The sequence below is a fragment of the Astyanax mexicanus genome, chromosome 14, assembly GCF_023375975.1.
Source record: "Astyanax mexicanus isolate ESR-SI-001 chromosome 14, AstMex3_surface, whole genome shotgun sequence".
NCBI classification, from domain to species: domain Eukaryota; kingdom Metazoa; phylum Chordata; class Actinopteri; order Characiformes; family Acestrorhamphidae; genus Astyanax; species Astyanax mexicanus.
This window is the reverse complement of record NC_064421.1, coordinates 31,556,882-32,695,996: the sequence shown is the minus strand read 5'-3', so window position 1 is coordinate 32,695,996 and position 1,139,115 is coordinate 31,556,882. Positions and strand designations below refer to the sequence as shown.

General features: G+C 38.7%; 27 protein-coding genes, 2 long non-coding RNA genes, 4 other non-coding genes and 1 pseudogene across 54 annotated transcripts; 21 read left to right on the top strand and 13 right to left on the bottom strand.

Annotated features, from left to right (window-relative positions):
* Positions 1–4,474: 4,474 nt before the first annotated feature.
* LOC103025372 (multiple inositol polyphosphate phosphatase 1-like) lies at positions 4,475–13,610 on the bottom strand. Its single transcript, XM_007244690.4, has 5 exons — positions 12,950–13,610; positions 12,066–12,263; positions 9,531–9,628; positions 8,667–8,797; positions 4,475–5,015 (listed from the first exon to the last, which is right to left on the bottom strand). Exons 1-5 carry the CDS (start codon positions 13,527–13,529, stop codon positions 4,661–4,663), a joined length of 1,362 nt encoding a protein of 453 aa, XP_007244752.2. The 5' UTR covers positions 13,530–13,610; the 3' UTR covers positions 4,475–4,660.
* A 5,664-nt stretch (positions 13,611–19,274) lies between these two features.
* On the top strand, positions 19,275–27,529 carry LOC103047786 (multiple inositol polyphosphate phosphatase 1). Its single transcript, XM_007244586.4, has 5 exons — positions 19,275–19,930; positions 20,821–21,021; positions 22,274–22,371; positions 24,129–24,259; positions 26,890–27,529. Exons 1-5 carry the CDS (start codon positions 19,348–19,350, stop codon positions 27,245–27,247), a joined length of 1,371 nt encoding a protein of 456 aa, XP_007244648.3. The 5' UTR covers positions 19,275–19,347; the 3' UTR covers positions 27,248–27,529.
* Positions 27,530–30,648: 3,119 nt separating this feature from the next.
* si:ch211-15d5.11 (oxidation resistance protein 1) lies at positions 30,649–61,316 on the top strand. 3 transcript variants are annotated; one of them, XM_007244588.4, is made up of 16 exons: positions 30,649–30,774; positions 33,326–33,532; positions 37,083–37,252; positions 39,014–39,087; positions 42,971–43,075; positions 45,059–45,223; positions 47,111–47,242; positions 47,674–47,858; positions 49,069–49,427; positions 50,209–50,353; positions 51,232–51,424; positions 54,077–54,196; positions 55,575–55,727; positions 57,186–57,281; positions 58,136–58,209; positions 59,513–61,316. In XM_007244588.4, the coding sequence occupies exons 2-16, from the start codon at positions 33,471–33,473 to the stop codon at positions 59,646–59,648; spliced, it is 2,169 nt and encodes a 722-aa protein (XP_007244650.3). In that variant the 5' UTR covers positions 30,649–30,774; positions 33,326–33,470; the 3' UTR covers positions 59,649–61,316. The 3 variants fall into 3 exon arrangements, with proteins under 3 accessions (XP_007244650.3, XP_007244649.3, XP_022528456.2); XM_007244587.4 differs by having other exon boundaries at positions 45,056–45,223; XM_022672735.2 differs by lacking the exons at positions 30,649–30,774; positions 33,326–33,532; positions 37,083–37,252; positions 39,014–39,087 and adding an exon at positions 40,059–40,155 and having other exon boundaries at positions 45,056–45,223.
* A 610-nt stretch (positions 61,317–61,926) lies between these two features.
* selenon (selenoprotein N) lies at positions 61,927–77,662 on the bottom strand. Of its 2 annotated transcripts, XM_007244589.4 has the most exons (12): positions 77,217–77,661; positions 75,904–76,021; positions 75,025–75,155; positions 74,428–74,640; positions 70,654–70,778; positions 69,308–69,445; positions 68,419–68,500; positions 68,144–68,332; positions 66,818–66,923; positions 66,368–66,480; positions 66,136–66,237; positions 61,927–65,155 (listed from the first exon to the last, which is right to left on the bottom strand). In XM_007244589.4, exons 1-12 carry the CDS (start codon positions 77,433–77,435, stop codon positions 64,991–64,993), a joined length of 1,701 nt encoding a protein of 566 aa, XP_007244651.3. In that variant the 5' UTR covers positions 77,436–77,661; the 3' UTR covers positions 61,927–64,990. The 2 variants fall into 2 exon arrangements, with proteins under 2 accessions (XP_007244651.3, XP_049319627.1); XM_049463670.1 differs by lacking the exon at positions 61,927–65,155 and having other exon boundaries at positions 66,148–66,237; positions 66,818–66,901; positions 77,217–77,662.
* A 1,775-nt stretch (positions 77,663–79,437) lies between these two features.
* znf593 (zinc finger protein 593) lies at positions 79,438–86,459 on the bottom strand. Its single transcript, XM_007244590.4, has 4 exons — positions 86,357–86,459; positions 83,668–83,870; positions 82,163–82,225; positions 79,438–80,329 (listed from the first exon to the last, which is right to left on the bottom strand). The coding sequence occupies exons 2-4, from the start codon at positions 83,865–83,867 to the stop codon at positions 80,203–80,205; spliced, it is 390 nt and encodes a 129-aa protein (XP_007244652.1). The 5' UTR covers positions 83,868–83,870; positions 86,357–86,459; the 3' UTR covers positions 79,438–80,202.
* A 6,415-nt stretch (positions 86,460–92,874) lies between these two features.
* Positions 92,875–98,833, top strand: morn2 (MORN repeat containing 2). The gene is made up of 5 exons (XM_022672738.2): positions 92,875–93,049; positions 93,981–94,031; positions 94,926–95,032; positions 96,425–96,561; positions 97,799–98,833. Exons 1-5 carry the CDS (start codon positions 93,031–93,033, stop codon positions 97,899–97,901), a joined length of 417 nt encoding a protein of 138 aa, XP_022528459.2. The 5' UTR covers positions 92,875–93,030; the 3' UTR covers positions 97,902–98,833.
* Positions 98,834–101,855: 3,022 nt separating this feature from the next.
* On the top strand, positions 101,856–121,120 carry arhgef33 (Rho guanine nucleotide exchange factor (GEF) 33). 2 transcript variants are annotated; one of them, XM_022672739.2, is made up of 15 exons: positions 101,856–102,155; positions 104,737–104,780; positions 105,487–105,651; positions 107,502–107,599; positions 107,693–107,802; positions 108,013–108,123; positions 109,284–109,410; positions 109,504–109,636; positions 110,071–110,178; positions 111,797–111,889; positions 114,127–114,344; positions 115,041–115,112; positions 116,770–117,409; positions 118,250–118,386; positions 119,848–121,120. In XM_022672739.2, exons 1-15 carry the CDS (start codon positions 102,134–102,136, stop codon positions 119,975–119,977), a joined length of 2,208 nt encoding a protein of 735 aa, XP_022528460.2. In that variant the 5' UTR covers positions 101,856–102,133; the 3' UTR covers positions 119,978–121,120. The 2 variants fall into 2 exon arrangements, with proteins under 2 accessions (XP_022528460.2, XP_022528461.2); XM_022672740.2 differs by having other exon boundaries at positions 101,857–102,155; positions 107,696–107,802.
* A 101-nt stretch (positions 121,121–121,221) lies between these two features.
* map4k3b (mitogen-activated protein kinase kinase kinase kinase 3b) lies at positions 121,222–171,762 on the bottom strand. 3 transcript variants are annotated; one of them, XM_022672741.2, is made up of 33 exons: positions 171,574–171,762; positions 161,330–161,387; positions 160,234–160,324; positions 158,992–159,056; positions 158,383–158,438; positions 158,245–158,292; positions 158,063–158,105; positions 157,890–157,962; positions 156,220–156,351; positions 155,951–156,013; positions 155,690–155,771; positions 155,459–155,581; positions 150,429–150,507; positions 150,186–150,244; positions 147,808–147,848; positions 147,392–147,430; positions 147,048–147,116; positions 142,138–142,192; positions 140,522–140,699; positions 139,700–139,791; positions 139,568–139,609; positions 138,802–138,886; positions 138,436–138,515; positions 137,103–137,163; positions 135,788–135,905; positions 135,556–135,614; positions 135,276–135,379; positions 134,089–134,260; positions 133,890–133,958; positions 132,914–133,006; positions 132,728–132,798; positions 132,041–132,096; positions 121,222–129,996 (listed from the first exon to the last, which is right to left on the bottom strand). In XM_022672741.2, the coding sequence occupies exons 1-33, from the start codon at positions 171,667–171,669 to the stop codon at positions 129,909–129,911; spliced, it is 2,640 nt and encodes an 879-aa protein (XP_022528462.2). In that variant the 5' UTR covers positions 171,670–171,762; the 3' UTR covers positions 121,222–129,908. The 3 variants fall into 3 exon arrangements, with proteins under 3 accessions (XP_022528462.2, XP_022528463.2, XP_049319446.1); XM_022672742.2 differs by lacking the exon at positions 147,048–147,116; XM_049463489.1 differs by lacking the exons at positions 147,048–147,116; positions 147,392–147,430.
* A 3,496-nt stretch (positions 171,763–175,258) lies between these two features.
* Positions 175,259–185,763, bottom strand: thumpd2 (THUMP domain containing 2). The gene is made up of 10 exons (XM_007244595.4): positions 185,539–185,763; positions 183,680–183,812; positions 182,318–182,556; positions 181,947–182,024; positions 180,706–180,758; positions 180,523–180,610; positions 178,248–178,319; positions 178,018–178,132; positions 176,460–176,580; positions 175,259–175,624 (listed from the first exon to the last, which is right to left on the bottom strand). Exons 1-10 carry the CDS (start codon positions 185,641–185,643, stop codon positions 175,333–175,335), a joined length of 1,296 nt encoding a protein of 431 aa, XP_007244657.3. The 5' UTR covers positions 185,644–185,763; the 3' UTR covers positions 175,259–175,332.
* LOC125781102 (uncharacterized) lies at positions 181,026–181,890 on the top strand. 4 transcript variants are annotated; one of them, XR_007424248.1, is made up of 6 exons: positions 181,026–181,103; positions 181,170–181,268; positions 181,302–181,400; positions 181,500–181,598; positions 181,665–181,763; positions 181,830–181,890. It is a non-coding gene; the product is annotated as an uncharacterized LOC125781102 (long non-coding RNA). The 4 variants fall into 4 exon arrangements; XR_007424250.1 differs by having other exon boundaries at positions 181,059–181,136; positions 181,203–181,268; XR_007424249.1 differs by lacking the exon at positions 181,170–181,268.
* Positions 185,764–186,334: 571 nt separating the features above from the next.
* ecd (ecdysoneless homolog (Drosophila)) lies at positions 186,335–198,377 on the top strand. 2 transcript variants are annotated; one of them, XM_007244594.3, is made up of 13 exons: positions 186,335–186,440; positions 187,568–187,789; positions 188,140–188,345; positions 189,452–189,630; positions 190,747–190,939; positions 191,764–191,892; positions 193,631–193,756; positions 193,859–193,944; positions 195,789–195,895; positions 196,280–196,493; positions 197,269–197,336; positions 197,625–197,848; positions 198,018–198,377. In XM_007244594.3, the coding sequence occupies exons 2-13, from the start codon at positions 187,594–187,596 to the stop codon at positions 198,207–198,209; spliced, it is 1,920 nt and encodes a 639-aa protein (XP_007244656.3). In that variant the 5' UTR covers positions 186,335–186,440; positions 187,568–187,593; the 3' UTR covers positions 198,210–198,377. The 2 variants fall into 2 exon arrangements, with proteins under 2 accessions (XP_007244656.3, XP_007244655.3); XM_007244593.3 differs by having other exon boundaries at positions 198,015–198,377.
* A 1,987-nt stretch (positions 198,378–200,364) lies between these two features.
* On the bottom strand, positions 200,365–209,530 carry si:ch211-248a14.8 (solute carrier family 35 member D3). Its single transcript, XM_007244592.4, has 5 exons — positions 209,270–209,530; positions 207,830–207,934; positions 206,345–206,552; positions 205,001–205,298; positions 200,365–203,403 (listed from the first exon to the last, which is right to left on the bottom strand). The coding sequence occupies exons 2-5, from the start codon at positions 207,844–207,846 to the stop codon at positions 203,015–203,017; spliced, it is 912 nt and encodes a 303-aa protein (XP_007244654.3). The 5' UTR covers positions 207,847–207,934; positions 209,270–209,530; the 3' UTR covers positions 200,365–203,014.
* Positions 209,531–212,984: 3,454 nt separating this feature from the next.
* LOC125780959 (probable rhodanese domain-containing dual specificity protein phosphatase) lies at positions 212,985–221,046 on the top strand. The gene is made up of 5 exons (XM_049463319.1): positions 212,985–213,305; positions 215,466–215,599; positions 216,132–216,288; positions 216,782–216,918; positions 220,385–221,046. The coding sequence occupies exons 1-5, from the start codon at positions 213,286–213,288 to the stop codon at positions 221,044–221,046; spliced, it is 1,110 nt and encodes a 369-aa protein (XP_049319276.1). The 5' UTR covers positions 212,985–213,285.
* Positions 221,047–230,666: 9,620 nt separating this feature from the next.
* p4ha1b (prolyl 4-hydroxylase, alpha polypeptide I b) lies at positions 230,667–253,186 on the top strand. Of its 3 annotated transcripts, XM_049464219.1 has the most exons (16): positions 230,667–230,845; positions 234,768–234,844; positions 236,773–236,869; positions 237,094–237,245; positions 238,490–238,627; positions 238,887–239,126; positions 240,105–240,319; positions 241,504–241,680; positions 242,860–242,930; positions 243,919–243,984; positions 247,282–247,381; positions 248,434–248,487; positions 248,918–248,983; positions 249,372–249,440; positions 250,776–250,872; positions 251,165–253,186. In XM_049464219.1, the coding sequence occupies exons 2-16, from the start codon at positions 234,769–234,771 to the stop codon at positions 251,233–251,235; spliced, it is 1,689 nt and encodes a 562-aa protein (XP_049320176.1). In that variant the 5' UTR covers positions 230,667–230,845; position 234,768; the 3' UTR covers positions 251,236–253,186. The 3 variants fall into 3 exon arrangements, with proteins under 3 accessions (XP_049320176.1, XP_022528466.1, XP_022528465.1); XM_022672745.2 differs by lacking the exon at positions 242,860–242,930 and having other exon boundaries at positions 230,668–230,845; positions 243,914–243,984; XM_022672744.2 differs by lacking the exon at positions 243,919–243,984 and having other exon boundaries at positions 230,669–230,845.
* A 3,495-nt stretch (positions 253,187–256,681) lies between these two features.
* Positions 256,682–289,486, top strand: actn2b (actinin, alpha 2b). The gene is made up of 21 exons (XM_007244596.4): positions 256,682–257,014; positions 265,303–265,417; positions 266,637–266,756; positions 266,870–266,956; positions 268,066–268,153; positions 268,562–268,640; positions 272,384–272,465; positions 273,110–273,195; positions 273,295–273,387; positions 274,479–274,709; positions 275,485–275,632; positions 277,159–277,309; positions 281,811–281,919; positions 282,022–282,162; positions 283,671–283,853; positions 283,942–284,076; positions 285,089–285,268; positions 285,942–286,088; positions 286,464–286,529; positions 287,133–287,291; positions 288,573–289,486. The coding sequence occupies exons 1-21, from the start codon at positions 256,883–256,885 to the stop codon at positions 288,729–288,731; spliced, it is 2,691 nt and encodes an 896-aa protein (XP_007244658.2). The 5' UTR covers positions 256,682–256,882; the 3' UTR covers positions 288,732–289,486.
* Positions 289,487–296,068: 6,582 nt separating this feature from the next.
* ryr2b (ryanodine receptor 2b (cardiac)) lies at positions 296,069–410,740 on the top strand. 2 transcript variants are annotated; one of them, XM_049464218.1, is made up of 103 exons: positions 296,069–296,168; positions 300,274–300,390; positions 300,487–300,591; positions 301,984–302,058; positions 302,156–302,234; positions 303,404–303,516; positions 303,627–303,744; positions 304,354–304,450; positions 305,448–305,522; positions 305,682–305,838; positions 306,985–307,158; positions 307,697–307,818; positions 309,263–309,437; positions 309,530–309,665; positions 309,920–310,015; positions 311,656–311,774; positions 311,858–311,991; positions 313,495–313,736; positions 314,545–314,737; positions 315,099–315,318; positions 317,889–317,993; positions 318,808–318,911; positions 319,019–319,102; positions 319,274–319,433; positions 319,800–319,947; positions 321,761–321,972; positions 322,066–322,240; positions 323,420–323,628; positions 324,950–325,272; positions 326,177–326,291; positions 326,414–326,574; positions 327,456–327,618; positions 328,655–328,741; positions 328,838–329,064; positions 330,361–331,150; positions 331,270–331,470; positions 333,363–333,468; positions 333,725–333,868; positions 333,975–334,251; positions 334,447–334,561; positions 335,466–335,598; positions 335,701–335,804; positions 336,653–336,788; positions 336,884–337,070; positions 337,171–337,279; positions 338,049–338,169; positions 338,717–338,886; positions 339,015–339,238; positions 341,266–341,356; positions 341,453–341,593; positions 342,449–342,612; positions 342,709–342,787; positions 343,712–343,801; positions 343,955–344,092; positions 344,930–345,007; positions 345,102–345,177; positions 346,566–346,689; positions 348,023–348,138; positions 348,570–348,646; positions 349,522–349,643; positions 349,731–349,780; positions 349,987–350,047; positions 353,310–353,548; positions 357,046–357,127; positions 357,364–357,467; positions 358,866–359,171; positions 360,677–360,917; positions 361,668–361,755; positions 362,231–362,317; positions 363,871–364,044; positions 364,185–364,235; positions 364,821–364,901; positions 365,969–366,081; positions 366,171–366,267; positions 366,934–367,055; positions 368,584–368,635; positions 368,794–368,847; positions 370,274–370,373; positions 373,274–373,353; positions 375,171–375,247; positions 376,789–376,862; positions 377,006–377,086; positions 377,807–377,895; positions 378,542–378,670; positions 378,767–378,871; positions 379,522–379,603; positions 380,667–381,196; positions 382,611–383,402; positions 384,471–384,532; positions 384,729–384,876; positions 385,329–385,415; positions 386,244–386,426; positions 388,013–388,143; positions 388,238–388,280; positions 389,637–389,773; positions 391,292–391,352; positions 391,504–391,650; positions 396,702–396,836; positions 401,063–401,219; positions 402,353–402,417; positions 404,662–404,762; positions 407,499–407,550; positions 410,366–410,740. In XM_049464218.1, exons 1-103 carry the CDS (start codon positions 296,124–296,126, stop codon positions 410,471–410,473), a joined length of 14,736 nt encoding a protein of 4,911 aa, XP_049320175.1. In that variant the 5' UTR covers positions 296,069–296,123; the 3' UTR covers positions 410,474–410,740. The 2 variants fall into 2 exon arrangements, with proteins under 2 accessions (XP_049320175.1, XP_049320174.1); XM_049464217.1 differs by having other exon boundaries at positions 333,722–333,868.
* Positions 410,741–487,315: 76,575 nt separating this feature from the next.
* Positions 487,316–713,791, top strand: chrm3a (cholinergic receptor, muscarinic 3a). Of its 2 annotated transcripts, XR_007424073.1 has the most exons (5): positions 487,316–487,657; positions 540,429–540,478; positions 542,699–542,856; positions 544,191–544,304; positions 545,788–546,200. XR_007424073.1 is itself a non-coding variant. In XM_022672746.2 (3 exons), the coding sequence occupies exon 3, from the start codon at positions 709,952–709,954 to the stop codon at positions 711,770–711,772; it is 1,821 nt and encodes a 606-aa protein (XP_022528467.2). In that variant the 5' UTR covers positions 487,316–487,657; positions 560,748–560,866; positions 709,936–709,951; the 3' UTR covers positions 711,773–713,791. The 2 variants fall into 2 exon arrangements, 1 of the variants encoding a protein (XP_022528467.2); XM_022672746.2 differs by lacking the exons at positions 540,429–540,478; positions 542,699–542,856; positions 544,191–544,304; positions 545,788–546,200 and adding exons at positions 560,748–560,866; positions 709,936–713,791.
* On the bottom strand, positions 503,092–505,645 carry LOC111190600 (zinc finger BED domain-containing protein 4-like). Its single transcript, XM_022664306.2, has 2 exons — positions 503,854–505,645; positions 503,092–503,705 (listed from the first exon to the last, which is right to left on the bottom strand). The coding sequence occupies exons 1-2, from the start codon at positions 505,081–505,083 to the stop codon at positions 503,268–503,270; spliced, it is 1,668 nt and encodes a 555-aa protein (XP_022520027.2). The 5' UTR covers positions 505,084–505,645; the 3' UTR covers positions 503,092–503,267.
* Positions 713,792–717,092: 3,301 nt separating the features above from the next.
* fmn2a (formin 2a) lies at positions 717,093–803,777 on the top strand. The gene is made up of 18 exons (XM_049463870.1): positions 717,093–717,430; positions 719,614–721,726; positions 728,471–728,649; positions 738,516–738,614; positions 744,420–745,324; positions 746,684–746,828; positions 753,495–753,582; positions 775,147–775,208; positions 778,639–778,730; positions 780,301–780,430; positions 780,842–780,988; positions 782,583–782,642; positions 783,820–783,940; positions 790,831–790,923; positions 795,828–795,879; positions 798,581–798,730; positions 800,456–800,537; positions 802,487–803,777. The coding sequence occupies exons 2-18, from the start codon at positions 719,653–719,655 to the stop codon at positions 802,511–802,513; spliced, it is 4,506 nt and encodes a 1,501-aa protein (XP_049319827.1). The 5' UTR covers positions 717,093–717,430; positions 719,614–719,652; the 3' UTR covers positions 802,514–803,777.
* On the bottom strand, positions 717,848–719,632 carry LOC125781031 (uncharacterized). The gene is made up of 2 exons (XR_007424075.1): positions 718,672–719,632; positions 717,848–718,147 (listed from the first exon to the last, which is right to left on the bottom strand). It is a non-coding gene; the product is annotated as an uncharacterized LOC125781031 (long non-coding RNA).
* Positions 803,778–804,320: 543 nt separating the features above from the next.
* slc22a15 (solute carrier family 22 member 15) lies at positions 804,321–1,043,441 on the bottom strand. Of its 3 annotated transcripts, XR_007424074.1 has the most exons (13): positions 1,043,251–1,043,441; positions 1,040,183–1,040,326; positions 1,038,817–1,038,949; positions 1,037,813–1,037,977; positions 1,036,877–1,037,006; positions 1,035,897–1,036,118; positions 1,034,953–1,035,093; positions 1,033,769–1,033,854; positions 1,032,873–1,032,981; positions 1,031,731–1,031,803; positions 1,031,469–1,031,627; positions 1,029,956–1,030,157; positions 804,321–804,331 (listed from the first exon to the last, which is right to left on the bottom strand). XR_007424074.1 is itself a non-coding variant. In XM_022672752.2 (12 exons), exons 1-12 carry the CDS (start codon positions 1,043,332–1,043,334, stop codon positions 1,030,101–1,030,103), a joined length of 1,503 nt encoding a protein of 500 aa, XP_022528473.1. In that variant the 5' UTR covers positions 1,043,335–1,043,441; the 3' UTR covers positions 1,028,552–1,030,100. The 3 variants fall into 3 exon arrangements, 2 of the variants coding, with proteins under 2 accessions (XP_022528473.1, XP_022528475.1); XM_022672752.2 differs by lacking the exon at positions 804,321–804,331 and having other exon boundaries at positions 1,028,552–1,030,157; XM_022672754.2 differs by lacking the exons at positions 804,321–804,331; positions 1,043,251–1,043,441 and adding an exon at positions 1,043,083–1,043,221 and having other exon boundaries at positions 1,028,552–1,030,157.
* Positions 804,854–818,540, bottom strand: grem2a (gremlin 2, DAN family BMP antagonist a). The gene is made up of 2 exons (XM_022672749.2): positions 814,120–818,540; positions 804,854–805,916 (listed from the first exon to the last, which is right to left on the bottom strand). Exon 2 carries the CDS (start codon positions 805,913–805,915, stop codon positions 805,328–805,330), a length of 588 nt encoding a protein of 195 aa, XP_022528470.2. The 5' UTR covers position 805,916; positions 814,120–818,540; the 3' UTR covers positions 804,854–805,327.
* rgs7a (regulator of G protein signaling 7a) lies at positions 822,511–920,316 on the bottom strand. 4 transcript variants are annotated; one of them, XM_049463873.1, is made up of 19 exons: positions 920,154–920,314; positions 915,957–916,082; positions 858,865–858,961; positions 851,564–851,614; positions 849,322–849,428; positions 846,622–846,673; positions 844,056–844,120; positions 839,417–839,493; positions 838,075–838,156; positions 834,480–834,554; positions 834,077–834,175; positions 830,973–831,034; positions 828,331–828,441; positions 827,022–827,147; positions 825,627–825,813; positions 825,348–825,437; positions 825,059–825,112; positions 823,686–823,726; positions 822,511–823,363 (listed from the first exon to the last, which is right to left on the bottom strand). In XM_049463873.1, the coding sequence occupies exons 2-18, from the start codon at positions 916,032–916,034 to the stop codon at positions 823,706–823,708; spliced, it is 1,434 nt and encodes a 477-aa protein (XP_049319830.1). In that variant the 5' UTR covers positions 916,035–916,082; positions 920,154–920,314; the 3' UTR covers positions 822,511–823,363; positions 823,686–823,705. The 4 variants fall into 4 exon arrangements, with proteins under 4 accessions (XP_049319830.1, XP_049319831.1, XP_049319829.1 ...); XM_049463874.1 differs by lacking the exon at positions 825,059–825,112 and having other exon boundaries at positions 920,154–920,313; XM_049463872.1 differs by lacking the exons at positions 822,511–823,363; positions 823,686–823,726; positions 825,059–825,112 and adding exons at positions 824,462–824,797; positions 919,366–919,467 and having other exon boundaries at positions 920,154–920,316.
* On the top strand, positions 926,364–948,743 carry reep3a (receptor accessory protein 3a). Of its 2 annotated transcripts, XM_007244602.4 has the most exons (8): positions 926,364–926,646; positions 936,488–936,560; positions 937,535–937,611; positions 939,312–939,432; positions 941,166–941,279; positions 943,660–943,795; positions 945,096–945,235; positions 946,164–948,743. In XM_007244602.4, exons 1-8 carry the CDS (start codon positions 926,615–926,617, stop codon positions 946,236–946,238), a joined length of 768 nt encoding a protein of 255 aa, XP_007244664.2. In that variant the 5' UTR covers positions 926,364–926,614; the 3' UTR covers positions 946,239–948,743. The 2 variants fall into 2 exon arrangements, with proteins under 2 accessions (XP_007244664.2, XP_049319833.1); XM_049463876.1 differs by lacking the exons at positions 945,096–945,235; positions 946,164–948,743 and adding an exon at positions 941,701–941,755 and having other exon boundaries at positions 943,660–943,791.
* LOC103028126 (cytochrome P450 26B1) lies at positions 967,039–978,198 on the bottom strand. The gene is made up of 7 exons (XM_022672751.2): positions 978,063–978,198; positions 977,020–977,829; positions 975,496–975,720; positions 973,408–973,683; positions 971,915–972,073; positions 970,608–971,036; positions 967,039–969,154 (listed from the first exon to the last, which is right to left on the bottom strand). The coding sequence occupies exons 2-7, from the start codon at positions 977,194–977,196 to the stop codon at positions 968,777–968,779; spliced, it is 1,644 nt and encodes a 547-aa protein (XP_022528472.2). The 5' UTR covers positions 977,197–977,829; positions 978,063–978,198; the 3' UTR covers positions 967,039–968,776.
* A 1,393-nt stretch (positions 1,043,442–1,044,834) lies between the features above and the next one.
* kif11 (kinesin family member 11) lies at positions 1,044,835–1,061,864 on the bottom strand. Of its 2 annotated transcripts, none has more exons than XM_022672756.2 (23): positions 1,061,846–1,061,864; positions 1,058,946–1,059,081; positions 1,058,721–1,058,853; positions 1,058,274–1,058,371; positions 1,058,092–1,058,170; positions 1,055,770–1,055,955; positions 1,055,047–1,055,171; positions 1,054,797–1,054,887; positions 1,053,491–1,053,733; positions 1,052,753–1,052,848; positions 1,052,513–1,052,601; positions 1,052,333–1,052,420; positions 1,052,061–1,052,249; positions 1,050,782–1,050,989; positions 1,050,384–1,050,556; positions 1,049,640–1,049,765; positions 1,048,713–1,048,871; positions 1,048,278–1,048,417; positions 1,047,869–1,048,148; positions 1,047,450–1,047,672; positions 1,045,919–1,046,088; positions 1,045,705–1,045,821; positions 1,044,835–1,045,290 (listed from the first exon to the last, which is right to left on the bottom strand). In XM_022672756.2, the coding sequence occupies exons 2-23, from the start codon at positions 1,059,020–1,059,022 to the stop codon at positions 1,045,168–1,045,170; spliced, it is 3,213 nt and encodes a 1,070-aa protein (XP_022528477.2). In that variant the 5' UTR covers positions 1,059,023–1,059,081; positions 1,061,846–1,061,864; the 3' UTR covers positions 1,044,835–1,045,167. The 2 variants fall into 2 exon arrangements, with proteins under 2 accessions (XP_022528477.2, XP_022528476.2); XM_022672755.2 differs by lacking the exon at positions 1,061,846–1,061,864 and adding an exon at positions 1,061,697–1,061,839.
* A 4,771-nt stretch (positions 1,061,865–1,066,635) lies between these two features.
* Positions 1,066,636–1,070,517, top strand: LOC125780958 (uncharacterized protein K02A2.6-like; annotated as a pseudogene).
* Positions 1,070,518–1,082,218: 11,701 nt separating this feature from the next.
* Positions 1,082,219–1,092,841, top strand: zmpste24 (zinc metallopeptidase, STE24 homolog). Its single transcript, XM_007244601.4, has 10 exons — positions 1,082,219–1,082,644; positions 1,084,619–1,084,765; positions 1,085,366–1,085,452; positions 1,085,565–1,085,681; positions 1,086,179–1,086,331; positions 1,086,431–1,086,572; positions 1,086,756–1,086,940; positions 1,088,785–1,088,889; positions 1,089,030–1,089,173; positions 1,090,431–1,092,841. The coding sequence occupies exons 1-10, from the start codon at positions 1,082,537–1,082,539 to the stop codon at positions 1,090,653–1,090,655; spliced, it is 1,413 nt and encodes a 470-aa protein (XP_007244663.1). The 5' UTR covers positions 1,082,219–1,082,536; the 3' UTR covers positions 1,090,656–1,092,841.
* A 3,930-nt stretch (positions 1,092,842–1,096,771) lies between these two features.
* atp5if1b (ATP synthase inhibitory factor subunit 1b) lies at positions 1,096,772–1,100,164 on the top strand. Its single transcript, XM_007244600.4, has 3 exons — positions 1,096,772–1,096,951; positions 1,098,933–1,099,045; positions 1,099,891–1,100,164. The coding sequence occupies exons 1-3, from the start codon at positions 1,096,883–1,096,885 to the stop codon at positions 1,100,030–1,100,032; spliced, it is 324 nt and encodes a 107-aa protein (XP_007244662.2). The 5' UTR covers positions 1,096,772–1,096,882; the 3' UTR covers positions 1,100,033–1,100,164.
* A 3,275-nt stretch (positions 1,100,165–1,103,439) lies between these two features.
* On the top strand, positions 1,103,440–1,107,192 carry rpl13a (ribosomal protein L13a). The gene is made up of 7 exons (XM_007244599.4): positions 1,103,440–1,103,537; positions 1,105,145–1,105,217; positions 1,105,445–1,105,510; positions 1,105,602–1,105,703; positions 1,105,893–1,105,978; positions 1,106,329–1,106,388; positions 1,106,941–1,107,192. The coding sequence occupies exons 1-7, from the start codon at positions 1,103,517–1,103,519 to the stop codon at positions 1,107,148–1,107,150; spliced, it is 618 nt and encodes a 205-aa protein (XP_007244661.1). The 5' UTR covers positions 1,103,440–1,103,516; the 3' UTR covers positions 1,107,151–1,107,192.
* Positions 1,105,291–1,105,373, top strand: LOC125781145 (small nucleolar RNA Z195/SNORD33/SNORD32 family). The gene has a single exon (XR_007424275.1). It is a non-coding gene; the product is annotated as a small nucleolar RNA Z195/SNORD33/SNORD32 family (small nucleolar RNA).
* LOC125781152 (small nucleolar RNA SNORD50) lies at positions 1,105,742–1,105,820 on the top strand. The gene has a single exon (XR_007424282.1). It is a non-coding gene; the product is annotated as a small nucleolar RNA SNORD50 (small nucleolar RNA).
* Positions 1,106,181–1,106,258, top strand: LOC125781151 (small nucleolar RNA SNORD34). Its single transcript, XR_007424281.1, has one exon. It is a non-coding gene; the product is annotated as a small nucleolar RNA SNORD34 (small nucleolar RNA).
* On the top strand, positions 1,106,763–1,106,846 carry LOC125781150 (small nucleolar RNA Z195/SNORD33/SNORD32 family). Its single transcript, XR_007424280.1, has one exon. It is a non-coding gene; the product is annotated as a small nucleolar RNA Z195/SNORD33/SNORD32 family (small nucleolar RNA).
* Positions 1,107,193–1,139,115: the final 31,923 nt, after the last annotated feature.

Sequence of the window (1,139,115 nt, the reverse complement as noted above, 5' to 3'; positions counted from 1 at the left end):
GTGGGCACATATACATTCATACACTGTAAACCCATAAGTTGTTTGAACTCAAATAAATTAAGTCTGTTTTACATAAAATTGGAGATTTCTAAACATTACTCAACTATTTTGAGTTAGTTATACGTGGGCACATATACACTTCAACTGAGAAATTTGAGTTGAATCAACTTATAATAACTGAGTTTAGTCTGTTGCCATTGGCAGCCTCTTTTCTATTGGCTTCTTTCACAATCTATTTGTATACTGATTGTGTCCAACAGTTTTTGACACTTACCATCAGTTTGTAGTGATCCCCCTGGGTTACGTTGGAAATAAATCAAGTTCCTCTTTAGTTGTAATAATGTGATGGTTTAATTCATGCTAACTTAAGGACTACCTAACTAAGGAAACCGGTTTCCTCCATATTTTTATGTAAATTCAACTTATCTAGGCTTACAGTGTATGTAAAAAATGATTTGCCCCTAAACCTAATAACTTGGTTGCGTGACCCTTTTGGTGGCAACAACTGCAATCAAGTGTCTACAATAAGTGACAATGAGTCTTTCACATCTCTGTGAAGGAAATTTTACCTACTCTTCTTTATAGAATTGTTATAATTCAGCCACATTGGAGTGTTTTCCAGCATAAACGTCCTGTTTAAGATCATGCCACAGCATCTCAATCAGACTACCTAGGCCACTCCAAAACCTTTATTTAGTTTTTTTTTGTAAATTATTCCAATGTGGACTTGCTGGTGTGCTTTAGGTCATTGTCCTGCTGCAGAACCCAGGTATGCCTGAGCTCACAAACTGATGGCCAGACATTTTCCTTCAGGTTTTTTAGAATTCATGGTTCCATCAATTACAGCAAGTTATCCAGGTCCTAAAGCAGCAAAGCAGCCCTAAAACATCACACTGCCACCACTAAGTTTGAGTTTCAGTAGGATTTTTTTTTTCTGAAATGATGTGTTAGTTTTACATCAGATGTAACAGGACACACTTTTGTCTCGTTACTTTTGTCTCATTAAATATTTTTTTCCCAAAGTCCTGGGGTTCATCAAGATGTTTTATTGGCAGTGGTTTTTGCCTTGGAACTCTCCATTGGATACCATTTTCACAAAGTGTCTTTCATATTATTGTGGCTACATTTTTATAGGGGGTGTTGTAAAGAACATTTTGGTGGCTATCGTCCTGTTCTACGTCTTTTCTGATCAGTCTCTGTGCTTTTCCTATATCTGCTTGTTTTCCTCACTATGTGCTCTGCAGCACATGGCTCTGTTTTGTTGCTGTCTTGTCTCCGCCCCAGCCCTGCCCATATCAGTGTTCTAAAGAATTTGGAAAATGTGCATGTCTGTAGTAAAGCGATGCTGGAACAGAAGGTGTTACTGCTCTCTCTACTGCAGTATTTACATACTTACACACAGCACATTCACACTTTCATCATAATCACTAGAAAAAGACACAGAGACACAGAAAACTCTGTAAAAGTTTATCAAAGGTTATTAAAAGTATCAGTCTTTTCTTTAGATAAATTACAGATGAAGTCAGAGAGCGGTGAGTACAGTTTTCCACACCTTTCAAAGACTCTTGGAAACTGGAGAAAACTGGTACAGGAAGAGTCACGTCTGGCTGACCCACATGGCAACACCAGCTTTAACTTAGCTTAAAATGATTGGACTAAGTCTCAGTTTCAGACGAATTAGAGGTCTGACAGGTGAAGAAGTGTGGTAATAAAGTCATTGATAAGATGAGAAAATAAAAAAATCAGCTTTTTTGCATTGCCACTAATGAAAAATATAAGAAAGTTTTTTTTCAAATTAGGACATTCAAGAACTGTTCAATAATATCTGTTCAAAAAATGTGTGTCATATATTCTATTTTATATCTATTGTTTTGTATTATGTTTTATTATTATACCTTCTACACTTTAATGGTCATAGATTGCTATTAGTGCTCTTTGTACAGACAGAGCACAGAACACATTTTCATATACCTGTGGTTTGAGAGCCAAACCTGGTTCGGAGTAGGGAAGCTAATAGCTGAGATCTTAGTGGTCAGCATTGTTGTTTATAGACTGATGACATATTGTACAAACAGGTAACAATAAGTACCATTGCTGCCTGCAACATGTCAATAAGCTCAATAAAAAACTGACCTGCCACTGGCAGGAAATCCTGGCTTTAAAAACGAATAGATGGCAATTTAAGTGGCTGTCGTTATCTGGCTGGAAAAGCAATATCGGCCTCACCGAGTGAATGACTAGTGAATGATTGCATAACCAAATGTATAACTATGTATGTGCCTGAAAGCAAATTATTATTATAACTGTAATCATTGATCAAATCACTTCTTGATCCAAATAATCTGTATGAGTGCATAACTTAAACTGCTGGTTTAGTGTAGTGGATGTAACACAGTGGTTTTGAAGTGATTTAGTGATTTTACACAATACTAAACATCCTAAAGAAGGGCGTTATCTTTGTAATCTAATCTTCTCATGTAATTGAAGTAATTCAGGTCATATCGTGTTTTGTTTTGTAAGGCACGGAGTGTACTGACACATTTGCTAATGGAAGACTAAGACTGACCAAAGTTCTAGGACTAGATATTTGAACTATTTCTGATCCGTTTGATCTGCCAACCGCAATAATAATTGCCTCAGAATTTTACCACTGGAAAAGTTGCACTGGACTTGCTGACACTGTTATACGTAGGCAAGATTGGTTTGTTTCCCAGCTCAGGAGTGGTGATGTGGTAGAGTATTACTCTAAAGAGAAGAACACTAGACCTTAGATACAACTGCCGTATATAGAAATTTAATGTTGTGAAAATATCAATACAACTTGCTTTTAAATTAAATGTTAATTTTGATAAGTATATCAGAAATCCACTATCTTAAACTATTACAATATTTCATTAAATCAAACAGATGAGATCCATGTATGGTGCCTTGTATGGGGCTCGTTTTCCATAAATTACTGCATCAATGCACCTTGGGATGGAGGCAATCAGATTGTGGCCCAGCCTGTGTTTACTGTGGCCTTCAGCTTGACGGTATTACCATATGTTTTGCACTATAAGGCGCACTTAAAATCCTTTAATGTTCCTAATAATCGTTACATGTGATGGGTTACATGTGCCATGGCCATAAAGAATGATTTTGATCTTAATTCTGTGACGTATCACCAGTCTGTATGTTGTAAACCCAACTGGTACTGGTTCCTCCCAGCCAATGTATATATATATACACTGTACATTTACCTGAAACCATTTACCATTTAGGCAGTGTTCTTCTATAACCCACTAAAGCTGATCCCCTGAAAAAAGTAAAGCAGTGAATTTCCTTGATTTATGTATCGACAACATAATTTCCATGGAAACAAATCAAACACTAAATCAACTCAATTATAGCCTACAGTTAACAGTAAGCTGAAAGACACAATTGGGTTTATATAATTCTGTAATTGATTTGTCTGAATCTATGGAAGCCCATTTCCACCACTTAATCTCATAATAATGAGATACTCAGTAATAATTATGAGATAGTTAGTCATAATTCTGAAATACAAAGTCATTATTATGCAATGTTAAGTCATTATAATGATAGACCAAGTCATTACTATGAGATAGTAAGTCATAAATATGAGGTAATCATTACTATGAGATAGTAAGTAATAATTATGAGATAGTAAGTCATTATTGAGATACTAAGTCACAATTGTGAGACACTATTTCACTATTACCAGATACTTTATCATAATTATGAGATTCTAAGTCGTATTTAACATGTACTAAGTGATAATTACGAGATACTAAGTCGTATTTATCAGGTACTTTTTTTGAAGTAGTAAGTTAATTATGAGATGGTGAGTCACATTTATCAGAAAGTAAGTCATTATTGAGATACTAAGTAATAATTATGAGATAATAAGTCATAATTATGAAATACAAAGTAATTATTATGAAATGTTAAGGCATATACTAATTCATTACTATGAGATAGTAAGTTAATATTGAAATACTAAATCACAATTATGAGACACTAATTCATTATGAAGAGGAACTACGTCATAATTACGAGATACTAAGTCGTATTTAACAGGTACTGAGTGACAATTATGAGAAACTAAGTTGTATTTATCAGGTACTAAATGACAATTATGTGATACTAAGTCGTATTTATCAGGTACTTAGTGACAATTATGACATACTACATCATTATTATGAAGTAGTAAAGTTAATTATGATATGGTGAGTCATATTTGTCAAAAAGTACATTATTATTGAGATACTAAGTCATAATTATGACTTAGTATAATTATGCAAAGCCATTATTATGATATAGTAAGTGATAATTATGAGATAGTAAGTCATTATTGAGATACTAAGTCGTATTTAACAGGTACTAAGTGACAATTATGAGATACTAAGCTATATTAATCGGGTACTTAGTGACAATTATGAGATTCATTGTCATTATTATGAGGCAGTGAGTTAATTAAGAGATGGTGAGTCATATTAATCAGAAAGTCATTAATGAGTGAATGATACTAAGTCATAATTATGAGATAGTAAGTATTATTATTATTATTAATTACTAGAAAACCCTTGTTTTTTTGAAGTGATGGAAATGGCCCTACATATAAATTTACTAAAATCAGTGTGTTCCCTGTTGATTTTTTTTAGTTGCTCATTCGACAGACTTCTTCTTCATTACATCCCTGCAGAAGGTCAGCATATAGTTTCTTGACCTCCTCATACAGAGGTGAATAGCTGAGGCCTGGCAGAGCCACTGGATTCTCATTCACCCGGAACTGCAGCCTAAAGCCATCGGGGCAGCTCCACAGCGCCGCCATCAGGTTAGCAGCGAAGGGCACATTCTTGCTGCAGTTAAAAGGGCGGTGAAGGTTTTCGGCGAAGTTGTTGGCATCAAGACTGATTTTGCCCTTGAAGAGGCCCAGGAGGGTCATTAAAGGTATCAGCGTCTCAGCGTGGCCAACCTGCACATTAACCACCTCCGACACGGGCTGACCAGACCTGAGAGAGATAGAGAGAGAGAGATAGAGAGAAAGAGAGATGGAGAATAATGGTTATAAGTTTCAACTTACAGCAGTGATTAAATGTTAGTAAACCCCTTAGAATTTTCTTTATTTCTGCTCAAATATAAACTAAAACATCATCAGATTTTCACACATCATCAAATTTAGATAGAGTAGATAAAGAGAACCTAGTTAAACAAATGAGACAAAAATATTCTACTGGAAATATTCAATTTATTAATTGAGAAAAATTACTCAACATTACATATTTGTGAGAGGCAAAATGTATGTGAACCTTTGCTTTTAGCATCTTTTGTGATTTCCCCTCATTACAGTAATAACTGAACTGGCATGTGGACATTTTTTTATAAAAATTATGAGAAAGACCACATACTGTTGCACACCTCAAGACATGTTTGCATACAAAACCATGCCAAATGGTATCCTTGTTGCCAAAATGTCTTTAGGACCTGGACAACTTGCTGAAACTGATGTAAACATAAATTCTGCTCTCTACCAGAAAATCCGGCCCATTTGTTTGTGATCTCACGCTCAGGTGTACTTGGGATCTGTAGCAGGACAAGACCCAGAGCACACCAGCAAGTCCACCTCTGAATAGCTTAAAAACACTAAATCAGGGGTCGGCAATAGCCCAGATGTGGCCCGCCAGCATGAAACATCTGGCCCTTGAAGTTGTTTGAACTATAATCAATGATAATGAACTCTCTGTCATGACTCTATGGCTCTCTAATTTTTTCACCCGTTCTTGGGCTTCCTATCTCCTTATATGGGTGTTTTTCTCAGCTGTGTCACAATTCACTAGCCAGGGCAGCAGTATTGTATTGGACGGGACCCTGACGACACAGGTTTGATCTCGTGTGAGGAGCGGTGTGTTTATTTTATTTTTTTTTCTTTCTTCTTGAGTTTACCTACTTTAAGATCAACTGTTCTGCAATTGGGTTCAACAACCCTCTGAGCTGGAGAGCTACTAGTCTGTAGCACTCCACCCCATTACACTTTTCTGTTTTTTACAAAACAACCATGGTTTATTATTAGGTTTAGGGGTGAATACATTTTCACATAGAACCAGGTTGGTTTGGATAATTTCTTTCCCTTTATGAATGAAATTAGCATTTAAAAAATATTTTTAATATTCACTCAGGTACTCAAAATGTAAGCATTGATTCCCCCAAATTCTGCACTTTTTCACAGCACTGTACACAAGTTAATTTTGTTTCGTGACAGCTGATATGATACAGATATGATACAGTTGCGGCAGACAGAGATATGGTTGAACAGTAAAAGCTCACAGAATGCTGACTTGCACTTTAACACCTTACCCATCATGCATTGCCCATTTACTACAGAATGACAGGTGGATAGGCTGGGCGTATTTGGCTCAGGACTAATGTTAAAATAATGAGCGGTGTGTGTTTTTCAGTGTGTGTACGTGTGTATAATCAATGAGTGGGCGGTGCCGGACGAAGCACTTTCACCCAAATACACACAGACCAAGCCTCGTTTAACGCAGAGCAAATATCCCATCATTGTCAGTTTTGGTGTGATGGTTCTTGAGTGTGTGCTGAACACACACCTCCACCTACCCATGTTTGAAGAAGACAATGAATCTTATAGCTTGGTATGGCTCATCAATTTGCTCATCAGTGTCGAAACAATACAAACGAAACCCTACCCCTGTCTTCTTGCGTAATCTTACACGCGTATGACGTGCAAAAACGCCTAAAGCCGGGATTTAGCCAAGAAACAAAAAAAAAAAAGTTTGAGGGCTATTGTGTTTGTTCAGCTTTCCCTGAAATAGTTCAGCATGAACTCTGTGTTTTGGGAGTCAGTGGCCTTAACCGAGCACATATTTGCAGATGCAGCCGATACACTAAACATATGAACACACACACACACATAGTAAAGAACAGAAGGCCCTCTGCAAGACTCCTACTATCAGGAGATTCCAGCAGAGCAGTTCCTGTTTAGACAGCGTGTCCCCTGTGGTAGGCCGGTAGTAGGGGGTGTAGGGTGGGTGTGGTCATTTTACAGTAAAGCTGATTACACTCTACATTACACTCTACAAGCAAACACTCCCACATCTCCCGTGAATCTTTAGCTGGATGAGTATGTGGATCTTCTCGTTCTATCTCTTTTTCTCTCATTTTAGCCTTAAACTAACGTTGGACTGGCGTACAACAAGCGACTTACAAATAATGATGTATATGTTCAAGGTAAAAACTTTTTTTTTGACAGGGCCTAAAGGAGGTGGAGAAAAAGAGGGGGAGCAGGAAATGAGGTTAAAAGTAGCTAGATTGTTAGGGGTGTTAGAAGAGTAGGTGCTCTCTGTCTTCAGGAGTTTATTAAAGATAGCGAGGGACGCTCCTGATCTGGTAGTGGAAGGTAGTTTGTTCCACCATTGGTAGGAACTAGGTATGAGAACAGTCTGGATTGCTGGATTGCCAGGAGGTAACATAGACCTTTAGGTAGGAGGGAGCATATTTTTGTCATCACCTTGTAGGCCATCGTAAGGACTTTGAAGTTAATATGAGCAACAACCGGTAGCCAGTGGAGCTCAACGAGTAGTGGGGTGACATGTGCCCATTGGTTTTGACTGGTGGAAGAAATGGCGTTACTACACAGGCCGGGAGTCATGTTAGCATTGCACTGCACTAGTGAAGGCGTGAAATGACCACAGCTTGTACCAGGAGTTGGGTGACCTGTTGTGTTAGAAACGGTCAAATATTTCTAATGCAAAGCAGCAGGACTGATCAACTGAGGCAACATGGTGTGTACTACACATGGTTATGTGTAGAATATATCTACAATACAAATGCATTTATATAATATGGGCTTATACACTCTCTCTCTTTGTTGGGGTTTATTTTAGTGTTTCCCCCTCTGTATTTCTGCAACCCTTATTCATTTTACAGCAATTCCTTTTCTCCGCCTCAGTCATACATCACCTAGCAACGCTGGGCTTCTTCATTGGTCGAGAGAATTGTTTCATGACTAATTAGAAGTGCTGCTTTCCGAATTGAGGGGTCAATAGGCTACTGCAGGTGGAGTCTTCATATAGGACAGTCCTAACGAGGACCCGTCCAGCCCAGTCCTGCAACAGAGTGCTTGCTAAAATCTCCAGATAAATCTTCTCTAAAAAGAGACCCCACCACAATGCATGTTTCAAAAATACTCTTCCACTGTCCTTTTAATTAGATTTTGAAATGTAGACTAATGTAATTAATGTTGCTAAATGTAGATTAAATAACAGTAACAGTCTGTAAGTTTTGGGGACCTCTTTGTTGAAAGGTCCCAAAGAACATGGTTTCCCCCTGGATAGATACCATTTTCACCCAGTCTCTATGTTATATTACATCATTAACACTGACTTAACTGAGGCAAGTAGGGCAGTTTTTAAGATGTTGTTCTTGGTTGTTTTTTGACCTTCTGGATGTGTGTCCTTTTGGAGTAACCTTTTGGTATGACTTTGTTTTCTCTTCCGTTCTTAAGTATCTTCAGATCAGGGCATAATGTGTTGCTTTTTGAGATTTTTTTTCTGCTTTTTAAGTGATTTAAGTGATTTCTTTTAAGATATTTAAATGATTTCTTGATTCTATAGGTCTAGCAGTAATCTGGCAGTAGCTCTTACTTGAATTGGTTGATTGAAGTCTCAAGGCGGTTGAACAGGTTGTGGAATAGGACGCAGCTGGACATGTAGTTGACTTCGTGGCCGTAACCCCTCTTCCAGTACAGACCCAGGTCACCAGCGTAGTCCATCACCTGATACACACAGTAGAATACCTTAAAACCTGAAAATAGCTTGCAAACATTCTCTATTTTTTTGCCATGCAAATAGCCCTGTCAGAGTGTCAGAGTTGAGGAATAAATTTACACTGATGGGCGTGGTGGTCTGAAAGTGAGGTGTGTTCAGGTGAATTTCTGGAGTGTTTTTATCTTGGCAGGGGGAAACACAGGTGCACCACTGACTGATAAAAACCCTGACAACAGTCAACAGTCAGTCGCCAAATTATATTTTAGCCATGCCAAATCCAGCTTTTACCTCAACAATAAACAGAATAAGGAATAAAATAACATTGCTGTTCCCTTAAATGATCTGCTGGTGTATCTTCGCAGTGTAAACGCGCAGGTCAGTATCCTCTGCTGAGACGCGCAAAAGAGCTGCTCTGTTTTGATACAAATTTGCAAAAGACAGAGCGCCCTGGCTTTTGAGGGAATGACAACTGACCACTATGATGCTGTCTAACCAGTTGGTAGTTTGGGGTGCAGGGGGGGTTGGTGGGCGGGGGGTGGTTAGTGCATGAGGTGTCAGTCTAAGACTGGTTAATATTCTTAGACAGTGGTGGAAAAAAAAAAAAACATAGACATAAAATAATATCTGACGTTTGTTTTTTACGAGTCCAGATTTCTTTAAGAATGCATGCCTCAGCTCTTTCCATTGAAATGAATAGAATGAGTTAAGGCAAAATGTGAAACGCAGTACTAATCATTATACCTGTGCTTCTGCTCGATCAAATAGCTTGCACCAGGGAGTGACCAGTCCAAGGATGGAGAATTCATATGCACACAGGTAGTACGCTGCCTCCACTGAGCCTGTATATAGAGGAAACAATAATATCGTTTTTAAAAAACTTTTTTACTTAGGTTATCTTTGTCTGATATTAAAGTTTTGTTTGGTAATCTGAAAAATGTAAGTATGACAAAAAAAGCAAAACATATATAAATCTGTAAGGCGCAAATACTTTTTCATGGTACTGTATTTGGCTTTGTATGGATGATTAAAGAAGCACATTGATGTCATTTATTGTAATATTTTGTCCCCTTCTGTCTCAGGAATACCCTTGTTTTATTTTAAAATTACAATAAATCTTAAGAACTGAAGCTTTGAGTGATTCCTCATTTCAGGAGGATTTTTTGAGACATAACTTAATCCAGTCAATCCAGTCAAGAGTGGAACCTAAGATCAAGCAAATGCTTCCATCTAGTGTCCCCCTAGCACAATGACATGATACTCCAATAATGGGTTTTCTATTTAGCAGACCCCCATCAACTCAGGAAGAGCTAATTAGCTGGATCAGGTGTTTGGATCAAGGTAAAATAGACGAAGCATTGACTCCTCCTCCAGGATCAGGGGCTACACAGCATTTTTTAAATTGAAGGTGTCCGAGTTTGTGTGCGTTACATTTAATATCTGACATTTAAAATCTCAATAACATGCCCATGTGGGGCCTGTTTGGTAGCTCAATTGGGAATGTTGGCCATATATACTAGTACATTTAAAAAAAAATACAATATCATAAAAATGTTCTTTATTTCAGTAATTTAGTTTAAAATGTGAAATTGTTAATGATTATGTCTTACAGCCAATAAAAACCCCAAAATCAGTGTCTCAGAAAATTTGAATATTATATAAGACCAATTGGTTCTTTTGGCAGTGTGGGCAGTGTGCCAAGTCCTGCTGGAAAACGAAATCCAAATGGCTCTCCAAACCATCACTGATCATTAGTAAATTTTGCATTTCATTTGGAAATTAAGGGAGCAGAGTCTGGAGGAAGAGTGGAGAGAAACCCAGTTCAAGCTGCTTGAGATCTAGTGTAAAGTTTCCACAATGGTTTGGAGAACCATGTCAACTGCTGGTGTTGCTCCACTGTCTTTTATCATGTCTAAAGTCAGTGCAGTGTTTTCCCAGAAGATCTTACAGCACTTCATGCTTCCCTCTGCTGACAACTTTTATGGAAATGAGGATTTTATTTTCTAGCAGGACTTGGCACACTGCCCACACTGCCAAAAGTACCAATTGATCGTATATAATATTCAAATTTTCTAAGACACTGATTTTTGGGTTTTCACTGGCTGTAAGACATAATCATCAACAAAAAAATAAATAACCACTAACATCTGTTTGTAATACATCTATATAATGCATTAGTATGGACGCATTGGGCATCAGGGTCAGTGATTTGTCCAGGAGGGGGATAAACATGGGCCCTATCTGGGTTATAACTGGCACCCATCTGAGATTTAGGTGAACTTGAATGATGGGGACCATTTACAAAGCCCAACTGGGTCCCAGTAATAACAGATGTATAAACCCTAATTACTGAGAACAACCTAGCCCTACCAATGTTTTTGCACCTCTTGCTAAAAAGTATGTTTCAATGCACATAAACAAACTCGACTTGTCTAGTCCTGTAGTGTTGAGAAATATTGCCAATAGAATAGGACCCTCTGGAGAAGATAAACATAAATTTATTGGCATCATGACTAATTCTCGATGTGGGCTAGATAAAGGGTTAATAAGCCACCAAAAAGATGCTGTAAAATCTGTCAGAAAGCCTTCCCACAAAAGTAGAAACAGTTACTAAAACAAAAGCAGAATAAACTTATAATGTGATTGATAGTACAGTGTTTTAACCATTGTACAGTAATGTTTGCTAATCTGTGGACCTGTACTGTTTTTCCCCCATTTTCATCTCAATTTATCTGGCCAATTGTCCCACCCATTCAGCTGCTAGTCAGCTGTATATCCTCATCACTAGTGATGCCACACCAGGAGGGTGAAGACTAGAACATGCCTCCTCCAACATATATATGCAGTTAGACTCCGCCTCTTTTCCAACTGCTGCTGATGTAGCATTGCCAAATAACATCCCGGCGCACTCAGAAGACTCGCGACTCGGTTCCGATACATCAGCTCACAGACACCTTGTGCTGATCCACATCACCTTAGGAGTGATGAGGGAAAAAAGCACCATCTACCCACTCAGAGAGAGAGCAAGGCCAATTGTGCTCACTCAGGGCTCCGGCAGCTGATGGCAAGCTGCATGACCGGGATTCAAACCAGCGATCTCCTGATCATAGTGGAATTGCTTTAGACTGCTGGACCACTTTGCGCTCTAGCTTCTTTATTTTTGTATTATATTTTCATTATTTCGGAACTGTGCTCTTGGCAAAATGATACATTAGTCACATTAGTCAAGCTCTCAACCACAAACCTCTATTAAGTAAAAATGACAGTGATCACACTGACCCAGAGTAATGTTGGCGTAGGGGATCTGCAGTTGGTCGGACAGCCTCTGATGAACCTTGCTCATCTCTGGGCCTTCTTCAAAGAGGGTGACCTGCACCACGGCCTCTTTGTTGTTAAGCACTGTCACCAGCAGGCGTTCACATGACGCAAAGAAGCGCATCAGCGTGTCGTTCACTGTGTATTTGAATTCTTCATTATCTGTTTGAGAACACAGAACAAACATCTTAAGAAAACACAGCAAAGATATATCTTTTTGAAGAGACATAAAACAACATTTTTTTAAATACAGTATTTATCATATTTATAAGACCTAGTACTACCAGACATAACATTTTCCCACATGAATTACTGCATCAGTTCTACAGGGAGGACAATTTGTGCAGCAATTTATTCCCGATATAAACATGGTTGACCTACAGTTACCTACATTGTTGACCTGGTTGACCTACAGATATTTTGCCACAACATGATGGACAGTCTAAATATCACCTTTCCCTTATCACCTTAGGCACAATTATTCCTCTCCCTTATCCTAAACAAACTATTCCTCCTCCGCTTGTACATGCTTAATGTGTAGAATATTAGTCCCCCAGTGCCACCACATGGAAGGAAAGTACATTTCACTGTTCCACACTGACCCAACTATTCCTTTCCCTTATCCTGGATTAACTATTCTTCTTCCCTCATAAAGACATATATATTTTTTCTCTATCTTTGCTCCTATAGCTGATCTGGCCACACTCAGACCAAACAATCCTTCTTTTTTACGTGTCCATATTACAGACAGTACCCGGCTTTAGCTCATGCTAAGACCTGATCCAAAATTATAGTCAGAAGAAGATGGTACCCAAAGACTACTCTACAACTAAACCTGAATAAGTTACCTGGAATACTGAGGGATTCTTTCAGGCCTTGTTGGAAAGCGAGGGTGCTGTTTATACATCTGGATACGGAGCTTGTGATGAACTTGACCCGTTTGTTCAGAAGGTTGCTCTTGGTCAGGAGGGTGGGGAATGTCTTGACCAGTCTTTTGGCCAGATGAATTTGGTCGCCTCTTCCCGCGGCCGTAAGGTGCCCGGCCGTCTCCTGCGTGTACCAGTTCTTCCAGGCTTTGAGCTCTGGCAGGTAACTCAGGTCGCCTTTGGCCTCAGACTTGACGAGTTTGTCCAAGATGGCGATCTTTTCGACGTTTCCAGCAGTGGGGAATCTGGTGCCGTGCCTGATGATGGCCGTGAGATGGATGGGGATGCAGGCTGGAGCAGGAGGCTTCACCGCAGACACGTTTATGGCGAGGATGTTCTCCCGCAAAAACGGGTCGGCATCTTGGTAGCGGGTTTTGGTGTTGAAAAATTCTGCGTTGGCTGGGATTTCTTGCTTAATGGCAGCAGCATTAACGTGGCTTGAGGAGAAAAAGCCTAGAAAAACTAGAAAAATTAAACATGTTGGAAGGTGTTTCTTGGCCATTTTGCCCGCTTCCAAGATGGTACCAAAGATCTGTGATCTGCGGTCTTCTGTCCAAGAGTTGATTGAGAGTTGATTCTTCGATCTGCTACTTCAGTCGTATGTTGTTGGCCAAATGAACCCTCCTTATTAATACTGTTAAAATGCCCTCAATGACCTCGCCTCCCCACTGGACTTTAATCTTATTGTTTTCTTTATTAGGGTGGAACAAAAATCAGGTGATTATAAGTGGTTTGGGTGTGCCATAATGATGCAGAAATGTACAGTTATATAACATCAGCAAGACAACATTATTCTCTGCTTGCTTAACCAGGTCTTTGAGGTTCTCCGACAAAATTTAGCTAGTATTATGGTGTTTTTACACTTGAAGTTGTATCAGTTTTTTTTACCTGAATCAGTGTTTACCTTGGTTTGCTTTGACTCTGCAACTGCAACAAAATGCACAAAAAATATATATACTTTGGACTAACCCAAGTATCAAAAAGTTATTTAAAACAAAGACAAAAGATGATTTACAATACATATTTTCTATAACAGCCATGTATAGTTTTAGCTTTGAATAAACTAATTAAATAATTTTAATTCTATTTAAGTTAACTTTATAAATTATGTTAGAATAACTCAAAATTACTTAATATTCTAATATTAAATAATTTAAGCTGGACAAACTTTTATTGTTTCTAATTAGGCTTTAATTCCTTAATCGATCACACAAAGACATTATAACTGTGTGTTAACACAACTGTGAACCCTGCAACACACAACAGCAAGCAAAAAACAGCAATTTGCTCAGTGTACAACACTGCATACAAGCATTTAGCCATTATATAAAAAAACTTCCCTCAGTAGCTAAGAGAAGATACCCTGAGGGGCACAACTGGGGTAAAATGGTGAGGAAGGTCACGCCCTTTACATGTAATAGTGGTGATGGGAGCCAATGGGAAAAGTCTGAGACTGATTGACAGAAAAACTCCAGGAGGAGAGATCTGATGTGATGTCATAACCTCTGAAAGGAAGTAAAAATATATCATTTGAGTTAAATTATTTATTTAAAGTTATTTTACTAGGGAATGGATTTGCTTACAGGCAAACTGAGAAAAACAGGTTTGAACCAGAAATCATAATTTTTCATTAGACCAACACTTTAATGCACTTTAAATCAATGGCATTGTTGTTACACTTTTTTCAGTGTGTGTCACAATAAACCACGTGAGCATGTTCTCTTTGTTTATTGATCTGATCTGTATGGTGCAGATCTTTTTGTAAGGTCAAACGGTGAATCCACAACAAGATAATCCTCCATAACCAAAGCTCAGCTGTAAAACAAGGCAATTCTAAAAATTTTTTTTTTTTACTTATTTAATTTAATATGTACTTCCAGCCCCAAGCAAAAGCCTTTTAATAACTAAAACTGGGAAACTGGGACTCAACAAAACCTTAAAACAGTAAGGGAACCATTTTAATTTACACGGGTTTCTTAACTTCTAATTTAATTGTTGTCTGGTCACAATTATAGGTAAACTAACATCACACAGTGATAAAGTTGATGCCTTTTTACAGTGCAGACTCGTAATTAAATGAAATAACCTGTTGATTCTCCTCAGTTAAAGCAAATGAGATTAACGATGATTCTTTCAGCTTATTTGTCTTGTCTACTTTTTCTAGTCGTCTGCGCTCCTCAGGTCATGCCACAGCATCACAAAAAGTACATTCAGTTTATTCAGCATGGACTAATGACTTATCCTTCTGTAAAATATTGTATGCAGCTCCAGGTGATTCAGCGGACTAAAGCACTTCTATTATGAGCTGAGCATCACTGGTTCAAATCCTGGATTATGGTGAGAGAATAAATGGTCTTACTCTATCAGCTCTCTCACTGCATCACTCCCAGGGAGGCTGTTTTTCGTTAATCACTGACCAAAACATCTGCTTAGAGGCAAATCACCGATTACTCTGTTCTTGCTCTGGCAAGTAGTGTGAATTGCTAAAAGATGCTTGCCAAGTGGTCGCTAAGTGATCGCAGACAAGATGCAAATATTTTGCATGTTTAATATCTGACCCAGCTATCAATTAGGTGTCAAGAGCAGAGCGGTTACCTACAGCCAATAGGATTGTGTAGAAAGAAAGAACCATGGGTCCAAAATGCATCTTCTGCATGGCCACTGAACATTTTTGCAAAAAAGTTCTACTTTCGTCTCAGCTGTGGAGCTGATGCCCCCTTCACCATGCTTTACAGTTCTATGATTTTTATTTGCCTTTAAACACAGTTTTTTGTAGTACTATGGGGCCAAAAGATTCACTTTTTTTTCTCATCTGTCCAGTTTGTCTAGCCAAATTATTCTATATGCAGGTATTTAGCAATATTCTTGCAACTCTATAACCTGTGTCACATGTGTGTGTGTGTGTGTGTGAGAAACAGAGAGATGGGTGTCCAATCTTATCTACAAATAACTGGTGTGCCTCCAGGTTTTTGTTCCAGTATAAAAGAAGCACGTCATTAGCTGTTTGAAAACTGACCAATTGATTAGTCAAGTGGAATCAGGTGTGGTGAGGGTTTTTTATTCCAGTGTTTTTTTTAACTTAATAAAGATAACACTTTGGCTTTAAAAAGAAAAACGATTTCATTAAAACAAAGTATTAGTTTTAGGATTTTACATTGGACAATGGATTCACTTTCTGTATGAATGAATTAAAATATTTAATGTTAACTGTGGCGTGTAAGCACTATCAACCTAATGAATCAATAACAAAATGAACTGCCAACTCCTGTTTATTATCAACATTATCAATATAATATGTTTGTTTCTTATCTTGCCAGATAATTAACATTAATAATCGCCTATTATTTTTCCCAACCCACTAAAGAAGCTGTTGATATGAAAGTTCAGGGTTTCCCGAAAGCTTCGGTACTCGGCAGTAAATGTGCACGTAATATTTAATAATCAGAGGCTTCCAACTAACATTGTAGCCATTTATCTGGGCAAGCTCTGGGGTGTGTCAGCTTGTAAGTACAAGTCGAGTACGAGTCAAAATTTTGGACACATCTTATTCAATGTTTTTATTTATTTTATTTATTTTTTTTACATTTTTTTACATAGATTCACATTAAAGACATGAAAACATGTAAGTGACACATATGGAATTATCTAGTAAACAAAGAAGGGCATGGCCTCCACAATCTCCTGATCTAAACTTGATCAACTGAGATGGTGATTTGGGATGAGCTGGATATGAGCTGTATATATACAGCTATTTAAATGTAAAATAGATTGTGGCATTTAAAAAGTATTTGTTTTTTATTTAGTCATTTGTGTCTTTAGAGCTTTTAAATTTTTACATTTTAGAATATGCAGAACAGTGAGAATATGCAGTAGAATATTCAGGAACAGGGTTGAGGAATGCTGCTCTAATGAGACTTCTGTTCATTTGTAGAGTAGTAAGATCACTCCAAGACCACATGTCCTGAGTAAATAGAGGGATATCAGGCAAATCCAAATGTTTTTTGAGCAACTATACAGCAACTTAGTGTGACAATGTTTAAGTAAGTTTGTGAAAAGTATAAAAAAAATAGTAAAAGCAAAAGTAGTACATTTTAATAGTTGAGTTGTAAATATTCTTAATATAACTTATTTTAATAGTTCAGGGTTAGAGTTAGGGTCTGATAGAGTTTGTTCAAATCTCAAGTTTTGTGGTGTAATTTATTATTTAGAAGGGTTAGAAAAGATGTTTGAGCTGGAGAGAGGAAATGTGGAGAAGACTGAAATGAACTGAACTGATAAAGACTGAACTGATCAAAAGAAAAGGAGTATGGGAAGTAAATCCTGCCAAAAATAAAACTGAAATGAAAACACTAAAATTAAAAAATGCAAATACTGTTTTGCACTTTATTTTTCCAAACATGTGTGAAAATATTATGACAAAATAAATAACTTACTTTGCAATTTAATTTTTCACTAAAGCACGGGTCATATGTGACACAAATAAAAGTTTAATTAAAAAGGCTTTTTACCACTTCATTTTTGTTACCATACAGGTATTTTACAGTCAAATCTAAAATGAAAAAGCTAATTGTGAAAAAAAAAGAAACTTTGGTCTTGCATTTTCTTGATGAACTGCACAATAAATGTCAAAAATAAAATCAAAAAGAAATGATAACGTTTTTGTTTATTAGTCCTTGTAATGGGCTGCATATCTGAAAAAAATAATTTAAAAAATCAATAGCAAAGTGACAGTTTGTGATTTATTGTTTGGAGTGGACAGCGCTTTAAGTGCCTAAATTAAAACGTTAACGCAAAGAAAGATCAGTGCTCTTTACTGGTGATTAATTTTCTTTTTTCCACTTTTAACCTCACCGGCATGCAAATACATGCAAATTATCAGTTGCTCAGGCTTCAACTACTAACCATACACAAGCATGGCTTTGAGTTAATAAACTACAATAAGCAGCACCACAGAAAAAAGTCCGGTTTCTTTACTCACAGTGTAAAACCCAGCTGTGTGGATAAAACTGCTATGAAACTACATCATGGTGAGCGCTCTTAACTGAACATCTAATTAACATAGCCACGCCCCACACGGCTTGCGATTCAGACCTGCCGCATGCCGTGGTGCATGCTGGGTTACGTTGAACGCGAAAAAGCAGCGGAGCTCAACTTTATTCAAATAAATCCGGCGGCAGCGCTGCGTCCAGCCAATCAGGAGACAGCAAGCTGCAACGCCACACACATAGGAGCCTCACACACATAGAGCAGCCCCCTTTTAACCACAAAAGAGAAGCTGAAAATGTCGGAATATGAATTTACAGAACTACAGATTCCAGTGATGTTGATTAAAAATTAAAATATTAAACTTATAATTGACTACTTCTGTTGGATCCGGACACGCCCATACGACCATACGGACAGCCCAGAGATCCTGCACAGCTGCATGCTTTGAAGAAACACACCTTTATAAAAGAGGCCACAACACTCATAAACACACACAGATACACACCCACTCCATCAGCCCTGAAACTTTATTAAACAGTAAAACTGAAGATTATATCTGTGTTCCATTTCGTTTTGTAATGTGTGTTACTTCTTATTTACAGCAAATTATAAAACTACTTTACTGCTCTGTATTTTTACAGGAAACACGTCATTGAGTGTTTTTTTACATTTTGAGACCCCATACATTTACATTGAAACTCCTTAAAAATTGTACGGTTAAGTTAAAAAACAGAAGATTTTTGTCATTTAAATTTACTGTACTTTTAAAGAAGATTTAATGAAACATGTTTTTACTGGGATTTTCAGGTATATTCTTTTTTTACATAAAAAAACTGAAAAAAAACCTTTTTTTTTCTACGGTTATTTTCTGTAAAAAAAAAATTGTTTACAGTGTGGGATAAATTATATTCAAGTCTTCCTAAATAAAAGATATGAATATGTTTTATTTAAAATATACAGAATAATAAAAATATATTTATTTATTAAATAAGTTATATTCTGGTCTACCTAAATGGAATAATATTTATTTAATATTTATTTATTTATTTATTTATTTTAATATATATTTTAACGTACTTATATTCATGTATGAAACCGGAGAAACTTTTGGAACCGACTCCTCTTGGAACAGACTCCTTTTAGAATCGACTCCCAGCTCTACAACTTTGGCAGCTTGCGTTCCGAAGCATCTGACTCGAGTTCATACAAAGAATCGACACATTCGAGTCTCTGTCTGGTTTGTAGAGTGAAGTGCGCAGAGCCTGAGCTCGCAGTTCCAGGCAGGCAGGACCGCCGGAGTTTACTGACCCCTGAGGTGTTTATCAGACGGCGACATGGTGGAGAAGTTGCCCTTGGCGGTGAGTTTTACCGCAGTAATTCACGCTGTTCTGCTGTGTGCCGGTTTCGGTAGCGCTGATTTCGGAGAGCGGGGCATCCCTGCCATCGCGCACCACTTCAACACCAAGAGCCGCTACGAAGAGGCCCACCCGCTGCTGCTGCGTGACCCCCTGGCCCTGGACGCGGACGCGGTGAAGCCCCCAGCTTCACAGTGCTCTGCCCTCCACCTCACAGCCATCATCAGGCACGGCACCAGGTTCCCCACCGCCGGGAACATCAGGAAGATTAACGAGCTGCAGAAGTTCGTAAAGTCCCAGGCCAGGGGCGAGCTGAACATCCTTCCTGCGCTCAGAGCCTGGAAGATGTGGTACAGGGAGGACATGGACGGTCGCCTCGTGGATAAAGGTAGAGAAGACCACCGGAATCTGGCCCAAAGACTGGCCAAGACATTTCCCACCCTCCTGACCAAGAACAACCTTCTAGAAAAGAAGGTCAGCTTCAGCACCAGCTCCAAACACAGGTGTGTGAACAGCACCCTGGCTTTCCAGCAAGGCCTGAAGAAGCATTTTAGTATCGAAGGTAAAGTATGTGCTAAATATAGTCTACAATAATAGTACAAAATTTTGCCCCCTTACAGATTTATTTTGTTTTTGCTTTTTTTGTCATACTCACAATTTTTAGATAATCAAACAAAGCTTAAGAATTACACATTATACCCTGATCTTAAGAAATTTAAGAACAGATGAAAAAACAAAGTTATTGACATCTATAGGTTACAAAGTTATTTCTAAAGTTTTGGAACTCCAGCAGACTACAGTAATTTCTATTATTCACAAATGGAGAAAACATGGAACCCTGGTGAACCGGAATTGCTACAAAAGGGCATGGACAACTCATCCAAAAGATCACAAAGAACACAGAACAACTGTCAGTCAACGGTCAGTGTTAGTGATTCAATAATAAGAAAGAGACTGGGTGAAAAAAAATCCAACAAACATCTGGATGAGCCCCATGACTTTAGGAAAATATTCTGTGGACTGACAAGAACAAAAATGGAACTTTTTGGCTGGTGTGTGTCTGTTTACTTCAGGCGTTAAACTAGCACAGAATTTTAGTTAAAAAACATTATAGAGAAACTCAAACATGGTGGTGGTGAGATGGTCTGGGCCTGCTTTGCTACTTCAGACCTGGACAACTTGCTGTAATTGATGGAATCATGAATACTGCTCTCTCTATGTACAGACAGGTTTTGCTGCTTTTGTATCACAGTAATTAGCTACCCTAAATATTTTTAGTGTCATATATAAAGCACTCTGAAAGGGAACACTGGCGTTAGCAGATGATAACAGAATCTGTCTTATGAAAGAGTGTTTACATATGTGAGTGTGTGTGTCCGTTATCTCTGTGTACTTTGTCCCAGTTTCTGTTTGTGTACACTACACTAAACTATTTTTTTTTACTCTTCCAAGAGGATGACTTACAGGATAATTACACAGTAAAAGATGAGCTGATGCGCTTTTTTGACACATGCCGTCGCCTGTTGGAGACGGTGGAGAAGAATAAGAAGGCAGTGGAAGAGGTCACCAACTTTAACGAGGGTCCAGAGATGAAGAGAGTTCAGGAGAAACTGGCTGACCGGCTTCAAGTCCCATACGCCAATATTACAGCGGGTCAGTATTACTGTTTTTATGTTCCCTTTATGTAGATTTTTTGCTTAAATGTGTGGCAGATGCCACTGAGTAGTCCAGCGGTCTAAACCGCTGCCACTATAATCAGTAGAATGCCGGAGCCCAAAGCAAGCACAATTTGCCTAGTTCTCTCTGGGTGAGTAGATGGTGCTCTTTCCCATCATCACTCGTAGGGTGATGTCAATCAGCAAAAGGCGTCTGTGAGCTGATGTATTGGAACCAAGCCACTGTGCTGTCCTCCGAGTGCGCTGTGATGCTACTCGGGATTGCTACATCAGCAGCAGTTGGAAAAAAGGCTGTGACATATGACTTCATATGTGTTGGAGGAGGCATGTGCTGGTCTTCACCCGCCTTGTGTTGTGGCATCACCAGTCATGGGTTATATGATGACAGCTGACTATCAGTTCAAAAGATTAGGCAACAATTGGTCTACCTAAATTGGGGAAAAAGTAGAAAGAGGAAATAAGAAATAAAAAATACAAATATGAGAAAAAGAATAAACTATACCACCAGGCTACTTTTTTACACATGGATTAAACTTAAAAATGCTTGTTGAGGCAACTTTTAGGTTACCACACATGCTCTTTCTAAAGTGCTGTTTATACAGCTTTCCCATAAGGCTCCTGGCACCTGTATATTTGCATATTGGGTGTGGCCTCCCCCTAATTTACCATCTTTGTGTTGTCTGTTGCCCAAAGCTACCTTATCCTAGGCATGTGTGTTGGAATCAAATCTAAATGGAAAGTTAAGTTGAGCCAATTAATATTTATGTTTTTGTGTGTGGTAAAAGCACACTGTTGTATCTTCCCCATGTAAATCTAATTCTTTAGTTTAATGGAGATTCCTATGCATTCAAGAGCATGACTTGGTGATCCTATTAAGCTATAGTATGTGTTATAGTATGTGCAGTCCCTCAGGAGAATGCGTGCTCTCGCTCTCTCTCTCTCTCTCTCTCTCTCTCTCTCTCTCTCTTTCTCTTTTTCTTTCTTTCTCTCTATGTAAGAATAATTACCTTGTTTTGTATTGAGAAATTATTTAGAAAAAAGTATCATGTGGGTATCGGTATTGTTATCGAAAACTTTAAAACCATACTCAGCCCAACTCTTATAAGAATGACTTTATTTATTTGTATTTCCACACCAGACAGGGATGTTCCAAGACCGGGACTGAACATGAACGCTTTGGCGAGCTACAACAGAAATGCTGTATTGATATTGATTTTTTTTTCTTACAGACTCCGTGGAGGCAGCATTCTACCTGTGTTCATATGAGTTTACAATCCTTGGACTGAACTCCCCCTGGTGCAGACTGTTTGATGAAAAGGATGCTGAGGTATGGATACCCCCTTATCATGATAAGTACACTCTAAAAAGTAATTGTGTTTAAGTCAGGAGAAATAATATTATGACGTTGAGTGAACTTACCGTTCACATAAAAAAAGGTCAGAGAACTTCAACCTGAACTTTTAGTAACTACATATGCCAATGCTCTTTCTACAGTGTTGGTTCATACAGCTTTCCCATAATGCTCCTGGCACCATATATTTGCATATTGGGTGTGGCCTATCCCTTACTTACCATCTTTGTGTTGTCTGTTGCCCAAAGCAACCATATCCTAGTCATGGATTAGTGGAATATGTGTGTTGTCTGCCAGGCCTCAGTGTTATTGGCTGTAAGAGCAGCTTGCTTTTTTTCTATGTTCCTAGAGTTCACAGTTGGCTTGGAGTCACAGAGTTTTATTTACTATACTGCCCCAGTATTATACTGTCAGAGAGAGAATACTTACATATATTATCAAAGCAAAAACGTTTAGGCCCACGGTACTTCACAAAAATATTAAGCCTAATAAGCTACTGTTGGGTGAATAAAACCCAGTTAAGTGGAATAAACTTGAAATGTTATATATTCAAAGCAAATTGATGAAGTGACTAATTTAATTTGAGCCAATGAGTATTTTTTTTCTATATTTTTATAAACATTGTTCGGTTTAGTTTTTTTGTTGACGTGCAACAAACACTTCTGTGTTTTTTTAATCTAACAAAACATTTTAGCAACTAATTTCAACACATTTTTTAGTTGTCTATCATACATTGTTCAATTACATCAACTAAATATATTAACTTCAGCCAATTTAAAATATTAGATAAGGATTAAAAAACTATGATAAATTCTATGTTGAAGTGATTCAATAGTTTAGCTAAGTTTAGCTAACATTTAAGACTTGATAGGTCAACGTAACTTAACTTAACTGTAAGTGCAGAGAACAAATGAGCCATAATGTTGTACTTAAAAAAGGCCAGGAAATTAGTTGCTTAATGATTTTAAGTTGAAGTGACCTAAAAATGTTTACAGTATAGTGTAGACTGAGCTTTTTCTGACCATTTTTTGCCATTAACTAAGCAGAAATTGCTTAGAAAGTTTAAAACGCATATGCTTCAGTAAAAATGTCCACATTTAATGCCACATATTGATAGATAGATAGATAGATATATACAAAAAATACAAATACAATAAAATATATAAAGTATAAAAGTACAAAAGTGCAGTCAGTAGTGTGTAATGTTGAACACAGTAGACAATGAACATCAGTTGATGTGCATTTAATGAGGGTATATGGTGCCAGACATACAAAAAGTGCTACTAGTGCAAAATAATGTAATGTGAAAGGGCATCTCTGAAAGTGTGTCTGCTGAGATAAGGGGTGTGTCCATGTATTGACCAGGGTGGCCAGAGTGACAAAGTATCACAGAGTCTTCAGTTTGCTGTGCTGAGAGGAGTTGAACAGTCTTATGGCCTGAGGGACAAAATACTTTCTGAGTCTGTCTGTGGAGCAGGACTGGGACAGTAGTCTGCCGCTGAATGAGCTCCTCTGCCTGGTGATGGTTCTGTGCAGAGGATGGTGAACATTGTCCATGATGTTCAGCAGCTTGCAGTGGTGTTAAGGACTCCAGCTTTTCCTCACCAACCTGTCCAGTCGTCCAGCATCCCTCTTGCTAATGCTGCCTCCCCAACATACTACAGCGTAATGTGTTGTATGTTGGATGTGTTGTATGTGTTGTAATGTGTTTATATTTATATTGTGTGTATCAGGTGGTAGAGTACTCTGGTGACCTGAAGCAGTACTGGAAGAAAGGATTTGGCCACGACATCAACAGCAAATCCAGCTGCATTCTCTTCCATGACCTGTTCAACCGCTTAGAGACGGCAGCCAATAAACACAAGTAAGAGATGGAGGACAATTCATTCTTCTGTTTGTACCACCATTATTTGTGTATTTTTTGACATATTTTTGCTGTCCTGCAGTATTGGAAGCAAGTATCATATTCAGTCTGATGTCTAATGTTGTTCATTTATCCACCTTATTCTGACATGCCCACTTTTAAGAGATTGTTTCTTTCTTATTTATGTTAGAATATTCAGTCAGTTCATATTAAATGGTTTATGGTCATGTTACATATGGTCATGTTACATATGGAGTATGTCTGATCATAAAGTAGCTAGCTATGCTAATCCAACATTTCAGCAGGCTGTTTAACTTTATTTAGAGCCATTTATAGTTCAGTTAACTAGCTTTTCTACACAACACATAAAAATTGGAGTGCTCTAGCGGCACATAGCTAGCTAACATATATCCTCTGACTTCCAAAGAAGAGGAGCTGCAGCTGTGGTTGAAGAAGCTCAATTTAAAAACATCCACATAAAACACCCGTATGTTTGCTTGGTTATATGCCCAAGGGCGTAGGAGCGGGTTTGATATTGGGGGGACACATCTGCTTTTATGAATCAAAGCCCACCTTATAGTCTCTTAGAACAACATTTGTGGAATTACCTTTAATCACAAATAAACCATTATTTTCTGTACATCTGTTTATTATAAGTTACATCCAAGTAAAGGTCACTTTACAACCTAAACATGTTACTGCACTTTACATTTACTGTTTAATTCAGACATTGCACATATGCGTGCAATAAATGTAAATGTAAATACACTCAATAAAGTGTTTATTAGCTGATGAGCTGGATCCGGTGAAAACACACAATTTTAGTGCAGTGATCAGGGATAAGAAACTGCTTTAAACTACCAACATAAAGTATTGTTCTGACATCTGGCTATCCACTACATCCAGCTTCTATCTAACTAGTTAAGCTAGCTAAAATAATTTCCTTCATTATAATTTACAGTAATCCTAGTCTAGAAGTAACCATGACTATCACAAGCTCACAGGGGGTATAATCTGTGGATTTTGATTCGTTTATTTTGAACCAGCTATCAGAAATAATATCATAACAGTTTACATGGTAGCCCCGTTACCTTTCTTTTAGAAAAAACAGTATATCCAGATCTGTTTTAATGTCAGCTCGCTGCACCCCGCTGCTGAATCTAAAAAAGAAAACTTTACAATTCCTCCACAGCTAGGGGGTACTTCCCCACTCTTCTCCGCGCTCCGCAAAACCGAGCTGATTGGCTGTTTCTATTACAAGGCGGGACTTTCTTCCTGAACCGGCTCTGTGATTGGCGCTAAGAGATTTCCCATTTACACAGCATTCTGTCTACTCATTAAAAACACAACTGAGCTGAGAGAAACGATTCGCTCCTGGCGACGCCCCTGTTCTGCGGTATCATTTTTGGGGGGGACAAATCCACCTGTTTCTGATATTGGGTACATGACCCACCCATCCCCCCCTGGTTCCTATGCCAATGTATATGCCTCTGATAAAACAGATGCATCGGGTGCTGTGAGCCTGACAAGTACTTTCAACATGTCTCCTTCACTGTAGCCTTTTTTCTGGGTTTGGATGTATTTCTATTCATTTCTCCTCTAAGCCCAATCCCATTTCAAGCCTTGGTTTTACCAATTAGCCCCACCTATTTGTTTTATTAGGCTGGAGGTGTATGGGGGAAGAGTGTTCCTCTAAAAAAATCTTACTTTGAAGGATCATGTAGCCTTAACACACTGAAAAAAGATACTTTGGACCAACCTAAAAAATACTCTAATTTGTTACCCCTAAATATATATATATTTTTTCCAACTTTTATTTATGATTTAGTTAGAATGTAACATTTTAATTTAAAATCCGTCAATATATTATTTAACCCAAGTACCGAAAAGGTCTTTAAAACAAAGAAAAAAGATGATTTATAATAAATACGCCTTTGCACACTTTTTTACACTTCTTTTCTGTTACAGCAACGTATAGTTTTACCTTGGAATAAACTAATTAAATAATTTTAATTCTGTTATTTCCTTTTCAGACTGTGTCAGAATATCTTAAAGTGTCTTATTATTCTAATATTAAGTAACAGTGGAAGCTGGGCAAACCTTCAAAGTCTCTAATCATGTTTTTATTTCTTAAGTAAAAGCAGTATAGCTGTACAGTTAAACAATTATGCTTTTACAACAATGCATACAAGCATTTAACCATTATATAAAACTTTCCTCAGTAGCTAAGAGAAGGTACCCTAAGGGGAACAACTTCACAATGATGGTGAGGGAGGTCACGCCCTTTTTGTGTAATAGCGGTGACGGGAATCAATGAAAAGAGTGTAAGACTAACCTAAAGGAAAACTCCAATAGGAGTGATCTCCTGATCATAGTGGCAGTGCTTAGCCCGCTGGACCACTCAGAGCCCATATCTGAATATTCTTAATAATTAAAATATAATTTTATGCTATTAAATTGTCTGTATATCAGTGTCCTAAAATAGTATTAAAATGACAGTAATATTGTATATTGTAATTATTTCTGGCACAATATATCATCCGAACTAAAGCGGTTATCGTGACAGGCCTATGTGTTCCTTTTTTTTTTTTTTTTTGACTTAATTAAATCCTTCTCTCTCTCTCTCTCAGGTCTGGTGTGTCCGTGTCTGAGGTGGTCGCCGTGCAGGTCGGCCACGCTGAGACGCTGCTGCCCCTCCTGACCCTCCTGGGCCTTTTTAAAGATAATGCCAGCCTGACCTCCACCAACTTCGACGAACACCTGAACCGCGCTTTCCGCTGCAGCAGGAACATGCCCTACGCTGCCAACCTGCTGGTGGCGCTGTGGGACTGTTCCGATGGCCTTAGGCTGCAGTTCCGTGTGAATGAGAAACCAGTGACCCTGCCGGGCCTCGATAACTCCTCTCCTCTGTATCAGGAGGTCAGAGAACAGTACAAGCAGCTGCTGCAGGGCTGCAACCAAGAAACCGTCTGCCAGATGAACTCCTGAACTGAGATAAACACGGACTACACTGAAAAAAATGTGGTGCAGTGAATTTACCTGATTTGGGTTTGTTCATTATGTGCACATGAACACATGCACAAACATGATCAGATAATTTATTAAATGTTTTAATACAATGTGAATTTGACACCTCTGCACATTCTAAAGTATAATAATTGTTTTAAAATAATTTAACTAAACTGGTGTGTGCAAAAGTAATGCCACCTCTATATATATTTCTACTTCTAAATTCAGAAATTAAAGAAATAAAGTGTATGAATATACAAATGCTACAGTGATTTATTTTTACACAGTCTTTTATTCATTTTTTTTTTATACACCTCATTTTTTTTCTTTCTCTGGTTCCGCTTTTCTTGATTAATTGATTTATTTTGTAAGCTTGGTCCTCAGTATGATATAATTTCACAGCTGACATATGGAACTTTTTGGCATAAATTTCAAGCGCTCTGTCTGGAGAAAAATAACACTGCTCATCACCCACTGTGAAACATGGTGGTGGCAGCATCATGCTGTGGGGATGCTTTTCGTCAGCATGGACAGAGCTGTGAAGCTAGTCACAGCTGATAGGAAGATGAATGGAGCTAAAAACACTGTAATCCTGGAAGAAAACCTGGTGCAGGCTGCAAAAGACTTGAGGTTTGGAAGGAGATTGACCTTCCAGCAAGACAATGACCCTAAATATACAGCCAGAGCAGCAGTGGTTTGGCTTATATCAAAGAATATTTATGTTAGAATGGCCCAGTTGGAGTCTCAAAAAGACTGTGACTGTCTGTGTTAAGACATAAACATTGATGACGAATGGGGCAAAAATCTCTAGATCTCTAGATGCGCAAAGCTACAGAGACAAACGCCAAAAGACTTGCAGCTGTAATTGCACACAGCAAATTCTTGTTTTTGGAATAAACTCCCTAAAGGATTAATATCAACTCATTTCAAGTGTATATACGTGACCATCGAATACACTCTATGACAGAGTTAAAGTAACTCTTTTCTGGGAGTTGGCCTTTTAACTCTGTTCAGGAGTTAAATCTGAACTGTTGTGGGAGTTAAACTTTTTATCCCATCTAGAGTAAAATACAGCTCTCAGCTGGAGGTCATTTAACCATAAACTCCTTCGCAGTGTTTGCAATTAATGCAAAAAAAATAAACAAATATTATTAAAAAGATTGAAACATTTTAAAACCCTGGAACATTTAGGAGTAAAAATAACAATGAAGTAACGAAGCAGAGACTGTAAAAAAAGATGGACGCTGTGTCGCCGTTCCCATTCATTTAATGAAAATGAAGCCAAAATCTTCCACCATGTTGGCGATCCTGATACCCGAGTCTGCGCAGTAGAGACCAGAGGATCGAGGGAGAAAGACTGTGGAGAGACAGCTTACTCATTTAAATAACTCCGCCCCTGAGGGCTGCCTCAAGGTCACAGACTTTTATTTATGATTTAGTTAGAATGTAACATTTTAATTTAAAATCTGTCAATATATTATTTAACCCAAGTACCGAAAAGGTCTTTAAAACTAAGAAAAAAGATTAATTATAATAAATACGCCTTTGCACACTTTTTTTACACTTCTTTTCTGTTACAGCAACATATAGTTTTACCTTGGAATAAACTAATTAAATAACTTTAGTTCTGTTATTTCCTTTTCAGACTGTGTCAGAATATCTTAAAGTGTCTTATTATTCTAATATTAAGTAACAGTGGAAGCTGGGCAAACCTTCAAAGTCTCTAATCATGTTTTTATTTCTTAAGTAAAAGCAGTATAGCTGTACAGTTAAACAATTATGCTTTTACAACAATGCATACAAGCATTTAACCATTATATAGAACTTTCCTCAGTAGCTAAGAGAAGGTACCCTAAGGGGAACAACTTCACAATGATGATGAGGGCTGCCTCAAGGTCACAGACTTGAGGCGGAGCGGAGCTGACGGTCTGTTATTGGCCCCGCCCATAACCAGCCCTTTTACAATAACCACACCTTTTTGAATAGAGCTGAATAACGTTTTTAAAAAAAATAATTCTGTGAGAATATTAAAATTTAACAATATAAGCAGAGGTTACACTAGCTGCTGCATTTAAATAAAGGAGGTAGAATTACAGTATATTAGAAAAAAACGTGATTGAAAGTTGTTTGTTTTGCCATTGAAACCTATAGGGATGGGTGGGGTTACACAGCTTTCTGAAACCGAACAGCTACAACTATGTAACAAAGAATAACAATTTCATACTCAAAAAACATATGCCAGTATATATATGTTTCATTGCATTGCAGTTCTTGTGCTCACTGTCAACAATCTATTACACTTCGCAGCGTAGAAGATGGTAATTTGCTCTTATAACCAACAACTCTCTGGCTAACCAAACAACCATTTCACAAAACATGACAAAATATCCCATGGAAGGAGCCCTGGTGGGCAAGACTTCACACTGATGGTAAGCTAGGATTGGGGGACACGCCCATTAGAGAGTTCAGTTACGCTCCTCAACACCTTGGAATAAACTCTGAAATATTACACCGCCAAAGAGGTTCCCTCAACTCAACTTGTAGCTTAAGTTGGAAAATAAACTCACACAATTTAACACTTTCACACATTTTTGTTTAATTTTTGAACTCTGTGCAGGAATAGGTTGCTCAACTCTATTAAAACCTCCTGAGGTTTTTCTGTAATCAATATCACACCCTTCCCATCGGTTCCCATCACCACTATTAGACGTAAAGGATATGACCTCCCTCACCATCATTGTGAAGTTGTTCCTTTTAGGGTACCTTCTCTTAGCTACAGAAAAAAAGCTTTGTTTAATGCCTAAATGCTTATATGTAGTGTTTAAGCTGTTAGAGCAAGTTGCTGTCTTCTTCTTTGTTATTAAGTTTTACAATGTTTTCAGTTGCGTTGTTGCATAGTTGTGCAGCTTTCGTGTGATTAGTTAAGGAATGAAAACACTCTTAGAGGCTTTGAATGTTTCTTCAGCTTCAATTGTTATTTAATATTAGAATATTAGGTCTTTTTGAGTTATTCTAATGTAATTTATTAGCTTTTATTCTTGTGAATACAGAAGATATATTAATAAGTTGTGCGTTTTGGCTGAAATGGAAATTATTGAAAGTTTATAAAATTAACTAATAGGATCAAAATCGTTTAATTAGTTTATTCAAAGGTAAAACTATGCATGGCTGTCCAGAAAAAAAAAAGATTTTAAAGATTGAAAAAAGCTAATATATTTAGGTGTAACAAATTTGAGTATTTTTTTAGGTTTTAGGTCCAAATTATCTTTTTTATAGTGCGGTGTTTATAGACTGTAGCTGTATGTTATGTTTGGTGTGGTCCAGCAGGGGGCGACCTGATCTCGCAGTTTGCTCTGCTCTCCATAGAAGAAGCAGGAGCGCGCGTGTGCGCGTGCGTTCATCCAATCCAAACAAACACTCCTATACATATACACACACTTATACACACTCGTACACACACGCAGTCTGCAGCATCTAGGCGGGCAGTGGGCTGCAGTAATGGGAAGGTTAGTGTTCTGTATGTGTGTTTGTGAGTGATGTGTTATATAACAGCTGCAGGCTGAGCTCCTCTTATTTTATTTATTATATATAATAATATTACATTAATATAGCGGGTTGTCGTGCTGTGGTAGCGCTGCTTTATGCTGTCAGTTCGCTGTTTCTCTGATTCTGTGTGTTAATAGAGCAGTAAGGCGGTGTTTCTCTGCTGTGTGTTTGGTGGTTCTGGTTCTGGTGTTCAGCAGTAGAAAGATGATGATGGTGGTGTTTGGGGCTGAGGGGGCGGTGGAGGTATTGGGCTAGTCCGCGGGTCGAGTCTGGCCCAGCGGATTTAGAGGCGCTGTTGGGGAACCAATCACTCTAAACCCCCCTGTTTCTCTGAACTCATTCATGAATTAAGTCTGTTTTACCTAAAACAGCATATTTCCAAACGTTTCTGGCATATTTTGAGTTAGCTGAGCATTTGTGGGCACATAAACATCTAAACAGAGATATTTAAGTTGAATCAGCTTAGTTTGACGTTGCCATTGGCATCTTCTTTTCCATTGGCTTCTGGCACAATCTATTTGCATACTGGGTGTGTCCCCAATTTTTGATACTCACCATCAGTGTGCGGTCACTCCCCCTGGGCTACCTCAGGTAAACTTGTAGCTCATATGCACTGTCTGGTCAGAAAAAAAAAAACCACACACACACACACACCCACACCCACACCCACACCCACACCCACACCAACACGTAATTCACCAATATTCTGGGTTTGCTGCAGTTGGTCAGGTCTAGGTTCAGCAACAGTATGTGCTCAAAGAATGAGGTCTGCTGACTACCTGAATATACTGAATATAGACCAGCAGGGTTGCCAGGTCTAACAAAAATACCCAACCCCATGTCAGTCTAGTACCTGTTCTGCAGAAGCATAATCTAGCCCAAAATATATGTCTGTCACACGTTTGAAGCAAATGCCATAACAACTGAGTGTACGACCTAGTATTTTCTTTATAGTTTATATGGCTATATATGTTACTATTAAATGTTCTTGATATATATACAGCTCTGGAAACAAATAAGAGTTTATTTCAGTTTATGAATCAGTACCTCTGATTTTGCTATATGTTTGAATAAAATTAACATTATTTTTTAATCTATAAAAAAACAAAAGAGGTTTTCAATTTGGTAAAATCAAAGAAACTCATCGTTTTTAAGCGGTCTCTTATTTTTTCACAGAGCTATATACATTGCTATTTAAGTAGCCCAAAACAAACACACCAATTTGGTGAGAAAAACGCAAACCTGGCAACTCCGATGACCAATTTATTCCGTTAATGGATTTTTTTCTTCCCTGATGGCACTGGAATATTCCAAGATAACAATGTCAGGATTCATGGGGCTGGAATTGTGAAAGAGTGATTCAGGGAGCATGAGATCATCATTTTCACACATGGATTGTTCACCACAAGACCTTAACCTCATTAAGTCCAGACCTTAACCTTACTGAGAATCTTTGGGATGTGCTGGAGAAGGCTGTGCACAGCGGTCAGACTCCACCATCATCAATGCTGCAAGATCTTGGTGAAAAATTTGTGCAACACTGCATTGAAATAAAGTGGATTAGTAAAGTGGGTTAGAAACAAGACACAAGGTGACAACATTAATGGTTAGGGCAGGGATAGGGCGGAGACAGGGACCAAAACACAACAGTAGCACATGGCTGGGAAAAATTATATTACATGAACTTTACTCAGTGGATGTCCCCTATGAATTATTCTGTATCCAGTCTGTATGAGCATAGTACCTCATTTATTACTCTGTCCATTATAAATCATTCATTATCCTGTTTGTATTAATAAGTAACTGCTGTATTAGCTATACATTACTCAGCTGCAGACTATGAATTAGTCAGTATCCAGTATGTATACTGTAATACATTACTCAGTTGTCCCCCCATGAATTATTCAGTGTCCTGTTTGTATTAGTTAGTAACTGCTGTATTGTCTATCACTTATTTGTCCACTATGAATTATTCAGTATCCTGTGTGTATTAGCTGTTAAACGCTATGCACTACTCAGCTGTCAATTATAAATTATTCAGTATCCTGTATGTGTTTGTTGGTAAATGCTATTCATAACTCAGTTGTTATTCACTATGAACTATTCAACTGCCAGTATGTTTTATCTAGTCACAACTCTTCATTACTCAGTTATCCACTATGAATTACTTTGTTTATAGTATGTGTTGGTTTGTAACTGCTGTTTTTTACTTTTACAGTTGTTATCCACTATGGATTATTCAGCGTCCAGACTGTATTAGCTAGTAAGCGCTATTCATTGCTGAATTGTCCACTATTTAGTTACCTGTAGGTGTTAGCTAGTAACTGTTTTGCATTACTCAGTTGTCCATTATGAATTATTCAGTATTCAGTCTGTATTAGATAGCAACAGCAGTTCATTTCTCAGCTGTTCACTATAAATTGTTGAGTATACTGTTTGTATTAGTTTATTAGGATTGTGTTTGTGTGTGTGAAATTGATATGCTCAAACCTCTGCTCCATTCCTCTGCAGGTGTCTCTGTAGAATGAAGATGACACAGGAGAAGCCGAGGAAGATGCGTTCGGCTCGGCGAGCGGGAGGGCAAGGCTACGTCATTCGTTTGGTCCATTAAAGCCCTCCAGGGACTGGCCTGCTTCTAGACCCGGAACCAAGAGCAATGGACTGCAGACGGCAGAGGGACAAGACCAGAGCCGGCTACTTCGGCAGTGTGAAGAACAGGCCAGTCCTTTATCTCCTCAATACATGCTGGTTCATGTTACACACACTAACCCATCAGTTCAGCTGCTGATCGCCTGATAAAGATGTTGCATTGTGGGTGGGCAGATGGCGACTACACTGTAAAAATAAAAAAAGTTAAGAAAACTTGAAATATTAAGGCAACTGCACTACATTTTTGAGTTTTGAGACCAACTCAGTCTTTTAAGTTTTGAAAAAAAAAAAGAAAAACATGCAGTTGTGCCAACCAGAAATCTTTAGCCCAGATCATATGTATTAACACTTTAAATATTACATCTCACCAACTTAAAAATGTAATTTTTTTAAAGTCTTTTGTTGGACTGATTTAAATTCTACAAAATGTGTATTGCAAGTTTTGCTGACCATCCTTTAGGACCAACTATATAAACAAGTTGCACCAATAAAATGTTTTACATGAATCAAAATAATTTAGTAGGTGCAATGCTATAGATTTTGTTAATTTAACATAGCAACTGGGTAATTGGAATCACATATACACCTTATTGTCAGTTATGTAAAAATATTGAAATTAATGCAAATGTAACCAAACTGACTTGGCAACACAGAATATAGTAACCTGCTCTTACAGCTTCAACACTGAGGCCAGGCAGTTAACAAATATGCAAATTCCAAGAGAAGGCAGCTTGTGGAGAATGCTTACACATTGATGGTGAGTGAGAGGTGGAAGGACACGCCCAATATGTGCATGGCCTTGACTAGGTTTAACTACAATAAGTAGATAGATAGACAGACAGACAGACAGACAGACAGACAGACAGACAGATACTTTATTGATCCCCGAGGGGAAATTCTAGACATCCAGCAGCAGGTATAATACACAAAGTTACAAATTGAATACACAAAGTTACAAAATAAAATATATAAAATATAAAGATAAAGATACATATAAATACAATCAAATAAAAAATAATTTGATTATCACCCCAACTTACTTAATAAAGTAAGTTGGGATGATTAGTTTGCTATATTTTAGGGTGCAATTCAATATTTCTCATTTAGCTTACTTACAAATCATAAAGCAGAACAATTTAAAGTTTAGTTTTTTACAGTGTACTTTGTCTATTGCATGCTTTGTGTTTGTGCATGGCAGGTTGCTTAAGACACGGTGAGGACAGGTAGGCTAACAGGTGTTCTTAGGGTGTTTGAGGAAAATATTGATATGGTTTGCAATACTGTATCAATTCTCAAAAAAACACTATTCCTATATATTAATAATTTACATGTAAATATTGGTGTCAGACTGTCGTTAATTTTGTGTTGTGTTTAAACCCTGACCACTAGATATCAGTTTTGTACTTTTTCTTTAGATCCCACTTTTAAGATAAAAAAAAGGTAAAATGTTTTACTCAGATTTTATCCATTTGTTCGTGTGTTCGTCTATGGTGCAGGGTACACAGCTACGGTGAAAGGTATGCGGCTACGGTGTAGTGTTTTTTTGCCTATTCTCTGCTACTGTGTAGGATACGCGTCTGCAACGTACGGTACTTGTCTTTGGTGTAGGGTATGCATGTACAGAGGAGGGTGACCTCCTATGGTTTGCTTTGACTCAGTTAAATTGTAAATATATAAAAGTGTAAGTTCATTCAACTTGACTCAGTCAAGTTATCATTTTGCTTTGACTCAGTTAAATTGTAAGTATAAACAATTTTAAGTTTATTCAACTTAACTCAGTCAAAGCCAGATGATAACTGGAAATTTGTTCACACAATAGTTTCATTAACTCAACAGTTTATTTCAAGTACTGTTGGCTTAAGAAGTTAAGTTTAGTTAAATGTAATTTATATATATTCTCAAGATAGTTAGCATATTTTTTTAAGAACTGTAAATACTGACAGCATAACTCTGTAGCTCTAAGCCAACACGGTGACAACCAAGAACACAGGATTAAGGTGACTTGCTCTTACAGCCTACAACACTGGGACCTGGCAGTCAACACATTTATTACACGTACGTCTAGGATAAAATAGCTTTGGGCAACAGAAAACACAAATATGCTAAGTAAGGGAGAGGGCACACCCAATATGCAAATATCTGGAACCAGGAGCCTGTGGGAAATTAACCAACACTGTAGAAAGAGCATTGACGTGTAGTATACTAAAAGTTGGTTGAAATCACGTTTTTTTTTTTTTTGGCTTAATAAGTATTTTTAACTTGAAAATATTAGTTCTCTTGACTGGAATACAAAATCATTTAAGTGATTGAAGGGTATGCATCTGCAAGAAAGGGTACTTAATTATGGTGTAGGATATGTACTATACAGGGTAGAGTACACGTCTTTGGTGTAGGGAATGCGTTTACGCTGTAGGGAACACTACGGTTTAGGGTACGCTTCAGTGCCTTAAATTCAGGAATCCCCCAGCAGCTTAGAGAGCAACAAAGATGGCATAATTTAACAGCACTGACTAAACTAATCTGGGCTAAACTTCGTAAAAGCCTCTTAGCACAGTTAAGGCGACCTTAAAGGACCCGTATCCTACAGTTTTCTAGGACTTTGTTTTCATGCCTTTACAACATTTATGGGGTGTTATGTTCTAAAAATGGTCATAATTAATTTTTAACGAGACCATTTTTTCTTTTTTCTTTTTTTACAAAATAAAACAGGATGTTTTGGTCACTGCACATGTAATCCTTAGAGCTGAAACTCTACTGAGAACTGCAGCATGCAGGACAGGGCTAAAATGCAGTAGGCTGAATAGGCAGAGATATTTAAATGAGTCGCCATCCTGAGTTGATAGTTTAATATTCATACTCTAAAGTTTCAGTATACTATAATTATACACAGTATAATTATCAATCCAAATTTTTGTTGTTTCACAAAAACCCCAACACATTTGCATACAGTACCAGTCAAAAGTTTTGACGCACCTTAAATGCAGTGGTTTCAGATTATTTAAATTAATATAAAAATCATCCAATCTGTGAAGAAAAACATAGAATTATTTAGTAAACAAAAAAGTGCTAAACAAACCAGAATATGTTTTAGATTATTAGATATATTTAAGATTCTTCAAAGTAACACCTCTTTAATGCTTACTTAGATGACAGCTTTGCACATCTTTTTCTCTGTCAGCTTTATGAGGTAGAATAACCTGGCTTTCTGGTAACAGCTGTGCCTTGTCCAGAGTTATCTAAATGCTAAATGCACCCAAATGAGTATTTTGTTTTTCTTTTATATATTTAAGTTACTACCAGATTCCTTATGTGTTCCTTCGTAGTCTGTAGGACTTAATAAATTAACAATGTTGGTAAAAACAATAATTTTCCAAACCTTTCGTACCTGTTGAGCCTAAAATCAGCTTATCCCCGCTGGCAGTCAATCAGAAGATTTCTTATTTATTTAAAAACACACTTCACACATAATATTAGTTTATGTTACAGTGAGATTGTAGTACTTAATTGATGTGTTCATTTAGCCTAACAGACCCGTCAATAATGGTGAACAGTACCTGATAAAGCATTTGTTAGACTCTTTTGTCTTATACTCTGACCACTCTCCTGTACTGACCCACAGACTGGGCACTAAGCTGCCACCAGGAGTCACCCAGCCTCCGGGTTTCGTCACAGGGCCATGGGAACCCACCTCCCACCCAAACGGAGCTCGGAGCGTTCTGACCACTGCAGAGGGCAGCGCTGGGCGGCATCACATCCGCAACCCCAAACTGAGGCAGTACTACCTTAAAGGTGAGAGATTTCAGAGATTCGTGCAGAGATTTAACCCAATGATACCATGTAGTAAACATTTATAAGAGACAGATCTGACTAGGTCTGGGTAGGACTTTGAATCGAATACCGATACCCAAACAATACTTTTTTCGATCCCTCTTTTTAAATTGTAAACAAAAAATACAAACTTTGATAATTATTCTCACAAAAGTATTTATTCAACTGCTGACTTGTAAAGGTAGGACTGGAAATTACTGAACATAGACCATATGAGAGAGAGGTTAGAAAATGGTAAAAATGAAAGATAAATGTTTGCAATGTTCCCTTTGCAATGCAGTGGAATGGTAAAAGTAATGGTTAAAGGAAATGAAGCTCTGCAGAATGTAAATGCTGATTTCAGTAAGAGGTCAGTCTCATGACTTTGTGGTGAAAATGCAGTGTGTAATCATTTATGAGAAGCCACTGGCTCTGCATAGGTAATGCTGTTAAAGTGAATGAGCGTGTGTGTGTGAGATAGAAAGAGAGAAAGAGAGGGCCTGTGTGTAATCAACTCACTGTATGCTGCAAGTAAATCAATAAAAATGGCTTTAATGGAATTCAGTGTAAAAAGAAAGCATAGTCAACTTATGTTTCCATTTTATTAGTCTATTCTGATACAGGAGAGGGAGGTGGTGGATCCAAGTGCAGAGCAAAATGAAAGGTTTTATTTTACTTATATATGTTTACTCAGGTATATTTATAATTATTTGATTATATATATATATATATGTATATATATATATATATATATATATATATATATATATATATATATATATATGCCTCAATATTACTTATATTGTTATTTATTTTAATAGTTACTAAGAACAAAATACAAGTTGTGCTTGTTGAATTTTGTGGTACTGATTCTCCACAGAGGAGACTAGAAATCAGTGTCACGTCCTTGCCCTGTTTCCTGTCTGTTGTCATTTTTCTGTGTTTATTTACCTTTTCTGTGCCTGTCGTCTGCTTGTGCCTGTGAGTGTCTCCCACGTGACCCTGGTTCCTTAGTGTTTCTTTGCCCTCACCTGTGTTCAGTTTGTAACTCCGCCCCTTAGTTCCAGGTGTTTCCTGTTTCCCGTGTGTATGCTCCTCTATTTATAGTCCGTGTTCCCTTTCTCCCGTGTCAATCCTTGTACGTTTTTTTACGTCTGTTAGTGGTCCTCGAGTTTCCTGTTTATGCCCAGTTCTGTTTTCTTGTTTAAGTTTTGTTTATTTTGTGTTTATTTATGTTATTAAATTTATTATTGTTTGCATTTGCGTCCACCTCCGCGTCCTCCCTGCACCCTCACCTGACACAGAGACAAACAAAACACAAGTCAAATCAGACTGAGCACATCTCAGTTCTCTCTCCCTCTCTCTTTCTTCATTTAGTTTTATCTCAAATAAATTAAATTACACATTTTTATTAACTCTTTAATTAACTTATTAACTTTCTCTCTTTTTTTGCTGTTTTGGCTTTTCTTTTCTTTTTGTATTTTCTTTTCCCATACCCTCTGTAATGAGTCACCTCTCTACAAAGGTGTGATAGAGAAGTGTGGTTTGACTGGGGTTATATAGAGTGCTGCACAGGTGTGGCTGGTTGCCACTGATTAATGCATTGTATTTAACTCTATCTGATATTGATTAATATGAGACTGATATGAAACAAACAGCAGATCTAGAGAAACCCATTCAGTGACAGCTAAAGAGCTGGAGGTATTTCTGACTCAAGGTTTTTTTTTGGGTCTGTTTTCACAGAGGCTGCTTTCCCATCTGAAACAACAAAGACTCTGGAGTCACCGAGTGAATCAAACAGCAGAAATGAACAGGGGGTGAGTAGAAGACTTTCTCATACACAGAAGTGTCAATTAACAAAGTCATTGATTAAGTTATGATTGTTAAAAAAAAAGATTCAGTGCTTTATAAATTACTCAAATTTGAACTAAGCCTTATATGTGATTTGGTTAAAAATGTATTGGTTAAATCAGGGGTGGGCAGGGGCACCAAGAGGTCCAGCAGTCTAAAGTGCTGCCACTACGATCGGGAGCTTGCTGATTCGAATCCTGGTCATTCAACTTGCCATTGGCTGCCGGTGCCCCGAGAGAGCACAATTGGCCTTGCTCTCTCTGGGTGGGTACATAAAGCTCTTTCCCCTCATCTCTCTTAGGGTGATGTCGCTCTTTAATGCTACATCAGTAGAAGCTCGAAAAGAGGTGGTGGCTTCACATGTATTGGAGGAGGCATGTGGTAGTCTTCACCCTCCTTGTGTTGTGGCATCACCAGTGATTGGGGGGGGACATACAGCTGACTAGCAGCTAAATGGGTGGGACAATCAGCCTAGATAAATTCAGGGGTGGGCAGTTCCGAGACTGGAAGATTTCAGTGCATTTTTTCTGCTTTTTGCACTGAAACTAATCTGATTTGTTAGAGCCGAAAAATCCGACCCCTGCTCTGACATGTGCTGCCCACCTCTTCAAAATGACCTGAAATAAACTCTTTTTACATTGACTTCCATTGAAAGTTTACAAGGTTTTTTCTCTTTCCTGTAAAGTTGCTGTTTTGGAGATAAGTGTTTTTTATTGGACAGCGACGGTATACACATACATACACTACTGTAATTTACAGTGTCTTTTACACACTGACTTACTGTCAGTTACACCCTGCTACTTAACAGATAAAAACCAGCAACCTCTACAGATATTATGACTATTATATTACATCATATTGAAACCCATAGGAGGTTATTGAGCAAAGGTCGCTGAAACGCCGTGAGCTGTCAGTGTAGCACTTCTAAAGCCGACTATTCATTACTGCTCATTAGTCTGGAGTTTGGATTTATGGAGATTCAGAAATTCCTGCTGAAGCTTTATAATGGAGCAGAGTGGTTCAAAAGAACTCTGGTAATTACCAAATTCCACATTCATGATGAGAATAGATCTGTAAGTGGTGTTTTCTGTGGTACAGTTACTGAAGGGTGTCATATTAAAGGAGCGTAGGCTAAAAACTGGATTGATTCTTTATGTTGTAGCTTCTTTCTGCTTTTCAGGGTTTAGAGCATTGCTAGACATTGCTAGATGCTAACCTAGAAGTCCCTGAAGATGCCAAAGAATGCATTTATTAAGTATTAAAGTGGTTGTTTAATGTATAAATAGTATGTGACTTTGGTTGGGGTAAACTTGCATAATTCATCTCTATATTATCGTTTCAACCACTTTGAAAAGATGTTTTTTCACCTTTCACTTTCAAGCAAAATTAGACGTTGGAAATACGTCTAATTAACCACTAGAAAATCAACAAACGGCGTGGACATTTTTCAACATCGTTGGGGGTTAGCTTTAAATCTCGAATAAAAAAAAAAAGTAATATCATTAAAAAGTAACTTTTTTTTCAGTAATTCAGTTCAAAATGTGAAATTCATATATTATATAGATGTATTAAACACAGAGTGATCTATTTTCAGTGTTTATTTCTTTTATTGTTGATGATTATGGCTTACAGCCAATGAAAACCCAAAAGTATCTCAGTTTTTTTAAAATATATAAGACCAGTTGGTACTTTTGGCTGTGTGGCAGTGTGTCAAGTCATGCTGGAAAATGAAATCCGCATCTCCATAAAAGTTGTCAGCAGAGTGAAGCATACATTTTTTTTTTGACGTGATATAACACAGTGGATCAACACCAGCAGATGACATGGCTCTCCAAACCATTACTGACTGTAGAACCTCTATATTATGGTCTAGACGGTTAGCTAGCACCTAGCTGTGGTCTAGCATAACCCAGCAAAGATTTTAGCACTGTAATAAGAACGTTTTGTTATGTCTTTAAAATATTGTTTTCTTCAGCCTCATTTCTCATTTCTGCAATTTGTCAGCTGAAGTGATTGTAGGTTTGTAGGGTCTGGTAGGTTTTCGCTTTTCGCCTGTTACCTGGATTTTGTATAGCTTTGCAAATTGCTAACCTAACTCTTCTAACGCTTCTACCAGTGTTATAAAAAAACATTTTTTTACAATATTTATTTTTCTTTCCAGAAATTGTTGCTGGCCTCTTAGTGTCCAGTGGGGTAGTGTGGTGTGTGTGGTTCGGAGTAGCAAATTTTAAATGGAACGCTCTTTCCTACTCAAAAAAGTTGGGAAAACCCTTGGAGAGTAGAAGTAGTAAAAGCAGTAATATTCTATAGTTTATTATCACTTCTGTCTGTTAATGTCTCATCAAATCAGTCCTATAGACAAAGTACTGTACATCCTCTATCTGTGGACATGGTTCTATGATGTTTAGATGCACAAAATACTGCTTAATGTATTATCAACTGATATTTCTAGCTAGCAATGCTAATAACGATAGCTTATATATAATTGTTTAACTGGAACGCAGTAAATTTGGGTGTGACGTTATTTTTTGGATATCCCAGGAATTATTGCAATAAATGACCATTAAAAAACAGCAAATACCACTGATATAATTATAATAGGTAACAAAGCAATTATACCATTTTAAAGGCAACATTTTAATTTATCATAGTTTGGGAAATATATACATTTTTCTTTACCTACTGCAGTCTATCCACACTGTGTATTGGGTTACAGTTATTAAAGCATTGGCCATTGCATGACTGGCTAAATACTGTTCACTGATACATATGTGAACAAACACACCATTTATAGTATGATAAGTCCACAATGTTATTATTGTGACAGGCCTAACTGTGACAAGACAGTTTTGCGGTTTTGTAATTGGTCAATGTTCTTTTGTAGGGGGAAAAGTGTTTCAGGTTTTAAGGTTTTATTACTGAACTATACCAAGATAAACACAGTTCAGCACAGTTTTGTGGAGCATCCTTAAAATGTTGGTACCAGACAGTTTATAAAATAATGTTTGTTTTTTTTGTGCAGTTTTCCATTAAACATGATTTCTGTCTGACTTATCTGTGTTTGGAAAATGTGCTAAAGTCATGAACTGAGGTTAACCAGTTACATCCTGGTTAACTGGGTTACTGGTTGTTTTATGGCTAAAAAATAGGGCTTCATAGTGTGAATACTGCCTGTGTGTTTGCTGATTAACGGTAGACATTCATCTTAACCAGGGAATTTTAGTTGACAAACTTAAAAATGCATGTTCATGGATAGATGTATAGACACTATAGATATAGATATTTAAAGTTTGAGGCCTTTTTTCCCTTTTGGGGGAAATAATTTATTTTCTTTACAGTTTTTAATTTTATTTTAAGTGTCTTCACAAGTGAAGACATGTCTAAATAAGGCACATTTTAGTTTTTTTATGGTATATATTCTTTATAAATAAAGAAAAAATGTATTTCTCCCAAAAAGAAGAAGTGGTCATTAGATGTATTATTGTTGGAAGGTCTCCTCTAAGTAAAAAACTGGCTGTGTATTTGGTGTTACAAAAAAAGGATATATTTTAAGATTATACCTTATGGTGCCATTTTTCTTAAGCATACACCCACCCACCCACACACAAACAGGCAGGCAGTTATCAGTCTGTGACCCACTTCAGGATTCTAATGTAGGCTATCTCGCTCTGCTGGATACAGACTCAACTCAGATGGTCAGCAGCAGGTCTGAGGCTGTATATAATAGAAGACAGTAGACTCTGTGTGATTGAACAGACCTTTATTTACATTTCTGACCTGGTTCTGGTGAATTCCGTCAGTATACTGTTTCCTCATGTGTGCGCGTGTGTGTGTGTGTGTGTGTTACAGGTTCATCAGGAAGACACAGTGTTCAGTGTTGCCTCTCAGTTCAGTGGCAGATCAGCTGTTGTTTCTGTCCCCACAATCCCCAGCTCTGCTGTCTCAGCCACACAGGTACATACACCGACCAGCCATAACATTAAGACCTAATATATGCTGAATATTATTGTATTGTAAATTTGTGTAAAAGATAAACCTAAACTTTTTAAAGTTATGTAATGTTGTATTGTGCAGTACAATGATACAGTCATATGAAAAAGTTTAGGCACCCCTATTAATCTTAATCATTTTTAGTTCTAAATATTTGTGTTTGCAACAGCCATTTCAGTTTGATATATCTAATAACTGATGGACACAGTAATATTTCAGGATTGAAATGAGGTTTATTGTACTAATAGAAAATGTGCAATATGCATTAAACCAAAATTTGACCGGTGCAAAAGTATGAGCACCCTTATCATTTTATTGATGCTTTTGCATAACTTCAGGCGACTCTGTTTGTGGCGTGTTTGCAGAAATGGCTTCTTTCGCATCACTCTCCCATACAGCTTCTCCTTGTGCAAAGTGCGCTGTATTGTTGACTGATGCACAGTGACACCATCTGCAGCAAGATGATGCTGCAGCTCTTTGGAGGTGGTCTGTGGATTGTCCTTGACTGTTCTCACCATTCTTCTTCTCTGCCTTTCTGATATTTTTCTTGGCCTGCCACTTCTGGGCTTAACAAGAACTGTCCCTGTGGTCTTCCATTTCCTTACTATGTTCCTCACAGTGGAAACTGACAGGTTAAATCTCTGAGACAACTTTTTGTATCCTTCCCCTGAACAACTATGTTGAACAATCTTTGTTTTTTTGATCATTTGAGAGTTGTTTTGATGAGCCCATGATGCCACTCTTCAGAGGAGATTCAAATAGGAGAACAACTTGCAATTGGCAACTTAAATACCTTTTCTCATGATTGGATACACCTGGCTATGAAGTTCAAAGCTCAATGAGGTTACCAAACCAATTTTGTGCTTCAGTAAGTCAGTAAAAAGTAGTTAGGAGTATTAAAATCAATAAAATGATAAGGGTGCCCATACTTTTGCACCGGTCAAATTTTGGTTTAATGCATATTGCACATTTTCTGTTAGTACAATAAACCTCATTTCAATCCTGAAATATTAATGTGTCCATCAGTTATTAGATATATCAAACTGAAATGGCTGTTCCAAACACCCAAATATTTAGAACTGAAAATGATTAAGATTAATAGCGGTGCCCAAACTTTTTCATATGAGAACATGAAATATCCAAAGTGACAGTGCACAAAATGCAGTAAAATAAAAGTAAGAATTCTATAAATACTAGTGGTGTCAATCGATTAAAAGAGATATTATAATACTGTAAATCTACCCTGAGATATTATAATACAGTAAATCTACCCATATATATATATTATAATACATTAAATCTACCCAAGATATTATAATACAGTAAATCTACCCTAAAATATTATAATACAGTAAAACTATCCTAAAATATTATAATACAGTAAAACTATCCTGAGATATTATAATACAGTAAAACTACCCTGAGATATTATAATACAGTAAAACTATCCTGAGATATTATAATACAGTAAAACTATCCTGAGATATTATAATACAGTAAATCTATCCTGAGATATTATAATACAGTAAATCTACCCTGAGTTGTTTTTATACAGTAAATATGCTATAATTAATAAAATACATTTTTAAGCCACTGACTCCACTAATATAAATATAATAAGCGTCCTCCATACCCTTCCACTGTGAACAGTAATATTGTAATACTTTTTATACTATACTTCTCATACTATTACTTACTTCTCCCATTCAGTTTCCTGGAGTCAAATTTACACCATGTCTAAACTCCTCCCCCTCCACCATGTCCCTCATCAGCTGTGTGGTGATGTTATGCTGTGGGCGGGGGATACGGGGGTGGGTGTGTCCTCCTGTGATGAAACTGGAACCTGTGAAACGGGGAAGTGAGAGAGTTATTAATGGCATGATGCAGCAGCGTGTGACTCCTGCGATTTCCTTTAACACAGTGTCTCTCTTTCTGCCTCTCCAGCAGCTCCTCCTGCCTCAAAACAAGGCCTCCTCCACCCGCAGACCTTCTCCTGCAGCGCCAACAATGACCACGCCTGACCTCTGTCCAGGTTCAGAGCCCAGGCTGAATGCTGTGACCCCTCCGACCCCTGTGTCGCCTTCAACAGATGCAGAATACGACAAGCTGCTGGTGAGTGAGTCTCGCTGTGTTTACAGCAGAACACAGGGGTGAACTGGACTTTGACTTTTTGAATTTTGACGTGACGGCAATAAATCAGAGGAATAGGATTGACTTGTGTTCGGAAACAGAGTAATAAATGTAGTGAACTGACTAAAGCTTAGATATCTTATTTACCTTTGTTTGTTTGAAGCTTCATTGTCTTCTGTTGCACAGTAATATAGCATTGCTCTTCTTGCTTCTTCTGGCTGACATGCAAACTGGTTTAGGTCAAAACACACCTGAATAACATTGTGTAGATCTTCCTCAGAACTAAGATAAACAAAAATAACTCTGAAGCAGATCCTGAAGATCCTAAAAACAGCTGTGAGGTGATCACGGGTCATCAGGTTCACTAGATATCCTTTCTTGGAGCACCTTTGGCATACAGGGAACACCATTCAAGTTCTGCCTGATGTTTTGGAGAGGCTCTTTATATGTCTATCCATCACAGTTGCATTCCTATCAAACCGACTCAAACCGATTTATACACTTCAAAAATCTTGTAAGGTGATTAATGAATAATATTGTAGATTACATTGTAGCTGCTACTTATTCAGTATCTGAGAAACCACACTGATATACTTCCTGATAGTGGGCTTTTCGCCATGGTGTTATACTGTGTATAAATATGCATGTGTGTGTGGTACATGTATACCTGTGAAATGGCTTATAGTTGACACTTGGCAATTTTAGTTTGGTCATTAGTGAAATGTTGTCTAAAGAGTTTGGGAATCACTGGTTTATGCTGATTTGTTGAGCCATTTTTGAGTTATTAAGCTATGAATATGACAAGGTGCTATTTTTAGGTCATACTTTGCTTTGAGCTTTAAAATTAAATAAATGATCTCTCGAGGCAGAGAAAAATGCTCTTTTGTTATACTTTTTAGTAATCGAGCTACTCGAATTGACCACACTGATGCTACAGGTGGTAAAAGTACAATACATCAGGCTCTGTACAGTAAAAAAAAACAGGAAAATTGCAATTTCCAGGCCTGCGTAAGTTTTGGAAAAGTCATGGAAATTTGCTATCCATTTCCCATTTATCGACTCCATTTTCCATTTTTCGTTTATCTTTGCTATTTGGGCTAGTTGGCACCTGATTAGAGTAAAAGCAAATAATTATTTAGCATGATGTAGTTTCTGAGACTTTAGTTTTATATTTCGATAGAACACAATGAAGTTGCAATTAGTAATAATGTGTAAAACATGTATTATGTGCCTGAACACAACAGCATTTTTGCCTGAATGCAAAACAAAAGTAGAAAAAAAAATCATGCCCCTTTGAGCAATATAACGTGTCTGTAACGTGTTAATCTCTTCTGCCACCACTAGGTGGCAGTACAATGACCTCAAAAGAGGACGCCAGGGCCATGTAGAGTAAAATTTAGTGTTGTGGTGTAGACAACCCAAAATGTGTGCATGGCGGCAGGTCCTAGGAGGTTAATGTTTCAGTAAACTGATTACATCACTTCACATTATCTAGGCTGTGTGTGACAGTAAATTCACACAGTGAGAGAAAAAAGCTGATTTAATGCTTTCTGGCTCCATTCAGAAAAATATAAGGCATAGACACAAAGGCCTGAACTGCAAAATGTCTCTACTGTTGTTTTTAAGATTGTATGGTAATGGAAATGAATTGGTTAAAAAGTGTGTGAACTTAATGAAGCTTTTGGATTATTTGTATCTGCAGCTTAATTTTGCCTTGAAATGGATTTGTTATGTACTGTATGTGCTATCTGATTATGCACTTTTATTTAAGAACCCAGTTTGATTTGTGAGCCACAATAAACATAAATATCAGTATTACATTTATTTACTATATGTAATTTATAACAAATTTTCATTGTTTCCATTTAGGACGTGGAAGCCGTGCCAATGCCTGATGGAAAGCTCTGCCTATTGGCTCTCCCACCTGAATGCACGCAGGGGGAGGGGCCAGCTGACATGCCTTACCTCAAGTTATTCTGTCGTTTTATCACAGATCGGAAAGTGAGTTCAGAGTACACGCAGGTCACAGTACAGAAGGACACACACTTTAGTATACAGTGAGAGCAAAGACCCAGACTCAAGGCAGGCTTAAAAGTGCATCCACACCAAGGTTATGATAGTCTTTATGTATTTTGTTTAAACTTTTTCCTCTTAAATTCAGTTAGTTTGAATTAGTTTTTAGAGCAGTTTTTTTTGTGATGCTTGGTTTCAGTTTAGTTTTAATTAGTTCTAGTAGTAGTTTAATTTTTCTTTTACAAAATGGTAGTAATGACATACAAAAAAAACAGTAATTGTATACAGAGGGGTTCATTAGCACAATTGTCTGTTTTCATTTTTTAAGATACTTGTTAGGATCCCTGTATTAGTATATTAGTAATGTTGGAAACTGGAATCATAATGATCTTATTTTTTTATTTTCTTCTTCTCTGTAGGGCGTGGTCTCTGGGATACTGCTGGTGACCCCCAATAAGATCTTCTTTGACCCTCATAAGTCCCTCCCGCTGGTGCAGGAGAACGGCTGTGAGGAGTATTTGTTTTCTTGCTCTGTGGACGACCTGGTGTCGGTCAGCATCATCTCTGACATCTCCCATGTCCACTTCAACAAATCCACACAAAGGTCTGTACTGTGCTCAGCAAAGGGCAACCTGTCGAGCTTACAGGTCTCATTTTGTTCCAAAAAAAACCTGCAGCTCTTTTTAATAATAGGAAATAAACTTTTTAGATAAAAAGCTCTCATTTTGTTTCACCCCTCTGTAGTCTACCATGATGTTCACATACCTGTCAAGTTTTAGATTTAAAAATAAGGGATATTTTCCTCTGTACGCTTAAAGCCGTCCCACCAGCCCAACGAAGGTTCAGTATCCCTTACATTTTAAGACAGGTTTACAAAAAATCTAAAATAACCACATGTGAACCACTTACACACTACAATTAGATTATCAGAATCTGAAATGTTGTGGACATTCCTACATATGTCATTCTTTTAATACAGCCAAATTAAAAACCCTTTTCTATATATTTTTTAAAAAATTAAGATTTCTTGTCTTTTTTGTAATAAATGCACTCTTTTATATGATATATTTTTTATTTATTTAATGGATTTAAAATTGAACAAAGGGCGCACAAATTCTGCAAAATGACTGTTGGTGACCTAAAAATAGTATCATGAGCTTTTACTAAAAGGACATGGACCAGATATATTCCATCAGTAAAAAATATTCCTAAGGGGCCTGCACAGTAAATTTTAATTAATACTTCTTCCTTTTGATCACTCCTTCTCCTTCACTCCTTTCTGCTTAAACTGAGTCACAAGCTGTATTTTTTTATTTTAAAAGGTTTAATCTGTGTGTTTTATTTTGGAGACGAGTATTTTTAAGCAGCTATCAGAAAAATATCATCACAGTTTACATGATTAGCCTACCGTTACCTTTCTTTTAGAAAAATCGCTGAAAATCCAGATATGTTTTAACATCAGCTGCTCCGACTAGCTGCCTGAACTCACAGCGACGGGGGGCTTCCCCACACTGACCCTCCTTTGCAAGCTGATTGGCTGTTTCTCCTGAAAGGCGGGACTTTCTCCTTGAATCGGCTCCACGATTGGTTAAGAGACACAGAGCGGTCAGTGCCCTGTCTCCTCAATAATATATATTTTTTTATTTTAATAGAATACGGGAAATTTACGGGAAAATACTAATACGGGACGACGGCGGGAAAGAGGAGTAAAATAGGGTAGTTTCCCGGCCAAAACGGGAGACTTGACAGGTATGTGTTCATTTGATTATATTATACACTCAGCAGTGACTGCTCTGTTCTTTCTGTCGATGTAGATGGAAAGATCGCAAGAAAGCTTCAAAGGGCAGAACCTCAAAAAATTCAGCCGTCGACTCTCAGAGTGATGCTCACAGTGTCACTCTTCAGTCCAAAATGGAAGCCGCTCCCACGATGAGGAGGTCCATGACGTGGGACATGCAGACAGCCCTTGGGACAGGCCCGGAGGCGAGCCATGGCGAGGATGAGGGTGGAGAGAGCCAAGACATGGCTGAGGTGGAGCAGCAGCTGGGGCAGTTCAGTCTGGAGTCCACCGTGCTGAGCAGCGCCGCCACCTTCTGCTGTGGAGCAACCAATGCAGAGCTGGAACAGGATGCTAAAACAGAGCAGCAGCCGTGTTTGAAGAAGCAGATTTCAGGTAAATATGAATTAAATACGTTGTGGAGAAACATCACATATCTGTTTAGGTGATGGGTAGAGATAATATATACCTAATATTTGGCAAAAGAATAAAAAAAAATTGATACCAAACAATGGAATATGTATTTGAAATCCTATTGCTGAGTTTCCTACTACTACTGATAAAAGCAAATGCATGTTTTAGTGTTTCATATTAGTAGTAATTGTGTTTCAAAAATGTTTATTATGAAACATAACATTCAACATGTCACTTTTTGTCTGGCATTTTAATGTAAGTTTCTTTAAGAAGAATGTCACAGACAAATAAAAACACCCACAAAAAAAAACAGCCTCCCCTTAACCCCCTGTGCCCCAGACCCAATGCCCATATTTACCCCTCGTTCTCTGGAGTTAATTGCTACATGGCTGCTTAATTGGTGTCCCTATCAAGATAAGAGATCAAAGGTTGCCAGATCTTTTAAAAGCTCAGCTTGTCTTTTCAATTCACTCAACCAGTGTTTAAAAGAGGGGGCCTCTTTCTTTTTCTAGGAAAGCAAAATATTTTTTTGCAATATTAATAGTTTTTTTTTTTATTGTAGTTGTTCAATTGCTTTCTCTTTGAAAAACAAGAAGAAATAAAAACACTTGAGCTATATAATTTATTCAGTGATTTATCTACAGTGGCAAATTAAATCTTTAAAAAAATACTTAGTTTTTAGTATCAGACAAAATGTTTTGTTGATTTTAGTGCATCTCTAACAAAAGGTTTTACATCTATAGATGCTTTTTGTGCTCTCCAGGCCGGGGTGCTGCCAGCTCCCTGATGTTTGTGAGGATGCGTCAGAAGCAGCAGGCTGTGAAAAAGAAAGGATTTGCAGCGATAGACCTAGGCAAAACAAGAGCTGTGGCTTCCAGAGACGCCTGGTTTACCCTGCAGCAGGAGAGGTAAGAGCAGCAGTGATATAGACTTGGGATTACATACCCATAATGTACAATATCTGATCCAATCATCTTCGTCTCACCACTATCAGAGGCGCACTGCTCAGCCCAATCAGTTCTACTTTCTGTTCAGCTTCTAAACCCATACATCACAAAGTGCCCCTCCCACACTACCCCTTCAATTTTTTATTTTTTTTTGCATTTTTCAAATTCGAGCTGAGGATGGAGTCAGCTACCCTGTGGTTGCTTGTTACCCCACCCCCTCGTTATCTCTTCCAGGTGTTCCTTGTCTGTGTATATATAAATATATCTGATGTTTGTCTTTTTTGGCCTCTTTCTTTTGTTAGACCCACAGTTGTGCCTTGTTTGTTCCTGCAAATTTTCTGGTTTGTTTGTTTTGTTTGTATGTTTCTTTCTTTGCCTTTTTATTTGTGAGTCCTTGCTACTCATTTGTTGTTGTTTGCTTTATAGTTGTGGTGTTTTTTGTTTCTTTGTTTTATTTCATTATGAATATTAATAAAACTCACTTGCACTTGCATTCTATCGCCAACTCGATACACCTAGACACTCCAGTGTAACTTTAGAAACATTTTTCATAAATAACTGTATTAAAAATATAAAATTAAAGGTTTCTCTTGAGAAATTTGGTTTCACATTTTTTCCACATTACTTTAAATAACTGGTCATTACATAGACTAGTCACACCTTTAAACACTTTTTTTTAATTAAATAACTGATTCAATAAAACAATAGATCTATTACAACTAATAAACAGTACCACACAAAAGTGAGCACACTTTCACATTTTTGTAAATATTTTATAATATCTTTTCATCTTCTCTTTCATGCTGCATGAATGTAATACGCTTTGCTGACTCCTGCAGTTCAGATGAGCTGTATGCCTACCTAAGTCAGCACAGGCCGGACCTGTGCATCCTGGAGGGAGGTGAAGAGGAGCAGGCGGAGAGAGACGAAGACGACTTTGTGCTTCTGGATGATGGAGAGGGAGGTGGGGGAGAAGAAGGAGAAGAGGAGGAGGAGTCTCCTAAGCACGGGCGCAACGGTGATGAGTGGGAGGTATGTGTGGAGTTTTGTTTTTCATGGTTTTTCATGGTTTTTCATGAGTTCCCAGTTTTTTCACCCCATACCAAGCTAGCATGCTCATACAAGCGTTGTGTGCAAATGGACTTATTTTCAAAAATGGGGGGCAGGGCTCTAAAGTGCATCCTAATTTTTCTGTGGTGCAACTCAGGTCGCACCAGTTCAGCCAACCTTTCAAAGGGGAAAAAAGTCTCTGCAACTCTGAAGGTCTTTTTGTGTTTTTTTTATATCAGACACACATTAGACCCGTATCATGGTCTGAACCAATCCCCCAGCAATAGGTGAGACCCCACAGCAATATGATTTTATTTCAATATAACTTAGAACCTGCCTAAGGCGTGTTACCAATAGAATAATTAATTCAGCTTGGAAAACAGTTAGCATTTTTTTTGTCTTGACAATTTTGCTCAGCCAATTACCCAACCCACTCATTAGGACTCCTCCTATCACATGTAATGCCCCAACACACCAGGAGGGTGAAGACTAACACATGCTTCCTCCGATACATGTGAAGTCAGCCACCGCTTCTTTTCGAGCTGCTGCTGATGCAGCATTGCCGAGCAGCATCACAGCGCACTCGAAGGAAAGCGCAGCGACTTGGTTCTGATACATCAGCTCACAGACGCCCTGTGCTGCAGACATCACCCTTTAGTGATGTGGGGAGAGAGAGCCATCTACCCACCCGGAGGGAGCGAAGCCAATTTTGCTCCCTCTGAGCGCCGGCAGCTGATGACAAAGCTGCATGAGCGGATGTTCGAACCTGCGACCTCCCGCTCATAGTGGCAGCGCTTTAGACCACTGGACCACTCAGCGTCTCTTAGTTAGCCATTTTGTTAGTGCTCACATAATAAGGAAGCTTGGTATCCAAAAAAAGGTCTGAAAAAGGTCCTCAAGAAAAAAATCCCAAATAGTGGTGTGGGTTTTTTTTTCCCAAAAAATATTTAATACATGCCATAGAAGTTTAAAGGAGAACTCCGGTGTAAAATGGACTTTGGGTGTAGTAAAACATGATAAAAAGTACTTACCTTTGATGATTAGCACACCTCTGTTCTCCCGCAGTATTCCAAGATCTAGGAATTTTTTTACAAACACCCTTCAGACTGGGTGACACGGGGCATAATTTGCCCCGATAAATCACTTTTCCCACTGTTATCCAGGCTCAAAGAAGCTCCACACTTCATTGTTAGAATCCGGAGAGCCCGGACATTTAAAACAAGGCCTTAATAACTTTAAAAGTGCACTAGAAGCTTATTAAAAAACACTGTTTACATCCCAGTGTTCGCGAATCGCCGGACGCCTCCATCTTAAGGTAAGTACTTTTTAGCATGTTTTACTACACCAAAAGTCCAAATTTTCTTTTTAATTTATCCTGACACTTTCAGCATCAACACTTTTTTAGTAAGTTTGCATTCTTGTAGAATTGTGCTTCAAATAAAGAACTTTATGTTGAGCAGATTTTTCAGAATCATTTACAAGTCAGTATTGCCTATATGGATAGAATTAAAATAAATAGCTTGTTAAACTGGAGTGTTAAACTTGACCCTGCAGCTATGTAACAGTATTAGACGTTATCCTGACGAAATCTTTTTTCTTTATCTGACATCATGACCACAATTTAAGCTGAAATTAACATCTCATTTAACATTGGTGGCCAGCCGGGATGCAGTCAAAAATTTAGGTGCACCTATCTTTCGCCCTGGTGCACCTAAAAAAAGAAAAAAGTTATTGTAGAGCCCTGGGGGGATTTATGAATCAAGGTTTGTGTGGACATATCCAAAGTTTAAAGTCTTTGGCTGTCCAGTAGAAGTGACTGGCCTCTGCTGAACAGCCATCACAGCACATGTTTTTGGCTACAACTGGGGGTGAACTAAATGTAACAATGTTTGTATGGTGTTATGAAAATACACACATATGTTTTGGATTGGTGTGTATGTGGGAGGTGTGTACTTTTAAATAGGAAACACGAGACGTCCTGGTCAGTAGAAGGGCTTGTGTGTAGACAGTACCAGTCAAAAGTTTGGACACATTATGTGTTTTCTTCATTTCTTTATATAATTGATTTTCCACATTGTAGATTAATTTTAAAGACATAAAAACAGACACAAACAGAATTATGTAGTAAACAGCAAAAAAAAAAAGTGATTGACAGGGATGGTGATTTGAGGTGATTTAATTGGGATGAGCTGAAGCTTCACAGCGTGAAGGAAAAGCAGCAACTATTGTTCAGCACCTCCAGGAACTCCTTCAAGATGCTGAGAAAACTCAAATTCCAGTTGACTCTCCCTCATGAAGACACTGAGATTAAAATACCAAGAGTATGCAGATCTGTCCTCAAAGCTAAATGTGCTACTTAGAATACCATATTCTGCTTTATTTTTCATTTTTCACTAAATAATTCTGCATGTGTTCCAGTTTAGCTTCAATATCTTATGAGAAGTTTTTTGACTGGTACTGTATGAGTGATGATCTGTGACCATTGGAAGGATTGTGGTTAGTGCACACTCTCTAGGCACAGTTTAAGACTGTGATTATATGTGTATATATTGACCAAAATATTTATACCTTTAGGGTTTTTTTTGTCAGTTTCCTTTTGGACTGAAATACTCTTCTTCTGCTCTCCATGTGTAGATGGTGAGTGTGGAGGACAGCAGGGGGAGGGTCTCCTCACTCTCTGCAGATAAAGAGCCGGACGGAATGAGTGACATTCTGAGGCAGAGCCTTATACTGGATGCACAGCAAGTCAGAGAGGTTAGAACACACATAAACTCACAAACACAAACGTTTCTTATTAGGGCTGGATATTGAAATTTGATACCTAAAAAGTATGGCGTCACATCAATGTCAAAAGTCGAGGGCGCAAAAATACCAGGTGAAAAAAAATAACCAGCATGTTTTTAACATTTTGCATGTGTTAATGAACTTCTCGTGAGCACAAATGTGAAACTAGCAAGCAAAAAAAAGGGAATGGTGTGCACGCTGAAGAAAATGTTGCTCTCGAGCTTCATTTTTCTCCTCTCAGGTGCTTTTTTCCCTCGTGCGCTGTGTGAATTACCTGCTGCAGCAGTTTGTGCTCGACTGAGTGTTTTGCGCTCGAGTTTTGAAAGGGGTGGTTTTGACAGTTTGGGGGCGGGGCCGGGGTCACCTCCCTTGGCGAACGCTATTGGCTGATACCTCCAGGGTTTGTGACGTACCGGGGGAAAGAAGGAGGTAGGTGGTCCGTCAAGAACCCTGGAGATATCAGCCAATAGCGTTCGCTGAGGGAGGCGACCCTGACCCGAGAGGAGAAAAATGAAGCTTGAGAGCAACATTTTCTTCAGCGCGCACACGATTCCCTTTTTTTGTTCGCTAGTTTCACATTTGTACTCATGAGAAGTTCATTTACACACTCAAAATGTTAAAACACGCTGGTTATTTTTTTTCACCTGGTATTTTTGCGCCCTCGACTTTTGATGTTGATGTGACGCCAAAAAAGGATCTAAAAAAACGCGGCACTTTTTTTTTTTTTCTATACTTTGCATAAAACACAGAAACACACACACACTGAGGTAAACATGTCGAAGTGCTCTAAATTCTGGATCTGCTTCAAGATTAATCCACATTTTCCTTCAAAGTCACAAGAGCTCACTCTGTCTCTCAGACCTAAACCACACTACATATCAGCATTTAAAAAAAAATATTATGGTTCAAATTATTTTTTAAGTGTTTTAAACAACACCAATAATTTTTTGTTTTTACATTTTTGAATAATGCAAAATAAATTTTTTTATCGTTATTGTCAAGATTATAGAAATTGTTGTGAAATGATTTCCTTGGGCGGGGTTGTACATTCTGGAGCAGATTTTTTTCACAGCATGTGATAAACAGCATGTGTCAGTCAGGAAAGAGCGAGCATTTTATGTTAATATTAATATTTCTTCAAAAGAACTCTTAAATACTTAAGTGCATCCAGCAGTATGCATAAGGAAATATATTATTATAGTTAAAGAACAACAGAATTACAGTAATTCTGTTGTTTTTGTTCTTAATAAAGTGCCACAAACAAAATGCTCACTGTTTTCGTTTCATGTATAGCTGCTGTTTTTGATTTTCTTGTTAATTAATCAGTTCTGTTTTATTTTTTCTCCAGCTCTCCAGTGAGTTGCCACCACGAACGGTGGGTCACTCGTGGAAGTTGGCTTACAGCACGAGTAAACACGGTGCCAGCCTCAAAACCCTGTACAGAAAACTGAGTGTATCAGACTCTCCTGTTCTTCTGATCATCAGAGACGACAACCAGCAGGTCAGACACTTTCTCCATCTCACTCCATCTGCAACAAAGTTTATGTTCAGCGTCTGTTGTTACTAACCTGAATACAACATCCACATTAATACAGTGAAGCTATTAAAACTTTAAATCCTAACATTTTCATTATCGTGTAGATACAAATATTTTATCTTTATTTATTTATTTTTTTAATCCATATACATTTGGCCATATTTGACTGTGGATTTCCTGTAGAAGTGTCTCATGATGGCCGTCTGCTGAATAGTCATTACAGCGCATGTTATATAGCAGCACCAGTCTGTTAAAATTTTCAATAAAGTAGTCTAAAACGCGAAAAAAATTAAAGGGAACTGAATGTAACAGTTGAGCTGAAAATGGTGAAGAGGTCACACACAGAGTGTGTTTCGATCGGTGTGTATGTGGGAAGTGTGTACTTTCTAAAGGAAACATGAGAAACTCTTGGTAGCAATGAGTCTCGCAGGTTTTAGACTGTAATTGTAATTAAAAGCATAGACTGATTGTGGAGTTTTGGGCTCGTAGGGTAATTATCAGTGGGTTCTTAAAGTTGATTTTTTCAAGTAGAAAAAATAGGCTCTGAGAATCTTATATATTTTATTTATTTATTTTTTTACAAATTTCTTGATTTTTCAGTTCAGTAATTCAGTTCAAAATGTGAAACATATATATTATATAGATGTATTACATACAGAGTGATCTATTTTGTACGTGTATTTATTTTATTGTTAATGATTATGTCTTACAGCCAATTAAAACCCAAAAGCAAATTAGAATATGTATATAAGACCAATTGGTACCTTTGGCAGTGTGGGCAGTGTGCCAAGTCCTGCTGGAAAATGAAGTCCACATCTCCATAAAAGTTGTCAGCAGAGGGAAGCCTGAAGTGCTGTAAGATTTTTTTGGGAAAACACTGCACTGACTTTAAACTTGAACCATCACTGATCATAGAAACTTTACACTAGACCTCCAGCAGCTTGAACTGTGTGTCTCTCCACTCTTCCTCCAGACTCTGCTCCCTTAATTTCCAAATAAAAAAAAATTACTGTGATGGTTTAGAGAGTCATGTCATCTGCTGGTGTTGATCCACTGTGTTTTATCAAGTACAAAGTCAGTGCAGTGTTTTCCCACAAAATCTTACAGCACTTCATGCTTCCCTCTGCTGACAACTTTTATTTTAATTTACCAGCAGGATTCAGTCCACACTGCCAAAAGTACCAATTAGTCTTATATAATATTCTATTTTTCTGAGACTTTTGGGTTTTTATTGTCTGTAAGCCATAAAAAAAATAAACTTAATATACTTAAAATAGATCACTTATGTGTGATACATCTATATAATATATATATATAGAAGTTTCACATTTTGAAATGAATTTCTAAAATAAAGTAACTTTTCAGTAATATTCTAATTCTTTGTATAATAAATATCCTCTCTTGTGTTTCTCATGTATGCAGGTGTTTGGGGGTTTCCTCTCTCATCCGCTGCGGCCAAGCGACACCTTTTACGGTACAGGAGAGACATTCCTCTTCCTTCTGCGTCCTCGCTTTAAGGTAAAGTCAGATGGACACATCCATACACACACTTCTTACATCATTAGAAACACCCATTGCTTCTTGTTTGACTTGATATCCTGACCTCCCTTACATTTCTTTTTGCTAAATGCAATCAAATCCTCCAAGCAATGCTCCAACATCTATTAGATAATCTGGACAGTAGAGGCAGTTACTTCAACAAAAGCAGGATAAACTCTTTTAATACCATTGATTCCAGGAAAACAATAAATGAGCAGATCTGGCTAAGAATACCCAAGATATGAGCATCTCATGGAGTACAGTTTTTTCTTCTATAAACTGAATATTTATGTTCGTAAATTAAATATTTAACCTACCAAGAGATGGCTGACCACCCAAACTGACAGCCCAGGCAGGATGAGCACTAATTAGAGAAGCAGCTTATTAGAGGTCACTCTGGAGAAGCTGCAGAAACTCACAGCATAGGTGGAAAAATCTGTCCATATAACATTTTTTTACAATATGTAAAAAAATAAACTTTATTAATTTTGGTCAATCACATAACATTCTAATAAGTTTTTGGTTGTAATTCAGGTTTTGGATGTAATTCAGGTTCAAGGGTATGAACTTTGCCTAATGTTGATTTTGTTTATTGACATTTTATCCAGGATTTTGGGCCTCTCAGCCAATCACATTCTTTAATATCACAGCAAACTAGATTTTGATTAAAGTACAAGACTGATTAAAGGATAAATGCAGATTGGTCTAATAGTTTATTATACGATTAAAAAATTCTTACTATTACTTACGTTTTTTCATCACGTTTACTTAAAGTAGTGTCTGGATTGTTTCTCCTGATCTCCTGATCTTTTGGGGTTTTGTGTTTCTCTCAGTGTTTCCACTGGACTGGAGAAAATTCCTTCTTCATCAAAGGAGACCTTGACTCTTTTGCCATCGGTGGTGGAAGGTATGAACAGCATTCTAGCATTTTTTGTGTAATTACATTCATACTGGTGTGATTTGGTTAATTTTAGTAAGAGACACTTCCACCTATCACATCACTTCTCTTTTCGTCAGTTAATAATATTTAATACCTAATAAGTCCTTTAAATACTTAAATACTTTACTTTGCATTTATATCTGTTTAATCTTCTCATATGCTGGTTTTGAGGAGCTTCTGCATCATCAAACGTCATGCACACGTTCCTGTAGTATTTTCATAAAAAAAAAAAAAATACAAAGCAGACACCAGCTGAAGTGTTTATGAAACTATGCACAGAAAAGTGAGGTTTAGTGTTGCCAAGTCGATCCACAGTTTGGAAAAAGTTCTTGTGTGTGGAAACAAACCAGCAATAATGAGATCCTCCCAAAAACAAGCCCATAATCAATCCTGTGTTTTCACTCATTTTTAATGACACTCATTTTGATGACATAACTATATTTTTTTGGAATATAAGGCGCACTTAAAATCCTTTAATTGTCCCAAAAATCACCAGTGCACCTTATAGTTTGGTGCACCTTATATATGAATTCTACCAGTCCGGTATTAATGAGCAGTAAAGAAAATCCACTGAAGTTATAAGGGTGAGTTTTCAGTGAGGTTTCTCCAGCACCAAGGCTGGGTGCAGCAGCATTAGCATTAGCTGCTAACTGCAACACTATCTTTCACTGTTCAGAGGTGAGTATATCTGACTGTATTCTGCGTGTTTACCGCGTTAAAACAAGCTACGTTCCCTAGTCTAGGGCTATTGGGTGACATTTTTGTTCCGCTAGCACTGCGGTTAGTGACTAATGCTAATGGTGCCGTACCCAGCCTTAGTGCTGGAGAAACTTCTCTGAAAACTCACCCTTAGACAAAATATTTGAAATCTAAGCTTGCTGTAAATAAACGTACGTGCTTCACTTAGCCAAAGAAATCTGTGTAGATTAACATCCAGTGCTGGTTTGGCTTTGATTTTTTTTTTTTTATGAATTAGTTTTATTTACATAGGTGCTTCCCTCAGTTTTCACATTAGAAGGGAAACATGGCGCCACCCTTGCTCACTTTAATGTTGGCAACCTTACTAGTGATGCTTAATATGCCTTATAATCCAGTGTGTCTTATGTATTATGAAAAAAGACCAGAAATTAAGATGTTCATTGATATTGCGCCTTATAATACGGTCTGAAAAATGCGCTAAGTGAACTTATGAAGGTCAGTCTTAGAGTACCTTGGTGTTGAACCCACAACCCTTTGTCCAATAACCCTGTAATCATGTCTGTCTCCACAGTGGTCACTTTGGCTTGTGGCTGGACGAGACACTGTACCTGGGCAGAAGCAGCCCGTGCTACACATTCAACAACTGCAGCTTGTCTGAGACCAGCGACTTCAGGGTGTTGGAACTGGAGGCCTGGACCTTCTGGTGATCCGGTGGAGCACACAGCAGCCCAATTCTCAAAGTCTCAAAACACTAAGGGCTTCGTTTGATGAATATTGTGGACTTTGGACATTGTTGAACATCTCTGAGAGGTTCTTTAAACAGAGGTTGCAAAAAAAGGCATGCAATACTGGAAACTACCTAAAAAGTGAAGACTCTTCATATTGAGGATGTGATCTTCATAGGTCAACACCAGGCCAAGATGCTATCACCACAAGTAGAATGATGAGTCTTGGACTTGGGGCTAAAATGGAGAACTTGGCTCTTGTGCATAAAGAGACAACTTAACTGGCTATAGATAGTTGATGGCACCGGAATGAAGGATCAAAGTGGTTTTGTACTGTGATGGTAAGAAGCTCATCAATCTGGAATCTTCAGTTGTGATGATCTGACTGTGTCTCTGGAGTAAAGTGCTTCATGATAGTCAACTTCTCATTGCTTTTGGAAGCAGACGTTCATTCAACTAATTTCCATCTTTACAACCAGTGTTTTACTGTCTGAATGGCTCCAAATGACCTGCACATCAATCAGCTGCCTCAGCTCTACCATAAATGCTGCTTTAGTGTTTTGTTACAGCTGCCTATGTTTAGAATAGGATGTTCTTCAGCTCCCAAAATGTCCTGAGGCCAATTCAGAATCTTCTCTGTTTTATATATGAAACCTGGGAGGTTCTTTAGCTCCTGAAATGTCCTGAGGACAATATATACTACTGAACCTATAATGCTCTGAGGCAAATTTAGAAACTTCACTATTTTGTCTGAAACCCTGGGACATTTTTTAGCTTATAAAATGTCCTGAGGCCAGTTCAAAAACTTGTCAATATCACATCTGAAACCTGGGAGAGTCTTCAGCACGTTAAATGTCCTGAGGCTAGTTCAAAAAAGTCAAAAGTCTGAAACCTGGGACGTGCTTCAGGACCTAAATGTCCTGAGAATCCATTAAATATTACATCTGAAACCTGGGATCTTCTTCAGCTTCTAAAATGTCCTTAGGCTAATTTGGAATCTTCTCCATATTACATCTGAAACCTGGGATGTTCTTCAGCACCTGAAATGTCCTAAGAACAACATATAAAGATCATTATCATGTCTGAAACCTGGGACATTCTTCTGCATTCTTCAATATCACATCTGAAACTTGAGATGTTCCTCAGGTTCCAACATTTCCTGAGGCAACATCAGAAACTTCACTAACTTGCCTAAAACCTTGGGATAATCTTCAGGTCCTAAAATGTCCTGAGGCTAATTCAGAAACTTGATATGTCAATATGTCTGAAACCTGAAAGACCGATAATGTGAATGGCTTTTTGCCTTTATTGCACTTAGTGGATCCCTCAGCTTCAACTAGCACTAAATCTGTGTAGATCGTGCACACTGGCTTACTAACAAACTTCCTGTCACTGTAAAACTATTGGTCCACTGTAGACGACCACATATAAAAACATCTTACCACTTACTACAGATGAAGGATTTAACTTTTTGGCCCAGGATTGTCAAACATACAGAAGCTAGAAAATAATGTGTCTAATGTTTAGTACCTCTGTTGGTGGTGGTGGTCAGTGAGTTATCCATGCACAAACTCATCTGTTTATGCACCATCCATACATGCACATCACAAAATCAATATTATAATGTATAATAAAATTAATGTGAAGTTCTTTTGTTTACTTTTATTTTATTAAAAAGAAAGGCCTTTTTATTTTATGGCACAAGTATGAACAGCACATACACTCACACAGGAACTCAAATATGAACAGATCATTTTAGAGCTTTTGAACTGGATTCATTCTGGATCATGGTGCATATTTCCCACTGCGGGGAGTAATTCCTTTGGTTTTCTTTGGGGCCATGATTTGTAGACTAATGGACAACAAAAAACAAAAAATACAAAAATCAGCCATAACATTGAAACCACAAGACTAATATTGTGTGGATGCCTTTTGTGGTATCTGGCACCAAAACGTTAGCAGCAGATCCTTTCAAGAAAGTCCTGTAGGTTTTAAGGTGGAACCTCCATGCACATCAATGAACGCAAGACCTCCATATTGTTTTGTAGATGTTCTGACCTGGTCGTCTAGCCATTAAAAGCAATTTAGTGTCTCAGGTTCTTCAACACATGACTGGCTGTCTGGCTTATACTATATAATCTCTACTTGACCAGTGCTATTAGAACAACATAATCAATATTATACATTTCTGCTGGCATTGATTTTAATGTTATGGCTAACTGTAGGGAGTTTTTTTCTCTTTGTCCTTGTACGCCTGATCCAATTCATGCCAATAGCTGAAATCTATAGCAGCACTAGCCCCTGCTGACAACCCCCAACCCTGGAAAATTTAACTCTGGAGCTCAACAAATCAAGAACATACATTTAACTGTGGTATACAATAATCCCTCACATTCCAGATGAGATATCTATGATCACAGTGCAGCCAATACAGTGGATTTCCATCAATCTGACAGAACTCTGTGGCTCTGCATGTAGTGATTGGATGGTTACTGATTTAAAAGTGAAACTGGGCTGTGAACAGGAACTATTTTGCTTTGAAAAACCATGCATGTACCTCTCTACTTTTTAAAGTTATTTTACACATATCACAAATGTTAGAGCTCTCAGAATTCTACCAATGAAATGTGGAGCTATTTTGAGCTTGTTAATGGTGTAAGAATAGCCATTTTTTGCAGGGGCAACTTTATTCCCCTATCACTAGTATTGGAAACCTGTTGGGAGCATCTCTGCATTTCTAAATGATAGGGGTAAATGAAGGTAGGCTATTCGACAAATGTTTGTACTTATTATCATGTTGTTTTACTACTTAGAACTTTCTTAGGATCCAGTAGTGCAAAATGCAAATTCTAGCAATTTTTTTTAACTGGAGCATATGCAACACGGCATCTCCTTTTTGTTGTATTTATAACAAATTGTGTCGTAGATTAGGACATTCTAGGGGTGGTTTCCTGGACAATGATTAAGCTGAATCTTGGACTACACAGCATTTTATATAGAGATTATTTTCATTGAAGGGAAAACATAGTCTACAACAAGGCTTAATCCACGACTGGAAAACTGACCTGTTAAATACTTTATGGATACATTAGGTTCCATTTACCACTATTCTGGAAGAATCTGACAATTCTGAGAATGCAAAACTCTGAGAGGACTCCGTTTTAGGCCTAATCCTATTTCATATCCCCATCACTTAGTCCTACATCTTTGTTTTCCGCATTCACGCTTGCCTAGAGATTCTTGTAATGCAGGAGGGGTAGATTAGGTAAACTGTTAGGGCTATATGATCCTTCCAACTGAGTTTTTTTTTAGAGGCACACTCGAAACAGATGGCACTGGCACAAACAACCATAAATTGTATTATTTTCCTTGTTAAAAATTACAATAACCACTTTATTACTCAAGTTTAATGTATAGTTTCACTGTTTTATGGCCATTTTCCTTATAACAAGCATAAGCAGCTTCAGTAGCTATCTAACTAGCTAATAGGGCTGCACGATGTATCGTTTATGCATCTTCATCGTGATGTTAGCATGCGCAACAGTCACATTGCAGGACGTGCAATGTCACTCAAGGCAATAAATCAAACACGTCATGTTACAATGTTTTGATTCTTGACACAAGAAGTAGATACACAGCGTTGTCTCTGTGTCTGTGTGAGTGACAGGCTGCTGCTGCCTGAGAATCGTGAGGGGGGAGCGCAAAGGGGGGGATTCAGTTACAACTGAATTCACGCTTTCAAAACGCTCTTATTTACCTTTAAAAAGCCATTTAAAAGCCTGATTAAAAGGGCCGATTACTGTTGTTTTGCTGTTTTTCTCGGGTTTTGAATGCTCGGCCTTGACTCAGCTCTTGATCAGTCCAGATATGAGACAGCGCACTGGTGGGGGCAGGGCTGGTGACATCATGGCCCTGAATTGTTTAATATTGCGATATATATCGTCAAAAAAAAAAAAAAAAAAAAAAAACATTTGCAATGTAATTTTTTTCCAATATCGTGCTGCCCTACTAGCTAACTTTCCCCTGTTCCACCTTAAATGCTGCAGCCTCTGCTGTATGTTGCACCACTTAAGGTGGAACAGGAAAATAAAAGCTAATAAAAGCCAAAAAAAAAAAAAAATTTCAGCTCCCCGTCACAGATGAATTAAGGAATGGACAATAATAGTTCATGGTTGCACCCTTTTTCAAGACATACGATAAGTTTACTAGTTAACTAGCAGCAGCAGTTAGGTTGCTGAACTTTAGCACTCCACTTGCTATAGCTATATCTGTATCAGGAGATTTAAGGTTGTCCTAATTCTTAGAGGGTGGATTTCACCCTTAAAAACAAGGGGTAGGCATACAAAAGAGAATTGGGATTGGGCCTAAATCTTCATTTAGTTGTGGGAAAATTCCCATTTAAATGTAGACCACAGCTTAAAGCCCATTAATAATCATAGTGGTTGCATTTTAATAATTTCAACAATTATGCTTTCTGAAATGCTCAGAACTCTTTAAGCCATCCCATATGTGTGTGTGTGTGTTGTCTACCAGTGTGAGAGAGATAATAGGCTGTGCTTCCCTGGACTGAAGCAACGACATCAGGCCCGGTCCCGCCACAGTGAGCTTTCAGACCGGGCCATCACAAATTGCTTTATTCAGGAAACCACAGGCCCTGTGGCTCTCCTGCACTGAGAGAAACACACACACAAACACACACATTGAAACCACTACCCACAGCCAACCTGGGCAACACACACATCCTTCTTAACAAACCGCAGACACACACTACAATAACAGCATCCACAGAAGCCAAGTACCAAAAAACCAAACACAACCGCAGGAATGAAATGCCTTCTGGTGAAAAAATCTGAACAGAAGTAGAAAAATGTCCTCCAGCATGACAAAAGCTGGAGGGTTTAAAAGATTTCTCTACAAAAAGCACTACATTAATAAGGTTCTTTAGCTCTGTAGAGCCTTCATACCCCATCAGAACAGGGCACTAAGCCTAAGCTCGTGTTTAAGTGGGTCTTTTTTGTTCGTGTGTCTTGCTAGAAATGTGGATTGTAGGCAGCAGATAGAGAAAAGGGTCAGCAGCTGCTTGTTATGCCAAGAATCTTCCAGATGTCAGTCCAGCGCAGTATTATCTCATTATCTCCACTTAAACCCCCTCAGATTGACCTCATCCTGTTCATTCCAAGACATGGAGGAGCCTAGCTCACTTCCCGTAACGGTCTCTCTCTCTCTCTCACACACACACACACATACACATACTTTCTCACACACTCAGTCTCACTCATTCACTCCCTTACACACACAGTGGAAAGGTCCTGTGTCCTGTGTTTCTACGACTCCAGGTAAGGCTTGGCCTTTTCCAGTCCCTCCTGGAGGAAGCGGACGTATGTAGAGGTGGAGGGGTCCTCAAACCCACCCGAGATACTAAAGGCCGGCCCCTCGTCCGGCTTCATGGACGTCTGGTCGAGGAAGTTGTTGGCGTTGATGTGGTGCACCTGAGACAATAGAAGAATGTTCTGTACTGTTGCAGATTGAATTGCCTTGCATTATAGTTTGTATTTCACCACCTACATTTAATTTAGCAAAACAATATATTTCTGATATTAGCCTTATTTAAACTACAGCCTTAGTCAAGCTTAACTTGGACCAGGCCAGACAAATACCAGTCCTTATTATTTATGTCAGTTTTTCATTTTAGGGATTTTTTAAAGCGAAAATATTATTTTTATTGTTTGTCCTACATTGTAAATGAGTACTGGTGTGATCCAGACTATGAAGGAACACATACAGAACCATGTAGTAACTCTGATTAACTAATTCTGTGCAACAGAGGAAACTCTTGCTCTTCCTTTCCTGAGGCAGTACTGATGAGAGCCAGTTTCATCAGAACATTTTTGATGGTCTGTTTGGTGACTGCACTTGATACTTTCAAAGTTCTTGAATTATTTCGGATTGACTGACATTATTTTCTTCAAATATTTTTTCTTTACTTAGTTGAGTAGTTCTTGCCATAATATGGATTAGAACATAACGCAAATAGGAGTATTAACTGTGTTCAACAACTCTACTTCTTCACAACTTTACAACTGATGCTCTCGAACACAATAAGAGACAAGAAATTCAATAAAGTAACTCTTGACAATTTCAGCAACTCTGTTAACTCTAAAAGCCATTACAGGTCACTCTACCTCATAAAGCTGATTGAGAAAATCCAGCCAAGATGTCCCTAAAAGGTGCTACTTTGTAGAATTTAAAATATAAAATTAATATTTATTAAAAATAAATATTAAGGTGTGTTCAGACATTAACTGTGTATATATAAAAAACATCCTAGAATGGCTCCTTTAAATTATATGGTCAAACATGCCTTTAATTAAACTATGCACTGCAGTGAGCTTCCTGCACCATGTTTAACAATTCATGCTCTGTAAAACCATCGAAACATTAGTGAGGAGGAGTGTTAAAGTTGACCCACCACTGTTCCATTAGGTAACGCCAAAATCATTTCCACTGGGAAGTTGTAGCTCTCCAGGTGTAAATGTGCCTTCTGACTCAGTGCCAGATTCTGCTCATCGGCCTACACAGAAAACAGACATGGTTAGTTTTATTACTTTAATGCAACTGTTAAAATAGCATTTTATAACATTACTCATGTAAGAACATTTGCTTTTATGAGAACACAGAACAACAATGTGAGGTCTTCCCACCTGCAGGTCCTCCAGTTCTTTGACTAGAGACCAGCTGCTGATGAAGCTCTGGTTGAGCAAGGCCAGAACGGGCGAACTTTCCAGGACTGTCTCCCGGAGAGTCCGCCCCGAACCTGTGAACAGAAGAAGTTTGAGCATTTAATTTTAATTTATGGAATAAAAATGATTCCAGAACAAGTAATAAGAGAATAAACAAGGTCAGCCTGGAACTACATACTTAAGGTAATCTTAAGCGTAATTAATTAGTTAGTAAAAACAATTAATTAGTTACTTTGTTATTAATCAAAATCTAATTAGTAAAAGAGCAGAATCAGGTCACTTTTACTTTCAAAGTCCCCTATAAGGTCATTAATCTCATACATAATCATTGGAAGCATTTTCATCATGCAAAACACTGGCACTTGCTGAGCTGTCATATTTTGTGCGGAGCTGAGATGCTCTGTTTCTGACCTCAGCAGGACTGGTCGTCCAGAGCACCCCAGAGGAGGATGGAGTGAACCAGCTTCCTCTCTGCTTCTGCTCTGCTGAAGGCCTCTGTGAAAGGCAGATAAGGAACCTAATAAAAAAAATACATTTTTAAAGATCAGTGTTTATGAATATGAAACAGATTGTTGCTGTTATACAAAAACCTCATGTCTCTAAAACAAACAGAAGGCAAATAGCTTTTTAAGATTTAACGAGTGTCAATGCAATGTAAAAATATTTTATGCCATGTCTCTTGTCACAATGTAAAAAAACAACTGATACATTTATTTATTTAAAAAAAGTGCAAGGAAATGGCCTGCTCAGAATGGCCAGCATTTACATAATGTTTATATTTACATAATGTTTTTTTTGTGGTAATTTTCACCTCTGTAGCACCCTCTCAGATTCAACTGTGCTATAGATGAGGATGATGTGTCTGTGTACTTTGGTACGCGGACTCTCACAATATGCTAACCAATCAATCGAAAATACCACCCCAGGAAGTGTCAAACTATCTGAGTCTCACTGTTGTCAAGGGCACACTGATCAGCTCAATCAGTTCAACTGTTATCCTGTCCTATCCCCTAAACCCATACATCACCCAGTGCCTCTCCCAAACGATTCCTCATGTTTTGTTTTTTTTTAGCATTTTTAAAATTTGAGCTGAGGTTAAAGTCAGCTAAAAGCAGGGGGTTTAGGTACCCTTTAAAACCCACCTCAGCCTACACTCAAAGGAGGATGCTGACAGATGTGGGAGGCCTGAGGTGACCAGGACTGTCTCACATACTAGTCAGAAATATGCTAAAAACGCTACAATTTGTGGTTAAGTTTGTTTTGGGTGTAGATGGAGTAGCAAGTTTTATCAATAAAGGTACATTTTGAGTTCACTTGATTCCTGTGTTTGTCTTTCTCTGCCACCAATTCTGGACTACAGGGCCTCCATGACCTTCTGCTGCTCCTCCTCTCCTCCTCCTCCTTTCCTACTGCTCCTCTCCTACCCCGAAAGAAGGTGGAGCAATTGAGGGGAGGAGAGGAGGAGCAGTAGTAAATGGGTAGTGTAGTAAAATTGTGGGTGTAGCTGCAGTCTAAAAGACTTAATGGGTTTGGATACTTTGGTATATCCTCCGTTGGAAGCCTTTTGAAGAAGCTTTTAAGCAGCTTCTTTCATCTCCTCTGGTATTCAACCACAAAATCAGTTTCCAGGTCACGGAGGAGAGCAGGAAGATTAGTAGGAAAAAGGAGAACTTTGGGGGTTTCTAGACACAGCCTATTCATTATGTGTAATGAGCAAATATGTATAGGAAAGCTCACCTTTTTAAAGGGATAGAAGGTGACCTCCAGTCGGTTGGCCGCCTCCTCTCGGCTGATCTCAGAGCTCCAGTGGATCTCCTCGAACACAAACTGAATGGGCTCTCCTCCCTCCACCGAGCTGTCAATCACATTCCCCTGCTCGTCATAAATCACAGAGGGTGTGGACGGACCAGCCGCTCGCAACTCCATCTGAGAATTAATATCAATAAGTGTAAAACTACTGCCTAGCCCATTACATGTAGCTGTATTATCATTAACCATGACTGGAACCGAACCTGTGGAAGGTAGCCAATGTCCACTTCCATGCTGCTGCTCTCACTGGAACCATACAGCCACTCCATGTCCACATTCAGAGATCTACACACAAAACACAATGATCAGACTGGAGGATTCGAGAAATCAGCAGCCTCTGCTCACTGACAAGGGGCTCATACCCTAGACTTTATTGTATTTGATCCCCCCAAAAAGGTCCAATAACTACATATGTACAATTTGCACAATATTATTTTCCAAGCTGTTTTATACCTTAGCCAGGGGTTTCCAACCTTCCAACTGATCAAGAGAGAGTAAGTGAGTGAGTGAAAGAAAGACCAAGCGAATAAGTAAGAGCACAAACACCTGAGAGACTTCAGTACAGTGACTGTTTGAAGGAAAATAAAGTGTGGATAAATCTTTTAAAGTAGAGCCAGACTTTAGATCACTTTTTGGATCTTTGGGTACTTGGTAGTACCAACACATTTTGATACCCAGCCCTCAACATGTCACTTACTGTGAAAAAGCCTTTTTTAATGATTTATTCATTACAGGTAGAGCATAATGCAGACTCACAGACTCTCACAGAATTTAAAATGTACTTTTACATCCACTAAAATTTTTAAAAAAGACTTTGTCCAGTAAAGTTGTCATTTCAGAGACAAGAGGCTTGTGCACGACAGCATCGCAAAAAAAATAAAATAAAAGCCTGTTTTTTGCCGTGTAGTCTTTAAATACAGATTAACAGTACAGTACATTGTAATTACACTTAGATTAAACTCAACATCTTCCAGGATATGAGCCCTTTAAGAAGACTGAGGAACACTGAAGATTTTGCCCGAGGGATTGTCAGTCAGGCTCTAACAGTGGAAGCTGTATAATTAAGTGAACCAGGTGCTGCTGGGTACTAACTTGTCATTAGGAACATAAAGGTGGAAATCCCGGACATGAGAGGCGTCTCTGGAGAGTATGATGTGACCAGCGAACTGTCCAGGAGTGAACCAGAACGGGAAATTCGGGACTTCGTTCAGCTGGAACTCGGCGTGTATCCTGTGGGTATAAACACCAAGTTGGCAAAATGACAAAATGAGTTTATCATAATTGCACACCAGTTTTATTAGATCACATGAAGCTAGAGGTAATGGAGCTTCTGGTTAAGTTAATATCAAACTATAGTAGGGGTCCTCCTTAAAATATTAATGAACTAAGAGAAAAAGCGTGACGAAGGAGTAGAGTTTTTATTGTCCAATGCCCGATGCCCAACCTGAACTCGAAGACTTCTAATAGGCTACATACTAGGGATGTCTCTGATCTAATCATGTTATTTTCAAAGAATCAGATTTGGGTGGAAAATATCTGATCACTAATTTATCAAAAATGTAACGTTACGTAACTCTGCTGCACATGGGGAAATTGCTCTGGCTGTTGTGTTGATGAAGACTGAACCCTCATTCTGAACAGAGTTCACTCATTCAGACAGCTCGAAATTGTAGGTAAAAGGGGGGGGGGGCACATTTGTTCTTCAAATGTTGTGATAAAAAGAGCAACCAAAATGCTTCAAAATTATCTGGAATTAAACCTTATTAGCATTTATACTATTTTCTCACTCCTACACAGACACACTCTAGATATCTGCACATCTATATAGCATTGTATATTTATATATCCAATCTTATTTAACGTATTTCCACGCGAGTGTGTTATTGTGTGTATTGTGTATATTGTAAAGTTATCTGTATATTCTATTTTATTTCACTATTCCATGTATTGTAAATACTGTTCTCTGGACAATTGTGGGAACCTGCACCCAAGTTTTCACTCACATGTACACCTGTACTCTGTGACGTGCCAATAAAAATGTATTGAATCTTGGTTTTAACTCATGTCAGTGTAATACGTTTTTTCGTAGTCCTGTGACGTTGATGTTTTTAAAGAATATAAAGAGGTTGTTTTAGAGGTTATAAAGAGGGATTCAGCCAAGATTTTACAACTATAGAACTACAGAACACATTTACACATTTTTCATTCCAAGAAGAAGAATTAGTCAATCAATAGTAATGTAGAAATGAGCATCTGTTTTAAGTGCACAGACACATACTAATGTTATTTAATGTAGATCCCTGATGATAAGGTTATAATATAGGCATTTTAATAATTACTTAATAATTACATTCTACTCATAAAACTGTACTGGGCATGACCAAGTCACTGGCTCTCATCAGCAGATAGAACTAAGCAGATTAATTTAAGCACAATACCTGAAGACGATATCGTAGTAGAAATCATTGAGAGCTCGTACACAGGCCACGACTCCCTGTGGAGCAAAGCGGGATTTGATAAACGGCCGCGGGTGAAACATACTCAGCAGGTTGTGAATCAGAACCTGGACGGGGAAACAGAAAAGAAAAACATGCAGAGATTATCTAGAGTACAGACAGGGATCAATAATCCCAGACTCCTAAACACTCTCAACACTGCTGGAACAAAGAAATTGGGTCAATATGGCAAGAATGAGGAGCTTAAAAGTGCAATCACGCACTACGTTATAACATTATAGTTGGTTTTCCTTAATATTAATTACAAAATTCCCAACAAAAGCTGTCAAATGGCATGTTTTATGTTACAAACAGGGCTGGGCACTGACAAATTCCTCCAATAATCTTCTCTCAATATGTGTTAGAGAATTAGAGCTATACTAGCGCATCTTTAAAAATTTGAATATCATTGAAAAGTTACTTTATTTCAGTAACTCAGTTCAAAATGTGAAACTTGTTATATAGATGTATTACACGCAGAATTATCTATTTTAATTGTGTATTTCTTTTATCGCTGATTATTATGGCTTACAGCCAATGAAAACCCCAAAATCAGTGTCTCAGAAAGTAAAAATATATTATATAACACTAATTGGTACTTTTGGCATTGTGGGCAGTGCGCCAAGTCCTGCTGGAAAATGAAATCCGCATCTCCTTAAAAGCTGTCAGCAGAGGGAGGCATGAAGTGCTGTAAGATTTTTCGGGAAAACAATGCACTGACTTTGGACTTGATAAAACACAGTGGATCAACACCAGCAGATGACATGTCTCTCCAAACCATCACTGATTGTAAAAACTTCACACTAGACCTCAAGCAGTTTGGACTGTGTGTCTCTCCACTCTTCCTGCAGACTCTGGTCTCTTGATTTCTAAATGAAATGCTAAATTTACTGATGATAAATGATGAAGTGGCTGAGGTTGTCTGGGGAGGGACTGATTTGAAAGCCACTTATCAGACACATTATAACAACAAATCAACAACTCAGAATACAATATACAAACACCCTGATTTCCCAACTCAGCAGTCCAACACACACACTCCCCACAACTAATTACACTAATGGCTGCTTGTATAAGGCACTGTTTATGCCTGCCAGCTGTAAACCTGCTACTTAAAATGTCACGCATAAGAATGGAGTATACTGGCCATAACTTCATATCAGAAACTTCTCCAAAACTCACCAATAAACTCAAACTGCCCATACAAAAAAAATCTCTCCATCTTCTTCCTTACTGGCCTCCTCCATGTTTCCCTCAGACCACTACTGTAACAAATAAAGAGCTTGAAATCTCAGCAACCACAGTGTGGTCAAACAAGCAGAGCATGCGGGAAAAACAAATCCCTAAAGAATTTTGGCTTCTTCCAGGAAAACAATCTTGAGAGTAGCTCCTTATGAAACCAAGAACTCTGTAAACCCAGACTAAATATTTACACTGACCTAGAACTGCAATGATAATTATGTTAATAACTTATCATACAATACAATGTACAGGACCTTAAAACATTTTTGCTGACCTAGATATCTCCTAGATCAGTGGTTCCCAACCTATGGGTCGCGACCCAACCTATGGGTCGCCAAAGATCCACGATGGGTCGCGAAGCCCTCTTGATTTTAAGGGGTTTAATTTTAATACTATATATAGTCTAGGGTAAGCAAAATTCGCTGCGCTGCGCTGCGCTCTCTCTCTCTGTCTCTCTCTCTCTGGCGCGCGCGCGGGCGCTCTCCCCGGCAGCGCGGAGCTGAATTCAGCGCGAGGCTGAATATAATAATATAATAATATAAGAATATAAAACTCAGTTTAGTTAAATAAATGAAAATGAGTGAGGGCCTGTAAAGTTAATCAATTATTGTCCAATATTTGGACAGGTTGAGGTTTTGGTGAGCTGTTTTACTGATTTGAAACTGAAACTGAAACTGATATTATTCTTTTTTTTTTTTATATAAATTATTTTTTATTCATTTTAAATAGTTGTATTATTTTATTGATCTAATTATTTATTTCTTCATAAGATAAAAATTCCTTATGTTTTATGTATCAATTTTTCCTTTTTTACGTGTTTATTTTATTCATCTATATGTTGGGTCACCAAAGCTTACAATGGTAAAAATATGGGTCCCTGAAGAAAAAGGTTGGGAACCACTGTCCTAGATAACTTATGTCATGTCCCTAGATAACTTATATCTCACCAATATTGTAGCCTGTCATGCAATCATCAATACATTAATAGCAGTATCTTCATGTCATAAAGCAGACTGCGACAGGTGAAAATGTTTTATTTAGGGATAATAAAGTGTTTTTTTAATATGTATGAAAAATATGTATAAGCAAAAAACAAAAAAAAAAAACGCAGACCATCTCCCAAACTTTTAATAAATAAAATTTATTTGCACATTAAATTCTTAGTTTGATATCATAGTGATATAATTTGTATGGTTAGTAATTCATTTGATATCATACTGATATTATGTTCATTTAAAGCTTTTATCTGCAGAAAAAGAGAATTTGTAAAAATAGCGAAAAATATACAGTGCTTTCAGATCTCAAATAATGCAAAGAAAACCAGTCAGTTTATTTAGAACCAAAAATACTCAGAAATGTTCAGAAGTTCAGAAATCCATATTTGGTGGAAAACCGCTGATTTTTAATCACAGCTTCCATGTGTCTTGGCATGGACCCAAACTGATAAACTACATAGAAGGATTTAATTCTGACAGTGTTTATTTAAAGCGGCGGAACGTTTCTTGCCTTTATGGTATAGATGCTGCAAGATCACCCAACGCTCTCCTCTGCCAATCAGATCTGTGGTAGGGTTAATAGGTGAATACATGGATCGCATTGGATGAACCCTGATTATTCTTCCTTAGAGCAGTTTTGGTAGGCACTGACCAGTGCACACCCCACAATATCTGCCTGCTGTTTGAGACATTTTAACCCAGTCATTTAGCCATTACAGGTTTTTTCCTTCAGAGTGTCTCAGATTCTTATGCTTGCTTATTTTTCCTGCTTCAGCCCATTAAATTCAAGAACAGACAATTAACATGCTGCCTAATAGAATCTTTCCCAGAAATAGGACACCAACACTCTCTCTTTTACTGCAAAATAATGAGCTTCTTTTTTTTTTCCTACAGCATTTTATCCATGAAAATGTCACTCGCACAATAAAACTTCTGTCCTATTTCTTGGAACTGTGTTGGGTAAACAGACACTTCACTGGTTCACAATAGTCTGAAATTATTGTAGAACCTACTGAGATGAACAGGGTTACTCTGCCCGTTATCCTCAATCATCATTATTATTCATTTCATTTAGGCGACCCTCATGAAACCCTATAATATTGGTATTTTCATAGTATCTCTTATAGATGACATTAAACATCTTTTCCCTGAAGTACACTAAATCATTGCTATGATATTTATTTAAACGCATTCAATAAGGTCAGGTACTGAGGGTGGATAATTAGTTCTGTCACTCTAACACAGCACATAGGTATTGAATAGAGCTCAATCACTCAGTTCTAGAGCAGTTCTCCTATTCCACAGCTCAATGTTGGTGGGCTTTATATCCCTCTGGGAAACATGCCTTTGGGCTCATGTGTCAATATTTTATCAATACGGCCTGAACAATATTGGAAAAACCTTCCTATTGTGATGTATTGTTGTTCTGTAATATTGCAAACTATGAAAAAATACTATGTTATGTGGTTTGGGGCTGTACCTCTTTGCCGCGTGGTGTTGGCGGGTGGTAGCGATTGTTGGGCAGGTAGCCGGTGAAGATGTTGAGTTCGCTGGGTATGATCCACCAAGTGTCCCCAACCTTCCCTTTTTCCTTTGGAGGCAGAAACACTCGGAACTGAGCCGCAGATAAAGTGGAGGATGGAACAACAGGGCTCTTCCATGAACGGAGCCCACTTAAGGAACTATGGGACACCTAGAAAGACAAAGGTTTTAGTACCATTAGTCCCAATTTGCACACAATGTACTGTGGTTTTATTGCCTGGTTGAACTACGTCCAATTAGACTCTAAAGTTTACATTTTACCTCCTGTGTACTCTGGATAAAAAAAGTGTCAACCAAATATCTTAATACCATTTTAATCACCAAACTCTCAACTCCAACTTTAAAAATGACACGTCTCAGTAACAACATAAGCAAATCCATCCTGATCAAAGCAGTTGTGCTCAACGTATGATCTTTGGTGGAAAACAAGCTAGATATCTACATTATTCAAAATAAGGCCTTATGTGGGTTATGAGTTTGGAAATTGAATGAGTTTGAATCCTATTTCTTTAACACACCAAGAAAAGCACATTACCCCCAGGAAACCATCCTTGCTTTTGGTCATGGTCTCCAGCAGGAGAGGCTCCATTTTAGCATGAAGAGTGAGTGTCTCTCCATTGGGATCATGGAGAAATTCATCCTCAAACTCTGCAGGAGGGGCGATACCTTCAGGCAAAAGAGGTAAAGGGGAGATTTTTAGTGAGCTGACAAATATACTGTATTTTAGGTACTGACCATCAAGGCTCTAACAAGAATAGAGATGCCGACTAAACATTGTCTCAGGCAGATTTCAGTATTTCTACTGATAATCTAGGAAGGATTTAAACAGAAGAAAAAAACAAGAGACCCAAGCAGTGAACTACAGTGTTTACTACCTTCTTTATCTATTAACTGTAGTGCAGAAACTGTAGTAAACTATTGGTGACTGTTGGTTGATAGAGAAGATCTTGTGGTGTTCCACAGTGTTTTATTGTAGGACCAATGTCAATAACTATAAAACTGTAGTCCTGACAGTAAAGTACTAAGGTGTGGCTTATATACAGGTTCTAATGTAATGTTAGGAAAAAAATACAGGTAAAAACTTTAGAGATTTCTGTCCTTGATATTTTAATGCAAGCAGATTTTTTTCTGAGGTCATCTAGTGTACACCCTGGGATGCTTGGGGTACCACAGCCATCCATCGAGGCCATGCATCAGCAAGCTACTTTCGCCTTTATTAGCAGTGGTATCCTAAACGAGAAACCCAGATGGCTCCAGACAGAAACTGTATCATCTTTAGCAACAAACCCAGGTTTTGTTTGGGATTTGCGACAGTCAGGTTTGAGAATACAAGCATTGAATTTTCACATTCTATCCTGCCTTTGCTGCCAGACACAGCTGCGGCATCTGCCAACCGTATGTGTATGTGTTGTACCTGTGAGTTTTTCAGCAATAGGTTTGAACTCCTCTGGGCTGAGGTATAAGTCATGGTCCACGTCTAGAGACGAGAACAAAAAGAGCCCCTCCGGTCCCAGTGTCTTCAATCCGGCTTCCTGTAAGAGACGACAGAGGATGGTTGGGTTTTTGATATCTGTGCTGCATTTCTCTTGGTCTAGTGGATGGCAAAGGCACAAACAAAGGCAGATCGTGCGTCAAGGTCGCAGCACTGGACAGAAAGCCTGAGGCAGTGAGATAAATTTCAAGCTGATTATAACACAGCCACATGGCTACACTAAACCAGTGGTTCTCCATCCCAGTCTTGTGATTTATCTATATATCTATCTATCTATTTTCTATTTTGTATTCATCTGACTTTGAGCCATGAATTATGAATATCAGAGAATCCTAGAAGGAAAATGTCAGGTCTAGACATTGGTCTATAGAGAAGGTAGGTCATGCAGCAAGGCAATGACCCTTAGCACACAAGTCATTCTTCTACCAAAGATTGGTTCAAGAAGAATTTAAAAAATGTTAATATTTTTGGAATAGGGCCAAGTCAAAGTCTTGACCTTAATTCAATGGAAATGTTGTAAAAGGACCTGAAGTATAAGCTGTTCTGTATGGAGGAATGGGTAAAATTCTATTTATTGGCTTTTGTATTGATCGGACTCCTCTAACTCTTCACCAGATCTAATTAACGAGGCTTTTGGTTTGGCTATTGGATTAATGATGTGTATCAGAGCCAGGCAAACTCAGAAAAGCCCAGAAAAGTCATTTGTATCTCCACATCTTTGGCCAGTTCTCCAGACTGGGAGGGAGTTGAGCTTGTGACTATGTGCACAGAAACCACTGTCTAATGGAGGGGGAAGCTGTCTAGCACGTTGTGTGGGGGTTGCACACCAATAACTTACCAGCTGGGGCAAACATGTGTTACCACCCCCCACCACCCCAACTACCCTAAAACAGCTGGGGGCAGTTAGTTAGGGTACTAGCTAATAGGGGTCCCAAATAACAATACGTGGCACAATTAGACTGTGCATTAACTTTAAATTTAACATTAAAGAAACAGGGCTCTCTCAATGTGTCTCCATGAGTTGGAAATGAAGGATTGGTTAGTTTAAAAAAGGAAATAAACAGCCAGATAAACAATGAATGAAAGTTAACCAATCATTTTCTCTGTTTTGTATCTTCTAATTGGTCAGTTCCAACCAGTCGATTAAAAAAGAAAGTAAAGTCCCCTTATTAAAATTTTAAAACCCACCTAATACAGTGAAATAACTACAGAAAATCCACAAACTTGTTCCTTACATGTCTCATCCACACCAAAGTGTCTTGGCAGTATTTCACGCCCACTCCAATAACAGGAACAGCAACCATGAGCAGCAGCGTGGAGAGCGCCCACCTCCTACGTGAGTAACCGGCTCCTCCGCTCACCGCAGCCCGAGCTTCGCGCTCCTTCCCCGGGCACGAGGGCGCCTCCGTCCGCGGTGCTGCCGCTGCTTCCCCAGCAGCCTCCTCCGCCGTCATGTCCAGGCAGAGCTAAACCGCGCCAGTTACTCGCATAACGCCGACTTATCTCCGAGCTTTCCGGCCAAAAACGGTCCCTGAAGAACGTTTATTAGACGGTGGAAATCATATGAGAAGCAGTTTTCCTTCCAGCCTCCAATTTCTCACATTTTCCTCACGGGTTACAGCTGGAATCTGGAGGAGAGCAGGAGAGCCACTGTAGCATTGTATTTGCCTTTCTTTTTTCGGCACCCGTTTTGCAGAAAGCCCCGCCCCCTCTCCGCACTACGATTGGCTGGCAACGCGCCTTCTAGAATAACGGATTGATGCGAATTTAACTAATAGCCAATCATCAGCTACAAGCGCTGCAGGAGGCGGGACTTCTCGGAATAGAGGTGGGATATAAAAACTATAGAAACCTGTGCTGAAGCTGCTGGCTCTGGCTGGCTGGAAAAGGGATGCATTCTTAAAGGGACAGTTACCTTCATTTTTTCTCCTTGTTTGTTTTCCTAACGAATACAGGCACCATGGGATTAGAGAGGTATTAATATTTGAGTCAAAGAGAAAGCCTGGCATCAAAATCAAAAGGCTCAAAGCAAATCCTATGATTTATTTATAAAAGCAGTCAATTTCAACCCTGGGGAACCCACACTATGCATATTTTTTCAGCTCATTAATTAATTAACCCATAAGAGCCCAGACCCATTTCTCAATGTTAATAACACATTTAAAATTGAATCAGATAAATGCAATTATGTTTTTTTTCATACTGTGGGCAGATTTAATTTATTTAATTTTTATGTCAACCACCGGATGTAATGTAAATGACAACAATTTTATAACAATTTGCAAAATGCTTAATGTGGCTCAGATCTGTTTTTTTCATGGCTGTGTAAATGTGACAAATCCGACTTTTTCAAATCAGATTTGAGTTACTTTCATATGTGGTCCTAAATTGGGTACGTATCAGATCCATGGACGTGAGATAAATGCGAACGGTCAAATCAGAATTCATGTGTCTTTTTGCTTTTATGCATGCGCTATGTGCTTCTCTCTTGTATGCACACATCTCTATCTTTTGCTGCAGCTGTGCAGCAATAGCTGCAAAAACACCTGGCCTTTGTGTCACCTCCTCGACCTGAGCATGTACTTCAGACCAGCTGTTTGCTCTCCAGTCCAGCAAAAGATGCTCCACATGAGATGCTAACACATCCATTTCCCTTTATGAAGGGAGTCGTCTTTCAAATATGAATTTTTTTTTTGTTGTTGGTAAAGAAGGAGACGTTCTTACATGCATCATTGTGTGCATGTGAGGCGTTTCAGGGACAGATTTGGTCACATTACACAAAGAGACAGCTCACTTACATTTGTGAGTGTGAACGGTCAAGATAGCCAAATCTGATCTGAGCAATAAATCGGATTTGAGCAATGTGGCTCGTAATATAAACGTAGCCTTAGGGGTTTTAAGGGACTTTACACAGATTTTAAAGAGTCTGAAACATATATGTCACCATTAGCTCTTTTGGGATAAAGCAACGCTTTGGCAAAAGATCAAATGTATACAATTTCCTTATTACAGCAGATATACAGTATCTCACAAATGTGAGTGCACCCCTCATATTTTTGTAAATGCTTTATTATACCTTTTCATGGGACAATACTGAAGATGTATGTGTACAACTTGTACAGCACTCATAGTAGCACATTTCAGAAGCTAACCATTGGATATTATGCTGAACACATGCACTCCACTTCTTTGGTCAACCATGGGTAGGCCTGTTCTGAGTGCAACCTGTCCTTTTAAACCTGAGTATTGTCCTGGACACCTTACTGTAGCTCAGTTTCAGGGTGTCGGCAATCTTCTTTTAGCCTAGGTTATCTTTAGGTAGAGCAACAATTATTTTTTTTTCTATTTCAGATCCCCAGAGAGTTCTTTGCCATGAGCTGCCATGTTGAATATCCAGTGATCAGTGTGAGACAGTATGGGAGTGATAACACCAAATTTAACACGCCTGCTCCTAACTCCTGTACTCATTACTCTTTATTTTTATTTACACATGACATTACATATGTAATTACATAGTTTCATCTGTGAACAAATCCTGAAAAACTGAGTAAACAAACAATGATATCGGTTCATGGCTGTGGGATTCAATTGAACACGAGGCTGATTGAATATCAACCAGCTCTTTCAGGATCTAAGTGTTTATTTTATGTAATCATGAATCAACAAAATTATTATCAATTAAGTCTTGACAAATATCAGATTCTGCAAAATAAAAAGAATATTAAACAGAAAATTGTTCCAGAATCTTAAAAATAAAGGTCCTACAATGAGTTATTTCAGTGATGCCATAAAACGACCATTGGTGGTTACATAATGAACTGCTTTTAACAGGTTTTTAAAGCTGAAATGTTTTTTTTTAAATCAATATATAGACTCTTTACCAATTAAAGGTTCTACATCCTCACATTTCTTTAAGCAATAATTTAAAATCAGTTCTTATATGGCATTAACTGTTGAATTAACTGTAAAAGTACCTTTATGTTTAAGAAGTTTATGGTAAAGTTTTGCACCAACATTTTTAAGGCTTACATTTGCTTTAACTGTGAATACAGAACAACCATAAGCACACGTCCTGATCCACTGTGCTAAAACACAGCAGCCTTAGTCTTAAACAAGACCAAAGAACAGATTCTTGTTCTCCAAAGTGTTACCAGATTAAGATCACTTTATCACTGTATCACAGTGATCTAGAAGAGTCCTCCAGTCAGAAGATCAGGCTGGTCAGTCCATGTCCTCCTCCACTTGCTGTGTTTGAACGTCTACAGTTTTTGGTGGGATATAGGAGCCCATTCCTGCTGCTCTCTCAGCCTCAGCCTGGGTGTACGGCTCTTCTTTCAGCTGCTTCAAACTGAAGGAAGAGGAAATGGTAAGTGTACAACAGAGTAGTGCTGATGATTAAACACCTTAACTTTAATTAAAAAATAAAAAATAAAAAGCAGGTGTTTTGTAAGTAGTTATGTTACGATTCCAAAACAAAATTTTTACATTTAAATTACATTTATTAATATGTTTGTTGACGTAGATATGAAAGTGTAAATTATCTCTAAAATGTATTTAAATGTAACCAAACATATTTTATTCCACTCAAATCGTCCCCCTAAGAATTGGGACAATCCTTCAAGCACCCGATACAGATTGTACAGTGGTATGAAATAGTGATGGAATTACGGCTCTTTCTAGGGAGACAGTTCTTCTGGCTCAGCTCACTAAAAAGAGCCAGCTCTTTCGGCTCCCAAGTGGCTCCTTAGATGTTTTTGGTTGCTTAAATCAATTGATTACCAAATTATGTGTAAAATGAATTACTAGTGCAAAAACATACATTATATAAAATATGTACATAAAAATAAATACATTAAGAAATACAAAAACAAAGGCCCATCTCAAGTAAACAAACAGGTCCAACCTCTAAATGTGTATATTATTTGTAAATTTGCCACTATATACAGTGAAAAGAACAGCACCAAAGAAACATCAACAAAGTGTCACTTAACAAAATAAAAAATAATTGTGCAAATAAAAATAAAAAAAACATGCATCCAGGTAATCTTTTTTGCAAATGTTAGCAAAGATTGGCAAAAAAATGGAGCTCATCTTTTAGGCGTTGATTCTGTTTCTGTTATGATCTGCACTGTTTGCAGATGTTGTATGTTGGTGCAATACATACTGTTTTTTTTCCCACACACACTGACATATGGATTAAATATATTTTTTCATATTAATATTTTATTGAGTAAATACTATATTCACCATTAGATATCTTCTTACTGAACGTTTTTTCACTTTGAAATCCTTCATAATTGCTAGGAATAAGAAATGTAAGAATTTATAAAAACTGTAAGAATTTATGATGAGCTTCCACTGGCCTCTTATTAATATTTCTCTGTTTTTATATATATTTTTATTCCTTAATGTAGATTTTCATGCTGTCTTCTATTGTGTTTTATATGTCTCATCTTGAAACATTAAATAAAAGTTTAAATATATATATATATATTTAAAGGTTTGGCAGATTTGATAACCAATAATTACACTTTGTATATAATTACACTTTATAACTAAACGAGATTCACACTGTATAATAGTAACTAATAAACCACGTCTAAAGAAAGAAAAATAGAGCATTCCCCATCCCATTCTGCTCTTGCCCAGTGTAGACACACCAATCATGCGCGGCAAAAAAAAAAAAAAATAATAATAAATAAATAAAAAAGCAAGGCTCCCGTCGTTCATTTCAAAGAGACGGCTCTTAGAGCCGGATCTTTTGCGATCAACCCATCACTAGTATTAAAAAAAGTTAGCAAGGCTTTCAGATGAACTACTAGCGATTTTTTTCATGCTTGTTGTGAATAAAATGGCCATAAAACATTGAAACTACACATTAAATTATGTAATATATTAAGAATTTTTCGAGAAAAAAAATACAAATGGGTGGTCGTTGATTCTCTGCCCTTTGTTTTGAGTGTGCCTTTAAACATTCTCCATTTGAAGTGTCATGTAGCCCTAATACTTCCCCTAACCTACCCCTCCAGCCTAGCAAGAATCAGGACCCGACCCATAAACGTGCACATGGAAAACAGAGGGGTGTGGCTTAGTGGTGAAATGGGATTGGGATGTAGTCTAACCCACACCCCTTATCACACACAGGACCACACAGTGAGAAGAAGTGTTTAAAATGACTCACCGTCTTTTATGGACCTTGGTCTTGAAATGTTCCTTCAGGGCTTTCAGGTCAACAAAGTATCTCCTGTAATCAACAGTTATCTCAGTTAATCAGACAGTACAGGTCAGCAATGCTGACCCTCAACCATTTTTGAACCATACAACAAACAACACAGTAGTGTTATCTGATATAACCTCATATCAGTATCACAATTAATACAACATATTCATGATTACTTTTATAAACAACAAATACAAATGCATGAATTGATTAGTTGGCTCAAGTTCTTCTTCACGTTCTTCCCCGTCACAGACTGAACATGACTACACATGCAGTACAATGTTCATGAACACACAGTGGGGAACGTATTACTACAATAAAAAATAATATAGGCAAGATTATACCAGATTATGGTTCTGATTCTGATTTCACTACCATATTTTTTTTGCAATATAAGGCACAACGGATTATAAGGCACACTATCAATGAAAGTCTATTTTCTGGTATATTTTCATCCACAAGGTGCACTAGATTATAAGGCATATTATGCGACGCTACTAAGGAACAGGGGTGTACTTAACTAAGATGAATAAATCTAAGCTAAGTCAAACGAGGGCCGGATGTTAATCTACACAGATTTCTCTCATTTGTTTAGGTGAGTAAAGCGCTTCTGTTTATTCATAGTAAGCTTAGATTGCTCACATTCATCCTACGTAGCTTGTTTTAACTTGGTAAACGCACAGACTACAGGCCGATAATACTTATCTCTGAAGAGCAAGCGCTTAGCAAGGTCAGCAGCTAATGCTAATGCTGCTCCAGCAGTGCTAGCTGGGATTAGCGGCAGGCTACAGGCCCATAATACTTACCTCTGAACGGCGAAAGAGTTTAACACGGTTAGCGGCTAATGCTAATATTGTTCTAGGCTCAGAACCAAACTAAAACTCCTGTATAATGCTGTACTTCAGCGGAGTGGCTTTACTGCTCCTTACAACCTGACTGGTAGAATTCATACATAAGGTGTACTGGATTAAGGTGTACATAAGGTGTACTTGACATAAGTTGCACTGTTGATTTTTGGGAAAATTGAAGGATTTTAAGTGCATCTTATAGTACAAAAAATTCAGTAATCCTTCACTCTTACTACACATGACTGGTTACAAGGTTCTTTGCCTGGCTGAATGGTTCTTACATATAATGAAGAATGTCATGTATCTATAAATATCTATACAGTATCAAACATGTTTCATCTGTTGTTTGGACTACTAGTATGTTGACTCATTCAGCTGTAAATTCAAATGTTGAACAGTTTTGATCAGGGATTATTTTTTAATTACACAATCCCAGGTGTATCAGTTTTGAATTCCTATTGGGTGTATTTTTAAATCACAGCCTTTTCATGATTCTCAATTTATCAATTTCAGTATATACCATAAAATATTGTGATATTATTTTAGGGCCATATCGCCTACCCCTAGTGTACAGTGTTTTGAGATATTGAAAAAACAAAGAACGAAATAAAAACTCACGCGCAGTGCAGGCAGTAGTGCTGAGCGCAGCCCGTGACGTCATAATCCACATCCTGTTTCAGCAGCTTGACTGCGTTAGCAGGGATCATGTCTGCATGGATCTGATCCAGGTCTTTTGTCCGTCGTTTCGTCTTCCATGTTTTTGCTATGTTCTTCTTTTTGTCACTTTTGTGGTTTCCCACCTGCTTGGACTTCCCCATGATCTAACGACACAGAGACAGCAGAGAGATCCCTAAATTAGGATTAAATTCACATACTAATAAGCAGAATTCCTCAAAAATCCAAACCTTTAAGCAGCACTGATAGTGTTAGAATGGTTTGTGAAAGATTTCTAAATATCAGTGTTCATACAGACAAAGAAAGCCTATTCATAAATAATAATCTGTGCCATTTTTACAACAGTTTTACACTATGGGGCAGTTTCCTTGCACAGGGAGTAAGCCTAGATGTAGACTATATTTCCTTAAATTGTAACTAAAAATGCTGTGTAGTCCAAGATTGGCTTAATCCCTGTCAGAAATGTCCAAGTGTTTGAGGACACCCCCTTTTTCCAAATTAATCTGCTTTCCATTTAAAGGAAGAACCTAGCAACAGCAGTCTTATGCAGGGTTTTTTCTCAGCTGTTGAACCTTGCTGCTGTAACAACCTCAGAGTTGATGGCCTTCTTCATGAATCCCCTTTTAGTATAGTCACTCTGTTCAGGAGTACGGCCAGCACTAGGCAGATTTATACATGTGCCATATTCCTTACATTTCTGAATGATGGATTTAACTGAACTCCAAGAGATGTTTAGTGAATAACCTGGAGCAATGGTGGCTCAGTGGTTAAAGCCATCGACGACAAGGTTGTGGATCTGGCAGGGCTGCCACTGTTGGTCCCTTGAGGCCCTTAACGCTCACTGCTCCCAGACCAATGCCAATGCCAATGCCCACCGCTTCGGGGATGTGTTCTCACCAAATCAATGTGTGTGCCCTCTGAATGTACTCACTAGTATAGCTCTCCATTATCCATCATGTGCCAATCATCTCCTCACACTCATACATCAGAACCTGTTTCTACATTAGCTATAGCTCTTCATTATCTCTGTCTGTTCTGCTGTTTTTATTCTGTTATTTGTTTGTACTGTCTAGGTCGACCCAAGGGGGTTGGGTTGCTCTGACTGAGTCTTGGTTCCTCCTATGGTTTCTTCCTCGTAATGTAATGGCAACTTTAAACCTAACAATTTTCAAGCGATTTCACTGTCACAGACAAATTTCCAGAGTCAGAATAAAATCACGGGAGTCGAGTTACAGTCGAGTCGTGGTCGCAACATATGGATTGTTCAGTGTAAGGTGGTTAGGATTAAAACTATTGGTCAGTCTTTTCTCGTTCTTGTGTTCTGATAAATTTAACAGTGTTTAATATTATCGTATGTCTTAAGACTCAGCTCACGCAAATATTGACATGAACAATGTCAACAACCAATAGGAGAGCTACGGGAAACAGCAAGGCAAGAATATTTTACGTGACCTGTTTACAAACGATTTGGAAAAATAACACATTTTGCAATTAATATGGTTCTTACTTTAATACATATAGTACTTTAAGGAAAGGTAGCACAGGAAAAGTACTTAAAGTTGTTTCATTTTGCACTACTTTGTCTTATTGTGCAGTGTTATTTTTTATACAAACAAGTTTAATAAATACACATCTTGCAAGAATGATGTTATTTATTGCATTAATGCTATTTAAAACTAAGCCAAATGTATAGCAGTGACAATATGAATCTTTGCTATACAAGGTTGTAGCAAAAAAAAATGGAAGAAGAAGTTTATAGGCAGAGTAGAACACAAAATGTACTCTATTAAAAATATATATATCAAGAACTAACAGTGTGGCAGAAAAATAAACTGATGATAGGAACAAAAGTTGCCTCTGATAAATCACAGTATTGATATACGGTACACATTATTTGTAATATGTATTGAATGTAAACTCCACCAGAAGGATGAGGGAAATCTCAGAAACAATCTAGTTGTTGTCTTGCAAATAGTGACCCCCAGTTATTGCAAAATCTTAGTCCGTGACTAAAAACCCTGTGAGTCTGTGAGTTAAATATCTGAGTAAAAAAGTCTGTGAGTGAAAAGCCTCTGATTTGTCTTTAGATAAGAGGGGGTGTCATTATTTTGGAAAACTGTCTAATACAATTTAACCAAGATGCAATGTTATCTAATGATGAGCTCGAGACAGCGCTGTAGATAAAACACAAGCTATGCAATATTTGGAAAACGTTGTAGCAACGTTTCAAGAAAATAAACAACGTTGTGACAACTTTGTCTCTTCTGGGTTTCTCCTCTCAGTTTACTAACCACAACAAAAAGACACATCTTTTTTAACTGCAGGCAATCCGATTTAATTTAATTCAGTTCACATTTAAAACATATTTACCAGTATTTCTCACTCTGTGGAGACCCTAACGTTGGGGAGATAGAGGAGGGCATGGACTTTAAATCCACATACTCCCATACTCAGTAGTTTACAGCTGCTAGGCTAACAGGTTAGATAGCTAGCTTTGCTAACAGACTGAGAGCTCACATTTCTCACAGTGTTTATCTGATGTTCAAAGATGTTTAGAATAAATGAAGATCCTACATTAATACCCAATAACTCCGCTAAATAGAGGATTGTTAATATAAGAGCATTTACTCACTGATAAAGCTGGTAGATAATCAGTCAGGCTCAGGCTCAGTCCTCCAGCACACACGTGTTTACTCCTGCAGTGAGTGAGGCTCTGCTTCCGGGTGGAAGGCGCTGCTGCAGTGTTGCGGTTCAGCCACCAGATGGCGGTAAAATCAACTCGCGTTTATTTATAAAGCATGCACTCCAAAGGGCACTCCAGCCAAAGTGTGACTAAATCTAACTAACTAAATACTTATTTTATTATTAAACTCTAATCTTACTTAAGAATATACTCAACTTAATTTACACCCTTAATTTAAACTCTATTATTCACATTCTAGTATTCAAGTACTCTAGTTATTACTCTATATGTAGAAGTATAGATATTACCGTTTAAAATACTTCTGTAGAAGTTAAAGTATCTACTGAAGATTTGTTTTATTTAAGTAAAAGTGTAAAAATACTGATTTTAAACTACTTTAAGTATAAAAGTAAAAGTAATGTAAGGGAAAGAAATGCCAGTACCCCCTTGTACAAATATCTAGACTACCCCCCTTCATCAAAACACATTTTTCTAAAAGCCATGATGACTATAATGTTATATTAAAATGTTAATGTTTGATACTGAACAATTGTTGCTGCTTTTCCTTCACGCTGTGAAGCTCCTGCTTATCCTAAATCACCTTCTCAGTTAATCAGGTTTAGAAATACCTAAAATAAACTCTTTTTACATTGACTTTCACCAAAAGTTAAGAAGATTTTATCTTTCTCATGTAAAGTTGCTGTTTTGAAGATACATTTTTTTATTGGACAGCGACAATATCCTGTTTCATAATCTTTTTCAAAGGAATTACATTAGTTGTTACATTAATATTATTAATTGCTGACCATGCAGTGTAAAGTGTCTTCAGTCCATTAAAAATAGAACAGTAGGAAGCAAACATTGAAGCTCACTACATGAGCTGAACACGAACCAGAATGCATCACGTTATTTTATTAAACTACAGTTAGTGGAACAAACTGAAGCTGACAGTGTTTATAGTTATGAGCAATTTCCATTATTTATGTTTATAAATAACAGTAAGGCAGGTCTAACCATATTTAAATTCTGATTTGTGTGTGTGTGTGTACAGAGCTTTTAACTTGAATAATCCAGTCCAGTGTATTTATCTATGTGTGAAGTTTATTAAAGCTAATCCATATATCCATTCTTCAAGATGCATAAAACAAGAACACAAAAAAGAAGCAAACCACAAAATAAGAGGAAAATATATAAAGTTTATTATAGCTTTTAAATATAAGACAAAAACAATTATGCCTAGAGAAATCTGAAAACATGTACATTAAAACTGAATTGTTCTATCTTTTTTATTTTTAGGTGTCTTCTTTTGATCATTATCTATCTATATTATATCAACTTATTTCATATTTTATGAAATATTGTCTTATTTTACTCACTATCTATCTATCTATCTATCTATCTATCTATCTATCTATCTATCTATCTATCTATCTATCTATCTATATATTTTTTTATGTATCTACTTATGTATCTATTTACTTTTTCATGTTTAAGTGTTTATTTGATCATTATCTATCTATCTATCTATCTATTTACTTTCTTTTTCATTTTTAGGTGTCTTCTTTTGATCGTTATCTATCTATCTCAACATTTTTGTAAATTTAGGGGTCTCACTTTTACTCGTTATCTATCTATCTATCTATCTATCTATCTATCTATCTATCTATCTATCTATCTATCTATCTATCTTTTTTATTTTTAGGTGTCTTCTTTTGATCATTATCTATCTATATTATATCAACTTATTTCATATTTAAGTCTTATTTTATAATCTATCTATTTTTTCATGTTTACATGTTGATCTGATCATTATCTATCTATTTATGTATCTGTCATGTATTCATGTTTAAATGTCTTTGAGAATTATCTATCTATCTATCTATCTATCTATCTATCTATCTATCTATCTATCAACTTTTTTGTATTTAGTGTTTTCTATCTGACTTAAATTTTTTTATTTTTTTAATAAGGGTCTGTTTAAGGGATCTCTCTCTCTCTATCGATTTTTATGTATCTATTTACTTTTTCATGTTTAAGTTCTTATTTGATCATTACCTATCTATGTCAACTTTTTTATATTTAGGAGTCTCACTTTTACTCGTTATCTATCTATCTATCTATCTATCTATCTATCTATCTTTTCATGTTTAAGTGTTTATTTCTTTGTTTATCTATTTATGTATCTGTCAACTTTTTTGTATTTAGTTTATTCTTTTGCTCATATGTATCATCTCTTTTTCATTTTTAGGTGTCTTCTTTGGATCGTTATCTATCTATTTCAACATTTTTTATATTTAGGGGTCTTACTTTTACTCGTTATCTATCTATCTATGTATCTATGTATCTATGTATCTCTCTTTTACTGTTTAAGTGTTTATTTGTTCATTATCTATCTGTCTATTTATGTATCTGTCAATGTTTTTTTTTTGTATTTAGTGTTTTCTTTTTGCTCATATGTATCAATCTATCTATTTATTTCATGTTTAAGTGCCTTCTTTTGATAATGATCTTTCTACTTTCTCTTATTTCATTTTTTTATCTGATTATTATCTATTTATCTATCCTCCCTGGTTTATCTTTAAATGTCTATCTATATCAACTTTTTTATCTACTGTTTCGTGTTTAAGTGCCTTCTTTTGATTATTATATATCTACTCTTTCTTTTTTCCTATTTCTCTTTATCTGATCATTATCTATTTATTTATCATTTTTTTCCTATTTATGTGTCTAACTATCTATCTATAATAAAAAGCTCTGCTTCCAGGCCGCCTCATCACGTCTTCCACACCATCCTCCTGAAGAAAGCCAGGCGCTGTAGCCGTCCTCTCTGCATGGAAAACAGAATGAAACAAGACATGTTGTAAAAGCATTGGCATATACATTCCATGCACATGAATGAACAATAGAACAAAACTGCATATTTGCTATAATCTGATAACACTATCCATCATTTAAAGACACACTATTCCAATACATAATATTACCTGTGCAGCAGGCACTGGCTCAGATTCCGGCTGGACTCGGCGGCGCCATCTGAGAGGAAAGATGGTGTTAATGGCAGTGGTGAGGCGTTTAACCACCAGTGCCAGACCTGACCACCACCCTCTTCCCAGAGCCACCCCATCAGGAAGACACTGGACTGCACCCACCATCCACCAACACCCAGGGCAGTCCAGTGTCTTCCTGATGGGGTGGCTCTGGGAAGAGGGTGGTGGTCAGGTCTGGCACTGGTGGTTCCTGAGACTGTCCAAGAAAAAGATAAAACAACAGGAGATAAGATTAAACAAACCTTTAAAAACATTTTAAAAATATAGCAAGACACACAGAGGGAACAAATGACATAAACATTAATAAATAATACCAATATCAAAAATATTTGAACAATATTTGCTCTGATTCAAATTTTAGGCCTGATCTCCTGATCAAAATCCACCTGCAATTAAAAAACCCAGTCTGACACAAGTAATATAAAAATATAGAAATGACTAAAAACAGTGGCAAAAAAGACTAATGTGAATAATAAAAAATAACAGTTTTATAAAAAAAAAAATAACTTTTTGTTGGTTATTTGTATTTCACCCAATAATTAATAAAACTCAATTAAAGCATCCAAATAGGTTTTTAGGTGTTGGTTCTATACAGAAAAATCTGTGTGCATTACTGTAAATAACATTGAACTCTGACCTGCATGCTGGAAGCAGGCTCCAACACCTCCTCGCCGCCTCAGTCCTGCCTACGACCATCATCCTCCACATCCAGGCCCAAGTCAGCCACACGCTAGAATGAACAGAGGTAAAGAAATAAATAGGGTTTTAAAGAGGTGTAAGTCTTCAATTTGAATGAATTTGATGGTGAGGTAGAGGTAGAGGCAGAGATGAAATGAGACTAAGTACAATCTTTTACCTGTGCAGCTGACTCAGGCTGACTCTCAGGCTCTGGTCCAGTAGAGTCCAGCCGGTGAGAGGGCACTGCCTCTGCAACCTCTGTAACTCTATGACCTGGCCCGGGACGTGGAGGACTGGGAGGCATCACGGTGGGGTGAAGAACAAGGGGGTTGACATGCCGTCCAGATGTTGGGGAAGAAGACTCTGGAGACCCTTCTGTGCACTGTTGAAGAAAAAAGTCCATGTTATTTCAGGTTTATAGGCAGTCATTTCTACAGACACACTGTAACCAAAGCAGCCAAACCTAGTTAGAAGCAAACATTATCACTAATAAAGCAACATCAACATCCTTTTCTCATACACCTGACCCTGCCTCTGATAAATGTACTACCCACGGTGCTGTACTGTTTTAGATTATAGGAGATATGTGGTTTTGGAAGCAGATGTATGATGCAATGCTCTTCTGCATTTTTACTGTTCTACTGCTGTAATGTGGACAAATCATCTATTCATATTTATGCTGATCAAAAATGAAAGTCTGATAGAGACTCACAGGAAAGAACTGGAGAATGAAGGAGTCCTCCGAACTGGTGTCCAGATCAGAATCCACCTGCAATTTAAACAAATAGTTTGCATATACCAACCATTTTCAAAAACATATACCAACATATATAAGCATTTACAGTGTGTGTATCATATACATTTAACAATATATGACATAAAAAAGTCATTTTGAAGAATTTTTATTGGTCTCTTTATCATCAAATAAAGACAGATATGGTATCTAGCCTGCTTAAAGAACAATGAAAGATATAACTACATTAGTGATCATGAATTTGGTGTAAAATGTGAGACCAAATTCTACCAACCTCGAGTGGAAGGACTCCAAAAATCTTCTTCCGGCAGTCGAAATCCGAACGTGGGGGGTCGCTCTCCACAACGGGGCCGGAAACCTGCAAAAAGAGATTAATAACAGCACAATACAGATAAATACAACAATTACACGATAATTAAAAGACAATACAGATAATAAATCGATCAATATCAAGCAATAAGAAGCTCAGTTGTCGAATAACAACAAATACGTCCTGTAATTAATGCAGATCCAGCTCTAGTGTACATAATTTTAGGTACTATTAATCATGAATTTGGTGTAAAATGTGAGACCAAATTCTACCAACCTCGAGTGGATGGACTATGCGAGGTAATGCAAAAATGCATTAGTAACAGAACAATACAGATAAATACAACAATTACACAATAATTAACAGACAATACATAAAATAAATCGATCAATATGAAGCAATAAGCTGCTTGTGGTAAAATAACAACACTTATGTCATGTAATTAATGAAGATGCAGCTCTAGTTTAATTATTCTAAGTATTCTTATCGTGAATTTGGTGTAAAATGCGAGACGAAAATGACTAACCTCGAGTGGATGGACCCCACAGATCTTCTTCCGCCAGTCCATGTCCGACCGCAGGGCGTCGCTCTCCACAACGGGTGCAGTAACGGTCCGGGTAACCTGCAAAAAGGAATTCAAAACAGAACATAATACAGTAATACAGATAATACAGATAATACAGTAATATAATACAGTAATTAAAATACAATACAGGTAATAAAACAGTGAGTATAAAGTGATAATCTGTTCAGTCGTAGAGAAGTTTTCCGCTCAGGAAACGAAGCTGCTGCTCCTGCTCTGAAGATCAGAAACAGTTCGAATAAAAACAGCTGAAAACATTCGAAACGCTCGTGAGCCCGCGCGCAGCCGCACTTCCTGCCGGCGGAAAAAAATAAACAAATAAAATAATATTATAATAATATTAATATATAATATTCACATAACAAATATTCTTTATAGCTTACTTTATCGCAATAGTTATTGCTATTTTTGTTACATTACGTTAGAGTGATTTACTGAGTCCCCAACGAAGTATTTTAATTAATGTCAACAAAATATTATAATTTATTATATATTTTTAAAGACATTATTTATTAATATATTTACATGTCCTCAAACGCCATCATTAATTTTCTATGAACATCTGACTAATAAAAACGGCAATTAATGAAATTGCTGCTATTTTAATCATTTGTTGTTGTTGTTAATTTTATATGAAATTACAATTTCAACACATCCTTCAGTTAAAAAAACTGTCACACCATTCAGTTTATCTCCTATAAAACTAATAATCAGAGATAATATTGTGCTTCCAAATTACACATCTTAAAATAAAACAATGCATAAAATATATCATACATCAAGTTTCTTATACAAGTGTTTCTGATATAAGAGGAAATGAATATTCACAAAGTAAAATAAAAAAAAATATTTGATTACTTTTAGTATATTATATTTATATTATAGAATACTCAAGTAATAAGCATGCATTAAAAATATTACGCTATAATTTATATATAACGTAACCTTATATATATGTACTTTTTTATTATTGTTTTTTTTCTCTGACATGTACCCTTGGTATTAGTATGCACTTTTGGTTGATAGGTTTTTTTTACATTTAAAAAAGCAGAAACCTGGATGCCTTACTGAGCCAGCAGGGGGCAGAAGAGCTGCGCGGACATTGTTGTTTACGGGTTGCCGGGGTGAAGCAGCTTTTTCACTGCAGGGTTTATGGTTTCTGTTTTACTGAAATAGTCCTTTAATTTTAGATAAACAGACTGAATTAAGTCTACTGCTCTTTTATTAGAGGACTGTATTTTGTTTATCATCATGTCTGATGAGTGTGAACGTAAGTATCCCATCCTGCACTTTTATCTAAACAGTTTTAATATTTAGCTCTATATCATTCAATGTGTTTTCTTTCTCTTCAACATTTTATTTAATGTAAATTTAATATTAAAGCACATTTAGCTTTGAGGACAGATCTGCACACTCTTGGTTTTTTAATCTCAGTGTCTTCATGAGGGAGAGTCACCTGGAATAGTTTTCTCTGCATCTTGAGTTCCTGGAGGTGCTGAACAATAGTTCCTGCTTTTCCTTAAAGCTGTGAAGCTTCCGCTCATCCCAAATCACCATCTCAGTTAATCAGGTTTAGATCAGGGGATTATGGAGGACAACTTTTTTTTTTACTGTTTACTATGTCGTTCCATATGTGTTCCTTAATGGCTTTCATGTCTTTAATATTAATTTATACAATGTAGGAAATAAATAGTAAAAAAATGAAATGTTGAAGGTGAAACTTTTCACTTTTTGGTACTGTAAAAAAGTAATGTGCCACATTGTTGTTAATATTTTGAATATCATTACTGCGAAAATACCCTGAAATTTCACACTTTTCTAATTTTCTCATTAAATAACATCTTCTAGCGACACATCATTTATTTAACTTCAGTCCAGGATATATGAAGTGCATTATTAGTATCATCACATGTTGGATCATGGATTCTGTTACAATCTGGTGAAAATCTCAAATCTCAGAGGTGTAATGTCATATTTTTATGCAATACTTTTATCAAATGAAGGAATATTCAAAAATATTCAAGTTATCACCCACCCCTGCTGTAAAGGAAAGTGTTTCTTATTAGACTTAAATTAGTGAAATACAGTCACTAATAGATGAACAAAAGACTGGTTACAAACGTCTTCACGGGAGAACTCTCCTCAGTGTTGTGTAGCTTTATTGTTAATGTTTTGTTTACAGCTGGATTTGTGTGTTTCAGAGTCTGAGCTTCTAAAAATCTCCTACATTTTTCCAAATGGAGACACGTATGGTGAGTGTCTAACCACATGTACAGAACACGTGTAGAAAATGTGTGGAAATTATTATTATTGTTATTTTTTAGCATTCTAAGGTGCACTTTAAATGTCTAAAATGTTAAAAAAATGTTCCCAAAATTTGTCAGTGCACTTCGGGTGCCCTTTATGTATGAATGGAGTTTCATGGTGCACACATGACAAATGTGCACATGACTAAACTTTTCTGGCTAATATATCTAGAATGGAGCTTTTATTGAAATGAATGAATAAATGAAATTCAACTTATATAGCGCCTTTCTAGAAACCCAAGGACGCTTTACAATTTACACATTTTACACACAAGCACATTACACATCAACACTCATCCACACACCGGTGAAAAGCGGCAGCCAATAGCGCACAGCGTACTCTCAACCGGAAACGACCGTCCACCTGGAGGAATGCATCGGGCGCTACAGCATTTACCCAGGAAAGAGTGCCAATCCGACTGGGCACAGTCGTATACACATTTTACACACAGACACAAGGGAAAAACATACCACACACTTTTACACATACACACCAGATTAATTTTAGAGTATTCAATTTGCCAGATCAATTTAGAGTATTACATTTTTCTGGGTAATTTAGAGTATCCAATTTACCTGATCTCCATGTTTCTGGACTGTGGGAGGAAACCAGAGTCCCCAGAGGAAACCCACACAGACACATGAAGAACATGGAAACTCCACCCAGATAGGGACTTAAACCCAGAACCCAGAACCACAGTGCTGGGAGGAGAACATGCTAACCACTAAGCCACTGTGCCACCCAACAAAATCAGTATTCAGGATTCAGGAATGTTCATCTACGACTCTCTCAATTTGCATGTTTGTGTTGTGTTGTGTGTGTGTGTGTGTGTTTGGTAGAGGGGGAGTGCTGTCATACCCCTGAAGGAGTGATGATGAGACAAGGTACTGGCACACAGATCTCATCTTCTGGGACAACATATTCCGGAGAGTGGAGCAATGATAAGGTATGTATATGTGTGTGTGTGTGTGTGTGTGTGTGTGTGTGTGTGTGTGTGTGTGTGTGTGTGTGTGTGTGTGTGTGCACAGATTCAGTTATTTGCAATGCTAACAATCTAACTTACATTAAACACATTAAATTTAGTCAAATATTTTTTACATTATTTTAAAATTGCCTACATTGTAGATTAATACTAGTTTCATCTAAATTATAAAGAAAAACATAAACTGTGGTTCCAAATCGTTATGCAAATTATGCAAAAAAGTGTCATAAAGATAATTTTTTTGTTTCTCAATTAAACTCATGGGTGGTATTGTGTCTCAGGGATCTTTGAATCACTGAAATCAATCATACCTGTGATAATTAGTTTGCCAGGTGAGCTCAATTAAAGGAAAACTACTTAAGAAGGATGTTCCATATTATTAAGCAGGCCAATGTAGTGCAATGCCTTGGACAAGGTATGAAAACATTAGATATTTCACGAAAACAGAAGCGTGATCATCATCGTACTGTAAAGAGACGTGTGACTGTTTCAGAGCGCAGACAGGTTCTCTGTTAATCAGATTAGGAGAGCAAGGAGGTGGCGAAGTCATGTTTTGAGCCGGAATCATAGGGAAAGAGCTGATAGCCCCTTTAGGGTCCCTGAAGGTGTAAAAATGACCTCAACAAAGTATATAGACTTTCTGATTGACCACTTTCTTCCATTGTACAAAAAGAATGTTTGCGTAAAATTAATATTGTTGTTTTATTCTATAAACTACGGACAACATTTCTCCCAAATTCCAAATAAATATATTGTCATTTAGAGCATTTATTTGCAGAAAATGAGAAATTACTGAAATAACAAAAAAGATGCAGAGCTTTCAGATCTTAAATAATGCAAAAAAAAAACAAGTTTATATTCATAAAGTTATAAAAAAATTGAGTTAAAAAAATCTGGTAAATAATTTGGTAGAATAACCCTGGTTTTTAATGTTTTTTATGCTTCTTGGCATGTTCTCCTCCACTCTTACACACTGCTTTTGGATAGCTTTATGCCACTCCTGGTGCAAAAATTCAAGCAGTTCAGCCTGACTTGATGGCTTGTGATCATCCATCTTCCTCTTGATTATATTCCAGAGGTTTTTAATTTGATAAAATCAAAGAAACTCATCATTTTTTATTCCAGAGGTGTATATGAATTATACTAGTTTAAAAATTATATTGTTGTTAGCAATTTAAGTGTTCTGTTGGACAATATCGCATACAAGCCTGAAAGCATGCTTAGGGGTTACCAATCATCTTAGCTTTAAAGCTGAACAAAGAGACTTTTGTAGCATAGTGATATTAAAGCCTGTGTTAACACAGAAAACAGAAGTGCCTTATGGGTAATGTAGTGTCCTGTGTTTATGTGTTGCAGATGAATGGCAGGGGGACTCTTTCTCATCCTTCTGGGGCTGTGTATGAAGGCCAGTTCAGGGAGAACATGTACCACGGCAGGGGAACGTACTCCTTCCCTGATGGAACCACATACTCTGGAAACTTCAATAACAACAGGTTACACGCTTTTAAAATGCTAGATAGTTAGATTCCAACTAACCAGAAAATAATTTTACTGTACTTAAATATCAGTCGAAACCATTAGAGAGGACAGCATTGTTTAATTGAGCATTGGGTATTTTAAAGGTAACTCACCTTTAAAAAATTACTTATTATCTGCCCCTGTGATATTTATTTTCTATATTGAGTATTTATTATCTATTATATACTAGTTGTTTTATTCTATAAACTACGGACAACATTTCTCCCAAATTCCAAATAAAAATATTGTCATTTAGAGCCATTTAGAAATGGCTAAAATAATTTTTAAAAAGATGCAGAGCTTTCAGACCTCAAATAATGCAAAGAAAAGTTTGGAAATTAGTATTTGGTGGAATAATTCTGGTTTTTAATCACAGTTTTCATGCATCTTGGCATGTTCTCCTCCACCAGTCTTACATACTGCTCTTGGATAACTTTATGCCACTCCTGGTGCAAAAATTCAAGCATTTCAGCTTGGTTTAATGGTATGTGATCATTCTTTTTCATCTTGATTATACTCCAGAGAATTGTAATGTGGTAAAATCAGAGAAACTCGTCATTTTAAGTGGTCTCTTATTTTTTTCCAGACCTGTATATATTTCACACCCACATTGTTTGGTCTGGACTTTCTGACTTTTCAGTTTGGGTCTGAACCAAAGTAGCACCAGAGTTCTATCCAAAAGAGGTTTTCTCGGTCGGGATCTACTGAACCATGGTCTGATTCATCTACAGTGTTTTACAATTTTGTAGATAGTTCTAGATGGACTTTCAGAACAATTCAGAAAAAAAACTATGAGCATAAAAAATAAGGGCAAATCTGACACACATTGCTTGACCACAGAGGGCTAGTACATAAAATGCAATATGTAAAACAACACGATTGATAATGCATCTTGAATCTAATGTTTATCAAAATTTATTTTGCTGTCATGATTTGATAATACTGTTTCCCATGTGTTGTTTAATATCTCCTGCAATATAGTACTTATAGATTTCATGCTGTGAAGTATAATTTCTCTAGGGAAAAAATCCATTTATAGGTCCAAAGGCTTTGAGATAGAATTGTGTTACTGAGTTAAATACTAAACTAATATATTTTATTAGGAAAAACACGCAGGGTGGATTCCTGCGTGTTGATTGTTTTAGAGGTTTAAGCTTCAGTAACTGATGATTTGAGATGTTCCCAAATTCAATTTCTGTTCTTTCTCTTCAGATTTGAGGGTGAGGGAGAGTTCACAGATGCAGAAGGACACGTGTGGGCAGGAAGCTTCCACAGAAAAGCAGCGCCGGGACTCAAACTCAAACTCAATATGTAACACACAGATACTGAATGTGCCTGTTGAACACAGGGCCTTAACGCAGCGAGTTGATTTTGTTTTCCAGTGGCTGAGCGTTCTCTGATTAACAAGTAAGTGTGTGTTCTTCTCATAACAGAACGCTCATTGTCTATCCTGAAAAAAAGGGTATTTTTTAATCTTTTTATTTTTTTATCAATAAGTGGGCATGTCTGAATCTGAAGGAGATTTTTGAAAAACCTTACAGGGCTGTTCTTACCCTGAGACTAGAACCGAACATGAGCGAAGAATAATTTAAAAAAAAGTTTTTGTGAAGAGTTACAACAAACTGATAGTATTAACATTAAAACCTTACTGGTAGACAAATTCTGTCCAATTATATTACATATAAAGTATTTACTTACTTTAAGAGGATTAGCCTTAACCTAATTATCCTAGTTAAAGGGCACATATAGAGGAAAAAGAAACGTGAGAAAAGCTGAGCCGAGATCTTAGATGCTCAGAATTCTTACATTGCAATGATTAGCTAATTATTTCACACTATTTGTGTACAGCTCAATGTCATTATTCTGGGATATTCTACAAATATCTGTGCTTAGCGGCAAGCACACCTGTTTGTAATCTAGTCTGTTAATATGTGTTCGTATATGCTTTTATGCTATATATATTTTTTTAACATTGCACTTGGCAACGTATTGCCAAGTTATCCGCTACATACTGAATGCTTTATCTCTGGTGTTTTTTCTGCTTGTTACCAATCTCTGTCTGTTCACTGTTTCTATTTGTTAGCTTTGCTCCATATTGGATTTGTTGTTTGGTATGACTACTTTTCTGATTTTGTATCCCAGCTTGTCTGTTTTAGTTGCCTTAGCTCTGTTATTTAGTGTAACGTCTGGTTATCTTTGCACCCCTGCATTTATTAAAGTATTTATTAAACTGATTTATCCCTTTTATATTTGTGTCTGATTAGTGTTTCATGTTCGATATATGGGCCATTCCACCGAATGGGTGCCATTTGCCTGTTGTAACTCTTTGAAAAATGTTTTAACCCTGAATCTAATACAATATTTTACTTTAGTATTTAACTATTCAAAACATAGTCAACTGGTCAAACTCAAAGAGGTTTTATTTAATTAATTAAGTTTCTAAGCTGAAGATGGCTACAAAACTCATGCGACATTTTAAAAGCATGTTTAAAAGCAAGATTTTCTCAAGAAAGTCTTTATTTTAAAGAAATGGTTGACTGCATGATCAAATAATCAAAATGTAAGACAAAAAATCACTTCTATTACTGGCACTCATTCCTGTTACTTTTTATGTTTTGAGTAACAGGAATTAAAGTGACAGGAATGAGTTTTTAGCATAGAATTAGCAAAAAAAAAATCAAAAATAGCTAAATGGTGGCTATGCTAATAGCATGAGGACACTGAGCACATTCTAGTGATTTTCCCAAAAGTTGTATTTTAAAAATAATCAAATAAGATTGTCATAATTACAATAAGATCAAATATACAGAAAAACTAATGAGGGAACTTAATTTTGGTCTTCCCATGATCTTCAGAAGAACCAGTTGATGTCACTTCCTGTTGTAGATGTGACTTCAGATGGGGTAATGTTTTACAGTAACAGGAATGAGTGAAACCCAGGGACACAACTAAAAATGTGTATTTTAACATAAATATTATGGATTTATTATGAACAAATATTTTTAAGGCATAGGTGGGTTTTGGAGTCACACAACAATGCAAAAAAAAAAACATTTTTGAAGGATTTTAATAATTATATTTCATGGTAAAGTTTATAGTTAGAGAGTGGGGACAGGGAACTAATGCAATTTTTTCAGTGTTCTAAGTAGTTTTTATTAATGATTTTTAATTACTTATCTTACTTTTGAAATTAGATGAATGTACAAGACAATTTGCTTAACAGCAAAATGTATTTTAAGGTTATTTTGCGTGCACATTTATACATATAATTACCATCCTTGATCTCTCTCCCCCATCACTCAGTGTAAAGCTTGCCAGTATAACATTGCCTGTTTACTGATGGAACAGAACTGGTAGTTAGTGTTCTCCTCCAAGCGTGTTTAACTCCAATGACCATGGATCAGCTTTATGACAGTCAGCTACATCTCTGCTACACTGTAGCTCACACACACTAACACACTCCCAGTCATCTGCCCTGTCACACCCCAGCCTGCGGAACACTCTCTCTGATAGCGTCAAAACGATTACAGAGCTTGCATCACGATTTTAGAAAGAGCCTCAGTACACACGTACACGCACACGTGCATGCACACACACACACAAAAACACACACACACGTGTGCTCCAGAGGAAGAATCAGAACTTTGTTTAGTGGAGAAGCTGATTTGTGAGAAGACAGTGACCTTCTGAAAAATACTCCTTCTGTTCAGCATCTGAGCAACCTTACACACACACACACACACTCTCACACACACACACACACACACACACACACACACACACACACACACACAGACTGCTCATGAGCTCATGACTGCGGTAAAGCATCAGGAGATGTGTAAGACCTGAGAACAATTTCCTGCTCGTGGTGAAACAGAGTCCAAGGGAAACTTAATACATTCTATTAATTGCCGTTTTATTACCAAATTTCTATCTGTATACTGTTCAAAAGTTTGGAATCAGTATGATTCAGTATCTCCAGTATGAGTATCCAGCATGTATCCCATAAGAATGATATACATTCCTGTCTAATAACGGTCTATTATTCAGTAAGATGGTTTAATAAGAAAACACCCAGAATAAGGTCCTAATAAATTAATATATAGAATTAAGTTTAAATAAAACACGTTTCCTGAATTAATTGTAATGAAATGAACATCCAGTATGAACTTTCAAAAAATGTAGACAGAAGTTCTAATAAAATAAATTTCAGGTGTAAAGTTCTAATAAAATTAGTATTCACCGTGCATTTATAATAAAATAAAATTAATATCCAAAATAGATTTGTTTTAAAATGAATATCCAGAATAAAAATATAATAAAATTTAAATTGAGTAGAAATATCTAAATAAATTAATTTCCTTTATGAATTTCTTCACTTCTGAAGTTCTGAAAAAGTAATAATAATTTTAATATCCAGAATGAAGTTCTAATAGCTCAACAAATTTCCATTTTTTTTTATCCAGATGTGAATCTCTATGCTTTATGCTTTAATAACTGAATATCTACAATAGGTTTTGTAATAAATTAAAAATCAGAATGGAGATCTAATAATTTTAATCATAACCATCATCAAGAACAAACTAATATTCAGAATGACATTTTAGAATAAAATAAATATTTATATACAAAAATATATATTTATATACAAAAAAAACTAGATTTCCCATAATTCCCCACACACCCTGTTGACATTTCTGCTCCTCAAACCTTTAAATGTTGCATGAGGAATTTAACAGTATCTATTAAATCTGTGTATGAATGAGGTTTCTGATAAAATAGCCAGTCAGTGTAAATGTCATGTACTGCACTATGCTGTTCTGAAATGTCTTTGTCCTGTACTATCTGCTGAGGGCTGTTGGTGTGTGTGTGTGTGTGTGTGTGATGATAATCTGTAAAGGGTGTGTGTGTGTTTGGTGTGTTACTGCTGGGTGTTTAGGCTCTGCTGCTTTATTTAGACGTGTTGAGCAGTTTTAAGACTGTCCTGCCATGAGTCACTTCATTAAAACTGTATATGACAATATAAGACATCTGCGTTGAGTGTGTGTGTGTGTGTGTGTGTGCGTGTGTGTATTTCCTAATCCCTTGTTTTTATGTGTGAGTTCTGCCTGTCTGCAGTTCATGGTAAATTTGTCTTAAAGGTTGAAGAGGAAATTGAATCGTCTGTTTTTATGAAGGAGGAGTGCATCTCTTCCCCTCTCTCCCTCTTTCTCTCTCTCTCTCTCTCACCCCCTCCCTCATCCCTTCATTTCTCCACTTACTGTAAAACAAGGCCTCTTTTTGTCCAGAGCCTCATCAGACTCACATGTTTCAGAAGAGAGGGAACGGATAGGTGGAACAGAGGAAGAAAAGGAGTGAAGGAGAAGAAAGTGATCTAAGAAAGCTCAGACTCTTGTGGACACTGAAGGCCAGGCTTTTGAGATCTGAAGTCTAAAGAAAGCTGAGAGGATTTTAGATGCAAATAATAATAATAAGAAGAAGGACGAGATTCCAGAAGTGGACTTAGAGCTGGAGTTATAGCTCTTGGATTTAGAACATCAGTGGACCATGGAGAACGGCAAAGTGGAAGGTGAAGTCAATGAGCCAAAGCCATTTATCCATAAATCCTATCTTTTGTACAATTTATTTGGATTCAGATGTTTAAAAATGTGTCTTTTGTGGTATTTGTGGTATAATTACAACTAAAAATGTCCACTTTAGGACCATATTTAGTTGATAACTGGTTTTATAGTTGGTATAACCTGATCTTTGATGGTCAGTGTGGTTGAAAAGCTGTTTTGTTTAGTTTCAGACTAAACTGGTAAGCAATATGGCATAGCTGTTTGATTAGTTTGGTAAATCTGGGTTTATTATAGTGGTAGACTAGTAGGACAATGATGGTCAGGTTGGTCATGCTGGTCAACCAGCCTGTGCATGTTGGTTGACCCACTAAACTATCAACTCCAAAAAAAAAACAGGCATTTTTATTATAAAACCAACAAAAAACAAGCATCTCCGTTTTTGTTTACTACATAATTTGAAGACACAAACTGTCCCCTACACTGTTTCAAAATTTCTTAATGAATAGACCAATAGAAATTCTCCAAAATTACCTGAAATAAACTTTTTACATTGATGTCCACTGAAAATTTTGAAGGTTTATGTTAAGGTTTTTAATTGGACAGCGACAATGTGTTGAGTTATCATAATTTGCATGTGTGTTTTTAGCCATCTAAGAGGGTTTCTGCTGTTCCTAATCCCTCATGCAGTTGCTTGCTTATCATTTCAGAACACCATTCCGGTAACTGCCACACTTCCCCTGAGCTTTAATTTCTTAATGCTAATTCAGACAGTGGAAATTGTGAGCTGGAATTTCTTTGATATTTTTTATAGAATCTCCTTGACTTGAAGGCATCAGTTAGCATCATCAAATCTTCAGTCAGCTGCTTAGGGCCTGTTGTTAATGAGTGTAACCCTTTCATACACTGTGTTCATTACAATTGACGTCATGTATTTTTTTTTATTTTTATATTTTTTATTTTTAGAATGTTTTGTGGCACATAACACTAATTAAGACCCATTGTTTTTCAGAGTAGACCATGAACAAGGCAATTAAAAGGTTTACAAGCCAATGAAACAGTAGCTTAGCCCCGCCCATTGCAGTGGAAAAAAGACAGCAACCTAGACATTAGGGCATGGCAGCACTAGAGCAAGCAAGGCAAAGTAAGAGATTTTTTTTTTTTTAATATTTGTGAGAAGTGTTTAGAACACTTTTTAATCATGCTTTGGGATGTGTTTAACAAAAAGCCTGTGTTTAACAAAAAGTTAAACACAGGCTACCAATGCAATGATATTAAAAAAAGCTATAAAATATTTGAATTATTTGGATTTATTTGTGTTATATGGATTTTAAATTCGAATAGTAAACTCTTCTTTTATGTGCATTTCAGACACGTCTCTTTTTCCATCACTTGAAGATAATTCAGGTCTGAAAGCGTTAAGAAGTGCAAGTGCAAATGCTGAGGACCTTGATTACTTGATTATCTCAGGCCTAAAGTATGTTACCAGCTTTAATAAAGAACTAATCAAGTAAGCTGAATCCAAATATCAATGTTGGACTCATTCAAGCAACTGTCCAAAATATCTGAGAATTAAGGTAGTAAATTCCAATAAGACATGATATAAAAATATAGCAAAGAATTTTCAGCTGTAGTGTCTAAAATCTGGAATGTTATCTGGAAATGGCAGTTCCGGGGAACTGTGTGGCTACAGTATGTTAAGACTGCCTGAAAAATTAGATTTCTTTCTTAAATCAGATCTGGTGAGATGGCTTTCTGCACTGTTATTTGCAAATGTGATCAGATCAGATTTGAGTTTCTGGTTATCACAAACCTATCCATGTGGGTTGGTGTGGCGACAACATAGACATTAGTAACTCTGTAGCCATACTGTTGGATTAGATAGATGCATGGATGGATGGATGGATGGATAGATAGATAGATTCTATCTAGATTCCATTCCTTGTTCTTTTGACTACCAAAATTCTATCTGGATCCACCAGTCTAGATATCTTAAAGAGTCAGATGAGGACAACCTTACCTGAGACCTTGTCACAGACCTCAAAATATAAAGTAAAATAAAATACTACAGAACTCAAACAGAGGAGCCAGACTAGTTTAAAAAAACTAGTACTGTGGACTGATCAAGTTGGCGAATAACTTTTTAGCCACAATCAACAAAGGTATGTTTGGAGAAAAATAGTAACAGTGCATTTCATAAAGAAAGAACACCTTGCCAACTGTGAAACATGGGGGTGGATGTATCATGTGTTGGAGTTGTGTTGCTGCCAGTGGCTCTTATAAAACTGCATGGGTGGAGAGAAAATAATGGAGAAAAATCTAAATATACCTCAATCTCACAATGGACTACCAGAAGAGTTGGCAACTGAAACTTTTGGAATGTTTTGACAACTCCTGACCTACATATTAGAATATATGTGGATATACCCTAAACAAGGTATGCAGTGAAAGTAACCAGGGGCTGAGAAAAAAGTAATATAGTGCATTTCATTAAAAGAACACCTTGCCAACTGTGAAACATTTGATTGTGATTAAAAGTGTGATTTTCTGTGTATGTGTGTGTGTGTAAAACATTTCTGTTTGATCTCTCAGATGCAGACGGACACATGGATGATACAGACTTGCACATGATTCAGGTAGAGAAATCTGTAGCTTCCTTTAGTGCCTCTTTTACTGCTCTCTCTCTCTCTCTCTATCTCTAATGGCTTTCACATGATCACATCCTTGATTTGTTAGTGTGTGTGTGTGTGTGTGTGTAGTGGGGACGGTCATGTAGGCCACCATTCAAGTAAATTGATTCACTTACCTCCTCATTTCTGAGGTCACTGAGGACACACACACACACACACATATAAACACACACATAAACACACTTAAATCATTGCTGTTCAAATCGCAGACAATGAGTCTTAATGGCGAGAGTGTGACTGAATTGTAGCCACATTTAGCTTGACCCTCTGCTACTATAATCACATTAAAGTACACGTCCTGCACACACACACACACACACACAGCCTGAACATCTGTGCACACTCTGATGTGAACTCTTCAGTCTTCATATAAAGAATTCCTCTCATTCACTCCTTCAATCACTCTTCAGTTCTTCTTCACTCCATCCTCTTCTGTGTCCTCACATCACTCCTTCTTTGCAGTTTTCCACAGTAGATACCTCTGGTCTACACATGCCTTTCCGCCTCCGTCCTAATTTAATGCTCATTTTCTAACCTAGCTAGTGCACTAAGTAGGGAGCAAAGATCCACTTGAGCTCTCAAATACGTTGCATTCTAATCTGCATCATTTAAAGCAATGAACTTTATGCATGTTGACTCAATTCTTTTGCAGTTGCAGGCCTTGTGGGCGGAGCTAAAATCCAGTCTAGGAAGCGTGGTCCAGGAAGTCTCAGCTTTGCAGCAGAGCAACATTCGACTGGAGGAGAAGGTCTCCGCCTACCAGAGAGACACTGGCGAGAAGATACTGTCTCTGAGAAACACTTTGAACACACTTCAGGTACACACACTCACACATACACTTACCAGGCTTGGTAAGTAATGCGTTATGTAACAGCGATATACAGCTCTGGGAAAAAAAATAAGAGATCACTTAAAAACAATGAGTTTCTTAGATTTTACTACATTAAAAACCTCTGGAATATAACCAAGAGAAAGATGGAGGATCACAAGCCATCAAACCAAAATGAACTGCTTGAATTTTTGCATCAGGAGTGGCATAAAGTTATCCAAAAGCAGTGTGTAAGACTGGTGGAGGAGAACATGCCAAGATGCATAAAAACTGTGATTAAAAAACAGGGTTATTCCACCAAATATTGATTTCTGAACTCTTAAAATTTGAGTTTCCCAATTTCTGCAAATAAATGCTCTAAATGACAATATTTTTATTTGGGATTTGGGAGAAATTTTGTCTGTAATTTATAAAATAAAACAACAATGTTTACTCAAACATAAACATATAAATAGCAAAATCAGAGAAACTGATTCAGAAACTGAAGTGTTTTTTTTCAGAGCTGTATATTATAAGAGTACAAATACAAATACAAAAAAACAAATAACTCTAATTTATTACATTAACAGTAAAATTATGAGAAATAACATAGAGAGAATACATTACACCTTAAATAGAATATATAGCAGATACTTCCTTGTTTGTTTCTAATTATATAAGTAAACACCTGATTGTAATACTTTGTTGTAATTGTTTACCGTGGCTTCTGTCTTCTTTATGATTCAGATGGAGCTTTAGTGACTTGATGACTTTTTATGGCATAAAACCCATATGGGATGACCCTCCATTGTGATGTCATTAAGCCCGTTGTCATAATGCCATTGTGACAGCACACCATTGGAATGACACTCCATTGTGATGTCATAAAGGCATTTGTGATGTCATAATGACCATTGTGATGGCAGTCCATTGTGATGGCACCCCATTTTGAAGGCCTCCATTATGTCATATTGCCCATTGTGATATCATAATGTCCATAATGATGACACTCTTTCGTGACTGCACCCTAATGTGATGTCATAAAGGTCATTGCCAGAATTCCTAGAAAGTATCAGAATTGAAAACATATCAGAATTCCTAGAAAGAATTAGAATTAGAAACATATCATAGTATTTTCCACAGATACAGGGTCATGTGTTTATGTGTAAATAATTACAGAATATTCTAAACTATGTTTAATCACTCGAAACTCAAAACGTCTACTGCAGGCCAGTTAATTCGATTTTTTTAGATGACGATGCTGTTTATGCAGTTCTAAGCTGTTTCAGCCACATGTCATAATTGTTTTATGATAAATTTAAAATGAACAGTATAACCCCTACAAATCATTTTTACAATCTTTTTACATTAACTTTAAAAATGTAAGATTATCCATTTTGCTGCAAAGTTCCCATTTTGGAGATCATTTGAAGTTTTTCAGCATAACATTGTAGAAAGAGAATTACTTTCATTAAGATATAAGACTGACCACACTAGTGACCAGCAGTGACTAGTGTGACCATGTTGGTCAACTGTGCCACCATGCATGCCATAAAAGAATTGTCAGGACCCAGCATGCCAGCCAGATCCCACTGGCCCAGTCAAATGACCAGGTCAAGATGCTTGTACTAATTGTCCAGATTGACCTACCCAGACTTGACTGAAAACATATTCTATAAAGACCAAGAGCTAAGCTGGTCAAACATCTTAACCAAATCCTGCTTGCCAGTACTGGGTATAGTTCTGGTTTTAAAAGATTATTGTCTTTTGCCAACTATTAACAAGCTTAGCCTATTAGCTTGTAGCTTGAGGAACAAACATGGGGTCAAGAGGATCATGCACATGTAATTTGCCTGCAGGAGGACATGAGCAGCGCTCTGACTCAGATCACAGAGCTCAGCTGTTCACAGAAAGGTTTACAGAGAGACATGGAGCTCCTGCAGAACACGCAACACAGGTAACACACTAGTATGTATACACATACATGTAAACACACATATTATACACACTCTTCCTCTGCTCTGGCTAAACCTCTTACCTGTGTGATCAGCAGAAAGTTCTCCAGAGGGGAGGAGCTAATTGATGGCCACACCCAACTCTGCAGTCAAACAGAACTGAGCCTCATTCAGCATTTCATCAGCAGCCTTCCAGGCAACCAGAGTGAGTATTAGTACTGTATATCTGAAACTAGAACAGAAGATGAGAAGAGTATGGGTACCACATATTCTGTTAAACATGGTGGAGGGTGGGATTCCTGCACAGTTTTGTCCTTCTCAGGCCCTCCAGATTTAAGATGTTAACTATCAGATTGGACACATCATATCAGTTACAGTTGGTTACTGTGTGTGTGTGTGTGTGTGTGTGTTTTAGACTCTAATTCTGAGCAGGACAGCAGTGCTTTGAGAAATCGTTCCAGATCTCCAGTGTGGAGAGAGAGGAAAGACAGTCGAGATCTTACAGAACTGAACAACCAGGAGCTGAGTGAGTCTCTAAGTTGATGTAAAAAAGTATATTTAATAGTAATAGTTATCTATTTATCTAGTTATCTATTAACTGTGAATTGATTATGAAGTGTTACCTCATGATATGACTTGAGGGTGCTCATACCTGTATAAGTTGTAAGGTGTTATCTTGTGAGTCCTGATATTGGGTTGCAGATGTATGGGACATTCCATTTTCAATATTTGTTGACACAGAATTACATTGCTGACACGTCAATGGGCTCACACACTTAGCTCGCTCACCATGTCTCCAAACACGTAAACACACAAGATAAGGGACAAGACAACACCCATGCTCACTGTACATCAGCTCATTATACATTTACACATTTCTCAGCATTTAAATCACACATTTATTGCTTACCTTGTCTTTGGAGAGAGAAAGCAGATAGCGAGTTACCACGAGCTAAAGCCAGGGTTGCCAGGTCCGGCAAAAAACGACCAAAGTCCGTCTAAAACCCACCTGTCAGAAGTTTACACTAGCTCAATATATAATGTTGCCACAGACATTCACAACACAATACATGTTCTTTTTGAACTGTCTGCAATAAAGGCTGTTTGGTGGCTGTGATAAATATAAAAGTAGCCTAAAATATTCATCTGAGCCCAGTTTGGTGGGAAAACTGCAAACCTGGCAACTCATGAGTGCAATACAAAGGGAAATCTTAATACTAAAAGACATAAATATTAATAAATAAATGAATAATATAGAAATAATTAACAGACTAAATAGCAGTTGACATACATAAAAAAACATTAGTTGCAAACATAAGTTCTTATACATTTTCCTCTCAATAAAATCATTACAAATAACTTTTTTACAATGGAAGAGATTGATAACATTGTTGATTAAACCATTGTAAAATTTAAAGTAATATTGTCTGTTAAAATTTAAATTTCAATTGAAATTATTATTCGATTAATCAAAAAAATAATCGCCAGATTAATTAAATTTAAGACTACTAAAATCGTCTTTAATTGCACCTACTCAACAATCATATCCTGCAGTGCAGTCAGTGCCGTGTCTTTTAACTATTATTGGACATGCCAAAAGTCATGAGATAAAATATTAGTTCCTGTTCCATAATTTTTGGCATGTCTACAGGTCAGTATATGTGTGTGTGTGTTGGGCTCGTGCAGGTCGAAGGCAGATGGCTGCTTTGGAGCTGCTGGAGTCTGAGAGAGTGTACGTATCGTATCTGTCTCTGCTGCTGAAAGCCAACATCAACTTTAATGGCTGTGAGACCAACAACCTTAAAGACAAACGGTAAATAATTTAAATTATATTAAATTTTTGGTATGCTATTTGGTAAGCTGTGTTAATATAATAAACATCTTATTCTATCTATTTTTCTCTCAGGCTATTTCCTTCCTGCTTGCGCTTTCTGATCCAGCAACATCTGGAGCTTCTGCACCTCCTGCAGGAGCGTGTGCTGAAGAGCCACTGGCAGGGCATCATGGGAGATGTATTTCTGAGGCTCACCAGTAAAGAGGTGCTGTAGAGCTTTTGTTAACCTGAAACTGACCAAAAATATCAGCTCCTGAAATACTGAAAAGAGAGTCTCACAAAAAGCTATATGTTAAAATGTTTGTGAACAAGCCTTCTAATGAATGCATTTAGTTACTTTAGGTTGTACCCATTGCTGACACAGATGTGCAAATGCACACATACAGCTTGTCCAGTTTCTGTAGAGAAATACTTACCATAACGTAGAACTCTCTAGAGCAGAAAAACATGAACTTGGACAGTAGAGACAGTTACTCCAACAAAAGCAAGATCAACAGTTTATAATACCATCAGTTTAAGAGGAAACCGTAAATAAGCCAATACATATGTCCCAATACTTTTGTCCATGGAGTGTGTAATTTATTTTGTCGACTAATGGCTTCCAGAGCTTTATGAGCTGAACATTTGTGTGTTTTACAGAGTGATTTTCTGGACCACTACATCTCTTATTTGAAAGAGCTGCCAGAGTGTCTCTCAGTCGTCAGCTTGTTTTCTTCAAACTCCTCAAAGCCAGGAGGCCTACTAGAGGTATACACTAACACAACACCCACCAACATAGACACTCATAAACCGACAGAACAATACAGGCCCACTATAAAGGCTACTCAGGCCTTTGCAGCCACTATCTTCAGACCAAATTAACACCTACAGTAGATTAACTGCCCCCAGATCAGGACCCAAGACAATTTTCTCTCTACTTTATGTCCTGAGCTGCCCCCTGCTGTCTTCTCGATGCTGGTGCAAGTCCATTTATGGCTGGGTGCTGATGCATGTCTACCTCTGGATCAGGCTCTTCCCACTGTGTAAACTCACCAGTGTTTGCCACAATCCTCCTAACTCTTTTGTTTTTTCATTTTTCTTTCATTACCTTTCTTTCCATTTGTCTATCCCAGGATTTCTTTGTGTTTACTATGGAACCATTTTTTAGGGTTAAAAATATTAACCCGCATCCCCTATGTTACAGTTGGGGTAGGTGTGGGATCCAAGTGCAGAGCAGATAGGGAGATTTAAATAATGAATATATAATGAATATATTTATATATATATATATATATTTATATACGTATATGGATATAGTTCTATTATTTATTATTCAGTTCTAGTAATGGTTTTGAAATAATAATGTTATAGGTGTTGTGTTTCTCCAAAGAGATTTGAGAATGGGTGAGAAAAAGATGTGTGAGAAAAAAGGCGGGAAACAGAACAAAGGAAATGTCATAAAATGGCATGTACCAAAAAAAGACAGCTTTCAACTTCAAATAAACCAAATTAAAACACAACCAAACTCAAAACTGGCTGAGCACCACTCACTCCTCTCTTTATGCTCTCTTTTCTTTTATTTTGTTATACCCTCTACTACCGGTCACCCCTCTGTAAAGGTGCAACAGTGGGATCTGGATGACTGAGGTTTATTTAGGGTAGTGCACAGGTGCAGCTGGTTGATGCTGATCACCGCTGGGGATTCTGGGAGTTAGTTCTACCATTTCCTCCCCTATGTCTACCAGTCCCCCTGCTGGCAGTCTGCGGTGCAGCACTGCCCATCACACCCTACCCCTCTCAAAAAAAAAAGATAGTAAAAAGATATTGTAGCGTCCGGCTGGACACACTAAAAGGATGGACAAGAAAGACGTTAACAGTCCTCACTTTATTCCTGGAACTGTTGGCTGCAACCATGCCAAAATAACAGCAGGCTAGCAAGCTAACAAGCTAAAACTAGAACTCGGGCTGAACACACACACTCACACACCCACATACACACTCTTGCTGTGAAAGTAACTGATAAAGTAATGTCAAAATAACTTAGTTACTTTTAAAATCAAATAATCCATAAAGACACTAAGTTACTTTTTAAAGGAGTAATCAGAAATCAGATCACTTTTTTTAAAGTAACTATGCCATCACTGATCAGGAACCACAGGATAAGAACCCCTGTTTTGTTGCTTTCCGCAGTATTAAGAAACCCTTTTCCCACTGTTCTGTACTGATGCTCCGGATCTAATCAGAGACTAGACTAACCCATGTCAAAAATGTGAACAAATATTTTTTTTTTCTAACAGAGTATGTTACAGTATAATACAGTATTAATAGTTAGGTTTATGAAAGCATTAGGTTCTAATTGGCTGTGCTTAATTTTTATTCAATATAGGGTGACATCACTGGTGACGATACACGCCCATCCCTGCACACTCTTCTTCTCCAGCCCGTCCAGCGTGTCCCAGAATACCTTGGGCTCCTGCAGGTCAGTGCAGTATTGATGGTTTATTGTGACGAGGGGGTTCTACAGATGTTGATCGGCTACTATTAGATTTACTGAACACTTCTGCTCAGTGTAAAGATTTACAGATTTAGGTCTGGAGTTCGCACCATGACATGCTGACTGTCCGGGGATATCAGTATATATACTTGATATATATAAGTGTTACTCCAAGGGGCAGCTTGGGATCGTTTACACCTGTTTAAGTTACAAGTGAAGAGCTACAAGTAAAGATGATACAAAACCCTTTTTCTATGCAGTAAAATCAGTTTAACGTTATTTACATTCTGAAAACCTTGAGGGCTGTGGAGATTTTTACAGGACACTTGGAGAATCTGCCTGTCCAATCTCTACTCCACTTCATAAATTCAGATCAATAAGAGGAACCAACTTGAAATTTGCATGTTTGAAAATAAACATAAAAACTCAACAACTGTAATAAAAAACAAAAGGGTTGGAAGATGAGAACTGTCTGATTTTTATTCAGAAAAAAAAATATATATATATAAGAAAGCGCCAACTTTTTGATTTTATAAATTATATTTCGACAGATTTGGCAGATTTACTTTTATATTTTTCTATATTTTTATTTTAAATACAATTAAGATTAGATTTTTTCAGTAAAATTTCTTTTTAAAACAGGACTTTTTATGTAATGCTTGAATAGAAATTGTCAGGGCCAGACAAGGATGAGACTTGTGCGGATACAAATAAATAGCTTTATTAAAAGAGCAAGATCTTACAAGAATAGTCAAGACAAACAGGTTCAGTACCAGTGAGACGTAGCAGAGAGAAACCATACCATAAACTAGTGATGGGTTCGGCAACACTGATGCGTCGGCACATGCGCCGAGCTCCTAGAGCAAACTCTGCGTCGGTGCGCGTATCGGTCTCAGCAAGTCACATGACCGATACAGGAACTGTTTCGAAAGGACACTAACGTGACAAACTGTGTTTATAAGGAAGCGCATCTGTCTGGATGCATCTGCCAAAAAAATCACTGCGGTACATCGACTGATGTGTGGGATCATTTTGATCTTACATCGAAAACTAAGGTATTTGTTTTAATTGCGTTGTTGTTTAATCTGGTTTCTTTCAGAGCTTCAACTTGATCTATCTGATTCCAAATTCATCTTAAATTGACTAGCTTACTATTAATATTATTATTACTATTATTTTTACTATTAAAAACCGTCATATTTAAACAAATCCACCTCCTCAATGCTGGGGCATTATAGGGCCAAACATGAGAATGAAGTCCCAGATAGACCTAGGATGAACTCAGGTATACAACCATAAAAAAAAAAAATTGTGAAGAAAAAAAAAAACAGTCAACAAGCATCCTCATTCCAAATGTTACATGTTCACATTATTTCACATTAGTTCACATTATAAGAATATCAACGATATTTTAAATGTAACTGCATATATGAAATAATATAATATACAATGCAATATTTTGTACAATAGTCCGTCAACTAGGTTGCCTGTAGGGATTTGTAAGGTCCAGTAGGTGTCAGTATTCAGTGACACAGTATCGACACAGTATCAATACAGTTTCCAAACGGGTCGAAGCGCTTCATGACGCCTCATCTACCCATCACTACCATAAACGGGTAACAGTCCAGAGTTCATACACGGGTAGGCAGTATCACAGAGAAGGCAGTAATTCAAAAATGAATAAACAGTCCAGGTCATACACAGTAATCCAATAGGAGGGCGCAGGCAAAAATCAATGTCGGAAAAACACAAAAACAGGATCATACACGGGATATCAAACAAGGGCAATAGAAACGCTTTGTAATGCAGGATAACCAAACAGATACTCGGCAAGGGGTGAACGTGAGCATGGTCCTTAAATACTTACGGTAATCAGTACTTGGGACTTCCTGGAGGTGTCATGCGGTGTGTCATGTGATCGGGAGTGACCGTGATGTCATGGTGTGGTGCGTTCTGGGTATTGTATTTGGAAGCTTGGAAATCGCAGGTAGAGCGATTGGGGGACACAGGTGTGCTTTCAGCACCAGACATGACAGAAATCCTCAAGGAGAAGATTTCTCAAGGTGTGTAATATCAGGCAGAAACAAAAAAAAAAAACAACCTACAACTAGCCGAATAACTCCATTGCAAAACTAAAGAACCAAAAATACCCAATAAATATGACTAGTGGATTTGATAACAAATATGTTTAGCACTTAAAATTTTGTGTGTGTGTGTTCCAGAGCCTGTTGCGGCAGACGGAATCAGATCACCCCGACTATTACCTGCTCCTGGTGTGTGTGCAGCACTTGCGCTCCTTCACCACCCAGTACAACCCCCTCCTTCAGCACAACCAAGAGCTCCTCACACACTCACACACACACGCTGCACGAGAGCGCACACACAACCTGTGCACACATCAGCAGGAGCGGGCCACTCACACTCGCAAAGAACTCAGCAGGTACGGCAATGATAACTTATACAGCAACTTTTTGTTTTTGAAACATTTGTTATATTAAATGGATTTCCAAAATGTGTGAATCCTTACACGTCTAGATTGTTCTGTACACTATACAGTACCAGTACTGGGGGTGAACGAAGGTGGGCTTTTCCATAAATGTCTGTAATCGTTATGTTTCACTACAACCCAAGTCCAGTTTACACCAGTTTTCTCATTTAAGGTGGAGCTGAACTTTGTAGAACTAAACTTGGAGCACTTTACTTTTTAAGGTAGAATGGAATAGTAATGCACTCTGTATTGTGTATTAGTGTATTTGGGGAAGTTTAAATGAGTAATCATTATGTGTTCACCATGCACTGTTCTGCTTCAAGGTTTGGTTGATGTATGTTAACTGTGGTGCTGTGAAGCTTTTAAGGTTGTAGAGAGCCTGTTTGCACTTCTAAATATCTTCCGGTAGATGTGGTTCCTATCATTTATTAACAATCTAACCTTTAGCATGTCCGGAAGGATAGTTTCGCTTTATCTTCTGATTGATATGGGGCACTAACACTCCCTATCATGATGTAAGAGGGATACGGGGCCTTAATTAATGTGTGGGGCTCTATGCTGGTTGCAACCCACTATCAATATCACCCATTATAACACCCAGCCCTGGTTGTGTGTGTTCTGAAACTAGCCTGCTATGCTCTGTTTTAGATCATCAGTAAAGCAGCTGTATAAAGTGGATTATGAGAGTTCTTCAAACTACAGCACCGCCAGCGCACTAATGTGAGTAATCACCAACAAAAACACCACTACTTTCATAACATCACCCCTCAACTACCCGAAGCTAACCCTATTCCCAGAAACCCAGATCAATTTATTTTTAAGATTTATTTTTCATTTTCAGCCATCTTTTCTTCCCACTTTTTAGCTAGGCCACCCATTCAGCTGCTAGTCAGCTGTATATACCACACAAGGAGGGCGAAGACTAGCACATGCCTCCTCCAATACATGTGAAGTCAGCCACCGCCTCTTTTCGAACTGCTGCTGATGCAGCATTGCTGAGTAGCACCACAGCGCGCTCGGAGGAAAGCGCAGCGTCTCGGTTCCGATACATCAGCTCACAGACGCCTTGTGCTGATCGGCATCACCCTTAACACCCTCTACCCACCCAGAGAGAGTCCAATTGTCCAACTGTGCTTTCTCAGGGCTCCGGCAGCTGATGGCAAGCTGCATGACCGGGATTCAAACCAGGGATATCCCAATCATAGTGGCTGTGTTTAGCACCCCTTAAATGTAACTTAATTAACTTAAATAATGACTAGAATCATCTGTGTGGCAAGATTCACACATTTTTTGCCCATCACAGATACAGTGGGAAAAATACAAATTTGACACACTTCATTTTTCAAGTTTTCAAGAATGGAGAGGTCTATAATATTCATCGTAGATAAACTTAAACTCATAATGAATCTAAAAATAATTACCTACCAACCAGCAACAGTTCTGGCTCTTACAAACCTGTTAAGGATGATTCTGAGAAAGGTCAGGAATCAGTCCAGAACTACACTCGATGACCTGATCAATGACCTGATGACCTCATGGCAGCACATGCCCAGAGGAGGCATGAGAGAAGGTCATGTGGTCAATTGAGACCATATTAGAGCTTTTTGGTATCAACTACACTCATCGTGTTTAGAGGAAGAAGCAATACAAGTACAACACCAAGAACACTGTCCCAACTATGAAGCATGGGGGTGGAAACATCATACTCTGGGGGTGCTTTTCTACAAAGGGGACAGAATGACTGCACTGTACCAAAGGGAGGATGAATGGGGTCATGTATTTTAAGATTTTGGACAACAACCTGCTTGCGTTAATAAGAGCATTGAAGATTGGTCATGGCTGGGTCTTCCAGCATGACAATGACCTAAAACACACAGCCAGGGGAACTAAGGAGTGTAATTACAACCAAAGGTTTCTGTATCAAATCTTTACTTTACTATTTTTCTATTGTTTTAAATAATTTTTCAATGCTATAAAATGGGAATTAATTATTTTAAAATCATACAATCACACTTAATTTTCTTTTAATTTTTTTTAGATTATCTCACAGTTGAAGTGTACTTATGATAAAATAAGAGACCTCTCTATTCTTTAAAAAACTTTAAAAAATCTAGAAACATTCTGCAAAATTGGCAGTTAATCAAATACTTATTTTCCCCACTTTATGTAACATTGGGTTTTTTCCTTTATTTTTATAGATTTTGCTCTCCTTATCTACTTTTATGACTTGTGAATATCTGATGAAGTCTTATGTAAAATTTATAAAGAAATCTAAAAAATTCCAAAAGTTTCACCACTATATACTGTATATTATGTATTTATAAAAAAAGAAATATCTATATTTCTAAATATCTTTATATTCCTGTCTCTCTGTCAGTGATCCAGTTCACGGCCTCAGACGCGCTAAGCATGCATCAGTCCGCCGCTACCAAGAGTGGGAAGCTGAGCCTCAACGTTATCATAGCGACGTCCCGTCTCCAATTTCCTTTGCGTCCGACTCGGAGTCCCACCTCAAATCTCCGCCTCCTCCTCTCCACAGCATCCCAGAGACAGAGGGCACAGGGTCATCTGCCCTGGCCGATGCCATGGGGGCGTTTCTTCCTTATGGGGGTGGAGACTCACGTTGCTCAAGCCCCTCCCACTCCTCCGACTCCAGCATTGATATCGCTTTTGTGCGCTGCAGTCCCTCCCCTGGCGCAGGACACCAGTCACACGGTGGTGGGCGGAGCTCTGGGGGCGGAGTTTACAGGTCCAACCGGGGTTGCGTGTCGCCTGACTCGGTTGGCATGATGAGACCACGCCCCCTGCAGGCTGTGCAGAGAAAGAGCAAATCACTGAATGGCCTGCAGATGGACAGCATTGACAGCCACACCCACCAGGTGAGGACCCCCGTCCACCCGAAGCTGGAGCGGCAATCCAGCGGAAAATCGAGGCTGAGGCACAGCAGCCCACAGCGCCGGCACGAAACTCACGCCCACACTGATGCTGAGGAGCTGGCGATACAGATACACAGCAAGGTATGAGGTACAAGGTAGACTTACATATTAACTAACAAACACTCATCATATGCATGAATGTCATTCCAAAATTGGGCTTTCAATTTCTTTTAATTACTTATTTAAACAATGAACATATTGTTTAAATATGCAGAAGTAAGGATGAGGAACAGCGTACAAACTCAAACTGTTAAGCATGGTGGTGGGAGCACTCTAAGGTTGTTTTGCTTCCAGAGGAACTGGTATGGATGCATCTCAAAAACTAAGAATATTATAAAAGGTTACTTTATCACAGTAATTAAGCTTAAAATGTGAAACTCATATTATATAGATGTATTACACACAGAGTGATCTATTTTAAGTATTTATTTCCTTTATTGTTGATGCTTATGGCTTACAGCCAACGAAAACCCAAAAATAAGTGTCTCAGTGCAGTGTTTTCCTGGAAAATCTTACAGCACTTCATGCTTCCCTCTGCTGACAACTTTTACAGAGATGCAAATTTCATTTTTCCAGCAGGACTTGGCACACTGCCAAAAGTACCAGTCGGTCTTATGTAATATTCTAATTTTCTGAGACACTGATTGTTGGGTTTTCATTGGCTGTAAGCCATAATCATCAGCAATAAAATAAATAAATGCTCAAAATAGATCACTTTGTGTGTAATACATCTATATAATATCTGAATTTCACATTTTGAATATTAGCTTCTTGGTCATGGACTTCAAATGCATGGTCCATGCATTAAAAAAAAAGACAATGCAAATCCACATACTGCACACATTACAAAGGCATTGCCCTGGTTGGTGTTGAATCAATAATGACTAAAATTACTTACGTGTGTTGTTTCTCCTGACTCAGGATACTGGGACCCCGATATGGGAGGATTTGAAGTGGAGGGGAACGTCTGAGGACGGAGAACACACCCCTCTGAGTGAGCGCAGCAGGAAGGAGGGCAAAGGCTTTCGCAGCTCCTTCAAAAAGCTCTTCAAGAAGAAGTGAGAGGAACTCTTATCCTGTGCTTATGGGGTCTTGGAAATTGTAAGATCTTAGATGAATGGGCAAGCAGATGACATCTTATCACAATACATTTTTGCAGGTGTCATTACTGACAAATTATTGGACTTACTTACTTTTATTGATTGTTACATTTTTACCAACTGTCTATTTTTATGTACAAACACTTTTGCAACCAGGAGTGTAAATAAACAGCAAACAACAGTAAAACACAGTGTGTATTGTTACAGTGTGTATTGTGTAAATCCTTAGTAAAAAGAAAGGTGAATTGTGGAGACAAAAATGAATAAAAGTATAGGGACCCAACTATATGTACTAATCAGTCATAACATTAACTGTAATATTAACTCAATAAATATTTATATATGTGTGTGTGTGTAGTTAGACAGATATCTATTTTAACAAATGTTACTTAGGTTTTGACAGATATTATTTGAACTATTTTTGCAAATTCACAGTATAAATTATTTTTTAATAGATTCTAGGACTTTTAAGTGCAAAATAATCAAAATTATTTTTAAAGATGTTATGATATACAGCTCTGGAAAAAATAAGAGACCACTTAACAATGATGAGTTTCTTTGATTTTACCAAATTAAAAACCTCTGGAATATAATCAAGAGGAAGACGGATGATCACAAGCCATCAAACCAAACTGAACTGCTTGAATTTGTGCAGCAGAAGTGGCATACAGTTATCCAAAAGCAGTGACTAAGACTGGTGGAGGAGAACATACCAAGATGCATGAAAACTGTGATTAAAAACCAGGATTATTCCACCAAATATTGATTTCTGAACTCCTAAACTTTATGAATATGAACTTGTTTTCTTTGCATTATTTGAGGTCTGAAAACTCTGCTATTTCTCATTTTCTGCAAATAAATGCTCTAAATGACTTTTTATTTAGAATTTGGGAGAAATGTTGTTCGTAGTTTATAGAATAAAACAACAATGTTCATTTTATTCAAACATGTGCCTATAAATAGCAAAATCAGAGAAACTAATTCAAAAACTAAAGTGGACTCTTAAATTTTCCAGAGCTGTAAATACAAATCAGCCATAACAATAATTTTCTGTGTAAATTATAGTTTTTTTTTTATTTTTTAGGGCTTTTATTTGCAAAACAAAACAAAAATATTTGTAAAATATAATTTTATAAAGATGTCATGATATAAATGTTTATTTGGCTGGCAGGTTTTAAACCCAGTATTCAATGCCATCACTCATGAACCCGTTTCTAGCACCTTCATGTTTACGAGATCTTTTTTTTTTTAATGGTGTATTTATTTGTTTATAAGCATATTCTTTATATCGTCGACCCCTAACCTGACCTGACCCAAGCCTAACACACATACACCTTAATAGAGCTAACATACTACCAATACTTCCACCACTAACATGTTTGCTGTGTGTGTGTGTGTGTGTGTGTGTGTGTGTGTCAGGTCCACTGGGGACAGTAAAGAAAAGGCTGGGGAGAAGGCTGAAGGTCAGAGCAGCAGTGAACTGGAGTCGTCCAGCAGGTCAAACAGAGTAGCCCACCCTGGAGACATTGACAGAGGAACTGCTGTCTGAACACACACACACACACATCTAAAAAGTGACTCTTGCACTAATGCCATCTACTGGATGATTAGGTTTACTACAGTTACTGAGGTGAAGGAATCACATACTATTGGGGTTATTAAAGAAACAAATATGTGTACATACTAGTACATCCCAAAATATTGGAACATCATTAAAAAAAAAAATTTATTTCAGTGATTCACTTTAAAATGTGAAACTCATACATTATATAGATGTATTACACACAGAGTGATCTTTTTTAAGCATTTATTTCTTTTATTGCAAATGATTGACTTACAGCCAATGAAAACCCCAAAATCAGTATCTCAGAAAATTAGAATATTATTTAGGACCAACTGGTACTATTGGCAGTGTGGGCAGTGTGCCAAGTCCTGCTGGAAAATGAAATCTGCATTTCCATAAAAGTTGTCAGCAGAGAGAAGCATGAAGTGCTGTAAGAGTTTTTGGGAAAACACTGCACTGACTTTAGATTTGATAATAAAACACAGTGGATCAACACCAGCAGATGACATGTCTCTCCAAACCATCACAGATTGGTGGAAACTTCACACTAGACCTCAAGCAGTTAGGACTGTGTCTCTCCACTCTTCCTCCAGACACTGATCCCTTGATTTCCAAATGAAATGCAAAATGTACTGATGATCAGTGATGGTTTGGAGAGACATGTCATCTGCTGGTGTTGGTCCACTTTGTTTTATATTAAGTCCAAAGTCAGTGCAGTTTTGTTTTACCCGATAATCTTACTTAAATTACTGTTGCTTACTTTAAATGTGACATGTGCAGGATTAATGGCACACTACATCTCTTAAAGGGTCTAAAATGTGCAGAATTTGTGTATTTGAGTTTGATATATGTAGAGGATTTGTTTATTTATTTTCACTTGCAAAATCGTCAGCTCATGCTCTACTCCTCACTGTTATACTGTTATACTCACTATCATAGCACTCTCAGTTATGACTGTAAATACACAACAATTATATATAGATCTACAATATGAATATTCTGAAGGCACACTATAGTACATAATAATGTTTATCATGCTTGGGTTGGGTTTCATGAAAATATACAGTATTAAAAAAATGACTTCACGTAATTAGTGTTACAGTACATGAACAATTAATACATGTAAAACTACCTTTAATACTAAGACAATAAAAAAGTCCTATATAAAAGGCTAAATGTGAGATTTTCTGCATGCTTATAAGGTAAAAAAGACAAGGACACTCACATGATTATTGTTCTTTTCTCCTTTTAATGTGTTACCTCAGTCTCATAGATCAGTTTCACATTTGAAACAAAATATAGACGATTGTACAGTCTGTAAAACCAAATATTATTTTACACTATTTACAGGTCATGTGCATCGCAGTGTGAATCGAATATGTTAATGCAGCCGACAAAACGTTTAGTTACCACGTGCTACAAACGACTTCGTCAGATAAACCTACGCCACGTCGCTTTGAGACGAAAGCTGCATTCTGAAGGGTGGAAACACGTTAATTCTTTACGCAGCTTGAAGATTCTCAAGGGGGCGCAATTAGTCCTCGAACATTCTCAAGGGGGCGCTATTAGTACTCAAACAACTTTTGGTGCTACGCATTATTGACACTGTGTGAACACTGCTAAATAACACTGATGTCTTTATATGGCCATGTGTATTTTCTTTATCATGAGAAAAGCACCAAACAGCCATAACATTAAAACCAGTGACACCTAAAGTGAACAACACTGATGATCTGGTTACATTAGGACACATTAGGCAGTACGTGAACAGTCAGTTCTGAAAGCTGATGTGTTAGAAGCAAAAAGAACAAGAAAAAAAACAGGCTAGCATAAGAATTTGAGACATTTTAACATGAACCAAACTGTGAACTGTCCAAAACAGTTGTTCAGGATGTTCAGTACCTATTAAAAAGTGCTCCAACCTGCGTCATGGATGCCCCATAATAATTAATACTCATATGGAGGCTCCACATCTCAACTTGCAGAACTTCAAGGACCTGTTTCTGTAACAGGACGCTTTCAGAGATCTTGTGGAGTCCATGCATCGACAGGTAGATGGTTTTAATGTTTCGGCTGATGGGTGTACTATAATACAGTGAGGAAAATTAGTATTTTAGGAAATTTAGAACTTTTTGGTCCTAATTCCACTCGCCGTGTTCGGAGGACGAATAATAATGAGTACCATCCCAAAAACACCATCAATACTGTGAAGCATGGGGGTGGAAGCATCATCAACTGCACTGTATTAAGGAGAGGATGACCAGGGCCATGTTATCAAAGATTTTGGGGAACAACCTCTGTTTCCCTCAGTTAAAGCATTGAAGATAAGTTGTGGCTGGGTCTTCCAATATGACAATGACCCAAAGCACGCAGCCAGGATAAGCAAGGAGTGACTCTGTAAAAAGCATATCAAGGTTTTGGAGTGGCCAAGCCAGTCTCCGGTCCTAAACCAATCTATAGAAAATCTTTGGTGGGAGCTCAAACTCCGTGTTTCTCAGTGACAGACCAGAAACCTGGCTGATCTGGAGAAGATCTGTGTGTGTGGAAGAATGGGCCAAAACCCTGCTGCAGTGTTTGGTGCAAACCTGGTGAAAAAAGTACAGGAAATGTTTGACCTCTGTAATTGCAAATAAAGGCTACTGTACCAAATATTAACATTGATTTTCACAGGTGTTCAAATACTTATTTGCAGCAGTAACACACAAACAAATTATTTACAAAAATCATACATTGTGACGTCTCTCACAGTGGACACGCACCTAAGATAAAAATTTCAGACCCCTCCATGATTTGTAAGTGGGAGAACTTGCAAAGTACCAGGGTTTTCAAATACTTATTTTCCTCACTGTATATGTGGAGTCTTGAAGTGCCTGTTGAAGTACATAACTTGGACGAAATCTAAATTATATAAATTATAATGCTATAAAAGCTAATAACAGTATATAACTTATCATTTATCAGCTTCTTATGGTATGGTGTGGGAAAAACTTTAATATAAAAAAAATACTAAAACATATTTAAAGACAGTACCAGTCAAAAGTGTAGAGTCTCCTGCTCCATTATTATTAATATTTTCTACATTGTAAATTAAATCGTAATTGTACATGACATGAAGACATCAAAACTATGAGGGGGAACACATAAATGTATTATGTATTACCAGTTAATAAATTAGTGTTTGGCTTTCACAATCACCAGATGTAAAACTCAGCTGCTGAGATGATTGGGGAGGGGTTGAGCTCCGCCACAGACAAGTAAACTAGCAACGATGCAGCGCTTACAAGCCAAACAGTGCAGCTACAAACAGAGCAGCAATGGAACTATTAAAAAAAAAATGCTCACCCTTTTTAACTCAAATCCTTTAATAAACAGCGATAATGGAACTGTCGTATAATCGCAATAATACACTCGAGGTTCATGCTATAACGTGTAAATATTGGCACTGCTGTGCTGTGGCCGTAGGCATGAGGCTGCAGCACAGCAGTGCCAATATTACATGTTATATCATGAACCTCGAGCGTAAAACTGCGATTATATAAAACATTCTGGTTTGTTTAATGTCTTCAAAACTAATTTATGTACAATGTAGAGAACAAAGACATAAAATTAAAACTAAATGAGAAGGTTTCCAAACTTTTGACTGGTACTGTACCTCTGGTGCCTAGCTTACAGTACTTTAATCTATACTTAAGAGCTAATTGATATGGAAAAAATACATTTATCTTGATGAATGTGATTGCATTCAAAATGCATCAGTAGCGACAGATCCATAAAGAAACATTGTTCATATACTTTTCCATATTGAGTACAGTGAATTTCATTTAAAATATACTGCAATTCAACAAGTACATTTTTACAACTATTTTCGTAAATAAATGTAGTTATGCTTAAAAAATAATAGTATAGGAAAATGTATCACCATATGATAAAGTATCACCATATAGCCTAACTCCAGTATAAAGATCTGTAAACTCTTGTATAAATAAAGGTGCTATAAATGGTTTGTTGAGCTAGGCCACAAAACAATCGTTTTCATGTATTGAAAGAAGCATGTGTGGAACAACATTTTAAAAGCTTAAGTGGCCAGGGTCCCTAAGCACTCCGGTCTAAAGCACTCCCACTATGATTGAGAGATTGCTGGTTCAAATCCCAGTCATGCAGCTTGCCATCAGCTGCCAAAACCCTGAGAAAGCACAATTGGCCTTGCTCTCTCTGGGTGGGTAGAGGGCGCTCTTTTCCATAATCACTCCTAGGGTAATGTCAATCAGCACAAGGCGTCTGTGAGCTGATGTATCGAAACCCAGACGCTGCACTTTACTCTGAGTGCGCTGTGATGCTACTCAGTTGTTGTATCAATAGCAGCTCGAAAAGAGGTGTAGGCTCGAAAAGAGTAGCAGCTGGTAAAAAATGTGAAATAAATGTATATATACATACACAGAAAAAACACTTAAGGGACCTTTTTTCCTCACTGTTAAGGTTTTTCAGACTTAACTGTTCTTTATAGAAACAAAAATAAACAAAAATGTTTTTTTTTATTTATTTTGTGACCTAGCTCAAGAAGACATCCTCATAGCACATTTATTATTATTTATTGAATTCACAGTTGGTAATATAGTATTAAATGCTTCCAAACTACTTCAAACAGTACGACTGATTACATAATCATGTCTTTAACTACTTTAAATACCTCAGTATGAAATCCCCCTGCATGTTTTGACTGGTACACAGTGTGGCTTGAGTGAAAACACAGAGCAAGCCCCAATCTGTCACACAAGCAGCCTGTCTGGAAATCTTTCCAAAAAATAAACTGTTAAGAAAAAAAGAGAACGAAGCCTCACAGAATGCAGCTTTACATCATCATCATTATTATTATCATCTTCTAGACGACACAGTCGGAAATGAACGTTAACTGCATTAAAATATTTTAGCCCTGGGTTAATCAACGAACCTGACGAATTTGATTCTTTAGGAAGCGTCTTCAGAGAGACCGTCGCAAAATCTGGCCCTTTCTACAAGACACACATAACTCAAGTCATTCCTGAAGAAGTGAACATTCAGTAATCACGACAATAAACACTCTGAGTGTAAGGGGAACGCGTTTAAAACATCTTCGTAAAGTGAAAACACGCTGAAACGAGTTCTCTGGGTTCTCTCGTATTTACACGTACTGCATCAGCAAGACATTGCATTGTATCTTGTTACTTCAGAGATCAGCGGCAGAGAACAGCAAAAATACAGTATAAGTCAAAAGCTTGGACACACCAGCCGGAAGGCATATTAAAACTGATTTTATTTTGTTTTAAAAGCAAAAATTAAAAAAAGAAGAGCTAAATCTAGAGCTAAAAACAGCTTAATTAATAATAATAAAGAAAGAATCTGAATAGTTTATTAGAAAAGTTAATTAGATTTTATGTCAAACTACTTATTTTATTAGTGTTCTCCTCCAAGCGTGTTGAACTGTTGTAATGCTAGCTTGCATTAGCAGTTAGCTGGATCCATGCAGGTAAACATGCCAGTCCTTAGCCTCCCAGCTACTGGGTAGGAAAGGGATAAGACTAAAAAAACAGACTTCAAATTCATGGTAGATGGTCTAAAATGCTTCCATTTTGGACAAAACAGATTAAAAATCTGACAAAATATTGTCGGAATATATATTTTCTGGTGGACTGCAGAATGCAGAAATCTCACAGTTCCTAAATATGAGTATGTGTAACATTTTGCATATCAAAACGTCAAATATATATGTTTTTATGTTTAACTTCTTATTTATTGGCATATGTAATAATGTGGATTATTAGCTCTGTTTAAGAACTTTTCTATTAAGATGTAAAAACAGAAACATTGCGCAAAACCAAGCAGGTGTGTCCAAACCATTTGACCGCTGCTGCATGTCCTCACCATGTTCTTCAGATCTACGATTTCTCAGTAACCTCTATTAGTCTATTCTACCTCCTAACGACGTCACAGCTTGAGAGTGCGAATGCACATGTCCGTAGTGTAAAGCGATGCATGTGTGGGTGGTGTTACTGCATTTACTTATTTTATGCACATCTCAAAACACATATGCACTTGCCAACAGTGACATGTCACATTATATTCCGTATAAAACTGTGCAAATTTCTCAAATACAGTGATTAGTAATGTTACGTAATTGAGAAAACAAAAACAAACAAACAAACAAGAACGTGAGGCATGGCTTTCAGTTAAAAGCAATAAAATACAAAACAAACCATCATGAACTGAAATCCATCTTCCCATAAATAAAACTAGTCTTCTTATGCTGAAATGGAATCAAGTCTCATTTGAGTTCTGGTGTTTCATTTAAAAGGCAAATATATGATTTAAACAGCAGTGTGAAGTCTTAACCTAAACAGACTGGGTTTGAGTTTAGCCTCCACATACAAAACAGTAAATCTCCCTTTTTTAGTTTAGAATAAAGCTTGCTTAATCTACAGAACTGGCCCAGGACTAGTAATGACTTGGCTGAAGCTGAAGCCTGGGTCAAAACCAGACATGAAAAGAGAGTATTTTAGCATTTGAAGCATCACAGGGTACATGGCTGCTATCTTTGTATTTGGACTAAATTCTCAATGATAAGACTAAAGTTAAATAACACAACCTGCTTACAATCAGTATGGTTAAGGAATTGACTAGGGTTGGTCAGTTGGTTTCACAAAGTGGAATGGATGAATATATTAAATAGTGTATCAAATAAATCATTTCGGGCCAAAGAAAACTTATAAAGTCAATACAACCGACTGTAATTAATGGACTTCAACGGACAATACAGAATTTTTTGGAAGTGTTTTGATAGTTGTGGACCGAACATGAGTATCATCATCTCATGATTTTCATTTGGCAACTGTTTATATAGATATTAGATAGATATGTCTATATATACTCTGTAACACTGGCTGAGAAACATCTCACTGAAATCAAAAATACTTTTTTAGTTTACAGTCTTAAAGGAATAATTCACCTGAAATGTTAACACAGCTAACGAACAGCAAAACAGCAAGGATACACAAAGTGGATTTGGTGTGGAACTGGAGAATTGTACTAAGTCAAACTTGTTCACAGTGTCTCACAGGTGCACAGAAACACTGCACTGATATGTGGGATGTGAGTGTGTGGGGTCTCCCGCTCTGAATGTGAGCATTCAATAGGCCTGTCACAATAACAATTTTAGTGGACGATATATCGTTTGAGAAATTATTGAGATAAACGATATTATCCTCACTTTAAGGCCATTAAATGCCACTGACATACTGCTAATATAATAGCATAATAAAGCAATTATACACTTTTTACAAACCAAAAAATATATTAATCATAGTTTGGGAAATATTAACTTTTATCTTTACCTACTGCTGCTACTACTGTATGATAAATTAATAAGGTAATTTTCGTGACAGGCCTACGTTCAATGTCTGTTATTTTTCTTGTCTGTTGCATGGAAAATGTTAGCCAGACGCTGCCGGTCTCTATTACCACCATCCACTGAGCTGTCCACTGTGGGTAGTAATGACGGTAAGATGTATTCTGTGACACACTTGACCCTGTGAATCAAGGAATGTTAAATGCACACACGACCATTATCAGGCCTCGCCTAAACTTCCATAATTCAAGCTGCCTTGCCATGAGCACACTGACCAGTGTTAAACCTCACAACAAACCATATTTTTAGCACTATAAGACACAATTAAAACCTTTAATTTTCCCAAAAACTGTCAGTGCATCTTACGTATGTATTTTACCAGTCAGGTTCTAAGGAGCAGTAAAGCCACTCAGGCTGAAGTACAGCGTTATACAGGAGTTTTAGTTTAGTTCTCCAGCAGTATCAGCATTACTGGCTAACCGCACTGAGCACTAGCTCCTTAGCCGTTCAGAGGCGAGTATTGTCAGCCTGTAGCCTGCTGCTAACCCTGGCTAGCACTCCTGGAGCAGCATTAGCATTAGCTGCAAACCGCATTGAGCACTAGCTCCTTAGCCGTTCAGAGGCGAGTATACTAAACTGTAGTCTGCGTGTTTACCGTGGTAAAACAAGCTACGTGGGACAAACCGCTAGATAATATCACCATGGCTTACCAGAACACTCAAGGTTTCTCAGTGTAGCTCTGTAGGCTCCGTTAGCGGTTAGCTGCAAATGCTAATGCTCCTGCTTTAGTGGAAATCTGTAAATCTAAGCTTGCTGTAAATAAACAGAAGTGCTTTACTCACCCAAATAAACAGTTTTCAAGGGAGAAAACATGGTGACACCCCTATTTCTACTAGTAGTTACCAGTTACTAGTGTCGCATAAAATGCACCTTATATTCTGCTGTGCCTTATGTATTAAAATAGACCAGAAAATAGATGTTTATTGACAGTGTGCCTTATAATGCTAAAAATACAGTAATATATTATACAGGTGTGGCTGTTTCCCAGCTGTCCCCTGACATAAAACTTTACAATCATTTTCTATACTGCTATCCCATGACTTTTGGCATGTCAGTACGGTGCCCAAAGGAAAGCAAATTGGTTAATTTTTTGTGTTACCATCATCAACATACAATATAAAGCTCTATTTTTTTCTAGTATTTAACAATAGAGTAGTAGTGTGGTGTTTGTAGTAGTGTAGGTTAGTTATCAGGTGCATTGGGATAATAAATAAACCGGCACTGTAAACAAATTTGAGTTAGTACATTCTTTAAAAACTGAACCATTTCACACCAGACCCTGCGCTAAATGATTTTGTTTACACATAAATAGTACTATATTGTTATAGTACATACTTTTATGCTTGTTAAATAAATCTGACGCCTCTAAAAAAAAAAAAAGACTTGGCATGGGTCAGTTCATAGTTATAGTCATCAGGTAAGTCTTTAAATGAAAATACAACAGGGAAAATTAAATTAAATACAAATAAATATATAATTAAAACAATACAACTCTACTCATCTACTGCTTTGACTGGTTATTAGCAATGTTAACACATGAAGAACAGTTGAAATATTGCTTTAGGGCTTGAAGGGAAGTATAGTACAGTATAATGATCTGTAGGCTCTGTAGGGGGGAAACTTGGACTTTATCGTGTGGTCCTGCTTCTTATCAGGTGTCCGAATAACCAAAGTATGTACATAAGTATGCTAGCATACTGTAACTTCTATGCAAGTACATGTTCTTATATTGTAAATGCAGATGAAAATCCAGGAATATATTATTTATATATATTTTTCGTTACAATGCAATAACACATACCTACACAGAAGTTACAACACTCTGTCGGAACAGCGAATGCAGAGTCGTTTATGGACCCCTGACGTAAAGGCCGGACCACCGGCTCCTCTGGCTCTAAGAAAGGACGAGGAAAGGCTGCAAGCAGGAACGGTGACACGTTTAAAAACCCTACAAACTAAAAGAGGATGCCGTCTGTGGATCTTCCCGTAGCATGCCACAATAAATAAATTAAATCATTAATTTAGTTCCTTTGTTTGTCACAACTTCGTTTGGCCACTGTTGCCAGTTGTTGTGTTGTTGCTGTAGTCGTTGTTACTGTGTTGTGTACAGTACGTCGTGTAGTGTTTGTTTGTAGTGTTTGTTGAGAGGAGCAGCGCACGGTTGTGTTGTTGTCTTGTCTCCCGGTGCTGATCGTGTGGTAGTAGACAGTGTGGTAAGTGTGCGGTTTAGTCTGTGGCTGAGCTGTAGTGTACAGTAGTTTAGCAGAATGGTTGGCTGCACATGAAGGGACATGTGGTCTTATAGGAATGTCTACGTGCACACACATAGCTTATACACATGGCTGGAGGGGGGGGGATGGATGTAGTGTGTTATATGTTGTTTGGCTGTGGAAAGTCGTTTAGTGTATATATGTTTGTGTGTGAGTGTGTCAGAGAGAGAGAAAAAGAGAGAGAGAGAGAGAGAGAGAGAGAGAGAGATCAGTAGCTGTTCTCGTGGCCTGCAAGTATGTACAGATTACTCTGGGCTGTGGGGTTGTCTGTCGGTCGACTTTCCAACACCACCGTTCTGTAAAGGAAAAAATAAATAAATAAATAAATAAATAAATCACACAAATAAGGTTCAATACTTCAAGCAAATACTATACTCACAATAATATAGTATTGTGAAACCAAAGTGTAAAGTGTGTGGAATAAGCAGGGCACAACAGAAAATGGAGCATAAGTAAAGCTAGGGGCGATATAATAAAAAACAAAATCTCAATATTTTGTGATCAAATATTATTATTTTTTTTTAATATAATTTTATTTCAGATTTTTCCATATTTTCTCCCAATTTGGTCATCCAACTGTCCCACCCCTTTGTGCGTACCCATCACTGGTGGCACCTGCGACTCTTGGAGGATGCGGACGAGCACACGCCTCCTCCGACACGTGTGAAGTCAATCACCCCATTTTTCGAGCTGCTACTGATGAATCATTGCCTAAGCAGCTAGCGTGCTCGGAGGAAAGCACAGCGTCTAGGTTCCGATTCATCCGCTCACAGACGCCTCATGCTGCCCAGCGCCACCTTTAAGCGTGATGGGGAGAGAGCGCCATCTACCCACCCGGAGGGAGCAGGGCCAATTTTGCTCCCTCTGAGCGCCGGCAGCTTGATGGCAAAGCTGCATGAGCAGGGGTTCGAACCTGCGACCTCCCGCTCATAGTGGCAGTGCATTAGACCGCTGGACCACTCGGCGTCCCTTGTGATCAAATATTTGAGTGATTCTTGATTACAATTTTAATTTTTGTAGTTCTGACTAAACAACTGAAACAAGCTTTACGGTTATGTTTTAATTGCAGATGGAGCAAACACCATTTAGATCCATCAAATGGACTTAATTTTAAAGGGAGAAAAACTTGCATGAAATCTAGTTTTCATGAAATCTTTATTAAAAAATAATTCAGCTACTTTTTAAAGAATAGCAAGTAGCTCCCTTTAACTTTACTCACAGCTTTTATTTCATACAAAGTGCAAAAATATCCTCCTTATATCAGTTAAAACATGTAAGTCACTGTTATATAAAAATAGTTCTTTACAGGATTCTACTATCCTAGGATTATACTATTCTACTTCTTCTAAGATAATTCTGGCAGGTATATATGTCAAGATATACAATATGAATTATGCTATTTTGAAATGTACAATAAAACAGTCATTTAATTAATCAAATTAATTTGATTAGCCTCCCAGCACTAAGTACATTTGTATGTAGTCATGTGTAATTTTAGTTGGTTCATGTAAAACATGCTTTTGGTCAATGGTAAATAAGCAGGTATTTTTCCAGATTATATTGAGTGTAGCTTCAAAAACAACAGGTCTGTCAAAAGGCTGAAACTGAAAAAAAAATGATTCTCAGCAAAATAATGACGCAAGATATATATTTTTTAAATGATTATGGACTACATAAAAAGACACATAGAAACTTAAAGTCCCCTGATCTTAAACATTTTATATGATACAATCATTAAAATACTTTTTATTCCTAAAAATCTTTCACAAGCTTCACAGATTGTATTAGCTATATTTGCATTGTACTAAAATGCATTCATTTACAATGAGCATATATGCGTCTGAAACAGGGAGCCTAGTGCATCCCAAGTTGATCAACATTAACATTGTAATAGAACATTATAGTCATTATGACTTTTAGAAAAATGTGTTTTGGGGAGGAAGGGTAGTGCACTATAGGCTCCTGTGGCACATCAACCTAAGCTTTTGTCAATAGTGGCATTTTACTTATATTTTATTTATATTACTTTTACTTTTATACTTTAAATAGTTTTAAAACCAGTACTTTTACACTTTTATACCCAAGCATCTATACATACCCAAGAAATGAATGGAAATACTTTTAACACTTTTGGCTACACGTAGGATACATGTAGGCTATGATGTAAGTTCCACACAGATCCATAAATTGGCCTTTATACTTAAAACAGTGGCATTTTTTTGTTCATAAACTATGAGTACTGAACACTATTTAAAAAAAAATAATGTGTCAGGTTGTGCCCCATTTTCTGCAGCTCTGAGTGTTTGCACTTGTATTTTCTGATGTGAGATGTTTTCTTACCTGTCGGCCCCCAGCAGTCTGAACATGCGCGTGCTGTCCGAGATCTCTTGTGTGATCTGGTGCAGTAAAGAAAAAGTGTGTTTTAAGGGATTTGAAGAGACACAATGTATGTACATTAACACATAATTTAATAATCAATGTACAATAAGCACTGTAAGGCCTACACAACTACAATCACATACAGTATTATAAGTGTATTGATCAGCAATGTGAAGAGCAGCATGGACGCCTTTAGCTCTCTTAAAGGAGAACAATCATGATGAGTACAAACTTCTGTCGAATAGCTCACCTGAATTCTCTCCCAGCATTCCTAAATACAGCACTTTTAGCTTCCAACAGACTTACAATGATACTGATAGGGGCATAGCATTTCCCATGCAAAGAAATCTCTATTTTCACACCATTAACAAGCTCAAAGTAGTTCCACACTTGACATTTAAACAAGGCACTAAGACGTGTTTAAGTTTTTAAACAGTTAATAATTATGGTGCTTCTTACTGTAAAAAACAATAAGCAAAAAAAAAAGAATAAAAAAATATATAGTTAAGCATAATCATATCACTAAGTCCTATGCCAGTGAAGGTATTGGAAGGTTGTAAAAATGAAATAAAATGAAATAAAACAAAATAAAACGAAAGACCAAAATTATGGTTACACTGTCCTAATCACATCCTAATAAAGACCCACCTCGTTGGTTTTAAAGCTGCGTCCTTGCATCCCATGCCTCCAGAATGCTAGCACACTGTCCTGCAAACAAACTAAACATACACAAAAAGCTCTAATTAACATCAGATTAATGGGTCACACAACAATTTACAATGAGGTTTGGTTGCTGGTGCATTTGTATACAAACCCACACAAAGTTTAACTCACCTATTGCTTCAATCTGGAAGTTGAAGGTGAGTTCAGCAGATAGTTTCTTGTTGGATTTTAACCTGCCTTGTAAATTCACCATCTTTATACAACCTGCAAATACACACACACAAAAACACACACAGAAATATATATATATTTATATTAGGGCTGTCAGCGATAAAGCATTAATGCAATGTTTATTTAGGATTCATTAGCACATTATTATTTTTTTTACGCAATTAATTACACCACCAAGTTTGAATCCAACTTTTGCTGTAATCACTTTTTTTTTTCTTGACAACGTGATATGGTCTCGATCCGTCCCAGCTAAACTGATAAGGCGCAGTTTAGTCTGATAAATCATGCAGACAATATACTGCTGTGAATAAACACTGTCTCTGATGCTCCATGCTGTTTACACACTAAGAGCGCAGTATGTGCAGCGTTCACTGCTCATAGCCACGACACTCGTTTAATACATCTGTGCTTAACGTTCCATTGAGAACATTTTTAAGCATTCAAAAAAAAATGTAAGCATTCTATGTTAAAGCATTTTCTTACTGCACAGATACATGCTGGAACACAGAATCTTCTCACTATATTTACCATTTATATATTATATTCCCGCGCCAGACAACTCTGACCAATTTGAGGAGACAATGTGCTGGCGTGGTTTATTGGTGCGCATTTTGGTGCGTTTAGGTTTATGCCTGTGTGAACCCAAACCAAACAGAGGGAGAAAAAGCTCCAAGTAAATTAATTCATTAATTAATCAACTGATCTGGACCATAGAAACCAACTACAGGTGTGAAAATTTCATTTTATACAAAAAAAAAAATCACAGAAAATTGTTGTAACAAATTGGAGAACATTTTTTTTCATCAATTAAGACCACTAATTTATACACACACAACTTAAGTTTCTGCTTATTTCATGTTCCGCAAATTAGGAAGCTCAGGAGTTACATTGAGACCACAATCAAAACAATACTCACGATCCAAGCAGACCAGTATGGTGTCTCTCTCCAGTTGCGTAACGTGGATGACACACGTCTGGGGCGTGTCTGAAACACAAATAACATCACATATGAGTTCCATCACAGTCTCAGGACTTCATAGCTCTTTACCTAGAAAAGCTTTACTACATAAAACTGAGTATTAAATACCCCCCACAGCAGGTCATACAGTTCATACCGGGCTCGGTGAAGATGGGTGCTGGGGTGTTCGGGTCAACCGTGCCAAACGTCACCACCTGGTCAGGCTGGCTGCCCTTACTGACGGCCACGCAGATCAGCGGGTACTGATGCTCTGGGACCACCAGCATCTCAAACACTTCCAGTGGACAAGGCAGCGTGAAGTCTATACTCTACACACAAACACAAATACACACAGGTTAGGTACAGAATACACCACAAATACACCACATTAATTATGTGAAATGTAAAATAAATGTAAGTTTTAATGCTTTGATAGCAACAATACACACAAGCTGCATTCCTTATGCGCACACACACATACAGCGGCTTGCAAAAGTATTCATACCCCTTAACTTGCAGAGATTTTGTGGTTTTAAGTGATAGACCAACACAAAGTAGCACACAATTGTAAAGTAGAACAAAAATATAAATCTAATTTAATATAAATCTGAAAAGACAGCTGCAAGTATTTTTGTTTTTTTTTCTCAACCAGGTTTGCGCATCTAGAGACTGTCCCCCATTTTTCTTTGAGAAACAGCTCAAGCTCAGCCAGGTTGGATGAAGAGCGTCTGTGAACAGCAGTTTTCATGTCTTGCCACAGAAGCTCAATGAGATTCTTTGATCATTCTAAACCTTTCCACTGTAGCTCTGGCTGTATGTTTAGGGTCATTGTCTTGCTGGAAGGTGAATCTCCTTCCCAGTCTCAGGTCTCAAGTCTGGACGCAAAGCCGCTAAGTACACCCATCAATCTCTTAACGCACAAAAGGCATGTACTAATTTTCTTAATTTATGTGTGTGTGTGTGTTTTGGGTGTAACCTAAAATTAACCAATCAGGTTGTCATTTGCCCTTCCCTTTAAAAGCTCAACGCTTTTGTGTGTCTTAGAAGAGGATGCTGACCTTCGTGTTTATGCAGTAAAGGTACGCCAGCAGCTCAATTAGGGAATAACAATGTTATTTATTCTTTATTCTGTTTATTGTTAATGTAAAAGCTGGATTTGCACTGCAGCGCGTTTATTTGTGTGTAACTAGCGGGGGTGTACACGTTCAACATGCACGGCGCTTCAGCATGGCTAAGATGGGGTGGCTGACTGTGGACTGTTGTCAGGGTTTTAATCAGTCATTTGCGCACCTGTATTTCCCTCACCTCACTTCACACACACACACACACCCCCATGGTCCTCACCTTGATGAGCATGAATCGCTGCATGGCCTCAACCCACTCGAAGAGAACTACGCTGGACTGGAACGCACCACACAGGTACTTATGCCCTGTGTATGGGTTGCGAACTACACACACACACACACACACACACACATACACATGCGATCACACAAACATGCACACACATGGCAAACAACACAGCTCAGGTTAGGTTATCTTTTTATACAGAAAGTATCAAGCAGCAATTCTCAGAGCTTCCGTATTAATCAAACACCCAATGAAGTTTCTTTGTGTCCCTCACCTACACAACACTTCTGGCACCCCTTTGTGTCTGGAATCTTGTTGGACACTGTGAACTTCCTACAGGACAACACAAGAAAATATCTGCTCAAACAGAGGCTGAGATGAATTTAGGCTTTATTATGATGATAATAATGATTAATTAGGCTAATAATAAAAAAACAACATAATAAACAAGAATATACTAGGACTAGTCAGTGCCATTCAGGCAATATTTCTGACCCACAACATACCGAGGGACGATTTTATCAGGCAGCTTGTGTGTCGGTATGGCGACCGGTAACTTCTGCATCTGCCGGGCATGCTCAAAAAGGCCTGCCAGATTATGGCAGTAGAGCTGGGATGCTTTACCTGCAAAATCCACAAACACACAAAGATTAGGGCTGCATGATATTGAAAAAGTTAGACAATACATATAAGGTGTTGTGCCACATTTTGCCTCCTTGACAGATATCGACTTGACTTGACTGTGAATCATGCAGCAGAATTATTTTAACAGATTAATTAAATTCCCCTTACATTCATGGGTTGGGGGGGGGGGGGGGGGGGGTGTTATTTCTGTTTAGAATCAAGGATTAATCTACAGTTACAGTAGATATAGAAATCTCCAGCACAAGCTTTTGTGGCAATACTGCTGCATGAGATGCACATGTACTGAAAAGGGAGTTCAATTTTAGCACAACACCCGTTTTGTTTCTTTTCTTTTCTTTTTTTGATGATTTTCCAGTACCAAATTTTTTTGGAGACAAAGATTTTTCGGTTATGAAAATTTTCCAGAGACAAAGTTTTTTCAGTTTCCAAAATTGTTTGGTGATGAAGTTTTTTCGGTCCCGAAATTTTTTCAGAGACAGTTTTTTATGTTCCCAAAATGTTTCGGAGACATAGTTTTTTCAGTTATGAAATTTTTTTGGTGTCAAATTTTTTTTGGGGTCCCAAAAATTTTTGGGGACAAAGTTTTTTCAGGTGCCAAAATTTATCGAAGACGAAGTTTTTTAGAGTCCCAATTTTTTGGAGACAAAGTTTTTTTGGGTCTAGAATTTTTTTTTAGACAAACTTTTTTCAGTTCCCAAAATTTTTTGAGACAAAGTTTTTTTGTGTCCCAAATTTTTTTAAGACAAAGGTTTTTCAGTTTTCAAATATTTTTGGTGACAAAGTTTTTCGGTTCTGAAAAATTTTTGGTGACGAAATTTTTTTGGTTACCAACATTTTTTGGAGACAAAGTTTTTTCGAGTCCCAAATTTTTTTTGGTGATGAGTTTTTTTGGGTACCAAGATTTTTTGGAGGCGAAGTTTTTTCGGTTCCGAAAATTTGTCGGAGACAAATTTTTTTCGGGTTCACAAATTTTTTGAGACAAAGTTTTTAGTTTTCAATTTTTTTTGAGATCAAATTTTGGTCCACTGGTCCAAACTGTAGTTTGCAGCATCTTTCACATCTGCTCATTTTTTTTAAACCAAGCTAAACAAGGTAGGTGTGAAGGCTCCCTCAGTCTTGCTTCTACTGTTGTTGGGCCATATTTTTCTAATGGTCTTACTGGTGAAAAAATCTTACCAGATATGGAGATAAGCCAGTTGTTCATCACATACAGCCATGTGCACCTCCTGGGAAATATCTAAGAGACAAAGAAAAGCACAAACTGAGCTGGGAGTATCACGCAGATTCTAAGAAACAGCAATAAGCAACCAATGTTTTCACACCAGCACTATTTACTCGGGTTAAAACGGTCTCTGGTTCGTTTGCATCCTAAGCGAGGTTCATTTCGGCAGATATCACAGTGAGGTACGGACCAAACACCATACCGAATCCCGCAAGAAGGTTTTGGATTGGTTCCAAATAAACTCCAGAGTGGTTTGTTTTTGGTTGAGATATCGATCCGACTCAACTAGTAAAAACACTCCTCATATCTGAGCTAAACTGTTGTTCAGGTGCAGTTTAATTTGATTTATTACCCAGATAATTACTACAGCTATTAACTAATTGTTTTCATACTGAACTCCAAATGCGCAGAGCTCACCGCTCATGCCAGCACAAATCCATAAATCTGCTTACATCCCATTAAAAACAGTGTGTTTAAAATTTGCACAAATATACTGTATCAATCAGAGGAGACAACATGCTGGGTGCGGTTTGTTGGGGCACATTTTAGTGTGTTTATGTTTTTACCTGTGTGAAAACAAACCAAGCCGAGAGGGAAATGGTCCAAGTTAAAAAACTCATCAACTGATCAGAACCAGCAAAACAGGTAAACTACAGGTGTGAAAATGCATATGGAATGTAACTTATACACAATTTATGATATTGTGATATGTGTAGTATAACAAATAGCGTACTAAATATTCTGATAGGAAAGTTTTGAAACAGAAGTATATGACCACACAGGCCATATATCTCATATTAATATGTGCACTGCTCCCTCCGGGTGGGTAGATGGCGCTCTCTCCCCACATCACTCCCAGGATGATGTTCACAGCACAGGGCGTCTGTCTTTCCTCCAAGCGCGCTGGCTGCTCAGCAATGCTGCATCAGCAGCAGCTCGAAAAGAAGCGGTGGCTGACTTCACATGTATCAGAGGAAGCATGTGTTAAGTCTTCACCTTCCTGGTGTGTTGGGGCATTACTAGTGATAGGGGGAGTCCTAATTAGTGGGTTTGGTAATTGGCCGTGTAAATTGGGGAGAACATGGGAAAAATTAGAAATAAAAAAATTATATATGTGCACCCTGGCAGCGTTTACAGAGATGTACCATGGTTTTACCAGAACAGGCTCTTTGTTTCTCCTTGATACTCTAAATCACCCACCTGGGTATAATAATACTCAGCAGCATCAATTAAAATGTTTTACCATCTGTGAAAGTTTGATCAGAGTGGGTATTTTTGTGTTCTCACCTGTTCCATGGTGGTCTCATGAAGCTCGTTCAGATTAAGAGTGTAGATGCCTTCCTCAGCTCCGAAAAGCAAATACTGATCTGCAATACAATCACAAGATCAATATACAACACTCAGAAACTTAGATATGCATATTTAATTAACTTCCCCTCAAATACCGCAGGACAGCTCAAACTGAATATGGTCATTCCCTGCTTTCTGAGTTAATTCAAAAGAGATTTCTAAACTGCCAGGCAATCCTCAGTTATGGGAACAATAGGTGAACAACTAGGTGAAATAGCTGCCACAGTTTGTGCCAAACAATAGAAATTAAACAAAATGTTGAAATTATTTTAAAGATATTATTTAGAATTTCTCATTTCCTACCTCTGGTATCTGGGTTGACCCAGGACGATGCACAGTGGACCTTCAGCGGGCAGCCGTTGAACACTTTAGAGAAACATGCTCCCATCTGCAGAGGACCAAGCAAAAAACATTGAATTACCACCCTGAGTTTAAGAAGCTGTCCTTTTGTTTTATATAATTAAAATGGACTTAAATAACAACGTAATTACATTCATTCTTTTAAGCCCAAAAAAAAAAGACTTCTGAAAAAAGATATATAAATAGATTAAATTAATAATTACTGTAACAACTGATAAAAGGTGTACCACAGGCAAAATAATATACATTTAATAATATATACAATTTAAATATTCAAGGTTTTTCCCTTTAGCTTTTATTATTTGTAATAATAGGTACATATTTCTTTTTTTTTATTCATTGTGATTTAAAACCCTGGTTCTTAACCACAGTTAACCACCATTCCAGTCTTACGCACTGCTTTGGGATAACTTTATGCCACTCCTAGTGTGAAAATTCAAGCAGTTCAGCTTGGTTCGATGACTTGTGATCATCCATCTTCCTCTTGATTACATTCCAGAGGTTTTCAATTTGGTAAAATCAAAGAAATTCATAATTTATATCTATTTATCTATCTACCCGTTTGGGTTAACTAGATGACAAAGAAACACTTTGTGTTGGTTGTGTTTTGTTACAACATTTACTTAACTGGTAACTCTTTAACAAAAATCACTGTGGCTTGTGTGTGTGTGTCACATTCCAAAGGATGAGAAAGGGTTGGTTTACTCACATGCACTTTGGGAGTTGGAGGCAGGCCGTTACTGATGGGTTTCTGCAACAGCAAAGGGAGACGGCATTAAAATAAACAAAAGAAAACAAACCGCGATGAAGCGGCTGCTGTAAAGCGAGCAGTCAGACTCACTGGAATGTCCTTGCTCCTGCGGCTGGGGATTGTGGGAAGGGTCGACTGTCTTTCTCTCTCTCCATTCTGCTGAGCTGCAGTAACTCTGTTACCTGACCACACACAAACACACACACACCAATGTCATTCTCTTTTATTTTTGTTACTCTCTGTATCAAATCCATTCACACACATTAGCAGAGAGTGGCTACTTTTACCATGAGGTCTTCCTAAGTTTAATGCAATAGCTTGGTGAAAAAATCTAATTCACACAATTTTCCCCTTAATGAATACAATAATTTAAGGTTATTCTAAATATCTCTGAAGTAGAACTCTTTCTTCCATTCTTTTTGTGTGATGTACTAGCGGCAAAACAAGCCTACAGCATGATACTACCACCACCAAGCTTAAAAGCTGCTACAGTGTTCATTGTGCTGAGTGCCTTATTTTTACTACTCTAAACAAACCTTATTCGTGTCCGTGTCAGTGTACTGATTCTGAATGAAACTGAATTATCCTTGAAACTGGTAAGAACGTCACGGATAATCGACTACATTTCAGAAATAGGGGGAAAACAATGCAAATTCACTTTCATTCTCTACTATTCCATCAATATAAGCATAAGCCTAACCCTAGCCACATAAAGAAGACTGCAGATCTACAGGTAAGGAGGACTGGCAGGGCCATCTACCAATCACAGAGCAGCATCTGGCTACTGGGTGGAGCCAGGCTTACTGTCATCCTCCTGCTCTTCCCGCTCTTCAGCATGAAGCCACTCCCAGAACCTAAAACTCCCATCATCCCCTCCTGGCTCTGCCTGCGCCTGCTCGGCGGGCTCTTTACCTAAGCTTCTGCGTCTGTGGGGGGGCAGGAATGGGGGCGGTGGCCTGGGGGGCACACAGGCGGCGGGGCGAGGAGGAGTAGGGGTGGGGTTTGGAGAAGTTGGACAGCGCTTGATCGTCCCCTGTCCACCGCTGTCGTCTCCAGAAGGACCGTTCTGAGCTGGACTCAAAGCCTTGGGCTAAAAAGGGCGAGAAAAAGAGACACTAAAGATCAGGATTTCTCCAACTGCATAACTGAAGATGAGGCTAAAGATGTTCTTTAGTTCTTTTCCTATGGAACAAGCTTCAGTTACCTGGCTAAACTGATCGGTCCTGCTTTTAAAAATAAAAATAGTAAGACCCTTTTACACTTTTTATATGATTTTCCTTGGTGTAAGAATTAGTGAGGAATCAAAACAATTTTATTTTTGTCTGAAGCCGAAATCAAACAAAACGACACAATTAGAAAACTTCATTTTAAAAGTATTTATTGAACACTTAACATTTTTTATATCTCAGCAGTGATAGTCTAGTCACACATTTACCATAATATAATAAAATACTGTAGCCATTAGTTTGTCTCAGTATAGCTATTCTACTGCTTAATGTACCTCAGTACTGCTGTCCAACTGCTGAAAAAATTGCTGAAAAAATTGTTATAGGAACCAATTAGTAAATGAGACATTATTGTGTCCAAATGAATTTTTCTTTTCAATAGACCACTGCAGTCATGCGTCATTCTGTAGTCCTCCTATGCACATTTGAGGTTCTAAGTCGAAGTTCTCAATAGGCAGAATAAATGGGCTTCTCAAAAAATCGACTCCATCACATTCTGTGGTAAGTAAAGATATTCATAACACTGCATGCTTTATTCTGTGTACATTTTCCTCTCGAAAATCACTGGATCTTATGAATTACAAAATCGTTTAAGTCATAATGAGAATAAGGCAACAATAAAGCTAATGCTACAACACACTGAACTGACGTCACAGCACAGCGCCAGAGAACGCAAGCAGGCTCAATGTAGTGTAACACCTGCAAACTCTGGTCGCATTTACACCACATTACAGCCCAGCTGATCCAACTAATGAACTAACTTAACTGTGATATACTGGTAAACCACCCTGGTCATACTAACAGACCAGCTAGACCATCAAACTCAAATAAAATGATATCATATTCTGTGCTGGTCAAGAGCTACTCAACCAGCCTGTTTACTTCCCATCCACTATGAATTGTGATATGACCAGAGTTTGTTGGTGTAGCACTACAGCATGTCTGCTCATGTTTTGTGCTGCTATCCTGCAATGTCAGTTCAGTGCACAGTAGCCTTAGCTTAATTGTAACATTACTCTCATCACGACTCTTAATCTTGTACTTCATATGATTCAGTGTTGTTCAGAAGGAAAATGTACACAGAATAAAAACTTATAGAATTCTGAACACATTTATTTACCACAGAATTTGACAGAGACAAGTTTTTGAAAAGACTTTTCATTCTGCCCTGTAAGAAATTCAGCTTAGACACAGAACTCTAAATATGGGCATATACAACATGGTGGTTGCTTTTTAAGCCATTTTCGGCCAAATATTATTTATTAAAAACACATAACTCTAAAACATATACGTTTGTCTTACCTTAGGGGGCAATGGGGGTGGTACCTTGGGCCTCATTGTGGAACTGGAATTTGAACTGGAAATGAAGTGAGCCGTTTAGATCGTTATATATTTATACACATACAGAACAATTCAACACATTAAAATGTAATTAAATCTAATAAAAGTAAAGTGAAGTAACATGTGGCAGCACAGGGGATGACAGGATTCCAGGACCAATGGTATAGGGGCTTATAATGTTTGACACAAACTAAACAACAACAAAGGCCAATTTATGCTTCTCACATAAACAAGTATCAGCAAGTTTAAGCTGCTTGTCTCTAACTGCTTCACTAGAGTTCTCCTCATCCAAAGTAGAAATCACTTGGCAAGCTGTCAACCACACAGCGGTGTTGGGGTGATCCATGTGAAAACTGGTTATAGTAGGCCTATATCTCACCTAAAATTAATTGAATACTTTGAAATGTCACGTTTTACTAGCTTAATAACATTTCTGCATATTTTGCTATTTTGCACGCATCTGCCTTATTTGTGTTTGAATGAAGTCAGACAGCATTGAATCAGCATTTTCTCGCAATAAGTGAATTTACAGTTATAGTTGAAGTTGAAACTCCAGTATGAAAAGAACCCACATAAACAGCTAACTAATGCAAAAGAGATGAGACAGATTTACCCCAATTTTATATATATATATATATATATATATATATATATTTTTAACCAAAACAGTAAATAAACAGAATTTTATTTTTCAAATTTCCAGGACTTTTTCAAAAAAATTCTGGGTATTTTTCTTTTTTCAAAACATGTCCAGGCCTGGCCTACCTAACATTTACTAGAGTATTGCACACCTAGTTAACATCAACAGATCATTGTTCATGCACAAGGTCAAACAAAGCAAGCAGATCCCAGCATCACAAGTTTAGTGGATCTAGTGAAATTGTGAAAGTATAGGTTGGTGACCAAGACCCAGCATGAAAAAGACCAAGGCGACAGATCAGACAGAGCAAGAGCTTTGCAAAGCATCAGAGCCAGAAGCATAAAAAGCCCTTTTAATGAGGTGAAGTAGATTATTGGTAGAAAAGGCATGCTTGAACACAATCACACACACACACATACACATACACAATCATACACACAATCGTACACTCTTGGTTTCTCTCACTTATTTTAAAACTTTACAAAAACATGCTCACCAACATAAAGGCACCCATAAAGGCATATAAGTAAACAAGTAAACAACAAACAACAACAACAACAACGACGACAGGTCTTTGAGCAGGTATTACCAAACACCCAAAAGCTCAAAGCCCCCAATATGTATCCATATTACATACACATACACACAAACACCTGAACAAAAGAACCGCCCCCTGCACATTAGGGTCCAACTGATACGGAAGTCTGACCATCAACACCAAATTAAAATAGATAAGAAGATTTTTATACAGCCAACTGATCATACCGTCCCATATAACTTTGTTACAGTGGTAACAATACAACGTATTTTATTGAATAGAACAGGAAATCGTAATGTATTACTGTACGGTGTCTGGCATGCCTAGTATGTTACCATCAGACTAACGTATTAGCGCCGTGTCACTGTTCCCATTCATTCAATGAAAATGAAGCCAAAATCTTCCGCCATGTTGCCGATCCTGATACCCGAGTCTGCGCCGTAGAGACAAGAGGAGGGAGAAAGACTGTGGAGAGACAGCCTACTCATTTAAATAACCCCGCCCCTGAGGGCTGCCTCGCGGTCACAGGCTGTAGAGCCAAGCGGAGCGGAGCTGACGGTCTGTTATTGGTCCCGCCCATACCCAGCCCTTTTACAATAACCACACCTTTTTTGAATAGAGCTGAACAAAGTTTTAAAAAACGAATTCTGTGGGGATATAAAAAATGTGACAATATAAGCAGAGGTTACACTAACTGCTGCATTTAAATTAAGGAGGTAGACTTACAGTATATTAGAAAAAAAGTTGTTCTGTTTTGCCATTAAAACCTATGGGGATGGGTGTGCTTACACAGCTTTCTGAAACCGAACAGCAGGGGGCACCCGACCTGTGGTGGCTTCACTTTTGAGAGACGATGCTCTGTCCAGCTATATACAGTCTTTGGGGGCAACAAAGTGTTTAAAATTAGGATATAAATATTTAGTATGTACATTAAGACATTATAAAGTGTATACTATATAGTATACAGTAAGTGTATATATAGTATATAAACCAAGACATTATACATATATGGTTTGCTTTATATGTAGTTTCTAACCCTATACACCAGGGGTACTTAATTAGAATTCAGTACGGTCCAGTTAGAGAAAATTTCGCCAGGCCAAGGTCCGGACCGTCGCCATTTTTAACTTGCGTTATGATTCAGTATTATATACTGTATACTATAGAAAGACTATAGTTCTGTGAGTGTTTTATGTCATCAGCAACTGAAAGACAAAACAAATTACACATACTAGTATATTTCAACAATATTTTAAATAGACCTGTCACAATAATTACGTTATCAACCCATCATAAAATAAATGGAAACGACCCTGAAATTTTCATGTCTATTAACGTGAATCTATATGTTAACTTTGTTTCAAAATGCTATATTTATTCAATTTAATTTTATTTATATTAGATTTGCGCCTGCCTGTCATGATAATTACATGAATGATAAATCATACAATATATGGAGAAATGTTTGCTGAACTTGGCCAAAATATCACCTTTTTTTAAAAACAGCAGTTTTATTTTATTTTATATTATTACTGTATCAGACTTTAGTTGCCAATGCTTTTTGTCCCCTGGGGGTTGCCTTAGTTTTGAGGTAGGGTTGTTTTGGGAGCAGAGAGAGCGTGCCTGCTAGGGACCTTTTATTTTTTTTTCTTGTTGAGGAGTTCTGATCAGGTGGAGTAAAGTGGAATATTTTGCACTCTTGTCTCGGTTGTTTCTCTTTAATTCCTCTAAGTAACACCGCAAGGTTACATTACTGTTAATACGTTTAATAACTGTAGTATATTAATTTCTTTTTCTGGTGCGCACCATCTGTATTCTCATCTTTTCTTGCTTTATTCTCCGACTTCTCACCGCCTCCTTCGCCTGTGTGGCTCCGCGCTCTCATATCTGCACAGATCTGATTGGCAGAGGAGAGCGTTTGGTGATTTTACAATTGCGTGATTGGTCTGTAAGTTTACTGCGCTGTAAAGCATGTAAATTGTAAAGACAATAAACGTTCCGCCAATTTAAATGAACACGGTCAGAATTAAATCCTTCTCTGTAGTTTATCGGTTTGGGACCGGATTGGACAACGTCTGGGGCCGGACACGGACAGCGGTCCGCCTATTAGTGACCTCTGCTATACACTATAAAGGTTTAGATATTGTTAATAATTATATAGTACACAGGGTTTCCTGCAATGCTTTATAGGTAGGGTGTCCCCCATCTTTACATACCGCACTATACAGTGAAACTGGTTACCGTATTTTTCAGACTATAAAGCACATTTAAAAATCCTTAAATTTTCCCCAAAAAAATCGACAGTGCATCTTATAATTCGGTGTGCCTCATTTCGAATACTACCAGTCAGGTATTAAAGAGCAGTAAAGCTACTCCGCTGAAGTAAAGCGTTATAAGGGTGAAGTTTTGCTAACCGCAGCGCTAGCTCTTTCGCAGTTTAGAGGCGAGCATACTGGATTGTATTCTGCGTGTTTGTTGTGTTTCAACAAGCTACGTGGGATGAACCGGTAGCTGACAGTGCCCTGGCTTACCGGAACACTTAGGGTTCCTCAGGCCCCGTCTACACGAATCCAAATATTTTTAAAAACTGCGATTTCGGTCACTGAAACCAGAGCTTTTCGAAAAAGCCTTCTAAAAAAAAGCTGACGTTACACAGCAAGTCTGCGCATGTCTACTTATTGTTTACATCAGCTTAGCCTGTTCAGAATGAGCCTCAATCATACACTATGCCTGGATTGTTTCTGCTCTCTCTTCTCGATTTGCGGATTAAAAAACAGGTCTTATCCGGGCAGTGTTCTGTGTAGATGGGGATATTTTTAAAAACGCTGCTAGTGTGAACAAAAGATATTTTTTTTATATCGCCTCAGTCTAGCGTTATCAGGTGGGATTAACATCCTGCTAGTGCTGCGTTTAGCGGCTAATGCTAATGCTGCTGCACTCAACCTTAGTGTTGAAGAAACATTGCTCAAAACTCACCCTTTTCAAAATATTTGAAATCTAAGCTTACTGTAAATAAATGGAAGCTCATTACTCACTCAAATATTTTTTAGGAGAGAAATCTGTGCAGATTACCATCCAGCACTTGTTTGAAACTTTAAAAGAAAATATATTTTTTTTTTAAAGAATTACAGTTTTGTTTATTTAGGTGCTTCCCTCAAATTCCCTATTACAAGGGAAACATGGACACCCTTGCTCACTTTGATGTAGGCATCCTTACTAGTGTCGCTTAATGCGCCTTATAATCCAGTGCACCTTATATTTGAAAAATAGACCAGAAATTAGACGTTCATTGATGGTGCGCCTTATAGTCTGAAAAATACTATAATACTGCATCCCTACTTTATTTTATAATTAGTAAATTATAGTACATTAGTAAATTATAGTAGCTTACAGGAATGTTATTGATCAAGCGCTATTTTTTTTTTTTATCATTAATATGATCAGTTGGACCCCAATGCAGTCTGGACCTCAAGCTTAATCACCCACCCCGCGAACACTGAGACCCCGAACAGAACACAGATGCGCAGAAACCGTTGCGAGTTCATCAACATCAACAGACGCAGACAAAGCTTGTTCAGGTGGTGATGATGACCAACCAAACCATGCGACATGAGGGGCTGTGGTGGGCAATTTCTGCGTGATGGAGGGTGTTCACAAGTAAACACATCACTTCTCTTACTCTCAGACACTTACTGTACAGCTTCATCATCACCACCATCATCATCCTCCTCCTCACCATCCTCTAAATGTGTCACATGACCCCTGAGGGAAACGAAGAAAATGGGCGAAGACTAAGAGGATGTGGCACCCAGAGCCAGGGACAAGGAACAGGTGCACAGAGAGAATACTCTCACACACACGCACACGCACACACACACACGCCCACATGCGCACGCACACACGCACGCACCGCAGTGAGGGCAGCTAAGCGAAGCTGAGCAGAGAGGGGTTAGTCTGCATAGCTGCTTGGCTGGCAGGTGGGAGGGGTTAACTAAAGGTGACTTATCAATATAAAAAATGGGAGGGGCTTGACTTACCTCTGATTGAGCTCCTCTGCTACTGATTTTAATAGACTCCTACATTTTTAAGAAAAACAGAGGAAAAGAGAGAAAAAGAAAAAAGAAAGGGAAAGAAAAATGCAGAGAGAGAAAGAGAGACAGTAAAGAATGAGAGACAAAAGGGAAAAAAGCAAGAAAAAGCATGAAATAAAAAAGTGCAGTAGAAATAAAGAAATATCGAACGGAGAAAGAGAAAGGAGAAACAAAGAAAGAAAGAAAAACAGGCAAAGAGTGAAAAGAGAGAGAGAAAACAGAGAGAAAGAGGAAAAGAAGGAGCAAGAAAATGACAGTAAGAATGACAAAGGAGTTCTGTTACACAGATCACACAGATATATAAGTACATAAATATCACATAAATATAACACACACACACACACACACAAACACACACTTACTTATTGTCTCCTAGGATGCTCTGTGGCTCCAACTGGAGTTCCTACGAAAACACAAACAGGAGTGTTTCAGACACATGATCACATCACTGTCATCCCAAAATTTAGAAAGACTAAACACTTAAGAGCTCTGAAGATGGTTCATTCAGTCCAGCAGAGGTTGCCCTAATTAACACTGCCCAATTAACATCTTTAAAAAGTTGACTATAATCAAAAGTTTAGATACACTTTCTCAAAACCTTTATTACTTTTTAATTTTTTCTTACATTGGGCATACACAAAGGGCATAATTACCGCATTTTCCGCACTATAAGGAGCACTTAAAACCCTTTAATTTCCCCAAAAATCGACAGTGTGTCTTACAATCCGGTGCATTTAAATGTATGAATTTTACCAGTCAGGTTGTAAGGAGCAGCAAAGCCACTCAGCTTAAGTGCAGCGTTATACAGAAGTTTCAGTTTAGTTCTCAGCACCGAGACTGAAGCAGCATTAGCATTAGCCGCTAACCGCGCTAAGCACTAGATCTTTTACTGTTCAGTGGTGAGTATTATCGGCCTGTAGCCTGCTGCTAATCCCAGCTAGCACTGCTGGAGCAGCATTAGCATTAGCCGACAAACCGCGCAAACCGCGCTAAGCGTTTTTTAGTCGTTCAGAGGTGAATATTATCAGCATGTAGCCTGCTTAGTTAAATCCCCCCCACCACCACCACCACTACTACCACCTAGTGGGGAGACCTGCTTATTTAGGAGGAAAACATGGCGTCACCCCTGTTCCTTACAAGTGTCGTATAAAATGCGCCTTATAATCCAGTGCATCTTTATGTATGAAAATAGACCAGAAAATACACATTCTTTGATAGTGTACCCTATAATCCAGGGGTGTCAAACTCATTTTGGCCGAGGGCCACATTGGCATATTGGCTGTCCTCCGAGGGCCAGATGTAACTTATAAATATAAGAAAATGTAACCAAATGTAATATATGTAAATGAATGTAATTACTCCTTAATGTTAAATAACTCTCAATATATTATTTATTCAATCAAATATTACAGTTGCATGGAAAAAATGTTTGCTTGTTGCTCTATTAACATAAATCCTGTTATGAAATCCAAAAACTCCATCAATCAAGAACCAAACTATACAAGTGAATAGAAATGACATAAAATACAAGTTATATTAACTTTGATCAAAACGTTTGATACTGAAAAGAGGCTTAATTAATATAAAATCAAAAATTGTGAGCTGTGACAGATTTAGCATTTCCTCATCCAACCACTAGTGGGAGCTGCAGCAGCACAAGCCCACAGTCTTTACTGAGTCAGAGCTACAGCCCAGCCACGGGCTACAGGACTCAGCTGAGCCAGTCTGGAGCGTTTTTAAAATTTTAAGTTCTTCTGTGTATGAAATAAAATAACCCCACTAACCGGATAATACAGCTCTCTACAGTTCATATTTCAGCCCAAGCAGCTAACAGCAGCAGTTTAGAGCAGCCATCCCGGAGTCACTGCTCGGATTACATTATAAACAGGTCAGTTAGCGCGCTGCTAACCTCAGGATGTTTATAACTACGGAGTTTAGAACACACCACGGCTGCAAGGTTAGACTGTTGAAGGCTACTGGAGACTATTAAAGGCTATTGGAGGTTATTGAAAGGGTTATTGGGGGCAGAAATCAGTAAAGGCTGGTTAGATAAGTGATTCACCTCCTCGTCCTTTGCTGAGGTGAAACTGTGACTAGCGATGTCACAGTGATGTTTATTAACCTCATTAAAACAGATTTTATCAGCTATTGTCTTATAAATATTTACACATAATTTATATCTCTTCTAAAAAGCGTTTATTTTGGTCAGTAACACAAAATGCATACCGGTCTTTCGCCTTGAAGCACAGCCGTCCGTCTGCATCAACTTTTCTTTTTCTGGATATTATGGGATAAACATGTCTCAATTCCACCCGCGAAGTTACACCTTCCCTCCGGCAGGGTTTCCACATCAATGACTACACTGCCGTGTAGTGGCAGTAAGCCGTAACTTTGCGGGTAATACAATCGACAAGCATTGTGGGAAATTTATTTTTTGGTCAAAGAACGCTTCTGACCTATTTATTATAGACACTAAGATTTTACAAGCTCTCGCGGGCCACATAAAAAGACGTGGCGGGCCACATTTGGCCCGCGGGCCTTGTGTTTGACACATGTGCTATAATCTTATAATCGTGTGCCTTATAGTGCGAAAAATACGGTAATCTTAGAAATATTTTCTCAATATATTGTTATATGTATTGCAGAACAACAAAATATTGCAATGTCATTTTTTCACAATAGTGCGCAGCCTTAGTTTACAGCTAGCATTTCAAATGGTCAAAAAATGGGTGCTACTGACCGGTTCATGATGCAATTCCGTCTCCTTCCTCAGTGGAGGATCAAACTTCACCTGATCAACTGAGAAACAAAAATACACAAGTATTACACACACACACACAAATATTCTTTATTATGTGCAATCACCAAGGACACACACTCACACGCACATACTCAATCAACTACTGCAAACACTGAGACTGACACAAGAACACAAGCTGAAACTGACCAGACTGCATACACACACACACACATATTCACTCACAGTTAATCTCCGACAGAGTCTTTCCATCCCGGGAGCTTCTACTTGTGGAGCGAATCCGATGAGGCACAGTCACAGGAGACTGCAAACACACACACATCACACACAGGCAATATTATCAATATGTTATCAATATTATACAATCTCTCTGACCAATTCACTCCCAATCAACCATTAGGTTTCCATCACACTCCGTTCCACAGTAACACTGCAAGCCACTGCAGGCATGCAATAATGATGGTAAAGTTATTCTTGCAGTTATTTAAATCATCTCAAAGCCCCACCCGCAACCTAGGACTCTCCAAAACACCCAATGAAAGCTAGAATGTGCTTCTTTCTAAAGGTCCAACTCGTCTTTTCTAGGTGCTTGCAGAATTTGACCCATCCTCTGTAGAGAGACCAACCTGTCTTTAACCAATCAGTCTTTGGTCAACTCAAGACTTGTCTACTGCAGTGCCCTCTTAGCCCCTCTTCCTATGCATACCATAAGATCTTCTGACTGATCTAGAACACCAGCTTCTGATCCAGAAGACTCAGGAAGAGTCACGCAACCCTTTTGTGCAACGTATTCACTGGGTTACTGCAGCTTAACATTAGATTTAAACCCTGACTACAAAAACGGAATAGCCCTTTCACATTTGACTTAAATGGTCAAACCCCGATCCGCACTGGACTGTGAGGAATAAGATTATCTGGTCTGATGAGGCAAAGACTGAATTTTTTGGTGTTAATTCTAAGAGGTATATGTGGAGAAAACTGGGTACTGATCATCACCTGCTCATTACAATCCCAACAGTGAAACATGGTGGTGGCAGCTTCATGCTATGAGGGTTTTTTCCAGCTGCAGGGACAGGACGACTTGTTGCAATTGAAGGAAAGATGAATGCGGCCAAGTACAGAGATATCCTGGAAGTAAACCTCAGACTAGGCCAAAGGTACACCTTCCAACAACACAATAACCCTACGCACACAGCTAAAATAATAAAGAAGTGGCTTCGGAACAACTCTGTGAACATTCTTGTGAACAATGCCCAGCCAGAGCCCTGACCTAAACCTAATTGAGCATCTCTGGAGAGAGCTGAAAATGGCTGTCCACCAACGCTCACCATCCATCATGATGGAACTGAAAAGGATCTGCAAGGAAGAATGAGCAAAGGTCTGAATACTTATGACCATGTTATATTTTAGTTTTTCTTTTTTGATAAATTAGCAAAAAAAATCTACATTTCTGTTTTTTTTTCCTGTCAAGATGGGGTTCTGAGTGTACATTAATGAGAATTAAAATTAACTTTTTTATTTTAGCAAATTCCTGCAATGAAACAAAGTGTGAATAATTTAAAGGGGTCTCCATACCCACTGAATATGAAAGACTCCTAGGGTGTGGTTCATCGAATTTAAAGCCCTGACTCTGGCCTAATAAATAGAGGTGTGCCAAAAAATCGATTCACATAAGAATCTTGATTCTCATTTACTACGATTCAGAATCGATTTAAAATGTCCCAAAATCGATTCTGAGGGGCGGGTTTTAGACTGATTTTGGGCTGGGTATTTTTGTTGGACCTGGCAACCCTGGGGATAGGGCTTGTCCCTTCAAACGGAGATCTTCCAGACACACACAGAGCGTAGGTGTTTGAGAATCACCGGTAAGATGGCAGAACAAGCACTATATTACCTTAGATTAACGTGTAGTTTCAATGTTTTATGGCAGAATGCTTCATAACAAGCATAAAAAAGATCGCTAGTAGTTAGTTTCAGTAACTGTTAGCTAGCTAACTAGCTAACTTTCCAGTTCCACCTTAAATAACGCTACAGGTGGCAGCGGGCTGCAGCATTTAAGGCGGAACGGAAAAATAACAATAAGCTAATCAGAGCTAATTTCAGCTCCTCATCACAGAGGAATTAAGGAATGGACAATATGAATTAATTTCTCCACCTCCTGCCCCCTTTCTGAAGAAATACAACGACCTTAAAGTTAACTAGTTAATCAGCAGCTGCTCCTGAACTTTAGCGCTTCACTGCTATCATCACATCAGCCCAGCAGCGTCACCTACACACCACCGCTAGTAGCCTGGTAATAAAGCAGTGTTATTTATTATTTATTTATTGTTCATTAACGTCATTGTGATATCCCAGTGATTTCTCTGTCACTGAGGACCCACATTCCTGCACATTTTATTGTTTTTGTAACACATTACTTGCTCCAGGACCAGTGTATATTATGGAGGGTTTTTTTTCAATAAGATTCATAAGCCAGAAGCAGAAATTTTTATAATTCAAATCGTTTTGAATCAAAAATCGATTTTGAATCGAATCGTGGCCCCCAAAATCGGAATCGAATCGAATCGTGAGATAGTAAACGATTCCCACCCCTACTAATAAACCAAAAATGGTCTAGACCTTCTGTACCTTCTAGAGCCTTATTAGCTTTAAGTACAGCTTTTCTCTACAGGAGCTAACAAAGGCTCCTGTAAAACTCTTCAAGCATCATGTACAGCTCGGCTTGCCTCTGGTCTACGAAGCCATAAATGGACCCTCTGTCCTTTTCCTGAATGGTCAAAACTTGATCTTTATCAAGTAAAGTCCTTGAAACATCAAGCACAAGTCAGTGTGACCTTGCATCCCTCATAATGTATGAATGACTGCTTTGCTGCGTTCTCTATACTGGATTACTGTAGCTAAATATCAGTTATTCCGAATGTGCAGTACTAAGAGCCTTTCAAACTTCAAATATGGGTTAGCTTGACCTGCCAAACCGCAAGATGAAGGGAGGGATCCTCTGCTGCATTCTCTTCACTGGATTCCTGTAGCTGATTATATCAGATTTAAAACCTTGACACTGACCTACAAAGCCGACAACGGACCAGACATTCTGTAACTTGATTAAATGGTCCAAACTCTATCTGTATCAAGCTCTGGCTCAGCCTGACCTAGCATTCTTAATGATATATGGATAACTCATCTACTTAGTGTTGTCGACACTAAGGTACTGTTGCTTAACATCAGATTGAAAACACTGACACTGGTTTACAAAACCAAAAATTAACCAGCACATCATTTTCTGTTGGCAATGGTCAAAATCTGATCTGTAAAAAAACAGAGGCTTCTGAGCTTGAAGTATGGCTCAGCTTGACTTGACCACCATCCTTCAAGAGGTAAAGTGGCTTGAAAAAGTATTTATACCTCTTAAACTGCATCACATTTTTTTCACTTAAATGTATTTAGGTTGCAACAAATAGCACAAAAATTATGAAGTAGAACCAAAATAATACGTGGCTTTCAAAATTTTTCAACAGTATTTAGCTCCCCTACTTCAATACTGAGCCACCTTTTGCTGCAATTACAGCTGCAAGTCTTTCGGGGTTTGTCTCTACCAGCTTTGTGCATCTAGAGACTTGCCCCAGAGTTTTGCCCCATTCTTCTTTGCAAAACAGCTCAAGCTTGGCCAGGTGGGATGGAGAGCGTCTGTGAACAGCAATTTTCATGTCCTGCCACAGAAGCTCAATGGGTTTTAAGCCTTTTTTAGTACTTTGACTAAGTGATTCTAACACATGAATATTATTTGATCTAAATCATTTCACTGTAGCTCTGGCTGTATGTTAAGGGTCATTGTCTTGCTGGAAGGTAAATCTCCTTCTCAAGTCGTTTGTAGCCTAACAGGTTTTCTTTTCTTGCTCGATCTGAGAGTTTGGATGGATGGCCTTGCCTTGATAGGTTTAAATGTTTAGGCAGTTGTAGAATACTTTTTGGGTTATTTTTTGGATAATGGATTGAACAGTGTGCTACTTGTGATGCTCAAAGCTTGGGATATGTTTTATAACTTAACCCTGCTTTAAACTTCTCCACAACGTTTTCTTTGGCCTGTGTTCTCTAAAAAACCACTGAGGCCTTCATAGAACAGGTGTACTTATACTGAGACTAAATTACACACAGCTCTATGGACTTTATTAACTAATTACATCTAAATCTGTGGTGATTAGTTGAGTAAATGTGAAAAAGTTCAAAGGGATTTAATATTTTCAAGCCATCCTTTCAAGCACATTAAAAGGTACGTTCCAATTAGATAAAGAACACTAAAAGTGCATTTTCAATTTAACATACTGAATATAAAAAACACATTAAATATACTTTCTCTGCATTTCCATAAAATGTATTTTAAGCCATGCTTTAAAAATTATACATTGTGTTTATAGGAAATATATATTGGCAATAAACACTGCTTACTTTAGTGCAGTTTTTTTTCATGTAGCATTAAGGAGTACACAATATGTTCACCAATATGCAAAGTAGTACACTTACAATATAAATATAAAGTTGATTAAAAGCTATGTATAAAAAAGATATACTTAAATCTACTTAAGCTTGCAGAAAAAAAGCACAATTTAATGCTTTTATGTTGTGTTAAAATATAGCTTAATTACACCTGAAATATACTTAAGTTGCCATAAGTAGTTCCATAATAGTACATTTAGTATTTATTTAAGTACATATTTTAATTTGTACTTTACCATGTTAAGTATACTTTTAAAAAATATACTTAATACACTTTTCTTTTACAAGGGACTATATGAAAGACAAGTATGTAGATTTATTTCAATTCTGAAGCCAAGGTGGTGCAACAATCGTTCTCTTGGTTACTGTTATCAAAAGCTTTGCCATCTTCAAACACCGAATGAAGGATCAACTCTGAACTCAAGAAGAAGAGGAGCTTGATCTTTTTGACTTTTTTATCGGATGGGGCAATGGTGTAGGTGGTCTATCAGGTCTTGCATGGTTGTTAAATATCATTTTATGAACACTGAAAACCAGCCATCTTTTAACATGCACACACACATAATCACACATCCAGAGTAATGACTCTTTACATCACACTGGTTGGAGGAACCTCTAGCAGGATCAACAGTCTGAACCTTCACTGAAGCCACTGCTAAAGAAACAACCAATAAGACTTCAATATCATTCCATCCTGGAGGAGCCCCTCCCCCATGTTGTCTCATGACTCTTGATTCTGTAAGAGTAACAGGTTGTGAGCTTACCTCAGGGTCTGGGTCCTGGTCCTCATCATCAATGTCACTGTAGTGGGCGTGGTCAGGGTTGCTGGCCTTGTCTAGCAGCTCAATAGCGAGGGTCCGACTCAGGGGCTGGGACACAAACGGGTGCTGACAGAAACACAAAGAGGAATGAACTGAAATGAACTGATGCTCAACAGACACTACAGAGGACGAACAAGCCACAGGTGCTCAGTAAGAGTGTGAGACGGTTCTAACCTGCAGTAGTTTATCAGCAGTCGGCCTCTTCTTGGGGTTTTTGATCAGCGCCATTTTCACAAAGTGATGGAAGTTACTTGTCCTGGAGTAAAGAACAAGGATTGATAATGTTTTACATTTTTCCCATACCATTTAATATGTCAAAGGCTTCTAAAATTCTCATATATTTATAGTTTTCGGACTATAAGGCGCACTATCAATAAACGTCTATTTTTTTTTGGTCTATTTTTAAACACACTAAACAGGCAGGCATACACTTACCATTGCACTTTATCTTTCAGTTTAGGTGGTTGGAAATTGCTCTTAGTCATGAGAAACAACGCTCTGCAAGAAAGATACAATTGCCGAAGCAATGTATTAATAAACCAATCAATTAACCCATCATAAATAAATAGATACACAGATAAACAAGTAAACAAAGTCAACGGTGCCTAATATTTTTCACCCTCATTCTGAAGTCCCCCTGTGTGAAAGGCCAGAAAGGTAACTGAGAAATCAGTCAATAATCAGTGATCTTCATTAACACAAACCTCATTGGGTGCAGGTCAAACATGGGTGGCTGTAGCTCAGCCAGTTCTATAGCAGTGATGCCCACAGCCCAGATGTCACAGAGCTGGTTATAACCGCCCTTTCTCTCTACTGCTGCCACCTCCGGAGCCATCCTGCAGTGATAAAGAAAGAGAGAAAGAGAGAGAGGGAAGAAAAAATGTGCAAATTATTTACCACACTTTCTCCTTCTATTGTCACTTAACTGTATCCTAGAAATAACTACCAGATATATTAAAAAAAAAATCTAAATAACTTGTAGAAATACTAAAAGCCTTCTTCCTTTGCATTGTGGTTCAAAATGTGATTCTCAAAATGAAAAAGATGTCATGTACCCTGAAAGGCAACTCTTTTACACCAGGTGGAAATCTTTTCTTTCCTATTTTGATTTGCTTTCAACATCGGCAGCCAACTGAATTTGAACTTGGACAACTATAATAATTTGGATTCATACATAATTTGTTTTGTGTGTGTGTGTGTATTTTTTTTGTGCATTTTTGCCTTGCTTTTTCACAGACTTACCATATTTTTAACACTATAAGGCACACCTGATTATAGGGCGCACTATCAATAAACAACTATTTTCTGTTTTATTTTCATACATGAGGTGCACCGGATTATAAGGTGCATTTAAAGAGACACTCTAAGGAACTTCTAATTCAGCAGGTTTCGTCTCTAGGTGGTGGTGGGTGATAGCTAACTAAGTTAAGTAAAGCTAAGCTAAGTAAACAAAACTGTAATAAAAAGGGGGGAATTTCAAACGAGTCAAACGCGTGCTGGATGTGAATCTACACAGATTTCTTTTCTGAAAACTGTTTATTTGGGTGAGTAAAGCACTTCTGTTTATTTACAGTAAGCTTAGATTCCCAGATTGCTCCAGCACTAAGGCTGAAGCATTAGCATTAGCTGCTAACCACTAGCAGTCCGAAATACTCCACTCTAAACGGCAAAAGAGCTAGCGTGGTTAGTGGGTAATGCTAATGCTGCTCCAGCAGTGCTAGCCGGGGGTTAGAAGCAGGCTACAGGCCAATAATTCTCACCTCTGAACAGGGAAATAGCAGTTAGTGACAAATGCTAATGCTACTCCAGCCCTGGTGCTGGAGAACTAAGCTGAAACTCCTGAGTGGCTTTACTGCTCTTTACAACCTGAATAAAACGCACCGGAATAAAAGGCAATTTTTGGGAAAATTAAAGGATTTAAAGTGCGCCTTATAGTGCGAAAAACATGGTAATTGATTATGTCATTTAATTTGGCTTATTTGTGGGTTTGTATGATTGGGATGGACAAAAAATATTGGTGGGGGAAAATGGAGGGAAAAAAATTGAGCTAGAGAAAAAGTATTGTTCTCTACTTTCTTGTAATGCTGTGTTATGTTTGCTTATGTTCTTGCTCTAAAATATACAAAAAAGACAAAACTTTACAGATTTGTTGTTTCTGCTGAATGTTTGAAACTGTTATGCTTGCATGAAATAAAACTTTAACATTTTTTTTGTTGCAGTAGTATATTTTTGAAATTAATAAAATATTTTTCATTTGTCAAGATGCATTAGGTGTTGATTGGAATCACAGCTTTGTATAAAAAAATGTGGCAAATAGGACCAATCAAAGTCAGTATCATAGAGAAGTTCATGGAACACTGGGGTAAGACTTTACCAATATGGCGTTCCAATGAAAGACTTCCTCTTGGCCAGGGTAGCTGAGATCTGAGCAGAAACTCCAAAGTCCGCTACAGAAACAGATACAGAAATATAAGAAAAAATTCAGAGATTAAGTTATATAAGCATATAAATGCTGTAAAAGCTTTATTTTATCCAATGTGTCCTTACCCAGCTTCACATAGCCATTGTCTGTGAGTAGGATATTTGCTCCCTGCAAAAAAAACAATCACAACAGCAGAATCAGTAAAAACCTATTCAGGCCTATTCTGGCCTTTTCCAAGTCTAGAGCATGTTTAACAGCTTCTGAATTAAACACGGCTAAGAATGAGAAAGGCTATGCGGAGGCTTACCTTAATATCTCTGTGCATCTTGCCTTTATTATGGAGGTAGTACAAACCCTGAAACACAGGAACAGAAAGAAGATTGTTGAGCATTGTTGAGCAACTCCCACTCTGGTCAGAAGGGATTATGAGAGTCTGTGGGTTTACCTGCAGGGTCTCTCTTGATACATATGCAATCTGGGATTCCAACAGAGGCCCAGTCACTGTTGTTAAAAAAAAAAAAAAAGAAAAATGAGAATGATTGAATCAGGAAAATACAGCACCAGTTAAAAGTTTAGATACACCTTTTCTCATTTAATGTGTTTCCTTTATTTTTATTCTTTTTTACATTGTCCATTTAATATTTAAGACTATTTTAAAGCACATTTAGCTTGGAGGACAGGTCTGCACACTTTTTAATCTCAGTGTCTTTATGAGGGAGTCACCTGGAATAGTTTTCTTAGCATCTTAAAGGAGTTCCTGGAGGTGCTGAATAATAGCTCCTGCTCCTGCTCATCCCAAATTATTTCAAATCACCATCTCAGTTAATCAGGTTTAGATTAAGGGATTGTGGAGGACAAATACTTTCTTTTTTTTACTGTTTACTACATAATTCTATATGTGTCCCTTAATTGTTTTCATGTCTATAATATTAATCTATAATATAGTAAATAAATTCAAACAGGAAATAAAGAAAACACTGGATGAAAAGAGGTGTGTCCAAACTTTTGACAGATATTGTACACAGGATAAACAGGTTGCCAAAACAATTCTTACCATGATAAATATCTTGTAGCGAGCCTCCTCCACAGTATTCCATGCTGATCCATAACTTGTCCCTCCTGAAAAAACAAAGGGAAAGTAGCCAATCAGCACACAAGCTCAACCTAGGTTTACTTTAGAATTAATTTAATGCAAATACTGAAAATAACAAGGATGTTCATAAACCGTTTCTCAGACCTGAATAGCCACATTTTTAAGCAAATAGTATTCAAATATTCTGATAATAAAACACTACTGTTCAGGTAGTGTTTCTTTGCATAACAAGCAAGGAGAAACAGCTCACAGCTCCACAAACACATTTTAATAGAAACCCATTTCATAAAAATAGATGTAAAGTCTAAAAAAAACATTGCATTAAAAAATAACATTTAAATTAGTTAGAACCATTTCATTACATGAGGGCTATTTACTGCTTTAAATGGTTTTTCACATTTACAAGCCTTCAACATTGTTCTTCAATGCCAAAGAAACTATCGATTGTTCCGAGTTGTTGCCTTGGAGTTGCTAAGCAGTTCGGAAAGTATTCCAGGTTGTTCTGAGGCTACTAGGTGGTTGCTATGGTATCCAAGGTGGGTTGTGATGGATTGCTTTGGTGGTCCTGTTTTGTTTTGTTCTTTGTCACCAGAGGATCAGAGAAAAATGTTTGAGAACCCCTGCTTTAGGAGGTTACAGAAATAATGTTCTAGAACTGTTATGAAAATATGTGACATAATATTGGTGAGCACTACAATATTATTTGATTTTTCATAATATTTCTAACTAGGTTAACACTAACATTATGGAAACATTAAAAGTAGCATTCCCAAAACTAAAAATAAAACATCTGACACAGACGTGCCGATGCAGCGATGTTACCAGAATGTTTAAAGGCTTTAAATAAGGGGGTCTATGTGCAGCATTCTAAAGTGTAGCTACTATGATTGGGAGATTGCTGGTTCGAATCAGCTGCTGGAGCCCCGAAAGAGCACAATTGGACTTGTTCTCTCTGGGTGGGTAGATTTTCTGCAAAAAATTAACATTTTGTCCAGAGTTGTTTTGGTGAATGTTGATTACATGCGCGATATATAATGTTGATGTTCTTACTGTTACTATTATGATTCTTGATTTTTATAAAGAAATAAAAATAATATTGAGCCAAATTGAAATCAATCTGTTTGTCTGTTCCTCCACAACCGCCCCAGATTATCATGTTGTCCCTTAGGAAAATTATTTGCCCACTCATGGTCTAGGTCTTACCTGAGATAGCTGCCGAAGTAAGCAACAATGTTGGAGTGTTTACAGTCTTTCATCATAATAATCTCCTGCTGGACCACCACAAAGTCTTCCCCTGAAAATGAATTAATAATAACAAATACAAATAAAGAAATAGATAAATAAACCAATCAATCAATTCTATGTATATATTCTATGTATATATATATATATATATATATATATATATATATATATATATATATATATTCTGTATATTTTTAGTCACACAAAATAAATCCTAAATATTAACTTTTAGAGAGAATTAAAATCCTTCTGGTCTTTTAATGGATGGCGTTGTACCCTTTTATTATAAGTATTTCCTAAAAATTTTTGTTGGTCACACCATATGTATTGCCAACACTGAGAGTGACTGCCAGATTCACATTTTGTCCAAAAATATAAAACAGAGAACGGAGAAAAAAAAAAAAAGTTTTATTTATTTAATATTGTCCATATAATGCAGAACACACACCCCTATGGAAAGTGTGAGGAACCTACTGGAAAGAACATGGACGTAGAGATAGGGAGCGATAACAACTTTAGTCAGCTCTAGGTGACCAACAGCTCGTAAATCCACAAACAAAGCACACAAGCACACACAAGCACACACACACACAAGCACACACACACACACAAGCACACACACACACACAAGCACACACACACACACAAGCACACACACACACACAAGCACACACACACACACAAGCACACACACACACACACACACACAAGCACACACACACACACACCTATTTAACAATGTTTAACTGCCTGTGACCATTACACGCTTACTGATGCACAAATGCACTTTTGGTTAAATATTTTTTAAATCTGAGCCTCTGTGTGTGTGTGTGTGTGTGTGTGTGTGTGTGTGTGTGTGTGTGTGTGTGTGTGTGTGTGTGTGTGTGTGTGTGTGTGTTTGTGCCTGTGTGTGTGGCACATCTGTGCCAAAACACAGAGACTTTTGCAATCAAGAGTGACAAGCTGTGATGGATGAAGGGATAGTCAGCCGGACTGCTGAATGGATGAAAGGACAGATGGACGTGTGGGTGGACAGATAGATGAAGATGTTTACCTGGCTCCAGTTTAATGACTTTGATGGCTGCCAGCTCTCCTGTGTTGACATTGCGCGCCTGAGGAATACAGGAAGAGATAAAGAAAAACAATTATTGAAAAGATTTAAAGGAATCACTTTCATAAATAAGACATTTTTATAACCTACAGATATTAGTCTATTTAACCCATCAAATCTGTATTATCTATACGTTTGATAATTCCTTGTAATGTCACATAAGTTTGTTTAAACTATATTAGTTTTAAATATGAAAAATGTACAAAATTACTCAATATAGTAATAACTTAATATTATGTCTAAAAATTAACACTCAAAAATATGCATATCACATAGTTATCACCACTGGCTAATTACTCTTTAAGCTTCTTCATAGACACATTACACACAAGAAATCAAATCTACATGAAAAGATTACTTCTTTAGTTTAGCACTGGAAATACATTACAAAAAAATGTAAGATTCTTAAGAACATTTAAAAAAGTAGGATTTACCACCACTACTCGTTTTACAATTATTCATGACAAATCCACTTTTTATGTTCCATCACTGTTAGCATTGTCCCATGTTAGCATTACAATAAGTTGATAAAAAAAATGTAAGCAGTATTTTCCTCAATAAAACACCATGAAACCATGTCCACTGACATAAGTTACAAAGTACTGGGTCTATAGGACCGATTTAAGAAGACACAAATAGACATAAATTATAATAAACTGTAATATACAACTGCTTTTACTGTAGTTAATGAGCGAACCACCAACTTGGTTTCTGAACTAGGATTTGGTGAGGCTCTCCTGAATTTCCCTATACAAAAAACAGACTTCTAGGAGGGTTCCAGTTTAATTTTAAATTTTAGACTCTGAAAAAACGTCATCCAAGTTAAAATGGAAAGCAGCACTACATAGCTAACACATGAAAATCTCTTTAACAAAAACTATGACAAAAAATATTTAACAACCTAGTTTTCATGATGAAAACAAGACGAGAACTAAATACAAAATATATACAACAAAAAAAGATGTCTCATTCTTGGTAAATTTATATCTCACCAAAAATTGTCAAACAAGTTAGCATTAGCATTTTCCCTATCACCTTAAATTCCACCTTAAATATGGCAGCTCAGCCAGCAGTTAAAAAAAAAAGCCGTAATTTAAGTTAAACTAGCGTTAGCAACAAGTTCTGTTTTTTTCTCTTACTCAGTGTTACTAGAGGTGCTAGACTGTTTAAACATAATGTCTAATTTTCATGCTTAGCTAGTTTTTTTGTTCCACCTTAAATGCAGTGACAGTTATAAAAAGAGTAAAAGAAAATCAATACAAAGATTTTATTAACAAATTTAAAGCTTTTTTGAGGGGTCTTTTCTGACACTGAAGTTGTGTGGGAGTGTTTGATAATCACAGCCGAGTGTATATTTACATTACATACACTGTTATTGTGTTACCATATTTTTCACACAATAAGGCGCACTTAAAGGCCCCGTTTAAAAGCTCTGTAGCTTCCTAGTGTCCTAGCTTCCCAGATATGTAAATAAATGATGAAGAAAACTTACATTTTCTCAATAATCGTCAGTGTGCCTTAGAATCCGGTGTGCTTTATGTATGAATTTAACCAGACAGGTTGTAAGGAGCAGTAAAGCCACCCCACTGAAGTGCAGTATTAGCATTAGCGGCTAATAGGCCTGTAGCCTGCTGCTGTAGCCCGGCTAGCACTGCTAGAGCCTTATTAGCATTACCCGCTAACCGTGCTAAGCGCCAGCTCTTTCGCCGTTCAGAGCAGACTAAATAGGACAATCTACGAGTTTGCTGTGTTAAAACAAGCTTCGTGGGACGAATCACTAGCTAAAATCGGCCTGTATTACTGGAACACTCAGGGTTCCTCAGTATAGCGCTATTAGGCAGCATTAGCAAATCTGGAAATCTAAGCCTACTGTTTATAAACAGAAGCGCTTTACTTAGCCAAATAAACAGTTTTCAGGAAAGAAATCTGTGTAGATTAACATCCAGCACTGGATCATTATTATTATTATTTTTTAAGAATTACAGGTTTGTTTACTTAGCTTAGCTTTACAGGCTGAATTAGAAGGAAAACATGGCGACACCCCTTTTACTCACTAGTGTCCCATAATGCGTTTTATAATCCGGTGCACCCTATGTATTAAAATAGACCAGAAAATACTGGTTTATTGATAGTCCGTTTTATAATCCGGTGCGCCTTACAGTGCAAAAAATATTAAATAATGACAACAATAAAATTTTTTGTAACTGTCAGTTTAATTCTTCATTTAAACCATTATTTTCAATAATAGTCGTTTGTGTGTTCCTTATTCAATTACAACATTAATTCTTTAAATTAAATATTTCAAATATGTACAATATCTGGTAAAATAAATTAAATATATAAGAAATACATTTCCCATTTATTCTTAGTACATGGTTGCATCACCCAAATATGTATTTATTTAATTTTGCCTCGTTTGCATTTTAGAACAGTAGATTTTTTCCTTTTTATCTAATTAATAATCGAGTTGCTTAAATAGGCAATTGCAAGCAGTAGTTAACTATATGGTCCTGGCTTCTATTGTTATTTAGCAATATTCTATTGAAATATTGTACAGAACTATTTCATTAGATCCCTCTGACTGTCTCTATTTTCCTGTCTATTTTCATGGATGTACTTTATATGCCAGCCGATTCATATTTTGGGATATTTTGGAGATGTATACTGGGAGATGCTCTCTTTATGTCTCACACTCACACACATACACACACACACACACACACACATTTAAAACACACACACACACAGACACAAAGGCATCTTCTGTAAGGCCTCACTATGAGACATCTGTCTTAGAGAACAGCAGATCAGATGAAGTCATCACAAAAAAGAAGAGAACAAGTGATGGAAGAAAAGAGCAACAGACTTCAGCACGAGAGAGGGGAAAGAAATGTCCTGGCACCAGATATTCATATTAGAATGTGTAACAATAAAAAATAATAATAAATTAAAAATTAAACCATCTCTTCTGTCACAGCATTTCTGAGACAATTCTGGAAGTTTCCCCAAATTCATCAAACCCACCAAACAAAATTCTTGTGAATGCGGATACGATTTCTGCCAGAGATGTCTGTCTGTTTAAAATTACGCAAAAGAGAGGTGAGACAAATCATCAATATCTCAATATATTTTATAGTTTTCGTTTGCTATACATATTATATACTTGGTATCAAATATCAGTATTTTTATTAAAACGTAGACGTAGCCTGTCAAGATAATTACATTATTGTTTCTCATACAAGACCTCAACATGGACATGACCTCAATAATATTGGTAATCGTTATATTGTCTATTGTGTTTTTTTGTTCACATATATAACAGTGCGCAGTATTTAAGGCAGTTATGCAATGACCAATCAGTGCTTTAATAACTGCAACTCACCTACTGTAGTAGGTAAAGGAAAAGTATATATTTCCTAATTTACGATTAATTAAAAATATAGGTGTCTTTAAAAGCGTATAATTGCTATGTTATTCTATGTTATTATTGTCAGTGGCATTTAAATCATTGCGATATCATTTATCGCAATCATTTCTGGGCAATCTATCGTTCACAAAAAATTCTTATCGTTACAGGCTTACATGTGTATCTGGTTAAAGGCAGAATACTGAATGTGTTTATTTTGCAGGTTTTTGCAATGTTTTGCTCTTTAAAGAACAAAGCAGAATACATTTACCTCAGCAGTGCTATTCTAACCATGAATTTATTTAAACACTGCTATTCAAGTCACACATTCAGATAATTGTTTTTTTTTTATAATTTTACCTTAGTAGTGCTATTATAATCTTCCACTTACTTAAGTGCTATACTTTCTATTTATTTTTTTCGAGGTGCTCTAAATGTATTTGTTGTGTTGTTGATTTCCATTGGGGTAAATAACATCTATTTATCTGTTTATTAATCTGTCTATCTATTTTAGTCATACATTTACCTCAGCACTGCCAATCAAATACAAGTGGCTAAAATGTACACAAAGAAATGCAGTTTTTCTAAGGTAAAATAACGCAATATTTTTTTATAAGTGATAGAACTGTAACTGTTGTATTATAATATGTATTATATCAACTGGTTCTTGCCAATGCACAGCTTTAGCCACTGAATGGTCAGAAACAAGCTTGAGGCCGAGGTTCAGCATGACTGTCCAAATGTGGAGTTTACTAAGAGAGCAGAACCTCATGGCAACCACACACACACACACACACACACTAACCCTAACCACAAAACTTCAGGAAGAGGGAACAATCAGGAACAAACAGGATGGATAGGGCTCCAGCTTTGCGCGCACACACGTGTGTTCGGGCAAGCTCACACACACACGCCTGCATCCTCAAGTTCAGTCATTTCCTGTCTTTGCAGGAAGTCCGACACGCTCGCTCTTCCCAAAGAACCAAGAGAACGCTCACACATCCAATAACGATCCTGCAATGAGAAACTATCACGCCCCCCCCCCCCCCCCCGCCCCCACGGCTCTTGGTAGATACCATCTGCTACTACACACTCATTCAGAGGGCATTGTGTCTCCCACGGCCTCAGCCACCCCTCCACAGCCCCTAATTTCACCCCAACACATAAACAGACTGGTGAATGGGTGAATGGGACAGCCCGGCTTTGGCAAAACAGTTCAGCCAAAAGTCAAATCTACACACTTCACCTCTCGCGCCAAACATGGCTGACCAGCTGAGACATGTTCAGAGTCTGAGGTCTGCTTCTGTAGTTGCAAACTGGAACTGCAAAGCTTAAGTAACTTACACACCTCTAGAAGATTTAAACAGTTAAAGCAAGTGGTTCATGTACAACAGGGGTGCAGGGCTCCAGTCTCTTGGAGGGGGATTATGTATCTCCTTCAAAGTCTGGGAGTTTCCCTACTCAAACCCATCCTCCTGCCGTTGAATCAGGTGTGATTGAGTATGTTAGCTACTAAACTTTTCTAGAGACCATCAGAGATGTGCAACCCTGATCTATACCACAGTTGTTTGGTCCACATCTAAATAGGTTTGGACGACATGGCTAAAATTTCTAACATAATACGCAGCTCTGAAAAAAAAATTAAGAGGCTACTTAAAAATTATGAGTTTCTTTGATTTTACCAAATGTAAAACCTCTGTAATAGAGGAAGATGGATGATCACAACCCATCAAACCGAGCTGAACTGCTTTATGAAAAGTTTATGAATATGAACTTGTTTTCTTTGCATTATTTGAGGTCTAAAAGCTCTGCATCTTTTTTGTTATTTCAGCCATTTTTCACTTCCGTTTCTGAATTAATTTCTCAGATTTAGCTATTTATAGGTATATGTTTGAGTAAAATGAACATTGTTGTTTTATTCTATGAACTACAAACAACATTTCTCTCAAATCCCAAATAAAAATATTGAGAAACAGCTGAAATAACAAAGTAGAGCTTTCAGACCTCAAATAATGCAAAGAAAACAAGTTCATATTCATAAAGATTTAAGAGTTCAGAAATCAATATTTGGAAGAATAATACTGTTTTTTAATCACACTTTTCATGCATTTTGGCATGTTCTCCTCCACCAGTTTTACACACTGCTTTTGGATAACTTTATGCCACTCCTGGTGCAAACATTTAAGCAGTTCAGCTTGGTTTGATGGCTTTCTCTTGATTCAAGAGGATTATCATTTTTCTTATTGGTTATATTCCAGATGTTTTTAATTTGGCAAAAGCAAAGAAACTCATCATTTTTAAGTGGTCTCTTATTTTTTTTCCAGAGCTGTATTTTAGGACAACTGTCATAGTATTAAAAACACACAACGTCTGAAAGAAAACAGCCTAATGTGATTTACACACTACATCACTTGCAGAGTCATTGAATTGCGTACTTTTCACAATACGGGTTACAAATCACAAGATCTTTCACCAGAAGGAACTTGTGACTCTGATTACAGATGAATACTTAGCATCCTTAGTTCTGTACTTTCAGAACAGAAAATATTTGTTGATATACTGAAATATTTACCACAAACAAACAAACAAAAAAAGAATATGGATAGAAATAGATAAAGACACACAGGCTTGTTGATATTAGTCTTACACAACATTGCATTTCCGGCAATGTGACTATTGTGCATGCCTACATTGTGATGGCGATGATGAAACGATATATTGTGCCGGCCAAAATGAGTGGGTGGGTGGATGGATCAAAGGATAGACTGGTAAAATGCAAAAAGATACTGAAATGCAGCCTGAATCAATCTAAAGCTTGGGAGAAACTTCAGCTTTCTGCAGGTCAGTGATCCCAAGAACAAGGCCAAACATCACACACATAAATACAGTGTAAACACCACCCTGAAAGATATCCAGTCTGATAAAAAATGCTGACATACAAGTGAAACAAAAACTAAATCAAAATAGGAATAGTAAATAATGGACAGGTTTCTCCAGAAGAAGGAAATTACGCATGAGGTTGGCAATATTTAACTAAACAAACATGATGAATTATGATAGATGAACCACTGGATGATAACAGAGATTATTATCTTTGTAAGGAATATTGTTACCAAAGTAAATGACTCACTAATACTAGAAGGAGGCTCAGTTTAGAATTACAGAGTTGTTATCTAACATTCAGGGAAAAGGTGAGCAACAAAATAAAGCTCCATAATACGCACATGTCCTTTATATCGGAATTTTGATCAATAAATTATCACTAAATATAATAATTACCGTATTTTTCCCACGTTAAGGCGCACTTAAAATCCTTTCATTTTGCAAAAATCATCAATGCGCCTTATAATCTGGTTTGTCTTATGTATGAATTTTACTTGTCAGGTATTTAGTAGCAGTAAAGCCACTCAGCTGAAGTACTGCATTATACAGGAGTTTCAGTTTAGTTTTCCAGCACCAAGACTTGAGACTGGAGCAACATTAGCATTAGCCACCAATTGCACTAAGAGCTATTTCTTTTGCCATTCAGAATTCAGTATTATGGGCTTGTAGCCTGCTGCTAACTCCGGCTAGCACTGCTGGAGCAGCCTTAGCATTACCCACTAACTACAGTAGCTCTATTGCCATTCAGAGGTGAGTATATCGGACTGTAGTCTGTGTGTTTACCACGTTAAAATAAGTTACATGCGACAAACTGGTAGCTAATATCACCCTGGTTTACCGGAGCACTCAGGGTTCCTCAGTGTAGAGCTGTCGGGGGCATTAGCAGCTATCCGTGGCCAGCCTTAGTGGAAACCTGGAAGTCTAAGCTTCCTGTAAATAAATGGAAGCGTTTTACTTAGCCAAATAAATAGTTTTTAGGACAGAAATATTTGTAGATTAACATCCAGCACAATTTATTTTTATTTTTTTTTGTTGTTGTTTACTTAGCTTAGCTTTACAGGTATCACCACATGGCGGCGAGACCTGCTGAACTGGAAGGAAAACATGGCAACACCAATGTTCCTTACTAGTGTTCAATAATGCGCCCTATAATCTGGTGCGCCTTATAGTGCAAACAATACGGGTAGTCAGATAATAATCATCTGGCCAATTCGTATCATCCACACTCAAAAACAGTGAAATTGGCAATAGTATTACAGAGAAATATAATGCTTTAGAAATTTAAAGCAAGTAAAATGCACAAAATTCAGATACACTATTTGGACAAAAATATTGGGATACCTGATTATTTCTTGTTTCTTCTAAATCAGAGAAATAAAAAAAAAGTTGATATGCTTTTATTGCGATTTAACTGTCTCTCCTGTCTAGAGAAGGTTTAATACTAGATTATGGAGCATTGCTGTGGAGTTTTTATTGCTTTTAGTGACAAGAGCATTAGAGAAATCAGGATGTTGGATAATCACCCCCCCAAACTCAACCCTATGCCCCCAAACACCATCATTCCAGAGAACACAGTTCTTCCACTGCTCCACAGCTTAATGATGGGGCAGCTTTATACTCATCTAGCCCAGGCCTGGCATTATACAAGGTGCCAACAGGTTCATATTTCTTCTCTGGTTCAGAGAGTCATTTTCAATTGACAGTACTTCTCTACAGGGGACTAGACACGCTAGACATCTGTGTCAGCAGTGAAAGCTACTTAAAAGTTCAGGACATTCACTACATTCATAAGAAGGGATGATCACAAACATTTAGACATATAGTGTAAGCATCAATAACAAGACCATGTCGCCTTTCCAGAAGCAACTCACCACCTGCCTGATGTTTTGGAAATGACCCAGTCGTCTAGCCATGTCTCACATTCTCACACTTGTCCTTTTCCCCTGCTTTTAAACACATCAATTTAAATTAGCCTTGTAGCTACAAAGCTAAAGTCAGAAAGAAGCTAAAAAAGCAAACTTTTGAACAAACATGTCAAAACAGATCTGCTAGAGGATTAGCATTTAGTTATAGGGCTGCACGAAAACAATTACATTGGAATGTTTTTTTTAAACAATATATCACGATATTTAACAAAGCAGGACTCGTGACATCATCAGCCCCGCCCCCAAACACGGGCTGTCTCGCTTCAGAGATCCGGACCGACTGAGAGCTGAGTCAGCGCTTTAGAGTCAGCCAATCACTCAAACCCCCAAAAAAACAGCAAAACAACAATAATCAACCTTTTTTTATAAGGCTTTTATATTTCCTTTTAAAAGGTGAATAAGAGTGTTTTTCTGGAATTAAAAGCATGATTTCGGCTGTTACTGGAAATATGTTCGCAAACCCGTACCGGACTGAGGAGCACAGCTTTTGACAGGAGGTCAGCTGCTGTGTTTACAAGCATGCACCCAGCCATGTGGAGGCCATGCGGTTACCTCGTGTTTACTCCCGCTTCCCCTTCCACTTCTCAGGCAGCAGCAGCCTGTCACTCACACAGACACAGAGACAACACTGTGTATCTACTTCTTGTGTCTACTTTGATCTTGTTAACAGTGTAAAAATAGTGATGTCTATGCATGAGCCACTCTATGCCCCTATCGGTAGTATTGTAAGCCAGTTGGGAGCATCAGCTAACAGTGCTGAATGTGGGAATGCTAGAGGTGAATGGAGGTGGACTACTGGACACAAGTTTGTACTCGTTATCATGTTTCACTAAACCCAAGTCAATCTCAAACCGGAGTTCTCCTTTAAGCAAGCCTGTCAGAGAGTAGTGAACAAATCTGACACACAAATACAGCTCTGGAAAAAAATAAGAGACCACTTCAGTTTCAGAATCAGTTTATCTGATCTAACTATTTAAAGGTATACGTTTGAGTAAAATAAACATTGTTGTTTAATTCTATAAACTACAGACATTTCTCCCAAATATAAACATTGGAATTTAGAGCAATTATTTGCAAAAAATAAAAAATGGCTGAAATAACAAAAAAGATGCAGAGCTTTCAGACCTTATACAAAAAAAAAACATTCATATTCATAAAGTTTTAAGTTCAAAAATCAATATTTGGTGGAATAACCCTGGTTTTCAATCACAGTTTTCATGCATCTTGACATGTTCTCCTCCACAAGTCTTACACACTGCTTTGAATAACTTTATGCCACTCCTGGTGCAAAAATTCAAGCAGTTCAGCTTGGTTTGATGGCTTGTGATCATCCATCTTCCTCTTGATTATATTCCAGAGGTAAAACCAAAATAAACTCAGAATTTTTAGTGATCTCTTATTTTTTTCCAGAGCTGTAGTTTGTGTTTTAAAATTACAGGATCAAGGATGCTTCAGTAATTATCAACGTACGCACTCAAACACACACACACACACACACACACACACACACACACACACATTCATACACACATACACTGTCCTCCTAGCCATGTAGTGAGCAATACCCCTACATCATCAACATCATCACAACTATATACACACACTTAAACACTTACATACACACAATTACATATACACAACACACAGTTCAGTAAGTGCCAGTCAGGGCACTGTCTGTAATGAAAGCGCTAATGATGCCAGTCATAAAACAACACTGTCCCAATCCACACCATCTCTCCCTCACTCCCTCTTTCACTCCTTCTCTCACTCCCTTCAACGCAGCACCCAAAACACAACACAACACAACACCAGACCCCCTATATTTCTGACTCCCAGCAGCAGCAGCAGCGGCGGTCTGTCCCCGGTATCCCCCTCTCTATCCCCCGCGGTCTCACAGCGCAGAACCGGGCCGCTCCCGTCTGTTTTGATCTCAGAGCTAACGGCTAGGCTAAGCTAGGCTCCAGCTCCAGCACCTTGTACACATCCCCGTACGTCCCGCTGCCGATCCGCTGGATCAGCTCGAAGTCCTCCTGCGGGTTCCGCCGCGACAGGTCCAGGCTGGAGTTCATGGCGGGCCGAGGGCGCTTCTCCCCCGCGCCGTGTCGGAGAAACACCGAGCCGAGAGAGGAAACACTAAGCGCCGCTTACCGACTCACCGACCAACCGATCTCAGGAATCGGTACCGACCACTCGGTTCATTCTCTGAATCACCGACTCGATTCCGGACCGACTCTTTCAGCCACAACGAAACGAAAACGAAATTCGCTCTTATTCCAAACTCTTGTTTATTCAGACTTATATAATTAAATACACTTACTGACCATTTTTAACAAATTAAACATAAGAAATGGCATAAATCCATCGATATTTTAAAGCTTCTCAGTTTTATTTGGATCACACTTTTCTTTTTTCTGTCTTATTTTATGCTGTTGGATTGTATTGTATATAAAAGTAATAAAAAAAACCTCTTTCAGCCCTTGCAAAATACTGAGATTAAATGCTGTTCAAATCTGTATTTTGTAAATTAATGTGAATGTAATTGTTAAAAATTAAAAGATTAAATTAAAAATATGAATCTTAAGCCATATTAAATGCTATATATTATGTAAACTGATGGTTATTTTATCTCTAAATGTTATTTTTCAATAAATGCTAAGTTGCTAACAGCACAGCATTTCTTAAAATAGAACTGTTGTAAATAGGTATTTAAATAAGAATTGTTTTATAAAGTCACGTGTGTATATATAGAACAGCTCATCTTAGCAATGACTTTATTACTGCACTTTACCTGTCAGACCTCAAATTCTTCTCTTTAGTGCCTGAATGTGAATCCAATGTTAAGCTGAGCTAAAGAAGTTGCCAGTTTCCAAGAGTCATTTGAATGTGTAGGAAACATTACTCACCGCTAAAGAAAAGACTTATACTTTAAATAGTTACAGAATTCTCTGTGTTTTTCTAGTGACTATGAGTAAAGTGTAAATGTGCTGTGTGCAAGTGTGTAAATGCTGCAGTAGAGAGAGCAGTAACCCAATCTGTTTCAGCACTGCTTTACTACAGACACAGGATTTGTAAATTATCCAGATTTTTTATGATTTTACACTATATATATATTTTTAACAATGTTTAGTTTTTAGTTCATACTTTTTTGTGGCAAAATTTTGTACACTGGATTTGAAGAGATTAAATGGCAAAAATGTGTGTGTTCTAAAATGTTTGGCCTGTAGCGTGTGTGTGTGTGTGTATATATATAATAAATTAATATGTTATTAAATACATTAAAAGTATACAGCATGTCTTTAATCTATATAATTTAAGTAACTAACGTTTTTATTAAATTCATGATTGTAGCCAGTATCTCCTCTACCTAAGATAAAGATTAAAGATTATAGATAGTGTGAAGATTAAAGATAAAATCATGTGAATCTAGTTTTATCCTCTAACGCTTGGAACAAGAGGCGAATCAATGAATCGGAACGGTCGAGTCAATAAAATGAATGGTCTGAAGGAATCGGTTCCGTAAACTGACTCGCAAGCAACTGGACCGACGCAACATGGCCTCCGTCGCGCAGCGCGCATGCGCTCAGTGCATCCAGAGCTGGAGGCTGAAATGACAATAAAGCAGCAGTTAGCAGATTTAGCATCTGCACTTTGTGCATCTATAAAGAGCTAAACTGACTCAAACCTTAAATATGTAATAAAATTCTTGTTTTTTGGATATGTTACAGAAAATTTTCTGTATGTAATATAAAGTATTAAACCACAATATTAAAGATATGAACATTAAGTTAAACATCTACAAAAAGAAAACTGTGTAACTTTTTAAAACAGTATTTAGTATAAATAATTTTTTGTGAATATTGCATACGTTTGTTCTATATTTTATACATTCTCTACTTATTTATATATGTTGGATAAAATATGCTTGCCAAAAAAAATAAATAAAACGAAAAACTACACAATATTATTATAATAAAGTGTATCTAATTATGTGAAAATTGATTACATTTTAAATGAATTCAGTAAAAAAAAATGTACTGTTAATGTATATTTGCACACAAATTACTTACGATATAGATACTATACAGCTTCATCAAAAATAAAAGGCCACCCTCATTTGCCTTCAAATAGCAAAGTTTTAGGCAGATATGTAAATGATTACAGTTGTGGTCTGGTTAGACACTGGGTGTTTTCACAAGAGTGTGTAAAATCCCAGTAACATTCCTTACTAATTACTAACCTAACCTAATTAATTAATTAACATGCTAAAATAGCTTCCACGCAGAGTCGTGTTAAGGTCCACCCTTGATAACAGGATCACTCAATGAAATGTATAAATACAACTCTGGACCATAGAGACCATAGAGACCACTTCAGTTTCTGAATCAGTTTATCTGATTTTGCTATTTAGAGGTATACATTTGAGTAATATGAACATTGTTGTTTTATTCTATAAACTACGGCCATTTCTCCCAAATTCCAAATAAAAATATTGTCATTTAGAGCATTTATTTGCAGAAGATGAGAAATGGCTCAAATAACAAAAAAGATGCAGAGCTTTCAGACCTCACATAATGCAAAGAAGTTCCGAAATCAATATTTGGTGGAATAACCCTGGTTTTTATCACAGATTACATGCATATTGGCATGTTCTTCTCCACCAGTCTTACACACTGCTTTTGGATAACTTTATGCCTTTACTCCTGGTGCAAAAATTCAAGCAGATCAGTTTGGTTTGATGGCTTGTGATCATCCATCTTTCTCTTGATTATATTCGATTCAAAGAAACTCATAATTTTTGAGTAGTCTTAAGTTTAAGTGGTTTTAATTTTTTTGAGGAATGCTCAAAAACACCTGTTTGGAACATTCCACAGGTGAAAAGGTTAATTGGAAAAAGGTGAGTGTCATGATTAAGCTTAAAGGGAGCATCTCTGACAGGCTCAGTCGTTGACAAGGACGGGGCGAAGTTCACCACTTTGTGAAGACTTGTGTGAGCAAATAGTTCAACAGTTTAAGAACAATGTTTAAGAACAACATTTTTCAACGTGCAAACGCAAGGAATTAAGAGATTTCATCATCTACAGCCCATAATAACATCAAAAGATTTAGAGAATCTGGAGAAATCTCCGCAAGTAAGCAACAAAGCAGAAAAACGACTGATTGCCCACATCAAATTCAAAATGAGTGAATATTTGCAACAAAAAAAAATAAAGTTAAACCTTGTGAACATTAAATATCTTGTCTTTGTCGTGTATTCAGTTGAATATAGGTTGAAAAGGATTTGAAAAACAATTCGTATTCTGCTTTCATTTACTGTATGTTTTACACAACGTCACAACTTCATTAGAATTCAGGTTTAAATACTGAATCTAAGTCAGATGGTACCTCACAAAACATTACCAACCTTACAGGTTTCTGGTCAAACAAAAATGTTTCTAGACCCCACCCTACACATGCTTTCACACACACCGCTGGTACACCAGTCACCTGACTCTGATATATGGTTGAGTTTAGTGAGTAACGACAAGAGGAATGCTGTTAATGCAGTGTGCTATTTAATATACTGCACTGTAATCAGTCACTCTCTCACTCTCAGACACACATTTTTAAATTCCTGTCATTGTAGTGGTGATATACGTATAATAATGATCATAGTAGTCATTCTTTAAAGGAGCCTGTTTTATTATTTTTATTAGGTTTATGATCACAGTTCAAGTGTGTACCAAGGCCGTGTTTCAGTGTGTGTTGTGTATCTTTTTGTAAGTGTGTATGAGGGCGTCAGTGCTGCCGAGGCTAACTCTGTGTGTGCTCTGCAGAACCAGTGAACTAAGCTTCAGGGATTTTGTGTCGCTGCTCTTTTCATCTGAGGTGTGTGTGTTTGCGGTGTGTGTGCTGTCAGCTGACTCCTCGTCATGGTCGGCAGTGTGTGCCTGATGGCTGCTGGAGCTCGATTTGATTAGTTTCCTTATCCGAGCTGAAAGTTGCAGACTCAACAGCAGAACCAAATGTCCACCGTCCCGGAGAACCCTGTCAAACCAAACACATTCAAACACAACATTTAACATCGGTTTGTGATCATACACTATATGGGGAAAGTATTAAAGGTATTACAAGGAGTTTATTATGCTTTTTTGGTGTAACTGTCTCTTCTTTCCAGGAAAGGCTTTCTGCCTAAGCAATTGCAGTGCCAGTATTACACGTTGTAGCAAAAACTTCAACATTATTATTTAGATTAAACCACAGTTCCATTATTGCTGTTTATTAAAAGATTTTGAGTTAAAGTGGACAAGAAAATGTGATGTCCATTCAAAGGCTCATTGCTAAAAAAAACAACAACACTCTAACGAGGAGCATCATTACCCAATTTGTAACTTAATTTTTTTTTCCAAAAATTGTCAGTGTGCCTTATAATCCGGTGCTCCTTATGTATGAATTTTACCAGTCAGGTTGTAAAGATCAGTAAAGCCACTCCACTGAAGAACAGCTTTAACAAGAGCTTAGTACAGTTTAGTACTCCAGCACTATTAGTAGCCTGCTGCTTACCTCGGCTAGCACTGTTGGAGCAGCATTAGCATTTCCCGCTAAGTGCTAGTTCTTTCGCCGTTCAGAGGTGATTATTATCGGACTGTGGCCTGCGTGTTTACCGTGTAGAACAAACTATGTGGTAGGAACCGCTAGCTGATACCGCCCTGGCTTACCATAACACTCAGGGTTACTCAATGTAGCGCTGTCGGGTGCAAAGTAATGTAGCTGAATGCATTTTTCAGAAGAGATGTCCACAAACATTTGGACTATACTAGACTATCTAAATCCCTAGAGATTTAAATTTAGGTTAATTTGTTATGATTCATTTTCTTTATACCTTTCCATCTCTGCCAGTATGTGCGGCAGGGCAGTGGTCATGTCCGTGCTGCAGATGAACTTCCTGTCGAATGGAACGTCACACAGAACTGCATCCACAGAGCTTGCTGGCATTGGGATAGCTACAGCAAAGAGTGAAATATTTATATTTCTGTTGTGTTTTTAGAATTGTTTGATCATAAAAAATAAACATAATAATAAATATAAATATAAATAAAAAATAAATATAGAGTGGCCTTTAATATTTTATTAAGTGACACACAATGCGCATTGTGTTAAAAGTGTTTAGATTAAACTTATTCAGTAGTGTTATAATTGTCACATCATATAGTTTTATTTCCATTGTTTTTCACAATCTTAAATATGGTAGGTGCTCTTTTGATCAGAAAATTCATTATGAATGGACCAATTGAAATGCTTTTTACATCTGTTTACTTCTGTAAAGTTAACCTGTTGGAGATACAAGGTTTTTGTATGACAGAAACAATATGCTTAGTATAATCTTTAGTAACTATACTAACTCTCCTGTAGTGTTATGGACAAGTACTCTTTAACCAATAATGTATTCTTCACCCATCAGTGGATTTAATATTATAACTAATTGGTGTACTGCAATCACAATGCATATTTCAGTATATACTGTGATAATATAAAGATTAATCAATAATTGGATTAATAGTTGGTTTTTTTATACATATACAGTACTAGTTTCGACACAGTTTTTTTTTTCATTATTCTGAAATGCTCTGCATTGTAGATTGATGCTAAAGTTATCCAAACTGTAAATAAAAACACAGAAGTGTTAAACAAACTAGAATATGTTATTTATTTATTTTTTACCTTGCTTAAAAGACAGCTTTGAACATCTTGGCTGCATTTTCTCAGTGAGTTTCATAAGGTAGAGTCACCTGGAGTGGCTTTCAGTTAACAGCTGTGCTGAACCCGTCAAGAGTAAGTAACTTGAATTTTTTGCTTTTTAATGTGTTTGAGAGCATCATTTGTAAAGTTATGAAGAGGTAGAGTTGGTATACAGTGAATAGCCCTATTTGAGTAATGTTCTCATTCATATTATGCTAATTTTAAAAAATACTTTTAAAAAAATGGTCAGTCCAATCGAAAAATTTCAAGAACTTTGAAAGAATCCTCAAGTGCATTGACCGCAAAGACCATCAAAATCTTATGATGAAACTGGCCCTCATCAGGACCGCCCCAGGAAAGGAAGAGCAAGAGCTACCTCTGTTATACCGGATAAGTTCATCAGAGTTACCAGCCTCAGAAACTGCAAGTTAACAGGACCCCAGATAACAGTATTGTGGTTTGTTTAACACTTTTCAGATACTACATGGTTCTTTATGTGTTCCTTCATAGTCTGAATGATTCAATACTCATTTACAATGTATGAAAATAAAAACTAAAAAAATTGAAAGAAATTATGTTTCCTAACTTTGAACTGTAACTGTATATTATATTAGCAATCTCTGATTTATCAAAAGAATCATCTCCACTGGAAGAAAAAAAACAAAGAAAGAAAGAAAGAAAGAAAAAAAAAAGAGAAATACCCATGCAGGATGACTGGGCCAGCATTAATCTGTTGTCTTGGCCAGCAGCTTTAATGTTTTCTGCAGCTTTCTGCAACTGAGCCGTTTCAGTGTCCATTCCTATACACACAGCACTCTACACACACACACACACACACACACACACACACAGATAATATATACATGATGTCAGTGCACACAGCAGCAGTGTGTGTGTGTGTGTGTGTGTGTGTGTGTGTGTGTGTACAGACCGGACACTCTTGAGATGCTTCTAATAATATTGTGCCAACTCCACACATGGGATCTAAAATCACAGAGCCTTCCTGTAAGAAAGAGAAAAGAGAGAGAAGAGAGAGAGAGAGAGAGAGAGAGACAGTGAGAGAGAATTACCCAGGCTGTTTATGCTTCAAAGACTATCCTGATTGGCTTCCCATACGTCATTTAAATTTTCTGCCATTAGCAAAACATGAACCTCAGCCACTCCTTTTGGATATGTGGCAAGTGTGAAATGCTGCATTGATTAATCTGCTGCCCAGTAGCAGGAAACAGCAAACTGTTGTGATCACCAGCCCACATTCTCCACCACAGTAGCCCTTACCCTGACTGTCTGCAGGAACAGCACTCCATACCACTTCAACTGTCAGTTGGGGGTAGGGTTGCAATGGTAAGTGGTTTCATGGTATACCGTGGTATTAAAACGCATGGTTATCATGTCGTAGGAATTTGGTTATTACTGGAAAAAGGGAAGCCAGGTACAATCCAGCTCAATTACACAGAGGCTAAAATAATAACTTGAATACAACTTAAATATGGCTTGAATATTAAATATAGAAGTGATTGCTGCAATATAAATCTGATCTAAAGAAATATGTTCAGAATGCTCCTGTACATTTTCTCACCTTTTGTTTACAAAGACAAAGTATTATTTCTTTCTCAGGAGACATTCATTTTTATGTAAAATTTTAGGTTTTTCCTGCTTATAGTATTGCAGTTTTTATGTAAACAGGAATTGTACATTTTATTTATTTTTCATTTTGTGCATTACTGTCTTCAAAATGGTTCCAAGTTTCAACTAAAATAAATAATTCATCAAATAAAAAAAAAACATTTATTGTCATTTAATATTAAAATATGTGACAAACAGTAGTACCGTAAAAACCGTGATACTGTTGTATTTTCTGAAACCATTGTAACCATAGTTGGATTGAATCAATACAGTCATATGAAAAAGTTTGGGCACCCCTATTAATCTTAATCATTTTCAGTTCTAAATATTTGGGTGTTTGGAACAGCCATTTCAGTTTGATATATCTAATAACTGATGGACACAGTCATATTTCAGGATTGAAATGAGGTTTATTGTACTAACAGAAAATGTGCAATATGCATTAAACCAAAATGTGACCGGTGCAAAAGTATAGGCACCCTTATCATTTTATTGATTTGAATACTCATAACTACTTTTTACTGATTTACTGAACTTCATAGCCAGGTGTATCCAATCATGAGAAAAGGTATTTAAGTTGCCAATTGCAAGTTGTTCTCCTATTTGAATCTCCTCTGAAGAGTGGCATCATGGGCTCATCAAAACAACTCTCAAATGATCTAAAAACAAAGATTGTTCAACATAGTTGTTCAGGGGAAGGATACAAAAAGTTGTCTCAGAGATTTAACCTGTCAGTTTCCACTGTGCGGAACATAGTAAGGAAATGGAAGACCACAGGGACAGTTCTTGTTAAGCCCAGAAGTGGCAGGCCAAGAAAAATATCAGAAAGGCAGAGAAGAAGAATGCTGAGAACAGTCAAGGACAATCTACAGACCACCTCCAAAGAGCTGCAGCATCATCTTGCTGCAGATGGTGTCACTGTGCATCGGTCAACAATACATCGCACTTTGCACAAGGAGAAGCTGTATGGAGAAGCCATTTCTGCAAGCATGCCACAAACAGAGTAACCTGAGGTATGCAAATGCAAAAGCACACCTCAGGCGACTCTGTTTGTGGCGTGCTTGCAGAAATGGCTTCTTTCGCATCACTCTCCCAGGAGTATTCAAATCAATAAAATGATAAGGGTGCCCAAACTTTTGCATCAAATTTTGGTTTAATGCATATTGCACATTTTCTGTTAGTACAATAAACCTCATTTCAATCCTGAAATATGACTGTGTCCATCAGTTATTAGATATATCAAACTGAAATGACTGTTGCAAACACCCAAATATTTAGAACTGAAAATGATTAAGATTAATAGGGGTGCCCTAAATGTTTTATATGACTGTACATTTATGTTTATCTGTTCCAAATAGTCTTTACTATTCTATTTGCAGTACCTCTCTACAAGGACAAAAACAAGCTGTGTGTGTGTACACCTGTGTGTATATAAGTACGTGTCAGCCGTGGGCGCAACTTAAAGGTACTGAATGCATTCATTACTATGAGTGTCAACAAATATTTAGACAAACACTCTATGTACCACAGTTTTGATGATGTATCTTTCTAACAGTTAGAAACAGACTACAAAACCTTACCTGTACAGCGCAGAGGGACGCCATGGCCCAGGCAACAGTGGACCTTAGCCCAGTGTGCTTCATATAACTGCGACTGGCCAGTGGATGCCTAGAGGATTACATAGGACCAACATTGGCTCCACTATTGGTACAAGTCACAGAACTTACCCATGTTATGATACAGAGCTGCATTTAGAGACTTACTTTAAGAGAGGGATGCCAATCACACAGTGGTCATCATTTAAGTACACATTTACCTGTTTTTTCAAGAGAAGACAAAACACAAAGCTCATACACAGCACAGATAATGAGACACAAGTAAAACAAAATTGTAAATGTAAATAAAATATAAGAGGTTTATTTTGCAGATCCACATTAAAGTTGGGTTTAAGACAGTGGTTAGTAACATTGTGGTTGGTATTAAGATAAAAGATATTAATGTTAGGGTTAAGGTTAGAGTTAGTAATAAGGCTAGGGTTATTAATGTTATGGTTGGGGTTAAGGTTTGAGTTACTCATGTTATGGTTGGGGTTAAGGTTAGGATTAGTAATGTTATGGTTGGGGTTAAGGTTAGGATTAGTAATGTTATGGTTGGGGTTAAGGTTTGAGTTACTCATGTTATGGTTGGGGTTAAGGTTAGGATTTGTAATGTTATGGTTGGGGTTTAGGTTAGGATTAGTAATGTTATGGTTGGGGTTAAGGTTAGAGTTACTAATGTTATGGTTGGGGTTAAGGTTAGAGTTACTAATGTTATGGTTGGGGTTAAGGTTAGGATTTGTAATGTTATGGTTGGGGTTTAGGTTAGGATTAGTAATGTTATGGTTGGGGTTAAGGTTTGAGTTACTCATGTTATGGTTGGGGTTAAGGTTAGAGTTACTCATGTTATGGTTGGGGTTAAGGTTAGGATTTGTAATGTTATGGTTGGGGTTTAGGTTAGGATTAGTAATGTTATGGTTGGGGTTTAGGTTAGGATTAGTAATGTTATGGTTGGGGTTAAGGTTTGAGTTACTCATGTTATGGTTGGGGTTAAGGTTAGAGTTACTCATGTTATGGTTGGGGTTAAGGTTAGAGTTACTAATGTTATGGTTGGGGTTAAGGTTAGGATTAGTAATGTTATGGTTGGGGTTAAGGTTAGGATTAGTAATGTTATGGTTGTGATTAAGGTTAGAGTTACTAATGTTATGGTTGGGGTTAAGGTTAGGATTAGTAATGTTATGGTTGGGGTTAAGGTTAGGATTAGTAATGTTATGGTTGGGGTTAAGGTTAGGATTAGTAATGTTATGGTTGTGATTAAGGTTAGAGTTACTAATGTTATGGTTGGGGTTAAGGTTAGGATTAGTAATGTTATGGTTGGGGTTAAGGTTAGGATTAGTAATGTTATGGTTGGGGTTAAGGTTAGGATTAGTAATGTTATGGTTGTGATTAAGGTTAGGATTAGTGTTTACCTCAATGGATGGATCTCGAAGATCAGTTTTCCACCCAAGCTGTCGGCTGATGGCCACCCCAATGATACGACTCAAATTCTATAAGGGTAAAGGTAAGGTAAATGTCAAACCAACAGTAAAATATATGTGTAGATTTATTTGTATTGTACTGTTTATTTGTGATCACAAGCTCACATTTAGAACATGTTATTTATTAATCATTTTGTCAGTTATTTCTCTTATGGCCGCACAACATTGAAAAAGCAGGAATGCTTTTGTGTGTGTATTGGAGCATCTCAGAGTCCATCAAAATGCAAGCCATCATAATGTTTTGGCATGTTGGTGTATATCTTCTGTATATAAATTCTGTATGTCCTCCCCCACACACACACCTGGGAGTTGTAGCAGCGAGCGATGGCTCCACTGCAGCGGCAGCTGACTCTGAAGGTGGGGCGACTCTGACCACTCTCACTGCTGTTCTCCTCCTTCTCTCCTTCATCCCTCTTTCTTTTCTGACCCCGCCCCTGAGGGCCATTAAGCTCCGCCTGCAGGGAGGTCCAGGACTTGAGGGTGTGGCTCCAAACATCTCGATTTCCCACAATGCTCTGTTTTATTACGTCCGCTGCTTTCGCTGAAGAAAGAATTTTCAAGAGTAAGACATACTTGTGATTGACCTAATATAGGTGTGAGAATGTATCGATACAGCAATATATTGTATAGTTTTCATTATCAATATATGCCATTAAATACTGAATTAATGTATTTTGGTTTTAATTTTTTTCTCCTGTAAGCTTATGTTACACAGCTTACAGTTTACAGTAGTGTAGTTGTGTTTTAAATTTATTTATGGCAGTTTGTGGCTATTTTACAACACTGGAATAATATTAATGCAATAAACGGAAAAGTTGCAGTAAGCGTTTGTGTTGTGAATCTGACACCAATAAATCCATATTTTACCCTTTTCAGTAACACAGATGTTCTGTATTGTATTGGAAAGAATATTGTTGAAAAGTTACTTTATTTCATTAATTCAGTTATATATATATATATATATATATAGATGTATTACACACAGAGTGATCTATTTTAAGCGTTCATTTATTTTATTGTTGATGTCAGTCAGAGTCTCAGAAAATTAGAATATGTATATAAGACCAATTGGTACTTTTGGCAGTGTGGGAAGTGTGCCAAGTCCTGCTGGAAAATGAAATCTGCATCTCCATAAAAGTTATCAGCAGAGGGAAGCATGAAGTGCTGTAATATTTTTTAGGAAAACACTGCACTGACTTTAGACTTGATATAACAGAGAGTACCAAAACCAGAAGATGACATGACTCTTCAAACCATCACTGATTGTGGAAACTTCACACTAGACCTCGAGCAGTTTGGACTGTGTGTCTCTCCACTCTTCCTCCAGACTCTGGTTCCATGATTTCCAAATGAAATGTAAAATTAACTGATGATCAGTGATGGTTTAGAGAGTCATGTCATCTGCTGGTGTTGATCCACTGTGTTTTATCAAGTCTAAAGTCACTGCAGTGTTTTCCCCAAAAATCTTACAGCACTTCATGCTTCCCTCTGCTGACAACTTTTACAAATATGCAAATTTTATTTTCCAGCAGGAATTGCCACAAAGCCCACACTGCCAAAAGTAGTAATTAAGTCTTATATAATATTCTAATTTCTAATAAGAAGTAACTACAAATCTTGCGCATTTAAGTTTGTTGCACACCTGTATGATGCGAGCAGCACACCTGGATTTTTGGGCAGGGTAATGGGAGGAGCCTTGCGCAGCAGCAGGAAGAGCCTCTCTGCAGATTTTAATAACATCAATTGCTGTAGAGTTGAAGTGCAGCGGAAAAACACTCGGCCAGGGATATGCTCCACCTAACACACAGACACACAAGTAAAAGGTTCATTTATCAGAATAACGATGGTTTAAACAGTTTACTAAATATCATATTCTCTCTTATTCTGTCACACCACATGCCGTTTTAGTGATATATTTTAATAAATAAGTATTTTCTTATAATTACAAAACATTGTGTCATAATTACAAAAATGTATAATCATAATTGCAACAGCAGTATCATAATAACAAGCTGTAGTCTCATAACATTGTGGCCCAAACTCCCATAAAAAAAAGCCCTGAAATGTGTAAATTTAATTTCAACCAGAAATTTGTAACCTAACTACAGCCCACAATTTTTAAGCTACAAAAACACATTTCAGCAGAGTTGTAGAACCAAGCATATATGCTTATGATTTATAGTTTTATGATTTATATTCATAAAACTATCCAACAGTCTTTTGGGCAGAAGTTTAGCCACTCTTCATTTTAGCTAAAAGTTTGTGGACACTATTAGCTAAATGCATTTGCATTCCGCCATTCAGCCAAATGTTTTTGGACTCCAACACTTAGCCAAAAGCTTGTGGAACTGCAATCTAAGCAATAATATCACCAAATAAAAAAATATATTAATTTTGTTGCAGTAGTATGTTCTTGAAATAATATATATTTTGTAATAATAAATATTGACATTATTTTATAATCATATCACCCACCCCTAATTATTACATAACATCATGCTAATGTAATAACACAATGCTGATTACAGTTTTTTGCTTTCCAGTAATACACAGCTGTAAAAACTGTAGCTATGTGTTTATAATAAAGTGGACAGTGAGTAGTGTACGGTGGCAAGGACTTTAAAGGTTTGAACTGTGGTGAGCTTAATGCGGTTTAACTCGTTTTAACACCACTGTAAATCTGGAGTGTGGTGAGTTTAATTCAGTTTTAACACCACTTCCTATTTGAAATGTGCTGAGTTTAATTCAGCCTAACCTTACTTTATATCTGGAGTGTGGTGAGTGTAATTCAGTTTTAACTCCACTTTCTATCTGGAGAGTGGTGAGTTTAATTCAGTTTAACTCAATTATGACTCCACTTTCTATCTGGAGTGTGGTGGGTTTAATTCAGTTTAACTCAGTTTTAACTCCACTTTCTATATGAAGTGTGGTGAGTTTAATTCAGTTTAACTCAGTTTTAACTCCACTTTCTATCTGTATTGTGGTGAGTTTAATTTAGTTGAACTCAGATTTAACTCCACTTTCTATCTAGTGTGGTGAGTTTAACTCAGTTTTAACTCCACTTTCTATCTGGAGTATGGGGAGTTTAATTCAGTTTAACCTTGTTTTAACTCTATTTTCTATCTGGAGTGTGGAGAGTTTAATTCAGTTTAACTCAGTTTTAACTCCAATTTATATCTGGAGTTTGGAGCCTAATGCAGTTTAACTCCACTTTATATCTGGAGTTTGGAGCCTAATACAGTTTAACTCCACTTTATATCTGGAGTGTGGAGCCTAATTCAGTTTAACTCAGTTTTAACTTCACTTTGTATGTGGAGTGTGCAGAGTTTCATTCATTTTAACTCAATTTTAACTCCACTTTACATTAATTCGGGTTAAATCAGTTTTAACTCCACGTTATATCTGGAGTGTGGGGAGTTTAATTCAGTTTAACTCAGTTTTAACTCTACTTTACATTAATTCGATTTAAATCGGTTTTAACTTCACTTTATATCAGGACTGTGGGGAGAACTCTGTAAGTTACCTCAGTAGCTTTCAGTTTGTTTTTGACTTCATCCAGCAGGAAGGTCTCCATACCGCCGCCTGCAGTGCAGTAATACCCCGCCGAGACCCCCGCCCCTCTCATCATCAGCTCTACACAAATAAATATACTGAATTAATACAGATTAAATCAGTCTGAAGGATCTGTCTGATGTAAACAAGAACGCATGGGCTCTGCAGGACATACAGAACCATACAACATCCGGGTTAGACTAGGCGACCTGCCAAAATAAAAGCATTAGTTAGGAATACAGTACCAGTCAAACGTTTGGACACAACTTTTTATTTAATGTTTTTCTTTATTTTCTTTATTTTATATATTGAAGATTCAGACACAAACATAAATTCACACCTTAGATCAGAAGATGTTGATGTGCTGATGGTTCAGTGTGGATGCCATGTGAAATCTTAGAAATAAAAAAAAGTAATATAGAAAGAGAGTAATGGATATAAACTTTTTTTTTTCTTTGCATTATTTGAGGTCTGAAAGTTTTTTTTTTTTGTTGTTATTTCAGCCATTTTTCATTTTCTGAAAATAAATGACAATAAATATTTTTATTTGAAATTTGGGAGAACTGTCTGTAGTTTATGGAATAAAACAACAATGTTAATTTTACTCAAAAATAGACCTTAAATAGCTAAATCAGATAAACTGTTTCAGAAACTGAAATGGTCTCTTATTATTTAATTTTTCTTCCAGAGCTGTACATCTGAGCTGCATTTACAATTTTATCTTTGCGCTTGCAAGAACTTTTAATTTGACACCGGACTCTTTCTAAGCTGGTGAGTAGCTTTAGGTTGTGTGTTGTGCGCATGTGCAAAACATCAAGCCTGCGTTCTGGATGAGCTCTACATGTCTGATGGAGTGAAGTAATAAACAGTAGCGTAAGTGAAAGCTTCTTAAATCAGCCGGTTTTGAATCCTGCTCACTTTATAGACACGTCCGAACTTTTAAGACGCCTCTGTATCTTTTAGAACCGAGTTTATACTCAGGTTTTTCTTGTTGGAGTCATCAGTTATGATGTTAACTAATAACGTTACTGCATGACTAGCTAACTGCTAAAGGAACATGATCAGGTTTATTGATAAAGTTTATTCAGATTTTTCTCTTTAAAAAAAGCGATGCTGGAACAGATGCTGTTACTGCTCGATGTGCACAAAATAATACATTCTGACATTAGAGATCAATGTTGTTTCAGTGTATTAGCGATGGAAAAATTAACTTTGCTGTCTGGGTAATATATACATGTAACTTACATTACATTTATCTAGCAGTGTTATTGTACAATTCGTATAACTCCTAAATAAACTGTTCTATTTAAACAGATAGAATAGGGTAGAAAAGAGCAGCCATTTCTCCAGAGAATGTGGACATTCTCATCTCCTCAAAAAAAAATTGAAAATATAAAAATAACAGTTGTTTTGTCTAGCCTCAAATATGTTAATAGTTGTGGTACCTTAAGGAGCATCTTTCTCTTAGATAAAGTTAATAATATATCTTTTGTTAAAGAAAAATTGTCATTCTCAGGGACCGAAAAAGTCTTAAAGTCTTATTTTTCATGCTTAACTGTTATAGCAGGATAGAGTTCAGTTTGTTAAGGCTCTAATTGTTCTATTATTTTGTACATGACTGTTCCTTTTTTTATATATATTTTTTGTTGCATTATTATGTTGCATATTGCTGTTTTAATAGTGCACACTGCTGCTACCAAAAAAGCCACTAGATGGCATTACATATATATCTTAATTGAATTATTTAAATTTGACCATTAGTGCCTAATGTGGTGTATTACAGATCACTTGTATCAATTCGTATCACTTATATCGAGCCCACCTTTTGAAATAAGATATTGTAAAGTTGATGAATCAAACCAATGAATGACCATAGACTAATCTAAAACTGGCATAGGCATCTCTGCTGTTAAAAAAGAAAAAAGAAAATCGGAAATAAAATCGAATCGAGTATTTAGAGAATCGTGACACCCCTACTGATTACTGTCTTATTTTGATAGATTGCTCAGCACTACCAACCACTGTGATGGACCCTCTTAAGAAAGTGCCTGTGCCTGAGGATGTGGTTCACTATAGGCTCTTTCTAGTCCAGCCAGACTCTGCGGCCAGTGAACAGACCCTCCTAAAGCTTCAGGAGGACCTGCTGGCTGAAGTTGCTCCTCTGTTGGTGCAGTACATTTGGCAGCAGCAGCCGTTCAACCTCAGCTACCGTCCAGAGAAAGGTAGGAGCCTACAGCCTGAGTTTTAAATGCTTGTTGTTGTTGTTGTTGTTGTTGTTGTTGTTGTTGTTGTTGTTGTTGTTGTTGTTGTTGTTGTTGTTGTTGTTGTTGTTTTTTTTAACAAATTATCGGTTAGTCAACACTGACATTTGGAGTCAGCAAATTTAAAAAATCGACGATGTTGCAGCTCTACAGTAATACTACTGTGTATTCTTGAAGTGAACTTTGAGAGTAGTGTACACAAGGATGTACCCATTATGACTAAAGGAACTTCACAATCCACTAATTAATGTCATGTTTTATTAGAGTTGCCATGTGTCTGTTTATTAAACAGTGCTAAATCTGTTTTTTAGGGGGAGTCCCAGCACACTTGGGAGGCAGCACAGAGTTTGGTGATAACGTTGAGGACGAGTGGTTCATCGTTTACCTGCTCAAACATCTTACACGCACCTTCAGTCAACTAGCCGCCACTGTCCATGACAATGACGGCCAGTTCCTGCTGATTGAGGCGGCCGAACATCTGCCCAAATGGCTCGACCCCGACAGCAGTGAGAACAGGGTAAGCATAGAGGAGGTATTATGTTTACTGTGGTTTGCACAAGTATTCATACCCCTTGAACTCTTTCACATTTTGCTACCTTACAACCACACACTTAAATGTATTTTATTGAGATTTTAATTGATACACCAAAACAACGTAGCACATAATTGTTAAAGCAGAACACGAGATTCATACATGGTTTTCAAAATTCAAATAAAATCTTTGATGTGCAAAAGTACTGCTCTGAAACCCCCTAAATAAAAGTAACTTAATTTGTTAATTAAGTCCAGCTGTGTGTAATTTAGACTCAGTATAAAAAACACCTGTTCTTTAAAGGCCTCAGTGGTTTGTTAGAGAACACTAATGAACAAACAATATCATAAAGGGACTAACCAGACAGGTCAGAGGTAAACTTGGAGAGAAGTTTAAAATAAGAGTTAGGCTATAAAAACATATCCCAAGCTTTGAGCACCCAAGGAGCACTATTCAATCAATCATCCTAATATGGAAAAGGTATTCTACAAGGAAAGCAAAATCATTGTAGAAAGAAAGAGATAAGAATTGCTGTTTGCACTTTTCCACATGTCATGTAGCAACACATCAAACATGTGGAAAAAGGTACTGTGGTCAGAAAAGACCAAAGTTAAACTTCTTTGCCTACATGCAAAGCACTGTCGTTGTGGAAAAGTAACACTGCTCATCACCCTAAACAAACCATTCCCACTGTGAAACGTGGTGGTGTCAGCCTCATGCTGTGGGGTTGCTTTTCGTCAGCGCGGACAGGGAAGCTGATCAGTGTTGATAGCAGGATGGATGAAGCTAAACACCAGCAATCCTGGAAAAAACAACTGGAGGCACTTTTGCACATCACACAGATTTTTATTTGGAAAAAAAATTGAAAACCATGTATCATTGTCATTACACTTCATAATTATATGCTACTTTTTGTTTGTCCATCACTTGAAATCTCAATAAAATACATTTAAGTTTGTGGTTGTAAGATGACTGTGAGAAAGTTCAAGTGGTATGAATACTTTTGCAAGACACTGTATGTTTATTCCTGTGAATAAGTGAATGCCTGGCTGTCTGCTGATTGGTTGCTTTGTCTGTTCATCACTATACAGGTGTTCTTGTACCGGGGGGGGCTGTACATATTACCCAATCGTGGTCGTTCTGGAGAAGTTGGCTGGCCTCGGGATTCAGTGCCGTTGCTGAAGGATGCTCTGGATATGCTGCACAAACATGCTGACCGCTGTCTTGCAGAAAAACGGATCCGATCTGCAATTGACCACAGATTGGAGGGGTGAGAGACGAGGCTACTTGGCTTGATCTCTGAGAAAAAATATACATAGTCTGGCTAACCTCTTGTTACTGCAGTCATCTTATTAGCTTCACTGATCATATTTTGATCATATCACTTTGTAGTTATGTAATATATCTATAATTGTGGCCTAGAGGATGACCAACATCTGTGCAGTAACAAATGAACTTATATCTCTAGATGTCTCCAGCTTTACATCTACAAGGTGGAGCATCTCTAAGTAGGAGTGTGTAATAGAGTGGAAGACAGTGAGTGAACACAGTGTTTAAAAACTCCAGCAGCACTGCTGTATCTGGTGTCTAACCTTTACTTCAAGAGCAGAATCTGTTAAAAAATGTTAACTTTAAAACTCACACATAAAACTATTACAAACATACAGTGGTATGAAAAAGGGCACTTCTGATAATTCTCATGATTTATCTTTAGAAATCAGTGGTTGTTTGGATCAGCAATTTCAGTTAAATATATCATATAGAAGATGAACACTGATGTTTGAGAGAAAATCAAGTTTATAGGATTTGCAGAAAGTGTGCAATATTTTTTTTAAACAAAATTAGGCTGGTGCATAAATTTGTGCACTGCAAAACAAAAATGATATAATTTAGTAGATCCTCCTTTTGCAGAAATAACAGCCTCTAAAAACTTCCTATAACTTCCAATGAGAGTCTGGCTTCTGGTATTGAAGGTATTTTGGACCATTCTTCTTTACAAAACATCTCCAGTTCAGTCAGGATTGATGGTTTCTGAGCATGAACCGACCTGCTTTAAATCACACCACAGATTTTCAATAATATTCAGGTCTGACTCTGACATTGTGTGGAAGTGTTTAAGAATAACAGCAGAGTGTATGTTTACATTACGTGCACTGCTGTTGTGTTACTAAATGATGATGATAGTAAAATTACTTTAACTGTTGGGTTTATTCTTCATGTAAACACTAATATTTCTGTAAAGGTTCTTTAAAATGACAGCATTAGTACAAAGGCAGTTTGCTTTTTTTAAATAAAATTCTGCAAATCAAATGTAGCTTTTTTTGTCCCCCTTTTTTATCTGATTAATAATCGATGTGTGTGTGTGTGTGTGTCTCTGTCTGTACAGGTATCCAGATAAGATCCAGACTAGTCTCCATCACGCTCACTGTTACGTTCCTGCCGGTATAGCTGCGTTGTTGTCACGGCGACCGGACCTGATAGCCCCCGCTGTTTCTGCTTTTTATCTGCGTGACCCCATAGACCTGCAGGCCTGCAGAACGTTCCAGACCTTCCCCCCCGACACCAGGGTCCTCACATCAGTAAGTGTGCTTACATTCATTGAGAGTCCTGTGTTATAGCAGCTTAATGTAGTACAGGCGTGCTACACACTGATAAAGGAAGGTACAGAGGTTTTATTTAACTTGACAGTGCAGGTTTGGCAAGTTAGTCTACAAAATATTATATGTAAATAGCTGATGTATGCCATCATATGTCTCTGCACACGCTATTTGAGGTGCTGTTAACTTGTGGTTTCTAAGGCTGGTAACTCTGATGAACTTACCCTGTGCAACAGAGGGAACTCTTGCTCTTCCTTTCCTGGGGCGGTCCTGATGAGAGCCAGTTCCATCATAATATTTTTGATGGTCTTTGTGACTGCACTTTAGAATACTTTCAGAGTTCTTGACAAAGTTATTTTCGAATTGACTGACCTTCATTTCTGAAAGTATTTTTTTTTACTTTACAACTGATGCTTTCAAACACATTAAGAGACAAGAAATTCAAGTTATTAATTCTTGAATTGAGTTCAGCACAACTGAAAACCATTCCAGGTGACATTCCAGGCAAGAGTTGCTGCTTAAATGTAAAACATAAATATAAAACATATTCTGGTTTGTTTAACACATTTTTATTTAATAATTCCATATGATTTTCTTCATAGTTTGGATGACTTTTATATTAATCTACATGTTGTAAAATTGTGGTAAAAGTAATGAAAAAAAAAACTGAATTTAAGGTGTGTTCAACTTTTGAATAGTTCTCTATAACACATTCTTTACATTCTAATTTGTATTAGTAATTAGTATGCACACCATGTTAAATGCTAATGTTTTTTTTTTGTTTTTTTTGCTCATTTTCATTACAGGTAAAGTTCACTCGCTGTCTGTACGCTCAGCTGATGCAGCAGAGTTTTGTTCCGGACCGGAGGAGCGGATACACCCTGCCTCCTCGCTCAAACCCCAACTACAAATCTCACGAGCTCGGCATGAAACTGGTGAGTACACTGCGTCTTTCCTGCCCATCCTGACGCATTAGAATTCAGTAGCCCATAGAGAACAGTGGCCATTGCTTAGCAAAGTTAAGCTAACTCTTATAACTGTCTTTTTATACTGATTTTGCAACTAGATTAAGAAAAATATGATCATCTTTTTTATCACTACATGGAAAATATAGTTATTTACTATTGTTAAGGAATGCATACTAAATGATTAATGTAATTTAGGACTTTAGTGATTATTTTGATAATTGAATAATCTGTCTGTTATTCAATTATTAATAATCAGATAAAAAGGGGAAAAAAGCTAAATTTGTTTACCAGAGTTTTATGTAATAAACCAAAATGTCTTTGTCTTTGTTGTAATTGTATAAATAACACACAACCTACCATTATTAAAAATAATTGTGTATTTTTTTATTTAATACATTTTTATGATCATTATTTAATAGCACATTATTTAACAGCAGTGTATGTAATATAAATATCCACTCAGCTGTGATTCTTAAACATTCACACACATTCTTCAGAGTCAGAAATGTCCTTAAAAAAATTGCCTGTTTATTTTACATTTAACACTTTTTACATTCATACATTTAAGGTGAAATGGACATGAGTGAAATATAACTTTACTATAAATGAGACATCTTTTTTAGCTACTTTACCAGGCTCTAGTATCACTGTGTGAAAGAAAAAAAAGAACTTATTTATTAGGTTATGGTTACATTAGAACAGCTGGTTAAGATACCACATTTAAGGTGGAATTTGAGGTGGAAGGGTAAACTATAAATGAGCTATACATTTATTAAGAATGAGACACATCTTGTTTAAAGCTCCACTAGGTAGGATTAAGATTTTGTGCTCGTGGGCTCCCCCTACAGTTGTAGAGTGTATTAAATGTTTCAGGCGGAGTAGTTTCTCTTTCTCGTTTTCTAGCTCTCACATATTCGGTCTCTTTCCAGCTTCTGCCAGAGTGTCTGTATGTTAGTTTGTAAAGGATGAACCAGTAGTCCTTGTAGAACTTTTAGAACTAAAGGTCGGAAAGCAGGTCTCAGTTCTCGAGAGCGTTGGTCGCTGCCGCCTCGGAAAACTTACAGAGTCTAGTTTGCGCTCAGAAAAGCTCCGGCACAGACATGAGAGCACCGCTATTCCTTACACCTCAATGGAGCACTGCAGTGAGTTTCAAGCTGTAATTTTACTTACTTTAAAAATAAAAAAAAATAAGGAAATCCTACCTAGTGCTGCTTTAACTACTCTAGCAGGCTATAGGAACAATGTGTGAGAGAAAATTTTTATTAACTGTGAATTTAGTGTGAATCTCCTTTACCTGTGGCTAATACTTGCATCTAGCTTAATGGTTGGCTTACTGCCCCAAATTAGGGGGTAACAACTGTCGATTATTAACTGATCATTTATTATATTAGTTGCCAACTGTTTTAATAATCAATTTTAATCTATAAGTTAGATCTAGTTACGAGCGAATAGCTAGCTTTCTTCTGAGGCTTTTTCTGCAAACTGAAAAACACACTTTATACACTGTATATTGTTAATATTCATTGACCTCCTTAACAAATAGCAATGTACTTTCAATATATAATACATATTTCCATCAGCAGCAGCCCAGTAGATAAGGATTTTAATTTTAATTTTGGGAAAATGTGGCGCTGAAGTGTCTGTTTGATTTATGCTCATCCCCTGTATGCGTTTGATTTCTAATGTGTCTTGTTTTTCTCTTCAGGCTCATGGATTTGAGATCCTGTGCAGCAAGAGTGGGCGGGTTGGGGTGGGTGAGGAGACCCCGGTCAGTGCTGACCCTCGCTGGAGAGGCTTTCTGGGCAGCCTGCAGAAGAACGGCTACTTCAAGGTGGAGATAAAGGCTATTTTTAAAGCTTTATTACACAAATCATCATTTTCATCAGTTGAGTTATTCTGTGTTTTTGGGACGTGTGTGTGTGTTTTTTTTAAGGGGGAACTGGAGGGCTCCTTCCTCTACAAGAAGCTAATGACCTCAGCGGAGAACTTTTTCAAGCAGTCGGTTACAAGCACATGCAGGTACTATAATATGAATACATTGACATGCCACTTGTCATGTGACTGGAATTAGTATCGTGTCCCATGACTTTTGCCATGTACCATGGAAGCTGTGAAACATGGTGGTGGCAGCATCATGCTGTGGGGATGCTCTTCTACAGCAGGAATAGCGAAGCTGGTCAGAGTTGATGGGAAGATGGATGGAGATACAGGGTTTCCCCCAGGATTTCCTTGAAGGTGCGGTGGCAGGACCCCCCGGTTGGGAACCGATAATTTATATCACGTTAATGATATCACGATATAACACAATTACACATGTTTCCAGTTATTTTCTTTATTTCCAACTGTCACTGAAAAATGCCCACTTAAAACAAAAAGTTGCAAAAAGTAGGTTTCTTTAAAATAAATCCTTATAGTTCTTTTTTCAGATACGGTAAACGTAAAAGTGTGCAACACAAAATGTTAAATTATACATATCAATATCTTTAATCTTTAATTTAATTACAATAAAATGTTTACTGGACCGTGAAAACAAATGCATCACAGAGCTGTTCTAGGGTGCCTCTATTCTAGGGCCCTACATCCTTGCTTTATGACAGCTCCAGAAACAGAAACATAGCGTGATTTTCACTCCACCAGGTGAGTGAGCCTGAGTGGACACCTGCGTAAGTTGAAGCTGTTTAATCACTGTTTAATTAATCTCTCTCTCGCGCGCGCGCATTATGTTTCAGTCTCTCTCTCTCTCTCTCGCATTATGTTTCAGTCTCTCTCTCTCGCTATTTACAGGTGCGCTCTCGCTCTCTCTCTCTCTCTCTCGCGTTATGTTTCAGTCTCTCTCTCTCGCTGTGTCCTATACTCACACTCTCTCTCTCGCGCGCGCGTTATGTTGGCACTGCATGACTAACTACCGATTTCCACCCCCGAAGTTCAACACATGGCTGACGGAATTATTCCCCCCTAAATTTAGCTCCGGCAAATTTAAGACATTTTGGTTGAAATTTTAAGACAAAATAAGACTTTTCAAGGCCTTATTTGACAAAAATGAAATTTAATACCATTTAAGACTTTTTAAGGACCCGCGGCCACCCTGCTACATGTGCAGGACTGGAACACAGCTGTGCGTTTAGGAATTACGGCTAGAGAAGCCCTCACCTGTAGCCTCCCGAAATAGATGCAACATGCGAAACCAGCCGTGTTGTGTAGGCTACGTCTACAACATATTACCGATATAACCCTTGAACAATGTTCAACAACTTGTTCACAAATATAAAAAAACATCATTTCAGCGCCACATACCTCGGATTCAGTTGTCCAGTTTGACAGCCGGTGTCCTGTCGAGATGATCAAATTCCAGTGTCAGAAACGAGAGAGGGCGGGGCAACGCTGATCAAGCGCGGGAAAAACGCCGGGCTCCGAATTTTCACGAAGGGTGGCGGGGAAGAACGAAGGCGTGGCGGACCGCCGCACTGAAATGAACGTGGCGGAAACCCTGAGATATATACAGAGTAATCCTGTAAGAAAACCTGTTGGAAGCTGTGAAAGATTGAGGCTGGGAAAGAGATTGACCTTCCAACAAGACAATGACCCTAAACATACAGCCGTCCTAAAAGACCTAAATCCCATTCAGCTTTTGTAGCAAGATATGACAATTGCTGTTTACAGATGCTCTCCATTCAACCTGGCTGAGCTTGAACTATTTTGTTAGGAAGAATGGGGCTAAAAATCTCAGTCTCTAGATGCAAAAAGCTGGTAGATACGAACCCTAAAAGACTTGCAGCTGTTATAGCAGTGGTATGAATATATTTGCCATCCCTTGCAAGATGTTTAGTGCACCACATCTCCCTCTCTCTCCTCTTTCTCTCCAGTTCTAGCGCTCGCTGCCCAGGTGAAGAGGTGTTGCAGGTGTTGGAGAGCACCCCCTACAGTCTAGAGGAACTAAAGAAGCTGGAAGAGCATCTGCCAGCAGAGGACAGTATGTATTGAACAGAGATTCTGCATAGTTTGATCACAGAGATTTATATTTACCCCTAGTTTTACTGAATCTACACTACACGTCTATATGCCCAAATGAGTGCAAACAAACAAATTCACCACCACTGTGAACAATTCTGATTTACCAATTTTCTCAAGAATGATGCATTTCATACCAAACCATTCCTACAACTTTTGAACAAAGAGAAAAAATCTCATATGAATATTTTCAGCAGCTTAAAGCATTATTGGCTAATTTGTCTTTTTTGTATAATAATCACACAATGGTTATAATAAGTGACACAGCATTGCTTGCATCAGAATCAGTAAATGCTGAAGTGTTGGGAATGATGACGTTGAGATGTTTCTCTGCTGCCCTCTGCAGGTGATGACTGGCTAAACATCACTCCTCAAGAGCTGGAGAAGTTCCTGGAGGAACGGGGAAGTCTGGGTGGTCCACGAAGAAAGGGAACAGGAGTGAGAGAGGAGGAGGAGGAGGAAAAAGAAGAAGAGGCTGGATACAGTCTGGTGGCCGTAACTCAGGGGATGAAGAGCTTCATCAATGCCATGTCGTCACATGAAGGAGCTGAGTTTCCACAGTATGGCCATTATAAGCCCTTAGTACCCCTTTATTAGCCCTTTATTGCAGTGTCGTTAAGCAGTAAAAAGTGTCTACCACTAAAACTCTAAGCACATTTGGGGTGTTCTAAACCAGTGCTTTCCCAACCCTGGTCCTAAAGGACCCCCTCACCTGATTGCTTCTAACACCCCAGCTAATTAGTTAGGGTTTGACTGTAGTGTCATTTTCATAGGATCATATTTAAAGCATTTAAGATTCTGAATGTGAATGTCTTAAGAATTTTTATAGAAATACAGCTCTGGAAAACAATTTGACCACTTAAAAACGATGAGTTTCTTTGATTTTACCAAATTGAAAACCTCTGGAAAATAATCAAAAGGAAGATGGATAATCACAAGCAATAAAACCATTCTAAACTGCTTAAATTTTTGCACCAGGAGTGGCATAACGTTATCCAAAAGCAGTGTGTAAGACTGGTGGAGGAGAACATGACAAGATGCATTAAAACTGTGATTAAAACTAGGGTTATTCCACCAAATATTAATTTATGAACTCTTAAAACTTATATATGTATATGAACTTGTTTTCTTTGCATTATTTGAGGTCTGCCATTTTTTTTCATTTTCTTAAAAATTATGCTCTAAATGACATTCTTTTTTTTATTTGGGAGAAATGTTGTCCGTAGTTTATATATTAAAACAACAATGATCTTTACTCAAACATATACCTATAAAATCAGAGAAAGCTGTACATCCAGTCTGGTGTAATAGTAAATTGCAGATCTTTGTTTTTAGGTCTTGCTTGTCAGAGCCCTTCAGTTTTGACCCTGATGCAATGACCAGTGCTTTGGACAGATTGCTTGGTAAGTTCCTTGTTATGTCTCAGTTCCTGAGTCCAATGCACCATAGAACATGGATCGGATACAGCAGTGCTGCTGGAGTTTTTAAACGCCTCAGTATTAGTGCTGCACTGAGAATAGTCTACTAGCCAGAGAAACAAAAAATAAATAACAGGGTGGTTTTATTAAAATAGTTGATTGATTGTATATTTTATTTATTTAAGGTGTATATTGTAAATGTTTTATTGGTTTGGTTCTTATACACTAAAGTATTAATAATGACTCATAAAATAAGGTCACATTGTTTTATAGGCGGTAAACACGAGGAGCTGGATTCTGATGACTTTGAGGATGAGGATGAAGATGAAGATGAGGATGAAGATGAGGATGAAGATGAGGATGATGGTGAAGAAGATGTGGGATCCCAAAAACAGGAAGGAGCAGAGGCTTTGGGCAGTTTGAAGAGATACATGGATGAAATGGACCAGGAGCTTCAAACCACAAACGTCGGCAAGAGTTTTGCTCTGAATGGCAAAGTGAGTGTAATAATGCTTAAGACACATTATGCAACCCTTGGTTGGTTTTCTTACAGGGCTTCCCTACAGGCTGGGAGTAAATTTTTCACTGTTGTGGTGCTGTTCCACCAGTCTCTAACCATGTATGATTTTTTTTTTTTTTTTTTTTTTTGTCCAATATGTCCAGCAGGGTGATGACAAAACAGATGCATCCAAAAGCTCAGAGCCAGCGGAAGAAGAGCTGCAGCCTCTGGATGTAGACCTTAATCTGGTCACTAATCTCCTCGAGTCACTGGCATCGCAGGCCGGCCTCGCTGGACCCGCCTCCAACCTGCTGCAGAGCCTGGGCATCCACCTGCCCCCCAACGCTGACCAATCCTGAACCCAAAATGGTTTTTTTTCTCTCATAGTCTCTATTTTACCTGCTGTGTCTTTTCATATTACATATATTACATAATGTATTTTTGTACAGTATTTTGTAACGTGTTTATGCTCATGGGGTTACAATGAGGTTTGTCAAAAAACATCAAATAAATGTAATTAAAAACTATTATTATTGTTTCCGAAAATTATTTGAATCTGGACACAGAGGAGAAAGAAGATATCCAGTAGAGCCACAGTGTGCTTTACTGCCTTTTTTGCTGTTTGTTTGCTGATGAGCTGTATTTTTGTTAGTGTTCCATTAACCAGCCAACAGGGATTCCTCACACTTACACCTCACACTGTCAATCATTGGTGGTTTTATCTTGTCTGTTAATCAATGTCAAGGCCTCGAAAGATAATTTCCCTCAGCCTGCAGACATACCTGTCAAGTCTCCCGTTTTGGCCGGGAAACTACCGTATTTTACTCCTCTTTCCCGCCGTACGTATATTTCCCGTATTGTATTAAAATGTAAAAAACTTTATTAATGAGGCGACCGATCTGTCTCTTAACCAATCGTGGTGCCGGTTCAAGGATAAAGTCCTGCCTTTCAGGAGAAACGGCCAATCAGCTTGCTGGTTTTGCGGCGTGCAGAGGCGGATCAGTGTTGGGATAATCTAATTGCAGTTTGTAAGTGGTTCACAGGTGGTTATTTTAGATTTCTTATAAAACTGTCTCAAATGTGAGAGATACTGAACCTCGGTTGGCCTAGTGGGCTAAGTGGATGGCAGAAAATTTCCCTTATTTTTAAATCCAAAACTTTTTTCTGAAATCATAAGAATTAATAAGACTCCACTGTCCAGGAAGACATTATACTACATTTTTGAGCATTGCCATACAATTTGAGTACAATTTTACTGCTTACAGGCTAATACTTGGGAGCTTTTCACCCTGTTCTATACACCATTCTTCTAGTGGGTGTGTGTTCCCCCACAATGCTGTGTTCTGTAAAACAATGCGTTCCTATATACTAAAAATCTTGATTATAGAAGCTGTGTTTGTGCACAATTGATTAACATATTTTTTGCACTAATCACACACCGAATTATAGGGCACACTATCAATGAACATCTATTTTCTGGTCTATATTTATAGGTAAGGTGCACAGGATAACACTAGTAACAGGGGTGTCGCCATGTTTTCCTTTTAATTCAGCAGTAAAGCTAATTTAGCTGTAAAGCTAAGCTAAGTTAAGTAAACAAAACACTGGATTTATCTCCTGTAAACTGTTTATTTGGGTGAGTAAAGCACTTCTGTTCATTTACAGTAAGCTTAGATTTGCAGATTTTCACTAGCATTAGTGCTGCCTGACAGCGCTACACTGAGGAACCCTGAGTGTTTCGAAAAGCCAGGGTGATATTAGCTAGTGGTTTGTCCCATGTAGCTTGTTTTAACACTGTAAACGTGCAGACTACAGGCTGATAATACTTACCTCTGAACGGTGAAAGAGCTAGCGGTTAGCGGCTAATGCTAATTCTCCTGAAGAACTAAACTGAAACTCCTTTATAACACTACTTCAGCAGAGTAGCTTTAATGCTCCTTACAACCTGACTGGTAAAATTAATACATAAGGCACACTGTAATTTTTTGGGAAAATTAAAGAATTTTAACTAAGTGCACCTTATAGTGCGAAAAATACAGTACCTATTTGGCTAAATAATAATGTATTAAGAGTCTGAATACTTTTGCCCATGTTATACAAAATTGTGTGTATTTATTAACACACACAGTTTGATTGCACTGCTGTTCAGGAAAAGGACTAAATTTAATACAGTGTTGAATATGTGAGCGTAAAAAACACTGAGCATCTGAGGCAGTATTTACCTGTTAATGGATCTATTTTATGATACAGCTATAATTCCTTTTTTACAGCTGTCTGTATGGTAGACAAGAGATACAGTTTTAGTATTTACTTTTCATTTGCACACTGTGGACTGTTAAGTTCACACCACTGTAACTGTCAAACACACTTCTGCAGTTACAGACCATAAACCCGAATGTGGGTCTGCCTGTAGCCATAAAGAAGGCACAAATTAATTTATTAGAGTAGTTACATCCCTATTGCATACTAATTAATAATAGCAACTACAGTTCTCACAAAAAAGTATTGTAACAGTGAGGCCAATCCCTTTATTTCTCCTGCAGACTGACATTAAAACATAAGACAAACGATCAACATTTCAGCTTTTACTTTTAGGTATTTACATCTGATACAAAGTTCAGGATATAGAATTTGCTGTCTGAACTCACCCATTTATCTTGTGAGTAAAAGTATTGAAACATGTGACAGTAAGGAGTGTTTTGTCTAAATGCTCAGTTTCAGGTTTGGGTTTTATCATTTAAAGTTAGATTAAACAACATGAAAACCAAAGAGTCTATGGGTGAAAAACAAGCAGATGCGAAGTTAAAAGAAGATGGAAAATCAATTAGAGCCATATCCAGTACAGATGTTTAAAATGTCCTGAAGAAGAAAGTCGTCACGGGTGTATTAAGTAACAGATGTCGAACAGGTACACCAAGGAATACCACAGCAGTTGGTGACCGATACTTTGTGAGTGCTGTAAAGAAAAACCCTAAAACAACTGTTAGTGGCATTAGCAACAACCTCCAGAGGCCAGGAGTGAATGCATCACTAAATAGCAAGAAGAATAGAAAGGACAGCTTGAAATGTTCTAGGAAGTACAGAGACAAGACAATAGACTGAGTATGGACTCAATAGACAAAGATTAACCAATGCAATAAAAGGCTAAAGAGAAAGAAACTGCTAAAATCTGCTAAAAATCCTAAACATACCAGCTCTGTAAAACAGTGGAGGTAGTCTCATGGTTTGGGCTTGCATGGCTTCTTCTGGAACAGGCTCATTAATGTTGATGTACAAGTCTACAGAAACATGTCTGTGAGTTTAAAGAAAGATGCAACCAAACTGATACATTTAGGTAGGTAAGCTTGGTTTGATGGGTTGTGATCATCCATTTTCCTTCATTATATTCCATAGGTTTTTGATTTGGTAAAATAAAAAAAACTCATACGTTTTAAGTGAGCTCTTATTTTTTCCAGAGCTGTATATCCACAATACATACTCAGAACTGGTTGTTTTTAAGTGTGGTTACAACGAACACTGCTATCCCCCAATGCAATGTGAAATTGAGCAGGGGGGCTACTCATGTCTGGAAAACTGTAGCTGTGCATTAGGACCTAGAAGAGAATTTCTATCAATTGTTTCGTCTAAAGTGGACTCTATTGGACTTTTTAAGTAAGATTTTAAACAATGGGTAGAGGAAGTATTCACTTCAGTAAGAAGCTGAAACTACGCAGATAGTTGTGAATCTGGATTATCACTGCAGAGGAAGTTGACAGTAAATTACCCATCAGTAACTGTGTGTTATTGTCTGAACATTTGGCTTCTATCTTGAGTAACCCAATACAATGTAAATGTGACACAAACTTTGAATTTGTGCATTCAGTCACATGGAATGCACTATTACATATACAATATGACATATTCAGTAAGTAAAGGAGTGAAAATATGAATCACAAATTGCTGTCAATATGATGCACAATAATAGGAATTTAACCAGCTAAATCACCTTAGCTAGTATGACATGGCAACAATGGCGTATGTTGGCATAGCAAGGCTTCATCATTTGTATGTAACAGGTTAGTACATTTCCATGAAACAATTTAGTGGTTAGTAAAATGTTTTCTAAACAATAAAATTGACATTCTTAAAACGTTCTGTCAAGTTACCTGGATGATCATTTTTATTTGAAATGAAAAATGGAAGTTTGAACCAAACTTCCTGCTCTAATCGCAAATCTGGAGCGGTTCGCTTGTGGTGAGAACGTGATATGGTCTCTGTTGACCCAGCTATCAAATATACTTCTTTTTAACTGAGCTAAACTGCTAATAAGGTGCAGTTTAATCTGATATATTAGCCAGATACAATACTGCTATGAACAAACGCTGTCTCTGCTGCTCCCTGCTGTTTACACACACAGTAATGTGCTGCGTTCACTGCTCACATCTACGCTGCACATCCCATTGAAAAAAATGTGTTTGAAAGCAACTTTTCAGTGTTCTGTGTTAAAGCAGTTTCATACTGCACAGACATATGCACTGGAACACAGATTCTTCTCGCTATATTTACTTTCTAGCTTCCACGCCAGACAGCTCTGACCAATCAGAGGAGGCAATGTACTTGCGTGGTTTATTGGTGCACATTTTGGTGCGTTTAGATTTATGCCTGTGTGAAACCAAACCAAACAGAGGGAGAAAACGCTTTAAGTAAATTAAAGCTGAGATTTACGCTTTAAGTAAATTAAAGCTGAGATGTTTACAGTAAAGTAAAAAGAAATCCTCTATCCAATTTGTCATGGATAATTTATTCCAGCCACTCCTAATATAAATATTATTGGATTTTACATTTTTTACATTCATTTTTTTATTTACATTTAAATATCCGCTCTATAAACTTGCGTCTCAAGAAGAACAAGTGCGATTCATCGCAGTTAATCACAGAATATTGTTGTGATTAATCTAATTAAATTTTTTAATCGATTGACACCATATATGTAATATATACATATATATGGTTAATGATTTTGCTTACAATAGCTGTCATTACCTGCTAGCTACATTTGTCTTGTAGCTCCAGTTCAAAGCTAAAGAAGCTAATTTTGTTTTGTACACCGTGCAAATCTGATTACAGGCCAAACTGTCCGATTCGTGCTGGTCTGTGATCAGACCCACGTGGTGTCCAGCATCTGTTAGAACAGGTTGAAGAGTGGCAGGACGATTCCCCTTGCTGAGTGCAGCAGAGCCGCCGACAGAGCGGAGAGCCGCAGGGCCGTGAAGTCCACGAGGAGGACCTGAGCAGCACCCAGCAGCAGCATGCCCAGCATGTAGCCCAGGAAGAGCAGACTGTGCCAGCTTCCGTACGTGAAGGCCCGGGGACAGTCTGGGTGCAGCAGGCACAGGAGCCCCAGCAACACGCAGCGGGACACGGCCAGGGTGTAGTAAAGGTCGAAGATGGATGTGTGGGCTCGCTCTGCCTGAGCCACCTTGGCAAGCCAGGCGAGGGAGAGGCTGTGCAGGAGGAGGCTGAGAGGAGAATAGATATACTCCAGCGGTTCGATGGTGTACAGGCCTTCACACACTGAGAACACACACACATATTTACTTAATATTATGCTTAATTGTAGCAATATTGTTTACAATATCAATGTAAAATAGGCATACTGACATATTCATATTTAAGTTACGACAATTAAACCATTCTTAAGAAGTACATTCTCAGAATTTGCTAATATAAACCATAACTGAGCAGCTAGAGAGGCTTTTAGTGGCAGTGTGTCACAGTATGAATTGTACTGAATAATAATATTAATTTATTGTCAAAATAATGACCTAGAACCATGAAATTACCTTTTTTAAATGACCTTTTTTAAATTAGATTTGTTCAGTTGTAAGAAAGTAAATACAACTTTGGTTCATTATGTCAATATTCAGAGAAAAAAGTCTAGATACTTTTTTTTTCTGGTACTGAAAAATATTATTATTTCGAAAAAATTAAGATGTTACCTGAAGATTTTTAGAACCTACGTAGTAATCCTAAGATATAAATCAATGTTTTAAGGCAGTCAGATATTAATTAAATATCAAGTCATTATGTCAATAAGATATTATTAATCATTTCAAGTAATTAAGTAATGTATGTAGTTAATATTACATTAAAAAGTTTTATGATACTAGGTCAATATCTCAAGAATATCATTATTTAGGTATAAAGTCAAATATTAAAAGATATCTGATATTTTAATATATAGTAAGCATTTTAAGATCTTATATATGTAATATGTAATTATTTCAGGATACTTTGTCAAGACAATACATTTTATATCCTCATGTTTTGTTCAGTTGTAAGAAAATTAGTAAATAGTTCAGGAAAAGTCATACTTTAGAATATTAAGTCAGTATTTCAAGATATTATATCAGTATTCCAAGAAAATAAGTAATATTTTCAAGACACTTAGTTAATATTTAGTATTGTATGAGTTAGCATTTAAAAAGTAAATTTAAAGAGAATGTAAAAAAGTCTTTATTTAGACCATAAATATTCAATATTTTAAAAATGTCATTATTTCATGACAATTAGTCAATTGTATAAATGGTATATACTACTTTAAATAAAATACGTAATTATTTATATTTTTTGGAGAAAATAATTTATTATTAATATAGTAAATCACTATTTTGCAATAGTGCATCCAAAAACAAGCAAAATTAAACTCCTAGTCTCCAACCACCTTCAGACAACCTGCCACTGTTTTAGCTTTTTTATTTTTTTTTTAAAGATTTTTTGTTGTTGTTTTGTCTTATTTATTTTTTTGGTATGTTTTAGCTGTCTTTTTACATTTCTTTTAATTTTTTCTTTTTAGTTATTTTATTGTTTTATTTTTATTTTTCATTGTTTTTAGTTATTGTTTATTTATATTCTACTCTTTTACGTGTTTAGCTTTATTTATTCATCTGTAGTTAGCTTTTATTGCATCTTTTTACTACCTGATTTTAGGATTTCTACTCCTAAATTCTTATTTTTATCTCATTTGTTTTATATCGTTTTTATAATATCTTATATATCTTATTAAAATGGTGCTTCTTTTTATTTACTTATTTATCATTTTTATTTGACAATCCCTTCCTTCAATGAACTCTGAGTTTAAAGGCTGATTAATTTATTGAGGTTCTACTACCTGTGAGGCTGACTGAGATGAAAGTGACTCCCATTAGCAGGCAGGTGAAGTGGGCGTGGCTGGGCTTAGACAACGCCAACATGTGGCTCCAGGTGAGGCTGAGGAGGGGCAGGAAGCGGGCAGTGAGGGGGTACAGACCGGAGTGGGCGCTGGCCTCAGCCCATAAGGCCAGGACAGATTGGACACTGCCGCACACGGCTGGCACCATCAGGTGTTCGGCCAGCCTGAAGGAGAACGGCTTCAGCCTGACCAAGCCTGTGGCACTCAGGCCCTGCAGCGCCAGGAGATTCAGGAGGGTCTGAAAAAAATACTGAAGTGAATTCAAATAATTTCCAATATTTCCATGCTTTGCTTTGCAGGTACTGTATTTTTGGCATTATAGGGCGTACCAGATTACAAGGTGCATTTTAAGAGATACTATAAGGAACTTATAATTTAGTAGGTCTCGCCACTGGATATGTTAAGTAAAGCTAAGCTAAGTAAACAAAACTGTAATAAAAAAGTTTTTATTTTAACGTCAAACGAGCACTGGACGTTAATCTACACAAATTACTCTCTCCTAAAACACGTTTTGGTTGAGTATTTGGGTGAGTAAAGTGCTTCCGTTTATTTACAGTAGCTTAGATTCCTGAATTTGAATGAGGATTCTGAATGAGGCTGGAGCATTAGCATTATTGGCTAATCGCTGCCTGATAGAGCTACACCGAAAAACCCTGAGTGCTCTGCTAAGCCAGGGCGATATTAGTTAGTGTTTCGTCCCATGTAGATTGCTTTAACACGGTAAACATGCAGGCTACAGTCCGAATGAGGAAAGAGCAAGCGCAGTTAGCAGCTAATGCTAGGTTATCAGCAGGCTACAGGCTGATAATACTCACCTCTGAACGATGAAAGAGCTAGCACTTAGCACAGTTAGCGGGTAATGATAATGCTGCTCCAGTAGTGTTAGCCAGGGTTAGCAGCTGGCTAAAGGCTTATAATACTCACCTCTGAATGGGGAAATAGCGGTTAACGGCTAATGCTAATGCTACTTTAACCCCTGTGCTGTAAAACTAAACTGAATATCCGGTATAACTCTGCTTTTCAGTGGAGCGGCTTTTCTGCTCCTTTACTGCTCCATAACCTGACTGGTAAAATTCATACATTAAAAGATACACTGACAATTTTTTGGGAAAATTTAAGGATTTTAAGTACGTCTTATAGTGTGAAAAATACGGCATTTATTCCATCAACACTACTGTGCCAGTCTACCATCCAGCTAATACCTGGTCCAAAGTGGCTTTCTGGCCAGAAACTGACGAATGGTAAAAGAGGTAAAGGGGTGAGTAATGAGAGTAAGAAGAGTACCTGGATGAGGGCGAGAGGTACAGCAAATGGATAGTGGTACTGAGGCATGAAGATTCCACACACAAAGCTGTGCAGCTGATCTGCCAGTGAGTACACCACCACCACCACGAGGGCAGCGCCGCAGGACAGGAGCGGGATCAGGCCTTTCCATACCTTAAATACGTAAGCCCTCAGAGTGGGGGGTTCATGGAGCTTTAGCCACATAGCACTGAGAGACAAAAGAGAAGAGTGTAAAAAATGTGTTGAAAGTTACACCAAGCAAAACATTTTTTTCCCGCAGATTTTCAGTTATTCACCACTTCCCAACAGACATACCAACAAAGCACAGTACTCAATGTGCAGGGGTTGAACAATGAAACTGAAACACCTGGTTTTAGACCACAATCATTTATTGTCCCGACAGACAGTTCTGGTGGAAACAGGAGAGTTGAGGTGCAAATTGATTTCTACCGTGACTTGGGCAGAAGTGGTTTTATGTTTTTTGGATACAATCTGGGTTAGCACCCGAACATCCCTTTCAGACAGCTTCCTCTTGCATCCACAGTTAATCCTGTTGGATGTGGTTCGTCCTTCATGGTGGTATGCTGACATTCATACATTTACTTTAGCATACAAACAAATGCTAAATCTAAGTTAGCTCAGCTAACATTGCTATCCTAGCCCTTTTTTGTGAAAGTAATGGTAGTAAAGACATACTAAGCATACTAAGTGATGTGGAATGCTTTGTACAATTGTTTAAAAAATGTATTTGTGTAAAAATTAACTTTTTAAAAGCTCTCCCTGCTGGCTCTTACCCTCACCCCCTGCACTCAAAGCTACAAAGTTCAGCTAAAGAGTAACACTCTTTGTCGCTTGCCACTGTGTTTTAATCTGAAAACTCATGTGAGCTATGCGTCTGCTGCAGAAAACTCTATCCAGTTTTTTTTTTAATACCACTCCTGTAGCCAATTCACACACTCGCTCGCATTTATAACTAAGTGTTGATAAAAGTTAAAGCTGATGATTTTGGGCCCTCTCTGGTGAGAATGGGTAATTGCAGAAGAATCATTTTAAACTGGATGGGTGTGATGTGGTCTTCTTTCAGAGCGAATTAATCCAATTCCAGGTTATGTTTAGTCAAAGAGAGCGCGCTCAGTCAGAAACTTCACTTCAGCTATACACACTTTGTTTTTACTGAGTGAATGAGCTACTGAGGTCTAATTTTCCCCTTCTGAAGTCTCCATTGTTCCACCAGCTGCACCACTTAACTTAGTTAAGTAAAACTGTCACTTTAAAAAGTTTTTTTTTCCCTTCTGTAAAATTCCCATTTTTGAAATAAAATATTTTTGTGTTACAAGTATGATTTGTTGCTGTTTTTCTTTTCAATTTAGCTTGACCAGGCTCAGGCTTCAGCTGATTCAAACTCAAAATCCTTGCAACATAGTTAGAGCATCTCTGTCCACTGAGTCATTAATGTGATTGTCTAGTTCCCCTCTTACAACTTACCATCTGGAGATGAGCATCCTCCTGGTTTTGGATGAACTGTACAAGGGCTCCAGCAGAGTGTGGTCAATGTGGACCCCAGGCCACTAGACGCCTGTCACGAAGCTCCTACACACAAACGTGATCATACCAATAATAAATAATAATAATGGTCATATTATACACTGTATACAGCTTCTGAAATCAAGGGTATTACAAAAGAGTTTATCCTACTTTTGTAGGGGTAGCAGTCTCTACTGTCTAGAAAAGACTTTATTCTAGATATTGAAGCGTTGCTGTGATGATTTGATTGCACTCAACAACAAGAAGATTGGTGAGGTTAGGATGTTGGATAATCTGCGCCCCAACTCATCAATCACAGAAATACTAGATGAAGCATCATCATTCCAGAGAACACAGTTCCAATGCTGTACAGCTCAATGATGGGGGGCTTCATATATGTTTGGGCACATAGGTTTTGTATGGTAAACAGTTTATTCAAAGAACCATCCTTTTTCTTTAAGTCCTGTGATGTGCCCCCTCTCAAAGTCTGTCAACTCAGAAAGTCTTTTTTGAGTGTGTTGTAGCAGTGTCTAGCAGTCAATGATCTCTCACCAAGAGGTACACTACCCAAGAGTGGCCTCTGAGAGCCTTTGTTAGGGCAGCGGGGAAAACACTTCTATGCCAACTTGTAGTAAAACCCAGTCAGTGTATGTTTAATCTTTTATGTATCTTGCAGAAAAACAACTGCATGCTAAGTTGTGCAGCAAAATGGATGTTTTTTTTTGTTGTTTCTGTTGGTCTGTGCTACAGCATAGAAATAATACTACTGTACACCAGTAGCTCTGGAAACAATTAAGACTTCACTTCAGTTTCTAAATCAGTTTCTCCTATTTTGCTATTTATAGGTATATGTTTCAGTACAAATAACATTTTTGTTTTTATTTAAAAAAAGCTATAAACTATAAACATTTCTCCCAAACTCCAAAAAAATGTTTGACATATAGAGCATTTTTTGCAGAAAATTAGAAATGGCTGAAATAACAATAAAAGATTTCAAATAAATAACACAAAAGAACACAATTTTATATGCATAACGTTTCAAGAATTCAGAAATCAATATTTGGTGTAATATTCCTGTTTTCTAATCAGTTTTCATGCATCTTGGCATGTGCTCCTCCACCAATCTTACACACTGCTTTTGGATAACTTTATACCACTTCTGGTGCAAAAATTCAAGCAGTTCAGCTTGGTTTGAAGGTTTGTGATCATTCATCCTTCTCTTGATTTTATTCCAGAGCTTTTTAATTATGTAACATCGAAGAAACTCATAATTTTTAAGTGGTCTCTTATTTTTTCCAGAGCTGAGTGTGTAAAGGCCTCTTGTCAGTAAACTGCATAACAAGGTCAGGACCAAACACAGTTTTTAAGCACACTAAAGGACATGAACTTCACCATACTCACGTTGCCGGTGTTTCCTGTTGCCATGTTTACTGTCTTCTCGTCTTCCTAAGCCACCATGGTGATCACAGCTGGTTAGAACCCCACTATTACCCACGGGTCATTTCTCTCAGACCTTAAACCATACCAATGTTCTGTTCTGTATCACGAGGGGAAATTCTGCTTGTGCCTCTTGAGTTTGATAGTGTATACTCTGCTCTGAGGCACTGACCGCTCGGGATGGACTTTGAGCCTCTGTCACTAACTATAAACTAATTCATTTCATCGTCTCTGCCTCTCTCCCGCTGCCTCTCTCTCTCTCTATCTCTCTAAAACACACACACACACACATACACCAAACAGTTCACCACCAATCACATGTTAGAAATCAATAGGCATGGGGTTTAAACAGTTTACATGTCAGAGTACCAGTCCCTTGGTGGGCGTTTTAAAGATTATGAGCATTATTACGGGTCATAAAATATCAGCTGTGGACAAAGTACACAAACCAGGTATAGGATGAATATAGCTAAAGTGGGGCATTTTCAGAAACAGCACTTTCAGGCAGTGAGTGTTTTGATACATGTTTTTCACAAAAAATGAGCCAATGCCAATGAGTTTGAGTTAGAAAAAATATATTTTTAGTATCATTTGATGAAAAATGAAAACGGGTCCCACAGACCCGAACACCACACAAGGGTTAAGATGTGCAAAGCTGTTATCTAAGCAACAGTTTTGCTAAGCAACAGTTACTTTAAAGAATCTAAAATATAAAACATATTCTGTTTTGTTTAACACTTTTTGTTTGCCAAATAATTCCATATGCTTTACTTCCTATTTTGGATGTCTTTAATATTAATCTAGAATGAAAAAATCTCACTATTATTTTCACCTGTTTCTACTTCATCACCATAAATCCTGGTGAGCATTACTGTACTAACACACACACTGAACTATGAATGGCTGCAAGTACATTTTGGCTGGACTCCACCATCTGTAAATGACACTCCTCCATCCTCCCTCCTCACCCTTTATTCTCTCGCCCTGGAGTTTCTGTATTCCTCTAATTGATGCTCTTACAGTGTTCTACAATAAAAAAACAGAATTACAGAACAAATAAGCTCAGTTGTAAAAGATGGTTTAGCTAACCATGTGGTAAAATATTTTAAAGTAAGATAAAACATAGCAAAAAAAGAAGAAAGCCTTTCTAAAGGACTTTACATTAAAAAAAGTTTATTTAGGCAATTTGGGGAAATGGGTGTCTAGATTTTCAGTTTGGTGGTGGTATTGTTTTATCCTGTGTGTGTGTTTTTAATTTCTAATTTCAGGAGAACTTTTAAGAAGCTGTCTTATTCTCTTAGTCTCCTATTGACTGATTGTGTGACCTTCAGTACTTGGAAAGTTCTCATTGGTCTCAAGTATGTTTTTTTTAAACTGGGATGTTACTAACTCTTTTCTTTTAACCCTGGTTAAGGCCTGAGTGCCAAAACAGGTTGGTAATTTTTGTATTTTTAATAAATCAGAAATTCTTCAAGTGCTGATGTTTTTTTTTTCCTTAAATTTTTCTGTTTTATCACTTATTTTGTTGCGAGGCACCTTGTTGTGCAGTGAAGTTGCACCAGATCCATCCACTTTTACCACTTACAGTAATCTGCTTCATTAGAGATAATTTAGTGTTATGTGTAGAATGTTATACAGGACATGGATGATTTTTGTAAGAAAGGACTTAATTAGGGATTGCATCCTGTTTTTTCATATATCAGAGAAAATAAAAACAATAAGAATCAAATATGACTCTAAACTGAAATATCCCACAATCTTTGTGATGAAAGAAAACAACAAGTATAATACTTTTATTTTAAATGGACTAAATTTGATTGCATTAATGTTTAAGGTTTTAAACTGATGCTAATAAATAAAGTGGCCACTGCAAGACAGAGCAAACAGAAGCTTCCGGATCTCTTATCTGTCCTTTGCAAACTCCCGCCCAGAACGCTAATGATTATCCAATGACTAATGACCCTGGTGGCATCGTAAAGCGTAGCTATTTTTGTGTGTGTGTGCGTGTGTGTGTGTGTGTGTATGTGGTTTAATGCTGTGTTTGATTTACCTTGACAGTCAGATGTCACAGCTTGGAATGATGTCACACCCAAGTTGACAGCGTTCCAGCATTTAGTTTCATTCAGATAAGTTTACACAATTTCTGCACACTTACAAAAAATACAAAAAGCTAAAGGCTTTGTAACTGGTTTGTCAATCATTTACCAGTGTTTTTGGGATAATCTAGAATAATATGTCCCAGGTCATTAGTTAATTCTGACTCCGGTTAGCATATATAGCAATAATAGCTGATGATTTAACTCATCCGAACACAGCGGAAACACAATGTCCACAGAAAACAATTGGACAGTACTGCGTGTACAACTAGTTAAAAGCAAATAGTTAAAAGCAATAATAAACTGTATAAAACTGCTGCTTTTACATTACATTACATTATATTACATTTGGCAGACGCTTTTGTCCAATGCGACTTATAATAGTAATATTATTGATGCCCTATGCAGTAGTCTTGGATTCTAATCTCAGGGTTGGTGAAGCTCTCCTAAGTTTTTAAGTAGAAAAAAAGCTAGTGAGAATGTTCCAGCTGAAATGTAAAATTCCAACATTTGAGTTCAAATGGAATGCAGCATAAGTCCTGGCTGCTTCCCAGTAAAACATTTTCTAAATGTTACAGTTAACGTTCTTAAAAATTTCAATCTGTGTTATTATCTGTATTATTATTTCAATCTGTGCACTTTCTGTATGGCGGACATCAGTTATCCTTATCCTTACTTTATGCACATCAACTGGTGTTCGCTGTCTATTGTGTTCAACTGCACTACCTCCATTTTACATCACACACACACACTAAAGACTGTACTTTTATAATTTCATTTTATTTTTTATTTTGTTGTATTTATATGTATCATTTATATATATATTTTTTTTTATCTTTTTGTAACTTTGGATACTATACACACCTGCTGCTGGATGTCAAGAATTTCCCCTCGGGGATCAATAAAGTATCTATCTATCTATCTATCTATCTATCTATCTATCTATCTATCTATCTATTGTATATATATAAGTGTTCTGGTATAATGTCACTGCACCATTTTGTGTCCCAATGTATTTATTGTTTTGGGAATATTAGCTATGTTAGAATTCATCTAGCTGGAACCGACCGTTATGTGGGAAACAATCTAATGACTTTATGATACAAACTGTTATTATGTTACACGTTTTCAGAACATTATTTCTGTAACTTTAAAAGCCAACTTTCTTGGATCTTTTTCAAAACTTTGATAAAGATTCTGTCAGCTGGGCTGATGTAATACACAAGTAAATACAGAGTTTAACAGAGCAGGGTTTAAAAAAGGTTCCAGAATGATTAGTCCGTAATGTTCTGAGACATTCTGAAAATGTGTGACATAACAATGGTTTAAATGGTTTTGTTTAACACTTTCAAGTTACTACATGATTCCTTATGTGTTCCTCCACAGTCTGAATCACTTCATTATTCATTTATAATGTATGAAAAAATAAAAAATTGAATGAGAGGGTGTGTCCAAACTTCTGACTGACTGTACTATATAAATGTGTTTGTTTTGTCTTGTACATTTGTGTGTGTGTATGATCCTGTGACACACAGACCTGTCAGGTCCAGCTCTCCCTGGTCCTGTAGAGCACTTCACTCCACACCATTACCACAGCAACCCACTAAAATAAGCAGTCAATGAAGGGGAAGGGTCAAACGGGCAGAAAGAAAGAAAAAAAAAAAACCTGGAGAAAGAATGAACACCATGGCCAGACTTTAACTTCACCTAGTGGTTTCAGTTTTCTTTAAAAAAATCTTCTTAAGGATTATGTTTTAGGTGTTTTTGATTGTAAGGGGGTCTGGATAATGGTGTCAGCATGGTTGCCTTAGTTCTACTACCTTTCAGCCCGTAACAGTGAAGAAGGCACAAGCTACCTGTCCCGAATGCCTCCCACCCAAAACCATGGGCACTGTGCTGTCCAGGTAAGTAGCTACATATGTCTAAAATATATGTAGAATATGTAGTTAGCTAGCACTGCTAGAACATCCAGGTCAAGACCAGCTGGCCATGCAGAAAACACATACTCATACTCTATACTGGAAGGTTATCTCATTAACCAGCTCTCGATCAGCATAGGGTATTATGTGTTTTCTGGATGACCAGCTGGTCTTCACCTGGATTTTTTTTGCAGGGATAGGTGAGTGATGCTGTGCCTAGTTGTGTATTAAACAGTACTGCAATGCAGGATTTACTGTGTAGCATACACAATAGATATACAGTATGTTCATATTTAGTTACATCTTTAAAGATTATTACAACAAAACATTACAACTGATCAATTTTGCACTAATTGGAAGTGCTGCAGTGTTGTCAAGCAGATAAATTGTAGGCTGTGTAAATGCCGTGTAAAATAGTATTCCATGTTGTAAAGCATATTTTGTACATTTTTGATGAAATAATGTCACAGTGTATAGAGCAATTGCATCCAACAAACAGTTAGCTAGAGAACTAAATATGGATATGCAGTTTGTAGGCATTCTTTGAAGAGCAATTATGTGTGCAAAACAAACAGTTGCCTTCACTAAACAGCTGATATAAACACTAGCATTGTAAATAGACAGTCAGTTAGACTGTAGCTATTTATATTGTTTGCAATAATCATCTATCTAGCCTGCGGCTAAGCGTAGCCTCCCAGTTGTACAACAGTAAAAGTGGTTCTGCTAATATTCAACATGCAGTCTCCCCTGTTGTGTTATCATACTGGACTGGACTACATATAAGTTATAGTATCTAGCAAGCTAACTACAGCAGCTACACTATGTTACAGGCAATAAAATCCACAGCGTTTTAGAAGCTAATAGTAAAAGCCAAATAACTGAAATAGCGCTTGCCTTTTAAACCCTTTCAAGTCACGGAGCTCTCTATCTCTCCAACGTTTTAACACCAGTTCAATATTATTCCTGGTTTTAGCGTGGACTCTTCTTCGTTTCTACTATGAGTGAATGAGCTACTGAGGTCTGAGTTTCCCCTACTGAAATCTCAATTTCTCCACCAGCCGCTCACGTTCAGTAACGGTTGGTTCACACTGCAGCAACGCTACATCGCTGCCAATCGCTTTGTCCACTACTCAAGCAGGTTTATTAAAATCCATTCTTTTTTCCCCTGCTAAAATATCCAGCTCAGAACCGGGTCCTACGTCTCTGTAATCAAACAGAAAGGTAAAGTCTGAAAGTCTGTACTTAGCTTCTCCTTATTTTCTCATTCTGTAGTTCAGTCTGAGGTTTGTGTAGTTGATGTGGTTTGCGTGAGCCGGATCCTATTTCAGAGGCTGTACATGTGACTTAAGCGTAAAGGCGTGTATTTTATCCCTTTTCCAACTAGGAATGCCTGGTTGCAACAAAGTAAAACGGACTGCCTTAATGTATGGTAAAGTGTATATTTTGTGGCTAGCTAACTAGATAGCTATATAAATTGCTCACTGTAAAGTTTCGTTAGCTAGGTTAGCCCTTGAGTAAAGTGAGATGTTGCTTTTTTTTTTCCAGAGGTGAGAAGCGCCTCCTTTTCTTCTTTCACTTAGCTGCTTGGTACTGCCCACTAGTAAGCCTACTACCAAAAAATAACAAAATGTAAAAGCTTAATGTACAAATATGTACAAAATGAAAAATGTACTATGTTACATATTTTTTTATATTCACTTTTTCATGTTATTCAGGAAACAGAAAAACATATGGCAGTTGTTATTCATCTACATACAAATGTGGATGTATAATGACTTTTTACCATTAATTTATAAGTTGTCAAACCAGAGGAAGATGGGTCACCCTTACATATTAGTCTTGATAGTACATATGACAGTATATAATATAAGGTACATGTGAGTCTTGGTGCCTCCCAGTGTTTCTTCCTCCTCCAGCTCACTGCTGAGCAGCCATCAGTATCCTGAACATGGGTTGGTGAGGCTTGCACAGCTTTATAAAATCAGTCCCGCTTGGAAGCAGCGATTGGCACACAGCCTTAGTGTTCAGTGTACAATTAGAACATTAATTTTATGTTTGCATTATGTTTCCTAACGATAGACAAAACTGTGGACTATCTTTTCTATCTTCTGTCTTTACACTTCCTTCCACTCCAACACCATGAAGAGCTGATAAATGGCGATTAGTCTCCTTTACTGGGCTCCGCCGCTCCAGGCCTGGAGAACACAGCACCCCCTGCAGCGAGATGAACGGTATAGCCAAGCTGTCTCTTCACTCAGGACCGCAGACTAACACTGAAGGTTTGAACTGTAGCATTTGATGCTGTAATCAGTATTCGTCATATAATGTCTGTAACCTTATTATATGTAAATGAGTATACAGTTACATGCAAAAGTATTTTTACCCATGCACTTTTTCACATTTTGTCACTTTACAACCACAAATATAAATATATCTTATTGAGATTTTAAGTGACAGACCAACTTATTAGCACATCATTGTGAAGTGTTTTTCATAATCTAACCCTGCGTTAAACTTCTCCACAACTTCATCTCTGACCGGTCTGGTGAGTTTCTTGGTCTTCATGATGCTTTGATTACTGAATACTTTGGCCTGTCACACTTTTCAGATTTTTATTTGATTAAAATTTAGAAAATTGTGTATCATTTGCATTCCACTTCACAATTATGTGCTACTTTGTGTTGGTCTACCACCTAAAATCACAATAAAATACATTTCAATTCGTGGTTGTAAGGTTGTGAACAGTTCAAGGGGTATGAATACTTTTGCAAGCCACTGTATGTATATATGTGTGTGTGTGTGTGTTTTTAGAGGAGTTGTTAGTTCCGGCTCTTCCAGAGAAGACTGATATAGAGAGGGGTTATGTGACTCCTCAGCAAGTGTACAACCTGCTAAATGCTGAAGCTGGTGAGCCAGCACTTCACGACCCATACTATATCCTCATACTGGACTGCCGCCCTGCCGACAGGTAACTGACACATACACACACACACACACACACACACACACACACACAAATGTGCACATATAACAACTAAGATATGCATAAACCAAACATACCCAGTATTGTACTTGTAAGTACATAAACACCTGAGTGGTCCAGTGGGCTAAAGCACTGCCACTATGATCGGGGGATTGCTGGTTTGAATTCCGGTCATACAGCTCGCTGGAGATTAGCACAAGGCGATTGTGAGCTAATCTATTGGAGCCAAGTTGCTGCGCTTTTGCTCTGCAATGCTGCATCAGCAGCAGTTGGAAAAGAGGCGGAGTCTGACTTCACATGTATCGGAGGAGGCATGTGCTAGTATGCACCCTCCTTGTGTTGTGGCAGCACTAGTGATGAGAAATATACAGCTGACACCAGCTGAATGGGTGGGACAATCAGCCAAGCTATATTGGGGAGAAAAAAATGGGAGATAATTATAAATAAATAACATTTGTAAAATTGTTTTGTTATACAGGTATAAGCAAAGTCACCTGGTGACAGCACGAGCAAGTGTGACGGTAATTCACCCAGAACTAGGCTGTCTGATAAGCTGCGTCCAGCTACAGGAGTTCTCCATCATTTTGCTTTACGCAGAAGAAGGACACAGTCCAGGTACCAGTCTCCTCAAAAAACAGCACTAGTCTCAGAAGAGCTGTGTTTTTCAGTGTTAAAATGTACAGACTTCTCAGAAAAATATGCTGAATTGTTTTTTTCTTACACTTCAGACAGCACACATCAGAAAAAGGTAAATAAAAACCTGTTTTTACTTTCTATTGACTTAATCATATTTTAAAGACGGGATGAAAAACATCAAAACCGGGAATAAAGAACATGTGGCAAGCCTTCAACTGTTCAAGTGCATTAGTGACACTTAGCAGTAGCTTTAGGTTTGAGCTACAGCCCAATCAATCTAGAAACAAAACACTAACAACTAAAATTATCTAATGTAAAAAAAAAAAAACATAATGAACTACTAATTATACCGTCCTGTAATTAAACCAGGAGTAACCATTAGATACGAAAGATAAAGAACCCACCCAAGCTTGCATAGGTAGGCTGACAAACAACATAAAAACACAAAGTTCAGAGTTATTTTTGATATGGAGCTTAAACAAAAAGAGGAAACTGATCTTAACCCTCCTGTTGTGTTCATCTCCTGCCCCTTACTTTAGTGTTCCCGGTCCAATTTGACCGGTCAGTTTTAACGGCTCTTAAATTAGCACAGAAACCATTTTTTTCCACCAAATTTTTATACAACATTTTTTTAGCTGTGAACAATGTCTCAAAGCAGTGTTTCAGCTGAATTTATAGAATTATAAATAAGATAACTGCAGTGAAAGTACAAATAGGCACTGAAAATGTATTACAAAATGAATGTTATAAATAATAAATTGAAAACCAAAGACAAAACTCAAAATGAAGGTGTGTGTGTGTGTGTGTGTGTGTTTGTGTGTGTGTGTGTGTGTGTGTGTGCATGTGAATTCATGCACATGAGTGGCATGTGACACTCAGGTCGGAGTGGGCCTTGCAAACATAGGCATCAAATTTGCAGCACCTCAGGCTTGTTTTGTTGTCTCTAGGGGCACAGAGCTCACGTGGGTTTTCCCATGTATACCTGCATATCACAGGCATAGCTGGGCCTGGCATCATTTGGTGCCCAGATCTTTATTCCATATTTCCCTGTTTTTCCCTTTTTGTAGCCTCATTGTTTGAGAGATATACTCCTGCTAAAATCAGCAGACCTATGTAGGCTTGGAGGTCTACCATGTCGATTTCTCTCCAGGTGTCCCCAAACACACGCTTCCCCGTTTGTCATCTCCAGTATAATTCCCTCAATGAACTCTGGTGAAAAGAGTTGGAAGCTGAACTTGATGTCATCCACATGAGATGAGTGTGTGTGTGAGTATTTGAGTGTGTGAGTGAGTGTGTGTGTAAGTGTGTGAGTGAGTGAGTGTGTGTGAGTGTGTGAGTGTGTGTGTAAGTGTGTGAGTGAGTGAGTAAGAGAATGTGTGTGAGTGAGTGTGTGAGTGAGTGAGTGTGTGAGTGAGTGAGTGAGTGAGTGAGTGAGTAAGAAAGGGAGTGAGTGAGTGAGTGAGTGAGTAAGTGAGTGAGTGTGTGAGTGAGTAAGTGAGTGTGTGAGTGAGTGAGTGTGTGTGTAAGTGTGTGAGTGAGTGAGTAAGAGAATGTGTGTGTGAGTGTGTGAGTGAGTGAGTGTGTGAGTGAGTGAGTGTGTGTGTAAGTGTGTGAGTGAGTGTGTGTGTAAGTGTGTGAGTGAGTGAGTGTGAGTGAGTGTGTGAGTGAGTGAGTGAGTGTGTGAGTGAGTGTGTGAGTGAGTGAGTGAGTGAGTGAGTAAGAAAGGGAGTGAGTGAGTGAGTGAGTGAGTAAGTGAGTGAGTGTGAGTGAGTAAGTGAGTGTGTGAGTGAGTGAGTGAGTGAGTGAGTGTGTGTGTGAGTGTGTGAGTGAGTGAGTGAGTGAGTGAGTGAGTGAGTGAGTGTGTGAGTGAGTGTGTGAGTGTGTGAGTGAGTGAGTGAGTGAGTTGGGGTGGTGTGTATGGGGATATTTTCTGTCTGATGAAAGAATATATTCTGGTTACCCATTCATTTCCTATGGTGGTCACTTTTGACCGGGAACACCACAGGTGTAACAGGGTTGAATAAATCCCTCAAAATTCTATAAAAAAGGTGATCATCACTTTTATGTGTTCAAGTGTATGGTGTGGAGGATATCACAAGGCCTTGAGGCAATCAGATGTAAAACATAATATTTATGAGTGTTTTAAGTTGTAAATCGTTGTAAATCATTTGACCCAAACACGACAGGAGGGTTAAAATGTGTGAATTTGTCAAAAAAGTCAAATTTGGAAAATGTTAAAACTAACTATGTTATTAGCAGGCAATGCTAATCTACCAGCAGGGTTATTATGCAGATTTTATACACTGTAGGTTAATATTAAAGACTTGAAAACAATTGTAGGACACATATGGAACTACATAGTAAACAGTAAAAAAAAGTGAGATGATGATTTGGGATGAGCTGTAGCTTCACAGCATGAAGAAAAATCAGCAACTATTGTTCAGCACTTCCAGGAACTCCTTCAGGACGCGGAGAAAACTATTCCATGTGACTCTACCTCATGAAGACACTGAGATTAAAATACCAAGAGTGTGCAGATCTGTCCTCAAAGATAAATGTGTTATCTAAAATATAACACAAATTCTGGTTTGTTTAATACTCTTTTTTATTTACTAAATAATTCTGCATGTGTTCCTGTGTAGCTTATATAAAGTCTTCAATATTAGATTTTCAATGTAAAAAATCTTAAAAAGAAAGAAAACACGCTGAGAAGAGGTGTGTCCAAACCTTTGACTGGTACTGTATATCATGAATAAAAAACTGTATTCTAGTGCCATCTATTGGAGAAAGGTTTTCAGTACATTCAAAATCAATGTAAATTGGAAGTCACATTCAGTGATTTTCTTGTCCATAGATGGTTCACATTAGCTGAATCACATGGCCCAGCACAACTGTACCAGGTGTGTACTTCAGGACTGATACACGAAGGGTTCACAACAGTGGCCCTGGAGGCCTGCCGTCCATCACAGTTTAATTAAAAGGACTGATCTCTGAAAATGTAGGGCATTTTCACACCAGCACTATTTGGTCCGGTTAAAACGGACTCTGGTTTGTTGGTACCCTTAGTGTGGTTAGATTGGGCAGGTGTAAAAACAGTAATCGTACTAAGGGTGCGAATCAAAACAACTGAACCGAGGCCAGGTAGAGGAGTTGGTCTCAGACCGGTCCCAAACAAACTCTGGAGCGGTTTACTTGTGATGAGAATGTGATCCGGTCTCGATCCGACACACAGATAACGCTAATTACCACAGCTATGAACAAACACTGTCTCTTCTCCATGCTGTTTACATGTGCAGTATGTGCAGCGTTTACTGCTCACAGCCACAGGACGTGTCTGTCTGTGCTGCACATCCCATTGAAAACACGGTTTAAAAGCACAGCAGCTTGACACGCACTTACATGTGGTTTTCTTTTTCTCTTTATTTTCCTCTGTATGTATGTTTAGTGGGTAGTCAGGAAGCCCGTGCAGACAGCCCCACTCTACAGCACTGTTTCTTCCAGTTGAGTGCTCTTGGGATGGACCCTGTCATCTTACTTGGTGGATTTTCGGCCTTCCACTCCCTCTATCCCTTCCTGTGCACGCCACGCATGGTACTTCTGGAGTCTGAGCGCCGCCTGCTCACCATCTACCCCTCTGAGATCCTGGAGGGGGCGCTGTACCAGGGCTCGGCTTCCCAGGCTCATGATTACCGCATAATCAAAAACCTGCACATCACACATGTGGTCAACGCCACAGTCGAAATCACTGATGCCTTTCCAAACGTCCTGCGCTATTTGAGACTGCGGCTCAGTGACGATGCCCAGCAAGACCTTTGGCAGGCACTCCCAGAAGCCTCCCGGTTCATAGCAGCGGCCCTTAGGGGGTCTCCAGGATCACCCGGTGGCCACGTCCTAGTACACTGCAGCTTGGGCCGCAGCCGTAGCTCGGTGTTGACACTGGGTTTCTTAATGGAACACCGCCACTGGTCCCTGCTTCATGCCTTCCGCTGGCTCAAAGAGAGACGCACTTGCGCCGCACCCAATGTAGGGTTCCTCCGACAGCTCTTGGACTATGAGGAGCAGCTGTTTGGGCAGCGTCTCACCTCACTAGAAGATATCCGGCTCTGACAGAGTCAAGGGATCAGAAACAAAACAGAAAATATAACAGTTGGAATCACACACTTTGAAACTTTGAAGATTGTCTGGAAAGATTCCCCCCAAACGCATCACTCTGTTGTCAACTTTAGGGACATTAGGGGCTTTAGGGACCGTTGGATACCAGACAAAATCATTAATGAATAAATCATTAAACTTTCATTATTAAAGATATGTATGCATATCTTACAGTTGGTTGGACATCATAAGGTCATATTTTGAGAAAATTAAATAGATTTATTAATTACTTATTTACTATGGTAATTTTCACACGGTTCCTAATGTCCAGCTCAATGCTAGTGACAGACACTTGAGCATGGCAGTATTGTGCCTCAATCTTGGTTAAATATAATCATATAAGAGTTAACTTTAGGAAAATAAAACCTTAGTTGAGTAAAGGTGGTTTTAGTATTTTTTATAGTTGATTATCGTTTGTTTAAACAAAGGCAAGCTTTAAGTGTTCCAGACCCATGGTCCTAAGCAATAGTTCCCAACCCAGTCAACATATAAGGTGCATCCCGAATATCAGCACACCTCTACCAGGCAACAGGCTGGTTTTATGGCAGTGATCACCAAAGCTTTCCTTCTGAAGACCTACTGTCTAATGTCTTAATATTCAAAAAAACATAGCTTGCTGGCGTACATCAGTGATCACCAGGAGTGATAGATGTAATCTAGTTCCAACCATTTCATTATTATAATACAATTATTATTATTTTTTTATTAATAAAACTAGGAACCACTGGGATAACATAGGGTCTGCATCTTCAGTGTTGCAATTAAGCTACCAAGCTACGAAAATAAATAGACTTCCATTATATTTTAGCAACATTAGTATTTGATTTCTGCAAATCCGAAGAAGCAAAAGTACAAGAGCAAATATCTTAGCCATCATTTATGTGAAAGAAAGGGGGAAATTGTGTACAAGTGATGATTTGGAGACCCTGTAACTGTAGGAATTGAACCTCTTGAGACCTTGCGTCCTCATATGTGGACATTTCTGCTTCTTTGCACCATGATTCGTTTTTAAAACATTGACTCATTAGCCTATATTGAGACACTGGCCATACCATCTAGTGATCACATTACAACATAACACTTAATTGACTAAAAACAAGATGGTGAGAATCCCAGTTAAATTTCTACAGCCAGTCTGGACAGAAACATGGGCCAGGTAAAACTTCACTTCCATTTTTATGCTAGAATCTAGTTTATTTACTTACTGTAGAAAGCTGAAATTTTCTTTTTTGAAACCTTCTGGTCCCAAATAGCAAGAATACTTTTGAGTTGTAAAAATAAACTACTGTCCCCATATTAAAGACAATGTTTTTTGCAAAAACAACTTCCTGTACAAAGACAAAGTATAGGGTTTATACTTGTCAGGTCCTACTAGTCACAGATAGCCAGGGGAAAACAAAAATGAATAACAGGCAAAGGTCTTGGTCTTGGGAAGTTAAAAGATATTTTCTAAAGACGTAAACTGATTTTGGGATCTCATCACGATGTATGGAGGATGGACACTATAAAAGTTAATGGGTGTAAATTTAATGCTAGTATTCGTGTTGGATTTTAAAGTGCATGTGTAGATTACTGAAAAATAATATTTTCTCTTGTTTTTCTTGTGGAAGTGTGTCTGTGTTTTCTGAACTTCTAGGTGGCCTGATCTCTAGCCAAAAGAAACCAAAGAATAAAGCCTCTGCCAGAAACTCTGCAGCGAGCACGTCAGTACAGTTTTAGTTTAGTTGTTGGAAAATTCTGAGTAAACAAACAAAATAAAGAAATAGGTTGGTAATAGTGAGATCTTGCCTTGCTTTGAATACATGAATACCGTATTTTTCGGACTATAAGGCGCACTTAAAAACTTTTAATTTTCACAAAAATTGACAGTGCGTCTTATAATACGGTGCGCCTTTTGTATGGATTTTACTCGTCAGGTTGTAAGGAGCAGTAAACACACACTCCGTGCAGCGTTATAGAGAGTTTCAGTGCTATACAGAGTCCAGAGCCGTGCAGCTCCGAGGCTGAACAGCAATAGCATTAGCTAGATGCTAACCGCTAAGCTAGCTAGCTTATTCACTGAGATCAGTATTATCTAAATTTTACTCGTCAGGTTGTAAGGAGCAGTAAACACACACTCCGTGCAGCGTTATACAGAGTTTCAGTGCTATACAGAGTCCAGAGCCGTGCAGCTCCGAGGCTGGAGCAGCAAATAGCATTAGCTAGCTTATTCACTGTTCAGAGATCAGTATTATCTAAATTTTACCCGTCAGGTGTAAGGAGCAGTAAACACACACTCCGTGCAGAGCAGCAATAGCATTAGCTAGATGCTAACCGCTTAGCTAGCTAGCTTTTTCACTGTTCAGAGATCAGTATTTTCTAAATTTAGCACTTTTAATACTGCTGGAGCAGTATTATTAGAGTTAGATGCTAATCGCTAAGCGTTCACCGTTCAGAGGTGAGTTATCGGCCTGTAAGTCTGTGCTGCTTTGCCTGGCTAGCATTAGCTAGATGCTAAGCGCTAACTCTCTCAGAGGTGAGTTTTATCAGCCTGTAATCTGCTTGTTTACAGTGTTAAAACAAGCTACGGGGGACGAATCGCTAGCTAATATCTCACTGTCTTACCAGAACACGCAGGATTACTCAGTGTAACGCTGTCGTTTAAGTTTGGGTTAACTTTACTAGTTTAGGTGACTAGCTAGCGTGCTAGCGGATAGCTATGCTAACGCTGGTGCAGCAAGCCTTAGTGGACATCTGGAAATCTAAGCTTACTGTAAATAAACTGAAGCACGTTACTCACCCAAATAAACAGTTTTCAGGAGAGGAATCTGTGTAGATTAATATCCAGCACTCGTTTGACTTTGAAAGAGCTAGATTTATATATACTGAGACGCTCCACCGGCAAGCGACCACCCCGGTGGGGGAAGGGAAACATGGCGCCACCCCTGTTCACTTTGATATAGGCACCCTTTCTAGTGTCACTTAACGCGCCTTATAATGCGATGCGCCCTATGTATGGAAAAATAGCAGAAAATAGGCGTTCTTTGATAGTGCGTCTTATAATACGGTGCGCCTTATAGTCCGAAAAATACGGTATGTATTGTATTGCTGATGGACAAAACTTGTAATTTAGTTGTTTCTATTGGTTCATTCATCATGAAATATTGACACATTCTAGATTGTTCTTCCTGATATGCAGTGGTCAGTACCTACCAAAAGTGATTCAAGGAAGGATAACCAGTAAACCAGCCACAGGGTCAGGGGTGCCCCAAGGTGCCTCATGAAGGCCCCACCTTACAGCTTACAGGCCCCAAAGTTTCTGCTGCCAGGTACCACAGTACACCTGCAGTCTCCACCCAATCTCATTTCTCAGTGTCTCCTTTTCCACTGGAGTTACTAAGGGAAGTTGTTAAGATCCTCCACTTAAAAATGAGATAAGTCTTCAACATAAATAAATAAAAAGAAATCTGGTTCATTATCTGGCTAAGTGGTAAAGGTAAGGGAAAATATTTCACAAAAGTATATAGTCTATGGGTGAAATGGGATTGGGCCATATGTCTCAACAGGTCAGAACTGTTTTGATGGCATGAGAGAAACAACACAATATCAGAACATTTTATGTTTTAATGTTTTATTGTTATGGCTAATCATGTATGGATATATACTGTGCATTTTAGGTGGGTTTTTTATCATTAAAAAACAGCTGTAGGAAGCAGATTTAAAATGATTTTAAAGAGAGCTTATTCAATAATTGTATATGCTACAACTATTGAGCTAACACCATGTTTAACAACAACAATCGATTTTTGTATATAACCTCCTGGTTGGAATCTTGATTCACAAAAGTGTAATAAAGCGTATGAGAATTTTATCACTCCCGTTTTTTTGTGTGTGTGCACTTTCTGCTGCCTCATCTCTGTTATTTTAGGCCATTTTCAAACCTGAAAATCCGAACCATGGGTCATGTATTTGTTACATTGTGTTTATTTGGTCCAGTTAGTTCTGTTCTATACTACTTATTCTATGTAATGACAAGCATGGTGCCATGTTTGTTTACTTTGTGTTGGAATTTCCAGTGCGGCAATGAACCATTGATATATATTACACCCACAGAGATATTAAATGTAGAGAATGAGTATTATATTATAATAATATACTATATAATAGTATAATAGCTGTGGCGTGAGGAGGCGGGGTCTGTCCCAGCTGGTCTGCATCAGGACTGATTAAGCAGCCAGCTGGGACAGGTATATAGGCTGTGTCTCAATTCAGGGGCTGCATCCTTCGAATGACTCATTTGAAGGACGATTACGTCACCACGGTGCGACTAGGCTGTCCCATTTCGAAGACTCCTTCAAATGTGGCCGACAAATGCAGCCTACTTTTCCTCGGAAATGAAGGATGCACCGGGTGTATACTTCACAGCTTACAGTATCCCAAGATTCATTGCGTGCCGGCTTATTTCAGCACGAAAAGGGCAGAGTCAGCAGAGGAGCTGGCTGTATTATGTAATTTATGTAGTATTATGTAGTTTATATATATATATATAAATACTTATAGATATTATAAATATTATTTATATATTATATCATTTATATTATTTAGTTTATATATAAATATATAAGTATTATTCAGTTTAATTATTCAATTCTAATTTATTCTCTTTTTCCAACTTTATTTCAAACGCCCTTTTATTTGTTTTTGTTTTTGTTTTGTTTTTTTCCACCTTTATTTCACCAGGCTAGTCATTAAGAACAAGTTCTTGTTTACAATAACAATAATACAATAATAATACAATAAATTATGTTCAGTTCCACCCGTTCACACATAAAATATTTAAGTAACTGCACAGTTAATTAACCTGGACTTAATTAATTTGGTATTTTGTCCTTCGAAGGATGCAGCACCTGAATTGAGACACAGTTATAAACTCAGCCTCAGCCCTCACTCGAGAGAGACTTCGCTGGTGAGCTGAGGGCGCACGGACCTTAAAACCAAGGACTAACAGTTCTCTACAGACTCTAGAGCCCCATTGGGTCGAGTTATGTTTGTTTAAGTTCTTTTGGGTGTGGTGGAGGGTGTTCAAAGCCTAAATAAAAGGTACGTTTTCAGTTCCTTTACTCCCCGTGTCTGTGTATCTCTGTAAGCTTCCTGCTACCGGGTCACAGTGGACACGCCCCTAACCCCAGGGCCCAGTCACATATTATAATAATATACTTAGTTAGTTATAAGGTGATACAGTAACTGGAAGAAGTGTTAAATTTAGCTTCTTGCACCACAGACGCAGCTCCCCTTCTCTGGAAGGCAGTGGATATTAAGTAGCTAGATTGGCTAGCAAGCTAACTAAGCACAGCACTCCTGTCTTTTTGTGTGTGTTGTGTGTAAAAGCTGGTTAGCTATGCTGTAAATATCTGTAAATAAGGTTTAATTGGCTTTAGATTGGGTAAGCAAAGCTAGATACTTTATGATCAGCGTCTACAGCTGTAGCTACTTTTAGATTTCAACACAAATGCGGAAAAACAATTAAAAGTAGGACAATAAGGTGGATACTTGACACTAATTGGTTTGTTGAAGGGTGTACGTCAGACACCTGTGTGTTTAGTCATTTCCTTAACTTGCCTTTTCAGCTGTTGAGCCCAATTCTTCCTCCCTTCCAGAATCCTACTCCCTTCAAGTGCACAGTCAAAATACAAACAAAAAGATGAAGATCTGCTTGTGCTTTTTGGCTTTTTTTGCTAAAATGCCAAGCAACAACTCCACACCTCACCAGCTGAATGTCTGGTTGCTCAGACTCGAAGAGAGAGTGGTGGAGCTATGTTAGTCTTGTATTGGTCAGGGTTCTGCTAACGTCAGCCTGACTCACTTGTGCACCCAGAAGAGAGTGATAGTGGTGAAATAAAGTGGAAATTTATTAGACTTTGGTAAGATATAAAAAATATGGCATTAGCCTGGGCTGGTTGAGGAGGAAATATTTTCTTTACTACATTTACATGAGGGGACCAGAAGTGCAAAATTAACCTAATTAAAAATAATAATAATAAGATTTAGGTTGGAAGGCTCAGATTAATTTAATTTCTGTTTATAAATATGGTTTAATCTACAGTTACAGTGGATACTGGAATCACTGTTCAACTTCTGTTGTTTAATGGGTGAGATATGCTTCCAGTAATTGGTCTTGTAAAAAGTTTGACCAATGGAAATAACTGAGACCAATTATTTTGGCTGAACCACATTATAGTCTGGACTATGGTTTGCAGCACCTTTCACACCAAACAGAAAAGTCTAAAGATCCATATCAAACAATCAAGGTGTGAAAGCACTTCTAAAACAACTGTTTAAATGTGTTCAAATGATACAAGTGTGTGAAGAGGTGCTCACTGCAAAACACCACCAAACTGCAAAACACATTTTCTGTCATAAGGCCGGGATGATTTGCCTAGGCTGTTCTGGGATGAAAGTGAGCGTTTACTGCTAAGCTAGAGCCGAGATTTAGAGCCTAATTACAGATGTGCCGAAGAGAAAAGATGAGAAAGCATCACTTTGATTCAGCCAGCATTCTCTCAGAGAGAGGGCGTATAAAGTAAATGGGAGAGAGAGGGGGAGCGAAGTGGGGGAGGGACCTCAGGCCGAACTCACGTCCACAGTATGCTGGAAAATTCTCCAGTCTTCTGCAGTCCGGCACAGTGTTTTCAGTATTCCCTCAGGCTTAAAAGGGACCCCGCCCTGTTTGGGCTAACATCAGAAAAGGTTAAGATAAACGTATCTTGCTTGTGTGTTGTGATTATGAGGTGTGTCTGATTTGGATTATTAAATTGTAATTGATGTACAATTACAATTGATATAATTCAGAGTAGGGGTGGGAATCACAGGGCATCTCACCACAGTACAATATTATAACAATACATGGCCCATGATTAGGGCCGTGAGAAGCATTGTGAGACTAAACCCATACATCACCTAGTGCTCCTTCCAAACTACTAAAACCAGGAGGTTTAGTTACCATTTAAAAGCTTCACAGCACCACCGTAAACATACATCAACCACACCTTGATGCAGAAAGTGAATACATACTGATAATTTTATACTGTTTAGTACTTATTTAAATTCACCCAAATACACCAACACATTCTGAAAGTTCCTTACCATTTGATTCCACCTTAAAACCTGAAGTAGTTCCAAGTGCTTAGTTTAGTTCTGTAAAATTTAATTTCCACCTTTACGAGTTTGCTTGTTTGACATGTTCGTTACACCCTAAACAGTGAATCTTTAGAACAAAGAGTTTCACACCAAACCTAAGGAGTTGAGCTTTGTTTACATTTTAAATATTTAACTATGCAGACATTTTAAAATGTCAGAGGACTTCCCCTTTAAGGGTTTGCCAGAGTGTTGGTGTTATTAAACTACAGGGTTCAGTGCATTCAGGGTGCAGCTATACAGTTGCTACTTGCAATATGCACACTTAAGTACAGACTACACACAGATCACACACAGTTTATCCCAGTTAAGCCTGCCTGGGGACAAATCTGTTCAGATGCTTCTATGGATCCATGGTGGCAGGTTGCAGCACGCCCATGGCCTCTGATCCAGGCCGCTGTAGCTACTGAAGGAATCTGATGTCCAGTCAAGTTAGCTGATACAATATATAGATGCTGGGCTAATCAAACAGCACTGTAAAATCCTATGCAGAATCATACACTGATCGACCATAATATTAGAATCACCTATTTAATGTGGTATGTGTAGGCCCTGTCATGCAGCCTAAACATATCTGATGCACCAAGAGATGAACTTCACATGACCTGATCTGAAGGTGTTCTGTGGTATCAATATGGCACAATAACACTAGTTACAACAGTAGATCCTTTAAGTCCAGTAAGTTGTGAGGTGAGGCCTTATAAGCTCTGGATGTCTTTTATCTTTCCTGAAGAACTTTTGTACTATAGTACTGACCAGCACCACATACCAGCAGGAACATCCCACAAGACCTTCCTAATGTTTCGGAGATGTCCCTGACCCAGTCATCTATTAGTTACTGTTCACTTGCTGCCTAATATATTTAACCCTTGACAAGAACCATTTGAACTAATTAATAACATTTTTCACTACAGCTGGTTCTAATCTTATGGCTGATTGGTGTTTTTTGGCTGCAGATGTTTAGGCCTGTGGAACTGAAGGCAAAGTAAGTGGAAAATAAGTCAACAAAACAGTTAAAATACTATATAACTCATATACAGTGCAGTGAAATAAGCTAAATATGCACACAGGGAGAATGCAAGGCTATTTAATTAGTAATTAAAGAGTTTATTTGTGATTGTTTTACTACAAGCTCTAAATTTAGACTGCTACTGGCTGTTTGGGCTAAAACAGCGCATGCGCAGTCTGAGCTCGCTCGGTTCTGAATGGAGCGTGTGTGAGATTCTGCACGTACCACAGCCGGGTCTGGGTTGCCAGATTGCGTTTGAATGCCCCTTATTTAATACGGAAAAGTTATCAATTTAATTTTAAGGAATATTGTAATTGGAGTGTTTTTATTTTTTATTGCAGTATTATATACCCTGCAATTGCTTTTTCGCGTTACCTTTCTCATTTAAATTATTTAATTATTTTATATCAATAATAGTTAGTATTTGTTTAATAATAATACTAATAATCTTTTTATATCACTAACAATATATTTAGTTAGCAAAAATAATTATCTCTTGTATATTTTAGATATTATTATTATGTAAATCATGTATTATTAAGTAAATATTTACATAACATATATCAATTTACTGTAAAGAAAACATTGGCACAACCATGAGTAGACATGAAACAAAGTTTTTGTTGCTATATATTGTAGATTTTGATATTTTATTTAGTAGAACAAGTCAGTATTATTATTATTTAAACAATGTATATTACTATGCCAAGTGATTGCAAACTTTGAACAATATTTACAAGCAGGATGCCAATTATTAGCAGTAGCTATAATGTAAACAGTCTTTATTGTTATTTTGAATTACATTTTGAAGTTATTTTCTATTTTGTTTTAGGTATAAGAGGTAAGACAATTAACTGTTATTAAACGTGTATATATGATATGATGGTGTCCTATTAAGACACCATTTTTTATTCAGTTAAAATTTGCAAACATGACTCTACAAAGCTTTACAACACAATAACCAATTGAAAATATTTTAACGAATATTTCACAATTATAAGTCAGTTTTATTGCAATTCTTCTTCTTCTTCTTCTTCTTCTTCTTATTATTATTATTATTATTATTATTTATATTATTATTATTATTATTATTATTATTATATTATTATTTGCATTATTTTTTTTATAATTTATATTATTATGGCAAGTGATTGCAAACTTTGAACACTAATTATAAGCAGGTTGCCAATTATTAAAACAGTAATCCCTTTTATTGTAAATTTAATGTTACTCCTTTATCACTCCGAGCTTCATCAAGAGTAAGAGTTGCTCTTACTCTTCTATTTAAAGCTGGAACTCTTAGTGAATCGAATGAATCTACATTGGGAATGAATCAGTGAAGTGATTCGTTACGGCGCCAGTAAAGTTAGTGTTTGGCAGTGATTTAACGGAATTTAACGCCTCCAATCTGGCAACCCAGGACCGGGCTTGAGAGCGGAGGAGCGGAAGACGCTCCCGAGCAGATAAATGGTGGAAAGCCGCGCGAGAGAGACAGCAGACAGACAGTTCTGAGAAGAAGAAGCTCCGGATCTGGAAGAGGATTCTCAGGGGCAGTGACTGACAGCTGTGAAGGTGAGGAATCGTTTATTATTACAGATAAATAACTAACGGGGCTGCTGTTTGGGGGGCGCTGTTATCGTGTTATCATATTTTAACTGTATTTTAGACAGTAGATTTAGACGGGTTTATGGTGCTTGTTTTTAGGGTTTATTTGTTTTTCATTGTGCAGATTTATGTCGATTCTTAAATCTGTGTTTGATTTGTTTCTAAAATAAGCCTCTTATTTGCTGCCTCTGTTTAGAAACTTTCCGTTCCACCTTAAATAGTGCAAAAGTTGGATGCATTTAAGGTGGAATGAAAAGTTCCAACATGCAGCTAGAAAGCAAAGTTGGAAAATAGTTAAGAGTGTAAGCTATTAAAAATCTGTATAATATCTAATGTGAATTGTCTAATGTATTATCTGGTCATTGTTTGGTGTTTACTAATTAAATATTATTTTTAAAATAAAAAAATAGATATATGATTCCATATGCAATGATAGTTTCCAATTAAGACGCAATTTTATGCAGATAAAAAATATAAACATGACTCTAAACAGCATTAAAAAATGATGTAATTATTATAATGGATATATTTAAAGTCTAGTCCACCATTCAGCTAAAAACAAAGTTAGATAAATAAATAGTTTAAATAAATAGAGTGGGTCATTTTGTGTAGTGTGAATTGCCTGGGTAATATTTAATTACATTTAAAGCTATTTCAAATGTGTTTTATAATGTAAAAAGTAAGATAAAGTTACTATTGCTGAAGGCAGCAGAGTAGTGAGCATCTCTGCACTCATAGATCATAAAATATGACCTCTTGACCTGCTCACTGTGTGTTCGTTTGTTTATTTATACGGCTTATTTTAACTGAAAGCTCTACTAAATGTCTTAAAGTGTTTTTATTGTTATTGTTTATTGTTAAAAGCTTCTATATATGGTGGAATTTTAATGACGCCACTGTAACTGTAGTAAATAAAGCCCTCATTCAGTACTCTTCTGCATTCAGCAGAACTCAATTTTACTCAATTTTGTCAGGTCAGTTTGGTATAAAATCAAACAATAATGATCTAAATCAGTCTAAAGAAAATTAAAAGTAAAGAAGAACCAACATAAATAAACTCCAGAATAGGAACTAAGTGTGCAATGTAATTTAAGTTTAGTTTATACTGAAAAGCAGCTTAAAGTTTTACAAAACTAAACGGTACGTGCTACTATACTCATCCACACAGAATGCCTCTTTTAAATGCTTTTGCAGGTAAGGGAACTCCCCCAAGCCCGGTCTGTGTGTGTGTGTGTGTGTGTATAAGTAAGAAGGGGGAGGGAGGGCTCACACGTGGCAGTGGCGGGACATCTTCTGCCTCCATGCTGGAGCCTCACATCCTCACGAGCGCACAGCTGGACAGCTGCAGCCCCTCACGTCCACATGTAAAGTTTTAGGGTTTTCATGTGGAAACAGTACTGCAGTGAAAAAAAAAGATAATCAGTAATAATTAGTTATTACATTATAAAATATTATACACATATATGCAGCGAGGCATTTTATTTGTTAACCAAGAAGTAACAAACAATGCACTGTAACAGTAAGAGATGGAAAAAGCAACTTTATTGTCAAAAATGAACATAGGAAGGGTTAGTTATTTTAAGGCTTATTAAGAAACTACTATAAATTATTCATGAATAATTCAGAAAGTTCAATTAGTAGTTAAGTACTTGCTATAAAATTAATTAGTGTCTAACAATGATTCAATATTTAATTTTAAATTATTTAATAACATATTAATATTGTAATTATTTACAAACTACAATACCCATGAAAAATGTATGTGCATTATGAATTATTCAGTATCTTCTATGAATTATTCATATCTAGTGCTAAGATTTATTCAGTATCTTGTGTGAATTAATCAGGGAGGATTATTTCTACAAATAACTAATTTGTTGATTATTCAGTAGCTTCCGTAAAAATACTGTAATTATTAAGTGTCTACTAAGAATTATTAATCTTTTTATCTATCCATCCATTCAAATTCAAATAATGTTCAGATTCATAAAGTTATAAGAGTTCAGAAATCAATATTTGGTGGAATAACCCTGTTTGTAATCACAGTTTTCTTGCATCCTGGCATGATCTCCTCCACCAATCTTACACACTGCTTTTGCATTTTTTCATGTCACTCCTGGTGCAAAAATTCAAGCAGTTCAGCTTGGTTTTATGGCTTGTAATCATCCATCTTCCTCTTGATTATATTCCAGCTTTTTTTAATTTGGTGAAATCAAAGAAAATCATCACTTTTAAGTGATCTTTTATTTTTTCCAGAGCTGTATGTTTATACTTCTAATCCAACCACAATCAGATTCGCTCTATCTGGATGGGGAGATTTATCTAGATAGGGGTTTTATTAAATGATGAGAAGCCGGAATGAAAACAAGATGAAATGAAATAGGAATAATGAGTCTATTTTTTAAATGTAAGGAAGTAAAACATCTTCTGAAAAATAATAATTACTCCATTAAAGTAGAGATAACCTACATATCTACTTAGGTAAGGCAATGACGTATTTGTGCTTTGTTACTTGAAGCCTCTTTCACGGAAAAGCTAGCCTGCAGCTATATTTCATCAAGCACACAGTGTAAACCCCTCAACCCTGTAAGCTTGGCGGAGAGTGAGCCAGTGAAAACAGTGAAGTTTGGAGGAAGAAGCACATTCTTCTTTTATCTGTGTTAGAGATAGCACTTGGTTTGGTGTATGAGATTTATATTGATTTATTTATATTTATACTCTTGCACTCACTTTCTCTATTCTAATGTAATTGGAAGCTGTTTCAGAGCTTTTACTGTGATCAGACCTTTAATTTATACTGTATTAGAGCTTGACTGATAATATTGAGTGATATTAAATACAGCTGAATACATAAACAAGACCCTGTTTTCTCCACAATTTATAGTCACTTCCAGTTCCCACCCACAAGCTAGGCCTCTCCCAGCCACACAATGCTTCCAGTGCTGGGAGGGGGAGGTTAGCATTTTAGCATTAGCCAACAATGAAAACAAAGCTAGCTAACTACTTATTTTCAGTCTATAATGCAACACAATTGGGGCTCAATCTAATTCTCAATCTCATGAACTCAAATTTGTCATACACACATGTGAACTCTCTCTCTCTCTATATATATAAAGCTAGATAGGTAGCTAATGGTGCACCAAGAGGTCAATTGCATTCAGGCCTGTCTGATCTGTTGTTCCTGGGCTGACCTCACAGATGGACTGAGTTGTAAAAACAGTTGTAAAAGCAGCAAACTGCAAAAAAAAAAAACTAAAATTAGCTTGCCAGCAAACGCAGATGGTGAACAGATCCGGTGTGACCCCTCCAGCACACTGTGTGCACGCGCACACACACACACACACACACACACACACACACACAGTGTGTGCGAGTGTTATACTAGTGTTATTAGCACATTTACTAAAGCATTCCTTCTTTCCTCCCCCACTTTGCCTCTGGTTAAGAGAGGTGTCAGTGTGTTTATACAGCCTGGCATCAGGCCTCAACCCACACACTCACACACCCATCTGTGTTTGTTCAGCCACACACAAACACACACTTTGTAGTGTCCTGGCAAATTTACACACATATGCATTTTAGCAAACATACTCCCCAACCTCCCCCCACTCACACACATACAGAATAAAACATGAATTGGGCTGTAGCTTTGCTCTGCAGACGCATATTTGGATGACAGGCATGCAAGTAGTTTGTGTGTGTGTGTGTCTGTGTGTTTGTGTGAGTAAGTGTGTGTGAGTGACTAGACAGGATCTGTTTGTGTAATTTGGAGGACTTTATTAAAACATTGTATTGCAGTTCTGCTCTAATTGCAAACTGGTTTATATGTCTAACTGGAAATTTATAGACTGACAATATCTCTCTCTCTCTCTCTCTCTCTCTCTCTCAGAATGGCGCTGTGTTTGGTGGTATTGGGTTTGTTCCTCCAAACTCTCCACGCTCATGTTGACTTCTTTACCTCCATTGGTGAGTATATTTCTATGCACTCATACCACTTTTCTACTTTATTTCATTAATTCACTTCAAAATGTGAATCTGAAATATACCGTATTTTTCGGGCTATAAGGCGCACTTAAAATACTTATTTTTTCCCAAAAATCGTCATTGCGCCTTATAATGCAGTGCGCCTTGTGTATGGATTTTGCTTGTGTTTACTGACCTCGATTTTTATGTGGTACACGGCGCTCTGTTGTGCAGAATTCCTCACCCACGCCAGAAAAAGATCCCCCTCTTGGGCTAGCGCGCGGTTACCTTTGACTGCCATACTGCCTCTCGGCTGTGGCTCAGGGTAGCTAGTTTCCACTGTAGCTCCGTGGCCAGAACAAGGTGGCCAGAACAAAGTTAACCTCTTAACACGCGCTGGCCCACCGGCGGGCCAGAAATATTTAATATTTCATAACTGGCTGTGTTTCTGAATAGTTATGAACAGTTACAGGTTCAATATAGACATCCAATATACCATTTTAAAGCTTAGAATCTCTGCTTTTGAGCTATTTAGCCTATTTAGCGGAATATCCTTTCAGAAAATAAACATTTAGGGCGAAATATGCCTTGGTTATGATTTTAATAATTCATAACTCTCATATTTGCGTTTATCGTTCGTCCATATTTCATCGAATGCGGTCATGTCATACACCATTCGAACCGTCTGGCTCTCCGGATTCCAGAACTGTGCTTTTACTGTAGGATGTATGTTTCATGAATTAGAGCTGCGTCAGAGCGCATGTTTCCAATAATAAAAGGCTCTCCTTTTGTCCTGGGGTAACCTCCGGTCACTGCCGCCACCCCCCGAACACACACCCGCGCTCAGCCACAGGTCCTACCTTCAAAACGCGTCCAGACTAAAGAGAATCCATCAATCCAGTCTCCTGTAATCCACAGTTATATCCAAACAGCGCTGGAAATCACTTCATCCAGAAATGAAACTTATCCAATCTTTATCTCTGTTTTAAAACCGTTTTATTCACCGAATTCGGCACAACACGCTATTATAGTCAGAAGCCTCGCGGAGTAATGCGTACTTGCTGTGCTTCAACATAATATTATGGTCTGTCGGAGCGTTGCGGCTACCGTTGTCAGGAGCCTCGCGGAGTAATACGTACTTGCTGTGCTTCAACATAATATTATGGTCTGTCGGAGCGTTGCGGCTACCGTTGTCAGGAGCGTCGCGGAGTAATACGTACTTGCTGTGCTTGTTGATTTATTGCTCAGAGATGTTGTTATTTTTCACAGATATTGTGAAGGATTTATTGCTCAGAGTTATTGTTACTGATATAAATAAAGTTTCATTTAGTGCGCCTTATAATCCAGTGCGCCTTGTGTATGGACTAACACTAAAAATAGACCGTTCACTCATCGTGCGCCTTATAATATGGTGCGCCTTATAGTCCGAAAAATACGGTAGATGTATTACACACAGAGTGAATTAAGCATTTATTTCTTTAATTGTTGATGATTATGGCTTACAGCCACAAGAACCCAAAAATCAGTGTATCAGAAAATTTGAATATTATCTAAGACCAATGGGTACTTTTGGAAGTGTGGGCAGTGTGCCAAGTCCTGCTGGAAAACGAAATCTGTATCTCCATGAACGTTTTCAGTAGAGGGAGGCATTTCTGGGGAAAAAAAAACTGCACTGACTTTGACATAAAAATACACAGTGGATCAACAACAGCAGATGATGAGTCTGGAGGAAGAGTGGAGAGACACACAGTTCAAACTGCTTGAGGTCTAGTGTGAAATTCTACAATCGGTGATGGTTTGGAGAGACATGTCATCTGCTGGTGTTGATCCAGTATAGCTGTATACCCCTGAACATGTGATTAGTCAACGATGATTAGTTAATATGTAGTTTTTTTCCCTTTTTGAACATCTGACCTTCGTGTGACCCTCAGGCCAGATGACTGACCTGCTGTACACAGAGAAAGACCTGGTGACATCATTGAAAGATTACATCAGAGCAGAGGAGAGCAAACTGCAAGAGGTTAAACAGTACGTATATATACAAACACACACACACACACTCACACACGTCTCTCCTGTAGGTCAATAACAAAAAAACACTAAATTAGCCAAACCATCATATTGAAGGTTAAATATCAATTCCTTAACACATTATTAATCTAAAATACATTAGCTTGTAATAAGATATTACATTTCACTGGTTTAAATTGGATTAACGATGATATTTAAATATGTGTGTTTGTCTGATTTAGGTGGGCAGAGAAGTTGGATTCTCTGACCTCCACTGCAGTGCAGGATCCCGAGGGCTTCCTGGGGCACCCGGTCAATGCCTTCAAACTAATGAAGAGACTCAACTCTGAGTGGTCTGACCTGGAGAACTTGGTCCTTAAGGATACCACTGATGGTGAGTGGCTTTGATTGTGTGTGTTTTACAAATGTAACTTAACAGTTCTAATTTAACATCTTGAAGGAGTTCCTGGAGGTGCTGAACAATAGTTGATGCTTTTCCTTCACGATGAAGCTCCAGCTCATCCCAAATCACCTCAAATCACCATCTCAGTTAATCAGGTTTAGATCAGTGGATTGTGACGGACAAATGCTTTTTTTACTGTTTACTACGCAATTCCATATGTATCATTTAACTGTTTTCATGTCTTTATTATCAATGTATAATGTAAAAATTAAGTAGTTTAAAGTTTTATGCTAAAGTGCCAGTAACACATATGGCATGTTTAAAAAGTATGTAGCTAACTACTGTTTTTAGGTACTAAGTATTTTGTAGCTCAGTAAACTGCACTGGAGTAAGTTGTTTAAGAAAGTGAAAAGGTTGTCATGCTGCACCTTTAATTACGATGTTTCTACAACATAATTTACACTGAATATACAAGTCTCTATTGAGTGTCACCACTGTAGAATATGCGTGTATATATATATATATACACACAGCTCGGGAAAAAAAATAAGAGACTACCACTTAAAAATAATGAGTTTCTTTGATTTTACCAAATTGAAAACCTCTGGAATATAATCAAGAGGAAGATGGATGATCACAAGCCATCAAACCAAACTGAACTGCTTGATTTTTTTTTTGTTTTTTTGGCATGAAGTTATCCAAAAGCAGCATGTAAGCTCTGCATCTTTTTTTATTTCAGCTATTTCTCATTTTCTGCAAATAAGTGCTTTAAATAACAATATTAATATTTTGAATTTGGGAGAAATGTTTATAGTTTGTAGTTTATAGAATAAATCAACAATGTTAGCAAAATCAGAGAAACTTGTTCTCTTAATTTTTTCATGTAAGTGTATAGCTTGTATAGCTTGGTTGTGAATATATCAATATATTGATATTCTAGAAACATGCTGCAGTTATTTTACGTTTATGTACAACTTCCTTATGGCCAAATAATTAATGGAAAAAATTGAAAGCTCCACAGAATTGTCTAAATGAGCTTTACATTAATATAAACATTGATAACAATAATACATATTTATGATATAAATGTAAAATTTTTAGACATTATTTGTACTTCAGGGCCATCATATCCATGCTTTGAATAGCAGTTTCACATTACTTCACAATTCTTGACGCTCAAAAGTATTTGATAAAAAAAAAAAATCTATATTTAATTACGTACTGTCTCTTTGCAGGGTTCATCTCTAATCTGACGGTGCAGAGGCAGCACTTCCCCACGGATGAGGACCAAACCGGAGCAGCTAAAGCTTTGCTGAGACTGCAGGACACGTACCAGCTGTCCTCCAGGGCCATCTCTGCTGGAGACCTGCCTGGTGAGTGTGTGTTAGTAAGTGTAAGTGTGTGTAAGATTTAAGACACTGTGAATTGGGGATAGGCAGTATGGCAATGTTTTACTGTTTGCTTTATATATTACGTTATGTCACCGTGTATGAGTTAACAAAGAGTATAACTGGCCTATAATTCAAACTGAATAAATAATAGGTTAGCCGATTATTGAAGTAATTGTTAGTTTTTTTAGAACACTATAACCCGAGAGTGATATTTGCTGTTTTTGTTGTTATCCTTCCTCAGGTGTCATCCATAAAAGCCGCATGACGGTGGAGGACTGTTTCGAGCTGGGCAAGATCGCCTACTCTGATGTGGACTATTACCACACCGAGCTGTGGATGACTCAGGCTCTACATCAGCTGGACGAGGGCGAGGAGTCGCCCATAGACAAGGTGACCGTCATGGACTACCTTAGTTACGCAATCTACCAGCAGGGAGAGATCGACCGGGCGCTGGAGCTGACCAAGAGGATGCTCAAACTGGGTAAGACAGCAGCGAATGGTGAATCTGATGTGATCTGGCCCCTTTAGAAACCCCTACATTGTAGTGCATGTGGAGCTTATAAAGTGGTTAGTGAGTATATGTAAAGACTCTTAGGCTTAAACTTTACTTTATTGTTTCCCAGGGGAAATTCTTGTTTGACTACCTGAGACTGCATCCCGTTAACTAGTACAATCACAACTTGCCACAGATATAATACAATATAATACAATTCAATAAACATAATAAATAAATTATCTTTCACATCTGTCAGAACTGATAGAAGAAAAGTGATAGATGCATTTAAAAATGAATTACAAACTCCATGTTTGTAATAGTGATGTGACTGTGAAGTAGGGCTGGTATCTCAATATTTTTTTGCTGAATGGTGATATACTATCTATATATATATATATATATATATATATATATTTGTTTTTTTTGCTGAATGGCGATATACAATATATATCTCCATTTTTTGCTTAATAGTGATATATTATCACATTTTTTTTCATCCCATAAAGTATTAACAAAAAGACACTTTTGAGACAAATCTACATGTTCCAGATTTTATACAAGCACTTTTATCATTTAGTGCTTGTATATCCTGTATATTATAGTAGCTTAGTAGTTCTAGAGGCAGGGTGAGGTGAAGCTTTGCAGAGACTGGGATCAGAGAGGCAAACTGACAGAGAAAACTGTAGTATAGTCTATATTGATATAAACAATATTATCTCATCTTATATTTCGTAAGAAAATATATAGATATAAAAAAAATAATAATAAAATCTCAATATTTCGCCCAGCCCTATTGTAAAGTACATTTAAAAGGTATATGGAATGTAAAGATTCTACAAACCTGGTTCCAAATGTAGTTCCTCTAAGGCATTGCTCAAAGAATCAGTTGAAACAGCTTTATTTTTAAGAGTGTACTGCTGTGCACTTTGCTGAACTTGTCTGTGTGTTTTTGTCTGTGGTCAGATCCCACTCACCAGCGGGCCAACGGGAACCTGAAATATTTCGAGTTCCAGCTGGAGAAGCAGAGGAAAGCTGAGGAGGAAGCAGGAAAAGAGGCACAGAAAGAGGGAGAGAAGAAACATATGGATAAGCGTGACGTGCAGATGAAGCGCTCCAAAGACCCGCTGCCCGAGAGGAAGAAATACGAACAGCTCTGCAGAGGAGAAGGAATCAAAATGGTAAAAAATAATTTTGATTCTTCTCAGTTTTGGTTTTTGAGTATCTGCATTTCTAAATGAAATCATATTCTTGAGACTGTGGGTTTAATTTCTGTTTATACCCTTACTATAGGGTAGTCCTAGTTCTATGTTTTTATTATCATTATTATTATGTGGTAGTAAAGTGCTTAGTTCACTATATTACTGATCACAGGGTTGTGGGTTTAATACCCGAGTCTGCTAAGCTGATACGGCTTGGCTGTTGAACAAGGCTCTCAACTCTCTCCGTGTGTTGTCTGTAGTTCTACATTCCCTACCAATTCATAATGTGTATCGATTCTATTGTCTGGAGATGGGAATCACAGCGCATTCCACAAAACTATGTTATTACAATACAAAACTGTGATTCTGTGATACCCAATATATTACAATAAGACAATTGTCTATGATACTTCCATGTATCTGTGTTACTGAAGAGGATAAAATACTCCTAAATAAGCAAATAGCAGGAATTATGCATTTATTGGTTTCAGTTTGACCCTAATCATTTGATTATAGCGCCACCACGTGAAGTAATCAAGCAGTAACTTTAGTAAGTTAAATTATCTAGATGGGATTAGTTTCTTAGGGGGTCCTGGGGCAAATCCTCTGTGATTTTACTCCCGTCAAGAACGCCCACGTGCATGTTTTTCTCAGATGTCCTTTGAGAAAATTACAGGCTGAATTACCTACTGCTTCTTCGCTGAACTCCGTGGTCGTCCGGTAGTTTTAGTCCCGCCCAGGCACATCATCTCCTTGCATTTTATAAGACAGCTATTTGTCCACTGCCACGCACCGTAATTACACTTTGGTCAAGCATTTCCACAGAGGTCAACTTAAACACAACAGTAAGTGGAAATGGAGGAGCTACTGAACATGATACCATGTGACCTAGAAAGCCAAAAAGCTCACTGGTCCTCTTTTTCACAGACATCCCCCTGAGAAACTACTACCAGAAAAGGCTTTAGGGAGTACAGGCCGCCTATGTTTTAATAGAAATAATAAAAATAATTGATGCCACATATCAGTAAGGTGTTGCAAACTAAAACAATACAATATATTGAGATGTTGATATTTTGTTCCACCTCTTCTATTGTCTGTACTGTACACTTAAATAGCATGTTCATTCTCGCACCGAACCAATATTATCTGTTCTCGTCCTGCAGACCCCTCGCAGATGGAGCCGCCTGTTCTGCCGTTACCAGGACAACGGACGCACCCCTAGTTTGATACTGGCTCCTGTGAAGGAGGAAGACGAGTGGGACCGTCCCCACATTGTCCGCTTCCACGACATCATCTCCGACTATGAGATCAGCAAGGTTAAAGAGCTCGCCAAGCCACGGGTGAGTTACTGTGCTTGAAGTGTTGTTTGAGTTAACTCAACTTAGTTTAGTCAAAAGTTTTAATCTCAGTTTGATAAACAATTGATTTTGACTTCAAAACTGGCCTCAAAAATGTTAGTAAATGAGATGCAGCAGAAATTCAATAAATATAATTTAATGCTGGGTGAGATGTTTAGTCTGTGGCTCCTTCCACTCAGATTGTTTGCTGCACATTTCCATCTAGTGGAATGTACATGTACATTCTCTAAATCCTCGATTCGATTTTATTTCCGGTTTTAGGTTCACGATTCGATTTTCAATTTATTTATTTATTTTTTTACAGCAGAGAGGCCTATGCCAGTTTCAGATTAGTCTATGGTCAGTCATTGGTTTGATTCATCAACTTTACAATATCTTATTTCAAAAGGTGGGTTTGATATAAGTGATGCAAAGTGATACAAGTGATCTGTAATACACCACAGTAGGCACTTATGGTCAAATTTAAATAATTTAATTATATAAGATATATATGTAATGCCATCTAGTGGCTTTTTTTGGTAGCAGCAGTGTGCACTATTAAAACAGCAACATAAAATAAATAATAAAAAAATACAGGAACATTCATGTACGAAATAATAGAACAATTAGAGCCTTAACAAACTGAACTCTGTCCTACTATAACAGTTAACCATGAAAAATAAGACTTTAAGACTTTTTCGCTCCCTGAGAATGACAATTTTTTTTCTTTAACAAATAACAAAACAACTTTAAAAAAGTTATTTTTAGATTTTAAAGTTTTTCTTTAAGAAGATTAGAATGTCCACATTCTCTGGAGAAAGGGCTGCTCTTTGAGCAGTCACAATGTCCGTAGCGTCGGCTACAGTGTGCTGCGCCATTTGCGTAGCACACACGATTGCGTAGCTTAGAGGGAGGGATTGTCGATCCTATTTTTGACTTCAAGGCTCTAGACCATGACATAATTTCGATCGATTTCGATTAAATATCGGAATCGTGACACCCCTACTAGATATCAGTATCGCTAAAATGAAAAATCCCTATTATTGTGAGTTCATGTGTGATTAAAGATTATAATGTATTATGTTACCCAGCACTACTTTGTACTATAGACTTTGTACATTATTTAATGTAGCATGTAAGAGGCGTACAGTGCGGAGCGTTAACCCCTCTCTGGCTCCTTAGCTTCGGAGGGCCACCATATCTAACCCCATCACGGGTGTGCTCGAGACCGCCCCCTACAGGATCAGCAAGAGGTAAGTTCATAGAGCTGGACCTGGAGCCAGAACTGGTCCACCTGCAGGGGAATTATTCCCCGTCCCATCCTTCCTCGAATTCCCACAGGGCCCTCAAAACTCCTCAGCAGACAATTACAAAACCCACCTGTAGGGGGAGCACAGGGGAAATTTCAGTTCTTACACAAAGCTGCTTTAAACCCATTCCAGTACCAAGACAGAAGGTGGTCTTGCTGAGGAGTTAAGGGTCCTGACTGCTTGGCAGCGGTGGATTTTGAAGGAAGAAGCAAAGAATTCAAAGTACTTTGGTTTCTCCTTCAGCAGTTTTAACATGCTTTGACTGTGGTGAAACAGGGACGACTGAGGTAAAGCAGTTGAGTAAATGTTCTGATCTAGCTGAATGAAGTTACTGTAGAACTGATCTCAGACATTGCTGTTAGAGCCATAATAGTAATTATTAATATTAATTTGGAATCCGTAACGCTGATCGCTTGTGGTGAGAATGTGATCTGGTCTCGAATATCCTATTTTTTTATTGAGCTAAGCTGCTGATGATGTGCAGTTTAACATGATATACGATATATTAGTTAGATAATATACTGCTATAAACAAAAACAGTCCCTGCTGCTCCATGCTTTTTACACATGCAGTAAAGTCACCGCTTACATCTGCGCAGCACGTCCTTTAGAAAACACTGTGTTTAAAAGCACAGCGGAAGAAGTTTTAGCATTCTGTGTTAAAGCAGCTTCACACTGCACAGATATACGCGCGATATTTACTGTCTTGCTGAATTCTGGAGAAACTGCACCTACTATTGCTTTGTCCCTGTTCAGCCACTAGTCACCAGTTAGCATTATAACCCCTACTGACCTTCTCTTTCTCTGTCTGTTTCTTTCTCTTCCCTCTGTCTCTCTGTCTCTGTCTTTTTTTCTGTCCATTTCTGTCTCTCTCTGTCTCTCTGTCTCTCTCTATATCTGTCTTTGTCTGTCTTTCTCTGGGTATAGCTAAGACGCGCCACAGTTCATGACCCTATTACGGGAAAACTCACCACTGCTCAGTACAGAGTCTCCAAAAGGTAAGAGGGGTCAAACATGGCCAAGACTGTGAGGTTAGCTGCAGGTTAGGTTCCTGCAGTTTATAATCTACACAGTAGTCTTATCTTTTTATTTTATTTCTCCTAATATTTTAAATGTAAAGAATAACAAAATAAATGTGACTAAAAATCCAGAAAATGCCATATTTAAATTAATATGAATTTATTATATTACATGCAGCGGCCAAACCTTTGCATAAGGACTTCAATGTATTGTATACAATGTGCCTAAAATGCCATATAAAATTATATTGCATGCAAATAAATATAAATACAGCAAAAGTAAATAAAATGACTATTTTTATACTTTTATTATTTCAACTATTAGTACTATTGATATTATTTGTATATTTAAATGCTTTTGTTTTCACTTTTTAACACCTTAGTGTTTTAGCATTAAAATGTAATTAATTATTACACATTATAACGGATAATTTCAATAAAAAGTACATAACACAATAAAGTTTATATGGTTTATGATCCATGAACCAAACATCAATAAATATTTAACCTGGAGTCAACATATCATATCTGCACATAAACACAAAGTGTAATGTAATGTGTATGGGTAATACTCTGTGTTGGAGAGCTTATCCAGTTAATCAGAAGTAATTACATACTTTGTAATGAAATCTACAGATAAAATATTGTCATATTGCCCATTTATACATTTAACAACACCACATATGCGCCACGCGTACGCTACCACTTGTTGTACACATGGACAGTTAGCAGTGCACAAACCCAACTTTACATCAACAATAAACGAAATACAGTTAAATACTGTTGCTGTAAATGACCTGCTCACACAGCCTTCACAGCATGAATGAGCAGGTCAGTTTCCTCTGCTGAGAAGTGCAGAAGCGCTGCGCCATTAAAATACCAATCCACCAAAGTAGAAGCACACCAGGCTCTTGAAGGGAATGGCAAGTGACACGCTGATTGATTTATTTCATGTTAGGCCCAAAACACACCCAGGATTAATTAAGAGCATTATAATATGGCTTTTGTGCATTTCGAGCCACGTAAGGTGTACTTTTCCTGACGTTATGATAGCAAAGACACACTGACACGTCCTAAATCAAGCTGCACAGTGCGCGGTTAATGACTCACCTATATATCACTAAAATAGGGCCCCAGATGCTAAAGCTTAAAGACTAGTGGTGGTGATGTGGGGGTGTTGGTGATGCAGGGCTGGGGAGAGTAGATTCTTCAGGGCTACTCCTTTGCATGTCTGTTCTTCATCTCAGTTCTATTTACTTCTCTCTCTTTAACCCTCATGTGTCTTAGAGGCCTCCAGCAAAGGCCAAGAGACCATCAATTGTTGTTTCAAACTAACAGGCTTACACACACTTACACACACATACACACACAAACTCACTGAACTCAGTGTCTTTGTCCCTGCATAACCAGCCGTTTGAGTCTACGCACAAAAATAACCTTTAATAAAGATATACATAGAAGGGCCAGTCACTTGCCGCCCACACTAAAGTGGTTTAACTCTCCCTGCTAATTATGCTCTCGCTCTCGCTCCTGCGTGTGTGTGTGTGTGGAATGTTTGGATATGGGTGGCGAAACTTGGGTGTGGTTATGTTAACCATGTTTCCTCCAGCTTGGTTTCTTCTGTAGTGTTTCTGTGCAGGTTTAATCTGGGCCTATGTGAGCCAGAGCACGCTTTAAGAGCCCACGTATACTACTGAGACCTGAGAGAGAGAGAGAGAAAGAGAGATGCAGTGACCGAAATAGAGAGAGAGACAGACAGAGAGAAATATATGCAGTCAAATCAAGACTTGATCACTGTCTGTGATAGAGAGACAGAAAGATAGAGACAGAAAGAGACAAAGAGAGAGATATGCAGTGATAGAAAGAGAGGGAAAGACAGAAAGAAAGAAAGAAAGAGATATATGCATTGACAGAAAGAGATAGAGAGAGATGTAGTAAGAGAGAGAGAGAGAGATGTAGTGAGTGAGAGAGAGAGAGAGAGAGAGAGATGTAGTGAGAGAGAGAGAGAGAGAGAGAGAGAGAGAGATGTAGTGAGAGAGAGACAGATGCAGTAAGTAAATCAGACAAACAGTGGGTTAAAATCTCCAGCTTTTCTCCAATCACTTATCAGCTCACAAAGCCAGTAGCCGGATCTGATTGGTCAGCTGGAGATATAAAATTCAGGAACGTGTCCAATAAAAATGCAAAATCTTTCGTCAGGGCAGACTTGGCCTGTGGCCCTTAGCATAGCTGAAATTCCAGCACCACAAGCAGCCTCTATATAGCATGACCTGCAGGCTTTACTGCTGCCTTTAAATCGTATACACCAGAAACACACCCTGCTTGAATTTGTGACTTTTAATTAGAAGGGCTTTTATTTTGTAAATAAGAAAATGTTGATCTAGTTTAGCTAATTAATCCACCTTAGTTGTAAACCTGTCTGTTTTCTATTTGTGCAGTTATTCAGATTAGTTACAGCATACATCATTATAAGTAGTAATTTGTAGTAATTCAACAAATAAGTAGAAATTCTCTTTTAATAAATATAATATAATATTATTATAACATTGTCAAATATCATTTAAAGTAATTATTTTTCATTATTTGTTACAGTATAATAATCTATCAAACCTCTGCATATACATTATTTAAAATATTGTAATGTAATATAATATGATTACAAAATAATATATAATATAATTTCATATAACATATGTTACTAGAACAGGATTATCCAAACTTTCAAATATAAATTTGAATTGTATTAAGTAATGTATTTTAAAGTGAGAAGAAATAAATAATATAATATTTATAAATAATATTATATTTCTGTCTGGGACAAGGTCTTTGCTACATGTCTTATAGATGGCTACTACAGATGGATGGATGCTATAAAATATATACACAATAATAATATTACCATAATAATGATATAAAAGTATACCTGCTACTTATTCAAAATAAGTTGCTTAGCTCTAGATACTCCTATGTGTTTTATAAGTTTTATACGTTTAAGAGTCAAAATCTCTGCATTTGAAACGCAGCATTCTTTGGAGAGGCTTTTATCTCCCAGATGTTTCCATGATGTGGGTCAGAGAGAGAGAATTAAAGGGGAAGCCAGAGCTGCTTACTTCTATCTTCTATTTCTGTGTGTTTCTATTTCCTCCTTATTCCCTAATTTCTGACTTTGCTACTTCTCGTACAGTCTGGCTGAACTAAATTAATCTGCATGTGTATTGTGTAGATTAGTGTCTTATCACTGATGCAGTAATTTTTGCTTCGCCTTTTTTCTTCCAGTGCTTGGCTGACGGCGGATGAGCACCCTGTAATTGAACGGATAAACCAGCGCATTGAGGACCTCACAGGCCTGGAAATGGACACAGCAGAGGAGCTGCAGGTAAGGGACACTGCACTGACACTTAAAGTCAACAAGTTGGATGCTTTAACAACGAGATATTTGTATAACTCATGACTTTTTAATTAACATTTCAGTTTAATTCAATTGCTAAAACACAGTTTTGTAAACTAAGCTGGTTTTATCCAAATATTTACCACAATTCATTCATTCAAAACCACCCAAAACACCCAAACTACAGAATACCTCCAATATATCCTGCAAAATGAAGCACTGCAAACAAATCTACATATGCTATTGTCACAATCAAACTTTTACACCAAATACTATAATACACTTTATAGTATAATGAAAACAAGCTCTCTCACATTTAAACTTTACCATAATACTAAAATAGTTCAGATTGTAGAAAATTCTTCAAATTGTTTACATGTACAGAAATATTTGTAGATACACATGCTGCTGAATTTTTTATATTTTTCAGCAAAAAAAATCAGTGCAACATATTCACGACAGATATATTTACAATGGAGAGAACAAAAATCTGCTCACAAAAAAAACATTTTTTAGCAAACTGACAAGTAAAATTACAGAAGAACTGTGCAGAATAAAAAAATATAAAAGTGATAACTATTTGCCATTAAGGTGTTTGTGGCCAGACTGCACATATAGTGGCCAGTAATCTGATGTTGTGTCATTTTGAATGGCAGTATTTTGATTTGGAAACATGTGACTTTATACCAGATTTTGTATTTTATGTAGAGAACCGTGTTTAGTGTATTTAAAAGTGCAGTTTTGAACTGTAAATATCATGTGTGTGCCAGTTTAAATAAATGTGCCATGTCATTTGAATGTATTAGCAATATATATAAAATATATATTTTATATCATTATAATTTGTATAAAAAGAGCACTTTAAATACTTTGTAGATACTATAGATTACCTTGCATTCATGTTAAAAAAAAACAACAACTATTGCATATAGCTTAATTCAACCCCAAACCTAAACCCCATCCCCTTATCTACCTATCTAACTTTAACCATTGTTATTTAACCTGTGCTTAAATGTGCTAAAAATGTTTTTATTTTTTAGGTTGCAAACTATGGAGTTGGTGGACAGTATGAGCCTCATTTTGACTTTGGCAGGGTAAGTCCACATCTGCCCCCTTACATAAGTACAGAGAACTTATAATAACATTATGTGTTTATATTGAGTTTATGTTATATTGAAGCTTTATACAAGTGTGTTTAAATAAATTAACTGTATAGAGTAATGTAGTACAACATAAACAATGTAGTATAATATATTAATTAATAAGGAACAGATGTATACAGTACTGTGCAAAAGTTTAAATAATGTGTATATTTTGTATTATATTGTTTTAAATAATGCTTGTTAATACTGTATATTGAGAATTTTGTATATATATGTATAAACAAAAAAATGGAAATGCAAGTTTCATGACAGCCTTATATTTATATAATTAACTGTATAATGTTTGTTTTTAGTATTATTCTAACTGTATGAATGTTTGTTTGTCTGTATGTATGATGGATTGTTATGTGTGTGTGCACAGAAAGATGAGCCGGACGCATTTAAAGAGTTGGGCACGGGAAACAGAGTTGCCACCTGGCTCTTCTATGTGAGTAATTTCACACATCTGTTCCCCATCTGTCCATCTTCATTCTTTCATTCCTGTCTCATCTCCGCTGACGACTGTCATCATGTACTGCAGACAGCTTTAGTTTACACACCGAGACTTAATTTACGCATGGGAGTTTATTATTAGCTTCTCAGAATTTTTATATTACCATATACTGTACTGGGTTAGCCACTAAAACACATAACTCTATTAGCATGTATTAAAAAAAAAAATATATATATATATATATACACCACATGTCCAAACATTTGTGGACACCACTTCAAAGGAGTGCACTCAGCTACTTTAAGGTGTATGTATTATGAATTAAGTGATTGGAAGATTCAATAATGCTAATCCATGACATTTGTTCCTTTGCTCTCTGCAGATGAGCGACGTTTCAGCAGGTGGCGCCACAGTATTCACAGATGTTGGAGCTGCAGTGTGGCCCAAAAAGGTAGGACTTTTCTGCCTCATACCTGTCAAGTCTCCCGTTTTGGCCGGGAAACTACCGTATTTTACTCCTCTTTCCCGCCGTCCTCCCATATTAGGATTTTCCCGTAAATTTCCCGTATTATACTAAATAAAAAAAATTTAGACCACAGGCGACAGGGCACTGACCGCTATGTAACCAATCGCGGTGCCGGTTCAAGGAGAAAGTCCCGCCTTTCGGAAGAAACAGACAATCGGTTTTGCGGAGCGCAGTTTAGTGTGGGGAAGCCCCGCCCCCCTCCCTCCCTCGCTGTGAGTTCAGGCAGCTAGTCGGAGCAGCTGTCGTTAAAACTAATCTGGATATACGGAGATTTATCTAAAAGAAAGGTAAATAACCATGTAAACTGTGATGAGATTGTTTCTGATAGCTGTTTAAAAAGACTCTTCTCTGAATCAAAACATAAATTAAACCCACTGTGTGTTTAATAAAATACAGCTAGTGACTCAGTTAGCTTAACTTTAGAATGAGCTAGATAGATGGTCAGGGTTTGAGAAAAATCTACATATATATAATGCCCTGCCCTGATGTGCCTGATCAGCCAATAACTATTTCATTTCCAAACTCTATTTTATTAGTTCAGGGCTAGTTTTGGGGTTTGTTAGAATTTGTTTAAATCTCAAGTATTGTGGTGTAATTTATTTTTTAGAAGGGGTAGAAGAGATGGTTGAGCTGGAGAGAGAGAAAATGTGAAGAGGGCTGAATTTAACTGAACTGATTAGGACTGGACTGATCAATAGAAAGAAGTATTAATGAAAGATTATTAATTGTGTAGCCCCTTAGGACTATTATTTACTTATGGAATATATCCTTTTTGGTAATTTGTGCACCCTTCAATTTAACAACAATAATAAAATAAATAAATAAATTAAAAATTATATATATATATATATATATATATATATATATATATATATATATATATATATATATATATCATATAAGAGAGTGCATTCCTGCCAAAAAAGAGAAGATTTTATGTAAATATCTAGAAAAGTTTTCAATTCTGCTGTATAAAAAGAATTAGTTACATATGTAGGAAGTTCCACAGCATTTCAGTGTCAACAAAGGTAGACTATCAGATTTTGATAGTCTAACTGTAGTCTGTAAGCAGTTCACCTCGGTTGGGCTGTTGGGGCGGCGGAAAAATTCCCTTATTTTTAAGTCCAAAACTTGACAGGTATGTACTACCTAAAGAAGTCAAAGTATATGCTTAAGTAGTTTGCATTACTTATAACTGGTAAGCCGTATCGGTGTGTATATATACAGTATATATTCAGATGTGTGTGTGTTGTTTTGCAGGGCACAGCAGTATTCTGGTATAACTTGTTTGCCAGTGGGGAGGGTGACTACAGCACGAGACATGCGGCCTGTCCGGTACTTGTGGGCAACAAGTGGGGTAAGTGTGGTCTGTTGCCTCTGTACACTGTGTTCATAGCTGACAGTACTTCAAAAAGACATTCTGGACCTGCTTGATTTATTTTTGATAAAATGGACCATATAAACCAGTACCACATACACTTAATTAGACTAGGACTAGTATGTGCTTCCTCTGAGTAGCATAACGCCTCATTACTTCTCTTTAGACTGCTATTAATGCAACGTTACTGGACCTCAAAATCTTTGCAAAAATGCAGATTTTTAGTGTTTTCTGCATTTTGTTCATAATCTTGCTCTGCTTCTCTCTTTAGTATCAAACAAATGGATCCACGAGCGAGGTCAGGAGTTCCGGCGACCCTGCGGCCTCAGCGAGAATGAATGATGAACGGAAACTCTTTCCTCCTCATCCTCCATTCCTCCTCCCTCATCCCTTCATCCTTCGAAGCCCCGAGGTGCAGGTTAGCTCGGCATTTGTGGACACTGACAGTCTTCCCCCACTACCCACGGTGTGAGGTTTTTGCATAGACTATCTCTCTCTGGTCCCCTGACTGACCGTGAGGGCGTGGCAACCCAGTCGAACAACAGAAAAGTGATTCTTTGACAAAAAATCAAATGCGAAAGAGTAGATAACTAAAGTAGCTAAAACTAAGCTGAAATTTTATCATGTTACACAGGCTACATTCACAACAAGCCTCAGTCAATTCCAATTTTTTGCTCAAATCGGATTTGGCTATCTTGACGGTTCACAGTCGTAAATATAATTTATGACCTGTATCTGTCTGTAATTTGAACAAGTATGCCCAAGAAATGGCACACATGCTTACATTAATACATTAATGCAAGTGACCTCTTTTGTAGTTGTACACAAATCAGTATAAATCAGATCTGCATCTTGTCTTGGAATATAAGTGAAAGTGGCTCAAATCTGATTTAAACAGATCCGATTTGACACGTTCACACAGTCCTGAAAAAAACTGATCTGTGTCACACTAAGCCAAAAAGTCAGATTTGAGTCGCTTCACTCTGGTAATGTGACCGTAGCCATAAGTGGAATAAAGTGTCAAACATTATGTAACAGTGTCGTCAAAACAAAGCCTTGTATCTCAATTTTCACTGACACAAATGTACACACAAACTCAGGAATGTAGTGTGGACTAACTGTAAACTATAACGGTTACTGTTTACAGTGCACACAGTGAGCCTGAATAACTCTGGGTAATGATTTTAAATTTCTTTAGCATTTTATGCATTTCCAAGATTTCTCAAAAATCTCCAAATTCTCCAAAGGCATTTTTCTTTTTCCTGCTTTTTCAGCTTTAATTTTAAACTTTTCTATTAGTGCTTTTCCACCAAAAGAACTTTGATTGTTAAACCAGTTCTGTTTGCGCTTATAAGAACCATGGTGCTTTTCAGCAAAATAGCTTGCATTTCCAACAGTTTTAGTTTAAGCTGTGAAAGAACGTTCCTGGTTCTGGAACCTACTTTTGTTGGTGGAAATGCAGCAAACAGGTTAAAAATTAGGTTTGCGAACCAGAATGGTACCGCTTCCACTTTGGTGGAAAAGTGCTATGTGTGACTTTTTGGTTCTTCCTTAGCATTTGTATCATCTCCAGTGCCTCCTAACTACTCCAAACTTTAATAATACCTTATTAAGGTGCAAAATGGGTAAGGCCCACATAGTAGCTCCAGTAAGTGGTACTTGAATGTTTTGGTTTGATCATGGTACACTGCTCTAAAAGTTTGAAAACCATTGTTTTAGAGATATAAGGTTTTGTTTTGACTGAAATCAAGTCTGTTGAAAAGAAAACAGTGCTGTTAGCTGCCTTAGCCTCGAATCAAGAGCCCATACATGTCTTTGCTAATTGACTATGTTTAGGTTAAGGATGGAGGAATTGTGTACATTTGATTTTTTGCTGAATTGTTGCTTAATAGATTTTAAGTATTTGCACTTTGGTTTTAGAGCAGGGAAACGCCATCAGGCTACAAACATGAACCTTTTAGTTTGAATCTGATCAGGTCTATAACCACTGAAACATCTGAGCTCTCCAGACTACGCTCAAAACGGAGGAGGAAGAGCGACCCCGACTGCCTCAACATAAATAAGGGTTTTCACTTTTGACCAAACGCTGCATAAATCTTACTGAACTTTTCCAAACAAACACTCCTGACATGACCAAAGTAGAACGCCAAAGAGATTGTTGTTAAAACATTTCTGGGGCCAAATACATTTTTTTTATTTATCTTCACCTTTTTTGTGAGCTTTTGTGTGTATGGAAGTATGTTTTTGAACGTGCAATGTTTTCTACGGAAATAAAAAAAAATACTGTGCCAAACACTCTTGTCTTCTTATTCTTGGCTTGTTTTCTTACACCTCAGTGTAGAGGTATAATACATGCTACCTGTACCATACACTCTTACATAGACATAATAATAATATTTGTAATATTTATAATATATTTGGCAACATAAATGATTGGCCTAAACTGACAAAAAAACTTGTTTGTCCAAAATAAGTGAAAAGATTGAAAAAATTATGCTGAACAAAGTCTAATATTCTGATAAATTGTATGCAGTGTTTTTTTAAGAAGTGAGAGCAGGACCACACTCTAGCAGTAAGTCATAGCTGGCAGAGAGACAATAAACTGCAGGTTTAGGTACATTTTTTTTACAAAATATTTACTGTATTTTCCGCGCTATAAGGCGCACTGGATTATAAAGCGCGTTTTATTTGAACGACTATTTTCTAGTATATTTTCATACGCACCGGATTTTAAGGCGCGTTTTAAGGGACACTATAAGGAACTTCTAATTAAGCAGGTATCACGGCTGGGTGTTGGTGGGTAGATAAATAAGTTAAGTAAATCTTAGCTACGCAAACAAAACTGATTACAAAAGACTTTCTTTTAAGTCAAACAAGCGTTTATTTTGGTAAGTAAAGCACTAGCGTTTAGCAGTTAATGCTGCCCACTACACTGAGAAACCCTGAGTGCTTCGGCAAGCCAGAGCGATATTCGCTAGTGGTCCATCCCATCCCACAGCGCGGTTAGCGGCTAATGCTAATGCTGCTCCAGCAGTGCTAGCTAGGGTTAGCAGCACTAAATGAAAACTCCTGTATAATGCTGTGCTTCAGCAGAGTGGCTTTACAGCTCCTTACAACCTGGCTGGTAGAATTCATACATAAGGTGCACCAGATTATAAGGAAAATTAAGAGATTTTAAGTGAAAAAAATACAGTCCACTAATTAAACAGGATAAAGCATTCAGCATCAATTATCACTAATATTATTGGTGTTTAAAGTTAACTGGTGCTTTAAGGTTAATGGGTGCTTCCAGAACCTGAGTTGATGAACACTGCCCTAAAACAGGAGAGTCTAATCTCCACAAAAGGCTATTGTTTCAGGTTTTCATTCTTACAACCAGACACACTGGCCCAATGTGGATATGAGTCTACAAAAGTACCACGAGGGCTGAGCTTATGGTCTACTGAATAACAAGAGCGCCCTCTTCTGTACGCTTTCTGCAATGTTTTTTGATCATATTTAGATTTAGATAAAACTTCAGACTACACATAAACCATGTTTTCCCAGCTTAATCACTTTATATTTTCACTTTCATATCCTGATATAAAAACATCCACACTGTCATGGTATGTTGCATCAAAAGGGTGGACAATGAAAGGTGTCATCATGACAGACTACCATACTTTTGGATCTTGTTGTAACGAAAATAATGAGCATATTTGTTTGTGGCACTTTATTACAAAAATAACAGCATTACTTTAACTGCCTAAACTGCAAATATTTTCCCTTATTGCTGGATGTAGTTCACTGTTTTAGTGTTTTTTCTTTTTAAGGAATAACAGCAAAATAAAATCATATTTATATTAGTGGTGTCAATCACCTAAGAATTCTGTATTATTGTGAAGGGACAGTAATAATAGAGTAGTGTGGTTTAGGTCTGGCAGACTAGATACTTTTTACTGTATTAAAATATCTCAGAGCAGAGTGACAGAGAGCGCTAATGAGAGTGAGCGAGAGATACACAGCTCGAGCGAGGAGTCTCCGTTTCTGTGCGTCAGGGCGATGTTGCAGTTGTGTTTACTGGGCTGCGCGTGCTCTTCGTGTTTATACGCGTTTCATGCAAAATATCAAAAACAGGCACCGCAATTTTTTACTCAGTAGTACCGAGACATTTCTGTCGGTACCTTTTTGGTATCGAATTTCAATATCCAGCCCTGCCACTGGGTGGCCAGACCTATAAAGCGTACTTTCGGACTTTTCAATTTGGTCCGAACCAAAGTAGCAGGTGTGAAAGGGGCTGCGAACCACGGTCCGGACCAAAGGACCAGATTTTGGTCCGACCAAGAGAGGTGGTCTCGGTCCAGATCTCCTGAACCATGGTCCGGTTCGCCTGCAGTGTGAAAGCGCTTTTCTGGATGGTTCGAACTTTCGGATCAATTACAGGAAGCTGAGCGGGCGTTCCTCAACAACGGCAGCAGAAGAAGAAAAATAACCAACTACTGCTGACTGCAGCCTGCGGGAAGGCGGAGTTAGACATCTAGCGTCCAACATGATGCTAAAAAGTGGGCGGAACTGGACGACATGACGCTAACAAAGTGGGCGGAGCTGGAAGCACTGGACGTCCAACTCCACCTTCCTGCAGGCCTGCAGCCAGTACCCTCTCAAAATAACCGGAAAGTTTAGTGGACCAAATATATACAATGTAGCAAACACATGAACCTTGGGTTTTACACTTTCACGCTTTTACACTTTCAGGTGTAAAAGCACCCTTACATTTCTGTTTAAGTGGCTAATGCCGCCTGACAGAGCTACACAGGAACTTTTAACTTACTGTGTTACTGTAAGCCAGCGTGATATTAGCTATAGCTATAGCAGTTTGTCCCAGATGTCCCATGTTTTACCATGGCAATCATGCAGGGTACAGTCCAATATAACTGACCTCTGAACGGTGAAAGCTTAGCACTTAGCACGGTTAGCAGCAAATGCTAATACTGCTACAGCCTCGCCGGAGAACTAAACTGAAACTCATGTATAATGCTGTACTTTAACAGCTTTACTGCTACTTACAACCTGGCTGGTAAAATTCATACATAAGATGCAGACGTGTCTTAAAAAAACAGTGTGAAGTTGGAATGTTAAAAACAGCAGAGATGTAGTTATGATACAGGACCCTCTCACACATTACAAATACCTGCTTGACATCTGGTATGACATTAATAAGTGTTAAAATTATTATTATATATATAATGTATGTATGTGTGTGTGTGTGTGTGTGTGTGTGTGTGTGTGTGTGTGTGTGTGTGTGTGTGTGTGTGTGTGATAAAGATTACAAGTTAAGTGTGAACTCGAGGTGAATGTGGATGTGGTCTCGAAGCAAAAGGAGGAACTAAAGTTTATATAGCTGACTCAGGCATTCCTAAAACGTAAAAATCACATAGAAATGTTTTAAATGAGATCCACATACACCGAAAATGCTCATTTTATTATTGTATTATTAAGGCATCAGCTGCCTCCACAACACTAAAGCTTCTGTACATTAATTTGACTGTTCATTTCTTGTGCTAAATACATCTTAAATGGAGATTCATTCAGTACCACTGATGCTCTGTGGATGAATGCAATCAAATTGTCTTGTATCATAGCAGCAATGTTCCAACATGTAGTGCAAAGTCTAGACTTGTTGGGGTGCTGGTGATGGAGATGAGGAGCAGGAGAAGGAGGTAGGGAGGTTGGTGGGTGGATGTGAGGGAGGTTCGTGTTGGAGAGGGGTGGAGGGTCCGACTGGGTCACGTGACACACCGGTACAAATTGACGGCGCGCGGTTCTCGCGGTGCGGTTTCAGCAGCAGAGAGAGAGAGCGCGCGCACGAGAGAAATAGAAACAGAGAGATAGAGAGAGATAAAGAAGGGATTTATAGACTCAGTGAGATCAAGGGAGCTGAAGGTCTGGAAGCTCAGATTCCCTCAGAGCAGCTAAAGAACCTACAGATACAGAAGAAGAAGCTCCTGAGATGACTCAGATAGAGAACATGGTGCAGTATGATAACGGCTACACTGAGGAGGAGGAGGACTATATGATGCAGGAGGAAGAGTGGGACAGGGACCTGCTGCTGGATCCAGCCTGGGAGAAACAGCAGCGCAAGGTAAACCTCACCTCAACATTCTATATTACTTCACCTCACCTTCATATATTACCTCACCCTCATATATTACCGAACCTCACCCTCCTATATTACCACACCTCACTCTCATATATTACCTCACCCTCATATATTATCTCACCCTCATATATTATCTCACCCTCATATATTACCTCACCCTCATATATTATCTCACGCTCATATATTATCTCACCCTCATATATTACCTCACCCTCATATATTACCGAACCTCACCTTCCTATATTCCCACACCTCACTCTCATATATTATCTCACTCTCATATATTATCTCACCTTACCCTCATATATTACCTCACCTCACCTTCATATATTACCTCACCCCACCCTCATATATTACCTCACCCTCATATATTACCTCACCCTCATATATTATCTCACCCTCATATATTACCTCACCCTCATATATTACCGAACCTCACCCTCCTATATTACCACACCTCACTCTCATATATTACCTCACCCTCATATATTATCTCACCCTCATATATTACCGCACCTCACCTTCCTATATTCCCACACCTCACTCTCATATATTATCTCACTCTCATATATTATCTCACCTTACCCTCATATATTACCTCACCTCACCTTCATATATTACCTCACCCCACCCTCATATATTACCTCACCCTCATATATTACCTCACCCTCATATATTACCTCACCCTCATTACCTCACCTCACCTTCATTTATTACCTCACCTCACCCTCATATATTACCCCACCTTGCCCTCCTATATTACCACACCACACCCTCATATATTACCTCACCTTACCCTCATATATTACCTCACCCTCAAATATTACCTCACCTCACACTCATATATTACCTCACCCTCACTCTCATATATTATCTCACCTCATCTTCATATATTACCTCACCCTCATATATTACCTCAAATCACCCTCATATATTACCCAACCCTCATATATTACCCAACCCTCATATATTACCCTGCCTCTTCCTCATATCACCCCTAATATTACACCTCATTTCACTCCACCTAGGCCTGTCACGATAATTAAATTATTCACATATCATGCAATAAATGGACATGACCTCAATAATATTTGACCTCTCCAGCTTTTCAACATATTATCTAACATCTCTCTCAACTTCAGTAATGTCTCTGATTTCTAAAGCCTCTCCAAAATCCCACTAAAATATCTAACTTCTCTATCCTTTCCAAATGTTCTGTCTTTTTAGCTTCTCCAAGTTTCTAAACCATAACCAGCTCCCTAAACCTCTCTCTGTTCTGTAGCTTTTCAGACTTCTGTTGTGTTCTGTTGCTCATCGTAGTCCTGTTCTTAGAAAATCAAGGACATTAAAAAAAAAAAGCTTTTCATGGAGTAACTGTTTCATGGAGGAATGTTCAGGGAACTTTCTACTAAATTTTGCAGCATTGCTGTGAGGATTTGATGAATGATGAATTTGGCAACAAGAGCATAACTGAGGCCAGAATGTTGGGTAATCACCACCACACCTCATCATACCCCAAATTACCCATCCTAAAATTACTAAATGGAGCACCATCAATCCAGAGAACACAGTTCCACTTCTCCACAGCACAGGGCTCAGTGTTGGGGGGAATTTACAGCCCTGTAGCCCACACCTGGCCTTAGATTAAGCATGGTGCCAAAAGATTTCTATTCTATTCAATTCTATTCTATTGCCAACTATGTGTGCATTCACACATCTGTCAGCATTGGGTGCACATTAAAGTAGCTGAATGCTGTTATTCAGTTGAAGTATCAACAAATATACTACATATAGGTGGCTACATCACTTCCCCTTCTACACTGATAAAGTCACTAACTAAATCTGGCGAATCTGTCCTGGTATAAAAGTGCAGAAGGCTGCTGAAGTATTTTGTGAGCTTTAGTATAGCTTTAGTTGTTTTATTCTCGGTTAGTTAGCACTGTAGTGTCTGGTTTTGAGGCTAAAGACTAACAATAGCCCTGCAGCTCTCTAAGACTGATACGCCTGGAATGCAGGACTGTCAACAGATGCTGCTAACGCATGACGACGGTCCCTGGGATTAGAATGGATGCTGCAGCTAATTTTAACTCCGGGGACCAACAGGCATCATGGTGGGTTAATCCGATGTCCTTGGTGAGGAATTCTTTTGTTTGCTGAACAAAAAAAAAAAACAGAACGAACAGAAGAATTGCTGGGTTTAAATTGTCTTTCTTAGGTCTTCAGTAGCATTAGCTAGAGTTAAATCTATGGCGTTTTTAATCACACAGTGTATATTCAAGTGTCTGTGGACAACCAGTCTAATGAATTCTCATTCAGCTATATTAATCTGCAGCTGTTTCTGACAAAGATGTTCAAATGAATACACACCCAACACACCTTAGTCCCTTTACAGAGATTCTGCCAGTAGATTAGGACTCTCTGGAGAAAATAAACATGCTCAAAACCAATTTTTCAATTCCTAATTGGATCAGCATTGAGCTGTTGAGCAGTGGAAGAACTATGTTCCCTGAAATGATGGAGCTCCATTCAAAACTTCTGGATAGGATAAGTTAGGAATGTAATCATCCAACCTGTAGCTGAATGCAATTAAAATGATCATAGCAGTGCTCCAAAAATCTAGTAGAAATATTGAGGTCAGCAGAATATAGTGAAAGGCCTAACTCTAACAACTAACTCTAATTTTTTAAATAATCTTGATTATGTTGGAAATAATGAATGAGCAGGTCCCACCCCTAGTACATATAGTATCTGATCTGGGCTATCTGATCAATGGTCTGATCCAAAAATGCTTTTGATTCCAGCATCTCTTAGGATAACATGGATAACATCCTGTACCATCATTGCTATCACATGTTGGATCTCTTCTTTAAAAGCTCTGGATATCCCTAACCAATATGACCTCAAGGAATTAGCACTTCAGACCTGTTGAAAGGTGTCAGTGGGGAATGTGTGAACTCAATTAAGGGAGCATTGATATCTGACTCCTTACCCTTTACCCTCTAAGACCCTTTAAAGTACACTTTGTAAATGAAAAATCGGAACATCACCACCACAACGATTAAAATATTGCGTGTTTACCTCCTACTGTGGTGCTGCACTAGTCTCTAGTGAAGTTTTTTTTTTTTTGTCTAAAGTCAAGGGAAACCACATTTCAGTTTATGCATCTTGAAGGTGAATTGGTTGGATTAATGGCTAACGGCCACCCAGACAGCAGGCGACTCAGATCCGGATCCGTTTTTGCTATGGCTGATCCGCATAACAGTCAAGACCGTTTAGTGGATGTGGCCCGGCTACAGTCCAGGTCCGGTTTGTGATAAGATTCCAATAATTTATGTATTATAATTTATGTATAATATTAATAATTTTAGGAGATGCGGATCCAGGCCTATGGGCATATGGATGCAGGTCGGAGGAGATACATATCTTGGCCAGAGTTTTAGGCCTCCTGTCCGGAACTGATCCAGATGTGAAATGAGGCTCCGGATGTGGGCCAAATTACCTGCCTGTGTAACCTGATTCAGATTGTTAATGGTTATGGCTTACAGCCAATGAAAACCCAAAAATCTTTTTTGGCACTGTGGGCAATGTGCCAAGTTCTGCTGGAAAATGAAATTTGCATCTCCATAAAAGTTGTCAGCAGAGGGAAGTATGAAGTGCTGCAAGATTTTCTGGTAAAAGCTGCACTGACCTTGGACTTGATAGTGCACAGTGGACCAAAACCAGCAGATGACATGACTCTTCAAACCATCACAGATTGTGGAAACTTCACACTAGACCTCAAGCAGTTTGTACTGTGTGTCTCTCCACTCTTCCTCCAGACTCTGCTCCCTTGATTTCCAAATGAAATGCAAATTTTCTGATGGTCAATGAAGGTTTGGAGAGTCATGTCATCTGCTGGTGTTGTTCCACTGTGTTATATCACGTCCAAAGTCAGTGCATTGTTTTCCCAGAAAATCTCACAGCACTTCATGCTTCCCTCTTTTATGAAGATGCTGATTGTTGGGTTTTCATTGTCTGTAAACCATAATAATCAACAATAAAATAAATAAACTCCTAAAATAGATCACTGTGTATAATACATCTATATTATATACAGGTGCTGGTCAACGAATTAGAATAATTTGAAATAGTGCAATCATGAAATTCTTTGAATGCATTTTTTGTGCAAAAAGCAAATCAGGTGTTCACCGCACCTGTCCTACTCGTTAGACTAATCACAGAACTCGTTACCTGGAAACATTTTTTAACTGTGACACTGTTGTTTTATTGAATTAGAATAATATAGAAACCGTTTCATTGAATTAGAATAATTTTTATTATAATTACAATCATCACTTTCTCAGTATTTTGTGGCTGCCCCCTTGGCTTGTATGACTGCCTGAAGTCTCCGCGGCATCGATTTCAGCCGTTTCTCCATTTGTTTCTTGTTCAGCATCGGTTTTACTGCTGGAACGCGAGATTTGAAGCCGAGTTCGCGCAGACGACGGTAAGTGGTTGATCTGGAGACGTCAGTGCCGGTCTGCTTGTTCCACAAGTCGGTGAGCTCGGAAGTGGACTTGAACCGGTTGCTGACTGCGATCTTTCTCAGCTGCTTGTTGTCGCGAGCAGAAGTTTATCGGACGCCGGAACAGTTGGTGCGCTTGCTGCAGTTTTTCTTGCCGAGCTGCTCAGCAATTTTAGTTTGGGTCAAGCCTTGTTGGCGAAGGGCTTGAATTTGAGCCACTATTCCGGTTGAGAGGTCGCGCTGCTTACCCATGATTGATTTTACAAATTAGAAATTCTACTCAACCCTGACTTTATACTGCACAGTGAACACTCTTCACAGAAAACAAAAATTCGAGCATTTATTCTAATTCAATGAAACGGTTTCTCCATTATTCTAATTCAATAAAACAACAGTGTCACAGTTAAATGGCCTAAATGGGCCTTTTGGAAAGCTCAGCTGAGCAAATTTTTTTCCAGGTAACGAGTTCTGTGATTAGTCTAACGAGTAGGACAGGTGCGGTGAACACCTGATTTGCTTTCTGCACAGAAAATGCATTCAAAGAATTTCATGATTGCACTATTTCAAATTATTCTAATTCGTTGACCAGCACCTGTATGAGTTAAACATTTTGAACTGAATTACTAAAATAAAGTAATTTTTAAAATGAGATTCTATTTTTTTGGCGATGAACTAGTATAAATCCAGACATTTTAACATAAACATAGCAAAAAAATGGAGAATTATAATTTTTAATCATTAACGTCCGCTGCTTGTAAGATCTATTAGCAATCTAAAGAAGCAAACTTCATAGACCAAACACGCCTTGGGCGGTCTGCTACAAAGTTAGACAAGTTTGTGAGTGAAGCGTAGGCAAATAAAACATAAAAAAGTACATGGAAAGTCTGGAGGACTTTGTATCATCACTGGCCTACAGTTCTTTAGTTCCCCCTCACATCACACCACCCAGTCTGCCCCTACATCTCTGAACCAGCACACTCTCCATGAATGAATGAAATTCTTTCCCATCCGATCAGTAACATACTTTCACAAGCCCCCTTCCCCCACCAGCATCCCCACCCCCACCTGAGGCCTGGATCCCCAGGTTCTCTTATCAAAGCAGACCCAGCACAGTAGGCTAAATTTACCCCCTTACCTCGTAAGGAATGTGCTCTGGACTGAAATGGGGAGCTTTGATCTGCCCTGCGATGACTTCACCCGGTCCAGTATTGCTTCAGCGGCTTTAGAAACAAGCCCTGTTCTGTACATACGTCCCACAAACACACACACACACACATACACAGAATTGTCAAGTAATGAAGTACAAATACTTTATGTGGGTTATAAATACTTTATTTTATTTTTCTAAGTACTTTTTACTTCTACTCCTTACATTTTCACATAATTATCTGATCTTTTTACTTCTAACATTTTAAAAATAGCCTCCTTATAATAATAGCCACAATATTTCACAATATTTCAGACAATTAAAAAAAAAACGATATTCATGGCAATATGACAATTTTATTTTTACCCTGATGGCCCACATTTATTACTCTAAAATGTATTTTTCAAACTAGTAGGCGCACGGGATAATAAGGTGCACTATCATTAAATGTCTTTTTATGGTCTATTTACAAGCTAAGTTAAGTAAACAAAACTGTAATTCTTAAAAATAATTTTCTTTTAAAGTCAATTGAGTGCTGCTAATGTACATAGATTTCTCTCTCGAAAACTGTTTATTTGGGTGGGTAAAGCGCTTCTGTTTGTTTACAGTAAGCTTAGATTTTCAAATTTCTGGAGCATTAACAGTAGCCGCTAGTGCTAGCTGCCTGACTGCGCTACACTGAGGAACCCTGAGTGTTTTGGTGAGCTAGGGCACTGGCTAGCTTGTTTTAACACGGTAAACACGCAGACTACAGGCTTATAATACTCACATTGAAGGAGCTAGTGCTTAGTGCGGATAGCGGCTAATGCTAATACTGCTCTAGACTCGGTGCTGAAGAAAAACTACACTGAAACTCCTTTATAATGCTGTACTATAGCAGAGTGGCTTTACTTCTCCATAAATTATAGTTTGATATGAAATTAAAATTAGATTATTATATTAAAAATGTTGGCGATATTATTGCGTATGATACGATCTGCTACACCCCACCCCTAATATGTACAACTGTTACTGGTTATTGTGGTCCTAGATGTTGCCAAAGAAATCCTGAGGATCAGTCAGAGGAAAGCCTACTGAAGATTTACAACCAGTGCTTTCCCCTCCTGTCTTTATAATGTTATTAGTGTATGACTAGCATCTGCTTTAGAGAGGTGATGTCAGTGTCAGGATGGATAAATATTTTCCATACTCTCATGCTTCACAGTGCTTCAGTCAGCTAGCATTTTAGACAGCTAGGCTACAAGTGGGAAGTTCTGGACTACTAAATGATCATGCTACATTCATGTTACCCAAATTCTGTCAGTATTAGAAATGTATAGAAATAAGGGCTTTTTAATGGCTGTTAGAACATTACTTATAATTACGAGCCAAAACCAGTCAATAAAGCCAAATATCTTCAAAACTAGTCTTGTGTAATGAGGTACTACAGTTTGCTTATCTCTGTTATTTATAGTATGATTTTTTTAGCATGTGTTTGTGTAATATTGTTTATGTAAGACACTCAGGACCGATATTCTGAAACTGGCATATGTACAGTGCCATGTCTCCTGGATATTGAGGTTTTAACTAGAGACTTTGTAACATCTTAAACACTTCTCTTGGGGTTTAGGATGTCATGTCATATGCTGTGTGCTGGCGCACGCTGAACCAGAGGTATTTAGATATGTCTTTATTTATTCTTGTCTGTATGTGTTGTGGAGGCTTAAGAGTAAAACAGTTTCTTAATAGTTCCTCGATTTGTAAATATGATTAGTTCTTTGCATTGGTGTAGATAATGCTATGTGCAAGGCAAATCAGAAAAAAGTGACAGAACAGATAATGAAATATTCCTTTGACTTTTAGCTAATTCCAAACAATATGAATGCAAGATATTATTTTTTTTCTATTCAACTTTGAAAAAAGTTTTAAAAATTAGAATATCATTGAAAAGTTACTTTATTTCAGTAATTAAATTCAAATGTGAAACTCGTATATTATATAGATGTATTACACACAAAATGATCTAATGTAAGCGTTTATTTCTTTTATTGTTGAGGATTATGACTTGCAGCCAATGAAAACCCCCCCAAAAAAATGTATCTCAGAAAATTAGAATATTATATAATACCAATTGGTACTTTTGGCAGTGTGGGTAGTGTGCCAAGTCCTGCTGGAAAATGAAATCTAAATCTCCATTAAAGCTGTCAGAAGAGGGAATCATGAAGTGCTGGGAAAACACTGTTCTAACTTTAGACTTGATTTCACGGAGTGGATCAACACCAGCAGATGACATGGCTCTTCAAATTACAGTATTTTTTTAGAGAATTAGTTACATGCCTGTTTCTTGTTTCAAGTCGTGCAAGGAGTACTTTTCTAGTTATTACGATAAAAAAGACACACTGACACAAATCAAGCTGCATAGTGCACGGTTGATGGCTTGCCTACAGATCTGTAAAATAGAGCCCATTGTGAAGAAAACAGATCCTCCACCTGAAAAGGAATTCTGTCAGGGTGTCAACAGTAATTAGTAATATACTAAAACATCCCAAACTGATGGCCTAGCTCAAACAGCAGGGTGTAAAATGGTGGAGTTATGTATATACTTGTGTAGGTTTGACTTTTGTAATGTCTCTTTCCTAGACATTTACTGCGTGGTGCAACTCTCATCTCCGAAAGGCTGGCACTCAGATTGAGAACATCGAGGAGGACTTCAGAAATGGCCTCAAGCTCATGCTACTGCTTGAGGTCATCTCAGGTAAACCCACACCTATGCTTACACACAACCTGTACTGAATACTTTATGTCATTTAAAAAGATGTTAGATGTTGTGTGGCACTCTGTACATTTGTAAGCAGTCATATTGGAAGCTGTTAGTGTAGTAGATAGTAGATATGATGTAGTAGGTAGTAGATAAGATACAGTTTTCTCTGACCATTTACAGATAATCTTGAGAAACATGCACAGTGTGGAGGATGGTATTGGGTTTACACGGTTTTAATCATTGAATTCAGGTGTTTAGTACAGTCCCACTGTCACAGGTGTATACAGAGTGCAAACTCGACTTTTAACTCAACAATAAACAGAATAAAGAATAAAATAACATTGCTTTTCCCTTAAATGAGCTGCTGGTGTACCTTCACAGTGTGAGCACGCAGTGATGAACAAAGCACTGCACTGTTAAGATATGAATGCGCAAAAGTCAGAGCACACCTGACTCTTAAAGGCAATGACAACTGGCACACTCATTGTTTTATTTCATGTTACACCCAAAACACATTCATGATTAATTAAGAGAATTAGCACATGCCTTTTGCGCATCACGAGCTGTGCAAGGCATTTTTTTTGCTCCCTCACAATACTAAAAGCTCTATCTGGACAGGATTAGTTTGTCAGGGGAACGTTTATGAAAAATATTATACTTAGTGATAAACTCTTGAATCCGGTCTGCAATTGAAAAAACAGGAGGACCACTGAGTTTTCTGGCTTTCACGGTCACATGACATCGCATTCAGTAGCTCCTCCATTTCCATTCACTGTTGTGTTTACGTGGATCTCCGTGGAAACGCGCACCCAAAGTGTAATTACGGTGCTATAGAGGACAAATAGCTATTTGATTAAACGCAAGGTGACGCAAAAGTGATGTCTGGATGAGAGTAGATGAGAGAATTCAGCCTGTAATTTTCTCAGAGGACATTAGAGAAAAACACGTACATGGTAAAAGAGAAAATGACCACACGACCCCCTGAGCAACTAATCCCGTTTTGAGAAGCTATATAGATCTAACCACAGTGGTGGTTACAAGCAGGAAATTCTAGGAAAAAAGTTGGTCCTGAATCAAGAATAATTTATCATTTATTTTACGTTTATCATGGTTATCATTTCATATAATACATAGAAGACACCTGTACTTTTAATTGTGATTTTGGGTAGCAAATAAAACCTTCTTTTGTTTTTATCCCAAACACTTGTTGTAGGAGAGAGGTTACCCAAGCCTGACCGAGGCAAGATGCGATTTCACAAGATTGCCAACGTCAACAAAGCTCTCGAATTCATCACCAGCAAAGGAGTCAAGCTTGTTTCAATCGGAGCTGAAGGTATTCTTTCAGTCCACTATCTACTATCTTCTGGGAGTGGAATGGAGCCCTTCACGTGAACTGTTGGGTGTTTTTCTGGTCTGTGACTGTGTTTTTATGTCTGTAATCTGCAGAAATTGTGGATGGCAATGTTAAGATGACCCTCGGAATGATCTGGACCATCATTCTCCGATTTGCCATTCAGGACATCTCTGTGGAAGGTATCAAAATAGTGATGTGTAGGCTCATGATTATTGTTCTACCAGTTTAATGACTACCAGTGGAAGTGCAGAGCACATTGGCAACTTCAACACAGGTTACAGAGCTGAGAAACAAATGTTCTTAAATGTTGAGTATGTATTTTGGTCTGTAAGTTTAATTAATCAAACAAGGGTAAGACTTATATTTCATTTTCAGCTCTATTTCCCAGTAACTATGTATAGACTTGGTAAATGCCATTTGTGTAGCATACACAGATAAAAACACTGGGTAGATTAGTTAAAGGAGAAATCTAGTGTAAAATTGACTTGGGTTTACTGATGCATGGTCATAAGTAAAAACTGTGTAGGATAGTCCACCTCCATTCACCTCCAGCACTCTGATGTTTTTAAATAGCTTTTATAGCTGATTCTCCTACATTCTGCAGTTTGCTCTCTTAAGTTAGAAATCTGGTGTAAAATGGACTTGAGATGAAGTGAAATGGCTATTTTTACACCAATAACACTCTCAAAGTATCTCCGCATGTCATTGGTAGAATTCTGAGGGTTCTAACATTTAAAATGAGGCACTGATAACTTTAAAAGTACACAGATACAGTTTATTAAAAAAAGACTTAAGTTGACTGATGTCAACTGATGAGCATGAGCTAATTGATACGCTTGGGGAACAGACTGATTGGAAATTCTACCAATGAAGCCTAGAGCTACATTGAGCTTGTTAATGGTGTAAAATTAGTGATTCCTTTGCATGGGTAACACTATGCCCCTATTACTAGCATTGTAAGCCTGTTGGGAGCATCAGCTAAAAGCACTGTGTTTCTGAACGCTGGGAGAGAAAGAAGGTGAGATATTCAACAAAGGTTTCACTACAACTCAAGTCCATTTCACACCAGATGTCTCCTTTAAGAGAGCAAACCGCAGAATGTAGGTACTTTGATGACATGAAAGAGCTTAAGGTATCTGTGTGCTAATAGCATCCAGGTCTATGTGGTTCACTTCTTAAAACTTTGATCAGTTTTTTTAGGTTTTGGTCTGATTAAGTAAAAATCTTCAAAAAAGGGAATAATGAACAGCACCTAAACATAATCCTTTGTCGTGCTGTGTGATTCCAGAAACCTCGGCTAAAGAAGGTCTGCTGTTGTGGTGCCAGAGAAAGACCGCCCCCTACAGGAACGTCAATGTACAGAACTTCCATGTCAGGTGAGGAAAAGTTAGCAAAAATTCCAAACCAAGAACATTCTCCACTGTGCTGAAGTCTGGATTTGGATCTGTATCTGGATCATTTGGAAATATTGTGGATGTCTCTCACTAAAGCTACATTTCACATTTGGAATGTCTCTTTTTATGAGTTATTAATTGCAAGTTGAGAAAATGTATACTTGTATTATTTTTAAGGTTACAAAGGCTAAATGTAACTCAAGCTATTGTTTAAATTCTTTTTGTATGAAATACATTCCTGGATGGGTAATTTTGCTTCAGTAGATTTGACTACATTTTAATCAGATACACAGTGTACACAGTGCCCTTATTATTGTATTTAACAGAAATATAGGTGCTAATATGTTATGTTACCATTAATATGACTTGAATTTCCCCTGTATGTTAAAGCTGGAAGGATGGCCTAGCATTCTGCGCACTCATACACAGGCACAGGCCTGACCTCATCGACTACGCCAAGCTCAACAAGGTCTTGCGTGCGATCCCCAAATTATTAACATCACAATCTAAAAATTTGTAATAATCTCCTAAAATAACAACTGTAATTTGAAGTTAATGCTAACAGTTTGCTGTGCAATAACTTTCTGCTTGTTGTATTGTGACTTGCTGATCCACCCAACTCTTTTTAACAGTTCTTTGTTAAATACACAGCTCCGGAAAAAAAATAAGAACAAGAATAAGAGACTACTTTAAAATTATTAGTTTCTCTGGTAGTATTTGAGTAAAATGAACATAGATACCTTATGTCACTCCTGGTGCAAAAGTTCAAGCAGTTTTGCTTTGTTTCATGGCTTGTGATCATCCATTTTCCTCTTGAATACATTCAACAGGTTTCCAATGGGTTTCAGGTCTGTCAACTTATTTGAATGTCTGTCAGCAACTGCAGGTTGACGGTCAAGTGACCTACAAAAAGAATGACAAATAGCAGCTACTTGACCGAGTAAGCCAAAAAACATACTCGTCCTCCTGTTTTTTTTCAATTGCAGTCTGGAGGCAAGAGTTTTATCACTGAATAAAAGTGTAAAATATTTTTCACAGACGTCCCCCTGAGAAACTAATCCCATCCGGATAGGGATTTAAAGCCAGGCCTCAAGCTTGACTTTCTGCATCAAGAGTGGCATAAGGTAAACCCCAAACAGTGTGTAAAGATCATGCCAAGACACAATCAGGGCTATTCCACCATATATTCCTTTACTCTTCCTGAGCACTAACAGAGGGAATAACAGTACAATAGAACTTTTCCCTAAAGACAGTAGTGGAGACACTCTCAGTAATGTCAACCTAGAATAGCACACAGGAATGCAGTCCCAAGCACTCCAGTTGTGCCTTCTGATAAACCAGCAGAAGGAATGCTGCCCACCAGACCTGAACCACTCCAAAGTCCCCTAGTAGTTATCTAATGGCCACGGCACTCTAAATACATTGCCACAGTCATAACAAAACCATGTACGTGCATTCAGTTTTGTCCTGACTGACTTCGGGAAGGCTGCTGGATTTGCTGTAACGTGTGGAGGAAAAGAAACAGCCTATATTACTCATTTATCCTCTGCTAAGACGCACAAAGCGCCGCACTGTTAAGACACCATCACTCCCAAAGTCCTCTTAAAGACAATGGCAAGTGACACACTTGATTTATTTCACGTTACACCAAAAAAACACACCAATGATTACTTAAGAGAATTGGTACATGCTTTTTGCGCATTTTAAGCTCCACAAGGCATATTTTTGTGCCCTTACCATACCAAAGACAAAAAAAATGCAGTTTTTCAATGCAATTGACTGGTGTGCTAAATTGGCTGATCACTAAAATAGGGCCCAGTGTTTGGAAGCAACGCAGGTGGTCAAGTCGGCAGGTCTTGAGGAGTGTTCCTGGTATGCAGTGATTAAAACCTGTCAGTAGCCAACAAAAGTGCACCAAAGAAACACAACCAGCAGGAACCACTACAGGATTATACAGGTGGTTTTAATGTTATGGCTGATCGTTTATTGGGCGGGTGGAGCTGGACGTTTGTCAGGGATTCAATTAGACACTAAAGTTTAAGGATTTATTTAGAGCAGCCGGGTCAGCCGGTTTAGCCGAGTGAATGGAATGGCGTGCCACACACACACTCATATGCCCCTCATCCCTCTCAGCTGTTGCGGTTGGCTCCAGGTAAGCTCGTAAGGGGTAATCCTGAGGTTTTTAGCTCGGGCTCTGTGCTCTCGAGTTAGGCATGTGCCTACAAGAAGCCCCTGGTGTCCACTGGATCTCCTGCAGCTGACCGTTTCCCGCACTGCAGCTTTTTAATGTCATACTGAGAACAATGCGTGCTGACCTTAATGCCCTCCCACACACTCACGCTCACACATACACACACACACAAAAACGTGACCCATGGATGTACTTTATGTACTTTAGAACGTCTACAGCATACCCAAGTCTGAACATTTCTGAAAATGGTATAGCTTCATCTCTATTTTTTTCCCTTTTATAATAATTTCCAGATTTAAGCGCTGCCATCACAATTTGAGGATTTTTTCAAATTTCAGATTGTGTTGGTTCACCCTCAGCAGCCAGAGTCCGAGCAAACACAATTGTTCTTGCGCTGTTTTAGAGGTGGGGTGATAGCATTTCCTCCCCACATCACTCCTAAGGCCCTATCTTACACCCTGTGCAAGGTGTGTAGCAATGCTCATTGCTATCTTGTACCCCGTCAACAGTCTATTCTCATCTCTTGTGCCTATGCCTTTAAAATAACGTATTGAAATATATTTTATCACTGATGGGCATGGTTTTCTGAAAACAAGGGTGTTCAGGTACATTTCTGGTGCGCCACTGACCGATTTGAACCCTGACAACAGCCAAAATAATTTTAAAGGCTCTTAAAGAAAATGGTATGTTACACACTAATTGGTTTATTTTAGGTTACACCATAAACACACCCAGGATTAATTAAGAGAATTAGTGCATGCCCTCACGATAGCAAACACACACCGACACACTTTACATGAAGCTGCACAGTGCATGGTTAACTGCTAAAATAGGTAATAACTAGTATAATATTTGTCAGCACAGTAATCTTTTAGCTGATGTCTAGTGATGCAGAATCAGTAGCAGTTTGAAAAGAGTGGTCAATGGCTGATCTAAAATGTCAAAGTAGGCATGTGCTAGTCTTTAACCTTCTACCCTGTTAAAAGTATAAGCACTGTACTTTGAGTAACTTTAAAGGGTTCTTTAATTTGGAACTCTGGAGAAATCCTTCAAGGAAAGGTTATGAAAGAAAATTTGTTCCTTGAATCATCTTGAAGTTTTCTCAATAGTTCCTCAAAGCACATTAATGGGTTCCTCCCCAGTTTTAAATTAAAGAACCTGGAAATGTTCCTTAAGGAACTTCATATGACCTTCAAAATTATGTAGAAAATTGGGTAAAACACACTTGGAGGAGAACACTTATTTCCAGTTCTGTTAAATCAACTGACCTCATTGGTAACATCCTGCCTACTAATGGGTCGGGCAGACCGGTTGTGTTTTCCTGACCACAGAGTTGCAAGTTTTGGGCAAAAATTTACCAAAAACTGATGCATGTGGAACAGCTTGAGGGAGATGCTGCTTGTTTGAAATGTAAAGTTTGAAAACAGTAGATGTGATTGTATTAAAAGATGTATTAAAGCGCTAGGCAATTAGCGGATGCCTAAAAAACATAGTTTTTAGTTAGTGAGTAATTTGCATTCTTTGTTTGACAGTGAGTAAAAACTGGGAAGACATTATCATTCTTCTCATCCTCAAAAATAAAAAAATAATGATTAGGCCTCTGCATGCCACCACATTGGATTTGAAATGTAACAAATAATATGCAGTTTAAGTGCAGACTTTTAGGTTTGGGAAGAAGAAAGCATGAAGAAAGGCCATTGGAGAAAAATGGTTGCAATTTCTAAACATTTCATAGGATATTTTGTTAAACCTTTTTTCTAAATTAAACCTGAAAGTATTTTCAATTGCAGTCTGTTGCTATGCAGAGGCCATATTATGAAGATTGTGTCACTGTCCAAATGTTTATGGACCTAACTGTACAACAAATAACTAGTATTGTGTTGGAGCACAGATGCATGTATGTGAGTAGTTTATCCATTGTTTTAAACTAAAAATCTTTTGCATGGTTTAAAACTGTTTTCTTTTCAAATTGTTTAGGCATACTCCTCTATTAATAACTTGTCATATCATTGTCTCTGCAGGATGATGCTCTGGGTAATCTTAATCTGGCATTTGAAATTGCTGAGAAGCATCTTGACATCCCTAAAATGCTGGATGCTGAAGGTGAGCTATTAGTGTTTTATAATGAACTATAATACTTACTTATTACATACTTATGGCTTACAGTCAATGATAACTGAAAAATCAGTGTCTCAGGAAATTAGAATATTAAAACATTATAAAATATAAAATTTAAACAATAGACCTCAAGCAGCTTGAACTTGATTTACGAATGAAGTGCAAAATGTACTAATGATCATATCATAGCCATACTGGTGTTGGTCCACTGTGTTTTATCAAGTCTAAATCATTGCAGTGTTTTCCCAGAAAATCTTACGGCACTTCATGCTTCTCTCTGCTGACAACTTTTATGGAAATGCAGATTTCATTTTTCAGCAGGACACACTACCAAAAGTACCAAGCAGTCTTATATAATATTCTAATTTTCTTAGACACTGATTTTTGGGTTTTCACCCAAAGCCATAATCATCAACAAGTTTTTAACTGAATTACTGAAATAAAGTAACTTTTCAATGACATTCATTTTTTATATGCACTAGTATATGTTTAAAAAAATGTTTCACACAGTTACAAAGACAAATACAGGTGTTGTTATATGTGTATTCAGATATAGAATACTGTACTTATGTACAGTTCGACCCATTGCAGATCTATAATAAAGGTTTATGTTGTTCTCTCTATTTCAGACATTGTGAACACCCCCAAACCTGATGAAAGAGCCATCATGACCTATGTGTCCTGCTTTTATCATGCTTTTGCTGGAGCAGAGCAGGTAGTGTGTTTGTCTGTGTGTGTTTGTGTACAACTACTTCTTTTCTGTAACATATTTATTTTTCCAATTCCCATAAATCTTTTTGTCGTCTCTCTCCAGGCTGAAACAGCTGCTAATAGGATCTGTAAAGTGTTGGGGGTGAATCAGGAGAATGAGAAACTTATGGAAGAGTATGAGAGACTGGCCAGTGAGGTAAAGTGAGCCAGTGAGGTGATGTGGTCAAAAATCTCAGGAAAATATTTGGATAAAAACTGTTAATAATCAATACTAAATAATAACAGCTAAACAGATATTCTGTGGAAACACTTTGTAGTCTGACTTGATTTGACTTAATGGCACGTAGCGCTAAGTGTGTCAAGATGCTCATTGCGATGTTATACCCCACCAACAGTATATATTTACACATTCCACCAGAATTTAGGAATATATCTACACTGATAGCTGTGGTGGTCTGGAAGTGAGATGTGTTCGGGTACATTTCTAGTGTATTGCTATCTTGGCAATGGAAAACACAGGTGCACCACTGACTGATTTAAACCCTGACAACAGTCAAGACGTCCATATATCTATCTTAGCTATGCAGGTGCGCCCAGTGTGTGTACACCCCTGCTTGTTGCACACACATGGAGAAGCAGCAGTGCACAAATGCAACTTTTACATCAACCATTAACAGAACAAAATAAAATAACATTATTGTTCCTGTAAATGAGTTGCTCCCACATGTTCACAGCGTGAACATGCAGGTCAGTTTTTTCTGTTGAGAAGCACAGAAGCAATGCACCGTTAAAATAGTAATACTGTTAAAATAGTAAGTCAGAGTGCACCTGGCTCTTAAAGAGAATGGCAAGTGACACACTAATTGGTTTATTTCACGTTATGCTAGAAACACATCCATGATTTAATTAAGAGATTTAGTACATGCATTTTGCATGTTTTGAGCCACGTAAAGCCTATTTATTTGCATCTTTATGATGCAAAACACAAGACACATTGACGTGCCCTAAATCAAGCTTGCCTTGCAGAAATAGGACCCACAATGTTATAATAATAGTAATAATACAATAATCATTTAAATTTGTATACTGGTTCATACTTCTCTTACAGCATATACATTATATATTGATATAGTACATTCAGGAAAAGGGTACATAACATACTATAGCAACTGGTCAAATTTCAAGTCTTTCCTATTAATACCTAATTGAGGAACATAATGACATTATGTCTTATATTTTTTATTCAGGTTCAATGAAGGTTTCTCTTGTCTCTTTTCTTGTCTATAGCTGTTGGAGTGGATCAGACGCACCACGCCGTGGCTGGAGAACCGCATGTCGGAGAAGACCATGACGCAGATGCAGCAAAAGCTGGAGGACTTTCGTGATTACCGCCGCCTACACAAGCCTCCTAAAGTGCAGGAGAAGTGCCAGCTGGAGATCAACTTCAACACCCTGCAGACCAAACTGCGCATCAGCAACAGACCTGCGTTCATGCCCTCCGAGGGCAAGATGGTGTCGGTACGAGACACAGGCACAAGCACACATACAGACACGCACCTGCTGATACACACAGGACGTAGACCATATACCATAAGGTGCACTTAAAATCCTTTCATTTTCCCAAAAATCTTCGGTGTGCCTTTTAATCCATTGTACCTTATGTATAAATTTATGGAGCAGTATAAGGAGCAGTAAAGGCACTCCACTGAAGTGCAGCGATATACAGGAGTTTCAGTTTAGTTCTCCAGCACTAAGCTGCTAAGCACTAGCACTTTTGTCGATCAGAGACAAGTATATTGGACTCTGGCTAGCACTACTGTAGCAGCATTAATCTCTAAACACACTAAGCGCTAGCTCTTTCGCCATTCAGATGCGAGTATTATCAGCCTGTAGCCTGCATGTTTACCGTGTTAAAACAAGCTATGTGGGACGAAATGCTAGGTAATATCGAAATATCGAAATGCCTGGCTTACCAGAACACTCAGGGTTCTTCAGTCTAGCGCTGTATTTGATATCTGAAAATTTAAGCTTACTGTAGGTAAACAGAAGCACTTTACTCACCCAAATAAACAGTTTTTAGAAGAGAAATCTGTGTAAATTAACATCCAGCGCTCATTGGAAAACATGGCGACACCTCAATGCCGTACTAGTGTGTAGTATAATATAGTCCAGTGCGCCTTATGTATGAAAATATACCAGAAAATAGACATTAATTGGTAGTGCACCTTAAAATCTGGGGCACTTTATAGTGCGAAAAATCCATTATAAAATGTGTGTGTGTGTGTTTATGTAGGATATAGCGAGTGCATGGCAGGGTTTGGAGCAGGCAGAAAAGGGTTATGAGGAGTGGCTGCTCACTGAGATCCGAAGGCTTCAGAGACTCGACCACCTGGCTGAGAAGTTCCGCCAGAAAGCCACCAGCCATGAGACCTGGGCCACAGGTGAGTGCAGCTTTACTTACCTGTGCTTACTAATATGCCATTAATAATTATATTATTAGAATTTCTTGTTTTGTTTTTCGTTTTGTGTAGAAACGTTCCTTTGAGTTTCTGGCCATGGTGACATGGTGGCTTGTTTACGATGTGACATGGTGTTTACTTGTTTACTTATTTCAGGATCTGGTAATAAAATAAGATTAATTTCTTAATATATTGTATTAGAGCTGGACAATATATCAACATTTTATTGTATCATGATATGTTTTCTTATATATATAGTATAGACAATATGCTTACTGAGCATATCATCACTGCTTAAAGAGAAAACTGACCCAACTCTACATTTAATTACAGAGAGTGGTAAAAAAGAGTATTTGAATAGCATTTTTTAAGAAACTGCAACTGCTGGTGCATTTTGTCTACAAATCAAAACACAAAAAGTACTGTGTATCATATGCTTATCTTTAAATATTGGGAAATAATATTATATGAATATATAATGTTTTATATATTCATATCGAAATCATAATTTTATGGTATCGATCGAAATTAAGATATATATCGTCCAGCACTAACTGTATTGTATTATTATTTTTGTGTTGTAATACTGTACACATTTTCTAAATGTGTCGGACAGTAGTTGTTTTGTGTTTTGTTTAAACATCGACCACTAGATAGCAGTTTTGTACATAAAAAACTTTTTTTTTAATTCAGATTTAGTAAATATGATTAAACATTTTGATTTAAAATGTATAATATATTGCCTTGCTTGCAGTATCACTTTATATTGCAATATATTAAATTATAAGCTAGTGTTGTAGTCAAGGCCGCTAGAGCTGAGTCCCAGTCAAGACCAAGACCGGGACTTGTCAAGTCCGGGTCAAGACCAAGACTTTTAGTAGTCGAGTCCAAGACAAGATCAAGAACGGGCAAAAAACGAGACCAAGTCCAAGACCGAGACCAGATTTAAAAGTAAATCTGGTCTCGAATTAGAAATTTAAAAATAAAAATTCAAATTCCATTGTTTTTAATTAAACTCATCACTAAGGTTAGCTAGTTTGACACTAATGGTTGTTGTCTCCTCGGAAGCATTAATATTTTGGCTAGCTTGTCACTAAGGTTAGCTAGCTCATCACTAATGGTAGTTCTCTCCCTGATAGCATTAGTATTTTAGCTATAGCTCGTTGCTAAGGTTAGCTAGCTCATCACTAATGGTAGTTCTCTCCCTGATAGCATTAGTATTTTAGCTAGCTCGTCACTAAGGTTAGCTAGCTCATCACTTATGGTAGTTCTCTCCCTGGTAGCATTAGTATTTTAACTAGCTTGTTGCTAAGGTTAGCAAGCTTGTTGTTAGCCTTAGTTCTCTTCTCTATTGTAGGAATATTAATATTTAATATATTGCTAATATATTAAAACATCTTCTGGTTGTCTGGCTGTCTTGAGACTTTTGATGAATAGTGTACGTGAATAGTCCTGTGTTGCTCATGCTTTCCCGTGTGTGTGTGTGTGTGTGTATGTGTGTATGATAGGTAAAGAAGAGATTTTGACTCAGAAGGACTACGAGTCTGCATCACTTATGGAAGTTCGAGCAATGCTGCGGAAACACGAGGCGTTCGAGAGTGACCTGTCAGCTCATCAGGACAGAGTAGAGCAAATCGCTGCCATCGCACAGGAACTCAAGTATGACACATAGACCTCTCTACTGTACCTCACACAGCTGCAACACATAGCTACACTGCACAGCTACAACACACAGCTACAGTGCATAGCTACAACACACAGCTACTGACATGGGGTTACTCATGTGTTTAACACTAATAGAAAAGGCAGAGGCTGGTAGTGGTTTAGGCTGATTAGTCTTTTTGTATCTGCAGTGTAATTCTGATTGTGTCTCACTTGTTGCCCTTGTGCTTGACCTGTACCAGGTCACATCCTGTACAGATGAACTTTCTTTATATCAATTACACACACACACACACACACACACACACACACACACACACACACACACACACACACACACACTTAACAGTGTGTACTGACATTCTCAACGTGTCACTGGTTTTCTATTTTCTATCTCCCTGTAAGCCCACACAGGGTTTGGGAGTGGGGTATAAGTGAGTGAATATGTGTGTGTGTGTGTGTGTGTGTGTGCACATGTGAATGACGGAGACACATTGTGAGCCCTATCTCTGAGTCAGAGGCTTATCTCCCTGACTGCTGAAACTGTAATGTTGCAAGATCTCCAATACAGAAATACAATGACAAATAAATGAATGCATGCATTAATATAAATCAATATTGGCTTATAGGGAATATAGGGGATATATAGAAATGTCCTGTTCACAATTTTTAGCTCACAAGATACAATACTTTGGCAATGCAGTAAAAAAAATATATATTATTTTTTATTGATATCAAAACAGCCATTTTTATCACAAAATAAACAAATACTATATTGCCATATACATTTAAATATGCATTTTTTATTAAAATAAAATAAACAAAATAAAAACTGTCACACAACAACAATTCTGTGATCAGCTTTAATTAAAATCCCTTTTTCATAACTACATTGCTAGTATTTCCCTGTATTTTTGAGAGGGATACAGTAGTAATAGTATAGTGTGGTTTAGGCCTGCCAGACTAGATTTAGATTAGACTTTATTACAATATTATAATATCTTATAAAATTTATATATTTATATTATTGATAAGAAGTTACTGAGTTTAAATAAGAGCTTTAATGGAGGAAATAAACACTAGTGAATCTCCATAATGCAAATCTGACTCGGTTATGCAGATTTCTCCTGTACAACATCCGAAGAATTCGACCGTTTTTGTCTCAGGAAGCCACTCAGGTGCTTTTACAGTCTCTTGTCATCTCAAGACTTGACTACTGCAACTCTCTACTGGCTGGTCTTCCACTGCGAGCCATCAAACCACTACAATTAATTCAGAATGCGGCAGCACGACTCGTCTTCAATATTCCGAAGTTCAGTCACGTGACTCCTTTGCTGCGTTCCCTCCACTGGCTTCCTGTTGCCGCCCGCATCCGATTCAAAACCCTGACGCTGGCCTACAAGGCAAAAAACGGACCAGCTCCTTCATACTTGATGGCAATGGTCAAAGCCAGATCTGCACCAAGAGCTCTTACGGCTTCCAGTACGGCTCGGCTCGAACCTCCATCCCTCAAAAGCCACAGAAAACAGACATCCAGACTCTTCTCTGTGCTGCACCAAGGTGGTGGAATGAACTTCCACTGGTTGTCAGAACAGCAGAGTCACTCGCGGTCTTCAAACGTCGACTGAAGACACATCTTTTCAAAGAGTTTCTAAACTAAAAAAAAAAAAAAAAAAAAAAAAAAACAGGTTTCTAGGGTTCTAAACATGGTCAAGCTCTGCATTCAGCTTAGTTTTTTTGGGGGGAAAGAGGAAACGTTGTGTAAATTTCAAATTGATTCATAGTTAATAATACATATTGCTGTTCTTTTGAAATATGTTCTTATGATTTGTTTTTTAATTGGTGTATGCTGATGACTTGCTGTTTGGTATACAGATATTAAAGCTGTGTCCGGCGTGGTTCACTCATTAACTCACTCTACTGCTCCTCTGTCTAAATGTCAAAGCTAGCAAAGCACTGTGTTGGAGACGTGTACTGGTTAGAACAGGGGCTCGGGAACGTGACTTTATAAGGCTTCATTTATTATGAGGTCAGAAGGATAGAGAGTTTATCTCTGCACGTTCTCTGCCCTGCACTCATTTATCTTATCAGTGTCGTCCCAATTTAAGCGTCACTAAAGTGTTCAGGTGCTCGTGTCATGGAGTGAAGGGAACAGAAACACACTTAAATTTGGACAACTGAACGTCATTGAATTTTTGGTTATCTGTTTTAGATTAAATCCTACACCCTGCCCAGGGTGATGCTCATTGCTATCTTACACCAATGCCTTGCGCCTGCACTGTCAGTGTTTAGAAATATATCTATACTGATGGGTGTGGTGGTCTGGAAAGGAGGTGTGTACAGGTACATTTCTTGCATGTTTCTATCTTGGTGACAGAAAGCACAGGTGCTCCACTGACCGATTTAAACCCTGACAACAGTCAATAGTTACCTGTTCATACTTATCATGCGTGAGGTCAGTTTCCTCTGCTGTTTGCCAAAGTCAGAACACACCTGGCTCTTAAAGGGAATGACAAGTGACATACTGATTGGTTTATTTCCTGTTACTCTAACGGTTCTTTCAGTAAGTTGATAGGAATGGACATTGTACTGCTGGAAGAACAAAACCGAGATTTGTTTACAGTGGTGCTTGAAAGTTTGTGAAGCCTGTAGAATTTCCTATAATTCTGCATAAATTTGAAACATAATCAGATTTAAAAGTAGATAAAGAGAAATCAACAAATGAGACAAAAATATATATACGCTCCTGTGTTTATTGAGGAAAATGATCCAATATTTCATATTTCTGAGAGGCAAAAGTATATGAACCTGGTGTGATATCCCCCCTTTTAACAGTGAAAACTGCACCTAAACATTTCTGATAACTGTTGATCAGTGCTGCACACCGGCTTGCCCATTCCTCCATAGAACAGCTTCAACTCTGGGATGTTGGTGGGTTTCCTCACATTAACTGCTCACTTCAGGTCATATTTATGCAAAAATCTTGAACATTTTAAAGGATTCATAAACTTTGAAGCACAACTGTATATTGTACATCTTAAAGTTTTATTTGGATCCTTATTAGCTGCTAACACAATAGCAGGTATTCTTCCTGAGTCCAACAGTCATAGCATACCAAAATCACACATTAAAATAATAATAATAATAAAACAAAAATATATATAAATATATATATAAGTATACATTTGTATATATCTCATGTTTTTCAAACTTAAATCTCTATCCAGATTGAGTGATATGTATGTGTTGTTATTGAAATTAGTAGGTTTCACTTTCATACCTGTCAAGTCTCCCGTTTTGGCCGGGAAACTACCGTATTTTACTCCTCTTTCCCGCCGTCCTCCCGTATTAGGATTTTCCCGTAAATTTCCCGTATTATACTAAATAAAAAAAATGTAGACCACAGGCGACAGGGCACTGACCGCTATGTAACCAATCGCGATGCCGGTTCAAGGAGAAAGTCCCGCCTTTCGGAAGAAACGGACAATCGGTTTTGCGGAGCGCAGTTTAGTGTGGGGAAGCCCCGCCCCCCTCCCTCCCTCGCTGTGAGTTCAGGCAGCTAGTCGGAGCAGCTGACGTTTAAACTAATCTGGATATACAGAGATTTTTCTAAAAGAAAGGTAAATAACCATGTAAACTGTGATGAGATTGTTTCTGATAGCTGGTTAAAAAGACTCTTCTCTGAATCAAAACATAAATTAAACCCACTGTGTGTTTACTAAAATACAGCTAGTGACTCAGTTAGCTTAACTTTAGAATGAGCTAGATAGATGGTCAGGGTTTGAGAAAAATCTACATATATATATAATGCCCTGCCCTGATGTGCCTGATCAGCCAATAACTATTTCATTTCCAAACTCTATTTTATTAGTTCAGGGCTAGTTTTAGGGTTTGTTAGAATTTGTTTAAATCTCAAGTATTGTGGTGTAATTTATTTTTTAGAAGGGGTAGAAGAGATGGTTGAGCTGGAGAGAGAGAAAATGTGAAGAGGGCTGAATTTAACTGAACTGATTAGGACTGGACTGATCAATAGAAAGAAGTATTAATGAAAGATTATTAATTGTGTAGCCCCTTAGGACTATTATTTACTTATGGAATATATCCTTTTTGGTAATTTGTGCACCCTTCAATTTAACAACAATAATAAAATAAATAAATAAATAAAAAATTATATATATATATATATATATATATATATATATATATATATATATATATATATATATATATATATATCATATAAGAGAGTGCATTCCTGCCAAAAAAGAGAAGATTTTATGTAAATATCTAGAAAAGAGTTTTCAATTCGGCTGTATAAAAAGAATTAGTTACATATGTAGGAATTTCCACAGCATTTCAGTGTCAACAAAGGTAGACTATCAGATTTCGATAGTCTAACTGTAGTCTGTAAGCAGTTCACCTTGGTTGGGCTGTTGGGGCGGCGGAAATATTCAAGTCCAAAACTTGACAGGTATGCACTTTGTGTGTATTTCACCAGTGAGTTGGACTACCATGATGTGGCTTCAGTGAACCAGAGGTGCCAAAGTATCTGTGATGTGTGGGACCACCTAGGCACCCTGACCCAGAAACTCAGAGAGGCTCTGGAGGTACGCACTTTACCTTTTAAAAGATTGAAGTCAGATACACCAAACATGCCAAAATGCCTAAAGTGCATGTGTGTGTGTGTGTGTGTGTGTGTGTATTGTCAGAGAACAGAGAAGCTGCTGGAGACGGTGGAGCAGCTGTTCCTTGAGTACGCTAAAAGATCAGCTCCCTTTAACAGCTGGCTGGATGGAGCCATGGAGGATCTGCAGGACATGTTCATAGTACACACCATCGAGGAAGTCCAGGTACACACACTCACACACACACACAATACTGTTTAAAAGTAGTTTCTGAAAAAACAGAGTAACTTTAGTTTAGATTACTTTAGATTTCACTTTCATGTTACTGATTTCCACGCATAATCATCCATGCAAAATTGCCAATTGTACCACATGTGATGTAAAATGACATTAAAATCTCCTTGAATCCTTGAATTATGATTAGACTGACAAAAATATTTTATTATAAAGAAAAATAACATTTTAGTTTATTATATATATGGAACTGTATTGAATGGCGTGTCTAACGTGACAAGGCGAGAAAATTTAAAGGCCACAAATTAATTTAATGTGGCTACATATTAGAACAGGTAAATAAAAATGAATTAATATATTATGGCTACAAAAGAATATTCGAGACTACATGTAATATGGTTATAAATGCCACAATTCAATATGTTGAGTCCATTTATAAGTAGCTACAAAGGAGTTCATTAAAAAAAAATAATAATAACTTTAAACTACAACAAGTATACTGAGACTTGTTTAATCCTGGGCTACAAATATACTAAGCCTACAAATTATTAAATGTAGGTCACTAAGGTTTTAGTGTCTGTTATGATCACAGTTTGTTTTACAAAAGGTAAAACAGCTTCATTTATAAAAAAGCAATTAAAACAGGCACACATTCTAAAACTGATGTGTTATCAACGACTACTCTGGAAGAATGCAACTGGATAGCAACAAAGAAAGAAACAGAACAAAATAATCACACTTCCCCACGCTGAGTTATAAAAAGAGCTAGATACTACATAAACCAAACAAAATGCTAACTATTCTAAACTTACCTGTCTAGTAACTAAAATATATTGGGTGGTGTTGCTGCCATCCAGCCACCTTTTTTACCTGCCTAAAACTCTAGATGAAACAAACAAATCAAAAGAAAGAAAATACAAGTAAAATACATTAAAACCAAAACACATCAATTAAAAACACAGAGTAAAAATTAGTGATGATCTAATCAAAGAATCAACTGATTCTGAGAAAGATTCTTGAAAAGAGTCTTGTATGATGTTTAAATAATTACCCACCAGTGACCACCCAGTGACATCTAGTGGGCAATCAGGCACTTTTCCTGTTTGACTTCAAGTTCACAAATGCTAATAGTTAAATGATAAAGCAATGCAATGTATCTGATTTTTTTCTTTAAAAAAAACGATTTAAAATTTGGCAATGTTGTTATGTGTCTTATTCTGAGATCAGATTTAATAAAACATCCTGATCTCTGATAAGCTGCTTGCGTGTACCAAAACACAAAAAACATTACATATTTCGAAACTCTTTTTTACAGACTTTAAAGCAATGTTTCGAAACACTGTGATTCTAATGAATCGATTCAGCTCAAATCTGAGTTTTGAATCTGACATCACTAGTAAAAACTCAAGATAGCCAAATCTGATCTGAGCAAGATCAGAGTTGAGCAATGTGGCTTGTAATGTGAACATAACCTTATTCATTCCACTCTCTGTGAATAGAGTCTAATGGCAGCTCATGAGCAGTTTAAGGCCACTCTGCCGGAGGCGGATGCAGAGAGACAGGCCATACTTGGCATCCAGCAGGAGGTGCAGAAGATCTTCCACAGTTACGGGATCCGCGGCGACCTCACCAATCCATACAGCACCATCAGCCCTGAGACGATCCTCAGCAAGTGGGATAAGGTGGGGTTAATACACATTCCAGACACATGTGGACACTTCTCTGTTACCTTGTGTCACCTGGGTGACCTTACTTCATTTCTGTGTGTAGGTGAAGAAGCTGGTTCCTCAGAGAGACGGTGCTCTGCAGGAGGAGCTGGCGCAGCAGCATGGAAACGAGAGGCTCCGCCGGCAGTTCGCTGCTCAGGCCAACCTCATCGGACCCTGGATCCAGACCAGGATGGAGGTACAATACCAATCGAAAATCTGGAAACACCTTAGATTTAGTGTTTTTTCATTATTTTGTAGATTAATAATTAACTCTTCTCAACCAGAATTATATTTTAGTTTTATATTTTAAATTCTTTAAGTTGCACCTCTTGCTTAGGTAACAGCTTTATGCACACCTTGGCTGTATTTTCTCAGTCAGCTTTATGAGATAGAGTCACCTGGAATTGCTTTCAGTTAACAGCTGTGCTGTTAACTGAATACTTTGAGAAATGAAGTTCAGTCAATCCAAAATATTTAAAGAACTTTGAAAGTTGGAAATAGCAGAAATTACGTTCTCCTTCTGTCCCAGACTCTATATTATTGTCGGTCCTACAATCTTAACTCATTGTCATAAGCCTACAGCTGATTTGATACATACTAGTATTATGAAAGTCAGACAAATTGTGCTTAAGAGGATGGAAGTCATCATCAGGAGTGGCTTAGTGAACTGGCAAAAGTAGCAGCATATTAAAAGATTAGAATATGGGGAAAACTCAACAAATACTAAGAAATGGGGCTTGTACTTACAGTGGTATAGAGAGGATTGAAGTGAAGTGTTTATCACTGTTATAATTTGTATTATTTTATGTACTAGTGCATGTATGTTGGAGTACTTTTAAATGTGTATCAATAATATGAGAAATGTTTACATACTGATGTAGCCTGTATACAGAATTACACCCCCGTTGTGTTTCTGTTTGTTTTAGTGTGTTTAGATAAATGTAATATTGTTACAATCATAAATCATAAAAAAAAAAAAACTTTGAAAGTATCCTCAGTTGCAGTAGCAAAGACCACCAAAACGTTATGATAAAACTGTCTCTCATCAGTTTTCCTAGTTTCCTAAAGCTTTTTTGGTGACATAAGAGGGTGACATACTCAATATTAGGCTGGCGGTTCTAATGTTATAACTGCTCAATGTGGGAAACAAAACATTGTAAGTCAAACTGCTTTCTGCTCTAATGCATATTTCTGTTTGATAAATTCAGGAGATTGGTCGCTGCTCTCTGGAGATCGGCGGAACTCTGGAGGATCAGATGACTCAGCTGAAGCAGTACGAGCATGTGATCGTCAGCTACAAACCCAACATCGACAAACTAGAGGGAGACCACCAGCTGATCCAGGAGTCCCTTATATTCGACAACAAGCATACCAATTACACAATGGAGGTACACACTCAAAACACACAATAACATAATAGTGAAAGTCTTGAACAGGGGATGACTCAACATGTTATTTTGAATGTCCAAGATTTGGTGTATGTGGTGCCCTGAGGACAGCTCTAAATAGGGGGGTGACGAGATCTCAGGACACAAGATCTCACAAGAGTAAAACAATACAATATTTATTGTCAGGTGTTAAATGTTAAATGACACACACACCCCTTTCTGTATCTGACTTACATATATTCTGTGTTCCATTAATTGTGTGGTCCATCAAGCCTTGTGTTTCCACCCACATAACAGGCAACATGTTGAGATTTGGTCATAGGTTGCCAGGCCTGTTTAGAACCCTAAGGGGGGGGGGGTGGGGGGTGGGGGGGGGGGAAGAGTTCTAAGGTCTGAAGAGACTCATGTGTGACATACGTTGTTGGGTTTATGGTAAAACCAGCTGCAGTACAAAAATTGATTGACATCCATTACTCAGGGTTCCTCAGTGTAGTGCTGTTGGGTGACATTAGCCGCTAATCGCAACTAGCCTTAGTTGAAATCTGGAAATCTAAGCTTAGTGTAAATAAATGGAAGAGCTTTACTCACCCAAATAACACCATTATTACATACACTCATGCATTCATCTCTCCATCTTGCAACTTAAAATCTTCTGCTTTTTTTCTCTTACCAGCATATCCGTGTGGGTTGGGAGCTGCTCCTAACGACGATCGCTCGCACCATCAATGACATCGAGACTCAGATTCTGACCCGCGACGCTAAAGGCATCAGCCCTGAGCAGATGAAGGAGTTCCGCTCCTCGTTCAACCACTTCGACCGGGTACTTCTATTAGATCCTCCTTTAAATAAATCACACAGTGAACAATGCCCAAATAATTCAACAATTTTAGCAAATTATTATAATGTTGCTCTGTTCCTAAATCCGAAAAATAAAAGTATTATCAGAAAATAATTTTTATTGGATTATGAGCAGTTGGTACAGAAGTACAGGCTTTTACTCACTCAAAAAGCGATAGGAATAAGATGAGAGGTCCAGCCACTCACTCACTCACTCACAATATCACATCTACCACCAACCAGAAAGGAGATGAGTTAGATAGTGAGCTCTCTAAGTGTTGAGATTGCAAACGTATGCATACTTACTGTATAAATAATTAATCATTTTTATCCACTCATCCACTTCGGTTCTCTGCAGAAAAAGAACGGGGCAATGGAAACGGACGACTTCAGGGCCTGTCTGATTTCTATGGGCTACGACCTGGTAAGGGACCTTAATGAAATATTTTACTAGACTGATGAAATCTAGCCAGGAAATTGTTCTCCAGTTAATGTAATCTTCGAATGCTTTCATGCCTACTTTGACCTTTGCTTTAAACAATAAAAAATAAAAAGAATATAATAAAAAAAAGCAGTGAGGTGCTCATGGAGATTGATTATACCTACAACTACTATTAGCTGATTTAAAGGCAGTTGACATTATTTAAGGACACTGATTTGTCCAAAATTAACACGACCCTGAGGAAACAGATGCAAGCCTTTACTTTCCTAATATCACATGAAATGGAAGTCCTTGCTAATCAGATTAAAACAAAATGTTGGTGTTGTTCCATACAGAAAGCATCACATTTCTCAAGAACGTTCTTAAGTTCTTAAGAGTGTAATGGTGGATTCAAATAGAGTTAAGCTTCTCTATTTACAGTAGAGAAGTTACAGTAAATTACAGTAAAGATCATCTTTAAGATCAACTGCTGCTAAAGATTTAAAGTGTTTTAAAGTTGTAAGTTTAAATGCTTGCTTCACCATTAAATAATCATATTTACTCAGAAGCTTTCAGAAAAAAAACTGCTGTGTGTGTGTTTATAAGGGTGAAGTGGAGTTTGCTCGGATCATGATGCTAGTTGACCCGAATGCGTGCGGAGTGGTGACCTTCCAGTCGTTCATCGACTTCATGACCAGAGAGACGGCAGACACGGACACGGCCGAGCAGGTCGTTGCTTCCTTCAGGATCCTCGCTGCAGACAAGGTCAGTGTGTGATGTTCACGATCTGTTATACGTTTTATTTTCATTGCTAATGATCAAAAACCTTGTATTTTTAATTTAGATTTTTTTCACTTTTTGACACAATATGTATCTGGCAGTAGTTCATAATGAGTGAACCAATAGAAATGATCAAAAATCTGTTTACATTGACTTTACGCTGAAACTTAAGAGATTTAAGTCGTCTCCTGTAATGTTATAATTATGAGATTTAAAAGATTATGTTGTAAAAAAATTCATAATTTAATTGAAAATGAACTAAAATCTAATTAAATTTCTAAATTTGAATTGAGTTTGCAAAAAGGAAGTGGAATTGCATAGAATTCCATGAAATTCAAAGAAATACCTAAAGTGTATCGCACAATAAAGCTTTATATTAAATAACGTTTATATTACATATGATTACAACATTAATTTAATACAGATATTACTGTATGACCAAAGATTAACAATAACATCATACTGTATAAAGCAGATCATTTAAATTTTAATAATCTTCAAATTGTTGAAAACTATAGCACGGCACTTAATTTCCGAGACAAGCTCGCTTTATTCAGGTCTTCAAAATTAATATCAAACATTTAGACCATTAGAGAAACTGTTTACAATTAGATGAAACAGTGTTACCCTATAAAGTAATTTAATGAATAATAACTGCATTTAACAAAACATTGTTTCATTTGATCACCTTAAATTGAAGACATTGCTAATTTATGTTCATGCTTAATGTTTGTGTCTGTACTTCTCACTGATACAGATATAAGATAAGAATTCATTTTTCTTAATTGCAATAAATTCGAATCCACTTCCTATAATTCCAATTTAAATGCAATTCAACATTCTGTAGGTGGATTCATGAAATTAATTTATTTAATTGAAGTAAATTCTGGCAGCAATAGATAACAACATACCAGAGTGAGAGCATCATACATGGAATATCCAAACAAGTAAAAGAGAAGTCAAAAATACAAAAACGAGTTTGTAACAAAAGAGCAATAAACAAAAGAAATGCTTAGTAGAAGAGTTGAAACTAGATTCAATAACTGGCAAAAAAGCTACTGAAAACAATGGGGTATATATACTACTCACAGGACCAGGTGTAGGCAATCAGAAGCTTGGCGAGTTAGAACTCTGTAGCGTAACGTGATCAGCCGAGTCTGAAAAGTCCGGTGTTAGTTCATGCTGGAAGTTGAAGTCTGGAAAGACGCTTGTAATATTAGTAACTATAATTAATTGTAAGTAATTTTCCTGTGTTTTGTTCTCCAGCCGTACATCCTGATCGATGAGCTGAGGAGAGAGCTGCCCCGTGACCAGGCCGAGTACTGCATCTCCAGGATGCCACCTTATGCTGGCCCTGGGGCCATGCCCGGAGCCCTGGATTATACAGCCTTCTCCACAGCCCTGTATGGAGAGAGTGACCTTTAAACTGCACGCTGCCTGAGCTTCACCCATGACTTTTAAAATATGATCCAAAGTCCCTGTGAGAACGGTCCCACTTTCCAAAGAATTAAAACAATGAGAAACATTATAATGTGGAGCTGAACTGCAGAGTGTGACGTTTCTTTTTCAAGTGTTGCATAAAATTGGATAAAATGTTAATTTGGGGAATGTGTGCCTTTATAGAAACCAAATCTATTCATATTGAAAACATTCACTGTGCTTTCAATTAATACTTAGTTATCAATTAATTGTGTTCAGTTTATGTACTGTGTTGCTCCAATTCTACACTAATTGTATCACTTCAGTTCTGCAGCTTTGATTAGATTTAGATTAACTATGAAACCAGACTGTCACAGAGATTCCAGGGAAAGGGTGTGTTTGTGTGTAGATGTTTTTTTTATGCTTGGAAAACATTTTTCTCCCAACACAGATTCATTATTAATATTATCAGTCCAAAAACAAACTGATTATTATTTTTCTCCTGAAATGTAATAAAATTATGCAGTGTTATATAATATTGATATAATGCAATCACACACATTATTAATTATAGAATATAACAAACTATTATTAATGAACAGTCTGTTTGCTGTAAGAATTTAGTAAAAGGCTATTTACGCAGATATGCAGCTGTTAGCTTCACTGAGGTGCATTGTGGTGTAGATGGAGAGAGTTTACAGCTGGACACCATTTGTCAGTGTGAAATAAAATATTAAAGACTATAATCTGGTGGATTTTCATACAGATTTCAGTTTGTGTTTAACCTATATTTTTATTACACGAATAGGCCTACATAATGATTTTATTACGATTTAATTGCTCAATTCCAATGTCTGATTCCAGTGAAATTCCATTAAAAAGTGTCATTTCATTAAACTAGTGTGAAATTCTATTACAAAATCCAGTGTAATTTCATTGACATATCAGCAATTTGCCTCAAATTATGTATTCACAGATATTCCGGTGTCATTGTATTAACAACCCCTGAGAAATTCAATACAATTCAACTACAAATTCTAGAAAAAATCCATAACAATGTTAAGTTATAATTTCATTAATATTCCATTGAATTATCATAAAGAACCCAGTGTAATTACATCAAAATGCCAGTGTAATTGTATAAAATATTACATTTAAAAAAATCCATTGTCATTTATCATTCCAGTGCATACACATACATATCCAGTTGTAAATTAATTTGCTTAATATTACACTAAAATTCCCTACACATAGCTTTACCTTGTTATGAATTTTGTAGAAAATGGGATACACTGCTGGTTAGAGTTGCACGGTGTACCGAAGGTTCGATTCTTTTTCGATACTACGTCATCACAAACGATTCGGTTCTTTAGCGTTCGATGCTTTCGATACTGTATATAGCCCAGTCACTAGCTTCAAATGAGTCAAATTAGTAGGCGCGATTTGATTCAGTTCATAAGAAAACTGATTCACACCGCAGCAGTCGGTGTGGCAGGATTCAGATAAACTTAGTGTTCTGAACAAATGAATCGATTCACGCGCAAGCCAGCAGAGCAGCAGCGAGTGTAGAATGGCGACGGCTAAAATAACAGATGTCTCTCGTCCGCGACTTGTGGACAAAACGGGCGCGAGGAGTGAAGTGTGGGAAAATAGTCTGAGATGTAGGCATCTGTTTTTTATTTATATTTTTATTTTTAAATAAAATAACGAAAACTGAAAGTGAAACTAAACTACTTTATTTATTAGCGCTGTTTTCACTCCCGCAGTTGTACAGCGGGGGGTGTTGTGCCGATTCTGTCGGATTCAGTAGCGGATTCGGCACAAGCGCGGCGGCACCTCGCGCTCCGCGGTGTTAGTTGTAAGCGCTCCCGCTAGCCGCAAAATACGACAGAAAACACTGAGGGAGCTGCAGACTTATGTGTGGGACTAGAATATGAGCACGAGGAGATAAAAGAGAACCTTTACCTGTGAGTAGCTCACATCAGAACACGCAAATCTCTCTCTCTCTCACTCTCGCTCTGTCTCTTTCTCTGTCTCTCTCTCTCTCTCTCTCTCTCTCTCTGTGTCTCTCTCTCTCTCTCTCTGTGTCTCTCTCTGTCTCTCTCGCACGTGAACGCCTCCGCGTTTGACCTGCAGCACTGTGTTTAGCTGTTCTTAAAAATCATTTTAATTAAATAATAGTTCTATGCTTCTATGTTACAGTGTTATTTAACATAATTCTGATCATATTTCGCTCATTCATTTAGCAGACAAGCACCCTGATCTCTACAAAAAGCTGAGAAGTCGACAGGTTAGTGGAATTAGTCAAGATACACTCTGTAGCTTTACTAAGATTTACTAGCGACTGCTAGTAAATCACATTAACACGGAGAGGAGTATGCAGGAGTTTTGTTTTGGACCCGTGGTTTTCTCTATTTCTCCATTATCCCATTGGCTGTGAAACATGAACTCAAGATGTTCACGTTTTCGCGTTTCCATCGCAAATCTGTGGTCAGGCACGTAGCCTGCTTGATCGTTACTGAACATGGGCTTATTAAAAACGGTAAACGGTTGATTAATAAAACGGAGCAGTGAGTGTTAAAATGAACATAACATTGTAATGTTCTTCTGTCTCTTTATTTTCCTTATTCAGAACTTAACTTCTGCCCGCCCGTCAGGTTCACATAGTCAGGCTACCATTACCTCTGGTTTTAGTTTTAGTTTTTAGGAAGTGGAAGTAGATAATTATGTTATAGTTAAGGTTATAATAACGAAACTTGTTTTTTTGTTCAAATGTTTCATTTTAGTATAAAAACGTTTGCACCGATTGTTCAGTGTTCAATCCAGTTCAGTCAAAAATAAACATTTTATGTTCAGATATTTTTATTGTTTTTTTTTCTTCCAAGTATCGTTTTGGTATCGAGAATCGTGATACTACAGTTGGTATCGGTATCGAAGTCAAAATTTTGGTATCGTGACAACCCTACTGCTGGTAAAAGGTTTTAATACACCCCCCGTTTTTAAAACTTTTTTTTTTCATTTAATCTCTTCAGGTCAACAACAAAAAAGGTACAAAATCTTGCAGTAAACTGCCAGGGCCTTCAAGTGGAAAACAGAATATATTAGGAAAAATGAAAATCATATATTGTTTATTAAAAAAAGAGGGGGTGATTTTTAGCAAGCAACTCATTAGTTATCAGTTTACAGCTCATATGTTGCAATAGAAATAAACGGAGCTTTGGAAATGGATTTAAAAAATATTAATTTACAAATCCTGTGTCGGTAGTAAAGCAGTGCTGGAACAGATTGGGTTACTCCTCTCTCTACTGCAGCAATTTCACACTTACACACAGCACATTCACACTTTCATCATTCATAATAACTAGAAAAAGACACAGAGACACACAGAGAACTCTGTTACTATTAAAAGTATTAGTATTTTTTAGAGAAATTACAGATGAAGTCTGAGAGCAGTAAGTACTGTTTTCTACAACAACTGGAGAAAACTGGACCAAGTCTCAGTTTCAGCAGTGAAGAGAAGAATTACAGGTCTGACAGGTAAAGAAGTGCAGTAATAAAGTCATTGCTAAGATAAAGATGAAAATATATATATGTATATATATATATATATATATATATATATATATATATGTGTGTGTGTGTGTGTGTGTGTGTGTGTGTGTGTGTGTGTATATATATATATATATATATATATATATATATACTGTTCATTTCAATATTAAAATTGTATTGTATTGACTGAATTGAAGAAAAAAAATAATAGAATTTCTGACCATATCGTCCAGCCCTCCACTGTGTATACTGCTAAGCTGTCTTAAGACTGGAAAATAAACAGTGTGATTAAAGTACCTAAATGGGCACATTTTTTGTCCACGATCCCAAACTTCTGCTGTGTTGTGCTGTTTAAATATTATGTTGAGGATAATAATGTCAGTACAACTGGCTAGCACATAATTCGGCTAGCATGTTATTCTCATATACACTGCCTGACCAAAAAAAAAAAAAAGTCACACACTCTAATATTTCATTGGACTGTCTTTAGCTTTGATTGCAGCTCAAATTCTCTGTGGCATTGTTTCGATAAAATTTATTTAAATCCAGCTTAATCCTGTTGCATTAATTTTTCACTTTCATTAATAATGGTAGAGTCTGACCACTGCACAAAGTCTTCTCCAGCACATCCCAAATATTCTCAATGGGGTTAAGGTCTGGATTGTGGTGAACAATCCATGATGATCTCATGCTCCCTGAATCACTCTTTTACAATTCCAGCCCCATGAATTCTGGCATTATCATCTTGGAATATACCCATGTCATCAGGGAAGAAAAAATCCATTGATTAACCAATAACCTGGTCTATATTCAATATATTCAGGTAGTCAGCTGACCTCATTCTATAAGCTGAACCTAGACCTGACCAACTGCAGCATCAACCTCAGTTTATGGGTGAATGCTTGCAGCTCCCAAGGGCTCTGTGTCAGAGGGTTCCAGGTGGAAGGCCACACAGCAATCTAATACAACAGTTTTACACACAGTAAATACAGGCAAAATATTATACAATTATATCTAAATAGCAAGGAGGATAATTATATCACCACTACTTAGATCCCTGTTAACAAACACAACCTGGTCAGCTCAAGATGGTTAAGATATTCAATGTGGTCAACTAGCTTTGATTTTGACGAGCATAAAGTATGTTTTAATTTCAGTTTGATGGCTAAGCTGATCAACAAGTATTAACAACCATTATGACCAAGCTTAACCATGATGGTCAACTAGTATGACCAGCAAAAGCATACTGGCCAACCAACATGACCAAAAAGAACTAATTTCACACACACTAAGCTGGTAAAAACTTGGTTAACCTGCTGCAGGACAGTGTTGTTAAACCATAGAAAGAGTTAGTAAGGGTCTCGCACAAAAAGAGGAAAAAAGTGTTAATCACACTCACGAGGTTCACCGTCTGCGTGTTCATTGAGGTTGGTGGTTGTAACTTATGCCGTTTGGCTCACACGGACTAGCTTTCGTCTCTTCTTTTGGGGTGGTCTATTTAATCCAAATTCAGCTCCGGGTCAGGATGCAGCTCTCTAGGCTTCTTTTCAATAAAAAGAAACGAGCAAACATGTATCCTCTTTGGAGGATATTTTTATATTTAAAGCTGCAACCAAGCTAGGTTCCTTCCTTTCTCGTTTTGGTATAGAATGGAAAGCAAACGCCGCCGGACACGAACAGTGTTTACGAAGCTGCTGGTGTTCAATAACAAATTCAACTTTTTTGAGTTGTTGTGGCACCCGACAACGGCACACGCCGAGCCTGTGCTCATATTAGAAGCAAGTAAAATCCTGTCAAATGTATATTCAATTCAAATGTATTATTCCTCGTACTAGCAATGTTTTGGTTCGCAGCGCTGAAATGCTGCGCGAGCGGAACAAAGAAAAATCGGAAAACTCTGCCTCCCCCTGCTGGTCAAAACAATAAAAGCAATAAAACCAACCAGAAACAATGCAAATTTAAAATTTAGAAAATATTCTTTAAAAAGACAGGTAACATTTTTACAGTCACAATTTTAGTGTATTTCTACACTTGAGGTGCACCTCAGTAGTACAAAAAAGGTTGGTGAAATTTATGGCTAAATTTGCATACGTGATTTAAAAACAAATGCAAAAAAAATGTTTTTTTTTTTTTTTTTATCTTACCTTTAGTGTGCAGTGGTTAGAATTGAAATATTTTGTCAGTCTTTTTCTTGTTTTGGCGTTTAGATAAAATCAACCGTGTTTAATATTAAGTCTTAAGACTAGTGACTTGAACAATGTCAACAACCAATAGGAGAGCTACGGGAAGCCACAAGGCAAAGCGCGGAACGCTCACGAGACTCCGGCGATGGCTCGGAAACCACGGTTCTACTGGAGTTTACAAAGGGAGGAGAAACTGGTGGAGCTGTGCAGTGAGCAAGAGTAATAATATTATAAAATAATAATAAATAAAATAAATAATCTCAGAAAGATTTGCAGTTTTGCAAATAGTGAGCCTGCAAAATCTCTAGTCTTTGCAAAATCCTAGCCTGTGATTAGTCTGTGACAAAAACTTTGTGACTTGTCTTTAGATGTGAGAGGGTGTAATACTTTAGTCTATTAAAAGTCTTTTCTAAGTCATCTAGTGTATGATTAGCATTAACTAGGCAGCACTGTGCACATGGTGAAAACCTCTATATTTGTAATTATGTGTTTTTTTTTAAGTTTTATTTTATCACATATTACTTGTACACAGAGTAGAGGGGCACCTTATAACGTACGCATTAATATTGACAACATTTTTGAATATTGTGAACTATATTATACACTGAAATATCCTGCCATATCATACCCACCTTAATTATCACACTAGGGTAGGGGTGGGCAATATTATATCGTATACAATATATCGTGACACAGAAATATCATGATATTAAAAATCCATATCGTGATAATAGGGCTGTTCTGTCTTAAAAGAAGTCTATTATTTACTGTGAAGCTTTAAGTGTATTTATTGTATAAATGTTTTAGTTTGCAGTTTATATGCATGCACTAAATATTCTGCAATATTTTGTGCTGCATTATATTATTTTATACTACATATATTTTTTTGCCACATTATGATTATGCTGTTATACTATTATACCATATTCCTGAAATTAATTAATTATAGTTATAGTTTTCCTATATCGCCAAGTATATCGTTATCGCAAAAATACCCTGAAATATCGTGATATTATTTTAGAGCCATATCGCCCACCCCTACACTAGGGTACTACTTATCTACTGTTTTTAGCAAAAGAAAAAAATATATATCTACTAGAGACAGATTATATTTGTCCAGTATCCTTTATTTTACTTTAATCCTGAATATATGGAGATATATGGAGTGCATTATTAGTATCATGACATTCTGAATCATTGACTTCTGTTACAAATAAAATTCTTGTATTTTTTAGTATCTCATTTAGGGGTGTGCCATATCATACTGTATGCAATAATACAATTAAATGTTCATTTTGTTGCAGTAGTGTATTTTTAAAATATATATTTTTTAATTCAGTGTTCTGTCATATCGCCAAGAGTATTATTATCCCAAAATTGCCATGAAATATCATGATATTATTTTAGGGCAATATCACCCACCCCTAGTACGCAGTATTTGTATGAAACGTAAACCACACTTTTTATTTATACTGACCCTGTAGAAATCTACAGCAGAAGATAAGGAAAGAGTCAAGATAAAGTATCCTGTCCTGTAGTGGGTCTCTCCCCCTCTCTCCCTCTCTCTCTCTCTTTCTCTCTCTATCTCTCTTTGATGCTTCTTGAGTGAGTGCATGGTTCACTCTTACCTGACCTCACCACCCAGTAGTACTTATCAGAGATCATGGGAGCCACAGAGGGAGAAGAGGACTTCCAGTTTCTCCGGACGGTGAGTTCACAGACCAGGTTTATTCATATTAAAGTCCTGCTGGTGTTTTACAGAGATGGATGTTTCAATCCTGCACAGTAGTGCACAAGAGTAGTGTACTTGTATCTTCCTCAAGCAGGCAGCACTACTGTTTCTGAAAGGTACTTCATCTAAACACTGAATCAAGCTGAGGTAGAATAAAAGTAGCTTCTAAAAACAACTTGAGACAAAAAATATAACACAATTTAATGAGCTGCAAACCCTACTAAATACTGAGCTCAATTTACAGAAATAAAGTAGAGCCTCTTAGTATCCACCATCAATCAGCATAGGTACTGGAGACTGTCAAGATTTTTTCTTACCTTTTTATTTTGAAGTACATTAGAAGTAAAAGTCTGAAGTCCTGTGCAAGAGAAAGTAATTTAGCCAATTCTGATTCAAAAAGAAAAAAAAAACACCCAGACAGTTGCAACATATTTCTGGGGTGTGTTTAAAATTTTTTGTACCAATAGTTTAACATTTCTAACCAAAAGAAACCAAAATAAAAAAAAGGAATTACTAAGTTACTAAGGATAAACTAAGTAAAAAGTATTTCTCACAAATACCCTAAAGTAAAAGCAATGCTGTTAGTATCTAAAACTACTCAGATAGCTGGCTAAGTATAAACCCATCCAAAATTAATCTATGCATTTTTATCTTGCTTTTAAAAAATGTATACTTAATTATAAGAATATTAACAAATTATTTTTAATTCAAAAATTAAATTGTATCAGACATGTCAAATATAAGAAAAAAAGAAAAAAATGTGATTTGATCATGTCAGGAAAAATGTAATTCTGTATGTATTGTTTGGCCTTATGCTTATGGGTTTTTTTTATTGCCATTTTTGGTGAAAAGATTTTAGTTGCTAAATATTTGTGTCCCTTATTAGCTTTGCTAGCTTTTATAGAATGATGGAAGCTAGTTAGCGCAGTTTACTCACCTGGATATAGATCAAAATAAAGTTATTTATATATGATATTGTAATAAAATGTAATATTCCTGACAACATTGCTCTTTTAACTTTTGTCAGATGTGCGCTAAATAATTGTATGGTTTATTTTGTATGTGTAAAATAGTCCTGGTTCCCTCAAATAAATAATTTAGCCTTCTCATATTGCTCATATTTTGGCATATTTAGGCTAATTTGCTGCTCCATAGTGTGAAGTGTATGTTGTGAGGCTTTATTACTGACCCCTATACCAAATAACAGAGCAAAGTTGTGTTTGTGACATAAAAAATACGTAGTTATTAATTTAGTTCTGTTTTGTACTAATAGCATATCGTTTTTACAGTTGAGCTGTATTTAGTAATGAACTGTGTCTCCTAACGGCCTGATGGGCGTCTATTTTAATCTGCTTTATCTGAAGTGTGGGAACAGGGTCTGGGTGTGAGCTGTTCTCTCTCAATCTCACCACCCTCACACACACACACACACACACAAACATACACACACACTACTGGTAGATGGATTCAAATGGCCAAAGCTGGTCTTCCATTCAAACACATTCCCAGCTGGTAAACTAGCTGTTTAATCTGTTTGAAAAGCTCGATCTCGACCAATCAATCAATTATTTAATCAACCTTTATTTTTTACTCTGTAATACAATGCATTTATTACAGATAAGTTAAAAAAAGGAACTTCCTACAGAAAAAACAAAACAAAAAAATAATAGTAAAAGCATTAGAAAACCAAGCAAACCATTTGCGATTCAAATAAAGGAAAATAAAATAATTCAAAACATAAGGACAGGCTAAAATATAAAGCAATAAAATATAAACAAAGATTTAAATAGTTAGAATAATAAAATATAAACACAAATAAAGAAAGAGAGGGCTAAACATGATTATAAAAATATTTTATAAAAGATTATAAAAAAGGAAATGATGGAAATAAAAAAAAGTAAAACAGAAGATAGAATGAATAAAATGGCATATAAATAAAAAGGTAAAAGACCAAAAAGTAAAACAGGGAATAAAATAAATAAAAGTATGAAATGAATAAAATAATGACAAAAAATAAAAAAGAAAATTACCCCAGAACCAAACATGTTTCCATTTGGATTTGATTAATTGAATAGTGTAACCAAATAAATAATTTTGGTTGTTGAATATTCAATGCATATCTAAGTTAGCATTGCTAGCTTTCAGAGAATAATGGTAGCTAGCTAGCGCAGATTAACATTGTGTAAATATGGTATAGTAATAATTTATAGCTCTCCTGACAACATTGGTATTTGTTTATATTTGTCAGACGTTAATGCACTCTGACTGATTGTATGTTTTATTAAACGTAATTAATCTTGGTTATTTGAAAAAACATTGCTGGTAAACTGGCTACAACTATTTTTTATTTTTATTTTTAGCCCAGCTTTTGACCTGAACATGGCATATTGCTACCTGGATCTTGCTGGTCATGCACCATCTGTTTTTTCTAGTTAACAAGTTGGGTCATACTGGTCATGCCAGTCAAGTTGGCCATGCTCCTCATGCTGGTTGAATAGCTTACCCATGTTGGTCTACAAGCTTAGACTTGCTGTTTTTTTTTTTTTTTTTTTTTTTTATAATTTTATTTTTTTCTTTTTTCAATTTTCTCCCAAAGCCAATCTTGGTCCCAGAATTGAGGAGATAAGGAGGAGGAGAGCTGATAAAAAAAGGCAGGAATGCCCCTAATGTTGCTAGCATTTACAGTCAGGTGACTGTGTGTGTGTGTGTGTGTGTGTGTGTGTGTTTATCAGTGCGCCACTAATGGTCAGTGTATTGCATGTGATAGTACAGAGGTGTTGGAATTCTCCTTGTTTGACTGGCTAATAATATCCCTGCTCTTTGTCCATTTTTGGTCGTACACATACAATCAGTATACAGTACAGCAAATCCAGATTTAGACCGTTGTGTTGATATTTCTTACTGCCATCTGTTTATTCAACTGCCTCTATATCATTTTATGCAAATGGTTGAGAATACCCGACCAGACTTTATATTATTTAAGTTTTTCCAAGTTTTAATCTACTATATTTTTGCACTATAAGGCGCTTCGGATTATAAAACGCACTATCAATAAACATTTATTTTCTCATCTGTTTTCATGAATAAGGTGCACTGGACTATAAGGCACATTTTATGAGACAGTAGTAAGGAACAGGGATGTCGCCATGTTTTCCTTCTACTTCAGCAGGTTTTGCCACTGGGTGGTGAGACCTGTAAAGCTAAGCTAAGTAAACAAAACTGTGATTTTTAAATTATTTCTGAGTGATTGATGTTAATCTACACAGATGTTTCTCCTATTTACAGTAAGCCTAGAATTTGAGGTTTTAGGTTTCCACTAAGGCTGGAGCATTAGCATTAATTGCTAATGCGGTTAGCGGGTAATGCTAATGCTGATCCAGCAGTTCCAGCCGGGGATAGTAGCAGGCTACAGGCCGATAATGCTCACCTCTGGACGGTCAAAAAGTTAGCGCTTAGCGTGTTTAGCGGATAATGCTAATACTGCTCCAGTATTGTTCCCACCTGACCTTCTGTGTATATATACAACTGTGTTTGCTCTCCTGATTGCCGAGTATTGAATCTAGTTTACTAGCTCTTCTACAACATGTTTCATTTGTATTGCTGCCTTTTTGTTAGCGACCCTTTTCCGTTTTTTTTTCTCCTTCGAGTTTTTGGCTTGCTTCACTACTCTTCCTGGTATGTTGTTTATTCTCACTGCACTATTGACATTTACCATGACTGTTCCTCATAACTCTTGTAAGCTACAGCACTTGGTTAAAAAACGTTGTGTAAGGTATCTGCGTTTGTCTACCTTGCGTCTGGCTTTTGTGACAAATTAACTTTTATTAAGGATAATTAAGAATATACAGACTCTGGAACTGCAATCCAAAAAAACATAAACTATTCTAAATAAATAAAATAAAAACACTACATTTAAAGTTAACATATTTTTTTACGATAAGACAATTATTGTCAATAATTGTAACAGGTATAAACTGGACCTGATCACTAATTGCCAATTGTGCTGTTCCTATTAATGTGAGGATGTTAAATGAATAGAAAACGTACAAATTGTTGTGTGTATGTGTGTGTATTTGTACAGTCAGATGAGCTGGTGTTGCGATGCTGCTCATCTGTGCCGCTCCAGCAGAAGCTGTGTTTGGCAGTGGAGGGCTTCGGCTGCCGTCTCTGCTTCCTTGAGTCCACATCCAACTCGAAGGTAAGAGATTCTTCACATTTGAGGAAAGTTGTTAGAGATGCACCTTTCCATATGAAGTGTGTGCAATTACATATGTTTTAATGCATCTTTTCTCAGAATGTTCCGGCTGACCTGTCTCGCTGTGTGTTTGTGCTGGACCGGTGTGTGTCCGTCCGTGCACTGCAGCAAATGATTGCCAACCATGAGGACCTACAAATCAAGGTGCAGATTTTCTCTCTAACTTACAGCATTATATGTTATATATTTATTCACCTTGTACTCATTCGCGACTTGCTCACGACTTGCATCTGCATATGTATAGGTTTGTACAGTACAGTCAAACTCATCTCTTCACTTATTACATCAGGGGGCCGCAAAGTACCCTCTAGGGGTCCGCAGGCTCATCCTCAGAGGAAGACATTAGTCTGTAGTGAGCACTTTAAATCAGAAAGACGCATTCTCTCCCCGTCCACCAGCACAGCGCATCCTATTCATTTCAATAGAGAGAGCCACTGCATGAGCGAAGCCCCGCCCTCCGACAAAAAGTTCCGCTGTGTGTGGGAGAGGCACATATGAGCCTCACACACACACACATGAGCCTCTCACACGCAGAACAGCTGCTTTTCAACCACGGAGGAGAAGCTGAAAACAGATTTATGTAACTATTGATCACAGTGAGATAGAGTAAAAATGTTAAACTTATGATTGACTACACCTGTTGCTTGAAAATATATATATATATATATATTTTTTTTATTAGGGGGGCCTTGAGGCTTTCAAGTTGTAAACAGGTGGGCCGTAATGTAGAAAAGGTTGAGAACCCCTGGTTTAAGTGCTTTACTCAAGAGCCGAACAGTGGCAGTTTAGCATAGGTATTAAGCCCACAACCCTGTGATGAACTTGGGGTAGGGTTGCCCGTGCTACGGATCCCCTAAACAAATAGGATTAAATGCTTTAATTAATGGGTATTGAACCCACAACCTTGTGATCAATTCATGGTACAGAGAGCAAGGACAGCCATACTATGAAGCTCCTAGAACAGATATTATTAAATGCTTTCATTAATGAACCAACGGTGGCAACTTAGAGGTCATGGATATTAAACCCACAACCTTGTGAACAATTATGGTACAGAGAGCAAGGACAGCAGTACTATGAGCTCCTGGAGCTGATAGTTTTAAATGCTTTAATTAATGGACCAACAAATAAGTCATGGGTTTTAAACCCACAACCCTTTAACCAATTCATGATACAGAGAGCAAGGATAGTCATAGTATGGAGCTCCTAGAACAGATAGGATTAAGTGCTTTACTCCAGGGCCCAACAGTGGCAGAATAGCAGTTATGTATATCAAACCCACAAACCTGTGATCAATTCAGCTGACAGACTGTAAGCATAGCCAATCAGCGGCGCTCCTATAGCAGCTAAGTGCTTTATTCAAAGGTCAAAAACTGGCTGCTTGGTAGACCTGGATACTGAGTATCAAACCCAAAACATATTATATTACAATATAGAGCTTACATTATGATTAATAGCTTATAATATAATAGCCATCATTTGTTGTTACTACAATGTAAGGTTACAGTCTTCTCATGTAATGTGGTGTTGCCTCAGTCTTCAGAAGCTGCTGGTCGTCGCACTCTCCTTTATGGTCAGGCACTTCTACTAAGACACGCGCTCAGCGATATGGTAAGACCAATCAGGGCTTCAGAATGCTTCAATTTTACCTTAGTTTGACTCGCTATAGGACAGATTATCAGTTGACCTGTCCTTCCCTCTGTTCCAGTATCTGAGCTGTCTATCCTCCTCTGGACTCTCCGCTGATAAACTGGCATTTGACGTTGGACTTCAGGAAGATGTAGAAGGTGAGGCCCAAATGATTCACTGTCAAAGCCATCAGGCCCAAATGATTCACTGTCAAAGCCATCAGGCCCAAATGATTCACTGTCAAAGCCATCAGGCCCAAATGATTCACTGTCAAAGCCATCAGGCCCAAATGATTCACTGTCAAAGCCATCAGGCCCAAATGATTCACTGTCAAAGCCATCAGGCCCAAATGATTCACTGTCAAAGCCATCAGGCCCAAATGATTCACTGTCAAAGCCATCAAACCTACAAAGCGGTGGATTCTCTATTTCATTGTTGTGCATGTGCATATTGTTATCTGTTGGCTTCTCCTTCTTATTATGATTATTATGATTACTCTTACACAACTAATAACTCCAAAAATGCTTAATGTACCAACTTTGTTTGAACTTTGTTTCTTATAATGGATAATATAATTAACAAGCCTGAATTGGTTCTTCACTATCACTGTGCTAATGTTACGTCTCCCTTTCTTTCTGTCCCTCTCAATATAAAAGTATTACTCCACAACCTCTATACTACACAATATAAAAAAAATATTAAGATATTAAGAAGGTTAATTTAAACTTATTTTAAGAAACCTACATAATATGGATATATCGTATTTTTTGCACTATAAGGCGCACCAGATTATAAGGCGTGTCTTTTTTCTGGTCTATTTTCATACACAAGGCACAACAGATTATAAGATGCTTTATGCAACACTAGTAAATAACTGGGATGTCACCATGTTTCCCTTCTTATTCAGCAGGTCTGAAAAGCTAAGCTAAGTACCTTTAATTTAAAAAAATCTATATATTTTAAAGTCAAATGAGCGCTGGATCTTAATCTACACAGATTTTTCTCCTGAAAACCATTTATTTGGGTGAATAAAGCGCTTCTGTTTATTCACAGTAAGCTTAAATTTAAGTATGCCAGGGTGAAATTAGCTAGCGGTGTGTCCCAAATAGCTTCTGAAAGGCAAAAGAGCTAGCACTGTGTGCGGTTAGCAGCTATGCGGCTCTAGCAGTGCTAGACGGAGTTAGCAGCAGGCTGCTGTTTGTAAGTGCGCTGTTTGGCTTGTAAGCGCTGCTTTGTTGCTAGGTTACCTGTATGTGGCGGGGTAATGCATCACAGTGTCGTGATATGATTTGGGCAGTGTATCGTAATAATATCGTATCGTCCTCAGGTGAGGCCTGTTGGTGGACGGTCCACCCTGCTTCCAAGCAGAGGTCAGAAGGTGAGAAAGTACGGGTGGGTGATGACCTCATTTTGGTCAGCGTCTCTTCTGAAAGATACCTGGTGAGTTCTTCCTTTTGTCCTTCTGTCTCTTCAGGTTTTCCAGCGCTGCTTTATTTCTGTTACTTGATATGATGTTTTGGAGCATTCTTATCTCTGCCTCTCTTACTCAGCATGTCTCGTGGAGTGCGGGAGTGTGTGATGATGCTGGGGTCAGCAGTGTGGATGCAGCATTTCAGCAGACTCTGTGGAGTGTGGCTCCGGTCTCCTCCGGCACTGCTGAAGCTCAGGGTACTTCGGCTCCTCCTTACAGCAGAAAAGACACATAATGTTCCAACATTATCTTTCTACACAGTTTGTACACTGTTTTTGTCACACAAACAGTGTATTAACAGGTGAATTTAATCAAATGTGCTTAAGCAGCAAACAAAAAAATACAGTATACAGGAGCCGCTACATCCAAATTAGATACTTTGGGCCCTATTTTAGCGATTTATAGCGCACAGGTCAATTTCGCATTGTGCAGCGGAATTTAGGGTGTTGTGTGTTTGGTACCAAGTGGGCGCAAAAAAAAGTGAGGAACACCTGGGACCGGTAACAAGGGGGCGGGGTAACAGTACAATACAACAATAATACAGGGCCAAATGCAAGTGGAGCACATAGGGAGAAAAACAAATCAGGCAGAGAAAGCAGGACAAGCACAAGAAGGACTAAAAAAAGGAAAAACACAATACAGACACAGGCTAAGGTGTGACAAAAATACAATAAAAAACAACAATTGGTTACAATGTTGGTTGGTAGGTGAGTGTAATTCTACTGAGGAGAGAAAACACAAATTATGTGCAAATACACAAAATTAAAAGTTTTTTAAAAACATTTTAACTGTTTCTGAATTTACAGGCCACCTGAGAGGAGGGGACACCCTGCGACTGCTGCACGGCCACACAGATGAGTGTCTGACCATTCCACCTGCTGGACGTGGAGAGGAGCAGCGCAGGTCACTGGATAGATAAATAGATATAGAGAGTAAATGCTGACTGCTGGAAAAGATCAGCATTTGCTGGTCTATGCTGGTTACTGATGGTCAAAAACAGAGACTGTAAAAAAGATGGACGCTGTGTCGCAGTCCCCATTCATTCAATGAAAATGAAGCCAAAATCTTCCGCCATGTTGGCGATCCTGAAACCCGAGTCTGCGCAGTAAAGACCAGAGGAGGGAGCAAGACTGTGGAGAGACAGCCTACTCATTTAAATAACTCCCTGAGTGCTGCCTCCACAGAGCTCACACAGTCTATGGTCCCACCCATACAGTCATAAGTCCCACCCCGGCTAGGTGTAACCCAGCCCTTTTACAATAACCACACCTTTTTGAATAAAACAAATTCTGAGGGGATGTAAAAAATTTTACAATATAAGCAGAGGTTACTTTAGCTGTTGCATTTAAATAATGGAGGTAGAATTACAGTATATTGGAAAATATTTGAAATTGAAACCTATGGGGGTGGGTGGGGGTTACAGAGCTTTCTGCAACCGAACAGCAGGGGGCGCCCGACCTGTGGTGGCTTCACTTTTGAGAGACGATGCTCTGTCCAGCTATACACAGTCTATGGTCAAAACTGATGGTTGAAAAGCTCTTAACCATCATGGTGTATGTTTTATTTTCCTGCTGGAAAAAGAACCATAGGTTTACCAAACTGGTCAACCAGCTTTACCAAACTTGTTAATCTGTTTGGTTATGCTGATAATCCAGCTCTTTCACCAAAAATGGAACTGAAAGCATACCATATGTTGGTCAAGGGCTGCTTATCCAGAAAACCATTTGTTTTTGTCAGGATGACCAGATTTTTAACCACCATGACCTTCTGAAACCAACTACCAGCAAAAGCTGGTCTTAAACCTGATGTTTCAGAATGGTGAAGATGCTTCAGTTTGTTATCTGTGAACCTTGTGCTAATATTGAAAGTATCTGCACTGCTTTTCTCTCACTGCTCTCAGATCTGTTCATTTTGAAGGCGGCTCTGCATCATCACAAGCTCGTTCTCTCTGGAGGGTTGAGATGTTGTGCGTCTCGTAAGTACTGAGGTTTAGCATGGACACAATTGGTGTCATAAAAGATCTATAAGATATCTGTACAATGTCTACTTTTATTACCTTTGATATAACAAATCTCCAGGTAGTGATAAACTGAAACGTGTGTGTGTGTTTGTGTGTGTGTGTGTGCTCACATAGCTGGAGTGGAAGTCACACTCGTTGGGGGCAGTCGTTCCGTTTGCGTCACGTCACCACAGGGAGATATTTAGGTCTGTTAAGGGATGGAGGATTACAGCTAGTGGAGAGAGAGCAGGCAGACATCAAATCCACTGCTTTCTGTCTCCGTCCAGCTAAGGTACAGTATGGCAGCCTTCAGCTTGTGCACCGTAAGCTGTAAGTGTAGATCCTGCACACTTTGCCAAGTGTCCACGACCAGCCATAACATTAATACCATTTGCCCAATATTGTGTAGGACTCCACAAGACCACTTTCCTGTGGTGTTTAGTGCTGGGTGTTGAAATCTAATACCAAAAAGTCCCCAACCAAATTGTTTCGTCATTTCTGAGTACCGAAAGGTAAAAAAAAATGGTGCTAAGCCAAACACGGAAAGCTCACACCGCTTACACACTCACTCTCATTTGCTCTGTCTCTCTTTCTCTCTCTCTCTGTCTTTCGCTCTCACTCTTTTACTTACTCTGTCTCCCGCTTTCTTGCTCTCTCACTCACTCTGTCTCTCACTCACTCGCTCAATTTTGCTTTCTCTTTCACTCACTCGCTCTTTCTATCTCACTCGCTGTGTCTCTTTCTCTTTCGCTCTGTTTCTAGCTTACTTTGTCTCTCACCCGCTTGTCTCTCGCTTTGTCTGTCTCTCGCTCACTCACTCTGTCACTCGCTCTGTCTGTTTCTTGCTCTGTCTTTTGCTTACTCTGTCTCTCGCTCACTCACTCTTTCTCTCTCACTCGCTCTCTCGCTCACTCTGCCACTTGCACACTCTTTCTCTCACTCCTTTTCTCTACCCTTATTATACAGTAAAAAAATGCCTGAAGTAACCACACTACATAATTATTACTGCCTCTTCTCAATACCACGGGGAAATACCAACATTAAAACAAATGAATCATGGTGATTGACACCACTGATATACATAATTTCAATTTTGCCAATCTAATACTGATTTTTTTTGACAGTATGCTTAGAGAACAAAAAATGGTATAGTTTAAGATAGAGTAATACTGTTGTTTTTGTTCTTCATAAAGTTCCACAAACATGCTTATTGCTTGTTTACTCATGTCTGCTGTTAAATGAATAAATAATTCATGCTCTTTGTATTTTTTGGTTAAAAATTTGAAAAAAGTATCATTTGGGTATCGGTATCGAATTCAAAGTATCATCTCAGTATTGAAAATGATTATATAAAGTATTTTCCAGTATTATATAAAGACTAATATATTATATCTTCCTGTGGATTTGTCTGGGATTGATGATGTGTGACTCTCTGTAGGATGCTGGCCAGGAGTATGTGGACGTCGTCAGAAAGAGAGAGGGAATGGGGGCACCTGAGGTCAAATACGGAGACTCTGTTTGCTTTGTTCAGCATGTTGACACCTGCCTGTGGCTCACCTACCAGACCAGTGATTTAAAGAGAAGGAAAGAAGAGAAGGGGCTGCATAAACAGGTAAAACACACTCTCACACACAACAATCTTTTTTATTTGTTTATTTATTGTTATATTTTGTGTATTTAAGGTGTTATATAAATATAATATTTTAAGGCAACATGCCAGCTTAAAAAAATCCAGATTTTGGTGTAGGGGTACAGCCTTGATAGTGGTTTAATAGCATCTCTTACATTTTTAATTGGGGACAGGTCTGACAATACTGCTGGCCACAGCATAGTATCTGAATCTTCAAGGCAAGCTCTTAAGATAGCAGCAGTATGTGGATGAGCATTGCCCTGTTGAAATTGAGCACTGGAGTGAGGGTCCAGAAAATGTAGGGCTATGGATCCAGGAAATTATTAATGTAACATTGAGATGTCAAAGTGTCTGTAATGTAGACCAATGGTGATCCAGCACTGTACGAATTTACCCCCACTCTATGACTCCAGTCATTGTATCAACATTGTTGTATATATTAGTATATAAGTTTCTGTTTTCACATTAAAAACAAATGGTGTGTAAATGTGTTACAGTAAGTGGGTGCAATCTCTTCCAGGCCATTCTGCATTCAGAGGGGCACATGGACGATGGGCTCACGCTCTCGCGCTCCCAGAGGGAGGAGTCTCAAGCTGCTGGTCTCATACGCAGCTCCGCCTTCCTTTTTTCAAGCTTTATAAGGTAGGATATGGTCAAAGCGCGTTTTAACATAGATAATTGAGTGCATACAGTATCTCACTCAAGTGAATGAAGCCCCTTACATTTTTTGTAAATATTTTATATCTTTTATCTTTTCACAAAAGTACACTACACTGAAGATATGACACTTTGATACAGTGTAAAGTAGTCAATGTACAGCTTGTATAACTGTGTACATTTGTTCTCCCCTTAAAACAGCCAGTAATGTCTAAACTACTAGCAACAAAAGTGAGTACACCCCTAAGTGAAAATTACCAAATTTGCCCAAAGTTTCAATATTTACTCTCTTTGTTCACTAGAGTTCAATAGAGCTTCATATGTTGCCACTGGAATCCTCTTCCAGATCTGGTGGATGTTAAACTTCCGTGTGAGGATGCTCCACAGATGCTCAATAGGGATTAGGTCTGAACACATGCTTGGCTAGTTAATCACCTCGCAAGGCAGTTGTCATCTTGGAGGTGTGTTTTGGGATCGTTTTTATGTTGGAAAACTGCTATGTGGCCCAGTTCCTGGAGACATGGGATCATGCTCTGTGTTACGACTCACAGAAAGGATGCAAATGCAAAACAGGGATAAAAGAAAGAACACTGAGACTGAAAAGAACAAAGACTATAAAACAATCAAAGGACCAACAAAGTTCATCAAACAAAGAAGCAAAAATAAACAAAGAAACAAACTAACCAAAGAAACCAAAACAGAAACGTACACAATTAGGCAGGACTGAGGCTCAAACTGACGGAAATCACACAATAAAGCGAGGTAGAACACGACAGGGTCAAACAAAAAGCACGACCAATAACAAAGAAGCACATGGGGAAGGAGTGAGGGGGCGGGGTAACAAATGAGACAGGTGGGGCTAAGGCAGAGACAAGACCAAAAACAAAACGGAGCACATGGAGAAGAAAACAAAACAAGAAAACAGAGGTTAGGAGCAGAAAGGACCAAAAAAAAGGAAAAACACAAGACAGACACACATGCTAAGGTGTGACACTCTGCTTCAGAATGTCATGCACGTCCAATGTCTCATACAGCCCAGGACCGTGATGCTGCCACCACCATGCTTAAGTGTAAGCAAGGGACAGTTGCCATGGTACTCCTTCCTAAGATGCCACCACACATGCTGGACACAATCTTAAGATTAATAAGTCTATCTTGGTCTCGTTAGATCACATGACTTGGTTGTTTGGTTGCGTGCTCTTGGACTGCTCATCCTCTGTTTCAGCTATTTTGACATAAAGGCTGATGCTTACAGGCTTGAAATTTTATTCTGAGACAGGTAAAAGTGCAGGTAATGTCTTGTGTGGACTCAAACATTAAACATTTTACACCTCTAGATCTAAAATAGCTGTATAGGAGTCTCATTAGCACAATCGTAAAAAATCTATTAAAGGTCTTTATAAATTATTGTGATTTTCTGTTGGAACAGGGGATTGGACGAGAGGGCTAACATTTCATCCTCAGAGCTCCAAATTGACAGATTGAGTCTGAGCTTGCAGGACTTGATTAGATACTTCCGTTCCCCTGGAGAAGGTCAGGGTCATGAGGCGAAGCAGAGCAGCATCAGAGCACTGAAGAACAGACAGCACCTGTTTCAGGAAGAGGTAATGTCTGCAGGACATCATCTATCTGAGCTTCAGAACATTCAGAATAGGTTTTTAAGATTATCTAAAATGTTTCTTTCTCTGTCTCTCAGGGTATCATTACTCTGGTTCTGGACTGCATTGATCACCTGCATCTGTACAGCAGCGCAGCACATTTTGCCAGGGTTGCTGGGAAAGAGGCAGGAGATGCATGGGAGGCAATTCTGAGCTCACTCTATGAGCTTCTGGGTAAAAACAAAAACAACAATACGAAAGCTTTTTTTCCAGATATGCCTAAAAAGTTTTCTTTATATAATTTACATAATAGTTTGCTTATATAAATACAATTATCAGTAGTGCAGATATGTTCATATACTGGATAGCACTTAAAGGAACAATCTGTCTTGATTTTGGATAAAACAATGAACATGATAAGCATTTATTTCAATACTTCTAACTTAAAATTTAGAGCCAAGTTTTTCTCTTTTTCACCGCTTCCACAGCCGCCCTGATCCGAGGCAATCGAAACAACTGCTCCCAGTTCTCCACCTCTCTAGACTGGCTGGTCAGCAGATTAGAGAAGCTGGAGGCTTCCACTGGTGAGTTTCTCCCATCTAATATGCATTAAAACCTAATATAGGTGCCCATATTTCAGTGTTCTAGATCCCTGTGCCATTTCCACCAAAAATGTATAACCATGTATACATCCATGATTGATAAGGGTGGGGATTACATGGCATTGTCACAATTCAAGTTCAAGTTTTAGTTTTATTGTCAAAAAACAAGCAAAAGTACAACTAAGAATAACGATGATATAACTATACTGTGATTCTGAGATACTTGTTATATCACAAGACAATCCTGTACAATAATTCACAGCATCTGTGTTACTTGAGAGAATGAAATAGTCCTAAACAATACCAGGAATTGGTGTCAGTTTCACAGAATTTAACCTGTAGTCTGCTGTTAACCCCAGCTAGCACTGCTGGAGCAGCATTAGCCCCTAATCGTGCTAGGCGCTAACTCTTTCACTGTTCAGAGGTGAGTATATTGGACTGTAGTCTGCATGTTTACCATGTTAAAACAAGCTATGTGGGACGAGCTGCTAGCTAATATCACCCTGACTTACCCGAATAATCAGGGTTCCTCAGTGTAGCGCTCTCTTGCAGCTAGCGTCAGCAGTTAGCTGCTAAAGCTAATGCTTCTGCACCTAGCCTTAGTGGAAATCTGGAAATATAAGCTTACTGTAAATAAACTCACTCAAGTTATTATGAGAGAAATCTGTGTAGATTAACATACAGAGCTCGTTTGACTTTAAAAGAAACAGTTTTTTAAAGAATTACAGGTTTGTTTACTTAGCCTAGCTGTTAATTATCCTCCACCACCACCCAGCGGTGAGACCTGCTGAAATAAAAGCAAAACATGGTGACACCCCTGTTCCTTATTTGTGTTGCATAATGGGTCTTATAATCCAATGTGCTTTATGTATGAAAATTGTCCAGAAAATAGACATTTATTGATTGTGCGCCTTGAAATACGGTGCGCCTTATAGTGTGAAAAATACAGTATCTATATCCAAATGATATGTACTTCTAATCCAAGGCAGCAACAAAGATGTAGTAAGTGGGGTGGGGAAAGGAGAAAAGATAGGATGTAAGGGATGTAAGAGGAGGATTTATACTTAAATTGATTGTGTCTGTCTGTTACTTTTGTTAATAACTAGAATTAATTGCTGAATTTATGTAATTGATTTATTGTTGCTTACTGCAGGGGTCAGCAATTAAGTTTGGCAGCGGGCCAGATATTTTCCAAGCCATTACCTGGCGGGCCACAAAAAAAATTAGTTTTGAAAAATGAAGTGTAATGGGGTGGAGTGCTACAGACTAGTCGCTCTTCAGCCCAGAGGGTTGTTGAACCCAATTGCTGAACAGTTGAATTAAAAGCAGGTAAACCCAAGAAGAAAATGAAAAATAAATAAATAAACTAAAATTGGCACAAGGCTGGAAAAAAACGCCCTTAAAAGGAGATAGGGAGCCCAAAAACGGGCGGAAAAACAAGAACGAGTGGAAACTAAAGTCACGCAGAGTGCAACAGATTCATTATCGTTCATTATAGTTCAAACAACGTCACGGGCCAGATGTTTCATGCTTGCGGGCCACATCTGGCCCACGAGCCACCTATTGCCGACCCCTGCCTTAGTGGTTACATAATGTATATGTTTCTATCTTTGTTGCTTTAGGAATCCTAGAAGTGCTGCACTGTGTGTTAAAGGAGAGTCCAGAGGCCTTGAATTTCATCAAAGAGGGTCACATCAGATCTATCATCTCACTGTTAGATAAACACGGACGCAACCCGAAGGTACTGTGTGTGCGTACACAAGTAATCCTTGTGTACTACAACCCTGTGGTCATTCGTTTCAACCTCTACTTTGTGTGTCTCAGATCCTGGACGTTCTGTGTTCGCTGTGTGTATGTCATGGAATGGCGGTTCGCTGTAACCAGAACCTGATCTGTGACGCACTTCTGCCCGAGAGAGACTTGCTGCTGCAGTCACGACTCGTCAACCAGGTCACCAGGTACTGTATCCACTCACGTGCTGCCTTGTATTAATCTATGTCCATACGTTTATGGACACCTGCAATCCAGCATTGCTTCTGCTGTGTTGGAACATCATTGTAAGAAATTGATTACATTCAGACTAGTGAATAATCTGTACGCTAACACTAATTCTACTTTTTTATTTTACATTTAAAAACCTATTAATAAAACTTAGTCTAAGGCAGGGGTGTCCAAACTTTTTTTTGTTGGGGGCCAAAAGGAGAAATATATTTGAAGTCACGGGCCACAGACTCTGTAATAAAACAAATAATGAAATATACCACTTTAAATAACACTTTTTTCCTCATTATTTCAACTTTTAGACTCTTTGGCCCGTTTTTCTGTGCTAGAAATGATCACTCTCTCCGCTTTTAGACTCTTTGCCCCGTTTTTCTGAGCTAGAAATGCGCACTCTCTCCGCTTTTAGACTCTTTGGCCTGTTTTTCTGCGCTAGAAATGCGCGCTCTCTACGCTTTTAGACTCTTTGCCCCGTTTTTCTGCGCTAGAAATGCGCACTCTTTCCGCTTTTAGACTCTGTGCCCCGTATTTCTGCGCTAGAAATGCGCACCCTCTCCGCTTTTAGACTTTTTGGCCCGCTTTTTTTTTCGCTAGAAATGCGCAATCTCTCCGCTTTTAGACCCTTCGGCCCATTTTTCTGCGCTAGAAATGCGCACTCTCTCCGCTTTTAGACTCTTTGGCCGTTTTTTCTGCGCTACAAATGCGCACTCTCTCCGCTTTTAGACTCTTTGGCCGTTTTTTCTGCGCTAGAAATGCGCTCCAAAAAAGGAAACGGGCCGCAAATGGCCCGCGGGCCGTAGTTTGGACACCGCACAATTTATCCCAAAGGTACTAAATTACCTTTGCTTTGCTTTGCTTTGCTCTCTATCAGGGCGCCGAGTGGTCCAGCGGTCTAAAGCGCTGCCACCATGAGTGGGAGGTCGCAGGTTCGAACGCCCGCTCATGCAGCTTTGCCATCAGTTGCCAGTGCTCAAATGGAGCAAAATTGGCCCTGCTCCCTCCGGGTGGGTAGATGGCGCTCTCTCCCCACATCACTCCTAGGGGTGATGTCCACAGCACAGGGCGTCTGTGAGCTGATGTACCGGAACCGAGCCGCTGCGCTTTCCTCCAAGCGCACTGGCTGCTCGGCAATGCTGCATCAGCAGCAGCTTGAAAAGAAGCGGTGGCTGGCTCCATTGATCCATACCCCAATGTAGGGGGGTCTTTAAAATACTCTAGCTGATAAAATGTTTCAATAATAAATAAAAACAACATTAAAGTCATGGTGTAACCAAAAATAACCAAAAAATGGTTTGTACCCAAAGGAAACACCATGCCATTGAATTAGACTTAACAAAGCCCATACCCCGTCCATTAAAATATGCCTGGATGAACCCAATCCACTGAACCCCTCTATTTCTTTGTAGAATATTTCTTTTTTTAGTCTTTTTAAAAAATGACCTGTTGTTTGTGTTTCATTCCAGCATCCGTCCAAACATCTACCTCTGCATGGGCGATGACTCCGCTCAGCACAGGAAATGGTACTATGAGGTGGTGGTGGAAAAGGCGCAGCCTTTTGTAACAGCTGAACCTACTCACCTGAGAGTGGGCTGGGCCTGCACTGCAGGGTACCGCCCTTCTCCGACAGGAGGTCATGGCTGGGGGTCAAATGGAGTAGGGGATGACCTCTGCTCCTATGGATTTGATGGACTGCATCTGTGGACAGGTAAGATTAGCTTAGGATGGTCCAAAGTTGTAATGATGTTGTTAAATATTATGGTTATTGGTATGGGACATTTATTCAGAATACAATATACTTTTCTGGACTACAACTTTTTACTTTTACTTCTAACATTTTCACACAGTTACCTGTACTTTCTACTCCTAACATTTTAAAAATAACCTCGTTACTCCTGTTCAATAAAACCCCAGATAACTCCAGATAAATCTCACCATCCAGATGGATGAGATGTATAAACATGTACCATTCCGACTCCCTATTGGTTTATATGGTCCATCACACCTGCACACATCACACCCCCCCACTCCAGCAAGAACATAGCAGACGTATGTAGTCTAGTATGAAGATGATCCGTGCAGAAACTCAAGAGATATTGAGACAAACGTCCAACTAATCTTCTTTAATATATTTATATTCTACTAAAATACATTTATTTACAATGGGCATAATATGCAGCTGAATCGGGGAGCTTAGTGCATCCCACATTTATAAACATTAACATTTTATTATAACATTATAGTCATTATGGCTTATAGAAAAATGTGTTTTGGGGACGGGGGGTAGTGCAGTGTAGGACCCTACTGCCTAAGCTTTTGTCCTTAATGGCATGTTTCTCCTTACATTACATTTAGTTTTATACTTTATAAGTAGTTTTTATACTTTTACTTAAAGAATAAAAAGCTTAAGTTGATACTTCAACTTCTACAGAAGTATTTAAAACTGTAGCATCTATACTTCTCCCTATAGACTAATAAATGTGAATGATTTTTTTATGTACTGGATTCCACCGCAGGAGGCACTGGGCGAAGAGTGAGCTCACTCAATCAGCACCTTCTGAGAGAGGACGATGTCATCAGCTGTTGCCTTGACCTTTCCGCTTCCTGCATCTCCTTCCGGGTCAACGGGCAGCCGGTGCAGGGCATGCTGGAGAACTTCACAGCTGATGGGCTGCTGTTTCCAGTGGTGAGCTTTTCAGCTGGAGTCAGGTACTGACCTTACCTCATTGGTTCTTGTTCCTTTTCCTGGGTCTTGAAGACCATTGCAATTTTAATGGTTGAAAAATGTCTCTCTGGGGCTCTGAGTGGTCCAGTAGATAAATGTTCTGTCTCCATGATCTGACAATTGCTGGATTGAGCCCTGGAAAATGCTGCTTGCCTTCAGCAAGTCAGAGAGAGTACAAGACGTGTACTAGTCTTTACTCTGCTGGTGTTGGGGGCATTGCTAGTGATAGGGGGAGCTAAAATTAATGATGGTTGGGTAATTGGCTATAATATGAGGCTGCTGTACTGTAATGGAATCCTAGGCCTTGCTTGCATTTGCTTAATTCTTTGATGCATGTTTTTACAGGGTGCGTCTGCTCTTCGGAGGAAAGCAGGGAGAGTTTAAGTTTCTGCCCCCTAGTGGATTCTCACCATGCGCTGAAGCCTTGCTCCCCGGGGGGCGCTGTAGATTGGAGCTGTGTGAAGAGTTCACTCGATTTCAAGGCAGTGGCCAGTGTGACCTCTTAGGCCCTACAGTGCCACTCGGCCCAGTGATCTTTACCCCAACACCAGTGGACACCAGTCAGGTAAAGCAAACACAGCAACTGTTTACATGTAATATTGTTAGAGATGTCTGATCATCAGGTGTTTCCTGTTTCCTATCCCCTTTCATGTACATATATACAGTGATGGTATAGTTACTTTGAAAAAGTAATCCGATTACTGATTACTGATTACTCCTTTAAAAAGTAACTTAGTTACTTTATGGATTACTTGATTTTAAAAGTAACTAAGTTACTTTACAAGTTACTTTATTAGTTACTTTCAGCAGCTGCAGACACCACCTCCCGCCGCCTTAACATAAACATTATAACCAGTTTTGCCAATACTCCCTTTATTGGAAAATGCATTTTTAACAGCAACAATTTATCTCTATTAAGTTGAACTATTTCCTAAAAAAATAAGTTTTTTTTTTATAAAAATAAAAAAATTTACTTAACATAAATATTTTTTTTTATAAAAAATAAAATATGGTCTTTCTTGATTTTACTAAACATAAAAACTTGTTTTTATAAAAAAATATAAAATAAACAAAGTCTTTCTTGACCTGACATATTTAACACTGTAAAACTGAACATTTAACCTGTTGTTCTCTGCAGGGCAGCAAGGAGTGGTTTTATAAAACAGAACCGTGTATATGGTCTAGACCAGGGATCACATATAGGCGGACTGCGGTCCGGGTCCGGACCCAGACGTTGTCCAATACGGACCCATACCGGACCCAACTACTGAGAAGGATTTAATTCTGACAGTGTTCATTAAAAGCACCGGAACGTTTCTTGTCTTTACGGTATGTGCGCTCTGCGCCACAGCGAACTTCCAATCACGTGTGGTGTAAAATCTTACTGCCCTGGCTAGTGAATTGGGACGCGGCTGCAAAAAAACGCCTTTATAAAGAGATACTGGTGAAACCCGAGAACTGGCGGAAAACGAAAACGGGCGGAAACTAAAGACACGCCGAGCGCGAGAGAGAGAGACAGGGGAGAAAGCGAGACGCGTGTGATTGGGGAAGAGCGGTGTGTGTGTGTGTGTGTGTTTGTGGAGGAGATGAGGTGGAGAGAGAGAGAGAGAGTAACGCACAGTGACTTAAATAAGTAACTTTAATCTGATTACTGGATTGGAAATAGTAACGCGTTAGATTACTCGTTACTGAAAAAAAGGGTCAGATTAGAGTAACTGACATCACTGCATATATATATAGTCCCTTTGTTCCAGTGTTTCATGTCGGTACTTGTAAGTCTTATCATCAGTCAGGTAACATGTTTCTTAGTCTCTATGTACTCCGGGACTCCTTCTTTCTGTAGTTTATTGTTTGTTTGTTTTGTTTTCTTGTGTTTTTTTTAATAAATACTTGCAATTGCGTCTGCTCTCCGTGTTTACCTTGCTCCTCCCTGACAAAAGAACCGACCGAACTATGGATGCAGCAAATGGCTCGCTGTTTGGGTCTAGGTTGGTCATCCAGCAGATGACAGGGTGCGTCTTTCGGGAGGCCTCTGTTAAACATGGCTGGTGGAGGCGAAGAGGGCCGCCTGCTCCCATGCCCACGCCTCTAGCTACACCCGCCCCTCCTGTACCGGCGGCCACGGCTCCAGCCACCCTCTCTCCAGGGCTTACGGCTCCCGTGGCTTCTGACATCGGTCCGGCTCCAGCTACACCCACTGGCGGCCGTCCTTTCTTCAGTGTTCAGGGTTCTCGCGTTCCTTGATGTCACTCCGGCTGCAGCACCTGCTGGTTCAGCTACACCTGCCGCTCCTGTACCGGCAGCCACGCCTCCGGCTGTCCTCTCTTCAGTGTTTGCGGTTTCCACAATCCTTGCTCCTAGGCCAGCCAAGAGACCTTCTCAACTAGCCTAACAGACATTACCTCTGACTTTTGCCAGTCCTGGGCACTTAGCCATGTTTGTACCTGTGTCCTTTGTCAGTCTTTGTTCCTGTTTCTGTCTGCGTTCCTGTGCACATTTCTAGTTGTGTCTTTGTTCCTGTCCCTGTTTTTGTTTCCGCCCTGTCAATGTTTTTGTCCCTGTTCCCCTGTCCAGTTCTGTCCAGCCATTATTCCAGTCTCCTGTCCAGTCTTTTGTCCAGTCATTTGTCCCATCTCTCGCCCAGTTGTCCTTCCTGGCCCCTCTCTTCTTTTACCCGCCCCAGGAGTTATATTCACGTCCTGTTCTGTGTCTTACCTGTCTGTATCTGTGTTGTTCTGCCCTACTATTTGTTTACTTTTCCCCTGCACTTGGCCCTGTGTGTTCCTCCCGTGCCCCTGCTCACCTATGTTCAACTGTAGCTGCGCCCCCTCATTCCCAGGTGTGTCCCCTTCTTTGTGTGTATAAATAGTCTCTTTGTTTCAGTGTCACTTGTCGGTTCTTATACGTCCTGTTGTCAGTCAGGTTAGGTATTCCTTTGTTTTTCAGTTTCTATGTACTCTTTGACTCCTTGGACATTTGGTATCGGCAGATACTTTAAATCTAATGATTCGGACTCGGAAGCCAAAAATGTGATTGGGACATCCCTAAATATTGTTGTTGTCATTACTATTATTGACTTATATTAAGTGTGTTTACCTTCTGCAGCCTGTACATTTATCTATATGTCTTCTGCAGTTGGTGTTACCTCCCCAGCTGGAGCTGATCAGAGAGCGTCTTGCTGAAAACCTTCATGAGCTCTGGCTCCTGGACAAGATCGAGCAGGGATGGACCCATGGACCAGTAAGTTGAAGCTTCTGAGCTGCTAGATTCGGGATCTGTTAGCTCAGTCCCTGGCAGGAGCACTGTGTAGTAGCACTGAATTAATCACCATAATTTATTAACCTACAGCATAGTCATTATATGACATACAGGGGTTAGACAATGAAACTGTTTTAATGGCTAAATTGGAGCAGCCTGGTGGCCGATCTTCATTAATTGCACATTGCACCAGTAAGAGCAGAGTGTGAAGGTTTAATTATCAGGGTAAGTTTTGCTTAAAATATTGCAATGCACACAACATTATGGGTGACATACCAGAGTTCAAAAGAGGACAAATTGTTGCTGCACGTCTTGCTGCTGCATCTGTGACCAAGACAGCAAGTCTTTGTGATGTATCAAGAGCCACGGTATCCAGGGTAATGTCATCATACCACCAAGAAGGACCAACCACATCCAACAGGATTAACTGTGGACGCAAGAGGAAGTTGTTTGAAAGGGATGTTCGGGTGCTAAACCGGATTGTGTCCAAAAAACATAAAACCACGGCTGCCCAAATCACGACAGAATTCAATGTGCACCTCAACTCTCCTGTTTCCACCAAAACTGTCTGTCGGGACAACAAATTATTGTGGTCTAAAACCAGGTGTTTTAGTTTTATTGTCCAACCCCTGTAGTATTTTGAAATGGGTTGCCTGCTTACTTGTTTTTTGTCATGTTATTACTGGATTCTGTCAGAACAATAGACCTCCTTTACCAATTTCATCCTAAGAACTTTCTTACATTTGTTCTTGTGAAATGTAGAATTTAGAAAGTCTTCATGTTATTCATGTTTCAGGTCAGAGATGACAGTAAAAAGGTTCACCCTGGACTTGCTGAGTTTTCCAAACTTCCAGAACAAGAGAGGCAGAGCAACCTGCAGGCCGCTGAAAACACCATCAGGTTCTCTCTTCCTTTCAGTCATAATCCTTTTTCACCAATCAGATTTTATCCTTTTTGCTGCTTATTGAACATGTTTTTTGGTCTCTTAACCCACTGTGCTTCTGAAGGACCCTCTTGGCCCTTGGTGCCCATATCGGGCTGTCTGAGGACCACGCTGAGGAGAATGTGAAATACGTCAGGCTCTCAAACAAGTATGTGATTTTTTTTTCTGTTCATATTCATTCACAAGAATCTATCGTATCCATCATGGGGAAACCGGGTAGAGCTTTTATGACTCAACCCATCTGAAGCAATAGCTAGTTGCAGATTAATGCCAAAATGTCTTTATCAGGTGATACTTTTCAATGGTTTGATATTTGCAGGTATGAGTTGTGCAACGGCTACAGACCTGCTCCAGTAGATCAGTCTGGAATATCCCTGTCCGCTGGCCAGGAGGCTTTGGTGGAGGCGCTGACTGAGAACGAGCACAACCTGTGGGCCAGAGAGCGCATCAGACAGGGTTGGAGCTACGCAACACAACTGGTGATTAAATAATTAATCGTTTTATCCTGCAATCATTAGGCATAAGATAGGGATACCCCTTGGACAATATCTCAAGGCAGCACTTTAGACCATAATCAAAGAGAAACTTTGATTATTTTAACTATTTAAAATAATCAAAAAAAATTTTCTTTTGTGGTTTCAGAAAAAATATTTTTTTTGGTGCATCTCTAGATTTGAAGAGGCTTTAATAGTGTTACCTATAGTCTGGGTATCTTGCAACTAGATATTTGGGACCATTGGGAAAAGGTCTTCTAAAAGTCTCAATCTTGAAGTCATAGAGACATGATAGGTAGGTGATGGAATTGATGTGTGTTTTTATTAATGATGTAAACTCTCTCTGTTCAGGATGTTAAGGGTAAAAGGAGTCCCCAGCTGGTGCCGTTTTCTCTGCTAGAGGAGAGAATTAAGTGCTGCAGTAGAGAGGCAGCGAGGGATGCCTTGGGGACTCTGCTTGGACTTGGATACGCTGTAGAGTCAACAGAACACCAGCAAGGTGAGTACATTACATTTGCCTACATGATCTTCAGCCTATGAAACCCACAGAACACTGTGCTTCATATAATGCCAAAAAGGTTTTACTATTGTTGTGAGTCAGAGACTCATTTTTAGTTCTAAAAGGAACTTCTTGTTTAGAGTCTATGACAGGGGTTCTTACATTGGGGTTGCAACCTCCAAGGGGGTCCTGACAACATCTCTGGGGGGTTGCGAGGGGGATGGCCCACTTAGTATGTGACTAGAACTTTTCAATTTCCACCATCTTTACAGAAATTTCAGCTTCCCCACAGAGTTGCACTTTATTGAGTTGAACTCTTTTAAATAAGCACAAAGGTGGAGGAGCTTCATATGGTCCAGTGGGCTACATGCTTGCACTATGATTGGGAAATTGCTTACCATAAGCTGCTGGAGCCTTAAGAGGGCACAATTGGCTTTGCTTTCCCTGAGTGGGAAGACGGCGCTCTCTCCCCACATCACTCCTAAGAGTGATGTAGATCAGCACAAGGCGTCTGTGAGCTGATGTATCGGAACCGAGAAGCTGCGCTTTCCTCCGAGCGTTAGCGCTATGATGCTACTCGGCAATGCTACATCAGCAACAGCTGGAAAAGAGGCAATGGCTGACTTCATGTGTCGGAGGAGGCATGTTCTAGTTTTCCACCTTCTGGTGTATTGGGGCATTACTAGTGATGGGAAGTCCTAATGAGTGGGTTAGGTAATTTGCCTCGTAAAATGGTGGAAGTGCCAAAAGTGACAAGGAAAAACTTCCTCAGACTGAGAGGGAAAAACTTGGGAGAAACCAAGACTCAATAACATGAACCCATTCTGACAGATAGTGGAGAGCTGAACAGGTTATACATTATGAGAATGTGAGTAGTTGCTGGACACAATGTTAAAGTTCATGCAGTTTAAGTACAGTGGCAGCAATAAAGCAGGAAAGCATCACAGCGGGCAGCTGTGTATATTAGAGAGCCAGACTGGGTAGCACCAGGACACAACGGTAAGAACAGGGCATAATAATAATCAATACATGCGAAAGAAAGAGAGAGAGAGAGAGAGAGAAAGAACAGCAAGCAGCGAAAGAAAAAGGGGTTAAGAGGGTTGTGATTAAACTCTGCTGACTTTAGGGACCGTAGGCAAAATACTGGACAAAATGAGTAATGAATAAATGTATTTAATTTTGCAAAATGTGACCTGGTCATGTCAAACAAAAATATATGTGTACATTTATTTTTTTGTATTGTACAACTGTATTGTTGACATCATGTGATCATGTCACATTTTAAGGAAGATAAACAGATTTATTCATTACTCATTTCGTCCGTTATTTCTTCTACGGTCCCTAAAGTGCATCTCCGCACACTGTGTCTCAATCTTTGTCAAATTTAATCATATAGAATAATTTTTAGTCAAATAAAAGTGAATTGTAGTAAAGATATAGGCAAATATAAAGGACAGGTTGATGTTTCAGTTTGTTTGTTTTCCATTATTGCAAGTGCATCCATTTTGATAAATTATAAGGAAGATAAGAATTCTGAATCTCTCAGCATCAAACATGAAACTAAATGGGTATAGGTAAAAAGGAGAAACCTAAACGTTAAACTGATAATCTCCCTAAACTTCTCTGAACTTCTAAAAGTAAATAACCAGTCTACCATGAACCTGGTAAACACCCTCTTATATATTTAGAAATATTTCCAAATGCTCTAGCATGACTTTGAGTGCTAGAATGCTGAATAGTATTTAAATATATGCTCACAATAATCCATAATGCAGTGAAAGCATCACCAATTACTATCATTTTCTCACTGCAGCTCTTACAGGCCCTGAAGTGAAAACTGCAGGTGAGGAGACGTTTCGGATCTTCCGTGTGGAACACTCCTTTGCTGTCTGGGATGGGAAGTGGTATTTTGAGTTTGAGGTGGTCACTGATGGAGAGATGAGTGTGGGCTGGGCACAGCCTGGCAGTAAACCGGATGTGGAGCTGGGCTCAGATGACCAGGCCTTTGTGTTTGATGGCTGTAAGGTAATATAGTAGACCATGCCAGGGCAAGTTTACAGTATGCTGAGATCCGTTTCTTCAGTCACTCAGTCAATCTGTTTCTCTCACTCTCTGAAGGGTCAGTGGTGGCATGGCAGTGCCGTGAGACTAGGTCGTCCCTGGCAGGAGGGGGATGTGATTGGCTGTTTGTTGGATTTATCTCAGAAGACCATGATGGTCACTCTAAATGGAGAGCTTCAGCTGAACAGCAGTGGCTCTGAGATCGCTGCAAAAGACTTCAGTGTATCTGGTGGTGAGTTTTTTTCTTAAATACGTACTAATTCAAGCAATTTGACACAGTGTGAAAAGTAATAGCAGCCTCCTTTTTAGATGTTTTGCTGCCATCAAGTTTAAATTTAGTTATTGTTTTTAATGAGAAGGTACAATGTCTCTGATACGTGTGCTATGTTCTATTGTGAATAAAATATGGGTCTATGAAATCTGCAAAATGTTACATACAATTGTGTTGCATTTATTTTAATTTTTGGAGTTCATTTTGGAGTTCATTTTGGAGTTCATTTTGGAGTTCATTTTGCATTTAGCACTATTGGAGCCTAAGAAGGTTCTAAGTAGAGATTCATAATGCTAAAAATGAGACCTTTTACTTTGTCCTTTTTTGACACTTTGATTTCTGTTTTAAGGGTGTTTCCTAGTATTATTTCAGTTATGGTCTTAAACCTTTCAGTTTAATTTCAATTAAATTGTTGTTTTTAATAAAGGCTAAGTTCACACTACCAGGTTGAAGTGAATCAAATCTGATTTTTTTGCTCAATGTGGCTCAGATCAGAATTTTTCATGGCTGTGAGAACGTGTCAGAGCCGTGGACATGTGACATGAATGTGAACGGTCAAATCTAAATTCATGCGTCTTTTTGCTTTTACACAAGCGCTACGTGTTTCTCTTTCGTACCCACACATCTCTTGGTGCAACTCTGCAGCTATAACTGTAAAAACAGCAAAAGCAAACCACCTAGCCTTTTTTCTCCTCTTCGACCTGAACATGTACTTAAGACCAGCTCTTTACGCTTCAATCGATCAAAAGATGCTCCACATATGAGCTGCTAACGCATCCATTTCACCTTTATAAAGCTACGAGTCGTCTCTCAAATATGAGGTTTTTTGTTGGTGGTGAAGAACGTGATGTTAATACACGTATCAATGTGCGCATGTGAGGTGTTTCAGAGACACACAGATACAGGTCACTTACATTTGTGAATGTGAACGGTCAAGATAGCCAAATCCGATCTCACCAAAAATCTGATTTGAGCAATGTGAACATAGCCTAAAGTGCCTGCTCAAAAATGTGTCTCTTGCTTGCATTTCCTGTTCCAGCATTGTGAGGCTCTACTTAGAACCTTCTTAAGATCTAAAAGTGCAATTTTTATGGTTGTATGTTTATAGTTTATTAACATGTTTGATCCTTTGCTCCCAAGGTTTCCTCCCTGTGTGTAGTTTGGGTGTGAACCAAGTGGGACGTCTGAATTTAGGCCGGCAGTTTGACTCGCTGAAATACTTCAGTGTTTGTGGGCTCCAGGAAGGGTACCAGCCTTTCGGCCTCAACATGAGTAGAGACCTTCCTCTGTGGATGAGCTGGAAGGAACCCATGTTTGTTTCTATACTGGAGGACCACACTTCCATACAGGTTATTCAAGCACCATTGTCACTTCATCCATGTGGGACTAGACAAATCCAAATGTAGGATGAATCTCCAGACTATAGAAGTCATACAGTTCACATACAGAAAATGAGTAGTTTAGCATGGTTAATTAGTAACCCCTAGTGCTGGGTGGTATAGTAGTAGAGGCACTGTGGAAAACTGTGTAGAACAGCACTGCTCAAGAAGCAACGCTATCTAGTTAGCATAAAAAGCTAACACACTGGAAGCTGTCCTCCCTGTAGAAAAAAAAGAACAGCACTTTATCTAAGGAGCTCCTAAGGCTGTTTCTCACAATATGAGTGTTTTTATCCGAGTAAAATAAAAAACAACAGCAAATGGCAAATATTTACTCAGAAAAAAGAGACAAAAGAAATTGCTGGTCAGTCCACAGCTCACAGTCAGTCCTGAGCACAGAGTCATTAATTCAGAACACAAGATAAAACTCTATAAAACTCTGTATACGAGGTTCAAATAAACTTCCAGAGCAGTAACTATAGCCCTTTTAAATATATTTATACTGTAGCTTGAAGGTTAATATAAATGCACACTGAATTAAATGTATTTGTTAACCAGAGAAAGAAGAGAATTGTGGCTGATTTTAATGCTGCAATGCCTCTAATGACTAAGAATAACATATTGTAAATTGATATTAAAACTGTGACTTTGGAGAAATATATATTTTGAATCTTAAACATGAAGTATTTTAGGTCAATTTAAAGTGTTATAGTGTGGAACTAATTAACATATTTAGTTAAAATATCAAGAAAGCCCTGTTAAAGTTGTTGGTATATCTCTTTTTAAGGTTTATTGGTATTCTGCTTGTGGGACAAAGTAAACCCAATAGTAATCAAATCCTTAATTTAAAGGCTTAGTGATAGATATTACATTTACTTTTATCAGTACAGTAAGTCACAAACCAATATATAACCTAGTCATGTAAAAAAAAATAAAAAAAAAAAAATAAAAATAAATAAATAATAATAATAATACAGTGAAATTGTCAGAATTTTGAAAAATATCTTGAAATACATTTTTGGTCATACCACCCAATACTACTGTCTCCAGATGCAGTTAACCAGCTAAAAGATATGCTTGATACCTGACTTTTGTATTTGTAAACAGTTAAACAGTTTCTCTGAACCAAACAGATGAAGAACTAAAATTGTTTGTTAGCAACATTAGCTTAGCATGTCATGTCCTAAACTAAAGAAGCACATCTCTGATATTTAAACTTGTCTTGGTTTATGGACTTCATCTGACATCAGTAATCAGTCACGTTCATTTGAATTTTAAATATTCCTCACAGGTGACCCGCACTGATGGAACAGCAGACTGCCCCCCAGCTCTGAGGGTCTCCCAGAAGTCAGTGGTGGCGCCAGACAGCACTGCAGTAGAGTTCTATCGTCTGAGCATGCCCATAGAGTGTGCGCAGGTGTTCTCGAAACCTGCAGAGGGCGCTGTTCCTGCCAGCAGCAGCGTGATCTGCCACGCCCGAGAGCTGGACGAAGGGGAGGTGGACTCTGACTTTGAGGTGCTGATGAAGTCGGTGCACAGGTACACAGGAAGCAGGGATGAGCTGAACAACCACAAGGACCACACCCAGGAGAAACCCTCCAAACTCAAACAACGGTCAGTTTTAATTTTGCAACAGTACAGATTTACATTCGCATGAATTAGCATTAGAGTTAGAGTGAGGCTTGATATTGGGTGACAGATGATTGTTACATTCCATTTCTGAAGTTGTGCTGGAATTTAACATTTATCGATCCACAGTGTGACATGCGTTCAGGGAATACACCATAGAGGGCATAACGGACTTTTTGGAGTGCAGTGGCAAAAAATGGGTATCACTTTATTTGGTTGGTCCATTATAGATGCCTCCTAGATGCTCAATTGATATTCAGCTAACATTCAACTGCATGTTTTTATGGTGCCCCTGGGCATGGCCACTGTGGCCTGTAGTCCAGAAAGACAAAGAGACACAGACACAGGGAGTGAATGAGTGAATTTGTGCTCTCTTGGACTCCAGTTGCTGATGGTCAGATCATAACTGCAGTGCCTTATTTTGCTGGATCACTCAAAGACGCCACATCATCATAAATTATTAGACAACAGGGCACCATATCTGGCACTTAATCACTTTTTTTCCCACAAAAAGCGCAGCCAGTTGGGCACTTTTTCCACCAGTATGGAGGGCACTTTAGGGCATAGAGGAACTAGCGAAGGGGCAGTTGCCCTCCTTGCCCCCCTTGAGTTCACCAGTGTTATCAACCACAGTTAACAGTGGCTAGAAATGTCTATGTAAACAGATGAGCGACCTTAACAGAAATCATATCCACATTTAATGCAGGAGTCCCAACATACTTATCCTACAGGTCAGGAGCTTTTTAGCTTCCATGGGACATGGTACTAATCCCATGACAGTTGGCATGTTTGTGTATAAAGTTATGTTCAACTTTTTAAGTTTTTACTCTAATACTTGTATCAACTAGATACCAAAAAACATTGAACTTCTTCTCTTGTTTTGTTGCAGGTTTCTTTTGAAGAAGAAGCCAGAGTTGAACACTAGTGGCTCCTCAGCACGGTTACTGGAGGAGGTGCTGGCAATCGAGAGGGATGACTGTAACCAACTTACAGGCTGCACTAAGGTAGAGTATGGGACTAAGACCAGAACTACACAGATTTTGTTGCTTTTCTTGTCATCGTTAAGAAGTAAACTGCTTAATTTGTCAGCTGCATTTCTCACTCTTTCACTCTGCTGTGTCAACAGTACTACTATTCTTTAAAGATCCTAAATGGCCAAGAGCCGTCCTGTGTTTGGGTTGGCTGGATTACCTCAACCTTCCACCCTCCTGAGCAACCCTTTGACCTGGAAAAAGTTCACACTGTGATGGTTACACTGGGAGATGACTGGGGCAAGGTCCTTGAGAGGTCAGTGACCCTGCTGGATTAGGGACAGATGTATGAAGTAGAAGATTCCCTTGAGTAAAAGTTCAAGTGCTCTATCAAAAAAAGTGACTTGACTAGAAGTTGAAGTGTTCTTTAGGCTCAAGTGGAAGTAATAAAGTATTCAACACATTTTGTACTTAAGTATTGCAAGTAGTTTATTGTAAAATGTAATATTAAAGTACTGAAAGTAAAAGTACAGTAGTGAAGTGAAAATAATACTTCAGTAGATACAGATACAGCATTTTAGTACTAAAGTACAGTAGTGAAGTAAAAATAATACTCAAGTACAGTACAGATACAGCATTTTAGTACTTATATACAGTAGTGAAGTAAAAATAATACCCCAGCAGATACAGATACAGTATTTTAGTACTAAAGTACAGTAGTGAAGTAAAAATAATACTCCAGTACAGTACAGATACAGTATTTTAGTACTTAAGTAAAGTAATGAATTAAAAATATTATTCTAGTAGATATAGATACAGAATTTTAGTACTAAAGTACAGTACTGAAGTAAAAAATTATATTCCAGTAGATACAGATATAGCATGTTAGTACTTATATACTGTAGTGACGTAAAAATAATACTCCAGTAGATACATATACAGCATTTTAGTACTTAAGTACAGAAGTGAGGAAAAAATAACACTCCAGTAGATACAGAATTTTAGTTATTAGGTACAGTAATGAAGTAAAAATAATACTCCAGTAGATACAGATACAGCATTTCAACATTGTGAGGATGGCCAGTAAGGCTGTAGGTTTTCATTTCAGCCATTATAGTAAAATCTGTCAAATCTACAGGTTAATATGTCTGCAGAAACATGAATGAGCCCACATTCTAATGTATGCTTCTCCCGCAGTGTCAGGCGCAGTTGCTGTTACATGGTTTGCGCAGCAGCAGAGGGCAGCAGTCTCTCTCACAGTCGCAGTAGCAGTGGACTGGAGATTGGCTGTCTGGTCGACACAGCGACTGGACTTCTTACCTTCACCGCTAATGGAAAAGATATGGAAACCTTTTTCCAGGTATTTTGTTTTCCTCATATGTTCATAATCATTACACGCCTTTACCTGTATAAAAAAAACTTTCATGATTTTTTACCTCATGAAATTAAACAATCATTATTCAGAAAATTTAATTGATGTCAAAAAGAGAAAGAACCAGCTGGAATTGGAGGAAATAAGTGCCATCAGTGGTTCATCTCCATGCCATTGGAAGAGGGCATAGAGTGGCCTTAAAACTTCCTCCAGACTCTGGTCCCTTCATTTTCAAATGAAATGCAAATTTTACTGATGGTCAGTGATAATTTGGAGAGTAATGTTAAATGCTGGTTTTGGTCCAAACTCAGTGCAGTGTTTTCCCAGAAAATCTTACAGCACTTTATGCTTCCCTCTGCTGACAACTAATGGAGATGCGGATTTCATTTTCCAGCAGGATTTGGCACCTCCCACACTGCCAAAAGTACCAATTGGTCTTATATAATTTTCTAATTTTCTGACATACTGATTTTTAAACTGATTTTTTGATTTTTTAACTGATTTTTTAACTGATTTTTGGATAATTATTAACAATAAAAGATGCGCTAGTATATTATTAAGCTCTAATATCTTTTTTATGGTTGGACTTGTGGGAAGAAATGTATCTGCCCAAAGGAAATCAGTGCCAGACCCAAATGAGGAAAAAGAACATTTGTACCACATATTATGACCAGTAGTTATTTCTTTTGAATTAGTGTGTTTTGTCATTGTGCATTTTGCATTTGCCAATTACACACCACACACGGTTCCATTACTTAACATGACACATGAAACAGTACTTCATTAGCCAAAATATAATTTTACATGATTGATGAATTGAAAAGGTTCCTTACCCAAGAACAGTAATAGATTATGTTTTCTTATATTCTCTTTGATTTTAGCCCTTAATCAAAGCAGCGTATTCCCAAATTAATCAAAGGAGAGACGGGCAATTAAAATACGCCCATCAAATTACAGAGAAATTTGCCTATTAAAACATGTATGTAAAGTCCATAAAATTTTACTCCTATTTTACTCCCACTAGGTGGAGCCAGGCACCAAGCTGTTCCCAGCTGTTTTTGCCAAAGCAACCAGTTTAGATGTCTTCCAGTTTCAGCTTGGACGGATCAAGGTGAGTACAGTCAGATGTTTCAAAGCCACCAATAAAAGAAAGGTTATATAACATAATGTAACATAATTCGATTACTGGTACATTGTTTATCATCAGGGTGTACTTCCACTGTCTGCTGGGATGTTCCGGAGCGAGAGGAATAATGCAGTGCCTCAGTGTCCACCCAGGCTGTCCGTGCAGCGCCTGACCCGTGCAAGATGGGCCCGATTACCTGACCACAGTCCACATGTGCAGCTGACTCGACTAGGGGAGGGCCACGGTTGGAGAGCACAGTGCACCGACAGTCTGCAGGTCATGACCCTGTATATCCCGGAGGAGGAGAGGTTAGAGAACAATAACTATATGTACTCTTTGTTAAAGGAGCAATCAGTAGGTAATGAGAGCGTGCAAAACACTAGAGTGAGTTGTCTGCCCCACCCACCCCTCCACAGATGCCAAGCTCACTCGGGTTGCCAGGCAGAGAACACTAAACTTACATGAACAAGTAAAAGACAAGTTCAATAACCTGAACCACGGCAAGCAGTGTACTTTGTACGCAGTTAGCTAGCTAGCTTTATACCAGAAACTAATTCCGAAATTACAAACCCTATGGTTGGATTTACTACTTTACAGATTGCAGTAATAATATACTGCTTGGTTTAGCAGAAAACGTATAAATCTTCAACCTGATCTAGATCTCAGTTGTGACCTGCCCTCACCTGTGTCAAGCGAAACCAGTGGAGACTGGAAATTAACCCATAAATAGCTAACGCTAGCTAGCTGCTACATATGAGTATTGGTTTCCGTTACTCGTTTTGGACGTAAGAATTTGCTCAGCACACAGTATAATCATATTTTTAGCGAAATTGACTCAATATAGAGACTAACTTTCAATGTTTGATGTTAAATTATATCACACTGGTCACTGCTGAGATATAAATCAGATACGACACAGCTGCTCCTCTATTGTGACTGACTGCATAGTCCAGATCACTGTAGCTTAACTTGTAGCTTAACCTAGCCTTGTTACCCAGCTGCACAGGGCCATGGGACATGGGAACTCTCCCATGGATACCATTTTCACCAAGTCTCTTTCTTGTTATTGAACCATTAATACTGACCTTTACTAAGGAGGATCTGGCCTGCAGGTCTTTAGATGTTGTTCTGGAGTTTTTTGAGACCTCCTGGATGAGTTGCCCATGCCCTTTTGGAGTAATTTCAGTAGAATGGACGCTTTTGGGAACGTTTACCAGTTTTCCATGTTTTCTCGATTTGTGAATAATAGTGCTCAGTAAGTTCCAAAGCTTTAAAAATTGCTTTGTTAACTTTTCCAGACTGATAGATGCTAATGACTTTTTTTTCTTCATGTTGTCAGACAGGTTATATGTAAGTGATTTCTTGATGCTACAGGTCTGGCAGTAATCAGGCCTGGGTGTGGCTGATGAGATTTAATCACTGTTAAATAATGGGCGGGGGCAGTTACTTTTTTAAATAGAGCCAGATTGGTTTGGATCGCGTTATGATCTAGATTATGCCAGTGCTGTACGTCAATTTGCTATTTAATTAATGAATTGATTTATTTATTATTTATTTCATTATTATGATACTGGTTATCACATCTTTCCCTGGTTGTCTCTCAGGTGTCTTGACATTCTAGAACTCTCCGAACTCGAGCACCTCCTCAAGTTCCACGAACACACACTCAACCTCTACTCTGCCCTCTGTGCCCATGGAAACCTACATGTAAGCCATGCCCTGTGCAGCTACATCGACCAATCACAGCTCCTCTTTGCCCTGCAGTGTCCTAGAATGCCTGGCACCCTGCGAGAGAGTTTCTACAACCTTTTAACCAGTGCCCACCTCAGTGCCCATGCCAGTGCTCAACAGGCCACCACTCACGAGTACATCGTGCCCATGACCGACGCCACACGGAGCATTGCCCTCTTTAAAAGTGACGGCAAACGCCACAGCCTCCCAGGAAGTGACATCAGCACCTCGCTACGACCCAGAATGCACTTCTCCTCACCTTGTTTTATCAGCTCTAGCAACCCTATCCAGGCTGGCAGTCCTCCAGGGTTTCCACTGGACATCCTGAAGGGTGTTACCACAGCCATGCTGGAGGAGGCGGTGCACGCAGTGGGGCAGAGTGTGAGAGATCCTATAGGGGGCAGCATAGAGCTGCTGCTCGTTCCTCTCCTCCAGCTGCTCCACACACTGCTCCTCATGGGTGTGTTTCAGGGCTCCGATCTGAGACGTGTGCTTTCACTCATTTTACCCTCTGCCTATATGGGAGAAAACGACATGGAAAGATGGGCGGATGGAGATGAAGAAGGTAGAGATGGTGAGAAAAAAGACGAGGACAAGGAGAGATGGGTCAGTGTTCCTCTTCTGGAGCTACAGATGAAGCTTCCAGAGGCAGTGAAACTAAAGGTAGATCAGTGAATCAGCGCTCTTTCACTGCTCTTATTTACATACTAATCCTAACCTTTCAACATTAAATTTTAACATGTGATTGTAATCTGTTTGTTACCGTATTTACTCTCTCTCAGCTGTGTCACCTGCTGCAGTACCTGTGCGACTGTCAGGTTCGGCACAGGGTTGAGGCTGTGTTGGCGTTCTCCGATGACCTTGTGGATCATCTCCAGGATAACCAGCGCTACCGTTACAACGAGGTCATGGAGGCACTCAACATGTCGGCGGCTCTCACCGCTCGCAAGACCAAGGAGTTCCGCTCTCCACCTCAAGAACAGGTCAGATAACCAATAACTGTACAGGGTGTCTATATTATATAGTTGAGCAGTTGTTGTTCCTAGATATTTCCATTTCACAACAGTAACACTTACTGTTGTCTAGGGCAGCTCTAGCAGGACAGAAACTTTACTGGCTGGCAAAAGTGTAATTTCACCTTAGGAACGTACTTTTCATTATGACTCATTCTAGTACCAGTATTTGTATATGGAGACTTGAAAAAAACATACAAGTATTTGTAGAGGACAGGTTGTAGAGGTTGGCTCCATCAAACGCAGTCACACAGTGCATCATGGGCCGAGTCAGGGGGATACAATGAGATGAAAATTTGAGCCCAGATCAACTTTATGCTAATGAATTAGTCTAATGTCTATCCAATCAGAGAGCAGGTGTTCAACTGCATGTCCTCAGTGCAGTGTATGAAAACATTTTAGTTCCACTCTCAAGCGTTATAAAGAAACATGTCAGAAAAGCTAATCATTGCAATTCCAGACTTCTCTGTCCTTTATGATAAATTCCTGCTGATTTACAGGGACCCCGATCGAAGTAAAACAGGGTTTTTGTTGGGGTCTCTGGTGGGTTTTGAAAATATTCATTTATAATTGAATTGGAAAGGTTTGCTGTAGTTAGCCTATATGCTGCTCACTAGACAGAGTTATGAAGCTCAATCTAACATTTATATTCATAAATCTACATTTATATTTGTAGTTTATAGGAAATAAGGCTTGGATAAAACTATTTCCTATTCATTAAAACTATTTAATTGGACAACCAGGGCACGCCTTTGTAATGCCCACATGCGACCAGTTGGAGGGGGCCGGTGTGATCATGTGCACTGATGTGATGGAGTAGTGTAAATGCAGCATTAGTGGTTAGCACATCCGCCTCCTAGTGCTGGGGTCCTGGGTTCAATCCCTGTCTGGGTGAAGTTTCCATGTCCTCCCTGTGTCTGTGTGGCTTTCCCCTGGGAACTCCGGTTTCCTTCCACAGTCCAAAAACATGGAGATCAGGTAAAATGAATACTCGAAATCGCCCAGAAAAAATGAATGCTCTAAAAAGTGTGTGTAACTGTGTGTGTTACTGTAGGCCCAGATATAGATTGACACTCTTTGTTGGGTCAGTCTTTGCCTGAGAACTCAGCTTGGGTTTAAACTAGCGCTTTTCCACCAGCGTGGAACTATCACCATTCTGGTTCGAAACCTATTTTGAACCGCTTGTCACGTTTCCACCAAAAGAGTAGGTTCCCAAGATTGTTTGAATAAACGATCCATTAGTCATTGAGAAATTTACTTTAAAGCAGCACTAGGTAGGATTTCCTTGATTTTTGATCTTTTTAAAGAAGTAAAATTACAGCTTGAAACTCACTGAAGCACTGCATTGAGGTGTAATAGGAGAAATAGCGGTGCTCTCGTGTCTGTGCCGGGCTCCTCTGAGCTCAAACCAGACTCTGTAAGTTTTCCGAGGCGGCCACGACCAACGCTCGCGAGAACTGCGACCTGCTTTCCGACCTTTAGTTCTAACAGTTCTACAAGGACTACTGGTTCATTCTTTACAAACTAACATACAGACACTCTGGCAGAAGCTGGAAAGAGACCAAATATGTCTGTGAAAGCCAGAAATTACACTCTACAACTGTAGGAGGAGCCCACGAGCACAAAATCTCAATCCTACCTAGTGAAGCTTTAAGTCCTCTAATGCTTTGTTGGTATGTTTGCTGGGATGTTAAAAATGTTCCTTGGTAAATAGATATTTTTAAATTGTAGTTTTGTAATAGCTTTGACATTGACAAGCATCCCTACTTATCCACAATGCCTACAAACCTTTGGCCATATTAGAAATGGTGTATTAGAAATGGTCATATCAGCTGCTGAAGGGTTTTGTCCTTCACTTTCAGATGAACATGTTGCTGAATTTCCAGGAGAGTCAGCAGGAGTGTCCATGTCCTGAGGAGATCAAAGACCTCCTCTGGGACTTTCACATAGACCTGAGGAGACACTGTGGTAACAAACTAATCACAGCTATTGTGCAGCCTTGTTTATCGTATATGTTATCAAATATGGATATTTGTTTTTCTTTAAAACTGAATGCAATAGTTTTCCTGAGAGGGGAGGGGAAAAATATTCTAATTATTGGCATTGCTTCCTGTATTTTAACAGTATTTTATAAAAGAACAAAATGAACAAAATACAGAATTTCACAAAGACTGTCGCTTTAAGATTGTGTGTTATTAATTGATATTTTTGTTCCTATCAGAAGTTGAGGTTGAGGATGAAGACCAGGCCACTAAAGATGAGGTGGATCCACCTAATAGGTATAGGTTGAAAGGCCTGGTGGATAGAATCGTTCGCCTAAAGCGGAGGATGTCTGGAATTGTGGAAGAGGATATTGTGACTAAGTCAGGTGGGTTTTTTCTGATCATAAAAAGACAGTGTTGCTTTATGAATTGGTTGGATCATTCTCATTGCATTATGACATCCCACTTATCTCGTCTGTCCCATCTTTGCAGTCTCTCTTCAGCAGCTGATCTCAGACACCATGCTGCGCTGGGCTCACGAAGGGCTGCTGGAGAATCCCACTCTGGTACGGGCTGCTTTCAGTCTGCTGCAGTGGCAGTACGCCGGACTATCCGGACAGATGGCCGCCCCACTCCGCAAAGCCTACTGCATCAGCCAGAGCTCTGTAGAGGACACCCTGTACCTGCAGGAGGCGCTAGGGAGAATCCGCTCTCTGCTCAGGGCCAGAATGGGCAGAGAAGAAGAGGAACTCATGATTCGAGGACTTGGGTAAGAGGAGGAGTCCAGAATGTAAACTTGGGTACTGAGTTTAATGTAGAGCTAGGAGTCTTGCCCAAGGACGTATTGGTTCAATGTGGAATGCTTCACCAGTTCGGGAATCGAACTGCAGTCTTCCACAGATAATACAGTGCTGTTATCCACTAGGCTACCTCAATCAAAAGGCTTCTAATCTGTCTTTTGCAGTGACATCATGAAAAACAAGGTGTTCTACCAGCATCCGAACCTGATGAGGGCTCTGGGAATGCATGAGACTGTCATGGAGGTGATGGTCAATGTCCTTGGTGCAAGAGAGTCCAAGGTAGATGTGCATTTCCCTAAATGTTTTTCACATTTTGACATAGAATAATCAAATCTGTTAGTATTTGAGTCTGGTACAAATTATGATGTAATGAATGTATCAATAAAAATGCTTCAAAATGAATTATGTGTTATACAATTAACTTATTAACTTAACCGTATTTTTCACACTATAAGGCGCACTGGATTATAAGTCGCACTATCAATAAATGTCTATTTTCTGGTCTATTTTCATACATAAGGCGCCCCGGATTATATGCTGGGTGCAGCAGCATTAGCATTAGCAGCAAATCGCGGTTAGCGTCTAGTGCCGCTTGACAGTGCTACACTGAGAAACCCTGAGTGTTCCAGTATGCCAGGGAGATATTAGCTAGCAGTTTGTCCCACATAGCTTGTTTTAACACAGTAAACACGCAGACTACAGTACGATATACTCACCTCTGAATGGTGAAAGAGCTAGCGCTTAGTGTGGTTAACGGGCAATGCTAATGCTGCTCCAGCAGTGCTAGTGTGAGTTAGCAGCAGGCTACAGGCTGATAATTCTAATCTCTGGACGACAAAAGAACTAGTGCTAAGCACGGTTAGCGGCTAATGCTAATACTGCTTTAATCTCGAGTCTCGTTGCTGCAGAGCTAAACTGAAACTCCTGTATAACTCTGTACTTCAGCAGAGTGGCTTTACTGCTCCTTACAACCTGACTGGTAAAATTCATACGTAAAGGGCACTGATGATTTTTGAGAAAATTAAAGGAGTTTAAGTGCACCTTACAGTGTGAAAAAAACCCCAGTATGTTAACTTAAATTTAATGTTTAGATGTTTTTTTTCCCGTCCTAAAAATTTGCAATTTCGTTTAATATGTTTTAATGCACTAATATTATATCAAACGTCTTTCTTTTCTTGAATAGGAAATCATGTTTCCAAAGATGGTGGCCCACTGTTGCAGATTCCTGTGCTATTTCTGCCGGATCAGCCGACATAACCAGAAGGCCATGTTCGATCACCTCAGCTACCTCCTGGACCACAGCAGCGTGGGACTTGGTATGCTAGCTCATGCTCAGTTACTGTAATTTAGTTAAGTATCAATCCACTCACAGTAAAACTTGGGAAAAAAAGGTTGTTACAAATAGCTTGTCTCTACAGCATCCCCCTCCATGCGAGGCTCCACCCCCCTGGACGTAGCTGCAGCTTCAGTCATGGACAACTATGAACTGGCACTGTCCCTCACAGAAGCAGACCTGGAGAAGGTCAGAGCTACTGATTTTTATGCATATTAGGGACACTGTACTTACAGGCCCAATCTCATTTCACACCTTGGCCCTACCTCTCACCCCTACCCATCTTTTTCAAGTGTAACCTCTCCCCTTTAAACAGAGTTACAAGGGAAAATAACAAGTATGCTAAATTTGTTGAATCGTATTGAAAATAACCTCTATAATATACCAAAAATTGCATATCACACTTGTTCTCATCACTGGTCCTAGAGCAGATAATATGTAACAAGAAACCACTAAAATGTTCAAGAATGTGGGTCCTTAGTGACAGAGTTGGGAACCACTGGTATATCACAATGATATTTGTCAATGATTAATAAATTAATACCAATAAATAAATGGAAAATGAAATCAGCATCTCCATAAATGTTGTCAGCAGAGGGAAGCAGGAAGTGCTGTAAGATTTTCCGGGACCAACACCAGCAGATGAAATGGCTCTCCATGTCATCTGCTGGTGTTGCTCCACTGTGTTTTCCCAGAAAAAACTTGCAGCACTTCACGCTTCCCTCTGCTGGCAACTTTTATGTAAATGCAGATTTCATTTTCCAGCAGAACTTGTCACACTGCCCACACTGCCAAAAGTACCAATTGGTCTTATATAATATTCTAATTTTCTGACACACTGACTTTTGGGTTTTCATTGGTTGTAAGCCATAATTAACAACAATAAAATAAATAAATGTTTAAAATCATCACTCTGTGTGTAATACACCTATATTTTGTACTGAATTACTGAAATAGAGTAACTTTTCAACGATATTTAATTCTACATGCACCTGTATTTGCAAGGCTGAACTCTTTATTACTCTGTATTACTGTAGGTGGTGCAGTATTTGGCAGGCTGTGGTTTGCGTAGTTGTTCTCTACTGGTCTCCAAAGGCTACCCAGACATCGGTTGGAATCCTGTGGAAGGAGAGAGATACTTGGACTTCCTGCGATTTGCTGTCTTCTGTAATGGTAAGCTGGAATTACATGTACAAATTTACATGTAAAAGAATCTCATTGCCTAATATGGCCAAATTCTGATCCCTTGATGTGTTTTCATTGTGCAGGTGAAAGCGTAGAGGAGAATGCTTATGTGGTGGTGAGGCTCCTGATTCGTCGACCTGAGTGCTTTGGACCCGCCCTGCGAGGGGAGGGGGGAGATGGACTCTTGGCAACAATGGAGGAGGCCATCAGGATTTCTGAGGACCAGAATAGAGACGGGTCTTCCAGGGTGTATTACTCTAGTAGTACCCTGTTAGTTACAGTTCTTTCTCTGTCTTTCTCTTTCGATCTCTCGCCCTCTCTCTCTCTAATAAAGAGATATGTGTTGGTTTTATTTGTCTGAGACACTCAGGGATACTCTGGATGACGAGGACGATGACATCATCCACATGGGGCACGCCATAATGACCTTCTACTCAGCCCTCATTGACCTGCTGGGCCGCTGTGCCCCTGAAATGCATGTGAGTATCTGATATCAGAACTTATGCCCAGAGGGTAACCCATTTGCATTACTGTCGGTTGACATTAGCGGTTAGTGGCTAATGCTAATGCTCCAGCCTTGGTGCTGAAGAAATTTGGGAATCTAAGTGTACTGTAAATAAACGGAAGTTCTTTACTCACCCTAATCTGTGTAGATTAAAATCCAGTGCTCGTTTGACAGCGGTGAGACCTTCGGAATTAGAAGAAAAATATGGCAACACCCCTGTTCGTTTCTTACAAGTGTCGCATAATGCGCCTTTTATTCCAATGCACCCTATAGTGTGAAAAATATGGTATTTTATTTCTTTAAAAGCTTGGTGTTATTTTAGCTACTTCATTTTTAGTCCCCAATTCCTTATTTGTGTTTATATTGTATTATTCAAATTATTTATCTCTTTATTTTATTGCTTTACATTTTGGCCTGTCAACTAATGCGTTTATTTTGAATTGTTTTGTTTCTTCTTAATTAAATCTTATATTTTATGTTTTGTTTGTTAGGTTTGTTTATGTTATGTTTTGAAGTTCCTTATTTTATCTTACCTGATTAAATATTTAAATTTAATTTTAATTTAATTTATCTTTTCAGTCCTTTTAAGTTGTAAAAGCTTGGCTACCCTCAATGTATCACTGAGTGAAAATATAGGTTGATTGATTGATTGTTGTTGAACGGGTTGATTGATGTTAATTGTTAAATGTTAAGGTTAAGTGAATTTTTTGTGCAGTAACTATAATTCGTGTCTGTATTTTTAGCTTATAGAAGCCGGTAAGGGTGAGGCTGTTCGTATCAGAGCGATCTTGAGGTCTTTGATTCCTGTGAAGGACCTGGAGGGAGTGATCAGCATCCCGTTCTCCCTCCCCTTTGTGGACACAGGTACAGACATTACTTTAATGCTCACCTAATTTAGAAGATAGGATGTCTCCCTATCCGGAACCGTAGACTAGAGGATAGCCAGCCACCTTATTGAAACCACATGCCACATAACACTTAGAACCATAGACTCTAAAAGACCTCTAAAGGTGTCTTGTGGGACCTGGCACCAAGATATTATCAGCAGATACTTTAAGACTTGTATGTAGTGAGGTGGGGCCTCCATGGATTGCATAAGGAACACCCCTATAAGACCTGCCTGAGGTTTTGGAGATGCTCTGAACCAATTAGATCACCATTGCCATTTTGATTCTTGATTCACTGTGTTTGATTCTTGATTCTCAGACTCTTATGCTTACCGATTTTTCCTGCTTCCGACACACATATATACATATTCTAACGTATATATATATCCCACCTCTTAGAAGGGTGCATTGAAACCATATGATGTTTACAGTGTTGTTGGTGGTTTTAATGTTATGTTGTTGGCTTATCAGTGGTTTATTTGGAAAGTCATTGTGACAAAATGTGATGGTCTCCTTTATTTCAGATGGTTCTGTGATGGAGCCAGACATGTCCAGGCTTTTCTGTCCAGACCATAAAGCAGCCATGGTGCTGTTTCTGGACCGGGTCTATGGAGTCCAGGACCAGAACTTTCTGCTTTGTTTACTTAAGAACGGCTTCCTTCCTGACCTGAAAGCTGCTGTTACAATGGATACTGTGAGAAAACTGCCTTTTATATATATATGATATAAATATGATGTCCTTTGGTTTGTCAGTGTAAAGAAAACGCTAAATGATTAGCTGATTGATTAGCTGATTGATTCTTGCTCTCTCTCTTGATTTAGTCTGGTTTGGGTGGTACAGACATGGCTCTGGCTCTGAACCGCTACGTGTGCGTGGCTGTGCTGCCGTTTCTGAGTAAGAACTCGTCCTTGCTGTGCGACCCCACTCCTGTACAGACGACTGCAGTGGATGCTCTCCTGCAGGAGCTCTACAGCCTCTCTAAAGCCAGCGGCCTCACTAAAGCCCAGAGGGACTCTATCCAGGACTGCTTGCTCTGTGTTTGTGGGTGAGTGATGTTCTGAGGTGTGCAGAAAAAAAACAACTATAAACAATAGCAGATTTTAAAGTACATGCACCTGTAGGGTAATTTACCACAGCATGACTTAGATAAAACTCGGATGTGAGAAATCTCAGAACATGAAATGATGACCAATGAGTCAGAGCTTAGAATTTAAAATATATTAAAGTTTACTGGAAAAATAGTTTCAGCGTTACAGATATATATATAAAAGGAACAAAAATTAATAGATATATATTAGAAAAGAGTAAAAGTACATCAACGAGTAAACACATAGTGTAATAAAATCTCGATAGATCAACACATTTACAACCCAGAGAGAGAGAAAGAAAGAAAGAGAGAGAAAAAGAAAGAGAGAGAGAGAAAGAAAGAGAAAGAAACTAAAGCCAGTCGAGGGCCAAAAAAAGAACTCCTCAGACTTCATCCAAGCAGTTATACATTTATGCAAATGACTTGATTGGACAGAACTTATCAATATGATTACGTCAGCAGAGTCCAGTTAACAGCTTGTTGTCCAGTTTTAATGACGTGATCCGCTCCAGCCTGTCTAAGCAACAAGTTCTTATCATGATGTTGTTCAGCACTGTGTGCTTCATGAACACAGCAGACAGTCCTTAAGTGTCCTAAAGTCTGTGAGAAGATGAAACGGAAGAAAAGAGTGGATGAAAAGATCTTCTGGCCTGTGTGCGACTTTACGGCGTGTAGAACAGGCATGCGCTGGCTATCTGAGGAGAGGTTCCCAACAGTTCACTCAGATAGCTTGTTGTCTCCTAGTTCATATACACTGGTCCCAGAACAGCAGAACAGCAGTGAAGCTTCTCTGCCACTCAGGGTCACGTTCTCCTCACAGCTCTCACTGTTTATTAAAACACTCTGACCTTCCTGATTCCTGAAAAAGTAAAAACAACCTCCAAAGCCTTGTCATAGTGACAGTTAAAAAGAGAGCAGAGATCATAAGGTTATTAAGTGAATTATAAAGTGAACAGTTAAAATAAAAACTGTATATATAAATGTATAAAAACATTTAAGAATGAGTTTGTGAAGGTGGTGAAGGTTATGTCCAATCACACCCTTCACACCAAATAGCCAAAAAATTATGACCACTCATAAGGCCCTGTTTTATTGATCCACAGGCGAGTCATTAACTGTGCACTGTGCAGCTTGATTTAGGGCATGTATGTCATTGTGTCTTTGCTATCGTAACAAAGGGAAAAGTATGCCTTGCTTAGCTCAAAACACAAGATGGCGTAACATGAAATAAACCAATCAGTGTGCCATTTCTCATTACTTTTACAAGCCAGTCAAGCTCTGACTTTGGCAGATTGCTATTTTAGGGTAGCAGCTACCTGGACGTATCAGCAAAGGAAACTGACCTGCTTGTTCACGCTTGTTTACAGTTGTTGCAGCTGTTTATAGTTGATGTAAAATTTTTCACTGTTGCTAGTGTTAGCGGTTAGCCGCTAATCCTAATATTGCTGCACCCAGTTTTAGTGGAAATCTGGAAATCTAAGCTTATTGTAGATTAACATCCAGCACTCGTTTGACTTTAAAATATATATATTTTTAAGAATTACAGTTTTGTTTGCTTAGTTTTGCTTTTCTTAAATTAGGTACCCTCCTCACCACCACCCAGCCAGTGTTGCTTAATGCGCCTTATAATCCGGTGCACCTTATGTATGAGAATATACCAGAAAATAGATGTTTATTAATAGTGTGCTTTTTAATCTGGTGCACCTTTCAGTTTTAGCTCATTTGTTCCCTAATAAATGTTAGTTTATTGTTAATTTTTAAACCATTTAAGATCAATGGATTCTGTTCCAATTCACTGGATCTGCAGAGCTTAAAAAATACATTAAAAACTTTTGATCATATATTTGAGTCTAATGTTTTGGCTCATTGGTGTATCTGCACAATGCTGTATATGGTTTCATTTTAAAATCTCGTCCTAGATGCTACACCAACAGGTGTGTGTTACAGTGTGTTGCAGTTAAAACTCATCAACAATGTATTTGCAGAAAACTGAAGCCCTCCCTGGTACAGCCTCTGCTGCAGAACCTTGTGCTGGACGTTCCTCAGCTGACAGAGAACACCAAGATGCCTCTTAAGGTCTTTATAAAGATCTTTAAAATGCCAGACTATTTCTTTAAGATCTTGATCTTGCTTCATTTGGTCCAGCAATGCTTGTGATTCTTACCCTTATAGTTGTTGACCAACCATTATGAGCACAGCTGGAAGTACTACTGCATGACCGGGGCACAGGGCGGCTCTGGGTCTGCCTCGGAGGAGGAGCTTCAGCTCAGCAGGAAGCTTTTTTGGGCTGTTTTTCGAGCTCTATCCAAAAAGGTGGGTTTAAGCAATTGTAGCAGCATGCTGTTGAGCCTGTAGTACACGTATTGATGCACCAACAGTTCCTCTGTGCAGACCAAAGGTTCCCCAGAGCTCAATAGAGCCACTCTTTGCTGGATATTTTTGGGTGGTCATCCCACTCGCAGCTTAGCAGTTGGACCACCATCCAGTTCCACAGATCATTTCCGATCAACAGACAACCTGTGGTCAGTAGCTGTGGGCATCCTGGATTAAAAAGTGCAGCAATAGATGGGACTCTGTGAACTATACAGCTCTGGGAAAAAATAAGAGACCACTTAATGATGATGTTTTTCCTTGATTTTACCAAATTGAAAACCTTTGGACTATAAAAAAGAGGAATATGGATGATCACAAGCCATCAAACCAAACTGAACTGCTTGAATTTTTGCACCAGGAGTGGCATAAAGTTATCCAAAAGCAGTGTGTAAGACTGGTGGAGGAGAACATGCCAAGATGCACGAAAACTGTGATTAAAAACCAGGATTATTCCACCAAATATTGATTTCTGAACTCCTAAAACTTTATGAATATGAACTTGTTTTCTTTGCATTATTTGAGGTCTGAAAGCTCTGCATCTTTTTTGTTATTTCAGCTATTTCTCATTTTCTGCAAATAAATGCTCGAAATGACAATATTTTTATTTGGAATTTGGCAGAAATGTTGTCCGTAGTTTATAGAATAATACAACAGTGTTCATTTTACTCAAACATATACCTATAAATAGCAAAATCAGAGAAACTGTTTTTCAGAGCTGTAGATAAACCAAAGGAAAGACTCTGAATCTGTATCAGTGACCACCATCTGTTACTTATCTTATCTTATTTTTTCCAGTCTTTTGCAGCAGATTTGTTTGAGCTGACATTAGGCTGCCTCAGTGCTGTTTCTGGAGCCATTCCCCCAGACCACACTGACCCCAGCTATGCTGGAGGGCTGGAGGGGAACTCCTCACTGGACTCAGAGGGACGGTTCTGCCCTCAGCCTCTGGACACCTCCAAGTAAGAGCATTGGGATATAATCTGCAGCTATGAGAATTTTTTACATTATTTCTGCAGATTTAGCAGTGTGTGTGTGTTTTCTCTGGCCTTTTACAGCGTGATCGTGCCAGAGACGCTGGACTATGTGGTGAATAAGTATGCAGAACACACTCATGAGAAGTGGTCACTGGAGAAGGTAGGATATATATCTGGAGGTCACATAAAATACAGGTGCATATAATTTTTTTTTTATATAATTGAAAAGTTACTTTATTTCAGTAATTTCCTTCAAAATGTAAAACTCACATATTATATAGATGTTTTACACCCAGAGTGATCTATTTTAAGTGTTTATATATTTTATTGTTGATGATTATGACCAATGAAAACCCAAAACTCAGTGTCTCAGAAAATTAGAATTTTATGTAAGACCAAGTGGTACTTTTGGCAGTGTGGGCAGTGTTCCAAGTCCTGCTGGAAAATAAAATGCACATCTCCATAAAAGTTGTCAGCAGAGGGAAGCAGGAAGTGCTGTAAAGTGCTCTTTAATCCATCACTGATTGTAGAAACTTCACACTAGACCTCAAGCATCTTGGACTGTGTGTCTCTCCACTCTTCCTCCAGACTCTGCTCCCTTGATTTACAAATGAAATGTAAAATTTGCTGATGATCAGTGATGATTAGAGAGCCATGTCATCTGCTGGTGTTGATCCACTGTGTTTTATATCAAGTATAAAGTCAGTGCAGTGTTTTCCCAGAAAATCTTACAGCACTTCATGCTTCCCTCTGCTGACTACTTTTATCGAGACTTTTATTCCAGCAGGACTTGGCACACTGCCCACACTGCCAAAAGTACCAATTGGTCTTATATAATTATTATAAATATTATAATTTTCTAAGATACTGACTTTTGGGTTTTCATTAGTTGTAAGCCATAATCATCAACATTAAAAAATAAATGCTTCAAATAGATCACTTTGTGTGTAATACATCTAAAAAGTTTAACATTTTGAACTGAATTACTGAAATAAAGTACCAGTACACTGGTTTTTGTGTGCAGTTTGATTTCAGTCTGGGTTTTGTTCACTGGATCTATTGAATGTGGTGTGTTTGTTTGCAGTTTGCCAGTGGTTGGGCTCATGGGGAGCAGAAGTGTGAGAGCTCTAAAGTTCATCCTCTCCTGAAGCCCTACAGAGCCTTATCTGAGAGGGTATAGAAAACACACACACACAAACACACACACACACACACACACACACACACACTCTCTCTCTTACACAGTGCATTTAAAACTATAGTAACTCAGAGCAGAAATGATTGATTTTGCACAAATGTCTATTTTTCTTTTTCTTTTTTTTTCTAGGACAAAGAAAGCTACAGAGGAGCCATTAAGGAGACTGTGAAGAGCATGCTGGTATTGGGATGGACCATCGAGAGGACGAAGGAAGGAGAGGCAAGGGGTCTGCATAACCTAGCCAGGAGGATCTCACAGTCTGGGCAGGTAACTGTGTTTATATTAGGGGTGGGTGATATGTCCCTAAAATGATATCACGATATTTAATGGTATTTTTGCGATAACGATACTCTTGAAGATATGACAAAAAAAGTGCAAGAATACTACTGCACAAAATAAATATTATATATTTTTATTGTATACGATATGAAATGGCACACCCCGAACTGAGATATTAAAAAATACAAGGATTTAATGAGAAATTAATGTAACAGAAGTAAATGATCCAGAATGTCCTGATACTAATAATGCACTCCAAATATCTCCATATATCCAGGATTAAAGTAAAATGAATGATACTGAAGAGATATAATATGTCTCTAGTAGATATTTAATGGGAAATAAGAACAGTGTGATTTTTTCTTTTGCAAAAAATAGCAAAAAGGTAGTACCCTGATGTGATAATTAGGAGTGAGTGCTATGGTACGATATTTCAGGGTCTAATATCGTTCACGATATTCAAAAATGTTGGCGATATTATTACGTACAATATGATATGGCACACCCCTAGTTTATATAAATATAAAGTTTTTAATAAAATATTAAAGAGTCTTTAAAAGGGCGGTTCTAGGGCATCCAATGAACCCAGCCATAAAATGAACAATTAAATGCTCTAAATGACAATATTATTATTTGGAATTTGGGAGAAATGCCTGTAGTCTGTAGAATAAAACAATACTCATTTTACTCAAACATATACCTATAAATAGCAATCGTTGTTTTTTGCTAAAGCAACCGCTTCCATTTACTTAGAAATTATTTCGAAAAAAATCCTCAAACTGAGCTGAAATTTGCAACATAAATTATTTTCTTTTTGTTCCTAAGCTCTCCTTTGAAGGAACCTCCACATTCAGCCCTAAACCTGCAGACACCAGCTGCATCACACTGACCTGGGATCAGTATGTAAGTATGTTTACCACTGAACACATACAATAAGCAGTAACTCCTGGCCAAACTTTCAGTTCACTTTCTGATATTCTGCTCCATACTGCTGCAGGCTATGGCTGAGCAGCTAGCGGAGAACTACCACAACATCTGGGCCAAGAGGAAACTACAGGAGCTGCAGGCTAAAGGTTGGTGTTACAAACACTGATTCACTGTAAAATTTCATAAAAAGTAAAAAGTGTGTCTTTATGCCTCTTAAACCAGCCAAGTTCCACGTCAGTTAGCAGCAGAGATGTATAGTAAAGAAGTAAAAGTACCTGATCATTTCAAACCCATTTTATCACTAAAGCCAGAGCAGTAGATTATCTGCACTGTCACCGGGTTTGATGAAGCTGCTCATCATTGAGTGAATCAAACAGTCAAGCTGATCTTATGAGATGAGCTAGCTTACTGCTTCCATTCTGTCTTTCACTTTAAGAACTTTTCACTGTTTAGTGTAATAACTACATAAAAAGTACTGTCCTTTTACTTTCAGTACTACATTTTACAATAAACTACTCGCAATACTTAAGCACAAAAAATGTTAAATACTTTAGTATTTTTACTTAAGTGTGGAGCTTAAAGAAAACTTCAACTTCTATATGTCACTATTTTGATAGAGTACTAGTGTGCTTTTAGTCTTTAGTACTTTATACATGTCTGGTATTACTTTATACATGTCTGGTAGTACTTTATACATGTCTGGTAGTACTTTATACATGTCTGGTAGTACTTTATACATGTCTGGTAGTACTTTATACATGTCTGGTAGTACTTTATACATGTCTGGTAGTACTTTATACATGTCTGGTATTACTTTATACATGTCTGGTAGTACTTTATACATGTCTGGTAGTACTTTATACATGTCTGGTAGTACTTTATACATGTCTGGTAGTACTTTATACATGTCTGGTAGTACTTTATACATGTCTGGTAGCACTTTATACATGTCTGGTAGTACATGTCTGGTAGTACTTTATACATGTCTGGTAGTACTTTATACATGTCTGGTAGCACTTTATACATGTCTGGTAGCACTTTATACATGTCTGGTAGCACTTTATACATGTCTGGTAGCACTTTATACATGTCTGGTAGTACTTTATACATGTCTGGTAGCACTTTATACATGTCTGGTAGCACTTTATACATGTCTGGTAGCACTTTATACATGTCTGGTAGCACTTTATACATGTCTGGTAGTACTTTATACATGTCTGGTAGTACTTTATACATATCTGGTAGCACTTTATACATGTCTGGTAGTACTTTATACATGTCTGGTAGCACTTTATACATGTCTGGTAGCACTTTATACATGTCTGGTAGCACTTTATACATGTCTGGTAGTACTTTATACATATCTGGTAGCACTTTATACATATCTGGTAGCACTTTATACATGTCTGGTAGTACTTTATACATGTCTGGTAGTACTTTATACATGTCTGGTAGTACTTTATACATGTCTGCCTAACAGTATCTGTGACATTCTCCAAGATTTCAGACCAGTGTTTCTGATATCTGTGTCCAGGAGGGGGCAGTCACTCACTTCTAGTGCCGTACGAGGTCCTGAGTGCCAGAGAAAAGAGCCGAGTGCGAGAGCGAGCTCAGGATGTGCTTAAGTTCTTCCATATGATTGGGTACACAGTGTGGAGGTGAGGACACAACATGTGTTCATTTTATTCCTGGTTGATTCCCATTTTTCATAAGACTACCTGTCAAAGGCTGCTTTTGCCAATTTTGATGACATTACAAAAATGCTGCCACTTGATACTTTTCAAATAAAATTCGAACCAAATCAAGCATAATATGAATATTTGTTACATTTATGTACAGTACCAAAGGTTCTGAAGTTTTTTTTAACTGTTAACTACATAATTCCATAAGTTTCCCTTGTTTTTATGTCTTTAATATTAAATCATATTTAATATTGATCTACAATGTAGAAAATAAATAAAAATAATCGCTTTATATACCAAAATACCCAGTTTTCAGAAGAGAAATCTGTGTAGATTAATATCCAGCACTCGCTTGATTTTAGAATAAAATGTTTTTTTTTTAAGAATTACAGTTTTGTCTACTTAACTTAGTTTAGCTTTACAGTCTCACCACCCAGCCACAAGATCTGCTGAATTAGAAGAAAAACATGGTTACTAGTGTAACATAATGCGATTTATAATTTGGTGCATCTTATGTATAAAAGTAGACCAGAAAATAGATGTTTATTGATAGTGCGCCTTATAATCTGGTGCACCATATAGTGTGAAAAATACGGTATATATTTTTTTCTTATTATGTTTATCAAATTGTTTTATATAGTTAGACAGCTATCAAAATATTTTACTACTATTTGTACCGTGTATACATAATGAAAAATGAAATAGAATGTTTTGCGCTATAAGACGCACCAGATTATTAGGCGCACTTTCAATAAACGTCGATTTTCAAGGTAAGTAAACAAAACTGTAATTCTTAAAAAGATCAAATGAGTGCTGGATGTTAATCTACACAGATTTGTATATTTAAAAAAAAATATTTTGGTGAGTAAAGCGCTTCCGTTTATTTACAGTAAGCTTAGATTTTCAGCTTTCCACTAAAGCTTATCGTGGTTAGCGGCTAATGCTAATACTGCTCCAGCCTCGGTGCTAAAGAAACTGAACTGAAACTCCTGTATAACGCTGCACCTCAGCAGAGTGGCTTTACTGCTCTTTACAACCTGACTGGTAAAATTCATACATAAGCCGCACCAGATTTATAGACGCATTCAAGATTTTTTTGGAAAAAATAGAGGATTTTAAATGCGAAAAATACTGTATTTATGATTCATAAAACTAATATGTGTTCTATGTGTGCAACATTTTCAGATATATATTTTCACACATAGACACTTAAATTCTAAAAGAAGACAGGGTGTGTGTTCAAATATGAGATCATAAATGTATTTAATGAATTAACGAATTTGACTTTTTTTTTTTTTTTTGCATTAAGGGAACAAACGCCTGCAGACACAGACTCTCCTGCCACTGCCAGTCGCTTTGCCTACTGTCTGCTCCAGCAGGCCCTGTCCATCACTGACCAGGCACAGGAACAGATGCTGGAGCTGGGTATGAAACGGTCACACCCATCTGAGTCCTACATGTCTCCCAGCTCTGAATATAAATTCTCAGATACAAATAAAATATGTGGTCCAGCACTGGGCTTAAACCTTGTTGGAGAAACTGAGCCTTATAATAGGAATCAGGATTCTTATTCGGAACACTAAACAGTACTGACGTTACCAATATATTGTGCCATTTCCTGAGGTTAATGGTCTGGTTATGCTGGTGGAAAGACGTATTGTGGAATTTCAATTTAAAATTCATACATTTTAAAATGTTTCTTGACATTAAATTTGCATTCGGCTTGAATTGATGCCGATTCTGGTGGACAGCCACTGACAGGCCACGGTTACACATCAGTGGTTTTCCAAATTGTCCATATATATATATATACATTTATATATATATGTGTGTGTGTGTGTGTGTGTCCTCTGCAGAGGTTGTGCAGGCTAGAGGGCAAATGGGAAGGACAGAAAAGATTCCTCATGAACAACAGATCTTCTTTTTCACCAAGGTGGGTTCAAGCTTTAACACTGAGCGTCCTATTTTCAATCGTGCACAGTGCAGCTTGATTTAGGGTGTTTCAGTGTGTCTTTAATATCGTAACGAAGGGAAAAATACACCTTGCACAGCTCGAAGCATTCAAAAAAGCCTGTACTAATTCTATTAATTAATCATGGGTGTGTTTTGGGTGTAATGTGAAATAAACCAATCAGTGTGTCACTTTAAGAAGCAGGAGCACTCTGTTTTTGGTGAGTTGGTATTTTAACAGTGCAGTGCTTCTACGCTTCTGAGCAGAGATAATTGACTGGCATGTTTACACAGTAAAAGTGTGAGCAGGTCATTTAGATAAACAGTAAAATGTAATTTTAGTCTGTATTCTGTTTATTATTGATGAAAAGTTGTGCCATGAGCAGGGATGTACATTTGTGTAGACAAGATAAAATAAACGTCTGACTGTTGACTGCTGTCGGTTTCAAATCGATCACTGATGCACATGTGTTTTCCGTTGCCAACATAGCAAAACACCAGTTGCACCAGTGTTTCTTACCACCAAGATAGCAATACACCAGTAATTTACCTGAACACACTTCACTTCCCGACCACTATGCCCATCGGCGTAAATATATTTCTAAACTCTGACGCTATTTTAACGGTGCGGGCACAAGGCTTGAAAATAGACTGTTGATGGGGTATAAGATAGCAAAGAGCATTGCAATGCGCCTTGCACAGGGTGTGTGATAGGGCCCTTAATGATTTTTTTGCCATACGTATGATTAAAAAGATCAGATTTGGGCCTCTTTTACCAACTGTGTGAACCTAGCCTGTTTATTAATACAGTATCAGTCTTCATAAGTCTAAAATTTTCTCTCTCTCTCTCTCTCACAGGTGTTGTTGCCTCTAATCGATCAGTATTTTAAGAACCACCACATCTACTTCCTGTCCAGAACTCTGTGTTCCCTCAGTAGCAGTGCTCATGCCTCTATTAAAGAGACAGAGATGGTCACAAGGTGAGGACATCTGAGATACATTTGGCAGACATGCTCTTTCCTGCTTTATACTTCTTTTATATTTAAATTTGCATTTGTCCATTCCAGTTTGTTCTGTAAACTTGGAGCCCTGACCAGGCGTAGGATTTCTCTTTTTGGTAAGGACTTTTATTTCCAGGCATCCTACTTAATGCAGCATTGCGTTATTTCTGTGGTGGCTGCTTTGTCTCATTGCTTTCATATTATTGTGTTTAGAAAGACACACTCAAAGAAGCTGGAGTTTTCTGCTTAAATTTGTCTGATTCATTGGTTCTTTGCTTACAGTGGAGTTACAATATTAATATACTGTATTTTATATCTTCAGGTAAGGATGCTCAGTCAGTGGTGAGCTGCCTGCAGATTCTTGCACGCTCTCTTCAGCACAGGTAGGTTGTCAATCTGCTAGCAGTGTCACTTAATACCTTATTTTTAGTGAGTGTGTGAATATATTTAGGCCTAACCCTATTTCTCTTTTGTAACCTACCTAGGGCTGGGCGATATGGAAAAAAATCTTATTACGATATAGTTTTTCATATCAGCCGATATCGATATGTATCACGATATAAATCAAATCACTTTCTGTTACACTTAAAGGTTTCTATTTTTACTCAGAAGTGACAGAATAAGGGAGTTATGGACAAAATCACTAGCAGGCTCAGAGCCTTGTGGACAGACACTAGGATGTTAACATCTTGCCAGGTGGGTACAGCTTTTAAATTAATTTTAAAAAGGGGACAAATATATAAACTAAAAAATATGTAAGACCCTTTACATTATATGTCTGTTTAATTTAAATTGCAATAACACTTTATTTATTTTTATAAAATTATATTTAATCAAAAGATCATTCCCCTCCCTGAATGCAGGCAACTACATAAAGCAAAATACAAGAGTATATCACAGTGTTCATTTTGACAGGTGATTTTGATACAGTCTTAGTCTTTTCACTAAAATGTATAATAGTTTTAGTTACATTTTAGTCTATCGGATATTATTAGTTTTAGTCAGATTTCAGTCTAGTTTAATTTTGGTCATATAAAAAGTATGTATTACATATGTTTTACTGTTTTTCTATTTTCTATTTGTTGTAATTTTAGATAATTTACTGCTTATGTTTTTTTTTAAATAAGAGCCTTTAGTTTTTTTTTCATTTAAATTAAGCTAACATTTAAATATTTAAAAAAAAAAGTGGCCTATAATGGAGGTGGGAGGAATAAAGTCAAGTTTCTGAAATGATCCACTTCTACTGCAGTACAGATTTATACTAACATTACTGGCTTTCAGTAGACTAGACTTACATTACTTAAGTGTATTTAAAACTCCAGTTCAGTAACAGCAATGTTTAGCTCAGTTCAAATACAGCTAGACAGATTATATAATCTTCTGTATTTAGTAAAATATCCAGCATAACAGACTCTCTATCTGTTAAAAACTATAAAACACAAAGACAGAGGAGAATGCTGCCCTCAGGGTTTTCTAACAGAAACAGTGAGAGTTAGGAAAAAAGATGGAAAGTGCTTCCTTTCTGTGTGTTTATATACTAACCCCTCACTCGTGCTGAAGTTAACCTTAATTTACACGAAACGTGGATTAACACGGCTAACGTGCGTTACCCATTAGTTTATTAGAATGTAAAAAGCAGTGAAAGCATCTTAGCTAATGATGACAGATTGCACAGATCCCTTTTACACCTAAACATCGCTAACTTTAAACTGGAGACAAGCTAATCTAACTAGCAGCAAACAGAGCAGCGTTTACCTGCCTTCAGAAATCTGAACAAGCTCACCTCTCTAAATATCTTGGAGACGCATGCCTCATATTTAAAAGGTGAGTTTTCCAGTGTAGCGCCGCTGAATAGTATAAATGAAGTTTATCCAGTAAATGGGAGAGAAGGAGCCGCTATGTGAGGAGTTCAGAGTGGAGGGGCTCGGGGGGTGGGGCGGAGGGGGATGGTGGAGAGGGGAGGGGAGGGGTTGTACTGGGCTGAGCAGCAGTTCAGCGTGCTGCCTGATCTCGTGCTGCGCCTTTTCACAACGCTACTTAAACGGGAAATAGAAAATTTAGTTTATCGAATTTCTCGCCCCGACTTATCGCGATATATAGTTTCCTCGATAACTATCGATATCGTTTTATCGCCCAGCACTAAACCTACCCTTTGTTTTTGGGTGAAATCCTCCTCCTAAGAATTGGGACAATCCTTCAAGCACCCAGTATAGATATATCTATAGCACTGGAGCTCTAAAGTTTAGCAACCTAGCTGCTGGTTAAATAGTTGACTTTAGCACTTTATCATATGTCTTCAGAATAGAAGGCAGGTGGTGCAGTAATTAATTATTATTGTCCATTTCTTAATTGCTCTGTGATGGGGAGCTAGAATTAGCTTTTATTCACTTTTATTAGCTTTTATTTTTCCGTTCTACCTTAAATGCTGCAGCCTCTGCTGTCTGTTGACCCCTTTTTTAAATGGGAATGGTAAAGTTAGCTAGTTAGCTAGCTACTAAAACAAACAAGCAATACATTTTATGCGTGTTATGAGGAAAATGGACAAACATTGAAACTACATCTTAAACTTTTTTAAGTGTGCCTTATAGTGTGAAAAACATGGTATTTTCCTTGTTAAAAATTGTCAGTTTGTCTTATGATCTAGTGCACTTATATATGAATTTTAACAGTCAGGTTGTAAGGAGCAGTAAAGCCACTCCACTGAAGTACAGCGTTATACAGGAGTTTCAGTGAAGTTTTTTTAGCACAGAGGCTGGAGCAGTATTAGCATTAGCTGCTAACCACAGCGCTAGCTCTTTCACTGTTCAGAGGTGAGTATATTGGACTGTAGTCTGCATGTTTACTGTGTTAAAACATGCTAAATGGGATGAGCCACTAACTGATGGCTCCTCTGGCTTACCGAAAAACACTCAGGGTTCCTCAGTGTAGTGCTGTCGAGTGGCGTTTACTAGCGCTAAGCACTGCTGCTAACCGCGCTAAGATACTGGAAATCTAAGCTTACTGTAAATAAGTGAAAAAGCTTTACTCACCCGAATAACAGCTTCCAGTGGTGAGACCTGCTGAATAAGAAGGAAAACATGGTGACATCTTTGTTCCCTACTAGTATCGCTTAAAGAGCCCTTTATAATCCGGTGCGCTTTATAGTCCTTAAAATACAGTACTCAAATTTGTGGGTTTTGTTGGTTGCTTGTGCCAGTGCCATCTAGCCAGTGATTCTCAAAGCCTTTGTTTGGAGTGTACCTCTAAAAAAATCAGTTTGGGGGCTATGTAGCCACAACATATTCCCTAACTTACCCCTCCAGCCTTACAAGAATCGGAACACTCTACCCCTAGACGTGCACATGCAAAACAGGGGGGTGGGGCTAAGTGGTAAGGCCAAGGGGTAAAATGGGATTGGGTATTTTTAATAAATCTTCCTTAAATACAATCCTACACTTGGGATTTTATGTTTTACTATTATTTCTTGTTATTGGAGTTTACCAGCTATGCAAGTTCATGCTCAAACATCGCTTTAGACAACCCAGATACTATTGTTTGTACTCTGCTGGCTCTGTACTGCTGCAGAGTGCTTGTACTCGATTATTAGAACTATTTTTTTTTGTGTTGTTAGAATTCCTGACTGAAAGATTACTTTAATGTGTTCAGGGCAGTGATAAGGACGCCGGGGGAGAGTGTGCAGTCAGCCCTGTGCGTGTTTTTTAAGGATGCAGAGGTGGATTTGGAGCTGGCTGTGGAGAGTGTAAATGCGGGGCCGTACGGTCAGAGCAGGTCCCAGGCCAGAGGAGATGCTGAACTGCTGACCTACATAACCACTGCACTCATTCCAGTACTGACCGCCCTGTTTCAGCATACTGAACACTGCCACAGCTCAGAGCAACTGATGGGTAGGTGATACAGGGTTCCTAAAGGTCCTTAAAAAGTCTTAAAATGTCCTAATGGGTCTTAAATTGTCTTAAATTTACTGAAGATATTACATTTGCAGACAATGCATTTAATGCCGGTGAGAAAACACAGTGGCCCACTGTAAATATCTTATCTGGGGAGAGAACTAAGGTTAGCGGGGAGCTATCTAATATTAGCAGTGAGCTAGCTAACATACTAGCATTAGCAGCTAGCTAGCTAGCATTACCGGGAAGAGAACTAAATTTAACAGAGAGATAGCTAATATTAGCAGCGATCTAGCTAAGAAAATAGCGTTAGAGGCAGGCTAGCTGACATACTAATTTTAGCAGTGAGTTAGCTAACGTTACATGGGAGAGAACTAAGGTTTACAGAAAACTAGCTAACATTAGACGCGAGCTAGCTAATATACTAACCTTAGCAGTGAGTTAGCTAACATTATCGGAGAGAGAACTAAGGTTAACGTAGAGATAGTCAACTTTAGCGGCGAGCTAACTAGCGGTACAGGGGGCGGAATCCAAGGTTAATGGGGAGCTAGCTAATATTAGCAGCAAGCTAGCTAGCATACTTACTTTAGCAGCAAATTAGCTAAGATACTAACTTTAGCAGCGAACTAGCTAACACAACTAACTTTAGCAGCATGCTAGCTAGCGTTACCGGAGAGGGAACTAAGGTTAGCGGAGAACTAGCTAACATTAGCTGTGAGCTAGCTAACATACTAGCATTAGTGGCGAGCTAGCTAACATGCTAACTTTTTTAGCGGCGAGCTAGCTAACGTTAACAGGGAGAGAACTAAGGTTAACGAAGAACTCGCTAACATTAGAGGTGAGCTAGCTACATACTAACTTTAGCAGTGAGTAAGCTAACGTCACATGGGAGAGAACTAAGGTTAACAGAGAGCTAGCTAACATTAGACGTGAGCTCGGTAACACACTAACTTTAGCAGTGAGTTAGCTAACGTTATTGGAGAGAAAACTAAGGTTAATGTAGAGTTAGTTAACATTAGAGGCGAGCTAGCTAACATACTAACTTTAGCAGTGAGTTAGCTAACATTATTGGAGAGAGAACTAGCGATACTGGGGGGGAGATCTAAGTTTAACGGAGAGCTAGCTAATATTAGCAGCAAGCTAGCTAACATACTTTAGCGGCGAACTAGCTAACATACTAAGTTTAGTGGCAAGCTAGCTAGCTTTACCGGAGAGAGAACTAAGGTTAGCGGAGAGCTAACTAGCATTAGTTGCTTTTTATTTTTTTGACCGTTCACATTCATGTTGCATGTCCATGGAACAGATACAAATCCGATTTAGGACCACATATGAACATGACTTAAATCTGATTTGAAAAAAAAAAAAACGTATTTGGCACGTTCACACAGCCATGAAAAAAATCATATCTGAACCACATTAAGCAAAAAAAAATCAGATTTGAATCACTTCAGTCTGGTAGTGTGACCATAGCCTAAATGGTACCTGCAGTGTTTCAAGCACAGGTTCCTTATGTCTATCAAACACGTCCTGATGAATCTTGCAGAATCTTACAGACGCTGTAAAGATTTTCAGAATAGAAGAGAACGAAAATGCATTAGTAATAAATTTGACATTCACCGCAGAAGTTCATCAGCCGATTCTATCACTCTGAAGTTCCTCTGCCTCCATTGTGTTTCCTTGATTGTGACCCCACGTCTCGGCTGACTAGAATCAGCGATGCGAGGGTCCGGGCCAAATCGCGTTTCAAATCTGTTTGAATCACGCTGCAGGAATCTGTCTGGCCTCATTGAGATAAGCCCCGTCTCTGCTGTAAACCCCAGCCCCTTGAATCATTCATCCCTTTCCCTCTGTTCTCCTCCTGTACACACTCATTACCATCTCATTCACATATGCAGGGACGTCCGAGCAGCTCGGAATAAATCTCTCTTCTCTCCTGGACTCGGGCGCTCTTTGCGAATACTGCTCGCATTAAACCTCGAGATTTCCCCTGGATACTGTCAGAATATATTCATTTATCCTTATAGATAATCCCACTGTTCTCTTGACTCAAGACGACGGAGGAATAGAGGTAGCAGGGGAAGGTTTTCCATTTCTAAACAATACTTGAGTATTTATAAACAGCATATGGCACTAATCGCATTAGATCGGCATAAGATGAAATGAAAACCTCGGCATTTGGTCCCTTAAGTAAAGTGTCCTGGCAGGAAAGGAACAGTCAGCTCCTGAAGTCCCTTAAGAAAAATGGAGAAGCATAAGAATCTGAGAAATACTGGCAAGAACCAAACTGTGGTGGTTAGACAACTGGGAAGGAACATCTCCAAAACTGATCACTGATCAGTACCAGCTTTTTTTTCCAATTCAGTTAGTTTAAATGAGTTTTTAGAGTAGGTTTGATAGTTTTCATTATTTTTTTAAATGCTTAGTTTTAGTTAAGTTTTTATTAGTTTTAGTATCAGTTTTAGTTTTTCAAAAACATATTGTACAATAAACACTCAACAAAAGAAACCATTAAAAATAATTACTCAGTTTATTGTTGAACATCCAACTGTCCACAAAAACTGTAGTAATCCACAAGATAGCAGCCTTAAGTGCAAAATATATGTAACACTGCTGCTTACCTCTACTTCTAACCTCGCTTCCTTCTTCCCCTCCCATCCCATTATCTGCCTTTGACCTCCTTTAGGCCCTATCTAAAGATGTTTTACCTTTAACTTCTATTACTTTTGTACTCCACTATTGTAAGTTGCTTTGGACAAAAGTGTCTGCCAAATGTGATGTAATGTAATGTAATGCTTAAAATAGAAGACTAGGACACAACAATTTGAGAAACACTACCAACCTAAAATCCAAAAAACTACAGGTTTGACTCATATTGAACAAAATGAAACCTGAAACCTAACTTAAAAATAAAAGAAGTGAAGTGAACTGCCCAGCACTCGATAAAGGTTAAGCATTTTACTGTATCATTGCAGCAGAATTTACTTTACTGCACCTTACATGTTTATATAACAGCAGAAAGTGAACACATTGAGCAATATTTTATATTAATATTGTTATTTAATATTTTATTTAATATTGTGTGGGTGATAGATAGAATTTCAGTATGTCTTAATAAGTTTCAGTTTTAATGCCTATTTCAGTTCCAGTTAGTAATATTTTTTTTTTCTTTTAATTTCTTTGTTTATTTATTTTAGTTAGTGGAAATGTTTTTTCACTTTTAGTTTCACTTATTTTGTAAATTTTCATTCAAGTTAATAACCTTGATCAGTACCTACAGAAAGTGCTTCAAGGAAAAAGAACTAGTGAATTCACAAGGCTCATCAGTTTAATTCTAATAGGTGAAAAAAATAAATATTTTAACATTTATATTACTTAAATTGTTATCAGTACATAAACCACACACATTTTAAGTGGAATGTAAACAGGTGCTTTAATCTTATTTGTTCCATTTTTTTGCCATTAAATTTGATTTGTTTTTTCCTCTTTTTTCTCAGTGGGTGAAGTGCGGGGCTGCTGTTACCGCATCCTTTGCAGTCTCTACACTCTTGGCACATGTAATCACTCTTTTATGGAAAGGTATTTTTGCTGTTTTATTTGTTTGTTTTTTTAATATAAATTGAGCATATATTTGAGCTGTAAAATGAAAGTGAATATAATATTTGAGCTGTAGAATTAAAGTCAGTGTAGCCCTGAGCCCTACATTTAATACTTAGATCTAGATTATGATTTGTCTGTATTTGGGCTGGGATTTCTTGGCATTTACTGCACTTGAGGCTGTGTTAACGAAGCATGTCTTATCTGTCGTTTCTTAGGCAGAGGCCGGTTCTGGGGGAATGCCTTGCTGCTTTATCAGCTGCTTTTCCAGTGTGTTTCCTGGAGCTGTCGCTTACCACGAGCAGTGATGAAGAGAGAGAAGGTAAAAGCACTGACATTACTTCATTCCAGTCTCTAAATCTCTATATTAAAGGCACAATATACAAAAAACTCTCTAGAAATAAGTTTGATTCCTTTTGTGAAAACTGTTTTAAGTTTTTTATTTCATTTAAAGCAACAGTAAATGATTCATAGTCATAACAGGAGTTTACAGGGCTGAAGTCAAACTGAAACAAATGTCAAACAAATTTAATAATAAGTTAAACAAATTTAATAATAAAAAAAAACATATTTTTGATGATATTATAAAAGAAAAATGTCATGTTGGTCAATACAGACATGTGAAAATACCCATGCAGTAATGACCAATGATTAAACATAGTATGAAACTCTTTAAGAAATAGCATTTTAATGGGGATACTTTAATTAGGCTAATTAAGCTATGAACGTTGTAAATAATTTGGCACACTTTTTGTGTCCTGGGGGGGATCATCAAGCATTTGCTGCCAAATGTCAGATGGTTTCTTTTGGGACCTCCTGGATGAGTTGTCCATGCCCTTGCGGAGTAATTTTGGTAGGCTGTTCACTCCCGGGAAGTTTCAAAACTTGCTTTTTTCCCTTAATAAATGGAATCGTAATTTGAAAAAAGCTTTCTGTATTTACTCTGGTTATCCTTGTCTGATATTAAAGTTACCTAAAGTACGTTAGTTAAAGTAAATGCTTTTTTTAAAATGGTACTCTAAATCAACCTACAGAAAATTTGCTCCAATCATTTATGGTTGAGTTGTGTATGTAGTGTTAAATGCACAATTACACAAACAACCTGTTTTAATTCTGTGTGATAAATAAAGGGAAAATGGTGAGGTAATTTAAGCTAGGGTCAGTGTATCTTTTATCAATTAAATAGAAAATTGTCAGTAAAGCCTTTTTATTATTTAATAAATGGGGTTTTATCCATTTTCCCAATTTTCTAGTTTTTTTTTTAATTTATTTCTGCACATCACAATTAGAATTTCAGGAAAAATGTCATAATTTTCTCAATTTTCTAATTTTTCCATCTTGTAACAAAAGTAAGTCGCATTATACAATCAGATTTTTGTTACAAGATGCAAAAATGGTAAAACAAAAAGAAAACTTAGCGAAAGGCAGAAATTAGAAACTGAGTGGAAAAACAGAAAAAGTTCTTCTTCTCCAAATTAAATTGAAAAAATAAATAATGAAGTTTTTATACCTTATTTTCTATGTTCCAATTGAGCCTAAATTTAACTGTACACTGATCAGCATGCCTATTTTGGTACATAAATCCACACAAATGTCAAAAAACCTGAATGATATGAGATACAGTATGCACACTTTTACTGTAATGTCGGACACACGAATGTGGAATAAATTCATGGCATACGCATTCTTATTGATTTTCTTATCATACTGTATCCCACAGCAGCTGATATGCTGTGCACAAGCCTCCCCTCCCTGCAGGACGCGTTCTCTGAGGTCGAGGATCTGGCCGAGGCCGGGTCTGCTGCTCGTCACGCCGCTCTGTCCAGGGTTATGGAGGTCACTCTGCCGCTGCTGTGCAGCTATGTGTGCCGGTGGGGAGAAGCGGCTGACCCGGGTTCTTCTGAGCTGGATGGGTCGTGCTCTTCTGTTACCACTCGAGACACCAACGTCCTCCTAGGACAAGCCCTGTCCATCATCCAGAGCCAGCTGGGCACACCTGACTGCAGCTGGATAAAGCGAATCGCAGGTAAGTGGAAATGTATGACCATCACCATATGAAGCAATACAGGCTGAGTTTTAGTTTAGTTCTCCAGGACTGAGATTCGAGACTGGAGCAGTATTAGCATTAGCTGCTAAGCTCTAGCTCTTTTGCCGTTCAGAGGTGAGTATTATCGGCCTGTAGCTTGCTGGTAACCCTGGCTAGCACAGCTGGAGCAGCATTAGCATTAAGCACTAACCGTGCTAAGCGCTAGTTAACTCTTTCGCCGTTCAGAGGTGAGTATATCAGAGTGTAGTCTGCGTGTTTACCGTGTCAAAACAAGCTACGTGGGACAAACCGCTAGTTAATATCGCCCTGGCTTACCAGAACACTCAGGGTTCCTCAACCACGGTTAGCCTTAGTAGAAAATCTGGAAATCTAAGCTTACTGTAAATGAACAGAAGCGCTTTACTCACCCAAGTAAACAGTTTTCAGGAGAGAAATCTGCGTAGATTAACCCTTAGAACCCTATGAACAGATTTTACGTCCAAAATCGCACCTTGTGTTCTCAACTTAATTACTCAGGAAATATTTTTACACATAAACATAATCCATATTTGGTTAGAAAGGGCAGAACTTAATCTTTCTAAAAATAGCGATGATCCCAGTGCAGTAAAGCATCTACAAGAAACCCATTGAGAAAAACACCTAAAAAAGTGAGATCACCTTCCCCAACCATCAGACATATTTATATAGTGTTTCAAACCAAATAATATCAGTCAATGACTCAAAAGTGTCCAAAGAAAAAGTGTGAAACTATCTGCTTTACTCAAACTAAAGCTAGGTATGGTGTGCGCACTACTTTATATAGTTTTAATTTTACTAAACATTTTTACTAAGTAGTTATTTTTGCACTAAACATTTTTATTTATTTAGACTAAAAAGTTTTCATTTTTGTATATAGTTTTCTTTGTGTGTCCTGATCAAAATACTGAAAGGCATAGGCTGCTCTGAATGTCAGTTTTTTTTTTAAGAGGTGTGATTATCAAGAAAAATAAATACGCCTGATGCTCTCCATGTATTTTTTCGTAGTAATAACTAATAAGCCATGTAAAGAACTATCATCAATATTATTATGCTTTCAACTCATATACACTCTAGTCTAAGCATTTTTTTAAAAGCTATCTTAGGTGTGAATATATTTCAAGTCTATACATTCAAAAATAAGTTAAAAAAAACAGGCAATTTTGACCAAAACATGACCAGTTCCAGGAAAATATAACAATTCTGCTTACTTTTACATTTTAAATTATTATATTTTTGAGCAGCAGTATGGCTTTTGGAGTAAAAGAGATCAGGACATGTGGCTGTCTGATATAATTACTGTGCTATAATACCTGAAAAAGGAACTGAACAAATCATTTGACTTTAAAAATAATGCAACTTATAATTCAGTGCCTCTTGTGCAAACAAAAGTCAAAGTTTAGTCCATACTTTTCAGCTTTAATTCTTTATTTGGAATATTTTTGATGACCCATTTGTGTCATTTTCAGTGTTCGTTCAGCCTCTTGTTTGTAAGTCGGAGCCCCGCCTCCTGAAGAGCCACTTCTTGCCTCTGATGGAAAAGCTAAAGAAGAGGGCGGAGTCTGTGCTGCAGGAAGAGGAGCGCATGAAGACCGAGGGGTGTAGTGATCTTGCAGAGGCAGAGCTCGCAATCCAGAGCAAATTTACAGTGATGGTGCAAGATCTGTATGCTTTTTACCCTCTACTCATCCCATTTGTAGACAATCACAGGTAAGCAGCATCTACCTGGAGTACAAAAATGCATTAATTTACAGCTCTGGAAAAAAATAAGAGACCACTTCAGTTTCTGAATCAGTTTTTCTCAGTTTTATTCTATAAACTACGGACAACATTTCTCCCCAATTCCCAATAAAAATATTGTCATTTAGAGCATCTATTTGCAGAAAATGAGAAATGGCTGAAATAACAGAAAAGTTGCAGAGCTTTCAGACCTCAAATAATGCAAAGAAAACAAGTTCATATTCATAAAGTTTGAAGAGTTCAGAAATCAATATTTGGTGGAATAACCCTGGTTTTTAATCACAGTTGTCATGCATCTTGGCATGTACTCCTCCACCAGTCTTACACACTGCTTTTGGATAACTTTATGCCTTTACTCCTTTGATCATCTGTCTTCCTCTTGATTATATTCCACAGGTTTTCAATTTGGTTAAATCAAAGAAACTCATTATTTTTAAGTGGTCTCTTTATTTTTTCAGAGCTGTATATTGGTACTGTCCTAGAACACAATATTACACCTGTTTTTTTTTTGTCAAAATTTGTCAGAACACATCTACTGTACCTCATTCATCACTGCCCACAAAACCCTCTGTTTACTAGACATTGTTAATATGAGCTTAGAGATGGATGGCCTGCAAACTGGTGCAATAAGTGTGTTTTAATAAGAGTGGTTTCAAATAAATAGTAAGTAAATGACAGTTAGTAGTAGTATGTGATTATTATGTGTGTTTCTCTTATCAGAATGAGCTGGCTGAGAGAGATGAATGAAGAGGCTGAGAGGCTTTTCTTCCTGGTGGCCGAGGTTTTCATTTTCTGGGCCAAATCTCACGTGAGATATTGTTTTTTTTAGCGTACTATTTGTATCCCACTTTTCACCCTGTATAGCGATGCCAATTATCCCACCCAATCAGTTGTATTGCCCCTGTCACTAGCAATGCCTCAACACCAGGATACATGTGAAGTCAATCACTGCCTCTTTTCTAACTTCTGCTGATGTACTCGGAGGAAAGTGCAGTGACTTGGCTCCGATATTTCAAACTCACAGATGCTTTGTGTTGATCAACATAACCTGAACAGGCATGTAGGGAAAAAGCGCCATCTACCCACCTAGAGAGAGCATGGGGCTCCGGCAGCTGATGGCCAGCTGCATGACCAGGATTCGTGCCAGAAATCTCCTTATCCTAGTGTCAGCATCTTAGTCCACTGGACAACTCGGAGCCCCCTCTCTGGTGTTTTTGAAAGGGCTTGGCCATCCTTGATCAGACTGCACGTGTGAAGTGTTTGTCTGTATTTTTCTATTGCAGAACTTCAAGTGGGAGGAGCAGAACTTTGTGGTCCAGAATGACATCAACAACTTGAACTTTCTTGTTGGTGGTGGGAGGAGCCAAAAGGTTTGTCCTCTGAAAAGATGTTTATCAAAGTCAGAATTAATGGATAATCAAATATAATCAAATCATATCATATATGCAGGTTCGTTTGTTTATGTTCTCTGTGATCTTTTGGGACTGTATGAATTGTTTAGTTCCACCAGAAGGTCACCTGCAAGTCATATAGCAGTAATGCAGTCTACTGTATATACAGCTCTGGAAAAAATAAGAGACCACTTAAAAATGATTTGAGTTTCTTTGATTTTACCAAATTGAAAACTTCTGGAATATAATGAAGAAAAAGTTTGATGAAACCAAGCTGAACTACTTGAATTTTTCCACCAGGTGTGGCATAAATTTATCCAAAAGCAGTGTGTAAGACTGGTGGAGGAAAACATGACAAGATGCATGTAAACTGTGAAAAAAACTAGGATTATTCCACCAAATATTGATTTCTGAGCTCCTAAAACTTCTTTGCATTATTTGAGGTCTGAAAGCTCTGCGTATTTTTTGTTATTTCAGCCATTACGTATTTTCTGCAAATAAATGCTCTACATAATAATATTGTTATTTGGAATTTGGGAGAAATGTTGTCTGTAGTTTATAGAATAAAACAGCAATGTTCATTTTACTTAAACATAAACCTATAAATAGCAAAATCAGAGAAACTGATTCAGAAACTGAAGTGGTCTCTAAATTTTCTCCAGAGCTGTATATTTACAGACTCACAGCGGTAAACAAAAGAGAGCTCATGAAGCAAAAGCCTAAATTTAACATTCAGTCTACATTCACACCCTCATCTAAGGGCAACAATTTTGGATAATGTTCAAAAGGGCAAGATCACATGTACAGAACCATGAAAAATATTTGTCCCCTTACTTTTCTTTTGTTTTTGCTTTTTTTGTCATACTTCAATTTTTCAGATGCTCTTCAAACTTAATATCAGACGCATATAACCCAGCAGATGACGTGGCTTTTCAAACCATTACTGATCATCAGTAAATGTAGCATTTTATTTAAAAAAAACAAGGGATCACAGTCTGGAGGAAGAGTGGAGAGACACACAGTTCAAGCTGCTTGAGGTCTAGTGTGAAGTTTCCACAATCAGTGATGGTTTGGAGATACATGTCATCTGCTGGTGTTGATCCACTGTGTTATATCAAGTCTAAAGTCAGTGCAGTGTTTTCCCAGAAAATCTTACAGCACTTCACGCTTCCCTCTGCTGATAACTTGTATAGAGATGCAGATTTCATTTTTTAGCAGGATTTGACACACTGCCCACACTGCCAAAAGTACCAAATTGGTTTTATATAATAGTCTAAGTTTCTCAGATTTTTCGGTTTTCATTGGCTTTAAGCCATAATCATCAAAAATAAAAGAAATAAATGCTTAAGATAGATCACTCTGTGTGTAATGCATCTATATAATATATGAATTTCACATTTTGAACTGAATTACTGAAATAAAGTAACTTTTCAATAATATTCTAGTTTTTTGAGATACACTATTATGCTGTCCTATAAGAAGAAGGGTTTTGGGTTAGAGTGAATTAGAGGGTTTGAGTGAATGTCAAACAGGGTGGAGTGGCTGAAGATGAGAGGAGGAGGATGAAGAGGAGCAAAGATGAGCGGTACTCCGCACACACCTCGCTGATCGTGGCCGCTCTGAAGAAGCTCCTGCCTGTTGGTTTAAACCGATGTTGCCATGACGATCGGGACCTGGTTGCTGTGGCAAAGGGACGGTTCTCTGAGGTAGGCTCTTTACTTACATCAGTTCCTGAATACAGAGATCAATGAGTTGAACTTTTGCTATGATAATCCAAGATGTTAGGTGTTGTGATGTTGTGTGCAGCGTCTGACAGCATTCAGCCTGCGCTGTGTGTTTCCTATAGAAAGACACAGAGGAGGAAGTGCGAGCGTGCGTCCGCTACAACCTGCAGGAGGTAAGCCTGAAGCCAGCTCACAACATCTTAGATGCTTTCTGAGTATATACAGCTCTGGAAAAAATGAAGAGACCGCTTCAGTTTCTGAATCAGTTTCTCGGATTTAGCTATTTCTAGGTATATGTTTGAGTAAAATGAACATTGTTGTTTTATTCTATAAACTACAGACAACATTTCTCCCAAATTCCAAATACAAATATTTTTAGAGCATTTATTTGCGAAAATGAAAAATGGCTAACATTTAAAAAAAAAAAGATGCAGAGCTTTCAGACCTCAAATAATGCAAAGAAAACAAGTTCATATTCATAAAGTTTTAAGATTTCAGAAATCAATGTTTGGTGGAATAACCCTGGTTTTTAATCACAGTTTTCATGCATCTTGGCATGGTCTCCTCCACCAGTCTTACACACTGCTTTTGGATAACTTTATGCCACTCCTGGTGCAAAAATTCAAGCAGTTCAGCTTGGTATATATATATATACACCGATTGTAGCTTAAGTAGTACAAATAGTACTACTGAAAGTATACTCAAAATAAAGTACTATTTAAAATAACATCCAGAATATCTGTTCGAATTTTCTTTAGGAGATTACTGATGGATTGGCAGATTCGCTGCGTGTTGAGAGGGTTCTCACCATTGCTCGTGTCCTTTTCTTCCTGGAGCAGGTAGGACTACTTTGCAGTGCTTATTGCCAATTTGTTTTGAACGTTTTCTGAGAAAACCATTCTGAATTCCATGCTTGCTTTATATAATACAGTATTTTTCTGAATATATGGTGCACTTAAAATTCTTTAATTTTCCCAAAAATTGCCTGTGTGCCTTATAATCCGGTGTGCTTTATGTATGAATTTTACCGGTCAGGTTGTAAGAAGCAGTAAAGCCACTCTGCTGAAACACAGGGTTTTAGTTTAGTTCTATGGTTTAGTTCTCCAGCACTGATACTCGAGCTAATACTATAGAGTATTAGCATTAGCTGTTAACCGCATTAAGCGCTAGCTCTTTTGCCATTCAGAGGTTAGTATTATCGGTCTGTAGCTTGGCTAGCAGGGAAGCAGCAAATTCTGGGCCCTGTACATTCTGTCATGTCAGTGGGACCCTATTCATGCCAGTACACAAGGAACATGAGTGAAAAGAAAATCTGGGTTTTTATGGGCCCCTCTCGCTGCTCGGACCCTGGGTAGTCAGGCCCACTTTTCCCCACACTACCACGCCCATGCTGGCTAGCACTGTTGGAGCAGCCTTAGCTTTACCCACTAACCGTGCTAAGGCTAATTAGCTCTTTTGCCGTTCAGAGGCAAGTATATTGGACTGTAGTCTGCATGTTTACCGTAATAAAACAGGCTACGTGGGATGAACTGCTAGCTAATATCACCCTGGCTTACCAAAACACTCAGGGTTCCTTAGTGTAGCGCTGTCTGGCTAGCATTATTTTAAATCTAAGCTTACTCTAGATAAACAGAAGCACTTTATATACCCAAATGCACAGTTTTCATGAGAGAAATCTGTGGATCACTCATTTGACTTTAAAAATAATGCATCTTGTAGTCAAGTGCTCCTTGTTTATTGATAGTGTGCCGGTGCGCGTTATAGTGCGAAAAAGTCAAAATCTAAAAAATATATGTGATTCATTTTCAACCCTTTAAACTAAATATTAAATCAAAGCACCCCTGTTATTTTTTATATCAGTCAGGCTTTAAAGCTTCACCTGTTCACCTGCTTTGCTTTTGCTCAGGTGGAGCATCCTCAGAGGAGTAAGAGGGCAGTGTGGCAAAAGCTGCTGTCCAAGCAGAGGAAGAGAGCAGTGGTGGCCTGTTTAAGGATGACCCCTCTCTACAACCTGCCCAGGTACTTTTAAAAACTCATTAGTTAACTCACTAGTTATAGCTTTTTTTTATTGGAAAAACAGTGACTGAAGCATTTTGAACCCTTTGCAGGCACAGAGCAGTGGGCTTGTTTCTTCTGGGCTACAGGAAGATCTGGGTGGAAGCCGAAGAGGAGGACTGTGAGAACAAGCTAATTGAAGATTTAGCTGTGAGTATCACAATTAATTGCTACCTTACACCCCCTCAACAGTCTGTTTTCATGCCTGGCACCCACATTGTTTTATTAGCATCGGAGTTTAGGGATAAATGTACACTGATGGGCGTGGTGGTCTGGAAGTGAGGTGTGTTCAAGTAAATTTCTGGCATGTTTTTATCTTGCCGGTGGGAAACACAGGTGTGCCTCTGTCTAATTAAAACCCTGACAACAGTCAACAGTCAGCACCCTCAGCATGCATACACCCCTGCTCATTACACACACAAATAAGCGTGCTACAGTGCACAAATCCAGCTTTATATAAACAATAAGGAGAATAAAGCATAAAGTAACATTGCTGTTTCCTAAAATGAGCTGCTGGTGTACCTGTTAAGATACAAACGTGCCAAAGTCAAAGCGTGGAGTAGATCTACGGAGCTCTAGTATGTTTTTAAGCTCACACAAGCTCTTCCATGTTTTTTTCTAATGACTCTTTCACATAGTACCAGGTTGGGTTGGATAGTTTTGTCCCTTAATAACTGAAATCAGATTTTTGTATTTACTAAGGTTATCTTTGTCTGATATTAAAATGTGTTTAGTAATCTGAAGAAATTGTAATATTGTTCTGTGAAAATTTTCACTTTAATTTTAATACTTAAATAAAGTGTTTATTTGCATCAGAAAACCACAGGAATTGGAATGTTGGAGGAGGGAAGGAGAGAAGGAATGAAGGAGAAGGAAAAGATTGACCCTCTTCATCAGCTCATCACCTTCTTCCGTCAAAGTGCACAGACAGAGAGACGGTAAGTGTTTTGCTGTTACACAGGACACTTTTTACTTCTACTTCTTACATTTTCACACATTTATCTGAACTTTCTACTCCTATTTAATTTCTCGTTTTCATTCCGGCTTCTATTTATTAAAAATAAACCCCCCTATCCAAATAAATCTCTCTATCCAGATTGTATGAGAAGAATAAACATATTTCATTCCGAAACTCTATTGGTTTTTATGATTAATCACACCTGCACACGTCACTCCGTCACACTCCAGCAAGAACATTGCAGATGTATATAGTCTGGTATGAGGATGATCTGTGCAGAGACACAAGAGAACTCGAGGCAAACCTCCAACTATGCTTCTTTAATAAATTTACATTCTATCAAAATATATTCATATATTCATTTAAAAGGGAGCCAAGTGCATCACATCATTAAGATCTTTTTTTTTTCTCACAAATATCTTTATTAATTTTCAGCATTTTTTACATGTTACAATAACCACATGTCTTCAAAGTCCTCAAGCTTCCCTTTAGCTATATAGGTCAGTTTCTTAGATGCCTGGTTGCTGGACATTTGTTTAATCTGGTTTATCTTGGGTCTCTCAGTGTTTTATCCAGTTCAACGCAATTACATGCTTAGCCTGTAATAGGCAAAAACTGAGAAGCTTTCTCCTCATTTCAGTCCCTCCAAAACCATCAGGAAAAATGTGCAGCAAACAAAGTTTACAATCCATTGGCGTATCACATTCAATTACACGAAAAATAAATGTTGTAACCTCTTTCCAATATATCTGAAGTTCTGTACATTGCCACATACAATGAAGAAGAGTGCCCTTATCTGTACCACATTTAATACAGTCATCTGGAATATTTGAATTAAAATTATGAAGTTTTACAGTTTGTAACAGTCGAAACTTAGTGTTAATAGTTTGCGTTTGTGCCAACAGACACGAGTTGTTCCAATCTTCATTAGAGATTTCTGTTTGCAGATCAGTTTTCCATGCTTGTAAATATGAAGAACTACTTTCTTTTGAGGCTAGAAGTAAAATGTTGTAGAATTTAGAAAGCAGACCTCTACTCTGATGATGATGAAAGACTATGTTTTCTATAGTAGAGAGCGGGAGTTCTGCAGTAGATTTTAAGAGAGTAGTGACATCATTAAGATCTTAATAAAACATTATAGTCATTATGACTTTTAGAAAAATATGTTTTGGGGAGAGGGAGTAGTGCACTATAGTACCCTGTGGTGTGGCCTAAGCTTTTGTCCTTAATGGCATTTTTTCCCCTTACATTACTTTTATACTTAGTAGTTAGTAGTTTTTAAATCCTTTTATCAGAGTAATGAATGTGAATATTTTTCAAACCTTTGATTTAAAATTATGCCTCACACTTTGGGTGTTGACATTAACTGTGCTAAAATGGCTACAAAAGAGCTAGAATAAAAAGTAAAAAACGAGCTTTAATTGGTACCTGCCTTCATTCTAATATACTTTCCCTAGTGAAACAAAGCACATTTCACTATACATTACTCTTCTTGTTCCTGTCCACAGCAAATTGGACGAGGACACTCTGTACCTGGCCTATGCTGACATCATGGCCAAGGTAGGACTCACTGCTGAAAATCCCCCTCCTAATCTTCATATTAGAGAAGTTGTTGGTCTAATATGATCATAACATTTACTGCTGTTGTGCCAGAAGGTGTTTTTCCAATCCTAATATGCCCATCCTGACCACAGTGATGTGTTGTGTTCTGCCTGCAGAGCTGCCAGAATGATGATGGGGATGATAATGATGAAGAGGTGAAATCTTTTGAGGTGAGCCAAATAGATAAACAAATGCTTGCAGTAAGTTTAAATAATTTATATAGAGTGTTTTCAGTACTAACAGTTCTTTATTCCTCTTATATATATATATATATATATATATATATATATATATATATATATATATATATATATATATATATATAATTTTTCCATTATCATTGTTTATTAAGGCCATCAATGTTAAAGAGTTACACACGCAGTTAATATGGAATCAGTAATGCCTTATTATTTTTTTATGCAATTAATTACACTACCAAGTTTGATCCCGAGTTCTGCCGCAATCTGCCCCGTCTCCGCCCAACACGCTGATTGTTTTCTGGAGCAGTTTGCTTGTTGTGAGAATGTGATTACACACACTTCATTTTAATTAAGCTAAACTGCTAATAAGGTGCAGTTTAATCTGATATATTCCCTAGATAATATTGCTATAAACAAATGCTGTCTCTGCTGCTCCATGCTGTTTACACACTAAGAGCATGGTATGTGCAGCGTTAGCTCCAACGTCCCATTATAAACACTGTGTTTGAAAACGCAGCAGCGTTCTGTGTTAAAGCAGCTTCACACTGCACACATATACACCCTGCAACACATTATCTTCTCGCTATATTTTAACTTTCCTGTTCCTACGCTAGACAGTTCTGACCAATCAGAGGAAACATTCTGAAGTATTTTTTTGTGGTAATAAAATCTTCTGTAGTTTGTTAAGCAGAAACCATTTAAATACTTAAAACAATGGAGGCACATGATACACTTTTACCAGCACCGCACACACACACTATCATCTTAATGCCTTGTCAGCTTCACTGCTGTGCTGCTAATGGTCATCAGTGATGAATGTTGCTGCGGACTATGTTGTGACACAGTAATGAATAAGAGCACACGTGTATATAAAACTGTCCTTGTTGAATTTCAACTTTGACAGATTATACAGCGCTGGAAAAAACTTAAAGACTACTTCAGTTTCTGAATCAGTTTCTCAGATTTTGCTATTTATATGTTTAAGTAAAATAAACATTGTTGTATTATTCTATAAACTACAGACAAAATTTCTTCCAAAATCCAAGTAAAAATATTGTCATTTAGAGCATTTATTTGCAGAAAATGAAACTTGCTAAAATAACAAAAACGATGCAGAGCTTTCAGACCTCAAATAGTGCAAAGAAAACAAGTTCATATTCATATAGTTTTAGAAGTTAAGAAATCAATATTTGGTGGAATAACCCTGGTTTTTAATCACTGTTTTCATGCATATTGGCATGTTCTCCTCCACCAGTCTTACACACTGCTTTTGGATAACTTTATGCCACTCCTGGTGCAAAATATCATGCAGGTTTTAGTGGTCTCCTAATTTTTTTCCAGAGCTGTCTATGGATCGATTGATTAATTGATCTTTTGATTGTTTGTCTTTCTGCAGGAGAAGGAGCTTGAAAAGCAGAGGCTGTTGTTCCAACAAGCCAGACTACACGATCGTGGAGCTGCAGAGATGGTCCTCCAGAAACTCAGCGGCAGCAGAGGTGAGGAGACCATTTAGTCTCTATGGTTCCACACTCTAAGCACACTTTGTGCTGTCCAGTGTGATCTGGCCAAGGGAAAGCTGATTTTTTAAAATCTGTGCAATGAATAAAATAACTGAACATTTTCCTACATTGTCTGTATATTAGTCTGAGTAATGGGGGCGAGGGAGGGTTTGGAGTGGAAGAACTTGAGTGGCCTGACCTGACAGAACTAAGGTTAAGAGAGAACTAGCTAACATTAGCGGCAAACTAGCTAACATTTTGGAGAGAGAACGAAGGTTAGCTGATTGACCTAATATAAGTGGAAAGCTAGCTTATATTACCAGAGAGAGAGAGCTAAGATTAGCGGAGAGCTGGCTAACATTAGTGGTCGAGCAAGCTAATGTTACAAGGAGAGAATTAAGGTTGGCTATTTTACCTGGAAAGGTCTAAGGTTAATGGAGTGTTAGCTGCATTAGCAGTGAGCTTGCTAACATACTAGCATTAGCAGAGAGCTAGCTAACATACTAACATTAGCAATGAGCTAGCTAACGTTACCGGTGAAAGAACTAAGGTTAGCAGAAAGCTTGCTAACATTAGCAGCGAGCTAGCTAAAGTTACCAGGGAGATAACAAATGGGAAACATTATGTATTTTTTAATACAATTAATTATTTCTACCAAAAAAAGTATTACTACATTTTTGGGTTATTAAATTATATTAATTAATGTTTTAAAAAGGTCTTAAAAGGGTCTTTAAAAAGCATTAAATTTGACTTTTAAAATGGTGCAAGGACGCTGGACTCTCAGGAGCTCTGACTTGCCCTGAGCTTTTTCATTTATTAGGTTTGGCTGAGAAATAGCTTTCAGTGACTTACTGGGGAGAGAACATAGGTTAATGGAGCACTAGCTAATGCTACCAGGGAGAGAACTAAGGTTAGCAGAGAGCTAGCTAACATTAGCTGCGAGTTAGCTACGTTACTAGGGAGAGAACAAAGGTTAATGGAGCGCTAGCTAATGTAACTGGGGAGAGAACTAAGGTTAGCAGAGAGCTAGCTAACATTAGCGGTGAGTTAGCTACATTACTGTGGAGAGACCTAACATTACCTAGCTAACTTTACCGTAGAGAAAACAAAGAATAACTAAGCGCTAGCTAACTTCTTAATTTCTTAAGAAGGTCTTTAAAAAGCATTAAATTTGACTTTTAAAATGGTGCAAGGACGCTGGACTCTCAGGAGCTCTGACTTGCCCTGAGCTTTTTCATTTATTAGGTTTGGCTGAGAAATAGCTTTCAGTGACTTACTGGGGAGAGAACATAGGTTCGCAGAGAGAGCTAGCTAACATTAGTGCTAGCTAATGCTACCAGGGAGAGAACTAAGGTTAGCAGAGAGCTAGCTAACATTAGCTGCGAGTTAGCTACGTTACTAGGGAGAGAACAAAGGTTAATGGAGCGCTAGCTAATGTAACTGGGGAGAGAACTAAGGTTAGCAGAGAGCTAGCTAACATTAGCGGTGAGTTAGCTACATTACTGTGGAGAGACCTAACATTACCTAGCTAACTTTACCGTAGAGAAAACAAAGAATAACTAAGCGCTAGCTAACTTCTTAATTTCTTAAGAAGGTCTTTAAAAAGCATTAAATTTGACTTTTAAAATGGTGCAAGGACGCTGGACTCTCAGGAGCTCTGACTTGCCCTGAGCTTTTTCATTTATTAGGTTTGGCTGAGAAATAGCTTTCAGTGACTTACTGGGGAGAGAACTCAGGTTAGCAGAGAGAGCTAGCTAACATTAGCTGTGAGTTAGCTACGTTACTGGGGAGAGAACTAACGTTAATGAAGCACTACCTAATGTAACTGGGGAGAGAACTAAGGTTAGCAGATAGCCAGCTAACATTAGCGGTGAGTTAGCTACGTTACTGTGGAGAGAACTAACATTACCTAGCTCAAAGTCAAAGTGTTTTTTATTGTCATTTCAGCTATATACAGAGTACACGGTGAAACGAAACAACGTTCCTCCAAGGACCATGGTGCACATAAACACAGTGTAGACAGAACAATAGTGCAACAGTACAAAAGTGCAGACAGACAATACAACACCATACAGACAAAGAATAATAAATAACAAGAAATTTTGCAGTGTGCAAAAAGGACCAGGTGAGGTAGTAATTACTCTATTACACAGTGTGCAATAGAGTCCAGTGAGCTAACTTTACCGTAGAGAAAACTAAGAATAACTAAGTGCTAGCTAACTTCCTAATTTCCTCTTTTTTCATATGTGCAGGAAGCTACAAATAAGATCTCTGAACAAAATTCCACTGTGTTCTTTTAAATGTTCTTTTATGTTGTTTAATGTAATGTAACTTACCCATATTATGTTGGCTTACAATGCAACACAATTCAACACATAAAAAAAAGATAAATGGGAAATGTTAAATTTTGTTTTCCAATACAAAAAAAAAACATTTTTTGCCAAAGAAATGATGACTACAAAAAGCGTTAAATTTGACTTTTAAAATGGTGTAAGAACCCTGGACTCACAGTCGCTCTGACTTGCCCTGAGCTTTTTCATTTATTATGTTTGGCTGAGGAATAGCTTCCAGTGTCTGACTCTGATGTAATATTTATGTTGTGCTGGACTGTCAGCCTTGCCCTCTGTGCTCCTATAAGCTGCTCAATGCATCTGTTCAGCCTCAGTACACCTGAAGCACGTGATCAGAGTGATACAGTCTTTGATCGTGTGGCTGTAAAGTGTTGGAAGCTGAAGGGAGAACCGTTCCTCAAGGGCAGCGTAGAGGAGTCTTCTCTTAAAGTATGCAGGGACTGTTCTCTGCATTGAGCAAATGCCATAGAGCTTAATTCCCGGTTGAAGTGGACTCTTATAGGGGTCAACAAATGCTGACTCACTGTGTTCTGCTCTGTTTTGCAGGCACTATGGGCCTGATGGTGGCGTCCACTCTTAAACTTGGAATAGCAATCCTGAATGGAGGGAACACTGCTGTACAGCAGGTAGGTTAGAATACAGGTCTTATTATTATTATTATTATTATGAACACTATGAATAATATAGTGTGTTTTATATTTATATCTGGCAACTTATAGTCCAATTAGGGATGCACTGGATTTTCAGCAACCAAATTATTTGGCCAAAAAAGGCAAATAAAACAAAGGCACGATGTTAAAATTGAAAAAGTGACAAAAAAAAAATTATACATAGAAATGAACTCTTACAGGACAGTAACCTTCACATTGCAGGAAAGTACATGAAAATATGCTAAACTTTATAACTAATGCAGCGTGCAGTACTCTGTGATTTACTGTCAGTGAGTAATCCAGCTTAGAAAACATTAAACAGAGTTAACATTGAACCTGCTTACACCCATACATAAATATATTGGTTAACCACATATTTAATTTACTTTAAAATTGATGAATTCAAGTTGTCGGGAAAACCTGAGTCGCTATGAAAATTTCAGAAAGATGCCGACTGAAGTCACTGGTCAGGTAAGCTAACTAACGCTACCTAAGTAAACTGCGAAGATTAGAAACTTCACAGTAATCTATTCAAGATGCCTGCTAGCTCATCTTGTGTAGTTTAGATTGTAAAAGTCGAATTTATAAATAATTCTAGCCTAGAATCCACCAAGCTTTGCAAGTCTGCTTTTCTGACTGCAGGGGAGGATGGCCCAGAGCATGATGTGTAATTAGCTATATTACTAACCAGCAAGGCTAATTAATGCCAGTGAAAATGGGCGAAGTAATTGCTCTTACCCTGTTTACATTTCCGTGACCACGGAGGCCATTGGACATGTCTCGTAACTTCTTTTCGTGCCCATATTGTTGGAAAAGCGTCAGTTTTAAGTGTTCCCCCTCCAGGAAAAGCACCCCCTCTCAGGAGCACACTATGTCTCTTGAATCGAAAGCTGAGACAACCCGCTGACATTAGTTTGATTATTTGGAGCAAATTAACTTGAATACGTCAGCTTTCCACATCCCAAAGTTGTGGTTCTAGCAGGAAAACTCTAGAGACAAAGTGCAGCAAGAAAGATTTAATCCCAATAAACACGTATGACAATTAGTAATAGTGAATATAGTGTATATATATATAGAGTCTTTGGCAAAAGCCCTGTCAAAAGCGGAGCTTTCAGTTCTCTTCAGGAAGTAAGCACTACAGATAATTGAGTGGGCAGACGGACCTTCCAGTATGACCTTTTAAAGTTTACAAATTTCGTCCACTTTTTAGATATTTTGGGGTCTTTGGGTCATTTGTGCACAGGTGTCCCACTGTAAATCGAATTACTGCAGCCAAAAACAACACTTCTTTTTTGTCATCTTCAGTTCATCTGGTGTAACTGCTCGAGTTGTTTTTTACACCATCTACCTCATGTATGACGTGTGTGACAGGCTCTGAAGACAGCGGGCGTTGGCAAATAAAAAGTATTTTAAGCTGTATTTTTTGAATTTGTGTGAAAAAATGTTTTCTAACCATCGATAATCACAATGAATCTGCACAGTGCGCCCCGGCACAGAATTATTGGATGGGGGACCCATTTTCAACCCAGCAGTGAAACTCTTACTGTGTACAAACCCACCTAAGTCACTCAGCACTACCATTGAACTACCAGTTACTAGTGGGCTGAAACTGGTCCACCAACAACGTAATGGTCCTCTGATCAAGTTAGAGGAGCTACAAATTGTACAGGACAGCAAATGAGCTACATTCTGTACACTTAGTAAAACGTGTACAGTATATTACACATCTTCATTGATTCTGTAAGGTAGGTGGATCTAAGAGTCTTTCTGTTCTTTTTTCTTTTTTTGGACAGAAAATGCTGGACTACCTAAGAGAGAAGAGGGACGTGGGATTCTTTCACAGCCTGGCCGGCCTCATGCAGTCCTGCAGGTAGACGCGTGACCCTTTACTCTAAATATGTGGTGAAAATCTGGAGGTTTTCCTCAAGCACATTTTTAGAAAAGTGGTGGTGTGTTATACTTACCTTGTTTTTTATTTGAGGCAGGGTATCTGGACCCCAGGAGGTGTAGGGTGCTGGGAATAACAGGAGATATTAGCTGTAATTTAAACACAAACAAATACAAACAAAGAATTTCCAGACAAATAAAACTTAAAGTAAAGTGTGATGTGGTTAATATAACCCATGAGACGTTAATAAGTGTGTTTGTGCGTGTGTGTAGTTGTCTTTACTTACCTCTTGGTCTTTCCTCTAAGAAAGCTGGGGGTCCAAATGGGTCCAATCTGGAAGTGCCACCTGTTTTAACCTCACTGGGAGGATCCGCCGTTGGGGAGAAAAGGAGTTCACTTTTCTTAGGGAAACCTGTAAAATGCAAAAGAAATATACATGTAATAGATTATAGAGCTCGTCCAATCATATAATAATACTTACCAGTAATAGCTGTTCAGCGTAAAAAAGTAAAAGGTTGTTCAGTCCTGCACATGCTTGGAGGAATTTTATCCCATTCATCTGTAAAGAACAGCTTCATCACTGAAATGTTGGTGGGTTTTCTCACATTAACTGCTCACCTCAGTTCATTCCACAACATTTCCGTTGGATTAAGGTCAGGACTTTGACTTGGCCATTCCAAAACATAAACTTCCTAACTTTTTCTTGAACCATTCTTTGGTAGAACAACTTGTGTGCGTAGGGTCGTTGTCTTGCTGCATGACCCATCTTCTTCTGATATTCAGTTCGTGGACAGATATCCTAAAATTTTCTTTTAGAATTCTCTAATATAATTCAGAATTCATTGTTCCATCAATAAAGTCAAGCCGTCCAGGTCCAGACGAAGCAAAACAGGCCCAAACCATGATACTACCACCACCATGTTTTACAGATGAGATATGCTTCTTGTGCTAGAAGGCAGTGTGTCTCCAAAATAACACTTTTTATTTAAACCAAAAAGTTCTATTTTGGTCTCATCCATCCAAAAACATTCTTTCATTATCTTATTGTTAATCTGCAAAATGCAGACGAGCAGCAGTGTAGTTTTTGTGGAGCATTGTTTTTTCTGTGCAACCCTGCCGTGCAGAAAATTGTTGTTGTAAATAATAAATAATTGTCCAAGTATAATATTTTTGCATAATTTGATTAACTGGGCTCTTTTTAGTTATTTTTACTCTTTATTTACTTTAAGTGTAAATCTGATGTTTTAGATCATATTTATGCAGAAATACAAGACAATTCTAAAGGAATACTACATATTTAAGCTGACTCACCCAACCTCTCGTGCCTTCATCCTGCATTTGAATGATTTATAAGTGTCTTTTTTCATCTTTAATGTTTTTTCATATAGACTCATCCTCTCCATTTTACTCAGTGTTTGTGCAGCAGTTTATATTGTAATGTGTTGCATAGAGTTCAGTATTATATCTCTGTTTTAGTGTTTATTTTGTGTTGTATGTCTCTGTATTGCATGTCTGTGTTGCAGTGTGTTGGATCTGAATGCTTTCGAGAGGCAGATCAAAGCAGAGGGTTTAGAAGTGGCAGCTAAAGACAGCGCAGGTACAGCTCAGACATCAGAAGACGATTGTTGCTTTCTGGAAAGAGCCTTTGAGCTGCTTTTTATTGGATTCTGCAATGCTTTCAGCTGCTTTTTCTCTCTCTCTCTCTCTCTCTTTTGTTCTCTCTCTTTCTGTCTGAGTTAGGTGATAAAGTGATGGCAGATGAACAGCTGACATGCGACCTCTTCCGATTTCTCCAGCTGCTTTGTGAAGGACATAACGCAGGTCATTGTCGACCAAACTATTCAAAAACGTTGGAATCATACATTTGACAGGCTACATTAACTTTTTTCTGTGTTTCTGACTCAATTTAGCTGATGCAAATAAAGAGTGTACCTTCTGTTCAGTGCTGAGCTGATGTTGCTCTAAATGCACAGATTCAGTTGTGGAATGTACTTATATACTAATATAATATAAAGCACTGCCACTATGATTGGGAGTTCGCTGGTTCGAATACCGATCATCCAGCTTGCCATCAGCTGCCGGAGCCCTGAGAGAGCACAATCGGCCTTGCTCTAGGTTGGTAAATGGCGTTCCCTCCCCTCATCACTCCTAGGATGATGTCGCTCAGCACAAGGCGTCTGTGAGCTAATGTATGTTGTGGCATCACTAGTGATGGAGTATATACAGCTGACTAGAAGCTGGATGAGTGGGACAATTGGGAGAAAAACTGAAGAAAATTGAAAAAAAAAAAAGATTATCCCCTTTTTAAAACCAATCACGGCTTCATCCTTTAATTTACTCTGCTTATTTATTTTTCCTTCACTCATTAGCTTAATTTGCTTAATCCATTTGTAATTGTCTGTACAATAAATCCTTTAATACATTTGCTTCTCTTTGCTTAATCAAAGCTTTGTTGTTTACTTTTTAATAGCCTGCTTTTAACTGCATTCAAAAAGTAGGAAAACTGCTGAATGTGATCTTTTCTATTATTTTCTTTTACAGGTTTTCAGAATTATTTGAGGACTCAGACTGGAAACAACACCACAGTCAATATCATCATCTCCACTGTGGACTACCTACTCAGAGTACAGGTATATGATTGGCAGCGCTTAGGTTGGACACAGTGTATATTAAGTAGAGTTGAAAAAATATTTAATAGCCATTTAATCCAATCCATTGATAGCACACTGCACAGCTAACAGGAAATTAAACCAGAAACCATTCAGTCTTCAGCCCTCTGTTCTTACCTTAGGCCTTCTTTTATACCCCTTTACCAGACTTATCAGCATATACAACCTTCTTTTTTAAAAAAAACTTTAATTTGGGTCATGGTGATCCACATACTTCACCAATCAAAATCACATCAAAATAATGCCTGAGCTTTAAACAAAAAGACAGACTCTCTAAACATGTTTTTACATCTGCAACTGGTGTGCAGCTCTTCATTCTTATATTACACATTTTATTGAGAATAAATGGCGTGGTTGGGGTTGGCGGATGCAAGAGTTTTATCACTGAGCAGAAGTGTGAAATATTTTTTACAGATGTCCCCCTGAGAAACTAATTCCGTACAGATAAGGTTTAAAACTGATTAATGTCATTTTACTTTTTTTTAATTGAATTTTTGACTTTACTTAGTAAATCCTAACTTTTTTACATAAATTTATTTGATAATAATATCAGGAATAAAAGTGAATGTAATTTGTTTACACTATAAATGTTGTACGGTATGTTTAGGAGTCCATAAGCGACTTCTACTGGCATTACTCTGGAAAGGACGTGATTGACGATCATGGCCAACGCAACTTCTCCAAAGCCATAAGAGTGGCCAAGCAGGTCTTCAACACACTGACGGAGTATATTCAGGTGAAGCACGTTTTGTAAGAGAAAAGTAATTTATTGTTCTCTCTACATGTGTTTATAAAGTATTCATCTCCTCTAACTGTGTTTTTCTGTATTCAGGGTCCATGCACTGGAAACCAGCAGAGTCTGGCTCATAGTCGTCTGTGGGACGCTGTGGTGGGATTCTTGCACGTCTTCGCTCACATGCAGATGAAACTGTCTCAGGTTGGCAGAAGCAATAGATATGTGTTATAGAAGTAAAGTCAAAATAGCTTGGGAGTCTTTTTTCTTGTCATTTTGTGGAGTAAAATCTAGAGGTACACATATTGCATTTTATGCAAAACTGCAAAATGTTTTGACTCGATAAATACTTTGATCTCTTTATCAAGATTTATCGATATAGGAGGAGACAAGATAAAAACAAAACAGTTTTGTATATAGAATCATTTAAAAATACATATACATGTAAATAGCCCTTAAAGAAGCCAACTCAAATGTATCTTATTAATTTTAAATGTTGTTTGATACTCTTACAAGCATCTGTTCTCTTTATAAAGTGGTTCATCCATAACATCTCACAAAGAACTCTTTATAGCAACTTTAGTGTTAGTAATGAAAGCTAATGCTTAGATATCTGAGCTCCTCAGAACCTGTCCCTATTATTACAGCTTTTTTACACAAATATTTATTTCCATATGTAAAAATGAAATCACTTTACCAATCTTTTTACAAGTTAAACAAAGCACCAGCACTTACAACAAAAAAGCGATTCAACAATCAGAAATATGTGATCTCATAGCATTTAACAAGAAAACACATACATTCTTGCCAATGTTGCTAAAAATGACTTATTCAAATTATACTGGGTTTTTCAGGACTCCAGTCAGATTGACCTGCTAAAGGAGTTGATGGATCTTCTTAAAGACATGGTGGTGATGCTTCTGTCTTTGCTTGAAGGTAAGAAATTATGTTTTCTTGTTCAAAAAGTAAGTACACCTCTCACATTTTTGACACTTTGATATAATGTGTAATAGTCAATGTACAGCTTGTACAACTAATAAGTGTAAACTTACTGTGTTCTTAAAATAACTCAACCAGTAATTAATTATTAATTAATTATAGAAATAATGAATTAGCCATTGGCTGACCACTGGCAACAAAAGTGAATACACCCCTAAAAAAAGTGGCCAAATTGTGCCCACTTTCCCCTTTTTGATGTCTTGTGGCTTATTACGTGTTACAAGGTCTCAGGTGCGAATGGGGAGCAGGGCTGTTAAATTTGATAGCTGCATATTCAACATGGCACTTTATAGCTAGAAGATGTAAGAAGCAGATGCTTTCCACAAGGATAGTCTAGGCTATAAGAAGATTGCTTACATCCTAAAACTGAGGTCGTACTACAGTTTTCCAGGATGGGTTTCAGTCAGAACAGGCCACCCCAGGGACGACCAAAGAAGTTGAGTCCTTCTGTTCAGCGTAATATCCAGAGGGTGGCTTTAAAAAATAGAGATAAGAGTGCTGCCAGCATTGCTGCAGAGGTTGAAGAAGTGCTCAGATCATAAACCAAACACTGCATCAGCTCGGTCTGCATGGCTTTGCCCTAGAAGGAGGCCTCTTCTGAAGCTGATGAACAAAAAAGCCTGCAATAAGTTTGCTAAAGACAAGCAGTCCAAGAGCATGGATTACTGGAACCATCCTCATCCTGCCACACAATTATAGACAATTTGCCAACAATTTGGCTGCTTTGACTTTTGTTGCCAGCGGTTTAGATATTAATGGGTGTTTTTTGGTTAATTTTGAGGGCACAGTAAATTTTCCCTGTTATACAAGTTGTACACTGACTATTTTACATTGTATCAAAGTGTCTTATCTTTAGTGTTGTTCCATTAAAAGATAAACCGAGCCAAATCTTTTGTGAGATACTGTATATGGTAAACATTATATATATTATTACATTAATTTATGGTTTACAAACAACACCCACTAATGTACCTTTTAAATCTTGCATTGCTCACTCCAGGTAATGTGGTCAACGGAATGATTGGCAAGCAGATGGTAGACATGCTAGTGGAGTCCTCAAGCAACGTCGAGATGATCCTCAAGTTCTTTGACATGTTCCTGAAGCTCAAAGAACTTGTTTCTTCCGATGCCTTCAAAGAATATGACCCGGATAGGCAAGGGCTGATCTCCAAGAAGGACTTCCAGAGGGCCATGGAGGGCTACAAGCGCTACACACCGTCTGAGACTGAGTTTATTCTCTCCTGCGTGGAGACGAACGAAAGCAAGCTCCTGGACTACAGGGCATTTGTTTCACGCTTTCACGAGCCAGCCAAAGACATCGGCTTCAACGTGGCCGTCCTCCTGACCAACCTGTCTGAGCACATGCCCCATGACGGCCAGCTGCGGAACTTTCTGGAGCTAGCGGACAGTGTGCTGAGCTACTTCCAGCCTCATCTGGGCAGGATTGAGATAATGGGCAGTGGGAAGCGCATCGAGAGGGTCTACTTTGAGATTAGCGAGTCGAGCCGCACGCAGTGGGAAAAACCACAGGTAACTAAGACCCTGTTTACACCCAGTTTCTTTATGTGTTGTGAATAAAAGAATCAGATCTGGATAAGACCAAGTGAAAGACCTATTTAAAATAGACAATAATCCAATCAATCAAAGCCCTTTAGGAGGTGATCTAAGATGCATTTGAGCCACATGTTATAGCAATTAAACATCCCAGTGCAAATAAAACCTCTACTCATACAGTGTGACAATGGGCGTGTGATCCATGCTTGTAAGGAAGACAATCATTGAGGATGAAGGCTTATAAAATCATGCATTACAACGGCATATAATATTGCTCATTATTCTCCTTCAGACTACACAGCAAGCAATACACAGCTGCGCAGTTCTTTTTCTGAAATTTTGTTAGTTTTACGCCAGATGTTACAGTACACACACCTTCCATAAACTTCCACTTTTGTCTGGTCAGTCCACTGAAAGTCATCAAGAATCATCAAGATGGTCTCTCTCATGAATACCATTTTCACCCATTCTCTTTACTATTTTTGAATTATTAACACTGACCTTAACTGAGGCTAGTGAGACCTGCAGTTTTTCAGATGTTCTGGGTTCTTTTGTGACCGTCTAGATGAGTTGTCCATGCCCTTTTGGAGTAATCTTGGTAGGCCGGTCGCTACTCAAAAGGTTATTTGTAAATAATAATAGCTCTCACTGTGCTTCGCTGCAGTCTCAAAGCTTTAGAAATTACTTTGCAAACTTTTCCAGTCTGATAGATGATCAGCGACTTTTTGTTTTTTTTAATGGGTTCTTGGATTTCTTCAGATAGGGGCATAAAGTGTTGCTTTTTGAGATCTTTCAGCTGCTTTATTTTGTCAGACAGGTTCTATTTAAATGATTTTGTGATTTGACAGGTCTGGCAGTAATCAAGCCTGGTTGTGGCTAGTAGTGTAATGGAACTCATTTTTCAAAAAAAAAATGTGGTTAATCACAGGTTAATTTGATTTAAAACCTGTATGTATTGATTTAAAACTCAGGTTTTATTTCTCTAATATTAAAGTTTGTTTGATAACATAATATGAAAAAAGCAAAAACATGAGGGGCATTTACTTTTTCACAGTACTGTATGTGTAGTGTTTTCAAAGATTCAACAGCACTAGTTGGCCAGCATGTTTTATGTGGTGTTAGTGAGAGTTGAGTAGCCTGATGACCAATGGGAAGAAGCTCTTATTAAATGCAGCTGTAGTGTGTGTCAGTAGGCAGTTGGCTGAACAGTCCATGGGCATGGTGGGGAGGTTCTGAAACTATGATTCCAGTGGAAAGTTGATTTTTTTTTTTGAAAAAAGTATGTTTTTTGGTTCATAAAGGCTTTCATAAATATGTTTTGTCTATGGTGTGCTGAGCTGATCTCCCACTATTTGTTGACTTTTTGAGTTGTATTCCTTTATCTTCTTAGGTGAAGGAGAGCAAACGCCAGTTCATCTTTGACATTGTGAACGAGGGAGGAGAGAAAGAAAAGATGGAGCTGTTCGTTAACTTCTGCGAGGACACCATTTTTGAGATGCAGCTGGCTGCGCAGATCTCTGGCTCTGGCCACGGGGAGGAGGCCAGGGGGAAGGAAGAGGATGGAGCAGAAGAAAGCCAGGGGAAAGATGAAAACGTCTATGCAGAAAACTCCAACCCAGAAGAGCCAAAAGACTTTCTATCTTCTTCTTTATCAAAGATGACAGAGATCCTCCTGACCCCTCTGTACGGCTTAATGTTGGTCTTTTCTCTCCTCTCCATAAGGAATCTGAGGAAGAACATGAAAAAGACGTCTGTGAAGGGCTTATTTTTGGCCATCTTTTTCTTCTTCCAGAGTATACTAACAGGCATAATTCGCACTATTTTTGCCACTATTTGCTTCTTCTTCTACATCCTTTACCTGGTTTTCTTGAGCGGGTGGATCATTAATATAGCTAAAGAGACTAAACTTTCTGAGCTCGTCTATCATTTACGGGACCCCACCCTGGATGAGGTCACAGAGGAGAACGAGGGGGTCAGTGAGGTCAGAGATCAGACACATGCCCTTTCATCTAGAGACATCCTGCGGGCAGTGAGTGTTGATCTGTCAGCGGTGTCCAGAAATCCTCAGCTGCTGACGGACATATTTGGCCTTCAGCTGAGGAAGGAGGGAGGGCAGTACACACTGCTGACCAGGGAGTCAGACGGCAGCCTCGGTGACCTGGTTGATCCCTCCAAATTCCAGGTCAGGAGACTCCACTACCTTAAACTTATCCATTTTATCAATATGTAACGAGTCTACACCAATCATTTGTAATATATTAAAACATCTGGCATGTGAAATGAATGAACACCTGAGAGTTAACAGTACGAGTTGAATGATTGGACTTACATTCTCTTTAAAGGTTTTTAGTTTTTCCTATATTATAAATGAATATTTTTTTCAGTCTATGAGCTCTGATGAGCAGCAGAGGGAACTCTTGCTCTTCCTTTCCTGGGGTGGTCCTGATGAGAGCCAGTTTTATCAATTTTATGTTTTTACTGGTCTTTGCGGTGACTGCACTTGAGGATACTTTCAAAGTTTTGACATGTTTCGGATTGACTGATCTTCATTTCTTAAAGTATTTTTTTTCTTTACTTAGTCCTAGGCTGTTTACTGTATACTAACTCTACCTCTTTACAACTTTACAACTGATGCTCTCAAACACGAAATTCAAGAGACAAGAAATTCAAGTAATTAACTCTTGAAACTTTTAGCACAGCTGTTAACTGAAAGCTATTCCAGGTGACTCTACCTCATAAAGCTGACTGAAAAATGCAGCCAAGATGTGCAAAACTAAGGAAGAGGTGCTACTTTGAAGAATCTAAAATATAAAACATATTGTGGTTTGTTTAACACTTTTGTTTTTGTTTGCTAAATAATTATATATGTTTCTCTTCATAATTTTGATCACTTTAGTATTAATCTACAATGAAGAAAAAAGAAAAATAAAATAAAGAAAAAACACATCATTTAATCTGTATACAGTACTGTGCAAAAGTTTTAGGCACCTGTGGGAAATTCAGTAAAGAAATTTCACTACAGTTACATTTTACTGTATGTATGTTTATTTGCATCTGTTAAAATCATATGTGGTACTTTTTTTCAGGTAAAAACACTCATATTGCTGAGATAAATGGATTTAATTGTGTAATTTTCTTTGGGTGCCTAAACCTTTTGCACAGTACTGTATTTGGTCAAACCATTTAGGCTGATAAAAGAAAACATCTGTAAATTGATTGGATAATTCTTGTGTGTGCTGTGCAATGACAGACGATGGTGTCTGAGGAAGATTCGGAGGAGCAGGAGAAGCAGTCAGAGACAGAAAAAGCTGAGTAAGTACCTTTATCACGTAGGAAAATGTACATCCACTAAAGAAGGAAGATTGAATTTCACTCATAAAAAGTTCACGTCAATGGACAGAGGGTGAGGCGTAGGGTTTTTTTGCTGGGGTCCAGGGTTGTTGGTTGGTGATAAATGTGACAAGAATTCAAGACCCACGACCAGAAATTAGATATGTTTTTGTTGTAGAGGAGAAGAGGATGAGAAGAAAGACAAGAGGAAGGAGCAGAAGGCCAGAAGAAGAAGCAGAATGGCCAACTTAGACAAGGCAGCTGAGCAGGAGGTTCAGGAATCAGCTGCTTGGAAAACCATCTGCTCTCAGAAGACCAAGCTGCTGGTAGGACTAAATTAAAAAATCCTTTCTTTGGTGATGAACTGAACACATCCATGTGCTGGCTGGGGGCTTCCTATTCAAGCTTTCATATGTTCTCTTATAAGATCTCAACTATGGGTGTGCCATATTGTATCGTACCCAGTAATAACGCCAACATTTTTAAATATTGTGAACAATACTATACCCTGAAATATCCCCCTTAATCATCACATCATATCTCCAAGAGTATTGCTATCTTGAAAATACCATGAAATATCGTGATAATATTTTAGGGCCATATTGCCCACCCCTAATCTCGACTATTTCCTTTAAAATGAGAAAATCATGTTCCTTTTTACTGTGATTTAGAATAAGTCTGTAGTTTTTACAGTAAATACTCTTAGGATCCTAAAACCGCTGCACAGTACTGTAAATGAATATGAGATATGTAATACCCTTTATGTCGTTTTCCACAGAACTATTTTGCCAGGCATTTCTACAATATACGGGTGCTCGCACTGTGTGTGGCCTTCACCATCAATTTCATCCTACTGTTCTACAAGGTAAAAGAATAAGGTAGATGTTTCTAATAAAGTGGCCACTGAGTGGAAGTATAAGGTAGGGGTTTCTAATAAAGTGGCCAGTGAGTGGAAGTAGAAGGTAAGGGTTTCTAATGAAGTGGCCAGTGAGTGGAAGTATAAGGTAGGGGTTTCTTATAAAGTGGTCAGTGAGTGGAAGTATAAGGTAGGGGTTTCTAATAAAGTGGCCAGTGAGTGGAAATATAAGGTAGGGGTTTCTAATAAAGTGGCCACTGAGTGGAAGTATAAGGTAGGGGTTTCTAATAAAGTGGCCACTGAGTGGAAGTATAAGGTAGGGGTTTCTAATAAAGTGGCCAGTGAGTGGAAGTGTAAGGTAGGGGTTTCTAATAAAGTGGCCAGTGAGTGGAAGTATAAGGTAGGGGTTTCTAATAAAGTGGACAGTGAGTGGAAGTATAAGGTAGGGGTTTCTAATAAAGTGGCCAGTGAGTGGAAGTATAAGGGAGGAGTTTCTAATAAAGTGGCCAGTGAGTGGAAGTATAAGGTAGGGGTTTCTAATAAAGTGGCCACTGAGTGGAAGTATAAGGTAGGGGTTTCTAATAAAGTGGCCAGTGAGTGGAAGTATAAGGTGGGTGTTTCTAATAAAGTGGCCAATGAGTGGAAGTATAAGGTAGGGGTTTCTAATAAAGTGGCCAGTGAGTGGAATTATAAGGTAGGGGTTTCTAATAAAGTGGTCAGTGAGTGGAAGTATAAGGTGGGTGTTTCTAATAAAGTGGCCAGTGAGTGGAAGTATAAGGTAGGGGTTTCTTATAAAGTGGTCAGTGAGTGTATCTTCTTCATGTTTTTCTATACCAGGTATCCTCCAGTAAGGCTGAAGAGGAAAGTGGGAGTGATCTCAGGGAGGAGTGGAGTGGAGATTCAGGGGCTGTGTGTTTTGTTCTGGGGGAAAGCGGATACATGGAGCCTGTTCTCCACTGTCTCGCTGTTTTACACACTCTGATTGCTTTCTGCTCCATCATTGGCTACTACTGTCTGAAGGCAAGTCTCCATGCTGCACCACTGACTTATTAAAGCTTTATCTTTCATGCTTGAAGCTTTTATGTTTGATTTTGAAATAATGGGTTAGGATTATTACTATTCCCACACAGCTGCGGCATTTAATCAGTGCTCTACGGAACTTGATTACCTGGCTCAGGTGTGTTTGAGGAGCACAAAAGGTGTAGAGAACAATGTGTGGGTCCTGCAGGACTGAACTGATATGTGAAAAGCTTTTTTGGTGTGGTGTATTCATAAGTTCTCACCAGTTCTCTGTAATGAGAAACAATATCAATTTCCATTCTAAAGTCAAATACGTGCATACATAAACATAAATGTGTTTAAACAAAGAGGTTTCCATCTAACTTACAACACTGAATTAAAACAAGTAAGACAGTATGGAAATGAATATAAAAAAATAATATTTTTTATATTACTTTAACTTTAATTTCACTGCACACAGTATGAACTTCAGATATCTCATTTTTTTCTGCTTAACTTCCTTGGTCAGACAGTTATTTAAGCACCACAATTTGGAGTTATATTAACAAAAGTAAGACCCTAAGAGAAGCGCAAGGTTAACCTTGTCCAGAAGCGTTTTTTTTTTATGTTTATAAAGTTTGGTGGCGTCTGGGCTGGACCATCCCACAAGATCTTTTTTAAAGAAATTGGGGTTTTGAGCTCCAGACAAAAGATGCACAGACCAAAGGATCATGCAAGGAAGTGTTTCCTAAAGATTTGTTAAGGCTAACAACTTTGTAACCTTGTACTTAAGAACAGTCTATAAATTTTCTGACAATTTTCTCATATGCAAAGATCCACTAAAAAAGCTTCTTTTCATAAAATGTGCCTAAAAAAATGTTGTGTTTGTTTTCATTACTTTGCATGAAGCGTGCATAAATGCACCAAATGCGGAAAGCGTGCACAGAGAGGTAAAAACAACCCCAACAGCGTCTGGTACAATCGCACTCGTGCTGTCTCTCCCTTTCTCTCACTCACTCTGTCTCTCGCTAACTCACACTGTCTCTCGCTAACCTGTGCTATCTTTCCCTCTCTTGCACTCGCGCTGTCTTTCGCTAATTCGCGCTCTCTTGTTAACTCGCGCTGTCTCTCCCTTTCTCCCACCCCCACTGTCTCTCGCTAACTCACGCTCTCTCCCTCTCTCTCACACTGTCTCTGTCACTGTTTGTTCCAACAAGATCCAAAAAGATGAAGTCTCTCGTGATGCCAGTATGAGAATGAGATTACTCATGTTGGTTGTTAAATAAATATGTTGTGTAACAATATTTGTCGTTTATTGTTTCTTTTTTTTTTGTTACAATTTAGAAAAAGGTACCGAAAACAGTATAATTTCGGTTTTGGTATCGGATTTAAAAATGGTACCCAGACCTATTACTTAGTGCTTAATGCTTTACAGTTCTTTACAGATTTTTTGGAATATGTTGCAGACCTGAAAGACACGAGTGGATTTATATTATATAAAAGTAAATTTACCAGAAATATATAAAATATATATTTTTGATCAGATTGTCTGGTTGAACTAAAGGCTAAGAGGTTCCGCTTGTGAGTCTCACCTGTTCCTCTCTCAGGTTCCTTTAGTGATCTTCAAACGGGAGAAGGAGCTGGCACGTAACCTGGAGTTCGACGGCCTCTATGTGACCAAGCAGCCCTCTGAGGACGACATCAAAGGCCAGTGGGACAGACTGGTCATTAACACTCCGTGAGCGTCTTCTGCTGTTATAAACCTGTCGCAGGTGCTGTAGCTCATCCTCCTGCAGCAGAATTAAACCCTGCTCTGTTCTCTCCTTTCTCAGATCCTACCCCAGTAATTACTGGGATAAATTTGTGAAGAGGAAGGTATGGAGTGAAGTGATTAATTAACCCTGAGTGTTATTTGAGTTCTGTTCAACTCTGCACAAAATGAACTGGGCATGGATAATCACTGTAATACTGACTTATTAGCAATAATAGCATGGATGACTTAGTTCCAATTAACTGTGGAATGTTTTACAACACGTTTGGTCTTTGGATTATTGGTTAATATACAGTGGCTTGCTAAAGTATTTATACCCCTTGAACTTTTTTTTACATTTTGTCTCTTTACAACCACAAACTTAAATGTATTTTATTGAGATTTTAAGACCAACACAAAGTAGATTTTTAGTATGTTAGTCAAATAAAAATCAAAAGTGTGACGTGCAAATTTAAACAGCCCACCCTATTTAAATACTTAGTAGAGTCATCTTTTACTGCAATTACAACTACAAGTCTTATGGGGTTTGTCTCTACCAGCTTTGTGCATCTAGAGATTTTTGCCCCATTCTTCTTTATAAAACAGCTCAAGCTCAGCCAGGTTGGATGGAGATCATCTGTGAACAGCAGTTTACATGTGTTGCCACAGAAGCTCATTTGTATTTAGGTCTTTTAGGACTTTGACTGGACAATTCTAACACATGATTAATTGTTTATGTGAACTATTCCACTGTAGCTTTGGCTGTATGTTTAGGGTCATTGTCTTGCTTTAAGGTAAGTCTCCTTCCCAGTCTCAAGTCCTTTGCAGCCTCTAACAGTGTAGATATCCCTTGTGAAAAGTTAGGCAAAGAATATTTAATCAATTTAATATACTCAATGGAAATACACATTAAATATAATTTCTCTGTATTTCCATATATTTTTTTTTTAAGCAATGCTTTAAATGATACGTTGTGTTAATAGAAAAAAAATATATAGTGGCATTGAATAATGTTTAAAATGCGCTTAAGTGTATCAGTAGCATTAAGGTGTACACAATATGTGCATCAATATGCAAAGTAGTACGTTTATAATATACTTCAAATGCATTAAAAAGGTTTTTAAAAAAACGTTTCCATGTTAAGTAAAAAATTTTTTTACAAGGGATATTCCGAACTCTGACACTATTTTCACAGCGTGGGTGCACAGCGTAAAAAAATGGAGTGTTGACGTGGTGTAAGATAGCAAAGAGCATCACGACGCACCTTGCACAGGCTGTACGACAGGACCCTAGACTGTTTTTATAGAGTGTTTTTGCATGAGATGTAAAATTGCGTGTGATGTTTTGAAGGTTTCTGTCGTAAAGTGCGTTAAGAAGACATATCATGTTTATGGAGACATCTAAAAGACACTGCAGATTAATACTGTATATATGCATTTGTGTGTGTGTGTGTGTGTGTGTGTGTGTGTGTAATGTGGCAGGTGATGGAGAAGTACAGTGAGTTGTATGGCTCAGATCGGATCAGTGAGCTGCTGGGTTTGGATAAAACAGCGCTGGACTTCAGCTCTGAGGCTCAGGAACGAAGAAAACCAGTCAGAGAGAGTCTCATCACCACCCTGTGAGTCATGGAACACTTTAACTATTCACTGTCTTTATTAGAACTGTTTATTTTTTCACAGACTCACAATCATTTATCTGCCAATGGAAAATTAGGGTTTTGCTCATTTCGGTGTATATTCAGGTTCTATTATGTAATTATTTATATGTAATATATAGAATTATAGATTATATTTATAATATTTATTTTAGGCACTTTTGACAATTGTTTGAATGCTTTGTTTTTTTTATGTTTTTTTCTATTTAGTAAAAAGGTTTTGCTGTTATCACCAATCAAAACTCCTTTTCAGAACTTCATACAACCTCCAAAAATGTTATTTTTTAATATACATCTCTGGAAAATAATCTGAATCAGTTTCTCTGATTTTGCTATTTACAGGTTTATGTTTAAGTAAAATGAACATTCTTTGTTGTTTTATTCTATAAACTACGAACAATATTTCTCCCAAATTCCAACTAAAAATATTCTCATTTAGAGCTTTTATTCACAGAAAATGAGAACCTGAAATATATGAATGGCTGAAATAACAAAAAAGATGTAGAGCTTTCAGACTTCAAATAATGCAAAGAAAACAAGTTCATAAAGTTTTAAAAGTTCAGAAATCAATATTTGGTGGAATAACCCTGTTTTTAATCACAGTTTTCATGCATCTTGACATGTTCTCCTCCACCAGTCTTACACACTGTTTTTGGGTAACTTTATGCCACTCCTGGTGCAAACATTTAAGCAGTTCAGCTTGGTTTGATGGCTTGTGATCATCCATCTTCCTCTTGATTATATTCCAGAGATTTTCAATTTGGTAAAATCAAAGAAACTCATCAATTTTAAGTGGCGTATTATTTTTTTCCAGAGCTGTATATAGTAAAGGCTGTTCTATATAGAACCATATCAACTCATAGAACCACACAGATGCTTAATTGACTTCTTGACTGGTAAAAGGGTTCTTCTATTGGGTGGAAAACATTTTGTTGATGGTTCTATGTAGCTTAAAATGCATTTAAATTAAACATAACTTCTGTAAATTAGCAATATCAACACTATAATATAATAGATCATTACAGTACCAACTCTCTATGATGTATAATGTAATGTTTATTCGCTTGTTCTTTAGTAAAGCCAGTGTTCTATATAGAACAGTGCCATTCCAGAAAATCATTTAGATGATAAAATGGTCCCTTGTCTGGTTAAAAGGTTCTTCTAACTGGTGGAAAACTGTTTAAACAAAATTGTGTGTGCTTTATAGTTTTACTGAAAATAACCCATTTTTAGCACAAGATAAAGCCCTTATTTGCAAAGAATAAACAAAGAATAGTCATACGTATTGCAGAAGGACGTGGAAATTTCCCACAAAGACAGATGTTTATGATATAATGTGTAATGTGTAACTATATGGGTTCTGGAGAAATGTACATTGTTTTTCTCCACACTTTTACGGCAATACTATTGTGTGCCATAGGATGGCAGTAGTGCTTAATGTGGAGCTGTATTAATGTTTGATGCTGTTTTCTGTGATTTCAGACTGAGTGCTGTTGATATGAAGTATCAAATATGGAAGTTAGGAGTGGTCTTCACTGATAATGTGAGTTTCTTATCAGTTAAACTTCAGGATCTGGATTTTTTAGCAGAATGATAATTGTTCAATTCTGACTCTTATTCTGACTTAATTATCATTTTGATTTAACGTCTCTCTCGTTCTGTCCATGTCTGTCTCTCTCTGCATCACCTCTCAGTCCTTCCTGTATCTAACCTGGTACATGCTGCTGTCAGTCCTGGGGCACTACAATAATTTCTTCTTCGCTGCACATCTACTGGACATCGCCATGGGCTTCAAAACGCTACGTACCATCCTATCATCTGTCACTCACAACGGCAAACAGGTAACATACCTCAACTTTACTACAGGATTCATTATAAACCCATAAACCCATTAGAAACTCCTACCTTATACTTCCACTCACTGGCCACTTTATTAGAACCCCTTACCTTATACTTCCACTCACTGGCCACTTTATTAGAAACCCCTACCTTATACTTCCACTCACTGGCCACTTTATTAGAACCCCTTACCTTATACTTCCACTCACTGGCCACTTTATTAGAAACCCCTACCTTATACTTCCACTCACTGGCCACTTTATTAGAAACCCTTACCTTATACTTCCACTCACTGGCCACTTTATTAGAAACCCCTAACTTATACTTCCACCTCCTGGCAACTTTATTAGAAACCCCTACCTTATACTTCCACTCACTGGCCACTTTATTAGAAACCCCTACCTTATACTTCCACTCACTGGCCACTTTATTAGAAACACCTACCTTATACTTCCACTCACTGGCCACTTTATTAGAAACACCCACCTTATACTTCCACTCACTGGCCACTTTATTAGAAACCCTTACCTTATACTTCCACTCACTGGCCACTTTATTAGAAACCCCTACCTTATACTTCCACTTACTGGCCACTTTATAAGAAACCCTCACCATATACTTCCACTCACTGGCCACTTTATTAGAAACCCCTACCTTATACTTCCACTTACTGGCCACTTTATAAGAAACCCTCACCATATACTTCCACTCACTGGCCACTTTATTAGAAACCCCTACCTTATACTTCCACTCACTGGCCACTTTATTAGAAACCCCTACCTTATACTTCCACTCACTGGCCACTTTATTAGAAACCCCTACCTTATACTTCCACTTACTGGCCACTTTATAAGAAACCCTCACCTTATACTTCCACTCACTGGCCACTTTATTAGAAACACCCACCTTATACTTCCACTCACTGGCCACTTTATTAGAAACCCTTACCTTATACTTCCACTCACTGGCCACTTTATTAGAAACCCCTACCTTATACTTCCACTTACTGGCCACTTTATAAGAAACCCTCACCATATACTTCCACTCACTGGCCACTTTATTAGAAACCCCTACCTTATACTTCCACTCACTGGCCACTTTATTAGAAACCCCTACCTTATACTTCCACTCACTGGCCACTTTATTAGAAACACCTACCTTATGCTTCCACTCACTGGCCACTTTATTAGAAACACCTACCTTATGCTTCCACTCACTGGCCACTTTATTAGAAACACCCACCTTATACTTCCACTCACTGGCCACTTTATTAGAAACACCTACCTTATGCTTCCACTCACTGGCCACTTTATTAGAAACACCTACCTTATGCTTCCACTCACTGGCCACTTTATTAGAAACACCCACCTTATACTTCCACTCACTGGCCACTTTATTAGAAACCCTTACCTTATACTTCCACTCACTGGCCACTTTATTAGAAACCCCTACCTTATACTTCCACTTACTGGCCACTTTATAAGAAACCCTCACCATATACTTCCACTCACTGGCCACTTTATTAGAAACCCCTACCTTATACTTCCACTCACTGGCCACTTTATTAGAAACCCCTACCTTATACTTCCACTTACTGGCCACTTTATAAGAAACCCTCACCTTATACTTCCACTCACTGGCCACTGTATTAGAAACACCTACCTTATACTTCCACTCACTGGCCACTTTATTAGAAACCCCTACCTTATACCTCCACTCACTGGCCACTTTATTAGAAACACCTACCTTATACTTCCACTCACTGGCCACTTTATTAGAAACACCTACCTTATACTTCCACTCACTGGCCACTTTATTAGAAACACTTACCTTATACTTCCACTCACTGGCCACTTTATTAGAAACCCCTACCTTATACTTCCACTTACTGGCCACTTTATAAGAAACCCTCACCATATACTTCCACTCACTGGCCACTTTATTAGAAACCCCTACCTTATACTTCCACTCACTGGCCACTTTATTAGAAACCCCTACCTTATACTTCCCCTCACTGGCCACTTTATAAGAAACCCTCACCTTATACTTCCACTCACTGGCCACTTTATTAGAAACCCCTACCTTATACTTCCACTTACTGGCCACTTTATAAGAAACCCTCACCTTATACTTCCACTCACTGGCCACTTTATTAGAAACACCTACCTTATACTTCCACTCACTGGCCACTTTATTAGAAACACTTACCTTATACTTCCAGTCACTGGTCACTTTATTAGAAACACCCTACCTTATACTTCCACTCACTGGCCACTTTATTAGAAACACCTTACCTTATACTTCCACTCACTGGCCACTTTATTAGAAACCCCTCTCTTATACTTCCACTCACTGGCCACTTTATTAGAAACCCCTCTCTTTTACTTCCACTCACTGGCCACTTTATTAGAAACACCTACCTTATACTTCCACTCACTGTCCACTTTATTAAAAACCTCTACCTTAAGGCCCTGTCCCACTGCGATTGCGTCTAAATATCCACTAAAGGACGTCCAAATTTATCAGAAAACACTGCGTCCACTGAGTCCAAATGGACGCAGTGCGTCCAAATTACGTCCATATTCCGTCTAAATTGAAGTTGGACGCCGACTTCCAAATTTGTACGTCGACTTCCACTCTTTGGACGTCGACTTCCACTTTTTGGACGTTGACTGCCAACTATATATGGTTGTTTTTTCTAGTGAATCATCATTTCTTCTTGAGCTACAAGAGAGAGAAATCCGTATAACTGTTTGATCCAGCTGTTAAACTGTTTTATTAATACCATTTTAACCTTTTTCGTTTCTATATTTTGAAATTCGTTAGATTATATTTTTGTCAACATTTTGGGTTTATTTTCGTTTGTTATTTTTCTAATAAAAATAGAAATTACATAATATATTTTCTTTTGTTATGCTGTGCAGGAACAGTAGCCTATGCCTATATCTAAAAGTAGCAATAGGCTGGGAAAAAAGCCAGAACATTGAACAAATGCCAGTATAATAACTAAAAACTAGCGGCTAGCAGACGCCTGCAGCATCATTGATTTCTAAGTATTTTTATGTTTTAATGTTTAAATGTGTTTTAAAGGGGTTTTTAAGCATCTGTAATGCAAAAAAATATATTTTTTACTTCTGACGATTTTTTTTTTTCATGTTTGCAAAATTAATGTTTCTTTCATTGTTTCGATAATCAACTCTTTTGGGAGCAGTTATAGGCCCTGAGAAGTGCCTTTGGAATGCTTTGTTTCAAAAAAATGTTCTTTTCAAGGCTGTAGGAAGAAAGCAGAAACATGCAAAGCATTGACATGTAAAAATCAAATATGCAAGTACATTTTAAAAACAGTTTCAATGTTCAAAATCGCTTGGCGGCGGCCGTTTTAGCGGAACCCTTCCTCTTGGCTGGCATCTTGGAAAGTGTGGAAAAGCGATGGACGCCAGAAAAATATTTTTATGGACGTCGACGTCCACCTGTACGTGCCGTCCAAATATCCACTAAAATACGTCCGTACTGCGTCTAAATATCCACTAAATTACGCACATATTAGTCGCCGTCTATTCCGAAAATTTTGGGAGGTACCAAAACCACTTTTGCGTCTAAAGTGGACGGCAACGTCTAAACTACGTCCACTTGGACGGTGCCGTCCAAATATCCACTAAACTACGTCCATATTGCGTCTAAAGATCCACTAAATATCCACTAAACTGCGTCCACTGAAATTTGGACGAACTTTAGTGGATATTTAGACGCAATCGCAGTGGGACAGGGCCTTTATACTTCCACTCACTGGCCACTTTATTAGAAACTCCTACCTTATACTTCCACTCACTGGCCACTTTATTAGAAACCCCTACCTTATACTTCCACTCACTGGCCACTTTATTAGAAACCCCTACCTTATACTTCCACCTCCTGGCCACTTTATTAGAAACCCTTACCTTATACTTCCACTCACTGGCCACTTTATTAGAAACACCTACCTTATACTTCCACTTACTGGCCACTTTATTAGAAACACCCACCTTATACTTCCACTCACTGGCCACTTTATTAGAAACCCTTACCTTATACTTCCACTCACTGGCCACTTTATTAGAAACCCCTACCTTATACTTCCACTTACTGGCCACTTTATAAGAAACCCTCACCATATACTTCCACTCACTGGCCACTTTATTAGAAACACCTACCTTATACTTCCACTTACTGGCCACTTTATTAGAAACACCCACCTTATACTTCCACTCACTGGCCACTTTATTAGAAACCCTTACCTTATACTTCCACTCACTGGCCACTTTATTAGAAACCCCTACCTTATACCTCCACTCACTGGCCACTTTATTAGAAACCCTTACATATACTTCCACTCACTGGCCACTTTATTAGAAACCCCTACCTTATACCTCCACTCACTGGCCACTTTATTAGAAACACCCTACCTTATACTTCCACTCACTGTCCACTTTATTAGAAACCCTTACCTTATACTTCCACTCACTGGCCACTTTATTAGAAACACCTACCTTATACTTCCACCTCCTGGCCACTTTATTAGAAACCCCTACCTTATACCTCCACTCACTGGCCACTTTATTAGAAACCCCTACCTTATACTTCCACTTACTGGCCACTTTATTAGAAACACCTACCTTATACCTCCACTCACTGGCCACTTTATTAGAAACACCCTACCTTATACTTCCACTCACTGGCCACTTTATTAGAAACCCCTACCTTATACCTCCACTCACTGGCCACTTTATTAGAAACACCCTACCTTATACTTCCACTCACTGGCCACTTTATTAGAAACCCCTACCTTATACTTCCACTCACTGGCCACTTTATTAGAAACACCTACCTTATACTTCCACTCACTGGCCACTTTATTAGAAACCCCTCACCATATACTTCCACTTACTGGCCACTTTATAAGAAACCCCTACCTTATACTTCCACTCACTGGCCACTTTATTAGAAACACTTACCTTATACTTCCAGTCACTGATCACTTTTTTTCTCTGTTTTTTTCACTGTTTTCTCTCTCTAGCTGGTGCTGACTGTGGGACTGCTGGCAGTGGTGGTGTATCTCTACACTGTAGTTGCTTTTAACTTCTTCCGGAAGTTCTACAACAAGAGTGAAGATGGGGAGCCTTTGGACATGAAATGTGACGATATGCTGACGGTAGGTCGGCTAGGTTCTAACTAAATCTTTTGTTCACTGCAGAGCAGCTGTTTGAGCCATTATTGATTAATTACAATTATATTCCAAATAAATACAGTATCTCACAAAAGTGAGGACACCCCTCACATTTTTGTAAATATTTAATTATATCTTTAAAAAAAAGATATGACACTTTTATACAATGTGAATTGGTCAATGTACTGCCTGTATAACTGCTAATATAGTGTAAATTAGCTGTGTCCTCAAAATAACTCAACACAGCCATTAATTTCTACATCTCTGGCAACAAAAGTGAGTACACCCCTAAGTAAAAACTCCCAAATTGTGCCCAAAGTGTCAATACTTATGCAGTCACCATTATTTTCCAGCACTTCCTTAACCTTCTTAAGCATGGAATTCATCAGAGCATCGTGCTATATCCCAGTTTTATGATGTTAGCGATCTTCCTGTCGCCTAGGCAATCTTTCTTGAGATCAAAGATTATGTTTCTCACATCCTTAGAGAGTTCTTAGGTCGACTCTGTGGAGACCTGTTCTGAGTGGAACCTGACCTTTTTTGTGAAGAGCAGCAATTATATTTCTCACCACCTTAAGAGTTCTTTGCCATGAAGTGCCATGTTGAATACCCAGTGGTCAGTATGAGAAAATTGTGGCCAAAACACCAAATTTATCATCTCTACTCCACGCCTGAGACTTTAACGAGGTAACGAGTATAACTTGTATACCGAGTCACATGACACCTGGGAGGAAGATGGCTAATTTGGCAACATCTTACAGTTATTTTGAGGGCACAGCACATGTACTTTGTTACACAAGCTGTACACTGCCTACTTTACACTGTATTAAAGTGTCATATCTTGAGTCTTGTCCAATGAAAAGATATTATACAATATAAAAAAATGTGAGGGGTGTAACCACTTTTATGAGATACTGTGCATGTTTAACAAGAAATAATATTGTATGCATTAGAGGTATGAATTAGAGGTCTCTGAAGAAGAACAAGATTTTGTATCTTTCTCATGAATATTCGTACATATCAGTCGCCTCTGATTGGCTTACAGCACTGCAGCAGAGAACGCCTACCTGCCTTCCTTCCCACAGTCAATTTTACAGCTCTAAAACGCTTAAGAACAAAATATTTTCAGAGATACAGCCTTGGTTGTAAAGATATAATACTAAGTGCTAGGTAAAGTTAACCTTTAAACTTCACTTAACATCAGACTCTCATCATCGCGAGGCTGTGGGTGATTCGGTGGCAGTTCTTGGACAGTTTTACCACCTCGAAGCCCCAGAGTCCGCTCTTTATCATAAAATCTGATGCGAACGTCGCCCGCTTGACTGGTGTTCTGTTGAGTTGTGCTGCCTTGTCAAACCGTGCTTCCCTGGTGTATATTTAAGATCTCTGTAAAACGCAGAATCAACCGGAGATCCAATTTAAACCTATAATTACTTACGCAAGTATTTTCTTTTCTTGACTACTGCAAACAATGGGGGTTGAAGAACAGTTTCATGTGCAGCATGCATATATAACTCAGAGAGACCTATAGTATTTCACAAAGAACAAGAAAAAATGGATTTTAGTGAAAGGAGACCTTTAATGAAAAAAAAAACAGATTTTTTTTTATTGAATTTGGGAAAAAAAATAATACAGATATCACAAGGCACTAGGTGTGTGATGATCAAAGCACATCACTCGCTAAACTAACGCCTGGAGGTGGAGTGCAAAATTAAAGAAGCGTTCTTTGTGCATCAGGCATGCCTTAGATGATGGAGTAAAGGAGACTAGAGCATAAACTAATTTAACTTGGATGTTTTATGTAGTTTCATTTAGAACATGAAATAACTGGGTTATTGTTATTGGTTGAGGTCTCACACACATTTGCTTTTTTGGCGGAACTACTTCCTCTCTTACTCTGGTAACTGAGTCTTAGTCTGTAGGTCACCTGTGGAAAGGCTGGTAATATACATGTACCTGCGGATAGGCTGATAATGTGCAGGATAAGCTCTTTAGGATTTTGTCAAATGCCAAAGGAAAGGGCACAGGATTACAGTTATCTGATTCACTCTATGGCAGCAGACAACTTACAGATTGATGTACAGTGAGTCCAAGAAGTATTTGATCCCTTGCTGATTTTCTTCGTTGGCCCACTAATAAAGACATGATCATTCTATACTTTTAATGGTAGATGTATTCTTACATGGAGAGACAGAATATTAAAAAGAAAATCCAGAAAATAAATCTAAGGAATATATATTCATTGATTTGTATTTCATGGAGTGAAATAAGTATTTGATCCCTTAGTATTCATTAGCAGTTCTGGCTTTTACAGACCAGTTAGACACTCCCAATCAACTTGTTACCTGACCTGAAGCCACCTGTTCTCACTAATCACTTGTGTGAAAAACACCTGTCCACAGAATCAGACAGATCACACAGATTTCAAGTCTCCAACATGGGTAAAACCAAAGAGCTGTCACAGGACCTCAGAGTCAGAATTGTTGACCTTCACAAAGCTGGAATGGGCTACAAAAAGATTAGTAAGGTGTTGGATGTGAAAGTAACAACTATTGGTGCAATTATCAGAAAGTTTAAAGAGTATAACATGACAATCAACAGACCTCGGCCCGGTGCTCCAAAGAAGATTTCGCCTCGTGGGGTGGCAATGATGCTGAGAACGGTCAGAAATCGTCCTGGTTGGCCGTGGTTGGGTCTTCCAACATGATAACGACCCTAAACATACAGCAAAGGCAACAAAGGATTGGCTCAAGAAAAATCACATTAAGGTCATGGAGTGGCCCAGCCAGTCGCCAGACCTCAATCCGATCGAAAATCTATGGAGGGAGCTGAAGGTCAGAGTTGCCAAGCGACAGCACACCAACCTTCATGATTTAGAGAGGATCTGCAAAGAAGAGTGGGCCAAAATTCCCCCTGGTGTGTGTGCTAAACTTGTGGTTAACTACAACAAACGTCTCACCGCTGTGCTTGCAAACAAAGGCTTTGCCACTAAGTATTGAGTGTGTTTGGCAAGAGGGATCAAATACTTATTTTCCTCATTGAAATTAGAGGTGTGCCAAAAAATCGATTCACATAAGAATCTTGATTCTCATTTACTACGATTCAGAATCGATTTAAAATGTCCCAAAATCGATTCTGAGGGGCGGGTTTTAGACTGATTTTGGGCTGGGTATTTTTGTTGGACCTGGCAACCCTGGGGATAGCGCTTGTCCCTTTGGAGATCTTCCAGACACACACAGAGCGTAGGTGTTTGAGAATCACCGGTAAGATGGCAGAACAAGCACTATATTACCTTAGATTAACGTGTAGTTTCAATGTTTTATGGCAGAATGCTTCATAACAAGCATAAAAAAGATCGCTAGTAGTTAGTTTCAGTAACTGTTAGCTAGCTAACTAGCTAACTTTCCAGTTCCACCTTAAATAACGCTACAGGTGGCAGCGGGCTGCAGCATTTAAGGCGGAACGGAAAAATAACAATAAGCTAATCAGAGCTAATTTCAGCTCCTCATCACAGAGGAATTAAGGAATGGACAATATGAATTAATTTCTCCACCTCCTGCCCCCTTTCTGAAGAAATACAACCACCTTAAATTAACTAGTTAATCAGCAGCTGCTCCTGAACTTTAGCGCTCCACTGCTATCATCACATCAGCCCAGCAGCGTCACCTACACACCACCGCTAGTAGCCTGGTAATAAAGCAGTGTTATTTATTTATGTATTTATTGTTCATTAACGTCATTGTGATATCCCAGTGATTCCTCTGTCACTGAGGACCCACATTCCTGCACATTTTATTGTTTTTGTAACACATTACTTGCTCCAGGACCAGTGTATATTATGGAGGGTTTTTTTTCAATACGATTCATAAGCCAGAAGCAGAAATATTTATAATTCAAATCGTTTTGAATCAAAAATCGATTTTGAATCGAATCGTGGCCCCCAAAATCGGAATCGAATCGAATCGTGAGATAGTAATCGATTCCCACCCCTAATTGAAATACAAATTAATTAAAATATATTCTTTAAAATTATATTCTGGATTTTTGTCTTGATATTCTGTCTCTCCATGTTAGAATATATCTACCATTAAAAGTGCAGAAGGATAGTGTCTTTATTAGTGGGCAAACAAAGAAAATCAGCAAGGGATCGAATACTTCTTGGACTCACTGTATGTGTGTGTGTGTGTGTGTGTGTGTGTGTGTGTGTTCAGTGTTACATGTTTCACATGTATGTCGGGGTTCGAGCTGGAGGAGGGATCGGTGATGAAATCGAGGATCCAGCAGGAGATGAGTCTGAGTTTTACCGCGTGGTTTTTGATATCACCTTCTTCTTCTTTGTGATTGTCATCCTTCTGGCCATCATTCAAGGTGAGTCCAACAAAGCGGCACTGTACACTGACATGCCAAAAGTCATGGAACAGGAACTACTATCATTCCCATGACTTTTGTCATGTTCCATGGAAGCTAAAGAAAAGTTAAGTAAAGCTAAGCTAAGTAAGCAAAAAAGTCGAACGAGTGCTGGATGTAAAACTACACAGATTTCTCTCCTGAAAACTGTTTATTTGGGTGAGTAAATCGCTTCCATTTACTTACAGTAAGCTTAGATTTCCAAATTTCTCCAGCACTAAGGCTGGAGCATTAGCATTAGCTCTACACTGAGGAACCCTGAGTGTTCCAGTAAGCCAGGGCGATATAAGCTAGTGGTTTGTCCCATTTAGCTTGTTTTTACATGGTAAACGTGCAAACTACAGTCCGATACACTCATCTCTGAACGGCGAAAGAGCTAGGGTGGTTAGCGGGTAATGCCAATGCTGCTCCAGCAGTGCTTTCCGGGGTTAGCAGCAGGCCACAGGCCGATAATACTCATCACTAAACGGCTAAAGAGCTAGCATGTTTAGCGGCTAATGCTAATACTCTAAAACAGAGTTAACTCTTGCTCTTCCTTTCCTTGGGCATTCCTGATGAGAGCCAGTTTCATCATAATGTTTTTGATGGTCTTTGTGGTGACTGCACTTGAGGACACTTTCAGAGTTCTGGAAATTTTTGGACTGACTGACCTTCTTTTCTTAAAGTCATTTTTTTTCTTTATTTAGTTGAGTAGTTCTTGCCATTATATAGATTAGAACAAAACTCAAATAGGGCTATTCACTGTACACCAACTCACAACTTTATAAATGATGCTCTCAAACACATTACGAGGGAAAGATATTAAAGTAATTAACTCTTGATAAGTTCAGCACAACTGTAAACTGAAAGCCATTGCAAGTGACTCTACCTCATAAAGCTGACTGTGAAAATGCAGCCAAGATGTACAAAACTGTCATCTTAAAAGTAGAGGTAGAGGTGCTACTTTGAAAATCTAAAATCTAAAACATACTCTGGTTTGGATGCTGCCTGTATGCTGAACTATGTTTGCAGTCGTGATCTGAACATTTAATGCTCGTTCAGTCTCAGCTTTTCTCCTCTTCTGGATATGCACTGACACGCTCATGTGTTGGCAGGTCTGATCATTGATGCCTTCGGAGAGTTAAGGGATCAACAGGAACAGGTGAAAGAGGACATGGAGGTAAGAAACAGACATTCAAAGAAGTGCAGAGTTAGCTCTACCCATACTGTCACTGGCACATGTTGTAACTTACCTTAACTTTATCCATAATTAATTGTAAGAGATTGAGGGTCTATTTGTATCCAACACTAAAATGTCTACACTCTAAACAGTGATTTTGAGAACTAATATTATCAAGTTGAGTGAACTTAACTGAGTTATCTGAGTTATCAAGTTACGAGTTATCATCTAGCTTTGACTCAGTTAAGTTGTGAACACATAACATTTTAAGTTCATTCAACTTAATTCAGTCAAGTTATCATCTAGCTTTGATTCAGTTAAGTTGAATAAACTTAAAAGTCAAAGCAAAATGATGACTTGACTGAGTTAAGTTAAGCCAATGAATATTTTTTTTACAGTGGAGTAAACTAAACCAGTTAATTCAATTCAATCAGTTGAGAATTCCAATATAAATATCTGCATGTTGTGAAATATCATGGATCTCTGATGATGGCTCTCTCATTGTTTGGGTCATTATGAAAATACTGTGCCTCCGAGTGGTCCAGCAGAGTAAGGCACTGCCACTATGATCGGGAGATCATTGGTTCAAATCCTGGTCATGCAGCATGCCATCAGCTGCCGGAGCCCTGAGCGAGCACAATTGGCCTTGTTCTATCTGGGTGGGTAGAATGCGCTCTCTCTACACATCGCTTCAAAGGGTGATGCTCAGCACAAGACGTCTGTGAGCTGATGTATCGGAACCAAGTTGCTGTGTTTTCCTCCCAACACGCTGTGATTCTACTCGGTAATGCTGTATCAGCAGCCGCTTAAAAATAGGTGGTGTCTGACTTCACATGTATCGGACGAGGCATGTGCTAGTCTTCACTTCATGTTGGGACATCTCTAGTGATGGGGGGAGTACTAATAAGTGGGTTGGGTATTTGACCGTGTAAATTAGGGAGAAAAAGGGATAAAAACTAGAAATTAAATAAAAAAAATAGATTCCAACATTTTTTTCATATTTTCACTTTCATGCATCTGTCACCCCTGTCATGTACAGCAGGTTGGATACTTTCAGGCTGGACAGTTTTATTAATTTAATATATTTGGTTAAAACCATGCCTGAGAGAGGGCCGTATTTTAGCGATCTTTAGCAAAACCGTCAATTGCACACCGTGCAGTTTGATTTAGGGCAGGTCAGTGTGTCTTTACTATGGTAACGACGGGAAAAATATACTTTGCGCTGCATGAAATGCGCAAAAGGCACTGAGGAACCCTTGAGTGTTCTGGTAAGCCAGTGTGATATTAGCTTGCAGTTCCCATGTCCCACGTAGCTTATTTAAACATGGAAACAAACCGACAACAGTCCAGTATATTCACCTCTGAATGACGAAAGAGCTAGCGATTAGCAGCTAATGCTAATGTTGCTCCAGCCCTGGTGTTGGAGAACTAAAATGAAACTCCTGTATAACGCTGTACTTCAGCAGAGTGGCTTTACTGCTCCTTACATCCTGACGGGTAAAATTCATACATAAGGCGCACTGATAAAAGAATTTTAAGTGCGAAAAAATATGGTAATATTATTAATTGCTGAACATGGAGCAAGTGTCTTCAGACTCTTAAAAAGTGACCTAAAAATAAACAATATACATTTTCTAAAGCAAGTTTTGTGTACTTTAGTATATATTTCATTTATTTCAATAATTTGCTTTTAATTAAATAATATTAGAATTACTAAAGTGCATACAAACTATACAGTTGTACAGTGTTATTTTATAGTTTTAATGTGTTCACTATGTTTCTAAAATGCGGCAAACAGTAAAAGTAAAGCATGCAATTTATTTTTAGTAAATGTGTCCAAACTGCCACTGTATCCAGGCCTTTTGATTACGAGTTTCAGCATCAGCCGTGATTGCGGCTTGCTCCCCGCCGACCCGGCACCGCCATTACTGTTCTGCCACTTCCTATTATTTCAGTGTGTCATTGTTTGTGACCTTATTTCAGACTTGTGTGGATTTGTGTGGATGTGACACATGGCCGTCTCGTTCCTGCTCATTCTGTTCACGACACAGATTAGGCCTGGTCTTATTAACACGGCCGGAGCAGACTTTCTCTATTGAAAGTGTTTTAGTGCAGCGCCAGGCTTAAGCCGTGTCTGGGAAACTGACACTGTGCTTTTTATCAGTGTCGCTGGCAGCGGGTCAGTGCCTTTACGTTCTCATCGGGATCATTCTTTCTGTTGTTTTGTTTCTGCTCTCTCTGCAGACTAAATGCTTTATCTGTGGCATTGGGAGTGAATACTTTGACGCAGTTCCTCACGGGTTTGAGTCTCATACTCTGCAAGAACACAACTTGGCCAACTATCTGTGAGTACTGCTTTAGATGTTGTTCACTCTTCATAAATTGTCTCTCCACTCTTCCTCCAGACTCTGCTTCCTTGATTTCCAAATGAAATGTAAAATTTACTGAGGGTCAGAGATGGTTTGGAGATACATGTTATCTGCTGGTGTTGATCCACTGTGTTAAATCAAGTGCAAAGTCAGTGCAGTGTTTTATGGAGGTGCACACTGCCCCACACTGCCAAAAGTGCTAATTGATCTTATATAATATTCAAATTTTCTGAGACACTGATTTTTGCATTTGCTGTAAGCCATAATCATCAACAATAAAAGAAATAAACTCTTAAAAAAAGATCAGTCTGTGTGTATTACATTATACAGTTGTGGTCAAAAGTTTACATACACTTGTAAAAAAACATAATGTTATGGCTGTCTTGAGTTTTCAATAAGTTCTACAACTCTTATTTTTCTGTGATAGAGTGATCGGAACACATACATGTTTGTCACAAAAAACAGTCATAAAATTTGGTTCTTTCATAAATTTATTATGGGTCTGCTGACAATGTCACCAAATCTGCTGGGTCAAAAATATACATACAGCAACATTAGTATTTGGTTACATGTCCCTTGGCCATTTTCACGGCAACTAGGCGCTTTTGGTAGCCATCCACAAGCTCCTGGCAAGCTTCAGGTCGAATGTTTGACCACTCTTCTTGACAGAATTGGTGCAGTTCAGCTAAATGTGATGGTTTTCTTGCATGAACCCGTTTCTTTAGCACTGTCCACATGTTCTCAATGGGGTTTAAGTCAGGACTTTGGGAAGGCCATTCTAAAACCTTAATTCTAGCCTGGTTTAGCCATTCCTTTACCACTTTTGATGTGTGTTTTGGGTCATTGTCTTGTTGGAACACCCAACTGCGCCCAAGACCCAACCTTCGGGCTGATGGTTTTAAGTTTTCCTGCAGAATTTGGAGGTAATCCTCCCATTTACTTTCTGCAAAGAACCAGTTCCACTGGCAGCAAAACATCCCCAGAGCATAATACTACCACCACCATGCTTGACAGTAGGCATGGTGTTCCTGGGATTAAAGGCCTCACCTTTTCTCCTCCAAACATATTGCTGGGTGTTGTGGCCAAACAGCTCAATTTTTGTTTCGTCTGACCAGAGAACTTTCCTCCAGAAGGTTTTATCTTTGTCCATGTGATCAGCAGCAAACTTCAGCCGAGTCTTAAGGTGCCTTTTCTGGAGCAAGGGCTTCTTTCTTGCACGGCAGCCTCTCAGTCCATGGCGATGTAAAACACGCTTGACTGTGGAGACTGACACCTGTGTTCCATCAGCTTCCAAATCCTTGCAGACCTGCTTCTTGGTGATTCTTGGTTGACTCTTGACCATCCTGACCAATCTCCTCTCGGCAGCATGTGATAGCTTGCGTTTTCTTCCTGATCGTGGCAGTGACACAACTGTTCCATGCACTTTATACTTGCGTATAATTGTCTGCACAGTTGCTCTTGGGACCTGTAGCTGCTTTGAAATGGCTCCAAGTGACTTCCCTGACTTGTTCAAGTCAATAATTCGCTTTTTCAGATCCACACTGAGTTCCTTTGACTTTCCCATTGTAGCTTTTGTAGCTGAGTCTAATCACTGGGTCAAATGAGCCCTATTTAAATGGGCTCATGAGAAGTCAACAGCTGTAGTCAATCAGAATCACTTACAAGAAGTGAAGAGGCCATGACATGAAGCTAATTTGATTGACACAACTCGCTACATCACCAAAATTGACAAATTTTGTTGCTGTATGTATATTTTTGACCCAGCAGATTTGGTGACATTTTCAGCAGACCCATAATAAATTTATGAAAGAACCAAATTTTATGACTGTTTTTTGTGACAAACATGTATGTGTTCCGATCACTCTATCACAGAAAAATAAGAGTTGTAGAACTTATTGAAAACTCAAGACAGCCATAACATTATGTTTTTTTACAAGTGTATGTAAACTTTTGACCACAACTGTATATTACATGTATTATGTATTACATTATTTCACCGTTTTACCGTAAAAAATAAAGTGACGTTTCAATGAAATTCTAATTTTTTTGAGATGCACTGGAACATTCGAGTTATTAGAATTTTAATTTAAGTTTCATGTTAACGTCAAAAAAGTATGTAGATTATGGACAATGTAACAATGTAACTCTCATCGCATTTTATGTAGAGCCTTTGCTGGCTTTTTGGGGTATGATGTGTAGCTCTGCCCATCCCTATATATATATATATTGATGATAAACAGCCCATTTCCATATTTTTCCCCCTCTAAACTACAAGTGTAAATCCCAGGGCATCCCAATATACAATATTATCAGATTATGCTAGTGGTTTGTTTAGCTTGTTTAAACATAATAAACCTGCAGACTACAGTCCAATATACTCACTATCGTGGCTAATGCTAATGCTGCTTAGCCTGCTACTTCTTTATAATGCTGTACTTCAGTGGAGTGGCTTTACTGCTCCTTACAATCTGACAGGTAAAATTCTTACAAGAAATGCACCGGATTATACGATTTTAAGTGCGCTTTGTAGTCCAAAAATACGATAATGTTAAGTTTCACTGTTCACTGGTGGTCAAAAGAAGACCGGTGCAGTCCCACATTAAGAAAATACAAAAAAAACACAGCCCTCAGCTTATCAAACGTCCTAGGTTTGTAAGTTAATTAATGTGCCTTGTAAGTTTGCCTGAGTTTTCTGTGAATTCTTGCCTGCAGGTTCTTTGTGATGTACCTCATCAATAAAGATGTGACAGAGCACACGGGACAGGTACGTCCTCAGCTCCGAGCCATCCGTCACACCCGCGTAAACTTCACTACAGAAATCCTCTTAGCTGCAGCGGCATGACTCGTACAAGACACGAACAATAACACAGCTAATGAGGTCTGTCAGTCAGCGCGTGCTGCATGAAAGTCTCTATTATTGTTTAGCAGAAAGGCCTATTGATTTCTAGATCAAGCTGACGCTGATCTCATAAGCTCTGTCTCTTAAGGATGATCTTTTCGGTAATGGCGAGTTTTGCGAAGCCCGCCGAGCAGCAGAGCAAAAATAAATAAAATAAATAATAAAATAGAAACCTAATTTAGCAAATGCAGCGACACTCCAGCACACACCCTGTCTTATTATTCCACCCACTCTCTTTCACACCGTAACCCAGCAGGGGGGTCAGAACCCACAGTCTAAAAGCCACTAGGCTCGAGGATAGCTAGCACAAATTGTGCATCAAGAGATTACAGTCTCAAACTGGACACCAGCAAGGTGGAACCACAAGATAACCACAAGGAGGTTATAATATATATAAAATATAAAGTGGCTGTTGTATGTATGTATGTATCAGTGGCGATTGCTTTAAGACAGCAAGGGAAGCTCAACTTCCCCTAAAATGTAAAAAAAATAAGTGATTAAATATATACTGTTGTGTGTACATGTCACTGATTAAATATGCGCTACAACGCGCTGACCTTAGTTCAGAATCAGCTTCTTATCACTGGTAACGCCGCGGCTTTCCTCTCATTCCCGCAGCGCTGCTTTAAACAGTGCGGACGCTGGGCGTCCACAGACTTCAATAGCGGAGCTAAGCGCGCGGCGAAACGAGACGAGTCATTGGATAAATGCTGGGCTTTGTCCCGCCCATCGGACGCTCAGCGTCTCTGGGGGTCTATGGGGCAGTGGGCTGGCCTCGGCCGGCCCGGACGCTCAGCTTCTGCATGATGATTGGATGATCTGTCTGAGGCGGAGTCCCTTTTTGATTGACAGCGAAATGAGCGAATCAGCGATCTTTTAGTGTAAAAATCCATTTGATAGTCTTCCTTACGAAGAAAAACAGCAGGGCAGATCAACTGCTCAGCTTAATTTGGTGTAAAAGGTGGGGAAAGTAACAGGTATTTTCAGCTGTTCTGGTATGATAAAGTGAGCTGGCTGACTGGAAGTGCTGTAACAAATAAAATGTACTGATGGCCATTCCTCTTGATGATCTCAGGACATAAATGAACAGGGGCAAGTAGTAAGTATTGTGTTATTATTAAAAATAATTTAAATAATTTAAATTAATAAAGGGATTATTTAAGGAAATTTACCTGCATTTTTTCCTTTACCAACTTTAAAGATTTTGTGTAATGTTTTTTTTTTTTTTTACTGATCATTTTATGTTTATTCGTGTCATAGCGTCTTTTTATGTAATTTTTCAATGTTTTTTGTTGTGTAGTGAAAACTTGAAAATAATGCCTTTTGTTTACAAAAATAAATCTCAGGGAGAGTAGAATTTACGTATAAATAAAACGACATATGTTAAGATGTAGGCCGAAATTGAGCTTCCCCTCCTTGAAAGACCAGCATCCGCCACTGGTATGTATGTACAGTGGTGTGAAAAAGTATTTGCCCCCTAAACCCAATAACTTGGTTGTGCCACCCTTTTAGCAGCAACAACGGCAACCAAGCTTAACCAATAACTGACAACCAGTATTACACATCTCTCTGTAGAGGAATTTTGGTCCACTGTTCCTTACAGAATTGTTTTAATTCAGACACATTGGAGGATTTTCCAGCATAAACGTCCTGTTTAAGATCATCCACAACATCTCAATCAGACTTTAACTAGTCCACTCCAAGACCTTTATTTAATTTTTTAGCCATTCAGAGGTGGACTTCTTTGTGTGCTTTGAATCATTGTCCTGCTGCAGAACCCAAGCAGGCCTGAGCTTAAGGTCACAACATTTATACATTTTTTGTTCTATTTTTTGCCACTCAAGTTTTTCAGTTCCAATCAATTGTACCGTGGTACACGTACCAGTGTGCAAACTTTTTGCACACCCTGAGCTTTGGAAATAAAAAAAAAAATGTAAATTTACAAAGTCTTTGTCTGTAGTAAAGCAGAGCTAGATTTTTTTTCCTAAGCATATTGGATACTGGATGCATTTCAGTGTTCGAGTTCTTTTTAATAAATATTAGCATTAGATTGTGAAAATTTTATTATATTAGTGGTATCAACCACTTAAATCTGAGCGAGAGAGAGTGAGAGAGACAGACAAACAGAGAGAGAGTGAGAAAGAGAAAGAGAGAGACAGAGAGCACAAGTGGGCGAGTGAGAGAGAAAGAAAGAGAGACTGTGCAAGTGAGCAATAGAGAGAGAGAGAGAGACAGTGGGAGAGAGAGACAGAGAGAAACAGAAAGAGAGTGAGAGCGTGTTTACGCGGAACGAACCGTGACCCCCGTACTGTAAAAGTTTGCAAACAACTTTAAAAGCCTGAAAGATTAAAAGACACTTGGAACCTAGAGAAAACTGGTATAGGAAGAGTCACGTCTAGCTGACCAACATGGCAACAGCTTTAGCCTTTAGCCTTCAGCTCATCTTAACATGATTTGGACTAAGTCTCAGTTTCAGCAGTGGAGAGAAGAATTAGACATCTGACAGGTAAGGAAGTGCAATAATAAAGTCATTAAAAAAACAGCTGGTCTGGGCCATTCAACACTGCAGCTACTGGACAACAAAATGTAGGGGTATGTACAGAAAGAGAGAGAGAGGGAGAGAAATGTTGATGCCGATATCTGTTATTAAACTTCATAACATTCCTCTCTTTCCAAACAGGAGTCATACGTATGGAAGATGTACCAGGAGCGCTGCTGGGAGTTCTTTCCGGTTGGAGACTGCTTCCGTAAACAGTATGAAGATCAGCTCAGTAAAGAGATTCCATAAATATTCAGACCTGAAGGATTATCCTGACATTTACCCGCCCTGCAGAAGAATTACACCCTCTTCCTGACGTCTTTTATCTCATACCATCTAAAATAGTTGAAGAGAGAAGCTGTTTCCATAATTCTTCAACTGAAATCTGTTGCATGCTGTATTTTCCCCATACTCACTACTTTTTATCTCTATTTATTATTATGTTGATTCAGTGGCAAAGTGTGATATGAAAGAATATGAACAAATAAAATAAATGTTTAATTCCCCCAATCAGAATGTTTGTTGTCTTTACTGAATAACTCTTAATAGAAGAGTGTTATGAAATTTACAAAAATAAAACAAAAGAAGAGGTGTCCACAAACATTTGAACATATAGTCAAATGGCATGTTTTGATTGGCTTGGCCTGTATTCTGCCTTAATTTTGTGTTTTGATATGTTCTGATATGTTCATGCAGTGTAAGTCTACAGTGATTCGTTCCTGAGAGAACCAGGACAGTTTTAGATCACCGTCCGCATTCTCCACCACAGTGCAGGAACGACACTCCACATCACATCATTTTATAACTGTGACATCACCATGATGTAAAACTGAGAGTCGGACATAACTTAATATATGTATATTTTAAAACTTTATTAGTGTGTACCATATTTTTCACACTAGATTGTAAGGTGCATTGGAGTATAAGGCGCATTTTAGGAGACACTATAGGGAACTTCTAATTCAGCAGGTCTCGCTGCTTGGTGGTGGGTAGCTAACTAAGTTAAGTAAAGCTAAGTTAAGTAAACAAAGCTGTAAAAAAAAACATTTTCTTTTAAAGTCAAACAAGTGCTGAATGTTAATCTACACAGATTTCTCTTCTAAACACGGTTTATTTGGGTGAGTTTATTTACAGTAAGCTTAGATTTCTGAATTTCTCCTGCACTAAGGCTGGAGCATTGGCATTAGTGGCTAGCCGTTAGAGGGTAATGCTAATGCTGCTCCAGCAGTGCTAGCAAGGGTTAGCAGCAGGCTACAATGATAATACTGATAATACTCACCTCTAAAATTTCCAAAATTTCAATAGATCAAAAAAGTATCTATCTATCTATCTATCTATCTAAACTGTAAAAGAGCTAGCACTTAGCGTGATTAGTGGGTAATGCTAATGCTGCTCCAGCAATGCTAGCCAGGGTTAGAAGCAGGCTACAGCCTGATAATTCTCACCTCTGAATGGGGAAATAGTGGCTAATGCTAATGCTAGACTCGGTGCTGGAGAACTAAAAACTGAAACTCCTGTATAATGCTGTACTTCAGCAGAGTGGCTTTACCTTACAACCTGACTGATAAAATTCATACATAAGGCGCACCGGATAAAAAGGTGCACTGACTATTTTTGGGAAAATGTAAGGATTTTAAGTGTGTCTTAAAGTGTGAAAAATACAGTATTATAATATGTTTTTTTTTAACACCGAGTTCTTTCCTTTGCAGCTTTGAAATTCCTTCAATTTCCAACACAACACTTCATTTTGACTTTTTCCTCTCTATCTCTCCCCCTCCTTCTCTCCTTTTTCTCGCTCCCCAGCTCTCGCTCTCTCTCGTTCGTTCCTCTGTGAGCGCCGGGCACCCTGAGCGTGAAATTAAATGGCGGCCCACATCACGTTTAGCCTCTTGGGTCCACCGTGAGTGGTTAAACCGCTGGAGAGTGCTGTCCGTGTGTGTGTGTGTGTGTGGCTATGGAGTGAGTGTGTGTTCGGCTGATACAAAGCTCATTATCGACAATACGAAGGAGAGAGGCTGAGCAGATTATCTGTGACCTTACAGACAGAGAAATAGAGATGGAGAAAGAGACAGGTAAATTGTCTCCAAAACAAACCACTGACTTTTCCTGTTTGCGACTTGACAGAATGGAGGCTGTAGTGCCGTCGTTCCGCACACTGGAGCCTTACTCAAAACACTTAGACCAGTCATAACCTTCTAGGACTATTGAATCTTCCAATCTTTGGGTGTAATTGTCTGTTCTGTGGATCTTCAAAACTTTTCTTGGACCTTCTTGCAAGAGAGCGATGAAAAGGTCATTTTCTGAAACCTTTGTACAAAAGTAACACCTGCTCTTTCACTCTTTCTTTTTCGAAATCAAGAGTATTAAAAAAGAGATGGTCCTGCTTTTGTTGGAGTACCTGTCTCTACTGTACAGGAAAGACTTTCTACTCATTTTTGATGGTGCATTCAAAGACAACGGAAACCTTAATGAGGTCAGGATATTCCTCCCCTCATCCCCAACTACCCAACTCATCCCTTCTAAAAGTATTGGATTAAGCACCGTCATTCCAAAGAACACAGTTCCACTGCACTGCAGCTCAGTGTTGGACACATTTATACCCCTTTAGTCCATGCCTGGAATTAGGCAGGGTGCCAACAAGAACATATTTATATGCACTGGAGAGTCCTATTCTATTAGCAATTTTTCGCAAAAGAGGTTTAAGTTATGTTTTGAGTTATCATAGTGCAAATTTGCACTGTGAGCATTAAATTTATGTATTTTATATTAGACAACCCAGATAGCAAAAACCACTCTTGACATTTGTTCTGCCTAATTCCACCACCAAAGTACAACGGCCTGGCTCCAGTTTGAATCTAATCCTGATTTTGTTATATGTGCCAAAACCCCGTCTGCCGAGTATAATACGGGAATCAGCTTGAGCTGCATGTGCCAACACTCTGGTTGGCGAATATAATGTGTGCCAACGCTCCGGTTGCTGAGTACAATACAGAATTCGTCCTAAGCTGCATGTGCCAACACCCCATATAATTCACACACATACACACACACACACAGCATTTCAGTTCTGGATTGACTCTTAAGGCTACCTGGAAAAGTACAATATTTTTCGCACAATAAGGTGCACTTAAAATCTATTAATCTTCCCAAAAATCATGTATGAATTTTGTCATTAAGGTTGTAAGGAGTAAGTTTAGTTTAGTTCTCCTGCTTACTGCGCAAAGAGCTAGCTCTTTGGCCACCCAGAGGTGAGTATTATCGGCCTGTAGCCTGCTGCTAACCCTGACTAGCACTACTAGAACTGTATTAGCATTAGTCGCTAACCGCAGCGCTAGCTCTTTTGCTGTGCAGAGGTCTTTTCAAGTAATAAATGGAACTATGTCAATATGTATACAGAAGGGATGTAAACAGTTAACAAATTTAGACTTAACCATGTAATTGTGTTACTGTAATTTAAATATATGAATAATTCTTTAACAAGACAACCAAAATTGCTTTTGTGACCACATAGTCTTGCTCCTTTCAACGTTAATTCTTAACAATAATAAATAATAACATTCAGAACTTAACACCTTTTGCTTTGTGATGCTTTGTGTTGTGGAATGCAAAAACTCCCTCTGCAGCAGACACAGCATCTTCATTTTTACCCGGTCTCCCAAAATAGTCTGTTAATTTACCTGAGGAACTCTCTCCTCTTGCTGGGGTCCTGTGTTTTACGTCTTCCCAAGCATTCTGACCGAGGCGAAAACAAAGGAATTTTTCTGTTCTTGAATTTGCATTTGCGTTTCGGCGTTGTTTAGCTGTTCACGTGTGCTACTATCAAGCTAGCAACTGGCTGGCTGCTCTTTGGCCCGTTGCTCTGTTGACTGAGTGTGTGTTTTGGGCGTGTATAAGGCGGGACATGATTAGAAAGGTCCAATCAATGCAATACCCCACACAAATGGCGAATCCCGGACATTTTTGTCAATTTAAAAATCCTGGCCTGATCTTTTTTTTAGGTGCTAAAAAGAGGACATGTCCGGGAAAAAGAGGACATATGATCACCCTAGGCAGCACCCCTGTTCCTATTACTAGTTACTAGTGTCGCATTAAATGCGCCTTATATTCTAGTGCACCTTATGTATGAAAATAGACCAGAACGTAGACGTTTATTGATAGTGCACCATATAATTCGGTGCACCTTATAGTGTAAAAAGTACGATATCAAAGAAACCATCATATTGGAGAAAATTTACTTTTGAAACATATTAAGAGACGAATTTTTCATGTTTTTGTCCATTTACAAATAACCAAAGACAGTCGCAAGACCCATTAAGACCCAAGTAAGTTTTTTCTCTTCAAGGTCCTGCATTCTGTTGTAAATAAGGACACGTTTTCATCGACTGTAGAACGAAAACAATATTCTGATTAACTTTTAATGAGCACAGACCCTCTCCCATACACCACCCCCCCCACCCCCCTTACAAACCAGTGTATTTTCTTCTTCCCATGATCATATATCCTTTCCTCCATCGATCACAACCCTGCTTTCTTTGTTTGGATTATGTGTGGTTTTGGGGGGGCAGTGTAAGATGAATGAGGGTCTGTGAGGATGATGATGGCTCTGTGTGAACACTGCTACAGCTGTAATGGCTGCCTGTGTGTGGGAGAGAATGGGGTGGTCTGTGATGGATGGCTGGGACATGGCAGGCTGGGTAATGTAGTCAGTCTGTGGTTTATATCGACCCTGCTGGCTGGGTTCTGGCCACTGGTTCCGCAGTGGAGTCTGGAATGTTGGGATGTCTCTTGTTTCGTGAATTACAGAAAATGCTCAGAAAAACGTAAAAACGTTATCCGACTCAGCAGTGATTCACATTCATACTAGCTCCCAACATAGCCAAACAAGCTAATTAATGGAGCGTGTATGTAGAGCACAGCTCCTGCAGTAGCTGAAGAATGAAATGAAACAGAAATGGGGGAACTTGGTAGTGCTGGCAGGCAGCATAATCTTCCCACAAATACATTACAGGAATTATAATGGGCGAGGGCAGTGTTTACTTTTCATACAAATAAACTCTGTAGGACTTACAGAGCTTAAGCTAAACCACTGAGGTCTGACTTCAAATATGTGTAATGATTTGAGTTATTATTATATTATAATTATAATTTTGCAGCATGAGCAATGCATGTATTTATTTTATATTAGACAAAGCTTTGAAGAAATATATACAGTTTTTCGACAAAAAATAAGAGCTGGACTTCATGTTTCATTTTCCCAGGTAAATTATATATTAGCCCATGTAGGAAGCTCCAATTGATCAATGTCGATTCACTCTTAAAGGAAAGTAATAACCCCAGGTCTTGGACCTCTGCTGGCTGGTTGCAGTATGTTTTAGTAACAAAACAGCCTATTTTCTATAGAATCAGATTTGTGCCAAAATGATCAAACAAAACTTCTTAAATCGTAAATTAAAATGAGAATTTATGAAAGAGTGAAACTCAGTAAAGCAACAAAAAAGAAAAATCTTAAAAATGTAAAAATCTGCATTTTTGCTTACGGGTCTCTCTGACCGTATTCCGCCGATCAGCTCTCTTGTTTGTGCTGTCTGACTTTTTTTTTTTTTTACCAAATAAAAGTTTTTTAAGCTGTATTCCTTGAATTTGTGGGGGAAAAAAAGTTTTCTAACCATTGATAATCACAAGTTAAATACACAGTCTAGGCTGTATTTATATGTTTGACAATTAGCTGGTGCTTAGCCTTTAATGTGTAAAAGGTATCTGTGCAATCCATGATCATTAGCTAAGGTGTTTCTGTTATATTGGCCACAAACGTCTCTCTTCCTCGAGCCGCAAGACACAATTCATACAGCCTTCACTGCATTTTACATTCTATCAAACTAATGAAAAATGCAGGTTAGCCACGTAAATCTTTACACGTAAAAGCTTTACGTGTAAATTGATATTAACTCCAGCATGAACGAGTAGTGGATTAGTAATAATAACCAGAAGATTAAATGTGACTAAAACTACAGTAATATACATGTTAGTCAAGACTAAGGCTGTGACCGAAATGGCTCCCTACTCCCTCATTAGTGTTGCGCTATTTAGGGAGACACTATGTAGTTCACTAAGTAGTGGGAAAACAGGAGTGAATTCGGACACTACCTCATTATCATGCGCCAGCACCTGTCGCATAAACACACACACAGGTGAGAGGGTTGAGCCGTGTTTAAAACTCCATAAACACACTGAAATTAAAGTCAGTGAAGCTCTGAGCTGATCGTGAAGTTATTTATCTGCCTGTTATATTTACGCTGTTTAAAAGATAATCCTCACATTATTGAACTACATGAAGAAAACCTGAAATTTACATTGTGCCGTGGCTCGCACTGTTGCCAGATTGGGTGGCTTCATGCCAAATGTGAGTTGTGTCTGAAATTGTCTGGAGGAAACGCTGTAATTTGACGGGTGAACAAAACTACCAAGTGTTAGGAGTTTGGAAATTGAACTCATCAGTGTTGTAGTCAGATATCTAACCTGGCAGAGACAGAGCTTTTAGTCAAATTTGAAGCTGTGTTTTTGTTCTTTATTATATGTGAGTATTTCTTTATTTCATTGCTTGCAAGATTATTTTTATGTACTGTATTTACTTTTTTGGTTTGTGTGTCCAATGATACAATGCACAAAACACAAAATAAAAACATGCAGATTTTTTGTAATTAGTGATATTTAAGATATTTAAGGTATTTTATTTAAGATCATGTTGAAATAAACTCTGTAATATTGTTGATATGATGAACATCAGCTGTTTGGGTGGTTTTCTCAGTATATTGGCAGCTTTGAAATACGTTTTGGCCAGTGAATTGTTTTTGTCTGAATCCCTCTGTAACAATCTGGCAACCCTGATGACTTGCTGTCCGCTCCGTTTGTTTGGCTGTCTGTTGCTTAGTAGCGAGACTCGCAATGCATTTTGGGACACATTTAGCTTGCTTAGTAAGCAGTGATGTTTACTATAAATCGTGATGCATTATGGGAGTTTTTAGTGCCCTCAAAATCACGTTCGGATCCCCCCTTACGATTTGGACACTCAAAGAAAAATGTCTGACATACTCAATAGTGCCCTAACTAGTAAATAGGGAGCCATTTCGGTCACAGCCTAAGACTAAAAGTAAATCAAAATCACCTGTTAAAATTAACACTGCTGTCCAGATAAATGTACAACAGTCAATCCGGCTGAGGGGCTAGTTATTATCATCCCCCTTCCTCCTGCTTTATCCACCGTAAAATACACAGCTAACAGCTCTGTGTTAGCTTCAGTGATTGTTGTTAGGCTGCAGGCGGGGGGCCTCAGGCTGCCTGGGGCCCTCAAATCACTACACCTCCAGTGGGGTCCAGCGCTGAATGAAAACCCCACCGAGTTAAACTGTGGCAAATCTAAACACTGCAGGAGCTGCTTTTAACACGGTAGGAGTTCTGTTGACCCTGGTGATTTTTTTTTTTCTTGTGCCGTTTGTCTATGCACGCATCCATCCGTTCATCCATAACCCAGACAAACCATCAACCGACCATGAACGATGGCTGCGTTCATTTGTTTAAATGAGAATAGCAATTAGCATTTAGCATCCACCCCCCGTGATCTGTAATGCAATACACTGTAATTAATAGCTGTAGTCATCAACTGAAGAGCTCCGAGGCGAAATTGTCTCATCCATCTATTTTTCCATTCGCTGTTCAGTCCAGCATAGCTCCGGATGCAATATCTGCTTGTCTTGGGGCCGTGATGAGAAATGAGTAAAGCGAGTTGTTTGTTTCAGAGGAACTGCAGCTGATCTTAACTGTGTACAGTCGGTGCAAAAACTGGGAAAACAGTGAAATATGATCTTTTAATTCGCCCCAAGTGCTAAACATCACACACAAGAAATACCATCCAAAAAATCTTTCTGTGCTTTTCTTCCATTAATCCACAGCGTTGAGAGAATGAGGGATTCCTCAGGCCTGAACGAGAATTGATGAGGACGGGTATTAAAGTCTGAGAGAGATGTGCGGTTCTTTAGCTTTAATAAGGCTCAAAATCATCGACATGTTCCACTTTAGCCTTTTCTAACCAGGCTCTTAATTTTAAAGACCTTTATCAGGCCTTGCAGTAGGAATCCAATGGAATCCAGTTTTGAAGCCAATTAAATCAAATCAAATACAATTTCTCTGTTTAGTACTTTTTTTTATAACTGTCTTTGTGTCAAAGCTGCTTTACAGAAATTGGGTACGGGGGGGGGGGGGGGCGAGTGGTCCAGCAATCTAAGGCGCTGCTACTATGATGGAGAGAATGCTGGTTCGAATCCTAGTCATGCAGCTTGCCATCATTTGCCGGAGGGTGGGTAGATGGCGCTCTTTCCCCTCTCTTTTCCCTTCTAGTGTGAAGCTGATCAGTAACTGCTAGGGTTGCCGCCTGTGTTTAACAAAAAAAAAACAGAACCAGAACTGTTATACTTACAGGTGCCCACAAATATACGGTTGATGTAACAGAATCGGAGGCAGCTTTGAGAAGTAAGGTTGTTCAAAGAATATTTCAAATGCATTAATTATGAGAAGAAACTGCTGCTTAACTGCTTATCTTTTTTATCTTATTAAGTACTGCCGTGAGCTTTGCCTGTGCTTGCTTTTACACCTTCTTGGCAAAAAGGCAAAGTATGGAGAGCACACTAGATGGAAAACTAGATAAGGAGAGGCCTTTGATGTAAAAAAAAATAGTGGTGTCAATCGATTAAAACATTCTGTAATTAACTGCGATTAATTGCATTTGTTTTTCTTCAGACGTACTTTTTGTTAATTATAATTTTATTTCTAATTTTTCAAAATTTTCTCCCCAATTTACACAGCCAATTACCCAACCCACTCATTAGGACTTCCCCTATTACTAGTAATGCCCCAACACACCAGGAGGGTGAAGACTAGCACATGCTTCCTCCGATACATGTAAAGTCAGCTACCGCCTCTTTTCAAGCTGCTGCAAGATGCAGCATGACCGAGTAGCATTACAGCGTACTCGGAGGAAAGCGCTGCGGCTCGGCTCTGGTACATCAGCTCACAGACACCCTGTGCTGCAGACATCACCCTTTAGAGATGTGGGGAGAGAGAGCGCCATCTACCCACCCGGAGGGAGCAGGGCCAATTGTGCTCCCTCTGAGCGCCGGCAGCTTGATGGCAAAGCTGCATGAGCGGGAGTTCGAACCTGCGACCACCCGCTCATAGTGGCAGCGCTTTAGACCGCTAGACAAGACGTACATTTTTATAGTTGATAATTAAATGTAAATAAAAGAATGAATGTAAGAAATGTAAAATGCAATTATATGTATATTAGTGGTGTCAATTAAAATAATAGTTTATACTTGTATGTTTGAGGGGAGATAAAATCAACGTAGGATGCTGGAATAAAGAATGCATGATAAATTGGATTGTAAAATTGGTTGTGATGATTTCTGAATTCGAACTTAATTTGATGAGTATAAAAATTTTGGAGATGAGGGGCAGGAAAAGCGGGTCTGTGTGTGTGTGTGAGAGAGAGAAGCAGAGAGAGAGAGGGAGAGAGATCTTTGACCGGGTTGAAGCTGGATGTCTGAACTGCTGGACACGGTAAGAGCGCACCGTTTAATCATTCAGCCGGACGACAGATCAGTGCGTTGGGCGGGGGCGGGGCAGATTACTGCGGAAGAAGGGGTCAAACTTGGTGCCTTAATTAACTTGTGTTAAAAATATAGTAACGTGTTACTGATTGCAAATTAATAGCGTACGTTAACAGCCCTAAATAATACTAAAACTAATAATAATAATAATAATAACTAGAAAAGTGCATTTCCTGAAGGAAATGCAGGATGGTTGCGGAGGTAAAATGGCTCTCACCGTTCACTATGGTCATTGTTATGATGTTGCTAGGTGCTTGCTATGGTGTCTGTGGTGGTTGCTAAGGTGTTGCTAGGTGCTTGCTAAGGCGTTGCTATGGTATCCATGGTGGTTGCTATGGTGTTGCTAAGCAGTTGCTACGTGGTTGCTAAGGAGTTGCTAGGTGGTTGCTAAAGTGTTGCTAGGTGGTTGCTAGGGTGTTGCTATGATGTTGCTAAACAGTTGCTAGGTGGTTGCTAAGCTGTTTCTATAGTATCTGTAGTGGTTGCTATGGTGTTGCTAAGTAGTTGGTAGGTGGTTCCTAAGGTGTTCCTGGGTGGTTACTAGGCAATGTATTTGCATAAATGAGATTTAAAGGTGAGATGCAAACACATTGCTCAGATATGGTTGCTCTGGGCGTGCGGGGTGTCCAAACTTTTGACTGATAGCTGGTTTATCCAATAGATCCTCCATACCCTCACTATACTAAGCACTGGCTGGGGTGCCGGGGTGTCCAAACTTTTGACTGATAGCTGCTCCATACAGAGAGAAGGGGTTCCGTGCGCAGAGCTGCTGGTGTGTGAGTTAGAACTTTGGGCCTCCCATTCATTTCTATGGGGAAATTTCGTACGACAATTGTACGAAAACCGTAAGCCGTATCGTTTCGTACAGCATATTTTCAGAAAGAATGCGATTCTATAGGCCATCCAGCTTTCAAAATTCTCCCCATTTATTTTCAATGGGAAAAAAATTTACGAAAACTGTATGTCCGATCAAAAACCTGTATACAAGCCCGAATCGCACCATCAGGCCGCACAATCTGGAGTTGGAACGATGCCGATATCTCAAAAACTGCGGGAGAAGAAGCGCAGCGAGGAAAGTGCAAATAATAAAAATAATAATATTAACGCAGAATAACAGTATAGTAACCATAATAATAATACTTTATTTTTATATAGTGCTTTTCTAAAACCCAAAGATGCTTACAATCATCATAAGTAGAAACATAGACAGAAACATTAAACAACAAGCAACAGACAGCAGATGTGTGTTTCAGGCTTATGTGTGTTTTTTTATCTTCACTTCTAAGCTCTTAAGTTTATACACAGAAAATGTCTATAGAGGTGTTTTAAATGCGGTGATATTGAATCTGATGTGCTCTCCCTCCTAAATATTTGATTCACTATCCGTAGGAGCTGCCTGTACCGATTGGATAGTGAGGTCACATGATCCCCCAGCACAATGGTGCACGTCAGATTTATCGTAATTACAGCATAATTACACATTGGGTTCGCATTTCCATGGAGATCCATGTAAACACAACAGCGAGTGGAAATGGAGGAGCTACTGAACGCGATGTCATGTGACCAAGAAAGCCCAAAAAACTCACTGGTCCTACTGTTTTTTTTTAATTGCAGTCCAGATGCAAGAGTTTTATCACTGAGTAGAAGTGTGAAATATTTTTTCACAGACGTTCCCCTGAGAAACTAATCTTGTCCAGATAGGGCTTTTGCTGCTAGATTACATTACTGCTGTTCCTCTACAAACCTGTACCCAGATGCTGAAAATATGGTTCTGCTGATTTCCCCCCCTCTTCTGTATTTCCCTCTGCCATCAGTATGTCTTCGCCTGGTGGTAATCTCCACTCCTGCCATCCATGTATGTGTAAACCTAAGCCGACAACAGGGACAATTATTTTTATAACTTCGTAAATGTTTAGTTGTTTTTATTCTTAACAGACCCCGTCCTTACGATGATTCTCAAAATGAGAGGACAGATGCTGTTTACATTCTACATGACCTTTATCTGCATTAAATGTTTAAATGCCTTTCTAGAAAAATCTGTTAGTCTCAGTTAATCTCAGCTATTAGACCTTAATTGTCTTGTAAGGACTGTATAAGGCTTGTCAGGAATCGACATTAGGAGTTGATTACTGATGATACCTGAGTGTAATAAATTAACTTACCCTGGAAAACGTGTGAAAACACTCAATAACAGTCTTCTCTGATCAGCTGGCAGTGGATCTGACAATTATGCTAATTAATGCAGCTAAACTGGGGAACTCTATAAGACCAGGAAACCCTTTAGATATAACTTCTCTTATGCTGGTAAGAAGAGCAAAGCAAAACCATCATATGACAAAACAGCAAGACTGAGATCAGACTGAGCCGAGCTGCAGTGACACAAATCAACAGATCTCTAAACATCAGCACCAACAACATCTGACTGATTCTAGTGCAGTCATTTAGTCTCTGTTTAAATTAACTACGGCAAGATTATTTAAAAGAATTTATGTTATGTGATATGAGATTACTACTACTACAGTACATTTACTATACTATGCCCAGGTCTGCTCTAGAGGAACTTCAGGACTGTGCAGCTGTGATCATCTTCTTTTGGATTGCCTTCCCCCTCAGACCAGAGATTTAGGATTAAAGATTTAGGTTCAAATTCAGTTCATGTAAATTTAATAAGCAAATCTTATTTTGAAGTAATATTCATATTCATGTTAGAGATTAGTAAACAGCCAGGCAGATAGCACACTTCTTTTGAAAGCACCATAACAGCAGGTTCTGTACTGTTCCATGCCCTTTCTCCTTCCAGCAAGGTTCTTTACCGCAGGCAGTTCTACTGGGTTCTCTCTCTCTCTTTCTCTCTCGTTTTGTATTCTTCTCAGCAGTTCTTTGGCGTCTCAGAGGGAGCTGACCAGTGGGAATAGCTGTGACACGTGCAGCGCTGCATACAGAAACAGAGACAAAGACTCCAGCATCAGGGAGAAGCTTTATGACCAAGGGCCAATTCAGCGAACTTGAAGGACACACTCATTCAACAAGGAGAACAGAGGGAGAGAGAGAGAGAGAGAGAGAGAGAGAGAGAGAGAGGACAAGGGCAGGTTAATGTAAGTAAAATATAGAGTGAAGCTATAGAATATAGTGAAGCTATAGAATGACACAAAAGAACGAGGGAGAAAAAAAGAGTAGTTACTGGTAGAACAATGGTATACATTTCCACCAGTTACACACACACCTCCTCTTAACATAGCAGACAGGACTGCAGTTGGAGGACAACTGTACAAATGAAAATATAAAGCAGACAGTTCCAGCCCTAAAATCTGATTGGCTGACTTGCATTTAACATTTAAACCAGTTGTAAATTGCACAATACCTACCTACCTAATTACACCGTATGAAGGCACCAGTTTTAAATACAGCCAGTTAGCTTTTGCAGCATATTAACAATGGAAGGATTTAAAGTATTTTTTAAATATATAAATATATAAATATATATATATATATATATATATATATATATATATATATATATATATATATATATATATATATATATATATATACAGTGCCTCGCAAAAGTTTTCAGCCCCCTTGAACTTTTCAACCTTTTGCCACATTTCAGGCTTCAAACATAAAGATATGAAATTGTAATTTTTTGTGAAGAATCAACAACAATTGGGACACAATCGTGAAGTGGAACGAAATTTACTGGATATTTTAAACTTTTTTTAGAAATAAAGAAATGAGAAGTGGGGTGTGCAATATTATCCAGCCTTTTTACTTTCAGTGCAGCAAACTCCCTACAGAAGAAGTTCAGTGAGGATCTCTGAATGATCCAATGTCGACCTAAATGACTGATGATGATAAATAGAATCCACCTGTGTGTAATCAAGTCTCTGTATAAATGCACCTGCTCTGTGACAGTCTGAGAGTTCTGTTTAAAGCGCAGAGAGCATCATAAAGACCAAGAAACACACCAGACCCCTGACATCCACTCTAACATCACAAGGTAATCCCAAGAAAGAAGACTGCGCTCCAGAAGAAGCTTCATCAACTGAAAGCTTAAACCCCAAAGATGCCCCAAGGATGCAGCTAAATACAAAAACCTGCCACTAGAAACCAACCTGGGTGACACTGATTAGGGCAAGAAGTGGGGTTGTAAGAACAAAGGACAACCTCCATATATGGGTATATATCACATTTGCTAAATGCCCATGTGGGCACCCACCCATCCCAATCCATGACTTATATAAGAACCGATTGCAGGCTGGGTCCCCAATGCACAGAAAAAGACCTACATGACGCAAACCATGATGCCCTAAGATATAAAGTGATGACGACAAGATATTATGAGCAGTGTAAAAACGATGTGCAGATGCGAGCGGAGCTAAAAAAAACAGTAAAAAAGGGTTAAACACTGTTTTAAGTCAAGAACTATAATTGGAAAAGACAGACTAAAATAAACAGTAATCCTAATCATTAAATAGATGTTATAATAGCTATTATATATGCCACATATGGTTGCCACCTTTCAAAACTGAAAATAAGAGACACTGGCTCGTCTGGGCCATGTTTGACGTTGTGCTCATGTTTAATTTTGTCTTATTTTCATATGTTTTGTTTTATTTTTTATTTAATAGTTTTTTTTTATTCTGTACAATATTTTGTTTTAGTGCCCAGTCTGAATGGTTGTCTGCAGCCTATCTTATCATTGCAGAGTAATGGCGTATATACACAGGACAGTTTTGAATCATCACCTCCAACAGCAGCAGCAGCAGCATTAGTTTAGCACAGGCTAGCGCTCAACCACGGCACGCTCGCCCGCAGCGCTGGCTGTCTTTTGTGGAAAAAAGGGAAAGAAAATCACCTCGGCTAATGCCGTCTGACAGCCAGAACGCTATCCAGCCAAGCTAGGCTAAGCTAAGTTAATGCTGAGCTAAAGCAAGCTACGCTAACCTAACCACAGTCCAGCCGGCATGCTAACCAACACCACCCAGCAAAACAGGCGGAAATGCTCGAAAAAGTGCAGCTTTCACCTGAAGACGACTCCACAGAGCAGGAGAGGAGAGTATTAGCGTTATTTCACGGTTCTAATGTTACCATCTTCACTATTCCCAATTTTGATTTCATGCTAACGTTCGTGGTGTTAGTCTGTATGAACCATACGGCAGTCTGTAGTTAAGTTTCAGTTCTGTTACAGTTGTTGTGGAACGTCTTTTTGGCGAAAGGCACAGTTTTCAATATGAAAGCATATTCATTCAGAATTTCTTAAGGTTCTTTAATTTATTTTCTTTATTAATTTAGTAAAAAAAAAACTGTTGTATAAAAGCAATAGAACACTCGAGGTCGTGTGTTATCACAAATAACATCACGGCTGTGATGTTATTCGGCACTTGCCTTTGGCTCGTGCCTACGACCAAATCACAGCCGCGATGTTATTCGTGATAACACACTCCCTCTCGTGTTCTATTGCTTATTTAAAGAATACGAAATAATTTTTTCCTAACAAATGTATGTATGTACAGTATGTATTGTGTAGTGGAAGAACACACTTATCCAGCATGGTGTCTCCTTCTCCTAGGCATTTCAGATGTATGTCTCTTAATGTTCAGAAGGCACTCATTCTTTAATGTTCATTAGAACCTGTCGCTGAGGGAGATTTCACACTGCACTTTTTCCACTGACAGCTTAATTCAGTCTGAGTGCTGGTGTAGTGCACCCATAGAAGTGTTCAAACTTGGTTTGAAGCTGTGCATTGCAGGGCCAGATCTGTGACAGAGCATATTTCTGTATAATAAATCACAAATTGCTGTTGGTGAATGAGAAGCTATTTCTCCACCGTGGTCTGGATGTGCTTCTCTCAGTTTAATACGCTGCAGAATTGACTTTTCATGCTCTTTCGCTTCTTACCTCGTCTTGCTGCCGCGGATTCGGCTCGTTAAGGGGCGAGTCTAAGCTCTGCTAAGATCCCGACTCTTCAGACGTTCTGCAGATCTGGAACATTTTCATTTAGATGTACACATTTAGCAGACAGCTCTGGTAGAAAACAGATTACAGAGAGCAGATGCTGGAACGTTAAGGAAGAGGACGAGGTGCGACTGAAGCGGCTCCTCCTGAAGGTCCTGCTGGCTCGTGACTGGAGCATGAAATCACACTAAAGAGCCTTGAAGGGACAGCAAATGAGGAATGAAGTGATGGTAAGTGCAGAGTGGATGGGTGGAGGTGAAGTGAGGTGATGTGGAAGTGGAAAGTAAATACTGGAGCTGGAGAATGACTGGAACTGATTCAGGAGAAAAGCAGTTCCAAATGGATCTGCATTAAATTTTCTTTTTTTAATTTCTATTTTTAATTTTCTCCCCAATTTATGTGGCCAATTCTCAGCTGTATATCCTCCATCACTACTGATGTCTTCTTGTATACAAAGAGGGTGAAGACCAGCACATGCCTCTTTTTGAACTGCTGCTGATGCAGCATTGCTGAGTAGCATCACAGCGCGCATGGAGGAAAGCGCAGCAACCGTGGTTCTGATACATCAGCTCACAGACGCCTTGTGCTGATCCACATCACCCTAGAAATAATAAGGGGAAAGAGTGTCATCTATCCACCCAGAGAGAGCAAGCCCAACTGTGCTCTCTCGGGACTCCAACAGCTGATGGCAAGCTGCATGACCGGGATTCGAACCAGCGATCTCCCGATCATAGTGGCAGCGCTTTACTGTGTACCACTGGACCACTTGGTGCCCACAATTTCAATTATTAATCTAAGAAAAAAATAACATGTTGAAAAAAAAAAATACGCTGAATAACCATTGGCCTTTGTGCCTTTTGACACGGTGCTACAGTTCACTAAACAGCTCCTAACTGAAGAACAGAGTAACGTAAGGACCTCATACACATCATATTAAACCATAGAACCTACTAATGAAGTGTAACCAAAAGTACACCATATGTAGTTTAACCAGTTCTGTCTTACCTTCAAGTCTGAGTAAGAAAAAAATATACACGCTGGGAAAGAAAGAAAAGCTTTACACTGTGACAGGAAATGCTCTTCTGTTCCCATTAAATGAGACCCTCACTCATCATATAGACTGTAGAGGGAAATGCTCTTCTGTTTCCATGTGAACAAGAAACTTCTCACTCAACTCATCCTATATTTTTTTAAACCAAAAGATGAGATCATAGTAAGGATTTCCAAATATGGAAAATGTAACCACAACACCCACAGTATATAACGCTGTTGGTTGAAGGAAGAGAGATATATGGAGACCTCTAATTGGCTAGATCTCTCTCCAGGCATCCATGTCTCGTTTGCTTCTGTTCTGATAGTAAATCAATCGATCAATCAACCTTTATTTTCACTTATAATTTTTTCACTATTTTCACCTTTTCAATGCAGCTGAGCATTTACAATGTAACTCAACTTAAAGGGACTAAATAAAAAATATGATCAAGTGAGGTAAAATAATAATAATAATAATAATAATAATAATAATAATAATTATAATAATAATAAAATAATAATTAAAAAAGGTAAAAGCATTGGAGAAGAAAACCAACAATATAAAATTGAATTAAGAAGAAATAAAATAAGTCAGCATAAAAGGATACGTGGACAGGCTCAAATGAAAAGTTATGAAATAAAGAGATAAATTATTAGAATAATATAGATAAAAATAAACATAATAGAGGACTAAAAAATGAATTAGCTAAACATAACACTAAGGTTAAAAAAAAGTAAATGATAGAAATAAAATAAAAGATAAAACAGTAGATAAGTAGAATAACTAAGAGGACAAAATTAATAAAAATAATAATAAATTAAAAGGCCAAAAGCTAAAAAGACAGCTGATCCAGTCATTAGACAGGGTCTGATAATTACTGCTGTTTATTTCATTTACATCTTAAGACAGTGTCCGCAAAATCTGTCTTAATGCACCTCCACATCATAACAGCAGCAGAAACTACACTTATCTATCAGCACTGTGCAATCCAATTGTTTAATTCCAAATAAATCAACTCGGAAAACAGTAGACAGTAGAAGCCTGGAAAAACAGCACGTCTGATCTTTTGGGAGCTTTTCACACACAAAAAAACCTCTCGCAAGTTTTATATGAGCAGTGCACAAGAGCACATTTGTGAGGTGTCCAGCTAATGATGCTTCCCATCGGCAAGAAAGTGAAATTATAAGATCTTTATAATCATTAATATTGGAGTCTCTAAACAGAAGTGTGAGAGTGTTAGAGTGAATATGAGGGCAGAAATATGTGGTTCTGTACAGTAGCTGTAAAAAAGTTATGAATAGTAAAGTGATCCAGACTATGAAGAAACACATAATGAATCATGTAGTAACTTAAAAGTGTTAAAACACACCAAAATACTCTGTGAAGCATTTAGATGCTGTTATGTGGGGAGCTGTTAACTTTTTGTTTCTGAGGCTGGTAACTCTGACAAACTAATCCTGTGCAACAGAGGAAATGTAACACGGAAGAGGAGGCAGTTTTGTTTTCCAAATTAGCAAAAATAAACAAAGAACAAAACACTATGGAATTATATATAAAACCAACAAGGAAAAATAACAAACAAAGAAACAAACTACATAAAGCGAACCTGGAACACTGAGGACAAAAAACACAGCAGGTCTGAGGCTAAACAAAACAGATTAACAAGATCCGGACAGAGTAATAGGACGAGGTCAAACAAGAAGCATGACAGAGAACAAAGGAGCACAGGCACACACTAGCAACACCTGTGGTTACAAATGAGACACAAGGCGATAACACTATTGACTAGGGCGGGGCTAGGGCGGGGCTAGTGTGGAGACTGGACAATAACAAAACAATGCCATGTGCTAAAAAAAGCACATGGCTGGGAACTCAAGACAAGACCTTCGTTTCTTAATGTATTTTTTTCTTTACTTAGTTGAGTAGCTCTTGCCATAATATAGATTAGAACATTACTCAAATAGTGCTCACTTTACTACTTTTAGGACTTGTGTGAAAATCTGATGATGTTTTAGATAATATTTATACAGAACATTTTAAAGTGTTTACAAACTCTTGAGCACCACTGTAGTTTTTAAACACCAGAGGAAAACAATAAAAAAACATATGCCTTACACAAACCTTTTCTTTCTTTATAAAATGACAGACATTTGAAGCTTGTGAGACACACTAAATATGTTTTAATTCACGCTTACAAGAGACTTTAGCATATATTGTTGCTGTCCAATAAAAAACAAGTATCTCCATTTTTGTCGATTTTCAGATTACTAAATCATTTCAACAAACCAACTGTCCCTTAAGCACTATCCAGACGAGATTAGTTTCTCAGGGGGGCAACAGTGAAAAAATTCACGTGACATTGCGTTCAGTAGCTCCTCCATTTCCACTCGTGGCCAAAGTGTAATTACAAATAGCTATTTTATTAAACTTGAGGTGATAAAATGCAGAGATGTGATTCTGGACGGGACTAAAATTACCGTACGAGTTCAGTGAAAAACAATAGGTAATTTAACCTGTAATTTTCTCAGAGGACGTCTGAGAAAAATACACACATGGTCGTTCCAGATGGGAGTAAAATCACAGAGGACCCCTATAAAAGAGAAAATTACCTCAGGACCCCCTGAGAAATGAGATCCTGCTTTATACTGTGTTAAAATTTCTTGATGAATTGACCAATAGAATTTCTCCAAAATTACCTGAAATAAAAAAAGTTTTAACATCGACTTCCATTAAAAGTTAAGAAGAGTTTAACTCTCTCCTGTAAAGTTGATGTTTTGGAGATGCTTGTTTTTCACTGGACAGCAACAGTAAGTGAGTTTATTAGCAGTTTTGCAGCAAATTCTTCAGTACAATGTTCTGCAAAGAGCTGAAATTTGCTGCTGGAGATCTTTGGACAAGGCAGGGTTCAAATCCTCCTGGAATGAATGGAGAAGTTTGTAGTTTAAGCACAGAGCAACCAAGTGAACCGAGTATAACCTGTTAACACTGTGTGTGTGTGTGTGTTCCTGTTTGCGCAAGAGAAAAGAACGATCAATTCTTCTATTAACATTTAGATTACATAGTCAGTTTCGTTAAGTCAAACTGTCAGGAGTAGACGATGAGGTGACAAACTGGTGCGCGTGCACACACACACACACACACACACATTCTAATTGAGCTCCTGCTAATACAGAAGTCCTTATCTGTACACATCAGCACCTCGAACAGACTCGTGCTACTCTGTTTGACACTGTCAAATGCTTGTTAAAATTCTAACTCACTTATAATTACTATTAAACACTGAACTCAATTCTGCTGACATGCAATGAAATGAACTGAAGTGGCTGAGTGTCTATTAAAGTCTATTTTGCCCTTCTGTAAACTTAAAAATCAAAATGACCGGTGACTATGTGTCACGCTGGCCAGACACACAACAGATACATGCGAATACCAAACACATTTTATTAATGAAGTAGCTGGGCTTAAAGCGGTAGTAAGGGACAGGCAGGGTCAGTAACATTAAGGCAGCAAATATGATTAACGTACCAGAGTGTAGTCAGGCAAAAAAGGGTCATACACGGTAAATCCAGCAGATAAGGGGCAAGGCAATCAGGTGCCCTTAAAATTCTTACATTTTCCCAAAATCCGATGCACCTTATGTATGAAAAAAGACCAGAAAATAGTGCAAAAAATACAGTAGTAAAAAATACAAAAATAGGTTGGCAATGAAAACAAACAATTAAGTGGGCAAGGCAAAAATAGGTAATCAGAAACAAAAACAGCTCGGTAACAAAGGCAATAAACTAATGAAACATTTGTAGAAGAGCTAGATAACTAGATTCAATACTCGCCAAGGGACAGAGCAAACTGAGGGATATTTATACTAGACAGGCCAGGTGCAAACAATCGGTAACTGGTAGAGCAGGAATGCTGTAGCATCACATGATTACTGATCCATCTGCAGTCCCCCTATCACTGTCACTAGTAAGTGCACCTCCTCTGACACATGTGAAGTAAGCCACCACCACTTTTCCAACTGCTGCTGATGTAGCATTAGCGGTTAGCGCAGTGACTCGGCTCCGATACATAAGCTAATCACCTTGAAAGTGAGCTTTGCACAATATATTCCCTTTAAGAGTGCAGTATAACATTTTTATCCAGTATATATATTTGGTAAGATGAAGTGCATGTTTCCTCACGGCCCATTTTCTCTCTCATGTCTGTTTCCATGCTTGGAGAAAGTCTTTTTCCACCTTGCACTGTGAATGCTAATACAATAAAACCCTGCAAAACATATAATTGTTTTGTGGTATTAGTTTAGGCAGACTGCGTTTGAAGATCAAAACACATTTAATGACCAATTTGTGCAGAAATCCAAGTAATCCCAAAGGGTTCACATACTTTTTCTTGCAACTGTATATATATATATGTATATAATTTTTTTCTTCTCGCTTTTCTCATTAATTTAGTTATGTCGGAGGATGAAGATTAGCACACGCCTCCACTACATGTGAAGTCAGACTCGGAGGAAAGCGCAGCGACTCGGCTCTGATACATCAGCTCACAGACGCCCGTGCTGATCATCACCTTGAGAGAGCGCCATCTTCCCACCCAGAGAGAGCACAGCCACTTGTGCTTTCTCAGGGCTCCGGCGGCTGAAGGCAAGCAGCATGACTGGGATTCGAACCAGCGATCTCTCGTTCATAGTTGCAGCGTCACTGTAGGGCTCAAGCACAGGTCTGTTCTGTCACAAAGCACACAAGAAAAAAAAGAGACGGTTTGGTTAAAAAAACGATTAGATAATGTGTCATTATGGAAAGTCATCAGGGACGCTCCTCATATGCTGGAGAGGAACATTTAGATCCACTAATCAACCAGGAGCTTGTTTCATTAATGTAGCCATCTGTGTGCTGAGATCTGCGAGATCTTTCACAATGAAATCGCTATCTCAGAAAAATTTAGCAAATCGCAGAGCACAGTCAGACGGAGCTTTGCTCCCAATCAGCCAATTGGACATTGTGTAATTTTACTTGCGTACCACACAACACAAGCACGTACACTCACAGTTTCAAATATAAGATGTAATTTCTTTAAATTAATCAAATGACTATATGGCTCTATGAGACTTTAAATGGGAAATTCCAAAACAATTATGGAAGAATTCAAGGGGTGTGCATGGTGGAATAAACTACATTCCATCAGTAATCTGATAATCTCAGGATTTGCATTGGTTGGAAAACATAATTAAGAAATGTCAGCAGGGACAGGAAGTTTAAAAAGGTCTCTAATGCCACTGATCTCACACTGGAGTGATGACATATGTAATGGCGTCAGACCCTTGACATGGTTTGGTTGAGAATACAGCAGGAGTCGGTATCAGTGAATCTGTGGGATTAGACCGTCAAAGCTGGATCGATGGAGAAATGATGTTATCTCATATGTCAGAGGGATAAGCTCTCTCTCTGCTGCTCATCCTGTAAAAAAGACAACGAGCAAGAGAGTGAGAGAGAGAGAAAGAGAGCGAGAGAAATAGAGAGATGAAGAGAGAGCGACCGTGAGAGAGAGCTGAGAAACTGAACTGAACTGAATCTGAAAACTTAGGCTACGTTCACATTACCAAGCTCAGATCAGATTTTTTCATGGCTGTGTGAACGCGCCAAATCCAATTTTTTCAAATCAGATCCATATGTGGTCCTAAATCAGATACGTAAAAAATCCATAGACATTCATGCGTCTTTTTGCTTTTATGCATGCGCTACGTGCTTCTCTCTCGTACCCACACATCTCTTGGTGCAGCTGTGCAGCTATAGCTGCAAAAACAGCAAAAGCAAACCACCTGGCTTGATGTTTATACACGTATCAATGTGCGCTTGTGAGACAATTTAGTGTTTGTCAGTTGTCATTCTCTTTAGGAGCTAGTTGCACTCTGACTTTGGCGCGTTAGTATCTTAACAGAGCCGTATTTTGCATTTCAAAGAAGAAGCTCTTTCATGGAAACAGCAATGGTATTTTATTATTTATTCCGATATATTGTGGATATGTGTGTATACCAAGTGGGGGTGTATGCGCACTGAACGAACGTGACTGATGACTGTCATATCTGTCAAGTCTCCTGTTTTGGCCGGGAAACTACCGTATTTTACTCCTCTTTCCTGCCGTCCTCCCATATTATTATTTTCCAGTAAATTTCCTGTATTATGTTAAAAAAAAAAAAAGTCGTTATTATTGAGGAGACAGGCCACTGACTGCTGTGTCTTTTAACCAATTGTGGTGCCGGTTCAAGGAGAAAGTCCCGCCCACCTTTTGTTCAATTTTAAATCCATTAGATAAAATATATATATATATCATATAAAAGAGTGAATTCCTGCCAAAAAGTAAAGACTTCATGTAAATATCTAGAAAAGGGTTTTTTTTTAAGGCTGTATTATAAGAATTACATATGTAGGAATATCCACAACAAAGGTAGACCTATTAGATTATATTCATCTAATTATAGTCTGTAAGTGGTTCACAGGTGGTTATTATAGATTTCTTGTAAACCTGTCTAAAAATGTAAGGGATACTATACCTCGATTGGTGTAGTGGGATGGTTCGAAGTTTGGAGGTGGAAAATTTCCCTTATTTTTAGGTCCAAAATTGACAGGTATGGACTGTTGACTGTTGTCAGGGTTTTAATTAGTCATTGGCGCACCTGGATTTCCCACCACCAAAATAGAAACACGCCAGAAACAGCTCACTTTCAGACCACCACACCCATCAGTGTAGATTTATTCCTTAACTCCAACGCTATTTTAACAGCATGGGCGCAAGGCGGGAGAATAGACAGGGAGTCTATTAAACTATTGCTTTAAATGTTTGTAAGTGTTAAAAAATGACAGCAGGAGAGACTCAAGGTATGGGAAGCTGTAGTTCTGTGCTCTGCTGAACCGGAACAGAGCAGAACCTGATCAGAACTGTGACTGTGTGTGTAGGTATGGTTGTGTGTTATGGTGTGTGTTATTGCCAGTACTATATGTAGCAGTGAGAGGCCTGAAAAAGAGAGATAAGGGAGGTTGAGTGTGCGTGTGTGTGTGTGTATGTGTGTGTGTGTATGGGTGTGTGTATCCTGGACAGTCCACTTCTCACTAGTGGCAGTGTGTGTTCAGAAACACTGGAAATCCAACGCCTTCACATTTGACCTCAGACAACCTGCAGACTATTACAATTACATTGCATTAATATTGTTTAATTTTTGGTATTGCAAACTGAATATATTAAAAGACTGGTCCTAAAAACTGAACTTTTAGAAATTATTGTTTGGGTCTTCTACTGAACTCTGGCTCAATTAGTATAAAAAAAAGTTGCATCATATCACCCAAGCACTATCAAGACAAGGTTGGGATGTGTGGTGCGAGCCTAACCCTGTCCATTCTTCAACAAACACCATCCCAACTCTGAAGCATGGTGGTGGCAGCATCCAGTTGTGAGGATGTACGGTTTTAGTACAGTGGAGAATGGGCATTTTGTTAAAGTTGAAGGACAGATGCATGGGTGGGTGGACGGATGGATGGATGGATGGATGGGTGGATGTTTCAGACTGATGAACTTCACATTTTTCACCAGTACTTTACACTTAGTGATTCTAAGTATGAAACCAAACAAAACAAAACAAAACTAAACAAATAAAGTTTATTAACAAATCTGCTAGGCTTACAGGAGAAGTAAGGGACAGGCAGGGTCAGTAACAGTATGGCAGCAAATATAAACAACATACCAGAGCATATTCAGGCAAAACAGGGTCAAACATTGTAAATCCAGCAGAGAGGGGGCTAAGGCAAAAGAGTAGTAAAAAATACAAAAATGGTTGGCAACAAAATAAACAATAGAAAGGGTATGGCAAAAATCGGTAGTCGGAAACAAGAACAAGTCTGTAACAAAATGCAATAAACAAAGGAAATGCTTTGTAGAAGAGCTAGATAACTAGTTTCAATACTCAGCAGGGAACTGAGGGGTATTTATACTAGAAAGGCCAGGTGAAAACAATCAGTAACTGGGGGAGCAAGAACGCTGTAGGGTCACGTGATCAGCAGAATCAGGGGAGTCCAGTGTGAGTGTGTTCTGGGAAGTGGAGTCTTTGTCAGAGCAGGCAGACTGACAGCGTCAGGACTGATAATAAAGGTGAATGTTCATTTTAGTTACACTTCAGCTGTCAGTCCATGTAAGGTTTTATGGCACTATTTGAACGTTATGGTTTCACATTTCTTATCCAATCACCTAAACAAACTGGTGAAACCCCTTAACAAACAGTGAGCAATGCTGATTTAGGCCCAATTCTATTAAAATTCAACTAAACGACATTTATTTTCAAACAGTGGCTGTTGTAAACTGGGCAAACTGTAAGCTGAAAGCTGTAATTGCTTAAATTTTAGTAAACTCTAAAAAAGTGAAACTCTAAAAAAACATGGGGTAGGTAGTTACCTTATTTTACTTCTCCTAAAGGCTCCGTTGCATCGTTGGACTTCATCGGACTTTCAGAGATTACAAGCGACAAATGCTACAATACCAAGGTCACAAAGTGACCAAGTTCAATCTGAATTATTCATCTGAGATCAGTTACAATATGTAACAGATATGTAATGCTCCACATATCTGACACTAAACCTTTCTTTTTCATTTCCTAAAATCAATTACTTCTCTCATCTCTCTCTCTCTCTCTCTTCCATCTCGTGTTGACCTGAGAACTCCAGACAGCCGAAATGACCCAGGCAGATGCCGGGCCTTATCTCAGGCGCCTTTCACAAAACAAATCGATTGCACACAGATGTAAACTTCAGTGCTGAGTGTTATTGTCTCAGCGCAGGACATCGCTCTGCTTCTCTCAGCCCGTCGCAGTCTGGCCCCGGGCTCGAATACCTGAGACGCTCTGTTAGTGAGGATCAGTCCGATCAGGGAAACACTGACCCTTCAAAGCCTCAAACACACGGAGAGGGGAAATGCATGACCTACAGATTTTGCGAAAAAATGATAAAAACAAATGCAGCCCAATTGCATTTCTGAAAGAACATACCAGCCTGAGCAAAAACTACACTACAAACTCCTCAGAGAACTGGCCACTTTATAAGAAACACCTACCTTATACTTCCACTCACTGGCCACTTTATAGGAAACACCCACCTTATACTTCCACTCACTGGCCACTTTATTAGAAACACCCACCTTATACGTCCACTCACTGGCCACTTTATAAGAAACACCTACCTTATACTTCCACTCACTGGCCACTTTATAAGAAACACCCACCTTATACTTCCACTCACTGGCCACTTTATTAGAAACACCCACCTTATACGTCCACTCACTGGTCACTTTATTAGAAACCCCTACCTTATACTTCCACTCACTGGCCACTTTATAAGAAACACCCACCTTATACTTCCACTCACTGGCCACTTTATCAGAAACACCTACCTTATACCTCCACTCACTGGCCACTTTATTAGAAACCCCTACCTTATACTTCCACTCACTGGCCACTTTAAAATAAAACACCTACCTTATACCTCCACTCACTGGCCACTTTATTAGAAACACCCACCTTATACGTCCACTCACTGGCCACTTTATTAGAAACCCCCACCTTGTACTTCCACTCACTGGCCACTTTATTAGAAACCCCCACTTTATACTTCCACTCACTGGCCACTTTATTAAAAACACCTACCTTATACTTCCACTCACTGGCCACTTTATTAGAAACCCCTACCTTATACTTCCACTGACTGGCCACTTTATTAGAAACCCCTACCTTATACTTCCACTCACTGGCCACTTTATTAGAAACCCCTACCTTATACTTTCACTCACTGGCCACTTTATTAGAAACCCCTACCTTATACTTCCACTCACTGGCCACTTTATTAGAAACCCCTACCTTATACTTCCACTCACTGGCCACTTTATTAGAAACCCCTACCTTATACTTCCACTGACTGGCCACTTTATTAGAAACCCCTACCTTATACTTCCACTCACTGGCCACTTTATTAGAAACCCCTACCTTATACTTTCACTCACTGGCCACTTTATTAGAAACCCCTACCTTATACTTCCACTCACTGGCCACTTTATTAGAAACCCCTACCTTATACTTCCACTCACTGGTCAGTTTAACACAGCTGGTAGTTTACAGGCTGCTTTGGGTCAGAGAGGGTTTCTTGGTTTTCTGAAGGCTGGTTGTACAGCAGCTGCTGGAAGGCAGATTTCTCAGTATTTTGAAACTCTTGACCCTCGGTCAGATTGTGTTATGGATACAATGGTTTCACAGCTCCTGCTTTTCACTGAATTCTCATTCCACTGACCGGAACCTGCCTTTTCTTCTTCAGTCCGCTCCATCTCCCATCACCCTCTCCAGACAGCGCGGTGAGGCCGGCGGGAGGGTATGGAGGACTGTCTGCTTCATTAGGTCACAGCAGATGGGTATAGAGCCTTACAATCAAATGAGCGAGTCTGCAATTCTGACAGAGAGAGAGAGAGAGAGAGAGAGAGATAATGAAGCTCTCCCTGCTAGGAGGAGACTATCTCAGTGTGTGTGAGTGTGTGTGTGTAATAGAGAGTCAAAGTAAATGGGCGTTGTGGGTGTGTGTGTGTGTGTGTGTGTGTGTGTGTGTGTGTTCTACCCTGCCGGGGAATCAGTGAAATCAGGCTTTGGTTAAGGCCGAGTAAAAAATGTTGGTCTTTGATGTCGACTCTGATGAGAGGATTCTCACAGGAAATCAAATTTAACACTTGATTAAACCAACGAAACAGCACATCTTTCACTAAGGCAAAAAAGGAGATGAGTGTGGAAGAGTAGTGTGGAATAGAATTAAAGAATGTGTGTGTGTGTGTGTGTGTGTTTGATTTTCAGTATATTAATATACTGTATCGCATGTTGTTTCTTATTGCAATTCCAATAATAAGCAGTCTTTCTAAAATTGGTATCACAAAAGGTAACAATATGCATTCATGTGAAAACATATATGACCCCCTACAGATTTGTTTTAGTTTTGCTTTTTTATCATACTCAGATTTTTCAGATTAATAAACACATTTTAATATCAGGCAAATATAACCTGAGTAAAAAGCAGTTTTTGAATGTTTTTTTTTAAATGTATTATCGATTTTTTTTCTTAAAACCAATCCTTTCTTAAAACCAAGCCCTACGTGAAAAAGTGTTTGTCCTCTAAACCTAATAGCTCAGTTGTGCCACCCAACAACTGCAATCAAGTGTTTGTGATTATTCATTAATTTGGTACACTCTTCTTGACAATTTTTTTTTTAATCCAACACATTGGAGGATTTTCCAGCATGAATTAAGATGTGTGTGTTTGTTACATTATATATACCAGATTTAATCCGGTTAGTTTTGGTTTCACACTGCGGTTTAATGAGATCATTAAAGAACTTAACTGTTTCCTGTAACCATCACCTATAAGGGTTGCTTCTTTCTATACTTCACATTGATTGATTTGTAGAATATTGTCATGTTTTTTATTTCTGCTCATAAATAAGGGTTATTTATGAGCAGAAATAAAGAATAGATACACGAGTCCCGAGGGAGATTCATGCTTTTCAAGAATCTGATTTGATCATGAAAGTGTTTTTACACCTTTAGTTGGTTTCTATGGTCTGGATCAGTTAATACGTTTATTTACTCTAATTTACTTGAAGCGTTTTCTTCCTCTGTTTGGTTTGGTTTCACACAGACACAAACCTGAATGCACCAAAATGTGCACCAATAAACCACGTGAGCACATTGTCTCCTCTGATTGGTCAGAGCTGACTGGATGTTCAAACTATGTAATAAACAAAAAATTGACAAAAATGGAGATAAGTGTTTTTCATAGGACAGCGACGATATTAGATTAAACTGTGCCTCATCAGCAGTTTAGCTCAAATAAAATGAGTATATTTATTAGTTGGGTTGGATCAAGACCGCATTACATTCTCACCACAAACGAACCGGTCTTGATCCGGTTGTTTTGATCCACACTTGAGTGTGATTACTGTTTTCACACCTGTTCAATCGAACCCCATTAAGGGAACTAAAGGCCCGAAGCCCGTTTTAACCGGACCAAATAGTGCTGATGTGAAAATGCCCTAAATTTCTTCATAAACATCTCCCACCACCCCAAAGTATCCTTTTTTAAAAGTCCCACATTCAAAAGCACCAGAATACATTTTCCTACAGACCCTGCTCTCGAAGCTTCTGCAGCACAGCTATAGGAGACAAATAGCTGTGTTTACAACAGATGCTTACAGTGATGAAGATTTGTCTGAATTTTCCATTTAAAGTGACATGTTTTAAATACTGTAACATGAATCTCAGTCCTCATGTGTTTGTATGGTGCATTCATAATTGCAGACAGTTCTTTCACTAATTCCACTATTCACAATGACATCACAGGGCTGTCATTCTGTTTCCCGCACTAAGGCCTGTCGGTAATTGCTTTCCTTTCACTCTAATTATTCAGCAATCACTCTAAACGAGGCATCCTGTGCACACAATTAGATTTAAGTTGAATTAAATGTGGTTTCCAAAACTGACAACACTGCCAACACATCAGAATTGGACAATTACACCTTTGTTTATTCCAGTGTTCAATTTAGAAAACACTATTGCTTTAAAACCCCAATCAGGAGGCAGAAGACAAGCTGATCCATCATTAGCTCTGAGTTTTTCAGCAGAGAGCGAAACACACCAGCAGATACTGTCCATTTTAGAAACAGGTTTCTTCCTATATAGACACCTTCAGAGTTCCAGTAACTAATTCTGGCTCACATAATAATGCAGCACCTGCTAATTGGGCCTTAACATATTCATATTTTAACATATAGACCTCTCTGAGGTCTGAGTATAGAGATGCTGGCATGCAAATATACTTAGTTTAGAGTCTCTGGGGTCTAAATCTAGACTCTCTGTGATTGGAGTTTAGAGTCTCTGGGGTCTAAATCTAGACTCTCTGTGGTTGGAGTTTAGAGTCTCTGGGGTCTAAATCTAGACTCTCTGTGGTTGGAGTTTAGAGTTTCTTGGGTGCGACTTTGAGTTAGCATGGTGTGAATTGGTTTATTGTAAAGTACCTGTTCATTCACAGTGGTTCTAAATGGAACTTTAACACCTATTGATTATAAAAGAACTGCCAATGAGTGCTTTACTAGCATGTTCAATTTTTCTTTTATTTTCTTGCCCAAATGTATTTTTAGAAACTGTTCACGCAGGCTTTTCATCCATAAATCATTGTCATAATGGATAGGTAAACTGGTGAGTTTGGATATGAAACAAAAGTGCGTTTTTTTTGTCATGGTCAAGAGTTAAAGGTATCAGTTTTGTCAGTTTCTCTGCAATGAACCATTTCACCTTGTTCCCAAACACCAAACATTTAATAGTGCTGTAACACTTCAGAAGATGCAAATGTAAGGGGGTTTTATTTGTGGCTATCATGTAAATAAAGTGACAAAACACAATAACTAGAAAACAAAGACCATAAAATAAAAAAATATCTTTAAAACCAAGACTAATGAGAAGTCAAACAACTAATAAGCAAAATAATTATGATAACATTCCAGAAACATGGAGAGGAACAAACAAAGCACAGTGGAGTGTGAAACAACCAACCAAACAAACTAACTAACTAACTAAAGAAAAAAAAAACAGCAACGCAGCAGGAACAAACAAAGCACAATATATACACAGACACAGACAAAGAACACCTGGGGTAGATAACGAGGAGGCTGGGTTACAAATGAGACAGGCGGGAACACTAATAACAAGGCGGGGCTTGGGCAAAGACAAGAGAGAAAAAAACAGGGCCATGTGCTTAAAAAGCCCATGGCTAGGACATCAAGCAAGAACACAAAACAGGAACAGAAAGAAGAAAAGACCAAGAAAAGAAGAAACACAACAAACATGGAAACATGGGCTAAGGTGTAACAAGTGCAGAAATTCCCCTTCAAATTAATGCTAACAAACACAGCACAGTGCTCACTGGCAACTTCATTAGAATCCAAGGTCCTGTCTACCTGTGTGTGTGTGTTTGTGTGTGTGTGTGTGTGTGGTATAGAGCTGGACAGTCCGCTGTGATTAGGGTGATAATGGTGTGATTGTGTTGCGGGCAGCAGGAGGACGGCTCTAATTGTGAAGCTTTAATTGGATTTGATTAATGAGGCTGAATTTCATTACAGTGATTGGCAGACGGAAGGGGGTGGGGCAGAGGAGGGCCAATCTGCTGCTCTGTCTTTCTTTCCTTTTCTCTGTCTTTCTTTTATTCCTTATTTCGTTTTCGTCTGTCTCTTTTTTGTTTGTTTCTTTCTTTATATTTGTTTGTTTGCTTCTTTCTTTCTGTCCTTCCTGCTTTGTTTGTATTTGCTTCCTTCTGTCTATCATTGTTCTCTATTTGAGGACATACTGGCTTGTTGACAGATGTAACACACCCTTCTTTTAAGTGTAGATTTTGAGTGTGTGTGCGTGTGTTGTATTAACTAGTTCTGTAATTTATCTATGATTTATTTAAATGAGACAGAGGGGGAGAGAGATACTGAGAGCTCATTAAAGTACAGCATGTGTCAGATAGTAAACAGCTCATTACCGCTGAAAACAACAGCGGCGCCCAAAAACAACCAGAAATTTAACCTTCAGTTATTTCCTCCAATCACACGAACAAAAGTCCAATTAAACACAGTCAGACCAGCGTCCCGCTAACAGGCCAGAGGTGAAAGGACAGGAGACGTTATAAACTGCAGTTATTTATTAAACACTTCGATCTGCTTCAATACCAAAACACTCAACAGCTACTGTTTCACTGTTCAGGAAGAGGATTCCTGAATCATACCGTATTTTCTGGTCTATTTTCCTACATTTGGAGCACTGGATTATAAAATGCATTATGAGATACTAGTAAGGAACAGGGGTCGCCATGTTTGCCAACTAATTCAGTCTAGGTCTCATCGGTCTGTGGGTTGGTGGGTCGGTGGGTGGGTGGGTGGTGGTGGGGGGGGGGGGAGTACACTTTAAAAAAGTTTTTTCTTTTGTAAATATAATTAAGCTTAATTAAGTACTATCTACAAAAATAATCTAGTACAATCTAGTTACCTAAGAATTTCACATTAAATTATATGTACTAGTTGGTGTTTTTTTGTAATTGCTTATCGTCAAATGGACATTTGTTAATTTTAGTCTAAATACCAAAGTAATTTTTAACTTTTTCTAAGAAGCAAAACAAAAAAAACTGAAAACTGCAAGTAAAAAGTCTCTTACAGGATCCACACATGCGCAGTGACAGCAGCTTGTGTTCCAACTAAACTTTTTACTTTCGAAATGCAGCAGACAATTTCACCGCATGTTCAGCAGTTAGAATTACTCTAAATCTCTATATTTTGTTCTGCCCTATTTGGCATTATTTTCAGTGTTTTTTAGTCCTGTACAAAACTGCAAGGCATTTGTAATTTTATTTACATTGAAATACACAAGCAAACGTTGTCTGAAGATCTCCATTCTATAGAATATCATGTGGTGTGACCATCAAGAAACTACTACTTTGGGACTTTTATGTTGAAACCACTTTAAAGACAGGAAGTTGCATCATTTACCAGTTTGCCAAGGACCCATGGAAGCAGCAAGAAAGTTTGTAACTCTCTCTTAAATTTGTCGTCTTTTATTTAAGTCATACGTTCTAAGCATTTATTTATGTTTACCCTTTGCAAAGAAAACTGAAAAACTTTCTCTGAAAGTACCTTCTTTTCCACACACACACACACACACACAATAATACACAATAACACAGTAATGCATTGATATTTAAAAAAAAAAATATATATATATATATATATTTTTTTTTTTTTTTTTTTTGTGTGGGAAGTAAGTAAAAAGCTTGAATATTTGTTTAAAAGATAGAAATCTCTAGTTTTGTCCTTGATCCCTTATCTTGTTAATTGTACTGTTCTTTTTTTGACTGTTAAACGAAGATACATTACTTTATTGGGGCAAAACAATAAAACATTTTCAAGTTGTTTTAAGTTGTCAACTTTATGTAACGTGTGTTACTTAAAATTTGTGATTTTTTTGGAAATTATATGCCATTATATTTGTGTTTTAATCAGAGGAACTAATATTATCAAGTTAACTAACTTTAAGTTTATTACACACACACATGTCAGTGTTCTTTCTAAAGTGTTGGTTCATACAGCTTTCCTATAGGCTCCTGGCACCATATATTTGCATATTGGGTGTGGCCTTCCTCTTACTTACCATCTTTGTGTTGTCTGTTGCTCAAAGCTCCCTTATTTTAGTCGTGCGTTATTGTAATGTAGGTGTTTGTTGCCAGGGCTCAGTGTTGTAGACTGTAAGAGCAAGCTCCCTTTTTTCTTTGCGCCTAGTGCAAACAGTATGTTGGTTTGGAGCTGCAGTGTTTACTCTTTATAGAGTTCACTTTTGTCATGCCCCAGTGTTATGTTGTCCGTATTGGCAGTTCTATAAAACAATAGTATAACAGTACAGTACATGTAACCTTTTGCATAAAATTACATGTAAAGAAATATACAGTATATTAGTCAAATGAAAAAAGAGCAAACATAAGCATAGACATACTGTTTAGTACAATACATATACTGAAATAATAAAGCAGCAAGTCTCTTCACAATGGGTGTTGCTATGGCAGAAGCTCAATAGAGAAAGAGAGGGAGATAAAGAGGTATATAGAGAAAAAAATGTTGATGCTTTCAGTAAAAAACTGAGAGACACATACCCTCTCTCATCTCCCCCTTATCCTACCATTACTGACTGTACGCTAATATACAGCATCCAAATTTCCACCATTATACACACACGCATATAACCCTTTCCCCAAAACAACACTCCTGCTCCACGCAGATGCTTTCAAACAGGTTCTGTAGCACGCATACCAAATAATTGTATTCTCTGAGAGGCTTTATCAGTCCTTCTGCGCTTCAGAGAGCTGAGAACATTCAGTAATACAGAGTAAAACACAGGAGGTGATGAGAGAAGTCTGGAGAAGCTGGAAAAAGTAGATATTAGTATTAAAAAATGTGAAGTAACAGCATATTATTCTGGCATCTGAAACATCTGACCCGTGAGGTTGTCTGAACTATAATGAATGTGCTTGGGCTCCCTATCTCCTTATAAGGGGGTTTATCCTGGCCGTGTCCCAATTCACTTCCTGGGGCAGCGGTAGTGTATTGGACTGCTACCCTGATGACACCACGTGAGGAACGGTGTGTTTATTTTGTGTTTACCTGCTTTAAGATCAAGTGTTCTGCAATTGGGTTCAACAACCCTCTGGGCTGGAGAGCTACTAGTCTGTAGCACTCTTTCCCATTACAGATTTTTTTTTGTGGCCCGCCACATAATGGCTTAGAAAATATCTGCCCCGCAGAATATTTATTTGATGACAGTGGTGGGTTTGAGGCAGTGGTGGGTTTGTGTATATGGGACAGTACAGGGCACCCCACAAAAAAATGCTTTTTGGTTATACTACCTTAAATTAGTTAAGACCATATGGAAGTACATTTCCTTTAACACAGCTTTTTTCATTGTAGACAGTATGAACCTAAATATTTAAATTTTTTTTTTGGTCAACTGCATTTTAAGGGGAAAATATTATGCAAAACATACTTTTTGGCGTGCTTTTGTGGTTCCACTTGGGTCTCAACGCTTACACTTACAGTTCACTTACAGTCTAGCAATACCACCTTAGCAACAGCTAGGTAGCACTTTAGCAACCAACCTGTTACCCTGGGAACTCAAAAGCAACACCATAGCAGCCATAGAACTGCTTCAAACTGTTTCAAAATCATCAGGGGGGGGGGCTGGAGATCATTAATGGGGCGGTGGTAGTCCTGTCATTACTAACCCACTGCACTCCACAAAACCAGCAAGCTGATTGCCTGAGAGAACATGTATTTAAGGCTTTCATTTGGCACCCCTTTAGTGCAGTGCCCCTATGTGTCACATACCCCCTTTTTGCACCACTGGGTTCAAACCTTGGTGATACAGTTTGTTATTAGCTGCCAGAGCCCTGAGAAACCACAATTAGCCTTGCTCACTCCCCACCTCATTCCAAAAAATGATATCACTCAGCACAGGGCATCTGTGAGCTGATGTGTTGGAACTGAGTCACTGCGCTTTCCTCCGAACACGCTGTGATGCTACTCAGTGGCAGTTTCTAGTCTTCACCCTCCTTGTGTTAAGGCATCACTAGTGATGAAAACCGAGAGAAAAAAAAAAAAAAAGAAAAAAAGCACCTACATCATAGAAACACATTAACAACCACAGAACAACACCTTAAAAACCAGTTGGGACCACTCTAGTTGTACAAGCATCAGGAAAAGCAATTTTTAGTTCAGGTTTCTTTCATAATTCCACAGTGGGAAATCATCTCACCCAATATGGTTGGTCAGGTACACTATTGGAAAGAATGCTAGCTCACTATTAGCAATATTATCTGGCATGCAAGCCCCCAACCACACATCAACAGTATGTGGTTGTGGTTTGTTGATGACCTTGGTGCACTGTAAGGTGTCTGAGAAAGGGCAGATGTTTATTAGAGGAAAACCAAGCGAAAGATTACAGAGAGAGAGAGAGAGAGAGAGAGAAAGAAATAACCAATGACCTTTAAGTAGAAAAGGTACATCTAACAGTGACAGTGTTGAACAGGCTGGTCAACAGTGTTATTTATGGGAACGAGCGATATGGCGATATGTGTCCGATCCTATCTTTTTGTCTCCAAAGGATATTGATGACATCTTACTTTCTCAGTACCTTAAACACACACACACACACACACTCCTGCCTTGTAAAGGTGTGTTAAAGCCTCTGTCTGTCACTGTCGGAAAATAAATACCAACATCATGCTTCCTTTATCTCTATTAGGGGGTGTATTTTAGGACCTCCTCTCCACAGCCCTGCAGTCACTGCAGCTTCTCCTTAGAGTCAGTGTGCAGCAAGAGGACCTGAGAGAGACCACCCTTGTAACCCCATTTACACTTCACAGCCTGGAAAGGTCACCAGTGTATGCGTGCACCTGTGATGAAGATTTAGGCAAGGCTGGCACAAGCCATTATACACTGAAAAAAGTGTGACAACTATGTTATTGATTTAAAGTGCATTTTTATGTTGATCTAATGAAGAATTATGATTTCTTGTTCAAACTTGATTTTCTAAGTTTGCCTGAAAGCAAATACAGTCCCTATTAAAACAACTTACAATAAATAATTTAACTCAAATTATATTTTTTACTTAATTTCAGAGGTTATGACATCACATCTGATCTCTCCTCCTGTCAGAGTTTTTCTGTCAGTCTCACACTCTTCCCATTGGTTCCTGTCACCACTATTACACATAAAGGGCGTGACCTTCCTCACCATCATTGTGAAGTTGTTCCCCTCAGGGTATCTTCTCTTAGCTACTGAGGGAAGTTTTATATAATGGGTGAATGGCTTATATGCAGTGTTGTAGACTATAAGAGCAAGTTGCTGTGTTAACAGTTGTGTTACTGCACAGTTATACTGCTTTTCTCTGGTCATTTAAAAAATGAAAGCCTGATTAGAAACTTTCAAAAGTTTGTCCAGTATCAATTGCTGCTTAATATGAGTTTATTAAGTCATTTGGAGTTAGTATAATACTGTTTAATAGGTTTCATACTTTTGACTATAGATAATATATAAATATGTAATGCATTTTGGATGAAAAGGAAATCACATAAAGTTTATAAAAATTAACAGAATTAAAGTTATTTAATTAGTTTATTCAAAGGTAAAACTATACATGGCTGTAATACAAAATTATAGGTTTTCCAGATAAAGAAAGTATTTAAAAAAAGGGTATTCATCATAAATCATATTTTTTTTGGTATTTGGGTTAAACAATATATTGAATAATTTTAAATCGAAATTCTTCATTCTTACTAAATCATAAATAAAATTATATAAATATAATATTTTAGGTGTAACAATATAGAGTTTTTTTTAGGTTGGTGCAAAGTATCTTTTTTATTAGTGTAGAGCCTTAAGTACCATAAAAGCCCCCCATACCACTAACTCATCAGCGCACCAGTTGCCTCATCATTTCATAGGCTAAACTCATTATTAGCATTATTTGTAATTATCTTAACATCATACCACTATTGTTCTGGCTATTGTTTTAACCTTACAGGGGTAGCAAACTCACAAATATGTTCTAATTCATTTAATTTGTTTTAATACAGAGTGGTGTATATGTGTGGCATATTAATATAACTATTTAACATGTAACATCAGCAGACAGGAAACTGCATTTACAGTAAAAAAAAAACAAAAAACAGATACAATTCTTTTAATTTATATTTTATTTGTATAATCACAACACTGTGCTAACTACCAAGCATGTCGTTCCATAGAGGAAAAAAAAACTAATTTCAAACTTCTACACTACAGATGACAAATTCTTTTCCTGTTCTGTTTTCTCCCCTGTCTGTCTCCATGTTTTCCTAGCCATGTGCTCCCTAGCACATGGCTCTCTGTTTTGTTCTCCTTGTCTCCGCCTCTGTCTTCAGTGGTTCCAGCTGTGTCAATTGTAGCTCCACCCCTCCGTTACCTGTTCACAGGTGTTTTCTGTTTCTGTGTGTATTTATAGCCTTTTTGTTTCTAGCATTGTTGTTGGTTCTTGTGCGTTTTACATCTTTTAGGTTGCCCCATTTGTTTCCTGACCTTGGTTTCCTTCCATGTGTTTTTTTAAGTAGCCCTGTCAGTTTGGCTATCTTGGTTATCTTTTTCCCACAGCATAACTGTGCCATACGCTTCTGACGAGACCTCCACTACCAGTAGCCAGAGGAAGCAAAAAGGACCTTGTGCTTGGAACTTCCCCTTGTCAGAACATTAACTGTTCTTTTAATTTCCAGCAAGAGCAAAACCCAGGACTGAAATCTGAATCAAAGATTCTTATTATAAAACCTGGCCAATATTAGAAACACAGCTTTTTTAACATGATACTTAAATCTGTCATATAACAGGTATTGATGACATTGTTTTATCCACCCTCTGCAGCAGAGTAACTTGTCCTTACAACCTACAACACTGAGACCAGAGAGCTGCAACTACTACTGACTGCAGCCTGCGGCAAGGCGGAGTTGGACGTCCAGCGCGTCCAGTCCCGTCCACTTTGTCCACGTTAAAACCTTGTCATTCTTGCAAGCTTGTAGTGCACACACAGTATTTAAGCTGGGCGGTGTGGGCATTATATTTAAAGTCTCAATAAAAATGTATTATTAATTGATAGAAAAATGTTTGTATATTGGTAAAACATCTGAATAAATCTGAATAAAAAACAACCGCTAACTGCCCTGTACATTGTTTACTTCCGCTCAGAGGCAAAGCTAAGACATGACACCGAGAAAGTGGGCGGGGCTGGAAGGCAAGATGCTGACAAAGTGGACGGAGCTGGACGTGCTGAACGTCCAACTCCACTTTCCTGCGGGCTGCAATCAGTACCCTCTTAAGAGCTGAAGCTCCTTATATACTAACAGTGAACACATAGGGGTAATTTAGCCTTGGGGAGTAACTGTGAGTAAAGGTGGGGGAGACACACCCAGTATGTAAATATGGTTCCAGGAGCCAATGGGAAAGGTGTACTTATTAATTAATGCTATACTACATAAGCATCTGGCACACTCTAAAGGTTAACATATATATTTTTAATAAAACGAAACACTGCAGTCAGTATAACTTTTAAACAAAATGTGAGAATGTTTTATTTCATTTAATTATTTTTGAGTTAGTTTGACCTAATCAGGTTAATTAATCCCACATTTCTGTAGTATTTAAGTTAAGGAATCTTAATTAATAAGTAGGGCAGCTATATTTGACACTGTTTTCATTTAAAATATTATGTTACTTTATCTATTACGCAAGTAGTCAAACAGTCTTTTAACACTGCAGTACTAATGCTAATTTATTTATTGTTGAGGATGTTAGCACTTTAGAGGCATTAGATATTACCTTCAGTTATCAGCTTCTGCTGAACAGACATTATGTTCCGGTTATTGTTACATCTGTGGATCTCCCCAGCTGCAGTTTAATGAGCTTCTAAAACTTTATTACAGGTTTAAATCCACACCCTGTCGCCTGTAAAGACCTGTGTGTTTGCTCTTCCACACACACACAGCACTTTATTTCTCGCATGTGTTTAAATTCTTGATTGGACGGATAGATATGAGAGGATATATTGCCTCATATATTGTTTGTGTACAGGAAATAGCATATAACCGTGTGTGTGTCTATGAGAGAGAGAAAGACAGAGCATTATTTTTGCTGATTATCTAGTGTTTGTGTCCTCATTCGGTTGAGAATTAATGGAATTTATTTGGGTTATTTTATTTTTTTATTATTTTTATTTATTTTTTTATTTATTCTATAGTTTTGTTTTCAGTCACCTTTTTAAATCCACTTTGGTTCATAAAGAACGATGTTTGTAAATTAATACAAACTCGAAAAAGGGATTTTGTGTTTTTATCAGGAGAACTAATATTATCAAGTTGAGTGAACTTACCGTCCAGTACAACTCAATAAAACTTCAACCTAACAACTTAAAAACGTTTGTAAACTACACGTATCAATGCTTTCAGTGTTGATTCATACAGATTTCCCATAATGCTTCTGGCACCATATATTTGCATATTGGGTGTGGCCTCTCCCTTACTTACCGTCTTTGTGTTGTCTTTTGCCCAAAGCTACCTTAACCTAGGTGTGCAGTAGTGGAGTAGGTGTGTTGATTACCAGGTCTCAATATTGTGGCGTGTAAGAGCAAGCTGTCTTTTTTTTTTTTTTTTTTTTTGAACAAAAGTACTTTTATTGCAAAAATAGCATATACTGTTTACAGTACAAGATCATTATAATACACATTTAAGCCACAGACTGTATTTTCAATACAATGAAATAGAACAATTGAACATAAACAACTAAAAAAATACGTCTTGGCAGGTGGACATCTTATAAAACCTGTTCTCTACAGTTTGGAGAGATTAAAAAAAATACTTATACTAACTTCTGTCTAGTACTTTCTATATAGTATATTACTGTTCAGTACATATATATATATATATATATATATATATATATATATATATATATACACACACATCTATGTGCATATGCACATCTGTATACAGATTCTCCTATCTACACACACCTAAATGCTCATACCCATACATGCATGTATCCTTTAACACAATCTAACAGGCTATTCTGTCAGATCTAGGTATGTAATCAGTGAATTCCACCTTTTCTTAAATAAATCAATGTTTAAGTTTAGCTTTGCTGTTATTTTCTCCATGTTATAAACCTTTACCAATCTCTCTTTCCATTGCATTCCATTCCATTCCATTCCATTTTCAAGGTTTATACCAATTTACAGTGACCATTTTCTGCGCTACCAGAACCATTAATCTAAACAGATACAATATTTCTTTGCTTAACATCTCGCTTGAGAACACTCCCAGGACAAAGACAAGGGGCTCCCCTCAATAAAGACATGTAAAGAGCAAGCTGTCTTTGTTTGCAGTTGTGACAATATGTTGGCTGGGAGCTACAGAGTTCATTCACTGAAAAAAAAAAAAACATTTATTGGCTCATTCAGCTCCATTAAGTTATGATTTTGTTTTGCCTCAGTTAAGCTGTAAACATATGTATACAATTTTAAGTTTATTCAACTTAACTGAGTTTTGTTCACACAACAGTAGTTTAATGAAAAAAAAAAAAAAATATATATATATATATATATATATATATATATATACACACACACACATATATAAGGACTGCCAATACTGACAGTATAATATTGCAACTCCAAGCCTACATACTGTGTTATCTAGGAACAAAAACAGTTTGCTCTTACAGCCTTCAACACTGAGACAGAACAACCAGCACATACATTACACAAGCCCATGTCTAAGTTAAGGTAGCTTTGGGCAAGAGACAACACAAAGATGGTAAGTAAAGGAGAGACCACACCCAATATACAAATATATGGTGCCAGGAGCATTATGGGAAATCTGTATGAACCAACACTGTTGAAGAGTTGAGAGAATTGACATGTGTAGTATGCTAAAAGTTGGTTGAAATCACATTTTTTCATTGGCTCAACATGTTTACATTTTCAGGTTGAAGTTCTCTGAACTTATATTAATATATTTTAATAAACTAAATTCATTAAGCTTACAATACTTGTTGAGTTAACTAAACTATTGTTGCGTGAACAAAACTCAGTTAAGTTTAATAAATGTAACTGATTCAAGTTATCATCTAGCTTTGACTCAATTAAGTTGAATATACTTACAATGGTATATATTTACAACTTAACTGAGTCAAATCAAAATGATAACTTTACTGAGTTAAGCTAAATAAACTTAAAATTGTATATATTTATAACTTAACTGAGTCAAAGCAAAATAATAACTTGACTGAGTTAAGTTGAGCCAATAAATATATTTATTTATGTGTCTCTACCTTAAATCCAGTGTTTGTTTTTTTTCTGCATAGTAGATTAATACCAAACTCATCCGAACTATTAAGAAAAATATATGGAAATATTAAGTAAACAAAAGTGTTAAACAAACCAGAATATGTTTCATATTTTACATTCTTCTTGGCATTTTCTCAGTCAGCTTTATGAAGCAAATTTACCTGGAATGGCTTTCAGTTAACAGCTGTGCCTCATCAAGAGTTAATTACTTAGATTTCTTATTGGAGTAATGTTCTAATCCATATTATGAAAAGAACTAATCAACCAAGTCAAACCTGAAACATATTAGGAATCTTTAAAGTATCCTTAGGCACATTCGCAAAGACCATCAAAAACGTTAGTATGATGAAACTGACTCTCATCAGGACCACCACAGGAAAGTTATCAGCCTCAGAAACCACAAGTTAACAGCACCACAGATAAGAGCATTTAAATGCTTTACAGAGTATTTTGGTTTGTTTTACACTATTAGGTCACTATATGATCCCTTATGTGTTCCTTCATAGTCTGGATCACTTTTTACTATTATACAAAAAAAATAAAAGCCTTGGTTCAAAAAACAATCAATGCAACAGTTTGTTATAGACTTTTTGAGTTGTGTCTACTTCTTGTACAATTACATTGATCAAAAAAGTATTTTAAGTATGGTGAATTAGTTTTTTCAGTTATAGTAGAAAGCATTTTTACATTAACTGCACAAAAGTAAATTTACATAATTTGAATTCACATAAAGAGCACAATACTCTACATTTTTGAAGATGAATTAGCAACTAAGAATTAGTTATTATTACTTACCTGTCTTCTTGCTAATTATAGAAGTATTTCAGTAACGCACATATGACCATAGTGTATACTCTACATACAGTCAGCAACACAAAACACAGTAACTTACTCTTATTGCCTTCCACACTGAGACCAGGCAGATACTGTATAAAGCATTTGTGAATCCCAGGAGACGCAGCCTGTGAAGAAAGACTACACACTGATGGTGAGTGTGAGGACACGCCCAATATGCATATAGCGTGACCAACATCATGGGAAAACCCCTGCATAATTGCTCAGTAGACCCCATTTAACTAAATAGTAAAACTGAGCATGTTCAGAAGTGCAGAGTAGTCAACTAGGGTTCAACTACAGTTTGCAATTTTGTCAAACACAAATGATTTAGTTACACCAACTTTTAACAAGAAACTCAATAAAGTAAGTTGAGGCAACTAGTTTGTTATAGTTTAAGGTGCAGTTCAATATTTCTTGTTCAACTGACTTAAAAATCACCTTAAGGAGAATCATTTTAATTTTTTGTTTTTAATGTAGCCTTTAATTACCAAAATATAATCAAATTCTTTTCATAGCTGGCTCCCGACCCCCCTATAACATTTCAAACATACATTTTCTAATAATGTACTGTATTTTTTGCGCTATAAGGTGCACCGGGTTATAAAGTGCACTATCAATAAAAAATAAATTTCTGGTCTAAACGAGCACTGGATGTTAATCTACACGGATTTCTCTCCTGTAATTTTGTTTATTTGGGTGAATAAAGTGTTTCCATTTATTTCCAGTAAGCTTATATTAGCAGATTTATACTGGGTGCAGCAGCATTAGGATTAGCAGCTAACTGCTAGCACTAAAGGCTAATGTCACCCAATAACACTACTCTGAGGAACCCTGAGTGTTCTGATAAGCCAGGGTAATATCAGCTAGTGGTTTATCCCACATAGCTTGTTTTAACACGGTAAACATGCCGACTACAGTCTGATGTACTCACCTCTGAACTGCAAAGGAGCTAGCGCTTAGCATTTAGCGCAGTTAGCAGCTAATGCTAATACTGCTCCAGTCTCTGTGTTTAATGCTCTACTTTAGTGACAATTGATGGGAAAATTAAAGGATTTTAAGTGAGCCTTTTACTGTGAGAAACACGGTTAGTGTTGTCGGATGTATCAAGCATCAGCTTTTTATAAATATGGGTTATTAAATTATATACTTTTAATTAAAGCAGGGTGTGGTGGGCAGAAGGTGGATATAAGCAGTGATACAGAGCTTCTAAGCTCTGGCTTGGACAAACTATATCTAATGCTGGTCCTGTGTCTCCTACTCCTGCTTCCTTCGTCTTTACCTGTCAGCACTGATGTCCTGTCTAATGACATCTGCAGCTGTTAGCGTGCTGAATTTGTCTGAAGGTTTGAAGGTAATTCAGTAATTACTCCAATCAGCTGCCTTCACGCACTGCTGCCGGCGCACAATGGAGCCGCTCTGGCTGTTATTTCGTCTCGCGGGCGGTTGGGAAGAAGATGCTGGTGAGGAACGTGACCGCTGTTGGTGATTTGTGTGTACCGGTCTGTTTGTGTAAAGTGCCCTGTGGAAGAATTACTATTGGAGAAGGTCACGAAGCAGAGATATTCACGTCATCGCGTGATGAATGCACACGGCTTATCAGTCCCAAGAAATATTCCTTTGTGTGTGTAAGAGAGAGAGCCAGAGAGAGAGCGAGAGCACGAGATGGAGAGTAAGAGATTCTAATATGTGTTTGTGTGTCAGTACGTATCCCTCTAGCTGTGGTAGAATACAAACACTGTCCGTTCTTATTTATACAACGTTTTTATGTTGTTATTTTTACCATCCATTAGCCCTTTAAATGGACGTTCAATTAATTTGGATGTTAATTTTCAAAAATCTCAGTCAAAATACAATATATGGAAAAAAAAAAAAGATTTGGGATCATTCACATCATTCACCGTTTCTCTTGCAATCAAGGGTGTTGAAAAGAGTTTATCCTGCTTTTAATGGAATAACTGTTTCTACTGTCCAAGGAAGCCTTTCTACTAGATTTCTATAGCATTGCTGTGAGGATTTTGATTGCAATCAGCATCAAGAGAGTTAATGTTAGTCAACATGTTGATAGAGTACCATCCTAACTAATCCCCAAAATTGGCAAATCTCTAATTTGTAACTCATCTCATCCAAAGGTACTGGACAGACTTTTGTCCGTATACTGAAACAAAATGTAACTCTCACCAACTTAAAACATTCTAGTGACCCGGTGCACTTAAATTTTGCTGACAATCCTAGAATTTTGGTCCAATTAAAAAAATAAGTTGAGTCAATAAAATATCTGTGAACCAAATACACAAATACAGTTGGTCCAACTACATATTTTGCATTGTGCCAGCTAAAAAAATAACTTTGTTTTTAGTTAGCATCATTTAGCTTTTATGAAATGTGTTTTGTAAGTTCTGCTGACTATTGTTTAAGAAAAATTCAAACAATTACCTTGTATCACTTACATGTTTTATATATATATAAACTCTCAAAAGCAAAAAACTACTTAGGCCAATTTAAGCTAGAAAGTAAGACTCCTTAAAAGAACTATTAAATAGATGTTTTACTGTGAGTCACATAGACTTGCAACAAAGCAAATACAACCAGCTCAACCCATTCAGCAATCCTGAGAGAAGGCAGTCTGTGGAGAATGACTACACGCTGATGGTGAGTGAGAGTTGGGAGGACACGCCCAATATGCAAATAGCCTGACCAACATCCTGTAAAAAACCCTTGAAGAATTGCTCAGTAGACCCCGTTTAACTAAAGATTCAAACTGAGCATGTGCAGTAGAGCAGAGTAGTTGGCTTGGCCTCAACTAGAATTCAACTACAATTTTTACAGTTTGCCAAAACAAATGATTTAGTGACTTTAACCCACTTTTAACAAGAAACCTAATAATGTTAATTGCGGTAATTAGTTCACAGTACAAGTCAATATTTCTAGTTCAGTTGGTCTAAAAATCACATTATAGAAAACATTTTAAAGTCTTGTTTTTGCAGTCATTTATTCATTTCCGTTATACATTAAACTGTATTGTGCTCTTTTTTAGTAAGAAAAGTTTTTTTTCTGCTTAGATAACACTACAAAGTTTGATACTAACACCACATCAGGGACTTTGGGGAACTATAAAGTAGATTTAAGTTCAAAAATTGTGGTTAAACTCATTTATTTCAGTCATGTTGGTCTTTAATCTGAACCAGGGACTCCAATTATTCCGCCGTTTGAGTTGGAGCTGGCGTTTTGCTGACAATGGCTCGCTTTCCAGAAATATTTCCATATATATGGATCCCCTGAGTTCCTCGGCGGTGGCGTTTGTGTAGGGCTTTGCCAAGGGAATGGGCTCTGGGTAATGAGTGGTACAGTTAAATGAAAAGGTTCTCCGGTTTCTCACTGCCTCTCCTGAATACTCCAGCCTTCACAGAATCAATACAAAAGTATTCCTGAATACGTCTCCAGACTCACTCACCCAATGGAAATGCATGAGGGACCTATATTTTGTGGTCCAGTTCAGAAATAGATGAGAATAGGTGAGAACAGTTTGTATTGGTGAAACTCCAGAGACCAAGTAAAGTGCTTGGGCCCTACAAATTGCATGTTCTACGAAAAAAAAGTTCAATAAGTGGAAAACAGTGAACCCTTCAATCTAGTATCTAGCTTAATCAATCAATCAACCTTTATTTAAACTTGGAGCACACTGAGGGTGGCCCTCATTTACAACCTAGCCGAGTCAATAAATAGAATATATGTAGATTGGTAAAGAAAAAAAATCTGAATTTTAATCATTATAAAATAAGATATGAAACAAATAAGAAATGTACCTAAAAACAAACTAAAGAAGAAGGCAATCAAACTTCAGGCATTCAGTTTGTATTGAAGAACTCAAATACAGATACTCAGGAAAAAAGGGAAACTAGTATCTTCTAAAGACCAACTTTGAGCGTTTTTCTCAGGAACTAACAAAAGGGAGAAAACACAGAATTAAATGATGGGAAAAGCAACAGCTTTATAAAAGGAAAACTAAAAATGCTAAATCACATAAAACAGAATAAAAATAAATGTGAGCGAATGTGTAAAATAGCTACAGCAGTCCAATTTCCAATCACTGGATAGAGTTTTCTGCCCCATCCACTCCTCCCTAGATGCGAAGCTCAAGCGGGTTGCCAGATTGAAACACAGTGGCAAGCGACTATAAGTCTTACGTACAAGCATAAGTTTAAGTGTCCAAAATGCTTGTCTCTACTACACAGTAAAAAAAATTTTTTTGACTTTGTAAATTTAATTTAAATATATTTAAGTACAATCTACAAGAATAATCTAGTACAGTCTAGTTACTTAAGAATATCATATACAATTATATGCACTACTGGGTGTTTCTTTGTAATTTTTTGTCATCAAATACATTTGTAAATTTCAGTCTAAATGCCAAAGTAAAATGTACAACGTTTTTGTAATTCTTTCTTTTTGTGAGAAGAAAAACTGAAAACTGCAAGCAAAAATCTCTTACAGGATGTACGCATGTGCAGTGAATCCTGTACAAAACTGCAAAGCATTTGTAATTTTATTGCCATCGTAATATACAAGCAAACTTTGTCAGACGCTCTCTTTATTCTATAGAATATAATGTGGTGCCACCATCAAGAAACTAATCCTTTGGGACTTTTGTGTTGAAAGTTTATTCAACTTACGTTTTTAAGTTATTGGTTAAAAAATAGAAAGTGGGGAGATTTATAAATGCAGAGAAGTAGAGTGATAGGTAGTCAATGCTCTTTATACAGTGTTGGTTCATGCAGTTTTCCTATAGGCTCCTGGTACCAAATATTTGCATATTGGGTGTGGCCTCTCCCTTACTTACCATCTTTGTGTTGTCTGTTCCCCAAAGCTACCTTTTCCTTGGCGTGCGCTAATTATATATATGTGTTGATTGCCAGGCCTCAGTGTTTGTAGGCTGTAAGAGAAAATTACCTGTGTTTCTAGTAATCACAGTATGCTGGTTTGAGCTACAGAGTTCACTCTTTACTGAGTTTACTCTTACACTGCTCCAGTATTATACTGTCAGTATTGGCAGTTAAATAATAATGCATTAAATATGTTGAGAATACCTATAATTGACTTAAAATGGTACGTTATATGAATATTACTAAAATTTTATAAACTTGAAAGTGTGTGTTAAAATAAAGATGAATTGTTAGTTTATTTGACTAAACAGATCATTTTTTAAAAAAGGACAAATTGAACACTTAAGTTGTTTTAACTCTTAAGTTTTAATAAACCATAAAAGCCATGGGAGATTGTGGCGCTGCATTGTTGTAGTAAAATCTCCTAAGATACACTGAGTAAAATCTAATTGAATATTGAATTGTTGCAAAGAAACATTACATACACTGAGAATTATGAGTAAATATTACTTGAATATATGCTCTGTTCAATTTACTTGCTGTTTTTACGTGGAAAAAATTTCCTAACTTTTTTAAAGTAAATCATACTCCAATTTTTTTTCAGTGTATGCTAGTAATGATGGTAAATTACCCAGCTATTGTTAGTAAACCTTAATGAAGCACAGTGATTACCTGTTCAGCAGAAAAATTAGCCAGCTTGCCTGTTTCCATGGCGACAGCACAGTGTTTGTGTGCTGCTGTGTTGTATACCTGGCAATCCTACGTGTGCTAATGGAGCACAAGAATTACTTTAGGATTGCTGCTAGGTTTATTTTTAACTCCCTAATGGAAACCTTTACTAGGGTGGACTCAAGTGCATAACAGGAACAAAATAAATACAAAAAACCTGAAAAAAACAGAAGCATAAATTAGTGCAATGACTGGGGTTGCAGTTGGCTTTTACAATGTGAAATGACTGTGTGCAAACTACACTTTGGGGGCTTGTGGTGTGCCTGCGACAGAGTGGTAGTTTATTTGAGAGATTATTATTTGTGGAGAGACAAAATGGCCGCAAAACTGCTGCAGTTTTGACAAAGAGGAAAGAAAAAGGGCGGGAAAATGAGAAAGGTGCCAAAGGTGCTAAAAAAAACGAAAGAAGAAGGCGATCAAACCGCAGGCACTCGGTTTGTATCGAAGAACTCAAATACGGATACTTGGGAAAAAGGGAAAAGAGTATCTTCTGAAAACCGACTTTGAGTCTTTTTCTCAGAAACTGACAAAATAGAGAAAACATAGAAATACCTCAAAAGATGGGGAAACAGAAAGCAGCCTCAGGGGAGAACACCCGAGGAGTCTGGAAATAAAACGGTTTCAGTTACTAGTTTGACCTAAACAGAATCAAGACTCTGCACTCTATGAGCAGTGCCTAAAAAGACACTAAATAAAACAGCATCCAAAATTCTTGTCTCTACTATGCTAGTAATGATGGTAATTTGACAAGCTTTTGTTAACAAACCTTACTGAAGCTCAGTGATTACCTGTTCAGCAGAACAAATAGCCAGCTTGCCTGTTTCCATGGCTTTAGCACAGTGTTTGTGTGCTGCTGTGTTCTATACCTGTTCAAATAAGAAAATACTGGCTCAAGCTCTGCTGTCAAGAGCTGCCAGTACTTAAACTCAGTATGTTCTTGCTTGATATCTGATGACACATCCTGAATATGTTATCAGTAACTCAGAAAATATAATCCTTAATGGTCCTTTAAACTTTTAACAGAGTTAGTTTAGCTACTCTTATTTAAGCAATAGAACACGAGAGGGAGTGTGTTATCACGAATAACATCACGGCTGTGATTCGGTCGCAGGCACGAGTGTTATTCGTGATAACACACGACCTCGAGTGTTCTATTGCTTTTATACAACAGTTTATTTTTACAAAATGAATAAAGAAAATATATCAAAGAACTTTAAGGAATTCAGTTTGAATATGCTTTAATATGGACTGTGCCTTCCGCCAAAAAGTAGTTCCACCACAACTTAACTACAAAAAAGTGTATGGTTCAGGCAGACTAACAACACGAAAGTTAGCTTGAAAGCAAAATTGGGAATAAGCGAAAATGGTAACGCTAGGAGCGTGAAATAACGCTGATACTCTCCTCTCCTGCTCCGTGTCGTTGTCTTCAGGTGAAAGCTGCGCATTTTTTGAGCATTTCTGTTTGTTTTGCTGTATGGTGTTGGTTAGCTTGCCGGTGTGGCTGGGCTGTGGGTAGGTGACCGGAGTCAAGCTATCCGCGCTTCGGAAATTCCCAGTTAGCGTAACTTGCTTTAGCTCAGCATTAACTTAGCTTAGCCTAGCCTGGCTGGTTAGCGTTCTGGCTGTCAGACGGCATTAGCCGAGTGATTTTCCTTCCTTTTTTTCCAGATCTGCGCTGCGGGCAAATGTGCCGCGGCTGAGCGCTAGCCTGTGCTAAGCTAACGCTGCTGTTGGTGCCGGTGGAGGTGATGATTCAAAACTGTACTGTGTATATATGCCGTTACTCGGCAACGCGCCGGAGGAGTCATACAAGTTTAGTGTGAGAAGGCTGTGATGTTATCACGAATATCATCATGGCTAGAACACTTCTCAACCAATCAGATTGTGAGGTCGGATCTAACTGTTGTATAAAAATAAATAAATCACTTCAGGAGGAGCTCTGAGTTGTATTTCAGCCACATCTTACAGCATCATAAACACAACATTGTAAAAAAATCCTAATAATTCAGCATAAAATCCAGATACTAATCACGTTAAGTGACCAGGTATAAATAGGGTCCAATATCTTCTGTTATGTTTAGCTTTCAAAACAACTGCAGAGGGATATCTTCACACAGGCTTCATCAGTGCTCCGTAGACAATCATTACTTTTAACTGAGAGAAATTAGAAAACAGAAAGTGCTGCCAAGCTCTACAGGGAGTGTGGACGAGTGGAGCTGTGATCACAATTACAGCCCTGCGAGGTGTGAAATCACACAATGAAGGAAGAACTTCTACTGCAGAATCAGTGTTATAGTAAATGTGAGAAAATCAGCAACTAAACTCACGGGAACCAGAGTTATGTATCATCTTAAGTAAGCAACACAGGCGGATCAGTCGTAACATTAGAAACGCCTGCTTAGGATTGGTGCTTGTTGCCAGATGGTGTTGCTAGCAGATCCTTTGTTGTAAGTAGGACATCCATGAGCATTAGTTACCCTTGAGCACTAAAATCCAGCAACCGAGGTTAGCTGCTGGTTAACTAGTTAACTTTAGGGCATTATATAGCTCTGGAAAAAATAAGAGACTACTTAAAAATGATGAGATTCTTTACCAAATTGAAAACCTCTGGAATATAATCAAGAGGACGATGGATGATCGCAAGCCATCAAACCAAGCTGAACTATTTTTTTTGCAGCAAGAGTAAGTAGCATAAAGTTATCCAAAAGCAATGTGCAAGACCGGTGGAGGAGAACATGCCAAAATGCATGAAAACTGTGATTAAAAACCAGGGTCATTCCACCAAATGTTGATTTCTAAACTCTAAAAACTTTACGAATATGACTTTTTTTGTTATTTCAGCAATTTCTATTTCAACAATCTTGCTGGTCTGGAACCAGCGAACCTGTGACGCGAATGGCCAAAGGAAGGGGCGTTGAAGCGTCTCTGGGGCAAACCTCACCTTCATTCACAGCTAAATGAGAGAAGCAGCAGAAATGAATGAAAATGAATCAATAGTGGTCCACCGAGCATAGCAGCACAAGTTTTAAAAGGAGCTTTTGTTCCGCCGTGTTGTTTTCATATCGCCCCCGACTTCTGTTTACGCCCACGTTCACATACGTAGTGAGAGACTCCTTGAAGCAGTGGAACACGGGCCGGTTCTTAAAAGGTTCGCATGTTCGCAGGAACCGGCTCCGGCACCAGCACTTTTTTGGTAGAAAAGAGGTAACAGTGCGCTCGGAGGAAAGCGCAGCGACTCAGTTCCAATACATCAGCTCACAGATGCCTGCTGATTGACATCACCCTTGAAGTGAGATGGGGAAAGAGCTTCATCTACCCACCCAAAAAAAGCAAGGCCAATTGTGCTCTCTCAGACAGCTGATGACAAGCTGCATGAGCGAGATTCGAGCCAGCAATCTCCCGATCATAGTGGCAGCACTTTAGCATTTTAGACCTCTGGACCACTCAGTGCTCCAGAACCACACTGTTGAGAAATTAACAGTGAATGAAGTCCAGTAGGAACCATAAGTTCAGACAGCAAAAGCTGTGGACTCTGAACTCCCATGTCTTTATTTGAAGTTTCTTCAGGTCCAAAACGCTGTAATATAAATCTATAACAATCTATAACAGGAACTTCTTCTGATCTTAATATAAACCGTATCGTACCTCGCTGAGTATCAGCGTCTGGAGCTCCCGTGCATGATCTTGGTCTCTTGTTCGCCCTGGACTTCATTGAAGATGCTGTGTAATCCATCTGCGCTATTTATAGTCAGTCTGGCTGCATGAAAACACATTGATTAGCGGGGGGCGAGCGGCTCTTTAAGCCAGTAATCAGATTGCAACCAGTGCCAGGGGCCACATTCTCTCTCCATCAGTCCAGCCTTGGCCCTCCATTAGCTGATAAATAAGGACACGCTGTGCTGCGTTAGCCCGCTCATGTCTTTATGAAATATGCGGACGAGCTCAGGTCGCAAGCCAAGGTGTGTGAGTGTGTTTAGAGAAGCAGGAGAAGTAAACAAGCTGCTAACACACTGACACAGCAGCAGTGGGGACGAGGGTGACCGTCCCAAATGGACTGAAACTCAGCTGACTCCTTATTCCCTCTAGTGCACTATGCAGGACCTCACTATTATAACACTATATTATAACACTATATTACTGAATCAGTTATATTAGTTATTTATTGTAGATACTAAATCATTTAGCATGAATACAGCATAATTTACTGTTGATAATATATTGTCATGTAGACACTGCATTTATTATACATTTTCCAGTCATTTATTAAAGAGATTTAATCATGTATACAAACAACACTAAGGATCATAACAAATACTTATACTGCAAACCAGCATGCCTAGGATAAGGTAGCTTTGGGCAACAGAAAACTCAAAGATGGTAAGGGAGAGGCCACACCCATTATGCAAATATATGGTGCCAGGAGCCTATAGGAAAGCTGTATTAACCAACACTGTAGAAAGAGCATTGACACGTGTAGTAAACAAAAAGTTTAGAAATAACATATTTTCATTGGCTCAACAAGCATGACTAAAACACAACATCACTTTTTAGAATGAACGATGCAGGTCGAAGGCTTGAAAATAGACAGTTGGTGGGGTGCAAGACAGCAATGAGCATCATAACACGCCTTGCGCAAGGTGTAAGATAGGGTCCTTCATGTCGGTCAGCATTAACACAGTTTGTGATAGGCCAGTCATAGAGCAGCTGTCTGTGTTTTTTTTTTTTTTTTAAAGAAAAAGCTTTTTAAAATCAGCTGCTGTTTGCTGTCTCTACATGAGCGCACAACGGGTGAAGCCACTTTAATGAACTAACTCAGTTCTTTAAAAAAATGTTTGGACATGAGCAAAGTCACATCTGTTGTCCCTGACAGTTTTCCGTCCATGTTTGGACAACACCAGGGTCTGGTAAGCAGTCTAGCAGCTGTTATTCCCGCTCTAACAGCACTTCACTGACTCATTCACAAATCAGTGCTGTGTGCAAAACTGTGTGGAAAAATAAAAGACAGCATGGATACAGTAATACAACTCATTCATCATTAGGGAGAGTTCCAGTTTGCAAAAGCAAAAAAATTTCAAAGCTCTGCTGGAGGAAATGTCTGCTGCACATCATGAGCTGTTGCTGCATAATGCTGGATTTGTGAGAAATGCAACATTATGGCTATGTTCACATTACAAGCCACATTGCTCAAATCTGATTGATTTGCTCAGATCGAATTTGGCTTGACGGTTCACATTCACAAATGTAAGTGACCTGTATCTGTGTGGAATGTGAACGAATCTGTCCCTGAAACACCTCACGTGCACACATTGATACATACATAAACTTCGCCTTCTTCACCAACAACAAAAAACGTCTTATTTGAGAGACGACTCGTAGCTTTATAAAGGGAAATGGATGAGTTAGCATCTCACATGTGGAGCATCTTTTGCTGGAGTGGAGAAACAGTAAACAGCTGGTTTGAAGTACATGCTCAGGTTGAGGAGGTGCTAAAAAAAGATTAGGCGGTTTGCTTTTGCTGTTTTTACAGTTATAGCTGGCACCAAGAGATGTGTGGGTACGAGAAAGAAGAACATAGAGCATGCGTAAAAGCAAAAAGATGCATGAATTCCGATTTGACTGTTCACAATCATGTTGTGTGTCCGTGGATCAGATACGTATCCGATTTAGGACCACATATGAAAGTGCCTCAAATCTGATTTGAAAAAATCGGATTTGGCACATTTACACAGCCATGAAAAAAATCTGATCTGATTAGCTTTGAGTCACTTTAGCCTGGTAATGTGAACATAGCCTCGAAGTCTCATCTTAATCAGCTTAATTTGCAACTGCAAATGAATAAATTATACCATACAGGCATGTATGAAGCAGTTGAAGCTTTCTGTTTAAAGCTGGATTATTATTATTTTTTTTTAACTAAGACAAAGCAGGTTTACTGCGCTTTCCTCTGAGCGCTGACTACTCGGCAATATTACATCAGCAGTAGTTGAAAAGGGGCAAAGAGTCTGACTTGACATCTATCAGAGAAGGCATGTGTTAGTTAGTTAGTTAGCTTAGATTTTTTAAATAGCTTGACCTTAATAACTGTCTCTGTAAACAGCTATCTTCACATTTACAGCACAAACAATCTATTTATTCAAATCAAACTCACATAATGATACTTGTCTGTCTTATTGCCAATCATATAAGGATTGCAATAATGCAAGTATGATCAGCAGGACCCAGACAGCATATAGTCTTTACTCACTCACTCGCAAAACAAGAGCAAAGCAACTTGCTCTAATAACCTTCAACACTTAGTCCAGGCAGTTATTATTTAACACTGATATTAATCCCAAGAGAAGGCAGTCTGTGGAGAATGACTACACACTGATGGTGAGTGAGAGGTGGGAGGACACGCCCAATATGCAAATAGCATGACCAATATCAGGTGAAAACCCCTGCACAATTCCTCTGTAGACCCCGTTTAACTAAAGAGTAAAACTGAGCATGTGCACTAGTGCAGAGTAGTTGGCTTGTCCTCAACTAGCTTTTAACTACAATTTGTAAATTTTGCAACACAAATGATTTAGTTAAATCAACTTTTAACAAAAAGAACTTAATAGTGTTAGTTGAGGCAACTACTTTGCTATAGTTTACGGTGCAATTTAACATTTATTGTTCAGCTGACTAAAAATTACATTAAGAAAAATTATTTCAATACAATTTTCATCAGTATGATCAACATTACTTTGGTCACACAGCTCATCCTTCACATACTTAAAACTGGTGCCTGCTGGAGCCTCTCTCTGCAGAGTGATCTCCAACATGACCAAGTGGGCGGGAGAATTCAGATGAGAAAATGAAGTTTTTCAATACAGATAAGTAAGTTGCTAGAAAACTGACTTTTGTATTTTAATGTTTAATAGAATATATTTAGTCTGAGTTCATCAGGAAAGTGTGTTGAAACAACACATCTTGGCATTTTCTCAGTCAGCTTCATGAGGTATAGTCAAAGCTGAAAAACTTAAAACTGTTCTTCCTAATGTGATTCAGCTGAACAAGAAATATTAAATTGCACCATAAACTGGTTGCCTTAACTAACATTATTTCTTGTTAATGTTAAATTAACATTTGTTTCTTGTTAAAAGTTGGTTAAAAGTCACTAAATCATTTGTTTTGGCGCAAAATTTACGAATTGTAGTTAAACATTAGTTTAGGCCAAACCAACTACTCTGCACTACTGCACATGCTCAGTTTAACTCTTTAGTTAAACGGGGTCTACTGACCAATTATCCAGGGGTTTTCACCTGATATTGGTCATGCTATTTGCATACTGGGCATGTCCCCTCACCTCTCACTCAGCATCAGTGTGTAGTCATTCTCCACAGGCTGCCATCTCTTGGGATGTTTGCATGTGTTGTAAAATGATGTAAGTCATTGTAATTGGACACTGGGTACATGCAAAAAATAACATTTCTGAACTGAGGATTTCTAGTTGACCCAATTTGTTGGTACGTTTCTTCAAGACTTAAAAGTTTGAGTTGGCCTCAAAACTTTAAACCCAAAACTTGTTTTGATTTTTTTTTTTTTTTCACAGTGTGCGTTGTGAATAGTATAGTGAATTATTTAAACAATGTTCTAATTCATATTATGGCAATCACTACTCAACCAAGAAAAAAGGAAAAATACTTTATGAAATGAGAGTCAGTCAACTTTGACAGTATTGTCAAGCGCAGTTGTAAAGACATCAAAAATGTTATGATAAAACTGGCTCTCATCAGGAGTGCCCCGGAAAAGAAAGAGCAAGAGTTTCCTCTGTTGCACAAGATAAGTTAATCAGAGTTACCAGCCTCAGAAACCGCTTAGTTAACAGCACCCCAGATAAGAGAACCTAAATGCTTTTAGATCTATTTTAGTTTGATCTAAAAGCATTTAGCACTTTTATATTCTCCTTCATTGTCTGGACGACTTCAGTATTAATTTACAATGTAAAATAAATAAATAATTAAATAAAAACATGAATTAAAAACTCAAAAGGTGTGCCTAAACTTTTGATAGGTACTGTTTGTTAAATAGTTTCTGCACTTCAGTGTTAACCATTTATGCAGTGTTTGTTCAGACACAGTGTTCTATTGCTCGGAGCTATGAATTACGCTGCAGGTGCTGATAGTTTTTAGGGCTTATTCCACTGCTGTTAGCGCGGACGTCGCTGTCACGCTCACAGCCTGAATATCTAATTGGTGCCTGGGTAATAACTCCTCTGTGTACAATAGCAGCCTTCCACAGACACATGTTTGGTTTAAAAGGTATTTTTGGAGAAATATGAACACACTGGCAGCGGGGCCTCTGTCAGGAATTGCTGGAGCGTGCCACACGCGCTTCAGAATGGCTCAGGTTTGAGTTGTAATGAAGGGCCTGTTAGGCCTCTGTATGCTATGCTTTTCTACAAGATTGTATATTTTAAGGTTGGGGAGTAAGGGCAGAGACAGCGACGTGGACCCGGACTGTTTGGGATTGTTTAAATGCAAATACTACAACAAATAACAAGAAAATACAATCTATTACTGTGGCTTAGAATTAGATTTTTTGTTTTAGTTTACATTTATATATTACGTTTTATGTACACTTGACATGTTAAAAAATGTTTCTGGACACCAACTCATCTGACAGAAACAGCTGCTCATCTTTCTCATGTTTACTTGAAGTGTTTACCCCTTCTGTCTGGTTTGTTTTCACACAGGTACAAACCTAAGCACACCAAAATGTGCACCAATAAACCATAAGAATGTGATGTCTCCTCTGATTGGTCAGAGCTGTCTGGCAAGGGAGCCAGAAGATAAATATTGCAAAAAAGGTTCAGAACAGTGGGTATACAGTGTGCTTGAAAGCTGCTTTAACACTGGACGTAGAACATTCACTGCTGTGCTTTCAAATACAATATCATCAATGGGATCTCTGCGTAGTAAACACGGAAATTAGCAATGAGTGCTGCACATACTGTGTTGAGTGTGAAAACAGCTTAGCATGCAGCAGCAGCAGATACAGAGTTTGTTCATAGCTGTAGTAATGACCTGGCTAAAACTGAAAATGAACAGCCGTTTAGCTTAAACCTGAGGAATATATATTTAACACTGAATCGAATTGAGACCGGATCACATTCTTAACACAAAACAAACCGCTCTGGAGTTTGTTTGGAATCAGACCCTGACCACCTCCTCATACGGGTCACTGTACCGTTGTTTTAGTCCACACCTGAGTGTAATTACTCATTTCACAAATGAAATAAACCACAACAAGGACACAAACGACCACAGAAAAAAGTCCACAGACTTTTTAGTTTGGTCGGAAGCAAAGTAGGAGAAGTGAAATTTTTGTCCCACCAAAAGAGCTGGTCTTAGTCTGGATCTACTGACTGGTCTTTTTTCTAGATAGTTCAGATTTTTTTCAGATCAGTTATAGGAAGCTGAGGCAGAATAGCCTCAGTGTTGTGAACAAATCTGTGCGCAAATCTGACTCTTATTACTCTGCAGCCATGCCATGTAGCCGCATGAACACAATTGCTTATACTGGGGATTCTTATATGTTCTGTAACTGTAGATCAACTCTTATTTATAAACAGAAATATTTAGCGCTCTTTTGGCTGCATGACACACGTGTAACAACACACGTGTTCGGCGTAACACCTGGCAAAGCAACTCACCAAACTGACAACACACTGAAAAAATGTGGAGTAGGATTTTCTTAAAAAAAACGTAAAACCTGTATTTAGTTATATTGACTGCATGTTACAGGACAGACAGATAAATAAACAGCTAAATAGCTAGATAGTTGCTAGGGATGGCCATAAGTAACGTTTACCATTAATCGTTTTGGACGTAACAAATCACTTCATATATAATGACGTTCATAGCTAAATTAAGCCAGTATAAAGACTAACTATCGGTTTCTGGCAGAGGTATTAATCAGATGTGCAGTAGTTTGTGTAGCATGACTGCTTTATTTAGCATATTCAGCATATCACTGTAGCTAACCTTGCTAAGCTAACTATCTCTCTCAGGTACCCTCTGCCCTGTTTTCCCAGCTGCACACAGACCACTGATATGAATGTGAACACTCAATTTTTTTATTAATTTAAACACCAGTAAACACTCTAGTAAGCTAGTCTAGTAGTGGTTAGGAAAGTAGCTAGCCAGTTAGCTTACCTTACCTCAGGGTTGGTCTTGTAGTCTTTTTGAGCTCTAAATCTTTCCCACTATTCAACTCACTGCCAATATTCACTCTGTTTTTATTCCTTGTTTGGTCACTGAGCTTTTTTGAGACATGCTGAGGCTTTTTAAGCTGTGCAGCAACTAAGGTTTATATGAACCAGCCCATTTGCTAGTTTCCAGACTGTAACACTGATCGTTTGCTGTTGTGTAGTGCTGGCAACCTCGGGGGTGGAGTTAGTGTTGGGCAAAGAGCACTGTAAACCCAGAGGTTGTTTGAACTCAAATAAATTAAGTCTGTTTTACATAAAATTGGAGATTTCTAAACAACTATTTTGAGTTAGTTGAACATTCGTGGGCACATATACCCTCAAACAGAGATCTTTGAGTTGAATCAACTTATAATAACTGAGTTTAGTCTGTTGCCATTAACAGCTTCTTTTCCATTGGCTTCTGTCACAATTGATTTGCATACTGGGTGTGTCCAACAGTTTCTGACACTCACCATCAGTGTGTAGTGATTCACCCGGGGCTACCTTAGGTAAACTTGTAGATCATATACTATAATTAAATACTTGGTCTTTGTGTTGTAGGCTGTAGAATAAGTATCATTTACTGAGCTGCATTAACTCTGTGTTCTCGCTGTGCTCTCAGTACTTTTAATTCTTTACTGTTTTCTTTCATCTACGTCTACGTAAATACTCATTTTCTATGAGTATTTAAAAAAATAGTTGAATAGAACCAGGAAGGAGACTAAATACAAGTTCAAGAAAATATTAATTTTAAATAAATATGTATATGTATTTGTTAAGTTCACTGTACTTAAAAATTATATTACATGAACTTAAAATTTATTAGGTAATCGGTTACAACAAAAGTTTTGAGTTTAGTCAACTTATCGGCTTTTACAGTGCAGGTGGAGGACAAAACTAACACAAATATCCGGAACGGACTGCACACTTAAAATAGGAATGTACCGGCTGAAGCCCTGCTGACCCAGTGCTTAAACTCAGCATGTTTCCTTAACATTGAATAATACATCCTGATCATTTTATCATTTACTACTAAAAATAAGTTACATATTGGTCCTTTAAGTTTCTTCAACTTAACTGAGATTTGTTCACTCAACAATAGTTTAATTGTGGGCTTGAAGAACTTAGTTTATTTAATATATATTTGCATTCTCAATACATTTAGCATATTTTTATAGAACTGCCAATACTGACAGCATATTACTGTGACAACATAAGCATGAACTCTGTAGCTTCAAGTTAACATGCTAAGACCAGTAGGAACACAGAATAAATGTAACTTGCTCTACAACACTGAGGTTTGGAAACCAACACCCATATTACTAGTATAAGGGAGCTTTAGGCAACAGACAACACAAAGATGGTAAGTAAGAGAGAGGCCACACCCAATATGCAAATATATGGTGCAGGAGCCTATAGGAAAGCTGTATTATCCACCACTGTAGAAAGAGCATTGTCATGTGTATTGTACTAAACGTTGATTTAAATCATATTTTTTCATTGACCAAACAAGCATTTTTAAGTTTTCAGGTTGAAGTTCTCTGAACTCATTTTATTGAGTACTTTCCTGTAAGTTCCCTCAACTTGATGTTTTAATTTATGCTAACTCAAGTTTTCATTCCCCATTACAAAAAAAAAAACTTGCAGCCTTAAAAAAGTGAAGTAAACTTACAGTATAACAAAAATAAAAAAGTTAAATTAATTTCGCCTGTAGTTGTAATAACTTGTTCTAAGCTTACAGTGCAGTGTAGAGCTGTTGGGTGGCATTAGCTGCTAACCGTGGCTGGAAATCTGGATATCTAAGCTTACTGTTAATAAAAGGAAGTGCTTTACTCACCCAAATAAATGGTTTTCACAAAATCTCCAGTCTGTGTTTTAGTCAGGAGAACTAATATTATAAAGTTGAGTGGACTTACCAGCCAGTACAATAAAATGAAAACTTAAAAATGTGATTTCAACCAACATTTAGTTATACTTAACGTGTCAATGCTCTTTCTACAGTGTTGGTTCATACAGATTTCCCATAAGGCTCCTGGCACCATATATTTGCATATTGGGTGTGGCCTCTCCCTTACTTACCATCTTTGTGTTGTCTGTTGCCCAAAGCTACCTTATCCTAGGTGTGAAATAAGCTGGAAAAAAAGTGTAATAATTTAAAAAATAATAATAATAATAATAAATCAATAATTATAGTTGACTAAAATTATTGTTGTCTAAGCAAAACTTGATTAAGTTGAACAAACTTAGCTGATTCAAGTTATCATCTAGCTTGGACTTAGTTAAGGACTTAGTTACTTAAAATTGTATGAGTCAAATCTAAATGGTGACTCATTTAAGTTGAGCCAATGAATAATTTTTACAGTGTAGAGGTTTGTCCCATGTAGCTTGTTTTACCACGGTAACTACGCAGACTGAAGGCCATTAATACTCACCTCTGAACGGTGAACGAGCTAGCGCTTAGCGTGGTTAGCAGGTAATGCTAATGCTCCAGCAGTGCTAGCCAGAGTTAGCAGCAGGCTACAGGCCAATAATACTCACGAGCTAGCGCTTAGCGTGGTTAGCAGGTAATGCTAATGCTCCAGCAGTGCTAGCCAGAGTTAGCAGCAGGCTACAGGCCAATAATACTCACATTTGAATGGCAAAAGAGCTAGCACTTAGCGCTGTTAGCAGCTAATGCTAATACTGCTCCAGTCTCAGTGCTGGAGAACTAAACTGAAACTCTTGTATAATGCTGTACTTCAGCAGAGTGGCTTTGCTGCTCCTTATTAAGGATTATGAAGCGAACTGACAATTTATGGGAAAACGAAAGGATTTTTAGTGCGCCTTATAGTGCACAAAATATGGTAAACTTAATCCACTGAACAGCATAAAAGCATCCAACTTTTTGTCTCTCCTGTGGGAGGGTGGGGGGGAGGGGGGTGTTGGGACCTCCCTGAAATCAACTTTTGCAACTTGGGATGTCTGGATTGGGGAGGGAGTTGGATGCGCGCTGTTCTTCTTCAGTTGTTAAACGGGAGGTGGGGTGGGCGGGGTTGCCGCCATTCTCCTTCAGTTGTTCACCGACGCGTGTTTCAGAACTTTCGAATCAGACAGTTCTTCGCGCCTCCACCCTCTTTCACTAGGTCTGCCTAACAACAGAGCGATCTATATTCTGATTGGTTCGATGAGAGTACATTATAATATACAGTCGATGGATTGGCAAGCGTGAGAAATACCATGTGTGGCGTGTGAGCGTGTGAACTCGCTGAGGTGCGTGAGATCAGAACACTGATCTACACTCTCATTCTTTCAAGTGTACATCACTGTTCTAAAGGCAATCACTGGTTCATCTGATATACACTGCCTGGTCCTGATGGCACGGGCATATTCCAAGATCACAATGCCAGGATTTATGGGTCTGGAATTGTAAAAAGTGGTTCAGGGAGCATGAGATCATCATTTTGTCACAAGGATTTTTTTACCACAGATTCCAGACCTTAACCTCATTGAGAATATTTGGGATGTGGTGGAGAAGGCTTTGTGCAGTGGTCAGACTCTACCATCATCAATGCTGCGAGATCTTGGTGAAAAATGAATGCAACAGTGGATTGAAATAAATCTTCACATTCCAGAAGCTTATTGAAACAATGCCACAGAGAATGTGTTCCGCAATCAAAGCTAAAGAGGCCCAATTAATTTTCTTTTGGCCGGGCAGTGTATGAGACTGTATAAGTGAAAATAGAAATAAAGGAGTTACATATGTAAAGAATTAATATGTTAATATTGTTTTAAAACAGTCCAAGAGTGTAAGACGCAGCTGGTCTGTGACCGGGCCTCAAATGTGCTGGTTTCCCTGGGTCTAGGGTGACGTCAGCTGTGGGAAGAGAGAAGGATAAGTTCAGCTGATAATTCAATTGTGCCAGTTTCCCTCCTGAGATGATTCCTACAGCTGAAAGTGATAAGCCTGGTCTAATCTCATTATGCAGGATGAAAATTGTCTGTGATCAAATTATGTCTGATTAAACTATTGACAACAGCAGCTTATGGGAGCCATGACAGAGAGGCACAACATCAGGAAACGTGAGACAGAACGCCACCACTGCCAGCCAGACCTCATTAACCTGAGACACTGAGGTATGTGCAACTGAATGAATGAATGAATGAATGGATTGATGAATGATTTGATTGAAGGAGGAATGGAAATTTTAAAATCATACAAAGCGTAAAGTTTAAATATATAAACACTTTCATATTTTTAATAAAGCAATATATCGTCACTGTCCAATGAAAAACATTTATCTCTAAAACAGCAACTTTACAGGAGAGAGTAAAAACCTTGTAAACTTTCAATGGAAGTCAATGTAAAGAGAGTTTATTTCAGGTCATTTTGAAGAGTTTCTATTGGTTCGTTCATCAAGACATTTTGGCACACTGTAAGGGACAGTTTCTCTGTTCAAATTATGTAGTAAACTGAAAATCGACAAAAATTGAGATAAGTGTTTTTCATAGGACAGCGATGATATGAAATTTATGCATTATGGTTATGATGTCACAACAGTGACTACTTTAGTTGAAACCAGTTTTGCTGCCTATTCACATTGCTTATTGACGAGTCTGTTGTATAGCTACTAAAAAGAAAACATGGGAAAGTAATTACACCTTCTGTTATCAGTCGGCCAACCAGAACGGAGCTTATTTGCAAATACCAGCCACAAAGATTTAGTAAATAGAAAATGAAAAATTGTCATGAAAAATAAATTCTGGGCTTCAAGGCACCGCCACTATGATTGGAAGATCTCTGGTTCAAATCCTGGTCATGCAGCTTGCCATCAGCTGCTGGAACCCTGAGAGAGCACAATTGACATTGCTCTCTCTGGGTGGGTAGATGGCGCTCTTTCCCCTCACTAATCCTAGGGTGAGGTCGATCAGCACAAGGCATCTGTAAGCTGATGTATTGGAACTGAGTCGCTGCGCTTTCCTCCAAATGCGCTTGCCCAGTCACCATGTCCACTGTCCACTGTGGATGGTAATTCCTTCTATGACATTTTCCCAGATACTTTGAATGATACTGTGGAACGAAGATGTACATTTTTCCTCATCACTTTATGATCAGTTTACACACTGCTGTGTATAAGGTAAAGATTCTATACTAATTAACAATTAAGACTGTGAGACATTTGGTCTAATATACTGTAAAAAAAAAAAAAAAAAAAGACTGGTTAACTGGTTATTCTCTATATTGGCAGCCGCCACTGAAGAGCCAGGAATGGTACACCCTTCCCATGATCACACACACACATACACACACATAAACTTATGGACTATATGATAAACATTACCTGACCACTGGTAGACCACGTGACTACGTCAATCTCAAAATAGAGTCTGATGATCATGCTCTTGAGATCACACATCCCACTCTAATGAGGATGTGAGAGTGTGTGTGTGTATGTTTTTACAATATGTGTGTGTGTATGTTTTTACAATATACAGGTCAATACATAATCGCTCTCGCTGTTTACACACTGAGTCAGAGCGTTCCCTACAGGGGATTTCCCGCTTACTCCAGACGTCGCTCAAGATTAAACTACAACCTTTATTAAAAATGAATCGATTACACTCGGATCCAGGCGAAATGCATAGACAGAGATGCCATGGCTAAGTTTAAAGGAATTACTACACTTCTGTGGGATGCAACTAGAGGCTTGTGTGGATTGTTGCATTTTGTGTTCTTTAGACATTGCATTTTAGGAATGATGAAAAGTGAAGATCTAGGCTATGTTCACAAAATCAGATTTTTTCCCATTTTCTCCCCAATTTTGCTCAGCCAATTCCCAAACCCACTCACTACGACTCCCCCCTATAACTAGTAATGCCCCAACACACCAGGAAGGTGAAGATTAACACATGAAGCCACCGCTTCTTTTCGAGCTGCGGCTGATGCAGCATTGCCGAGCAGCCAGCGCGCTTGGAGGAAAACGCAGTGACTCGGTTCTGGTACATCACCCTGTGTTGTGGGCATCACCCTTTAGTGATGTGGGAAGAGAGCGCCATCTACCCACCCGGAGGGAGCAGGGCCAATTTTGCTCCATCTGAACGCCGGCAGCTGATTGCAAAGCTGCATGAGCACAAAATGTAATGTTTTATTTAGACTGATCAAACTATTTTTAAAATCTGACACTTATTTGTCTAAACATTTTGCGCTAAAGAACAACGCATCCCATAAAGATTCCCAATCTAGCATTTTCTTTGAGATAAATGCAAACGCTGTCTTTAAAATCTTCCAAAACTAAAGCTATAAACAGGCCAATTCTAAAATCCCAAAACTGTTACATCCCGTTGTTTTCACTCGTTATATTTACACCTACAAAACTTATATAAACTCAACCTTCAAGCAAAAACTCTACTTAATCATGGTAAATCTGTAAAACGAGTGTGTATGTGTGTGTATCCGTGGATTTAGAAGAATTATGGTGTTGCTGATGTTGTGCCAAATTTAGCACTGCTGTTAGGAAAAGCACCCCCTATCTGAAGCGCGTGCTTTGTCACTATTTATGTAACCGTGACTGAGATAAGCGTGACTTCCTAAGTAAGTTAAAGCAGATTATCTATGCTTTTATCAAGAAGACGCACTCCCAAAAGAGGGTGCTTTTTTATGGCGGGGTGTATAATTCGGCTCAACACCAGGAAGCCCAGTGAGCAGTGAGTAATATCGTAAGTGTGCTCGGGCACGGATTGTTTAAACGCAGTGTGAGTGCAGGCCAGTGGAGGAGTGGGGAGGGTGCAAAACTGTTTCGAGGGAAAAACCCAAGGTTATTATTTTTTTACCAGTAAGAATACAAAAAAGCCAAACACAGGGAAGAAAAATAACAATGTTAACAGTGTAAGCATACAGTGTTAAGCAAGCAGTTTGCACAATGCTAATTACAAGAACTACATTTCCCTTAAGGGTAAAATTAGCATACATTTCATTATTTGCCTGGCTGTGGCTTTAAAGTTCCGGCCAGGAGGCTGAGTCTCTCTCTCTCTTCATTATGTTGCATCAACAAATAGCTCCATTCAGATTCCACTGCTGAGCATAATTAGCACCATGTACCAACTGTTTCGTTTAGCACACATTGTTAGAACCTGCTTTGCCAGTTATTAGCACTGATGAATGAATGCGATCAGCTACGACGGCAAAGCACAGTGGTAGGCAGTCCTTCTTAATGAAGGTCAGCTTGTGGAAACCTTGTTGGACAGAGAACATCAACATCCATCCCCATGTCGATTCTGGGCAGATGTTTGTCAGAGGTTATCAAGAAGCCGAGTGTGAAATCTGTTTAGCTATGCTAGCCAGGCAAGCGCACGTCTAATCTAGTCTTTTTACTCTGCAGAGATATCAAACAAAGCCCTTTACAATCCCACTCCTGAAGGACCATCATGCTGCAGATGTTCATGTTTTTCTGCTATAACCTTCTGAATGGTTTGAACTTGTTAATTAGCCTCTTAATAAGCTGAGGTGGTAAGGAAACTGGGAAAACAGTGAAATGTGAAATGCAGTGTATAATACTCAACAATGATTTGGAAACAATGGTTTAATGTTGACTTTGCAGTTTTGCACCTATTTAAACCTCTGCTTTTATTGGCTTAAGTTGCACCCATTGCTGACACAAACATGCAATACCCCCACACACAGCTTGTCTAGTCCCTGTAGAGAAGAACTGTTAAAAGAATAGGACTATCTTGCTATTAGCATCATGAACAATGCAAGATAAGGCTAAGAGGGGTATAAATGATAAGTCGATTAACAAGTCAATGTTTGAACTCAAATGATTTAAGTCTGTTTTACATAAAATTGGATATTTCTAAACAATACTCAACTATTTTGAGTTAGTTGAACATTTGTGGGCACATATACACTTAAACTGAGATCTTTGAGTTGAAACTACTTATAATAACTGAGTTTAGTCTGTTTCCATTGGCACCTCCTTTTTATTGGCTCCCATTACTTTTTTTTTTTTTTAGCAAACCGGCTGCCTTAAAAAAGTTAAGTAAACTCAACTTACTCGGTCTTACAATATAAAGAGTTAAAAAAAAAAGTTTAAAAGTTCCCCTTTAGTTGTCATAACTTGATGTTTTAAGTTAGGCTAACTCAAGTTTTCATTACCCATTACTTAACTTTTGTTTGCTGAGCTAACAGCTAATAGTGAAAAATAAAGGTGTAATTTCCTGGAAAGAGGCCAGCTCGTATCTAATATAATTAGTCCCAGCGAAACCAGTGTGCTCTGTCTGTGTGTGTGTGTGTGTGTGTGTACATACATATGATGCATGTGTGTGTGTGTGTGTATCTGTATATGTGTGTGTAGGGTTATTGTCATGTCCTTCATGCTCCTAATGTAACATTCTGGCTGGATTTTCCTCTCTCATTCACACTCGTTCAGCCTTCTTTGCTTTTGAAGACACACTCTCGCGCCTTACTCATTTGTCATTGTTAACTTTTGCCTCTCTCTCTCTCTTTCTACATCCTTCGCTCCAGTACTCCAGGGAAGACAGATACACCTGCTAGAGGGATTTCCTCCGCGCACACACTGTCTCCTGCCGCCACCCTCGCTGAACACGAATCAGAGGCTGCATTAGCTTCACTTTAGCTCTACAGGCGTCGGCTAATGAATATTTATTTAACAGTCTCCAGCACCATGCATTTGTAATGCAGGTCAGTGAGCAGTGATGAAGCTCTAATCCAGCATTGTTTAGACCAGGTGCTTTCATTAACGTCATTAAGCTGTTAGGCTTCACAGGACACAGTTCCGCCTTTCCGTTCAGGAGACGGGGCTCTGTAGGGCGTCTGCTGTGAGAAGGCCAGGGGCTGCTTGTTGTCATTGTCATTAGCCAATCAAATCAAAAAGCCCAAATCTAATTTATACAGTTTTCCACCTCAGGTTAAATGCAGTCAATCAGCCAAGACAAGTTCAGGGATGCTCCTTTAGTTTCACGCAGAAGCCACAAGGCTAATGAAGCTAAACAAGTAATGGCGCCAGCATTGGGAAATGACAGCCTTAGGCTAGAGATATAGTTGCTGTTTGGCCATGCTTTCACATAAGCAGCTGGCTGTGCTGTGAATGTAAATGTTTGCGTGTAAATTCTTGCCTACAGCATGTGCTACATGGAGGCTTCCACTAGAGCAGTGTCAGACATATGGTCTATGGGCTGAATTCTGCTCCATAAACATTTTAGCCTAGCCTCGCCAGTAAATTTAGAACATTTGTTTTCAACAAAGCCCATTTAATTAACACCTTAACAGACCTACACAAGTGTGAGTGATACAAAAGCCCTTTTCTCTGCAGGAAAATAAGTTTTTCCTAAAACTTTAAGGGCTTTGGAGACTGTCCTGCAAGATACTTGGAGAAGCTAACTGACTACTTTCTAATCCAGTAAATATTATCAGATTAGTAATGTCTTAACCCAAATTCTCCACATTTAAACACAGACATATATCAATATAGCATCAGTCCCTTACGTTGCTGCCCAATGAAAAAGAAGTATCTCCATTTATGATGATTTTTTTAGTTTAGTTTAGTTTAGTACATAATTTGAACAAACAAACTGTCCCCTACAAACTGTGCCAAATGTATTGTTAAAAATACCAGATAGATAGATAGATACTTTATTTATCCCAAAGGAAATTTAGGAATAGAAATACTTTAAAATGGCCTGAAATAATCTCTTTTTACACTGACTTCCATTGAAAGTTTAGAAAGTTTTTTTCTCTCTCTTTTAAAGTGACTGTTTTGGAGATACATGTTTGTTCAATACATAGCAACATTGTCTCCAGTTTGGAAACATTGTTAAAGTTTTTAAAAGTGCCAGTCACTACCCAGTCCAACAGAACATATATGGAAGCTTATAACAAGCAAAACTGAATGCACCTTTTTGTGATGCCACAAAATAAGATAAGATCAAATAAACAGTACATTATATACAAATGTATGAATAATAAAAAGTCTAAGGTTCTATTTACAAATATTGCACTGGGGTAAGGAAAAAATATTTTACATTATGTTTCACTAAAAAAAAATATTTTTTTCTGTAAGTGTGTAGCATTTAAGTGTGTGTATATATAGTTTATTGCATACATACTGTACTTGTATACAAGGGCAAGAAATAGTATGTGAACACTTTGGAATTCTTTTTAGTGTTCTGCATGAATTGTTGATTTGCATAAAGTTGAAAAGTGTTACAAAGTGATTTTAAAGACAGGCTAACATCTGTGTTCCCGAGTCTACAATCTATAAAACCTAAAAAAAAAAAAAAAAAAAAACAAGCTGGATGTCTTTTTTTTCCTCAATTTTTTCCCATTTTCTCTCCATTTTATATAGCCAATTACCCATCCTACTCATTAGGACTCCCCCTATCACTAGTAATGCCCCAACACACCAGGAGGGAGCAATTTGTCGCCGCGATACGTGAGAGGCGGCAAGCATCAAAGCGGCAGAGCGACAATAAAGTTTAAAGTTAAACTTTATGCAAATGAATGACGACGCGCTGAAGCGACATTCTAACCTGATTGGCTTCTAGCTTTTCTTTGGACCTACCTCATACAAAGCGGTTTGACGTCCTCAAGCTTCTGCTCTCTGAATTTCTAGTTTTTTTCCTTGTTCATTCTGTTGAACGGGGTGGACCCACGTAGATCTGCGGCGACGGCTGCGTTTCCAGCGCAGGTAAATCGCAGAAACGGCCAAGAGTCTAGCAAGTTTGGGAGTTATAGCTGGAGAATAAAGTGGCCAAGCGATTCCTTTATTGCGCGCGCGTTGAGCTTGACACGCCCACAAGCGACAAACGCAGGGCGACACAAGCGACTCGTCGTGTACCAGTGTGAGCGCAGGGTTAAACATGCTTTCTCCGATACATGTGAAGTCAGCCACCGCTTCTTTTCGAGCTGCTGCTGATGCAGCATTGCCGAGCAGCATCACAACGGCATGGTTCCGGTACATCAGCTCACAGACGTTTAGTGATGGGAGAGAGTGCCATCTACCCACCCGGAGGGAGCAGGGCCAATTTTGCATGAGCGGGGGTTCGAACCGGCAACCTCCCGCTCATAGTGGCAGCGCTTTAGACCGTTGCACCACTCAACGCCCTAACAAGCTGGATGTCTATATCAGGGCACCATATATCAGGGGAGGCCTTTGCTTACTAAAAGAACATTGTTAGATTCCTGAGGTTTGTGGAAGAGCACATTAGCATTTTACAATCGTCCTGGAAAAATCAAGATGAATTCCCAATTGTATCAAAATATCCAAAAAAATCTACAGGATAATGTGAGAGTGTTTGTATGTCAGTTAAAACTTGAAGTTGGGTGATGCAACAGGACAATGACCCAAAACACTGGCAATGACATAAGTCCACAGAATGGCTTAAGAAAAACTAATTCTGCCTTTTGTAGTGCCTAAGTCAGAGCACTGACCTGAGATGCTATAGACTGACTTGAAGATAGATGTACACTTGAGGCGTCCATGAAATGTGACAGAGCTAAAGCAGTTCTGCAGTTCTGAAGAATTGGCTGAAATTCCTCCTGAATGATGTGCAGGTCTGATGCACAGCTGCAGGTCATTGCCACCAGTGGGGTCATCTAACCATTGATCCACTAGCACTTTGAATGTTGAGTTAGTGTGTTCAGTAAAGACCTGCAAGAATATATATGTATTATTTGTATCTATATTACATAAGCAATAAAACAAGTTGTTTCAGACCTACTTGTGTGTTAGAGTTTGTTTAGCAGACTGGTTCCTGAAGGATACACTGGGAGCTCAGACCTTACTAAGCAAATGAGCCTAAATCCTGCTAAATCCTACAGTCTACTTACAGTTAGCATACTGCTCTTTTACATCCAATTTCCCTCTCTGTGTATCTTCTCCTTAAAGGCTTAAGCTTATTTGCATAGGCATTACTTGTAATTTGGAGGCACTAATGAGATAAGCATACAGCTACAGCATACAGCTACATTCAGCTGTTTCCCTCTGAAGCCACCATGGGTGTTACAAATCACCCTCTTGAAGTAGCTGGATGAGGAGGATGCTGGTTTAATCCTGCGCTATTACGACTTCTCACACAGCAGCACTTTCCAAGGTGTTTCAGTTCTTCAGTGAAGTTTGCTTTCTGGTGGAACTGGATCACAAAAATACATTGATTAAAGTAAAACACCCCTCTCTGTCCAATAGGGTTCGTATCTATTATAAGTAAAATAAATGAACTTCTTTTAGGTTTATATATTACTGTAGCTTAGCCTTTTGCTGTCTTTTTTAAACCTGACTATGAGAATAGCTAATTCTATTTACCTTCTTGACTGGTCATATGAAAAGAACCTTTAGGAACAATGAAATGTAATAATAACACTCAAATAACAGTATAAAGAACAATAGACAGAAACCTTTAAATTTCAATATAAAAGTATTAACACTCTTTACTGAAATAATGGATTCAAGTAGTTCTCTCTAGCACAAAGCTTTTAGCTTTTAGATTAAACCTCAGAATTCAACCAGAGATAAATGTTACAACAAATAAACAGTGATTCAATCACAGCGCTGAGTAAACTCAAAATAAAACTCTATGGGCCCTTTAATTGTACTGTCTAAGCCGGCATTAAATGAAATAAAAAAAAACAAAAGTTGTTCTGTGTTTTGATTTGTCTGAGTATGTTTCTTATTGTATTGTGTTGTTGCTGCTGGATGCCTAAATTTCCTTCCATCCATCCATCCATCCATCCATCCAAAAGTTGCAGGCCTGGATGTAGCTGGGGTTCGTAGTGGCCCAAGAACACTGGAACTGGCCTCTTCGCTCAGGGAGCCAAACAAAAGAGTGTGTGTGTGTGTCTGTGTGTGTGTGTCTGTGTGTGTGTGTAGTTACTGAGTACCTCAGTTGTATTGTGGATCCAGTAATAGCTGCTTTAATCAGTGCAACTCAGCTTCTCAGCAAAACAGCTCTCACTCGGTTCAGCAGCAGCACAGCTCACGCAGCTCATTCGGTTCAGCAGCAGCACAGCTCACGCAGCTCATTCGGTTCAGCGGCAGCACAGCTCACGCAGCTCATTCGGTTCAGCGGCAGCACAGCTCACGCAGCTCATTCGGTTCAGCGGCAGCACAGCTCACGCAGCTCACTCGGTTCAGCAGCAGCAGCATGTAGTTAAAAGAGAGTTCTCCTTCAGCCCAACTGTGTTAGTTCCACTGGGGACGAACTCTGTCGACTCTTGATGTTGACAATATCTCACAGTTATAACTGACCTTGCTTTACAGTTCAACGGGGAATGTTGCACTGATGCAGGCTTTAGCAGGCCCTTTAGCTCCACGCAGCTAACTTAGCCAGCTAGCAGACTCGTGAGTTCCAGGCTTCGAGCAGAAACACTGACACAGGGTGCATATAAAGTCCAGCACAACTCAAAAGAAGGGTACATAAACACTCTGTCCGAGGTTTTTTACCAACTTAATAGACTCTAACAAACTTAATTATTTCTCTAGTTGAGAAACTTTTAGCTGGCTAGGTAGCGAACTCACAACCTCTTGCTGCTGCCTCGTGCTCACCCTTTTTTCCCTTTTCTTTTTTTCTCTCCAACCTTCTACTGCTCCGCCTCTATGACAGCCTGCTGAATCCTCATTGGTTAGGATTTATTACACACACTTAATGTGTAGATTACACAAAATAGTTCTTATATTTTACATATAATTCTTTTAGATACACAGATATGTATTTCTTACAACCCAATTAATAATTGTATTAATATTTTACTGCTTTTTCCTAATATAATGTGTAATTATTACCTACTAACTATTATTTTCCTCTTAATGTTCCAACATACACACACATATTTTTGGCTGGGTTACAAAAATAAATAAAAAATAAAGTACAAAGGTAAATAAAATAGAAAAAGCCATTTCTGTGGGATTTTAGGCTCTATGTAAATGAGTTAAATAATTATCTAATGATATCTAATGATATCTAATACAGAAATCTCTATGGTTTGAAGCTAATCATGAGCGGAAAATCCAAAGCCAATGAATAATCAGTAATTTATTAATGTCAATCCTGATTGTGTCAGTTTGCATACTCTGGACTCTGTTTCACACAACTACGCTACCACATTCATGCTCTCCCAGCTTCTGATTGCTCACACCTGGTCTGTTTAGTATAAAGACCCCTTCTGTTTTCTTAGCTTGAGTATTGAATCTAGTTTGCTAGCTCTTATACAACGTGTTTTCTTTGTTTTTGTCTGTGTCACTGACCAGTATTGTGTTTTTGACTACTCTTTTGCCTTGCCCTTTGTATCGTTTGTTTACCAGTGCCGCTCTATTTTGTATATTCACTACTCTTTTTGCCTTGTCCTGTTTCCTACTGGATTACAATTATATGACCCCATTTTGCCTTCCACACTCTGGTATGTTGTTTACTTATTCCTGCCTTATTGTTACTGACCCTGCCTGTCCCAAACTACCCCTGTAAGCCTAGTTCCTTGATAATAAATTGTGTAATTGGTATCTGCGAGTGTCTGTCCTTGGAACCGGCATAAGGTCACCCAAAAGCAGTGTGCAAGACTGGTGGAGAAGAGCATGCTAAAACACACAAAAGCCGCGATAAAAAAACACCAAAATTGGAATTTTGAAGTCTTCCTAAGTTGAAACATTAGTTTAATAACTAAATGAATATGAACTTTAGTCTCTAAATGAATATGAACTTGTTATCTTTGCATTAAGCACTGCATCTTTCTTGTTATTTTGACCTTTTCTAATTAATGAGAAATGTTGTCAGTAATGTATAGAATAAAAAAATAATTTACTGAAAGTAACTAATAATTGAGAGGAACTAATAATTTTGCAATGGTTTCTATTTTTTCTGGAGCTGTATACAATTGGAACAAAATAGGGTAATAGGGTTGTAAATTGTAGAACCTTCTGATTCACCTGTCAGTCCTGACGCTTCTCCTGTTGATTTACCAGTCTGAGTCCAGCGTCAGACAAATATCAGAACAGACATGAAAGCAGACTGCTTCCTTCATTTATTCTGAAAGTCATTTTTCTCCAAACCGCCTGCTGAGACGCTAAATGGCTTAAGGCATTCCTGCACAGATTAGCACTCGCTTATTTATTTTACAAATAGTTAAATTTTAAATTACAGAGTAATTCAGATTGACCACCTCTCTTTGTTTACACAAAACGCAATCAACTCAAATCAGAATCGAGTTTAAGTACGTTAACCACGTCATTATTAAACTCTCCAACTGTGTTTTCAAAGCAGTTTGGTCATTAACCCATGAAAATAAAATTGTAACTGGACTGCCTTAAAAAAATGTAGTTCATAGAAAACTGATCCAAAACCATATTTATATTTAACCTTAAATTGTTGCTGTTACACAAAAATAAGCATTTCACACAAAAGAAAGCATTTTTGTTTTGTATGGACATAACATGCACTAAAATTTAAACTTAAAAGAACAGTCAAAAGCAGGTGTTTATCTAGCATTTCCTTATGACAAAGGATCCTAGCAAATTATACATTTAAAAAAACTTTAAAATGACAGATCTTAAGACTTTTTTAGTCTCCAAAGTTATGAAAGCGTTTTAAGTAGTTCTTTGTTGAATCTTAATCTGCGATGGAAAGTCGAAAACTGAACCACTGATTTACAAACATTTTCTCATTTTTAAACAATAAAAAAGTATCATTAGTAAATGCTTATTATAAAAACTAATAGCATACACTTATTTATTTATATATACTTATATATTGTACAGTGCACTAGCAATTCGTACCTATCACATATCAAGCCTATAAAAAGCTTTTGATGAATTTAATTCAAATCTGTATGTCAAAAAATAATAATCACTTCAATCAAGATAAATTATATGGTTCACATGAATTAGACTGTAAAAAGTTTATTGTAAATTTTAGACTGATATAACAGCAAAATGAATGAATATCTGAATTAAGTTAAAATGCGCCTTTCTAAAATACCCAAGCATGCTTTACAATTTACATGTTTTACACACAACCATTCATACTCAGCACTTATCTACACACTGGTGAGAAGCAGCAGCCAATAACACACAGCGTACTCTCAACCGGAAACAACTGTCCACCTGGAAGACTGCACAATCCTATACAATACACACACCTATAGTGAAGATAACAAGTCTACACATCCCTGTTCAAATGCCAGGTTTTTGTGATGTAAAAACATTACAGCAAGACAATCAATTTCACAACCATTTCCACCTTTAATGTGACCTTTAACCTGTACAATGGAATTAAAAAACAAACAGAAATCTTTCAGGGAGGTGAAGTAAAAATAAATAACTGAGATAATGTGGTTGCATTAGTGTGCACACCTTTTAACTGGGGTTGTGGCTGTGTTCAGATTAGGTGAAATAATTTCCCCTGTGGTTATATATCGTGGCTCAACACCGTGATATGCAGTATGGCGCGATACGCCTTCATTTTAGAACTATATAAATATTCTTCATAAATACTTTTTATGTGCTTTTTTGCGGCTATTATAATATGTTTTTGTTTACAGGCTAACGAGCTTCAACGTGCTTTACTCACCCAAATAAACTTAAAGCTTAATCCAGGGCTTCTCAGGACAATGGAGTATTTTGAGCAGCTGGATATCAGCATGAATCGCGCTTTAAAGTGGCGCTCTGAGCTGAGTGGACGGCTTTGATAAAAAGCGTTAGATATCCTTTAATAAAATGTATTTAAATAATAATTTAAATAACAGGTTAAATATCATGTGCACGCATGTCTGGTAAACATATGGGTGCCTGAAAACATCTTTTTTCAAGTATTGTGGAATATAGTTTATTTAATATATATACATATATATATATATATCCCAGATATTTCAAAGATAGTTACCATATTTGTATAGAACTGCCAATACTGACAGCATAATACTGGGACAGCATAAGAGTGAACTCAAGCTAACATACTGTGACAACTAGCATCACAGAATAAAGGTAAATTGCTATTACAGTCTACAAAAGTAAGACCTGGCAACCAACACATACATGACTTTGGCCAACAGACAACACAAAGATGGTAGGTAAGGGAGAGACCACACCCTTTATGCAAATATATGGTCCCAGGAGCTGTATGAATCAACACTTTAGAAAGAGCATTGACACATTTTTTTCATTGGCTCAACATGCATTTTTTAAGTTTTCAGGTTGAATTTCTCTGAACTCATTTTATTGAGTTGTACTAGCCAGTAAGTTCACTCAACTTGATAATATTATTTCTCATGACTAAAACACAAAATCACTTTTTAGAGTGCAGCTGTTTTCCTACAGCATTCTACATTTTTACAACAGAACATCATGAAACAAGTGTTTATTGTATGATTTTACTGTAAAATTAGCACTGTAAAATATGAACGTTTTATATGCAAATATCTTTTTTTCTATCTGTCTGTCTACCATTATAACATTTCTATGTAACAATAATAATCCTTGTACATGTCAAGTAATCATTTAATTATTGTTAATTATAATATATATATATATAAAAATACATATATATTTATCTAAGTATATTTATGACCTTTTCATGATGTTTAAACGTAAGATTAATACTATGTTATTTTCCCTCCGACGGTCTTTTAAATGATTGGCCTTTTTGTCGCAGCATCAACAGAGCCTCAGCCAATCACACGCTTAAATGGAAGGCTTCTCCATGTGCGCTCTTGTCTCTGTTATTTTTTTCACACTCATTTTCCGCAAAACCCCGCCCCTCCTGCGCTCTGATTGGCTAGCTGGTACTACAGAAGCAGTAGTGGTAGTCACTGCTAGACTTCAATCCATTTAGATTTTTACATTAATTAGCAGCATTTAATTAACAACAACTTAGTATACGATACAAATGCATATAAAATAATATACATATACTAGTGTACACAATACTTAAATAATAATATTTCTAGTGGGATAAACATAAATACAACAGTATTATAGAACACACACGTGCTTTAACAGTTTTATTTTATTAATTTTTTTTGGAAAAAGTCTGTATTAGTTTACTATGTTTAAACGTTCCATCTAGTTTTTAAAAGGCAACAAAAATGGTCTTTTACCTGAAAATTAACATTTTATATATAAAACTTGGCCATCAACAGTATGAAACGTATTATATATCGAATGCATGTGTATATTTATCTCATCTGTATTTGTCATTCATCAAAAGACTACACAATAGCATTACATGCTCCCAAAAACACACAATACATTGCGTTAATCTTATTAATAAGATTGCACTTAGATTTTGCCTTAATTATTTAACATGTTGCCAGTGCTAACAAAATCAAAATCAATAATATGTTACAGATCTATGTGACACTTAATTAATTAATTTTGTAAGTAATCCTTTATGGATTAGGACTTAACCATATCTTTTTTCACTGAATGTTTTCAGGAAAACTGATGCAAATATGAAATAACATAGCCAGATCTATTATTGCTATGAAACAGAAGAGAAAAATATTTTACCTACAGGAGAATCTAATCTGTCACGTAAACTCGGTTTAGGGGATATTGATTCATACTTTTTACTGAGATTTTATTGTTATTTCACATTACATGAGGTGGAACGAAATTTTAATCTCATGGTCAAGTTTATACCCAAAAGAGCAATTGTTAAAATAGATAAATATAAGATAAAATAAAATAGAATGAAATAAAATAAAATAGATAAGAATAAATGCACAATATAGGGGGAGTAGGCAGGTAGCAGCAACATGAACTCCAGAGTGTAAGATTTCTATAACAGCATGATAGTGTGAATGAGAAGCAGTAACATGATGTCTTTTCCGGGGTAAAGTGACAGTGTTTTTAAATATGTAATTGTCCTTGTAAAGTGTCAGTGCAGCGTGTTGGCTAGGCTGGGTTTAGGAGTCTTTCAGCTTCTGGAATTAAGCTGTTTCTCAGTCTTGTGGTTTTGCACTTGATGCTCCGCAGCCTCCAATAATCCTTTGTGCAGCCTTCACCACTCTCTGCAGAGCTTTCCTGTCTGCAGTAAAACAAACAGATTACATTGATTCAAAAACTACTTATAGGTAAAAAAAAAAAAAAATAAACAAAACAAATAGGAAAGAAAACCAATTCCTCAACTAACAAATTGAACTCCTTTATATAGCTACTTTATAGTGGACACAGCTTTTCTGTTGCTAAGATAATAAAGAGACTCCATAAATAAATCTTATTCAACAAGAAATACATTAAAACGGGTTGACCTTTACGAAATCTAAATTATTAAACAGCTTTTACTACTATACTTACCCATGTTACCCGTGCACAGCCTGTGAATGCAATCTGTCAACCAATCGCAGCGCAGGAGGAGCGCTACTACTGACCAATCCTCGCTCAGGAGGGCGGGACATTTGCGAAGACGGGCGGGAAAAAAACATTCCGCCGGTTCTGCAATTAGTGGCGCTTCTGTAGCGCTGTTTAGTGGATCTGTCGAACCGGTCTGGACTGAGTCAATGACTGAGCGGGTTCTGCTGCTTCGTGTGTGTGTGTGTGTGTCTGTGTGTGTTTATGAGAGTGTGTGTGTGTGAGTGTGTGAGCGTGTGAGGGGGGACTCTCCATCTCCCGTGAACTCCTTTTCTCCGTCTAAATTCGTCAAAGGTAAGCCGAGTTATATCATTATAAAAGCAGGGCTAGCTTATAATAAACTGTGGTGAAGAGCTAGCTTAGCTAACCTAGTTAATAACTAAACTAGCTTAGCTAATAAATAAAAATACGGCTTTTATATTGAGCTTTAAAACTTTAGGTGTTTTTTGTCGCTTGTTTTCGTGGTTAAATTGCTCAGACTGTGTTTAGGAGTGTGTGTGCAGACCTATCTGTCAGTAATTCAGGGGTTTCTCTGGCTTTTCTCACAGAACTCGCTAAACTTTAGCGTAGAGAATGTTTGTTAGCTTAGCTCACCGTTCTGACAGGTTTAACGGCTTTAACGGTTACAGCGCGTGCTTTTTCTTATTGGCTGCTGCTGTTATTTTAAAATTTCGATGTTGGATATTGAAATCTGTAGAAATGCTGTTAGCTCTACTGCATTACCTCAACACTGGGTCCATTCTCGACCAGCACTGTTCCCATTTAAAAACTGTGCCTTTTCCATTGTTATAACAATAAATAACAGTAGTTTCTGCTTTGGGCATTTTGTTCTGAAAAATCTCTTTAATTGCACATTTCTGACTTTTTTCAGTAGTTGAAACACAAGAAAAATGAGACAATTGTTGATAATATCCTAGAAATTTTATTTAGTGAAATCCTGGACTAGTTTTCCAGTAATGGGAATGCAAAGAAAATGAACAAAAAAAATGTTAAATATGAATATGTTGAAATATTGGTGAGGTTGCCAGGGAAAGTTCAGAAACCAATGAGCCTTATTTACATAGGGATTTGCGTCTTATGGAAAGATTTGCATACACAGAGGCTTTTAATGCAATCATTATATTCATGCTGTAATATATTCCCATTTAATCACTTACCACTTCCTATTATAATAATAATAAATACCGACTACTTTTGGCATTTGCTTTGGGCAATCTACACATTTCTCACTTGATTTTCAGTAATTGAACAGGAAATTGTTGATAATATCCTAGAAACGTTAGTTAGTAAGATTCTGGGCTGTCCATTGCCAATGTCAGTTGTGAAACTGCAAGGAAAATGAACAAAAATGGTAAATATGAATATGCTGGGATATTAGTAAGAATGCTAGGGGCAGCTCGGAAACCAGTGAGCCTTATTTTTGAGAGACACCATATGATTACAGAGGGATTTGTGTCTTATGGGAAGATTGGCATAGATGCTTTTATTGCACTTATTATGTTCATGTTGTAATGTATTCCCATTTAATCACTATTGTTATAATAATAAATAAAATAGTACTTTTGGCATCTGCTTTGGGCATTTTGTTCTTGAAAATCTGCAATTTCTTACTTGATTTTAAGTAATGGAACAGAAAATTGTTGATAATATCCTAGAAAGGTTAGTTAGTGAGATGCTGAACTGTCAGTTGTGAAGCTCTGCCCTGAAAATCTTTGTTTTCCAGTAATGTGAATGCAAGACAAAAAGAACAAAATGCTGTTATATGAATATGCTGGAATATTAGTGAGGTTGCCAGGGGCAGCTCTGAAACCAGTGAGCCTCACTTTTGCGATACTCCAAATGATTTACAGAGGGATTTGCGTCTTATGGAAAGATTTGCATACACAAAGGATTTTAATGCACTCATTATATTCATGTTGTAATGTATTCCCATTTAGTAACTTTCCCTTCCTATTGTTATAATAATGAATAAAAGAGTACTTTTGGTGTCTGCTTTGGGCATTTTGTTCTGGAAATCTGCACATTTCTGACTTGATTTTCAGTAGTTGAACAGAAAATTGTTGATAATATCCTAGAAATGTTAGTTATTGAGATGCTGGACTGTCGTTTGCCAAAGTCAGCTCTGAAATTCTGCACTGAAAATATGCGCTGTTTGTTTTCCAGTAATGTGAATGCAAGGAAAATGAACAAAATGCTGTTATATGAATATGCTGGCATATTAGTGAGATTGCTAGGGGCAGCTCGGAAACCAATGAGCCTTATTTTTGAGAGACACCATATGATTACAGAGTGATTTGTGTCTTATGGGAAGATGCTGAACTGTCAGTTGTGAAGCTCTGCACTGAAAATCTTTGTTTTCCTCTAATGTGAATGCAAAGAAAATGAACAAAATGCTGTTATATGAATATGCTGGAATATTAGTGAGGTTGCCAGGGGCAGCTCTGAAACCAGTGAGCCTCACTTTTGCGATACTCCAAATGATTTACAGAGCGTCTTATGGAAAGATTTGCATACACAGAGGATTTTAATGCACTCATTATATTCTTGCCGTAATATATTCCCATTTAATTAACTTACCAATTCCTATTGTTATAATAATGGATAACAGAGTACTTTTGGTGTCTGCTTTTGGCGTTTTTTTCTGGAAAATCTGCACATTTCTGTCTTGATTTTCAGTAATTGAACAGAAAATTGTTGATAATATCCTAGAAATGTTAGTTATTGAGATTCTGGAATCTGCACTTGTTTTCCAGTAATAGTAATGCAAGGAAAATGAACAAAAAATGTCAAATATGAATATGCTGGAATATTAGTAAGATTGCCAGGGACAGCTCTGAAACCGGTGAGCCTCACTTTTGGGAGATACCAAAAGATTTACGGAGGGATTTGCATACACATTATGAGTGCTCTCATTATATTCATGTTGTAATATATAAATGCTGTTACATTACCTCACTACTTCCAATATCTCTTACCACTGTTCCCAGTTAACAACTGACCCAATTAATAATAATAAATAACAGAGTACCTTTGGTATCATCCTTGAGCATTTTATTCTAAAAAACATCTGGAAATTTCAGACACAGCTCTGAAACCAGTGAGCTTCAGTCTTAACTTTTCTAGAAATGCTTTGTGCATTCATTTGTGAGAGCAAAACTAGTATTATCAATGTTGAAATCCTACTTTAGGTACCTCTGGTGAGCTAGAGGAGTGGTCCAAGGTTTTCAAGACACTTGCTTGTCCAGTGATGCTTCTGAAATTCTGATTAGCTAAAACATCCTATAGTAATAATAATAAAACAGTGTATCCTTGGGTTCTGCTTTGGTCATTTTGTATGCATTTCTAAAATGAGATATGTGTGAAGACGGCAATACAAGGTTCCCACTTGCATAGGAAACTGGAAAACTGGACAAATTTGCATTGGAAATGGATGTGAAAATTAAAAGAAATATATTTATATATATATTAATATCCTGGAATATTAGTAAGATTGCCAGGGGCAGCTGTGAAACCAATGAGATTTACAGAGGAATTTGCATTTTATTAAATGATATGCATACACATACATACACATGCATACACAGGCTTTTTATTAACTATTGTATTCATTCAATTGTCCAAGTGTTGTGTTGCTTGCTGTGCATAAGGGTTCTGCGTGTATTTGCCATCTCTGTGTTGTGGTACTTAAACCCCTCTTCATATACCCTTGTTTAGCTACACTGCGTATGTCCAAAATGTGCTTATTCAGTGTTGCTTCTGAAATTAAGGTTTTTAATAAGCAGTTTGTTCCCATTTACTGCAGGAACAGCCTCTATTTTTCTGACAATGCCTTATATTGGATTATATGGGCTTTTACACTAGGTTGTTATGAAGAGGATTTGATTTCATTCAGCCCTGAGTCCATTGGTTAGAGCAACAGTAGTACTATCAGGGTTTGTGTATTAGGCATTTTAAAGTAATGGCTCTGAAAATCTAGACATTTCTATAGACACCTGCTTTTCCGGTATTGCTTTTAAAAATAAGTGTATTAATAAATAGTCTTTTCCCCTTTGTAGCAAGAGGAGCCTCTATTCTGGAAGTACCTGTCTATTTGGTATCTCTTGAGCTATATTAGATGTTCTAATGTCTGTGGACACCTGTTTGTCCAGCGTTTCTTCTAAAATCCTACAATCTTTTGGAAATGCAGAATGCTTTTTACTCGACTTCTGTGAGGAGAATTTAATTACATTTAGCCATGAATGCATTGGTGAGAGCCGTCTTAAATTAATATTACTGAAACAGAATCTTTTCTTTTAAAGAAATCTATTATACAACACTATGTCCAGTAGATTGTAGACACCTAATTGGACTCCACAGCCAAATACTAGAGGGCTTTATACCCCTGTAGTTGATGCCTGGCATTTGGGCATTGTGACAGTACGCTCAAGTGAGGCTGATCCTGAGCATTCTATTCTATTTTCAGTTTATAGGTTGGTTATACAACCTGTGTGCGCTCGACTGACGACCTGTATCAGCAATGGATGCGTCTTAAAGTAGCTGGACTCACTAATTCGGAAAAGGATACGTTTGGACATTTATGACCATGCTGTTTGATTCATTGCACCATTCTGATGTTCGTGTTCTTGATAAGCCTTGGTTTTATCTGCTCTGTGGTTGGTTTGGTCTGCTTTGTGGTGTGAAGTTGTGGGTGTCAGACATAGAAGCTTATAAGAGAGTGTAAACTGAGTGATAAGATTAAGATGTTCTGATACAAAATTTACTACAGTCATTTTAGACAAAGAAAAAAATGTGGATATTGATCTGTTAAATGAAAGGAAAGATCAAGACAAACCATCACTAAGAACATTTTCACACCTGAAAGCTGCACCAGAGTTTGTACCAAGATTGATGTATTTTTGTACATGGTATTTGTTGGGTTTGGTTGGTTTTGGTTTCACACTGCAGTTTAGTGAGTGCACTAAAGAAAGAAAGAAAAAAAGAAAATGCACCAAGTAAACAAACTAATCAACTGATTCAGACCATAGAAACATACTACAGGTGTGAAAATGCTTTTAGAGTATATAACAGAAATTCTATGTTGGTCTTTACTATACTCATATAAAGTAACAATAGAACATTGAAAAATATAACACATTAGACAGCATGGGGTGGGTGTGCACTCACTGCAGGACATCAATATTTCACAGAGGCAGAGATATTATACCCAGTGTAGTAAGCCCATAAATAAACAATATGCCAGATATTAAATACACAACATTATTGACAACACATGTAAAGTAAACAATGGCAGATATTGGCTAGTAGGCTAGTGTTTGGAAGGTCTGAGTCATGTGACTGCATTATTATGGTTAATAGTGTATAGAGAAAAGCTGAGAGACTGATATCTTGGTTTGGTGAAGTCTGTTTAACGCTGATTTGAAACAGGCAGTTGGCAGAATGGGTGGTAACATTTTTCTGCTCTGCTGAACAGTTCATTAATGAGGGGGAGCAAGCGTTCAAGCGCTGTGCAGACCACCCATTGGAGCAGGCAGCAGTTTCTTTGAGCGAGGAAAGGTGGAGGGGAAGCAGACTGTAATGGAAGATGTGAGAATACTTTCAATGAAGGCCCTATAGAAGTGCCTCAGAATCACTCGAGAGCAGTGTTGGGCACGTTACTTTGAAAAAGTAATTAGTTATAGTTACTCGTTACTTCTCCAAAAAAGTAACTGAGTTACTAACGGAGTTACTCCACTATAAAAGTAATTAGTTACCAGTAAAAGTATCTATGCGTTACTTTTTATTATTCGCCCGTCAAAAAAAAAGGAAATCAATTATGCATTTACTACTATTATTAGAAAAATAACAAACGAAAATGAACCCAAAATGTTGACAAAAATATAATCTAACGAATTTCAAAAAAACAAAACGAAATTCTACACAGAACCAAAGAAAATTACTAAAACTTGTAATACTGAAAAAAACGGAAAAAACAGAAAAACGCGTCTGGGGATGAAATTAAACAAACCAAGCCACACTCAAAGGAAATATGTATATATAAACAAAACAAAATAATGGACAAAAACAACAATCTAATGACCGTTAAAATGGTAATAATATAACAGCTTCACCAAAAGAGAATAGAGCTTAGATCGGGCCCAAAAAATCCGACCCGACCCAGCCGGGGCCCGTGCACGTTCTGCCCAAGCCCGAACCATGAACTGTCATTATGAGCCCGACCCGATCCGCCCCATAAACTGTCTGTTTTCGGGCTGATTGAATGAGCGAAATATAATCAGAATTATGTTAATTAACACTATAACATAAAAGCATAAAACTATTATTTAATTTAATTGATTTTTAAGAACAGCTACACACAATGCTGCAAGTCAAACGCGGAGGCGTTCACGTGCGCACCGAGCTACGTGATAACATTTTTCATTTTTATTAAAGTTTAATTTTATTATTATTTTTTTTCTGTTCAGTAAGTTTTTAGGGTGGGCTTGCTAGTTTTTATTAGTTTTCACACATCTCATCTGAGAGATCAATCTAAGAAACGTGAGAGAGAAAGAGAGAGAGAGAAAGAGAGAGAGAGAGAAAGAGAGAGAGAGAGAGAGAGAGAGAGAGATTTGCCTGTTCTGGTATGAGCTACTCACAGGTAAATGTTCTCACACACTGTATCTCCTGTTTCTCTTTCATCTGCCTCGCACACATATTGTAATCCCATACATAATTCTGCAGTTTCTCAGTGTTTTCTGTCGTATTTTGCGGCTAGCGCGAGCGCTTTACACAAGAACTAACGGACCACGAGGTGCCGCGCACTCGGCACAACACCGCCCGCTGTACAACTCCGCTGTACAACAGCGCTTATAAATAAATTAAACACGAAAATTAGGGTATTCTATCAGTAATTTCAGTTCGTTTTAGTTTGTTTTATAAACACAAAATACAGTTTGAGATAGTTAGTTTTTTTCCTTTTAATTACCGTTTTTATTAGATTCAGTTAACACAAATGTTTTTTTCACTTTCAGTTTTCGCTATTTCGTTCGCTTTAGTGAACAGTAATAATTGGTTACTTAGCAACATTGTGATTATCACACCAGAGCTTTATATAAAATAAAAATAGGAGCCCGATTTTGGGTCGGTCCTCGGGTCAGGTCGGGTTCGGGCAGAGAATCTAAGCTCTAAAAGAGAAAGCAGCAGCACCACAAAAACCGGAGCAGCTAAAAAAAGATTAACGTCCTTAATTCGGAACTTTGGCTGTCCACGGCAATCACTGAATTAATTAAAGCACGCAAATCGTCACAATTGTGCCTCACTTCACCACGCCAAACCACAGGCACAGCGGCCAGAAGCTCAAGTTCACCGGAAAGAGGAGGGGTTAACCAGGGCAAAGCGAAGTAAAAAAAAAAAGTTCATAGAGCGGCTAAAGTAACGAACAGTAACGGGGTGTCGGAAATGGTAACGGCGTTATAGTTACAGTCATAGTAATTAGTTAGATTACTCGTTACTGAAAAAAAGTAACGGCGTTAGTTTTAACGCCGTTACTCCCAACACTGCTCGAGAGACACCACAGGAAGAACAACCTCTGTTACATCGTCTTAACGAGGCATGAGATATTCTCCTCCCACTTGCAGGTGCTGGTGACAGTGGGCCATAAAGTTGAAAGACTCAACAGGCAGAGATAAATGGGTGGGAAAATGCCCCCTGAGGAACACTGTTCATTTATTTAAAGCTAAACTCTAAGCTCTGTGTACAAGCTTATCACATACAGGATGGTGCATACACCTACACACAGTTAAATACAGGGAAATTATGTAGAACAGCAAAGAGAACTGTTTTAATAGCAAAAGAATGGGTGGATTTTTTTTTCTACTTTGTTCATTAAAGTAAAAACTAGGGTTGCACTAATACCAGTTTGTTCTTTTGATACTAATAACTAATCTTTAGTCGAATATTTGTGGGTCATTAAAAAGTCTTAAAAGGTCTCGTGTAGCAAAAATTAAGGCCTTAATTCATCTTAAAATGCAAAAGTCACAATTAAACAATTTTTCATACTTTATATGCATATTACTGATCTTGGATAAGACCAAATGCTACATTAATGCCACATAAGATGCCAGGCAAACTTGGTACTGATTCCCCTAATTATTAGAATTTTTTTTTATTAGCAGAAATTTTTAGTTATTTCCACTTTAAGTTCAACAGTGCCGATCAATCTTCCCTTCTCTACAAGTAAGGTCAGCAATGTGAGGCAAAAGTACAAAATAAACAACATACCAGGGTTATTATAAAAGTCCAGGATCAGTACATGGCAAAATATTAACAAAGTAAATGCAGAAATTGAAAATTGGGAAACAGGCAAGCAGTTCTGAAAATATGAATACAAAGAAATTACACTTTGTAGTGAAAGTGTAACAACAATGAATACTCAGCAGTGAGTGAATGAAAGAGGAAGTATATATACACAGTGTAACAGGTGAAGTCATTCAGAATTCAGGTGAATTTAACCAGGGCAGAGAGATATGAGTTGTGGTGTGTGATGTGAGAGTCCGGGGCATTATGGGAGATTGAATTTGTTGTTATGAGTTTGTTGTCAGAAGCCATTGAAGGCAGAGCAGGCACACTAGAGGCATGACAAATATTTTAAACCAACAAAGAGACAATTAATCTTTAATTAAAGCCAATCCATGATAGGCTATGTATGAAATAAGAAATGAATACAGACTTAAAATATCAGTTTTGTTTAGTAGTTAATGACCAACAACAATAACCTTTGTTATTAATGCTCTCAATTTTACATGCAAAATTCACAAACAAATTTCCATCAAGTTTAAAGACTTGTTATGTAGTTCTGCATTATTTTAATGTCTATAGCAAGCCAATGTATTGGTGCAGTAAATAACCTGTCCCTTGTCCCAGAAGTCTAACTTTATATTTTTACCTTACAGGGAAAGAAAATACATTTTAAACCCAACATGCTTATTCCAGAATTTGTTAACTAAAACATTACTACAAGTAATCTTGAGAACGCAGTGATAGAAACGAAATATCAGGATTAACAGAACCATTCAGTAAATGTGTTTAGAATTGAGTTTTACTCCATTATCATTTGATCAGTAGAGAAAATAAGGTGAGACATCTTATCCAGGAGACCTGCTTCCCCCGCATTACCCTACCATTGATTACCAGCAGAGTGTGGGATGATTGACCTCTGCGGAAATCAATGTGCATCTAAATCGTTTTCAGGATGTTCTGCTCAAGGATGTTGCCTTCACATGCTGCAAGTTCTGCTGTGTCCTAACGATAGGCGGACTCATCAATATCTTTGATCAAACCCAATAAAATGTTGTCTCCTGCAAGCACAATGAACTTAACCAAGCAGTGGACAGAGTACAGCAGTGGGCCAGTATTAACTGCTTCAGGTTCTGGTAGGTCTTTATCTCCTGTCCGTCGAGATGTTGGGTCTTTCGAGATGTTGGGTCTGTCGGGATGTTGACCCACTTGGCACTATGAGATGAAGAAGCATAGCATGCAGCCGCTTCAGGATGATTGTATTCACTGGCAGCACTAAAATCAATAAAGAAACTCTGGCATAAGGAGACTTATTTTGATGGCATCTTCTTCTTCTAAACACTTGGGTGTGTAGGCAAACTACTGGGAATCTAGATGCAGGGTTTCCGCCACGTTCATTTCAGTGCGGCGGTCCGCCACGCCTTCGTTCTTCCCCGCCACCCTTCGTGAAAATTCGGAGCCCGGCGTTTTTCCCGCGCTTGATCAGCGTTGCCCCGCCCTTTCTCGTTTCTGACACTGGAATTTGATCATCTCGACAGGACACCGGCTGTCAAACTGGACAACTGAATCCGAGGTATGTGGCGCTGAAATGATGTTTTTTTATATTTGTGAACAAGTTGTTGAACATTGTTCAAGGGTTATATCGGTAATATGTTGTAGACGTAGCCTACACAACAGGGCTGGTTTCGCATGTTGCATCTATTTCGGGAGGCTACAGGTGAGGGCTTCTCTAGCCGTAATTCCTAAACGCACAGCTGTGTTCCAGTCCTGCACATGTAGCAGGGTGGCCGCGGGTCCTTAAAAAGTCTTAAATGGTATTAAATTTCATTTTTGTCAAATAAGGCCTTGAAAAGTCTTATTTTGTCTTAAAATTTCAACCAAAATGTCTTAAATTTGCCGGAGCTAAATTTAGGGGGGAATAATTCCGTCAGCCATGTGTTGAACTTCGGGGGTGGAAATCGGTAGTTAGTCATGCAGTGCCAACATAACGCGCGCGCGAGAGAGAGAGTGTGAGTATAGGACACAGCGAGAGAGAGAGACTGAAACATAACGCGAGAGAGAGAAAGAGAGAGAGCGAGAGCGCGCCTGTAAATAGCGAGAGAGAGAGACTGAAACATAATGCGAGAGAGAGAGAGAGAGAGAGAGAGAGAGAGACTGAAACATAATGCGCGCGCGCGAGAGAGAGATGAATTAAACAGTGATTAAACAGCTTCAACTTACGCAGGTGTCCACTCAGGCTCACTCACCTGGTGGAGTGAAAATCACGCTATGTTTCTGTTTCTGGAGCTGTCATAAAGCAAGGATGTAGGGCCCTAGAATAGAGGCACCCTAGAACAGCTCTGTGATGCATTTGTTTTCACGGTCCAGTAAACATTTTATTGTAATTAAATTAAAGATTAAAGATATTGATATGTATAATTTAACATTTTGTGTTGCACACTTTTACGTTTACCGTATCTGAAAAAAGAACAATAAGGATTTATTTTAAAGAAACCTACTTTTTGCAACTTTTTGTTTTAAGTGGGCATTTTTCAGTGACAGTTGGAAATAAAGAAAATAACTGGAAACATGTGTAATTGTGTTATATCGTGATATCATTAACGTGATATAAATTATCGGTTCCCAACCGGGGGGTCCTGCCACCGCACCTTCAAGGAAATCCTGGGGGAAACCCTGTAGATGCTTGTATTTGTTGTTCTTCAGAATAATTTTAAACGCTTTCATGGTTAGAAAACATTCAGATATTCTCATTTAAACCATGGAACTGTTGTGGAGGTTTTAAAACAACCGTCCATATGCCCAAGGCATGCTTGTGTATGCTGGAAGAAACGGTTTGATTGGCTTGGAGCCTAGTTGTACCCATCTGGTGGTTGAGTTTTCCAGCAATTTAGCATTTTGAGGATTTTTTAAACCTGGGCCCATATTGATCATCTGCCTCAACATAAGAACGCTGATCAAGTCTAATCAGTACTGGTCATCTAAGGATTTCTACTTTAAGAAGTGAAATAAATATGGGCAAAATATGGGCTCTGGTTTGAGAGGTTCACAAGCGATGTTGTATTGTAATATATTGTAAAGGTGTCTCTTTGAGAACTCTGCAGTGTAGCAGTAATGCAGTGGTGTAAGTAGAAGCACTGGGAAGTGGAGGTTGAAGTGTCTAAGGAGTTTTTTCAGGTAAGAAAGGGCTGCATCTGTTGTAGACCAGAAGGTAAAGGGGTAAGATGAGTGTCAGCTTGCCTCATGAGTTTGGATTTGTGCTTGTATTTGCCAGTTCCATGCAAGAAAACATATAATCCATAAGAATCCCTTGCTTCTGTGGGTCTGCTTCTTGATTTTTTTGTGAAGTTTACAAGCTTTTCTGGCATGGAGCACTTAAAAATGTGTGCTGGCACTAGGTTTGAAAACAGCTTCCACAGAGCAAGCAAACTCATGTCCAGAAAAAAAGGCTAATGTGAAAATGTCCATAGCTTAGTCCATACCTTGTTTGGTCTATAAATTTGGACTTTTCAGTTTAGTCCAAACAAAAAATTAAGGTGTGAAATGTTTCACCTTCACACCACAGTTTGGACCAATTTTGCTCCCCACGCAGCAAAATTATTACATTACATTACATTACATTTTATTTGGCAGACGCTTTTGTCCAAAGCGACTTACAATAGTCAAGTACAATGTAAAATAAGTTTAAAGGTAAAACATCTTTGGATAGGGATAAAAGGAGGTCAAAGGGGAATAATAGGATAGAGGAGTGAAGGAGGGGAAGAAGGAAATGAGGTTAGAAGTAGTTAGTGAGTTAGAGGTGTTAAGAGAGTAAGTGCTCTTTGAAGAGCTCTGTCTTCAGGAGTTTCTTAAAGATAGCGAGAGATTCTCCTGATCTGGTAGTGGAGGGTAGTTTGTTCCACCATTGGGGAACTCTGTATGAGAACAGTCTGGATTGCTTTGTGTGAATGTTTGGCAAAGCGAGGCGACGTTCATTGGAGGAGCGCAGCGGCCGGGAGGTATCGTAAGCCTTCAGGAGTGAGTGCAGGTAGGAAGGAGCCTGTTCTGTCATCACCTTGTAGGCGATTGTAAGAGCTTTGAATTTGATGCGAGCATGAACTGGTGCAAATGGGTGCAAATGCCTATACTTGTTATATCTGTATCTACTGTAACTGTAGTTTATATACAAGAAGTGAAGGAAATCCAACAGTATTGGATCTGTGTTTACTGTTTGGCATTTCACACATGCATGCAAAGGGAGTTTGGTAAAACCCCTGAAAGTGCAACTGGCTTAATGTAGTCCATGTAGGTGAAGACAAAAACATATCAAAACATAGCAAAGTTCTTTAATGCGCTCACTAAACTGCAGTGTGAAACCAAAACCGTTATCTTAAAAAAATTGGGCCATATCGTCCATCCCTAGTTTAGACTCTGATCTTCACTTTTACATCTGAAAAAACATTAGTTATTAAATTAGTTATTATCTTCTGATGTAAGACAGATTTAGACAGATATTTTTGTCAGTGCAGGTGTTCAAATGACGTGTGAGGTCTTCACATTGCTGCAGGTGTCCAGGTTGCTAGAGCTTGAGGCGTTCCTCGACAAACTCAAGCAGTTTTAGGTGCTCATCATCTGGCTGTGGTGCAACCAAAGTGTGAATGCAGTATCAGACTGTCTGCATCAATGCATGACCAAGTTGTTGAAGAACAGTGTGCAAGAACAGGCAGAGGAGAACCTTGAACTGTGCTGTAAAAACTAAAGCCACCTTGGATAAACAGGGCAGAATTGAATTGGATTAGCTCCAGCACCTTGTTAGTCAATAGGCTCTCTGCCCACTGGAATATAAACACTGTCCAGGATAATAGTTGCGAACTTGCCTTGAGCTTAGAATGCCTTGCAGTTAATAAACAAATACCAGGACATGAGATCGAAATAGTCGACACACCACTCTTTTCACCATGCTTTTTGCAGTGGCGGGGTCCACTTATTTTTTGTTTTACTGGGTTACATGTTAAGTGTCACATTTTTTCCAGGTGAATCTGCAGATAACAAGCCACCTCCATGGCGTTGTCAGCATTGTCACTGGATCTGTAAATCCAGACAGTTCCTCTGGGAGTCAGTATTTTGTAGCTTGTCCATTGTATTGCTTAGGAAGTAAAGTACTGGAGAAGGGGAATATGTAATTTCTAATTAAGATTAACAATAAACACAATGCACAACAGCACAGTGCAATTCAGCTTTCACATTTAATCCACTCGTGACAATGAACATACACTAATACTAGTGTTTTTGGAGGGCCAATTACCCCACCCACTCCTTAGTCTTCAAACCATCATCAGTAATTTTCCCAACACTAGGAGGGTGCCTTCTCGGACACATGTAATGTCAATCATAGTTCCATGGGTACTCTGTTTGTAGATGCGCTGTTTGGCTTGTGAGCACTGCATCGCTGCTAGGTTACCTGTATATGGCGGAGTAATACATAGAGAACTTCGGTTACAGTGCATTACTGGCTGATAACGGCACTCATAGAACGCCTCTCAGCCAATCACATTGCAGGGTCTGACTTCTCGGACACATGCAATGTCAGTCATAGTTCCATGGGTGCGCTGTTTGGCTTGTGAGCGCTGCATCGCTGCTAGGTTACCTGTATATGGCGGAGTAATACATGGAAGACTTTGGTTACAGTGCATTACTGGCTGATAACGGCACTCATAGAACCCCTCTCAGTCAATCACATTGCAGGGTCTGACTTAACTGTGGTTCAATTGTTATTAAGGCACTAAGAATACACATGGAATGGAATGTGCAGCCACCTTAGTTTCTTAGGGGTTAAGTGGCTTCGCTCAAGGGCACCTCCAGCTGTCCAAGCCTGTCTTGTTGACTGAAACAACAATCTTCTTGTCCCAAGCCCTGATCTTTTAGGCCATGGTTGTATCCCAAAAATCCCACAAAAGAGAAACAACAAGCTTAAAAGGGGTTGCCTGTAGTTCCTATATTTTTTATTGATTGATGTTTTTTTAGGAGTAAAGAATTACTATCAGTATTAGATGATTTTTAGCCCAACAGTGTGATGACGTTGGCTACGTTCACATTACCCAGCTAAAGTGACTCAAATTAAATTTTTGGCTCAATGCAAATCAGCTTTGAGTCACTTTCAAATGTGGTCCTAAATTGGATACGTATCCAGTCCATATGACACTAAGCTACATAGAAGCTACATGCTTCTCTCTTGTACCCAAACGTCTCTTGGTGCAGCTAAACAGCAAAAGCAAACCGCCTGGCCTTTTTTCTCCTCCTCGACCTGAGCTGTTTACTGACTCTGTTTACTGGTCAGCTGTTTACTGGTCTGAAGTTTTTTGTTGTTGGTAAAGTAGGCGACATTTATACACAAATTAATGTGCGCATGTGAGGCGTTTCAGGGACAGATTTGATCACATTACACAGATACAGGTCACCCACATTTGTGAATGTGAACCTTCAAGATAGCCAAATCCGATCTGAGCAAGAAATCAGATTTGAACAAAGTGAGTTGTAATGTGTACTAGGGCTGGCCCGAATAGCGTTTTCTGAGCTCCGGATATTCGGCACTGATTCGAAGCGAATATTCGAAGCTTCGTTTTAAAAAAAAAGACTGATTAAAAACGGATTAAAATACGAAAAAATGTCAGGAATAAAAGGTATTGACAAAATATAAAGAAAAAGAAAAGCATGACCTTATGTAGAAACAAAGAATAGTAATTTTATTTTACTATTAAAAAGTAACAAAACATTAAATTAAATATACTTATAATTTAATATATATATTCAGAATTATGTTAATTAACACTGTAACAGCATAGCGATAAATCGGTAAATTAGGCTACAAGAATGATGTCTGAATAACTTTCCTCTAATCTGATCTAATTTAACATAGTTTAAGAATATAAAATACTTTCTGGACAAACACATTTTTTTGTTTTAAGTATAACCCAAGTACTAAAACACAGCTATTCACAGGGCCGGGTTGCGCAGCGGATTAGCCGCCGCGGACACTGGGCCGGCTTGCACAGCGGAGATGTGGTGTGGGGGACTTAGTCATTCACTGGGCCGATGTGCGCAGCGAAAAAATCGGGGGGGGAAACACAAAAAAGACATGAGACGCGGGGAGAAACATTCTGTAAAGAACAAACTTTTAATAGCTTCAAAAGAAATCAATATTAAATTATTATAGATTACAGGGAAGCTTAAACAAACGCCAAATTTAATAACGGAGCACACACATTAAAAATACCTTAAACATAGCAATGCAACCTCCTTGAACACTGCAAATAAAAATAATTATTTTACGAAATGAAATTATTAAGCCATCTAATAAGAGTATTGCTGCTAAAATAGATTGCAAATATATATATAAATATATATATTATAATTGCAATAAAAATAAAAAATGTAAATACTTTGACTAACAAAGTGTAATAAATGTAACAAAACAGCACACGTCCCACCATTAACATAGTAACACAGAAAAGAACACTTTAAAAACAAAACACTGAGTGTAGGAAATTTAACAAAATAGCAGGTCGCGCCGTTAAATAACAGGAAAGCCTAAAAAGAACTTTAAATTAACATTTTAAATACAAAAACAGTAACACTATGTAAGTACGTATACGTATAACTACACCTTCTTCATGTTGTGTGCAAGAAACACAAGTTTGTTCACATTTTCTGGTAAAAGTGAGCTTCGTGTCTTGTTAACTATGTAGCCGGCCTTGGAAAGAATACGCTCCGACGGGGTCGATGTGGCCGGTACGCAAAGGCAGTATTTAGCTGCGAAAGCTAGTTTGGGGTAGCGGTCGCTGTTTTGTTTCCACCATGTGAGTGGACCAGACTGGACTTTTGTTGTGTCCTTTAAATACTGCTCCATCTCTTTCGCTGCACTGGATTCATTGTGCTCTTCCTCTTCTTCATCAGACTGCATCAGCATTGAAATCTCCTGCTGTCTCCGTTTCTTGTGTGGTGGTGCTTCGGGCTCCTCTTCTCCTCCTGCTGCCTGCTCTTTTTCCTCCCCTGGAACAGCCTGTTGCTGGTGCAGATGTTCAGCCAGATGGACAACCTTAACCAAATAGCATTTTATTAGTAAAATCTGCCTGCACTCTATAGTGTATAATAGTATATATTGTACTTTATTTGAATTTTACTTTAGCGTAATATTCTAGTACATATTTAAGAATAGCAATGTATTTAATTTTAAAAAGCCTAACCTCCGTGTAGACGAGGTTCCTCATGTCATTTTGAAGGAATTTTAAATGTTTGAATCGTTGGTCCAGTGCTGAAGAAAGGAGGTAGATGCTCTTGGGCTCCATAGTCAAAAGCTGCCATCGGTTGTCGATCTCCGTGATGAGGGTCTTTTTCATTTCTCTGATGGCTGGGGTTTCGTCCTCCTCCTCGAGTGACAGGTGGCGTTTCTTCAGGTTAAAGAGCATTGGCACAGCTGAGGACAATGACACGTTCTCCTCCTGTGAGAGCACCTCCGTGAGCGTGATTAGGGGCCTAAGTACTTCTACTAAATCTTGTGCCAGTTTCCACTGCTCGGTTGACAGATCCAGGGTGCGATCACCTTTCTTCGTAATGCTGGGATCTGACAAAACAGCCGTCACCGGCCATCGTTGCTCCAACAGCCGGTCAAGCATTTCACATGTGGAGTTCCAACGAGTAGCGATGTCTTGTGTAAGACTGTGCTCAACAACATTTTGCTGCTTTTGTTTATCTTTTAGGGCAATTGTAGCTTTCGCACTTTTTTTGAAGTGTCCCACTAGATTCCTAGCAGCCGAAATTGTGCGACGTACTCTGTCCTGTTTTAGAGCACTGTTTATGCATAGCTGTAGTGTGTGTCCTGAGCAGAAAACTCCTTGAACGTTGCCCCATTTTTCTGGTTCCTTCTTCAGAGTTTCCGTGCTCAGCTTCATATTGCTAGCGTTGTCGTGAACAACTGCTACTCGCTTATAATTTGGAATAGCGAAGGACTCCGCCACTTCTCCAAGCAGTTGCGCTATATGGACGCCCGTATGGCTCACCTCCATTGCTTTGGTTGCCAATACAAAGTTACAAAGTTCCCACTCCTGATTTATAAAGTGACATGTGACTGACATGTAAGCTTCCATGTTCAACGAGGTCCAAATGTCTGTTGTTAAACTTAATGCAGAGGAGTTTTCAATAAAAGCTGAAACTTGATCTTGGAGATCGCTGTACTTCAGAGACAAGGCCTGTGAAATACTGGAGCGTTTGGGGAGAACGTAACCGGGCTCCATCTTTTTCATTAATTGTTTGAAGCCTTCGCCTTTGACTACGTTAATGGGTCTCATATCTAGTGCGATGAACTCTACTATAGCATCTGTTATCTCTTTCTTTCTTTTCTCTGTTATTGCTTTCTGGAAGTGGAGGCTTTGCTGTGTCGTTTTGTCGGTTGAAGATGTCGATGGCTGCGAAGCCATACAGACGGTATGCACCTATACAGACGGAAGCTGTTAATAGACTGGGCATTTTTTTTTTGTGATTTAGCACCTAGTGTTGCCACATTACCCCTTACATTTTATTATATAAATCAGTTTCGAAGTGCCTGCAAGTTATTATCATGTATAACATTACTGTTAATGTCAGACATAAGCAGCTTCGTCATGGCAAAACAGGGCAGACACTATTTAAGCCAAGTTTGCTAGCAGGAATAATCTTGTTTTTTTTTACACCGTCAAGAAATAATACTTACCGCATTTAGATGATTCCTCAAGCTTGATGTGCCACCATGATATGCCATCTGAATATCGCATATTTGGCACACTGCCTTTGTCTTGTCGGCATTCAATTTAAAATGCTTCCAAACAGCTGAGCTTCTCGGCATTTTGCCTCTCATATACCGCCATTAACCTGAACGGAACTGTAACGTTAGAGTGAGGCGGAGCTAAGAAAAAAAAAAAAAACGAATATCCGAATACCAAAATTAAAAACCGAATACCTACTCAACGAACGAATATCCGAATATCCGAATATTCGGGTCCAGCCCTAATGTGTACGTAGTCTAATTTTATTGGTATCACTATATTAATTTTCATTATAAACATTAATAAACAATTAATAAGAGCAAACTCAAACCACACTTGGATTTAGCAACAGAGGGAGCTCTTTGCCCTGCAGCCTGTGCTTACGTAACAGTGTGAGGTAGAGGTTTTTCCAGCACCAGTTCCTGACCTTTCTCTCTCTCTTTGACGTACACAATCGTACGCACACACACGCACACACACGCACACACATCTGTCTGTCTTGCTGTCAGTCACGTCTCATTAGTTCGTTACCATTAGGCAGGCTAGATTTGTAAATTAGGGAGCAATGAAGCTATGCCTCGCTAGCTGCTTTAAATCATGAGCAATTCTCTCTGAGAACATTACAGATCAGCAGCTCTCACAGAGTTGAGCTGAGGCTACCCACAGTAGATGATGGTCAGGAAGCCTTCTGAACTGACGGCGATGTGCATCCGTGCTCAGCCAGGTGAAAACACAGCTGACGGGCTAATGTGGCTCGTTCATTGTTATGCTAGTCAGCGAGCAGTGTCCTTTCCAGATGGATTAGAGTAAAGCAAAGTACACAGAGGTGATTGGGCTTTATTTTTTTATTTAGCCAGACCAAAGCTGTTAAAACAGTATACATCACCATTAGCTTCAAGGCACATGCTCTTAGAGTCGCAAACACACACACACACACACACCCTCAGCTCTGTCTTTGTTTGTGATCATAAATACACTTCAATGGCATTTTTCTTTACAAGTTTGTATAGTCTGTCCTCCAGAATGATAATACTGGAACCCCTGTGTTCAGGGTTTGGCCTAAGTCCAGTCAGTTGTAGTTTACGCCCTGGTCTGTCCTTGCTTGTCCGCTTGGACAAGTGCCATGACATATGACTGGACCTTCAGGCAGCCTCGCTTTTCTTCTTTTACCGTATAAGCATTGGAGACTCTGGTGTTATTTGTTCTCAAATTGGCAAGATTTACATCAAGGCACAGCTCCAGTTCTAAAAAGCTTTCCACTGTTAAAAGTTTCACACTGCAGACATTTAGAACACTTTGTTATCTTCTGAAAATAATGCTCCTCGCTGCTGCAGGTTGTGTCTGCTTATCGGGCCTCCACCCAATAGAGAAAAAAAAGGTTCAAAGGCAGATCAGGCTTAATGTAGCCAAATTCTGATTAATAAGATATGTCCGAGTTGACCCATATTGCTTGAACAGAGTAATAAGTCCAGTCAGTTGTAGTCTAGATTTGCATTAACCTATTAATCTTCTAAATGCTTCTACTTGGTCATGGTTTCACTGGGTCTGGAGCCTATCTGGACTAAATAACATAGGCTACCATAGTAGTAGCCTAAAGTTGTCTATAGTCTCATTCACTCACACCAAGAAAGTTAACCTACCATATGTGTTAATGGGATTTTTCAGAAAACCAAAACTAAAAAATTAGGTATTTAGTAGGGATGTGCCATATCGTATCTTACGCAATAATATTGTCAACATTTCTGAGTATCGTGAACCATATAATATCTTGAAATATTGTGCCATATGTCCCACCCCCACCCATCAAGGTACTACTTTTTTGCTGTTTTTAGCAAAAGAAAAATCCACACTGTTCTCATTTCCCATTATATATCTACTAGAGACAGATTATATCTGTCCAGTATCATTCATTTTACTTTAATCCTGGATATATGAAGATATTTAGAGTGCATTATTAGTATTATTAATATCATGACATTCTGGATTATTGACTTCTTGTATTTTTTAATATCTCAGTTAGGGGTGTGCCATATCATATTATATGCAGTAATAAAACAAAATATTTATTTTGTTGCAGTAGTGTATTCTTGATTTTTTTTATTGAGTGTTTTGTCATATCGGCAAGAGTATCGTTATAGCAAAAATACCATGAAATATTGTGATATTATTTTAAGGCCATATCGCTCACCCCTAGTCCTTAGATCAGGTTTGATAGTCAGTATTAGAGATGGACCAATGAGGGCAGATTTTTGGCCAAGATCAGTAATTGTCAATACCAATCAGGGGCGAAGCAGATGCCACATTAACATTTCCATGCAAACCTGACTTAATAAACAGAAGTACTTTATTGACCCAATTTTTTTGACTGTTTTGCGTCAAAAGAGGTGTTTGTAAGCACTAAATGCACTGTTTTTGGAAAGAAATAAAGAGACTGCTTCAGATTTTGCTATTTATAGGTATATGTTTGTGAAACATGAACATTCTTTGTCTCCCAAATTCAAAATAAAAATATTGTCATTTAGAGCATTTATTTGCAGAAAATGAGAAATGGCTCAAATAACAAAAAGATGCAGAGCTTTCAGACCTCAAATAATGTAAAGAAAACAAGTTCATATTCACAAAGATTTAAGAAAACTCAGAAATCAATATCTGGTGGAATAACCCTGTTTTAAATCACAGTTTTCATGCATCTTGGCATGTTCTCCTCCACCAGACTTACGCACTGTTTTTGGATAACTTTATGCCACTCCTGGTGCAAAGATTCAAGCGGTTCACCTTTTTTTGATGGCTTATGATCATCTATCTTTCTCTTGGTTATATTCCAGAGGTTTTCAATTCAGTAAAATCATAGAAAGTGGTCTCTTACTTTTTCCCGGATCTGTATGTCAAATCATTGTGTGCTAGTGCTGCACAGTTGTGAAAATTCAATTAGAAAGAATAATTGTGATAATATTTTAGGGTCATATTTCCTACCTGTTACTTTTGGACACAAAGCTTATGAACCTCAGGACATTCTCTGGTCTAACAGGAGGGAAATTGGGCAACAACAAATAATGAGGTAGAGTCTGAGGTAGTTTTCCTGGATCTTCTTTCCCCGTAAACAATTATAGCACCTTCCTTTCTTATTAACTTCATTAACAATTGCATCATTTGATTGTGCGCTGAGCGTGTTTGAATGGCAGCATGCCTGTGGAAAAAGCGATAGGAGATCATTGCAGCCATCACTCCAATAGCAGGGATGGAAACGGCTCTGTTAATTGGCAGGCTAATTATTTCCTCCTCAGCCTCTCAAATGAGACAATGCTCATGCATCTGATAGCACAGCCTTATTGAATTTGCCTCCTCCTCCCCTCCTGCTCCCTACAGGCACTAAGTGGACGGGCTTTGAGGCACCTACTGGATGACACTGTGATGATGACGTCTTGTCATTGTTTTTCTGGAGCCTTGGGGGATCTCAGAGGCAGTTTGTGGAAAAATAGCCCACGGCGGACTCTCGCTGTCATTTTATCGATTTCATTGACCTTTTCTAATTGTGTTCTTCCCTCGGCTCACTTTCAAACCTCTGCTGTGCTCCTTCATAGCTGTGGTGAAAGCGTGTCATGCAGCAGACAGGTGATGCTAATCAGGTCTTTCACAGGGAATTAATATGTGTGTATGTGTGTGTGTGCACACTCACATTTGGCAGCGTATTAAAGCATCGTCTCATTGAGGAGTAGAAGGTTATAGCAGTGATTCTGATATAATCCCCCTCAAAGCCAGACACCTCTCTCTATTCTCTGTCTCATAATCTCCCTTAATTAAGTGTTCCTCTGACATGTATAATTCCAGTGTAATCCGTACGCACAGAGTGTGCTGTTGGGATGCCGAAAGCTATGATTTTATATGTTCAGCTTGGTAGGGTGAAACAACCAATCAGACAAAGATAGAATAAACAAGGATGAACTGGTTTAAAAAACAAATGCAATATAACCCCAGGGGAAATATTTTATTTATGTTTAGGTGCAGAACTGATTTGGAACAGATTGAAAGGTGATGTCATAAAAGAGTCCTCTGTGTGTATTTCAGCAGGCTTCCCAAAAAATATTTTGCCTGTCCACCCAGAAAACATCCTGTCAATCAAGATGATTTCACACAAGCACAAGTGATTGGAGCCTTGGGGGTCAGCTACTTGAACATGTTTCTTCACCTTAGTCAAAAGAAAAGGTGATTTTTGGCCACAAACAGTGGTCAGTGTTGATAGTCTATAGTAACCTATAACCCCATTTGGGGAAAGGGGGCATAACTGGAATATATAGAACTAGAAATATATTTAAATATGAGGGCTGTCAATGTTAAAGTGTTAATGCATGCGGTTCATTTGGCATCAGTAATGTATTATTACTTTTTAATCCAATTAATTACACCACCAAGTTTTTTTTTTCCCATTTTCTCCCAACCCACTCATTAGGACTCCCCCTATCACTAGTAATGCCCCAACACACCAGGACGGTGAGGAATAGCACATGCCTCCTCCGATACATGTGAAGCCAGCCACCTCTTCTTTTCGAGCTGCTGCTGATGCAGCATTGCCGTGTAGCTTGGAGGAAAACACAGCGACTCGGTTCCAATACATCAGCTCACAGACGCCCTGTGCTGCAGACATCACCCTTTAGTGATGTGGGGAGAGAGCGGGAGCAGGACCAATTTTGCTCCCACTGAGCGCAGGCATTGCGAGCGGGGATTCGAACCTGCGCCCTCCCGCTCATAGTGGCAGCGCTTTAGACCACTGGACCACTCGGCGCCCAATTACACCACCAAGTTTGCCACCAACTTCCTCTGTAATCTGCCCCACCCTCTTCCAACTTTTTTTTTTAAAGGTCTCATTCCATCTTTTTTTCATTCATTTTAAAATGTCAAGTTGTGGTCTTTAGTATGAATGAATATTAGAGCGGCTCTCACAAACCGTGCTTCCCTAATGTATATTTAAGGTAACATCTCATAACTTATACAGGTGTGAGCATCCCCAGCTGTACCTTATGGTCAATTTACATGCTGCTATTCAATGACTTTTAGCATGTTAGTGTGTATAATTAAATTAATCAATTATTAATCAATTTAAAATAGGGGTAAATAGGGGAAAATCTTCTATCCTTTTCTTCCATTTAATTTAGTCATAAATGATTCTGATTCTATTCACAAATGACAAAAAACTATTTCAAAAATATTGTTTTTAGATGATGGTGAGACGCAAAGGGTGAAACTCAGAACTTTGTTGAATCCAGTTGTGTCCAAATAAAATAAATACAACAGCAGTAAAATAAAAAATATCACGTTCTTCACAGAGAAGATCAGATTAAATTTTTATTTAGCCTTAAAGGGTTTAAGAATCCTGCTGAAACTCTTACACAGACCTTCTCTTTGCTCCAGCTACGTATGACACTGCAGCAGCACTGGAACGGTCTTGGCGCTGGTAAACACCAACACGAGGACTTGTGCGAACTGTGTCAATATTGAAATAACTCACTGGAACATCATAACCAACGCTGAGGCCAATTGAGTCTGGTTCTCATCAGGTCTTCTCATTTGGCTTGCAGCAGTGCACTTACGTAAGTGTGTGGGGCAGAAGTTCATCAGACCCGCTCTCTCTAAGTAGGTTTCAGCAAACACGAAAAGGTGATACAATTTAAGATGTACGAGTAGAGTCATGAACTTTTCCTGGAGGGACGCAGCTTTCAAGGGTTTAGGGCCAGTCTGGGGGCCACATGAATTTCATGGCTTTTCAGACATTCTTGTTGGTTGGCGTTTGTGCAGATATAAAACATTTTTGATGTAACATTCTGCAGTCATTGAAGCAGTCATCAGTGTTTACAGTTGTTGCATTAAAACTTTGTTTTTTTTATTAATTTCTCGAAGAAACAAATACAGGACAGCTCTTTGCCCAGGCTTTCAGCAATGGCTTTTGGTCGTTGTTGTAGTGTGCAGTGAAAACTGTCCTGCCTAGTAGTGAGCAGAGTGGTGAGGTTATTGAATACTCAGGAAAACATAGACATTTTCATAACGATGGTTAGCATTTTTTTATGTTTTTCTTTCTTCCAATGGGAGCAGCTGAGGGGCACTAGGGTTTTGTGCTTTAGGGTTTATTGTTTACACTAGAACGAGGAATATGACATTTTACCATCATGATTATCATGATTAGGGGTGGGCAATATGGCCCTAAATAGTATAATATTTTAGGGTGATAACACTATTCTAAGTGATTTGACAAAACCCTGAAAATATTTGAATAAACAACAGTAACCTATCATATTTTTCACACTATAAGATGCACTTAATATCCTTTCATTTTTCCAAGAATTATCAGTGCACCTTATAATCCGGTGCGTCTTATATATGAGTTCTACCAGTCAGGTTGTAAGATAAGTGCAGGATAAACTCTTTTTAACACCCTTGATTCAGAAGAACTAGTCAATGAGCAGGTGTCCTTGAACTTTTATGCAAAAAGTGTATTGTTATTGTCACTGGGGCTGCAACAATTAGTCAATATAATCAACAGTGTTGATTATTTAAATTTGTCACTATTGTCGACTAATTGTTAATTTGTATCAGTACCACATTACACAAAGTGTTGGGGAAAGAATTGCAATGGGAGATGGGTAAATGTCTCACTCAACTTAGCCTGTGTTCTAAAAGTGCCCAAACACAACAGATGACATATTTACTCACTACATATCAGTACCACGTTTAAACAACATCTAGACATTTAAATTCCTTTTAAATCTCATGATCAGCTGTTTCCATCCTTTTTTAGAGAAAAAATCGTTGAATAATCGAAAAAATAATCATCTGATTAGTCGACTACCAAAATAATCATTAGTTGCAGCCCTAATTGCCACACAAAATTCTCTTATTCTACCCCAAGGCTATGTGTACACATTTTTAAGCAGTGAAGTTAAACTACATAGCAAGACATTCTTTAAGCATCTAAGCTAAATTTGGCACTGTGCTCAGCTCTGTAGAGCTTATTTTAGTGTTTATAGACTAAAGTAAATCACACTGTGTTCTAAACTTTATTTAATTGACCAAACAAATAAAGCTATCATTGAGTTTTGAGGAAGAAGGGATGGGGCAGGGAGGGTTCTGGGATGTTTTTGGGTGTGTATTTATAAAGATAAGATTGGTGACAGTCTAGAGTCTAGTGTTTATTAGTAGTGTTCCCCTAGCATCTTCCTAAACATATCTTAACATATCTTGGCTGATTGACTGGATCAGGAGTCAGTATTAAATCATGGTCACTGGATTTTATCTGCTGAACGATTGCTTTATAGTAATGTGTAATGAAAATGCAGTAAAATGTAAACTGTCACATTGGTCATGTTTTTATCTAGTCAGTAAAGCAGCTTTTATGTTTACTGTTGTAAAATGTAAAATTTTAGCTTTTTAATGCAAATGTTTAAAGGCACTATCTCGTGACCTGTCTACTAGAGGCAGATTATATCTGCCCAATTTGATTTATTCAAATTCAATCTTGGATACACATTGTGCATTAATAATATTTTGCCTAGTTGGTTCACTGACCTCTGCTTTTTAAAGAAACATCATGTATTACAGCTTCAAATCTCACTGTAATTGGAAGAATAGCATCGTTTTTGTTGCTATTTTGAATTCATATGATCTGCTTTCAGTGATGGTTCTGTATCTATCAACTCATCTAGAAAATTGAGTCATTTGGTGGTACACTTTTGGACTCTAGGGGGAGCCCAGGAGCAAGAAATGCTAATTTTGTTGCTTTTATATGTCATGTCATGTCATGTCATTATCAACCGCTTCATCCATTAAGGGTCGCGGGGGGGGTGCTGGAGCCTATCCCAGCCGGCATCGGGCGGAAGGCAGGATACACCCTGGACAGGCCGCCAATCCATCGCAGTTGCTTTTATATCAAAATATAATTAACTATAAGTTCCAATATATTGTGGCAATAGAACCAAACATGGTTCTTCTATGGAAACATTAGAAATATCTCTAATTAAAGTGGGCATTTGTTGTTTAATTATTTAGTTTTGTCCTTACTCTGTTGATTCATGTTGCAGTCATGGCTGGAATGGTTTTCAGAATAAAGGTATTCATTTCTGTTTAGAGATCCATTATTCTACTACTAGGTCAGCAGAACTGAAAGCTGTAGATGTGCTGAATTTGATTATGGGTGAATAAGGTGAGGATAAGTAAAAGCCAGTGCTGTTTCAGTATGAAGTGTGCTTTGTAGTGATGCTCCACACTTATTTGTTTGCTGGACTGGATTTGCCTGATGGCTTGGGGCCAGTGTATTTTTAATCCTGTTTATGTAAATTTCATCCATGTCTTTTTTATCCATAACCTTGCTATCTCATGCTGCGCAGAGGAATTCTCACAGATTCTTCCTTGTTTTCCTATTTCCATGCTGCTGTAACTCTTGGCATACTGATCAGAAGTCTGGGCCCAAATCTGAGTAAAGCTGTATTGTGGCAGTCAATGCAAAATTCTTAAGCAGCAATAATGTTACATCACTTAAATAACTCTACACTGTGTGGACAAAAGTATTGGGACACTTGCATAAAATCTAGTCCCTAGACATGCTGTTGGTCATTGTAGATATTAGTAAAAAAATGGATGGTGTAAAAAGCTCACTAAACTTGTACTTATTGTTGTACTGTAGTAGAATGCCACCTTCCAACCATCACCTAGTAGAATTTCTTCCCTCTTAGATATTTTACCATCAGCCGTAGGGATGCATTGATTACTCAGCATAATCGAAATGTCGACTATGAAAAGGTGTCGATGCAGAATTTTATTGTTGAGGCATTGTTTATGCATAATGGAGAGAGAGAGAGAGAGAGAAAGCATACACGAGAGAAAAAAAGGGCGAGAGAGGAAGACACACAATGAGGCTATTTTCTTAGACAAACAATCATTTTAGGCAGATATCTCCTTGGAAAAAATGTAAGAAAAAAAATTAAATACATACAAGTATTCTAGAATCTCCTGAAAATATCATCCAGTCTGTGTAAATGTTTACTATAATATACTTTGTAATTTTTTGTTTAATATAGTATAATGTACAGCAAAGTTGGTCTTGCTAGCTGTACAAATGGAGTGCATTACAAAAAAATAATCGAGACTAATCGACTAATTGAACAAATAATCGGCAGATTGGTTGACAACTAAAATAGTCATTAGTTGCAGCCCTAATCAGCTGTAATTGATTGTTATTGAAACGTGGAAGCAAATAGGATCCACAGCAACTCAACCACAAAGGCGACGCTCCGTGTGATGATCTTTCATATCATATGCAACACAGATGGGTTGTGGTTGGTTGTGTGAACGGCAAAAACACATTAAACCTGACATGTTCAATTTCAAATAGGGCCACTCCAATATAAGTATTGAGTATGAGAATTGGATTTATATCCAATACATATCCAATTTGCGGCAACGAGACTCAGTCTGAACAGCCAGATCAGAATTCATACTTTTTTGTAATAAAATAAAAAAATAATAAAGACTGTGAGGAGATGGAAGAATGGTTAGAAACAGTGAGTTGACAACTCTATGACAGAATAACGAGGTGACTTGGATGTGTGCAAGTGTGTTCCAGTAATACCAGAAGTAGTGATGCACAATACAGAGCGACTATACCAAGACCCTATTACTGATGCGCATGTGTGCATCAAGATGTCGCCTGACTAAAGCTGGCAGCATGTCCACGGTGAGGAATTATTTCTCTCATAAACGTGCAGCAGCAAAAATGCCTGTTGCAGAATAAAAAAAAAGGAGAAACTGGTTAAATTTGTCACGGTGAAAGACCAGCCCTTATCAATCGTTGATAATGTCAGTGTTTGCCAACTAACTGAACATTCTGAACCAAGATACAATTTACCTAATCAGAGCTACCTCACATAGATGGCTGTACAGCTGCTTATGCGGTGTGCTTTCACAGCTAATCCATTATCTGTCGGCCACATCAGCAGTGAAACAGTGAGGGCTGCTCCATAAAACTCTCGCTGTTCAAGAGCAGGTTAAGAAATTAACCTGCCAGTTTAGCACCTCGTCTGCCTACATGATCCCCGCTGTTACAATCCTTGTACACATTTTTCCTAAAGAAATGAAACAAAAAAACGTATTTAAGTTTTGTAGTGTGTGTAAAAATAATGTGTCATTTTTTTTTAGCTCAAACACCTTCTCTATAATTAAGCCAGCTGCAGCTGCTAACATAAATATCATATACATAAACATAGCCAAAGTGTCCGACCATGTAAAGTTACAGAGTAAATGTCTGAGTGCTGAGAGGCATAGTGCAGAAAAGTCTCTGCTGGGCATCACCAGCTATTACAGCTGCAAAAGGCAGACCGACTTTATATTAATGACTGTAAGTTTAGAATGGGAGGTTATAAAAGCCCTTGTAGGTGTAATGTCTAGGTTTTCCAATACTTTTATTTAAATTTTGTATACATCTATTTAAACTGGTCATCAGTCTATGGCTGATTGTATTCCAGTCTGACATGTTTTAACTGTAACGTGTGTATATATATATATTTTTTTTCTTGTTTATTTAACAGGGACAGTGTACATCAATTAACATTACTGAAAATGCACCAGAATTATTAGCCTAAAGGCTATTTTTCATTCGTTGTCTCTGGACAGATCTTGAAATTGTATATATGAGAATTAAAGAAAGAAGGACATTTAATCTCAATGTTTTCTGTCCTAAACACATTGTCCTCACATTAAAGATGTGAGATGAGTGCAGTTTCTTTCTGATGGTAGATACTGTCCTTTGACATCAGGTCTTGTGAGAGCTACCTGTAGGTCCCGTAATTTAAAAAAAAAATATATGGTTAGAGATTTTTTACTCATTTTGAGATCTGCCCCCAAACTGAACTAATGTTTAAGGTTTAAATAAAACAGACTCCTCCAAAATCTTCTCTAACTATGTTGCATAATGTCATTTTCAACTTATCTGTAGTAGTAATTTTGTTCAGTTCTATTTGTTTAGCTTACAGTACTGTTGAAATTGAGCTCAAATGTTCATATGATTAAATATGTTAAAAAAGAAAGGTTTTCATGGGGAGTGGGGAGTACACTTCAACTTCAACTTAGCTTAATTGCTGTGTGTGCAGTTAGCGCTGTCAGCACATTTTTATCCGCTGCTGCTTCCGACCAAACAAAAGCAGGATTTAAAAATATCCGAGACGCCATATGACCTTCCGTCCTCTGCGGTTGATTACAAACTCATAACACACGGTGATATTTCCAGATGTAATTAACTGACGATAAATCATATTCAGTGACATTGAGAGAGAGAGAGCAGACACAGACGTCTGAATCACAAGACGCAGCCCAGGCTTCAGCTCTTACATCATCATCATCAAGGGAAGTCTGTTACTGCTCGTGGTGATGAGATTTGTCTGGTCTGATCAGGAGCTGGATGTTCCATGTCAACAGCAAGACAAGAATGAGCAATTACATTTACTGCCAATCTGTTTCTAACTATAAACCTACCTGGAAGCCAGACTTCACTATCTAAGCAGAGCTACAATGGGTGAGTATTATAATATTCAAAGACTTGGAGGTTTTGATAGTTTTAAATCATATATTTATTTTGATGATTTGTTGAGCATTGATGCACCAAAATTGGAATTGTATGTTGATGCTATTATTGCAATAAAGTAATATATTTTATTTTTAAGCATTTATTAAATGTAGAGAGTTGTAATAATTCCACTTTGAATAGCATGGACAAGTGTAAAAGTTATAAATGCAATAAAAATGATTCCTATGCAGATATTTTAGCAATAGCTGCACGGTATTGGGAAGAACTGACATTGCAATTATTATTATTTTTTTTGGTTTGCGATATATATTGTGATATTTAAAAATGATTAAAGCATATTAAATAATTTTTCCCAGATTTCACCGGGAGTAGATGATCCAGCATGTCACAATATTAATTATATTAATGCTGCTTTTCCTTAACACTGTGAAGATCCAGCTCATCCCAAATCACCACCACCTCAGTTAATCAGTTTAGATCAGGGGATTGTAAAGGACAAACACTTATTTTAATGTTTACTACGTAATTCCATATGTGCCCCTTAATTGTTTTCATGTCTTTAATTTTAATCTATAATGTAGAAAATAAATTAGAAATATAGAAAAACATTGAAGGTGTGTCCAAAATTTTGGCTGGTACTGTATATTATTATTATTATTATTAAGAAAAAAAAGTTAACATTTTTTTTTAGAGAAAATACTTACAGATTTTATTTTATTTTTTTACAATTTTGCTCAGCCCTTCTGTCATTAATAGAATGACTAAAACACGTTTGCAACATAAATGATCTAAGGATTTTGTGTTATTGATCACTTTGCATTCATCATTCATGCTGTGAAAAATGGAATTACAAATAACAAATAACATTGATCATCTGGTTTCAGTGGAAACAGCCAAGGCATAAGAATCTGAGACACATTGAAAGTGCCAAACTGTGTTCCTGATATGTAGCAGTCAGTACCTCACATTTGCCATGATGTCATGGGTGCCCAAACATTTTGGTGTAAGATACTACTTCAAAAGTCTTGTGGACACACCTTTATGGTTTGTTGGCACAAGGGGGACCTAAACAGTGAGTGTTAGACAGGTGTTTCTAATGTTATGGCTGACTGGTGTAAATTCAGTCTGAATTATTGGCGTAGTTGAAAGATTTTCTCACAATCAATCAGCACACTTCTACAACCCAGCCGCTACTGTTTCAGTCTGGACTGAGAAACTAGCAAAATCATTATATTTACAGAAAGCAGAACAGCACAAATAAACCTTGAGGAAAAACCTGTATTGATTGGTTGAATTGATTGTAGCCCCACAGTGATGTTGCGCAGTGCTGGATCAGTGGGATGCTGCTCGCAGGCAGGTTGGAGGGAAGGGAAGTGTAGAATAAATGAAACTTTGGTGTTGCCTGTTAGAGCGCGAGCGGCACTGCTGTCTGACTGCTGTGGGTGTGGAACAGCTGCGAGTGGATTTACTCTCTCCTGCTGCGGTTAAGCCCAAGCTTTCCAGCTGAAAGACTGGATCTCTTTTGGGATCTCTGTGGGCTGCATCACCTGCTTCACTGTGACTCTTGGGAGTTTGAGGTCCATGCTTTGAGGTGGGAGGTAGAGCTGGGCGATAAGGCGCTGTAATCCATGATTGACAGATAACGTGGTGTAGACAGTGCCCTTTTCATTCAGATATTCCTGGATCATGCTTGATCCTCATCCACTGTATCAGAATAGAACATCCCTAAAGAAAGCTTTTGCTTTTTAATATAAACCCACCTGTCAGTTATGTTAAGCTGGGATCAGATGACGTGAAGGAAGCACATGTTAGCCTACCAGCACTGGTGGCATTGTGTGATGGGGAAGCAGTACCTAGTGGGTGGATGAGAATTGGAAATTACGAAATTAGATACTGTATTTTTTGTACTATAAGGCGCACCTAAAATCCTTTCATTTTCCCAAAAATCAACAGTGTGCCTTATAATACAGTGCACTTTATGTATGATTTTTTCCAGTCAGGTTGTAAGGAGCAGTAAAGCTACTCAGATGAATTACAGAGTATAAGAGAGTTATAACCAAGAGCTAAGAGAGCTAACCAGGGCTGGGAATCGCTGTTAACCATGGCTGGCTATGCTGCTAACCGCGGCTGGCTAGCCCAGCTAACCGCGGCTGAATAGCGCTGCTTACTGCGGCTGACTAGTGCTGCTAACCGGGGCTGGCTAGGCAACACCCTTGCTCACTTCGATGCAGGCATCCTTACTAATGTCGCTTAATGCATCTTATAATCCGGTGCCCCTTATGTATGAAAATAAACCAGAAAATAGACTTTTATTGATGGTGCACCTTATAATAGTCAAATAGTCAAACTCAAACATCAAACTCTTGGTGCAATTCACACTCAGATGCTGATCAAAACAAGAGTGATTTCTTTTTAGTGTTGAGGATGTGATCCCACCTTTAACTTCGTGTATTATCCAGATAATTACTACAATTGCATCTGCTGTTGATTCAGGCATGTTCAAATGCACAAAAATATTCACTAATCCAAAACACAGGACCTTCTTTCTGCATTTACTTTCTTACTCTGCCCCAGACAAGTCAGACCAATAAACAGGGAGAATGCTATCACATGGTTCGTCTAGTCTCATGAGATGAGTGTCTGTTCACACCAATAGATTCCAGTCATTGGATCAAACCAGCTATCTACTTTTCTGACCTTTAGACCACAGCTGCACTGTTAGATATTTTGGGCCCTATCCTACACTCTGCACAAGCTTATGAATATATATAGAAGGGTTTAGAAAAATGTTTGGTGTATTGCTTTCTTGGCAATGGAAAACACAGGTGCACCACAGGTGACATCAGTCAACCATCAGACGTCCATACATATCTTGGCAACACAGGCACACTGTACACTCAACCCAACTTTTACATCAATGCAGAGAATACACAATAAAAGAACATTGCTCTTGCCGTAAAACGCCTTCTCCCACACTTTTACAGTGTGAACGAGCAGGTCAGTTTCCTCTGCTGAGAATTGCAGAAGCACTGTGTCATTTAAATACCAATCTGCCAACATCAGAGCCCACCTGGCTCTTAAGGGGAATGGCAGTTGACACACTGATTGGTTTATTTTACATTACGCCCAAAACACAGCCATGATTAATTAAGATAATTAGAGTGCATTTCATGCTGAGAAAGGTGTACTTTTCCCGTAGTTACGATAGCAAAGACACACTGACACTAAATCAAGCTGCATGGTGCATGCTTGATGACTTGCCTATAGATCACTAAAATAGGGCCCGAAGTGTCAATACAGTCCACGGTCTAAAACGTTACACTTCCAGTTCTGTTCAAAAAGACGTGACACAGCAGAAAAATCTCACTTTTATTTGTTTGGGTTTAGTTCCAGTGTCTTTTCATTTCCAAAATCTGTGGCTTTGTAATTTGTGTGATCTGAGACACCTAAAGCACAAGTGTACGCTGAGTTCCTCAGATTGCAATTAAGAGCTTTTTTGGGCTGTGTTATTACAATCAGTTTCGTGTGATAAGTGTATTCACGCCACCGAAACATAATCACACAACCTCAGCCTCCATTCAGAAGCACAGAAAGGAAAAATGTTTCCTAACACGCCCCATCTATATCAGTGTTTCTGTTCCAGTTGACGGACAGATAGACTTGCACACACACAGACACCCATACACACACACACACACACACTAAAAGGACATACATTTGCTAAGTCAACAGTTTGCAGAGAGTGTAGCAAAGGGTCAGTTCGACCTCTGTGTACACAATCCATCTCTAAGACAGATGCAAATGACTTAACAGACTAGGGGCCCTATCGTACAACCAGCGCAAGCCACGTTGCGATGCTTGTTGCTATCTTATAACCTGTCAACAGTCTATTTACACGCCTTGTGGCCCCCTGCTGTTAAAATAGCTTTGTCTGGAAGTGAGGTGTGTCTAGGTAAATATCTGGTGTGTTTCTATCTTGCTGGCAGGAAATACAGGTGTGCAACTGACTGATTAAAACCCTGACAGCAGTCAACAGTCAGCCGCCCAATCCTATCTTAACCATGCTGGAGCAATCTCTGCTGAGATGCACAAAGCGCTGCACTGTTAAGATACGAACGCGCCAAAGTCACAGCTGCCTCTTAAAGGGAATGACAACTGACACACTGATTGGTTTATTTTACTTTATGCCCCAAACACACTCAGAATTAATTAAGAGAATTAGTGTTTTTGAACCATGTAAAGTGTCACATCACATTTGGTAGCAGATTAATAAGTCTGTTTTCTAGACTTATTTACCATATGACTAGCTACCTTTCTTTGTGTTGTAGCATTTCTGAGGTACATTTACCATTGCAATAGCACTGATCCAGAAAATTCATTTTGATAAATATTTCAAAACTGTTGTTTTGTAATTGACTTCATAGATTTTTCTTACAAAAACTTTACAATAAAATCTATTTAATCAATGTTAAAAAAGTGAAAAAAGTGTTCTGCTGTCTGACAAATGTTTCATGCTTATTCATTTTAATTTCCGAACAGAGATGTTTATGAGGGGGTAGAGAGGTCCTTTAGGCTCTTGGATCTTACCAATACCAATTGATATCACTCTTCTCTTCACTTTTTTTTTCTCAGCCCTCCCATTTTGGCGGGTAAAAAAGGGAAACAGAATGAAAAAGGCGGCCAGCACTTTGGCAGAGGGCGACTCCGTACAGCGTTCTTCTGTCTTTGATTTGAAACGGCAGCGGAGTGTGTTCACACCATTCGTGTGGTGGCTAACGAGGTGGAAAGTTGATGATGCTTATGCAGAGAGAGAGAGAGAACGGTGTGATCTCGGCCCCTGGGGCAGCGACAGCCCGGTCCACACGTCCGCATGAAGTATGAGGGGGCTGCAGAGCGTGTTTTTACTGGACACCACCGACAGGGCATCTGGTAGGGGTGGGAATCGATTACTATCTCACGATTCGATTCGATTCCGATTTTGGGGGCCACGATTCGATTCAAAATCGATTTTTGATTCAAAACGATTTGAATTATAAATATTTCTGCTTCTGGCTTATGAATCGTATTGAAAAAAAACCCTCCATGATATACACTGGTCCTGGAGCAAGTAATGTGTTACAAAAACAATAAAATGTGCAGGAATGTGGGTCCTCAGTGACAGAGGAATCACTGGGATATCACAATGACGTTAATGAACAATAAATACATAAATAAATAACACTGCTTTATTACCAGGCTACTAGCGGTGGTGTGTAGGTGACGCTGCTGGGCTGATGTGATGATAGCAGTGGAGCGCTAAAGTTCAGGAGCAGCTGCTGATTAACTAGTTAATTTAAGGTGGTTGTATTTCTTCAGAAAGGGGGCAGGAGGTGGAGAAATTAATTCATATTGTCCATTCCTTAATTCCTCTGTGATGAGGAGCTGAAATTAGCTCTGATTAGCTTATTGTTATTTTTCCGTTCCGCCTTAAATGCTGCAGCCCGCTGCCACCTGTAGCGTTATTTAAGGTGGAACTGGAAAGTTAGCTAGTTAGCTAGCTAACAGTTACTGAAACTAACTACTAGCGATCTTTTTTATGCTTGTTATGAAGCATTCTGCCATAAAACATTGAAACTACACGTTAATCTAAGGTAATATAGTGCTTGTTCTGCCATCTTACCGGTGATTCTCAAACACCTACGCTCTGTGTGTGTCTGGAAGATCTCCAAAGGGACAAGCGCTATCCCCAGGGTTGCCAGGTCCAACAAAAATACCCAGCCCAAAATCAGTCTAAAACCCGCCCCTCAGAATCGATTTTGGGACATTTTAAATCGATTCTGAATCGTAGTAAATGAGAATCAAGATTCTTATGTGAATCGATTTTTTGGCACACCTCTAGCATCTGGCACTTTGATTTCAGTACACCACAAAAACGCTCCTTTGTGTTTTTGGTCTCTCTCTCTCCCCCTCTTCCCCTTGACTCACTTGTCTCTTGGAGCTTGATGTTATGTCTGGCAAAAGGCTTCCTAAATTCATTTTCCACCGTGGCAGACCATGCGAGTGCTTACACAGGAGTTAATGAGCCATTAATCCAGGGCAAACCGTAGCAAACCGCAGGCCTCTGTCGGCTGCGTCCGGTGAAAACGCCCGCAGCGACTCCGCGTAATGCTTCTTAGTTGTCAGGTTCTTATTTGGAGAAGTTTCATTATCTGCTTTGTAACACTATGTCATGCTTTCAGTCATGAATTGCTTGTTTATTTTCCACCTACACAGATTATTCGAGCCTTATAGAGCCAGGTCAGGACCCTCTGGTGCCCCTTAGGGGTGGGATACCCTTATACACTGGTCAAAAGATCTTTTCATATGTTGTTTTCAGCTAAGAAGCAGTTTGCAGCTCCACCTCTGGCCTTACAATGCTTTGTTGTACTTTCATGTGATGTTTTCTTGGAGTGCCCTATTTTAGTCTTGGTGAACTTCTACCATACATAGTTTACCTTCTACCTCTTACACATTTTATCCAGGCATCACAATATTGAAGCTATGTGCGTTGGTTCTGGACTCACTAAGATAAAATAATCCTGAACTGTTCTCTCTAAATACGTACCCTTAAGTTTTGTCATATCTAGATTGTATCCAGATTGTTTTTTATAATTTACTTTGTCATCTTTCAGAATTTTTTTGCAAATTTGTACGTTTTTTTTTTTTTTTAGACCCGAACTTTTGCATGACATTTTTTTTTATTTCTCTTTGCTATTTGCGCTAATTGGTAATTGCAGATGGTGTCACTGTGAATCGGTCAACAATACAGTGCACTTTGCACAAGGAGAAGCTGTATGGGAGAGTGATGCGAAAGAAGCCATTTCTGCAAGCACCCCACAAACAGAGTCGCCTGAGGTGTGCTTTTGCAAATGGCTTCTTTCGCATCACTCTCCCATACAGCTTCTCCTTGTGCAAAGTGCGCTGTATTGTTGACCGATGCACAGTGACACCATCTGCAGCAAGATGATGCTGCAGCTCTTTGGAGGTGGTCTGTGGATTGTTCTTGACTGTTCTCACCATTCTTCTTCTCTGCCTTTCTGATATTTTTATTGGCCTGCCACTTCTGGGCTTAACAAGAACTGTCCCTGTGGTCTTCCATTTCCTTACTATGTTCCTCACAGTGGAAACTGACAGGTTAAATCTCTGAGACAACTTTTTGTATCCTTCCCCTGAACAACTATGTTGAACAATCTTTGATTTTAGATCAATTGAGAGTTGTTTTGATGAGCCCATGATGCCATTCTTCAGAGGAGATTCAAATAGGAGAACTTTCAGTTGGCCACCTTAAATACCTTTTCTCATGATTGGATAAACCTGGCTATGAAGTTCAAAGCTCAATGAGGTTACCAAACCAATTTTGTGCTTCAACAAGTCAGTAAAAAGTAGTTAGGAGTATTCAAATCAATAAAATGATAAGGGTGCCCATACTTTTGCACCGGTCAAATTTTGGTTTAATGCATTAATATTAATGTGTCCATCAGTTATTAGATATATCAAACTGAAATGGCTGTTGAAAACACCCAAATATTAAGAACTAAAAATTATTAAGATTAATAGGGGTGCCCAAACTTTTTCATGTGACTGTAATTGTCTCGTGGAGCATTTTAACTGTCTTTCGGAGCATTTTAACTGTCTTTCGGAGCTTTTTAACTGTCTCACGGAGCTTTTTAACTGTCTCGCGGCGCTTTTTAACTGTCCCACGGAGCATTTTAACTGTCTCGCGGAGCATTTTAACTGTCTTTCGGAGCTTTTTAACTGTCTCGCGGAGCATTTTAACTGTCTCGCGGAGCTTTTTAACTGTTAAAGAGCTCCGCAGGACAGTAGCTGAGCTCCGCAGGACAGTTAAAAAGCTCCGCGAGACAGTTAAAATGCTCCGTGAGACAGTTAAAAAGCTCTGCGCGACAGTAGCTGCACCCTCAAAAAAAAATCGATTCTGAATCGTTCAGTGTTAGAAACGTGATTCGAGCTCGAAATGATTTTTTCCTGCACCCCTAATGTATATGTACAGTAAGCTTTCAGGCTGTGGTTCTGAGTTCTGGTCTTGGAGTAGCACTGCTCCTCAGGTTTTGGGGTTTATTCTAATTACAGCATGCCTTTGCTGATATAAACTAGAAGTGTTACTGCAGGAAAACACTAAAACCTACAGGACACAGTTCTGTTCCACTACCAGGATTACCAGGATACCACCGGCTTAGTGTATTTCTCATACTCATACACACAATCATTTCCACAGAACGTTGGTTTAAATCTGAGACTCGTTCCATCACTTGCTCTCAGTAACTCTCTACCACGAGTTACTAACAGATGGTGATGTGCATGCTAATGATGTCGTATTTGAAAGTGGCAGTGTTTAATTTGCCTGTTAAAACACCACCAAAGGCCTTTTTTCGGGGCCCAACTGCAGTCTTTTTCGCCAAGCACCTCAGTGGGCCTCGAACCAAACGGCTAAATCTCAAAGCTTTGATGTTTTTAGGCTGACGTGTCACTGTGATGCAACTCTGAGGCAATGGCGTAGCTTCATTGAGCTGATGTGCTTTCTCTGAAGGCAGTTTAGCTTGTGTGCTCTAACTGAAGCGGACGTGTTCTCAGAAGTGCAGAATCACAGGATTGTATATTTATTTTTTTGAAGGCCACGCAGCAAGTAAATGATCAAACGGTCAGATCGCTTATTAAAGCTGAGGGGTATGAAGCTGAGGGGCATGGTGCATTCTGCTGTGTCTACATCCCTCTTCCTCCCCCACACACCTACATGAGTAGGACAGAAGTGCACAGGAAAAGCTCTGTAATAGCTGCCAGTTACAGACACACCCACTGGCACTGTGTGTACCTGATTTAGCTTCACAGACACACACACACACACACACACACTTTCCACTTCTAGCATTCTGACTTTTCTGTCCCTTTCTTCTTTTTTCCTTAATCTGTTGCACACACTGACTGAATATCAGTTGAGTCAAAGTTGCAGATCTTTGCGTTTTTGGCTTATGTAGAATAGAGCTTAGATTCTCTGTCCGAAGTCCGACCTCACCCGAAGTCCGACCCGAACTCGGGTTGGGTCGAGATTTCCCACCTCATTCCTCGGGCCGGGTCGGGTTGGGCTCCAGAAAATAGTCTGTGATATAAGCATCTGTTTTTTAATTATATTTTTATTTTATATAAAGGTCTAGCGTGATAATCACAATGTAGCTAAGTAACCAAGTATTACCGTTACCAAAAATTAACGAAATAACTAAATCTGAAAGTGAAAAAACATTTTTGTTAACTTACACTAATAATAAAACGGTAGTTAAAAGGATATAACTATAACTAACTGGAACTGCATTGTGTGTTTATAAAACTAACTAAAACAAATTTTTTAAAGAAATTACTGATAGAAAACCCTTCGTTTTCGTGTTTGTTAATTTATTAATAAGTGCTGTTGCCACTCGAGCAGTTTTACTGCGTGCGGTGTTGTGCCGCACACAGAGCTGTATTCTACGGGGAGTCAGATTCAGCACAACAGCGGCAGCACGTGGCTCACGCTAGCCGTGAAATAACGAAAGAAAATGTGTTTCTCAAATTGAGCTCTCTGATACGATGTGTAAAAACAAATAAAAACCAGCAAACCCACTATAAAAACAAATTAAAACTAACTGAATTGGAGGAGAAAAAGTGAAAAAATTGTTTTAGTGTTAATTAACATCATTCTGAACAGATTTCGCTCATTCAAACGGCCCAAAAACAGCCAGTTTATGGGGCGGGTCGGGCTCGGGCTCATAATGACAGTTTATGGGTCGGGTCGGGCTCGGGCAGAATGTGCACGGGTTCGGGTCGGGTCGGATTGTTTGGGCCCGATCTAAGCTCTGCTGTAGAAACACCATAACACTATATGGGACTATATCTGCTCCTTCATACTATTTAATAAAAATCAAGAGAATTTTAATAAGGGTTTATTCTAACTCTTTACTGTCTCTGTTGTCCAGTGAAGAGTTTGGGCTCTATTGTACATCCTGCCCAAGGCTCATCGTGATGCTCTTTGCTATCTTACACCCCGTGAACATTCTAATTTAACGCCTTGCGCTGCATCGAAGTTTAGGAATTAGTGGTGTCAGTCGATTAAAAAATTTTATCCGAATAATCATGACAAAATTCTGTGATTAACTGCGATTAATCGCATTTGTTTTTCCTCTGAAGCAAATTTTTAAAATGAATATTTAAATGTAAATAAAAGAATGAATGTAAGAAAGTTAAAATGCAATTACTGTATATTAGTGGTGTCAATTGCAATTATAGTATATGCTTGTATGTTTGAGGGGAGATAAAATTAAAGTAGGGTGCTGGAATAAAGAATGCATGATATGTTGGATTGTAAATGTCTCAGCTTGGTTGTGACAGCGTGTGTGTGTGTGTGTGTGCGCGCTTGTGAGAGAGAGAGATAGAGAGAAAAATAAATGTATATATATATATATATATATATATATATATATATATATATATATATATATATATATATATATATATAGAGAGAGAGAGAGAGAGAGAGAGAGAGAGAGAGAGAGAGAGAGAGAGAGAGAGAAAGAGAGAGAAAAATAAAGCTTTCTGACCGGGTCTGAGCTGGAAGTTTACAGTGTGCCGTTCAATTGTTCAGCCGGACGACAGATCAAAGCGTTGGGCAGGGGTGGGGCACATTACGGCGGAAGTAGGGGTCAAACTTGGTGCCTTAATTAACTTGCGTTAAAACAATGGTAACACGTTACTGAGTCCAAATTAACAGCGTGCGTTAACGCTTTAACGTTGACAGCCCTATTAGGAATAAATCTACACTGATGGGTGTGGTGGTCTGGAAGTGAGGTGTGTTTAGTTAAATTTGCACCACTAACTGAAATGAACCTAGACAACAGTGAATCAGTCAGAGCCTATTCTTATAGGTGCACCCAGAGCTCGTACAACACCACTCATTAAACACACACACGGATGTGTTGCAGAGTGCAAACCTGACTTTTAACTCAACAACAAACAGAATAAAAGAATAAAATAACATTGCTGTTCCCTTAAATGTGTGAGTGTGCAGGTCAGTATCCTGTGTCCACTGCGCTGTTAAGATACGAACATGCCAAAGTCAGGCCACACCTGTGGTCACAAATATTTGGCATATTTGCCTAATATTGAACTGCACAGCACTTTAAATAGAGATCCATTAAAAAGAAAATGTAGTGTACGACTAGGCTTAATTCCTGTCAGGGAAATCTATGTGTACAGTTCCAGTCATAAGTTTGGACACACCCTATCTGATTTAATGTGTTTTATTAAAGAGTAATATAAATATACACATGTATAAATAATAAAAGCTCTTTAAAATCTCATTTCCTTCAAGTATCCTACTTATAGTGGCTTACAGTCTAGGAGCACTTTAGAATTTTCTGTGTTTCTGCATTAATTTAACCTCAAACATCATATTATATAATTTTTCTCAGAAAAATAAATGACCAAGTCTACTGTTTCGGCTCCTTATCAACTTAGTTTTAGTTTTAGGTCATATTTATTTTGACATTTTGGAGGATTCTTCTTCGGTGAAGATTACAGAAAAGTTATATTAATAACTTATTCTTCAGGTGCTCTTGTTTTAAAAACTGGTGTAGAAATTACTTTTAGGAAGAACCATTAAGATCCAAGGAACTGGCAACTTTAGCAGCAGCGAGCCTCATTTTGGTTTTTAAAGCCCGAGCTAAAGGAATACGTATAGTGACTGCAGCTTCTGAACTGAGAAACTGTTTATACTCTGTTTGTGTATGTTTAAGTGGTCTTAGCTAAGAAAATAACTTTTAGTAAATTATGAAAATAAATGTCACTGTTCCCAAAACAGACTACGGACCACATATCTTAGTGTGTACTCTGCATAATTAGACAAATTACACTAGAAATGTCTATAATGGAAGTATTTAAATGCAGATTGTTCAAGCTAGGTGTGTGAATAGAACTATTTGACGACTTCAAAAGCAGAAACTTATTCATAGCTCTTGGGAGGCTGGCTGGGATTAAAACAAAACTTAACATAACTCATAACTCATAGTGCATGTGCAAACCATTTAGACAGACGTTAGATATGGGTCACATTAAAAAGATTGTGTGAACAGACGGAAATAATGTCAGATTTTGTTAATTTTTACTTGCTGTGTGAATGTAGCCTAAGTTGTCATTTCCATTTGCATGTACATTACAGGCCAAAAGTTTGGACACACCTTCTCATTCAATGCGTTTTCTTAATTTATATATTCTTTATAGACTCATCAGACCAAAGCACAGATTTCCCCTGGTCTAATGTCAATTCCTTGTGTTTCTTGGCCCAAACTAATCTATTCTGCTTGTTGCCTCTCCTTAGCAGTGGTTTACTATAAGCTATTTGACCATGAAGGCCTGATTTGATTTACGCAGTCTCCTCTTAACAGTTGTTCTAGAGATGGGTCTGCTGCTAGAACTGCTCTGTTAACTTTCGATTTCTGAGGCTGGTGACTCGGATGAACTTGTCCTGAGAAGCAGAGGTGACTCTTGGTCTTCCTTTCCTGGGTCGGTCCTCATGTGTGCCAGTTTCATTGTAGCGCTTGATGGTTTTTGGGACTCCACTTGGGGACACATTTAAAGTTTTTGTAATTTACCGCACTGACTGACCTTCATTTCTTAAAGTAATGATGGCCAATCTTTTTTCTTTAGTTAGCTGATTGGTTCTTGCCATAATATGGATTTTAACAGCTGTCCAATAAGGCTGTCGGCTGTGTAGTAACATGCCGTCTGCACGACACGACCCCATTGATAAAGCAAGAAATTCCAATAATTAACCCTGATTATGCACACCTGTAAACCATTTCAGGTGACCACCTCTTGAAGCTCATTGAGAGAATGCCAAGAGCATGCAAAGCAGTAATCAGAGCAAAAGGTGGCTATTTTGAAGAAAGTAGAATATAAAACATGTTTTTAGTTATTTTACCTTTTTTTGTTAAGTACAAAACTCCACGTGCTCATTCATAGTTTTGATGCCTTCAGAGAGAATCTATAAATAGTGTAAATAGTCATGAAAATAAAGAAAACACATTGAATGAGAAGGTGTGTCCAGACTTTTGGCCTGTACTGTACGCACACAGACGTGTTTGTTGTGGACTGTGTCTTTGCTTTGTCAGAGATGGTATGAAAGTGTTGGACAGCGTGAGAACTGATCTGTGGGATTAAGCTTGTTGTTCAGTCTGCTTTAGTAAGAGATCGCAAATCAGGATGGCAATTAAGTCATTTAAATGTCATATTGATGAAAAAAAACAACATATGGGTTTTACACACACACAAACACACACACAAACACACACACACACACACACAAAAACACTCTCACACTATTATTCTGACCTCTGCCCGTAGTTTTCCACTCCCTTTGTGTCTCTGATTTCACAGGATGTCCTTGATGTTTCATCAGAATTTTATTCTTTATTGACACTATTTCTGCTTATAAACATCAAACGCTCATAAAGATGTCTTTGCTCAGTGGGAAGTTTATCCCATGAGAGACTTTTAGCAGACTCTGTTACAGCTGGATTTCTCCCAGGGGTCCAATTAGAGCTTGTGTCGTCTACGTTTCTTTTTCTTCAGTTTTTAGTATTTTTCAGTGTTAGGAGGGAGATGGCTAGCATGTCGCTCACCGAGTCACCACATCTTTTAGAAATGCTGCTAACATTTTATTGGATAGCTGAACATGCTTGGATGAGAACACTTACTGCTAGTTCTCTTACATCAGCCAAAAGATATCTGTGCTGATGAGCATCATCCTGAAGAACTCGAGGAAAGTCAAGGCCAACCAACCCACCCAGAGAGAGTGAGGCCAATGATGCTCTCTGGGAATTCAATCTCAATTATCCAGAAATCTTCTTCAGACATGCAGAAATCAGCTTGAAATCGACATAATTCTGATTCAAATCTACTGAAAGTTGCTTCAAGTCTGTAGAAATCTGCTTTAAGTTTAAAGAAATCACTTAAAAATCACTAAAAAATCTGTTTCAAATCTGATCCAGAACTAGAGAAATTGGCTTCAGTTATACAGAATTCAGATCCAGACCTACAGAAATTAGGTTCAGATGTACAGAATTCTGATTCAAATCTCATCAAATCTGAAATCTTCTTTAGATGTACAGTAGGAGTGTTTCATATCGTATCGTGTGCAATAATATCGCCAACATTTTTTTCAATATCCTGAACAATATTATACCCTGAAATATTGTGCCATATCACCCACCCCTAATTATCACATTAGGGTAGGGGTGGGCGATATGGCTCTAAAATAATATCACGATATTTCAGGGTATTTTTGCGATAACGATATACTTTGCGATATAGAAAAAACAGAAAAATAATTAATTAATTTCAGGAATATAGTATAAGAGTATAATCATAATGTGGCAAAATAAATAATATAGCATAAAAAAACTATAATGCAGCAAATAATAATGCAGAATATTTAGTGCATGCATATAAACTGCAAACTAAAACAATTATGCAATAAATACACCTAAAGCTTCACAGTAAATAATAGGCCACTTTTAAGACAGAACAGCCCTATTATCACGATATGGATTTTTAATATCACGATATTTCTGTGTCACGATATATTGTATACGATATGATATTGCCCACCCCTACATTAGGGTACTACTTTTTTGCTGTTTTTAGCAAAAGAAAAATTCACACTGTTCTCATTTTCCTATTATATATCTACTAGAGACAGAATATACATGTACAGTATTATTTATTTTACTTTGTATCATGACATTCTGGACCTTCTGTTACAAATCTGATAAAATTCTTGTATTTTTTAATCTCTCAGTTAGAGACGTGCCATATGTTTACAATAATAAAATTATCTTGAAATAACTTTTTTAAATTCAGTGTTTTGTCATATCGCCATAAAATATTGTAATTTTATCGCATGTCATATCAATGTTATATAGAAATCTTCCTGAAACCTTCTAAAAACCTCCTTCCACCTGCAAGAATCTGCTCCAAATCTGCAGAATATAGGAAGATGACAGACAAGGTTAATCATCTTGGACAGAAAAAGGATGCCACTCTACATCCCTTTTCTTTCCAAGATCATTAACCTCGTCAGTCATCTTCCTACTCTAGCCTCTGTCTCTGTATTTCTTTCTGTCTCTCTCTCTTTCTCTCCATACTGTTATAACTCTGCTATGTATAAGGAACAGTGCTGTGTCAGCAGTATTTATATATATATATATATATATATATATATATATATATATATATATACATACATTCCCATTACATGTTTAAGATAAAAGGCAAATCTAAACACTCCTCAGTCTCCTCCGTGTCAGGTTGTAGATCATCCATCCATCATGCAGAAGAAGCGGCCTATCAAACTCCATGATAGAAGAATATTTAGCAACCAGTGTTTGGAAAGAATGCTCCATACTATGTGTAGTAGTTGAGGTCGGGGTGATTTCTCTGGCTCTGATCAGGGCTGTTTGCCTTTGTATATGTTTCAGTGCAGTTTGGGTTTTACTCAATCTCTACACTTTCCATAGGTTGTGTTTAAGTACATGTCAAACACACTTAGATGAAGAACTTTACTCACTGAGCACAGGATGAGACAGTGCATGGCCTCCACACTGGAGTTTAGCATTATTTCCACAATTTGAAGCAGTTCTGAGGATTCCAATTATTATAATATTTTATTAAGACCAAACCTCTACACTGTAAGCCCGGATAAGTTGAATTTACTTGAATTTAAAATTTGAGGAAACCGTTTGCCTTAAAAAAGTTAAGTAATGGATAATGAAAACTTAAGTTAGCATAACTTAGAGCATCAAGTTATTACAACTAAAGGGGAAGTTAAGTTAACTTTTTAATTTTTGTTACACTGTAGGACCAGATCATTTGAGTTTACTTTACTTTTTTTTAAGGCAGCCAGTTTGCTCAAATTTTTTAAGTAATGGGAAATAAAAATGTGAGTTAGCATAAATTAAAACATCAAGTTATTACAACTAAAGGGGAACTTGATTTATTTCTAAGGTAGCCCAGGGGGAATCACTACACACTGATGGTGAGGGTCAGAAACTGTTGGACACACCCAGTATGCAAATTGATTGTGACAGAAGCCAATGGAAAAGAAGCTGCCAATAGCAACAGACTAAACTCATTTAGTTATTATACGTTGGTTCAATTCAAAGATCTCAGTTTGAATGTATATATGTGCCCACAAACTTTCAACTAACTCAAAATAGTTGAGTATTGTTTAGAAATATCCAATTCAAACAACGTATGGGTTTACAGTGTACCCTGATTTTTTGGATTTGTGACACAGGCCACATCTTTCTTGATTGGGATTACACTACAGACTGAAAGTGTACTGCTATAGTAAAGTCATGATTAGAATAACACTACAAAGATATATTTATGACTGAAAGTGCTTTGCTAAAGTAAATTCATGATTAGGATAACACTACAGATTTATATTTATGACTGAAAGTGCACCGAAGTAAATTCATGATTAGACTGATATGTTTATAACTAAAAATGCACTGCTAGAATAAATTCATGATTGGAATAGCACTACAGAGGTAAAATACTTTCTGATGCTTAGTGAGCAGTCACATGAATTGTGCTTTTTCAGATGTGCTGATGTTTTGATGGAGACTTTTTCCTTTTCTGGAGAAAAGGGTATGTGGGATTGTGAGCTGTGGATCACTGTTCAGCCCTCACCTTAAGCCTGGAACCTCTTCAGTATGGGCTTGGCTAACTAGCTGCCCATTCTGCTCACGGTTTGAATGACCTACACACACACAGACACACACACACGCACGCACGCGCTGTCGCACACACTTCAAAGCCCTCCATGTGCGCATTAACCCTTATTAGAAGATCAGAGACGGGCTCTGAACAGGTCAGGGTTTTACGGCAAGGTCAGTACAGTTCTGCTCTGTGCATTTAGCCCACCACAGCTGATGTGTTTTGACAGCAGTGGGAGGATTAAGGGGACTCCGTGTCTGATGAATACACACTGGCTTCATTACCAGTGAAAAATGTCACACTGGTTTTATTTATGCATATCCAAAACTGTCAAATCACAATGAAATATGACTTCACAAGTGTGAAGAGTTGAGAGTTTGCAGAAGAAAGAATGTTTTTAAAGTTTTGTTGAATTTTTCTGGGAGACATCCACTTCAAACTCATGAACTGTGATGACTAGAGCTAGAATGAAAACTACAACTCATGGTACCAGCTGAAACTGAACTAGGGATAAAGATCAAACTGTTACTGTTTTAGCTGTTTTATAGCTAATTTAAGACAGCATTATTCAAGATTTGCCATTTCTCGTGCTTATAATAATAATAATGTATCTTCCTGCAAAGCGTCTTTTACATTCTGTGCATTGTCTTTCAACATGGCATGTACTTTTGGGACTGAATTACATTAAAAATTTTGTCCCTCATTTAAATCTCAGCACCACCTGTGAGACTGTGGAGCTCAGAAGACCTATGGGCTAAACAATGTACTCTTGAGAGGGGTAGCCAGTGTGTATGTTTTGCTCTATAATATCATCCTATACTATTTCCTCAGTCATGTATCTATGCTATATCTTTCCGTCAATTAGCTAATATTCCTTGTTTGCATTTAATTAAGGTACTTAACGGTTGCTAGCTTTTAGGTAATATAGTTAGCATTCATTTATATTTTATTGATCAGAGTAAAGTAACATTTGTCAGTGTTAGCTAGTGTTTTGTTTTATAGAGAGCAGCAACGCAAAAAAGATGATATAATGACCACAAATTATATAATTAAGCAATACAACTTGAGAGGGAGTGCTATAGAGTGTAATATTGCCACTGCTGTGCTGCAGCCGTAGATCAGTATAAGCATTACACATTATAGTGTGAATCTTGAGTCTATTATTGTGATTATAACACAGTTCTATTATTGCTGTTTATTAAAAGATTTTGAGTTAAAGAGGATAAGAAAATACAATCTGTTTGGTTACAAACACTGTGCGAGTTAAACTAGTTCCATTACTGCTCTGTTTGTAGTTGAGCTGTTTGTAGTTGAATGTTTGGCTTGTAAGCGCTGCATCGTTGCTAGTTTACACGGAGAGCTATGATTACAGTACATTACCGGCTGGTAATGGCAGTCATATAACTTCTCTCAGCCAATCACATTGCCGGGTCGGAACTAACTGTGGTACAATGTTGGTATTAAGGCCACACATTAAAAATGCATTTTTTTTGTATCCTCATAGTTCAGAGGATCCACTGGTGAGATGAATGTACATATGACAAAACGTTTTAAACAGCACCAATTTTCCACAGTCCAATTAATTTCTGTCATAGACAAATCCAGTTTTGACCTAAAGGTCCTAATATGGGTATGACACTGACTGCAGAATGTAGTTGTGACTTCAGTAGTGTATTTAAAAGTGTGAAAAGCTGTTTTTAATGTGGAAGTTTCTCAGTGGAAAAAGTCAATGGAAGTGTTTTATGGCTGACTGCAAAAAAAAATAGTCTGGTTGATTCTGCAATTAGTCTGCTTGCAACTAACACTGTGTACAAAAGTGTAATCACTGGCAAAGGGGTTTAAACAATGTCGAGACGAGATGAAGACATGCGTAAGACTGAATAACGTCTTTTACTTCAATAAAGTAAACTCCATCACTCTCCCTCCTACAAACTGAGTACCGTTCATCAAGCAGCAACATTGGAGTCAAAGTGCACAGTTTTTAAACAGATTAATGAAAAGGGTTGAACTGTAATTGGGCAGCTGTCCATGTATCTGGGCACAGTGCCAGAGTGTAGCCTATGTATGTGAAATACTGTAAATATTTTAGCCTCAGTGTTATCCTATTATTTCAGAATTGTGTAAGTGGTTTACACTGTATGTGATAAATTAATAATATATTGTCACTGCCTATGTAGTACTGTACTGTACTGTATGTTAAATTCACAGCTTGACATGAGGGGATGGGACTTTATTTCCAGTTGCCCAGTTTGAAGAAACATTTAAATGTCTAAAGAACTTTTCTTTGATGTTAAGGAAGGTTGTTTTGGACAAAAATGGAAATAAGTGGCTGAATATGTGGAAAGGCAGAGCAAAGAATACTAGGGATGCACCGATACTAATTTTTCCTTACCGATATCGATACCAGCTTTTCTGGTATTGACCGATACCGAGTACCAATATTGATACCAACTGTCTTATTCTAAATAAGATATATTAGTCTGATTGGCTGCTCTGCAGTTTCTGCCTTTTTTTAAAAGATCTGTTAAGATGATTGGCTGCAGTAGATAATGATGAGCTCCTGTTGTTGACTCAAAATTATTTAATTGATCACGTAATGATTAAAATATGTTAAAAAAAAACAGGAAAATCTTTAGGCGCTTTTCAGATTTTCTATCTTTATTTTTTATTACAAGATATATGTGCAGTGCTTCTTGAGCCACTTCCCCTCCTCCGTCAGATTTCTCTGCTCTCTCAGAGTTTTGGGTTACAGACCACCCCCACCCCCACCCGGTTTGATTAATCTATCGATATTTGGAGCGATTATGAAGGCAGGAGTCTGAGGTGAGCGCTGGGTGGGGGCTGGTTGTGTGTGCTGAAGTACAGACCTGTAACAAACGCTGCTGTAAAGCAGTTTAACGCATTCTTTCGGTTCTAATTCAGGAACCGTGCATCCTACAGTAAAATGGTGCCATAATTGTGAGAGTTAGACGGTTTAAATGATGTATAACGCAAATTGGATCAAATATGGACGTACGAAAAACGCAAATATAAAAATTATATTTCTAATAAAAAAAGCATATTTCACTCTAAATGTTTATTTTTTGAAAGGAAATAAAGCTAAATATGCTAGATAACTGAAAAGCTTTATACGTATTTGCTGTCTATATTGAACCTATAATTATTCATAAACACAGCCACATATTAATTATGATATTTTTCTTGCCCGCCGGCAGGCCAGGGCACGTTAAAAGGTTAAGACTGTTACTCAGGCAAGTATTAATTATTTAGATGGTTATTTAGGTAGCTGTCTCGTGTATTCAGTTCTGTGTTGTGTAAACTGATATAGGAGTTGTAAAGTTACCAGGAGATGGTGGATCAGTCAGTGTTAGCGTCCGGCTCGGTTAGCAAGTTAACGTACTCAGGTTTGGTTGTTTAGTTTGCTGTTTGAGCAGAAAGGCACGCTGCTTCAGTAGCTCTTGCTATGCTGCTCCGTTTTGTCTGTACGTTCTACCTGCGCTATTTACCCTGCTATTTTTTACTCCTGCATTCTAAACCCGGAAATGGTATGGCCGATACCGATACTGTGTGTAAGTGCCAGTATCGGCGCTGATACTATTGGTGCAACCCTATGCTTGTGTGAATCTACTGATCATGACTTTAATTTAAGATGGCGGTGCCCAGAGATGAAGAAAAAAAAAGTGATTTATCTGCAGGGGCTAAAATATTTTAGCCTGTTTGGACAAACTGCATAAAATTGTTGGATTTTAGAAAGCTGCGGGAGAACCGAGGTTGGCTATTCAACAAATGTTAGTACTCTTTATCATATTTTACTACACCCAAAGTCAATTTCACAAGTTCTCCTTTAAGCTTGGAGTCACACACGAACATTGAGTTTTCTATCATCAACTCAGTGAGTAATCCAGCTCAGAAAGAAATTAGCGTTGTGCTACAGACCATCTGAGGCATGCAGCTGTGCCTGTTGGCATTGGAGCCTTAACCTGGTAGTTAGCAACCACAGCTAAATTGCTCCAGTCCAGCAGAGGCAAGCTTCTGTCACTGGATCCCTCCTTTCAAATCAAAAGCCCTCTGCTGGGATTTGTAATTGCGATGCTATAATTTTTCATAAAAGTCTGAGGTAACAGTGGCAATAATTTGAGAAAAAAAACAGTTGTGAGCCAGCACTGCATAGTATATATCATATGTATGTTGAAAATGTTTGGCGTTCTATTAATATTTCTAATTTGTAGTTCTGTAAATGCTTTGTCCTTCTAAAAATCAAGACGAAACTACAGTACTGCTATATCATTTATGAATGGTGAAAAAAGGAACAAAACAAATAAACTATATTTTAAGGACCCCTTGAAATGTGGATACGACTAAAAAATCTAAATAAAAAGGATGCAGTAGACAAAACAAAAGTACATTAGTAGTCTTTTCTCAACATTATTAAATCACACAAATTAGCTATAGAGTGAACAATATTAGGAGAACAGCCAACACAGAGTTAACAGCTCTAAAACTGATGCTTGTTCTCACAACCCAGAGGCCATCACTGAAAAAAAGGATGCGAAAAATGAATTTAAAACGTTTCGCAACTTTCTGAATTTGCTTTTTTTAAGTAAATTTAAGTTCAGATAAATGTAAGTAACTCAGTTTCAGGACTTAAATGTTACATAGAGTAAATAAGTGAACTGAACTTCAGGCAATTCTTTCTTTTATTAAACTTTCCTTAACTTATTTTTGCTGAATCAATCCGTTCTTTTAGTAACTTTTACTTAATTTCTGCATACAATATTACCTAATTACACTTACTTCATTTATACAATACTACTCAAATAATTTATGATACATAATATATTATAATTCCTAAAATGTAAATAATTTTACTTAAAACACACATTCAAATATTTACATAATCTCAAAGATTTATTTTGTAAACAGACCAAGTGTCACTAGTATACCAAAAAGAATGAATTACATGCCATCCACATGTTGAGACAGTGTGATATGTGTGTTTTAACTAAAAAATATTTACATTTAAGGAATTATAATATATTATTTATAATACATTATTTGAGTAATATTGTATAAATTAGGCAAATGTAATTAGGTAATATTGTATGCAGAAATTAAGTAAAGTTTACTAAAAAAAGGATTGATTCATCAAAAATAAATTAAGGAAAGTTTAATAAAAAAAGGATTGATTCATCAAAAATAAATTAAGTAAAGTTTAATAAAAGAAAGGATTGATTCAGCAAAAATAAATTAAGGAAAGTTTAATAAAAAAAGGATTGATTCATCAAAAATAAATGAAGTAAAGTTTAATAAAAGAAAGGATTGATTCATCCAAAATAAATGAAGTAAAGTTTAATAAAAGAAAGGATTGATTGAGCAAAAATAAATTAAGGAAATTTTAATAAAAGAAAGGATTGATTCAGCAAAAATAAATTAAGTAAAGTTTAATAAAAGAAAGAATGGTTGACGTTACTTAAATCTATCTGCAATTAAATTTACTTAAAAAAAGCAAATGCAGAAAGTTGCGAAACTTTTTTAAAGTAAATTTTACGCATCATTTATTTCAGTGAACCGATAATCATAATAATAATAATATATTTACAAGTTAGATTTATAAGTTTACATAAGGTAGCCAAGGGGGAATCACTACACACTGATGGTGAGTGTCAGAAAATAGGGGACACACCCAGTATGAAAATAGATTGTTATTATAAGTTGGTTCAACTGAAAGATCTCTGTTTGAGTGTATATGTGCCCACAAATATTCAGCTAATTCAAAAAAATGGAGTAATGTTTAGAAATATCCAATGTTATGTAAAACAGACTTAAGTCACTTGAGTTTAAAGCACTTGTGGGTTTACAGTGTAGGGTAGTTGTTTTTCTGCACAAGCTCCCTGTGGCCACAGTGCAGTTCCAGGCAGATATTTAGCATTGAGCTGAAAAATGACATCACTGTATTCACTGTAGCCATTGAGCAGCCCTGTTTCAATACCTCTCGGCATCGAGGCTAGCTCAGCAAAAAGTGAGCCGGAGGATGAATTAGAAAATGCCAGGGCATCACCAGTAACACAGTACATCCTTTGCAGCTTGCTAATAGATTTCAGCTGGGCTGGAATTCAAATGAAAGACATTCATTTCCTGGTGATGGCCTTGTCCTGAGCTCAGCGTTTGTGTGTGTGTTTGTGTGTGTGTGTGCTGAAAGAAAGAAGGTGAGAGGGTGAGTTACCTTTATGATTCTACCTTTTTCTCTCTTTTATTCAGTTCCCATTCCATCACCTACAGCACAAACAGCTAAACTCCACTCAAGCAGCATTAGCCTGGGGTTCAGCAACACTGCACAAAGGTTATCATCAAACACTCGGAGAGAGCTCTGTGTAATAGCTAAGGCTTGGCTAGGGGGTTGGCTCTGGTTTGAGGTGGAGTTAGTGTTTGTGCTTAGAGTTCAGACATGCCCATTCCTCAGGCTTTTATCCTAATGAAATGTGTAGTGTGTTGATATCTGCAATATTCTTTCTAACAGTATATTGTGTAGTATAATAACATTAAAATGTATCAAGATAGTATAATATTGTTAATTTAGTATTTAACTTTGCTATTTAGATAAATTCTTAATGGATCCACAAGATGTTGGAAACTTTTCTTAGAGATTCTGATAATTTATATTTTGTTCCTAACCTAAAAGCAGAATGTCAGGGTGCAGGCAGGAAGACGAGGAGGCGGACGTAAAAGCAGGTAAGGTGGTTTTATTAAATAAATAAATAAATGAACAGAGAAACAAACCAAAACAAACGAGGGGTATTAATAACATAAACAAACAGGAAAAACAAACAAAAAAACGAGTAACTGAAACAAGACTGAATAAACTAAACTGGGCAATGAACATAAACAAGGAATAAACAAAGAGATAAACACTGAGTAAATAACTAGGGAAATAAACAAGAAGAAACACGGGAGTAACAAACAACAGGGGAAGGTGCAAAGACCAACGAGGACAGAGTGACACAGGTGGACTATATATACAAACAGGAAACACACACTAAACAGGAACACCCGGGGTCACGTGGGGATAACACACAGAGACATGAGAAAGGACAGTTAAGAGGGCAAGGGTGTGACACAGAAGCATTTCTGAGTGAAGACAGGACAAAATATAGTGTTTAAGCCTAATGTATTCATTCTAAAAACTGGGGTGTCGAGTCGCTTTTTGCGGGAGTTCTTCTGGCCACGTCACGCGTCTTTCCGTATTTACGTCACATGTACAGCTTCTGAAAGAGGATCCGGCTCAGTTTTACTGAACTTGAGCGGCTGGTGGAGCAGTGGAGACTTCAGAAGGGGAAACTCAGTGCTCACTAGCTCATTCACTCATAGTAAAACTAAATAAATGAAGGAGTGAAGTTTCTGACTGAGCGCACTCTCTCTCTCTCTGGAAAATATATTTGATTTTCAACAACAAATTTCACAGTAACAACAAAAATGCATTGTTTAAATTTATTTAATATTTTTTATAAAAATACTTAAATCCAGTGGTCTGCAGTGAGGCCCTTCTAACCCTTCAGAGAATGGATGACAATAAGTACATGTAAATAATTACATAATTTTTGATAAGGATATATAAATTGTAGTTATTGTAATTGTAAGCATTTATTTTATAAGTTAACTAAAATAAAAAAACAGCAACTAATTCAAAGCATTAGTTTGTATTTTTAAGTTGCTACAGGACTCTTATCTGACTGACAGCTGTTCTAACCAATCAAAGCTTTTTAAAATGGCTTCTGCCCCCTTGTGTCTGCGTGACCCTTCTCCTGATTTTGAGAAGGGTGTAGTAATGAGTCTGTGACAATCTAACCAATCAGATTCATGGTTTTCACTACGGGGGCGGGGCCATGGCTGTCTAACCCCTTCTCAGCGCTGTGACGAAGGGGCTACACATCAGTTAGTTGTAAAACGGAGCTCATGCTGGATTAGTTTAATAGTTAGTTAACTGTCATGGATTTGCAACTGCAAATGAGAAAAATATGGTGTCATATCATATTAAAAAGCCTTTTTAAAGGCTACCCTTCAACGTGAAACTAATGCACAATAATAGGCCACCTGACTGGTGAGTTTTTTGGGGATCCACTATATTAACTGCACGCCACTGCTTAAATCAGCTGGTGTGATACAAAAATATTTACTGAGATCTTAGTAACAACAAAAATGCATTGTTAAACTTTATTTTAGTCCAAAACATGGAAATCAGGTCAATTGGATACTCTAAATTGCCCAGACAAATTGAATACTCTAAAAAATGTATATGTATATATGTATAGGTATGTGTTTTGTATAGGATTGTGTTTGTATAAAATGTATATATGACTGTGCCCAGATATGGATTGGCACTTTGTCCTGGGTAAATGCTGTAGTGCCCGATGCATCCCTCTAGGTGAACAGTGGTTTCCGGTTGAGAGTACGCTGTGTGCTATTGGCTGCCACTTTTCACCTGTGCGTGGATGAGTGCTGAGTATGAATGGTTTTGTGTAAAAGGTGTAAATTGTAAAGCGTCCTTGGGTTTATAGAAAGGTGCTATATAAGTGTAACTTTCTTTTTTTTCATATCTTGGCTGTTTATTAACTATTGTAGGACAGGGGTGCTCATTCATGGTCCTGGAGCTTTAACACCCTGTGGAATTCAGATGAGCCTGGAATGTTCTCATGTCCTAAATAGCCTTAATTACCTGGATCAGGTGTGTGAGATTGTGAGTAGATCTCCTGGACCAGGATTGAGCATCCCTAGTATAAGATGATTGCTAAGGGCTAATTGCATATATTTTAATTGTTTGCCTTTAAGAGCAGTGTTAATTAAAAAGAGGTAAAAGCAAGGTTTTAAAGGTGGGAGATGTTTGAATTTCAATAAAAATGCACAATAAATATGTGAGGAATGTCACCTAACATAACTATTCACTATTAATTTCAGGCTCTATTTTGTGTGTGCACACAAGCGTGAGCTCACTGGCTCTGAAAAAACCCTGGACTTATTTTCAGACTTTGCTGCTTCTCGTCTGTCGAAGCTCTATTTCTCTTCGGCTGCCGCTGACAGTGGTTCAAGCTAGAATCTCTGACATTTCCTGCAAGGTGAGATCTCTGACATTAATAGGCTTTCCTGATTATTTCTGCACCAACATCAATCATTATCTGCACGCTAGCAGAGTAGTCACTCTCTATTATTGCTCGCTGGGCTGTTCCCCTGCTATTATTGTAATGGTAGGAAGGAAAGTGCTGCCAGAGGACATGTGGAAGGGAAGTTTATTTTGTGAAGTCCCCAACACTTACACTGACTAGCCAGAGTTTGGGCAAATGTTCGTACTTTAATTATACATTTCTTTTAAAACATAAAGCTGAAAGAAAGGAAGAAAGAAAGAGTACAAGTAGTGCTGCTATTAGGGCCTTATTGGCATTATTGCAGTTGTACCACAGTTCCATCATCGCTGGTTAATTAAAAGATTTTGAGTTAAAGAGGATGAGTAAATACGATCTGTTTGGTTATAAGCACGCTGCGAGTTAAAATAGTTCCATTGCTTCTCTGTTTGTAGCTGCTCTGTTTGGCTTGTAAGCGCTGCATTGTTGCTAGGTTACCTGTATGTTGTGAAGTAATACATGGAGAGCTTCGATTACAGTGCATTACCGGCTGATAATGGCACTCATTGAACGCCTCTCAGCCAATCACATTGCAGAGTCGGAATCAATATATTTATTTATTTTTTTTTTTAAACCCTGCTTATCCACTAACACAAAATGAACCAATGTTTTGACACCCATATTTCCTGTATTTTTTGGCTGTTTTTCATAATTTTTCATGTGTTTTATGCAAATCTGGCAATTGTTCTTTACGTTGAGTTCAACTTTTATGGTGACTTGACATATAGAAATGCTCCAGAATGACTTGGGAATACCTTTTCTGTTGAAATATATATATATATATTTTCATTCCAGTCTAACGTTGCCAGTTGTTTGGACACATAGCAGTGATGCCGGCAGCAGTATACTACATCACATGATTTTACACAGTACAGACTCTTTGAAAGGTAAACAGAAAGCAGAAGAGGAAGCAGAGGAGCAGCTCTGTCAGGACTGAGGGTGAGCAGCTCGGTCAGGTTGAGGAAGGGCTAGAAGAAAAGCCTGAGCACACTCCGGTGAGCAGCACTCTCCAGGGAGTGCAGTGAGGGGCTTTATGCTGATATTCACTGAGGCAAAAGAAGAATGTTTTTCTTTCTATGATAATCTCTCAGACGTTTGGTAAGAGCTCAGGCTTGGGAGGGTTGGGGGGTGGGGGGTTCAAATCCCTGGATGGACAGGAGGCATGCCTTAGGACCATCATCCGCCAAGATCACACACTGAACCGCACCGCACTTCCTCTAGGCATTCTCACTTGATTTATCAGTGTGCGTGTGTGTGTGTGTGTGTGCGAGTGTGTGTTTGAGTAAGCCGAGGCAGGAAACTATCTCTTGGGGGCAGAAATGTACTGGAGGCCTGTAAGATGGATGAGGCTCAGGAGCTGGAGGGGCAGAGCTTTTTGGTTTGAGGTCAGTAATTCATGGCGAAGATTAAAACGGTTTACACAGCTTTCCCCTTACCGCAAATGTAGTCCATCAACCAAGACATGTGGCCAGTGTGGTGGCAACCCAATCTATGGTACTTTTGTAACTATACAGAAACGTTTAATTCTAAAGATTTGAAGGTTTGATTTTTAAAAAGCTTAAAGGTGTCATTCCGATAAAATGCACTTTTTCTTGTTCTTTGTGAAATACAATAGGTCTCTCTGAGTTGTGTATGATGCTGCACACGAAACTCTTCCTCAACCTCTATTGTCTGCAGTGGCTAGTGAAATAAATCGATCAGGAAAAGCAGTTTCTACATCAACTTGTACATTAGTATTAATGGCCTCGCCCACCTTGGCCCGTGGCCGCCTACAGATAGCCCTGAAGCAACGCTGTATCATCAGATCTAACAGTGTTAGGAACATCATGGCAGTTCATTCCTGTGTTATTTGTGCAAATATCACATCAGTGTTATACGCTTTGCCCAGTAATTCAGAGCTAAGGAACAAATGGTTAGAAATTTTGTCTATGGAGCACCACCAGCGAAGTACAATTGAGATAGGTAGGTGTATGTTTAGAAACGTTCTGTTTACACTGGTTAAAAGTAAAAATCCACCCCAGGGTTTTGTTCCAACTGCCTGGGCAGCTCTGCTGAGGCCTATCCAATAAAACCCCCGGGGTGGATTTTTAATTTCTGGACCTAAAATACCCACCTTGGTGTGTAAGTAGCTAAGTTTACATAGGATCTCCGGTGGATTTGGCGTTTTACAGAGACTCTAAGAGTAGGTCAGTGGCTGAACTGCACTATGCAAGGCTTTGCACATGTTGTAAAGTAATATATAACATTGCAAAGACTGTTATTAGTGTAAAGTCTTAAGTCTTTATTTCACACTGCTGTTAGCCAATCAGAGGTGATATGTTTGCATGTATAAATATTCATGAGCAAGAGCAACCCCAACCCCCCCGAACACTTTTTTTATTCACAAAAAACAGCTCACACGACATTTATTCATACTAGAGACCACAACTAGATATTTTAAAATGAATGAAAAAATTATGGAATGAGACTTATTTTATAAATGTCCATCATCAAAGAAAAGAACAAGAGGCACAAGTTTGAATCCTGAATGGTCAGTATGTAGTAATTTACCCTTTGGCAAGTAGTGTATCACAGTTAATTAACACTTCTGTAGTGGCAAAGGGTCTCTTTGGGGGTTTTCATACCGGCGTTTTTTCATTCCAGACCCAGGAATTCTGGCTTTTGAGAGTGTGAAAGCTTTTTTCAAGCCTAAGAGCAGCCCAGTGTTAATTAAAATAGTTTTAATCACATTGTAGTATTTAATTAATTATTATTAGTTTTAGATTAGTTTTACTCAAGTTTTAGTAGTTTTAGCTTTCTGCACATACCCCTTTTTAGACATTGTGTCACGCCTGCCGCTGAGAGTGCTCCTGTCTCTCCCACACTCAGCTCTGCCTGCAATCTCCAGTCTCTGGACTACATTGCCCAGAATGCACCACACACTGACATTAGACCTGTTCTCGATCACATGACACTATATGCGGCACCTCCAGGAAGTAAATCACCGGAATTCTAACACCACCTGTGTAAGGCCCTGTTTAAGAGGCTCAGTTGTACTCATTCTTTGCAGACTATTGACGGGTTATCCTCATACAATGTGTTTTCCCATTGCCTGTATTACTGTCTTGTTTTGACCTTGTTTTGTATTACCGACCTGATTTTTGATACTGCCTTGCCGTGTTTTGACCTCTGGACTGTTTATCTACCCTGGTATGTTCTCTCCTTGTTGCTGCTGTTTTTCGATAATGACCATCCCTTTGTCTGATACTTTTGTTAATAAAGTATATTTTGATTTGCATCTGTGCTGTGTGTCTGAGATCTGCTCAATTATGACACATTAAACACACCAAGCAAGTCAATGAATTAACTCATTAACAGAGCTAGCTATGTTGCATACACAACATGCCATAAATTGTACCTTTTCCACATTACATTTTCTTGGAGGTCTCTTGAAAGAACGCCTGAGTAGGCCTGTCACGATAACACATTTTTGCGAACAATATTTGGTCCCAGAAATGATTGCGCTAAACGATATTGTTGGCATTTTTAGACCACTAATTTGTCACTAATAAAATAATATTGTAACAAATAAATTAACCATTTTTAAGACAATAAATTTTCCATTCCTTTGACGCACCTAAAACAAGTTCCAGCTTGAACCAAAGTAGGTTATAGTAGGCTCTTCAGTATGTACTCTATATACATACACATTGCAAAGTGCGGAGGCAGGGGAACCATGTGTCTGCCCCACACTAGTGCTGGGCGATGTGAGAAAAGTCATATATCACGATATGGAATTTTTTTATATCACGATAACGATATATATCATGATTTGAGTATGTTTTCAGTTATTCTTTGAAAATTATGACAAAATAATATCATTGCTTACTTTTTTGACATTAAACAAAACTTTCACAAATGAGAATTACTACCTTTTAGTGCAGCAATATATATGGATCAAATGAAAACAGATGAGGTAGATGCAGTAGTTAATTTTTTCAAAATTATACAGGTATTTAAATTGAGTTATCGAAATAATATTATTATCACTTATATAAACAGAGTTTATGCAAAATGACCACCACGCCAATATATATTTGCATGAATAATTGATGAAATTACTTTAGAAACGAAAGGGACGATAGAAGCTAAGTAGCATGATAAACACTTTTCTATCGTCCCCACAATATTTATCGTCATATCGCACAGCACTACCCCACACCATGACATGCAGCCCCGGTCTGTCCCAGCTGGCACACGTTTAACCAGCATAAAGACCCTGCCTCAGCCTTCACTCGAGAGATACGCTGATGATGAATGGAAGACTGAGGTAAAATGAACCTAAGACACTAAACTGGGCTGTTACTATGTTTCTTTAAGTTTGTTTTGGGTGTTGATAGAGTGCATTTTTCTTAATAAAGGTGCAGCCACGCCCACAGTCACAATGTCTGCATTTTGTAAGTGCAAACACAAAGGTCGATATCACGATTATTAAAATGATTGAGGTCATGTCCATTTATTGAACAATAAGTCGGTAATGTAGTTGATGTTTTCTTGCTGATTTTTATTCCACATATTATTAAGAGTTTGGAGTTTTGTATGTTGTATCATATATTGTACAATAAGTCATAATTATTGTGGCAGACCTAGTATTAATAATAATAATAATTAATAATTAGTACACAAACGTTTTGTTTAGTGCTTGTAAACAAAACGATGCATTTTTTTTTACATTATTTAAAAAAAAACACAAAAAAAACAATGTTTCATCTTTAACTTCATGTTGTTTGGAGGTCTGTTCTGTTCTCTACCAGCTCTTCAGATCTTCTCTTTGCTTATCTATTCTTACTAACAGAAATGTCTGCACGTCTCTAAAAACATAACACATTACATACATCAAAGTTCTTGAGTAAAACTAGCAGTTAAACTTAAGACACTCCATTTTCTTCAGGGTAAAGAGAATATTGCATAAATGAGATCTTTTATTGCTTTAAACTAAAGTCCTTATGAAGCAACCAGTCGCTGTCAGAACTACAAAGCAGACTTTGAACCTACCTTAATCTTTAATGCCTTTTTAAATAACATTCAAAAGTGAAAATTATCAACATTACGACTGAGAAAAAGTGAAGACAGAACTACAGCAGAACTCCACAAGACTGTCAGCTTCAAATAACACCTTCTTCTAATCTGATGGGATCCTCTGTTTGTCTTGTACAGTGCTGTGGATCTGTCCAAGCCCATATATGTTCATATTTGTGTAGTTTATTTAAAAGGATAAAGGCCTGACATAGAAAAATCACTACTTTATTAAAGCAATACATTGAGGATCCGACTAAAGCCTTTTCATATGCTCACCATTCGCTGTTAATATCATTACTAACACGTTTAAGGTTTGAGGGATGTATCTGCTAGTGCTCTGCTCTCATTTGTATGTTTTTGGAAGGAATATAAGCGATCAGAGCAGCTCTGATAATGTGTTTTCATAACCATATCTGTCTGCTGTCTGGAGGTATTCGTGTTTGCAGGTGGGTGTGATAGAGAGACGGTGCAATTTTTCTGGAATGGTGTGAGAGCAGGTGGACTGGTTTTGTGTCCATGTATGTCTTTGCTCAAAAACACACTCTCTTCTCACCTCCCTTACACCCCCCCAACACACACACACACACAAAAACCTCAGAAAATATTATGCATTGCTTCAGACCGACATCATCTCAGTGCTCTATTATGAACAAATCTTAGATTCTGAGCGTCTGCTGATAGCGAGATAGGTGAGAGCGAGAGCGATACTTGCAATTTGGTAGACAATACAAGCATGCAGTGCATATTAAAATGAGCAAAAACAGCCCCAGGCTAGAGATTTAGGCAGGGAGTACAAGGCAGAGTGAAGAACCTTCAAATATATTTTAGGGAGGCATCAATAACTAGTACATGATGAACTGTGAACTATATGTCGATACAGAGTATAGATACTGATACCTGATCCTTAAGTATCGGCAGAGACCGAGCCCAGAAACTTGATCCTTGAGTTTGTATGGCGTCACATCAATGTCAAAAGTCGAGGGGCGCAAAAATACCAGGTGAAAAAAATGAACCAGCGTGTTTTAACATTTTGCGTGTGTAAATTAACTTCTCGTAAGCACAAATGTAAAACCAGCGAGCAAAAAAAAGGGAATTGTGTGAGCGTTTTGACGAAAATCTCGAGCTTCTTTTTTCTCCTCTCGGGTGCTTTTTATTCTCGCGCGCTGTGTGAATTACCTGCAGCAGCTTTGAAAGGGGTGGTTTTGACAGTTTGGGGGCGGGGCCAGGGTCGCCTCCCTCAGCGAAAGCTATTGGCAGATATCTCCAGGGTTCGTGACGGATTGCCTACCTCCACGAACCGGAGGGCGGGGAAAGAAGGACGGGAGGAGAGCCTGCCTATATCAGGTACTCATACTGATACCTAATCTCAAATATCAGACAATACCAAGTATCGAAAACTGTTACTTAAGTATCTGCTGATACCAAGTACTAATACATAATCCTCAGATATATACCAGGCTTATACCACTTAGCAGTATCTGTTCCTATATAGTCTATAAGTATCTGGCGATACCAATCACTAAAACCTAATCTTCAGGTATCTGCTAATACCGGGTAGCAGTACCTGTTCCTCTAGTATCTACTGCTGCCAAGTACCAATACATTATTCCCTACATTAGTCCAGCTCTGATACTTAACCAATCAGAGGAGATGACATGCTTTTTATGGTTTTATGCCTGTTCGAAACCCAACCAAACAGAGGGAGAAAATGCTCAAAATAAACAAACCCATTAACTGATCCGGGCTATAGAAACCACATTATAGATGTGTAATGGAGGCATAAATAAAAAATGATGAGTTTAAAACTGATGAGTTTGTTAGATTTTACCAAATTGAAAACCTCTGGAAGATAATCAAGAGTAAGATGGACGATCACAAGCCATCAAACCAAGCTGAACTGCTTGAATTTTTGCACCAGGAGTGGCATATCCAAAAGTTATCCAAAAGCAGTGTGTAAGACTGGTGGAGGAGAACATGCCAAGATGCATTTCCCATTTTCTGCAAATAATTGCTCTAAATGACAATATTTTTATTTGGAATTTGGGAGAAATGTTGTCCGTAGTTTATAGAATAAAACAACCATGTTTATTTTACTCAAACATAAACCTATAAATAGCAAAATCAGAGAAACTGATTCAGAAAGTGATCTTTAAATTTTTACCAGATCTGTATATTGTGCTTCACTATAGAACAAAAGCCTTAAAAAAGACCCTTTTACTAGGTACAGAAGCATTCACATCCAATAATTCTTCATTAAAGTACAAAGGAGTTTTCAATTTTTAATGTATTTCATTTATTTTTCTATTTTATTTTGGCGTTGTCATGGTCCTACACTGAAACATTTCATTCTTGTCAATCAAGAACCCTTAAAGAACCTTGTATTTGTGGCTCAATACGAAAACACCCAATCTTTCTTTGTGTAGAATACTTCTACATCTTATTTTTAGCAAGTTTCTGGTCGTTAATCATTAAAAGACTCGAGAAACGAATGAAACACCTTGTAAGACCAGTGGGCGAGTGACAACAGCAGAATGCTCCTATTATCCTGAGCGAAGCCTTGTGTGTACGCCAACCACAACCGAGAGTGTGTGATCTGAAGTGAAGTGTGGAGCTCCGTAGTTTGTTTATGTTGTAAATTGATGTGCAGGCTGGAGGATTTCTGAGGGCTTTGTGATGGGATACAAGTCGTATGAGTTGCGGACGGACTGGGAGCTTTTGAACACAGCTGAGGTTCTTGTGTTTCTCAGAGGATCAGCTCTTGTCTGAGGTGCGCGGCTCGTCCCCGCTGTCGCTCTGAATGTCAGCTTTTCTGTTCTACACCGGTTTCATCAGACACCGCCCCGAATTACACGTCCCGAGTGATTCATCATCAGCACTCTGCTCGCCGTTCTCCCAAAGAGAGAAGAGAGAGGAAGAACAGACAGTGTGTGAGTGTGTGTGTGTGTGTGTGTGCACGCATGCGTGAAATGTGATATAAAACCAATATCAGTCTGGAATCCTTGCTGTGAAAAGCCAAGCAGGCTGATTTAGTATTAGGCTTTTCTTTGATCCAATTGAACTGCTCATTTCAGAGTGTGTGTCTGTGTGTGTGAAGAGCACGGTATGGAAGCAGCAGTGGCCTTGTAGGACCCATACTGTGAGAAATCAAACAGGCTGATTTTCTTTGCTTTATTCGCTGATCCTCATTTCAGCATAAATGTGAAGTGACTCTACCTCTTTTTTTTTTTTTCTCTCTCTCTCTCTCTCACTCTCTCTCTCTCACTCTGTCTTAGTGTCTCTCGTGCACACTGCAAGAAAACTTGATTGGGACCAGCACATTGTGTGTCTCATTGCCAAATACTTACAGTTCTACAGCTTGTTGTTTTACCGCACTATTTATAGTCGTGCGAAAAGAAATTAGAACACCCTATAAAAAACTCTTATTCTTATTCTTAGTCTTATTTAAATATTTTAGTTAATTTTAGTAATCAAGTACTCTACTAATAAAAAAATCGATTCGACTAACCGAGTAATCGGATAAAACATATTTGCTTGCCTAAAAAGCAATTAGAAATACATAAGAGAAAACAAGATATTATATTTAATATTGAATGACCAATTGGTTTAGTTTTTAAATTCACAACATACATTTCCACATTGCAAACACAAATAAAAAATCAATTAAACACAAAATAGACATAAATACCAAGTTAAATTATTTCAACTTAGGATTTCTTGTAAGTATTAAATATAGGGCATTAATCAATAATAAAGGCATAAACATTGCTAGCTTATGTTATGCATCTTAGCTTCTCAACAGCGAAGATTTGCAATCTTTTCCCACCAAGTCAGTGGATTCTCTTTCTTGGACAGAAGACCTGGAAGACCTGTCGAATAAATATGTCAACAAAATTATTAAAAATGTTTTTTTTTTTTTGTTTGTTTATTTACGTTTTACACTACTCAGATCTAATGAATTGACATAACTAAGACTAAACGAGTATTCCAGCCAGAGTAACTTTGGCTCAGCTAACTTTAGCATGTATTTGTTTATAAACTGATATATAGTATAACTAAAATACTGTTTACATAAAGCCTGTATTAACTCTAGAATTTGTCTCTGTTGTAAAAAACTAACCAGACACATTCGACAGTATTCCTAATGACCAGCACTCCACAGCTCTGTCGTTATGTTATTAAGGTACATTAATGTTAATCTCATTGATTTATTATGAGTTAAATTGACCTGTTCTCCGCTCCACCACTCCAAAAACTTCTGTGCTCTTAGTTCAGTAAAAATGAATTCCTTAAGGAATTTTAAACGATTCCTCGAGGCACAGAAAATGAATTGATCAACTTTTTTAATCGAGTAACTCGAATTACTCAAGTAATCATTTCACCCCCAAAACATTTTAACGATCTACAGGTGAGCCAACAAGTGCTTGTGCACCTCTCAGCTTGATTTACTGCGTGCCAGTCTGACTTTGCTATCGTAATTATGGTGAAAGTATGCCTTTCGCGTCTTGAAAAATGCAAAAGGCATGTACTAATTCTTTTAATTAAGCATGGGTGTGTTTTAGGGGATAACGTAAAATAAACCAATCAGGTGCACTCTTAAATAAACCAGTCAGGTGCCTCTGATTTTGGTGTATTGCTATTTTAACAGTGCAGTGCTTCTGCGCATCTCAGCTGAGAAAACTATGGCTATGTTCACATTACCAGGCTGAAGTGATGGTCATTGTGGCACAGATCAGATTTTTTCATGGCTGTGTGAACGTGCCAAATCTGATTTTTTTTCGTTTCAGGTTTGAGTCACTTTTTATATGTGGTCCTTAATCGGATACGTAGATAATCCATGGATGTGTGAAATAAATGTGAACGGTCAAATCAGGATTTATGCGTCTTTTTGCTTTTACGCTACACTACATGCTTCCCTCTTGTACCCACACATCTCTTGGTGCAGCTGTGCAGCTATAGCTGCAAAAACAGCAAAAGCAAACCACCTGACCTTTTTTTTCACCTTCTCGACTAGCTGTTTACTCTCCACTCTGGCAAAAGATTCTCCACATAAAAGCTGCTAACGCCTCCATTTCCCTTTATAACGGTACGAGTCGTCTCTCAAATTTTATGTTTTTTGTTGTTTGTGAAGGCGACGTCGTTTATACACGTATTAATGTGCGCATGTGAGGCGTTTCAGGGACAGATTTGTTAACATTACACACTGATACAGTACATTTGTGAATGTGAACTGTCAGGATAGCCCATAGACTGTGTATAGCTGGACAGAGCATCATCTCTCAAAAGTGAAGCCACTTTACTTTACTAGCCTATATACAACAGCTAGAGTAGCCTCTGCTTATATTGTCAAATTTTTATATCCCCACAGAATTCGGTTTTTAAAACGTTATTCAGCTCTATTCAAAAAGGTGTGGTTATTGTAAAAGGTCTGGGTTACACCTAGCCGGGGTGGGAGCAATGACTGTATGGGTGGGACCATAGACTGTGTGAGCTCTGTGGAGGCAGCCCTCAGGGGCGGGGTTATTTAAATGAGTAGGCTGTCTCTCCACAGTCTTTCTCCCTCCTCTGGTCTCTACTGCGCTGACTCGGGTTTCAGGATCGCCAACATGGCGGAAGATTTTGGCTTCATTTTCATTGAATGATTGGAACGGTGACACTGCGTCCATCTTTTTTTTACAGTCTCTGGGAGAGCCAAAATCGTATTTGAGCAGTGTGGCTTGTAATGTGAACCTAGCCTAAGCTGCGTGTTCACACTGCGCAGGTGCGTGAGCAGCTTATTTACGAGAACAACAATGTTATTTTATGTGTATTTTGTTTATTGTTTATGTAAAAGTTGGGTTTGTGCACCGCTGTGTGCGCTTGTGTGTCTGTAACGAGCGTGGCCACACGTGTACACACGGCGCACCTGCGTTGCCAAGATAGCAATGAACGTTGACTGTTTACGGACTTTCTAGGCCAGGGGAGGGAAACGGTGGCCGGAGTCCCAGAAAACCTCACAAATAACTGGTGAGATGAATCAGGTTTGATTGAACAGGAAAAGCACAAGATTGAATATGTACCAAGAAGAGAATTGTCCCCCCCGTTTTAGACTGTGTTTATCTCAGTTTGATTCATCTAACAGTAGGTTGGCAGCTTCTGCTGCAGTAATAGAACGGCCCTCTTCATTTATCTCTCCTCTCTCTCTCTCTCTCTCTCTCTCTCTCTATTCATTCACCAATTACAGATCCCTCCATCCATCCATTTACCTTTCCCTATCCATTTCTCTCACTCTATTTTCTCTGTCTCTCTACATTTTCACTTGATCTCTTTTTTCTTATCTCTATATCCATGTTTAGCTGCCTTTTTGTATCTCTCTCAATTTGTGTATATCTCTACCTTTACGCTCTCTTTTGTTTCTTTTTCTTTTTTTTATATTTTTCTTTTCTTTTCTAGTATTCTCCTCTCCCTCTCTGTCTCTTTTCCCATCTATCTCTCTGTATTTCAGTTGCAGACATTTCTCTCTCTCCCCCTCTCTCTCTCTCTCTCTCTCTCTCTCTCTCTCCAAATCCATCTTCCTTTTTTCATATTGTGCTTCTCCTAATTTCCTCAAACTTCCCTCATTTATTATTTTTCTCTTTCCATTTCTCTCCCTCTACTCTGTCTCTCTAAATTGTTTTTTTTTCATTGTCTTCTTTGCTTTTTGTTTTTCTGTTCCCTCTTTTGCTCTCACTTTCCTTCTCTCTTTCTCTTTACTCCTTCTTCTCTTTGTCTATGTTAGTCTGTCTTTCTATCTCTTTTTGTTTCTTTATATGTCTCTTGCTTATTCTGTATCTCTCGTTCATATTTCTCCCTCTCTTTCTCTCTCTCAATTCCTTTCTGTTTGTTTTTACTGGATTTCTTTCTTCTTGTGTATCTTTCTTTCTATTTCTTTATCTCTTTCTGAATATCTCTCTCTTTTGGTATCTCTGTTTCTCTTTCTTTTAGTGTAACAAACACACACACGCACACACTGCTCTGTCCTGCATTGTGCTCCATCACTGCCTGTCTTCAGACCTGGAGAAAAATGTTCCCTCTCTCTTCGGAGCGATTGCTTGTGAGAATGGAAAAATGAAAACAATAAAGCAGGAAGAAGAATTTGGTGATGATACAATCTGTCCTGAAAAAGAAATGAGTGTGTGATAGGTGCCTGGCCACTGGAAACCATGTGATGTCTGTGTGTGTGTGTGTATGTGTGTGAGTGTGTGTGTGTGTGTGTGTGTGTGTGTGTGTGTGTGTGCGGTTGCACTCTGCTCTTCGATGCCCTGCTTAGATATGTGCTCCCTTTGGTGAATTCCAGCAGTAATGAGTTTCCTTTTAATAAAGACTGAAGCTGGACCCGGCATGGCCCCTCCTGTTTATGCACTGCGCTGATGTAACACTATTTATAGAGGAGAGCGGAGCGCGGTAGTGTTGCAGTGTTTAAGGGGTTAATGAGGGGTCATTTTCTGCAGACTCTGCAGCTAAAGTGAGCTGTGGTGAAATCCTTCAGAGCAGAGCGGTGCAGCTGTATAAGGCTGGGTTGGACACCCTGCAGCGACACTGGGGAAGATGAGCAACTGATCTATGAAGCTTTTTAAAATGAAGACTTTGCATAAATTAAGATCTGTGAGAAGCTGGGAGGAAAGGGAATGCCTGGGTCTGCGGTTGCGTCCTATCTTTTCGAAGATTGGAGTGTAGGTTAGGGGTGGGCAATATGGCTCTAAAATAATATCACGATATTTCAGGGTATTTTTGCGATAACGATATACCTGGCGATATAGGAAAACTAAAATAATTAATTCATTTCAGGAATATAGTATAATAGTATAACAGTATAATCATAATGTGGCAAAATAAATAATATAGCATAAAATAATATAATGCAGCAAATAATATCGCAGAATATTTAGTGCATGCATATAAACTGCAAACTAAAACAATTATACAATAAATACACCTAAAGCTTCACAGTCAATAATAGGCCACTTTTAAGACAGAACAGCCCTATTATCACGATATGGATTTTTAATATCACGATATTTCTGTGTCACGATATATTGTATACGATATAATATTGCCCACCCCTAGTGTAGGTGGCTGGTGTAACAGTGCTTTCTCTTTTTTTAACAGTTTGAAGTGGCTGCCCACTATTTAATGTGTGTGTTCACTGTCTGGCTCTTAATCTGGTCCCATTAGAAACACTGGGGAAGATGATAAAATAGTTTTGGAGCCAAAGGTCACCTGTTCGCTTCTGTGGACCAGAAGGGAGCAGGAAATTTAACATTCATGGCTTCTGAAGTTTCCTTAAACAACACACCCAACCTTCAGTAGCTTCCTGGGTCCTGAGGTGCTCTAACACCAACGCACATGATCGCACTGCCCCACTCCAACTGATTGCATGTGGGTGTTACATACAAGGCGTTCCCTGCATCATCCGATAAAATCATATTAATAAATGGCAAATGGTTTAATACGACTTTTCATCACATCGCATCACCCGACAGAGCCGACACTTCTCACTATAAATGAATGGGATAAATCGCTGTGCGCTGACGTGACAGAGCAGTGCAAATACAGCATAAGAAAGATGAGTAACTGCTCTTTACAGCCTTTTTAAAGTAAGTGGTTTGTGCGAAGGTCTGTAAACAAGAAGGAAAGGGGTTTCCTGGGTCATCCGTTGACTGCTGTTGCATCCCACCCTTTTTGCTTCAAGGGCCAGGCAAGAACTAATGCTTTAGTAGAGATAGGCGATTAATCGATTTTATCGATTACTTCGAATTTACAGTTAAGGACGATGTGTTTTTATGAAAATCGATTTTCTCTGAGTTTTAATTTTCACCTCCGACGCTCCAGGCTTAGCCCCGCCCCTCTCCCTCGCTCCCCACACACACACAACACAACACACGACAGCAGAGCTTGTGCCCAGAGTTGGTTCGGTTTTGTGACTTCGGACGTAGACCAAACAGATCCTCACTGTAAGGTGTGTTTAAACCGATTGCTTCTAAACGAAGCAACACAACAAAATTAAACTCTACACATGAAGTGAAGCATGCAGCGTAGTGGGAAAAGAAAAGTGCTTCTCCCAGCGGAATGAACGCAGCAACAGCACACCATCCAAAGTAAAAAAAAGCAACTAGCACATCTTCCAACCGTGTACCAGGTTCTGTATGCACTACAGTTTATGATTTTTTGCAAATTCATGAGAAAAGATTGTCTAATTTTATAGAACACTGGCACTTATTTAAAAGCTTTGTTTTGCAATTCAAGCCCAATGGGGAAAATTCTCTACTTAATAGCATATTAAATTGTACTTTTTTTCTATTTTGTAAGTTTTATCAAAAAAGGCACCAATTTATTTCTTTCTATTTATTTTTTTTTTAGGGTGGGTTTATTTATTTATTTTTTAAGTGTGAGGGTGCATTGTGTCAGTACCTAAACTATGTTGGAGAAAGCTTTACTTTTAAAAGTTACTAGATGTTCTCACTGTTTACAGTATTTAGTTTTGCTTGTTTCTGTTTGCACTTTAACCACAAAGGGGACATTTAAGTGAAAACTAAATAAATAAAAAACAATTTTTAACAACCATTTCTTTATCATTTTTAATTAGATTTTTAGTAGGGGGAAAAAATCGATTTAAATCGAAAATCGGATTTTTTTTTTTTTTAATTGAAGATTTTTTTGGGGGGGCCAAATTGCCCGGCTCTATGCTTTAGAGAAGCAGGCTTGGGAATAAAAGATCATCACGGATTGGATGTGTTCCAGAACACTATGAATGCTCAAACAGGATCAGGGAAATTTGAAGACCAGTGCAACATTTCTGATCCAATGACTTTTTTTTTGAAAGAGGTCATCTGAGAATACCATTACCACGAAGGATCGTACCTGATGGCGCTTGTTTTGTTGATGTCTTCGCGAATATCTAAACACAGGCTCGTACTGAGAATGCATTTAATATATATGTCTGTTAAGTCACATAAGAGGAAGCAGATGTTGCGTGTGCCTCTGCATATTTCATAGTAGTTTCTCTTCTGTTTCTGGACTGAAGGGTGGGTCAGGGTGCATGACCAGCCATATGGAACCCCCTCAGGATCAGGCGCTTTGCTCAGTGATGCAGCAGCAATAGCAGGACGGCATGAATTGGAACGGAACACACACCTTCTTGGTGTGAGGCCAAGCTGTGGTCCCTGCCAGTTTGTGGTACACAGACTCCAGGTGGTGTGTGGGCAGCTTCCAGCAGCGTGCTATGATGTGTCCAGTTCCTTTTTGTCACAGCTACGCTCACTCAACAGGATCAGAGCTGTGTGTAAGACTGGTGTGGACTGGTGTGCTCCCATCCATGGCCATTTAGCACATATATAAAGGTACGGTGGTTGAATTGAAGCTGTGGTTGAAGGCTGTATTTTAGGGCTGCAACGATTAGTCAATATAATCGTCAATGTGGATTATTTAAATTTCATTGTCGACTAATCGTTCATTGGTAACAGTACTGTATTACACAAAGCGCTGGAGACAGAAGAAACTTTGTCTGTGTCTCCAAAGGTGCCCAAACACAACATATTACATATTTATTCACAAAACATCAGTACTCTCTGTCACGTCTCTAGACTCTCCTTTCACACTCCTGAACTCCATTTCCCATAAACCCACTGGCGATGACGTCACCGTCAGCCACTCACCTTCACCCAATCGCGTTACACTCCCCCCGTTCAGAGTCACCTGTGTTCTAGGAAGTTCCGGTTCAAAGTAATTCTAGTTTTGTATATATAGGTTTCGGTCAGCGTCTGTACTTTGCCAGGTATTGTCGACTCATGTTGCGTACTGAGCGTTTTTTCCCAACCTTTTTTGTTATGACCCATTTTTCTGTATTACGGATTTTGCCTTTTGTCTTTGCCCTTATTGGATTTGTCGAACTTTCGGACTGTCTCTCTGGCTTCGGATCTTGGACTGTTTTCTGTACTACGTCTCCTGCTTCCAGTGTGAGTGTTGTTCAACCTGTTCTCTGGCTGTGTTATCCTGCTTACTGCCCTGTAAATAAACCAGTCTTTACCTTTTACTCGGCAAGCGTCAATCCTATCTGTCTGGCGTTACACTCTCCATGTTTAAACAACATGTGGACATTTAAATGCCTTTTAAATCTCATGTTTAGCTGTTAATCTGTTGTTTTTAGAGATGGAGGACATGGCAGAAATAATCGTTGACTGATCGACTAATCGAAAAAATAATCATCAGATTAGTCGACAAGCCCTACTGTCTTGTATGTGACAACGCTGGTGTTATTAGTGAAAACCATTTATTAGCACAGAAATCTTTCCTTATGCAGTGTTTTCTTTAGATAGGGTCTGAGTTTAAAGCTATCCAGTACTTTTTATTTATCTTTCTAATTGACAACAAACTAACATTAGTTCTTCAAATATACAGCTCTGAAAAAGGCCCACTTAAAAATGATCTTTGATTTTACCAAATTTAAAACCTCTGGAATATAATCAAGAGGAAGATGGATGATCACAAGCCATCAAACCAAGCTGAACTGCTTAAAGTTTTTCACCAGGAGTGGCATAAAGTTATCCAAAAAGAGGAGAACATGCAAAGATGCATGAAAAACTGTGATTAAAAACCAGGGTTTTTTCACCAAATATTGATTTCTGAACTTAACTTAACTTAACTTGTTTTCTTTGCATTATTTGAGGTCTGAAAGCTCTCCATCCCTTTTGTTATTTCAGCCATTTCTCATTTTCTGCAAATAAATGCTCTAAATGACAATATTTTTATTTGGAATTTGGGAGAAATGTTGTCTGTAGTTTATAGAATAAAACAACAATGTTCATTTTACTGAAATATATACATATAAAGAGCAAAATCAGAGAAACGGATTCAGGAACTGAAGTGGTCTCTTAATTTTTTACAGAGCTGTAGTCTACAGCCATTTTCGGGCTCTCTTCTGTGGTTAAAAGGCTCCTGTTTTGTGTGTGTGGTGCTTGTATGCATGTGAGGTACTACTAATACTACTACTGTTCCTGATTGGCTGCATCAGCCGGATTCTTTTGAATACAGTTAAGCTTTGCTGAACTTATTCGCTGGACAGCTAGGCTGCGTTCAGTACAATGCAACCCAGCATGCATCGCGGCATGCGGCTACTTTCTCCACTACAATGAATAGTATGCGTCGAGGCTTAAGCGCTAGTGGACACGTACTGTTAGTGGACAATAACCATTTGACCCTGCAGTGAAAAAGTGGCCATTGATTCTGATTAGATCGTGTTTGCATGTCTGATAGCGAGAAACAATAACTTTTTTTCTACACTCTAAAAAACAGAGGTATGATATAAGTACTTTTTTGTACTCAGAGGTACACTCTTCATAATTGTTCCCTTAAAGGTATAATCTTGGTCTTTACAGGGTCAGATTTGTTCCCTCTGAAGTACAAAGCCTTTCCTAACAGCAGTAAGTACAGATTTGTACCATTTAACCAGACAAAAGTACATTCTGTATTCTGTATCACTGTACTAATAAACAATATATATTTTAAGCCAGACAATTTTGGATCATCAAGTTTTTGAGCCATATTTAGTTGATGATAATGTTTATAATCTTTTTAATCTTTACTGGCACAAAAAACACAGGTACAAAAAGGACTTTAACTGAAAGGTACTTTTTTGTACCTCAATATAAGGTACAAGCTTTGTACTCTTTCTTAGTGTGAAGACGAATTCAGAATGACCAAAATGCCGGAAAAAGACAAAACTAATCTACAGTCTCTGATTTTGTTTGTGTTTACAGGCTCTATTTCCAGGACAGCATGCACCCTTCTTCATTCCTGTCATTGTGGCTCGAGGCTGATCTGAATTCAGCGGTCAGAAGGTGACCACCTCAGTGCTTCAGCCCTTCGGCTCTGCACGGTCAGTAACTTTAACTAATCAAATTCAGCAAATGTTTGCCACAGATTTCACTACGCTCACTCTGTTTTTTTGCCGTACCTGTCTGTATCTGACAGATTTAGTTTTGCTGTTTCTAAGAGGTCAGGATGTTGGATGTGGCTGGTTTGAGACGATGTACTGACTATCTGAGCAGAAGAAAATGTCGGTTCAGGCGGTGTGATATCGCTGTCTCTTTTTATTTAAAGTAAAGTAAAAAAAAAAAATAATAATCATTTTATTCACATTGTGGTTATGCAGCGGATGACATGGAAGACATGGAAGTTCAAGGTAAAAAAAACAGAGGCCTAAAGGAGGCCAAAGGGAAATAGTGGGATTGAAGGAAATGAGGTTAGAAGTAGTTAGTGTGTTAGAGGTGTTAGGAGAGTGGGTGCTCTTTGAAGAGCTCTGTCTTTTGGAGGTTCTTAACTCTTTGAACCCCAGCCTATTTTGGTGTGTTTTGTCTCTGTTTTGTCTCAGTCAGTTCCTCTTTTACTTGTTATAACACAGTTATGTTAGGAGACAACCGTATGCTATTATTTTTATTTATAACAAAAGATACTGAGCTGCTTAAAAATGTCATCATTTGAGATGTAAATGTTTTCAGAATTCATATATCTTCATGGAATTTATCATGTTTTGACCAAAATGTCACCCTGCGCCTGTTTTTTTAACTTATTTTTGAAAGTACATAGTAGTTAGATTAGAGTGTATATTAGTTGAAAGTATAAGGATTTTAATGATAGTTCATTACATGGCTTATTACTGTGCGAGAATACAGTAGCAGCACCATGCGCATTAATTTTTCTTGCTGTTCCCACCTCTAAGATGCAGATTGCTAAATTCTTGACAGTCGTAGCAGCAAGAGTTTGAGTAATTTGGGCCAATATGGCCAATATTACTACCTAATGAAAATGATTTAGCACACTGGATATTTACTATCAGCTGCTTATAATAATAGTAACTAGTAAATATAATACAAATGATCAGATAAATACTTTTTATGTTTTATTATAATACACACAAAATTAAAAACTATATACAGGGGCGCCAAGTGGTCCAACAGTCTAAAGCGCTGCCACTATGAGTGGAAGGTTGCAGGTTCGATCCCCCCCTCCTGCAGCTTTGCCATCAGCTGCAAAATTGGCCGCACTCTCTCTCACATCACTGTGAGTTGATGTATTGGATGTAGAGTCGCTGCACTTTCCTCCGAGCACACTGTAGTGCTACTCGGCAATGCTGCATCAGCAGCAGCTCGAAAAGAGGTGGAGTCTGACTTCACATGTATCGGAGGCTCAGAGAGCATGTCAGTTTGTTTCTTATCAAAGGGCTCGATCACATTACCAGGCTAAAGTGAGTCAAATCAGATTTTTTTGCTCAATGTGGCTCAGATCTGAATTTTTCACGGCTATGTGAACGTTCCAAATACGTTTTTTTCAAATCCGATTTAAGTCACTTTCATATGTGGTCCTAAATTGGATATGTATTCGATCCATGGACTTGCGACATGAATGTGAACGGTCAAATCAGAATTCATGCGTCTTTTTGCTTTTACACATGCGCTACCTGCTTCTCTCTCTTGGTGCAGCTGTGGAGCTATAGCTGCAAAAACAGCAAAAGCAAACCACCTGGTCTTTTTTCACCTCTTCAACCTGAGCATGTACTTCAGACCAGCTGTTTGTTGTTTCTCCACTCCAGCAAAAGGTGCTTCACATATGATCTGCTAAAGCCTCCATTTCTCTTTATAAAGCTACGAGTCGTCTCTCAAATATGACGTTTTTTTGTTGTTGGTGAAGAAGGCGACGTTTATACGCGTATCAATGTGCACATGTGAGATGTTTTTAGGAACAGATTCGTTCACATTACACACAGATACAGATCACTTACATTTGTAAATGTGAACCAGAAGGATTTGAGCACAAAAACAGATTTGAGCAATGTGGCTTGTAATGTGAACATAGCCAAAGTGATTCAGATTCTTATTCGTGTCCGTTTCTTCTGCTCTAACGCACCAGTTTAAAAACTGACGGTTAAATTGCTGCTTAATATATTCACCCCTCGACAACAGCCACTGGAACAAAACCAAACGTTCAGTGTTATTTGCTATGTGCTAGTGGTTTTAATCTCTTATAATATTATTCATATTATTCATACACGTTCCAGTCAGAATTTTATGACCTTGTTTCTACACTCTTTATCTGTTTGATCAGCTCCATTTAGCATGTAGGAGCACTTTGTAGTTCTATAATTACAGGCTGTAGTTCTGTATCTGTTTCTCTGTGTACTTTATTATTATCCTCTTTTCACCCTGTTATTTAATGCTCAGAACTCACAGAAGAGTCCACCGCAGAGCAGCTATTATCATTTTTATTTGTCTGGTGGGTCGTTATTCTCAGCACTGCAGTGATTGATTAGCACTGATTAGCATGGTGGTGCTGTACGAGGTGTTAGTGTGTGTTGTGCTGATGGCACGAGTGGATCAGATACAGCAGTGCTGCTGGAGTTTTTAAACTTTAGTGTCACTGATTGTAGTTTTCAAATGTGTCGTTCTGCTAAAATATCTACTTTTTCTTGTTCTTTGTGAAATACTATAGGTCTCTCTGAGTTGTATATGCATGCTGCATATGAAACTCTTCCTCAACCTCCATTGTCTTCAGTAGTTAGTAAAAGTACATGTTTAGGAAACGAATCGATTAGGAAAAGCACCGTGTCTACATCAACCCGTGAATTAGTTTTCATGTCCTCGCCCACCTTGCCTCGTGACCGCTCACAGACAGCGTTGAAGCTGACACTGTCTTGTCAGACAGGAATTTAGTGCTAGAAACAACATGGCAGCTTGTTCCTGTGTTATTCGTGCAAATATCACATCAGTGTTAAACAGTATGCTTTACCCAGTAATTCAGAGCTAAGGAATAAATGGTTAGAATTTGTCTATGGAGGAACACCACCAGCAAAGTACAGTTGAGATAGTTAGGTGTATATTTAAAACACTTCCGTTTACACTAGTTAAAAGTAAAGATTATTACTTTTTCTGGACCTGGACTACCCACTTCTGTGTGTTTACATATTTTTACATAGGATCTCCGGTGGATTTTGCGTTTTACAGAGACTCTAAGACAAGATCAGTGGCTGAACTGCACTTACAGAGCATTACACATGTTGTAAAGTAATATATGACATTGCAAAGACTGTTATTAGTGTAAAAATATCTTTATTTTAAAATGTTATCTGATGTCCATCTCACTGGCATTCATTCGTACTAGAGATCACAACTAGACATTTAAAATGAATGGAAAAAACGATAGGAATAAGATATTTAAGCTTCAGTGTAGCGTCTGGTTTTAGAATAAACCACCAACAAAAATGTCCAGACAATAGTGTCCTGTGAGCAGCATCCTGTGACACTGTAAACTGTGCAGCAAAAAAATTCAGAGCTTCTGTCTCTTTCTGACTTTACTTTATCTACAAGGTGGAGCAGCTACTGTAAGTAGGAGTGTGTAATAGAGTGGAGTACAGTGAGAGATTAAACACAGTGTGTAAAAACTCCAGCAGCACTGCTGCTGTATCTGATTCACTCACTGTACCAGCTCAACACACACTAACACATACATACACCACCACCATGCTAATCAGTGCTAATCACTGCAAAAAAAACACTTAGAACCCCTAAGTGTTCCTGTAAGTTCAGTGTAGTTAAAACAATTGACACTGTAGAAACAATAAGGTGGTCATAATATTCTGACTTGACTGTGTAAGAAAAAAGACAGACTGACAGATAAATAAATAGATTACTATCAAGGACAAAACACAGCTCAGTTGTGTGCGGATGTGAAAGTCACATTAGCAGGTGTGTTAATTGTGGGCAGCGGTGCGGACGGCTCTCTGATTTTGTAGGAAGCTCACCGTGTTCTGCGTGGGCTCGCGCTCGGTCAGCACAGAGTGGAAATCTTTAGCTCTTAATTAAGGAGCTGTCACACAGCGAGAGTGAAACGCCTCAGTCGCTGCGTGGGATCAGCCAGAACATCCATCAGAAACGACCTGCCGCCAGCAATGCTGAGGGGGGCACGGCTTTACATCAGCACAGCACAATGCCTGTGTCAGTGTGTGTTTGAGAGGGAGAGCGATTTCTGCAGAAGAGAAGCCTGTGGATGAGCGGCTGTGCTAAGTGGTAGGAGATAGTGGTTATTTGAATGAGCGTGGATAACTGAGCTCATCCTTGTAGATATGGGGCAACTTTTTTATGTTAGTTAAATACAGTGCCTTGCAAAAGTATTCACCCCCCTTGAACTTTTTAAACTTTTGCCACATTTCAGGCTTCGAACATAAAGATATGAAATTGTAATTTTTTGTCAAGAGAATCAACAACAAGTGGGACACTAGAGGTGGGACCGATCCGATACAATATCGGTATCGGGGCCGATATTGACGTAATCCGACGAATCGGATATCGGGCGGGCGCTGCCGATCCACTTACCGATCCATATTCCAGTCCAAAGCTTGAGCTGAACAATAAACCCGCCATAACGTTAACACAAAACGCATCCCGGATCAGGATTCCAGTTTAACAGTTTACCCTGAACCCCCAGCAGCTTCAGTCTGCGGCTGACTGAGTAACTTTAGCTGTTTATCTACAAAAAAAGTCCATTATCTGGAGAGTTTTCACTTTGGAAACGCTGTACAGCAGAACGGTACACGTAAAGTCAGCATCTGTTGTGAAGGTATTATAACTACAGACTGGAGTAAACTATATTTCTACTATTACGACTCCGGAAGAAATGTTGTCAGTTGCACGATTTAATGTTTTAACATATTTAGCAAAACAAAGATACATATATGAAGAGGTTATAATGAAATGAAGTCTTCTAGTAGAGTCTTTGGCGTAGGCCCCGTCATCGGCCCAGGACTGATACATCTAGGCTCTGCAGATCCTGTCGTACATTGGAGACAGGGGCGGAGCCAACCCCCGGGCAACCAAACGGGACCAACCTGGAGGCGGTGGGGAAGGAGGAGGGTAAGAACGACCATCAGCGTCTGAAAGGCAGCAAAGGTACTGAATGAGTGATCTTATTTAAAGGCAGAGGGAACAGCTGATTGGATAGGTAATTAGGTGACGTAGCATTGGAGTCTTTAGTAGAACTTTCGCTGCGCTTTCATTCATAATCCACATATCCTATAAAACCACAGCATCTACAAACACACCCATCTGTTATTAATTTAGTTTGGAAATACAGTTAGCATTGCCACTTAGACGTTAGCCATCTCCATTAAGATCTGCAGTCTGTTAGCCTAGCTAGCAAAATCATTCCGGCATTGTGAATGTAATAAATAACTATCTTAAGTGAACTACAGCCATAATCCACATCTAATATCAAACCACAGATCCTACCAACCCTAACCAGCACTAAGAAATCAATCTGTTATTAAAAAAACAGTGATTAATTTAGCTCGGAAATACAGTTAGCATCGCCAGTTAGCCGTTAGCTATTGCAGCTAATCCTCTATGCTACCTGTCAAAATAAAAGTCTCCTGCACAACCGTTGCAAAAAATGCCCTGAATTTAATGTTTAACGTATTTAATATTTTACTTTTTTTTATATTTAATAAAAATTCTAACATTTTATTTGAAAGGAAACTATTGTGTAATTGCATATGAAGTGTGTCAAATAAATGACTTTTGAATGCATTTACATTAAATGCACCTGTGGATACTCTTAAAAGGGCTCTGTGGTCCGTTTCAGCCTCATTATTTAACCTTAATCATAGTACTATTAATAAACTAAAAGTATCGGTATTTGTATCGGTATCGGCAATCTTATATCAGTTTTATATCGGTATCGGATCGGAGCTGAAAAAAGTGTATCGTCCCATCACTATGGGACACGATCGTGAACTGGAACGAAGTTTATTGGATATTCTAATCTTTTTTTAGAAATAAAAAACTGAAAAGTGGGGCGTGTGATATTATTTGCCCCCCTTGCTTTAAAACTTTGTTGCGCCACCTTTTGCTGCTATTTCAGCTGCAAGTCTCTTGGGGATGCTCTCTATCAGTTTTGCACATCAGAGACTGAAATTTTTGCCCATTCTTCCTTGCAAAACAGTTGGAGCTCAGTGAGGTTGGATGGAGAGCGTCGGTTTGTGAGCAGCAGTTTCCCCAGATTCTCCATTGTGTTCAGGTCTGGACTTTGACTTGCCCATTCTAAAACCTGGATAGGTTTATTTGTGAACCGTTTCCACTGTAGATTTTGCTTTATGTTTTGGATCATTGTCTTGTTGGAAGATAAATCTGCGTCCCAGTCTCAGGTCTTTTGCAGACTCCAACAGCTTTTCTTCCAGAATAGTCCTGTATTTGGCTCCATCCATCTTCCCATCAATTTGAACCATCTTCCCAAATCTGTCCCTGCTGAAGAAAAGCAGACACAAACTATGATGCTGCCACCACCATGTTTCACTTTGGGGATGGTGTGTTCAGGGTGATGAGCAGTTTGTATTTAGGCCAAAAACAGTGGCTTCCTTCTTGTCACTTTACACTTTTCAGGTTTTTATTTCTAAAAAAAGTTTTAAATATCCAATGAATTTCGTTCCTCTTCAAGATTGTGTCCCACTTGTTGTTGATTCTTCACAAAAATTACAATTTTATATCTTTATGTTTGAAGCCTCAAATGTGGCAAAAGTTTATGGTACAAAAATGGTACACTGACTCATTCCTACTCGCAACTTTAGTGGAGCTGCACTGCACCAGAACTACATAAAGTTAGTTACTTTGAGGCGTATTTGTATAAAATTTCTGTAACATTACTATACCACTTCAGTCCACGTTTTTTTTTTATATATAATTTTATTTCAAATTTTTCCCATTTTCTCCCCAATTTACACAGCCAATTACCCAACCCACTCATTAGGACTCCCCCTATCACTAGTAATGCCCCAACACACCAGGAGGGTGAAGACTAGCACATGCTTCCTCTGATACATGTGAAGTCACCGCTTCTTTTCGAGCTGCTGCTGACATCACCATAGGAGTGATGTGTAGAAAGAGCACCATCTACCCACCCGGAGGGAGGAGGGCCTGCAGCTTGATGGCAAAGCTGCATGAGCTATGGTTTGAACCGGCGACCTCCCGCTCATAGTGGCAGCGCTTTAGACCCCTGGACCACTCGGTGCCCCAGTCCACATTTTAACCTCAGACGGAGCTTCTGTATTTCTCGGCTTGTCAACAAATTCATGTGTACAGTAGAATTTGTCAGATATATGTCAGATAAAGATATATGTCATGTTCTGAAAAAGTCCTGCATGCTGTTATGTCAAAAAGTGAAAAACATTCCTCAAAATAGGCAAAAATTGTAAATGTTTTTGTGCAAAACGACTTTGTGCAATAATAGTATACAGTTTTATACTTTAAAGGAACAATAAGGGTTATATTTCCATTAGTAAATGATAAAATGATCAGGATGTATCATCACATATTAAGGAAACATGCTGAGTTAAAGCAATGGCAGCTTTTGTCAGCAGCTCTTCAGTCAGTTCGTTCCTATTTGGACTGTGCAGTGCGTCAGTGCATCTGTGTTTGTTTTGTCCTCTGACTCTGCCTGCTGCTTGTCCCCAACACTTAACTCTACCTCCGAGGTGGCCAGTACAGTACACAACAGCGAGCAATTGGTGCTGCAGCATAGAAACTAGCAAGCAGGGCTGGTTCAGTTAAACATTAGCAGCTACACAATCTAAAAAGCTTTAGCATGTCTCAAAAAAGATGAGTGACCAAAGAAGGTATTAAACAAAAGTAAGTATTAGCAGAGTTAGAGTTCAAAAGGCGGAAAAGACTTTTCAGAGTCGGGATAAAATCACGAGAGTCTTGCTAGAGTCGAGTTGCGATTGCTTTATCATGATCGTTCAGTGTAAGGTGGTTAAGATTGAAAGTTTTAGTCAGTTCAGATAAAATTAACCGTGTTTAATATTATCATAAGTCTTGAGACTTGGCTCACGCAAATAGTGACGTGAACAATGTCAACAGCCAATAGGAGAGCTACGGGAAGCCGCAAAGCAAGAATATTTTACGTGCCTGTTTACAAACGATTTAAAATACAACACATTTTGCAGTTAATATGTCTTATATGGTTCTTAATTTAATATGTACAGTATCTTAAACCCAGGTAGCACTTTAAAGTCGGTCTATATAAAGTTATGTTTTGTCTTATTGTGCAGTGTTATTTTTGGTACAAAGAAGTTTAATAAACACACATTTTGCAAGAATTATGTTCTTTATTGAATTAATTCTATCTAAAACAAAGGCAAATGTAAAGCGGCGAATGTGAAGCTGTGATTCTTTGCTATACAAGGTTGTAGCAAAAAAAGGAGGGAAAAAAAGAAGGTTATAATCAGAGTTGAACACAAAATGTATTCTATTAAAAAATATCAAGAACTAATAACAGTGTGGCAGAAAAATAAACTGTTGATAAATCACAGTATTGATGTACACTTTTTTTGTAACTTAATATGTACAGTAATATGGATTGTATGTAAACTCCTCCACCAGAAGCATGATGGGGAATTTCTTTTTTTAGAAAGAATACAGTTGCAGTCTTGCAAATCGTGATCTTTGTAAAATCTTAGCCTGTGAGTAAAAAGAGTAAGAGGAAGTCTTTTCAGAGTCTTTTTAAAGTCATGTAGTGTATGGAGAGCAGTAGTTGCCCAGTGCTACAACAGTCTAAAGATTGCACCCAGTAATCAGGATGCTATCAGGAGTTCCAGTCTCAGCAATGCTAACACCAAAAATGTTGCTAATTATCAGCGCGTCACTAAGAACGAGTATGAAAAACATATTCGGCATCAGTTGGTTGGCCCTTCCTTAATTTGCATAGCTGGAATAGATGCTCTTCTCTCATTTATGATTCATTTAAGAAGCTCGTTCATTTCTTTCAGGCCATCATCGATGTTTAGAAGCAGACACGTTGGAAGCTGTTTCAGATTCTTTCTGTTCGTCGCTGTTGTTGGTGTTTGCCCTTTGGAACACATTAGGGCAAGTGCGCAGCTCATTTGGAATATTTTGAGACCGCTGTCTGCCTGGGAAGGCGACGCCCGTGTGCCTCCTCTTGTTACCGGCTAAACGAGGTTTGCTGAGGTTGTTGATTTAAAGGAATTGGATTTTATGAATTTAAATGACCTGCGTCGTGCCCACATCCATTCCGCAGGCCAGACCGCTCTGTCTCAAAACATTTATGCGAATTTCAGTCACACACAAATGAAATATGCTGCAGAATATGAAAATATATTGACTATTTACTCACACGGTCTGAAGGTTTCTGAGTTTTTGCTTTCTTTCTGTTTTTCTTTCTTTTCTCTCATTCATTATTTGGTACACTGCAGTATTTTTCATTGATTTTGAGTATAGTATTTCTGTCTAAATTCTATTAAATTTCTGTTCTGTGCATTCAGCATTGTTTGTCCGATAATGAAAAACCTGGAAAAGTCATGGAATTTGAAAATAGCAATTTCCAGGACAGGATAAGTTTTGGAAAAATAAAGATAACCAGAAAGTTTTGGAGAATACATGGAAATTTGGTCTACAAATCGTATTTCAGTTTATCGATGGAGAAAATCTATTTTGAGCAAACAAATACATCAGCTCAGAGTTAATTCAGTAATTTAGCCCGTACACAATGGAGCTCTCGGGATTTTTTAAATTATTAAAGACTGTGTGTCACCATTTTATCTGATTAATTTTAGACCTACTATAATCAATTTTAATTAGAGTTTTAGTGGATTTTTGGTTTTATTGTAAATCCTGCACTGATGTTTTAAAAATGTTATGGTCATGACAATTTGCCTTAAAGGCATCGAAAGGTCATGAACAAATCATAGAAATGTATTGGTTAAAATGTATATGAACCCTGATTTAAGAACGACCAGGTTAAGGTCTCTATGGCTAGGTATTGAAATTCGATATCAGAAAGGCACCGACTGAAATGTCTTGGTACAGCTGAGTACTGAAAGGTCTAAAAAAAAATCAATGCCTGTTTTAGATATTTCCATAAAACCTGGCAAATTCAGAGGGCGCGCACAGAGAGGTAAAAACTTCTGTTTATAAATAACGGTGAATCTAAAGTTACAGTAGATACAGGAATCACATGCATAATCTGTTGTACCAAAATCTGTTGTTCTGTTTTGCCAGATATTGGCACAACTCTACTGTGACGATAGCCTGCCTAAAATTTCTGTAATTACTCTAAAAGTCTGAGCCATCGAAATCAGTGTTTTCACACTGCAAATGAAAAAAACTGAAACATGGTTAAGTTGATCCAGCCTGAGACCACTTTTTTGGCTTGGTCCAATTTTTATTCCTTTAGGCTGAACCGTGGTTCGCGGCACCTTTCACACCTACAAAACTGATCAAGCACCTCTAATCTTCTTCTTATTAAAATAATAGTTCAGCTAAAATTAAAAAGTACAGTTTCAGTTTGGCCTTAAATGTACACTTTACTTACTCAATTATTCTGTGCCATTTTCCTGACTGTAATTGGTTCTAATTAGTGATGGGCCGATCCACTGTTTTTTAGTTTCGATCCGATACCGATATATGACGACCAGTACCAATACTGTAACCGATACAAATACTGATACGAGGGCTCTTTAGTTTATTATAATAGGTACTACGTTTACGATTGAATAATGAGGCTGAAATAAACACACAAAACTTGATGAGATGAGTATATACGTTCATTTTATATACACTTAATGTAGGTTACGTCTTGATGTATTTGTGGGCACATTCATTTTAGTTTGGATGTCTTCGAATCAAGACTGTGCGAGTTGCGAGTGCTTAAAATACCCAGATTTTTTGGGGCATTTGCTATAGCGGCATTAACACTATGTTGTAAAGTAAGTGCCTCATGCATAACGTGGGCTCTATGTGCTCCATCAGGCTGCAAAATCCAACATTTTCCAACAAAGAGAGTGGTTGGTCGTCAAGTATGATCAATTTGAGTAACTTCTCAGTGATACCTTTAGCCTTTGGTGCCTTAGCGAGAGTCTGCTGCGCTGTGGGGTCCTTCTGTCTGCTTGCTAGCACAAACTCCTCGTATTCTGCGATGTGAAACCTCTGCAGGTGATTGTGTAAATTTGTTGTGTTATAAGATGCTGTAGTAGTTCAACCTCTTGTGACACTCACTTTACAAATACTACATGTAGCCTTCTGCGTTTCCAAAGAGAAAAATCGCCACACAACGGCCATTTTTCAGTCAGCTACAGACTGAAGCTGCTGGGAGTTCAGGATAAACTGTGGAACTGGAGTCTGGATCAGTGATGAGTTTCGCGTTACGTTACGGCGGGTTTATTGTCCAGCTCAAGCTGCGGACTCGAATATGGATCGTCCTCGCTCGCCCTGATAAACGTTCCGTAAAATTACATCAATATCGGCCCTGATACCGATATTGTATCGTATCGGTCCCATCTCTAGTTCTAATCACTGTCTCATGTATCCAAGACCTCTCGTTGACTATGATTAGTTCTGATCATTGATTGAGTTTACTCCGAGATCTCTCATTGACTCTTGATTGGTCACCATATTGTTTTTTTTCTGAAAACCTTCCTCTCACTGTTTTTTGGTTCTAATCAGCTTGTCATTTCTGAGACTCTCCCCCAACCATGATTGGTTCCTATAAGTGTGCTGTTTGTTCCAAGACTTCCTGCTGGCTATGATTGGTTCTCATCGCTGCCTTGTTTGTTCAGAGACCTCTCTCTGACTGATTTGTGTTTTGTTGTGCTCTATTATTGTTTGATATTGTATTGTAGTACTGACATAAATCATCACATATCATCACGTTCCTTGGAGGTGTTCAGTAATCTCTTATAGACTTGCTTATGTGGTTTCTGAGACTGTATGACTCACTGTAGCTATAAACACAGATATATATTAGACCTGTTTGCAGTCCCTATGTTTGCACACTACAGCTGTCAGTCCTGCCACTGTCTGTCTGGCTGCCACTGACTCTATTCTCCTGAAAGAGACACCTGTGCTCAACCCTCCAGACATGCCGGATCACATGAGCATCGGCATTCCGGCTCGCGGTGCTATTGAGTTTGCTCACACCTGGACTCTTTGATATAAATAGCCCCTGCTTGCATTCAATCCTTGCCTGGTATCTACCTTGCATTTCCTTTGTTATTTGACCCTTTTTGCTCTTTCTTTGCTCTTTTGCCTAGCCCTTTTTTGTTAGCTATTATGGTATTGACCTGTTTTTCTATTTTGACCATTTCTTTTGCAATGCTCTTTGTACCTTGTCTTAGATATCCTGTGTATGACCTCTTTACCTGCGCACTCTAGTATGTTGTTTGTTAATGCTGCCATTTTGTTACTGACCCTGCCTGTCCCTGACCATTCTTATATGCCTGATTCCTTATATAATAAATTATTTGTTTTGTATCAAACTCTATATTCTTATATATTGTCTATTTATTTTCCTTGTGTTTGACTACTGCCAGAATATGTGCAATTATTCATTACTATGTTTCAGATTATTTTATTTTATATTTTTGTACACTGCATAGCCAAAAAAAAAATCACCATCTGGATTTAACTAGGCAAATATGTTAGAGCCTCCTATTGGATAATTACTGCATTGGTGATTATGTTTCAGCAGGCAAAAGTTATTTAACCATAACTGATGCAGTGAGTAGCTTCTCATCTCCTAAACAACCATCTGAAAAGACTCATCCTGTGATCATGGAAAATATGTTTATCTATTTCAAAAGGGTCAAATTATTGGCATGCCTTAAGCAGAAAAAATCTAAGGAGATTGTAGCTGAAATGACTAAAATCTGGTTAAGAACTGCCCCAAACAGTAACAAAAGTTATTTAACTGTAAAAACAATAGGGCACCAATAAATAGCAACATACCAGAAAGTAGTGAGCCAGAAGCAGGGTCGGTAAACGGGTAAACAATCAGGATAAAATTGAAAGGCAAGAGAGTAGTCAAAGGAGGAAGCAAGGTCAGTAACAGAAGATCCACAACAAAATCAGAGGGCTAGGCAAGAGAGAAAACTAGGAAAACTAGGTAATGCACGGCAGGGAAAAAACGGGAACAGAGATCTATTTATAAGGGTACACACAGGTGAGAGCAATTATCAATCAGTAGGTAGGCGAAGCCGAACGTTACAGAGTCACATGTTTACATGCACAATGCAGTAAAGGGAACTAAACAGCTGTGTAGCCTTAAGAAAAGCACTGATCATTGATCCTAAAGATTGGACTCTGGATCAATGGAAGAAGGTCATATGAAGGTTTGATGACTCCAGATTTACCCTGTTTTAGAGTAATGGAGCATTAGGGTAAAAAGAGAGGCGGCTGAAGTGATGCACCCATCATACCTAGTGCCAACTGTACAAGCCTGTGGGCCAGAGCTATGATCTGTGGTTGCTGCAATTGGTCAGATTTAGGTTCAGCAACGTTATGTTCCCAAAAAATGAGGTCATCTGACTACCTGAATATACTGAATATAGACCAGGTTATTCCATCAATGGATTTTTTTTTCTTCCCTGATGACACGGCCATATTCCAAAATGACAGTGCCAGGATTCAACGGGCTGGAATTGTGAAAGAGTGATTCAGGGAGCATGAGATCATCATTTTCACACCTCAGTTGGCCACCAGATTCCAGATCTAAAGTCCATTGAGAATCCTTGTGATGTTCTGGAGCACAAGCTTGTGAAAAAGGTGGCACAGAGAATTTGTGCTGTAATCAAAGATAAGGGTGATGCAACCAAGTATTGGAGTGTGTGATTTTTTTTTTTGTCAGGCAGTGCATTTCTCAGTGCGTTTCTCTCTCTTTCTCTCTCTCCTGTCTTTCACTCGTTTCTCTCCCTCACCTCAGATAACCCTGTCCGCTTCTCTGCCAGTTTTAAAAGTGCTTCCTTTTTTCAAAGCTCAGTTCGATTCTCCTCTTATTTATCTTTCCCCCGGCTGTCTTTCTCTCTTTTCGACGTCCCGTGTTGTCCAATCTCGCCTGTCACCCAGCCGGGCTTTCCTGACAAACCTATCAGACCTTTTATTTTGGCAATGGAGACAGAAATGCGGCTGCTGGTGCGTTCCCTGCTGAATGAAGTGTCAGCAGTGCTGTGCTGTAGAATAGTGGGAATTGTCTGAAGGGTAGGCTTTCAGTGGCAGTGTGAGAGAGGGGAAACTTCCTACTCCTCTGCTGTTCTTTTCTAGCTCACACTGTGTCAGAGCTCAGCACTGGGGCAAGGAATGAACGTCCTGTCAGTTCTGTGTGTGTGTGTATGTTTAAAGATGGTATGCGGTGGTGGAGCAACTTTAAAAAATGTTTTGTAGAGGGTAACTACCCTGATTGATGTTAGCTTGATGTTCACTACCATTTTTCTTTCCGCTTAAAATTCGTAAGATTTTTTAAATAATCCTCAGTGCGCCTTATGTATGAATTTTACCAGTCAAGTTGTAAAGAGTAGTAAAGCCACTCCGCTAAAGTACAGTGTTATAAACTGGAGCAGTATTAGCATTAGCTGCTACCCGTGCTAAGTGCTAGGTCTTTCGACGTACAGCAGTGAGTATTATCTGCCTTTAGCCTGCCACTAACCCTGGATATCACTGCTGTTAACTGTTCTAGGTAATGTTAGCTAGATGTTAACTGCTCTAGCTGATGATATTTTGAGGTTAAATACTTTAGCTGATGTTAGCTAGATGTTAACTGCTCTAGCTGATGATATTTTGAGGTTAAATACTTTAGCTGATGTTGGCTAGATGTTAACTGCTCTAGCTGATGATATTTTGAGGTTAAATACTTTAGCTGATGTTAGCTAGATGTTAACTGTTCTAGCTGATGATATTTTGAGGTTAAATACTTTAGCTGATGTTGGCTAGATGTTAACTGCTCTAGCTGCTGATATTTTGAGGTTAAATACTTTGGCTGATGTTAGATAGATGTTAACTGCTCTAGCTGATGATATTTTGAGGTTAAATACTTTGGCTGATGTTAGATAGATGTTAACTGCTCTAGCTGCTGATATTTTGAGGTTAATTACTTTAGCTGATGTTGGCTAGATGTTAACTGTTCTAGCTGATGATATTTTGAGGTTAAATACTTTAGCTGATGTTAGCTAGATGTTAACTGTTCTAGCTGATGATATTTTGAGGTTAAATACTTTAGCTGATGTTAGCTAGATGTTAACTGCTCTAGCTGATGATATTTTGAGGTTAAATACTTTAGCTGATGTTAGCTAGATGTTAACTGTTCTAGCTGATGATATTTTGAGGTTAAATACTTTAGCTGATGTTAGCTAGATGTTAACTGTTCTAGCTGATGATATTTTGAGGTTAAATACTTTAGCTGATGTTAGCTAGATGTTAACTGTTCTAGCTGATGATATTTTGAGGTTAAATACTTTGGCTGATGTTAGATAGATGTTAACTGCTCTAGCTGCTGATATTTTGAGGTTAATTACTTTAGCTGATGTTGGCTAGATGTTAACTGTTCTAGCTGATGATATTCTGAGGTTACATATTTTAGCTGATGTTAGCTAGATGTTAACTGTTCTAGCTGATGATATTTTGAGGTTAAATACTTTAGCTGATGTTGGCTAGATGTTAACTGCTCTAGTTAATGATATTTTGAGGTTAAATACTTTAGCTGATGTTGGCTAGATGTTAACTGCTCTAGCTGATGATATTTTGAGGTTAAATACTTTAGCTGATGTTAGCTAGATGTTAACTGCTCTAGCTGCTGATATTTTGAGGTTAATTACTTTAGCTGATGTTGGCTAGATGTTAACTGTTCTAGCTGATGATATTCTGAGGTTACATACTTTAGCTGATGTTAGCTAGATGTTAACTGTTCTAGCTGATGATACTTTAAGGTTAAATACTTTAGCTGATGTTAACTAGATGTTAACTGTTCTAGCTGATGATATTTTGAGGTTAAATACTTTGGCTGATGTTAGATAGATGTTAACTGCTCTAGCTGATGATATTTTGAGGTTAAATACTTTGGCTGATGTTAGATAGATGTTAACTGCTCTAGCTGCTGATATTTTGAGGTTAATTACTTTAGCTGATGTTGGCTAGATGTTAACTGTTCTAGCTGATGATATTCTGAGGTTACATATTTTAGCTGATGTTAGCTAGATGTTAACTGTTCTAGCTGATGATATTTTGAGGTTAAATACTTTAGCTGATGTTGGCTAGATGTTAACTGCTCTAGTTAATGATATTTTGAGGTTAAATACTTTAGCTGATGTTGGCTAGATGTTAACTGCTCTAGCTGATGATATTTTGAGGTTAAATACTTTAGCTGATGTTAGCTAGATGTTAACTGCTCTAGCTGCTGATATTTTGAGGTTAATTACTTTAGCTGATGTTGGCTAGATGTTAACTGTTCTAGCTGATGATATTCTGAGGTTACATACTTTAGCTGATGTTAGCTAGATGTTAACTGTTCTAGCTGATGATACTTTAAGGTTAAATACTTTAGCTGATGTTAACTAGATGTTAACTGTTCTAGCTGATGATATTTTGAGGTTAAATACTTTGGCTGATGTTAGATAGATGTTAACTGCTCTAGCTGATGATATTTTGAGGTTAAATACTTTGGCTGATGTTAGATAGATGTTAACTGCTCTAGCTGCTGATATTTTGAGGTTAATTACTTTAGCTGATGTTGGCTAGATGTTAACTGTTCTAGCTGATGATATTCTGAGGTTACATATTTTAGCTGATGTTAGCTAGATGTTAACTGTTCTAGCTGATGATATTTTGAGGTTAAATACTTTAGCTGATGTTGGCTAGATGTTAACTGCTCTAGATGATGATATTTTGAGGTTAAATACTTTAGCTGATGTTGGCTAGATGTTAACTGCTCTAGTTAATGATATTTTGAGGTTAAATACTTTAGCTGATGTTGGCTAGATGTTAACTGCTCTAGCTGATGATATTTTGAGGTTAAATACTTTAGCTGATGTTAGCTAGATGTTAACTGCTCTAGCTGCTGATATTTTGAGGTTAATTACTTTAGCTGATGTTGGCTAGATGTTAACTGTTCTAGCTGATGATATTCTGAGGTTACATACTTTAGCTGATGTTAGCTAGATGTTAACTGTTCTAGCTGATGATACTTTAAGGTTAAATACTTTAGCTGATGTTAACTAGATGTTAACTGTTCTAGCTGATGATATTTTGAGGTTAAATACTCTAGCTGATGTTAGCTAGATGTTAACTACTCTAGCTGATGTTAGCTAGATGTTAACTACTCAAGCTGATGCTAACTAGATGTTAACTACTCTAGCTGATGTTAGCTAGATGTTAACTACTCTAGCTGATGTTGGCTAGATGTTAACTAGTCTAGCTAATGATGTATTGATGTTAAATTCTTTAGCTGATGTAGGCTAGATGTTAACTACTCTAGCTGTTTTAAGATAAAGGGTAAACTACCCTAGCTGATGTTAGCTAGATGTTAACTACTCTAGCTGATGTTGGCTAGATGTTAACTACTCTAGCTGATGTTGGCTAGATGTTAACTACCCTAGCTGATGTTAGCTAGATGTTAACTACTTTAGCTGATGTTAGCTAGATGTTAACCACTCTAGCTGAGTAGTATTTTTGCTATATTACACACTGAAATACATTCCAGTGTGGCTGTCCCCCCTTTATTGCACAACCCTAATGTAATTTCATCCACAATCACAGACTCATTAACGCTCTGAAAGGAAGGGAGAGAGTCAGTGGGCGCAAGGACGAAAGACAGAGGTCATCCAGAGGTACAGGGGAGAGATGGATGGGGTAAATTTCTGCAGGAAAACGAAAGGAGGGAGCGAGGGATGAGCTGGCTAAGAGAGGCAGAGAGCGAGGACGGGACGGGATTTTAATTGGGTGCTTGTTCAGGCTGCAGGGCGTTGTATGTGTCAGGCTCAGTAAAAGACTTCAGCTAGGTGTGTGTGTGTGTAATCTGAGTTTGTACGCGTGCCGCATCACAATAAAGGTGAATTCGCTAACTCCATGGTTTGAAGCCATGACTGGCAGCGCGAATCGGCCCGAGTCTCGCAGAATCGCAGATTCTCTCTCTCTCTCTCTCATTATTTCCATCTTCTCAGAGGAGCTGAAAGCTTGAGTCCTTCCTTTCTCTCCTGGCCCAGTCGGCTGCACTCTGTCAAAGGCGGGTAATGGCGGTGGTGGTGTTGGGTGGGGGTTATCATTAAAATTCATGCAAATCACAGAACCGAGCCTGCTCTGCTGGACCCCTGCCATATGGTATATTAGCCTCATGGAGCCAGTTGAAAAGATAAAGAGGCCGCAATCAAGGAACGAGGAGTTTTTATGCCCAGAGAACATTATTTTACTTACAGACGTTGCCACAAAAATAATCGCCGCCATTAAAACGGCTGGCAATTGCCAAGAACAGGGAACACGTTTTAGTTATCTTCTCCGGTCCATGCTTGCAGTGATCTGTCTTTCAGCTCCACCAGACTTCAGGAAGCTCTGAAAGTGCCAAGAAAGTTAACCGCCCAGGAAGAATTTACTCATGCTGTAATGTTTGTCTCCTATCAAATAGGAATTATAAGTTAACTTCCACTGCAATTCAGAGTTCAGTTAATGATTCTGCAGTTTGCGTTATGCCATAGGCACCACTCATCTTAACGCTGTTACTTTTGATGGTGCAGACCTGTAGGGTATGTTGAACTGGGTCACCGAGACTATTAAGTAACTCAGCCCTCAAATAATCATCATTTTGGGAGTGAATATGTGCGTATTCCTGTAATGTAGGAGAGCTTCAGGCACATATTTATGCAGAGTTTTTTTTTTATTTTTATTAAAACGCATCCAAACATTGTAGTAGAATTAGGCAGGATAAAAAAAAAAAACAGCTTCAACAACATCAAAAAACACAAAGGTAAACATGCGTAACTTGCGTAACATGCGTAACATGCGTAACTTGCGTGATCGTGCTGTCTGGAATCAATAAGAGAATCATTAAGCAAGGTGCCAAACGATTCCGTGGAATCGAAACACACGGAATCGATTCTCAACAGGAATCGATTCTCGATTCCCAAGCCTACTTATAATCCGTTGCGCCTTATAGTGCAGAAAATATGGTACTAGGATAAAGATAGAACTTTACAAACAAAAGAGTGTGGACACCTGTTTCACATCGCATTGTAAAAGTGTGGGCATTTCTATACAGTAGACCCACACTCTTTGTGCTTAGAACATCCTCTGATCATCTGCTGAAAGCATCTCCACAACTTTTTTAAGTGTATCTGTAATTTGTGACTATAGGTAAAGTCAGACACCAGACGTAAAGACCTTGATCACCATCAGCTTTTGCTATTTGCTTTTTATTTTCTGTTAACCCTAAACTTGTTTGAGGATGTCAAGTCAGATACAAGCCACTTGAGCTGCTTCACACCAAACTTGTCATGAACCTTTTAAGTCATGCTGGAATGAAAAAAGAAGGGCATTTCTGAGGCTCCCAATTGGTACCAACCTTGTCATCAAGGGACCAAAATGAATCCAAAATGAATCCCACTCCCTCATTACCATTTCTCTATACACTGCCTGACTGGATAAGTCGAATTTACTTTAATTATTTTAACCCTCTATGGCATGAACTATATATACTATAAAGTGTTACCAAATCTTTTTTTCTCCACAAGACGTATTAGTCTTACACATTCTTTTTTTGAGTTTGAACAAACAAACGCTGGACTCACATAGCCAAGTTAAGCCTAGTCAAAGCTGCACACTTAGTGAGGAGTACAACACTGGTTGTTAACGATTGTATGCAGTAATATATGAGTTGTTTTAGTGGGACTTATTGTTCATTGTTATTAAATCAAAAGAATTTCAGCTTCGTTTTTACTTCTGTAAAGCACCAAAGTTCACTCTAAAAAATCCCAGCCTGATCAGATTTTCCTGGAACTTTCTTTAGAGAAACGGGTATTAATATAGAACAAAGAAAATGTCCCTTTTAAATTCCATGGCTCTGAATCTCTGTGCGCCACTTCAGCAATTCTTCTAGAAGTTTCTTTCAGCACACACTGTACGATCACAACACACACACACACACACACTTTCTCACTGACTGGCTGTGTCCTGCTGTAGTTATATTCACTATCCAATGGTCTTTACCGGCAATGACCTCCTCTCGTTTTTTGCAGTAATGTATAAAATAAATATACATATAAAAAAATACAGTGAGCTGGTACATATTACAACACACAGACCAGAACTAACAGCATTAGGAGACGTCTAAGAATAAATCCAATAATTTAGGTTTTAGTAGGGACGTTTCAGATCATGAGTAATAACATTTATGTCATGTCTAAAAAATAATAGCATAAACATGTCCCTTCGGACTGAAGATTTATGAGCTCTGGTTTTAATCAATAATGTAGTACCGACATGATCACAAATTGAAGAAAATAATCAAGAGAACAGATCATCATCTGAGGGATAAAAGGGCAATGGCAATGGAATACATACATTCGAAATCAAGAGAAAGAGAAAAAAAGGTGAGCCGATGGCTGGACTGTGGGACAAGCAGTAGTGATCACCTTCTGATAGCTATTAGTGCTATGATTTATGATTTGTTTCAAAAGAAACAATGTTGAGTCCCAAGCCTTAAATCATTAAAGTACAAGATCTGAGATAAGTACTAAATTTCTGAGGTACAAGTGTGACTCAAGTCTTAAATCGTTGGAGTACAAGCCTGAGTCAAGTCTTGAATCTCTGCAGTAAAAGCCTGAGTCAAGTCTTGAATCTCTGGAGTACAAGCCCGAGTCACGTCTTGAATCTCTGGAGAACAAGCCTTAGTCAAGTCTTGAATCTGTGGAATACAAGTCAGAGTCAAGTCTTGAATCTTCAGTAAAAGCCTGAGTCAAGTCTTGTATCTCTGGATTACAAGCCCTAGTCAAGTCTTGTATCTCTGGAGAACAAGCCTGAATCAAGTCTTGAATCTCTGGAGTACAAGCCAGAGTCAAGTCTTAAATCGTTGGAGTACAAGAACGAATCAAGTCTTGAATCTCTGGAGTACAAGAACGAATCAAGTCTTGAATCTCTGAAGTACAAGCCATAGTCAAGTCTTTTATCTCTGGAGTACAAGCTTGAGTCAAGTCTTGAATCTCTGAAGTTAAAGCCTGAGTCAAGTCTTGAATCTCTGGAGTACAAGCCTGAGTCACGTCTTGAATCTCTGGAAAACAAGCCTGAGTCAAGTCTTTTGAATCTCTGAAGTACAAGCCCGAGTCACGTCTTGAATCTCTGGAAAACAAGCCTGAGTCAAGTCTTGAATCTCTGAAGTACAAGCCTGAGTCAAATCTTGAATCTCTGGAGTACAAGCCCGAGTCAAGTCTTGAATCTGTGGAATACAAGCCTTAGTCAAGTCTTGAATCGTTGGAGTACAAGCCAGAGTCAAGTCTTGAATCTCTGGAGTACAAGCCAGAGTCACGTCTTGAATCTCTGGAAAACAAGCCTGAGTCAAGTCTTGAATCTCTGGAGTACAAGCCCGAGTCACGTCTTGAATCTCTGGAAAACAAGCCTGAGTCAAGTCTTGAATCTCTGGAGTACAAGCCCGAGTCACGTCTTGAATCTCTGGAAAACAAGCCTGAGTCAAGTCTTGAATCTCTGAAGTACAAGCCTGAGTCAAGTCTTGAATCTCTGGAGTACAAGCCCGAGTCAAGTCTTAAATCTCTGGAGTACAAGCCCTAGTCAAGTCTTAAATCGTTGGAGTACAAGCCTTAGTCAAGTCTTTTATCTCTGGAGTACAAACCCGAGTCAAGTCTTGAATCTCTGGAGTACAAGCCTTAGTCAAGTCTTTTATCTCTGGAGTACAAGCCCAAGTCAGATCTTGATTTTCTGGGGTATGGGATTCAAGTCAAGATTAGAAACAATGAGGTTCAAAACAGAGTCGATTCACATGTTCTTGGAATGAGGCTTTGAGTTGAGTATAGGTACAAATCTGAGTATTTTTGAGAATCCATGTTGAGTCTTGAGTTTCTGGGGTATGAATCTGAGGCAAATCTTAAATCTCTTGGGCACAAGTTTCAAGTCAAGTCTTATATCTCTGGAGTATTAGTCTGAAATACGTCTTGAATCTCTGTGGTAAGATTTTTTTTTTCACGCTCACAATACCAAAGACACACCAACGTGCATTAAATCCACCTGCGCAATCCGCAATTGACCAGTGCGCTATAGATCGCTAAAATAGGGCCCTTTAAATCGACGAGTCTCAGAATGAAGTTCTGCAACCAACAACTATGTCACCTCCTCAGTCATATCCGTAAGTCCTAGTTTCTCTTATCGGAAGGTGAATTAAAGTCTTCTCCAATGTATCAGGTGCAGGTGGCAGGGTCCGAACTTGCAAAATGCGATTTGGTTTTAGGTTTGGAAATGAAGATCCTGCCGGTCTGAAAAGCCTAGTGGTTTGGAAATTGAACAGGAGTTCAGCTGAATAGATCTAAACAGACCTGCAGCTCCATTCAGGTGCTGCTTTCAGCTGCACCTCACACGCTTTCTTCCACCTGGCTGCAACCAGGAGCCAAATTGACATTCTCTCTCTTTCATTCACTCAATCCATGTGTTTTTTTTGTGCTCAGAGTTTGGCAAACCCTGTTTTTCCCAGTGTGCAGGTGTTGGGCATGAGATTTGTCTGTAGGTGTGTGTGTGTCTCTATGTCTGACAATATTCATGTCTATGTGGGAAGATGTCTCCTCATTTCTTTGTGGAAGGCACTCCACCAACCTGCACAAGGTTAGCCTTTCTCTCTTTCTTTATCAGTTAAAATTATAAAGCTTCTTTCGTTTTATTCTTTTGTTCAAAACTTTTTACTGTTCTCAGTGTCCCTCTGATGCCATAGGCTATTGTATCTCTCTGTTTCGTCAGTTGCGTGAGATGTTGAGGTAATTAAGGTGAACGCTCTGGCCGAGTGTGTAGAGTTTTTTTTTTCAAGGTTCCATCTCTCACCTGGAGCATTCTTTTTGATCCTGTCTGATATGGCATCACAGGATTCAAACAGATTTTGCTAAATTACAGTATGGCTCTTCAAAGTGCGTTTACCTGGAGCGCTTCAGGTGGAGTTCGACTGGACAGACAGAGCACAGCGGTCAAGATGATTTGTGGAACTTGTGGGCAAATTGGGCAGAAGTGTAAAACTCTTGCTAGGATTCTTTTAAAAGTGAAAGAAACTAAATTTAGGAGTTCAGAAACCCAGGATATGGAAGGACAGGGAACCAGGCTATTAGCGTGGTGTGAATATGTAGAAAACCATGTTATATATGGGTAGAGACCCGGGAACATCGTTAGATGTGTACACACTAAACAACAAGGTTTTATATAATATGGAAATTGGAGTTATTTGACAGAATTATTATATAGATATGGCTGTATTGGTAATCTAGATATGACTATTTATTGGTATCGTTTTTCAGGAAAAATATGCAGCCTTTATATGCTGCAAGCCCATTAGATAATATACCGAAGTTAAGGATCACAGAAGTTTTATGCAAGGCTCTGTGTATGAGTTCCTTGGTCACAACAAGCTCCATTTCAACCGCTAGATGGACCTCATGAGCTGGTGCATGGCTGTAGACACTCATTAACAGCCAGTATTTTACTCATTGGCTTTGCTCATCTCAGGTAAGTTTGTTTGTTTGTATTTTTTTCCTTTGCCGTTTCTGAGTCAGTCTTAAACAATCTTAGAATGTGTTAAACTAATGCGCCTTGTGGAGTAAGCAAAATAAACACGTTAACCCCACTAACTGGATACCCCCCTAAAGAGAACATCTTAACAACTAGTAGCACAGCAACACATCAGATCTGATGGCTCCAATCAAACACAACCACCAAGGGATTCAGAGCCGAGCAGCAACAGTTTTTAACGCTGGGTAAGCAGCACTTTTTAAGGAATTAAGGAAAGCACAATTATAGTTAATTTCTGCACCATCTCACCCCTTTCTGAATACATACAATGCCCTAAAGTTAACTAGTCAAGCAGCAGCTAGGTTATTGAACTTTAGCGCTCCTGATGACGTGTCGGGTGCTTGAATTCAATTCCTCAATTCTTAAGGGAAGAATTACACCCCTTCCCCTTGTGAAAGGGTTACACTTGAAAAGAAGGGTTAGAGGTAAGTCAATCGGTGAAATGGGATTGGGCCCTAGTGTAGGCTTTAGCCACACGTTAATAAGGTGTACTAATATTAATGTAACACCAGATACACTCAGTGCTTGTAGGAGTGATCTATTTATTGAAGCAAACTGCATACAATCCTATAACATATATAACAGCATTTTATCTGCGGCTGCCTTGGGTGTCACATTTTTTTGTAGAGAGCACAACAATAAAGTGTGAAAAATAGAATAAATTGATGTGTGATGAATAAGAAACAGGTCTCCAATAACTATTTCGCAGATAGATGCAGATAAATTACCGTGCAGTGGTTTTCACAACATGTTCAGCAGTCTGCCTGCTGCTGCCCTGAGCATTCCTTTGTTTAGGATTGGGGACAATCATGAGGTTCAGGAAAAATAATGAAATGCTGTGTGATGAATAAGAAACAGGTCCTAATAAACAATGTTGCAAAACGATTTGGGTCGAGTCTGTTGATGCGAGTCTTAGGTGAATCTTGAGTTTCTGTCCAACTCTGAATCAAGTCTCGACTCTATGGGATGTTAGTCTGATTGATTTGACTCTCTGGGATGCAGGTCTAAGTAAGGTCTTAAACCTCTAGGGTACTAGTCTGAGATGAGTCCAGAGTCTCAGGAGTATGAGTCTGAGTTTAGACTTAATCTTTGGGGTCCAAGTGGTCTTGAATAAAGTCTTGAGTGTCTGGATTGAGTCTCTAATCTCTGGGGTGCTAATCTGAGTTGAGTTGAGCCTCTGGGGTACTAGTCTGGGTTGAGTCCAGAGTCTCAGGTTTGCGAGTCTGAGTTGAGTCTTGATTCTCAGGACTATGAGTCAGAGTTGAGACTATGAGTCCAAATGAGCTTGATTAAAGTCTTGAGTCTCTGGGTTGAGTCTTAATTCGCTGGGATGTGGGTCTGAGTAAAGTCTTCAGCCTCTAGGGTACTACTCTGAGTTGAGTCCAGAGTCTCAGGAGTGTGAGCCTGAGTTAAGTCTTGAGTCTCAGGGGTATGAGTCTGAATTGGGACTCAATGTCATGGATCCAAGTGGGCTACAGTAAAGTCTTGAGTCTCTGGATTGGGTCTCTAATCTCTGGGGTGCTAATCTGAGTTGATTTAAGCCTCTGGGTTACTAGTCTGAGTTGAGTCCAGAGTCTCAGGTGTGAGAGTCTGAGTTGAGTCTTGAGTCTCGGGAGTATAAGACTAAGGAAATTCTCGAGTCTCTGGATTGAGTCTTGAATCTCTGGGGTGCAAGTCTGAGTTGAGTTGCAGGTCTCTCAGGTACGAGTCCTAGTTAAGTCTCAAATCTCTGAAGCAAGTCTCAAGTGAGTCTTGAATCTCTGGGGTGCAAGTTTGAGCTAAGTCTAGAGTCTCTGGAGCAAGTCTTATGTGAGTCTTGAATCTGGGGTGCGAGTCTGAGGTAAATTAAAAATCTCTTGGGAGCAAGGCTGAGTTGAAACTTGGGTCTCTAAGGTACGAGTCTGAATTGAGACCAGAGTGTTTGGTGTGTCTGGAGTCTGAGTTGAGACTCAATCATACACCCAGATCAGATTACACGAATTTAACCCGATTTTTTCAGAGCCGACAAATTGCCTGTATCGGTTCGTATTTAGTGTTGTGAGCGACAAAGGCCGATTCCCAAACAATACTTTTTTTTGTGATACTTTTTGTTTTTTTAAATTCAATGTCATTTTTATACTGTCACTATGAGAGACTATCTTTTTAGATCTCGTTTACCACGATAATGCTCACAGTGTTTCTATGTGTGCGCCCTCTGCGCTGACGTGAAGGGAGTATCTCTTTCCAGGGCCGTCTGCACCTCTGCGAAAGATCAGCGAGACGGCCTCCTGGGAGCAGGTGCGAAACGGCAGATATGTGTGAAGAAAAAGGGAGGAGGATTCTCAGTCGTTTCACACAATAAGAGCCTGCTGTTATTGAAAACGTGATGGGTCGCATCTATAAGTCAACTGTATTCATAGTTCTCATTCATTTTAATTACTTTCCACCTACTGAGGTCCCCCAGGGAGCGGGGGGACGGGAGCGGAGGACGGGTGCAGTGTAGTAATCCTGTTGTTTTGGTGATCTGGCCTGTACAACACAAGCACATAGACACACACAACCCACACACCTGCTGTATATAAATATAAACACACTGTTGCCTCACACTCATCATTACCTGCGATGTTGGAGCTCTGAGTATGGAGGAGGTGGGGCAGTAAACAGGTTTATTCTGACACACACTCTTCTGTTCTCTGGAAATTTAGATTTATTCTAATATCGCAGCATGACTTCAGCAGCTGTGTGTGAATGTGAATGTGTGTGTGTGTGTGCGCGCGCGTGGTCGTGTGTATATATATGACAGCTCAGGCTAGAAGCAGTGAGAGACGATGCCGGCAGGGCAGAGAGGAAGGCTTTCACTCTCTCTGTGCACATGGCAAAAAAACACCTGAGTGGCACTGAACATCCCAATATAGATGCATTTCCCTCAGCCGAATCAGGAGAGCTCACTGCAGGCCCACTCTCTTTGATGAAGCATCTTTGAAGGTCTTTCCCCCTTATCTATATGTATATGTGTCTCCGAGTGTTGCAGACGCGAGATAGATGGGAAAGATGGGATAGATAGCCAGAACTTTAAAAGAAGCTCTCAAGCCAAAATGAGGAATGGGACCATCTCTATATCAGTGGTAAACAGACCTACTTCCCTCCTCTACCTTCTCTGGGGGAAGGTTTCACAGGCCGAAAAATATGTCACTGCTGACTGGGTCTTAATATGTTGCGTTAAAATTTAAACTTAAAAGAGGAAAAGTTCACCAACTTTTTTTTACTGCACTCGTACTAAACAGACTTTTGCCACTAAAATGAGAAAAGATGGATAGTAAGGTAACAAAGTATTATCTGCAGTGTCCCCGCAGGTCCTTAAAAAGGTCCTTACAACATGTCTTAAATTAAAATCCAGGTAATTAAGGTCTATAAATTGTCTTAAATTTACTGTAAACTTGCTATAGGTATTACATTTTCAGACAGTGATTTTAATGCCAGTGGGAACGCACATGCTAACTTTAGCAGTGAGCTAGCTAATGAATTTAGACTTAATCTTTGGGGTCTAAGTGGTCTTGAGTAAAGTCTTGAGTCTCTGGATTGAGTCTCTAATCTCTGGGGTGCTAATCTGAGTTGAGTTGAGCCTCTGGGGTACTAGTCTGGGTTGAGTCCAGAGTCTCAGGTTTGTGAGTCTGAGTTGAGTCTTGATTCTCAGGACTATGTGTCAGAGTTGAGACTTAATCTCGGGGTCCAAATGAGCTTGAGTAAAGTCTTGAGTCTCTGGGTTCAGTCTTAATTCGCGGATGTGGGTCTGAGTTAAGTCTTCAGCCTCTAGGGTACTACTCTGAGTTGAGTCCAGAGTCTAAGGAGTGTGAGCCTGAGTTGAGTCTTAAGTCTCAGGGGTATAAGTCTGAATTGAGACTCAATGTCTGGGTTTCAAATGGGCTTGAGTAAAGTCTTGAGTGAGCTAGCTAATGTTACTGGGGAGAGAGCTAAGGGTAATGGAGAGATAGCTCACATTAGCAGCAAGCTAGCTATCATACTAACATTAGCAGCGAGTTATCTAGCTATGTTACTGGGGAGAGGACTAAGGGTAATGGAGAGATAGCTCACATTAGCAGCAAGCTAGCTATCATACTAACATTAGCAGTGAGTTATCTAGCTAATGTTACTGTGGAGAGAACTAAGGATAATGGAAAGATAGCTCACATTAGCAGCGAGCTAGCTATCATACTAACATTAGCAGTGAGTTATCTAGCTAATGTTACTGTGGAGAGAACTAAGGATAATGGAAAGATAGCTCACATTAGCAGCGAGCTAGCTATCATACTAACATTAGCGGCGTGTTATCTAACTATGTTACTGGGGATAGAACTAAGGGTAATGGAGAGATAGCTCACATTAGCAGCAAGCTAGCTATCATACTAACATTAGCAGCGAGTTATCTAGCTAATGTTACTTGGGAGAGAACTAAGGGTAATGGAGAGATAGCTCACATTAGCAGCGAGCTAGCTATCATACTAACATTAGCAGCGAGTTATCTAGCTAATGTTACTTGGGAGAGAACTAAGGGTAATGGAGAGATAGCTCACATTAACAGCGAGCTAGCTATCATACTAACATTAGCAGCGAGTTATCTAGCTAATGTTACTTGGGAGAGAACTAAGGGTAATGGAGAGATAGCTCACATTAGCAGCGAGCTAGCTATCATGCTAACATTAGCAGCATGTTATCTAACTATGTTACTGGGGATAGAACTAAGGGTAATGGAGAGATAGCTCACATTAACAGCGAGCTAGCTATCATACTAACATTAGCAGCGAGTTATCTAGCTAATGTTACTTGGGAGAGAACTAAGGGTAATGGAGAGATAGCTCACATTAACAGCGAGCTAGCTATCATACTAACATTAGCAGCGTGTTATCTAGCTAATGTTACTTGGGAGAGAATTAAGGATAATGGAAAGATAGCTCACATTAGCAGCGAGCTAGCTATCATACTAACATTAGCGGCGTGTTATCTAACTATGTTACTGGGGATAGAACTAAGGGTAATGGAGAGATAGCTCACATTAACAGCAAGCTAGCTATCATACTAACATTAGCAGCGAGTTATCTAGCTAATGTTACTTGGGAGAGAACTAAGGGTAATGGAGAGATAGCTCACATTAGCAGTGAGCTAGCTATCATACTAACATTAGCAGTGAGTTATCTAGCTAATGTTACTTGGGAGAGAATTAAGGATAATGGAAAGATAGCTCACATTAGCAGCGAGCTAGCTATCATACTAACATTAGCGGCGTGTTATCTAACTATGTTACTGGGGATAGAACTAAGGGTAATGGAGAGATAGCTCACATTAACAGCGAGCTAGCTATCATGCTAACATTAGCAGCGTGTTATCTAGCTATGTTACTGGTGAGAGAACTAAGGGTAATGGAGAGATAGCTCACATTAACAGCGAGCTAGCTATCATGCTAACATTAGCAGCATGTTATCTAACTATGTTACTGGGGATAGAACTAAGAGTAATGGAGAGATAGCTCACATTAACAGCGAGCTAGCTATCATACTAACATTAGCAGCGAGTTATCTAGCTAATGTTACTTGGGAGAGAACTAAGGTTAGCGAAGAGCTAGCTAATGTTAACAGAGAGCTAGCTAACATACTAATTTTATCAGCGAGTTATTTAGCTATGTTACTGGGCAGAGGTTAGCAGAGAGCTAGCTAACATGCTAACGTTAGCGGAGAGTTATGTAGCTACGTTACCGGTGAGAGCACTAAGGTAAATGGAGAGCTAGTTAAAGTTATCAGAGAGTTTTAAAAAAATGGTATTGATTTCCAATAAAATACATAATTCCTACAAATGTTTACCTACATTATGACTCTAAATTTTTGTGTCTTAAATTATATTTATTGCGGCCTAAAAAAAGGTCTTAAAAAGCATTAAATTTGACTTTTAAAATGGTGCAAGAACCCTGATTTGTAACAGCATAAAAGTTTAAGTATTATGCAACAAAAATAGTATGCCTTATTTAAATTGAAAAGAAATGAAAGCTAAAATTAGTAATAATTTGAGAAAGGAATAAAAATAGATATAAAAAACGAATAGACCTAAATGAACAGACAAATAAGACTATAAAAGTGTTTAGTAAACACTATATCAAATCCAGGCAGAATAAGTTGATTTTTAGTTTAAAGATGTCAGAATGTTCATCTCCTCTCAGTTCTAATGTAAGGCTGTTCCAGCAGTTTGGTGTGTAACAGGATTTATGGCAGCTTCACCACATTTTTTGTCCTTCAAAAGGATTTACCAAATTTTTACACTTACATATTTTTCACACCTAAAATCCTTAAATTATCAGTGCACTTTATAATCCAGTGCGCTTTATGTATCAATTTTACCAGTCAGGTTGTAAGGAGCAGCAAAGCCACTTTGCTGAAAAGCAGAGTTTTTAGTTCTCCGTCACCGAGGATGAAGCAGCATTAGCATTAGCCACTAAACGCACTAAGCATTAGCTCTTTTGCCATTCAGAGGTGAGTATATCAGACTGTAGTCTGCATCTTTACTGTGTTAAAACAAGCTACGTGGGACGAACCACTAGCTTGTATCGCTGTGGCTTACCGGAACACTCAGACAGCATTTACTAGCGCTAAATGCAGCTAGTGGAAATCTTGAAATCTAAGCTTACTGTAATTTAACGGAAGTGCTTTACTCACCCAAATAAACCCTTTTCAGAAGAGAAATTTGTGTAGATTAACATCCAGTAGTTTTGATTTTTTTTATGATTTACAGTTTTGTTTATTTACCTTTACTTAACTTAGTACCAGAAAATGACCTAAAATTCTAACATATCATGACATGAACTACAGTAGATTTGATAAGATCTGACATTAAAGCACAATGTCTACCATCAGAAAACGACCAAACAAGTCTGTTGAGAATGGGAGGTGTGCATCTTTATGTTTAAATATGTTAAAATATGTCTTCACATGGCTGCATATAACTCATCATGGAAAAGATCTAAATGGATCTAAACGGAGGCAAAAAAAAAGTGGAGTTTGAAGGTGGGAGGAGCTTTGATTATGCGGTCGTTTACCTTAATCCTTGGATACTTTTGAGCCCCTGCAGTGAGGAGCCTTTTAGGAAAATGGTTGCAGTTTCAAAACACTTGACAGGATATTTTTGTTCAACCCCTTGAATTAAACCTAAAAGTCTAGACTTCTGTTCCATCTCATTTGTTTTATTTTGAATCCACTGTGGTGGTGCGCAGAGCCCAAATCATAAAGATTATGTTACTTTCAAAATACACTGCCTGGCCAAAAAAAGAGTGAATGATCTGGGGATGCTGCTGTTGGTCAGGTTTAGGTTCAGCAACAGTATGTGCTGAAAGAATGAGGTCAGCTGAGTACCTGAATATACTGAATATAGACCAGGTTATTCCATCAATGGATTTTTTTTTTACCTGATGGCTCGGGCATATTCCAAGATGATAATGTCAGGATTCATGAAGCTGGAATTGTGAAAGAGTGATTCAGGGAGCATGAGATCATCATTTTCACACATGGGTTGTTCACCACAGAGATTGTTCACCTCATTGAGAATCTTTGGGATGTGCTGGAGAAGACTGTGCAGCTGTTAGGCTCTACCATCATCAATCAACAAGATTGAAACAATGCCACAGTGAATGCATGCTGCAATCAAAGCTAAAGGTGGTCCAAAGTAGGGGTGTGCCATATCGTATCGTACATCGTACATCGTATAATATTGTCAAAATTTTTAAATATCGTGACCAATATTATGCCACATCACCATCCAGTGATGTGGCATATATCTGTCCAGTATCATTTATTTTACTTTAATCCTGTATATATGGAGATATGTGGAGTGCATTATTGTTATATGCATTACTATATGACATTCTGGATCATTGACTTCTGTTACAAAGATTTTTTTTTTATATATCTCACTTAGGGATGTGCAATATTATATTGTATGTATAAAATATATTTTTTTATTTTCTTGCAGTGTATAGTGTATGTTTTGTCATATCGCCAGAAGTATCATTATCGCGAAAATACCATGAAATATCGTGATATTATTTTAGGGCCGTATCGCCCACCCCTAGTCCAAAGAAATATTAGAATGTGTGACCCTTTTTTGGTCAGGCAGTGTATATGCTGGGTATTGTGTTCAGATAACACTGATAAATATAAAAAAAAAAAAAATGTTGTAGCTGAGGAATGTCAGTGCAGCACTAGACAATAGTACGCAACATTAGAAACAGCATATTAGTAGTAATTTTAGGTAGGAATGCCTCTGTAAGACTTTCCTGGAGAGAACAGTATCATTTCTTAGAAATCGATTTTTTCATCGTAATTCATTTCCCAGCTTTTATCCTCTCAGTTTGAGACTCTGTTTCAAATTAGGATAGAGGAAGTCTCTCAACGGGGAATAATTGAATTTACACAAAGGAGCTATTCATCACTAATGACTTTTTATCAATTTGATGCTTATTCTCTCATTTAGTCTCACTGATAATAGTTTTCTGTGTGTTTGTGTGTGTGTGTGCACTCAAATCACTTCCAAAAGATTATTTGCTTCTTGAAATGAAGACCTCCTGAGAAGCACCAGCACGGAGGTAGCCGGCCGGTTCAGCCGGAGCCTGGTTCGGGTTGAGGTGTGAGTTTTTGTGGCTTTATTAATGGATGATAAGTCTCTCTTGACACTTGTTATGACAGTAGATGTCACAGTAATTCTCAAGCAATTTGTCTTCGCTTTAAGGTGTTTCATAGTGCTTCAGCTGGGATTTGCTGAGCCGGCTGTGGGACACGGAATCCCAAAGGCCTTTAGAATTTAATATCAATCATTATTATCGTTCATTATCATTGGAAAATGAAGACTGCCCTATGCTGCCCATATAGTGGCATCAGCTTCACCAGATCTGAAATGAGACAGCAGTCAGAGATCAGATTATGCTAATGCCTGGGTGACAGTGAGCGCTTAGTAAAAATCTATCACTCAGGCTAGATTAAATGATCCCGGGGCCTGATTGCCTTTCATACACACACACACACTTCCCTTATGACCTTCCCTACCATTGTTTTTCCTTGTCTTTTTCTTAACAAGAAACATGCCATGCATATACAATGATACGGTCATTGTAGTTCAAAACTCTGCCTTTCACTTTACTGTCAATAGATATGTGGCTCTCCAGAACTACAATCCCCAGCATGCATCTGACATACGTGCTCAGACTTAGCCAGTCGCTTTCAATTTCTGACGCTCATCATCCCCAGAATCCTAGAATTGTCAGCTGGTAATAATTTGTATGTGTATATAAACCTCTTTGTTTGTATTGTTTTTTTGCAAACAGTTGCAACTGTTTATTCAGCTACATACCGATTGTTCTCTTTCTGATTGTATTTTTGTGTATTGACCCTTTTTTTCTCCTGTCTTTAACTAGCCCTTTGTTTTCTGTCTTTTTGGACTGTATTTTTGGCTCAGGTTTTCTCCTTGTCTTGCGTTTTGGTCCTCATGTATCAGTTTATTCTCTCCCTTGTTTTGACCATTGCTCTCATTTTTTGCCCCAAGAATCAAAGCCTCGTCTATTTTTTACCACAAGCATTTGACTTCAGTCTTTATTGTTACAATTAATGTAGGCTTAACTTAAAAAAGTGTTTGATAATATGTTAGAAACACTGTATTATACAGCTCTGGAAACTACTACTTTAGTTTCTGAATCAGTTTTTCTGATTTTGCTATTTATAGGTATATTTTGGAGTATGATTAACATTGTTTTTTATTCTATAAACTACTGACAACATTTCCCCCAAATTCCAGATAAAAATATTGTAATTTAGAGCATTTATTTGCAGAAAATGAGAAATGACTGAAATAAAAAAAAAGATGCAGAGCTTTCAGACCTCAAATAATGCAAAGAAAACAAGTTCATATTTATAAAGTTTTAAGAGTTCAGAAATCAATATTTTGTGTCATAACCCTGGTTTCTAATCACAGTTTTAATACATCTTGTCATGTTCTCCTCCACCAGTCTTACACACTGCTTTTGGATAACTTTATGCCACTCTTGGTTCAGAAATTCAAGCAGTTCAGCTTGGTTTGATGGCTTGTGATCATCCATCTTTCTCTTGATTATATTTCAGAGGTTTTCAATTTGGTGAAATCAAAGAAACTCATCATTTTGAAATGGCCTCTTATTTTTTTTTTTAGAACAGTATGTGCAGTGCTGTCATTGTTATTTTTTTTATAATAACTCGCCACATTGTAGCAGTGACACTGCAAACACATTTTTACAGATAAAAATGAAAAATCAGATCAGGTCAGTGAAGTTACTCTATATGGACAAATGTATTGGGTCACCTGCTTATTTACTGTGTCTTCCAAAACCAAGTGGTGTCCAGGCAAGGTCTGTAATAGATGTTGGAACATTGTTTTGAGGGTTTGATTGTATTCAGAGACAAAAGTTAGGGAGCACTAGTGAGTTTAAGATGGCTGGTTGATCACCACATCACCTCATACCCAATTTTTCCAACTCATCCGAAAAGTATTGGCTGAATCATAATCATTTCAGAGAAGACAGTTATTCCACTGCTCCATTGCTCAATACTGGGGGGTTATACTCCTGTGCCCCACATCTTGCATTAGTCATGATGCCAATAGACTCATTTTTATTGATCTGTTCCAAAGAGTCCTAGATGATTCACAGTAGGTCTTGAATGCAGTCGAGAACTAAATTCAAAATAATCGATTGCGGCCTTTGGTGGCTGGTTGCAATATAACTTTTTTCCTTCCTCCATGTTTGTTCTGTATTCCCTCCAGCGTTTTGCTTCACAATTACTGTGTTTTATAGGAGTAATTTGGTGATATTTTAGGGGTGATTGGTATTTAGACAAGTTAATGGCTTGATTCTAAGATATATAGGCAGGATTTTGATTCCAACAGTGTTTTTACATCAGCACTATTTTGTTTGTTTGACTTGTTTGGGTGCCCCTTTAAATTCTGTGACAGTCAATGCAGAAGAGTACAACAACACTCCTCATCAGAGGGCTCCTCCCACTAGTTGCTGACGGTAGCCAACCAGCCAGGTTTGTGATTCCTGCAGCCGGCAAAATATGAAACTTCAGCAATCATGAATAATCGAATTATTCACCAGGAAGCCAGAAACGAAAGAAGAGCAAGGAAGTGAAAAGAAGAAGAAAAAACAAGACAGAAGAATGTGATCATTTACACTGGATAAATTAGGCCTATGTTTACAAATAATGTAAATTAGCAAAAGTTAGGCTAGGTTTGGGAGGGGGTGGGGGGACCAAATGCCTTAAAACGACCCTGCCTGTCAAATATGCTTCTCATATTTGAGCTAAACTGCTGTTCAGGTGCAGTTTAACCTGATTAATTCCGCAGATAATTACCACAGCTATGAACAAACTCTATATCGGCTGCTGCTTTATGACAAGCTCCCTGGTCACACCTGCACAACACCGCTTACCGACGTGACTGCATGAACGTCGCACTACACATTGAAAACACTGTGTTTGAAACTGCCTAGTAACACACTCTGTTCTGGAACAGCGTACCTTCAGACCACAGACCAATCAGAAGAGACCACACACTCTCATGGTTTATTGGTGTATCGATTTGAGCTTAAATCACATTTATAACATTGAACGATTCAGAAATGATTCTTATTTTCAATTTTTTTTTTTTTTGTGGGTGCAGCTACTGTCCCGCGGAGCTTTTTAACTGTACCACGGAGCTCAGCTACTGTCCCGCGGAGCTTTTTAACTGTACCACGGAGCTCAGCTACTGTCCCGCGGAGCTTTTTAACTGTACCACGGAGCTCAGATACTGTCGCGAGGAGCTTTTTAACTGTACCACGGAGCTCACCTACTGTCGCGAGGAGCTTTTTAATTGTACCGCGGAGCTTTTTAACTGTACCACAGAGCTCACCTACTGTCGCGAGGAGCTTTTTAACTGTACTGTGAAGAAAAAGAAATTCAACCGTTTTGAAAGAATCTAAAAAAATATATAACCGTGCCCCCAAGAATCGATTCTGAATCGAATTGTAGGATTCCCAAAGATTCGAAGCCCTGTTTTTTTGCCTGTGTGAAAACAAACCAAACTGAGTGGAAAACACTCCAAACAAACATCAACATTAACTGATTTTGGACCAGAGAAACAAAAATGAAACTACTACATTTGTATACAAAAACACCCTAACATGGCTTTGCCTTCTGTTTCTACTGTGCCTGTTCTTGGTCTAAGTCTAAGGTCTAAGGACTAGGTCTTCTAATTTTCAAGCACAAACAAAATGGCAGCTTCCAATTTGGACATATTTTGGCTTCAAAGCATCATAACTTTGGTGTGATGACTGAAGATCAACAAGAATTCAACATGTTTTAAATCACAAAGCAGCAGATCTGTCCACTGGTCAGATCGGCTTCAGCTGTTATAAACCTTACACAAGTTCAGCTCTTATTCTGATGCAAAGCTGGCCGTAGTTTTTTTTGATTTAGTGAGTGAATCTAATTGGTCAGAGGGGAAAAATCTGCTTTTATCAGTGGACCAGCATGTCTTCTAGACTGTTTCATTGCATATGTTGGAAGGTTCCCGCAGTGAGCCCGTCTTTCCGAGGCCTTGCAGTGGAGGGAGTTAAAGGCGGGAGAGGTGAGGGCAGTTGTGTGGGTTGAGACACTATAATTGGATGTAATTCCCTCATATGGCTGTCCAGTGTGATTAAGAACTTCCTGCGGAGAGATATCCAGCCTGTAGACGCATTCATTTCAAAGAGAGCTGATAGCTCTGCTTCTTATGACGGCTATTCCGCTTTTCTAATATAGATTTTCTCCAGAGCTCTGCAGTAGGCCGCGTCTTAGATAACAAATTCAGACACCTGCGGTTCTGGATAGAAAAATCGAGTGCATGCTAGTTCAAGCGTGGCTTGGCGAGTCTAGAACCTATTGATCTGCGTCAGCTTTGATTTGACTTCAAGGCGAGTTTAACCACAGTAATATCTACCACAATACTATCATTCTCACTGCGCTTCAATGTTTTTATGTGAAATGCGTCAAATCCCGTGATGTGATGAATGCTAGCAGTGGCCATATAGAGTTTCTGCACTGAACTCCTCATCATCACCTTCCAGCCGGCTGTCTGATGAAAACTAATGCCTTTCATTTGCAGTGGAACTTCCATTCGTGGAAACGCGTAAAAACGTCCCGAGGACCTGAATTGATGGTTCTGGCTTTAATTAGTATAGCCTGTTTTAGTGATCACATCAATTCTTTACAGGCTATGCTAATCTATGCCAGAACCAGCAATGCATTTGGGAGTGGACTAACCCTTCATTTTCCATCCAGATCTTTTTACTTTTGTCTTCACAGGATGGGAATGAACTTTTTATTCTATTTGTCATTCTATTTACTTGTGCATTATTTGATCTTTATAATGGAGGTGAGTGTTGTGTGTGAAGAGAGAGTTTCATGCTATCTCCTCTACTCCTCCCGTCCGAGCGTCTACAGTGTTTACAGGAACGTCGGAACTGGACCTTGGAGGAGTGGAAGCAGGAAGCCCAGTGTAATGAATCCTGTCCCAATGTGTTTATTGGGTTTGTGTGCACTGTTAAGTGGTGGCACTGTAGTAGGATACAATACAGTCATAAGGTAAGCCAGTGGAGAAAGGCCTTTATGATGACGTGCCGTCTGCGAAATATGACGAAACACCGTAATTGCGGAGAAGACAAAAAAAAAAAATCGCTGTGTGTCGCCTGTCCAACAGGGGATGAGTCGCTTGGGGGTGTGTCTCACTCAGAACGAGCTGTCGCTGGTGGGCGTTTTTCAAATACTGCACATACAGAAACAAGGATTCAGCCTATCTACACAATTACTAAACCATAAACAGTCATACAGACGTTTCATAAACAATAAATCTTTATATCTTTTATAACTATTATTAAGTACAATTATTTAACATATTTTTTTTTATATTACAATAAATGGGTTTACTTAAATATAATACATTATTTTCCTTAATGTAGTAAATCATTCTCTTAATTTGTCCATAATTTAAAATATTGTTAACTTAATGTAATAAATAATTCCTTGGATGTAATTAATATGTTTACTTAAATATATTAAATCATCCACTTGATTTAATAAACAGTCTTTCTCTTAATTTAATAAACAATTCCCTCAGTTTTAATATATAGTTTTCTATTAAATAAGGTAATTCTGTAAGGATAGTAGTATAGTGGGGTAGCTGCTGGTGTAGTGGAGTATTTTACCTCAGATCAGCTCAGTTCAGTTCAGTTCTGTTCTCTCCGTTTTGCTGGCGGAATAAATCTTCAGTAGGAACCGAAAATCAGAGCAGCGATTTCAGGCCGGACATATGAGAATCTTTTTCTGATTGGTAGTCACCGCCGCGCGTCGCTACTCATTTGCATAAAGTTAAGTTCTGGTCAACTCTCTCGCGTCGCTGCCTGTCGCCCAGTGTCGCTCGCTCTCATTGAAAATGAATGACTTCCGGCTGCTTTGTCGCTCACGTCGCGTTCGGTGTGGACGCACGGTCAGATGTCACAAAGAGGCTTAAGCATATCACAGTTGAGAGACACTACAGCATAAAGCCTATGATTGGTCAGTAAAAAAATTTAAAAAGTCATGAAACAAACCTCTTTGAGACGTCTTTGAGCAGCACTTCATTCTTCCTTTCGCACTCGTACTCGTTCATATGCGTCCAAAAGGTCGCCATAACTGGAAGTGTGCTAATGACATAACACCATAAAAAGACACAGCATCACCTTAAGTGTGTCTGAAAAGGCTCCAAAATAATATTGCAATATTTCAAGTGATATTTTTTGGGATAACAATATTCTTGCCGATTTGACAAAACACTGATACTGCAGAGCGACGTGGAATATTACTTTATGCATTTCAGTTTAAAGAGTTTTTTTTTTTTTAAATATCAGCATATATTAGCAATACACTTCCAAAAATTAAATCAAATTATATTAGTGGTGTCAATCAATTAAAAATAAATTATGAAGAAAAAAATATAGAGTTAAACTCTCATCTTGTGAGATATGTGTCTCCTCACTAGGGTTGGGTGATATGGCCCTAAAATAATATCACGATATTTCATGGTATTTTCGTGATAACAGATATGAAAAAAAAAATGAAAAAACAGAACTAAAATTTTTTTTTTAAGTATACACTACTGCAAAAAAATAAAAATTACATTTTATTATTGCATACAATATGATATGGCACACTGAGAAAACTGAGATACTAAAAAATACAAGAATTTGATCAGATTTGTAACAGAAGTCAATGATCCAGAATGTCATGATACTAGTAATACTAATAATGCTCTCCAAATATCTCCATATATCCAGGATTAAAGTGAAATAAATGATACTGAACAGATACAATCTGTCTCTAGTAGATACATAATGGAAAATGAGAACAGTGTATTTTTATTTTTTTTTTACTTTTGCTAAAAACAGCACAAAAGTAGTACCCTGATGTGATAATTAGGGGTGGGTGATATGGCACGATATTTCAGGGTATAATAGCGTTCACAATATTCAAATATTTTGGCAATATTATTGTGTACGATATGATTTGGCACACCCCTACTCATCACATTTCCAAAATTATTATTATTTTTTAAATATCATGTTTATTAAAATTGTCATATTGCCCATCCTACAACAAGCAAGCATCTATGGTCTACTTCCATATGATCTAGTCTGCTCCTTTTACTGTGCGAGAGATTTTTTTTGAATGTTTAAACAGACAGTTCTTATCGCATTACTGATCCTCTGCTGTCCTCGGAGTCCTGCACCCCTCCTTCCCCTCCTTCTATATCCTGAAAGCTAACAGTGGCTTTACACCAAATGTGCTTTCAGCAGATGGTTTCATTTAAAAGCCATATCAGCCGTTAAATATTTCATTTCACACTTCCCTCGTGACAAAGGCTCCTGTCTCCATCCCTGGGGTCTTGAATTCTCTTCATATTAATTGAAAGCTGCTCCCTTTACATCCTCTAGGTGTTAAATATGTCTCTGATCTCTCTTCTCAAAGAGTCAGTCTGAGACAATCAGGTCAAATCAGGAGTGAAAGGTGGTTGCTCTTCTGTTGAGAAGTTGTTTTGAAGCTTTTCCCATGACATGCATAGCTATTAAACTGTAACTTCTATATTAAGAACGTATTAAACTGAAGTCATGATTTTTCCTATGGGATTATCCATTTTTTGCCTTGATTTATTGGCAAGCAGCACAGAGCAGGAAGTGACAAATGAGTTAAGATTATAATAAATTATAATGCGTTGAAAGCGACATTCTGAACCAACTGGTTGAACAAATTCTTCTGACTAATAGTAGACTCAGGGATCTAAGGTCCTCAGTGTCCACTGTCTGAACGTTTAGTTTTGGTTTGGTTCCAAATTTTGTTCCTACCGTCAGCAGTGTGGTTCTGAATGTGGAAAAGTGCCTCATTGCTGTCCTTTTTAATTTTCCTGTTTTGTAAATTTCCTGTTAAGGAAAACATGTCCACATGCACACTATTAAAAATACAAGTTCTCTGACATACTTTTTGTATACATTTATTTCAAAAAGTTCCCCATTTTCCCTAATTTATCTGGCCAATTCAGCTGCTTTCACTTGTGATGCCACAACACCAGGAGGGTGAAGACTAGATACAAGTGAGTCAGCCACCGCCTCTTTTCAAACTGCTGCTGAAGTAGCATTGCTGAGTAGCATCACAGCGCGCTCAGAGGAAAGCGCAGCGACTCGGTTCTGATACATCAGCTCACAGACGCCTTGTTCTGATCGACATCACCCTCTGGAGTGATGAGGGGAGAGAGCGTCATCTACCCACCCAGAGAGAGCAAGGCCAATTGTGCTCTCTTCTGGGGCTCCAGCAGCGGATAGCAAACTGCATGACCAGGAATCAAACCAGTGATCTCTGGACCACTCTGCACCCCTTTTAAGGTACTTTTAGGGGTTGTTTAATTGAAAAGAGCCATTTAAAAGAACCATCTTAAGGTGCTTTCAGGAACCTTTAAGAAAGCATGAGGAGCTTCAAGGGACATTTTATTAGGGCTGGCATGTGAAAACATGCTCAGGCTTGAGCTGGAAATTGAAGCAGGGTAAAAATCTGAGGCACAGTGGGATGCTGAGGCAGCACAGACTTTAAGTGTAAGTTAGCAATGACATATCTCAGAAAAAAGTCTAGAGACTTTTTTGGAATTTCTGAAGGAGAATCCAAACAAAAAAGACAAATCTGTTCATCGTTTCTTCAAAAATGGAACACGGAAAATCGGTTTAAACTATTTAGTTGATTATACAGGCCACCACAATCTTTAGTTTTAGACCTTATGGCTGATTGTGATGAAGGAAAAAAGGCAGAAGAGAAAGGTTTGTTTTATTATAATTCCAATACTTGAAAACCTAAATCAAAAGTTTTATATATTCATAGCTAAGATTTTTTTTTATATTTAAAGAGAAATAGGTTCCTCAAAGCACCTCAAGAGGTTCCTCCGCAGTTTCAAATTAAAGATCCTCTAAGGATGTTTTCACACCAGCACTATTTAATCTGGTTTAAATGGACTGGAATGGTTCGTTTGTATCCTTGGTGCGGTTCGATTAAACAGGTGTGAAATCAGTAATCGCACTCAGGTGCAGACCAAATTAAACAAACTCTGGAGCAGTTCGTTTGTGGTGAGAACGTGATCACTCCTCAATCCAAACCAGCCATCAAATATACTCTTTTTGTTTGCGCTAAACTGCTAAAGAAGCCATTATTAGCCAGATAACGGTAATTATCACAGCTTTAAACAAACGCTGTCTCTGCTGCTCCATGCTGTTTACACATGCAGTATGTGCAGCGTTCACTGTTCACAACCACGTAACTCTGACCAATCAGAAGACACAAAGTACTCGCGTGGTTTGTTGGTTTGCATATTGTTGCATTTCAGTTTGTGCCTGTGTGAAACCAAACCAAACAAAGCGAGAAAACGCTCCAAGTAAACAAACTCATCAACTGATCCGGACCATAGAAACCAACTACAGGTGTGAAAACGCCCTAAAAGAAACTGAAGGAACCTCAAGGAACTGGCATATTTAACCATAAGTATGAGCGGCATCAAAAACCACTACAAGACACAGAATTGACATGTCTGCCAGTGTGAACGCAGAGTAAAAATCTTGCCAGAAACTACAACTAATACTGGACAATAGCGAGAACTGGAAAGTTGAGGTCTTTCACCTTTTCTGGCTGCGACTGACCGGCCACTTGTCCCTCATTTAAAGAGAGCTTTAGAGAGAAAAGGAGAAGAGAGAAAAGCTCTAACTGAAACAGAGTGTTATGTCATTAGCGACTAGCGCAAGCAATATTTTCTGCTAAACGGTGCGCCGAGAGGTGAAGAGTGTTAATACGTGTATCTGACAGGGTCACTGTTCAGACCCTCCCGGATTAGCAGCAGGGTTCAGAGGTGGTCTGGGCGCATGTAGCCCTCAGAAAGTAATTTAACACAACACTGCTCTCTTGGCAAAGTCATTAGCAGAATCTGATGTTGCACTATGTTATCCAGCCTGAGCACCAAAGCCCTTCACCTTTATGGTCAGCACTGGGCACAGTTTCAAACAGAAGCACAGATATGGATGGTGTTCTGGGTCAACTCAACCCACACTCAGTGCACATATATATTAATATCTAATGCATGGGACAAACTACTTGTCAGTTTGGGATGAGACTGGTTCACCTCCCAGCAATCGCAAACGATGGTTCAGTTATCTTCTCTAATTACCATAAATTGTGAAGGGTGTATATTTCAATCTATAGCTCACGGTAAAGATCCTAGCTCACCATCCAGCTCTAATCCTTGATCACTTTGATTTTCCTTTGCTTTTGGATGGGATGCTGATAGTGAGAGACGTAAATTTAAAGGGACAACCTATTGTAGATACCCTGTAGATGCATTTTTTTTGCACATAGATTGAACTTTGAACATTGTCCCGGACCCTAAACTAACATTCACTCAAACCCTAATGTTAATCAATAAAACCACTAAAACTAAACCTTAATCCTAAATCCTAAAAAAAGTCCTAATCTTACACCAAACACTGTTCAAAACGAACCACATCATAGATGTACAGGGGTTGGACAATGAAACTAAAACACCTGTCATTTTAGTGTGGGAGGTTTCATGGCTAAATTGGAGCAGCCTGGTGGCCAATCTTCATTAATTGCATATTGCACCAGTAAGAGCAGAGTGTGAAGGTTCAATTAGCAGGGTTAGAGCACAGTTTTGCTCAAAATGTTGCAATGCACACAGCATTATGGGTGACATACCAGAGTTCAAAAGAGGCCAAATTGTTGGTGCGCGTCTTGCTGGCGCATCTGTGACCAAGACAGCAAGTCTTTGTGATGTATCAAGAGCCACGGTATCCAGGGTAATGTCAGCATACCAACAAGAAGAACTAACCACATCCAACAGGATTAACTGTGGACGCTGTAAGAGGAAGCTGTCTGAAAGGGATGTTTGGGTGTTAACCCGGATTGTATCCAAAAAACATAAAACCACGGCTGCTCAGATCACTTTTATTGTCCAACAACTGCAGTTCACTCGTCATAAAAAAACAGTTTCATCCAGAAGCAAGGTAAAGATCATCTGTGAAAATAACTGATAACTGTTTTGGTTAATATGGGCAATATTTAATGAGCTACGCCTACAGAAATAGGGTTTCTCAGTATGGGGTACAGTTTACATGTTTGCTAACTCAAAATGCCAGATGTGTTCTCCAATATTGTAACGTAGTTGACATAACGTAGAGTTGTTGAGGTTCCTAAAGGTGATGTCCTGTAATAGTCCATCCCATGCAGCGTGTTGACCATCTGGACATGTAACAAGTGATAACAAATTGTTCACCTTGGCATTGACCTTGTTGCCACCACATGCAGTTTTACAATCCTGTTGGTTGACCCAACTCAACTATTTGTGTTTATAAAAAAACATGGAATCAAATAATGTAATTAGATCAGTGGTTCTTGTCATGAACTGGGCCCACACAGATTTTAACTTTTATTTTCACTAATTTTATCCCTTTTGCTCCCCAGTTTGGAAAGCCAATTACCCCACCCACTCAACCGGGTTTCAATACAACATCACACTGGAATTCAAGCCAGCAATCATAGTGGGAGCTCCTTAGTCTACTGGACCACACAGAGCCACACATATTTATGTATCATATGGCCATGGTGGTCATCCTCGATTCTGCAAGTCCAGTGGCCTGGGGTTGTGTCTTAATTTAGTCACTGTCTGTAAGGAGCTTGGTGTGTATTTTCACCATGTCTGCAAGGGTTTTCTCTTTACACTCCTTACCACTAACTTTCGTATACACACGATAGGTAAGCTGGCTATGCATAATCGCCCATAGATATAAGTGGATGCAGATTTGCACTGCTCTGTTCAGGGTGAGTAGTTCTTTGCGATACTAGTTAGCCTTAGATGCTTTTCACACAAGCTGTTTTGTAAAACAACCGTTTTGCTGTCTCTAAGTAAGCTCAGTTGGTTTCATATGAAGGATTAATCTGTGGAATAAAATCAATCTCAGTAAGGTATAGTAGTATTTTGTCCGAGCAGTACAATAGACTGTATTATAAAAAGGGGTAATAGAAAGAGTAGTCAGAGCAAGCAGGGTCAATACCAGTAAACGGGGTGCAGGGTGGACAAAAATCAGAGTGAAGGAAGCAGAAAAAACAATACTGTCGTAACAATAAGGCAATCAGGGGGAAAGAAAAATAACATGTTTTAAGGCAGGATAAAGCAGATATTACTCAGCAATGTGTGTGGATAGTGAAGGTGTATATTGTCGCTGTCCAATAAAAAACACTTATCTCCAAAACAGCAACTTTACAGGAGATGGAAAAAAAAAACCTTGCAAACTTTCTATGGAAGTCAATGTAAAAAGAGTTTATTTCAGGTCATTTTGAAGAGTTTCTATTGGTCCGTTGATCAAGAAATTTTGGCACACTGTAAGGGACAGTTTGTCTGTGCAAATTATGTAGTAAACTAAAAATCTACAAAAATGTAGATAAGTGTTTTTCGATAGGACAGCGACAATATATACTGAGGTGCACAGGTTAATTCGGTATTCTGGTGATTTGTTTCCTGGAAGTGCCGTGTGCAGTGTCATAATTGGGAGGCTGGAGATTGCAGGTAGAGCTGCGAGCTTTATTTATCACTTCATATTTTGTTGACCTTATTATTTCTGTATTAAACTGGCTTTATTTAATGTTTCTTGAGAATTATTATCTACTAAAGCTGTGGACAGCAACACAGACCCCGAAACGTCCATTTGATCTACATCTGATTCATTTTCAGCATGACCAATCGGTTTAGCACTTAAGCTGGGCATGCTGATTCCAGATCAGTCCAGACTGGGTGACGTTATGCTGGTATTTGGCAGAGCGTTTGAGTGACAGGGCAAAAAGGCCTCTTGTGTCCGTAGGCGGCGGGCAGACACAGCTGGCGACGGGCACTGTGAATGTCGATGCAGCTTGTATAGCCCCCCCCAGGGTGCCCGCTCTCACTGCAGCCTTATGGTGAAAATTAGCATGCCCCGACAGTTATGAAACATGCTGTTTGCACAGTCAGGCCACTGTGCGCCACGGAGATGGGACCAGGCACTGCTGAGAGGGGGAAAGAGACGTGTCATCAGGGGTGTTTGTACCAGAAGGTTTGGGAAGTTGTACTTTGCTTTTGCATTCATGAACAGGTGGTAAATTGCGACATTGTTCAAGGGTGCCAACAGTGTGCGAACAAAATCATTTCATTCACTGAGTTACAAAGCACTGATTTCAGATCAGGTAATAATGGCTGTGAAGGAATAGAATATATATTGTAGCAAGTGAACTGTCAGTTTTTAAAGTTGCACTTCAACAAGGAGCCAAACTACGATGACTAGACAACTTGATCAGAACATCTCCAAAAACATGGAGAAGGTAAGTCTTGTGGGGTGTTCCCAGTATTAGGATGTCATAACCTACAAAGAAGGAACAACCAGTAATTTGCAATCCAGGAAAACACCACTTCATCTTTAAAGGTCTTGTGGGTCAGAGCTGTTTGAAGGGAAGGGCAGTATGAAGGGAACCTGTAAATATTAAAAAAAGGTTCTATAAACAACAGTTTACAAGAAGAATCATTCTAATTTGTGTCTAATTTGAGCCATTGTGGTTCTATAGAGTACCTTTGCCTTTAGTATAGAACATTTGAAGAACCAATTTTACTGAATCCATGTGTCACACCTGGCGCTGAAGGCGCTCCTGTCATTCCCACACTCAACTCTGCCTGCGATTTCCATTCTCCGGACTACAATACCCAAAATGTTTTAGAGTTGGAGGACATTTATTTATAATTTATACTAATTTATAATCAAATTAGTCGACTACCAAATTAATCATTACTTGCAGCCCCAAAAGCCAATCACCTGAATATTGATTTTACCTGTTACCCTCACTATATGTACACCCTCACTTCACTTAATCCCCACTGAGTTCTGACAATTTTTTACTCATGCAAGGCGGTTTCTCATTGTCTGTGTTAGATCTCTCATTTTTGACCTTGTTTTGTATTTACTGCTCCTGATTTTTGCCTGCCCTCTGATATTTCTTTGCTTTGTGTGACCTTTCGTCTGTATTACAATTTCAGTATGTTTGTTCCTTCTTGCTGCTGTTTACCTGTGTTGACCTTGCTCGTTTTGAGTCCTGTCTAGCCATGACACCATGAGACTTAATGGATTTTAAAGATGTATAAACATCTTTAAAAGTACATAATGCCTCATAATAGAATAATGGATTGGTTCTCAGAAGTAAAAGCTAAAATATTGGGATTTTGTCTCTTATTTTCATTTTTAATGCCTAATCCAAATGTTTTCAGTCTACAGCAGAAATGAATGGATTGGTCTCACTTTTCCAATACTTTTGGAGGGGACTGTACGATTGATATCAGTATTGGCGGATACTCAATGCTGCAGAATTGTTATTGTTTGAATTGTTGGACATGAAAAAGTGGTATTGTCCCACCCCTACTTACTACAACAGTGCTACTATAGCAGTTCATTTCCAGGTCCAGCATAGCTTTACTCCTGATGTTTACCGCTGAATAAAGACAGGAACCATGATGGAACATTGGAAAGGAAGAGTGGAAACTGCTGTATATCTGTACAGAGGGTCTCTCAACACGATCTGTCATGTTGAATGGATTTCACAAAGATTGCGTTAGATTCGATTTCCATCACACTGTAATTCCACAGCTCAGCTCAGCTCTCCTTTTCACAAAAGCAGAAGGTGCTGGAGGTCCACTCCAGTGCGGTTCAGCTCAGACACAACCTTTTCAGCTTGCAAAAATATGAAAAATATGAATGTTCAAATGCTGATATCTGGCGTCTAGAATAAGTGTCGGCCCAGATAATAATCGCTAAACGCTGAGAAGCATCACGTCTGTTCTTCTCCCTGGCATCACTTTTTTTTTTTAGACAGACGCTTTATTTTTACTGACTAATCTGACAGCAGCTTTTTATGCAACCCACTTATCCTTCTATGATTGGCATGGAGTTGTCTGGTGGACCTCCTGTGGTAACAGCACAGAAACTGCAGCAATAAATCCAGCTCTACGTTTTTAAGGTTCTGCTACATTAAGTGCATCATTATCCCTGTTTTTAAAGTGTGCCATCTGTTGCATTTATTGGCACAAATTGGCTCAATCACTTTTAATTAGCTTTAGCTGTGCTCCATACTAAGTGTAGCAGGACTGATTCTGAGGACAGAGTTTATCTTTAAAAGTCTTTAGAAAATAATATTAATTCAATCAGATTAATCACAACAATATTCTGTGATTAATTGTGATTAGTCGCACTTGTTCTTTCTAAGACACAAGTTTTTATGGTGGATATTTAAATTTAAATAAAAGTGGTGTCAGTTAAAATAGTAGTATATACTTAAAATAAAACTAACATGGGGCTCTGGAATAAAAAAATGCATGAGGAATTGGATAGAGGAAACTTTTTACTTAAACTTACTGTAGTATCAGCTTGGTTGTAAGGATTTGCTGTGTATAAAATGGCGTTTTCACACCTGTAGTTGGTTTCTATGATCTGGATCAGTTGATGAGTTTCCAAGTTTACTTGGAGCGTTTTCTCCCCTCCCTCTGTTTGGTTTGGTTTCACACAGGCACAAACATAAATGCACGAAAATGTGCATCAGTAAACCAGGCAAGCACATCGTCTCCTCTGATTGGTCAGAGCTTTCTGACGCGGGAGCAAGAAAGTAAATATATAGTGAAGATTCTGTTTTCCAGCTCGTATATCTGTGCAGTGTGAAGCTGCTTTAACACAAAATGCTGAACATTTGCCTCTGCGCTTTTTCAAACACAGTGTTTTTAATGGGATGTGCAGTTCGGTTGCAATCAGTGAATGCTGCACTTTACTGCATGTGTAAACAGCACGGAGCAGCAGAGACAGTCTTTGTTCATAGAAGTATATTATCTGCACCTTGTCAGAAGTTTAGCTCAGTTAGAAAGAAGTATATTTTATAGCTGGGTCGGATTCAGATCACATTCTTACCACAAGGGAACCGCTCCAGAGTTTGTTTGGGAATGGACCGTAACCAAAATCCACTCATTGGGTGGGAGCACGTGGGAGTAACGTTGACAGCCCTAATATTTATTCAAACAACAGCATTACTGAGGGAAGCTACTGATGCTGGATGATTAGGTATTTCACTTAAACTTAAATCCCAGGTGTGTTGGGTTGGATGGAGACCCACCTCTTTGGAGAATGCTCTCTCTCACAGTCTCACAGATGCCCCCGAGCCCAGAAACAGGAGTTGTATAACCTGTATCCAAATCTTGAGATGAGCATGATGACCTCCTTTAATGAGTATAAAGGCTCCACTAAGTGTATAGAACACATTGAAGTTCTATAAATACATTCTATTGTTTCTCTGTGTACTTTCTATTCTCCTTGTCACGTCCTCGCCGTGTTCCTGTCTCTCCTCGTGCCTGTGTGTTATTCTCACGTGACCCCTGCTCCTCTGTGTCTCCTGTCTCAGTAGTTTTCCACCACGTGTCTCATTTGTAGCTCCGCCCTTCCCCAGGTGTTCATTGTTTCCAGTTTCGATATGTAGTCTTCCTGTGGCACTTTGTCTTCGTCGGTCTTTGCTCTAACCTCTGTTGTTTTGTCGTTCTCGTGTTCTCTATCTCAGCCCTCGTTTTCATAGCCTTAGCCCTTGTCCTTTGTTCTTTGTTTATCTTCTTGTTTTTTCTAGTTTATCCTTTCTTGTTTATTTCTCATTTATCTCTTGTTATTTTCCAGTCCCTCGTTCATTTCTTTGTTTTGTTTTCTCTCGTTTCAGTCATTAGTTTATTCCCTTGTTTATATTCCCTGTTTATTATTATTATCATTGTCTCTAGTTGGTTTAGTTTATGTTCTCTGGTTTGTTTTGGTTATTGGTTGTTTGTGTGTCTTTGTTTCTTTGTTTATTTGTTATTTATTTATTCAATATTTCCTTACCTGCATTTACATCTGCCTCCACATCTTCCCTGCACCTCACTCTGACACTCCTTTTATCCTGTTTGTCTATGTTTATCCTTTATCTGTGCCCAGATGATGCTGCCCAAGGGATGCTGGTTGTGAGCCGGTGTTTAAAAACTCCAGCAGCACTGCTGCTGCTGTATCTGATTCACTAGTGTCATCAGGTTTTTTGCACTAATTGTCAGTGCACCTTATGTATGACTTTTACCAGTCAGGTATTAAGGAACAGTAAAGCCACTCCACTGAATACAGTGTTATAAAAGTGAGTTTTCAGTGTAATTTCTCCAGCACTAAGGCTGGGTGCAGCAGCATTAGCATTAGCTGCTAAGCGCAGCACTAGCTCTTTCAGTGTTTGTAGGCGAGTGTTATCGGTGTCCACGGAGTCCCGGACGGGATTTGTTCAGTGAGTGAGAGAAAGCAGATCATGGCGGAGGCAGGGCCTTCCAAAAAGAAAAAAATATAAAACTCATTTCACCTCTGAGTACTCTAAATTTAGGAGGGGGGGGGGGGGGGGGGTAACCTCCCTGAAATCAACTTTTGCAACTTGGGATGTCTGCCTTAGTGTTGGAGAAACTTCACTGAACTTCACCCAAACCAACAGTTTCAGGAGAGAAATCTGTGTAGATTAAAATCCAGCTCTTGTTTGACCTTGAAAGAAAATGTTTTTTTTTTTTTTTAAGAATTACAATTTAGTTTACTAAGATGCTTCCACCAGCTTCCCCATTAGAAGGGAAACATGGAGACACACTTGCTCACTTTGATGTAGGTAATCTGACTAGTTTTGCTTAATGCACCTTATAATCTGGCGTGCCTTATTCATTAAAATAGACCAGAAAATAAACGTTAATTGATAGTGCACTTTATAATCCGGTGCGCCATATAGTCCGAAAAATGCGGTAATGGATGTAGAATACTGTTTTGCTTGTTCTGTGTGTAGTGTAGCTCGTAAATGCGATGCTGATCTGTGTGTAAGTTTACAGTCTAACACTACAACCCCTCCCGATTGATCCCAGCATCTGGTTTATTACTTGTTTTGATGGAGAGCTTTTCGCATCGTAAATCTAATTAGTGAAATTTTCTCACCGCTGTAGCTGAGGTCATTGATTATACTGGCTTGTCTGACTGCCTTGTGTCACATGGTCTTGAAATCTTTTCAGTCTTTGCATTACTCATGAAGCGCAGGCTCTGACTAATACACACCATAGTAAACAGACATGTTGTTGTGTGTAATGGGGTCTGTGCTGTCATTTGAACATCTTTGTTGTTGTATTGGAGGCGAACTTCCCTGCCAGCGGCGGCAACGACTTATTCCTTATGGCTTTAAATGTGAGGATTTGAGTGCAGTAGCGCTAACAAAATGCCTCAGTGTCTCAGCCCCGTGGTGCGCATGCTGCTTTACTGAAACTCTCTTGTGTCGGTTGTTGTCAATTCATTTCATCTCAGTATGCCACTGGACTTATTTTTGTGGAATAAAAACTGAACAGCTAACTGCCTGTGTTTTACAAAAACAAATTTAGAGCCAGGCATATCATTTAAGTCACTAAAATGTGTTTCCAATAGCATAGATTTTGGTAGCAATGGTTGAACAGTCAGTTCTTAAAGATTTAAATTGTGACGGCTGGACGACTGGCTGAGAAACATCTTCAAAACGTCAGGCAGGTCTCGAGGGGTGTTGCCGCAGTATGCAACAGTCAGTAAAGAACAAAAGTAATGCTCCCAGGAATGACAACCAATAAACTGGCGATAGGGTCATGCGTACCCAAGTCTAACTAATTCAATCACTGACCACAAGTCTAGCACCTCTGCTGGCTGGTTGCAGTATGATGTGTATCTCTGCTCATCCTCTGGCCAACCCTGTTCAGTGACTAAACATGCTGAAGAAAAGGATCCCCACAGCATGATGCTGCCACCACCATGTTTTACAGTAAGTGATGAGCAGTGTTATTTTTCCACCACACGTAATATTGGCCTCATCTAAGCACAGCACCTTCTTCCATATGTTTGCTGAGATCCTACATGGCTTTTGGCAAACCGCAATCGGAACTTTTTATGTCTTTCTTTCAACAATGGTTTTATTCTTGCCACTATTCCATAAAGGCCAGATTTGAGGAGTGCATAACTTTTTATTGTCCTGTGATCACCTGAGCTGTGGATTTCTCCAGCTCCTCCAGAGTGACTATGGGCCTCTTGGCTGTTTCTCTGACCAGTGCTCTTCTTGCTCGATCTGTCTGTTTGGGTGGACCATGGTCACGTCCTGGTAGGTTTGCAGATGTAGAATAATTTATACATTTTTTGGTTGATGGATTGGACGGTGCTCCTTTGGATTCCTAAAGCTTGAGATATGTATTTTATAACCTAACCCTGCTTTAAACTTTTCTACAACTTTAACTTTCACCGTTTTTATGGGTTCCAGAGTAAAGGGGTCTGAATTATTTTGCGCACTGCATTTTTCAGATTTTTATTTGATTAAAAATTAGAAAACCATGTTTAATTTGTGTTCCACTTACTGTGTCACTGTGTAGTGGCATAATCTGAATCAGTTTATTAGATTTTGCTATTTATAGGTATATGTTTGAGTAAAATGAACATTGTTGTTTTATTTTATAAACTATGGACATTTCTGCCAAATCCCAAATAAAAATATTGTCATTTAGAGCATTTATTTGCAGAAAATGAGAAATGGCTGAAACATCAAAAAAGATGCAGAGCTTTCAGACCTTTAAATAATGTAAAGAAAACAAGTTCATATTCATAAAGTTTTAAGAGTTTAGAAATCAATATTTGGTGGAATAACCCTGGTTTTTATGCATTTTGGCATGTTCTCCTCCACCAGTCTTATACACTGCTTTTGGATGAGTTTATGCCACTCCTGGTGCAAAAAATCAAGCAGTTCAGCTTGGTTTGATGGCTTGTGATCATTCTTCTTCCTCTTTTTTACAATCCAATGCCTCTTTTTCATCCATTTTACAATACCTTCACCATATTTAAATACTGTGGTATACCAAAATACCGTCATACCGCCCAACCCTACTATACAGTGTATCTTAGATAAAGACTGCTGTCTTTATCACCCACCTGTAACTTTACTACATTAAGACTGAAGTACTGGAGTCTGTGTGTGAATGTAAATGAAGGTGTGTGTCGGTCGTGCTCCGTGATAAGCCAGCGGTGTCGGTTACACACACCTCTGCCAGAGTCCAGAACTCGGGACAGAAACAATAAGCAGCAGATTGCGCTCTCGTTTCGGTGTGTTTTCAGAACTGGATATGGTCAGAACGGCAGTGTAATGTTTGGCCCTCGGCGTTTCGACTGCGGCTAAGTGAAAAATGAGCATTAGCAAAGTGTTTTGTTGTCTTGGCCTTCCGGCGACATTTCCGAGCTCGGTGCCGAGGATTATATCTCCTCCATCACAGGTTTGTCAGAACCGATGAGCTGCGACAAGTTCCATGCTCCGCGAAAGCCCTGTGAAAACAAAGCCTAATTGAGCTTAGCGTGTTCCGTTGTTTGGGTTGAAAGGGAGATTTGCTCATTGATTAACTGATTAATCAATACTTCTTTTTCCAGTAGAGATGCAGGGCCACTGAGCGTTGCCTTTTTTAGCATTTTATTTAGTAGGGGTTTTCAGTTTTCTGGTCCAGGCTGAGTTAAAGATCTCATTCTGTCGTTTTTTCATTCGTTTTAAAATGGCTAGTTGTGGTCTCTAGTATGAATGAATGCCATGTGAGCTGTTTTTTTTTTGTTTGAAAAAGTGCTCTGGTGAAATGCTGCTTTAGTCTGGTGGAGGAGTGGGCAGGGGGAGAAACGATAGAATTTCGTCTCTTTCTCGTAAATATTTATACATTCAAACATATCGCTTCTGATTGGCTAACAACACTGTGTCATTAGTGAGATGAATAACAGTTAAAAACTTAAAACATATATATTTTTACACTAATAACAGTCTTTGCAATGTCATATATTACTTTACAACATGTGTAATGCCCTGGAAAGTGCAGTTCTGCCACTGACCCAGTCTTAGAGTCTCTGTTAAACGCAAAATCCACCGGAGATCCTATGTAAACACACAGAGGTGTGTTTAGTTTGAGTAAACGTTTTCAATTCCGCACAAAAAGAAGAAGGGAGTGTTGAGTAACTCATTGTAACTATAATAAAGAAGTACCTAACACTAAGTAACACTAGGATAGAGACTAAAGCCCTATCCGGACGGAATTCATTTCTCGGGGGGTCCCTGTGGTAATTTTATGGGGGTCCTCTGTGACTTTATTTCTGTCCAGAACGACCATGTACGTGTTTTTCTCAAACGTCCTGTGAGAAAATTACAAGCTGAGTTTTCTACTGTTTTTTACTGAACTCTGTGGTCATCCGGTAATTTTATTTCTGTCCAGACGCACATCCCTGAGTTTCATCACCTCACGTTTAATAAAATAGCTATTTGTCCACTCTCCCGCACTGTGCTTACACTTTGGGAGCGCGTTTTCACGGAGATCCACGTAAACACAACAGCGAGTGGAAATGGAAGAGCTACTGAACGTGATGTTATGTGACTGAGAAAGTAAAAAAAACTCACTGGTCCTGTTGTTTTTTTCAATTTAAATATTTTTCACAGTCGTCCCCCTGAGAAACTAATCCCGTCCAGATAGGGCTTAAGAAGACTTTTGGAAAACAGGCATAAAATTAGTATTCTTTAAGTTATTAAGAAAATTTGTTCTTAAAGTTTTTCTTCTTATTATTATCATGTCATTAAGATCATTTGTTATCGGCAAACACATCCCCTTAACTTTAAACCAGGGGTGTCCAAACTTTTTTGTTGGGGGCCAGAAGGAGAAATATATTTGAAGTCACGGGTCACAGACTCTGTAATAAAACAAATAATGAAATATACTACTTTAAATATTTTTTTTTTCTGATTACTATCATTTACAGAACATTTTACTTGACTTACTATCTTTATCTTTGACAGTGTTGTGTAAACTAAGGTTTTTCAAATTGATGTTTAATTTCATGATGTCTCTTAATATTAAACTCCTTAATTACGGCAACTTTTAGACTCTTTGCCCCGTTTTCCTGGGCTAGAAATGCGCACCCTCTCCGCTTATAGACTCTTTGGCTCGTTTCTGACACCTAGCGTTCAAACTTTGAATCTCACATTATAAAAACCTGCTTAACAGCGGGCCAACTTTCATTCTATTTCTAAAATACCTCGCGGGCCGCTCCAAAAAAGGAAACGGGCCGCAAATGGCCCGCGGGCCGTAGTTTGGACACCCCTGCTTTAAACATTTAAAAAATTTTAATAACTTTTTGGGCCATCTAATTGCTCACAATCAAAACTGGAAGGTAAAAATGGAAGGCAGTAGGTCCTGTTGTTCACTTCAGAGAACTTTGAATAAATGATAGTGAATTAAAATGGGTTAAAGTTACTGTAGATATCTGATATTTTCCAAAATAAGAAACAAATTGATTATTTTCAACAGAAACTCATATTACAATAAAAATGACATTTTGAACAGAAAGTTGCTGTGCTCTGTTGGCAACAACCACACAACTAAGGCCTCATTGGAAAGCGCAGGATGTCCTCTTGACAATAAACTATGATCAGATATGCAATTAAACAGGTTGCATAAATGATGCTTGACTTATAGATCCCATACTTATGTCCATTATACATGTGACGTCAATATTTTTGTGCTTGGTACAGAATTATATTTTACACCTGCACAAACTGTGTTTTTTTTTTGTCTTAGAAAATCTCATTCAACTATGCGCAATTAAAATCCTGAGATTTTCACTCATCTAAATGACATTCTGATAAAAATTTAATTTGCTCTAACAGGTCCGGAACAACTCCGTCCACACTCACACACTGATGGAAATGTAATGAATCAAGAACATATCTGTTGGTGGAGATGCAGAAATGACAGAACCTAATTTAACAATGACTTCCTGTAAAATTACAACCTTTACTTGTATCTGTTCTTGTAACGCCAGGTAGTGAGGAGTGACGCACGCCGAGTAGAATGTACTCACAGGTTTATTTACAGGCAGGCAAGCAAATGCAGCTAACAGTATAGCCAGGTAAACAAAGATCTCACCAAAGACAGAAGACGTAGTCGTATAAACAGTCCGAGTTCGTAACCGAGAAACAGTCCAACCAAACATCAAATCCAATAAGGGCAAAACAAAAGACATTAACCGGTAATCCGAAAACAGGGTCGTAACGAGAAGGCAATAACAAAGAACAGGAAGAAACCGCTTAGTACGCAACATAAGTCGACAATACCTCGCGAAGATACATTACACAGTGCGACCTTAAATACAGAAAAACAGAGAGCATAACCCGGACCTTCCTCAGAACACAGGTGAGTCTGAGCGCCGGAGCGTAACGTGATTGGGCGACGGCGAGCGACTGACGGTGACGTCATAACCCAAAGGATTCTGGGAAGTGGAGTCCAGAGGTGTGGAAGGAGAGTCAGGCTGCGTGACAGTTCTCTGTAATTTTACAGTCAAAGTATCGTAAATTACATTTGAAGTCTGTTATCTGAAGGTTGACATAATTTAAATAACAGTGTAATTATGTTACTTGATAGATTTATTCCTCTTGACAATAAACCATGATCAGATATGCATAGATATCCAGATATCCATCATACATGAAAAGTCAGTATTTTTGTGTTTGGTACAGAATGATATTTTACACCTGCACACACTGTGGGGTTTTTTTTTTTTCTTAGAAAATCTCATTCAACTGTGTACAATTAAAATCCTAAAATCCTTTTCACTCATCTAAAGGATGATATTCTGATGAAAATAAGTCTTGGGAATGTAATTTGCACTCTGAGTACCGAGGCCTCTTTGGAGAGCTGAGTGCTTCATATTATGGGTGTCGAATCTTATTCACAAAGGGCTGCATGTTTTCATTCTAAACAACCAGCAGCGCACCTGATTCCACTTGTTTAATCAAGCGGTCAGTCTTCAGACAGCAGATGGCATGTTCTTCTGCTGGGCTGGAATGAAAACCTGCAGCCCTTTGAGGATAAGATTGGACACCCCTGCTCCACATGTTTGCTCTGTGCCTGTGACTCCAACCAAATTGTCAGGAATGTAATTTGGAAGCTGGAACAGAGCGGTGGAGGTGGAAATGGAGATTCTGCTTGATTCTGGCTGTGAGGTTGATTGTTGTTGTCCCATCTAGGGTTGCAGCTGTAACCGTTTTCACTATATACCTCGGTGTGAAAGCATGGTTATCACAGTGTGGGAGTGTGCTTATTACAGGTAAAAAAAGGCGAGATAGAGGAGAATCTGCCTCTATATCTCCATTATTTAAAAAATGAAATTAACATCAGACGAAACACGCAATTGTTCTTAAGGACGGATATTAAATATAGATATCAAATACATAAGACTGCAATAAGACTTCTCAATTTTCTCTGATAAAACCAGCTCCTACATACTAGTGCATTTCAAAACATTCAAATATCATTAAAAAGTTACTTATTTACTTATTTAAGTCTTTCAGTTCAAAATATGAAACTCTTGAAATTCTTGTTTCTTTTATTGATGTTGATGATTATGGCTTAAAGCCAATGAAAACCATAAAAACAGGGTCTCAGAAAATTAGAATATTACATAAGACCAATTGGTACTTTTGGCAGTGTGGGCAGTGTGCCAAGTCCTGCTGGAAAATGAAATCCACATCTCCATAAAAGTTGTCAGCAGAGGGAAGACTTGATAAAACACAGTGGATCAACACCAGCAGATGACATGTCTCTCCAAACCATCACTGATTATCAGGAAATTTTACATTTCATTTGGAAATTAGGGGATCTGGAGGAAGAGTGGAGAGACACAGTCCAAACTGCTTGAGGTCTAGAGTGAAGTTTCTACAATCAGTGCTGGTTTGGACAAAGAGACATGTCATCTGCTGGTGTTGATCCACTGTGTTCTATTAAGTCTAGTGCAGTGTTTTCTTGTTGACAACTTTTATGGAGATGCGAATTTCATTTTCCAGCAGGATATTTAGCTAAAATTGAGTTTCTAATTGGTTCTGCCTCTGTTATTATTGACCTTAAGGTTGATTGTTGTCTTACTTCTCAGCTAATAATAATAATACATTTTTTATAGTTTCTACCCCAATGCTAATTTTTCATTAGTAAAATGGTGATTCTGATTGGCTCTTGTTCTGTGTTTTTTACATTCAGCTAAAATAAAGACTCTGGCTTTATAGAAGTTTTAAAGTTATTGTTTCACTCTCTCCTCCTGTTTAAGCCTACTAGGCAGCCTGAACCTCAGCGTTGCTAAAATAAACATGGATTTAAAATGTATTTGACCTGCCAAATTAAAGCTGATTTGGGGCATTTAGGGTTCTCTCTGGTGAGAATGGGTAATTGCACCGAACATGCGAAAGAATCATTTTACTTTCAACTGGGTGGGTGTAATGCGGTCTTCTTTTAGAGCGGATGAATTCGATTCCAGGTTTTAGCGCGGACTCTGTTGTGTTCCTTTTTGGCTTCAGAGTTTGCTTCACTCTTTCGTTTGTTTGGTTTTACTATGTGTGAACGAGCTACTGAGGTCTGAGTTTCCCCTTCTGAAGTCTCCATTGCTCCACCAGCCGCTTACGTTCAGTAAAACTGAGCCGGATCTTCTTTCAGAGGCTGTACATGTGACGTAAATGAATAAAAACACCAGAAGAACTCCCGCAAAAAGTGACCCGACACCCAGGTTTTTAGAATGAATATATTAGGCTTAGCAGGGATGGTCGTTTCAGCACACTGGTACCATTAAACACAATATTAGTCCTTCTCCACTCAAAAATGCTTCTGCTTTCAGTTTAGAAACTAAATAAAATTATCCTTCTTTGGTCCATTTCCAGGCCTCAAGTTTGACCCCCTGCTTCGGAATTTAAGGTGGTAATTTCAACCTGAATTTCAGTTTAAAATTTCAATCCGGTCAACCTGAGTAGGATGGGTTCCTCTGTTCCTCTGAGTCTTGGTTCCTTCCAAGGTTTCTTCCTCTTAAAGGGAGTTTTTCCTTGCTACTGTGTCACCATAAAAATTGTCATCTCTGTGTGTTCTCAGTTAAACAACTACACTACCCAGAACGCACCATCCGCTGACATCACACACACGCGATCACTTGACACATCACCTGAATACTGATTACCTGAAATATTTAAGATAGGGTGACCAAACGTCCGTATTTCCCGGGACATGTCCGTATTTCACGTCCTGTCCTTTTTTCCAGAAAGTGAGGAAATGTCCTGGTTTTTAAATGACCTTCTTTGGACCAGAGAGCAGTAGACAACCCCCCACCCCCCTCCCCCCCTACCAGGTGTCCTGGTTTACCCAAATGAAAATATGGTCACCCTAATTTAGGAGCTTCCCACGCACACACCTGTGCCGAGTATTGTTTGTTTTATCCTCATTACAAAGCGTTACTGTTCTCTGTCTCTGTATTGTTGGTGTATGACCTTGCTTTTTTTTTTTTAAACGCCGATTTTTGCCTATACCTCTGATTTTGGATTTACCGTGTTTGGCGTGGACTGTTTATCGTTTCTGCGTTTTGGATTATCTCGACTGCTGGCTTTCCCGTGTATGATTCTCTGGACTGTTCGGGTTTATGGTATTATGGTTTTGTCTACGTGGCTACTGTTATCCGTTTATTTACTGTTTCTGTTTCCGACTACCTCTGTATCATCCAAACCTTTAATAAACTGTTGTTTTATCTGTATCTGCGAGGGTCTGAGTGCTGTCCCGATTATGACACTGTGGTGCTGCTCATAAGAGCGGCGTGAAACTGATTTTTTTTTCTCTAAAGCAGCTTTGTAATAACCTTTGTTGTAAAAAGCGCTATATTAATAAAATTGAATTGAATTGAATTGAATTTTAAATTTAATACAAACTGTAGTTGAAAAAAAGTTTTTTTCAACTACATTTAATATTTAAAGCTGCTTTAAACTCCAGGCGTCTGTAAAAGAAAACTATACAGTAGAACTTATAGTCAAACCTACACGTCCTGGGAAAAGCCTCCTAATTTGTACAGTAAAGAGTAGCGTGACAGTGCATGTAATCCGTTCTGCTCCGGCAGCGCGACTAAAACTGCGGCTAATCCTGTAAACAGAAGCTGAGAAGCAGTGTCTGTTTCTTTCTTCCAATGCAAATTTGAGCAAACTCTTTCACAAACAGCTTAAACTTTTATGGTATTATTAAATAAGCAGAAGGATTTTGTATTCAATCTTCAGGTGCAGATATTGAGTGTGGGTAAAGTTTTCTGCATCTGCATTCCCAACAAATATAGTAAAATCCCTTTCTCTCACTTTTTCCTCACTCATTCTCTCTCTCTCTCTCTCTCTTTCTCTCTCGCGCTTGCATGCTGCCTCTCGCTGTCTCTGCCGCTCTCGGTTTGCATTCACTCCTAATCACGGCTGGATTTCCCAGCGCTGATCATCATGCGCTGCAGTCTCTCAGCTGCGCGGCGATGAATGATCGATCCGCCGTGCCGCGAAGCTCAGCCGCCCTGCACAGCGCCCGTCTCTGAGCTGCGTCAGCACCGCCGCCGAGCCTGCGCTGCTTCTCTTTGCGCTCACAGCAGTGATATGCACAGCCTCTTCTTCAGCCCGAGATGAGCTGTAACAGGTCTGGAACAGCTCCGTCCACACTCACACACTGATGGAACTGTAATGAATCAAGAACATATCTGTCTGTGGAGATGCAGAGCCCACCTGTACGGGGGATAGGAAGTCAGGGACCTGATCAAATTCCTGCGTCTAGGAGAGCATGGTCAGTTGATTGGCGTGTGATAGGTTTGGGTGGAGGTGGATGGTGGGAGGGTTGGGGACCCCTGCCGATTTTTTCACAGTTATTGTATTTATATTAAAGCCAGGGTGCTAGACTAGTACTGTCTGTATGTGGACATGCGGACAGTGCTCCCACAGCTAATGTTTGATAAAAATATAAATGTATCTAAATTTAGTTAATAATAAATAAACATTTAAATTATTTATTTACGGTTTCTAATCAAATATACAGCTCTGGAAAAAAAAATAAGAGAACACTTCAGTTTCTGAATCAGTTTCTCTGATTTTGCTATTTATAGGTTTATGTTGGAGTAAAATGAACATTGTTGTTTTATTCTATAAACTACGGACAACTTTTCTTCCAAATTCCAAATAAAAATATTGTTATTTAGAGCATTAATTTGCAGAAAATAAGAAATGGCTCAAATGATTTAACAAAAAAGATGCAGAGATTTCAGAACTCAAATAATACAAAGTAAAAAACAATTTCATATTTATAAAGTTTTAACAGTTCAATATTTGGTGAAATAATCCTGGTTTTTAGTCACATTTTCATGCATTTCGGCATGTTCTCCTCCACCAGTTTTACACAATGCTTTTGGATAACTTTATGTCACTCCTGGTTTTGATGGCTTGTGATCATCCATCTTCCTCTTGATTATATTCCAAAGGTTTTCAATTTGGTAAAATCGAGAGAAACTCGAAGAAACTCATTATTTTTAAGTGGTCTCTTATTTTTTTCTCAGAGCTGTATATTATTAAATATAAATATTAATAGACTTAGCAATTATGACCAAAATATTATGAAGGATTATGTTTCAGTCACAGACATTAATTGTTTTATACATTAAGCATAAGCATTTTTCACTGCATATAAAGCAATTAAATGATTACAGTGGTATGAAAAAGGTTGTGCACTCCTGATCATTTTCATGAATTTCCTTAATAAATCATTGGTTGTTTGAATCAGCAATTTTATTTAAATATATCACGTAGCAGACGAACACAGTGATATTTGAGAAATGAAATTAAATGTATAGGATTTTTTAAAAGATTGCAATAATTCTTTAAACACACCGACAGAAAAATTGCATAAACATTTAGTAGATCCTCCTTTTGCAGAAAAAAAACAGCCTCTAAACTCTTCAGTAATCCCTGGCTGTATTATCTACGCATATGTTCCTCGTGGTTCCTAAAACCTCTACACAGAAGAAAGAGCTCGTTTTCCTGCGGCCGGAAATTGGGATTACATAGTTGAACGTGCTTTAATAAATCATTATCTCCAGTTTATTATTTCAGTGATTTCAGGCGGAGGGATCGTTTAGCTCAAAAGGAGTCCAGCGGTTTCTGCAAATTAGCGCTACCTGCCCGCGTTGAGAGAGGAAGAAGAAGAAGGGCTGACTTCTTTTGACAGCGTTTAAGAGCCTAATTGAGTGTGGTAAGAGTTGAGACTTTCTTTTCTCAGCTACCTTCAGAAAGAGAGAGAGAGAGAGAGAGCTAGACCCACTTTCCCCTGCCAGACAGACTTTTCCTCTCATTAAGGGCCAAATATGGAGAAGCAAAATACAGCTGGTCAGTGTCAGAGCGAGAGAGATGGAGAAAGTCTCAAAGCGAGAGAGAGAGGTGGGTCGTGAGCAGAAGAGAGAGAAATAGAGAGAGAATGAGGTGGGAGGTGAAAAAGGGAGGAATGCTGCATATGCGCAGGACATTCCCTGCTCTAGGAGATCTAATAAATCATGCGCATATTACCTGCAGACTGCCCACTCTCATTCACTTCATACAACAAGCAGACCCACTTCCGCAGGGCGTGCACACACACGCGTACTGGAGAGGATCAGATCAGACTGAGACGTGCTTAATTACATTCTGAAGAGATAGATGGAGAGCGCTCTTCCTGGAAGGCTGCTGTGCACACTGGGGCTTAAAGACCTGAAGACCTTGTATCTCCACCTCAACGATTTTATGACAGAGGTAGAGAAGAATTTCGTCGTCTAACCCAAATCAAATACATATAGAACGAGTCACTATTATTATGTGTGCAGGGGCTTGAAGACTACATTAACCACTCAATGTTCCACTCCCCCCAATTAAAAATAACCAATATCAAGTATGGCTGTGAATTGGAAGGACACACATCGTGATACTGGTGTTACAAATGAATTAATCGTAATAATGTTTTTACAATCAGTGATGGTTTGGAGAGACATGTCATCTGCTGGTGTTGATCCACTGTGTTCTATTATCACGTCTAAAGTCAGTGCAGTTTTGTTTTCCCAGAAAATCTTACAGCACTTCATGCTTCCCTCTGCTGACAACTTTTATGAAGATGCAGATTTCATTTCCCAGCAGGACTTGTCAAAAGTAACAATTGGTATTATATACAGCTCTAGAAAAAAAATAAGAGAAGACTTAAAAATGATTAGTTGAGATGAAATGATCTTACCAAATTAAAAACCTCTGGAATATAATCAAGAGGAAGCTGGATGATCACAAGCCATCAAACCAAGCTGAACTGCTTGCATTGTTGCACCAGGAGTAAAGGCATAAAGTTATCCAAAAGCATTGTGTAAGACTGGTGGAGGAGAACATGCCAATATGCATGAAAACTGTGATTAAAAATCAGGGTTATTCCACTAAACCTTTATGAATATGAACTTATTATTTATTATTTAAATGTATTATTTATTGCATTATTTAAGGTCTGAAAGCTTTACATCTTTTTTGTTATTTCAGCCATTTCTCATTTTCGGCAAATAAATGACAATATTTTTATTCGGAATTTGGGAGAAATGTTGTCTGTAGTTTATAGAATAAAACAACAATGTTCATTTTACTCAAACATAAACCTATAAATAGCAAAATCAGAGAAAGAGAGATTCAGAAACTAAAGTGGTCTTTTAATTTTTTCTCCAGGGCTGTATATCTGTCTAAAATAATGATACAAAAATATATAATCATTCATGACCTCATAGTTTTAAAATTAAAGTATGTGAACCCTTGTGTTAAAAGCTAATTAGAGCCAAGTGTTAGCGTACCTACCTAACTACCATTGTTTGGAGGTTTGGACTAGAGCTGCTTTGACTCATAAAAAAACATTTAAACCCTTTGAGTTTCCTCCGCACAAGGATAGAAGGAAGAATGAGCATTTGGAAGTCATGCCTCGCCAAAAAAAGAGCTTTTAGGGGATCTACGGTCAAAAATTGTTGATTTATATCAAGCTGGAAAAGGTTACAAAGTGATTTTAAAGACTTTAGATATTCATCAGTCTACAGTAAGGCAAACAATATACAAATGTAGACAATTTGGGACTGTGGTTACTCTGCCAAGAAGTGGGAGCCCAGTAAAACTACCCCAAGAGCACAACAGAGACTCATCAGTGAGATAAAGACACAACCCAGAGAGACAGACAAGGATTTGAAGGTTTCATTGGTACATTGAAAGCCTTCTCACATGGACCATTACAGTCTGATTTCGGAATAGCTTCAGGCAGGTAAGCCCACAAGCAAGAGGGCTCCTCAGAGGGTTAGTGTGATCAGCTGAGTGCATCAGACAGACTGACATCCCTAAGCTGGAAGATCTGAAGATCTTAAAAGATCTTAATGGTAAATTATCTGTTCAAGATTTTTTTTTCTCCTAGTATTTAGGCAGATTTTGCAACTGAGCTTCTTATTGGCTAGGACTTTAGAAGCTGGACCAAATGTCTTACATATTGAAGTCAGAAAATGCAAATCTTACAGCACTTCATGCTTCACTCTTCTGACAACTTTTATAGAGATGCAGATTTTATTTTCCAGCAGGACTTGTCAAAAGTACCAATTGTTATTATATACAGCTTTGGGGAAAAAGTAAAAATCACTTACAAATGATGAGTTTCTTTGATTTTACCAAATTGAAAACCTCTGGAATATAATCAAGAGGAAGATGAACTGTTGAACTGTTTGAATTTTTGCACCAGGAGTAAAGGCATAAAGTTATCCAAAAGCAGTGTGTAAGACTGGTGGAGGAGAATATACCAATATGCATGAAAACTGTGATTAAAAATCAGGGTTAAGATTTTTTTTCTCCTAGTATTTAGGCAGATTCTGCAACTAAGCTTCTTATTGGCTAGGACTTTAGAAGCTGGACTAAAGGTCTTACATATTGAAGTTAGAAAATGACAGTAGAATTTGGCCAGTCTCATTCTGACCACACACATTTTAAGTGGGATAAAATTTATTCTATGATTTTTGGAAGTTTCCAACCAGGTATTGTCAGTCAATAGTCATGTCAAAACTGGTGCTCACAATATACATAAGTAAAGTATCTTAATATCTGTTTTTTTTTTTACCAGGAAGTTACAAATAAAACATATGAAATGTAATTTCAATGGAGTACAATGCAGTTTCAAACATACATATTTTAATATATTTTACATATCTTAAAGCTAACACACTATTAGTCTATGATAAGACTGCAAGCCCAAATCTAAATTTTTGACATTTATGGATAGTGTACAAGATGAATTTTTGATAATCTGGACAGCCAGAGACCATATCAAATCATTTCTTTGCAAGTCAGATCTAAACCACATACAGCACTCAGATTTATACCGTGTCACGCCTGGCGCTAAAAGCACACATCTCTCCCACACCTAGCTCTGGACTACAATACCCAGAATGCACCACACACTTACGTCACTCCCTCAAACAATCACATGTCATTGCACATGGCACCTCCAGGAAGTGAATCACTGGAATATTGAAGTCGCCTGTCCACACCCATATGAAAACACCTTCACGTCACACACATGGGGCCCTATCGTACACCCCGCGCAAGGCGTGTTGCGTGGCGCGTTGCCATTGTACACCCCGTCAACAGTCTATTTTTATGAGAATTTTAACAGATGCTTATTCTCACTCAAATGCTGGAGTTTTAGAAATAAAAAATAAACATAATGGACAAATCGACTAAACATATTTTTTTTTATTTCACTTCGCTATTATTTAACTAAAAATTGACTTTTATTATTTTTTTATATATCTGAAAAGTAAAGCACATTGTCACCCTGGCCTCTGGGGCTGTCCGTCAATTATATAAAACTTAAAACTTTTAAAATACACAGAAATATAAAGCTGTATGTTAGCTTTCGTTTCTTATCACCAGGGCAAATTTATACAAATATTAAATATATTAATTCATTAACGAAAATCTGGTTCAGCGCTCGAAAAAGACCGCAGGCGCGCGGCGCGGGATTACCTCTGTTTTCTGTAAAAAAAGTCGTATTTATTTTTAATAAATAAGGTCGTATTAAGTGTAGTGAAATTCATGGTATAAACTCACTATATTTATGGATAATTAATCAAAAGAAATCAGGCAAAATGCGCTGCCTCTCTCTCTCTCTTTAGCAGCGCGGAGCTGAATTCAGCGCGAGGCTGCAAAACTCAGTTTAGTTAAATAAATGAAGATGAGTAAGGACCTGTAAAGTTAATCAAATATTGTCAAACATAAAGTATAGGTTGAGGTTTTGATTAACTGTTTCAATGATTTGAAACAGAAACAAAATAAAACTGAATCTTTTATTATTTCTGATATTATTCTATCAGAAAGCCTGTGATTGTTTTAAATTTGTTTTTTAATACGTTTATATTTTAAATTATTTAGATTTTAATTCATTTTAATAATTTTAATTATTTTATTGATCAAATTATATTTAAAAAAACATTAAACATTTATATATTTTTCCCATGATTCCCATTTTCTTCGTTTACTCATATAAATGTTATAATTTTTTATCATTCTTATCATTTTACTTTATATTCAACTACTATTATTTTTTCCTTTATAAGATATACATTCTTTATTTTTTATGTATCAATTTTTATGATATTTTAAAAATGTCCTGTTTTTTCTTTTTTACGTATGTATTTTAATTGTCTATAGTACATGTCAGTTTTTATTTCTAATTTGTAAAAAATATAAACAATAAACAGAAGAAAGAATAAAATAACATTACACTTCCCTTATTTCAGCTGCTTCCCTTATTTGAACAGCGTGAGGCGCAGTCAGTTTATGCGCTCTTAAAATAGGAATGATCAGAAGACAGAGAGCAGCTGCCTCTTAAAGGGGATGGATACAGACACACTGATGAATAATTAAGGGAATTAAAACACAACCTTTGCGACGTTGGAGCTGCACAAGGCGTATTTTTCGCGCCCTTACAATAGCAAAGACACAGGACACGCCCCTAAATCCAGCTGCGCAAAGCGCAATTAACTAGTGCGCTATAGATCGTTAAATTAGGGCCCACGGTGCGACGCATTTATCCCATTGCCTTTGTTTAACCTCTTTTGTACGATTTTGTTTAGTTTTCCAGCCTCAATTCTGTCCAACTTGTGATATTGCCTGCTGGTGTATGATCCTCTTTTGTTTTTTTCAACCTCGATTCTGCCTTACCATCAGTTATCTAAACACATCTGATTTCAGAAACAAATCTCATTTACCTAGTCAAAATATAGCCTTAACTCTCCTTACAGAGGTGCATATAGAAACTGTTATCACAGAAGAAGAACAGTTTTAATATTTGACTATTATTTGACAAGACCTTAACATTATTTCTCCTTAGGTTAAATGGGTCTTTTATCTTCATACTGTTACTGTAACCGTTTCCAGTCTTTCAACACTTCCCATAATAGAACGCAGTAGTGGAGAAAGCATGGAAAGGTCACTTTTTGGTGTTTAGGTATCCTTCCATTCGTTGTTTGAAATGTTTGAAGTTCTCTTTGTTGGAACTGAAACCATAAATATGAAGCTAAAGTGCAGGATTTGCATCTATATTGGCTGAAGCCCATGACTCACAGCGCTTCATATACCAGGACTTTATTTCAGGAGGTAAAAATTGGACAGCTGGCTGCTCGGTTGTTTCTTGGCCAGATGTCTGAGGCTTGTGCACGAGGGAGTGGACGAAAGGTCTAGAGTTGATTCTAGATGTGGCATTTGCATCTGCAGTGGGTTGCTGTTGTCTCTCAACGTGGGAACCAAAGAAATGCCAGTGTCAGTAAATGGTGCCAACGTGAAGCTGAATAAACCACAGGCCAAAAACATTTGATGTGTCAAATCAAATCACGAGTCAAAGTTGTTTAAAGGTTCATCTCTTTTGTAGTACTTTGACTGTTTTTTAAGGTTTACGTTAATAAAGACCAAATAAAAACAGAGATGTAGTTATTACATGCTAGTTATTTATCTATTCATTGATACTATCAATCCTTAGCACTGTTATTTTGAAATATGAATCTCTGTTTAATTCAGCTACACTTGTGCTGAGCTTGTTGAACCCGCATTATGAAGCATAGAATAGCGGGTTAGCCACAGTACTAACAGTCAGACTCAGAAAGTTAAGGCAGAGATGCTAACAGACACAGCAGCTGGCTTCAGCAGTATGGAATTGGGTAAGACATGATGCTAACAGTTGGCATGAGAACAACTGGAGAATATAGCATGTAATGCCAGTTTTTCAGTCGCCAACTGTTTTTCGTTGATCGCCGACAAAAAAAAAATCGGTGATCTCTCAGTGCTTACACAGTCTTGTAGTGTGAACTAGTGAAAGACGCTCGCCGAGCCATCATTGACTGATCTCTAACCAGTTGCAGTAAATATTCCAGTAGATATTCAACATGTTTGATATCTGACTCAGTCGGCAACTGGGAGCCAGGAGCAGTGGCTACACACAGCCAATGGGACCACAGAAAGAGAAAACTACGTGACCAAAACACACCAGAGCTGTTTATGGAGAGTCTGACCACTTTCTGTTCCCCTCATGAAATGGCTGTTAAACTCTACTGTGAGCTCGCAAATGAGTCCTCTATGAATGAGGTAAAAAGATAAAAAACTTTCAATTAAAAATAAAAATGAACTACTTCTTCTGAGTATTTATTTATTTTTTTAAAAAGTAGAATAATTGTAACGTCCTTGCCCTGTTCCCTGTTGTCTCCCTTCTGTGCTAATGTTTCTCTGTGTTTGTTTTCCTTTTTCTTCTGTGCTCGTCATTCCCCTGTGGGTCTCCACCTGTAGTGTTTTCATCTGTGCTTTATTTGTAGCTCCGGCCCTCGTTACTTGTCCTCAGGTGTTTCCTGTTTGTCCGTGTGTATTAATAATCTGCGTGTTTCCGTTCTCCTTTGTCAGTTCTTGTACGTCTTACGTCAGTTCAGGTTGCATGTTCTTTGTTTCTCTCTGTGTTTCTTTATTGTTTCAGTTTTTGGTTTGTTTGTTTCTTTGTTTTCTATCTTGTTTAAGTAAATATCTACTCACATTTGCGTCCGCTCTCCACGTCCTCTCCTTGCTGCACCTGACAATAAGGTATTTTACTATTTTACAAAAAAAAAAAGCAAAGCAAGCATTCTTGTATATTTCAAATATCTACAGTAAACAGTTTTTATACTGTAAAGTACTGTAAAGAGTTCAAAACGATAAAAAGGAATGTATGTGTTGCTGAAACATTTGATATAGTTCTGTTTTGAGGACATAAATACATATTTCAGTAATAAACTGATCAAATATTTATAAACTCTGATTTTACTCAATTGATTCATATGAACCCATTCGTTGTGGACTCACTTCAAGTGCGTATTCTCCTCTATAGAGATTCTCTGGCATGGCATTACTAGTTCTGGTGCATTTAGTTCAGGTGTTTTCTCGTGACGAAATGTGTTTCTGGAGAGCAGCCAGGTGAGTCGGCGATTTCCCTCAGTGGGAAATCTTGTAATTTGTGACCTTGTGTCGCTGATAGTCATGCAGTATGAAAGTCTCAACAACTGAAAGACTCCTGATTTCAGCACATCCATTCGTATAGTGTGAACGGCCCAAATTAAAAATGACTTACGACTCTGTATAGTGTGAACCTGTTGCCCCAAGCCGAATTACTAACTCATTTTGCTGGCATTTTGCTGTTTGCTATGATATGAATATAGTGTACTTACGTTAGTACGTTTGCATTTTACATTTCTTACATTCATTCTTTTATTTACATTTGAATTTAAATTATCTAATAAATAATATTGCATCTTAAAGAGAACTAGTGTAATTAATCACAGTTAATCACAGAATATTGTAATAAATTTTATCGTATTAATCGTAATTAATCGTATTAAGTTTCTTAATCGATTGACATCACTAGTTAATTAAATAAGATTTTTTTTATTGAGGCTTGTAAAGTGAATTTTGCCTTGATTTCTGAAAGTGGCTCGTCCTCATCATCTTAGTGTTTCTTTCCTTTTAAATCTTGGTTTCTCTCAGTGGTTCCTCCTCATATTTAGATTAGGTTCCACTGAATCAATCAAACAGTTAAACATGTATTTAATTCAAGAGGACAGTTTAATGAATCATTTGATAAGGGTTTGATTAGGAGCACATTACTTCATCTAGTGAAGTGTTTGAATTCAAATGGAGTTGAGTGAGTGAACTGAATCTCAAATTAGCCCAAGTCAGCCAAGAGACTTGATGGGAGAGAAGATGAGCCCTGAAAGGAATAGTAAAGTGACTTATCAAATCAATGTGAATGATCACTGACCTCAGATTCATTCAGTCAGCCAGTACATGATTGGTATCTGAAGTGCTTCTTTAGATCACATCAGGAGATGCTGGACCAGCGTTTCTTAAAGTGTGAGCATGACACTTATTGAATCCTTGACAAAGTGAGCGGTTTCACTTTTTGTTGCTTTTTCACTAAACACAAGGGGTGTGACGGGACACTCTTCTCGTGAGAATGAGATGAGATTTTAAAATATTTTTAAGAAAACTTCAAAAATAAAAAAAGGTCTTGAAAAATAGAGTTTTATTTGAGAAAATAATATAACGCAAAATTAACAGACTGATTTCTCTCACACATTGATTCTATATAAAATAGAAACAATATAAATAAAAAATAAAAACAAAACTGTTCTAGCTTCTAGATCAGGGGTATTTAATTAGAATTCAGTTCAGTCCAGTTAGAGAAAATTTCGCCAGGCCAAGGTCCGGACTGTCGCCATTTTTAACTTGCGCTATGATTCAGTTTTATATCCTTTATAATGAAGAAGATTATAGTAGTTCTGGCAGCGTTTTATGTCATCAACAACTGAAAGACAAAACAAATTACACATACTAGTATATTTCAACAATATTTCAACAATATTTATTGTTTTAAATAGATCATACTATCCTTTTAGAAAGACTAGAGAACATGGTTGGTGTAACTGGAACTGCATTATCATGGTTTAAATCGTACTTAACCGATCGCTATCAGTTTGTGAGGATAAATGATATGTCTTCCAGTTATACCAAGGTAAGATATGGAATTCCACAAGGCTCTATATTAGGACCGTTATTATTTACATTATATATGCTCCCACTGGGCAAAGTTATTAGAAAACATGATGTGAATTTTCATTGTTATGCGGATGACACGCAGCTCTTCATATCAGCCAAACCTGATGACAGAGTGAGATTAAAGAAAATCGAGGATTGTGTAGAAGATGTAAAATCATGGATGTCGCACAACTTCCTCCTATTAAATAGTGATAAAACTGGTGGATGCCAGTGTTTCAGGGAGCCTCCATGTCTATGTTACCTTCTGGCTCTCTGCCTTTAGTTAGGCTGTTTTATTAAGTTCTGCCGGAGTCATTAGCCACACTCTGATAATGTTTTATATTCTCCGTTTTACATAAATCCAGTCAAAACTAATTCCATCTCTCTGCCTTCCTCCGAGTTACTGACTGCCCACCTGTCTGACCCGATACCGAGGGATGTTGGACCCTCAGGCTCTCATGTCCTCTGTCTGGCCAGACTGGAAGTTTCTGAAGTCAGCTCTTCTCCATCCACCACCACAGATCAGCTGCTCATCATCCATCTTACTCTATAAGCCATTAGTGGAGCTGCTATACACCTGAATATATAAAACCTATATGGATGTATGAAAGACTTTTTAAAATTAATTTAAAAGCCGTTTGACCAGTGGTAGGATGGCCCCCCCTTTAATGTGAGTCTTGGTCCTCCCAAGGTTTCTTCCTCCTCCTGCAGCTCTGAGGGAGTTTTTCCTTGCCTCCGCGCTCACTGGGGGTTCTGTATTATGTATTTTCTATGTTTAATGTTTTGCCTGATTCTTTGTCCTGTAATCATGTTTCTGTAAAGCTGCTTTGTGCCAACACCTGTTGTAAAAAGCGCTATACAAATAAATTTGATTTGATTTGATTTGATAAATAGACCTGTCACAATAATTACATTATCAACCTATCATAAAATAAATAGAAAAACCCTGAATAATTTAACATATCGAGTCTAATAATGTGAAACTATATGTTCACTTTGTTTCAAAATGCTATATTTATTCTATTTAATTTTATTTTTATTAGATTTACGACTGCCTGTCATAATAATAATTACATGAATAATAAATCGTACAATATATGTTTGCTGAACTTTGCCAAAATATCAGCTTTTTTAAAAAACAGCAGTTTTATTTCATTTAATATTATTACTGTATCAGACTGTATTATGTTGTGGGTAAAACTGATGGGGAAAGTTGCAAATGCTGTTTGTCCCCTGGGGGTTGCCTTAGTTTTGAGGTAGGGTTGTTTTTGGGAGTTTTTTTTTTTTCTTGTTGAGGAGTTCTGATCAGGTGGAGTAAAGTGGAATATTTTGCACTCTTGTCTCGGTTGTTTCTCTTTAATCCCTCCAAGTAACACCGCAAGGTTACATTACAGTTAGTATGTTTTATAACTGTAGTATTTTAATGTTTTTTTTTTCTGGTGCGCACCATCTGTATTAGCTTTTCTCGCTTTATTCTCCCACTTCTCATCGCCTGCTTCGCCTGTGTGGCTCTGTGCGCTCGCATCTGCACAGATCTGATTGGCAGAGGAGAGCGTTTGGTGATCTTACAGCACACGTGATTGGTCTGTGATTTTACTGTGCTGTAAAGCACGTAAACCATAAAGACAAGAAAAGTTCCGCCGCTTTAAATGAACTTTAAATCATTCTCTGTAGTTTATCGGTTTGGGTCCGGATTGGACAACGTCTGGGTCCGGACCCGGACCGCTGTCCGTCTATTAGTGAACTCTGTTCTAGATAGTGCAAACAATAAGTGCAAACCACAACCAGTCATATTAAGCCTATGCTTTCTGTTTTATCTCTTGTAACTTAAGTACTGGGAACATCTTCTATGCAAATGCCTTAATTTTCCTCTTCTGCTAAGAGTTGCTCTGACTGCTCAGCTACCACACTCGCCGTCATCACTTCTGCATTGCCAGATCCCTCTTAAAAAGTCCACACTAAACTGTTTTAATCTCGCGGGATTTCGTACTGCAAGATCACACTCATCACACCCCTACTAAACGCAGATTTTTTTTTTTTTTTTTGCTGCGCTTTCAGATTTGGATAGCAGAGCAGATGAACAGGACCAAATAAAATTTAAATGTTTTTTCATCTTTTGTATGTCACGCTTATGCTGAGTCTCAGTGCAGCCAATCACAGAGGAGCTAATGTTCAGTAATCAAGAAAGCCTAGGTCCAGAATGAAGAGATATCTGACGGGGACAAAAAAACAGAGAATGCTTCTAAAAAAAAGTAAGTGATGGTAATAAAAACTTGGTATGAGATGACCAGTGTGTATTTTATGTTCTAAACCCATTAGTCCTTTGTGTATAAGCGCTGTAATGCAGAGCTATTACAAACTGATCGGTTCATCTTTATTACAATGTAGAGTCACTCCAACGTTGGCTTGCGTAAAACATTCAAACTCTGATGTAGAGCAATGCTGTCCAAGTTGCAATATAGAAATACAGGGGGCTATTTTAGCGTTCCATAGCTCACCGGTCAATTGCAGATCTTGCCGCTGGATTTAGGGCATGTCAGTGTGTCGTGAGAGCGTAAATAATACACTTTGCACGTCTCGAAACGTGCTGAAGTCATATAGTAATTCTCCTAATTAATCATGGATGTGTATCGCGTAAATTAAACTTTAAGAGTCAGGTGTGCTCTGATATTGTTAAGTTAAAATCAGTGTGTACGTGTTAGTTTAATAAGCGAGTATAGGGAGTATGCGCGCTAACAGTGTTGACTGTTGTCTGGGTTCATTTCAGTCAGTGGAGCACCTGTGTTTTCCACTGTATCTTTCTTCCATAGTTCTGTAGAAAAAAAGGCCAAAAGGGGAAACCAAGAGAAACATCAGAATAAACATGTAAACAATACAAAACATTACAAAAACAAACAAAGTGAAATCATAGTGAAGTGGTGTTTAATTTGCACCAGTGTTCTTACACAGAAGGTATTTACTAAAGTGTTCAACAACACGTCCCTCTCTGTCCCTGGGAAAGTGTTTTTGTCGCCTAACCCAGGGAATATCTTGATAGGCTGCGAGCCAATCTGTGATTTCTGATTAAGTCAGATTTACAGCCTGCTTCTGGCCAAGCTCAAATAAATCCAATGTGATGAATATGTCATAGTTATTATGATAAACTGTGCCACAACATTTTATTCAGAACATTTGGAACAAGTATCACCCATAGATCAACTGAGCTATGACCAGACATTATTCTACATTTTACTGTAGATTAATCATTTCTAAATCCCTCCCAGGCCTGTTTGGTTTTAAATATTGTCAAAAAACATGTACATATAAGTATAAGAATAAATATGAGTAATAGAATGTAATAATGTACACTGTATTGTCAAAAGTATTCACTCACCCATTCAAATCATTGAATTCATGTTTCAATCACTTCCATGGTCACAGGTGTATACAATTAAGTACTTTGGCAACAATGTATAACAAGTCCGGTCAGGAAATATTCCACAGCCAACTGTCAGTGATATTATAACACAGCGGTAGCATCTGGGACAGACAGCGACACATAGGATCATAGTATACAGAGTCACTACATCACTACAGACCTCCAAACTTCATGTAGCTTCAGATTAACTCAAGAACAGTAGAGTGTAGAGAAACCCATAGAATGGAGAGTTTTCATGGCTGAGCCACTCAAATCCATCCAATCCTCACATCACCAAAAACAGGAATGCAGACAAGTGTATACTTTTGGCCGAAAAATGTATTTAACTATTGTAATATTATCTAAATGCACTTTTACAAACACTGTTACTGATAAGTTGCTGTCAGCCTAGACCAGAACCTTGAAAGTCTAGAACCAAACTTTTAAAGTAGACAGATTAGTCTAATATTGTCTCTTTTGTCCCCATTCCACCCCTTGGCCCTACCACTTACTCCAACCCTTCTGTTTTGCTTGTGCATACCAAGGTTAGAGGGTGTCCAATTCTTATTAGGCTGGAGGGGTTAGAGGAAGGGATAGGGCTTGTTAGCCCTTCATACGGAAATTTCAGATATCAGATTTTTCACACTCCAAACTGAGGGGTATAAGAATCACTAGTAAGATGGCAAAACCAGCAATAGCAACCAAGGAAAGCCATTGTTAAAAGTGACGAGTAGCATTATATTACCATAGTCTAATGTGTAGTTTCAATGTTTTATGGCCATGTTTTATTCATAACAAGCATAAAAAGTAGTTTGTCGCTAGTAATTTGTTTCAGTAGCTAGCTAGCTAGCTAACTTTCCCGATCCACCTTAAATGGTGTAACAGACGGCAGGGGCTGCAGCCTTTGAGGCAGAACGGAAAAATAAAATAAACTAAAAGCTAGTCAAAGCTATTTCAGCTCCTTATCATAGAGGAATTAAGGAATGAACAATAATAATTAATTTCCCACCTTTCTGAAGACATTCAATGACCTAACATTAACTAGCTTAGCAGCAGCTAGGTTACTGAACTTTAGCAATCCTGATGACAAATCGGGTGCTTGAAGTGTTGTCCCAATTCTTAGGGGGAACAGAGTTACACTAAAAAAGAAGGGGTAGGGGTAGGTTGTAGGGCCAAGGGTTGAAATGGGATTGGGCCATTGTGTAGGTCCCTCTTGTGGTGCCAAAACAGTTATAACATGAAAGAGACCCTTGAGGCATGGTGGAAGTTGTGAGTTAAGACTTTGACTCTTGACCTTTTAGCTGGTTCAGCAGTTGATCTTTGGAGCACTTTCTGGAGATTTTTTTTGTTTGTTTTTATCAATCACCAGATTTGAACAAAACTAAAGGCAGAAAGACCAACAAATCAGCAACAGACAGCTGCAGTTAAAGCCCCACTAGATAGGATTTCCTTGATTTTTTAACTTTTTAAAGAAGTAAAATTACAGCTTGAAACTCACTGCAGCGCTGCATTGAGGTGTAATAGGAGGAATAGAGGTGCTCTCGTGTCTGTGCCGGAGCTCCTCTGAGCTCAAACTCTGTAAGTTTTCCGAGGCGGCCGCGACCAACGCTCGCGAGAACTGCGACCTGCTTTCCGACCTTTAGTTCTAACAGTTCTACAAGGACTTCTGGTTCATTCTTTACAAACTAACATACAGACACTCTGGCAGAAGCTGGAAAGAGACCGAATATGTCTGCGAAAGCCAGAAAACGAGAAAGAGAAACTACTCCGCATGAAACATTTATTACACTCTACATCTGTAGGGGGAGCCCATGAGCACAAAATCTCAATCCTACCTAGTGGAGCTTTAAGGCCTGCCAAAGCATCAGAAAGGAGGAAACCCATTGATTGGTGATGTCCAAGTGTTCTAGACTTCAGGCAGTCATTGCCTGCAAAGGATTCTCAACAAAGTATGAAAACGAGGAGGCTTTGTAAAAACAAAATGGCTGCAGTTTCTAAACATTTTATAGGATATTTTTGTTCATCCCCTTGAATTAAACCTGAAAGTTTGCACTTCAGTTTCACCTCAGTTTTTTCACTTCAAATTCAGTGTGGTGGTACGCAGAGCCCAAATCATGAAGACTGTTTCACTGTTCAAATATTTATGGGCCTAAATGTAGATAGAATTGAATCCTCTTTAGAAACCTACCGAACAGAGACCAGTAGGAGCTTCTGGTATAAATGAATAGTGAATTTCTCTGAGCTATTAATCTATTTTGTCTTGCATCATCTTCACTCATGTGAACCCAATCCACAGTGTGATCAGTGGGATTATCCTCTCGTCTATGAGGGCAGGTATTCAGACCGGTGCACACTGAACAGTATGTTCCGTCCCAGATCCTCGCTGGAGGACGGGCTCTGATAATAACCCGTTAACAGAAGCAAAAGAAGCAGAGGCTTTAAAAAGGGCAGGGATGAAACTTATAAAGGGCATCTACTGCACAACCTGGGGTCTGTACATTTTGGATGGGGTTTGGCTTAAACTGAAATCATACATGGATAGAAAAGATGCAAGTTTTACAGTGGGAATGTTTATTTTTTATTTTTTAAACTTTGCACCATCAATGTACGACGAATCCCGATCATGCAGCTTGCCATCAGCTGCCAGAGCCCTGAGGGAGCACAGTTGGCCTTGCTCTTTCTCTGTCTGAGTGGTTAGATGTACCTCTTTCCCATCACCACTCCTATGGTGATGTTGATCAGCACAAGGCACCTGTGAGCTGCTGTATAGGAACCGAGTCGCTGCGCTTTCCTTCGAGAGTGCTGGACTTCACATGTGTCAGAGGAGGCATGTGCTCATGTTTTTTACCCTCCTTGTGTTGTGGCATTACCTCATGATGGGGGATATACAGCTGAATGAACTCAACAATGCAGCGTATTATATTGTGAGGGCATCTACCCACCTTTTTCCACCACACCCACTTTCAAGTTTCATTTCCATGAGGAAGATCTGTTGGACAGTACAGTTGATATTCAGTGGAAATGATCCATTATGACGTGCCGCTGAAGTGAACAGCATGGGAGGTGATATGAAATGACTTCCTGCCATTTGGCCTCAGGAGATATGTGAGGAGTCTTTCTCTGCTTCAGTTTTCTGCGAGAAAATGACCATTAATCAGTTCAATCGAATTGAATTGGTATTCAATATACATTGACGCATGTCACAGAGCAAATGAGTAACATTAGTCATCCCAGCCCCTCCGGCTACATGTGGTCAGTATGACGATTTTAAATGATCGTTGCTGAGGAAGTGCACATTACGCTTTAGACAGAGCTGTTATGAGGGGAAAGGGGTGTCTTATGTCACCATGAAATAAACCACATTTAACCCCATTTCATTGTTTCTTTGTGATGCCTACTGCAGTGCCTGTAGGTGAAGTGTGGAGAAGGGGTGGGCAATTAATTTTCCCAAGAGGCCACATAAGAAATTGGGACGGTTTTAGAGGGCCAGACCAATATATTTAACTCGGTTCTACCGAAAATATATACACAGCATTTATAATAACCCTTTTTATAATAAAAAATTACAATAATACAATAAAATGTAGTGGATTGGGTAATAAACATGTGATGGTTCAGTTTAGAAACTATCAACATTTTGCATGGTTTTAACTTTAACACAACACCACAGCCTGACGTAAAACAGCACATTTATCAAAGACCAGCATCACTTCAACTTAATAAAGAACAGTAAATGAATCATTACAGTGATGCAATGAAAATGTAACTTGCAATAAATGCATTTGTATGTTTCTTCTACCTCAGTTCTATTTTTGTGTTCAGTGAGAGAAATCTAGCCTGTTTTGGGCGTGAACAAGTGTTTTATGAACAACTGAGTTTTAAGTTTTTTTCATAAGTTTGGCATCCCAATATATCACGGGAAATGTATGTCTTGCATACATGAGAAAGAGATGTTGAAGAATTTAGTGGTGTGATATAATAACCCATTGATTTTCCTGTTTTATAGGACTTCAAACTCTTATCTTATTTTTCAGTATTATTACTGGAAAATAACATTTGGAATACAATGTTACACAGTGTTACACAAGGTTCAGCAGTTATCATTTGAGAACCATTTGATTTGCTTATTTTATAGGACAAACATTTCTAAAATGTTGCACAGTTGTATTTCTGGTGTATGTTAGTTGATTAGATCTGCGTAAATTATGCTTATTTAGCTGTTTCTGTTCCATATGCAGGAGAAGCTACTGTAATACACTGTTTAGTACACATGCACACAGGTTTTTGGTGCGAATAGCGCAACAGATTTACTATTCCCATATAATTTACCAACAGTCTCACGCGGGCCGGACAGGGATAGTCAGTGGGCCGGTTGTCTGCTTTAGAGCAAGACTAAGACCTAAGTTTTCGAGTGTAACCCTTTCCATCTGGAAATAAAGGAACAAGAGTTACAAGAGGAAGGGCTGAAATCCTCCCCTTAAGAATTGGGACAACCCTTTAGACCCCAGATACAGATCTATGCACGTCTAGTACCTTAGTACCTTAAGACAGAGGGGTAGGAATAACTGGTACAACCAAGTGGTGAAATGGGATTGGGCCTAGGGCTAGTAAAACTAAACATTATGCAGAATATGTTTTCTAAGTGGCACATTTATCTTTGAGGGCAGATCTGCACATTCTTGGTATCTCTTGGTATTTTAATCTCAGTGTCTTCATGAGAAAGAGTCACCTGGAATCGTTTTCTCAGCATCTTGAAGCAGTTATTATATAGGTAATGCTTATCCTGTTCCAGCAGTGCCAGCTGGGGTAAGCAGCAGGCTACAGGCCAATAAAACTAATCACTGAACAGCGAAAAAGGTAGCACTTAGCACAGTTAGCGGCTAATGCTAATGGTGCTCCATCAGTGCTAGCTGGGGTCAGCAGCAGGCTACAGGCCGATAATACTTACCTTTGAACAGTGAAAGAGCTAGCGCTTAGTGTGTTTAGTGGGTAATGCTAATACTGCTCCAGCAGTGCTAGCCGGGGTTAGCAGCAGACTACAGGCCGATAATACTCACCTCTGAACGGTGGAAGAGCTATTGCTTAGCGCGGTTAGCGGCTAATGCTAAAACTGCTGGAATGGCTTTACTGCTCCTTACAACCTGACTGATGAAATTCAAGGATTTTAAGGATTTCAAGGATTTTAAGTGCACCTTATAGTGCGACAAAATATGGTGCTACATAATTCTATATGTGTCCCTTAATTGTTTTATGTCTTTAATATGAAACTACAATGTAGATAATAAATTAAGTAAAGAAATAAAGGAAAACATTGAATGAGAAACACTGAACTTCACATTCAGCATCTGATTTTTATCCAATATAGCAGCACAAATGAAAGTGACTCAAATCTGGCTGATAAAAAGATTAGGTTTAAGATGAACACAGTCAGATATCAGTGACTTTATTCTGGCAACAGAAGGGAAGATATTAGAAGAGAGAGTGGGGAGGAGTTCAGTGGGAGTGTAAGACAGGATTACTACTTCCAGAAACAGGTTAGGAGTTCAGGCAGAAGATCTGGGAAAAGAAAGACAATCAATGGTAATATCCATTACTCTAAAGCCACTGTGGAGCCAGTAAAGCACCAGTGCTGACTGTTTACAACCACCGATCATGAATTGTGTCCACTATGATTTATTCAGCATCCATTATGAATTAGGTGAATCCACTATGAATTATTCTGAACGTGAATTATCTACCATGATTTATTCACCATCCACTATTAATATTCAGAATCCACTGTAAATTGTATAGTATCCACTATGATTTATTCAGCATCCACTATGAATAAGGTGAATTCACTATGAATTATTCACATATCTACCATGATTTATTCACCATCCACTATTAATATTCAGAATCCACTGTGAATTGTATAGTATCCACTAAGATTTATTCAGCATCTGCTATTAACATTGAGAATCCTCGGTGAATTGTATAGTATCCACTATGAATTATTCAGCATCTACTACGAATAAGGTGAATCCACTATGAATTATTCACATATTTACCAAGGTTTATTCAGCATCCACTATTCATATTGAGAATCCACTGTGATTTGTATTGTGTCCACTATGATTTATTCAGCATCCACTATGAATAAGGTGAATCCACTATGAATTATTCAGCATCCATAATGAATAAGGTGAATTCACTATGATTTATTTAAACCCACTATGGATTATTCTGTATTTATCATCATTTATTCAGCATCCATAATGAATAAGATGAATTCACTATGAATTATTTAGAAGCACTATGAATTATTCAGTCTCTACCATGATTTATTCAGCATCCATTATTAATATTAAGAATCTATTAATAAGGTGAATCCACTATGATCTATTATAATCACTGTGTATTATTTAGAATATACCATGATTTATTCAGCGTCCACTGTTAATATTGAGAATCCTCTGTGAGTTGTATAGTATCCACTATGATTTATTTAGCATCAACTATGAATAGGGTGCATCCACTATGAATTATTCGGAACCACTATGTATTATTTACAATCTACCATGGTTTATTCAGCCTCCACTGTAAGTAAGGTGAATTCACTATGACTTATTCAAAACCACTATGAATTATTCTGAATCAACCATGATTTATTCAGCATCCACTATTTATCTACCATGATTTATTTATTTATTTAGCATCCACTGTGAATTAGCTGAAGCCAATATGAATGGTTCAGAAGCACTATATATTATTCAGTATCTACCATGAATTATTCAGCAGCCACTATTAGTACTGAGAATCCACTATGAATTGTTCAGTAACTACTATTAATATCTAGGTTTCTCTACTCTGTACTCTGTAAGTACTGTTCTGTACAATAGTGTGTAGGTTCTGTTGCTCTTAAAGTGAGGGACTGAAGTGCAGACCCAGTTTCCTGGACAGGAATTGGGTCTTTTTAATGGAAAATCCCCATTTAAAATGCTGTTTAAGACTAGACTTAATCTCTGTCAGAACGACCCCACAGAGTTTAAAGGGTTAATATAACGCTTAAAAATAAAGTTTAAAGCAAGTGTTGAAGCCTGTGATACGGAGGTTAAATCTGTTCTCTAGATTAAATCCATATGGCAGCTTGGTTGGTACCTGAAGATCCTTCCTGGACGATGCTAATTGCCGCCCCCTCGTTCTCTCAGCTTCAATCAGCTAAGTGAAATGAGTGACAGGAGCGACGGCGTGTGATTAAAATCAGCGCGGCAGGATCGCGGGGCGTCGGCCTGATTGTCTGCTTCACTGTCACAATGTCTGACTGTCTTCACTCCGGCGTAATCTATTGATTCTGTTTGTCACTGAACTCTCTCCCATGCTAATGCCGTAATGACAGTTTGGAGAGCGATGACAACGTCACGTCAAATCTCCTCTGACAGCCTCTCGCTATTTTGCATATTTATCACTCATTTAGTGTCCAATGGGAATTACCTCTGAATTTGATTGACAAGAAAGACAAGCAAGCCAAGTGCTTAATGAGCACACAGGTCGCAAGCAGAGTGCCAGAGAGCATCATGGGAGACTTCATGCTTCTTGGACCATTACCATGTATTAACGTGCATAAGCCTAGCATTCATGTGGCCTTCTGATCTGTAGGGTTCTGGGACTTTCTGTGGTGGAAAACTGGATTCTGCTCTATGATTGGAGAAGCAGAGAGAACGTTTCAGGATGTTAAAGTCTGTTAGTGCTGTTATTTTAGTGATTTGAGAACGATAGTAGTAAAGGCCAAGAGTTGCTCATCAGGGAGAACACTGTCAATCAAAGCTAGAGTTTAGATTGGGTTCAAAAACGTATTATGAGCATTATGAGCTGAAGACTAACTTTATTTAGGAGAGCATGAAAACAGAGCTTTTACCTAAAACTCGGGGCGTGTCGATGTAATTTTGGCCATATGAAAGGCTACGGTTTTCTCAATGCGTCTAAAGTCTAAACCAATGCGGACGAGTGGAGAAGTTGGAGATGTGCACCACATAAGCCAAAGATGCGTAATTATAACATTCTAACTTTTTTTAAACTATCACAGTGTGATTTCTTTGCTTTCCTCTATTGTGATTTTTCTGCCATAGCTTTATATAAAATAAAAAATAACATCAAATACAAAAACGTAGACCTACGTCGCAGACCGTTTTCTTGACCCGACCTTACAAGGTAAAAGGAAAGCAGTGGGAAATCTTAGCCTGACCTGGCCTGGGGTCAGAATGAGAGAATCTACACTTTGCAGCTCAGATCTGCTGACTTGCCACATGCAGTAGGTACAGATCCCTCCCTCGGACGAGGTCTGCTGGATAATCTTGCTGTGTACTGTACCTCTATTCTCCTTAGAAGGTCTGAAGTCTGATTAGACCTGCAGCCCAGATCTGCTGACTTGCCACAAAAACAGAAGTTACAGTTCCCTCCCTCAGACGACGTCTGCTGGATAATCCTGCTGTGTGCTGTACCTGTATTCTCCTTAGAAGGTCTGAAGTCTGACTAGACCAGAAGCTCAGATATGCTGACTTGACACACGCAGTAGGTACAGATCCCTCCCTCAGATTAAGTCTGCTGGATAATTCTGCTGTGAGCTGTACCTGTATTCTCTTTACAAGGTCTGAAATCTGATTAGACCAGAAGCTCAGATATGCTGATTTGCCACAAACAGTAGGTGCAGATCCCTCCCTCAGACGAAGTCTGCTGGATAATCCTGCTGTGTACTGTACCTGTATTCTCCTTAGATGTTTAGAACTCTGATCAGACCTGAAGCTCAGATATGCTGACATGCAACAAAGAGTAGGTACAGATCCCTCCTTTAGACGAAGTCTGGTGGACAATCCTGCTGTGTACTGTACCTGTATTCTCCTTAGATGTTTAGAACTCTGATCAGACCTGAAGCTCAGATATGCTGACATGCAACAAAGAGTAGGTACAGATCCCTCCTTTAGAAGAAGTCTGCTGGATAATTCTGTACTCTAATCAGACCTGTTGTTTAGGTTGACTTTGAGTTGGCAAAGGCTAGCTTTTCCTTCTCTTTATGTACAAAACTGATATATGCTTATTTATGCTTAGACACTTTCTAAGGCATATCATGTCGTGTTGTCTTCTTCTAAGGAAATTTCTGATTAGATAGGGCTGTTTACCCTCTTTTAACAGGGTGAAAGGGCGATAAAATATGCAGAGAAACAGAAGGACTACAGTCTGAAGAACTACAAAGTGCTTGTTTTGTGTATTGAATAGCATCCGTTCTAGGCAGTGTTTTAGTTGTTGCTTAAAGATTCTTTTCATCTCTTTGTGAAAGAAGTTTGTTTTATATGCTTCAGCTTTTTAGCTTTTTTAGAAAACTAGCATATATGGCATGATGCATATGGGTAGATCTGAAGGTTAGACTAATCAAAGCTGTCTTATTTCAGCACTTTTTAACACATGGATATGATGAAACCCCAAATATGTAGGCTGGTTTTGCTTATGGTACTGATTTTAGGCTAATTATATATACGAGCAAAATCATTTTCTATTGTTCTCATGTATTGTAAAGGGGTATTATGCTGTCTGTCAAACAAGAATATGGACTGTGCAGTTTCTCTAAACTGCTAAACAAAACAAAATCACTCTCACAGAAAGAGATCTCACCAGCTCTTTTCTTACCAGTCTTATCAGTCCCTTTCAGAACAAGCTGTTTAAGGGCTCTGTCACTTTGATGCACATAAAAACTCAGTATTTAAAGCACATTTGAAGCACATTAAAACTTAGTATTTGAAAGTTTTTACAGCTTCCTCATCTGCTGACCTGCCACAAACTGTAGGTACAGATGCCTCCCTCAGACGAAGTCTACTGGCTAAACCTGCTGTGTACTGTAGCTGTACTCTTCTTAGAAGGATTTCCTCTAGATGTTAAAACATTGATGCAAGATTGTATTCAACTTCAAGGTTGTCTTGAGTGCTTTTCTGGGATGATCAATTCTGGTGCACTTCAAAGGAATTTCAAAGGAATCTGATGAGGCTCCATCACTTCAGAGACAAGATCGCCTGACTAAGATGTTTTATTTTTGGACACAGGTGGAATGCGAGTTCACAACCACAGTAATACATAGTTAGCACACATCTCCAGAACTTTGACAAGGGGAAAAAATGGGAGGGGTAGTTTGGGAGGGGCACTGGGTGATGTATGGGTTTAGGGGCAGGGCAGGAAGGAGAGCGGATATGCTAAGCTTTAAAGGGGCACTAAAACCCCCTGAGTTTTGATAACTCGGCCCTCATCTTAAACTTTAAAAATTGTAAAAAAAAAAATAAAAAAAAATGGGAGGAGTAGTTTGGGAGGAGCACTGGGTGATGTATAGGTTTAGGGGCAGGGCAGGAAGGAGAGCTGATATGCTGAGCTTTAAAGGGGCCCTAAACCCCCATGAAATTTGCTGACTCCACCCTCATCCTAAACTTTAAAAATGCTTAAAAAAAATATAGGAGGTGTAGTTTGGGAGGGGCACTGGGTGATGTATGGGTTTAGGGGCAGGGCAGAAGGGAGAGCTTGGCTGATTGGCTGAGCTGCAGTAGCAGCAGTGTGTCTCTAATACATGGTTGGATGTCTGCAGGGGGGATTGTATTATTGATTGCGTGATTTGCATATTGTGACTGTCTGTGTACCAAAGTACACAAACACATCATCCTCGCCTATAGCACAGCTGAACCTGAGAGGGCGCTGCAGAGGCAGAAATTATCACAATAAAGGCCTTTTACAGGGTTTGAAATATTTATAATAATTTTAAGCAGGACTGTTATGTTTTAGTACGTCAAAGGAACAAATTTTAGCTTTTAACCAAAAAATATATAGTTTAAGCTGAATTGCAAAGTGTGTCTGACAGGGGCGTCGTCTGGCCTGGGCTTCCGGGGCTTTAGCCCCGAACTATTTTCTAGCAGCCCCGAATCGTTTCGCTCAGCTCAGATTTATTATTAGTGAGGAGACGGGCCACTGGCCGTGTGTGAATGGAAAATCTCTTACCGCCAATCACGGACCCAGTTCAAGGATAAAGTTCTGCCTTTCAGGAGAAACAGCCAATCAGCTTGCTGGTTTTGCGGAGCCCGGTGGGCTAGAAGGGAATCTTTAAAGGAGAACTCTGGTTTGGAATTGACTTTTGGTGTAGTAAAACATGATAAAGAGTACCTTACCTTTGTTGAATAGCCAACCTCCGTTCTGCCACAGCTTTCCGAGATCCAGTAGTTTTTTACAGTTTGTCCTAACATGCTTCAGAATGTATAGTATGGGGCATATATTTTCCCCTGCAGATAAATCACTTTTTACCCTGTTATCCATGCTCAAAGTAGCTCCACACCTCGTTGGTAGAATCCGGAGAGCCCTGACATTTAAAACGAGGCATTAATAACTTTAAAAGTGCACAAGAAGCTTATTAAAAACACTGTTTACAACCCGTAGCATTACCTACACTGCCATCTTTTACCTTTACCTTAAGATGGTAACGCCCAGAGATTTGGTTATGCTACGACAAACTGTAAAAAATGACTGGATCTCGGAAAGCTGTGGGAGAATGTAGGAGGGCTATTCAACAAAGGTTAATACTCTTTATCATGTTTCACTACACCAAAAGTCAATTTTACATCGGAGTTCTCCTTTAAAGTAGAAAGTATGGTTCAAGTTTCAAAGACTGTACTTTTGCTTTTCTGCCTCCTTACCTTTTTTCCCTCAGCCCACCCTCCAACCCCTCCCGTTCTCTATTCTTATTTCTCTCTTTCTCTCTACTTTACACATTCGTTTTTACCTGCTTATCCTCTTTTGTCTGTTCCTTTGTGCCTACAAGGCGCCTCCAATTCAGATTCTTATTAACAGACAGATGAGAGAACGAGAAGCAAGGGTGGAGAATGGAAGGGAATTGCCTCTGTCTCCAGCCAGGCAATTCATGTTGTTAGATTTGATGAAAATCCTCGCTCTCGATAACTAAAGGAAATCGAAGGGGGGGGGGATGGATACAGAACAGTTTGGGCACCTTAGCTTCCCTTTTTTTGTCCTCCTCTTTCATGAGCCTGGTGAGAAGAATAAAGAGAAATGACGTTATATCTAATCGTGAATTCCTTCTTATCTCGTATGCTTCACGATATAAACCGCAGTTCTCCAGCTCTGCATTATCTCCCCTCGCCGATGCTGCTGTATGAATGTATAATTGTGACAAAAGAAAACAAAATCTAGAAGTATGTAGTGAGTTTTGGTGTGGGCGTACCTTCTCGTGAAGATGTTCTGCACGCCTTCATGTGGAAGAGTTTTAATGAGGGCTGTTTGGTAAAAACTGAGAAAAGGCAGACGAGTTGAAGTGTGGGCAGATGGTCTCCAGTTAATTTACAGTTTCAAGTCATAGTTTGGCAAAACATCAGATTTGCTCAATTTTTTACCAAAAGTAGTCAGTCAGCACTGGACCTATGACGCACATACACTTTCAACAAGGTTCTTCAACTTGTAACGAGAATAGAACATGTTTTTCCTGGTTGTGAAGTATGATTTTATATTTCCACTGTCAGGATGGCCAGAACTGTCAGAACAGAGACCAGTGCAGATGTGAAACAATACCAGTTTTCTTTACAAATCTATAAACTAATATACTAAGTATGTACAGGTTTACCCTAAGGGGCATGGAACAAGCAAACCACATACCACAGAGTCTGAGGTCAAAACCTGGCAAAACAGTTTTAGAGACAAATCCAAAGGCATAGTCTTTATAAAGAATAAGAATTGATATATTTATTTAATGGTGGGGATCTGCCTTGAGTGTGTAGCACAGATGAACACTGTGTAAAAGCCTTTTTTAAACAACTTCTATGAGAAATCATCTACTTCTAATCATCTCTTCATGATGTTTGCCTTGCATATGAAGGACACAATTGTCATAATTAAGTGCTGCCACTATGAGCAGGAGGTCGCAGGTTCAAACCCCCGCTCATGCACCTTTGCCATCAAGCTGCCGGCGCTCAGAGGGAACAAAATTGGCCCTGCTCCCTCTGGGTGGGTAGATGGCGCTCTCTCCCCACATCACTCCTAGGGTGATGTCCGCAGCACATGTATCTGTGAGCTGATGTATCAGAACCGAGCCGCTGTGGTTTCCTCCGAGTGCGCTGTGATGCTGCTCGGCAATGCTGCATCAGCAGCAGCTTGAAAAGAAGCACTGGCTGACTTCACATGTACCGGAGGAAGCATGTGTTAGTCTTCACCCTCCTGATGTGTTGGGGCATTACTAGTGATAGGGGGAGTCCTAGTGAGTGGGTTGGGTAATTGGCTGTGCTAAATTGTCATAATTCAACATAAAACCACCGTCTTTACTAAAAATTCATTGAAGAACACTCTTTTTCAACAGTGTAGCTAAAAAGTATTGGAGCTGACCACAGCACCTTCTCCCAATCACTCTCAGAATCATCCAGGTGTTCATTGAGCAGGGTTTTCTTGGTGACTATGGTTCCAGCTGCCTTGAGATCATTAATAAGTTCCCACCGTGTAGTTTACTATTTCACAGACCGTTCTCTCCTTCTCACCCAGCGTCTTACTTATTGTTTTGTAGCCCATTCCAGGCTTGTGCAGGTCTATGATCTTGTCCCTGACATCCTTAAAAAACTCTTTGGTCTTGCCTATGTTGTAGAGCTTAGAGTCTGACTGATTAATTGAGTCTGTGAACAGGAGTCTTTTATACAGGTGATCATTTCAGACAGCTGTCTTTAATGCAGGTAATGAGTTGATTAGGAGCGTCTGACTGGTCTGTAGGAGCCATAACTCATAATAGTTGCAAAAAATGCAAATAAGTGTATATAATTTATACAATGTGATTTTCGAGATTTTATTTTGGATATTCTATCTCTCACTACCTACCCTTAAAATTATAGACTTGTTTTAGAAAGAATCAACTACAGGACATTTTTTCTTCATCCACATTGTGTTCATTGACCTACATAAACCCATGAGCTCAAAGAACCCTATATGTAGTGCCTTTTTGAATTATATTTTGAAGCAGTGCCTAGGTTAATATGTAGTGATGGAGTCAATGAAGGAGCCTGTTGTCGCACGGTGGTTCTGTAATGCACATTTGACTGCATCTTTGTGTTTCCAAGCAGCTGCTTCATCCATCACAGGTGAGCGTCCCAGCCCTGCAGGGCTCAGATGATTAATAATCATCATCAGGGTGCGAACTTGAGGTAAACACGGTAACAAACCCAGCTGGATCAGTCTGTGAACAACGTAAACAAGGAGACGACCTTACAGGATGCAAAACTCTCTAAATAACGTTAAACTATGTCAGGTACGAGATGTTTTGAAGCAAAAAGACATGAACAGAACTACTAATCATTACTAGAGGAGTAACAAAATTAGTAGTAGTAGAAGTATTGTAACATTGTGTTTCGCATAACATAGTAAGATACAGAAGCGATACATAAAAACACATTTTTAACTCATAGTTTTCATGTAAAGATCAGACATCAGACAGTGGTTCATTTATGTTTCTGGATAGCAATGTCGTACCCTTTCCTCAGGTCTCACTGTTCTGGTTGCATAAAAATAATATTTTATTAAAAATGTATACATATAGTGGTATGTTTTACCACTGTGACCATTTTTTTTTTTATGTTATTAACTCTTAATATATTGCCTTGCTTTCAGTATGTCAATATACAGTAAAGCTCCCTCCATAAGTTTTCTATGGGATCCTTTCATGACGTTAATGTGCTTCTTTTAGAGACACTTCTATGTTACCTTATGTTTTGGGTCATTGTCATGCTGGAAGACCCAGACACAATCCATTTTAATGTCCTGGCTGAAGGAAGGAGATTGTCACTTAGGATTTTACGCTACATGGCTCCATCTATTCTCCCATTGATGTGGTAAAGTAGTCCTGTGCCTTAGCAGAAGCAGAGAAACACCCCCAAAACATAATGTTTCCACCTCAGTGCTTGACAGTAGGGACGGTGTTCTTGGGGTTATAGTCAGCATTTCTCTTTCTCCAAAAACAGCAAGTTGAATTGATGCCAAAGAGCTCAATTTTTGTCTCATCTGACCACAACACCTTCTTCCAATCACTCTCAAATCCAGGTGTTCATTGGCAAACTTCAGATGGGTTTGCACATGTGCCTTCTTGAGCAGGGGGACTTTGCGGGCACTGCAGGATTTAATCCATTATGACGTAATAATGTGTTACCAATGGTTTTCTGGGTGACTATGGTTCTAGCTACCTTGAGATCATTAAAGTTAAGTTCCTTCTGTGTAGTTTTAGACTGATTTCTCACAATTCTCATGATCAAGGATACCCCACGAGGTGAGATTTTGCATGGAGCCCCAGATCGATGTCGATTGACAGTCATTTTGTTTTTATTCCATTTTCTTGAGGGACACTTTAATCCATAAATTGAGGCAGACTTTAATCCATATTTTTTAATGATTCACAAGCAGAAGCCGCAGCATCTGAGAGTTCCAGTAAGGGGATATTTGAATACATTTTGAGGGACATTCTTTAAAATAAGATGCAGCACAAGCTGCCAAGCGTCATTATGCTTCTTATGCAGTGTATTACACATGGATCAAGAACTTGCTGTGAGCTGCTCAGCCCCCTCCCAGCAGCTCCTCTAACAAGCAGATAATTAGCCAGTGATCCGAGCAGGCCACGTCAATGCAGAAATGATTAGCTTTAATAAGACACAGCAATTTTTCAATATGCCGAGATGGTTTTGGGGGCTTCAGAGGATGCAGGGTTGGATGTGATTTGAATGAGTTTGAAGTTATTGAATGAGAAGGAAGGTGGAGGTAGGACTTTTGTTTCAGAACAAACAGAACAGTTATTGAAGATGATGGACAGATGAGCTCAGTGCAAATGGAGAATTTTTCAACAGTGAAATACTGAAATATTGATTGATACTATTTATCTGATCATTGGTCCTCTCTGACACAGTTAAAAGTTTGAACTTTGGTAACTTGTTTCTTTTGTGACTTTCTTTAAAGAAGTGATAATATTGTGTATTAGACACAGCAGTGCTGTTGGATTTTTTAAACACCTCATTGTCACTGCCAGGCTAAGAATAGTCCATTAACAGTGTCCTGTGGGCACTGATAAAGGGCTAGAAGATGAGCAACAAATTGTGCAACAACGGGGGCTCTATCGTACACCCTGCGCAAGGCATGTTGTGATGCTCATTGCTATGAGTTTATGAATACATCTACATTGATGGGCGAGGTGGTCTGGAAGTGAGGTGTGTTCAGGTGAACTTCTGGGGTGTTTCTATCTTGGTGGTGGGAAATACAGGTGCACCACTGACTGATTAAAACCCTGACAACAGTCAACAGTCAGCTGCCCAATCCTATCTTAGTCATGCAGGAGTTCAGTGCGCGTTGCACGCATTTAGCACATGAATGCGCAAATAAATCCAGCTTTTACCTACACAATAAACAGAATGAAGAATAAAATAACATTGCTGTTCCCTTAAATGAGCTACTGCCGTACCTTCACAGCGTGAATGCGCAGGTCAGTATCCTCTGCTGAGACGCACAAAAGTGCAAAGCTGTTAAGATATCAATGCGCCAAAGTCAGAGCTTACCTGCCTCTTAAAGTGAATTACAAATGGCACACTGATTGGTTTATTTCACGTTACGCCCAAAAAAAACACACCCATGACTAATTAATAGAATGATTACATGACTTTTGCACGTTTCGAGACACACAAGCCGTGTTTTTTGCCCCCTTACGATACCAAAGACACTTTGACACGCACTAAATCTAGCTGCATAATACGCCATTCCCTGGTGCGCTATAGATAACTAAAATAGGGCCCCAGATCTTCTGACTCTACACCCACATGGTGCAGCAGATAGATAGGAATGAATAGGGCAGTGGGACAGTAGAATAGACACAGTGGAAACAGTGTTTTAAAAACTCCAGCAGCACTGCTGCTGTATCTGATCCACTTACTGTACCAGCACAACACACACTAACACCTCATACACCACCACCATTCTAATCAGTGCTAATCAATCACTGCAGTACTGAGAATAATGACCCACCACCCAAATAATAATAGGTGCTCTGTGGAGGTCCTGAGCATTGAAGAACAGGATGAAAGGAGGATCCTAATAAAGTATGCAGAGAAATCTACAGTCATTGCATAATTCTAGAACTACAAGGTGTCCTTCATGTTCAGTAGAGGTGGGCGATAGGGGGAATTTTGGTATCGATCCGATACCAAGTAAACACAGTATTGCCGAAATTGATACCGATACTTTTTTATATTTAAACTTCATAGATCCAAAGGATCCAAAAGTCGTAGGATAGAATTTCATTAAACATTGTACGTGACAACAAAATATATTATTATCACAATCAACAGCGTGTGCAGCAATCAGTAAGTGCGGGAGAGAAAAAAAGCTTGGGCATCGGCCTTTTTACACGAGTATTGATCAATATCAATACCTGCATTGGTATCGATATTATCGATATTTTGATCGATCCGCCCACCTCTAATGCTCAGTGAATCTAAAAAATAGATGAAAGTGGGTGTAGAGAAACAAGCAGGTGGTCATAATCTTAAGCCTGACCAGTGTAAGTAGGTTTCGAACAGAGCAGCCACCTGGAAGGCTAAAATGACTGTAATTACCATGAAAGTTCATTATTTCTCTGAAGCTGGATGTACAAACACTTGTACACCTGTTGACTATTAATGAGCTGAAGCCTGACTTTATAGCTGCATCTGATTAAAATCTGGATATTCTGTTTAGTATTGTGATCTCTATTATCCAGTATAGTTAGAAATATGTGACACAGCGGACTATACAGGAAACAGGAGCTTTTAAAATCTGTTTTATTTTTTTGTAAAAATAGTGTTAAGTCAATTTTTCTTTGCTTCTTTATAACATCTTATTTCACCATTACTGGCTGTTTTGTTATTTTGTTGAGCCAAAGTCTGGTTCTTTTTAGAGAAAATTAGGTGTTAATGCTTCCAGTTGTTCTCACAAATGTAAGAACCATCTAACAGTACATCCCAAACCTTTCTGTTTTCATATAATCAAAAGCCGTTTAGCCATTTGTTTCAGCCAGATGAGTGAAAAGACTGAAGTAATTTTATCGACAGGCTAAAATCTCTCTCTCTCTCTGCATCAGGACCTGTCACTTATCTGCTCCTGATTCTCTCCTTTTTACCTTAAGTTCATTACAGTTACATTTTCAGAACTGAACTTTGTGGCACCCAGCCTTGAGAATGTAGGGTTGTTTGTCGCAGCAACTGGTGGAGAGTGATATAAGGTGTGAGGTAAATGCGTCTAATTGTGGTAAACCAAACAATTTGTGGCGGGAGGAAGGCTGAGACGGCAAGTTTGGCTCTGATTCTTGTAGACAGGTGCTGCACATGAGAAGTGGATGCTAAAAAAAAACGATTTAATCACATCTTTCAATTGCCACAGGAAATGGACATTGCCTTTGAACCAGAAAGAGAGGTTTTGTATCTTAAAAGTTGAGTGCAGAGTGTTTTGTGGCTGGTTTGGTTGCTTTGTAATAATAGTAATAATAATACTGGCTGAAGACTCACACTTGCGGCCTGAGTTCTGTTCTGCCATCCAATCACGTTAGTCGGCCTCTTCCCAGGCTGACAATTGGTGGAGAATGCGGGAGCCAAACCACCTTGAGGCCTTTCTGAGTGGAGGCAGATTAAAACTTGGAGTCACGGCTACACACCTTAGTTTTGGTTTGGTTTATTGTTAATTAGTCAAGAAGCAAGAATAGGGACAACAAAAGGGCAACTCATTTTGTTGTATCATAATGTTTTGGCTCATTTGAATATGCTATATGCTATAAGTGTATAAGTGCCAGCCCTCACCCTCACCAGGGTTGCCACTGTACTGGACCCCACAGCCCCAACAAATGTCTCATCATCCAGCCAGAGACCTGTAGACCAACCGAGGACTAGTGATGGGTCGATACACTTTTTACACTGATCCGATTCCGATATAAAACTGATATAAAACTGCCGATACCGATACAAATACCGATACTTTTAGTTTATTATTAGTACTATGATTACGGTTACATAATGAGGCTGAAACGGACCACACAGCCCTTTGAGGAGTATAGACAAGTGCATTTAATGTAAATACATTTAAAAGTTATTTATTTGACACACTTTTTATGCAAACACACAATAGTAGTTTTTAAATTAAATGTTTTAATTTTTATTAAGTTAAATATTAAATATATTAAGTATTAAATACAGGGCTCTAGGCACCGAGTGGTCCAGTGGTCTAAAGCACCGCCACTACGAGCGGGGGAGGTCACAGGTTAAAACCCCCGCTCATGCAGATTTGCCATCAAGCCGCCGGCGCTCAGAGGGAGCACAATTGGCCCTGCTCCCTCCGGGTGGGTAGATGGCGCTCTTTCTCCCCACATCACTCCTAGGGTGATGTCCACAGCACAGGGCGTCTGTGAGCTGATGTATCGGAACCGAGCCGCTGCGCTTTCCTCCAAGCTACACGGCAATGCTGCATCAGCAGCAGCTCGAAAAGCAGCGGTGGCTGATTCACATGTATCGGAGGAAGCATGTGCTAGTCTTTACCCTCCTGGTGTGTTGGGGCATTACTAGTGATGGGGGAGTCCTATTAAGTGGGTTGGGCAATTGGCTGTGTAAATTGGGGAGAAAATGGGAAAAAAAAAATACAGGGCTCTAGACAAATTTTTTTTGCACTGGTTGGGCAGGAGACTTTTATTTTGACAGGTAGCGTAGTGGATTAGCTGCAATAGCTAACAACTTACTGGGGATGCTAACTGTATTTCCGAGCTTATTTAATCACTGTTCCTTTTTAAAAGATGTTGGTTAGAGTGGGTAGAATCTGTTGTTTGATATTTGAAGTAGATTATGGCTGTAACATTAGTTCACTTGAGTTACTTATTATATTCACAATGCCGGAATGCAGCTGTCGGCTCCATGCTAGCTAGGCTAACAGACTGCAGATATTAATGGAGATGGCTAACGGCTAACTAGCGATGCTAACTGTATTTACAAACTAAATTAATCACTGTTTTTAGAAACAGACAGAAGTGTTTGTGCTGGTTAGTGTTTGTAGAGTCTGTGGTTTTATAGGATATGTGGATTATGACTATAGTTTACTCCAGTCTGTAGTTTAATATCTTTACAACACCAGAATGCAGCTGCTGTCGGATCAGTGCTAGCCAGGCTAACAGACAGCTGGTGTTAATCTGTTCACCCCTCGGACGCTGACTTTACAAATATTATGTGTACCTTTCTGCTGTTCGGCGTTTCCAAAGTGAAAACTCTCCAGACTTTTTTTTGTAGACAAACAGCTAAAGTTTACTCAGTCAGCCACAGAGTGAAGCTGCTGGGGGTTCAGGGTAAACTGTGGAGCTGGAATCCGGTGTCACGTCTCTAGACTCTCCTCTCACACTCCCGAACTCCATTTCCCAAAAATCCCTCGTTCTGAGTCACCTGTGTTCTAAGTTGTTCCGGTTCATAGTAATTCTAGGTTTTGTATATATAGGGTTCTGTTAGCGTCTGTACTTTGCGAGGTATTGTCGACTCATGTTTTTCCAAACCCTTTTCTGTCTGCCCTTTTGTTATGACCCATTTTTCTGTATTACGGATTTTGCTTTTTGTCTTTGCCCTTATCGGATTTGTTGAATTATCGGACTGTCTCTCTGGCTTTGGATCTTGGACTGTTTCCTGTACTACGATTCCTGCTTCCAGTGTGAGTGTTGTTCAACCTGTTCTCTGGCTGTGTTATTCTGTTTACTACTCTGTAAATAAACCAGTCTTTACCTTTTACTCGGCGAGCGTCAATCCTATCCGTCTGGCGTTACATCCGGATCATTGATGTGTTTTGTGTTAAGGTTACGTCGGGTTTATTGTCCAGCTCAATCTGCGGACTGGAATATAAATCGGTAAGTGTATCGGCCGCGCCCGCCCGAATTCCGATTCGTTGAATTACGTCAACATCGTCCCCGATACTGATATTGTATCGGATCGGTCCCACCTCTACCACGGACTGCTCCCACCACTCCACCATCCACGAGTCATCATCTTATCTCATCTCAGATCTCAGATATACAGCTTTCCCCTCCGCGTCCAGCGTGCTCAGCCACTCAGACAGACCTCCATCGTGCAGACAGACAGGATTCAGCGTGAATTATGAGCGAGAGCGAGGTAAGAGGCAGCCTCTTTAAGGCTAATGGGGAAATAAGAGTTTAAATGGTGCACGCTCTGGAGCTTAATCTACTCCAGCTCCACCGTGCAGGAAGAGGAGGAGGACCATTATACTCCACTGGCTGTTATCAGGCCAGACACACACACACACACACTCTCTCTCTCGCGCGCATGTACTGCCTCAAGTTTTACCCACTGAGACAGAGATAGAGGAATACGTACTCATTCATTCAGAGACCTGACTCGACTAGAGTTTTTGGATGGAGCTGGAGGAATTGTGTGCTGGAGATTGGGAATCGTGTCTGTTTCAGCACATTCCCGAACACATTTATGGACAATTTTAGGCAGTGAAATTCACATTTGCACCGTGAACTGCTCATGGCATGGAAAGCAATCTTCCAGCAGTTCATTTTCCTGGATTAATTTCTAACTAATGTTGAAAACTAAGCTGCAAATCTAGACCTATTTTAGCAGTCTATAGGCGAGCCGTGAACTGTAAACTGTGCAGCTTGATTTAGGGCATGGCGGTGTGTTTTTGCTATCGTAACGTCAGGAAAAGTATGCGCGAAAGCTTACCTGGATGTGTGGATGTGCCCATCACTTCTCAGAAGAGGAAACTGAGCTGCTCGTTTACTCTCGTTCATTCTGTTTATTGTTGTTTATGTAAAGGTTTACATATCTGCCAACAGGCACACGCTACGGGCCCCCAGACAACGCCTGCTTATGAATTATACGCAATGACAAAACATTTTTTTTAATTCTGTGAAGGTCAAAGCAAGGAAAGTCCAATGACACTGTTATCAGAATTCTTTTTAAAGGAGCTCCTCCCTCTAGTTGCTGACAGTAGTCAGCCAGCCAGTTTCGCCATTCCTGCAGCCGGCAAAATATGAAGCGTCAGCAATCATGAAGCCAGAAAAGAAAGAAAGAAAAGAAACGAACAGAAAGAAAAAACAAGACACTTTTTCTTGGTGCCCCCAAATTCTGTGGTACCCCATGTGGTTCTTTGGGTGTTACTGGTGTTTTTGTATCCCTTGTATCTGTTTTTTCTCTGTCTTTTTATTCCCCTCTTATTCTCTGATGCACTTTCTGTGATTCTTTTTTCTCTCACTATCTTTTTCATTTCTATCTTTCGCATTTTCTTCTTTTACCTTTTTGTCTGTTTCTTGCTCTGCCTTGAATTTTGTTTTGCTTACTCTCTTTTCTCCTTCTCTGTCTTTCACTCTTATTCTCCCACTAGTTGCTGACAGTAGCTAGAGCCAGGAAGGTTCGTCATTCCTGCAGTCGGCAAGATATGAAGCGTCAGAAAAAAAAAAAATTACATTTTACATTTACATTTAAGGTATTTAGCAGACGCCCTAATCCAGAGCGACTTAAAACAGTGCTTCGATGTTACTTCAAATATCCAAAGCTAGTTTGTAGACTAGGATCAAGAGATACACAGAGCTTAATCATGTTTAGAACCCTAGAATCCTTTTTTTATGATTAGTTCAGGAACTCTTTGAAAAGATGTGTCTTTAGTCGACGTTTGAAGACCGCGAGTGACTCTGCTGTTCTGACAACCACTGGAAGTTCATTCCACCACCTTGGTGCTCTAGCACAGAGAAGAGTCTGGATGTCTGTTTTCTGTGTGTTTTGAGGGATGGAGGTTCGAGTCGAGCCGAACTGGAAGCTCTAAGAGCTCTTGGTACAGATCCGGCTTTGACCATCAGTGCCATCAAGTAGAAAGGAGCTTGTCCATTTTTGGCTTTGTAGGCCAGAGTTTTGAATCGGAATGGGGCGGCAACAGGAAGCCAGTGGAGGGAACGCAGCAAAAGAGTCACATGAATGAACTTCGGAAGATTGAAGATGACTCCTGCTGCTGCATTTTAGTTTTTGGCTTCCAAATGCCGTGGAACTCCATGTGGTTCTTTGGGTGTTTCTAGTGTTATTGTATCACTGTGACATAAGAAGTGTGGCGAACATTTGCATCCAATTTATTTTTGTTAGTAAAAAAAAACATGCAAAAATCTATTGCTTTACATGGATTAGATCTGATCAAAAATCTCTGTATGCACGACTGGTTTGGTTCAAACTCACACATACATATTTTTGTGCTTTATTTAATAAAAAAAAGACCAGCGACCGCCAGCAGTTTTTCCTCCCACAGAGTTGCCCACAGCAAACCAGCAACACGGTTCTTTTTGACACGTATCAGAGGAGGCTCGTGTTGCAGTGGTGCTGCCGTGTGGTCGCAGCTCAGGTAGCGCTAAAAAGCCCACCTAACCATTTGCATAAAGTCTCAAAGACTCATTAGCTCCCACCTTCCGATATGCTAAAGGTCAAACCCCCTCAAATAACAACCTGTAGCAAAGTGAGGGACGTGACATTTCCCAGCCTGACCGGAACCCCTGCACCGTACAGCCGGCAGCGCTGAATCACATCCGTCACACGCTGTAGAGCAGCGACACACACACACCATCCGAATCACCTCCGTCACTCGCTGTAGAGCAGCAACACGCACACGCCATCCAAATCACCTCCGTCACTCGCTGTAGAGCAGCAACACGCACACGCCATCCGAATCACCTCCTTCACTCGCTGTAGAGCAGCAACACGCACACGCCATCCGAATCACCTCCTTCACTCGCTGTAGAGCAGCGACACACACACACCATCCGAATCACCTCCGTCACTCGCTGTAGAGCAGCAACACGCACACACCATCCGAATCACCTCCTTCACTCGCTGTAGAGCAGCGACACACACACACCATCCGAATCACCTCCGTCACTCGCTGTAGAGCAGCAACACGCACACACCATCCGAATCACCTCCTTCACTCGCTGTAGAGCAGCGACACGCACATGCCATCCGAATCACCTCCGTCACTCGCTGTAGAGCAGCGACACACACACACCATCCGAATCACCTCCGTCACTCGCTGTAGAGCAGCAACACGCACACGCCATCCAAATCACCTCCTTCACTCGCTGTAGAGCAGCGACACGCACACGCCGTCTGAATCACCTCCGTCACTCGCTGTAGAGCAGCAATACACACACGCTGTCTGAATCACCTCCATCACTCGTTGTATAGCAGCAACACGCACACACCATCCGAATCACCTCCGTCACTCGCTGTAGAGCAGCAACACGCACACACCATCCGAATCACCTCCGTCACTCGCTGTAGAGCAGCAACACTCACAACATCCGAATCACCTCCGTCACTCGCTGTAGAGCAGCAACACGCACACACCATCCAAATCACCTCCGTCACTCGCTGTAGAGCAGCGACACACACACACCATCCGAATCACCTCCGTCACTCACTGTAGAGCAGCGACACGCACACGCCATCCAAATCACCTCCGTCACTCGCTGTAGAGCAGCAACACGCACACGCCATCCGAATCACCTCCTTCACTCGCTGTAGAGCAGCGACACACACACACCATCCGAATCACCTCCGTCACTCGCTGTAGAGCAGCAACACGCACACGCCATCCGAATCACCTCCTTCACTCGCTGTAGAGCAGCGACACACACACACCATCCGAATCACCTCCGTCACTCACTGTAGAGCAGCAACACGCACACGCCATCCGAATCACCTCCGTCACTCACTGTAGAGCAGCAACACGCACACGCCATCCAAATCACCTCCGTCACTCACTGTAGAGCAGCAACACGCACACGCCCTCATATGATTCCAATTCTGCCACCCTGCTCTCTCTCTCTCTCTCTCTCTCTCTCTCTGATACAGTAGATTGATCTGGGTAGTGTGCAGTATGTGAGCTGGGAGCCCATCTGGTCATCTGTAGTAGCATTGAACAGAATCGAGCGTCCAGGGATGGCTTTGATCAGAGCCTTTATCAAGCCTGGGGCTGACCTGCCTATCTCTTCATTCAGCTGTACTCTACACACACACACACACACACACACACACCTTCAGATAGATAGATAGATAGATAGATAGATAGATAGAGAGAGAGATAGATTGAGAGAGAGCGTCAGTCAGTTTTTATTCTGGCTGTCTCTCGCCCAGCTGAGGGGCTTTAGGTGAATTGAGGGAGGAAGTTAAAACATGAAATAGGGTCATTACACTCTGTCTGTATTTCTAAGGGTTTCACACGAGACCCACCCCCTCCTTTTCATTCCTCTATTACTGTCTTTCTTTCTCTCTCTCTCTCTCTCTCTGTTTCCAAATGTTTCTTTTACTCCTGTTCGTATTCTTTCTTTCTCATTCTCTAACTACTAGACCCTTTTCCCTCTCAGTCAATCTTTCCTATCTTATTCTCTGATTTGCTTTCTTTCTATTTCTCTCTCTATATATATTTTTTTCTTTTTTTCTTCTTTTCCCTTTTTGTCTGTTTTTGGCTCTCTGTTTTTCATTTTCTTTTACTTTCTTTCATTTTTTCTTTCACTCTCTCTTACAGTGACTCTCCTATTTGTCTCTTTCCATTTGTCACTCTTTTTCTTCTCTTTTTCTATTTATTGTGTATTTATATTTTCTTCTCTCACTCTCACTTTTTCTTGTCTTACTCACTTTCTCCTTTCTCACTATATATTTATCTTTTCTTTGTCTTGTGTGCTTTCTATCTTTTTTAGTTGACACTTTTTGTCTTGCTCCCTTTAACGTTTATTTCCCTCTTTCTTACCTTTTCTCGCTCACTTTCTTTTTTCTTTTTTTCTCCCTTTCTTACGTTTCCCTCTGCTTCTCTTTCTCTTACTTTCTTTCCAACAGTCTATTTCTCTCACTCTCTCTTCCCTCATATGATTCCAATTCTGTCACTCTGCCTCTCTGCCTTTCTCTCTCTCTCTCTCCCTCTCTCCTCGCTTTAGTTTTTTCACTTTCATTCTTATACTTTCATTCTTTCTTTCTCATTCTCTGTCATCCCATTTTCTTTATTCCTCTCTTATTCTCTGATTTACTTTCCCTCATTTTTTCTCACTCTCTCTTTTTTTATTTCTCTCTCATTTTTTTATTTTACCTTATTGTCTGTTTCTTGCTATTCTTTAATTTAGTTTTGTCTTTTATTTTTTCTTATCTAAATGTTCTTATTCTTTGTCTTTCACTCTTCTCCCTCTCTCTCTCTCTTTTACTCCCCAGTCTCTTTCTCTTGTTAACACTTTTTATTCTCTCTTTCTTGCTTTCTCTCTATATTGTGCTCGCACCTCCCTGCTTTTCCGTTTCTATTTCCCCGTGTTTTTTTATCCCATCTTATTTTCTCTCTCATTTGCTTTTGCATTTTCTGCTTTTTCTCTCACTTTCTTTCTCCTTTTCTCACTTCCTCGCCCACTCACTTCCTTTTTCCCCCATATTTCTTTGTCACATTTGTCTCTTTCTCCTTTTCTTATTTCTTACTTTCTTTCTAACAATCTGTTTTCTTCACTCTTTCTCACTTCCCTCATATGATTCCAATTCTGCCACCCTGCTCTCTCTCTCTCTCTTTCTCTCTCTCTCTCTCTCTCTGATACAGTAGATTGATCTGGGCAGTGTGCAGTATGTGAGCTGGGAGCCCATCTGGTCATCTGTAGTAGCATTGAACAGAATCGAGCGTCCAGGGATGGCTTTGATCAGAGCCTTTATCAAGCCTGGGGCTGACCTGCCTATATCTCTTCATTCAGCTGTACTCTACACACACACACACCTTCAGACTGGCTAATCACGAGCCATCATTACACACATTTTAATCTCCTTCCTCTCTCAGTGTGCTCTCTCCATCGCCGTATGGAACCAAAGCTAATCAATAGTGCAGTAATGGCAGGAGGCGCGGCTATGAAATTGGTATTGGGAGGGGATGGAGGGACGAGGGGGACGGTGAGCTGCCTGATCACTGGGCACAGCTCATCTGTTCTGCTGTTTATTTATGACTAAAGGTCCAGCAGTGGTGTTGATGTCACTCTTCCTGACCACTGTCACCAGCTAATGCCGTCCTCCATGCTTCATTCTGGAGGAGAAACTGGGAACAGTGGAGATCCTGATTGTGTTGGACAGACTCTAACCCTGTGCCTCACTTCAGGCATTAACACAAGAGTGTTCATTGAGGGTGTTTATGGACTAATAGCTCATATTCTAGTGTATAGATGGGTTTATCTAGAGTGTTTATGAACTAATATTTTCTATTTTAGTGTATTTAACGTGTTTATGAACAAATGTTTTCTAGTGTAACTGTGTGTTTATTAAGGGTGTTTATGGACTCATATATCATGTTATAGTGTGTAAAAGTGTTTATTAAGGGTGTTTATGGACTCATATATCATGTTATAGTGTGTAAAAGTGTTTATTAAGGGTGTTTATGGACTCATATATCATGTTATAGTGTGTAAAAGTGTTTATTAAGGGTGTTTATGGACACCATATCATGCTATAGTGTGTAAAAGTGTTTATTAAGGGTGTTTATGGACTAGTATCTCATATTCTAGTGTATAAAAGTGTGTATTGAGAGTGTGTATAGACTAAAATCTAATATTTTACTGCATACAAGTGTTTATGGAATAATTCTAGCGTATAGGAATGTTTATTAAGTGTATTTCTGGACTATTATCATATTTTCTAGTGTATACGACTGTTTTTTGAGGGTGTTTGTTGACTAATACACCCTATTCTAGTGTATAGGAGTGTTTATTGAGGGTATTTATTGACTAGTATATTCTATTTTTGTGTAATAAAGTGTTTGTTAAGGGTGTTTACGGACTCATATATCATATTATAGTGTGTAAAAGTGTTTATTAAGGGTGTTTATGGACTCATATATCATGTTATAGTGTGTAAAAGTGTTTATTAAGGGTGTTTATGGACTCATATATCATGTTATAGTGTGTAAAAGTGTTTATTAAGGGTGTTTATGGACTCATATATCACGTTATAGTGTGTAAAAGTGTTTATTAAGGGTGTTTATGGACTCATATATCATATTATAGTGTGTAAAAGTGTTTATTAAGGGTGTTTATGGACTCATATATCACGTTATAGTGTGTAAAAGTGTTTATTAAGGGGTGTTTATGGAATAATATCTCATATTCTAGTTTATAAGAGTCTTTATTGGGGTGTTTATGGACTAGTATCTCATATTCTAGTATTCTAGTCCCATATTTTCTAGTGTATACGACTGTTTTTTGAGGGTGTTTGTTGACTAATACACCCTATTCTAGTGTACAGGAGTGTTTATTGAGTGTTTATGAAATAATATCTCCTATTCTAGTGTATATTATTGAGGGTATTTATTGACGAGTATATTCTATTTTAGTGTAATAAAGTGTTTGTTAAGGGTGTTTATGGGCTTGTTAATGGATCCTATTATAGCATATAAAAGTATTTATTGAGGTTGTTCATAGACTAATGTCTAATATTTTACTGTTTATGTAATATTTTTTTTGTGTTTTGAATTGTTTATTAAGTGTGTTTATGGAGTAATCTATTCTATTGTAGTTTATTGGAGTGTTTAATGAGAATGTTTATATACTAATATCTTGTATCCTAGTGTATAGGAATGTTCATTAAGAGTGTTCATTAATGGACTAATATCTCATATTAAAGTGTATATTGTGTTTTTTAAGGTTCTCTATGGATTAGTATCTCCTATTCTAATGTATAGGAGGGTTTATTGAGGGTGTTTATGAATTGATATCTCATATTCTAGTGTGTAGGAGTGTTTATTGAGGGTGTTTATGAATTATTATATTATATTCTAGTGTAAAGGGGTGTTTATTGAGGGTGTTTATGGACTAATATCTCATATTCTGGCGTAAAGGGGTGTTTATTGAGGGTGTTAATGGACTAATATCTTCAATTCTAGTGTGTTGTAGTGTTTAATGAGGGTGCTTATGGACTAATATATTATATTTTAGTGTAATAAAGTGTTTATTGAGGGTGTTTATGGACTAATATCCCATATTAAAGTGTATATTGTGTTTGAAGGTTCTATATGAATAAATATCTCATATTCTAGTGTATTGGAGTGTTTATTAAAGGTGTTTATCGTGCAGATGTATTGAGAAGCAGAAAGGCTTTAATGTAAGGCTGATTGAATGAATCTGAAACTATGCTGTAGAAATCATGCAGCCTGCAAAAGTTTTAGACACATAGTTCAGGGGTTTTAAACTTTTTTGTGTTTCATTTTTATAGCAGAACACTACAGTGAATTTGAATGAAGTTGTGTGCATAAATAAATGATAAGTAACTTCTAAATACAGTCTCTTTATATGCAAATTTTATATAGTGTTCTTGTCCAGTGCTGGGGGTTTTATTGAACTGACTGAAGCGTTTGTGCTGAATAGTGAATTAAATCCCCCCCTTAGAGTCGCTCCACTCCAGCTCTGGACAGTGTGTGTGTGTGTGTGTGTTTTAAGAATGAATTTAGAATTAGACAGTATTCTATAAGATTCCTCCCTGCAGCTGTTTTGGTCTCATGGCAGCCTCAGCTCACACAACACACAGCAGCAGCAGCATTAAGTGTGGTGTGTTTTTCCTGGAGAGAAAGAGGCAGAACTGGACGAGGGGAGGTGAGGTAGAGATCGAGAGTGTGTGAGAATGTGTGTTAAAAAAGCAGCACACACACTCTTCCCCACATGCTCTGGGATGCTGGTTGTTTCTCGGATCAGTGGAGAAGGTTGATGTGACTGTAGGACACACACTCAGCTGGGAAGAAAGTCCATGCTTGACCTCAACCACAAACTAGTACCGTCTACTCTGGAGGCTGTTACACAAACACAAAAACAAAAACAAACAGAAAAACTCAATTTTAAAGGAATTACAGAGGAAAAGGTCTTTTTGGTTCTTGTTTTAGCTACTACAGCTACCCCAAATGATTCAGGTATAGGTATAACACAAATCCCAGGGTTTAAAGCTAAGTCGTTTGAAGATCTTAGTCTTTCCTCGGATAAGGTCGTCTGAAGTTTGCTAAAGACAAGCAGTCCAAAAGCATGGATTATTGTCCTCTGGTCTAACAAGACTAAAATACGCTTGTTTGGCACAAATGGTGCCCAGCATGTGTGGCGGCGACCTGGTGTGAAGTACCAAGGGCACTGTACCTTGCTAAAACTCAAGCATGGTGGTGGTAGCACCATGGTCTGAGGCTGTATGAGTGTTTCCAGCACTAGGCATTTTGAAGCAGAGGGTGATCCTCTCCAAGAATTGAGTTGTTTTCCAACAAAACAATGACCCCAAACACACCTCCAAGATGACAAATGTCTTGCAGAGGACTTGCAGCATCACCACCTGGAATGGGAACTGTACTGCTCTTGAGTGGAAATTCCTGCAGAGGGTAGTGCGTACAGCGCAGTACATCATTGGGGTTTAGCTCCCAAACCTTCATGATTTACACACCAACCGCTGCCTGAGGAAATCTTGAAGGATCACAAAGGACCACTCCCAACCAAGCCACCACTGCAGAGTAAAAGGATGCTTAGAAGGTTAAAGCTTCTTCCCCTAGGCGACCAGGCTGTTGAACAACCAGTAAAACAGTGTTCTCCCCAACCCAACTACTGCCATCTCATACGAACTCACTGCACCCTGCACTTTATTTTATAGTGTATACCTATTGGACTTTGCCTGACTTATCCCACAAACACCGTTCTGCACCCTGTACTTCTTACACAGCTCATTCTGTACCTGCACTTTACTATACTTTTTTATAGTTACTCTGTCACCTATTGGACTGACTGCTTTGGCTTTATGTTTTGGGTCATTGTTGTGCCAGAAGACCCAGCCACAATCCATTTTAAACGTCCAGGTGGAGGGAAGAAGGTGGTCACTCAGGATTTTATGCTACATGGCTCTATCAATTCTCTCATTGGTGGTGTTTTTTGGTTCATAGTCAGCAATTCTCTTCCTCCAAACATGGCAAGTTGAGTTAATGCCAAGGAGCTCAATTTTTGTCTTATCTGGTCTACAGCACCTTCTCCCAATCACTCTCAGAATCAACGATGTTTTCATTGGTACATTTCAGATAGGACTGCTCTTGTGCCTTCTTGAGCAGGCAGACCTTGCGGGTAGAGCATAATTTTAATCCATTACAGCGTAGTAATGTGTTACCAGTGGTTTTCTTGGTGACTGTGGTCCCAGCTGCCTTGAGATCATTAACAAGTTTCTCCTGTGTAGTTTGAAGCTCTCCTTTCTGTACCATGCTCTTTACTCATAATTACTCTGTCACCTACTGGACAGTCTCCGCACTTCTACACACATACTCTTACTTTGATTTGAGGTGATGGACTGGCCAAGCATGTCTCCAGCCCTAAATCTTATTGAGCATATGCAGGGGAACCACAAACAGAAGGTGAAGGAGCGCAAAGTCTCTAACATCCACCAGCTCTGTGATGTCATGGAGGAGTGGAAGAGGATGGCAACCTCCACTGGCAACCTGTGAAGCTCTGGTGAACTCCATGCCCAAGAAGGTAAAGGCAGTGCTGGAAAATAATGGTGGCCACACAAAATTTTATACACGGTTCCACTGACCACTGTCTATCAATAGTAGTGCTTACAGTGGGCACTAAACATAAATCTTGAGGCAGTAAAGGAAGGTCTTCTGGTCTGATAAGTCTTAATATGTTTCCTGTTACTTAGACGGCCGAACAGCATGCACAGTTTAAATGTGGGATGCACTGGATTCTCAGTTACTACAGGACAACTTCAGTGGGTTGGCAATATGAGGGATACCCACAGAATAAGAAGAACATTTTTTCTTATCATAGATCTATAGCTCCAGGAAAGCGTTATCACCTAACCTGTGCATGGTCTGCCACGACTTGCAATGTGTTGATTAGTGAACATCAGAACACTGTTATCATACAGTCCACAGCGGCCTAATCGATCCAACACGTACTATTATCTACAGTATATACATACTGTTATCTAGAATATATACAATCAATACAGCCTACTGCTATTGCTTTTAGCAATGCTAAATACTTACAAGTGCATTCTAACACCCAAAAAGGGGAAACCAGAGTCAGAACCATGGTTCATACTTTTGTTGTTCTGGTTATTTCTGGTGTTATTCTGCAATTTAGTGACTGAGCGGACTAAAGATATCATTTGATAGTAGCACATCGGTAGCTGCTTTTCCAGGTGTTGTGCTGAATTCTGTCTACCTACGAGAATCAGAATCCGTTTGAGTGCACGTGCATCATGCAGGGGAATGAGTATAACAGATTACTTTCTGATTCCTTTTATTTTGAATTTGATCATAAAGGAAAGTCAGATTTTGGCACAACCAGTGATGGTATAGTTACTTTGAAAAAGTAATCCGATTACTGATTACTGATTACTCCTTTAAAAAGTAACTTAGTTACTTTATGGATTACTTGATTTTAAAAGTAACTAAGTTACTGTACAAGTTACTTTATTAGTTACTTTCAGCAGCTGCAGACACCACCTCCCGCCGCGGCGCCGCCTTAACATAAAAACTATAAACAGTTTTGCCAATACTCCCTTTACTGGAAAATGCATTTTTAACAGCAACAATGTATCTCTAGACATTTAAAGTTGAACTATTTCCTGAAAAAAATACGTTTTTTAATAAAAAGACCATTTCTCTTGAATTAACTTAACATAAATTATTTTTTTTTATAAAAAAATATAATATGGTCTTTCTTAATTTCACTTAACATAAATACTTGTTTTTATAAAAAAGAAAAATAAAGAAAGTCTTTCTTGACCTGAAATATTTAACACTGTAAATCTTAACACTGAACCTGTTGTTCTCTGCAGGGCAGCAAAGAGTGGTTTTATAAAACAAAACTGTGTATATGGTCGAGGCCAGGGATCACATATATGCGGATATGCGCACAGACGTTGTCCAGTGCGGACCCAAACCAGTAAACTACAGAAAAGTATTTAATGTTGACAGCGTTCATTTAAAGCGTCAGAACTTTTCTTGTCTTTACGGTATACGCGCTCTGCGGCACAAAATCTTTAAACGCTCTCCTCTGCCAATCAGATCTGTGCAGACCGCTGCCCTGGCTAGTGAATTGGGACGCGGCCGGGTCTGTGTGTGTCTGTGTGTGAGAGTGAGGTGAAGAGAGAGAGAGAGTAACGCACAGTGACTTGGATAAGTAACTTTAATCTGATTACTGGATTGGAAATAGTAACGCGTTAGATTACTCGTTACTGAAAAAAAGGGTCAGATTAGAGTCAGTAACGCGTTACTGACATCACTGGGCACAACACCCATCTTTTTCTTTTTTATTGTTTAATGTCTGATTATAGCCTCTCTTAACTTCCTCTAATTGGTCTGAAATCCCAAACCACCCAAAAAAAGGGGTTTTCATGGTGCTTTTACACCTACCTTGTTTAGTCCAGAATTTCAGAGTTTTCTTAGATTGGGTCCAAACCAAAGGACCAGAGTTTGGTCCGAGCAAAGAGATGTTCTCGGTCTGGATCTGTTGAACCATGGTCTGGTTCGTCTACAGTGTTAATCACTATTCTGGATGATTCAGACTTACAGACTAATTTCAGGAAGTTGAGTCATTTTTCTAACAAACCAGAGGAAAAAAATAGAAAAAGAACAGGTGCTAAAAAGGTTTTTCTGAAATCCGACTCCCCTCGGCGTGCAGCGTGTCACGCAGCAGTATGAACACAAACGCTTACACTAGGAATTTATTTATATACTATAATAGTAGATTAACCCCTTATTTATAAAGAGAAATAGAAGGAATCTGAGGTGAATCTCAATGTTTGTCTCATCTTACAACAGCACCTTCTCCCAATCACTCTCAGAATCATCCAGGTGTTCACTGGCAAACTTCAGATGGGTTTGCACATGTGCCTACTTGAGCAGGGGGACATTGCAGTGTAATAAAGTGTTATCAATGATTTTCTTGGTGACTGTGGTCCCAGCTGCCTTGAGATCATTAACAAGCTCCCCTGTGTAGTTTTAGGCTGATCTCTTACCTTCCTCATGATCAAGGATACCCCACGAGGTGAGATTGTGCATGGAGCCCCAGATCGACGCGATTGACAGTCGTTTTGTTTATCTTCCATTTTCTTACTATTTCTCCAACAGTTCTCAACCTTCTCACTCAGGGTCTTAATTATGGTTTTGTAGCCCATTCCAGCCTTGTGCAGGTCTATGATCTTGTCCCTGACATCCTTAGAAAGCTCTTTGGTCTTGCCCATGTTGTAGAGGTTAGAGGCTGACTGATTCTGTCTGAGTCTGTGAACAGAAGTCTTTTTTGACAATTAACGTCTTTAATGCAGGTAAGAGTTGATTAGGAGCTTCTAACTGGTCTGTAGGAGCTAGAACCATGTATATATATATATATATATATATATATATATATATATATATATATATATATATATATATATATATAAACAGGGATTGGACAATGAAACTGAAACAGCTGGTTTTAGATCACAATAATTAATTGTCTGGACGCACAGTTCTGGTGGAAACAGGAGAGTTGAGGTGCACATTGAATTCTGCCGTGATTTGGGCAGCCGTGGTTTTATGTTTTTTGGATACAATACGGGTTAGCACCCAAACATCCCTTTCAGACAGCTTCCTCTTGCGTCCACAGTTAATCCTGTTGGATGTGGTTCGTCCTTCTTGGTGTCCTTCTTTAAACAATGTGATTTTCTGGATTTTATGTCTGATAATCTATCTCTCACTGTTAAAATTAACCAACCCTTAAAATTATAGACTGTTAATGTCTTTGTCAGTGGGCAAACTTACAAAATCAGCAAGGGTTTAAATAAGAATTTCCTTCACTTTATATTTAAATAGAGAGTAAAATCTGTTGTTAGTTAATTTTTTTGGACAAAACAGCTTATTTGTACTAAATGTGTAACCAAAAAGCAGAAAAATAGAAAAATACAGCCTTTTGGCTTAACAAAGTCTTTTCCTGTTACATACTCAGGACATTTTTTGGTCTTGAAAGTGTATGAAACACTTTGGGAGATGTGCAGACTCCAGCGGAAAACTTCGTCAACTGCTTAGACGCTCTGAACACATTCAGACTGCTTTTAAATAAACAAACTCCTGACATTTAAAACCTAAACTGTCTCCTAAACCTGTGGGTCGCCCGCTCAAGTCGTGTCTTCTTCTACTGCTGAGCTTTAAAGCAGAGAAATGATTTAAGGAGGAAATTCTTGCTGAAATGACACGTCTCTGTCTAGCCGTCCTCTCGGTTTCCTCTAGCTTCAGTCTGTTGTGCGTTTGAAGTGTCTTCTTTTCTTCCTGTGTGTGTGTGTGTGTGTGTGTGTGAGTGCAGTGTGAGGAGCTTTCCTGTCCCAACACTGGGTTCATGTGTAATTTGGGGAGAACCCGGTGCTGCTTTGAAGTGCAGTGGAGGGCAGGGAAGCAGATGTCACGTTGACGGTTGACGGAGGCTCTCTACGCCGGTTCTCTCGGCTGGTGTTAACCTCTGCAGGAGCGCACCTGTCTCAGCAGACCAGCAGGTGCTGGAGCACACCTGTCTTCACACAGCAGCTGCAAGGAAGACGCGTAGACTTTGATACAGCTAGAATTCATATCAGAAATCACATAAGATAAGCAGTGGGCTGTTGTTTGTGTCAACTGGCTGATTTTAACTGACAAAACCTTTTAAATAGTCATGTGTTTTTACTTGGTTTCTTTGAAATGATTATAAAATCTCTGCAAAACATACAAGACAGATCTGAGAAAACAATAGAACACAGTTGTCATGGATGGACAGGACTCAGACACTCGCGGATAAAATAAACTGGTTTTATTAAATAAAACAAAGAAAACAGGGGTAGTCAATACAAGTAGGGTCAACACCCTAGCCAGATAGAAAAAAAAACATACCAAAATGGAGGACAGTCCAGAGATCATACACAAGAAGGCAAAGAGTCATTAGCAAAACAATCCAGAGGTCATACACAGAGAAAAACACAGGCAAGAAATAACGCTTTTTGTAATGCTGGTGAACCAAACAATTACTCAGCACATGTGTGCGTGTGTGTGAAAGAGCTTTATATACTGTGGGTAATCATTACTCAGGACTTCCTGGAGGTGTCATGTGTGAGGACACGTGATCGGGTGAATGTGTGATGTCAGTGTGTGGTGCGTTCTGGGTAGTGTAGTTTGGAGACTGAAAATCACAGGCAGATCGAGCACTTTCAGCACCAGACATGACAACAGTAGTAGTCAAAAGTGTTTTTATTATTTTAAAAGTGAGTTATTATTTAACTATTATGTTCATTTGTCAGGAACAGCAATGCTGTTTCCGGGTCATATTGACCTGGTGCATGTTTAACCCTCCAAAAGATGTCTGAAACCCAAAAAATCTTAACAAGCAGTGTAAATATTTCATTAATAACTTTATTACTCATTATTCTATCAATATTTGGTGCAATGGTGTTCCTTACCTCTAACAGCTAATGGTTCAATTAGGATTATTCACAAATTTCTAATTAAAAATACATGTTCATTCTTTTTTGTTTTACTACTTTGTTACATTTGAAAGACCAATATACAAAACATTAGGTCTACATAACATTCAAACATAACATTGCAACGTTTCGTTTTGAAAAATACTTTTAACTATTTTTCCTAGATCTTCAAACTTTAAAACGGGTCAATTTGACCCGTAACAAAACAGGAGGGTTAAAAATTTTCTGCATTGTAGATTAATCTTACAGTCATCCAAACTATGAAGAAAAAAATATGCAATGATTTAGTACACATGCACATCTCTGCTTTCTCTGACAGTTTTATGAGGTTGAGTCACCTGGAATAACTTTCGGTTAACAGCTGTTAACACCTCGTCAAGTGTTAATGACTTTAATTTTACTTGAGAGCATCAGTTGTGAAGTTGTGTAAAAAGTATCCTCAAGTGCAGTTGCAAAGGCCATCAAAAACATCATTTTCAGACGTGTGCAGCAGGGAGATGCGGAGGCGGATGCAAATGTGAGTATTTATTAACAAACAGGTAAACAAAACAAAACAATAAAAATACACGGATACAAAAACAAAGAAACAACCTGACTGACATAAAGACATATAAGCACTGACAAGAAGGGGGCACCGAGTGGTCCAGCGGTCCTTGGCCTTGCTCCCTCCGGGTGGGTAGATGGCGCTCTCTCCCCACATCACTAAAGGTTCCGCAGCACAGGGCGTCTGTGAGCTGATGTACAGGAACCGAGTCACTGCGTTTTCCTTCGACTGCGGCGCTGTGATGCTGCATCAGCAGCAGCACAAAAAGAAGCGGTGGCTGACTTCACATGTGTCGGAGGAGGCATGTGCTAATCTTCACCCATCCTGGTGTGTTGGGGCATTACTAGTGATAGGGGGAGTGGGTTGGGTAATTGGCCTTGTAAATTGGGGAGAAAATGGGGAAAAATTAGAAACAATATTATTAAAAAAAAAACTGACGAGGAAACACTGAAACAAAGGGGCTATATATACACATGGAAGTAACAAAAAAAGAAAACAGGAAACACCGGGGAACAGGTAACGAGGGGGCGGGGTTACAAATGACACACGTGGGACACAAAAGACTAGGGAACAGACAAAAAAAACACAGAGAGAGAGAGAGAAAGAGAGCTGTGTGCTGGGGAGCACATGGCTAGGAAAACAGGGAGACAGACAGGAGACGACACGGAACAGGACGAGAACATGAGAGTCATGATGAAACTGGCTCTCATCAGGACCGCCCAAAAAAAAGGAAGGTAGAACAAAGGAAGAGTTCATCAGCATTACCAGCCTACCACCCTACTACTGTTGGGGTCCAATAAACTGTGAAGAAAAATACAGAGAATGTTTTAGGGGATGCTTTATTATTTTTATATTGCTTTATTGAGAATAAGAAAAGCAGTGAATAACAGTGTTGATAAAATATCTTATATCTTAGTCTACAGTAGAAAGAATGAAAGATGAAGTCAGAAACTGGCAGGATGAGGAAAGGAAGTTGTGATTGTGAAAGCTCTGAGAATCTGTCATTCTCTCCCAAACCCTGAAATCCACAACAAATAAAAACCGGACTGACCCACAGTGACCTTAGAAAGGGACAGACAGAAAAAGCTTAGAGTTGAAAAGTTTACTCTGAGGCAGCTCTACTATATTCTACTTGTGTGTGAGAGAGTGTGTACAGACCTTTCCAGTCTTCTGTCTCCTTGAAAGAGGTTTTTTTTGCCCTTGCTCTCCTGCTCTGTAGCAGTTTCATGGATAGATATCGATCCACTGCATCCAAACTTGGATCGCTCAGCTCGCGTCTCAGCAGCAGTAACTGTCCCGGTGAAAGCGATCGTCTAGCTCTGTCGGGATGCTCTCACTTTTCCTTTTACTCCATGAGCTACAGGAGGAGGAGATCACCTTCAGTCTGTAGCGTGGAGAATCTAAACCTCGCTGGGTGAAAAATACGTGATCAAGGTTACGGTGGTTATGCGCGATGAAGGGGGTAAGTTTTTTGTTCAGATGGTTTCAGAAGATTTAAGGCCAATTTATACTCCCTGCAGGCACGCAACAGCATTAGACGTCATCCTGACGTAAAATGTTTGTCATCTGACATCATGACCAACATTCAACCTGAAATTAACGTCTGTTGGACGTTGGTGGCCAGCTGGGCTTATTTATACTGATACTTCTGTAGTCAACGCGTTGTCTACAGCGTAGCCTTGCGTGAGCGCCCTATGCAGCTGTTTGCAACCCTGCAGTTTAAACCACGAAAGCGGGAATGTGTGGGCGGCTCTGTGGACCAATCACAGCTGCTGTTGCTGTCCACCATTTGTGATGTGTAATTGGGAACATGTCTGGAGAGGTGCGCATTGGTCGCGTAGGGTGCGTGTAAACTATGGTGTAGGTTCAATGCAGAAATATGAATTGACCTTTAGTGGTGTCGATCAGCTAAAAAAAATTATCACATTATTCACTACAAAACTTCTGTGATTAATCAAGATTTATCACATGTGAAATAATAAAAGTTAACGTTTTAGGATCAATTACATAAAAAAAAAATGTACAACTCAGCTTCCGCTACATCATTTAAGTGTTTCCTACAGTCATATGAGAAAGTTTGGGCGCCCCTATTAATCTTAATCATTTTTAGTTCTAAATATTTGGGTGTTTGGAACAGCCATTTCAGTTTGATATATCTAATAACTGATGGACACATTAATATTTCAGGATTGAAATGAGGTTTATTGTACTAACAGAATATGCAATGTGCAATATGCATTAAACCAAAAATTGACCGGTGCAAAAGTATGGGCACCCTTATCATTTTATTGATTTGAATACTCCTAACTACTTTTTACTGACTTACTGAAGCACAAAATTGTTTTGGTAACCTCATTGAGCTTTGAACTTCATAGCCAGGTGTATCCAATCATGAGAAAAGGTATTTAAGGTGGCCAATTGCAAGTTGTTCCCCTATTTGAATCTCCTCTGAAGAGTGGCATCATGGGCTCATCAAAACAAATGATCTAAAAACAAAGATTGTTCAACGTAGTTGTTCAGGGGAAGGATACAAAAAGTTGTCTCAGAGATTTAACCTGTCAGTTTCCACTGTGAGGAACATAGTAAGGAAATGGGAGACCACAGGGACAGTTCTTGTTAAGCCCAGAAGTGGCAGGCCAAGAAAAATATCAGAAAGGCAGAGAAGAAGAATGGTGAGAACATTCAAGGACAATCCACAGACCACCTCCAAAGAGCTGCAGCATCATCTTGCTGCAGATGGTGTCACTGTGCATCGGTCAACAATACAGCGCACTTTGCACAAGGAGAAGCTGTATGGGAGAGTGATGCGAAAGAAGCCATTTCTGCAAGCACGCCACAAACGGAGTCGCCTGAGGTGTGCAAAAGCAATCCTGAAATATTAATGTGTCCATCAGTTATTAGATATATCAAACTGAAATGGCTGTTGCAAACACCCAAATATTTAGAACTAAAAATTATTAAGATTAATAGGGGTGCCCAAACTTTTTCATATGACTGTAAGTGTAGTCCCACCTTCTTCCAGTATAACATAATATCATATAATTTCACAACTAATGTGTGTGTTCTGGTAATTCAAGACGATATTCGCTAGCAGTTTGTCCCACGTAGCTTGTTTTAATACAGTAATCACATAGACTACAGGCCGATAGTACTCACCTCTGAGCGGTGAAAGAGATAGCACTTAGCACAGTCAGCGGCTAACGCTAATACTGCTTCAGTCTTGGTGCTGGAGAATTAAAGTGCGGGAGAAACTCCTGTATAACAGTGCACTTTAGTAGAATTATGTGTGCCCCTTATGTGCAAAAAAATTATATTTTTATTATTATTATTACAGGTTCATTTTAATAAGATTCACTGAATCTGCCAAACCCTACACCAGTTCTGGAAGCAGTGAACAGTGAGGGATTTGATTTCACTATTGAGTTTCCCATCAGCTGAGACTACAGCTGTGTTCCTGAAGGAGCAGTTTAATTGTGGTAGAGTGGGATGCTGCCTCTTAGATTTATAGACTTCGATCTGCAGTCGGTTGAGACGTGTGAATGCAGCTGCCCTCTAAAAAGCCTGTGTTTTTACATTTGTGCTCAACACCATCACTCCCAAGCTATTAACGTCCAACAAAAAAGAAGCACAGCCTCTCAGCTAATACCCGCTCATACTGAATCAGACCCGTATTGACACGGCGCGTCTGTATTAAAACAGAAAATAGTCCCTTAATCATAGTCTTTTAATCTGTACGCTCGCTGTGACGAAAACGCAGATATTAGCTGCTCTGAAACGCAGTGCATAATGGAGTGTTGAAGGCCATCTCCCTCCACAGAATCATGACAGTGACCTCTCTGCTCCCGTCATTATACCCAGCTCCATTCACTCTTTCACCGGGGCTCCTGCTCACACAGCGCTAATGCCTCTGCTGCTCAGATAAAGACCCCGGCATTGTCGCTTTGTCAGCTGGAGAGCGCTCGCCCGTTTTAACTCGTGTCACTTTTAATAAATCATCAGAATATTATTAAAACCCCAGTGACTGATTACATGTCGTCCCGCACAAAGCAGCTGTACAGATGTAACAGGAAATAACGGCTTTATCTCGCCTCTCAGGTTGTCTGTTGCTTTATTTTCTGTTATTGAAACCCAAGTAGAGCTGAAAGGAACGCTATTAGAGCGTGCTGGAGCTCAGCTGATGTTCAAAGCCTCTGTCATGTGCAAGAATGTGCCTCCACAGGCGAGTCACGACACTTCTTTGTCGCTGCTGCAGCATGAGGCCGTTAATTGCGGGGTTTCTCCAGGAACCAAACCTTGACTGGTAAACCCTGATCTTCCTTAAAAACATGAATAAATCCAATGGTTATGATTTAGATGTAATCATCAAGAATGGTTTACTGCCTCTAGAAGAGCTAAATGCTCCCTCAGTTAGGGCCAGGTGGATAAAATAGAGAGGTTTTATTACAAAAAGGGAGAATCGAAAAGCGTGATCAACAACAGCAAACATAAACATAAGGCAGCAAACATACTAAAGGTAGTGAGACAGTCCAGGTCAAAACACGGCAAGACAGTATTGGAAGGCAAGGCAAAAAACAGCTGGAACCAGACCTAATACTCGGAAATGAGTGTATGTGATAAACAGTGATGTCAGTAACGCGTTACTCTAATCTGACTCTTTTTTTCAGTAACGAGTAATCTAACGCGTTACTATTTCCAATCCAGTAATCAGATTAAAGTTACTTATTTAAGTCACTGTGCGTTACTCTCTCTCTCTCTCTCTCTCCACCTCATCTCCTCCACACACACACACACACCGCTCCCTTACCCATTCCCCCTCCGCTCTTCCCCAATCACACGCGTCTCGCTTTCTCCCCTGTCTCTCTCTCTCGCGCTCGGCGTGTCTTTAGTTTCCGCCCGTTTTCGTTTTTCTGCCAGTTCTCGGGCTCCTCATCTCTTTTATTTATTTTTTTGCGGCCGCGTCCCAATTCACTAGCCAGGGCAGCGGTCTGCCACAAATTTGATTGGCAGAGGAGAGCATTTAAAGATTTTACACCACACGTGATTGGAAGTTCACTGTGGCGCAGAGCGCACATACCGTAAAGACAAGAAAAGTTCCGGTGCTTTAAATGAACACTGTCAGAATTAAATCCTTCTCAGTAGTTGGGTCCGGTATGGGTCCGTATTGGACAACGTCTGGGTCCGGACCCGGACCGCAGTCTGCAAATATGTGATCCCTGGTCTAGACCATATACACGGTTCTGTTTTATAAAACCACTCCTTGCTGCCCTGCAGAGAACAACAGGTTCAATGTTCAGTTTTACAGTGTTAAATATGTCAGGGCAAGAAAGACTTTCTTTATTTTATATTTTTTTATAAAAACAAGTATTTATGTTTAGTAAAATATATATTATAAAAAATATATATTTATGTTAAGTTAATTTTTTTATTTTTATAAAAAAAAACTTATTTTTTTAGGAAATAGTTCAACTTAATAGAGATAAATTGTTGCTGTTAAAAATGCATTTTCCAATAAAGGGAGTATTGGCAAAACTGGTTATAATGTTTATGTTTAGGCGGCGGGAGGTGGTGTCTGCAGCTGCTGAAAGTAACTAATAAAGTAACTTGTAAAGTAACTTAGTTACTTTTAAAATCAAGTAATCCATAAAGTAACTAAGTTACTTTTTAAAGGAGTAATCAGTAATCGGATTACTTTTTCAAAGTAACTATACCATCACTGGTGATAAAGGGGTTTATATAGTGAGTGAAACAGGTGTGATCAATATTCTGGTGATAGCTGTCTGGGAGGTGTCATGTGAAAGGTGAGTGAGTGATTTCAGTGTGTGGTGCATTCTGGGAAATTGGGACCAGGTGTTACACACTCACAGAAAGTTCTTACTCCCACTAATTTTACTAATTTGGTACTGTGTGTCTGAAACATTGCTTTACATTACTTCTACAATACAATAAGATATTGATCTAGAATTTGTATTTTCACACTGATATGCCAAAAGTTACAGGAATATGCCAAATGATAGCAGTGTATAAATTATGGGTGTACTGATACACTCTAAGTTCACTAAATGTATGATTCGATTTTATCACGGTATATTAAACAGATGTGAATTAAGAAAATTATCATTTTTTTGAAGTGTAAAAATAAAATAGAGGTGTAACAATGCACTCTGCTAACAATTTGATTCAATTCATGATTCTGGATTTATGAATAGACTTTTTACATTTTTTTATATGTACTGTTTTAACAATGCCATATGCACCTTTAATAAATGCTACATGTTTTAATATTTGTATAAGTACCATTTAATATTAAGTACTATAAGTAAGGGTTTAAGCTTAAACAAACTACTGTGCTTTTATTTCTTACTTAATTACATGAACTGTAATGAAGTAAATGTAAATTTACCTGCCTCTTAATGTGTGAGCATCTTTATTGTAACGCGCACATGCGCAATAGTAAGCTAAGGCAATTAAAGTAAACATGTCATGTTGCAATGTTTTGATTCTTGATACAAGAAGTAGATACACAGCATTGTAATGTTCTGAGTAAACAGCGCTGTCTCTGTATCTGTGTGAGTGACAGGCTGCGGCTGCCTGAGAAGCGTAAAATTGGCCCTGCTCCCTCCGGGTGGGTAGATAGCGCTCTCTCCCCACATCACTAAATGGTGATGTCTGCAGCACAGGGCATCTGTGAGCTGATGTATCAGAACCGAGCCGCTGCGCTTTCCTCCGAGCGCGCTGGCTGTTCGGCAATGCTCGAAAAGAGGCGGTAGCTGACTTCACATGTATCAGAGGAAGCATGTGCTAGTCTTCACCCTCCTGGTGTGTTGGGGCATCACTAGTGATAGGGGGAGTCCCAATGAGTGGGTTGGGTATTTGGCCGTGTAAATTGGGGAGAAAATGGGAAAATTTTGAAAAAAAAAAAAAAGATTAAAAAAATTAAAGGGCATTTTAATTAAAAAATGTTAGTTTTTCTTGGGTTTTGAGTGACTCAGCTCTTGGTTGATCTTGTGATGTCACGGATCCTAAATTTTTTATTATTATCGCAATATATATTGTCGAAAAATCATTGCAATGTCAGTTGTTTCTAATATAGTGCAGCCTTGGTATACAGTCTATATTATGGCAAAAACTACTCACCTATGTAAAGAAAAAAAATGAAGGTCAGTCAATCCAAAACATTTCAAAAACTTTGAAAGTATTCTCAAGTGCAGTCACCAAAAAGACCATCAAAAATGTTATAATGATGAAACTGGCTCTCATCAGGACCACCCCAGGAAAGAAAGTCTTTCACAAGTCAAGAGATATTAGAACTGTGCCCCAACACTCCAGAGTCTGATCAGTGTTCCTTCAAAAAGGTGTTTAAATCTGGTGCAAGAGAAAAATGGTGCAAGTTCTATTTTTCACTGAACCATAGCTTTAAAGTGTAAATGCCACTGGGAACCATAGGCTGTTATCAGGCAGTGGCTTAGCCAGAAGCATCCGGGCTAATCTGTGTCTTACGCCGCCACTAGTGTTGCCTGAAATGACTGGTTCCTGCTTTATCTCTGGGCCAGTGAGTCCAAATAAAATATTCATTTGAGATTTAATCAGGTAGCCTGGGGGGTTTAATTCAGTCCCAAAACAAATCCACATTGTTTACTTCTAAAGCCCTTTGTTTTGGTGGGGTTACAGGCAGGGTCTTGGATGTCGTTTTTCTTTTATTTTTGGTTACTATGAATGATAACGGTGGATGTGTGTTCTAAATGAGATGACCTGAACATCATTCATCCATTTCAGAAACTCTGTCAATCCATTTTCCGGACTGACAGAGCAAGGAGACGCGTTGGGAATGTCAACACACACACACACACACACGAGGTTCGCGGTGTCACGGAGCTCCGGCGGTGAAAATCCGTGGAGATTCGCTCTCATATTCCTCAAATGGCATGGCGGCTTGTTATCATCACTTCTTAATAGCGCTGGAGGAACCTTATTCGCCCAAAGCCGGCTGCCCGTGAGGCGTAGAGCAGCATTTAAAGCAGATTGGTTAGCTATCCCCTGGTGTGTGCATGTGTGTGTGACCGTGTGTGTGTGTGACCATGTGTGTGTGTGTGTGGTTGGGGAAGGCTCCTGAGGACGCCGCAGCGATAAGGTGTTATAAACACTAAATTACCCTTTTCACACCGGCTATGAGAAAGTGAACTGTACGCGCATACAGCTTCCAGATAACACAACACCAAATTCAGGGCTTAGCAATTACTTTCCCCGCGAAAAAGCTATCAAACGTGAGTGAAATGCTGATGCACTTGAGGTTTTCACTTCATAACAAGAAGAACGGAACCTCACCTCACCTTTTTCCCCCTTAAAAAAAAATAAAACTCTGTTCAAAGCTCTGTTGAGCCAATATCTTGCATTGTATTCAGAACCAGTGGTGGTTCTAGGACTGTAGAAGAATTTGTCTTGGACAGTGGGTGGCCAAGGCACTTCGTGGGGTCAGCTATGCTCAGCGTTAAGTTTAGATATGAAAAAAGAATAGAGCCAATAGTTCATACTCATACTAGGGATGCACCTGAAAATATTGGTTTAAAAACAGCAAACATATACCAAATAAAGGAAAGGACCATTGTTTGGATAGCAAACAATGACACCTTTTTTTAAGTCATGTTTCATTGTTTCCTCTAACAAAGAAATTGAGAATATTTTGTGAAGCAGCAGTGACAGCAGGTCCACACGCCAATCCCCCCAACCTCCCCCCATGCCTGGACCGGGAGCAGAGCACTGCTGTGTTTTTCTAGCAGGGAGTGAGGGACAGAGCCAACGGGGAGAGCTGACAAACATATTTTTGTTCATAGTTTAAATTAGGGCCGTCAACATTAGCATTAGCAGAATTAGCATTAGCCGCTAACCGCAATGCTAGCTGACGTAAATGACGCCCAATAGCCCAATAGACTGAGAAACCCAATATACTCACCTCTGTGGGCTCAGAGTAGTCCAGTGGGCTGGTTCGAATCCTGTTCATGTAGCTTGCCTTCAGCTACCTTTACCTACTAATGAGTGGGTTAAGTAATTGGCTGTGTAAATTAGGGAGAAAATGGGGAAATAAAGAAAAAAAAAATCTATTGCTTCTTAATACCTGGCTGGTAGAATAGGGTGCAGCGAATTATAAGGCACATTGTTGATTTTTTGGAGAATTAAAGGATTTTAAGTACGCCTTTAGTGCGAAAAATACAGAAAACTGAGAGTTTATCAGGTTGTTCAGTAGCGTGCACCTCAGTCTTTATCAAAAAGTCTTTATCAAAGTAAATTAATCTTTGCATGTAAACACAGATAAGATTAGATAGCCACTGGTGAGTGAAATCTAGAAGGGATGCCCATGGTGAATATATTGCAATGCTCTTTCTGCCCTCACTCTCAACACAAACACCCAGTCTCACACTTGATCTAGTGAGTGTTATTATAGTGGTACTCTTAGCTCTGAGGGTCTGTCAGCAGGCTGCCTCTGCTCTGTGTCGGCTCTGAGGTGTGCGTGTCTCTCTCTCAGAGCTGAAACCACCGACTCGTTCTTCTCAGTGCATCAGCAACAGATCTCCCAAGATTGTTTTCACATCAGAATCCTGCTTTCCTGGTGTGGTTCCTCGCTGCACTTGTGGGAATTGCTAGAGACACATTGTTTTTCTTCTATATGAATCGGCCGGCTGGATGAGGGTTGCTCGACAGAGCCTGTCTAGTCTGGGCTGGATTCTGAACCAGACCAAACCTCTGACCTTTATTTTAGCAGAGAAAGTGCTTTAAAGCAGAATGAAGGACCTTCTATCAAACCCGCAACCCTCCAGCGATCAGTCAGTAGCCTTGACCACTGCACGTGGACGCTACCGCAATTGATGTCAGCCTCCGAGCTTTTTTCTTATGCAGTTGGCGTTTCTGCAGCTCTGGTCAAGGTTGACATCTCAGGCCAGGTTTCTTTTTCATCTGAATTGATGTGCCTGTTGTGAGCGGTGTGGGTTTTCAAATGTGGCCTCCTGAGAGCGGCTCATTTTTTTGCTTTGTAGACGTGACTAGACTTTCAAGAATTCATTATATAGACAAAAGTTACTAAACTTAAATTGCTTTGGTACTATAATGTATTAAGTGGGCAACAGCAGTGCGTAAATCGAGAAGCTACTCCCATTTCAATGCTAAGGTTTCTTCAGTAACAAAATATATATATACATTACTCCAACACTAATCCCACCAAAACAGACCAAACTTTGGTCTCAGTAATCAGTTTAATCACATTTAAATTTGTGTGCTGGGCGATATAACCTTAATTTAGTGTTACAACTTAGTGAACATTCTTTTACCTTTAAAATAAATGAACGATTATTTTGATGAACAATAAACAAACCATATTTTTCTTTGGTACAAGCTGAATGTTTTGCCCATTTAAAGGGTATTTGAGTTATAAATACAGTAGGGTGACTAATAAAAAAATAAAAAAATGAATAAATAAATAAAACATAATAAGAAGAAACTTACTTGGGTAACAATGCGTTGGTTAGAAGTTCTGAGGATCAGTTTTGATTCACTTTTAATGTATTATTTAAGGATTTTAGTGCGCCTTATAGTCCGAAATATACAGTAAACTGAGAGTTTGTCAGGTTGTTGAGTAGAGTGCTCTTGTAAACACCTCAGTCTTTATCTGTTATTGGAATATGAAATAAGATAAGATAAGATTAGATAGCCACTGGTGAGTGAAATCTAGAAAGGATGCCCAGGGTGAATATATTGCAATGCTCTTTCTGCTAGAGGTTAGATCGGGCCCAAAAAATCCGACCCGACCCAGCCCGAACCATAAACTGTCATTATGAGCCCGACCCGACCCGAACCATAAACTGTCATTATGAGCCCGAGCCCGACCCGACCCGAACCATAAACTGTCATTATGAGCCCGAGCCCGACCCGAACCATAAACTGTCATTATGAGCCCGAGCCCGACCCGACCCGAACCATAAACTGTCATTATGAGCGAAATATGATCAGAATTCTGTTAAATAACACTGTAACATAGAAGCATAGAACTATTATTTAATTAAAATGATTTTTACGAACAGCTAAACACAGTGCTGCAAGTCAAACGCGGAGGAGTTCACGTGCGAGAGAGAGAGAGAGAGAGAGAGATTTGCGTGTTCTGGTGTGAGCTACTCACAGGTAAAGGTTCTCTTTTATCTCCTCGTGCTCATATTCTAGTCCCACACATAAGTCTGCAGCTCCCTCAGTGTTTTCTGTCGTATTTTGCGGCTAGCGCGAGCGCTTAGAACACCGCGGACCGCGAGGTGCCGCCGCGCTTGTGCCGAATCCGCTGCTGAACCCGACTCCCGCTTCACGGACAGAATCGGCACAACACCCCCCGCTGTACAACTGCGGGAGTGAAAACAGCGCTTATAAATAAAATAGTTTAGTTTCACTTTCAGTTTTCTTTATTTTCGTTATTTTATTTAAAAATAAAAATATAATTAAAAAGCAGATGCCTACACCTCAGACTATTTTCTAGAGCCCGAACCCAACCCGGCCCGAGGAATGTGGTGGGAAATCTCGGCCCGAACCGACCCGATTTCGGGTCGGGCCTCGGGTCAGGTCGGGTTCGGGCAGAGAATCTAGGCTCTACTTTCTGCCCTCACTCTCAACACAAACATCCAGTCTCACACTTGATCTAGTGTGTGTTATTGCTCCCATACTTTTGATGACTTGGATCGTACATGGCAGTTGGGTGGCAGCTGTGCATGCGTGTATAAATGATGTAATACCAACTAATCGATTATTAAATTAGTTGCCAACTATTTTATTAATCGATTAAATCGAGTAGTTGTTGCAGCCCTAGAAAAAAACCTTCTAAACTTTCAGTGGAAGTCAATGTAAAAAGAGTTTATTTCAGGTCATTTTAAAGAGTTTCTTTTGGCCCGGTCCTCAAGAAATTTTGACACAGTGTAAGGTTTGTCTGTTCAACACTAAAAGGCTTTACTTCTCAGTGAAATGTCAGGAACCAGCAAAGGCGTTTAAACTGACGATGTAGTTTGGTGTCAACTTGGCACAGATTTGGCGACTCAATCTCAATATTTTCAGAGAAATATACAGTTGTTTGGTCTGGCTGGTCATTGTAAACCATCTGCAAACAGCAAGCAAACTGTTCCAAATCCAGTAGGCCGGGCTTCGTCTCATTTTTATATTAGTTATCATAAACACATACTTGCCCACGCTAAGCATGAGAGCGTGGAGTCCCAAATTTGTTATGAATTGTTTTGCCAACTTGGGTCTCAGGGTTGTGTGAAGATGGACCACCCATCCCGTCCTCTGAGAAGAACGTAGGAAGAAAAGATTTTATTTTATTTATGCATACCACATCCTACTTCAGCTATAACTCATACACAGAGCCCTGACCTTTCCTCTTTACCTCCTGCTCAGCTGATAACTGACACCTACATGTGTTCCAACTCAACAAATCCATCACCAGAGCTCTCCCGTTCATTGTTCTAATAGCATGTATGCTAACAGTACACCATTAATATTCCATTAGCATCTTTGTGAAACAGATGCTATTCATTTTCCATTAGTACCTATGCTAGCGCACCATCAATTTCACATTAGCATGTACTGTAGGCTAGCAGAGCGCCATTCGTTTTCCGCCAGCTCCCAGTCCAGAGGGGCGCCATTCATTCCCATTAGTGTCAGAACCAGAAGGAAGGGACCGGTCATTCATTCTCCATTAGCATATGCTAGCGTGACAGCGTAAGCCGCCACTGCAGAGCAATAAAACACTTGAGGTGCTACGCAGCTGCAGGCCTACCAGACATGTATCAGTGACTATTATTACTGCACTTCAGCTAAGAGGTCGTACTTACCCACGCCGTATCTCTGCTGAGCTGCAGTGTCGGATATTATTAACACAGTCAGGAGTTCACACTGTACTGGAGTATTGTTTTAGAGTTTTAGTAGCTTCATCAGGATAACTCTTCCTGATGAGTGCCAGTTTAATCATTGTAATGTTTTTTATGTTCTTTGCGACTTCACTTGAGGATACTTTCAAAGTTTTTACGTTTTTTAGATTGAATGACTCATTTTCTTGTCATTTTTTACTTTACTTATTTACATAAGGCTACACTAGTATGCACCACTAGTAAGAAACAGGGGTGTCACCAGGTTTTCCTTCTAATTCACCTGTAAAGCTAAGCTAAGTTAAGTAAACAAAACTGTAATTCTAAAAATATCATTTTTTCTCCTGAAAACTGTTTATTTGGGTGAGTAAAGCACTTAAATTTATTTACAGTAAGTTCAGATTTCCAGATTTCCACTATAGCTGGGTGCAGCAATATTATCATTAGCAGATAACTGCTAGCGCTAGCTGCGGTTAGCAGCTAATTCCACCTGACTATGAGCTACACTGAGTAACCCTGAGTGTTTCAGTAAGTCAGGGAGATATTAGCTCGCAGTTCATCCAACGTAGCTTAACATGATAAACATGCAGACTACAGTCCTATATACTCACCTCTGAGCGGCAAAAGAGCTAGTGCTTAGCACGGTTAGCGGGTAATGCTAATGCTGCTCCAGCAGGGCTAGCTGGGGTTAGCAGCAGGTTACAGGCTGATAATACCCACCTCTGAAAAGCGAAACAGCTAGCGATTAGCATGATTAGCAGCTAAGACAGAAGCAGAAACACCGGAGCAGCTCAAATGGCATTTATTCATACTAAAGACCACAACTAGACTGTTTAAAATGAATAAATAAAAAAATGATGGAATGAGACCTTTAAAAAATGATTCCACTTGCAGCATCTCCTGAAAGAAGCTTTAAAGGCTGCATTAAGGAATGCTACTTTAAATAAAGTCGTGCAGTTTTCATGTGGGCCACGGGCGTCTTGTTTTGTCCCCCTTCGCCTTGACCTACACGCCGTGTTTATTTCACAGCGTTGCCCGTCCGTGGCTTTAAAGTGGCTTTTATCGTGCTTGTTCCTTCAAAGTGGGTTTCAAATCTCACAACAGCCCCAGCGTGCCCCCGCAGCGTCACTGTAACGCCTATCTAATGCGTTTCTCAACCAGGAGAACGTTTATTACCATATTCCGCAGCCAAACAATTACTCTCCAGAAAGTGAGGGGTATAAACGGAATATGTAATGTCACTGTGGGGGGGTTATTAGAGGACATGCGGGGGGATAAAGAGGGTATTCATTTCGCTCTGATCCAGAAGTCAATATGATATACACGCTCGTATCCTGCACAGGTTGGCTGGGGTCTGGAGAAATGAAAAGACGGGGGAGAATTCCGCCTGTGGAAAGGCAGGTGAGAGTCTGAATTCAGATCACGCAGCTTTATTTGATAGAAGCAGACGTGCTGTGTGTTGTTGACTGCTCTGTTTATTGAATGACATTAGACTGATTGATTGTGATTGAGTTCTGTGGTGTGTAGAGGTGTAGTCTGGGTGATATAAAGCTGTATCTTCTAGGAAAGCGTGAGGATTTGCTGTTGCCAGACTCGTTATTGAGGCATCGCAGGGCAACAATACCTCTTTAGATTGTGGATGTTCAGGGTAATATCAAAATCCAACTGTCAGAGGCTTTTTCCTCTCTGCAGGTCTTTCAGTCTCATATACGGGTGCTTGAATGGTTCCTTACAGGTGCTGGTGAGATACTGATAGCTGTTCTGAAATGGAATTCTGCAATACGTTCAAAATGCTTTAACCCATGTAGTATCTCAGAGCTGGAGTGTCAGATATTATTAACACAGTCAGGAGTTTACATTAGGTTAAATCTTGCTTTTCCTTTTTCTGGGGCGATCCTGATGAGTGCCAGTTTCATCATTATGATGTTTTTACGGACTTTGCGACTTCAATTGAGGATACTTTTAATGTTTTTTTTTTTTATGTTTCGGATTGAATGACCCATTTCTTGGTCATTTTATCTTTGCCTAGTTGAGTAGTTCTTGTCATAATATTGATTAGAACATTGCCATATTTTTCACACTATAAGGCGCACCGGAATATAAGGTGCACTATCAACAAACGTATATTTTCTGGTCTATTTTTTTTATACATAAGGCGCACTGGATGTCAGAAGAGCTAGCACTTAGCGTGGTTAGTGGATAACGCTAATGCTGCTCCAGCCTTAGTGCTGGAGAAACTAAACTAAAAAAAAAACCCTCCTGTATAATGGTTTGGTATTAATGGTTTAAATGTACACTCAGTCAAACAGAGTGTGAGAAACATATGAGAAACATGAGACATATATACATATCGTCGCTGTCCAATGAAAAGCACTTACCTCTATTTTTGTCAATTTTTAGTTTACTACATAATTTGAACAGACAAACTGTCCCTTACACTGTGCAAAAAATTTTGATGAACGGAACAAAAGAAACTCTTTAAAGTGACCTGAAATAAACTCCTTTTTACATTGACTTCAATTGAAAGTTTACAAGGTTTTTTTCTCTCTCCTGTAAAGTTGCTGTTTTGGAGATAAGTGTTTTTCATTGGACAGCGACGATGTACAGTTCAAAATGAGCACTTTCTCTGATTTTACTGTTTATAGGCATGTATTTGAGTAAAAAGAACATTGTGGTTTTATTCTATAAACAACTGACAACATTTCTCCCAAATTCCAAATAAAAATATTGTCATTTAGAAAATGAGAAATGGTCAAAATAATGAAAAAGGAACAGTGCAATGCTTTCAAACCTCAAATAATGCAAAAGAAACAAGTTCATATTCATTTAGAAACAACAATGCTAGTGTTTTAAGAGTTCAGAAATCAATATTTGGTGGAATTACCCTGATTTTTAATCACAGTTTTCATGCATCTTGGCATCATGTTCTCCTCCAACAGTCTTACACACTGCTACTGAGTGACCTTATTCTTATTTCACTCCTGGCACAAAAAAAGTCAAGCAGTTCAGCTTTGCTTGATGGCTTGTGATCAACTTACATCTTACATGATTTACATTCAGAGGTTTTTTAAAGGGGTTCAGGTGACATCCAGTGACCTAGTGCTGGGCGATATGAGAAAAATCATATCACGATATGAAATTTTTATATCACGATAACGATATATATCATGATATACCACATTTAAGTATGTTTTCAGTTATTCTTTGAAAAATATGACAAAATAACATCATTGCTTACTTTTTTCCAACTTTATTTCAAAGTGACATTAAACCCAACTTTCACAAATGAGAATTACTACCTTTTAGTGCAGCAATATATATGTATCAAATGAAAACAGGTGAGGTAGATGCAGTAGCAATTTTTTTTCAGCTCTCGTGAGTTTAATAACGTAAAGCATGTTGTAAACCGACGTGTCCGTTAAATAACGTAAAGCAGCGTCGTGTTGCAAAACCACATTATAAAGCTTTTTTTGTGAAGATTCCTTTATTATCACTTATATAAAATGAGTTTATGCAAAGTGACCATGGCAGTACATTTCATCATAGCCTACTTTATATATTTGCATGAATAATTGATGAAATTACTGCAGAAACAATAAGTATCCCCACGATATTTATCGTCATATCGCACAGCACTAAAGTGACCTATAAAAAGAATGGCAAACGACAGCTGGGGTGAAGTGCATGGAAAGAACAGATTAAACCAATCTCTTAGATGCAGAACTTGCTAGAAAAAGGACATGCTTTTCATGTCAGGCTGAAGTTTGCAAAAGATCATAAGAATTGGACAATAGAGGACTAAAGTAAGTAGTATCATCTTCTCTGATGAGTCAAATTTGATGGTCTAATGGTGAGCCAGAGACCTGGAGAGGTGTAAAAGCCACAGTGTCTTGCACCCAAGTGTGTGTGTGTGTGTGTGTGTGTGTGTGTGTGTACAGTGTAGCTCCTCTTGCAGCACATGCATTCCTGTGCCGGGGTTGTGTTTACACAGGAGCCCATGTGTGTTTCTTCTCTCAGACAGCTTGGTGCACCTCACCAGCTTCAAGATGCCATGTAAGGACTGGTTATCTCTGCGCAACACACCGATACGGAGAGCACACACACACACACACACACACACACATCCTGCGTGGAGGAAGTGAGCTGTGATGGTGATGGTGTTTCAGACAGTGATGGTTTCCTGGAGTGATGTTGTGACAGTAACAGATCTCAGCAAGGCTTCTTCTGTGGTTTCAGCAGTAATGATACTCACACACACACACACACACACTGAGAGGAGGAAGTGAGACAGTGATGATGGTGATGTTTATGATAGTAATGATTTGCTGTTATGTTGTGAGATAAGAGAGAGATGATAAATTACAAGATGAGTTTATTCTGCGAGCAACAGTACCTGGTGTGTGTGTGTGGTGACATTATTAAAGATGTGGCTTAAGTCATCCGGTGTAGCCTAAGATGTGGCTAGCCCTGTGTAGCCTAATAACTTGGTTGTGCCACCTTTATCAGCAACAACTGCAATCAAGCTTCACCAATAACTGGCAACGAGTCTTTCACATCTCTGTGGAGGAATTATGTCCCACTATTCTTTACAGAAATGCTTTAATTCAGCCACATTGCTTTTTGCCTTGGACCTCTCCATGGCAAAAAAACTCTCCACTCGCCATGGAGACCATTTTTGACCAGTCTTTTTCTTATTATTGAATTATTAACACTGACCTTAACTGAGGCAAGTGAGACCTGCAGTTTTTTTTTTTTATTAAATTTGTGACCTCCTGGATGAGTTGTTCATGCTCTTTTGGAGTAATTCGCCAGTGTTCATTGTTTTCTCCATTTATGAAGAATAGCTCTTACTGTGGTTCTCTGGAGTCCCACAGCTTTAGAAATGACTTCGTAACCTTTTTCAGACTGACAGATGATCAATGACTTTGTTTTCTGATCTGTTTTTGAATTTCTTCATAATGTGTGGCTATTTGAGATATTTGAGATATTTTTGCTGTTACATGTTGTATGTTGTCGGACAGGTTCTCTTTAAGTGACTTCTTGATTCTATATGTCTGGCAATATTCAACTCAGTAATCAATTCAGCTTTTCAAAAAATGTGATTAAGCACAGTTAATTTATGGGGGGTGGGTGGGGCAAATGGGCTGGATTGGTTTAGATAGTTTTCTTTTTCCTTTTATGAATAAAAATATCATTTAAAACGTGCTTTTTATATTTACTTTTTAATTAATTTAATTAATTTATATGTTAAATTTGTAGATATCGGTAGGGGGCAAACTATTTTTCATGCCACTGTATGTGTATATATATATATATATATATACAGTCTAATATTTGAAGCATATTATTATTAGAGATAGAGATTAGAGATTTGTGTTTACATAATGCACATAAGGCTTTTATACCATATTTTTTGCACTATAAGGCACACTGGATTATAAGGTGCACTAACAATAAAAGTCTATTTTCTAGTCTATTTTCATACACAAGGAACATTAAAGCTAACTGTAAAGCTAAGCTAAGTAAACAAAACTGCAATTCCCCCCAAAAAACTTTTTTTTAAAAGTTAAACGAGTGCTGGATGTTAATCTACACAGATTTCTTCTCTCCTAAAAAGTGTTTATTTGGACGAGTAAAGCGTTTATATACAAAAAGCTTTAAGTTAGCGGCCAACAGCGCAAGGTTGTTCCGTGTGCTACAGTGTTTTGGTAAGAAAGGGCGCTATCAGCTAGTGAGTAATTGTGAGCACTAATGAGTAATGCTAATACTGCTCCAGCAGTGCTAGCCGGGGTTAGCAGCAGGCTACAGGCTGATAATACTCACCTCTAAGTGGCAAAAGTGCTAGCGCTTAGTGCGGTTAGTGGCTAATGCTTATACTAATGGAGAACTCAACTGAAACACCTGTATAACGCTGTACTTTAGCGGAGTGGCTTTACTGCTTCTTACAACCTGACTGCTAAAATACATACATAAGGCACACTGGATTATAAGGCGCACTGATGATTTTTGAGGAAAATGAAAGGATTTTAAAATACAGTCATTTTATTTATAGTACATATGGACACAGGATATCGAAATCAGCTCAAAGTGTTTATAGAGGCAGCAAAAAGTGACTTTTGTGTCATATATCCCCTTTAATGGTTTGGAATATATTGTTTATATCGTTAAATTAATCATAAGCAGGTTCTTTGCACTCAGGCTTTAAAATGCCTAGCAGTGCAAGACTTCTAGCGCTGGAAATATATGACCAGTCACTTCCATCTTTGTTGGGCGCTCTTCACTCTTCAGACACATCTACTATATATCTACTCCAGAGGTTCTGATGAGACCCAGCATCTGACCAAACATGGCTGCTGTCAGAATGACCTTAAACATGTTTGCGTAAGGTCCTAATACACACGATTACCTTCTGTAAAAGCAGGCATTCCTGCCTGAGCCCTCTTCTCTGCTGGATGTGGATCCTGAAGGCCAAAAGCAGATGGATCAAACGTTCAGCGTTAGAGGCTGGATACGCCAATGCCCAGGGGCCGTGACTACCGTAAGAATCTGCGGTGGATACCTCAGCCTGGCCAGCGGTGAGGTATTACTTACACAAGCACGGGTCGATACACAAATACACAAGCGATGGTCCATCATCCCAATCACGCTGCGAGAAATGTTTTCCTTTTTTTCTCTCTGACTCCCGCTGACTGCTCACTTTGATATTGTTTCAGTCATTATCCACGGCATCTGCTCTGCTTCATGCTGCTGAACTGCCAGATTCATACTGTATCAGAGAGTCTGCTTTTTCTTCTGTGGTGTGTGTCTACCTCCATCAGCTTAACAACTGCCTGTAGAAGTGAGAGGGAGGAGAAAGCTGGAGCCTATAACTAAACTGAGAACAGGTTTATTGTGATAGACAGTACCATATTTTTCTCACTATAAGGCGCACCGGACTATAAGGCGCACTATCAATGAACTTTTTAAGAGATACCATAAGGAACTTCTAATTCAGCAGGTCTCATTGCTGGGTGGTGGTTGTGGGGGGGGGGGGGGGGGGTAGCTAACTAAGTTATGTACAGCTAAGCTAGGTAAACAAAACTGTAATAAAAAAGACTTTCTTTTAAAGTCAAACAAGCACTGGATGTAAATCTAAACAGATTTATCTCCTGATAACTGTTTTTCTGGGTGAGTAAAGTGCTTCCATTTATGTACAGTAAGCTCAGATTCCCAAATTTCTCCAGCACTAAGGCTGGAGCATTAGCATTAGCCGCTAAACACTAGCGGATAGCGGCTGATGCCACCCGACAGCGCTACACTGAGTGACCCTGACTGCTCCGATATTAGCTAGTGGGCGATATTAGCTAGCGATTTGTCCCATGTAGCTTGTTTTAACATGGTAAACACGCAGACTACAGTCCGATATACTCACCTCTGAATGACGAAAGAGCTAGCGCAGTTAGTGGGTAATGCTAATGCTGCTCCAGCAGTGCTAGCCGAGGTTAGCAGCAGACTACAGGCCGATATTACTCACCTCTAAAGGGCTAAAGGGCTATACGGTTATTGGGTAATGCTAATGCTGCTGAAGCAGTACTAGCCGAGGTTAGCAGCAGGCTACAGGCTGATAATACTCACCTCTGAACAAGAAAATAGCGGTTAGCGGCTAATGCTAATGCTACTCCAGCCCTAGTGCTGGAGAACTAAACAGATAGAATTCATACATAAAACACACTGAATTAAAAAGTGCACTGACGATTTGTGGAAAATTAAAGGGTTTGAAATGTGCCAGTTTCATTTGATGATAATTATTAATAACCGTTAAATGCATTTGCTCGATTTGAAGTGGCATCACTCAAAGTTTGGACACACCTTAAATTCAGTGTTTTTCTTCGTAGATTCTGCATTGCAGATTAACACTGTTAATTCATCCGAACTATGAAGAAAAAATATATGAATTTATTATTGCTTAGATCTTATTGCTTAGACAGTTTTGCGCACTTTGGCTGGATTTTCTCAGTCAGTAGAGTCACCTGCAATGGCTTTCAGTTAACAGCTGTGCTGAACTAATCAGGAGTTAATTACTTGAATTTCTTGCCTCTTAATGTGTTTAAGAGCATCAAAGTAAAGTTGTAAAGAGGTAGAATTGGTATACAGTGAAAAGCTGACTATAAGAAACAATGGTCATTCAATCCAAAAAAGTATCCTCAAATGCATTTACCGCAAAGACTATCAAAAACATTATAATGATGAAACTGGTTCTCATCAGGTCTGCCCCAGGAATGGAAGAGCAGGAGTTCCCTTTGTTGTACACGATCAGATTTTTAGAGTTACCAGCCTCAGAAACCTTAAGTTAACAGCTCCCCCACCGTAGAAAAGATCATCTAAATCCTTCATAGAGTATTTTGGTTTGTTTAATACTTTTAAGTTACTACATGATTTCTTATGTGTTCCTTCATAGTCTGGATGACTTTAGTTTTCATTTACAATGTAGGAAAAAAATTAATAAAAACATTAAATTAAGTCCACATGCATCTGTCACTTTCTGGGATGGCTCTGTATTTTTCAGCTTGTCCAAAAATGCATGTGTACAGCATGTCCTTTAGTGATTTCTTAAAGCAATAATTCAATTTTATTACTGTAGTAGGAGTGCCAGAAGCAGTACAATTCTAGCAGAATAAAGCTATTGTAAGTTGGAGACAGTAATATACTGTATAAACAATAATATACCGTATTTATCTACTTTTAATACTACTTTTTTAAAGGTTTTGTAATATTATGTAAATGATAATACTATAATAAAATATAACTGGCTAAATAAATACTAGACTTACTTAGACTTAGACTTCATTTATTGTCATTCTTAGTACACTCCTGTACGGAGAACGAAATTTTGTTGCATTGACTCGCAAAAAAAAAAACAAAACAAAAAAACAGAGAAAAATAAATAAATATAGCATGTAAGTAAAATACAAGATATATGAAAATTTAGCAGCATAAATATTAAGTATAGATAAATCACATAGATACATAATGTACATCTGCAAAAATATACACACCTCTATGATAGAAACATAAATATCTATAAATAAAGTGACTTGTGCAGTTAGAAATATGTGAAGTGTGAAAAGTAAATACTAGTACTCAGTTAAGCATATGACTCAGAGTTTCCTTAAATTGACCAAGGTTTTAGGAGTTTAACAGTCTAATAGCTTGTGGGAAAAAACTGTTACAGAACCTGGTGGTCCTGCACCGCATACTCCTGTACCTTTTTCCAGAAAAACACTAGTACTACTACTAAACACTAATCATAACTAAATACTACTAAGAATAAAGGTAATAATTTAGTATTTTCTAAATCTAATCTAACGTAGAAGTCTAAAATTAATTTTATCTTCATATGAAACACATTCAATTGGATCGAAAATAAAAGTTTTTTTTTATCATATTAAATTAAATTAAATTTAACCAACCCATGGCAGTGAACTCACACAGACACACAGACACACACACACATATACAAAAACACATGATGAGTCCTGTTCCAATATCAGCGGTCCAGGGAATCATAGCAGAAACCTTCCGGTACTAAACTTACTTCTCCACTCTTCAGGCCACAGCTGAAGCTTTACACGTTTATCTCTCCTCACACTGCTTTCATCTCACTGAAAACACTGATTCCTTACCTCTGCAGCTCCAGCTGATCACTACTGCTGTTCTGACCTTCAGCAAGTCCTGATTCAGCCTCGGCCCGTCCCTCAGGGGATACGTCCGCACACACATCAGCTAGATGACTACATGTTAGAGTAAATAATGAATGAGGCTGGGCATTGCTTATTGACTGGTCAGCTTTGTCAGTGTCATGCTGTATTGAGGGATTTGACCTTCCTTTGTGGATCGAGGCGGAAATCTTCTGGATTAATATAAATGGAAAAAGTGGAGAAATATATATGAAGACACTGGTTGAAGATGTTTGTTCTCCACTGGAAGGCTTTGTTGGTAATGAGATTTCCACACCAGGAAAGTTCCGTGATATTGGGCCCTACCTTACACCCAACCAACAGTCTGTTCTACGCCTTGTGCTTGCATTGTTTAAATTGTCTACACCAATGGGTGTGGTAGTCTAGAAATGAGGTGTGTTCAGATAAATTTCTGGCATATTGCTATCTTGGCAATAGAAAACACAGGTGCTTCACTGCCTTAAAGATACCTAGATAACAGTCAACATTTAGACGTTCATTGCTATCTTGGCAACACCACTCGTAGGTGCACCACTCCTACATCCCTGCTCGTTACGAACACACAAGGACACACAGTAGAGCACAAACCCAACTTTTATGTCAACAATGTAATTAGATAAACAGAATACAATACAAATGTACATTGCTGTTCCCGTAAATTAGCTGCTTGACAAAGTCAGAGTGCACCTGGGTCTTAAAGGGAATGGAAGTGACACACTGACACAAAAAACACACCCAGGATTTATTAAGTGAATAAGCCACGCAAGGTGTACTTTTCACGTGTGTTCAGATACATTTCTGGCGTATTGCTATCTTAGCAACGGAAAACACAGAGGCGTCACTGCCTGAAAGACACCTAGACAACAGTCAACATTCAGATGTTCATTGCTATCTTGGCAACACAGGTGCACCACACATAAACCTCTGCTTGTCACACACACACAAGGACACATCAGAGCACAAACCTAACTTTTATATATTTACATCCACAATATAATTAGATAAACAGAATACAATATAAAATGACATTGCTGTTCTTTTAAATGAGCTGCTTGCCAAAGTCAGAGCACACCTGGCTCTTAAAGGGAATGGCAAGTGACGTGATGATTTATTATTTTCACATTATGCCCCAAAAACCTACCAATGATTAATTAAATAAAATAGTACATGCCTTTTGTGAGTTTCAAGACATGCAAGGTCTACTTTTCCTCTGTTTTCAGATCATTTTCTGCCGTATTGCAATCTTTGCAACGGAAAACACAGGTGCATCACTACCTGAAAGATACCTAGACAACAGTCAACATTCAGATGTTCATTGTTATCTTGGCAACACAGGTGTACACCCCTGCTCGTTACACTCCCACACAAAAGAACACACAGCAGAGCACAAACCCAACTTTTACATCAACAATGTAGTTAAATAAACAGGGTACAATATAAAATAACATTGCTGTTCCCATAAATGACTTGCTCAACAAAGTCAGAGCACACCTGGCTCTTAAAGGAAATGTCAAGTGACGCGCTAATTTATTGATTTTAACGTTATGCCCATAAACACATTCATAATTAATAAGGAGAAAATTCCTTGCTATTTTGATAATGCAGGAGTACACCCCCTCTCGTTAGACACACGCCCAACATTTCATCATCAATTTACAATTTTTTTGTATTCTGTTTATCTAATTATAATTACACCTGGCTTTATAATAATTTTAATAAACACCTGGCTCTTAAAGGGAATGGCAAATGACATGCTGACTGATTTATTTATGTTATGCCCAAAGAACACATTCATGATTAATAAGAAGAAAATGTGTAAGTTTTTTTTCGCACTTTTCGAGCCATGCAAGGTCTACTTATTCAGACTCTTTTCTGGCGTATTGCTATCTCGGCAACGGAAAACACAGATGCGGCACTGCCTGAAAGATAACCAGACAACAGTCAACATTCAGAATTCATTGAAACAGAATTCAACAAAATTTTACATTGCTGTTCCCGTAAATGAGCTGCTCGACAAAGTCAGAGCACACCTGGTTCTTAAAGACTCTTAAAGGGAATGGCAAGTGACACGCTGATTTACTTATTTCATTATACGTCCAAAAAAAAAACATACTCACGATTTATTAAGTGAATTAATGTATACCTTTTGCATGTTTTGAGCTGCGCAATGTGTACTTTTCCCGTCGTTGCGATAGCAAAGACACACTGACATGCCCTAAATCAAGCTGCACTGTGCACGCTTGACGGCACATCTATAGATCACTACAATAGGAACCCGTACTCGTTTATTTTATAAAAGAACAACCCAAACGAATAAGAAATACATTTGCAATAAACTTTATTGATAAATTTCCTTTTTTTTCATTTAGACAACCCATTTAATAAGCGTACTGTATTTGCACGTCAACCAGGCAGTTTTCAGCTGACGTATAAAAAAAAACCCTTCACAATTCCACTGTATAAACACACTTGAGCAGGACCTTTCAGATCCTCCCGCTCCCTTTAATCAAGGCCGCTCCTACCTTCGGGAGGTCTGCTGTTATTATGCAACCATGTTCACGCTCTCTGGAGTCGGCGACAAGGTGCTGGAATGATGAAATGAAAGTGAAGGGTGTGAAGAACAGAACAAGTATCGATTCCATTCAAACCCAATTCGCACGAGCGGCGCCAGCAATCAAATGTCAGCTCAGGTCAATGGAAGTAGCCGGAGGGGCAGGAGGATGATGGAGGGTTCAGTGGAGTCTGGCCTGTGGAATAGAGAGGAGGAGTGAAGAGAGAAGCCCTCGCCTTTCATAGCCGTAAACACTGGAGAGAACGTGGGAGGATTACGCTGAGAGTGGACAAAGATCTTGGAAGTGAGGCTGATTACATTCCACTCAGCTTCTGAAGAACTCGTAAAGAACAGTGGCTGCTTTGGTGTAGAGCTTAAGCGCTTTCTGACGGTGTTAAACCTGTTTAATATATAATACTTTGAACGGTTAATGTTGTGAGGCTTCACTGACGCTGATTCATTTATTGGGAAGGAAAAAAAACATAGCGCATCCTACAAGAATGAAAACCTTGCACATGGTAGCTCAGTGAAAGTGCTGCTCTTTACTCGAAATTACTCTTACATAACAAGATCTCACCATCTGTATTCTTGCCGGTTTCAGTACCTTTCAGAATGAGCCATTTAAGGGCTCTGTCACTTTTATGCCAATAAGCTGTTGACGGCCATGCCATGTTTACATGGAACATTTACACGTTAATATTAGCTTGTGCTAGATAGCAAAACAAGCAGAACAAGCAAGTTTATACTCAACTAAAATCAGAAAACTCATTACTTGAAAGTTCATACATGTCCCTCTTCTGCTGACTTGCAATACACAGTAGGTATAGATTCCTCCCTCAGACAAAGTCTGAAATGGTGTTTCTTCAACTGATCTAGTGGGTTGGGCTCTGGTGAGGAGGTTGACGAATGAGGGGTGGTGCCAGGGTGGTTCTACGCAGGTTTCCTTATTGTGACGTCACAAAAAGGGAGCATTCAAACAGCTGGTAGAGGATACGATTCCTTCAGCTGATTCACAGAAAATAGATGGATGTTTTGGTGGTTGGAGTGTTTATAGCGGTAGTCGAGACCCAAGTGGAAATGCATAAGCATGCAAAAAGTTTTGCACAAAGCCACAAAGCCTCATTTCGCTCAGACATGCTATGACTACTGGAATAAACTTTTTTATATAGGTTTATAAAAGCTTATGTAGGTGTTCTGTAGATGCTGTAAGTAGTCTCTTCTGTATTTAATTCTTATTGTTAAGTTAATTATTACCTGTTTTATGTACTGTACTGGTATTTGCCTGCTAGTCTCGTGCAGTACAACCCGCAGTGAAGACGAGTTCATTAGTGCCCTGAAGCAAACCACCAGACCTCAGTCATTCATGGCGACAGGAAGTGTGAGAGGTCTTATCCAGCTTAGAAACGGAGATAGGAAGCTTTAGTGCAACAGTGCGAAAACTCTCATGAGGCTGAAGAGGCCGTGTGTTTGATTCCAGCTGATGACTGCCGCAGTCATGCTCTTCAGCAATGTGTTTAATCCCTGCTTCATCCAGGAGGACTAACCCCCACAGCTGATTAATGGAAAATATACACTCCCTGGCCACTTTATTAGAAACACCACACTTGTTGTTACACCCTTAGAGACTATAGCCTATAGCTTTACAGCGGTCAGTTTCCAGAGAGGCCAGAGAGCCGCTCTTTTATGGTAATATTTGGATGGTGGACCTACTCTTCACCTAGCAGAGTATAAGGTAGGGGTTTCTAATAAAGTGGCCAGTGAGTGGAAGTATAAGGTAGGGGTTTCAAATAAAATGGCCAGTGAGTGGAAGTATAAAATAAGGGTTTCTAATAAAGTGGCCAGTGAGTGGAAGTATAAAATAGGGGTTTCTAATAAAATGGCCAGTGAGTGGAAGTATAAAATAAGGGTTTCTAATAAAGTGGCCAGTGAGTGGAAGTATAAAATAGGGGTTTCTAATAAAATGGCCAGTGAGTCGAAGTATAAAATAGGGGTTTCTAATAAAGTGGCCAATGCTTGGAAGTATAAGGTGGGTGTTTCTAATAAAGTGGCCAGTGAGTGGAAGTATAAAATAGGGGTTTCTAATAAAATGGCCAGTGAGTGGAAGTATAAAATAAGGGTTTCTAATAAAGTGGCCAGTGAGTGGAAGTATAAAATAGGGGTTTCTAATAAAATGGCCAGTGAGTCGAAGTATAAAATAAGGGTTTCTAAAAAAGTGGCCAGTGAGTGGAAGTATAAAATAAGGGTTTCTAATAAAGTGGCCAATGCTTGGAAGTATAAGGTGGGTGTTTCTAATAAAGTGGCCAGTGAGTGGAAGTATAAAATAGGGGTTTCTAATAAAGTGGCCAGTGAGTGGAAGTACAAGGTAGGGGTTTCTAATAAAGTGGCCAGTGAGTGGAAGTATAAAATAGGGGTTTCTAATAAAGTGGCCACTGAGTGGAAGGAGAAGGTAGGGGGTTCTAATAAAGTGGCCAGTGAGTGGAAGTATAAGATAGGTGTTTCTAATAAAGTGGCCAGTGAGTGGAAGGAGAAGGTAGGTGTTTCAAATAAAGTGGCCAGTGAGTGGACGTATAAAGTAGGGGTTTCTAATAAAGTGGCCAGTGAGTGGAAGTATAAGGTAGGGGTTTCTAATAAAGTGGCCAGTGAGTGGAAGTATAAGGTAGGGGTTTCTAATAAAGTGGCCAGTGAGTGGAAGTATAAGGTGGGGGTTTCTTATAAAGTGGCCAGTGAGTGGAAGTATGAGATGGGTGTTTCTAATAAAGTGGCCAGTGAGTGGAAGTATAAGGTGGGTGTTTCAAATAAAGTGGCCAGTGAGTGGAAGGAGAAGGTAGGTGTTTCTAATAAAGTGGCCAGTGAGTGTAAGTATAAGGTAGGGGTTTCTAATAAAGTGGCCAGTGAGTGGAAGGAGAAGGTAGGTGTTTCAAATAAAGTGGCCAGTGAGTGGAAGTATAAGGTAGGGGTTTCTAATAAAGTGGCCAGTGAGTGGAAGTATAAGGTGGGGGTTTCTTATAAAGTGGCCAGTGAGTGGAAGTATGAGATGGGTGTTTCTAATAAAGTGACCAGTGAGTGGAAGTATAAGGTAGGGGTTTCAAATAAAGTGGCCAGTGAGTGGAAGTATAAAATAAGGGTTTCTAATAAAGTGGCCAGTGAGTGCTTAGTGTTAAATTACTATAACACCATGGCTCTACTGATCTTGGGTAAAAGTGTTAAGTTCTAAAGCGAGATCCCATCTCTTTTAGATGAACGGCAGAAATGTGATGGGCTTTAAGTGATCAGATGAGTGTGTGTGTGTGTGTGTGTGTGTGTGTGTGTGTGTGTGTGTGTGTGTGTGTGTGTGTGTGTGTGTGTGTGTGTGTGTGTGTGTGCGTGCGTGTGTGCATGTGTGTGTGTCCTGCTCATATTGAAATGTTGACATTTTGGTGGCTCCTAATGCCTGGAGCAGAAAGAGAGAGAAAGGGTGATCCTCCTTTTAACTCAAACACTGAGGAAAACTCAGCATTCTGACATTTACACCAACCTCTACACACACACACACACACGCGCGCACATATACACTCACACACACTCAAAGGCTATATAGCGCAACATAGGGCAGGACCAAGCATACATCTGCATGCAGGCACACACACTCTCACATACACAGATACACAGCATAAAAATACAAACACTGATCAGCCATTATATTAAAACCGCCTGTGTTTGTGTATTGGCAAGAACCTGCTATTTTTTATAAAATCCCAGCAGATGACATGTCTCTTCAAACCATCACTGATTGTGGAAACTTCACACTAGACCTCAAGCAGTTTGGACTGTGTGTCTCTCCACTCTTCCTCCAGACTCTGCTCCCTTGATTTCCAAATGAAATGTAATTTTTTTTTGATGATCAGTGATGGTTTGGAGAGACATGTCATCTGCTGGTGTTGGTCCACTGTGTTCTATCAAGTCTAAAGTCAGTGCAGTTTTGTTTTCCCGCAAAATCGTACAGCACTTCATGCTTCCCTCTGCTGACTAGTTTTATAGAGATGCGGATTTCATTTTCCAGCAGGATTTGGCACACTGCCCACACTGCCAAAAGTACCAATTGGTCTTATGTAATATTCTAATTTTCTGTGCTTAAAATAGATCACCATGTGTGCAATACTATATATCTATATAATATAAATTTCACATTTTGAACTAAATTACTGAAATAAAGTAACTTTTAAATTATATTCTATTTTTTGTTGAGATCCACTAGTAAGTCTTTGAAGTTGTGAGGTGGGCATCAATGATCCATAGGTGCCCATGATCCCCGGTTGTCCTTCCTTGAAGCACTTTTGTAAGGTGCTGACCACTGCTTTCCAGGAACACCACAAGAACAAGAACCAGACTGATGTTATGGAAATGTTCTGTCCCAGTCATGTAGAACAATTTGTAAGTTTGGTGGTTTTTCTCAAAGTGTCTCAGATAAGTGCGTTTTTTTTCTGCTTGAAAACATCATCAACTTTATGAACTGACCAGTTTCATGTTGCCAGGGCTAGGCTTAGACCCTGTGTGTTGTCATCTTGTTTGGAAGCTGTTCCTGCTATTTAATAATTCATGTTATAATTGTATTTAACTGGAATAAACTCAGTAATTTCACTGTGTCGGATGTTCAGTGCTGCATGAAGATGCTGTAGGGGATTTGAAGTAAGCTTTGAGAGTCTTTGTGTGTGTGTGTTCATACTCATGCATGCATGTGAACTCCAGATGTTCATTTGGTTCACAGGCCTGTCATCAAAGGCTTCGTGCTGGGGTGTGTTGTGCGTTCGTGCACGCGTGTGATGCTGTGTGTCTGTGTGTGTGTGTGTGCGCACACTTGTGCACTTGTATGTCTGAGTCTCCTGGCCTCTGCACAGTTTGGTCCACAGAACTGCCACTGGTTGCTGTAGCAACCATCCACCCAGTCACCAATAGGATTCCAACGCTGATTGAAATGTGGAATCTTGGGAAATGTCAGAGTGTGTTTCCCATCACTCTCATCAGCTACAGTGGTGGGATCAGAACAACAGATAGAACACACACCTCAACACAAAAAACACACTGAACCAAATACAGCTCTGATTTTGCTATTTATAAGTATATATTTGAGTAAAATGAACATTGTTGTTTTATTCTATAAACTACAAACAATATTTCTCCCAAATTCCAAATAAAAATATTGTCATTTAGAGCATTTATTTGCAAAAAATGAGAAATGGCTGAAATAACAAAAAAAGATGCAGAGCTTTCAGACCTCAAATAACGCAAAGAAAACAAGTTCATATTCATAAAGTTTTAAGGGTTCAGAAATCAATATTTGGTGGAATAACCCTGGTTTTTAACCACAGTGTTCATGCATCTTGGCATGTTCTCCTCCACCAGTCTTACACACTGCTTTTGGATAACTTTATACCACTCCTGGTGCAAAAATTCAAGCAGTTCAGCTTGGTTTGATGGCTTGTGATCATCCATCTTTCTCTTGATTATATTTCCAGAGGTTTTCAATTTGTTAAAATCAAAGAAACTCATAATTTTTAAGTGGTTTCTTGTTTTTTTCCAGAGCTGTACAGTGGCGAGAAAAAGTATTAGCTCCCTTACAGACTTCTTTTGTTTTTTGCTTTTTTTTGTCACACTCACATGTTGTAGATTATCAAACAAGTTTTAATATCATACAATGAATTAATGATGATTTAATTTACTAAGAGAAAAAAAAAATATCCAAACAAACCTGGCGCTATGTGAAAAAGAAATTGCCCCTCCATAAATTAACTGTGATTAACTACTACAACCAGGCTTGATTATTGCCAATACCTGTAGAATCAAGAAATCACTTAAATATAACCTGTTTTACAACATGAAGCAGCTAAAAGATCTCAAAAAGCAGCACATTGTGCCCCTATCTAAGGGCTGAGTTTGGGCAGCTTCACTGGGAAGCGTGAAGCTGAATCCCCCCCACGAGAAGAGATACAGAAAAAAAGGTTTGTCATGCAGGTAAAGAGGAAGTGAGGGTTTATATAGGGTGGAGAGTGGGAGGAGTAAAGAGCGTGGATCAATCTCCCAAAATTAAAATATATTTATATAAAACAGAAAAAAACTGGGTGAAAATGGCATCTCAGCTTCACAGTAGGGAGGGATGGTGTTTTTTGGATGGTACTCATCATTCTTTGTCCTCCAAACACGGCGAGTGTCTCATCTGATCATAGAATTTTCTCCCATGACTCCTCTGGATCCTCCAAATGGTCATGAGCGAACTGAAGACGGGCTGGACGTGTGCTGATTTAAGCAGGGAACCTTCCCTGCCATGCATGACCTTAAACTATGACGTCTTAGTGTGTTTTACCCACAGTAACCTTGGTAACAGTGGTGCCAGCTCTCTTCAGGTCGTTGATCAGCTCCTCCTGTGTAGTTCTGGGCTGATTCCTCACCTTTCTCAGTATCATTGATTCGCCGCAAGGTGAGATCTTGCATGGAGCTCCAGTCTGAGGGAGATTGACAGTCATGTTAAGCTTCTTCTTTAATTTTCTAATAATTGCTCCAGCAGTTGATATTTTTTCACTAAGCTGCTTGGCGACTGCCCCGTAGTTCTTTCCAGCCTCGTGAGGGTCTACAGTTTTGTCTCTGGGGTCTTTGGACAGCTCTATGGTCTTAGTCATATTAGTAGTTGAAGTTTTACTGATTGTGTGAGGAGAACAGGTGTCATTATGCAGCTAACGACCTCAAACAGGTGCTTCTAGTTTAGAATAATAGGAATAATGGAGTTAAATGGTCTTTGAGGGCCAGAGTTTGTGCTGATTGGTAGGTGTTCAAATACTTATTTGCAGCAGTAATACAGATTATGTTTCCCACAGTGGACATGCGCCTAATGCCAACCTTACACCTAACGATTTTCAAGCGATTTCTCTGTCCCAGGCAAATTTCCAGAGTCGGGATAAAATCACGAGAGTCTGGCTAGAGTCGAGCTGCAGGTGAGTTACCTTGATCGTTGAGTGTAAGGTGGTTAGGATTGTAAGTGTTAGTCAGTCGGGTTCACGTCCTGGAGCTCCGATAAAATCAACCGTGTTGAATATTGTCGCAAGTCTTGAGACTCGGCTCGCGCAAATAGTGACGTGAACAATGTCAACAACCAATAGGAGAGCTACAGCAAGATTTGTTTACAAACAATTTGAAAAAGAACGCATGTTGCAGTTAATATGTCTTATATGGCTTTTACTTTAATGTGTACAGTTTTTTCAACACCAGTAGCACCTTAAAGTCATTATATTTAAAGTTATTTTATTTTGCACAGTTATTTATTTGTGCAGTGTTATTTTAAATACAAACAAGTTTAATAAATACAGATTTTGCAAGAATGATGTTCTTTATTGCATTAATTCTATCTAAAACAAAGGCAAATGTAAAGCAGTGAAACAAGGTTGTAGCAAAAAAAGGGGGGAGGAGCTTATAGGCAGAGTTGCACAAAATGTATTTTATTAAAACATATCAAGAACTAATTACAGTGTGGCAGAAAAAAATAAACTGTTAATGGGGAGAAAAGTTGTGAGACTCTGATAAATCACAGTATTGACTGTAATTTAATTATTTGTAATTTAATATGTAATATGTATTGTATTTAAACTCCACCAGAAGCATGATGGAAAATAATCTTGCAGTTAGTGATCCCCAGACTTTGTAAAATCTTAGCCTGTGACTAAAAAGTCTAAGACTAGTCTTTAGATGTGAGAGGGGGTCAGACTTCAGTCTGTTAAAAGTCTTTTTAAAGTCTTTTTAAAGTCGTGTAGTGTATGGACAGCTTAACTGGTCTTTGAGGTCCAGAATTTTTGCTGATTGGCAGATGTTCAAATATTTATTTGCAGCATTAAAACTAAAATTATTTGTATTATTATTGTGTTTTTTTTTATTATTATGTTTCTCACAGTGGACATGTGCCTAAGATGAAAATTTCAGACCCCTCCATGATTTCTAAGTGGGAGAACTTGCAAAGTCGCAGGGTGTTCAAATACTTACTTTCCTCGCTCTATAACTCATGTTATATTTGAAATTAAAATGTGTTTGTTAATCAGAAAAATAAGTAAGTATGATAAAAAAAAAACGCCAAAACAATAGAGCTTCACAGCTCAGTGGGGTGTGTTCAATGTTTGGCCAGGATTAGTCAGATTAACCCCATGTACCCACTACTGTAGACTAGACTACCCCCCAGAGTGATGTTATTCAGAGGATGGAGAATGTGCCTGATGTATTATTAAACCTACAATGAAAAGTAATGTCTAAAAATATATATAAATCCTTCCTCTGCTTTCTTTCACTCTCTTTCACAGCCTGCCCAGCACTTTAGTGTGAAAATCCAACAGCTAATTAGCCCAAGTCTTCTATTCTTTCTCTCCACTCGCAGCGACGGAGACTCTTAAATCTTAAATAAAAGCAGACTGGCTGAACTGCAGGTCATATAATATAGGGAACAGTATATAAGAGTTCATACTCATAGTAAATGTGAAATTCAGTGTTTTTTCATTATTAAAGATTTTCTGCCTTGTAGATTAATACTAAAGTCATCCAAACAATGAAGAAAAGCATGTAAAATTACTTATTAAACATAAAAAACACAGAATATGTTTTATATTTTACATTCTTTAAAGTAGCACCTCTTGCTTTGATGACAGCTTTGCACATTTACACTCTGCATTTTCTCACTCAGCTTTATGAGGTAGAGTCACCTGGAATTCAGGCTTTCAGTTAACAGCTGTGCTGAACTTGTCAAGAGTAATTACTTAAACCTTTCATACCTGACTTATGCTCTAGTGCTGAAAAAAATTATATAAATGATGTTTGTGCTTAAAAACAGAATTCAGTAAATAAAAACAGAATAAATACTACAAAAAAAATCTAAATCAAACATAATATTTGTATTTTGTCTGTTGATTGCAGTGCAGTCATTTGTTAAACACTTAAAACATGTTAAACATAAACATTTATTATACTATATATTTATATATATTTCACAAATTCTCATAAAAAGGAATTAACTCAAAGCATGATGGGAAAAGGTGTTTACTCTGCCACATTAGCTTTGATGCGATCATGCTTTACTTCAGTGAGCAGATTTTTATGTTTCCAATGCAGTTGGCTGAGCTAATCTGCTGTTTGATTGGCTAAAAAATATCTATTCTGATTAATAATAGGTCTAAATCTGTATGAAGTGAAAGAATACACAAAAAAAAAGAAGAAAACACACCACATGTCCATTGCAATGGATGCAGGGTCTGAAAGGGTTAATGTTAGTTTGAGAGCATCAGTTGTAAAGTTGTAAAGAGGTAGAATTGATAAACAGGGAATAGCTCTATCTGATTAATGTTCTAATATTCATATTATGAGAAACAAGAACTACTTAACTAAATAAAGAAAAAAACATTACTTTAAAAAATAAAGGTCAGTCAATGATGAAACTGGCTCTCATCAGGACCATCCCAGGAAAGGAAGAGCAAGAATTACCTATGTTGCACAGGATTGTTGCGAGTTAATCAGAGTTTCAGCCTCAAAAACCACCCAAACACCCAAAAAGCACCCAAAGTACGACAACCTAAATTTTAAGTTACTACATAATTCCTGATGTGTTCCTTCATAGTCTGGATCACTTCAGTATTTATTTACAGTGTAGAAAACAAATTAAAAGACATATATAAGACATATATATATGGCTCTACATAAGATAGATTGATGTGTAAAGAAAAAGCAGGACTGTATAAAGCTGTATAAAACTGTATAAAAATATAGTTTTGTTAAAAAATGTTATAAAGAAAGATAAAAGTAAAAAGTATTTGTGTGTGTGTGTGTGTGTGTGTATGTGTCAGTGTGAACCAGTGCCAAACCCTTGTTTGTGGTCTATATTTAGCGCCACACTCTTCATCGCTTCACCTGAACCCATTGATAGTGCTTATTGGCAGCAACTTCGCCAACTCAAATCCCTGCTGGAGCCGCTTCAATCCATAATTTCAACTGATTTACACAGGCTCAGAGAGCGAGGGGGAGAGCAGTGTGTGTGTGTGTGTGTGTGTGTGTGTGTGTGTGTGTTTGTTTTTCTCTAAAACCTTATTTGGGAAGCAGTTTTTAAATGACAGAGCATTTGTCAGTCCTTGTAACAGAGCCAGTTACATTCTTTTCTCGACCTCCATCAATGAGATTAACTTTGTCTGTGCACATGCATGAGTCTGTGTGTGTGTGTCTGTGTGTGTGTGTCTGTGTGTGTGTTTAGATTTAACAGACATCTCAAGTTGCAAAAATTAATTTCAGGGAGGTACCCCTGGACCTGGACTTGGTCACCCCTTGCAGGACTCCCGCGACTTCCGGGAGACTTGAGACGTCTGATTTAAACTTATATAATTTATAATCTAATTTAATCCTTCATTATTGCATGATTCTACATAATAACGCATATCATTGAAAAGTTCATTTAGTTCAGTAATTTAGTTCAAAATGTGAAACAATGTATTAAACACAGAGTGATCTATTTTAAGTCTTTATTTATTTTATTATTGATGATTATGGCTTACAGACAATGAAAATCCAAAAATCATTGTCTCAGACAATTGCAAAATTATGTAAGACCAATTGGTACTTTTGGCAGTGTGGGCAGTGTTCCAAGTCCTGCTGGAAAATGAAACCCACATCTCCATAAATGTTGTCAGCAGAAGGAAACATTTTTATTTGCATCTTAGCAATGACTTTATTACTGCACTTCCTCACCTGTCAGACCTCTAAATCTTCTCTACACAGCTAAAACAGAGACTTAGTCCAAATCATGTTAAGCTGAGCTAAAGGGCTAAAGCTGCTGTTGCCATGTGGGTCAGCTAGACATGACTATTTCTGTATCAGTTTTCTCCAGTCTTTTAAAGGTGTAGGAAACAGTACTTACTGCTCTCTGACTTCATCTGTAATTTCTTATTTTTTTATTCTTAGTCTTATACTTTTAAGTTACAGAGTTCTCTGTGTTTCTGTGTATTTTTCTAGTGATAATAATGAAAGTGTGAATGTGCTGTGTGTAAGTGTGTAGATGTTGTAGTAGAGAGTGTATTTTTTTGAACAATACTAAAAAAAACTTTATTGTCCTAAAGGCCGTGGCAACAAATTTTGTACACTGGATTTTCTGACATTTCAGGTTATTTGATGGATGTCCTAAAGAGCTTAAATGTCAGAAATAAAGGGAAATATTTGAGGAGGGTTCTTAAACTTTGACTGGTATTATTATTATACACAGGTATTATATAATACTATAATTTAATGTAATGCTTTACATACCGGCCATATCGATAATATTACTTAGATAATTATACCTATATTAATACAGATTAATACTATATTAATACAGACATTTTTACAGATTTTCTTTCATATTAATGCACATATCATTCATTAAACTTTAGTAAGGTTTTTGTGCTTCTCCTTTAAAGTTATGTGATGATATACAACTCTGGAAAAAATAAGATGATGAGTTTCTGTGATTTAACCAAATTAAAAATCTCTGGAATATAATCAAGGGGAAGATGATCACAAGCCATCAAACCAAACTGAACTGCTTGAATTTTTGCACCAGGAGTGCAGGCATAAAGTTATCCAAAAGTAGTGTGTAAGACTGGTGGAGGAGAACATGCCAAGATGCAAGATGCAGAGTTATTCCACCACATATTGATTTCTGAACTTTATGAAACTTTATGAATATGAACGTGTTTTCTGTGTCTCTGTATCTTTTTTGTTATTTCAGCCATTTCTCATTTTCTGCAAATAAATGCTCTAAATGACACTATTTTTGTTTGGAATTCAGGAGAAATGTTGTCTGTATTTTATAGTATAAAACAGCAATGTTCATTTTACTCAAACGAAAACCTATAAATAGCAAAATGAGAGAAACTGATTTAGAAACTGAAGTGGTCTCTTAGTTTTTTTTTCAGAGCTGTATGTAATATATGGGACATGTTATTATTATGATTGACTCAGAGGCTGTGAAAGTCCTGCGGTGTGTCTTTTTTTTTTCTTCCTGAATTTCAATAAAGACATGTCCCGTCTGGCTGCTCTGCTTTTGAACGGTGGCCAGTCTCATTCTCTCTGCCTGTTAACTCTCAGACTGTCTGTCAGTAGGCTATCTCTGCGGCGCTTTCACACAGAGCTGGTGTTCTTCCAGGAGCAGCTTCTCCAGCAGCACTGTGAATGCCCGGACTTGAGCTTGCAGCTACTCTCTGCTGCTGGGAATTGTTTTGAAATCACTGGAAGAGGCTGTGTTCCAGTTTGATAAGTGTTAGAGAATGCCGAATGAGTGCGGCTTGATTCAGGAGGCATTGTTCTGGTGTACAAAATGTTTTAGAACAAAGTGTTTCAGCACGTTTTGAGAAGTTCACGCTTTACCTGGAGATGAGATTAGTTCTGAGTAAATGCAGGGAGATTTTTAGAGGGCAGGATAACTTTATAACCTTGCTATTGCGCTTGTAGCTTTCAGAATATTTTCAGGGTATTATATTATCCAAATTATTATTTTGTTTAGAGAAATTTCTGGCTGAAATTCAGGCTGAGAGCACCCTCTAGTGGCTGTGAGTGTAGATATACAGCTCTGGAAAAAAAAAATAAGAGACGACTTCAGTCTCTGAATCAGTTACTCTGATTTTGCTATTTATAGGTATATATTCGAATAAACTGAACATGAACTATGGACAACATTTCTCCCAAATTCCCACAAAAAATATTGTCATTAAGAGCATTTATATGCAGAAGCCTTTAAGAGTTCAGAAATCAATATTTGGTGGAATAACCCTGGTTTTTATGCATCTTGGCATGTTCTCCTCCACCAGTCTTACACACTGCTTTCGGATAACTTTATGACACTCCTGGTGCAACAATTCAAGCAGTTCAGTTTGGTTTGATGGCTTGTGATCATCCATTTTCCTCTTGATTACATTCCAGAGGTTTTCAATTTGGTAAAATCAAAGAAACTCATTTAAGTGTTTTTTTTTCAAAGCTGTACAGTGGAATGCATTGGAATGAAGTGGGAAAATCCTTGTCTAAACCAGCATTTCAATCTAATCTAGTCTTTTTTGTTTTTTCAGAATATGCCTGGATTGCATGATGGACTCCAACAGTGCAGAGCCTGGCCAATATGTGCCCTCCAGCACCCTGGGACCACCACTTTACCACCCACAGTCCTCTGCATGGCCACTGCTTCAGAGCACGGATGACTCCAACACCTCTTTCCTGCAGGGTGCTCTGAACCTCAGTGCTGTTTACGGAATCAACGGAAGCGATCCCAAAATCGAAAGCCGCACGTATGACCCTTTGGGCGGTCACTCGCTATGGCAGGTCATCCTCATCGTCCTCTTCACTGGACTGCTCTCGCTTATCACCATCATTGGCAACATTCTGGTCATGGTGTCTTTTAAGGTCAACCGGCAGCTCAAAACTGTCAATAACTACTTCCTGCTCAGTCTGGCCTTCGCCGACCTCATCATCGGGGTCATATCCATGAACCTGTACACAGCCTATATAGTGATGGGGCAGTGGGCCATGGGCAACTGGGCGTGTGATCTCTGGCTAGCTATAGACTATGTGGCCAGTAATGCGTCCGTCATGAACTTGCTGGTGATCAGCTTCGATCGGTACTTTTCCATCACACGGCCGCTGACGTACCGTGCCAAACGCACCACCAAGCGGGCGGGGGCGATGATCGGACTGGCTTGGCTCGTGTCGCTGATGCTCTGGGCGCCGGCAATCTTGTTTTGGCAGTACTTTGTCGGGGAGAGGACGGTTCCGCCCGATAAGTGCTATATCCAATTCCTGTCAGAGCCGATTATTACCTTCTGTACAGCAATGGCAGCCTTTTACCTGCCTGTAACTATTATGAGTGTGCTGTACTGGAGGATTTATAAAGAGACTGAGAATCGTTCCCGAGAGCTGGCAGGTCTTCAAGGCTCAGGAGGACGACTAGGAGTTCCAGAGAGACCGCATTTCCACCTTCATGCCACGAGAGGAAGCTCTAGGAGCTGCAGCAGTTTCGAGCTGGGACGTTCCGCCCAGAGACGCAGTTCCTTGCTCACTGGCCGCTTCCGCTGTTGGAAGTGGAGGCCTGGTGGAGCAGGGGCGGTTGGAACCCACAGCAAGGGAGAGGACCAGAGCAGCTGTGACAGCTGGAACAACAACGATGCGGGACTTTCCGCCGATCATTCTGGCTCCTCCGACGAGGAAGAAAATGCACCGTCAGCTGCCCGTGCCATCTTCTCAATCGTCCTCAACTTGCCTGGCATGAGAGCCGCCGTGACTTCCCAGGTCACCTCCTGTGAAGACTTGGACGCCGCTTCTGAAGAAGACCCGCTTCGAGGAAGCAGAGAGGATGACAAGAGCGATAGTCTTTCCCGCTCGGTCAGCAACGGCAACAAGCGCTTCGCCACCAACATCGCCAAAGTGCAGTCCATGCCTGCCATCGAGGCTTCAACCACTAGCATAGACCCAGCCGCCGCCACCGCCATGAAATCCCCGTCCGCGCCTATAACTTTCAAAGAGGCGGCACTCGCAAAGCGCTTCGCTGCTCGGGCGCGGACGCAGATCACCAAAAGGAAGCGCATGTCGCTGATTAAAGAGAAGAAAGCTGCCCAGACGCTTAGCGCCATCCTCTTCGCTTTCATCATCACATGGACGCCTTACAACATCATGGTGCTTGTGAACACTTTCTGCAATGGCTGCATTCCAGAGTCCCTGTGGGCCCTTGGGTACTGGCTGTGCTATGTGAACAGCACCGTCAACCCAATGTGTTACGCACTGTGCAACAAGACCTTCCGGCGCACATTCAAGATGATCCTGCTTTGCCGCTGGAATGAGCAAAAGAGCAAGCAAAGCTTTCTCCAGAGACAGTCAGTTCGCTTCCACAGGAGCATACCAAGAGACTCCACATAGCACATCCGTGGTTCAAGTATGACCTGTACGACCAACCTGTGGGTTTAGTCAGTAAGTGGAATCCCACAGAGGCGGTTTAGAGACTCCGCAAGGTTCAAGTTTACTTTGGCGCAAAGGTTGATCAGTGTCTGCAGTTTCAGAACAAACGGTTTGGGTTTTTGAACCAGTGTTCTACCTTCAGGTTGTTTCTTAGTCGTGTGTGAAATGTATAAAGGAATAAAGGAAAAGGGCTTTGGGCTTTAACTTTGGACTTTGCCTTGAACAAGTGCAATTGTCGTGCAAAAGTTCCCTCCCGCAGAAGACAAGGACAAGTACCTCCGTTGGGTGAACGCCTTGGATGAACTTGTGGTTTGAAAGCAGCTGCTCAGTATCTTTTTATTTTAATCGTCTAAGAAATACTATGAGAAATCTGAACAGTTTCAAATAGAAGAAAACTCAAGAAAACGGAATCTATGAATCTCTTTCACTGAACAAAATGTAAATTTCAGGGTTTGGAAATTTTCATTGGACTTTATTCTTGAAAATAAACATAACACGAACATTAATTGAATCCTAATTCTGATGCAGAGTTAAAACGATTTACGGTGTAAATGGTGTAAACAACTACAGTTGAAGTGATTTATTCGTAACTAAACTTTGGCTGTTTTTTTTTTTTTTTTTTTTTCTGTGAACGTGTTGCAACAAAGGTCTTACATGTCTGTAAGATGTGGGTATATGAATGTCCTTCTGTATAATGTAAACAGAAACACAAGTTGAACAGATCCTACCCTTTGCTGTTGGGTGGGTGAAGGACTTTTTGACTATTTCTCCCTCTGAACTCTGCTCTGGTAGGCCATGAGTGCTGTTTACATGATTTTGTTACAAGTGCTACAAGTATTTCAATAGCTGTTCTTGCGGTATTGAGTGCGTATTGGCGATTCCGTTGTTTGTACTTTATGGGGCTACCTTGTGCTTGCTTGAACACTGAACACAAGGGGCCTATTGGGGAAATATTTTGTAATATTATCTCTAGCAGTGTGTGATGATGACGTATTTAAAAAGATGTTGATAATGCAGATATGTTGGTGTTGTGGGTCCAGATTTGGTTTGGTTCGCTTTGTTGTGGATCTCTTTGCTCAGCGCTTTTCTTGGCCCTTTATCTCTTAAAGCTTTTTTTTTATTATTATTATTTTGCTTAATTTTTTTCTTTAGCAAAAATTACACTTCATTTTGCATTTTTAGTATTTGGAATATTCGTTTTGATGTATTTTAGCAGTTAAACAAGATCAAACCTATTGGTTGTATTCAGATTCAGCCCAGAAAGAAAAATAACGTCTTCTTCTCTGGCAGTGTAATATAAATGGAGCAGCAGCGCCCTCTGCTGGACACAACGTGAACTTACACATCAGATTTAAAATACTATAAATACATTTTACAGAGCCAGACTCCAGAACACAGATTTAACATATTTCTAAACTCCTAAAATAAGTGGATAGTTAAACAGCCTACAGCTCTTGAAAAAAATAAGAGATCACTTCAGTTTCTGAATCAGTTTCTCTGATTTTGCTATTTATAGGTATATGTTTGAGTATAATAACATTCTTGTTTTATTCTATAAACTACAGACAACATTTCTCCCAAATTCCAAATAAAAATATTGTCATTTAGAGCATTTATTTGCAGAAAATGTGAAATTGCTGAAATAACACAAAATTAAAAAATGCAAAGCTTTCTTATTCATAACATTTTAAGAGTTCAGAAATTAATATTTGGTGGAATAATCCTGTTTTTTAATCACAGTTTTCATGCACCTTGGCGTGTTTTCTCCTCCACCAGTCTTACACACTGCTTTTGGATAACTTTATGTCACTCCTGGTGCAAAAATTTAAGCATTCAGCTTGGTGTGATGACTTGTGATCATCCATCTTCCTCTTGATTATATTCCAGAGGTTTTCAATTTGGTAAAATCAAGGAAAAACATCATTATTAAGTGGTCTTCCATTTTTATCCAGAGCTGTACATTTAGTAGATTATATATATATATATTACATTATTGCTAATAATTGGATAAAAATGTGCTTCACATGATCTCTAAGTCTTTTAAAGTTCTCCATAACAAATTCTATTCTTGTTGCTGCTGATCTGCTCTGTTCTCACTAAGAGACCCACTAAGAAAGGAATATTGTTCTCTAGGAAACAGTTACCAAGACGCTGGGCCTAAAATAGTCAGCAAATGCAATTATTACCACTCCTCAAATATACAACTGGATTTAAAATGAAGTTAAATAAAGTCAAACAGATGGAGGAGCAAACATGATCAGCCCGGAGTAAAGAAATTGAATTTATCTCCTCCAAAACAACCAAGCACTTCAAAATCCTATTCTTCCCACTTTTAGCATGCAGTACCAAATAACATTAACCCGTGATCTGCCAGTGCTGAAAGCCTCTGCCTATGTTAGCTTGTTTTATTTAATTTGGCTCTTTACTTTGTGTTACAGTGGGTTTTGCCCCAGTGTCTCCTCAACTCAACCCCCCTGAGACCCTGCTGCTGTAGCGCTTCTGTGAGATGTTTTATTAGTGGCTGCATTTCTGTTTTTGTCTGAAACAGCCGTGTTCTGGTGCATATCGGAGTGTAACAGTGGTTTTTCAGAGGCAAAGCTGTATGTGTTGAATGTTGTTGGAATGCGACTCAGTGGAGAAGCGTTTTTATCCAGTACTTGTTTTCGCAAAATAAATGTCACTTTTTAAAAATCTCTTGTGATGTTTTTTTTTGTTTGTTTCCAAGCGATTTTTTGTATAATATATACCAGGGGTGGGTGATATGTGATATGCCCTAAAATAAAATCACGATATTTCATTGTATTTTCACGATAACAATACACTTGGCGATATGACAAAACATTGAAAAAAAATAAAAGATTTGTAACATCTGTCAAAATATGTCAATGATCCAGGATGTCATGATACTATTCAAAAAAATTCTAAATATCTCCATATATCCAGGATTAAAGTAAAATGAATGATACTGGACAGATATAATCTGTCCCTAGTAGATATATAATGGGAAATGAGAACAGTGTGAATTTTTCTTTTACTAAAAACAGGAAAAATGAAGAACCCTTATGTGATAATTAGTTGTGGGAGATATGGCAAAATATTTCAAGGTATAATATCATTCACGATATTCATGATGTGTGTGTGTGTGTGTGTGTGTGTGTGTGTGTGTGTGTGTGTGTGTTTGTGTGTATTTGGCAACACTGACCATTTTTACAGTAGAGCTGTGTTTTTTTATATTTTTATTCTAATGTTAAATAAAGTTAAGTACAACTAAAAATTGTTTGGGATGTTTTTTTCCTTTGCTTTACAAAACTTAATTTTAGTTTTCAAGCACAAAAAAAAAGAAAAAAAAAAATATTTTTTTGTGCTTGAAAACTGAAATATATATATATATTTGGCAATACTGAACATTTGTACAGTAGAGCTATACTAATTAATTGTTTATACAGACACACACATAAAATCTTCTATTATTTAAAAACAACGGGGTGATTTTTGGCCAAAAAAATGGTAAGTAGCGATGGAAATAAACTAATCTTTTTTTTTTTACCTCTCTCCTGTCTGCGTAACTCTATAACATGGCAAATGTGTAAGGTTTGGTTGACGGTAAAAGTAATAAAAACTACACTTTTATTACAATAAGATTTGGTGTTTACTCTAATGTTTACTCTATACAAGTATTCGTTTGGGTTTTCTTTGTGTGTGTGTGTGTGTGCGTGTGTGTGTGTGTGTGTGTAAATCTATTGACAGAGCACAGCAGAAGAGACCATGTGATGTGAAGCTTTTCTTCATGTGACTGAGGAAGATGATGAGTATGAGGAAGATCACAAACAGTTGTTTGTTTTCCCTCTTTTACCACAGACTCCATACAATCAAGTACTTTTAGGTTTGCTCTCTTTGTGTCCACACCTCTCTCTCTCTCTCTCTCTTTCTGTCTCTCTCTCTCTCTATCTTTCTGTGCTGGAGACCTGCTCAGCAGTTCATAGAGGTAAGTTAATTTACTGATTTCTTCTTAAAGCAGTAATCTCTCTCCATGTATTTGATTTGCTGAAATTTGTTATTATTATATTATTTTTGTGCGTCAGTGTGTAAATTCTCCTACTACTATAAGATTTTATTTTTGCACATGTTGTGGTATGTTTTAGTACAGATTGGCTTTTTTAGTAAATGTTATCTTTAAGTCAGGATTAATGTTATTTATGGAATCTACATGCCAAAAGTTATGGGGTAGCACTATGTAGAAGTAATGTATTCATAAAGTTGTAGCTTGAGGACCTCCCACTCCTGTAATAATTTGTAAGGTGTGGTCTTGTGTGCAGGATTAAAAACTGGCCAACAAACTCTTGACAAGCAACTCAATATACAGTTTCCTGCAGGTCAGTGCAGTGTTTTTTTTTAGCTTGCAGGAGACATTAAAAGAGGCAATACTAGCTCATTTTCCAGTATGTCAATATATATATATATATATATATATATATATATATATATATATATATATATATATATATATATATATAAAATCAATATATGACCCCTGAATTACACTTACCATATTTTTACCACTATAAGGCATGCTTTAAATACTTACATTTTCCCCAAAAATTGTCAGTGCCCCTTATATATGAATTTTATCAGTCAGGTATTAAGGTGCAGTAAAGCCACTTCACTTAAGTACAACATTATACAGGAGTTTCAGTTTAGTTCCCCAGTATCGACACTGGAGCTGCATTAGCATTAGCCGCTAACTGCAGAGCTAGCTCTTTTACTGTTCAGAGGTGAGTATATTGGACTGTAGTCTGCGTGTTTACAGTGTAACAACATGCTAAGTGGGACAAACCACTAGCTGAAAGCGCCCTGGGTTACTTAGTGTTTCTCAGTGAAGCACTGTCGCTAAGTGCAGCTAACCACAGCTAACATGCTAATGACCGGTGGCAAGCACTGCTACTAAAATATTGGAAATCTAGGCTTACTGTAAATAAACAGAAATGCTTTACTCACCCAAATGGACGTTTATTGCTAGTGTGCCTTATAATATGGTGCACCTTTTAGTCCATAAAATACTATACCAAATTTGCTGCTTCATTACTCCACATGGTGGTGCTATAATCAAATCAATAGGATAAACCTACGGTAAAGAATATTGGATGTTAAATTCTGTGAAACTGACACCAAGGTATTTGCTTATTTAGGAGGATTGTATCTTCTTCAGTAACACAGATGCTGTAAAGAATCAAAGAGAATTGTCTTGTGATATATTAAACAGAATCACAGTATCATGGTATCATCGTTATAGTTGGCACACAATAACATATTACGATGAGATGCCCTGTTTTTCCCACCACTAGTTTCCTGTCTAGTTTCTTGGTCTCTCTCCATTCATAGAGATGGGGAGGGGCTAGTCTTGGATCTTAGATAACTGCCCCAAGATTCACCAATAAAAGACTTTAACTCTACTGCTTATGAAATATCTACTATGTTATGTTTATCTACTTATGTACAAAACAGGATTCATATAACCATCTCTACTTTATGTTCTATAGGCAGAATAAGACAAAGGGCAGTGTAGTCTTCAGTGGCTGTTCTCTTTCTGTCATCTCTGGGCAAATCTGATCCAGAGTTCAGGTCAGTATTAATATCCTGTGGCAGCGTTGCAGAAGACTGAGAGAGCCTAGTAGTCTGGGGTAGTAGTAATAAAGGTATTTGGTGGTAGAATATTACTCAATTAAATTGTTTTCTCTGTTTGGCCTGATTTATAAAAATGTTTTCACATATTTACTGCTTTTTAAGCATTACGTAAATACAATATCCAGATCTGTGAACATGTATTTGCCCCCTTAGAGATTTATTTGGTTTTTGCTTTTTTATCATACTTATATATATTTCAGATTACTAAACACTAGGGCTGCAGCTATCGATTCTTTTTGTAATCGGGTACTCTACTGAAAAATCGATTCGATTAATCGAGTAATCGGATAAAACATTTTTTTTGTTAAAGAGCAATTAAAAAGGAATTTTACTCAATAATGAATGACCAATTGGTTTCCTTTTTTAGATAAGTTATATTTTTTAATTCACAACATTTCCAAATTGCAAATACAAATAAATAAAACACAATAAATAAATAAATACCACAATAAAAAAAATAAATTTAATTACATTACTTTCACATTTGGATTTCTTGTAAATAACAAATATAGGGTATAAATCAATAAAAAAAGGCATAAACATCGTCTTTGTGTTGTGCATCTTAGCTTCTGAGACGTTGTCAGTTCTGCCAGTGTTGGATCAGTGTGCTGCATTCTTTTACCACCAAGCCGCTTCTCCAAAATATATCAGGACCTGTGCAATAATTGTGACACACAAGTATTACAAATGTTGCTTTTTTCTTTATTTATATGTTGGACTATTTGGGTCTAATTACATCACTAAGACTAATAACTCTAATAATAAGTTCATGGCCGTGCATTTATTAAGATTGACACCTATCGCATTGGGGCACATTAGACACTAGTGGTAATCAATATTTTACCCAATAAATAAGAGACACACTTCCTTATATGAACAAAAGTGTTCATACTTTTTTGTCTCACTGGCCAAATGTACTCTTAGATGAAGAAATCAAGCATTTAGTTTCCAGCCAAAGTAACTTCAGTTTAGCTAACTTTTAACATTTTTATTGTTTATATTCTGAACTCCACAGCGCTGTGTTTACTGTTTACATAAAGCCTGTATGAACTCTGTTCTAATAAACTAACCACACATTATAGACAGTGCTTCTATTAATTCACACTCCAAAGCGCTGTCGTTTTGTTATTAATTCACATTAATGTTAATCTCATTGATTTATTATAAGTTATATTTACCTGCTCTCTCGGCGTCCTCGCGTCTCGGGTGTCCTCGGCTCAGATGGTGCAGCATTAAAACGCGCTGTTTTGGCACTGCACCGAGTACAGGTCACAGTTCGAACATAAAATGCTTTTATTCCTTTAAAATCGCTGTTTTCTCTCGCCGCTTCCATTTTTGCCGCTGCTCAAACCTCCGTCTCCTTGTTCCCGGGCAGGGTGACGTAATGCTGAGCGCGTTGTCAAAATGAAAGTCGCGAAAATACCGCGCGCTGAGTTTATTAATTAAATAAACGATTACTCGAGGCACAGAAAATTAATCGATCAATTTTGTAAATCGAGTTACTCGATTTACTCGAGTAATCGTTTCACCCCTACTAAACACATTTCAATTTTAGACAAAGATAACCTGTGTAAATAAAAAAAGCAGTCTCAACATTTTAGGTTTAATATATTAAGTGAAAAACTAAACCTGAGAAAAAAATCCTGGGAACTCATGGATACCATTTTTGACCCATCTCTTCCTTATTATTGAATTATTAATGCTGACCTTATCTGAGGCAAGTAAGATCTGTTGTTGTTCTGGGTTCTTTTGGGACCTCCTGGATGAGTTATCCCTGCCCTTTTGGTGTAATTTCGGTAGGTCAGTCACTCCTGGGAAGGTTCATCACTGTTTGATGTTATCTCCCTTTGTAAATAATAGCTCTTACTGTGGTTCTCTGCAGTCTGAAAGCTCTAGAAATGACTTTGTAACCTTTTCCAGACTGATGGATGATCAATGACTTTGTTTTCTCATCTGTTCTTGAATTTCTTCAGATCAGGGCGTAGTAAAATTATACTTCTTCACGGCACTGTATTATGTTGATAATCCGGATGTTTGTAATGGTTAGTGATTACTGGTGTTGATTAAATGACACGTCATTTTGCTTAATGCTTACTGCTTAAGATGTCCATTCTCCACAGGTGTGTTTAACAGGTGTATATCCTTATCCGTAAGGCAGGATGCAGACCATTCAGACTATAGAGACGCAGCTTCCTATGCTGCGGGAGAGCATCCACTCATCCCCGTTCAGAGAGCGAGACAGAGAGAGGAGGAAAAGCAGCCTCACGAACCTCATTAGAAAACAGCAGCAGCAGCAACAACATCAGCAATTACAACGAGAGTCCCATCAGAAGCGACTGGAGGGCCATGCCTCACCTGGTGGAGCTGAGCATCCTCGATTGGCTCGCTCATCCAGCAGCCCGGCCTGCGAGCCGGCGGAAGTGGCAGCTGGCCGATGGAAGGAGGCGGCGAGGGACAGAGAGCGAGAGAGTACAAGAGATAGCAGGAGAGAGGGAGAGGCGTGTCTAGGCCTGTCTTCCGCCCTGGCATCACAGCTTGCATCATCGCAACAGCTGTGCCCGAGTGTAGAACGAGAGAGAGGGAGGGGGGGATTAGAGGGGGAGGGAGGGTGGGATGAGGGAGAGAGGGAGCAGCAGCGAAGGCGGCAGCAGCATCAGAGCGAGAGCAAGCAAGAGCAAGAGCGCTCTCAGCATGGCTTGATTGCAAAGGGAGTTCGCCTGCTAAGGAACATGGGTAACCAGGAGGCCAAACAGAAAAGGGCAGAGACCTCCAAAGAAGGAGTTGTCATTGACGATGGAGATGCAGAAGGCTCAAAAAAGTCAAGCAAGTCAAAGTCCCAGAGCAAATCTGGGAAGTGGTCCAGCGACTCCAGCTCCAAAAAGAAGCTCAAGACAGAAAGCTCCAAGAGTTCGGTCTTCTCCAGCATCCGCATCCGGAAGGGTCTTTCACGCAAAACAGCATCAAGAGAAGATGTGCTGGACGAGGAAACAGGGATTAGAACTAGTACTGATTGCCTTCAGTCTGGTGAAGAGTTGGAGGGACTTACACCCGATGATGATCCAGAAAGAGTCATGCCGATGGAGGCAAGCAAGGGGTCAATTGAGGATACTGTGGAAGAAGAAGATGGGTCAGGATCCGATACAGACCTTTACAGTTTCCATTCAGCAGCTGAGGCTCAAGACCTGCTAGCAGATATCCAAAGGACTATCAGCTTGCAGCAAGGGAATGAGCAAAGAGTGGAGGAGCAAAGGTTGAGATCTGTGGATCTCAGAGATCTTGGAGAAGGTCTAATCAAACCAGAGCATCAAGTTCAGATCAGCCAGGATGAAGCTGGAATTGAAGCTGGTGGTGGACAAGGCAACAGTGTTGAGCCTTATAAAAAACAAACTTCTTGTGCTCCAGATACAGATACTAAACAAATGTCTCCCTCAAATTCTGGGGATTTTGCGATTAAAGAAACTGAAACTAAAAATGTACCTGCATCTCTGAAAAGTCTTCAGAGCAATGGTGTCACCAAGACTATGAGCAACTACAGCATCCAAGACACCGTGACCACCAGCACATCCTACGAAAGTGCAGAGGAACGTCTGGAGGAGATTTCCTCCCTTTCCTCTCCAGTGGAGGAACGCCTTTACAGCATTAGAAGCTTGACCCAGAGTCTGGAAGTCGGCCTAGGCTCAGCCGAGCAGCTTGCAGACCTTAGGCCTAAGCTCAATCGGGTGATTTTTGTTCCACAAAAAAGCGTAAGTAGCATGGATCTGAACATGGAGTGCAGTGAAGGAGATAACATCAGCTTGGAGGAGGAAGGACCTGGGTCATCACTGACCCAGTGGTTGTCTGAGAGTCTGTTGGGTCCGGGGGCACGACCTCGCAGGACCTCTAGCTGTAATACTGGGGTTAAACCTTACCCCACTGTTCAGCCTTCCTATGTGAAAACAACCACAAGGCAACTTTCCTCTCCGCCACATTCTCCTGGCACGAGCCCCAGGTGCCTCCGCCGTGCCAGCCAAGAGCTAGGCCAGGGGTCAGCTCAGAGATCCTTCAGAGGTGAGAAGTGGAGGACCCAGAGACAGCGTTCCTGCAGCATCGCAGGCCCAGCAGGGTTCCATGACACCTGGGACGGGCCTGGCGGTGGACGGTCTGAACTTGCGGAAAGAGGTTTCCTGACCCTCGGACCCTTCCAGACCTCCTCCTCTGCAACTGGCAGAGCCTCGTTTCAGGATGTGTTTTCAGGTGAGAGCAGTGCTGATATGAGTATGTTTAGCTAGCAAAATGAGACTCTTGAACTTTTTCACATTTTGTTACCTTACAACCACAAACTTAAATGTATTTTTTTCGCAGTGGGGATGGTGTGTTTAGAGTGATGAGCAGTGTTACTTTTTCAGCTAAATAGGTCAACTTTGATCTCATCTGACCACAGCACCTTTTTCCACATGTTTTTTTGGAGAATTTGTGGAGTGCACAACTTGTAATTGTCTGTGGATAGATTCTGTCACCTGAGCTGTGTATTTCTGCAGCTCCTCCAGAGTGACTATGGACTTCTTGGCTGTTTTTCTGATCAGTGCTCTCTTTGCCCGATCTGTCAGTTTGGAACGACCATGGCCATGTCTTGGTAGGTTTGCAGTTGTAGAATAATTTTTTAGGTTCATTTTTGGATTACGGTTTGAACAGTACTCACTTCTCCACAACTTTATCTCTGACCTGCCAGGTGAGTTCCTTGGTCTTCATGATGCTGTTTGTTCACTAGTGTTCTTTAACAAACCACTGAGGCCTTTACAGAACAGGTGTATTTATACTGAGACTAAATTACACACAACTGGACTCTAATTAACTAATTAAGCAACCTCTGAATGCAATTAATTGCACTGGATTTTATTTTAGGGGCTTACACGTTTAGATTTTTATTTAATTAAAAATGTGAAAACCATTGATCATTTTCGTGTCCACGTCACAATTATGTGCTGTTTTAAATTGGTATATCACTTAAAATCTCAATTAAATACACTTCAGGTTGTGGTTGTAAAATGACAAAAATGTAAAAGAAAGTTCAAGGGGTATGAATACTTATGCAAGACACTCTATATTGTGTCATTTTGTAGCCTCAGATATGATTCAACCCAAGTGCAGCAGAGAGCATGTACTCGTTTGTTTCTCTCTTGTCCTCTGTTCCTCTTTCCGGTGTCTCACTCCCTCTCTCTCTTCCTGCCCCAAGCTCAGAGCAGTGATGTCAAAACACACAAAGTCTGACTCGCAGACATGCACACAACACACACACACACATTAATACACTAATACACACAAAAAGACCACTGGCAATGCAAAGGACGTCCCTTGTGGAATTCTGCTTGAATGGCTCTGAATATCAAAAGGAAGTTGCACACACACACACAAAACAAGAGCACTGGGTTGTAAAGTGGGGGTTACTCAGGGTCTGTCCAGGTTCATTTATTATGGTCTACTTCAGCAACCCCTAGATGGGCCATTATGTTACACCCTGTGCAAGGTTTATTGCGATGCTAATTGCTATCTTACACCCTGTCAACAGTCAATTTTTAAGCCTTGTGCCTGCGTCAGAGATTACGAATATATCTACACCGATGGGCATGGTAGAAGTGAGGTGTGTTCAGGTAAATATGTGGCGTATTGCTATCTTGGCAGTGGAAAACACAGTCCAATGTACCACTGACCGAATTAAACCCTGACAACAGTCAACGTCCGTATCTATCTTAGCTTATGTTATTGAATATTGAATGATGCTCGCGTACCTTTACAGCGTAAACGAGTAGGTCAGTTTCCTTTGCTGAGAATCCCAGAAGCACTTATTAAAATAGCTCTTAAAGGGGAGTGGCAAGTGACATGCTGATTGGTTTATTTCACGTTACACCCAAAGCACACCCATGATTAATTAAGAGAATTATGTCATATCACAGCCAGACTGTTTAAGTGGAAGTGCCATAATGGACATTTTGTTGATACTGGAAAAAGGCTTAAGGTGAAGAAACCTGAGAACATTTGACGGAGTTCATTATAAAATAAGTTTAGTAAATTACTACACTAGTAAGGAATAGGGGTGTCACCATGTTTTCCCTCTAATTCAGCAGGTCTCGCCGCTGGGAGGTGGTGAGGGGGTAGGTTAACTAATTTAAGTAAAGCTAAGTTAAGTAAACAAAACTGTAATTCTAAAAAGTATATATTTTAAAATCAAACGAGTACTAGATCTTAATCTACACAGATTTCTAGTCTGAAAACTGTTTATTTGGGTGAGTAAAGCACTTCAGTTTATTTACAGTAAGCTTAGGTTTACAGATTTTTATTAAGGCTAGCCATGGTTTACTACATTACTTTCTCCAGAGAAAGATTCAAGTCATACAAAAAATATAATTCTGTGAATTCTACACTTAAATTAGTTGGTTAGCTATTTTGTAGTTAAACAAGCTAATTTATTAGCATTATTATGTTAGCAATTACGTCACCGTTTTGCATCTGTGATTCAGAACCTGAATTTGAAACAGCACTGGCAGCAGCAATCTGTGAGCGATAATCTGGACCATAATCCAGTGGTCTGCCAGGGTCTGCACTCGGGGGCTGGTGTTTGGCGTTTCTAATCTGCGAGGATTATCATTGATTTATTTTTTATAAATCCACTGCCGCAGCAAGTGCAATAACAGGAAGAGCATCTGAGCTGTGTATTTCCTGCCACTTCCATTTTCAGTTTTTCATTATTTATAATTATATGATGTACTTTTCCAGTCAAAACGTTCAGTGATTTTTCAGTGTTTAAACATTTTCCGCATTTTAGATTAATACTATAATCATCCAAACTATGAAGAAAAACATATGGATTATCTCAGCATATATTATTTAACATATGTATTTTCTCAGTCAGCTTTATGAGGTAGAGTCACCTCAAATGACTTTCAGTTAACAGCTGTGCTGAACTCGTCAAGAGTTAATTACTTGAATTTCTTGTTTCTTAATGTGTTTGAGAGCATTAGTTAATAGAGTTGGTATACTGTGAATAGCCCTGTTTAAGTAATGCTCTAATCTTTATATAATATTATAACAAGAACTACTCGACTAAGTAAAGAAAAAAATGACTTAAAAAAATTAAAGTCAGTCAATCCGAAAAAATGGAAGAACTTTAAAAGTATTTTCAAGTACAATCACAAAAATTTAGTTGTGATGAAACTGGCCCTTATCAGGACCACTCCAGGAAAGGAAGAGCAAGAGTTACTTTTACTTACTGATACATTTAAAATGCTATGTAGTCCAAGACTATGCATTACCCCCCTGTATGTGTAACTGCCCCAGTGTGGTAGTGTTCATTAATCTCTAGCAGGCTTGATTGTATAGGTTCTGACACTGTATGACTCACTGTTAGCTGTAAACATGAACTAGGGTGCATAGGGTCTCTTTTCTGTCTGATCAGTTAATTATCCTCCTAGTAAAATAATGGAACATGTCCACAAGGTTTGAAGTGAGTAGGTAATGATTTGAGTTTGCAGTTAGCATTGTGCTAATTGCATGTTTTCATTGTTTGTTAGCTACATTAGCTTGACATAGCTATATAGCTTGTAGCTCCAGAGCCAAACTACAGAAGTAAACCTTGTTTAATTTAGGGCATGTCAATGTTTCTTAGTTCTCGTAATGACAGGAAAAGTACGCATTGTGTGGCTCAAAATGAGCAAAAGATATGTACTAATTCTCTTAATAAATCATGTGTGTGTATAACAAGCAGGGTAGCCAAAGTAGCACTGATGACTGTTATCTAGACTTTTTTCAGCAATGCACCTCTGTTTTCTATTGCCAAGGTATCAATACGCCAGAATTTACTTGAACACACCTAATAAGATACAGCTCTGAAAAAAATAGGAGACCAATCAAAAATTATGAGTTTCTTTGATTTTACCAAATTGAAAAGCTCTGTAATATAATCAAGAGGAAGATGGATGATAACAAGCCATCAAACCAAACTGAACTGCTTGAATTTTTGCACCAGGAGTGGCATTATCCAAAAGCAGTGTGTAAGACTGGTGGAGGAGAACATGCCAAGATCCATGAAAACTGTGAGGAAAAACAGGGTTATTCCACCAAATAACAATGAATAAAACAGCAATATTCATTTTACTTAAGCATAAACCTATAAATAGCAAAATCAGAGAAACAGATTCAGAAACTAAAGTAGTCTCTTTTTTTCAGAGCTGTATATCCATAAGCACTGTTGCTATTTATACATTGCAGGTGCAAGGTGTAAAAAAAAAACTGTTGCTTGGGATTAAGGTATGTTTGCTAATTCTGCGAGGAGTAGCTGTGTTTCAAACAAGGGTTGCAGCGCTATCCCATTCTCAGGTATAGCATAAAATTAAATCAATGGTTACTGTGTTTAAAGTTAATTGAGAATAGCTAATAATGTTTTAGTAAAAAAAATATATGCTAAAACTAAAATATACTAAAAGAGTTTCACCTTGCTTGTAGCTTTCTTATTTATTTATGTGAGACATTTTTTGTAAACTTCCATTAATATATTGCTTTAACTTAAGCAAAGCTTCTTTTTTTTCAATCAAAAATACTCTTTTTATTCCTCAATGTAAAATAATGATAATAACAATGAGGAACACAGAGAAACAAAAAGGAAATACCATACACTGTGCAGCCATAAAATCATCACATGTTTTGAGCCAGTTGTTTATTAGCTACATTAGCACTGAAGATGTATTATCAAACGTGTCGTAACTTGACTGACTGGTGTAAGAAGGAAAACTGAGCCGTGTTAAAGAAACAGGGATCAGTAAACTAAGTTCTGCTGTAGTGTAGAAACACAGGAAGCAGAGACCTTATAAATAATATAATATGAAGAACTGCTATAGCTTTGTGTTAAGTGATGCTCCTCAGGAAGTATGATTACACACACCCAGAACTGAGAGAGAGAGAGAGAGAGAGAGAGAGAGAGAGAGAGAGAGAGAGAGAGAAAGAGAGGGAGAGGGAAGAGAGCAGTCTGAAGTCACTGCAGTACGGTCAGTACTATTACTGATGTAACTGTAATTAATGCTGGGCAGTATACCGGTTCATCTGGTATACCGGAAGGGAATTTAAGACTGTTATGCATGTTTACATGCTGCCACACCACTAGAGGCGCTGCCTGACGAAGAAGCGCATACTAACTAACTAACTAGCCAGTTAGCATAACAAGCTAACGCACATTAAGCTCAGCCCTGTGCAGTCAAACACTTGTCTAGTGCTGTCCTGCCTGGAGAGAAATCAGAACAGCACTTCAACAGTGAGTGAGTGTTTTTATCTGAGTAAAATAGAAAGTACCTATAGCCCTTTTGAATATATTAATACTGTATTTTGAAGGATAATTTTAATGCACACTCATTTGAATTTATTTGTTAACTGGAGAAAAAGAGGAATTGTGGCTGATTTTAACTGTAAAGCCTCTAATAGTTTTAATAATAACATATTGTAAATTGATATTAAACTTGTGTCTTACTTTTGAATTAGAGCTTTTCAGAAATATATCTTTAAATAATTAAACATTGGGTATTTTCAGTCCATTAATAGTGTTTATGGAATTATTTAAAATATTTAGTTTTGTAAAGGAGGCCGTGTTAAATTGGTTTGTCTATTGTTTACATTCTTCAGCAGTTTTTCTGTAATAAAGTCTGATTTCTATATATATTGTGAAATTTTGTGGGATAAAGTAAGCCCAATACTAAAACCTATATATAAGCCCATTTTACATTTTTAATAATAATAATAAAAATATACCATGAAACTGTAAGAACCTTGAAAAATACTGATATGCATTTTTGGCCATACTGCCCAGCACTAAAACTAGGAACATAGTTTAACTAGCCGTTTGGGTGTCCCAAGCATCAATCACGCTCTGTAGGTCTCTCACCCTATAGCTCTGCATGTTATTGATATCACCAGAGTGTACACTGAACAGAGTGCAAGGTGTATGGTGTGATTTGGGACAAGTGTGTAAACGCTAATATATAAAGTGCACTGAGTGAGATCAGATAAATTACAGAAAATTGGAGGCTTTGTAATAACCTCCTGATACCTCGACTTTTGCTTGGTGTGCATTTTTGATTTCTACTTTAATTTTTAGTACATTACAAGTAAATGTTGTCGTTTTTGCAAAAAAACATGTCCTCATAGTGGGACAGTAGTTTATTTTTAACATTTAAAAATTACCCATGCCTTTTGAGATCCGAAGGACCAAATTAGTTCAAAAAAGAGATTTTAACTTTCTACAGTACAAAAATAAAGTAGTTTTAAACATAAAATTCAATGAGAATTTTTACATAGCTCATGCTTCTGTCTGGACTGGCTGTAGAAACTTTTGACTGGGATTCCCGCCATCTTGTTTTCAGTTAGTTGAGTGTAATGTTTGTTATGTGACTTGTATGGGCAGTGTCTCCATATGAGGCCAAAGAGTCAAAGTTTTGTTTTTTTGTCTGTATATGTGGACGCAGAGTTTCAATAGGTTAAACATTACAAAAGTTTGGGGCTCGTAAAAAAAGCCCAGACCAGCCAACGCCTCAATTACGATTACTATTATAATTATTTTTTTAATATAAATTTTATCCCTGTTTTCACCCTTATTTATATTTGCCATCTTTTTCACCCATTCAGCTGCACTCCCCCATCAGTAGCAATGAACCAACACCAGGTGTTGTGCCCTCTCAGACTCTGGCTGCTAATGGCAAGCTGCATGACAGGGATTTGAACCAGCAATCAACAAATTACAGCGGCAATGCCTTAGTCCGAAGACTTGGAGCTCCATGTTTAGTATTATCAGGATGATTTTACATGAGCATGATTTTTTGTTGCCCTACGCGAAGTGCATCACCCATGTGGCTGTAGCGTTGGCAATGTGTGTGGTCCGAACCTCACTTGTGAACCAAACTGTGACATTTATGTACCAATAGTTCAATTGGTCTCTCTTTCTCTTTCTTTCTCTCTCTGCAGGTCGCACTCTGTTAGAGCGGTGCTGTAAGCATTTCTCTGTTGGTGAGGGTGATGAAGATGGTGATGAATCAGAAAGATTTTGCTCTCGGATTCTGGATCTAGGGATTCTGCAGCCCTTCAGTGACTGCTTCAGAGAACCGTCCACAGGAAGTGATGCAGTCTGCAAAGCTACGTTTAATGTAAGAGTTCCTCTCTTGTTCTGTTTCTTTGAAATGATAGGTAATCAATTCACACACCGGCATCATCTAAAATTTAGTTGAAAAAGAATTAGAAACTTTATCAATTTTGTGCTCTATTTTAGAGATCTGTAGCGCACTGGTTAATTCCAAATTGCACAGCTGACACACTTAATTTTGGGCGTGTCAGTGCGTCTTTGGTATCGTGAGGGTGCAAAAAATATGCCTTGCGCAGCTTGAAACATGCAAAAGGGATGTACCTATCCTCTTAATTAATCATGGGTGTGATTTGGGCGTAATGTGAAATAAACCAATGAGTGTGCCAGTTGTCATTCCCTTAACACCAGCAGCTCATTTAAGGAAATAGCAATGTTATTTTATTCTTCATTCTGTTTATTGTTGATGTAAAAGATGTGTGTGTAAGGAGAAGGGTTGTACACTGTTGCGCTGAGTGTGTGCAACGTGCACAGCGCTCCTACGTAGGTTAGATAGGATTAAACAGATGACTGTTGACTGTTGTCAGGGTTTTAATCAGTCAGTGGCGCACCTGTATTTCCCACTTTAAATGCTGTGTGCGCTAGGCATGGAAATAGACTGTTGACAGGGTGTGAGACGATGGGGACCCTTTATGTTTTTGCTGTAACTCATATGTAGGCTATAGGCTCTACACAGAACTGTCATACTTCATGAGGACTCATGAAGGATTTTTGGTACGCTACAGCTAAAACTAAATTCCTCATTTTCCACAGGATATGATGTAATATTTATACATTGGCAAAGGGTTATAATAACCTGTGTCTGTATTTAGAGCGCATTTTACAAAGATGTTAAAAGGCGCCGCAAACTTTACTAAAGCAGGAGTACATAAAAAAACACTAACATGTTGCTATGGCAGCAACAGTAATTAAACATAAAAAAAAAATTCAGTGACTACTAGTTATTAATTGGTTACTGCAGTGCACTACACAAAGTGCTGCACACAGAAACGCAATGCAGGAGGGTTAAGAGCTGCCTCTCACGACTTCGTATCACGTATTTTTTGTGCTCATGTCATACTGTGGATCGAGGAATGTTAAATACCAGCATACCTTTGGAAATGGAACATCCCATCCATCCATAACATAAGAGAGTGCATTCCTAAAAAAAGGGAAGACTTCATGTAAATATCTAGAAAAGGGTATAATTTAGGCTGTATTATAAGAATTATATATGTAGGAATGTCCACAACATTTCAGTGTTAACAAAGGTAGACCTATCAGATTCTGATAATCTAATTGTAGTTTGTAAGTGGTTCACAGGTGGTTATTTTAGATTTCTTGTAAACCTGTCTTAAAATGTAAGGGATACTGAACCTCGGTTGGGCTAGTGGGACGGCTCGAAACGGGCGGCAAAAAATTTCCCTTATTTTTAAATTCAAAACTTGACAGGTATGCAAAAGTAACTATTGCGTTACTTTTGCATACTCTCTAGAGGTTAGATCGGGCCCCAAAAATCCGACCCAGCCTGAGCCCGTGCACGTTCTGCCCGAGCCCGACCCAAACCGAACCATAAATGGCTGTTTTCGGGCTATTTGAATGAGCAAAATATGATCAGAATTATGTTAATTAACACTGTAACATAGAAGCATAGAACTATTATTTAATTAAAATTATTTTTAAGAACAGCTAAACACAGTGCTGCAAGTCAAACTCGGAGGAGTTCACGTGCGAGAGAGAGAGAGAGATAGAGAGAGAGAGAGAGAGATATATTTGCGAGTTCTGGTGTGAGCTACTCACAGTTAAAAGTTCTCTTTTATCTCCTCGTGCTCATATTCTAGTCCCATACATAATTCTGCAGCTCCCTCAGTGTTTTCTGTCGTATTTTGCGGCTAGCGCGAACGCTTACAACACCGCGGACCGCGAGGTGCCGCCGCGCTTGTGCCGAATCCGCTGCTGAACCCGACTCCCGCTTCACGGACAGAATCGGCACAACCTCCGCTGTACAACTGCGGGAGTGAAAACAGCGCTTATAAATAAATGAGTTTAGTTTCACTTTCAGTTTTCGTTATTTTATTTAAAAATAAAATTATAATTAAAAAACAGACGCCTGTTTTTTCGGGAGCCCAACCCGACCCGAGGAATGTGGTAGGAAATCTCGGCCAGGTCAGGTTCGGGCAGAGAATCTAAGCTCTAATACTCTCTCTCTCTCTATTGTGTAACTTAATAGTTACTTTTACTGGTAACTACGTAGTTACTTTTGTAGTGCAGTAACTCAGTTAGTAACTAATTACTTTTTCAAGCTTGGTTCTGGTACATTAGCACACAGACTCCTTTTGCTGATCGACATCACCACTCTAGGAGGAATGAGGGGAAAGAGCGCCATCTACCCACCCAGAGAGAGAAAAACCACCTGTGCTCTCTCAGGGGAGAGAGCAGCTGATGGCAAGCTGCATGACCTGGATTCAAACCAGCGATCTCCTGATTATAGTAGCAGTGAGCACCAGTTATATTAGCATGTTTATTGTGATTTTCATGTCAGTGTTTCTTTAAGATCTGCTTATTTCTGCTGAGTTTGTGACGTCCCTAGCAGTGTGTTAATGAGCAAAGCAGAGGGAGTAGAGTCTGCTGCTGCTGCTAAAGAAAATCACTAAATTTAAAAGTGTTTTCTCACATCATCTAACACTTCATTAAACACCTCACAAAGTCTGCACTGAGAAGAGAGTGACAGAGAGAGAAAAAGAGAGAGAGAGAAAGAGAGTAAGGCACTTACTAACCCAGTGTAAAATGTAACGTGAATTTATTTTTAGATCCTTAATCATTAAAAGTCCAGGTAAAATAGTTGTTTTGCTCGTCATATTCTAGTATTCCTACAGCAATACAGTAATACATTATACTGCAGAGGTTTTTGGACATGTCTTCTAATAAATGCATTCAGCTACTTTGAGTTGCACCCATTATTGATGCATGATACAGCTTGTCTAGTCCCTATAGAGAAGTACTGCCGGTAGAATAGGAATCTATTAGGCTGGTGCCTAATACCAGATGTCAAATCCTTGCAAAAGTATTTTGTTAATACTTTTGATTCCACAAGAAACAGCAAATGAGCAATACTTTTGTCCACATAGTGCACAGAAAAAAATATGAGTAAAATTTAAAAGTTTTCAAATTTTCTGCATTTGCTTTTTTTAAGCCAATTTAATTTCAGATAAATTTAAGTAACTTCAACTCGGTTTCAAGACTTAAATGTTACACAGAGTAAGCAAGTAAACTGAACTTCAGTCAATCCTTTTTTTTTTAGTAAACTTTACTTAATTTATTTTTTCTGAATCAATTCTTTCTTTTAGTAAACTTTACTTCATTTCTGCATACAATATAACCTGATTACAATTACTTAATTTATACAATATTACTCAAAAAATGTATGAAACATAGTATATTATGATTCCTGAAATTTAAATATTTTTAGTTAAAACACACATTCGAATATTTACAAAATCTCAAACATTTATTTTGTAAACAGACCAAGTTTCACTGTCTCAACACATGGATGACATGTAATATTTTTTGTTTTATATAAAGTATACTAAAAAGAATGTATTACATGCCATCCATGTGTTGAGACAGTGTAATAGGTGTGTTTTAACAAAAAAATATTTAAATTTCAGGAATTATAATATGTTATATGTCATAAATTATTAGAGTAATATTGTATAAATGAAGTAATTGTAATTACATTACATTACATTACATTACATTTGGCAGACGCTTTTGTCCAAAGCGACTTACAATAGTCAAGTCAAGTAATTAGGTAATATTGTATGCAGAAATTAAGTAAAGTTTACTAAAAGAAAGGATTGACTGAGGTTCAGTTCATGTATTTACTCTATGTAACATTCTTGAAATGTCTTGAAACCGAGTTGAAGTTACTTAAATTGATCTGAAATTAAATTTATTTAAAATAAGAAAACGCAGAAAGTTGCAAAACGTTTTTTAATTAAATTTTACTAATTTTTGGGCCCTATTATACACCTTACACCTGGGGCGTCACAATGCTCACTGCTATCTTACAACCCACCAGCAGTCTATTTTCACGCTTTTCACCTGCACTGTTTAAATAGCGCCAGAGTTTAGGAATATATCTATGCCGATGGGCATGGTGGTCTGAATGTGAGGTGTGTTCAGGTAAATTTCTGGGCTATTGCTATCTTGGCAACAGAAAACACAAGTGCACCACTGGCTGATTTAAACCCGGACAACAGTCAACAGTCCAAAGGTCCATATCTATCTTAGCTAGGCAGGTGTTTTGTGCACTCTAAGCCGCTCGTAACATACAAACGGATGTGCTGCAACGTGCAAACCCCACTTTTACATCAACAGTAAACAGAATAAAGAATAAAATAATATTGCTGTTTCCATGAATGAGCTGCTTGCGCACTTCACAGCATAAACTTGCAGGTCAGTGTCCTCTGCTGAGAAGCCCAGAAGTGCTGCACAGTTAAAATAACAATCTGCCAAAGTCAGCGCTCACCTGGATTTTAAATGGAAAGGCAAGTGACACATTGATTTGTTTATTTCACATTACACCTCAAAACACACCCAAGGTGTATATTTCACACGCTCACGATACCAAAGAAACACTTAATGCACATTAATCCAACTGCAAGATCACTAAAATAAGCCCAGTGTGATTTGGAATTTTTACAGTGTGGTTAAATAGTTTCAGACAAAGTTTCACCTGTGAATAAACAGCTCACACAAACACATGGTATTCAGGTACATTGCTAACTCCTCCAAGAGAAATGTGATTGATAATGATGATGATGATGATGATAATAATGATGAAGGGGCAGATATGTCTGACCTACTTACAGACGCAGACAGCCTAGACATTACAATACCATCTGATCCTGCTGGACTGTGGCCAGCCTCGACTGTGTGTGTGTGTGTGTGTGTGTGTGTGTGTGTGTGTGTGTGTGTGTGTGTGTGTGAGTGTGTGTGTGTATGTGTGTGTGGTCATAAATTACATTTTTTGATTATCAGTTTCTCCTAATGTGACAGAACACAGATGGATGGGCGTGGTGGTTTCCATCGCAACAGATTATCAGTGATGACATCATGCTTCTGTATCTGTCAGTCATGTGACTTTTACAATCTTTCTCTCTCTCTTTATCTGTTTCTCTCTCTCTCTCTCACACACACACACACACATATACAAATACACACTCTGTCTTTCTCTCTCTTTCTCTCTCTTTCTCTCTCTTTTGCTCAGTCAGAGAGGATTTGTGTGTGAACAGATGAACGTAGCACTGATTACTTTAATTACACACACACAAACACACACACACACACACACACACACACACACACTGCATGGTGGTGTGATGAGCATATATGAACATAATGTTTATTTCGCACACACCAACACATATCTAAAATAAATTAAATATTAAATTATGACACACACACACACACACACACAAAAAGCACACACACACACAACATACGCACACATGCACACAACACACACAGTCACTTCTGTCTGTGTAGGACATCTGCTAACCCGAGTTACATAATAGCTGCACATGCCCTACCACTACTTCTACTGACACACACACACACAGCTCTGCCATCCACTGGCCTTTTATACATTTTAAATATATCACATCATATTCTCCTTCATAGTCCATAGTTTGTTGTTTTGTTTACTAAAAGGAAGTTTCACCCAAAAAGATAATAATAATATTTACTATAAACTGATCTGTCTTAGTGTGTGTTTACCGTGTGTACACCAAGCATTCTTGATATTTGTTGTCTTATAATTCATATTTATATTAATATATACCGTATGTTTTGCACTATAAGGCACACTTAAAATCCTATAATTTTCCCAAAAATTGTCAGTGCGCCTTAGAAATGAATTCTAATCAGGTTGTAAGGAGCAGTAAAGCCACTCTGCTGAAGTACAGCGTCATACAAGAGTTTCAGTTTAGTTCTCCAGCAGTATTAGCTTTAGCCGCTAACCGCTAGCACTTTTGCTGTTCAGATGTGAGTATTATATTCCTGTAGCCTGCTGCTAACCCCGACTAGGACTACTGGATCAGCATTAGCATTACCCCTAACCTTCGTACTGTGGTCTGCGTGTTTACCTGACAATTATTTAATTGGAAATTCATTCTGGATTTTCATTTTATTAATAATTTATGCTGGATATATTTTAGATAGTTAATACTGAATGTTTCGTGCTTAATATTCACTCTATTTAAACATTTATCTTCATTATCTAACATTTAACATTTACATTCTAGATGTGAATCTGTATTAAAACCTTATTCTGGATAATAATTGTTTTATAATCTCAATTAGTTTTATTGTTATAAATCTACAATCATTCTTGTATCTAGTATGTCTAGAAAAGTGTCTGTGAATCCTGCTGTTTATTAATAGAAGCTGCTGATCAGTCACACGTATAATGGCACAGTGTGTGTGTTGTCCTGAGGCCGTCTCAGCACGGGATTACTCACAGTGCATGATTTCAGCCTGCGAAAGGGAGTGTGTGTGTGTGTGTGTGTGTGTGTGTGTGTGTTGTTGCTCAGTCCAGAGTAATGCAGCAGAACTGAAGGCTGTATTGAGTGGGTGGTGAATGTGTGTATTGTCTGAGGCAGTGGCTGCTCCCTGCACAGCGCTCAGTTATTGTATTAGTGTCTTATACTATTACAGATGTTTACAGTGCAGCGGATTAACGTCAGGGTTATTTTCTGCTCTTCAAATCAATGACCTTCTACATTTACCTTCCTGCTTTCAGGCTTTCTTTCAGACCAGCCTGCAGCCACATACAGTATTTTACAGACTATAAGGTGCACCGGATTATAAGGCGCATTAACAGAAACAAAACAGTAAGATAAGTCAAACTTTATTTAACTTATTAACAAAACTCTCAACATTGTTCAATACAAAACAGTACACTCACTTTTTCAGTTCAATCCTCTTCAACAAATCCATCAAATTCTTTATCTTCACTGTCTGAGTTTAACGGTTATGCGATTTTAGCATCAAACTTGCCCGGGTCACAGATAGTGGCATAACTCGCCCGGCATTGCCTCCCTCTCTTGAAACACTTCAGCTCCCACCTTAGATAAACACTTAAACCTTATTCTCACAAAAAAATACAGTAAGCTTGTATTCTTGAAATTCTTCAGCACTAAGGCTGGAGCCTTAGCAGCTAGCAGTTAGCGGCTAATGCCACCCGACAGCGCTACACTGAGGAACCCTGAGTGTTACGGTAAGCCAGGGTGATATTAGTTAGCGGTTTGTCCCACGTAGCTTGTTTTAACACAGTAAACATGCAGCCTACAGTCTGATATACTCGCCTCTGAACGACATAAGAGCAAGCGCTTAGCGCAGTTAGCGGCTAATGCTAATACTGCTCCACTAGTGTAAGCCGGGGTTAGCACCAGGCAATAGTCTGATAAAACTTGCCTCTGAATGGGGAAATAGCGGTTAGAGGCTAATGCTAATGCTAATGCTACTACAGCCCTGGTGCTGGAGAACTAAACTGAAACCCCTGTATAATTCTGTATACCCTGTATTTTTCAGCTGAGTGGCTTTACTGCCCCTTATTATCTAATAAATTATTAATAAAAAATTATCTGATAAAATTCGTACATAAGACGCATTGACGATTTTTGGGAAAATGAAAGAATTTTATGTGCACCTTATAGTGTGAAAAATGCGGCAAGTTTGTTATATCCACAGGTACTCCAAAGCTTCCAAAAAATGATATTTTTCCTCCCAAAATTATAATTCATGCCATAATTCATAAACAGAAGCATTATGAATGTGTTTTAATCTGATTTAAAGCACACAGAGTGGGTGACAGACTGACCCCAGGTCAGATACTGAGTCTGAGGCTGTGTATAACCGGGTATAAGAGCAGAGTATATGACAGGCAGAGCGTGGGTGCGACCCCCTGATTCCATCTGACAGAATGGGGTCTGAGACGGCCTGGAATTAGCTCAGCCTCATCCATCATACAGCGTTAGCACCCACAGCCAGCAGCAGCTCCAACACAAAGCAGAAACCTCATCAACATGTAATAATAATAAATAGATCATAATAAATAAAGCTGGGTTTATTAGACTGTACTGGAGAAACACTGCTCCTGAAGGGAAGACAAGTATTAATGCTACTTTACTGACACAGATACTCTAGTTACTCTAGTTCCTGTAGAGAAGTACTGCCAATAGAATAGGACTCTCTCTGTAGCAGATCAACAAACATGAATGAAACCATGGCTAATGAAGGAATGAACTTTTTAGTCATTCCAGAGAGACCAATTGTATTTCACATCTTTAAAGGATGTTTAAAGAGAAGGGCGGAAGCATAAGAAGGGCATCTATTGCATGACATGGTGGCTGTTCATTTTAAAAGAGGGTGTGGCTAAAACTTAAAGTATAAATGGAAGGAATTTATGAGTTAATGCAGTTTATGAATGGGGATGAGCATTTTAAACCTTGTGACCCGCTGTGTCTTGTGTAACCGAATACAGTTTATTCCATTGTGAGGGATACTTATAGGGCATCACATCACTTGATTTAATCCACTGCTGAGGCACTTCTTCATTAGAGGAGCACCCAACCTAACCACTTCATCATATTTTCTCACTTGTAGGTGAACCCTATTCAGCACAACATACCATTTAGTCTATTAGAAAAAGGGCACATTTTAGGACGCTGTCTAGTAGGGTTGGCATATTATGCACTTCATATGCGCACTCTCCTCTATTGGAAGAGCAAAAACACTTTTATTTAACACTGCAGTTTTACAGGATAATTTTTTAAGTCACTGCCCATATAGGCATTATGTACCTTTATGTGAAATTGTACTTGATTTGTATGTAATAAAAAGCCAGTCAGCACGGTCAGTAAAGAACTTGGTTCCTACTAGCAGGACTCTTGTCAAAGAATCTAGGATTTCATTTTTTCAAACAAAACTCTTGTCTATGTATGTAGATCCGTGCTTTTTCTAACAACAGTTTATTTCAGTGCTGTTGAAGCTCAACATGCTTGTAGCAGAACCCTAACTCATTTACTTGATGGCTCGCTAGCATTATAAGCATCTAAAACTGAGAGGGAGATGGAGAGAAAGGCACTTCTCTAGTGTGCATATTCATGAAGTGCTTGCAAAACAGAGGGCATTCAAGAGCATCATGGCTCCCATCAAAACTCATTTTACCTCTGACTACTCTAAAGTATATTGTATGTCTGGTAAACTGTACTAAACTGCACTCTTCCTTTTACACAATAACACTAAAAAAAAAAAACTCAAATATTGTCATTTAGAGCATTTATTTGCAGAAGATGAGAAATGGCTGAAATAACAAAAAAAATGCAGAGCTTTCAGACCTCAAATAATAATGTAAAGAAAACAAGTTCATATTTATAACGTTTAAGGAGTTTTTTAATCAAAATGTTCATGCATCTTTGCATGTTCTCCTCCACCAGTCTTACACACTGCTTTTGGATAACTTTATGCCACTCCTGGTACAAACATTCAAGCAGTTCAGCTTGGTTTAATGCTTGTGATCATCCATATTCCTCTTTATTATTTATTGAGGTAAGTTCATGTGACATTTTAAAGATCTGGGTGTTTTTAAAGTGAGTGGAGAGATAGTTTTGGGTCTCTATTTACAGAGAAATTGGAATCTAAGTTCAATGCTTTTTAGGAACATTAGCTGAGTCTTGTGCCAAAAAATGTGAATAAATGGTCTGTGCCAGCAGAGGGCACTCTTCCCTTTACACAATAACACTAAAAAAAATATAACCTCACTACTCTCTCTCTCTTCTTGCTCTGCCAGAGTCTGATGATCTCTCTCACTCTCTCTTTCTCTTTCAGAAGGAGCAGTTGTACACATGGGCTCCACTGGGTCAACCTGATGCCAGAACCCCGGGAAAGTTACAAACCCTGTGGCCTCCAACTTCCAGTACAACCCAGGTGTGTGTGTATGTACAGGAGCATCTAAAAAAAATAGAATATCATTGAAAAGTTACTTAATTTCAGTAATTTATTTCAAAATTTCAAAAACTCATATATTATTTAGATGTATTACACACAGAGGGATCTATTTAAAGAGTTTATTTCTTTTATTGTTGATTATTATGGCTTACAGCCAATAAAACCCCAAAAATAAGTGTCTCAGAAAATTGGAATATTACATAAGACCAATTGGTACTTTTAGCAGTGAGGGCAGTGTGTCAAATCCTGCCGGAAAATAATCCACATCTCCATAAAAGTTGTCAGCAGAGGAAAACATGAAGTGCTGTAAGATTTTCTGGGAAAACACTGCACTGACTTTAGACTTGATAAAACACCAGCAGATGACATGACTCTCTGCTGTCTGGAGAAAGGGTGGAGAAGCACCATTAACAATCTCAAAGTAGCTCCACACTTGATTGGTAGAATTCAGAGGCCCTGACATTTAAAACAAGGCACTGAGAGCTTTGAAAGTGCACAGATAGTTTATGAAAAGTAGGATAAGTGAATATACAGCTCTGGAAAAAATATAAGAGACCACTTCAGTTTCTGAATCAGTTTCTCTGATTTTGTATATGTTTGAGTAAAATTAACATTGTTGTTTTTCCAATTAAAAATATTGTCATTTAGAGCATTTATTTGCAGAAAATGAGAAATGACTCAAATAACAAAAAAAAATGCAGAGCTTTCACACCTCAAATAATAATGTAAAGAAAACAAGCTCATATTTATAAAGTTTAAGGAATCAAAATGTTCATGCATCTTGGCATGTTCTCCTCCACTAGTCTTACACACTGCTTTTGGATAACTTTATGCCACTTCTGGTGCAAAAAATCAAGCAGTTCAGCTTGGTTTAATGGCTTGTGATCTTCCTCTTTATTATTTCAGAGGTTTTCAATTTGGTAAAATCTAAGAATCATATTTAAGTGGTCTCTTATTTTTTTCAGACTTTTTTCATACACCTTCATGGATGTTCTATATTTTTAAAAGGATGTCTGCACATATAGATACTTTTATATGTATATAATTATTTTCATTTTTTATCTAAAACTGATTCTAAATGGAATGTCTCTTTCTCTTTGGGAGTACAGGTCATAGAGTAACAGTGCCCTCTGTTGTTGGTTTGTGGATTAGCGTAACTGGCTAATCAAAATACCTTCTAATATCAGGCCTTTTGTGCTGTTTGTCCTGTTAATAATAGCATTCTATTAGATCAGGTTAGATCAGGGGTGTCTAACCATAAACACTAAGTGTCGGTGTGGTTACAGGTTTTTATTCAGGCTAAGCAGAAGCACATGCCCTCAGTTGTTTAAACAAATGGAATCTGGTGTACTGTTTGTTTTATTGTTTAAAATGAAAGCCTGCAGTCATACACCAGCCATTTGCGAACAAGATTTGACACCCCTGTTCTAGACTAAACACTAGAAACAGGCCTCAAGACGCATTCTTGCACACACAACTCATTAAGTATTCGAGGCATTTTGGGGCCCCAAGAAAAAAAATGGCCAAAAAAGAGTTGCACCAACTGTTCTGGTTCATTCCTAGCATTGACTGTCAGACAGGTATCAAACATAAACATTACCTATAGATTTTGTAGCTAGCCTACCTGCTGCTAAATTACACCATTTGTATAAGGCATGCAGGGATAATTAATCCAGTGTAAATGATCACTTCTGTCGTGTTTTTTTCTTTTATTTCTCTTTATTTCTCTCCTGTATTTTCTGGCTTCGTGATTACTGACGTTAAATATTTTACCAGCTGCAGGAAGGACGAATCTGGCTGGCTGCTACTGGCAGCAGCAAGTTGAAAAAACTGAGCTTTTTAAAAACATTTTCAGCCTGTTTGAAGGAGCGAAATCATATCAGAATGATGTTAATTAACACTGCAACACTGAAGAAGCATAAACCTATTATTTAAGAAAAATGTTTTTTTTAAGAACAGCTACAAGTTAAATATTTAAAATAAATGTAGCATTAAAAAACAGATGCCTATGTCACAGACTTTTATCTTGTGCCCAACTCGACCTGGCCCGAGGAAAGTGGTGGGAAATCTCGGCTTGACCCGAGTTCACAGTGCCAGGCCAATTGTCCCACCCACTCAGATGCTCCTCAACCTCCACTGTATATCCCCCATTACTAGTGATGCCACAACACAAGGAGGGTGAAGACCAGCACATGCCTCCTCTGATACACGTGAAGTCAGCCACCACCACTTTTTGAACTGCTGAGAGGAAAGCGCAGAGACTTACCCTGCGTTCACACTGGAAAGCGACAAAGTGACAGCCGACCATTCATTTCCTATGGCAGGGCGCGATTTGTCGCCGCGACACGCGAGAGGCGACAAGCGACAAAGCGACAGAGCGACAAGCGACACGGAGATGAATTTTTCTCAACTTTATGCAAATTAATTATGACGCGGTGAAGCGACATTCTAACCCGATTGGCTCCTATCTTTTCTTTGGACCAATCACAAACAAGGCGGTTCGACGTCCTCAAGCTCCTGCTCTCTGAATTTCTAGTTTCTTTCCTGGTTCATTCTGTTGAATGGGGTGGACCCACATCAATCTGTGGGAACGGCTGCGTTTTCAGCGCAGTTAAATCACAGAAACGCCCAAGAGTCCAGCAAGTTTTGGAGTTATAACTAGAATAAAGTGGCCAAGCGATTCCTTTTTTGTGCCTTTTTTCTTGTCGGAGGCTGGACCATGATAAACGCGGGCGTTGAGCTTGACACGCCCACAAGCGACAAACGCTGGGCGACACAAGCGACTCGTCACGTTCCAGTGTGAACGCAGGGTTAGTCCTGATACATCAGGTCAGGTCTTAAGTGTTTGGTCAAGAGTCCAGGTCACAAAAGTTCAGCTAACTCTAAATAGTTGAGTATTGTTTAGAAATATTCAATTTTATGTAAAACAGACTTAAATCATTTGATTTCAAACAACATGTGGGTTTACAGTGAAGTCTCAAGTCTTAAAAAAATAAAAGTCTCATGTCTCTGGGAATAAGCTTTCTGTCGTCTGCTCTTTCCAGTCCGCTGAAGTCTGAAGTCTCAGTGTGTGCGACTCGAATTAAAATCGAAAACTCGAGTCACCATCTTTGATTTAAAGTGGCCTTCTTCATAGTACTCCCCTCAACCATGTTAGAGACAGATTACAGAATTGAACCATGGCTTTTACTTTGACTGGAACCCCTGACTCTTGGACTTGTGTTGGCCTAGTGTTAGACTCAACCGACTCTTTTATAAGGGGGATATTTAAGGTGGATGCTCCCTGATCTTGTCCTCTACTGCAACACTACTGTAGAGGAGACACTCTTTACTTTGTGTAGTAGATTTTGTTGGGAGTGATAGTGCTATCAAGCTTGTGGGTAGAGTCAGACTTGGGGTCTAGGATGTTTTCCCTAAACCTCCCCACCACTCTACACACAAGGGGCTTTGAAGACATTTGAGGCTGTGTGGTGGTTCAGAATTGGCCCGTTCCCCCGACTTCCCCAGACTCCGCGGCCCGCCTTTCAGGAGCCCCTTGGAGACACAACAACTTCTGGCGTCTAGACTCTCTGGACTTCTGTGACCCAAACTGCTGGACCATGTGTGTGTGCGTGTTTAGTTTTCCATACTGATTGTGGCCGTGCCTTTTATTCCTCCGTGCTCACCCTCTCCCCATTATCCGGAAAAGCAGGGGGGAGATTTTTCCCCCCATCAGCCAAACTGCTTTTATTGGCTTGTGGGACACCGCATGCATGCCTGGCCTGTGTTATTGGAAAGCACGTCCCAAGCCCTACCTTCTCAATCACTCACTTACACACACACACACACATATGTAGAAACACCGCATTATATTGTCATAGTTGCTTTGGCTTTCTTAGACACGAGTATCCCTAACATTCTAAAAACATTCATTCCTTTTTTAAACTAACTATCATTTTTTTTTAGTCACCATTACTATCTTTCACATCCTTAAAATCAAAAATGTTTTATCAAAAGGTCAAAAGGCATCTAAACTTCCAAATTTCTTAAAGGTCTTTTTTAAAAGGATCTCTGCAGTTTTTGCTTGATTTACAAGTAGATCCAATTACCCACTGTTATAACCTATAGCCCTAATGGGAAAATACTATATAACCTCAGTTCTATATACACTATACTGTACATATGTACATTGCCATTCATAGTTGGTACACACCTTCTCATTCAGTGTTTTTATTTAAATAAAAAAATGTCCATACATTGTAAATGAAGAGTGAAGTGATCCAGACTATGAAGGAACACATAAAGAATCCTGTAGTAACTTAAAAGTGTTAAACAAACCAAAATACTCTGTGAAGCATTTAGGAGCTCTTATCTATGGTGCTGTTAGCTTGGGGTTTCTGAGGCTGGTAACACTGATAAACTTATCCTGTGCAACAGAGGAAACTCTTGCTCTTCCTTTCCTGGAGTGGCCCTGATGAGAGCCAGTTTCATCATAATGTTTTTCAAGCAACTGCACTTGAGGATACTTTCAAAGTTTCACATTGACGGATCTTCATTTGTTCTTCATAAGAACATTAATTAAATAGGGCTGTTCACTGTATACCAACTTTACCTCTTCACAACTTTACAACTGATGCTCTCAAATGAACTCTTGACGAGATCAGCACAGCTGTTAACTGAAAGCCATTCCAGGTGAATCTACCTCATACAACCCACTGAGAAAATGCAGAGATGTGCAAAGCTGTTTTTTATCATTTAAAAATGATAAAAAAATGACGTTTGTACAAACTTTTCACTGATACTGTATATAGCACCAAAACATTGTACCTCCATTTTTGCAATATAATAGAAGCAACAGAAATGTTATAAGATAACTTACTCATATTAACTTTTACTGTATGTTAAGAAAGATTTTTCCTTCTTATATAAAGTTGCCATTTTGTGCGACAGTGACAAACAGGGGTTGGACAATGAAACTGAAACACCTGTCATTTTAGTGTGGGAGGTTTCATGGCTAAATTGGAGCTGCCTGGTGGCCAATCTTCATTAATTGCACATTGCACCAGTAAGAGCAGTGTGAAGGTTCAATTAGCAGGGTAAGAGCACAGTTTTGCTCAAAATATTGCAATGCACACTATAACATTATGGGTGACATACCAGAGTTCAAAAGAGGACAAATTGTTGGTGCACGTCTTGCTGGCGCATCTGTGACCAAGACAGCAAGTCTTTGTGATGCATCAAGAGCCACGGTATCCAGGGTAATGTCAGCATACCACCAAGAAGGACCAACCACATCCAACAGGATTAACTGTGGACGCAAGAGGAAGCTGTCTGAAAGGGATTGCATCCAAAAAACATAAAACCACGGCTGCCCAAATCACGGCGGAGTTCAATGTGCACCTCAACTCTCCTGTTTCCACCAGAACTGTCCGTCACCACAATAAATTATTGTAGTCTAAAACCAGGTGTTTCAGTTTCATTGTCCAACCCTTGTATGTCATCAATTAATTTTGGAGTGGGTAGATGACGCTCTCTCACCCAACCAAACTTTTAATACAGAATGTTAATGAATTCATTCAATTAATATTAATGTAATTGTTCACTTAATGTTGCTTTTTAATTAATTATGTGATTGTGTGATTACCTTCATACCATATAAAGGCAAATGACACTAATTTATCAAAATAAGCAAAACAATGTTTTCTGAAAAAACATAACCTGTAATTTGCTATTGTGTTTAAGAATTCTCTGTTCGTGTGTCTCATCTGTTCTGATTATATATTTTTAAATCTGTATTCTCTGTAGAATGAAGCCTCTTTGGGACCCGGAGTCGGTTCAGATGGGAATTCCGTATCAGTTGAGCACCTGGAGTTAACTATCAGCGAGTTACGAGAGAAGATACGGCAGCTGGAGAAAGAGAATGGACCTGCGAGTATACTGGAGGAGAGAGTGATGGGAAAGCCGGAGAACGAGCTGAGCCTGAGTCTTGGACATGCGCTCTGTAAAGCCAATGGACAGAAGTCTGTTTCTGAAGCCAAATCTGTCCAAACATCTCCTGTCAAGGAGGCCTTAAATTTCTCAGTGCCTTTTCCCAGCCAGCCTCGGACTACCGCTGATGGTGCCACTTCACCAATAGCACAAGCCTATACCTGCACCTGCCAAAGACCTCTGCCACTTCCTGCTCCCCCGCCTCCTCCCCCTGTGCTGTCAGGTCCAGGTGTGTCCTCAGCCCCACCCCCTCCACCTCCTCCACCTCCACCACCACCAGGCCTGATTGGTCCAGCCATATCCTCAGGGCCACCGCCTCCTCCACCACCTCCACCTTTGGCGCCTGGTGTGTCAGTACCACCACCACCACCGCCACCACCTTTACCTGGGCAAAGTCTATGCCCTCCTCCCCCACCTCCACCACTTCCTCCAGGCTGTGGACTCCCACCTCCACCACCTCCACCACTTCCTCCAGGCTGTGGACTCCCACCTCCACCACCTCCACCACTTCCTCCAGGCTGTGGACCCCCACCTCCTCCTCCGCCTCCAGGTTTCGCATCCCTACCTCCACCCCCAGATCTCGGAGGCCCCCCTGCACCCCCTGCCGGGTTGATGGGGTCGCTGGGCATGGCTCAGGAAGCTGCCGCTTTAAAGGCGGTCATAGAACCTCCTCGACCCATGAAGCCTCTATACTGGACCAGGATACAGCTGCATGCCAAAAAGTAATCAGATGGATCATTGAGTGTATATGATGTGTGTGTACATGTGTGTAAGCGTGTTTGTGTGTGTGTGTTCTAAAACAGAGAGTTTGTGTTCTTATGCTGTTATTATTATGTCTTTAATATACAGTACAATTTCATGGAAGTGCAGTATGTGATGTAGGGGTACACTACATGTCCAAATATTTGTGGACACCCATTCTTCTGAATACATTTAGTTACTTTAAGTTGCACTCTAGCTTGTAGAGAGTATTGGCGTAGTGCAGGGGTCAGCAATAGGCAATACGCAAGCATGAAACATCTGGCCTGTGAGGTTGTTTGAACTATAATGAACGATAATGAAAAAATATATAAAAACAAAATGCTTCTCTGGCTGAACTTTAGTGTACATTCCTCCCCTGTCTCTCTGCGGCGCTCAGCATGACTTTAGTTTCTGCCCGTTCTCGTTTTTCCGCCCGTTTTTGGGCTTCCTATCTCCTTATAAGGGCGTTTTTTTTTATAAATAAAATGTATTTAGTCCTTTTTTTGGATTTATCTGCTTTGAGATCTACTATTTCGCAATTGGGTTCAACAACCCTCTGGGCTGGAGAGCTACTAGTCTGTAGCACTCCATCCCATTACACTTTATTTTCCAAAACAGAATTTTTTTTGGTGGCCCACCACGTAATGGCTTGGGAAATATCTGGCCCGCAGCCAAACTTAATTTCCAACCCCTGGGGTAGTGGTTAGCATATTTGACTCTCAGGTCCTGGGTTCAAGTCCCTGTCTGGGTGGTGTTTCCATGTTCTCCCTGGGAGTAAACTCTGCATGGGTTTCCTCCCACAGTCCACATTTTTGCCAGTTGAATAGGAGGCTCTAGAGCAGGTAAACACGACACATGACTTAATGGTTAGCATGTTTGACTCTCAGGTCCTGGGTTCAAGTCCCTGTCTGGGTGGTGTTTCCATGTTCTCCCTGGGAGTAAACCCTGCATGGGTTTACTCCCATAACTCTAGTTTCCTTCCCACAGTCCACATTTTTGCCAGTTAAATAGGAGGCTCTAGAGCAGGTTAACACGACACATGACTTAATGGTTAGCATGTTGGGTGGCGTTTTAGCGTTCTCCACGTTCCTTCCACTCCAGGCTCCTCCCACAGTCCATGTTTTTGCCAATAAAATAGGAGTCCTTAGAGCAGATAAACACAACATGTGACTTGGTGGTTAGATCATTGAACCATCTGGTGTCCCAATATATTTGTCCAGTATAGTGTATTATTATCAATCTATTTCTATATTGACATGTTGTACAATGTACTAGGAAGGGCAAAATATTTATCTAATATCTCTAAATAACATAAGGGAATTTCTCTAATTTTGCTGCAGAGAGCCAAACACTCAGCTGGTGTGGGAGAAGGTGGAGGAGCCGCATGTAGATTTTGAGGAGTTTGTGGAGCTGTTTGCCAAAAGTGCAGTAAAAGAGAAGAAGAAGCCCATCTCAGACACCATCACCAAGTCGAAGGCCAAACAGGTAAGATTAATGATGCTTTTTATTTACCTCAGAAATCAGATTTCAAAGTTGGGTTATGATATTATACAGGTCCCTATCTGATACCCTTAAGAGTTGATTAATAACCATTAATAAACACCATTGTACACTATTTAAAACCCTTTATAAAGGAGCCTTATTTTTTCCTTAGCCTTAATTAACCCTTAGCCTTAAGTAACCCTTAGCCTTAATTAACCTTATACAAGGTTAATTAATAACCATTAATAAACTCCTTTGTACACTATTTAAAACCCTTTATAAAGGAGCCTTATTTTACCTTAGCCTTAATTAACCCTTAGCCTTAATTAACCTTATAAGATTTTAATTAATAACCATTAATAAACTCCTTTGTAAACTATTTAAAACCCTTTATAAAGGAGCTTTATTTTACCTTACCCTTAATTAACCCATAGCCTTATTTAACCCTTAGCCTTAATTAACCCTATACAAGGTTAATTCATAACCATTAATAAACTCTTTTGTAAACTATTTAAAACCCTTTATAAAGGAGTCTTATTTTACCTTAGCCTTAATTAACCCTATATGAGGTTAATTAATAACCATTAATAAACTCCTTTGTAAACTATTTAAAATCCTGTATAAAGGAGTCTTATTTTACCTTAGCCTTATTTAACTCTTAGCCTTAATTAACCCTTATGCTTAATTAACTCTACAAGAGGTTAATTAATAACCATTAATAAACTCCTTTGTAAACAATTTAAAACCCTTTATAAAGTAGCCTTATTTTACCTTAGCCTTAATTAAACCTTAGTCTTAATTAAGCCTACAAGATGTTAATTAATAACCAATAATAAACTCCTTTGTAAACTATTTAAAACCCTTTATAAAGGAGCCTTATATTACCATACCTTTAATTAACCCATAGCCTTATTTAACCCTATACAAGGTTAATTAGTAACCATTAATAAACTCCTTTGTAAACTATTTAAAACCCTTCATAAAGGAGCCTTATTTGACCTTATCCTTAATTAACCCTATACAAGGTTAATTAATAACCATTAATAAACTCCTTTGTAAACTATTTGAAATCCTGTATAAAGGAGTCTTATTTTACCTTAGCCTTAATTAACCCTTAGTCTTAATTAACCCTATAAGATGTTAATTAATAACCATTAATAAACTCCTTTGCAAACTATTGAAACCCTTTATAAAGGAGCCTTATTTTACCTTAGCCTTAATTAACCCTGTACGAAGTTCATTAATAACCATTAGTAAACTCCTATGTAAAAGATTTAAAACCCTTTATAAAGGAGCCTTATTTTACCTTAGCCTTAATTAACCCTTAGCCTTAATTAACCCTTAGTCTTAATTAACCCTATACGAGGTTCATTAATAACCATTAATAAACTCCTTTGTAAACCATTCAAAACCCTTTATAAAGGAGCCTTATTTTATTGTGTAACATTGTGTAACAATTGTGTAACAATTTCATAAAATGTTAAATTGCAAAGATACCATTACATAATATCATCAAAAGATTCAGATAATTTGGAGAAATCTCTGTGTGTTAGGGACTGAAGGTCAAGGGTCAGTATTTGATGCTGGCGATCTTCGGGCCATCAGGTGGCACTGGGCTAAAAAAACAGGCTATACTGATTCTGTACTGGAAATCACTGCTTGGGCACTTTTCCACTGGCCTGATGCCGGTGCTGGTGCCAAGTTCTCAAATGGTTCTGTGCTTTACAACCATAAAATCACAGGTTCAACAATCTCACTGGTCTGGAACCAGCAAATGTGTGATGGGAGTTGCCTGTTTCCAAATTGTGGAACACATCCACATTCACATACGTAGTAAATGACTTCTTAAAGCAGTGGAAACATGGGCCGGTTCTTAAAAGGTTCGTAGGTTCTCAGGAACATTATTGGTGGAAAAGAGGTAGAACACTCCCAGTAATCACTTCTGTGAACACAGTTCACCATCCAATCCACAAATGCAAGTTAAATTTGCTAATCATTGCACTCTGCTTTTATTTACATTCATTTACCTTTAATACAGGGTTCCATCTTGGTACTGACTTGCTTTAAGCCAGAATGAATATTCTGTTTTCCCAAAAACCTAATAGGTTTCTGCGCCAGCTCTTCCCCGGAAGTCTGTTTTGGGGAAGAGGCTATTTATTTAGTGCTGGAGACCATCCATCCATTCACCACAAATAGAGGAGCTCATGAATTAGCACGAGTCAGCAGCACAACACACACACACAAACACACACACACACACAGCTTATTTCCGAACATTCGCCTCTCGCAGTGCGGCGAGCCGACCAGGAGCAGATTAACGATGTGGCCGTGCCTTCGTTAGGGACTGCTCTGTTTTGGGAATGGGGACGGGGGACGGGGTTGGGGATAGGAATGGGGATGGGGGCGAGGATGAGGGTGATGACTCAGCGAACACATTCATTCATGGCCACAGACGCAGACTGAGGGAAAGAGATGTCGGTTTTGTTTACGTGTTTTGGGCGTCACAGGGACGGCGGGCGCCTTGATGCGCTGAGTTATGAAAAATGAATGAATCCGATTGGAGGTGGACGATATTCCTTCTTATTCCGGGGAAGGAGGCTGGTTAAAAAAAAGGAGGAAACGAGTAAATGACTAACAGGAATTTCAGCTATCCACACAGTGTGTTATTGGTAAGAACGTACAACTATGGTTGGTAAGAACTAGAGTTTATAAGGATTTGTGGGTGTTTGGAGTCCAAGGTATTTTGTTTATTCATTCTCTCTCTCTCTCTTTCTCTCTCTCTCTCTCTCATTCATTCTCTGGGTCTGTGTTAAGTTAAAGACCCCCAGACCTCAAACCACTGGCTTACCCAGAGACTCCAGCCAGCCTACTGTGGTTTGGTGGTTATGTGCCACACTGTGTGTGTGTGTTGGATAAGCGTATTGTTAAAAAAAAAGCATATATACCATGTTGCTTGTTTGAATTCTGTAAGCACATTTACTCGCTGTGGTCAGAGAACTTGGATGTGGCCTAAGAACCCCTAAGTTTTGATCTCAAATTGCAGTTGTCTACTGCTATTGTTACTCTTCCTAGCCAAGCCGTTATGTACAAAGCACCCTCAACAAACAAATAAATCAAAACTATCCTCTGTTCTGGACTCTTTAAACTTGCCCCACTTTGCCTTGATAAAGCTACGGGAATTTTAGTAAGGAGAGAACCTTATCAGACGTAAGAACATGGGCCACTTTGACAAGGTATTTGACACTAAAAAAGACCAGGGAAGGCTTTCAGCTTTCTACTACAAGAGCATACAATAGTTCTCTACAGCAGCGGATCTTAAACTTTGGTACGGGTACCACTCATGGCACTCAAAGCATCCCAAGTTAGTACACTAACTAGATGACTTCAGAAAAAAAAATCTGCTTGCATTAAAATATTAAGGACAGAAATTTGAGGTAAGTTTCACCTAAGCTACACGTCCGTCCTTCACTCTCAGAACTACAGTTTTATAATTGTTAACATCAGTTTCAATGGTCCTACAGTAGAACCCTGTGGAACACCTCAAGATCTGCCCTATCAACCAAGACTAAATAAGGTAGTAAACACTGTAGTTTACTGCTCGGCTCTCTTGTTGTTTATTTTGCTCTGTTTAAATCCTGATTCTGAGATTCTCAGTAGGAATACTGTATCCCTTTTTTTCATTTTTATTTACGATTTTTCCCCATTTTCTCCCAATTTGGCTATCCAATTTTCCCAACCCTTTTTGCGTCCTAATCACCAGTGGCACCTGTGACCCTAGGAGGATGCGGACGAGCACACTTCTCCTCCGACACGTGTGAAGTCAATCACTCCTTTTTTTGAACTGCTGCTGATGAATCATTGCCTGAGCGGCTAGCGTGCTCAGAGGAAAGCACAGCGGCTAGGTTCCAATACATCCACTCACAGACGCCTCGTGCCGCCCAGTACCACATCTACCCATCGTGAGGGAGCAGGGCCAATTGTACTCTGTCTGGGCGCCGACAGTTGATGGCAAAAATACTGTATTAATTAACCGGAAACAATAATCAATCAAACTAATTATAAACCATAATACTAACGTACAGACTGCAAAAGAGCGGGAAAGCTCCACACAACAGAAGAGTGAAGAACAATCGGTGAAAGATATGAGGACATGTATATGTGTGGATTACACGTCTATATTACTGTGTATAAATAAGCATGTGTGTGGTAGCTACCTGTGTTTTTGTGGCATGTCTTGTGGAACTAGGAACTAGAATCATGTCCTATGACTTTCGCCATGTCCTATAGCCAAATATCACAGACTGGTCACCGACTGTGTTCTGGTCAGATCAGACCTTAAGATTTGCTGAAGAAAAGGTGCCTTCACTAAATAATTCTGGACAAATTGTAGGGCTGCAACGATTATTTGATAGAAGCAAAAAACATCAACTATAAAAATTTGTCAACATGGAATTTCATTGTTGTTGCACCATTAATGTGTAGTAGAGCGACTACACCTCGAGTGAGGGGTAATAGGTCCATGTTTTTTTTTGCCATGCTGTCCGTAAACACACCAGATAAGGGAAAAGACAACACCAATACTCACTGTACATCTACTCTTTATATATTTAAACATCTTGTCGGAGTTTAAATTCCACATATAGAAGCTTCTGGTGTCTCTGAATCGATAAGAGAGAAAACAGACAGCGAGTTACTGCCAGCTAAAGCCAGGGTTGCCAGGTCCAAGGGTTGCAAAAAATCCCAAAGATTAAAGTCTGTCTAAAATCTGTCCTTCAGAAGGTTGCCACAGACCTTCACAACACAGTACGTGTTCATTTAGAACAGTTTGCAATCAAGGCTTTTTGGCGGCTGTGATAAATATAAAAAAAACTTCCTTTAAATTTTCACCCACAATTATCAGTCAAGCCCACTTTGATGGGAAAACGATGAACCTGGCAACTCGGGTTACAAAAGCATTTCAAGAGCGCAAAACAAACGGAAATATTAATATTAAAAGAAGTAAATACAAATAAATAAATAAAATAAAAATAGCAGGTTTAATTCCAAGTCAAGTCAAGAGCAGTGACAGCATCTTCAGCCAATAGGATTGCTCCTATTGTATCCAATCACTGTATCATCTGCATGATACATAATTGCTGGTTCTAGCATGTTCTCATGACAAAACACGCTTTTTAAGAACAGCATTTTTTTGATGAGTCAGAGGCAATAATGTAATCTGTGACCCCGTGTTGCTGATATCCATGGTGGTCTCAACTTACAGGTTACAGGACTTGAGGAAAGGAATTGCTGCTAACGTCTTGGTGCCAGATACCACAGGACCCCCTCAGAGGTCTTCTAGAGTGCATGCCTTGGGTCACTCATCCAACTTGGCCTAAACACTGCCTGACTGAGCTCCAAAATAAACCCATATTTCCCTAACCTTAGCTTGTTCGTATCACAGTGCAGTGGAGTTTTAGGTCTGGGTTTATCCGTCAGTGTGAGAAAACGATGAAAACTGCTCAGCAGCTCAGAGTTATTACTGCTCCCACAAGAACGACACTATCAGTAAAGCTATTTTTACCGCACTTACAAACGTACAGACTCGCAAGAAAATCAGCCAGCGTTCTGAACACACACACAAACACACACAGCATGATTTGTAGAGCATGTCGTCCCTCTGAAAGTGCAAAATATGGCTAATCTCTCTGGACAGCTATATGATTTGCATAATAACTGCAGTGTGCTTGGCTGGTGTTTCCACATTCCGAACTGGAACTGGACGTTAATGTGAAAGTTTAACATCAGAACAAAAAAAACAAAAAACAGCTGCATCTCTAAAACAGCAGCCGGAGCCTCAGAGCCCTTATTAGGCTAAAGTCAGCCTGCTATTACAGTTCATCAGCCTGTCACAACACAATAATACAGGCGTACACAGTGCGTGTGTGTGTTATAGGTTATAAAAAAGTCCTGGTCAGATCAGACTTTTAGATTTGCTGAAAAAAAAAGCCTTCACTAAATAATTCAGGACTAATTATACGGATGCTACAATTAGTCGGCATAATCAACAATGTCAACTATAAAAAAGGTGTCGACGCATAATTTCATTATTTCATGCATCATTAACGTGTGGAGGAGTGACTATACACCCCGTGGGAGGGGTAATGGGCACACACACTCAGCTTGCTCGCTGTGTCTCCAAACATGTAAACACACCAGATAAGGGACAAGACAACACCCATACTCAGTGTACATCAGCTCATTATACATTTAAGCACTTCACAGTGTTTAATTCATGTATATAGAGCTTCTGTTGTCTTTGAATTTTTGCGGCTGAGATAAATATAAAAGTACCCCAAATAAGCGCAACTTTAAAATGTTCACCCGGGAAGCTCAGGTTACAGAGGCAATTCAAGCATGTAATACAATACAATGGTAAATATTATTACTAAAAAAGTAAATACTAATATAAAACAGCAATATAGAAATGCTAAAAAATGACTTAATGTCATTTTATATTAATAAAAAATAATACATTTTCCTCTTAGTAAAATTATTACAAAAATCTTCCTCACAATAGAAGAGAGTGATTACTAATTAAAGTCTGAATTAATTAGTTAGTAAAAGAATCAGTGAGTCTGATACACTAATTGTTTTTCTCGCTCTCTCTCTCTCTCTCTCTCTCTCTCTCAGGTGGTGAAGCTGTTGAGTAATAAGCGCTCTCAGGCGGTGGGGATTTTAATGTCCAGTCTGCATTTGGATATGAAAGACATTCAGCATGGTGAGTTTCACATATTAGTGTGTGTGTTTGTGTTTGTGTGTGTGTCATAAATAGTTAAACATATAATAATAATACACAACTTTAACATTAAAACTACTATTACACAACTCTACTTTTAATACAAATAAATTAATACAATTAACTTTTTAGCACAATTAACTGGTCTGTTGTATTTAGCTGAACTGCAGTCAACATATAATACGAGACCATGGACTTGTGATGTTGTGGTGACTGGCTCCTAGTGGGTCCTATTAACAAAAATGCCAACCCACAGTACATTTAACAATCACTTTATGAGCTCTTTTTTTTATATTTCCTACACAAGTTCTGAGCCAGACGAAGGCCTATATCTTGTTATGCACTGTGTTAATGATATGAATTCTATGGTCTATTCTAGGTTTCTGGTTCTGGTCTAAAATAAGTGACCAATAAATATTTATAGGCTGTTTGCTGCAGCACTGTGAACCCTGTAACCCTAAAGTGTTTCAGAATATAATAACTGGGGTGGTCTGAAACTGAAAACAGTGTTAGCTGATTACGCAGATAATTCTGTAACAGTGCTACCTACAATCACCTATATCTGAAAAAATGCTCTTTTTAATGGCATTTTCACACCTGAAAGTGTTTGTTACATTGTTATCTGTACATTTGGTATAAAAGATTAGCCTCAGATTCCTCTTATTTTTGTTTATAAATAACCCTCATTTATTTATTTAATCTACAGTTACAGCAGATACAGCAATCAAGTGTTTGCATTCATGCAGCTGTGCATGCCAAGGGGAGTTAGATTTCAGCATAGCTAAGCACAATTGGTCTAAAGGTCCAAATATTGCTTTTCCTGTAAATTACCTTCACAGTGTGAACGAGCAGGTCAGTTTCCTCTGCTGAGAAGCGCAGAAGTGCTGCGCCATTAAAATAGCAATCCGACAAAATAAAAGGCAATATGGCTCACACTGATTGTTTTTTTTTCCATTACACTCAAAACAAACCCATGATTAATTAAAAGAATTAGCACATGCTTTTGGTGCATTTTAAGACGTGCAGAGTATATTTTTCCCACCATTACGATAACAAAGACAAACTGATACGCCCTAAATCAAGCTGCACAGTGCACGACTGGCGGGTTGCCTGTAAATCACAAAAAATTAGGGCCCTATATACTGTGTCTGACTTCAGGTTCTGACCTGTGACCTGCAGTGTTCATGTGGTGAAAAAAAAAAGGAAAATTCCAAATTAAACTAACACCATAAGTTGTCTAATTTCAGCTTTCAGGACTAAAAAATAACATAAAACTATTCCTTTTATATCGGTTGGCCAGACTATTCACCGGACGGGTCCTGGGATATGTAAAAAATGTGTCTGACCAGGTTTTTTCATTTGCATAAAATGTCTGGGATTTAGCAGGACATCCTAACCACAGCTTAAAAATGCGTAAACACATATGTAAATGAACACAAATAAGTTCTAGGGAAAAATATCTGTGGTTCTGCCTTTATGAAACTAAGTAGAGGAAATATATATAAAAAAAATCCAGAGTTTCAAATCAATAACTAAGTCATTGTCAGTATTTGTTTTTTTCATATTTATATTTATTTTATGACAGCAAATAAAAAAACCTTAGTAAGTAAATGTTTAATGTTTATTAATATAGTTGCTGATTTTAGAGGTTTTTGACTCATTCCTACCCTCACAGATACACACATTAACATGTTCCAACAGCCATAGTGTCTCCAGAGTACTTTTCTCTTTTTTCAATAACTAAATATGGGGGCGGTTTTTCAGACATTTATTAAACCCAGTTGCAGACTATATTTCCCTTTTTTCCTTTCAATGGAAAATCCCAGTTCAAAATGCTGTTCAGTCCAAGACTAGGCTTAATCCCAGCCTGGGAAACGAGGAAACTGCCCTATGGTCACCATTTATTAAGTATTTAAGACTTTATGATTCATTATATGATTCATTGACCTACTAAGATCACCAGCAGCAGTTTTTTTGGTGACATGGTTGAACTGAACATGATTTGAGCTTGGACATCAACAGTGAGAGTTACGCTAACGTTAGCCAAATGAACTTAACTGAGCCAAAATATGGAGCATACCCAATTTTCCATTTTAAGCTCCTGATGGTTAGATGTTTGTGCTCTGGCACAGTTAAGTTAACGAGAATCTTTTTTTCATTAGCAATTGTATATTTCAATTTTCTTTCCAATCTATCAAAATGTGACTTGTGGAGAAAGACCCATTTTCCAGAGCTTTGGAGTCCATTTTTAATTCCAAAAGGCCTGGAACCGGATAACTAATTCTTTTTTTAGAATAACCTCCAAGCCCTGGAGTTAGCATTAGCAAAACAATGGCTGTATGCCAGGGGTGCCCACACTTTTCTGGCCCGAGATCTAATTTTCCAGTGGACAGGCCATCGTAGTCCAGGCCTCACTTTTTTAAAGCTTTAATTTACACTGAATGGTTTACACTGAATGCAAATAGACCAGATTTGTGTAATTTTGACATTACCCTTCTTGAGGAAGTGTGATGGCTACTTGGCAAATCAAGCAGATGCATTTGGAGTTTGACATCGTAAAAAATAGTCCTCCTCCCACTCCAGTTTTGCTGCTAACCACATCTAGGCTACTGCTAACCGTGGCTAGTGCTGCTGCTAACCACATCTAGGCTACTGCTAACCATGTCTAGCGCTGCTGCTAACCACGGCTAGTGCTGCTGCTAACCATGTCTAGACTGCTGCTAACCACGGCTAGCGCTGCTGCTAACCACGGCTAGTGCTGCTGCTAACCACGGCTAGCGCTGCTGCTAACCACGGTTAGTGCTGCTGCTAACCATGTCTAGCACTGCTGCTAACCACGGCTAGTGCTGCTGCTAACTGCAGCTAGCGCAGCTGCTAACCATGACAAAATATTGGAAATCTAATCTTACTGTAAATAAGCAATTTACTCACCCAAATAAACAGTTTTCAGGAGAGATATTTGTGTAGACAACGTCCAGTAGGTACATTTGATTTGAAAAATACATCATGGGGCCGACGTGTCTATGCAGTCAGAAAGCAGGTGTTTTAGTTCCACTCTCAAGCGTTCCAGAGAAGCCTGGATGAAATGCTAATCATTGCGGTTTCAGGCGTTCCTGTCCTTTATGTTAAATCCTTGCTGATTTACAGGGACTCTGATTAGCGTAATAAAGCGTGGATAATTGTTGCAGAGATTGTTGGGGTCTCTGGTGGGTTTTAAAAACATTAATATATAACTTAATTGGAAAAGTTTATTTTTATTAGCCTATATGCTTCTCACTAGACAGTGTTATGAAGCTCAATCTAACATTTATATTTATAAATACACATTTATATTTATTAGTTTATAGAAAATAAAGCTTGTATTAAACCAATTCCCATTTATTAAAACAATTAAATTAGATGACGCAGGGATAGCATTTGTATGTGCGACTAGTTGGAGGGGGAGGCAGCATGTTCATGTGCGTTGACGCGCCGGATTAGTGTAAATGCAGCGTTAGGCGCTGCCCCATTGGAATAGAAACATGGCGACACCCTTGTTCTTTACTAGTGTGACTTAAAATGCACTTTATAATCAGTTATGTATGAAAGTAGACCAGAAAAAAGGTGTTTATTGATAGTGCGCCTTATATTACTTGAAATATGGCTTTGCGTTAACAGAAAGTTAAATGCTTCGCAATGCAAACTGTGCTTCATGTAGGCTGTGGTATTATGGGGTGAGCATAGCTATGCTAATACAGAGCAGGACTGTGTTGGTTTTTAGGTTAATACACTGATCTGCCCACTATCATTAACAGTTTAAATGTAACATAAATTTAAAGCAGACGCGAACTACCAGCTTGTTCAGAGGTGAGTATATTAGATTGTAGTCTGTGTGGTAAAACAAGCTAAGTGTGAACTGCCAGCTGATAGCACCCTGGCTTACCGGGAGCTGCTGCTAACTGTAGCTAGAGCTACTGATAACCGCGGCTAGTGCTGCTGCTAACTGTGGCTAGCGCTGCTGCTAAGCGCGCTAAAATATTGGATATCTAAGCTTACTATAAATAAACGGAAGCGCTTTACTCACCCAAATAAAAAGTTTTCAGGAGAGAAATCTGTGTAGATTAAAATCCAGCGCTTGCTTGACTTGAAAAATGCATCATGGGACATAAACTTTATGCAAATGAATCCATCCAAAGTGATGTGTCTATCCAGTTAGGGAGCAGGTGTTCGCCTGATACGTGTCCTCAGAGGAGTGTATGAAAACATTTTAGTTCCACTCTCAAGCGTTATAGAGAAACATGTCAGAAAAGCTAATCATTGCGGTTTCAGGCTTCCCTGTCCTTTATGATAAATTCCTGAGGTGGGCATAGCTATGCGAATATAGAGCAGCATTGTGTTGGCTTTAACGTTAATACACTGATCTGCCCACTATCATTAACAGTTTAAATGTAACATATATTTAAAGGAGACGTGATCTACCAGCTTGTACAGATCTATGTATTGGGCACCCTTACTGTATGCAGCTGTGTTTCCTTAGGCAGTTACTGAAATAGAGGATGCACACTTTAACACTGCTAGCAGATGAAATGCATTATCTGAGCGTGTATTTGGTATCTGCACATAAACCACAAGCCTGTGTAGCGGGCTCAGTGGTTTAATACCTGGTGCTAATTGAGATGTTGAAATATTTTTAATTGGGCGCCAGTTATTAAATTAATTTAATTAGATTAATTAATAAATTAATTAATCAAATTAATTAATAACACAAGACATCTCAGGGTGTGGTTTCTACAGGTGACAGAAATTTTCATAACCAAGTTATCCAGAAAAACACACTGAAATGACAGGTTTTGTAAAATAAAAGTATTTATTAAATCACACAGATATGAGTAAATAATTCATTAAAAAGTCATAAATGTAGCCATTAGATATCAAATCATAGTGTAGAATGATAAATGAGAAGTAAAACAACAAACACGTTATAATGCTGATATGAAAGGAATGAAGATTAATAGAACTATTAAGTGAATATTTCTAAATAAGGGTCTAAGGCATTTTGAGTCTACGAAACCAATTCTTATTTCCACCCAAGACACTCAAAATGAGTCATCTATACTAAAGACGCTATATTAAAGACCCGACCCAAACCATGACCAACAGAACACCATCTGCCGAAAGATTAAAACCCAGCTCTGCCTTACTCTGAGGTGTTGAAGTGGGCCTCGGTGACGTCCGTCTGTGTTGGTCGTCTGCTGCTTCACCCCGAGAAAGGATCACGTGAGCCTGTCTGCAGGGTGGTTTGACTTCCTGTGTCAGCACGGAGCCCCATTATAACCCACAGGGTAAATCCCTTCGCTCTCAGGTGGCTTGCTGGTGGCCTCCGGACCGCAAGTTTCTGGGTTGGATCTGGCGGATCTCTTTTTCAGCTGTACTTTAGCTAACCTTAGATGGAATAATGCTTGGCTTCGTAGATTGTAACCTTAGATATTTTAACTAGGATAGCTAATAGTATTATACTTGAAGAAGATTAAATGCACTAGTCTAAGAAAACTAACTAAGATGACTACACTAACAGTCTATCCTTTCTCCATCTCTGGGCTCCCTAAACTCTCTTCTCCAACTTCTCACTCCAAGTCCATCTGCCTTCCCATCTCAACTACATCTTCTTCTCCTCTCCTCAACTCCAAACTGAACTGAACTGCTTCTCCTCCAACTGCTCCGAACTGCACTCTACTGAACTGCCCTGCAAAACTATTAGACTCTGTGGCCTGTTTGGCCCCTGAGCTATGATTGGCCCTGTGGCCCAAATGTCTGTGTTTTGATTGGTCTAGGAGCAATTTCAAACTTTGGCAGGGAAGATCTTATTCACAAAGGGCCATAAAACCCCCCCCTCACATGGTCACCATGCTTCAGAATTTTTCTAATAGATCAAACCAAAAGAAAACTCAATTAAACAGTGGATCAAAATACATTTTTCAGCATATCAGTTTGTGAGGATAAATTCAGGAAACAACAATCTTACAATTGAATCACAATAAATGTACTATATATATTTTGCCCACAAACAGTTTTGTAATACTAGATAATCTTAGAAATACAACGATGGATGATACTCTGTCAGAAAGAGATCAAGAGTCATGTTATTATTTAAACCCAATTAAATCACTTAAAAGATAATACCTGGTTAAACCACTGATAACCAAATAAAGCTAAATTATCAAATGCTAGTTAAACCTTGTTGATTCAGACTTGAATGTGTAGAAAAATTGAATCAGGACACATCCAAACACATATACCATATACCAGACACATATACCATTATCTAGTAAACATTCTATAAAACACATTTTTTTATATAGTCAATATAGATGTATTTTAAGCAAAATCTTCTGAGTGAGAAATTCCTCCCCTCTGCTGAGTGTTCAGATAAGGCTTGGTCCTTGCCTGTCTGAATTTACGACGGTGGGGGAAGGAGTTCTTTCTGCACCCCACAGAATTTGAGCCTGCAATGTTGAAAATGGAATCCCAAGCTTAGAACATTTCTCTTAATTTCATTAATCTTATTTCTAAGTGATTGCAGAAATAACTAGGCACAAACCCCTAAATTGGTACAACATTTGGTGAATTAACAATTTCCAAGGCATTAATTAAGTTTTGACACTCTCTTAAGTCCGCAGTCCCGTCCTAGTGATGGTGTTGCAAATGTTCCAAATGTTTACATTAACTCCGAGGTTTATGACTTGGAGGAATGTAAACAGAATTTTACCCTAAACTCGCATTTAGGGCTCTTGAGCGAGGCTGAGTGAAGAAATAGTCAGTAAATGTCATTTTGAAATTTAAGGTTGTTTGAAAAAAAGATTACTCCAAGGTTTTTTTAGAGTGTTCTGGGTTCGAAGTTTCCTTATAGGCCGTAAAGTGGGGGTAGTGTGTGTTTGTGTCCGAGCAATGAAGAAATCCTCTGGTTAATCCACTACATTCCCCCCCCATCGATCGATGGGCCACTGGACGTTGGGTCATCGGTCGATGTCAACGTGGATTTCTGTAGACAGAGCACGTTAGGGCACATCTTTCATGCAATTGGTGTCTTGTTGGTCATGCTTTCTTAAGACAATCTACTACAAGGTCGCTGACAGAGTTTTTGGTCTAATGGATATACAATTTCTCTGATGATCAGTTTTTTTTTTTTTTGTTGTAGCTATTGGCTTTTGGTTCTGAATAAAATAGTTAATTTAATGTGATAGGGTGGCAACAAGCATATGAAAGGGTCACAAATAGTTTGCTAGCTATTTGTTCCTTTATAACTTTATCAAGACAACCTACCCATAAGGTATGCTTCAATAATTAGCCACTACTTAGTCAACAATTGAGAACAATATAGCGGAACAAACGTAGTCAGAAGGGAAACAAAATATGTTTTGGGCACCTGAAGAGAGGAGAAGAAAAAAAAAAAATTGGCACCCCCCTTTCTCCACGTATTTATTATACTGCTATGCTAATGGTTTGAAATGGTGATTCAAACTCTAGGTTTAACCAAATATCCAATTTGTTGTGGGTTATGCTACTCGGATAGGTGAGTTCCAGACAATGAATGTGTGGTACGTTCTCAATTTAACAATTGCGTCAGGCCAGAAAATGGTGGACAATGAACACTAAGTATACACTAAGTATTTGGCCCAGTATTATGATTTAACCTAGGGCATTATTGGTCCCGACTTGTCCCATGGGGCTTTTGCATAGTTTAATTGGGTTACAGTGAACTTGTTTGAGAATCGGTTTAATAAAACACTGACGATGCGGGATCTGGTTCCAGATGCGAGGCAGTTTGTCTGCCTCTGCATGAGGACCAAACCAATGAGACCTGAGCTCGCGAATTGTTTTGCCAGTGCTGTGCTGGGACCTCACCAGTAGCTTGTCAGCAGTGTAGCACAATGGTTGGTATCCAAGCGTGCTTTTTCCCAGTTTTGGGTGTTTCCGCAGTTCACCGCTAGAACGGTGAGATATACCAACACCTGAGAAAGTGTGGTTCAGCAAAAAAGTTGTGGCCTGAGCCATTTCAATAGGGTCTGGGGGACGTCCCCCCCATCTGGCAAATGCACCTGCCACAGTGATGAGATGTTTGTTCCTTCGAACAAATTTCATGAGTCTTTCAACCCAATCCATTTGTGGAATTGGCCATACACCACACAGATCTTCTGAAGATTGGGGCTGAAAACACACTAGCCTTTTTCCAACAAGTGGCAGATATGTCAATTGTGGGAATGCTTGGTGTGTTTCCCCCATCATTTTGTGGTCCACCCATGGGTGATCGAGGGCCTGGGCCAGGCTCTCCCCCCCATGGCGCTGAGGCACCACGAATGAAGATGAAGCGTGTGTATCTGGGGCATGAACAAACAGGCCCTTGAGCATCCTGAAAGACGCACAGTAAGTGGCAAGTGGATCAAGTTGAAATGCCAGTGTTCTGAAAGAAGTGTTGCCACATGCACCAATTGTCATGTTAACTTTCCATTTGATCTGAGCATTCCGAAAAGCACATCCATCTGTGTAGATGGTGGGAATGTTTTTACATTCATAAGAATCCAAGGGACTGTGTTTGTCTGGAACCACTGGTGCAGGACCAAGAAGAGAACAATCCTTTTGGTGCACGAACAGAGGATCACAGAGGATCACAGTCCGTGGCAAGGAACCTGCAGGTGGTCTGTGAACAGCTGACTTGTCAGCCCATGGAACAAAGATTTCACCGTTGACCGTTGTGTTAAGAGTGAATGACTTTCCAGCTTTTGGGTTGTACTCATCTACAGCCGTAGAGGGAGTCAATGCCCATGAACAGGTGTTTTGTTTTAGAATCATGGTAGGGGATTCTGAGGATGGTGGTTTCAGAACCCTGACAGTGAGCTTCTCATTGATTCCCGTGGAATTTGAAGGTTCAATGAGCTTGTGTGGCTCAATGTTGCTAGCAACATGATAGCATTGAACTCTATCCTGTGCCTTAGGACAGGGCAGGGGTTCGCAAACCTGTGCCCAGATTCTACGATGCTGAAAGTCAATCAATGGTTTGACCCGGTCAAGGAGGTCTTTGCCAAAGAGCAATGGGACGTTCTCCAACGGAGAAATGTGAATTGGATGGGTGAGGCTCATTGGACCGATGGTAACGTGCACCAGGGCTACAGAATGCAGAGTGATACCAGTGTGCGAATATGGTTGAAGGTGAAGAGCACACTTTTTCAGAGGTATCTCTTTGTTGTTTCGGCGGGCTGTCGCCCTCACCTGGTCAAAAAGTGAATTTGACATTAAAGAAATGTCTGACCCAGTGTCCAAAAGAGCTTCATACCCGAACACATTTTCCAGCCAGGTGGCTAGGTAGAATTTTGGTGTTGAACCTTTCTCGGTTAAGAAACCCAAGAATTGTTTAGGTGGTGGATCCTCCAGGCTGAGGGAAGAAGCTTCCTCAGTGTGGTTGTTTTCAGCGTCTGGCTGTACAACCAAGGCTGCATTGGGGTGGATGGATTTCGCACCCCCCCAAGCAGGTTGATCTGGAGCATGGACAATTGGCAAGAATTCAGATTCAGCATTGTCCTGCTTGCATATTTCATTACGAAATTGTCTGAGCAGACTGCCGTCTTTAGTGCTCAGGTTAGTTGGATATCTCTCATGCTTGTGCCCTTTAGGTGGACACCAACGTTTGTGGTGCTTTGGGCTCTTTCTCCTGAGCGGAGATTGAAGTTTGCTGGAGCTCTGTGCTCGAGCATGGTGCTGTGAGTGTTTGCCATTCCAACTGCGTTTTATCCTACCTTTCCTTCGATAGGAGGGCTTTTGGTCACTTTGCTTGGCCCAATGTAGGGACGAGCGACGCCAAGAGTGGAACACTCTCTGGTTTTTGTGGTTTAACTGGGTCTTAGGTGGCATTGGAGCCTTGTGTGCCCCTTTTTGCTTGACGTGGGAGGACTGCTCATTAATTATCAGGACGTCATTTGACTCTGATTTTTTCTTAATGTTTTGTTGGAACTTAGCAAATCCTCTGAGAGCCAAATCACGCAGCTGCCGGCTTGTTAGCGTACGAGGGCAGGCTGCGACTCCAAAAGAGTGACTGGTGGAGGGATGGAGGTTTCTCACGAACAAGGTTTTGAAAACTTCCTCTTCCTCCATTCCAGGCTCATTTCTATAGCCGAAATAAGCGTGCCTGAGGCGGTGATAGTACTGTAGGGGTGTTTCCTGGCGACTCTGCTTTATTGCAAGAGCCGCAGCAAGGCCGGTTTGAACAAGGTGGTTGGAGAACTCATTCTCCAAAGCCTTGCAAAGAGCAGGATAGTCTCTCTTAACCTGGGGTGGTTGGCGCTCAATGAAACGTCCAACTTCCCGGCTAGAGGACACCTTAATGAGGTAGATTTTATCATCTACCGTGGCCTTGGGGAAACGGCGTAAGAAGAAGTCAATGTCGCGAAGATACTGGTGGACATCATTAGAACCGTCCGGTTCTGGTTCAAAGCGTGGGATGTTACGCGCAATTTTGTCCAAATCTCTATCAGAGGGTGCCTGAGGTTGCACAGAGGTCCCATGTGGCTGGGAAAGCTGAGTGAACCTTGGTTCTACTGGCGCTTCAGCACCTTTAGGGGAGACTAGAGGGAATGTATTTGTGGATGGTTGTTGCTTAAGGTCCGGAACCCCAGGGGTTCCTGATTTACCAGCTGGATTAATGGGGGAGTCTCCCTCCATCATCAGCTCAAATGTTAACTCTGTTTGGTCTCGAGTTAATTTGACTGCATTGTTAGCATGTGCTAATTCAGTTTGTAGCTCAACCTGTCTTGCAATAGCATGTTTTAGTTTTTCCTGTGACTGAGCTGCAAGTTGGGTAGCTATGTTGGCTTCCTTTTGAAGCAGCTGCACTTCGGTTTTGAGGTCTCTTTGGTTCATTTCAGACTGTACAGTTTTGTTCTCTAGGTCTGCAACTCTATCATTTAAAGTCACAATCTCTGTTTGGAGATTTTGAATGGTTTTGGAGGAAGCAGCAAGTTGATCCTGTGACAACAGCAGTTGTTTCCACAGTATTAGGGAAATCGGATCCACTTGTTGCTTGCCCTCAAGGATTTTAGATACACACTCATTGAGGCTTTTGGCAATTAGTGCATGGAGACCCCCACTGTCCATTTGTTGGACTGGGACGGTAAGTCCTGGGGGTAAACCAGCTGTAAGCTCTAAAAGAGCTTTTTCAGTGACACACATTTTGATTTACGTAAAGCACGTGGAATCAAACAATTTTGATGACAAACAAGTTTATTTTATGTTCGAGTCAATTAGCATTGTGCCTTTTCTAAGAAGAAAATCTGTAAAAGTGGGTGACCTAAGGTTACAATTAGTAGATTAATTTTGAAAGAATAGTTAGATTTGTCGTCAGTGGTGCTAGTGAACAGTTTAATAACTGTAGGCCACTATATGCAATATGTCTAAATATGAGTATAGTTATTAACTATGTACAGGATGGGAGAATTTAACTATGTATTAAGCACAGGTGTGCTGAGTATATGGTTGAGTAACTGATAACTGGATAAGTTATTTTTTTTTTTTTATTTTTTTTTTTTTTAAATGGTTAATTAATTAATTTCAATTAGTTATTAATAATTGATCTTAATCGATCAATAATTAATCTTAATTTATTTGAAGATGGTTGAATTAAATTGAAAATAACTAATTAACAAAAGTTTAATTAATTTTACTTAATCAAATTGATTAAAATGACCAGTTAATTATTTTATGTTGTGATTAGTTACTCAATGGAGATAGCTATTTAGCTTGGTTCAATGTAACATAAAGAGTAATGTTTGAGAGAGCAGACCTGAAACTTAAATTTAACTATTTAATATTAACCGATTAAATGAATGCAGTTATTTGTTTACTTATTTACAAACCATTTAACCCAACCACAATGCAAATTCCCTTTATTAACTTAACAAAAAGTTTGTTTGAAATTGGCACCCTCTGGCGACAGAAACTCTAAATGCACTCTACAGGATGATAGCAATTACACAAGTACAACACCAGGTGGCGACACAGCTATGTGGCTAAGTGGCTCCCTCTGGTGGTCAAACAAATGAGATGTACCTTTCTGCACTGTATGCAGTTACCCAAATCAAACACCAGATGGCGATGTGGCAGTGTACCCCCCCTAGTGGTGAGGGGTGGTAAAACACGCTTTGAGTTTGAGTGTAAATAGTCAGGCTGTCCACCAGATGGTGGCAGAGGCCGACTGGTGGGAGTGGTCACGCCCACTGATGATGCCACGTTAAGGACCGCCCCTTGGGTCTGGGACCTGGTCAGCAGATTTGACTGACTCAGTCGACTGTGAATAGCAGAGGAGAAGGACTCGGCGGTCCAAAAGTTTAACACAGCAGCAACACACTGACTTCACAAGATGAGCAAAGAGGATTTACATCCTGGCGTGGTTAGTTTAATCACGCACACAATAAACTTCCTGCCACTCAGGGTGGTGTTACGTAAAAGTTAGCTACTCTTTTACGCACGTGGAAGTGTCCAGTACTGCAGGATTTTACGGATTTCGCGCAAAAACCGGCAGTTTTAACTGGAGCGCGGAGTCAATGAGCCGGAAATCCGCGACTCAGAGCTGCGCGAAGGCCTTATCAGATCAACACTGGCAAAATATGTCTATTTTACCGGAAACAGTTCGAACTTTATGTAAGTACACACGTATATACACGTATATACACGTATATACACCCGGGTTTAAGGTTACCCACACACGGCGGTGTGTCAACCAAGCTTATTTTACAAATAAGCGTAATGTTTTCAAGAGCGCTCACGTACCACACACACACAACTGTACACGTTATACAGACACACAGGGGACCGTGCGCGCGACGCGCACACACAGCGGGGGACTGGCCAGTCCTGAATTGTAAACAAAAACACGTGTAGAACATGTGCGTGTGTTTCTAACACGCTAGGTTTATGCAGTTAACTCCAGCTAGGCCAGCTAGCCAGCAGCTAACGCATTTAGCAATAAAAACAAAATACACTTTATTCTGCAACTTACAGCACTATTTTCTGGAACTGGTTATGAAATGTGTATACTCTGGTCTCGCGGCGGAGAGCCAATAATAATCCTGCCCCACGTTGGCGCGCCAAATTATGTAGCGGGCTCAGTGGTTTAATACCTGGTGCTAATTGAGATGTTGAAATATTTTTAATTGGGCGCCAGTTATTAAATTAATTTAATTAGATTAATTAATAAATTAATTAATCAAATTAATTAATAACACAAGACATCTCAGGGTGTGGTTTCTACAGGTGACAGAAATTTTCATAACCAAGTTATCCAGAAAAACACACTGAAATGACAGGTTTTGTAAAATAAAAGTATTTATTAAATCACACAGATATGAGTAAATAATTCATTAAAAAGTCATAAATGTAGCCATTAGATATCAAATCATAGTGTAGAATGATAAATGAGAAGTAAAACAACAAACACGTTATAATGCTGATATGAAAGGAATGAAGATTAATAGAACTATTAAGTGAATATTTCTAAATAAGGGTCTAAGGCATTTTGAGTCTACGAAACCAATTCTTATTTCCACCCAAGACACTCAAAATGAGTCATCTATACTAAAGACGCTATATTAAAGACCCGACCCAAACCATGACCAACAGAACACCATCTGCCGAAAGATTAAAACCCAGCTCTGCCTTACTCTGAGGTGTTGAAGTGGGCCTCGGTGACGTCCGTCTGTGTTGGTCGTCTGCTGCTTCACCCCGAGAAAGGATCACGTGAGCCTGTCTGCAGGGTGGTTTGACTTCCTGTGTCAGCACGGAGCCCCATTATAACCCACAGGGTAAATCCCTTCGCTCTCAGGTGGCTTGCTGGTGGCCTCCGGACCGCAAGTTTCTGGGTTGGATCTGGCGGATCTCTTTTTCAGCTGTACTTTAGCTAACCTTAGATGGAATAATGCTTGGCTTCGTAGATTGTAAAATAACCTTAGATATTTTAACTAGGATAGCTAATAGTATTATACTTGAAGAAGATTAAATGCACTAGTCTAAGAAAACTAACTAAGATGACTACACTAACAGTCTATCCTTTCTCCATCTCTGGGCTCCCTAAACTCTCTTCTCCAACTTCTCACTCCAAGTCCATCTGCCTTCCCATCTCAACTACATCTTCTTCTCCTCTCCTCAACTCCAAACTGAACTGAACTGCTTCTCCTCCAACTGCTCCGAACTGCACTCTACTGAACTGCCCTGCAAAACTATTAGACTCTGTGGCCTGTTTGGCCCCTGAGCTATGATTGGCCCTGTGGCCCAAATGTCTGTGTTTTGATTGGTCTAGGAGCAATTTCAAACTTTGGCAGGGAAGATCTTATTCACAAAGGGCCATAAAACCCCCCCCTCACATGGTCACCATGCTTCAGAATTTTTCTAATAGATCAAACCAAAAGAAAACTCAATTAAACAGTGGATCAAAATACATTTTTCAGCATATCAGTTTGTGAGGATAAATTCAGGAAACAACAATCTTACAATTGAATCACAATAAATGTACTATATATATTTTGCCCACAAACAGTTTTGTAATACTAGATAATCTTAGAAATACAACGATGGATGATACTCTGTCAGAAAGAGATCAAGAGTCATGTTATTATTTAAACCCAATTAAATCACTTAAAAGATAATACCTGGTTAAACCACTGATAACCAAATAAAGCTAAATTATCAAATGCTAGTTAAACCTTGTTGATTCAGACTTGAATGTGTAGAAAAATTGAATCAGGACACATCCAAACACATATACCATATACCAGACACATATACCATTATCTAGTAAACATTCTATAAAACACATTTTTTTATATAGTCAATATAGATGTATTTTAAGCAAAATCTTCTGAGTGAGAAATTCCTCCCCTCTGCTGAGTGTTCAGATAAGGCTTGGTCCTTGCCTGTCTGAATTTACGACGGTGGGGGAAGGAGTTCTTTCTGCACCCCACAGAATTTGAGCCTGCAATGTTGAAAATGGAATCCCAAGCTTAGAACATTTCTCTTAATTTCATTAATCTTATTTCTAAGTGATTGCAGAAATAACTAGGCACAAACCCCTAAATTGGTACAACATTTGGTGAATTAACAATTTCCAAGGCATTAATTAAGTTTTGACACTCTCTTAAGTCCGCAGTCCCGTCCTAGTGATGGTGTTGCAAATGTTCCAAATGTTTACATTAACTCCGAGGTTTATGACTTGGAGGAATGTAAACAGAATTTTACCCTAAACTCGCATTTAGGGCTCTTGAGCGAGGCTGAGTGAAGAAATAGTCAGTAAATGTCATTTTGAAATTTAAGGTTGTTTGAAAAAAAGATTACTCCAAGGTTTTTTTAGAGTGTTCTGGGTTCGAAGTTTCCTTATAGGCCGTAAAGTGGGGGTAGTGTGTGTTTGTGTCCGAGCAATGAAGAAATCCTCTGGTTAATCCACTACACCTGGATCATGAGACATGGTGTTAGAGAGCGTGAGAGAGAGAGAGACAGAGAGAGACAGAGAGAGAGAGACACTAGTGACGACAGCGACACCCGTTCATTCTGTCGTTCACTAGAGTGGATCTGAGGCCGTAATGGAAACCAAATGAGTCTGAAAGTGTGAGGGGTCTTAAACTGAGACAGGAGAGGAAGAGGGAGACGAGAGGAGAGAAGATGAAAGGAGGAGGAATGAGGAGGTTTCCTTCCGAACCAGTTTAACCAACGTCTTCTGCGCTTTCTTTGCGCTCGTAACGACGGTAATGCCAGTGCGGTTAGAGCTCGGACCATAAACGACTGCAAATGAAAGAAACCACTGTGCATTTTTCTCCCAACTGATGGCTTTTATACATGGTTTTGACTGCACAGAGACACACACACACACACACACACACACTAGAGTATAATGCTGGGTTCCATGTGCTTCTTCCCACACTTTTTAGGCAGAACTAACAGACTCCCACAGTAATATATAGAGAATGAAGTTTCATTGTTTGAGAAGTCACTGTAAAACTATAATTATGGCAGCTATGTTGGTATCCAATTCATATTTTTGTTGTTGTTTGTTGGAGTTTTCCAGATATCAGCACTATTTCAGTGATAGATAATATTAAACTGAGTGAATTTGTACTACTAAAAACAGAATATTGCGTGTGAATTGTATACACACACGCACACACACACACACACACACACACACACACACACACATATAAATTATATTAGTGCTGGGCGGCATGGCCAAAAATGCATATGTTTTTTTTTTTTATTATTTTTATTTTTATTTTTTTTGCATGACTGGGCTTTAATATAGGTTTGTGAGTTACTCTACTGTACTCTACTGGAGTACATATAATAAAAAACACCAAGGCTTTAAATTAAGGCTTTGATTAGTATAGGGTTCACTTTGTCCAACAAAATTACTCAATATATGAAAAAAAACAGACTTTATTAACAGAAAAACAGCTGAAGAAATGTAAACAATAGATCTTAATAAAAGCCAACAACACCAGCAACTTAAACACAACTTCCTTTACAAAACTAAGTATTTTAAGTAGTTCCATAAACATTATAAATGGGACTAAAATGCTCAATGTTTAAGTATTCAAAGAGATATTTCTCAAAAGCTCTGTTACACAAGTAAGACACAAGTTTAATATTAATTTACAATGTTATTACTGAAGCCATTAGAGGCATTACAATATTTAAATCAGCCACAATTCCTATATTTCTCCTGTTAAAAATACGTTCAAATCATCCTTCAAGCTTCAGTATTAATATATTTTAAAGGGCTGTAGTTACTGTTCTAATTTACGGAGCTATATCAGCGTTTGACTCCACAGAGCTGCATCTGCTTCTCTGACGGTTCTGTTCCTCATGGCGCTCCGCAGCGCCTCTAGTGGTATGGCGGTATGAGAGAAACACATACCGGTTCTAGTTTCCACTCCAGTATTATATAATGTATGAATCGGTATACTGCCCCAGTGGTACAAAAAGAGGGTATGCAGCCTATGCGACGCAAGGTTATTTCCTCTATGTGTATAGTTACTATTTTATATATAAAAAAGTGTTCAACTCCATGATGTGTGTATGTAGATGTGTAAGATATGGTTTGAGGGATGGAGATATGCTGCAGTGTGTGAATAGATCTTTTGTATTCTGTACATTCCTGATGAATTCCTTCTTTCATCTCTCAGCTCGTTATTAGCTGTCAGCATTCAGACTGGACCGGTTCTCCTTATTATCCACTCAGAAACACAAACCTTCACTTACTCCTCTATCTCTCTCTCTTTCTCTGTCTCTCACACACACAGACACACGCACACACAAATCCAGCTTTTGCATCAACAATAACAATAACAGAATAAAGAATAAAATAACATTGTTGCTGTTGGTGTACCTTCACAGCATGAATGCACATCCCAGTATCCTCTGTTGAGACACACAAAGCGCAGCGCTGTTAAGATACGAATGTGCCAAACACACACTCATGAATAATTAAGAAATTTAGTACATCCCTTTTGCTTGTTTCGAGCTGCGCAAGGCGTATTTTTTGTGCCCTCATGATACCAAAGACACACTGACACATCCACAAATGCAACTGTGTGATGTGCAATTGCTTGGTGCACTATAGATCACTAAAAAAGAGGGCCCTGGCTATTGTATCAGCACACCCCTAGTTATTTAAACTTGTCTCTGCAGCGTGATTGGCTGTGAGGTATTATGTGAGTGCCAGTGTTTGCCAAAAATGCCACTCTGAACAGATCAATCAAAAAAACTACAAGTACTTTATAGGCAGTCAAATTCAGATACATATCTATACTGCAAGCAATTGCGAAAAGTAACTATGTCACTAATGTCAAATAACTATGACATTTACCCACAATTGGATTAGTGCAGATTAATACATGTAATTAAATTGAAATATTTGTGAAGATTTTCTTCTCTCACAGGCCAATATATTGTTATGTATTTTTGTGTTCATGAGACTAAGAGAGCTTGTCTAAGACCCGCTGCACTCATTACAGACCACTAACAGCAGGAGACACTACACACACGCACACACAGAGACACACACTCACACACACACACACAGCACTGTGCCAAACACTCAAGCAGAGCAGTTAGTGTCGGAAATGGAAGGCACCTCGCAGAGTGTGTGTGGACAGACGGATCTGCTGTGGTCACTCAGACCAGAGTGTGTTTCTGCTGCTGAGGAGCTTATTATTACAACCAGCTGAGAGAGAGAGAGAGAGAGAGAGAGAATGAGAGAGAGAGAAGAGTTTAAAGAGAGTGAAAGAGAGACTGATAAAACTGCATATTAATATAATAACACAATAATATTACAATCCCAAAATCAGAAAAGGTTGGGACAGTGTGGGAAATACAAATAAATAATAAATGCAGTGTTTCTTACATTAAGTTTGACTTTTATTTAATTGCAGACAGTATGAATCACTTTGCTATCTTGTCATTCCACAACACTTAAACAAAATGTTGACAATGAAAATAAAAAGCGACCGTAGTAAAGTTTTATGTGGCAGTTGTAAATATATAACATGAAGATTAATAGCCCCAAATTAGCGTCATTAAATTTTTTTTAATGTGTTACAGGAATAGGTATACTAGTGTATCTCAAAAAATTAGAGTATAATTAAAAAGTGACTTTATTTCATTAATTCAGTTATATATGTGAAACTCATATTATATAGATGTATTACATACAGAGTGATCTATTTTAAGCGTTTATTTACTTTATTGTTGATGATTATGGCTTACAGTCAATGAAAACCCAAAAATCAGTGTCTCAGAAAATTTGACCCATTGGTACTTTTGGCAGTGTGGGCAGTGTGCCACCTCCTGCTGGAAAATAAAATCCACGTCTATTTCTAAGTATATATTAATAAGTGAAATTATGTTGACAAAAATATTTTGGTTTCATACTGTCTGCAATCAAATATGAGTCAGAAAAATAAATGTAAGGTAATGTAACTGTGGTTATTTTCAATGTTTTCCCATTTGTTGTGGTTCAGGGCTGTAAATAACATAAATAAAATGTGAGACCTTACATGTGTAATATGTGTGTATGCCCTCTGTGTGTGTGTACATGGTATTAAATATTTTATTGTGTTTTTTTAGTGAGGTAAATGATCAGTAACCCTTAGGGTCTGAACAGTAAGGGTCTGCTCTAAACTAGCATGTTAGCATTGCTAGATTATATAACTCACCACTGTCAGGCTAAAGAGCTGCTCTGGCTCTGATCGGGATATTTTGGACAGTAAACTTGGCTCGTGCTGATCCGGCCATGGATCAAATTGTGGCTGTTCTTGTCTGGGCTGTGTTGTTAGTTTACACAACAGTGACGTTTGGGTTCAGTCCTGTGTTCTGCGTTTTTGTGGTCCTGATTGGACCTGGTTTGTTCTGAGCTGATTGCTGTAATGGACTGTGTTTCTGAGCTTAAGCTAAATTCTTTTAATTTAACTTTGTTTACAGCCTGATATCCCTGCCATGATTTTGTCACTAGCCACTTTATTAGAAACCCCTACCTTATACTTTCACTCACTGGCCACTTTATTAGAAACCCCTACCTTATACTTTCACTCACTGGCCACTTTATTAGAAACCCCTACCTTATACTTTCACTCACTGTCCACTTTATTAGAAACCCCTACCTTATACTTCCACTCACTGGCCACTTTATTAGAAACACCCACCTTATATTTCCACTCACTGGCCACTTTATTAGAAACACCCACCTTATATTTCCACTCACTGGCCACTTTATTAGAAACACCCACCTTATATTTCCACTCACTGGCCACTTTATTAGAAACACCCACCTTATATTTCCACTCACTGGCCACTTTATTAGAAACACCCACCTTATATTTCCACTCACTGGCCACTTTATTAGAAACCCCTACCTTATACTTCCACTCACTGGCCACTTTATTAGAAACCCCTACCTTATACCTCCACTCACTGGCCACTTTATTAGAAACACCCACCTTATATTTCCACTCACTGGCCACTTTATTAGAAACACCAACCTTATATTTCCACTCACTGGCCACTTTATTAGAAACACATACCTTATACTTCCACTCACTGGCCACTTTATTAGAAACACACACCTTATACTTCCACTCACTGGCCACTTTATTAGAAACCCCTACCTTATACTTCCACTAACTGGCCACTTTATTAGAAACCCCTACCTTATACCTCCACTCACTGGCCACTTTATTAGAAACCCTTACCTTATACCTCCACTCACCAGCCACTTTATTAGAAACACCCACCTTATATTTCCACTCACTGGCCATTTTATTAGAAACCCCTACCTTATACCTCCACTCACTGGCCACTTTATTAGAAACACCCACCTTATATTTCCACTCACTGGCCACTTTATTAGAAACACCAACCTTATATTTCCACTCACTGGCCACTTTATTAGAAACACCCACCTTATACTTCCACTCACTGGCCACTTTATTAGAAACACCCACCTTATACTTCCACTCACTGGCCACTTTATTAGAAACCCCTACCCTATACTTCCACTCACTGGCCACTTTATTAGAAACCCCCACCTTATATTTCCACTCACTGGCCACTTTATTAGAAACACCCACGTTATATTTCCACTCACTGGCCACTTTATTAGAAACACCTACTTTATACTTCCACTTACTGGCCACTTTATTAGAAACCCCTACCTTATACTTCCACTCACTGACCACTTTATTAGAAACACCTACCTTATACTTCCACTCACTGGCCACTTTATTAGAAACACCCACCTTATTCTTCCACTCACTGGCCACTTTATTAGAAACACCCACCTTATACTTCCACTCACTGGCCACTTTATTAGAAACACCCATATACTTCCACTCAGTGGCCACTTTATTAGAAACACCCACCTTATACTTCCACTCACTGGCCACTTTATTAGAAACCCCTACCTTATACTTCCACTCAGTGGCCACTTTATTAGAAACACCCACCTTATACTTCCACTCACTGGCCACTTTATTAGAAACTCCTACCTTATACCTCCACTCACTGGCCACTTTATTAGAAACCCCTACCTTATACTTCCACTCACTGGCCACTTTATTAGAAACCCCTACCTTATACTTCCACTCACTGGCCACTTTATTAGAAACACCTACCTTATACTTCCACTCACTGGCCACTTTATTAGAAACCCCTACCTTATACTTCCTCTCACTGGCCACTATATTAGAAACACCCACTTCATACTTCCACTCAGTGGCCACTTTATTAGAAACACCAACCTTATACTTCCACTCACTGGCCACTTTATTAGAAACACCCACTGTTAACCTTGAACTACTAAGTGCATATGTGCATAAGAGGCACTTATGTGTCTATTATTCCAGTCAAACAACTCCTTTTTGTTGCTTTTCCCTTCCCTTTTCGTCAGTGAATGTATATCCTCTCTTTAGGGAATCAGATAATCACATGGTTCTAATGTTGTGGCTGATCGGTCTACCTCTTTCTCTTCTCTTTCTCCTGCAGCTGTGTTGAACCTGGATCATGCTGTGGTGGATCTGGAGACGCTTCAGGCTCTGTTTGAAAACGTAAGCAGCTCTTTTTTTTCCAGAAGCTCAGGAACAGAAAAATAAAACCTTCTCAGCGTGTGAGATGAGTTCTGACACCCTCACTGCTGCTCCCCGTTATTTTCTGTTATTGGTTCGTTCCGCTCCGGGTCACCGGCAGGCAGCCGGAGTGCGGTCCACCCGGACGCCGAGCCGAGGAAACGTGTGTGTTACATACCAAAACAAACACACAGGCCGCGAACACCACGGGAATGTACAGGGTTTACCATGGAGCCAGAGCAACCACTGCAGACTGAGCAAGAGAGAGAGAGAGAGAGTGATGGAGGGCGAGAGACATAAAGACATTATGTGGGTTCTGAGAGCAGAGGAGGAACAGTTGAGGGAGGGAAATGCTGAGTGTTCTGCTTGAGTTATGTAACACCCTGACTGATGCAGATTATATTTGTGATAGAACAATGTTTTGAGAACGCTGACCCTCGACTATTTTAGCGAACACTGCTATTAAACCCTTAAAGGGTTCTTCTAGAGTTCCTTCGTAAAGAGTTCCTTAAATGTTAAATGTCAAAACCATGAATGTCCTAAATGTCCAAAATGTTTCTTGTGTGGTCAAATTGTTCTTATTTGTTAAAATGTATATGATCAGGAGATCGCTGGTTCGAATCCTGGGTATGCACTTTCTCCATCAGCAGCCGGAGCCCGAGAGAGCACAGTTGGCCTTGCTCTCTTTCGAGTGGGTTGATGTCGTATTCTTTCTACATCACTCTCAAAGTGATGTCTGTTAGCACAGGCGTCTGTGAGCTGATGTATCAGAGCCGAGTCGCTGCGCTTTCCTCCAAGTGTGCTGTGATGCTACTTGGCAATGCTACATCAACAGTTGTAAGAATAGAGACGGAGTCTGAGACTTCACATTTGTTGGAGGAGGTGTATGCTAGTCTTCACCCTCCAAAAGTTGGGGCATTGCTAGTGATAGAGGTGTACAAATGAGTGGGTAGGATAATTGGCATAGCTAAACTGGGGAGTAAAGCGGGATGAAAATGTGAATAAAAATATGCATGGTTCTCATGTAGCTACACTTTTTGAACCAACATATTGAAACACTACTGTTACTGGCAGTAGAAAAAGAAGGTTTTCTACTAAATGGATTATAGCATAGCTGTGGTCCTTGGGAGTACCATGGCTCACATATAAGGGGGCAATCCTTCCTCTTATCAGACAAATTTAAAAAGAATGTTAAATAGTCATTATACTTCCACAAAGATCTAATATACACAGGTGAATATCTACACCAGCAGTGTAAGCAGTTAGAATATTCATATAAACTTGGATATAATCTGTAGTGGAAAGTAAGTAACTAGTCTGAGGCATGTTGCAAAAACTAAGTAGTTAGCAGCTGTTCTGTGGTGGGTATTGGGGAAGGCTGACTTCTCGAAACTTTCATAAGTCTGGCCATACAAGAGACAGAACATGAGGGTCAAACATCCATCGGTATCAGGTTGGACAGTAACTCGAAGGAAGTCAGAAAGATGGAATTAGTTTTGACTGGATTTATGTAAAACAGAAAATATGAAACATTATAAGAATATGACTAAAGACTCCAGCAGATTTGAATAAAACAATACTAAGCAAAAAATTGAGCAAAAAATCTGATTTGAGTCACTTTAGTCTGGTATTGTGAACGTAACCTAAATGTATTTATTAGCAGTGGTGTCCACAATTGTGTGTACCTCTCAAAAGTTTTGGAACTTTTATTTTTGCCATTTATGCTTTTTAGGTCCAGTCAGTAACCTGTAATTGTACAAAAGCCGGTGTACACCTTTCTGCCAGGGCTTTTAAGAAAAACAAATAAACTAAAAACTGAAAAAAAAAAAAAAATATATATATATATATATATAGTTTTGTAGAAAAAAATGATTGCAATGATTTTTGGCTAATTATTTGTTTAACAGCTTAGAGCTGGTAAGTAGTAATGGAAATAAACTATGCTTTGAAAATAGATTTAGAGTATGTCAATTTACAAATCTGTAGTAAAGCAGTGCTGGAATAGATGGTGTTTCTGTTCTCTCTACTTCAGCAGCATTTACACCCTAAACACAGCACACTCACACTTTTACCTTAATAACTAGAAAAAGACAGAAACACAGAGGGCGCTTTTCCGATGCTGGAACCAGCGAACCTGTGACGCGATTGGCCAAAAGGGCAGGGCGTTGAAGCGTCTCTGGGGCAAACCTCACCTTCATTCACAGCTAAGAGAAGCAGAAGCAGCTAAATGAATGAAAATGAATCAACAGTGCTCCACCGAGGATAGCAGCACAAGTTTTAAAAGGAGCTCGGGTTCTACCATTTTGTTTTCAAATCGCCTCCCTGACTTCTGTTGACGCCCAAATTCACATACGTAGTGAGTGACTCCTTGAAGCAGTGGAAACACGGGCAGAGAACTCTGTAACTATTAAAAGTAAAAGTCTTTTATTTAGAGAAATTACAGATGAATTCAGAGAGCAGTGAGTACTGTTACCTACACCTTAAAAAACTCTTGGAACCTGGAGAAAACTGATACAGGATGAATCACGTTTGGCTGACCCACATGGCAACAGCTCAGACTTAAGCCTTTAGATCAGTTTAACATGACTGGACTAAGTCTCGGTTTCAGTTTCAGAAGTGAAGAGAAGAATCTGACTGGAGAGGTCTGACAGGTGAAGTACATGCAGTAATAAAATCATCAACAAGATTAATAAAGAGAGAAAAAAAACAGCTTATCTGGATCACACAGCACTGCAGCTACTGGACTACTAAACAATAGGGGTGTCTTTTATTTTTTTGAGCACTGACTTTGGACAGCCAATCAGAATATGAAGCTGCAGGAATATATGAGAATCTAAGAGGCTGAAGAGTGAAAAGTGAGAGTGTTTGAGTAGAGTGAGCAGTGCTGTGTGTCTCTGGAGTGCGAGGAGTGTTGGGATGTTGAGGTTGTTTCTCTTTAGTGTTAGAGACTCCGCACTGTCTCTGACTCCCTCACCCAAAACCACTGAAAACACACACACACACACACACACACACACACACACACACACACACACACAGACTCCCCTCCTCTTTTTCCCCCTGCCCAGCTCAACCACAGTAAGCAGGCCAGTGGGCCTTCATCCCCTTCCTTTACATGCATGCTTGGGCCTAACACACACCCACATATACACAAAAACACACACAAACACACACACACACACACACACTCATTCACTCCATATTTGGCTACTGATTACCATAACACTCTGTAACAGCCCCCTCCCCTCCCCTCGAGGCCTTTACCTTATAAATCACCAACCCGTCCCTTTTCATTTTATAACAAAACACCAACAAACCATTTACACACACACACGGATTGTTATGTTTGAATGATTTCCCATGAATAAATCCCTCTCTTTTGTCTCCTCCCTTTCTGTTGTGGTGTTCTCAGCGAGCCCAGAAGGAGGAGATGGACCAGATCGAGAGGCACGTCAAGTCTAGCGCCAAGAAAGAGAACGCCAAACCTCTGGACAAACCAGAACAGTGAGACTTCACTACACGTTTACGCTCAGCATAAATTGTCCCCACCCACGAATGCATACGTATATACAAAAACATGCTATCATATACATATATTAGTTCTGCCCCTGCAGTGTGATTGGCTAAGAGGCGTTTTATGAGTGGCGTTATCAGTCGGTAATGCACTGTAACTGAAGTTCTCCATGTATTACTTCGCCACATACAGGTAACCTAGCAAAGATGCTTACATCGCTTACAAGCCAAACAGCACAGCTACAAACAGAGCAGCAATGGAACTAACTGTGGTATAACCACAATAATACACTTGTGCCTATGACTGCAGCCCAGCAGTGCCAATATTACACATTATAGCACTTCCTCTTGTGTATTATTGCTTACGTATATATCAGTAACTGATCATAAAGAGATACCTTAGTGGACAGCTTACATTTCATGTAAGTTTTAAGTCACACATCAAATATGATCATGGTTCCATTGTTTTGGTTTTAAATTTAACGTAATAATGAAAGGTCCTGCATAACCTGAACACAGGCCATGTATCTCATCTAATTTCAGGAGTATTTTATTTTGTTTTAATGAATACAGACTTAACAGACAAAGATGTTCGAATAATGTATGTTTGATATACTACTAATCAATTACTTTGACAATCAACTACTTTTACATGGTGTTACATTTTGAAATTGCATTACACTTGGTAGACTTGAATAGAACCTGCAGTTTAAGGGCCCTATTTTAGTGATCTTTAGTCTTTAGTAATCAGCGGTAAATTACGTGTGTCACTTGCCATTTTCTTTAAGAGGTATGGAACATTGGAACGTTCGTATCTTAACAATGCGTCTCAGCAGAGGATACTGACCTGCACGTTCACACTACGAAGGTCTGCCAGCAGCTCATTTAAGGGAAGAGCAATGCTATTTCATTCTTCATTCTGTTTATGACTCTGATGATCGGCTGTTGTTAAGGTTCATTTCAGTCAGTGGCGCACCTGTGTTTTCCACCTCCAAAAATAGCAACACGCCAGAAATTGACCTGAACACACCCCACTTCCAGACCACCACATCCATCAGTGTAGACAATATGTCAAATAGTGTAACTAACAAAAAATTAAGATACAGGATTTTTGAGTGACAGCACCGATATTCCAGTGTCCTCATGTGAAAACTGTGTTAAAATGAAGGAAATCCCGGTACCACTTTAAAATAAGACTACCTTTATAAAGGGTTTATAAATGGTTTACAATGAGTTTATTAATGGTTACTAATTAGGTTGTAAATGCTTTAATATCATTAATAATCAGTTATAGCACATAAGTAGAAAGGGCAACAGTATAGATGGCTGTAGGTTCACTATTTGGCAAACAACAGGTCATTGTTGCCCTTTCTATGTATGTGTTATAACTGATTATTAATGATTTTTAAGGTATTTACAACCTAATTAGTAACCATTTATAAAGTAATTGTAAAGTAAATCATTATAAACCCTTTATAAAGATAAAAAAAGTCTTATTTTAAAGTGGTACCAAAATCCCATTCATATCTACTGGGCTTACACACTCTGTGTCTGTGTGCAGGTTCTTGCTGCAGCTGGCTGGGGTTCCTCAGTTTTCTGGCCGTGTTTTCTGCATCCTGTTCCAGTCCACCTTTACAGAGTGTATATCCAATGTCCAGCGCAAAGTCCAGATGCTGCAGAGGGTCTGCACGGTGAGAGAGAGAGAGAGAGAGAGTCAGACATACTTTATTACTGAGGAAAATCTAATTTAGCCCAAATGTAGTCAATCAGTCAGGACGTATGTACTGTTTGTAGCTTCTCACTGGAGCTGTGTGGCTAACATAGCAATAGAAACTTATGGAAAGATTACAGAAAGCTAATAATACCACTGTTCTGATTAATGTTTATGGATAACAGTGTATGAAAGCACATATACAGGGCTGTTGTTTGTTAGCTGTATTAGCCTCATGGATTGCATGCTAAAACTAAAGAAGCAAACGTCAGACATGATCTTGACTGATTGCCTACTTTTAGAACAAAATGGAACTTTAATACACCAACTTTTTGCAGAACAATTGCTTTAACCACCAAATCTCTCTCTCTCTCTCTCTCTCTCTCTGTAGTCTCTGCAGTCAGGTAAAGGGGTTCTGCAGGTTCTTGGGCTGATTCTGGCGTTTGGGAACTATATGAACGGAGGGAACAGAAGCAGAGGGCAGGCAGACGGCTTTACTCTGGATATCCTGCCCAAACTAAAAGATGTCAAAAGCAGTGTGAGTGGTGGATGCTTTAATTTTTCCCATCATCATCATCATCATCATCATCGTCATCTCTTCCATTTATTTTCTTATTTTGTTATTATCTGAATCAGCTCTGTATGTATGAAACTCTGTTCTTTGATGGTGGTGGTCCATATACCGTATTGTTCGCACTGTATTAAGGCGCACTGGACTATAAACCGCATTATGAAACACTAATAAGGAACAGGGGTGTCGCCATGTTTTCCTTCTAAATCAACAGGTCTCGCCGCTGGGTGATATGGCGGGGGTAACAAAAGCTAAGCTAAGTAAACAAAATAGTAATTCAAAAAAATATATATTTTCTTTTAAAGTCAAATGAGCACTGGATGTTGATCTACACAGATTTATCTCCTGAAAACGGTTTATTTGGGTGAATAAAGAGCTTTCCCTTATTTACAGGAAACTTAGATTTCCAGATTTTCACCAAGGCTGAGTAAAGCATTAGCATTAGCGGCTAGCTGTTAGTAAATGCATCACTACACTGAGGAACCCTGCGTGTTCTGGTAAGCCAGGGAGAAATTAGCTAGTGGTATGAGCTAGTGGCTCATCCCACATAGCTTGTTTTAACATGGTAAACGTGCAGATTACAGTCTGATACACGCGCCTCTCATGGTTAGCAGCAGGATACAGTCTGATATACTCACCTCGGAACGGCTTTAATAGCTAGCGCTTAAAGTGGTTAGCGGCTAATGCTATTGCTGCTCCAATCTCGAGTGCTGGAGATACTAAACTGAAACTTCAATATAACAATGCACTTCAGCAGAGTAGCTTAACTGCTCCTTACAACCTGACATGGTGAAAATGAAAGGACTTTAAGTGCACCTTAAAGTGCAGAAAATACGGTAATACTTTTAGATGGAATGAGTTGGGAGGTTGGAATGGAAATTTTTCCCTTTTTTTTTTATTTTGTCACCCTAGTGACAAAGTTAAATGTGTTTATTTTTTTAGATGTTAAGTGATAGACCAACGCAAAGTGGCACACAACTGTGAAGTGGAACATGGTGTAAAAATAATTCATGGTTTTAAAACAAAAAAAAAAAAATCTGAAAAGTGTGATGTGCACCATCCCCACTGTGAAACATGGTGATGGCAGCATCATGTTGTAAGGATGCTTTTCTTCTGCATGGACAGGGAAGCTGATCAGAGTCGGTTGAGGAACTAAAAACAGGGCCATCCGGGGAGAAACCCAAACATACAGCCAGAGCTACAGTGAAATGGTTTAGATTAAAGAATATATATAGCTTGAGCTGTTTTGCAAAGAAGAATGGGGCAAAAATCTCAGTCTCAAGATCCACAAAGCTGGCAAAAACAAACCCCAAAAGACTTGAGAGACAGTTACTAAAACAAAAAGCATACTTTTAGTACTCTTACATTTAGAAAAGATTATAAATGAGCAGATTTTACAATATGTTTGACCATATACAGGTTTCCAGCCTTTTGCACAGGACTGTATATGAACACAGATACGAGTTGAATCATAAATTACAATCAATGAAAGACTGTTTAACACTATTTACAATAGTTACTCACTTTATTTACTCCTTCACTCTCTCTCTTTCTTCATCAGGATAACTCTCAGAGTCTGCTGTCTTACATCGTTTCTTACTATTTGCGACACTTTGATGAGGTAAGTTTTCTGTTTCTCTTTGTCTCTCTCTTTCTCTGTTTCCCCATTCCCTGATTTTCCTCAGTATCTCGGTCAGTGTTCTCGTTAGTGCCGCTGGCCTGAGGACAGTGTTTCATCACGCGTTCTCTCTCTGTCTCCTGTGTTTGCCAGCGTTTGGCAGCTTGCTCAGAGCAGCAGGGCCGTAAATAAGCGATGGCTGCAGATGTGGCCATTCTAAATGGGACAATCTGAGCAGCAGGTCAAGGCTGGCCCCTGCTAACTGTGCAGTCAGCAGAGCTAAAGGGTCCCTAAGGTGTTGCATATTACAGGGGCCACAGCTGTCTTAGTGTTGGGACTATCATTGGGAGATCAATGATGATGCCACAAACATTTATAACCAACTATCATAGACAGCATAACTGGCCTTGTTTCCTGTTTATACCTGGTTGGGTAGAATGAATTTTCCTTTCACTCATTAGTAAGTGTAATGCTAATTTGCCAATGAGTGAGTTTGTGTGTTATTAGATGTATTAGATATATAAGATTGGTTTATTTCAAGATACGTCTAAAACAAACCCATGATTATTTAAGCAGATTAGCTTTAGCATGTCTTTAGCATGTTTCAAGCTGAGAAAGGTGTACTTTTCTAGCAGTTACGATAGCAAAGACACACTGACACAACCTTAATCATGTTGCACGGTTCGCAGTTGACAACTCGCCTATAGTTTGCTATAAAATAGAGCCCATAATGTTGACTTAGACTAGACTTTACACATAAAAGGTCTGTGAGTGTTACTAAACGGGCACTAGAACTTTTCCAAATGCTGCATTAGTTTTTGTGTCTGATGCAGATGGGCTCTAATTGGAGCCTGATCTGTAGACAGAGGAAATCAGGCTGATGGAAAATTTGTTGATTTTTGTTTTGATTTTGTGCGTATCTCCAAACAGTGTGTCTGGCAGTGTAATTGGTTTGTTTAGGTTATTGTACATGTGTATATGTGCACTGTGTGTGTGGAACAAATGTTCCCAGAATGACAGAAGTGACCGTATAAACGCTGAGTGGACATTTGACTTCCCCAAAAAGACGCTGCTTATATTAGAGAGGCAGCGTTCGGTTGATAATGCTAGGGTTAGGGTTGAAATACCCACAAAGAAAAGAATACAAGCTTGTTTGTATGTGTGTGTGTGTGTTTTTCAGGATGCGGGTAGAGAGACGTGTGTGTATCCTCTCCCGGAGCCTCAGGACCTTTTCCAGGCCTCCCAAATGAAGTTTGATGACTTTCAACGAGATCTACGCAAACTACGCAAAGACCTAAATGGTAGGAGATGGACACACACACAAACACACACACACAGTTTCTCTGATTTTGCTATTTATAGGTATATGTTTGAGTGAAATGAACATGGTTGTTTTATGCTATAAACTACAGACAACATTTCTACCAAATTCAAAATAAAAATATTGTCATTTAGAGCATTTATTTGCAGAAAATGAGAAATGGCTGAAATAACAAAAAATATGCAGAGCTTTTACATCTCAAATAATGCAAAACAACAAACAAACAACAAGTTCATATTCATAAAGTTTTAAGAGTTCAGAATAATCAATATATGATTGAACAACCCTGGTTTTAATCACAGTTTTCATGTATCTTGTCATGTTCTCCACCAGTCTTAAACACTGCTTTTGGATAACTTTATGCCACTCCTGGTGCAAAAATTCAAGCAGTTCATCTTGGTTAGATGGCTTGTGATCATCCATCTTCCTCTTGATTATATTCCAGAGGTTTTTAATTTAGTAAAATCAAAGAAACACATCATTTTTAAGTGGTCTCTTATTTTTTTCAGAGCTGTATATCCTGTGATGTGACAAGAAAGTAGCACCATAACTAGAAATTTACATCCACAAGTTGTTGTAGACAATTCTTGTACTGAATGCATTCAGCTACTTTATGCTGCACCCATAACAGACAAGTATAATAAATTATGGCCAATACAATTGAACTGATGAATCTATTGACACCATTGACACACAAATGCTTGTCTGTTAGAGAAGTATCAGGTCAGCCAATGCTTTTTCGGATGCATTGGGGAGTTGACGATGAGGTGAGGTGGTGATAACCCAAAGTCCTGGCCTCATTAAAGTGTTCCTACAAAATCTAGTAGGAAGCCTTCTCTGAACAGTAGAGACAAATAAACTTATTTTAAATACTCTTGACTTCAGAAGAAAGGATGAATGAGCCGGTGTCCCAATACTTTTGTCCACCTAAGAGTATCAGTGCCCCACACTGCACTATCATGTTGTAGAGACGCTTCTTTTCAGAAGGGTCAGAGTTGATGGTGGGAATATGGATATAGCTAAAAATACAGGACAATCCTGGAAGTAAACCTGTTGGAAACTGCAAAAGACTTGAGACTGGGAAGGAGATTCACCTTCCAGCAAGACAATGACCCAAAACATACAGCCATACATATTCATGTGTTAGAATTACCAAGTCAAATTCCTATAAGACCTAAATCCCATTGCGCTTCTTTGGCAAGACATGAAAATTGCTGTTCACAGACGCTCTCCATCCAACCTGGCTGAGCTTGAGGTGTTTTATGAAGAGGAAGGAGCAAAAATCTCAGACTGTAGATAAGCAAAGCTGGTAGAGACAAACCCCCAAAAACGTACAGTTGTAATTGCAGTGAAAGGTACTTTTGCACGTCGCATTTTTCAGATTTGTATTTGTCTAAATTTTGAAAACCATGCATAATTTTCTATCACTTTAAATCTTAATAAAATGCATTTAAGTTTATGGTTGTGTTGATAACGTTTACATGAAAAAAAAATATGCATGCTTTTGGAAGCCACTGTATTTGCACTCATTATGGTCACACTCCCACAAGCCCCTCCCTCAGAGACACAGATCCTCCATGTGGGAGTATCTGAGGGCTCCTCGTATCTCGTTATATGATTGTCATGATTGATTAGGGCAGCGTATTCCCCATCTTGTCCAGAACCTCCAGCATCCAAGCAAACAAACAAACAACAGAGCAGCGCACTGATCTCTAACACACCACAACAACAGCTTCCAAACATTTCACTTTCCACTGCTAAACCCCCCTCCCCCCTCCTCTTAATTAGCCACAGCTGGAAAGATGGACCAAATGATCTCTCGTTAAGCCATAATTAGCATGAGTGGACAGTGTCGGTGGTTGCGGTGAGCACGGCTGATTGCTAGTTTGCGTCCGAGCCAAAGAGGAAAGCTTGTTCTTTTAAGGAATCTCCCCGTTTACGGGCACCCTTTATTTGCTGCTGTTTGGGTTTAAAATGGGCTTCTGGAATGTTCTGTGGTCTAAAGCGAGTCTGAAGCTGCATTTTAAAAAAGCGTAGGGTCATAAAAAGTGTGAAAATGTCCTTAATTATTAACCTTTTATTTACTGTGGCATTAGGACTCACATCCACTGCCTGACCACCTGGATTTAACTAAGTAAATGATGTGGGGTTGATGCTGCAGTTGGTCTGCAGGTTTAGGTTCAGCAACAGTATGTGCTGAAAGAATGAGGTCAGCTGACTACCTGAATATACTGAATACAGACCAGGTTATTCCATCTACGGATTTTTTTCTTCCCTGATGGCACGAACATATTCCAAGACCACAATGTCAGGATTCATGGGGCTGGAATTGTGAAAGGGTGATTCAGGGATCATGAGATCATCATTTTCACACATGGATTTGTTCACCATAGAGTTCAGACCTTAACCTGATTGAGGAACCATCTTTGGGATGTGCTGGATGGAGAAGGCTTTGTGCAGTGGTCAGACTCTACCATCATCAATGCTGCAAGATCTTGGTGAAAAAATAATGAAACACTGGATTGAAATAAATCTTGTAGCATTGCAGAAGATTATTGAAACAATGCCACAGAGAATGTGTGCCGTAATCAAAGCTAAAGACGGTCCAACGAAATACTAGAGTGTGTGACCAGGAAGTGTAGTGTATGTAAATGATCTCTGTTTCTGACCACTCTAATTGGCTGCCATTTATTGTGCCTTATATAAAAGGGTTTGAGCAGGATTTACTGCCCTCTCAGCACATTTCATTTAAAATTCCACAGTAGTGCATTGGTAAGGGCCCTGCGTGTCTATAATCAGAGACATTTTTTGGCTTTGGCAACCAGTGGGAGTGTAAACATGTATTGGCACCAATCCTAATGGGGATTGGTTGTGCATTGAAGTGCTTCAAGTAGTGGAAGAACTGTGTTCTCTGGAATGATGCTGCTACATCCAATACTTTTGAGATGAGTTGGAGATGCTGACTTCACTAATGCTCAGATCAGACTACATGATTTTGTCAAATTTTAGATCCAAATTTCAGTGTCGCAAACAACCAAGGTTTCTGTAATTTGATGAGAGCGACACAGAGTTAAACTCAGACTTTGTTCTGCATCATGTTTCTTAATGGTGACCAAGAAGAAAACACAGCAATTGATGTGACATGAAAGTAAACACGGGAAAGAGAAAGAACAATGTTTGGTGAACCAGCCCATTTTCACAAGCTTCTAAAATGGCACATTTATTTCTGTCCAGAGCTGCATTTTTCCCCAACAATTTTAAAGATGATGGGAGAGTTGGAGCACTGTGCAAAGTATTTTCCAACACATCACAAAGATTCTCAGTGGGGTTCAGTTCTGTTCTCTGTAGTGAACAAGCCATGTGTGAAAATGATGAATGAATTCAACTTGTATGGCGCCTTTCTAGAAACCCAAGGACGCTTTACAACTTACACATTTTACACACAACCACTCATACTCAGACTCAGCCACACACCGGACAGAAGTGGCAGCCAATAGCGCAGAGCGTACTCTCAACCGGAAACAACCGTCTACCTGGAGGAATGCATCAGGCACTACAGCATTTTACCCAGGACAGAGTGCCAATCCATATCATGCACACATTTTTTTTTACATTTTTTCTGGGCAATTTAGAGTATCCAATTTACCTGATATCCATGTTTTTGGACTGTAGGAGGAAACCGGAGTCCCCGGAGGAAACCCATGCAGACACGGGGAGAACATGGAAACTCCGCCCAGATAGGGACTTGAATCCAGAACCCCAGTGCCACTAAGCCACCGTGCCATATTCCAAGATGACAATCCTGGCATTGTCATCTTGGAATATTCTCGTGTCATCATGGAAAAAATAACCTGCTCTATATTCAGTATATTCAGGCAGTCAGCTGACCTCATTCTTTGGGAACATAACGTTGCTGAACCTAGACCTGACCAACTGCAGCAACCTCAGATCATAGCTCCGCCCCTATAGGAAGCTTTTGCCTATTGCCTTAGGTTACTTTCTCCATAGACCTTCTGTTTACATACACTTATGCCATACCTCAAGTTTGCTCTAAAGTATAGAAGCCCATTATGCTTCTCTGTTTAGCTCTTAGTGAGCTTAGATTCCTGAATTTCTCCAGCACTAAGGCTGGAGCATTAGCATTAGTGGCTAACTGACAGAGTGTTTCCGATATTAGCTAGTGGTTTGTCCCACGTAGCTTGTTTTACCACGGTAAACACGCAGGCTACAGTCCGATAATACCTTCGATGCTGGAGAACTAAACTGAAACTCCTGTATAACGCTGTACTTACATAAGGTGCACCGGATTATATGGCGCACTGACGATTTTGGGGAAAGTTAAAGGATTTTAAGTGCACCTTAGTGCGAAAAATACGCTAATCTAACATATGGAACATCATGACAGACGTAATAACATAGTGTAGTGTAAGCTTGGTATAACACATCCTGACCTCTTGTCTTTGAATGCAATTCTATTCTCACAGCTGTGCTCCTAAAGCAAAATAGAACGTCATTCCTAGATAGTAGAAAGTTACTTCAGCAAAAGCAGGATAAACTCCTTTTAACGTGACACATTTTTATGAAAACAAGGAAACCATGGTCCATTTGTCCATATAGTGTGTGTTTGGTTTCCAAAAATGAAAAAACCTCACCCTGTCTATCATCCACTGGAAAACTCATGAAGATTTAGTTTGCGGGTTTAATGGAGAACACTTTAGGAGTATTATTTAAGGGAAGACGTGAGGGAGAGTTTAAGTTTATGAACAGTTTTCTTAAGGGATAACTTTACTTAAGATGTTTTATGCAACCTCTGAGGCCAAACAAGCAAATAGTGTGGGTGGGCTTTCATCAGACATTTATTCTGCTTTCAGCTGCACGAATTAGGGTATTTGAACACGCATTTGCATTTAAAGACTCCAGGCACTCCAGGTATGAATCACATCTCCCATCAGGAAAGTCCAGCTAGCAAAGTGAATAAATGTTCAGAACCTCGTCCTCCAAATGCACATAAAACCACCTGAATCATTTCATGTTTACCTGCTAAACCAATCAAAGCTCGTTTTTTTCAGGAGCGTTGGCTTCGCCAGCAAAGTGCTTTATATCTCCAACTACTCACAATTCAAACCGCTGAAAGCTCTCAGGCTCCCTGCGGGACCGAGCGCATGGCTTTGCTCTTAAAGCGCACGACTACGCCAGGGGTCCATACAGTGGATGAATCATCACCAGGGGGGTTAGCATGCAGGGCTAAGCGCTAAAGCAGATGTTAGCAGTTCTGACAGTGGCGGGGGGTGGGCGTTGGGGGTGTAGCAGGGCAGGTAGGCCGCCCGGCCTAATCCCCCGCCGAGCTTTGGGTTAGCGTACTGAAACTCACAGACGAGAGATTAGCATGTGGCGAAGAGATTAGCATGAGTGCTGTGTTGGCATGCTAAGTCCCGATCCATCATGAGCGCTGATGGGAGTGAACTGACGTCTCAGGAGCTCCATTGAGCACATGCATCACTCAGCAAGACTGCGGGAGGAAACGGCAACAGGATTTGTTAGCGCTGGTTAGCATGTTGATAGTTTAGCAGAGCTGGAAGGTCTCTGCTAAAACAACCTTGCTGAACTGATATCTTTCCCCACTGTCTTTTGCGCTGCGAGTTAACCCTCTGCAGACTGACCACACACTATTTCAGCTACAGCTCTTTAGGGTTTCGCTATCGATCTTTCCAGTGAGAAACTTCTGATCAAATAAACAACACTGGACTAATGAGAGACTTAATTTGTTGTTTAGTTTACCATATTTTTCGCACTATAAGGCGCACTGAAAATCATTAGCATTGGCATTAGCTGCCGGAAGAAGTGGAAATCTGTAAATCTAAGCTTACTGTAAATAAAGTGCTTTACTCACTCAAACAAACAGAAAAAAGAAAAAGTTTTTTTTTATAAATAGTTACAGTTTTATTTACTTAATTTAGCTTAGCTTAGCTTCCGTCACCCAGTGACGACACCTGCTGAATTAGAAGGAAAACATGATGACACCCCTGTTCCTTACTAGTGTCACATAATGCACCTTATACTCCAATAACCCCTGTGTTTTAAAATAGTGCCTTATAGTGCGATAAATACAGTATATGAATGTTCATTAAGGGTGTTTATGAACAGATATCTTCTATTCTAGTGTTTAGAAGTGTTTATTGAGGGTGTTTATAGACTAAACACTGCTAAACTAATTTATAGGAGTGTTTATTGAGGGAGGTTATGGACTAATGTCTTCTATTCTAGTGTATAGGAGTGTTTATTTAGATAATTTATAGACTAATAAATCAAATCACAGTCTATAGTAATATTTTGGTGAGTGTTTATGGACTAATAAATGCAGTTCTAGTGTATAGGAGTGGTTTTTGATTGTATCTATGGAATATTTTCTATTCTAGTGTATAGGAGTGTTTATTGAGGGTGTTTATGGATTAATAACTGCTATTCTAGTGTACAGTAGTGTTTATTGAGTGTTTAAATTTTTACAGCAGTAACCAGGAGTGAGTAGTAGTGTAAGTAGCGCAGATGGTCCTAAGTAAATGTGGCTTTCATTCCTGTATTAGCTAAAAGCTCAGCTAAGTAAACAAAACGAATTCTTAACAAAAGTATTTTAAAGTCAAACCAGTGCTGGCTATTAATCTATATAGATTTCTCTCCTAAAAACTTCTTATTTGGGTAAATAAAGTGTTTCAGTTTAGTTACAATAACCTTAGATTTCCAGATTTCCACTAAGGCTGGGTGCAGCAGCATTAGCAGAATACAATTTGTAAATACCGCCCACATTTGGTGATACAGTCATAATTTTTTACCAATACACCACCCAGCCCTAATGTCATTGCCCTCTTCCTACAGCCTGCTCATCTGAGACGGAGAAGGTGTGTGCCGTGTCCTCAGAGGAACACCTGCAGCCATTTAAGGACAAAATGGAGCAGTTCCTTACTCAGGGTAAGAGATACCTTAAAACATGGCCATGCACACCAAGACAGCATTGGCCATATACTGACACAAACATACATACACACACACCAGTGTATGGAATAAACCAAAAGAAGAGGGGTAGTTGTTATAAATACATGATGAACCGTTCTACATCAGTATGTTCAGCTACGTAAACTTGGTTACACTGGGTTATACAGTAGAGCCATATTTGACCAATATAGCCTTTCCCAAGTAATAATGTAAAAAATTAATTTGTAGTCTAATGTATACATTTACGTGTGTGAGTTTGGTTGGGGTGAAAAATGCAGATTGGATTGGAGAGCCGCCATCACTAAGATCCAAAAATCACCAGATGAGAGAGTACAACTGTCCATGCTCTCTCTAGTTATATAGATGGGGCTCTCTCCCCACATCACTACTAAGGTGATGTCAGTCAGCACAGGCATATTTTAGCTGATATATGGCAACCAGGTCACTGTACTTTCCTCTGACCATTCTGAGCAATTGGGGAAAAATATGATAAGATTAGAAATAAATAAAAAATAAAAAAAGATGCTCAGATGCAGTTTAACAAGCCTATTTAACACCCTGATATTTTGCCTCAGAACTAAATATGCTGATTTTCATTTTATGGAGGGTTCTTGAAAAGAAAGTGACAAGCTCTAGCTCATTGCTAGCTTACACCTTCCAAAAACGTGCACCATTTTAATAGCAACAATGCTTGTGAATATATTTATGTATTGCTATCTTGGCATTGAAAAACACAGGTGCACCACTGACCGAAAACATCCTAGGCAGTTGCAACAGTCAGACGTTCTTTGCTATCATGGAATAAATTGTTAACAGGCACATCCTCAACATGCGTACATGCGTACACCCCCGTTTGTTATGCACACCTGAACACGCAGCAGAATGAACAATCACTACAGAATGAACAAGCATGAGGTGGTTTTCCTCTGCTGACAAGCGTTGGACACGTTCAGGTGGCTGCACCGTTAAAATAGCAATCCGACCATGTCAGAGCGCACCTGGCTCCTAAAGGGAATGGCATGTGACACGTTGATTTATGTTGGTTTATGCACGTTTTGAGCAGAGCAAGGTGTACTTTTTCCGCCGTTACGATAGCAAAGACACACTGACACACTGACCTAAATCTAGCTGCCTGGTGCACAGTTGTATAGGGCTCTAACTTATACTAACTGTATCTACTCTAAAGGAAAGTTCTTCTACTAGATTTTGGAGCATTGATGAGATGATTTGATTGCATTCAGCAACAAGATAAGCATTAGTGAGGTCAGGATGTTAAATGATGGACACCACCTCATCCCAAACACCTCAACTCATCCCATCCAAATGTATTAGATGGAACTTTAGCCATCTTTCCAGAGAACTCAGTGCTGGTGGGGCTTTATACCAAGTTCAGTTCTATCAGCTGATGTTATTATGACACACACACACACACACACACACACACACACTCACTAGTCCTGAGATGAGTATGACAGAAGCTCTGTGTTTCTCCATCTGGCAGCTCCTTACACTGGAGGTCATGGGCCATGTGTGTGCTGCACCATACATCTTTCTCTTTCTCTCTCTCTCTCTTTCTCTCTTTCTCACACACAAACACACCCATCATTTCTTTACACTCACAGTCAAAGCAAACTGATGTGTGTGTGTGTGTTCACATGGTGTGCACTCCTTTCTGAGCTGTCCATCTTTCATCTCCTAGCTCCTCCTCATCCTCCTCTCCCAGCTCTGTTCTCCTCAGACTCTCTCTTTACAGCTCTCTTTCATCTCGCCTGTCATCAGTGTCTGAACTCTGTACACACAGAGATCAGTCAGTGAGAGTTTGAGCTGGGAATGTACGATACACAGTAGGTTTATGATACCAGCATCAATTTCAGCCTTTTATTATTTCATTCAGTTGCCGTATGAATATGGGACATTTTCTTTTACTTCAGTATCAGTTTACAATTTATTTTAGATGTGGGAAGAGAGCGCCACACACACACCCAGAGAGAACAAGGCCAATTGTGCTGTCTCAGGGCTCTGGCAGCTGATGGCAAGCTACATGAACATGATTCGAACTGGCGACCTCCTGATCATAGTGGCAGTGCGCTTTGCCCGCTGGATCACTCAGAGCCTCACAGTTTACAATATTTAAAATCTACAAGGTTTGAGAACAAGTTTTCAAGTCAGATTCGACAAGAACACTGAACCTGCTGTTAAGCATGTTAGCATGGTAGCAACATGCAGTGGAGCTGTTTTGGGATTACTTCTTTAGTATAAACTTAAACCATAGTTTTGTTTAATCTTCCATCAGAAATCAGTTTTTAAAACCGTTTTCCGTTATATCATAAGAAGAAGGTATGGGCACCGAGTGGTCCAGTGGGCTAAGCGCTGCCACTATGATCGGGAGATTGCTGGTTTGAATCCCTGTCATGCACCTTGCCATCAGCTGTCAGAGCACAGTTGTCCTTGCTCTTTCTGGGTGGGTAGATGGCACTTTTTTCCCTCATCAAGCCAAAGGGTGATGTCGAGACGCTGAGCTTTCCTCCAAGCACATTCGCTACTCGGCAGTGCAGTCGTTTGAAAAGAGGTAGAGGCTGACTTTACATTTATCAGAAGAGGCATGTGCTAGTCTTCACCCTCCTTGAGTTGTGGCATCACTTCTTTTTACTAAAAAAAAGAAGGTAGGGTTACACTTAGGAATAAAGTGACTGACAGCCTTGGTTGGAACAGACCAAGGCATGATGTTCTTTTACTGTTGGAACAGTAAAATCACAAAATCAGCTCTACCTCTGGTGCTTTAGGTTGTACTGTAAACTTAATAAAGGCGGTCTGAGACTTGGGACTTGGTCTGGGAGAATGAGGCAGATCTTCCAAATGATACGTCCACAGACTCTGGTTACAAATTTAGCAACATGGCAGATGATTTTGGATCCCTGGTGCCCATGTTTTCTTCAGTCGCATCTATAGAACAGCTTTAGCCTCGTAGCTCCAGTTCAGAACTGAAGGAGTAGACATCAGACGCTAAACACGTCTTGGTAGATCAGCTAAGATAAGCATAAAAAAGGTGTAAATTCAATTTTTCAACCTAAATGTTTCTGTAAACATTTCTGCCACAGCACTCCCAGTTCCCTCTCTGTTTCTGTATTCATCTCTTCATAACCATGCCCACATGTTCCGTCTCTGTTGGGGCATCTAGGTGGGGTCTTTCACTCATGTTGCCCCGTCTCTTTGATCCAGAAACTAAACTCTAGGGGGGGTTCCTTCAGGGTCCCAAACCGTCAGTCCAGTTATTGTATGCCGAGCCCCCCTCTGCCCTGCTTTCAGTTAGCGGAGACGTTCGCAGAGGGACGGAGGAAAAGAACGATGGAGTGATGTCTTATTTTTTTGCCGTTTCATGTGTGATTGTGAAACTCCAGGGGTCTGCCAGTCTCAGGCTACCACTGACTCCTCCGCAACTGTTTATTTTCCGAAGCTTGAAACAAACCACAGAGAGAAAAAGACGAGAAGAAGACAGGGACAGCGAAACAGAAAAGAGAGAAAGAAAGAGAGAGTGAGATAGAGAATGTTAAGAAGGTTAGAGAGAGGGAGAGACTGGCTCTGTGGTGCTATAATGTTTGGTCTACAGTCATTCCTCCATCTTTTGTTGCTAATTCTTCTGCATGCTAGCTCTCTGATGGGGTGTTGTGCCTCGGGACACACGCGACCGCAGTGATAATCTGGTTGGCGCTGCTGGAGACATGAGCATCTCCAGCTCAAACACACGGCCTCAGGTTTAGGAGGCTAAGCGTGCTAGCTAAGCATCTGGAGATGCAGTGATTATTTGATTTATAGCCAATTAAAGACTTTTAACAGAAAGTAACAGAGAAAATAGAGCTTGATCTGTGGAGCCATTGCCTATGAAAGTCTGTCACCCCTAGTAGTGATAGCAGGAACACTAACAGCTCAGCGAGATGTTTAGGACATCCTGCAGACACATGTGCTGCTGCCTCTCTTGGCAGGGCTTCCAACTGGCATATTTCATTAGGATAATGATCACCCACACACAGCAAGGGTTTCCCTGAATTGTCTCTGCCAGATTACACTTTGTGCTGTGTTATTTTTATGCCAATAGGTGCAAGAAAGAGGTCCAGTATGGTCAGATCCACTAGAAAAAGGTTTTGTGTTTGACTGTCAGTGTGCGCTAAACAGGGGCTGCATCCTTCAAAAGACTCATTTGAAGGCCGATTACGTCACAGCGGAGCGACTAGACTGTCCCATTTTAAAGGCTCCTTCGAATGCGGCCGACGAATGCAGCCTACTTTTCCTCGAAAACGAAGGATCCACCGGGTGCATCCTTCACAGCCTACAGTATCCCAAGATTCATTGCGCGCCGGCTTATTTCAGCACGAAAAGGGCTGTCGGCTGTATTATGTAGTATATGTAGTATTATGTTGTTTATAGTTATACAAATACTTATAGCTTATTTATATATTTATTTACATTATTATTTATATATTATTTTATTTAGTTATATATATAGTAGTAGTATATATATATATATATATATATATATATATATATATATATATACTGTTTAAAATATTTAAGTCATTGCACAGTTAATTAACCTGGCATGAATTAGTTTGGTGTTTTGTGGTCTGAAGCAAAATCTCTGGCTTTTAATTTCTCAGCTCTGACTTTAGTTGTGGCGGGTAGAATTCCAAACAGGAAACAGGAAATACTCCGTAGGGTAGACTGTCCCATTTCAGTAGAGCCGCTGCAGCCTACCCATCCTTCAAAGGATGCAGCGCCTGAATTGGGACGCAGATTTTGTACAACAATAAGCAGCAGGTTTTGCAGACGCTGTTGAAGAGTTTTAAGTGATCAATGTTTTTTCTCTCTTTCTCTCTGTCTCTCAGCCAGGACTGAACTGGAGGAGCAGGAGAAACAGCTGGCTGACACACAGAAATGGTAAAAACCCGCACATTGTTATATATTGTTTTTTTTTATAACACTAAATTTGGGTGTTTTTTGAAGTTTGAAACAAAGATATGGAGATAGTAATTTAGTAAATATTTGGAAAGCTTGCTAGTGAATGCTATAAACTTTATTTCACTTCCCAAATATCACTGTGTTCGTCTGCTATACGATATATTTAACTGAAATTGCTGATCTAAACAACCAATGATTTATAAAGGAAAATCATACAAATGATCAGGAGTGTCAGGAAACATTTTCACACCACTTCAGGTATATAGATAGATATGTAGCTACTAGAATTGGACTTTGGATCAGATCCCATATTAGCACCATGCATATACCAGGCATGATCTGGAGAGCTGTGGAGCAGTGGAAGAACTGTGTTCTCCCTGTGAATGATGGATCTAGTAGAAGGCCTTCCCTGTACAGTCATCACAGTTACTCCAACAAAAGCATTATAAACTCTTAATATCAAATATTTAATACCTTGATTTCAGTCCCAATACGTTCATATCCCTTTCAGACCTGAATTATTTCAAAGTGATGGTAAGAATGTTGTTTTCTGTAATCCACAGTGAAGTATTCTAATATCAAATCTAATACAGTACAATTCTAAATGTTATCATATAATATTTTATTTTTTATGTCCATTGCGTTGGAATCCTGTGTTTCCTGTAATCCTGTAATTAAAATAAATAGAAGCCCTTACATTTCCATCTTGGTTAGAGTGCTGCCTTCATTGGCTTATAAATGTCTATTGTGATGAACAGCAGGTCTTAAATCAGTGTTGTGTGCAACAAAACATTATAAAAAAAGAAAAAGAAACAACATGATGTCCACTGTAATGGACGCAGGGTCTGAAAAGGATATTGTGTATAAATGTGTGTATATAAGTACCGTATTTTTCGCACTATAAGGTACACTATTAAAGCTCACCTTCCACGAAAATCCGATTTTTCTTGTTTTTTGTGGAATACAGTAGGTCTCTCCGAGTTGAATGTGTACACCTGCACATTAAACTGTTTTGCAGCCCCCATTGTCTGCAGGAGCTAAGCAAAGAAATCCCCCCTCCCCCCCTCCGAAAAACGGGTGAATTTTGAATTATCTTTCTGCCTACGTAGGCAGAAACTCACAGACCAGCCCACCTTGGCTCGAGAAACTCCCAGAGGCGGAGCTGAAGTGACGCAACATCACCGCTCATCAGTTAGGAGGTGGGAGGCAGTGAGCGGCAGAGCGGCGGAGGGGCGTCGCAGTGCTCCTAGCCAATCAGAGGAGAGATATTTGCATGCTGTTTGCATGTATGAATATTCATGAGCAAAGCTGGAATCCGGTCATTTTGGACACACCCCTAAAACAGTCCATTAAAAAAGAGCTATACAGAGACACCTGAGCACTTTTTTTTTACAAAAACGGCTCACATGTCATTCATTCATACTAGAGACCACAACTAGACATTTTAAAATGAAAGAAAAAACGACGGAAGGTGACCTTTAATGAACGTCTATTTTCTGGTCTATTTTCATGCATAAGGTGCACTGGATGATAAGGCGCATTATATGCGACACTAGTACCTAGTAAGGAGCCGGGGTGTTGCCATGTTTTCCTTTTAAGTTCAGAAGGTACCTTAATTGAATTAATTTAATAATTAAAAAAAAACATTTGTTTTAAAATCAAACAAGCACTCGATCTTACTCTACACAGATTTCTCTCCTGAAAACTGTTTATTTGGGTGAGTAAAGCGCTTCCATTTATTTACAGTAAGCTTAGATTTACAGATTTTCAGCACTGTAAGGCTGGAGCATTACCATTAGCAGCTAAGCACTAGCGGTTAGCAGCTAATGCCACCTGACAGCGCTACACTGAGGAGCCCTGAGTGTTCTGGTAAGCCAGAATGATATTAGCTAGCGGTTAGTCCTACGTAGCTTGTTCTAACAAGGTAAAGCGCAGGCTATAGTCTGTTATTATTAGCTGGGGTTAGCAGCAGGGTACAGGCTGATAATACTCACCTCTGAATGTCAAAAGAGCTAGCGCTTAGCACTGTGGTTAGCGGCTAATGCTAATACTGCTACAGTCTCGAGTTTGGTGCTGGAGAACTGAACTAAAACTCCTGTATAACTCTGTACTTCTGTGGAGTGGCTTTACTGCTCCTTACAACCTGTCTGGTAAAATTCAAACATAAGGAGCACAGACGATTTTGGGGAAAATTAAAGGATTTTAAGTGCATCTTTTAGTGTGAAAAGCACACTTATTTCCTGGGTGGAATGTTAGAGTCATAGCACAGATCTCTCTCTGTGTCGTAACCACCAAACGTGTGTGTGTGTGTGTGTGTGTGTGTGAAAGAGAGAGAGAGAGAGACTGAATGCTACACTGGGCAGTCTGATAGTAACATCTGCTTTAAAGGAAAGGAACAAAATAAGATAAATATGACATTTCTGTTAATTCCCATGTAAGCAGTGTAGTAGTTGTGAGATGTTGTTCTGTACACTGTCTCTCCTCATTACGGAACGTACGAGAACCCACAGTTCACCGAGAGGCAGAGGGAAAAGCCGCCGCTGAACTTTTTAACTTTATTATAAGACCTTATTTTTACAGGATAAAATTTCACCCGGTCACTCGCTCACGTTCACCAGTCTGCTGCCCGGGCAGCGTCTCACTGTGCTAACCTCACTCTGTCCCTCTCGATGTTCCGCAGCTTCGTGGAACTGACGCTGTTTTTCTCAGTCAAGCCCAAGGCAGGAGAGAAGGAGGTCTCTCCAAACACGCTGTTCTCCGTGTGGCACGAGTTCTCCAGCGACTTTAAAGAGCTGTGGAAGAGAGAGAACAAACTTCTACTGAAGGAACGGTCAGACTCTCTCACTAATCACTGCTTATTATCAGCTGTTTAGTTGATTAGACTGAAGAAAATAAATATATATAAATATATATAGAAATATATATAAAAATATATAGATTAGTCCAATGCAGTTCTGTCTGTCTCAGGCAGATATGCAAATAATTACAGATATGTAAATGATTAGACACTGGGTTTTGCCACAGGATGGCATTAAAGTGCTTCTAACCCTTGCTCTATGAATAAAACTCTTAGCAGCTACTTTAGGGTAGTGTACCTCCTGGTGAGAGATCATAGACTGGTATACATGCCTCTAAAATGCACTCAAAGACGTTTTGGCCAATTTTGGCCCAGTGTCATAGATAAACAAAACAACAAAAGTAGCAAAAAAGTGATATTCCATTTGTTATATTCATTATACTACTCATTTTGCACTATTGCATCTCAAAAAAAAAAAAAAAAAGTTGCTTTATTTATTCAGTAATTCAGTTCAAAATATGAAACTCCTATATTATATAGATGTGTTATACACAGAGTGATCTATTTCATTTTGTTGTTGATGATCATGGCTTACAGTAAATAAAAAAATCAATCTCTTAAACTTAGAATATTATATATGACTAATTGGTACTTCTGGCACTGTGGGCAGTGTGCCAAGTCCTGCTGGAAAAGGAAATCTGCATCTCCATAAAAGTTGTCAGCAGAGGGAAACATGAAGTGCTGTAAGATTTTAAAGAAAAAAAAAACACTGCACTGACTTTAGACTTGATCTAACACAGTGGACCAACACCAGCAGATGACATGTCTCTCTAACTTTTATGAAGATGTGGATTTCATTTTTAGCAGGACTTGGCACACTACCCACACTGCGAAAAGTACCAAATGGACTTATTTTATATTTAAATTTTCTGAGACACTGATTTTTGGGTTTTCATTGGCCGTAAGCCATAATCATCAACAATAAAAGAAATTAGAGCATTTATTTGCAGAAAATTAGAAATGACTGAAATAACAAAACGATGCAGAGCTTTCAAACCTCAAATAATGCAAAGAAAGCAAGTTCATATTTATAAAGTTTTCAAGAGTTCAGAAATCAATATTTGGTGGAATAACCCTGGTTTTTAATCACAGTTTTCATGCAACTTGGCATGTTCTCCTCCACCAGTCTTACACACTGCTTTTGGATAACTTTATGCCACTTCTGGTGCAAAACTTCAAGTAGTTTAGATGGGTTTGATGGGTTTTGATCATCAATATTCCTCTTGTTAATATATTCCAGAGGTTTTTAATTTAGTAAAATCAAAGAAACTCATAATTCTTTAGGTTCTCTCTTATTTGTTTCCAGAGCTGTATAATATGAGTTTCACATTTTACTAATATAAAGTAAACTTTCAATGATATTCTGTTTTTTTGAGATGCACTAGTACGTTTATTATCACTGTGGTTGTACTCTATATCTACTGGCTTCCTGCTAGTCAGGCCCAGTCTAGGAGCAGCACAGTCTGGGGCAGAGAAGAATATGAACCCATGACATCCCAGAGTGTAATAATCGTCATTTCTTATTTCCCATATTTAATCACATATGTAATTAAAGCTCTTGCTCAGGAATTTCAACCACTGGCCAATTATAAGCATCTCATTCCAGAACTCAGTGAATTAGCATAATTTAGTCTGTTACTGTGCTGCACTGTGGGTCTTTACTGTATGGAAATGCTGAATATCCTGCTGTTGTTTCAGATTGAAAGCAGCAGAGGAAACCATCAAACAGGCGAGAGAAAAATCAGCCTACAGCGTCAAACCCAAGCATGCCTCTGGAATGGTGAGTTACATTTTATCAGACCTAGAACCCAAGTTTCTTCAGTGTTCCCCCAAGAAAACCAGTTTTCAAGTATTCGCCCTAGAACCTTAGTTTTGTCCAGTAATTGTTATAGAGCCCCAGCTTGTGTTCAATATTCAATCCAAACATCAGCTTTTGTTCAGTATCTGTTCTAGAACCCCAGTTTTTGTTCAGTGTTCAACCTAGAACCCCAGTTTGTATTCGGTATTCAATCTAGAACCCCTGCTTTTGCTAAGTAATCAATTTAGAACCCTAGCTTTTGTTCAGTATCCGTCAAAGAACCTCCAGCTTTTGCTTAGTATTCAACCTAGAACCCCAGCTTTTGTTCTGTCCTCAACCTAGAACCCCAGCATTTGTTCAGTATTCAACCTAGAACCCCAGCTTTTGTTCTGTCCTCAACCTAGAACCCCAGCTTTTGTTCTGTCCTCAACCTAGAACCTAGAACCCCAGCTTTTGTTCAGTACTCAACCTAGAACCTAGAACCCCAGCTTTTGGTCAGTATTTGTCCTAGAACCCCAGCTTTTGGTCAGTATTTGTCCTAGAACCCCAGCTTTTGGTCAGTATTCGTCAAAGAACCTTCAGTTTTTGTTGAATATTTAATGGAGAAGCCCAGCTTTTGTTCAGTATTCAACCTTAAGCCCCAGTTTTGGTTTAGTATCTGTCCTAGAACCTCAATTTTTATATCAGTATTTGTTCTAGAACCCCAGCTTTTATTTAGTATTCAACCTATTACCCCTATTTTGATTCAGTAACTGTCCTAGAACCTCAGCTTTTGTTCAGTATTTAACCTAGAACCCCAGTTTTTAAGTACTGAACCTAAAACCCCAGTTTTGTTCAGCATTTGTCCTAAAACCCCAGCTTTTTTCAGTATCCATCAAAGAACCTCCAACTTTTGTTCAGTATTAAACCAAGAACCCCAGCTTTTATTCAGTATTCAACATAGAACCCCACTTTTGGCTAATTTTCTGTTCTAGAACCCAGGCTTTTGTTCAGTATTTAACATAGAACCCCACTTTTAGTTCAGTATCTGTTCTAGAACCCCAGCTTTTGTTCAGTAGTCAACCTAGAACCCCAGTAGGCGCGACTCCCATTTCCACAAACTCCTCTCAATTCAAGCCACGGCCCGACGTAGGGAACTACAGGGGTTCCCTTCGGCCTTTAAATGACTTGATCGAAAACGGTGTCCTAACAAATATGTTTTTTTTTTTTCTTCAGTAATTCAGTAGTTCAGTAATTGTTGTAGAACCCCAGCCTTTGTTCAGTATTCAACCTAGAACCCCAGTTTTGGTTCAGTATCTGCTCTAGAACCCCAGCTTTTGTTCAGTATTGAAAATAGAACCTCCTGCTTTTAAGTATTGAACCTAAAACCCTGGTTTCTGCTCAGCATTTGTCCTGAAACCCCAGCTTTTTTTCAGTATCTATCAAAAACCTCCAACTTTTGTTCAGTATTAAACTGAGAACCCCAGCTTTGTTCAGTATTTAATACAGAACCCCTCTTTTGGTTCAGTATCTGTACTATAACCCCAGCTTTTATTCAGTATTTTTGACATCCTCTAAGGGTTAAACGGTTTCTTTAATGATTCTGGATTAGTGGACAAACATGTCTGGATCCAACCAGGCAGCCTTTATACTTCAGAGTAAATCAGCTACAGTTGTTGGTCTCGTAGCTGCAGCCATTGCGAGATGCAGGGGTGTTTATTTGCAGAATGCTGGAGTTGTTGACAGTGTAAATATTAGAAGCTGTTTGCTGTTGTAAGCGAATGCCATGTGTTTGTGCCGATCGGTTCTCGACTTTGATCTCTGATAATACTGGAGACTTGGAGGAATTAGCTGAAGCCATTTGACCATTACAGATGACATGTGGTCATCTCTTTTGCCTCTGTAGCTAAAATTACAAATAATGCATCGCATTCTTTCCTATTGTTTGACAGAAAGCCAAACTGGGCCAGAAGATGTGAGGCTCTACAGGCCTGCGCTTCAGGACTCGGGTTCCTGCACAGCACAACTCCACTACAGTAGAAACACACTTTACACCTCAATTCTGTTCCTCTCAGAACTTACTGTACTATCACATTAACCTGACCTGAAATAGCTGCTGAAATAACTGTTCCTACTGCAGTACTTATATTTATTTATCACAAAAAGACAATCAAGCAGAATATAAGCCATATAGCTATAAAACATATCCTCAGACTCTCATTACCCACTGTTTCAGCTTATCACCAACAAATCAGCCGCTTCCTGAATTTGAACAGATTAGGATACACACAGCTGTAACAGATATTAAGGTTTGATGAAGACAACAATATCTTAAAGAAAAAAACAAACAATATTATTATGGATTGGAATATAATACATATCAAAACCTGTAGTACTCCTAAATGAGAGGACAAGAACCTGGCAATACAATATTGTTGCTCTGTTTGGCTTGTAAGCGCTGCATCGCTGCTAGGTTACTTGTAATACACGGAGAGCTTCGGTTACAGTGCATTACCGGCTGATAACGGCACTAGTAGAATGCCTCTCAGCCAATCACATTGCAGGGTTGGAACTAACTGTGGTATAATATAGAATAAAACATTTACATTTGTCCTCACTGCAATTTCAGTGTTAGAAGTGTTGAAAGAAATATCTAAACAAGCCTGATGTTCTTCACAACAGCACTGATTGACTGCCCTTTGCATTGTGTGAACATTTCATGATAACTAGTTTTTGTTAACAGTGATGTTTCATTTTTAGACTTTTCTTTACCAAGCATGGGTTATATTTGACTATTTGACCTACCAGCCAGTGTGTTCTCATACCAGTTTTCTTTATTTGTTAACATCTGTAACAAACAGAAAATCTTAAATAACTTAGAATTCAGGTATCAACCTGCATAAATCCTGAATATCGGTAAACCTTGAGTGTATATTAATAAGCAGGACCTCCTCGTACTGTAGTGCCATCCAGAGTCTTCGTATAAGGACATCATATGTAATCACTCCTTATGTAATACTTACTACTTCTTATTTTGTGTCTCTTTTTACCCAGCTTCGTATTAAGGCGAGTCTTTGATTCATTTTAATAGCGAGCATCTGCAGACGATTACGCCCAACCATAAAAGGCTGGCAGACGTTTTGTTTGACTTTGGTCTGTGATTCCTCATGAGACTGTATAATTGTATTTTTTAAATTAAACTATATTTATTTTTTAAATAAACGATTCTAGGTTATGAAATAACCCTGCCTGTGTTTCTGTGCATTTTGTACAGTTCATCTTTTAAAGGACTGTTAAGGATTATATTTTCAGTAGTAAATGATAAAATGATCGGAATGTGTCATCAGATATTAAGGAAACGTGTTAAATTAAAGCATCTGTTGTCATCTGTCATCAGCAGAGCTTAGGCCAGTATTTTATTACTGGAACTGTGTCATTTGTGACAGATATCTGTGGTGTGGTCTATGTCTCTACCTGCTGCTCATTCCACTACACACATTCCCCACCTCTGTGGTTGCCAGGTTAAAAAAAAAAAAAATTACCCATTGTAGCAGCAATGGAAGCTAGCAAGCAAAGTTTAGCTGCTACATGGCCTGAAAGGCCACATCATTCATCCAAAAAGCTCTGTGTCAAAGACGGAATAAAACAGGAGTTAATATTGGCAGTACTGTGTTTGACAGATGGAGAAGACTTCGAGCCCAGAAGGACTACAAGACAGACCATGACATCTATTGCCATTCCTAGCAGCTAGCTAGCCAGCTAGCGTTAGCTCTTTATCTGTTTATTTCCAGTCTTCACTGGCTTCGCTTGACTCTAGTGAGGGCAGATCATAACTGAGATCTACATCAGTCTGCAGATTTATATGTTAAGTAGTAACTCCAACTCTAGAATGTGTGTTTTTTTTTTTTTTCGGTATAGCAGATTTGGCTTAAGCTAATGCAACAAGCAGTGGATAAAGCTAACTAGCTAACTGTGGGTAAAGTTATATAAAGTCCACATGAGCTGGTTTATAACCCTGCTTGCTGTGGTAGACGTTATTGAACTTGTCTTTCACTCGTTCATGTAGGTTACAGTGTCCTTAGCAGTGTCCTCTGCCTGGCAACCCGGGTGAGCTTGGCATCTGTGGAGGGGTGGGCGTGGCAGGCAACTCTCTCGGGTGTTTTAAATTGGACGGCTGTAGCAATTTTACACACTCACTCTCATTTCCTACTGATTGTTCCTTTAATAATAGTGAAAGTATATAGATAATAATGCAAAAAGTAAAAGACCCTTTCCTTTTTCAGAACTGTACGTTGAAATGAACAAATGAATATATTAAGTTATTATATAAAGTCATTTATTTACCTGTTTTGTATAGGTATATTTTAAGTTTACTTATGTATCATAAACATCTTTAATATATACCTTTATTGCTATTTTTTTCATCAAATGTTGTCATTTATTATACATGTCTATTAGAGTGTATGTTAAATACTGGGGCTAGTACTGTGCCTTGCCCATATCTGCCCCAAGATTTGGAGTCCGCCAAGTTGCATAGATGGCCCCTATGGCAACCGGTTCAGCCCTCCAGCCGAAGCTTTAAAAGAACTTTCACTCTTTTTTTAAAAGAAGTCAGACGTCCAATGTCAGCCACATTCCCAAGTTGTCCCAGGTCTCATTCTCCCAGCTGTCCTCTGGTACTGGGTCACAATTTAAAAAGTTATTTCAACCATATTGATCATGTTGTGTAGAAACGTGTGGTTTTATGTCTATGGTACTCCAGTGTTCTCTGCCCTGGACCACTCGACCCACGGTCAGTAAGCATCATTGACGCTGACCGACACGCACCTGCACTGCTTCACTCTCTGCACCTTCCGTTGCCGATAGGGCGGCTGCAGCCCGGGGCAGTGCAGGCGCACCGTTACCGTGGTGATCCGGTGCGGCCGACAGAAGGCACAGGACTGGAACGAGGCGTCGTGGTTGACCGGTTTCTGGCTGCGGTGGGCTCGAGACCGGGAGCGGGATGTGAGGTGCCGAGGGATGTAGAAGGAATTACACTGGCCGTAGCAGAACCGGTTGACGACGGTCCGACTCAGACAGCCTTCCAGACTGATGGTCTGCCGCAGCGGCTGCGTCTTGCACCAGTCACTCTTCAGGTACTTCCTCTCGGTCACCACCAGTGCCTCGCGACTCGACGACAGCACATCCTGCTTTGCTTTCTGTCTGCGTGCCGGCGGTTGCTGAGGCAGGGACGACAGCGTGATGGAAGGTGAGGAGGAGAGCTCGTTGCCCTTCATCTTATATGGGGAGGGGATGGATCCTCGTGGACGTGGCTTCTTGGGTTCCATGGTTGCGCAGATGGTCCATGCCAGAATGGCGGGTAAGACCAGTTTCCAGAACATCCTGAAAGCAAAAGAGACAGAAATTATTATTTTATTGAATCAATAATTCTTTGATTCTTTAAATCTTCTAAGTCCTCTTGGACTTCTGGCCACACTGCATCATCAAGGGCTGAACCAGCCATCTAACAACAGGGTAACCAATTTACAGCCTTACAATGACTTTAAATGAACTAAAATGAACTGTTATACTACTATAGCCCTATCCGGAAGAAATTCGTTTTTCTGTAAAAAATATTTCACAATTCTACTTATTGATAAAACTCTTGCATCCGGACTGCAATTGATAAAACAGGAGGATCAGTGAGTTTTTTTTGGCTTTCTTGGTCACATGACATCGCATTCAGTAGCTCCTCCATTTCCACTTGCTGTTGTGTTTACGTGGATCTCAATGGAAACGCGAGCCCAAAGTGTAATTGCGGTGTGTGGTAGTGGACAAATAACTATTTTATTAAACATGAGAATACAAAACTCAGAGATGTGCGTCCGGACGGAAATGAAATTACCGGATAACCACGGAGTTCAGTGAAAGACAGGAGGTTATAACACCTGTAATTTTCTAAAAGGATGTTTGAGAAAAACAAATATATGGTCATTCTGGATGGGAATAAAATCACAGAGGACTTCCTATGAAAGTGAAATTTACTCCAGGACCCCCTGAGAATTTAATCCTGTCTAGATAGGGCTCATGTCTCAGTACAGATCGATAAAAAGCATTTATAGACATATAAATGAGTGAATCAGGAAAATCGCCCTGACTGAAGTTAACCCGTGAATTAGGATTCATGAAGGGGGAGTCACAATGCTGTTAGCCAAACAGAGGTGAGATGTTTGCATATTATGAATGTTCAAGAGTAAGGGCTGAAATCGTAGCATTCCTCCCCACCCACTAATCCTCCACCGAACTAAAACGGCCTGAAACAGGAGCACAAAAATAAGGTCACAGACAATTCATTCGTACTAGAGACCACCACAACATTAGTGGAAAAAACAAACAAAAAAATAAAACATGAAATGCATCCTTTAATATACAGTCCAGAATGTGGTTGAGAAGACTCGTTAATACTATGTCACCTTTACCTTGACCAATCAACAGATTCCACTTGTGTTAGGAAAACCCTTTCCTTACATGTCTACTTTGCTGCTTTCAGATGCTGACATTTAATCCTTTCCCTCCTTCCTCCACGTCATCCATGTCTTCCATCCATGTTTAGCAAGATCTATAAGGGTCCAGATAAAGTAAATAAAGTAGCAAATGCTTGTCATGCTTGTCTCTGTAAACTTCTGGTGGACCTTACTTACTCACTGTATTTGTAGTCATGAATAACCAACAACAAGCAAGTCTTGAGTGAATGAGAGTATTGTGATTTGTGGTTTGCAGAAAGATTAACTAGTTTAAAGTGTCATGAAGATAAATGAAAGAAATTGGCTGAATTGTACACAGGTCAATAAAAAAAAAAAAGTTTAGTCTGGTTTAGTTTGGTAGAAGTAGACCATGCGACGCCTGAAACATTGCGACATCAGGCAGCATGATCTCATTTCTATCCTATGAATTCCAGGAGGAATGCTCAGCATGTCTTCTTTATTCGCAGTGTGAGAAGTTTTTAAGGCGGGAGGTAATACTTTCAGAGAAGAACCGCAGAAGTGCCTCAGACTCCAGTGGCAGAAAAGAATTGCATCTCCATCCAGCAACATCTCCAGCAGCCCCAGCCGCTGTTTACTCTCCCAGCAGCCCCAGAGTCCCCCCGCGCAAATAAACATGGCCGCCCTTCAAAGCGGAGCGGCGGAGGAGCCGTGAGCTTGGCAGGAAGCGGCCTTTTCTGTCTGTGTTGCGGCAGGGAAAAATAATTAGGGCTTTGCTTACACCAGCACCGAGATACGCCACGGCCGTGTAAACAGTCTGAGAGAGAGCGCCATGTGAAGGTTATTAGAGCCGGATGTGGGGAGTTTCAGCAGTCTGCTGATTCAACCCCTCACACGCCGGGACCACACGCTGACCCCAGGGGGCTCTTATGATTTGATTAGTTTACGCACGCCGCTTATCGCTTTCACAGAGCACTGTGATGGTGTAAATGGGTTCTTTCAGGTAAGCACAAAGACCAGCATCCCTCAGAGCTCACAATCATTCACCCAATCCATATATGGGCATAAAGCTACAAAACAGACCACTTAGAATTCAGCTTTTGTGATATAAACCAGCACATTTGCATATCTGCTTATCCTGCATAGAGAAATTTAGCCTTGACCATTAATGCCAGAGAACAAAGTGAAATACTACATACATATATAAATATACAGCCGTGGAAAAAATAAGAGACCACTTAAAAATGATGAGTTTCTTTTTACAAAATTGGAAACCTCTGCAGTATAATCAAGAGGATGGATGATGAAGATGGATGATCACAAGTCATCAAACCAAGCTGAACAGCTTGAATTTGTGCACCAGGAGTAAAAGCATAAAGTTATCCAAAAGCAGTGTGTAAGACTGGTGGAGTAGAGCATGCCAAGATGCATGAAAACTGTGATTAAAAACCAGGGTTATTCCACCAAATATTGATTTCTGAACTCTTAAAACTTTATGAATATGAACTTGTTTTCTTTGCATTACTTGAGGTCTAAAAGCTCTGCATCTTTATGGTTATTTCAGTCATTTCTCATTTAATGCAAATAAATGCTCTAAATGACAATATTATTTTTGGAATTTGGGAGAAATGTTGTTTGTAGTTTATAGAATAAAACAATTGCTCAATTGGTCTGGTTTAGGTGTGGAGACATACTTGGCCAGTTTATCACATTTAACCTTAGTTTAGAATTCAGTTTTCCAGCACTGGCAGCACTCACGCAGCCCTAGACCATGATGCTACCACCACCATGCTTGACTGCAGGCAAGGGACATTTGTCTTGGTACAGACTGTTTAGTCCCCTGAAAAAATAGAATTCTTGTCAATAGAATAGGAATAGAATCTGGATCAGATCAATGTGTGCCTATCTGTACCATGCCTAATGAGCTGTGGAGTTTTGTGACTGTATTCTGTATTTTTGGATTAATGGTGCTCCATCCACTAAAGGATATTAACTGACATCACATTCCCACCGTAACAACGTTGCTGTGAGTCTTACGGTAAAAGGCCAAACCAGCATGGGAACAAGTGATTATGTGCTCAAACAGTGATCTGTCGAGGTTAACAAAGAACCAATGATCTGTAGACATCAATATGTTGCCAGAAAATAGGGCTCCTGATTTCAATGCTGGGGAAATAAATGAAGCAAATAGTTCTCAAACCTGGTCCTAAAGCATTACCTGTTTATATCCTCAGTAACAGCTCACCAGTTAATTCATTAATTGGCTGTAATTAGTGAAAACTCTCTCAAACCTGCAGGACAGTGCTACTTCAGGACCAGAAGTCACTAAGCACAGTCTATAGGAATACTGTAGTTGGTGTTGGAGTTGGAGATGTGATGTTGAGAGTGGTGATCACCCTTTAACCTGACCTTACTTACGCTCCTACATTACTGAACGTAATCACATCATCACAATGCTCCAAAATGTAGAGGACAGGATAAACTTAATTTACTTTAGCTCAAAAGGTGTATTATAGCTAGTCTTAAGGCTTAATAAGACATGATTATTCTTATGCCAGGTTCACACTGCAAGATTTAAATTTTTTAGTCGTCAACAGTTTTTCACTGATTGGCGACAAAAACTCTGCTCTGAGGCAAATAGGGCATCTCACACAGTCGCTTGCCGAGCCACAGTGTCACAGTTGCCTGGCAAATATTTGACATGCTAGGTATCTTACCCAGTTGGCGACTGGGAGCCAGGAGCAGGAGCTACATATGGCCAATGGAATCACAAAAAGAGAGAATAATGGGTCCAAAATGCATCTCCCTGCATTTCTGGAACCATTTATAGAGAGTCTGACCACTTTCTGTCCCCCCTGTTAGATCATGAAATGGAGCTACATAAAAAATAAATATGAACTACTTGTTCTGTGTATTTCTTTAATTTAAGAGAGTAGAATAATTATATTTTACCAAAAAAGCAAAGAAAGTGTGCCTGAATATTTTAGTTTATCTACAGATAAACACTGTAATGCTCTAGCATAAAGAACAGAAAACTCAAATTGCATTGCCTGTGTGCACCAAAACAGAGGGAGCTCCTTATGCTGAAAACTGTGCTCATGTGACATAACTAGGCTGGAGGCAAAGTGATGTGCAGCAAGGTAGAGTGAGGTAGAGGTCCACAGGGAACATACATGCCAAACTAGTTCTAACCCTAAGACAAATACGTGTTAGCAAAGGTAATAGGTGAGCTAGAACATTTTTGAGAAGCTTTAATTAATTGAGGATCTAAATGTATTGGGTTTCGCGTTAATATCCTAATTCCTATATTTCCTTCGGGATAAATAAAGTATCCATCCATCTATCTAATCAGAATATTCAACAGCTTTATAGCACACCAGATTTGTTGTACATTTATTGGAATTATCGTACACCCCTAGTCCAGATCAAACAAGGTAAGTGTAAAAGCATCCTGAGAGTTTATAAGACCAGCAGAAACTTCTATGGGAGATATGAACTACCAAGGTTCTGTAAAGCCAGTTTAATCTCTCAACAGCAGCGACTTAAGAACGGGAAAATTTATGAGCAGATCTTAAAAAGGCAGGATTAGTTGGGTTACAGACAGAAGACTTCACAGAATGATCAAGAACCCTAATCATCGTATCTGCTTTGATGAGCAACACTTTCAGAACAACAAGCAGCATCAAGCTCACAGCCTCTTCATGACCAGTAACTATTTGAGTGCTCCAACACCATCCAAACCACAAATACCAACATGTCTCACACATCCCCAGCCCACATCTCAGCCGAGCCGATACCAGCATGACTTACTGCTTCCGAGCACTGATTACCGACAGCAGACTGTTGACGCTGCAGATCAAGGCTAATAAATCGGCCGCTCGCACACGACATGTTCGAGCTTTCTTTCCTGTTTTCAGACACGGAGACAAACAAACAGGACAGACGGCCGGTCTGGCAGGACAGACACATGCGCTTTGATGTGTGACGAGTACCTGAAATACCACAAATAACAGGCTTTATAAATCCACCATTATGAGCACTTCCCAGCAAGTATGTACACACACTCACCGAAACACGCGGAAAAATAACAAACCCGAGTCACCCAACATCAGCGGCAGTTTGACTAAATCCTTCCACCATGTAATTACCTCCTATTAGGGCTGCAATCCCGGCCCATGCCTACACACGGGTACCCTAATCTCCAGTGCCTTACAGAGGAGTGGATGAGGGTGCTGAGGGCCATTTGGACACTTTTACCAGACCACATCTGCATTGCATATACACCAGACTTACCAGAGAGAGAAAGTGATGAGAGAGAGAGAATAGGGAGACTAGAAGGCTCAAGAGGCCCTTTGTCATCATCAAGATTGAACCACTAAGATGAGCCAAGACTCATCTTCTTAGAAGCATGAGAATGAACCTATGAAAGAAGCCAAGACTCAGAAGCAGAGCCTTCTTTAGAAGTATGAGAATGAAATTCAGAGAGAAGCCAAGACTCTTTTTTAGAAGCATGAGAAGGACCCTATGAAAGAAGCCAAGATTCAGAAGGAGAATCTTCTTAAAAGTATGAGAATGGAACTCTGAAAAAAGCAAAGACTCAGAAGGAGAACCTCATTAAAAGCTTGAGAATTAACCCCTGAGATGAGCCAAGACTCAGAAGGAGAACTTTATAAGAAGCATGAGAATGAACCTATGAAAGAAGCCAAGACTCAGAAGGAGAACCTCATTAAAAGCTTGAGAATGAACCCCTGAGATGAGCCAAGACTCAGACGAAGAACCTTCTTAGAAGTATGAGAATGAACCACTAAGAGTCAATATTCAAAAGGAGAACCACCTCCTTAGAAACATGAGAATGAACCACCGAGAGAAGCCAAGACTCAGAAGGAGAACTTTATTAGAAGCATGAGAATGAACCACCGAGAGAAGCCAAGAATCAAAAGGAGAACTTTATTAGAAGCATGAGAATGAACCTCTGAAAGGAGCCAAGACTCAGAAGGAGAACCTCCTTAAAAGTATGAGAATGAACCTATGAAAGAAGGCAAGAGTCAGAAGGAGAACCTCATTAGGAGCATTAGAATAAACTACTGAGAGGAGCCAAGAGTCAATATTATGTATTGGCTCATCTCAGTGATTACTAAAGGCTTTAGTTGCTGCACTGTACACTGTGGATGGTAATGCCTACTATGATGTATTCCTGGTATGCGTGCATGACATTCTGGATGCGCAATGGAATGTTTCATACATCTGGCAATAAATATCAGGCCTCACATCAGCTAGCCTGTGTTCAGCCTTATCCACAAGATAACTCCTCAAAACTTATACAGATGTAAGGTAACACCCTATGCTCAGTTTACATACTGATACGTCATTATTTAGTTTGTCAGTGTAGGTCGTTTTTACAGGTGGGTTTAACAATAAAAGACTGATGATGAACTTGTCCTCTAAATGCATTTATCAGCGAATGGAATTCCTCTCTTGAGTTTTGGATTTCCTCAGTATTCCTTCTCAATGACAACTCAGTCAACAGGCAACAACAATGATTGCAATAGGAGGGTCAAAAGTAAAGATAACCACTCTGAAATTACTGTCAGAACCTCATATTGTCAGAATCTCATTCCATCGTTTTTTTTCATTCATTTTAAAATGTCTAGTTGTGGTCTCTAGTATGAATGAATGTCATTTTTTGTGCTCTGATGTTTCTATTTAGCCTTGCTTTATATCACTAAATAACTGGTCTTTGGAGAAAGACAGGATTTGGCTCTTGCTCATGAATATTTATACATTTAAATATCTTGCCTCTGATTGGCTAACAGTATTGCAGCAGAGAACGCCTACCTGTGTTCCCCCACAGTAAATTTTACAGCTCTAAAACTCAAAGGACAAAATATATTCAGAGATACAGCCTTAGTTATAAAGATATAACACTGAGTGCTAAAATAAAGTAAACGCTTAATCTTCACTTAACATCAGACTCTCAGCATGAACTCACGAGTTGACTTAGACACAGGGCTTTTCCTGATCATATTTCTTAACATTTTCTATTAATTCTACTGCAGACAATGGGGGTTGAAGAACAGTTTTGTGTGCATCATGCATATACAACGCAGAGAGACCTATAGTATTTCACAAAGAACAAGAAAAAGTGCATTTTAGCGGAAAGAGACATTTAAAGCATCTGATCTAAAGTACTACAGAATTGATTAGTGGTGCAATGATCTTAAGATGTTACCTATTACATAACTGTGAAAACATATTTGTGACATATTTGCTTATTTTTTAAAAATAATTCAATTTAGTTTAACGCATCACAGTTTCCTAGAAAATCATGACCACATCGAACCGCTGTGAGGTCAGAGATTTACACACTCCTACTCAGAACAGAGTTGTAGAGCTGATGAACTATGGCTATGGCTGCATGCTCTCGCACGATCTTTTTTTCTGCTCAGTCTATTACAGCAGTGCCGCTCCAAGCTGTCGATGGTGGAGGGCAGGAAGGTAAGGGTCCCTGCCTCACGCTGCGTCCGGATCAGAATTCAGTGCGTGGAGCTGAATAAAGAAACAGTACTTAAGTGTGTCAGATGCTGTTGGTTTGGTGGAGTGTGTTGGGAAAACTCAGGTTACAGTGCATAGCTGTGGCTTGGACTGTGGGCAGACCCGCCATATCATGACTGAATACACTTAATAAATCCAGCCCACACACACGCAGTCCTTCAAATTAAGCCATATTATTCATTAATGACCAGTCAAACTATACACTGGGTGTAGCTCTTTTGGTTTCTCTCACCCACACACACCCAAACAGCCCTTCAAATTAAGGCATATTTTACTGCTTACTAATATTGGGATATTAATACTGTATCTGGACTGAATGTTCTGCTGAAGAGGGAAAATCCCTGAAAAACAGAGCGTTTTCAATAGCTCTAAAACAGTGTTTTATGCTAATGTATTAGTGCACTGTAGTTTACATTTTTAATACATTCTATTACTCTAAAGCAGAGTATTATCTGTATTATACTAATGTTATAAAGGACCAAATAAAACATCAATAACTAAAACCAGATTAAACAAAGCAATAATGTTGATAATGATAATAATAATAACAACAATAATAATATCCACTGTACCTGAAGATATAGTGACGTTTGGTCCAGCCAGACTCCGGGTAGCGCGTTCCCAGCAGAGGTCACTCAGAGGTCAGGGTTCAGTGGTCAGGTCAGGCAGGAGAAGCGAATGTGCTTGAGAGGTGTGGAGACTCCAAATACTCTCAGAGACTCACAGGGCTCTACCCTACCCCAGACTCAGACTCTTAAATCCTCCAGACACACCACTGAGAAAGATTCTGTCCTCTAAATACCCCAAAAGAGACTAATCTTCACCTCTACATACCTTACAGAGATAGTTCTGCAAATCTAAATATCCTACAGAGAAGGATTTTGTCCTTTAAATACCCCAACAGGGATATGTTCTGTCATCTAAGCACCTCACAGAGATAGATTTCACCCCTAAATACGCAAATATGAGATGAGATTTTGTCCTCTAAATACCCCACACAGAAAGATCTTCACATGTAAATACCCCAAAGAGACAGATATTTACAAGAAAATATCCCAAAGAGATAGATCCTCACCTCTAAATACCCTACAGAGACAGAACTTTGCCTCTTAATACCCCACAGAGATAGATTTCATCTCTAAATACTGCAAATGAGATATATTATGTCCTCTAAATACCCCACACAGAAATATCTTCAAATCTAAATACCCCAGAGAGATAGATCCTTACCTCTAAATACCCCAAATAGATAGATCTTCACCTCTAAATACCCCAAATTGATCTGCAAATCTAAATACCCCCAGAGATAAATTATGCTATAACATGCAGAGATAGATCTTCACCTCAAATGCAAAATGCAAAAGATAGATTGTGTCCTCTTAATACCCCACAGAGATCAATTCTTTCCTCTAAATACCCCACAGAGATAGATCCGCACCTCTAAATACCCCACAGAGGTGACAGACAATTTAGAGATAGACTCCCTCTTCTACATATTGGACCAAGATAGACCTTCTCCTTTTAAATAGCCCACAGAGATGTGCTTTCTCAATTAAATGCCTCCCAGCACAGAGGCATGCACTCTCCTCTAAATATTCGGAGGTAAATCAACCTCAAATTGCAGTCAGAGAGCTGAGAGCTGATGTTTTGTGGAGATCACAGTCTAATCCAAACCAGTAAATACCCCACACTTAATACCCCAGTCTGTTAGGCTGCTGTGAACACCTCAACCTAAATCCAAAAAAAGTCCTTCCTCTGACTCTGAGTATCCTACAGTGACAGTCCTGCTCTAAATCCCCCTCAGTGAGACTCTCTCCTCTAAATACCCATCAGCTCTCCTGGATCCTGCAGCTTCACTGGCTCCGTCTGGACCGTGGTTGGCGTGGTCATGCTTCATTTCTGACGATCCTCTGTGCTCTCCCCTCCGTGGGGCGTCCCGAGTGCATTCTGTTCCACTGAGTCGCCGTGTCCCACAGTCTCTGAATCATCCCGTCCTTCTGTGGTGCTGAATCTCCTCTTTCAGTCACTGATTCAGTGAGTTCTCAATCCTCTTCAAAAGAGCTTCACAATATCTGAGTGAATGAAGCAGAGAGTAAATGTGTATCTGTAGAAGTCATACACTCACAAGCATCCCTCTCTCTCTCTCTCTCTCTCTCTTCATTTCTTGTGCTTGTATTTGTACTGCTCCTCCCCTTCCAAAAAAAAAAACAAAACGTTCTCTTCACTTATACCAGAGCAGTTGAGTTTTATACTTCTAAAATAGTACTACAGTGCATTGCATTAAAGCAGATTAAAGCAGTTCTGTGTTATATGACTGTACTAGCATACTATTGTTCCATGATACTACACTGTAGAACACTATGGGCCACTATTTGAGTCATCTATAGCGCACTGTTCAATTGCGGATCTTTGGTTTCCTGAGGGCGAAAAAAAATACGCCTTGCTCTACTCGAAGCACGCAAAAGGCATGTAGTAATTCGCTTAATTAATCATGGGTGCGTTTTGGGCGTAACATGAAATAAACCAATCAATGTGCAGTGTTGGGCAGGTTACTTTGAAAAAGTAATTAGTCATAGTTTTGCTAGTATTGACCCACGCCCTTGACTGGGCAGAGAAGAAAAAAAAAAAGAGGGGGGGCGAACTCAGAGTATTTGGGGTGGAGTTCGGGACAGCTTCGCTGTAAAGCGTGAAGCCGAAGCCCCCCCTCACAAGAAGAGCAACATGAGGAAAAATAATACAATTAAAGAAGGAGGTAGATGGGGAGGAGGTGGGTGCGAGGTTGTTCAACGAGCAGGTAGAGAGGAAGTGACGGTTTAAATAGGGAAGGAAGTGGGAGGAGTGAGGGCGTGGATCAACTCCCAAAACTAAGCTATAATACATAGCTCCACTACTAGTTACTTCTCCAAAAAAGTAACTGAGTTACTAACTGAGTTACTCCACTATAAAAGTAACTAGTTACCAGTAAAAGTAACTATTGCGTTACTTTTGTGTTACTCGCCCCCGTAACACCCACACCCTCACCTTCTCAGAGCGTGTTTCATAAGCCAGACGAATAGAGTGCACAACAGCAAAGGACCTTAGTGAGTTTGAAGACGTAATCTTACTATACCTTATCCAATCATTGCTTAGGCGGTTATCTCATCCTCCCCTCCCTTGTGACTCACACACACAACAAACACACGCACACTTGCGCCTTTGTCTGTATGCGCAAAGTAAAAAAAAAAAGTTAATTGAGCGGCTAAAGTAACGTGCAGTAACGGGGTGTGGGAAATGGTAACGGCGTTATAGTGACAGTCAGAGTAATTAGTTAGATTACTCGTTACTGAAAAAAGTAACAGCGTTAGTAACACCGTTTATTTCAATGCCATTATTCCCATCACTGAAAATGTGTGACTTAACATTCCCTTTAAGGCGCGTTTGTATCTTAAGAGTGCGGCGCTTTGTGTGTCTCAGCAAAAGAAACTGATCCGCACCTTCACCACAGCCTTCTATAGTGCCATTTACTGTTTTACATTAAAACCTTGGTAATACTTCCAGCATACAACCCTACAGTTTATTATAGCAATGACTTTATGCTGGCTGAGGACTGCAGTCGAGCATTTTGCTGTCCTTATTAAACAACCAACAACCCTTTAAATTTATATTGTATTGTTATACAACAATAGGAGTACATTTACTAAAGCAAATATTGTACAGGTTTATGATTACACACTCCCATGCAAAAGGTCATGGGACAGTACCTATTATCATACTAGTATCATACAAGTATCATACTGTCCTACTGGAAGCTTAAGAATGTGTTACTGACCTGTGGAATATGCATGTGGGGCCTCCTCAGCTAAATGTGAACTAATGCGCTGTCCACTGTGGGTGGTAATGTCTTCTACGATGTACAGTATTCCCCATATAAATATAAACGTCACACTGTGGATCAAGAAAAGGTAAATATCTGCACGACTTCAGAAATGGAATGACCTCATCCATCTGACACCCACTTTCAGGCTCCATTTTAACCCAGAGAATAATTCATGGCGTGGATCCCATAAGATAATACTTTAAGCTACTTCCAATGATCAAGTTACTGTACATACTGCTTGCTATCTAGGGATGGGCAATACAGCCCTAAAATAATATCACAATGTTATTAAAAATATATATTTAAAGAGTACACTACTGCAAAAAAAAAAAAGAATATTAAATAAATTTGCCAATATTATTACTTACGATATGATATTATAAGATAAATCTCTCCTAATAAAGATTTTCACCAGATTGTAACAGAATGATACTAAATACCTCTGGAATACCTCTGGAATCAAGAGGAAGATGAATGATCACAGCCATCAGACCAAGCAGAACTGCTTGAATTTTTGCACCAGGAGTAAAGATATAAAATTATCCAAAAGCAGTGTGTAAGACTGGTGGAGGAGAACATGCCAAGAAGCATGAAAACTGTGATTAAAAGCCAGGATTATTCCACCAAATATTGATTTCTGAACTCTTAAAACTTTATGAATATGAACTTGTTTTCTTTGCATTATTTGAGGACTTGAAGCTCTGCATCTTTTTTGTTATTTCAACCATTTCAGCTCTAAATGGCAATATTTGTTTGAGAGAAACTGATTTAGAAACTGAAGTGCTCTCTTATTTTTTTCCAGAGCTGTATACATAAACCGGACTATGTGCAATAACATTAAACAAAGTGCAATAATGTGCAAAATATTTTTTTGCTGGATTTTTGTATATTGGATTTTTGAATTTATATTATGTCCCTCTGTTCCTTGTGTGTATTCATAGTTTACTGTAATGATGCTGCTGTAATCCTCCCAAAGGTATGTATGTATGTGTGTATGTATGTATATACCTATCTATCTCCGTGTTCACAACCTCACTCACAACTCATACAGGCGTGGATCCCATGAGATCACATGACCCTTTAAGCTACCTCAAAAGATCAAGTTACAGTGCATACTGCTATCTAGGGGTGGGCAATATGGCCCTAAAATAATAATAATAATAATAATAATAATAATAATAATAATAATAATAATAATAATGATACATTAATAATATCTAATAATAAACTGTGGTTTTATGTCACCCATGTGCTTTATATGTACTAAACTATATAGAACTGCTCGCTCCCTCTGTGCTGCCATTTGTACAGACATTCGTTCAGTAGCGAACGCTTACACAAATGAATTCTCCCAGATCTGAACAGTGCTGATAAAAAAACCCACATCAGATATCGCACATTTTCTTCACTGTTGGATTCGCTGTTTAACTGGCAGGTTTCCTGTGTAATTACTCACTTGTTATTAAACATCAATCAGTCGCTACAGGCTTTCAGCTAAAATATTATATGTAACACAATGGCAAACACTTTCAGACACAAAAGCCCCTGTCTATCACTTTGTATTGCTCATGATTGCCCCTTTTTTTAAAGCATTCGTGAGTCATTATTCCATTCAACAGAGAAGATTCATGCTGCAGTCTGACTCTCACTTTCTCTCACTTTCTTCCCTCATTCTCAGAATCGTTCTATCTGGCGGTTTTTAAACACAACCACGTTCAACCACAACAGGAATAACATTTGTTTTCTCTCTCTTTCTCTGTGTCATTGTTTCTGTCATTCTCAGTCTCATTAGCTCTCGCTCTTACACACAGATCCGCATACGCAAGACAATACGTCATCCCGAGATGCCTCCAGAGTCTGGTGACACTCTACGCTGAAAGACTGGCCAAGTAATTGTCTCCATCAAATCCATTAAAAATATGTGTGTGCTTTAACTGCTTTTGATATAATTATTATGATACTGTGTCACTTTGTCACAGCAGTTCTACCAACTCTACCAACTCTGGTAAAGCCCCCTTCTCCTTCCCAGAAGCCCCGGGCAACAGCCCCCCTCAAACCCAACTCCGCACGTTCGTCAGGCTCAAAGCAGACCACATCAAGAAACAGAATCACTTTGGGATTTCTACACCAAAAAAAGCCAATAACAACAACAAAAAAACACAACTCTGGGAAAAGGTCCCCGTGGCACGAAACGAGCCGCTGCCGCAATCTGCGCTGCTTTTGTTGTGCTGTCTGTTTTGAAACTGCGGTCAGGTGGATTTCTTTTGTAGTACGCCATGAAGAGGAGTCTGGAGAACAGAGTTTCGAGAGCAGGGGTCAGAAGTATGAAACCCTGTACGAAACATCTCAGAGTCTAGTGCTGGAATACATTTTCATAATTCATATCCGAATAAGTTCCATTAAAAAGACTGGAGAAGAGCTCTGGGATTGGTAAAGGCTCCCAATCCCAGCTCATTCTTGAAGACTCGATGCTTTACATCAGGGGTGTTTAGTTAGAACGGTCCAGTACGGTCCAGTTGGAGAAAAACATCTGACCTGCTAGGTTGTTTTAACTATGATGAAAAAAATATATAATAATAATAAAATGCCTCTCTGGACAGATTTTTTGTACACTCCTCCCCTGTCTCTCTTGTGCTTGGCGTGTCTTTAGTTTCCGCCGTTTTCGTTTTTCCGCCAGTTCTCAGGCTCCCTATCTCTTTATAAAGGCGCTTTTCCCTGGCCGCGTCCCAATTCACCATCCGGGGCAGCGGTCTGCACAGATCTGATTGGCAGAGGAGAGCGTTTGGTAATCTTACACCACACGTGATTGGTCTGTGAGTTTACTGCGCCTCAGAATATGTGAACTGTAAAGAAAAGAAAAGTTCCACCGCTTTAAATGAACACTGTCAGAATTAAATCCTTCTTAGTAGTTTATCGGTTTGGGTCCACATTGGACAACGTCTGGGTCTGGACCCGGACTGCGGTCCGCCTATTAGTGACCCCTGCTTTACATGTTGGAGCTACACAATATATTACTTTAGGATCAATACTGCAAAGTACACAATGCGTAAAAGTCAAATTGCAGAAGGTGCAATGTGCATGTTTTGTGCAATGCCAAATAATGTCAAATTTTTAATGTTTGACACAAAGAAAATGTACTCATGTTATCATTTTACATGACAATATCTATCAGATTAGATTGTAATGCTATTTATCCAATACTATGTATGCTCCTCTGTGCTGAGGTATATTAAAGAATTAGGTAAACAAACCAGAACAGAGCCCATTCCACGTTGGTGAAAAGGGGAAAAAGAGGTAAGAGTGATGCCAATCAGAGAAAGCATCTGTTAGCTGCTACTATGCTGCCACTACGATCGGGAGTTTGCTGTAATGCAGCTTGCAATCAGCTGCCGGAGCCCCGAGAGAGCACAATTGGCCTTGCTCTTTCTGAGTGGGTACATGGTGCTCCTTCTCCCTTATCACTCCTAGATTGATGTCGATCAGCACAAGGCGTCTGTGAGCTGATGTATCGGAACCGAGTCGCTGTGCTTTCCTCCGAGCACGCTGTGATGCTACTCGGTAATGCTGCATCAGCAGAAATTTGAAAAGGGGCGGAGTCTTACTTCACATGTACTGGAGGAGGCTTGTTCTAGTCTTTACCCTCCTGGTGTTGTGGCATCACTAGTGATAGGGATATATAGCAGAGTAGCAGTTAATTGGGAAAGACAATCGGCCTAGCCAAATCCAACCAAAGCAAAATAGCTATGACTGAACAGAGATGGTTAATGAGACGTGTACTATAGGATTAAAATATTTTTAAAGACTCCTTCAGCTACTTTTAGTTGAACCCATTATAGACACAGATGTGCAAATCCACACACAAAGCTTGTCTTGTCTCTGTAGAAAAGTGCAGCCCATTAAACAAGATTCTCTGGAGCACCTATTTGTCAACCTGGCTGATTTAATGCCAGGCAGAGCCTAAGGGGTATAAAGTCCCTCAGCACTGAGTCGTGGAGCAGTAGAACTGTGTTCTTTGGAATGATGGTTCTCCATTCAATACTTTTGTCTGTATATTGTATAAAACTCTATTCTGGTACAGAAATCTGAGCCACTCTTCAGCAGCAGTTTCATTTTAACCAGTTGTGACTCGAACGTTTTCTCCAAGTTTTCTTCCAAGACACCGTCCCTGTAAATCATCCTTCACAGGAGCACAGTTCTGTTAAGTGATGATCTTCTGAAATCATCACTTACTGCTGCAGGTGCTTCCTTATCCATCTCAGTGTGTCTGGATCAGCTCCGACTGGACACAACTAGTGTTCTTCCAGCTCATCAATGTAACACTGTCCCAAAGAATTCTTTCTTTTTTATCTTGTGTTTAAAAGGCTCAGATCACATTATCATAGAGTCTGAATTATTAAGGGTTTAGGCCTGCTTTTCTTTCTTTTGAAATATTCGTAGAGAGTATTTGATTCAGATTTAATGAACACTTCTTTCTGTTCATACGTAACAGCTTTGTGCTAATGATCTGGTGGCGTTTAGCTTCAACACTTCAGAGACAGCTTCATGCTGATCAAAAAGAGCAGATTTTACTAAAATAATAAAGAATTGAATAAATTATGATTTTATTTTCTCTTCCATTGTTAAGAGCGCATATTAAAGCTCTTTTGGACAAAATGTGCTTTAAACAAATGTGAAAAAAGTGGATATATCTTGGTCTTCAGGACTTTCATACTTCCAGACTTTCTTTCTGTAAGATCTAAACAGATGTTTAAGTCCTGCTCTTGGACCTAGATTAAAGGTTCCCAGTTCACATGAATTTAATATTAATCCTTTATATCACAGGATAACTTTGTCAACTTTGGTACGCCCTCATTCTATCTCATGTCCCTTTACCCATGTGTTCACACAAACAGAACTGCTGCCACCTAGTGGTGAGAATTCAGTGGTGAGCTGCCGCTGAGACTGCGATCTCCTCCTCTGCAGTTGATAAAATGAGTAAATCAGAGCGAGAGCTATTCCGTTGTATGTTGAAGCCGTTTTAATATTATAATAAATAAATAAGCAAATCATAGATCAGCTATGCTCTGAAAAATAAACACAGCTATACTTGGGCAAATATGCTGCAGAGCCCGGTCAAAACATGATTTACTTGCTTCAGCAATAAAAAGTGAATTATTGCAGTGCTTTCAGATAAAGGACTGGCTTTAATACATCTCTCAAGACAAAATGTCTTTAAATATGGTATAAAAATAAACACAGGAGAGAAGTGAACAACAACGACAACAAAAAAAGAAAGAAAATAAATAATAAAAAAAAAAGTGCAGACTAGACATTGGACGTGGCCTACAGCTGTCTCCTGGGTGGCCATACAGTTGTGACAAGCAAATTTTTCTACTTTTTTTCTTTTTTAAATAGTGCAATAAAATTAATGGCAATGAGATGGAGGGCGATTGCAGTTGCAGAGAGAGTGTGGATCTTGAAAGCCTTGGACTAGAAGCAGCCGTGAGTTTACAAAGTGTTCTTGTGTTTATTTTTTAAAGGTTTAGCTTTACACTGTTAAATCTGTTGCCGTTTTTGTTTTTATAGTTGTTTCTTTTTTTTCGCTTCTGACATCATTTATATAGTTTACATGTAGACACTTTGGTCCGGCTGGACAGATGAAAGATGGAGAAGACGTAAAACATTGTTGTTTCTCTTGTTCAGAAAGTATGCCTCTTTTCTGTGGAAAAATGTCCTTTGGAAGCCTGAAATGCCCTTAAAAGAGCCTTTCCCCCCTTTTTTTCTCAGGCAGAAAATAAAGCGAGTAAAAAGTGATGTAAAAACTCAGTCCCTTGGACATGCATGTGATTGGTCCGCTGTCGGGGGCCGGACCTATCGGACAGCAGAGATGAAAGTGACAGCGTCCTCGTCCCCGGTGAATTCTCCGAGGCTCAGAAGGATTGCACAACAGCAGGCAGTCTCTTAGACGCCAGAGATTTCCCCTGTAAGAAAACAGAGAGGCAGAGAAAGAAAGAGAGACAGAGAAAGAGAGAGTGGTGACAGACAGACAGAGAATAGGAAAGAAAAACAGAGAGAACAAGGGAAAAGTGTAAGAATAGAAAAGCCAAGATGATCAAAAGAAAGTGCAAAAAGCTGATCTTATGTGTCTGTGTGAGCGAACGAGAGCCTCTCCCACACTGAAACACATTTCCAGCAGCTGTGTGTGAGCAGACACTCCTTAACAAGGGTTAGTAAACTATCAGAGCACAGCAAGCAGACAGACAGACAGACAGAAGATCTGAGCTGAGGAGGGAGGGAATTTACCTGGAAGCATTGTTTTCCTTTCAAAACAAGTTCTTACTTTTCTGCGGGCAAGAAGAGAGAAACAAGTGAGCAAAGAGATATTCTGGCAGCAGTGCTATTTATTTTACCAGGCCAAAATGTCTGACATGCAAATAAAATACAAACACACACACACACACACACTTACACATAGACACACAATTTACAGCAGAGGAGAGGAGACAAACAGAGAGGGAGGGAGGAGGGAAGAGAAGAGTCCAGTATATAAGGGAAAGAAGAATGCAAAAAGAAAGAGAGAGAAGATAATGGAAGAGATGATATGAAAAAAGTGAGAGAAAGAGAAAAGAAAAGAGAACAAGTACAGTAGAGAAATAAAAGAAGATAAAGAGCAGCGGAGAAGAGAATATAAAAGAACAGTGAAGAAAGTAAAAAAATGAAAAAAATGAAAGAAGATAAGGGTAAGAATAATAGTATAGAAGACAGAAAAGATACAAATCAGATGATACAAAAACATAGAAGAAAAAAGAAGAAAGGAAAAGACAGAAGATAAGGAGTTGATATGAAAAAGAAAGTGAGAGAAAGAGAAAAGAAAAGAGAATGCATTCAGTAGAGAAATAAATAAGATAAAGATGAGCTGACATGAGAACATAAAAGAACAATGAAAAAAAACAAAAAAATAAAAAGAAGACCATAAAGTAGATAAGAAAAATAAAAATAAAATAGAAGATAAGAAAGATACAAAATAGATTAAAGGAGAATTAAAAACATATAGAGAACAAAAGAGAAGTCAAGACAAGAGAGAAGAGAAAATTTTAAGAGAATAGAAGAAATGAGAAGAGATAAGGAGAAATGAGAGGAGGGGAGATGAGGAGAATAAAGAAAAGAGAAGATAGGTAAAATGAAAAGAGAAGATAAGAGAAAAAAGAAAAGAGAAAAATGAGAAGATGTGGAGAAATAAGAAGAGTAGATAAGAGAGGAGAAGAACATTGAAGAGAAGAGATGATAAAAAATAAATAAAGAGTAGAGAAGAGAAAAGAAGAGGAAAAAAGAAAAGAGAACTGAAGAGAAGAGAAGTGAAAAAAAACAGAGGAAAGAGAAGACAACAGAAGAGGAGAGAAGAAAAGAAAAGAGAACTAAAGTGTACAGAACAGAAGAGAAAAGATGAAAGAGAAGAAAAGGGAAGTGAAGAGAAGAAAAGAGATGAGAAGAGGAGAGGGCAGTTTGCTTCATCCTGTACGAGAGAAACTGTAGTGTTGTGTTGTCAGTAAAATTAAGTGTGACATCATAGAGGTGTTGGGGAGGTTCAAGCACCAGGACAGAGGTCATCTGACCAGATCTGACTTCTGATTGGTCAGTTAGGCAGTCACTCGGGGTGGGGGAACACACCCACTTACCACATTACGAGTGAATTTTTCAAATGAGGTTCTGCGGTCCTGAAAACTCCCAGACTTCAATCAGCACAAACCAAAAGATACACAGAGTAAAAACAAGAATGCACCAGTGTGTGTGTACTGTTGTGTGTGTGTGTGTGTGTGTGTTCAAAACAAAACGAGACAGTGCAACAACATGTGTGAGGCTGTGGTCATTCAGTTTGCTAGTTCAGATCTCAGTGGATTCTGGTCTGTGATGGATGTGAACTGGTTGTAATGGTTGTAGTTTGGGAATGATGTGTTCGGGTTTTACCTTCTTCTTGGCCTGCAGGAGCTCCTGGTAGGCACTGGATCTGATGAAACGACTGTATGAGTCACTTTTCATGAGCTTATAGATATGTTCCTGGAACACACACACACAAACACACACGCGTCACCTCAGTGTAAGATAAGGTTATTTATGACAGCATAAAGCTTATTCATCCCACAGTCTCTGATGTTCCCTCTCCCTTTTGAGACTGAACTGAATTCATTAAAATGAGCCCCAGATTGTAAAGCAGGCAACCGCTCTGACACTCAGCCTCCTGCGCACCTGTGCATCCTCGAAAGCGTAGCGCCCAGGGTCCTTAACGTTCTGTGTGGTTTTGTCGTAGCTCTTTGAGTCGACATTGATGGCACTCGGCGCTCCAGGAGCCAGGAACTCCTGCCAGATCTCCTGCACTCGCGTTGGCACCTCTCGAATCGGCCTCCGCTTCAGCTCCTGCACGGCCAACCAGAACCTGAGAGAGAGAGAGACAGAGATAAATGAGATAAATGAGAAAGAAGTGATAGGGGGAGAGTGAGAGAGAGAGCGAGAAATACACAAACAGTCAGGTTGCAGTGGTAATAAATAGCATGAGACCCATAAGAGACTGGACTGAAAAAAATAAGAGTCCACTTAAATATTATGAGTTTCTTTAATTTTAACAAATTAAAAACCTCTGGAATATAATCAAGAGGAAGACGGATGATCACAAGCCATCAAACCAAACCAAACTGAACTGCTTACATTTTTGCACCAGGAGTGTCAACAAATTATCCAAAAGCAGTGTGTAAGACTGGTGGAGGAGAACATGCCAAGATGTATGAAAACTGTGATTAAAAACCAGGGTTATTCCACCAAATATTAATTTCTGAACTCTTAAATCTTTATGTTTTCAGATGTTTCTGCATCTTTTTTGTTATTTCACTCATTAAATGCTCTAAATAACAATATTTTTAACAATGTTCATTTTACTCAAACATATACCTATAAATAGCAAAATCAGAGACACTGATTCAGAAACTGAAGTGGTCTCTTAATTTTTTCCAGAGCTGTATATGTCACAAGAACAATTAAAAAAATTCATAATAGCAGACTAAAGCGCTGCCACTATGATTGCGAGATTGCTGGTTCGAATCCAAGTCATGCAGCTTGCCATCAGCTCTCCGAGTCCGAGAGAGCACAATTGGCCTTGCTCTCTCTGGATAGGTAGATGGTAGATATTTCACCATTATTTACATCATTAAATGGAACCAGAACTGTAATACATAATATATTACAATTTATGAAATCATCTGAATTAAACAGACCTTTACGCTGCTTTCACACCTGTCTCACACCTGCCAGACTAGCAGGAGAAAACACATTTAAAAGGAGATGGATTTGTCTGAAGCATTAGCCAAACAGACCAGACACTTTCCACATCTTTTAAAGGGTCTGTCAGTCACATGTTATGGGCTTTTTAAGGGTTAAAGCTGAAACCAAAGGAGATCAAGAGAAACTAAAGAAAACAAAAAAATATATAAAACAAAATATAATAAAACTAAATACTACTACCAATATTAAACATCAGGTATATGATGAGGAGTGGTTTAACTGTTTTTGTTTAACTAATAACATTTACCACACACTATACAGAAAAGTGAAGCACTACGCAGAATCAGCAGCAGGGGGCGCTAGGGTCACCTGAGGTTTTCTGAGCTGAACTCTGACTCCAGGAATTTGAGGAATTGCTCTCTCCCGGCTGGATCTTTCAGAACCTCGTCCATCCCGAAACCCCAGCGCTTCACCCTGCTCTGCGTCGGCTCCTTACTGCACAACACATACACACATATATCATATATACTATATGACTTAATTCAACCACAAACACATTTATACAAAAACATGGTATACACAGTACTGTGCAGGAGTTTTAGACACTCAATCACATTATTATCAAAGTAATAACTAATCATATTATTTTACAAGTTCTTATTTTGAAAGAAGCTGATAACTATGAATAGTACCAGACTTTTATAATGAGAGCCTTGGAGACTTTTAAATGAACACAGTGATGTAAAACCAGCTCTTTTTAAATGAATGCTTTCTGTATTCTAAGTGAATAAACACGTATTGGCTAGATTGGCAAGGAGCTTTTCATTCTAAAGCATTTTGCACAGCACTGTATAATTAATGTGAATATTAATAAAAAATGTCAGCCCCTACTGAGTTAGTGAATAATTTAGTTACATTTTTATCAATCAATCAATCAATCAAACTTTATTTTAACTCGGTAATACTATTATTTTCAATGCAGCCAAGCATTTACAACTTAAAGGGATTGAAAATTAAAGTCATGTATTTAATCAGGTGAGCTAAAATGAGGTACTTTATAAACAAAAATGATAAAAAATTAAATAGTACAAGAATTAGAAAAACAAACAGTTTAAGATTTAATTAAGAAGACATAAAATAATTCAGAATAAGAGAATAATTAAACAAGCTAAAAATAAATAATACAAAGATTTGTTTTTAGAACAATAAAATATAGAAAGAAAGTAAATGATAGAAAAAAGTTGGAATAAATAAAAGCATGAAATAAATGAAATAAAAACGTAAAAGATCAAAATTTAAAAAGGTAATAAAATAAATTGGATTAAAAGGTATTAAATGAATTAAATAAATATGAAGGTAAGAGAAAACCTCAACTAACACAGTTACAGGCTGTCTGAAGTTGTTTAGAAAAGAAAAGAGTAAAATAATTTATATTAAAATGATTTATATATATATATATATATATATATATATATATATATATATATATATATATAGTATTATTACAAACTAGCATTAAATTAACCAAACACATGGAGAAGTTTAATCATTGAAATAACTGTAAGTTATTGTATTAATGAATGTAAAAATTAATGACTACAAGCAATTTTAGCTCATTGCTATATGTACATTTATCAGTGTAACAGATCTAGTGTAATAGATCATAGATCATGTTCACCTCGCCTCCAGCTCCCAGAAGGTTGTGTCATCTGATATCCAGGGGTTTGAGGGGTCGGGAGTGGAGAGAAATGGATCATAGTCTGCATATTGCTCTGTGTAGCCTAGTAAGCTGCAAAAGAATCAAAACAAAAGTCACAGTCTGTCACTGTATCCTAATCCCAGGATATATCCTACTCTTAATATATACCCCTATAAACTGCACCCTAAATCCTAATATATACCCCCATACACTGCACCCTAAATCCTAATATATACCCCTATACACTGCACCCTAAATCCTAATATATACCCCTATAAACTGCACCCTAAATCCTAATATATACCCCTATACACTGCATCCTAAATCCTAATATATACACCTATACACTGCATCCTAAATCCTAATATATACACCTATACACTGCATCCTAAATCCTAATATATACCCCTATTAACTGCACCCTAAATCCTAATATATACCCCTATACACTGCATCCTAAATCCTAATATATACCCCCATACACTGCACCCTAAATCCTAATATATACCCCTATACACTGCATCCTAAATCCTAATATATACCCCCATACACTGCACCCTAAATCCTAATATATACCCTTATACACTGCACCCTAAATCCTAATATATACCCCTATACACTGCACCCTAAATCCTAATATATACCCCCATACACTGCACCCTAAATCCTAATATATACACCTATACACTGCACCCTAAATCCTAATATATACCCCCATACACTGCACCCTAAATCCTAATATATACACCTATACACTGCACCCTAAATCCTAATATATACACCTATACACTGCATCCTAAATCCTAATATATACCCCCATACACTGCACCCTAAATCCTAATATATACCCCTATACACTGCATCCTAAATCCTAATATATACCCCCATACACTGCACCCTAAATCCTAATATATACACTTATACACTGCACCCTAAATCCTAATATATACCCCTATACACTGCACCCTAAATCCTAATATATACCCCTATACACTGCACCCTAAATCCTAATATATACACCTATACACTGCATCCTAAATCCTAATATATACCCCCATACACTGCACCCTAAATCCTAATATATACCCCTATACACTGCACCCTAAATCCTAATATATACACCTATACACTGCACCCTAAATCCTAATATATACCCCTATACACTGCATCCTAAATCCTAATATATACACCTATACACTGTATCCTAAATCCTAATATATACACCTATACACTGCATCCTAAATCCTAATATATACCCCCATACACTGCACCCTAAATCCTAATATATACCCCTATAAACTGCACCCTAAATCCTAATATATACACCTATACACTGCATCCTAAATCCTAATATATACACCTATACACTGCATCCTAAATCCTAATATAAACCCCCATACACTGCACCCTAAATCCTAATATATACCCCTATACACTGCACCCTAAATCCTAATATATACCCCTATAAACTGCATCCTAAATCCTAATATATACCCTTATACACTGCACCCTAAATCCTAATATATACCCCCATACACTGCACCCTAAATCCTTATATATACCCCTATAAACTGCACCCTAAATCCTAATATATACCCCTATACACTGCACCTTAAATCCTAATATATACCCCTATAAACTGCACCCTAAATCCTAATATATATGGGTGTGCCATATCGTATCATACGCAAATAATATTGCCAACTTTTTTGAATATCGTGAACAATATTATATCTTAAAATATCGTGCCATATCACCCACCCATAATTATCACAGTACTTTTTTAATGTTTTTAGCAAAAGGAAAATTCACACTGTTCTCATTTCCCATTAAATATCCACTAGAGACTAGAGATTATATCTGTCTAGTATCATTTATTTTACTTTAATTATTGATATATAGAGATATTTGGAGTGTAGTATTAGTATCACGACATTCTGGATCATTGATTCCATTACAATCTGATGAAAATTCATGTATTTTTTTTAAATATCTCAGTTAGTGGTGTGCCATATCATATCGTATGCAATATTAAAAAATATTTTCATTTTGTTGCAGTGGGGTATTCTTGAAATATTTATTTTTTAATTGAATGTTTTTTCGTATCGCCAAGAATATTGTTATAGCAAAAATACCAAGAAATATCATGATATTATTTTTTGGGCCATATCACCCACCTCTAACCCCTATACACTACACCCTAAATCCTGAGGGCCACAAATCTGCCATCAAGCACAATTTGCCACAACCAGCTGAGGAACATTAAGAGAACTTCTCAAAGACGGCATGTGATTTCAAAATGAAATAGCAGGAGTAGATTTTAAAGCACAGTGAGCTGTGGCAGGCTGTCCAGATTGCACCATGCAGGTCGATATGTCAGGATAAAGATATATCGTGGAGTCAGGCAAACGACTGCATCATAAATCCAAAGAGATAATGTTTGTCTTTCAACAAGAGTGTGAACTAGATGGCCCATTAACAGGATCAATAACAATAACAAGAGAAGGTTTAAGCACTGTAAAGTAATGAGGATCAAAGGGTAGATCAAAGTACAATCTCTCTCTCTCTCTCTCTCTCTCTCACACACACACACACACACACACACACATACACACACTTACCCCTCTGCAACTTTGGACATCTTCAATCGATGCCTATCTAACTGTGCCTGCCAGAATTTGATCTGAAAAGACAGTAAGAAACAGAGTCAGGGCTTTGGCAGTGTGTGCTGATGTGTTACTATGTATTATGTCTCTGTATTTCTTTCCACAGGATGATGAAAATGTAAAAATACTGTTGTTGTGAGACATTTGCCTGAACTCCACGACAAACTGTGTATTGTCTCAACAGGAAAAACTGAATTTATTAGATAAGAGTGCCTAAAAAATATACCAAATGCTTTTGGTTGGGTTTGGGGAGAGGGAGAACAGTAGATAAGGACACATACATGGGTTGGACAATGAAACTGAAACACCTGGTTTTAGACCAGATAAGATGATTTATTGTCCTGACGGACAGTTCTGGTTGAAACAGGAGAGTTTTGGTGCACACTGCATTCTGCCGTGATTTGAGCAGCCGTGGTTTTATGTTTTTTGGATACAATCCGGGTTAGCACCCGAACATCCCTTTCAGACAGCTTCCTCTTACAGCGTCCACAGTTAATCCTGTTGGATGTGGTTGGTCCTTCTTGGTGGTATGCTGACATTACCCTGGATACCGTGGCTCTTGATTCATCACAAAGACTTGCTGTCTTGGTCACAGATGTGCCAGCAAGACGTGCACCAACTATTTGTCCTCTTTTGAACTCTGGTACATCACCCATAATGTTGTGTGCATTGCAATATTTTGAGCAAAACTGTGCTCTTACCCTGCTAATTGAACCTTCACACTCTGCTCTTACTGGTGCAATGTGCAGTTAATGAAGATTGGCCACCAGGCTGCTCCAATTTAGCCATGAAACCTCCCACACTAAAATGACAGGTGTTTTAGTTTCATTGTCCAACCCCTGTACATAGTTGCATGTACAGGAGAGGAAAGACAATTCATGATAAATGTTTTTATACATGAGCAATAATCTCAATATTATTTAAATATAGGAGTGATTCTCGAAATTCTCTGCAATTAAGATTTCAAACTTCAGTTTTATATTTGTAAAAAAAAAACAATTTAAAGTTATGAGCAAGCTATTGTTTTCTTTACATTTAAATTTAAATATTTCTTTACATACAGTATGCTGACCCCTTTAACCTCACAGCAGCTTTTAAACTAAACACATGTGTAAACATAATATAACCTCTTTGTATTTCAGTTAAATATAAGGACACAATAAGTTTACAATATGTAAATCACTGCCACATAAAAAAGATCTTTACAGGTTTCTGACAGAAACACATGTCTATCTACTGAGATTCACTCTGGCAGCTTTTATATGTAAGATATTCATTTGATTCAAATTCAAATGATTTTGATTAACCTCTCAGCCCTACCTGGAGTTAATTATGCTGAACAATTAGTATTAGTATTAGTATTGTTTATTTTAAGATGATTTTATAGCATAACTGATATAATGATCATATTACAGCATTCCAAGGCAACTACACCCTTTTGAAGTGCAGTAACCCTTCAATTAAGAAGATTCAGACAGTGGAACTGGAAAATAAAATGTTTCAATATCCTAAAAATAAATGAATAAATAAATATATAAAGGTACTTTTATACTGAGGTCTGCAAAAACGATCAAGGTTCTGTATCTTTTAATTATGTATAATTTAAACCTCAGAATATGTCAAATGTAGTTTTTCTGTTACTTCAAGTTTTTATTGTCAGTACTCTTAGTGTCAGTTAATCAGCAATAGCTGCTCTGTGCATCTGTGTACAAATGTGGGTGTTTTTTGCAATTCTTCTGTAGTTTTCTGTGATTGTTCATCGATCAATATCACATAGCACGCTTAGTGTTACTTCACCCACGTCCAGGAAGCAGGTGGAGAAGGTGGAGGTTTTTAGAGCAGAGCAGGAAAATTTAACTTATAACAAATCAATGAGAGTAACATTAATGTACCTTTTTAACATAACGACAGAGCTGTGGAGTGCTGAATATTATTAATACTGTCTAATGTGTGTGTGTGTAGTTAGTTTATTACAACGGAGACAATTTCTAGACTTAATACAGACTTTATGTAATCAGTAAACACAGCGCTGTGGAGTTTATAAATAAATACATGTTTAAGTTAGCTGCCCATGAACTTACTGTATTGTCATTTAGCTAAGATACACAACATAAAGCTAATGTTTATGCCTTTATTATTGATTAATGCCCTATATTTAATACTTACAAGAAATCCTAAGTTAACTTAATTTATTAAATGATTAATTATTAAATTATTACTTGTGGTATTCATGTCTATTTTGTGTTTTACTTATTTCTATTTGTGTTTGCAATGTGGAAATGTATGTTGTAAATGAAAAAAAATAAACCAATTGGTTGTTCATTATTAAGTGAAATTTCGTATTTTATGAAATCTCTTATTTTATGTTTTATTCGATTACTCGATTAATCAAATCGATTTTTCATTAGAGTACTCGATTACTAAAATAATCGATAGCTGCAGCCCGAATATACATATTTATATGGCCAAATGAAAAGGGCTATCTCTGGCCACAAGAGGGGGTCCTGCATCACTGACTTCAGGCGCTTGTGACAGGCGCAGTCTTCACTGGTCTTTGGTCTCAACCTGTCTCTGGAATTCTTGTGTTTTTTGTTGACCTATTTACTTTAAATCAAACTCATTTAAGAGTTCTGCTCTTAAATGAAACATTGCAGAAACATGTATTTTCCCTGTGGAACAGCCTAATGTCATCATTTTCCATAATTTCCCAAAACTGGCCTATAGAGCAGTGGAGCTGCTTCCTGTGGAGTGATGGTGGAGCTTCATCCAATACATATGTGATGAGTTGGGGTGGAAAAACGAATCATAGAGCATTAGTACCTGGCCTTTACCGTTGATGAATTTGTGGATGAATGCAATCAAACCCTTATAGCAACATCGTGTGTACAGCTGGTGAACATAGATTGGGTACAAAAGGTACCAAAGGCATACCCATGTTCTATGAATACCCTTGATTTCAGATGAAACGTGGGATGAGCAGTTGTCTACTTTGGGACATACCATGTGCGCAACAAATGAATACACTGAGTCACAACCTAATTAGGTCAATCAGACTGCACCTGTTCTTGGAGCTCCTCGGCGGTCGGCTGCTTGGCCTCAGGGGCTGGTGTGTGGGTGGGGCTGTGACTGCGGATGTCGTTCTGAAGCCCGTATACAGACTGAACAGGCAAAATATAAAATATGATCAACACAGGCAAACAAAAAGAATCACACGTGCTTAACACACTGGAATAAACAAATACTGGAAAAATAGCCTCTGAGAGCTCGGAGATGCTCTAAAGCAACTACTGTAGTGCAGTCTGTGATTATCTGTGGATTAATTGGAGATTTAGAAATGCAAAGTGATTGCACTGCTTTGCTGCTGACTAAATGTATTTACATTTACATTTACATAAATTTGCATTGAGTTTGATGAAGGTTACACTGAGACAAAGAAGGTGAAACTGAAAGTGTGTTCTGTACCTTTCTTGTTTTGTGAGGGTTCTTCATTCTGGAGGACTTCTTGATGTCCACTTCTGTCGTGTTCACACACCCTGGCTGAAATCCACAAACACATGAAAACACACACACACACACACACACACACACACACACACACAGAAAGAGAGAGACTGTGTGCGCATGCAAACACAGAGCAACGCTTGACGCAGCTAACGTCATCAAACAGCCAGGTCGGAAAACTGACAACAGCTCGAACGTTAGTCCGCTTAAATATTTGCTTAAAACTCGCAAACTGATTCAAATGATGTTCAATCAATAGCTAAAACCCAGCTTAAACACAGATTGGACAAACAAGGACAGTGGACGGGGGATCTTTCCGCAGCTCTGCGGCTCTCAGGATTAGTAGGGTTAGCATGAAATTGCTAATGAGGGAGATTAGTCGGAGCCGCTGAGGCACAAATAGCTGCTTTCCCGAAAAACAACAAACAGCTCGAAACAGGAGGACTGTATTCTCTAATAGCAAGTCAATGTAAAAAAAACAAAATAAAACAAAAAGTCAAAGTCAAGTCAAAGTCAAAGTGGTTTTTATTGTCATTTCAGCTATATACAGAGTACACAGTGAAACGAAACAACGTTCCTCTAAGGACCATGGTGCACATAAACACAAGTGTAGACAGAACAATAGTGCAACAGTACAAAAGTGCAGACAGACAATACAACACCATACAGACAAAGAATAATAAATAACAAGACAAATAAGATAAATAACAATTTTGCAGTGTGCAAAAAGGACCAGGTGAGGTAGTAATTACTCTATTACACAGTGTGCAATAGAGTCCAGTGAGGTAGTAGGGTTTTTAGTGCTTTCCATTTTCTGGGGTAAGTGGGGTAAGAGTGTGTGTGCATGTACAGAAAAACCATCAGTTCAGTCTCTGCAGTTAAGGAGTCTGATGGCTTGGGGGTAGAAGCTGTTGCAGAATCTGGTCGCGCTGGACCGGATGCTGCGGTACCTTCTTCCCGAAGGCAGGAGGGAGAACAGTTCGTGTGAGGCATGAGTGGGGTCATTCACAATGCTGGTTGCTTTGCGGATGCTGCGGGTGGTGTAAATGTCTGTGATGGAGGGGAGAGAGACGCCGATGATCCTCTCAGCTGTCCTCACAATACGCTGGAGGGTCTTGCGGTCAGAGACGGTGCAGGTCCCAAACCAGGCAGTGATGAAGCTGCTCAGGATGCTCTCAATGGTCCCTCTATAGAAGAGTGTGAGGATGGGTGGAGGGAGACGGGCCTTTCTCAGCTTCCGGAGGAAGTAGAGACGCTGCTGGGCTTTCTTGGCTGTAGAGCTGGTGTTCAGGGTCCAGGTGAGGTTATCTGCTAAGTGGACACCAAGGAACTTGGTGCTCTTAACAATCTCCACAGAGGACCCGTCGATGTTGAGTGGAGAGTGGGTGTGTTGTGCTCTCCTGAAGTCAACAACCATTTCCTTTGTCTTGTCCACATTCAGGTGAAGGTTGTTGACTGTACACCAGTCTGTCAGCCGCTGCACCTCCTCTCTGTATGCTGACTCGTCGCCTTTGGTGATGAGACCCAGCACGGTTGTATCATCGGCGAACTTGATAAAGCTGTTAGAACTGTGTTTTGCAGCACAGTCATGAGTCAGCACGGTGAACAGCAGAGGACTCAGGACACTGCCCTGGGGGGCCCCCGTGTTCAGTGTGATGGTGCTGGAGGTGCTGCCCCCGAACCGGACTGACTGGGGTCTCCCCGTCAGAAAGTCCAGGATCCAGTTGCAGAGGGGGGTGTTGGGGCCGAGCGAGCTTAGCTTCCTGATGAGGTTCTGTGGGATGATGGTGTTGAATGCTGAACTGAAGTCTATAAACAGAATTCTGACGTAAGTGTCCTTCTTCTCCAGGTGGGTGAGGGAGAGATGAAGGGTGGTGGTGATGGCATCGTCCGTGGAGCGATTGGGACGTCCAGTGAAGAGGGCAGTTGTGTCTTGATGTTCCTCATGACTAGCCTCTCGAAGCACTTCATGATGATGGGTGTAAGTGCAACGGGACGGTAGTCATTGAGGCAGGACACTGTGGACTTCTTCGGCACGGGGACGATGGTGGTGGACTTGAGGCACGTTGGGACAGTGGCGCTGCACAGGGAGATGTTGAAGATGTCCGTGAGAACATCTGTCAGCTGGTCTGCGCACTCCCTGAGGACTCTGCCGGGGATGTTGTCTGGTCCTGCAGCTTTTCGTGGGTTGACTCTGCGCAGAGTGTTCCTCCAATCCACTGCAGTCAGGCACAACACCTGCTCGTCCGGCTTGGGCATGGTCTTTCTCGCCATCGTGTTGTTTTGTGCCTCAAACCGTGCATAAAAGTTGTTTAGGGCATCAGGGAGGGAGGCATCACGTTCACAGGACGGTGGCATTGTCCTGTAGTTGGTGATTGCCTGGATGCCCAGCCACATGCGCCGCGCGTCACCCGCTTTGCCTCTCTGATAGCTCTTGACAGGTCGGCTCTCGCTTTCCTCAGGGCCACCTTGTCACCCACTCTGAAGGCGGAGTCGCGGGTCCTCAGCAGCGCACGTACCTCAGCAGTCATCCAAGGCTTCTGGTTTGGGCGTGTGGTGATGGTCTTGGAGACAGTGACATCATCAATATACTTGCTGATGTAGCCAGTGACTGATTCTGCATACTCCTCCAAATCAACAGAATCGCCTTCAGTAGCAGCCTCCCTAAACATGTCCCATGCAGTGCACTCAAAACAGTCCTGAAGGGCAGAGATGGAGCCTGCCGGCCAGGTTTTCACCTGCTTCTGAACTGGTCTGGAGCATCTGATGAGTGGTGTGTATGTTGGTGTCGCCAAACACACATGTGATCCGAGAAAGCAAGGTGGGGGCGGGGCTCCGCCCGGTACGCGCTGGGGATGTTTGTGTAAACAAGATCCAACGCGCTCGCTCCTCTTGTTGCAAAGTTCACATGTTGGTGGAATTTAGGGAGCACTGACTTGAGATTTGCGTGGTTGAAATCTCCGGCGATAATAAACAGTCCGTCTGGGTGTTTGTTTTGCAGATCGCTGATAGTCCGATAGAGTTCACACAGAGCCTCTTTAGCATTAGCACCAATGCTAGCGCTGGGTGGAATGTAGACAGCAGCTATTAGCACGGTGGAGAACTCCCGTACTAAATAAAAAGGTCTGCACTTGACTATCAGGAACTCCAGGAAAAAAAGCTAAACTTAAAGCAGACTTAGGCACATCTCAAATGAGGTGATATTAAATAAAACAGAGTGTCTCCATATAAAATAATGTCACCTCTTTTTATGATTTAATAATCGAACTGAAGGCCAAATCTGTACAGCGATTAGCTCGGGTTTAATTCAGCTGCTCATAAAGTCAGCAGTCCTTAGGCTGCAGTTTCAGCTATTAGGTTAGGTTTGGCCTCTCAAGTCCAGAAAATGTGTATTTAACCTCTGAGGATATTCAAAATGTATGAGTTCATTAAGCGAGTCTAAATATCACACAGGAGACTGCTGTGGCCAGTCAGCAGCTATTCAGCTCTAAAAATTGCTATTTCAGCTGCTCTCTCTCTCCTACTTACACACATACACACATTTCAACTTACTTACCACTGGTCTGTGCACATCCCAGAACGCTCTCTCCTGACTGTCCAGAATTTTCCTCTCGATTTTATCCCTCTTCTTATCGACTCTGGGCAGACAGAGGAGACGGAAGGCAGCAGCCGGCTCAGTTAAGATCCTCTGCTGGCTTTTAAAGCTGCGCTGCAGCACAGCGATCCAACATGAACGCTGCTTTCAAACCAGCAGCACAATAACACAAACAGACAGAAATGCCTGGAAACAAATAAGCTTATACAGCTCTGGAAAAAAAAATCTGAGACCACTTCAGTTTCTGAATCAGTTTCTCTGGTTTTACTATTTATAGGTATATGTTGGAGTAAAATGAACATGGTTGTTTTAAATATTGTCATTTAGAGCATTTATTTGCAGAAAATGAGAAATGGCTGAACGAATAAAAGAGATGCAGAGCTTTCAGACCTCAAATAATGCAAAAAAAAAGAAGAAAAAAAGTCCATATTCATAAAGTTTTAAAAGTTCAGAAATCAATATTTGGTGGAATAACCCTGGTTTTTAATCAGTTTTCATACATCTTGGCATGTTCTCCTCCACCAGTCTTGCACACTGCTTTTGGATAACTTTATGCCACTCCTGGTGCACAAATTCAAGAAGTTCAGTTTGGTTTGATGCTTGTGATCAATTATCTTCCTTCAATTATATTACAGAGGCTTTCAACTTGGTAAAATCAACATTTTAAGTGGTCTCTTATTTTTTTTTCCAAAGCTGTATCTGTCTGTGTGTTATTCTTTATTCAATAATAAACTGCAATAATCATAAATGTAGTTAAATGATAGCAAACCAACACTGATGGGAATCGAGTAAGGTAGAATTTTGCCAGATTTAATAAAGAGTTGCTGTGTGTAAAATTGCACTGAGGGCACCGAGTAGACCAGTGGTCTAAAGCGCTGCCACTATGATCAGGAGATCGCTGGTTTAAATCCAAGTCATGCAGCTTGCCATCATCTGCCGGAGCCCCGAGAGAGCACAACTGGCCTTGCTCTCTCTGGGTGGGTAGATGGTGCTCTTTCCACTCATCACTCCTATGATGTCGATCATCTCATGGCATCTGTGAGCTGATGTATTGTAACCGAGTCGCTGCGCTTTCCTCCAGGTGCTATAATGCTACTCGGCAATGCTGCATCAGCAGCAGTTGGAAAAGAGGCGATGGCTGAATTCACATATGTTGAAGGAGGCATGCACTAGTCTTTACCCTTCTTGTGTTGTGTCATCACTTAGCAGCTAAATGGGTGGGACAATCGGCCTAGCTAAATTGGGAGAAAAAAGATGTGAGAAAATTTGAAATAAGTCTTTAAAAAAAAAAAGATTTACTTACTTAGCTTGTGCTTCAGCTTGCATAAATATGAACTCCCATTTCCTGGCAAAGGCACGCTGGAGCCGTGCTAAGCTCTCCTGGATGGGCACACAGGGAGAGGTCAGAGGGCAGGTTAGATTAACCAGTGCTGAAAAGAGACCCAGGCCTGAACTGCAGCAAGCTTATAATGAATCCTCCTGATACTGGTGTGCAGAGTTCAACTGCTGCTTCATTAAGAGAGAGAGAGACGCTTCAGTCTCAAGATGGGGTTAAAATAACAGCAGCTTTATGTAGCACTGAGCCGAATTAAGGATTTTATGGATATGCATTAAATGGAGTAATCGAACAATTTCGCACAGTTGCTTTGAAAGTGCTGTTAAAAATCTAATTCAACACGGAAAATAAAATGTGTAAAAAGGCCTCACCACACTATAAAGTGCATTTGTAAGCGTCTGAAATGTGGCTAAATGTCTCTAGAGGCCATATTCTTTATTATTTTATGTTTGTTTTTGCGTCATGAAACTGGTAGGGGCATCCAGGATAAATATGAACCTAAAGCTACTGTATGTTCTTCAAACTAGCTCACAAATTTATTGGTTTATTTGGGTAAAGTGCTGTCGTTTATTCACAATCAGCTTAGATTTCCAATGAATAATTAGAAGGGGATTTACATGAGCTGAGCGCATGTGGCGCACCTGCATTGCCAAGATAGCAATGAACGTCTGATGGTGACTGTTGTTTAAATCAGGTTTAAATCAGTTAGTGGTGCATCTGTGTTTTCTGTTGCCAAGATAGCAATACAGCAGAAATGTACCTGAACACACCTCATTTTCCGATCACCACACCTATCGGCGTACATATATTTGTAAGCATCTTTGCTATTCTTAACGCAGCAGGTGGAAGGCGTGAAAACTGGATCTTGGCAGGGTGTAAGATATGTGAACCTTTGGATTTAATAACTGGTTGACCCTGTTTTGGCAGCAACAACGTCAACCAAACATTTGCTGTAGTTGCAGATCAGACCTGCACAACGGTCTAAAAGAATTTTGGACCATTCCTCTTTACAAAACTGTTTTAGTTCAGCAATATTCTTGGGATTTCTGGTTTGAATCGCTCTCTTAAGTTCAAGAGGCCACAGCATCACAATTGGGTTGAGGTCAGGACTCTCCAAAAGGCGTATTTTCTTCTGTTGAAGCCATTCGGTTGTTGATTAACTTCTATGTTTTTTGTCGTTGTCCTGTTGCATCATCCATCATCTGTTGAGATTCAGTTGGTGAACAGATGGTCTTAAAGTTTCCTGCAAAATGTCTTGGTTAACTTGGAAATTAATTTTTCTGTTGATGACAGCAATCCGTCCAGGCCCTGGGGCAGCAAAGCAGCCCCAAACCATGATGCCGCCTCCACCATGTTTCACAGTTAGGATAAGGTTTTGATGATGGTGTGCTCTGCTTTTTTTCTCCACACAGTGTTTGTGTGTGTTCCTTCCAAACAGCTCAATTTTGGTTTTATCTGTACACAGTATATTTAGCCAGTACTGCTGTGGAACATCCAGGTGCTTTTTTGCAAACTTCAAACGTGCAGCAATTTTTTTTTTTTTTTTTTTTGACAGCAGTGGCTTCCTCCGTGGTGTCCTCCTATGAACTCCATTCTTGTTTAATGTTTTCCTTATTGTAGATTTGTCAACAAAATGTTAGCATGTGCCCTAGGTTACTGTAAGTCTTCACACTCTAGGATTCTTCCTCACCTCATTGATCATTCTGCCCTGTGCTCTTGCAGTCATCTTTACAGGATGACCACGCCTAGGGAGAGTAGCCACAGTGCTGAACTTTCTCCATTTGTACACCATCTGTTTTATTGTGGAAAGCTTTATGCAAGTCAACTGTTTTTGAACGTAGATCTTCTGAGAGCTCTTTTGTGAGAGGCATGATTCACATCAAGCAATGCTTCTTAAGAACAGCAAACTTAAAACTGGCGTGCGTTTTTTTTTTTTTATAGGGCAGGGCAGCTTTAACCAACACATCCAATCTCATCACATTGACTGGACTCCAGGTTGGCTGACACCTGGGTCCAATTAGCTCTTAAAAAAGTCATTAGCCTTGAGGGGTTTGCATACTTTTTCCAACCTGCACTGTGAATGTTAACATGTTGTGTTCAATAAAACTATGCCAACATATAAGCAAACATATCATTTTTTTGTGTTTTTTTAGTTTAAGCAGACTGTGTTTGTCTATTGTTGTGACTTAGATGAAGATCAGAACAGTTGCTTTGAAAGTGCTGTTAAAAATCTAATTCAACACGGAAAATAAAATGTGTAAAAAGGCCTCACCACACTATAAAGTGCATTTGTAAGCGTCTGAAATGTGGCTAAATGTCTCTAGAGGCCATATTCTTTATTATTTTATGTTTGTTTTTGCGTCATGAAACTGGTAGGGGCATCCAGGATAAATATGAACCTAAAGCTACTGTATGTTCTTCAAACTAGCTCACAAATTTATTGGTTTATTTGGGTAAAGTGCTGTCGTTTATTCACAATCAGCTTAGATTTCCAATGAATAATTAGAAGGGGATTTACATGAGCTGAGCGCATGTGGCGCACCTGCATTGCCAAGATAGCAATGAACGTCTGATGGTGACTGTTGTTTAAATCAGGTTTAAATCAGTTAGTGGTGCATCTGTGTTTTCTGTTGCCAAGATAGCAATACAGCAGAAATGTACCTGAACACACCTCATTTTCCGATCACCACACCTATCGGCGTACATATATTTGTAAGCATCTTTGCTATTCTTAACGCAGCAGGTGGAAGGCGTGAAAACTGGATCTTGGCAGGGTGTAAGATATGTGAACCTTTGGATTTAATAACTGGTTGACCCTGTTTTGGCAGCAACAACGTCAACCAAACATTTGCTGTAGTTGCAGATCAGACCTGCACAACGGTCTAAAAGAATTTTGGACCATTCCTCTTTACAAAACTGTTTTAGTTCAGCAATATTCTTGGGATTTCTGGTTTGAATCGCTCTCTTAAGTTCAAGAGGCCACAGCATCACAATTGGGTTGAGGTCAGGACTCTCCAAAAGGCGTATTTTCTTCTGTTGAAGCCATTCGGTTGTTGATTAACTTCTATGTTTTTTGTCGTTGTCCTGTTGCATCATCCATCATCTGTTGAGATTCAGTTGGTGAACAGATGGTCTTAAAGTTTCCTGCAAAATGTCTTGGTTAACTTGGAAATTAATTTTTCTGTTGATGACAGCAATCCGTCCAGGCCCTGGGGCAGCAAAGCAGCCCCAAACCATGATGCCGCCTCCACCATGTTTCACAGTTAGGATAAGGTTTTGATGATGGTGTGCTCTGCTTTTTTTCTCCACACAGTGTTTGTGTGTGTTCCTTCCAAACAGCTCAATTTTGGTTTTATCTGTACACAGTATATTTAGCCAGTACTGCTGTGGAACATCCAGGTGCTTTTTTGCAAACTTCAAACGTGCAGCAATTTTTTTTTTTTTTTTTTTTGACAGCAGTGGCTTCCTCCGTGGTGTCCTCCTATGAACTCCATTCTTGTTTAATGTTTTCCTTATTGTAGATTTGTCAACAAAATGTTAGCATGTGCCCTAGGTTACTGTAAGTCTTCACACTCTAGGATTCTTCCTCACCTCATTGATCATTCTGCCCTGTGCTCTTGCAGTCATCTTTACAGGATGACCACGCCTAGGGAGAGTAGCCACAGTGCTGAACTTTCTCCATTTGTACACCATCTGTTTTATTGTGGAAAGCTTTATGCAAGTCAACTGTTTTTGAACGTAGATCTTCTGAGAGCTCTTTTGTGAGAGGCATGATTCACATCAAGCAATGCTTCTTAAGAACAGCAAACTTAAAACTGGCGTGCGTTTTTTTTTTTTTATAGGGCAGGGCAGCTTTAACCAACACATCCAATCTCATCACATTGACTGGACTCCAGGTTGGCTGACACCTGGGTCCAATTAGCTCTTAAAAAAGTCATTAGCCTTGAGGGGTTTGCATACTTTTTCCAACCTGCACTGTGAATGTTAACATGTTGTGTTCAATAAAACTATGCCAACATATAAGCAAACATATCATTTTTTTGTGTTTTTTTAGTTTAAGCAGACTGTGTTTGTCTATTGTTGTGACTTAGATGAAGATCAGAACACATTTAATGACCAATTTATGCAGAAATCCAAGTAATCCCAAAGGGTTCAGAATTGTTTTTCTTGCAACTGTATATCTGGGTACTACAACTAATTCTTTAATGCAGTTTATATCATTATGATATAGGCCTTTTACTGGTTACCTATGATGGTGTGTGTTTTGTTCAGTATTCCAGCTGCAGTGTGCTGCATTCCGTTCTAATAGTAAACTGCATTAAGCGCGACAGTCCACGTACCTCAACTGGCATAATTAACAGAAAAATCACAACAGTCACAATCATGTCAGTGTGGACGGAGTGTGTGCAGGAGGCTGTCGTAGAGAGAGAAAGGAGATGATAAGAGAGTGGAGCAGAGAGAAAGTGAGACGAGGAGAGAGGCGGAGAGATGAGAGGGACAGAGAGCTGTACTATAAAAAGGTTGTGAAGTGGATGGAGAGATAAGAAGAGCATGAATATGAATGCGAGTGTGAAAGTGAAGGAGAATATGAAGGGAGCTTCCTTACTGCCTCGTAGTCCGCCAGCTCCAGACGTGCTTTGTTTTGCATTGTTCTTTTGCACAGGTACACAGCTGCACAGCGGGACATACAGAGGTGTGAATTACAGTGGAAGCATTTCACACGCACACACACACACACACACACACACACAAAATCACACGCACACACACTTACAGACAGGTGTCAATGATTTTTCACGCACACAATTTCACACACTTGCTTGATGTATTCCGAATTCCAAATTTGGTAGCTCACATGAGAGTGGTCCGACAGTTTATGGGGGTTGCTGGGATGGAGGGGGGTCTTTGTGTTGCCAGGTTTCTTAGAAATCCTTGTGAGTTCGCTCATTCGCTCGCTCTCGCGCAGCGCGGGCAAAAGCCATCACATCACACATTCGCCTCTGAGTGGGAAGTTTAAATTTACAGTGACCTGAGATTACGAGCCCCCCCGAGCCAAAGACACACAGATGGTGCAACCTCAAACACACACACACACAAACATACACACACAGTCACTCGCATATCCAGCTGATCTCTGACCATCTGGAAGGATTTGATTAAGCTCATGTGCACATACTCTCATTAAAAGGTGAAGCCTACTGGCTCACTCTCTCCCAAGCACACATACATATATACACACACACACACATATACACCACAAGCATATACTGTATACACAAACTCCAGTGGTCATTAAACCTCTTCTAAACACAGATGTGGCAGCTGGTATTGGATATCGGTGATACTTCAAACACCCTTTAACTCTTAAAGGATCAGTCTGGCTCAAAATCAAAGATCAAACATTATTGATCAATGACACCACTGCAGATCTTTACAATTTATCTTCACCAACATGCCAATCATCAATTATGAAGGTTAGTTATCAAACTACTTGTCAATCACATCAAATATCTGAAATCACAACACATCATCTCCATTTTAATCATATTCAATGCATAAAATGCACATTTTTAGTTTTTAGCTGTATCTGTGCCTGTGTATAGGTGAGCCATCAACAGTGCGCTGTGCAGATTGATTTAGGGCGTGTATGTGTGTCTTTGCTATCGTAACGACGGGAAAAGTACATCTTGTGCGGTTCGAAAAATGCAAACGGCATGTACTAATTCTATTGATTAATCATGGGTTTGTTTTGGGTGTAACGTAAAATAAACCAATCAGCATTTAACTTGCAATTCCTTTTAAAAGTCAGGTGCGCTCTGACTTTGGCAGTTTGGTATCTTAATGGCGCAGCGCTTCTTTGCTTCTCAGCAGAGGATGCAGTCCAGCAGCTCATCTACAGGAACAGCAATGTTATTTTACTGTGTATTCTGTTTGTTGTTGATGTAAAGGTTGGGTTTGTGCACTGCTAAGCATCCTTGCGTTGCGAAGATAGCAATAAACATTTGACTGTCCATGTCTATCTAGGTTCATTTCAGTCAGTGGCGCACCTGTGTTTTCCGCTACCAAGAATGTACCTGAACACACGTCACCTACAGACCACCGTGCCCAATAGGGTTTATATGTGTAAACGTCTTTACTATTTAAACGTATTGAAAAGTCATGAAAACATCTGTTGGCGGAGTGTAAGATAGCAATGAGCATCATGACACGCCTTGCATAGGGTGTAAGCTAGGGCACACAAATGTTTTAGAAAGACTAAATTTAAACAATTACTGTAGAAAACACAGAGGCTGCTCCTCTATTCTCTTCCTTTTAACAGAAATAAAGTCAAATTTGATGCCATGTTGTCTAATTGTCTACTCATTTGGAGACGAAAAGACCGGATATGAAAAATGAGATATTCTGTCATTAAAACGTGGTGATAGGTGGAGTTACACTGTTGCGCTATCCATATACAGCTCTGGAAAATTAAGATAACACTTCAGTTTCTGAATCAGTTTTTCTGATTTTGCTGTTTATCGGTTTATGTTTGAGTAAAATGATCATTGTTGTTTTATTCTCCCAAATTCCAAATAAAAATATTGTCATTTAGAGCATTTATTTACAGAAAATGAGAAATGGCTGAAATAACAAAAAAGATGCAGAGCTTTCAGACCTCAAATAATGCAAAGAAAACAAGTTTAAATTTATAAAGTTTTAAGAGTTGAGAAATTAATATTTTGTGGAATAACCCTGTTTTTTAATCACAGTTTTCATGCAACTTGGCATGCTCTCCTCCACCAGCCTTTGGATAACTTTATTCCACTCCTGGTGCAAAAATTCAAGCAGTTCAGCTTGGTTTGATGACTTGTAATCATCCATCTTCCTCTAGATTATATTCCAGAGGTTTTAAATTTGTTAAAATAAAAAATCTCACCTTTTTTTAAGTGATCTCTTATTTTTTTTCCAGAGCTGTACATGTCCATTTTCTACAGTCATTGGTTTCAAACGAAAAGGAATATATTTTATCTGTACTTATCGTGGTCTTCATGCGATTCCTTGCTGCAAAGAATTTAGGTGCAGATCTAGGCTGTGACTAATCTCTAGTAAAAGAGCTGGGTCTAGAAACGCTGTAGAAATTTCACGCTTTCTATCACACTCTCAAACACGCACAAGAATGTGGGCACACTCACCGTAATCAGTGTTCTCTGGCTCCCAGCAGTTAGAGGGCCAGAAGTACGGTGTCTAAAAGAAAAGATATGAGATAACACTGTTTGTGTAAAGAAAATAGATCATAATATTCGTTATTTGTATTTATTTATTCACTGTTGCATTAAGACACACATATTCAGAACATTTAGTTGAGCCTTCAAAATATTAGTAAATGAGCTGCAGCTTAAATATTGTGGAAGATGTTAATTCTTTGTTTCCTCTCCTTTAATTTGTTTACTGTTTATTCACATCTATAATGTAGAACTCCCCCATAACATGGTGGGAGGCGTTCCTATTCTCAGACTTCTGACCATGGAGAGCTATGTTGTTGATGTGATTAAAATGTATGATCTCATTTCCTTTCTTTTGACAAGCAGTCAGTTGCACTCTCAAACTCTCTGCACTCTCTTACTGTCTAATTTATTTAGAACTGTGTTTTAATGTAGTGTAGTAAATTCACACGGGTCCGTTTTTTGAGACCCGCACCCACCCATATCCGCAGAGTACAGCCCCCACCCACCCGCGAACCCATGGTTATTTCAAAGTTAAATCCATACCCGCCCAGACACGTTAATATTCTACCCGTTACCCACCCGTGCCCATGAAAAATCACACAAATCGAAAGTATTCCCATAGCGCACTTTATTTTTCAATGCGCCTGTGAAAAAAACAACGTGGTGCCAATGAGGCTTCTATAGGAAAAAAGTGCCAAGCTATTGGTAACATGAGACATTGTTTTTGTTTCAAAAGTTTGGTGTTTTTTTCGAGGAAAAAACGTCAGTTTGACAGAGTAAAATCGCCCTGTGCATGTCTATATCTATCTCTGGTTGCTGTGCAGGAACAGTAGCCTATGCCTATATCTAAAAGTAGCAATAGGCTAGAAAAAAGCCAGAACATTGAACAAATGCCAGCATAACAACTAAATAAAATCACATAGGTGGTGTCTTAATATCTAGGCAATCTATCCTAGGTTACTGTGCAGGAACAGTATATCGTCCACAGTCCCAGGTTTGAGCTGCGTTCTGCATTCTTGGATCACAAATCCAGTGAAGGAAAAATCCCTTTCACACGCAGCGCTGGATGCGGGGTTTGAGAGGACACTTCGTGCAATTTTATTATTATTTATAATTTTATTCACGTGCTACCCACCCGTATTTAACTTACCCGCCAGCATAACCACCCATAAAATTTCAGTATTTGTAAAACCCACTCGTTTCAGCATTTATTTGCCCGTGTCTGCGGGTACCCGACCCGGTGCAGGATTCTTCCCTACAGTCTAACTGCTGTTTAAACTTGAGGAGATTATAAGATTATCTTGAGGGCTAATTTCTTCTTTAAGCCAACAACTTATTTAATAATGTTTTTGATGCTCAAATCAAAATCAGTTTTTATTTTTGACCCAAAATTAATTAGTAAAGTTTAGAAAAACACCCTGTCTATATATACAGTACTGCTCTTCTCATTCAATGTGTTTTCTTTCTTTTTAGTTTTTTTTACATTGTAAATTTAACATTGAAGGCTATATGAAAGCTATACAGGAACACGTGGAATTTTAAAAGGTAAAGAAAAAAACAGAAAATGTTTTATACTTTAGTAGCACAGATCTGCACACTCTTGGTATTTTAATCTCAGTGTTTTCATGAGGTAGAGTCACCTGGAATTGTTTTCTTAAGCTCTATACGGACAGGATTAGTTTCTCAGGGGGATGTCTGTGATAAATATTTCACACTTCTACTCAGTGATAAAACTCTTGCATACGGACTGCAATTAAAAAACTGGAGGACCAGTGAGTTTTTTGGCTTTCTCGGTTACATGACATCGCATTCAGTAGAACTAGCTGTTGTGTTTACGTGGGTCTCCGTGGAAACACGCACCCAAAGTGTAATTACGGTGTGTGGAAGTGGACAAATAGCTATTTTATTAAGAGCGAGGAGACGAAACTCAGAGATGTGGATCCGGACTGGACTAAAATTACCAGAGGACCACGGAATTCAGCGAAAAATTGTATGTACTTTTATCAGCGGACAAAAGAAATACACATACAAGGTCGTTCTGGACGGGAATAAAATTGCAGAGAATCCCCCAATAAAAAAGAAAATTACCCCAGAACCCCTGAGAAACTTATCGCATCTGGATAGGGCTTTAGCGTCTTAGAGGAGTTTCTGGAGGTGCTGAACAATAGTCGCTGATTTTCCTTCACGCTGGGCAGCTTCTGCTCATCCCAAATCACCATTTGTCGATCAGTTGATCAGGTTTAGGTCAGGGGATTGTAGATGACATTTTGTTTTTTGTTTTTTTACTTTTTACTACATAATTCCATATATGTCCTTTAATTGTTTGTGTATCTTTAATAATAATCTACAATGAAGAAAATAAATTAAATAAAGAAATAAATAAAAAAAATATTTAGTTAAATTTATGTTAAAAGCTAACATATGAGAGGCCCTGCTTTAAAAGTTAGAAGACACTTTATTATTTACAGCAGATTTACTATCATTAAGGAGAGAATAATTTCTTCTTAGCGATAAACTAATCCAATAAGAACATAAATAATATTACATATTTTATTTATGGTTGGGGTAGTGTATGGATACGCATGATTTCACACAAGCAAATTAATGCAGTGCGTTCTCCATGCTTTCCAAAGCACTAAACTGTACAGTGCTGCACGTCAAACAAACCTGGAATCTGTAAAAAGTGCCGTCGTCTTTAAGTGTGAGCACATGGTCGGAGATGGGGAAGAAATAGCCGTGTGCTGCCATCAACGTGCCCATGTGCAGAGCCTCCACTGCCAGAAACCACAAAAAAAAATCAGTCAGTCAGTTAAACACTAACATACTTAACAGTGATGCCTGTTAGCATTATGATACCTGCTACCAAGTGCTTCTATTCAATTTATTCTTATCCTCTTTAGTCTAAGCATTTGCTCACACACCAATCCCAGCATTTGCATGAACACATACAGTACATACAGTTCTGTAATAAAATAAGAGATCACTTAAAAATTAAGAGTTTCTTTGATTTTACCAAATTGAAAACCTCTGGAATATAATCAAGAGGAAGATAATTGATCACAAGCCATCAAACCAAGCTGAATGGCTTAAATTTTTGCACCAGGAGTTGTATAAATTATCAAAAGCAGAGTGTAAGACTGGTGGAGGAGAACATGCCAAGATGCATGAAAACTGTGATTAAAAACCAGGGTTATTCCACCAAATATTGATTTCAGAAATTGTAAACTTTATAAATATGAACTTGTTTTTTTTTTTTGCATTATTTGGGATCTGAAAACTAATTACTAATTTGAAAACAAATACATGCTCTAAATGACAAAGTTTTTATTTGGAATTCAGGAGAAATGTTGTCCATAGTTTATAGAACAAAACAACAATATTCATTTTATTTAAACATTTACCTACAAATAGCAAAATCAGAGAAACTGATTCAGAAACTGAAGTGGTCTCTTAATTTTTTTTTCCAGAGCTGTATGTATTCACATTCTCACACCTAAACAGACACACACATCAACCCATAAACACACAACTTCCACCCAGATATTTATACAAAAATGAACAGATATACACAATTCTGTTCCACATATCCAAACTGACATTTATACACATTTACACGCCACACACCACTATATTTATGCTGCTTTAACCTTTCAGCCCCCTTCCATGTGCACAGCAGAGAGAGTTACACATTAATAAATGATAACCGATTAATATTTCAACATATTTGCCAGACACACTGGTGAGTGTGAGAGTTTTGATTATAAATTAATAGACCTTTGCTTTTAGGGGATACACTCTGTGGTTTGGGGTAGATTTTCTTCTCTGTAATCACACTTGATGCAGTGTTATTTAATGCTATAAATTCATGAGCTAATTAGCTGGACTCTCAGGAGCTGAAAGAACGTAAAACACTGACTGTGCAGTGCTGAGGTCCTTCTGGACAATCCTATGAATAAGGACTAATTAGTAATCCGCACTTGATATATCAAAAATGAATGATGTGCTTAAATTAATGTTCCAATTTTTCTTTTTTCTACTTTATTTTTCTTTTTTGTTTTACTTGTTGAACATAAGTATTTAATTTAATTTAATATTATCACGATAATTGTTGGTACTGTGCTTAAACCAAAGCTAAAACTGAGTATATAGCACATTTTATTAAGACAGCAAAAAATATACACAAATACATTGAATTTAAATGTATTCCAAAGCATTTCATTTATTTATCAGATTGTACCTGGACTCTAAATGCCCCAACAGGTAACAAATTCTGTGGCTGGTAATTGAATATAATATAAAGTAATATAAATTATATAACGTCCTTGTCTGTCTTTTTTTTTTCTTTTTTTGTCCTGCTTTGATGTCTTTCCCATTGGCTCTTTAAGCACATGGCTCTGTTTTGTAATTGTCTTGTCTCCGCCCCTTCCAGCCCCGTCATCAGGGTTCTCACCTGTGGTCGTTTTTTTTTACCCCGCCCCCTCGCTATCTTAGGATTTTACACTGTAAATCAAATGGTTACGATGAGTTTATTAAGAAAGCTGGAACAGAATGAGCCATGAATTGTGGCCAGAGAAGTGATGCTTCATGAGATTTGGTTCTTTAGCACCAGCAGTCAGGATCACTGATCTGCACTACAGCAGTAACTTTACCGCTGAGAGTAACATTAGCTGCTCTCTCTACAACAGCCAACTTCCCCCAAATAACCAAAATTGCCCTCTGTCTTCCTTTGATTCAATAAACGGAGAAACTTGAGATGCTGACGCTAGCACCTTGGCGCCAATGTGAAACTTACGAATGAGGGCGTTCTGAGGTTGGAGCGCTTCCTGCTGTGCTAACTGACTGACTGAGAGACTTTGTTCATCATGACCAGGCGTACAGTGTTAAAGGGCGACAGGTATTCAGGGCTCACCTTGATCCTCTATGTTCAGGTTCTTCACCAACCACTGCACGATGTCCGAACCTGGAAAAACAGAGAGGTTTACATTTTTTTTTATAATTTTTTTTTACGATTGCTTATGCATGATTTTGAAAACAGGGCTCATTTCGTCAAAACATTTTGGTCCAGCGGTCTAAAGCGCTGGTACTATGATTGGGAGATTGCTGGTTCGAATCCCAGTCATGCAGATTGCCAGAGACCCAAGAGAGCACAATTGGCCTTGCTCCCTCTGGGAGGGTAGATGGTGCTCTTTCCCCTCCCCTCACTCCAAGGGTGATGTCGATCAGCACAAGGCGTCTGTGAGCTGATGTATCAGAACTGAGTCGCTGCGCTTTCCTCCAAACACGCTGTGATGCTACTTGGCTACTCAGCAGTTCAAAAAGAGGCAGAGGCTAACCTAACCTGTGTCGGAGGATGCATGTGTTGTGGCATCACTTGTGATGGGGGGCTAGCAGCAGAAGGGATGGGACAATTGGCCACTGTTGGAACCTTAAGCAATGCCTTTAAAGGAGAAATCTGGTGTTAAATGGACTTGGGATGTAGTAAAACATTATCACAAGCTTTTTGCTTTTTGTAACTTTTGTCCAGTAGCTTCAAACTTCATTGGTAGAATTCTGAGAGCCCTGACATTTAAAATGAGGCTCCAAAACACTATTTATACAAACAAACAAATAGGTATCATCCATTTCCACAGAATTTATTTTGCAATCTGTTTCTCTATCCTACCTATTGGTTGGTGCTCATCAGTCAAATTATCGTGACTTTTTAATTACAAGATGGCGGCGCCTAGAGAACTACCTGAAGGTACAGTGTGTATGAAAAGAGTCTTAATATTCAATTCTGCGTGTGCGTGCTTCTTTGGAATTAGTCCACTTTACCCCTTATCTGTCTTGTTTTCTTCTTCTCTTTGTCCTTCCTGTTCCTCTCCTGCTTCTCTGCCTGTTTCTGTGATTCCCCCAGCCTGTTTTACTGTCTTTCCCATGTGCTCACTTCTTACACTTGTTTGTTTTATTAAATATTATTACCTGCAATAACATCCGCCCTTTCATCCCTAAATATTCGTAACAGGAATATTCCTTACATTACATTCTTTACAGCTTTCGTTTTATCAAATGTATGTGTGGCAAAAGCATTAAGAAATCACTATACTACAGGACAAGAGCAGATTTAGAAGCAGAAATGCAGAATGTGTGTAAGTGCTTAGTAGATTACTGTGTTTAACTTCCATTACAGGGGACTGCAGAGCACTGGGGGCGCCACTCATGACACATTATCATGTTTTCTTTGCTCAGCTCATGAAGGGCTTCATAAAAACCTGCTGAGATGATTCAGGTGTGTTTGAGCAGAGGAAATATTAAAGCAGGCAGCTCTCCGGATTGTGTTTACTCCTGTTCTAAAACACCTGCTTCTAATCATTAGCTAATAGTCGAGACCTTTAGGAGTTAAGTGTTACACCTTGCCGAACTCCACAGGCACTTCAGTTAGACGCCTCTGGTCTAGGTCATTTTGTAAATGAATATGAAAATGAATCACAAATGGAAAATGACTGTGAATTAAAATCACAGTAGCATTAAGATTTTTTGATAAAAAAAAGTTTAAGTAATGCTGGATTATTTTTGTGTCTGTTTATTACAAAATTAGAAAAGATAGGTTGTAGGGATTGGGAATCTCTTACAGCACCTTACATTTGATTCGATTTGATTCGATATGATTGATGAGTCTGCAATGTGATTATAAACTGATTATTGATAAAGCATCTTTTTTTTTTTTTCTGTTTAGAAAGGCATTACAGAAAAACATACAGAGTTACTTATTAAGAGTTTTAACATTGCCTAAAATTATTGAGCATCCATAACAAAACTATATACATCCAGGGAATACATTTGCATATCAAAAAGTCCAGAGCAGCAATCGAAAAAGAAAAATGAATATAAATAATACATTTATACATAAAAAAAAATATTCAGTCCTTAAACCAATCAGAGTTACATCATTAGCTTAAATTACCACTCAAGTGTTTCCTTCTATGTATATTTCTAACAAGTCATCTGGTCTTATTTCTAATATATACTTTGTCCATTTATTCCAATGTTTTTTAAACAAATCCAGATAAAGCATCTTGATGCATCTTTTTCTTCTTTACAGGATTTATTTTTCATTGTGACTACTTAGTACTTTTAAAGTAAACTATCTGTAAAGATCCATAAAGAATCCCACTATTTAATAGCTGTTTGACACTGTTTCTATTTATTCTGAAAAAAAAGCATAAGCGTAGCTATTTTAAAAAACTGCAAAAAACTTTGTTGCCGATTTTTTGTTTACTACATACAGAAATTTGAAAACACAACCTGTCCCTTACAGTGTCATGAAATGTATTATGAACCAATAGAAGTTCTCCAGAATTGACTAAAATAAACTCTTCTTACACTGACTTTTATTTAAAAAATTAAGAAAGTTTTATTTCTCTCCTGTAAAGTTGCCTTTTTGTAGAAACATGTTTTTCATTGGACAGCAACAATATACTCAGCTGGTTTTAATGTTGTGGCCTTCTGTGTTCGATCTGTGTATGAATACAGTATTATGCAAAGTATATAATAGAAAGTTATACATTTTAATATAATAAGCTTTGTAATGCTTTATATAGTTGCGCACAGAAATGGGTTCCCAGAGTAGCTAACTTGATATTTAAGTGCAAGTAAATTTGAATAATTTACCTTACAATAATAGTAATAATACCACAATGACAAGAATGATAAGCATTATTTGTTTGACATTTATTAAAAGTAAAAAAGTAAAAATAGCAGCTAATATAGTGTTAAAAGCAGTTTAGATAAAAAACGAAAAGCTTATACTGCTATAGAAATATTAAAAACATTTACTGAGCATTTAAAATCTTATTATCTCAGCAGACAAACCAATAAAGCACAATATATTCATGACGGTAATATTCTAATCATGAATATCTTTTTAAGCAGTGCTATTTTAGTCATACATTTCAAGTCAAATGAGCGCTGAATGTTAATATACACAGATTTTTCTATAAAAAAAAAACTGTTTATTTACAGTAAGCTTAGATTTCCAGATTTCCACTAAAGCAGCAGCGTTAGCATGAGCGGATAAATTAGCAGGTAAATGCTGCCCAACAGCGCTACACTGAGGGGAACCCTAAGTGTTTTCGGTAAGGCAGGGCATAATTAGCTAGCGGTTCGCCCCCCGAGCTTGTTTTAATATGGTAAACGTGCAGACTACAGTCTGATATACTCTCCTCTGAACGACTCTGAAAGAGCAAGCACTTAGCACGGTTACCAGGTAATGCTAATGCCGCTTCAGCAGTGCTAGCCAGCATTAGCAGCAGGCTACAGTCTGATAATACTCACCTCTAAACGGCAAAAGAGCTAGTGCTTAGCACAGCTAGCTGGTAATGCTAATGCTGCTAGCCGGGGTTAACAGCAGGCTACAATCCAATATATTCACCTCTTAATTGGCGAAAGAGCTAGCGCTTAGCATGGTTAGTGGCTAATACTAATACTGCTCCAGTCTTAGTGCCTCGGGCTAAACTGAAACTCCTGTATAACACTGCACTTTCGTGGAGTGGCTTTACTGCTCCTTACAACCTGACTCGTAAAATTCATACACAAGACGCACCAGATTATAAAATGCACTAACAATTTTTTGGAAAATTAAAGGATTTTAAATGCACTTTATAGTCTGAAAAGTATGGTAGTTTAGTTTATGTGAGTAGAGGATAAAAAATTAACTTAAACCTGCAGATTGTCGCTCCTTTGCAGCTCCATCTCTTTTACTTTTTTTATTTTTACAGACAGAAAGAACTTTTTGTTTTGTTTTTGAATACCACACTAGTCCCAGAACATCTGTGATGCCCCAGATTTGAAGACATTCACAGCTGAAAACAACTCAGAACCGCCAGCCAGTGGTCGTTGAGAAGAATTAGGTCTCTGTGTGATCTCAAACACTTTCCACCCTGAGGATCTAGACCACTAAATGTCAGCTAGTATACTGTCCTACTAATAAAGACATGTATGTAGTCAGTGTGGGTCAGTACACATCTGCATACAGAACAGACCAGCTGAGAGCAGCACCAGAGGCAGAACCCACACCAGAGGTAGTAAATTCTCCTCCTCAGTCAGGACGCATATGGAACAGAGGGACTTTAGGTCTGACCTCGCCTTTTTAATGGCTCTATCTTTAAAACAGAGAGAGAGATACGTGATGAAATTGGATTTGTGGACATTTCAGGACACCTCAACACATTTCTTTCTCCTTTCGTGCGTCCATTTATCAGTCCCCTGTCTTAAATTGACTGCTTATATCTCTCTCTCTCTCTCACTCCATGTCTATATCTCTCCCTCTATCTCTATATCTGTCTATCTCTCTAAAGGGATTACTGGCTTGGGGGATGTAGAGATTTATAACTAAGTGAAGCTACAGAAAAGCTATCAGATGGATTAATGATGAATCATTAAAGCACAGAGCAACGTAATCTCCACTGATTTAAACCACCCACCCCCCAACACACACACACACACACAGACACACACACACACGCAAATCTATCCATCACTTGTATTACATATTTTTCTATCTTAACCACAACTACTTAATTTGTGTAAATTTCACTTCAGGAGCCAAAAACCTATAAATACTTTACAAATATTTTTTATGTGGGCATTCATAGTGAAATCTGACTAAATTACCAGGCCATTACCATTACCAAATTATGTCAAAAGTCTCTGCAAAATAGAAATGCAAGTTTATTGCACGAGAGATTATACACTGCCTGGCCAAAAAAAAAAGTCACATATTTCTTGATTCAAGATCTTGCAGCAGCATTGATGATGGTAGAGTCTGACCGCTGCACAAAGCCTTCTCCAGCACATCCCAAAGATTCTCAATGAGGATAAGGTCTGGACTCTGTGGTGAACAAATCCATGAATCCTGGCATTGTCATCTTGGAATATGTTTGTGTCATCAGGGAAGAAAAAAGTGCCATATTTAGCTTTGAGGACAGATCTGCACACTCTTGGTATTTTAATCTAAGTGTCTTCATGAGGGGAGTCACCTAGAATATTTTTCAAAGCATCTTGAAGGTGTTCCTGGAGGTGCTGAACAATAGCTGCTGCTTTTCCTTCACGCTGTGAAGCTCCAGATCATCCCAAATCACCATCTCAGTTAATCAGGTTTAGATCAGGAGATTGTGGAGGACAAACACTTTTTTAAAACTGTGTACTATGTAATTCCATATGTGTCCCTTAATTGTTTTCATGCCTGTATCTACAATGTAGACACTGTATTTCAGTTTTGGCAGTTGTGCATAGAAACTGGATCATGGCTGAAATATGTGGATTGGCCCGTCACTAAACACATTGAGAAAGTTTTCTTTTTCAGTTCACCCATCTTTCTGTTTTTCTGACACACTTCCAGACTCATGCCATCTGGCAGTGCTCCAGGGCTTCTGAATGTGAAGTAGAGTTTTATTGCGCTAAAAGCTGAATCTGCACCTTCTTCCCATCAAGTGGACATTATGAAATAAGCTCTTCTCGGTCTGGCTGCTCTGGGGGCAGATTTTAATGAGCTAAAGGGGACAGAGTCTCCAGCAATACGGCTGGAAAGATAATAAGACAAACACTCACACAATTTAAATGTGAGCTGGGATGTGGACGTATATAAAGTCAAGTTGTGAAGCTCGGAGAGTCTATGGATGCTGAGTGTGGGAGCGCTGATTGGTTTTCAGCAGAAATGTGATTACATAGAAGAGTGGAGTGGATGCTAGATCAGCAATCTTGCTCAGACATGTTTGATAGATGCAGGCCTTCACTCTCATCGACCAATCAAATGCTCCATTTCAAAATCTAATCTGAACCTAACCAATCATTTCTTGACAAGGCCAAAGAGCTCTCATTAAGCCAGGGATGGAAAGAAATAGAGAGGGAGAGGAAGAGAGTAAAGAAAGGGAAAATTTAATTCTATTAAAATGAGCGATCTGATGGCGAGAGAATGGCCACTTTCTTCTTTCTTGGAATCTCAGAATCTCTCCATCCATCTCTCCCTCTCTTCCGCCCTACATCTCTATCTCTCTCTCCCTCCTTCTCTTAGTCACACTCCATCTTTCACCGTCTCTTGACTTCTAATGCTGCATTTACGTTCGATTTTCCGCACTTAAGCATTGCTTGGCATAATGCGAGAATATGGATTACGTCGTGGAATATTGGTCTTCATCATTTTTCGCTATTTGTTACACAGCAGATTCAAAAGTGGCAAAACAACATCAGTGTTTTCTTAATAGACCTTTAGTGCCTTTTACCTAGCACTGGAAAACATAAAATTACATCTTTACTACAACAACTCTCAGATATCTGTACTTTTACCCCCCAAAACTGAATACAATAGGAATATTTATAAATATAATTAATAAAAACGTGATCAAAACAAATGTGGAATTATATGTATCATACTGATTTTAACATTCTTTCAGATTTTTTCTTTTTTTCCTAATTCATTTATTAATACCAAACCCTCTACCCGTCTATGTTTACATACTGTCTCCTCAAAAACATACTACTGTGTTTGTGCACTGCAAAAAAATCCACTGGCAAAAATTAGATAGAAACTGATGTAAACTGAGATGTAAATGCTTAAATTAAGCAAAAAAAATCTGTCAATTGGCTGAGCAAAATTTTCTTAGAAAGATTTCTTAAAATAAGAAATCACAAAGTCTTAAAATTAGTGATTCAAGTAAGACTTAAATCAAGCAAAAAATCCTTATTTTGTGGCTTAAATTTGTACACAAGAATTAGAATACTTGACTGGTGACTTTTTGTGCTTTCAAATGACTTAAAACAAGGTGAAAATTCGAAGAGATCATCATTCCTAAAATAAGTAAAAACCAATCTCACACTTACAATGCTTAGTAAGAGAAAAAGTCTTATCAGAGAAAAAAATAAGTTTTACTGCCTTAAAATTAAATCATTTAACTTGCTAAGATTTTGTTTTTTGTAGCGTGGTCATCCAATCTGTGACATGGAAGTAATATGGTAGAGAACCCAAACACAGAAAAAACTGAGCAGGTGGTACCAAAGAAAAATATTGTGTATATTATTCATTAATATAATCCTTAATTTACAGTAATTTAGGTAAAATGTTCAAATTAATTGTAATTCTAATTTAAGGTCATATCACCAGGCATTCCCCTATTTTTTTATTGATTAATGAAATAATAAAAATGATATAGGCTTTTTAATAACACTACATCTTACCAGAGAAAACACTGGGAATCTTTGAGAGGAAACTCTTCACCGTCCGAATAGGGATACCATTTTTCTCGTCCTGCATCCGGGCTATCAGGTCCTCCATCTGAGACAAAAATAGAGAGAAAGAACAGAACAGAAACATGAGCATCACTTTCACACTCATTCCCTTTATTCAGAGCACAATCTGCTGTGCTGTTTGCTCCTGAGGCTCAGGAAACTGCCACTTGCTGACGTTCCAAACATCAAAGAACTTCTGAACGCCCAAACATCTCTTCCAACGATCCCACCCACCTGAATTATCAGCTCTGAAAAGCAAAAGCAAATTGCATGTTTGGCAAATTCTACAAGACTGCCAAAAGTGCAGAACAGTGTCATCACAGATGTAATTAAAGTGAGCGAGACACTGAAAGAGTGAGTGTGCTTTTAGAGGTCACACACACACACACACACACACACACACACACACACAGAGGCTGTTTGGAGCACGATACAGTCATCTAGTACAGGGGTTCTCAACCTGTGGGCAACCGGTGGGAAGTGAAGCAGAGATCTGTGCAGGACTTCTTTTTTAAACGCGCTCCTGTCCGCTCCCGCAGGTTTTAGTCTCGTTACTTTACTCTAATATTTATCAGTCATATCTTGAAGGTTTTTTTTGTCAAAGCATTTTTTATTAACTGCTCGTAACTGCTTCGTTTTTTTTCTTTGCAGCTTTCCTTGAGTGTCAGTTGTGCTTTTGTTATACTCTAAAAGTACGTTTTTTTTAATTACATTTCTTAGAGTTGTTGAATGCATTGACCAAGATTTAAGCACTGATTGCAGCCAGATCAAGAATCTTGTAGTAGAGGTTGATTGAGACCTGTACACTGGATGAAGGGATTGATTCAGGAATTAAAAGAAAAAATCAGTTAAATGAAATTATTATTTATTTATTTATTTATTCAATCTTACTTATGGATTAGTTGTTTTCATACTGTTTGATACTCATGAAAATCATTGCGTGATTATTATAATTTTGTAGACTATTTATTAATTTGCGGGATTTTCCTATATGTGTGTGTGTGGTCCCACTCCTGCATCGCCCGGATTGATTAACCTCCGGCTCCCGCCAATAACAATTAATTTCTGTCCCGTACCATAAGATATTCTGACGGGTCCCATGAGTCTCAAGGGACTCCCACGGGAGTGCAGACCTCTACAATAAAGCACTTAGTGGTTGGCCTGCTTGGGACTTGGGCCTTTTTAAATTAGAAAATTATAAAAGGTAAAATTATAAAAGCTCTGTCATGTTAAAACGGTATACACTGCATAAATATTTATAAAAACACAAAACCAGAAACGCTTTGCAGCTGTAACTCAAATAAAATACAAATTAAACATCATTAGTTTGTGGAGGTTTCAAGTAATGAAGTACATATACTTAGTTAAGCGGAAATGTTGGGTATCTATACTTTACTGGAGTAATCCTTTTTACTTGTACTTGTTACATTTTCACACAATTATTTGAACTTTTTACTCCTTACATTTAAAAAATAGCCTCTTTACTCTCTGTTTTTTTTATTCCAGCTTCTCATCTTTTTTTTTAATAAAACCCATATCCAGATAAATCTCTCCATCTAGATAGAGTGAATCTGATATATAAACATGTACCATTCCGACTCCATATTGGTTTATACGATTCATCACAACTGCACACATCACGCCGTCACACTCCTGCAAGAACATAGCAGACGTATGTAGTCTAGTATAAAGATGATCTGTGCAGAGACTCCAGACTTAGTCCAACTAATCTTCTTTAATATATTTACGTTCTACTAAAATACATTTATTTTCAATGGGCATATATACAGCTGAAACAGGCAGCCTAGTGCATCCCTAATTTAACAACATTATCATTCTAATATAACATTATAGTCATTATGGCTTTTAGAAAAATGTGTTTTGGGGAGGTAGGAGGGGGGGTTAGTGCACTATAGGACCCTGTGGCGTGGCCTAGGCTTTTGTTCTTAATGGCATTTTTTTAGTTTTACATTACTTTTACTTTTATACTTTACGGAGATGTGAAAACAATAATTTTACACTTTTTACTCAAGTAAAAAGCTTGAGTTAACACTTTTTTAAAAATCCTAGTATCTATACCTCTACCTAAGTAATAAATTTTAATACTTCTGACACCTCAGTTTGAGTCCATGCAGCTGTGGGCACCTGATTCAGACAATTAAAACAAGTTAAAAGGTTTAAAAAGAAATTAAAAGATTAAAACAACTTGACAAAAATAAGTAAAGTTCTGTTTTATTGTGGGCTGTTATAAACCAGTGGGCTGTCAGGTGGAAACGGTTGACAACCTCTGACCTAGAAAACCACCAGCTGGAGAGACTGAGAGAAAAGAAGGAGAACATATCGCTGGTTTACTGGTACATTACAGAAATGCTGATTAATGCAAACTATCCCTGTGAATTCAAATCGAATAAAATGAATCCAATAAAACTAATCTGAAGACTCACGTCATTTAAACTCCCTCAGAGTGGTATATAATGAGGTCATGTGACTGACAAGAAAGCAATGCCTGCACTACAATTACTACTTCACACAGTTCTGTGCAGATCTTTATAGAGCTGAGCTGTCAGAGACACAGCTAACGATGGGCTCGTATTCATAGTGCACTGCAGCACACTGCAATATGAATTTTTCACCGCTGTTGTTTAGGAGGGATTATAGACAACAAAGGAAAGAGCAGAAGAACAGAAAGTATCTAATGTACCTTCCTGACATATACAATGTGCCCTATATTTTACCCTGTGCAAAACACATCGTGATGCTCATTACTACACGGAATTTAAAAATATATTTCTAGAATACACTATTGCAATAAAATGAAAATTGTATAATTAAATTGTATTATTATTATTATTATTATTATTATTATTATTGTATTATTGCATATAGATATGATATGGCACACCCCTAACTGAGATATTACAAAATACAAAAAAATGATCAAATTTGTAACATAATCAATGATCCAGAATTCCATGATACTAATAATGCACTAAATATGTAAAATATCTTCATATATCCAATACTGAAGTAAAATGAATGATACTGGAGAGATATAATCTGTCTCTAGTAGATACAGCTTTGGAAAAATAAGAGACCACTTATGATGAGTTTCTTTGATTTTATCAAATTGAAAACCTCCGGAATATAATCAAGAGGAAGATGGATGATCACAAGCCATCAAACCAAGCTGAACTGCTTGATTGTTTGCAGCAGGAGTGGCATAAAGTTATCCAAAAGCAGTGTGTAAGACTGGTGGAGGTGAACATGGCAAGATGCATGAAAACTGTGATAAAAAAACAGGGTTATTCCACCAAATATTGATTTCTGAACTGTTAAAACTTTATAAATGTTTTCTTTGCATTATTTGAGATCTGAAAGTTCTGTATCTTTTACTATTTCAACCATTTCTCATTTTCTACAAATAAATTCCAATTTTTTTTTTGGAATTTGGGAGAAATGTTGTTTATAGTTTATTGAATAAAACAACAATGTTCATTTAAATCAAACATAAACCCATAAATAGCAAAATCAGAGAAACTGATTCAGAAACTGAATTGGTCTCTTAATAATTTTTCAGAGCTGTATATAATGGGAAAGGAGAACAGTGTGATTTTGTCTTTTGCTGAAAACAGCAAAAACGTAGTACCCTGATGCGATAATTAGGGGTGGGTAATATGGCACGATATTTCAGGGTGATCGATATTATTGCATACAATACAATACAGCACACCCCTATTAGGAATATATCTACGCTTATGGTGGTTTGTAAGAGATGTGTGTTCAGGTAAATTTCTAAAGTATTGCTATCTTGGAAATAGAAAATGTGGGTGCATAATTGACTGATTTGAACCCTGACAACAGTTAACACTCAGATGTCCATATCTATCTTAGCTTTGTAGGTGTGCGATGCGCTCAGTATGCTTACACCCCCACTCGATACACACACATGTGGACATGCTGGACATGTGGACATACGCACAAACCCAACTTTTACATCAACAATAAACAGAATACAGAATAAAATTACAGAAACATTGCTGTTCCCATAAATTGCCTGCTTGCACACCTTCACAGCATCAACAAGCAGGTCAGCTTCCTCTGCTGAGAAGAGCAGAAGCTCTGCACTGTTAAAATGTACTTTTAACGTTTAAAGTGTACTTTTCCTGTCATTACGATAGCAAAGACACACTACTAGCAGATACGCCCTAATCAAGCTGCATGGAATTTTAGCTATTTTATTTTAAGCTGCACCCACTGCTTATGCGCACATCTTGTTTAATCTAATCCTTGTAACAAAATATTGCCAATAGAACAGGAAACTCCGGAGCAGACAAACATGAACCAATTAACACCATGCCTAACACCGGTTGAAGGTAGAGGCTAGAAGGATAATAAACACCCCCAGCATTGAGCTTTGGAGCAGTGGGACTGTTCTCTGGAATAAAGGTCCACTATCCAGTACTTTTGTGATGAGCTAGAGTGGCAGAACTGATCAAACAAAATAAGTACTTGACCTTACTGATGCTTTTGTTTGGCTAAATGCAACTATTTTTTTATTGTTTGAATCCCACAAAATCACCTAAAATAAGACCACAACCCCATCTGTCTACATAAGTTAAAAAACGACTCTGGAAAGACAAAGAGAAAGAGAAAAAAATGCTAGAGAGAGAGAATAGATGATAGATAGACAGAGATACGGGGGGTTGGGAGGTAATGACAAACAATCCTTAAGACTCTCAGTGGATTTCTATATATCAGCTTTGTGCTAGTCATTGATTCCCTGACATTTAGGTGACATTTATGCTGCCGAGTTAATGTCTGGTCAAACTGGTGATTCTGACCCATAGTGACCCCTCAGACTGTCATTAGCAAACCAGACTCAACTGCCTTCTGAGATAAGTAAATTACAATAACTATAGACATATATAAACTACACTGCCAAATTTCACTGTTACAAATACCTGAACTCCAATCACTTCCATGTCCACCTGTGTATAAAAGCAGCAGCTAGTCATGCAAACGGCTTCTAAAAACATTAGACATACAGCTAACAACACTGAGGTCTGGCAATAAACACATATATTACACTAAAGCATGTCTAGGATAAGGTAGCTTTGGGCAACAGACAACACAAAGACGGTAAGTAAAAGAGAGGCCACACGCAATATGCAAATATATGGTGCCAGGAGCATTATGGGAAAGATGTATGAACCAACACTGTAGACAGCGCATAAAAGTTGGTTGAAATCCATTTTTTCATTGGATCAACAAAACATTTTTTTTTTTTTAAGTTTTCAGGTTGAAGTTCTCTGAACTCATTTTATTGACTTGTACTGGCCGATAAGTTCACTCAACTTAATAATATTAGTTCTCCTGATTAAAACATAAAATCACTTTTAGCATGCAGTGATGCAGTAACTGCCCTAAACACACAAACACTCAGCTTTCCTAACTCACTTGCTGAGCTGAAGTTTAAACATGCTAGTGCTAATTGAAGCCAGTGAGAGCTCTCAGCATTCTTCTCTCTAGCAGTGTGCTAATGGAGCTCTTATTGCACTCACCAGACTGAGAGAAAGAGTGAGAACAATAACAACACGCTCGTTTCACTGATCAGATCACGTTCTGATTGCATGTGCCTGTATGATAAACCAGGTTGAGACACAATCAGGACACAGGAATTGTGATTAGATACAATCTGATCATTTAAACCATATTTGTATCTCATTTATGTACCACAACTGAAAACTAGGTGTGCTTTCTAGAGCTGTTTTTCTCAATCCTGAACCGTCTTCTAGTTAACTAGCTGAATCAGGTGGGCTGGAGTTAGCAGAAACTGTATAACCTGCAAGAAAAATCCTGAACACAAAAGTCTGCTGCTTCTTACTTAGCTCTTTTCCACTAACATACCTCATTTTGAAACTTTAGTTCCAGTGCATTTGAACCAAAAGACAAAGGATCTGGAACCACATGAGTGTGCTCCCAAATGAGCCCAAAATGTATGGATTTATATGGAGAAACTAAGCAAAATCATACTTTATCAATGTTTGGTCATTTTCACACTGGAAATAATGTGGGGTTTCCCACAGCTCGTTATAGTTAGGGTGGCATGTTAGCATTTTATTTGTGCAAATATCACAATATCAGTGTTACATGCTTAGAGGTACAATTGAGATTGATGAGTGTATTTTTAAAACAGTTCTGTTTACACAAGTTAAAAGTAAAAATCCACCCCGGCGGCTCTGCTGTGGCTCAGCCAACCTCTGGATTTTATTTTCTGGACCTGGACTACTCACCTCTGTGTGTTTACATAGGATCTCCCGTGGATTTTCCGTTTCACAGAGACTCTAAGACTAGGTCAGTGGTTAAAGTGCACTTAGCAGGGCATTACCCACATTGTAAAGTAACATATGACATTGCAAATATTATTGTTATTAGTGTAAAAATGTCTTTATTTTAAAACCTTTCTAACAGTTGTTTGTCTAACTGCCTTGCAGTGTTGTTAGCCAATCAGAGGCGATATCGTTTCTCCCCCACACTCCTTCACCGGACTAAAGCAGTGTTATACCAGATCACCGAAGGACTTTTTTTTCACAAAAACCAGCTCACAGGGCATTCATTCATACTACAGCTTACAAGACCCTTTAAATGAATGAAAATGTAGAACCTTTGATGTAGTCTAATCGGTATCAGTGAATGTCTGATGAAGCTAAAAGTTGATCAGCTATTGATATCAGCTCCAAAACCATTTATCTACATGGATCTCTAACAGTCTGTATGCAGTTCTATTACCTACCAGAACAATGATTTCAGAACAAAGACTTTCTGACTTTCTGAAACAGTGGCTGTGAGTGTTAACACATGCAGACAGAACACCTTCTCATTAAACACCAAACATGAATGAGGGCTCAACTTATTCTGACTTCAGTGTTTCATCAGTTTACAAAAAAACATTTTATTTTATTAACATTTTTATTCCTAAATTAACCACCACAGAATTTAAATGGGCGCTCATACAGTTTGTTGTTGCATTCAACTCATAATGTCGTTGTCTTTGGGCCCCAGGACAGCTCGGGGCCATAGGCAGTTAATTGGTTTGCTTGCCTTGTTGCAACAGGTCTGATAATAGAGGTTGTAATCAACAGTGAAGAAAGGCTGTAATACTAAGGTTTCATACAGCCAAATCTCACTTCTGTTAAACAGCCCCAAACAAAGATCGATCTGTGCCTGGTCACCGTGGACCCAATCTGTTCCTGAACAGCCTCTCCAAGAGAATACATGCAAATCATGGCAGCAGGTCAAGAGTAAATTGGAGTGTGGAGGTATGGGAGGAGGAGGAGGCGGCGGCTAGGGCAAAAAAGCTTCTCTGGATACAGGCCTGGTCTGCCTCCACACCGGGTGCTGTCGGACATGGAATCGACTTATAATTACGGCCAAATCGATCATTCGTTTAGCATTATCGGCCCGGGCTCTGCAGAGCTGACTCTTCACTTTCCACACAAACGCTACGCTTCACCCTTCAGCTACACAGATGTGTGGAGTGTTTGTTGTTTGTCCCCTAGTGTTGTTTTTCCCCTCGGCTCTGTGTCTCTTTCACACCGCATCGACAGCCAACATTCAGGGCTAATCTGAAGTTCGTCGGGTTCATGATGGGTTCAGGAAAACCACATGCTTGAACTGGAAAAATAGCCCATGTTATCGATTCACTGGGAACAGAGAGAACTCAGGTGGATGGACAGATTCAGAATGATGGCTGAGAATCACTATTTCTCAATTTCGCTTTAAAGTGAATAAAAAAATATACTTTACATAAGGGGTAGGCGAAATGGCCCTAAAATAATATCACAATACTTTTCACTATATATTTTTGTGATAACAATGTTCTTGACGACATGCTTAACTATACGTAATCGAAAATCAAGGCCAATCACATAATTTTCAAAAGATTGAGACCCCCTGTACTCTCACTTCACTCTCTCACTTCCACACACACACACACGGACTTGAGAATATATTTTTGAATATATTCAAACATATGTACATTTGATCCTCATTTATTAAACTGTATTAAAAAAAATAAAGCTGAAGAAATGTATTTTAACTTCAAGGGTAAAATACAATTAACAGAAAAGTAATTTATGTAATTTATAGGGTTAAGCGGTATGAAACAATTTAAACAGTATTTTAAAGAGGACAGTATTTTAAAAATAGGACGATGTGTCCAATGTGCCAAATGTCTGCCCTGTGTCTCGCTAATACAGGTCAAAATAGCAAAACAAATATACTTTACATAAGGGGTAGGTGAAATGGCCCTAAAATAATATCACAATACTTTTTACTATATATTTTTGTGATAACAATGTTCTTGACGACATGCTTAACAATACGTAATCGAAAATCAAGGCCAATCACATAATTTTCAAAAGATTGGATTAGGGTGGGAAAGATCAGAATCAGATCAGAACTGATTTAATGTAACATTATGTTAACTGTTACTCCATGAGTTCAAAATAAAGTCTGTTGCAGACTGAGAATGCCCGCGCTGTCACGTTGATGAAAGCTCCCGGGTGCTCTCTCTCTTGTTTAGTACTTGTTTATTTTGTGATAGAAATGGGCTCTTTTAATAATGCTGTTTCAATAATAATGAACAATTAATAAAAACTTAAAGGATAACTTAACGGATGTGTTCTTCCTTTCCTTTTTTTACTGCATTGCCAAAGTTTCAAATTAGGACTAAGTATCGAAGGCTAGAAATGTGACTGGGACATCCCTAAAAAACACTGATTTAGGCTACATACTATGCTACTTAATTTACTCAATAGTGAAAAAATTATCATTTAAAATCATATTCAGTATTCAACCTTTCACAAAAAGTTTATTTTTTCTCAGTTCATTTTCTGTCCTTTTTGTAAAAAAAGAATTTAATGATACAACACATAATGTATTGCCTTTTTTGCATTATGATCCATATCATAGTGTTAAGCTGCTAATAACCAGGTCAAGTGTAGGCAAATTAATTGGATAACGTTTTTGGTTACCAGAACATTACGTTGATGGAAACCTGCACAATCTGTCGGCCGCTGCGCCCCTCCTCTGCCTGGCACTGCGTCCGATTACTAGGCCTGCTGTTACGGATATGAAACACGGCGGTGTGTGTTAATGACTATCAGCTCTGAGGGAGGGAGGCTGAAAGACAGAGTTATTGGCCTCCCGTAGACAAGGTTATAGTACAATTCTGCTGCTGCTGCCATCGCTGTGTCCTTGCTATAATCTGCTCACCCTCACCCCTCACCCTCTCTCTCTCTCAGTCTCTCTCAACCTCTTTCTCTCTCTTTCTCTCTCAGTCTCTCACCCTATCTCTTTCTCTCTTTCTCTGTCAGTCTCTCTATCTTTCAGTCTCTCACTTTTTTTCTCAGCCTCTCTGTGTCTCTGTCTCCCTCTCTTTCTCTCTTAGTCTCTCTCAAACTCTCTCTCTTCGTCTCTCTCTCTCCCCTCTCTCTTTTTTCAGCCTCTCTCTCTCTCTCTCTCTCTCTCTCTCTCTCTGCCTGTCTTCTCAAGGCTCACATGATGTATTTATGTCGTCATCCTGCTGGTTGCCGTGGTAACAGAGAAAAAGAGCGAGCATGAGAGAGAGAGAGAGAGAGAGAGAGAGAAAGAGAGAGAGAGAGAAAGTGAGAGATGCAGTTTTGGACTTCAAACTAAAAAAGAGCAAGAGAGAGAGAGAGAAAGAGAGAGAGGAAGAGAATTCCCTGTGAACGTTCATGCACAGAAATACACGGCAGCCACACAGCGGGGCTTACATAACCATAACACATTAAAAAGTGTGTGTCCTTCAGTAGACTGCCTCGCTCTGAGACCCCCCGTACACTCACTTCACTCTCTCACTTTCACACATACACAAACACACACACTTGAGAATATATTTTTGAATATATTCAAACATATGTACATTTGATCCTCATTTATTAAACTGTATTAAAAAATAAAGCTGAAGAAATGTATTTTAACTTCAAGGGTAAAATACAATTAACAGAAAAGTAATTTATGTATTTATAGGGTTAAACGGTATTAAAATATTTAAACAGTATTTTAAACGAGGACAGTATTTTAAAAATAGGACAACGTGTCTGACGTGCCAAATTTCTGTCCTGTGTCTCGCTAATACAGGTCAAAATAGCTAATTTATTCATGTGCATTTAAAATGGCCACAGGATGGGGGCGCTCACAGAATTTGACATGGCTCTCTGAAATCCAGCGGAAAAAAAAACACAGGCCCACCCCAATTGCACGTTCAGACTAAGGAGTCTGCAGGATGTTCCTCAAACCTCTCTGGACATCGTTCACTCGACTGTGTGCAGATTAGAAGCTTGATCTTCTATTTGTGTGTGATTTAAACCTCATTTTTCTGAAACACATCTGTGTTATTAGTTTTTATCCTGTTAGCTAACATTATCAGTCTGAGTTTAACTGTTAGCAATTAGCCTGTTAGCTAAAATGATCAGTCTGAATGTCCTGTTAGTGTTTATCCTGTTAGCTAACATCACCAGTCTGAGTTTGCTGTTAGTAATTAATCTGTTAGCTCAGTCTGTGTTGTGCTGTCAATGATTAACCTGTTAGCTAACATAAGTTATGCTTTTAGCAATTAGCCTGTTAGCTAACATTATCAGTGTGTTGTGCTGTTAGCAAGTATCCTGTTAACTAACATTATCAGTCTGTGTTGTGCTGTTAAAGGATAGCCTGTTAGTTAACATTATCAGTCTGTATTGTGCTGTTAGCAGTTAGCCTGTTACCTAACATTATTAGTGTGTGTTTTGCTGTTGGCGGTTAGCCTGTAGCATTATCAGTCTGTATTGTACTGTTAGTGCTTATCCTGCTGGCTAACATTATTAGTCTGTGTTGTGCTGTTAGCAGTTATCCTGTTAGCTAACATTATCAGTGTGTTGTGCTGTTAGTGGTTATCCTGTTAGATAACATTATCAGTGTGTTGTGCTGTTAGCAGTTATCCTGTTAGCTAACATTATCAGTGTGTTGTGCTGTTAGTGTTTATTCTGTTAGCTAACATTATCAGTCTGTGTTATGCTGTTAGTGGTAAGCCTTTTAGCTAACATTATTAGTCTGTGTTGTGCTGTTAGCAGTTATCCTGTTAGCTAACATTATGAGTGTGTTGTGCTGTTAGCAATTATCCTGTTAACTAACATTATCAGTCTGTGTTGTGCTGTTAGTTTTTATCTTGTTAACTAACATTATTAGTCTGTGTTGTGCTGTTTGCAATTAGCCTGTTAGCTAACATTATCAGTCTGTATTGTACTGTTAGTGTTTATCCTGCTGGCTAACATTATTAGTCTGTGTTGTGCTGTTAGCAGTTATCCTGTTAGCTAACATTATCAGTATGTGTTATGCTGTTAGTGGTTAGCCTATTAGCTAAAATTATTAGTCTGTGTTGTGCTGTTAGCAATTATCCTGTTAGCTAACATTATCAGTATGTGTTATGCTGTTAGTGGTTAGCCTATTAGCTAACATTATCAGTATGTGTTATGCTGTTAGTGGTTAGCCTATTAGCTAACATTATTAGTCTGTGTTGTGCTGTTAGTGGTTAGCCTATTAGCTAACATTATTAGTCTGTGTTGTGCTGTTAGCAGTTATCCTGTTAGCTAACATTATCAGTCTGTGTTGTGCTGTTAGCGGTTATCCTGTTAACTAACATCAGTCAGTGTTAGCTTGTTATCATCACTGTCCATTAAATCATTTACAGTTGAAACTGTTATTAACTGCTGTTAACATCATCAGGTCAGACTGTTCTGACTGGTTAGGCCCAAGAGCAAGTCACAAGATGCACAGCAACTACTGGTAAGTGATGTACAAAAACTGTGTGCTTCTTATATTTACTTTGACTTTTATATGATGGATGAAAGTATGAATCCATCCAAGATATTTTATGCTCTGGCTGGCCAACTTAATTTAATTTCACGCTGCAGCTGTTTATTAGAGATTTGCTCTCAGTGCAGGAGACGTGCTGGTGTTGATCAGTCTGTGTATAGCTGAAAATTCGGGTTCCATCATCATTGTCTGTTTTTATAGAATATGCAGAGATCTGATTGGCCGAGGAGCATCTTTGGTGATATTGTGATTCCCCCCTCTGATATTGTGATATGTTCACTGTAAAGGTTAATAATTTTATGTCGCTTCAAATAAACACTATGAACTTTAAATAGTTCTCGATAGTTCACAAAATACCTTATTCTGCTGCTCATCTCACACTCTGAATCCAACCCATCTCCAAATAACTGAGCCATTTGTTTTCTTTTTACTAAACATCTTCCATTTAAGCAATATCAATATAAATACCCTGGTGGAAAAAAATATATACTTAATTGTTCTTAAAAAATATTGAGAAATGACTAAGTATGCTGTAAATATACTTATAAAACAGATGTATCTACTTACTTAAAATATATTTAAAGTACATTAATATTATGCTTTCATCAAATTTGAAATTTGATGATTTTGAAATTTTTCATCAGTTTGAAAGTAAACTTTGATCATACTTTGTAAGAGGACTGCTCTGAAAAACACTTGTATTGTAATGTAATTCAATATACTTCTAAAATATGCTTTTTGAAAAAACAGTGTTAAAAACAACTGTTACATTAGTTCATTTAAAGTACAATGTATCATGTAACTTTTTAGAAAGCAAATTGAATTACTAAAAAATGTAGTACCTTATATTAAAATATATTTTTATACCCAATAAAGTATACTAGTGTGCTACTTACCTAAGACAGGAACAAGAAGAATATTTGTACTGTAATGTAAATATATTTAACATAATATTTAATTCTTAGTACATTTCTAATATACAATTTCTAATGTATAATAGTGATACAGTTGGAATACTTATAATATACATATAATTGTACTGTAAGCATATTTAAAATATGGGGTTACATACCTAAAGTAGTTTAATAAAATGTTACTTAAGTATATTTAAAAAAGTTCAATTTAATACAGTTAACTACACTTAGCTCAATTTAAGTAAGACTTCTACTATTTTTATACATTTAAAGTAAAATAAAAAAAAGTTGTTCCATTTTAGCACTCTTTAAATATACTGATTAATAATGTGGCTACAAGTACACTTTAGTGCACTATAGCATAATAATGCTTAGTAAAACTCAGTAAAACTCAAACTCAGACTTGGCCCTACTTAGAGCCAAAATGAATTGGGAGGAGAAACATGCCTGAATCTTAATCTGATATCCTTTAAAATATGATCTATACCTCACTGACATGTCCATGACGAGTCTTCCCATCCCTCCACCACTCCATCTCCTCTATTTCCTGACTACACTTGTCAGAGAGGGGCGACTGGCTTCCTATCACAAATAGAATCGGCCCGAAATCCAGCCCAAAGAGCTCAGAATTCTCTCCACTCTTTTCAGTCTCCTCTTAAAAAAAAATCACAGGCTGAGAGTAGGGCTCTGAGTGGTCCAGTGAGCTAAGCTCTGCCACTATGATCAGGAGATCACCAGTTCGAATGCTGTTCATGTAGCTGGCCATCAGCTGCTGAAGTCCTGAGAGAGCACATTTGGTCTTGCTGTCTCTGGGTGGGTAGATGGCGCTGTCTCCCCACATCACTCCAAAGGGTGATGCCGATCAGCACAAGGCGCCTGTGAGCTGATGTATTGGCTTTCCTTCGAGTGCGCTGTGATGCTACTCAGCAAAGCTGCATCAGTAGCAGTTTGAAAAGAGGTGATGGCTGACTTCACATGTATCGGAGGAGGCATGTGCTAGTCTTCACCCTCCTTGTTGGGGTATCACTAGTGATAGGGGGAGTCCGAATGAGTGGGTTAGTTATTTGCCCGTGTAAATTGGGGAGAAAATGGTTAATTGCATGTTGGTCCCACTTTAAAAATCATTCCATTATAGACACTTATTATAAAATGTGATCAAAATGAAATGTTGTGAGAAGGAATAGTACATTTAAAAAGTGGTAAAAGCTTACTTAACCTTGCCAACTTTTTTGTTCTGCAGATCTGAAATGCAGGAATGAAAGTGATTGAAATTAAGCAATAGAGACACTACATTTCTATAATTAAAATGTTACATACTGTCCCACCTTCTGATTTCAGATAGTAGTATACGCCTACACTTGTCCATTCATACACACATCTGCATTTAATTCTCCACCTGCAGGACTGAGTGGGACAGAGTACACACATGAATATTCATGATGCCATTACGCAAAATTGAATATTCAATTTGGCAGAACATATAATTGAATATTCAGTATGAGAGACGGAGCGCAGTTCGCATATTCAGAGAAGCAGAGCACATGGTTTGGTACTCCAAATGAAAGATGTGATATGCAGAGAGAGAAAGGAAAGGGTCGCAGAAAACAGACACACTCTCTCTCTCTCTCTCACACACACACTCGTGCACACAGTCACACACAGGGATGACAGATGGATAGTGTTTTCCACATGGCTGAAGGTGCCGATACACTCCGCGCAGGCAGCAAGGCTTTGAAGTGCTTTATGTGCCTCTTCATACACACATATCCACACACACATATATACACGCACACACACACAGGAGCGCAGACGCTGGTACACACACACACACACTGGTGGGGGGTAATGAGAAGTCTATGTTAAATGTGACCCGGGGCAGTGCTTAAAACAGATGTGTGTTTTGATTTCAGCGCAACACATCATTTAATCATCAGCCAATAACAGCGTGCTCCAGTGAAAACACAAGCAGATCACCCACACACACCATGTGACCCACCCTCCTCACCACTCACACATACACGCAGAGACACACACACAGTAGTAATGGGCAATAAACAATCAGAAATGGATGCATATTGTGTACCACAATATGTGCACTGTATGCCCAAACGTTTTTGTTGACACCCCTTCTAATGAATACATACAGCTACAGCATTCAAGCTGCTTCACTCATTGCTATTGTATTGGCAAAAGTACTACCAATAGATTAAGACTCTTTTGAGCAGATAAACATTAACCTATTGGCATCATAACAGGCTAATGCTCCAAATTTGAGCTCTTAGACAAATTTACCGTTTCAAATGCAACAGGCCATTTATCCTCTATCCCACTATTTTCCCCTATTCACCTCCTTTAGGCCCGGCTAAAAAATGTTTGGACTTCTTTGGACTTCTACGTCCTCTATCTAAGTCTCTTTGGATAAAAGTGTCCGCTAAATGTTATGTAATGTAATGCCAGGTGTGGGCTAGATGTGTATGAAGATTCTATAATTGAGCTGTGAAGCAGTGGAACTGTGTTCTCTGAAATAATAATGCTGCATCAAGTTATTTAAGGAAGCGTTGAGTATGAATAAAGAAGTTGAGTGGGGATTAGGTGGCGTGGAGTGAGGTGATGATCATCTAACATCCTGACCTCAATAATGTCTTTTGTTTTAGAATGCAATCAAATCCACACAGCAATGACCCAAACCTTTCCTGTACAGTAAAGACAGTTACTCTACTCTACTCTAATACCTTTGTCCATAAAATGTATCATTTAATACCATATTTTTCGCACTATAAGAAAAAAATCTTTAATTTTCCCAAAAATCGTCAGTGCTCCTTTTAATCCAGTGCAATTTATGTATGAATTTTACCAGTCAGGTTATGGAGCAGTAAAGAAGCAGTAAAGCCACTCCACTGAAATGCAGCGTTATAAAAGAGTTTCAGTTTAGTTCTCCGGCACCGGGGCTGGAGTAGCATTAGCCGCTAACCGCTATTTCCCAGTTCAGAGATTAAGAGGTTAGTATCATCAGCCTGTTGCCTGCATCTAACCCTGGCTAGCACTGCTGGAGCAGCATTAGCATTAGCTGCTAACTGCATTAGCTCTTTTGCCGTTCAGAGGTGAAAATATATATCAGACTGCAGTCTGAGCGTTTACCGTGTTAAAACAAGCTACGTGGTTAACCGCTAGTGGTAATGCTCCAGCCTTAGTGCTGGAGAAATTCGGGAATCTAAGCTTAATGTAAATAAATGTAAGCACTTTTCAGGAGAGAAATCTGTATAGATTAACATCCAGCGCTCGTTTGGCTTTAAAAGAAAGTCTATTTTTTTTATTACAGTTTTGTTTACTTAGTTTAGCTTTACTTAACTTAGTTAGCTACCCACCACCATCACCACCCAGCGGCAAGAACAGCTGAATTAGAAGTTCTTTATAGTGTCTTTTAAAATGCGCCTTATAATCCAGTGCGCTTTATGTATGAAAATAGAACAGAAAATAGACGTCCATTGATAGTGCGCCTTGATAGTGCGAAAAATATGGTAATTTCCCACCATAAGGTGCCACTTTTCTCCCTTTCAATGATGAGGACTGCTAGTGTATGAAAGTGCCTAAATCTCCTTCCCTTGGTGGTGAACCTTTAATATACAAATTCTGTGTAAATCAATGTGTTACAAGCCAGGTTCATGAGGTCTTTAAAACGTGCAGAACGTGAATAAGTTTGGAACTAAAACACAAGCAAATGAGGCCAAGAAAAGAAGGCTCTACTAAGGGAAGCTTTATCCTCTTCACAGCCTACACTGCTACTCCGAGAAGCCAACAGCACTGGCTCAAAGCAACAGGGAGTTACTGGTCATCTGTCACTTGTAAGCACCATTATGCAACCTGCTGGGCACCACAACCGCTCAGCCCAGATCCCAAACACTAAAGGGAAATAAGGACAAATACAAGCATCTCTCCTACCCTCTCTCTTCTCCGAGAGCACCGTCTGTGTCTTTGTGTGTGTTTTTGTGTGTGTGTGTGTATGTGTGGGAGTTAAGTGGGTGCTCTGACTCAGCTCTGGTGGAATATGATTCCACTGAACGAGGATCTCACCACCCACCTGCAGCTCTCTGACACACATACATACACTTAATGTGCTGCAGGACGGCCGCATGATCATCAGCGCTGCCGCTGCCGTTTGAGTTAGCAGAGCCTGCTGTCTGAATCCGAGCAGTGTGGCCAGACTCAACATATTTACAGAAATCTACCATTATACAGGTGTCAACCCCAAACTATATATAGCGCTTCTCCTTAACCGAAAAGGAGATAATTTCTGCACCGTGTTCAAAATAAAAGCTGCTTCTGTGCTTAAGGGAAGCTGAAATAAATAGAGATGGAAGGACTGATCAGCTATGTATTGGTATCTCTCTGTATTTCATCAGATCATATTCGGTAGTTAAGGATTACAGCAGCACTGAGTGCCATCTTACTGTTGGGCAATGTCAGGCTTGGCTCGGCCAGTTTTCTGCCATTCAAATTTGTGGAATGTGTACAACTCATGGATAAAACAGTTTTAACCCCACTAACTGAAAGCCCTTAACAGTGCATCTTTCAGTCTATGCAGCTCATAGTAGAGCTAACAAACACCACTAACTACAACAAACGCAAAAAACAAACATTCAGTTTTAGTGCTGGATAGCTCTTTTTGTTGTGTTTCTGCAGCTACAGGGGATTTACAGGGGACTTTAAATCCCCTGTTTTTCTTGTTGTTTAATTGTTGTAAAAAGTAAAGTACATTTCATATAGAGAGACAATACTGAGCACACTCTCTTGTCTCCTTGTTCTAGCAGCATTAGCGTCTAAGTCTGAAACATGAATCTACACTTATCAATAAAGATCTATCTATCTATCTATCTATCTACATATGTTTTTTTTCTAAAACTGTTTATTTGGGTAAGTAAATCCCTTCTGTTTATTTACAGTCAGGTTAGACTTTCAGTTTTTGTTTAGAGGTGGCTACAATTAGGCAAAATTACCAAATCTGCCCATAAAGGTTAATTTGGCACTTGGCCACACCCTTGATCAATTGACAGACTATCATCAATCTGTAAAACTTTTATTTTTATATTGTTTTCAGTTATATTGTTATTTCAGTTATATAGTGCTTGCAGTTTTGACTCCATTTAAAATACATGTAAAAGAAACAACAGTTTGCATATTTGATATCTCTAAATGGTACTGTTTGTTACTATTTTACTGCAAATAAAACAAATAACAAAACTGTCTTTTCTAGTGTATGTAAGAATAAAATAATCAAAACTGTAATCGAGACCTGCTTATATATTTCAAGACTTACAAGCCCTAACTCAAGCCAAGCACAATTTAGCATTTGTCGTTTGTCTAGTCAGAATTTAATGTATTTGAATAAAAACCTGCCTACTGAATCAGAAATTTGTCCAATGGGTCCAATCCAAACCTATATATCAATATTAAGTGCTATATTGCTGTCATTTACTCATCAGATATCCTCTTACTGATCCAGATTCCAGTCTGCGGTTTGCACTAGACTGCAAATTTAACAAATGCTGTAACATAACGAAACATGAAACAACATTGATTCAGATTTCATTACCACTTCTTACCATCAACCCCTGGCTACTTCTGCCTGTAACTCATTAATCAAATAAAAAAGTGCTGTTGTTTTGACTAAAATTCTGTTTGTTTGGATATATTTTAGCACAGAAATGCTGAAAAGCAAAACAATGAGTTACTTGTAATGTGAGTATAGCCAGTGAACAGAGAGTAAAAATATGGTTACATCGAATAATTTAACGGGTGTGATCAAGCACATGCAGAGGCTTCAGGTAAAGGGTGAAAGGCTAAAGAGATTACAGAGCAGTTGCAGTATATATTTTAGCATAATTTCACTATACTTGATGACCAGTTAGTGAAAAATGTCAGATTTCCCAGCCTGTTTGAGAATTTGGAATTTAGGTAAAAGAGGACATAAAAAACATTGCTTTAAAATGCATTTATATTAAATTATCAGTCAGATATAAGCAATGTATTATCTCAGCCTTGCATGCTACTCTACCTTGTCAGTTGTGATAGATGTCTAATCATCTCTTTTCTTTGCATTGTTATCCTTCAGCTTGTCCAGAAATGCATGTGAACAGCTGTGTTTACAGCCCTTTAAAAGGGCATGATGTACCAGGGGGACTTACCAGACTATCAACATTTTAAAGACATGTGTAAGCACCTGTCCAACAAATGTACAAAAGTATAATTCATACCCTGGCTAAGATTACAGGTGTGATTACAAGATCAATATCAGCAGAAGTACATAAACTGCACTTAAACTGAAGTGCAATAATAAGAAGTTTAAAAGAGAAAGGCCATGCCTTAATGTCCTCTCTCCATCTCATACACTCCCTGCTCTTTACTTCTCATCCTCCATGATGAGTTTTCGCACCTCGCCACTTTCCTCAAACAGAAACCTCCTGGGAGACAGGCGCCAGCAGGAGCACGGGAGGATGCACGTGAAAACACACCAAATTTGAGAGCTTTTTATGAAGACCGAGGGCTATTTTTAGCCCAGGGCTCCTGCCCCTGTGTGTCTGCACATGTGGACTGAATAATAATAAAGCTGTGACTGACGGTCAGGCTCCTATCCCTACAGTGCCGTCCTGAAGCCTGAGCTTTGAGCTGTGCTTCCAAAACATCCTGCGGCCAAGTATGACTCAAAGCAGCTGGAGAAAGCTCAAAATCTCCAGCAAATGTGCACGTGCGAAATCAGAGCAGTGATATTTTGTAAATCAGGGCTACCTTTAGGCCACAAACTGAAAACTGTAGAGCTCAAAAGTAGCATCATCTGGACAGGAGTAATGTCCAATCAGCTGCTGACTGTAGAAGCTAGTGATGATGCAGGATGGGAAACAGTCCAAAGCAACTGATTCATGAATCATGTAGTCGGAAAACATCCTTTAGAGTGGAATTTGAAGGTCTTTCAAATATAGGACTGGCACTGAATTGTTCCACCCACACTGATCAAAAGGGGTGGGAATCTCTTGGCACCTTGTGATTTGATTCGATTCTGATTCAGAGGTCTGTGACATGATTATAAAATGGTTATTTGTGCATCTTGATGCATCTTTTTCTTCTAAACAATATTTCTACTGGATGACTAGTTGGTACTTTTAAAGTAAAGGAAATGTTATGATCCATAATAAATTAGCTTCTGAGTTTCACCTTTTGCCTTCCATCTTCATTGTCACTTCATCGCCGATCTCAGGTATAGCTAATGTGTAGAAAATCGATTTTGTCATTTGTGAATCGATTTAGAATCGTCCACGTCTGCATCGTGATGCATTTAATGCCCCAACACTCGAATCTGGAGGTTTTTGTCACTGTTTTTTAAAATAAATCTTCATCCACATAAGCAGCATTTTTTTTAAATGTCCACACGGAAACGCTATACCACTCAAAAATGCTGAAATGAACATGCCAGCCCAGCAGAGGGCGATCATACCTCCCACCAAATAACGTCAAAACACATGTTGAAGAAGAGAACTAACTAAAAAGCATACCGCTTGGGACAAATGGGCAAAAAATTAATGTAATGCAAGTTTCTTTATTTGGACAGACGACGAGGTTCAGCCTTTAGTCAAGTTACAGTTGAGTATAAAGTGAATAAACACTAGGGGTGTCACGATTCTCTAAATCCTCGATTCGATTTCATTTTCGATTTGAGGGTCACGATTCGATTCGATTCTCGATTTTCTTGTTTTTTTTTCTTGTTATTATTTTATGCCTCATAAAATTTAAATAATATATTTATTATTATTATTATTATAAATATTATTATTATTATTTATTAAGATATATATGGTAATGCCATCTAGTGACTTTTTTTGGTAGCAACAGTGTGCACTATTAAAACAAGCAGTTTATCAGAGCTGTGTGTGGATGGAGCTGCAGTTCTTCATCCAACCACTAGCAGCAGCAGCACAAGCCCCGCTCTCTTCACTCAGTCACTACTTCAGTACAGCCCAGCCACGGGCTACAGAGCTCAGCCAGTCCGTTTTTACTGTTTCTGTAAACAAATAAAGGTTTTAACCCCACTAACCGGATAATACAGCTCACTACAGTTCATCTTTCAGCCCAAGCAGCTAACAGCAGCAGGTTAGAACAGCCGACACGGAGGCACTGCTCGGATTACATTATAAACAGGTCAGTTAGCGCGCTGCTAACCTCAGGATGTTTATAACTACGGAGTTTAGTGGACACACCACGGCCGCCAGGTAAGTCTTTTAAAGGCTACTGAAGACTATTAAAGGCTATTAGAGGTTATTGAAAGCATTATTGGGGCAGAAATCAGTACAGGCTGGTTAGATAAGTGATGTGGTGAAACTGTGACTAGCGCTGTCACAGTGATGTTTATTAACGTCATTAAAACAGATTTTGTCAGGTATTGTCTTATAAATATTTACACATAACTTATATCTCTCCTGAAAAGCTTTTATTTTAGTCAGAAACACGCTTGTGTTTACTTTATCTGAGAGAAAGATGTTTTTTTAATTCAATGGAAAGCAACAGGTGCAGTCAATTATAAGTTTAAGATTTTTAATCCACCTCACTGTGATCTATAGTCAGTGTTCTCAAGTCACACTGACACACGCATTTCAGCGAGTTCACACGCTCTCACCTGCGCGCACCCACCCCTCCGTCAGATACAGATACAAAACCTGCGCGCCCGCCCCCCCTCCCCCGTTGGACAGATAAAAAACAGTGATCACACTCCCGCCGACTGCGCTCATGCAGTGGCTCTCTCTATTTAAATGAATAGGATGCGCTGTGTTGGTGCCGCGCCATTTGCGTAGCGCGCTGCGGGAGGGATCGTCGATCCTCTTTTTGACTTCGATACTCAGACCGTGACCTCATTTCGATTCGATTTCGATAAAATATCGAGATCGTGACACCCCTAATAAACACACAACAATGTGAACTGGAAATCACGTCAAATTAAGTACGGGGATATTTTAACCTCTCTTTAAGAGCAGTACCAAACAAATTGAGAGGACAAAAGAGATTTCCCTCATGCAAAGAATGAAATCACCAAGGAAAATATTAACCACGAAGCTAAAAGCAATACGTGTGAAATATAGGCAAGCAGTGGACTCAGGACGCAGAAGTGGGCATGGGCAAGTGGTGTTGCTCTACTTTTAACTTTTCGCGGTACGGTTTGTACCTCCGGACAGGAGAATGGAGAAAACTGCATGCAACAGATTTTTTTGCATCCGCTGTGTTAGATAATGTAAGAGTAACATTAAATTAAGGTGTAAACATGTTATTAATCGGCAAATCGCACAGAAAAAGAACTAATCCAGGCACTGTATATGCCTCAGGCTCATTCTGAACAGGCTAAGCTAATGTAAACAAAAAGCAGACTTTTGACATCAGTGTTTTCGGAAAGCTTTGTTTTCCCCATCCACACGGGGAGTTTTTAAAAATCTCCAGCTTGGAAAGCGTTTTTGAAAAGATCCGTTTTGCAGTGATTAAAAACACACTTTTCTGTGGATGGAAGGACAAAACCGCAGTTGTTAAAAATATCCAGATTTGTGGCCTGAGAATCAAACACACCCCCCACCTGTACTGATTAATGTTGTTTATGAAGATCCTGCATAAAAAAATGCTGTCATCTGACTGTCTGTTTGAATGAAGAATGAAATGGTCAGTCAGTTTTAACCCTTACTGGTTAAATTCTGCTGCTGCTGCTTCAGAGCTGATAGAATAATTCAAACCAGCAAAATAAAATACATAAGGGTTAAAAGTCAGTGCTTGTTGTAGACACAAGTTTGTGGAGGCAGATCTGTTACTGGAGTCTGACTGTGATGTCTGCGTTTCTGTGCCTCCTCCCATATCTGACACCACCTAATGCCTGCTTGCATGGCTTGCATCCAACTCTTGTGAGCTGCTGATGTGAGGTCCCAAGCCTGAGGGTTGATAATGCTAGACTTTATCTTTGGTCTTTTCTAAAATGCACTCTGCGGTCCAGAATAGGTCCAACAAATGGATGAATTTAAAGGCAATCTTGTACCAAAAACCAATATATATATATATATATATTTATATACAGTATATATACAGTATATATATGCTGGAACAAACTACCTTCCACTACCAGATCAGGAGAATCTCTCGCTATCTTTAAGAAACTCCTGAAGACAGAGCTCTTCAAAGAGCACCTACTCTCCTAACACCTCTAACAAACTAACTACTTCTAACCTCATTTCCTTCTTCCCCTTCTCTACTCCTCTATCCCACTATCTCCCTTTGACCTCCTTTAGGCCCTATCTAACTTTAACTTCTATTACTTTTGTACTTCACTACTTCACTTTGGACAAAAGCGTCTGCCAAATGTAATGTAATGTAATGTAATGTATACAGTTCTGAAAAAAAAATAAGAGACCGCTTAAAAATTATGAGTTTCTTTGATTTTACCAAATTGAAAACTTCTAGAATATAATCAAGAGGAAGATGGATGATCACAAGCCATCAAACCAAGCTGAACTGCTTGAATGTTTGCACCAGGAGTGGCATAAAGTTATCCAAAAGCAGTGTGTAAGACTGGTGGAGGAGAACATGCCAAGATGAATGAAAACTGTGAATAAAACCCAGGGTTATTCCACCAAATATTGATTTCTGAACTCTTAAAACACTTAAAACCAAATAAATGCTCTAAATAACAATATTTCTTATTTGGAATTTTGAAGAAATGTTGTTTGTTGTTTATAGAATAAAACAACAATGTTTACTTCACTCAAACATATAACTATAAATAGCAAAATCAGAGAAACTGATTCAGAAACTGAAGTGGTCTATATTTAGAGTGCTGGTTTGTTGATTAGACCATGGGGTTATTGATCACATGGTTGTGGGTTTAATATCCATGTTTATTAAGCTACACAAATTTGATTTTTGGCATAGCTGCATTCAAAAGTTTTACTATAAATTTTAACAATACAAAACAAGTCCAAGCTACATTCTGAGGTTTAATATTGACATCTGTTAAGCTGCCACTATTGGGCCATAGATCAAGGTCTTTAACCCTCTGGCCCCCAGAGTTATTGTATCATGATGGGCCCTGCACTCAGATCTAGACTTTATAAGCTGGGATATGTAAAGAGAAATATTTAGTTTTGATTTATGATAATCACAAGGATTTGAGTTTAAAACCCATGTCTTGGAAACTGCCACTGTTGGGACCTTGATCACCACCCCACCTAATCTCCTAGGTGGATGGAGCACCAACCATCATTCCAGAGAATACAGTTCCACTGCTCCAAGGCCCAATGCTGGGGGGGGCTTTATCCCTCCCCATTGAATGTTCCTCCTGAACGAATACTAGGGGCCCTATCATACACCCTAAGCATGGTGCGTTGTGAAGCTCATTGCTATCTTACACTAGTGCTGGGCGATAAAACGATATCGATAGTTATCGAGGAAACTATATATCGCGATAAGTCGGGGCGAGAAATTCGATAAACTAAATTTTCTATTTCCCGTTTAAGTAGCGTTGTGAAAAGGCGCAGCACGAGATCAGGCAGCACGCTGAACTGCTGCTCAGCCCAGTACAACCCCTCCCCTCCCCTCTCCACCATCCCCCTCCGCCCCACCCCCCGAGCCCCTCCACTCTGAACTCCTCACATAGCGGCTCCTTCTCTCCCATTTACTGGATAAACTTCATTTATACTATTCAGCGGCGCTACACTGGAAAACTCACCTTTTAAATATGAGGCATGCGTCTCCAAGATATTTAGAGAGGTGAGCTTGTTCAGATTTCTGAAGGCAGGTAAACGCTGCTCTGTTTGCTGCTAGTTAGATTAGCTTGTCTCCAGTTTAAAGTTAGCGATGTTTAGGTGTAAAAGGGATCTGTGCAATCTGTCATCATTAGCTAAGATGCTTTCACTGCTTTTTACATTCTAATAAACTAATGGGTAACGCACGTTAGCCGTGTTAATCCACGTTTCGTGTAAATTAAGGTTAACTTCAGCACGAGTGAGGGGTTAGTATATAAACACACAGAAAGGAAGCACTTTCCATCTTTTTTCCTAACTCTCACTGTTTCTGTTAGAAAACCCTGAGGGCAGCATTCTCCTCTGTATTTGTGTTTTATAGTTTTTAACAGATAGAGAGTCTGTTATGCTGGATATTTTACTAAATACAGAAGATTATATAATCTGTCTAGCTGTATTTGAACTGAGCTAAACATTGCTGTTACTGAACTGGAGTTTTAAATACACTTAAGTAATGTAAGTCTAGTCTACTGAAAGCCAGTAATGTTAGTATAAATCTGTACTGCAGTAGAAGTGGATCATTTCAGAAACTTGACTTTATTCCTCCCACCTCCATTATAGGCCACTTTTTTTTTAAATATTTAAATGTTAGCTTAATTTAAATGAAAAAAAAACTAAAGGCTCTTATTTAAAAAAAACATAAGCAGTAAATTATCTAAAATTACAACAAATAGAAAATAGAAAAACAGTAAAACATATGTAATACATACTTTTTATATGACCAAAATTAAACTAGACTGAAATCTGACTAAAACTAATAATATCCGATAGACTAAAATGTAACTAAAACTATTATACATTTTAGTGAAAAGACTAAGACTGTATCAAAATCACCTGTCAAAATGAACACTGTGATATACTCTTGTATTTTGCTTTATGTAGTTGCCTGCATTCAGGGAGGGGAATGATCTTTTGATTAAATATAATTTTATAAAAATAAATAAAGTGTTATTGCAATTTAAATTAAACAGACATATAATGTAAAGGGTCTTACATATTTTTTAGTTTATATATTTGTCCCCTTTTTAAAATTAATTTAAAAGCTGTACCCACCTGGCAAGATGTTAACATCCTAGTGTCTGTCCACAAGGCTCTGAGCCTGCTAGTGATTTTGTCCATAACTCCCTTATTCTGTCACTTCTGAGTAAAAATAGAAACCTTTAAGTGTAACAGAAAGTGATTTGATTTATATCGTGATACATATCGATATCGGCTGATATGAAAAACTATATCGTAATAAGATTTTTTTCCATATCGCCCAGCCCTATCTTACACCCTGTCAAATCTACACTGATAAATGTGGTGATCTGGAAATGAGGTGTGTTCAGATACATTTGCATGATTATAATGAAGATTCATTGTTATTATGAAGTTAATAAAGGTAAGGCTATACAGAATGCCCTGCCTCTTTAATTTTTCCACCAACCGTACAGAAAACGTAGTGAACCGTGGGGTTTGTACCAAGGTGTGAACAAAACCGTGAATTTTCTGTACCTTTACACCCCTAACAGGCATTAATCACACACGGATGCTGCAGCGTGCAAACTCATCTTTTATCTCAGCAATATACAGAATAAAGAATAAAATGATATTGCTGTTCTCTTAAATGAGTTAACGCGTAGGTCAGTATCCTCTGCTGATGCTGTTAGAATACAAATGCGCTAAAGTCAGAGCTTACCTAGCTCTTAAAGGGAAGGACAAATGGCACACTGATTGGTTTATCTTATTTTATGGTATGCCCACAACACACCCACAATTAATAAAGAGAATTAGTACATGACTTTTGGCATTTCAAGCAACACAAGGTGCATTTCTTGTGCCTTCACAATACCAAAGATACACTGACGCACTTTAAATCTAGCTGCATGATCCGCAATTGACCGGTACAGTATAGATCGCTAAAATAGGGCCCTAGACCTTATCTCTGACTGCACAGCTATACCTGTGAGTCATTGATTGAGCATGTTTTGACACTGGCATGTGGTAATGTCGGCAGCCAATATACAGAATCTTCTAGAAAGTGTATCGCTCAACCAGAACCGATAAAGTATGTGGATGCATGGGGGGAATGTCCAGCAGTCTGTGATCGATCTGCAACACAAATATCCTCACACTAATACACAGAGGAAATCATAAGTAATATCTCTGTGTGCACGCACACACACTTTCACATACACACACACACACACACACACAGCTAAAAGAGTATTGGAAAATTCAGTCCATGAAAAGGTAAGCTGTGAGGCCAGGGAGCTAGTGTCTCGCACTATAGAAAAGCATTATATATAGATCAATAGAGACATTATTTCTCTCTCTCTCTATCTCTCTCTCTATCTCTCTCTCTCTCTCATGCTTATTGAGACAAGGGCTCTGGAGAATTTCTGATTTATGAGTCACCGGTCCAGGCCGTGTCAAGAGAGGTCGTCTACACGGCTGCAAAAGCGTACTAAAACACTTAACTGCTCCTCGGGGAGGCCAGCAGCGGGCCGACTGCGGGGTTTCACATGTGAAGAGCTTTCGGTTTTAAGATTTAGCCTTTAGACTGCGACTGGAACAGGACTTCACAAACAGAAGAAAGCCTGGGGTGGACTTAGAGATGCATCCTCAATGGAAAGGGCAGGAAGGCTATATGAATATCTTTCACATAGCTAGGTCCACAGCTATCTAGACACTCCATCTAATGAACAAATTCAGCTATTTTAAGGTGCACCCGTCAGTTATGCTCACATACAGTTCCAAAGAAAAGCTCTGTCAACAGAATAAGACTCTCTGGAGCAGCTGTACCAGAGTCTAAGGTCATTATACATCATACAATGCCAAACATCTTCTGGATGGGTACAATAGGGCTGTGGAGCAGTAGGAGCACATTCTTTACAGCAGTAAAGCTCCATCCAATACCTAATCAACCAACATCAATACCTGACCTCAGAGATGCTCTTATAGTTCAATGCAATCAGTGTTTTTAAATGCCTTGCCAGAGGGATAAACGAAAGGGAACAGTGAACAGTGAACAGACGAAACAACAGACAAACACGTAGTTAATAAGTTTAGCAAACCAACAAATTGATGTATGAAAAAAAACAGATAAATAAACAAGCAGGCAAACAAATGTAGAGACTAATGAGCAAATAAACAGATGGATCAATACATCGAATTGAATGAATAAAAAGATGTGCAGTAAAAGAAAAATTAAAAAATGAAAAGACAATTAAAGAGTGAACAGAAAAACAGGCTACAGAATGTCTCAACTATTGTCATACTGGGACAGGGCTCAGACACGCGCAGATGTGGCACAGATGTTTTATTAGTCCAGGGGTCATACACAGCAGGGCAGTATCAGAGAAAAAACAAAAATCAGATTTGGAAACAGTCCAGACAATACACAGTAGTTCAGTAGCAGAGGGCAGGCAAAAATCGGAGTCGGTGAAATAAACAATTCAAGGTCATTCATGAGAGAAATAACAGGCAATGAAAAACACTTTGCAATGCAGGAAAAACCAAACAATTACTCAACGACAAGTGTGTGTGCTGAGGTCCTATATATACAGAGTTCACAAGTGTAAAAATTTAATTGATGAGCTTCCTAGAGGTGCTGAGTGCCGAGTCATGTGATCGTGTGATGAAATGGTAAGGTGCGTTGACACTATTTAAGATATTTAAGACTGGGTATCTTTTTAAATTTTCGATACTGATACCAGTACGGTACCTTGAATTCGATACCAATACCCAAACAATACTTTTTTTTCAAAAACTTTTTCTAAATTTTAACAAAAAACATACAAACAGTGATAATTACTGTCACAAAACATATTTATTTAACAGTCGACATGAGTGATCTCATTCTCATATTGTCATCATGAAAGGCTACCATACTCTTGGAACTTGCGATGAAAACAATGAGCATGATTGTGGCAATTTATTAAGAACAAACACAACTTTATTATTGCATTGCTTTAACTGCTTAAACTATAAACAAGATGCATTTCCATTTTTAAGAGACCTTTTTAAAGAATAACAGAATTAGATAGGCGAAATTCAATTAAACTTATATTAATGGTGTCAATCACTTAAAAATGAATTAAATCATGATTCCTTTATTTTAATGCTGGTATTTCCCTGTATTATTGTGGGGGGACAGTAATACTAGAAGAATGTGGTTTAGGTCTGGTAGACTAGATCCTTTTTACTGTGTTATAATATCTCAGGGTAGAGTCAGAGAGAGAGAGAGAGAGAGAGAGAGAGAGAGAGAGAGAGAGAGGAAGACGGCACAAGTGAGTGAGAGACAACGAGTGATTGAAAGTGAGAGAGAAGGAGAGACAGCTAGGCCTGTCACAATAAGATTCTTTTGTGGGCGATATATTGTCCCAGAAATTGTTGTGATACACGATAGTTTTGTAATTTTAAGACTATTAAATGCCACTGACATAATGATAAAAGAATAGCATAAAAAGCAATTATACACTTTTTAAACAACAATATTTTAATTAATAATTTATTATAATTAGTTTGAGAGTTATATATTTATTTTTCACCTACTTTAGTCCACACTGTGTATGGAGTCACAGTTATGAAGCATGACTGGCTAAAATACTGTTCACTGTTACATATGTGAACTAACATACAAATAAACACAGTAGACGATATCACGATTACCAAAATTATTGAGGTCATGTTCAATTATTGTACGATAAATCGATATTGCAATTATTGTGACGGCCTAGAGACAGCGCAAGCGCCTGAGAGATTTCTGTGCAGCAGCGCTGTGTGGATAATTCAAATGATCTGCCTTTTTGGGCAAGCTCTCTGCTTGTGTGCATCAGGGCGCCGCCGTGGCTGTTTTTGCCCATCTCTCCGCGTTTGCCCATCTCTCTGGTTCTCAGTAGTACCAAGGCATTTTGGTCGGTGCCTTTTGGCCTTTTCAATTTTGGATTTTTTTTGGAATTCGATACCCAGCCCTAAAGACATTATTAATTATAACAAATTGTTTACCTAATGTGTCAATTTATGAAAGCCTAACAATTCATAATAAGTGAGACATTAGTAAATTATTTAGAAATTTAGAACTGTATAATATATGTACTGCTATTTGTGGCCCTTTTATTGTAAAATATATAGAGAGATGAGCATAACAAAAGAGACGAAGATCAAACAAATGAAATAAACAGATAGACAAACAAATGTTTGAAAAGTAGACATATATATAAATATATGTCTTTATAAATATAAAGACATACAGGAAGGCCCTGGAAAGAAAATTAGCTATGTTGCTAGCTTTAATTTTTAGGTTAGCTTTAGGCTGCGTAGCTCTGAATGAACAGTTTGGATGAAGATGTGTGAACGGAGAATGTCGGTAAGCTGTACCCATAGATAGGACCACCTTGTTTGAACTAAAAGTGGTGGAATATAGTGAAATGAATCAGCCAGTCATTTCTTATTGAAACATTACTCATAGAGTGTATTTTGCATATATATTAAATATCCACATGAGCTTTTCTAATCTAGTTAGAAAACATGGTTTCCTAGGTTTCCCGGGGCTGTAATAGCAAGTTAATAAAGACAATAATGGGTTTTTTTTGGCATGTTCTCCCCCATGAAGGACATATGCTTCATCTACATAAAGTATATTATCTTAATCCAAAGGGTAATTAAATCTCTATTACATTCAACTTCACTGTCATCACGAATATAACCAAGTGTGCAGTGTTGAGAGCTTATCTCTGTAGCCTCCAGGTGCAAAATGAAAGTAATTATGCAACATGTAGAACAGTACAGTCCACAGCACACTATAACTCTGCAAGACACCAGACTGTAGTGTGTCAGAGCTTTGAATCTGACTGGCCGTATAAAACAGAAGCAAGGGGTGCTAATTAATCCAAAATCAGGAACACAGTGAGCTTGTGGGACTTTAAACTGCGCACTTCCACCACATCTTAATCTGCAGCTGACTAAAGAGAACGCACTGCGAGGCTTTGACGGACATCCACAATGTTATGGGTGAAAAGTGAAAATGTGTTAAATGTGCTCTAAGCTCCAAAGCTGATTGTTTAGTGTGCTGTTGTTCACTGTTTGCCCAGGAGCATAAAATGACTCATAAAACCTTGTGCTTAAGCTCCCAGTTCAGAATCCCCCATGAACGAACAGAAAGAGGGAGAGAGAGAGAGAGAGAGAGAGAGAGAGAGAGAGAAATAATGTCTGTACTGATCTATGCATAAAGTTGCATTATAGCTCCAGACTCCCAGTGCTACCCTTTCGTATCATCCAAGGGCGAAGTATTAAAGAGAACGACAGTCGGAGAGCTTTCTTTATTGTTTTATTATTTCAAAAAGCGGTGCCTGATACATATTTACAGCATCATTACAATAATCACATCACAAGATGTACTGTGCAGTGTCTTGGCAATACCACAACTTGCTTGATACAAAATGAAAAATTGCCACTTTTCTAAGTTTACTTATTTTTACTTTACTTATAATCGACATACTCGACAACGTCAACTTAAAAAAAAAAATATGCATGCAGTCTTGCAGTGTTTTTAAAGGTCACCTTCCGTCGTTTTTCCTTTCATTTTAAAATGTCTAGTTGTGGTCTCTAGTATGAATGAATGACATGTGAGCCGTTTTTGTAAAAAAAAAAGTGCTCAGGTGTCTTTGTATAGCTCTTTTTTAATGGACTGTTTTAGGGGTGTGTCCAAAATGACCGGATTCCAGCTTTGCTCATGAATATTCATACATGCAAACAGCATGCAAATATCTCTCCTCTGATTGGCTAGGAGCACTGCGACGCCCCTCCACCGCTCTGCCGCTCACTGCCTCCCACCTCCTAACTGATGAGCGGTGATGTTGCGTCGCTTCAACTCCGCCTCTGGGAGTTTCTCGAGCCAAGGTGGGCTGGTCTGTGAGTTTCTGCCTACGTAGGCAGAAAGATAATTCAAAATTCACCCGTTTTTCGGAGGGGGGGAGGGGGGATTTCTTTGCTTAGCTCCTGCAGACAATGGGGGCTGCAAAACAGTTTAATGTGCAGGTGTACACATTCAACTCGGAGAGACCTACTGTATTCCACAAAAAACAAGAAAAATCGGATTTTCGCGGAAGGTGAGCTTTAAACATGTAAACACACCAGATAAGGGGCAAGACAACACCCATACTCAGTGTACATCAGATCATTATACATTTAAATATATTTTCAGCATTTAAATCTCACATATAGAGCTTCTGCTGTCATTGGATTGACAGAGAGAAAACAAAAAACAGCAAGTTACCGCACGCTAAAGCCAGGGTTGCCAGGTCCAGCAAAAATCCCAAAGGCTAAAGTCTGTCTAAAACTAGCTGAAAGTCCAGAAATCAGAAGCTTAAACTAGCTCAATATCTAAGGTTGCCACAGACCTTCACAACACAGTTCATGTTAATTTTGAATGGTTTGGAATTAAAGCTTTTCTGCGGTCATGATAAATATAAAAGTAGCCTAAAAAAAACGCAATTTTCTTTAAATGTTTACCCACGACTATCAAACAAGCCCAGTTTGGCAGAGAAACTTTGAACATGGCAACTCAGGTTACAGAGGCAATTCAAGAGCAAAAGGTTAAAGTCTAATACTAAAAGAAATAAACACTAATAAATAAACCAGTAATATAGAAATAATAAACTGACTTAATGGAAATTTACATTAATTTAAAAAAAATCATTGAGTATACATTTAGACTTATACATTAGCCTCTTAGTAAAATGAATACAAAAAAACTTACAATTCAAAATATGGTCAATTTTAAAATAAAAAACGCAATATTGCAATGTCAGTTATTAATTTAATACGTTAATAAGTTAATACGTCTATGTGTGTGTGTTTAATGTGCATGGCGCTCCTGCATGGCTAAGATAGGATTGGGCGGCTGACTGTTGACTGTTGTCAGGGTTTTAATCGGTCAGTGATGCACGTATTTCCCGCCACCAAGATAGAAGCACTCCAGAAATTTACCTGAATAAACATTACTTCCAGACCACCACGTCCATCAGTGTAGATTTATTCCTATATTTTTAAAATAGACTGTTGACGGGGTGTAAGATAGCAAAAAGCATCACTATCTGCAGGAGGTACAATTAGGCCCATAGTCATAGTGAGTTCTTTGTTCAATAAAGAATTGCTGGATCGGCCAGGAGGACCAGCCTGTATCAGAACACAATAATCCTTTGCTACTGCAGATTATGCTTCATTAGAAAAAGGTCTAGGTATCTCTGCCAGACATTCTTCTGTTGCCTCATACTCATGACATTTAAAATCAGATCACATCAGCTCCTCCTCAGTGGGAGGAGATGAAGCGAGGGAATTAAGGGGTAGCTTTGATTTCCTGGTGATACAATAGCTCCTGGATTGTGGAATCCAATGTGGAACGAGCTCTCCCTCTTGAGAGAGCAGTTTTTCTGGTGAATTGTAGCTGCTGGAAATGAGCAAGGAGCAAGGAAACCCAGTGGACTCACAGCTTCCTCCACTGTTCCATTACTAATTCCCATCCAATAACTTCCCCTACCACATGATCCACCACATCCACCCTATTCTGTTGCGTCCATATTACAGAGTTTGTTTCTTCTGCCATTGTTTTATCATTTCCATTCATTTTGCATCAAATGGTTTGGGGTGGTATTGTATTTTTTTTTTATTTCAAATTTATATCCCATTCTCTCCCCAATTTACAAGGCCAACCCACTCATTAGGATGCCCCAACACCAGGAGGGTGAAGACTAGCACATGCCTCCTCCGATACATGTGAAGTCAGCCACCGCCTCTTTCCCAACTGCTGCTGATGCAGCATTACCGAGTAGCCAGTGCATTTGGAGGAAAGCGCAGCGACTCGATTCTGATACAGTGAGTCCAAGAAGTATTTGATCCCTTGCTGATTTTCTTCGTTGGCCCACTAATAAAGACATGATCATTCTATACTTTTAATGGTAGATGTATTCTTACATGGAGAGACAGAATATTAAAAAGAAAATCCAGAAAATAAATCTAAGGAATATATATTAATTGATTTGTATTTCATGGAGTGAAATAAGTATTTGATCCCTTAGTATTCATTAGCAGTTCTGGCTTTTACAGACCAGTTAGACACTCCCAATCAACTTGTTACCTGACCTGAAGCCACCTGTTCTCACTAATCACTTGTGTGAAAAACACCTGTCCACAGAATCAGACAGATCACACAGATTTCAAGTCTCCAACATGGGTAAAACCAAAGAGCTGTCACAGGACCTCAGAGTCAGAATTGTTGACCTTCACAAAGCTGGAATGGGCTACAAAAAGATTAGTAAGGAGTTCGATGTGAAAGTAACAACTATTGGTGCAATTATCAGAAAGTTTGAAGAGTATAACATGACAATCAACAGACCTCGGCCCGGTGCTCCAAAGAAGATTTCGCCTCGTGGGGTGGCAATGATGCTGAGAACGGTCAGAAATCGTCCTGCAACCACTCGGCAGGAGTTAAAAAATGACCTGAAGGCAGCTAGGACCACAGTTTGCAAGGAAACAATTGGCAACACTTTGCGCAACAATGGATTCACATCCTGCAGTGCCCGAAAGGTACCCCTGCTGAAGAGAGCACATGTGGAGGCGCGCCTCAAGTATGCCAATGATCATTTGAAAGATGAACCAAGTTATTGGGAGAAGGTTTTGTGGTCAGACGAGACCAAAATTGAACTTTTTGGCCTCAACTCCACCCGCCATGTGTGGAGGAAGAAAAATGCTGCCTATGACCCCAAGAACACCGTCAAGCATGGAGGTGGAAGCATAATGTTTTGGGGGTGTTTCTCTGCCAAGGGTACAGGGCTACTTCACCGCATCACTGGGAAGATGGATGGAGCCATGTACCGCACAATCCTGAGGGACAACCTCCTCCCCTCTGCCAGGGATCTGAAAATGGGCCGTGGTTGGGTCTTCCAACATGATAACGACCCTAAACATACAGCAAAGGCAACAAAGGATTGGCTCAAGAAAAATCACATTAAGGTCATGGAGTGGCCCAGCCAGTCGCCAGACCTCAATCCTTTCGAAAATCTATGGAGGGAGCTGAAGGTCAGAGTTGCCAAGCGACAGCCCACCAACCTTCATGATTTAGAGAGGGTCTGCAAAGAAGAGTGGGTCAAAATTCCCCCTGGTGTGTGTGCTAAACTTGTGGTTAACTACAACAAACGTCTCACCGCTGTGCTTGCAAACAAAGGCTTTGCCACTAAGTATTGAGTGTGTTTGGCAAGAGGGATCAAATACTTATTTTCCTCATTGAAATACAAATTAATTAAAATATATTCTTTAAAATTATATTCTGGATTTTTGTCTTGATATGCTGTCTCTCCATGTTAGAATATATCTACCATTAAAAGTGCAGAAGGATAGTGTCTTTATTAGTGGGCAAACAAAGAAAATCAGCAAGGGATCAAATACTTCTTGGACTCACTGTACATGATGTGGGGTCATGTAGGGAGAGAGGACCATCTACCCACCAGCACTCAAAACCAATTGTGCTCTATCAGGGCTCTGACAGCTTATGGCAAGCTACATGAACTGGATTCAAACCGGCGATCTCTTGATAACGTTGGCAGTGCCTTAGTCCCCTGGACCACATGAAGCCCCATGTCATATTGTATTTAAAGTAAATGCTGTCTGAGGTAGCGACTGCTTGTAGACACTGACCATAAAGTAGCTAGCTATGCTAACCCAACATTCCAACATCCAGCAGGTTATTTAATGTTATTTAAAGCTATTTATAGCATACCTAACCACCTTTCACACAACACGCAAAAAGATGGCAGTGTTGTTGGACACCATATGATTTAAATCATTCATCTAAACTTCCATACGTCTAACGATTTTTAGTAGCGAAACTCTTTTCACAATCTTTAGCAAATTGGACAATTTGTTTTTTTAGGGTGATTCTATCAGGGAATACATTAGCTTAAGTGCCAGGCTAATAGCTAACAGCTAATTCAGAAGCCTTATACAGTCTCGATATGTCATTCCTCTGGGTAATTATGTTATGGTAGTAGTTTCCTCTAAACAAAATGCTAAAAACAAGATGTTTGAGTAGATGTTTTAAATCTACTGCCTTCAATCATACAGATGCAGCTTCTCTTTCTAAAAGACAGTGGATATAAGTCATATATTGTTACACAACACTTGTGTTTTTTGTGTTCGATTGGAATTCTTATAATATTGCAATTATTGGAACACTGTCTAACTGAGCACGTTATATTTCTCACCTCAACCATGGATGGGAAAGGAGAAGAAAGTTTTTACCCTTCATCTGCCTTTCCCCAAATTCCTGCTGGTCAAGGGGATCAAACCAGCTACCTTCTGATCACAACCTTATTTCTGTAAACTTTGAGCCATGACTTTACAAACCGCTGCTGATGCAAACTTACTACAGCTCAACATGCTTAAAGGAGCAACACACTTGAAGGAGAATGCTAACTGCTAGTGCTAACGCTTACTAATCAACTAACAAAGAGTAATGTTGGATGAGTGATGCACCTAACCTAAAGAGAGGAAAGCCAAATATGCTCTCTTGCACTAAGAATCAAGAATGGCAGTTTTACGACCATTTAATAATAGGGCTTACACTTAGACAGTCGCACCACCTGGGAGCCCCGGAGTGAGTTAACCCAGAATTCCTTATTTTCTAGGGCTGGACCCGAATATTCGGGTATTCGGATATTCGTTCGTTGAGTAGGTATTCGGTTTTTAATTTTGGTATTCGGATATTCGTTTTTTTTCTCCTTTCCAGAGTTCCACCTCACTCTAACCACTTCTGTTTTCGCGGGTCCCGTCAGAATATCTTGCGCGCGGGACAGAACTGAACTGTTATTGGCTGGAGCGGGAGTTTAATCCAGACGATGCGGGAGCAAATTAATAAATAGTTACGAAAACTGTAATAATTGTAAAAAAAAAAAAAACCTAAAGAAAACTCTCAACGCGCAGGATGGACCGACACACACACGCACACACCGATGGTGTTTGGACTGGGGTAAGGAACGGGACCGCACTATGTGGCGGGCGGGCGCGGGATTAAAAGAAGCAATTTTTTTGCGGAGCGGTAACGAGACAGAAACGCGGGAGCGTGGAAGAGTGGGTTTAAAAATCAGTCTCACGCAGACCTCTATTATACATGATAAAAAAAAATGCAGGCTCTTCGAAACTGATTTATATAATAAAACGTAAGGGGTAATGTGGCAACAGTAGGGGCTAAATCGGTTACAAAAGCCTGGCCTACAAAAATGATGTCTGAACGAATTTCCTCTTATCTAATATAATTTAAAATGGTTTAAAAATATAAAATAATTTCTAAGCAAACGAAATATTTAATATTGAGCTTATAGCCCAAGTGCAAAAATACAAAATCAGTAATACGGCTATGCCCTGCACAATCCTTTAACCGCAATAGACCAAGTACAATAACGTCATTAACAATGACTTTCCTCTACTCTAATATAATTTAACATGGTTTAAAAATATAAAATAATTTCTAAACAAACGAAATATTTAATATTGAGCTTATAGCCCAAGTGCAAAAATACAAAATCAGTAATATGCCCTGCACAATCCTTTAACCGAAATAGACCAAGTACAGTTTACAATGACTGTCCTCTAATATAATTACCAATGTTTAAGAATATAAAATACTTCCTGAACAAACGTTTTTTTTTTGTTTGTTTTTTTAAGCAAATAGCCTAAGTGTGAAAACACAAACAGCAATTTACTGGGCTGGCTTGCGCAGCGGAGAAACCGTGCAGCAGCAGCCTCCTAGCCTGCTTATGCAGCGGATAAGCTGCGTGTGGGGCAGCAGAAATTCCGGGATGAAAACAAAAAGAAATCTGAGCTAAAAACACAGAAAAAATATGGGGGATAAAAACACCAAAAATCCGGGGTGAATATGTCTCGTCGGTCAGAGCAAATTGAACATTTTTCAGTGGATTAAAGGGGCCGTGATTTGCTTTTTTTTATTATTTTTTTTTACCTCTTTTTTTAAAAACGAATATTCGAATATTCGCTTCGAATCAGTGCCGAATATCCGGAGCTCAAAAAACGCTATTCGGGCCAGCCCTATTATTTTCCACATCTTTTTTACTGTGAGTGAAAAAGCACAGTCCACATAGTGAGCGTAAAACTGAGGCAAGGCGAGCGTTAAAAGCTTTTTTTTCCCCGCTGATGTGAGGAGTTAAGTAACGCGTGACTCAGTGAGTGAGAAGATCTGGAACTCGTGCAAAACTGCCAATGGCCACAGCTTTCCACAGCTCTACAGAGGCAAGATTAACCCCATTTAGAGTGAGACAGCGCAAGAACGCTCGTCTTCCCAGCAAAGCTGCTCTAAAGCAAGCCTGCAGAACAGACCTGTCAATAAGAGCCAAAGCACAGGAGAAATACTTTAGTAACCTGTGGCAGGGATATTTGAGTATGCTCAATGTATACAACTTTTATCTATACAACTAAAACATACTGCATACTCAACCGCTCAGTACTAATAGTAGATACACAATCCGGATGTACCAATAGATTCTTCATGTTAATTTCTGCTGGAATTTAAGTGAACACATAAAATAATTTTGATACTAATCAGCCAAAATTACAAGTAGCTAAAAACCAGCTTTTTAATAATATGTTAAAGTTTGCATATTTGGTTATATTAATAAAATTAATTCTAACACATAAAAATAAATCTAGTCCTATTCAAGGTCTGAAGTCTAAATTGATCCAATCTGAGTAACTTTATGCTGAGTATCAAGTAATAAAATCCAATTTGTTTTTGGTCTTACACTGCTGTTCAACTTTAGGTTTTTATTTGCTTTTTGCTCGTATCAAATGTAATGTTTTCCATCATGTTTAAAGCTGTTCAGTGTTAAATGAACAGGTTATAGATGGTGCTGGGAGGTTAACCAGGGTCATACACAGGTAATCCAGCAAAATAAAGGGCGAGGCAAAGGAGTAGTGAAAAATACAAAAATCTAATTAATTTGCATATTTGAATTATTGGTTTAATGCTGAATGAAATAGCTTACATATAGAATGTGTGTGAATCTCAGTAGATAGGCTTGTGCTTCTGTTAGAAACCTGTAAAGAACTCTTATGTGCCACTTTATGTGGCAGTGATTTAAATATTTTACACTTTTTCTTAACTAAAATATATAAAAAGGTTATTTTGCACCTTGTTTAATATAAAAGTTTATTTTAGGTTAAAGGAAGCTGCCTACTATTCTTTTAAGAGTAGCTAAATGAAACTTTTGTTTTTATGTTGGTTTCATACACGTTTTGTTGTAGATGCATGATTTTGACACCTTAGGACAGAATTGTGCAAGAAACCATAGTTTTCATATTTGATTGATCTAAATGGTGCAGTTTATTTGACTATTTGGCGAAAAAAAAAACTGTTTTTGTTGTTATGTAAGCAAATAAATGAAATAATAACCCTTTCAGACCCTATGTACACAACATACCATAGTGTGAGTGGCAAAACAGGGTCATACACAGGTAATCCAGCAAAATAAAGGGCAAGGCAAAGGAGTAGTGAAAAATACAAAAATAGGTCGGCAATGGAAAACAAACAATATGGAGGGCAAGCCAAAAAAACGGTAGCGGAACAGACAAAAACGGTTTGGTAACAAAGGCAAAAACAAAGGAAACGCGTTATAAAAGAGCTAGATCACTAGAATCAATACTCTGCTACAAACAAAGGAACTGAAGGGTATTTTTTCAACACAGACCAGGTGTAGACAATCAGAAGCTGGGGGAGCGGGAACGCCATAGCGTTACATGATTAGCTGAGCCAGTAATGTCCAGTGTGATTGCATGCTGGGACTTTTTTTTGTGTGGTTCAGAGTCCAGAGCAGGCAGATTGACAGCGTCAGCTTCTTTATTTTCTCTTTGGTTTTGTTGCACATATTTGTACATATTTACAAACCAATGAACAGATTAAAAACACAATGAAACAGTAGCTTGGTATCATCCACTGCACTGGGAAAACAGTAGTACTAGAGCCATTGTGGCAAAGTAACAGCTCATTTTTACTAATTTAATGTAATTTAGAACACTTTTTGATCATATTTAACTTTTTACTGTTTAGGGATGGCTTATGAAATAAAAAGGTCAATATAAAATATAAAATATTACGCACAGGCTTCCAATGCAATGGAAATAAAAAAGCTATTAAACATTATATAATAGTAATTAAGTTACTTGGATTTATTTGCTATATACATGCTATATACATTTTATAGTAGAATATTAGAGTCTTCTTTTTTGTGCATTACAGATAGAAGGCAGCATGTTTAAATTTTTATTCCATCACTGGAGATAATTCAGGTCTAAAAGGGATCATTAAGATCCACTCATAAATATTTTAAATATATATCGAGATTAGATTTTTTGTTTTTTACAATATTGTCCATCCTTATATCAGCCCAAGTTTAATCAGATCAGAAAGTTAAGATAAAATATTGTCCCTGGAATAATATGTATCTTACTAACCGCTGCTGCAGGTATTTTTTTTCCACTTTGCTGAGTTTGTAGCTTTTCTGTGTTCGGTCAGCAGGTTAGGCAATCTTTGCAATCTGATGAATCTGGGTCCCGTATTTTTTGCACATGTAGCACCCTCTCATTAGCCCAGTTCAGCTAGGAGTAGAGAAGCCCCAGTAACATGCAGCCAGTGGTGCTTCTGGGACCAATTAACCTTACACATATCCACGTCGTTCCAGGTATAACTGTATGTGTAATATATACTACATAGAGCTCTCACACATAGTCATTAGAAGCAGCTTTAATGCATGTGTGCTTTTTAATTGAACATAATGAGCAGAGGATACAACCTCTGATTTAACCATAATATCAAATACAGCACGTTGGTCTTAATTGAAAAGGCGATTTTAATTATTCTCCGACTTCAGTAAGTAAAAGCGGAAATGCTGTTTCTGTTTTCTGCGAAAGACTTGGAGACCCTGATTATGATCCTGAGAATCTATATGAGTGTACGTGTGCCTCTCTATTTAAAGAGCTGTTACGGTAATGAGCTAAGCGAGAGATGAATCACATTACTATACAGTGCGTACAATGTAGGAAGATGAAAAAAAGGCTGCTACATTACATTAGCATGAAGTTATGAAGTTAACAAGCAGAGGCATTGCTGTACAGCACCTGAACCTGACCCAAGATTAAAAGCGGGCAAACAATAAAACATCCCAGTATTTGAACACTTTCCACAAGGTAAAATTAGGGCTAGGCGATTTATTTAAAAAAAATTATCTCAATATACAGCTCTGGAAAAAATAAGTGACCACATTTTTTAGTTTCTTTGATTTTACCAAATTGAAAACCTCTGGAATATAAACAAGAGGAAGATGGATGATCACAAGCCATCAAACCAAGGAGTGACATAAAGTTATCCAAAAGCAGTGTGTAAGACTGGTGGAGGAGAACAAGCCAAGATGCATTAAAACTGTGATTAAAAACCAGGGTTATTGCACCAAATATTGACTTATAAACTTATGAAGCTCTGAATCTTTTTTGTTATTGCAGCCATTTCTAATTTTCTGCAAATAAACTCTCTAAATTACAATATTTTTATTTGGAATTTGGAAGAAATGTTGTCCGTAGTTTATAGAATAAAACATCAATGTTCATTTTATTCAAACATATACCTATAAATAGCAAAATCAGAGAAACTGATTCAGAAACTGAAGTAATCTCTTAATTTTTTCCAGAGCTGTATCTGTACCCCTCTGTTTATTCTACAGGTTGCAGAGTATTGAATCTAGTACTAGACCTTCTAAAACACGTTTCTTTGTATTTCTGCCTTTTTGTTGCCAATTTTTTTTTTCTATTCCCGAATATCGTGTTAATGCCTTGCCCAGTTTATTGTTTGTTTGGTTGCCGGCCTTTTTCTGTACTTTTGACGCCTCTTTTGTTTTCCCCATTTGCTGTATTTGTTTTGTTCCCGTGTTTGACCCCTTGCTTGTTTCACTACTCTCTCTGGTATGTTGTTTATTCTTACTGCCCTATTGTTATTGACCTTGCCGTCCCTCTCTAAGCTTACTCTTGTAAGCTTAACTTCTGTGTAAATCATCTTTGTTAAGCGTATCTACGTGTGTCTGGTTCATACAGTATTGTGACAACAATATTACACAATTCTCCTGATCGCCTCATTCTAAGTAGGTTCTAAGTTAATATCTGCGAATACAACAATACATTTACTTGTGCTCAGCTGGAAAATGGCATCAATGCATCCCTAATACTGTCAACGAAGACTATAGTTCTTATATAATATATTTTCTGTCCGATTAAAACATTCAAAATGATCATATAATGCAGAGATTTGAAAGGGTTAATTGGCTAATTGAAAAAAAAAACAACAACCATTATGTGCAGCCCTGGAATGAAAAATAAAAAAACGCCACTGTGTTTAAAATTACACCGCACTATATCACTGCAACACCAGAGGACAGGCACATAAAAGAAATCCGTGCATCGTTATGTAAAACTGCTGCTCTCAGACCTACTCAGAGATGCTTGGTGAACACTGCTGCTGCTGCTTTGCTCAAAAGAGCCAATTTCTCAACCATGTTCTTTTCTCTCCACACAATCAGCGAGACCTGTGACAAAAGCACCAATCCTAATCCTACTTCAGCACTCCGGGCTGAATACACTCCCTGATGTTTATGAGCCTGCAGGCAGTGCAGGGGTCTGAGGTACAAAAAGCCCCACTAGACAGCTTTAATAGTTACACATCCATCTCTTTAAAAGAAAAAAAGCCCCAAAATATAATAAAAAATACTACATCCAGAATGATCAGAAGAACAAGATATCAGAACTGAGGCACACACACACACAACCATGCGGTCACATGGGGTGTGTGAGCGATAGCAGCATGCATGCCAGAATAGCAGCACAAGTGTGAACATGATAAAACACACACACACACAGACACGCAAACCGGGCCAAACAGAAGCACAGGTGAGAATCTAATGAAACACATTCAGCTGCAAACACACACAAACACACCATCCTCACACAGGCCCTCAGTGCGTTAGCCTGTGCGCTGATGCTTAAGCATTCTGTGATCAGAACTGTGCAACACTCGAGACGATGCTCTGCTTTTGGCCGGACTCGTCCCCCCCGGGGACATTCGCTAATCTCATTCTCTGACACTTCTCCTCCGAGCCCCGGCATACCGACCCTCAGCAGAACCGCTGGCTGACATTCAGAACCGAGTGTGGAGGTAGAACGCAGTGACTCATCGTCGCCGATGGCAACCCCCGTCAGGGTCGCGTAGCACCACCGGAAGACTGAGTGTCACTCGACGTGCGAAAGAAGACAAACATGCAAAGCCTATTAACATTCTGGGAACACCTCGCCTTCTTTTTAAATCTGAATTTTCTTTGCTAATCTTGCTGTTACAGCGTGTTCCCACAGCAGCCCAGAGTTACCTTCGTTTTACCTTAAAAGATGGAGCTTTGAATCAAACATTATTGCTGTGTTTGTTACCAGAGTAAATATAGTACTATTTGCTACTATTATTACATCCTTAATAATAATAGAGATGATAATAGTGCACCAGCTGATGTATTTCAGAGGAGACACCACTACCACCACTGCTGCTGTTGCTACTACTACTATTACTATTACTACTGCTGCTGCTGACAATTTAATAGTAAGGGATCTATTTTAGCGATCTATAGCGCACCAGTCAATTGTGGATCGTGCAGCTGGATTTAGGGCGTGTCTGTGTGCGCAAAAACAATATGCCTTGCCTGGCACAAAACACACAAAAAGGCATGTACTAATCCTCTTAAATCATCATGGGTTTGTTTTGGGCATAACGTGAAATAAAACAATCAGTGTGCCAGTTGTCATTCCCTTTAGAAGTCAGGCATGCTCTGATTTTGGCGTTTTGTTATCTTAAAGGTCTCATTCCATCATTTTTTCATGGAGCAGTTGGGCGTGGGAAACGATTTGATTCTGGATCTTGCTCATGAATATTCATACATGCAGACATATCGCCTCTGATTGGCTAACAGCACAGAAAGGCAGTGAGACGAACAACAGACATTTTTACAGTAACTGCTAAGCAGCCACTGACCTAGTCTTAGAGTCTCTCTGTAAAACTCGAAATCCACTGGAGATCCTATGTTAACCTATAGTTACACACAGAGGTGGGTAGTCCAGGTCCAGAAAGCAAAAATCCAATTGTACTTTGCTGGGGGTGTTCCAAAGACACATTATAACAATTTGTTCCTTAGCTCTAAATTACTGGACAAAGCATATAACACTGATGTGTTATTTGCAGAAATAACACAGGAAAAAACTGCCATGCTGTTCCTAGCACTGTTAGATCCTATCTGACGAGACGGCGGCTTGAGCAGAGGATACTGTCCTGCGTGTTCACGTTGTGAAGGTATGCCAGCAGCACATTTAGGGGAACACAAATGTTATTTTATTCTTTATTCCGCTGTCTGATATTACATATGTATATATCTGCCAATGCCAATACCGATATATACATTTATAACTTACAGAGAGACAGACAACAACTCCAGTATAGTAAGAGTAAAATAAAATTTGTGCCACATTTTTTTGTTGTTTTTGTCATTTAGATAACTGGTCCTGGTCCACGCATAATCTGGTAACAGCTTTAAACCCTCTTTTTTTAATTAACAGGTTTATAAAATTAATTGATCTAATAAAACTAATACAAATAAATTTAAATTTGCTTAAATAACAGATAAATGGATTGTAAAGTAGTTCTGTCTTTTCCAGCATAAAATAAATACATCAGCAAATATCGGTTTTGAAATATCGGTCACATTGGCCCATGCCGATGATTCTATAAAAAACAATTTGACCGATACCGATAAAATTCCGATATCATTCTGCAGCCGTAATTTCATGTAACTTATGTGGGTAGAGTGTAAAAAAAAAATCTAATCAATTCCTCTATTTGCCAGCATTCTAATTAGTTGTGTTTTATACTACACTATTGCATGTGGACCTGCTGCCACTGCTGGAAAATCTTAAAGAAAATACTGGCACATAAACAAAGTACTGAAGATTAGACTTGGAGGAGGGGGAGCTTCAGGCATGTTTCTCCTCCCGAAGATCAGTTATTTTATAATTCCAGTTGGACGAATAAAACAGAACTTGATTTGTGAATACAGCATTTTTCTGTGATTTTTGCAGTAAATTATAATACAGCTATGGAAAAACTTAGAAGACCACTTCTGATTTTGCTATTTATAGGTATATGTTTAAGTAAAATGAACATTGTTGTTGTATTCTATAAACTATGAACAACATTTCTCCCAAATTCCAAATATAAATATTGTCATTTATAGTAAATAAAAGAAAAAAAAGAAAATAAGAAATGGTTAAAATAATGAAAAAAGTAAAACGCTTTCAGACCTCAAATAATATAAAGAAAACAAGTTCATATTCATAAAGTTCAGAAATCACTATTTGGTGGAATAACCCTGTTTTTTAATCACAGTTTTCATGCATCTTGGCATGTTCTCCTCCACCAGTCTTACACACTGCTTTTGGATAACATCTTCCTCTTAATTATATTCCAGAGGTTTTCAATTTGGTAAAATCAAACAAACTCATCATTTGTATTTGGTCTCTTTTTTTCAGAGCTGTATACTGAGATCACGAGTAAAAAAAGTGTATGTAGACTGAAAACCTGGTGACGTGTCTATCAGACACTGAACCACAGACCTTTCGGTAACGCTGGCCACTCTACTGTGTGGCCCACGGTTGCCTAGTAGCTTGTTTCCATTGGGCATCGAGTGCTCTGCTCTTTAGGATCCTGTGGGACAGAACAATTCCCTGCTTCAAATAGCGAGCAAAAACCACACAGCTTTAGAACAGCTTTCTGAGGACCTGTGTGTGGCTACAGCAGCTCTTTATGCCTTTAAACTTCCTGTTGAAATGGCCTGTAGAAAATCATACACTGTAAAAGCTGAGTTGAAAGGAAGAGACAGGCTTGTAGTGGGTTGCACTGTTTTGTAAACATGCTAACATGATAGACATAGCATGATTTAGGAGGAGGGGCTTTAGACATTTTCCTCCACCCAAAATAAATGACGCTGAATGGTGGCGGATTGAAGATCTCCTTGCACTGTGCAGACTGGGGCTTTTATTTTAGACTTGTCTGACTCACTGTTCTCTCTCTATCACCTCTGGATATATTTTACTGTGTGTAACAGACACCACCTACATTTATTACATTTATTTATTTAGCACTCTCACTCGTTCTTTTCTCTGTCTCTCGATCCTTACTGCAGCTATCTGCTCTCTCTCTTTATCTGTCCCTCTCTCTCTATAAATTTCTCTCTCTCTCTTGTGTTGCACCTAGCTTACCGGTATATCATGCAACTACAAAACAGTTAGATCTGATGCATTAAACTGACAAGCAGGCAAAAACCTCAACAGCAGGTTCTCTCAAACCGTGGTACGGGTTCCTCTGGTGGTACTCGAAGCATCCCAAGGTGGTTCACTGACTAGATGACCTCAGAAAAATCTCAACTTGATTAAAATATTAGGGAAAGAAAGCTGTAAAGCTTCCTGTACCTGTAGTTTTGCTAACATTACATTAGTTAGCATTTAGTTTTTACCCGTTAGAACCTGTATATAAGCTACACTTCAGTCCTTGACTCTTAGAACTACAGTTTTATCATTATTAACATTAGTTTTACTGTTCTAATAGTAAAATCCTGTGGAACATCACAAGATCTGATCTATCAACCAACAGTCACAAACAGTTCACTACAGTTTCTGCACTACAGTTAATAGATAAATAAGATAGTAAACACTGTAGTTCACTGCTCGGCTCTCTTTTTGTTTATTTTGCTATGTTTAAATCCTGATTCAAAAATTCTTAGTAGGAAAAAAATACTGTATTAACCAGAATTAAAAATCAAACTACTTATAAACCTTAATACTAACTTGCAGACTGCAAAAGAGGGAGCAAGCTTCACATAACAGAAAAGTGAAGAACATTGTTAAATGGCTGTACAGTGTCTAAAAAGGGTCAAACAGTGCACCCCTGTTAATATAATTTGCAATAGAAAATTAAATAATTTAATGTATGGAAAAAACTGTTAAAGGGTTAAATAAAATGAATGAGGTAAAATACCAGGTTACTGATATAAAGTATCAGTAAATACAAATTACAAGTAATGTAACATAAAAATGGAATTAATAATTAAAGCAGGTAAAACCAGAGAAATCTATAAAAATATTTTTTATAGAAATATGCGTACTGACGCAAATTGTCTGATCTCAATTGTAAGCTATTCTATTTTTTTGGTGCATAAAATAAAAAAGAAATTGCTGTATTTCCAGTTCTCTTCTTTTCGAGTCAATAAAACTTTAATAAAACAGGTAATTAGGTGAAGACCAGACATAAGATCAGGAAGACAGAAATATTAACCTAGAAGTAGGTCTAGAAGTAGGTCAAATAAAAAAAAAATATTCATCACTTGTCTTGTTTTTTCCTCTTGTTCTTTCAGGCTCCTGTTCAGGACCTGCTTTTGATTATATATCACACTAGAGATTTATAGCTGCTGTTCTACCTCTGACATACTTAGCAGACTGAGTGTTTTCTATCAGCTTTAAACAGTGAAGTTATATAATGTGCGGAAATGCGTGGAAGACAAATGTGTGGAAGACAAAACCCAAAACCGTTTTTAGATAAATGTCTGTGTCGCTGTGTGCTTGATATAGAAAGAAAAAGGCTGCGTATGTGTATGTGGTTATGTGTGTTTGTTATGTGCATGTGTGTGTGTGTGCCGTATGTGTCACTGTTGTTCCCTCAGGCTTTCAGTCATAATTCTTTGCTTCACCAACCCACACTCGGGCAGACAGGGAAAATAAGTTATAGCTCACAACACAGCAGCCCTCGTCCTTTACACGCCGACTCGACATGCCCCGCTTTCACCAGCACCCCTGTCCTGCCTGCTAACTTCAGCCAGACAGCAAAATTAAGATACTAGTCTGCTTAGGAAAGAAGCCTTCAATGACCTTTCCCCGGCCCACATTACCACACACTGGCCTCAAGCTGCAACCATTCTTTAAATGGCCTATGTTGTACGTCCCTGTGCTCCACATGTGACCTTTGCGTGTGTTTGTAACCACAAATAGTCATCAATCAAAGCTGCATGATCATTTTCAATTTTAATTTTTCATTCTTTGTCCTTGTAAGTTTTAATTACGCTGGTTTTGTTTCTGTTCTGTAAGAATTATATGCAAATGACCTCTGTTCTGAATTTAAATGTAAGGTTTTTATGTCACCAACATTACAATAAAAAGGGAAGTTTTCACAGTTTAGTTTCTATATATGATTTGAATGGATTCCACAGTAAAAGGATCATTCTGTTGCTGTCGTTTTTTTTTCTTCTCAGCATTAAAGTCTAATGCATCGATTCTACATCTTCCTGTTTGATTCAGGACTCTTGTACTCGGCCAGTTCAGACTTGGTAAGTTGGACTCCCGAGGACAGGAGGACGTGAGACTGTTGTTCTGTAATTGGAACAGCTGAGCTGCGTATTTGATGACGTCATTCTCTCAAGGGCACAGAAAACATTGTTCCCCAAAAAGTAGGAGCGCATTTTCGCAGAAGTCTAAACCCTGACATTCTCATCTAAAAATAACCTAAAACTTTATTTTATCACACAGCAGTACTATGTTCAAAACGTATAACTTACAGATATGTACCTTCTCCTCCTCCGATACTGCTGAAAGGTGCATTGTGGGTTATTGGACTGTAGGAATCCACAAGAACTGGAGGAGCAAGAACTCATCCAGGTTTTTGTAGTGAACTTGTAGTAAACTTCTAAATGTAACAGTACTCGGGCTGCGAATGATGATGTTTCCAAGTCCACAAGAACACAAGTACAGACAAGAACGCAGACTGAGAAACGGCTAATGAGATACTACTTTCCTTGTGTGCATATTTCTGAAACGCACGCCAAACAGAGAAGGTTCTGATCGGCCCGTTCTCTGCAAAGAGCCTGTGAGTCAGCCAATCAATTTTTAGTGTGGGCGGGCAATGTTTTTTGGGAGGGAAGGAGCATCATGGCTCCCATAAAAACTCAATTCTCCTCTGACTACTCTAAAGTATATCCAAGTCTGCTCCAGTCCAGTTGCTGAAACAAATTTTTGCAACTTGGGCTGTCTGATATTGCTGTTGTCAAACACAAAACCTTCTATCTCCTTTGAAATCTTATCCTTCCCCGACGAGGAAAATGCCTTTTTAACTTTCAATGAAGTTCAATGTAAAACTTGAGTCATCAAGGTTTATATGTGACGTTTATGTGATGATCTGAAAGGTTAAATAAGAACGTTTGAACATTCGTACTTAATAAACCCTCTTATTATCTGCTGTGTCCGCCATGCTGCAAAAGGCCAGCGCTAAGAAGCCGGGCATTAGGTACTGGTTCAGTAATTGGGTCAGCCGTGTCTGATGAGCTGTGGAAACAAACAGAGATTGTGCGTTCATCTCCAGCATCAGACAGGGGGTCTCTCACACTGGGCCTCTTCTCGTATCTCTTAGGCGCGTGTGCTCGCGTGTCTGCTCGTCTGCCTCGGGTAATGGGGGCGAGGTGGCTCAAAGGAAATGTGGAAATTAACTGAAGGGTGAAGGAAATAAAACGAAAAGAGAAACGGAGGGAGAGGGAAAGAAACGACAAAGTGCTGAAGGAAGCCTCGGCGGCCTCTGACAGCCAAATGATTCACTTTCTCCCCAGCTCAATTTGACTGAGGCAATCTGACAATATGCTTCGGTCCCACCTGGGGAGCGGAGAAAAGAGCAGGGAGATGGAGCGAGTGCATGTGTGTGTGTGTTCGTTCTAGTTCTGTCTGTGTTGTGCTTCTAGGACTTTTGCTGTTAATTAATGTTTCAAGCTGAATCTGTGAGTGAAAAGACTGCATGCTGATATTCAGAAATGAAGATGTTTCTGGTTGTTTGTGAGAAGAGAATTGGCTGATTGCTCCTGCAGTTCTCTCGGTTACAAGTCGATAAAAACAGAACACGTTTTAATCACTCGTCAGACTTAATTGTGGGCTGACAAAAAAATACAATGTGCTCTACAATGAGCATGAATCACAAGCCTCATTCACAACAACTCCCATTCATTAGTGAATTACGCTACTGCAAGGCAAACTTGGGAGGTTGGTTTGGACCAGTCAGTGATGCCATACGAATGCTACACAAGTTTAGCTCCGAATTATTGAGCAATGAATTGCTGCATGCCCATAATGACCTAACAGCATCTTGTAGAGTGTGAATGGTACACAGCAGGAGCAACAACACGCAGCAGCCAATAACAGAGCACGAGTACAAAAGTACTAAAGTAATGGGACACCTGCTTATGAATCAAAACTTCTGAAATCAAGGGTTTTCATTCCAGATGATCATCTCTACCGTCTCTACAGTTTACAGAAGGTATTTAGATTTGGGAGCATTGCTGTGAGGATCTGACTGCACTGCAGTTTAGGGCTGGGTATCAAAATTCACACAAACATGGAGAGTGTAAAGCGAGGTAAACATGTTAAAATGCTCTAAATTCTGGCTCTACTTCTAAAGATTCATCCACACTTCATTTTCTTTCAAATTGTTGACACACTGACGCTCTGCTGAAGATTCTCAAGCTCAAGAATTACAGGCTATAACAATATAAGACTTTTGCAAACAAATAATAATGCAAAATATTGTTTATTATTGTTATCATTAAAGTTATATATAATTATACAAATGTTTGTTAAATAATCCCCGGGGTGGATTATTTAACCCCCCGGTTGAAAGGTCTGTTTTTTTCCACAGCGAACAAGCTTTTTATGCTGATATTTTTTAAAGAACTCAGAAAATTAGTACGTAAATTGTAAAAGTATTGTTTGGGTATCAGTATCAAATTCAAAGTATTGTATTGGTATTAAAAAAAAATTAACGATACCACCCAACACAATTCTTGCACAATTCTATAGCTCAAATCTTGGGGCTTTATAGCCTCCTAGCTAGGCCTAGCATTAGGTACGGTGCCAAGAGATTCAGGTTCACCTGCTTCAGAGAGTACTAATCAGATGGCAGTACTTCTCTACAAGGACTAGACACGCTGTGTGTGTGTGCATTTGCACATCTGTGTCAGCAGAAGAAGCTGAATGCATTCAATAGAAAAGGGTGTCCAAACATTTGCACATATAGTGCAGTAAGATGCCCAACCCAGTGTGAGCAAAAATATGCCTGAATAATATCTAGGTCTGCCACTTTTCACTGCTTTATTTGGGTTCAGAATAATCAGGCCAATTTTGTTAGTGGCTGTGTTCCGAATCGCTCCCTATTACAGATCTGGAGCACTATATTGCTGTTCGAAATCTCAGCTGTACATGTTATTCCCTATATAGTTCATTATTAAACACCCATAATGCACTGAAAAAGTAGTGTACAGATTGTATAAGCTAGAATTTCCATTGTGTACCATAATGCATTGCGTGGTATTGTGACAGGGGTCCTCAGAGTGGTAGAAACTATAAAGATACCATATTTTTTGCACTATTAGGCGCACTTAAAATACTTAAATTTTCCCAAAAATCAGCAGTGTGCCGTATAATCCGGTGCGTCAAGTTGTAAGGAGCAGTAAAGCCACTCCACTGAATTACAGCATTATAGTTTATTTTTACAGTTTAGTTCTCCAGCACCGAGACTCGAGACTAGAGCAGTATTAGCATTAGCTGCAAACCATGCTAAGCGCTAGCTCTTTTGCTGTTCAGAGGTGAGTATTATCGGCCTGTAGCCTGCTCCTAACCTGGCTAGCACTGCTGGAGCACCATTAGCATTACCCACTAACCACGATAAACACTAGTTAGCTCTTTCGTTGTTCAGAGGTGAGTTTATTAGACTGTACCTTCCTGCTAACCCCATCTAGCACTGCTGGAGCAGCATTAGCATTACCCGCTAACTAAGCTATGTGGGAGGAACCGTTAGCTAATATCGATCTGGGTTACCGGAACACTCAGGGTTCCTCAGTGTAGCGCTGTCTGGCTAGCCTTATTGGAAATCTGGAAATCTAAGCTTACTGTAAATAAATAGAAGCGCTTTTTCTTACCCAAATAATATTTTTTTAGGAGAGAAATCTGTGTAGATTAACATTCAGCGATCGTATGACTTTGATTAAAATTAAATTATGTGCCTTATAATCTGGTGCGCCTTATGTATAAAAAAATAGACCAGAAATTAGATTGTTTATTGATAGTTCGCCTTACAATCTGGTGCGCCTTATAGTGTGAAAAATAAGGTGTAGTTTGTTGTATGTTCATTCCCTAGTTAGTTCACTATATAGTAAATACTTTATTGTGACTAAAATTGAACACAGTTAGTGTTTTAAGGCTTGTGTGCAAATGACCTCTTTGCTGATTGGCTGCTGGTTATTTTGACACCACAAACAAAAAAGGGTGTAGGGTGTTTCATGTGGAATAATACAGAATAACCCAGAGGTTCCCGTTGAACTCATTAATGCTGTGATCCATTTGAATTTCAACGTTTGAATCAGAGTTCAAAGAATGTTGGAAGGTTAATCAAAATAATATGATTAATTTAATTACTGTTTTAATGCAATTTTCAGAGAATGTAAATCTTCCTCCTGTCAGAAGCTCTTTTATGTGGCAGAGATTGTCATATTTTCCTTATTTTCATATTTTCAATAAAAAAGCTGCTTGTAAGTTACAGGGATCTGCTTGCTGCTTTAAAAAATAATAAACAGTTGTCACTACAGAACTTAAACAGCAGATCCATAATCAAAAAGGCAATTCAGGTTTACAACCCTATTCATCGTCTTTACTCATTATTTCAGTTGATGCCATCAGGCAGCACATAAAAAAGCACATAGTCTGTGTGCTTTTTATTCTTTTGTATTCATTTATTTACTTGTCTATGTGTTTATGTAATTTCATGTATCTGTCTGCCAGACTTCCAAAGGCAGTTTACCATTTAATATAAATTTAATTGACAGTTTTGGAAGCTTTTACCTTGTCTTATCTAAACTAAAGTCCTCTGTTGATTTCATGCCAGTTTTATTGGGCTTGCACAGATTTGACTCCCTTAAAATAAATGTAAAAGACACATAGAAACAGTATGAATATTTTATAGCTCAAAATGGTGCTGTTTGTAACTGTTTTGCCACATACCGTATTTTTTGCACTATATCAATAAATGTCAATTTTCTGGTCTATTTTCATACATAAGGCGCACTGGATTATAAGGCGCATTTTGAAAGACACTATAAGGAACTTCTAATTCAGCAGGTCTCGCCGCTGGGTGGTTGTGGGGGGTAGTTAACTAAGTTAATTAAAGCTAAGCTAAGTAAACAAAACTTAGTAATAAAAAAGACTTTCTTTCAACCGAGCGTTGGATGTTAATCTATACAGATTTCTCTTCTAAAAACTGTTTTTTGGGTAAGTAAAACGCTTCCGTTTATTTACAGTAAGCTTAGATTCCCAAATTTCTCCAGCACTAAGGCTGGAGCATTAGCATTAGCGGCTAACCACTAGCTGCCCGACAGCACTACACTGAGGATAAGAATAAGGTAAGAATTAAAAATTTGGAATTGTAATCGAGAATTGCTCATATATTTTTTTACATTAGGGGTGGGCAATATTATATCGTATACAATATATCGTGATATTAAAAATTCATATCGTGATAACAAAGATGTTCTGTCTTAAAAGTAGTCTATTATTTACTGTGAAGCTTTAGGTGTATTTATTGTATAATTGTTTTAGTTTGCAGTTTATATGCATGCACTAAATATTCTGCAATATTTTTTGCTGCATTATATTATTTTATGCTATATTATTTATTTTACCACATTATGACTATGCTGTTAAACTCTTATACTATATTCCTGAAATTCACGAATTATTTTTCTGTTTTTCTATATCGCCAAGTATATCGTTATCGCAAAAATACCCTGAAATATCGTGATATTATTTTAGAGCCATATCGCCCACCCCTATCGTCCAGTCCTAGTTCCAAATGGGAAATGTTTAACTGGAACGCACTCAGCTCAGGTCTGATGTTGTTCCCAATAATGAGTAAATATTCACGACAGCATGCTCCTCCGTACTCGTCATATGAGCTCTGTGTTCATTCTGTTTGAGAACATTCTCTACTTTCTATTTTTGCACATATTGGATGGTAAGCTATAAACTGTATTTCTGAAAGTCACTCGTACATGAAATCTCCCGGCCCAATGATATCCCGCTGTCTTTATCAGAGAGTGAACTACTGGAGTTGTAAAACTGTCTCTTATCAGCACGGCTGACTGGCAGCTCTGAGGAGCTAATCGTACAAAACATTACAGGATTATTAGCTGCTGAAAAGTATGCACAAAATGTACTTAACTTCATTCAGAATAGTGGAGCTGAGATAGAGCTGTCAGGTATCTTTTTTTTTTGGTTTGGTTTATTTTCAGCTGATTATGCCATGTTTCTTGTGCGTTTGATGGCCACCATGTGTGATGCTACTAACTAGCAGTGCAGCATGTGTTTACACCTGACATAAACTGCAGCAACTGGACAACTGGAGCTGTCAATAAGATGATGGCTGCTCTGGCTTATTAAAGCTGGAGATGACATTCATAAATTCATGGAATTGATCGTAAATCACTCGGGCTAAAACATCTAATCGATTAAAATTGATTATACAAACAGCTGGCAACTAATTTAATAATCATTCAGTTGGGTTATTATAAGTTATTTTACACAAAAGTACAGTTGATATCCCCTAATGTGGAGCAGTAAGCCACAACATGATGCTGCCACCACCATGTTTTACAGTGGGGATAGTATGTTTAAGAGGGATGGGCGGTGTTACTTTTCCGCCTCACATTGCGCTTTACATTTAGGCCAAAAAGTCCATCTTTGGTCTCATCTGACCCCAGCACCTTCTTCCACAAGTTTGCTGTGTTCCTACATGGCTTGTAGCTAACTGCAAACATTACTTCTTATTTATTTCTTTCAACAATGGTTTTCTTCTTGCCACTCTTCACTCTAAGAAAAGTAAGTACAGATTTGTACTTAAAAGAGTACAAAGCTTGTCGCTGGGGCTGTACCTTATATTGAGGTACAAAAAAGTACCTTTTCATGAAAGTCCTTTTTTGTACCCATGGTTTTTGTGCCAGTTAAGATTATAAAGATTATAAACATTATCATCAACTAAATATGGCTCAAAAACTTGATTATGCAAAATTGACTGGCTTTCAAATAAAAAATGTGCAATTAAAATATATATTGTTAATTAGTACAGTGATACAGAATACTGAATGTACCTTTTGTTTGGTTAAATGGTACAAATTTGTACTTATTGCTGTTAAAAATTACTTTGTACTTCAGAGGGAACAAATCTGACCCTGTAAAGACCAATATTGTACCTTGGAGGGTACAATTATGAAGAGTGTACCTTTGAGTACAAAAAAGTACTCATATCGTACCTCTGTTTTTTAGAGTGTTCCATAAAGACCAGATTTGTGAAGTGCACGGCGTGGACAAATTCTTCCACCTGAGCTGTGGATTTCTGCAGCTCCTCCAGAGTGACTATGGGCCTCTTGGCTGCTTCTTTGACCAGTAATCTTCTTAATCAATCTGTCAGTTTGGGGGGACTTTGGCCATATATTGGTAGGTTTGAAGTTGTAGAATACGGATTGAACAGTGCTCCTTGGGATGCTTAAAGCTTGGGATATGCTTTTAGAACTTAAACATGCTTTAAACATCTCCTCAACTTTATCTCTGACCTGTCTGGTGACTTCCTTGGTCTCCATGATCATGTTCACTAGTGTTCTCTAAAGTTGCTTTCACATTGCCAGCGATATGCCGCGCTGCTTGCCGCTCTGCTCTGCTAGCTAATTGTGGTTACATTGTGATGCTTCTGATGTTGGGTGTTGCCTGATAATAACAGGCAGAGTTTTCTAAAACACGTCACCTCTGCGACCAGTGTTTTGGTGTGTGGTGTGGCTACTGCCTCTGTAGCCCTGTATCTGTTTCTCAATATTAGTTAATCACACATGTGTTTTTGTTGTTTGGACTACAGTTTTTCCCTGGTCAGGTGAACTCACATCATGCATTTTCTGTCACAGTGCTGCTTGCCACAAGGTCAAAGTTGGTCCATGTTGAACTTTGACCGTGGTAAGTGTTATTGTGCCAGAGGTGCGGTAATGGGTGTGGAAAAGCACCGCTGGACAAACAATTGAATCCAATGGGGATCAGCATACAGCTGAGACTAAATTACACACAGCTGGACTCCATTAACTAATTAAGTGACATCTGAAGGCAGTGGATTGCACTGATTTTATTGTTGGGGTTATGTATCATAACATAATGATCACTTAAACTTTCAGTTAAAAATATTAAAGTTTGTGGTTATAGTGTGGCAAAATGTGAAATAGTTCAAGGGGTATAAATACTTTTTAAGCCACTGCATCTTTGTGGATCTTCAATAATAAAGTAACAGCTTCTGTGTGTGTTCATATGGAGCATAATAAAAGTCTTCCTTTTGTCTCTTTTTTTTTCTTTTTGTCTTGCATTTTTTTTGTCCCACTGACACAAATGGCTTAATCTTAAAAGGGATAAAAGAAAAATAAAGAAACAGAGAGAGCAGCCTTCCCTCCATGCACATGGGCTGATGTCTCGTGTACAATCACAACAGTGGTTTGAAAATGAGTCAGAACAAAAAAAAATTGGGTCTGGCTGACATCCAAAAGCCCGAGCTCTCTTCCTAGACAGAGCCAATCTCACCTCATCTCAACTGGAGTTCTACTCTAATTATCGGCCTGCATGTTCCCGGACACCCTACCCACAACCCACCTGTCCATAGAGCACATCAGCAGCTGAAGGGAGACTCAGCTTGGAGGAGTGGAGCTATTTGGGGTTCTGCTTTATTCCATGAATATCATGACAGGACTGTTAAATACAACCCGCACCAAGGTAAAAACAAAGCAGCATTCATTTTAACCTAAAAACTGCACTTAAAGAGACTGTATGTAGAACAGTAACATCTTAACATTTAGCTAGCACAGCCGATCACAGGAATTACAACAGTCTGAATAATATCATATCTAAATCTAAAATAGTCATTCGCATAACTTGGATGTGTCTTAAAGATACAATAAAACCTTAAAAATCATTAACCTGTTCAGTGTTCAACAACTAAAAGAGATATACGCCTTTGGAAAAAGGCCATGCGAAAATGATTTAGAACTGTTTTTCACAAAAACTCAAAAACTTGAATGGACCTAGGGGAAAAAAATGACAATACAAAAAAGCATACATTACATGTAACCACTTCTCATGCCTGGAATTCTGCCTTTGCTTAAGGTTCCTTCAGCTTCTCCATGCACACATTCCTACTGTATATATGTAATGTAAAAGGGATTACCTTTCTGTAGACCAGCATGTTGGGAGAGTCGTCCGTCTCTCCGTTGCTGGTCTGGCCGAAGCTGTTGGTCTGCGCCATGATCCAGAGCCACTGCACAACAGCTTCTCCAAAAGACAGCTGCTACAGCTGGAGAAAAGAGAGGAACACTTACACTCAAGCATGCCTTCTGTTCAGCTGCTCACTGACCTGCTCTGTTGGCCTGGACACGTGGTGTCTCAAATTCATTCCTTCAATTCTGCACTAGAGTTGCGAGACTAATGTTAATATTCAGTAATGGAAGCTTGTGCTCCATCAATTAGCATGGTGCTAACTGCATGCCTAAAATGTCTCTATAAGACTAATGCTTAAGTGGTTTCTGACACTGTGTGAGAAAACTAATGATATTTAATTCATATTCTGATAAATGGCATTACAATACACTTGACTGTCATTTTATGACAAAATATCATTGTATTTACTGTGTATCTCATTCCAGTCTCAGTATTTTTTATATATTTTTTTTTCCCATTTTCTCCCAATTTAGCTAGGCCAATTCTCTCACCAATTCAGCTGCAACTCAGCTGTATACCTCCCATCAGTGGTGATGCCACAACACCAGGAGGGTGAAGACTAGCACATGTCTCCTCCGACACATGCTTGTGCTGATCCACATCACCCTAGAAATAATGAGGGTAGAGGGCGCCATCTACCCAGCAGATGATTCGAATCCCAGTCATGCAGCTTGCCATCAGCTGCTGGAGCCAAGAGAGAGCACATTTGACCTTGCTATCTCTAGAGTCCAGCAGCTAATAGCAAGCTGCATGACTGGGATTCAAATCAGCGATCAACCGATCATAGTGGTAGTAATTAAGACAGCTGGGCCAATCAGCGCCCTCCAGTATCAGTATTAAAAGAGATATGTGACATGCTACCGGTTGAAACATTATGTGCATATCAACAGAAAAACTTTACTATTATTATCATCTCAACAGAGTCCATTCAATGATCATCATTATTCCATAAGATTAAAACACTGACAGGTTAGTTCTTGAAGCTGATGTGTTGGAAGCAGAACAAATAGATATTGACAAGTAAAAGAAACTGAGACACTTTGATAAGTGATGGCTAGACAACTGGGTCAGAACATCTCCGAAACATCAGGCAAGTCTGGTGTAGCGTTCCCAGCAGGTAGTGGTCAGTAATTACCAAAGATGCTTCACAAAAAGACCACCAGTGTACCGGTGACAGCGTCATGGGTGCCCAGGGCTCATTTTTGCTCTTGTAGGCTTCACCTAATAATTTACAGGGAATCAAGAACCTGCTGCTAACGTCTTGGTAGACGAGAGCTACTCAATTTTGGTGGATCACAATTTTATGCCAATGGTTTTAATGTTATGGCTGTATAGACAATGTTATCCTTCTGTTTTAGGATGGACATGGTATGGTAAAACTAATCATTACAACTGAGTTGACAACAACTGGAAAACCTAAACTGAACTGTTTAACATTTTATTTGTTCATTGTTCCCTGGGCATATTGTTATTTGTAAAACACTTGTATTCAGCTTGTTTAAGGTGTGCATTTTCAGTTTTATATATATATATATATATATATATATATATATATATATATATATATATATATATATATATATATATATAAATGTATTTTTGAGCTTCCAACTGGCAATTTTAGCTGGATAAACGGGTGCAAGGGTTTCCCAGTAATGTCTATGTCAGATCGTCGCTTTTATGCATTTCTCAAATCAGATTTAATATTTGCCCCACAGTGTTGACATTTCTCAGAACAGTTTGAACACACTGCACCACATAACGGGTGAGCAGCTAATGCCTGTCCTTCACCCTGAATCATTTTTCTAAATCCTTTATTTATATCAGTAACCCTGTCAGAGTCATCAGAATAAAAAGTTCTTTAGTCATTGATTACTAACAAGTCATTCAAAATGATTAGTCATGTGGTCGTCTTTCAGTTTCTCAGTTAAGATTTTCTCAATGCTAATGTTTTGATGTCCGACTGAGAATTATTTAAAAATTCTGCAGTTTTTCCTGTGAATCATAAATCAGTGTTAGCAGTACAAAATTACACACTACTGTTTATGAGAGCCTGACTGCAAGAAATTGGAAAAATTCACCTTTATGATTTTACAGTTTGCAGTATATAGTAATTTATTGACAGACCATGTCGTTGTACCACAGAACAGACCAACGAGACTGTCAGTGCAACATTCCAGAATATACAACATGATTTTTATGAATTACATTTATTGCTATTCTGGACAAGATACAGTTATGTATACGTATCAGATGTTCATTTCTAAAATCACAGCAATTGTCATATCACAAATTGCTTACAGTACTGTATATCATTATACACCGATTAAGCATAACATTATGACCACCTGCGTGTTTCCACATCCATAATCCATTTTTAAGCTCCACTGAGCATATAGGAGCACTTTAGTAAATATTCTGACACCCTATTGGTTTATACGATCCATCACACCTGCACACATCACACCGTTACACTCCACTAAGAACATAGGAGATGTATGTAGTCTAGTATGAGGATGATCCGTGCAGAGACTCAAGAAAACTTGAACCAAACGTCTTAACTAATCTTCTTCAATATGCAGGTCTGGGAAAAATTAAGAGACCAATTCAGTTTCTGAATCAGTTTCTCTGATTTTGTTATTTATAGGTTTATGTTCGAGTAAAATTAACATTTTGTTTATGTTGTCTTATTCTATAAACTACGAACAACATTTCTCCCAAATTCCAAAATAAAAATATTTTCATTTAGAGCATTTATTTACAGAAAATGAGAAATGGCTGAAATAACAAAAAAGATGCAGAGCTTTCAGATCTCAAATAATGCAAAGAAAACAAGTTCATATCCATAGTTTTAATAGTTCAGAAATCAATATTTGGTGAAATAACCCTGGTTTTTAATCAAAGTTTTCAGGCATCTTGGCATGTTCAACTTCACCAGTCTTACACACTGCTTTTGGATAACTTTATGTCACTCCTGGTGCAATAATTCAAGCAGTTCAGCTTGGTTTGATGGCTTGTGATCATCCATATTCCTCTTGATTATATTCCAGAGGTTTTCAATTTGGTAAAATCAAAGAAACTCGTAATTTTTTTTAAGTGATCCCTTATTTTTTTTTTCAGAGCTGTATATGCATTGTACTAAAATGCATTCATTTCCAATGAGAATGCATGCCCATTGACAGGCTAGAGCTTGTCCTAGAAAAGGGTACAAAAGTATAATTTTAAGTGTATAGTTTTCCCAATTAACTTATCTTTTTTTAAATAGTGTAGTCAAATATTACATAACATTATCATGACATTCTTAACTTACATATATAGTTTAATTCCAAATCCAAAAAAATTCCTTCAGTTAATCTTACTGTTTTCTTTTTCAGCATCTCATGTGTGGCCCAATCCTACAGCAGGGGTCTTACAGAAGTGTTATAGTGTGAAAACGCCACGTCCATTCCTGCCTCTGCAACCTGTTCATAGAAACCCAGGTTATCTTCACCATCATCATCATCAGCACCCAGTATACCATCAGTATACAGGCACAGCCTGACTTCTCCCACAAAGGACACAGGATAGCTAATTAATTCTGTTGTAACACAGCCCTCTGAAACAAAACACAATATTATTGGGTCATATTCAGTGAGAATGTACTGGTTTTCTTTATTATTTAATCCTCCAGCTGTGTCAGCTGTGTCAGAGGAGCTCGATTTCTCCGTTCCACCTTAAATTTCTGCAGCAGTCACGTTAAGCCGCCTGTAGCGAGCTCCGTTCTCCCGAACGCAGCCGCCGCACGGCTTAAGGTGGAACGGAGAGATAAAATAAGACGCTGGCCAATAAGGAGCCAACTTCAGCCTCGTCCATAGCAACGCTCTGCAAGGAATAAAGGCAGCAAATATACAGGCTTTGTTTGTGTTAAATACACCTAATATAACACAAAAATACAATTTTGTACACATATTTAAGGTCCATATTTATCCCCCTCAGCATCAACCGCGACCGTTACAGGCGCGAGCCGTTACCCGAATCCCAGCGTTTCTCCACAAACCTGACACACACACACACACACACACACACCGCCACAGCCGCGAGATAAATAAATAAAATCACAGAAAACCACCCAAAATCGCATTACATCCCCTCACACTCCCGCCCTTACCTCAAACACGGCCGTCTCCGCCAGGCGAACTTACAGAAGGCGACCAAAAACAGTGTCAGCTAACAGACTGAGAAAAGCCAAGATGATTCATTTGAAAATTGGTTAGCCAGCTAGCGCGCGCTCCCTCCTCTCCCTCTCCGTCTACCTCAACGCCACCGATGAATGACTCTCCAGCGAATCGGTTCCTTTGAACTGAATCTTCCTCCAGTACATCGATTGAACCGAGTCAGAGTTACATTTACGGGACATAAATAGTATATGCAGGCCTAATATTTTCAGTTTTTACATAATAAAATCATTTACAGCACATTTCGGCCCATTGTAATTGTCAGTAAAGTATAGGCCTGTTGTACATTTACAGTATAGGACCGTTGTTACAATTCTTACAACACTAAACATCCCAGTAATAACAATATAATGAAATAAACATAAACAATATAATCATGTATACATACAGTACAATTAATAAATACACTGAACAGTTTTATTGTAGAATTATTGTAAATATGTGTAAATGGTAACCACATTAGACAGCAACATACAGCATTGCATAGGGTGCAGGCATATTGTAAAATCCTTAAAATATACAGACCTGGAAAAAAATAAGAGACCACTTAAAAATGATGAGTTTCTTTGATTTTACCAAATAAAAAAAACTCTGAAATATAATCAAGAATAAGGAGGATGGATTATCACAAGCCAGGAGTGGCATAAAGTTATCCAAAAGCAGTGTGTTAGACACGCCAAGATGCATCAAACTGTGATTAAAAAACAGGGTTATTCCACCAAATATTGATTTTTGAACTCTTAAAACTTCATGAATATGAATGAATTTGTTTTCTTTGCATTATTTGAGGTCTGAAAGCTCTCTATATTTTTGGTTATTTCAGCCATTTCTCATTTTCTGCAATTAAATGCTCTAAATGACAATTATTTTATTTGGAATTTGAGAGAAGTGTCTAGTTTTATAGAATAAAACCACAATGTTCATTTACTCAAACATATACCTATAAATAGCAAAATCAGAGAAGCTGATTCAGAAACTAAATTGGTCTCTTATTTTTTTCCAGAGCTGTATATCTATCATAAAGCTAAAGTAAAAAGCAGCCTGATCAAAAGGTCAGTTTTTCAAATTTCAGATTTATTTTCAATGTGAATATAAGAGGCCAACCTTCTGAATTATTGTTTTTGTAGAATTAGTTGTTAATTGTTGTGACATCATAAAAATTGTGTATTAAAATTGGTCATGCACTGCAATGCCTGTATAATTATTAAAAACCGGGAATATCCCCTCTGGCAGATTTGAACTGATTCATAAGGCATTCCTGCACTTATTTCTGACTCAGGCTAGTAAATACAATTCGATTTATTTACTCATTTTAAATATATACACATTTCTAGATGGCATGACGGTGAAGTGCGAAACAGTGAAAATCGGACTCATTATATTTTGATGAATTTTAGTGAATCTTTCTATTGAATGAACCATTGGAAACAGGCGGTTCTAAAAGAATCGGTTCAATGAAATGAATCAAACTCCGCATCTCAACTCAAGGCGGGAAGGAGGGCTGGATGAAGGACGCAAGACAACACAACCAATCCCGTGCAAGAAGAGACAGAGAGAGAGAGAGAGAGAGAGAGAGAGAGAGAGAGAGAGAGAGAGAGAGAGAGAGAGAGAGAGAGAGAGAGAATAATAGAGAAAGAGAGAGACTGAAGAGAGACTGATAGAGAATGAAAAAGAATGAGAGAAAGAAAATGATACAGAATTAAAGAGAAAAAGAGAGAGAATAATGATGGAGAGAATAATAGAGAATAATAAAGAGGCAATGAGAGACAATGATAGAGAATAAAAGAGAGAGAGAAAGAGGGAGAATAATAGAGAAAACGAAGAGAGAGAATATTAAAGAATGAGAGAGAGATTGAAAGAGACAGAATGATGGAGAATGAGAGTGAGAAAGAATGAGAGAGAGAGAATGATACAGAGAGATTGAGAGTCATAACCCGCAGCGATAATCATGCAACACAATGGGATGAAATTGTATTGTATGCATAAATGGTAAAAATGATTTCTGCAGAAATGCAATGCAGTGAAACACACCTGCACGCTTCCTGCAGTGCAACCTGCTCTCAGTAAAACATGTTCATGTGTTTCATATTGCATGCATTAGAGAATGATTCCTGCTGTACAGGGACATTTATCATGTCTTAGGTTTGGAGCAGGAGTCAGGAAACACAGCGTTGGATCTAAGACTCACACAGGCCTCTGTGCCATGCTGTCTGGGCACTAGCCTGCCCTTGCCCTTGGCGTAGGACAAGCGACCGGACCAGTTTTCAGACACTCATTTAGACTGAGTCAAAGTATATGGTATGGGTTTATAACAAGCTACACGGTAGGTGCTTCCAGCTAAGTGGCCAATAATGAGGGAATCTTATAGGTTTCTAATAAAGTGGGCAGTGAATGTACTAGGCGTTTCCAGTAAAGCAGCCAGGGAGTGAAAATAAAAGTTAGGTGATCCTAATAATTTGGCCATTGAGCCAAACTACATAGTATTTGTTTCCATTTCTAAGCAGTCACTTTCATGTATTATATGTGTGCTTCAGAAAGAAGCTGCACTCTATCTATATCTGTGCTTATAACACAATGTTAAGTCTGAATACATGAGGCAAGAGACACAAGACAATAGAAAATTAGTGCAAATACCGAGGTGGTAAAGCTGGTAAAGTGAACAAGTGCATAGAGTTCTTTAAATGTCACAGTTTTAGTGCAGGTGTGTGGAGTTTGTGAGTGCATGTCAGTTCTTTAAAAAAAAGGTCCAGTACTCTGTTGATTCCAGAGTATTAGAGGTGGTAAGGAGTCTGAGTGAGTGTGTGCTGGGGGCAGGATTGGGAGGAGGGGGGCTAGAGCAGAGAGAGAGTTGAGCATACTCACAGCCTGGTGGATGAAGCTGTCCCTCAATCTGCTGGTTCTAGCCCTGAGACACGGCAGTATCCTCCCTGATGGCAGCAGGCTGAAGAAGCTGTCTAGTGGGTGGGTGGGGTCTCCTGACAAGCGGAGGGCTTTCTCTGTAGAAGGTGCTCATGATGGGGGTGGGGGCTTCAGCTTTTCTCAGCTTGCGGAGAAAGTAGAGCCGCTGATTAGCCTTTCTGGCCAATGATGTTGAGTTGGTGGTCCACGAGAGCTCCTCTGTGACGTGCACATGTCTGGAACTTGCTGCTGCTGCTCACCCTCTCCACAGCAGTACCATTGATGGACAGAGGAGTGTGTTCTGTCCACAACAATGTCCCTGGTCTTCTCTGCGTTCAGAGAGAGATTGTTGTGTTTGCACCAGGAGGCCAGGCGGCTCACCTCGCTCCTGTATTGTGACTCATCGCTGTTGCTGATGAGTCCCACCACCGTCGCGTCATCCGCAAACAAAAACAAAGAGGTTGGAGGTGTATGCTGGTGTGCAGTCGTGGGTCAGTCGTGGGAGTGAACAGAAGGGGGCACAGCACACATCCTTGGGGAACCCCTGCCTAGCAGCCAGTTGCACAGTGATGTGCTCAGCCCCAGACTGTCCAGTCCAGACTGTCACATTTTATGACAAATCTATGCAGAAAACATAAAAAAATGCCAAAGTGTTTGCATACTATTTCTTGCCACTTTAGGTGAGGGATGTAAATGTTTAGATTTTTGTAACGTCAAAAACAATGCGATGAAGCAGCTACTTTCATAAAGGTAGTAGGTTTAAAAACAATAGCAGCAGGGGCTCCAAGTGGTCCAGATTGCTAAGTGCTGCCACTATGATCAGGGGATCGCCGGTTCGAATCCTGTTTATGTAGCTTGCCATTGGCTACTGGAGTCCTGAAAGAGCACATTTGGCCTTGCTCTCTCAGAGAGGATAGATGGCACTCTTTTCAATCATCACTACTAGGGTGATGTCTGCAGCATGAGGCCCCTGTGAGCTGATGTATTGAAAATGAGTCGCTGCGCTTTCCTCTGAGAGTGCTGTAATGCTACTCAGCAATGCTGCATCATCAGCAGAAGTTCAAAAAGAGGTTGTTGGCTGACTTCACATGTATCGGAGGAGGTGTTGGGGCATCACTAGTGATAGGGGGAGTCCTAATAAGTGGGTTGGGTAATAGAAAAAAAGAGCAGCATTTACAAAATTAAAAAAATTACACATACATTATTCCATAATATGAGTCCTTCAACCAGGTTTACTGTATAAAACTCTTTAGTCAAAAAAAAATAATAATAAGGACATTTTATCATGATTTGGGTTCTTCTCTAGTGTATTTGTAAACTGCTGTCTGGACAGAATTGACTGGATGAAGGTATCTGACCGCAGGACCATTCTGATGCAATAGCGCCCTCATCTGTCCATTCCTAGAAGTGCTTTTTCACTTACAGAGCCTGGGTTCTGCTTTTAAAGAGTCTGGCTTTGTATTCACCTCCTGTTTTTGTGTGCTCCACACCCCACAGCTGAATTCAGATGATGTCATGCGAGCGTAACAGGATTGCATCACAAGGAGTTCAAAACTGAGCCAACTGTGGATCAAAACAGAAACACTGCTGGAGCCGAGACTTCAGAAGCACTCGTGTTAGTCCTCCTGAGAGACTGACTCCCCTCCAGCAGCTAAAACTCACTTTAATCTTTCACTTTAATGCTGAGATCATGCTGCTCTACTCAATTAAAACCTGGGGAGATGCGTAAAGCAGCTCCTCACCCGTGTGAGGTTTGGGGTTTCTAATAAGAAGGCCAGTGAACATTGTGAACATCTGTTGTACTGGACAGTGAATAGGAGTGTAAAAGGCAGGTGTTTCCAATAAAATGTCCAGTGAGGATGCAACAAGATGGACATTTCTAACAGCACACACAAAACTGGTGTTTAAAAAATATAATGACCAATAAAAGGAAACTAACAGATGGTGTATTTCTAATAACATGGACAGCGATGTGAAGCAGAAAATAAGTGTTTCCTATAAAGTGGCCAGCACATGGAAACACAAGGTATGTGTTTACTTATAAAATGGCTGGTAGTTACTTATAAAGTGTCCTATAGTTCTGAGAAAAAAAAATTAGGGACCACTTAAAAATAATGAGTTTCTTTCATTTTACCAAATTGAAAACCACTGGAATATAATCAAGAGGAAGATGGATGACCACAAGCCATCAAACCAAGCTGAACAGCTTGAATTTGTGCATCAGGAGTGACATTAAGTTACCCAAAATCAGTGTGTAAGACTGGTGGAGGAGAACATGCAAGGATGCATGAAAACTGTGATTAAAAACCAGCGGTATTCCACCAAATATTGATTTCGGAACTCTATGAATATGCCCTTTTTTGCATTAGTGGAGGTCTGAAAGCTCTACATCATTTTTGTTATTTCAGCCATTTCTAATTTTCTGCAAATAAATGCTGTGAATGACAATATTTTTATTTGGAAAATATGGAAAAAATGTTGTCTGTAGTTTACAGAAAAAGCAACAATGTTACAACATGTGTCTATAAATAGCAAAATCAGAGAAACTGATTTAGAAACTGAAGTGGTCTAATTTTTTTTAATAAAGTGCCCTATGTTTGGAATCACATGATAGGAGTTTTTAATAAAGTGACCTATACTTGAAAGCACAAGATAGGTGTTTCTAATAAAATGGCCTATGTTTGGGAGCACAAGATAGGTGTTTCCAGTAATGTGGCGTATGTTTGGAAGTACATGATTAGTGTTTCTAATAAAGTGACCTATGTTTGGAAGCAAAAGATAGGTGTTTCTAATAAAGTGGACTATGTTTGGAAGCGAAGGGTATGTGTTTATTGTAAAGTGGCCACTGAGTGGAAGCACAAGGTAGGTGTTTCCAATAAAGTGGCCTATTTGTGGATGCACAGAAAAGGGTGTTTTAAGAGTTCACGGTTGGTGCATCTAGAAAATTTAGAAAAAGAGGCCAATGTGTAAAAAAAAAGTGGTCAGTGTGTGGAAATAAATTTCCAAAAAAAGTTTCCAATACTGTGGCCATTTATTAAAAGCGTCAGGTACCGGTATGTGTTTTTAATAAAGTGTACAGTGCTTATTGTTCCAATAATAACACAATTATAACAGGCTTATTATTATTAAGGAGAACCCAGGCAAACAATATGGTGAGTTGTCCAATCAGTGCGCTCTGAAGGCGGGAATTACGGAAAGCTCTGTAGTCATTGGCCAGCTCATCTGTCACTCAGGGACAACTTTTCCTGTGGTCTGAAAGCGAGAATGGAAAAGATGAGAGAGGAGCAACATGTTAGAGCGGGCAGGGCGGTAATTTAGGCGCATATCTGTTATAAATCTTGCTCTGTTTCTGTGACAGTGCCGTTTAAATGTGTTTAACCCGCTGGATGAGCAGCAGAAAGGTGTATTTTAGCCTCTAGCAGGACGGCTAAGGTTATTTGTGGCTGTGAAGAGGAGCTGCTGAAGTAACTGGACGGAGGAACAGGAGAGGAGAAAGATGGTTTCGTGGATCGTGTCTCGGGTTGTTGTGTAAGTACAGAACTGAACACTGGTGCAGGTGTTTATTGTAACCTCTTTTATTCATTTTTTCCAAGTTTTGTTTGGGTTTCAGCTTTGTCTAGTTGGCAGTAGCGGTGCTATATGGCAGCAGACAAAGCTGGAGTTTGGTACTTGTTCGAATTTTCCAGTCCACCTTAAATGCAGCGTTTACAGTCTATCGCCTCTGCACGAATACTACTACCAGAACGTAGCTGCTGCTCTGTTTAAGGTGGAATGGAAAATATGAGAAAAGAAGTCAACTTCAGTTCCGTTTTTCCTTAATTAGCAACGCTTAAGAAACAACTAATGCACTTTTTGTATTTCCTATATTATAAAGACTGTACGTGGTGATTAGTGTGGTTGGTGGGTGGCTAATACTGCTGGAGAACTTAACTGAATCTCCTGTATAACGCTGTACTTCAGCGGAGCGGCTTTACTGCTCCTTACAACCTGACTGATAAGATTCATACATAAGGCACATTTGATTATGAGGCGCAGTGTTGATTTTTGGGAAAATTAAAGGATTTTAGGTGTGCCTTATAGTGCGAAAAATACGATACACGTCAACTGTTTTCATATAAAATATAATATAGTGGTAATAGTGTTATCCCTCCACTATGTTTATCTTAAAGAATACACTGACATGCTAAAAGTCATGGAACAGTAACTAGTGTTGTGTACCATGTCTCTGCACTGACCTGTAAGATATGCGTGTGGAGACCTGCATTGAATGTGCACGTGAGTCTGGTAGTATCTGTCATGTACAGTACCAGTCTAAAGGAAACACCTTCTCATTCAATGTTTTTTCTATATTTTTTATTTAATTATTTTTTTTACATTGTAGATTAATATTAAAGACGTTAAAACAGTTAAGTGACAGATATGGAATTACCTATTAAACAGTATATAAAAAAAGTGTTTATCCTCCACAATCCCCTGATCTAAACCTGATCAACTGAGATAATGATTTGGGATGAGCTGGAGCTTCACATCGAGCAGGAAAAGCAACAACTATTGTTCATCACTTTGCTGCCCTGCCGGTGCTGGTTGATGACAGCAGTACAAAGTGCATGCATACAGGCAAAACAGAGGACTGAATTCTGATCTGACTGTTCACATTCATGTCGAATACCCACAAATTGGATACATACTTTGACCTAGATACATATACAGTGGTGTGAACAGTGTTTGCCCCGTCATGATTTCTTTTTTTTCTTTTTAATTGTCAATCATTCTTAAATGTTTTTGATCATCAAACTAATTTAAATATTAATCAAAGACAGCACAAGTAAACACAATTTTAAATATTAATATAATATAATTTTAATATAAGGGAGAAAAAAACAAAACCTTCCTGACCCTGTGTGAGAAAGTGTTTGACCCCTAAAGCTAAAAACTGGTTGTTTCACCCCTAGCAGTGACAACTGCAATGAAGCACTTGCAGTAACTTGCGTTGAGTCTTCCATAGCACTGTGGAGGAATTTTGGTCCCCTTTCCTTTGCAGAATTTTGTAATTTCTCCAAATTGTAGGGCAAAATAGCCCCAGACCATCACACTACCACCACCATGTTTTACTGTAGGTATGATTTTCTTTTTATGAAATATGGTGTTGCTTTTATGCTAAATGTGAAAGGTAACACAACTTCCAAAAAGTTCAACTTTTGTTTTGTCAGTCCACAAAGTATTTTCCCAGAAGTCTTGAAAACCATCGATATGTTAATGTTCTTTTTGCTCAGCAGTGGTTTTTTTCTTGGCACTCTGCCGTGCACTACATTTTTGCCCAGTCTCTTTCTTATGGTGGAGTCATGAATGAAGTCTGAACTTAACTGAGGCAAGTGAGGCCTGCAGTTTTTTTGATGTTGTTTTTGACCTCTTGGATGAGTCGTTGCTGCGCTCTTGGGGTTATTTGTGCCATCAGCACCTGACCTTTAGTTCTCTTCTTGGATCCGTATACTTCCGTCACTCTGGATTTAATAAGGTCGTTGATGGTCACATTGTGATTAGCGCAGATACGTTAACATATGATTGTAGGGTTTTCGGTTGACAGTCTGAATGAACATAAGTGATTTAAATCTTTGAAAGATTGTATTTGATGTGTTAAAGCATCTCTGAAAAATCTTAATCATATTAATAAAAAAATCTGATTTGAGTCACTTCTGCCTCACAAATAGAACATAGAACATGCTTAGATTGACAGCTTCACTGCTTTCACCTGAGGCATCGCTGATGCCTCATGTCCCCATAAAGCAGCAGTTGTCATTTTCACTTTTGCTGACCATATCTCAGGTAGGCATCAACGTGTTGCCACTGTAAACCAGATTACAGGACAATTCACACGTGTGTCAAAGTACAATGACCTCTAAAAACAGGGCTGTCAGCATTTCCTGACTAGTCGAGTGTGTGTGTAGCTTGGCCGGCCTCCCAGGGAGGAACCTCAGCTCTTCCTGTACGTGTGTGTATAATGGTAGGTGTGTCGTCCAGTGGTCTTGAGGGTCCTGCAGGATGCTGTGTACTTCATCCAGGCTAATTATGGAATCAGGAATCATTGGTTTACTAACGGATCTGAGATAAGAAAGGCCACCTAACAGTCAGGAGGCTTGTCAGAGTTGATGTAATACACAACAGTGTTTTTTCCCTAATGTTTTTAATGTGATGTTATTCTTACTGAATGCTAAATTCTGGGTTTAAAAAATAATAAATAGTTGACTGAGGAGCCTGGAGGTTTTTGATTGAGCTTGATGAATGACTATGATTTTATGCAGCAACAGTGCAACAACAAAGTGAAGGTGAAACAGTAATTGGTAGATATGGTTATGGATTGGTATTATAAATTGCTGAGTGTGTTATGTTAGGGTACCTGTGGTGTATTTAAGCAATAATACACGAGAGGGAGTGCGGCCTCATGCCTATGACAGCAGCTCAGCAGTGACAATATTACACGTTATAGCACGAACCTCGAGTGTATTATTGCTATTATACCACAGATCCAATCTTGCTGTTTATTAAAAGATTTTGAGTTAAAGAGAATAAGAAAATACAATTTGTTTGGTTATAAACACTCCACGAGTTAAAATAGTTCCACTGCTGCTCTGTTTGTAGCTGCACTGTTTGGCTTGTAAGCGCTGCATCGGTGCTAGATTATCTGTATGTGGCAGAGTAATACATGGAGAGCTTTGGTTACAGTGCATTACCGGCTGATAACAGCACTCATAGAACACCTCTCAGCCAATCACATTGCAAGGCCGGAACTAATTGTGGTATAATGGAGAGTCTGACTGTGCCATATCATATCATACACAATAACATCGACAACAAATCTGACATGATAAAAAACTCCATATTGTGATATAGCAATATTCTTGAAAGCAGTCTGTTTAGTATTTTGTTTGCTATTTACTTTGTTTGCTTTTAATTGTTTGTTTGCAGTTTACATGCACTAAATATTCTGTGGTTTATTTTTGTGATAGATTTTTGTTATTAGATTTTATACGTTTTTTTATTTTGTTACACTTTATTACTCTAAACGAAATCTGACACCCTGTAAGTTACTGTTTCTGAAATAGACAAACGTTTTTTTTGTGCTTCTACTGAATGTATCAAACTTTTACACAGTACAAGTCAAGAGTCTGGGCACACCTTTTTATGGAATGTTTTTCTTTCATCCTTTATTTAATTTATTTTCTACATTGATTTTAGATTAGTATTAAAGACATTAAAACTATTAAGAGACATATAGAATTCTGTAGCAAACAATAAAAAAAAATATTTGTCCTCCACAGTCCCCTAAAAAAGCACCTGTTGTTTAACACCTTCAGCAACTCCTTCAGGGTGCTGAGGTAAGCAGAGCTAACAAACACCACTAACCCCAAAAATAACATCTGCAGAACACTTTTCTGTTGTTTCCACTTTAAGCTCATTCTGATCATAGACTATCTCTTTAAATAATAACTTACATTATATATTTTAACAGTCAATGTAGGCTAGTTTAAGCAGTAGGTTGACTCTGGAAAACAGGCAGTGAGGTGGCCGGTGTTGGGATTCCCGTTTCTGTGGTATTGTTGTCTATAAGTGTAAAACTATTTACACATATATCACTCCTGAATCTGTTTATGTTGGTGAGTAAAGTACTTCCGTTTATATACAGTTTGTCAGTTGCTTAGAGGTCATTAATGTGGCATTTGTCCCTGTCCAAGATCAGTATCACCAATCAGCTAATCGAGCTGAAAGACGGCTCCAAAACATGGATCAGTCCGTCTCTAGCAAACAGAGATGAGCTGTGGTACATTAATTTGGTTAAAATGTAAATAGTTTGGTAATGAAATAAACAAGCTGCATTTTTACTGCAGAAATGTTACAAATACTGGATAAACTGGATGTCCAATAAAAGAATCTGCTCTGCTTCTGCTCTGTAAACTAAAGGAAGAGAGTTTAAGAGACTCTGGTTGCAAAATTGACAACATTAACCACGCTGTTCATGTTTATACAGTCAGTGTTAAACCAGTAGTTAAATTTCTAAGATAAACTTATATTGTATTATTATTATTATTATTATTATTATTATTATTATTATTATTATAAGTATAGCAGTAGTTTCTGCTAACTGCTGCATTACTGACACATCGTTTTACAGTAAAATCTAATACCTGAGTACTTTAGTTTAAGAGTGAATAAAACAATGTTTTCCATTCTAGCATTGCTACAGTGTTATGAAAAAGATTGGGCACCCTTTATAATTTCATGATTTTTTTTTTTCTTTATAAATCTTTTTTTTTTTGGATCAGGAATTTCAATTAAATATATCATATAGCAGACGAACACAGTGATATTTGAGAATTAAAAATTAAGCTTATATGATTTACAGAAAGTGTGCAATAATTCTTTGAGCAAAATTAGGCAGGTGCATAAATTTGGGCACCCCAACAGAAAAATGACATCAATATTTAGTAGATCCTCTTTTTGCGGAAATAACAGCCTCTAAACGCTTCCTATAGCTTCCAATGAGAGAGTCTGGCTTCTGGTTGAAGGTATTTTGGACCATACAAAACATCTCCAGTTCAGTCAGGTTTGATGGTGTCTGATCAGGAACAGCCTGCTTTAAATCACACCACAGATTTTTAATAATATTTAGATCTGTAGACCGAGATGATCATTCTAGAATGTTGTTCTTGTTCCTCTGCATGAATGCTTTAGTAGATTTTGAGCAGTTTAGGGTCGTTGTCTTGTTGAAATACCTAGCCCTGGTGCAACTTCAATTTTCTCACTAATTCTTGAGCATTGAAATCCATACGACCCTCAACTTTAACAAGATTCCCAGTACCTGCACTCGTCACACAGCCTCACAGCATGATGGAACCACCTCTAAATTTTACTGTGGGTAGCAAGTGTTTGTCTTAGAATGCTGTGTTCTTTTCCCACCATTCACACCGCCCTCCAAATAACAAAATTTTGTCCAAAGCACCTTATTCCAAAATAATACTAGCTTGTCTAAATGTGCTTTAGCATACCTGAAGTGACTCTGTTTGTGGCGTGTGCACAGAAAAGGCTTCTTCTGCATTACTCTCCCATACAGCCTCTCCTTGTGTAAAAGGTGCTGAGTAGTTGAACGATGCACAGTGACACAATATCTGCACTAAGATTGTTGTAGGTCTTTGGAGCTGATCTGATGGTTGATCATATATTTAATATATTCAACTGGAATTGCTGATCTGAACAACCAATGATTTATAAAGGAAAACCATAAAAATTATTAAGATTGCTCAAAAAGTTTTCATACTACTGTAGCTAGGCTCAGCTTAAATCAGCTTAGTTTAGTCACAAGAAAAGTGAGTGTATGAACCACAGTACAGCTCATGTTCTGGCTAACTGAGACTTAAATTACACAGAGAACCAAGTCTCATCTTGAAGCTGCCCTACTTGTGGAGGACAAAGTTGTACTTGTGGTTTGAGTATAGTTCATATAATTAAATGTATTTCATTTGTGGCGTTAATGTTTTCCATCTGCATTCAGTGGAGTAAAAGTGTAACCAGACCCTTAACCTTCAGTCAGCCATGGAAACACAGTGATCACGGACAGATTCTTTCTCTCTCTCGCTCTCTCGCTCTCGGAGTATAATGACTAATGCATGACTGCCTGCATTGTGCCTGTACTGTTTAACCTCTTAGAAGCTTTTGTTTCGTTCTTGTCCAGCAGCTACTTTTAACTGAGCATCGTCTGCCTCGCACTTACAGCTGGGAGACATTAAGTTCTGTTTTTTATTATTTTCAGGGTACAGAGAAGTCTCTTGTTAGTCTCTGAATTAGTTTTGAATCAGCAGGTTGGTTTAAAGCACTATTCTTAGTCGAGATGTTACTCACAGATAAGCCAAAGAATCAAGTCAAATTAAGCAACTTATGAAGATATTCAATATCGTTAACGTCATACGTAAGTACGCTAAGTTAACATGCATAATTGATGGATGAATGTAACTGAGCTCAGCTACTGTCACGCAGAGCTTTTTAACTGTCTAGCAGAGTTCATCTACTGTCCTGCGGAACTCAGCTACTGTCCTGCGGAGCTCTTTAACAGTTGAAGAGCTCCACAAGGCAAGTTAAAGAGTTCCGCAGGACAGTAACTGAGCTCCGCAGGACAGTACCTGACCTCCACAGGACAGTAACTGAGCTCCGCAGGACAGTTAAAGAGCTCCGCAGGACAGTAACTGAGCTCCGCAGGACAGTACCTGACCTCCACAGGACAGTAACTGAGCTCCGCAGGACAGTTAAAGAGCTCCGCGGTACAGTTAAAGAGCTCCGCAGGACAGTAGGTGAGCTCCGTGAGACAGTATGAGCTCCGCGCGAAATTAGCTGACCTCTGCGGTACAGTTAAAAAGCTCCGCGGACAGTAGCTGAGCTCCGCGCGACAGTAGCTTTTTTGAAAATGAAAATCGATTCTGAATCGTTCAATGTTAGAAACGCGATTCAAGTTTGAATAGATTTTTCCTGCACCCCTAATAGCCTGGTGGCCAATCTTCATTGATTGCACATTGGACCAGTAAGAACAGAGTGTGAAGGTTCAATTAGCAGGGTAAGAGCACAGTTTTGCTCAAAATATTGCAATGCACACAACACTATGGCTGACACACCAGAGTTCAAAAGAGGACAAATTGTTGGTGCACGTCTTGCTGGCGCATCTGTGACCAAAGCAGGAAGTATTTACGATGTATCAAGAGCCACGGCATCCAGGGTAATGGCAGCATACCACCAAGAAGGACCAACCACATCCAACAGGATTAACTGTGGACTCAAGAGGAAACTGTCTGAAAGGGATGTTCAGCTGCTAACCTGGATTGTATCCAAAAAACATAAAATCATGGCAGAATTCAATGCGCATCTCAACTCTCCTGTTTCCACCTAAAATGTCTGTCGGGACAATAAATTATTGTGGTCTAAAATCAGGTGTTTCATTTTCATTGTTCAACCCCGGTACATATAGGATGGAATTTAAGCTGGAAGTGAAAAGTTGGGAAGGAAAATGCTAATGTTAACCTGTTTGCTAAACATGAGTGATATATAAATTTATTAAGAATGAGAACAGCTTGTTTAACTACTCTAGCAGCTCTAGGAACACTGAGTAAAAGATAGAATTACCTTATTGTGAACTTACTGTGAATCTCCTTCACCTGTGGCTCCAACAGGCATCCAGCTTTAATGGTGCTTTACTGCTATGGCTTTGGTTGGCTTACTGCCCCACATTACCAACAATACCCTGAAATATTGTGATATTATTTTAGGGCTATATCGCCCAGTCCTAGTGTTGTGTGTAGCTCCACTGCAGAATTAAAAGAAGCAAATCTTTTCCAGCTGTTTGAGTTCATCTCACTTCATCACTTTAAAACAAATTAACAACATGTTTTGAAAGTGAAACAGGGACATGCTGGCGAGCACATTAGCTTAACTCAGCCTGTTAAACTGAGCTTTACATACAGTATCTCTCATAACTGGAGCCATAAGGAGGGATTAAAAACAGCTTTCCAAGAGGTGCTAAAAAGCTTGCGGCACTTGTTGGGAGTTTATGGGAGCGGCGCGGCCTTTGCCGAGAGCCTTACTGCTTCTACCGCAGTAAATTTTCATGTAACTATGGGAACGACAGCGCTGCCTGATACCGTCTATGGTATTCTGTGTGTGTGTAAGTGTGTGTGTGTGTGTGCTGCTGGAATATTTCCACTGATTGCATAATAGTGTCCCCACCCTAAAAATCTCCTCTTCTTCCAAAAACACTGATAAACACTGATAAACACATGACCTATAGTAAGGGTACTGATGGGCTCTGTGTGACTGGGAGTGCTGAGTACTGGCTGTGAATTAAAAATATCTGAATTTGGTGGAAAACTAATGGAACAAACAAAATCAGTGGTCAGAGAGTGTGTTTAGCTTTATATACTGATATGACAAAAATCATGGGACATTAGTAGGCAAATTAACATAAAGTATTACCTGTGTATGTTGTGAGGTGTTCTCTTGTATTTTAGGTTGAACACCACAGCTAAGGTAATTATGTGAGTTCAAGCAAGGCCTGAGGTGGATGGGATATTCCATTTATGAGGTTGTGCAGGCTTTTAACCAGGGCAGCAACTAACTATTATTTCGATAATTGATTAACCTATCGATTATTTTTGTTAGGGATGTCCAGATCACATTTTTTACCCCTGATTTCAAGTCATTTGATTTTGAATATCAGCTGATATTGAGTCCTGACCCAATACTTTGCCAGTGCTGTAAAAAAAACACATCCAAGTTGTTTTTTAAATTCATTTTTGAAACAGTATCAAAACATACACTTTTATCACAAAAATGTCTATGCTTTTTAAAGGATAATAATTGCTTATGAAATATATTAATAGAAACTACATACCATATTTTTTTCACTATAAGGTGCACAGGATTATAAGGCGCACTATCAATAAACGTATATTTTCTGGTCTATTTTCATACACAAGGCTCACCGAATTATAAACTGCATTATGAGACACTAGTAAGGAACAGGGGGGCATGTTTTCCTTCTAATACAGCTGGTCTTGCTGCTGGGTGGTGAGACCTGTAAAGCTAATCTAAGTTAAGTAAACAAAACTGTAATTCTTTAAAAAATATATAGTTTCAAGTTAAAAGAGCTGTGGTAGTTAATGCCGCTTGACTTCCCTACACTGAGAAACCCTAAGTGTTCCGACATTAGCTAGTGGTTCGTCCCACGTTAGTGGCTAATGCTGCTCCAGCAGTGCTAGCTGGGGTTAGCACCAGGCTGCCATGCTGAAAAAGGAAAATTAAAGGATTTTAAGTGCGCCTTATAGTTAAAAAAAATAAGATTTTTTGTTACTTGAAACAAACAAAAACATAAAAAAACACTAGTGCAAAACCAAACAGGGTACATAGATATTATTATTAACCACAGTGCAGCGTGATGCTTGTGCCCGATGTCATCTGGCTAGAAATGTCTGTGCATTCAGAGAAGTGATTCTGGCAGAAATCATTCAAATCCTTATTTAATGCAGGATGCCCCATACGCATAATCCCACAAGTTAATGCAACGTTATTTAGCTTTCATGAGACATAACAAATGTCATTGGACATAATACCCTAAATAACATTATAGAGACATTTATAGGGTTTCAGTTTAAAATTGTGACCCCTCACAGAGCACTTTGGATGCTTTGGTTGTACCTTCTCTGGGTAAAAAGTAAACTATAGATTGTTTTTTTGTTTGTTTAAAGTGTATGGTATATTAAAAGACAAGACTTGTACAGTACATGCTATTCATCTGAGTGTGTGTCTATGTGTGTGTTTGTGTGTGTTGGTGTTCCAGCCTTGTGTTCGGGACACTCTATCCAGCGTACTACTCCTACAAAGCGGTCAGGACCAAGAATGTAAAAGAATACGTGAGTACCCTGAGCACCAGTGCCTGTTTACACCACACTGCATTCATTATAACAGGCTTCAGCCTGCACTTTCGTTTGGATGTCAAAGAGAAAGACAGAACATCACTGAACTGACCAACCAATCAGAGTGTTTAAGTAAATACTAACATGAGTAGTAAAGTGTAATATTTTTTCAGTTAATTATTTGGACCCTACCAATTTCTTAATTAGGGATGCACCGATTCTAGCAAGCAGTTCGTCCCATGTAGCTTGTTTTAACATGGTAAAGACGCAGACTACAATGGGATATAGTTACTTACCTCTGAGCAGGTAAAGAGCTAGCGCGTAGCGTGGTTAGCAGCTGGTACAGCTTAAGTAGTGCTAGCTGGGGTTAGCAGCAGGCTAAAGGTCAATAATACTCTCTTCTGAATGGAGAAGGAGATAGTGTGGTTAACGGGTAATGTTAATACTCCTTTATAACTTATAACTCTGTACTAGTGGCTTTACTGCTCCTTACAACCTGACTGGTAAAATTCATACATAAGGCACACCGGATGATTTTTTGGAAAATTAAAGGATTTTAAGTGCGTCTTATACTGCGAAAAATACAGTAAATAGCATGCTTTCAAGAATATCGCAATATCATGAAAAAAAGTATTTTTTGTGGTTTTATTGTGAAAGATACTATGTACTTTAAGTTAAAGTTTATTTTATTCTTTAACACTTATTATGTTTATAGGTTTAGTCTGTAGTGTGTGGTGGTTGTGCTAAATCAGCATTCAAGTGTTGAGTGGAGAGGAAGTAATTTTTTTCCAGTGGACCCGTGAAGGCCGAAAGCCGACCACGGCCCAGTAAACTGAGACAGAGGAGTTCAGCAACTCTATCTGTTCCGTGCCATGGCTTTACCCTTCTTCCTTTTCTCATTTCCTTTTTTCCCTGTGTCTCCCTGTGTGTGTATGTGTGTGTGTGTGTGTGTGTGTGCTGTGTGTTTACAGGTGCGATGGATGATGTATTGGATCGTGTTTGCTCTTTATACTGTAGTAGAGACCATCACAGACCTTTCCTTGGCATGGTGAGATACAGTACACCTCCTACACTAGAGCACACACACTTATCACTACAGTAAGTCTATTTAGGAGCAGGACATAAAACACAAAAATGCCTCTGAATTTGTCTCAGCATGGCTAACAGGCTAACAAAGTCTCTTTAGCTATTTTAGTGATCTATATATGAGCTGTCAATTAAGAACAGTGTGTCACTTTTCATTCCCTTTAAGATTCAGGTGCGCTCTGGCTTTGGCAGATTGTTATATTATATTTTTACGCCAGAATTTTCCTGAACACACTGTATTTCCAGACCACCACGCCCATCAGCATAGATATATATTTCTAAACTTCATTGCTATTTAAACAACGCAGGAGGAAATTGTAAAAATAGACTGTTGACAGGGTGTAAAATAGTAATGAGCATTGCAACACACCTTGCCCAGGGTGTAAGATAAGGGACCATAATGTCAATTCATGGTGAAATACTGTAAAGACAACTTAACAGCCTGAAAATGAGAGGTGTCCTTATCACACACTCCTTCCCTGTGTTTTAAAAATTTATGGATGCGAATACACATGCTAAATTTCTATAGTTGACCTGAAATTGCTTTTACAATACACTAATAAAATACTTATTTGTTGCGGGTGTATTTCACAAATTTTTAAATGGTGCATACCACATATATTAATGCTACTTTCTGCCATCTGCCAAGTGTATATATATATGTTCAAGATGCATTAAGTGATGTTCATCAATACAAATTAGTTCTATTTTTCATGTATAATTGTAGTTATGTATATACAGTATACAGTTTGGACTTTCATTCAGTGTGTTTTCTGTCTTTTTAATGATTTCCTACATTGTAAATTGAATATTGAAGTCTGTATTAAAGCTATATAGGAACACAAAAAGTTTTAAACAAACCAGAATATGTTTTATACTTTAGATTCTTCTAAGCAGCACAATTACAAGCCCCAACATTTAGCTTTGAGGACAGATCTGCACACTCTTTGTATTTTAATCTTAGTGTCTTTTTATGAGGGAGATCTTGAAGATGAGGGAGATCTCAGCATCTTGAAGGAGTTTCGGAAGGAGGTGCTGAACAGTATTTTCTCCTTTTCCTTCACACTGTGAAGCTCCAGCTCATCCCAAATCACCATCTCAGTTGATCAGGTTTAGATCAGTGGATTATTGTGGATAAACACTTTTTTTAACTATTTTCTACATCATTTCTTATGTGTTCCTTAATTGTTTTTAATATATGTCTTTAATATTAATCTACAACTTTTGACTGCTACTGTATATACCGTAACCATGTCTAACCATGTTTGTATGGAAATGCTACTGGAACAAATGCTTTCCATGCTGAGCACTGCAGGGAACGGAGGCGAATAAGTAGCTACTTCACATTTGTGTAATCTGTGGGTGTTTTAAATGAATGTAGAAAATAATCGCTGCCTGATGGATCAAATCCTCATCAGTTGTTGGAACATTGAGATTTATATTCCTCATAAACAGGCATTTCATTGAGGAGCACTTAGGGAAATTAGCAATTCATCAGTATCATATAAACTGGTCTACACTCGTTCCAGCTCATATGATGTTATAAGCCTTTGTGACCAAACCAGTTCTGCTCCACGTGATGCGCTCAGCAAGCCCCCAGGAGCTGCAGCCGCTGTTCAGCGCTTCTTCCCTCGGCTATAACAGTTTTCTCTGTGTCTGCAGGTTCCCGTTGTACTACGAGCTGAAAGTGGCTTTTGTTATCTGGCTGCTGTCACCGTACACCCGAGGAGCCAGTCTGATATACAGAAAGTTCCTGCACCCCCTGCTGGCCTCCCGAGAACAGGTACGCAGACTGGACCATTGCACTCATGAGCTGCTGCTTCAACCCAGAATGTTCGAATATAGTGGCCTGCAAAAGTTTAGGGGCATCCCTGTTCATTTTTTTACTGTGTTAAAGTACATGAACTGATCTTCTTTTTTATTTGTATTTATTTATTTATTTATTTTCCATTAATATACACATTATAAACAAAAACATGTTGCATAATACAAGAAAAGATGATGGTGATTGTGTGCACCACCCTCAATCTCCCGCACTGTTCATCAAAAACAGTCTGATATTAAAATCAGTAGGCCTATTTTCAATACTGATATAAATATAATTACATTTTGCCAATCTAATGCTGATATTTCTTAAAAATATAACTCTTAAAATGAAATGCATTCAATAATAGGCTAATGAAAATGAGATTATTCATGTCAGCTGTTAAATAAATACTTTATACATTATTATTGCGTTTTTCATTGCTTGGTTACAGTTTAGAAAAAGGTTTTGAATAAGTATCGTTTGGGTATCGTTATCAAATTCAAAATATCGGATCGGTATCAAATTCAAAGTATCGAATCGGTATTAAATTCAAAGTATCGTTTGGGTATCAGTATGGAATTCAAAGTATTGTATCAGTATCCAATTCAAAGTATCGTTTTGGTAGTAGTATTGAATTCAAAATATCATACTGTATCAATTCAGAGCATCGTTTGTGTATCCGTATTGAATTCAAAATATCATATCGTATCAATTCAAAGTATTGTTTGGGTATCAGTATCGAATGCAAAGTTTTAACTCAGTTTTGAATTCAGAGTATCGTTTGGATATCAGTATCAAATTAAAAACAGCATATTAGTATCAATTAAAGGTATTGTTTGGGATCAGTATCGAATTCAAAGTATCGTTTGGGTATCAGTATCGAATTCAAAGTATCGTATCAGCATTCAATTCAAAGTCTCGTTGGAGTATCAGTATCAAATAAAAAACATTGTATCAGTATCGAATGGAAAAGTATCGCATCAGTATCAAATTCAAAGTATCGTTTGGGCATAGGTATTGCATTTAAAGGATTGTTTGGGTATTAGTATCAAATTCAAAGGATCATTTGTTATCAAATTCAAACTATTTTTGGGTATCAGTATCTAATTTTAAGTATCATATCAGTATTGAACATTTTAATTGTGCATTTTTTTTTCGCAATTTCAGATTCTTTTTGTAAGCTATCTTATAAAACGACAGACAGAACTAAGCGGAACCATTAAGCATTATTTATGCGCGGATGTAAAATTCAGTAGCGTTCATTAGCTAGTTCATTAAAGGTATTGTAGGCGTGGGGAAGTGTAAATTTAATTAAAAACAGTTGGAAAACCCTAAAATTGCACTGTGGTTTAAGTCCAGTTTAGGGGAATCTGTATAGAACATGTTGGAACCAATGCAAGAGAAATCTGGAAGGGTTGCTAAAAAGCTATGCCACTACTCTGTTCCAAATACCATAAGCAGCAGCAGCAGCATCAGCAGCCACCCAAACAGGGTTCAGCACATAGTATGGTGTTTTCAGTACAGTGCCATTGCCTCAGTTTATTATGTACTTAAGAAATGTCAGTTAACAGGTCCAGCGGTGTACCGGTTGAGGTCTGGAAGACAGACAATGATCAGGAATCTAGAACCTTCTGCAGGAATTAAGGTTCCTTACAAGAAATTAAGCCTCCGCACAAGAACTGAAGTACTTGGTGTGTTTTTTTTTACAGGAGATAGATGATTACATCGTCCAGGCCAAAGAAAGAAGTTATGAGACGATGGTGAACTTCGGCAGGCAAGGCCTCACTATCGCTGCTACTGCTGCTGTCACTGCTGCTGTTAAGGTAATACACACACACACACGAACACACACACACACACACATACATAAACACATGGTAACAGACACAACACATAAATGTGCAAGCATCAGATGCCATAATATGATGAATTAGCAGCACTACTTGCGCAGTTTACACTCTCAGATCTCCCTTCTGTTTATAATACTATACTTCCCCAGTAATGCTGTATACCTCAGTAATATCTGAAGATTGTATGTCGGTATTAGAACAAAATGGATACCAATCAGTGCTAACATTAAATTGGTCAGGGATTCAACCAGCTTCTATATTTTGCTCTAATTTCCCTTTGCCCTTTGCTGCTGAAAGCACTTCCTGCTGTATTTCTGTTCTTGATTTTATTTTTACAGTTGCTTCTCCTTTTTTTCTATCTTTCCTTCTTCTTTCTCTTCTCTCTATGCGCTAGACTAACCACATGTAACGGTCTCTGTACCTGGCTAAAGGTGGTGGTGGAGCTGCAGGTAACGTCTCATTTATTCACCTCTGCTTTATATTGTCACTGCCGAAACAAAAACCTTGTGTCTCTAAAACTGTATATTTCAGTAGAAGGTTTTATTGGTAATTTTGAAGCTGTTTGTTTCTGTTGGACATAGTGTTGCACAATATAGCGATACTAGAAAAGCGGCATTAAAAACGGTACAATGTTTAATTTATTTAGTACCGGTACTTTAACCCAATCAGCACCAGGCGCTGTGTTTGTTACAAAAATCGCATCGTCATTTTCTTAATAACTTAATAACTCAAGAATGCCTCAACACATCAAAATAAACGATATATATGTCTAGAAAGAGCTAGAAAGAAATTCTACTGTTTGTAAAAACTGCAGCATTGACCCTCTTCAGTGAGGATCCCTGATTAATTCATTGTGGAAAACACTCAATAATAATCTCTCCTTCAAAGTTTCTTTCACAGTAACTTTTTGTGACTGGTTTACTGCTTTATTTCTCAGTTTTTAGCACTGAAATATAATCCAGTGTCTGTGGAGAACTCTGGGTTGTCTCTGAGTTTGAATCATTGATTTTTAATCATTGATTCAAATTTGTACTTGTGAACAGATTCACTCAGTGAACCCATCGTTTAGTTCCTCAAAGTGTCCAAACAACACACAGATCACATGATAATTTACAAAATATAAGTGGATTTAAAACCTTTTAATGTCTCTCAGCTTTTAAATGCCTTAATTTTTGTTTTTTTGGACTCTCCTTTCCAACAGCTCACAGCTCATTGACAAAGATAACAAAGACATTCCATAAACTTATTATGTTCTTAAATTATTTTCTTAATTTCAAGATAAATAATTATCTTGAAATGAAGAATAAATATGATCTAAATAATTGTCACGCCAGGCGCTCCTATATCTCCCAACCTCAGCTCTGCCTGTGATCTCCAGTCTCTGGACTACATTGCCCAGGATGCACCACACACTGACCGTCACACCCAATCCCGATCACATGACAGAGCACACAACACCTCCAGGAAGCAAATCACCGGAATTCTAATCAACTGTGTTAGGCACTATTTAAGGGGCTCAGTTCTACCTGTCCTTTGCTGAGTATTGACGGTTTATCCTCGACACCGCATTTTCTTTCCTGTATTTTTGAGCTCTCGTTTTTGATTCGGCTTTGTATTTTTCCAACCTTGATTTTTGTCTGCCCTCTAAAACTGCCCTGCCTGTGTATGACCTGTGGACTGTTTCCCGTTGTACCCGTTTCTGGTATGATATATCTTTGCTACTGCTGTTTTCTGGTATCGACCTTTTGTTTGACCATCCCTCTGCCTTATACTTTCGTAAATAAAGTATATTTTGATTTACATGGCGAGTTCTGCCCCGCCATGACATTAATATATATATATTTTTTTTATTATTTTATTATAAATAAAAAACAAATGTTATTCCAATGTTCAACCTTCTATTAGTCCATTAATTGCTGATATTTTAGATTTTTGCCATGGTATTGTTTTAGTATCAGTATTGAGATATTTAGGCAGGTATCGTATCGAAAGTCGTAGCTTTGGTATTGTGCAACACTAATTGGACATTTGTTATGACCTCTAGAATATTTGCCGAAAATGGCCTGAAAAGTGCTTTCAAACACTAATGTTCTTTTACACAAATATAAAGAATACCTTGTCTTAGACATACTCAAAAAGATACATGGTTTTGAGCCGACACTGACAATATGCATTTGCACTAATTATTTTAGAATGACTGTTCATGATGAGCACTTAGTCCTGTCTTGATCTGAACTAAATTAGCTTTACAGAGTTTAGCTATTTTTTATTTTAAAGAATTGTTCTAGAATAAGTGAAATCTGTCAGTGAATGGTTCAGTTAAAGTTCTCTCACTATCTGTCTGTTTCCACAGGGACAGGGAGCCATTAGCGAGCGTCTGAGGAGCTTCAGTATTCCTGACATTTCACAGATCCCTTCTGACCAATCAGCTTTCGCTAGATCTCTCCAGCGGGCCAATCAGAGCACAGATCCCAGTATTGAGGGCTCAGGTAGGACCACTATCACAGCAACATTTTTTTGTAAATATTGATATATTTTAAACTGTTTCATACAATATATAACTTACCATGTTTATTGTATTGCACCTAGAACTGCTTTAATTGCATGATATCATATCATATTATCGCCAGTTCCCTTAAGCATATTAAGATTTTTAGTAGTATCACCCAACCCTTACTCTCATTAGTTGTAATATGTTACTGTGTGGACTTTGCCATGAGTTTATTTTTAGCGATCTTCTTAAAACAATTCATGACTCACTAAGTCTGGGCTGTAACACTTCTTATAACTTCATTGTGAGTGGGCAGTGCTAAACCACTGTAGGCTGAACAGTAATATATCATCAGTCTCGTACATGATTTAAGCAGATGAACCAATTACAAAGATTTATTAAAATGCATTACACTTGATTTAACTAATTGTGCCGAAAATATGTATTTAAGAACTTTATAATGGCCAGAGTAGTCGCAGAGATCCACACAGATCACATATTTAGTATTTTGTTCCCGATCACATTTTTGCACCGAGTCATTTGATTTTGAATATCTGCCAATACAGAGTCCCAATCCAATATTTTGTCCATGTAGTTAAAAAAAGAAAGAACATATCCAAGTAGTCTCTTATAAGGCTTTTTATATTCATTTTTAATTATTATTGAATACAACGGTATCAAAACATCCAATTTTTATCACAAAAAAGTTATAGTATAGTAGTATATAGTATAGTACAAAATAGCCATATGGATCATTTCTATTTACATAATTTTTTTCTTAAATAAACAAAATAAAAAATGTCACACAACAGCAATTCTGTGATTAATCATATTTAAAATCTTGATAATTTTTTTCATGCTGGTATTTCTCTGTATATTTGCAAGGGAGTAATATTGGTGTAGTGTGGTTTAGGCCTGGCAGAATAGATTTAGACTAGACTTTTATTGCCGTATTATAATATAATATAAATTATAATAACAGAATAGTTTTGATTTTAACAAGTTACTCAGTTGCTGAGTTACTGAGTTTAAATAAGAGTTTTATGGAGGAAATAAACACTAGTGTAGCTGCATATATTGCATTTTTTTTTTTTTTAGCAGAGTCTATAGTAAACTCATGTAACAACGTAACGTTACATTTTTGATGAATGAGTCATCTGAATCATTTTCATCTGATTTTCATCCTTTGAAAAATATGTGATCTGCCCCGATTTCGTGTATTTGTGAATGGGTTATTGACAGTATTTGTTATTGTCAGAAAGGCTTTAATCCACTCTTCTGTATTTCTGTTCCTATAGAGTATTACCCATATCAGGAAGAGGACGGGCATGAAGAGGAAGTAGATGGAGCATTTTTAGAGGATGAATCATCTCTGCCTAAAGGTCTGCGCAGAACACAGAGCGTGAAGATCACCCGTTCCAAAGCTGTGCGCAAAGAGGTGTGTAAGATACGTAAGCTCTGCTGTGGTTGGTTGTGCTTCATGTGAAAAGCACTCATAACACAAAGCTTCCCACAAACTGTAATGTGAGTCTTTGCTATTGTACAGACAGGAAAAGTACACCTTTGCGCTGCGCTGACTTGGTGCATTGCTATTTTGACAGCGCAACCCTTCTGCGATTCTCAGCAGAGGAAACTGACCTTCATGTTTATGCTGTGAAGGTGTGCGAGCAGCTTATTTACGAGAACAACAATGTTATTTTGTTCTGTATTCTGTTTTTTGTTGATGTAAACATTAGGATTGTGCACTGCTGCATGTCCTTGTGTGTGTGTAACGAGCACGGTGCAGCTGTGTAGCCAAGATAGCAATGGACATCTGATGGTTGACTGTTGTGAGGGTTTTAATCAGGCAGTGCAGCATTTAAGCAATATTATATTACCATACTGGTGATGTGTATATACCCAGTTCTGGAATAAAAAAAAAAAATCATGTTTTTACCTCATCTCCCCGAAAGTGGAGGGGGCTGTAGGGCTCTGCTGCTTTGCTGAACTGTAACTGATTTTTTTTTACATAAAAAAAAACTTATATTTAAAAAAGTATATATTTAAAAAAGCAAGTGTTTAATTCAGAGGCAAAAAAATCACATGCAATAATTCAATGCAAATGTATACCCACTGCTGGATGCCCAAAATTTCCCCTCGGGGATCAATAAAGTATCTATCTATCAAATTCAGTGCTACAAATTCAAATGCTTTTAAATTTCAAACTCTAGTGTTTTTTTCTATACTGACAATGCTTAAACCATAAATTGTGCAGCCCTACTTTCAGGCACTTTGTGAATTTTAATGCAAAAGTTTCCTGTTTTCAGTAATCAAAGTGTAATTCTATAGTAATGTGTGTTTATGTGTTTATGTGTGTGTTTACACAGCCTCGTTACGGCTCGTTGAAGATTAAAACCAGAAGGAGGCCCATGATCACTACCAGCACTTTTGAACAGCCCTGATCAGCATCATAGAGGAGCCTCTGATTGGACAGCCTGCTCATCCTGTACCATCCTCTAGTGAAGCCTCCATTCCTACAGCCTCCATCATCCTGTAACACACTGGAGCTTGTTACAGTATGAACAGCCTTCATCATACCATAATACACACCACTGAAGTCTTTACACAAGCAGCCCCGGCTGTTCTGTTACAAGCACTAAAGAGCCTCGGGATGCTCTGGCCATCTTGTAACTATGTGCATTACAGGAGCCTCAACAGAAAAGAGTATCAACATTTGTCATCATGCTGTAATACACTGCTCTGCCTGAATCCGGCTTCCATGCTGTACCATCTTTGAGGGGAGCATTTGCACGCACAGTCTTGGTCATCATGTAGCAGAACCCAGGATGCTCTTGCTTTGGATTTGAACAGACCGGGTCATTTTGTAATGTTGTTGCATTCCAAACCAAGGAGGGGGCCTTCGCAACCAGCCTTAATTATATTGTAACACACGCACACACAAGCTTCTGTATAACCAGCCCTGGCCATCCTGTTACACACCAGAAATGTCTCTGTATGAACAACCCTTGTCAACCTGTAACACATAGTACATCAGCCTCTCAATGAAAAGCCCTGGCCATCCTGTAACACATTCACTAGACCCTTTAGAGCTTTGATCAACCTTGGTCATCTTGTTACACATCATAGAAGCCTCTGAATGAGCAACGGCGGTCATCCTGTAATGCAAACACACACTAAAATCCTCTGTATGATGACCCTGGTAATCTGTAACATGCACATACACTCAAAAGACTCTGTATAATGAGCCTGGTAATCTGTGACATGCAAATGCACACTCAAAAGACTCTGTTTAATCAACCTTGGTCATCCTGTTCCACATCAGAGAAGCCTTTGTATGAACAACTGTGGTCCTCCTGTAATGCAAACACGCACTAAAAGCCTCTGTATGATAACCCTGGTAATCTGTAACATGCACCTACACACTCAAAAGACTCTGTAGGATGACCCTAGTAATCTGTGGCATGAATACACACCCAAAAGGTAATAGCACTGTTCTGCCTGAACTCTGCTTCCAATCTGTACCATCCTTAAGAAGAGCATTTGTAAGCACCGTCTTGGTCATCATGTAGCAGAACCCAGGATGCTCATGCTTTGTATTTGAACAGATTGGGTCAGCCTGTTATGTTGTTGCATTCCAAACCAAGAAGGGGGCCTTTGCAACCAGCCTTTATCATCTTGTAACACGCACACACAAGTAATCTGTGGCATGAACACATACTCAAGACTCTGTTTGATGCCCCCTGGTAATCTGGAACATGCACACATACTCAAAAAACTTTGTATGATGACCACAGTAATCTGTAACATGCAGATCATAGAAGCCTCTGTATGAACAACTGTGGTCATCCTGTAATGCAAACACACACTAAAGGCCCCTGTATGATGCACCCTGGCAATCTGTAACATGCACACATACTCAAAAGGCTGTATGATGACCCCGGTAATCTGTGACATGCAGATCATAGAAGCCTCTGTATGAACAACTGTGGTCATCCTGTAACACAAGCACAGAAGCCTTTGTACGATCATCCTTGGTCAGGTGCTGAACACTATGTAGAGAACTTAAACTCCAGCCTAAATCTGCTGCCTTGTTATTACTGCACATTTAAGTTAACAAACAAGTGTTTGTTATGGTTTAATTGTCATGTTTTTCTTTTAACCAACAAACCTAAAGCGGAAAGCTATCTTTTTTTTTTTATCAGAGAACAGAACAGACATAGATACAGTGTCATCAAAAGCTATTTGCATACTAATAGCACTTTTTTTTGGAGAATCTTTAGCCTGTAGCTGAATCTTAAACTGTGCCCTTATCACTGTTCCCTACATTCAAAAATACAGCGCTCAGCATTTTTCCTCAGAGAACTTGCACTGCCATGGTGGATTATGAGTGTTTCCTCATTCACTCAGTGTATTTGTTATTTACTAGAGATGTTACATTTGAGGAAATGGGTCACTGGTTGATATACAGTATGAATGGAAATTTATATATCCTAATGCTTAATATGGCATCTATTTCTGAGTATAATCCTACCATTCAACAAAAAGAGCAAGCTAGTTACCCAACCAACTATTCAGAAGGCTTTTTTTCGTATTTTATCAGTGATTTAAAATATGTTTTGGAAAGATAATTTAAAGTCCCTGAAAAGAAAAAAAATTGTGCTGAATTTTTTGCACTACAAGGCACACTTAAAATCCTTAATCCTTTATTTTCCCAAAAATCGTCAGTTGGCCTTATAATCCAGTGCTCTTTATGTATGAATTCTACCAGTCAGGTTGTAAGGAGCTGTTAAGCCACTCCACTGAAGTAACTTTACAGAGAACTTTTCAGTTTAGTTCTTCAGCAGCATTAGCATTAGCCGCTAACAGTGCTAAAGTCAAGCTCTTTGGCTGTTCAGAGGTGAGTACAACCCCTGGCAAAAAGTATGGAATCACCAGTCTTGGATGAGCACTCCTTCAGACATTTCATTCTGTAAAACAAACTCTGATCAAAAACATACAACATACAATAATAAGGTCATTCCAAAGTGCAACTTGTTGGCTTTCAGGAACACTCAAAGAAATGAAGAAAAAACATTGTGGAAGTCAGTGAATGTTACTTTTATTGACCAACCACAGGAAAAAAAATATGGAATCACTCAATTCTGAGGAAAAAAGTATGGAATCATGAAAAACAGATAAACAAAAGATGATTCAAAATACATCACTAGTATTTAGTTGCACCACCTTTGGCTTTTATAACGGCTTTCAGTCTCTGAGGCATGGACTTGATGAGTGACAAACAGTATTCTGCATCAATTTGGTGCCAACTCTCTTTGATAGCAGTTGCCAGATCAGCTTTGCAGGTCAGAGCCTTCTTGTGGACCATTTTTTTCAATTTCCACCACAGGTTTTCAATTGGGTTGAGATCTGGACTATTTGCAGGCCACGACATCGACTGAATGTGTCTTTCTCCAAGGAATGCCTTCACTGTTTTTGCCCTATGGCACGATGCATCTTGGAAAATTATTTCATTATCTCCAAACATCTGTTCAATTGAAGGGATGAGAAAACTGTCCAAAATGTCAATGTAAACTTGTGCATTGATAGAAGAATTAACCACAGTCATCTCCCCAGTGCCTTTGCCTGACATGCAGCCCCATATCATCAAGGACTGTGGAAATTTGGTTGTTTTCTTCAGGCAGGCCTCTTCATAAATCTCACTGGAACGGCACCAAACAAAAGTTCCAGCATCATCACCTTGTCCAATGCAGATTCTTGACTCATCACTGAAGATAACTTTCATCCAGTCATCCACAGTCCATGATTGCCTCTCCTTAGCCCACTGCAGTCTTGTTCTTTTATGTTTAGGTGTCAATGATGGTTTTCTTTTAGCTTTCCTGTATTGAAATCCCATTTCCTTTAGGCGATTTCTTACGGTTCGGTCACATACATTGGCTCCAGCTTCTTCCCTTTATGCTTCATCTGTTTAGTTGTACTTTTTCGGTTTTCAAGACAAATGGCCTTAAGTTGCTTGTCTTGACGCTTTGATGTCTTTCTCGGTCTACCAGTACGCTTGGCTTTAACAACCATTCCATGCTGTTTGTATTTGGTCCATATCTTGGATACAGCTGACTGTGAACAGCCCACATCTTTAGCAACCATGCGTGAAGAGTTACCTTCTTCAAGAAGTTTCACAATCCTCTCTTTTGTTTCAAGAGACATTTCTCTTGTTGGAGCCATGGTTCTTGCCACTCTAATTCGTCCAGCAGCCCTCCAAGGTGTCATGACTGCAGGTGTTTTTAACTGCAGACTAACGAGCAGATCTAATCTGAGGCAGGTGTCCATTTAGGGAAAGGAAATCGACTGGGTGTGTCCTTATTTTCTACCTTCAATTTGAGTGATTCCATACTTTTTTCCTCAGAATTGAGTGATTCCATATTTTTTTCCCTGTGGTTGGTCAATAAAAGTAACATTCACTGACTTCCACAATGTTTTTTCTTCATTTCTTTGAGTGTTCCTGAAAGCCAACAAGGTGCACTTTGGAATGACCTTATTATTGTATCATGTTTTTGATCAGAGTTTGTTTTACAGAATGAAATGTCTGAAGGAGTGCTCATCCAAGACTGGTGATTCCATATTTTTTGCCAGGGGTTGTATTAAAGGCCTGTAGCTAACTCCAAATAGCACTGCTCGAGCAGCATTAGCATTAACTAGTGGTTAGCCGCTAATGCTAATGCTAATGCTCCAGCTTCAGTGGAAATCTGGAAGTATAGGCTAACTGTAAATAAACTGAAGCACTTTACTGACCAAAATGAACAGTTTTCAGGAGAGAAATCTGCATAGATTAACATACAGTGCTGGTTTGACGTGTCAAACTTTTTTTTTATTTATTACAGTATTGCTTACTTAGCTTAGCTTTACAGATAACACCACCCAGCAGCAAGACCTGCTGAATTAGAAGGAAAACATGGCAACACTCCTGTTCCTCACTATAGTCGCATAAAGTGTGCCTTATAATCTGGTGCACCTTATGAATAATAATATAAAAACAAAACAGAAAACAGATGTTTATTGATTTTAATCTGTTGTGCCTTATAGTGTGAAAAATACGATATTTAGGTTTAAATACAAAACACAAAGCAGAGATACACTATAATGCTTGTCTGAATTTTTGGGTTCAGTAATGTGAGGCTTGGATGAAGCTGCTCAGCCATAGAATCCCATTTCATGAAAATAGACGCTGCTTGATGGGAAATATTGTAGGATTGTTACAGTGTATCACTGCAGAATGGCCGGAGTCCCATAATAGTGCCCTATGTAGCGAATAGGGTAAAATTTCAGTCACAGAAAGGAAGCAAGTGAGTTACAACAACTTCCACAAACCTAACCTGTAGCCTATAAATGGTTTGTATGATACTGTAGATAAATACTACAGAATTACGATGACCCAAAGACTTTATGTGTCTTTATACGGTGTGTGTTTCAGACTTCATGGTCTTTTTTGTTCCATGCATTGTGATGTGAGTTAATATAACAGCTCATATCATATAAAACACTAATCAATAACTTGGGTTCAGTTAGGAAGGGGCCTGCTAACACACCAGCGCTGTTTTCTATTACTGATGCACTGTCAGCTAGCTTGAGCTTCTGGAAGACTGAGGGCTGAGGTCTGTTGGGCAAATGTGTGTGTGACTTTGTGTGCGTGTGTGTGTGTGTATGAGAGAGAGAAATATAGTGAGAATGAGGTTCTCTTGTGTCTCTTGTTTACACATTAAATATTTTCTAAGCCTCGTAATCTTTCAGCTTTATTTCCAGATCCTCTTTTCAACGTCTTACTCTAGTTTGTGGAAATTCCATCTCCAAATCTCCAAATCCACTCTTCTGCATGAATGTAGAGGCTGGGTTTTAAAATATACTAAATGCAGTGTTTTTGCTTTGTGTGTGTGTGTGTTTTTTTTTTTTCATTTTCGTATGTAGCGTTTAATTGAATTCATCATTAAATTAAATGTGTGGTGCATCTTGCTTACTGACTCACTTTGAAAAGTATATGGACACCTGATCATCCACATTCTGCTCTCCTCTACTCTTCTGGAAAGGCCTATATGTTGGAGCATGTGAAAGAATTATTATCCACTATGAATTAATTTATATATTATAAATTATATATATATATATATATATAGCTAGTTCTTGGAAAATTACCATCCAGTATGATGCTATATTAAAATAAAAATCCAGTATGAAATTCTAATTTTATCAATATCCAGTATGAGTAAAGCTCTAAATAACAGTAAAAGTAAGTACCAAATTTTCAGATATAGAATTTGATTGAATTCATTCAGTTCTCATAGCTGTAATATCTATAATGATTTTCTGGTCAAATTAATTTCTGGTGTGAAGGTCCAGTATGTCATTCTAATATCATAACCCAGTATGAAGTGCTAATAAAATAAATATCCAGTATGAAGCATTAATAATATTAAAAGTCACTATAAAGTTCAAATAGCATTGTTGTCCAACACAAAGCTGTAAAAAAAATAATATCCACAATGAATTCCTTGTAAAATATATATCCGATAAGCAGCACCAATAAGGTTAACATCCAGTATGAAGTTTTAAAACAGTAATATCCAGTATGAATTCTATCTGAAATAATAAAAAAGTTCTAATAAATGTATTTATTTATGTTTCTGTAAAATTTTCATCCTGTTTGATGCTCCACTAAAATAAGTATGAAGTTCAAATTACGTTGAGAATCATGATGTCATGAAGTTCTGGCAAAATTAATATCTGGTGTAAAACTAATCATCATTTCCAGTATAAAATTCTAACACACAATTCCAGAATTAAATTCTAATATCATAAATATCCAGTAAGAGTGAAGTTTTAATAACATTAAAAACAATTACTACTAAGTACTACTTAGTTCTACTAAGATAAATATATGTATGTATATAGTATGAAGTTCAAATAACATTTTTGTCCAATGTGAGGATGTAACAGAAATTATACCCACTAGGAATTTCTGGTAAAATATATATCTGGTGTGAAACAATAATTATGAATTCTATAAAGTTCTAAAATTTAAATCCAGTATGAAATTCTAATATTATTGGAGTTTTCTACTGTCAATTTTCTAATATCTATTATCATGTATAATATTGGCATCCAGTATGAATTTTTTTAAACATTAATATCTGGTATGTAGTAGGTAGTATATTGGATTCAGTGTCTAATCAAAGATATATTCATATGTTCACCGTTTCAAACTGTCCACTCGGTGGCGCCATTGTTCTGCGCTTTTTGAGCACACTGTGCTTAAAACATAAACATCTCAGCTAACACTCAAAACTGATAAAATATTTGAATATATATATTTTTATTTATATATATTTTTATAATTTAACTGTAGTTTTTCTTATTTAAAAACAATATGAATTATTTTTCGAATAAAAGTTTCTTTATTTTATTATAAACTGTTAACAGTTTTTATTAAAAAACATATTAACAGAATATTTCTTGTCTTTTTATTTAAAACAGAATTACATTATATCAAGTTTAGCAGCTTAATATTAAAATATAGTACAAATATTTTAAATAACATAGAAATTAGGGTATTATTTATTTTTATTTATTTAATTTCAATTAAATGAGTTTAGGGGAGGGTTCAGATGAGTTTGATCACTTTTTATGCAGTGCAGATCTTTTCTCTGTCCTGCTCTGTTTTTACAGTGATGGCTGATTTACATGAACAGCGTGTTTAAAAGCCTGTGTGTTTTCCACTGGTTGGGCACATAGAATTAGGAGCTGTGTGTGTGTGTTTGTGTTTGACCTTTGTTAAGCACTGCAGTATTTGAATATTCACACCTTCAGGCTATAAAGAAGACACACAAACACACTCTCTGTGGCACATGCTTGCACACGCTGCTGGTGCAGTGCTGGTGAGGTGTGAGGTGCTGAACTGTGAGTAATGGAGAAAAGGCAGATTACTCACTCTGTAACCATTTCATTTACACACCTCTCTTATTTTGAAAGGTTCCAGTAGGAGAATATGCTGGAGGCCACATAAGAGAGAGCAAAGGTGTGAAAAGTATTTATGTTCATTACTCTACAGGTAAAAGTATGGATACTAGGGTTTAAAATACTTCTGTAGACGTTGAAGTGTTAACTCAAGCTTTTTACTCTTTAGGTAAAAGTGTAAATGTACTGATTTTAAAACTACTTAAAGTATAAAGTAAAGGTAATGTAAAACTAAAAAAAATGCCATTAAGGACAAAAGCTTAGGCCATCCACAGGAGTCTCATAGTGCACTACTCCCCTCCCCAAAACATATTTTTCAAGTGTGTTGGATCGTATGAACTAATAGGATGTCGGAATGGAATCTTTTTAAAAATGTTAGAAGTAGAAGTAAAAACTCATACTCCAGTACAGTATAGATAACCAATATTTATACCTAGGTAAAGTAACAAAGTATATGTAAGTATTTAAAAGATTTTGAACTAAACATAAATCATATTTTTCTGTCTCATCACTTTTATATTTTTACTTTTTATTAACTGTCATGCTTGTGTCCACCAGGTGTGGGAATCACAGGGCATCATCTCACAATACTTCGCCCATGATAACGACGATATCACAACACTGTGATTCTGCGATACTCAATATATTGCAAGCCAATTCTCTACGATACTTAACAGCATCTGTTACTGAGGAGGATAAAACACTCCTTAATAATCAAAAAACAGGAATAATTGGTTTATTGGTGTCAGTTTCACAGAATTTAACAACCAATATTCTTCACTGCAGGTGTACCGTATTCATTAGATTATAGCACCACCCTCTGGAGTAATAAAGCAGCAACTTTAGTAAGGTCAATTGCAAGGATAGTCTTAGACTACGTTCACATTACCAGGCTGTCACAACACAACGGAACTTCCCCGGGGGACCTTAAAAGATGCTGTACCAGTTGTATACAAAGGACAATAAGTGGCAAACAAGCTTCTGAAAAGTAAGTTATGTTTATTAACTGTGATTACCACGGTTGTGTGCATATTATTAAAAGTTCTGCTTCACAAATCGCCTTGTTTGCCACTTATTGTCCTTTGTACACATAGTGAAGTCCGAGACGTTACTGAAGACGCAGCTTAGCTGGTACAGTATCTTTTAAGGTCCCCCGGGAAAATTCCGTTGTGTTGTGACTCACTTCCGTTGTGTTGTGGTTGTATTTGCAGCGCGTTTTTCTTTTTGCAGCGCGTTTTTCTATTTGTTGCGCCTGTGTTGTAATTTTGATGGATGTGTTTTGTGCTTTTGCAGCGCTTTTCAATTTGCACTGCGTTGGGCTTTCTCGGCCACCGTACTGAAGTGCCTCAATTCAGATTTTTTGCTCAATGTGGCTCAGATCTGAATTTTTCATGGCTGTGTGAACGTGGCAAATCCGATTTTTCCATATCAGATCTGAGCCACTTGCTTATGTGGTCCTAAATCGGATACATATCTGATCCACGGACATGCATCATGAATTTGGACAGTCAAATATGAATTCATGCGTCTTTTTGCTTTCAAAGTCAAAGTCAAAGTGGTTTTTATTGTCATTTCAGCTATATACAGAGTACACAGTGAAACGAAACAACGTTCCTCCAGGGACCATGGTGCACATAAACACAGTGTAGACAAAACAATAGTGCAACAGTACAAAAGTGCAGACAGACAATACAACACAATACAGACAAAGAATAATAAATAACAAGACAGTGTGCAAATTATGCAGTGTGCAAAAAGTGTGCAAAAAAGACCAGTGAGGTAGTAATTACCTCTATTACACAGTGTGCAATAGAGTCCAGTGAGGTAGTAGGGTTTTTAGTGCTTTCCATTTTCTGGGGTAAGTGGGGTAAGAGTGTGTGTGCATGTACAGAAAAAACATCAGTTCAGTCTCTGCAGTTGAGGAGTCTGATGGCTTGGGGGTAGAAGCTGTTGCAGAATCTGGTCGTGCTGGTTCACGCATGCGCTACGTGCTTCTCTCATATCCACACATCTCTTGGTGCAGCTAAAACTGCAAAAACAGCATGTATTTCAGACCAGCTGTTTGCTCTCCACTCGAGCAAAAGATGCTCCACATATGAGCTGCTAACACATCCATTTCCCTTTATAAAGCTACGAGTCGTCTCTCAAATATGAGGGTTTTTGTTGTTGGTGAAGAAGGCGGCGTTTATACACTTATCAATGTGCACATGTGAGGCGTTTCAGGAACAGATTTGTTCACATTACACACAGATACAGGTCTCTTACATTTGTGAATGTGAACGATCAGGATAGCCAAATCCGATCTGAGAAAAAAAACGGATTTAAGCAATGTGGCTTGTAATGTGAACGTAGCCAGTTTAGAGCTCCTATGTTTTAATACAAATACTGATATTTGATATATTTGATGTATCGAAAGCGATCTGAAACAGCCCTGCTGTCATGCTCTCGTGTGTGTGTGTGTGTGTGTCTTTGTGTGTGTGTGTGTGGTCCGAAAGTCCAAAAGCAGTTGTTGCATTGTGTTCGCTGTCAGAAGACATGTTTAAGTCTTTCAGCGCATCACTTTGAAGACATCCAGCATCCCGGACAGCACCACAGGAGAAGAGGGGGTTAAAGGAGGGAGAGAATGAAAGAGATATGAGGTTTATCCGTCCTGGGGTCAAGGCCCGCGGGAGCCCAGGGCACACTTGTGAAGAGCCGATGATGACAGAGAAGGACAACCTGCAAGGCTGACATACGTTCTGGATACTGGTGGATACAAGTAAATACACTTGTGCCTTCAGAACCGCTGTGTGTGAACCATGGAGCCATGGATTCTTCTGAAGACCTCTGAAGGTGTCCTGTGGTGTCTGGCACCAAGACATTACAGTAGATCACTTAAAAAGGTCTGTAAGGTGTTAGGTGTGTCATTCATGAGTATCAGGAAACCTTAGTCAGAATGCTGATTGCTGTGTGTTACTGAGTTTCGGTAGTTGAAAGCGTCTCGAACAGTTGGATGCATTCACATTGCTATAATAATGTTGGTTGAATTTGTCTCAGACCATCTTCTGAAGTAGTTTGAGCAATCTGAATTGTTTGAACTGTGACTTGGGTGTGTTTACACTTATATTTCGTATATAATTGTGGAACAATCCTGATCCTGAATCCTGATATTCAAGACATGTAAAAAGATGTAAAGAGGTGTAAATGTGGTCTCTCACCACCTCCTGAAGTGGTTTGAGTAATCAGATTTGTATCTGTTTTAAATCTGTTTACACTTACATTTTGATATAATCCTGATATTAGTTCAGACTGGCAGACCAAAATCGCCAGATTTTTGGCATATGTAGACTGATTTTTGAGAGTCTGGACAGCCAGAAACCACATTAAATCACTTTTATTTTACAAACCTGATCCAAATCACATTAAGAAACCTGTTCACACATTTGTACAGATGTGTCGTAATCAGATTTCACTGTGTCTTTTGCGTAACTCGCAACAAAACAATGACCTGATCTAATTCAGAGTGACGGAAGTGGAAGAGCAGTAGTTTAACCGCTGTACCATATTAATAATGTGCTTGTGTAGGCTAGACAAGCAAATCCGATCTGATCACTACAAATAAGTGTGAACAGTCATCTCAACAGATCTGTTTTGACTGCAGTCTGAACACAGCCTGAATTATTGAGTTTGTATCTGTTTTAAACTTGTCTTTAGGTGGCTAAACCTTATTCAGGTATAATTTTAACACTTATTAAATGACATATTAAATGACCAGGTGTAAATGGGGGCAGTGTAATTCACTTCTAACAATAGTCAGTAGTTTAAATGTTGAAATTTACCACGTGTTAACCTCAGATCCGCTGTTGGCTGGATGTTTTTATTGGATGACTGTTGCTAAGCCTGCACTGACATTGACTTGAGCTGTTCAAACATTACAGCAGCGCTGCTGTGAATGAAGAAGATGCTTTGAGCGAGTGTGTGCGTGTGCCGGTGTCACCCTGAGGTTAGAGTTTAATTTCTGGCTCAGAACAGTTTGACCCAGAGCTGAACTTTCTAGGAAATTTTCAAAGACCACACAGCGCCGCATTCATCCGCAGTCTTTTTGTGTTCGTCGGGATTTTGCTCACCGTCAGTCATGATGCCGGTAATGAGATGATTGCACGGTGTCTGACTGTAATGTAGGCGAGGGGAGTTAAGGACAGTAAATGTAATCAGAGTGAACGTTCTTCATTAAAGCGTGCCAGTCAGCACGGAGCTGAAGCCTGAAAACTCCTGGATCCGTTTCAGGATGATGAAAAAAGAGCCTTCAAAGTGTTCGCTAAAGCTTCGGCTCTTCACCTGAGGCCACACAAGCCTTTTCCGTATCAGTATCTCAGCTAATGCAGTCTGCCGCTTCTAGTCAGGCTTGTTGGAAAGTGCAAATTTTTCTCTTGCATAAGTTTCTTGTCCAAAATAAAGCTGATAATGAAAGTAAGTTGTGAGTAACATTACACTTAAGGTTCCTCAGGTTTCTTAGGTTTACTAGGCTTGCTAATTTTTTGAATTTGCTTTCATTCTGCTTTGGATCAGGCATGTCAAACCGGGTTCCTTCCAGGTCATTTAAATTTAATATATAAATTTAATGTAATTTAAAATGACCATTAAGGCTATATTTTCAGTAGTAAATGATAAAATGATCAGGATGTATCATTAGATATTAATGAAACATGCTGAGTTAAAGCACTGGCATCTCTTGTCAGCAGTACTGCAGCATGGAAGCTAGCAAGCGTGCTGGTTCAGCTGAAACCTCAGCTGCTCCACATCCTCAGCATGTCTCAATAAAGCTCAGTGACCAAAGAAGGAATAAAACTAAAGCAAATCTTGGCAGTGAGTTAAAAAGTTTCTCTGCCTATCCTAACAGTGGCAGCTGCCCAGTCCTCACTGGCTTTGTTTGACAGCAGTGAGGGCACATCATAACTGAGATCTAATCTAGATCAGGCGGCAACAAGATAAAACTGTAGGCTACTCAAGTATAGATGTACATGTTATCTGCTAAACTAAGCAGTAAACTACTAGAACCTGTAAAATAGTAACTCCAAATCTAGGCTGTGTATTTTTGGAGCAGTGGAATTTTTGCGGTATAACAGGCTTGGCTTAGGCTAACGCAGCTAGCAGTGCATAAGGCTAGGTTAGCTAACTATGGATAAAGTTTGCATGACAACAATAAAAACACTCCAAACATATTCATTAGCTGATTAACTTGCTTGCCATGGTAGAAATTACTGCACTTGTCTTGCACTGGATTGTGTAGATTCTGCCTCCTCAACTTGGCAACCCTAGTGAGCTTCGTGTCTGGGGAGGGGTGGGCGGGGCAGATAACTCTCTGTGGTGTTTTGAAATTGGAATGCTGTAGCTATTTCACACACTCGCTCTCATTCCTACTGAATGCTCCTTTAAAAACCAATTAACACAAGTGAGCATCAGTGGCAAACCCAAAACAATTGGATGCTAATATTTAAGAAAATATGAAGGGATCTACATGTTTCATTTTTTATAGCTATAGCATTTTATTATAATTAAAATTATAATTAGTGTGATTGCAGTAATGCAATCACAGTATTGATCTTCTTAAGTCTTATTCTTCTTCTTCTTCTTCTTATTATTATTATTATTATTCCACCTGTTTTTTGTCCGGTTAACTAGTGCCGCAGTTTTCGAAATATCGACTTCGTTCAAAAGAGAAAACGTGCGTCCATATCGGGAATGGTGGGCTTGTATACAGCTTTCCGATCGGACTTACGTTTTTCGTAAAAACTTCGTAAGTACGCGTTTTTTTGCCCATTGAAAATGAATGGGCAGAACTTTGCACACCCGTGGACGTCGCAATTTTTGAAATACGAAGATGAAACCAATTGAGGACCTGTAGAACTTATTGAGCTCTTTCCGAAAATATGCGTTACGAAAAGTTACGACGTACGGATTTCGTACGAATGTCGTACGAAGTGGCCCCATTGGAATGAATGGGGCCAATCGGAGGACGGCAGCTAGATCGAAGGACAGGTAGCTAGAACTCCAGTACTGTGTGTAATGGAGCAGCTATGGGATTAATCAGCGTTAGGTCAAAAGTTTGGACACCCTGGCCCCCCCCAGTACTGTGTGTAATGTAGCCACGGGTCAAAAGTTTGGACACCCCGGCCCCCCAGTACTGTGTGTAATGGAGCCACGGGTCAAAAGTTTGGACACCCCCGAACGGCCAGAGCAACCTAGCGTGCATAGCTGATTGATGTATTTGCACGTTGCGTAGCAACGTGCAAACACCATTTAATCTAATTTATGCATATAAATCACCTAGCAACCACCTAGAAACACCATAGCAACCACCACAGATACCATAGCAACACCTTAGCAACCGCCTAGCAACACCTTAGCAACCACCTAGCAACCACCTAGCAACACCTTAGCAACCTCCCCGGATACCATAGCAACACCTTAGCAACCGCCTAGCAACACCTTAGCAACCGCATAGCAACCACTTAGCAACACCTTAGCAACCACCCCGGATACCATAGCAACACCTTAGCAACCGCCTAGCAACCGCCTAGCAACACCTTAGCAACCGCATAGCAATCACTTAGCAACACCTTAGCAACCTCCCCGGATACCATAGCAACACCTTAGCAACCGCCTAGCAACACCTTAGCAACCGCATAGCAACCACTTAGCAACACCTTAGCAACCACCCCGGATACCATAGCAACACCTTAGCAACCACATAGCAACTGCTTAGGAGTGACCTACCAACCACTTAGCAACACCATAGCAACCACCCTGGATACCATAGCAACACCTTAGCAACCGCCTAGCAACACCCTAGCAACCACCTAGCAACCACCTAGCAACACCTTAGCAACCACCCCGGATGCCATAGCAACACCTTAGCAACCGCCTAGCAACGCCCTAGCAATGCCCTAGCAACCACCTAGCAACACCTTAGCAACCACCCCGGATACCATAGCAACACCTTAGCAACCGCCTAGCAACACCTTAGCAACCACCTAGCAACCACCTAGCAACACCTTAGCAACCACCCCGGATACCATAGCAACACCTTAGCAACCGCCTAGCAACAACCTAGCAACCACCTAGCAACACCTTAGCAACCACCCCGGATACCATAGCAACACCTTAGCAACCGCCTAGCAACACCCTAGCAACCACCTAGCAACCACCTAGCAACACCTTAGCAACCACCCCGGATACCATAGCAACACCTTAGCAACCGCCTAGCAACACCCTAGCAACCACCTAGCAACCACCTAGCAACACCTTAGCAACCACCCCGGATACCATAGCAACACCTTAGCAACCGCCTAGCAACACTCTAGCAACCACCTAGCAACACCTTAGCAACCACCCCGGATACCATAGCAACACCTTAGCAACCGCCTAGCAACACCTTAGCAACCACCTAGCAACCACTTAGCAACACCTTAGCAACCACCCCGGATACCATAGCAACACCTTAGCAACCGCCTAGCAACACCCTAGCAACCACCTAGCACCACCTTAGCAACCACCCCGGATACCATAGCAACACCTTAGCAACCGCCTAGCAACACCCTAGCAACCACCTAGCAACCACCTAGCAACACCTTAGCAACCACCCCGGATACCATAGCAACACCTTAGCAACCGCCTAGCAACACCCTAGCAACCACCTAGCAACCACCTAGCAACACCTTAGCAACCACCGCGGATACCATAGCAACACCTTAGCAACCACCTAGCAACACCTTAGCAACCACCTAGCAACACCTTAGCAGATACCAGCCAGCACTGCAATCACACTCGCAGTTTCTGCAGGAACTGCAATCTAGTATTCTATATTAATCTTTCACAAGAACAAGGGAAAAAAAAAATTAAATTAAGGTTCTTTAACCTAAAAATGTGAAGGAACCTTTAAGGCAAGGTTCTTAGAATGAACCTTTTAAATACAAACTACACGCAACAAAGTTTATTTTAACAGCAAATTCCAAAAGTCATGGGACACTGATCTACCAGTGATCTCCCAACTCCAGACTCCATTGGCCAGAATGCACCACACTCTGACATCACTCATTCAATCCCTCGCATTACAGAGCTCATGACACCTCCCAGACCACAATCACCTGAGTATTGATCCCACCTATTTCACTATATATGTTTATAAATATATTTAATTTGATCAACCATTTGTAAAATATTTGTAAAACAGGAATATCTATCTGAATGCCTGGAATCCCATATTGACCTCACCTGTATGTGCCCCTGAGGGCTACCAGGCTTTCAAACATTCTGCTTGTGAAACAAAGAATTTCTAAAGAATTGGTAGCTCCAACAGTGACGTGACACTATGGATGAGGTTATCCATTAGTCACCCATCATTCAAGTCAAACCATTACATTTCCCAAGTTCCACACACCAACTTCAACCTATCCAGATGTTTCTTAAGTTATTGAGCAATGGAACACCCCCTCTAAAGAGCCAGATGTTTGTGGGATCTAGACATCATTATAGCCTATGAACCTTAGAACTCAAAAACTGTAAAAGAGCTAACATAATCATGTGTGAGAAAAAACAGAGGTTGTGAGTGTCTTCAACTTTGCCCTCATTTTTTTAACTATGGGTGCTGGTGTGCGTGTGTGTGTGTGTGTGTGTGTGTGTATGCATGTGTGTGTGTGTGTGTATTCAAAGCAGGAAGCATTGGTGCTGGGGGGTAATTACAGTGCAAGACACCAGCTGCTGTTTCTGCATTCCTACACACACTTATACACACTGATGCTGGCAACAGAGGTCATGACTTACCTTTGACACGCACACACACACATACACACACACACACATACACACACACACGCCAGTATTGTATTTGTGTTTCATACTTACCTCAGTATTACACTCAGCATTGTGTATTGTTGTCTGATTTATCCATCAAAGGTTGTCTTATTTCGTTATGGTTAGACCAACAAAATTCCTAAATCTGGCAACACAGGCGAAGAGCACTGGTGTATAGTACAGATGGACCAATCAGTGTTTTTGGGCTGATCTTTGATTGACTAACTGCTTCCAGTTCAATCAGATTAGTTCGATATTCCACATTGTTAATAACTGCCCCTCAACAGGGTCTCCACAGGGATGTGTGCTTTCACCCTTACTTTTTATGCTTTATACAAATGAATATCAGAGGAGGTGGGAAAATAGAACTATCGTATTTTTTTTAACTATAAGGCTCACCCAAAATAATCCAATGCGCCTAATGTATGAATTCTACCGGTCAGGTTGTAAGGATCTGTAAAGCTAATCCGATGAATTACAGAGTATAAGGGATTTAGCACTGCTAATCGTGGCTGAGTGCTTTGCTAGCGCTGCTAAATAGCTAGCTAAATAGCTGGCTGTGCTGCTTACTGCGACTGGGTACCCCTGCTAATCGCAGTTGGCTATGCTGCTAACCAGGGCTGGATAGCACTGCTAACCGGGGCTGAGTAGCACTGCTAACCGGGGCTGGCTATACTACTAACCATGGCAAGGGCACACCCTTGGGTAAAATACTGGAAATCTAAGCTTACTGTAAATAAACGGAAGCGCTTTACTCACCAAAAAAAAAAAGTTTTCAGGAGAGAAATCTGTGTAGATTAACATCCAGCGCTTGTTTAAATTTAAAAGAAAGTTTTTTTTTCAAGAATTACAGTTTTGTTTACTTAGGAGCTTCCCCCAGCTTCCCCATAGAGCACTGAAGTCGTGTGTCATTCTGTAGTCCTCATACGGCTTCCGTGTCTAAGGCTTCCGCCTCTATCACATTCTGTGGTAAATAAATCTGTTCAGGCCCCTGTACATTTTATTCTGTGTACATTTACCTCCTGAACATCAGTGGATTTCCTGAATTACGAGATTGTTTAAGAGTCGTAATGAGAAAAATGCTAACTTTAAGCTAATGCTACAGCGGAGTAAACTGCTGCAGAGATCAGCCGGGGACTCTTTTCGGCGCAACACCAGCAAACTCCAGCCATAACTATACAGCGTATTAAACACAGCTGAGCCAACTAATAAATTAACTGCACTTACTGAGGAGAGCTGAGAGTGTTACAGCATAAAATCACTAAAACAGGTCAGTGATCCTCCAGAACCAGCTGTAACACGTCTTTTTTTGTAACATTTACCCTCTTTATTATGCAGTGAAATAAATTGGTGTTTCTGGTTTGTTGTTGCCTCAGTGAGGGCAGGTAGTTAGTTGATTAGTTAGTTGTTAGTTGATGATTTGGGTCAGGTGTTGTAATTAGTATAAACTAATGACCGTGATTAAATACTAAACCTGCAGGGAAGCGCTGCTGAACGGAGAGCACCTTTCACTTTTTATAGTAGATATTTAATTGTAAATAAAAATGAATGTAAGAAATGTAAAATGCAATTATATTTATATTAGTGGTGTAAATTAAAATACTAGTATATACTTGTATGTTTGAGGGGAGATAAAGCCAGTATTGGATAGAGAAACCTTTTTTCACTTTATTTTAATCATCTCAGCATGGTTGTAAGGTTTTTTAAATTAGAACTTAATTTGCTGCATATAAAAATCTCAGGAAGTGCTTGGTATTCACACATGATCACAATGAGGGGATGACATATGGACAGACTCTCAGCCTTGCTGATGCCTGTAAAACTATTCTTCAGTTCTACCCTATTTTGCACTAGTAGTTCATTCACTATCTACTTTTTACATATATTTTGCACTGCTAAATTTAATTATTATATAACTGTGTATTTGCATTTTCTGTATGGCCAACATCAGTTATCCTCACTTAATGCACATCAACTGGTGTTCATTGTCTTTTGTGTTCAACTGCACTACCTCCATTCTCCATTACACACACACACTAAAGACTGTACTTTTACTTTTATACCTTTCATTTTACTTCTTATTTTATTGTATTTATATGTATCGTTATATTTCATCTTTTTGTAACTTTGTGTATTATACATACCTGCTGCTGGATGTCTAGAATTTCCCCTCAGGGATCAATAAAGTATCTATCTCTGACCATTTAAATGGCCTTCATGTGAGAATCAACTGAGAGAGCTGGTAAATTTCTGTAAACATCCGCACTGTGGAGTTTAGAATGTAAATATAACCGAAAAGTGCTGCTTTTCCAGCACTGCATTTGAACACGATTACGTTATTTTTCTGACTTTTGCTGATATAATTTAAGGTGTGGCAAAATGTGTTCTGCAGCATTTGTTGTTTTGCGTAGATACATGCATTTGTTAGCTCTGCTGTGTTGCTGTGCTAATAGGTACTTACTGTATGGCCTAAAAGATGCAAAAGAGAGGGATTTCTGGTTAATGTTGTTAAAACCTTTTCTTATTCTAATGCAATCCTGCTGTAATCCGCTCACAAATGTGTCTGCCCATTAGTTGCAGTGTCCTTAAGCTTAGCCAGAGCTGATTCTGCAGAAGGAAGGAGGTCCTAATGATCTCTAAGAGCTGACCGTAACACTTGCATGGCAACTCATTTTTGCATTAACAGCGGGGTTACTCCACACTTTCTTTGAAATTTTCTTTAGTGTTGTGCCGAAGAAGATCTTGCTCAGTCAGAGTCCTGACTAAACAGTCCCTCTCCAGCTCATTCATGCTACCACTTCCTGAGAAGTGAGGTTGAGAAACTCATGCAGGGTTGTAGTTTCATGTGAATTAACACAGAAACTTTGGTCAGAGAGTCAATGCCATCTTTCTGCAAGGAAAATACAAATAAACCAGGCAGGAGATGCGTGATAGACAACGGCAAGGTAACAGGCAGTGACGAGCATGTGCATGCAGAGTTGGACGTCAGTAGAGGTACAGGACAAGGGGCGTGGCCTTTTGCCCTGACTCCAGGTATTACATAATTGCATTTAACCAAGGATCCCAAGGCAAGAGATTTGCAGTCTTGCAATTGCATGTTCAAGTATGGGTGTGTGGGGGCAGAGGAAGGTTGGTGGAAGGCGGGATCATCCCAAGCCCCTTTTAGGAGGTACATAAATCATTCCTTTATGCAAATCAGGTTGTTTATTCTCCTGGTAGTGTGGTAAGTTAAGTGTGTGTGCATGTGTATGATGCATGTAGTATTTTACCTACAGTATGTGATACACATTTACTGGTTCACCAGGTCAGGTCAATCTTGGGTCAAGCTCTGGGTTATTGATGACAGGGTTGTGGGTTCGATACCCGGGTTTACCTGGGCACCTGAGCACCATAGCAGCAACAATTGCTGCCCAACACTCTCTTTGTCACTCAATGTCACTGTGTGTATGCACTGTATACAGTGAAGGAAATAATTATTTGTTTAAGATTGCCCATAGTTACAAAAGAATATAAAAAAAATGTAATCCAGAAAATCACAGACTCAATTAATCAGTCAGGCTACAACATAGGCAATACCAAAGAGCTTTCTACGGATGTCAGGGACAAGATCATAGACCTGCACAAAGCTGGAATGAGCTACAAAACCATAAGTAAGATGCTGGGTGAGAAGGAGACAACTGTTGGTGCAACAGTAAGAAAATTTAATAAATACAAAATTACTGTCAATTGACATCTATCTTGGGCTCCATGCAAAATCTCACCTCATGGGGTATCCTTGATCATGAAGAAGGTAAGAGATCAGCCTAAAACTACATGTTAGGAATTTGTTAATGATCTCAAGGCAGCTGGAACCACAATCACCTAGAAAGCCATTGGTAACACATTACGCTGAAAATGGATGGAGCCATGTACCATAAAATCGTAAGTGACAAACTCCTTCCCTCCACCAGGAGATTAAAAATGGATAGTGTCTGGGTCTTCCAGCATGACAATGACCCAAAACATACAGCAAAGGCAACAAAGGAATGGCTCTAAAAGAAGCACATTAAGGTCATGGAGTGGCCTTGCCAGTCTTCAGCCAGTAGTCTCATAGAAAACTTATGGAAGGAGCTGAAGCTCTGAGTTGTCAAGAAACGGCCTCAAAATCTTAATGATTTAGAGATGATCTGCAAAGAGGAGTGGAATGAGTAAAAAAATAGACTGTTGGCAGGGTGTGAGATAGCAATGAGCATCGCAATGCATCTTGTGCTTGGTGTTAGATAAAACCCCAAGGCTCTAGACTAATGGATTATAGGGATTTAAGAGGGATAAATGTCAATACATTGGGATATTTCTTTGATTAAACTGGACAAAAATATCTAAAAAAAAAAAGTGTCATTATCAAAGAAAAAATAAAACAATACAAATAAACAGATGGCATTTTTTTAATAAACAGATTTGGTCACATAGTGGGACAAACACTGAAAACAGCTCTTAGCGAGATGCAGGATATAATATGAAAAATGGTGAAGAACATTAAGCATGTGTCTGTGGACCTACGTAAGAACATAAGCTAAGAAATTACACAGTTATTAACAAGACAAATATACAAGAAATTCCTCAGTCAGAAAGTAAAAGTGCTGCTGGTTTTTCCTTCCCTGGTTTTAGAGCGATCATCAGCTTCGGCACAATGATCCCTATTCACAGTTTTACATTAAGAATAAACACAGTTGACCAACCAACGCTATTGGCGCTCCCACAGTATGAAGCAGTACCACATTTATACCTACTAGGGTGCACATTAACGAGTCAACATAAAGATACATGAAGAGATAGCTGATCCTTATTAAAATATAAATTCTAGTAACTACATTTTTTTGTCTTTATTTTTTTTTACTCATGGATCGTTTTGCATTAAAATGAAATATAAATAGAGCTTATTTAAAATTACTTCATTTGACGAACAAAAGCACATTTGTTGATATATTACATAAATGTAATAGAGGGGACATCAATGGCTGAATCTCAAATGGCCCCCTGTTTCCTATACGGTGTAATACAAAAAGTAGGGCACATGAATAGTGCACTAAATGTCCAGAGAGGAGCAATTAGGAACTTTTGCGATAGATGTGGCCTATAAAAGGTGTGAAGCTTTTTTTCTACCTAGGGTTATAGAAGTGCATACATGTTCATGAAGATAACTAGCATTCTAATGCTGCAGGACCTGCTAGAGCTACGATCACCCAGGGGTTACTTAGAAATAGAGAGAATAATTTACTGAGAAATCCAATTTACAAAATCCCCACTGAGTCAAGAAACAAGTGAAACTAAACTAAAAGTGTTTCCGATATTCTGGATTCTTTCCATCTTATAGAATATCATGAAATCATGGTCGATTAGATGATGATGCTGATGTGACGGATGGTGTTGTTTTTTGCTATGTGTGCAGGAACACATTAAACATGCTAAACAATGTTTACACACTATGAGATACTGCATAGTACCAACTACCTCAAGGGGGCGCTACAAAATACTAGTTTGAAAACTCTGTCTGTTCTAACTAACTGAAAGTAAAATAAAAACAATGTTAGTCTTTTGTTTTGTTGCTTTCCTTTTATTCTTCTTCTAAATTTTATCCCATTTTCTCCATAATTTGGAAGGCCAATTACCCAGCCCAACTACTTCCTACTCTTTTTCAAACTGCGGTTGATGCAGCATTACTGGATAACCAATGCAATAACATCACCCTGGGAGTGATCTACCCACCCAGAGAGAGCAATGTCAGTTGTGCTCTCTCTGACTCTGGCTGCTGATGTAGACGTAGGTAGTGTGGCAGTGCCTTTAGTCTACCTAAGTTCTACCTTTGAACTGATCTCTTAACCAATCTATGAGGTCCAAACCTCTGTGTATACCACTATATCCCATCCTACATCCCAACTATCTATTTAAAGTACCCTGGAAACTGCCCCTCCCCTTCCCTGGCTGGAATATGCGAACTGTAACAAGTAGCGAAATATAAAAAGAGGGTCAGTTGTTGCTTCACAGGTTGATTAAAGATGACAATAACTCACAATAGATCCCTAAGCTTCAAAATCATCTCTCTGCATTCGGCTTCTGGAGAGTCCCGTCTACAATAACGTCCAACGTCTTGTCTGTTTCCTCTCTTCCTCTACAGATGCGTGGATTCCCTGCGGTTCCTCCCGCCCACGTGATTTCTGTAGCTGAACTTCACGTGCAGTCCGTTGACCGGGTGGACGATTGGCACCGTCTGCATTCTGGGATACGTCTCTGTGGCCAGTGTGAAATCCGCAGTGGCCAGAAGCTCCAAACACAGGGTTTTCAGCACCAGCATGGCCAGCTCCCGGCCGACGCAGAGCCGAACCCCGCCACCAAACGGAACGTAGCTGAAGCGACTGGACTTGCTCTCGTCCCGCTCGGCGCTGAAGCGGTCCGGGTCGAAGAGCTCCGGGTTCTGGTATGCGGCCGAGGTCTCGTGTGTGTCGCGGATGCTGTACATGACGCTCCAGCCCTTTGGGATCTGGTAACCCTGTGAGTGATAGGACACGGAGAGAGAAAATCAGATTTGATGCCATCACCTCTTATGTGGTTTATCTGAACCTTGCGTTCAGACTAGCAGGCCACAGAGCGAAAACAAACCAATCGAGGACACGGTGGTCTGAGTTTCCAAACTTTTGCTCTCTATGCTTCCTATGTGTTGTTAAGCCGCAGTTAAACCGCAGTTTCTTATATTGCTGTTTAGTTTTAGAACACCCCCACGTTTTAGGCTCATCAATAATTGGAAATAGTAGTGCTTTACTCACACAAATGAACAGTTTCAGAAGAGAAATCTGTGCGAATTAACATCGAGCGCTCGTTTGACTTTAAAAATAATGCACCTTGTGAAATTAGACGTTTATTGATTGCGTCTTAAAATCCGCTGCGCCTTATATCCAAAATATATATATATGTTTTTTTTACAGAAATTACAGAGAGGTAAGTAAGTGGATGCTGCTTCCTACACCTTCAAAAGATTTATGGAAAGTGGAGAAAACTGCTACATGAAGAAGAGTCACGTCTGGCACGTGGCAACAGCTTAGACTTTAGCTCAGCTTAACATGATTAGACTAAGTCTCAGTTTCAGCAGTGTGGAGAAGAATAAGAAGTCTGACGGGAAGTGCAGAAGTGCAAAGTCATTGCTAAGATGAGAAAATAAAAAAGCAGCTTGTCTGGGCCATGCACTACTGCTACTGGACTTCTACACAATGGGGATGCTCTAAAACGTTTGACTGGAAGTGTATGTTTACGCATATTAGGGCTGCAACTAGTGATTATTTTGGGAATCAAGTGTTTTTATTAGTTGATTAGTCAACAATTATTTCTGCCATGATGCTTTGATGTTCTGCCGGAAGGAGTGGGCCACATATATATACAGCTCTGTAAAAAAATAAGAGACCACTTAAAAATGATGAATTTCTTTAATTTTACCAAATTGTAAAGCTTTGGAATATAATCAAGAGGAAGATTATTGATCACAAGCCATCAAACTAAGCTGAACTGCTTGAATTTTGCACCAGTAGTGGCATAGTTATCCAAAAGCAGCGTGTAAGAATGGTGGAGGAGAACATGCCAAGATGCATGAAAACTGTGATTAAAAACCAGGGTTATTCCACTAAATATTGATTTCTGAACTCTTAAAACTTTATGAATATGAACTTGTTTTCTTTGCGTTATTTAAATTCTGAAAGCTCTGCATCCTGTTTGCCATTTCTCATTTTCTGCAAATAAATGCTCTAAATGACCATATTTTTATTTGGAATTTGGGAGACATGTTGTCTGTAGTTTATAGAATTAAACAATAATGCTAATTTTACTCAAACATATACATATAAATAGCAAAGTCAGAGAAACTGATTCAGAAACTGAAGTGCTCTTTTTCCAGAGCTGTATATATTCCAATATAGTGAACAGCTAAAGGCATACTGCAGAATAGAAGTACTCACGTCCAGTTCAAATGTTTGAAGCACCGTCCTGTATCCCCCAGACACTGGCGGGAGATATCTGAGCACCTCCTTCACCACACAGTCCAGGTAGCCCAGCTGATTGAGCTTCTCCAGACTCAGGTAGGGCACGTGTGTTTGGGAGCGATGACCTTCCTCTGAACAGGGTGTTTTATCAAGCTGGGGTTTGGTTCTGAACTCAGGACACGCCTCTCCCTCGTCCACACACTTTTCAGACTTTGGGTGGGCACAATTCCCCTCCCCACAACGAGACCGGCAGGAGACCCGTGCCTCCGACATCAAACCCTCTGACTCCAGCTCGGCCCGCAAGCGATCCACCACGTCCGGATGGCGCATGAGCTGCAGGATGAGCGAGGTGGCTGCGCTGGCTGTGGTGGAGTGAGCGGCGAAGATCAGCTCCACAGCCCTTTCCTGAAAAAACAAGAACAGCAGATATAATATTACTGACAAATTATAAATTATATTAATATAATCTGCCCCGCCCACTGGTGAATAATCACGTTATTACAAACCAGACACTCAATAGTGAAAGCCTTTCTGAAAACAAATCTTAAACCATCTTAATTTTTTTTTTGCCAGTGTAAAGACTGGATAATTTGAAACATCTAAATACTTTGTTGTACAAAATGTTTCTTAATAGCACCAAGAAGTATTCTACTATATTCTACTTATTACAAGATGGAAAGTGGACTGCCACACCTTTGTATTTCTTGTGTGTTTTCTTTTCTGTTCCTTCTGTTCCTGTACTGCCATTCAGTCTGTTTTGTTCTCCTCCCCCATGTGCTCTTCAAGCACATGGCCCTGTGTTATTGTCTTGTCACTGTCCTAGCCCCGCCCTAGCCATTGGTGTTGTCACTTTGTGTCTTGTTTGTAACCCCGCCCCCTCGTTTCGTTCCCCAGGTGTTCCTCACCCTCTTGTATATAAACGCCTTTGTTTCAGTGTTCCTCTGGAAATCTTTTGTGTGTTTAGTATGTTTGTTTGTTTGTTTTATCCCAGTGTTATTTCCAGCTATTATAGTTATAGTTATAGTAGCGCAATAACAATATGACTCGTAACAATAGTGCAACCTTTTTTGGACCAATAAACTATTGAAAAAGGGTAACTCATGACTCATGACAATAGTAAAACTTTTTTTTCCTACAGAATACAGATTTTTTTTTATTTGTATTAATACAACAACCCTGAGAAAAACTGGCCAATCCAGTTATATCTGGTCTAGAGTGGTCCTGTTGTCAGAAAATGGACATCTACTCTACAGACATTGTAAGTAGCTAAAAGAAGATCATACCTTGAGCTCCTGCATGGTCAGATTGTAGCCGTTCTCCAGTGCGCCGCTCAGCATGTAGTCAAAAGCATCGCAGTATTCGTCCACACCTTGCTGCCTTTTCAGTTTCTCCTCGATTATACTCTCCATGGCAGCGTGCAGAACATCCCGTGCTTTTTTCCCCTACAAATGGTAAAAATCAGAAAATCAGATCTTGTTGCTCCCGTTCTGCCTTTCACTCAGAGAACTTTCCTCTAATTTCTGTAATAATTACACTAATAACACAGTACTGTACATTTGCTTTTAGTAATTCAGTACTACATTTTACAATAAACTACTCACAACACTTAAGTACAAAATATGTTGATTACTTTAGTACAAAGCCAGAAGAACAGTTCAACTTTTCACTATTTTGTCACTTTTTTAATAGAGCACTTGTACGATTACTCAGGTCTGACTCTCTAGTACTTTAGACATGCCTGCATGTAGTTGCATAATGCAGCATAGTGGAGCATTTTGTTTCTGTAAAACAAACTATTGTACAGATATTTTATTTCATTTTTTATTTCATATTTTTTTGCACTATAAAATTCTTTCATTTTCCCAAAAATTGTCAGTGCACCTTATAATCTGATGCGCCTTATGTATGAATTTCACCAGTCAGGTTGTAAGGAGGCGTAAAGCTACTCCGCTGAAGAACAAAGTTATACAGGAGTTTCAGTTTAATTCTCAAGCTGTATTAGCATTAGCCGCTAACCTCGCTAAGCCCTAGGTCATGCGCCATTCAGAGGTGAGTAATATTGGACTGTAGCCTGCTGCTAAGGCCGGCTAACACTGCTAGAGCAGCATTAGCATTAGTCGCTAACTACGCTAACTGCTAGCTCTTTCGCCATTCAGAGGCAGGTAAATCGGCCTGTAGTCTGCTCGTTTATCGTTACAAACCGCTAGCTAATATCAGCCTGGCTTACAGGAACACTCAGAGTTCCTCAGGGTAGCGCTGTGTGGCGCAGATAGCGCTAGTGGTTAGCTGCTAATGTTAATGGGAATGTTGCTGTACCCAAATCTGGAAATCTAAGCTTACTGTAAATAAAAAGAGGTGCTTTACTCGCCCAAATAAACAGTTTTCAGGAAAGAAATCTGTGTAGATTAACATCTAGTGCTCGTTTGGTTTTAAAAGATTTTTTTTTTTAAGAATTACAGTTGTGTTTACTTAACTTAGCGTAGCTTTAGCTGAATTAGAAGTAAAACTTGGCATTGGTGACATCCCTGTTGCTTAATAGTGTCACATAATGCACCGTATATTCCGGTGCGCTTTATGAATAAACATAGACTAGAAAATAGATATATATATATTGATAGTGTGCCTTATAATACAGTGCGCCTTATAGTGTGAAAAATACGACAACATATGGACCAATAGAAATGCTCCGAAATTACTTTTTTACATTAAAATCCATTGACAGTTATTTTATATTTTTCATAAGTTAATTAAAAGAGATGCATCTGATCCCCCTTACCTTCCGCAGTCCGCTGAGTGGAGCATCCACAGGCAGGGAGAACAGGTTGTTCATGAGCTCCTCGAAAGTTTTGGAGAGGTTGACGAGGCGCTGCTCCTCCAGCCGCAGTCCCAGCAGGGCTCTCATGGCCACTCGGAAGGTGAGAGACCTGGTGGCATCGTAAGCATCTACTGAACCCGGCTCTGAGCACCACTGCGCCACAGCGCACTTCACCACGTCCTGCAGGCGTGACAGGTAGGTCTCCAGAGCATCACGGCTAAACACTGAGGTCAGGATCTAAACAGAACACAGGTAAATATCTGGATGTTAATGCAATATCAGTGCTGATTACTGGCGTGGTTTGGACAGCGCATTTATCTGTGCAGGGTGCAGCTGCTTTGAGACAGAACGCGAAAAATGTCCCGCTGCACTTTCAAACACAGTGTTTTCAACCAGACGTGCAAATGTGAGCAGTGAACGCAGCACATACGGCGCTCAGTGTAAACAGCATGAAGCAGCAGAGACAGCGTTTGTTCATAGCAGGGTAGATTATGACTAAAGTTGTGGTCAAACTTGTTTTTTTTTTACTTTTTTTTAACTTATGTTAAAAAAATAACACGTTATTGATTCTAAATTAATCATGTGAATTAATGCTTTTACATTGACAGCCCTAATATAAATGTAATGATAAATACTTAGAATACAAACTTTTTACACTGACTTCAGTCAAGTTTATGACCATATGTCTATGGATACCACATCAAATAAATACACTTTTTAGCTCCTTTAAGTTGCATCAATTGCTAACACAGATGTGCAAATTAACACTTACTGCCAACAGAATAGGACCCTATGGAGCAAATAAACATGAATGCACTGGCACCATTTCTAATGCCAGGTCAGTATTAGGCTATGGAGCAGTGGTACTCTGTGTGTTCTCTGGAATGATGGTGCTTCTTACAATACTTTTCAGATGAGTTGTGAATACTTTGTGGATGAGTTGGGATTATGATCATCCAACTCACCCAACAGCAATTCAGCAAAATCTAGTAGAAAGCCATGCCTGTACATTAGAGACAGTTTCTCCAACACAAGAAGGACAATCTCTTTTTAATATCCTTGATTACCCTTCAGAAGAACTTGTGAATAAGCAGGTGTCACACTACTTCTGTCCATATGGGACATCTGCTCATTTATTGTTTCTGCCTGCTACTGATTTATTTTTACAATGAATCATACAAAAAATGTCTAAAAAAAAGGTCTAAAAAAGGTCTAAATGAAGCAACAGTGGCTGGAGAACCTTTTTATTCTTCTGCAGTATATACAAACATACAAATTATAATATATAATAAAATATAATATTACATTTTTCTTATCATATACCTTCTCCTTCAAAGTTTTAGATAATTTTTTCCTATGTTCTAACTGCATACTGAAGTGATCCAGACTATGAAGGAACACATAATGAATCATGTAGTAACTTAAAAGTGTTTAACAAACCAACATACTCTGTAAAGCATTTAGGTGCTCTTATCTGGGGTTCTGTAAACTTGCAGTTTCTGATGCTGGTAACTCTGATGAACTTTTGCTTTTTTTTTTTTTATCTTAACACTGTTAACTGAAAGCCATTCCAGGTGACTCTACTTCATAAAGCTGACTGAAAAATGCCCAAGCAAGCAAAAATTAATCTACATTTTAAAACCTATTCAGGTTTGTTTAACACTATTTTGTTTACAAAATAATTCTATATGGTTTTCTTCATAGTTTGGATGACTTTAAAATAATGATAAAACACTGAATTTAAGGTGTGTCTAAACTTTTCACTGGTACTGTATAAGGGACAAGGGGAGGGAAATAAATAAATATATAGCTAAATAATTATAGAACAGACTGCTGGAGAAGCTGCAGTGATCTGCAGTTAGCACAAAGCTGGTTAGTATATTAATATTTTGTGTACTAACCTGCCAAAGACACACTGTTTATATTAGTATTTACTCTATACCTTATACTGTACTATTAGTGAGTAGTATGCAATTAGGACGCAGTGCAGGTAAACCCTGTTTATATCTAACCTAATGCTGATTGGCTGATTGGCTGGCTGGTACTCACTTTCCGCTTCCTCCGATGCAGCTCTCCAGTGGCGTTCACCAGCGCGTGCGGCCCCAGGATGATGCGCGTGCTCTGCGGCCACTGCGTGCTCACCAGCGTGTGCTCGCCCAGGAGGATCTTCCGCACGTGCTCGGCGCCGGTCACGCGGATAACGGGCTTCCCCAGCAGGTGCGTCTTAAACACATTCCCGTGTTTCTGCCTCCGCGAGATGTGGAAGCCCGAGCCCTGCGCAAAAAACATGTTTAATCAGTCTTTATTGATTTTAATTAAAGTTTATTACTATATATTGATGTACCACAAAATAACATTAATACAGAAAATGTATGGTTTATTTGTGCACCCATCACCCCATAATTATTCCTATATACAGCTCTTGAAAAAAATTAAAAGACCATTTCAGTTCCTGAATCAGTTTCTCTAATTTTACTATTTATAGCATTGTTGTATTATTCTATAAACTACAGACAAAATTTCGCCCAAATTCCAAATAAAAATATTGTCATTTAAAGCATTTATTTGTAGAAAACGAGAAATGGCTGAAATAACAAAAAAAGATGCAGAGCTTTCAGACCTCAAATAATGCAAAGAAAACAAGTTTTAATTGTTCTGAAATCAATATTTGGTGGAATAATCCTGTTTTTTAATCACAGTTTTCATGCATCTTGGCACATTCTCCTCCACCAGTCTTACACACTGCTTTTTGATAACTTATGGATATTGTAAATGTAATATTGAACACTATATTAATTGTTTTCATGTCTCTAATATTAAGATACAATGTAGATAACATTGAATGAGAAGGTGTGTCCAAACTTTTCACTGGTACTATATTTATTTTGTATTATAATCTTATATCTTGTACTGTGTTCTAGCAGTGCATTTACTACTACTACTACTACTACTACTACTACTACTACTACTACTAATAATAATAATAATAAAAACATGTAGTAATGCAATATTATTATTTGTGGGGAGCAAATTTAGCATTTAGAATGTACATTAAATGAACATTGACTTAGTGTTAGTATTTTCAACACTTCCAATGGATATTTAACAACATTTAGTAAAGGTTTTTTAAGGTTGTTTTTCCATCATGCTCATTTAAAGATTGAAAGCATTTAATAATTTATTTTTTGTTGTCAGAGATACCCCTAAATTTACCTTCAGATAGGATGATATTCAACCTACTCCACCAAGATGGGGTCAATAGTGTAATACCCTGCTGTTAATAAAGTAATATTTTCTGTGATGTGTTAAAGAGAAATTAATATATTACCACATTTTACACGTAGATGGGGAATTTCTATTTTTTTATGTTTTAATTTCAGACAGAGAATAGGGCATAATATGCTCCTGTTTTATTATAAGACGGGATAAAGAGTGCAATATATACCCCTGTTTTATTCTCAGATGTTTTATTCCATTCTGTTGTCAGAGGTTAGATTGGGTAAGGTAGTTTTTTCCTACATTTTAAGATGTAATACAAACAATATAAAATTAATATTTATAGGAATAACTGACCTGCAGTAGCCAGTGCAGCGTCTCTCCCACCAGTGGCCAGCCCATGGAGCCGTGGGGCAGGGGCAGCATGGAGCTTCTGTCCCGCGTTGAGCTCCACCTCAGCCCCCACAGCAGGCGGGACAGCAACAGCAGGAGCAGGGTGGGCACCAGCGAGCCCAGAGCGACCGCAGCAAACATCTCCACAAGCAGCAAACAACAACCAAACTACACCAAAACAACAACCAGACTACACCAAAACAACACCCAAACTACAACAAAACAACCACCAAACTACAATAAAGACAGCTGTGATGAAAACTACAAACACAGCTAAGAATAATAAACCACAAACAACAACTATGGCAACAAACAACAACTACAAAAACAACTATAGCTAAAAACAACAATGATTACTACTATAATAAACACTCACAATAAACAAAATCAGCCAAACAACAAAGAAAACTAACAAAAAGCAACTACAATAAACAACCACAATTAACAACAATAAACCACATCAATTATGGCATCAAACAACTATAAGAAACTGTACAACTGCAAAAAAACACAACAACTGACAATAAATATACAAGGGAACAACAAATGCAATTACTCCTACAATAAACAATAATAATAAACACAAACGTCCACGTGCGTCCACATATCTTCCCAAAAATGATAACACACTGAACAGAGTAAGATTAAAGTTAGGTAAAGGTCCAGAGCAGTCAGGGGGGGGGGGGGGCTCCTGGTTAGGGTTGGCTCCTGTGAGCAGCTCCTGGTCAGGGGGTCTTCGGGGTCCTGATCATCCTGCAGACCTTCAGGAGGAATCTGAAGGAGAGTGAGCAGCAGTGTGAGCGCGCGCTCCAAACTGATTCTGATTGTTTGTAAAGTGAGTCTCTGGCTCGTGCAGCAGCTGTACGGGCTGCGTGCGCCGGCTCGCCCCTTTAACACACACCCCCGGGGCGGGGGACAGTTATAGGGGGCACCGAGGGGCAAACACGGGCGCGCACGCGGAAGCGGAGCTGCAGCGAGGAGAGAGAAAGAGAAAGAGGTGCACTTACCTTAAAGAGGAAGAGAGGTGAACACGTGCGAAACTTCAGAGGAGAGTACATAAAAGTGTGTAGTTTCTGCAAGTGCGCGCGTGTGCGTGTTTATGTGTGTGTATGAGCGCGCGTGTAGGTGCTGAACGCGCCCCGTGCGCTCCGCGCGCGCTTTATAACCATCGCTGGAGTTTCTGAACCACCTTCGCTGATGACGTAGGAGGGGTTTTACCAAGAACTGAGGAGGTGAATGAGAACTCAGAGAGAGAGAGAAAACTCAAAGAGAGAGGGAGTGAGAGAGAAACAGATAGAGAGAGAGACTCAGAGAAAGAGAGAGAGAGAGAGAGAGAGAGAGAGAGAGAGACTTAGAGAATTTTGAGTTTTAAAAAACCTTTATTAAAATCTCAGTCAAACAGATACGTGATCACACATTAATGAAAAACAGGAAAAAATGGAAAACACTAAAACCACATCACCAGGAAAAGAAAATTCACCTTCCCTTACTGACATACATCTTCTGGTGATACACTACTTTCTCTCAAACTTAAACTCATTTTGAATATTCTGATAAAACAGATACTCAACCTGTACCCGAGACTCCACCATAGATTTAAACACTGCAACAACATTAAAATCCTTTCATTCTAACCTCGGTCTAAACATTTTCCAAATGGGCAGTTTAGCCTGTCCCAGCAGAAAGTTCACGAAAGCATATTTAAAACTGTGAGATTTTGTGTATTTGCACCCAAACATATAAAAAGGACCTTATGAAAATCAACCCTATCTCCTGAAGGATCGTACTCAACAGATCAATAAGTGTTGCCAGTCTGGAACATTCAGTAAAGAAGTGAAACAAAGTGTTGTGGCACTGACAAAATAGATCTATGTTACCTTCTGGCTCTCTCTTTAGTTAGGCTGTTATATTCAGATCTGCCGGAGTTATTAGTAACACTGTGATAATGTTTCGCATTGTCTGTTTTCCAAAAATCCTACTAATTCCATAATCAAAACTAATATCATCTCTCTGTCTTCCTCTGAGTAACTGACTACCTGCCTATTACAGATGAATGTTTGACCCTCAGATTTTCCTGTTCCCTGTACGGTCTTCCCCATCACCCGCCACAGATCAGCTGCTCACTGCCCAGTTTATTCCACCTGCTTTTATCTAAATATATTGGACCTGTTCTGATGTATAATGACTTAACAATAGTTTATACATTCTCTGACCAGAGGAGGATGGGTTGTACACACATACGATGATGTAGATGTCACTAATGTTAAAAAAAAGTGTGTTAACCGCTGCATATCACACACTGTGTGTGTGGCAGTGATGAGTCACGTTGTCTTCTGTAACATCAGGGTTTTCTTTCAGCACCCGCTGTGGCACACTCAACAGAATCACCATCAGCGCCCGGCACACAGCACACGTCTCAACAGCTGGCAGCAGTCAACAAACAGACATTAATGTCTAAATAGCTGCGATACAAGTGAGTACACCCTAAAGTGAACCAAATGTATCCAAATTTGAGCCCAGTATTAGAGTTACAAGGTTTCAGGTGTGGATGGAGGTTTTGGGTTCAATTCTATCATACTGGCTACTGGATATTCAACATGGCACTTCATGGCAAAGAACTCTCTAAGGATGTGAGAAATTAAATTTCTGCTCTTCAGAAAGATAGCGTGTAGGCTATAAGAATGTACAGCTACTGAATATAAATAGTCAGAGGTTCAGCTCCTATGCTAATGACTGTGTATTGAATATATAATAAAGTAATTCATTGATCAGTCCCTCTCGCTAATGTCTACATAGTTCATACAGTATATATTACATAAACTAGGATTTATGTAACTGACGACAGTAAGTGTTTTTACTTTTTCCTCAAAGTCTGTATAGATCATATATATCATATTAAAAGTAAACATCTCATCTCATTGGCTCATATAGCTCATGGGTTCTTGTTACAGTGGAGCCTCTCATGTGGAACTGGACCTTTGGAAGATCTAACAGTAAAAAGGTTTTTGGCTGCTCTGTCCGAGAGCTCTGGTTAGCCTGTGAGGAGCTCTGTCTCCAGACTATCAGATAGTCTAAGCTCTGTGTGAATGAGAAGTCCTGTGAGTAAACAGAAGCTTAGCTAGAGCTCAGTTTGGATTCTGGATTAGGGGTCTTTACTAATCCATTAGGACGACACCTCTGACCCCCAGATCCTCTGCTGTCCACTCAGGCTCTTCTCAGAATCAGGAGCATCAAACTTCAGTCCCATGGGGCCAGAGATACCCTGATCTAGCTGGTTTCTGAGGCTACTGTGGGCTATCTTCACTGTTAAGAAGTTTTCTTTAAGGGTTCTTTAATGAAGATAATGGTTCTGTGTTAATGTCTAAATGGTTATATCTGATATATATCTATAAATGGGCTATTCCACCGAATCAGTGCCATTTCTGTCCCCGGGAATCACATATATAAATGTGCCCACCATTTAGCTATTTTTTTAACTAATTCCTGCTACTTTCATTTCTGTTACTCAAAGCATAAAAGTAACAGGAATGAGTGCCAGTAACAGGAATGAGTGCCAGTAACAGGAATGAGTTCCAGTAACAGGAATGAGCGCAGTAACAGGAGTGATTTATTTGATGTAAATTTCAATTATTTGAACATACAGTCAATCATTTCTTTAAAATAAAGACTTTACTAAAAGAGAATCAAATTAATTAGTAGACTTGCTTTTAAACATGATTTTTGGTTGTCACGTGAGTTTTGTAACCATCTTTGGCTTAGAAACCTTGTAAAAAAATACGTAAAGCTGCCTGAGATTAACCATTACATGTTTTGAATAGTTAATAGTGTTATTAGATTCAGAATAAAAAAAAAAAAATATATATATATATATATTGCACCCATTCTGTGGAATAGCCCATAGATAGATCTATATGGGTCCAAAAGAGGTCACTGGATCTATGAGCAGGGCCGTTTCAAGGCATTTGGGGGCCCCAAGCCAAATATTATTGATAGTACTTAATTTTTGTATAGCGCTTTTCTGAAACCCAAAGACACTTAGTACATAGAAGATACAAAAATGTACAGTACACATCCAGTCATAGTTCAATATATAACAGGCCTTCAGCTCAACAGTAATATTACATGTAGACTTAAGACATAATCATGTTATGCAAAAGGGAGGCAAGTAATAGGCAAGAAAGTCCTAAGGTTCGAGATTAGATTTGAATATTTGAAAGAAGTGTAATAGAGAGATTACCGGCCCTTACAATCTGCTGAGATGATAGAATGAACTTTTATTCATTGTTAGCTATCTTATTTTCGCCACCGATCGCGTGCGGAAAGTTGTTTTGGATTTTTTTTAATGAGACTAAACAGTGTGATGTCATCCTGCATGCCTCAGAATGCCTGTCTCTTCAGTCATCAGAATCAGAGCTGCTTTTATTGGCAGAGCAGGATATCGTTTACCAGAGATAGGCAGAAGTGAGGGAGACATTCCCCCGGCTGAGCTGTTTGGTAAATCCCGTTATTAATTTTAACAGCCGGGACACGGAATGCCAGAGGAAGCTCAGACTCGGGTTTGCATGCATGGGCATGCTGTACACTTACAGATAAGATACACACACACACACACACATACACTTCAACCCCACTATTTCTGCCTCTGTGAGGTAATTTCATGGTCTTCTGATTCACTCGTACCAGCACAACACACAAACACCTTATACACCACCACTATGCTAATCACTGCTAATAATAATAAAGTACATAGAGAAACAGATACAGAACAACAGTCTGTAATTATTATAGATCTACACAGTTCTCCTATATTATCAACAGAGCTAATTAGGTGGACAGTGAGTTTAGAAAAAAGAGATGGTGTTAATGAATTGGTCGTTTGTTATACTGATATGTATGATTTATCTTTTACTTAACAACAGGATGACTGAAAGTTACTCAAAATACAATACATGCCCCCCTGCATTGTCTATAGGTGGGACAATACTGTATATCGGTATTGTGATATATCGCATCCCTTCAATCGTATCATATTGTATCTCATAAGTCCCTAAGACTCACCTAAGACTTTGACATAATTAAGTTCCTGCTTCATTACTTCACATGGTAATGCTAATCAAATGAATAGGGTAAATAAGAATATTGGTTTTCATATTCTGTAAAACGGACACAAATAAATTCATTATTCCTGGGATTTGCTTATTCAAGAGTATTATATCCTCTTTAGTAACACAGATGGCGTAAAGTGTCATAGGGAATCGTGCAATATATTGACTTTTGCAGAATCATAGTATCATGATATCATCGTTATCATTGGCGATGTATTGTGAAAATATTGTATCATGAGATGGCCTGCTATCCATTATTTTTCATATCTATCTATCTATCTATCTATCTATCTATCTATCTATCTATCTATCTATCTATCTATCTATCTATCTATCTATCTATCTATCTATCTATCTATCTATCTATCTATCTATCTATCATATAATGCTATATGTCTATGTCCAATAAAATAAGGTGTACCATTGGGTCATAAATAAAAATATGTAAAGAAGTATATTTAACTTTTTATATTCTTACTATATTCTTGCATTCTTTTTGTAAACTTACTAAGATTGTTTTTTTTTTATATTTGTTGCCGTGTGCAGTTCATTTTTGTTAGATTATTCATGATGAAGCAGTTGGTCTCATCTCTGGTCCGGAGTCTAAAACACCAGATTCAAATGATAACCTAGTTATCAAAAGTCTGCTATATCCATAGGGATTCATAAGCTTCCCAAATTTTTATTTCCCCTACCTAAAAAAAAGTTGTGGTTAAGGTTAGGGTGTAGGGTAAGGGTTAAATGCAGGGTTACATACTTTATTACTTTAACAGAAAATCATTTTTGTTTCATTTGGAATTTATTTGCATTTAATCTACAATTAGTTGAATGTTAGTTGAGCATCTACGAGGCATCAACTATGGACCATCCATGTAAAGTGCTCCCTTTTTCTCACACTGCTAAGAAAAGGAATTAAATGTGGTAGAAAATAAAAGTTAGACCAACGCAGTTATGATTGGTCAGAAGAATTTTTGTTTTATAATTCATTCATTCATGCTTCATTGTTTTATAATTTAATATAATTAATTAATTTGCATAAAGTGTCATCAGATCCCATCTACAAAGCGCCTGAACGCAGTCTAACCAAGGACTTGGAATGTCGGTGAACTTTCAACCAGTTCCATAAAGTCTCTGAAGCTGCTATCTCTTACATGTCTGAAGGAATCTAGACCACATCACAGCATCAGGAATACAGCACAAAACACCCCTCACATCTGGCTCAGATTCGGCTTAATTGACCACGAAAACCCGCAGACAGAAAGCAAAGCGTGCTGATTGCTGCACAGACGCTATGGAAGCACCTCGGGTGCTCAGCGCACACTTCTGCCACTTTAATATCACAGGCACTTTGATCAGCGGGCGTAATTACACACATGTAAAGGATATTTTTACAGTCCCTGAAGTTGTCCCCTCACTGTGTTTGGGCCTGTTTTGCACTTGTTTTTAAACTCCTGGAGAATATTACAGAAGGTGTTTTCCCTTTTCCACAAATGCTGCTGATAAGTCAAGGCTTGTTTGGTGTCTAAATTAATCAGGCACTTAACAGGTAAGGCATAGTTTAAAAAGGCAATTGCTGAAAAACAGCTTGAGCTCGATCTGGTTAAAGGAAAAATCTGGTGTAAAATGGACTTGGATTGTAGTGAAACATGATAATTTGTAGAAACTTTTATCGACTAGCCCAAATGCTCCCAACTACAGCCAACAAAACCCCCAAAATTAGTGTCTCAGAAAAGTAAAATATTATAGAAGACTAGCTGGTACTTTTGGCAGTGTGGGCAGAGTGACAAGTCCTGCTGGAAAATGAAATCTGCATCTTTTTAAAAGTAATCAGCAGAGGGAAGCATGAAGTGCTGTAAGGTTTTCTGGGAAAACACTGCGCTGACTTTAGACGTGATAATATAACACAGTGGACCAACACCAGCAGATGACATGTCTCTCCAAACCATCACTGATCATCAGTTAATTTTACATTTCATTTGGAAATCAAGGTTTCAGAGTCTGGAGGAAGAGTAGAGAGACACACAGTTCAAGCTGCTTGAGGTCTAGTGTGAAGTTTTCACAATCAGTGATGGTTTGAAGAGTCATGTCATCTGCTGGTGTTGATACAGTGTGTTATGTCTAAGTCTAAAGTCAGTGCAGTTTTGCTTTCCCGCAAAATCTTACAGCACTTCGTGGTTCCCTCTGCTGACAACTTTAATGGAGATGCGGATTTCATTTTCCAGCAGTGCCTTAAGGTACTGACTGTACTGTACATATTTTTTTTAATGAACTACCTTTTAGATTGTTAATAGTGTAAAAACAGCATGGGCAAAGCTATGCCCCTATGTCTAGCACTGAAAGTCTTTTGGGACCATCGGCTAAAAGCAATATATTTCAGAATGCTTAGGGAGTAACTGAGTTTTAAGCAAGCCTGGTCATTTATTTCCAGTGATGCAGACAAGACCAACCTCTTACCTGTCATCTGTTTAAATGGAGAGATACCAAAGTACTGGAAACCAAGGGTCAGGTTATCATTTCGGAAACATATTTTAAAAAATCACTGCTCAGATTTGTAGCAACTTGTAGCATTTGACTCAATGATGCTGCTGTGCTTGCGCAGAGCTCCACTCACTCACAGCATATTAAGCAACAAGCTGATTGGCTCTTTTTGTTGAATGGACGCTAGCACAGTTTCACTCTTGGCTTGTACCATCAAATACAGTCAGTTAGCGATGGTCACCTATAGGGCACCTAACTTAACCACTTCATGTTTTCTCGGCAGTTGCATTCCTTGTCATTTTCTCTACCAGAGTGAGCACCCTTTGGGATGTCAGTGTCTTGTAGGGGTGAATAGAAGGCACTTCACAATACACAGTACAGATGAACATTCAATATCAAGACACAAAATAAAGTTATTAATGATTCAGAGGGCACATCTTCATGATTTATTGGAAATAGGGGCAACCTTATCATATTTTCCCCCAAAAAAGGGCATTCAGTAGGGCACTTTATTTCTTTTTTGCTACTCTAGAGGGCACTTAAGCTTCGCATTTTTTCATCTACGGGGGCACCAGCTTGATCAAAATCAAATGCAGACTGTCAAGATCTATGTAACCAGCTAGATGACCAGTGTATAATATTTTTTTTGCCTAGATAAACAGCTTTTTAACCTCCTTGAGCATCAAAAACCAGATTAGACCATCTAAAACCCAGTCTACCTTGTTCTTGGAAACACTGTCCTTAGAAACTCTAACTTTTTAGTATACTACTGCCTCTTGTTTTTTTGTTTTTATTCACAGAATCAGATCATTTTAAAATGAGCTCTACTCTGAAAGCTCTGCTTTCTGTTATTTTCATGGTGCTATTTTTCCCCACTTCGCCGTTGTTGTAGGAGAACTGTGGGTAACTGAGGGCCTGTGAACGCTCTAGCAGCTTTAAGTCACCATTGTTATCACTCAGCCACCGGTGGTCAGTGGAGTGACTCGAGTGCGGTGAGAAAAACATGCTGTTATCAGATTTAACAACACAGCCAGAGTGCTCTCCAGCCAATCAGACGGAGTGGTCAGCGCCGCTGAATGGGGCGATCGGGAATGGACAGCAAAGGGTTGTCCTCTGACCCTTATCCACGGGCCAAGCAAGCTGGTGGATGACCAACACATCAGCGAGGCCGTCTTCCCCGAGGACAGGAAGTGTGTATCGTTGTGTTGATGGATGTGTGTGTGTGTGCCTGTGTTCTTTGGCCAGGTGAACACTTTCGCTCTGACCCCAACGCTGACTCTACGAGCTGCGGCTTGAGTGTGATGAGTGAGGAGCGTCGGGGGGCAGGGATTGGGTGACTGCGTGTCTCTGTGTGTGTGTGTGTGTAAGATTGTGTGTGTGTGAAGCAAGATGCACTGCATGGTTTTCCCCAAACCTTCCACATCAACAAATTATGAGTTTATTCAAAGTTCACTGGTAGAACTTCAGCACATCAGATATACTTGTCTGTGTCTGTGTGTGTGTGTTAGACACTGCTTTAATAATGGTAATTAAGTTTAATCAAAGTGTCTGTCTCAGATGAGTGTTTCACCACATTAAAATCTAAGACCCTGTCAACCTCACTTCCTTTTTTTTTCCTTTACACATTTTCTCACAATATGGACAAAAGTATTGGGACGCCATCATCAGATATCCAAAGTATTAAAACAGAGTTTATCAGGCTTTTGTTGGAGTAACTGTCTCTACTGTCCAGGGAAGACTTTTAGTAGGTTTAGAAGCACTGCTGTGAGGATTTAAAGTATGTTGATGGAGCTCCATCGTGTCAGAGAGCACAGTTCTTCCACTGATCCACAGCTCAGTGTTGGAAACATTATACCCTCCTAGCCCACATCTGGCATCATGCATGAAGTCAATAGGCGCAGGTTTATCTGTTATCCAAAGAGTACTTTTCTAATAGAAGTACTATGCTTGTCCAACAGTATAGCCAGCTTGATCAAAATGAATATTGATTATCAGCAAGCTTGTTCAAGTTGCCTGTTTAACTAGCATTAGCAGCATGACCACACTGTTCATCCAGAATGAACACCATGACCTCTCTCGCTGACTAGCATGACCAAACTGATCTACCAGTCGTTCTACCTATTGTAGACCCTGCGAAAGGCGTGTGCGTGGGCGTGTGCGCCTTGTGCGTAGAAATAAATCTACACTGATGGGTGTGGTAGTCTGGAGGTGAGGTTTGTTCAGCTATATGTCTGGCATGTTTCTATCTTGGCAGCAGAATACACAGGTATAAACAGAATAAAGAATAAAATAACATTGCTGGTCCTTTAAACAAGCTGCTGGCATACCTATCCTCAATATCAAGATTAATATCCTCTGCTGAGACGCTCAAAAACGCAGTGCTGTTAAGATAATAATGTGCCAAAGTCAGAGCTCACCTGGCTCTTATGACTAATGACTACTGGCACACTGGCCCAAAACAGACCCATGATTAATTAAGAGAATTAATACATGACTTTTGCGTGTTTCGAGCATGTTTTGCATACTTTCTGAGCCCTCACGATACCAAAGACACACCAACACACCCAAATACATAAATCAAGCTGCAAATTGCTATATGACTGGCTTGACTGGCTACCAGGTTGACCAGTTTCTTTAAACTGTCAGCTTGTCCAAAAAACTTCAATATAAACATGAACTCATCTTGTTCACCATCCTAACTATCAGGATTACCAGTATAAGGTATATTTTCCCTTCAATTACCCGCTGTCCAACCACTGTGACCCTAAAAAACCAGGTTAGATCACCTGACACATACTTTAATTTGTAGTTCCATAGACAAGACAACAGGGATGAGTGATACAGAACAGTAGTGTGATTATAACGCTACTAATTTGATTTCACTGCTAAGCATCAATTCGACCAAATTAATGTATAAGTTATTAGTCCAGATGGACGTCTTGATGCTACAAAACACCCATCTGGACCAAATCCAAACCTTCATCTAGATTCAGCTGTGATTGGTTAAGATCCTCCCAAGGCACAGTACAAGCAATGTGATTGGTTTGAGAGCTCATATGCATATCACAGCCAACTGTATAGAGCAAATTTGGGATATTTCTGTTAAAAAGACAATCAGAGGAGCATCATCCTTCCCATTAACAAAACCCGTCACACACATGTGTTCGGTTTGGGGTTCAGGAGCATTTTGAAAAGAGCAGATTTACCCAGTGGGATATTGTAGAGGTTCTGGACTGTGTGTGTGTGTGTGTGTGTGAGTGAGTGTAGCACCCAATCACCCGTCTCATTTCCTTATCTGTCAGGGCGTTGTGTCGCAGAGTGAGTATCAGGTTCTGTTCTCGGTGTCGCCCCATGACCTCAAACGGTGACCCCTGAGGCCTTCACTTCCTCCCCGTCGCCACGGCGACACAACCCAAAAAAGATCAGAAACAGTACGACGATTCAGTACGTTAAACATCGTAACTCTCATATTATACACTGCAGCACTGCTCTTCAGTGTTATAGACAAAATATAATTATATCATAATCAACAACACAAATTAACACAAACATAGATAAAGACTGAATAATTCATAGTGGGTACTGAGTGATTCATTGTAGCTACCAATTAATTAACATCAGATAATGAATAACTGATAATATATAATAGTTATACTAGACATATTAGTAAGTAATACTAGACATGAAAATATATGTTAGTAAATAAGTAAGTAAACTAAATAATTATTTGTAGCTAGTAAGTAATTCACAACGGATACTGAATAACTGATAATAGATAAATAGTTAATAAATAATACTAGACATGAAAATATATGTTAGTAACAAATTCATAGTGGATACTGAATAATTCAGTTAGATGCTAAATAATTCAGTGGATTCTGAAAATGTACATAAGACTGTACTGAATAATTATTTGTAGTTAGAAAGTAATTCACAGTGGATACTAATGAACTAATAATAGATATTGAATAAATAATAAGAGACATGAAAAAATTCGTTAGCAGCGAATTCATAGTGGATACTGAATAATTCAGTTAGATGTGAAATAATTCAGTGGATGCTGAAAATGTACAAAAGAGGGAACTAAATCATTATTTGTAGTTAGTAAGAAATTCACAGAGGATACTGAATAACTGATAATAGATGAATAATGAATAAATAATACTAGACATGAAAATATTCGTTAGCAGTGAATTCATAGTGGATACTGAATAATTCAGTTAGATGCTAAATAATTCAATGGATGCAAAAAACGTACATAATATACTAAAAGTTTAGTTGTAGTTAGTAAGTAATTCATAGCAGATACTGAATAACTGATAATATATAATAGTTAATAAATAATTATAGACATAAAAATATATGTTAGTAGCAAATTCATAGAGGATACAGAATAATTCAGTTAGATGCTAAATAATTCAATGGATGCTAAAATGTGCATAAGATACTAAAGAATTAGGTGTAGTTAGTAGGTAATTCACAGCAGATACTGAATAACTGATAATGTATAATAGTTAAATAATACTAGACATGAAAATATTTGTTAGTCATGAATTCATAGTGGATACTAAATAATTCAGTAAGATGCTAAATAATTCAGTGAATTCTGAAAATGTTTATAATATAGGGAATCATTATTTGTAGTTAGCAGGTAATTCACAGTGGATACTGAGTAATTCATTTTGGTAACAGAAATTGTATAATAATTAATTAAATTAAGGGTTCTTTAATCATTCATAGTGCATCCTGGGTAAAACATATAGTTATTCACCTGTTATTACTGAATAATACTGAATAGTTATTTAGACTTTAAGCTCTTTCTTTATAGAGGGATGGCTTTTACATCAATTTTCTGTGTGTGTGTGTGTGTAAATGTGTCTTTGTGACAGGATTATTCTCAGTTCTCACACACAACAATGGTAAACTCGAAGAAGCTTCTTGTTTACTTACACACATCAACAAACTGTTTTTGTGTGTGTGTGTGTGTGTGTGTGTGTGTGTGTGCAGGAGATCCATTAGCAGCACAGGAGCTCACCTGGGGCAGTGATTAAAGGGTCAAACGCACCTCCAGACACAAAGCATGGAGAGAAAGAGTGAGAGAGGAGAGGAAAGAGGAGGACAAAAGCTTTAAAAGAAACGCAAACTGCCCTTAAAGCTCCGGCTTTCAAAAGGTGTCTCAGCTCAGAGCCTGAATACAGCTCTGTGTCTACCTCGCCCGCCCTCGCCGTCTCTCTCACCCTCAGCCTCCGGGAAAAAGAGATATTCAATAACAGAACAGCACAAAGATGCAAGAAAGGTGTGTGTGTGTGTGTGTGTGCTAGAGACAAATTCTAAGTAGTTACTGAATAATTAATAGTAGATACTAAATAATCTGTAGCAGATATTTCAAGATTCATATCGGATGCTAATTATCTCATAGCAGATGTAGAATAATGAATAATTAGTTACATACACTGAATATACATACTGAATATGTTTTAATCGATACTGGAAAACTCATAAAGGATACTAAATTATTCATAGTAGATACTGAATAAAACATTCAAAAGGAATACCCAAAATTAATACCATACCATATAATTCCTAATGTATACTTATAGTGTATTCATAGTGGATCCTGAATACTACACACACAAACACACACACACACACACACACTCACACACACACTCACACACACACTCACACACTCACACACACTCACACACACACACACACACAGATATTAATCATATACAGTCGGAAGTGGGAGTCTAAGTGTCTGTCTGAAACATTCATCCTGAGCTACAATGGTAGGAACCAGGAATATATCATTTGTGGTCTTCTACACACACAGACACACACACAGACACACACATACACAGACACACACATCACAGTCTGGAATGCTGGAATGTGCCTCTGACAGTTGTAAATTAGACGTCTATCCATCTGTAATACGGCCTTCCACCACCCATCTCACTCTCTCTCTCTCCTTCTCTTTCTGTCTCTTTCTCTGTGTCTCTCTCTCTCACTGTCTCTTTTCTTGTTGTGTGTCTCTCTTACTGTATGTCTCTCTCTCTCACTGTCTCTTTCTCACGGTCTCTCTCTCTCTCTGTGTGCTGCTGTCTTTTTCATGCTATCTCTCTCTTGCTGTCTCTCTCTCTCGCTGTCTCATTCTGTCTTTTTCTTGCTGTGTCTCTCTTGCTGTCTCTGTCTCTCTCTCTCTCTGTATCTCACTTTCTCTCTCTCTCTCTCTCTCTCTCTCTCTCTCTCTCTTTCTCTGAATAAATCTGAACAGAAGCTCCTGGTCTTTAGAGAGTGAATTCTGAAGACTCTGAGGTCCTCCCGCTATCCTGACCCGCTGGAGGTGGGTAGGTATTATAGCTCTTCATCTAACCAGAGGAAGCTGTCAGGACGCCCCACACGCCAATCACTCAACATCCCACCTCCACTCTGACAGGCATTTCCTGCTGGGGCTGAAAGGACTGCACTGCGATGAATAGCGTAGATCACCTTTAGCTCCACAGCCAGCCCTGAACCATCTGAAACATCTCAGCTCTATGAACTCGCTCTCACTGACCTTGGCCACCAAAATCTGAAAAACTCTTAAAATATCTGAGATGTTCTACTGTATAGATACACTCATCAACAAAAAGATAACTGCACCTAGAAGGGAGTATGTGTAATGTATGTGTAATGCATGTATAAGTTGTGTTAATTAATCCCATGAAACTTAAATATTCTCACACAGTTCCGGCAGATTGTGTGATAGAAGTGGAGTGTTTTTAGCATGTCTAATAGCATCCCAAACATTTTCAATTGAGGATAGGTCTGGTGAAATGGCTGACCATGGCATTTGTGTTTTCAAGGCAAGTTCTTGAGACAGCAGCAGTATGTGGACATGCATTGTCCTTTTGGAATAATGCACCAGAGTGTGAATTCAGAAAAGGTTGCCCAACCTTAGCTTGGAACTAAGAGGTCTTCCATACCTCAATATTTCAATCCTGTAAACTAATTACATAACTTTTTAATAATGAGGGTATATAATACATACATACTGTGTATATTACCCCCCAGTATTGTGTTGCTGCTGTTGTTGCAGAACTGTGTTGCTGCTTCAACCAATACTTTTGAGATGAGTGGTTGAGGTGATCATCCTGTATCCTGACCGCACTAATGCTTTGTTCCCAAATGCTACAATCTATATATAATGGCTGAATCTATAAGTATCTACCTACCTGCCTGTCTATATATACAGGGGTTGGACAATAAAACTGAAACACCTGGTTTTAGACCACAATAAATTATTGTCCCGACAGACAGTTCTGGTGGAAACAGGAGAGTTGAGGTGCACATTGAATTCTACCGTGATTTGAGCAGCCGTGGTTTTATGTTTTTTTGGATACAATCCAGGTTAGCACCCGAACATCCCTTTCAGACAGCTTCCTCTTGTGTCCACAGTTAATCCTGTTGGATGTGGTTCGTCCTTCTTGGTGGTATGCTGACATTACCCTGGATACCGTGGCTCTTGATACATCAGAAAGACTTGCTGTATATAGCTCCCTCATTGGAACAGTGAGGCAGATACCCTTTATTTTTTGCTGTAGACTGTTTTTGCTGTAGGGCTTGACATTAAAAGAAGAAAATGAGACAAAAGATCAACAGTTCAGCTTTTATTTTCAGGTATTTACTGATACATGTGACTGTCAGGTGTCAGATGTTATGATATCCAGGTGTGTCCTGATACACTGACTGCTCTCTCTCTCTCTCTCTCTCTCTCTGTCTGTCTCTGTGTCTATGGGTAAAAAACAAGCAATTGTGAAGCTGAGAGAAGATGACAGAAACATTGTAAGTGCTTGTGAACTTTGTGAAGACCTTTACATTATATAAATGCAATGCTACATAATAAATCATCATTATAGTTATGGAATAAATTACAGTTACATTCACTTTACACTAATAATGGAATAGTATTTAGAACTAAAGATTATGATAATAACATGAATGTGATAAAAACATGCACACACCCCCACCCCCACACACATGCACACACACACACGCACGCACGCACGCACACACACACACACACACACACACACACACACACTTCCCCTCCAAACGCTACACTCATGGGACTGCAGCCCCCCTTTGGGAGCACTATCAATATGAAAGAGAGGAGGAAGGAAGTTTTTGAGGAGGAGGTGAAGAGACAGAGCCATGCTGGCCTGTGATGGGTTAAGTGTGAACAGGAGTGTGTGTGTCTGTGTGTGTGTGCGCTCTTTTAGCCCCCTACATCTCTCTCTTTCACCTCTCAGGCTGATCTCATTCATCCTGCCCCACTGTAATCTAATCACAAACTAACTGGATTTATCTGCCGTCGTTTCACATTCAAACACACATCACACACACACCTGCCCCCTGCCACAGAGATGGATGGCGGCTACAGGGTGACTTTCAATCGAAGATATCGATCAGAGTGTCGGCTAATGTAGAATTAAAGATCTAACTCTCTGTTTATTTATTTATTTAACTCTCTCTATGTATAGTAGTGTTTAGAAGTTTACGTACACTTATGGCAATGATGTTTAAAAAATATCTTAAGATCATGATCTTTTTTACACATGTTGTAAATATCTCTACAGAATACACACAGAGGGTCTCAGAGTGGTCCACTTGCTGCCAGGATCACCTGTTTAAATTGTGGGTCATGCTGCTAGCCATCAGCAGCTGGAGTCTGAGAGGGCATATGCTGGTTAGCACAGACAGGGATCTGAAACTTTCCTCTGAGTGCACTGCCAACCTAATGATGCTGCCATTGAGTTTGAAAACTACGGAACTAAGAAAATAAAAATACTTAAAGAAATGAGTGTCAGTCAATCTGGAACATTTTAAGAACTTTGACAGTATCCTCAAGTGCAGTAGCAAAGCCTATCAAAAACATTATGATGAAACTGGCTCTCATCAGGACCACCCCAAGAAAGGAAAAGCAAGACTTGGCTCTCTTCCACAGAATAAGTTCATCAAAGTTACCAGCCATTAGCTGAGGCATGTGCTATTCCTTATCCCCCTAGTGTTGGGGCATGGGGGATAGAAGAAGCTTTTATGAATGGTGATTGAATTATTGGGCTCCTAAAGCGGGGAGAAAATAGGATAAAATTTGAAATACCTCTTGGTCTTTTTCTTGGTTGTTAATTCTTATTTGGGTAAGAATTGGTTGAATTCAGCATTTCAGCTTTTGTTTACAGCTATTTACATATGGATCTGATACACAGTTAAAAAACAGATTGCACCTTCTGTCTGAACACCCATTTTTCTTGTCAGCAAAGATATTGGAAGATGTGACCGTCAGGTGTCAGATGTTATGTTGCCCAACTGTGTCCTGATACACTGACTATTCAAGCAATAAATAACGCTGAATGTCTGAACGCTCAGTTTTAGATTTGGGTGAGGACTGTTCATTTATAGTTAAAAGAGTAACCAGAGAGCTGTCTACACATAAAAAAACAAGCAACTGTGATGCTGAAAGAAGATGGAAGTCATTGCTTAAATATTGGTCACAGCCAGCATAACCATTTGGAACGTCCTGAAGAAGAAAGTCGTCGCTGGTGTATTAAGCAACACACGTCGAACAGGTAGATCAAGGAAAACCACAGCAGTTGATCACAGAAACATTTCAAGAACTTTAAAAGTACCCTCAAGTGCAGTCACAAAGCCCATCAAAAACATGATGGTGAAACTGGCTCTCATCAGGACCACTCCAGGAAAGAAAGAGCAAGAGATTCCTCTGTTGCACAGGATAAGTTGATCAGAGTTGCTATCAATCTATCTGTCTGTCTGTCTGTCTTATACCTAATCCTACTGTTATATTGTGCCTGATGATGCTGTAAGTCGTGTGATTTTCTGCTCGGTCAGTTTCACTGCAGTATTTAATAAAGTCTTTAGCTTTGTTTGCTCATATTAATCACATTCAGATTAGCAGACTAGCTAGCAGTGCTGATGAATGAATCTTGTCTCGTCTTTTCAATTAAAGACACGATTGCTTCTTACTTATTTTGAGTTCAGCTTAATGCGAGGGACTTCATTCAAATTTAATGTGATTGGATTTATTTCTACCAGTCAAGTGCATGGCTGTTTTTTTCTTCTGGACTCAGAGTTAGCATTTAGCAATCAATCAAAAGTCTTTTACAGTCAGGCAAGAAGCCTAATGCATATCCATTAGACCTTGCCTTGGTGTTCTGAAGTTGAAGTTGGGTGAATAGTAAAGACACACAGGAGCCACCATGGCACCATGGCAAAATGCTAAAAGATAACGAGGGATATCAGCTCTTAATGTTGTAACTGATCAATGTTAGCTGTCAGTTAGAATTCTTCTCAGCAGAATTGTTAAGTTCTATTGAATTTGTCTAAGAACGTCCAGCAGGGTTAAGGTCAGAATTTTGTTAAGATATTCTGCGTTATCCATTTTCCCAAATTGTGTTTAGGTTTTAGTTTCAAGCTGATGGTTTAAAAAATTCCTATTTAGTCCTCTTCTTCAGTGTTCTGTTGGTACCAGTTCCACAGCATGATGCACCCACAACCATGATTAACAGATGCTATAGTATTCTTTAAGTAGAAGGCATCACCTTTTTCTGGCCCAGACAATCTTTACTTCATCTGCCCATAAAACTCATTTAGCTGCAAACTTTGGTTAAAGGTGTTGATTTTAGAGCATTCTTTCACGTTCCTTGTGTATTGGTGTGGGTAGGGGCCCAGTGATATTGAGAGTGTACAGGGCCCAGAATTTGCTGCTACACCCCTGCTGGCATCACAATCACTCCTGCAGATAAACAGCTGGAAAGTATGATACACAATACTGTGACTTTCATACCGTTCTTAAGTGTACAAACAGGTGGTATACAGTGAATAGCTCTATTGGAGCAATGTTTTAATCCATATTATGGCAATATTATAGCACTTTACTTTGAGAAATGAAGGTCGGTGAACCCGAAAAAGTGTCCTCAAGTGCAGTCGCAAAGACCATTGGAAATGTTATGATGATGAAACTGGCTCTCATCAGGACTGCCAGAGGAAAGGATATAATCATCAGAGTTATCAGTCTCAGAAATCGCAAGTTAACAGCTCCCCAGATAAGAGCCACTAAATGCTTCTTCACAGAGTATTTTGGTTTGTTTAAGACTTTTAAGTTACTACATGATTCCTCAAGCCCAATTTATACTTCTGCATTGAACCTACACCGTAGCCTATGCCTTGCCACAAACTCTACGCCATGGAGGCGAAGCAGGCAGTGAGAAGCAGCAGTCGGAGAATAAAGCCAGAAAAGCTAATTCAGATGGTGCGCACCAGAAAAAAGAGAATAAAATACTACCTTTAAAAAACATACTAACAGTAATGTAACCGAGCGGTGTTATTTGGAGGTAGTCCACTTTACTCCACCTGATCAGGATCAACTCCTCAGCAAGAAAAAAAAAACTCCTGTGCTCGCAGGCGTGCTCTCATTACTCCCAAAACAACCCTGCCTCAAAAATAAGGCAACCCCCAGGGGAAAAAAAAACATTGGCAGCTATTAAATAAAAGCTGATATTCTGGCCAAGTTCAGCAAACAATTTTCCATATTTTGTACGATTTGTCATTTATGTAGTTATCATGACAGGCAGGCCTAAATCTAATATAAATTTATTTATTTAATACAAATAAAATCTAACAGAACAAATATAACATTTTGAAACAAAGTTAACTTACATATTCATATTAATAGACTCAATAATTTAAATTATTGACGGTGTTTACAACTACTATGCTTCTTCAGTGAACAGGATATGGCATTGAATCATAACACAAGTTAAAAATGGCGACGATCCGGACCTTGACCTGGCGAAAGTTTCTCTAACTGGACCGTACTGAATTCTAATTAAATACCCCTGCTCTACGCCATAGCTTGAAGCGCACCTTCTTGGAAATGTAACTATGCATCGCATGATTGTCGGTGTCAGTCCTTGTGCTCCCGCCCCCACATTCACGCCTTCATGATTTAAACTGCAGAGCGTCGTGGAGGTGCTGATATGCACACGCATGCAGAAGTATAAATGCATTTAAACGCATAGCACACTCTCGCAGGATACGCATAGACTACAGCAAAGCTTTGACGCAGAAGTATACATTGGCCTTTATGTGTTCAGTATTCCTTTACAAATTAGGAATGAGAAGATGTGTCCAGACTTTTTACTGGAACTATATATTCAACATTAGTAACTGCAAACTTTCATCAATATTTTACTGTCAAAGATGTTTAATGTAGTAGCATCAACTTGACTAACTGGCTCTTTGTATAGGTGGGCACTACCAGGACCAGTTAGCATGTTTAGCAGAACGTACTTAAGGACATGCTAACCATTCCCACTTGGATTGAAGCGTGTCAGATGTTACTTCGTTTTGAGGCATAAATAATTAAAAACTACTGTGGACACGTTCTCCTCCATCTCCTCCGAGATGTCCAGAGACCTCAGAACGACGGCACTTCAAAAAGCTCTGCTAACTCTGTCAGTTCTTTCAGAAATCGGCTCAAAGAACCTGAAGAACAATCAGCCAGGGGAGACATTCCTCTCTCAAAGAGAAAACACCCAAGGGGGGCGGCCGGGGAGTCCTGCTGGACACGCACTCATTCAACACCATCCCTCCCTCCCTCTCTCTCTCTCTCTCTCTCTCTCTGCTTCTCTTCTTCTCTCTCTCCATCTGTCTCCCTTCCTGTGCTAGGAACAAAGGCCTATAGCTAACAGAACAGAAGAAGAGAGTAACCCACACTGCTAACGGCCGCTAGCCAGTGTGTTGTGACAGGTTTGGCTTTCAAGCTCAATGTCAGCATCGGTCTGTATGATTTATGGCGGCCTGCTCGGGACGCGAAACATGACCACCAGCGGCTAATTAGCTTAGCGTCATCCGCTGGGAGCCTAGCGCGGCAGCAGGGCAAGACTGGGCCGGTGCTGCGGCGAATGAGGCGGGGGGATTCCCAGAGCACCATCCATTCTCACAGTCAAGCTGTCAATCAAACCCGGCGGGGGGTATGGAGGGCGGAGTATTATCAATTGAGGGTGGAGCAAAGGAAACACTGAGGGTGCAGAAACCTCCAGTGGTCCAATTCAGAATGACTGACAGCTTCACTGTGGGGAATAGTTTTGGGTGGGGAATGGGTGGATTTGAGTGAGGTGTGTGTGTGTGTGTGTGTTATTTTGTGTGTGTGTGTGTGTATGTGAGTGTGTGTGAGTGTGAGTGTGTGTGCCCCAGTGGCACTCTTAACATGTGATACACACCTGTCAGTCTTTGAAACAATGACCAGCAGGATACTCCCTCTCTATTTCTCACACACACACACACACACTCTCTCTATAAGCCTATACACCTGCTCATTCCTGACAAAGCATCTAAAACATCCAAATTACCAAGTTTATAAAACCATCTACAGCTTGTCTTTAATCAGACCCCTGATCAAATAATAACTCATCATCATATGTTCCCTATTTTTTAGCTCTATTTTAGTGATCTATAGACAAGCAATCAATACTGCGCTATGCTGCTTGGTTTTAGTGCGTGTCAGTGTGTCTTTGCTATCGTAACGATGGGAAAAGTACACCTTGCTCTCCTCGCTTTTATCTTATTATTATCTTATAATTATCTTATCTTATCAAATCATGGATCTGTTTTATATAATTAATTCTGATTGAAAATTTTTGCTAAAAAAGATTTCATTTCACATTAATTATAGCAGAATATGTTTCTGGACATGATTTTTAGTAAAGCTTCATGCTGAATATTAATTTTACAACATTTATTCTGGATATAATTGCTATAGAACTGTATCCTGCATATTATTTATTATAATGTAATACATAGACTAATTATATAGATAATATTACGATTATTTAAACCTGGGTTGTTCTCAGTATTACTTTTATTGTCCTCTATATTAATTGTAATATCATTTATTCCTAGATATTTAGTGTTAGACAAAATGATATAAGTATTTTGTAATCTAGAGATTTATTGTATTTTAATGTCTGAATTGTTTAAATCTGAATTATTTTTTTATAAAAAAATTTTTTTGCTAGATATTAATGCTGGATGTTAATAATTATGCTGGATAATAATAATAATCTACAAGGCTATTTTATGCAATTTTAAACGTAACATTACTTTGGATATTTTTTTATATATTTGGATTACATGTTAGATATCTATTGTATTATATATTTATACTTTATTAAAAATGTAACTAATTAACTGATTTCTAAATAATTAGAATAGGTTCTAGACATTCATTTTACAATAATGTAGAACTTTATTGTGAATGTAAATATATATTAATTTTATTAGAACTATCAGAGTTTCTGTACAGGGTAATATAGCTTTTATAGGACTTTTTAAAGTTTAATAAAAAGTTTAATAAGTTTGTGCAGAACCCACTGATGAATTCTTCATGTGTTTACACGTTTTAATGTTTTTATTAAGTTTGTTAAGTTTTATTAAGTTTTAATATTGATTGAGTTCAAAAGCATTTTTTCCCTCCTGAGATTCAGCTGGCAAAACTGGAAACAATTATCTAAATAAAGAGACGACAACCAACTAAGAGCCAGCATGTGACTGTAATAACTCACACCATGAAACACACACACACACACACACACACTCACAATTAAAGTGTTTCTCTGACCCGGTAGAATCCTGTACTGGTCAGCAGAACCGTCTCATCAATCTTATCCTTTAATACGGTCACCTTTTCACCTTTCACCCTGCCCACCCTGACCCCCGTCCCTGTCCCACTGCAGGCCTGAACAACAGGTATCCCACCATCATCAAATCCCAGTTCCCTCCATCAGCGTTTTCCAGCATGACTGGGATTCTCCGAGACAGCACCCAGCACCCCAGCTCTTCACCCAGCCAATAAAAACCCACTAAGCACTTTCTCCACAGGGTCCTCATTTCACACACATTAGTCTGAACCCCAGCTGAAGGACCCCCTCTGGGTGAGGGGGTGGTCCTCACAGCGGGGTCCGCAGCTTCAGAGTTCATTACAGCCTGAGTCTGAGAGGGGCATAAAAGAACAGGTCCAATCAGCAAAACAAAGATTTACCAGTGCAGATACAATTAAACTATTAAAATGCCAGTCATAGTAATACTGCACGATTTCTAAATTCCTAAATATATCTGTGTCTCTGACTGTAATTAAAGCTATGTTTCTCCTTGTAAATGTACCTGTGGCTGAACCTGTAAATATATCTGTGTCTCTGTCTGTAAATGTACTTGTCTCTACCTGTAAATGTACCTGTGTCTGAACCTGTAAATGTACCTGTGTCTCTGTCTGTACATGTAGCTGTGTCTCTACCTGTAAATGTACCTAAATATATTTGTGTCTCTGTTTGTACATGTACCTGTGTCTCTACCTGTAAATATACCTGTGTCTCTACCTGTAAATATACCTGTGTCTCTACCTGTAAATGTATCCATGTCTCTACCTGTAAATGTACCTGTCTCTGCCTGTGCATGTACCTGTCTCCACCTTTAAATGTACCTGTGGCTCTACCTGTACATGTAGCTGTGTCTGAACCTGTAAATATACCTGTCTCTACCTGCAAATGTATTTGTAGTTTTACCTGTAAATGTACCTGTGTCTCTACATGTAAATGGACCTGTGTCTCTGTCTGTACATGTAGCTTTGTCTCTACATGTAAATGTACCTGTGTCTGAACCTGTAAATATACCTGTGTCTGAAACTGTAAATGCACCTGTGTCTGAACCTGTAAATATATGTGTTTTAGTTTGTACATGTAGCTGTGTCTCTACCTGTAAATATGCCTGTGTCTCTGCCAGTAAATATACCTGTGTCTCTTACTGTAAATATATTTGTGTCTCTGTTTGTACATGTAGCTGTGTCTAAACCTGTAAATGTACCTGTGTCTGAACCTATAAATATACCTGTGTCTCTACCTGTAAATTTACCTGTATCTATCTGTAAATGTAACTGCGTATGTACCTGTAAATCTACCTGTCTTTGTACTTGTAAATGTACCTGTGTCTGAACCTGTAAATGTATCTCTGTCTGTAAACATAGTGGTAATAGTTGTGTCTGTATCTCTAAATGTACTTGTATCTCTGTTTTTAAATGTATGTGTGGTATTACCTGTAAATGTACCCGTGTTTTCAGCTAACTTAAGTTCTATTGTTCCTGTGGTTCTACCTGTAAGTGTACCCTTGCCTCTACTGTTGGGTCTTCACCTATACCCATGTTTCTACCCCTACTGGTGTCTTTTTCTCAGCCCTAGGTCTGCTTCTTCTACCTGTGTCTACACATCCCCAAATCTCTACCTGAACCTGTAGCTGTGTCTTTGCCCACAGGTGTCTGTGTCTTGTACCTGTATATATGTCTCCACCCCTACTTGTGTCTTTTCCTCTACCCTACGCCTGTTTCTTCTACCTCTACTTGTGTCTACATGTCCCCAAATCTCTACCTGTACCTGCGGTTTTACCTGTAAAGGAACCTTTGCCTCTAACCGTGCCTGTGTTTTGTGCTTGTCTTTTCCACTATGCTTCTACTCCTACTTAACTATTTACCTGTATCTATATATATGCCTTGTATAACTCTATATTTCTGCATAACTATGCACTAAAACATTATCAGTCCTAAACATAGATAAAGAAAACCCGGTTAAAAGAATGAAGACAAACATGTTATACTTGGAAATTTATTTAGCTGGAAAAGGTAACAAAACCATCTTTAAGGAGTTTAGACTCTTGGCTCAATCCCCAGTCAGACAGATTACATTGTGCAAAGGGAGAAAATTCAAGACCATTGTATTCTCTCCAAGAGTGTTCGACCAACAAAGATCACTTCATAAGCAAGTCGTGTAATAGCCAACAAGGTCACAAGGGTAACTTCTTTCAGGGTAACTTCTAAGCAACTGAAGGCCTCTCTCACATTGGCTTATGTTAATTTTTATGAGTCCACCATCAGGAGAACACTGAACAACAATGGTGTGTATGGAAGGGTTGCAAGGAGAAAGACAGAGATCATATGGACAAAGACAATGGAAGAATGTTTGGTCGACGGATGAGACCAAAATACAACTTCTTGGTTTAAATGAAATGTTATTTTTGTTTAAAAAAGATAAACATTGCATTCCAGCATACGTTATCCCAACTGTTAAACATGGTGGTGGTAGTATCATAGTTTGGGCCTGTTTTGCTGCACCTCAGCCTGGACGGCTTGCCTTCATTGATGAAACAATGAATTCTGAATCATATCTGAGAATTCTAAAGGAAAATGTCGGGACATCTGTCCATGAACTGATCTTAAGAGAAGGTGGGTCATGCAGCAAGACAACGACCTGAAGCAATCAAATCGTTCTACCAAAGAATGGTTCAAGAAAAAATTAAGAAGTTAATGTTTTGGAACGGCCAAATCAAAGTTTAGACTTTAATCCAATGGAAATGTTGTGGATGAACCTGAAGTGAGCAGTTAATGTGTGGAAACACACCAACATTCCAGAGTTGAAGTTGTTCTGCATGGAGGTATGGTTTAAAGTTCCTTTTAAGTTGGTGTGCAGGACTGATCAACAATTATGGGAAACATTGCAGTTAGTTGCAGTTATTATTGTAAAGGGGGAAAATCACACCAGATACTACAAGCAAAGGTCCACATACTTTTACCATTCAAAGTTAAGTAATATTTGATTTTTTTATCTTAATAAATAAATTATAAAATATAATGTTTTTGTCTCATCTGTTTAGCTGGGTTCTCTTTATCTACTTTTAGGACTGATGATGTTTTAGGTCGAATTAATGCAGAAACATACAGGAGTTGGACAATTAAGCTGAAACACCTGTCATTTTAGTGTGGGAGGTTTCATGGCTAAATTGGAGCAGCCTGGTGGCCAATCTTCATTGATTGCACATTGCACCAGTAAGAGCAGAGTGTGAAGGTTCAATTAGCAGGGTAAGAGCACAGTTTTGCTCAAATTATTGCAATGCACACAACATTATGGGTGACATACCAGAGTTCAAAAGAGGACAAACTGTTGGTGCACAAGTCTTTGTGAAGTATCAAGAGCCACAGTATCCGGGTAATGTCAGCATATCACCAATAAGGACGAACCACATCCAACAGGATTAACTGTGGACACAAGAGGAAGCTGTCTAAAAGGGATGTTCGGGTGCTAAACCGGATTGTATCCAAAAAAAAACATAAAACCATGGCTGCTCAAATCACAGCAGAATTCAATGTGCACCTCAACTCAATTCAAGTTTCACCAGAACTGTCCGTCGGGACAATAAATTATTGTGGTTTAAAACCAGGTGTTTCAGTTTCATTGTCCAACCCCTGTAAAAAATTATAAAGGTTTCACAAACATTCAAGCACTACTGTACCTGAATCTCTACCTTTACTGACATTTCTACTTGTTCTGGCTGATTTTTGGCATTTGGCTCATGTATGGCCGCTCCAGAATGAATCACATTCTACAGTAAATGCTTTTCTTTGGAGATACAACCTGCGTTTGCACAACTGAACACCTGTGTCAGCGATGGTTACACTTTAAAGTAGCTGAACTCACTAATTAGAAGGTGTGTCTGGAGACATATAGTGTAAATGTACCTGTTCCTGTGTTTTTAGCTTTACCTGTGTCTCTACCTGCACCTACGCCGCGCTGTCTCTGTCGTCGTCTCTGACTGTCTAACCCTTCTGCTCCCCTTTACACCACAGACTTTAATTACACTAATTACAAGCAATTACGCCACACTTCTACCTGCCCCGAGGCCTGTTTCTCTTTCTCTCAGCTACGCACATCTCAGAGGCCTTCAGTGGAAAAATCAGCAAAATTCCCTTTCATACACGCCGCCCGTGGTGCGAAGCTGCGGCTTCGTGACCTTCTAGAGAACAGAAGATAACAGCAGGCCATCGCCGGGAGCCAGGATTTCCACCCGACAGCCGTCAGAGAGTGTTTGTGGAAGATTTGAATAGGAAGCTTATTTAAACGAGTGATGCTATTAGGAGTGTTTTTTTTTTTTAAAGGGGTGAGGCATCTACGTATGTTCACACCATGATGAAAACAGTCCCTGTTACACTACTGACAGCCTAAATCATCACTTTTATCATAACCATTAGTTAGTTAGTGTTTCTGTTTCAAATAAAAGCTTTCTGCATATTTTATTATTATTACTGTTATTATTTCAAGGATTATTTACAGGGGTTGGACAATGAAACTGAAACACTTGTCATTTTAGTGTGGGAGGTTTCATGGCTAAATTGGACCAGCCTGGTGGCTAAATTTCATTAATTGCACATTGCACCAGTAAGAGCAGAGTGTAAAGGTTCAATTAGCAGGGTAAGAGCACAGTTTTACTCAAAACATTGCAATGCACACAGCATTATGGGTGACATACCAGAGTTCAAAAGAGGACAATTTGTAGATGCACGTCTTGCTGGCGCATCTGTGACCAAGACAGCAAGTCTTGATCACATCCAACAGGATTAACTGTGGACGCTGTAAGAGGAAGCTGTCTGAAAGGGATGTTCCAGTGCTAACCTGGATTGTATCCAAAAAACATAAAACCACGGCTGCTCAAATCACGGCAGAATTCAATGTGCACCTCAACTCTCCTGTTTCCACCAGAACTGTCCGTCGGGACAGTAATTTATTGTGGCCTAAAACCAGGTGTTTCAGTTTCGTTGTCCAACCCCTGTGCATTTGAAATCAGTACAGTAAAGATGATTTTTAGATATGTTGAGGATTACTAAGCATGTAATTTAATCATTAGTAAAATTATGAAAATACTGTACCTTTGGCAAGCTGCACAACAGGGTGGACAATGATAGGATAGACAATTTTAATAAAAAATTGCATTTGATAAAAACAAGACTGACATGTTCATGATGATCTTATTCTGTTTCAAAGATACATTTAGATTTTAATTACCGTATGCTTCACACTATTAGGTGCACCGGATCATAATGTGCATTTTATGTGACACTAGTAACTAGTAGTAGGAACAGGGGTGTTGCCATGTTTTTCTTCTAATTCAGCAGCTCTCACCACCAGGTAATTATAAAAATAAAATAAAAAACATTTCAGAAGAGTCAGACAAGAAAAATGAGCACTGGATTTAAATCCACACAGATTTTTTTCCCTGAAAACTGTTTATTTGGGTGAGTAAAACACTTCTGTTTATTTACACTAAGCTTAGATTTCCAGATTTCCACTAAAGCTGGAGCATTAGCAGGCGGATACTAATACTTACCTCTGAATGGCCAAAGAGCTAGCGCTTATTGCAATTAGCAGCTAATGCTGCTCCAGCAGTGCTAGCCAGGGTTAGCAGCAGCAGGCTACAGGCAGATCATGCTTACGTGTGAACGGTCAATGCTAATACTGCTAATGCTAATACTGCTGGAGAACTAAGCTGAAACTCCTGTATAACTCTGTACTTCAGTGGAGATGCTTTACCGCTCCTTACAACTTGACTGGTAAAATTCATGCATTAGGTGCACCGGATTATAAGGCACACTATAGATTTTTGTGAAAATTACAGATTTTAAGTTCGTCTTATAATAAGAAAAGGGCATCATATACTCAGGCTTGTGTGGAATTCCTACTAAAATGTTGTGAAAAGTTCTGTAACTGCTACATTTTACACATGCTGCTAGAATCTAGGTTAAGTGGATACAAGTTGATGAATAATTATTTTAGTAAACCAAGAAAATTGTCTGAGCAATTGACTGATTTTAACCAATAATGCCTTGCTATAGAGGCAGGCCCGTAGCCATCCCCCCCAACCCCCCCTCAGCCACCCCAATCCCCAGCCCATCCCCCCCCCCCCCCCCCCCCCGCCTGCCCCCAGAGTAGTGACGAGTAAGAAAAATTGTTTCTCTTTACACATTTTGTTCAGACTGTTTTACACCAATCCAGTAGGTGGCGGCAATTCCCCCGTTTCTGTTCTTAGCTTGTGGAAAGAATAAGAATCAGGGGAAAGTTACTTGACAAAATGGTTAAAAAAGAAGACAAGGAGCGAAAACGGCAGTAACATTGTCCCAAAATATTGGTGACTTGTTAAAAAAAAAAGGCCCAAAATCGGTAAGCTGCTGAGTGCAGGGCTTCTATTTCTTTACAACTCCCCTGCGTTTAAAGTGCCGAGCTCGGCTTAGCCCAATAGTATATTGTACATGTAACACCGGATTATTACTGTTATTATTGTGATAACTCTAAAGTCTGGATTTTAGTTGATTTTTAAGAAATGTAGGTTAAGTGACAATAACATTCAGTCACTCACTCTGCAATGCTGACGATCAAGCTAGGGTGTATTTTACTCTCAACATGCCTGTTGCTCCTAAGGCCATATATAAAATACAGTATAGAGGTGTAAAAAGGGGGTTAACCTCTTAACACGCCCTAGCCCGCCGGCGGGCCAGAAAAATATCATATTTAATATCTGCCTGTGTTTATGAATACTTATAGGTTCAATATAGATACCCAATATGGCATTTTAAAGCTTTTCAGTTATCTAGCCTATTTAACCGTATCTCCTTTCAGAAAATAAACATTTAGGGCGAAATATGCCTAGTTTATGAAAGTTATGAAATATTATTTTCATATTTGCGTTTTTCGTACGTCCATATTTGGTCGAATGCGGACATGTTATACACCATTCGAACCGTCTGCCTCTCCGGATTACGGAACTGTGTTTAGAGTTTAAATCTGCTTGTGTTTCGCTTTGTGTTTACCTCAGGACACTCGAGACACACACCCAACCCCCTCCAGCGCTTCCCCCACACTCTTACCTTCAAAACGCCTCCAAACTTAAGAAAATCCATCAATCCAGTCACCAGTGCTTGAAATAATTTGAGGCAGAAAAAAAATAATATCAACTTTAACGCGTTATTAAAAGCGGATTATTGGTCGCTCCACGAATCCACGCATATCTAATGAATCAGCAGACCCTCACAGACCAAACGGTATGCAAATGAGCTCTGTCAGCCAATCAGGCGCCGAGTTCAGCGAGCTGAAGGGAGGGGGGGGTCAACGAAGTCCCAGCACAGTTGTAGGAAGATTTGAATAAGACAGAACACTTCAATTTATATTATTATTAATTCATGTTTAAGTTTTAATGACAATACCGATAGTGTTCCTAATGAAGTAATTCTTATCTATTTATGTCAATAGTAGAGACAATAAAGGACAGCAACATCAGAGACAGACAATGGAGGGCAGCAACAGAGACAATGGAACAAAGCAACAGACAACTGAGGTGAGCAACAGAGACAGACAATGAAGTCACATCACAGATGTAGGACGTTTGAGTAACACTTACATTTATATCAAATTTATGTTAACAGTGGGGAGCAACAGATGAAGAAATAAGGACAACAACAACAGATTCACAACAAACTTATAATGAATAAAATATGTCTAAATTAAAAGGTTTGAAGTGTGCTCGTGTATTTAGGGGGCATTGGAGTAGAGAGCCAAATGAAGTCCACTTTTGGGGGAAAAAGATCCCCCCCCATCACAATGCTGGCTACGGGCCTGAGAGGGTGTGTGAAAGATTACTTATTATTTGCAATATTTGTATTATTATTATAGACCAAAGAAGAAAAAATATTTTTTAATATCCTTGATTTTGGAACAATCAATAAAATAGCAGGTGTCTCAACACTTTTCTCCATACAATGTAGCTCAAAATACATCATGTAATTATGTAGTCAAAGAAATGATTATGTATTATATTGTGTTGTAAATATGACAGAGGCCTATGAAGCCCACAATCCCACTTTAGCACATCTCGGTATACCAACAGTAATTGAATGGATCACCCATTCAATATTCCCAGTTTCCGTTCTTTTTCCTAATGTGAGGGAATATCTGAAACTGAGGCCTAATAACTTCAACAATGCCCCCCCACCCCTAAATGGCTGCTCTATTGTTTTGTCTGAGTCGATACAATAGAGTTAATTCATTAGGTGAAGGCAGGAGTGACGCAAGGTGATGTTTGTGGTGAAACAAACTCCAGCAGGAGTAGCAGAAACACTCTGGGGTATTTAAAAGTTCAGGAATCTTCTGGAAGACGTGAGCGAGCATGCTGGGGTTCCTTTGGGAAACACACACACACACACACACACACACACACACAAAACATTACCTGCCTGAACTGAACAGTGCAGACAGTGACAGTCATAAGTTTGAAAACACCAACTGAAGTGATGTTTATTTTTACATTTTTACCTTATCTTTTATTTCAGAATAACAGTGAAGAAAGGGTTACGGTCGTCTCCACCTACAAAAATAATGGAAAGAAAATAACGACTGTCTAATGTGTGGAATGACCAACAGCCATGATTGTGGACATTCCTGGAGCAGTGATGCCCTCCATGAGCCATGAGTCCTGTTAGTGTCAGCACCATTGGCAGACGGCTGCAGCAATGTTTTTATTTTTTTCCTTATATTGTAAATGAATAGTGAATTCATCCAGACAATGAAGGAACACATAAGGAATCAGGTAGTAATTTTAAAGTGTTAAACAAACCATAATACTCTGTGAAGCTTGTGGTTTCTGATGTTGGTAACTCTAATAAAATTATCCTGTGCAACAGAGGAAACATTTGCCCTTATTTTCCTGGGGCGGTCCTGATGAGAGCCAGTTTCATCATAATATTTTTAATGGTCATTGTGACTGCACTTGACAATACTTTCAAGTTCTTGAATTTTTTTTTCAGATTGACTGACTTTCATTTCTTAAAGCATTTTTTCTTTACTTAGTTGAGTAGTTCTTGCTTCACTTAATACTTTTTAGAACTTTACTCAAATAGAGTTATTCACTTTGTACCAACTCTACCTCTTTACAACTTTACAACTGATGCTCTCAAACACATTAAGAGGCAAGGAATTCAATTAATAAACTCTTGATAAGTTCCGCACAGCTGTTAACTGAAAGCCATTCCAGGTGAATCTACCTCATAAAGCTGACTGAGAAAATCCAGCCAAGATGGGCAAAGCTGTCATCTAAGCAAGAGGTGCTTCTTTGAAGAATCTGAAATGTAAAATATATTCTGGTTTGATTAGCACTTTTTTTATTAAATCATTTTATATGTTTTTCTTTATAGTTCTCCACAATGCAGAACATCTTTATGAATGAAAAAAAAAAACACTAAATTTAAGGTGCGTCCAAACTGTTGACTGGTACTGTTTGGAAAAATGTGAACATCTCCTGTTCATAATCTTATTATATTGTGTATGTTCAAATGTTTGTGGACACTTTTTTAAATAAACATCAGTGTCGCAAAAATGGAAATTGATTTAAACAGGATGTCAAGAACCTTTTGATAAAATAATTATACTCATCGTTCTAGTATTCTGTGTACCTTTGGTCCCCACAAGGAGCTAAATACACACATTCACAACAAACACACTCACACACACACACACACACACACACACAATTTCACCTGTGAATTTCAACACAGCTGGACGCGCTGTGAGCTGTCAGCGTAATGCCTGTGTGTTGAGTAAGATGTTTGGACTCTGGGAAAGTATGACATTCATTCAAACTATTATACTATTTTGAAAACAGATTAAATATTTGTCCGCCGGGGTCTGCACGTACCTGTGTGTGCATGTGTGTGTCTGTGTACGTGGGAGTGAGCTTTTCACGTCTCTTTGGCAAGAGGAGAACATAAATAGAGAGTTTAACGTTGTGAAATAATGATCCGTATTTTAGTGTCAAGAACTAGCAGCCCTCAGGCTTCATCAGGGAGGTAAGAGGTGGAGGAGGGTTTCAGAGTTAATTGGCATAATTGATACAGTTGATTATCTGGTTATCTGGTCAAGGTGTGGTAAAAGGAGTGAAAGTATTTATATTCATTACTCTATAGGTAGAAGTATAGATACTAGGGTATAAAACAAGTTGAAGCCCTGCCTTACACGGATGGGAAATTAAAGTTTTTCACGTACAGCCATACCACTAGAGGCGCTGCAGAGCACCGTGTAGAACAGCCCCACCAAAGAAGCACAATGGCAGAGCTCACTAGCTAACACTAGCCAGTTAGCATAACAAGCTAACACACTGGAAGCTCAGCTCTGTAAAGCCAATCGCTTGTCTAGCTCTGTACTGCCTGAAGAGAAATGAGAACAGTACTTTATCTGAGGAGCTTTTGCTGCTGTTCCTCAAAAGCAGTAACTATAGTCTTGTTTAAATATATATATATATATATATATATATATATATATATATATATATATATATATATAAAAACAAGACTATAGTTATATAGTTTATAGTTATATAGTATATATATATATATATATTTAAAGGCTTGAAGGATAATTTTAATGCACACAGAATTTCTTAAAAATGTCTTTGTTAACTGGAGCAAAAAAGGGAGGTGTGGCTGATTTTAATACTGTAATGGCTTCAGGAGTAACATATTGTAAATTGATATTAAACTTGTGTCTTGTGCAATAGACCATTTAAAATATATCTTTTAAATACTTAAACATTGAGTATTTATGGTCGATTTATAGTGTATTAAAGTTGTTGCCGTATCTCTTTTTAACAGGCACGTGCAGAGGGGGTGGAGGGATTTGGAGCACCTGCCTGTTTGGCTCTTACTGCCCCAAACTGCCCTTATATAAATATAATTTATATATAATATATAAAAAATGTTGTCAGGGTTTTAATCAGTCAGGCGCACCTGTATTTTTGGCAGCTAAGCACACCAGAAATTTACCTGAACACGTAATTTCCAGACCACCATGCCTATCAGTGTATACATATTTCTAAACTCTGACAGTATTTTACTGACGCGTATGCAGGGCGTAAAAATAGGCTGTTGTGGGTGTAAGATAGCAATGAGCGCCGCAACACACATTATGCATTAGTATCCTAAGGGTTATGAGTTAGAATGAGATATTATCATAAAATCTAATCTGTAAAATGTAATCTGTACGTCTCTTAATACTTCTTTCTTATAATGTACATTTTGGATAACTTCACATCTTAAACTCAATCAGGAATCATCTGTGAAGTCTCCAGTGTTTTTCGCCTTCGTTTCTGTGTTCTGTCCAAACGTATTAATCGGGTCAGTAAAGTCACCAGCCGAGGAGTGGTACATTCGTAGCGTTCCCACGGTATGCTCAATGTTAGCATTTGGCGCAAACGCAGCAGACAAACAGCTTATTGTGCCTCTCGACTGTTTGGGTGTGTTTGGTCTGGGGGAAGGCCTGTGGTTCAGACAGAGTACAGGTTCTTCCTGCAGAGTGTTTTGGCTGGAAATGCTGTAAACCTTCTAATTCAGCCTTGTGATGCTTGTCCACACCAAAGAGCGTATCTAAAAAACAATGCAATAGATGCTAAAATATGTGTGTGTGTTTGTGAGTTTCTATCATGCCATGTCTGGGAGGAGAGTGATTCTGGATCTGTGCCATCATCACTATCTTAGTATGTAATTAGTGAAAGGTTAAAGGGTCGCGGAGGTGGAAAGAGGGGGGGTTTGTTCAGAGTGTCCTCAGTTTATGAGAGATGAAGATCAGCTGTCTTATTCTGCTCTGTAACACATAAGAGTTACACTCCTATCAGTGTCAGCATGATAATGGTATAGTATATAATTATAGTATATTTATACTATATAACATATAGTATATTTACTATGTAAATAGTAATTAAATCACAGTAAAGAAATATATTTCCATATGTACAGGTCTGGAAAAAAATAAGATACCATATATACATATATATATATATATATATATATATATATATATATATATATATATATATATATATATATATATGTATATATATATTAAAAAAAAAATATTATTGAAAAGTTACTTTATTTCAGTAATTCAGATCAAAATGTAAAACTCATATTATATAGATGAATTACAAATAATGGGATCTATTTTAAGCGTTTATTTATTTTATTGTTGATGATCATGGTTTACAGGTAGTGAAAAAACAAAAATCAGTATCTCAGAAAATATTAGAATATTATACAAGACCAATTGGTACTTTGGGCAGTGTGGGCAGTGTACCAAAGCCTGCTAGAAAATGAAATCCGCATCTTCTTAAAAGTTGTCAGCAGAGCTGTAATCATCAAAAATAAAAGAAATAAATGCAAAAAAATAGATCACTCTGTGTGTAAACCATCTATATAATAAACCATCTATATAATGTCTGTCTGTCTGTCTGCAAGGTTATAATATAGTGAGACACACTGGGCAGGGCTGGTGCAATATAGTGATTACAGGAGGGCGTCTCATTTCCGCAGGACGTCCGACAGAGGCCCTGTGTGAGCAGGTCAGTGAATGTAGATGAGCTGCAGGGTGTAAATAAAGCGTCTGCAGGGTTTCTTCATTCAGGACTTCCTCAGTCTGGAAGAAAAACAGCGCCGTCACAATCTCTAGGCCCCTAAATCCCACTTAATCACCTCAACCCTGTGCAGACAGACATGCAGGCAGACAGACAGGCAGGCAGGGTAACTGAGAGAAAGTGTTTCCTCCTCCTGTGTTTAAAGTGATGGTTAGATAGACAGCTAACAAAGCATACAGCCACCAATTAGCATAATTCAGACTGTAAACAGTGTAGACTTTCCATAAACCGAGTCCAGTTGAGTTAGATGTACTTGGCACCAGCTGTTGGAGTATAAGCTTCTAAAACCTGTTAGCTAGCTACATTAGCATCGTAGCTTTTTTAAGTACTTTGTTAAGGCATTAAAAGCAACGTAAAAGAGTACGGGGACTATAGACAGACAGACATGCTGGGCTTGTGGGTGTATATGAGAAGGATTAGTGGGACTTAAGTCCACAATAGACCTGATTAAAGCAGTCCCTAGCACACACACACACACACATACTCAGTGGCCCAGTATGGGTGTGTTTCTTTGGTCCAATTAAAAACACATTAGTGGTTTTAGCCGAACTCCTCCCTTAAAGTTACCTCATTTAGGAATCAAAATGAAAAGCTTTAAAAGTAGAGAAGTTAGGGACATTCTTCTTTAGTCATTTCATGTTTATGTCTCCTAGATTAAATTTTTTGTGCTCAGACTCTGAGCAGAAGATCACTGTGACTGTCCCACTGTACACATTTACAAATAAAGAGAGAAAGAGGCTTAATTACAGACTCACGTTTAAAAAATGTTAAAGCGTACAATATAATACATAGTGATTAAATCTGCATTTTAAAGATTTAAATTTGTTGTGTTTAGGATAGTGCGTAAGAGTGATATAAAAGGTGAAGTCTTCTTCAGATTGGTTAGGAAGATACCGCCTGTCAACTGTAAAACAAAATAAAGAAATAAAGAAACAAAAATCTCAGTGTTCTCCTACAACGATTTGTCTAAAATCGCATTATTGATATTTAGACATAGCCAGACAAACAATTGAACAAACAGTTCAGAATTTTTGCTACGATACTCTAAAGTCAGATTCAGACAGATCATGTTGTTTAATTTTTGTCGAACAGTCGAATTTGGACAGAATTTTATAAGGTTACACTCAGATGTGTTTGGCTACAGTCTAATTCAGACAGAATTCTGTAAACAACAAATGGATTTTGGTCAAAATTTGTTCGTTTACATTCAGATTCAGACATAATTTTGTTGAATGGCTACAAATTGAATTTTATCAGCTATGGTTAGATTCATACATAAATTTACTGGGCTATATAGTTAGATTCGTACAGAATATTGTTAAACTACAATCAGACAGAAATGGTGTAAGCTATAGTTGGATTCAGACAGAAATTAGTTGAGCTACTGTCAGAGAGCATGTGGGAAAACGAGGACTTAAATCTTAAAATGTTTAAAATAAAATTTCGAGTTTGCCACACAGAAATCCACAGTTTCGGATGTGGAGCACTCACTGACCAGTACTCAGGGGATGTGCTAGCATTGCAGGCTAAAGTGTATCTTTTATCGAAGGTGGTGAGCGCACTGGATGCTGGTAGCCTGATGCGCACCTCTCTGGAAGTCGCAAAACGCGGACAGCCACAGCTGTGATTGGTCCACCGGGCCTTGCGTTCCTGCCCACACATTCCTGCCTTCACAGTTTAAACTGCAGAGTGACATGGAGCTGCTAATATGCGCACGCAGAAGTATAAATGTAGGGTTGGCTCAGAAGTATGAGGATGAGGACCTGGAGTCCAGGTTTCACCGCCAGAACATCAGAACCATTGGAGTCCCAGAGGGGGAGATATTCTCGCTCTCTAGTTCTACAGGGTCTGAATTGCTGAGCATCCTGTAAAACCGTTGTAATAGAATTTCAGATTCAGACAGATTTTAGTTGAGTTGTGCTCAGATTTAGAGAAATAGAGAATCTAGACTAAACTTTATCAGGATACACTCACATTCAGACAGAATTCTGTAAAACAACAATTGGATTGGAACAGTTGGACAGAATTTTGTTACTTAAGTCAGATTTAGACATTATTTTGTTGTCAGGTTAGATGTAATACACAAATGTATTGGGCTATAGTTGGATTCATACAGAACATTGTTAGACTGCATTCAGATTCAGACAAAACTTGGTTTAGCTACAGTCAGTTTCAGACTGAATGCAGTAAAACAGCAGTTGGATACAGACAATATTGATAGACTACTGTTGTTTTTCAGACAGAATTTAAAATGTTATTGAGTTGCAGTCATTGTTCAGCTACAGCAAGATTCAAAATACATTTTGGTGGCTACATTCAGATTCATGCACAGTTGTGTTTGGCTACAATTGGATTTCAATTTGGATTTCAATTTCAATTTTTTTTACAATTTGGAACAGTTAAAGCCCAAATTATTCTAATATTTTTTAATAAGATTACATTTAGTGGAGCCAAACACATATTGTCTAAATATCTGTGGTGTAGGTGGACACTGCTGTTGAGGATAACTGTCCAGTAAGGAAGGGCGAGTGAGTGTAAACGTGTGTTTAAGCTACATGTGGGTGTCGAAGGCTCCGGCCACATAAACACCAATCAGACTCTCAGGAGATAAAGTTACAGACAGAGAGATGTTTTTGTTTGTATCTCTGCAAGTTTGGGTTCATTTACACTGGACGTGATTTGTTTCACACTCTCACAGTGCAGTTTTATAAACCTTGAACTGAATGATCATTTACACTGAGCGCACTGAGCCAAAACACAGGAACTCAAACAGTAACAGAAATAAACAGTATCAGATATCGCCCATTCAGATTAACTAACCTGTGTATGTCTGAAAGAGGACATAGCCTTGTTGTCCCACACAGTAAAAAATATTTCACCAATATTTTTGCAGCATTATTACTGTACAATAATCTAATTCTTACAGTAGAACCTGTATACAACATATTACTGTAGTTATGCAAAGCATGATGGTTAAAATAAAAAAAAATACGTTTTATAGTTAAATCTGAATTTTTGATTCAGACAGACTTTTTTTCAGTAAACAGTCTGATTCTAATGAAATTTTGTCAGTTACATTACAACAGTTACATTCAGACAAATTACCATATTTTTTGCACTATAAAGTGCACTTCAAATCCTTTAATTTTCCAAAACATCATCAGTGCGTCTTGTGTATGAATTGTAACAGTCAGGCTGTAAGAAGCAGTAAAACCACTCCACTGAAGTACAGAGTTATACAGTTATACAGAGTTTCAGTTTAGTTCTCTAAAAGCATTAGCATTAGCCACTAACTGTGCTAAAAGCTAGCTCTTTCACCGTTCAGAGGTGAGTATTATCAGCCTGTAGTCTGCTGCTAACCTTGGCTAGCACTGCTGGAGCAGCATTAGCATTACTCTCTAACTGCACTAAGTGCTAGATTCACTGTTCAAATCTGAGTATATCAGACTGTAGCCTGCACGTTTACTGTGTTAAAACAAGCTACATGGGACAAACCTCTAGATAATATTGCCCTGGCTTATCAGAACACTTAGGGTTCTATAGCCTTATTGGAAATCTGGAAATCTAATAAACAGAAGTTAAAAACTCACAGAAATAAACAGTTTTTAGGAGATAAATCTGTGTAGATTACCATCCAGCACTTGTTTGACCTTAAAAGAAAATGTTTTTAATGAATTCAAATTTGCTTAGCATGGTTTACCTGCTGAATTAGAAAGAAAACATGGAAACACCTCTGTTCCTAACTAGTGTCACATAATGCGCCTTATAATCTGGTGCACCTTATATTTGAAAATAGACCAGCAAATAGACATTCATTGATAGTGCACCTTAAAATCTGGTGTGCCTAATAGTGCGAAAAATACGCTATTGAGAAGCAACAGTCAGATTCAGACATCTTCTCGTAAGCTACAGCTGGATTCTGACAGAGTTTATTGGGGCTACAGTTGCATTCTGATTTTTGCATTTTGTCTGTCAAATACAGTATCTGACTGAACAGGTGGATTGCAGTGGAGTTTTCTCAGTCAGCATTTAGATTCAGGGAGAATATTAAAAAACAACAGTCAGATTCAGATATCATCTTGTCATCTAAAAAAAAACGATTCTGAGAGATTTTAGTTGGGTATGTTTTTTTTTTTCCATTTTCTTCCAAATTTACACAGCCCAACCCATTCATTAGGACTCCCCCTATCATTATTAATGCCCCAACACCAGGAGGGTGAAGACTAACACATGCCTCTTCTGATACATGTGAAGTCAGCCACTGCCTCTTTTTGAACTGCTGCTGATGTAACGTTTCCGAGTAGCATCACAGCACAGTGCGCCCTGAGTAAAGCGCAGCAACTCAGTTCTGATACATCGGCTCATAGACGCCTTTTTCTGAGTGAAGTAGGGAGAGAGCGCCACCTACCCATCCAGAGAGATCAAAGCCAAGTGTGCTCTCTCAGGGCTCCGGCAGCTGATGGAAAGATACATACTCAGGATTCGAAGAAACGGCAATCTCCTGATCATAGTGGCAGGCTTAGCTCACTGGACCACCCTAGTTGTCTATGGTTAAGGTCAGGGTTAGGCAGTGCCCAAGAACAACCTCCACAAGAAGGCAGGAATGCACATTTGTGTATGTATATGTGTGTGTGTGTGTGTGTGTAAGAGAGAGAGAGACCACAACAGGAGCTCTCCTCTGCTCTTTAGCTCACTGTCCACAATCACATCACGACCGAACTTCATCCCTGCCCAAAACTATCCCTGACGAGCTCCACGGCAGCCCTCGCCACTCAGCGCTAATGAGGCCTGAATAACAGCGATGTCCAGTGACCCGGTGGTCCCGGGGGGAACTCCCTCCCGCACAAACAGACCCACACACACACACACACACACACAGGCATACACCTGCGGGCCGCCCGTGACGCCATGCTAACGCAGGACCCGGGATGTAATTAGCAGAGAATGCGCTCTGTGTGCGGGACAATGGCCGAGGCATGGAGCTCATTGAGGTTTGGCCGGTTTTATCCCCACTGGACAATTGGGTCAGAGCTTTCAGATCGCTTGACAACTGCAGGGTTGAAAAAGCAGCGCGGGATCGTCAATTTTCTCACTGAATCTGTCGGAAAGGGCCTGTCAGGAGCGATTAGGGCGACCTCAGAGTGCCCCAGCGATCAAAAGGTCCCCACACGCCAAATACACACATACACACACACACATACACACACTGCTGCACAGAATTGGCACTGCTTTGTCTGAAAGCCTTGCCCAGTTATGATATAATGAGCTCGGTGGGTAATCCGGGCAGAAAAGGGACGCTACCCCGCTCTGTGTTCGCAGGGCTCACGCATACAGTAGCCTATGTGAGAACGATTGTGTTGGTGTCCATATTGTCCAGAGAAGCATTAGCCTGTGGTCTTCCCTAATGTGAGAAACATGGATGAGGCTAACCCCACATAAGGTCAGCTTATGTGCAATTTAATAAATGCATTTAGCTACTTTTTAGGTTGTGTACATTGCTGACATTGCTGATGTTCGAAAGCATACACATAGCTGTAGTCCCTGTAAAGAAGTATTTCCAATAACTAATAGAATAGTTTAGGTTTGACTGTGGATAGGTTGGGGATTACGGAGTTGGGAATGAGGTGGACTGGTGATCATCCAACATCCTGACCTCACTAATGCTTATCTTGTCTCTGACGGCAATCAAATCCCCAGAGCAATGCTGCAAAATCTAGTAGATACCCTTTCCTAGACAGTAGAGACAGTTACTCCAACCAATGCCCAATAATAAGTGCTTTTATTATCTTTGATTTGAGATAGATCAATAGATCAGATGTCCCAATACTGTTGTCCATACTGTGTACAATTAGTGTCAGGAATTAGCGAATTAGCATATCTGACTAGATCTCCACTTTTATCCCTGTTAGGTCGTCTTATCTTCCTCTCGCTGATAGTGTTTACCTATCTCTGCATCTCACTATCTCTCTCACTAATTGCAACCAGCTGCACCACTTACCAACTCCAATAAAGTGACAGCTGACTGTCACTTAGAACCCCTACTTATACTTCCACTTACTGGCCACTTTATTAGAAACCCCTACCTTATACTTCCACTCACTGGCCACTTTATTAGAAATCCCTACCTTATACTTCCACTCACTGGCCACTTTATTAGAAACATCAACCTTACACTTCCACTCACTGGTCACTTTATTTGAAACCCCTACCTTATACTTCCACTCACTGGCCACTTTATTAGAAACACCCACCTTATACCTCCACTCACTGGCCACTTTATTAGAAACACTCACCTTATACTTCCTCTCACTGGCCACTTTATTAGAATCCCCTATCTCATTCTTGCGTTCACTGGCCACTTTATTAGAAACCCCTACCTTATTCTTTTACTCACTGGCCACTTTATTGAAAACACCCAACTTATACTTCCACTCAGTGGCCACTTTATTAGAAACCCGTACCTTATACTTCCACTCACTGGCCACTTTATTAGAAACACCTACCTTATACTTCCACTCACTGGCCACTTTATTAGAAACACCCACCTTATACTTCCACTCACTGGCCACTTTATTAGAAACACCCACCTTATACCTCCACTCACTGGCCACTTTATTAGAAACTCCTACCTTATACTTTCACTCACTGGCCACTTTATTAGAAACTCCTACCTTATACTTCCACTCACTGGCCACTTACTGTCAACATGCCACATCAGTCAGCTCAGAGTGAAAAGTTACAATTAAAACACTGGAATACTTTATATTTTATATTATCATTGACAGAGACACTGTTATCCAAAAAATAAGCCCCTGCCCAATAGATGGCACCCTCAAACTTTGGGAGAAACAAAAATTTTTAGAAGGCTGCACTGTGCAGTGTGTGATTGTCTTTAAGCATGGTGGTGGGAGTATCTTACAGTGGGGTTGTTTTGCTGCTAATGCACTGCAGAACGTGGATGAGATAATGAAAAGAAGGACAACTTCAGACAGTAGGTGGCTTGTTCATGCGGTCAAGGTCAATGTTTGGCCTCAGACGTGTTCAAAACAACACCAGAACTGTTATGCAAAGCTCCTGGCGCATTGAATCTTCACACGAGTGACGTCAAGCCGCTTAACCGCGGTGAAATGGAACAAAGCAGGGTGATCCTCCAGGTCCTGACGGGTCAGGGGGGTCGGCAGGGGAACTCTATGCAAGTGTTTGTGTGTGAGGTACAGTCCAAACCCAACCGAACAATCCCTGCTTGTTCACGGCCGCCTGTGTAATCAGTGGTGCCGGAGTGTAAGGGGGTCACTCTGTCCAACAACAGGTTGGATGCCCTTGTGTGTCCTTTACAAACACTCACATTCTAATGGAGGCAATTAGAGGCACTGCGGCACTCCGGCTGTGTGTATGTGTGTGTGTGTGTGTGTGTATTCTGCAATGCGCTAATGACTGGGCCCAGTTAGGGGCTTAGGAACTTCAACACGCACAGAAAGAGCGGAAGAGATTGAGAGACTAGTGCCTAAACAAACAAATGTGTGCAGCAGGGAGTCGTCTGTATGTCCTGTCATCGAAGGTTAAGATTATAACACTGTGTGTGTGTGTGTGTATGTGTGTATGCGTGTGTGTGTGTTTAATCTTCTACCTGTCAGTCAGCAAATACATTTCCTTATCTAATGAAAAGCTTAGATCAGATCAGGAAACTACTTCCTGATAGAGGAAATTCCTTTAAAAGGTTCTCAACAAGGACGAAGTATATGATTTTGCGTTCCTTTTCGGAGTGTAGGTTGTGCACTTCCTGTGGAATTACTAAGAATGGGTCCACGAGATGCAATACCAGTATAATCAGTATAAAACTGTATGGCAGTAAGCTCAGTGCTCGATGGTATGTACTAGTATGAGACAGCCAGTCACTGGTTTAAATATGAATGGGAGTTCTTGTTACTCTCAACATTGCAAGATATTATAAAAAATTTATAAACCAAATAAGGTAAAAAAAAGAATTTAAGAGTAGAAATCATAAAATTATATGTAAAAATATAAGGTAATAAAACTAATAAAATGCAACTACAGATGAATAAATAAAACTAATTTTAAAAGAGTAAAATATAAATAAACAATAACTAAAAACAATAAAGTAAAAGAAAGAAAAAATAAAAGAAATGTGAAAAAAAAGCTAAAACAAATCATAAAAAAACTATTTTTTTTTTCATTCACACAAAACCAGACTTTAATCTTTATCAAAAATGTATCATAAGCCCTATCTGGACGGGATACGTTTATCAGGGGGTCCTAATTTTCTCTTTTATGGGGGGTCCTTTGTGATTTTATTCTCGTCCAGAACGACCATATGTGTTTTTCTGAGACGTCCTCTGAGAAAACTACAGGACGCACATCTCTGAGTTTTGTCACCTCGCGTTTACCTCGCGTTGTCCACTGCCACGTACCGTAATTACACTTTGGGCGTGCGTGTCCATGGAGATCCACGGAAACACAACAGAAATGGAAATTAACTTGATGTCATGTGACTGAGAAAGCCAAAAAACTGGCCATACTCCCACTGAGTTACTTCATTTAAACAGAGCGAGAAGACAAAAACAACTCCCAATAAGCCACTAAGTCAATTCCTTGTATAATGGAAGCTCCTAAGGCAGAGACTCTTATCCACCCTCCACCCCAAATTCAGAAAATAAAACTTCATTAGAAAAACTACCATGACAAAATTGATGGGAGCTTTCTAGTAAGCTTCTAAGCCCTCCCTCACTCGGCATCACCACAATATTTTAAATCACTGACAAAAAATCCTCACCAAAAGTTGCTTTTGGATAAAATCATGATTTTTCATGGCTACTTTGTTTGGGTAGATCTCCACATTAACTGTAGCTTTTGTCCTTTCTAACACCACAATATTGACAACTACCCTCTGCCCATTGGCATAACCAGCAAGCTGATTGGCTCTTTTTTTCTGAAGGGCAGGAGTTCATCTGCAAACAGATGCCATGTTAAGGTTTATTCATGACTGATCTCAATATTTATAATGTGCCTGGGAAAGCCCTGCTCAGTGTGGAGATCTGCACAAGTGCAGTAGCCAGAACAAGCTAAAAAAACACCTATTACATCTACAATTATTACCACTCACTGTGCTGTTTTCTGTGGGTGATAATGTCTTTACTGACCCATTCCTAGTACAGATGTAACACTACGAATCGTGGAATGTTGAAATGCCCACATAACTTTAGAAATGGAAAGTCTCATCAATTTGGCATCTACTATCGGCGCTTCACACCAGCTCTCATAATTTATGCTGCCTTGCTATGAGCATGCTGGCCAGTGTTCAACCTCATTCACAAGATAACACTTCACATTTTGCACAGTTGTATGGGTTCCCATTACCTGTGTTAATACTTCTTGATTTAGCTTAAGCCTAAACCATGTTTTGGGTACTGTGATCTGCTATAATTCTGATGTAGAGCAGGAGAAGAAAGAAACAGAGGGGCAAAAAAAACAGGATCCAATGAGAAGAGAGGATTAAAAAAATCAGACAAAATTAAGTTAGGAGAGTCCTGTTCTGTCTTTCAGATTTAAGATCCAATTCTAATCCCAGCTCCACATCCACCCCCACGAACTGGGCTGGGCTTTACACACCCTACAGGATGCACTCAACTCCCTAACATCCTACACCACTCCACCTACATAACCACTGAGAATAAACCTGACTAATATGATGTTACCCAAACAGCTCCCTTAACAAGACCTATAAAGGTGGTGTCTGTATTATCTGTGTCCAAGAAGTTCCCGCAGATCATTTACAAGATCAAGTCTTGGCAATTTGTTGTTATAAGTACTTTTTAAATCAGAATAGTAGTGAACAATAGTGAAATCCTTTATCCTTTTCTAAAAAGTATGAGTCTTTGATTAATCCTGGTTCTATAGAAGACAAAAAAACACTAAAGAACCTTTTTAAAGGTTGTATTTACCATATTTTTTAGGCTATAAGTCGTACTTAAAATCCTTTAATTTTCCCAAAAATTGTCAGTGCGCCTTATAATCCAGTGTGTGAATTTTATGTATGAATTTTACCAGTCAGGTTGTAAGGAGCAGTAAAGCCACTTTGCTGAAGTACAGCGTTATACAGGAGTATCCGTTTATTTCTCCAGCACCGACACTAGAGCAGTATAAGCATTAGCTGCTAACCGCTATTACCCCGTTCAGAGGTGAGTATTACCGGCCTGTAGCCTGCTCCTAACCCCCGGCTAACACTGCTGGAGCAGCATTAGCATTACCCGCTAACCGTGCTAGCTCTTTCGTCGTTCAGAGGTGAGTATATTGCACTGCAGCCTGCACGTTTACCAAACCGCGGGACAAACCGCTAGCTAATATCGCCCTGGCTTACTGAAACACTTTCTCGGTGTAGCGCTGTTAGGCGGTTAACCTTTAGAGCAGGGGTGTCCAAACTTTTTTTGTTGGGGGCCAGAAGGAGAAATATATTTTAAATATAAGTTACGGGCCACAGACTCTGTAATAAATGAATAAATTAATAAATGAAATATACCACTTTAAATAATACATTTCCCGATTATTTTTATGTAAATACCATTTTACTTGACTTACTATCTTTATCTATCTTTGACAGTGTTGTGTAAACTAAGGTTTTTCAAATTGATGTTTTATTTCATGATGTCTCTTAATATTAAACTCCTTAATTATGGCAACTTTTAGACTCTTTTGCACCTTTTCTGCGCTACAACTTCACCCTCTCTGCTTTTAGACTCTTTGGCCCGTTTTCTACGCTAGAAATGCGCACCCTTTCCGCTTTTAGACTCTTTGGCCCGTTTTTTTGTGCTAGAAATGCGCACCCTCTCCGCTTCTAGACTCTTTGGCCCGTTTCTGACACCTAGCGTTCAAACTTTGAATCTCACATTATAAAAACCTGCTTAACAGCGGGCCAACTTTCATTCTATTTCTAAAATACCTCGCGGCCGTAGTTTGGACACCCCTGCTTTAGAGGTTAGCGGTTAGCTAATGCGAGACTTGCTGAATTATCCTTATAGTGCGAAAAATACAGTAATTTACCTAATAACATGCCTTCTACATATTATGCCAGTGTTCTAGAGCAGCCAAGTCTAAGCACAAGTTCCAAGGGCGCAATGACCGAGCATAGGCTAAATGGGTATTCAGATGAATGTCTACACCAGCAGTGGAAGCAGTCTGACTAACTTCCAAAAACTTCCATCAGTCTGACGGGACAGGGGACAGGAGAACCTAAGGGGTGAAACATCTATTGGTATCAGGGCAGACAGGTGGGCAGAAACATGGAATAAGTGTTGACTGGATAACAGATAATATGCAACAGTATTCTGACATACAGTAAAATGATTTACCAGAACAGTACAGTTTGTTTTAAATAGAAGAGGATACACCTTTTAGGTGATTTTCTAAATGTGTTAAAATTATAATTTTCATTTATTTTGCCATTCCCTAGAACCGTTCTCTAGCTGAATCTTTGGAAGATCAAAGATTTAAACTCCCAGTGCCTTTGTGAGCCATTCCGGCCAGGGTGGTCCATAAACCCAGAAGAAGCTGGTAAAAGGGGCCGGAGGTACGGAACCCTGAAAAGGAGGCCGGGGGAACCCGATAGTGGCCGGGGCAGAGGGGTCTGCTGCTCTGGGTATTGAGGGAAGGATTACAAAGGCCAGACTGAAGAGAGAGGAGGGCAGAGAGCAAGTCCACACAGCGGGAGAGAGGACGAGTGAGAAATTCAAAGGCAGGAGGAATGAATGAGGCAGCAGTTAAGGTCAAGTGAAAGAGAGAAAAAGAGAGAGAGAGAGAGAGAGAGAGAGAGATGTGAACACATTCCTTGATAGTACAAAGAGCGAGAGAACACGGGACACTCAGACAAAGACGAGAAAAAGAAGAAGAAGAAATGAGTACAAAAGGAAACTAGCTATGGCAATTCACAGACAAGCAGATCCACCCCTAAACTGGTTCCACAAAACTCTGATAAAAAATGAAGTGAAAAACAATAAAATAAAAGAGCCCTTTCCAGATTTGTAATATATGTACACATATGAGATTGACAGATATGAAATATATGGCCAAATAAAGTGAAAACACATATTGTAAATATATGTGCAACATATATGAAACCTATTCGAAATTGGAAAAAAAAATGTTTTACATACATGTCCCATAAGTTTTGTATGGTCATGTATGTGAAATACATATTTTGAAATATATGTCACATATATGTCTGTGCCATAAAATATGTATGGTCATGTATTTGAAATACATATTTTGAAATATATGTCACATATATGTCTGTGCCATAAAATATGTATGGTCATGTATTTGAAATACATATTTTGAAATATATGTCACATATATGTCTGTGCCATAAAATATGTATGGTCATGTATTTGAAATACATATTTTGAAATATATGTGACATATATGTCTGTCCCATAACATATGTATGGTCATGTATGTGAAATACATATTTGGAAATATATGTCACATATATGTCTGATCCATAAAAAATGTATGGTCATGTATGTGAAATACATATTTTGAAATGTATGTCACATATATGTCTGGTCCATATTGAACAGAGCAGAGAGGAGACTAGTGGTGATAGTGAGCTACTGCGTGGTTAACTACGTGACAACACTTGAACTACAACAAACCCATCACTGATCACACACATCAAAATAAGTTTTAAAATACTTCAGAGATGTCATTTTTTCTGCTTTGTTGCGTGACTCCAAATATATTTTTTCATAATAAATCCACAATATTTAAGTTAAAATACACATTTTTGTTGTGTATCTGGGTTTCACTCAGTCCTGTTACCGAAACACATTACCCCATCTAAAACATCTGGAACATTCTACAAGTCACATGTTCAACAGGAAGTGACATCAGTTGGTTCAACATTAAGTTTTCTGTTTGTTTGTTTTTCTGTATTTTTGATCTTATTGTAACTGTGACTGAGGTCGATCTCAACGCTCATTTGTGTTAAATAAATTAATTCTTACACCTTTTATGTTTATTTTTAAAATACACATTTTGGGAAAATTACTAGAATGTGCTCAGTGTCCTCGTGCTATTAGCATAGCCGTCATTTAGCTATTGTTCATGTTTTTGCTAATTCTATGCCAAAAACTCATTCTTTTTACTTTCATTCCTGATATTCAAAACATACAAAGTAACAGGAATGAGTTCCAGTAACAGACCTGAGTGCCAGTAACAGGAGGAGTATGGTCATAAATATCAATTATTTGAACATGCAGTCAATCATTACTTTAAAATAAAGAATTTCTTGAGAGAAAATTTTAATAATTAGTGGACTTGCTTTTAAACATGCTTTTTACCATGTTGGCTTATAAACCTTGTAAAGCTGCATGAGATTGACCAGTACATGTTCTGAATATTTAAGTACATGTGTTATTAGATTTAGAGTACAAAAAAGATAAAAAAAATATATAAAAAAAAAGTTTAATTGGGAAGAGTTACTACAAACAAATGGCACCCATTCAGTGGAACTGTATCAGGATGAGCAGTGTCAGTGTCAGCAGGTAAACTGAAGCTCTGCTGAAGCTGTAATTATGTATGGAAGGGTAGAAGCCCCTCCTCCTCCTCCTCTCTTTGGTTTTACCTGAGCGTCAATGGTGACGTCTTCAGCAGAGAGAAGCGCGCGGTCAAAGGTGAGTCGAGTTCACGTGCTCGTGGTTTGAGGCGCTCGGGCGCCCTCTGGCGGCAGGCCCCAGTACCGCTGGCTCTGGACGTCTGAAGGTATTCCCCTAAGCGCGCAAAACTCAATAAACCGGGTTTTGAAGACAAACCAGGATTATTTAACACAAATTCGGTTCAGCAAAAAGGTTAAACCTGCACCCCGCTCTGTTACTAATGCAGTATAGGAAGGAGTGAGCTAAAATAACCGTCTAATCAGCTTTGTATCAGATAGAATGATGTAAGTTATGTATTCATTGACATGAATCTCTTCAATAATGATTTGTTTAGGAAATGTAAAAAAATATAAGGTCCATTTAACTTAAAGGGTGTCATTTGCTTGTTGTAACTCTTCCAAATTAAACTTATTTATTAATCTTTTTTAAACACATGTATTTAACTATTTAAGACATGTACTGGTTAAACAGCTTTACTTAACCTTTTTACAAGGTTTATAAGCCGAAGACGTTTACAAAACTCGTGAAACATGTTTCAAAGCAAGTCCACTTAATTCCTTCGATTTTCTCTCAAAAAAGTCTTTATTTTAAAGAAATGGCTCACTCCATGTTAAAATAATTGATATTTATGACAAAAATCATTCTTGTTACTGGAACTCACTCCTGTTACGTCTTATGTTTTGAGTAACAGGATTGAAAGTAACAAGACTGAGTTTTCAGCATAGAATTAGCAAAAACATTAAAATAGCTAAATGGCGGCTGTGCTAATAGCGTGAGGACACTGGGCACATTCTAGTGATTTTCACAAAATGTATATTTTAAATTCTTATTTTTTTAAATGTTAAAAAATAAACAACATCTAAGAATTAATTTAGGTAACAGGAATGAGTGTCAGTCATAGTTACAAATCAAATATACAGAAAAACTAATGAGGGAACTTAATTTTAGTCATGGTCTTCAGAAGAACCAGCTGATGTTACTTCCTGTTGAAGATGTTCCATGTTCCAGATTTTTCAGATGGGGTAATGTGTCACGGTTAATACGGTGAAGCCCAGAGACAAAACTAAAATGTGGATTTTTTTATAATGACAAACATATTTTTTTAAAAGCATAGATGGGATTTGGAGTTACAATACATATTAATAATTATATTTCATGACAAAGTTTATAGTTAGAGATTGAGTACAGGTGACAAATGCTATTTTTTCTGTATTTCAAGTAGTTTTTAATTACATATTTTACTTGTGCAATTAGGTCAATGTACAAGACACTTTGCCTAATAATAAAATGTATTTTAAAGTTATTTTGTGGGCAGATTTATACATGTAATTTCCCTCCCAAATCCCCACCCCCCCAACCCACACACACACATTCTGCACAATTTTTTTTAATTCCCCTGTATCAGGATGATATATATTAAACTGTTAATGTTGCTAAATTTGGAATGCACTTTTTAACTGCATATATTCCCATTACAAATGCATGTATTTTAGTAGAATGTAAATATATTAAAGAAGTTTAGTTGGACGTTTGGCTGGAGTTCGCTTGAGTCTCTGTACGGATCATCTTCATACTAGACTACATATGTCTGCTATGTTCTTGCTGGAGTGTGGGGGGCGTGACATATGCAGGTGTGATGGATCACAGTATAAACCAATAGGGGGTCGGAATGATAAATGTTTATACTTCTCTACATCCAACCACAATCAGATTCACTCTATCTGGATGGAGAGATTTATCTAGATTTTTTTATTTTTAACTATGAGAAACCGGAATGAAAACAAGTTGAAATGAAATAGAAATAATGAGGTAATTTTTAAAATGTAAAGAGTAGAAAGTTCAAGAAAATTGAGTGAACATGTAAGAAGTACAAGTAAAAAATGTCTTAAAATAATTACTCCAGTAAATAATAGATACCCAACATTTCTACTAAAGTAATGTAAGAAAGTATTTGTTCTTCATTACTTGACACCCCTGACATTGGGAGTTGAGTAGGAATGCTTAATGCAACAAATATTAACACCTTTTTCATTTTTCTGATTTTTTATTATATCAGAGATCCCCTTTACAAGCAGCTCCATCAACCCAGAAGCTTAATATTGTGTGGGATTTCTTGCTTTTTTTAAATTAATTTATTTGAATCACTCTCCCCCAAAAATGAGGAAAACATCACTATACATAACTATATGCAACAACATACAGAGCTGTACATTTACATAATTCTATATCTATGACCACAGAGCCACTGACAGAATTACAGACGCTCTCTTACAGCAAAGACACACACAGAGCCAGTGAATACTGGCAGCTGCTGGCGAACAGTCTGTAGTGTAAATAGCTGAGGCGGAGCACAGCGTATTGATCCATGATACGAAACAAAAAGGCTGAAGATCCCGATCACCAAGCAGGAGACAGAGAAACAGTGTGAAAACAAATAGGCAGCAGGATTACCAGCACTGGTAATGATGCGATTCTGAGATGGAATTATTTATGCAGTAAATTTGGCCTCGTACTCTTGTGCTGGGGAGACAAGCACAGTTCGGCTTGTCCTGTTGAGCCGCTGGGCTTCATGTTCACAGAAGGCACCGATTGAGCTTTCTTCTCCTTTACAAGTTCAAAAATCAGTGGAATCAAGTGTTTTTAATAAACAAAAGTAATCTGTTGCATATGAATGTAAAGTTATTGAATTTCCAAGTTGAACAGTTATTCTTTAACAAGTTCTTAATTTTTCCAAGATTTCTTCTAGCAAGATTACATAAATTCTCTCAAAAAAATTTAAAACATAAAAAAATGAAAACCCTATAAACAGCATTTAAAGCTTTCACCCTATCTGGACAGGATTATTTTGTCAGGGGGACGTCTGTGAAAAATATTTCACACTTTTATTCAGTGATAAAACTCTTGCATCCAGACTGCAATTGAAAAAACAGGAGGACATCGCATTCAGTAGCTCCTCCATTTCCACTCGCTGTTGTGTTTACGTGGATTTCCATAGAAACACGCACACCAAGTGCAAGTATGGTGCTGACTAAAAAACTAATGTAAAGCAAATGTAGTGATGTAGTGGAGCAGATCAAAAAGCTCCGACTGAGAACAGCAACCACACCAACTAAACTGCTGAAGCTTCTGCTGGTCTGACAATACCCTATTGATTCCAGTCCTCAACATCACTGAATGTGTTTGGAAGGGCTTGGTAGGGTGGTGATGAAAAGCAGCTTCTAATTCTGAACTTGGTGGGAAGAAGCAGAAACTGCTAAAACTTGAAAATGAAAGTGAGACTCCTGAAAGGAATGAAAGCTGTAATAAGGGTGAAGCTGAAGCTTTAAATCTCTCTAAATCTGAAATTAGATTCAGATGTATTTTTGTCAAAAAGATGTTTTGTGCCTTTTATTCTGCTGTTCAAAAATTAAGAACTTGTGCTCGGTGACTGTTCTGACTGGAAATGGAATGAAAGTAAAGATGCGTCAAATGGTTCTTTGAGGATGCAATCAAAAGGACCACATTTGGCTTTATATATACATATGTAAAAACCTTATTAAGGTTTAAAAGAGCTTCACTTAATGTGGCCCTTTAAATTCAACATCTCTGGTTGAATAAAGGGTGGGACAATATATTGATATGGTGATATATCGTCTCGATTTATTTATATTGATAAGTGGCATCAAATATTGATATTTCTATTGCAACATAGGAACTCTAAACTCCCTAAGACTCGCCCCCCAATTAAACATACAAAACTTGCTGCTTCATTACTCCACATGGTGGCTCTATAATCATATTGATAGGATATTGGTTGTTACATTTTGTGAAACTGACAGTAATAAATCTATAATTCCTAGTATTTGCTCATTCAGGGGTATTCTATCCTCTTCATTAGCAAAGATGCTATTAAATATTGTAGAGAAATTTCTTACATATCGACATATCGAGTATCACAGAAACATATTATCGTAATTTAATTGTTATTGCAGGCAACATATCATGATTACGCCCCGTTATCCCCTCTAATTTATATATATTTTTGGCATCACTCAAAGAACCATCTGAAGTTGGTTTATTAACTATATTATAGAGTGTATTTTTTTAATCCACACAGTAGAAGTCCATGATTGACGTGACAAGATATTCCAAACTTTTGAATCGGTCGGTTTGGCACATCTCCAAATACTAACACACATTCACACACATTCTTGTCTTTTGAGTCAGTTTGGTACAATCCTGCACGCACACACACACACACAGTGTGTCTCTTCTTGGTCCAGTCTTCACCCCCACTAATGGGCCTTATTGTGGAGTTTAGAAGCTTGGTCCTTCTCCTTCAGAGTAAACTGGCCTGCTTAGAGTTCTTTACCAATTCACTGTGGTGTGAGTGCATGTACGTGTTTGTGTGTTTGGCCACTTTTAGTTTTAAAGCTCATTCACTTTCAGATCCTTTGCGTTTGGACAGGTGGTCGTCTTCTAGCAGGTGAACCTGTAAAACAAAACAACCCAAATTAACCTTTCTCTTTGCACAGATTAAAGCAACAGTTTGTTTGAACAACCAATGAACAGGGCCCAGTCTCCCAAAAGCATCTCAGCATTAAGATCATCTTATTCATTTTGGATTGCAAAATCAAATTTAAAGCAGTGCTTTAAAATATCCAGAGACTCTTAAGTAAAGGTTATTAGTATTAGCCTGTGTATGTTCTGTCTAATCTATCATTATGAGATAAACTTGATTTAAACCAGTCCTTTTTTAGTAAATAGTGTTAAAACTGAATATATGTTTGAATGAGGGAAATCTGTTCAGAATGATGTTAATGAGCAGTGCAGAAGAATCCTAGGCCTATGTTGTGGAAATTTGGTGGTTTGGAGTGAAATAATAATGTTGAATGCTGAGTCAGGATCGAAGTGAGTAGCAAGGTTAGGCCTATTATTTAAGAAAACTGTTTATTAAGAATGAAGCTCTAAAGTGTAATGTGGATGAGTGGAGTAGATGGAGGTGTGCACTGCGCAGGCCAGAGCTACATGGCCTGATTATAAAATTTAACTTTTTTACAATTACACAAATGTGATTTGTTACTTTGCTATATTATGCATATCACACCACAGCTTTATATATAAAATAAACAATAGTACTAAAACTGTAGGCCTGGGATCTCAAGTGTTCCAGCAGACTAAGCCCTGCCACTATGATCAGGAGATCAAGGTTCGAATCCTGTTCATGTAGCTTGCCATCGGCTACCAGAGCCCTGAGAGAGCACAATTGGCTGTGAGCTGATGCACCGGAACCGAGTCGCTGCGCTTTCCTCCGAGTGCTCTGTGATGCTACTCAGCAATGCAGCATCAGTAGCAGTTAAAAAAAAATAGGTGCATGTATCGGAGGAGGCATGTGCTTGTCTTCATCTTTCTGTTTTTTGGTCATTACTAGTGATAGGGGGAGTCCTAATGAGTGGTTTGGGTAATTGGCTGTGTAAATTGGGGGGAGAATGGAATAAAAAGGATATAATCCAGACCTTTTTTTGAACCCGACCCAACAGGGCCAGAGCAAAGTGGTGGGAAATCTCAAAACCGGCTGCAATATTTACATATTGTTCTGTATTTTATTGCATATGATAAATTATACATAATTACTAATAGGAGTAAACATTTCTTGACATCCATTACAAGATGATTGTAATATATTGTATTGTATTAAGATTAATTATAGTCAAATAAAATATTTTCAAATTACATATTACACACACCTATTGAACACATGTCAAAAGTATATACAGTTTATCAGATCAACTATGTATGTTACCTGGGTCTCTATCATGCGCTGGTAGCCTGGTGAGGGGAGTTCCTCTAGGGTTTCAGCCACAGGTTTATTGAGTGTTTCTGGAAGGAGAAGCCCCAGCGCTCCCGCCGTCACCCCAATAAGACAGAAGACCGTGAACGGCATTGATGCATGCAGCACTTTCTGATTAATAATCAATACACACACACAATTAATCCATGTGAACAATTACAGCATAATGTGGAAAGAATTGTGTAAAATGACATGTAAAAAATATACTGCTCACCATGCTGGGTACGAATGGAGCTAAAATACCTCCCACCCTACAGGACATGGAACACACACCCAGCCCTGCATTCCTAAACACAAAACACATCATTTTTGCATATTTATTAAAATATTTTTTTTTAAATAGCAATTTTAAAAAATGGGTCCCAATTTACAATGTAATGTTATTGAGCCATGTCACTGCATTAATCAACAGATAAAACATTTCTGAGCTGATGCTACTAATGTGGATATGTGGATTTACAATAACCAGTGTTTCTCCACATTTTTTAACATTAGACTGAGCACCATAACACTCCTTAGAGCAGGGGTGTCCAAACTTTTTTTTGTTGGGGGCCAGAAGGAGAAATATATTTGAAGTCGAGGGCCAAAGACTCTGTAATAAAACAAATCATGAAATATACCACTTTAAATAATACATTTTCCTGATTACTTTCATTTACACACCATTTTACTTGACTTACTACCTTTTTCTTTGCCAGTGTTGTGTAAACTACGACTTTTCAAATTGATGTTTCATTTCTTGATGCCTCTTCATATTAAACTACTTAATTACGGCAACTTTTAGACTCATTTGTCCTTTTTCTGCGCTAGAAATGCGCACCCTCTCCGCTTTTAGACTCTTTGGCCCGTTTTTCTGCGCTAGAAACGCGCACCCTCTCCGCTTTTAGACTCTTTGGCCCGTTTTTTGTGCTAAAACTTCACTCTCGCCGCTTTTAGACTCTTCGGCCCGTTTCTGACACCTAGCGTTCAAACTTTGAATCTCACATTATAAAAACATGCTTAACAGCGGGCCAACTTTCATCCTATTTCTTAAATACCTCCGCTCCAAAAAAGGAAACGGGCCGCAAATGGCCCGCGGGCCGTAGTTTGGACACCCCTGCCTTAGAGGCCATCATTAATATTAGTCCATTATTAATATATAGTCACTATAAATTGTCTTTATTATCAGTTCTACTTATACACTAAAGTACAATGTCTCAGCAGTAAAGAGAAGAAATAAAGGTCTGACAAATGAAGTCCAGTGATAAACTCCGTGCTGAGATGAGAAATAAACAGCAGGTTTTCTGGCCATACAACATTGTTGGGGGGCCCGGTCTCAGTTTTACAGTTGAAAAATATCCCATGTCCAGTGTGTACCTTATGACGGTGGGGTAGAGCTCTGAGGTGTAAACATAAACAATGTTAAAGGCAGCGCTGACCATCAGCTTTCCCAGCAGAGCCAGAGAGCTTCCACTCGCCCAGGAGCCTGTGGGGAGAGACAGCAGAATCTCACACACAAATATATACACACAGACTGTTATCATAACCTCTGTCAATAGTTAAAATAAGAAGCCACTTAAAAAAGATGAGTTTATTTAATTTTACCATCTTTGAAAACCTCTGGAGGAAGAGGGATGATCACAAGCCATCAAGCCAAGCTGAACTGCTTGAATTTTTGCACCAGGAGTGACACAGTAATCCAAAAGCAGTGTGTAAGACTGGTGGAGGAGAACTGTATCTAGGCTGTTTCTTTACCTCACTGATGAGTCTTCATTGTGCTCTTGGGGTAATTTTGACTGGGCAGCCACTTTTTGGCACAGTAACCACAGTCCCAAATTGTCTCTATTTGTAAACTGTTTGCCCTAATGTAGACTGATGAATATCTAAAGTCTTTGAAATTACTTTTTAACCTTTTCCAGCTATCTGTAAGTCAACAATATTTGATAGTAGATTCTCTGAAAGCTCTTTTTGGCGCAGCACGGCCCACATACACACATCCTTCTTAAAATGTTTTTTCTTCAGTCAGATTAGCTCTAATCCACACCTCCAAACTAACAATACTCTAGGTATGCTAATTTAAGGTCATTAACACAAGGGTTTACATACTTTTTCCACTAGCACTATAAGGTGCATATGTTTGTTCTCAATGAAACACATTACATTTGTCAATACCCTTGATGTGGATGAAGAAAGTTTGAAAAAACATGAAATTCCAAAGGGTCCTCTTTTTTTTGCCACTGTATTAAGAGTAAAATAGCACATCATCTCCTTACCTGACTGAACAGGTAGAAACATGGAGATAAGACAACACAACCCTGCCAGAATGAGAAAACTGGCTAATGACTTCCTTCTCCCTGCCCTGAGAAAGAGAGGGAAACAAACAGTTAAACCAGCACGTGTTCAGAATAATCTACACAGTGGAGCATTCAAATAGTTCCCACATTTAAATCTTATACATGTTCAGGTCTGTGAATCATCCCAGTTTCCTGGAGAGTACTCACCTGTACTCATCTGGCTTTATAGTTGGAGCCGTTTAACCCTCAAATAACTGTAAACTTCACAGTCAAATCAGAAACTTATGGCCACAACATATATATTTAGCTCGATTAATCATATAGTACACTTTGGAGATGTATAATAATTACAGACTGTAGTCCTGTACCTGTTTTTCTGTATACTTTATTATTTACTGTTCTTCAATACTCAGGACCCACAGGAGAGCCCACCACAGGGCAGCTATTATTATTTGAGAGGTAGATCATTATTCACAGCACTGCAGTAATTAGCACTGATTGTCAATCCTGATAGTGGTGTGTAGGGTTACTTTCACATTACCAGGCTGAAATGACTCAAATCTGATTTTTTTTGCTCAATGTGGCTCACGGCTGTATGAACGTGCCAAATTTTAGATTTTTTGCAAATCAGGTTTGAGTCACTTTTTTTTTGTGGTCCTAAATCGCATACGTATCCGATCCATAGACATGCGACATGAATGTGAACAGTCAAATTGAATTCATGCATCTTTTGAGCTACGTGCTTCTCTCTTGTATTCACACATCTCTTGGTGCAGCTGTGTAGCTATAGCTGCAATAACAGCAAAAGGAAACCGCCTGTCCTTTTTTCACCTCCTTGACCGGAGCATGTACTTCACACCAGCTGTTTACTTTTTCTCCACTCTGGCAAAAGATGCTCCACATATGAGCTGCTAACTAATCCATTTCCCTTTATAAAGCTTCGATTCGTCTCTAAAATTTGACGTTTTTTGTTGTTGGTGAAGAAGGCGACGTTTATACACGCATCATTGTGCGCATGTGAGGCATTTCAGGGACAGCTGCGTTCACATTACACACAGATACAGATCACTTACATGAATGTGAACTGTCAGATAGCCAAATCTGATCTGAGCAGAAAATCAGATTTGAGCAATGTGGCTTGTAATGTGTGCATGTGTACCTACCAGGTCTTGTTGATGAAGTAAATGCAGAGTGGATAGGCCGGTAGCTCCACCAGTCCATACATGGCCACACTGAGGTAACGGTTGCCTTTATCCTCACTTGCATTCATGGTTAATCCATAATACACCAGACTACAGGCATACCTGCAACACACACAAACACACACACACACAACACACAGTTTTGAAGTTTCGTTACATTGTTTATTTGTTGCTTTGCTGCTAATGAAAAGAGAATGATATCACATTGATTGGTTCTTTTGCTAGATCAGGAACTTTGCCACATATGGAACTGCTGCCATTCTAGGATGCAATTTACCACCCAATCACATTTAACTGTGAATATGACTCATGTCCGAATAAAAAAAGACAATATTTAAAATAATACACTTTTATGAGGTGTCAAGTATCCTAGAAATAGTATTTAGTAGTGTATACTTAAATCCCAATTTCACTGGAGTAATTATGATTTTTCAGACAACTTTTTACTTCTAATTCTTACTCCTTACATTTTAAGAAATAGCCTCGTTACTCCTATTTAATTTCAGCTTCTTCTCATTCTGGCTTCTCATCTTTTAAAAAACACTATCCAGATAAATCTCTTCATGTTTTGGGGAGGGGGGTAGCGCACTCTGTGGCGTGGTCTAAGCCTTTGTCCTTAATGGCATTTTCCCCCCTTACATTACTTTGACGTTTATACTTTAAGTAGTTTAGAAAGCAGTACTTTTACACTTTTACTTAAGGAGTAAAAAGCTTGAGTTGCATTTTAAACCCTAGTATCTATACTTCTGAGTAATGAATGTAAATACTTTTCACATCTTGTTTATGCCTAAGGTAGTAAAATATTCAATTTTGAGATTATACCTATCTTTATTTTGTAAATTCTTTCAAATGTGTTCGGTCTTAATGAATTTTGAATCACTCTCAGGGAGTCTCAGGGTACTCACCAGACATACATGAGGACCACAGTCCTGCATCGCAGTACAGAGTGAGTGGCTAAAACGAGAAGTCCCGGACTGGGCACCTCAGAGCCGGACGAGCCGGGCGTTCGCCGGAGCTTCAGAGTAATCCGGCCTTTACCGTTCCTCACAGCGAAACTCTGCAGCACTCGCTCGGCCTGATTCGTCCGCCCTCGAGAGAACAGCCACCGCGGAGACTCCGGCAGGGTGCTGAAAAAACACACACACACACACACACACCCATTTAGACAGATTCACAAGCAAACATTCACACACAAACACACAATATCAAATACTACGTCAGACGACTGCATATAGGATTAAATGTATGGATTTACATACATTTATTTAAAATCAATCAACGTATGTCGAGCATTATGTGCATATGCACGTAACAAACCTGCTGGACATACAGATATGAAATACAAATGTGCAAAAATTAGGACATCCCATGAAAACTAGCATTACTACTAACATTACTGAGAAATGGAAGTAAAACTGAACACATAATTTATAAAAATAAATCGTGATTTTCTTGTGAGGAAAAAGTAAGCACACCTAGGCCTGTGAAAATAATTGTGTGATTTTTTTATTTATTTCAATACTAATGCCTAAATATTCTTAGTAATTTAAGGTGCAATTTCAGTGGTTTAAAATGGTCATAAAATGTTAATATGGTGATACAATGGTTTATTGCAGTAATTTATGTGACAATATTGGCTCCAAAAAATCCCCCACATTTATTACTACTCAAAATGTGTACTATTAGAACAAAGTGCAGCACATTAGCTGCAGATGATTATAACATGGTTATGGAGGTTCTTTTTAGGAGCCTGTCTTATTTAAACCTCAGAAATTCATTTGTTTTGATCTTAAATGTTGATTTAAGTGTCCAAATGTTTCCACACATCAGATATTCCAGACATGCTACTGACACAGCTTGCTGTTGTTCGTCATCTCACACGTACATGCAGAAGAGGAAGAGCAGCACCCCAGGACAGTTGGCAGCCGTTGCTAGGTTACGCCACTGTCTGATGTAGTAGCCAAGCACAGCGAACAAAGCAATGCCCACCGCAAAGGTCATGTTAGTCAGCGTTCCTGATACACACACAGACACACACATAAACAAACAATACAAACGTCACTAAGTAAAGCTTTTGTGCTAATGCTTAATCAAACTGTACAACTGTAGAAATATAAGCATTATACGTGTTATTAAAGCTGCTAATCGCGATCAAACTCATTACTTGACAAACGATTGGGCACACTTTCAACGTTTTTTTAAAGCTTTGCCTTACTTTAAAATGTGAAAAACAATGTATTGATTAAATATTTAATCTGGGGTAAGAAGTGCTAATCGCTATCAATTTTTTAAAAAGCTTTTCCCTATTTTAAAATGTGCAAAAAAATAAATTGGGGGGTATAAAGTATAAATAATAACATATGTTTTGGTTAAATTATTTCTCACAAGTAATTCAAACAAAGCAGCTGTGTTCATCTGTAAAAAGCTTTCTGTAGTGGGTGGGGTTAATGTAAAATCCGAGACTGTTAATAAAATGAGTTCAGACTGTTCCATAACAGTCCATAGCAATTTAGAAATTGTTCCATTTTCATTTAAGAGAACACAGTTCCACTGCTCTACAGCTAAATGCTGGTGGAATTATACTTCTCCAGCCCATGCCTGGAATTACTTTTCTACAAGTACTAGACAAGTTATGTGTCGGTTAAAGTAAACTTAGGGTTCACAAAATTTAGACATACACATATAAAGTTTCCATTCTAGAGAATCTTCAACTATTTTTCACAAACAAATTTCAAACATTTTTAGCAAAAGTTTTTGTATTAGCAGCTTGCCCTGATAAATAAGTCCTGTAAAATCATAGCAAACCAACAGAAGGCACTACCTGTCAGAGCCCAGTAGGACTTCCCCACATATTCCTGAGAGAGGATGAAGCAAATCAGAGCCATCCCTCCATTCATCATCCCGACCAGCAGCCGGGACAGAGCAAATAGCTCGTAGTTGGGTGCCAACGCAGTTCCGTACGCAAACAGCAGCTCAAAAAACAACGCTGAAAAGAGAAAGAAAATAGATTTACTTATATTTCCTATATGTGCTTTTTAGTGCTTCTCATTCAATGTTTTCTTTATTTCTTTATTTAATTTATTTTCTACATTGTATATTAATATTAAAGGCATCACATAATTAAGGAAAAAGTATAGAATTTCGTAGTAAACCATTAAAAAGTGTATGTCGTCCACAATCTCCTGATCTAAACCTGATTAACTGATTGATTTGGGATGAGCTGGAGGAAAAGCAGTAGCTATTGTTCAGCACCTCCAGGAACTCCTTCAAGATGCTGAGAAAACTATTCCAGGTGACTCTACCTCATGAAGACACTGAGATTAAAATACCAAGAGTGTGCAGATCTGTCCTCAAAGATAAATGTGCTACTTAGAAGAATCTAATATATATATATATATATATATATATATATATATATATATATATATATATATATATAACATATATATATAATTTATTTAACACGTCTCTGTTTACTAAATAATTCAATCCTCGATAGGTTTAATATAGATAAATTATTATAGATAAATATTTTTTTAATTTACAATGTTAAAAAATCATAAAAAGATTTAAAAAAAAAACACACACACTAAATGTATATTACTATCAGAGCAGATTCATTATATTATATATTATATATCAAAATATTATGACCATACATAAAGGAAATAACAATACAAAAGCTCATAACAGTGCTGAATATGTACATCTTAATTAGATGAAAATTAAAGAACTGACAACACATTGACACACAACATATACTCAGTTATCTAAAATAACTCTTCTCAGGATTAGATAATGTGGGTGTTAGTGTGGAGGATTTACTGGTAAGAAATACGGGTTTCCTCCCGATTCTGTCAGAGAGTGGTCCAAAGAGTACGTTCCCGATCAGCACCCCAGCAAAAAACAGCGACCCTGCCAGACTCACTTTATACGCCTGCTGCTTCACCAGATACCACTGTAAAACAAACATAGCACACACAGACACACACACATCAGACACCAGCTCTTCAACACAGTGTGCAATTCAAAAGCCTGCATCCCTGATGATATGGATTGGGTGGTATTAGTGCCTAGCACTATATCAATGCTGAGTAGAACCGTATTTTTTTGCACTATAAGGTACATCGTATTATTAGGTGCATCAGTGAATGTCTAATTTCTGGTCTATTTTTATACATAAGGCGCATTATGCAACACTAGAAAAGAACAGGGGTGTTGCCATATTTTCCTTCTAAATCAGCAGTTCTCGCCGCTGGGGGGCAAGACCTGTAAAGCTAAGCTAAGTTAAAGTTAAAACTTTTTATTTTAAAGTCAACCAAGCGCTGAATGTTAATCTACACAGATTTCTCTTCTGAAAACTATTCATTTAGGTGACTAAAGCACTTAAGTTTATTAACAGTAACCTTAGATTTGCAAATATTATCCCATGTAGCTTGTTTTAACACGGTAAACGAAAAGACTAGAGTCCGATTTACTCACCTCTGAAGGTGAAAGAGGTGAGTAAATCGGACTCTAGTCTTTTCGTTTACCGTGTTAAAACAAACTACATGGGATAATATTAGTGCAATCAGCGCTTAGTGCAATCAGCGAGTAATGCTAATGCTGCTCCAGCAGTGCTAGCCAGGGTTAGCAGCAGGATACAGGCCAATAATACTCACCTCTAAACAGCAAAAGTGCTAATGCTTAGCTCAGTTATCAGCTTATGCTAATAATGCTCCAGTCTCCAGTGCGGGAGACATTAAACTGAAACTCCTGTATAACGCTGTACTTCAGAAGAGTAGCTTTACTGCTTCTTACAACCTGACTGATAAAATTCATACATAAGGCGCACCGGATTATAAGGCGCATTGACAGTTTTTGGGAAAATCTAAGGATTTTAAGTGTGCTTTATAGTGCGAAAAATACAGTATATAGAGGTTTTAGAACAACATATGCTCCTGACAACGTCTAAAGTGAACTCGTGGAGTAACAACGTAACATTACATTTTCAACACATCAGTAATCCTTATTGTTTCCACCTGATTCCCATCCTTTGAAAAATGTGTGATCAGATCTGACAGATACCTATTTGTAAGATTTGAAAAACACTGCATTATGTTTTTATTTCCATTTATTTAGAATTCACACTGTTGGGAATTGGAGTTTTAGTAAAATCCGGAAAAAAAATTCTAAAAAAAAACAGTTTTACCTCTGTCACAATGGAGCTGAAGTCTTCAGTGAATGCCACACTTTGGGTCAGATCACCTCCGCCCTTCTCGGTGACAGACTCTGTGTGGTACTCTGGAACGGCGCCCACCAGAACGATAAGCATGGACTGGCAGGCCATGTAGATCTATGCCACACAAACACAAGAAATTCAAGATGTTGGTAAATCATTGTAAGCAAGTCCGTACCCTCGATGTACATTTTTACAATGCAGACTAGCCTCCCATCTGTTTAAATAGGAAGCGAAGAAAATACTGGAATTTAAAGGTCGGATTACCATTTTAGAAACATCGTTTACATCCTAAAACCTCACTCAAAAAACTGTTTTGTAGTGCTTTGCTTCAATATGCACAAAAATGGGATTTTCCACAGAGACGTCATTCACAATGCAGTCAGAGGCTGGTCTCCTGCTAATAATTTCTCTGGTTATGTGCACCTTGAGAGGGTTTAAACAATAACAACACTGTTATAAAGAGCCAGAAACCATATAAGCAAGACTACTAGGGTTTAGTGAACACGTCTCCATGGTTTAAGAATAGTGTGTAATGATTTTTTTTTAAACTGGTGAGATGGACAAAACTTCCACATACCAAAAATATTTCAATAAGGACAATTGTTGTACAAATGGTGTGATTTAGCAGCAGCTAGGCCACATTTGGTTGGGTGGGTGGGTTTGGAAGGGGCAAATGTCTTGAAATAGCCTTGGTGGTGCTTCACCACTGAATGGTACCTACAACTCAACTCTGCTTGCTTTCCTGTAAAGACCTATAAATTGTGAGGAGGAACTTTTAGGAGCAGCTGTGATCTCTAGGTGTCCACGTCCCTTTTGCTGCCTCACTGGCCGTAACTGCTAAAAGCACTAATTTCAATAACTGAATTAAACCAAAGCTAAAACAAAAGCAGACAACACGTTTCCTTTAGCTTAAGTGATCTTGTGAGGAAAGGAATCTGCTTCTCCCTCAGTTTTACTTTAATCTTCCACATAGAGCTCATAATAATGAGGTTTTGGGCTTAATTTCTTTCTGTTTTGTTGGTTCAGCTCTTGGACTGCTTTAGGTACTATTCAGACCTCTCACCAAATTCATATTCATCATCTATAAAAACATTTTGACTAGTTTGCTGTATTGCTGACTGTTTCTTCTCAAATCAAGGGTATTAAAAAAGTGTATCCTGCTCTTGTTGGAGAAAGTGTCTCTACATAGAGTTAAGACATAATTAATGGCATAATTATTAATACATAAAAACAGCTTTTAATAATATCAGTATCTTATCAAGATGGTATCAGCTTGGATGTTATCGGATTGAAAAGCATTGAAGAACAGCACACAGAACTGGAGTAGAGGTGGGCAATATGACAATATTTATTTGAAAATAGTTCCATTACTGCTCTGTTTGTAGTTGCGCTGTTTGGCTTGCAAGCGCTGCATCATTACTAGGTTACCTGTATGTGGCGGAGTAATACATGGAGAACTTAGGTAACAGTGCATTACCGGCTGATAATGGCATTCATAGAACACCTCTCAGCCTGTCACATTGCAGGGTCAGAACTAACTGTAGTATTATTGTTGTTAATTTTGGACTTTCAGGGCTTTTCAGGTCCAGTGAATAACCTGGATGGTTAAAGGATAACAAAGGTCAGCAGTAAACTGTCTATGCTTCCAAGAAAAAAAATATATATATAATTATATATTGGAAGAAAAAGTGAATAAAATATTTTATAAAGGTTGGGATACGAAATAGGTCATCTGGTAAGTAGCAATGAAACTAAACTGAGCTTTAGAAAAATGTCAATTTACAAACTTTGTCTGTAGTAAAGCAGTGCTGGAACAGATGGGGTTACTGCACTCTCTACTGCAGCATTTATACACTTACACACAGCACATTCACACTTTCATCATTCATAATAACTAGAAAAGAAACACAGCGATCTCTGTAACTATTAAAAGTACTGGTCTTTTTCTTTGAGAAATTAAAGATGAAGTCAGAGATCAGTGAGTACTATGGGTGTGCCTAAAATGTATGGGTATCGCCTAAAATTTTGAATATCATGAACAATATTGTTAGAATCATGACATTCTGGATCATTGACTTCTGTTACATCTTTTTTTTTATATCTCAGTAAGCCATTTCATATTGCATGCAAAAATAAAATTCGAAATAATTTTTCTAATTCAGTGTTTTTTCATATAGCCAAATTTTTTGTTATCGTGAAATTTCCATGAAATATCGTGAGATTATTTTAGAGCCATATTATCCACCCCTAGTGAGTACTGTTTCCTACACCTTAATAAACTCTTGGAAACTGGGGAAAACTGATACAGGAAGTGTCACGTCTTGCTGACCAGAACAACAGCTCAGACTTTAGTCTTTAGCTCAGTTTAACATGATCTGAAATAAGTCTCAGTTTCAGCAGTGTGGAGAATTATTAGAGGTCCGACAGGTAAAGAAATGCAGTAATAAAGTCATTGATAAGACAAATAAAAAATAAAAAAGCAGCGTATCTGGGTCATACAGTACTGCAGCTACTGGACGACTAAACAATAGGGGGTGTTTTAAAACGTTTAACTGGTAGTATACATCACTGTACTGAGTATGGCGTAGTGTTTGATACTGAGTAATAATTATATGATAATAACCCTAGAGTTCGTATCTAATAATTTATGACTTAGTGACGGAACCTTCCATAATATAGCAGTAATTATTATATTTCATGAAAAATGTTGATAAATATCGTAATACCTAGTTAATCAAGCACATATCATGTTATTTTCTAGTCTAAAACATATACAATTACAGATTAGACTGGCTACAAAGTGCAAATGTGAGAAATCTGATGTGTTTACAAATACACAAATCCAGATCCAGATCTAAAAAAAAAATTACCTTCACCTGCCTGGGCGGCTCCACTGCACCCCGGCTACATTACAGCCGCCCGTGCAGCTGGAGCACTAACCCGGTGTGGATTTTTTTGTTTCCTGGATCTGGATCCGCAGCCTTTGGAGCAGAGCTCGCGCTGTAGCACACCGGGGCTAAAGCTAAAGCTAGCGTTACCTGCAGCAGAACCAGCACAGACATCATCCTCTTCTGGTACCGCCCGAACTCTCCTGCAGCTAGAAAAGCCTCTTCCAAATCCATACTGGAAACCGAGGCGTCCAGGGCTTAACATTTCACAGGGGTTTGGGGATTTGGAGTCCGCCGCTTCTGCCACAGAAACTCCACTGCCGTACACGTAGGTAAGCAGAGGCAGGTCACGTGGTACAGATCCGCGATTCTGATTGGTGAAGGCGAGCCCCAGCGTTTAACTCATTGTTTACTGAAGAGCTTTGGTTTAAACTGCTGGGTTTAGAGCCAGATTTAAGCCTAGTCTTAGACTGGAAAAAATCCCTATTCAAAATGCAGTGTAGCCCAAGACTAGGCGTAATCCATGTAAACAGAATGTTCTGTTTATTCTAGTGTTCATTTTTATGCTGTGAAAATTTAGTGTACATATTAATTAATTGGCATATTAGATTTGATGTCGCTGTATACATCTTCACTGTGATTTTTGCATTTGGGAACACCAAGCAGAATGGGGGAATAATTACACTTCATGATTGCATATTTTGCCGGCGTTCTGTCGAGTTGTGCTACCCTGTCAAAAAAAAAAAATATATAAAAATCAGAAGTCTCAGTAGGATATTTGGAAAACAGTTAAGGATACATTAGATGTGTGATTAGAACCTGTTTTTTTTTTTTATTTATTGCCATAATACTTTTTATGATCGACATTTACACATTTGCAAAATTCAGACAAACAAAGGCTTCCAGCTGTTTAATGATGCCAAGTGATATAGAAATGTGCTTGCTTTGTTGTAGAGGCAGAGCGAGAGAGAGAGAGAAATCACTGAAAGTTGTAGGGACTAATTAATTGATTAAAAGGGGTTCTTTAAATTAGAAATTACTATGCATGCTGGAACTGAACAAAGTAGAAGTAGACACTCAAGCGAATTCACTTTTCCCTGATCCCTTTTTTGTTTTTTGTAATGTCTAAAACAGTTTATTATAAACTACTTCAAAACACTTTAAGGCCCCACCCATACCCACACTGGTCCCTACTCAACTTTTAGTGTTGACTTATGATATAGATACTACCATTTTTATTGCCTTTGTAGAGATCAAAGTTGCAGGATAGTTTAAAACCACTAATGCATAGTTCTGAACTAAATATAGAAACCCCAGTCTCACCAGTGGACCCGGTTTCATTTCAGGTTTTTATTCAGGGAACTTACCTCTAAAAACAAACAAAAAAAAAAAGTTTCAAACCCTGAAATTGCACTGCTTTAAAATGTGGTGACTCCCCTCAGGCCAACAAGTTTGGTTGGGGTGCCAAAGAAATGTAATCTTTGGCACCCCAAAGAAAGAAATGCAAAAGGCCAATCTTTTGCTGACGTCAGACTCTTAAACTATAGAAAGTAGGATTAAATTCCACCTTGATATACACAAAGCATGTATTTAAAAATGTAGGCTACTTCCAGTGTCAAGTTACAAAAATGATAGTATAGAAAGCAAATATAAGGGCAAAGATTCTGCTCTTCTTGAGTTCAAGATCAAATCTTGACAGTGTGTCCAAAGACAAGTCATAATCCAACAAAAAGCTCACATTTCTAAATCTTAAAACTTTATTAGTTTTGATAAACCAAATTTTCTTTTTTGTTTTAAGTCACATGAACACAATCTAACAAAAACCCCAAAAGGTGACAAAGGAATGGTAAATAACACCCTGAACTTTACTGATGACATAACATTAAAAACAGTGAGAATGATTGAGGTACAAACATTAAAAAAAGCAAACAAAACAAACAAACAAACAAAACAAACAAACAAACAAACAATACAGACTTTGTTTTATATAGCTACTGAAATAAGTAAGTTAAAAGATAGACAATAGACATAGACAGTGAAGAAATGGGAGTCATGGAAGGTTCCACATCACTGATTCTGAGCTCTGAGAGGTAATCTGGATCGAGGAGACGAAACCATGCTGTCATTTTCAGCCACCTTCGAACGGTTCAGGGACTTGTTACTGGGGTTTTCCTTCTTTGCCTTTTTCTGCTGTAAGAAACAAAATAAACAAGGTCAAAGTGGATTGTGTGTGTGTGTAAAAAAAAAATTATGTATATATATAAAAAAAAAAATTATACATACATACATAAACACAGTAGCAGAGATGGAGGTAAACATGTTCAAGTGGTTTAAAGTCTGTCGAAACACTGCCCGTGTTAAAAATATTTATAATGTATGCGTTTTTTTTTTCTTAAGGCGCCAAACATGCTATATGCTTTCGTTCCAAGATCCAAAAAGATGGAGCCTCTCATTGTGACAGTTTGAGAAGGAGATTACTCGTCAGATGTTAAATAAATACATTGTAAGAATATTTAGCACTTTGTATTTTTTGTTACAATTTAGAATAATTGCAACTGACATCTGAAACATAAAACAAATGAATGAATAACTGCTTTGGCCTACCTTGAAGAAGGGAACCCTTCCCTCCTCATAACACACCAGGTTCTTGTCCTGGTCTGGAACAGACGGCTGCGAGGAGCTACTGTCGCTGGAACCGCTAACCTCATCCTCAAGGGAATCCTATGAGCAAACAAACAAATTAAAATGGCGGGTGTTTAAAATATTACCCAATGGAGTTATTTCAGTTCTGTAGAATGGGTCCACTGCTGTGATGTACCTGTTCAACTTGCTTCTCCTCCTCCTCTCCCTCGGTGAGGGCATCACACTGACTAAAAGCACTCGTTAGCTGCTCCTGCTGAGCCCTGAACTCCTCCTCCAGCTCTGTCCTGCTCCTCAGTGGGTCCAGGATACGAGGATACTTGTACTCCTTACGCTGCGGTGTTGTACCTACACAGACACATGGAAAGCTGCCTTGATTCGTTGCACCTGGTTGCTCCCGTTTTAATGAAGTGTCTCCGGGTATTAAGGTTAATCCAAGATAAGATTTCTCTCATTTACTTTAATGTTAAAGTGATCCTAGATCAACATTCCTGTTCTGAGAAGCTTCGCCAATACAGGCCCTGATCCAACTACTCAGCTGATCGCTAAGCCCGTCTGAGAAAAACTGGGTATCACACCACAATGTGCATGCCAGAGACAGGCCTACAGTGCCATGATAAATGGCAAACTACCTGCAAATAGGCACACAAGCCCTACTAGGGCTGGGTGATATATTTATATTTCTTAATCTCCATTCATTTTCATACAAGATATAAATTTACAATATAATTTACTAGTGCATCTGAAAATTTGAATCATTGAAAAGAAAAAAGAAAAAGTTTACCAATTCAGTTCAAATTGTGAAACTAATTGTATAGATGTATTACAAAGAGTGATCCATTTTAAAGCGTTTATATCGTTTGTATCAATGAAAAATTTAAATATTCTATAAGACCAAGTGGTACTTTTGGCAGTGTGGGCAGTGTGCCAAGTCCTGCTGGAAAATGAAATCCACATCTCCATAAAAGGTTGTCCGCACAGGAAAGCATGAAGTGCTGTACGATTTTACAGGAAAAACACAGTGATAAAACACAGTGGACCAACACCAACAGATGACATGGCTCTCTAAACCATCACTGAACATCAGTATAAAGAGATATGTAGCTGTAGCTGATATGTAACAGCAGGTCACCTGTTCTGAGATCATAGTGTTCATAAAAAGTAGCTGTGACACCCACCTAAACGCCCACCTCTAACCTGGACTGACCAATCAGCTCATTCGCACAAGTATGAGAATAGACCAGACAATTTTAACCCAGATTTATATTAAAAAATAAATAAATAAATAAATAAAAATTAAAAAAATTAAAAACTAACTTGCATTTTTATTAACTTATTTACCTTTTAAGCACTTTAGATGCATTTCCCCCTTAAAAGCAATCTTTGTTTTTTCCTTGATTTAAGCTACTTGAAGTGGGGGAAAAAAGTTTTTGAAGAATCTGTTAATAAATAGTGCCATTTGAATTTCCTTTCAGTTGTTGACAATATAAAATGTGGCCACCAGGCTACTCTAATACTTCATTCAGGATATAGAACTGAATGATAAGTGCCTGTGTAAAATCTGAAACATGTAGCTTTGTCTCAGAAGTGACTTTGTTTTTACTGCATGGGATATCATAGATTGCCATTCATTTAAAAAAATAAATAAAATCAATATATGCTTTTTTTTTTTAACCATATTGCTTATCCATAAGGCCTACTGTTCTCACCAGTCGGAAGGTCCTTTTGCAGCTCGTTGCTGACGAAGTTGTTGACCGTATCCATGGCCTCTGTTGCGAGAGAGGAGAGCACATCTCTGTGCTCCTGCAGGGTGACCTGATCTCGGCCAGTCTGCATCTCCACACCTTTCAGGACTTGCTCCATTTCCTGCTGCACTGGAGCAAGGCGACTTCTGCATTCTTCCACTGCAGTCTGACCACGTCTTTCAACATCCTGAAAACAGACAGAATAGTACACACTATATACAAACTGTATTGAAATGCAATTTTAAAAGTTGGGAAACATACATGTGAGAAAGTGCTGCATAAAATCTCTAGAGAGCTTAAACACCACATGCAGCTCAAGATTATGATAGATGAATTAAATTTTAACAGAAAACTAAAACCACAAGAAATAAAGCCAGAACTACCTCCAGAAGGGCCTGTACAGAAGCCTTGTTCTCCGCAATATTGGTGAGCTGTTCCTGGGCACGTTTTTCTGTTGAGTCTCTAACCGTGTGGCACCACTGCAGACCTGAATCAGCCAGTGAGTCCAGAGAGCTCTGCAGGAGCCCACAGTAACCAGAACTCTCCTCCAATGCTCTTTGTCCCTCCTCAGTCACGTCATTAATACCGCTGATCACATCATCCGTGCAGGAGATCAGACGGGAATGAACTGATGTGGTCTCGTCTTCAGCTGCCACACATTTACTGAGGAGAACCATTTTTAGAAGTTAGCTCCAATTACTCAATTCAGCTGGTGTTACACTGGAAATAAAACATGCTGGATAAATAAAGATACTCACAAGAGTCTCACTATGAATGAGCTCTGTCTCTCACCTCTGTATTGTGTTCTTCAGAGTTTCCACTGGTGCTTTCTGTGCATCAGACATTTCTTGAAGCCCCTCAAAGTCAGTCTGGGTGTTCAGAGCCAAAAGGTTCATCTGATCCTGCATGCACTTGAGGAGCTGGGAAACACGCTGTAATAAAGGAAATAATTCCAGTTAAAACTACCAAAAGCACATCATGGCCCTCCCAAGTTAAAAAACCACAAAAAAGATAGCAATAGCAGACACAATCTAAAATCCATTGCCCATTATTCATGCTCTCTCCTGCCTCAGGAACTACCACTTGCAGTCAATAGATCTATAAAGGATCATAGCGTTTAGCAAATACAACCTCAAGTGAACATTTAAACCCAAATTTAATCATTTATTAAATTATCTATTAACCTATATGTAAAAAACACACACTTTAAGTAGTTAGTAAACATACTGTTTGGTGACTGCTGCTTGCTTGGTTGATCTGCTGTTTGAGCTTTTCATGCTCATCGTGGAGGGAGCTGAGGCCCTGAACAGCCGCCTCCCTCATGCTCATCAGCGCTTCTGTATGACCACTGAAGAACGCAGTCATCTCCGCCTTCATACCCTCCATCTGAAAGAGTAGTAAAGAGCCACATAAGGTTAAGAAGAATGTTGTATTTTTATGTAATGCAAAACAAAATGCAGCTTTCACCATTTTAATTAGTTTTAACCAGGGGTGTCACTCATTTTCACCAAGGGCCACATCGGTATAATGGCTGTCCTTAAAAGGACCAGATGTAACTTATAAATATGACGAAATGTAACCAAATATGATATAAAAAAGAATGTAACTACTCCTTAAATGTAAAATGACTCTGAATGTATAACTTTTTAAAGTAAAAATTACATTTGCATGGAAAAAAATGTTTGCTTGTTAGTCATGTTATGAAATCCACAAACTCAATCAATCAAGGATTAAACTATAAATAAAAAAAAATGACAAACACGTTATAATATTAACTTGATCAAAATGTTTGACATACTAAAAAAAAAAAGAGGCTAAATTAGTAACATGTGTGACAGATGTAGCATTTCACAAAAAAAACTGACTGCAACAGTCTTGTATCAAACTAATGAGATGCTTTGATTACAATAAACATTTGTCTGGAAAATTATGGCAGCGCTTCCACATCAATGACTACACTGCCGTGTAGTGGCGGTAAGCTGTAACTGCGGGTAACAATCGGCATGCATTGTGGGAAATGTAGTTTTTGGTCAAAGCACACTTCTGACCCATTTATTTTTAGACACCAAGACCTTTCAAGCTCTCGCAGGCCACAAATAGACGTGGCAGGCCACATTTGAGTTTGACATGTATAATTTAGACCATGAAACACACCTTTGCAGCCAGAGCACTGTACTTCTGAAGAGTGTCTTTTAAACTGTCATTCATGGCTATGACAGATCTAATGCCGGGCATCGCTTGAGCAATGAGAACTTCCTCCAGGTGTGACTTATGCTGGTCCTGTCAATAGAAAAATGTTTAATTAGTATATGAACACGTGGAACTATTGAAACAAACATCCATCCTCTTTACATAAAAACACAATTTCACAAGTCATAAAATATAAAATGAAATACCTATGACAAATTGCAAGATCATTAATTTCAGGGAGAGTGTCTGTTACCCAGTTACAATCTAGATCTATTTTTGACAACGTGAATTTGGCAGTTCTTCACATTCAGTCAAAATATGACTGATCAGTGTTCCAAAATGAATTTTACTAAATGACCTTTACTGAAACTTAAAAAAAGGATTTCTCACAGCCTATAAACTTGCTATTTTGGATATACCATTTTTGAGAGAGAAATAAAATGATTTATGTAGATGGCAAACTATATTTAATATCAGACCATTGCGAGTGTGGAAACAAGTGGAAGAAGCTAAATCATTTGTTAACATAATATAACTTTGTAAAACAAATATATTGGCCTTAAATACATAAAGACCCAGCTTAAGGTTTAAAATCACCACTGTTGATCTGAAATATAGACTAAACATTAAAGCAATATTAAAGCAAAAAGTTTTCACAGCTAGCAATTCAGGAGGCAGAGTTATGGCTCAGATCCTGTAGTGGCTCACCAGAAGCTGGAGCATGGAGTCCCTGTTTTCCTGTGTAAGGTTCTCTTGCTGCAGCAGCCTGCTCTTACAGCCATCTACCCCTTTCCCAACCACCTCCTTAATGGCACTGTAGGAGCTCAACACTGAGCCTAACGATTCTTCAAACACACGGCCTGTTCCTCCCAGAAGATCCGCTGCAAAGAGAGAGTTTATTAGTGAACATGAATAAGAAAACCGGCAAAGTCTTGGACCAAATTCCAATAAAAGAGACTTTGACCTGATGGGATTCCAGCAGTAAATATTTTCCAGTAAAGAGTGACAAAGGAGGAGTTTAGCAAGCTGGATAATTTGAGCCAAAAGTGAATTTTAACTCAAGCTCTTGGAGAGAAAAAAAAAAGAAAAAAGGAATATGAACTGACCCACGGCATGGCGATAGTAGTCCAGGATGGCAGTTTGTTTGAGGCTCTGCTCCTGCAGTGCGGTGTGCATGCTGTTGCAGCTCTGCTCCATGCGCTCTGTGAAGCTGCTTTGTACAGTGCTGTTGTGCTGCTCCACGGCCCGAACACGCTGCAGTTTGGCGTGGAGGCCTCCAACGTCAGACGTGCTAGCCTCTGCTGTGCTCAGCAACTACAACAGAAATTAAAAGACAACTTAAAGCTGATGTCAGTGAGTTTTGGGATTTGAGGGATTGAGGGCCCTCTCTGGTAAGAATGGGTAATTGCATCGAGCATGAGGTAGAAGCATTTTAAACTGGGCGGGTGTGACTAAGAGCGAATGAATGCGATTCCAGGTTATGTTCAGTCAAAGAAAGAGCGCAAGAGAGAACGCGTGCTCAGTCAGAAACTGCTGAGGGAGAGGTCTTTAGAGGATGTAAGTGTTAAAACTGTATTAGTTTAAAATAGTTTTCATTCATATATTGTGATTTTTAGTTTAGGGTCAAAGCGTTTGTAATGCAAGTTAATGTAAATAAATAGCAGTGTAAAATAGTGTTTCATGTTGTAAAGCTCATTTTGTACATTTTAGATTAACTACTCACAGTGTGGAGCGCAATTACATCCAACAAACAGCTAGAAAACTCATCTTCACTAAGCAGCTGATAAAACACCAGGGTTAGGTGTAGATAGATGGTCAGTAAGACTGTAGCTGTTAATATTGTTTGCAATAATCATTTTAGTTATATAACCAAAAATATAAATATATATTTTAAAGCCAATACAATATTAATCCTGGTTTTAGTGGGTGTTCCTTTGCATGCTTTTTACTCCTTCTCGCTGAAGGTACGTATGACTTTTCTTCAGAGACACGTGCAGGCTCTCTCAGCTTGCCACGTGTGGGCGTGTCTGAAGTTTTTGAAAAACAGGAAACGTGTAGTGTGGTTTAGGCTTGGCAGACTAGACTTAATTTATTCTAAAGCTACCGTTTCATATCAACAACAAGTTAACAAATGTCTATAGTGAGCTTGGGAAGTAACAACAAAACAGTAAATGTTTTATCAGTGATCCTGAACTACAAATCTTTACCTGGTCCTTTGAAAATTGTGATGGTCTTCAATACCCAAACACATGGTTAGATCGGGGACATCCTTATTTTATATAGCCTTAGATGTGTTGCTCTTAATGAACACCATTCTAAAAGGCATTTCATTGAGGGGAAATAAATCAACAAAATCACTACTGCAGTCTTTAAGACGAAGCATACCTGGCCTGCAGTGCTGAACAGTTGCTCCTCAGTGGTCTGCAGACGACTGGTGATAAACTCCTCCTGTGTGAGCCTGTGCCTGGTTTCCTCCAGGTCCTTGTGAGCTTCTTGAAGTTGATTAGTCTTGTCCTGCAGGTCATCAGTGCACTGTTCCAGTTTCTGCTTACTGTCTGAGAACAGCTCAATCAACTACAGAGAGCAAAAAATCATTATAGATCAGTAGGTTTATTGTGAGAATGCAACTTAATAATAGAGTCATTTGAAAGCCACACCTGCTTCAGCTCCTCTTCCACTGCAGCGATCCGTTCTGTGTACTCCGTAATCTGCTCCTCCTGACCTACAATCCTACTGTTCATGCTCCTGCAACAGTCAAATTAGTGTATACATCAAGGTCTGACACCACTAGACTATTTCCAACAATTGATATTTTTAGAATAGAAAGCTGGACGTACTCATAGTTCTCAGGAGAAAGATACACCCCATGTTTGTCACGAGTGGCGGCCAAATCCCTTTTCAGACGCTCAATCTCTTCCGTATATTCCTGTACAAATTAAATATACATGTTTAAAAAACTGACCATATATAAAAAAAAAAACGACCACATAATGAATAGAAACAATCAAAATAAGTGACTTACATTATTTGGATAGAACACTTCTAATAGATAAATGTAACGGTTAGCTAAAACTCACCTTGATTAGAGTTCTCTTGGTAAGTTTCTGGTTTACTTCAGGTTTGTTCATGATGTTCTTTGCCCTGTTTGCATAATCCAGAGTACTAAGAGTCTCCTGTATTGGAAAAAGTGAGATTTTACTTTAAAAACTTCTGGCACACTTTTGGCAAGTTAAAGTTTTCCATTGAAAAATGTTCAATAAAATGTTCCTAGATGTGTTTTCTAGCAGAGGTGTACTTTTCTTTACATTTATGAGATAATAACCTAATCATTGGTTAAAAAAAAAAGAAAAACGAGCATCTCCATTTGTCAATTTTTAGTTCACTACATAATTTGAACAGACAAACTGTCCCTTACACAGTTAATTTCTTGATGAACGGACCAATAGAAATACTTCAAAATGACCTGAAAAACTCTTAACATTGACTGCTATTGAAAGTTTAGAAGTTTCTGTCCTGTAAAGTTGTTTTGAAACTACTTGTTTCTCACTGGACAGTGACTGTCATGTGTGTATATCATTTGTGTGAAATTCTGTAAAATTACTCCCAACACCTCGGTAATAAATGTGCACAGAACTGGTTGTTTAAAGCGTGCTTTGTATTTACGACCGTGTGTAAAAGTTCATCTACAGTTATTACAAACTGTAGCAAACATACCCACTCTTGCAGAATGCTGCTTTAGACACTTCTACACGCATGCCAGAAGTTTCCAAAATCTAAAACTTGAGTGCATGATTGTCCAAAATTGGAAAACCCACCTCCAGATTGATGGAGGCCGGAGAGACTGTAGCAATGATTGATGTTTTGGTGCGGCCGCCCAGCGAGTCCTGCAGGATTCGGGTGAGTTTGGACTCTCTGTAGGGGACGTGGGGTCCACGCTCCACAAGAGCCGTAATGACTCTGCCCAGGGTCAACAGAGACTGGTTTATGTTGCCAGCCTCACGAGCACGCTTATCTACCGCTCCAGAACGGCCGATGTTCTCACTGCCAGCAAGATCCACCTGGTGAAAGAGAGAAGAGAGGAGGAAGAGAAATGATCAACATTGAGGAGCAACAGTTGTACAACAGTATGCAAAAAAAGGAATTCTTCAAAAGGTTCTTCACCAAAGGCAGAACAGTAAAGAATTATGAGCACTAACAATAATTTTGTATGCTTTACTTGGACTAGTGTTTATCGCACTGTGGAAAACCTTTGTAAAAGGGTTTAATAACACCAAAAAAAAAGATTCTGTTACAAGTTAAAATCTATTTAGTTTTAGTATTATAAACAATTCATCAATCTGTATTTTTGCACTAACCCAAACTGCACAAAAACATTCATACTTGTGTTTTTCACGTGTTTAAATATTATTTTCATGATTCCTCTACACTTAAGCAAGCAAATGCTTGTGTTGAGCGTTACGCAACAAGGGAGCGTCTAAGAGTCCTCTGAGCACTAGCAGATGATGTCGTTCATTTTGAGTGGAAGAAACACCTCACAAAGTAATCCACTACAAGTCTTTTGCTGTAGGAATCTGTAGTTAAAGTTGCTCATTTATGCAAATCCAATATCGTCGCTGTCCAATGAAACACTTACCTACAAAACAGCAACTTTACAGGAAAGAGAAAAAACCTTGTAAATTTTCAATGGAAGTCAATGTAAAAAGAGTTTGTTTCAGGTCATTTTGAAGAGTTTCTATTGGTCCGTTCATCAAGACATTTTGGCACAGAGTAAGAAACAGTTTCTCTGTTCAAATTATGTTGTAAACTTAAAACCGACAAAAATGGAGATATGTTTTTCTAGATCTAGTGTTTTTCATAGGACAGCAGTTTGTTATTTACATTTTCACTTTTTATTGCATTAGTGATAAGCAAGTTTGTGCTACTGTGTTTGGAACCAAAAAAATAATTACAGTGCAGCACTAGCCAATATCGAAACAAAGTTCTGAATAATCTAGTAAATACAGCTAGCAAGATTAAAAACTTTAATAAATCATTGCCACAATTAAAGAACTGCTGCAATTTAGCCCTTGCAGAGCAAAGCATAACCAATACATTAAAAATACAAACAAAAAAAGGATTTACCAGGTTTAGTTTGCCAATCTTGACAAGTTCCTCTCCATCCAGGGTAATCTCCTTCATGTGAATAGTGACTGAGAACACAGAGTGGGAACGACTGTCCAGGAAAGATAGAAAGACATAAAGACTTTTACTAATATGCAGCAACACAAGCAATATATAAAATACAAATATCTTTCTGGAATAAACCATTGGAGGACAGAGGGGAAGCCAAAGCTGGATATGGTCATGCCAAAAACAGCATACACTTTCCTACCTGGAATAGGCATTCATTAGCGTGGATGCAGTTTTCCTCTTGGCAGCTCCTCTCTCCAGGATCTGATACACCTCGTTCTTGTTGTGTACAGTGACCTCCTCCAAGCCTTTAACAATTACACCTCTCTGACAGAAACCAGGATAACAGCCCAATTTGAAAATTTGCACAAATACAAAATTACTTTGGAAACCCCAGAGCTTGAAAATACGATCATATTACCCCTATTCCTTCATAGCTACACTGGCTTCCTGTTAATGTTGTATTATAAAAGGATTATAAAATGACTCCTTTGACATACAAATCTCTCAATGGTCTGGCCCCACATTACCTGGAGGAACTTCTTACATCTTCAAAAAAAATTTTTTTTTTTTTTTTGTTTTCATAAACCCTTGTTAATAGTGTTTGCAAAATCTCTATTTGAAGGCTCATGTAACCCCTATTTTCAGCGAAAATCAGGACACCTAAGTGGTATGGGCATGTAAAATATGCTCAGAACAGTTTAATTGTGACAAATATTCTTACAATAGTTACGAAAGGAAGGCTTATTGTCCAACAAATTAGGGACAATAATGCTGACGCTTAAGCTGAAAAAGCATTTTTTTTTCTTTCAAAAACTACAGTTGTTAACAGCTTATACTAAAACATTAATCAGTCGATACATGTTCTCTCTCTCCCTCTCCCTAAACATCTTTTGTATCATGGACTGTTTAGGAAACCACGCACCTTGTTTCTGGGGTCGTCAAACAGCTGCAGTCGCTCTGTGACGTCAGGAGAAGGGCTGAGCAAATCAAAGAGTTCCTCATTATAGATCTCCAGCAGAGAAACCTTCACTGAGAACTCTGTGCCATTACTCGCCAGCTTCTCAAAGATCTGGTGAAGTGTGCGAGGAATGATACCAGCAAGAGGATCCTGTAGGTGAAAGGAGTAAAATGCGAAGCATCAGCCAGATGCTCAGCCTCCTTTGCTGTCAATTTGACCCAATTCAGTTTTTAATTGGAGGTTAAAACTGCTGCTGTCAAACTGACCCCAATAATAAAAGTTAATAAAAAGTAAATAAAAGTAAATTAGAAGGTAACAGCATAGTTAAAACGGCAGACATTGCATTGGTTTAACTTGGTCATTGCGCAGAACAAGAAGAAGAAGAAAAAGAAGAAGAAATGTGGCATAAATAAGAGTACACTTTACAATCAATGATTATGCTAAATAAAAGTTATAGGTCACTATACATAGATGGATTGTACATATACACAGTGGATTGCTATACAGGTGCTGGTCAACGAATTAGAATAATTTGAAATAGTGCAATCATGAAATTCTTTGAATGCATTTTTTGTGCAGAAATCAAATCAGGTGTTCACCGCACCTGTCCTACTCGTTAGACTAATCACAGAACTCGTTACCTGGAAAAAATTTGCTCAGCTGAGCTTTCCAAAAGGCCCATTTAGGCCATTTAACTGTGACACTGTTGTTTTATTGAATTAGAATAATGGAGAAACCGTTTCATTGAATTAGAATAAATGCTCGATTTTTTGTTTTCTGTGAAGAGTGTTCACTGTGCAGTATAAAGTCAGGGTTGAGTAGAATTTCTAAGTTGTAAAATCAATCATGGGTAAGCAGCGCGACCTCTCAACCGGAATAGTGGCTCAAATTCAAGCCCTTCGCCAACAAGGCTTGACCCAAACTAAAATGGCTGAGCAGCTCGGCATCAGCCAGTCTTCCGTCTGCAAAGCTCTCAAGAAAAACTGCAGCAAGCGCACAAACTGTTCCGGCGTCCGAAAAACTTCTGCTCGCGACAACAAGCAGCTGAGAAAGATCGCAGTCAGCAACCGGTTCAAGTCCACTTCCGAGCTCACCGACTTGTGGAACAAGCAGACCGGCACTGACGTCTCCAGATCAACCACTTACCGTCGTCTGCGCGAACTCGGCTTCAAATCTCGCGTTCCAGCAGTAAAACCGATGCTGAACAAGAAACAAATGGAGAAACGGCTGAAGTGGGCCAAAGAACACGGCGAGTGGACTGCTGAAGACCGGCAGAAAGTGGTCTTCAGTGACGAATCACGCTTCTGCATCTCCTTCGGTGACCAAGGTCCTCGTGTCTGGCGTCGTGGTGGCGAAACCTACAACCACGAGTGCGTGAAAAGATCCGTCAAGTTTCCCCAGAGCGTTATGGTCTGGGGATGCATGTCCGCTCGAGGTGTAGGGAAACTCTGCTTCCTCAAGAAGACTGTCAATGCTGCCGTATATCAAGATGTTCTGGAAACGTTCCTGATTCCGACTGTTGAGGAACAGTTCGGCGAAGAAGACTTCATATTTCAACAGGATTTTGCACCGGCTCATGCGGCAAAGTCGACCAAAGATTGGTTCACTAAAAAACAGCTTGAAGTTTTGGCATGGCCGGCCAACTCGCCTGACCTCAATGTCATTGAAAACCTTTGGGCCATCGTCAAGCGGAAAATTCGCGACAGAAAGCCTACTACGCTGGACCAACTGAAGCAGAACATCGCCACTGCCTGGGAAGCTGTGAGTGCAGAAACTTGCGACAAGCTGGTCAAATCGATGCCGCGGAGACTTCAGGCAGTCATTCAAGCCAAGGGGGCAGCCACAAAATACTGAGAAAGTGATGATTGTAATTATAATAAAAATTATTCTAATTCAATGAAACGGTTTCTCCATTATTCTAATTCAATAAAACAACAGTGTCACAGTTAAATGGCCTAAATGGGCCTTTTGGAAAGCTCAGCTGAGCAATTTTTTTTCCAGGTAACGAGTTCTGTGATTAATCTAACGAGTAGGACAGGTGCGGTGAACACCTGATTTGCTTTCTGCACAAAAAATGCATTCAAAGAATTTCATGATTGCACTATTTCAAATTATTTTAATTCGTTGACCAGCACCTGTACAGATAAAGATGCACATGTAAATGTGGATATAGACATGGACAAATTTACTAACCTGCGTAAAAATCTAAACTAGCACACAGAACAAATATGAAGTGTATATATAGTGCTTAGTGTATTGTGCATGTCTGTGCATTTCTAACCATACCTCCTCCCATGTAAACTCCTCATTGGGTGATCTCTCGCCCTCCATTGTGAAGGTTTTCCCTGTGCCAGTCTGTCCATACCTTTAAAGATGATAAAAATAAAGCAGCTTAAAAAATAGTATGCAAATAAAATATTCAACACATGAAGATAAGAGCTTAAAAGAACCGCTTAAAAAGTACTCACGCGAAAACTGTGCAGTTATATCCCAGGATGACCTCATCTAAAATGGGGCACACCACACTCCGGTACACCTCGATCTGTTTTGCAGAGGGACCGAAGACCTGCACATTGGAAAACATGAATTAAAATACCAAAAAGGCACCGAGAGGGGAGAGTGGGAGGTGTTTTGTCATTTTACATTAAAATTGTGTTCCTGGTCCAGTTTCACTCAAAAAGCAAAAGATAAATAAAGATGAAATAAAATATAACCAAAATAATATATCAAAAATCATAAATACAAAATATAAATGATTAGGAAAGTACCAGCAACTTGAAGTTCAAAGTGCAAGGGGGGGGGGGGGGGGGGGGGGTTGGGGACTGACTATAAATTTAAAACTATACTGAACCCTAATTAGAACAAGAGTAAACATGCAGAGTCTAAGCAAAGAGACAAGTAGTTAAAGCACTCACCATGTCGAAGGTGTACGTTTTCCTCGACGTCTTGTCAGTGACTCCTCCAGTTCGGACAAGCACCTCTTTTCTGGTCTGGTCACACTCGATCACTCCATGTGAATTGGACTTGCGCTCCACTGCATTGAAGGGCCTGAGAGAGTCCAGTTTAAACAGATGACTACTGATTCTAATACAACATTACCGTGAACATGAACACATTAAACCATTACACTTAACATTTACCTGCACCGGACAACAACTTGGATGTTCCGACCCTTTTCATCCTTTTTGGCAGACAGTGCGCCACTGTTTGAAGACATTGTCAGAGATTGTCTTCTGGTTGGACCCAGAGCTGCGGTAGTCTCTAACCAATGTCTTACTGTTAAATTAAGAGTAAATAGAGTAAAGATTAGACGATGAAACAATGTATTAAGTTCCATTAAATCATCTCTATTTATAGACATCCACAGCAGTCTAATCAATTAATGCAAATAGTTCTGCAAAAAGTTATGGCTGGATGCTGTTGGTTTAGTGGGGGGGAAAGGGGGAGGGGGGGGAAGACATCATTTGTTGGTAATTGGTGTAGCACAGTAACACCTTTGCTCTCCATGACAAACTAGGGTATAATTTCCTTATCAAGCAAGCATACCACATAAAATTAACAGGACATTGGGAAGACTTCCAACAACATACTCACGTACCTACTAGGAGTGGGCAATATTATATCGTATACAATATATTGTGACACAGAAACAGACATAGATATTAAAAATCCATATCGTGATAATAGGGCTGTTCTGTCTTAAAAGTAGTCTATTATTTACTGTGAAGCTTTAGGTGTATTTATTGTATAATTGTTTTAGTTTGCAGTTTATATGCATGCACTAAATATTCTGCATTATTATTTGCTGCATTATATTATTTTCTGCTATATTATTTATTTTGCCACATTATGATTATACTTTTATACTATTATACTATATTTCTGAAATGAATAAATAATTTTAGTTTTCCTATATTGCCAAGTATATCATTATCGCAAAAATAGCCTGAAATATCGTGATATTATTTTAGAGCCATATCGCCCACCCCATGTACCTACCACATAATATTTAAAACATACGGATCTCTGGACAAAGGCAACAGACAAATAGCATAAAGGTAAATGTAATGTGATTACTTGCAAACATTTTAATGCAAAAATCTATTACATTACATAATGTTTTAATGCTGCAATAGCCAATGTATTCTTATTATTATAAGAATTATAAACAACAGTTAGAAAAGCAGATGGTTTATAATGACAAATAAATAGGTCATATCAATCATTCAACATATGGCCAGATTGCCATTTTACTTGTCTTGATATCATCAATTATGCTTTTCTTAGAACGGAAAGCCCATTAACTTAATCTGATCTGGTCTAAATGGCTAGTTTATATAAGACCACAGTGACCAGATTTCTTGTAGACCCTATAACCTCTGACTTGGATCTTTCCTTTTCTCCACTTTGCATTATAGAAATTTCCCCGCTTTTAATGTAAATAGTTCTTGGCCTTAAAATAAATAAGTAAATAGATAACAATAAACAAAATGGCGATTTACATCCTGAGAAAGTCAGAAATTACACTGTTAAATTGTAAAAGGGAATATTCTCCCAATACTGAATCCAACTTGAAACAAAAATTGTATTAGCATTTCTAATTTATTTTATGTAACATCATTAAAACAGCTGTCGGAGCTGTATGGACATTGTGAGCATAAAAGTTTTTGTAGTATCCGACTTCTCCAATAAAAAAAAAAGGAAAGCCTATTAACATCAGTTTTAAAAGGTTAAACTAATTTAGCTAGGATATTTAAAAACTCTTATACATTTCCAATGTCTCAATTTTCTTAATAATTAAAATGCCCAGTCCTTTAAACTAAGTATTTATAGTATTTAGTCACATTGTCTTGCTATTTGTATAATAGTGACATTTAACAGTACTCGAACACATAATTCATAACTATTATTTTTACCACAATACATCTTCCAGTCAAAAAGAGCTATTGTGATAGGCCTGTTTTTAACACCAGCAAGTTACAGTACTAGTACCTAAACTATGGTAGCTTTAACTGAAATGTTTAGCACCTAGAAGGCAAAACAAGCTTCAGTTGCTAATAAATACGTAGTTAGCGTAAATACTGGCTAAAAATGCATTAAAGCAGAACATTAAAAAACAATACAGTAGCCAGTTATATTGTTTTCTATACAACAAAATGCTGTTAAGAATGGAAAAAAAAACACTGAAAATTAGCTTAGCTATGTAAGCTAACTAAGTTTATTCTTTTTAACATAAAAAGAAAAGCAATTGCTGCAGGGTAACTTACACATAACTGAAGACCCATTTAATGAGAGTTTAACCCCTTAACAGGCCAGCAATTTTGTCAATTTTCGGTCTGATATTACACACATAAATCTTGAAGATTTCTAATCAAACATTCCATAAATAAGGTTTCATGTTTAATAATAAACGTTACGTTTTAATGCAAAGAAAATGGGTTTTGTGTAATCTTGCTACACTTGTAAGTTAACTTAGCCTGTAACGTTATACGTTCCAAGTTAAAACCACGTACTAAAAAATAAATATTTATGGAAAAGTGGTTTTATTTAGTCACATTTTTTGTTTCCATATATTTTTATTATAATTCCTTTTTTCTTGGGTGTATTAACGTAAGATAGCTAACTTACATACTTAAATGTTAACTACTAAAATGTAAACGATAGCAAATTAAAAAGAACATTACTTTTACCCATATTACTTTTAACTAGAATTTAAAACATTTGTCCTAATCACCCATGTGACCGTAACTTTGAAAATGCTATCCAAATATCTAGATATCTACAGGAAGCACTTTCTAGTACGGTGCTTTATTTTTTTCAATAAGTTCTTTATCTAGAACTAACTCTAGAAAACTAACGATAAAGGAAAAAAATGAACCGGATAGACCTACGTGCTGCTGAAGCAGCGTCAGTCCGTTTTTCTCAGAGTTGAAGTCGGAGTTTGTTGTACTTCCCTCGCCGATGTGGGTTTTTTTTCTTGTCGCTACCCTCCCAGAGTCTAATGTCTCTTAATGCAAGCGCCGAACCGACGGTTACTCACTTTAAATGTGGCGCTGCCGCAAATCCGCCAATCAGCGGCCAGAGATTGTCTTGCCTTCCTGTTGCTGGCAGCAGCAGCAGCCAAAAGGACCTGGCTGCAGGAGGAAAGGGAGAAACAGTTAGCTACCAAAACGATTTTTTTTTTTTTTCAAAATAAAAGTCCCTCTAAAAAGATTATTACGCTTCGCATGTATATTTATCTCCGAATCGATTCATGTTTTATTTATTCAAAAATATATTTATATTTTATAATAAACTCAGATATTAGCACGCTCGGTTTATGGAGAGCCTAGATGAATGGAGCTAAACGGCTTAAAATACAAATTAAAAATTGCTAGCTAACTATCCACTGGGCCATGACATAACTCTAATGTTGAACGTATTGTGCTTAAAAGCAAAAAAAAAAAACCTTACCGCTGTGTTTCAACTTTTCTACAGTAAACAGGATTAGGCAGTAGAAACGCTAGTGTATTAGTGCTACTGTGAGCTGAATGGTTGGTGGGCTGATGCTGGAGATACAGACAGATCATGTTAATAACGTTTAAAACGATTAACAACTTTAAATAATATTTATTTGTTAGTAAAACATTGCTAAAAAATTGCTAAACCTAATCCATATGATCTTTAAAAGTGGGTATTCTCTCTATTAGAGATTATCTGATTTTTTTTTTTTTACAATCTGTAATGTTGATTCACTTGTTATTCACTTACAGTTTTTTCTCTCACCCATCTTTATAACCTTAAGTATTTTTAGCAGTATATTTCATTAAACAGGCCATTCAATTTACAAAACTGCAACTAACCCCCTCACCACCACAAGACACACAACGCCATCAATAATATCAAGGTTCGTTTTTTTTTTTTTTCAAATAAATGAAAAAATACAATGTGTATCAAATATTTCACAAAAACATGGCATTGACATTCTGATGGGCATCCACATATCTGTTGATTTTCCCCCTTGATGTTGGTTTGAAGGTTGGGCAAAGAGAACAGTGAAACAGTTTTCTACAACATGTGTTGCATTCTTCCAGGTTTGGATGTACGCCAGCATCACAGATAGACAGATGCAAAACAAGATTATTTGATTTTTTTTACATTTAAATGCTATAACATTATCATTCTAATGTCAGCAATATAGACTTACAAAACATTTTATATTTACACCTAACCAAAAATACATAATGTAGTTAACACTTCAGCATACAGAGGATATGGCATGATGTGTCATGCAACTGTGTCCATCAAAATCCCAAATGGATATGCATTCCTATTAATTTCAAATTCACTGACTTAATATAATCTGAAAATCCTTAAACATTTTCATTTGTAATGCAAGATTAAATTTACTTTTAATTATTTTTATTTGTTTTAAAGCATGGGATAAATAACTAGGGTGATGTATATGGTTCAGCTTATGACACTAATGTAACTTGACCTAGAATTTGTATTATTATGCACACAAATAAACCTATTACAATACACATGTGCCGTGTCAATGATTCTCTATTCAAATATTATTTAAGCAACTTTGGTTTGACTAAGTCGCGTGATTAAGTGTGAGATAGACAATGTAATTGAAGCTGATGAGTGCAAAATCTCTATCACAATATACTTCTTTGCTAACAATATAAACAACCTGTGGTGTATGTAATCACAGATTGGCATTTACAGGCTACAGAAGCCTATGATGTTCTGTCATTTGTGCTCAGCTTGAAAGCAATGAACTGATGGCAGCATCCTGTAAAGAACATCAGTCAGTAACAGATGCTGTAAATACTGTCTATCTCTTACAACACTGGGACAGTGTTTATAGTTTGATGTATCTTTATTCACATAAAAAATGACACGTTGTTTGTCAAACTTCACTCTGACATTTTTAAATAATAGCTGAAATATGTTGCTCCATATAATATGATATATGAACCCTGCTTAAAATGATTAAAACATGAAAATATTAACAGAATTTGGTTATCTGAAAATATTTTCATCAGATGTTTACTCTGTAAAATCTAAATAACATAAAAGAGCAAATAAAAAAACTGAATGCTTGTTGTTTTTAGAATACTTTTTTATTTATAATAATTGACTTATGGAAGAATTAGCGACAACACTAGCTAACAGATAAGTGGCGACGCTAACTGCACCTTTAAGCTAGACTAAATTGTACTGGTTACACTGAGGTCCAATCTTTCATATGATGTTAACCTAGCTAGCTAAGTGGATTATGCCTGTAGAGCACTTGAACAGTCTAAAACACTGGAATGCAACTATTAGCTAAATGCTAGCAAGCTAGCCTACCTAGCCAACAAACATGTCTCAATAGGCTTTATTTTTTATTCAGCTTTTATTCACTCAGGCTGTTGAGTGCAATAAAATATATACTATATATATATATATATATATATATATATATATATATTAACCTTTATGTATTCACCTTCATTCAAATTTTTATTTATACACGGTTCCTGTTTTTTACAAGACAAGTAAGGAAAAACCTGAGTATTGTCATTTCTGGCCCCACGGAGTCATAGACCACTGAAGTCGTGTCGTCATTTTGTAGTCAGCGCCATGTTGTTTATGCCCATATTTGGGGTTCTGTGTCTAAGCGGTTCAAGTGAATGGGGAATTTGAATGGGCTTTTTAAAAACCTCTGTCACATTTTGTGGTAAATAAATATGTTCAGGACATTGGACATTTTATTCTGTGTACATTTGCCTCCTAAATATCACTGGATCCTCTGAATTTTGAGATCGTTTAGGGGTAGTTATTAGAAAAATGCTATCTTTAAGCTAATGCTTAACTGACGTCAAAGCACAGCGGCTGGTAATGGCACCGAACTGGATTCTGCATAACAACAGTGAACTCCGGTCAGATCGCGGTTTGGATTATTATGCTTCTTCACAAAGGATCATTAAAGCATTTAAACAGGTGAAAACTCTTTCAGTAATGTTGAGCAGTGTAATGTTGAGCGGTGTAGTCTGTGTTACAGCTTTAAAAGGCAGATAATAAGAGAAAGTGGCTTTCAGTTCAGCAGCGCTTTTATGCAGGTTTAGTATTTAATCACTGTCATTAGTTTATACTAATTACAACACCTGACCCAAATAATCAACTAACAACTAACTAATCAACTAACTACCTGCCCTCACTGAGGTGACAACGAACCAGAAACACCAATTTATTTCACTGCATAATAAAGACGGTAAATGTTAAAAAGCGTAAAATCACTAAAACAGGTCAGTGATACTCCAGAACCAGCTGTATACACGGAAACGCTTAGACACGGAAGCCATACAAGGACTACAGAATGACGCACAACTTTAGTGGTCTATGTCATTTCCTGCCCCAAGGTAGAGCGGCCTCCAGCTGGAGCTTGCCCAGCCTTCTGCAGCCAGACCCGTCTCTAACTAAGGCTGTATCTCTGAAAACATTTTGTCTTTTGAGGTTTAGAGCTGTAAAACTGACTGTGGGGGAAGGCAGGTAGGCATTCAGTGCTGTTAGCCAATCAGAGGCGATATGTTTGCATATGTAAATATACATAAGCAAGAGCTAAAAGACTAGTAATTCAGTCAGGGCTAAACAGAAGCACCGGAAACCGATTTTTTTCCACAAAAAACAGCTCACATGACATAAAATGAATAAAAAAACGATGGAATGAGACCATTAACTGAAACTAGAGCTGGGCAACATGAAAATGTTTTATTGTGAAAAATGTTCTTATTGTATCAACGCACTTACAAGATATCAATTCTTATAAGTAATAACACTGACCCAACTGTAGCTAACCATATTTCTTTACAGAAAGAATTCTATTTCATTTTATGATGTGTAGCAAAACAAGGCTGTTTGCGAGTCCACCTTGAAGGATTGCTGCATGCTGCATGATTTTGACAGTGAAATTCCACATTTACGGCAATAACGATGTGCAAACATTCTGAATAAAAAAGGAAAAACACAGAAAGACTAATTAATGCCCAGGGGGAATCAGGGGGAACTTATATACAGACATACACAAGTACACACATATGTCAGAAAAACAAAATGTCAGACAAAAACGCACAGCGCACCTCTGTAGGTATGGATAGGTGATGACTGACTGTTGTCAGGGTCAGGTCACTGACCTATATTCTGCCACCAAAAAGCATCAAGCCAGACATTTACCTGAACACACAGTGTAGACTTCTTCCTAAACGCCTATGCTATTTAACGGCGCGGGTGCAAAGCGTGTAAATAGACTGTTGGTGGGCTGTAAGACAACAAAGTTCGTCGCGACGCACCTTGCGATGGGTGAATGATAGGACCCTGTAGTGAACTGTTCTTTATTAGTAATTTTGGTATGTGATATGTTCGAGGAAACCACAGGGTGGCAGTATAGGTTCTTTGGTAAGCCTTGGTAAGGCAGAGCAAAGTTGTTCTAGTCAGTTCTATGTGGAAGGACACAGCAGCCTGTGTGATACAGCAATAAAGCAGAGTACGAAGGTCCCTCTTGTCTCTCCTGAGTTTGTTGAGTTCCCAACAAAATATGCTACATATTTGGCGATGAGGATAAACTGGAACACGCTGGAAAAGTTTCAAGGACAAGAAAGACTTGCAAGGCAGTAACCAAGGGGCAAGTTGCAGTGGAAAATGGCCATGGTAGGCACAGTAACACCATTTGACTGCCAGTCACAGACATGGGAAGAGTACTGTGAAATGCTTGGATATTTTTTCGAAGCAAATGAGATACTGGAGGCAGACAAGAAAAGGGCTGTTTTGATTAGCTGTGTGGGTCCAGCTACATATAGCCTAATGAGAAGCTTGGTTAGCCCACAAAAGCCGGGAGAGAAGACTTTTGAAGAGTTGGTTGCTTTGCTGAAGACTCACTTCAACCCTAAACCGAGTGAAATTGTTCAGAGATTTAGATTAAACTCAAGACTGCGCAAAGAGGGTGAGAGTGTTGCTGATTATGTTGCTGAATTGCGAAGACTGGCACAAGACTGCAATTATGGTGAGTCATTACCACAAATGTTGAGAGACAGACTAGTTTGTGGGATCAATGACGATCGTATCCAGAGGAGACTGTTGGCGGAACTGGATTTAACATTCGAGAAAGCTTTGAAGACAGCTCAAGCTATGGAATCTGCCAACCGGAATATTAAAGATTTGCAAAGTCACTGCCAGGAGGATTCAGGTAAAGCATACAAAGCCCAAGCAGCAGTCCATCGTGTGACATCTGACTACAAGAAGGCGCTGGTGTGTTATAGATGCAAAGGTCCACATTCGCCTCTGGAGTGTAGATTCATTAACCAGATTTGCCACAAATGTGGTAAGAGAGGCCACATTAAGCGGGCATGTCACAGTAAAGAAGGGGTAAACTCGGACTGTAATAAGAAGAGGATTGGAGGTTCACGTGGGCAGTTTCAGCACAGCAAGGTACCCAAGGATAGGAGAGCTCACCTTCTAAGAGAAGAAAGAGAGACAGAGTCAGGAGAAGAAGGTGAGATGCACACAATTTACAGTGTTGAAGAGCACGGTGTATACAAAGTAGCACCTATCACTGAGAAACTCAGCGTTAATGGTATGGAGGTGACATTTGAAGTTGATACAGGCTGTGGAGTGACAGTAATGAACAGAGAACAATACTCCAAGCTCTGGCAGAAGTCACACATTCCTGAGTTAAAAACATGTAACCTGGCACTCAAGACGTATACCGGAGAAAGGATCGAGGTGCTGGGCAAGACAGAAGTAAAAGTGCATCACAACAATAGGGTGAAGTCTCTACCACTGGTGGTGGTAGGGGGAACGGGACCAAACTTAATGGGCAGAGATTGGTTGCAGCAACTTCAAATAGTGATCCAGTCAGTGAACAAAATAGGCCCTGCAGGGAAAAGGACGTTGGAGGAAGTGTTGGAAAAGCACGCAGAGGTCTTCAAAGAAGAGATGGGTCAACTGAGAGGCACTAAAGCACAAATACATGTAGATAAGGAAGCTCTACCCAAGTTCTACAAATCAAGGCCAGTGCCATATGCTATGAAACCATTGGTGGAGAAAGAGCTCCAAAGGCTTCTTGAGGACAAGATTATAGAGCCAGTCAAGTTCTCAGAGTGGGCAGCGCCAATTGTCCCTGTCCTCAAACCAGGGGGTGCTGTTCGAATTTGTGGAGATTATAAACTCACTGTGAATAGGGTGTCCAAGCTAGAACAGTACCCGATACCAAGGGTTGAAGATTTGTTTGCGAATCTATCAGGTGGGGAAAGATTCTCCAAGTTGGATATGAGCCATGCATACCAGCAAATTGTGTTGGATGAGGAGGCTAAGGAATATGTGACTGTCAACACCCACAAAGGGTTGTATACCTTCTGCCGTTTGCCCTTTGGTGTGTCTTCTAGTCCTGCCATATTTCAACGTACCATGGAAAACATCCTACAAGGTATTCCACAAGTGGTGGTGTATTTGGATGACATTTTGGTGACTGGGACCACAGAAGAGGAACACCTCAGTAACCTGGGAGAAGTGCTGCGCAGGCTGGGAGATAGTGGTCTCAGACCCAAGAGGAATAAGTGCAGTTTCTTTGACAAGGAAGTGGTTTTCTTAGGTCATAGGATAGATACCACTGGACTGCACCCTGTAGCTGAAAAAGTTCAAGCTATCCAAGAGGCACCCACACCGAAGACATTGACGGAGTTGAAGGCTTTTCTAGGACTGCTGAATTATTACCACAGATTCTTACCCAATCTTTCCACCATTTTAGCTCCTTTGCACAAGCTATTGAGGAAAGACACAGAATGGAAATGGGGGAAAGAACAGGAAGCAGCTTTCAAAAATGCCAAGTCCTTGCTGCAGACTTCAGCATTACTAGTGCATTATGATGCAAGTAAAGAGTTACTGCTGGCTTGTGACGCCTCTCCATACGGCGTTGGAGCAGTGCTGTCACACCGCATGCCGGATGGCACAGAGAGACCCATTGGGTTTGTTTCCAGGACACTCAATGCCGCTGAAAAGAATTACTCCTAGCTGGACAAAGAAGGTTTAGCAGTGATCTTTGGAGTAAAGAAGTTTCACAGCTACCTGTATGGGAGAAAATTCACAGTAGTTACAGATCACAAGCCACTCCTTACCTTGTTCAATGAGTTGAAAGGAGTGCCTCAGATGGCCTCACCAAGGATCCAGAGATGGGCAGTAACTTTGCGTGCCTATGAATATACTATTGTATATAAAGCAGGCAAGGATCACAGCAATGCAGATGCGCTCAGTCGACTGCCGATACCAGGGACAGAGGAGCACTCCAGGGATGAAGAGAGAGTGTTGTTGCTGGATCAAATGAATACGCCCCTGGTTACAGCCAGACAGGTTCAAAAATGGACAGACAGAGACAAGGTGATGGCCTTAGTGCGGGAGTATGTGCTAAGGGGTTGGCCGAGCAAGGTAACTGATTCAGATTTGTCACCATTTGTACAGAGAAAAGAAGAACTTAGTACAAATGATGGATGCGTATTATGGGGCGCAAGAGTCATAGTCCCAGTGCCAGGTCGAGAAGCAGTGCTGAAGCAGTTACACCAGTCACATCCAGGTATAACTAGAATGAAAGCTTTAGCACGCAGCTACATTTGGTGGCCAAAGCTAGACTCAGACATTGAAGCTTTAGTGAAACGATGTTCTGTGTGCCAAGAAAACAGTCATCGTCCAGCAGTAGCTCCCCTACATCCCTGGGAATGGCCAGAACAGCCATGGAGGAGAGTACATGTGGACTATGCTGGACCTTTCTTGGGGAAAATGTTCTTGATACTCATTGATGCACATTCAAAGTGGATGGACGCATACCCACTCAATAGCTCCACCACCTCTGTCACTATTGAATGCTTGAGGAAAAGTTTCAGTCAGCATGGCATTCCAGAAATGCTGGTAACAGATAACGGAACATGCTTCACTAGTAGTGATTTTGCGGAGTTCATGACCAGAAATGGCATTCACCATGTCACCACAGCTCCGTACCATGCCTCTTCAAATGGACTGGCAGAAAGGGCCGTGCAAACATTTAAGGAACTTCTGAAGAAGACCACTGAAGGAAGCATGGAAACCAGAGTGTCCAGAGCACTATTCAGTTACCGTATAACACCTCAAGGAACCACAGGTAGATCACCTGCTGAGTTACTGCAAGGAAGGAGACTGCGCTCCACTTTGGATTTGCTCCATCCTAACTTGAAAGGAAAGGTGGTTCAGCAGCAGTTAAAACAAAAGCTGGGCCATGATCATCGGGCCAAGGGAAGAATCCTCATGGAAGGAGATCCTGTGTATACCCGAAACTTTGGATCAGGACCTACTTGGATTCCTGGAGCAATTGAGCAGAGAACTGGACCTGTATCCTGTAAGGTAGCCTTAGGAAATGGCCGGGTAGTGAGGAGGCATATTGACCAGGTGAAATTCAGAAGGGCTTCCTACTCTTCTCTGGGTGACTTTATAGAGAGCATCATTCCAGAAGTAACTTCTTCACAGGTTCCTAGTGCAGAAGGTCAAGAGAAGGCTGATGTTGCAGAGACAGCACAGAGCACTGATAGTACAGAGACTGTAGCTTCTCAAGTACCAGCCTACAGTCCTCATCATCCTGTGAGGAGATCAGAGAGGGACAGGAACCCCCCTTCATATCTGAAAGACTTTGTTAGACTAGTGATGAGTTCCCCAGCCACAGGGTAAGAATGCGCCCAGGTACTCATCGGGACTGATGGTAGTCTACCCAGATGTCCCTAGCCTAGTTTTCAATTGAGTCTTGTTTGACTTATGTTCTGTGTTATGTAACTGGGGCGGGAGAGTTTTATTCAGAGGAAGGGGAATGTAGTGAACTGTTCTTTATTAGTAATTTTGGTATGTGATATATTCGAGGAAACCACAGGGTGGCAGTATAGGTTCTTTGGTAAGCCTTGGTAAGGCAGAGCAAAGTTGTTCTAGTCAGTTCTATGTGGAAGGACACAGCAGCCTGTGTGATACAGCAATAAAGCAGAGTACGAAGGTCCCTCTTGTCTCTCCTGAGTTTGTTGAGTTCCCAACAAAATATGCTACAGACCCAGAGTATCAATCCCAAACTTACCAACTATATCTTACATGATTACATTCAGAGGTTTTTTTAATGGGGTTCAGGTCTGGAGATTGAACGTCAACTTATTTGAGTGTCAGTCAGCAACCGCAGGATGACATCAAGAGACTTATAAAAAGAATGGCAAATGGCAGCCATCAGACCAATTGGGGACGGGATGCTGCTGCTGACTGAGTTTAACCCAGTCACACCAGATGGACATTCTTCAACCACTATCTATCTATCTATATATCTATCTATCTATCTATAGCAATTTAAATAAAAAATAGCAAAATCAGAGAAACTGATTCAGAAACTGAAGTGGTGTCTTAATTGTTTATATATATATATATATATATATATATATATATATATATATATTGTGGCGTGAGGAGGCGGGGGAACCGTGGGTCCGCCCCACGCCGGAACTCACAGCCATGTCTGTCCCAGCCGGTGTGCATTCAGGACTGATTAAGCAGCCGGCTGGGACAGGTATAAAACTCAGCCTCAGCTCACTAAAGGAAGGACTCTTGACTGGGGAGCTGAGGGCTGAGGCCGCACGGACCTTTAAAGGAGCATAAAAAGAAGACTAAAGTAATTCTACAGACTCTAGAGCCCCATTGGGCTGAGTATGTTGTTTTGAGTTGTTTTTGGGTGTGGTGGAGGGCGTTTAAAAGCAAATAAAAGGTACGTTTTGAGTTCATTTACTCCCCGTGTCTGTGTTATCTGTGCGCTTCCTCCTTCCGGGTCACAGTGGTCACGCCCCTAACCCCAGGGGCCTACCACAGTGGTGGAGAATGCGGGCACCGCCCCTTTTGGGCGGGGTCCAGTGACCCGGTTGGAAGGAAGCTGCGGAGCAGAGCACGACACGGGGTCGTATTGGACTCAAAGCGTGCCTTTGTTTGGCCGCCCGAAGCCGCACCTCAGTCTTGGTTTGCCTTTTTTTTTTCTCTCGTAAAAACAAAAGAATAAAAAAAATAATAATAATAATAATGCCTCGCGGGAGAAAAAAGGGGAGGCCCGCCCCCGGCTACTCACCGCCTCGCTGGTGTGACGCCGGGGAATTCCCCTTCGCCTCCTTACTCCTCGAGCCAGAGCCCGCCCCCAGCTACTCTCCACCGCTCTGCAGCGGTGACGCTGAGGATTTCCCCTTCTCCTCTCTCCTGCTGGAGTGGCTCCGTCAGCGGTGGGAGGACGCTAGCGAGAGGCGGCTGCAGCAGCAGTGGACGCCTCGCCCCGAGCTCGGCTGGTGCGAGTGGTGTCCGGAGCCCAGACACCGCGAGGCGGACTGCGCGCACACCGGCCTGGACTTCTGCTGCTGCTGCGTCGGCCCGGAGGAGGAGGACGAGTTCCGCGCCTCTCTGCCCGGGCTACAGTCCGACTCCGCCCCGCCTCTCACACGAAACTCTTCGGCGGCCGAGTCGGAGTCGTGGAGGGGGGAGAACGGCCCTGACAAGAGCGAGGCCGAGCCAGCCCCGGAGCTACCGAGAGTCGCCGCTCCACAAGCCGTCGCGCTACCGAGAGCCGCCGCTCCACAAGCCGCCGCGCTACCGAGAGCCGCCGCTCCACAAGCCGCCGCGCTACCGAGAGCCGCCGCTCCACAAGCCACCGCGCTACCGAGAGCCGCCGCTCCACAAGCCGCCGCGCTACCGAGAGCCGCCGCTCATCCAGCCCCGGCGCTACCGAGAGCCGCCGCTCATCCAGCCCCGGAGCTAGCGAGAGCCGCCGCTCCACCTGTCCCGGTGCCCCGAGCAGCCGCTCAGCCAGCCCCGGTGCCACGAGCCGCCGCTCCACCTGTCCCGGTGCCGAGAGCAGCCGCTCCACCTGTCCCGGTGCCCCGAGCAGCCGCTCCACCTGTCCCGGTGCCCCGAGCAGCCGCTCCTCCTGTCCCGGTGCCCCGAGCAGCCGCTCCTCCTGTCCCGGTGCCCAGAGCAGCCGCTCCACCTGTCCCGGTGCCCCGAGCAGCCGCTCCACCTGTCCCGGTGCCCCGAGCAGCCGCTCCACCTGTCGCGGTGCTGCCGAGAGCCGCCGCAGCTCCCGCCACGGCGCTGCCGAGAGACGCCGCACCTCCCGCCACGGCGCTGCCGAGAGCCACCGCTGCGCGAGGCTGGGGGACTAAGGCTGGGAGGTGGGCTGCCATCTCCACGGGCCTCTCTCTGGAGGGGGGGGCCCAAGCGAACGAACTGCATCCACCGCTCTCCTCACCCCGCCTCTCTTCGTTCGCTCCAGTCACCAGGTCACGCCTCACCTTCGATCCTGGTGGCTGGAAGCTTAGGGGGAGGGACTGTGGCGTGAGGAGGCGGGGGAACCGTGGGTCCGCCCCACGCCGGAACTCACAGCCATGTCTGTCCCAGCCGGTGTGCATTCAGGACTGATTAAGCAGCCGGCTGGGACAGGTATAAAACTCAGCCTCAGCTCACTAAAGGAAGGACTCTTGACTGGGGAGCTGAGGGCTGAGGCCGCACGGACCTTTAAAGGAGCATAAAAAGAAGACTAAAGTAATTCTACAGACTCTAGAGCCCCATTGGGCTGAGTATGTTGTTTTGAGTTGTTTTTGGGTGTGGTGGACGGCGTTTAAAAGCAAATAAAAGGTACGTTTTGAGTTCATTTACTCCCCGTGTCTGTGTTATCTGTGCGCTTCCTCCTTCCGGGTCACAGTGGTCACGCCCCTAACCTCAGGGGCCTACCACAATATATATATATATATATATATATATATATATATATATATATATATATATATATATATATATATATATATATATTTATTTATTTATTTATTTATTTATTACCGTTTTAGAGGTTTTTTTTTTATTAATCACATACAAACATATAAACATGCAAAAAGTATGTCAAGAGATAACAGATATCAATACAAATAAGAGGTCCTTTAGGTCCTTTCAAGTCTTTTAGTCCTTTGGAGTCACATATGTGGAGTATAGTAGCACAGTTCTTTTAGCTTTGAGATTGTTTGAGCATTGCAAAATGTTCATATACTCATCCAACTCACTCTTAAAGACAAGGAATAATGGTCTGTTACCACTGAATTTGCATTTATGGATATGAAATAAACCAAGCAGTAAGAACAGATTGATCATAAAATACTTATCATCAATTGAATTCTCAGAAGTAAATACACCAAAAAAGATATCTTTACATTTAAAGAAAAAATCCTCAATAAAATATATTTGAATAAAATGTAAGAGTTCAGACCAGAACTTGCTGCTATAGATACATTGCCAAAACAAGTGGGTAACATCTTCAGAAGCACTTTTACAAAATGAGCAGTCAGTTTCAATATCAGACTTATATTTTAGAAAAAAAATCTTTACTGGGTAAATTTTATGTAATAATTTCAGCCTAATTTCTCTCACTTTGTTGGAAAGTAAATATTTTAAAGGTAAAGACCACACTTTTCGCCATGGTATACTCTCTACAATACTATTCCATTATGGTATAACATAAGGAATTGTAGCAATATCTTTCTGGAATAATGCTCTTATCTGCTTATTGTTTCGTGGCTGTTTAGCTGAAAAACATACACTCCCAACATAAGTATCCAGCAAATCAAGTGACTGAGGAAATGGCCAAGGAAAGTCTACACCTCTCAGCAGTAAAGTTGCACCAACTGGTATAGCGTTTATCACAGTACAGTATTCTTTAACTGGGATATCAATTTTGTATTTATTAATTAGGTCAGTATAACTGTATGGCCTACCATTTGAGTCAAGAAGTTGACCAACTAAATTTAGATTATTCCTAAACCAATTTTCGTAGAAGAGCGATTTGTTTTTGTAGAGAATATTTTTATTATTCCAAATGTAGTATCTGTGAGGAGAAAAATTATGCTTGTACAGGAGACACCAAGCCAAAAGCATTTGTCTATGGAAATTTGAGATTTTTATGGGGATCTTTTGTACATCATAGTTACACATTAATACAAACTTTAGTCCACCAATTTTTGAGAACACAGTATTTGGGATAATATTCCAGAGAGAAGAAGGATTATTTATAAAAATTTTTAGCCAATTAATTTTAAACGTATTGTTTAAAGTTGTAAAATCAAGAAAATCAAATCCGCCACACTGTCTTGTATTCATTAATACAGATTTTTTAATTAAATGTATTTTATTTTTCCAAACAAAGTTAAACAACATGACATCAATTTTTTTTAGCATCTTTTTATCTACGTCCAGAGCGAGAGCAGCATAGGTTAACCGAGATATCCCTTCTGCCTTAGAGAGTAAAATTCTTCCTTTAATTGTTAAATCTCTTTGTAACCATGCATTGAGTCTCTTTTGTGTTTTTTCAACAAGTGGAGTAAAATTCAACTGACACCTACTTTTCTGATTCTTAATTATTTTAATTCCTAAATAGGTAACTTGATCCCTAACTGGAATACCACAGATGATGTCGGCAGTACAGTCTTTTATAGCCATTAACTCGCATTTTTTAAAATTTAGGCGAAGACCAGAAGCAAGGGCGTAGGAGCGGGCTTGATATTGGGGGGGACACATTTGCCAATATGAACCCAAGCCCACCCAATAGTTTCCTAGAACAACATTTGTGGAAATTACTTTTAATTAAAAGTAAATTATTATTATAAGGTGATTTTACAACCTAAACATGTTACTCCACATTACAGCTACTGTTGTTAGAAAAATTATGCAAGCAATGTCTGAATTATCACCTAATATTTAAAATAATATAACAGATTATTATTATTGTTATTATTATTATTATTATTATTATTATTATGTATTGGCATGTCAATTCTGTTGTATATTTACATTTTCTCCTGCACTTTTATTTTTTTCTACTGCGAGCTCTTCTTAAGATGGTGTCCTTTTATGTAAAAGAATGTAACTTTACGTTTCATAGAGACTTTTATAAACGTCAGGATATGTGGTCTTACTGTGAAATACAAATGAACAGAAGTCACGTTACAGCAGTGTTTCTCAACCCAGTTCTTATATATTCTACTGCATATTAAAACTGTTCTGCATATTCTAGAGCTTCCTCTGGTGGATATACATGATTCATTTAGGCTCCATAGGGGGCTAAAGGATTTTAACAGGTAAACTCAGTAAATGACTGTTTATTAGCTGATCAGGTGGAAAACACTAGTTTAGGGCAGTGATCGGGGTTAAGTAACTGCTTTAAACTACCAACTTAAAGTACTGTACGAAATTCTGGCGATCATCTACATCCAGCTTCAACTAGTTAGTTAAATCAATTTTCGTTCATTATAGCTCACAGTAAGTCCTGTAATCCTAAATGAATAAACAGTTTGAAAATTAAAGTGATTAGCTGATCAGGTACAGGGAAACATTACATATATATTTTATTTTTTTCCTTTAACCCTGACTCCCAATCTAGCTAATTCCAAAGATAAGCTTACACACTAACACAGCTGCAGTTTATTAATCACAGTGGGTTTAAACTGTGTGCTGCTTCAGAGACGTGTATTTTTAACCAGCTATCAGAAACATATCATCACAGTTGACGTTGTTAGCCTATCGTTACCTTTTCTTTTAGAAAAATCTCCGTATATCCAGATCTGTTTTAAAATCAGCTGAAGCTGCTGCGTCCCGATCCCGCTGCTAAATCTCACAGCGAGGGGGCGGGGCTTCCCCAACAGCAAACTGCCTCTGCTCCGCGCGCCGCAAAACCAGCAAACTGATTGGCTGTTTCTACTGAGAGGCGTGACTTAATACCTGAACCGGCTCCGTGATTGGTCCGGTCTGTCTCCTCATTAATAGTACAGCTGACCTGAGCGAACTGATATCATTTTTGGGGGGGACAAATCCACCTGTTTCTAATATTGGGTGGGACATGTCCCACCCATCCCCCCCGGTTCCTACGCCTATGACCAGAAGCCATAGAGAAATTATCAATCAGTTCAAGAGCAAGGGGAATTTGAGAGGCATCTTTAAGGAAAAGTGTTGTGTCATCAGCCAGTTGGCTTATGATAATATTTCTATCTCCTATATTTATTCCTTTTAAAAAACTCCTGGATATATAAAGAGTAAGAAATTGGGAAGCATTTAAAAATAAATAAGGCGAGATTGGACAACCTTGTTTAATCCCATGTGCCACCATAAATCTTGGGGATGTACCAAATTGTAGTTTAACTGAACTACTATTATTTTTGTATAAGGTTTTCACAGTTTTACAAAAATATTCTCCAAAACCAAGCTTGGAGAGAGCTTTAAGAATGAAGCCATGTTCTAGTACATCAAAAGCTTTATAGAAGTCAAGGAACAACAAAAAACTATTATCATTTACAAAATCATTGTAATCCAACAGATCTAAAACCAGTCTGATATTATTTGTAATATGTCTTTTACTCATAAAACCTGATTGGGATTCGTCTATTACAGAATCCAAAACCTCTTTGATCCTTCCAGCGAAAATAAGAGCCTCTTTCTCTCTATCTTTTCTTCATTTGCTCTATTGTTTTTAGCCAAAGCACTTCCAAAATTCCTTAAGAACTTTCCCATCTCATATTTTAGAAGCTCCCAGTTTTTACCATAAATCATTTGTGTCTCTGCCCTTTGCCAATAGACCTTAATTAATACACTAATTTGCTGCTTCACTTTCTCATAATTTAGAATAGAACTATTTAGTTTCCAAAGTAGAGCCTTTGTAAGCCCCAAAGAACATCCTGGTGTCAAGGTTAGCGATAGATAAATTCCCCTGTGATCTGTAAAAGGACTACTGGTAATATTCACAACAATATCATTATTTTTTACATTTTTAGAAAGTAACCAATAATCAATCCTAGACTTCCTAGAACAGTTCTTATTGCACCAAGTGTATTGAAGCTTGTCTGGGAATTTCTCTCTCCAAATGTCTGTTAAATCAAATTTGTCGATAAAACACTTTAGTAACGGGTTCAGAGGCATAGACTTTCCTGGTGGGCTTCTGTCAATCACATTATTCATCGGAATATTAAAATCCCCCCCAATAATAAGGAGAGCATCTGGGTATTTTGAAAGTAAGTGTGAGATTTTACTATCCAATTTATTAAACAGAATATTATTTTCAGCCTGGGCATTGTATCCATATATGTTAACCAATATTAAGAAAGATTTTTCAAGTGTGATTACCATTATCAAAAAGTGCCCAACAGAATCTATGTCAGTTCCCAAAATACTTCCATTAAATTTATTCTTAAAGATTCCCACCCCGGCTGACCGCTCTGACCCATGTGCTAACCAAATATCATTTCCCCACTGTGATCTCCAAAAACCTTTATCATTAGAAACTGAGTGACTTTCTTGAACAAAACAAAAATCCGTCTTGAATTTCTTTGCAAACAAAAAAATTGCCTTTCTTTTCACATTGTTTTTGAGACCCCTAACATTAAGAGAAAACAAGGATAACGACATACACACTGAAAACTATCAACGTGCTATGTAGAACAGTTTAACCTTTTCTTAACAACGTTTGGAGACTAAAGTTTACGAAACTTAACAAGGAAGCTTCAAACCATTTCCTAATCACAGATAGTGATTTTTTTTTCTTTCTTTTTTTTTTTTTTTATTAATTTTAGAATGTAAAAACGTTTTCAGGATTGAAGATATATAACCAATTTTAACCCATGCAAGAGAGATATTGAAAGGGATATATTTAAAGGAGTGTACTTATTCCCTTTTAATTTGAGTGTCTTTTGTTTAGTATATATAACAAGTGATTATTGTTAACAATTGACACGTCACTTTCATACCCTTTTTTTTTTTCATTTATCAAATCAAGATGACCCATATAAAGGAAAGTACATTCTTACAAAATCCCACAATGAAAAAGGAGGCTATATCCAGCCTACCATCTTCTCATATATCCACAACTTTTTTGCCATCCACGTAAGCAAAGGGACCTCTAAAACCTGCCTTTTTCCCTTCTTTTCTCGCTTTCTCAATCAGTGGCCAAAGCTTGTTCCGGGCATCTTTTGCACTCTGTGACAGATCTTCAAAAATTCTTATTTTCTTGTCTTTGAGGAAGGCTGAGGACCTCGCATCCCGCCAAATTCTGTCCCTCACAGAACGAGACAGAAACTGCACAATGATGCGGCGACACGACTGTAGATCATTGGACCGGGGGCCCAGTCTGTGAGCAATGTCCACAGAGAGAGGCAGCTGTTCAGCTATGTCGGGGGAGACTTTGCTGAACACATCAATGAGAATTTTCTTGACGTTTTCCCCATGTTGCTCCTTAATCCCAGCAACACGTAGATTCCATCTCCTCTTATACTCATCCAAATCCTCAACTTTAGCACAAAGCTCTTTATTTTCTTTCTCCTGCATTTCCACTTTTCTTTTCAGCGTTTGGACCGTGGTAGACACCTCATCCACTTGTTTCCCCAAGAATTCAAGAGTCTCTACTATACTTCTAATGGAAGCCGTATTTTCTTTGACCGTCGTCTCGAGAGACTGCAGTCGACTGAGGGACTCGATTTGCATTTTTTCAATTCTCTCCATTACCGTGAGCAGATGAGAGTTTGGGATGGATTCTGCCAACTTGGCTGTCTCTCCTTTTTTGACTTCTTTGCTGCATGCTTCGGAGTTTCTGGCGTAAGAGGTGTTTCCATCGGTTCTGTTTCACTGTTATCAAGAGCAGTGACTAAGGATTTTCTGGCATAAGAGTGCATTACTTCGCGAATGTTTTCCTCCGACATGTTTTTTTTTTTTTTCCCTCCTCTTCAGCACACGAAGAGTGGGATCAAGAGCCCTGGTAACTTTTTCCGCTGAAGTTAAAACTAATTAAAGTGCATTAGGTAGCGAGTAAACCCATTCCTCTGTGGCAGCAGGATTACCAGCTCAAGAACGGAAAGCTCTTCAACATTAAAGTTGCATTGTAAGTTCGGTTTGAAGCTTTACCTTGCAGAGCTACACCAACACGATGCACCTACAGCAGCGCCATCTTGGCTCCCTATTACCGTTTTAGAGTAATAGTCATGAGCGTAGGAAGTGACGTCGCTGTTCCTAGGACACTTCCGTTCAGCAGTAAACAGCATTCAAAACAGTGGACGTAACTTTTTAATTTAACATGAATGCAAACTTAACCTAATCTGAGAGTCACGAACATTGAAAATTAGGTCAAATTGTTCTTTAAACAAGTAAACTATGGAGGACCAAAAATTACATAAGTATAAATAAATACACATATAAATGTATAAATATGTAAACAAATAAATGAATAAATAAATGAATGATGAAATTAATAAATATATATATAAATGCACATATAAATGTATAAATAAATAAATATATATATATAAATAAATACGTGCACAAATAATTGTATAGGTAAATAAATTAATTAATAAATACATTTCTTATTTTTATATGTATTTATTCATTTATATGTGCATTTATTTATGTCAACATTTATTTATTTATTCATTTATTTATTTAAACATTTATTTATTTATACTTATGTCATTTTTGGTCCTCCATACACGCCTGCTTTCGTTTTTCACACTGCTAACCTGCCTGCAATTACAGTGTCTGCTCACAACTTCTCCCTCCTTCTTATCTATAAATCATGCAGAGTACGTTTTGGATAGCGTTTGACTTGCTCCAACCTCACCATACACTATAGTGATGCCTTCTCTACTATAAGAACAAATATTCCCAACTTTTCCACTGAGAAAGTAATTATATGCGTCCAAACTGCGGTGCGCTTTCACTGCCTCCGTTTCAACAAGATAGTGATCACATCTGGGTAGGTCACCTCTGTCAAGCGTTTTAAATCAGAGGAAAAAAAACTTCCCTCTTAAATCCTTATCAAAAGGATCGGGAAAAGCGAAAAGTTGAAAATAGCGCCACCGGAAGCGTCGAAGGAACAGACATGCGCAGTAGCTTTGTTATTGTTTTCCTCATTGAAACTGTCTATATAAAACTTTAGTTATTTGTGTTTATTTATTTACATTTAAATAATAAATATGTATCTAAAACATAATAATATATGATTATTACTATTAGTATTAGTATTATTATTATTATTATTATTATTATTAGCAAAACCCCTATAGAGGAGTGGTTCTGCAGGTGGTGACCACAGACCTTTTAGTGCTCATCCAGGACGGCACATCAATGCAAGCTGTCCAGAGCATGGAGCAGGTACCAGGAGACAGGCCAGGACACTAGGAGACATTGAGGGGGCCATAGAAGGGCAACAACCCAGCAGTGGAACCGCTACGTTATCATACCTGTCAAGTCTCCCGTTTTGGCCGGGAAACTACCGTATTTTACTCCTCTTTCCCGCCGTCCTCCCGTATTAGTAACTTTATTATTGAGGCGACTGTCCGCTGTGTGTTTCTTAACCAATCGTGGTGCCGGTTCAAGAAGTCCCGCCTTTCAGGAGAAACAGCCAATCAGCTTGCTGGTTTTAAGGAGCGCGGAGGAGGGTCAGTGTGGGGAACCCTGATCACTGCCATAAAATTGTGTTTTCCAGGCAGCGGATCCAACTAGTCAGCTAATAAACAGTCCTTTACTGAGTTTACCTGTTAAAATCCCTTAGCTCCCTATCGACCATAGATCAATCATTATGTATACCCAGCAGTGCATTAGACACATTATACCACCACTTACTTCATTAAGTGCCTTCAAACAGAGACAGCTCTAGAATATGCAGTAGAATATGCAGGAACAGGGTGTAGAAACACTGCTTGCAACGTGACCTTTGTTCATTTGTAGTTCACAGTAACACCACAGTAAGACCTCATGTCCTGAGTAAATAGAGGGGTTCCAGGTAATTATATGTTTTGAGCAACTATACAGCAACTTAGTCAATAGTGTGCCAATGTTTAAGCAAATTTGAGAAAAGTATAAAGAGAAAGAATGTTGCAAAAGAAATGCTAGTTATTTTTTATATATGTGTTGTGAATGTTACGAAATATTTTTTTTAATAGTTCAGGACTAGTTTTAGGGCTTGTTAGTGTAATTTATTATTTAGAAGGGGTAGAAGAGGTTGAGCTGGAGAAAGAAAAAATGTGGAGAGGACTGAAATTAACTTAATATTATTAATTGAAAAAAAGTTGGGCTAGTTGGATGGCTCGAAGCGGGCGGCGGAAAATTTCCCTTATTTATAAATCCAAAACTTGACAGGTATGTACGTTATGATAAGTTAATATGTATTTTTAAATATTTAAAAATATATGTAATACTAATATTTATTTTTGGTGTTCATTTATTAACATTTAAATAATGAATTATATATTTAAAAAAAATATATATATACCTTCTGTTTAAATAAATAAATACATTCATTAAAATAAAACGTTAGGTAGGATCTAACGTTGCTGAGCCTCTGTTTCAGCCCGAGCCCCCGCAGCCTGCACTCACTAACACATGAACAAGGAGGGAAGCGGTGGATGATGATTTAACCCTGTCAGCGTCCCCCGAACCCCAGTTTAACCCGAGTTTATCTCCAGTCTGATGAGCAGAATCCCCGCAGGCTTGACAGGCAGCTGAGCGGTGTAGTATCTGCAGGCCTGTGGATCTGAGGAGCTGTATCCGCCGCTGTGAATGAATGGTAGCCTGTTAGCCGGAGAGCTAACCGCTGATCTGCGCTGATCCTCCTGCTGCTGCGTCTCACCGCCGCTTCTCTCTGAGCAGTGATCAGAAACTCAGGACCATGCTGGCGGAGCTGCTGCAGCTGCCCGTGCAGGATCAGATATTCTACGCGGTGCTGGTGTTCTCATGGACGGTGTATCTGTGGGAGGCCTACCTCGCCTACAGACAGGTAACTGACCCAACGCCCTCAGTGAGATACAGATACAGTATCTACCGATCATATCCCTCTCAGGCTTCAGTTTCTTCTCCTCACATCCGCTCTTAACATTTCTCTGGTTTTATCTTACAAGATCTCTCCTTACATAAACACATTTACAACCTGAAACCGTCTGTGTCCACTGTTCTACTGTATGTAAATAACCTGTGTTAAATCTAATTTAATTTACTTTGTACTTGAACTTATGACTTGAAGTCTGTTTTGGCCTTTCACTTTTCTCTGCAAGTTGATTTGACTACATAATACATGTTTTTTTCAACTTGCCAATTTAAGTTTAAAATACAGATGTTTTCTCAAAATGAGCTTTATTTACTTCCAGTATTCCAGTATTTTTTAGCTAATTTTAGTTATTTAAGTTCTTAGGGGGGTGGCTTTCTGGGTAGCCTGGGGGAAACAACTACACACTGATGGTGAGTGAAGGGTTGAAGTAGACACACCCACTATGCACGTAAATGGTGGCAGGAGCCAATAGGAAAGGTGTGAGCAATAACTCGCAGTTTGAGGTTCATTTAACTAATTCCAAATTTAGACTTCAATGAACTAACATAAAACCCTGTGCTGAAAGGATAAAAGCCCATAAAAGATATAATCACTTAATATAATTTGATGATAATGATACATTAAAAAAGTAAGTTATCATAACTTACTGTTTAATTATTTTTTTACAGTGCTCTATTGTAGTGAGTCAATAAATGGGCGATAAATGGCACTAAAATAATGTTACAATATTTCACTAGCGGTGTGCCATATCGTATCGTACACAATAATATCACCAACATTTTTTTATATTGTGAATATTATACCCTGAAATATTGTGCCATATCACCCACCCCTAATTATCACATCAGGGTTTTTTTTATTATTTGTTTTTACTGTTTTTAGCATTCAAAGCTTTTAATAAAACTTGAAAATTTTATTCACTTCATAAGAAAACTGATTTAAGGATTAAAGGAGAACTTAGAAGTAAAACATGATCAAGAGTACTAATGTTTGTTAAATAGCCCATCTGTTGCAGCTTAACAAGATGCAGTGACTTTGTGCTTTTTGTCCAGTACGCTTTACAATAGCCGCTTCAGTGCATATTTTGCCCTGATAAATCACTTTTTACACCCGTTATTCAGGTTTAAAGTAGCTTCACACCTCATTGGTAGAATCGGAGAGCTCTGACATTTAAAACGAGGCATTAATAACTTAATAAGCTCTGGACATCAACATCACTGTTCTGATCATGAGCATAGAAATATATACATGAACACCGCATAGCCTGCCTCCTGGCATAACAGCCGGCCGCCATATTGGAGGAGTCAACCATGCGCCCCCAGTGTATAATAATCACAACTCTACCAATTTTTGCCCGATTTGTAACAAACAGCAGAGCTGTAGTAATGATTGAGAAAGCTGTCACACATTACAAATATGTGTTTTCATGCTGAAATACTTTGTATTATGCTTTTTGACAAAGACAGACAATGATATATTGCATATTTCTTTTTTTAGTCTAATCTTGGAAATCTGAAGTGCATTATTAATATCATGACATGTTGGTTATCATTTATCATTTATGTCTGGTGAAATTTGTTGTAGATGTTCTAATATAATATATAATCTATATATATGTTGTAATGTCAGATTTTCTAATATTGTGCAGCCATACTAAGCAGTGTTTACATACTACAGTTTTTACTACAGCATCCACTGAGTTTCAAAGAAACAGTGAATGATCAGGTGCCCTAATACTTTTGTCAAAATAGTTTATATTGTTATGTGTATGTGCACATATTTTAAAACTTTCTAAATATTATTTTTTAATAATGAAAGTGTCGTTTTTTTGCCACATTTCACACAGTAAAATATAAATTAAACGAATATTTTGATTGTGCTTGTTAACCTACTCTCACACCATGTTTGTATGTTTCATCACCTCAGCGAAGGATATACAGGTCGACTATGCATGTGCCCACTGAGCTGGGGAAGATTATGGACTCGGAGACGTTCGAGAAGTCACGACTCTACCAGCTGGACAAAAGCAACTTCGGCTTCTGGTCTGGACTTTACTCTGAGACTGAGGGAACGGTGAGTACATGTGAATACACGAGTGCATATATGTGTAAGAAGAAAGGACACCAGCAATCTTCTGCAGAGATTAGTTCCAGGTCTAATCTACTTTATAGAAGAAGTAATTAGGAGACAGTTTGGAGCATTTCTATTGGTCCATTCATAATAAATTTGATGCAATGTAAAGATACAATGCAAGGTTCATAATAGTGCTGTGTTTTGGCAAGAACTTAGCAAAACAATACCCACCATGATACAGGGCTTGTAATTCAATACATCACAGTATATTGTAATACTGCAAGTAAGATGATGTATCACGAATGTTTGAATCAACTTTCAGGAAAACTCTCACACATCATGTTTATAAAATCTGAGGAAGAGATAACTTTATTTATTATGCAGTAAATGATATGTTTGGTTTTAAACACAAAATCAAATTAACTACTGTCTGCCACAAATCTTCACATGTAAACTAATAGATTTAAATCCTTAAAAATACTGTTTTGGAAAATCAAAACAGACTCCTCCTGATAGCTGTGCTTCCCATCTGTAAACCCCTCTTGCACTGCACAGTTATGTCCTGCATGCTTTTAATGATCTTGTTCTCTTGTTAATCAGCTGATTCTGCTGTTGGGAGGGATCCCCTTCCTCTGGAAGATCTCGGGAAATCTGACTGCTCGATTTGGTCTGGGACCAGAGTATGAGGTGCCTCGTAACTTTAATGCCATAATTTGGCAATAAAGCACTAAAGCAATAAAGTCAATACTGTTTTACTCCTACACTCCTCTACATGTGTTTTTTTTTTTTCTTCCTGTAGATCTCCCAGTCTTTGGTCTTCTTGATGCTGGCAACTTTGTTCAGTGCCTTCACAGGTCTACCATGGAGCCTGTACAACACCTTTGTCATTGAGGAGAAGCACGGATTCAACCAGCAGGTGAGCTGATATATATATATATATATATATATATATATATATATATATATATATATATATATATATATATATATATATATATATATATATATATAATTTCAACAATGTTCTGTGATTAACTGCTGGAGCAATTAGCATTAGTGGCTAACCGCTAATGTCGCCTAACTGCTGCCCGACAGCGCTAAACTGAGGAACCTTGAGTGTTCTGGTAAACCAGGGCCATATAAGCTAGAGGTTTGTTGCATATAGCTTGTTTTAACACTGAAAACACGCAGGCTACTGGCCGATAATACTCACCTTTGAATACCAAACGCTTTTCTGGTAAAGCTAATACCGCTGGAGAACTAAAATAAAACTCCTGTATAACACTGCACTTCAGCAGAGTGGCTTTACTGCTCTTTACATCCTTACAACCACAAGGTGCACTGACGATTTTTGGGAAATTTTAAGTATTTCAAGTGCACCTTATAGTGCTGTACCTTCTGTCTCTCCCTCAGACATTAGGGTTCTTCCTGAAGGATGCCCTAAAGAAGTTTGCAGTGACTCAGTGTATTCTTCTCCCTGTGACCTCTCTTCTGCTCTACATCATAAAAATCGGTGGAGATTACTTCTTCATCTACGCCTGGCTCTTCACTCTCATCGTCTCTCTGGTTAGTACCTGGCCCTATTGATGTACATGTAATGGATTTCTCTTAACTAAGCATTGCTTATTAAGTCTTTCATTTATCTCCTTTATTTCCACTATGAAGGTGCTGGTGACCATCTACGCTGACTACATTGCCCCACTGTTTGATAAGTTCACACCACTGCCAGATGGAGAGCTAAAAACAGATATTGAGAGCATGTCCAAATCCATCAGCTTCCCTCTCACCAAGATCTATGTGGTTGAAGGTACTGGAACACCTACTAACTGTAACTTTACTATACAAAAAGAATTTGTCAAAGTTTTCCAGTTGTGCAGTAAAGTTCTCTTATTTAAGCATAATTAATATCCATTACATTTGAAAGTATTTTTCTGTATTCAATAATGGTTGTCTTGACAGTCAGCTGCATTTAATTTCCCACTGTCTCCAGGTTCTAAAAGGTCATCTCACAGTAACGCCTACTTCTACGGTTTCTTCAAGAACAAGAGGATTGTACTGTTCGACACGCTGCTGGAGGATTACTCCCCTCTGAACCAGAGCGGTGAGGGGGAGGCTGCTACAGAGCAGAAGGAGGAGAGCGAGGTGTCAGGTGACGAGAGCAAGCCCAAACCCAAGGTCAGTACCATGCCACTGCTGTATATGAGGCTGGCAGTGAGGGATTGTTGTGCTGTGTCATCCATTGTATCTAAGGGTGTTTTTGTACACCTAAAAGTCTGGACCAATGTCTAAACAAAGGAACAATACCAGTTCTGTTTCTTCTTCTGTTGTCAGATAGACTGAGCCCCTTAAAGGCACACTATGAACATTTTTCCAGTAATTGATTTGTTTCATACCATCACAGATGATTAAATGGGTCATTACAGGGCAAACATAGGTTCTCTTGGCCTTCCTTGCAGCCTGTAGGGGGAAAAACACGCTAGCAAGTTCACCCACAGGCTCAGAAGTCTTAGGCATCGCAAGAGTCAGTCTTAGGCCTGCACGATATTGACAACATTTGACATTGCAGTGTTTTTGTTTTGTTTTTTTCAACAATATCATGATTTTAAGCAGTGCAGGACCTGTGACCTGTGTCAGTGATAAGGACCAACTGAGAGCTGAGTCAGCGATTTAGAATCAGCTGAGCACTCAAAACCCGAGGAAAACAGCAAAACAACAATAATTGGCCCTTTAATCTGGCTTTTAAATGGCATTTTAAAAGGTGAATAAGAGTTTTTTTCTTGGATTGAAAGCGTGATTTCAGCTGTAACTGGAAATATCTGGGGACTGACGTGCCCAGCCATGTGGAGGCGTCTGTGAGCTGATGTATCGGAACAGAGTCGCAGCGCTTTCCTCCGAGTGCATTGTGATGCTACTCAGTGATGCTGACTTCACATGTTTCAAGGGAGGCATGTGCTAGTCTTCACCCTCCTTGCGTTGTGGCACTACTAGTGATGGGGAGGCCTAATGAGTGGGTTGGTTAATTGATCTTGTGAATTGGTCTGTCCAGACTAGCGTTTACTTATGATCCAAGTATGGTTTAATTTTTATTTATTTTTGATTGTATGTTACTTTTAACTATGCAATGAACAAACCGGTTTGCCGGACCGCTGTGCTCAAAACAATCGCGCATGGCGAGGGAGAGGAACTGTAAGAAAAGCATAACAATACAGTGAACATAACAGTGACCATTTACTCCCGACCAAGGGTTGCATAGTGTGCCTTTAAAAAAGAGTTTTCACACTGCAGTGGAACTGAATCGGGTGATCTGTACTGAGCCTTACTTTTGGGTCGGACCAAATTTTGGTCTCTTTCTCCAGACTGTGGTTCACCACACCTTTCAGACCTGCTGTTTTGGTTTGGACCAGACTTCAACCCATAGGAGCCCAGAACCAGTTCGGAATGTTATTACAAAATCCAAAATTGGGTCAGATAAAATAATTGAGCAGCTCTTTATTGTGATAGTATACACATATTTTAGGTTAAAATCCTGATGTAGCATTAATTTTACCTTTAACTTAGACTTGGGGAAATGGTCAGAACTACTTGTGTACTTCAATAAAACATTTGTGTTGTTTGTAAAAGGGTTAATATAGACCTGTAGAAAAGTACAAAAAGAACACTTATAAAATTAGCTAGTATATGTTTTTTTTTAACCAGCACTAACGTAGCACTCCTACATTCTGTAAATAAGGTCAGATGAAGGGACATAGATTATCACACTGTCCTGCAGTGATGCTTTCAGAATGTTCAGCTTGTGTCACTCAGGGACTTGGGTAAATTTTAAAGTGAAGGACCAAGAGTTGTAAGGAACCTAACACAGTTGTTAAATGGTCTGTGACAAACATACAGCACCATGGGCTCTTTGGGGTTTAAAAATTGTTTGGTCCAGACCAAACAAGTTACTTGTTTTTTTTTTTTTTGTTATTACTGTCCAATCTATTGTATGTTTTGCCCTATTTATGTGTCTACTTTTAAAACAGAACAAGAAGCAAGGCTGCAGTAACCCAGAGGTTCTGGCTGTTCTTGGTCATGAACTGGGCCACTGGAAACTGGGCCACACCATAAAGAACATCATCATTAGCCAGGTGAGCTGGCCATCACACTCACTCTGAACATCTCACAAGATCTATGAAGAAAAGCCATTCTGGGTGATAAGCAGCATGAAACATTTTCTGTTTACAATTTAAACTGTTAATTAAAAGCTGTTGCTCTTTTTACTCCACAGATGAACTCCTTCCTCTGCTTTTTCCTTTTTGCTGCTCTGATTGGTCGGAAAGAACTCTTCTTGGCCTTTGGATTCAATGACAGCCAGCCAACCCTCATTGGGCTGATGATCATTTTCCAGTTCATCTTCTCACCATACAACGAGGTACGGTGAATACCATTAATGCTTCTGTTTTACCAGCAGATCACAGGATTTCCCCGCAGGCAACATTTCCCTTGATTCATTCTCTTCTCTTTAATTTTTAATGATTTGATATCTGCTGCTGGTCAAACTAAACACATTATGTATTTATGTATTTGGGTTTATTCTAATGTTAGATTTTTGTAATATTATATGGAGTTAACTATGACTAATACTCTCGCTACCATTCTACCACTGACTTTCTGTTTATTTAGATTATTCTGATGTAATATAGAGCTAATTACAGGTGGACACTCACTGACCACTGACTTTGTTTATTTCTGTTTAATTGAATGTTATATAGAGCTTATTACAGGTAGACACTCTCACTGATCACTGACTGTTTATTTGGGTTTAAAATTCTAATGTTATATAGAGTTAATTACAGGTAGGCACTCTCACTAACCTCAGACTTTGTTTTGGGTTATTCAAATATTATATAGAGCTAATTACAGGTAGACACTCACTGATCAGTAATTTTGTTTATTCCTGTTTAATTGAATGTTATATAGAGCTAATTACGGGTAGACACTCTCACTGACCTCAGATTTGTTTTGGGTTATTGAAATATTATATAATATATTATATGTAATATTACATATCGACACTTACTAACCACTGACTATGTTTATTTGGGGTTATTTTAATGTTATACAGAATTAATTATAGGTAGACACTCTTACTGACCACTGACTGTTTATTTTGGTTTATTCTAATGTTATATTAAGCTAATTACAGGAAGACATTCGCTGACAACTGAATTAATGTTTATTTATCTGGGTTTATTTTAATGTTATACAGAGTTAATTACAGGTAGACACTCTCACTAACCTCAGACTTTGTTTATTTCTGTTTAATTGAATGTTATATAGAGCTTATTACAGGTAGACGCTCTTACTGATTACTGACTGTTTATTTCGGTTTAAAATTCTAATGCTATATAGAGTTAATTACAAGTAGACACTCTCACTGAACACCGAGTTTATGTTTATCTGGGTTTAATTTAATTTTATATAGAGTTAATTACAAGTAGACACTCTCACTGAACACTGAGTTAATGTTTATTTGGGTTTAGTATTACAATGTTAGAGTAAATCTGAGATCAATCTTCTTGTTGTGAAACGTTTAAAAAACGTTCTTAAACTAGAGGTTCTCACAGTTCTGTACAGTAAATATTACGATTTATAAATTCACCCCCTTCTCCTCACTCCTGTTTTCCAGTTGCTGTCGTTCTGTCTGACTGTGCTGAGTCGTCGGTTCGAGTTCCAGGCAGACAGGTTTGCTCGGGGCCTGGGTCGATCCGCTGAGCTTTACTCGGCTCTCATCAAGCTCAACAAAGACAACTTGGGCTTTCCAGTGGCCGACTGGCTGTTCTCCATGTGGCACTACTCCCACCCGCCACTGTTGGAGCGCCTGAGAGCCCTCACCGGCCCTAAGCAGGACTGACGGTTCCACAAGAGGGCGCCGCGCTCACCACCCAGGAAGGGCCAGCGCCGGCCTCTGCTGGCCATTTAAAAAGCAAAATCTTTTCTCAATCTCCTTTTTATTATATATTTTTTGTTTTATTTCAGTATTTTCTGATCCCTTGGTGTGTATCAGTTAGTTGAGTTTAAACTAGTTTGAACTTGTGCCGTGGTTTCCAGCTGCAGTCTTGTTGAACTTCCAAGTATTTTCATTTTTCCCTAACGCACCTTATCCAGGTCTCTCAGTAAGTGACCTACCTATTCATGCAATGTTTACAAATGGGCTGTTGAGAGATTGGACAAACTTTGGTTACGAAATGTTGTTGAGTTTGTTTGGCTTAAAACCTTGAACTACCCAACTGTGGTATTTTTATATTTAATCCATCACAGCAGTGCCACCATACAAAACAAGTGTACACACTGTACATTTAGATATTTCAGCAATAACCGAGCTGTGCGCTACAGCTTCCCATGAACCTGAATGGGTTTTTCATTTGACATTTGACCAATTTGTCCAGTTTTGCAACATTTGCAATGTGTGCATTTGCGATATAATGCATTTGTGGGCGGAGCATGGCTAGGTCATCTGTCAAGCCCTTTATAAAATGGATTAGGTGGGTTGGGAGAGGGGAAAATCTGTTCCTATGACTGCAGCTGAAAACTGCTGGCCTAAGTGGCTTTAACTGAACAAGGGCTTGAGGAAGCTGACCTTACTGACTGATCATGTTAGCGCTCACTATCTGAGCACCTAGGTTTATGTTTATGCATTTAGTTATGTTTGCTATGTTTGTTTGGAGATTTTGTCTCATTCCAATTAAGTAGTCCCAGTTTTAGAAAGGCCAGAATTCAGCTGTTTCTGCAGTTTGCTGCTTTCCCTGCTCAAGCACCCCAAGGACTATTGGTGGAACAGTGCGTAGAATCACGTGTGCTTCAGGAGGGAAATCGCCCGACTGCTTTAGACTTTGTTTCTTTTCAATGCCCCTTTAGGCAGGACCTCCTGAGACTCCTTAAAAAGGTGAATTTTTATGTATTCCCATGGTCAAGCGAAATATTTTTGATCATTTCAGTTCGTCACCTCGGGAACAGGCATTTGTTTTACTTTGGAACCAAAAAGATTCTGATCAATTTGTAAATAGTGTTAATTTTTTTTGTTAATTGAGAGCAACTTACAAGCATACGGTACAAATTTGAGAAATGTTGAAGGAATAGTTAGCAATTTTCTGAAAATGTTTTATTGTTTAGTTTCTTTTCATTCTCAGTGCCTGTGTGTGTGTATGTGTGAGTGGCAGGAGTGCTTCTAAGGGAATGGTGTGTGTGTAGGAGTGATGAGTCTAATCCCATCTCATTTTCTCAGTTTCATGATTTCATGCAAAGTTCCACATTCTTACTTGAAGGGAAACCTTTTGTTCCTAATTTTTTTAATGTAGGTCTGCACAGTATATAGATAAATACATACAAGATAAATACTGGAATTGGGGATATTGGAAATATTACAATATATTAAACAGTGAAAACTGGGGTGAAAGTTCAGCACCCACAGAAGCTCTCACCTGTTGTTAGTTGTAATTGGTCAGGCTGCTCACAGGACACAGTGAACAGAATTATGATTGGTTAGAGGGCTTATATGCATGCCTTCTGTAACAACAGGCCAATATTGCGCAGCTCTACTTCCTTCAGTACATTCAGACAAGAGTGTACTTTGTTTCTCTACGTTTTTGAACATTAGCATTTGAAGCAACAGTTATAAACCATTAATCAGGACTTAAGGGCTGCCGTTACAATACGTCAAGTTTGCATGATAAAATTTGGAACACAGCCCCCAAGATATCCACCGTGATCTCTACCACTGGAACTGGCTGAAAAAGACTGAAATTACAACAGATCCTATCATTCAGAGGATTCCTCCTCATCATCCTCCTCCTTCAGATAGTGGTGGCTTGGTCATGTGATCAGGCATCATGAGCTGCGTCTCAATTGGCTCTCTGCTCCACACTAGGATGCTTATAGCGCTGAATTACCCACAAGGAGGAGGTTGAACATGAGATCTATTCTTCAGACTTAAACTCTTCATACTCCCCTTGGAAATCACCCTTTGCACTTCTACATTTGCGGTGTTTGATGTGACATTTACGGATGTGCTTTGTCTCATAATTAAAACCTTTCACAACGGCTTTGTCTGGATCTTTGTCTAATCTGTAACTCATGGCTTTGTGGTGTTGATAGATGTTAATGAACAAGGAAAAGTGATTTTGCACTGGGAGTACAGTATTGAAATGTGTACAGTCAATATCTATACTAGCCTTGTCCCAAAGCTTTGAAAAAATAGCCAACACATCGCAGCCTACGCAGGCCTTTATCAGGGCACAAAATTCTGTCTTGCTATGTTTTTTTTTTTTGGCAAAAAAATAGCATTTGCATATGAAAGGAAAAAAAAAATTTAAACTCTAGTTTAGAAATATGAATATGAACTTGTTTTCTTTGCATTATTTGAGGTGTGAAAGCTCTGCATCTTTTTTGTTATTTTAACCATTTCTCATTTTTTGCAAATAAATGAACTAAATGATGAAAGCATTCTTATCTGGAATTTGGGAGAAATGTTGTTCGTAGTTTATAGAATGAAACATTATTCATTTTACTCAAACATATACATATAAAAAGAAGAATCAAATAAACTGATTTAGAAACTGAAGTGGTCTCTTAATTTTTTCCAGAGTTGTATGTAATCTGACAAAAATACACAATGTATATCACAGAAAAGTTACAAAAATGTATTTTTCATTAGAAGTTCAAAACAAGAGTAAAAAGCAACAGCAAAATAAGCAGTTTATTCAGCTCATTCTCGGCAGCCTGTAGTCGGTCAGTCGTTTAATGTAGAGCAGATCTATTAAAATAGTGCTTTATGGGATTTTATCGTATAAATCTAAATATCAGTTGTCCGTTCATGTGTCTGTATTTTAACTTAACTAAGAGAAGACAGCCTCCCCCCTGTCCCCTACGAGGCTGAAGTTGGTTTGATATTCGCAGCTCCAGATTCGTTTGGCTCGATATTCGCAGCCTCGTATTCCCCGGCTGAAGTTGGTTTGATATTCGCAGCTGCCGCTTCACTGAACCACCGTGAACTAAAGGGAGCGTTCACAAACACCCGCTGTTTATATTAAACACCTCACAGATCAACACTGAAGGAGATAGAATGAAGAAAAGCAGTACAGCTGTTTATTAACAATGTAAATATACAATATCTTATTAAATGTAATTTTATATACACGACCTTTCATCACTTTTTTTCTCCAGTTTTACTTACAACATGAATTTGCTGTTCTAGTGTAATTCATTCATTTCCTGAGTAAAAAATATCTGAAGTAGAGATTTAGCCTCCTACTTTCAAGAAAACCTGGCATTATCCTGTCCGGAGCTAATTGTACATTGTAAAATATTTATTTTAATTACTGAATTTATAATTATATATTATAATAAATCATAAAAATATATATTTAATAAAATTATATTTTAAAAGCCATTGCGCTCAAAAAATATGAGGCAGATGTTCAAGTCCACTTTAAAATGAACTGGCAACATGGCATACCGATCCATAATGCACAAAATTTTTTTATATAAAGCTGATGTTCTAGTGTGATTTTTAAGGACTTTTTAATCTTGAGCCAGACCAAATACACATGATCTAAAGAGTACTAGTCTTCTACTTTAAGGAAAACCTGGAATTAGCCTGGCCCAAGCTGATTTTATACTCCATGTTGCCAGTTAATTTTAAAGTATAAAATCAGCTCGGGCCAGGCTAATTCCAGGTTTTCCTTAAAGTAGAAGACTAGTACTCTTTAGATCATGTGTATTTGGTCTGGCTCAAGATTAAAAAGTCCTTCAAAATCACACTGGAACATCAGCTTTATATTCATTTTTTGTGCAAAATGGCTCACTATGCCATGTTGCCAGTTCATTTTAAAGTATAAAATCAGCTCGGGCCAGGATAATTCCAAGTTGTCCTTAAAGAAGCAGACTAGTACTCTTCATATCATGTGTAGTTGTTCTGGCCCAAGATGAACAAATTCTTCAAAATTGTACTGGAACAGTGGCTTTTTTTTTGTGCAAAATGGCTTGTTACACCATGTTGCCAGTTAATTTTAAAGTAAAAAATCAGCTCGGGCCAGGCTAATTCCAGGTTTTTCTTAAAGTAGAAGACTAGTACCCTTCAGATCATGTGTATTTGGTCTGGCCCAAGATGAAAAAGTTCTTCAAAATTGTACTGGAACAGTGGCTTTTTTGTGCATTATGGATTGGCATGCAATGTTGCCAGTTAATTTTAAAGTATAAAATCAGCTCGGGCCAGGCTAATTCCAGGTTTTCCTTAAAGTAGAAGACTAGTACTCTTCAGATCATGTGTATTTGGTCTGGCCCAAGATTAAAAGGTCCTTCAAACTCACACTGGAACGTCAGCTTTATATTAAATTCTTTTGTGCATTATGGATCAGTATGCCATGTTGCCAGTTCATTTTACAGTATAAAATCAGCTCGGGCCGGCTAATTCCAGGTTTCCCTTAAATTAGAAGACTAGTACTCTTCAGATCATGTGTATTTGGTCTGGCCCAAGATGAAAACGTTCTTCAAAATTGTATTGGAACAGTGGCTTTTTTTGTGCATTATGGATCGGTATGCCATGTTGCCAGTTCATTTTAAAGTATAAAATCAGCTCGGGCCAGGCTAATTCCAGGTTTTCCTTAAAGTGGGAGAGTAGTTCTCTTCAGATCATGTGTATTTGGTCTGGCCCAAGATGAAAAAGTTCTTCAAAATTGTACTGGAACAGTGGCTTTTTTGTGCATTATGGATTGGCATGCAATGTTGCCAGTTAATTTTAAAGTATAAAATCAGCTCGGGCCAGGCTAATTCCAGGTTTTCCTTAAAGTAGAAGACTAGTACTCTTCAGATCATGTGTATTTGGTCTGGCCCAAGATGAAAACGTTCTTCAAAATTGTATTGGAACAGTGGCTTTTTTTTGTGCATTATGGATCGGTATGCCATGTTGCCAGTTCATTTTAAAGTATAAAATCAGCTTGGGCCAGGCTAATTCCAGGTTTTCCTTAAAGTGGGAGAGTAGTTCTCTTCAGATCATGTGTATTTGGTCTGGCCTAAGATGAAAAAGTCTGTCAAAATCACAATGGAACTACTGGCTTTATATTCATATTTTGTGTATTATGGCTCGCATGCCATGTTGCTAATTCATTTTACAGTATAAAATTGTCTCGGGCCAGGCAAATTTCAGGTTTTTCTTAAAGGGGAAGTCTAGAACTCTTCAACTTACGTTTATTTGTTTTGGCCCAAGATGAAATATCCTTCAAAATCACATTGGAACATTAGCTTTATATTCATTATATTTGTGTAAAATGGCTCGAGTACCATGTTGCTAATTCAATTTAAAGTATAAAATCAGCTCGGGCCAGGCTAATTCCAAGATTTCCTTAAATTAGAAGAATAGAACTCTTCAGATCATGTGTATTTGTTCTGGCCCAAGATGAGAAAAATCCTTTAAAATCACACTGGATCATCTGCCTCATATTTTTTTGAGCGCAATGGCTTTTAAAATACAATTTTATTAAATATATTTTTTTTATTATTTATTATAATATATAATTATAATTTTATTAATTAAAATAAATATTTTACAATATACAATTAGCTCCGGACAGGATAATGCCAGGTTTTCTTGAAAGTAGGAGGCTAAATCTCTATTTCAGATATTTTTTACTCAGGAAATGAATGAATTACACTAGAACAGCAAATTCATGTTGTAAGTAAAACTGGAGAAAAAAAGTGATGAAAGGTCGTGTATATAAAATTACATTTAATAAGATATTGTATATTTACATTGTTAATAAACAGCTGTACTGCTTTTCTTCATTCTATCTCCTTCAGTGTTGATCTGTGAGGTGTTTAATATAAACAGCGGGTGTTTGTGAACGCTCCCTTTAGTTCACGGTGGCAGTGAAGCGGCAGCTGCGAATATCAAACCAACTTCAGCCGGGGAATACGAGGCTGCGAATATCGAGCCAAACGAATCTGGAGCTGCGAATATCAAAGCAACTTCAGCCTCGTCTCCCCCCTCTGGTGTGCTGTAATGGTTCATCCCTGTTTGTGTTTGTTTTTGCAGGCAGGGGCATGTGTGTGTGAGAGAGTGTGAGTGTGAGGGAGTCTGCACTTACAATGTCAAGGTTTTTGAATCCGAACCTGAGAAGCTTCTTCTCCACCCAGATCAGGATGTCTTCAGATCAGGTACATTTCCGCTCTTTCCGGGGAAACTGACATTCTGAAGTCGAGTAGTGCTTGTCACTAGTTAATAATAATAGTAAGGTCGATTTAATTAAATGACCCTGTGTGTGTGTGTGTGTGCGCGCGCGTGTGCGTGTGCTGTGTGGTTGTGCCATTCTGAACAGAAATAACGTAACACTTAGCCTTCTGTAGCATGATTAATCTGTTGGGAAACCACTGCTTCAGCACGATTGCCTTTTAACTGCATAATGTTGCTATCTTGCTCTTAGGTAACAAACATAAAAAATAGGCCTTAATATAGGCTTTTACATTTTTTTTTACATATAAAATAATTAAGGGACAGTATAATAATAATAACGAAAATGATAAATGATTTGCTGCCATAGAAGACTATTATAATAAATTAAATTAAGGTGCTAAATCTGACATTCCTATCAGCCGGTGCCTCAGCAGTGTAAATTAGCCACAATGCTAATGGCCGGGGCCTCTGCAGTGTAAATTAGCCACAATGCTAATGGCCGGGGCCTCAACAGTGTAAATTAGCCGCAATGCTAACTACTGGGGCCTCAGCAGTTTTAATTAGCCGCGATGCTAATGGCCGGGGCCTCAGCAGTGTAAATTAGCCACAATGCTAATGGCCGGGGCCTCAGCAGTGTAAATTAGCCGCAATGCTAACTACTGGGGCCTCAGCAGTTTTAATTAGCCGCGATGCTAACGGCCGGGGCCTCAGCAGTGTAAATTAGCCACAATGCTAATGGCCGGGGCCTCAGCAGTGTAAATTAGCCGCAATGCTAACTACTGGGGCCTCAGCAGTTTTAATTAGCCGCGATGCTAACAGCCGGGGCCTCAGCAGTGTAAATTAGCCACAATGCTAATGGCCGGGGCCTCAGCAGTGTACTTTAGCCGCAATGCTATCTACTGGGGCCTCAGCAGTTTAAATTAGCCGCAATGCTAACGGCCAGGGCCTCAGCAGTGTAAATTAGCCACAATGCTAACGGTCGGGGCCTCAGCAGTGTAAATTAGCCTTGTTGCTAAAGACTGGAGCCTCAGCAGTGTAAATTAGCCACAAAGCTAATGGTCGGGGCCTCAGCTGCGTAAATTAGCCACAATTCTAACTGCTGGGGCCTCAGAAGTGTAACTTACATTAGCGAAACCCAGATATTAAACCCACAACCCTGTCATCAGTATTTCAGTGTTTTGTCTTATCTGGTTCAGTATGTAAGTGATATTTTCCAGATTTTACAGCATTCGAATGCAGTATAAAACACTGCCCTCTCTGATTAACCACAGAAAATACATACAAATCTTTATTTTTATACTTAAAAAATGAGTAGGAATATTTTAAATCTGCATTATCATCAATTCATCTCTGCCAGTTCATTGTAAATGTACAGCACATGTCAAAAGTTGTATAATTTATTACATTGTAAATTTAATAGTGAAAACCTTAAAGCTATACAGGAACACTTTTTGTAAACAAATTAAACAAACCAGAATATGTTTTATGCTGTAGACTTTTCCAAGTAGCACATTTATCTTTGAGGACAGATCTGCACCCTCTTGCAAACTATTTTAATCTCGGTGTCTTCATGAGGTAGAATCACCTGGAATAGTTTTCTCAGGGTCTTGAAGGAGTTCCTGGGGGTGCTGAGCATTAGTTGCTGCGTTTTTGTCACAATGTGCTGCATCTCAGTTGGGTTTAGGTCAGGGTATTGTGGAGGACTAACACTTTTGTTTTTATGTCTTTAATATTAATCTGTAATGTAGAAAATAAATTAAATTAAGAAAAACATTGAATGAGAAGGTGTGTAACTGATATTGTGTATTATAAACTATTATTATTTCACTATTGAGTTGGCTAACAATCCCCTGTGTTTAACTTAAACACACACACATGCACATAATCGTATATATATATATATATATATATATAACTTTCAGCATAACCTCTGTAACATATCTGTGTTTGTTTCCTATTGTGAAGCTGGGAGAGCTTGGGAAAGGAGCAGGGAAGGGAGGAGGAGGCGGAGGCTCTGTGAGGGAGGCAGGAGGAGCATTTGGGAAGAGGCAGGCAGCTGAGGAGGAGATGTACTTTAAGTAAGTAAAGTCCTGTTCTGACTTGTAGTGGAATTGTAACGTGCTGTATTATGCCCCTTTAATTATTGGCTTATTATTGAGTTATTAATCTTAAGTCTTATGCAGTGACTACTATGAATTATCGTAAGATTACTATTACTGTCACTGTACTGTGTCAAGGAATGTGGACCCACATGTAGACCTAATTTAAAATTATTTAAACTTATTTTATTAATTTTGAAAGGTTATGACAAAACAGCTTATTAATATATATTTATTTTTGTGTATAAATCCAAGATTAGAGTTACATTTATTATATACACATAAATACAAAATACATATTTTGTATTTAGGTGTATATGACACGTATTACCATGCTAATTGTTGTACATATCCTTATAGCTCCTGCAAACATTGATGATAGTGGAGTATTATATATGTTAAGTATAAAGATTAAAAAGAGACTAACCTTGTGGTTAATGCATAGCCATTATGCCTGTATTTTTGTTATCCATGATCCATCTATGTCTCTTTTTCTTACTTCCACCTTCTTTCTCTCTCACTCTTTCTCTCTGTTTTGTTCTCTCTGTTTATTTCTTCTTCACACCCTTCTTTCTTTCTTTCTTTCTTTCTTTCTCTCTTTGTTCCTCCCTCTCACCCCTTCTTATTTCTCCCTTTCTTTCTCCCTTTCTTTCTCTTTCTCTCTCTCTCTCTTTCTCCCTCTCACCCTCTCTCTTTTTCTTTCTCTCTGTCTCTGCCTCTCTCTGTTTCTGATTTTCTCTGTAATTCTTCCTCTTACCCTATTTTTATCTCTCTCTCTATCTCTCTCTCCCTCTCACCCTATTTCTCTCTCTCTCTGTCTGTAGGAGGAAAGAGCAGGAACAGTTGGCCTCTCTGAGACAGCACCATAAGGAAGAGATTGACCATCATAAGAAGGAGATTGAGCGTATACAGCAGGAGATTAGCCGCCATGAGGGCAAGATTTGCAAACTTGAAAAAAATGACTAGCTTTCTGGCAACAAATGCTCACCACAATCTCCTTCAGCTTTGATGTTAACATTTTTGCCGTTTGTTTGTAGGCTTGATTTGTTGATTGTATTTGTTTCAAGTTCAATAAAAGAAGGGATATTAAGACGCTGATATTTCTTTACAAACGTCTTACTCACTTCCATTTAGCAGGATAATACCATAAAGTTGCTTCCCATTGTGTATGAATAGCTTTGGGTACTTTGCACAAATACTGTGTGGCCTCGTTCTAAAAATAAGGACGTTAAAGATAAAACACACTTTTTAACCTTATATATCAGTGTATAATATTTGTTTTGTACAATTGTAGAGTAAAAAGAGGCAAAGAGTAACTTGCAAAAATATATGAACTCTAAAAGATATAAGCACTCTGATAAATTTGACAGAGATCTTAGACCTTAATTTGCCTGTTAGGATTATGGCTTGTTTACAGCCATCATTATGAACGGTCAGTTAATGCATATTTCAAATGTTTATACATACCCAAATACTCCAACTTTGTCCAAAAAATGGGTTCTATTAAGCAGCTGCCTAGCACCCTGAAGATTAAACAAGGCAGAAGAAGCTGTAAGAAAAGAGAGCAAAGAGTTTTATATTTACTATACTTTCTCAATTAAAATGTAATTAAGAAATGACTGTAAACAGGACCTCCACTTGATTGCAAAAGACCTTCAGGGAGATTTAGCTGTAAGCTTTGAGAGTTGTGCAAAACCTCTCCAATCATTAAACATTGGGGTGGATCAGTCATGTTTTGGGGTTGTTTTGTAGCGAGTGCCGTGGGGAACATGTCAATGGTAGAAGGAAAAATTAATTAATTTATATTCCAACAAATTTTAGAAGCAAACAGAACACCATCTTTAAAAAGTTAAAAAAAAAATATTATCCTAAACACCTCAAAATCAACAAGCTGAGGGTTGTACCATAGCCCTCCGAGTACACTCATCTGAACATTGCTGATAATCTGTGGATAGACCTCAAAACAGAAGGGCATGCAAGATGGCCATGGACTCTTACAGAACTAGAAGACTTTTGCAAGGAAAAATGGATGAAAATCCCTAAACCAAAAATTTAAAGACTCGTGGGTGGCTACAAAAAGCTTTCTGTTCATGGAAAGTTAAAATTACTTAAATCATCTACAGTAAACTAACTTGCTTTTTATATTGTGTGTAGAGAGGAACTAGTGCCAAAAAAAAAAAACCCTACTGTGAAAAAAATGTAAATGCAGTCCAGAATATTCATTGCTTTTCACATATACATAAAGAATATGTGCCAATTTTAAATGCAAAAACACTGTTACATTACATGTCACTGCATTTGAGCTCTTTGTTAAAAAGACAACACACAAGAATTTACATTTTCAAAACCAAATGCTAAAATTTGTGTCAGAATTGCACTAAAAATGCAATCAGCTCAATGGCTACTGATGGGCGGATGATAAAGCCCACTGAAGCTGTTGAAGCTTCTTCCTGATTGGGCCGAAAAAGATGGAGGCATTAAAGCCTCAGAAAAGAGTGATATCTGGTGGCTGAAATAAATTATTACAGCCTGCACTTTACTACAAAGCAAATAAAGCCTGTGAGATGTACTGGTCACTCAATATCTGTTCTGATCTGCTGATAACCATCTGTAATTATTAAAGTAATGCAATAAATACTTGATTGTTGTCATTATTAAAAATCACAATAAATATAATGTTTTTTTTAATATGATTAGAATAAATATTTTGCCAGTGTATAGTGACCCTGGCATTTGAACAAGTAAATGTGGTGAAACGCAAACAGGGCCATGTAAAGCAGTAAGCAGAGGTGTGGCTGTGAATTTTTTCAAACCACAAACAAGTGCAATAAACTGGGACCAGATGAACAGTGTTACAAAGATATATATTTTTAAGAATAAAAGTTTCTCAGCAGTGTTGGGTTTAAGCCTGTTTCTTCTTTGGCATACTATTTCTCCTGCCTATATATGGTATTTGTGAAATAAATACACTTTACAGACCAAAACACTAGAACACATGTTAAGTCATGTGACTTAAGTCATTAAGTCATTGTTTCTCCTGAAATTAAGAAAATTAAAAGGAGTCTGTCCTGTCTTTTTTGTAGTAACTGTTTACTGCCCAGAGAACACTGTCTATTTGATTTTGGAGCATTGCTGTTAAGATTTGATTGCATTCAGTGATAAGAGTGTTAATGTGGTCGTTTTGCTGGAAAATCATGGTCCCAGCTCATCCTCAACTCATCCTATCCAAACGTAGTGAAAGTAGCTCTATAATTTTAGAGAACACAGTTCTCTACACTGCTTCACAGCTTAGAGCATATGCCTGGCATTAGGCATGGTCCCAGCAGCTTTATGTTCATTCAGATTCCTATTCTATTGCCAATAATTCTCTACAAAGACTATATAGGCTGTTTGAGCGCATTTGCACATCTTTGTCAGCAATGGGTTCATTAGAAGTAAATTATTTTAACTTTACACATAGATTTGGACATATAATGTTCATTAAAAAAACATTTAAATGTACATTAAAATTTCTAAAACAACTGAATATCTCATGCAGATGTACACTGGGCAAATATTGCCTATAAAATGCATTCAATATAATTAATAATCAGTAATAACACCTATGTAGAAAGGGCAACAATGACCTGTTGTTTGTCAAATAGTGAACCCACAGCCATCTATATTGTTGCCCTTTTTACATATGTGTTATAACTGATTATTAATGATTTTTAAGGCATTCACAACCTAATTAGTAACCATTATTAAAATTAAATTAAATTGTAAACCATTTATAAACCCTTTATAAAGGTAGTCTTATTTTAAAGTGGTACCGAAGACGCATGAATTCCGATTTGACCGTTCACATTCATGTAGCATGTCCATGGATCGGATATGTATCTCAGTGACTCAAGTCTGATTTGAAAAAAACGGATTTGGCACGTTCACACAGCCATGAAAAAATCTGATCTGAGCCACATTGAGGACAAAAATCAGATTTGAGTCACTTCAGCCTGGTAATGTGAACGTAACCTTAGAAATACCTTGACTATTTTATATTGCCTTCAACTCAAGATCACTCCTCCTGCCACATGATGGCGACAAGTGCCCTTCATGCGCCTAAAACAAGCTGCTGGCTGTGTTCCTATTAGAGCACTCGAGCCTTGTGCACTCCTGTGAGTACTTCAGTCTAGTGTAAGTTACACCAACTAGGTCGTATTAGTGTTAATGTTCAGTGCAGTTAACAGCCCAGGCCCACAAAACCTTACATAATCAATAGGCATAATACAGTCACTAATTCAATTCAGACCGTCTCCCATTTATAATACTAACTGAAAGAACACTAATTTGTTCTTGTGTTGAAATTGGAGCGCAGCCCGAGTCCCCTACGTCATGGCCCCTTCGCCGTGGCCCCGCCCCACCCCTGTCTTTTACTCCGGGGGAACCCGTGCCTCTTTCTTTTCCCCACACCATGGCGGACCGGTTCCATAAGGTGCGTGTGAGCGCTGCAAATAACGGCGAAAAATGTCAATTTACAGGCGGCGTGTGGCTACTTTTTCAGCTTGAACGTGTTTCTAAAGCAACGTGTTTATCCGTGTGTGCTGTTTCGAGCGCCCGCTTGTCTGTAAAATGTATTTTTTAGTAAGATAAGTTCTCTATGGCGGCTGAGTCCGTCCTGCGCTGTTAGCTTAGCTTTGCTTAGCTAAAGGCTGTTAGCCGGCCTCTTCAGCGGGGCTGGATGGAAACGTGGAAATTAAGCTATCTGACTACCTATCTAGTTAAGACTTGGAGCCTCGTGTTTTAATATTTACGCGTTCACAGTGCTTTAAATGGGTAAGTTATGTTAGATAGGAGCTTCAGAAAGCTTGTAGCTAAGTAAGAACGTCACCCAACAGTGCTGTCGGTTTGGTTTAACTGACTAGCAGGAGATACCCATGCATCGCAGGCCATGCGGTGGAGCCCTCAAGTGCTAATCTTAGCTCAGAAAAGTGGCGTGGACCCTGGATATAGGGGAATATAAAAACTCGTCTTGACCTGTTGGTGACATTTCTGGCGAAGTTTGGCTGGATTTATTATAGGTTAGTAATTTGGCCTCCAAAGCAACCCATGCTTCCTAACTTAGGTTAGCTAATGCTATAAGTTAACTGTTTACTGTGGGTGGCTGTTTCTTTTTAAGTGGTTATCCTCCAATTATTAGATTCATTTTTTTTAAATGATGTTGTTTGAATATTAAAATAGACAAACTTGCTCCTGTAGATTTGTAATACACACACACACTTATAATTGCATTTAGAGCCACGTTTCTGAGTTTATTTGGTCAATATACGAAAGATGACCACATTTTTTTCAGATATAAATTGGTACACTAAACAGTAATGAAGTTTGTTTGAATTCACATTAGTGTGGAATATTGGAGTAAAATAGATGTAAATAGTTAGATACAGGTTAACTGGCCCCTGCTAGATAAGAAATAAATTTTTGTATTCCTTTTGGAGTACAAATTCGGCTTAATTTTATTATTGCAATTACTGTTTAATACCATTAAATGCCTCTGGCATAATAGTATAACGTAATTTGTGAAATGTATACTTTCACCTACTGCAGTGCACACTGTGTGGACTCATTGGTTATTGAATCATTGGTCTGGCACTGCATGACTGGCTGCAACACTATTTATTGTTGTATGTGAACAAAGGTACAAAAACACATTTATTGAAGTAATGCCCATTTCTTGTGCGATAAAATAATGTGACATGGCTCATTCAAGTGAGTTATTGGATGTTCTGATTTAAAATACAATTTATCCAATTGTTCTTAAGGTCAGGTTAAGATTATCATTTGGTTGCTATAGATTTTTTTGTAAGAAAAGTGTTAAGATATCGCATGTGCCTTCTGGTATTTACGATTTTATTTGAATCAGAATGAATGCAGGTAGACTTGTTTCGAGAGCCATTTGAATTGATACACTGAAGCTTCTAATTTTTCTTAGTGGTTTAGTGCAAATTTACTTTTCCTGTCCTAAATTATTGTAAGCAGCTTACTTTCTCGAGATTAAGGACCTTGAGTGTTAAATTTTTTTATTGCAATCTCTTGCTACAGGTTCTGGTAATCGATGGCCGAGGCCACCTCCTCGGCCGGCTGGCCGCTATTGTGGCGAAGCAAGTACTGCTGGGTAAGTGTTAAAGTAATTGCTCCCTTATATTTCTGTATGTTATTTGGTAAGATTTTGTTCTGAGATATGAACGGTTGTCAGTGATGTTCCACATTACCTACATTGCTTGAGTTTAACTACCATGAGAAAACTTCATGCACTACCATCTGAGACAGCCTTCTCAACTACACATGTATCTAATGGTCCATGCGGGTTGCTTGAGTTAATTTTTTTCTTTTGATCTTTAGGCCACAAAGTTGTAATTGTGAGATGTGAGGGCATCAACATCTCCGGTAACTTCTACCGCAACAAATGTAAGTACTGAAAATAATGAATTGGTTTACATCTGCCTGATTTGTTGGTCATGCTGATTGAGCTAAAATGATTCCTGTATGTGTTATGTAGTGAAGTACCTGGCTTTCCTGCGCAAGAGGATGAACACGAACCCCTCTCGCGGACCCTATCATTTCAGAGCTCCCAGCAGGATCTTCTGGAGGACAGTCAGAGGTGAGAGTTTGTCTAAACTTGAAGATGGTAGACTTGTTGAACAGTGATGAACACTTTTTTTATCCCGAATCTGAACCTTTTTTGCTGAGACATCCTTACGGATCTGACTACTGAGTTCGACAAAAGTAAAGTTTTTATATTTTTTTGTAAAAATGGCAATTACTAACTTTTGTTTTTTTCCTTATATAGGTATGCTTCCCCACAAAACCAAGAGGGGTCAGGCAGCTCTGGAGAGGCTGAAGGTGTTTGATGGCATTCCCCCTCCTTACGACAAGGTAACCCATGTTCAAGTGTAAAGCCTTGTCTAAACTGCTGAGTGAAAGTACCTTTTTTCTGTTGCCTGTTCTGTGCCTAAGATTGAGGTATTACTCAGCACTAACGTGGGTCATATACAATCTGGTCTGAGCATCTGGCGAACAAGGAAACATGAAAAGGAAGTTTCATTCACTGTTTGGACACTTGTACATGCTTACCAGAGCTTGTCTGTGATGCTATTTTTCTTTACCTACATTGTTTGAGTTTCCAATGAGAACAATTTATTCATCTGAGACATTTATTAAAGTTGTACCTACTTATTGAAGACAGTGTGCTGTTCTTTACCTTGTAAATTTGGTTTCTTCCACAGAGGAAGCGCATGGTGGTCCCAGCTGCTCTTAAAATTGTACGCCTGAAGCCCACCCGCAAGGTAAGCTCTCCTTTGACATTCAGAATCAAGATATTAGGTATGTACTGTAATTGTAATGATGTACTGTTCCAGAAATGTGTAATATATAAAAGATTGCATTATTTAAAATGATACACTTTTTAAAAGCAATGAATTTACAATTGCTTAGAATGTTCAGACATTTAATAATCTGAAGGAAATATTAAAATAAGTGGTTTAATATATTTTTGTAAGTTATTAAATGGCTCATTTACTTGAATTGGCTTTTCTTGCCAGTTATTGGCTTTAAACCGGTGTGAAATTGGCTTTTAAAGCTGTATAAATGAATGCGCGCTTTGTAATGTAATCAGTACTACCCTTTTGACATTTTTTTTTTAAACATTGTGTTTAAGTTGCTTGTCAGTGATGCTCTTCCACAGAAGTGTTTTTGAGTTTAACAACCATGAGAATACTTCACATGCACTACCATCTGAGACTAAAGCAACCTTTTCATAAAAGCATTTTTTGCATGGTCTCTTAGTTTTTAAAATTGCGTTCCATGCTAACCGCACTCTCGTCTTGCATTTTTGCTAGTTTGCCCTTCTCGATCGTCTGGCCCATGAGGTTGGCTGGAAATACCAGGCCATCACAGCCACCCTTGAGGAGCGCAGAAAGGAGAAGGCCAAGATCCGCTACACCAAGAAGAAGGCCCAGATCAAGCTGACCAAACAGGCAGAAAAGAACGTCGAGGGCAAGATCAACAAATACACCAACATTCTGAAGCAGTATGGTGTGCTGGTCTAAACTGGCTCTGAGGTTCATCAGAATAAATGTTTATAGAAACTATCAAGAGGTCTGTTGTCTTATTGGTCGACATAATGAATGTTTGTTAGGAACGTCCATATCGCTTTTTATGCTTTTAATACCTTAGTGGTGTCGGTTGCTTAAAATGGGCTGTTAATCATAAAACAATATTTAACTGTGGTTGTTGCCCTGGATTGTTAGAAGAGAGACTAATGTACTGTGGTTCCAGTCTGACAGACTAGAACCATTATACTGTATGCTTGATAGTTTTGATGTTTTAATTCAAATATTGAAATGTGCTGACTTTAACTAAGCTTTAATGGAAAAATATTGTAACGGCATATTGTGAGGCTGTTCAGAACAGTACCAGTTTTTCTGTTTTATTGACACTGGCCACTCTTGCACTACTCTTGGACATGAATATTTAACCAGTATTTAATAAACAGTTTGACCATTTAATATGAATAACATTTTTTTGCCCTGTATTGTACAAGCGCCAGTTGAGTTTTAAATATAGCCCCTTGTGACGTAATCCCAGTTCCAGGTGATTCAAACAACTGGGTCAGGAAAAAAAATATTTTAAATACAATTATTTAACTGCTTAAAAGACCAGGCAGCACTGTAGACAGGACAAAAACACCCCATAAAATAAAACTGAATAAAATCTTGAAAAATATACTGCTGCACACAATACTCCTTATATTGATAGTAAACCGCCAAGGGCTTCATTACATTTAAACGCATTTACTGATTTAGACCAGAATAATCTAACTATTGGTGAGAAAATGGAGAACTGAATTTGGATCAGATTTTTTGAAAATTGTATGTTTCTTTACTGTGTTTTTAACAGCAATTTTCACCACCTGAAACAAAAAAGGGAAAATATCCAAAGTAGGAATTACCCCGTTAAATAAAAAAGTAAAATTACATTTAACTATCCAAAACTCAGGTTCAATATTTTAGTCTGCTTTTAAGCTCCACATGTTTAAAAGCATATAATTCTATGAATGTAGCATGGTCATATATGAATCAGAGAGCTATTGTAATAGAGTGAATACATTTGATTTGGCTTACCAGCAAATGCAGAGGTGTTTATTATTCCACCTCAGTGCATTTATTATTTTTTATTATATTTATTAATATTATTAGCTATTGTTCTGTATCATTTATAAACAGTAGCTTTACTGGTTTTTAGAGCCTGACATTGTCTGCAGTTCCCAGTCTCTCCTCATGAGGGCAGTGCAGTACAGCACTTTTTAGAGCTTTATAAAGAACCTTTAACACACCTGATAATTCTGATGTTGTAAAGTTCATATTGATCTAGTCTGCAGTGCAGAAAAAAAATCACATGGTTTTTAATAATTTCGGCTTTTCCATTTTTTTGTTGCTATTTTCATAAAAAATATTAAGCTATTTAAAGGTCCAATAATTCCCTTCCATCCTGTAATCTTTGGATAACTCCGCCCCTTATAAATAATAAAGTAACCTTTAACATCAGTGAAATCACAACTATTATACTGTTTTATTTTCATTTTTTTATTTTCAGGGGTTTTAAGATACTTACTTGCTGCTCATATTCAGCAATTAATCACATTACTACATAAATAATATTGGTCCTTTTGTCTCAATACAAAGATCTCATGCTGTTCACCCTGCCATTTGGTAAATAACAATAATAAAATGAAAAGGTTATTAACATAATTTAGGAATAAAAATCTAAATGTTTTTTTTTTTTTAACAGAACAAAGGTAACCTAGGAGAAGTGTCTGCTTGGTTTTGTATAAATAAGATTTTGAAGCTGTTATCAAATTATATCTTTAAATCCATGAAGAACACATTCCCTACTATTAATCATGAACGTTATATGTGTTATTACTGTAGCATGTTGAAGTAATAGGAAGTCAAACCTATAAAAAGTGTCCATTCAGTTTTGCATAAATCAGAATTTGGAGTCCTATAAAACCAGCAAATCAAACGGTTATCAAATGATACCATTTCATTTTGGAAGAAGCCTTTCTATACTATTAATGGCATAAGTATCAAGTGATATTACTGTAGCATTTGGGAGTAATGGGAGGTCAAACCTATGAAAAATGCAGATTTGGTTTTGCATTAAAAAAAATGTACATTTGACATTGATTTATTGTTAATTACTAATTACTTTTTCTGCTTAGGTAACCCAAATGTTAAGTGCTGGTCTTTTTTGTGCCAATAAGAAACTTTCTGGTTGGGTGCCTGTCCTATATCTATACTGACCCTAAAAGTGTTGCAGTCTTGCTTTTGTAGTTTCCTAGCAGTAAGAAAATCGGACTTTACTCTAGGCTTTACTCTGCCTGGCTGTGTATAATTCAGTTCTATAGCTTATTGTGTTGGCAGACATGTTCCTGTAGGTGTGTGTGTGTGTGAATTACTGCCTCAATGCTCTGCCCTTCTGAAACTTTGCCTGAATGAATACCAGAAGGTTATACAATCTTCTGGTCAATTTCTGCAGATTTCCAACTCTGGTACACAGTCAGTTGCGATTGCTGGCGCTGCGGGGACGTGTCGCTATTGTATAGCGGTATTGTACAGTGCTAACATTGTGCCAGGGGATGTTACAATCCTTCAACCATTTCTCCATTTCAGGTGGAATTGGATTTGCTTATTGTGGTTCAGTCTGACAAATGAGAAGCAGCAGAGTTTTCTCTGGCTGAGGCTGTATGTATACGTTCTTCCGAATAGGGATGATATCCTTCGGCCAAAGATGCAAATATGGGCTCTGACGGCCTTTCAGCTCCCACCGGAGGCTTTAGGAAATTTAAGAAGCATGAGATTCACAAATGAGATTATTTTATGCAATGCTTTGGAATTGTTTGTGTGTGAGTGTGTGGATGTGTGTGCATTTGCAGTCCTCCGACTGAGATTCTTTATGGTTCCGGCTGGATTGATGATCCGTCCACTCTTATCTGCATGCAATTATAGTGTGTGTAGGATTCTCCGTGTGTGTGCGCTATTATCTCTTGTTGTGACATTTAAAGTGCTCTGCTGTTTCCAATCGGAGTCCAGTGGTTCATTGACCAGAAAGTGAACCGGTCACCTGGACTGCCTACTGGAAGGTTAAGCCCACCAAAGGAAGTGAATTAGATGGACCTAAAAGCAAGAGACAGCACTTACTGAACTTCTGCATCCCTTCCATTTCTTAGAAAGAGTGACTGAGCTGAATCGCTGTTTCCCACTGTGACAGCTGCTTGGAACTTTTCCATGGATACCATTTTCACCCAGTCTCTTCCTTATTATTGAATCATTACACTGACCTTAACTGAGGGAAGTGAGACCTTCTGGATGAGTTGTTCATGCCCTTTTGGAGTAAATTAGTAGGCTGGTCAATTCAGGGAAGGTTTAACAGTGTTCCATGTTTTCTCCATTTGTGAATCATAGATCTCACCGTGGTCCGCTGGAGTTCCAAAGCTTCTCTTTAAGTGACTAATTGATTGTACAGGTCTGGCAGTAATCAGGACTGGTTGCGGCTAGTGGAATGTAACTCAGCTTCCCAAAAAATGTAGTTAATTACAATTTTTAAAAGTTCCCTTTACTTACGGTGTATTCTAATAAGTTAGAATAATAACTTTGAATAAGAAAATTTAGAATTTTGAAGAATTTGATTTATGCTTTTAAAACTCTCAAGGGTGAAGCAGGTAAAAACAGTCTGCATGAAGTAGAAAGAAAACATATAGTTTGTAATACAATACAATAATATATATATATATCTTTAATGACACAAGTAGGAATGCTGAGATTTTAAAGTAAATGTCTTCATTAATACACAGAAAACACAAGGTTTTATATTATATTATATATTTTTACTGTTCTTACTCTATAAGTACACAGTACTTAATCAGTAAGTACTCAGAAACAACAGGGTCGTATTATGTAGTGTACAGTGTTTTGCCGTTCTTACTCTGTAAGTACTCAGGTCTTAACCCTTAAAATGCGAGCTGTATTGTTAAGCATTACCTTTTTCTCTTAATGAACAAACTCTTCATTAAAAAAATGAGTTAAAAAATATTTACTCATGTTATACTTAATCTGAAAAATCTGAAAAATGTAAGTATGACAAAAAGCACAAACAAAAGAAATCTGTAGGGGGCAAATACTTTTTCACTGCACTGTACGTCCATTTCAGTGAATACTAACTTGTTTACTTGTTTACAGTAGGCAAACAGTCCTGTCTTGAGTGAGTTCACACAATCTGTAGTTTGCTGTTAAAAATAGCTCTTACAGGATGTGTATAATGTAGATATTTTATTCACAACAGACTTGATCCATGCTAGTTCTGAACCTCTTTGCTGGGATGACTGTAACAGTATCTTTCAGGCACATTCAGCCTCTCTACAGTTCCCAGAGGAGTCAGATAAAGCCTCTTGTTTTCGCTGTGGGGAGCTTCTTAAAGCGATCAGATGTGGCTTATCCTGCGCAAACAGGGGATAATGCAGTCAGAACAGATTTCCTGAGGATTCTCACTCTCTTCACCTGAGCGTGAGGTGAGGCTCCTCTCTGCCTGACACCATCTTTCAGACTGTAAAAGAGGACAAGGCCACCGGCTTTGGTCACATTTCACATATTTAATGGTGACAATGAAAAGTAGAAGCTAATAACCAGCTAACAGAAAGCCTAATCAACCACAGCAGAGGAGTATGACCCAGGCTGTATTCAGAGTGGAGCTTCATTTTCAGTTAATCATTCAGTACCTGGGAGACAGGAACCTTTGGGAGCTTCATTTAAACCAATTTCGTCTACATGCTCATCTAATTTCACCTCAAGCACAACCAATATAGCAATTTAGAAGAACAATACCCATTTCCAGCAGAGGCCTTCAAGCCACTGAATAGTAAAACGTGGCAAAAATGAATATTTAATGTGTTAGATGGATACAGTTAAAGGAACAACGAGAAGTATGTAGGAGTAACTCATAATATAATCAGGATGTGTGATTTGATATTAAGGAAACATGCTGGTTTGCAAGCACTAGCATCTCTTGTTCTCATCTTAACTATCAGGCCTCTAAACCATACCTCCCTCAATACAACAGTCCCATTTCCATACCCCAGTTTGCCAGGTATAGAACCTAATAGCAAGCAAACAGTGTGCTGCAGCCATGAAAGCAAAACAAGGTGCTATGTCAACCCAGTATCACGTCCCAGTGTGAAATACACACGTTGGTCCACTTGGCGCAGCGTATCAGTGTCACGTTTTTGTGTGCCTGAAGCGTCAAAATGCGTACGAAATGGTACGCAAACCTAAACACCGGCATGCGTACTCATACACACGCATAGCGCTGCATAAACATGCTACGCTGCCTGCGTACGCATGCTACGCTGCTATTAAGTATATGTAAAGAGCGAGAGAGCATAGGACACAGCGAGCGAGAGAGAGACTGAATATAATTAATTACAAAATGCAAGATATTATTTGTCTGTTTATTTAATAATAATAATAATTATAATAATAATAACATTAATGTTATTATTATTATAATTATTATTATTATTAAATAAACAGACAAATAATATCTTGCATTTTGTAATTAATTATAATAAAAATGTTTACCGGACCGTGAAAACAAATGCATCACAGAGCTGTTCTAGGGTGCCTCTCTTCTAGGGCACTACATCTGTTTCATCCTCGCTTTATGACAGATCCGGAAACAGAAACACAGCGTGATTTCACTCCTCCAGGTGAGTGGACACCTGCATAAGTTGAAGTTGTTTAATCACTGTTAAATTCATCTCTCTCTCACTATGATACAGTCTCGCTCTGCCTCGCGCGCGCGCGCGTTAGGTTTCAGTTTCAGTCTCTCTCTCGCTCGCTGTGTCCTATGCTCTCTCGCTCTTTACATATACTTAATAGCAGCGTAGCATGCGTACGCAGGCAGCGTAGCATGTTTATGCAGCGCTATGCGTGTGTATGAGTACGCATGCCGGTGTTTAGGTTTGCGTACCATTTCGTACGCATTTTGACGCTTCAGGCACACAAAAACGTGACACTGATACGCTGCGCCAAGTGGACCAACGTGTGTATTTCACACTGGGACGTGATACTGGGTTGGCTATGTAGCCTAAAAATAAATACAGCTTAAGCTCTATTCGGATGGGATTAGTTTCTCAGTGATAAAACTGTTGCATCTGGACTTCAATTGAAAAAACAGGAGGACCAGTGAGTTTTTAGGCTTTCTCGGTCACATGACATCAGATTCAGTAGCTCCTCCATTTCCACTCGCTGTTGTGTTTATGTGGAACTCTGTGGAAACGTGCGCCCAAAGTGTAAATAGCAGTGGACAAATAGCTATTTTATTAACATGAGGTTAATAAAGAAATGTTATTCTGGGCGGGAATAAATTACCAGACAACCACAGAGTTCAGTGAAAAACAGTAGATAATTCAGCCTGTAATTTTTGTGTTTCTACAGTTCAAGAAGATTTTTGTAAGCATAAGTATTTAAAAAATATCCTCATCCACTCAAAAACGCAACACCACTAAAAAATGATAAAATCAACATGCCAACCCAGTAGCGGGCGACTGTTCCACCTACAAAATAACCTTAAAACACGTGTCGAAAAAGGGAACTAACAAGTATGCTGTTAAAATACAGGAAGATTTGATGTCTCCACTGTGTTCTGTAATGTGGGAGTAAAATGTAATTATGCTGGCCAATTGTGCCCTCTTGGGCTGTGGCTACTGATGGCGAGCTGCATGATCGGGATTTGAACCAGCAATCTTCTGTGGCAGTGCCTTATTCCACTGGACCACTCAGAGCCCTCAGAAGGCCTTTTTGAATAGCTCTGTTTTTATCAACATAAAACACTGTTTTGATGTGGACAGCAGACAGACAAAATCCTTTTTATTTAAAAATATTTGGATTCGTGCAGATGGAGCCTTAATTCATCGAAACACGTTCGAAGAAAACCAGGTTCGAAACATAGAGCCAGCCAAGCTACAGCCAAGCCACAGTGCCCCCTAGACCAAAGAGAATTAAAAGTCCTGCTCAAGAGATCTATAGTGGCAGCTTCTTGGACACAACTAAAAACCCTACAACCCTGTGATCAATAATCCAGTACTGTAACCACTGAGCCACCACTGCCCTGAGAGTATTTCTTAAAAATCCAGTGTTGTTCTTCTAACACACCTCACTAAACTTTAAATGACTTAGAACTCTGAACACAAACAGAAATCCAGACAGTGGAAGTGTAGTTTCAGAGAGCGTTTTAATCAAAGTGTTCTTGGAGGACAATGGACATATTCTTCTCTTCTTGCTGACACATGAATCTGACACCCTTCCAATCTTTCTTTGCAGATGGTTGTTTTTGCTTCTCAAAGACTCCACCTTTAGTGGATGATGCTTTTGTACCAAATCATGAGATTTGAGATCAACTGATTATTTATTTGCTTTTGTTACCTAATTGTCAGCCCTGAATTCCCTTTTTTTCTAATGTAGACTACTGTAATTCTTTATACATTGGGATTAACCAGTCCCTTCTGCATCGCTTACAGTTAGTCCAGAATGCTGCATGCAGATTATTGACAAGAACCAATAAAAGAGAACATACAACACCAGTTCTTGCCTCACTTCATTGGCTACCTGTCGAATACAGAATTCAGTTTAAAGTGCTTTTAGTTGTTTTTAAAGCATTAAATGTTCTGGCACCCTCTTATATTGCAGATTTGCTTAACTCCTCAGTCTCACAGCGCTCTCTCATCTGCACAGAATTTATTGGTCATTCCTTGGGTTCGTTTGAAACTCAAAGGTGATTGTGCATTTTCAGTGTATGCCCCAAGACTTTGGAATAGTCTGCCACTAACTATTCGCCAAGCTACTTCTGTCTCGGTTTTTAAATCAGGTTTAAAGACTTACTTATACAAACTTGCTTTTGATTAGTGAGTTACTGTGGTAATTGAGAGGTCGATTTATCCTATATTGTTGTTGTGCATTTTAGTTTATGTGTATTTTTAGCACTTTTTATTTTATTTATTTTATTTCTGTTTTATGTTGGGATTCTTATTTTAATATGTTATTTAAGTGATTTCTTTTACCTAATTTTTAGTTGTATGTATGTGTAGTTATTAGACATTTTGTGTACAGCACTTTGGGCAGTGGAAGCTGTGTAAAGAGTGCTTTATAAATAAAGCTTACTTACTTACTTACTTACTTACTTACTAATGTAGTGTATGCATCAAATGCAGGAATGAATGTATATTGTTCTTTTAAAACACCTTATTAAACTTTAAATGTCCTAAAAATCTGAACACAAACAGAAAACCAGACAGTGGAAGTTTGTTAAACCCTATTCCCAGCCTAGTTTCAGAGAGAATTTTATTTAAAGCGTTTTTCGAGGACAATTGTCTTAGAAGAAGACATATTTTTCTCTTCTTGCTGACACATAAAATATCACAGTGAGAGAAAGAGACAGGACGAGAGCGAGAGAGAGAGACGCTAGACAAGGACGTCTTCTTGTCTACGTCTGAAAGCAAATCCAGCTCAAGGCCAGCAGAAACGTATTCCTGAGTGAATTGAAAACTGTGGCCCTTTGAGGATGAAGAAACAGTAAGAGGATAAGTGGTGTAACACAGACAGTGCGTAAAAGAAAAAGGTACTTGTGTGGTATTTCTAATAAAGTGGCCAGCATGTGTAGTAAAGCTTAGTTCAGTAGTGTCCAAACTACGGCCATTTGCGGCCCGTTTCCTTTTTTGGAGCGGCCCGCGAGGTATTTAAGAAATAGAATGAAAGTTGGCCTGCTGTTAAGCAGGTTTTTATAATGTGAGATTCAACGTTTGAACGCTAGGTGTCAGAAACGGGCCAAAGAGTCGGAGAGGGTGCGCATTTCTAGCGCAGAAAAACGGGGCAAAGAGTCTAAAAGTGGAGAGAGTGCGCATTTCTAGCGCAGAAAAACGGGGCAAAATAATCTAAAAGCGGAGAGGGTGCGCATTTCTAGCGCAGAAAAACGGGGCAAAGAGTCTAAAAGTGGAGAGGGTGCGCATTTCTAGCACAGAAAAACGGGGCAAAGAGTCTAAAAGCGGAGAGGGTGCGCATTTCTAGTGCAGAAAAATGGGGCAAAAGAATGTAAAAGCGGAGAGGGTGTGCATTTCTAGCGCAGAAAAACGGGGCAAAGAGTCTAAAAGCGGAGAGAGTGCGGATTTCTAGCGCAGATAAACGGGCCAAAGAGTCTAAAAGCGGAGAGGGTGTGCATTTCTAGCGCAGAAAAACGGGGCAAAGAGTCTAAAAGCGGAGAGAGTGCGCATTTCTAGCGCAGAAAAACGAACCAAAGAGTCTAAAAGCGGAGAAAGTGCGCATTTCTAGCGCAGAAAAACGGACCAAAGAGTCTAAAAGCGGAGAGAGTGCGCATTTCTAGAGCAGAAAAACGAGCCAAAGAGTCTAAAAGTTGCCGTAATCAAGGAGTTTTATATTAAGAGACATCATGAAATTAAGCATCAATTTGAAAAATCTTAGTTTACACAACACTGTCAAAGATAAAGACAGTCAAGTAAAATGGTGTGTAAATGAAATAATCAGGAAAAAAGTATTATTTAAAGTGGTATATTTCATTATTTGTTTTATTACAGAGTGTGGCCTGTGACTTCAAATATATTTCTCCTTCTGGCACCCAACAGAAAAAGTTTGGACACCCCTGGCTTAGTTCAACTGCTTCTTAAAATGCACTGTCTCACTCTGGGCTCTTCACACATCAGCATTTATAGACCAGTCCCAGATCACTCCCTGCAATTCAACCCAAACATATACTCTCTGGTGACATCCACAACATGCAGAACTATACGCTAAGAGGCCTTAGTGTACGTGGTTTTAATCAGCCGCAATTAAAGGGACTATCATTTTACACTTTTACACTTGGAGCATGTACAAATGTTTGTAGACACTCTGTAGGTCACCTACAGAGCACCACTAACAACTTGTTCCAGTTGTTACCCAGTTCCGAGGAGAAAGGTGACTTTTGAAAACTAGGGGGTAAGGGTAGATATGAGTAGTGATATTGAGTCCATGTCTTGGAGACCCCAGTTCATCTGGAATAAGAGTTGACCTCCAGCAATGGCTGGTTGACATTCCTAGCATAAAGCTGCTTGAAAGCTCTGACCATGTCAGTGTACATTGAGATCCCCACAAGAAAATCCCTTGTGTTCATGGCACAGATCCAACTTTAACATCCTGCAGTGAGAGAGAATCAATGAGCGCTTTCATTGAAGATCCTGGAGTGTTCTTTTCTACCCTCTGCTCTGGCGTGTGCTGTTATTTCCGAAAGTGAGCGCACGGCTAATAGAGTATGTTCGGATTTCCTCTACGTGCGACTTACAAATGGGTCCGATTGGCCCTGCGCCGGCCGTTTTCACACCACAAACTCTTTCAGCGTTTTCTTTCACGGCGAATGACAAAAAGGCCTTAATCTTTCACGGCTCGCAGACGAGAGCCGGCTTATCAGATAGTGAGAACCCTGAGGATTTCACCTCATCTTTAATTAGAAAGCTGCAACCGTAGAACCGAAGCACTGCAATTGGACTGTGGCCGGCGTTCGACTTCAACAAGAATCAACCACTGCAAGAAATAGAAAGAAGAAAGGGAAAGAGAGAGAGAGGGCGAGAGATCAGTAGTGAAGAGTAATGATAGACATAGTTCTGAATATTTTTTAAAAAATTCTTTATTAGATTCTTTATTATTTTGTTTGAATTTTTGTTTTTTGTTTCTTTTTTATGTTTACTTCACTACAGAACCAGGACACGCCCACAGCTGGCTGCAATTGGGTGCTTCTGGCGTACAAACACACACAGCTTGTCTAGTCCCTTTTGAGTGTTCCCAATAGAATAGGGCTCTCTAGAGCAAAAAAACATTATACTATAGTTACTATGCCTAATGCCAACTTGGGCTAGAAGGTTATAAAACCCCCAGTTTTGAGATGCGAAGTAGTGGACAAACTGTGCTCTCTGCACCAATGGTGCTTTGTAAATTACTTTTGAATGCGATGAGTTAAAGAGTTAAAGAGAAAATGTCTTCTTTGAACAGTAGTGCTGGTTCAAAGCAAGACAAACTCTTCTCTAATATCCTTTGATCACAGAAGGAATAGTGAACGATAAGCAGGTATCCCAGTACTTTTGTTCACATAGTGTACAATGCCTTAATTTGGACTTTAAATGCTACGGTGAACTTAAAGGTTAAAGGCCCAGTTTGGTAAAAAATGTTGTAATGTTCTGTAAATGCAAATCTTTGGTGTCTGTAACCTATTTATACTGACCTGCCAAATTTTAATGGGATAGAAATTATTATACTATTGCTATAACAGACGCATAATGCACTAACCTGGCCTTGAAACATGTGCTGTATGGGTCATTTCACCCTGGATTGCTGACCACATATTATCTCTGTTACAGATTTCTGTTTGTGTCCTTGCTGAAAGCAGCTGCTGGTGATTTGAGATGTTTGGTGTGTTAGCAGCTCAGAGCAGTGGATCAGGGCATCAGGCAAGCAGAATCGTTCTTTGCTCTCTCGCTTCTTCCATGTGTGGAGTTGGACAGTTAACTGGAGCGCAGTGGAACGGCCCTGGGCTTTATCACACTGCACCAGCTGAGCCCCCACTACAGCTCGACTCCAGCGGCCCAGCCTGTCTCTGCCAGCTAGACGTGATCTTACTTTTAAGGGAAGTTCCACCTATTTCTTAAAATTACTGCATCATTACACAGTTAAGATGGAACCAATCATTGTATAGAAACTTGCAGAGTTTCAGGGTCAAGGATGAAACTAACTTCAATTCAAGATCTCTTCCGATCTTTCTTTGCATATCGTTGTTTTTGAACATTGCAATAATTTTCTCACACATTTGTTGCAAAATGGAGATCCTCTGTGGCTGCCCACATTTACTTCTCAAAGACTCCGTCTTTAGTGGACAGTACTACGATGCTTTTGCACTAAATCATGATTAAAACCATCAGTTTTAATTCAATTGATCAATTTATTATATATTAGCCTTTTACCTCTTTATTAGCCCTAAATTCCATTTGTCACAACATTTTTGGAATGTGTTGTATTTGTAAAATGCAGGGATGAATGTACAGATCTGGAAAAAATTAAGAGAGTACTTCAGTTTCTGAATCAGTTTCTCTGATTTTGCTATTTATAGGTATATGTTTGAGTAAAATGTTCTCCCAAATTTCAAATAAAATGTTGTCATTTAGAGTATTTAATTGCAGTCAATGGCTCAAATAAAAAAAGATGCTTTCAGACCTCAAATAATGCAATGAAAACAAGTTTATATTCATAAAGTTTTAAGAGTTCAGAAATCAATATTTGGTGGAATAACCCTGGTTTTTAATCACAGTTTTCATGCATCTTGACATGTTCTCCTCCACCAGTCTTACACGCTGCTTTTAGATAATTTTATGTCACGCCTAGTGCAAACATTTAAGCACTTCAGCTTGGTTTGATGGCTTGTGATCATACATCTTCCTCTTGATTATATTCCAGAGGTTTTCAATTTCGTAAAGTGAAACTCATAATTAAATTAAATTAAATGAATGTGACTAGATAAAACATAATATTAATTTATTCACTCCTAAGATAATTGTCTTTTTTCATACTTTCAGGCCTTAAAATGCAATCTCATTAGGTTCTGGGAGGGATTGGCCTTACATGCTTGCGTCACTGGAAACCTGGCAGGGGTGAGTTTTCCACTGCGGAGGGTTTGGAATACTGTCTGATAAAGACTAAATTAAGTGGTCAGTGTGAAAGTTTTATTTAATTTTATGATTTAACGGTAAAGCTGGTAAAGTCTCTCCCCATGCTTAGTTATTTGTCAGGGTAAACTGAAGGATCATGTTATTGTTGAGCACAGTTGATTTTATTTAATAATGCATTTACATTGACCTTCTGAATATAGCAATCCACAAATACTGGACATTAAACTGTGTATGTGTATATATATATTTTTTCTCTCTGTCTGTTTCTTTCTCTTAAACTTCATTGCATTTGATTTTTTCTCATTCGATTTTTCTCATCCTTGCTCTCTCTCTCTCTCTCTCTCTCTCTCTCTCTCTCTCTGTCTGTCTGTGCTGTATTGCCCAGTCAGCTCCTGGTGAGTGTATATCCACACACAGCTATAGCACAGCAGGACCTGTCAGCCATACAGGCTCGCTTTCTGTCTGTCTGTGTGTTTGTGTGTGTGTGTGTGTGTTTCTGACAGATTCTCATGGTTGAAGTGTTTAAGCTCTGTTCTGGGCTGATATAAATACTGTATGTTAGTATTACAGCATGTCAGAGAAAGATCACATGCTGATAGCTGTTAGCACACACATCTGATTAGTTTAAACCAGTGACTGTGTATAAGCACGGACAGCACAACATCTCTCAAATATTAAACCACCACAGGTGTATCGCTTCTGCTGGCTGGTTGCAGTACAATGTTTTAGCTTATCCTTCTTGTGCAGAGAAAACTAAAAAAGTTTGAATGTTTTTTATCAGTCAAAGTAGCTCTAGTCCACACTAACTAACTAACAAGACTCCAGTTATGCTAACAATTGGGTCTAATTGGCTTTTTTGAAACTATTTTTTTCCATATAACGTACCATATTTTTCGCACAATAAGGCACACTTAAAATCCTTAAATTTTTCATGAAAAACATCAGTGCTCCTTGTACTTTAGTGTGTCTTATGTATGAACTTTACCAGTCAGGTTGTAAGGAGCAGTAAAAGCCACTCTGCTGAAGTACAGAGTTATACAGGAATCTCTGTTTAGTTCTCTAGCTGTATTAGCATTAGCCGCTAACCATGCTAAGCATTAGCTCTTTCACTGTTCAGAGGTGAGTATTTTCGGACTGTAGTTAGCATGTTTACCGTGTTACAACAAGCTACATGGGTCGAACTGCTAGCTAATATTACCCTGGCTTACCGAATCACTCAGGGTTCCTCAGTGTAGCACTGTCGGGCGGCATTAGCTGCTAACTGTGGCTAGCATTAGCGGTTAGCTGCTAATGATAATATTGCTGCACCCAGCTATAGTGGATATCTGGGAATCTAAGCTTACTGTAAATAAATGAAAGTGCTTTACTCACCCAAATAAACAGTTTTCAGGAGAGAAATCTGTGTAGATTAACATCCAGCACTCGTTTGACTTTAAAAGAAAAGTTTTTTTAAAGAATTACAGCAGAATTACCAGAAAATAGACGTTTGTTGATAGTGCGCCTTATAATGTGGTGCCCCTTATAGTGCAAAAAATACAGATTTTTTTTCCCACTTGCAATATAAGGGTTTTATGGTTATTCTCAATAAAGACATTAATGATCGTAAAATTATGTTTGTCAGTACTCTTGACTCGGATCAAAATCAGATCACATTCTATGAAAAGGGTAATCAGGAAAAATGGTTCCAAAGTGTTCAAATACTTTTCCTTGCCAGTATATATATATATATATATATATATATATATATATATATATATATATATATATATATATATATATATACAGTGCTGCTTGAAAGTTTGTGAACCACCCAAACGTGGTCATTGTTTCCTAAAGAAAAAATATAATAATTATATGAAATGAACATGCAAATCTCAAAATTTTAAGCAGACCTCCCAAATAAGGGACACAAAGAAAAAAGATATATAATTTCATTATTTATTCAACAAAAGTATTTTATCTCTGAAAAAAACGAAAATCTGGCAAGGGCAAAAGTATGTGAACTCTTTTAGCTTGTAGCTTGTGGCACCTCCTTTTGCAGCCATTACTTTAACCAAACGTCTTCTGTAACCACAAACGAATGTCTCACATCTGCTTTTTGGAATTTTTTCCACTCTTCCTTGCAACACTCTGCCAGTTAAGAAAGGTTGGAGGGACATCTGGCATATAGTGCCCACTTCAGATCTTGCCACAGCATTTCTATGGGATTGAGGTCCCAGATGTGGTTCATTTACTTTTGCACATGCTCTGATTCCATGTTTTATGTAGTCTGCTTGCAACTTACACATTTCCCTTAAAATAAGTAAATGGAATCGATGAACATAAACCTAACATTTCATATACAAAAATTGGTGATGATAAAATAAAAGAATCGTGGTAAAACAAATGAAAAGTCTAAACTCCTCAACTAGTTCACATACTTTCAAGCAGCACTGTATATACTGTATATATATATATATATATATATATATATATATATATATATATATATATATATATATATACACACATATGAACCTTCTATGGATAAGGAACATTAATAAATGTATATATATCCACTGGGGGGCAGATCAGAGCTGAACCGTCCCCTGCCAGCATGAGAACACTCTGCTTGATTGCCTCTGATTTAGCAAACAGGTCATCAGTGAGACTGACATCAGAATGTTTATTGTGAGAAAATGTCAGAAGGTTGTTATGGGTTCTCCAGTCTGCTGCAATCACCATCACATTATGGCATCTGGCCTTCATTATTGTTGGTACAACATCTTACAGACAAGTCTCATTAATTTCATACAAATGTTGAAATCACCTTAAAGCAAAAACCTAAAGGAGTTTTCCATACAGAAAAAAACACTGAGAATGAGAAACCAAGTGTCACATCTGGTGCTGTTAGCTCCTCTGTCCCTTCCACACCAAGCTCTAACGGAGGTTCTCAGGTTAACAACTACACTACCCAGAATGCACCACCCGCTGACATCACGCACTCACCTGATCACGTGACACCTCACCTGCTTCCACCAGGAAGCCCCGAATACTGATTACTGGCACTATAAAGGTGCACGCCAAACAGACTTCATCGCCGCGTATTGTAGGTTATCCTCGTACAAAGCGTTACTTATCTCTTGTCTCAGTTTACTTTGTGTATGACCTTGCTTTTTGTTTCTCGACGCCGATTCTTGCCTCTGCCTTTGATATTGGATTGTTTGTGTATGACCTGGACTGTACTTTCACCACCGCCTCTTGGATTATCTCTGATATTGGATTGCTTGTGTATGAACTCTGGACTGTCTCTCGTTTATGGTATGGTTTTGTCTTCATTGCTCTGTTTACTGGTGATCACCCTTATTTCTGTACCGACCCTGATTACATCTGTTTATTGTTATAATAAACACACTTTGTTTTTATCAGTATCTGCGCTTGTCTGCTATTCTGTTCTGACCATGACAGAATACGCGGCCGAACTAAATCAGATAGCGGATACTGAGGCTATTAAATCTGGTCTAGCCAACCAAGGGAGGCTACTCGGTCAGCACCAGCAAACGCTCGCTGGTGTGACCCAAGCTGTTTCTGAGCTAGCCCGCCAGCAAACCACGCAGCAGCAACAACTAGCTGAGCTGCTAGCTCACCTCAGAGGCGTAACTGAGCCTAGCCCTAGCCCATTAGCTGCCCCTAGTATGCCCAACGCTAACTCTTCTGTGCCTGGATTTTCTGTCTCTAAACCGGAGTTGTTTGATGGGGATCCGGAAAAATGCAGCGGTTTTCTTTTACAATGCTCCGTGTTTTTCAGTAATTCACCGCCTACAACCGATGAAGCTAAGATCGGTTTTATTATCTCACGGCTTTCTGGTAAGGCACTCGAGTGGGCTACAGCTATTTGGGAAGACCTTTCTGGGGCTAGTTATACTGACTTTTTGGCTACTTTCCGCTCTGTTTTTGATCATTCGCGGTATGGACAGTCTAATGGAGAACTTTTGCTGGCTCTTAAGCAAGGTCAGAAGCCGGTGGCTTCCTACGCTCTGGAGTTTCGCACTCTCGCAGCTGGTAGTGGGTGGAATAACGCTGCTTTGATCAACGTGTTTAGATGCGGACTTAATCCAGATATACAGAGGGAATTAGCTTGCAGAGATGATTCCCTGACCCTGGATCAGCTCATTTCACTGTCGATCCGGTTGGATCAACTTCTCTCGCGCCGACCCAAGACCAGTCCTCGCACCCAAAACACTCCTGTGTCTCTGCCTCGCGCTCCCACACCAGAGAAAGCTGCGCCGCCTGCCCCAGAGCCCATGGACATCCAGAAAACCCGGCTAACTCCAGAGGAGCGACAGCGTCGAATCCGGCTTCGCCTATGCCTTTATTGTGGGGAGGCCGGGCATTTCAAGGCTGAGTGTGGTCTCCTGACCCGACCCGTGAATGCTCCAGCCCTGGGACAGCGCGTGGAGAGCACGTAAGCAAGTACGTAAGCAAGACACAATCCTTCGTTCTAAATGTTTTTCTCTACCTGTGAATATTGTTTTACCTGATGGTTTGCTCTCTGTCTCAGCGCTTGTAGATTCCGGGTCGGAAGGGAACTTCATCAGTCTGGACCTGGTTAAGGAGCATAAAGTGCCCACCCGTGAACTTCTACGCCCCCTGTCCATCCATGCTGTCGACGGGAAGACGGTTCGCTCCAAACCAGTCACACTACAGACATTACCCATCACCCTGCAAGCCAGCGCTCTTCATTTCGAGGAACTGCCACTTTTTGTGCTTCCCTGTACGGAACATCCAGTTATCCTGGGGATGCCTTGGCTGAAAACTCACGATCCCACTGTCTCCTGGCGCGATGGGGATATCACGGTTTGGTCTGCTCACTGTCATGAACACTGTTTAGCTTTGGATAGTTTAGTTATTCATTCTACTTCTGTTGAAAGTCCTGAGGTTTCTGATCCCGTTGATATACCCGCTGAATATTCAGATTTTTTAGAAGTGTTTAGCAAAGAGAATGCTACTAAATTGCCTCCGCATCGTTCTTATGACTGTGCCATTGACCTAGTGGAGGGTGCCACCCTACCCAAAGCTAGGGTCTACCCCCTTACTTTAGATGAGGAGAAAGCTATGAATGATTACGTTACCGAAGCGTTAGCTCAAGGTTTCATTCGGCCGTCGAAGTCCCCTGTCGGTTCTGGGTTCTTCTTTGTGAAGAAAAAGGACGGGGGACTGAGACCTTGTATAGATTATAGAGGGTTAAATGCTATAACAAAGAAATTTGCCTACCCATTGCCTCTCATCCCTAGTGCACTCGAACAATTACGCACAGCCTCTTACTTCACCAAACTCGATCTCCGCAGTGCATATAATCTGATCCGCATTAGGGAGGGGGACGAGTGGAAAACAGCGTTTACCACTACTAATGGCCATTATGAGTACCAGGTTATGAGCTATGGTCTCGCTAACGCCCCCGCCGTTTTTCAGTCATTTATGAATGACGTATTCAGGGACATGATTGGGAAATACGTAACTCTTTTCATAGACGACATTTTGATCTATTCCCCCGATCTCGAATCACACATTAGGCACGTTCGCTCAGTTCTCCAAAAATTGTTGGAGAACAACCTTTATGCTAAAGCCGAGAAATGCGAGTTCCACCTCCAGAGAGTCGCATTTCTCGGCTATGTTATCAGCTCCCAGGGAGTTCTTATGGATGACTCGAAGGTAGACGCCGTTACTAGTTGGCCTGTTCCTCAATCTATCAAAGACCTCCAGCGTTTTTTAGGGTTCGCAAATTTTTACAGGCGTTTCATACGCAACTTCAGCACCATAGCTGCTCCCCTTACAGCACTGACTAAAAATGCTACCAAGATTCTTACGTGGTCCCCTGAAGCTGACAAAGCTTTCCAAGAGTTAAAAGCCGCTTTTGTATCTGCCCCCATCCTCAAACATCCTAATCCTGACCTACCCTTTGTTGTTGAAGTTGATGCTTCTAATACTGGTATCGGAGCAGTCCTCTCCCAACGTAGCGGTTCACCGCCCAAATTACATCCTGTAGCTTTCTTCTCTAAGAAAATGTCACCAGCGGAGCGTAATTATGGGATAGGGGATAGAGAACTGCTGGCTGTAAAACTAGCGCTAGAGGAGTGGCGTCATTGGCTGGAAGGTGCTGCACATCCATTCACCGTTCTTACAGATCACAAGAACTTAGAGTATCTTCGTACTGCTAAACGTTTGAACCCCCGTCAAGCTCGTTGGTCACTGTTTTTCTCCCGATTCAATTTTTCGATCTCGTTTCGTCCAGGCAACCGAAATACTAAAGCTGATGCCTTATCTCGTGTTTTCAGTTTCCCAGACGACACATGCCACGCTTCCGAACCCGAACACATTCTGCCACCCACTGTTAAAGTAGCAGCCATTAGATGGGAACTTGATGACCTCATTCAGCAGAGTCAAGCTAACACACAACCTCCGGAGGGTTGCCCTCCTCACAAGATTTACGTACCTGAGCAGTTTCGCGATCAGCTCATTGGCTGGGCACATGCTGCCCTTACTTCCGGTCATCCAGGTGTTACACGCACGCTACAACTAATCTCAGCTCGGTATTGGTGGGAAACCATGCGAGCTGACGTTCAAACTTTTGTAGTTTCATGTTCAATTTGCGCACAATGCAAAACACCCAAAACCCTTCCAGCCGGTAAGCTATGTCCTCTGCCAGTTCCTGAACGACCATGGTCACATATTGCTGTAGACTTTGTTACAGATTTACCTGAATCTGAAGGCTATACTACTATCCTTACGATTGTAGACAGATTTTCTAGGGGAGTTAAGTTTATCCCTTTTCCTGCTCTTCCTACTGCTCTTCAGACCGCCCAAGCTATATATACACACATTTTCAGACATTATGGGGTCCCAGAGGACATTTTGTCAGATAGAGGTCCTCAATTTACTTCTCGGGTATGGAGATCGTTTTTTGAACATTTGGGTGTACACGTGAGTCTCACTTCTGGGTTTCACCCCACTAGTAATGGTCAATGTGAGAGAGTAAATCAAGAGTTGGGAAAGTTTCTAAGATTGTACTGTTTCAAGCATGCTTCTGAGTGGGCACAGTACAGTACACCAAGAACGAAACAAGCCAGAACTCCCTCAGACCTCACAGCTGCCACAGTCGCTTTGAGACCTGAGGCTAATTCCATATGTCCATATTAATAGATAATAGAGTCATACAGTATCAGAAAACACCTGAATAAATCTTTTAGAATATTATAGAGATTACTAAACACCTTCACACAGTTTGAAGAGAGTGTAATCATTTATTCTGAGATTTTAAGTGATAGACCAATACAAAGTAGCACATCATTGTAAAATAAATTGATAGAAAAAAATGATAGAAGGTTTTTAACATTTTAATAAAAGGAAAATGATTCAGCCTCCCCTATATCAATATGTAGTAGAGCCTCCTTTCACTGCAATTACAACTGCAAATCTTTTGGGGTATGTCTCTACCAGCTTTGTGCATCTATTGATCAAGATTTTTGCTCCATTCTTCTTTATAAAACAGCTCAAGCTCAGCCAGGTTGGATAGAGCATCTGCGAACAGCAATTTTCATATCTTTCCACAGAAGCTCAATGGGATTGAAGTATTTTAGGACTTTGGCTGAGCCATTCTAACACTTAAATATTATTTGGTCTAAACTATTCCACTGTAGCTCTGGCTGTATATTTAGGGTCATTGTCTTGCTGGAAGGTGAATCTCTTTCCCAGTCTCAAGACTTTCGCAGCCTCCAACAGGTTTCCTTCTAGGATTGCATTGTATTTAGCTCCATCCATCTTCCCCACCCATCGACCAATTTCCCAACTCTGTTTCAGCTGAAGAAAAGCTTCCCCACAGCATGATGCTGCCACCACCATGTTTCACAGTGGGCATGAGCAGTGTTACTTTTCTGCCACACATAGTGCTTTGCATTTAGGCCAAAAAGTTTAACTCGTATCTGACCACAGCACCTTTTTCCACATGTTTGTTGTGTTCCAACATGGCTTGTGGCTACAAATTGCAAGCGCCACTTCTTATTTCTTTCTTTCAACAATGGATTTCATCTTGACTCTCTTCCATAAAGGCCAGATTTGTGTAGTGCATAACTTATAATCAGTCTGTGGACAGACTCTCCCACCTGAGATGTGGATTTTTCCAGCTCCTCCAGAGTGACCATGGGCCTCTTGGCTGTTTCTCTGACCAGTGCTCAATCTGTCAGTTTGGGTGGACCATGGACATGTCTTGGTTGGTTAGCAGTTGTAGAATACTTTTTCTATTTTTGGATGATGGATTGTATAGTGCTCCTTGGGATACTCGAAGCTTCTCCACAACTTTATGATTGACCTGTCTGGCAAACTCCTTAATATTCATGGTGCTGTTTGTTCATTAATGTTCTCTAACAAACCACTGAGGTCGATACAGAACAGATGTATTTATACTGAGACTAAATTACACAGCTGGACTCTATTAATTATTAATTAAGCAACTTCTGAATTTAAATTTGATTCTATTCTTTTGCACGTCACACTTTTTTCACACTTTACAATGATGTATTGTGAGGTGACAAAATGTGAAGCAGTTCAAGTTGTATAAATGCATTTGCAAGCCACGTTACCATCATGCATTTGGGTATTTGTTGACTACTTTAGAAAGCTTCCTGAAAGCTTCAGTGTAGACTCAATAAGCAAACTTCAGACCCCAAACATGTCTTAGCTGATCAAGCACATTCAGAGTAAGAAGAAAATTGTACAAATGAGGTTTTTCACTGAGCTGTGGTTTGTACCCGAGGATCAGGAGACAGCTCTGCAGCTGTACTGACACTCCAAAAAACCGCTCAGTGAAGCGTGCGACACATAATTATGAGACGTCCTGTACCACGCTGGGAACTGACCACCAGGTAATGGATGAGGGCCCAGATTCTACCTGTCAGAGTCTTTGTCCCGGTGATAAAGAGGGTGGAAGTCAAGCTCACGCAGCAGTATAGTGCGAGTGGGGTGGGAAGGTGACTTAGAGGAGAGAGATATTGATTAGAGTCGATTATTGACTTGTTTTTAGGTACATGGTCTTCGATCTGCCGCCAAAGACATCATCTGTGGTGCGAGATTGCAGCAGGCATGTTTTCTGAGGGGCAGGAGCTGTCTGAGGTTTCTAGATATTATGATTAGTCCCAGAACATTCCTGGAACAGTCCCAGAACCTTTAGTTCTCTTAAAGCTTCACTCGCTGGGAAGAACCTACTCAGACTTATCTGCAATGCTGTGAAAAGGCCCCTCTATTGATTTCTTCTGTTTTTGCTTTTTTATCATACTTACATCTTTAAGATTAACAAACACATTTTACTATCTGGCGAATTTAACCTGAGTAAATATAAAAATTAGTTTTAAATGATAATTTTCAAGGGAAAACATCTATTTAGGCCCTACGTTGGTCTAAGTGTTTTCCCCTTAAATCTAATAACTTGGTTTGACCACCCTTGACATTAACCACTGCAATCAAGCATTGGTTATACCTGGCAATCAGTGTGAAGGAATTTTTGTCCACTCTTCTTTACAGAATTGTTTTAATTCAGCCTCATTGGAGGGTTTTCCAGATCATGCAACAACATCTCAATTAGACATTGACCCTTAAACCTCTAAAACCTTTTTTATTATTTATATATAGCCATTAAGAGGATGATATGCTGGTGTGCTTTGGATCATTGTCCTGCTGCAAAACCCATGTAAGGTTACAAACTGATGGCCGGATATTCTCGTTTTGTTTTTTTTGGTAGAGAGCAAAATTCATGGTTCCAACTATTGCAGCAAGTTGTCCAGGCCTAAAATTATGTGTTAGTTTTATGCTAGATGTTTCAAGACACACACCTTTCAAAAAGTTCCACTTTTGTCTCGTCAGTCTACAGACTGGTCCTGGAAAAGACTGTTCCTGGAAATCCTCAAGATGTTTGTTGTCAAACGTGAGACGGGCATTTATGTCCTTTTTATCACCAGTGTTTTTACCTTGGAACTCTCCCTTATATATATTCTTTTTGACCAGTCAATTTCTTATTATCGTATCATTGACACTGACCTTAACTGATGCAAGCAAGACCTGCAGTTCTATAGATAATGTTCTGGGTTCTTTTGTGACTTCCTGCATGAGTTGTCCATGCCCTTTTGTTGTCATTCCAGTAGGACAGTCTCTCCTGGGAAGATTTACCATTTACCACTGGAGACCCAGAGCTTTAGAAATTACTTTGTGGCCTTTTCCAGACTAATAGATGACCAATGACGTTTTTTTCATCTGTTGTTAAATTTCTTTAAACTGGGGTATAATAATGTGTTACATTTAGATTTTTTTATTCTACAGGTCTGGCAGTAATCAGACCTGGTTGAGTCTAGTAGTGAAATTGAACTCAGCTTTCCAAAAATGTAGTTAATCACAGTTAATTCACGGGGGAGGCAATTACTTTTTTACACAGGGTCAGGTTGGTTTGAATAGTTTTCTTTCCTTATAAAGGAATAAAAAAAAAACATAATTAAAAAATTAATTTGTAATGACAAATGTAGGTATGATTAAAAAAAAAAAAACTAAATAAATATCTTTATCTTCATATAGCCTCCTGATTTCAGACTGAAATCACTGCTGATGAAAAAAACCCACCTCACGTAGTTGGTTTCCCAATCATCTCACGCATGGTGCAAAATTGCAAATTGGCTGACAACTTGTCAGAAATCCAAAGGGGATGTTTTCTTTTGAACAAATCAGACTAATGTGTGCGTTGGGAGAAGGCTCTGGGCGCAGTGGGATGTTTGATATCATCTAGAGACTGGCTCTGCTCATGTAGTATATGATGATTAATTACACGTTCCGTGAACCAAAGCTGTCAACACGCAATCAGAAAACCCAATGAAGAGCGAAGAGACACTCAAACTCCCTGTGGTTCTACTCAGCCGGTTTCACTATAGCAAGAGTACATTTGAGCTTCAGTGTTTAGCTGACTAGCACACCACAATGAGGTTAAACATTGGCAGTTATTAATTGGCCTGATTTGAGAAACCACTAAATTCATTTGTTAAAAAAAAAGTTTTATGCTGCAAAGGTCAACCTGAAGACGTGGTTTCAGGCAGCAGAATTTTGCTTAAACTGCAGCGTTACAAACACAAAAAGATCTGTGTGGAAAATGGTATCTCAGAAAAAAAGAAGGCCTTAAGTATGGATTTTAAGTATTCATGAATAACTTAATGATTTCTTGATAGCCCAAAAGAATGTGGTCAGATGTGGTAAATCAGTAATGTGGACATGCTTGGTGTCCAACTATCACTATGTAGCTATTAGGTTAATGTAGCTAGCAAACACTAGAAGTCAACAGTCAACCAACAGTTTCCATAAATATATGACCACTCACTTCTGCTAAATCCTATCTAGATCTACATGACTGTGGCACTGACGTGTGCATGTGGTTTAAGGAAGAGTATGACTTCCATTAACCCTCCATTTAACCACAAGTGCCAGACTGAAGAGAAAATCTAAAGTAAAAGTCCTTAATTTTAAATAAAAAATATTTGTCGTTGGTGCCAACATTGGTCCAGATCTTGTAGCATCTGAATCCATGAAGATCCTGCAGGGGTGCTCAAGGTATGGGCGGAACTAGATGGGACCAACATGGTGGCAGTAATGTATGCAGTTGTATGGAACAAACTCCATAGTGGTTTGTTTGTGCTGAGAATGTAATTATGAACTATCAAACATACCCCACAAAGATGTGGAGCTAAGTATGTTACTGAAAATGGTACATTTAGGGTGTTTTCATGCAAAGATTATTTTCCACGCCCAGGAGCATTGTCCGTGTAGTATGTGGAGTTGCATGGCCTAAAGCAGTGAGAGCAGTGTGCAAACAGCTTAGCATGGAGCAGCAGAAAATACAGCTTTTGATCACAGCTATGGTAATTATCTGGATAATTAATCAGGTTAATCAGAGGAGGAGGCGGTGCGAGCGGCGTCAGAAGAGAGGAAAACGCGCTGGGGTGCTAGCCAGGCTAAAGGCTAATGCTAACCGACCCCCGATTCCGTCGCTTTTCCTGTCTAACGTCCGCTCTTTGGATAACAAGCTGGACCTGCTGCGGCTGAGGATGAATGTTTCTGAGGAGATGAGGAACTGCGCTGTGATTTGTCTCACGGAAACCTGGCTGAACCAGACCATGCCGGACTCAGCCTTCCAGCTCGCCGGCCGGCAGCTCTTCCGAGCGGACCGCAGCCAGCTATCCGGGAAAGCCCGGGGGGGCGGATTGTGCGTCTACATAAACAAAGGTTGGTGCACAAACTGCGTGTTGGTAAACAGCCACTGCTCCGAGGCGACAGAACAGCTGACTGTGAAGTGTCGTCCCCACTATCTGCCTCGTGAGTTTTCGGCGGTGTTCGTGATTGCTGTTTATATAGCACCGGATGACAAGCATCCGGACACGTTCTACGTGGTAGCAGGGGATTTTAACCACGTAGAACTGAAGAACACGCTGCCGAGGTTTTACCAACACGTGAGCATTCCAACGCGAGGTAATAACACGCTGGACCGTGTTTACTCCTCTGTGAAAGACGCTTACAAAGCCTTCCCCTGCCCCCACCTCGGGCTATCGGACCACATCTCCATCATGCTGGTCCCCGCATACCACCCCCCACTGCGACGCTCAAAACCCACACAGAAAACCATCACGGTGTTGCCCAGTGACGGCGCCGCTGTGCTGCAGGACTGCTTCGGCTGCACAGACTGGCAGGTCTTCAGGGAGGCTGCTGAGTGTGAGGGGGAGCTGGATCTGGAGGAATACACATCTGCTGTTCTCGGGTACATCAGCAAGTGTGTGGAGGATGTCACTACTACCAAGACTGTGACTCGCTACCCGCAGAGGTGCATTCCCTGCTGAAAGCCAGGGATGCTGCCTTCAGATCTGGAGACTCGGATGAACTCAGGAGGGCTAGAAGAGAGCTGACTGCTGGAGTTAAGAGGGCAAAAGCTGCATATGCTCAGAAAATCCAGGGACACTTTTCCTCCCAGGATCCACAGAGCATGTGGAGGGGCATCAAGTGCATCACGGACTACAAATCTAACGTTGCACAAAGCTCCAAAGACCCATCCCTGCCTGAGGCTCTCAACATGTTCTACGTCCGCTTTGAGAACCCTGACACACCCCCCAGCACAAGACTCCCACACTCACCAGGAGAGGAGCCCCTCAGCGTGACACCAGCAGAAGTAAGGAGGACGCTGAGGAGGATTAACCCCTGGTAAGCTGCCGGCCCGGACAACATCCCCGGACAGGTGCTAAAAGACTGCGCAGACCAGCTCTCGGACGTCCTGGCCGACATTTTCAATGCGTCCCTCATCCAGGCAGCTGTCCCCACTTGCCTGAAGACCGCCACCATCATCCCGGTCCCCAAGAGCTCCACAGTGACAGGTCTGAATGACTACCGGCCAGTAGCCCTCACTCCGATAGTCACAAAGTGCTTTGAAAGACTGGTTCAGACCCACATCAAAGCCACCATCAACATCACTGTGGATCCACACCAGAACCGATCCACAGAGGATGCCATTTCCTCCGTGGTCCACACTGCCCTCACCCACCTGGAGCAGAAGGATTCCTACGTACGGATGCTCTTTGTGGACTTCACATCTGCTTTCAACACCATGATTCCTCAGACACTGATAACCAAACTCTCCTCACTTGGACTGAGCTCTTCCCTGTGCAACTGGGTCCTAGACTTCCTGACCAACAGGCCGCAGTCTGTGAGGATTCACAACATCTCCTCCCCCTCCATAATCCTCAGCACTGGCTCCCCTCAGGGCTGTGTGCTGAGCCCCCTCCTGTTCACACTGCTCACATATGACTGCTCACCTCTCCATCCAGGCTGTCATATTGTGAAGTTTGCGGACGACACGGCAGTGGTTGGATGCATCACGAACAGAGATGAGTCCAGCTACAGGCAGGAGGTGGAACACCTGGAGGATTGGTGCAGAGAAAACAACCTCTGCATCAATGTAAAAAAGACAAAGGAGATGATTGTGGACTTCAGAAGGGGCAAGCATGCCCACCTCCCCCTGCACATTGGAGGATCTGCGGTGGAAGTAGTTGACAGCTACAGGTACTTGGGCGTGCACCTGACCAGCAACCTCACCTGGAGCAACAACACTTCCACTCTGGTCAGGAAGGCACATCAGCGGCTCTACTTCCTCAGGAGGCTGAGACGAGCTGGACTCGGGAGCGCAGTCCTCACCTCCTTCTACAGATGTGTGGTGGAGAGCGTCGTGTGCTCCAGCATCAATGTGTGGCATGGAAGCTGCTCTGCTGCAGACAGGAAAGCACTGCAGAGGGTGGTGAAGGCTGCACAGAGGATTGTTGGAGTTAGCTTCCCCAGCACCACAGACATTTACACCTCCAGGTGCAGGAAAAGGGCCACCTGCATCAGGAAGGATCCCACCCACCCAGCACACGCACTTTTTGTCCCACTCCCCTCAGGCCGGAGGCTGCGGAGCATTAAGTGCAAAACAACAAGACATAGAAACAGCTTCATTCCGGAAGCTGTAAGACTCTTAAACTCCACTTAACAAACACACTGCACTGACACCAAGGACAAATTACCGTTTACTGTTTACCAACATGGTCACTTTACTTGCACTGAGACACTTTATCTCCACTGCTCTAATTCACATTATCGTGCTGCTATAGCACACTTGCACTCTGGACTTCATGTTGCTGAACCTTTCTACTCTCTATTTATTTTTTTTATTCTTTGGGATATTTATCTATCTATTTTGTATATTCTATTTCTTTTATTGTATTCTTTTTTTTATCTATATATCTATTAATGTCAGGGTGCGGGGTGCAGGGAGGACGAGGAGGCGGACGCAAATGCAAACAAAAGGGATTTATTAACGAAAACAGGATACACAATACAAAGGGATTTAACTGCAAACAGGACGGGGGAAACTCGGGAAAACATGGAACACTGACAGACGATAAACGTACAAGGATCGACAGAGGACAAGTGACAGAGGAAGTCTATTTAACTAAACAGGAAACACACTGGGAGTGGAAACACCTGGGGAAGGGGTGGAGCTACAAAAGAACACAGGTGAGTGGAAAAACACAAGCAGAACACAGGGGCACGGGTCACGTGGGACAACACAGGCACAAGGACAGACAGGAAACAGGGCCAGGACCTTACATAACCCCCCCTTAACGCGCAACTCCCAGGGCGCGAAAAACGAAACCCCAGGAGCAGGTCAGGAGAGGGCGGAAAACAAAGAACAAGACAAGACAGAACTAGGACGGAGACCGGACAGGGAAATGGACAGGAGACCGGACATGAAACGGGGGCAGGACCGGGAACGGACACTGGACGTGGGGCTGGGCAGGGAACGGAAACTGGACAGTAGACTGGACAGGAGACAGGGACGGACACTGGAACAGGGACTGGACAGGGGACACAAAGGGAGACGGAGACTGGACAGGTGACAGAGACTGGACATAAGGCTGTACTGGGGACTGGACACTGGACAGGACAGGAGACTGGGGCATGACACTGGACACAGACTGAAACTGGGACTGAACTGGGGATGTAAACGGAGACAAGACAGGGGACGGAGACTGGACGGGGAACTGGACAGGTGACGGAGACTGGACATGAGACGGAGACTGGATGGGGAACTGGACAGGAGACTGAGACTGGACAGGACCGGACATGGGAACAGGGACGAGAACATTGACGGGGACGGACACAAACACGGTGACTGGGACAGGAACAGTAAAACCACAGGGGACAGGAACAGGAACGAACACAGATACAGGGACCAGGACAGGGAGAGACAGGGGGACCAAAAACATAGGTGGGTGCCCAGGACTGGCAAAAGTCTGTGGGGACCGCCTGGGCACATAACTGGGGGCAAAGTCAGGAGGCCTTGGAGCAGGCCTGGAAATACGGGGCCTGGGCCCAAACATAGTTCTGGGAGCTGCAGGTGCTTTAGCTGGAGCTGGAGCAGCTGGGACTGCTGGTGCTTGAGCTGGAGCTGGAGCAGCTGGGACTGCTGGTGCTTGAGCTGGAGCTGGAGCAGCTGGGACTGCTGGTGCTTGAGCTGGAGCAGCTGGGACTGCTGGTGCTTGGGTGAACGGCGCGGCCGCCGCTGAAGTCTCGGAGAGCGGCGCTGCCGCCGCTGCAGTCTGTGAGTGCGGCGCGGCCGCCGCTGAAGTCTCGGAGAGCGGCGCGGCCGCCGCTGAAATCTCGGAGAGCGGTGCTGCCGCCGCTGCAGTCTGGGAGAGCGGCGCGGCCGCCGCTGAAGTCTCGGGGGGCGGCTGAGCCGCCGCTGCAGTCTGTGAGCGCGGCGTGGCTGCCGCTGAAGTCTCGGAGACAGGCGCGTGCAACACGGGGCGTGGCATGAAAAGGTCCGCTGCAGCAATGCTGGAGCCTAAAGCCGCGGGTGAAGCGAAAACCCGGACTGGAGTCCTACTCGCTCGTGCAGAGTCAGGTGTGAGAAGCGCGGGGAAAGTCTTTGACCGCGGCTGGCTCGCCGCGCAGGGGGTCTCGGAGCGCGGTTCTGCTGCTACCGCGGGAATCACGGGCTGCGGCTCGGCTGCCACCACGAAAGACACAGGGCGCGGATCGGCAGCTACCGCGAGAGGAAGTAGCGGCTGGCGGGCTGGTGCAGGAGGGCAGTCCTCAAACTCCTCTTCACTGGACGCAGGTGTGAGGAGATCGGAGTAGTCCCAGAGAAAGGACTCCTCACAGCCTGCATCCAAGTCACCCCCGTCCTCGTCGGGGCGAGGAGCCTCAGCCGCGAGCTTCTCGGAGCGCGGATGAGCCGCGGGGGTCTCGGAGCGCGGAGCCTCAGCCGCGAGATACACGGAGCGCGGATGAGCCACGGGAGTCACAGAGCGTGGCGTCCCATCCGCTGGCTTCACGGAGCGCGGCATCTCGGCCGCGAAAGTCACCGAGCGCGGGTAGAGTACAGCCCCTGGGGGAAACGGCAATGGAGTACGGGCTGGTGCGGGGTAGAGCTCCTCTTCCTCCTCGGAGCTGCTGGGAGCACAACCGAGGAAGTCCCACGGCTTCCGCTCCACGAGCCTCGGGTACTCGTAGGTTTCATCCAACCTGAGACGAGTCCCGAGGCTCCCCGCACACACCAGCAGCACCCCCCCAAGCAAATCCTCCCCGGAAAAGGGATCCTCTTTATGCTGGCGGGACCCCTTAGAACGTCTACCCCGAGGCCTGTGGCGTCCTTTAGCCCTCTGGGATTCCAACGCCGGGGTCCCGCATGGTGCATGGCGGATCGCCAACCTGGAGCCGGTCCACTTGTTTGCCATATTTGGGTCGATCCTTCTGTCAGGGTGCGGGGTGCAGGGAGGACGAGGAGGCGGACGCAAATGCAAACAAAAGGGATTTATTAACGAAAACAGGATACACAATACACAGGGATTTAACTGCAAACAGGACGGGGGAAACTCGGGAAAACATGGAACACTGACAGACGATAAACGTACAAGGATCGACAGAGGACAAGTGACAGAGGAAGTCTATTTAACTAAACAGGAAACACACTGGGAGTGGAAACACCTGGGGAAGGGGTGGAGCTACAAAAGAACACAGGTGAGTGGAAAAACACAGGCAGAACACAGGGGCACGGGTCATGTGGGACAACACAGGCACGAGGACAGACAGGAAACAGGGCCAGGACCTTACAATTAATAACAGCTCTTTGGGTGTAAAACTGGATCGTGAGATCACAATTTCGTTCCACCTCATGTACCACATGTGATGCAAATGACAATAAAATCTCCTTGAATCCTTGAATCCTTGAGGTTAAACTGCAACTGAACAGCAGTTTAGATGAAACATTTGGGGTATGTTTGATAGTTTATAGGGTATATTCTCAGCACAAACAAACCACTATGGAGTTTGTTTGGAACTGCATAAATTACTGCCACCACGTTGGTCCTATCCAGTTCCGCCCATACCTTGAACACATTGCAGAATCTTCCTGGTTTCAGATGCTACAAGACCTGGGTTGATGACGGGACCAATGCCAAAGATTTTTTACCTAAAATCAAGGACTTCTTCAGTCTGGCACTTATGGTTAAATGGAGTTTTAATGGAAGTCATACTCTTCCTTAAACCACATGCACAAGTCAGTGCCACAGTCATGTAGATCTAGATAGGATTTAGCAGAAGTGAGTGTTCATATATTTATGGAAATGATGTTGGTTGACTGTTGACTTCTAGTGTTTGCTAGCTACATTAACCTAATAGCTACATAGTGACAGTTGGACACCAAGCATGTCAACATCACTGATTGACCACATCTGGGGTACATGGAAGATTTTATACTTTTGATTTTTCACTGAACTTTTCTTTTGGGCTGTCAAGAGATTATTCGTTTATTCATGAGTACTTCAAATCCATACTTAAGGCCTTCTTCTCTTTCTCTTTCTGAAAGTTTTACTCCATAAATTAGACTTTCAATGAAATCTTCAGGCTTCATTTTATTACAGACATGCTGGGCTCAACAACAAGAAGGGCTTGAAGACTAGGGGGTCAGCTCTCAGCAGCAGATCAATTAAGAAGTTCTGGTGAAGGTTTTTTTTATCAATGTACCAGAAAATGTCTCTTGTTTCTTTCTTTACAGCACTGTAGATGTTATTTAAGGAATTAACTCATGCAGTTAATTGTCTGAGTTTGCCTCATTTGCCCTCAAATCTGTGGGATCGTTTCTCAGGGCAGTACTTCTAGTAAGGAGATCATGCTCCACAGGATTCAGCGCTGACGGTCGAGGAACATCAGCCAGCGGGGAAGAGAGCGAAAGAACGCGAAGAGAACGGCCGGCAGAAAAAACGAAAGCGAAATGTTCCGAATAGGTTATAGTTCTGCTTTAAAATATACAAAGAAGGATGCATATTTCATAGAGTTCAGAGTTGTGCTGAGCGTAAAGTACAGGAAGTTTCTTCGACTGGAACTCTCTCTCCAAACTCTTTTCAAGCTCAAGCTGTTCCAAACTGAAACTTCTCACTTTCAGTTGCTTTGTTGTATGGCGATGTATGGCGGAACCAACAACCAATAAAATGAATATGCAAGTGTCAAAGACCCTGCTTATAATTGGTTACATCATGTGACTGGTATCTGGATTGTATCGTGATAAGATTGTTAGAATATTCATTTCCACCTGGTAATCAAATTCATCTGTAATTAGTCAGAATATGTGTTTTTTGCTGTGTGGGATGAAATATGCAGAATAAGCGGCCTCAAA

Coding starts and splice junctions, on each gene's coding strand:
- LOC111190600 (XM_022664306.2), bottom strand. CDS start 505,083: ATGGCTTCGCAGCCATCGACATCTTCAACCGACAAAACGACACAGCAA. Junction 503,706..503,853: donor GGAACCTCGTCTACACGGAG/GTTAGGCTTTTT, acceptor TATTTGGTTAAG/GTTGTCCATCTGGCTGAACA.
- znf593 (XM_007244590.4), bottom strand. CDS start 83,867: ATGGGGAAGTCCAAGCAGGTGGGAAACCACAAAAGTGACAAAAAGAAG. Junction 82,226..83,667: donor CACTACTGCCTGCACTGCGC/GTGAGTTTTTAT, acceptor TGTTGATTACAG/GAGATACTTTGTTGACCTGA. Junction 80,330..82,162: donor ACCAAGGTCCATAAAAGACG/GTGAGTCATTTT, acceptor CTCTTCCTTCAG/TTTGAAGCAGCTGAAAGAAG.
- fmn2a (XM_049463870.1), top strand. CDS start 719,653: ATGCAGACCATTCAGACTATAGAGACGCAGCTTCCTATGCTGCGGGAG. Junction 778,731..780,300: donor CCTCTGGACAAACCAGAACA/GTGAGACTTCAC, acceptor GTCTGTGTGCAG/GTTCTTGCTGCAGCTGGCTG. Junction 782,643..783,819: donor ATTTGCGACACTTTGATGAG/GTAAGTTTTCTG, acceptor TGTGTTTTTCAG/GATGCGGGTAGAGAGACGTG.
- rgs7a (XM_049463872.1), bottom strand. CDS start 916,034: ATGGCGCAGACCAACAGCTTCGGCCAGACCAGCAACGGAGAGACGGAC. Junction 851,615..858,864: donor GATTCCCAGTGTTTTCTCTG/GTAAGATGTAGT, acceptor CTGTTTTTCCAG/GTTCGGACATCGTGCAGTGG. Junction 839,494..844,055: donor AGCTGGCGGACTACGAGGCA/GTAAGGAAGCTC, acceptor GTGCCCATCCAG/GAGAGCTTAGCACGGCTCCA.
- chrm3a (XM_022672746.2), top strand. CDS start 709,952: ATGATGGACTCCAACAGTGCAGAGCCTGGCCAATATGTGCCCTCCAGC.
- si:ch211-248a14.8 (XM_007244592.4), bottom strand. Junction 205,299..206,344: donor TACCTCTCGCCCTCATCCAG/GTACTCTTCTTA, acceptor TATTTTTTTCAG/ACCCTCCTGAATCTCCTGGC. Junction 203,404..205,000: donor CATCTCAGTCAGCCTCACAG/GTAGTAGAACCT, acceptor GTGTGTTCTCAG/TGTGTGAAGGCCTGTACACC.
- map4k3b (XM_022672741.2), bottom strand. CDS start 171,669: ATGAACTCCAGCCTGGACCTGTCGCGGCGGAACCCGCAGGAGGACTTC. Junction 160,325..161,329: donor AGTCATTAAACTGGAGCCAG/GTAAACATCTTC, acceptor ATTCATTTTCAG/GGGAAGACTTTGTGGTGGTC. Junction 137,164..138,435: donor ATGAGACCACCATGGAACAG/GTGAGAACACAA, acceptor TTTGTCTCTTAG/ATATTTCCCAGGAGGTGCAC.
- thumpd2 (XM_007244595.4), bottom strand. CDS start 185,643: ATGATGAGAGGGGCGGGGGTCTCGGCGGGGTATTACTGCACTGCAGGC. Junction 182,025..182,317: donor CTCGCTGCTACAACTCCCAG/GTGTGTGTGTGG, acceptor TTACCCTTATAG/AATTTGAGTCGTATCATTGG. Junction 175,625..176,459: donor ATACTGGCAGAGATGGAAAG/GTATAAAGAAAA, acceptor TTGGTTTGACAG/GGTTCTCCGGGACGGTGGAC.
- grem2a (XM_022672749.2), bottom strand. CDS start 805,915: ATGTTCTGGAAACTGGTCTTACCCGCCATTCTGGCATGGACCATCTGC.
- slc22a15 (XM_022672752.2), bottom strand. CDS start 1,043,334: ATGGATTTGGAAGAGGCTTTTCTAGCTGCAGGAGAGTTCGGGCGGTAC. Junction 1,037,978..1,038,816: donor GAAACCCGTATTTCTTACCA/GTAAATCCTCCA, acceptor TTCTCTTTTCAG/CGTTGTTTTTTGAGCTGCTG. Junction 1,031,804..1,032,872: donor CTCTACCCCACCGTCATAAG/GTACACACTGGA, acceptor TTTTGTGTTTAG/GAATGCAGGGCTGGGTGTGT.
- ryr2b (XM_049464217.1), top strand. CDS start 296,124: ATGGGAGCCACAGAGGGAGAAGAGGACTTCCAGTTTCTCCGGACG. Junction 325,273..326,176: donor CCCTCCAAACTCAAACAACG/GTCAGTTTTAAT, acceptor GTTTTGTTGCAG/GTTTCTTTTGAAGAAGAAGC. Junction 349,781..349,986: donor GCGTAGGATTTCTCTTTTTG/GTAAGGACTTTT, acceptor TTATATCTTCAG/GTAAGGATGCTCAGTCAGTG.
- kif11 (XM_022672756.2), bottom strand. CDS start 1,059,022: ATGTCTTCAAACAGTGGCGCACTGTCTGCCAAAAAGGATGAAAAGGGT. Junction 1,049,766..1,050,383: donor ACTCCATGCTCCAGCTTCTG/GTGAGCCACTAC, acceptor TTCTATTGACAG/GACCAGCATAAGTCACACCT. Junction 1,048,149..1,048,277: donor CTGAAGAACACAATACAGAG/GTGAGAGACAGA, acceptor GGTTCTCCTCAG/TAAATGTGTGGCAGCTGAAG.
- rpl13a (XM_007244599.4), top strand. CDS start 1,103,517: ATGGCGGACCGGTTCCATAAG. Junction 1,105,218..1,105,444: donor GGCGAAGCAAGTACTGCTGG/GTAAGTGTTAAA, acceptor TTTGATCTTTAG/GCCACAAAGTTGTAATTGTG. Junction 1,106,389..1,106,940: donor GCCTGAAGCCCACCCGCAAG/GTAAGCTCTCCT, acceptor CATTTTTGCTAG/TTTGCCCTTCTCGATCGTCT.
- selenon (XM_049463670.1), bottom strand. CDS start 77,435: ATGACGGCGGAGGAGGCTGCTGGGGAAGCAGCGGCAGCACCGCGGACG. Junction 75,156..75,903: donor TATTGCTGAAAAACTCACAG/GTACAACACATA, acceptor TTTTGCCTGAAG/GTATCGCCCCTCCTGCAGAG. Junction 74,641..75,024: donor GCAAGGATGGTTTCCTGGGG/GTAATGTGCTTT, acceptor TTGTCTTTCTAG/GTGTCCCATAGTTCCTTAAG.
- reep3a (XM_007244602.4), top strand. CDS start 926,615: ATGGTTTCGTGGATCGTGTCTCGGGTTGTTGT. Junction 926,647..936,487: donor ATCGTGTCTCGGGTTGTTGT/GTAAGTACAGAA, acceptor TTGGTGTTCCAG/CCTTGTGTTCGGGACACTCT. Junction 939,433..941,165: donor TGCTGGCCTCCCGAGAACAG/GTACGCAGACTG, acceptor TTTTTTTTACAG/GAGATAGATGATTACATCGT.
- LOC125780959 (XM_049463319.1), top strand. CDS start 213,286: ATGGGCACTGTGCTGTCCAG. Junction 215,600..216,131: donor ACCGCAGACTAACACTGAAG/GTTTGAACTGTA, acceptor GTGTGTTTTTAG/AGGAGTTGTTAGTTCCGGCT. Junction 216,289..216,781: donor GACTGCCGCCCTGCCGACAG/GTAACTGACACA, acceptor TTTGTTATACAG/GTATAAGCAAAGTCACCTGG.
- LOC103028126 (XM_022672751.2), bottom strand. CDS start 977,196: ATGTTTGCTGCGGTCGCTCTGGGCTCGCTGGTGCCCACCCTGCTCCTG. Junction 975,721..977,019: donor CGCTGCACTGGCTACTGCAG/GTCAGTTATTCC, acceptor TTTTTTGCGCAG/GGCTCGGGCTTCCACATCTC. Junction 973,684..975,495: donor TGCATCGGAGGAAGCGGAAA/GTGAGTACCAGC, acceptor TGTTCTGTTTAG/ATCCTGACCTCAGTGTTTAG.
- LOC103047786 (XM_007244586.4), top strand. CDS start 19,348: ATGGTGGAGAAGTTGCCCTTGGCGGTGAGTTTTACCGCAGTAATTCAC. Junction 19,931..20,820: donor GAAGCATTTTAGTATCGAAG/GTAAAGTATGTG, acceptor TACTCTTCCAAG/AGGATGACTTACAGGATAAT. Junction 21,022..22,273: donor ATACGCCAATATTACAGCGG/GTCAGTATTACT, acceptor TTTTTCTTACAG/ACTCCGTGGAGGCAGCATTC.
- p4ha1b (XM_049464219.1), top strand. CDS start 234,769: ATGGCGCTGTGTTTGGTGGTATTGGGTTTGTTCCTCCAAACTCTCCAC. Junction 242,931..243,918: donor CCCTACAGGATCAGCAAGAG/GTAAGTTCATAG, acceptor GGTATAGCTAAG/ACGCGCCACAGTTCATGACC. Junction 247,382..248,433: donor ACACAGCAGAGGAGCTGCAG/GTAAGGGACACT, acceptor TTTATTTTTTAG/GTTGCAAACTATGGAGTTGG.
- actn2b (XM_007244596.4), top strand. CDS start 256,883: ATGACTCAGATAGAGAACATGGTGCAGTATGATAACGGCTACACTGAG. Junction 272,466..273,109: donor TAAAATGCTGGATGCTGAAG/GTGAGCTATTAG, acceptor TCTCTATTTCAG/ACATTGTGAACACCCCCAAA. Junction 287,292..288,572: donor GGATCCTCGCTGCAGACAAG/GTCAGTGTGTGA, acceptor TTTGTTCTCCAG/CCGTACATCCTGATCGATGA.
- zmpste24 (XM_007244601.4), top strand. CDS start 1,082,537: ATGCTGGCGGAGCTGCTGCAGCTGCCCGTGCAGGATCAGATATTCTAC. Junction 1,086,332..1,086,430: donor TCACTCTCATCGTCTCTCTG/GTTAGTACCTGG, acceptor TCCACTATGAAG/GTGCTGGTGACCATCTACGC. Junction 1,086,941..1,088,784: donor AGAGCAAGCCCAAACCCAAG/GTCAGTACCATG, acceptor CTTTTAAAACAG/AACAAGAAGCAAGGCTGCAG.
- atp5if1b (XM_007244600.4), top strand. CDS start 1,096,883: ATGTCAAGGTTTTTGAATCCGAACCTGAGAAGCTTCTTCTCCACCCAG. Junction 1,096,952..1,098,932: donor TCAGGATGTCTTCAGATCAG/GTACATTTCCGC, acceptor CCTATTGTGAAG/CTGGGAGAGCTTGGGAAAGG. Junction 1,099,046..1,099,890: donor GAGGAGGAGATGTACTTTAA/GTAAGTAAAGTC, acceptor CTCTGTCTGTAG/GAGGAAAGAGCAGGAACAGT.
- si:ch211-15d5.11 (XM_007244587.4), top strand. CDS start 33,471: ATGGACTGCAGACGGCAGAGGGACAAGACCAGAGCCGGCTACTTCGGC. Junction 47,243..47,673: donor GTTTTATCACAGATCGGAAA/GTGAGTTCAGAG, acceptor TCTTCTCTGTAG/GGCGTGGTCTCTGGGATACT. Junction 55,728..57,185: donor TCAGAGACGACAACCAGCAG/GTCAGACACTTT, acceptor TCATGTATGCAG/GTGTTTGGGGGTTTCCTCTC.
- arhgef33 (XM_022672739.2), top strand. CDS start 102,134: ATGGAGAACGGCAAAGTGGAAG. Junction 108,124..109,283: donor ACTGAACAACCAGGAGCTGA/GTGAGTCTCTAA, acceptor GGGCTCGTGCAG/GTCGAAGGCAGATGGCTGCT. Junction 117,410..118,249: donor CGATACAGATACACAGCAAG/GTATGAGGTACA, acceptor CTCCTGACTCAG/GATACTGGGACCCCGATATG.
- ecd (XM_007244593.3), top strand. CDS start 187,594: ATGGACCCTCTTAAGAAAGTGCCTGTGCCTGAGGATGTGGTTCACTAT. Junction 187,790..188,139: donor CAGCTACCGTCCAGAGAAAG/GTAGGAGCCTAC, acceptor TCTGTTTTTTAG/GGGGAGTCCCAGCACACTTG. Junction 193,757..193,858: donor AGAAGAACGGCTACTTCAAG/GTGGAGATAAAG, acceptor GTTTTTTTTAAG/GGGGAACTGGAGGGCTCCTT.
- LOC103025372 (XM_007244690.4), bottom strand. CDS start 13,529: ATGGCCAAGAAACACCTTCCAACATGTTTAATTTTTCTAGTTTTTCTA. Junction 9,629..12,065: donor CTACGCCAACATTACTCTGG/GTCAGTGTGATC, acceptor CTCTATATACAG/GCTCAGTGGAGGCAGCGTAC. Junction 8,798..9,530: donor TTGATCGAGCAGAAGCACAG/GTATAATGATTA, acceptor TGTGTGTATCAG/GTGATGGACTACGCTGGTGA.
- morn2 (XM_022672738.2), top strand. Junction 94,032..94,925: donor TCCAAATGGAGACACGTATG/GTGAGTGTCTAA, acceptor TGTGTTTGGTAG/AGGGGGAGTGCTGTCATACC. Junction 95,033..96,424: donor GAGAGTGGAGCAATGATAAG/GTATGTATATGT, acceptor TATGTGTTGCAG/ATGAATGGCAGGGGGACTCT.